This window comes from Somniosus microcephalus, chromosome 2 (assembly GCF_052327205.1).
Source record: "Somniosus microcephalus isolate GS21.2 chromosome 2, FLI_Smic_1.0, whole genome shotgun sequence".
Taxonomy (NCBI): domain Eukaryota; kingdom Metazoa; phylum Chordata; class Chondrichthyes; order Squaliformes; family Somniosidae; genus Somniosus; species Somniosus microcephalus.
The window spans coordinates 142,011,832-143,165,264 of NC_140988.1; the positions used below are offsets into that span (position 1 = coordinate 142,011,832).

General features: G+C 46.8%; 3 protein-coding genes and 2 long non-coding RNA genes across 9 annotated transcripts in view; 3 read left to right on the forward strand and 2 right to left on the reverse strand.

The window, feature by feature from the left end:
- The first annotated feature begins 131,824 nt into the window (after positions 1-131,824).
- Positions 131,825-879,366, forward strand: fras1 (Fraser extracellular matrix complex subunit 1). The gene is made up of 73 exons (XM_085963231.1): positions 131,825-132,818; positions 154,576-154,607; positions 419,231-419,338; positions 426,799-426,891; positions 430,011-430,170; positions 430,961-431,094; positions 441,576-441,659; positions 442,816-442,917; positions 445,219-445,410; positions 448,993-449,082; positions 458,919-458,957; positions 459,746-459,893; positions 466,369-466,512; positions 473,661-473,795; positions 500,367-500,510; positions 507,269-507,409; positions 525,293-525,433; positions 532,027-532,200; positions 544,055-544,195; positions 551,939-552,082; positions 558,955-559,107; positions 559,223-559,369; positions 562,526-562,672; positions 568,822-568,962; positions 569,711-569,851; positions 570,612-570,752; positions 579,927-580,197; positions 583,687-583,771; positions 592,702-593,022; positions 635,320-635,482; positions 643,024-643,202; positions 664,749-664,871; positions 665,630-665,744; positions 677,186-677,323; positions 680,197-680,328; positions 681,482-681,610; positions 686,602-686,849; positions 688,738-688,874; positions 694,424-694,586; positions 695,986-696,118; positions 697,760-697,950; positions 701,785-701,938; positions 712,243-712,506; positions 713,583-713,771; positions 717,019-717,138; positions 718,315-718,494; positions 721,049-721,173; positions 724,871-725,011; positions 741,994-742,221; positions 743,374-743,487; positions 751,728-751,878; positions 754,937-755,096; positions 770,250-770,418; positions 773,227-773,473; positions 774,769-775,113; positions 776,173-776,333; positions 777,375-777,522; positions 788,397-788,602; positions 802,275-802,431; positions 803,277-803,477; positions 805,959-806,146; positions 809,095-809,370; positions 837,972-838,204; positions 846,988-847,148; positions 849,014-849,228; positions 851,114-851,264; positions 851,363-851,470; positions 853,408-853,567; positions 855,605-855,721; positions 857,566-857,732; positions 872,035-872,240; positions 873,014-873,160; positions 877,600-879,366. Exons 1-73 carry the CDS (start codon positions 132,746-132,748, stop codon positions 878,176-878,178), a joined length of 11,985 nt encoding a protein of 3,994 aa, XP_085819357.1. The 5' UTR covers positions 131,825-132,745; the 3' UTR covers positions 878,179-879,366.
- Positions 879,367-931,003: 51,637 nt separating this feature from the next.
- Positions 931,004-1,045,591, forward strand: anxa3a (annexin A3a). The gene is made up of 14 exons (XM_085963242.1): positions 931,004-931,225; positions 956,225-956,278; positions 962,496-962,618; positions 971,610-971,697; positions 974,000-974,094; positions 976,096-976,209; positions 996,652-996,742; positions 1,011,422-1,011,501; positions 1,013,731-1,013,790; positions 1,015,411-1,015,504; positions 1,015,586-1,015,681; positions 1,017,364-1,017,422; positions 1,025,901-1,026,023; positions 1,043,866-1,045,591. Exons 2-14 carry the CDS (start codon positions 956,264-956,266, stop codon positions 1,043,923-1,043,925), a joined length of 1,098 nt encoding a protein of 365 aa, XP_085819368.1. The 5' UTR covers positions 931,004-931,225; positions 956,225-956,263; the 3' UTR covers positions 1,043,926-1,045,591.
- LOC147122992 (uncharacterized) lies at positions 973,826-989,562 on the reverse strand. The gene is made up of 3 exons (XR_015073031.1): positions 989,042-989,562; positions 988,750-988,942; positions 973,826-974,753 (listed from the first exon to the last, which is right to left on the reverse strand). It is a non-coding gene; the product is annotated as an uncharacterized LOC147122992 (long non-coding RNA).
- LOC147122993 (uncharacterized) lies at positions 1,015,543-1,035,429 on the reverse strand. The gene is made up of 2 exons (XR_015073033.1): positions 1,035,187-1,035,429; positions 1,015,543-1,016,169 (listed from the first exon to the last, which is right to left on the reverse strand). It is a non-coding gene; the product is annotated as an uncharacterized LOC147122993 (long non-coding RNA).
- A 96,089-nt stretch (positions 1,045,592-1,141,680) lies between the features above and the next one.
- The window catches only part of bmp2k (BMP2 inducible kinase), a 137,631-nt gene continuing 125,878 nt past the window's right edge, over positions 1,141,681-1,153,433 (forward strand). For 3 of the 5 annotated variants that reach the window (XM_085963293.1, XM_085963304.1, XM_085963284.1), the window contains exon 1: positions 1,141,682-1,142,209. In XM_085963293.1, coding sequence (XP_085819419.1) covers positions 1,142,041-1,142,209 — 169 coding nt within the window. In that variant the 5' untranslated portion in view covers positions 1,141,682-1,142,040. Of the gene's footprint in view, positions 1,142,210-1,153,433 lie in introns of all 5 variants that reach the window. The other 2 variants (XM_085963266.1, XM_085963276.1) reach the window with 1 other exon arrangement.

Genomic DNA, 1,153,433 nt, shown 5'->3' on the forward strand with positions numbered 1-1,153,433 from the left:
ACAGTCTTAAAATGTGAATGTCCTAAAATGTGAATGTCCTAAAATGTGACACGTCCTAAAATGTGAATGTCCTAAAATGAGACACGTCCTAAAATGAGACATGTCCTAAAATGTGACATGTCCTAAAATGTGACACGTCCTAAAATGTGACATGTCCTAAAATGAGACATGGCCTAAAATGAGACACGGCCTAAAATGAGACACGTTCTAAAATGAGACATGTCCTAAAATGTAACACGTCCTAAAATGAGACATGTCCTAAAATGTGAATGTCCTAAAATGAGACATGTCCTAAAATGAGACACGTCCTAAAATGAGACACGTCCTAAAATGAGACACGGCCTAAAATGAGACATGTCCTAAAATGTAACAGTCCTAAAATGAGACACATCCTAAAATGAGTCATGTCCTAAAATATAACATGTCCTAAAATGTAACATGTCCTAAAATGTAACAGTTCTCAAATGAGACACTTCCTAAAATGAGTCATATCCTATAATGAGTCATGTCCTATAATGAGTCAAGTCCTCTAATGAGTCCATCCTAAACAGTAACATGTCCTAAAATGAGATGTCCTAAAATGAGACATGTCCTAAAATGTAACATGTCCTAAACTGGGACACGGCCTAAATTGAGACATGTCATAAAATGAGACACGTCCTAAAATGAGACACGTCCTAAAAAGACACATCCTAAAATGAGCCATGCCCTAAAATGAGGCATGCCCTAAAATGAGGCATGCCCTAAAATGAGACATGCCCTAAAATGAGACATGCCCTAAAATGATACACGTCCTAAAATGAGACACGTCCTAAAATGAGACATGACGTAAGAAAACTACTAGGCACTTGGTCTAAGTGTTAAACAAAGCTTTAAGCAACTGTTTTACAACATGGAGGTCCAGTTGTATCCTTCACTAGTTCCTGTTAAGAATGTCCTGCACAAGCAGGGCCTGTGCCCAAGTATTTATACTCTGCCTGGACAGCGCCACCCACAGGCCACTCAGTTGATTCATGTCAAGACATGTCCTCAAATGTAACTGTCCTAAAATGAGACATGTCCTTAAATGAGATATGTCCTAAAATGAGACTCGTCCTAAAATGAGACTCGTCCTAAAATGAGACATGTCCTAAAATGGGACAATCCTAAAATGTGACATGGCCTAAAATGTGACATGTCCTAAAATGTAACATGTCCTAAAATGTAACAGTTCTAAAATGAGACATGGCCTAAAATGTGACATGGCCTAAAATGGGACAAGTCCTAAAATGTGACATGTCCTAAAATAAAAGACATGTCCTAAAATGTGACATGTCCTAAAATGTAACAGTTCTAAAGTGAGACACGCACTAAAATGTGACATGTCCTCTAAATAGTCCATCCTAAAACGTAACATGTTCTAAAATGTGACATGTCCTAAAATGAGACATGCCCTAAAATGAGACACGTCTTAAAAAGTAACGGGGGAAAAATTCAGTTGTTTGCGCCTCCCGTTAGCGCCTTAAGAGGGCGCTAATGGGGTGCAAAGCAACTAGCGCCCGGGCGCGGCGATGTTTGCGCCGCTTGCGAAATTAACTAGACATTTTGCGATGGCGCTAAACACTACTGCCACAATCTCCTGTGCCGGCAGATTGTGACGTCAGTCGAGTGCGCAACGCCCCGTTAGCGCCCTGGACCGAATATTGAGTGGCGCCCCCTGCCTTACCACCTGCCGCTAGCAACGACAGGTTGAGGGGAGTGTTATGCTGTCAGAAAGGGACTAGGGGAGCGCTATTTAAAGGCGACCGCTTCCTGCCTTTTTTTATCAGTGACATTTTTGCACCACACATTCAGAGAGAGACTTCTGGGGAGATTCAACGCTCTGTGAAGGAGTTTTGAGTGCTGAGCAGCGCTTTGCAGGTTTATTTTGATTTGCCCTTCCTTGCTTCGCCAGCGCTCTGAGGTAGCGCCTCGCTCCTCGGCCTTTGCACCTTAAGACAGGTGTGAAGCGCCTGATTTAGCGGTCCAATCATCTCCAGCAGCGATAAAAGCCAAGTTTGCTGTCGGAGGTGATAATTAGCGCCAGGTGCTAACCTTTGCGCACGGCCGATAATGGCGCCCCAAACGGGGCGATACTGAATTTTTCCCCCAACATGTGCTAAAATGAGACACGTCCTAAAATGTGACAGTCCTAAAATGTGAGACTCCTAAAATGTGACACGTCCTAAAATGTGAATGTCCTAAATTGAGACACGTCCTAAATTGTGACAGCACTAAAATGAGACACGTCCTAAAATGAGACGCGCCCTAAAATAAGATATTTCCTAAAATGAGACACGTCCTAAAATGAGACATGCCTTATAATGAGACACGTCCTAAAATGTGACAGTTGTAAAGTGACACGTCCTAAAATGTGAATGTCCTAAATTGAGACACATCCTAAATTGAGACATGTCCTAAAATGAGACATGTCCTAAAATGTGACACGTCCTAAAATGAGACACGTCCTAAAATGTGACACGTCCTAAAATGAGACACGTCCTAAAATGTGACACGTCCTAAAATGAGACAGTCTTAAAATGTGAATGTCCTAAAATGTGAATGTCCTAAAATGTGACACGTCCTAAAATGTGAATGTCCTAAAATGAGACACGTCCTAAAATGAGACATGTCCTAAAATGTGACATGTCCTAAAATGTGACACGTCCTAAAATGTGACATGTCCTAAAATGAGACATGGCCTAAAATGAGACACGGCCTAAAATGAGACACGTTCTAAAATGAGACATGTCCTAAAATGTAACACGTCCTAAAATGAGACATGTCCTAAAATGTGAATGTCCTAAAATGAGACATGTCCTAAAATGAGACACGTCCTAAAATGAGACACGTCCTAAAATGAGACACGGCCTAAAATGAGACATGTCCTAAAATGTAACAGTCCTAAAATGAGACACATCCTAAAATGAGTCATGTCCTAAAATATAACATGTCCTAAAATGTAACATGTCCTAAAATGTAACAGTTCTCAAATGAGACACTTCCTAAAATGAGTCATATCCTATAATGAGTCATGTCCTATAATGAGTCAAGTCCTCTAATGAGTCCATCCTAAACAGTAACATGTCCTAAAATGAGATGTCCTAAAATGAGACATGTCCTAAAATGTAACATGTCCTAAACTGGGACACGGCCTAAATTGAGACATGTCATAAAATGAGACACGTCCTAAAATGAGACACGTCCTAAAAAGACACATCCTAAAATGAGCCATGCCCTAAAATGAGGCATGCCCTAAAATGAGGCATGCCCTAAAATGAGACATGCCCTAAAATGAGACATGCCCTAAAATGATACACGTCCTAAAATGAGACACGTCCTAAAATGAGACATGACGTAAGAAAACTACTAGGCACTTGGTCTAAGTGTTAAACAAAGCTTTAAGCAACTGTTTTACAACATGGAGGTCCAGTTGTATCCTTCACTAGTTCCTGTTAAGAATGTCCTGCACAAGCAGGGCCTGTGCCCAAGTATTTATACTCTGCCTGGACAGCGCCACCCACAGGCCACTCAGTTGATTCATGTCAAGACATGTCCTCAAATGTAACTGTCCTAAAATGAGACATGTCCTTAAATGAGATATGTCCTAAAATGAGACTCGTCCTAAAATGAGACTCGTCCTAAAATGAGACATGTCCTAAAATGGGACAATCCTAAAATGTGACATGGCCTAAAATGTGACATGTCCTAAAATGTAACATGTCCTAAAATGTAACAGTTCTAAAATGAGACATGGCCTAAAATGTGACATGGCCTAAAATGGGACAAGTCCTAAAATGTGACATGTCCTAAAATAAAAGACATGTCCTAAAATGTGACATGTCCTAAAATGTAACAGTTCTAAAGTGAGACACGCACTAAAATGTGACATGTCCTCTAAATAGTCCATCCTAAAACGTAACATGTTCTAAAATGTGACATGTCCTAAAATGAGACATGCCCTAAAATGAGACACGTCTTAAAAAGTAACGGGGGAAAAATTCAGTTGTTTGCGCCTCCCGTTAACGCCTTAAGAGGGCGCTAATGGGGTGCAAAGGAACTAGCGCCCAGGCGTGGCGATGTTTGCGCCGCTCGCGAAGTTAACTAGACATTTTGCGGCGGCGCTAAACACTACCACCACGATCTCCTGTGCCAGCAGATTGTGACGTCAGTCGAGTGCGCAACGCCCCGTTAGCGCCCTGGACCGAATATTGAGTGGCGCCCCTTGCCTTACCGCCTGCTGCTAGCAACGACAGGTTGAGGGGAGCGTTATGCTGTCAGAAAGGGACTAGGGGGCACGATTTAAAGGCGACCGCTTCCTGCCTTTTTTGATCAGTGACAGTTTTGCACCACACGTTCAGAGAGAGAGTGACTTCTGGGGAGATTCAACGCTCTGTGAAGGAGTTTTGAGTGCTGAGCAGCACTTTGTAGGTTTATTTTGATTTGCCCTTCCTTGCTTCGCCCGCGCTCTGAGGTAGCGCCTCGCTCCTCGGCCTTTGCGCCTTAAGACAGGTGTGAAGCGCCTGATTTAGCAGTCCAATCACCTCCAGCAGCGATAAAAGCCAAGTTTGCTGTCGGAGGTGATAATTAGCGCCAGGTGCTAAACTTTGCGCACGGCAGATAATGGCACCCCAAACGGGGCGATACTGAATTTTCCCCCAACATGTGCTAAAATGAGACATGTCCTAAAATGTGAATGTCCTAAATTGAGACACGTCCTAAAATGTGACAGTCCTAAAAAGTGACACGTCCTAAAATGAGACACGCCTTATAATGAGACACACCTTATAATGAGACACGTCCTAAAATGTGACAGCCCTAAAAAGTGACATGTCCTAAAATGTGAATGTCCTAAAATGTAACACGTCCTAAAATGTGACACGTCCTAAAATGTGACATGTCCTTCAATGAGACTATAAAAGTCCCAGGCCTAGAAATTCAGTATAGCCACTTTTGGGGCGGAAAAGTCGGGCGGCCGCTAAAGTTTGCGCCCGGCGCAAAGTCGAGGCCACTTCGCCAATATTCAGTAGCATCGCCCTAAGAGTTTGCTCGAGCGCTAAAACTGGCGTTACACAACTATCTTTAGGCGCAAAGCCGGCGGTGCTGAGCTAAACCGCCGAGGCCGGGCGCAGCGCAGGTGCGGTCATTTCTTGATTGACAGCAGACACCCTGGCGCCGGCCAGCTCTTAAAGGGGGAAGGGTCGAGTTCGTCTGCTGCCACGCCCTGGACACTGCAGCCCTCCAGCTAGGCCTAAACACTGCTGCTGAACAGAAATAGCGCCGGGAAAGATGCAGAAGGCCCGTGAACGAGCGCAGCGCTTCTCTGGCCATGATTTGAAGCTGCTGGTTGGGGCTTTGGAGAGGAGACGCAAACACCTGTTCCCGGACAGTGGGAAGAAGCCTGCGACCAGCGTCTACAGGAAAGCCTGGAGGGAGGTCGCCATCAGGGTGACAGCCAACAGCGAGGTCCCCAGGAACTCTGTCCAATGCAGAAAAAAGTTCAATGACCTCACCAGGATTGTCAGGGTGAGTACCCTTTCCAGTGTCCTCCTCATCCTTGCATGTGCACCTCACATTATGGGCAAAGGGACCTAAAAGCCCTAATGGCCAGCCCTCACCCAGCAGCTATGGGACTGGCATGAACATCAATTGCACATTCTGCACTTTACACACTGGCCAAGCTATTCGACCATGGGAGGCAGTGCACACCAGATCAGGGCTCCACACTGGCCAAGCTATTCGACCATGGGAGGCAGTGCACACCAGATCAGGGCTCCACACTGGCCAAGCTATTCGACCATGGGAGGCAGTGCACACCAGATCAGGGCTCCACACTGGCCAAGCTATTCGACCATGGGAGGCAGTGCACACCAGATCAGGGCTCCACACTGGCCAAGCTATTCGACCATGGGAGGCAGTGCACACCAGATCAGGGCTCCACACTGGCCAAGCTATTCGACCATGAGAGGCAGTGCACACCAGATCAGGGCTACACACTGTACTTAGAGGCCGTCCTTTCTCTTGCAGGCCAAGCTGGCCCACAATCAGAAGAGCCGGACTGAGACCGGGGGAGGCGGTCCCCAGATCCAGCAGCTCACTGACCTGGAAGAGCGCGTGGGTGGCCTCATGGGAGCCCGGGTGATTGGGCCCGTTGCCAGTGGAGATGCCGACCCTGTTCTGGGCACCAATGGTAAGGACATCACCTTTTGGACCTCTCTCGTCCCACTTGCGCATCAGATCTACATCCTTTGCCACTGTCCGACCAATGCGCTGAATGCCACCACTCATGCCTCCCTCGCTGACGCCCTCTCCTCAATCTAAAGCTACTCTTGTCCCTTCCTGCTTTCAGATGGTGAGGAGGAGGTCCCTGAAGCTGCCAGTGACAGCCCCTCAGAAGAGTAGGAGGAGGAGGAGGAGGAAGAGGAAGAGGAAGGCGGCCCATCAGGGGAACCCTCACCCGCGCCAGGGGATGCCAATGTAGGGGACACGTCTTCCCTGGAGGAGAGCGTGGGGGAAGTGTCGGAGGGGAGTGTCGCTCCTGGGGCCAGTGGCGTGCAGCAACGCAGGGGGTGTGCGGTTGCTCAGCGGCCTTCTTCCCAGAGGGGTGTAGTTGCTGGGCCCAGTGGCATCCAGCAACACGGGAAGGGTCGGCCAGCTCGGCGGCCTTCTCCCCAGAGGGAGAGTCCGGCCTCCAGTCCGGCGACGGTCAACTCCGAGGAGCTGCGCCTCCTCGATCAAATGTCCGTGGACTCGGAGCGCCGGCACACCGAGCTCATGGGGGTTGTGGCACGGATGCCTGAGGCCATCGAGTCCCTGGCTCATAGTGTGGCCGAGTTCGGGGCCTCACAGGCCAGGAGTTTGGAGCTATTCGGGGCAGCACAGGACGCAAGTCGTGCCGAATTCGTGGCAGCACAGGCAGCGAGTTGGGTGGAATTCGGGGCAGCTCACGCAGTGAGTGGGCAGGTGATCAGTGGTGCCGTGCAGTCACTGGCTGGTCTGATGCGATCACAGACCAGGGCAGCACGGGCACTCACTGCTGCCACACTCGCTGCGTCAGCCAGGCATCGCCAGGACACCCGCCGCGCTGTAGCAGCACAGCGGTCTGTCGTTCGGCACATTGCAGTGCATGCTGCAGTGCGGGCCCGGGCGAGTGCCAGTGTGTCACTTGACCAGCGGCGGCCTGCCATACGCCAGCTTGCCCCCATTCCTCCAGCCGCCACTGTCACTCCCCCAGTGGAGCTGCCACGAGATGCTGGTCCGACTGATGCTGGCCAGCCACAGCTGCAGCATTCATCAGCCGGCCCCTCGAGGCCCAGACCTCGTCTAGGCCGACCCCCAAGGGCATCTGCCGTGACGACATGTGCCCCTCAGGAGCCTTCCCCCAGCCTTGCAGCAGCCACTGGGCACGGTTTGAGGAGGAGCAGCAGGGCGGCCAGGGGCCGCCAAAGGCTGGACAAGGAATCGCCCTCGCGGGCCACAAAGTAGAGGGTGTGGACAAATGTTTGTTTATATTGGGATGGTTGTTTTGTTTCTGCGGATGGTTGTTTTGTTAAGGCCGAGGATGAAGGCCATTTTTGTTTAAATATTTTGTTATTCCTCCCCAGCATGTGGGAGTGAGTCATGTGTGTGACTGTTTTTTGGGGGGTGTTGTCTGTTTTTGGGTTTCATGTGTGAAGGGCCCTGAGTTTGTTCAATAAAGCATTTTATTTATTCATATTGTCCATGTTTGATCTTTGAAGTGTTTGTTGCCTTAAGCGGCTGAGGGCTTGCGGAGCGGCTGCATTCATGTTCTTTCATTGGCACAAGCCATTCCCTGACAGGGGGCCTAGAAGTGACGTTCAATAAGCCGCCGACGGGCGGCCCTTGGACCTTGTGCCTCCCTCCTGGCTTGGTACTCCTCCTCCTCCTCCTCCTCCTCCTCCTCATGCTCCTCCTCCTGAGGTGGTGCTCCAGCGTGAGGTGGCAGTGCCTGAGTCCTGCGGATAGCCAGGTTGTGCAGCATGCAGCAAACGACCACGAACTGGGAGACTCACTCCGGCAAATACTGCAGAGATCCGCCGGAATGATCCAGGCAGCGGAACCGTTGCTTGAGGACGCCGATTGTTTGTTCTATGATGTTCCTAGTCGCTTGATGGCTCTCGTTGTATGCCTCTTCAGCAGGGGTCCTGGGCGCGCGGAGCGGGGTCATGAGCCAGGGACACAAAGGATAGCCTTTGTCCCCGATAAGCCATCCTCTTGGGTGAGGCTGTGCCTGGAAGATGTCAGCCACAGTAGTCTGTCGCAGGATAAAGGCATCGTGGCTGCTGCCTGGAAAGCGGGCATTGACAGCTAGGATGCGCTGCCTGTGGTCACACACCAGCTGTACGTTGAGGGAATGGTAGCCCTTCCGGTTGCGGTAATCCTCGGGATGGTCCACAGGTGCCCGCAAAGCCACATGCATGCAGTCAATGGCGCCCTGCACCATGGGGAAGTCCGCGATTCTTGCAAATCCCACTGCACGCTGCTGCTGCCTCTCCAGGGTCATGGGGAAGGAGATGAATTGGCGTCTCCTTCTGAAAAGGGCATTGGTGACCTGGTGGATGCAGCAATGGACGGCGAACTGGGATATGTTAGCAATGTCCCCAGCAGCTGATTGGAAGGAGCCGGTGGCATAGAAGTTCAGAGCCACCGTCACCTTCACTTCCACTGACAGAGACGTCCTGCAACTCAGCTGTGGATGCAGATCTCTGTGAAGCAGATGGCAGATCTCTGCAACCACCTCCCTTCTGAATCGCAGCCTCCTAACACACTGCGCGGCAGTCATGTTGAGATACGAGAGCTGCTGGCGTTATTGCCTGAGTGGGTAAGGCCCACGTTGCCGACGCCTGTTGCCCCCTCTGCGTCTAGCCAGGGCTGCCCCTCTAACACAGCGTCTGCGAGCCCTTCCGACATAATCCTGAAACTCAGCATTGGCACCCCATGCAGCCCCCATAATATGCTGGCAAACAATGAGATATCAGTGAAGGCGAATTGCAAAGCTCTGGCCTGAAGCCAAAAATACCTGTCCTAGTGTTGGCCCAAAGCAGTAAGCTCCCTTCCTTGGTTTTTTTCAAAAAATCCGTTGCACAAGAGTGATTGCTGCAAAATGCCTGCCCTTTATAGTGCAGAGTAAGTGCCCTTTAATTTCCGCTCCCCGCGGCCCGCTTCGGCTGTGCACCGTTCCACTCCACAGTCGTTAGGGCCGCCCGGCGCACAATGGGCCGGCGCAACTGAAGTTCTGGTTTGGGGCGCACAAAGGGCGTTGCACGAGGAAATGATGTCATAATCTGCGCGCGCAGCAGGGCGCGCGCAAAGACTTTGCGCCGGCGCTAAATGTCTACTGAAGTTGGGGCGAGGCGCAGATCGCGCTGCGCCCGGGCACTAAGCGCCTAGCGCTCGAGATCTACTCCTCCTAAGGCGCTAACGGCTGGCGCACGCAACTGAATTTCTAGGCCCCAGAGTCCAGGGAAGGCCTCAGTGCGTCGGCGGGAACTCAGCGGCAGCAGCGGGGCTATAAAAGTCCCAGAGACCAGGTAAGGCCTCAGTGCGTCGGCGGGAACTCAGCGGCAGCAGCGGGGCTATAAAAGGCCCCAGAGACCAGGTAAGGCCTACCAATCTCCAGTCTGGGAACTAGGAGGGAAGGAGAAAGGTAAAAAGTAATCCAAGTGTGACGTCACCAGAAAGCGGGTAAGTGATTGGTTGGTAAGTATTTCTCCCTTTTTAAGCTTAAATCTCTTTGGTTTATAGTTTCTAAGGTGTGATATTCACCATCTAGAATCGGGGCAGAGGGTATTTAAGAATAATATTAATAAATTTAATTAATTACATAGAATGGGAGATCAGGCGATGTGTTGCTGCTGCAATATGTGGGAGCTGGTGGACACCATTGATGCTCACGGTGATCACATTTGCAGTAAGTGTTGGCTGCTCAAGGAATTCCAGCTCCGTGTTGAAGAGCTGGAGTCCGAGCTTCAAACACTGAGACACATCAGGGAGGGGGAGAGTTACCTGGACTCTGTGTATCACGAGGTATTCACACCAATTAGATTAATTAATTCAGATGTAGTCCGTGGCCAGGGTCAGGATGGTGTGACTAGAAGTGAGGCAGGTACGGGGATCCAGGAGGTAGTGTTGGAGGAGCCGCAGCCCTTGCACTTGTCCAACAGGTTCAAGGCTCTTACTCCCTGTGAGGATGGGAACAGGGACTGTGGGGAGGATGAGCAACCTGGCCACAGCACCGTGGAGTGGGGGGCCATTCAAGTGGGGGGAGTTAAAAGAAATGTTGTAGTGGTAGGGGATAGTATCGTTAGGGGGATAGATAGAGTTCTTTGCAGCCGAGAGCAAGAGTCCCGAAGGCCGTGTTGCCTGCCCGGTGCCAGGGTTAAGGACATCTCCTCTGGACTGGAGAGAAACTTGGAGTGGGAGGGGGAGGATCCAGTTGTCGTGGTCCATGTTGGTACCAATGACATAGATAGGACAAGGAAGGAGGTTCTGCTGAGGGAGTTTGAGCAGCTAGGGGCCAAATTAAAAAGCAGAACCACAAGGGTAATAATCATTACCTGAGCCACGAGCGAATTTGGCTAGGACAAATAAAATTAGAGAGTTAAATGCGTGGCTCAAAGACTGGTGTGGGAGAAATGGGTTTTGCTTCCTGGGACACTGGCACCAGTACTGGGACAGGAGGGAGCTGTTCTGTTGGGACGGGCTTCACTTGGCCAGTGCTGGGACTAGAGTCCTGGCGGATCATATAACTAGGGCTGTAGAGAGGGCTTTAAACTAACTAGTGGGGGGGAGGTTCCTAGAGAGCAAATAATAAAAATGACAACAGAGAAGGTCATAGACTTAGGTAGCAGTGGGGAAATTAAAAACCAGAGCGTGTCAGGAAGGGGCAGAAGGTATGGAGTAAATGAAAAAGTAATAAAAAGGGCAAAAGCAGGAACTAAGTGTCACAAAACATCTTTGAAAGTTCTCTATCTGAATGCACGTAGCATTCGTAACAAAATAGACGAGTTAATGGCACAAATAACTACATATGGGTATGATCTTGTGGCCATTACAGAAACATGGCTGCAGGGTGACAATGCCTGGGAATTAAACATACCAGGTTATTTAACGATCAGGAAGGACAGGCAGGAAGGAAGGGGAGGTGGGGTGGCTATGTTAATAAAGGAAGGAATCACTGTAATACAGAGAAATGATATTGGGTCAAAAGATCAGGATAATGAAACAGTTTGGGTGGAGGTAAGGAATAATAAGGGGAAAAAAACACTAGTGGGCGTAGTCTATAGGCCTCCAAACAGTGGCAACTCTGTTGGACGGAGTATCAATCAGGAAATATTTGAGGCTTGTAATAAGGGAACATCTATAATTATGGGGGATTTTAACTATCATATTAATTGGACAAATCAAATTGGGCAGGTCTGCCTTGAGGATGAGTTCATTGAGTGTATTAGGGATGGGTTTCTTGAGCAGTATGTAACTGAACCGACCAGGGGGCAAGCAACCTTAGATCTGGTCCTGTGTAACGAGATGGGATTAATTAAAAATGTCCTAGTAAAGGATCCCCTTGGAATGAGTGACCATAACATGGTTGAATTCCATATTCAATTAGAGGGTGAGAAGGCTGGATCTCAAACAAGCATGCTAAGCTTGAATAAAGGAGACTATGAAGGTATGAGAGCGGAATTGAGTAGAGTGGATTGGGAAAATAGATTAAAGGGTAAGACGATACATGATCAGTGGTGTACATTTAAGGAGTTATTTTACAACTTCGAAAGAAAATATATTCCACTGAGAAGAAAAGGGTGAAAAGAAAAGACGGCCATCCGTGGCTAAGTAAAGAAATTAAGGATAGTATTCGACTAAAAACAAGGGCATATAAGGTAGCCAAATCTAGTGGGAGGATAGAGGATTGGGAAAACTTTAAAAGACAGCAAAAAATAACAAAAAGATTGATTAAGAAAGGGAAGATAGATTATGAAAGTAAATTAGCAAAAAATATAAAAACAGATAGTAAGAGTTTTTATAGTTATAGAAAAAGAAAAAGGGTGGCTAAAGTAAATGTTGGTCCCTTAGAGGATGAGACCGGGAAATTAATGGTGGGAAATATGGAGATGGCAAAAACACTGAATGAATATTTTACATCAGTCTTTACAGTAGAAGACACTAAGAATATCCCAACACTGAACAAACAGGGGGCTAAAGGGGGGGAGGAGCTAAACATGATCAAAATCACTAAGGAAGTGGTACTCGGTAAAATAATGGGACTCAAGGCAGATAAATCACCTGGACCTGATGCCTTACATCCTAGGGTCTTGAGGGAAGTGGCGGTAGGGATTGTGGATGCATTGGTAATAATTTTCCAAAACTCCCTGGACTCGGCAAAGGTCCCGGCAGACTGGAAAACTGCTAATGTAACACCCTTATTTAAAAAGGGCAGTAGACAGAAGGCTGGAAACTATAGACCGGTTAGCCTAACATCTGTGGTAGGTAAAATTTTGGAGTCCATTATTAAGGAGACAGTAACAGGACATTTGGATAATCATAATTTAATAGGACAAAGTCAGCATGGTTTTATGAAGGGGAAGTCATATTTGACAAATTTGCTGGAGTTCTTTGAGGAAGTAACATATAGGGTGGATAAAGGGGAACCAGTGGACGTAGTGTATTTAGACATCCAAAAGGCATTTGACAAGGTGCCACACAAAAGATTATTGCTTAAGATAAAAAATCACGGGATTGGGGGTAATATTCTGGCATGGATAGAGGATTGGCTATCTAACAGAAGGCAGAGAGTTGGGATAAATGGTTCATTCTCAGACTGGCAATCAGTAACTAGTGGTGTTCCACAGGGGTCAGTGCTGGGTCCCCAACTCTTTACAATCTATATTAACGATTTGGAGGAGGGGACCAAGTGTAACATATCAAAGTTTGCAGATGATACTAAGATGGGAGGGAAAGTAGGGAGTGAGGAGGTCATAAAAAACCTTCAAGGGGACATAGACAGGCTAAGTAAGTGGGCAGAGATTTGGCAGATGGAATACAATACTGGAAAGTGTGAGGTTATGCACTTTGGCAGGAAAAATCGTAGAGCAAGTTATTATCTTAATGGCAAGAAACTGGAAAGTACTGAAGTACAAAGGGATCTGGGGGTCCTGGTGCACGAAACTCAAAAGATTAGTATGCAGGTGCAGCAAGTGATTAAGAAGGCCAATGGAATGTTGGCTTTCATTGCTAGGGGGATAGAATATAAAAATAGGGAGGTATTGCTTCAGTTGTACAAGGTATTGGTGAGACTGCACCTGGAATACTGCATACAGTTTCGGTGTCCATACTTAAGAAAGGACATACTTGCTCTCGAGTCAGTACAAAGAAGGTTCACTCGGTTAATCCCGGGGATGAGGGGATGGACATATGAGGAGAGGTTGAGTAGATTGGGACTCTCCTCATTGGAGTTCAGAAGAATGAGAGGCGATCTTATTGAAACATATAAGATTGTGAAGGGGTTGGATCGGGTGGATGCGGGGAGGATGTTCCCGATGATGGGTGAAACTAGAACTAGGGGGCATAGTCTTAGAATAAGGGGCTGCTCTTTCAAAACTGAGATGAGGAGGAACTACTTCACTCAGAGGGTGGTAGGTCCATGGAATATGCTGCCCCAAAAAGCTGTAGAAGCTACATCATTACATAAATTTAAAACAGAAATAGACAGTTTCCTAGAAGTAAAGGGAATTAAGGGTTACGGGGAGCGGGCAGGAATTTGGACATGAGTCTAGGTTCGGATCAGTCATGGCCCTGTGGGTAGCGGAGCGGGCCCAGGGGCCGTGTAGCCTGATCCTGCTCCTATTTTGTGTGTCTAATTCTGTTAGATTCAGGAGATGGTTCTGTGATAGTGGATTGGCGGTTAGGATCAGATCAGCCATGATCTTATTGAATGGCGGAGCAGGCTCGAGGGGCCGATTGGCCTACTCCTGCTCCTATTTCTTATGTTCTTATGTTCTTATGTTCTTATCGCTGCCTGGCGAGATATTGGGTTGCATCGCCCCCAAAGGGGATTGAGGCACGAACTCAGACGTTGCACGGGGCTCCCAAGGCGCAAAAGTTCAGGCGCTACCCAATATCGGCGCGGACGGGCGCAGCGCAGGTGATCTCAATAACAGGAAACCACGAGACTTCCAGGCGCCGGCCGGCTCTTAAAGGGGTGGGTCAGTCAGCCTGAGCTGCCACACTCAACACCCTGTAGGCCTCAGAATCGGCGCTCGCCCTTCTCTGGCGCAAGAAACTTGGTGAGGATGGACAAGGTGAGACAGAGAGCAGAGCGCTTCAGCACTGAGGCTCTGGACCAGTTGGTGTCTGCAGTTGAGCGCCGTCGGGATGTTCTGTATCCTGACAATGGCAAGAGGCCGAATCAAAAGGCTTACTGGCGATCTTGGAGGGAGGTTTCTCAGAGGGTCAACTCCAACAGCATGGCGACCAGGACCCCTGTTCAGTGCAGGAAGAAATTCAACGACCTCACTCGGGTCGTTAGGGTGAGTGTTGGTTATGCAAACTTCTGATTCCCTCCATCTGCACCTAACATCGAGGACCCTGTTGCCATGATGCCCCAATGGCCATCTGTCAGCAAGCACCCATGGCCCTTTCTGGGCACACACATTGACATTTCACTCAAGGCCACATGTAAGGGCCCTTGCACCATGGGGGGCATGAGATGATCTCTCAAGGCATCATGTTACAGAACTTCCCCTTCTTTCCCCTGCAGTCCAAGCTGGCGACGATGCAAAAGGAGCAGCGTCGAACCGGTGGCGGACCTCCACAAGTGGTCACTCTCATAGATCTCGAGGAGAGAGTGCACCAGATTCTTGGAGGACGTCTGTCTGGTCCTGTTACCACTGCAGCTGCCGACCCCATTCTCGACAGCGAGGGTAAGGCTCTCACCTTTTGCAGCTGTCTCCTTCCACTTGGTCCCCCCGCCAGCATGCTTCCTCAGTGTGCCGCAATCTGGCATGCCTTTCCGCCAACCTGTCCTTTTGCTAAAGCCACTCTTCCACCTCCCTGCTTTCAGCTGATGCATCACCAACTGGCGCTCAACGCCCTGAAGCTGCCAGTGCCAGTGCCTCCCAAGGCGAGGATCAGGAGGAAGCCGGACCATCCGTTCCAATCTCAGGGGAGCATAGACATGTACAGACTGGGGATAGTAGTTCCCTGGAGGGGAGGGGGGAGGCTCTGAGGATCAGGCAGTTGCCGGAACAAGCGGCACGCAGCAACGCAAGGGGGGTAGGCAAGTTCGGCCACCGTCTCCCCGGAGGGCAAGGCAGGTAGTGATGACTGCTGCACAGAGTGCAGAGGAGGTGCGTCGCCTGGCTGAAATGAGCACCCAGGCCCGGCTCAGGCACACTGAGCTGATGGCTGCAGTGGGGAGGATGCCTCAGTCAATAGATACACTGGCAAAGAGTGTGTTGGACCTCGGGGCAACAATGGAGAGGACTCTCCAGGGCTTCGGGCCAACAATGGAGAGGACTCTCCAGGGCTTCGGGGCAACAATGGACAGGACTCTCCAGGGCTTCGGGGCAACAATGGAGAGGTCTGTCGAGGGCTTTGGGCCAACAATGGAGAGGACTGTCCAGGGCTTCGAGGCCGCTATGGAAAGGACTGTTCAGGGCTTCAGACAATCCCTGGAAAGGTCTGTCCAGGGCTTGTCCGAGGCAGTGGAGCGGTCGACACCGGCCTTGTCTGAAGCAATGGAAAGAACTGTCCAGGGCTTCTCCGAAGCACTGGCACCTGGCTCACAGGTCCTCACTGCTGCCACGCAGTCACTTGCCGGCCTCGTCCACACCCAGATTGAGGCAATGCGAACTCTCACTGCAGCCACCCTATCTGCATCAGCTAGGATCACCCCGGGCCCTTCCAATCCCATACAAGGCCAGGAATCAGTGGAGCATGCGATTGTGGCGGATGAGCCGAGCCGGTCCCCTCAGAGAGCCAGTGTGTCGTCCGACAATGGTGCAGGTGTCCTCTCTCGGCAGGTGACCATTCCACATGCCAGCGCTGGCACGTCTGCAGTGCAGCTGCCACCACCTGCTTCCAGCCATGCTCAGATCAAGCATCCTGTGTCCGCACCCTCTAAGCCCAGAGGTCGGCCAGGCCGTCCCTCAGGGGCTTCTGCTCTTCCACACAGTCAGCAGGCGTCCCCCAGCCTTCACCCCGCCACTGGGGTTCAATTACGTAGGAGCAGCAGGGAGGGAAGGGGCCGACCGTGAAAGAGAAGTCGTTCTCCATCAAGGGGCCAGCAGTAGAGGGAGGTGCTGAGACATTTCTTTGGCCAAAATCAAGGAGACCCTCACCTGTTGGAATTGTTGGAAATAGTTTGTTTAGTTTTGCGGCTTTGCCGAAGAGTTAACTGTTATTTTGTTAGTTATGGTTTCTGTTGACATGACGTTGTTTTGCTGTAATGAAAGACTTTTGTGACAATAAAGAGAAGTTTAATTGTGCTATGGTGTACGTGACTAATTACAGTGATGCTGGCCTTCAGAGGCTTTCAAACATCCAAAGTGCGCAGCAGTTAAGACACTCATCATTCCGCCAGAGGGGCCTCGATACGAGTCCTCATGAGCCTGTGACGGATGCCCCTTCCACTTTCAGGAGCCCTTTCATCTTCCTCCTCCTCCTCCTCCTCCTCCTCGTCCGCATGCTCCTCCTACTCCTCTTCCTCCGCCTGCTTCTCCAGGGTCAGAGGGAAGGTGATGAATTGACGCCTTCGCCTATAAAGAGCAGCTGTAACTTGCCGGATGCAGCAGTGGACTGCAACCTGAGAGATATTCACAATGTCCCCAATGGCTCACTGAAAGGATCCGTTGCCATAAAAATTGAGGGCAACAGTCAGTTTAGCGGCCACTGACAGAGAGGTCATGCGCCGTAGACGCGGCTGCAGATCCTCAGCAAGCAGGTGGCACAGCTCAGTAACAACGTCCCTCCCGATTCGGAGCCTTCACACACACTGCTCCTCCGACATGTCAAGGTATGACACCTGCTGCCTAAAGACCCTCGCAGCATACCCTCGGATTGGCCGACCTCCATTGCCCCTCCTCCTTCTGGCGAATCCTGGCCCTCTCTCCCGCCGCCTCTCTGCCCCTTCATAGTGTTCGGCCATGAGGCCGTCGCCCTCCAAAGCATCTCCCATTCCGATGCCAGTTGGTCAAAAGGCTGTTAGGTCTAGTGCTCCAACTGCTCTGGACAGGTTTGAGGGTCCCAAGTACTGTAATGCTAAATTCCAAAAACTCTGCTCCACAGTAGCTCACCAACTCTCTCCACCAACGATCGCAATGAACAGGCCAAGTGGCTGAAGCTTCTATACTAGAACTGTCCCCTTTAAATAGCACCCCCCGACTCCGAGAAGGGCCTGCTAACGCTCCTTCGAACTGTCACTAATAGCGCTAGGCGTAAAGGCTCCGGGCGCCACCCAATATCCGCTCAGGCGCCCCTAAAAGGCGTTGCACAATGAAATGACATCATGATCTGCTTGCGCTCGTGGGCGCGCGCAAACACTTAGCGCAGGCGTTAAATGTATAGACAATATGGGAGGTGTCGCAATCTTCATTGCGCCCGCCCCAACACTAGGTAACGCCCCAATTCTCGGTCTCTTTAGGCGCTAACCGCTGGCGCAAACAACCGAATTTCTAGGCCAACATGTCCTAAAATGTGACAGTACTAAAATGTAACGTCCTGAAATGTGACGCGTCCTAAAATAAGACATGTACTGAAATGAGACACGTCCCAAAATGAGAAACGTCCAAAACTGAGACATGTCCTAAAATGTGAATGTCCTAAAATGTGACACATCCTAAAATGTGAATGTCCTAAAATGAGATACGTCCTAAAATGAGACACGTCCTAAAATGTGAATGTCCAAAAATGTGACAGTCCTAAAATGTGACACGTCCTAAAATGTGAATGTCCCAAAATGTGACACGTCCTAAGATGTGACATGTACTAAAATGAGACACGTCCTAAAATGTGAATGTCCTAAAATGAGACACGTCCTAAAATGTGACAGTCCTAAAATGTAACATGTCCTAAAATATGACACGTCCTAAAATGTGACATGTCCTAAAATGTAACAGTCCTAAAATGTGACATGTCCTAAAATGAGACACGTCCTAAAATGTGACATGTACTAAAATGTGACACGTCCTAAAATGTAACAGTCCTAAAATGTGACATGTCCTAAAATGAGACACGTCCTAAAATGAGACACGTCCTAAAATGTAACAGTCCTAAAATGTGACACGTCCTAAAATGTGACATGTACTAAAATGTGACAGTCCTAAAATGTAACACGTCCTAAAATATGAAACGTCCTAAAATGAGACACGTCCTAAAATGAGACACGTCCTAAAATGTGAATATCCTAAAAGGTGACACGTCCTAAAATGTGATATGTCCTAAAATGTGACACGTCCTAAAATGTAACACGTCCTAAAATGTGACATGTCCTAAAATGAGACACGTCCTAAAATGTGAATGTCCTAAAATGAGACATGTCCTAATATGAGACAGTCCTAAAATGTGACACGTCCTAAAATGTGACACGTCCTAAAATGTAACAGTCCTAAAATGTGACAGTCCTAAAATGAGAATGTCCTAAAATGTGACACGTCCTAAAATGTGACACGTCCTAAAATGAGACATGTCCTAAAATGTGCACGTCCTAAAATGTGACACGTCCTAAAATGAGAATGTCCTAAAATGTGACACATCCTAAAATGTGACACGTCCTAAAATGAGAATGTCCTAAAATGTGACACGTCCTAAAATGTGACACGTCCTAAAATGAGAATGTCCTAAAATGTGCATGTCCTAAAATGTGACACGTCCTAAAATGTGAATGTCCTAAATTGAGACACGTCCTAAAATGTGACATGTCCTAAAATGTGACACGTCCTAAAATGTGACATGTCCTAAAATGAGAATGTCCTAAAATGTGACACGTCCTAAAATGTGACACGTCCTAAAATGTGCATGTCCTAAAATGTGCATGTCCTAAAATGTGCATGTCCTAAAATGTGACACGTCCTAAAATGAGAATGTCCTAAAATGTGACACATCCTAAAATGTGACACGTCCTAAAATGAGAATGTCCTAAAATGTGACACGTCCTAAAATGTGACATGTCCTAAAATGAGAATGTCCTAAAATGTGCATGTCCTAAAATGTGACACGTCCTAAAATGTGAATGTCCTAAATTGAGACACGTCCTAAAATGTGACATGTCCTAAAATGTGACACGTCCTAAAATGTGACATGTCCTAAAATGAGAATGTCCTAAAATGTGACACGTCCTAAAATGTGACACGTCCTAAAATGAGAATGTCCTAAAATGTGCATGTCCTAAAATGTGACACGTCCTAAAATGTGAATGTCCTAAAATGTGACACGTCCTAAAATGTGAATGTCCTAAAATGTAACATGTCCTAAAATGTGACACATCCTAAAATGAGACACGTCCTAGAATGTGACATGTCCTAAAATGTGACATGTCCTAATATGTGAATGTTCTAAAATGTGAATGTCCCAAAATGTGAATGTCCTAAAATGTGAATGTCCTAAAATGTAACACGTCCTAAAATGTGAATGTCCTAAAATGTGAATGTCCTAAAATGTGACACGTCCTAAAATGTGAATGTCCTAAAATGTAACATGTCCTAAAATGTGACATGTCCTAAAATGTGACACCTCTTAAAATGTGACAAGTCCTAAAATGTGATACGTCCTAAAATGTGAATGTCCTAAAATGTGACACGTCCTAAAATGTGAATGTCCTAATATGAGACATGTCCTAAAATGTGACGTGCCCTAAAATGTGACACGTCCTAAAATGAGAATGTCCTAACATGTAACATGTCCTAAAATGTGAATGTCCTTGATGTGCCTTCAATAACCACAAAACTAGAAGTTATAGGGCTAGATTTTCAGTTGCTTGCGCCAGCAGTTAGCGCCTTAAGAGAAGTGATTTCCGGGCGCTATGCGTGTAGCGCCCGGGCGCAGCGCAGTTTGCGCCCCGCCCCAAATTAAGTTGCCCGTTAGCGCCGGCGCAAAGTTTAGCGCCCGCCCGGATGCGCGCGCAGAAAATGACTTCACATCCTCGTGCAACGCCCTTTGGCCGCCCCGATTGCAAACTTCAGTCGGACCGCCCCATTGTGCGGCGGGCGGCCGGAGCGTTTGGAAAAAGGAACGCAACACAACCAGCGCGGGCCCCGGGGGGCTCTAATTAAAGGGAACGTCCTCTCCAGTATAAAGGCCATCCTTTTTTCAGAAAACAGTCTTGTGCAACGCATTTCTGGAGACACAACAAGGAGGATAGCTAACTGGTTTCAAGCAGCAAGAGCCAGGTATTTTTGGACTCAGGCAACAGCGCTGCAAGTGGCCATTTGGAAATTAGAGTGTTTGCCAGGATTTGATGGGGGTTGCATGGGGTGCCAACGCGGAGCTGCAGCTCCATGTCCGTAGGGCTCGCAGACGCATTGTGAGAGGGGCAGCCCTGGCTCGAGGCAGAGGGGGCTACAGGCGTCGGCCACGTAGGCCTTACCCAGTCAGGCTATACCGCCAGCAGCGCTCCTACCTAAACATGAGTGCCGCGCGATGTGTTAAAAGGCTCCGATTCCGAAAGGGGGTGATTGCAGAGATCTGCCACCTGCTTCACCGAGATCTGCGGCCAAAGCTCAGGTGCAGGACGTCTCTGTCGGTGGAAGTGAAGGTGACAGTGGCATTGAACTTCTATGCCACCGGCTCCTTCCAATACGCTGCTGGGGACATAGCAAACATCTCCCAGTACGGCGCGCATCGCTGCATCCGCCAGGTGACCGAAGCACTGTTCAGAAGGAGAAGCCAATTCATCTCCTTCCCCATGGCCCTGGAGAGCCAGCATCAGCGCGCATTGGGATTTTCCAGACTCGGGGAATTCCCCTTGGTGCAGGGCGCCATTGACTGTACGCATGTGGCTTTGCGGGCCCCTCTGGAGCATGGCGAGCAGTATCGCAACAGGAAGGGCTACCATTCTCTGAATGTGCAGCTGGTCTGTGACCACAAGCAGCGCATCATGGCAGTCAATGCCAGCTTCCCAGGCAGCAGCCACGATGCCTTTATCCTGCGGCAGAGTACTGTGCATGACATGTTCCAGGCACAGCCTCCCCCAAGAGGATGGCTACTCGGGGACAAAGGCTATCCTTTGTGCACCTGGCTCATGACCCCGCTCCGCGCGCCCAGGACCGCTGCTGAAGAGGCCTACAACGAGAGCCATCAAACCACCCGCAACATCATCGAGCTAACTATTGGGGTCCTCAAGCAGCGGTTCCGCTGCCTTGATCGCTCCGGAGGAGCTCTCCAGTATTCGCCGGACCGGGTCTCCCAATTTGTGGTGGTTTGCTGCATGCTACACAACCTGGCTATCCGCAGGACTCAGGCACTGCCACCTGACGTTGGACCAGCACCTCAGGAGGAGGAGCAGGAGGAGCATGAGGAGGAGGAGGAGGAGGAGGAGGAGGAGCAGGAGTACGTTCCCAGGAGGGAGCGACCAGGGCCAAGGGCCGCACGACGCCACCTTATTACACGGTACTTCTAAGCCCCCTGTCAGGGAATGGCCAGGGGCCATGAGGGAAGATGAATGCAGCCGCTCCGCAAGCCCTCAGCCGGCGAAGCCAACAAACACTAAGAAGAACAACCATGGAGACTGCATGAATAAAGATAATTTTTTATTACACAAAAATGAAAAGCCCTTCCCACATGAATCCCCAAAAACAATAAACGGGCCCCACAAAAAGCCCAACAAACGACTCACTCCCACAAACTGGGGAGGAGCCACTCCACCTTTATTGAAACCGGGCCTCAACGTCGGCCTAACGCAAAAAAAAAGCCCTCCAAAAGCACAACCATGGGCAAAATAAAGATGGCCACCGCCATATTAAAGGAAAGCTGGCCACACCCTCTACTGAGTGGCCCGCGAGGGCGAGACCTTGGCCAGCATTTTGCCTCCCCTGCCCTGCCTGCTGCTCCTTCGCAAGCTCTGCCCAGTGGCTGCTGCGAGGCTGGGGGAAGGCGCCTGAGGCTCAGATGCCCTTCCGCCAGATGCCGCTGGGGGCGGCCTACACGGCGTTTGGGCCTCGAGGGGCCGTCTCCTGAGTGGCGCACCTGAGCCTGGCCACCATCAGCTGCAGCCGCTTGCCCTTGACGCCCCAGAGGGGGAATGGCGGCGACGGATGGCGCAATGTGGGCCAGCTGGCGTCTGGGATGCGCTGGCTGGTGCTGTGGCGCGGTGGCACTCGGCCGGGCCCGCACTGCAGGATCCGCAGCAATCAGCCGACGGCCGGCTTGCTGGGATGGTCCAGCGCGGCGCCTGCCCTGGCGATGCCTGCCTGAGACAGCGCGTGTGGCAGCAGTGAGTGGCCCTGTGGTCCTGGTGTGCGCGCGCATCACATCCGCCAGGGTCTTGACGGCATCAGTTAGCATGCGGCCAGTCGCGGCAGTTGCTGCCCCGAACTCGCGCACACTGGTCGCCAGCGACTCGATGGCCTCAGGCATGCGCCCCACCACGCTCATGAGCTCCGTGTGGCGCCGGTCCGAGTCGTCGGCCATCTGATCGAGCTTCCGCACCTCCTCCGAAGTGAAGGTGTCCGGACTGGAGTCGCGACTCTCCCGCTGGGGAGGAGGGGGCCGAACTAGGGGACCCTTGCCGCGTTGGTGACGGCGAGTGTGCCGAGCAGCAGCACTCCCCTCTGATCCTTCCCCCCTTTGGGGGGAAGGCCGCGGGCCACGCGCACGGCTGCTGGGTGGCTGGACGCCACTGGTCCCAGAAGCTGCATTGCCCTGCGACAGTTCCTCCAGGCACTCGTCCAGTGAGGAGGTGTCAAGCATTTCCTCCTCTCCTGCGGGACGTGACTGTTCCCCCGAAGGTCCGGCTTGCTCCTCCTCCTCCTCCTGGTTGGAGGTGCTGTCACTGGCAGCCTCAGGGTCCTGGTCGTCACCAGCTGAAAGCAGGAATGCACAAGAGTAGCTTCAGAGTGAGGAGACGGCGTCAGCGAGGGAGTTAGGACTGGTGGGATTCAGCGCATTGGTGGGACAGTGGCAAAGGAGGTAGCTCGGATGGGCCAGTGCGACGCGAGAGGGCCAAAAGGCGAGGTCCTTACCATTGCCGGGCAGTGGAGGGTCGGATACACCGCACGCTGTGGGGACAATCACACGGGCTCCCATGAGCACACACACGCGCTCCTCCAGCCGAGTGAGCTTCTGCAGCTTGGCGCGGCCACCCCTGGCACGGGCCTGGCGATTAAACGCTACTTTAGCCTGCAAGAGAAAGGACGGGCTGTAAGTGTGCAGTGAAGCCCTGATGTAGTGTGCACTGCCTCCCATGGTGGAATAGCTTGGACAGAGTGAAGCCCTGATGTAGTGTGCACTGCCTCCCATGGTGGAATAGCTTGGACAGAGTGAAGCCCTGATGTAGTGTGCACTGCCTCCCATGGTGGAATAGCTTGGACAGAGTGAAGCCCTGATGTAGTGTGCACTGCCTCCCATGGTGGAATAGCTTGGACAGAGTGAAGCCCTGATGTAGTGTGCACTGCCTCCCATGGTGGAATAGCTTGGACAGAGTGAAGCCCTGATGTAGTGTGCACTGCCTCCCATGGTGGAATAGCTTGGACAGAGTGAAGCCCTGATGTACTGTCCACTGCCTCCCATGGTGGAATAGCTTGGCCAAAGTGTAGAGTGCCGAATGGCCATTTGATGCTCATGACTGTCCCAATGCTGCTGGCTGAGGGCTGGCCAAAAGGACTTTCAGGTCCCTTTGCCCATCATGTCAGGTGTACATGCAAGAATGAGGAGGAGACTGGAAAGGCTACTCACCCTCACAATCCTGGTCAGATCGTTGTATTTCTTACGGCATTGTTTGTGGGTCCTGGGGGCCTCGCCGGTGAACGTCACCCTCTGGGCGATCTGCTTCCAGGCTTTGGTGTAGTCGTGGTGGGTTGGATTCCTCCCACTCTCTGGAAACAAGATCTTGCGCCTCACCTCCAGAGCTGTGACCATTATGTCCAGATCACCCTCTGAGAAGCGCAGGGCACGCTGACGGGCCTTCTCTGGCGTTGCCATGACTCCCTGGGGCTGAGCAGTAGTGTTGAGGCCTCTTTGCAAGGCTGCAGTGTGCAGGGCGTGGCAGCAGACCAATTCGTCCCTTCCCCCTTTAAGAGCTGGTCGGCACCACGGGGTCTGCTGTCAGTGCAAAAATGACCGCACCCGTGCTGCGCCCCGCCTGGGCGCTATCCCTCTGGACCGCCGGCTTAGCGCCTAAAGAGAGTAGTGGAACGCCTCTTTTAGCGCTCCACCAACCTCTTAGGGCGAAGCCACTGAATTCCCGGCAACGGGGCGCTACTTTGGGGCGGGCGCTAACTTCGGGCGGGCGCTAAAGCTAGCGCCCCAAAACTGCCTATACTGAAAATCTAGCCCATAGACTTTAACAAGTTGGCTTTTAATCACTAAGATCAGAGTTAACATCTCAACACACCAACTGGCTCACAGGAATGAGTCATACAGATCCTGAGATCTTTAAGTAAGAGAAGTCAGGGGCGGAGCCAAGAGGCAAGACCTGGAACCTTCCAGGTTAGTCAGGAAAGAGGAAGTGAAACTATACACCGTGTGGGGGAGGGTAATATACATGAGTGCAAAACGGATACAGGCAAGACAAACAGATTTCATTACATTCACCCCTTCTTTAGATTTAGTCCATCGGGGTGATGTTTCTTAAAAGTTGGTATAAGTGAGTCTGTCAGGAGGTTTTGCGGTTCTCAGTGATCGGCGCAAAGCCGGTTGGGGTGCCTCTAGGGGAGTAGATTCTGGTTCTTCCGCTGTCCGGGCCTCCGCAGTGTCTTCCAGGTTATCTGCAGTGTCCTCCAGGTTAAAGTTGGGTATTGATACCTCTGGGCGTCCTGTCTCTTTTTGGTGTAGGTCTTCCTCGGGTAGTCTCTCGTCGTTCTCTCCGCTCCCCGAGGGAGCGAGGTCTTTTATGGAAACAGTGTCCTCTCGCCCGTCAGAGTATTCGATATAGGCGTACTGAGGGTTTGCATGGAGGAGCTGTACCTTTTCCACAAGGGGGTCTGTTTTATGGCCTCTCACGTGCTTCCGCAATAGTACTGTCCCCGGAGACGTCAGCCACGCGGGTAGAGATATGCCCGAGGTCGATTTCCGGGGGAAAACGAACATCTTTTCATGAGGGGTAGCGTTAGTGGCTGTACATAACAGAGACCTTATGGAGTGGAGCACATCTGGGAGGACTTCCTGCCAGCGGGAGGTCAGAAGGCCTTTTGACTTTAAGGCTAACGTGACAGCCTTCCAAACAGTAGCATTCTCCCTTTCCACTTGCCCATTACCCCGGGGGTTGTAGCTAGTGGTCCTGCTAGTGGCTATCCCCTTTGAGAGCAAGAACTGGCGCAGTTCGTCACTCATAAATGACGTCCCCCTATCGCTGTGTATGTAGTTCGGCATGCCAAACATGCAGAATAGATTACCGAGACACTTGATGACCGTAGCACTGGTCATGTCTGGGCAGGGAATGGCGAAGGGGAAGCGGGAATATTCATCGATGATATTGAGGAAGTATACGTTACAGTCGGCAGAGGGAAGGGGTCCCTTGAAGTCCAGACTTAGGCGCTCGAATGGCCGTGTGGCTTTGATAAGGTGTGCACGGTCAGGCCTGTAGAAACGAGGCTTGCATTCCGCACAGATGCGGCAGGCTCTGGTCATTGCCCTGACCTCCTCGATGGAGTGGGGCAGATTGCGGGACTTCATAAAATGGTATAGTCGGGTGACCCCTGGGTGACAGAGGTCGTTGTAGAGACCCTGTAATTTGTCCGTATGAATGCTGGCACACATTCCCCACGATAGGGCGTCTGGGGGTTCATTAAGGGCTCCCGGCCTGTACATAATATCATAGTCGAACGTGGATAGTTCGATCCTCCACCTGAGTATTTTGTCATTCTTGATTTTCCCCCTTTGTTTGTTATTAAACATGAAAGCCACCGACCGCTGGTCGGAGAGCAGGGTGAAACGTTTGCCGGCTAGGTAGTGTCTCCAGTGCCGCACTGCCTCCACTATAGCCTGTGCCTCCTTCTCGACAGAAGAGTGCCTGATTTCAGGTCCCTGAAGGGTTCGGGAGAAGAAGGCCACAGGTCTCCCAGCCTGATTGAGGGTCGCAGCTAAGGCAAAGTCTGACGCATCGCTTTCGACTTGAAAGGGAATGCTTTCGTCCACTGCACACAGTGCAGCCCTTTCAATGTCCTGTTTGATACTGGTGAAAACCTCCCGAGCTTCAGCTGATAGTGGGAAGGACGTCGATTTAATGAGGGGTCGGGCCTTATCAGAGTAATTGGGCACCCATTGGGCATAATACGAAAAAAATCTCAGGCACCTTTTTAAAGCTTTGGGATTGTGTGGCAGGGGCAGTTCCTTTAGGGGGCGTAATCGGTCAGGGTCCGGTCCAATTACCCCATCTTCCACCACACAGCCGAGGATACAGAGACGGGTTGTGTTGAAGACACATTTGTCTTCGTTGTAGGTTAGATTCAGCTTTAGGGCAGTTTTTAAAAATCTCGCAAGATTTAGATCGTGGTCTTGCTGGTTGTGCCCGCAGATAGTGACATTGTCCAGATAGGGGTAGGTAGCTTGTAGTTTATTCTCGTCAACCATGCGGTCCATCTCACGTTGGAAGACCGAGACCCCATTTGTTACCCCGAAGGGCACTCTGAGAAAATGGTAGAGGCGTCCGTTCACCTCAAAGGCGGTGTATGGGCGGCCCTCCGTTCTAATGGGGAGCTGGTGATACGCGGATTTGAGGTCGATAGTCGAGAAGACTCGGTATTGCGCAATCTGGTTGACCATTTCTGATATGCGGGGTAAAGGGTAAGCGTCCAGCTGGGTATAAATATTAACAGTCTGGCTGTAGTCAATTACCATCCGTTTCTTTTTGCTATTTTTAACTATGACTACTTGGGCACGCCACGGACTGGTACTGCATTCAATAATGCCTTCCCGCAGGAGTCTGTCCACTTCCGCCTTGATAAAGTGTCTGTCTTCCAGACTGTACCGTCTACTTTTGGTCGCTATGGGCCTACAGTTCGGAGCGAGATTAGCGAATAAAGAGGGCGGGCTGATTTTTAAGGTTGATAGGCCACAGACTGTGAGTGGCGGCTGGGACCCGCCATATGCTAGCATGACACTTTCGTGGTGGCACTGGAAGTCCAGGCCCAAGATTACATTAACACAGAGTTCTGGCATCACGAGGAGTTTAAAATCCTTGTAGTCCGTGCCTTTTACAGTCAGTGTTACCACACAGTAGCCCAAAATGTCCGAAGTGTGGGGCTTAGCAGCCATAGCAATTCTGCTCCGTGTAGGGGTTACCGTTAATGAGTGCCGCTGTACCAGGCTAGGGTGGATAAAACTCTCGGTACTCCCACAGTCAATTAAACATTTTGTTAAATTCCCGTTTACCTGTATGTCCATCATGGATTTTGTCAACGGGTGTGGCCTGGATTGATCCACCGTGATCGAAGCCACTGTTGGGCCCTGGGCGGCCGTTGAGTCGGGAAAAGATGGCGGATCCCAAGATGGCAGCCCGCACGGCACGCACGAGGCGGTGACGGAGTTGGAAATCAGATTCCCCCTGCAGACTTTGCTAAAATGCCCCTTTTTCTTACATTTGAAGCATGTAGCGTCTTTCGCTGGGCATCGTTGTCTGGGGTGCTTGGCCTGGCCGCAGAAGTAGCATTTCGGGCCTCGAGACATTGCCGCTGTAGTAGGACTCCTGGGTGAACTTCTGTGTGGGGACTCCGGCGGTGTAGAGCTGGTCTGAGACCTGGATGGGGAAGATGGCTGATTCCAAGATGGCGGCCCGCTCGGCGTGCACGAGGCGGTGAGGGCCGCATGGCCGGAAGAATAAGAGTCAGAGTTTTTCTGGGCCACGTCCAGCGACCGCGCAGTGGCCACTGCCTTTTTTAAGTCCAGGACCTCCTTCTCCAGCAGTCTCTGCCGGATATAATTAGATTTGAGGCCCGTGATGAAGGAATCGTGGACCAATTCGTCAGAGTACACGTTGGCCGTCACGGCCTTGCAGTTACAGTCCCGGACCAAGTCCTTTAGGCCCTGTAAGAAATCGTCCATTGATTCCTCAGGTCGCTGCCTGCGTGTAGCCAGCAGATGTCTGGCGTACACTTCGTTTACTGGCCTCTGGTATTGGGCCTTCAGGATAGTGATGGCCTCCGTGTAAGAGGTGGCGTCCCGGATGAATGAATAAATCCGATGACTAACGCGAGTAGTCAGTAGACTCAGTTTATCTACCTCGCTAGCGGATGAGGCCCTCGCAAAGAGTTCGAAGCATTTGAGCCAGTGTCCAAATTGATTTGATGCTTCAGCAGAATGTGGATCCAAGTCCAGACGCTCTGGTTTTAGGAGTCGATCCATCCTAGTATTCTTTAGTGATTAAAATTGATGTGCCTTCAATAACCACAAAACTAGAAGTTATAGACTTTAACAAGTTGGCTTTTAATCACTAAGATCAGAGCTAACATCTCAACACACCGACTGGCTCACAGGAATGAGTCATACAGATCCTGAGATCTTTAAGTAAGAGAAGTCAGGGGCGGAGCCAAGAGCCAAGACCTGGAACCTTCCAGGTTAGTCAGGAAAGAGGAAGTGAAACTATACACCGTGTGGGGGAGGGTAATATACATGAGTGCAAAACGGATACAGGCAAGACAAACAGATTTCATTACATTCCTAAAATGTGACACGTCCTAAAATGTGAATGTCCTAAAATGTAACATGTCCTAAAATGTAACATGTCCTAAAATGTGACACGTCCTAAAATGTGACACGTCCTAAAATGTAACATGTCCTAAAATGTGACTGTCCTAAAATGTAACATGTCCTAAATTGAGACATGTCCTAAAATGTGACACGTCCTAAAATGAGACACGTCCTAAAATGAGACACGTCCTAAAATATGACACGTCCTAAAATGAGACATGTCCTAAAATGTGACGCGTCCTAAAACGTGAATGTCCTAAAATGTAACATGTCCTAAATTGAGACACGCCCTAAAATGTGACACGTCCTGAAATGTGACACGTCCTAAAATGAAACACGTCCCAAAATGCGAATGTCCTAAAATGAGACACGTCCTAAAATGTGAATGTCCTAAAATGAGACCCGTCCTAAAATGTGAATGTCCTAAAATGAGACACGTCCTAAAATGTGAGTCCTAAAATGTAACACATCGTAAAATATGACACGTCCTAAAATGTGAATGTCCTAAATTAAGACACGTCCTAAAATGTAACACGTCCTAAAATGTGACACGTCCTAAAATGTAACACGTCCTAAAATGTGAATGTCCTAAAATGAGACATGTCCTAAAATGAGACCGTCCTAAAATGTGACATATCCTAAAATGAGACACGTCCTAAAATGTAACACGTCCTAAAATGTGACGCGTCCTAAAATGTGACACGTCCTAAAATGAGACACGTCCTAAAATGTGACATGTCCTAAAATTTGACATGTCCTAAAATGTGAAACGTCCTAAAATGTGAATGTCCTAAAATGAGACATGTCCTAAAATGTGACACGTCCTAAAATGTGACATGTCCTAAAATGTGAAACGTCCTAAAATGAGAATGTCCTAAAATGAGACATGTCCTAAAATGAGACCGTCCTAAAATGTGACATATCCTAAAATGAGACATGTCCTAAAATGAGACACGTCCTAAAATGAGACATGTCCTAAAATGAGACACGTCCTAAAATGAGACCGTCCTAAAATGTGACATATCCTAAAATGAGACATCCCTAAAATGAGACACGTCCTAAAATGTGACGCGTCCTAAAATGTGACAGTCCTAAAATGTGACACGTCCTAAAATGTGACATATCCTAAAATGTGACATATCCTAAAATGTGACATGTCCTAAAATGAGACACGTCCTAAAATGAGACATGTCCTAAAATGAGACACGTCCTAAAATGAGACCGTCCTAAAATGAGACATGCCCTAAAATGAGACACGTCCTAAAATGTGACGCGTCCTAAAATGTGACGCGTCCTAAAATGTGACAGTCCTAAAATGAGACCGTCCTAAAATGTGACATATCCTAAAATGTGACATATCCTAAAATGAGACATGTCCTAAAATGTAACACGTCCTAAAATGAGACACGTCCTAAAATGAGACACGTCCTAAAATGAGACACGTCCTAAAATGTGAATGTCCTAAAATGTGACATGCCCTAAAATGAGACACGTCCTAAAATGTGAATGTCCTAAAATGTGACATGTCCTAAAATGTGACACGTCCTAAAATGAGACACGTCCTAAAATGTGACAGTCCTAAAATGTGAATGTCCTAAAATGTGACACGTCCTAAAATGAGACACGTCCTAAAATGTGACATGTCCTAAAATGTGACACGTCCTAAAATGTGACACGTCCTAAAATGTGACACGTCCTAAAATGTGAATGTCCTAAAATGTGACACGTCCTAAAATGTGACGCGTCCTAAAATGCGACACGTCCTAAAATGAGACACGTCCTAAAATGAGACACGTCCTAAAATGAGACACGTCCTAAAATGAGACACGTCCTAAAATGTGACAGTCCTAAAATGTGAATGTCCTAAAATGAGACATGTCCTAAAATGAGACACGTCCTAAAATGTGACACGTCCTAAAATGTGACATATCCTAAAATGTGACAGTCCTAAAATGTGACATATCCTAAAATGTGACACGTCCTAAAATGAGACACGTCCTAAAATGTGACAGTCCTAAAATGTGAATGTCCTAAAATGTGACACGTCCTAAAATGTGAATGTCCTAAAATGTGACATGTCCTAAAATGTGACACGGCCTAAAATGTGACACGTCCTAAAATGTGACGCGTCCTAAAATGCGACACGTCCTAAAATGAGACACGTCCTAAAATGTGACAGTCCTAAAATGTGAATGTCCTAAAATGTGACACGTCCTAAAATGTGACATGTCCTAAAATGTGACACGTCCTAAAATGTGACACGTCCTAAAATGTGACATGTCCTAAAATGTGACATGTCCTAAAATGTGACGCGTCCTAAAATGCGACACGTCCTAAAATGAGACATGTCCTAAAATGAGACATGTCCTAAAATGTGACAGCCCTAAAATGTGAATGTCCTAAAATGTGACACGTCCTAAAATGTGACACGTCCTAAAATGTGACACGTCCTAAAATGTGACATGTCCTAAATTGTGACACGTCATAAAATGAAACGTGTCCTAAAATGTGAATGTCCTAAAGTGAGACATGTCCTAAAATGTGACACGTCCTAAAATGAGACACGTCCTAAAATGTGACGCGTCCTAAAATGCGACACGTCCTAAAATGAGACACGTCCTAAAATGTGACAGTCCTAAAATGTGACAGTCCTAAAATGTGAATGTCCTAAAATGTGACACGTCCTAAAATGTGAATGTCCTAAAATGTGACAGTCCTAAAATGTGAATGTCCTAAAATGTGACACGTCCTAAAATGTGACATGTCCTAAAATGTGACATGTCCTAAAATGTGACGCGTCCTAAAATGAGACATGTCCTAAAATGTGACAGTCCTAAAATGTGAATGTCCTAAAATGTGACACGTCCTAAAATGTGACATGTCCTAAAATGTGACATGTCCTAAAATGAGACATGTCCTAAAATGTGACAGTCCTAAAATGTGAATGTCCTAAAATGTGACACGTCCTAAAATGTGACATGTCCTAAAATGTGACATGTCCTAAAATGTGACACGTCCTAAAATGTGACGCGTCCTAAAATGCGACACGTCCTAAAATGAGACACGTCCTAAAATGTGACAGTCCTAAAATGTGAATGTCCTAAAATGTGACACGTCCTAAAATGTGACATGTCCTAAAATGTGACACGTCCTAAAATGTGACACGTCCTAAAATGTGACATGTCCTAAAATGTGACATGTCCTAAAATGTGACGCGTCCTAAAATGCGACACGTCCTAAAATGTGACACGTCCTAAAATGTGACACGTCCTAAAATGTGACATGTCCTAAAATGTGACATGTCCTAAAATGTGACACGTCCTAAAATGTGACACGTCCTAAAATGTGACATGTCCTAAAATGTGACATGTCCTAAAATGTGACACGTCCTAAAATGTGACACGTCCTAAAATGTGACATGTCCTAAAATGTGACGCGTCCTAAAATGTGACACGTCCTAAAATGAGACATGTCCTAAAATGAGACATGTCCTAAAATGAGACATGTCCTAAAATGTGACAGCCCTAAAATGTGAATGTCCTAAAATGTGACACGTCCTAAAATGTGACACGTCCTAAAATGTGACACGTCCTAAAATGTGACATGTCCTAAATTGTGACACGTCATAAAATGAAACGTGTCCTAAAATGTGAATGTCCTAAAGTGAGACATGTCCTAAAATGTGACACGTCCTAAAATGAGACACGTCCTAAAATGTGAATGTCCTAAAGTGAGACATGTCCTAAAATGTGACACGTCCTAAAATGAGACATGTCCTAAAATGAGACCGTCCTAAAATGTGACATGTCCTAAAATGAGACCGTCCTAAAATGTGACATGTCCTAAAATGAGACACGTCCTAAAATGTGACATGTCCTAAAATGTGACATGTCCTAAAATGTGACACGTCCTAAAATGTGACACGTCCTAAAATGTGACACGTCCTAAAATGTGACACGTCATAAAATGAAACGTGTCCTAAAATGTGAATGTCCTAAAGTGAGACATGTCCTAAAATGTGACACGTCCTAAAATGAGACACGTCATAAAATGTGAATGTCCTAAAATGAGACATGTCCTAAAATGAGACCGTCCTAAAATGTGACATGTCCTAAAATGAGACACGTCCTAAAATGTGACATGTCCTCAAATGAGACATGTCCTAAAATGTGACATGTCCTAAAATGTGACACGTCCTAAAATGTGACGCGTCCTAAAAGAGACACGTCCTAAAATGTGACAGTCCTAAAATGAGACACGTCCTAAAATTTGAATGTCCTAAAATGAGGCACGTCCTAAAATGTGAATGTCCTAAAATGAGACGTCCTAAAATGTGAATGTCCTAAAATGAGATGTCCTAAAATGTGACACATCCTAAAATGTAACACGTCCTAAAATGAGACATGTCCTAAAATGTGACACGTCATAAAATGAGACGTGTCCTGAAATGTGAATGTCCAAAAATGAGACACGTCCTAAAATGTGACACGTCCTAAAATGTAACACGTCCTAAAATGTGACGCGTCCTAAAATGTGAATGTCCTAAAATGAGACATGGCCTAAAATGTGAATGTCCTAAAATGAGACATGTCCTAAAATGAGCCACGTCCTAAAATGTGACACGTCCTAAAATGTGAATGTCCTAAAATGAGACATGTCCTAAAGTGAGACCGTCCTAACATGCGACACGTCCACAACTCTGCGGGGCCCTACCTGGACCACCAGGGAGCAGGGAGCTGTGGCAGCAGCCTGCTGCTCCGTTCCCACCGCTGAATCAGTCACTGTCGTCGCCCGGCGCAGATTCAGGGGCCGCGGGCCAATTTTGCAGGCGGGGCGAAAACAGGGCGCTGCACACGGTGATGATGTCCGAATTTAGCGGGAGTCGTTAGCGGTGCCATGCCCGGGCTAAAAGTCGTTTGTGCCCCATTTGCGCCCCCCAGAGGTGCTAACGGGATGTGCTAATGCACCCAATTTCTAGCCCGTTAACATTAATGCATCCTAAAATGCAATGTGGCCTAAAACACGATGCAGCGCAATGGGAAACATACTTACATTTCGACACAACTGAAAACACCATGCAGCAGCATACGAAATACAGACTGTAACAAAACACAGATGATAACAGAACACAGCGTGAAACGTAATGCCACCTAAACCGCGACACGACCTAAAACACGACATGATCCATAACACAACACGACCCAAAATGCGACGAGACCCGAAACGCGACGTGGCCCAAAACACGATACCACCTAAAACGTGACGCGACCTAAAACACGATGCCACCTAAAATGTGAGGCGACAGGCATTTCCCATTACGTCGAGTTGACAGACCGCAATGCGTTTTAGGCTGCATCCCATTGAATGTTGCATCGCATTCTAGGTCACGTTATAGGGCATTTCACCTTTTATGTCACGATGCGTTTTATGTTGCGTCGCATTTCCTGTCCGGTCATGATTATAGACCAAATACAGAGTTATAGGTTGTGTTGTGTCATGTTTTAGGTCGTGTTGTGCTATAGGCCGCATCGCGTTATAGGTCACTTTGGGGGGGGTAAATTCGGTATTACTCATTTTGGGGCATGAATATCAGCTGGGCGCAAATTATCGCCGGCGACCAGGATATTTGTCTCCAGCGCCCCTGGAGGTGATTGGAGCGTTAAATCAAGCACTACACACTTCTCTTAGGGTGCTAACAATGGGGAACAGGGCGCTACCTCAGAGCGCTACTCAAGCTCAGGTGCTGTCAATCACCCTGTCATCAGACAGACTGGTGCCTTCCAGTTCTTAAAGGGGAGGGCCCATCATGCTGCACATCTCACCCTGATCATTGCTGCGTTTGACCTGGGCCTGCAAGGAGGTGCAAATCATCAACAACGATTATCATGGCTGCTCAGAGGCCCAGGGAGAGAGCTCACTGTGTTAGCGACCAGGCATTGGAGGCTCTGGTTGTGGCTGTGGAACGCCAATGGGCAGTGCTGTTCCTAGACACTGGCAGGAGGCCATTGCCCCGGGAGTTCACAAGGATGTGGAGGGAGGTTGCCCAGCATGTTTCATCCAGAAGCCTGGTCCAAAGGACTTCCACCCAGTGCCGCAAGAAGTTCAACGACCTCACTCGGGTGGTCAGGGTGAGTAGATGCTTGAAATACCTCTACATCCTGTAACATTTGCATATTAATTTATCATTGGCCCGCAGGCATCTGTAAGGATTACCTATTATATTCACATGTGATCACATGCTGAGTTGTCATTGGCCTGCAGGCATCTGTAAGGACGGCTATTGTTTAGAAGACCCAAGGGTCCTGACTCCATCTTGTCCACACGGTGCTGTATGAAAGTTTACAGACCTGATGCTTCATTAAAAGAGTTTAAACTGTAATACTCCGTTGTCCTGCAATTTATTATTTTGTACAAAGTGTGCAAAACAAGACATGGTGTCAGAACAGGGATTTGAAATGGACATCGTTGGAGCTCCCTTGCCTCGAATGAATTGGGGATCTTTTAACTTACATAGAGAATGGTGCAAGTTCAAGCAACATGTGGAATTGATGTTCTCGGGTCCATTGAAAAGAAAAGGAGAGGAAGAAAAATGCAGCTACCTACTCCTGTGGATCGAAGAAAAAGGGAGAGACATTTTTAACACATGGTCTCTCACCACAGATGAAGCAAAGGTACTGAAAAGTTATTTTGACCATTTTGAAGCATATGTGATGCCCAAGACAAATACGACATTCGCTAGGTACAAGTTTTTGGAGAAAGTACAAGGAGCTAGTGAGTCGTTTGAACAGTTCGTGACTGAGTTAAAACTGCTGGTAATAGACTGTGCATATGCAGATAAAGATGAGATGGTCAGAGACTGCATCGTGTTTGGAATACATTCAGCTAAAGTGAGAGAGAAACTTTTGAATGTTGGGTCCGGGCTAACGCTGGACAAAGCTATGGACATAGCTAGATCGCACGAGATAGCCCAAGCACAGTTGAAAACCATAACCAGCGCCACGAGCAGCTCGAGTGAACAGACAGTGCACACAGTTAATAGATACACACCAAAGAACACTGCCCAGAGAGCGTGTTTCAGAACAGAAAGAACAGAGAGATTTCTAAAAATGGGCAACACAGACATAAAACGCTTCAAAAACTGTGGATATTGTGGAAACAACTGGCATGGAGAAAAGGAGTACTGCCCTGCCAAAGGAAGGCAATGTACTAAATGTGGTAAACGGAACCACTTTGCTAAAGTTTGCAAGACTGTTTTCGGAAAAGCAGTACACACAGTGAGTGACAGCCAAATGCCAGACAGAGAGCCAAATGCAGAGGAACTGTTTATTGATTCTGTGTCACAGAAAAAACAGATTTCAGAGACTGAGCAAGCTTTTGTCGATATTGAGATAGGAAAACAGGGCACAGAGCTTCGGTTTAAACTAGACACTGGATCTCAGGTTAATGTAATTCCTCTGAGTGAGTATCACAGCTTGAAGGATGAGTGTGAGCTACAGCCCACCTCACACAGACTGACTGGCTATGGAGGTGAGCAGCTCATTGTAAAAGGCACATGCGTGATGAAATGCAAGTACAAAGAAAGTGACATGATGCTGGACTTTTACATTATTGACACTCAAGCACCTCCAGTGCTAGGTCTAAAGGCATGTTTAGACATGGACCTCGTCAAGCTAGTGCTATCATTGACAGCACCAGTTGAGAAGTAGGCAGTCATGGAGGAGTTTGCTGATGTTTTCAAAGGAATCGGACTATTCCCAGGTGAATGCACTATTCACCTTGACCCAGCAGCAACCCCTGTGGTTTGCCCACCGAGAAGGATACCCCTTGCTCTACATAGTCACCTGAAGGAGGAGCTTCAGAGCATGGAGAATACAGAAATCATCGTCCGGGAAACAGAACTGACAGAGTGGGTCAACGCGTTAGTAGTGGTTGAGAAACCACGTACAGGCAAGCTCAGAGTCTGTCTCGACCCCAGAGATTTGAACAAAGCTATCAAACGCCCTCACTACCCTCTACCAACGCTAGATGACATCACACCCAAGCTAGTGGGAGCATGTTACTTCAGTGTAATGGACGCACGATCAGGATACTGGACTATCAAGCTCATGGAAGAGTCACCTAAGCTAACAACGTTCAACACACCATTTGGACACTACCGATTTCTGCGTTTACCATTTGGTCTTATCTCAGCTCAGGATGAATTCCAGCGGAAGATCGACGAAACCTATGAAGGCCTCGACGGAGTAGTCGCAATCGTAGACGACATCCTCATCTATGGCAGGAATAGAGAGGAACATGACAGGAACCTTCGTGCAATGCTACAAAGATCACGGGAGAAAGGTATCCGGCTCAACCCCGAGAAAAGCATAATCGGATCCACCAAGATCAGTTATTTCGGGCATCGCCTCTCAACTGATGGCATTAAGCCGGATCCAGAGAAAATCTCCGCCATCAAGAAGATGGAGCCGCCGAAGAACCGCGCAGAGCTAGAGGCAGTACTAGGCATGGTTAACTACTTAGCCAAGTTTGCCCCGAGCCTCTCCAAAATCAACGCACCCATGTGTCAGTTGCTCAAACAATCCAATGAGTTCCTGTGGGACAAACAACATGACGCAGCATTTCAGAAAATGAAAGACCTAATCACCAGAGAACCAGGACCAGTTCTTGCCTACTTCGACCCCAACAAAGAGCTCAGACTACAAGTGGACGCGTCAAAGTACGGACTAGGTGCAGTATTACTGCAAGAAGGAAAGCCCATCGGCTACGCTTCCAGATCTCTCTCAGACAGTGAAATCAACTATGCTCAAATCGAGAAAGAGCTATATGCAATGCTGTTCGGATGTAAGCGTTTCCACCAGTATGTCTATGGCCGACAAGTCATTGTGGAATCCGATCACAAGCCCCTCGAGTAAATCATGAAGAAACCACTAGCCGCAGCCCCACCAAGGCTACAGAAAATGATCCTTCAGCTACAGAAGTACGACTTCACAATCATTCACCGTCCAGGCAAAGACATTCCTGTCGCAGACACGCTCTCCAGAAAGTCTCTTAGCTACCAGGACAGCAGCCTCAGTGAAGGCATGGTTGTGCAGGTGCACATGGTGTACAACAGCTTACCTGTGAGTGACTCAAAACTGAAGGAGATCCGAGCAGCAACAGAGAAAGATGCACAACTCACACTGCTGAGCAAAGTCATACATGAAGGATGGCCTGAGGAAAGGAGGAAATGCCCTCAGAGCATATCTGAATTCTGGAACCACAGAGACGAACTGTCACAAATCAACGGAATCGTCTTCAAAGGGGAGAAAATCATTATTCCTACCAGTCTCAGAGAAGAGATGTTGACAAAAATTCATGCTGGACATATGGACATGGAAAAATGCAAACAAAGAGCACGTGACATTATGTTTTGGCCCGGAATGTGCAAACACATTGAGGACATTGTCGGAAAATGTTCCATTTGTCTAGAACGCCGCCCATCAAATGTCAAAGAGCCCATGATACCTCACCGTATCCCAGACAGGCCCTGGCAGGTCGCGGCAATGGATCTGTTCACATGGAACAACGAGGACTACATAGTGACTGTTGATTACTACAGCAAATTTTTTGAATTGGACAAGCTTCACAGCACCACATCTGCAGCTGTGATCCACAAGCTAAAGGCAGCCTTTGCCAGGCATGGCATTGTAGAGACTTTAGTCTCAGACAATGGCCTCCAATACAAATCGAAAGAGTTCGAGTCGTTTGCCAAGGCATGGGATTTCACACATGTCACATCAAGCCTAGAGTTATCCTTGACTTGTGAACTGTCAAAGGGTGTAGGCGGATCGCCGCCCTAAAAAATAACTGTACATCGTTATTGAAACGTTGAGATGTTTTCAGTGCTAGTTAAATGTTGAGTTTACTTATATGTTGATGCTACTGAGAACATTAGGTAGAAGAAAGGTTTAAAAGTAATGCATAACATTTTTCTTTTAAAAGAAAGGGGATGTAACTTTTGCATATTGATTTATCATTGGCCCGCAGGCATCTGTAAGGAATACCTATTATATTCACATGTGATCACATGCTGAGTTGTCATTGGCCTGCAGGCATCTGTAAGGACTGCTATTGTTTAGAAGACCCAAGGGTCCTGACTCCAACTTGTCCACACGGTGCTGTATGAAAGTTTACAGACCTGATGCTTCATTAAAAGAGTTTAAACTGTAATACTCCGTTGTCCTGCAATTTATTATTTTTGTACAAAGTGTGCAAAACAAGACACATCCCACCATCTCAACCTCACTCTGTGCACAGACGGTATAAAGTGCCAAATCCCCAACACTCACCCAACAACTATGCCCATCTACTAAAAGTCACATCCACATCTCACACCTTGCAGACATTAATGGCTATTCAACTATGGTAGGCACATCTGCCAAACACATGGCTGCACACTCACTCACAGGCTGTCCTTTTTCTTGCAGGCCAAGCTTGCTCATAACAAGGGGGAGCAACAACGCACGGGAGGAGGTCAGGCAGGGCTGCACCCCCTCACACAGCTGGAGGAGCGAGTGCACAGAATAATCGCGAGTCATGTTGTGGGCGCTGTGGCATTTGGAGAGGTCGGCCCCCTTGAGGACAGCAACAGTATGTTCATCATCTCTCTCTCTTCTCTCATACCATTTCCCCCTCACAACACCAGCCTTTCCCACTTTCCATCTGACTATACTGTCTACATTCCTTGTTCCCTTCCTGGCCCCCTGCCCTCACGTTAAAGCCACTCTTGTGCCTTAATGCTTTCAGATAGTGAGCCACCATCTGAGCAGCCAGTCCCTCAGCCTCCCAGTGGCAGCGACGCAGGGGAGGAGGAGGAACACGAAGCCGGCGCCTCACCGCCTGCGTCTCCCGAGGTCGAGACATCCGATACTGGGGCCACATGTTCACTTGAGAGGAGCAGAGGAAATGGCTCTGATGTGGGTGAAGCTCTGGGACCCAGCGGGCTGCAGCAATGCCACAGGGAAAGGGAAGCTCGGGAGCCATCTCCCTGGAGGGCAAGGGCGCGCGCGAGTTCTGCTGCACGGGACTCGAATGAGGACCTCGATATTGCAGCGATGAATACTCATGCGATGAGCATGCATACTGAGCTCATGGGTGCAATGGCAAAGGTGCCCGAGAGCATGGATGCACTGGCTAGGAGTGTGGAGGAGTCCGCCGCCAGCACAGCTGTCATCTGTGTGCAAACCCTTGATGCCCATCCTTGTCTCGTTGCAGAGGATGGTTGACTTGCAGGGAGATCGTGGGTGAGGCGACAGCAGCTATTGCAACACAGGCTGAAGCAACGCGACGGCTTAGTGCTATAATGGAGTCAGTGGTTGGTGCCATCCAATCTCAGACTGCTCTAATGCAGTCTCAGATTGATGCCATGCAAGCGCTGACTGCTGCCATCGTCGCTGGGTCGCCCACAGTCCACCGGGGATCTCACGGTGCCGCAGCAGGCCAGCAATCTGTGCTCAAGCAGATTGCTCTGGATGCTGAGGGTCTGCCCCGGGGGAGTGGTAGTGTGTTGGTTGAGCAGGAAGGTGCTGTCCTCTCTCAGGATGACAGCATTTCTGCTCCCACCACTGCCACTCCGCCATTGCACTTGCCACAGCCTGTAACCCAGCCATCCCAGACTGCTGCCACCCATGCAGAGTTGATGCAGTCTGCAGCCGGGCCCTCCAGGCCCAGAGCTGGTCGAGGGCATCCTGCAAGGCCATCTGCAGTCTCTGGCTCCCACACTCAGCAGCCTTCCACCAGCCTTGCTGCAGTCGCTGGGGCCACATTATGGAGGAGCAGTAGGGTTGGAAGGGGGTAAGTGCGAAGGGGTAAGATCATTGAAGAAGGCCGAATAACTAAAATTTTCTAACATATGGGGGGAGTGTTTGTAACAACGTTGGATGTGTATGTAAATATATTGTTCACTCTGTTAAGACTTATTTTGACGTGGTAAGAACCAGTTCTGTGTGTTAATGATTATGTTGTTGTGTTTGTTTGTTATTGGGTTTGTTTGTTATTGCTTGTGCTTAATAAGACACAGAAAAATAAAAAAATTTATTGAAACGTTACAAATTTCCTCATGTTACTCATTGGTACTTTGCCCGGTAATAGGGGCTGCGGGATGGCTGTAATGATGTTCTTGTTGATCCCAAAAGCCATTTTCTCTGTCATTCATCAGAAGCGGTGTCTTATGAGGCATTCATGAACGGCCCTTGCAGAAGCAGCATTGAGCGCCTCCCTCCCACGTTGTTGCTGCTCATCCTCCTCTTCATCCTCCTCCTCCTCCTATCCCTCTTCCTCCTCCTGAGGTGGTCCACCAATCCCTGGTGGCAATGCCTGGGTCCTCAGAATGGCCAGGTTGTGCATCATGCAGCACACAATAATGAAAACCGATACTCGACCAGGGGAGTACTGCAGGGCTCCTCCAACGTGGTCAAGACACCAGAACCGTTGCTTCAGCACTCCGATCGTCTGTTCAATGAGGTTCCTAGTGGTGCTATGTCTCTCATTGTATGCAAGCTCAACAGGAGTTTTGGGGTTACGGAGGGGTGTCAGCAGCCAGGTGGCGAGTGGATAACCCTTGTCTCCGAGCAGCCAGTCGCGAGCTTCATGTGATGGGTGGAACAGTGCTTGGACACCGGTCTGTCGCAGGATGAATGTATCGTGGCTGCTGCCAGGATAGCGGGCATTGACTGCGAGGATGCGCTGTCTGTGGTCGCACACCAACTGTACGTTCAGAGAGTGGAAGCCTTTGCAGTTGCGGAAAACCTCTGCATTTTCATGAGATGCCCACAATGCCACATGTGTGCAGTCAATGGAGCCCTGAACCATGAGGAAGCCCGCTATCCTAGCAAACCCACACGTGCGTTCACGCTGTTTGTCTCAGGTCATGGGGAAGGAGATGTACTCCCTTCTCCTTTTGTAGAGAGCATTTGTGACCCCCTGGATGGAACAATGGACAGCGAACTGGGAGATGTTCGCAATATCCCCTGTTGAAGCCTGGCGTAGAAATTGAGAGCGACTGTGACCTTCACTGCCACCGATAGAGATGTCCTGGTCCTGAGCTGAGGCTGGAGTTCTGGCTACAGGAGGTGGCAGAGCTCTGTGACCACCTTCTTGCTGAAGCAGAGCCTTCTAAAACACTGCTCCTCGGACAGATGAATGTATGAGAATTGCTCCCGGAATACCCTGGGAGGGTAAGGTCTCCTGTGCAGAGCCCTGTTGGCCCTCCTTCCTCTGGCCACGTTTGCCACTCTCTCTCTGTGCCTCTGCTGCCTCCGATGGTGAAGCTGGAGGGCAAGGCCCTGTGCCAGTACAGCCCCATTAAATCTTCTAAATGTGGTAGTAATAAAGCTGACAGAAATGGGAACCTGAAAAGTCTTGCTGACGAACAAAACCCCTTCAAGCAGGACAGCGTTAAATGTCTCCTGACGCCTCTCTCAACCTGCGTATGCAAAATTGATTGCCGACAGGAAAAAGCAGGAAGCGCACACCTTTAAATAGCTCCCCCAGCTCCCAGTCGACTGCAAACTGTCCCCCTCTACCTGTCGTTCCTAGTGCCAGGTGCTGAGGCAGGGGGCGAGAATCAATTTCTGGTCCGGGGCGCTACCGGGGCGATGCGTGGTTGGATGATGTCCCGATCTCCGGACGCAGGAGGGCATGGCGGTAGTGTTTAGCCCTCCCGCAAACCGCCAGGTTAATTTCACTGGCGGTGCTAAAATCGTCGCGCTCGGGTGGTAAGTTGTTAGTGCCCTGTTAGCGCCCACGAGAGGCACTAACCAACCGAATTTTTCCCCCTTTGTGTTTTAGGTTGTGCTGCCTTTTAGGTCGCAACGCGTCTTACATCGAGTTTTAGGTTGCGACTCATCATAAGTCACATTGGCCTGTATTTTCCGATCCCTACACACCCGTAGGGACCTCGCAAGTGCTGGTTTCAGGATGGGAAGCGCATGCGCTGAAAACCGGCACTTCCGATCTGTCAAGAATCCTCTTGACAGATCCTCCGCCTGCCCTGGAGAAGGGCTTCTGCTGGTGGAGAGTTCCGCTTTCTGCAGAACCTCCACCCGCTGAAATCCCTTAAAAATCTTACACCTGGTAAAAGCAGGCGTACGGCCTGCCTTTACCAGCATAAGAGTTTAAGGGGGAAAAATTTGGTTGCTTTGCGCCTCCCGTTAGCGCCCTAAGAGGGCACAAATGAGGCGCAACACAACTAGCGCCCGGGTGCGGCAATGTTTGCGCCGCTCGCGAAATTGACCAGAGTTTTTGCGGCGGTGCTAAACTCTACCGCCACGATCTCCTGCGCCCGCAGATCGTGACGTCAGTCAAGCGTGCAACGCTCTGGTGGTACCCCGGACTGGATATTGAGTGGCGCCCCCTTCCTTTCTGCCTGCTGCAAGCAACGACGGGGAGACTGGAATGTTTTCCAGTCGATAAGGGGCTGGGGGGGCGCTATTTAAAGGTGCCCTCTTCCTGCCTTTTTTTTGTGGAAGACATTTTTGCACCACTCATTCTGAGAGAGAGAGAGAGAGATTGAGACTTCTGCAGAGAGTCAACGCTGCGTGAAGTAGTTTTGGCTACTGAGCATCACTTTGCAGGTTCTTTTGGATTTGACCTTCATTGCTTCGATTGTCAAGAGACTGTGGGGGCTGCACTGATTCGGGCATCGTCCTGCGCCTGCAGAATCAGAGGCATCAGAGACGCAGAGAGAGAGTGGAAATCATGGCCAGAGGGAGGAGGGCCAACAGGCCTCTGCACAGGAGACCTTACCCTTCCAGGGTATTCCGGGAGTAATTCTCCTACATTAATTTGTCTGAGGAGCAGTGTTTGCGAAGGCTGTGCTTCAACAAGGAGGTAGTCACTGAGCTCTGCCACCTGCTGCAGCCGGATCTGCAGCCTCAACTGAGGACCAAGACGTCTCTGTCAGTGGCAGTGAAGGTAACAGTGGCTCTGAACTTTTATGCCACCGGCTCCTTCCAAGCAGCTACTGGGGACATCGCCAATATTTCCTAGTTCACAGTCCATTGCTGCATCCGTCAGGTCACAAATGCCCTCTATAAAAGGAGACGACAGTACGTCTCTTTCCCAATGACCCAGGCCAAACAGCACGAATGCGCATTGGGTTTGCGAGGATAGCGGACTTCCCCATGGTGCAGGGCGCCATTGACTGCATGCATGTGGCATTGCGGGCACCGCATGAGAATGCAGAGGTTTTCCAAAACCGCAAGGGGTTCCACTCCTTAAATGTCCAGTTGGTATGTGACCACAGAGAGCTGATACTTGCTGTCAATGACCGTTATCCTGGCAGCAGCCACGATGCTTTCATCCTGCGCCAGTCTGGTGTGCCAGAGCTTTTCCAGGTAGCGCATCAGCCAAGTGGTTGGCTCCTCGGAGACAAGGGTTAGGCAGCTGGCTGATGACACCGCTCCGTAACCCCAACACCGCTGCTGAGCTGCGGTACAATGAAAGCCATCTCGCCACCAGGAACATCGTTGAGCAGACGATCGGCGTGCTCAAGCAACGGTTCCACTGTCTGGAGCACTCAGGAGGAACCCTGCAGTACTCGCCTGAGCGAGTCTCCCTCTTCATAGTTGTTTGCTGCCTTCTTCATAACCTGGCAATCCTCAGGACCCAGCCAATGCCACCAAGCCTTGGTGCACCACCAGAAGAGGAGGAGGAAGAGGAGGAGGAAGAGGAGGAGAATGATCAGCAGCAGCACCAAGGCGGGAGGGAGGCCCACAATGTTGAAACTGCAAGGGCCGTCCGTCAAAAAGTGATAACAAGCTGCTTCTAGGCCCCTACTGAGGCAATGGCTTCTGCCATGGAGAACAACATGAATGGAAGCAACCCGCAACACCTAAGCCGGCCAAGGCAGCAATGAGTCCAAAGACCAAACATATACATTTTGAATACAGAAACTTTTTTATTTTACAAACTCTGTGTGTGTCATTTATTCATGACAAACTAATAGAAACAAACACAAAAAATAATTAATTAACATAACTGGTTCTCACAACCTGGAGATAATGGCCAAAACACAAAACAAAAGTTATCAGACAAACCTCGGCTTTTAATAAAAACATTTACAACATTTCTTGAGACCTCCTACTTTTTGCCCTTCGAGGGTGATCTCCATCCCTTGCGCACTTCTCCCCTTCCCACGCTACTGCTCCACTGTAATGGGGCCCCAGTGGCTGCAGCAAGGCTGGTGGAAGGCTGCTGATTGTCAGATCCTGAGACTACAGATGCCCTTGAAGGACGCCCTCGACCAGCTCTGGGCCTGGAGGGCCCAGCTGCAGACTGCACCAACTCTGCATGGGCGGCAGCAGTCTGGGCTACAGGCGGTGGCAAGTGCAGTGGGGAAGTGACAGTGGTGGCAGCAGGAATACTGTCATCTTGAGAGAAGACAGCACCTCCCTGTTCGACTGACACACTGGCACTCCCACGGGGCAGCATGAGGTTTCCAGCAGCGGGTGAGCTGAGGCAAGGACGGAGACGGGCAATGGGATTGAAGGCCGATAAATCCCCAGGGCCTGATAATCTACATCCAAGGGTACTTAAGGAAGTGGCCCTAGAAATAGTAGATGCATTGCTGATCATCTTCCAACATTCGATGGAATCTGGAACAGTACCCATGGATTGGAGGGTAGCTAATGTTACCCCACTATTCAAAAAAGGTGGTAGAGAGAAAACGGGGAATTATAGACCGGTAAGCCTGACATCGGTAGTGGGAAAAATGCTAGAGTCCATTATAAAAGATGTAATAGCAGAGCACTTGGAAAACAGTGACAGGATCAGACAAAGTCAACATGGAATAACAAAAGGTAAATCGTGCTTGACTAATCTACTGGAATTTTTTGAGGATGTAACTGGTAAAATAGATAAGGGAGAACCAGTGGATGTGGTGTATTTGGACTTTCAGAAGGCTTTTGATAAGGTCCCGCACAAGGGATTGGGGGCAAGGTATTGACTTGGATAGAGAACTGGTTGGCAGACAGAAAGCAAAGAGTTGGAATAAACGGGTCGTTTTCCAAGTGGCAGGCAGTGACTAGTGGGGTACCGCAGGGATCGGTCCTTGGACCCCAGCTATTCACAATATATATTAATGATCTAGACAAGTGAACTAGATGTAATACTTCCAAACTTGCAGACGACACAAAGCTGGGTGGGCGTGTGTGCTGTGAGGAGGATGCCGAGAAACTCCAGGATGATTTGGATAGGTTGGGTGATTGGGCAAAAGCATGGCAGATGCAATATAACGTGGATAAATGTGAGGTTATCCATTTTGGTGGCAAAAACAGGAAGGCAGATTATTATCTGAATGGCAATAGATTGGGAGAAGGGGAAGTGCAACGAGACCTGGACGTCCTTGTGCACCAGTCGCTGAAGGTAAGCATGCAGGTGCAGCAGACGGTTAAGAAGGCAAATGGTATGTTGGCCTTCGTAGCGAGAGGGTTTGAGTACAGGAACAAGGATGTCTTGCTGCAGTTGTACAGGGCCTTGGTGAGACCACATCTTGAGTATTGTGTGTAGTTTTGGTCGCCTTATCTGAGGAAGGATGTTCTTGCCATGGAAGGAGTTCAGCGAAGATTCACCAGACTGATACCTGGGATGGCAGGAATGATGTATGAGGAGAGATTGGGACGATTGGGCTTGTACTCGCTGGAGTTTAGAAGAATGAGAGGGGATCTTATTGAAACTTATAAAATTCTGACAGGACTGGACAGACTAGATGCAGGAAGGATGTTCCCGATGGTCGGGGAGTCCAGAACCAGGGGTCACAGTCTAAGGATAAGGGGTAGGCCATTTAGGACAGAAATGAGGAGGAATTTCTTTACCCAGAGAGTGGTGAACCTGTGGAATTCTCTACCACAGAAAGCAGTAGAGGCCAATTCATTAAATATATTCAAGAAGGAGCTGGATATATTTCTTAAGGCTAAAGGTATGGGGAGAAAGCAGGGACCAGGTACTGAAATTGGATGATCAGCCATGATCGCACTGAATAGCGGAGCAGGCTTGAGAGGCTGAATGGCCTACTCCTGCTCCTATCTTCTATGTTTCTGTTGCGTTTACAAAGATAATCCAGAGACCGTCAGTGAGTTCAGTTCATGCTGCTTTTAATATGGCTGTCACACACACACACTTCCAGGCACAAGCAATCGAATACCTATACACAATACAATGATCACAGCACTGTCAAACTCCATGTGCTCAGGCCAAGGCAATCGAGTGCCTATCACCAAATGTCAGACATAACATTTCCTCCCCCCTCACAGAATTTCAAACATGAAATGTAGTGACAAAAGTCCTGTAGGTGGCCAGGGCGAGAACGTGTACAAACAGGCCGAGGTGTTGTAGGGGTTGTTGGTTGGGTGGTCGGTTTGGCCCGGGCCTGACCCAGTGGACGTTTTCGAGGCGTCCCCACACTCCCACTTAGTTCTGACACTGGGATCCTACCAGGCAGCTGATGCGCAGAATAACAAGCTCAAGACAGACAAGCAGGTGAAAGGTTAAAATAATAACGGTTTTATTGAGAGAAAAATAAAACAAAACAAGCAAGCAGAGAAATTAATTGGTTCAACGATACTAAACCAAGGCTACAGCTCTATACACTTTAAAAAGAAAAAAAAAGGAATACTATATATTCAAATCAGAGGGCACGCGAGTGCGGGAAGGAGTACGACACATCGAGGGGTATCACACATTAACACTCTGTGATGAAATATGTCATTCATCAGACTCTGTATTTAACTACATATATTGTATTGCCTGCTCCGGTGTTTTACCTTGTATTGTATATAGTGCACCTCCCCCTTTCTCCCCATTGGGTGTGTCGGCTCCGCCCATACCTGGCCCTACTTAAGACAAGCCCAGGCTTGTCTTGCAGCAGAACAGCAGAATGCTAGGTGAAGCTAGGTGAAGACACAGGCATCTTTCTTTGCTAATAAAAGCCTTGTTTTATCCAGTTAACTTTGAGCCTTGAAGTTATTGAGGCGCATCAATTTTATTAGCAAACTTTCAACGATGGATCAACTTTTGAAACCGGAATGCTTGGATTTGGACCCGCATGCTTCGGATGCATCAGCACGGTTTGGACACTGGTTCCAGTGCTTGGAATTTTTTATGGCCAACTCCGAAGCCGTCACAGCCTCTAAAGCCACCGGAGATGTGAAACTCGGGATCCTGCAGAATCGGGTAAGCCACCGGGTTTTTCCACTCATCCAAGACGCCGCCACCTACCTGGATGCCTGCAACATTCTAAAGGCCCACTATCAGCAGCCTACCAACGAGGTGTACGCCAGGCATCTGCTTGCTACCTGCACACAGCGACCCGGAGAGTCGCTAGAGGACTTTCTAGTCACCCTAAAAGTGCTTGGCAAAGACTGCAAATGCAAAGACGTGAAAGCCACGGTATACACAGACGAGCTTATTCGGGATGCCTTTATCGCAGGCCTTAGCTCTAATTACATCCGGCAGAGACTGCTAGAGAAAACAGGCCTAAATCTGACACAGGCTGTGGACACAGCGCGATCGCTGGATGTGGCTCAGAAGAACTCTGACTCCTACTCGTCAGGCCGCGCGGCCCATGCCGCCTCTGCTTCCCCGCCCGGTAGCCCAACACCATCGGGGCCCTGCTCTCCCCCCAGAAGCCCTACGACCGCCGCGACGCATCGGGGCCCCAAATGCTACTTCTGCGGGCAGCCGAAGCACACCAGGAACCTGTGCCCGGCGAAAGGCACCACCTGCTGTAAGTGCGGTAAGAAGGGGAACTTTGGGAAGGTGTGCAGAGGGAACCCCGCAGGCAAACCCGCCACCGCCGCGTGCGCGCCGTGGGAGCGCTATCTTGGACGCCATCTTATCCGAACTTGTGGGGTCCGCCATCTCGCGAGCAGACATCGTGGACGCCATCTTACCCGGCCTCGTGTGGCCCACCATCTTGTCCCGATCAGGGCCCTACAGTGGCGTCGATCACAGTGGACCAGTCCAGACCGCACCCACTATCCAAATCGATGGTGGACATCGAGGTAAACGGGTGCAAGGTTAAATGTTTAATTGACAGCGGGAGCACGGAGAGCTTCATTCACCCTGGTCTGGTACAACGACTCTCTCTAACTATAGTCCCTACTCAGGGCACGCTCTCTATGGCCGACAAAACCCAGATATCGACTATTGCGGGTTACTGCGCGGTACGATTGTCCGTTAAAGGCACTGTATATAATAATTTTAAACTGTTAATTATGAAGGATTTATGTGTGAGCGTGATCTTGGGCCTGGATTTCCAGTGCCACCACCAAAGCATCATGCTCAATTTCGGTGGGACCCAGCCGCCCCTCACAGTGTGCGGTCTGGCTACCCTGAAGGTAAAGCCGCCTTCGCTATTCGCGAACCTTACCCCTAACTGCCGGCCAATTGCGACCAAAAGCAGGAGGTACAGCTGGGAGGACAGGCGGTTTATCGCGACCGAGGTAGACAGGCTCCTGAGGGAGCGCATTATTGAACGCAGCAACAGCCCGTGGCGCGCCCAAGTGGTGGTGGTGAGGGGTAGCGAGAAGAAGCGGATGGTGATTGACTATAGTCAAACAGTCAACATCTATACCCAACTAGACGCCTACCCGCTACCCCGCATATCCGAGATGGTGAACAAAATCGCCCAATACCGGGTGTTCTCCACTATCGACCTCAAGTCAGCGTACCACCAGCTCCCTATCAGACCAGAGGACCGTTCGTACACCGCCTTCGAGGCAAACGGACGCCTCTACCAGTTCCTCAGAGTCCCCTTTGGGGTGACGAATGGGGTCTCGGTCTTTCAGAGGGAGATGGACCGCATGGTCGATGACCACCACTTGCAGGCAACCTTCCCCTATCTCGACAACGTCACCATCTGCGGCCACAACCAACAGGACCACGACTCAAACCTCGCGAGGTTTCTGAAAACCGCACAAAAACTCAACCTCACCTACAACGAGGACAAGTGCATTTTCAACACCACGCGCCTCTGCATACTGGGCAGCGTGGTGGAGAATGGGGAAATCGGACCAGACCCCGACCGATTGCGCCCCCTACGGGAGCTGCCCCTGCCCAACACTCCCAAAGCCCTGAAAAGGTGCCTGGGGTTATTCTCGTATTATGCCCAATGGGTCCCTAACTACTCCGATAAAGCCTGCTCCCTCTTGAAAGCATCCTCTTTCCCGCTCTCTGCTGAGGCCCATGCTGCCTTCAAAAGCATTAAGCAGGATATTGAGCAGGCCACGCTACAGGCAGTGGACGAGAACACTCCCTTTCAAGTGGAAAGTGATGCGTCTGACTTTGCATTGGCGGCCATCCTCAACCAGGCGGGGCGGCCCGTAGCTTTCTTCTCAAGGACCCTCCAGGGGCCCGAGATCAGACACTCCTCCGTGGAAAAGGAGGCCCAAGCCATCGTGGAGGCAGTGCGCCACTGGCGGCACTACCTAGCCGGCAAACGCTTCACCCTACTTACTGACCAGCGGTCGGTAGCGTTTATATTCAATAATAAACAGAGGGGGAAGATTAAAAATGATAAGATTCTTAGGTGGCGGATCGAGCTCTCCACCTTCGAGTACGACATCATATACCGGCCGGGGGCCCTTAACGAATCCCCCAACGCCCTCTCACGAGGGATGTGTGCCAACGCCACCCGGGATTGGCTACAGACCCTCCACAACGACCTCTGCCACCCAGGGGTCACACGGCTGTTCCACTTCATAAAGTCCCGCAACTTACCCTACTCGATTGAGGAAGTTCGGTCCCTGACCAGGAACTGCCGCACTTGCGCTGAGTGCAAGCCTCGGTTCTACCGCCCTGATAGAGCCCACCTAATCAAAGCTACACGGCCCTTTGAGCAGCTTAGCTTAGATTTCAAGGGCCCCCTCCCGTCCATCGACCGCAATGGTTACTTCCTGAACATTGTGGACGAATACTCCCATTTCCCATTCGCCTTCCCCTGCCCAGACATGACCAGCGCCACGGTCATTAAATGCCTCAACAGCCTGTTCTGCCTGTTCAGTATGCCAAGCTATATCCACACGGATAGGGGGGCATCCTTCATGAGTGAAGAGCTATGCCAGTACATGCTGTCCAAGGGGATTGCCACGAGCCGTACCACCAGCTACAACCCCCGGGGTAACGGTCAGGTGGAGCGAGAGAACGGGACAGTATGGAGGGCAGTCACCCTAACTCTAAGGACCAAGGGCCTCCCTATCTCCCGCTGGCAGGAAGTCCTCCCAGATGTGCTCCACTCAATACGGTCACTATTGTGTACCGCCACTAATGCCACGCCTCATGAGCTAATGTTTGTGTTTCCCCGGAAATCCACCTCAGGCGTATCCACACCGTCATGGCTCTCCACCCCAGGTCCGGTACTTCTGCGAAAGCATGTGAGGGGTCACAAGATGGACCCTCTCGTGGAGCCAGTGCACCTGCTCCACGCCAACCCACAATATGCGTATGTCCGGCATGCCGACGGACGGGAGGACACTGTGTCCATAAAAGACCTCGCCCCAGCCGGTAACAACAGCAACAACGACAACGACTACAACAACAACAGCAACAATGACAACAACCACAACAACTATTACCCACCCACAGCACCCACTATTCTTTCATCACCCCTGGAAGAACACCAGCCAACGGTACCCCCACCACCTACTCCTTCAACAACCCCAGTGGCACCCCCGGCAGAGACCCAGGAGGTCAGCCAGGACACCCAGCTGGCACCCGCGGCACCGCAACCGTTACGTCGGTCACAGAGGACTATCACACCCCCGGACAGACTAAATCTGTAGAAGGGGTGAATGTGATGAAATATGTCATTCATCAGACTCTGTATTTAACTACATATATTGTATTGCCTGCTCCGGTGTTTTACCTTGTATTGCATATAGTGCACCGCCCCCTTTCTCCCCATTGGGTGTGTCGGCTCCGCCCATACCTGGCCCTACTTAAGACAAGCCCAGGCTTGTCTTGCAGCAGAACAGCAGAATGCTAGGAGAAGACACAGGCATCTTTCTTTGCTAATAAAAGCCTTGTTTTATCCAGTTAACTTTGAGCCTTGAAGTTATTGAGGCGCATCACACTCCCCTTAGCCTTATCCCCACCTCCTACACTATCCCTAACCTAGGTCGAATTAAAGGGGGGGTCAGACTCTCATGCTCACCCAACGCATTGGAACAAAGGCCTTTAGGTTGTCCTGGGACTGCAGCTTTAGTTGGTCTAGCCTGGTAAAGTTCTGTGTGCACTGGCCACACACTCTCCCATCAGTCAGGTAGTGGATCTTCCTCCTTGGCTGGGCGAAAAGGCTTCCCTCCTGGGTCGGGCTGCGCCGTTTAGCGAGGCCCGCTCTGGGCTCCAGTCCGTACCGGGATGGTGCACTCCGTCCCGTGTCTTCCTGGTTCCACTCTGAATCCCTGCCTGAGGTGGTGGGCACGGGGTGGGGGGGGAACAGTCAGGTTTAAATCGGGAGGCAGTACGGACCGGGAGCTTCGCCTGCTTACCAAAGCATGGGCCTGCTGCGCATAGCCTTCCCCGTCTTGGAGACTGCTTCTCCCAGTAGAGTCCTTGAAGTTTCCCTTTTGCAGCGAAGTCCCAGGATGAAATCGAAGTGAAGTGTAGAAGCTGTCTCTCCCGAAGTGTGTTCCAAGTCGAAGTGTCTCAAACTGCCCTTTCTGTCTGCTTACTAAAAACAGTTATACTCTCTCGATCTGCCTTGCCTCCCCCAGACCGAGAGGTGTCCCAGGTTACTTCGTTAACTGTAAATGGCTGCAAAACGGCCGATTTCCCACTAACGGCCTTATCACCGGCCCTCATTGTTTTTGGTTTCAGTCACACAATGGTGTCTCTGGTGCCTAGTCCTCTAAAACGGTTTCTGATATGATTGGATCTGTTAGGCTGGGCCCGATGATGGTTTTAACTAGCTTAACCCTGATTGCAGTGCAACCAGGTTCATTGTTCTTACCGGCCTACTGGCGACTTGCTATTACATATTCAATTCCATGTCTGGCCTGGAATCCACATAGGGACTGTGGAATTCCAGGCCCTGTCTCCAGTCTTGTTGCTGGGGAGAAAAATGACTCGCTTCCAGCAGCTTTCTGGTCACGTGTCCCAGAACTCCATTTTGTACGTTTAAAAAGTGGCCAACTTTGTTTGATTCGGAAAGCAGGCGAGGTGGGGGAATTTTGCAAACTCCCTACACCCCCCTGTGATACATAATAATTTTTCTTGAAAATTCCATGACGTATCATAATTCTGGCCCTCCTTAGTCGACCTTCCCCTTAGATTAATCTCTCCCCTCTACAGATACCCGCGATACATCGCACTTCCCATAACGCGAGACCGTGGTGTATACAAGCAGCTAGAAAAGGAAAAATCAACCAAGTACATTACATTACTTACATCCAAACATGGAGGGGCTCCGACGTCCCTGCTCAGTTCGGTACATTCGTCATTCACAATCTTTATTAACAACCGCGCCGCAAGAATTCTCATAGTACGGAGAGTCCCTTGGGAGGGTTTACGCAGACGAATCCCCGTTGATTCCCACGTAGTGTTCCTGCCAAGTTCTTTGGTTGCGGAACTGTGTCAACCGACCCCTCCCTCTACACTGCACGCAGACCAGGTACAGTACAATCCCTATCTGACACACCACCAGGATGTGGGAGGCCAGACGGATCCACGAGGGGACCTCTATACTCTCAAAAATGTCCCACCACGGTGGAACCACTATATCCAAAATCTTGGACCCTATATCTATCGTCTTTTGCTCTAGGGTGTAAAAGTGTTTTTGGGAAACCACTACGGCCTTCAGTAGCTTTGCGAGGTGTTCAGGGAGAGGGGGAATCTCGTAGCCGAAGTGTGCCCCTTTAGCTGTGTTTTCAGCTCATTTATCTGGGTCTGTAACTCAATGTCGTCTAAAGAGTTGATGACAGAAGTCCCAGTATTAAACGCGGTGAAAGTATCACCCAAAATACCCCTTCTCTGTCTCCCTGTGTCGCCCAAAAACTCGCGTGGTGTAGAGTTCAGTCCTATCCCCATTAGAAAAATCAAATTCGTAAAACCTCCCGAACATGTCCTTTAAGAGGGCCTGGTATAACTGTTCTGTTTCCTTGGGGCACCACTCGGGTAGACGTACCTCGGTGAGATTTAAGATCACCGAGGCCACCGCGTAGTGTACCCCCTGGCACAGCACCTGATCGGTAGGCACTAGTACCAGTCCATTCCCAGGTCCCTTAGTGGTGGTAGGGCACCCTTCCCGGGGTGTCCTATTAGGTGGATTGGTGGGTAATGGCTTGCGCGTGCGTGCCACCAGTTCCGTGGCTTTAACTGGGGCTGCCCCTTGAAAAACCACGCATGAACGTATGTGAGAGCCCCACCTTATCCCCTTCCCCTGGTCCTGCCAGGCGGCAGAGAAGACAACTGAGATTCCTGCGGGGCAGGCCTCCTTTGATCCCCACATACACACATAAATCCCTTGCTCGGATTCCCACCATTTGTCCCAACAGACACTTGTCCTTTCTGCCGTAGCAGTGACAGTTCGGTGGGTGTCATTGTCCATTCGCACCCACGTGGATGAAGCGTCTTTTAAGTCATTCTTTAACTTGCGGATCCACCACCATCGCGCGGCCGGGATCCTTCCCGTGCAGGTCAGGCAGACCTTCTTGCCAACGATGACTCCCACACGCGCAGCCACTATTTCCACCGTGGGACACACTAGGGATGCCTCGCCGTAGGTGAAATCGGGCTGGTCAGAATACCGGGTGGAATTGGACCCGACCCATCCGGGCCAGCGCCCCTGGTGGGTGTAGGTGGCGGGTCCCTCGGAGTCTCTCTCACAGCTCCCTGCAGTGACTACCGGAGCTCTCGGTCCGGAGCACCCAAAAACGTGGGAGTCTTCTACGTCTCCCCGGAGTCCTCTGCTCCCCTTGATTAGGGCAAGCAGGGTGGCCAGCTGCCATGCGCGAACGCCTCGCTGTAAAACAAAAAGGAACATGCAGCCAGGTCTTTCCGGAGATGCTCTGGCCTGGGTTAAGCGGTGGTTGGGTCCCTCGACCTCGAACCCAAACACATACACTGTGAGCAACAAGACTTACTTAACCACTAAACTTATAAACCTAACTTAACTTATAATATACTATATACATCCGCCGCCCGTCTCCGGACGGCTAAGTCAGTCCCTGGTAGGGCCCCGGCTTACCATTGCTTCCGGCGGGCCCACGGTGTCCCTACCTATGGTCCCTTCGCGGTCTGTGGCCGGCCGCTGGGGACCCCTGTCCTCAGCTTTCCTAATCCTCGAGACGGCTCTGGGCAAATGGAAGACGGGTGACCACGTCTTCTTGGGCTGGGGTGTGCGGGAAGACCTCCTGAGGGCGGGTGGAGATTTCCTGGCCGGTGGTCCCCTGACTCAGGCCGCCGCTCCCTTGCATCCATCCCCCCCTCCTACCGTTGGGACAAACATCCCGCTGCAGCCTACTGCTGCGACCCGCAGGTCTCCGCCCCCTGTTCCCACGACGGGGTCCGGGGCGGGGTTCCTGACCTCAGGTCCCTCCTTCCCTACACCTGAGCTAGGGGCAGGGCTACTCTCCTCGGTCTCCCCCCCCTCCTCATCTGAACTGAGAGCGGAGGCGCTGCCCTCGGGCTCCTCCCCCTCTATACCCGAGCTGAGGCTGGAGACGCTGCTCTCGGGTTCCTCCCCCTCAGCCACATCCCACAGAAGTGGAGGAACGCCCCACTCACCGGTGGCTCCTCCCTTCAGACACGTCACCAGACCTGCTGCGGTCTGTGACCTGGTTCCCATATCGGGCTGGGGATTTCTATTCCCCAACCCCTGACCAGCCAGCTGTCCAGCCCTGCTTAGCTTAAACAGCTTGCACTGGTTGATATGAAACCACTTTGTACGCCGGGGCATTTTCACGGCGTACACCATGGGGCTGGCTTTGTCTACCACACTAAAGGGCCCCATGTACAAAGGCTCCAAACTTCCTACTCTGGCATAATTCCTGACCATGACCTGGTCTCCCACTTCCCATTCTTGGTGCCCTTTCGGTTCCAGCAGCAATCGGTTACTCTGATGCTGCCTCCCCATGTTCCCCGCTGCCTGCCCATGGACCTGCTTCAGGTGCTCATAGAGGGTTCGGGCGAACTTGTCCCGATTCACCTCCCGGAGTTGCCCCTCCGTAAGCAGCGGCGCTAACACATGGGTGGGGGTCCGCTTGACCCTGCCTGTCATCAGCTCGTACGGGGAGTACCCCGTGCTTTTTAACTGGCTGGCCCGGATCCCCATCAACACTAACGGCAGGATCTCGGCCCATTTGCGGGGCGAGTCCACCGTCTCCTTTCTCAACCGTTCCTTGAGGGTCCGGTTCATGCGCTCCACAATCCCGGATGACTGTGGATTGTGAGCTACATGCCACTTCCCCTCAATGCCCAACAGCATAAGGGCCGTCTGCATCACCTGTCCGGTGAAGTGACTCCCCTGGTCGGACTCCACATACTGTGGTAGTCCCCACCGCGAGAACACCTCTCGGACTAGGATCCTTGCAGTTCCCAGAGCCATGGCATTTCTACAGGGGAAGGCTTCCACCCACTTGGTGAACACATCCACCAGGACTAGGCAGTACTTAAAGCCTCCCTGGGCGGTGGGCAGGGGCCTGATGTAGTCGACCTGGATCGACTGCCATGGTCCCTCTACCCGCCTGATGTGTCCGATGGGCACCTTCCTTTTCCGGGGGTCAGGGTTGTTTGCAGCGCACACGAGACAGTCTGCACAGAACTCGCGGACGTCCTCCCTGAGTCCCGGCCACCATCCCGCCTGTTCCACCCGCTGCCAGGTGGTCTCAGGCCCGGGGTGTCCCGGTCCCTCATGGGCCAGTTGCAGGAACTCCCTCCGGTGCTGTTGCGGCACAATCCGCTGCTCCCCCCTGAACAGCATGCCCTCTTTAACGGAGAGGGCCGCTGTCCCATATGGCCCCTCTACCCTCCTGCCCTCAATGACTGCGCTGAGGACAGCCTTCAGGACCAGGTCCTGAGCCTGGACGGACTTAAGGTCCGGGGCTAATGCTACCCCTACCCGCCTTTGTGTCCCGTCCCTACCTCTGACCGCTGCCACAGGTCCGGACCCGAATGGATCCCAGAAAGTGCCGGTGCGGGCACCCTCCTTGGCAAGCAGGTCAGCCTGCTGGTTACCCTGACCGCGGGGTTCTGTGGAGGAATGAGCTTTCACCTTATGGATGAACACGTCCCCTTCCTCCCCCACGGCTGCCAGAATCTTTTCCAGCAAGGGCTTCACTGTGAGGGGTCTCCTGTCCGCGGAGGTGTATCCGCGGCGGGACCAGATGGCCAAATATTCCGTACACGAGTTGCACGTGAACATACTGTCCGAGCAAATCGTGTAGGGGGTAGGGAAGATTTCGGGGTGTGTAACGACATACACCACCGCGGACAGTTCAGCCTGCTGGGCACTCATGGTGCTGGGGAGTTTAATTGCTAGGGCAATGCTTGCCGTAGGGTCATAAATCCCACATCCCGTGAGACGCTTGCCAGCGGACACCGTGCTGGAACCATCAACATAGATTTCGCGGCCTGTGGGATGTATCCCGGCCCGTAAACCTATGTTCACCTCCCAAACCCCTTCTACGGAACACCGATGGGCTGTTCCCAGGTAGACCAAATTGGCCGCGAGCTTTGGCTTGCAGAGACCCTTCACCCTCAGATCCATCTGGGAGAGGAGCAAGGTCCAGCGAGCAATGCGGGCACTGCTCACTGTCCCATCCTTAATTCTCCCATCCAGTAGCATCTGAGTCGGCGTGTGATGCGTGAGGAGGGTGATGGGAGAGGTGCCTGTGAAGATTAGGGACCTCTTCACAGCCCAATGCGTGGCTAACAGATGCCTCTCGCAATTGGAGTAGCTCCTCTCAACATCAGTGAGCACCCTGGAGGAGTATACCACGGGCCGCAGCCGGCCGTGCCACTCTTGAAGCAGCACTGAGCTCAGGCTGTCCCCGCTGGCTGCTACCTCCAGAAAAAACTCCTTTCCCTCATCTATGGCTCCCAGGGCTGGTGCGGTCTGCAGATTCTCTTTGAGCCCGACAAACACTGCCTGGCACTCCTCATCCCAACGCCACTCCACTCCCTTGTGCAGGAGTCGGAGCAGAGGAGCTGCCGAGGCTGCATAGTCCTCAATAAAATCTCGACAGTAACCGGTCAGTCCGAGAAACGACCTCACACCCAATACTGTTTTTGGGATCGGTAGCTCTTGCACCGCCTCCCTCCTGGCCTTATCTATGGCCCTTTCTCCAGCGCGCACGGTCACGCCCAGGAGTTTTACCTCCTGCTGGCCGATCTGCGCTTTCTTGGGGTTAACTTTAAACCCCTTCTGCCCTAACAGCTCCAGCAACTCGGCCAATAGTGGGCCATGCTCCTTTGAATCGGTGAAGAGGAGTAGGTCGTCCACATATTGGACTAGTTGTCTGGGCTGGCTAAACTCCTTGATGCTACCTGCCATGCACTGATGGAAGATGCTGGGGCTGTTTTAAAAGCCCTGTGGCAAGCAGTTCCAAGTGTACTGTTGCCCCCTAAACGTAAAGGCAAACTTGTACTGGTCCTCCCTCCGTACAGGGATGGACCAAAGCCCGTTTGAAATATCCAGTACCGTGAACGTGGTCACGGATGCTGGGATACTCCCAAATAGGTCAGCGACTGCTGCCACAGTGGGGGCGCAGGCAGGAATGTTACTATTGAGGACCCGATAGTCCACCGTGGCTCTCCAGGCACCGTCTGGTTTCCTCACCGGCCACAATGGAGAGTTCACGTGGGTTGCTATAGGTCTCAGAGCTCCCTGCTGCACTAGGGAGGACATGGCTGCTTCCATGTCTGGCTCAGCTTCCCTGGGGAAATTATACTGTTTCTGTGGTCTGGCCATGGGATCCCCGTCTACCGTGACCTCAAACCCCGTGACCCTACCGCAGTCGTGCTGGTGAGTGGCAAACGTGGCCAGGTGCGCCTTCACGAATGCCCGAAACTCCTCGGGGACACCACTGACCATAAGCCCGAGGTCGTAGCCTCCTTTTGGCTTCATGGTGCAGAGAGTCCCCTTCCCTTCCTTTCCCGGGATCACTACTACCTCACCATCCTTTATTCCACCTGCTCCCCACAAGCAGTGGTTCCTTAGATCCACCAGAATCCCGTGACCTACAATGAAGTCGGCCCCCAGGACTCCCCTTCCACCCTCCACCACCCACCTCATCAGGATGCACTTCCATGTGGTGTGGAGTGGTCCCAACTTGATGGAAAGCGGGATGGACACCAACCCAGCCTGTTCCTTCCCTGTAAATCCCGATAGGCTGTAGGGGACCCCGCTGGAGAGGGGCGAGGCGGCGGGGTTATCTGCATAGATTACGGTGCTTGATGCTCCCGTATCCAGCAGATAGGTCCCCTTCAGCCTCTCCACCTCCATCTCCACGAGGGGTCTCCCCCACTCGCCATAGCGGACAGAGCACAGGTGGACCGGTTGCGTTCTTGCTAGTCAGGGTTGGGAATTGACAGGGGCTGCCGGAGTAAGAGCGCCGGTAGCCATTGCTACCTTCCCCTGGCCAGACAATACGGACCGTACGGCGTCCAGTATTATCTCGACCTGGCTGGGTCCTGCCCCCGCCGGTTGGGCTGGGGCAGTGGGCACCTTCCCCTGGTCTCTTTCCAAGGGTTTCTACACTCCTTCCGCCAGTGGCCATCTTTACCACACCCGTAACAATTAAGTTTGGGGTGTGTTGGGGTAGTCCCTTCCTGGCGCCACTTCTTCCTACCCGGCCCGGGTTTTGCCTCATGCAGCTTCCCTTTTGCTGGGTGCGCTTCGACTGCCCGACCGTTCTTGTAGGCTAGGGTGAGCTGCCGGATCACCCCAGCTTCTGTGGCCCCGGGGTCCTTGGGGTCGAACCAAACTTCCGCTTTTGCTCTAACTTGCGGCAGGCTGTTCGCCACCAAGCAACGGAGCCAATGGGTCAGGAGATCTCCGTTCAGGAATGCCCAGTTGGGTGTCCCTGGGCAAGCTCTCCGGTACACCGGCCACAGCCGGTCCGCGAAAGCTTGCGGAGTCTCTTCCACCAATTGGACCGTTTTCTCCACACGGGAGAACAGACTAACCTCATCCATGCCCAATGCCTCTAAGACTGCGTCCTTGAGCTCCTCGTACCCACTCTGACCTCTTTTATTCCCGTCAGAGAGGGACTGGAGGAGGCTGCTTTCTAGGGAAAATAGCAGCATTTTGGCCTGCTCAGCGTCATCACAGTCGTTGACGCTGGCTGCCTGCTCTACCTCCCTAAAATGAACCGAGGGATCGCCCTTCTGGGAGAGCTTTGGAATATGGCTCACCATACTCCTAAGCTGTTGGGTATTAAAAGGGACCACAAACTGGTTCTGGAGAGGCCCTTCCCTGTCCCCTTCGGCGGGCGGACCTAACCTCAGCTGCCGGGCCGGGCACATGGGCCCCGCTCCCGTCCTAGCCGGGGCTTGGACCACCTCCGCCTTCACCTCCCCTTGGTGCCACACTTCCCCGAAACTCGGTGTAGTGGGTGGTGGACGCGCGGTTTCCTCTCTTTCCTCTATTGCTTCCCTAGGTACCACTTGGGATGGTGAAATGGTCCTACCCTCGTTCCCCAGAAAATCCGCCTGACCCACCTTCGGATTCATCAGGCATACCATGCCCTTGGCCTTCCGGAGGGCTCGGCTAAGACTCTCTATCTTCTCCTGACAGGGGCTGTGGTCAGCTTCCCCGAGCCCCTGTTCACTGGCCAGCTTATAGGCTGCCTTCACTTCCCTGACTTTCTCCTCCTGTTCTTTTACTTCCTTTACCAAGCGGGCACTTTTGTCCCGCAGCCTAAACTCATTCCCCTTGGCCTCGGTGACTTGACACCGCAGGTATTCCAACTGGGAATTATAATCCCCTAAGAGGTGCACCCTCTCCTGTGCGAGAGCCTGCAGCGCCACAACTAACTTCTCTCCTGCCTGAGCCTTCTCCTGGACTTCCAGTTCCCGCTCCTTTAACCTGGCTGCCTGGGCTGCGACGAGCCCATCCAGGAGCTGTACCTGCTTTTTGTAGCAGCACAGCCACACAGCCTTTTCAAGAGATCTCTTGTGTTCCCTCCCCTGCGTCCACTGAGCTGCGGCGTCCACCGGACGGCCAGCCTTCAGCAGAGCGATGATCCACTTCTTAGTGAGATTCACCTTCCTGAACACATAGTTCGAGATTCTCTCGTCCATCAAGCTTGTCTCATTCGACTCGCCAACTACAACACCAGATGCCTGCGCCCAGTGTCCTGCCGCGGTCGCCATTTTGTAGGGGTTGTTGGTTGGGTGGTCGGTTTGGCCCGGGCCTGACCCAGTGGATGTTTTCGAGGTGTCCCCACACTCCCACTTAGTTCTGACACTGGGATCCTACCAGGCAGCTGATGCGCAGAATAACAAGCTCGAGACAGACAAGCAGGTGAAAGGTTAAAATAATAACGGTTTTATTGAGAGAAAAATAAAACAAAACAAGCAAGCAGAGAAATTAATTGGTTCAACGATACTAAACCAAGGCTACAGCTCTATACACTTTAAAAAGAAAAAAAAAGGAATACTATGGCCTAGAAATTCAGTTGGCTGTGCCAGCCATTAGCGCCTTAGGAGGAGTAGATGTCGGGCGCTAGGCGGGTAGCGCCCGGGCGCAGCGCGAACTGCGCCTCGCCCCAACTTCACTAGAGATTTAGCGCCGGCGCAAAGTCTTTGCACGCGCTCAGCTGCGCGCGCAGATCATGACGTCATTTCCTCGTGCAACACCCTTTGTGCGCCCCCAACCGGAACTTCAGTCACGCCGCCCCATTGTGCGCCTGGCACCCCTAGCGACTGTTAAGTGGAACGGTGCTCAGCCGATGGGGGGCGCGGGGGGCGCAAATTAAAGGGCACTCCTCCTGCACTAGAAAAGGCTGCCATTTTGCAGCACACCTTCTTGCGAAACGGATCTTTGGAGAGAGACCAAGGTAGATAGCTTTCTGCTTTGGCCCAACACTCGGACAGGTACTTCTGGCTTCAGGCCACAGCTTTCAAAAAGTTTTTGCCTTCATTGACATCTCACTGTTTGCCAGCATATTATGGGGGCTGCAATGGGTGTCAACGCTGGCTTTCTCAATTACATCCAAAGGGCTCACAGACGCCGTGAGAGAGTGGCAGCCCTGGTTAGACGGAGAGGGGGCAACAGGCGTCGGCAAAGGAGGCCTTACCCACCCAGGGTATACCGCCAGCAGTTCTCCTATCTCAACATGTCTGAGGAGCAGTGTGTTCGGAGGCTGCGATTCAGAAGGGAGGTGGTCACAGAGATCTGCCAGCTGCTTGCCGTTGATCTGCAGCCACAGCTGAGGAGCAGGATGTCTCTGTCGGTGGCAGTGAAGGTGACGGTGGCTCTCAACTTTTATGCCACCGGCTCCTTCCAATCCGCTACTGGGGACATTGCCAACATCTCCCAGTTCGCCGTGCATTGCTGCATCCGCCAGGTGACCAATGCCCTTTTCAAAAGGAGACGTCAGTTCATCTCCTTCTCCATGGCCCTTGACAAGCAGCAACAGCGTGCAATGGGCTTTGCAGCATTCACAGGCTTCCCCATGGTGCAGGGCGCCATTGACTGCATGCATGTGGCTTTGCGGGCACCTCTGGAGAATGCCGAGGATTACCGCAACCGGAAGGGCTACCATTCGCTGAACGTACAGCTGGTGTGTGACCACAGGCAGCTCATCCTAGCTGTCAATGCCTGATTTCCAGGCAGCAGCCACGATGCCTTCATCCTGCGACAGACTTCTGTGGCAGACATGTTCCAGGCACAGCCTCACCCACGAGGATGGCTTATCGGGGACAAAGGCTATCCTTTGTGTACCTGGCTGATGACCCCGCTCCGTGCGCCCAGCACCCCTGCTGAAGAGCGATACAACGAGAGCCACCAAGCGACCAGGAACATCATCGAACAAACAATCGGCGTCCTGAAGCAACGGTTCCGCTGTCTCGATCGTTCCGGTGGAGCCCTGCAGTATTCTCCGGAGCGAGTCTCCCATTTCGTGGTCGTTTGCTGCATGCTGCACAACCTGGCTATCCGCAGGACTCAGCCACTGCCACCACAGATTGGAGGACCACCTCAGGAGGAGGAGCAGGAGGAGGAGGAGGAGGACCAGCACAGGAGGGAGGCACAAAGTGCAAGGGCCGCCCGTCGCCGGCTTATTGAACGTCGGTTCTAGGCCCCCTCTCAGGGACTGGCTTGTGCCAATGTCAGCAGATGAATGTAGCTGCTCCACAAGCCCTCAGCCGAGCAGGGCAACCAGGACTTAACCAAAAAACCATGCACACTGCAATTTAACAACAAAAATTTATTGAAAACCTCTGCCCTTCCCACATTACATGCTCATGTGGAGAAGCCCCCTCCAAAAACACAAAACTACCAGTCTCGGCCTTACAAAAAGAAAGAAAGACACCAGTCTCGGCCTTACACAAATAAAGATAGACACCAGTCTCGGCCTTACACAAATAAAGATAGACACCAGTCTCGGCCTTACACAAATAAAGATAGACACCAGTCTCGGCCTTACACAAATAAAGATAGACACCAGTCTCGGCCTTACACAAAAACAACTGCACCAGTGTCGGCCTTCCAACAAGCACCAGGCATTTGTGCATACCTCTACTTTTTGCCCTGCGAGGGTGATGCCTTGCGCATCCTTGGCTGGCCCCTGCCCGCCCTGCTGCTCCTCCTCAATGGGAGCCCAGTGGCTGCAGCAAGGCTGGGGGAAGGCTGCTGAGGGGCAGATGGCGAGACGGCAGATGCCCTTGGGGGTCGGCCTGCACCAGCTCTGGCCTTGGAGTGGCCGGCTGCTGACTGCTCCAACTCTGGCTGGGCGGCAGCAGTGTGTCCAGCAGCTCCTGGCAGCTGCAGTGGCGGAGTGGCAGTGTCGGCTGCAGGAATGGTGGCAACCTGGCAGATTGCAGGTGCTCGCTGGTCGCCTGACACATTGGCACTCGCACGGGCCAGCACTGCAGCATGCGCAGCAAACAGCTGAAGGACAGACTGCTGGGCTGCTGCTGCGCGGCGAGTGCCCTGGCGATGCCTGGCTGATCCAGCGAGGGTGGCAGCAGTTAGTGCCCGTGTGGCCCTGGTCTGTGTCCGCATCACACCAGCCAGTGAATGGACGGCACGACTGAGCACTTGGCTAGAAGCCGACTGTGCTGCCGCGAAGTCCTGCAGACTCCTGGCCTGTGCTGCACTGAATTGTTCCAGACTCCTGGCCTGTGCTGCCGCGATATCCTGCAGACTGCTGGCCTGTGCTGCATTGATGTCCTGCAGACTCCTGGCCTGTGCTGCATTGAACTGTTCCAGACTCCTGGCCTGTGCTGCACTGAATTGTTGCAGACTCCTGGCCTGTGCTGCCCCGAATTCCTGCACACTCCTTGCCAGTGACTCTATGGAGTCAGGCATCCTTCCCACTGCAGCCATGAGCTCAGTGTGCCTGCGCTCAGCCTGGACAGCCATTTCCTCTAGGAGGCGCACCTCCTCTGCGCTGACTGTCGCAGGACTGGAGGCCGCACTCACCCTCTGGGGAGAAGTCCGCCGAGCTTCCCCACCACTCCCGCGTTGCTGCAGGCCGCTGGGCCCCGGAGCTTCACTCTCCTCCGACCCTTCCCCCCGGCTCCCCTCCAGGGAAGGCGTGTCCCCTACATCGCCATGGGCTGGCACGGCTGAGGGTGGCACTGATGGGCCGGCTTCCTCTTCCTCCTCCTCGTCTTCCGAAGGGCTGACAGTGGCAGCTTGAGGGCCCGCCTCCTCACCTGGCGATTCACCATCTGAAAGCAGGAAGGCACAAGAGTAGCTTTAGAGTGAGGACAGGGCGGCAGCGAGGGAGGCATGAGTGGTGCCATTCACCGCATTGGTCGGATAGTGGCAAAGGATGCTGATCTGATGCGCAAGTGGAATGAGAGAGGTCCAAAAGGTGATGCCCTTACCATTGGTGCCCAGAACAGGGTCGGTATCTCCAGTGGCGACGGGGCCAATCAGCCGGCCTCCCATAATGCGCTCCACACGCTGGTCGAGGTCAGAGAGCTCTTTGAGGTCAGGACGGCCTCCCCCGGTCTCAGTTTGGTTGCGCCGGTTGTGCGCAACCTTGGCCTGCAAGAGAAAGGACGGCCTCTAAGTACAGTGTGTAGCCCTGATCTTGTCTGCACTGCCTCCCATGGTCGAATAGCTTGGACAGTGTGTAGCCCTGATCTTGTCTGCACTGCCTCCCATGGTCGAATAGCTTGGACAGTGTGTAGCCCTGATCTTGTCTGCACTGCATCCCATGGTCGAATAGCTTGGACAGTGTGTAGCCCTGATCTTGTCTGCACTGCCTCCCATGGTCGAATAGCTTGGACAGTGTGTAGCCCTGATCTTGTCTGCAATGCCTCCCATGGTCGAATAGCTTGGACAGTGTGTAAAGTGCTGAATGTGCAATTGATTTTCATGCCAGGCCCATAGCTGCTGGATGAGGGCTGGCCATTAGGGCTTTCAGGTCCCTTTGCCCATAATGTGAGGTGCACATGCAATGATGAGGAGGACACTGGAAAGGGTACTCACCCTGACAATCCGAGTGAGGTCGTTGAACGTCTTCCGGCATTGTACAGGAGTCCTGGCAACCACGCTGTTGGAAGACACCCTGTTGGACACCTCCCTCCAGGCTTTCCGGTAGGCGCTGGGCAGCGGCCTCTTGCCACCTTCTGGGTACAAAACATGGCGCCTGCGCTCCACTCCGCCAACCAGCAGCCTCAGGTCACCGTCACTGAAGCGCTGCGCTCTCTCCCTGGCCTTCTCCATAGTCCTGGGCGTTGTACAGGTGAAGCTGAAGTGGTCAGGCCTAGGTTGAGGGCTTCAGTGTGCAGGGCGTGGCAGGCAAACAAATACACCCTCCCCCTTTAAGAGATGACCGGCGCCAGAGTGTCTGCCGTCAATCAAGAACTCGCCGCACATGCGCTGCGCCCGGCCTCGGGGCTATCGCTCAGCACCGCCGGCTTAGCGCCTAAAGATAGTCGTGCATCGCCTGTTTTTGCGCAGCAGCAACCTCTTGGGGCGATGCGACTGAATATCGGCGAAGGGGGCGCGACTTTGCGCCGGGCGCAAACTTTAGCGGCCGCCCGACTTTACCGCCCCAAAAGTGGCTATACTGAATTTCTAGGCCTATATGTTCAAAACATAGGGCACGCGAGTGCGGGAAGGAGTACGACACATTGAGGGGTATCACACATTAACACTCCCCTTAGCCTTATCCCCACCTCCTACACTATCCCTAACCTAGGTCGAACTAAAGGGGGGGTCAGACTCTCATGCTCACCCAACGCATTGGAACAAAGGCCTTTAGGTTGTCCTGGGACTGCAGCTTTAGTTGGTCTGGCCTGGTAAAGTTCAGTGTGCACTGGCCACACACTCTCCCATCAGTCAGGTAGTGGATCTTCCTCCTTGGCTGGGCGAAAAGGCTTCCCTCCTGGGTCGGGCTGCGCCGTTTAGCGAGGCCTGCTCTGGGCTCCGGTCCGTACTGGGATGGTGCACTCCGTCCCGTGTCTTCCTGGTTCCACTCTGAATCCCTGCCTGAGGTGGTGGGCACGGGGGGGGGGGGAGGGGGGGGAACAGCCAGGTTTAAATCGGGAGGCAGTACGGACCGGGAGCTTCGCCTGCTTACCAAAGCATGGGCCTGCTGCGCATAGCCTTCCCCGTCTTGGAGACTGCTTCTCCCAGTAGAGTCCTTGAAGTTTCCCTTTTGCAGCGAAGTCCCAGGATGAAATCGAAGTGAAGTGTAGAAGCTGTCTCTCCCGAAGTGTGTTCCAAGTCGAAGTGTCTCGAACTGCCCTTTCTGTCTGCTTACTAAAAACAATTATACTCTCTCGATCTGCCTTGCCTCCCCCAGATCGAGAGGTGTCCCAGGTTACTTCATTAACTGTAAATGGCTGCAAAACGGCCGATTTCCCACTAACGGCCTTATCACCGGCCCTCATTGTTTTTGGTTTCAGTCACACAATGGTGTCTCTGGTGCCTAGTCCTCTAAAACGGTTTCTGATATGATTGGATCTGTTAGGATGGGCCCGATGATGGTTTTAACTAGCTTAACCCTGATTGCAGTGCAACCAGGTTCATTGTTCTTACCGGCCTACTGGCGACTTGCTATTACATATTCAATTCCATGTCTGACCTGGAATCCACATAGGGACTGTGGAATTCCAGGCCCTGTCTCCAGTCTTGTTGCTGGGGAGAAAAATGACTCGCTTCCAGCAGCTTTCTGGTCACGTGTCCCAGAACTCCATTTTATACGTTTAAAAAGTGGCCAACTTTGTTTGATTCGGAAAGCAGGCGAGGTGGGGGAATTTTGCAAACTCCCTACAGTGTGGACTGGTGAGGAGCAGGCCGAAGTGGGGACTGGTGAGGAGCAGGCTGAGGCACAACATCTGCTTGAGGGTTGGCTGGCTGAGCCACATGTGCATCCCACCACTCTGGGGGTAAGGCTTGGGGGTTAGGTCCATATAACCCCGCATCACGGGCTGCTGGCACCTTCCGAAGGCGGCTGGCATGCCACCGAGAGCCATCAGTGAGGCAGAAAGTGGCTGGTCCAAGTTGGTGGCTGATTTGGAGAGGGGAGGACCAGAATGAGGCCGTCTTATTGTTGCGGTGAGGCCTGCGGACTCTGACCCAATCGGAGACTGAGATGTTGGGCGCCTTGGCCCTCTTCGACTGGTCGAAGCGGAGTTTCATCTTCTCCTGCTGTCTAGCGACTGTGGCTTGAGCCGGTGGAGCAGGGCTCTGAGCTAGCGAGGGGCGGAGCCTGCCAAGGGGCAGCATGAGCTCACGGCCTAGCATGAGGGATGCGGGTGAGACCCTTGCAGTGGAATGCTGGGAGGCTCTGTAGTGCAGCAGTGTGTGGAGGAGGGCCTTGTCAAACGCACACCCCTGGGATAGGTGTGCTCTGAGGCCATTTTTCAGTGTCTGGTTAAAACGCTCCCCCCCCCCCATTTGACTCGGGGTGGTAGTATGCTGTGCGAATGTGACGGATGCCCTTGCTCTCAAGGTAAGAGGAGAGTTCCGAAGAGACCATTTGGGGGCCATTGTCTGTGGTGATGGCCTTTGGATGCTCCCAGCGGGAGAAGAGGGACTCAAGGATATCAATGATGACCTGAGAGGTGACGGAGCCCATGGCAGTGACCTCTGGCCATTTTGAGTGCAGGTCATAGGTCATCACTAGGAACCGTTGATGGTGGGGGACACCATGGATCTCCCCGCAGACGTCCAGCTGCAGGTGCTTCCAGGGCTGAGAGGGCCAGGCAAGGGGTTGCAGGGGTGGGGGAACTTGGTGGCCAGTCTTGCCACTTACAAGGCAGGCTGCACAGTCCTTGACCAGGGCCTCGATTTCCCTGTCGATACCCGGCCACCACACTAGGTCTCGGCATCGTTGTTTGAGCTTCACTATGCCCAAGTGGCCCTCATGAGCCATGGATAAAACACGCGCACGAAGGGCACTTGGGACCACAGTGCAGAGCCCACGTGCAACACAGGAGTCATTCCAGCAGGATAGCTCCTCTTTAACTCTGGAGTAGGCAGACAGTTCCTCAGGCACCTTGCGAGGCCAGCCACCTCTGATGAAGGTGCACAGCTGGGAGAGGGCCGGATCCTGTTCAGAGGCCTCTTTGAGCTCCTGGAGAGAGACTGTGGTTTGGAGAGGCGTGTGCAGCATCTGAACGATATCCTGTTCCACTTGTTCAGACCCGAGGAGTGGGGCTGGGGCAAAGACAGTGCGGGAGAGCAGATCTGCAACAACATTGTCATGTCCTGGTGTGAACTGGAGACTGAAATTGTATTGCCGGTCAGACCAGCGGTGTAGACGCAGTGGTCTGTGGCCCGTGCCGGATGTCGACAGCAGGGCAGTGAGAGCCTGGTGATCGGTTCACAGGGTGAAGGCACGGCCATACGTGTACAGGTGCCACTGCTCACATGCCCAGACGCACGCCAGCGCCTCATGCTCGCCTACTGAGTACTTCTGTTCAGTGGGGCTAAGGGCTCGGGAGGCAAAGGCGATTGGTTTCTCCACTCCATTCTGTATCTGCGATAACACCGTCCCCACAGCTGCAGCGGACGCGTCGCAGGTGACGAGGGTGGGGCTGGCGACGTCAAAGTGAGCCAACACTGGAGGCGTCGTGAGCTGCGATTTGAGGAGGCGAACAGCTTCCGTACAGGCTTGTGACCACACCCAGGGCTCATCCTTTCGCAGGAGCTGGCGCAGTGGGGCTGTGGTGGCTGAGTACTGGGGCAAAAACTTCAGGTAGTACCCAGTCATGCCAAGGAAGGAGGCAACCTGTGCTGCAGAGCTGGGTTCTGGGATGCTGTGAATGGCATCCACGTTTGACCGGAGTGGGGATATACCATCAGCCGACAACTGAAACCCCACAAATTCGATCTCTGAAACAGCAAAGACACACTTTTCGCCATTCAGTGTGAGCTTGTGTTTTGCTAGAGCTGTGAAAACTCTGTGAAGGCGTTCGTCGTGAGTGGAGGTCGAGGGCCCATGCACAACGATGTCATCCAGGTAGATGGCCACCCCAGGAATGCCCGCGAGCACAGAGGCCATCACCTTTTGGAAGCAGCTGGGTGCAGAGCTAAGTCCAAATGGCATCCTGGTGTACCGAAAGACACCAGCATGTGTCACAAAAGCTATGAGGTCCCTGCTGCTGGGGTGGAGGGGAACCTGTAGACAGCCCTGTCGAAAGTCCAGTTTCGAGAACAGGATGGAACCATAGAACTGCGCTGTGAGTTCCTCTGACGTGGGCAGTGGATACTTGTCAGGGATTACGGCCTTATTCACTGCTCGAAGATCGACACAGACACGTAGACCACCTGACTTTTTCGTTGCGACCACCAGGTTGGAGACCCATGGGGAGGCATCAACTGGTTCGATGATGCCGGCTTCCAGTAGCTGCTTTAGTTCAGCTGTGACCCCATCACGGAGAGCAAGCGGGATGCGGCGCCGTGGCTGAATGACAGGGGTAACGGTGGAGTCAACCATGGGCTGGTGGGTGAAGGCAGTCAGGCAGCCTAGACCCTCGAAGAGTGCTGGCCATGTTTGGCGCCACGGTGAGGCGACGTGCAGAATCGCAGACCCGCCGGTGTCCAAGAGAGAAAAACCCAGGTCAGTGAAAAGATCCAGTCCCATCAGGTTAGCTCCTTGGCGTGCCACATGAAAACAAAAATCTGGCAAAACTTTTGTTCCATAGCGTACTGTGAGGTTGACTGAGCCCACTAGTCCAATTTTCGAATTACCATACCCGCAAAGGGTAGTGGAGGGCGCAGAGAGTGGCAGGGAGCTGAAAAAGCGTTTGAATGTGTCCACATTCAGCAGTGAGATGCTGGCACCGGTATCCAACAACAGCGGGATGCACACATCATTCAGGCTAATTGTGCATGATTTGAAAGCCACTACTGGCCCAGAGCTCACGTTGTGAATTATAGTGTTTGAGGACTGAGAGTGTTCATTTGTAGCAACCGGGGCAGAGCGGCAGACATTGGCAAAGTGATTTTGTTTTCCACAATTGCGACAGGTTTGGCCGCGCGCGGGGCAATTCTGCGCTCTGGTAGCATGTGAACAAGATCCGCAGTTTCCACACTGTTGCCGCGGTAGCACGCGTTGCTGCCGTCGCGCGAGCATTACCGTGTCAGAGCTGTCGGGGCCGAGGGCGCTGTCAATGGGTGTGTGTGCTAGTTTCGCTGCACATTCGGCTGCAGACTCCACTTGAAAGGCAATGTTGACTGCCTGTGACAACGACAGATCGTCGGACTCGAGTAACAGTCTTTCACGCACTCTCACGTTGTTTGTGTGCTCTATTAGTTGATCACGCACCATCTCATCTTGTAATGCACTGAACTTGCACGAGCTAGCTAACCCCCTCAAATTAGCCACGTATTGATGCACTGACTCGCCGAGGAGTTGGTGACGCTGTCTAAAAATGAATCACCGCAGGAGGGCACTTTGTGGGGCAGAGAAGTGTGTGCTTAACAGAGCCACAGCCTCATCATATGTTTGGATTGAGTTTGCTGTGCATAATGTCCCAAGAACACGCTGGCCCTCCGCTCCCAAGCAATGGGATAACAGTGCCTTTTTCCGAGCCGTACTCACAGTTTCTAATCCAAGAGCAATGAGGTAGGTTTCAAAGGACTGTAACCAGCGAACCCATGGGATCGGGGGCTCACCGGGTAGTGCAAGGAAGGGAGGAGGTGGTGGAAGAGAGATTTCAGCCATCCTTGTCGCCAAATGTTGCGTTTGCAAAGATAATCCAGAGACTGTCAGTGAGTTCAGTTCATGCTGCTTTTAATATGGCTGCCACGCACACACACTTCCAGGCACAAGCAATCGAATACCTATACACAATACAATGATCACAGTGTTGAGTCTGTGTGTCCCAGTTATGTTTAGGATCAACCACTGGACACAGACAACAAGAATAACTTTTAACAGGTCTTTACTATTCGGAGGTCAGGGCTGAACTGCCCAGCAAATCCTTACACAACACTTATATACCGGTGTGGTCACCACCGGTATTACAGTATACAGCAGCCAAGAGAAAGTAGTACATCTCTTAAAATAGTTCTCTTAAGGTGGAACAGGTTACATACACCACAATCCTCCCTTTTTAGCTTAACAGTTATATCCCCATTTAACATAACATAATAACATATATACAACTTCATGCAAAACAGTTCAAAGATTCATTCTCTGAGGAGGCCTCCTGATTCGAGTTGGATAACGCCTTTCAGGGGTCTCTGCTTCTCGTTGTTGGGGTGACTCATCTAGTTGGTCTCTTATGGATTGGACATCATCATCAGGTACATTCACTTCTGAGGTAGATGCTTCAGGTTCACTAACTTCTTCCACGGTTGTCTCTGCCGTAACCATGGGTTCGACCCTTGTTCTCGATTCTACCAGTTGGTCAGCATGACGCCGTATTACATTTTCACCAACATCTACCGTGTACATCAGGGGTCCTTGTCTGGCCCGAATTGTTCCAGATTGCCATTTCTCGTTTTTATAATCCTGGGCTAACACTGGTTGTCCTATTTCGAAACTCCAAGTGGTCTTGTTATTTATATGCTGGAACTGTTTGTTTTCAACTTCCCTCCGCACATTTGGTTTTAACAAGTCCAACCTGGACCGCAACCTCCTGTTATAGAACATCATGGCAGGACTTTGGTTTGTCACTGCATGGGTGGCGTTTCGATATGCCAGTCGGAATTTGTCCACCTTGTGTTGCAGTGGAATCCGATCTTCGCTCATGGCCTTTATCGCTTTTTTGAACGTTTGTACAAATCTCTCGGCCAACCCGTTTGTAGCCGGATGATATGGGGCAGAGGTATAATGTTTCACCCCATTCTTCTTCATGAATCTCTGGAATTCTTCTGACACGAACTGCGGTCCGTTGTCTGAACATATTTGTTCTGGCAATCCATTTCTTGCAAATATCGTTCTTAACACCGCGATCGTCTTTTCCGAGGTAGTGGTAGTCATCTTAATCACTTCTGGCCATTTAGAATGTGCGTCCACCGCAATTAAAAACATGGAGTCCATGAAAGGACCAGCAAAGTCAATATGTACACGTTGCCATGGGGTTGAAGGCCATTCCCATGGATGCAGCGGTGCAATCGGAGGTGCATTTTGCACTTTTTGGCACCCTGAGCAGCTTTTCGTCAGCTCCTCTATCTGTTGGTCGATACCCGGCCACCACACATAAGCCCTAGCAAGGCTTTTCATCTTGACTCCCCCCAGATGACCTTCATGCAGTTCCTTTAGAACTCTCTCTCTTAACTTAGGAGGAATAATCACCCTTGTTCCATCCATCAATGTTCCTTGACAGACGGACAGCTGTTCTCGTCTTGCTGAGAATGCCGGTAACAGTGGATCACCATGTGCTGGCCATCCCTTCACTGTCACTTCGTAGACCCTGGACAGTGTCGGGTCGTTCCTGGTTTCTCTTTCAATACTTGCATTGGTGACTGGTAAACATTCGATGATGGTCGAGTGAAATAACTCAACAGGGTCAACCGTCGGTGCCTCCTCCTCTGTAGGTAGTGGCAGGCGCGACAGCCCATCAGCATTACCATGCTGCTTTGTACCTTTGAATTCTATCTGATATTGATGTGCCCCTAGGAAAAGGGACCATCTCTGGAGTCTCTGTGCTGTCATCACCGAAACACTATTCTTAGGGTTAAAAATGGATACCAACGGCTGGTGGTCTGTCAGAAGCGTAAACTTTTGGCCCTGCAGGTAATGATTAAACTTCTTTACTCCCCACACAAGGCTGAGAGCCTCCCTATCTATCTGAGCATAGTTGCGCTCAGCGGAGGTCAATGATCTGGATGCGAACGCAACTGGCCTCTCCTGGCCATTTGGCAACTTGTGTGAGAGTACTGCCCCAATACCATATGGAGAAGCATCACAAGCCAAACGAATAGGCAGCGTTGGGTTGAAGTGAGCCAACACTTCCTCTGAGGTGATCAATGCCTTGCTTTCGCGAAAGGCCCTCTTACAGTCCTCGCTCCACTTCCATGGTACTCCCTTCTGCAAAAGAGCGTTCAGCGGGTGCAGCACCGTGGATAAATTTGGCAGAAACTTATGGTAATAGTTAATCAACCCTAGAAACGACCTCAATTGGGATACATTATCCGGAGCGGGAGCCTTCACAACAGCTTCGATCTTGTCAGGAGACTTATGAAGCCCCTCCTGGTCAATGACATGACCACAGTACGAAATCCGCTTCTGAAAGAATTCACATTTCTGGCGATTAACTCGAAGACCATATTCTTTCAATCTGGTGAGCACCAGTTCCAAGTTTGCAAGGTGTTCCTCGTCATCATCTCCTGTAATCAGAATATCGTCCAGGTAACATTGTGTACCTGGAATTCCCTGTAATACCTGCTCCATGGCCCTCTGCCAAATTGCTGGAGCCGATGCCACTCCAAAAACCAGTCTATTATACCGGTACAAGCCTCTATGCGTGTTGATCGTGAGATACTGGCGTGACTCTTCCTCAACTTCCATCTGTAAGTACGCCTGCGCCAGGTCTATCTTGGTGAAGTGTTTCCCGCCAGACAACGAAGCGAAGATATCCTCAATCCGCGGAAGCAGATACTGCACCGTGTGAAGCACCAGATTAACAGTGATCTTGAAATCTCCACAGATGCGAACCTTCCCCGGTTCCCCCGGCTTGTTGCTCGATGAACGCTTCATGACGGGGACAATGGGCGTGGCCCACTCACTCCAGTCTACCTTAGACAGTACTCCTGAATGTTCTAGCCCTTCCAGCTCAGCTTCCACAGCAGGTCGTATTGCATAAGGTACCGGTCTGGCTTTGAAAAATTTCGGGTTTGCATGTTCTTCAACCTTGATGTTTGCCGTAATTCCTCTCAGTGTTCCCAGTCCCTGTTGGAACACCTCTTTAGCATCGTCCAATATTCTGGACAATCGTTTAGGTTTGACATCTTTTGTACCGGAATCTACCGTTAATGCTTTTAAGGAATGCCAGTCCATATTTATTTTCCTAATCCACTCCCGTCCCAGTAGTGGTGGACCTCCCTCAGGTAGCACATATAAGTCCATTCCTCGGCTTTCTTTGCCCTTGTGGACCACCTTTACCTCTATCTTCCCGATGGGGTATACTCTTTGCCCCGTGTATGTTTTCAATACAATCTCCGTATCCCGTAGGGGAATATGTGGGAATAACCTTTTGTAATCTTTCTTATTCATGACCGTCAATGCCGATCCAGTGTCCAATTCCATCTTCACTTGGACTCCTGCTATCTGAAGTGTGACCCAAATTGTTTGGAGGTCTGCTTCCTTACCAACATTGTGTACTCTTAGACTACCCAGTTCATTACTGCTAGAGTTTGAATCTGACTTCTGTTCGTTCGAACTGTTCTCTGTCACCTTGTGTACCTTTCTGTACTTTTCCTGCGGTGACTTTTTGTTGCTGGTCTTCTTTCCTGACCGGCATACTTTAGCTATGTGACCAAGCCTGCCACATTTTCTGCATTCCTGATTTTTGAACCAGCACTGGTTCTGATCGTGCGTTGTCTTTCCACAACGATAACATTTTACTGTACTCAAGACCATTTGATTGGTGCAGAGTTCCGGTGACCGTAGCTGCATTTCCGCAGTGCCTCTCGCTGCGGCTTCTTGCGATGCTGCAATAGTGACAGCTTTATCAAGCGTAAGATCATTCTCCTCAAGCAGTCGCTTTTGTGTTCCTTCTTTTAACAATCCACACACAAATTTATCTCTCAGCGCATCTGCTAGTCCTGTTCCAAACTGACAGTACTTCGATAGCTTACGTAGTTCAATTAAAAATTCAGCGTTGCTTTCGTCTTTCAACTGCGTTCTCCTGTAAAATTTAAATCGTTCCGCTATCATCAGCGGCGTGGGGTTTAAATGATTTTTCAGGACAGTAACAATATTTGCGAAAGTCTGATCCGCCGGTTTATTTGGTGATAGAAGGTGCTTCAATAGCCCGTATGTCTTCGCACCCATTGAGCTTAATAAGGTTAGTGCTTTCTCATCATCTGGTACCTTATTTGCTTTACAATAAACTTCCATGCGTTCTACATACGTGGTCCAATCTTCGATATCACTGTTAAAGGTATTAATGCTCCCATGTTTAGGCATCCTTGCAAGTTTTTTTTAATTTTTCTTTTTTTTTCTCAAAATGGCGGCTTCCCGCGCTTGGCGGTCTTTCCCGCGCTCGTCTTCTTCCCCCGCCGACTACAATGGCGGATTCCCGCATTTGCCTTCTTCCCCCACTGGCTGCAATGGCGATTGCCTTGCTGCTGCCGTTCTCGCCTCCCCAGCGGTTCTCACTCCCCGACGCTGCTTTGCCTCGCAGCCCCGCTTGCAGCCCGGTCCTTTACACCAGCTGCGTTTGAATTCTCCACGGCTCTCGTGCCTTAAGCTTCTCAACTCCCCGACGCTGCTTTGCTTCGCAGCCCCGCTTGCAGCCCGGTCCTGTACACCGGCTGCGTTTGAGTTCTCCGCGGCTCTCGAGCCTTAAGCTGCTCCAGTCGCTGCGCCTCTCGGCCTCGATTGCAGCCCGGCCCTTTCTACCGGCCGTGGTTGAGCTCTCCGCCCTTATTCCTCCGTTTTCCCTCCCCTACTCCACAGTCAACGCGGCCGACTTTCTGCTCGTGTCGCTGATCGGCTTACCCACCACCGTGGTAGAAGGGATGATCACTGCCTGTCGCTGATGGAGGGCTTCGTGGTCAGAATTCTTTTTCTTTTTAACCCGGGTTCTCGATGCCTCCCGTGCAATGGTGCTCAGCAGGATGATGAGGGCGGATGCCTCTTCTCGACGCCCGTTTTGAGGACGAAGCTGCCTTGGATGTAAAATTGCCGCAGGGTAAGATCGGACTCGTCGCCACTGTTAAGTCTGTGTGTCCCAGTTATGTTTAGGATCAATCACTGGACACAGACAACAAGAATAACTTTTAACAGGTCTTTACTATTCGGAGGTCAGGGCTGAACTGCCCAGCAAATCCTTACACAACACTTATATACCGGTGTGGTCACCACCGGTATTACAGTATACAGCAGCCAAGAGAAAGTAGTACATCTCTTAAAGTAGTTCTCTTAAGGTGGAACAGGTTACATACACCACACACAGCACTATCAAACTCCATGTGCTCAGGCCAAGGCAATCGAGCACCTATCACCAAATGTCAGACATAACAGTTTCTATGTTTCAGCATCCGGAGCAAACTGGTGGAGCACAGATTGCTGGCCTGCTGTGGTGCCGTGCGAGTCCCAGGGAAATGTGTCCGAACCAGTGACAATGGCAGCAGTCAGTGCTTGCGAGGCCTCAATCTGAGTCTGCATGAGAGCAGTCTGAGATGGGATCACGGCAGCCAGTGACTGAATTGCAGTACTAAGCATTTGCGTGGCATCCACCTGTGCTACAGCGAAGTGCTCCACACTCCTTGCCAGTGCATCAATGCATTTGGGCAGCCTTCCCATTGCACCCATGAGCTGATTGCTGAAATAAATACCCAGGCGGTGGACATGCACAATGAGCCGGTCCTGCTCTGCGTCCAGTGCAGCAGGACTCGCTTGCCTACTCTCCCTCTGGGGAGAAAGCCCCCGAGCTTCCCTACCTCCATGGCGTTGCTGCAGCCTGATGGGTCCCGGAGCTTCGCTCTCATCAGACCCTTCCCCCCTGCTCCCCTCCAGGGAAGGCATGGTCCCAGTGTGGGTATGGGCTCCCTCGGGAGACGCAGGCGCTGAGGCTCCGGCTTCCTCTTCCTCCTCACCTGCGGCTTCGCTCCCACTGGTTGGTTGAGGGCCCGTCTCCTCAGCTGGTGGTTCACCATCTGAAAGCAAGGAGGTACAAGAGTGGCTTTAATGTGAGGACAGGGGGGCAGTAAGGGAGCAAGGAGTGGAGCGATTTAGTAAGTTGGATTGAAAGTGTAAAAGGCTGGTGTTGTGAGGGAGAAGTGGAATGAGAGAGGAGAGAAAGCTGATGACCTTATCATTGCTGTCCCCAAGGGGGTCGACCTCTCCAGGGGCGACGGGACCGATCACCTGGCTTGCCACAATCCTGTGGACGCGCGCCTCAAGATCGCTGAGGGGTTGCAGCTGAGGCGGCCCTCCACCCGTCCATTGCTACTGTCTCCTGTTATGAGGTAGCTTGGTCTGCAAGAAAAAGGACGGCGTCTGAGTAAATATACAGCCATGTGCTTGCCTGATGTGCCTCCCAGAGTTGAATAGCCCATAATGTATGCAGCCATGTGCTTGCCTGATGTGCCTCCCAGAGTTGAATAGCCCTTAATGTATGCAAGGTGTAGAGTTGAATAGCCCTTAATGTATGCAAGGTGTGGAATGTGCGTGTGTGTTTTATGAGATGGCCATAGGTGTTGGATGAGTGTTGGGCATTGGGGTTTTAAGACCCTCTGGCCATAGAGTGAGGTTGAGATGGAATGATGGAGAGGTATTGAAAAACAGTCACTCACCCTGACGACCCGAGTGAGGTTGTTGAACTTTTTCCGACATTGCGTATGGGTCCTGGGCACCGTGCTCCTGGAGGAGACGTGATGAGGCACCTCCCTCCACATTCTTCTGTAGTCGCGCGGCAAAGGCCTCCTGCCACTCTCAGGGTACAGTATTGCTCTTCGGCGCTCCACCGAGCCAACTAGAGCCTCCAAGGCCCGGTCGCTGAAGCACTGAGCTCGTTCCCTGACCCTCTCCATAGTCCTTTGCTGAAGATTTCATGCACAGGTCTGTCCAGGCCGAAATTCAAGGCTGCAATGAGCAGGGTGTGACTGAAGAGCAAGATCGACCCTCCCCTTTAAGAACTGGACGGCGCCAGTGTGTCTGTGTTCCATCGCTAACTGACATCACTTGCGCTGCGCCCGTGCTCTGAGGTAGCGCCTCGCTCCTTGGCCTTTGCAACTTAAGACAGGTGTGTAGCGCCTGATTTAGCGCTCCAATCACCTCCAGGGGCGATAGAAGCCAAGTTTGCAGTCGGAGGCGATAATTAGCGCCAGGCACTAAACTTTGCTCCCGGCCAATAATTGCGCCCCAAACGGGGCGATACCCAGTTTCTCCCCTAAATAAAGTTTAACTTTTTTTTTTCACACATTTATTATTTGAAAATACTTTTAAAAAAGGTAAGTTTATTTTTAGCACCGTAAAATATTTAATTTAATGTAATTTTAACTAATTTTAAAAATGTGATTTTAAAAAACTGTATTTAATGTTTTGATGTGTTTTTGGAGTGTTCCCCATTCATACTTTTGACAGGTCTAAGCTGTCAAAAGTATGAAGGGAGATTCCCTTCTTTCATTGGTTCCCCACGGCCCACGTGGTCCCAGGGACGCTTGCGAACCGCATGCGCCCCTGGGATAGCTGGGCCCTGCGCATTTCGTAGAGCAGAGGTCCAGGATCGGAAATGGCCGGACCTCTGGAGCCCTCAGGTAAGGGCATAGATTTTTTCCAGATCGGAGACCTCCGCATGCAGGAAGCCTACAATCGGAAAATACGGGCCATTGTTTAATAGGTTGCATCGCATTCTAGATGATGTCGCGTTTCCGGTTATGATGCATTTTAGGTCGCAACGCATTTCCAGTCACATCTTGTTTCCCATCATATCGCATTTGAGGTCATGTCATGTTTTACATCACAACGCGTTATAGCTCACGTTGCATATTAGGTCATGACTCATTTTAGTTTGCGTCATATTTGCGGGCTTGTCATTTTTCAGGCTGCGTTGCGTTATAGGTTGTTTCACCTTTTAGTTTACGACACGTTTTACATTGCCACACCTTTTATGTTGTTTTACGTTTCCCACAGTGTGTGGTTCCCAATGTGTCCCGTTTCCTGTTGCATTTTAGGCCATGTTACATTTGAAGTTGCATCTCATTTTATGTTGCATCATGTCTTAGGTCATGCTGCATTGCGTTTGATGTCATGTTACATTTCCCGTTTCGTCGCGGTTTAGATCACAACACATTTCAGGTCGGGTTTGGTTGGTGTAATACGGAGGTTGAGTTCCTGATCTGTGTTGTGGTAGCTGATTTCAGTCAGCCCAGCAGCTGGAATGTTACAGTTGGTCCCTAGGCTAGAGAGGGGGAAAATTAGCCAAGGTTCCCTCTCCTAATTACTATCCACTGGAAAGCGATCATAGTTGGACACTGGTTGCAACGTGGACAGGTTCAGCAGTCAAACAGTCTAGTAATACTTATTGGGGGAGAAATTCGGTTGGTTAGCGCCTCCGGTTAGCACCTGGGGCGGGGGGAGGGCACTAACAGGGTGCTAAGGGGTTAGCGCCCGGGCATGTCGAATGCAGCGACGCCCGCGAACTTCAGTGCTGGTTTAGCGCTGGCGCTAACTCTTTCCCACATTACAACAGTGACTACACTCCAAAAGCACTTAATTGACTGTAAAGCGCTTTGAGACGTCCGGTGGTCGTGAAAGGCGCTATATAAATGCAAGCCTTTCTTTTTTTACTGGCTGGGCCTCTAGCGTCTCGCAGATCGTGATGTCATAAAGTGCGCAGCACCCCGTTATCGCCCCAGATGTGAAACTGCCTCCCGCCCCCTGTTGTATCGCCAGGCGTGAACAACGACAGGAAGAGGAGGTGTTGTCAACTCGACTGGTCGCTTGGGGAGCGCTAATTAAAGGGAATGGTTTTCAGGTAGGTCAACCTTTATTATTTGCAGCAGTCTGGTGCCTGTTCAAAGTTTTTGATGTTTCATTACTACAAGATGTCCAAGCCCTCCATTTTGTAGAGTGTTGGGGCTGTAATGGCAGTCACGCAGGTCGCCTTGCAATGTAGATCTGCCGACAAGTAGGTTGTGAAGCATCTCTGGCCCTTCCCTTTCAGCAAGGGAAGCAGCCTCTGATGCCATTAGCAGTGTGCTCCAAATTGTTTAGCGTTCTGCCACGACCACCCTGTTCTCGGATTTTAGCGCCCTAAGTGTGGTGTATGTAACCGTTCCACCTTTAAGAGAACTATTTTAAGAGTTGCACTACTTTATCTTGGCTGCTGTATACTGTAATACCGGTGGTGACCACACCGGTATATAAGTGCTGTGTAATGATTTATTGGGCAGTTCAGCCCTGACCTTCGACTAGTAAAGACCTGTTAAAATTTACTCTTGTGGTCTGTGTAGTAATTCTCACTATAACACACAGACTTAACAGTGGCGACGAGTACGATCTTACCCTGCGGCAGAGATACATCCAAGGCAGTTTAACGGGCGTTGAGAGGAGGCATCCGCCCTCATCATCCTGCTGAGAAAAGACGCGGGTCTGAAGAGCAAAGGAAGAATCCTGACACGAAGCCTTCCATCAGCAACAGGCAGTGATCATCCCTTCTATCACGGTGGTGGGTAAGCCAATCAGCGACGAGCAGCAAGTCGGCCACGTTGGCTGTAAAGTAGGGGAGGGAAAAACGGAGGATATAAGGGCGGAGAACTTGACCACGGCCGGGGAAAAGAGCCGGACAGAAGTCGGGGTCAGAGGCGCTGAGACTGGGGCAGCGTAAGGCACGGGAGCCGCGGTGAATGCAAACGCAGCCGGTGTAAAAGACCGGGCTGCAAGCGGGCTGGGAGACGCAACAGCGTCGAGAGAGAGCTCGACCGCGACCGGTGAAAAAGGCCGGGCAGCTACCGAGGCCGCGAGGCGCAGCGACCGGGACAGTGTAAGGCGCGGGAGAAAATAAAAAAACCGCGGAGAACTCAGCCGCAGCCGGGGGGAAAGGACCGGACTGCAAGAGGGGCTGGGAGGTACGATTTGAGAACCGCTGGGGAGGGCGAACGCAGCAATACGGCAATCGCCATTACAGCCAGCGGGGGAGAAAGGCAAACGCGGGAAGCCGCCATTTTCGTAGGCGGGGGAAGAAGACAAGCGCGGGAAACCGCCATTTAAAAAAAAAAAATTAAAGAAAAATTTCTTTTTGTTTCTCAAGAAGATTGCGAGGATGCCTAAGCGTGGTAACATCAATGATTTCGATCCCGATGTTGAAGATTAGGCCACGTATGTAGAACGCATAGAGATTTACTGTAAGGCAAATAAAATATCCGATGAAGATAAAGCACTAACCTTACTAAACTCAATGGGTGTGAAGACATACGGGCTATTGAAGCATCTTCTATCACCAGCTAAACCGGCGGATCAGGCTTTCGCTAATATTGTTGCTGTCTTGAGAAATCATTTGAACCCCACACCGCCGATGTTAGCGGAATGATTTAAATTTTATGCGAGAACGCAACAGAAAGAGGAAAGCAACGCGGAGTATTTAATTGAACTGCGTAAGCTAGCGAAATACTGTCAGTTTGGGGAAAGACTGACAGAGGCACTGAGAGACAAATTCGTGTGTGGATTGTCGAAAGAAGGAACACAAAAGCGGCTACTTGAAGAGAATGATCTTACACTTGATAAGGCTGTCACTATTGCAGCATCGCACGAAGCCGCAGCGAGAGGCACTGCGGAAATGCAGCTGAAGGCAGCGGTACTCAGCGTAGATCAAATGGCTTTGGGTACAACGAAATGTTATCGTTGTGGAAAGACAACACACGATCAGAACCAATGCTGGTTTAAAAACCAGGAATGTAGAAAATGTGGCAAGCTTGGTCACATAGCTAAAGTATGCCGGTCAGGAAAGAAGACCAGCAACAAAAAGTCACCGCAGGAAAGGTGCAGAAAGGTACCTAAGGTAGCTGAGAAGAGTTCGGATGAACAGAATTCGGATTCGGACTCCAACAGCAAGGAACTGGGTAGTCTGAGAATTCACAATGTGAGTAAGGAAGCTGACCTACAAACTATCTGGGTCACACTTCAGATAGCAGGAGTCCAAGTGAAGATGGAATTGGACACCGGATCGGCGTTGACGGTCATGAATAAGCAAGATTACAAAAGGTTATTCACACATATTCCCCTACGGGATACGGAGATAGTATTGCAGACATACACGGGGCAAAGAGTATACCCCATCGGAAAGATAAAAGTCAAGGTGGTACACAAGGGCAAAGAACACCATGGAATGGACATATATGTACTACCTGAGGGAGGTCCACCACTTCTGGGACGGGAGTGGATCAGGAAAATAAATATGGACTGGCACTCCCTAAAAGCAATAACGGTAGATTCCGGAAAAAAAGATGTCAAACCTGAACGAGTGTCCAGAATATTGGATGAGGGCATATGCAGCAGTGACAGCGACAAAGCAGAGAGTGAGAACTAGGTGAAGACAATCAGCTCAGACTCTGGAACTGATGATGGTAAGACCAGCCCATGTGCAAAAGACAAGTCTAAAATGGACTTGCAGACTAATGATGGAAAAACGAAGGAGTGCATAAATGCTTCAGAAGAGAACAAAGTATCAGAACAGAATTCCACTGAACAACAACAACATAGTTTGACAGAGAATTCTGAGTCTGTCCAGTCTACAGACATGCACATTTCTGAGGAACACCGGGCTCGAACTCAACTCAATTTCAAACTACAACAGCAATTAGAACAAATGATTCGCCGTTTTGAGCAAGAGATGAATGCAAAGAAAAAGTTCTTTGACACAGAGTTGGAGAATCTGGGAAGACAGCAGAAGCAGCTGATTGAGAAAATGAATCAAGAACACACAAACCGTCTGCGCGATGAGGCCAAACGAATCAAAGCTGAGCAAGAAAGGAAATATGTCAAATTCATCGATCAGTTGAAAGCTAAGAAGAAAGAGTACCCTTTTGTGAGCAGTGTCAGCAGTAATAAGCCACTCAGGGAATTGGTGGCAGAGGCAAAAGCTGAAGTGATGGAGGAAATAGAAGACAATAGAGAAGAAGCAGAAGATGATGACTCATCTGAACCATTATCACCCCTACCAGGTCACGCACGTGGTCCCTCCGAACTGAGCCAAATCAGTCTGGAAGTAGAAAAACTTCCCAAGGTACTCGAGCCTTTAGAAGTCAGCAATGCTGGTTCTGAAGTTACGAAAGTTCAAGCTGTTAAGTCCAGTGAAGGACTATTAGATGAGTCACCCCAGCAACGAGAAACTACTACACCACCGAGGCGTTATCCGGACCGAGTCAGGAGGCCTCCTCAGAGATTGAATCTGTGAACTGTTTTTACATGAAGTTGTGTATATATGTTAGTATGTTATGTTTAATGGGGAATATATACTGTTAAGCTAAAAAGGGAGGATTGTGGTGTGTGTAACCGTTCCACCTTTAAGAGAACTATTTTAAGAGTTGCACTACTTTATCTTGGCTGCTGTATACTGTAATACCGGTGGTGACCACACCGGTATATAAGTGCTGTGTAATGATTTATTGGGCAGTTCAGCCCTGACCTTCGATTAGTAAAGACCTGTTAAAATTTACTCTTGTGGTCTGTGTAGTAATTCTCACTATAACACACAGACTTAACACTAAGAAAAGTGGCTGGCGCTTGATTTAGCGCTCCACTTCCCTCTTGGAGCGCTAAAGCTGAATTTCCCTGCAGGAGAGAATCATTAGCGCCTGGCGCTACTTTTTCTACTTTTCAAAAGTTAGCATCCCAAACGGGGCTATACCGACTTTCTAGCCCAATGTCTCAGCTCACTCATGAAGGATGAGAAGTTGAGAAGGTAGCAGAGGCTACTAGTACTCGTGGAGCTAAACCACAGCAGAGAGATCCATCAGCAAACCATCCCTTCCCTTAATGAAACAAATTGAAAAGAGGTGGGAAATGGTCAAAACGCATGAGTTTATTGGAAAGAAATCATGAGATTTTCATGTAAACTACTTAGGATGCAATATTATTTTAACATTTGAATGAATTTATATACTTTCTTTAGAAGCTAAATGTATGTGGGATCAACATGCAATTGAAGTAAAATTGTAAGTATGCTTTGTTCATCATATTGTGGCATAGATGGTGGTCCACAGGGCCGATATCCACAGTTCCCCATGACAAGCTCTTGATTGTGTCTGTGATATTAGAGGTAGGCACAAGGCAGGTACTCGTGCTCATCTGGTGACATAGAGGAAACTGGAAAACAAGTCTGCTCATTTGCACCATCTGGTGGCCATTTACAGAACAATTTTGGCACAGACCTGGGAGGCAGTTCACTTGCTGGTGCTCAGATAGAAATAGATAAAAAAGGGAAAAATAGCACTTTTAACATAAAGTATGAATGCTATTAAGTGCGTAGCTCAATAGCACACATGGTAGAGTATTTCTCCATTGCTTGGAAAGTCCTAGATGTTTTTTTGTCAGCCAGATGTCTGTCACCATTGTGAAAAAGATTTGCCCATGATTGATTACGTTGTGGTTTTTCTCTTGGTGACCACAGTACTCATAAGGTTAAAACTAGGTCCTGTAGCCGAGATGATTGGCCTCCAACAGCCACAACTATCTTCCTTTGTGCCAGCTATGACTCCGGCTACTGAAGAATTTCCCCGATTCCCGTTAACTTCAATTTTACTAGGGCTCCTTGGTGCCACAATTGGTCAAATGCTGCCTTGATGTCGAGGGCAGTCACTCTCACCTCACCTCTGGAATTCAACTTGTGTCCATGGTTGGAACAAGGCTGTAATGAGGTCGGGAGCCGAGTGGTTCTGGTGGAACCCAAACTGAACATTGGTGAGTAGATTATTGGTGGGTAAGTGCCGCTTGATAGCACTGTCGATGACACCTTCCATCAGTTTGCTAATGATTGGGAGTAAGTTGATAAGGTGGTAATTGGCCAGGTAGGATTTGTCCTGCTTTTTGTACAGGACATACCTGGGCAATTTTTCACATTATCACGTAGATGCCAGTATTGTAGTTGTACTGAAACTGCTTAGCTAAGGGCACAGTTAATTCTGGTGCACAGGTCTTCAGCATGACAGCGGGGATAATGTCGGGTCCCATAGTCTTTGCCGTATCCAGTGCGCTTAGCTGTTTGTTGATGTCACGTGAAGTGAATTGAATTGGCAGAAAATTGACATCTGTGATGGTAGGGACCTCAGGAGGAGGCCAAGAAGGATCATCCACTTGGCACTTTTGGCTAAAGATTGTTGCAAACACTTCAGCTTGTCTTTTGCACGCACGTGCTGGACTCCACCATCATTGAGGATGGGATGTTCATGGAGCCTCCTCACCCCTCTTAAAGCATGGACTTAAGCAGCCTGAGAGATCATAGGGTAAGTGAATGCAATCTCCCAATTCTACCATACCTGAGAGGAAATAAGGAACAAGTTCAGTTGCATCAAAAGAAGTGTCCAGTTAAGTATAGGCACCTTTACATATATTTGGACTATTCCTGCATACAAGATGTGGCTTCCAGCTTCTTCATGACTGCATGAGGCACAAGGTCAAAAGCCTGTTGAAAATTGATTAAAACAAGTTAATGAATTTCCCATGTACCTTGTGATCCTCCATTATCTCAGAGGTCATATTCCTTATGAGAATGAAGTCCCACTGTTCCTTTCTGATCACGCAAAAGCATCCAGTATGCATGTCATAACAACCTGAAGAACCCTCTTAAGAACATAAGAATTAGGAGCAGGAGTAGACCAATTGGCCCCTCGAGCCTGCTCTGGCCATTCAATAACATCATGGCTGATCTTTGACCTCAACTCCAGTTTCCCGCCCTGTCCCCATATCCCTTGATTGCCTTAGTGTCCAAAAATCTATCAATCTCAGTCTTGAATATACTTAACGACTGAGAATCCCACAGCCTTGTGGGTAGAGAATTCCAAAGATTCACAACCCTTTGAGTGAAGAAATTTCTCCTCATCTCAGTCCTAAATGGCCGACCCCTTATCCTGAGACTGACCCCTAGTTCTAGACCCTCCAGCCAGGGGAAACAGTCAATTCAGCATCTACCCTGTCAAACCCTCTAAGAATTTTATATGTTTCAATGAGATCACCTTTCCTAAACTCCTGGACCACAGTTCCATTTCATCCTTCGCTTCATCCAGCGCTTCAACAAAAAACTTTTTTTCTTTCTTTCAGGTGTCAAGGATCGCAAGCTTCAACAACTCTTGGGCACCAATGCCCCTCTGGAACCTTCTTCCCCTTCACTTTCCTCTGACCCCATCCCTTCTTCCAATCTCACCCCCTGCCGTGTTTTCACTATCCCCTTTGACCTTCCCCTCTCTGACCCCAAACGACCAGTCCTCAGCAAAGGCCTGAGCTTCATTGCCTTACGCCCCCATCTTAATGAATTTCGAGCTCAGCACGATGCGAGCTCTTTTTCCGTCGCCTTCGTCTCCATGCGCACTTCTTTGGCCAGGAGTCTTCCCCCCACAAGGCTGACCCTTTCTCCCGCTTTCAGAATTCTCGTTCTACCTGGACCCCTTCCTCTGGCCTCTTACCTTCTCTACATCTTTTCATTGCTAACTGCCGGTGTGACATCGGCCGTCTCCAATTCTCTGCTCCCCTCACTCACTCCAACCTACCTCCCTCTGAACTTGCAGCACTCCGTTCTTTCCGATCCAACCCTAACATTGTCATTAAACCTGCTGACAAGGGTGGTGCTGTTGTTGTTTGGCGCACCGACCTCTACCTTGCGGAGGCTGAACACCAACTCTCTGACACCTCCTCCTACCTCCGCCTGGACCATGACCCCACTACCAAACATCAAGCCATTGTTTCCAAGACTGTCACTGACCTCATCTCCTCTGGAGATCTTCCCTCCATGGCTGTCAACCTCATAGTCCCCCAACCCCGTACAGCCCGCTTCTACCTCCTTCCCAAGATCCACAAACAGGGCTGCCCTGGCAGACCCATCGTTTCAGCCTGTTCTTGCCCCACAGAACTGATTTCTTCCCATCTCGATTCTCCTTTTTCTCCCCTTGTCCAGTCTCTTCCCACCAACATTCGCAACTCTTCTGACAGCCTCCACCACTTTAACAGTTTCCAGTTTCCTGGCCCCAACCGCCTCCTTTTCACCATGGATGTCCAATCCCTCTACACCTCCATCCCCCACCAGGCTGGCCTGAGGGCACTCCGCTTCTTCCTTGAACCGAGGCCCAACCAGTCCCCATCCACCATCAACCTCCTCCGCCTGGCTGAACTTGTTCTCACATTGAACAACTTCTCCTTTGACTCCACTCACTTCCTCCAAATTAAAGGTGTTGCTATGGGAATCCGCATGGGCCCTAGCTATGCCTGCCTTTTCGTGGACTATGTGGAACATTCTTTGTTCCAGTCCTACTCAGGTCCCCTTCCTCACTTCTTTTTCCGGTACATTGATGACTGTATTGGTGACGTTTCCTGCTCTCAACCTGAACTAGAAAATTTCATTCACTTTGCTTCCAATTTCTACCCTTCCCTCACCTTCACATGGTCCATCTCCGACTCTTCCCTTCCCTTCCTTGATTTCTCTGTCTCAATTTCAGGTGATAGGCTATTGACAAACATCCACTACAAGCCCACTGACTCCCACAGCTACCTGGACTACACTTCCTCCCACCCCACCTCCTGTAAGGACTCTATTCCATTCTTCCAGTTTCTCCGTCTCCGCTGCATCTGTTCTGACGATGCCACCTTCCATACTAGTGCTTCCAATATGTCTTCCTTTTTCCTCAACCGAGGATTCTCCTCTACCGTGGTTGGCATGGCTCTCGACCATGTCTGTTCCATTTCCCGCACTTCTGCTCTCATCCCTTCTCCCTCCCAGAACCATGATAGGGTTCTCCTTGTCCTCACCTTTCACCCCACCAGCCTTCACATTCAACGGATCATCCTCCGCCATTTCCACCACCTCCAGCATGATCCCACCACCAAATGCATCTTCCCCTCCCCTCCCCTTTCAGCATTCCGAAGGGACCACTCCCTCCGCAACACCCTGGTCCACTCCTCAATCACCCCCAACAGCCCCTCCCCTCCCCACGGCACCTTCCTGTGCAAGCGGAGGAGATGCAACACCTGGCCTTTTACCTCCTCCCTTCCCACTGACTGAAGGGATAATTACTAGTCCTAGCCCTTTTCGGGCTACCCCAGATCAGGCATATTCCCCAGACGTTCACCATCAACTAAAGTTAGAGGTAGCTGAATTCTATAAGATGCTTAATTGGGTCTAAAGGTTCAGACTATCTCTCCCTAAAGGAAAGGAATGACCTGAAGATATTACCGCCCTCCGGATAGCACTTTCAATAAGTTTAACTAGACTGTAACCTTCCGGATATTATGAGGGTCCGGAAACCCCCCCCCCCAGAATTCTGCAACTCCTCATAAAAGAGTGTACAGAAATTGAGTTTGTGAGTTTGATACAGAAATACTATTTGAGACAATTCTAAAAATATATAGATTTATTCAAGAACCAACTTGCAGTTAACAGCTGGTGAGTCAATCGCAACTTTAACAGTTCAAAATACAAATAGCTTACATTTCTTATTCTCAGCGATCCTTATTCTCAAATCTTAACTTCGTTACATTTTTACATTTATTATTCTTAATCCAGGATATCCACCAAAATCAAATAAGAGTACCTCTTGATCTCCGAGACTCAAAGAGTTTAAAACTTACAGAGCCTGCCTCTGAAGTTGAGAATCGCTTGCCCCTTCCAGTGACTTCTGACTTTCTATCTGAAAGCTCTATTTTTATACTCTTTTTTAGTGGTTTATCCTTTGATGTTTTCTGCTGATGTAAGCTAATTATCTCTAGTCATTCTCTGCTGACTTCTTTCTACTCTTACTGTCAATTCAGCTGTTAACTTTCAGAATCCTGTCTGCTGTATAGGTGTTCAAAAACTTATCATTTAAAATGGTTATTACAGATTTATCTCGTTGATGCCATTCTTACGAAGGACTTCAATTCAATTCTTAATATCACCTTAACTAGTTATAAGCAGACATCATGGCCTAGAAATTGAGTGCCCTTAGCACCGATTTTGCGGCGCTAGAGGGCCTAGCGCTGCAATTGGCACCGGTTCCTAAATTGCCTGGGGCCCTTCCGCGGCGGTAGACCGGTAGCGCTGCGCCGGCACCGATGGCGTCATCGGTGTGCGCAGCGTCCCGGTTGCCGTGGTAACCCGGCCCCAAGCCGAAATTCAGTTGCGGCCGCCTCGCCAGTGGCAGCCGCAACTAAGACACCGGCAAACGAGTGCTGCCGGAGTCTGCGCCGGCGCTTTAAGGAGGCGCGGCGGCCGGCCGCTTTCCCGCCGGCCGCCTGCCCGCAGCTCCCTCCCCGGACTTCTCCCCACCCCCCCCCCCGGAACAGATGCAAGCCCGGCACTTGTCCGAGGTGCCGGGCTCATTTTTGCAGAGATTTGCGCGGGCCGCGGCCGGGTGCAGGCAGCTCCTCCTTAACGGAAGGAGGAGGCCTGCACTTCCCGAGCCTGCCGCACCGCAGCGGGCGCCGCAGCGCCGGAATAGCGCCGCAATGCGGCGCGTTGCGCCAGTTTTCAGGCGCTAAAACCCTTCAGTAGCGCCGGCAGCCGTTTGGGCGCGGCGCTACTGAATTTTTGGCACGCACAAAGGGACTTAGCGCCGGCGCTAACTTCCGGCGCTAAAGCCCTGGCGCAGCGCAAACTCAATTTCTAGGCCCATGTCTCCTAACTGTTCCATTTTCAATATAAACACAATGCGATTGCTTGGTGTCATCTATTGATATATTTTCAAAGTCTTCTGTAGGTACCTTTCACAACATGTAAATTAAAACACTTCAACTAGGGTGTTCTATGCATTTCTTAGCTACTTCAATTGGTTGTATATATAATCGTGTTTCCTGTTTCTCATTTGATGTTACTTTTATCAAAGGCACATGTTTTTTTTAATGTTCTGTGTTTCTGTTCAAAGTGTTAGTTTTTAATACTTTAAACTGGGTATAGCTATTGTGTTGGTTCCAAACTGCAGACTTCTTGGAAACTCCAACCCTTTGCTTCAATAGGGCCATTGTTTTAGTATTTACAACCAATTCCCATTTCAAAAGCTTGTGTGGTGTTTACAACTTTTGTGTTAACACTTCATCTTATCGCACAAGCCTGTATTCACAGCTTGTGTCATTGAGGCTTTTTAGATTTTTAAACCCAATTTATCATGTATTAATAAAATCAGAAATCTGTTCATAGGATGGTGTATCTTTCTGAAACATGGCTATTCCTTTACACTGACCAGGGCCCCAAACATCCCTTCCAGGTGAAACAGTGATTTACTTGTACTCCTTGTAATTTAGTATACTGTATTCGCTGCTCACGATGCAGTCTCCTCTACACTGGGGAGACCAAACATAGATTGGGTGACCGCTTTGTGGAACACCTCTGTTCAGTCTGTAAGGGTGACCCTGAGCTTCTGGTCACTTGTCACTTTAATTCTCCGCTCCACTCCCACTCTGACCTCTCTATCCTCGGCCTCTTTCACTGTTCCAATGAAGCTCAAAGTAAGCTCGAAGAACAGCACCTCATGTTTCGATTAGGCACTTTACAGCCTTCTGGGCTCAAAACTGAGTTCAACAATTTCAGACTATAACCACTGTCCCTATTTTTTCAGGCGGCAGCTGTTGATTATTCTGCCATCCCCATTTGCAACATTTAGGGGGTTAAATTCGGTTGATTTGCACCTCCCATTAGCGCCTAAGAGGGCACTAATGGGGCGCAAATCAACTCGCGTCTGGGCATGGTGCTGCTAACGTCGCCCGTGAAATTCAGCGGGTGGTTAGCGGCGGCGCTAACCGTTAGAACTTTAATAAGGGGAGGAAGGCCTGCAGTACCACGACACGTAGCTCCGTGATATTGGCTTGCAGTGGCCCAAGAGGGACGCGGGGCGCTTCCAGTAGCGCCCCTCCGCCCTCACAGGGTGCTACCTGGGAAAATCAGCTGCGGGGGCGCTAACTTTTTTGGGGTGATATAATTAGCGATCCGACGAAGGTAGCGCCCCAAATGGGGCACTACCCAATTTTTATCCCTTAGTCTCTTCTGCCTTCCATCCTAGCACAGACCATCCCTTTTATTCCTTCCTCCCCTCCCCCCTCTTTCCCTGCCTCTGCACCTGCTTAAAACCTGTTACATCGCTAACTTTTTCCAGTTCTGACGAAGGGTCACAGGCCTGAAACGTTAACTCTGTTTCCCTCTCCACAGATGCTGCCTGGCCTGCTGAGTGTTTCCAGCATTTTCTGTTGTTATTTCAGATTTCCAGCATCATCAGTATTTTGCTATTGTGTCCAGAGAATATAGAAACATAGAAACATAGAAACATAGAAGATAGGAGCAGGAGTAGGCCATTCGGCCCTTCGGGCCTGCTCCGCCATTCAATGAGATCATGGCTGATCATCCAAATTCAGTACCCTGTCCCTGCCTTCTCCCCATATCCCTTGATCCCTTTAGCCTTAAGAAATATATCCAACTCTTTCTTGAATATGTTTAATGAACTGGCCTCCACCGCCCTCTGTGGCAGAGAATTCCACAGGTTCACCACTCTCTGGGTGAAGAAATTTCTCCTCATTTCAGTCCTAAATGGCTTACCCCTTACCCTTAGACTATGACCCCTGGTTCTGGACTCCCCGGCCATCAGAAACATCCTTCCTGCATCTAGTCTGTCCAGGCCTGACAGAATTTTATAGGTTTCGATGAGATCCCCTCTGAATCTTCTAAACTCCAGTGAGTATAAGCCCAATCGACACAATCTCTCCTCATAAGACAGCCCTCTCATCCCAGGAATCAACCTAGTGAACCTTTGTTGCACCACCTCTAAAGCAAGTATATCCTTCCTTAGATAAGGAGACCAAAACTGTGCACTGGTACTCCAGGCGTGGTCTCACCAAACCCCTATATAATTGCAGCAAGACTTCCTTACACTTATACTCCAACCCCCTTGAAGTAAAGGTTAACATACCATTCACTTCAACAAAATTGCTCACTCATTTTTGGGTTCACTGGGATCCCCTTCTTGTGGATAGAAACCACAACTGTGCTCTAGAACACCCAGGGTATACATGCCCCAAACAAACAATTATTCATTCGCTTTAGAATGATAACTCGAAGGCAAGTTGGTAGTTTCTCTTCTCCCAGAAATCTACTGTTCGTTCCCTTCCTCCCACCAGTCTTTAGGATTTCAGCGTGAACATTGTGAATATCGATATTGGTTAGGTGGCATGATGTGAAGTCTACTTTCTCCTATCAAACTGGAAGTTATCTAAAGTTCTAGATCTGCTGCTCAGATTGGCCTGCCTAATTCAGGTGACTTCAGTTAGTTTACAACCAAGTAGCTGTGTGAAAATGAAGTATTATTATAGGGATGACTTTAATCATGCTCGTTCGGCAGAAACCGGGCAGGCGGGCAGTTAAATTGCCCATGGGACTCACCTATCCAGCAATGATCCTGCAGATCCATGTTTTTGTGGGGGTGAGACAGACACCTGGTGGAAACCAGTGGGGTGCTTTTTTTAATTTATAGATCGACTCCAATTATGTCATCAGGACCAGACTGCTATTTTAACCAGAGGCCTGTGCAGGGAAGCCATTGTGGTTTTCCCATCAGGCTAACCTAGAGGAATCGGGGTCAGAGAGCAGGAGCGGTCCTCTGAGCCCCAGAAGGAAAGTTCAGAGCTCCCCTGCTACGAGCTACCCCACCCTCTCAGATTGTGTGGCCCTCCCGAACCCACTCCTTGCGACTTGTCAGGGCTCATTCCTTTGGTCCCCAGCGCCTTCCTGCTGCCTGACATTGCACTCCTGCCAGCCGGCCAGCTGCTGCTTCCTGCCAGTTTCAGACTAAGACTATGCAGATGAGGTCCAGGATTTAAAATCTCCTGAGACATCGCGCTGCTGAGGTTTAGACAGTTCGCTGCCCACCTCGCTCCTCACCTGCCCGACTCATGGCCCCAGTTAAAATCGGGGCTTATATCTCAGAGAAAAAAAAGAACTGACATAGTCTACTTTGTTCCACTTAATTTATGCTTTTTGTCAAGCGATCATGGAGCAGGACTGACCATACTCAGAAACATGTTTGCAGGTCCGATCCTTCCATCTTCACCTCTAGATGGTGACACATTTCCAAAGGGAGAAAAACAAGGAACAAGGCCAACAACACAGCAACGGGATTGTAATACAATAGTCCATAACTGCAACATACTAGTGCACTTTAGTCTTGAAAGAATGTTTTTAACTCAATCCTCGGCTGTATTTATATACTAATGTTCTCTAATCTGACAGAACATGCCCTGACAAGCTGCATTAAAATAATAAGTTAAGCTGCAGGATTTCGAGTCAACATCAGTGGAAACAACAGCAGCTAATGGAAAAATTATAGAACAGCAAAACCAGTTATAGATGATCGGGTGCTCAATAATTTTACTTTTTAAGCAATTCTGGTAACCTATTTAAATTTTAAATTATTTGGGAGGAATGAAATCAAGTAATCATAGCCAGGTATTCGGAAAGTCAGCTCTTGGCCCAGTGTTAGCAGTGCCAGTGTAACACCTGGTTTTAATCCCATGTTAGCTCCTATAATATAATTCCTACAGAAAGTTTCTGGTCATGAGCTGACTTGCAAATTTCTCAGTATGTTCCATCAATTAAAAACATAAACCGCGGAGAAATCTATTAAAGAATAATCTAATGAAATGAAAGCAACGAACGGGCTGTATACTGGTCAGCACTAACTATTCAGAATCCACTGCTGGATATCACCAGTAACTGAAGTTAAATATGAGGGCGGGGGATTAATTTAGCTTCTTTCCCTCAAGCTGCTAAATGACTCGGGCCAGGGACACACCAGCCAGAGTCTTTTGTTCCAAGGTAATAAGCTTTTGGTTGCTGTAGTAACGATTGTATGACTTCAATGGTAAAGGTCATAAATTCTAGCACCTTTACAATGGTCTGCAGCCATCATTAGTCACAGGTTTTAAAACTCCACAGATAAACTCTTATAGCCCCATTTGGGGCGCTAACTTTTAAAAGTTGAAAAAATTAGCGCCAGGCGCTAATATTTCTCAACTTTAAAAAAATTCAGTTTTGTGCTCCAGGAAGGAAGTGGAGCATTAAATCAAGCGCACCACTTCCTTCCTTGAGTGCAACAGACAGCAGGTGGGGCAGTCCTTAAAGGGAAGGGCCATCACTGCAGGCTCTGCAAGGGAAAGCAACTTACCTGGTCCCCGACGGCAGCCACGATCCGACCCGATCAGCCCGATGCACTGCAGCAGAGTGCCGGGCTGAGCGAGCGCGGGGGAAAAAAGCATAAAAACCAGAGAACAAGCACTTGATTATTTTTTTCCCTACCTCGGCCACCTCGCCTTAAGTACCGCCCCAAATGCCTCCTGCAGCTGCCGGTGTTGTCGCCCGGCGATGCTGCAGGGGGCGAAACCAAAGTTCGGGTCTGGTGCGCAACCGGGGCGACGCACACGGCGATGACATCACGATCTCCAGGCAAAGGAGATCGTGGCGCAACGCCATACCACTGCCGCACTCCTCCTGCCAAATTTAATGGGAGGCGACATTCTCACCGTGCCTGGGCGGTAAGTGGTTAGCGCCCCATTATTGACCCCCGGAGACGATAACGGGAGGCGCAAAGGTACCCAATTTTTCACAGGTTAGAATGGCATTCGGATATTCCTTTTAACTTTTGTCAACCTTTAGATTCCCACTCCCCCAGAATTCATGCTTTCCTTTCCTGATGGTGCTGCCTCTTGGTGGTGTACATTTCCACAGCTGCCAGCCACCCTCCACTACCTCATCCATTCTTCATGTGTGAACCTGAACAGTGAGTGCTGGGAGGCAATGAAGAGAAAGACTTGCATTTATACAGCATCTGTTATGACCTCAGGATGTCCCAAGCTGCTTTGCATCCAATAAAGTACTGTTGAAGTGTGGTCACTGTTGTAATGTAGGAGGAGGGGGCATCACAGTTGAACCCTATCCTATCCTCAGACACATGGGGGGAGCTGATTATCAACCTTTAATATAGTTGTCTTGGCATTGTACTCACCATTTTAAAAAGTACTAAAAAAATTACAAACGTTTCCAAACACTAAGGGGAAAATTTCCTGTGTGCTATTTGTAACAAAATCATAAACATACGTAGAAAAAAATCTGTTAATGATTTTATCACAAATAGCAAATAGAGAATTTAAAATTCTATGAAACAAATGACCTATACAAAACTGGCAGAATACAACACACTTCATAAAAATGCAAAATATAGAGCAGTACAAAAGACAAAATGAATAAAGATATTCACAGAAATTCCAGTGTGGCTACAGAGGAAACTTGGAACTATGTTTGTCTAAAAATATTAAAGGTGTAATATTTATTAATTATACTATCGAAACAGAGAATTAACAAAATAACCATTTTCACCTGCATAATGAATTAACCCTACTTGTTTTTTTTATATAAAAAGCAGGCACTTCATTTTTACAGGAGGTTAAAGCATCAGCAATTCACGATTGTCTGATCAATTTGGCCCTGAAATTCTGTAGGAATTTTACCAGGCTCCTGCTAGAGTTGCAGTAGGAAACTATTAGAACATTGCCAAACTTCAGGGGCTAGAAATTCAGTATCGCCACTTTTGGGGCGGTAAAGTCGGGCGGCCGCTGAAGTTTGCGCCCGGCGCAAAGTCGAGGCCACTTCGCCGATATTCAGTTGCATCGCCCTAAGAGGTTGCTGCAGCGCTAAAACTGGCGATGCACGACTATCTTTAGGCGCAAAGCCGGTGGTGCTGAGCGATACCGCCGAGGCCGGGCGCAGCGCAGGTGCGGTCATTTGTTGATTGACGGCAGACACGCTGGCGCCGGCCATCTCTTAAAGGGGGAAGGGTCGAGTTGTTTGGCTGCCACGCCCTGGACACTGCAGCCCTCCAGCTAGGCCTGAGCACTGCTGCTGCACCTATTTAGCGACCAGGACGATGCAGAAGGCCCGGGAAAGAGCGCAGCGCTTTACTGAAGCTGACCTGAGGCTGCTGGTTCGCGCTGTGGAGCGAAGACGCCATATTTTGTTTCCAGACACTGGCAAGAAACCGGTGACCAGCGTCTTCCGCAAAGCCTGGAGGGATGTCTCCAACAGGGTGACATCCAACAGTGTGGTTGGCAGGACTCCTGTACAATGCAGGAAGAAGTTTAATGACCTCACTAGGATTGTCAGGGTGAGTACCCTTTCCACTGTCCTCCTCATCCTTGCATGTGCACCTCACATTATGGGCAAGGGGACCTGAAAGCCCTAATGGCCAGCCCTCATCCCGCAGCTATGGGACTGGCATGACCATCAATTGCACATTCTGCACTTTACACACTGTCCAAGCTATTCCACCATGGGAGGCTGTGCAGACAAGATCAGGGCTACACACCGTACTTAGAGGCCATCCTTTCTCTTGCAGGCCAAGCTGGCTAACAATAAGCGTAGCCAGCTTGCCACCGGGGGAGGCGGTCCTCGGCACCAGGAGCTGACCGAGTTAGACCAGCGCGTGGAGCGCATCATGGGAGTCCGTGTCATTGGCCCCGTTGCCACTGGAGATGCCGACCCTGTTCTGGGCACCAATGGTAAGGACGTGACCTTTTGGACCTCTCTCGTTCCACTTGCGCATCAGATCAACATCCTTTGCCACTGTCCGACCAATGCGGTGAATGGCACCACTCATGCTTCCCTCGCAGACGCCCTCTCCTCACTCAAAAGCTACTCTTTTGCCTTCCTGCTTTCAGATGGTGAGGCACCAGGTGAGGAGGATGTCCCCGAAGCTGCCAGTGTCAGCCCCTCATCGGAGGAGGAGGAGGAGGAGGAGGAGGAGGAAGAGGAGGAGGAAGAGGAAGGCGGGCCATCAGTGGCACCCTCAGCCGCGCCAACCCGTGGCGATGTAGGGGACACGTCTTCCCTGGAGGGGAGCCTGGGGGAAGGGTCGGTGGGGAGTGCAGGTCCTGGGCCCAGCGGCCTGCAGCAACGCGGGAGGGGTGGGGAAGCTCGGCGGCCTTCTCCCCAGAGGGTGAGTGCGGCCTCCAGTCCGGCGACGGTCAGCGCAGAGGAGGTGCGCCTCCTCGAGGAAATGGCGGTCGACTCGGAGCGCAGGCACACGGAGCTCATGGGGGTAGTGGCACAGATGCCTGATGCCATAGAGTCATTGGCGAAGAGTGTCAAGGAATTCGGGGCATCACAGGCCAGAAGTCTGGAGCAATTCGGGGCATCACAGGCCAGAAGTCTGCAGCAATTCAGCGCAGCTCATGACAGGAGTCTGCAGCAATTCGGGGCAGCTCTGGACAGGAGTCTGGAGGAAGTCGGGGCAGCTCAGGCCGCTAGTAGCCAAATGATCAGTGGTGCCGTCCAGTCACTGGCTGGTCTGATGCAGTCACAGACCAGGGCAACACGGGCACTAACTGCTGCCACACTCGCTCCGTCAGCCAGGCATCGCCAGGGCACCCGCCGCGCTGCAGCAGCACAGCGGTCTGTCCTTCAGCAGATTGCTGCGCATGCTGCAGTGCTGGCCCGGGTGAGTGCCAGTGTCTCAGGCGACCAGTGAGCGCCTGCCATCAGCCAGCTTGCCCCCATTCCTGCTGCCGCCACTGCCACTCCCCCAGTGGAGCTGCCACGAGCTGCTGTACAGACTGATGCTGCCCAGCCACAGCTGCAGCAGTCACCAGCCGGCCCCTCGAGGGCCAGAGCTCGTCTAGGCCGACCCCCAAGGGCATCTGCCGTCATGCCATGTGCCCCTCAGGAGCCTTCCCCCAGCCTTGCTGCAGCCACTGGGCTCACTTTGAGGAGGAGCAGCAGGGCGGGCAGGGGCCACACAAAGATGCCCAAGGCATCGCCCTCGCAGGCCAAAGAGTAGAATGTGTGCCCAGTTGTGTTTGTTTGTGGAGGCCGAGAATTTGATGTTAGTTGTTTGAAGGCCGAGGCTGTGATGTTTGTTTTTTACGAAGGCCGAGGATGACGGCCATTTTTGTTTCACACTTTTGTTAATCCTCTCCAGGTTGTGGGAGCGAGTAATGTGTCTGAATGTTTTTTGGGGGTTTCTTCTGTTTTTGTTTTTCATGTGGGAAGGGCTCTGAGTTTGTGCAATAAACAATTTTCTTTATTCATATTGTCCATGTTTGAACGTTGAAGTTTTGGTTGCCTTAACCGGCTGAGGGCTTGCGGAGCGGCTGCATTCATGTTCTTTCATTGGCACAAGCCATTCCCTGACAGGGGGCCTAGAACCTACGTTCAATAAGCCGCCGACGGGTGGCCCTTGCACCTTGTGCGTCCCTCCTGTGCTGGTCCTCCTCCTCCTCCTCCTCCTGCTCCTCCTGCTCCTCCTCCTGAGGTGGTGCTCCAAACTGAGGTGGCAGTGCCTGAGTCCTGCGGATAGCCAGGTTGTGCAGCATGCAGCAAACGACGACGAAATGGGAGACTCGCTCCGGCGAATACTGCAGGGCTCCGCCGGAACAATCCAGGCAGCGGGACCGTTGCTTCAGGACGCCAATTGTTTGTTCGATGATGTTCCTGGTCGCTTGATGGCTCTCGTTGTATGCCTCTTCAGCAGGGGTCCTGGGCGCGCGGAGCGGGGTCATGAGCCAGGTACACAAAGGATAGCCTTTGTCCCCGATAAGCCATCCTCTTGGGTGAGGCTGTGCCTGGAACATGTCAGCCACAGTTGTCTGTCGCAGGATAAAGGCATCATGGCTGCTGCCTGGAAAGCAGGCATTGACAGCTAGGATGCGCTGCCTGTGGTCACACACCAGCTGTACGTTGAGGGAATGGTAGCCCTTCCGGTTGCGGTAATCCTCGGCATTCTCCAGCGGTGCCCGCAAAGCCACATGCGTGCAGTCAATGGCGCCCTGCACCATGGGGAAGTCCGCTATTCTTGCAAATCCCATTGCACGCTGCTGCTGCTTCTCCAGGGTCATGGGGAAGGAGATGAATTGACGTCTCCTTCTGAAAAGGGCATTGGTCACCTGGCGGATGCAGCAATGCACGGCGAACTGGGAGATGTTAGCAATGTCCCCAGCAGCGGATTGGAAGGAGCCGGTGGCATAGAAGTTCAGAGCCACCGTCACCTTCACTGCCACCGACAGAGACGTCCTGCACCTCAGCTGTGGCCGGAGATCTCTGTGAAGCAGCTGGCAGATCTCTGTGACCACCTCCCTTCTGAATCGCAGCCTCCTAACACACTGCTCGTCAGACATGTTGACATAGGAGAACTGCTGGCGGTATACCCTGAGTGGGTAAGGCGTCCCTTGCCGATGCCTGTTGCCCCCTCTGCGTCTAGCCAGGGCTGCCACTCTGTCACGGCGTCTGTGAGTCCTTTGGACGTAATGCTGAAAGCCAGCGTTGACAGCCCCCATAATATGCTGGCAAACAATGAAATCTCAATGAAGGCAAAGAGAATTACAAAGCTGTGGCCTGAAGCCAGAAATACCTGTCCTAGTGTTGGGCCAAAGCAGGAAGCTTTCTACCTTGGTCTCTCTCCAAAAATCCGTCTCAAAAGAGTGAGTGCTGCAAAATGGCTGGCCTTTATAGTGCAGGGGAAGTGCCCTTTAATTTGCGCTCCCCGCGGCCCGCATCGGCTGTGCACCGTTCCACTCCACAGTCCTTAGGGCCGCCAGGCGCACAATGGGGCGGCGCGACTGAAGTTCCGGTTTGGGGCGCCCAAAGGGCGTTGCACAAGGAAATGACGTCATGATCTGCGCGCGCAGCTGAGCGCGCGCAAAGACTTTGCGCCGGCGCTAAATGTCTACTGAAGTTGGGGGGAGGCGCAGATCGCGCTGCGCCCGGTCGCTAAGCGCCTAGCGCTCGAGATCTACTCCTCCTAAGGCACTAACGGCTGGCGCACGCAACTGAATTTCTAGGCCCAGGGCTTTTGTTTCAGCATATTAAAAGGAGCTAAGGAATTTTTCACCTGATTTCACATAGTTCAGGGCAGGCTGCAGTACAGAATGGGACAGAAAGGCATAACTCCAAAACCCTGCCCTCCAAAAAGTCATTTGAAAATTTCTGCCAGAAGTTACGTTGGTGAGAAGAAACACCTATGTAAATATAAATGGCCAAATTTTAAGAAAATAGCCATGAGATTCTGATTTCAGACAACCAATGTCATGAGTTAGTTGATTATTTGCTGCTTGACATTTAGTCCACCCTTATAAAAGAGGGTGGTATAATCTTCCGATTAGACACTTTACACCCTTCTGGACTCAATATCGAGTTCAACAATTTCAGATCATAACCTCGGCCCCCATTACATTTTTACTTATATTTTTTATCCACACCTTTGTTTTGGCCCACCCCTCTTTTTTTCTCTCCCACATGGCAGCTGTCTCCCACTCTGCCAGCGCATTTCACACCTAATCTAGAGCCATCTTTTGTCTCCACTAGTCCTATCACCATCTCGTCTCATTTTGAATACCTCTTAATGTCTCTTCACTTCTCTTTTGTTCTCTCCCAGCCTGGCCTTTTAATCTATTTCATTTCCTGTGCTTTTTCAGTCTTGACAAAGGGTTTCGACCTGAAACATTGACTCTATTTCTCTCTCCACGGATGTTGCCTGGCCTGCTGAGTTTTTCCAGCATTTTCTGTTGTTTTTTTCTTATAAAAGAGATGTCCAGCAATGCTAGGTGGCCAAATAAAGCAGAGGCCAATTTTTTCCATTATAAATTACAGTGAAAACCACCTATGTAAACGTATCACCCTGTAATTGCACATTTTGCCCCCAATTGCACTGCATTCCCCACAAACCACTCAAACTATTGTCTGAAAAATTCTATCTGAATATTTTTGACATGAACTTTTTCTCTCAGTATTTGAAATATCTATGTCCAAAATAAAGTTTTGAACAAAATTTTAAAAATACATATTTCACAATATGATTAAGTTTATTCATTGAACTGTCTTTTGTGTTTTTGATCCCTTCATCGAAGAACATAAGAAATAACAACAGAAAATGCTGGAAAAACTCAGCAGGCCAGGCAACATCCGTGGAGAGAAAATAGAGTCGACGTTTCGGGTCTAACCCTTTTTCAAAACTGGAAAGGAAATGAAATAGATCGAAAGGCAGGGCTGGGAGAGAACAAAAGAAGTGAAGAGACATTAAGAGGTATTCAAAACGAGACGAGATGGTGATCGGACTAGTGGAGACAAAAGACGGCTCTAGATTAGGTGTGAAATGTTCTGGCAGAATGAGAGACAGCTGCCATGTGAGAGAGAAAAGAAAAAAAAGTGGGGGGGGGGAAAGGGCCAAAACAAAGATGTGGACAAAATATAAGCAAAAATGTAATGGGGGCCGAGGTTATGATCTGAAATTGTTGAACTCGATATTGAGTCCGGAAGGCTGTAAAGTGCCTAATCGGAAGATGACGTGCTGTTCCTCGAGTTTACGTTGAGCTTCCGTGGAACAATGCAAGAGGCCGAGTACAGTGAGGTCTGAGTGGGAATGGGGCGGTGAATTAAAGTTACAGGTGACCCGAAGCTCGGGGTCCCCCTTACGGACTGAACGGAGGTGTTCCACAAAGCGGTCACCCAATCTGCGTTTGGTCTCCCCAATGTAGAGGAGACCACATCATGAGCAGCGAATACAGTATACTAGATTGCAAGACATACAAGTAAATCGCTGTTTTACCTAGAAGGGGTGTTTGGGGCCCTGGACAGTGGGAAGGGGGGAGGTATAAGGGCAGGTGTTGCATCTCCTGCGCTTGCACGGGAAGGTGCCGGGCAAAGGGGATGGGGTGCTGGGCATGATAGAGGAGTGGACTAGGGTGTCTCGGAGGGAGCGGTCCCTACGGAATGCTGAACGGGGAGGGGAGGGGAAGATGCGTTTGGTGGTGGGATCACTTTGGAGGTGACGGAAATGGCGGAGGATGATCCGTTGAATGTGGAGGCTGGTGGGGTGAAAGGTGAGGACAAGGGGAACCCTATCGTGGTTCCGGGAGGGAGGAGCAGGGGTGAGGGCAGAAGTGCGGGAGATAGAACGGACACGGTCGAGGGCCGTGTCAACCACAGTAGAGGGGAATCCTCGGTTGCGGAAAAAGGAAGACATGTCGGAAGCACTGGTGTGGAAGGTGGCATCATCGGAGCAGATGCAGCGGAGACAGAGAAACTGGGAGAATGGAATGGAGTCCTTACAGGAGGTGGAGTGGGAGGAAGTGTAGTCCAGGTAGCTCTGGGAGTCAGTGGGCTTGTAGTGGGTGTTTGTCAATAGCCTATCGCCTGAAATTGAGACAGAGAAATCAAGGAAGAGAAGGGAAGAGTCGGAGATGGACCATGTGAAGGTGAGGGAAGGGTGGAAATTGGAGGCAAAGTGAATGAAATTGTCTAGTTCAGGGTGAGAGCAGGAAATTGCACCGATACAGTCATCAATGTACCGGAAGAAGAGGTGAGGGAGGGGGCCCGAGTAGGACTGGAACAAAGAGTGTTCCACATATCCCACAAAAAGGCAGGCATAGCTAGGACCCATGCGGGTGCCCATAGCAACACCTTTGATTTGGAGGAAATGAGTGGAGTCAAAGAAGAAGTTGTTCAATGTGAGAACAAGTTCAGCCAGGCGGAGGAGGGTAGTGGTGGATGGGGACTGGTCGGGCCTCTGTTCAAGGAAGAAGCGGAGCGCCTTTAGGCCATCCTGGTGGGGGATGGAGGTGTAGAGGGATTGTACATCCATGGTGAAAAGGAGGCGGTTGGGGCCAGGAAACTGGAAACTGTTAAAGTGGCGGAGGGCATCCGCAGAGTCGCGGATGTAGGTGGGAAGAGACTGGACAAGGGCAGAAAAGATAGAGTCGAGATAGGAAGAGATAAGTTCGGTGGGGCAAGAACAGGCTGAAATGATGGGTCTACCAGGGCAGTCCTGTTTGTGGATCTTGGGAAGGAGGTAGAAGCGGGCTGTGCGGGGTTGGGGAACTATGAGGTTGGTGGCCGCGGGGGGGAAGATTGCCAGAGGAGATGAGGTCAGTGACAGTCTTGGAAACAGTGGTTTGATGTTCGGTAGTGGAGTCATGGTCCAGGTGGAGGTAGGAGGAGGTGTCGGAGAGTTGGCGTTCAGCTTCCGCTAGGTAGAGGTCGGTGCGCCAAACAACAACAGCACCACCCTTGTCAGCAGGTTTAATGACAATGTCAGGGTTGGATCTAAGGGAATGGAGTGCTACAAGTTCAGAGGGGGGTAGGTTGGAGTGAGTGAGGGGAGCAGAGAAATTGAGACGGCCGATGTCACGGCGGCAGTTAGCGATGAAAGGATCTAGCGAGGGTAAGAGGCCAGGGGGAGGGGTCCAGGTAGAACGGGAATTCTGAAAGCAGGAGAAAGGGTCAGCCATGCTGGGGGGAAGACTCCTGGCCAGAGAAGTGGGCACAGAGACGAAGGCGGCGGAAAAAGAGCTCAACATCGTGCCGAGCTCAAAATTCATTGAGGTGGGGGCGTAAGGGGATGAAGCTCAGGCCTTTGCTGAGAACTGATCATTCAGGGTCAGAGAGGGGAAGGTCAGAGGGGATAGTGAAGACGTGGCAGGGGGTGTGATTGGGAGAAGGGGGGTCAGAGGAAAGTGAAGGAGAAGAAGGTTCCGGAGGGGCGTTGGTGTTCAAGAGTTGCTGAAGCTTGCGATCCTTGACATCGGAAAGGAAGAAAGAAAGTTTTTTATTGAAGCGTCGGATGAGTCGAAGGATGAAATGGAACTGTGGACCCGGACAGCTTTGAAATAGAGTGTGTCGGTGCTGCTGAAGAGAGAGGTCGAGAGTGTTCATGTGGCACCGCATGGCGTTGAGCGTAGGTCTCAAGATGCGGCGAGAGCAGTAGTTCGAGGAACGATGAATATCTTGGAGATATTTATAATCCTGGGTGGATCCAAAACATGAAGGGTGTTTCAAAAAACCATGTTGACTTTGCCTGATCATATTATGGGGGGATATTCTAAGTGCCCTGTTACCACTTCCTTAATAATGGATTCCAGCATTTTCCCGACCACTGATGTCAGGCTAACTGGCCTGTAGTTTCCTGTTTTCTCTCTCCCTCCTTTCTTGACTAGCGGGGTTACAATTGCTACCTTCCAATCTGCTGGGACCATTCTAGAAGCTGGGAAATTTTGGAAGATCACATCCAATGCATCCACTATCTCTGCATCCACCTCTTTTAGAACCCTAGGATGTAGGCCATCAGGTCCAGGGGATTTGTTGGCTTTTAGTCCCATTAGTTTCTCAAGTACTTTTTCTCTACTGATCTTTATTACTTTAAGTTCCTCACTCTCATTAACCCCTTGGTTCCTCACTATTTTTGGTATGCGTTTTGAGTCTTCCATTGTGACGACAGATACAAAATATTTATTTAAAATCTCTGCCATTTCCTTATTCCCCATTATAATTTCTCCTGTCTCTGCCTCTAAGGGACCAATGCTTACATTTGCTATTCTCTTCCTTTTTACATACTTGTAGAAACTCTTATAATCTGTTTTTATATTTCCTGCTAGTTTACTCATAATCTATTTTCTCCCTTTTTGTCAATTTTTTGGCCATCCTTTGCTGGTTTCTAAAGCTCTCCCAACCCTCAGGCTTACAACTATTCTTCACAACATTATAAACCTCTTCTATTAATCTAATACCGTCCGTAACTTCTTTAGTTAGCCACAGATGGATCATTTTTCCCGTGGAGTTTTTATTTCTCAATGGAACGTATATTCACTGAGAAATTTGGAATATTCATTTGAATGTTTGCCACTGCTTATCTACCATCATACCTTTTAATTTAATTTCCCAATTTACCTTAGCCAACCTGCCCCTCATACCTATGTTATTGGCTTTATTTAAGTTTAAGGCTCCAGTTTCGGACTTAAGTATGTCACTTTCAAATTCAATGTGAAATTCTATCATATTATGATCACTCTTCCCCATAGGATCCTTTACTATGAGATTACTAATTAACCCTGTCTCATTACTCAGTACAAGATCTAAAATAGTCTGTTCCCTAGTTGGTTCCATGGCGTATTGTTCTAGAAAACTGTCTCGAATGCATTTTATGAACTCATCCTCCAGACTACCTTTGTCAATTTGATTTGCACAATCTACATGAAGATTAAAATCCCTCACGATTATTGCTTTACATTTGTTACAAGCTCCTATTATGTCTTGATTAATAATCTGCCCAACGGTATAGCTACTGTTAGGGGGTCTATAAACTTCTTCCACCAGTGTTTACTGCCCTTGTTATTTCTCATCTCCACCCATACTGATTCTACTTCCTGATCTTCCGAGCCAAGATCCTCACTACTGTCCTTATGTCATGCTTTATTATCAGGGCTGTCCCTTCATTTTCTATTTTGCCTGTCTTTTCAAACCGTCAAGTACCCTGGACTATTTAGTTCCCAACCTTGATCACCTTGCAACCATGTCTTTGTAATGGTTATTAGATCAAATGCATTTATCTCTATTTGTACCACTAGTTTGTTTATCTTGTTACAAATGCTTCATGCATTCAGATAAAGAGCCTTTAATTTTAACTTTTTACCATTACTCCCTGCTTTCACCTTATGTATCTAATTACCCAGCATGCATCAGTATTGTTTAGTCAGCTGTACTGATCTTTAATATTTTTCTTTGGATTCTAGCAATCTTTGCGCAGTTGTTTTCTAAAAGTATTTGAGGAAAAGGCTGGAGAACAAATTTCAAAAGCTTTAATCAGGTAAAGTTTATTTGATGGTCCAAAATTCCTTGATCCTGCTCTGTTAGCACTCCCCACAGCTGACTCTGTGAGTATCCGTGGTCAGGACAGGGTCATGTAATTAAAATAAACAGCAGACATCGTAGCAGCATGGACTTATCTTGGACACCCACTAGAAGGGGGTGCAAAATGCCACTGTGGGCCTAGGCCAGTGCTCCCAGCTAAAAATTGAGTAACTGGGGGAAATCAATCCCCTTTCCAGAGGGCTGATTGTAGTGCTCTACAGGCAGGACCCATAGTAAATTTGATAGGTGGTACCATTTGGCCGTCATTACATCCTTTTCAATGTCAGGGCATTTATGGCATGGAAGGAACAACTGCCCTCTCACAGGAAATCCCAAACTAACCTTTTTGGGTGAAGAATGGGCATTTCTAGGTTCCACCCAATTATCCACTGCCTCTGCTTCTCAGCCAGCTGTTTTATGCTAGGTGAACAAACCAAATCCTGAGGAAATTTGGGTCCTGAGTTTTTTTTTAAAGTGGAGTGAATATTGACACTGCTGTGTCAGCCAATGAATTGGAGGTGGGGGTGGGGGCTTGTGGTTTCAATTTACTCTTAAACTACAGTAAACAGAGTCTATTTACTCATACTACAGTAAACAGAGTCTATTTACTCATAAACTACAGTAAACTAAGTCTATTTACTCATAAACTACAATAAAGAGTCTATTTACTCAAACTACAGTAAACAGCGTCTATTTACTCATAAACTACAGCGTGTCTCCTGAACACAGCAAGATTATTTCTCCAGCAAAATACAGTGAGTGGAGAATGGTTACATAATACAAATTATGTGCGTAACATGAATCCCAGTTACTTACAGCAGTGATTGACAGGGAAATTACCCAATCACCTCCATTCTGGCCAGGATTTGTGGGCCCCGATTATTGCATGGTCAAAATCCGGAAGTTAATTCATTGGGTTGGAATCAGCAATTGCAATTGAGTTGAAGCAATTAATTTTGACTTCTTGTTTACTCATCTCCAAGCTGTGCAGCACGTGATATGCACCCATATGGTGCGATCTCAGCTGTATTAAAGGGGCAGTGCACAGATGGAAATTGGAGGTGTTCATGATGGATGGATAAAGCAAGGGCAGCACCCAGATTCAATGATGCATCACTGGAATTATTGCTGGGTGCATTCAGGAGCAGGAGGGACATCATTTTCCCCAGCAATGGGAGGAAGAAACCTACTGCTTTCACCAAGAAGGCGTGGTTGGGGGTAGCTGGGCAGTTGAGCAGCAGGAGCATTGAGTCTTGGATGCAATGTAGAAAGTGATTTAATGACCTAACCAGGTCAGGAAAAGTGACTACATTTGCTGATTCAATTACATTCTATGCTATAAGCCCCCACTCCCTTTCACTTTGTCTTGCCAAGCCTACTCCATCACATCACTCCTCACACCCACTCAACTTTCAGCACCACGCAGCCTTCACTTTCTATGTACTTCTTCACCTCTCTATTTATCCATCCACCATTGCCACTCACCCCAATCCTTATGCAATGTGATGCATCTGTCTCACAGTCACCCTCACCAAATGCATTGCATCCATCGAGTGAATACCTGACCTTCACTCATCCACAGGTCTGTTTCTTCACCCCTTGCAGAAGAGAGCACAAAACGCAAGGGAGAGGGAGAGGACTGGAGGTGGGCCGACACAAATAGTCCCGCTAACAGATGCAGAGGAGGAGACCCTGGAGTGAATTGGCACATCTGTGTCCCTCTCAGTCAGAGATGGAGAGACAGGGAGCTCGCAGATAGCTGGTGACAGAATTACTTATATCTCAACACATATATGCTGACTTTATTTCATCAATGACACAATTATGGGAAGACTGATCAAGATTGAGAAACAGATATGTAGGCAAATCTCAGAGAAGTGTAGAAATAATAGGGTAATAATAGTCGGGGATTTCAACTTCCCCAATATTAACTGGGATAGTCAGAGTGTGAAAGGCTTAGAGGGTGCGGAATTCATAAAGTGCATCCAGGAGAGCTTTTTGAGCCAGCATGTAGAAAGTCCTACAAGAGAGGGGGCTGTACTGGACCTAATTCTAGGGAATGTAGCCGGGCAAGTGGTAGAAGTGCCAGTAGGAGAGCATTTTGGTGACAGTGACCATAATTCGGTGAGATTTAAGGTAGTCATGGAAAAGGACAAAGATGGACCAGAAATAAAGGTTCTAAATTGGGGGAAGGCCGATTTTAATATGATAAGGCAGGATCTGGCCAAAGTGGACTGGGATCAGCTATTTGTAGGAAAATCCACATCAGAACAGTGGGAGTCTTTCAGAAAGGAAATAGAGACAGTACAATGCCAATATGTTCCCGTAATGGTCAAGGGTGGGGCCAACAAGCCCAGGGAACCCTGGATGTCAAGGGATATACAAGAATGGATTAGGAAAAAAAAGGGAGGCTTTTGGCAGATACAAAGGACTAAAAACAGTGGAAGCCCTAGAGGAGTATAGAAAGTGCAGGGGGGTACTTAAAAAAGAAATTAGGAGAGTGAAGAGGGGGCATTAAAAAAAACTGGCGGGCAAAATAAAGGAAAATCCCAAGGTGTTTTATAAGTATATTAAAGGCAAGAGGATAACCAGGGAAAGAGCAGGGCCCATTAGGGGTCAAAGTGGCAATCTGTGTGTAGAGCCAGAAGATTTAGGACAGGTTTTAAATGAATGTTTTGCATCTGTGTTCACTATGGAGAAGGACAATGTAGGCATAGAAATCAGGCAGGGGGATTGTGATATATTTGAACAAATTAGTATTGAGAGGGAGGAGGTACTAACGGTTTTAGCGGGCTTAAAAATGGATAAATCCCCAGGCCCAGATGAGATGTATCCCAGGCTGCTGTGTGAGGCAAGGGAGGAGATTGCAGGGGCTCTGACACAAATTTTCAGAACCTCTCTGGCCACAGGGGAGGTGCCAGAGGACTGGAGGACAGCTAACGTAGTACCATTATTCAAGAAGGGTAGTAGGGATAAACCAGGGAATTATAGGCCAGTGAGCCTAACATCAGTGGTAGGGAAATTATTGGGAAACATTCTGAGGGACAGAATTAGTCTTCACTTGGAGAGGCAAGGATTAATCAAGGAGATTCAGCATGACTTTGTCAGGGGGAGATCATGTCTAACCAATTTGATTAATTTTTCGAGGGGGTGACTAGGTGTGTGGATGAGGGTAGTGCAGTTGATGTAGTCTACATGGACTTCAGTAAGGCTTTTGACAAAGTCCCACATGGGAGACTGGTCAAGAAGGTAAGAGCCCATGGGATCCAGGGCAATTTGGCACATTGGATCCAAAATTGGCTTAGCGGCAGGAGGCAGAGGGTGATGGTCGAAGGTTGTTTTGTGACTGGAAGCCTGTGTCCAGTGGTGTACTGCAGGGATCGGTGCTGGGTCCTCTGCTGTTTGTAGTGTACATTAATGATTTAGATATGAATGTAGGAGGTATGATCAGTAAGTTCGCAGATGACACGAAAATTGGTGGAGTGGTAAATAGTGAGGAGGGAAGCCTTAAGCTACAGGACGATATAGATGGGTCGGTTAGATGGGCAGAACAGTGGCAAATGGAATTTAACCCTGAAAAGTGTGAGGTGATGCATTTTGGGAGGACTAACAAGGCAAGGGAATACATAATGAATGGTAGGACCCTAGGAAGGACAGGGGATCAGAGGGACCTTGGTGTGCATGTACATAAATTCCTGAAGGCAGCAGGACAGGTAGATAAGGTGGTTAAAAAGGCATATGGGATACTTGCCTTCATTAGCCGAGGCATAGAATATAAAAGCAGGGAGGTTATGATGGAGCTGTACAAAACGCTAGTTAGGCCACAGCTGGAATACTGTGTGCAGTTCTGGCCGCCACACTATAGGAAGGATGTAATTGCGTTGGAGAGGGTGTAGAGGAGATTCACCAGGATGTTACCTGGGCTGCAGCGCTTCAGCTATGAAGAGAGACTGGACAGGCTGGGGTTGTTTTCCTTAGAGCAGAGAAGGCTGATGGGGGACCTGATTGAGGTGTACAAAATTATGAGGGGCATAGATAGGGTAGATAGAAAGGAACTTTTCCCCTTAGTAGAGGGGTCAATAACCAGAGGGCATAGTTTCAAGGTAAGTGGCAGGAGGTTTAGAGGTGATTTGAGGAAAACCCTTTTCACCCAGAGGGTGGTTGGAATCTGGAACTCACTGCCTGAAAGGGTGGTAGAGGCAGGAACCTTCACAACATTCAAGAAGCATTTAGATGAGCACTTGAAATGCCATAGCATACAAGGCTACGGACCAAGTGCTGGAAAATGGGATTAGAATAGACAGGGCTTGATGGCTGGTGCGGACACGGTGGGCCAAAGGGCCTCTTTCTGTGCTGTATGACTCTATGGGGGAGAAATTCAGTATCGCCCCGTTTGGGGCACGATTATCGGCTGGGCACAACGTTTAGCGCCTGGCTCTAATTATCGCCTCCGACTGCAAACTTGGCTTTTATCGCCCCTGGAGGTGACTGGAGCGCTAAATCAGGAGCTGCACACCTGTCTTAAGTTGCAAAGGCCGAGGAGCGAGGCGCTAACTCAGAGCACGGGCGCAGCGCAGGTGATATCAGTTAGCAATGGAACACAGACACACTGGCACAGGGCAGTTCTTAAAGGGGAGGGTCGATCTTGCTTTCCAGCCACGCCCTGCTCATTCGAGCCTTGAATCTCGGCCTGGAGAGACCTGTGACTACATTTTCCAGCCAAGGACTATGGAGAGGGTGAGAAAACAAGCTCAGCGCTTCAACGAGCAGGCCTTGGAGGCTCTGGTTGGCATGGTGGAGCGCAGAAGATCTATACTCTTCCCTGAGAGTGGCAGGAGGCCTTTGCCGAACGACTACAGAAGTGTGTGGAGGGAGGTGGCTCAGCACGTCTCCTCCAGGAGCACGGTGACCAGAACCCATATACAATGTCGCAAAAAGTTCAACGACCTCATTCGGGTCGTCAGGGTGAGTGGCTTTTTTTCAATACCTCTCCATCGCTACATCTCAACCTCACTCTATGGTCAGAGGGTCTTAAAACCCCAATGCCCAACACTCATGAAACACACATGCACATTCCACACTTTGCATATAGTAAGCACTATTCAACTATGGAAGGCACATCAGGCAAGACCATGGCTGCTTACATTAAGGGCTATTCAATTATGGCAGGCATATCAGGCAAGACCATGGCTGCTTACATTAAGGGCTATTCAATTATGGCAGGCACATCAGGCAAGACCATGGCTGTATATTTACTCAGACGCTGTACTTTTTCTTGCAGGCCAAGCTATCTCATAACAGGAGACAGCAGCAACGGACGGGTGGAGGGCTGCCTCAGCTGCAACCCCTCAGCGATCTTGAGGTGCGCGTCCACACGATTGTGGCAAGCCAGGTGATCGGTCCCGTCGCCCCTGGAGAGGCCGACCCCGTTCTGGACAGCAATGGTAAGGTCATCACCTTTTTGTCCTCTCTCCTTCCACTTGTCCCTCACAACACCAGCCTTTGACACTTTCAATCCAACTTACTAAATCGCTGCACTCATTCCTCCCTTGCTGCCACCCTGTCCTCACGCTAAAGCCACTCTTGTACCTGCCTGCTTTCAGATGGTGATTTACCAGCTGAGGAGACGGGCCCTCAAGCTGCCAGTGGGAGTGAAGCTGCAGGCGAGGAGGAAGATGAAGCCGGAGCATCAGCACCACCCTCTCCTGAGGAAGCCCATGCCCACACTGGGAACACGCCTTCCCTGGAAGGGAGCAGGGAGAAAGGGTCTGATGAGGGTGAAGCTCCAGGACCCAGCAGGCTGCAGTAACGCAATGGGGGTAGGGAAGCTCGGGGGGCTTCTCTCCGGAGGGAGAGTATGCCAGCGAGTCCTACTGCACTGGACACAGAGGAGGAGCGGCTCTTCGCTGAAATGAACACCCAGGCAGTGGACGTGCACACTGAGCTCATGGGTGCAGTGGGAAGGGTACCTGAATTCATTGAATCACTAGCAAGGAGTGTGGAGCACTTCGCTGTAGCACAGGCGGATGCCACGCAAATGTTTAGTGCTGCAATTCAGTCACTGGCTGCCATGACCCCATCTCTGATTGCTCTCATGCAGACTCAGATTGAGGCCACGCGAGCACTGACTGCTGCCATCCTCGCTGATTCGGACACATGTCCCTGAGGCTCTCACCGCGCCGCAGCAGGCCAACAATCTGTGCTCCATCTGATTGCTCCAGATGCTGAAGTGCTGCCCCGTGGGAGTGCCAGTGTGTTGGTCGAGCAGGGAGTTGCTGTCCTCTCACAAGATGACAGCATTCCTGCTGCCACCACTGTCACTTCTCCACTGCACTTGCCACCACCTGTAGGACAGACTGCTGCCGCCCATGCAGAGTTGGTGCAGTCTGCAGCCGGGCCCTCCAGGCCCAGAGCTGGTCAAGGCCGTCCTTCAAGGGCATCTGCAGTCTCAGGTTGTGACAATCAGCAGCCTTCCACCAGCCTTGCTGCAGCCACTGGGCTCCCATTACGAAGGAGCAGTAGGGTGGGAAGGGGGGAAGTGCACAAGGGAAGGAGATCACCCTCGAAGGGCAAAAAGTAGGAGGTGTGACAAAATGTTGGTCATTTTTTTATTAAAGGCTGAGGTTCGTGGTCAAACTTTTGTTTAGTGTTTTGGACATTATCTCCAGGTTGTGAAAACCAGTTATGTTAATGATTGTGTTTTTGTGTTTCTTTCTATTAGTTTATCATGAGGAAATGACACACACAGAGTTTGTAAAATAAATAAGTTTTTGTATTTAAAATGTGCATGTTTAGTCTTTGCAATCATTGTTGCCTTGGCCGGCTTAGGGGTTGCGGGTTGGTTTCATTCATGTTGTTCTCAATGGCAGAAGCCATTTCCTCAGCAGGAGCCTAGAAGCAGCTTGCTATAAGACATTGACAGATGGCCCTTCCAGTTTCTACATTGTGGGCCTCCCTCCCGCCTTGGTGCTGCTGATGATCATCCTCCTCCTCTTCCTCCTCCTCTTCCTCTGGTGGTGCTCCAAGGCCTGGTGGCATTGGCTGGGTCCTGAGGATTGCCAGGTTATGCAGCATGCAGCACACAACAACGAAGAGGGAGACTCGCTCAGGCGAGTACTGCAAGGCTCCTCCTGAGTGGTCCAAACAGCGGAACCGTTGCTTAAGCATGCTGATTGTGTGCTCAACGATGTTCCTGGCAGCGAGATGGCTCTCATTGTACCGCAGCTCAGCAGGGGTGTTGGGCGTACAGAGCGGTGTCATTAGCCAGGTGCCTGGAAAAGTTCTGCCACAGTAGTTTGGTGCAGGATGAATGCATCGTGGCTGCTGCCAGGATAGTGGACATTGACAGTGAGTATCAGCTGTCTGTAGTCACAAGCCAACTGGACGTTTAAGGAATGGAAGCCCTTTCGGTTGCGGAAATCCTCTGCATTCTCATGCAGTGCACGCAAAGCCACATGTGTGCAGTCAATGGCGCCTTGCACCATGGGGAAGCCCGCTATCCTCGCAAAGCCCAATGCGCGTTCATGCTATTTGGCCCATGTCATGGGGAAAGAGATGTACTGGCGTCTCCTTTTATAGAGGGCATTTGTGACCTGACGGATGCAGCAATGGATCATGAACTGGGAGATATTGGCGATGTCCCCAGTAGCTGCTTGAAAGGAGCCAGTGGCATAAAAGTTCAGAGCCACTGTGATCTTCACTGCCACCGACAGAGACGTCCTGGTCCTCAGTAGAGGCTGCAGATCTGGCTGCAGCAGGTGGCAGAGCTCAGTGACCACCTCCTTGCTGAAGCGCAGCCTTCGCAAACACTGCTCCTCAGACATATTAATGTAGGAGAATTGTTGGCGAAATACCCTGGGAGGGTAAGGTCTCCTGTACAGAAGCCTGTTGGCCCTCCTCCGTCTGGCCATGATTGCCACTCTCTCTCTGTGTCTCTGTGGCCTCCGATTCTGCTCGCGCAGGACAACGTCCCCAATTAGTGCAGCTCCCATACTCTCTTGGCAATCAAAGTAATGAAGGTCAAAAACCAAAGTACCTGCAAAGTGATGCTCAGTAGCCAAAACTACTTCACACAGCGTTGACTCAATGCAGAAGTCTCTCCTTCTCTCTCTCAGAATCTCTCTCTCTCTCAGAACGAGTGATGTAAAAATGTCTACCACACAAAAATCCAGGAAGAGGCCCCCTTTAAATAGCGCCCCCCACCACCCCCCCCCCCCAGCCCCACAGCAACTGGGAAGCATTCCAGTCTACCTGTCATTGCTTGCGCCAGGTGGAAAGGAGGGGGGCACCACTCAATTTTCGTTCTGGGGCGCCACAAGGGTGTTGCACGCTCGAATGACGTCAAGATCTGCGTGCGCAGGAGATCGGGGCGGTATTGTTTAGCGCCGCCGTAAAATGTCCGGTCAATTTCGCGAGAGGCGCAGATATCACCGCGCCCAGGCACTAGTTGCTTTGCACCCCATTAGCAAACCAACTGAATTTTTCCCCCCAAGGCTCTATGGTGATTGTCAAGATTTTGACTTTGCCATGACTAAACCATATCCCTTTCTTTCATCTCAATCCACGGCCTTCGCGCATGCAGCAGATGTCGCAGGATGTCCATAAGAACGATTCTTCAGAGGAGCTCATTCCTTCTGATGGTGCACTGTCATAGGACCTACAGCCACCAGCTGTAATAAGTGAGCTTTTATTCGGATGGGCAATGACAAGTTTAAATACCCACCTGAACTGCGGCTCAAACTCACCTCCGTTTCACCGGTCAGTTTTATGAGCTCCGGGAAACCTATGTTGCAGACATTAAATTTAAAGCTAAGTTGAATACAGTTTAAAAACACCCATTAACATCTCCCATGAACGTTACTTGCACCAATAATTACCCGCCCGCCTACAATAATTAAACATAGAAACATAGAAGATAGGAGCAGGAGTAGGTCATTCGGCCCCTCGAGCCTGCTCCGCCATTTAATGCAATCATGGCTGATCATCCAAACTCAGTACCCTGTCCCTGCTTTCTCCCCATATCCCTTGATCCCTTTAGCCTCAAGAAATATATCTAACTCCTTCTTGAATATATTTAATGAATTGGCCTCCACTGCCTTCTGTGGTAGAGAATTCCACAGGCTCACCACTCTCTGGGTGAAGAAATTCCTCCTAATCTCTGTCCTAAATGGCTTACCCCTTATCCTTAGACTGTGACCGTTGGTTCTGGACTCCCTGGCCATCGGGAACATCCTTCCTGCATCTAGTCTGTCCAGGCCTGACAGAATTTTATAAGTTTCAATGACATCCCCTCATTCTTCTAAACTCCAGCGCGTATAAGGCCAATCGACCCAATCTCTCCTCATACGTCATTCCTGCCATCCCAGGTATCAGTCTGGTGAATCTTCGCTGCACTCCCTCCATGGCAAGAACATCCTCCCTCAGATAAAGCCCCAACTTCAGCAAGTAGTTTACTCACAGGCATCCAAACGTGTTTCCGTTAAACCTGGAAGTGGGCACGTTGGAGCCGGAATGCGGTTGCGATCAAAAAATCATTAATTTTAAGTCCCCACCCGACTCCGGCCCATCCCTTCTTGTGGGTTAAAATTCCCCCCTTGGTGTCAGTATTTGCCAGCCTTTAAAAACAGAGGCTGCGTGTGTGTGAAGACAGCCGATTGATCACACTCTTGTTGTAGCTTTCGTTTTGTGTCCTATAAACTTCAGAAAGTGTATTAAACTCAGAACGACATGGAAACACGGAGAGTGAGGGTCATTTTAATCTAACTCACCTGGTAGGATCAGATCAGCCGCCGGTTTTACTCTCTTCCCGATTTTCCTTTCCATTGACTTAAATGTCAAAACCCAGCTCACCGCAGATGTCGTTAAGTAACCATATCATGCAGTTAGGCTATGTTGCAGTCCTCCCATTTCTGAAACTCTTTGAAGATGTGAATGTGTCAAGGCCTGTAATTATAGGTTGCATCTGTAATTTGTGCCCCATAGGTATGGATGATCAGTCATGAAAGAGCTGGAAGGTTGCGTGAGGACGTGGCATGGGCCAGCAGTACCTGAGGACAAAAGGATCTTTCACAGGTAACAGCTGGTTCCCACTGGTTGGTGCTCGGCACACCCAAGCTTGTTCCTGTTAAATGGAAGGTTACGTTAAGATAAGAAGGGTCTGGAACAACCTAAAGAAGAGCCATCCTTAGCTCATGCTGTCTTGGGCCATGATTTACAGACAGACAAAGTGAAAAGAGTTCTCACAGCTATACCTGCAAGTGACATCATCACATAGATTGGCTGAAATGGAAAAGAGAATTAAATGTATATAAGATGGCATTTTTAGCACAAAAGGTCAGAAACAAGTTAAACAGAGAAGACTACTAGAAGGCTTTTGAGAGCGGTCACAGGAGTTCAAGGAAGGTAAAGAATTCCACTCGACAGAAACAGGCAAATAATTCAATGTATCACTTGTATGCAAGTTAAATTCATGAGAATAGAAGCAAGATTAGTGCTACCGAGAGGGAACAGACAAAAGGCCAAACTATTAGGGCAGCAGATGGAAATTCATCACACTGATATCCTGAAGATGAATCTGAGCATCCCAGAGGGAGGTGAAATCACCAACCTACACACTGACTTGGGAGGATGATGTTGTAGAAAATGTGGAAATCTTTACTAAAGTTACAAGCTTATCAGCAATAATTTGGACTATATTTTAATATATCAGATGGACTTGCCTATTCAAAGCTGTTAACTTATCAGCTGTACACAGTATAAGTTTAAATTAGTGACTTTGGGGGGGAATTTTACTCCAAAAAATGGGTGGGTTGGGGTCGGGTGGGAGGGTAACGAGTTAAAAATCGGAATCATGACCCCAACCCACACACCTCCGGTTTTAACGGAGGTGGAGCAGGGCAGGCAGCCAACCCGTTTGCAGGAGGCGGGTTGACACTTTAAATATTATAACGAGGCTCCGTGCCTCATGGTGAACCACCATTTTAAATTTAACCGTGGCCGGGCAGGTTTCCCAGGCCTCAGGGAACCTGCCAGCTAAAGGGATGCGAGGTTTGCTGGGTCCAGGATGCAAGTGCCAACCCCCCGCAATCAGACACCCCCCCCACCTCCCAAACGAGGGGTCCGACCCCCCTCCCCTCCCCACATAGCCTCCGATTCCCCCCTCTGCCCCCCCTCCCCGGCCTCCAATCTGCCCTCTGGCCCTTGAACCCCCTCTGGTCTTCAGACCTTCCATCTCCAGCCTTACGACTTCCCCCCTCCGGCCCCCAATCACCTTCCAACCTCCCCCCTCTGGCTCCCGATCACATAGAAACATAGAAACATAGAGATAGGAACAGGAGTAGGCCATTCGGCCCTTCGAGCCTGCTCCGCCATTCAATGAGATCATGGCTGATCTTCGTCTGAGATCATAGCTGATCTTACCAGTTCAGTACCCCGTCCCCGCCTTTTCTCCGTAACCTTTAATCCCCTTAGCCTTCAGAAATATATCCAATTCTCTCTTGCTGACCTCCCCCCTCTGGCCCCCGAACCACCTCCAGCCTCCGATTCTGCCTCCCCCCCCCCCCACCCCGATCCTTCCCTTACTCCTCTCGGCAGCCTGGTGCCGTAGGCCTACCCACCTGACAGCTAGCCAGTCTCTCTATCTGGCTGGCTACAGGCAGGAAACTGTGATTTTAAATGCTAATCAGGCCCTGTGAAAGAATATGCCATATTCCGAAAAATACACATGAACAGAATTTTGATTTATTAAAACATGACATACTGGGTCTGGAAGTCTGGAAGCCTTAACAATCAAAAACTGTAAACAGCATACAGGCTTTTAAGATAAGATGGGTTGTTGACACTGAAACAATAGCCCTATTGAAGTAAAAGTTTGGAGGTTCCAGGAGGTCTGCAGCTTGGAAGGAACACAATGGTATATACCCAGTTAAGTGTTATAAACCAACACTTCAGAAAGAAACACAGAAAGATTAAAGAAACATGTGCCTTTGTAAAAATGACATCAAGTGAAAGAAACACCTGACATCAAATGAAACAGGAGACACGATTATATGGCACAACCAACTGAGGTAAATAAGAATTGCATAGATCACCCTAGTTGAGGTGTTTTTAATTTACACATTGTAAAAAGAATGCCACAGAATGCCTTCGTAAAAATAACATCAAATGAAACACGGGAGGCAACAGCTATCACATTGTTTTTGTGTTGAACTTGTAACACCTAGGAGACACGAAGTCTGTATTACAACCAGTTGAGGTGTTCTAAATGCAAAAGATACAAACAGGAGACTTTGATAAAAAAATGAAATCAAATAGAACCACGGCTGTCACATTGTTTTTATGATAAGCTTGAGACACCTACACAGCAGACATAATTCTGCAAGCTAACAGCTGAACTGACTGGAAGAATAGAAGGAGTCAACAGGAAAATGACTAGAGATAATTAGCTTACATCAGCAGAAAACTTCAAAGGATATACCACAGCAAAAAGGGTATAAATATAGAATTTTCAAATGGGAAAATAGAATTTGCTGAAAGGGGCAAGCAATTCTCATGCTTCAGAGGCAGGCTTTGTAAGTTTTTAACTCTTTGAGTCTCGGGGATCAAAGGTATTTGATTTTGGTGGATATTCTGGAATAGACTAAGAAATGTAAAAATGTAACAAAGCTAAGATTTGAGAATAAGAATCTCTGATAATAAGAATTGTAAGCTATTTGTATTTGGAACTGTTAATGTTGCGATTGAATCACCAGCTGTAAGTTACATGTCGGTTCTTTAATAAAACTATTTTTTTTAGAATTGTCTCACATAGTACTTCTGTATCAAACTCGCAAACTCAATCCCTGTATACTCTTTGGTGAGGAGTTGCAGAATTCTGGAGGAGTTTTCCAGACCCTCATAATATCCGGAAGGTTATAGTCTAGTTAAGCTTATTAAAAGTGCTATCTGGAGGATGGCAACATCTTCAGGTCATTCCTTTCCTTTAGGGAGAGATAGTCTAGACCTTTAGACCCAATTAAGTGTCGTTAGGATTCAGCTACCTCTAACTTTAGTTGAAGGTGAACGTCTGGGGAATACGCCTGATCTTGGGTAGCCCGAAAGGGGCTAGGACTAGTAACAATCCTTTCAGCCCAGCCATTAAATTTGGCAGGGCCTGTGGGAAACCTGTTCTCCTGACTGCGTTCCAGCACCGCCCCCTTCCCCCCCACCCCCCAGCTCCCTACCCGTCTCCAGATTAAAATTCCGGCCTTTATGTCAGTCTTGGAAATTGGGTATAATATCAACCTGTAATAAGTAGAGCCCAGCTGGTGCTGAGTTACTGTAACACACTTGAAACTATCTTTGTAACCGTAGATATTATTTGTCAATAATGTCTATCTTAGCACATTGATTACACTTACAGTTTAATATTAATATGCTAATTGCATTATTATAAGTGTGTTAATAAAGAAATGTTCATTCATAACTCCACGATCTGAATTCTTCTTTGATGAATTTGGCAAGAAGACGTTGGCTCCAATATTTACGGGGAGGTGAGGACGGTGCAGGTGAGATCGAAATGGCTGAAGAACCCGGCAAGGACAGGGCGTGGCAGTGCTGCCAAACTTAACGGTGGCTCATTATCATATTTTTGATCCATTTCCCACCCAGCAGCCAGAGAGAATGACAATCGGGAGGGGGGAAGGTCGGATATCGCAGCTTGGCTGGGGGAGGGTGGGGTGAAGTTTGGTGGTCGCGGCTTGGGGGGATGAAGTTCTGGAGATCGTGGCTTGGGGTGGGGTGAAGTTTGGCTATCATGGCTTGGGGTGAGAGGCCACAATTGGCAGGGGGGAGGCCGAAGGCTTCCTTGAGGGGTCGGTGGAAGCACTCCTACTCCTCCTGGCCCACAAGGAATGCTGGAAAAGGCATTTACTTTGTGGAGCAGACAGCTCCCGCTCCCTTTCACTGACGTGTTTCCCGGCCTCTGGGAAACCTGCACAGCAGCAGTGAACTTTTAAATCGGGCTCCCGATTTTAAAAAATTCATTCACGGGATGTGGGCATCGCTGGCAAAGCCAGTACTTATTGCCCATCCCGAATTGCCCTTGAGAAGGTGGTGGTGAGCTGCTGTCGAGGAACAACGATATATTTCCAAATCAGGATGGTGTGTGACTTGGAGGTGGTGGTGTTCCCATGCCTCTGCTGCCTTTGTCCTTCTAGGTGGAAGAAGTCGTGGGTTTGAGAGGTGCTGTCGTAGAAGCCTTGGCAAGTTGCTGCAGTGCATCTTGTAGATGGTACACACTGCAGCCACGGTACGCCGGTGGTGGAGGGAGTGAATGTTTAAGGTGGTGGATGGGGTGCTTTTGGAGCCTAGGTGTTATCCAGGATTGGCAACCAACTGAGTATTTCTAGAATCTTTCACTAGCAACCATTATGATTCACTTGATATCAGCCAGGAAGATGAATGAATGATTTAAGTTATCAGACTCATCAATATAGCACTGTGCTAAAGATGACCTAATCTCCAAGCAATGTGACTAATGATATGCGTGACTGTGTACATGGCCTTGGTAACTGTGCAGTATAGGGGATCTCTCTGGTGTCAAAAAATTGTGGGGATTGATTTTAAATTGATATGAGAATGGTGAAACATAAAAAGCTGGCTAAACAAACAAAAATCAGTTTAATGGGAACAGATGAATAATAAGATCATGATTTTTTTTCCTTAGCTGGCTCTCAAACCATTTTATATTATCTACCTGCCATATAGACTGTTCAGGTTCAGTCATGGCATATAACTGGACATTTCCCTGTCCTGTCACAATAGCCTCCTCCGCTCAACACAATCTGTGACAGTGCTATTTTGTGAGAATCGGCCACTGTGGGCTTGTAAATCGTTAGATAATGGCTGTTACTGATAATGCAGAGAATAATTTATAGCTGCCCAACTCAACACAGCAACACTGGCAACATTCCAAAATGATAGCAAGAAAAAAATAGCTTATATAATATTATTGCAAACACCTTTTAAAGAATATTAAGATACACTTTCTCAGTGAGGAATTGATGAAGTCTGGAGGAACAAAGACAAGATTGATTGGAATATCAATTTAAACACCCACGACTGCAGTGAAATAGAAAGACCTGGGAAGAAATAGCAAACAAGGTTAATGCTAGTTCGTACTTCAGTAGAAAAGATAAGCCTGTGTAAAGCATTTTAATGTCCTAGTTGGGAGAGTAACCAGTGCTATGGAGAAAGGTTTGAACCAATAGCCGGGAGGGAAGAAGCAGAAAGCAAATCAAAAGGGTCAAAGGATGTGAGAAAGATAAAAGTATATAAAAACAGGACAGTAACAAAGAACAGATCTTAAGAAGGAGCAAGAAGGGAAAGGTTCGAGTCTGACGCCAGAGACTTGAGCAGAAAAATCTAGGCTGACACTCCAGTGCAGTACAGAGGGAGGGCTGCACTGTTAGAGGTGCCGTCTTTCAAATGAGACGTTAAACCGAGGCCCCATCTGCTCTCTCAGGTGGGCGTAAAAGGTCCCATGGCACTATTTCGAAAAAGAGCAGGGGTGTTATTCTCAGTACCTGGCCAATATTTATCCCTCAATCAACATCACTAAAATAAAGATTATCTGGTCATTATCACATTGCTGTTTGTGGGAGCTTGCTGTGCACAAATTGGCTGCTGCGTTTCCTACATTACAACAGTGACTACACTACAACAGTACTTCAATGGCTGTACAGCACTTTGGGATGTCCTGAGGTCATGAAAGGCACTATATAAATGCAAGTCTTATTAGTCTTATTTTATTAAAAAGAGTAAGATTACCAAAAGTTGCAATCAGAACTAAGTGGTATGTATATGAGTGCACAAAGTAATCAAAACAAAATTGGAGAGTTAGAAGTATAAATAGCTATGCAAAGGTATGATGTAATAGTTCTAATGGAGCCATGGCTCAAGTATGAACAGGACTGGGAACTTAATATTGCTAGTTACAACATTTTCAAAAGAGACAGAGATCCCAATATTTACGGGGAGGCAGGGAGGGAGCGGAGCACGGGGGGGAGGCGGGGCACAACGTGGTTTGGTGGGTCGGAGGGTGATCACAGAGGGTCGGAGAGAAATCGGGGGCAGAGATGGGGGGCTGGTGATCACAGAGGGGAATCAGTGATCATGGGGGGTCGGTGATCATGTTGGGGCCGATTGTGGGGGGGATCGGTTCATGGGTGGGGGGGGGGGGGTGGTCCAGTCACTGGATGGGAGGCTCCAATCACCTGGAGTGGGAAACAGGTATGCTAGGGGGGGGTCGGTGGGGGAAGTACTCCTGCTTCTCCTGGCCCACAAGAAGTGCTGAAAAAGCACTTACCTCTTCCATGCAGCAGTCCTCGGACCCCCACCCCCCCACCCCACTTAGCTGCCAAGTTTCTCGAGGCCCGAGAAACCTAAAATGGAGATAAAATCTGAGGCCCTATTAACATAGTGCCCCCGCTTCCTGGGAGGGGGTTGGTCGCCTGCCCCTCCATCCCGCCTTTGTTGAAACCAGAGGTGGGCAAGTTCGAGGCGGGTTTAAGATTTTTTACATTTTAACATCCCACCCAACCCAAATCCACCTGTTCCTGGGGGTTAAATTTCCCCCCTATGAAATGGAAAATGTACAATTCTCAGTGTGCATTACAGTGGAGAACAGAGGTGGATACTAGTAGATTGCACAGAAAGAGATGCAAGAACAACAGCAATAGCATTGGGTGATTTTAACTATCCCAAGATAGACTGGGATGTAAGTGATCAAAGTGGGGAACTCTTTTTAGAAAGCATCCAAGACTGCTTCCTAAATTAGTATGTGTCTAGTCCAACAAGGAAAGAAGCATTATTTGATTTCATTCTGGGAAACGAAATGGGGTAAACGAAATGACTGATGTGGGAGCAGGAGAACAATTGGGAAATAGCGACTGCAACATAGTTAGGCTCAATGTGAAAGTAGAAAAGGATCATGATGAGTCAAAGATAAGGGTGCTTGACTGAAAAAAGGCAAAATTTAGTGAGGTGACAAGGGATCAGGCCTATATTAACCAGAAGCAAAGGTGAAAGTAAAAACAGGATGATGAATTAAAGAGCAAAAAACTGCAGATATTGGAAATCTAAAACAAAAACAGACCATGCTGGAAACATTCAGCACGTAGGTCGCATCAGTGACGAGAACAGACAAGTTCGCATTTCAGGTGCACCCTTTGTCAAAACAGGTTGAAAAGGATCCGCACCCGAAACGTTAACTTGTCTGCTCTCTCTACAGATGCTGTCTGAGTATCTCCAGGATGATGAATCAGTCGTGGGGAATCTTCAAATATGAGACACTTTAGAGTACAAAATAGATATATTCCTATAAGGCAAAATGGGAGTGCATTAAATGACAGAGAACTGTGGATAAATAGAGAGACTTTCCTGGAATTTTCCTATTGTGCACTATAACTTCAGAAGAAGATTGATGGAAACTGGAGAAATGACACGAATGGCTGTTTATGCTACTTCTCTGGGTTTTCCAGTGACCTTCCACCGTAGTTGTGGTGGGAGATTGGAAGAACCACCTGTGGAAATGCTACCACATTAAAACCTAACTGAAACTTATTGGAGAGACATAGGAAAAAACAAAGACTAAAGTACTAAAGAAAATCGTGAGGAATATAGAAAGTGTATCAGGGACATGAAAAGAGAGATTAGAAGGGCTAAAAGTGAATCTGTAAAAAGGTTAACAATAATATAAAATTAAATAGTAATTTATAAGCATGTTAAATGCAAAATAATTAAAATGAGGGTAGGAGAAATCTAGCTGTGGAGGATAAAGGTAGCAGAGACATTAAATAAATATTTGTGTCAATTTTTACAAATGATGAGAGGAAAAGAGGCTGCAGGTGTTCTACAGGAAGGTGTGGAACAATTGCTAGTGATAACTGCAGAAAAGGAATTGATTCTGAAAAGGATTAGCAGACCTCAAAGTGGATAAATGATGGGCTCTGACAGCATGCACCTGAGGCTGTTGAAAGAAGTCAGAGAGGAGAGGGAAGTGGTTCTGATGACAACTTTTCAATCCTCCTTAGATAGGCAAATTTTGCTGGGGACTGAAAGGTAGTCTGTGTAACACCTCCGCTCAAAATGAGAGAGGATAAATCAGGTGATTATAGATCAGTGTAGTGAACACAGTATTTGCTGATAACACAAAAGTATGGGGTTTGGTAAACGGATTGGAGGATTGTAAAAGACTTCAAGAGGAAAAAGACAGGTTAGCAGAATCGGCACAGGTGGCAGATGCAATTTATTACAAAGCATTGTGAAGTAAAGCATTTTAGGAGCAAAATAATAAATAAGAGACCTATGGGCAGAAAAACATAGGAGTGAAAATTTTGCTTCTGTGCGGAAAAGCCTGGGCTGGAGTGAGCAATTTTGTTATACGTACTTCTTCAAAGTGTGAATGCAGGTGGATAGGACATAAAAAGGCCAATAGCATATTGGGTTTTACCAATGCGGCATAAGGTGCAAAAGCAAATAGGTAATGATAAACTTATACAAACAATGGTTAGCCCACAGTTAGAATTCAGTGTGTAGTTTTAGCACACCTCATTACAGAAAGCAAATAAAGCCAAAGGCAGTGTAATTAATAGATTCACCAGTATGATACAAAGGGTGAGAAATTATAGTTATGAGGAGAGACTTGAGATAATCAACTATTTCCACTGGAGCAGAGAAGGCTAAGATGAGATTTAATAGAAGCTTTTAAAATTATGAAGAGTTAAAGATTATTTCCTTTGGTTGGGGGGTCAGTCACAAAGAGTCATCAATTTAAAATTGTCGTTAAGGAAGTGAGGAAGAGGTTGGTTTGAATTTTTACACAGAGTTGTTAGAGCATAGAATCCTTTGCCATAGGGAGTTGTACCATTGCACCTTTAAGAGAAGACTATACAAACGTCTGAAGCAGAAGATGATACAGGACTATGGGGAGAACACAGGGTAGTGGGAGTTTTGAATTGCTGTAACAGTCAACACAGACATGATGGGCTGAATGGCTTTCTGTGTTGCAAACTTATATGGTTCTACTACACTACTTGGAATGGTGTTTCTGAATGCCAGCCTCTGCATAGACAATTCTGCAATAACCTCTAAAATGTGATGCCTGTATCTTTGCCGGCATCTTTGATCCATTCCTGTCTCATTTTAAAATTCTCATCCTTGTGTTCAAATACCTTCATTGCCTTGTCCCTCCCTAACTCTGTAACCTCCTCCAGCCCTACAACCGCACCCCCCCCCCCAAATTCTCCATTTCTCTGACTTTTGCCTTTGGTGCATCCCCCCTCCCTTTGCACCACTATTGCCCCACACTCTGTAATTCCCAGCCTTTGTCCCTCCGCCACTTGACCTCCCTCGCCTCATTTAAGACTCTCCTTAAAACTTAGCTTTTGACCAAGCTTTTGTTCACCCCTCCTAACATCTCCTTCTTTGGCTCGACATACATTTATTTCTGATTATGCTTCTGTGAAGTGCCTTGGGAGATTTTTCTACATTGAAGGTGTTATATAAATGCAAGTTGTTAATGTTCTTCCACTCTCAGAACGTCAAACAATTTTGGAAGTTACAAGAGTCCCTTCAATCAAGAATGGATTAGTAACAGGTGTCCATCCAGACTAAAGTTAATGGCCCGGATTTTACGGTCAGTGGTGAACGAACGTCGCCAGCCGTTCATTACACTTCCCACAGACTTTCTCTGGGCCGTTGCGCTGGAACTTGCAGTGATTCGAAATCAATTTTGGCGCAGCGCCCTCCACAGGGGATCTGGGACCTGTGTGAACAGGTGTATCAACTGTGTATCTCCTTAACCAATCAGATTGAAGAATACTTACTGAGGCACGCAGAGTCTGAACCAGAAGTTTAAGTTAGAATCCAATACCAAATCATGTACAGAAAGCAAAATTAAGAGCGGGAAAGAAAGATGGGATTAAGAGAGAGTGATGAAAGAGACAGAAAAAGTAAAAAAAAATTTACATTTTTAATTAAAATTTTTTAAAATCTCCAACAATAATTAAAATCTGCAGAAATGAGACTCCACATTTGTAAAAGTTAATTTTCAGTGTAAGAGAGGTTGTTTGCCAGTAATTAAGACTAATCACACTGTTAAAAATGTACTCAAACTGGAATGGAACAAACCTTAACTTTCTCTGACGAGTTTAGTGTGTATCTATCACAGAAGTACCACAACATCATGCCCTTCCACGTGTTTCAATGTCGAGTCTCTGGGCGAGATACCGATAGCGAAGTTTCTGGAGGAGTCGGGCAACTCGAGCAGCAATTTCCTCATTTCCGTGTTTAACTGCGCATATATGGTCGCCGGAAGCCTCACCGTTATTTTTACTGCAAAATCTGGGTCAATATTCTGCAAAGTCCTGGTAGACTTGAGTGTTATGGTCTATGTGCACTATTGGCATTTTGCTGGTACAATTTCAGTCTAAACATACATAAAGAAGAAAGAACTTGCATTTAGGTAGTGCCTTCTCACACCCTAAAGCACTTAATATCCAGTGAATTACTTTTGAAGTGCAGCCACTGTTGTTATGTTGGGAAAGTTGCGGTCATCTCAAGTAAATTAACACGATGGGGGTGAATGTCCATGGAGGTTCTTCCGATCTTCCACTGTAGCCTTGATGAAAAATACATACAAACGATGGAAAAGCCGTTTACGCCATTTCTACAGGGTTTTTGTGGATCTTCTGTTGGGGTTACGGTCGATGGTCAGGAGAATCCCAGCAGAAATTCACCCCATTGCCTGTTGTTAACATGCGGTCTTATTTCCAATCATATATGGTTTGTCTTTGCAGTCATGACCATCAACATAGTGGGTTAAGCTTTTCCTGAGAAACCTGTGAAAATTTTGGGAAGGGGAAGGGAGCTGGGGAGTGGGATTAGTTTTGGATTGCTCTGGTAAAGAGACTGCATAGACGCAATGGGCCAAATGACTTCCTTCTGTGCTGTAAACTTCTATGGCTCTATGGTCTGTAGGTCTTACATTTCTGGCATAAAACATAAAAGGTCTGGCTTCTGCCCTATGAATTTCTTGGGTTGCACCCCTCCCATGTTGTAGGGCAGATGAGGTCATGGAGTAGCCATTCTCTTCCAGTGCACTGGTCTGCATAGTTTTGCACTGCACTAAAGGCAGGAGCAAGCGATGATTTGCTCTGTAGGCTGCTAAACATGACAACATTTTCCACCACTGGCAGATACATGTTTTCTGGAACACTGAAGCTACTAATATTGATGAATAGACATAAGCTTTTTGGGGGATTTCCCACTCTTCTGTAAGCATTCTCACCACTGCTGTTACTTGTTTGCCCCAGTCTGTGTGAAAGTCGACCCCGGGGTGCTCAAAATAGACATTGGATGCCAAAACTAGAAGGTGTATAATCCCACACTTTAATGTGCGCAAACGTAACAAAAAGTATAAAACTAAAGGAAAAAGGCAAAATACTGCTGATGTTGGAAATCTGACAGAAATGGACGTTCATGGATATGGGATGATTTATGATTGATAAGGAAGTAAACTATTAACTTTACAACAGATACTGAGGAAATAAATAATTATTTCCTACCATCTCATAATTGCAATGGCTCAGCGGATAAACGTACTCCATAATGTGGTACAAAGAAAGTCCAGATTTGATCCCTGGACTCTGTTAAATTAGCTTATCTCAGCTGGGTTACTACTACTGATCTCAGAATCCTTGGACTATGGCAGGGAAAATTGACCAAGTAATCAAGCTCCTGATTGCTATCTAGTAAACTTTGTTTGAAATGCATGTGATGTTGGATAAGGCTTAATTAGCTGAGCCGGACCGCACAAATTAATACCTGTGCTGTGTTGCCCTCACAATTCAGTACCTGTGCTGACTCTTGGGCCTAGAAATTGGGTATAGCCCCGCTTGGGGTGTTAGAATTGGCGCTGCGCAAATTTTATAGCCAGATGCAACTTATCACCACCTCGCGTGATATTGGGTAGCAACGCCCCTAAAGGTGATTGAGGCGCAAAATCAGGCATTACACGGGACTCCTAAGGTGCTAACCTGGCGGCGTTACTCAATATCGGGGCGGGCGGGCGCAGCGCAGGTGCTGTCAATTACCGATGACCACGAGACTTTCAGGCGCCGGCCAGCTCTTAAAGGGGAGGGTCAATAAAGATCAACAACCACACTCTGCGCCTTGTAGGCCTCAAAATCAGAGCTGGCCATTCTGTGGCGTTACAAACTTTGAGAAGATGGAGAGGGTGAGGCAGAGAGCGGAGCGCTTCACCAATGGGGCATTGGATGAATTGGTAGGCGCAGTGGAGTGCCGGCGAGCTGTGCTGTACCCCGACAATGGCAGGAGGCCTAATCAGAAGGAATACCGAAGGGCTTGGAGGGAAGTTTCTCAAAAGGTCAACTCCAACAGCATGGTGACCAGGAGCCCTGTGCAGTGCAGGAAGAAATTCAACGACCTCACTCGGGTTGTGAGGGTGAGTGGTGTTTCGGCAAACTTCTTCATCCCTCCATCTGCACCTGACTTTATGGCCAGAGGGTGCGCGATGCCCCATTGGCCATCTGTCAGCAAGCACCCATGGCCCTTTCTGGGAACACACATGCACATTAAACTCAGGGCATGATGTAAGGGCTATTCCACCATGGGGGGCATGAGATGACAACTCAGGGCATGATGTAAGGGCTCTTCCACCATGGGGGGCATGAGATGACAACTCAGGGCATGATGTAAGGGTTATTCCACCATGGGGGGCATGAGATGATAACTCAGGGCATCATGTAAGGGCTCTTCCACCATGGGGGGCATGAGATGACAACTCAGGGCATCATGTTTCATCACTTCCCGTCCTTTCTCCTGCAGGCCAAGCTGGCGAGGAACCACAAGGAGCAGCTTCAGCACTGGAGGAGGACGTCCTCAACTCCAGACTCTCACGGATCTCGAAGAGAGAGTCCACCAGATTGTTGGAGGCCGTATGATTGGTCCTGTCACCACTGGAGCTGCCGACCCCATTGTGCACAGCGATGGTAAGGTCCTCACTTTTTTGAGCTGTCTCCTTCTACTTGTTCCCCCCACCAGCATGCTTTTTCACTCTGGACCCATGTCATAGCATTGCAGCAATCTTGCATCCCTTGCTGCCACCCTGTCCTTTTGCTAAAGCCACTCTTCAACCTCCCTGCTTTCAGATGCTGCATCACCAGCTCGGGAGCCGGGCCCTCAAGCTGCCAGTGCCACTGCCTCCGGAGGCGACGAGCAGGAGGAAGCCGGAACATCCGTGCCAGCCTCAGGGGAGCCAGCCCATCTGGAGACTGGGGATAGTAGTTCCCTGGAGGGGAGGGGGGGCTGGGGTCTCTGATGAGGAATCAGTTGCAGGAACCAGCGGGCTGCAGCAATGCGAGGGGAGTAGGGAAGCTCGGGGGCCGTCTCCCCAGAGGGCGAGGCAGGCCACGATGACTGCTGCACAGAGTGCAGAGGAGGTGCGTAGCCTTTCAGAATGAGCGCCCAGGCTCGGCTCAGGCACACTGAGCTGATGGCTGCAGTGGGGAGGATGCCTGACTCCATCGGCACACTGGCAAAGAGTGTGCAGGGCTTCGGGGCAGCAATGGAAAGGACTGTCCAGGGCTTTGGGCCAGCCTTGGAAAGGTCTGTCCAGGGCTTGACCGAAGCAGTGGAAAGGGCGGTCCCGGTCTTGTCCGAAGCAGTGGAAAGGGCTGTCCCGGCCTTGTCCGAAGCAGTGAAAAGGACTGTCCAGGGCTTCTCCGAAGCACTGGCACCTGCCACGCAAGTGCTCAGTGCTGCCACGCATTCACTTATTGGCCTCCTGCACACGCAGATTGAGGCCACGCGAACACTGACTGCTGCCACCCTAGCTGGATCAGGCAGGATTACCCGGGGCCCTTGCAGCACCATAGCAGGCCATCAATCTGTGGACCAGCCGATTGTGGCGCATGCTGCGGTGCTGCCCCGTCAGAGTGCCAGGATGAACGCGTCGTGGCTGCTGCCAGGGAATTGGGCGTTGACCGCGATGATCATCTGCTGGTGGTCACAGACCAGCTGCACATTGAGGGAGTGGAACCCCTTGCGGTTGCGGAACTCTTCGGGATTCTGTAATGGCGCCCGCAAAGCCACGTGGGTGCAATCAATGGCGCCCTGCACCATGGGGAAGTCCGCTATAGCTGCGAAGCCCTGTGCGCGCTCCCCCTGCTTCTCCAGGGTCAAAGGGAAGGTGATTAATTCCCGCCTCCTTCTATATAGGGCAGCTGTAACTTGCCGGATGCAGCAATGCACTGCAAATTGAGAAATATTTGCAATGTCCCCAGTTGCTGCCTGAAACGAGCCGCTGGCGAAAAAGTTTAGGGCAACAGTGACTTTGACGGCCACCGACAGAGAGGTCCTGCACTGTAACCGCGGCTGCAGATCTTCAGCAAGCAGGTGGCGCAGCTCAGTCACCACATCCTTCACGAATCGGAGCCTTCGCATACACTGCTCCTCCGACATGGCAATGTATGACACCTGCTGCCTGAAAACCCTGGCAGCGTACGGTCGCATTTGGCGACGTCCATTGCCCCTCCTCCTTCTGGCCATTCCCGGCCCTCTCTCCCTCCGCCTCTGTGCCCTTGCCATATGTTCAGCCAGCAGGACGTTCCCCTCCAAAGCAGCTCCCATTATAATGTGAAAGAAGACGCAGTAATATCTCACCAGCAAACTGTTGTGGACAGGGCTGAAGGTCCAAAGGCACCGCTGGCTCAATGAAAAGTACGCTCTCCCACTGAAGGTCAGCAACTCTCTCCAACACCAGCAAGATGCCCACCCAAAATGGCTGCCGCTTTTATACTAGTGCAGTCCCCTTTAAATAGCGCCCCCCTAACCAGAGAAGGACTTGGGAACATTCCAGCAAGCTGTCACTATTAGTGCCAGGCGGAACGGAGGTGGGTGCCACTCAATTTCCGGTCCGGGGCGCCAAAAAGGCGTTGCACACTGAAATGACGTCATGATCTGCCTGCGCCCGCAAACGGGCGCGTGCTAAAACCCACTCAATATAGCAAGAGGCGCTGGGTTCACTGCGCATGGGCGAAAATTGGCTAACGCCCCACTTCTCGGCCTCTTTAGGCGCTAATCACTGGCGCAACCAACCGAATTTCTCCCCCTTGCTGTCTAGAATCATACTTAGGCACATGAATGAAGTTGAAGTGCTGTTTCCATTGCACCCCCAAGCGTTCTTAAAAAAGTAAATAGTTACTGTAATCAGACTATTTTTGCAGCCTGGAATGTAAGTTTGTGTTTGTAAATGAATGCGAAGTGTTCTTAAATTTGACGAAAGCATGTTCTCCACCGTCGCTGCATGCGAATCACAGACAAGCGTCCGAAGTTACACAGGAGGGCGCCATCTGTTGTCGCAAGAGAAATACTGTAAATTAAAAAGGCAGCTTTCTCACAGCCACAAATCGAGAAAACGTTGCATCTTCTGAAAAAAAAGATTGAAGGCAGGGTACGCGGTCGCGTTTCTTTCCGTGATTTTAGTGTATAAATAAAATAAGCTCTTAGAATCTTTATAGGAAAAAAGCGTTTTGTGTGAATAAAATATTCGTGTATCCTAAAAATGAGATTCTCACATCAGTGCACTATGCGAATTATCCGAGGAGACTTGCTCCGTTTCATCGGATTACCGCAGCTGCTTCAGCGCAATGTTCGGAACAGTTGTTCCCCACCCCATAAACTATTTGTTCCGCTTTTGATAGAGAGCTTAAGCCACCCCGAAAGACAAAAAGCAAATGTAGCAGCAGGGTTCAGAAGGGATCGGGTTGCATTCACGTGACTGAGTGGGCTCCCGGCCTGTGCCCAATGTTACCAAGCAGCAGCTCCTTCTCCGACTTTCAAACTTTCTCTCTCTCTCTAAAGACAAGGCTCGACTTCCCTGCACCCCTTTCCCCTCATCTTCGTTCCGTCTGACCACTCTCCACACCAACTACCGGCGGCTCTGGAGCACTGGATTTGCTGCATTCAGCAGCGAGCTGGCAGGCTGAACTCCCCCTCCCTCCCCACAGCCACTGTTGCCGCCGGATTAACCCGGCCACGCTCTTCTCAGAGAAATACCATTTTTATGGGTTTTTAAAAAAAAAGTTGTGTTCATAAGGTATAGGGTTCCCCGAGAAATACGTCGCAAAGAAATTTCAGCTCAGATGACTTGCGGGTAATTGCGATCTTCTGAAGAAGGTGAAGAGTTCGGCGCTGAAACGCTACAAATACCTTGCGTGAGGTTTTTGGGGGAGGGGGCGTAATGATGTCAAAGTGAAGTTTGGATTTGAAGAGCAGGCCCCGGGATCCCCCTCCCTCCTCGCAGTCTCTGCCCAGCCCCTGAGCACCGCTGGCCAGGAAGGTAAATCTCTGCTGTTGTAAGAGGATCGCTTCCAGCCAGCAGCTCAGCGAGTAAATCCGCGCGGATTCTCTGCTCCCAAAACTCACCACTATTCTGAACTGCAGCTCAGTCCACCCCCAACAGGAGTACGTGCTGAAAACTGGAAGGAGCACCCGCAGACACATGAAAACATTTGGCTCGGGCGCAACTTGCAAGTGCTCTGAAAGAAAAGTCATTGATTTATTTATACGCCCCCGATGCATTAACTTAAGCGGCACCAAGGATCTGTGAGATGTCTTTTGGACGTGCTGTCTACCGGCTTTAGACTGAAACGAAAATAATAACAATCTAGAGACCTTTTATTTAAACCGGATCACCATCATGAATGACTTGAGCCTTTGGGTTGTTGCTGCTGTGTTGATCGGCTTAGTAACCTTGCCGCAGCAGAGTGAAGGTTGGTACATGCAACATTCAAGTTTATAAAGTATTGTACTTTACAATGTTTTTCTTTTCTACAATTTTTTTCGGTCAAATATTCAATTAGTTATATTGATTATATTCTTGTCAGGTATTTATGTTTGACCAAGTATTCGTCCTTAGGTTAATTTTAGTAACCAGCCTAACAGTAACGAGCGACACCAAGAATGAAAAAGAAAAGCAATTCAGGTAGCTTCCCTAAACTGCGACTGAAATGAGCACACAGAATCTTAAAAATGAGTCATGTAAAATAAGAAGATACTGTAACCTAGTTTCACGAGTTGTTATAGTTTTGTGAGACTGCAATTTATAAGAAATTCTATTGCGGCTTCGTTTGCTATCAGTGAATCGTGAATGGTCTGCAATGTTCCAGCACCGTTTCCTGTTCAGAAGCAAAAGTCACTACAAATTACTCCCATTCATTTCATTTATCAGGGGCAACATTGTGATCGCCTAAATTTCAAAGGCACTGCAGTGTGATAATATTACAGATAGCATAGTCCCTGAAATAACTCAGATCCTCCTATCTATGTTTACTTTTTGATTTGCATTTCGGTTGCTATTTTTCTGAACCAAGTGACCGAATTGTAAGTACTTTGTCATTGCTGCTCATTCATAAATCGGCCGCCGTCTTTTAACCTAGCTTAAAAGGGCAACATTTCTTATGGTTTATATATATAATAATATAATTATTTGTATACAGGCATACATTATATCTCAGGAATTAGAAATAGTCAAGTGCACATCTGATTTACACTTTAGAGTGCTTATTACTTCACCTCGCTAAATCTGATATGAACTGGTGGGACCCACATTTTAGCAAGGCTCTCTTTACATGGATTATTATGCGCTCCTGATCTTTGGTCACCCGGTGCGATGGGGAGCTGGCAGATCGGAGGACCTCCTTGTAAGACTGCTCCTGGGCCTGGCCAAAAAGGCCATCAACTGGTCCAGGCAGCGGGCGATCGAGAGGGCAGTTCGGCCCGATGCCTGCCTCTCTTCCGTGGCCATGTTCGCACCCGGGTGGTCCTGGAGATGGAGCACGCGGTGTCCACCGGCACGCTTGAGGCCTTCTGCGACCGGTGGGCGCCACGGGGACTGGAGTGCATCATCACCCCGGCCAACCAAATTTTAATTTAATTTGTTAAGGTTCCTTTAAAGTTTTATTAATTTACAGACCCAATCCAAAAGAGTACCCGGATTATGTTAAATTGGTTACCGGATTGATAACGTGGGAAATTGTACTTTAGTATAATTTGTAAAAGGCAATCAAACAATATTACAATATCACCGCAAACAATCATGACCTTCTTAAGAAATAAAAAGTTCTCATGCTTTGTATGACACGGGTCCCTGGCTGCAGGGCATGGGAGGGAGAGGAGACTGACCCGACTGGACCTCTGCGAATGCCCCTCCCCAAACAATACGTATAAGCGCCTTTAACTGGTGATTTAGATTTGTTTTTAGAGGGGAAGTTGTTATGCAGACATTTATATCCTGCGCCGTAGCTGTTCTCCCAATTTATTGAGAGAGGTCCTCGGTTCCACACTTGTATGCGCCATTGCCTCACACACACACAACTGCCTGCAATACCACTGTTTATTGCAAAGGTGGTGCAAATATAAATATAAATATAAATTGCACATTCAGAGTCGAGTTTCTCGAAGCGTTCGTATGTTTTGATTACAAAAATGATCAATATTTTTAAGTAGTTGTATGATAGGTAATGCTGATCAATCATTTGATCATTCAAAACAGGCAAAGATTTTTTACGATTAACTGTCAACTTTCAGTGAATGGAGGTAGTTGGGGGGCACTTGTCTGTCACCCTGATTGCCTATCTGTTTTGCTTGGGAAATTAATCCAGATGTGTTTATTCAGCACTTGATAGATTGCTGCCGAAACAATATTTCATGGACTGTTTTTGGCCTGTTCCCCCTTCTCCCCAACAAATACACGCACTATGTCTGTTATGCTCTAGTTTAATTTATTTGGTACAGTTCATTTTGAATAGGCAGGAGTGGAAGTAGGTACTGTATTAGGTAAAAGAAAATTCCAGAGATGATTCATAAACATTATTTTTATGACCCTCCACCCCAATAATGGTAAGTGAGGATTGTCCACTGGTAGGACAGTATATATACATTTTTTTAGATAAAGTTTGCTTTTAGTTCAACAGCAGACTCAGTACTGAAGTTGGGGTGCTCAGCATCTAGCTTTCCCAAATCATTTAGTGACATTTTCTATGCCATTGTGATCTGGAAATTAACACAGGCAGTCTGAAAATGGCTGCAGTGATTCTGAGCCACTGAATCGGATATTGATGACTGAAAAAATAAAATAACAAATGGAATTGTATTTTTAAATTTCCAATTTACTTGCATCCTCTCTTGAAAGATGGTGCCACAGCCCTCCAGTATGTTACTCAAGTGGCCATTCTTATGTGTGAGCGTAGATAGTTGAGAAAGGAGATTATTCCACTATGAGGGACATCGCACCGGAGCCCAAATCTGACATATGCATATGCACACACAAACACTCCTGTTGGGGATTTTAGACCATTTTCCCACATTTTAGCAAGATTTGGAAAAGAAATGTTACTTTTAACTTTTTTTTAAAAGCACACTGTATTCAGACAAAATTAAAAATGCTGGGACAATAGGTAGTTAAGATTCAAATGAGCTAAATTTGATGTTTCTTAATAGACTGTAAATAATGAACAATTAACATAAGAAGTAGGAGCAGGAGTAGGCCATACGGCCCCTCGGGCCTGCTCCGTCATTCAATAGGATCATGGCTGATCCGAATCTAGACTCACGTCCACTTCCCTGCCCTCTCCCCGTAACCCCTAATTCCCTTATCTGCTAGGAAACTGTCTATCTCCGTTTAAAATTTATTTAATGTTGCAGCTTCCACAGCTCTCTGGGGTAGCAAATTCCATAGATTTACTACCCTCTGAGTGAAGAGGATTCTCCTCATCTCAGGTTTGAAAGGGCAGCCCCTTATTCTAAGATTATGCCCCCTAGTTCTAGTCTCACCCATCAGTGGAAACATCCTCACCGCATCCACCCGATCAAGCCCCCTCACAATCTTATATGTTTCGATAAGATCGCCTCTCATTCTTCTGAACTCCAATGAGTAGAGTCCCAACCTACTCAACCTTTCCTCATACGTCAACCCCCTCATCTCTGGAATCAACCGAGTGAACCTTCTCTGAACCGCCTCGAGAGCAAGTATATCTTTTCTTAAATATGGAAACCAAAACTGCACGCAGTATTCCAGGTGTGGCCTCACCAATACCCTGTATAACTGCAGCAAGACTTCCCTGTTTTTATACTCCATCCCCCTTGCAATAAAAGCCAAGATTCCATTGGCCTTCCTGATCACCTGCTGCACCTGCATACTAACTTTTTTTGTGTTTCATGCACCAGGACCCCCAGATCCCTTTGTACTGTAGTACTTTGCAGTTTCTCTCCATTTAGATAATAACTTGCTCTTTGATTTTTTCTGCCAAAGTGCATAACCTCACACTTTCCAACATTATATTGCATCTGCCAAACCTCTGCCCACTCACTTAGCCTGTCTATGTCCTTTTGCAGGTTTTTTATGTCCTCCTCACTCACTGCTTTCCCTCCCATCTTTGTATCGTCGGCAAACTTGGATATGTTGCACTCGGTCCCTTCCTCCAAATCGTTAATATAGATTGTAAAGAGTTGGGGTCCCAGCACTGACCCCTGCGGAACACCGCTAGTTACTGATTGCCAGCCCGAGAACTAACCCTTTATCCCAACTCTTTGTTTTCTGTTAGATAGCCAATCTTCCACCCATGCCAGTATATTACCCCCAATCCCGTGATTTTTTATCTTGATCAGTAATCTTTTGTATGGAACCTTGTCAAATGCCTTTTGGAAGTCCAAATACACTACATCCACTGGTTCCCCTTTATCCACCCTGTATGTTACGTCCTCAAAGAATTCGAGCAAATTTGTCAAACATGACTTCCCCTTCGTAAAACCATGCTGACTCGGTCCTATTAAATTATGTTTATCCAAATGCTCTGTTACTGTTTCCTTAATAATGGACTCCAACATTTTGCCAACCACAGATGTTAGGCTAACTGGTCTATAGTTTCCAGCTTTTTGTCTACTTCCCTTCTTAAATAAGGGTGTTACATTAGCAGTTTTCCAATCTGCCGGGATCTTTCCTGAGTCCAGGGAGTTTTGGAAAATAATCACCAATGCATCCACAATCCCTACCGCCACTTCTCTCAAGACCCTAGGATGTAGGCCATCAGGTCCGGGGGATTTATCCACCTTAAGTCCCATTATTTTACCGAGTACCATCTCCTTAGTGATTTTAATCATGTTTAGCTCCTCCCACCCCCCCCCCCCCATTACCCCCTGTTTGTCCAGTGTTGGGATATTTTTAGTGTCCTCTACTGTAAAGACTGATACAAAATATTTGTTCAGCGTCTTTGCCATCTCCATGTTCCCCACCATTAGTTTCCCGGTCTCATCCTCTAAGGGACCAACGTTCACTTTAGCCACCCTTTTTCTTTTTATATAGCTGTAGAAACTCTTGCTATCTGTTTTTATATTTTTTGCTAGTTTACTTTCATAATCTTATCTTCCCTTTCTTAATTAATCTTTTAATTATTGTTTGCTGGCTTTTAAATGCTTCCCAATCTTCTATCCTCCCACTAGATTTGGCTACTTTATATGCCCTTGTTTTCAGTCGGATACTATCCTTTATTACTTTACTAAGCCACGGATGGCTGTCTTTTCTTTTACTCCCCTTTTTCCTCAGTGGAATATATTTATCTTGAAAGATGTGAAATATCTCCTTGAATGTAGACCACTGCTCTTGTACCGTCTTACACTTTAATCTGTTTTCCCAGTCCACTTTAGTCAATTCTACTCTCATACCTTCATAGTCTCCTTTATTTAAGCTCAGTACGCTGGTTTGAGATCCAACTCTCTCACCCTCAAACTGAATTTGGAATTCAACCATATTATGGTCACTCATTCCAAGGGGATCCTTTACTAGGACATTTTTTATTAATCCTGTCTCATTACACAGGACCAGATCTAAGATTACCTGCCTCCTGGTTGGTTCAGCTACATACTGCTCAAGGAAGCCGTCCCTAATACACTCTATGAACTCTTCCTCAAGGCTGCCATGCCCAATTTGATTAGTCCAGTCAATATGAAAGTTAAAATCCCCCATGATTATAGCTGTTCCCTCATTACAAGCCCCAACTATTTCCTGATTTATACTCCGACCAACAGAGTTGCAACTGTTAGGAGGCCTATAGACTACGCCCACTAGTGACTTTTTCCCCTTATTATTCCTTATCTCCACCCAAACTGTTTCACTATCCTGATCCTTTGACCCAATATCATTTCTGACTATTGCAGTGATTCCATCCTTGATTAACATAGCAACTCCACCTCCCTTTCCTTCCTGTCTGTCCTTCCTAATTGTCAAATACCCTTGTATGTTTAGTTCCCAGTCATGATCATCTTGCAGCCATGTTTCCGTAATGGCCACCAGATCATACCTATGTGTAGTTATTTGTACTGTCAACTTGTCTATTATGTTACGAATGCTGCGTGCATTCAGATAAAGAACTTTCAAATGTGTGTTCTGACAATTTATTCCTGCTTTTACCCCTTTTACTACTTTACCATTATACATTCTGTCCCTTCCTGACACGCTCTGGTTTTTAATTCCCCCACTGCTACCTTGCTCTATTGCCTTCTCTGCTGTCATTTTTATTTTTCGCTCTCTTAAAACTTCCCCCCCCACTAATTAGTTTAAAGCCCTCTCTACAGCCCTAGTTATTCGATTCGCCAGGACTCTAGTCCCAGCACTGGCCAAGTGAAGTCCGTCCCAACAGAACAGCTCTCTCCTGTCCCAGTACTGATGCCAGTGTCCCAAGAAGCAAAACCCATTTCTCCCACACCAGTCTTTGAGCCACGCATTTAACTCTCTCTAATCTTATTTACCCTAGCCAAATTTGCACGTGGCTCAGGTAGTAATCCAGAGATTATTACCCTTGTGGTTCTGCTTTTTAATTTGGCCCCTAGCTGCTCAAACTCCCTCAGCAGAACCTCTTTCCTTGTCCTATCTATGTCGTTGGTACCAACATGGACCACGACAACTGGATCCTCCCCCTCCCACTCCAAGTTTCTCTCCAGCCCAGAGTAGATGTCCTTAACCCTGGCACCGGGCAGACAACACAGCCTTCGGGACTCTCGCTCTCGGCTGCAAAGAACCCTATCTATCCCCCTAACGATACTATCATTAGATAATCTCAGCAGTTGAAAAACAATTCACACCCATTATATTGTAAAGTCTTCGGTCCAACTTATGGCAATGAACAAGGGAGTTAAAACAGACTGGAACACAGGCTGGCAGACAGAGGGTTTTTGAAACATTAAAAGGGGGGAGGACCACAATGCATCCTATGAAACTCAGGCAGAGAGGACCTGCGGGAAGGAGGGAGGAGGACGGTAGCATTATGTTTGTGTGTGTGTGTGCTAGGCTGTTGTAGCAGAGCCTGGTCTCCAATCGTCTTGGATCCCCTTGCCATTGGACCAAGACCTTGCTCTGTCAAGCCCGTGTGGTAGCTGGTGTGCAACGGCCACCCCACGTTAAAAGAATTCACGCACAGGCATCTTCCACCCTTTGAAATGAAGTTCGGGACCTGGAATGTCAGGACCCTCATGGACAACCCCAACAGTGACAGACCGGAACGCCGTACTGCTATCGTTGCCCGGGAGCTCAGACGCTTCGACATTGACATCGCCGCCCTAAGTGAGACCCGGCGGGCAGGGGAAGGCCAGCTCAAGGAGCAAGGCGGTGGTTACACCTTCTTCTGGAAAGGCAAACCCGAAGAAGAACGCCGCCTCCATGGGGTAGGCTTCGCCATAAAAAATGAACTGGTCGGGCGTCTCAGAGACTCCCCATGTGGTATAAACGAGCGGCTCATGACTCTTCGACTCACCCTAGCCTGAAACCAGTGCGCTACGGTCATCAGTGCGTACGCCCCAACACTGGAAGCCACAGACGAGACCAAAGAGGAATTATACTCCAGCCTCGAACCATCTCTGTCCCGAGTCCCAATGGGCGACAAGCTGATCCTCCTTGGCGACTTCAATGCCAGAGTTGGAAAGGACACAGACCTCTGGAGAGGTGTGATCGGCAGAGAGGGGGTAGGGAAAGCCAACTCCAACGGTACCCTCCTCCTGTCGAAATGCTTAGAACATGGCCTCGTCATAACCAACACCTTGTTCCGTCAGAGAGACAAGTACAAGACTTCATGGCAGCACCCTCGTTCCAAGCACTGGCATCTGCTGGACTACGTCATCATCCGAGTGAGGGACCGCAAGGACGTCCGCATCACCCGCGCCATGACAGGAGCTGATGACTGCTGGACAGACCACCGCCTAATCCGCTCTGTCATCTCCATCAATGTAGCCCCAAAACAGCGGCGGCAACAGAAACAATGCCGCAGGAAAATTAACGCTGGAGCACTCAAAGACCCCGCTAAGAAAGCCCTATTCAGCCTACGCCTCACAAACAACCTGATGGCTCCCAGTGATGCAGAGACACAGAGTGCCCACAGCGCCTGGTCTGCACTCAAGGCCTCCATAATCAGCACCTGTGAAGAGACGCTCGGTCACTCAACCAGGAAACACCAAGTCTGGTTTGACAAGAATGACCAGGAGATCCAGGAGCTAATAAGCCGCAAGCGCAAGGCATTTCTGATCTGGAAACAGCAACAGAACTCGAGAGCAAGAAAGCAGCTCTACAGAAGCCTGAAGGCCGAGGTCCAACAAAAAACTCGTGACCTAAAGAACAGATGGTGGGTGGAGAAAGCGCAGGAGATCCAGCAGCTAGCCAACAACCACGACGTGCGTGGATTCTTTAGCGCAGTCAAGACCATCTACGGCCCAAGCACCAAAGGCCCTTCCCCACTGCAAGCCAAGAATGGAGAGGTACTCATCAAGGACAGGGAAGCAGTCAGTGCCCGCTGGAAGGAGCACTTTGAAGATCTCCTTAACCACGAATCTGTCTTCGACACGAGTGTCCTCAACTCCATCCCACAGCATGCTACCCGCCACCATCTCAGCACAACCCCAGCCCGGCATGAGGTTGAAAAGGCCATCCGACAGCTGAAGAACAACAAGGCCTCGGGAGCAGATGGAATCCCCGCCGAGGCACTAAAGCATGGCGGAGAAGCACTACTGGCGCGAATTCATGAACTAATTTCTCTAATCTGGAAGGAGGAGAGCATACCAGGGGATCTCAGAGACGCCGTAATTGTGACCATCTTCAAGAAAGGTGACAAGTCCGATTGCGGTAATTACAGAGGAGTTTCCCTGCTATCTGCCACAGGGAAAGTCATCGCAAGAATTCTCCTCAATCGCCTTCTCCCAGTGGCCGAAGAGCTCCTCCCAGAGTCGCAATGCGGATTCCGCCCACTAAGGGGCACAATGGACATGATCTTCACCGCACGTCAATTACAAGAGAAATGCAGGGAACAGCACCAACCACTGTACATGGCCTTCTTTGATCTCACAAAGGCCTTCGACACTGTCAACCGTGAGGGATTATGGAGTGTCCTCCTCAAATTCGGTTGCCCTCAAAAGTTTGTCATTATCCTCCGCCTGCTTCACGACGACATGCAAGCCATGATCCTGACCAACGGTTCCACCACAGACCCAATTCACGTACGAACCGGGGTCAAGCAAGGATGTGTCATCGCACCAACGCTCTTCTCAATCTTCCTTGCTGCAATGCTCCATCTCACCCTCAGTAAGCTCCCCACTGGAGTGGAGCTAATTTACAGAACAAATGGGAAACTGTTCAACCTCCGTCGCCTCCAGTCCTGATCCAAGGTCGTCCCATCCTCTGTCATCGAATTACAGTATGCAGACGATGCTTGCGTCTGTGCTCACTCGGAGGTCGAACTCCAAACCATCGTAAACACCTTCACTGAAACATACGAGAGCATGGGCCTTACACTAAACATCCGTAAGACAAAGGTCCTCTACCAACCTACCCCCGCCACACAGTGCTGCCCCCCGATTATCAAAATCCACGACAAGGCCTTGGACAACGTGGACCACTTTCCATACCTCGGGAGCCTACCGTCAACAAGGGCAGACGTCGACGACAAAGTCCAACACCGCCTTCAGTGTGCCAGTGCAGCCTTCGGTCGCCTGAGGAAGAGAGTGTTTGAAGACCAGGACCTCAAACCCCGCAGTAAGCTCATGGTCTACAGGGCAGCAGTGATACCTGCCCTGCTGTATGCCTCAGACATGGACCATGTACAGCAGGCACCTCAAAGCACTGGAGAGGTACCACCAACGCTGCCTCCGCAAGATCCTGCAAATCCATTGGCAGGATAGGCGCACCAACGTCCGTGTTCTTGCTCAGGCCAACATCCCCAGCATTGAAGCTCTGACCACGCTCAATCAGCTCCGATGGACGGGTCACATTGTCCGCATGCCCGATACAAGACTCCCAAAACAAGTGCTCTACTCAGAGCTCCGGCACGGCAAGAGAGCCCCAGGTGGGCAGAGGAAACGCTTCAAGGACACCCTCAAAGCTTCCTTGAAAAAGTGCAACATCCCCACCGACACCTGGGAATCCCTGGCCCAAGACCGCACAAAGTGGAGGAGAAGCATCCGGGAAGGTGCCGAACACCTCGAGTCTCTTTGCCAGGAGCAAGCGGAAGCCAAGTGCAAGGAGCGCACGTCAACCCAAGCACCCCACCCACCCGCCCCTTCAACCACCGTCTGCCCCTCCTGTGACAGAGACTGTTGGTCCCGCATTGGACTAATCAGCCACCTGCGAGCTCATTTTTAATGTGGAAGCAAGTCATCCTCAGTTCCGAGGGACTGCCTAAGAAGTAAGAAAGAGAATTTTACAAGAGTTTTTTGTTGAGACTATGATCAGAAATGCTAGCGGAACAATTAGTATTCTTGTTATAAGTCAAGTAAGATGACCCACTGATGTGGGGAAGCATGGTGTTATCATTATTTTATATTACACAAAGATAAGTTGTACTGTTTGAATTAAGTGACTCTGATCATAACTGTATTTTCTTGAGCTGAATTTGGATTGTGCAGTCTGAGTATGTGCAGTTTATCTAATTTCTCAGGATGCATTCAATCAGCTATATTGAGGAATATTTTTTCTTTAGCTTCTAGCTGTTTCTGTTCAAAAAGTTTTCGAAATTATTTGAAAAGCTAGAGGACAAATTTCAAAACCTTTACTGAGGTAACATTTACAATATAGAAACATAGAACATAGGAACAGGAGTAGGCTATTGAGCCTGTACCACCATTCAACTCGATCATGACTGATCTGTATTTTAACTCCATTTACCTGCTTTTGCTCCATTTCCCTTGATATCCCATGATACTCTTACCTAAAAAAAAAGTCTACCTCTTTCAGTCTTGAAAATTTAAATTGACCGAGCATCCATGCCTTTTTGGGGGAGTGTGTTCCAGATTTACACTATAATTTGTATGAAAAAGTGTTTCCTGCATTAATTCCTAAATGACTTATCTCTAATTTTAAGATGATGCCCTCTTGTTCTGGATTCCCTCACCAGAGGAAATCGTTTCTTTGCATCTACCCTTTTGAATCCCTTAATCATTTTAAATACCTCGGTTAGATCACCCCGTAATCGTCTAAACTCAAGGGAATACAAACCAAGTTTATGCAACCTGTCCTCATAAATTAACCCTTTAAGCTCTGGTATCATTCTGGTGAATCAGCGCTGTACCCCTTCCAAGGCCAATATATATTTCCTGAGGTTCGGTGCCCAAAACTGAACACAGTATTCCAGATGGGGCCTGTCCAAGGCTCTATACAACTGAAGCATTACTTCCGCACTTTTGAATTAAAATCACTTTGAGATAAAAGCCAACATTCCATTAGCCTTTTTTAATGAATTGTTCTTTTTAAAACAGAGCGTCTCTGTGTGTATCTGTGTGCGCACACAAGAGAGAGATGACCTGTTATACCTTTGTTTTATGTTCTATAAACTTCAGAAAGTGTGTGAGAGAGAGAGAGAGAGAGAGAGGAAGGCCCAAAAGGAGAAAGACTGTCTTCCTTCATATAAAAAAGGAGAGAGAAGTAGGAGGTAAGGAGGCAGAACCAGGAGAGGAGAGACAGAGAGAGAAAGAGCAATATAAAGACAGCAGAGACAGATAAGAGAGAGACCATCTTTTGATTAAGCACTTTACATTGATTACAACAATTTCAGATCATAACCACAGCTCCTGTTTTTTCAGACAGCAGCTGCTGGTAATGATTCTGTTGTCATTTACAGCTCCTCCGGACTCATCTTTTGTTTATTTCCTTATTCCATTACCACTCCATTTTACTTTGCACCATCATCCTTTTTGTCATTTAACCTCTCCTGCTATCCACCTTATCACAGACCTTCCTTTTTGTTCTTTCCTCCCCTCCCCTCCTTTCCCTGCCTCTGTAATTGCTTAAAGCCTGTTACACCTTTAACATTTTCCAGTTCTGATGAAAGGTCATTGACCTAAAATGTTATCTCTGTTTCTCTCTCCACAGATGCTGCCTGACCTGCTGAGTATTTCCAGCATTTTCTGTTTTTATTTCAGATATCCAGCATCTGCAGTATTTTGCTTTTGTAGAAGATAGAAACCATATCCTCTGACTGAGCAAAGCCAGTGGAGATCCACTAGTTTATATGCAAATATAAATGTCATGTAATGAGAATAGCTGGACAGTAGTATATAATACTGAAACTACTTATATGCAGAGCCTCCTATCTCCTTCATTCACAAAATTTGTCGTTCACGTTTTACCATCCTTTCATTTCTTCCAATACTGAGTTTTTCATTAGTAAGTACCTCTCTGCACGCTCATCGTGACCACTTTCTGTTTGCGCGTCACATTTTGCTGATCATAGAAACATAGAAGATAGGAGCAGGAGTAGGCCATTCGGCCCCTCGAGCCTGCTCCGCCATTCAATGAGATCATGGCTGATCATCCAAATTCAGTACCCGGTCCCTGCTTTCTCCCCATATCCCTTGATCCCTTTAGCCTTAAGAAATATATCCAACTCCTTCTTGAATATATTTAATGAACTGGCCTCCACCGCCTACTGTGGTAGAGAATTCCACAGGTTCACCACTCTCTGGGTGAAGAAATTCCTCCTCATTTCTGTCCTAAATGGCCTACCCCTTATCCTTAGACTGTGTCCCCGACCATCGGGAACATCCTTCCTGCATCTAGTCTGTCCAGTCCTGTCAGAATTTTATAAGTTTCAATGAGATCCCCTCTCTCTCATTCTTCTAAACTCCAGTGAGTACAAGCCCAATCGACCCAATCTCTCCTCATACGTCATTCCTGCCATCCCAGGTATCAGCCTGGTGAATCTTCGCTGAACTCCTTCCATGGCAAGAACATCCTTCCTCAGATAAGGCGACCAAAACTGCACACAATACTCAAGATGTGGTCTCATTTTGTAACTTCTGTAAACCAGGGCCTAGAAATTCATTGACGCCACTTTTGGGGCGCTAAAGTGGGGCATCCGCTAAAGTTTGCGGCCGCCGCTAAATCTATGCCACTTCTCCGATATTCATTAGCTTCGCCCTACTAGTTCGGGTGAGCGCTAAAACTGCTGCTGGACGCCTCTCTTTGGGCGCTAAGCCGGAGGTGGTGATCGATAGCGCCGAGGCCGGGCGCAGCGCAGGTGCGGCCATCTCGTGATTGACAGCAGACACCCTGACGCCGGCCAGCTGTTAAGGGGGAAGGGTCGACTGTGTCTGCTGCCACGCCCTGGATAGTGGAGCCCTCCAGCTAGGCCTGAACACTGCTGCTGGACCCAAATAGCGCCTGAAGACATGGAGAAGGCCCGTGAACGTGCGCAGTGCTTCTCAGAGCGTGATCTGAGTGTGCTGCTTGCTGCTGTGGAGAAGAGGCGCCATGTTTTGTACCCGGACAATGGCAAGAAGGCGACGGTCCGCGTCTACAGGAGAGCCTGGAGGCATGTCACCAGCAAGCTGTCAGCCAACAGCGACGTCCCCAGGACCGGTGCCCAATGCCGCAAAAAGTTAAATGACCTCACACGCATTGTCAGGGTGAGTACCCTTTCCAGTGACCTCCTCATCCTTGCATGTGCACCTCACATTATGGGCAAAGGGACCTGAAAGCTCTAATGGCCAGCCTTCATCCAGCAGCTATGGGACAGGCATGAGCATCAATTGCACATTCTGCACTTAACACACTGGCCTAGCTATTCCACCATGGGAGGCATTGCACACCAGATCATGGCGACACACTGGCCAGGCTATTCCACCATGGGAGGCAGTGCACACCAGATCATGGCGACACACTGGCCAGGCTATTCCACCATGGGAGGCATTGCACACCAGATCATGGCGACACACTGGCCAGGCTATTCCACCATGGGAGGCATTGCACACCAGATCATGGCGACACACTGGCCAGGCTATTCCACCATGGGAGGCAGTGCACACAAGATCACGGCGAAACACTGCACTTAGAGGCCGTCCTTTCTCTTGCAGGCCAAGCTGGCGAATAATCGCAAGAGCCGGACTGCGACCGGGGGAGGCCGACCCCATATCCAGCCACTCACCGACCTGCAACATCGCGTGGAGCGCCTCATGGGTGGCCGGGTGATTGGGCCCGTTGCATGTGGAGATGCCGACCCTGTTCTGGGCAGCAATGGTAAGGACATCACCTTTTGCACCTCTCTCGTCCCACTTGCGCATCAGATCTACATCCTTTGCCACTGTCCGACCAATGCGCTGAATGCCACCACTCATGCATCCCGCACTGACGCCCTCTCCTCACTCTAAAGCTACTCTTGTGCCTTCCTGCTTTCAGATGGTCAAGAGGAGGTCCCTCAACTTGCCAGTGACAGACCCTCCGAGGAGGAGCAGGAGGAGGAGCAAGAGGAAGGCGGCCCATCAGGGGAACCCTCAGCCGCGGCCACCCAGGCCAATGTAGGGGACACGTCTTCCCTGGAGGGCAGCGTGGCGGAAGTGTCGAAGGGGAGGGGAGCTCCTGGGACCTGCGTGCTGCAGAAAGGCGGGAGGGGGGTGGAAGCTCGGCGGCCTTCTCCCCAGAGGGGGATGCGTCGGAGGGGAGTCCAATTGCTGGGCCCAGCAGCCTCCAGCAACGCAGGAAGGGTCGGCCAGCTCGGCGGCCTTCTCCCCAGAGGGAGAGTCCGGCCTCCAGTCAGGAGATGCTCTTCGCCGAGGAGATGGAACGCCTCGAAGACTTGTCCGCGGACTCGGAGCGCCGGCACACGGAGCTCATGGCGGCAGTGGCACGGTTGCCTGAGTCCATCGATTCCCTCTCTCGGAGTGTGGCCGAGTTCGGGCCCTTAGAGGCCACCAGTCGGGCGGAATACCGGGCAGATCTGTCAGCGACTGGCCAGGTGATCAGTGGTGCCGTCCAGTCACTGGCTGCTCTGCTGCGGTCAGTGAACAGGTCAACACGGGCACTCACTGCTGCCACACTCGCTGTGTCAGCCAGACATCGCCAGGGCACCCGGCGCGCTGCAGCAGCACAGCGGTCTGTCCCTCGGCAGATTGGTGCGCATGCTGCAGTGCTGGCCCGGGCGAGTGCCAGTGTCTCAGGCGACCAGCGAGCGCCTGCCATCCGCCAGCTTGCCGCCATTCCTCCAGCCGCCACTGCCACTCCCCCAGTGGAGCTGCCAGGAGCTGCTGCAGCGACTGATGCTGGCCAGCCACAGCTGCAGCAATCAACAGCCGCCCGCTCGACGGCCAGACCTCGACTAGGCCGACCCCCAAGGGCATCTGCCGTCACGACATGTGCCCCTCAGGAGCCTGCCCCCAGCCTTGCAGCAGCCAATGGCCTTACTTTGAGGCGGAGCAGCAGGGCGGGCAGGGGCCACCCAAAGATGGCCAAGGCATCGCCCTAGCGGGCCAAATAGTCGAATGTGTGGCCATTTGTGTTTGTTTCTTGAGGCCGAGAATTGGATGTTTGTTTTTTGAAGGCCGATGATGTGATGTTTGTTTTTGACGAAGGCCGAGAATGACGGCCATTTTAGTTGCCCTCTTTTGTTAATCCTCTCCAGGTTGTGGGAGCGAGTAATGTGTTTGAGTGTTTTTTGGGGGTTTCGTCTGTTTTTGGTTTTCATGTGGGAAGGGCCCAGAGTTTGTACAATAAAGCATTTTATTTATTCACATTGTCCATGTTTGATCTTTGAAGTGTTTGTTGCCTTAACCGGCTGAGGGCTTGCGGAGCGGCTGCAATCATGTTCTATCATTGGCACAAGCCATTCCCTGACAGGGGGCCTAGAAGTGACGTTCAATAAGCCGCCGACGGGCGGCCCTTGGACCTTGTGCGTCCCTCCTGGGCTGGTACTCCTCGTCCTCGTCGTCCTCATGCTCCTCCTGCTCCTCCTCCTGAGGTGGTGGTCCAACGTGAGGTGGCAGTGCCTGAGTCCTGCGGATAGCCAGGTTGTGCAGCATGCAGCAAACGACGACGAATTGGGAGACTCGATCCTGCGAATACTGGAGGGCTCCCCCGGAGCGATCGAGACAGCGGAACCGTTGCTTGAGCACGCCGATTGTTTGTTCTATGAGGTTCCTCGTCGCTTGATGGCTCTCGTATGCCTCTTCAGCAGGGGTCGTGGGCGCGTGGAGCGGGGTCATGAGCCAGGTACACAAAGGATAGCCTTTGTCCCCGATAAGCCATCCTCTTGGGGGAGGCTGTGCCTGGAACATGTCAGCCACAGTTGTCTGTCGCAGGATAAAGGCATCGTGGCTGCTGCCTGGAAAGCGGGCATTGACAGCTAGGATGCGCTGCCTGTGGTCACACACCAGCTGTACATTGAGGGAATGGTAGCCCTTCTGGTTGCGGTACTCCTCGGCATGCTCAAGAGGTGCCCGCAAAGCCACATGCGTGCAGTCAATGGCGCCCTGCACCATGGGGAAGCCCGCTATTCTTGCAAACCCCACTGCACGCTGCTGCTGCTTGTCGAGGGTCATGGGGAAGGAGACGAATTGATGTCTCCTTCTGAAAAGGGCTTCGGTCACCTGGCGGATGCAGCAATGCACGGCGAACTGGGAGATGTTAGCGATGTCCCCAGTAGCGGATTGGAAGGAGCCGGAGGCATAGAAGTTGAGAGCCACCGTCACCTTCACTGCCACCGACAGAGACGTCCTGCGCATCAGCTGTGGCTGCAGATCTCTCTGAAGCAGCCGGCAGATGTCTGCAACCACCTCCCTTCGGAATCGCAGCCTCCTAACGCACATCGCGGCAGACATGGTCAGATAGGAGGTCTGCTGGCGGTATACCCTGCGTGGGTAAGGCCTCAGTTGGCGACGCCTGTTGCCCCCTCTGCGTCTAGCCAGGGCTGCCACTCTCTCACGGCGTCTGTAAGCCCTTCTGGCATAAGGCTGAAATTCAGCGTTGCCACCCAATGCAGCCCCCATTATATGCTGGCAAACACTGAGCTCTGAATGAAGGCAAAGATAATTGGTAAGCTCTGGCCTGAGCCAAAAATACCTGTCCAAGTGTTGGTCCAAACCAGTAAACTCTCCTCCTTGGTCTCTGTCCAAAAAACCGTTGCACAAGAGTGAATGCTGCAAAATGGCTGGCCTTTATACTGCTGGGTAAGTGCCCTTTAATTAGCGCTCCCCGCGGCCCGGCTGGCCTGTGTACCGTTCCACTTCACAGTCGCTCGGGCCGCCCGGCGCACAATGGGCCGGCGCGAGTGAAGTTCCGGTTTGGGGCGCACAAAGGGCGTTGCACTATTAAATGACGTCATGATCTGCGCGCGCAGCAGGGCGCGCGCTAAGACTTTGCGCCGGCGCTAAATGTGTCCTGAAGTTGGGGAGAGGCGCAGATCGCGCTGCGCCCGGGCGATAAGCGCCTAGCGCTCGAGATCTACTCCTAAGGTGCTAACGGCTGGCGCGCCCAACTGAATTTCTAGGCCGATGAGTCTTGCTCTGCAGTTTTGACTTGTGGGCTAAGTAATGGGAAAGGATGTTTAGAAAATATTAGCATGCAGATCCACTGTGCAATAACAAATGATGGATTTACTGAAAAATAATACATATTATTTTAACCAGGGTATTTGTATTCCTATATGCATCAGTAGGTTCCTTTCTTAGGGCTTATTCTTTGCAAAAAAGTAGACCTAAGTATAAAATGGGGAACATTACCTAAAAATCTTATGAGTTGCTTTTTTGTCCATGCCCACATTACATATTGATGTAACAGGGTTCTGAATGTTTAAACTTTCAATAATTTAATATGAAATCTGAGTAACATTTCTTAAAGGAATTTTGTGGTTAATCATTAATGACACAGTACTTTTCATACCAGTGCACCATCCAATTATCGTAGCAATGCGCATAAAGGTTGGAACTTTATAAACACATAGGGATCCTGCTCCCAAAGTAAGTTTGGAGTTCAGACAGCAATTAAGTCTGTCTGCATTCTGTAAAAAAATTTCTTGAATCATATTGCTTATACATTACAGTATTTTTTTTGCAAATAAAATGCACCACATTGTTGGTTGAAACCTAAGCACAAACAAGTATGTACATTTGCAAAATTGGACTTCAAAGATGCTTCTCCTCATAACATGCACTGACTTCCAAGGTATTTTCTATAGTCAATTGAGGTACATCATGCCCCTCTTTTATACTACCTGTATATACATTCTGCCGTCTCCCTACATAAAAGAAAAGAAAGAACTTGCATTTATATAGTGCCTTTCTTGACCACCGGACATCTCAAAGCGCTTTACAGTCAATGAAGTACTTTTGAAGTGGAGTCACTGTTGTAATGTGGGAAACATAGAACAGAATGTGGGAACTATAGATCAGTCAACTTAATGTCAGTGGTAGCAAAGATACTGGAATTTATTCTAAAAGAAGTGATAGAAGAGCATTTAGAGACAGAAAATATAATACAAAATACTCAGCATGGATTCCAAAAGGCTTAACTAACCTGATAGAATTCATTGAAGAGGTAACGGAAAGAGTAGACAAGGGTAATGCAGTAGATGTCTTATACTTGGATTTTCAAAAGGCCTTCGATAAGGTACCACACAGTAGCTTCGTGACAAAGGTTAGGGCGTGTGGAGTCAGGGGACAATTAGCTGAATGGATAGCAAATTGGCTTAAAATAGAAAGCAGAGAGTAGGGGTAAAGGGTAGCTATTCAGATTGGAGGAAGGTAGAAAGTGGTGTTCCACAAGGATCAGTGCTGGGGCCACTGTTATTAATTTACATTAATGATTTGGACTTAGTAACAAGTAACTCAATATCAACATAGCTAACACTGAGGGAAAATGCAACAAAATACAAGACATTAGAAAACTTGCAGACTGGGGAGTTAAGTGGCAAATGAACTTTAACGTAGATAAATGTGAGGTGATGCAGTTTGGTAGGAAAAATAGAAACATCACCTATAGCTTAGCAAAAAGAAACTGAATGGGGTAGAAGTGCAAAGGGATCTAGAGATACAGGTAAATAAATCATTAAAAGCAACATCACAGGTTAGGGAAGCAATTAAAAATGCAAACAAAGCACTGGGATTTATTTCTAGGGGTATAAAATTCAAAAATAGTGAACTTATGTTAAACTTGTATAGGCCACTGGTCAGGTCGCATTTAGAGTACCGTGCGCAGTTCTGGTCTCCATACTATAAAAGGAACATAGAAGCTCTGGAGTAAGTGCAAAAAAGATTTACAAGGATGGTACCAGAACTGAGAGATTACAGCTATTGGGAAAAATTGAAAAGGTTGGAGCTTTTTTCTTTAGAAAAGAGAAGACTTAGAGGTGACCCGATAGTGGTCTTTAAAATTATGAATGGGTTGGACAGGGTGGATGTGGAGAGAATGTTTCCACTTGTGGGAGAATTCAAAACTAGTGGCCATAAATACAAGATAGTTACCAATAAATCCAATGGAGAAATAAGGAGAAATGTCTTTACTCAGAAAATGATTAGAATATGGAACCCGGTACCACAGGAAGTGGTTGAGGCAAATAGCATATATACTTTCAAAAGGAAACTAGACAAGTACATGAGAGAAAAAGGAATAGAAAGATATGCTGAAAGGCTGAGATGAGGTAGATAGAATGGGAGGAGACTCTTGTGGAGTATAAACACTAGTTGGGCCAAATGGCCTGTTTCAGTGGTGTATATTTTATGTAATTCGATGTACACAGCTTTCTGTCCTCCCCTCCTAAAGGTAGTATTTCATGCTACATACAGTTTCGTAGGAGAAGGCCTTATCCAAGTGGTAAGTTTTCATTTGTAAGCTTAGACAGTGAATGTTGGTATGCTGCTCAGTTATGAGGTTATCTGAATCATCAAACTCATGAGGTCAGTGATACAACCTGAAACCTTTTGGGTCTGTGTGACTCAATGTTGCTGCACAGATGCTTTGGCCTTTTATTCCCAATTTTCTTCCTTCCATTTGGAAGTACTGGTTCCTGCTGGGGTACAGTTCCTTTGGTGGCTGCAGTGCTCCAATACCTTACCCAAGTGACCCTTGTTCATGTGTGTGCTTAGACAGGGACTGTTGGCAGAGTGTGGAGGGCATGGGTGAGCCTGATCCTGCTTTCATCCAATATCCACACAAGTGCACTCTTCAGGAGCAGGATTCCCAGCTTATTTTTCCCTTATGTAGCCTAGGTTGGGGAGCTGATGCTAATTGTAGTGCCCCAACTGGTGCCTTGGCTGAGCTGAGCTAATTCAGCAATGTCTGAGAATTGCACACTAGGCCATCAGTGTGCCTGCAATGCATTAGACTATTGAGCCAGCTGAGGAACCATGAGCTTCTTTCTACACTACAAGGCATGTGAGAAGAGCCTGACACTATTATACTTAGTGCAGAATTGGGGAGTGAAGGTGTTTAGGGATGATTTGCGATCTGTCACTGCCAGTGGGGAGCGGCGTCGCCGGGAGCACATTTAGGGAAATTGCAGGAGCTTATTTCCTGACAAGCCCTCCCCAGATCGCAGAATCACCACTTTTATTCCAAATTTGTTTTGAAATTTTATTTGAATTATAAATGCTCCAGCGTAGAAACTATTCTGCTGTCTTCAAAGTGAAGATGATAGAGGCCTCCCGAGGAGAAGGAGAACAAAGCAGCAGCAGCATGTGAGATCAAATTGAATTAGTCCAGTATATGTGTTCGGTGAAGAACAGTGTCCTCACATGCCCTTCCATGAGCAAGGCTCAACCTGCTTTATAGGATAAATGGACTGAATTAGAAAAATGACTGCAGCATTAGATGCTGATGACACGAGTAGTGGGAAAAGGGGTCAGTAATATCAGCATTTGACTGTAAGCTGCGTGGTGTGACATGGAGTAAAATCTGAGAGTCCTCAAGGGTAGCGAAACTATGAAGAAGAATAAGCTAAATGTATGCACACATATAACAGTGAGATAAGCAATGGCATCTGATGAGGAAAGGATTACTGCTTCTAGGACTTGTTGCAGAGAGACCTGGAAGATGTCAACCTCCAGCATATTTTAAACATGGATGAAGTTCCAATGAGCTTTACTGTCCCCAAAAATGATATGCAAACTAGTAAAGTGAACAGTCCATGTCAGTGCATTAAGATAGCCTTAAGCAGATCAATTTGTCATGATACTGGTGTGTGTAACTCATGCATTATGCTGACAACAATTTAAATTTTTAAACTGATTTTTTTTAAACTGAAGACTTTACCACATGAAAAATTACTCTTCAGGGTCATTGTCGTGTACAACATGAATTGTTGGATGACTGGAGATATGATGGTGAAGTGGGTTGAGTGGGTTTGGCATCAATGACAGGGAACAATATGGTCCTTTCTGTGCTGGCTTAGTGGTGGCAGTCTCACCTCTGAGTCAGAAGGTTGTGGGTTGAAGCCCCATTCCAGAGACTTGAGCCCAATATCTAGGCTTTCGGGGAGTGCTGCACTGTCGGAGCTGTTGTCTTTCAGATGAAATGTTAAATTGAGGCCCTGTTGTCTGCCTGCTCAGTTGGGTGTAAAAGATCCCATGAAAAAGAGCAGGCAAGTTCTCCCACTGTCCTGGACAGCATTTAACCCTCAGCCGTCATGACTAAAAATAGATTATCTGGTCATTTATTTCATGCACCTTAAAACCTACCTCTTTGACCAAGCTTTTGGTCACCTGCCCTAATGTTTCCTTCTTTGGATCAGTGTTAATTTATGTCTGATTACATTCCTGTGAAGTGCCTCGGGACATTTTACTACTTTAAAGGTGCTATATAAATGCAAGTTGTTGTTGTGAGGGTACTACAACTCGACAATCTGTATCTGTGCACTTCTGGGAGTGGCTAGTGATTAGGAGCAGGAACTCTGACTTTTTTTCTCCCCTCCCTATCATGGGTTGCTGAGGCCAATTGTGTTCTCAGAACAACTCTGGCTGAGATTAGGCAACTCAGCACAGAGCAGGAATTGAATATTTGTATAGTTTAGTAGTGCATTGCATAGTGCATTGACCCACTGAGCCATCTGAAAAGGAGGTACGCTTCAGCCTGTTCACTCTTACCATTTAATATTTCAGTATAATAGAGGAAACAATATGAAACGTGACAAAAATTGATAGCATATTACTGAAGGAAAATTAGAATTGTGCGTGTTTATCCGTTGTTATAATTAAAATAATTCATTATCAGCGAGCTGACTTCCTGTTTTCTTTCTCCAGGTGCATGCATCCACCAGGGGTCACTTTTTGCGGTAGGTCAAAATTTTACCTTCTGTTTTCACAGAGTTGCATTTTATTATATATGTGTGTGACAGTCATATTGATGACGTCTGGCAGAAATACTATATTTACTTTGTATGGGTGTCTGTTATACCTGCGCTGAAGATATTGTTGCCATCAGGACATGCTAGATTTCCATTACAAAAATCTACAAGGACAAAGGGAAAAATATGACCATGTATCATTCATAAAAGTAATGTAATTAAAGTAAATAAATGACCAATAGTACGGTATGGCTTAGCAATGAGGAACACTGTTGCATCTCACATGCAAAGTAAAAATTAATCATGTGCCACTAATCTGTTACGCTTTGAATTATACCTTGTAATGCATGGCACACTGCTGTTTCACTTTCTCTGAGATTATAAATTGTGTTCACCCTGCCACTGCTGTGAAGTGTGAAATGAATCACTGACTATTGCTGTAAAATTGGTTTGAAATTAGGCTGCATTGTGTAAATATTTGGAGAGGAGAGCAGATTTTAATTTGATTTAAAATGAAGTTCTCCTCCACCCACCACTGTTTTCATACTCATTAGAGACCTTTTCACTTTAAATTATGCATCTGAAGCTTTGTATAATGCTCTAAGGAGTTCGTTTGAGGTAAACACTGCAGTAGCTGGTTCTGAATAGTCTTTTGTCGAACTCCATTAGATGTGCTCTGCCAATGCAATTCTGAAACAAGAGAAATCGTTTGTTTGATCTACTGAACCACAGGCCTTGAATTTAATTTCTTTGTCAAGCAACAACATTTTTGATCATGTCAAAGACAAATGTTCTTTTACACAAGTGACATCAATCAGAATTAGAGCAAGTTCAGGTGCACAACATAAAGCATTTCTGCTAGGATGCTGCTCTTCATCTTTTCGTTAGTGACTGTAACAAGACGTAAACCATTGTTATAGACCTGAGCATGCTCAACTGTTCAGGACTTAATCGATTTGCAAGATTACATTATACAGGAAACTTTCGTTTAAACGGCACCTAAATATCCAGAATCCTCTATTAACCGGCAAAATTCTCGCTCCGAAAACAACACCTCAATAATCGGCAATGTGTCCGAGTCCGAGTCTCCAGCGGTGGCCGAGTTAGTCAGTGGGGGTAGTTCTCCAAACTGCCACTACTCGGCCTCTTGGCGCTATCAGAAGTCGGAATACCTCAAAAACCCTGCATCAGGAGTCTGACTCTCCCACGCTGCCGATAGTCTCTTCTGATCCGCCATTTTTCGGGGGTACAGTACTATGTGTCTCCCACGCTGCTGGTACTCATTGGATTGCATTATGGAAATCCCAAAAGTTGGTCCAACCAAAAGGAAGAGAGTGGTGTTAACTTTAAAACAGAAAATCGATATATGCCAACGACTAGAAAGGGGAGAGAAGCGTATCAACATTATGAATGAATTCAAAATCAGTTCGTCAACAATCTACGACATCAAATTGCAGAAGGATAAGATAGCGCCTGAGACGGTCCGGTGCTAGCGCGCTCTCCCTGCTTCGGGCGGCCCGCTCTCGCCGCTCGTTCCCACAACCGGAGTGAGGTGTTCGGCGAGTCGGGCGGAGGCAGCACAGTGCACAGCGCATCAGGGCGCAGCAGCCACGTCGACCCGCTAGGGCACGTCGGCCAGCTGCTCCTCAGCGGGAAAGGATTCCGACCAGGAGGAGGGGAGCTGAGCATGGCGGCCAGAGGCTGGACCGGAAGCGGGAGAAGCAGGCCTGGGCCGTCGGACCGTGGAGCCGGCGACGGTGAGGTGGAGGCCGCGGCGACCGGAGGATGTGTTCGGCGAGTCGGGCGGAGGAGCGCAGCGCATCGGGATGCAGCAGCAGACTCGACGACTCGCAGTCCAACTGGGAGGAGGGGAGCCGGGAATGGTGGCCAGAGGGTGAGCGGGAGAAGCAGGCCACCACACGTGGAGCCGAGCCGGCAACAGTGAGGAGGACGGAGCGGCTGAGGGACATCGTGCTCCCACTGCCACTGGATGCCAAAGAATTGACTTTCTGAACACGGCGCTGTAAAAATAGCTGACGTGTCTCTGTGAGCTCCCACAGCTTTATTGTGGGAGTGATTGGGGAGTAAGCATTCCATTGTACTAGTTACATATGGCAAATAAAGGATCTTGAATCTTGAATCTTGCTCAAGTTTTATTCAAGCTCGGAGACATCTAAGAGTGTAGAGAAATGGCGTACGCTTTGTAAGCCTAAGCTTGAAGAGCTGGATACCGTGCTTTATGAGTGGTTTTCTCTTAAGCGTTCAGGGGGTGTTTCGATTTCCGGACCCATGCTAATCGATAAAGCGAAGGATTTCTACGCAAAGACGGAGCTCACTGACAAGTGTGCTTTCTCTGATGGATGGCTAATGTGCTTCAAGGTACGGCATGGGATACGACGACTCAACATTTCCAGGGAGAAGAAATCAGCTGATCACGACGCCGCAGAAGAATACTGCGATTATTTCAATTGGATTGTGCAGCAACATGATTTGTCGTCAGCACAGCTATACAATGCCGATGACACTGGCTTATTTTGGAGGTTTTTGCCAGAATCAACACTTGCTGGGGCTAGTGAGGCTAATGCTTCAGGTTACAAGAAAAATAAAGATTGTGTAACCGTGCTAACATGTGCGAACGCTGCTGGATCACACCGGGTTAAACTTCTCGTCATTGGGAAGTATAAAAATCCCCGTACATTTAAGAATGTGAGGCACTTACCTGTTGAGTACAAAGCTCAAAGAAATGCTTGGATGGATAAGGAATTCTTTTCAAATTGGTTCCATCATATTTTTGTTCCATCTGTGAGGGAACATTTCCGTAGAATAGGGAAACCTGAAGATAGCAAATGCATTTTATTGCTTGATAATTGTAGAGCCCATCCGCATGAATCCGAGTTGGTTTCTGGAAATATTTTCACCATTTATTTGCCACCAAATGTAACTTCTCTCATACAACCCATGGACCAGGGCGTTATCCAAAATCTCAAGTGTCGTTACAAGAAAGAATTCCTACGTAAACTGATAAGCCAAGATGACAATACAGGTATTCACGCATTTCAGAAGGAATACAATCTTAAAGATGCCGGCCTAGGAATTCGGTATGGCCCCGCCAGGTCTTTTGCACCCGAAATTTTGCGCTCGCCAGGATTCCCGTAGCGCCCGCCTAAAATTCAGTTGCGACGGGCCAAGACGGCGGCGGGCGCTATTGCAGGGTTTGGCCGCCTCGCTAGGGGCGATGAATGTCACTTTCAGGCGTCCAGCTCCCGCTGCGGCACCCGATGCGGTGCGGCAGGCTGGGGTACTGCAGGCCTCCTCCTTCTCTTAAGGAGGAGCTGCCTGCAGCCGTCAGATCGCCGGTGGATTCCCCCGGCAAATGAGCCCGGCACCACGGAGAAGTGCCGGGCTCGCGGGACTCAGACATCAATGCCGCGGGGGGGTGGTGCAGGAGTCCGGGGAGGGAGGTGCGGGCAGGCAGCCGCCGGGAAAGCGGCCGGCCGCCGCTCCACCTTTATGCGCCGGCCTTTCGGAGCTGCAAGACCCCGTTTCACAAACGCTATTTGCGGCTGCCACGGGCGAGGCGGCCGCAACTGAATTTGGCCATCGGGCCGGAATAGCATTGCAACCGGGGCGCTGCGCACACCGATGACGTCATCGGTGCCGGCGCGGCGCTACCGGCTAACGCCGATGTTAGGGTCCATCTGAATTTCGGGCGATAAAAAACTTCAGGCGCAAACCACTTTATAGCCAATAAGTGGGCGCAAACGCAACTGAATTTCTAGGCCGCCATCTTTAATGTTGCATGTTCCTGGAACTTGGTGAAAGGTCACACTTTGAGACAAGCCTGGTGCAAATTGTGGCCTTCTGTAATGTTTGCTGAAGGTTCTTCTTCTGAGGAGGAATTTCATGGGTTCAATGTTCGTCCCAAGAGGACTACAGTAATGGAAATGGCTGGCATGGTGAAAAATGTAGGCCCAGCAAACCCTCTATGTCACCTCAGTGAAAGTGATATTGAGCAGTGGGTTGATGCAGATAGAGAAGTTGCTGTTGTGCATATGCTAAGTGATGATGAAATAATGGAGAATGTTTTGAATCCAAAGAAAGAAAAGGAAAGTGTGATGGAAACTAAAGAGGATGAGATTTCTGAAGAGAACAAGATTTCTTGGGCTAAAGCTGCAGAAGATTTTGTTTCATTACTTAAATTTGCTGAAAGCCATTCTTGCTATTCTGCCCAAGAAGTTATGCACCTCCATATTCTGCATTCCACCTTTCTACAAAGAAGGCAAGAGTCCACTAAGCAAGCAGACATCCGGGACATGTTTAAGAAAGCTTCCAAAAGAGTTGAAGCAGTGGAAGTGCCTGAACAATCTGTTGAAATGCATGATCCTGATGACCCAGCTGGCATGGATATTCCTGATGAACCAGTTGGCTTGGAATAAGTGTACAGTCAACCACCGTACTTATACTGTACTGTACAGTCATTTATAAGTTTTGTTTTACTGTTAAGTCATTTATAAGTTTTGTTTTACTGTTAAGTAATTAAAGAGTTATGGATTACCATCAACTGACAGTACTGTACTTAATCAAGCATCTTTCACCATCCATTTAACACAACATTCTGTAGGTGAGTACCCAATTACTGTATACTGCACATTTCTTGATTTTTAAATTTTACTTTGTTAAAAATAGCCTGGGTAGATAACCCGCTCAGTCATCTGGAATTTTTGATAAACCGGCAACACGCCGGTCCCGTCGGTGCCGGATACCAAAAAGTTTTCTGTATAATGTAATGTAATGGTTTTAGCTTCAGGTAGAGCTGTTATAAACGGTAGAACTTCCTTCAGTGCAGAATTTTGATTTTGCAACATTTCAATTTATGACACGGGTCCACTGATTTTTTTTTAGCTGAATTGTTTTGGACTCTTCCCCTCCCACCAAAAAAGTCTCTGGATATCAGATTTATGTGGAAAGAGGTTTATGACAAATGTCATGTACAGAATACGGTCGAAAACCAGGCAGAATACAGAGAGTGCAAGGGGGAATTTTAAAAGGTTATAATAAGGGCATGGAGAGAGTATGGGAAAAGATTAGCTGGTAACAAAAAAGGGAACCCAAAAACTTTTATAAACATATAAAAAATAAAAGGATAGGCAAAAAAAATGGTGGGTCAATTAAGGACAAAAAAAATAAATCTTTTTGTGGAGTCAGAGGGCATGACAAATAAGGTCATAAAAAACCAAACTATGAAGTAGAGGAATAGAATTGAAAAATAGATAAATTATGCTAAACTTGTATTGAACCTTAGAGCAGAGAAGGTTAAGGGGAGACCTAATAGATGTATTTAAATTCTATGGAGTTTTGATAGAACAAGTAGGGAGAAACTATTTCCTCTGGTAAGTGGGTCTGTAACCAGAGGGCATTGATTTAAAATATTTGGCAAAAGAACTAGAAGGGAAATGAGGAGAAATGTTTTCACACAGAGGGTTGTTAAGAACTGGAATGCACTACCTGAAAAGGTGGTGGAAGCAGATTCCATAGGAACTTTCAAAACGCAATTGGACATGTACATGAAGAGGCCTAATTTATGGGGTTACTAGCTGGAGTACCCGGCGTTGCCGAGGGAAATGAAGAAACCTCTGCAACTCCAAGTGTGGTTAGGAGAGAAAGAGAGAGGGAGGGGGGGAAGGAGAGAGAGGGAGGGGGGGAAGGAGAGAGAGGGAGGGGGGGAAGGAGAGAGAGAGGGAGGGGGGAAGGAGAGAGAGAGGGAGGGGGAAGGAGAGAGAGAGAGAGAGAGGGGGAAGGAGAGAGAGAGAGAGGGGGGGAAGGAGAGAGAGAGGGGGGAAGGAGAGAGAGAGAGAGAGGGAAGGAGAGAGAGAGGGAAGGAGAGAGAGAGGGAAGGAGAGAGAGGGGGAAGGAGAGAGAGAGAGAGAGAGGGGGGAAGGAGAGGGAAGGAGACAGAGAGAGAGAGGGAAGGAGACAGAGAGAGAGAGAGAGGGAAGGAGAGAGAGAGAGAGAGGGAAGGAGAGAGAGAGAGAGAGGGAGAGAGAGAGAGAGAGAGGGAAGGAGAGAGAGAGGGGAGGAAGGAGAGAGAGAGAGAGAGGGGAGGAAGGAGAGAGAGAGAGAGAGGGAAGGAGAGAGAGAGAGAGAGAGAGAGGGAAGGAGAGAGAGAGAGAGAGGGAAGGAGAGAGAGGGAAGGAGACAGAGAGAGAGGGGGAAGGAGAGAGAGAGAGAGAGGGGGAAGGAGAGAGAGAGAGAGAGGGAGAGGGAAGGAGAGAGAGAGGGAGAGGGAAGGAGAGAGAGAGAGAGAGGGAAGGAGAGAGAGAGAGGGAAGGAGAGAGAGAGAGGGAAGGAGAGAGAGAGGGGAGGGAAGGAGACAGAGAGAGAGAGGGAAGGAGACAGAGAGAGAGAGGGAAGGAGACAGAGAGAGAGAGAGGGAAGGAGACAGAGAGAGAGAGGGAAGGAGACAGAGAGAGAGGGAAGGAGAGAGAGAGAGAGAGGGAAGGAGAGAGAGAGAGAGAGGGAAGGAGAGAGGGAAGGAGAGAGAGAGAGGGAAGGAGAGAGAGAGAGGGAAGGAGAGAGAGAGAGGGAAGGAGAGAGAGAGAGAGGGAAGGAGAGAGAGAGAGAGGGAAGGAGAGAGAGAGAGAGAGAGGGGGGGAAGGAGAGAGAGAGGGGGGGAAGGAGAGAGAGAGAGAGGGAAGGAGAGAGAGAGGGAAGGAGAGAGAGAGGGAAGGAGAGAGAGAGGGAAGGAGAGAGAGAGAGAGGGAAGGAGAGAGAGAGGGAAGGAGAGAGAGAGAGCGAGAGGGAAGGAGAGAGAGAGAGGGAAGGAGAGAGAGAGAGAGGGAAGGAGAGAGAGAGAGAGAGGGAAGGAGAGAGAGCGAGAGAGAGGGAAGGAGACAGAGAGAGAGAAGGAGAGAGAGAGAGAAGGAGAGAGTGAGGGAAGGAGATAGAGAAGAGAGGAAGACACCCCGGGGAAGGGGCTGGACTCAGAGCCCAGCGGGTGAAGAAGGGCGGCCGCCATTTTGTGAGGTCGGCGGGAAGTTTGAATCGCGGCGGCCGAAGGAAGGAAGGAAGGATTATTGCCTAGAAATTATGGCACGGTATTAAATTATGAATGTTTATTGAGTTTGCATGAAATTATGTTTGCACCATTTTTAGCAGATGCATTAACGGTTTAATGCCTCCTTTAAAATAATGGACAAAATAATTTCATATGAACATGTTAAACATTCATATAGTTATATTGCATACTATAATCACTGGAGTTTTTTTTAGGTGAATGAGCCTATTTAGATTGTAAATTAGAAAAACAGTCCCTTCCATTTCTAGTAACATTTCTTAAGCTGTTCATAAGTTTTAAATTATTTTATGACTTCTACCTTTTATCTTTTTAATCATTGAAAATCATAATGCAAATGTTTTTGAAGTTATCTTTGAAATCATTATGTGGATGCTAGTATAGAAAATGTGATGAAATGTGGATTAAATGGACTAAGTAGTATGAACCCTTCCATTGAGGATAACTACAGTAACCTTTAGTAGAAAGTCTTATTTTTGGAATTATATTAAACACAGTTTCAGTTGTTGGAAATAATTTTTGCATTAAGCAGGTACAAGAGCTGTATCTACTGAGTGTAATGTTCTTAAAAGCCACTGACAACATCCTTTATCACCATAACACCATCGTGACCTAATGGTGCTGCTTGATGTTTGTTAAAATACAAGTATTGAGTTTCTAAGCCATAGCAACCCTTAAGGGCATCACTAAAGTTCTTTTCCCAATCTGTCTCTGATTTTCAAAGTATTTTATTCGTAGGCTTTTCTTCATTATTATGTGATCTACCAGAAGGCAATAGACTTTTGAAGCAAAAGAAAAGTGATAGGATATGAAGATTAAAGTCGTGGGGAGCTAAATTCGGTTGATTTGCGCCACCCGTTAGCGCCCTAAGAGGGCACTAACGGGGCGCAAATCAACTAGTGCCTGAGCATGACGTCGCTAACGCCTCCCGTGAAATTCAGCAGGAGGTTAGCGGCGGCGCTAATCGTTAGGGCTTTGTGGCGCTGCACCGCCGGCGATGACATCATCGCTGTGCGCAGCGTCCTGGCTTTAATATTGGGTGGCGCCCCCCGACCTGCGGCCGGGGTGGCGCTAATTAAAGGGGAGGCGGCGGGCGGGTATTTTTGTTGCTGGCCGCCTGCCAGCACCTGCCCCCTCTGCCGTCCCCGACCTCCGTGAAGCCCCCCCGCGGGGTGCCGGCTGCTCTCCGTGAGCCCGGCACTCCTCTTGAGTGCCGGGCTCGTTTGCCTGCACTCCCGATCCCTGGTGGCCCAGCTGGGCGCCGGGACACGCTGCGCCAGGCCCCTCCCCTTTAATAAGGCAGTACCGCGGCACGTAGCGACGCAATATTGGCTCACAGATCCCCTAGAGGGACGTGGGGCGCTTCCAGTAGCGCCCCTCCTCCCTCTCAGGGCGCTACCTGGGAAAATCGGCCGTCGGGGCACTAACTTTTTCAGGGCGCTACCCAATTTTTACCCTAAGGAAATTAATTCTGCTTTGGTTATTGAAGCTATAACCTAGAGGCAGCAAAGTGAACTGGGTACTGCTTAACATTGACTTTGATGGTTTTTGAGTATAAAATACCAACCATTCAAATTGTATAGAAAATACAGAGGAGATCTAAAAAAGGGAATAAGAGGGGCAAAAAGAGAGTATGAGAATATATTAGCAGCTAACATAAAAGGGAACCTAAAAGTCTTTTTAAAAACACATAAGTAGTAAAATGGTAGTCAAAGGAAGGGTGGGACCAAAAAACAGATTTTCTTGTGGAGGCAGAGGGTATGGCTGAGGTACTAAATGAGTACATTGCATCTGTCTTCATTAGAACAGAGAATGCTGCCAATATAGCTGTAAAGGAGGAGGCAGCAGTGATATTGGATAGGATAATAAAAATAGATAAAGAGGATGTACTTAAAAGGTTGACAGTTCTCAAAGTAGAAAAGTCCTAGGTTACTGAGGAAGATAAGGGTGGAAATTGCCGAGTCTCTGGCCCCAATCTTCCAATCCTCCTTGGAAATGGAGGTGGTGCTAGAGGACTGGAGGATTGCAAATTTTACACCCCTGTTCAAAAAAGGGGAGAGTGATAAACCTAGCAACGACAGGCCCATCAGACTAATGTCAGTGGTGAGGAAACTTTCAGAGATGATTATCCGGGACAAAATTAATTGGCATTTGGAAAAGTATGGGCTAATAAATGAAAGTCAGCACAGATTTGTTGAAGTCAAATTGTGTTTGACTAACTTGATCAAGTTCTTTGATGAAGTAACAGAGGGTTGATGAGGGTATTGCAATTAATGTTGTGTATATGGATTTTGAAAAAGCGCTTGACAAAGTACCACATAATAGACTTGTTAGCAAAATTAAAGCCCATGGGATTAAACAGAGAGTGGCAGCATGGATACAAAATCGTCTTAAGGGACAAAAAGCAGAGAGTAGTGTTGAACGGATATTTTTCAGACTGAAGGGAAATATACAATGGTGTTCCCCAGGGGTTGGTATTAGGATCACTGCTCTTTTTGATATATATTAATGACCTGGACTTGGTTACACAAGGCATAATTTCAAAGTTTGCAGATGATATGAAACTGGGAAATGTAGTAAACAATGAGGAGGATAGTAACAGACTTCAGGAGGACATAGACACTGGTGAAATGGGCAGACACATGGCAGATGACATTTAACGCAGAGGAGTGTGAAGTGATGCATTTTGGTAGGATGAATGAGGAGGGGCAGTATGAACTAAATGATACAATTTTGAAGGGGGTTCAGGAACAGAGAGACCTGGGGGTGTACATACACAAATTTTTGAAGGTGGCAGGACAAGTTGAGAAGGCTGTTAAAAAAGCATAGTGAATAGAGTACAAAAGCAAGGGAGTTATGCTAAACCTTTATAAAACACTGGTTAGGCTTCAGCTGGAGTATTGTGTCCAATTCTGGGCACCACACTTTAGGAAGGATGTCAAGGCCCAGGCTGCAGAAGAGATTTACTGGAATGGTACCAGGGATGAGGGACTTCAGTTATGTGGAGAGACTGGAGAAGATGGGGTTGTTCTCCTTTGAGCAGGGAAGGTGAAGAGGAGATTTGATCGAGATGTTCAAAATCATGAAGGGTTTTGATAGAGTAAATAAGGAGAAACTATTTCCAGTGGCAGAAGGTTCGGTAACCAGAGGACACAGATTTAAGGTGATTGGTGAAAGAACCAGAGGTGACACAATGAAACATTTTTTTACATAGCGAGTTGTTGTGATCTGGAATGCACTGCCTGAAATGGTGGTGGAAGCAAATTCAGTAGTAACTTTCAAAAGAGAATTGGATAAATACTTGAAGGGAAAAAAAATTACAGGGCTATGAGGAAAGAACAGAGGAGTAGGGTTAATTGGATAGCTCAACCAAAGAGCTGGTGCAGGCATGATGGGCCAAGTGGCCTCCTTCAGTTCTACATCATTCTGTGATTCTATGATGAACTATCATTGGCATATCACCAGGCTATATGTTTTGTTTGGATAATTTTATTTACCATTTTCAGTTTCTTCCTGGATCCGCTTTTATGTTTATTCCCCTCATATTAAGATGTGGTCTTTCACTGCTTTTTAAAGTTTTGTTGGTTCTGATGATTGGTTCAGAGGTCTCAACTGCAGACCGATTGTAACTGGGATCTGGGAAATGTGCAGTAGCAGCTTGGAGTGAGTCAAGTCTTCTATTTTTCCTTCCATCCATGTGGGAAGGTGCTTTGCTGTCATTCCTTACCTGTTCCCCTCCAACATCCTTCCCTCCTCTGTCTAAGGCCATGGCTGGGATTAGGAACTCACTGGGGTTAATTAAATCTAATCCACCCAGTGGAAGACTGACAGGATCGGATCGGCCGCCCATTTTGCACCCCATCTGATTTTACTTTCTATTGATTTCAATTGGGTGGGTTTTAAAATGGGCAGATGATGCCATCACGTCAGTTTCCCGTCGGGCAGGGTAGGTTAAAATTACCCCCACTATGTGAGGAATCTCAAGACTTTTTATATATGTACCAAAAACACAAAATCTGGAAATATTACCCACTATTTTTAGTTTAACCCAGGGTTATTCACTAACTTTTTATCAAGGGCCATTATCCCAATATCTAGCTCAGCTCCACTGATGCCTCATGTGGTATAACTGAGCTATGCTGACCAGAATAGAAACATAGAAACATAGAAGATAGGAGCAGGAGTAGGCCATTCGGCCCCTCGAGCCTGCTCCACCATTCAATGCGATCATGGCTGATCATCCAAGTTCAGTACCTGGTACCTGCTTTCTCCCCATACCCCTTGATCCCTTTAGCCTTAAGAAATATATCCAACTCCTTCTTGAATATATTTAATGAATTGGCCTCTACTGCCTTCTGTGGTAGAGAATTCCACAGGTTCACCACTCTCTGGGTGAAGAAATTTCTCCTAATTTCTGTCCTAAAAGGCCTACCCCTTATCCTTAGACTGTGACCCCTGGTTCTGGATTCCCCGACCATCGGGAACATCCTCCCTGCATCTAGTCTGTCCAGTCCTGCAAGAATTTTATAAGTTTCAATGAGATCCCCTCTCATTCTTCTAAACTCCAGCGAGTACATGCCCAATCGACCCAATCTCTCCTCATATGTCATTCCTGCCATCCCAGGTATCAACCTGGTGAATCTTCGCTGAACTCCTTCCATGGCAAGAATATCCTTCCTCAGATAAGGCGACCAAAACTGCACACAATACTCAAGATGTGGTCTTACCAAGGCCCTGTACAACTGTAGCAAGACATCCTTGTTCCTGTACTCAAACCTTCTCGCTATGAAGGCCAACATACCATTTGCCTTCTTAACCGCCTGCTGCACCTGCATGCTTACCTTCAGCGGCTGGTGCACAAGGACACCCAGGTCTCGTTGCACTTCCCCTTCTCCCAATCTATTGCCATTCAGATAATAATCTGCCTTCCTGTTTTTGCCACCAAAGTGGATAACCTCACATTTATCCACGTTATATTGCATCTGCCATGCTTCTGCCTAATCACCCAACCTGTCCAAATCATCCTGTAGTTTCTTGGCATCCTCCTCACGGCACACACGCCCACCCAGCTTTGTGTCATCTGCAAATTTGGAGATATTACATCTAGTTCCCTTGTCTAGATCATTAATATATATTGTGAATAGCTGGGGTCCAAGGACCGATCCCTGCGGTACCCCACTAGTCACTGCCTGCCACTCGGAAAAAGACCCGTTTATTCCAACTCTTTGCTTTCTATCTGCCAACCAGTTCGCTATCCAAGTCAATACCTTGCCCCCAATCCCATGTGCCTTAAATTTACACGCTAATCTCTTATGTGGGACCTTATCGAAAGCCTTCTGAAAGTCCAAATACACCACATCCACTGGTTCTCCCTTATCTATTTTACTAGTTACATCCTCAAAAAATTCCTGTAGATTAGTCAAGCATGATTTACCTTTTGTAAATCCATGTTCACTTTGTCCGATCCTGTCACTGTTTTCCAAGTGATCTGCTATTACATCTTTTATAATGGACTCTAGCATTTTCCCCACTACCGATGTCAGGCTTACCGGTCTATAATTCCCCGTTTTCTCTCTACCACCTTTTTTGAATAGTGGGGTAACATTAGCTACCCTCCAATCCATGGGTACTGTTCCAGATTCCATCGAATGTTGGAAGATGATCAGCAATGCATCTACTATTTCTAGGTCCACTTCCTTAAGTACCCTAGGCTGTAGATTATCAGGCCCTGGGGATTTATCGACCTTCAATCCCATCAATTTCCCTAACACCATTTCCCTACAAATACTGATTTCTTTCAGTTCCTCCCTTCCATCAGACCCTATGTTCCCCGACATTTCTGGGAGGTTATTTGTGTCCTCCTTTGTGAAGACAGAACCAAAATATGTATTTAATTGGTCTGCCATTTCTTTGTTCCCCATTATAAATTCCCCTGATTCTGACTGCAAGGGACCTACGCTTGACTTCACCAATCTTTTTCTCTTCACGTATCTATAAAAGCTTTTACAGTTAGTTTTTATGTTCCCTGCAAGCTTACTCTCATTCTATTTTCCCTGTCTTAATTAATCCCTTTGTCCTCCTTTGTTGAATCATAAACTGCTCCCAGTCCTCTGGATTACTGCTTTTTCTGGCCAATTTATATGTCCTGTCCTTGGATCTTATGCTATCCCTAATTTCCCTCGTTAGCCATGGTTGAGTCACCTTTTTTGTTTTATTTTTATGCCAAACTGGAATGAACAAATTCTGTAGTTCATCCATGCAGCCTTTGAATGTTTGCCATTGCCTATCCACCGTTAACCCTTTGAGTGACATTCCCCAATCAATCCTACCTAATTCGCGCCTCAGACCATCGTAGTTTCCTTTATTTAAATTCAGGACCCAAGTCTCTGAGTCAACTACTTCATTCTCCATCTTAATGAAGAATGATCTGAGTTCAATCCCAGTTGGGGTATAATGATTGGTTTCAGACGAGGAAAGGGAGTTGGAAATTGGCTAAGATTTACACTTCTGATTGCTGTCCTGACAGGATTGAGTCTAGATGGTTTGATTAGCCTTCCAACACTTAGGCTGTGATTTCACCAACCGGGATCGGTGGCAGCTTCAAACCCCGCTCTCCTCTTCATTCCGCCTCCTCCAAGTGATTTTGACCTGATTGGGCTTGTTAATCCCGCTCTGAGAGGTTCCCGGCCAATTAAAAGGAAGCGGGTCTGATGATGTCATCTGATGACGCATCATCAGCTGGTTTCCTTAAAGGGGCCACGTCCACAATCATTTTGCCAGTTGTGCTGTCAGTGTTCTACAGCACTGAGGTACTGCAAACACTGACAAGCACTGCACAAAGGTGCACAGCTGTACCCAGGCTCTCCCATGACTCCCTCCATATGCTTATGGAGGGAGTCACTGCACGCAGGGCAGAAGACACCTCCCCAGAACGGAAGAGACCTCCCAGGACACCAACGCAGCCTGGTTGCACATTGCACAGGAGGGCACAAGCAGGGATGTTGTCAGGATAACCTGGCTGCAGTGCCACAAACATTTCAATGATCTCAGTAGATCACGAAATGTTACTGCAAAGCCACACTCAACCTCATCCTCCTGTGCCACTTATCACATCCCCATCACTCTGCCTTCCCTACCCTACTCCTGCACATCCTTACTCACACCAACTTACCGTACACCTCCACCCATCCCTCTCTATCTACGTATCACTTCCCCATCTCACTAGCCACCCCTCACACTCACCCTCATCCTTGTCCAATCATTCAAACTAACAACACATAAGGGTAGGCACTTGTGTGCTTTAGCCAATGTTCATGTAAAGTTTCTATTAATGTGTTGTCAAGCATTGAAATCTTTATTTTCAATGCTTTGCCTTCTTGGACAGATTTGTGTGCGCCCCCCCCCCCCCCCTCCAATGGTGATGAGTGTGAAAGGAATGGCTTGGACATTGTAGGGATGCTTTATGGTGCTGTTGTGGGGTGGTGCCAACCAGGTGCATCATGTGGCAGCCAGAGTGTACAGCGTCAAGTGAAGTAAATCTGGCCATGGTGAGGCCATCGCTGGCGTCCCGGGCAGCAATGTTGTCAGGTGCTGATGCCCTATGTCCTGTGCAGCATCAGGTGATTGCGGAGAAGGTTGGTATTTTATTTGGTGATGTTGGTGTGCCTGGTGATGTTGGTGTTGGGGCTGATCGTGGAGAGATTCAGAGGACCAGGGTGAGATTTTTGCAAGGGCAATGATGCTGGTGGAATAGATTGCAGCTGAGATTGAGATGACAGAAGCACTCTGTCAATGGTGATAGAGGTTGCTCCAAGGAGGTGACAGTAGATAGAGAGTTTACTCCAAACACTTTCAAACTGAATACAACTCAAATGTGTCTTCCAAACCCTGAAGGCTCAAACTTCTGACACTGGAAAGTGAACAGCTGTGAAATGGTTGCTTTTATACCACTTTTGCAGCTGTCATCTATTCACAGCAATGGAGTCATTGAGAACCCGACACACTTACCTGATGTGATCCCCAAGCAACAGGAACCTCCTGAAAAAGTTAGAAAAATGGTTAGTAGCTGGTAAAATGCTGCTTAAATAGCTTTAAAGACCCTCTTAAGTATCTCAATTGCCCGACAAGCCGCTTAGTGCTGGGTCTGCAAAGTGCAGGCAGAGCCAGCACTAGGGAAACTCACAAGGAGGCGGGTTCAGAGTGGGATACCGCCCCACTGTCAATCTTTTTGATTTTGACTGTGGACCCGCCTCCGAACCTGTCCTCTGAGTGCTGGCAAAATTCAGCCCTTATTGTCTAGACTCATAGATGAATGATGATTCTGCAGGACATCTATAGAACCCTAGCCCAGCAAGGAGTCAACCCCTTCAGAGGTGGAGGGGAGAACATCTGTTAAACAAAATCCTATCACATAAATATCAGGAAAATCAGGAGCTGATAGGTTGCAAATGGAGCCCAGAAACATATGGAGCAAGACTTCTGCTGAGAGTTGCAGGTGAGGGAGAGGAAGGCCAAAAGTGACTCCCAACCTGCATCATGCTGAGTATTCCCACAAGCTTTAGACACTAACAAAGCTAAACATCTCCAAATGAACAGACCATATTAAAACTGACAGAATACAGATTGAAAATGAAAAGCTTTGAATATTTAACCGTTAGTGGTGCTCTTCATCTCATTAATTAAAGAAGTCCAGAACCATGTACTGGTGACGTGCTGGGCAGCAGGTGCTTCTGTTATAAGGCAAAGCTACGTTTCCTAACCATGAATGAGACTGAATGTAGAAATTATGTATTGCAGAGGACACAGCAATACATGCAGACCCTAAGTAAATACTCATAGTCCATCAAAAATGTTTCCTATATAGTGTTGTTTTTTCTCTTTTTTCATTATGGCTGATTAAAACTGACAGAATATAGATTCAAAATTAACAGCGTAATTCAGAACTGAATATCTAATGGTGTTTTACCATAACATAAGGCATTAATGTTAAATCTACATCCAAATAAATATTAAATGCAGAACTTAAGTACCACTTGGCTGCTGCTCGTTCAGTGTTTGACTTGACTGCTGTAATTCTATAACCTAATTTAATGTAATTGAAAACATTAATGAGGTGATTGTACAGGTTGGTGGACTGGTGGAAAAATACAAGTTCAAATAACTAGAAAGCTGGTTAAGAGCACCATATTTCAAAGACTAACCCAGGATCTTTCATCACTGCTGGTGCTGATCCTCTGCACAGAGGTATTTACAGTTTCTCCAGAGTACTTTCTGCATGTATTAGTTTTCATGTACTAATTACCTGTGACTGATGCTCAAGGATGAAATGTGGACATTTTGGTTCCATTCCAAGTAATGGCTCAGGACATTGCCTGCAGGATGAGTGTGCTGACTCTGTGAGGCTCCAAAAGACCTTCCATCTGCTTTGCTTGGTCTTCAAAATGGTGTTTTTCACTCTGATTAGTTTTAGCAGTACTGGCCATCAAAAAATCATTTGTTTCATGCCAAAAACTGACTGCATTCCATTTTATGCTTTTTGAAAACATACACAAATATCATAAAACGTATTTTTAATTAAATCAAAAAAGTTTGCTATTTTTTTGGTAACACTGACTTACTAACATCTGAAACAGTTAATAAACCAAATCACATTTTATTAGAGAAAGGCTCTGGTCTCTCTTATTTGGTGCTTTATAATATGGCATCCTGTGCATATAATTTTAAAGTACGAAACTGTTAAGATGAATACTAGTTTAAAAGACCATTTAATTTCAGGTGATTAACATTTTATTATAATGTCCTCAACATATTTGGCACTTCAGATCAAAGCTTTTCCAACTGCAGTAAAACAAATATTTGCCAGCAAAGTACATTTTTTAGGAGCTATCTTGTTTTGGCACATTGAAAGGTACAATTAGTAAATAATCTGGTACCTAGTTGTACCTTGTGAAACTGACAATCAAGAGAAAGATGAAGGCAAGGGTAGCCACTTTGCTTTTGAGAAGGTGGAATTAATACAAACAGTGTCCAAGCAGTCATTGTACATCAAAGGCAACAAAGAGGTAGTGACAGATGTAAACACCTGGAAAGTGACCCTCATGCTTTGCATGGGAGGAAGAGTTGGTTTGACTGGAGTGCAACTCCTAGCCTGTTTTCACAGAATGCCAGAGCATACAAAAAGAAAACACAATCATATTGTGTTCAGAAATTTCCACAGACAGTCTGAGAGAATGGCTTCTTCTGCTGTTCATAATTTTAATCTAATTCTGGCCTCTTGCACATCCCCTTTTTCAATCGCTGCACCTTTGGCGGCCATGCTTTCAGCTGCCTAGGCCCTAAACTCTGGAATTCCCTCCCAAAACCTCTCTACCTCTCCCTCCTCCTATAAGACACTCCATAAAACCTGCCTCTTTCACCAAGCTTTTGGTCACCTGTCCTAATATATGTAGCTTGGTGACAGATTTTGTTTGATAACGTTCCTGTGAAGCACCTTGGGACATTTTTACTACGTTAAAGGTGCTATATAAATACAAGTTGTTGTTGTAATAGTACTGTATCATGGTAAGAAATGGCAAAAGTGTACTAAATGTATTCACAAGTCTAAAGCCACATTACAAAATTTTGGGAAGATGATCAAAGAAGGAGTTACAGAATGATCAATGGTATGCATCAGCGATGAAAGCTTTGATAATAGAGTACGGCAGACTAACAGTAAATGAGCCCATTTGTCACCTTGCCCTGATTTGTTCATGGTAAATTGGGCATAAACTATTAATGGCAGCCTTTGTGTTAGGGTTCCTACCACTTGCTACCATATCTCTCTTTCAGGGTCTTCTCTCTTCTCTCTTAGGCAGTCCCTCGGAACCGAGGATGACTTGCTTCCACATTAAAAACGAGTTTGCATGTGACTGATTAGTCCAATGCGCTCTGTCACAGGGGGGGCAGATGGTGGTTGAAGGGGCGGGTGGGTGGGGTGCTTGGGTTGACGTGCACTCCTTGTGCTTGGCTTCCGCTTGCTCCTGGCGAAGAGACTCGAGGTGTTTGGCGCCTTCCCAGATGCTTCTCCTCCACTTTGTGTGGTCTTGGGCCACGGATTCCCAGGTGTCGGTGGGGATGTTACACTTTTTCAAGGAGGCTTTGAGGGTGTCCTTGAAGCGTTTCCTCTGCTGACCTGGGGCTCTCTTGCCGTGCCGGAGCTCTGAGTAGAGCACTTGTTTTGGGAGTCTCGTATCGGGCATGCGGACAATGTGACCCATCCATCGGAGCTGATCGAGCATGGTCAAAGCTTCGATGCTGGGGATGTTGGCCTGAGCAAGAACACTGAGCAAGGGTCTCCTGGTGACCAAGAGAATTATCAGAGCCAGAAACACTTTGGGCAGCTAGAAGCTCCATAGCACCTTAGATTTCCATAATTACTCAACTGAGAGAAGTCTTGATTTTGCCTGGAAACTGTGCCAGTGCTAACTCAACTCGAAAACATGGATTTCTACTCATATAATAGACACTAGCAATCCAAAGAGTAAACAGACTTTGAAACCCTGATGCAATCAACTGGATTAGCTAATTATGGTTTTATTAAAATCCCTGCAGAGATTACAATATTTTGCTCACAAGTCCTAGAAAAAAGCACATCCAGATGACTACAGAACACAGAGGAGAACCACTAGTCAATTTTGTTTGGATAACTTCTGTCCTCAGTGATAACAGAACCAGGTTAAAAGGGACAGTCAACTAATGGATGGCTGCCTTTTGTTATAGGTTAATAACAGTTCAATATTTGCAAATAATATGAAAATATGTGCTGTGGGTATTTTGAGGTACTGACAATCAAAACAATAGAATATTAATGATTCAAAATTATATTCAAAATAAAAGAATATTCAAAACAATAGAATACTCTGTTTCTCTCTCCACAGATACTGCTTGACCTGCTGAGTATTTCCAGCACTTTCTGTTTATATAATAGAATATTATGTCTGCTTAGAACCATCCATGTTTTTATCTTATACCATCAGCAGTTAGTATGCTTCACTTTACACTTATCCCATTGATAAACTGGCAAAGAAAAGAAAACGCACATGGCACATTTTTGTAGCCATGAGTGGTCTTAACATATTTGAGTACTTCATTAATAAACTGTTCCAGTAATAAGTGATGTATTGTAGCTCAATATTTTATGCTTTAAAGGAGCTTTTCTTCATAAACAGATTTCTTTACAACAAAAAAATACTAGTAGTACAAGTACAAAAGAAATTGCCTAGCTTAGATTACTATAGGGGAATCGGGGGAATCAAGGGATATGGGGATCGGGCGGGAAAGTGGAGTTGAGGGCGATGATCAGCAATGATCTTATTGAATGGCGGAGCAGGCTCGAGGGGCCGTACGGCCTACTCCTGCTCCTAATTCTTATGTTCTTATGGTGTTACTGTGTCAGCTGCTCCATTTGTCACAAAACTAAAATCATTCACTTCACATTTCTAGGGCACATATTCTTGACACGCTGCTGACACTGCATTCACTGAAAGATTGTGTTTCAGTCACTACATCACTTCCAGTTTATGTCAGGGGTGGAAAAAGACTTTCGGAATGGTGGATTCATGAATTATTCATAAATTATGGGTGAGGTAGTTAAATATTTCTCAGTTAAAAAAGAAAAAAAATGCAGCTCTCCATTTAGGTTCCTATACAGGCCTTTTAGTCAGACAAGACACAAGACAATTTTTTTTGCACAACATGGAGAAATTCTCCTTTAAAACAATATTTTAAAATCAAAGTTGATATCTACACAGCATTCATTTTAACATACTTTAGTGCCATTAGAGCTTGGTGTGACATTTTCAATAAAACCAGTTGATTCAAGGATCATAGTGCTTTAGATAAACAATGCAGGTGTTCAACTACAGAAATGTATAGGCTATAGTTATACTTTAATTACATATTCTCCTAGGATAGAGGCAATGGAAAGAAAAGCTTGAGCTTCCAACCAAGGGATCAAGTTTGAATCAGCTCTGCTATGAATGGAACTCACTACTTTCATTGAGTATTTTGGCAAATTCTTGACCAGACTACTGGAACAGTGCATTATTTCGGAGGGAAAAAATTCCAAAGACCAGAGCAGCTTATCTCCTGTTAGACAGCTGCTGAGTGGCATTGAGTGTAGAGGCAGGAAGGCTCAGGGACAAATTCTTGTTCCCTCTTGTCTGGAACAGGAAATAAAGTAATTTGAGAACCCAAAAAAGTAGGGTAGAGTGTTTGGAGAGAAACATTCCAGGAATCATTTGGGCAAACATTATGTTCAGGTGCAGAGATGGCAGTGTTGGAAAACGGAACTTATTTCTCTTTTTACATTGACGGGCTAATTTTCCAAGTTTGTGTTGTCATCAGGAAGCCTTCACACTGGCAGCGAATATCAGGGAATTGCAAGCATGTGGCCTACAATTTTCTGCCCATGACTGGCAGTGTGAACTCAGAGCATCGATCCTCCATTGTCATTATTAAGCATTTCCAAGTCCTGGATTACATAAAGAGTTAAATTGTTGGTGCAATGTCCAGCATTGTGCCTTATCCCATAACTCATACAAGTACTCCCTATTTCAGCAATATGGCATTTCAGTTTTCCAAACAAGTCATTCTTATCGCTTCCCCAAGTGAGCAGCAATTAGAGCCAAGTTTGGGCACTGTTGTGCTTTCATGCTCACTAGAAATTAGGTTGAAATTGCAAAGCTCATAACATAGAAGCCTTTTAGCTGTTAGAGAATGTGGAGATTTTCACCTCAACGGGCTGGTTAGATTTGAATCCGGGTCGCAGAAGTGAAAAGGCAGTGTTCTAACACGCTTCACCTGTCGGGCTTATCCCTTCTAATATTGAGATTATGCACTAGTTGTATAGGAATCAACTAATGAAAGAAATCAGTGGCATACTGCACCTTTAATTAAATTGGCATTTGCAGTTACTGTGCTAACTTTAATGTTTGTAAGTCTCTATAATTTTTTTTAATCCTTGTATTTCATAATTGAAGTCCTGGTAACAGACAGTCTTTTCTCAGCAGTATCCTGCATACTGCTCTGCCTGGCAGGTGAGAGAACTTACTGGCATACTCTGCTTATCCACCCACAAGCATAACTACTGTTGGCTAACAAAAAAGCACTATTGACAGCAGTTGTTGAAAATTTAAAGCTTGGATTATGCCATTCTCCACGTAGAAGGGTAATACACACAAATAGGTCCTACCTTTCCTTTCAACTAGAGGATAATTTAGTCCTGCCCTTCCAGCCAGAAGACAATGGGCAGAATTTTCACCTTTGACGGTGGGATAAAACAGGTGGTATTGGATCAGCCGCATGTTGTACACTGCACCTGATTTTCCTTTCCATTGAAGTCAATGAAAGCGGGTTCAATGAGGATCAAGTCCTTCCCCTTTCCACTGTCCTTCCAGTTGAAGGGTGATGTAGATAGATGAGAGGTTATGTCCTCCAAGCTGAAGGATGAATGGGGGTAAAATTCGACTTGGGCGGGGACACAAAACGGGCAGTATCGCATCTGGCGGCTGTTATACGATCTGTCCAATCTTCAGTTCCATTGACTTCAATAGAACTGAATGTAGGGCAGGGCGTATAATGGTGACAGATGCAATACCGCCCGCTTTGTGTCCCCGCCCAAGTTGAATTTCACCCCCCATGTCTGTTTGCTATCAGTTGATGCATAATACCTGGGGGCAAGTGATTCCCATCACAAGGTATGAGATGGAAAAATTGAGAAACATAGAAACATAGAAGATAGGAGCAGGAGTAGGCCATTCGGCCCCTCGAGCCTGCTCCGCCATTCAATGAGATCATGGCTGATCATCCAAATTCAGTACCCTGTCCCTGCTTTCTCCCCATATCCCTTGATCCCTTTAGCCTTAAGAAATATATCCCACTCCTTCTTGAATATATTTAATGAATTGGCCTCCACTGCCTTCTGTGGTAGTGAATTCCACAAGTTCACCGCTCTCTGGGTGAAGAAATTCCTCCCCATCTCTGTCCTAAATGGCTTACCCCTTATCCTTAGACTGTGACCCCTGGTTCTGGATTCCCCGGCCATCGGGAACATCCTTCCTGCATCTAGTCTGTCTAGTCCTGTTAGAATTTTATAAGTTTCAATGAGATCCCCTCTCATTCTTCTAAACTCCAGCGAGTATAAGCCCAACCGAACCAATCTCTCCTCATACCTCATTCCTGCCATCCCAGGTATCGGTCTGGTGAATCTTCGCTGCACTCCCTCCATGACAAGAACATCCTTCCTCAGATAAGGCGACCAAAACTGCACATAATACTCAAGGTGTGGTCTCACCAAGGCCCTGTACAACTGCAGCAAGACATCCTTGTTCCTGTACTCGAACCCTCTCGCTACGAAGGCCAACATACCAATTGCCTTCTTAACCGCCTGCTGCACCTGCATGCTTACCTTCAGCGACTGGTGCACAAGGACACCCAGGTTTCGTTGCACTTCCCCTTCTCCCAATCTATTGCCGTTCAGATAATAACCTGCCTTCCTGTTTTTGCCACCAAAGTGGATAACCTCGCATTTATCTACATTATACTGCGGGTAAAAAAAAATCAAAGAATAAAAAAATTCAAAGTTTGGATTGTTCAAGAAAGCTACAAAAATAAACAGCATGTACTTTCACTTGTGCCTCAACATTAACAATATATTTTATTTATGTTTGAGTACTTATATTGCAACAGGTTGGCATGGCAGCTATTTCTGTGTAGCATTCCTGCATTGAGACATTTCTGCCAAACCCCACAGCTGTTAAATTGATCACAAGGGATGAATTTATGATAAAAGACTTACTAGCTGCTTCCTGGAATAGAATTTCTATCTCAGCGTGGAAAGGAGAAGTGGTAGATCAATAATAAAAGCTCTTTGGGCTATATTCTTCTCTGTTCACTAACCTTAGTGAAAAAATAGATTTATGTAAACAGTGGCACACTCCATATTTATCTTAAATGGGTTAACGCCTCCATTAAAACAGAGGATTGTCGTGTGAATGAATTAAGGGGTCATTCATTCATTTATTGGCAACAGTAATTTCTACCCTCTGGTGTCCAAAATTAAACATACCAGAAAACCTGCAGTTTTCTCTTAAAAAAATGCCGATAAATCAAATAACAGTTCCATGATTGTAAATCCATTCAATAGACAGTAATCTTGCTTAAAATATGGAGCTCACTAGGACAACAGGTGCGATCCACCACTTTTTCCACCCTGTACTTATGTATGAATTTTGCAATACATTCTCTTTGGTATCATCATGTCATATAATTTGCATATCCCTGCTACTTTTACTAGCAGTGCCTTACTTGCTATATGCTGGCGAACATTTCTCTGTGTGAACACAGCATTTTTCCATATGTATTTTAAAAAGGATAATTTTCCTTCCTTTATCCTGTGCTGCTACTTTACAGCTACATTCTTGCCTTGCCTTTAGGCTATTTTTAAGTTTTAATACTTCTTTTGTACCTCCTGTCATATCTTCACAGTTGTGGGCAGGGAATTCACATTCTCCATGACGTACTGTCATGCATGTCACCTCTATGTCGCATTTAACAGCCGTCCTCCCTCATCAAAAAGGCTCTATAATTTCTCCATAATGCACTTCGCAAGCATATACTGGTGAAATGGTCTTTGTGTTGATCTGTCATTTCACTCAAAATCGACAGCTGGTTTAAGTGACTTCTTGAGAAATGTTAAAAGATTATTATTACATGTGTATTATGTGCCTGTTTTCTTTCCATTCACACAAAATCACTTTGTTTAGTTGGTCTTGAATGGTGGTCTAAATCTCTTTATATGCCAATTTGTTTTATGATCGGACCTTGAGGTTACACTTGGTGGATTGCAGTGGAGACTGATGAAAAATTCAGGCAGTGAAGCCTACTGCCAACTCACCAGGATTTTCCTCTCCCGCCTTGCGGGGACCGCCACTAGCTGTTCTTTTCGCACTTGTGCTGCAAATGATGGGGTGGGGGTGAGGTTTGGGTCCCTAGAACACTTTCCTCCCATCTGCTGCATGTGCCGCCGCTTCATGGGTCACTATGTGGAAGGTGGCGGTAGGCCCAAGGAAGCAGTTGTAAAGGTTCTGAGGTCCCTCAATGGAAGGATAGGGATCTCCAATTCGGGCCCAGCACTTGCCTACCGAATGCCTTGGTCTTAGCTGAGGCTTTCAGTGGGAGCCTTGATGCCGTCTTTTATGTGCTCCTGCCCCTTTAATGTCCCTTGCTGCCTCTCCTGGTTCTGCTGCGGCATCCCTGTCGTGATTATCTAATTTGCCCTGGTGGGCTCCCACTTGATATGACCCTGATGCAAGGGAATGGGTTAGGCTTGGGGCAGATTCGAGGAGGTGGGTGGAAGTCACATCCCACTGTACTCCATCCTGAAGAGTCAGTGAACTTCACATTTATTTATATTTAACATGTAGCAAGCATTGATGTTTTTAAACATGGCACAAGTGCAGAAGAGTGGAATGTAGAAAGCTTAAATAATGGACTGCAAACCTTCGGATGGGTTCTTCCAGTTGAATGAAGATCTCATCTGCCTTCCACTAGAAGACGTAAGCTAACATTTATATTATAATACAATAGTATTTAAAACTCTTTAACCATATGAAAAGTAGGATGGGAACAGACCATCAGGACTATTAAGTCCTTACATAGTGTATCCATGTAGACTTACCCCCTCATCATGCAATCTCCTGGTAGAGGAAAAAATCCTCAGAGAAATAAACCTGCACCCAATTCAGGAAAAATTCTATGAAATTCCTCCCAGACTCACTAAGGCAATCAAGCAAAGCTCCAGGCAATCATGGTCTCTCATAAATCCTTTTAAAGGACTGTAACAAATCCATTTTCACCGCACGTTGAGATAGTTTCTTCCAGACAGAAGTAATTCTCGCAGAAAGAATTAGTTTCTAACATCTAACCTAACTTTTCTTTTTTTCTTGTTGTTTACATACATATTTTGTATGCATGCCTTCTAATTGTACCATCTCTATCCAACTTGACCGAGTCCAATTCCTTCATCATTTTAAAAGCCTCAATCAAATCCCCTCTAAGTCTTCATGGGCTAGAAATTCGGTATGTTAGTGCCTGGCGGGGATGCTAAGGGGTTAGCGCCCGGGCGCGGCGAATGCCACAGCGCCGCGAACTTCAGTGCCGGTTTAGTGCTGGCGCTAACTCTTAGCACCTGGGCCTCTAGTGCCTCGCAGACCGTGATGTCATAGAGTGCACAACACCCCATTATCGCCCCAGATGGAAAATTGACTCTCGCCCCCTGCTTTATTGCCTCGCGCCAACAACGCCAGCTAGAGGAGGCATTGTGAACTCGGCTGGCTGCTTCGGGAGTGGTAATTAAAGGGAATGCTTTTCAGCTAGTGCAACCTTTATTATTTGCACCAGTCTGGTGCCTACGCAAAGTTTTTAATTTTTAATTGGTGCAAGATGTCCAAGCCCTCCACTTTGTGAGAGTGTTTGGGGCTGTAATGGCAGTCGTCCAAGTCACCTTGCAAAACAGAACTGGTGACAACAGAAAATGCTGGAAAAACGCAGCAGGCCAGGCAACATCCGTGGAGAGAGAAATAGAGTCAATATTTCAGGTCAGCTCCCTTTGTTTTGACCTGAAACGTTGACTCTATTTCTCTCTCCACGGATGTTACCTGGCCTGCTGAGTTTTTCCAGCATTTTCTGTTGTTATTTCGGATTTCCAGCATCTGCAGTATTTTGCTATAGCACTGGTGACAGCTAGCTTGTGCAGCATCATTGGCCCTTCCCTTTAAGCGAGAGAAGCAGCCTCTGTGATGAAAGTGTGCCGTTTGCAATGCGCTCAAAATTGTTTAGCGCTCTGCTGCTACTGCCCCGCTCTCGGACTTTAGCGCCCTAAGAGAAGTGGTTAGTGCTTGATTTAGCGCTCCACTTCCCTCTTGGAGCGCTAAAACTGAATTTCATGGGAGGCGAGATTGATTAGCGCCTGGCGCTAATTTTTCAACTTTTAAAGTTTTAGCATGTGGCGCTGCGGCACGTTGCGCCACGATATTCAGTCGCAGCGCCCCAAGAGGGATGCGGGGCGCCTCCAGTAGCGCCGCGCTTCCCTTTGGGGTGCTACCACTCAATTTCTGGCGGGCGGTCGCGAATGCTTCTGGGGCACTACTTTTAGCGCCCTGGCGAGGCTGGCGCCCCAAACGGGGCTATAGTCAATTTCTCCCCCATAGTGCCTAAGTACAGTGATATTTGTTTTGTACTTGATGGTACTAGCTATACAACCTAATGTTGAGAGTCACTGGGATGCTTCCTTGCATGTGGTAATACAAATACAAAGAAAGTCTTGTAAAATTGGGATTTTTTTAGACCAGAAGAGATTACAGGTGATTTGATAAAGGTGTTTAAAATTATGAAAGGTTGGGACAAATTTAATGGATGGGACAAAGTAGATAGGAAAATGTTTGTCTTCACTGCATGGGCAGTAATCTGGCGGATTGCCCAATTTACCCATTATATAACCCACCTGAAATCAATGGAATGAAAATTGGATTGGTTCAATAACAGGCCGGTGATCTGCTCTGCCAAATTATTGCTCATGTGGTGAAGATGAAAATTTACACCAGTTTATATCTAGTAGTTGAGAGGTCTAGAACAAGTGGACATAGATAACAGATTAAATGTAAGAGATTTAGGACAGAGAGCAGGAGAAATGTTTTTCACACATGGTTATAGATACATAGATACATAGAAGATAGGAGCAGGAGTAGGCCATTCGGCCCTTCGTGCCTGCTCCGCCATTCGATGAGATCATGGCTGATCCTTTAATTCAGTATCCCGTCCCCGCCTTCTCTCCGTAACCCTTAACCCCTTTTGCCCGTAGAAATATATCTAATTCCCTCTTAAATATATTTAATGAGCTGGCGTACACTGCCCTCTGTGGCAATGAGTTCCACAGGTTCACCACTCTCTGAGTGAAGAAATTCCCCCTCATCTCTGTCCTAAATGGTTTAGCCCTTATCCTTAAATTATGTCCTCTAGTTCTGTTCTCACCCGCCAAGGGAAACATTCCTTCTGCATCCAGTCTGTCTAGACCTGTCAGAATTTTATACACTTCTATGAGGTCCCCTCTCAATCTTCTAAACTCCAGTGTGTACATCCCTAAACTACATAGTCTCTCCTCATAGGTCATTCCCGCCATTCCTGGTATCAGCCTGGTGAATCGCCGCTGCACCCCCTCCATGGCAAGAACATCCTTCCTCAGATGAGGCGACCAAAACTGTACACAGTACTCGAGGTGTGGTCTCACCAGTGCCCTGTACAGCTGCAGCAAGGTATCCCTGTTCCTGTATTCTAACCCTTTTGCTATGAAGGCCAGCATACCGTTTGCCTTCTTGACCGCCTGTTGCACCTGCATGCTCGCCTTCAGTGACTGGTGTACAAGAACACCCAGGTCTCTCTGTACTTCCCCCTCTCCCAATCTATTGCCATTTAAATAATAATTTGCCCTCCCGTTCCTGCACCCAAGGTGGATAACTTCGCACTTGTCCACATTATAGTGCATCTGCCATTTATCCGCCCAATCGCCCAGTCTGTCCAAATCGCTCTGGAGCTTCCTGGTCTCTTCCTCTGAGCCCACCCCCCCTCCTAGTTTAGTGTCGTCTGCAAATTTGGAAATGCTGCATCCGACTCCCTGATCCAGGTCGTTAATGTAAATTGTGAACAGCTGGGGGCCCAGGACAGATCCCTGTGGTACCCCACTTGTTACTGCCAGCCATTCAGAAAATGAGCCGTTTATTCCAACTCTCTGTTTTCTATCTGACAGCCAGTTCCCTATCCACGCCAAAACTTTCCCCTTTATCCCATGAGCCTCAATTTTCCATGCTAATCTTTTATGTGGGACCTTATCGAAGGCCTTTTGGAAGTCCAGGTACACCACATCTACTGGCTCTCCCCCATCTATTCTACCAGTTACTCCCTCAAAAAATTCCAATAGATTAGTCAAGCACGATTTACCCTTTGTAAATCCATGTTGACTCTGTCCTATCCTGTCCCCATTTGCTAAGTGCTCCGCTATTTCATCCTTAATGATGGACTCCAGCATTTTGCCCACAACTGATGTAAGGCTTACAGGTCTGTAATTACCTGCTTTTTCCCTACCCCCCTTTTTGAATAGTGGGGTAACGTTAGCTACCCTCCAATCCATCGGTACTGTTCCCGAGTCTAATGAATTCTGAAAAATCATCCTTAGTGCATCCGCTATCTCTAGGGCCACCTCCTTCAGTACCCTAGGATGCATGTTATCAGGCCCTGGGGATTTGTCCACCTTCAATCCCTTTAGCTTCCTTAACACCATATCCTTAGAGATATTGATTTGCGTCAGTTCCTCCTTTGCCAATGTCCCTATTTTTCCCGATATCCCAGGGAGGTTTTTTGTGTCTTCCTTCGTAAAGACTGACCCAAAGTATGCATTTAGTTGATCTGCCATTTCCTTATTTCCCATTATATATTCCCCCGTATCTGACTGCAATGGACCAACTTTGGTTTTCACCAGTCTTTTCCTTTTGATATACTTATAAAAGCTTTTGGAGTTAGTTTTTATATTTTCCGCCAGCTTGTTTTCGTAAGCTATTTTGCCCCTCTTGATTATGCCCTTTGCCCTCCTTTGCTCTATCTTAAACTGTTCCCAATCTTCCGCTCTGGCGCTTTTTTTGGCTATTTTATACGCCCTATCTTTGGATTTTATGCTGTCTCTAATTTCCCCTGTTATCCACGGTTGAGTCACCTTTTTAGATTTCCTTTTATGCCAGATTGGTATAAACAATTTTTGCAATTTTGTCATTCTATCTTTAAATGTTTGCCATTGTTTATCTACCTCCAGTCCTCCCAGGAACGTTGTCCAATCAGACCTACTCAGTTCCCGTCTCATGGCATCATAATTCCCCTTGTTTAAATTCAGGACCTTAGTCTCTGAGTCAATTTCTTCGCTCTCCATTTCGAGTGAGAAATCGATCATGTTATGATCGCTCTGACCCAAGGGTCCCCGTACAACAAGATTACTGATTAGTCCCTTCTCATTGCACAGTACCCAGTCCAATATAGCCTGTTCCCGAGTTGGTTCCTCGACATATTGATCCAGATAACCATCCCTCAAACACTCAAGGAATTCCTCCTCCTCATTATTTTTACTGATTAGGCTAGTCCAATCTATATGTAAGTTAAAGTCACCTATGATGACAGCTGTGCTCTTATTGCACGCTTCTCTAATTTCCCTCGTGATGCCCTCCCTAACCTCTATTTTACTATTTGGAGGCCTATATACCACTCCTATTAATGTTTTTCGCCCCTCGCTATTTCTTAGCTCCACCCATATAGATTCTGTATTAACTGAGTTAATATCCTTCCTTTCAATTGCATTTATCCCCTCTTTTACTAGCAATGCTACCCCTCCTCCCTTTCTTTTTTGTCGATCCTTCCTAAATACTGAATACCCCTGTATGTTAAGCTCCCAGCCCTGCTCACCCTGCAACCATGTTTCCGTAATCCCAATTAGATCATAATTATTAACCTCTATTTCCACAGCTAATTCATCTACCTTGTTCCTGATGCTTCTCGCATTAAGGTATAAAACCCTCAGGCTTTTTTTATGCTCACATTTTTTATGAATTAGTTTGGCCCTTTGTTTTTTGTTCCTCACCCTTTTATCATTTATTTCTGTCTGCCTTTCACTTTCCTCTATTTCACTACATAGGTTTCTAGCCCCCTGCCATACTAGTTTAAATGCTCCCGAACTGCTTTATCAAAAATTACCCCGAGAACATCAGTTCCATCTCTGCACAGGTGTAGACCGTCCCTTTTGTATAGGTCACACCTACCACAAAACTGGTTCCAATGCCTCAAAAATTTAAAACCCTCCCTCTTACACCACTGCTCAAGCCACGTATTTAGCCTAACTATCCTGTTCTCTGTACTCTTACTAGCACGTGGCACTGGTAGTAATCCAGAGATTACTACCTTCGAGGTCCTACTTTTTAGTTTGGCTCCTAACTCCCTAAATTCTACTTGTAGGACCTCTTCCCTTTTTTTAGCTACGTCGTTGGTACCAACATGTATCACGACAACTGGCTGTTCCCCCTCCCCCTCCAGAATGTTCTGCACCCGCGCCGAGACATCCTTGACCCTTGCACCAGGGAGGCAACATACCATCCTGGAGTCTCGGTCGCGACCACAGAAACCCCTATCTATTCCCCTTACAATCGAATCCCCTATTACTATAGCCCTGCCACTCTTTTTCCCTCCCTTCTTTGCAACAGAGCCAGTCATGGTGCCATGAGCCTGGCTGCTGGTGCCTTCCCCCGATGTGTCACCCCCCCCGACAACAGTACCTAAGGCGGTGAACCTGTTGCTAAGGGAGACAACCCCAGGGGATTTCTGCACTACCTTCCTGCCCTTGCTCTGCCTTTTGGTCACCCATGTACTGTCTACGCTGGCCTTAACCTGCGGTGTGACCAACTCACTAAATGTGCTATCCACACCCCTCTCAGAATCGTGGATGCTCCAAAGTGAGTCCACCTGCAGCTCAAGGGCCGTCATGCGGTCCCACATGAGCTGCAGCTGGACACACTTCCTGCACACATAGTCGTCAGGGACACAGGAAGCGTCCCTGATTTCCCACATGTTACAGGAGGAGCATGACACAGGTCCGAGCTCTACTGCCATGACTTAACCCTTATATTACTTTTAATTATGAGGCAGTTTTAATTATGAGGCAGTAGATTACACTAGCAGGGTAATGATTGAAGCAGAGACCATGTCAACTTTTCAAAATAGAATAAATAGATGGTTGAAGGAAAGGGGAATAAAGGCAGGTACATGGGATTAGGACTACTGCTCACATGAAGGATAAACACCAACATGGACTGTTTGGGCTGTACAGCCTATTTTCATGTTATAATTTCTCTGTAATTCTGTGTATTATTCCCATAGTGTAGTGTATGTGCCTTTAAGCCAGAACTACTTTTACAGCTCCTGTATACTGTAGTACCGGCAGTGACCACACCGGTATATAAGCTTTGCGCATGCCTCTGTACCCCAGTCTAGAGACTACCCTCCTCCAGTAAAGACCTGTTTATTGTTAATGTACAGCATCCGTGTGATTATTTAATAATAGCATATCCAATGAACCACGGATCCAACAGTGGCAATGAGTGTCGATTCGAATCTACCTGCAACATAAAAAAAAAAAATAGTCGAGGCCAGGAACACGGGCATCGACCACGAGCAACCGCCCAGCAGTCAGGCAGAGATTGAACTTCGCAGGGGAGGCTGTGGAGAGCCGGGCTTGGTTCCCCAGCCACGACGAGCAGTAAGAGACCGACGACAGGTCCAGCGCAGACCCTTCCCGAGCAGCGGCGGCTGGAGCCGACCGACGGCGGAGAGAAAGCCGAGCAGTGTCGACGGGGTAAGACAGAGGGTGAAGAGCGCAGGGCGCAGCCGGGGGTTGAACACCGAGCGGCGTCGAGAAAAAGAAAACAAACCGGAGAGAGAGAGGGTAAAGAAACAGCCGGGTTCTAGACTGAGCGGCGTCGAAAAATATAAAAAGAAGAACGCGCAGAGCACAGCCAGGGCTCACGGGCTGAACAGGGTCCGCGGGGCGAAGAAAGGGGAGACGCCATTGAGCCGCCGAGAAGAAGGAAGAGCGTGGGAGGCGCCATTTTTAGAAGCCGCAGTGGAGAAGAAGGGCGAGCGCGGGAAGGGAGGAAAGCGCGGGAGACGCCATTTTGTGCCAGCGGAGAAGAAGGGGAAGCGCGGGAGGTGCCATTTGTGACAGTTAACTCACACCCAAGGATGCCGAAGAGTGGCAGTATCTCTACGTTCGACAATAAAGTCGAAGATTGGGCGACATATGTGGAACGTATGGAGGTGTACTGCAGGGCGAATGAAGTGCCAGATGCTAATAAAGCACTGGTTCTGTTAAATTCCATGGGTGCAAAAACTTATGGGTTACTGCGAAATCTAATAACCCCAGAGAAGCCGGTAAACAAGAATTTTGAAAGCATAGTAGAAATCCGACAGGACCACTTAAACCCCACACCGCTGCTGATAGCAGAATGATTTAAGTTCCATAAAAGGAACCAACACAAAGACGAAAGCAATGCTGAGTACCTAACGGAACTGCGCAAGCTATCGAAACACTGCCAGTTTGGAGCGGGACTAGCAGATACGCTAAGGGACAAGTTTGTGTGTGGGCTACAAGTGAAGGAACCCAGAAATGGCTTCTATCAGAAAAGGACCTTACGCTGGACAAAGCTTTCAGTATGGCAGTATCACACGAAGCAGCCGCAAGGGGCGCTGCAGAAATACAACGGAGACCACAAGAATATGGCACCAATGAAATGTCCTATGGAACAGGGAAGTGCTATCGCTGCGGCAGAACAACACATGACCAGAAAGATTGTTGGTTCAAGGACCAAGTGTGCAGACAGTGTGGGAAAGCAGGACACATAGCAAGAGTCTGCAGGTCTGGGAAGAAAACCAACAGTAAGAAATCTCCACAGGAGAAGTACAAAAAGGTACACCAGGTGATGGACAGTGGTTCAGACGAACAGAAAAGTGACACAGACTCTGGAAGCAAGGAGCTGGGTTGTCTGAAACTACATAAGGTAACAGAAATGGAGGATCACCAGACTATCTGGGTTACACTCAAGATAGACGGAGTCCAAGTGAAAATGGAATTGGACACAGGGTCAGCTGTAACAGTCATAAATCAAAGAGACTACAAGCGGCTATTTTCACACATACCCTTGAAAGCTACAGAGATTGTCTTGAAGACGTATACAGGGCAAAAAAGTCTACCCCAAAGGAAAAGTAAGGGTGAAAGTGACATATAAAGGCCAGGAAATACCTAAAATGGATATATATGTATTGCCAAATGGAGGACCACCACTGCTAGGACGTGAATGGATCCGGAAGATACAATTAGATTGGCATTCCATACAGGCACTGAAGGTTGAGGCCAAAAAGGATGACGACATCACACCTGAACGACTGTCAAAAATGCTAACTGACGCAAAAGAAGTGTTCCAGGAGGGACTAGGAACACTAAAAGGAATAACAGCAACGATTAACTTAGAGGAAAATGCAAGCCCAAAGTTTCTGAAGGCCAGACCAGTGCCTTATGTGATCAGACCAGCTGTTGAAGCAGAGCTGGAAGGGTTGGAACGTTCAGGAGTACTGTCCAAAGTAGACTGGAGCGAGTGGGCTACACCCATCGTTCCTGTAATGAAGAGGTCGTTGAGTAATACGCCTGGGGAATCAAAGAAGGTCCGCATCTGTGGGGATTTTAAGGTGACAGTGAACCCAGTCCTTCACACAGTGCAATATCCGCTTCCACGAATTGAGGATATTTTCGCCTCGCTATCTGGAGGTAAACGCTTCACCAAAATTGATCTAGCCCAGGCGTACTTGCAAATGGAGGTAGAAGAAGCTTTGAAACATTACCTTACAATCAACACTCATAAAGGTCTCTATCAATACAACCGGCTGGTGTTTGGAGTAGCCTCGGCTCCGGCTATCTGGCAAAGGGCGATGGATCAGGTCCTGCAAGGGATTCCAGGGACCCAGTGTTATTTGGACGACATCTTGGTCACGGGCGAAAATGACGGTGATCACCTCGCCAACTTGGAGAAGGTGCTCACCAGATTAAAGGAGTATGGGCTACGAGCTAATTGCCACAAGTGCGAGTTTTTCCAGAAACAGATCTCGTATTGTAGCCACGTCATCGATGAAGAGGGGTTACATAAGTCCCCTGACAAGATTGAGGCTGTAGTCAAGGCTCCAGCACCGGAAAATGTGTCACAACTGAGGTCGTTCCTTGGGCTGGTAAACTACTACCACAAGTTCTTACCAAATTTGTCTACGGTATTACACCCGCTGAACACCCTACTGCAAACAGGGGTACCATGGAAGTGGGATGACGAACGTAGATGAGCTTTCCAGAAGTGTAAAGAATTGATCACATCAAAAGAGGTGTTGGCCCATTTCAACCCAGCACTACCAATCCGTTTGGCATGTGATGCATCACCCTATGGTATTGGAGCGGTGCTGTCGCACAAATTCCCAGACGGGTTGGAGAGGCCAGTAGCCTTTGCGTCTCGGTCACTAACCTCAGCCGAGCGCAACTACGCCCAGATTGACAGGGAGGCCCTCAGCCTAATATGGGGAGTAAAAAAATTCAACCACTATCTGCATGGGCAGAAGTTCACCTTGCTGACTGACCACCAACCACTTGTCTCCATCTTTAATCCTAAGAAGGGCGTTCCAGTGATGACTGCACAGCAGTTACAAAGATGGTCCCTGTTTCTAGGGGCGAATCAATATGAAATAGAATATAAAGGCACGAAACAGCATGGGAACGCTGATGGGCTATCGCGCCTGCCACTGCCTACTGTGGAGGAAGCACCAGCAGTGGACCCTATCGAGATATTTTATTCGTCAATAATTGAACGATTGCCAGTAACAACCGCGGATATAGAGAAGGAGACCCGCAATGATCCGACGCTGTCGCGGGTATATGAATTGACGGTGAGGGGATGGCCAACACATGGCGACTCACTGTTGCCAGCATTCTCATCCAGAAGAGAACAGCTGTCAGTATGCCAGGGGACAGTAATGTGTGGATCCAGAGTGGTGATTCCACCCAAGTTAAGGGAGAGAGTGCTAAATGAGCTACATGAAGGTCATCTGGGGGGAGTGAAAATGAAAAGCCTTGCTAGGGCTTATGTGTGGTGGCCGGGAATCGATCAACAAATCGAAGACCTAACTAAGAGCTGCTTAGGATGCCAGAAGGTCCAAAATGCACCACCACATGCCCCTCTACACCCAGGGGAGTGGCCCTCCTCTCCATGGCAATGGGTGCATATTGATTCCGCTGGTCCATTCATGGACTCAATGTTCTTAATAGCATTGGATGCTCATTCAAAGTGGCTTGAGGTGATAAAAATGTCTTCAACCACTACAGAGAAAACGATTGCAGTCCTACGGACCATATTTGCCAGAAACGGTTTGCCAGAGCAGATTTGCTCTGATAGTGGACCACAGTTTGTGTCCGACGAGTTCCAAAAATTTATGAAAAGGAATGGGGTAAGGCATTACACATCCGCCCCGTATCATCCAGCCACAAATGGATTGGCTGAGAGGTTCGTACAAACCTTTAAGAAGGCGATAAAGGCCATGTGCGACGATGAAATTCCACTACAGCATAAGATGGACAATTTCTTATTAGCCTACCGAAACGCAACACATGCAGTTACCAACCAGACCCCGGCCATGATGTTCTTTAACCGAAGGTTGAGATCTCGTCCGGACTTGCTCATATCAAATGTGTGAAGAAATGTTGAGGACAAACAATTCCAGCACATCAATGAGAAGCCGACAAGGAGCTTCAATGTAGGGCAACCAGTCTTGGCCCATGACTATCGAACAGAGAAGTGGCAACCCGGAACGATATGTACAAGGCAGGGGCCATTAATGTACACAGTGGATGTTGGGGAGAACATTGTGAGACGCCACGTCGATCAGATGTTAGCGTCACAGGAACACGTCAACCCCATGTCTCGAGTACCTGGGGATGAACCCGACATACCGGTAGCATCTACATCAGACCCAGTAGCAGTGGAACCCGATGAACTACCCGATGAAAAGGGGTCAGAATCACCTCTGCACCAAGAACAAGAACCTCCGGAAAGGCGCTATCCCGAAAGGGTCAGGAAGCCGCCCCAAAGACTGAATCTATAAATGGACTTTTGTTGTTTAATGTACATGTTGAAATGTTAATTGTTATTTGAATATTAGGGGCATTACTAATCTAAAAGGGGAGGAATTGTAGTGTATGTGCCTTTAAGTCAGAACTACTTTTACAGCTCCTGTATACTGTAGTACCGGCAGTGACCACACCGGTATATAAGCTTTGCGCATGCCTCTGTACCCCCAGTCTAGGGACTACCCTCCTCCAGTAAAGACCTGTTTATTGTTAATGTACAGCATCCGTGTGATTATTTAATAATAGCATATCCACTGAACCACAGATCCAACACATAGGCCTAGAAATTCAGTTGGGCGCTGTTTGGGGCGCCAAGCTCGCCTGGGCGCCGGAATTACCGCTGCGAGCGGAGCCACTTGCGCCATCCCGATATTCAGTTTCTGCGCCCCAAACGGATGCGGGCCGCTACTCGAGGCTCCCCGCGCCCCGCTTGGGGCGCTCACCCTGAATATCGCCGCGCTAAGGGCCACAGCGCCACACGCTGCGGCACGGCACGCTGCGGTACTGCAGGCCTTCCTCCCACTGTTAAGGGGGAGGTGCCTGCAACAGTGCGATCCCCGCTCGCGAGTGCCGGCAAATGAGCCCGGCATCAAGGAGAAGTGCCGGGCTCTCGGGAAACAGCCGGCAATGCTGCGGCGGGGCGGGGGGGGGGGGGCGGGTTTAGGAGGCCGGGGACGGAGGTGCTGGCAGGCGGCCGCCGAAAAAGCGGCCGCCCCGCACCTCCACCTTAACTTGCGACACTACCGCCACAGGTAGGCCCTGTGAACCGGTCGCGATTTGCGACCAGCGTTAAAGAGGCGGGCGCAACCAAATATGGTGATCGGGGCGGGAGCGGGGCGCTGCGCACACCGATGACGTCATCGGTGGCGGCGCAGCGCTACAGGCTAACGCCGCCATTAGCACCCCGCTAAATATCGCGGGAGGTGTGGCCAGTGGCGCTAAAGCCATTGAGTGCCCTCTTTGGGCGCTAACTGGTGGTGCAGCCCACTGAATTTCTAGGCCATAGGGTCTAATTTTTTGCAATAGCCTTCAATGAGATATTTTATTGAATGGTTTCTGGAAATCCATATATCACAGGCATGCTTTTGTTACTTCATAGGCCACACAGTTTTCTGATAGTTCTCTGTATTCTTCTTTTTGCTGCTCCCCTCTAAAGCTTGACCATTTTTCTGCTTGGTCACTCACCTCTCACTCTGTTGCCTTGTCTTTCTCTATATCCCTCTAACCATAACTATTTACCCTAAACCATCACCTAAATAACACCCTATCTCACATTGGCCACAATAGGTTTCTAAATCTGTGTCAGCCTATTTCTCTCTCGTACTTGCGTCCTCCCTTCTTAGTTGCAAAAGTAAAACAAGCCATCGGCTTGATTTTTCCATCTGTCATTGTTGGGAGCTGTGCCACCATTAGGAGTAACCTGATTTCCACTGAATGCTGGATATAGAAGTTGGCGATCTTGAGGTATAATTTATTTTCTCCTTTTCCTCTAGCACTCAAGTGGTACTATTGACCTGCTATTGATTTTCCACATTTCTTAGTCATTGCTACTATTGCTGGAGGGAGCTAAGACGAATGTAAAGCAGATCTGGTCTCTGCCACCTCCAAAAAGGTCACATCCTTGGGCTGTCGGCCACAATAATAGTCTTGCACCAGCCATGCACAGAGCAGAATGCTTACAATAATGTAAACTTCAGATATTTGAATATTTTACTTTAGTACATCATCTGTGAGAGGGACAGTTGGTTTTCTTGGTGATAGCTGCACTTGTGCAGTGACAAGTGGTGAGACATCTACAACCAGCTAAGTAGAGAAAATATATTGCTCAATGGTCAGTACATAGCTACTCAACCTGTTCAGCTGACACCAGGCCACACCACTGCCTGCCTAATTTTTATATTTTAAGGTTGATCAAGAAAATATGTGGTAAAAATCAAATAAATTATTTTACAGGTAGTGGTTCACTGAAAAATCTTACGGGTTAAGCAGTCTGAAGTCACTTAGACTTTTTTGTTGGTAAATTATTGCCACTTGACATTTCTGCTGTTTGTACTTGTGATGGAAGGAACATTGCAGATTGTACTTTGCATTAACTCTTTTTTAATGGAGACATTAATGGATATCAGAAACAAGCATTTATGTCTAGTAGAATGTGTATCTTAGTCTTCACATTTTTATAAAAAAGAAAATCAAAGGAATGCAACTACCCAGGCTAACTTGGTTATTGGCATAGTGATAACATGTTTGTCACACTGCTGTATAGTTAAAGGTTTCAATTCTAGTGGAGGCAGGAGTTTAACTCCCATGGAAAAGGTTAATGATCTGAGAGTGATTTGTGACTGAGACGGATATGAGTAGAAGTGAGGCCTTTAAGCACAATGAATAAGATCTCAAGTTTCTTGCTGGCAGTATACTGTATTTCCAGCACACTCTCCAAAAGGCACAATTCAAGTTTCAGCTTCTCTGTGTAGCAGTCTTGAATTACATTACTCCCGGAGTTCTGAAGTTAGTATGGGTAACTGTTCCCCCCTGTGAAACCAATGAATGATAGTATGTGTTGTAAGGAACTAGTTTGGCACAAAAGTTTTTTAAAAATGAATACAGGTACACTATCCCTTATCCGAAAGCCTTGGGACCAGCTGAGTTTCGGTTTTCGGAATTTTTCGGATTTCAGAAGGTATTATTATAAGACTGGGAAATTTGTATTTAATATAAATTTTAAAAGTTCAGGCTACCTCTTGCGACTGTTCCGTGTCTCATTCCCCTTCCTGCTTCTCTGGAAAGCCGGATATCGGCTGACTCCTACTAAGCTGGCCCGCAAATCAGGTCGGGTGGGGGGGTGGAGAAAAGAATATCAGACGGGTCCGGGGGGGGTCGGGGTCGGGGGGGGCTGGGAGGGGTGGGGTCCGGGGTGGAGGGGTCCGGGGTCGGGGGGGGTCAGGGGGGAGAAAAGAATATCGGACGGGCTGCGGTTCGGGTCGGGAGAAAAGAATATCGGATGGGTCGGGGGTCGAGTCGGGTCCGGGCCGGGGGGGGGGGGCGGAGAAAAGAATATCGGACGGGTCGGGGGGAGAAAATAATATCGGACGGGCCGCTGCAGCTATCGGACCGGCCGCTGTACTGTTGGGTTCACTCTCCCGGTACCTCCTTCACACTGCCCGGCTCGGCCTGCAATCCCCTACCCAGCAGGGAACTCTGTGACCCTCTGCCCTGCTCAGTGTAAGTCGTGCGCCACTCTGGTCATGTCGTGCGCACGACTTACGCTGAACGAAAAAACTTTCGGTTTTTAGAGGTTTTCGGAAGTTCGGATAAAGGATAGTCTACCTGTATTAGCATTGTGGCAAAATGTAGTACACTGAGATTCCAGTACCTTGAGCAAAAAATAAAGTGCAATTAGATAATGACCAGATAATCTGTTTTTTAGTGATGCTGATTGAGGGATAAATATTGGCCAGGACACAAGGAGAACTCTCCTGCTCTTCTTTGAATAGTGCCATGGGATCTTTTAAGCCCACCTGAGAGGGCAGACGTGGCTTCGGTTTAACATCTCATCTGAAAGATGGCACCTCTGACAGTGCAGCACTCCCTCAGTACTGCACTTAAGTGTCAGTCTAGATTATGGAATAGGACAATGAGCCCACAACCTTCTGACTCAGGCAAGAATGCTGCATCTGAACCAAGGCTGACACCTAAAGTATGGATTTGACACTATGGGCTGGATTTTCTCAATAGGGGCGTGTTGGGGGCAGGACTGCTGGTTGTCGGGTTTTAGTCCCGCCCCCAATGACATCCGGCCAACCCACGCTATTTTCACTTGATTGACCTTGTTAAGCCTGCCCTGCGGAATTAACCGGCCAATTAAGGAGAAAGCCGGTGACAGAGGACGTCAGCATATGACGTTTCATCTGTCAAAAACTTTTGATCGAAGAATTGTCAGCGTTTGACAGCTTTGAGAAGCTGCCAAACACTGACAATCTCTGTTCTAAGGTGAGCCCTTGCACAAAGACTCACCAAAACCTCTTTCCTCAGCAGAAAGCAGATGGCTGCTGCATCTGAGAATGCAGCAGCCATTCTGTCATCTCTGCCGTCGAGATGAGGCACCTCCGGATCCCCAAGGGTTGAAGCCTGCAGGAAGAAGTAAAGGTAAGTAAACCTTTTCTAACACTTTACACTCACCTTTAATACTTAGCTCTCCGCACTTGCACCCATCACTCACCTCCACAGCGGACTTTTCGATCCCTCTCACCCCCGCAGACCCACTGCTCGCCTCGCTGACCCTGGCGAAGTTCGCAGCCGTCGGGAAGCCTGTACTTGCAGGGGTAAAATGGGGATAAGCCCCTTAACTGCCTGTTAACTCCCCATTAACAGGCAGTTAATTGGCTGTAATCCCCTTCCCACCTCGAGGAGGTGGCTCCCAGCGCAGGTCGGCTACCCGCCTCCTGGGAAGGTGGCACAGAGGCGGGTTGGGAGTGGGTTCGGTACCCGCTCCTAGTTTCTGCCATTTTCCCGGCAGTCCCGTCTCCATACCCGCCTCCCCAGGGTTGGCAAAATTCCCCCCTATAATTCTGTACAGGTTGAGTTCTTGATCTCAGCTATGCCATCAGGGTTAGACAGAGAGTGGAGTCAAGCAGGTGTCAAAAACCTGGAACATTCTCATCCTGAATAGTTGTGGAGACAAAATTGGATACATTTGAAGTTATAACATCCCATGTTCTTAGTAAAAAGGTTTGAGATTTGTATATGATAGAGAAAAAAATAACAAACATTTTATGCCTGTTGTACCTATGGAAACAGGCCCTTTTCTGTAAGAGGGGATTGCTAAGATTTAATTTATTTAGCCACTTTTCACACATTCGCTCCTTGATTAGAAGCTCGCCTTCTCTCAGTTGATCACAGAGTGTCCATGATAGTGACTTTGGAAAAGCTTACAACTCAGATTCTGCTGTGGTTGCTGGAGCAGAATTTGGGGGCAAGAGTCAACAGTGAGGAAAATCTAAGCACAAGCTGGAAAAACTAATATGAATATTTTCATTATAAACATTGTGCTAAGATTGAATGTTAGAAAGTAGCTTATTACAGACCCATTCTTGATTTATATTAAAACTTTTTATGCTTCAAGACACATTTTTACTTAACCTAACCTTCCCCATGATAATTAACTTCTCTAGAGTGCCTCATGCATGTTCACAACTGTTCTTGAATAGGGAGTCAGTAGCTAACGGTTATAGGCAGCATTATCAGTTGTCTGATGCTATCCACACCATCTGATGTGATAAAACTTACAGAATGATTTACAATTTAAGATATGTTACGCCATGTTTTATCTATCAGTAAGTGATCACTGATCACCTTACACTGTAGCGCTCTTACACAGGATAAGATCATCAATGGTTTTTAGAAAGAGAGACCAAATTTATAGTAGTCAATTTTATAGCTGTTGACCCGAACACAACAGATTGTAGATGATTTGACTAGGATTCCTTGTATTTATTGCCTCCTTTTTGGCAGGAAGGAAGACTGTCATTTTACTTCACATGCAGTACATTTACAGACTTGATAGATTCATTCAAAGTTAGCTGTTTGCAGCTGGTGCTTGCTTTTCACAAGGTGTGTGACTCAGCAATTTGAGCTGCTTTTATTTTTTAAGTTGATACGCTTAAGTAGCAAAGCTAGATCACAAGACCAGGTTTTTGTGTTCTGGCTGCTTACCTAATGCTGATTAATCGTTTAGACTAAAAGCCATTCAATTCTGCACGGTTTTACCTTTAGATTATGAACTCAGTTAAGACTGGATTTTCTTTGTAGTTTGTAGTTTGAAGCACACTTTGTGATTTTGCTTTCAAGATTCAGATATGGGAAGATTAAATATTTTGTTAGTTTATTAGATTGTTTTAATAAAAGAAACAAATGTTTGTCAGCTGATAAATGTGGTCATTTCACAGAAATCACAGAAACCCCACAGTGCAGATAGAGGCCATTTCGGCCCATCGAGCCTGCACCGACACATATCCCACCCGATCCCCGTAACCCCTACACCAACCCCACCCTATCCCCGTAACCCCACGTATTTAATCCCCCTAACACTAAGGGTCAATTTTTTTATCATGGCCAATCAACCTAACCCGCACATCTTTGGACTGTGGGAGGAAACCGGAGCACCCGGAGGAAACCCACGCAAACACGGGGAGAATGTGCAAACTCCACACAGACAGTCGCCCGAGGCCGGATTCGAACCCGGGTCCCTGGCGCTGTGAGGCAACAGTGCTAACCACTATGCCACCGTGCTGCCCTTTGTTTACATTTAAAGCCTCTCTGGTTCTTCTCCCATCCCACCAACAAGGCATTGCCAAAGACATTGGATAAAATCAGTCCTTTAAACCCAGTGAGAGTTTCCTTCTTCAGATTCATGAGATTGAAGCTAACATTTCATTTATGGCCTGATAATTAATTAGATGTATAGATTTCAAACTATCTAATCTGTGATGATGCTGGACAGTTAAACAACTAACAAGAGGAGGAGGCTCCATGAACATCCCCATCTTCAACGATGGTGGAGCCCAACACATGAGTGCAAAAGACAAGGCTGAAGCGTTCACAACCATCTTCAGCCAGAAGTTCCCAGTGGATGATCCATCTCAGCCTCCTTCTGAAGTCCCCACCATCACAGATGTCAGTCTTCAACCAATTCAATTCACTTGATATTAAGAAATGGCTGAGCGGACTGGACACAGCAAAGGCTATGAGCCCCGACAACATCCCGGCTGTCATGCTGAACACTTGTGCTCCAGGACTAGCCATACCTGTAGCCAAGCTGTTTCAGTATAGCTACAACATTGGCATCTACCTGACAAAGTGGAAGATTGCCTAGGTAGGTCCTGTCCACAAAAAGCAGGAAAAATCCAATCCAGCCAATTACCGTCCCATCAGCCTACTCTCAATCATCAGCAAAGTGATGGAAGGTGTCGTTGACAGTGTTGAGCGGCACTTACTCACGAATAACCTGCTCACCAATGCTCAGATTAGGTTCCACCAGGACCACTCGGCTACAGACCTCATTATAGCCGTGGTCCAAATATGGACAAAAGAGCTGAATTCCACAGGTGAAATGAGAGTGACTGCCCTTGACATCAAGGCAATATTTGACTGAGTGTGGCACCAAGGAATCCTAGTAAAATTGAAGTCAGTGGGGATCAGGGGGACAACTCTCCAATGGTTGGAGTCATATCTAGCACAAAGGAAGATGGTTCTGGTTGTTGGAGGCCAATCATCTCAGCCCCAGACATTACTTCATAAGTTCGTCAGGGCAGTGTCGTAGGCCCAACCATGTTCAGTTGCTTCATCAATGACCTTCTCTCCATCATAAGGTCAGAAGTGGGGATGATTGCACAATATTCAGCTCCAATCGCAATTCCTCAGATAATGAAGCAGTTCGTCCCTGCATGCAGCAAGACCGGGACAACATCCAGGATTGGGCTGATAAGTGGCAAGTAATATTTGTGCCACACAAGTGCCAGGCAATGACTATCTCCAACAAGAGAGAGTCTAACCACCTCCCCGTGACATTCAGTGGCATTACCATCGCCGAATCCCCACCATCACCATCCTGGGGGGGGTCACCATTCACCAGAAACTTAATTGGATCAGCTACATAAATACTGTGGCTACAAGAGCGGGCTGTGTATTCTGCGGTGCGAGACTTACCTCCTGACTCCCCAAAGCCTTTACACCATCTACAAGGCACAAGTCAGGAGTGTGATGGAATACTCTCCACTTGCCTGGATGAGTGCAGCTCCAACAACACTCAAGAAGCTTGACACCATCAAGGACAAAGCAGTCCACTTTATCAGCACTCCATCCACTACCTTAAACATTCACTCCCTCCACCACCGGCATACCGTGGCTGCAGTGTGTACCATCTACAAGATGCACTGCAGTAACTCGCCAAGGCTTCTTTATCAGCACCTCCAAAACCCGTGACCTCAACCACCTAGAAGGACAAGGGCAGCAGGTGCATGGGAACACCACCACCTGCAAGTTCCCCTCCAAGTCATGTTCCATTCTCACTTGGAAATATATCGCTGTTCCTTCATTGTCGTTGGGTCAAAATCCTGGAACTCCCTCCCTAACAGCACTGTGGGACTACCTTCATCTCATGGACTGCAGCAGCTCACCACCACCTTCTCAAGGGCAATTAGGGATGGGCAATAAAAACAGAAAATGCTGGAAATACTCAGCAGGTCAGGCAGCATCTGTGGAGAGAGAAACAGAGTTAATGTTTCAGGTCGATGACCCTTCATCAGAACTGGAAAAAGTTGGAGATGAAATAGGTTTTTAAGCAAGGGTAGGGGCAGGGAATGCGGGGGGGTGGGGGCGGGAGGAAAGAATAAAAGGGAAGGTCTGTGATAGGATGGACGGCAGGAGAGATTAAGCGACAAAAGGGATGATGGTGCAGAGCAAAAGGAGATGGTAATGGGACAAGTTCAGAAACAAAAGATGACTCTAGATGAAGTGTAGATGGCAATGGCAGAATGATCGACAGCTGCCATGTGCGAGAGAGAAAAGAAAAGATAGGGGCAGAGGTTATGGTCTGAAATTGTTGAACTCTATGTTGAGTCCAGAAGGCTGTAAAGTGCCTAATCGAAAGATGAGGTGCTGTTCCTCAAGCTTAGGTTGAGCTTCATTGGAACAGTGTAAGAGGGATAGGCAATATATGCTGGCCTTGCCAGTGATGCCCACATCCTGTGAATAAATAAATTAATAAAAAGATAACTACATTTTCATACGATTGCTGCAGGTTATCTTTTTAGAAGGTTTAGGACTTTTATGTGTTAATAAAGTTTGTCCCAGATGTGTACAAGAGCCCAGCATGGTTCTCTGTTGTAGATTAAGTTGTTTTATGCAGGCCTGCCAACTCTCTTATATTCTGCAAGAGTCATTTGTCCCACACCTCAGTATTATGACCTCACTCGTGCATGAACTACTCTGACACTCCCTTTGCATTGTCTCACGAGATAATGATAATGCTGTAGAGGGGGATATTTCAGGACTCATTGTGTTAGTGAAAGTTCTGTATTAAAACCTACGGTCCTGTAGTATTAATAGAGGTCTTTCACTTGTGCTATAGATGTTGTGAAAGCCGGTCTTTATAGTTGGAAGAGAAAACACCCACAAATCCCAATAGAGGAGAAACACAAGAGAAGGAAATGAGGGAAGTAGAAGGATAATAGAAGGCAAATAAAGAAAAAGAGAGACAGGCAAAACAAAGAATGAGAAAAGGAGAAAGTCAGAGCAATAGAATAAGAGAGAAAAGAATGCATTAATACCATTTGGCCATCCCCGAGTCCCATGCGAGTGATACACGTTGCCACTTTTAGCCATGTTTCTCTTTTTTCCACGAGGCGATTCTTTGGCAATTTTAGCACATTCACTGGCAATTCATCCGTGAAAGCAGGAATGGATCTCATTTGTGGCTCAACACATAGAAAAGGCCTTCATCTCCTTTTGTTGGGCTGGATTGGAATTTACATCCCTTGAAGTGAAGATGGTGCCTCTGGCCATTACTTTATCTAGCAACTATCATGATTCTTAATAGGTGCTGAAGTTTACCATTTTTATTTTGTACCTCACACCAAGGATTTTGTTATTTGTACCTCTTGAGGTTACATTAAGAAGTATGCTTTTCAGCGCTGTATGTACAAGTGACCCAGTTGTTGAAGATGAAGTATTTTCCAATGATTTCATATACTTTTCAAATCATGGACATAATGCTGTACATTAACTTTTTTTTTACAGATAGAGTAGCACAAGTTAATTGAGATAATGAATGATTGCACCTGGGTTCCAGTGACACATAACAAATACTGCAGATGCTGGAAATCTGAAATAAAACAAAAAGTGCTGGAAACATTCAGCAGGTCAGGCAGCATGTGGAGAGAGAAAGAAACGTAGGGTTAACGTTTCAGGTCAATGACCTTTTGTCAGCACCGGGAGATGTTATAGATGAATAGCTTATAAGGAAACACAAGATGGGAAACAGATAGCAATGAAGGTGAACGGGATTAAAGGAGACAAATGAAAATCACGCCAAAGAGAAGAGCAGAATTTCTTCAAGGTAAGCATTCCTGAGTTCCTACTGAGTTATAACATTTGTTCATTGAGTGACCTGATCACAAAGTTACAAGTATGAAAGTTGTGTGTACGCAATGTCTTGGAAGATCTACAAGTTTACCAGTGTCACATGATATCATTTGACTGAGCATGGCACCAAGGAGCCCTGGTAAAACTGAAGTCAGCAAGGGTAAAAGGGAAAACCTTATAGTAGCTGAAGTCATACCTATTCCAAAGGAAAACCATTATCTTCAATGTACAAAAAAATCGGGCGTGGTGTAAACTGGGCTGCCACCTCGCTATCAGCCTGTTTCTCACTATTGGCGCAGGCCAGTTACACCCCCAATGCTCCAAAGGACATAAGCATTGTATGAAACATGTTACAACAACAGCAACTTGCATTTATATAGCACCTTTAATGTAGTAAACCGTCCCAAGGCGCTTCACAGGAGTAAATTGTCTTTGATAACTCACAGGTCTCGTATCACAAAGGGTATTTTAAAATTTTTAAGTATCAGTGCTTGCACTAGTTCCAGTATATGAGCTTGGGATGTTTTTCTAAAGAGGAGGAAGTACCTGAACCTACTGATGTATTTGTGTTTTGACAGATTACACCATGATGATTTTTGCTTTGAAATCACAAGTAATGACTTGAGCATTAAAGAGGACAGGTTGTGTGGAATTGCTGTCATTGGGAACCATTGCTAAAGGCAATAGCTTGGGTTGTTCCTGGTTGTTCCAGTATTGTAGGCCCCTTTAACAGACACTGTCATGGTGGGATTATCCTGCAGGGCTTCTTCTTGCATTAACACAAAAAGCCCAACATACCATCAGTCATAACATTCAGCAAAATTTATCAATTATTTATGTATGTTGTTGCCTTGTGCTGCAATTGAAAAGAATATTAAATAGCAGAGTTTGGCACAAGCACAAACCTGCCACAACCTCACAGACAAATATTTCACGAGGCACAAGGTATCCACAACTTTGGATTTATATCTTTTCACATCCATTGCATAATAGAAGATATACACCTGGGAAATGTGAACTATGTAAGAAATGGAAAAAATATGATGCAACCCCATTTCTTCTGCAGGAGACATTCTGTTCAACTAATGAGCCCCAAGGCCCAATTTTGGGGTGGTTTCGGGTCTCCCAGTTCGGGCGCGTGTTGTTTGTGCGCCACTCGTTGCACTTCCAAAAAAGGCACTTCAGTCTGCTTTGTGCTCATGTGTGATCTCTGTATACTCTAGCCTTAAAATTACTGTTACCGAAGTTAATAAATGAACATTTAACGTGTTTATGTAACATTCCTTTGTCTGCTACTTTAGTGGAGGCATTAACCATTAATAAAATAAATAGATGAATGCCTCTACTTTTTAAATACTTTTTCTTGGCACATGGGTGACACTGGCAAGGCAGCATTTATTGCCCATCCCTCGTTGTCCTGAGGGCATTCAGAGTCAACCACATAAGCCGGGATTTTCCTTACCTGGGCGGGTCCGGTGCGGGCGATGTAGGTGGTGGGTCGCGGTCCCACTGCTGACTCCATCCCGCTGTCCAAAATAAATTTACGTTAATAGGGCTTGTGAAGCCTGCCCAGCGCATTTCCTGGTCCAATTAGAGGAAGCAGGCCTGATGACATCATTCATGACGCATCATCAGCCGGTTTCCATAACAGGACCATGGCCAACTTTCTTTTGATGTTTGTGTTGTCAGTGTTCTACAGCATTGAAGTGCTGCAAACACTGACAATGTTGGCACAGAGGCAGAGGGCTGCACCCAGGTTCTCCCATGACTCCCTGCTTATGCTTATGGAGGGAGTCCGAGCACGCAGGGTGGTCCTCTTCCCTTCCGATGGGCGGAAGAGACCTCCCCAGGAGACCAAAACAATCTGGTTGGAGATTGCAGAGGAGGTTACAAGCAGGGATGTGGTCAGGAGGACCTGGGTGCAGTGGCGCAAACATTTCAATGATCTCATTAGATCACAAAATGTTAGTACAAAGCCACACTCCCCTTCATCCTGCTGTGAATCTCATCACATCTCCATCACACTGCCTTCCCAACCCTACTCCTGCACATTCTTACTCACACCAACTTACCTTGCACCTCCACCCATCCCTCTCTATCTACATTATGTGAGAAGTCGCACAACACCAGGTTATAGTCCAACAGCTTTATTTGAAATCACAAGCTTTCGGAGCGCTGCTCCTCCATCAGGTGAAGTGAAGAGACTCTACCGCAAGCCCACGGACAACCTCACGATGCTCCACTTCTCCAGCTTCCACCCTAACCACATTAAAGAAGCCATCCCCTATGGACAAGCCCTGCGAATACACAGGATCTGCTCAGACGAGGAGGAACGCGATGGACACCTACAAACGCTGAAAGACGCCCTCGTAAGAATGGGATATGACACTCGACTCATCGATCGACAGTTCCGACGGGCCACAGCGAAAAATCGCATAGACATCCTCAGAAGACAAACACGGGACAGAGTACCCTTCGTCGTCCAGTACTTCCCCGGAGCGGAGAAACTACGCCATGTTCTTCGCAGCCTTCAACATGTCATCGATGGCGACGAACACCTCGCTAAGGCCATCCCCACGCCTCCACTACTCGTCTTCAAACAGCCGCCTAACCTCAAACAGACCATCGTTCGCAGCAAATTACCCAGCTTTCAGGAGAACAGCGACCTCGACACCACACAACCCTGCCACGGCAACCTCTGCAAGACATGCCAGATCATCAACACAGATACCATCATCACACGTGAGGACACCACCCACCAGGTACATGGTACATACTCATGTGACTCGGCCAACGTTGTCTACCTCACACGTTGCAGGAAAAGATGCCCCGGAGCATGATACATCGGCGAGACCATGCAGACACTGCGACAACGGATGAACGGACACCGCACAACAATCGCCAGGCAGGAGTGTTCCCTCCCAGTCGGGGAACACTTCAGCAGTCAAGGACATTCAGCCTCCGATCTTCGGGTAAGCATTCTCCAAGGCGGCCTTCGAGACACACGACAACGCAAAATCGTCGAGCAGAAACTGATAGCCAACTGATCAACCGGGATCTTGGGTTCATGTCACGCTACATGTAACCCCACCTGACGTAGAGTCATCCAGACTCGAGTCGTCGTTGGCTTGTTCTCTCTACTCAGATGCGGCCGGACCTGCTGTGATTTCCAGCAAAAAAAAAATTTTGTTTGTTTTTTGTTTTTCATACAGACCCCAGCATCTGCAACATTTGACCCCTTGTGACCCCACCTCATTGTTCTTTGATGTAATGTTTTCCTGACTGACCTGTTTGGACACCATCCACACCTTTGATTGCTGTGATTATCTCTCTGCCGAGGTGTGATAAAGGGCAGTTAGAAAGATTACCTGTAATCATCTGGCAGTGTTCTCTGACTATATATGCTGTGCCTATATGCTTCTCTTCACTTCACCTGATGAAGGAGCAGCGCTCCGAAAGCTTGTGATTTCAAATAAAGCTGTTGGACTTTAACCTGGTGTTGTGCGACTTCTCACATTTGTCCACCCCAGTCCAACACCGGCATCTCCACATCATAACTACATTATCACATCCCATCTCACTAGCCACCCCTCACACTCACCCTCATCCTAGTCCAACCATACCAACTAACAACACACAAGGGTAGCCACTTGGGTGTTTTATCCAATGTTTATGTAAAGTTTGTATTAATGTGCAGTCAAACATTGAAATCTTTATTTTCAACACTTTGGGGGAGAAATTGGGTATGTAGCACCACCTGTTAGCGCCTAAAGAGGGCAGTCAGTGGCTGCAGCGCCACTGGCCACGCCTCCCGCGATATTCAGCGGGGGCGCTAATGGTGGCGTTAGCCTGTTGCGCGGCGCCGCCACCGATGACGTCATCAGTGTGCGCAGCACCCCATTAGCGCCCCGATCGCAATATTTGGTAGCGAACGCCGCTGTAGCGCCGTTCGCTAACCGCGCCCGGTTCACGGGGCCTTGCTGTGCCGGCAGTGGCGCAAGTTAAGGTGGAGGTGCGGGGCAGCCGTTTTTTTCGGCGGCCGCCTGCCAGCAACTCCATCCCCGGCCTCCTGATCCCCCCCCCCCCCCCCCCCCCCCCGCGGCATTGCTGGCTGTTTCCCGAGAGCCCGGCACTTCTCCTCGGTGCCGGGCTCTTTTGCCGGCACTCGCGCTCAGGGATTGCGCTGTTGTAGGCCCCTCCCCCTTAACAATGGGAGGAAGGCCTGCAGTACCGCAGCGCGCTGTGGCACGTTGCGCTGCGATATTCAGTTTCAACGCCCTAAGAGGGACGCGGAGCGCCTCGAGCTTCACCCCGTCTCCCTCTAGGGGCGCTGAAACTGAATTTCTGGCGATCGGTATTACTCCGAACGCTGCGGAAAAATCAGCGCCCAGGCGAACTTGGCGCCACTTTGGCGCCTCAACCGAATTTCTAGGCCTTTGTGTTCTTGGACAGATTTGTGTGCACCTTTGGAAGTGGCTTAGTGAGTTGAAGTGAATGGTGAGACAAAACGTTACACCCCACAATGGTCATGAGTATGAAAGGAATGGCTTGGGCATTGTAGGGATGCTTTATGGTGTTGGTGTGGTGCCAACCTGGCACATCACATGGCAGCCAGGGTGTACAGCATAAAATTAAGTAAATCTGGCCATGATGAGGCCATCCCTGGCATCCCGGGCAGCAATGTGCTTGGGTGCTGATGCCCTGTGTCCTGTGCAGCATTAGGTGATTGCGGAGAAGGTTGGTGTTGTTGTTGATGCTGCTGGTGTTGGGGCTCATCATGGACCAAGGTGAGACAGTATAAACGGCTCCCATGCCGGTGAAGTACAGATGACAGAAGCGATCTGTCAATGGTGAGAGAGGTAATGAGGTGAGACTGGATGGAGACTTTGGTGGAAACACTTGCAGCCTGCAGAATCTGTGCTGGAAATGGACTGGGAAACAGCTTGTGGCTGAGGAAAGTGATAATCTGTCAGGTGGGAGCTTTTACTGTACATTTGAAGCTATCAAGTAATCGGCTGGAGCAATGGTCACCGAACTTCCGCCTCAGGTTGACAGCCGTGGTCCCCAAACAACGTGGTTCCCATGGCCATGAAGTTAAAGTTAAAAAGTAAGTTAAAAAAGTCTGTTAAGGGTCTGTTAAGTATATTATAATGAGTTTACTTGGGTTGCCTGCCGCTGCCTGTCGGGTCTGCTCAGCGCTGACAGACCTGACATTGGGAAAGGCGCGTTGCAGCGGGTTGACAGCGGGCTCCCGACCCGCTGTCAAAAAAAACCCACCAAGCCACATGGGGAGATATTAGGACAGGAAAGAGGTAGGTTGTAAGGAGTGTCCTAAAAGAGAAGGGCGATGCGGAGAGGTTTAGGAAGGAAATTCCAGAGCTTAGGACCTAGGCAGCTGAAGGCACAGCCGCCAAAGGTGGAGTAATTAAAATTGGGAATGCGCAAGAGGCCAGAATTGGAGGAACGCAGAGAACTTGGAGGATTGTAGGGCTGGAGGAGGTTAGAGATAGGGAGGGGCACCCATAAGCTTCTTTAATGTGCTATAGATCAGGTTAGTGGAAACCCGCATCTTCTGGCACAAATACCATGTTTAGTGTTGGATGATGTTGGTGGTGTTTGTCTAAGCCAGAATTTTGCTGTAAGATCTTTGTTCTTCTTGAAAAGTCATACAAATGCTGTCTAGACTTAGCATGACATAAAAGCATGGGGAAGTCATAAAGCATGAATTGGCAGGAACTGAACTAAACAACCTCCAATTTGACTCCTTGTTCTGAGTAGTATTACATATCATTTAAGGCTATATTGCACTCAGTTATTACACCCATAATCATTAGCCTGTAACTAGTTAACACTTAAAGTATTCATGAACTGAAACTTTTGAGAAACTATTGCTGTATAGTGTAAGATAATTTATGACAAGTTTAAACTGCGTTGTATAACTGCAGTAACTGTTTCAGAACAAGATGCTTACTCCAGGTGCTCCATGTGTTGTTGTCATCATCACAAATATACAGTGATCCTTGTACAGAGTCTTACTGTCACTGCAGATTCCAGGTTCATTCCAGAGTACATATAGCTCCATAACTCTTTCAAAGATGCAGTTTCTTATGATTGTGAGAAACATTGCCAGTGTCTAGTTCTCCAAAGGAAGCCATATTTAATAGAAGTTTTGGTTGGATATTGCACCTGTTAGGCTCTGCTATATGGTCTGCCTTTCAGTAGCAGCAGAAGGCAATGTTAGTGAAATATGTCATTTATTTATTTACTTTTCTACCAACAAAAGTAAATTCCCTGCTTTTTCCCTGCCTGATAAAGCACTGACTCCCATTATGGTGCAAACATTTCTAAAAAATCATGTCATGGGTGTAAGCAAGGCAAGGCTGCCATTTAACAGTCTCGTTGAACAGCGGGTTATGGGACATTTTTTGTAGCTGAAAAGGTTTTTAAAATGCTTCCTAGTGGCTCAGCACAAGTCGAAGTGGTATCAGACTGGGATTACAGCCATGTAGCAATGTGAATTCAGACCATTGACAAAATAAAAACAACCTCCAGAGTCGACTGGCATCGAATGAGAGGATTTACAAGAACAAGCTTAGACATTTGATTTCTTCTCGAACAAAGAAGCCATTTAAGTCCCATGAGTTGCAATGCACTTTTTCCAAAACAAAACCTGTTTCTTAAAAACGTGCATTATTGTTTCAACAGGTGAATCAGATATGGGCGCAATAAATAGAACTGGGCTGAAAGCCATTGATATTGCTGGGATCTGACATGAATTGACAGAGTCTGACTGCACTGTACTGATAAAGATTGTTTATGTGCAACAGTTGCAGCCTTGAATGCTTCTCTGGCTGATGACCACTTAAGCACTTTTATAGCAGTTGCATTTTGTCAGGATTTAAAAAAAGAGGTGAAGCAGCGCAACTCTTCACACAGCAAAGGGAATTAAGGCAGATCTTCATGTCAAGAGGCCACAACAAAATTTGGGTGGCCACGGGACAGATGGGCGACGGGCTATAATATTTAGTTTTGATCAGAAAATAGCATTTGGGTTTGTAGCACTTCATAGAATCAGAAATTTATGGCACAGAAGGAGGTCATTCAGTCCATTGTGTCTGTGCCGGTCAAAAAAGAGCTATCCAGCCTAATCCCAGTTTCCAACTCTTGGTCCGTAGCCTTATAGGTTACAGCACTTCAAGTGCATATCCAAGTACTTTTTAAATGTGATGAGGGTTTCTGCCTCTACCACCCTTTCAGGCAGTGAGCTTCAGTTCTGACTCCTCAACTCCCCTCTAACCCTTCTACCAATTACTTTAAATCTATGCCCCCTGGTTATTGACCTCTCTGCTAAAGGAAACTGGTCCTTCCTATCCACTCCATCTTGGCCCTTCATAATTTTATACACCTCTATTAAGGCTCCCCTCAGCCTTCTCTGCTCCAAAGAAAACAACACCAGCCTATCCAATCTTTCCTCATAGCTAAAATTCTCCAGTCCTGGCAACATCTCGTAAATCTCCTCTGCACCCTCTCTAGTGCAATCACATCTCACCTATAATGTGGTGACCAGAACTGTACGCAGTACTCTAGCTGTGGCGTAACTAGTGTTTTTATACAGTTCAAGCATAACCTCACTGCTCTTATATTCTTCGTCTTGACTAATAAGGGAAAGTATCCCGTATGCTTTCTTAACCACCTTATCTACCTGTCCTGCTACCTTCAGGGATCTGTGGACATGCACTCCAAGGTCCCCCTGTTCCTCTACATTTCGCAGTATCCTACCATTTATAGTGTATTCCAATTCCAATTCCAATTAAAATGCTTTATTGGCATGAAAGTTTACAGAGAACCATATTGCCAAAGCTTACATAGCAAAAAGGTACAGTTTTCCAACATTCTGTAGGTGTCAATCGATTTGACATTTGTTGGGTACATATAATATTACTTTTAAACAATATTAATTTTAAACAGTCTTTGTACTTCATTTGGTACGTTCAATATTAATTTTAAACAGTCTTAATTTTAAACAGTCCTCAGGTTGTGACATGTTGTTACATATTTGGCCCCAAGGTATGGTCTGTCTCCTTCTCCTAGGACTAATCTCAATTTTGACAGATCATCCAATTCCTTGAAATCTGGGGTTGTTTGGCTTAGCTTGTTGAATAATATGTTTCTTGATGTGTTGAATTTTTCGCATTTTAGGAGGAAATGCATTTCTGTTTCAACCTCGCCAGCCAGACATTGATCGCATATTCTATTCTCTCTAGGCTGCCAGGATTTCTTGTATCTGCCTTTTTCAATTTCCAGTTGGTGGTCGCTTAGTCTGTACCTGGTGAGGGTCTGTCTCTGTTTTGTGTCTCTGATGGTCGTGAGGTAGTCTGCCAGTTTATATTCTCTTTTTAGGGCCCGGTAACATTCTAATCTGCTTTGGCTTTCGGTTATTTTGTTCCAATGTTCCAGGTAGGTTTCTTTGCATTTTTTAATGATTTGGTTCACTCGGATTGGTGTTTGGACGGCTGTGTTGGTCTGGGGCTGGTCAGGGTCCGGCTGAGTACTTAGTTTCCGTAGCAGCTGACTCAGGGGACTCTTTTCTGGGTTTAGCTCTTGGGTCTGAAAGGCTTTGAAATGAAGGGTGTCTGGGGAGCTAGATTTGAGGTGATTTAGGAAGTTTAGTGCTCGTTTTTGGATGTTTATTATCAGTGGGTATCTGCCTAGTTCGGCTCTGCATGCATTTGTTGGCGTTTTTCTTTGGGTGCGAAGGATGCTTCGGCAGAATTCTGCATGTAGGGCTTCTATTGTATGTTTTTCCCATTTAGTGTAGCTTTGGTGATTTAGCGGGCCCCATACTTCACTACCGTACAGTGCAATGGGCAGGATTATGCTGTCAAATATTTTGAGCCAGATTTTGATTGGGATTTGGATGTTGTAGAATTTTCTTTTTATTGCATATAGGGCTCTTCGGGCTTTTTCTTTTAGTGCATTCACTGCTATGCTGAAGCTCCCTGATGCTGTAATAGTTAGACCAAGGTAGGTGTAGCTCATAGTGTGTCCTATAGTGATATCACTGAGGGTAAACTGGTATTTGTTTTCCTGACATCTGGGCCTTTTTTGAAAAATCATGATGTTGGTTTTCTTTAGATTTACTGTTAGAGCCCAATTTTGGCAGTATTTGTCGAGTAGGTCTAGTTGTTGCTGTAATCCCTGTTCTGTGGGAGACAGCAGAACCAGGTCGTCCGCATAGAACAGGGATTTCACTTCTCCATCCAGGAGACGGAGACCTGGTGACTCGCTTTGCTCCAGCATGTCTGCTAATTCATTTATGTATATGTTGAACAGGGTCGGGCTCAAATTGCAGCCCTGCCGGACGCCTCTTCTCTGGGTGAAGAAATCGGTGCGTTTGTCTCCAATTTTGACCCCGCATTTGTTTTTCAGATACATTGATTTAATAAGGTCATAGACTTTGCCCCCTATTCCACATTGAAGAAGTTTATAATAGAGCCCTTCGTGCCATATAGAGTCAAAGGCTTTCTTGAAGTCGATGAAACAGGCGAATATTTTCCCATTTTTTGTTTGGTGTATATGTTTTTCAATGAGGGTGTGAAGGGTATAGATATGGTCGGCGGTGCGGTGTTTTGGAAGAAAGCCTATTTGCCCTTGCCTTGTTAGCCCTCCCCAAATGCATTACCTCGCACTTCTTCAGATTGAATTCCATTTGCCACTTTTCTGCCCACCTGACCAGTTCATTGATGTCTTCCTGCAGTCTACAGCTTTCTTCCTCACTTTCAACCACACGGCCAATTTTTGTATCATCTGCAACTTCTTAATCATGCCTCCTACATTGAAGTCTAAATCATTAATACATACCACAAAAAGCAAGGGACCTAGTACTGAGCCCTGTGGAACCCCACTGGAAAGTATTCAGGGTCATTCTTCTTCAGCCATGCTTCCAGAACTGTTACCATCAAGGGTGGCTGTTTTTCCAGTGCCATCTGAGAAGCACAGTATAAACTGGTCGGAGACTCACGGACTGATTTATCCCCACACTGTGCGATGCATTCCTGGTTGTTTTATCACCCCTTTTCCCAAAATTACCCCATGTCACCCAACATCTCAACTTGCCAGTCGCTTTTAAAAATGTCAAAGTATTTTCTCTGTGCATCTGCACGCTTGTATATAGTTGGAATGTTCTGTGTATAATAACATAAAACTTACTTAAAAACAAACTGTTAAATCAGTGGCAGAGCTGTCCCCTGTGGACTTGATTGCTACTTATATAATGGATATGCTAGCCAGAACAAAAGCTTCTTTCTCTTTCCTTCTCCTTGATGATCACATGTGAAATCTTATCAGCACTTGGATATATCCTACGAAGCCTGTCATACAAAAAATAATCTTGCAGAGGGGAGGCGGTGGCGGATCACCAGGTTTGATTAAGGATTGGTTAAGGTTTCCAGCTTGTGCAGTGGAAAGAAAGACCCTCAAGGGTGTTGAGTCCAAGGTCGGGGAGACATCTGGCCAAAGGCAGGAAGGCTTTACATTTTTTACATTGAATACATAAATAATCAATGTTTTGGCAACAGGAAGCAACTATAAAACAAATCATGTTACTAACTGTCCATGACTTGATTTGCATTGTTGTCTCTGTTGTGTCCGAGAGTAATAAGACACAAGACTGCAGGGGAACGGTACAACAGGTGTTTACTTAACGTGGCTCACTCTGGAACTGAACTGTACAGATTACTACTCAGTGCTATATACAGGTGTGGTTACTGCCGGTACTGCAGTATACATGAGCTGTAAAAAGTAGTTCCCCCCCCTTAAAGGTATATACATTACAATTCCTCCCCTTTTAGATTAACAGTACCATAACACTCATTTAACAATTAAATATCAAACTAATTACAATTAACACTTTTAACATACAACGTTAGCTGAAAATAGTCCATTTATATATTCAGTCTTTGGGGAGGCTTCCTGATCCTTTCTGGATAGCGCCTTTCCCAAGTGTCTCGCTCTTGGTGCAGAGGCGATTCTGGCACCCTGTTGTCGGTTGGGTCATCAGCTTCCGATGCTACTGTTTCTGGGGTAGATGCGACCTGTACGTCGGGTTCCTCACCAGGTACGTATGGGCGAGACATGGGGTTGACTTGTTCCTGTGACTCTAGGATCTGGTCAGCATGGCATCTCACGATGTTCTCCCCAACGTCCACTGTGTACATTAGTGGGCCCTGCCGTGTGCATATCGTTCCTGGCTGCCATTTTTCTGTTCGGTAGTCGCGGGCCAAGACTGGTTGCCCTACATTGAAGCTCCTTGTTGGCTTCTCATGGATGTGCTGGAATTGCTTACTCTCAACATCTCTTCGTACGTTTGGTCTGAGCAAATCCAGGCGAGATCTTAACCTTCGGTTAAAGAACATCATGGCCGGGGCCTGGTTGGTGACTGCATGTGTCGCATTCCGGTAGGCGAACAGGAAATTGTCCACTTTATGCTGCAGCGGAATGTTGTCATTGTACATAGCCTTTATTGCCTTCTTAAAGGTTTGTACGAACCTCTCAGCCAATCCATTTGTGGCTGGATGATACGGGGCGGATGTGTAATGCCTTACCCCATTCTTCTTCATAAACCTCCGGAACTCTTCGGACACAAACTGTGGTCCGTTATCGGAGCAAATCTGTTCTGGCAAGCCATTCCTGGCAAAAATGGTCCGTAGGACTGCAATAGTTTTCTCCGTGGTGGTGGAGGACATTTTGATGACCTCAGGCCATTTCGAATGTGCATCCATGGCTATTAAAAACATTGAGTCCATGAATGGACCAGCAAAATCAATATGCACCCGTTGCCATGGAGATGAGGGCCACTCCCATGGGTGTAGAGGGGCATGTGGTGGTGCATTTTGGACTTTCTGGCATCCTGAGCAGCTCTTGGTCAGGTCCTCGATTTGTTTATCGATTCCCGGCCACCACACATAAGCCCTGGCAAGGCTTTTCATTTTTACCCCTCCCAGATGACCCTCATGAAGCTCATTGAGCACTCTATCCCTTAACTTGGGTGGAATTACCACTCGGGATCTACACATCAAGGTCCCCCGGCACACTGACAGCTGTTCTCTTCTTGTCGAGAATGCTGGCAACAGTGAGTCGCCATGTGCTGGCCATCCCTTCACCGTCAAATCATATACCCGAGACAGTGTCGGGTCATTTCGGGTCTCCTGTTCTATACGAGCGTTAGTTACCGGTAGGTATTCAACTATAGTCGAATGAAATATTTCGACAGGATCCACTGCTGGTGCTTCCTCCGCAGTAGGCAGTGGCAGGCGTGATAGCCCATCAGCATTTCCGTGCTGTTTCGTGCCCTTCTATTCAATCTCATAGTGGTGCGCCCCTAGAAAGAGTGACCATCTTTGTAGTCGTTGCGCAGTCATCACCGGAACGCCCTTCTTCGGATTAAAAATGGAGACAAGAGGCTGGTGGTCAGTCAGCAAGGTGAATTTCTGCCCGTGCAGATAGTGATTGAACTTTTTCACTCCCCACACTAGGCTGAGGGCCTCCCTGTCAATCTGGGCGTAGTTACGCTCGGCTGAGGCTAGTGATCGTGACGCAAAGGCTATTGGCCTCTCTCAGCCGTCCGAGAATTTGTGCGACAGCAGCGCTCCAATGCCGTAGGGTGACGCATCACACGCCAACCGAATTGGTAGTGCTGGGTCGAAATGGGCCAATACCTCTTTCAATGTGATTAGTGTTTTGCTCTTCTGGAAAGCTCGTTTACATTCGTCACTCCATTTCCATGGCACCCCAGTTTGCAGTAGGGTGTTCAGTGAGTGTAGTATTGTAGACAAATTTGGCAAGAACTTATGGTAGTAGTTCACCAGCCCGAGGAACAAATCGAGGACCTGACCAAGAGCTGCTCAGGATGCCAGAAAGCTGGAGCCTTGACTACTGCCTCAGTCTTTTCTGGGGACTTATGTAACACCTCTTTATCGATAACGTGGCCACAATACGAGATCTGTTTTTTAAAAAACTCGCATTTGGGGCGGTTAGCTCGGAGCCCATATTCCTTCAATCTAGTGAGCACCTGCTCCAGGTTGGCGAGGTGATCACTGTCATTTTCGCCCGTGACCAGGATGTCGTCCAAATAACACTGGGTCCCTGGGATCCCTTGCAGGACTTGTTCCATTGCCCTTTACCAAATAGCCGGAGCTGATGCTACCCCGAATACCAGCCGGTTGTATTGGTAGAGACCTTTATGGGTGTTGATTGTGAGGTATTTTTTTGATGCTTCTTCTACCTCCATTTGTAGATACGCCTGGGCCAGATCAATCTTAGTGAAGCGTTTCCCTCCAGATAGCGAGGCGAAAATATCTTCAATCCGCGGAAGTGGATATTATACGGTGTGAAGGACTGGGTTCACTGTTACCTTAAAGTCCCCACAGATGCGAACCTTCCTTGGTTCCCCAGGCGTGCTGCTCAACGACTTTTTCATCACAGGGACGATGGGTGTAGCCCACTCGCTCCAGTCTACCTTGGATAGTACTCCTGAACGTTCCAAACTCTCCAGCTCTGCTTCGACGGCTGGGCGGATCGCATAAGGTACTGGTCTGGCCTTAAAAAATTTTGGACTTGCGTTTTCTTCGATTTTAATTGTTGCTGTCATGCCTTTTAGTGTTCCGAGTCCTTGCTGGAACACTTGCGCGTCGGTTAGGATCTTTGACAGTCGCCCAGGTGTGACGTCGTCATCCTTTTTGGCAGCCACAGTCAGTGCCTGTATGAAATGCCAATCCAGCTGTATTTTCCGGATCCATTCACGTCCCAGTAATGGTGGTCCTCCATCTTGCAATACATACAGGTCTAGTTTTGGTGTTTCCTTACCGTTATATATAACGGTCACCCTTATTTTTCCTTTGGGGTAGACATTTTGCCCCGTGTACGTCTTCAAAATAATTTTTGTGTCTCTCAAGGGTATGTGTGAGAATAGCCGCTCGTAGTCCCGTTGGTTTATGACTGTTAGGGCTGATCCTGTGTCCAATTCCATTTTTACCTGGACTCCTGCTATCTTGAGCGTGACCCAAATGGTTCGGTGATCCTCCGTTTTGATCACATTATGTAGTTTCAGACAACTCAGCTCCCTGTTTTCGGAGTCGGTATCACTCTTTTGTTCGTCTGAACTATTCTCCTCACCTTATGTACCTTGTACTTTTCTTTTGGAGATTTCTTATTGCTGGTTTTCTTTCCCGACCTGCAGACTCGTGCTATGTGTCCTACTTTTCCACACTCTCTGCACACTTTGTCTTTGAACCAGCAATTATTGTGGTCATGTGTTGTTCTGCCGCAGCGATAGCACTTCTCTGTTCTGTATGACATTTCGTTTGTGCCATATTCTTGCGGTCTCTGTTGTATCTCTGCAGCGCCCCGTGCTGCTGCTTCATATGATACCGCAATGCTGAAAGCATTGTCCAGCGTAAGGTCCTTTTCAGATAAAAGCCGTTTCTGGGTTCCTTCACTTTGAAGCCCACACACAAACTTGTCCCTTAAGGTATCTGCCAGTCCCGTTCCAAACTGGCAGTGTTTCGATAGTTTGCGCAGTCTGTTAAATATTCAGCATTGCTTTCATCCTTATGCTGGTTCCGTTTGTGAAACTTGAATCTTTCTGCTATCAGCAGCGGTGTGGGGTTTAAATGTTCTTGTGGTATCGTCACTATGTCTCCAAAACTCTTTTCCACTGGAAAGTGTGAGGTTATGCACTTTGGCAGGAAAAATCGTAGAGCAAGTTATTATCTTAATGGCAAGAAACTTGAAAGTACTGAAGTACAAAGGGATCTGGGGGTCCTGGTGCACGAAACTCAAAAGGTTAGTATGCAGGTGCAGCAAGTGATTAAGAAGGCCAATGGAATGTTGGCTTTCATTGCTAGGGGGATAGAATATAAAAATAGGGAGGTATTGCTTCAGTTGTACAAGGTATTGGTGAGACCGCACCTGGAATACTGCATACAGTTTTGGTGTCCATACTTAAGAAAGGACATACTTGCTCTCGAGTCAGTACAAAGAAGGTTCACTCGATTAATCCCGGGGATGAGGGGATGGACATATGAGGAGAGGTTGAGTAGATTGGGACTCTACTCATTGGAGTTCAGAAGAATGAGAGGCGATCTTATTGAAACATATAAGATTATGAAGGGGTTGGATCGGGTGGATGCAGGGAGGATGTTCCAGATGATGGGTGAAACTAGAACTAGGGGGCATAGTCTTAGAATAAGGGGCTGCTCTTTCAAAACTGAGATGAGGAGGAACTACTTCACTCAGAGGGTGGTAGGTCCATGGAATATGCTGCCCCAAAAAGCTGTCGAAGCTACATCATTACATAAATTTAAAACAGAAATAGACAGTTTCCTAGTAGAAAAGGGAATTAAGGGTTACGGGGAGCGGGCAGGAATTTGGACATGAGTCTAGGTTCGGATAGGTCATGGCCCTGTGGGTAGCGGAGCGGGCCCAGGGGCCGTGTAGCCTGATCCTGCTCCTGTTTTCGTGTGTCTAATGCTGTTAGATTCAGGAGATAGTCCTGTCATAGTGGATTGGCGGTTAGGATCAGATCAGCCATGATCTTATTGAATGGCGGAGCAGGCTCGAGGGGCCAATTGGCCTACTCCTGCTCCTATTTCTTATGTTCTTATGTTCTTATGTTCGCTGGGGTTACTAGATTTCGTAATAAGCCATATGTCTTTGCACCCATTAAATTTAACAATACCGGCACTTTCTTGTCATCTGACACCTCATTTGCCTTGCAGTATACCTCTATTCGTTCGACATATGTAGTCCAATCTTCGACTTCATTGTCAAATGCGGTGATACTGCCACTCTTCGGCATTTTGGGTGTGGTTTAAAATGGCGTCTCCCGCGCTTTCCTTCCTCCCCCGCTGCTGCCAACGCCGCTCTCGGCAGTCCTCGTGGCAATGGCGGCGCCCTGTAGGTTTCGCGTGCTTCTCCTGCGCTGCTGCCAACGCCGCTCTCGGCGGTCCTCGTGGCAATGGCGGCGCCTCGCGGGTTTCTGCGCGTCTTTCCCTCTCCTCGACGCTGCTCGGCCCCTGAACACCGGCTGCGCCCTGTGCGCTCTGCCCTCTCTCTCTCTCCCCCGTCGACGCCGCTCGGCCCTTTGCTGTGCCGCTCGGTCGGGCTCTAGCCCGCCGCTGTCCGGGAAGGGTCTGCGCACTACCTGTTGCCAGCCCGTTTCGCTGGACCACCGCGACTGGAAAGCCAAGCCTGGCTCTCAACAGCCTCCCCCGCAATTCTCGAGTCTCTGCTGGATGACTGGGCGGTTGCCCGTGGTCGACGCATGTGTCTCTGGCCTTGACCTCCAATCTACTGGTCTCCAGGAACTAATCCCTGGGAGGTGATGCAGAGTTGCAGGTAGGATCGAATTTGTCTCGTCGCCAATGTTGTATCCGAGAGTAATAAGACACAAGACTGCAGGGGAACGGTACAACAGGTGTTTACTCAACGTGGCTCACTCTGGAACTGAACTGTACAGATTACTACTCAGTGCTATATACAGGTGTGGTTACTGCCGGTACTGCAGTATACATGAGCTGTAAAAAGTAGTTCCCCCCTTAAAGGTATATACATTGCAGTCTCTGTGTAGGATTCAGGAGCACTGAAGATTTTAGCGTGGGTTTGCGATGTGGGCTTTTCTTTGATTAGGAGAGGGGGCACAGTTCCTCCACTATGCCCAACAATGGGTCTTAACATCAAACTCAGAAGTGAATCCTTACTGGTACTGTGTAATTTCTTTTTTCAATTTTCAATTTTCTGAACAATGAGCCCTATGGCCTTAGCAGTGCATTTTGAGCTACTGGCAATTATCAACCCACACATACTAGAAACTAGGATTGAGACTGTAACAACTAATTTCACTTGGGATCCTTACAGCTGCCAGTGAGAAATTATATTCATTTCAGCAGAATGGGATGTGTTCAAATCCGAGTGCCTAACTTGAAAGCACAACCCAATATGCCATTCAGCTTTCTCTCTCCACAGCTATTTAAGGGGTTTTAACACATATTTCCCTGTGTAGGTTGTAACTCGCCGGTGGACCTAGTAACCATTGTTTATGAGTAAATGAAGTTGGGAGGAAGGGACTAGTCCACAGATACATTGCAGCTTTCATGAGTTATAGATTTGCCGCAGCTTACTTTCTACAAACGACCATTCCCTGACATGCCATTTATTTCAGGTTTTGGCTACCTAATTTAAATCCATTGAGTGTAAAAGGCGTGCATTTAAAGGAGTGAAATTCTGAAATCTGTTTACCTATCTTAAAATGATCAAACTAATAACAAATATCTACAGCATTTACTATGTTTTAAAAATTAATGGTAGATCTTCCATGGCAAAGCTTATGGGTAATCTGGGACCTGAAAGGTAGTTCCTCTTACTTACTGCGGTGCCACTGTGCACTAAACAAGACTATGGTTTGCTTTTAATGTAATACTTACTGAAGCAAAATATCAAACGAAGCAATATATTATAAGAAAATTCCATTCTATGAAATTGCCTGTTAAAAATTTTCAAAACCTACTATTTTGGTTGTGGGCTGTAAATAGCAATTTAAAAATAGCATTAACCATTTTTTCACATCATTTTTTACAGGTAGAAGTTTATTACCAGGTTTATAAAATAAATCCCAGTAGAATATCTGTCTCCTGATTCAACCAGGAACATCCAAAAGGAAATGTTATCGGCAGCTTTTCTCCCCTATTTTCCTTAGGATTGATATATTTTGTTTTTATCTACCATACTTTGGATTTTTAAAATAGAAACTTTGAACCTTACCCTTAAAACTATTCATCCCTTAATAAAAACTAAAACGTGCAATTTATAGTTACAGTATTTACAAATCGAACAAAGCAAGACTTTATAAAATTAGATTTTATTTTGACAAGAGTTCTGAAGCTAGATTTAGCAGAAACCTTGTTTCCATGTGCAATTTAGGTTTCTGGGGATGTTACGGCGGTGGAGCTGGATAAGCCCTGAGGAAATTCACCCTCTTTGGTGGATATCATCCTGGCTGTTAAATCAGCAATCTCCAAATACCAATTACAAAAACTATGCTTCCAGAAAACCAGCTGCACTTTTGTCTGGACAAGATGAAGCAACCTGCCCACCCGAGAACAGGACTGATGATGTTGACATACAGTTCTTCTTGCTGATTGATGCATTATCATTTTACTTCTAGTACAAGCAGACACATTCATATTGATTCCTAAACAACACCTGGAAGAATCTTTTGAAAAGCAATTTTTAGCTTTGCAGTTAACTACTATGGAAAAGGTTGATAGTGTTGGGAAAAGAGATACATGAAAAGCCACATCTGTAATAATAGGAGGAAGGCAGTCTCATTGAACCTGGAACTAGACTGTATCATTAGCAAGGGTTTAATTTTGTTTTGTGAGTACCTGTTGAAATTACCAGTTGTTTCAACATCATATGGAGTTCGACGTCTGGAGAAATTGTGGTTGGGTGGACTATAATAAGATGTAGTCTTTAGCCTGTGTAAATATAGGTATTGTGAGAATAATATGATATGGAATTCATTCATTAGTGAAAAGATAGGCTGAGAAATTTGTTGACCATCTGGAAACCTGAAGTCACTCCCTTCCTCCCTGCCCCATCTCTCTCCTCATGCCCATGGCAAAGCCAATGGCCCATGTTACGTCCGTGTAATAATAAGAAAAGGACGGCAGAGAACGGTACAACAGGTGTTTACTCAACGTGGTTCAAACTGCAACTGACTGTACAGATCACGACTCAGGGTTTATATACAGGTGTGGTCACTGCCGGTACTACAGGATACAGGAGCTGTAAAAAGTAGTTCTCCCCCTTAAAGGTACATACATTACAGCCCAGAAATACCTGGGGTCGGAGATAGCAGAAAGCTGATTTCCACTTTGGTAGGGCCAGGAATTTGGAGAGGAAGCCAGTTCCAGCAGAATTCGGCCCTGTTTTTAACGGTGCATGGCTCCCTTTGGAGTTGAAAACATTCTTGGGCGTGAAATTACGGTGCTTCCGACAGTGTACGCTGCGTATGCGCGAAAACCCAGAACTTGCAATCTGTTAAGTTTTGCTTGGACAGGTCCTTTGCATCTGCTACAAAATCACTCTTCGCTGGCACAGACTGGTAAAAGCAGGCCTAAGGCTCATTTAAAAAGTTTTATTTTAACATTCACATACATTTAAAATTAGTTTAGGTAAATTTTGGCCCGTTTTAAAAGTTTAAATTTATTTTTCTAAAAATTACATTTTTATTTTAAATGCTTAATTAAAGGGTCTTTTAATTAATTTTGAACATGTGAACATTTTTTTTTATTTAGGTGGTGTGAATTCCTATTTATTAGGTGATTTTTATTATGCTTATGGAGATTCCGTACGTAAATGGAATCCCGATAAGCATCAAAGGAATCCCCCTTTTTGATTGGTTGGCCTGGCCCATGTGATGTTTGGGCTGCCTGTGAACCGCCTACGCCCCTGGGATCCGTGGGCCTTTACGCCTGCAGGCCCAGGACCCGAAGAGTCCAAAGCTCTGGAGACACCAGCTAAGTTCGGATTTTTTTTCCGGTTCGGAGGTGTATTCTTCTGGTATGCCTCCGACCACAAATTCAGGGCCCTTATCTTTTTTACCCTCGGGGTTCCCCTAGTGGAACAACTTTGGACCGCTCCACATTCCAGCAGGCAGATCGGGATGGGCAACACCAAACTGCCCTTTGTGCGCAATGCATTGCCCAGTCATGCAAATGAGCCCATTCCTGGGATTTGGAACCTAGTGAGGGCGAGGTTTCCGCTACCCTGCCCTTGCGCCGATAGAGCAGGTCCCTGGGAATTTCCGGGCCTTTACATTATTTTGTTGGTATATGTAGGTTGGATTGGATTTCAGCTCAGATCTGTGCATTAAGGGTCTTTAGAAAGAAAGCTTTCGACAAATAATTATTTAGTGGGGATGCATTAGCATTGAGCTGTGATAAATGGGTTTATTACTAGTTTACTCCTGTACACTTTCAGTTGTAAACTTTTTAATCCTCGAGTTTCTGGAATGATCATTCCGGTAAGGTCGCAGTATGCTCACTGCTAATTGTGGTATGTTAACATGGGCAATGATACAGTACTTAAGGTAATTGCATTTCCACCACACTCTTCATGCAAGATTTCATTAAGCAGTGCAGGAACTTTGAAGACACATGATTCCTTTGCCATGTTTGTGATTTTAGAAATGTCTCGTGTGAGCGGAATGTTTGCTTGGCTAGTGATGTTATGCAGCAGCAGAGGAAGCAGTAGGAAAGTCTGGTGGAGGAGGAGAGCATATTTTTTATAAAGAGTTTATAGGCCAAAAGCAAACTAGTTGGCCATGACTAACTGTGCATGCATCTGTTTCATGCCACCAGAGACATTCCTGCTGATTGATACTAGCCATGCTAAATGACTACTCGGAACCACCTTCCCTGAAGGTAACAGTGCTAACTGTTGCAAAGATGATGGCCTAGAAATTCGGTTGTTAGCGCCGGTGATTAGCGCCTAATGAGTCCGAAATGTGGGGCGTTACCCAATGTTCGGGCAGGCGCAATGAAGATAGCGACACCTCCCATATTGACTATACATTTAACGCCTGTGCTAACTGTTAGCGCGCGCCCGCGTGCGCAGGCAGATCATGACGTCATTTCAGTGTGCAACGCCTTTTAGGCGCCCCTGACCGGAAATTCGGTGGCGCCCAGAACCTTTCCGCCTAGTGCTATTAGTGACAGTTCGATGAAACGTTACCAGGCCCTTCTCGGAGTCGGGGGGCGCTATTTAAAGGGGACAGCTCTAGTATAAAAGCTGCAGCCACTTGATCTGTTCATTGTGATCGTTGCTGGAGAGAGTTGGTGAGCTACTGTTGAGCAGATTTTTTTGGATTTAGCCGTAGAATACTTGAGACCTTCAGACCTGTCCGGAGCAGTTGGAGCGCTACACCTAACAGCGTTTTGCCCGACTGGCATCGGAATGGGAGCTGCTTTGGCGGGCCACGTCCTCATGGCCGTACACTTTGAAGGGGCACAGAGACGGCGGGAGAGAGGGCCGGGATTGGCCAGAAGGAGGAGGGGCAATGGAGGTCGGCCAATCCGAGGGTACGCTGCGAGGGTATTCAGGCAGCAGGTGTCATACCTTGCCATGTCGGAGGAGCAGTGTGTTCGAAGGCTCCGATTCTGTAAGGAGGTTGTAACTAAGCTGTGCCACCTGCTTGCTGAGGATCTGCAGCCGCGTCTACGGTGCAGGACCTCTCTGTCGGTGGCCGCCAAAGTGACTGTTGCCCTCAATTTCTATGCCAGTGGATCCTTTCAGTCAGCCACTGGGGACATTGCGAATATATCTCAGTTTGCAGTGCATTGTTGCATCTGGCAAGTGACAGCTGCCCTTTATAGGCGAAGGCGTCAATTCATCACCTTCCCTCTGACCCTGGAGAAGCAGGCGGAGCGCGCGCAGGGCTTCGCTGCTATTGCGGACTTCCCCATGGTGCAGGGGGCGATTGATTGCACACACGTGGCTTTGCGGGCGCCATTACTGAATCCTGAGGACTTCTGCAACCGCAAGGGGTTCCACTCCCTCAATGTGCAGCTGGTCTGTGACCACCGCCAAATGATCATGGCAGTCAACGCCCAATTCCCAGGGAGCAGCCACGATGCGTTCATCCTGCGGCAGACCTCAGTTTGTGACCTTTTTGAGGGGCCGGCTCACCCACGAGGCTGGCTTCTTGGGGACAAGGACTATCCTCTCTGCCCATGGTTCATGACACCACTCCGTGTGGCCGCCACCCCAGCAGAAAAGCTGTACAACAGCAGCCATCAGGCAACCAGGAACATTGTGGAGCACACTATTGGTGTGCTCAAACAGCGTTTCCGCTGTCTAGACCATTCTGGGGGAGCCCTGCAGTACTTGCCGGAGCAAGTGGGTCACATCGTCGTCGTCTGCTGCATGCTCCACAACTTGGCCATTCGACGCACCCAGCCAATGCCAGCTGTTCCTCAAGGTCCAGCAGAGCAGGCGGACGAGGAGGAGGAGGAGGACGAGCAAGCGGACGAGGAGGAGGAGGAGGAGCATGCGGACGAGGAGGAGGAGGAGGAGGAGGAGGAAGATGGGAGGGCTCCTGAAAGTGGAAGGGCCATCCGTCAGAGGCTCATCAGGACTCGGTTCGAGGCCCCTCTGACGGAATGATGGGTGTCATTCATCCTGCGCACATCGGATCTTTCAAAGCCTCTGAAGGCCAGCATCACTGTAAATAGTAACGTGTACCATTGCAAATTAAAACTTTTCTTTATTGTCAAAAAAGTCCTTCCTTCCAGCATAACAACGTCATGTCAACAGAAACCATAACTAACAAAATAACAGTTAACTCTTCGGCAAAGCCGCAAAACTAAACAAACCATTTCCAACAATCACAACAGGTGAGGGAGTCCTTGAATTTGGCCAAAGAAACGTCTCAGCACCTCCCTCTACTGCTGGCCCCGTGATGGAGAATGACTTCTCCTTCGTGATCGGCTCCTTCCCTCCCTGCTGCTCCTACGTAATTGAACCCCAGTGGCGGGGGTCAAGGCTGGGGGACGCCTGCTGACTGTGTGGAAGCGCAGAAGCCCCTGAGGGACGGCCTGGACGACCTCCGGTCTTGGAGGGTGCGCAGGCTGGCTGCTTGATCTGGGCATGGCTGGAAGCAGTGTGCCCTGCAGGTGGTGGCAGCTGCACTGCAGACGTACCAGCGGTGGCATGAGCAATGGTCACCTGCCGAGAGAGGACACCTGCACCATGGTCGGACGACACACTGGCTCTCTGAGGGGACCGGTTCGGCACATCCGCCACAGTCGACTGCTCCACTGATTCCTGGCCTCGTATGGTACTGGAAGGGCCCGGGGTGATCCTAGCTGATGCAGATAGGGTGGCTGCAGTGAGAGTTCGCGTTGCCTCAATCTGGGTGTGGACGAGGCCAGCAAGTGACTGCGTGGCAGCAGTGAGGACCTGTGTGGCAGGTGCCAGTGCTTCGGAGAAGCCCTGGACAGTTCTTTCCATTGCTTCGGACAAGGCCGTAGCAGTCCGTTCCACTGCCTCGGACAAGCCCTGGACAGACCTTTCCAGGGATTGTCCGAAGCTCTGAACAGTCCTTTCCATAGCAGCCTCGAAGCCCTGGACAGTCTTCTCCATTGCTGCCCCGAAGACCTGGACAGTCCTCTCCATTGCTGCTCCAAAGTCCAGCACACTCTTTGCCAGTGTTTCTAACGACTGAGGCATCCTCCCCACTGCAGCCATCAGCTCAGTGTGCCTGAGCCGGGCCTGGGTGCTCATTTCAGCCAGGCTACGCACCTCCTCTGCAGTCTGTGCAGCAGTCATTGCTCCCTGCCTTGCCCTCCAGGGAGCCGGTGGCCGAACTTGCCTACCCCCCTCGCGTTGCTGCAGGCCGCTTGTTCCGGCAACTGGCTCATCATCAGAGGCCCCCCCCTCCCCTCCAGGGAACTACTATCCCCAGTCTGCAGATGTGTAGGCTCCCCTGAGGCTGGAACGGATGCTCCGGCTTCCTCCTGACCCTCGCCTTCGGAGGCACTGGCACTGGCAGCTTCAGGGCGCAGATCCCGAGTTGGTGATGCATCATCTGAAAGCAGGGAGGTCGAAGAGTGGCTTTAGCAAAAGGACAGGTTGGCGGCAAGGCATGCCAGATTGCGGCAAGGCTCTGACATGGCTGCACACTGAGAAAGCATGCTGGCGGGGGGACCAAGTGGAAGGAGACAGCTGAAAAAGGTGAGAGCCTTACCCTCGCTGTCGACAATGGGGTCGGCAGCTGCAGTGGTAACAGGACCACTCAGACGTCCTCCAAAAATCTGGTGCACTCTCTCCTCGAGATCCGTGAGAGTGACCACTTGTGGAGGTCCGCCACCGGTTCGAAGCTGGTCCTTGCGGATCGTCGCCAGCTTGGACTGCAGGGGAAAGAAGGGGAAGTTCTGTTACATGATGCCCTGAGTGATCATCTCATGCCCCCCATGGTGCAAGAGCCCTTACATGATGCCTTGAGTGATCATCTCATGCTCTCCCATGGTGCAAGAGCCCTTACATGATGCCTTGAGTGATCATCTCATGCCCCCCATGGTGCAAGAGCCCTTACATGATGCCTTGAGTGATCATCTCATGCCCCCCATGGTGCAAGAGCCCTTACATGATGCCTTGAGTCAAATGTGCATGTGTGTGCCCAGAGAGGGCCATGGGTGCTTGCTGACAGATGGCCATTGGGGCATCATGGCTACAGGGTGCGCGAAGTCAGATGCAGATGGAGGGAATCAGAAGTTTGCATAAACAACACTCACCCTAACGACCCGAGTGAGGTCGTTGAATTTCTTCCTGCACTGAACAGGGCTCCTGGTCGCCATGCTGCTGGAGTTGACCCTCTGACAAACATCCCTCCAAGCTCGGCGGTACTCCTTTTGATTCGGCCTCCTGCCATTGTCAGGATAGAGAACATCTCGACGGCGCTCCACTGCGGACACCAACTGCTCCAGAGCCTCAGTGCTGAAGCGCTCTGCTCTCTGTCTCACCTTCTCCATCCTGACCAAGTTTTTTGCGCCAGAGAAGGGCGAGCGCCGATTCTGAGGCCTACAGGGCGTTGAGTGTGGAAGCTGAGGCTGACTGACCCACCCCTTTAAGAGCTGGCCGCCGCCTGGAAGTCTCGTGGTTATCGGTAATTGAGATCACCTGCGCTGCGCCCGTCTGCGCCGATATTGGGTAGCGCCGGAAGTTTTGCGCCTTAGGAGGCCCATGCAACGTCTGAATTCGTGCCTCAATCCCCTTTGGGGGCGATGCAACCCAATATCGCGCCAGGCGGCGATAAGTTTCATCTGGCTATAAACTTTGCGCAGCGCCATTTCTAACGCCTCAAGCGGGGCTATACCCAATTTCTAGGCCGATAGCTGCAATTATCCACAATTAGCAACTTCTTTCAGATGTCAGCGAGAGATAACGGCGGCATTGCAAGTGCTGCAAAATCAACTTTGAATCAGGAGGTGACAGATACTCTCAGCGTGAAGAAAACATTATCTGAAATACAAAAACCAGTAGCTTGCCACACAACAATATTTGTATATGAATGCTAACTTTTTCACAGGGTCTAGGAGTGGTGAACTGTACACATGCTAAGCACGCCTAACCACAATTCCATGGTCAACTGTAACATTTCCAGATTTTTACCTATTTAACCTGGAAGAGATTTTGGCCGAATTTATATTATGATGTTGCTACGAAGTTAAATTCAGTTCACAAAGGGTTAACTCCAAAAAACACATGCTATCCAGGATGTTGATTAGGACCACTAGCTGGAGTACCAAATGAAGTAGTGATTAGAATTGTGTATTCATAGGATCACAAGATAGTTACGGATGAGGAAGAACATTTGGTCCACCTTAGTTCATCCATCCAGGTAGACACTAAAGTGCTCCCATTTCAACATCCAATTGCTTCTGAAAAGATGCCAGGGTTTTGGCCTCTACTACTCTTCCTTGACGTCTATTCCATACATTGATTGCCTGATATCAGTCCTAAAATTACCTTTCATTTGTTTGAATACATATCCTTTTTTCCTGTTTTTGCTGTTTAACTTAAAATAATAATGTGTGTTTACCTTTTCCATTCCCTTAACTATCTCATAAACCTCTTTAAGTTCACTTCGCAGATGCTTCCATTTCAAGCTGAAAAGCTCAGGTTTCTCACACCTTTCCTTATAACTCAGATCCATGACACGAGAGTGATAAAGACCTTGTGGCTCTTCTCTGTACTGCCTCTCCCTTGTATCTTGGCAACAAGAACTGGACACAGTACTCAATGTGCGTCTGACCAGAGCCTGATACAGTTTGTCCATGACTTCCAATGGTTTGTGTTCTTACTGTTTTGGCTATGTCGTTGACTGCTGTTCCATATTGGTTGGACATGTTGGGGATGAAATTCTTCATGGGTGGAAGCGCAAGATAGGTGTTAGCGCATCAGCAGCTCAATTTGAAAAGATATTTTGGGCACAGTATAAAATGGGCTGCTGTTAAAGTAACAGTCATACTTTGAATGGTGGAAAGCTGGGTGATGTGATGAGCAGAGGAATTTGGGGGTTCAGGTTGAGGTGTGAAACTTTAAACAAATATGGAAAAGCCCTCAAAACACACAGAATTGCAGCAACAGCCAGAGGAAATAATCCAGCAACTAATCTGCAAGTAGTTGATGATCCCTTTAAATAGCGCTGGTGAGGGGGGGGGGTTTCATGCCATTGAACATGTGTTCAGCTGTGCGAGGTTAAGAGAGGGCATAGTCCGGAGCTTGAGGTGGTGCTTTTAATGCTTTTAATTCACCAGACTGATACCTGGAATGGCAGGAATGACGTATGAAGAGAGATTGGGTCGATTGGGCTTGTATTCGCTAGTGTTTAGAAGAATGAGAGGGGATCTCATTGAAACTTATAAAATTCTAACAGGACTAGACAGACTAGATGCAGGAAGGATGTTCCTGATGGCGGGGGAGTCCAGAACCAGGGGTCACAGTCTAAGGATAAGGGGTAAGCCATTTAGGACTGAGATGAGGAGGAATTTCTTCACCCAGAGAAAGGTGAACCTGTGGAATTCTCTACCACAGAAGGCAGTTGAGGCCAATTCATTAAATATATTCAAGAAGGAGTTAGATATAATTCTTAAGGCTAAAGGGATCAAGGGGTATGGGGAGAAAGCAGGGACAGGGTACTGAATTTGGATGATCAGCCATGATCTCATTAAATGGCAGAGCAGGCTCGAGGGGCCGAATGGCCTACTCCTGCTCCTATCTTCTAATGTCTTATGAACCTGAACCCCCAAAATGTGATGGTGCATCTTTATACAAAAACTTAGTAATACCACAGTTTGAATATAGTGTGCAGTTTTAGGCTCTACACTGCAGGAAAGATGTTAAGGCAATCGAACAGCACAGCACAGATTCATTAGGATGCTTCTTGGTGTGAGAAATACAAATAAAGACTATGGGGGCAAAATTGGGTGCCTTTGCGCCTCCTGTTAGCGCCTCCGGGGTGGGGGGGAAGTAATAAAGGGATATGGGAACAGATTGGGCACATGCGAATAGGACTATTGCTCATGTGCAGGATAAGCACCTGGGTTGGGCCAAACGGCCTGTTCCTGTATTGTAATTTCTATGTATTTCTATGTAAATCGGCCATGTGTACTTAATTTTAGAAGAAATGGGGGCTAGAGTAAAAGAGCTTCTGGGCTGAAGTTGGCATGTTTGAAACTCTCCCTATAGGTGATGGCAAGTTCCCCTGTCTCTACTCGTGACACTTTCATACTGAGCCAGTCAACATTGCCTCATCTCATGGTTTCAATGACCATGTCATTGTGACACAATGGCAATAATTAGAAATTGAGGTACTGCAAACACTGACGAGCACTGCACAAAGGTGCACGGCTGCACCCAGGCTCTCCCGTGATTCCCTCCATATGCTTATGCAGGGAGTCACAGCATTCAGGGAGCTTCCAATGGGCAGAAGAGACCTCCCCAGGACACCAATGTAGCCTGGTTGCACATTGCAGAGGAGGACACAAGCAGGGATGTCATCAGGAGGACCAGGCTGCAGTGGCGCAAACCTTTCAATGATCTCAGTGGATCACGAAATGTTACTGTAAAGCCACACTCAACCTCATCCTGCTGTGCCACTCATCACATCCCCATCACTCTGCCTTCCCTACCCTACTCCTGCACATCCTTACTCACACCAACTTACCTTACACCTCCATCCATCCCTCTCTATCTACATTATCACTTCCCCATCTCACTAGCCACCCCTCACACTCACCCTCATCCTTGTCCAATCATATCAACAAGGGTAGGCACTTGGGCCTATAGCCAATGTTCATGTAAAGTTTCTGTTAATGTGTTGTCAAGCATTGAAATTTTTATTTTCAATGCTTTGCCTTCTTGGACAGATCTGTGTGTGCCTTTGGAAGTGTCTTAGTGAGTTCCAGTGAATGGTGAGACATAACGGTACCCCCTGCAATGGTGATGAGTGTGAAAGGAATGGCTTGGACATTGTAGGGATGCTTTATGGTGTTGGTGTGGGATGGTGCCAACCTGCTGCATCATGTGGCAGCCAGGGTGTTAAGTGAAGTAAATCTGGCCATGGTGAGGCCATCGCTGGCGTCCCGAGCAGCAATGTGGTCGGGTGCTGATGCCCTGCGTCCTGTGCAGCATCAGGTGATTGCGGAGAAGGTTGGTGTTGTTGGTGCTGCTGATGTACCTGGTGCTGCTGGTGGTGGGGTTGATCGTGGAGAGATTCAGAGGACCAAGGTGAGATTTGTTCAAGGGCACCGATGCTGCTGGGATAGATGGCAGCTGAAGTTGAGATGGCAGAAGCGATCTGTCAATGGTGAGAGAGCTTGCTTCAAGGAGGTGACAGTGGATAGAGAGTTTACTTCAAAGACTTCCAAACTGAATACAACTCAAAAATGTCTTCCAAGTCCTGAAGGGTCAAGCTTCTGACATTGGAAAGTGACCAGCTATGAAATGGTAGCTTTTATACCACTTTTGCAGCTGTCATCTATTCACAGCAATGGAGAGACATAGAGAACCCGACACACTTACCTGACATGATGCCCGAGCGATGGGAACCTCCTGAAAAAGTTGGAAAAATTATAAGTACAGGGTAAAATTCTTTCAAAATATCTTTAAACTACCTCTTAATGATGTTACTTGGTTGGCCTGCCGCTTGGTGTCGGGTCTGTGAAGCAAAGACTGACCCAGCAATTTGGAAACTTACAAGGAGGCGGGTTCAGAGCGGGATAGCGTCCCGCTGTCAATCTTTTAGATTTTGACAGCAGACCTGCCTCTGAAGCCGCATTCTGAGCGCCGGCATAATCCCGGCCTTAGTATGCACTACACACAGCGGCTCTGTGAAGGGAATGAGTGAGTTGACCAGCAGATGATGAGATTTTTCTTTCTTCAACAAAGAACAGGCACAGGAGGAAATATAATGAAAGAACCCCCCAGTGCAAGTGTAACCAAAGGCAGACAAGGCTGCAAAGGAAGCTGACAGATTTAAAATAAGTGCATGGAGGAACAAAATAATAAAATGTCACAGATTGAAACAAGGCGCAGAGAAACAGAAGATTGCAAGTCACATTGGGTTTAACAGGAGTTAAAACAGAAAGAAAAAAGCAAAAAAAGTAAAAATAGAGGAGGGAACAGAATCACTAAGCTTTTAGTGGCGGAGGGTGAGGTGATGCTAGCAGCTGGTATTTTAGTTTTAATGGGCTTGATTTTCACTGCCCTTGCCTGGCATTAATGGTCTCAAAATGGGGTTGGTAGCCTTATCGCCCCATCAATACAGGCGATGGGGTGGGCTCCATTTTGAAAGAGGCCTACTGCTGAGTGTCCAAAGCCACTGCACGTTTCAGATGATAGGCCTCTTTTAATATGGAAATCGGAGTCCTATGCAATTTTTTAAAATTTTGCATGGTCTATTAACTGGCTGCGTGGTCCATTCAAATTTTTGCGCGTGCGAGGTTTCTGCAATGTAAAAGCCGGCGAGCGGCCTGTGTGGGACCTTCAGACCGTGCAGCTTAGCGGGTACTTTGGTTGGATGACATGAATAGGACCCTGATTGACATTTTTGGCCTGAGCGTCCCATCACAAGTGATGGAACCAAAGAGGCCCATCAAAGATAAGCGTTGAATTCTTTTTGTGCTCCCCGGAGGAACAAATAACAGAATGACTGTTAAAATGAAGGCACGCAGCTCCATTATAATATTTAAATGATCAACCCGCCTCCTGTGAGCAGATTCGTCGCCCGCCTCTCATCCCACCTCCATTGAAACCGGAAGTGAGAGAGTTCGAGGCACGTTGGGTTCCTGTTTCAGATCTTTTGCATTTTAACCTCTAACATGACCCCAACCACCTGTTTCTGGGAGTTAAGATTCAGCCCAATATTCCTGGTATAGATTGTATATAGGATTATAAACTTTGCTGCTGCCAAAGATACTGATCTCCCAAAGAAGAACAAAAAATCTTGCATAAGCAAAAATGTACAGAATATGCTGGTATTAAGTGAAAAGTAGATGCCTGTGCCTGTATTATCTGTCATATATCATTAACTTCAATGTACAGCACAAAGGTAGAGGATACAGCATCAGACAAAACCAGTCAACAGCAAAAGTCAGCAGACCTTTCACAAATAATTGGCATTGGCTGCTGACATACCAGTAGGGGAAGAATGCTAACAGGAGACCATGGAGTTAACTTACCTGCAAACAGACCTGCTTTAGTGAAAATGTGCACTGAAGTGGCCCTGACCAAAGTCACAGTTGACATCCTCCTCGATCTCTGCGGCCTTTGATACGGTTGACCACGCCATCCTCTTCCACCTTCTTTCCTCCGTTGTCCAGTTCAGTGGGACTACCCTCGCTTGGTTCCACTCTTGCCTATCCGATTATAGCCAGAGAAACTCCAGCAATGGCTTCTCTTCTTGCTCACATACCATTACCTCCAGAGACACCCCGGGAGCTATCCTTGGTCTCCTCCTCCTCATCTACACACTGCCCCCAAATGACATAATCGCAGACTTGGGGTCAGCTTCCACATGTATGCTGGTGACACCTGGCTCTACCCCACCACCACCTCTCATGATCCCCCCACATCTCTATGTTGTCAGACTACTTGTCCGATGTTCAGTCTTGAATCAATTTCCTCTAGGTAAACATTGGTAAGACCAAAGCCATCGCCTTCGGTCTCTGCCACAAACTCCGTACCCTTCCCACCAATTCCATCACTATCTCTGGCTACAATTTCATGCTTAACCAGACTGTTTGCAACCTCAGTGTCCTATTTGACCTTGAGCAGAGTTTCGGCTCCCATACCATCTCCATCACCAAGACCGCCCACTTCCACCTCTGTAACATTGGCTGTATCAACTTATCTACTGCTGAAACCTCCATCCATGCCTTTGTCACCTCCAGACTCAACTATTACAGTGCTCTCCTGGCTGGTCACCCATCCACCGCTTGCTGTAAACTACAGCTCAGCCAAAATTCTGCTGCCTGTATTCTATCCCGCACCAAGTCCAGCTCATCCATCACCTCTGTGCTCGCTGGCCTTCTTTGGCTCGCGGTCCCCCAATGCCTCCGGTTTAAAATTCTCCTCCTTATGTTAAATCCCTCCATGGCCTTGCCCCATCCCATCTCTGTAACCACCTCCAGCCCTACAACCCTCTGAGAACTCTCTGTTCTTGCAGCTCTGGTCTTTTGTGCACTCCCCACTTCCTTCACTCCAGCATTGGCCATTGTACCTTCAGCCGTCTAGACTTGCATTTATATAGCACCTTTTACAACCTCAGGACGTCCCAAAGTGCTTTATAGCCAATGAAGTACTTTTGAAGTGCAGTAACGGTTATAATGTAAGAAATGTATAATTGGGAGAGGAGAGGATGAGGGCATTTCTTCACATATGGCTGAGGTTTAGGCTGTTACCATTATTCCTAGGTGTTTGAAATCCATCTGTGGCTATGTAAAGATCTAAGCTTCTGTACATGCTCCAGATACCGTGTCAAAGATCTTTTAAACTGATTCATTTCCGATTTGTGATTTAGCTCGTGGCTTTTCATTATTTGGTGGTTATCAGCTGTTGTGCCCTGTACTGTTTTCATTTTTTCCTTATCAGTTTTGTGCATTCATGGTGGTAAACAAAGACTGGTTAAAAAAAAATTCCAGGCTCCAAGCAATATCTATTTAATATATACATAGAACACTCCTCCACAATCTAGTTCCTGGCATGAATTCATTTTTATCATTTTATCTGCACACGAACATCAAAAAGTGTTAGAAAATGTGTTAAGCTGAAATGGCAACTCCAGAATCTAAAACTCTGAGGCCCTAACCTGCCTGGTGTGAGGCCCCCTCTGACAGGCCAGAATGCACCTGTTAAAATGGCATGTGGTGCAAGGCCAGCGAGGATCAGGTGAGTAGATTGTCGCAATTATTTTACACCTTGGGAGCGGAGGATGAGGGGGGAGGGGGCGGCAGATGGGGGGGGGGGTTAAAATGTGGGCAATACATTCTGTTCTTATTTTTATATACTGTAACTATTATAAATTCATATGTCCACATTTATATTTGAAACTGCCTATGTAAACTTACCATGCTGGAATTTCACCCTCTTCGCTACCCCTCTCTCAAATCCTCCCTCTCTCTACACCATCTCTTAACCCCTTGTCCTCTCAAACTCTCTCTCTGAACCCTCCTATTTCAACCTCCTTATCTCAATCCCCTCCTATATCTCCTTTTTGTCTTTCAACCCTCCCCTCTCAACCTTCTCTCAACTCTTTTATTCAACCCCTTACTCTCTTACTCTATCCCCTTTGTTTACCTTCTCTCCTCCTTCTACCTTCTTTTCCTATCTGTTTTCCTCAAAAAGACTTTACCTTCAAAATATAACTTGAAAAAAATCGATTAGAATTCGGAAAAAACTGTTGTCTGCCTTTCTCCCTAATTGTGTGTTTCTCTTTCTCGCTCTCTCCTTCTGTTACATGGGTGTTTGAAATTAGAACCATTAGCATGACCTTTTCTAACTGTCAACAAAGTCCAGGTGGAGATAATCAATTGGCTTCAAAATGCAACTATATTTAGTAAAATGTAATATTAGCACCTTCAACAAATTGTGCCCCAGGTTTCTCTGTTCCTGCACCCCCTTTAGAATTATACCTTTTAGTTTATATTGCCTCTCCTCGTTCTTTCTACCAAAATGTCCTCTTGAAGTCTATCACTATCCTCCTCACTGTTCACTATACTTCCAAGTTTTGTGTCATCTGCAAATTTTGAAATAGTGTCCTGTACACCCAAGTTCAAGTCATTAATATATATCAAGAAAAGCAGTGATCCTAGACCGACCCCTGGGAAATACCTTCCTCCAGTCCGAAAAACAACCATTCACCACTACTCTCTGTTTCCTGTTACTTAGCCAATTTTGTATCCATGCTGGCACGATCCCTTTTATTCCATGTGCTTCAACTTTGCTGGCAAGCCTATTATGTAGCACTTTACCAAATGCCTTTTGCAAGTCCATGTACACCACATCAACCGCATTGCCCTCATCAACCCTCTCTGTTACCTCATCAAAAAATTCAATCAAGTTAGTTAAACACGATTTGCCTTTAACAAACCCGTGCTGGCTTCCCTTAATTAATCCACACTTGTCCAAGTTACTGTTAATTTTGTCCCGGATTATCGTTTCTAAAAGCTTCCCCACCACCGAGGTTAAACTGACTGGCCTGTAGTTGTTAGGTTTATCCTTTCACCCGTTTTTGAACAAGTGTGTAACATTTGCAAGTCTCCAATCCTCTAGCACCACTCCCGTATCCAAGGAGGATTGGAAGATTATGGCCAGTCCCTCCGCAATTTCCACCTTTACTTCCCTCAGCATCCTAGGATGCATCCCATCTGGTCCAGGTGACTTATCTACTTTAAGTACAGCCAGCCTTTCTAGTACCTCCTCCTTATCAATTTTTATCCCATCCAGTAGCTCAACTACCTCCTCTTTCACTATGATTTTGGCAGCATCTCTTCCTTAGTGAAGACAGATGCAAAGTACTCATTTAGTACCTCAGCCATACCCTCTGCCTCCATGCGTAGGTCTTTTTAGTCCTGAATCGACCTCACCCCTCCTCTTACTACCCATTTACTATTTATATGCCGATAGAAGACTTTCGGATTTCAGTCTCTCTAACTGTCAGCTTTTGTCGGGGGTGGGGTGCGCGGGGCGGTGGCGTGAAGGGACATAAGTTGCTAGCAATGGCAGCTGCACTTAGAAAAACAGCTGGGTCTTTGCCGTAGTATCTTCCCTCTGAGAGTTTAAGATGTTCTGTGGTCTGTGTAATGTGGTGCCATGGAAGTGCCAGTGTCATTGATGATGGCTGCGCCACCCCATTTCTGCCACTATCTTGCCCAATTCTGGGCAAGATAGCAGAGGAAGATTGAGCTCTACCTGTCTTGCTAATAGTTTTACCTTCGTCTTGTAAAGTAAATGTTACTTGTCATTAATTTTACAGCTATATTTACATTACGTAAAATTGGCTTCTGTTCCAGCTAGTGTAGGTGAATCATAACTATTTTTCAAAAAAATCTACAATATAAGTTTAAAGTGATACCTCGGCCATGTGGCACAATACAGTGTTGTCCTTGTGTGATAGATGATGGAATGGCAGGATACAGGTTTGCGCCCACGATTTCCCACATAGTGGGGTAATTTTGACTACGGGTGATAGTGTAAATTGGACAATATCGATTCAGCTGCCCATTGTACATCTCTCCTGATTTTCATTCCTTGGGGAAAGATATATAAGAGGCAGCTGAATCGATATCACCCACTTTACACTATCACCCAATATTACTATTAAAATTACCCCCAGTGTATTGTCAATTTGAACCGGGCCATCGGAAGTCAATGCAGAGTGGCTGTGAGGTATGTCCCCAGAGAACGAGCTGGAGGATTGCGTTTTGCTATACAGGTACACAGTGGAAGTCTTCCCCTCATGTCCAGTTACAAAGTGGCATTAGCAGAGACCTGAGAGTAGGCCATCTCATCTTAGTCAGAGAATGAAGCTTGGCATAAGAGATGTACCCAAAAGAGGATGATAACAATAAAAAAGGAGCTTAACAATTAAAAAAAATGTGGATATAAAGAGTAATACCTTGATAAAGCAATGTAATTAAACTGAATACTATTGAATACTCTCCCATTAAAAACAGTTTCCTCATGGGACCCGTTCTATAATATAAAACCTAATTTATTGCAGGAAGATCTTTTGTTTGTGGAGCATCTATTTCAGTGTGAGTAAAATACAGTATAATGAGTTGATAATTGTGTCTAATAAAGTCATTGAAGTATTTTTTTCTTCTTAACTACGTGTTAGTTGCAGCTTATCTGTCTTTGGTTACCATTTTTGTCTGGCACAGTGCTACAAGCTGGCATGCATCAATGTGGACGGCTTAAGATATGAATTAAAGCCGTGTCAGTTTACATAAGACTGTATCTTAGTGAATAGGGTATTTTGAGCATGATTTAGTCAATGCCTGAACTGTGATGTATCCCATCCGTTTTCAACAAGCTCATTGTTATCAAGCATTTTGTAGCTACAACAGAAATCAAATGGATTACCGTGTCAGGGAGCAGCTCACTCCTTTCTAGAATTGAGAGGACTGGTGGCAGTCAGTGAAGGCAAGGAACTGGTAATCATCAAAGCCATTTTGTACTGAGTGTTTGAAGATTCACAGCGTTATAAGAAAAGGGATGAATCAGGTATTCAACACTTACAGTAGGATTCCTTCACTAAATACTGTAACCAGTAGCACTGGTGCTTGCCTCCAAAAACATCTCAACTCCACAGCACAGCTTCTAACTGAAAAGATGCCTGCAAACTACCATCTAGATGGCAACAAGGGCATTCTCTCATTGTTTAGGACTGAACACCAGAGATCCTCCCTTAATCTCTCCCTCCATGTAAACTCCCCAACCCATATTCATGGCCACCCCCTTGACTTTGCCATCTCATGTGGCCTCGCTACTCCCATCATGTCAATCACAGATAAGGCCATCTCTGACCACTTCCTTGTATCACTCTCCACCCACATTCCCCTTCTCTCCCCATCCCCCACCAACCCTACTTCCTTCTGTGTCCGCCCCTGGAAAAAAAACTCTCTCCCAACTCACTTACAACTGCACTTACAAAATCCCAACTTACTAGCCTTTGGCCTTCCATTCACTATGACATTTCTGCAGCTACCGATCTGCTCAACCACACCCTCACCATCATCTTTGATGCCCTAGTCTGTATTAAAACCATTACTCTCTCTCACCCTGGCCATTCCCCCTGGTACAGCCCTCATCTCTGCTCCCATAAGTCCAAGGGACGCATACTTGAACAGATATGGCGGACAACTGGTTTAGCCATTTACCACCAGATCTGGCTGGACCACATAAAGCACTATCAGGTAATGTTCTCATCTGCCAAAACTGTTCACTATTCCAGGATCATTCTGGAATGCAAAGATAACCCCCGGCTTCTTTTCTCTACTGCAAACTGTCTTCTTAAACCCCTGTCTCCTCCACCCTCACCTCCAGCAACAAGTGTGAGGAGCTCATGGACTTCTTTGTCTCTAAGACTGAGACCATCCGATCAGCTGCCTCTGCCATTTCCCTTCCTTCCCCATGCCCACCGGACCAAACGTCCTCTAAGGTTTCCCCACCACCACCCTGCCCTAGCCCTGAACTCGCATCTTTCTGCAGTTTCCCTCCGTTCTCCCCTCATGCCCACTCCGAGCTCATCTTGTCCATGAGACCCATTTCTTGCTCCCTGGCTCCCATGTTAACTGATATTGTTAACGGTTCTCTCTCCTCTCCTTCAAATCTTCCATCATCACCTCTCTCCTCAAAAAAAAAATCCTTGACCCCCTCCGTCCTTGCAAATTACCGCCCCATCTCCAACCTCCCTTTCCTCTCCAAAGTCCTTGAACGTGCTGTCGCCTCCCATATCCGTGCCCATCTTTTCCAGATCTCCATGTTTGAATAAAAAGAAAAGAAAGGACTTGCATTTATATAGCACCTTTAATGACCTCAGGACGTCCCAAAGTGCTTTACAGCCAATGAAGTACTTTTGAAGTGTAGTCTCTGTTGTACTGTAGGAAATGCGACAGCCAATTGTGCACAACAAGTTCCCACAAATAGCAATGTGATCATTTTTTTTTGCTATGTTGATTGAGGGATAAATATTGGCCAGGACACTGGGGATAACTCTCCTGTTCTTCTTCGACAGACCTACGGTCATACCCCGTAGAGAGGTGCTGTTTCAGAACAAGGTTGACATGACCGATAGTGTACAGAGTAAGGGGAACCCAGGTGAGATAGAGAACGAAGATTCCCAGAAACTGATTCTTTTCAACAGATACTTGCTACCTTTGAGGATAAGGATAAAGACTGTTGGAAGGACAGCCAAATTGTAGACCATGGCACTTTGGAACAGGAGGCTGTCCAAAGAGGGGAGGAGGAGGGGAAACGTAATGTGGTAGTTGTAGGGGATTCAATAATTAGGGGGCCAGATAAGCAAGATCGAGAGTCCCACATGATATGTTGCCTACCTGGTGCCAGGGTGAGGGACATCTCGAATCGGCTTAAAAGGATATTGGAGAGGAAGGTGGAGGATCCAATCGCCGTGGTCCATGTTGGGACCAACAACATAGGGAGGAGTAGGCAAGAGTCCCTGGTTGGGGACTACCAGGAACTAGGAGATAAATTAAAGAACAAGACCTCAAGGGTTATAATCTCTGGATTATTACATGAGCCACGTACAAATTGGCATGGGGTAAGCAGATTAGGGAGGTGAACATGTGGCTGAAGGAGTGGTGTGGGAAAGAGGGGTTCCATTTCATGGGACACTGGCACCAGTATTGGGACAGGAAGAAACTATACCGTTGGGATGGGCTCCACCTGAACCGGTCTGGGACCAGGGTCCTAGCGGAAAGGATAAATAGGGACTTTAAACTAGTAAATGGGGGGAGGGCTCAGGGGAAAATGTAATACAAATAATAGTTCAAAAACAAACGAAAGCAAAGCGAGTAGAGTAGCAGTCAGAAATTGTGTTTTAGGCACTACAGGCACAGGGAAAAATAAAAGATATAGGCCTAGAAATTCGGTTGTTAGCGCCTAAAGAGACCGAGAATTGGGGCGTTACCCAATGTTGGGGCGGGCGCAATGAAGATAGCGACAACTCCCATATTGACTATACATTTAACGCCTGCTCTAAGTGTTTGCGCGTGCCCGCGTGCACAAGCAGATCATGACGTCATTTCAGTGTGCAACGCCTTTTAGGCGCCCCTGCCCGGATATTGGGTGGCGCCCGGAACCTTTACGCCTAGCGCTATTAGTGACAGTTCGAAGGAACGTTAGCAGGCACTTCTTGTAGTCGGGGGGCGCTATTTAAAGGGGACAGCTCTAGTATAAAAGCTGCAGCCACTTGGCCTGTTCATTGCGATCATTGGTGGAGAGAGTTGGTGAGCTACTGTGGAGCAGAGTTTTTGGAATTTAGCATTAGAGTACTTGGGACCTTCAAACCTGTCCGGAGCAGTTGGAGCACTAGACCTAACAGCCTTTTGACCAACTGGCATCGGAATGGAAGCTGCTTTGGAGGGCGACGGCCTCATGGCCGAACCCTATGAAGGGGCAGAGAGACGGCGGGAGAGAGGGCTGGGATTGGCCAGAAGGAGGAGGGGCAATGGAGGTCGGCCAATCCGAGGGTATGCTGCGAGGGTCTTTAGGCAGCAGGTGTCATACCTTGACATGTCGGAGGAGCAGTGTGTGCGAAGGCTCCGATTCGGGAGGGACGTTGTTACTGAGCTGTGCCACCTGCTTGCTGAGGATCTGCAGCCGCGTCTACGGTGTAGGACCTCTCTGTCAGTGGCCGCTAAACTGACTGTTGCCCTCAATTTTTATGCCACCGGATCCTTTCAGTCAGCCACTGGGGACATTGCGAATATCTCTCAGTTTGCAGTCCACTGTTGCATCCGGCAAGTTACAGCTGCCCTTTATAGGCGAAGGCGTCAATTCATCACCTTCCCTCTGACCCTGGAGAAGCAGGCGGAGCGTGCGCAGGGCTTCGCTGCTATTGCGGACTTCCCCATGGTGCAGGGGGCGATTGACTGTACACACGTGGCTTTGAGGGCGCCATTCCAGAATCCTGAGGACTTCCGCAACTGCAAGGGGTTCCACTCCCTCAACGTGCAGCTGGTCTGTGACCACCGCCAAATCATCATGGCAGTCAATGCCCAATTCCCAGGGAGCAGCCACGATGCCTTTATCCTGCGGCAGACCTCAGTTTGTGACCTTTTTGAGGGGCCGGCTCGACCACGAGGCTGGCTTATTGGGGACAAGGGCTATCCTCTCTGCCCATGGCTGATGACACCACTCCGTGTGGCCGCCACCCCAGCAGAAGAGCTGTTCAACAGCAGCCATCAGGCGACCAGGAACATTGTAGAGCACACTATTGGTGTGCTCAAACAGCGTTTCCGATGTCTGGACCATTCGGGGGGAGCCCTGCAGCACTCGCCGGAGCAAGTGGGTCACATCATCGTCGTCTGCTGCATGTTCCACAACTTGGCGATTCGACGCACCCAGCCAATTCCAGCTGTCCCTCAATGACCAGCAGAGCAGGCGGACGAGGAGGAGGAGGAGGAGGAGGAGGAGGAAGAGCAGGCGGAGGAGGAGGAGGAGGAGGAGCACGCGGACGAGGAGGAGGAGGAGGAAGATGGAAGGGCTCCTGAAAGTGGAAGGGCCATCCGTCAGAGGCTCATCAGGACTCGTTTTGAGGCCCCTCTGGCGGAATGATGGGTGTCTTTACTCCTGTGCACTTTGGATGTTTGAAAGCCTCTGAAGGCCAGCATCACTGTAATTAGTGAAGTGTACCATAGCACATTAAAACTTTTCTTTATTGTCACAAAAGTCTTTCATTACAGCAAAACAACGTCATGTCAACAGAAACCATAACTAACAAAATAACAGTTAACTCTTCGGCAAAGCCGCAAAACTCAACAAACCATTTCCAACAATTACAACAGGTGAGTGTAGTGTATGTAACCTGTACCACCTTAAGAGGATACCTTAAGGTGATGGACTACTTTTTGATGGTTCCTGTACATTGTAGTACCGGTGGTGACCACACCGGTATATAAACCCTGTGGAGCAAAGTGTATTCCAGTTCAGCCCTGACCCTCAATTACTAAAGACCTGTTTAATTATTTCTGTAGTCTGTGTCCAGTTATTCAGCATAACTACATTTGGAAACACAGACTCAACAGTGAGGGTGTCCTTGAATTTGGCCAAAGAAACGTCTCAGCACCTCCCTCTACTGCTAGCCCCTTGATGGAGAACGACTTCTCCTTCGCGGTCGGCCCCTTCCCTCCCTGCTGCTCCTACGTAATTGAACCCCAGCGGCGGGGTCAAGGCTGGGGGACGCCTGCTGACTGTGTGGAAGCGCAGAAGCCCCTGAGGGATGGCCTGGCCGACCTCTGGGCTTGGAGGGTGCGGACGCAGGATGCTTGATCTGGGCATGGCTGGAAGCAGTGTGCCCTGCAGGTGGTGGCAGCTGCACTGCAGACGTACCAGCGCTGGCATGAGCAATGGTCACCTGCCGAGAGCGGGCACTTGCACCATGGTCGGACGACACACTGGCTCTCTGAGGGGACCGGCTCGGCTCATCCGCCACAATCGCATGCTCCACTGATTCCTGGCCTTGTATGGGACTGGAAGGGCCCGGGGTGATCCCAGCTGATGCAGATAGGGTGGCTGCAGTGAGAGTTCGCGTTGCCTCAATCTGGTTGTGGACGAGGCCGGCAAGTGACTGCGTGGCAGCAGTGAGGACCTGTGTGGCAGGTGCCAGTGCTTCGGAGAAGCCCTGGACAGTTCTTTCCATTGCTTCGGACAAGGCCGGTGCCGACCGTTCCACTGCCTTGGACAAGCCCTGGACAGACCTTTCCAGGGATTGTCCGAAGCCCTGAACAGTCCTTTCCATAGCGGCCTCGAAGCCCTGGACAATCCTCTCCATTGTTGCCCCGAAGCCCTGGAGAGTCCTCTCCATTGTTGTCCCGAAGCCCTGGAGAGTCCTCTCCATTGCTGCCCCGAAGTCCAACAAACTCTTTGCCAGTGTATCTATTGACTGAGGCATTCTCTCCACTGCAGCCATCAGCTCAGTGTGCCTGAGCCGGGCCTGGGTGCTCATTTCAGCCAGGCGACGCACCTCCTCTGCACTCTGTGCAGCAGTCATCACTACCTGCCTTGCCCTCCGGGGAGACGGTGGCCGAACTTGCCTACCTCCCTTGCGTTGCTGCATGCCGCTTGTTCCGGCAACTGGCTCGTCCTCAGAGCACCCCCCCCCTCCCCTCCAGGGAACTACTATCCCCAGTCTGCAGATGTGTATGCTCCCCTGAGATTGGAGCGGATGCTCCGGCTTCCTCCTGATCCTCGCCTCCGGAGGCACTGGCACTGGCAGCTTCAGGGCGTTGAGCCCGAGTTGGTGATGAATCATCTGAAAGCAGGGAGGTGGAAGAGTGGCTTCAGCAAAAGGACAGGTTGGCGGAAAGGCATGCCAGATTGCGGCAAGGCTCTGACATGGCTGCACACTGAGGAAGCATGCTGGCGGGGGGACCAAGTGGAAGGAAACAGCTGGTAAAGGTGAGAGCCTTATCCTCGCTGTCGGAAATGGGGTCGGCAGCTGCAGTGGTAACAGGACCACACAGACGTCCTCCAAGAATCTGGTGCACTCTCTCCTCGAGATCCGTGAGAGTGACGACTTGTGGAGGCCCGACACCGGTTCGACGCTGGTCCTTTCGCATCGCCGCCAGCTTGGACTGCAGGGGAAAGAAGGGGAAGTTGTGTAACATGATGCCTTGAGAGATCATCTCATGCCCTCCATGGTGCAAGAGCCCTTACATGTGGCCTTGAGAGATCATCGCATGCCCCCCATGGTGCAAGAGCCCTTACATGTGGCCTTGAGTGAAATGTCCATGTGTGTGCCCAGAAAGGGCCATGGGTGCTTGCTGACAGATGGCCATTGGAGCATCATGGCAACAGGGTGCTCGAAGTCAGGTGCAGATGGAGGGAATCAGAAGTTTGCATAAACAACACTCACCCTAACGACCCGAGTGAGGTCGTTGAATTTCTTCCTGCACTGAACAGGGGTCCTGGTCGCCATACTGCTGGAGTTGACCCTCAGAGAAACCTCCCTCCAAGATCGCCGGTAATCCTTTTGATTCGGCCTCCTGCCATTGTCAGGATACAGAACATCTCGACGGTGCTCAACTGCAGACACCAACTGGTCCAGAGCCTCAGTGCTGAAGCGCTCTGCTCTCTGTCTCACCTTCTCCATCCTGACCAAGTTTTTTGCGCCAGAGAAGGGCGAGCGCCGATTCTGAGGCCTACAGGGCGTCGAGTGTGGCAGCTCAGGCTGACTGACCCACCCCTTTAAGAGCCAGCCGCCGCCTGGAAGTCTCGTGGTTTTCGGTAATTGAGATCACCTGCGCTGTGCCCGTCCGCGCCGATATTGGGTGGCGCCTGAACTTTTGCGCCTTAGGAGCCCCGTGCAACGTCTGAATTCGCGCCTCAATCCCCTTTGGGGGCGATGCAACCCAATATCGCGCCAGGCAGCGATAAGTTTCGTCTGGCTATAAACTTTGCGCAGCGCCAGTTCTAACGCCTCAAGCGGGGCTATACCCAATTTCTAGGCCATAAAGTGATTAAACCAGGTGAGAGAAATAAGAAACATATCAGCAAAACATTAGAGCTGAAGGACAGGTTTGGGTGTGTGGCCCAAATAAGCGTTCTTTACACAAACGCATGGAGTATAAGGAATAAATTGAATGAACTGCAGGCACAAATTCAACTTGGAGGGTATGACATGGTAGCCATTACTGAGACATGGCTGCAAGACGGTCGGGACTGGGAACTAAATATACCAGGTTATAAGGTCTACAGGAAAGATAGGGAAAATGGTAGAGGGGGAGGAGTAGCCTTAGTGATTAAGGATGAAATCACTTCAATGATAAGAGAGGATATAACGAGAGGCAAGCAGGCAGTGGAGACTTTATGGGTAGAATTAAGAAATAGGAAAGGATTTAAGACTGTAGTGGGAGTTGTGTATAGGCGCCCTGGTAGCAGTGTGAAGTGCTAGATTGTATAACTGCAGAGATTAGACAAGCATGTAGTAAAGGCAGAGTAGTTTTAATGGGGGATTTTAACTTTCATATAGATTGGGATAATCAGATTAGCACATGTCAGAAAGGTAGTGAATTTCTTGAGTGTGTTTGGGATAGTTTTCTGCAACGATATGTCCTAGAACTAACAAGGGGGCATACCATATTGGATTTAGTAATGAGTAATGAGCCAGATTTAGTTAACAGCCTAACGGTGCGTGAACATTTATCTAATAGCAATCATAACATGATCGAGTTCAATGTAGTGTTTGAAAGGGAGAAACGCGAAGCAGCTACTAAGATTCTAGATTTAGGTAAGGCTGACTTCAACGGGATGAGACAGAGACTGTCCACAGTAAACTGGACAAATCTGTTAATGGGTAAAATGACAGAAGATCAGTGGGAGGTGTTCAAAAAGGAATTCAACGTGATACAGAACCAGTTAATGCCCCTGAGGGGCAAGAGCTCTACTTGCCAAAAAAACCAGCCATGGACGACTAAAGAGGTCGGGGACAGCTGAAAACTAAAAGAAAAAACATACAAAAATGTAAAAAAATAGCACAAATCCTGGCGAATGGGAAAGATACAAAGAACAGCAAAAGGTAAAAAAACACATAGTAAGAGCTACAAAAAGGGAGTATGAAAAGAAACTTTTACAATTACATTAGGAAAAAGAGGGTGGTCAGGAGCAATGTTGACCCCTTAAAAATTGATAACGGTGATATTGTCAATGATAATAAGGAAATGGCAGAAATGTTGAATAATTACTTTGCATCAGTAGAGGAAGAGCTTGTTGGAAATTCCAAGGAAACTATTATTGAATCAGGGACAGGGACTCAGCATAATTAATATAAGCAAAATAACAGTAATGAAGAAAATAATGGCAGTAAAGAGTGACAAATCCCCAGGACCAGATGGTTTCCATCTCAGGGTTTTAAAGGAAGTAGGTGAGCACATTGCAGATGCCCGAACTATAATCTTCCAAAGTTCTCTAGATTCTGGAGTCGTTCCTTTAGATTGGAAAATTGCGCATGTCACTCTGTTATTTAAGAATGGCGAGAGAGGGAAACCAGGGAATTATAGACCAGTTAGTCTAACATCTGTTGTTAGGAAATTACTAGAGTCGATAATTAAGGATAGGGTGACTGAACACCGTGAAAATTTTCAGTTGATCAGAGAGAGCCAGCATGGATTTGTAAAGGGTAGGTCATGCCTGACAAACCTGATTGAATTTTTTGAAGAGGTGACTAAAGTGGTGGACAGGGGAATGTCTGTGTTGTATCCGTGTGTTAATAGAGACACTGAAGGCAGGAGTTGGTTTCACAGGTGTTTACTGAACAAAGTCTGGAGGTGAACTAACTGATACAACACACTATACAGGCTTATATAGCCCGAGTGGCCATTACCGGCATTACAGTACACAGGGGGCTCTTAAAGGCACATACACTACAATTCCTCCCCTTTTAGCCAACCAGTACATAACATTTTAAGTAATCATTAATTACATGTTACAAGAACAATAATCTACACATTGCTGCAGTTAATTAATTATAAGTCAGTCTCTCTGGAGGCTTCCTGACTCGGCCCAGATAACGCCTCAGTGGTGTAGTAGTTTCTGGTGGTGTAGTAGGTTCTTTTGGCAAGGCTGATTCGGCTTGAATGCCAGTGTCGGGTTCATCTGGTTCCAGTATCACCGGATCGGAGGTAGATACTATGGGTATCTCTACTTCATCATTAGGCGTATAGAGTTGTGGTGTAGGTTGTCCCTTTTCGGATGACTCTATGATTTGGTCAGCATGGCGCCTTATTATGCTTTCTCCAATGTCCACGGTATACATCAGCGGTCCTAGTCGTGTGCAAATAGTTCCAGGCTGCCATTTCTCGGTACGGTAGTCCCGGGCCAAAACTTGTTGACCTATCTGGAAGGTTCTAGTTGGCCTTTCATTCATGCCTTGAAATTGCCAGTTCTCCACGTCCCTTCTGATGTTTGGCTTGATCAAATCCAGCCGGCATCTTAGGCTTCTATTGAAGAACATCATGGCGGGAGTTTGGTTTGTAACCATATGTGTTGCATTCCTGTATGCAAACAAGAAGTTATCTACCTTATGCTGAAGTTTTATGTCTTCATTACCCATGGCCTTTATGGCCTTCTTGAAGGTCTGGACAAACCTTTCAGCCAATCCATTGGTGGCGGGATGGTATGGGGCGGATGTGTAGTGCTTAACCCCATTGTTTTTTAAGAACTTCCTGAATTCTTCGGACACAAATTGCGGTCCATTATCAGAACAGATCTGTTCAGGCAGCCCATTCCTGGCAAATATGGTCCTTAATACTGTGATGGTTTTTTCCGTGGTGGTGGAGGACATCTTTAATACCTCCGGCCACTTGGAGTGTGCATCAACCGCGATTAAGAACATTGAGTCCATAAATGGACCAGCAAAGTCGATGTGTACCCTTTGCCATGGAGATGACGGCCACTCCCATGGTTGTAGAGGGGCTTGTGGTGGAGCGTTTTGGACCTTCTGGCATCCTAGGCAGCTCTTGGTCATTTCTTCGATGTCTCCATTGATACCTGGCCACCATACAAACGCCCTGGCTAGGTTCTTCATTTTCACTCCACCCAGATGCCCCTCGCGAAGCTCCTTTAGAACTTTATCCTGGAGTTTGGGTGGAATCACCACTCTGGATCCACACATCAAGGTTCCTCGGCACACTGACAGCTGTTCTCTTCTTTGCGAGAATGCTGGCAACAGTGGTTCGCCATGTGCTGGCCATCCCTTCACTGTTAAATCGTAGACTCGTGAGAGAGTCGGGTCATTTCTCGTTTCCCTTTCAATGGCAGAATTTGTTACTGGTAGACATTCGACTATGGTAGAGTGGAACATCTCCACTGGGTCTACTGTAGGTGCCTCTTCTACCGTTGGCAACAGTAGGCGCGACAAACCGTCAGCATTCCCATGCTGTTTTGATCCTTTGTATTCTATGTCATATTGGTGTGCCCCTAGAAAAAGGGACCACCTCTGTAGCCTTTGCGCTGTCATAATGGGAACACCCTTTTTAGGGTTGAATATGGAGATGAGGGGTTGATGGTCAGTCAACAAGGTAAATTTTTGTCCGTGTAGGTAATGGTTGAATTTCTTCACTCCCCATACCAGGCTGAGTGCTTCCCTGTCGATTTGGGCATAGTTACGCTCAGCTGAGTTCAATGAGCGTGACGCAAAAGCTATCGGCCGCTCCGAGCCATCAGGGAATCTATGCGATAATACCGCTCCTACGCCGTAAGGGGATGCATCGCACGCCAGTCTGGTTGGCAGTGATGGGTTGTAATGAGCCAAAACTTCCTTGGACGTGATTAAGTCTTTGCATTTATGGAAGGCACGTTTACAGTCTTCACTCCATTTCCAAATTACTCCTGTTTGTAGCAGTTCATTAAGAGGGTGCAGAAGAGTTGATAAGTTCGGTAAAAATTTATGATAGTAATTTATTAATCCCAGGAACGACCTTAATTGTGAAACATTTTCAGGTGCTGGGGCTTTTATGACCGCTTCAATTTTTTCAGGTGACTTATGCAACCCTTCCTTATTAATTATGTGGCCACAATATGATATTTGATTCTGGAAAAATTCGCACTTGGGGCGATTTGCTCGTAGGCCCCGTTCTCTCAGCCTAGTGAGCACCTGCTCCAAATTGGCATGGTGCTCGTTGCCGTTTTCTCCTGTTACAAGGATGTCGTCTAGGTAGCATTGAGTCCCCGGAATCCCTTAGAGGACTTGCTCCATAGCTCTTTGCCAGATAGCTGGAGCTGATGCTACTCCGAAAACCAGTCGATTGTACTGGTACAGGCCTTTGTGTGTATTTATCGTGAGATACTTTTTAGAGGCCTCTTCAACCTCCATCTGTAGAGATGCCTGTGCCAAGTCAATTTTGGTGAAACGTTTCCCTCCGGATAGTGAGGCGAAAATATCTTCTGTCCTCAGAAGAGGATACTGTACCATGTGAAGGACCGGGTTTACCGTCACCTTGAAGTCTCCACAGATGCGAATTTTTCTCTGTTCTTCAGATTTATCATCATTCAACGTTTTCTTCATGACCGGGACGATGGGTGTTGCCCACTCGCTCCAATCTATCTTGGATAATACGCCTGCCTTTTCCAAATTCTCCAGCTCTGCCTCGACTGCTGGACGAATTGCCTTAAAAAACTTGGGAATTGCCGCATCTTCCACTTTTATTGAGGCGGTGATGCCTTTCAAGGTTCCTAGTTTCTCTTGAAACACTTCCTTGGTGTTGGCCAAGATGTCTTTTAATCGTTCAGGTATGACGTCATCATCATTTTTTTCATCACTGGTCACCGTCAGTGCCTGAATGGAGTGCCAGTCTAAACGTATCTTCCTGATCCATTCATGTCCCAACAGCGGTGGACCACCATCTTGTAGAACGTATAAATACAACTTCTGTATTTCCTTGCCGTTGTATACAACAGGCACCCTTATTTTTCCTTTGGGGTATACTTTCTGCCTCGTATATGTTTTCAAGATAATGGATGTGTCTTTTAAAGGTATATGCGGAAATAGCCGCTCGTAATCCCGTCGATTTATGACGGTCAGAGCTGATCCTGTATCTAGCTCCATTTTAACTGGGGACCCTGCTATCGTGAAGGTAACCCAAATGGTCTGGTAATCTTCTTTGGCAATTACATTATGTAATTTGAGACAGCTTAGTCTCTTGTTTCCGGAGTCGCTATCGCTCTTCTGGTCTTCGGAGCTACTGTCTGTCATCATTTGTACCTTTCTGTACTTTTCTTTATTGATTTTTTTTTTCCTGTCCGTGGATTTTATTTGTCCAGATCGGCATACCTGTGCAATCTGTCCAATCTTTCCGCATTGCCTGCATGCTTTGTCCTTGAACCAGCAGTCCCTCTGGTCATGGGTGGATCTGCCGCAGCGATAACATCTCTCGAAACCCTGTGTCATTTCATGGGTGCCGAAGTCCTGTGTCTTTTGCTGTATCTCTGCAGCTCCTCTTGCGGCTGCTTCGTATGATACAGCCATACTGAAAGCCTAGTCCAGTGTCAAATCTTTCTCAGAAAGCAGCCTTTTCTGTGTTCCTTCACTTAGGAGACCGCAGACGAATTTGTCTCGAAGAGAATCTGCCAGTCCTGCCCCGAATTGGCAGTGCTTTGATAGCTTTCTTAATTCGGTGAGGTAATCAGCGTTACTTTCATTCTTGTGCTGATTCCTCCTGAAGAATTTGAATCGTTCCGCTATCAGCAGCGGTGTTGGGTTTAAGTGCTCCTGTAGGGTATCAACAATTTCCTTAAAATTCTTGTCCTTTGGTTTGGCTGGAGTGATTAAGTTTCGTAACAGCCCGTATGTCTTTGCGCCCATTAGATTTAGAAGTACTGGTGCCTTTTTATCATTTTCTATTCCATTTGCTGTGCAATATACCTCCACTCTTTCCACATATGTGGTCCAATCCTCTATATCGTTATCAAAAGCATCAATATTGCCAGCCTTAGGCATCCTGGAAAAAAAATGGCGCTTCCCGCGCTTTTCTTTCTTTCCTGCAGAAAAGATATGGCGCTTCCCGCACTTTCCCACCGCTGCTGCTGCTGACAACGCTGTTTTCCGCGTTTATAAAAAAAAAAAAAATTATTTACAGGTGGAGACTCGTTCCCGCCGGACTCTCTCTGCTAGGTCCGAACGCCGACCTGCTTTGCAGCGCCGGCCATCTCCCGAGTGCTCCCCCCCGTCTGTTTCTGCTTGCCTCCGCCTTCGCTGCTTGGCCTCGCTGCAGAGCCAGCTGATGGAGCCCCGGCCCGTCGCCCAGGAAGGATTATTGCAGTACCTGCCACCAGCTCGGCTAGCTGGTGAAACCACAGCTCTTTTCTTTTTTTTTCTTGTTTTTCTTCGACTTTGGATGTCTGAGGAATCGATGTCCTTGAGGTGCTGCCGAATTGCAGGTAAGTCCGTTTCCAATTCGTCGCCACTGTTGTGTCCGTGTGTTAATAGAGACACTGAAGGCAGGAGTTGGTTTCACAGGTGTTTACTGAACAAAGTCTGGAGGTGAACTAACTGATACAACACAATATACAGGCTTATATAGCCCGAGTGGCCATTACCGGCATTACAGTACACAGGGGGCTCTTAAAGGCACATACACTACAGTCTATAGATGTTGGCCTAGAAATTCAGTAAGGCGCTGCAAGCTTTGCGCCCAGTTACCGCCTAAAGAGGGCTTCTGCGCCAGTATAGGAGGTTGCGCTGATATTGAGATCGGCGGTAATGGCGGCGGTAGCCGGTAGCGCTGCGCCGGCACCGATGACGTCATCGGTGTGCGCAGTGCCCCGTTTCCGCCCCGATGTCGGCCCGACGCCCATATTCATTTGCCGCCGCCTCCTCCGTGGCGGCTGCTACTAACATCCGGAGACCAGGGCCTTACTGCAGCCTTAGTGGGGCGCATAAAGGTGGAGGTGCGGCCGGCCGCTTTTTCGGCGGCCGCCTGCCCGCACCTCCTTCCCCGGCCTCCTCCACCCCCCCCCCCCCCCCGCGGCATTGCCGGCTGCTTTCCGCGAGCCCGGCACTTCTCCGTGGTGCCGGGCTCATTTGCCGGCACAATCCAGCGGCGATCTCCCCGTTGCAGGCACCTCCACCTTAAGAGAAGGAGGAGGCCTGCAGTACCGCAGCCTGCCGCACCGCATCGGGTGGCGCAGCGGCACTTAGAGCGCTGAAATTCAGTTTCAGCGCCCCAAGCGAGGGCGGGCACACCCTGGAATAGCGCCCGGTTCCTACTTGGGGCGCAAAAAGTGAATATTTGACGGTTGCACATGGCTCCGCGCCCAGCGCTAACTTTTGGCCATTAGCCAGCTGGCGGGGCCATAGTGAATTTCTAGGCCGTTATTTATATGGACTTCCAGAAGTAATTTGATAAAGTCCCTCATAAGAGACTGTTAACCCAAGTTGAAGCTTATGAAATTGAAGGCAAATTATTGATCTGGTTAGGAAATTGGCTGAGCGGCAGGAAACAGAGAGTAGGGATAATGGGCAGCTTCTCTAATTGGCAGGATGTGACTCATGGGATCTGTGTTGGGGCCTCAACTATTCACCGTATTTATTAACGACTTAGATGATGGGATAGAAAGCCACATGTCCAAATTTGCCTATGACACAAAGGTAGACGGCATTGTAGGTGACATGAATCTTGTCATTCATGTGGAAATGACTTAGGAAGTAATACTGAGCGGCCTGCTGGTGGCGCTGTCCAGGGAGAGTATAAATACTCGGGCATGGGCCCAGCTTGCTCAGGACATTCTTTAACAGGAACTAGTGAAGGACACAACTAGATCTCCATGTTGAAAACCAATTGATTAAAGCCTTGTTTAATACTCAGACCAAGTGCCTAGTAGTTTTCTTATGCCAGTAGGCAGTGTAGATGAAAGCATAAAATTACAAAGAGATATTGATAGATTAAGTGAATGGGCAAAACTGTGGCAAATGGACTTCAATGCATTCAACCCTCTGTAAACTTAAGGTCATCCAAAACTCAGCTGCACGTGTCCTAACTTACACCAAGTCCCGTTTACCCATTACCCCTGTGCTCGCTGACTCCCAGTTAAGCAACGCCTCGATTTTAAAGTGCTCATCCTTGTTTTCAAATCCCTCCATGACCTTGCCCCTCTCTATCTCTGTAATCTCCTTCAGCCCCACAACCCTTGGACATATCTGCGCTCCTCTAATTCTGCCCTCTTGAGCATCCCTGATTTTAATTGCTCAACCATTGGTGTCCGTGCCTTCAGCTGCCAAAGCCCTAAGCTCTGGAATTCCCTTCCTAAACTTCTCCGCATCTCTAGCCCTCTTTCCTCCTTTAAGACGCTCCTTAAAACCAGCCTCTTTTACCAAGCTTTTGGTCATCTGCCCTAATTTCTCCTTATGTGGCTCGGTGTCATATTTTGTTTGATAAGGCTCCTGTGAAGCGCCTTGGGACGTTTTACTATGTTAAAGGCACTTTGTAGGTATTCGTGTTGACCTCTCGGGACGAATGCCTACTAAATAATTTAGTTCGAGTTCGGATGAATAATCACTAAGTTGTTTATTAACTGGAACTGACGAAATACAACAGGTAAGCTGGCTTTACACAGGAGCAATGCGAGATAGGTCTTACCCCGACGGGGACTCCACGAGGACTGAGTCCGTAGTCCTCGGGAGAGCGTGATGACGTCATCACGCTCGGTCGCGTTTTCCTGCTCTTCGGGTGTCACGTGACCGCGTCCTGACGTTAGCGCGTTGGCCCACGCTTGGGGCAGTCACATGACCCGCGCTGATACGTCAGCGCGTTCACTCGGTGCGTAGGCTGGCCGTTGAGGCTGAAGTCGCGACCGCGGTAGCGGGAGCTGGAGGCCGAGCAGGGGATCGCGTCGCTTATGTCTGTCGGCCGATGCGGCTGAAGTTGCGGTAGGCCGGGCTGTGCTGGCGGCCGCCCTGGAAAGCCGAGTCGGGCCGGCGGCTGCCGCACGTACGTCACGCAATGCGTGACGTGACGTCAGAGCGCTAGGCCGCGTCTTAAAGGGGCAACGGCCCCCACAGGTAAGTTAAAGGGGCAATGGCCCAACAGGTAAGTAATACACGTACAGTTAGGTTAAAGTGAATTATATACATTATATGTGTAAGGGACACCTGGTGGAACCGCCACATGTGCCCCCCCAGAATTCGCTTTAACGAAAGTCCAAAGAAGGGCTGACGAGCCGGTGGTCTCGGTGAGCGTACTGACTCAACTTGGCAGGCGAGGTCTGAAGATGCTGGTCGTCAGCGGATCCTTACGCACGTCATGGCGAATAAAACGTATCCGTCAGGCGAAGGACTGTGGAAACGTGCGAAACAGCAGGCCATGTCAGAGTGACGGGCAGGTCGGGCGGACACGGGCGATCGCTCTGTTGATGGTAGAAGTCCTTGTTCTGACGAACTCTGCAGGAAAGCCAACCGGGCGATCCAGAAGGACTTTACGGGCGAGGTTGGTGAACTCGCCGACAGGTGAGCATAATCGTTGGGAGCCTGGCACGCACAGAACGGTGCGTACCATAGTGCTACGACGATCGCACAACGGAGAGTGAGCCGTTGCTACGCAGAGCAGTGCTCGGTGCGGACTGCAACTTTCACATGGCCGATCGCGGCCGCGGGCTGTCCGTTGGACCCGTCCTCGATGTTCGCTGCGTCAGTAGATGTTTACGTTTGTTAAGGGGGAATGGGCGGCCGCAGCGAGCGAGTGGCTGAAAAACAGCATCGGCATGTAACGGGCTAGGATGGCAAATGTCGGCCCGCGTCAGGTGCTGTCCGAGCGCCGGAGCTGGAGACGGGCAGGCCCTTAGTTCCTAGTTCTGATCATTCTGTTGATTCGGTCTTTTCTGTTACCAGCAGCACCCCCCTCAACAAAAGGTGTTGTCTTTCCGTTCATGCCACAACGTGGCGAGGACAGTGTGAAGGGCCACAAGACATTGTTGGCCATGTTGAAGTTCGTGCCGACTGTAGATCCCATGGATCAGATCGCCAACACAAATTATGCCATACTTTCCAAGCTGCTTTGCAATCAGGGCATTGGCCGTGAAGGCGGTGCGCTGATGTTGGATCTGTCGAAACTACATTTGTAAATCAATTCACGGACAGACTTTAGAGTTGGATATTCCTATGCAATGTATGGCGCTGCAAATCGGAGCATGTTGATTGAAGCCTTAGTCGTTTTTGAATTTCAGATGCTTCGAAGTGGGGAGGAGCTTTTAGGATGATAGTAGAACTAAAAGGTTCACTGGCTTGCATTGAGCCGCATTTTTTCGAATCCTCATCATTGATGGGAGTGACCGAATCGAGTTCTACATGAGGAAGGCAATTGGAAAAGTCACTGTCCACATGATGACGCAACAATTTTACCCCTCGATTGCCCCTACCAAAGTGGTTGAAACCAATAGCTGGTGAGGCAGCAACGTTGAGGAAGCGGTTGAGCAAGGGGGTGTGCATGTTGAGCTCCATGTCTGACTCTTGCTCGACGTGTCTGCTGAGGACTGGGCTAAAAGAACTGGAAGTTAACCAGGTCGACTAGGAAAAATTTGCTATTTCTTGTCAATTGACGTGCAGCTGTGCTTCAAATCCTTGATGGGTACAGCTTCGCACGAATCCTGTGCCCCCTAGCCCTGGTAGGCAGGTTACTGCTGGACTTGGCACGGACCATGCCACTGCTTCAATGAGCACGAGTCTTGTGTGGTTTACCACCAGGAGTGACAGTGCTCTTCTTTGCTTTGTAGATGTAGGCACCTCTCATGCCCAGGTAAAGGTCCGTTTCATCGCGGCAATAAACCCTCTCAATCTTCAGGAGAGCGGTGCTCTCTTTGGTTTCGAAAGCCTCGTTTATAGCCAGTAAACGCAGTTTTGCAGAACCTATGAATATTACAAGGCTTGATATCAGCAATGGAACAGCAGAAGTAATAGTAACCTGCTTTCGGAAGGTTTTCTGTCAATGTTCCAGTAGGAAGGCTAATCTTCGGCGCTTGTCCGGTCGTTAAAGTCAGAGTGCAGGCTTTCGACCTGCTGTAGCTTAAAACCTGTTTCTAGCTCGTGCTCTATGGAGAGGAATCGCCTCCGAACCCTTGTGCTGATGGACCAGAGAAAGGGTGGGACAGACCGGGTTGGCATCATTTTCGGTGGGGGGAAACTGCCGGAAGGGCGGCAACGCTGCTTGTTGTTGTTGGCTTAGTGAAACTACTGCCAAGAAGGCGGCACGCTTCTCTTACTCGCCGGCAAGTATGATAGGTAACACAACCAGCAGGCCGACGGGCTGGTGCGTCGTCGGCGGGGAACGAGTCTTTGTGTTGCACGAGGGGTGGAGCCTCGTGGCTTGTGAGGGATGGGTCCTCGCGTTGCGCGTGGAGTGTGTCCTTGTGGTTCGTGAGGGTGAGTCCTCGTGGTATCCCCGCCGGGCGCGCTCCGATCTTGTGGGCCCGAACGTGCTGTACCCCACGCTTGGAGAGATTTATACTTGCTGTTGCGTTGGACGTAGAGGCGGACGACCCACGTGGCGGTAGAAAAATCGACTACGGGGACGGGAAACAAATGCGTGGTCTGCCCCCCGTCGCTGCTCCCGGCGAACTGGACTTCTACCTGTACCAAGCACGAGGGCGGTTGTTTCTCCCTGAAGTGCGGCAGCGATAGTGAAACGGCTGGTGCTGCCATGGCGTGCTTCCTTTGTGAAAAACGTTCACAAAAATCGAGGTCCAGCTGTGTGTTTGTTTTGTCCGTGAAAAATGAGACCACCTCCAGGCTGCGCTTCCCATGCGAATACGTTCGCAAAGACGGGGTCGCCAGGTTCAGGCTGCGTGCTTCCTCCGTGAAAACCATCCACGGAGTCGGTTGTTCATCGGTTGTCATCTGAGGAGACGAGGTTCAGGTTGCACGTATCTTCCGTGAAAAACGTTCACGGATACGGGGTCATCAATTGTAGTGTAGGAATTGATGAGCGCCCGTACTCACGTCGTTGGAGGTGTTGTTGGCTGCGCTTCGGCTGTGAAAAACGTTCACAGTCTCGGGGTCACCAATTGTAGGTATTCGTGTTGACCTCTCGGGACGAATGCCGACTAAATAATTTAGTTCGAGTTCGGATGAATAATCACTAAGTTGTTTATTAACTGGAACTGACGAAATACAACAGGTAAGCTGGCTTTACACAGGAGCAATGCGAGATAGGTCTTACCCCGACGGGGACTCCACGAGGACTAAGTCCGTAGTCCTCGGGAGAGTGTGATGACATCATCATGCTCGGTCGCGTTTTCCTGCTCTTCGGCTGTCACGCGACCGCGTCCTGACGTTAGCACGTTGGCCCGCGCTTGGGCCGGTCACGTGACCCTTGCCGATACGTCGGCGCGTTCACCCGGTGCGTAGGCTGGCCGTTGAGGCTGAGGTAGCAGGAGCTGGAGGCCGAGCGGGGGATCGCGTCACTTATGTCTGCCGGCTGATGCGGCCGAAGTCGCGGTAGGCTGGGCTGTGCTGGCGGCCGCCCTGGAAAGCCGAGTCGGGCCAGCGGCTGCCGCACGTACGTCACGCAATGCGTGACGTGACGTCAGCGCGCTAGGGTGCGTCTTAAAGGGGCAACGGCCCCCACAGGTAAGTTAAAGGGGCAATGGCCCAACAGGTAAGTAATACACGTACAGTTAGGTTAAAGTGAATTATATACATTATATATGTAAGGGACACCCGGTGGAACCGCCACAACTTTATAAATACAAGTTGTTGTTGTTGTTGTGTAAGATCAAGTCGATGTGAATTCTCCAATCCAGCAACCCTACAAAATGGAGAGTGTGACTCAACACTAGATCTGCAGAGATTAGATACTAGCACCAGTTGGGAGAGACTTTTGAAAAAGGTGTATGCATTCTCTGTCATTATGGATGGGGTGCTGCTGTCCAGTCGCTAGACCAGCAGCTAAGAAAATTAAAGACATAAAATACTGTGTTAAATTACTTTGTTGCTGAGACTTCAGTCTGCGACCTGTTGTTAAAAACTGTGAACTGCTGCTGTATCCATGCAAGTGGGATTTTTTTCTTTCTGCAAATATGCGCACTTTATTTTAAAGTGGTAGATATAGTCATAGTGGATTGAAGTGGGCTCAGGTGGAGGTTTATTTACCTGACTTGGTCCAGTTCAGGGCACTTTAGCGGTATGTTTGTGAATTTAGCCTCCCAGTGCGGAACTTCATCTGCTGAGAGTGCATATCAGGGATGTGGAGCAGCGGACTCTGTAGTCATTTTTAATTAATTTCCAGCCATTAATTAATTTTAATGGACAGACAATCCTGTCGGGCCCCCTGACCTCTGCACCGAAATTCCCAATAGGCAGGCAAAACTCCATGGTAGGAGTGCAAATTGTAAAACTACCCCTTTTGTATTTTTAGTACAGTTTAATGATCATTTCTAATACATTTCTAATACAGAGTGCAATAGCCACCCAAAGAGCTCTACCTTTTCCTCTAACGATATTGAAGATTCAGTATCACACCGGTACCTGTTCTTAGAATTAGTACTGAGTTATATTGATCCATTGACACTGCTCTTTAGTCAAGTCCATAACTCTATACTATGGCCTTTGTTTGCTTGTAGGACAACTGGCTCTACCATAAGCAACGTAAAGGCAATTAATTGGAGTTTAAAAAACGGATTTTGCACCAGCCAAAGTTGTTCAGAATCCAATTTGCAGAAGTGGCTGGGTCACAGCCAATATTAATGCCGAACTGATAGCAGTTCAGCTGCAGTTATGCTGCACATCATAGGGCTCATTTTCTGATTTGGCACTTCTTGTGGAGAGCCTTGCCTGGGGGAGTACATAACTTGGCTGGAAAATTGTGGGAAGCACATGCCTGAATTTCTGCTATGTGTTGCTTGTGGATAAGGCTGTCCACCGACAGCACAAGTTAGAAAATTACTCCTAAGAGTTGCAATATAACTGTACTATTATATACCACAACATCTGATACTTGACACGTTGCTTCTGATTCACTCTCTCTAATTCTCCTTCAACCATTAAAACACTTTCTCTGTTGCCCCCAAACACTGCAGCAACCAGAGGGTCCACTGCATTTGGATTGAATACTTATTTCTGATTGAGGAGTATATAGCACCTCTCTCGGGGATAAGAACTTTCAAGGGGGTGGGTTATGCAGATTTCAGCTTTTTTTCTTGGACAATAGTTAAACATTTATCTTGTATATTAAATAGGAAGATTTGAGTAGTACTCTAATTTACTGCTCATTCCCTGCTCCCTCTGCTTCACAAGTTACTCTGCACTTTGGAACTCTGCAAAAATCACTTCACTTCCAACCATCAAAAAGGCTCTTAAAAACATGTCTTAGATTGTGCTTTGTCATTCTCTGGCTTTGAAGATGGGCGGCCTGTCAGGAAAGCGTTGGAATAAAACCAGAACTGTTAACCTTGTAGAGTGAATGCACCGTTTGTGTACCAGCTTTCAAAGTTTGAGATTGAAAACTGGGGGAGTGTGTGTTATTTTGTAAATTATGCTTTTCATTACTGCACTATTGTGACTGGAATTCACATAATTCAGATGCTCCCTAGCCTGCTTGCCCGCTTAACTGCGATGTGATAAAGAGAGAACACGGAAGGAGTAAATAAATAATTTAAAACAGCATTATGGGGAAAACAGAAAGCAATTTGTGAGAGAACAAGATAAAAGGAGAACCCGTGCAATGTGTGAACATTCCCAGCAGAAGCTGCAGAGCATTGTTTCTTCAGCATTGACTGTCTGTTACGGAAAACAAGCCAGAATATAGTTTTCTAATCAAATCACAGCTTGTATTATGTTAAACCTTCAGCACCTTCCAACCACCCCTGCCTACTCCCTAAAATACACTATATATACATAGAGCCTATCAACTTGGTTTTTAGCTGTCTAAAATTGATCAGTATATTATAAAACATGCAAATTCCCAGACCACTCTTGTAACTGTCTGTTGTGCGAATCTTTGTTTTGTGACAAATGTCAGGGCATTGCGTGGTTAGTGACAGCTTACTGTTCTGAACATGATGTGCATGCGGAAAGAGGACCTGTTTTTTAATAATGGAATGCAGCACCCACGTGCAAGATATAGCCCTTGTCCTCTGCCAGAATTAGATATTTATAACTGAAACTAGGGAAAAAGAGACTAAAGCTGCAGATTATTCTCGCTTTAACAGAGGACCTTGAAATATTTTGTAGGATCCGTAGTCTTGGCTGCAGCTCAACATGTCACAAATTGTTTCCCATCCCGCCCTGTATCTTGTTCCTAGATACTTAATTTCTTGCTCTTGAAGCTATGAGGGTATTTTCCAAAGAGCGCCTTTTGTATGTTTCTAGATATATTTTTATTTATGTTTTATGCAGAGGTAACCTGTTACCTCGAACGCTGGCGCCTGATAAGCTTAGGAAGGTGCTAAAAGGTATTATTTGGATAATTTGTAGGTTATTTAGATTTGTGCGTGAGCTAAAAGCCGATAAACCATGGGTTTGACTTGATTAGTGGGTGGAATTATAAAGGCAGCACGATTTGTGTGTGCTGCCAGTCTATCTGATTGGCACATCATGGGTTTGAAGTCTGAACTGCAGCCTTTGCTCTGATTGTACTTCTACCAGCACATTTTAGATGCAACAGGTTTTAACAAAATTGTTACTTTACAATAACAATACAACTCTTTAACCACTGGAAACTTTCAAGAAAAGGATGTAGTTTTGAAGGCCATAACCATTTGGGCGATGAGGGCTGTCAGCTGCTGTGCAACTATACCCTAGCAAGAAGAGGAGAAAATTGAAGGGACCCCTCCATCCCCCCATTGCAGGGTACCAGCCAAAATGTTGCTTTCCTTTTTGGCTGGTGTCTAACCTGTTGTGTATGTAAGGTGCAGGGTTCTCAAAATTCCCGCAATCCCCGAATTATGGATCAAGGGACCCTGTTTTGGACAAGTTATTAAAACCAGGGTACCCAAAATGGCTTCTGTTACCTCGTGACCAAAATCAACAGGATTTTTAAAACAAGGCTCTGCAGACAAGCAGGCCCGGAGACGAAACTTAAAATGCAGGAATCTGTGAGAACAGGACTCTCTGGAGCCAGCCAGACAAAGTAAACACAGAATATGCATTCATTCGACTTGAATCTAATCAAGCTAGAATGGGCCTGTAATCGTGGCCATTAGGTTTCTGCATGTTTTAATCGGTAACAGTTCACAGTAGCCATCAAGTTAAGATGGGGACAATTAAGTCTTATCCATGACAAACAACCAGGACATCGGGGCCATTAGACCCAGAGACAACCACTCCAAAAGTCGTTAAAGTAAATGGTTGTAATCATTTAAAACAAGCCCGCCAAAAGTTAAACAATGGACTGACCTGATTTGGCACGCAGATAAGGAGTTGAAGAACGGGTATAATTGTAGGCCCATCAGTGGTAATTGCTCTCTTAGCTCTCTCGCTGCTGCTCTCATCATTTGGCTTTTGGCCTGCTGCCACTCGTGCTCGCGCCCTGGCCTCGTGGCGGGTTCTCTTCTCGCTCCCCGCACTGCTCAACAACCAATGACGCCCATTACACCGGGGCCAAACGCGGGAGGAGAGCGAAAGATGCATTGGTAAAAACCCAAACGCCTAGTTATAAGCTGGCGTTTGGTGAAGAAAGTGGCAGTGTATGTACGGACAGTGAGAATAAGTTGGCGTTTTGAACATTGCGAATAAGCAGGCGTTCGAAGAGTGGGTGGCAGCGCCCATGACGAATATACTGGCGTTCGAAGCTTGGGTAGTGAAATCATCTAAGCGGTAAAACCGCCAACCGACCCCTGACCATAACATTACCGCCGACGACCGCCCGAGGGAGAAGAAGAAGAAAACCCATTGCGACGAGACGACGATGGCAGCTGAGGAAAAGGGAGAGTGCTTCGCAGCAACAACTTCAGCGCCGCGCCCTGAGACCACGTGGCGACGGGTACCCGAAGGACAGGGAGGACAGACCTCAAAACTCACAACCGTTAAAGTAACAGGCTGTGGACTGGTGAGCATGAATTCCTGGCCCCTCATAGCTTAATCTAGTTAGGTATAGGGGGCGGGATAAGGATAAGGGGATTGTTAATGTAGTTGTTTTCCCTCGATGTGCCATGTGTTCCCCATTCCCACATAAGTGTAATTGTTTTTATGCCTGTATTTTCATACCAGTAATTTTCTTAAGATTGTTGTATTCTGCTTTTAATAAAATCTTGGTTTTTCTTACACCAAACCACCTGTCTACTCGATTTTCTGTATCGCCGCCTGTACCTAAGTCTGGTGTCTAGAGCCCAGGGGTGTGGGAGCGATTCGAACCGCTCAAAAGGGGACAGTCAGAGGCGAAGCTGGCTGGGCACCACACACCACCCCCTACAGAAATGGCAACCGCGGCAGGACTCTGGTAACAGGGTTGCAATACAGTAGACAATGGTTCGGATGAGCAAACCGTGATGGAGGATAGGTTTTCTGATTATGTGTTTAGCAAGGTGAATATCACAAAGAAGTGGATCACCACTCTGTTAAAGGCTGGGTGTCCGGTAGATGCAGCAGCTAAGTGGACAGAGGGGAGGGAACACAAGAAGTCTTTAGAGAAGGCAGTCTGGCTGATGTGTTTCAAAAAGCAGGTCCAGCTTTTGGACAGGCTCGTTGCAGCACAGGCAGTCGAGTTAAAGGAGTCAGCCCTGGAGATCCAGGATAAGGCTCTAGCAGGGGAGAAGCTACTGGTAGCATTGCAGGCCCTGAACCAGGAGAGGTTGTATTTAATGGGTGAACATAAGGCCCAGTTGGAATACCTATAGTGCCAAGTCACCGAAGCCAAGGTTAATGAGTTAAGGTTGCGGGAAAAGAACGCCCGCCTAGCAAGGCAAGTTAGGGAGCAGGAGGAGAAAGTAAAAGAGGTAAAGGCAGCCTACAAGCTAGCGAGTGAACAGGGGTTTGAAGATGCAGGTCATGGCCCCTGCAAGGAACAGATAGAGAATCTGAGCCTTGCCCTAAGGAGGGCAAAGGGCATGGTGTGCCTCATAAGCCGGAAGGCAGGCCAGGCAGATTTTATGGGGAACGAGGGGAGGATGGTTCAAACATCACTGGTAGTGCCCAGGGACGACCCGGTTGAGGGACAGGAGGTCTCACGACCACTGCCCGTAGCGCCAGGTTTCAGCGAGGTCTGGCAGCAAGGTGGGGTAGAGCCAGAGGTGGGAGCGGAGGTGGAGCAACCCCCGCCAGAGAGGTCGGAGCCAGGACCGATGTTCCCAGCCCGGCATCGGAGGTTCGGCCCACCCGTCAATGGCGACGATGAGGGACCCCTCCAAAACCAGTCCGTATTACCCTATAGCACCCAACAGCTTAGCGCTATGGTGAGCCATATCCCGAAGCTCTCCGAAAAAGGGGACCCCTCGATCCACTTCAGGGAAGTAGAGCAGGCAGCCAGTGTCAACGACTGCGATGGCGCTGAGCAGGCCAAAATGCTGCTATTCTCCCTGGAGAGTAGGCTCCTCCAATCCCTCTCTGACGAGTGTAAGAAGGGGCAGAGCGGGTATGAGGCGCTCAGGGATGAAGTTCTGGAGGCCATGGGGATGAATGAGGGAAGTCCTTTCTCCCGTGTGGCGAAAACGGTCCAGCTCACAGGGGAAACCCCGCAGGCTTTCGCGGACCAGTTATGGCCTGTGTACCGGAGTGCCTGTCCGGGGACACCTAACAGGGCATTCCTGAACGGGGATCCACTGGCCCACTGGCTCCGTTGCCTGGTGACGAACAGCTTGCCACAGGTCCGGGCCAAGCCGGAAGTCTGGTTCGACCCCAAGAATCCCCAGACCACTGAAATTATGGTGATCAGACAGTTGACCCTAGCCTATAAGAACGGTAGGGGAACCGATGCACACCCACCTAAGGGGAAGGTGCATGAGGTAAAACCTGGACCGGGTAGGAAAGAGTGGCATCAGGAAGGGGATAACCCCCCCAAGACAAAGACGAATTGTTACGGGTGTGGGAAGGACGGTCATTGGCGGAAGGAGTGCAAAAGCCCTTGGAAAGACAACAAGGGAAAGAGTTCCACAGCCCCAGCCCAAAAGGCAGAGGTGGGAATCCCTCCCGCAGCGGTCGAGTCATTCTTGGACACCCTGAGGTCCTTATTGACTGGCCACGGGAGAGTAGCAGCCGCTACCAGTGCTCTGACCCCATCAGCCCCATCCAACCCACAGCCCTGACTAGAGCCAGCGCAGCCTGTTTACCTGTGTTCCCTTCGATACGATGAATGGAAGAGACCCCTCGTGGAGGTGGAGGTGGAAAAGGTGAAGGGGACCTATCTGTTGGACACGGGGTTCACAGGCAAAGAACAGGCCGGCTCGTTTTCCATCCCGCTCGCCATTCGTTTAGGACCGCTCCGCTCCAAGTGGACCTGTGTCCTGATGAAATGGGAAGTGGAAGGTGGAAGAGGGGTCCTGGGAGCCGACTTTATTGTAGGCCACGGGATCCTAGTAGATTTAAGGAATCATTGCCTATGGGGGGCAAGTAAAGGAAAGGACTGCGAGATGGTAGTAATCCCAGGGAAGGAAGGGAAGGGGACCCTATGCACCATGAAGCCTAAGGAGGGTTATAACCTTGAGCTTATGGTCAGTAACACCCCACAGGAGTTCCAGGCATTTGTGCGCGCCCACCTGGCCACATTTGCCACACACAAACACGACTGCGAGAGGGTCAACGAATTTGAGGTCAGCGTAGACGGGGACCCCATGGCCCGACCACAGAAACAGTATAACTTCCCCAGGGAAGCGGAGCCAGACATGGAAGCAGCCATGTCCTCGTTAGTGCAGCAGGGAGTCTTGAGACCGATAGCCGCCCACGTAAACTCTCCATTGTTGGTCAGAAAGCCGGACAATTCATGGAGGGCCACGGTGGACTATCGAGTGCTCAACAGTAACATCCCAGCCTGTGCACCCACGGTAGCAGCAGTTGCCGACCTGATAGGGAGTATCCCAGCATCTGCGACCACTTTCACGGTGCTGGATATTTCCAATGGGTTTTGGTCCATCCCTGTAAGGAGGGAGGATCAGTACAAGTTTGCCTTTACGTTTAAGGGGCAACAGTACACGTGGAACTGCTTGCCTCAGGGCTTTCATAACAGCCCCAGTATTTTCCATCAGTGCATGGCAAACAGTTTAAAGGATTTCAGTCAGCCCAGACAGTTGGTCCAATATGTGGATGACCTGCTTCTCTTCACCGATTCGAGAGAGGAGCATGACCCACTACTGGGCGAACTGCTGGAGCTGCTCGGGCAAAAGGGTTTTAAGGTTAACCCAAAGAAAGCGCAGATCGGCCGGCAGAAGGTAAAATTCCTAGGCCTGACCGTACGCGCCGGAGAAAGGGCCATAGATAAGGCTAGGAGGGAAGCGGTACAGGAGTTACCGGTCCCCAACACAGTCACGGGTGTGAGGTCGTTTCTAGGGCTAACCGGATACTGCAGAGACTTCATTGAAGACTATGCAGCCACAGCAGCCCCTCTGCTCCGACTCCTACACAAGGGAGTGGAGTGGGTTTGGGATGAGGGTTGCCAGGCAGCATTTGTCAGGCTCAAGAAGGACTTGCAGACCGCACCAGCTCTAGGGGCCATAGATGGGGGGAAAGAGTTTTTACTGGAGGTAGCAGCCAGCAGGGATAGCCTGAGTGCTGTGCTACTCCAAGAGCAGCACGGCAGGCTAAGGCCGGTGGTCTACTCCTCCAGGATACTCACGGATGTGGAGAGGAGCTACGCCAACTGTGAGCGGCACCTCTTGGCCACACATTGGGCTGTGAAGAGATCACTCATCTTCACAGGCACCTCTCCCATCACCCTCCTCACCCATCACACACCCACCCAGATGCTTGTGGATGGGAGGATCAAGGATGGAACAGTGAGCAGTGCCCACATTGCCCACTGGACCCTGCTCCTCTCACAGATGGATCTTAAGGTGAAGGGTCGCTGTGAGCCAAAGCTCGCAGCCAACCTGGTATATCCTGGAACAGCCCACCGGTGTTCCACAGAAGGGGTTTGGGAAGTGAACATAGGTTTACGGGCCGGGATACATCCCACGGGCCGTGAGATCTATGTAGACAGTTCCAGCATGGTATCTGCTGGCGAGCGTCTCACGGGGTGCAGAGTTTATGACCCAGCGGCAAACATTGCCCTGGCGATTAAGCTCCCCAGCACCATGAGCGCCCAGCAGGCTGAACTGTCCGCGGTGGTGTACGTTGTTACACACCCCGAAATCTTCCCCACCCCATACACGATTTGCTCGGACAGCATGTTCACGTGCAATTCGTGTACGGAGTACCTGGCCATCTGGTCCCGCCGCGGATACACCTCCGCCGACGGGAGACCCCTCACAGTAAAACCCCTGCTGGAAAAGATCCTGGCAGCAGTGGGGGAGGAAGGGGAGGTTTTCATTCACAAGGTGAAGGCCCATTCCTCCACAGAACCCCGCGGCCAAGGCAACCAGCAGGCTGACATGCTCGCCAAGGAGGGTGCCCGCACAGGCACTTTCTGGGACCCGTATGGGTCCAGGCCCATGGCAGCAGTCAGAGGTAGGGACGGGACCCAAGGGAGTGCAGGGGTAGCTTTAGCCCCGGACCTTAAGACGGTCCAAGCCCAAGACCCCGTCCTCAAAGCAGTCTGCAGTGCAGTGACTGAGGGAAAAAGTGTAGAGGGCCCTTACGGCACAGCAACCCTCTCCGTCAAAGAGGGCATGCTGTTCCGGGGGGAGCAGTGGGTTGTGCCGCAGCAACACCGGAGGGAGTTCCTTCAACTGGCCCATGAGGGTCCAGGAGCGGGGCATCCCGGGCCTGAGGCCACCTGGCAGCGGGTGGAACAGGCGGGATGGTGGCCAGGACTCAGGGAAGATGTCCGCGAGTTCTGCGCCGGCTGTCTTGTGTGCGCTGCTAATAACCCTGACCCCCACAAAAGGAAGGTACCCATGGGACACATCAGGAGGGTAGAGGGACCATGGCAGTCGATACAGGTCGACTACATCGGGCCCCTACCCACCGCAAAGGGAGGCTATAAGTACTGCCTAGTCCTGGTGGATGTGTTCACCAAATGGGTAGAGGTCTTCCCCTGCAGAACAGCCACAGCTCTGGGTACTGCCAGGATCCTGGTCCGGGAGGTGTTCTCGCAGTGGGGGCTACCGCTGTATGTGGAGTCCGACCAAGGGAGTCACTTCACTGGACAGGTGATGCAGAATACCCTTATGCTGCTAGGCATCGAGGGGAAGTGGCACATGGCCCACAACCCACAGTCATCAGGGATTGTGGAAAGAATGAATAGGACCCTAAAAGAAAGGTTGAGGAAGGAGACGGTGGACTCGCCCCGTAAATGGACCGAGGTCCTACCATTGATTCTGATGGGGATCCGGGTCAGCCAGTCAAAAAGCACGGGGTACTCCCTGTACGAGCTGATGACTGGCAGGGTTATGTGGACCCCCACCCATGTACTAGTCCCGGTGCTCACAGAAGGTCAGCTCAGAGAGGTAAACCGGGACAGGTTCGCCCGAAACCTCTTCCAGCACCTTAAACAAGTCCACGAGCAGGCAGCTGGGAACATGGGAAAGCAGCATCGGAGCAACTGATTGCTGCTCGAACCCCGTAAACACCACGAGTGGGAGGTAGGAGATCAGGTCATGGTGAGGAACTATGCCCGAGTAGGGAGTTTGGAACCATTATACATGGGGCCCTACAGCATTGTAGACAAGGCCAGCCCCATGGTATACACCGTTAAGATGCCTCGGCGCAAAAAATGGTTTCACATTAATCAGTGCAAACTGTTTAGACCCGAAAGGAGAAAACAGCCAGTTGGGGTAGGGCCTGAGGATAGAGATCCTCAGCCTGCAGCAGGAGCGAGTTCACAGACTGCACAGGCAGGCGCTGTGGCTTGCTTAACGGGAGGGGCCAACCCGCCCACTGATTGGGACACTCCCCCACTCTTCTGGGCTCCAGATGAGGAGGGAGCCGAGGGTGAAGACCCCGCCCCTGACCCAGGTTTAGAGGAGGAGGGACCTGAGGGCGAAGACCCCGCCCCGGACCCAGATTTGGGACTTGGAGGCGGAGACTCTCAGCCTGCAGCAACAGGCTGCAAAGAGCTACCTGTCCCTAGCCCAGGTTTGGGAGAGGTAAAGCCTAAGGGAGAAGATATCCGGCCAGCGGCAGTGGTAAGCCCACAGACCGCACTGGAGGGGACAGCGGTTTGGGTTAAAGGCCCACCAGCCAAGAAAACCCCACCCGCCAAAGTCCCTAGAAGGTCCCCACGGACACCCCAGCCAAGGAAACCCTGGTCACCGGCTCCCCATTTTAAAGGGGCAGCCTCCCGAGTCAGGGGTAAGTCCAAAGACAGAGGTCCCCAGCCGGCAGCCACAGGCTGCGAGGAACCGACAGTGCAGGACAGTGCGGCCACGCCGAAGGGAGCGGTGTGCCGCAGCCCTAACAGGAATTAGGCTGGCCGCCTGGAGACGGGCGGCGGATGTACATAGTTTAGGTAATTTTAAGTTTAGGTATTTAGCTTAAGTTTGGTTGTTTTAGCTTAAGTTTAAGTAAGATGATGGGTAGTTTTAATTAAGTAGTAATCTGCTAAGAGTGTGTATTTTGAGTCGAGGTCGCGAGACCCGACTATGCTTCACCCAAGCCAGAGAATCTCTTGGGGACCTGGCTGTATGTTTTTGTATCTGTTGCAGAAAGACTTTCAGGATGAAGGGGAGCGTAATCCTACTCGCCCTGATAGGACTGAGCCTTGGAAAGAGGGGCGACGTGGAGGACTCTCACATCTACGGGTGCTCGGGAGAGAGAGCACCTATAGTAACTGACGGAAGCGGCGAACGGGACGTGGAGGAGACCGTCGTCTACGTCCACGAGGGAAGGTGGCCAGGGTGGCTGGGGTCCAATTCGTCTCAGTACTCCAGCCAGACCGGGTTCACGTACGGGGAGGCCTCCCTCCTGTGCCCCAGGGTACAGGTCGTTACCACAAGGGTCAGCATCACCGTAGGGAAACGTGTATGTTTAACGTGCAAGGGACACATTCCTTTGGATAGGTGGTAGTGGCTCAGAAAGCTGAGCAAAGATATGAGAAACCCCGCAGTCGAGTGGGAACGGTTGGGGAACAAAACCCACCGGACGATTACAGGGCATCACGGGGGATTAAGTGTATGTTGGGACAAGTGGTGGGAACCGGATCAAGGGATTTATATCTGTATGTGGGGGTCAGAGAGGGTCTGCCCCGCAGGCATATCTATCATTTTCCACCGGCAGTGGCGAGACGCCGGGAAGGGGATGAAGTGGGATACCAGCCGGAAGGTGTGCATGGTCCCATACTCCCCGATCCCAGTCAATGCCACTGAGCTTGTAACCCGCCCCCGAAAGCCCCTGCCCACAACCCAGGTGGCGAGGATACACAGGGAAGGGTGCCCCGCCACCACCAAGGGACCAGGGAATGGACTGGTTCTAGTGCCTACCGATCAGGTGCTGTACGAGGGCGTACACTACGCGGTAGCCTCCGTGATTTTAAATCTCACTGAGGTACATTTACCGGAGTGGTGCCCCAAAGAAACAGAGCAGCTATACCAGGCCCTATTAAAGGAGATGTTCAGGAAATTGTATGAGTTTGATTTCGCCGATGTCGACAAAACCGAACTGTACACCACACCCCATGAGCTTTTGGGTAATGCAGGGAGACAAAGAAGGGGAGTATGGAATGATGTTTTTACTGCGTTTAACACTGGGTCATCTGTCATCAACAGTTTGGATGACATAGAATTACAGACCCAGATAAACGGTTTAAAAACACAGTTAAGGAAGATATTAATGGATGAGAACAAAGTAGTGGGCTCGGAGTTGCATGAGGACCAGGCCATGATGGTCCATTTAAAGGAGATTATAGCGAAGTTGGAGAAGCATGCAAAGACGGTAAATGCCCTCATAAGGGAGGACAGAAATGCTTCTGACCAGGCTGCGCAGAACGAGGTGTGCATGCTGTACGGGGCGTGGTTGCTGGGCGAGGGCCGCAGTAATCTGGAGGATTTAAAACAGGGTTTAGTCCCCTCCTGGATCAGCAACAAGTACCTCGCAGCCCTCCACCCATTTGAGAATGCATTAAGCCCGTGCCAACTCCAGCTAGCTTTCGAAGCCTACCCGGTCCCAGTGGATTGTGGACGGTCTAACCACACGATCATGGGAACAGTAGTTAGGATGCCGGTCATAGGTAGGACAGCCCGACCCGTACCGGTATACAGGGTAGAGAACATTGGAGTAATTCAAGGGGGTGCACACATCCGTTTCACAGCGGTCCCACCTTACGTCATAAAGTGGGAGCACGCTATGACAGGTACTGACCTCTCAGGGTGCCGGAGCTGGGGAGCACACTTAATCCTGTGTCCCCAACACTTGAATGCCTATTCAAAACCACAGTGCGGGTTCAGAGCTGCTAGTGCGAAACCTATAAATTGTACCATGGAGGCAATGGCTCAAGGCCATGTTCCCCCACAGGTAGCATATATAGGAGGTGGGACATATTGTGTCACCACGGGAGCGCCCCACTACCAGCATGGACAGCATAGCTGGTGTCTGGTAAGTGACAGCAGTTTCTGCTTTGAACCCGAGGCAGAAGTTCAAGTGGCCCAGGAACGAATTGTCCCCATTCCTGAACCCTCCACTGTTCACCTCACTGTAAAAGAGAATTTTACCAACTTACAGAAGTATGTAGCGCATTTCGGCTACAAAATTCCCCCTCTCCCAGAACACCTTACCAAAATACTCAAAGCAATTATAGTTTCACAGAAACATTTTTACACTCTGGAGCAGAAAACAGTAGAGATAGGGGCTAAGATATTGGACATTGTGATCTCACCCTGGTAGGACATTTTCAATAATATAGAGGTCCCTTCGTGGATCAGACTGGCTTCCCACATTCTCGTGGTTTGCCAGTTGGGGATAGTATTGTACCTAGTCTGCACTCAATGCAAGGGAAAAGGTCAAATACTAGAATTCCGAAACCAAGGGACCTGGAAGGAACATTATGTTAAGATGGAGGGAGATACGTGTTTGAATTTGCTGTTTGTATCGTTGATTAAAGATTGTGTTTTTTTTATGTTCTTTTATTGTTTTTAATAAAGATTGTTCGAACGTGTTTGTAATAAAGATGATGTGTACCAAGTGGTGCAGGGGTGTCAGACCCCCTCCGTGCTTGGATGTGTGTAAAAGACTAATATTATTCTATGTATGCTTATGTACACTACATTTTCGCAGAATGGGAAGTGCATGTGTCGTGGGTATCTTAGATAGATAATTACAGGGGAAGGTTGACTATGGAGGGTCTTAATAAAATCTTGGTTTTCTTGCACCAAACCACTTGTGTACTCGATTTTCTGTATCGCTGCCTGTACCTAAGTCCGGTGTCTAGAACCCAGGGGTGTGGGAGCGACTCGAACCGCTCAAAAGGGGAAAGTCAGAGGCGAAGCTGGCTGGGCACCACACACCACCCCCTACATGTATTACTTGCACTTTGAGGTTTTTTTATTTCCGCTTTCTTGATCTTGCTTATTGTCCAGTCAATTTAAACAATTTTTATTTTGCCAAAAAAGGACAGATATTTGGACTGTTGGGAATATAAGTGTTTACAAGTCATTGTCAGATGTTGATGCTAATGTCAATCTCCTTATAAATTTACTATTTCTGGATCATCCACATTTTTTTTGGCCTGTGTTGGATTTTTTTTTAAAAGCAGATTTGTCAATGTGTTGCTCTATAGATAGTTTGGCAAAACGATCAGTATTTTTCACTCTATGTGTGAATGTCCACAGGCAGACCCCAATTTATTCATGCATTTTGACTGCAAATTGTCCAAGACTTGTCTTTGTATATGCAGCAGCTTCCCATTGATTTTCAGACCTATGGTGTACCATATGCTTAGGTAATGCTGACAACCAGCTTTGAAATGTACAAAGAAGTCAGGATATCATAGTTGAAAAAAATTAAAGATCATTATGTTACAAAATATAAATTGGCATACACTAAAATTGGTTGCTGCCTGCTCGTCAATTACTTTTTTGGCTGCTGGTGCTTTTCCCAGGTTCAGCCGGTGCAGTCCTCTTCCTAGCATGTCTGCTCCAGTGCTGACTGCTGCTGCCATGCTTGGTCAGCTCATAGATATTCCTTTCTTACCATCTTGGTAAACTATTATTTTTGTAGTGTAATGCAGTAGTATCAAGGAAATTTAGCCAACTTACCAAATTGAAATACCTTTTAGGGGAGAGTACAATGCAGTGTATCCTGAGATAATTGATGTATTCTTATTACACAGCTCATGTTTTGATTGTTTTAGGTGTCAGCTTTGGTTCAGTGGTAGCATTCTCACCTCTCAATAAGAGTGTTGTGGGCTCAGGCCCACTCCAGAGACATGAGCACACAATCTAGGTTGACACTTCAGTACACTACTGAGGGAGTGCTACACTGTTGGAGGTGCCATCTTTCAGATGCAACGTTAAACCAAAGCCCTGTTTGCTCTCTCAGATGGACGTAAAAAAATCCCATGGCACTAACTGAAGAAGAGCAGGGGAGTTTTCATGGTGGCCTGCCCAATATTTATTCCTCAACCAACATCACTAAAACAGATTATCTGGTCATTTATCTCATTGCTGTTTGTGGGAGCTTGTTGAGTCTTAATTTGGCTGCCGCATTGAAGCACCTTGGGACATTCTGAGGTTGTAAAAGGCACTATATAAATGCAAGTTTGTTCATTCTTTCCTTACCTCCTTTCTTTTCTTTCTTGTGCTATACTGTCATCAAGTCTTGTTATGCCTGAAATCATTTACAGTGCACTAATGTTGGATAAGCCAAGCACTGTCATCCATGGATGCTATTCAAGGATGTAGCACATGTTTGCAGAAAAGCAACTCCTAATACTTAAGAGTCTGTTAATGTAGATTGCAGCTGAATCTGTGTTTCTTTCTTTCAGTCAAAACATAATGTACAGATTCAATTTTACTGTTTAAACATTTATCTTATCTAGGCTCACAAAGGCAATGTACAAGTGGCTTCCTTTTAACAGTTTGTAAAATGGCTACTTTTCAGGTATTTAGCAATATCAACAACATGCATTTATATAGCATTAATGGCATAGAGAATATCCCATGGCATCTCACATAGGTAAAAATGGATACATATCAGTAGTAGGAGAAGTAGGAGAGATGACCGAAAGCATAATTGAAGAGGTAGGTTTTAAGGATGTTTCTGAATGTAAGAAGAGAGGTAGCAAGGTGGAGAGGTTGAGAGCGATAGTTCCAGATAGAGACAAGACATGTGAAAAACCCTTGCACTGGTGGTAGAACAAAAACATCTGAGCATGCCCAATCACTTAGTTCCCAGTGTGGATCTAAGCCTTACAAACTAGGAAGGCCCGAGATCAAATCATGAGTTTATGCCGACTTAGCTGATCTCAGCCAGAGCAGCAGTGATGTCATACAATTGACTCCAGCACCATGGGCTAGAGAGTAACCAGGATCCCCACTCTTAATCGCTATTCAGTGAATTCTTTTGGAACGTAGCCCATGTGTAAATGTCAGAAGGGCACAGGATTGGGCTCGATTGTGATGGGCCTCGAGTTGAAAGCTACTATCTTGGCTTACAAGTGTAGAATAGCTTCATGGGGGAGGTACCGAAGGGTGGCTGGCACCTGCAGAACTGTAACCCAGCCCAGCATGAGTCACTGGCTTCAAGAGAGGAGAGAACATTGAAAATAAAAGTAACAACATGTTCAAAACAGAGATTCACTCTGTTTTAAACTTACATTTTTCCTCATTTTTAATTTTTGCAACATCTGTCAGCATCTCATTCAGCTTAATAGCAGCAGACATGGTGTGCATGTTGAGTGATTCCGACATGTTTCCATTAAGTTTGCAAAGTTTTCCCCAAACAACATTCTCTTAAAGACAAATTGTTGAATGCTTAAAATATTTCCAGCACTGCAGTTCTCAAATATATTTTACTGTTTTGAAAGAGTCAACGCTAAGAGGAAGAACTTAATACTGTACTAGGATTTGGCATAATGCCTTCCTCCCTCTCTGCTTCATCATCCCCTACCTTTGCCTCTGGAGAACTACATTCCACTCGCTTTCCATAACATTAAAACCCCATTTATTGATATAAAAACAGAAAATGCCAGAAACACTCAGCAGGTCAGGTAGCATCTGTGGAGAGAGAAACAGAGTTAATGTTTCAGGTCGATGACAGTTCGGATGAAAGGTCATCGACCTGAAATGTTAGCTTTGTTTCTCTCTCTTTACAGATGCTGCTTGAGCTGCTGGGTGTTTCCAGCATTTTCTATTTTTATTTCATATTTCCAGTATCCTCAGTATTTTGCTTTTGTTCCCCATGTATTGATCTTTGGTTTGTTCTTCATTCTGGTATTGTTGAGACCCAAAATGAGCTGGCCCCAATTAAGCTATCTGTACAGTGCCTGATTGGCCTTCAACATGTACAATATGATGACACTCAGGAAACGTGAGCATGATTTGCAATATTCTCTTGTGCCAATGGCTTTGAGCCTTGTCAAACCTCTGTGTGACTTACCTTGTTTTTGTAAAATGTTGCCTTTTATGCTAGAGTAAGCTCAGTGAAATAGACCCAAAGACCTGAGGGAATTTCACAGGCATTACAGTCAGGAAGAGCTGCAAATGAAAGACAAGCATTAGTTGCTACCTTATCCTTTGCCCGTCAAAATGATCAAAGGGGTTATAATTACAGTATATTGACTTCTACTAAAGTAAGTATTTGTACAGTCTGTCCTATTCTGATGGCCATCTCTACAATCACCTCCCACTTAAAAAATGTCTCGGGTTCTCATTTGTAAATAGTATTGCTAATTAGCTAGAAATTCAACCTTGTAAAGCAAAATACTGTCATTTCCTGCCACAGGTAAACTCGGAGTACAGTAGTATTATACATAAAGGGTCGTTATCATTTGGTAAATTACCTTGCAAGACAACAATGCTGCTTCAGCTACAGTTTGCATGATAATTAAATAAATAATTTAGGCCGATCTTCTTTAAACAGAGAGTGGTGAGAATATGAAGCTCGCTGCCACATGGAGTGGTTGAAGCAGATTGCGTTGGCGCAGTTAAGGGGAGGCTTGATATATATATGAGGGAGAAGGCGATAGAAGAACATAAAAGGTTGGAAGAGGTAATTAGAGTGAAGGAGACTCGTGGCATATACATACCAGCATAGATCAGTTGGGCCGAATGGTCTGTTTCTTTGCTTTAGATTCTTTGTTATATTGTATATATAAAATTACAGTTGGCATAACAATTTACTGGGTTAGTAATTAGAATAAGGCCAAGAGCTTGAATTATAATGTGATAACATTATAATATTACCAGTATGTTTTCCACAAAAAAATTAATCTGCAAAGACAAAAGAAATAAAATTAAGAAAACTCTCCAGCTCCCCCCAAAACTCTGCTCGTAAAGCCATTGTATAAGATCAGGAAGTCCAAGATTCAATCCTTGGATGTGCTGTGTTAGCTAATCTCAGGAGAGCATGGTAACGCTACAGTTGGCCTCAGAATTCCTGGGTTAGCAAGGGGAAAATCAGCCCGTGACCTCTGCTGGAAAGTGGCCATACCAGTTGCTGAGGCTCATGCATGAAGGTTGGACATTGTGATAAAGTATCACTGGTTCAAGTGAATGTAAAACATATTGCTATTTTACGGCTAGGCAAAAAATGAATACATTAATTTAACTACCTCACAGCAGGAGGTACATCAGATAAAATTCTTTAAGAATGCATACTTTGTTGGAATACAGAGAATGACGACGTGCACAGACAATAGAACAGGGAAAAGTTGATCAGCTCAAGGTTATTGGTAAGATTAATTATGTTGGCATACAGTGTGGGAAGGAACAAGGAATCCCAAAAGATTGCAACTCTACCAGCTAATCATACAGGCCGCGATTTTGCCACCGGATGTGGCTTGGGAGCGGGTCAGCTGGTTTCCGGGTTCCAGTCCCGCCCCCGTGATTTTACGTCAATTGGCCTTGTTAAGCCCGCCCTGTGGGCTTGCCGGCCAATTAAGAGGAAGCGGGTCAGATGACGTCATTTGATGACGCGTCATCTGCCAGCTTTCTTAAAGGGGCCACGCACAATTTTTCTTTGACAGCTCATTTCTCAGTGTTTGACAGCATTGAGGTGCTGCAAACACTGACAATGACTATTCACAGGTGAGATCTTGCACCCAGGCTCTCCAGTGACTCCCTCCATAGGCTAGAACAGATGGCAGCTGCAGGTGAGGTTACAGAAGCGATCTGTCACTGGTGAGAGAGGTTCTCCCAATGAGGTGGGACTAGACAGCCAATTCAAAACCTGTTACCTGCAGAAAAGTGGAAATACATTAAAAATGATTTTCCCAACATTTTCTTACCTCTGAAACTCACCAGTGCACCATTAAATCCTTAACACCACTTCTGCAGCTGTCATCAATGCAGAAACATTACAGCAGACTCCCAACACGCCACACTTAGCTGGCGTGATGTCCGGACGTCGGGGAACCCAAGGCAGAAGCGGCAAAATGGAAAAAGAGCCTGTTAACAAGTCACGGTGGCATAGTGGTTAGCACTGTTGCCTCACAGCGCCAGGGGCCCGGGTTCGAATCCGGCCTCGGGTGACTGTCTGTGTGGAGTTTGCACATTCTCCCCGTGTTTGCGTGGGTTTCCTCCGGGTTTCCTCCCACAGTCCAAAGATGTGCGGGTTAGGTTGATTGGCTATGATAAATTGACCCTTAGTGTTAGGGGGATTAAATACGTGGGGTTACGGGGATCGGGTGGGATATGTGTCAGTGCAGGCTCGATGGGCCGAAATGGCCTCTATCGGTACTGTGGGGTTTCTGTGATTTCTGTGATCAAATACCTGTTCTTCTTCTTAGGCAGTCCCTCGGAACTGAGGATAGGAAACCCGCTGTCAATTTTTGCGATTTTTGACAGCAGTCCCGCCTCCAATCCCACACTCTGAAGACCGGCAAAATTCCAAGATTGGGTTTATGGTGGAAGAAACATCTTAATTTTGAAAGTTATTTTTAATAGGCTGTAGTAGCTTAATCTTAAACCTGCATAATGCAGTACATCAGGCATTGTGATAATCGAATCATTGGCAAACCCAGCTCACCCACTCTGATTCAGAGGTAAGGAAAGAATTGAAGACCCCTCGATACCTTGGTTGTAGCAGCTTCCTGTTCCTCAATCTAGGATATTCCTGGTTCACTTCTGGTAGCATTCTCAAATCTAAAAGATAAAGTGGATTGGTTATACAGGCTACATTCACCCAGACCTGTAGGACAGAAACATGTAATACGCAGATGGATGGGTAATGATGTCATCGTGTTGATATTGGAGACAAAAATCAGCAAGGCTCCTGAGGCCTGCTGCAGAGATTCTCCGGTTTCCTATGTGGGCTCCTGGGCATAGGCTGGTGAGCCCACCACAGTTATTTGAAATGAGCTGACCCCAGAAAATCATTCGGAGTTGGGGGTGCATCCTTGTGGCGGGTGGAACTGCACTTCTGCCAACATTTTAACTTTCTAACCCAGAAGAGACAAACTGATACAGAGTTTGGGCAATTGTGACAGAGTAGAAACAGCTTTACTTTGCATCTGGATGTGCAATACCTAATTTGGGAGTATTTAATACTGTGCTAACTGTATCAGTGGGGGAAGGATTGTCTGTTCCCTGGCGCAAATCCAGTAGAATGTAGCTGGAAATCCTTCGGGAGCTGCTCTGTCCAGTTGTGACCAGCCGGGATTTTTCCGTTGGAGTAACAGGGGAATGGACGTACAATATGCCCATCCAAAATATGGACGTGTGCTGTAATGATATGGAAATGATGGGAATACACAACTGATATGTATTTACCGTCATTTGCGCTCCATCTATCCGGGCACTAAGTACAGTTGTGCTCCTGCCCTGTCGAAGATGTGCTGAGATTCCGTGAAACCGGAAAATCGCAGCCTTGGTGCTGAAACTGTATTCCATTTTCTGGCAGCCATTTCCTCACCTTGATACATCTCCAAAAGAGTTTTCCAGCTATATCTATTCTTTACTACTGTATTTACTACTGTGTTTTATTTTGGAGCAGGAGGAAGTTAGTAAATTTGTTATTTTTGATCAGTTACAATTAAAGATGTGGTCCTGAAGGCTGATACAATGCTTTAGTGTGTAACTGTTTGCTTTGGTACATAAATTGCAGCTAAAAGGGCTTGGACTGGGCCCTGAAAGAATTGCCTACTTTTCAAATCATATTACACTGCATAGGGTGTTTCCGTAGCGAATGAAATGATGCGTGCCCGTTTTTGGACAACCATATCAATCATAATGATTGTCAAGTAACAGGTGATTGGGTTTCTATTGGCCTTTGGCTTGTGCATCTGTGCATTTATTTACTGACAGATCTGTGGCGGGCAATGTTGTGAAGTTCAACCCAAACTGCAAAATTGTTATTTTGCAAGGTGATTGAAAAGGTTTATTATTCTTTTCTGAAGATGAAACTTCTGTGGGAGTTACTGAGGGATGTTTTACATGGGCTAACCTGCGTGGCAAATATGTTTTGTCACTAGCAGACAAACCCAGCTTAATATCTCAGTTACAGTACTGGACCCGTTTTCCTTGATCTTGGAAAAGCGGTCTTATCACCTAGATAAACAACCCTGGACCTATCTGTACAGTTTACAAACGTAGACAGAGGCACATTCTGAACGGAAAGGTGTCACTGCATTTGCTACATGTATTTGAATTAGCTTAAAAGCATTTAACCACTAAAATCCACTTGTAAAAAGGAACGCTTGAGTTGGCTGGATGATTGTTTATTAGGCGGCTATATCTAAAAGCCAAGTTAGGAGGCTATATCAAAAAGCCATTTTAGCAAGCCCTGTGCCAATGCCAATACTGTTCTAAACAGTATGGTATAAGCATACACAACAAATGCACGTACAGATCACGAAGGTCCCAGGTTCAGTTCCAGTCTGTGTTGAGTTAACCAATCCCAAGGGTAGAAAACTGTGTGGGAGGGGCTGTGTGGGAATGTATTTTGTCTCCTGTTTGGTTGCTATTACCCACTTGATAGAAAGAGATGGTCATAAAGTACATTTAATTATTATTTGAGCTGCACGGCTAAAATTATATAGTTTAGAGAAAAATCCGACAGCAAATCTCAATTATATTTTCTAAACTTTGGAAAATAAAAAAAATTATACAAACATTAAGATTATAGAAGTTAAAGTATGAAAAACACAAGCAGATTGCCACCAAATATGACAAAACAAGACAATAATTGTTACAAAGTTAAACCATTGAACCTTGAGAGATACAACAGATTCTAAATTAATGTTGCCGTTTGTAAGCTAGAGTATTTGTTTTGTGACTAGTTCCTTCTTCAAACTAAGCAAAGAAATATGAAAGACTACCAGAATGACTCTTAAATGTGTTGCTGTTAGAGTGCAGAAGTCACATAGCAGTGTATATTAAAGGTACAATTAGTAATGTATAACTGGAACTATTCTCTTACATTAGACAGAATTGCAGTGTGTGATCTGATCCTCGACTAAAACTGTAAAAACACAAACTCACCACCTCTGCAGGGAATAAGGATTGATCTGGACTGCTTATTAGTACAAATATTTGTTTTAATTTATTTAGCTGAGCAATTAGGTTTGTATAACAGTTAAGTATTGGAGCAGCATGGTATCACCTTTCAGTACAGTACTGAACATAGGGAGGAAAATGAGACCTGTGGACTGTTTACTCAACTGTTAAAAAAATGCAGAATGTTGACATTTTGTAATTAATCCAAAATCAGCATGCGGAGAGCTTTAATTCACCAGTCAGGGACTTTTACAAGATTGTAAATCTATTGTCCCAGCTGAGAACTGACACACCTCACTGGACTAAGATGGGAAGATTTGAGTGACAAGAAACCCTGATTGGCAGGAGGACATGTTTATCAATGACTCCAGCCAGAGGAGAGTTTCCCCCCGATTCCAATTCAATTTTACTAGGGCTGCTTGATGCCACACTCGGTCAAATGCTGTCTTGATATCAGGGGCAGTCACTCTCACCTCACCTCTAGAATTCAGCTCTTTTGTCCATTTTTGGACCAAGGCTTTAATGAGGCCTGGCGCCGAGTGGTCTTGGTGGAACCCAAACTGAGCATTGGTGATAGTAGACTGATGGGGTGGTAATTGGATGGGTTGGATTTGTCCTGCTTTTTGTGGACAGGACATACCTTGGCAGTTTTCCACATTGTCAGATAGATTCCAGTGTTGTAGCTGTACTAGAACAGCTTGGCTAGAGGTGCGGCTAGTTCTGGAGCACAAGTCTTCAGCATGACAGCTGGGATGTTGTCAGGGCCCATAGCCTTTGCTGTATCCAGTGTGCTCAGCCGTTTCTTGATAATCACGTAGAGTGAATTGAATTGGCTGAAGACTGGCTTCTGTGATAGTGGGGACCTCAGGAGGAGGCCAAGGTGGTTCATCCACTCGGTACTTCTGGCTGAAGATGGTTGCAAATGCTTCAGCCTAGTCTTTTGCATTCACGTGCTGGGCTCCACCATCATTGAGAATGGGGATATTCATGGAGCCTCCTCCTTCCGTTAGTTGTTTAATGGTCCACCGCCATTCACGACTGGATGTGGCAGGACTGCAGAGCTTTGATCTGATCCGTTGATTGTGGGATAGCTTAGCCCTGTCTATAGCATGCTGCTTCCGCTCTTTAGCATGCACGTAGTCCTGTGTTGCAGCTTCCCCAGGTTGGCATCTCATTTTTAGGTGCGCCTGGTGCTGCTCCTGGCATGCTCTTCTACACTCTTCATTGAACCAGGGTTGATCCCCTGGCTTGATGGTAATGGTAGAGTGAGGGATATGCCGGGCCATGAGGTTACAGATTGTGGTGGAATACAATTCTGCTGCTGCTGATGGCCCACAGCGTCTCATTAATGCCCAGTTTTGAGCTGCTAGATCTGTTCTTAAACTATCCTATTTAGCGTGGTGGTAGTGTCACACAGCACGATGGAGGGTGTCCTCAGTGTGAAGACAGGACTTCGTCTCCACAATGACTGTGCGGTGGTCACTGCTACCAATGCTGTCATGGACAGATGCATCTGCGACAGGTAGTTTGGTGAGGACGAGGTCAAGTAGGTTTTTCCCTAATGTTGGTTCTCACACCACCTGTCGCAGGCCCAGACTGGCAGTTATGTCCTTCAGGACTCGGCCAGCTCGGTCAGTAATGGTGCTACTGAGCCACTCTTGGTGACAGACATTGAAGTCTCCCACCCAGAGTACAATCTGTGCCCTTGCTACCCTCCGTGCTTCTTCCAAGCGGTGTTCAACATGGAGGAGTACTGAGTTATCAGCTGAGAGAGGGCGGTAGGTGGTAATCAGCAGGAGGTTTCCTTGCCCATGCATGACCTGAAGCCATGAGACTTCATGGGGTCCAGAGTCAATGTTGAGGACACCCAGGGCCACTCCTTCCCAACTGTATACCACTGTACCACCACCTCTGGTGGGTCTGTCCTGCTGGTGGGACAGGACATACCCAGGGATGGTGATGGAAGAGTCTGGGACATTGGCTGAAAGGTATGATTCTGTGAGTATGACTTATGTCAGGCTGTTGCTTGACTAGTCTGTGGGACAGCTCTCCCAATTTTGGCACAAGTCCGCAGATGTTGGTGAGGAGGACTTTGCAGGGTCGACTGGGCTGGGTGTGCCATTGTGTCCAAAGCCGGTGCCTAGGTTGATGACGGGTGGTCCATCCAGTTTTCTTCTTATTATTATTTTTCATGGCGGTTTGTTACAACTGAGTGGCTTGCTAGGCCATTTCAGAGGGCAGTTAAGAGTCAACCACATTGCTGTGGGTCTGGAGTTATGTATAACCTATCACTAAAAAGTGTTAAGTGCAGTATGCCTACTCAATGTAGCCAATTTTTATGTTTATGACATTTCCGTTTAAAATGAAATAATTTAAAAAATGGGGTATTTACACCAGACCTCTGCCATGTGCTTTTGTGTTATGGAGAAATTTCATTTGTATCATTGAACCTGTATGTCCTTAGGCCAGTATTACTTGACTCCTAGCGAATGGCTAAAAGTGACTTAGGTGTGGACTTGGGAGCAAGTCACTTGCCCAGTGTCACAGCTGCAGGAGAATCATGCGTTTGCAGCACCACATCAGGTGAGAAAACAGTAGGATTGGATTTTCTGTATGTACAGAAGAAAAACTATGGAAATGGGTTAAATGCTTCTGTATGTTTCTTTGTGTGCGCACACCTATGCCCACACAAGAACATGTACAGGAAAAACAGAGCAGAGAGAAACTGATCATTATATGAGAGCACTGCTGGACCCAGTTTGGAAAATAATTAAACAATTGTTCTCTGTTAAAGATGATTAATAGGAATGGCTATAATAACATAAACATTGACAAAATGTTTTTGAGTTGCTGTCCATTAAATCTGCACCCATCAGTTATCGACTTCAAGTTAGTATCATCATGCCCTTAATGCTAGTGCAAGTGAATGGAAATAAGATCTTACTGAGCAATGACAGTTCCTAAGTAGAGTCACTGGAATACATCATTTAAAAATGTTTGTATTCTTAGAACATCACCTAGCTTCAATTTTTTTTATGTTCACCACCTGGCCACAAATTAAGTTGACTTTTGTCTTTGACACGTGTCAGTGAGAACTGCCATGAGCAAAATACGAATGGATGTTTTTTTAGACTGCTTCCTAAGGTTTGCACGCAGATACTTTGACAAGTAACTTTTGGAAATAGTACATTTGCCTTGCCTTTGTGTTGTTTTCTACTTTCATCAGAGAAGTGCTGAATAGTAAAATTGATGACAGTTCAGTGTGAAGACATGGGGCAAGCACCAACTTGACTCATTTAACAGATGTTCCAACAGCACAACCAATTGTTGTTGAATCTTACACAGGCTTTTCTTTTAGGGATCTAATGAGTGAAGGCAAAGGCTCTGTGCTGGGATTGTGAACAGCTGATTAAAGCCCAGAGCGATAGCTGAGCTCCTGAATCAGCTCAGGGCTCCCTAATCTGGAACTGAATCTTTGCACTTGTACAGAAAAACTTTTAATAAATGGCACCGCAGCACAATCCTCTTTAAGAATGTGAGTAGTATTGGTCTGATATTAAAGTTAAATTCAGAGAGTCTGGCCTGGAAATTGGACTACTTAGCGCCACCCGTTTGTGATGCTATCCTGGCAGAAAATGGCGGCCGCCACTCTAGCGCCCTTTTCTGGCGCGGGGTTCGGCGGCCACCATTTTGATGAGGACTTTAGCGCTGCTGATAGCAGTGCTGGTCCTGGAGATGTAAATGAAGAGAGGGTGACATCAAACACTGACTTAACATCACCTCTGCAAACTTTGACCTTAGCGCTGAGTTCAGCGCTGGGTCCTAAGCATGCTCTGAAAAGCGAGTGTTCAGCAGACTGACAGAGACGCTGTCAGCAACTCTTAAAGGGACACACACTTTCAGGCAAGTTTGCAAAAAAGCTTTTGGACTGGATTTTTTTTATTTTACTGAAGTAGTGACTTGGTGCAATACATGTTAAAAGTTTTTTAAGTGGGCAGGGAGTGCAAGGAGTGCTGCTGGACACTTGCAAGGCCTCGGATGGTAAAGGAAAGCCTCTGAGAAGACAGAAAATGCTGGAAATGCTCAGCAGGTCATGCAGCATCCATGGAGAGAGAAACAGAGTTCATGTCTCAGATCGAGGTGCTGTCTGACCTGCTGAGTGTTTCCAGCATTTTATACTTTTATTTCAGATTTACAGCATCCGCTCGCAGAGGGAAGAAGAAGATGCAAAAGAGGAGGAAGCAGAAGAGGAGGAAGCAGAAGGAAAGATGCAATCCCGACAGCCCCTTTCTGGCCGGGATATCTGGGATGGAATCATCCGCCTGCGGTACTGGTGATCACAACCCCAATTCCCCTTTCAACATTAGTCCCACACCTTACCTTTCCTCTATTACTGACCATCACAGTGTCCTCTTGGCCACAATGCTGAAATAAAAGCCACCACAAAGCAAACTTTCCAATCCAACTTTATACATCTATCCATCCAATGTGATATCAAGAAATCAACGAATTACTCTTATACGCATTCCCTTAGTGACTGCCTTGTGCGTGCCTTTGCCTATCCGACTGATGTCCTGCAGTGCTACCCCAGTGGCTGTAGCATGGCTGGTGGAAGGCTGCTGACTTACAGTGGGGAAGACTGCAGATGGCCTTGCTGGTCGATCTTGAGCTGGTGGCTGGGAGTGTCAAATCGAGTGGTGGGGTTTCTTCTTTTGCTTCTTCTTCACTCTCTTCTCCCTCTTCTTGGTCAACCAGTGGCTGGGCAGGCTGCATTTCTTGGGTGTGTGAAATGAAGAAGGCACAAATGTGGAGTTGTGGTGAGGGGAGGGCGGGAAAGCAAGAGGTGGATGCCAGAAGGAGGATAACTTATGAGGATACCAACATCTTGTATCCTTTCAGCCCCACCGCTGGCCAAGGGCTCAGTCATACCCGTGCCAAGAATGGCCTGCACTGTCTCCTCCAAGGGAGTAAGGTGAAGCTAGGAATGGGAGGTGTGCCTCGTGTTTGGTACAGATTGTTGGTAGGTGAGTGATTGGGGTGGGGGTGTTGTACATTGAGCAGTGCGTGAGGCTACTGGTGTAGTTGGTAGGAGACGGCTTTTAAAGGTGCATTCAGTGACCTTGACTACAGGTCTGAGGTCATGAAGCTTCTTTGGGCACTGGAGCCAGGTGGTGGGGCAACACTGCTGGCAGTGATGGCCTCTGTGATCTGGTCCCACATCCTTCTTTCTGGAGGACCTGCTGGCCCCTGTGGGTAGAGGACCTCTCTTGCAGTGTTGACCCTCTGCACAAAGCTGGAGTGCTGCTTGCGAGACCCTGGGTGCCCCTTCCCTGACTTGCTGAACCATGTGTTAGTGCTGAAGCACTTAGAATCATAGAATGGTTACAGCACAGAAGGAGGCCATTCGACCCGTCGAGCCTGTGCCAGCTCTCTGCAAGAGCATTTCAGCTAGTCCCACACTCCCGCCCTTTCCTCGTAGCCCTGCAAATGTTTTCCTTCAAGTACTTATTCAATTCCTTTTGAAAGCCACGATTGAGTCTGCCTCCACCACCCTTTCAGGCAGTGCATTCCAGATCCTAACCACTCGCTACATAAAAAAGTTTTTCCTCATATTGCCTTTGGTTCTTTTGCCAATCACCTTGAATCTGTGTTCTCTGGTTTTCGACCCTTCCACCAATGGGAACAGTTTCTCTCTATCTACTCTGCTCAGACCCCTCATGATTTTGAATACCTCTATCAAATCTCCTCTCAACCTCTAAGGAGAACAATCCCAGCCTCTCTAGTCTATCCACATAACTGAAGTCCCTCATTCCTGGAATCATTCTCGTAAATATTTTCTGCACCCTCTTTAAGGCCCTGAATTGAACACAATAGCCTAGTTGTGGCTGAACCAGTGTTTTATAAAGGTTCATCATAACTTCCTTGCTTTTGTCCTCTATGCCTCAATTTATGAAGCCCAGTATCCCGTATGCTTTTTTAACTGCTTTCTCAACCTGCCCTGCCACCTTCAACAATTTGTGCACATATACCCCCAGGTCTCTCTGTTCATGCACTCCCTTTAGGATTGCACCTTTTACTTTTTCAATTTTTTGAGGTGCGGAAGGGAATTCAGCTTTAAGAGCTGAAGAGTCCCATTTGGGAATTCTTTTTAATGTTAATTATTTTTTCTGAATGCAGCTGAGCTGTAAAGACTAAAAACTGCCTATTTTTACATGATTTTAATTTTTTTAATTTCAGAAGGCAGTTCCCCTTTAAGAGACCGACCTGCTTTCTGAAACGACAGTCTTGCTTTCTGAGAGACTGTTCTTTCTGCAATGACGCCATGGCCACGCTACATCGGGGCCTCCGCCAGGATGAATGCCATCAGGATGGCGTTGCACTGTGAGTTTAGCGCTGGGCTAGTATTACTTAGTCCCCAGCGCCAATTTTTAGGTCCTGCCAGCGCCACCATTTTCGGTGGCCGTTAACACCCGCCCACAGTGGCATTGGCAGGTTTTTACAGCTTTTGAATTTTTAGACTCTTCCAGGAATTATTGTGTGCTGCTGGATAATTCACTCAATTTCAATCAACTACCCACTGTACCGATTTCTACATTCTAAATGTTTTTCTCAAATATTGCACAGGTCTTTTGGAATTGACTGCCCTGGTCAACCTGTTAATGTAGTTTACCCCTTAAATGTTACTACTCCCTGTTTATACCAGTGGTGAACCTTTCTATGACTGAGGTAGTTTGAATAGTTACTTACAGTGGAGACCTCTGTGTTCCACTGATATTTAACATGTACAGAAAGATCAGCAAACAGTCTTCACTGTTGATGTAGATCATTTTCACCTTCCAGTTATTTTGTAATCACTAACAGATAGCATCTGGAATGCACTGCACGTAAGCAATAAGAAAGTTCATTCTAAAATACTGCCTCTAGCATACTGGGCAAATGAATGCTTTCATCAGGGTGGCATGCCCAAAGCTATTCAACTTTTTCACCTCTTGGGCATGACTTAAAATAAAGCAAAACAAAGATTGAAAATGTTACATTACTTTTAGCACTGCAGTAATATATATAGTAAACAATGAAATAAAATTACTCTGAAAACATTTCCACAATCTAATTTCTTTTATATTTCTTATACTTGGGGTATTTGCTGCAGAAATGAACAGTGCTTAGGTTAATGAGTGCATGCAATGCACAGAAAACAATCCAAGGATTAGATTATGAGGAGAGATTACATAAACTCGCCTTGTATTCCCTGGAATATAAAAGGTTAAGGGGTGATTTGATTGAGTTTGTTAGGATTTTGAAAGGGATTGATAGGGTGGATAGAGAGAAACATGCAACTGGTGGGGGCGTCTAGGACAAGGGGACATAACCTTAAAATCAGAGCCAAGCCATTCAGGAGAGCAGTTAGGAGACACTTCTTCATGCAAAGGGTGGTAGAAGTGTGGAACTCTCTCCTACAAAAAGCAGTAGATGCTTGCTCAGTTAATAATTATAAATCTGAGATCGATAGACTTTTGCTAGACAAGGGTATAAAAGGATATGGTGATTCAAAAGGTGACTCAACCGTGGCTAACAAGGGAAATTAGGGATAGCATAAGATCCAAGGAGAGGACATATAAATTGGCCAGAAAAAGCAGTAAACCTAAGGATTGGGAGCAGTTTAGGATTCAGCAAAGGAGGACAAAGGGATTAATTAAGAGGGGAAAAATAGAGTATGAGAGTAAGCTTGCAGGGAACATAAAAACTGACTGTAAAAGCTTTTATAGATATGTGAAGAGAAAAAGATTGGTGAAGTCAAGCGTAGGTCCCTTGCAGTCAGAATCAGGAGAATTTATAATGGGAAACAAAGAAATGGCAGTCCAATTAAATACATACTTTGGTTCTGTCTTCACAAAGGAGGACACAAATAACCTCCCAAAGAGGTCGGGGAACATAGGGTCTAATGACAGGGAGGAACTGATAGAAATCAGTATTTGTAGGGAAATGGTGTTAGGGAAATTGATGGGATTGAGGGCTGATAAATCACCAGGGCCTGATAATCTACATCCTAGGGTACTTAAGGAAGTGGCCCTAGAAATAGTAGATGCATTGCTGGTCATCTTCCAGAATTCGATAGACTCTGGAACAGTACCCATGGATTGGCAGGTAGCTAATGTTACCCCACTGTTCAAAAAGGGTGGTAGAGAGAAAAAGGGGAATTACAGACCGGTAAGCCTGACATCAGTAGTGGGGAAAATGCTAGAGTCCATTATAAAAGATGTAATAGCAGAGCACTTGGAAAAAAGTGACCGGATTGGACAAAGTCAACATGGATTTACAAAAGGTAAATCGTGCTTGACTAATCTACTGGAATTTTTTGAGGATGTAACTGGTAAAATAGATAAGGGAGAACCAGTGGATGTGGTGTATTTGGATTTTCAAAAGGCTTTCAGTAAGGTCCCGCATAAGAGATTAGAGTGTAAAATTAAGGCACATGGGATTGGGGGCAAGGTATTGACTTGGATAGAGAACTGGTTGGAAGGCAGAAAGCAAAGAGTTGGAATAAATGGCTCTTTTTCCGAGTGGCAGGCAGTGACTAGTGGGGTACCGCAGGGATCGGTCCTTGGACCCCAGCTATTCACAATATATATTAATGATCTGGACGAGGGAACTAGATGTAATATCTCCAAGTTTGCAGATGACACAAAGCTGGGTGGGCGTGTGTTCTGTGAGGAGGATGCCGAGAAATTCCAGTATGATTTGGACAGGTTGGGTGATTGGGCAGAAGCATGGAAGATGCAATATAACGTGGATAAATGCGAGGTTATCCACTTTGGTGTCAAAAACAGGAAGGCAGAGTATTATCTGAATGGCATTAGATTGGGAGAAGGGGAAGTGCAACAAGACCTGGGCGTCCTTGTGCACCAGTCGCTGAAAGTAAGCATGCAGGTGCAGCAGACGGTTAAGAAGGCAAATGGTATGTTGGCCTTTGTAGCGAGAGGGTTCGAGTACAGGAACAAGGATGGCTTGCTGCAGTTGTACAGGGCCTTGGTGAGACTACATCTTGAGTATTGTGTGCAGTTTTGGTCACCTTATCTGAGGAAGGATGTACTTGCCATGGAAGGAGTGCAGCGAAGATTCACCAGGCTGATACCTGGGATGGCAGGAATGACGTACGAGGAGAGATTGGGTCGATTGGGCTTGTACTCGCTGGAGTTTAGAAGAATGAGAGAGGATCTCATCGAAACTTATAAAATTCTAACAGGACTAGACAGAATAGATGCTGGGAGGATGTTCCCGATGGTCGGGGAGTCCAAAACCAGGGGTCACAGTCTAAGGATAAGGGGTAAGCCATTTAGGACAGAGATGAGGAGGAATTTCTTCACCTAGAGAGCGGTGAGCCTGTGGAATTCTCTACCAAAGAAGGCAGTAGAGGCCAATTCATTAAATATGTTCAAGAAGGAGTTGGATATATTTCTTAAGGCTAAAGGGATGAAAGGATATGGGGAGAAGGCAGGAACAGGGTACTGAATTTGGATGATTAGCCATGATCTCATTGAATGGCGGAACAGGCTCGAGGGGCTGAATGGCCTACTCCTGCTCCTATCTTCTATGTTTCTATGGTTCTATGAGCCACGGCGGTTGAATGGAATTAAGATACAGATCAGCCATGATCTCATTGAATGGCGGAACAGGCTCGAGAGGCTGAATGGCCTACTCCAATCCTATGTCCCTATTTTTTGTTTAAAGCAAACCAAATGCTCATTTTACAAAAGGTATATCACTGCAGAGGAGAGCTACTTTTACCAAAAAGCTGCTGAAGATTTTGTAGCATTTGCAGAGTTTTAGACTGCCATCAACTGTGCTAAAATAGATTTCTTTGCATTTTTCAATCAATGCCTAGCAGCTGCTGAAAGTCATGACATAAAAATAAATCTCCTCGTCTGAACTAGGAGTTACAAGCTGTCGGGGATGGTATTCTTGGAAAAACTATATCTGTCACTGTCATATTAATTATGGAGATATCTGTTCTTCATCAAATGTATGGGTTTACTGTACATTTAAACTAATTTTAATGTGTAACCTTTTTAATGGATTACATGTCCGTATAACTGTAAAACTGAGGTGATGCATTAGTACTGGCCGTGCCGTTATAAAGTAAACTATCCCATTGAATTTATGAGAATGTTCCTCGGGTTTATATCTACACTTGTGAATTTCACAGTAATGCTTTAGAGCTGGGAGAACTGTTGTGTGAGGGCACTGAAAGAATACTTGGCAACCTGACAGACAAGCCTCAGACTCTGGTATCAGCTGACTAGGATAACATTTCCTGCTGCTTTATTTTAGCGAGGCCTGAATGGATTCAGCCACAGGACTTCCCTCTCTGTCTGACTGCTTGCACATCACTATGTCTGGAGTAGGTACAGATACTTTGTATATTTAAGTGAACCTATACTTCCAGCTAGGGTTGGACTTTCAATTTTAAACACTTTTCTCAGGACATCTTAAAGCACTTCACAGCCAATGAAGTACTTTTTGTAGTATAGTCCCTGTTATAATATAGGAAACATGGAAGCCAATTTGCACACAGCTAGGTCCCACAAACAGCAATGTGTTGTTTTAGCGATGTTGGTTGAGGGATAAATATTGGCCAGGACACCAGGGAGAACTCCACTGCTCTTCTTCGAAATAGTGCCATAGTATTTTTTATGTCCACCTAAGGAGGCAGACGGGGCCTCGGTTTAACGTCTCATCTGAAAGATGGCACCTCCAATAGTGCAGCACTCCCTCAGTACTGTACTGAAGTGTCAGCCTAGATTATGTGCTCAAGTCTCTGGAGCGAGACTTGAACCCACAACATTCTGACTCAGAGGCGAGAGTGCTACCACTGAGTAATGGCTGACACACAATAAGAAAAGCAATACTGCTTCAAGGATGTATAAATACTTTTTAACAGATACTGTTTATCCATTTCTGTTATAGGCAGTACTCTTTCTCCAACATATTTTAAGATAATGGGGTAAATTTCCGTCCTCGCCACATGGGCATTAATCTGTCAGATTGGATCGCCCATCCATTATAGAACCCAATGGAATGAAAATCGGCCAGATTCTACAATGGGCAGGTGACCTGCTCCACCAGATTAGCGCCCATAGGGTGAAGACTAAAATTTACCAAGTACTGTTTTAATCTAACTTGCATATGATTCTTAACGGAGCATGCTTTCTTTGCAGATTCTGTCATTAATTAAGTTACACTCTTACTTCCTGTGTAATTGTTGTGCCACAAATCCCTTTGGCCATTCTGTGTTTAAAAGGTTTTAGTTGAAAATCTCTCACCTCATATCAACATAAAACTCGGGGTTGTCATCTGTCCAGTGTTTCGCTGAACAGTCCATTTTTTGAGTAGAATGTCTATTTCTTTTAAAATTATCAACTGGGCTGCAAAAGTGGAATTTTCCATTTATTGGAAATATTATTTCATCCGATATTGTGATGTTCACAGTACAAAATTAAAACAAACAGATTCGCGCTATTCTGCAGCACCAAAGTCAGCAGAGCATTGAACTAAAGCTCAACACCACCAGCAATAACAGCTGTAGTGCTGGCTATCATTTAAAAAAAACTTTATGCCTAAGCCACGCCTCTGACCCTGCCCCCACACCTGCTCTCTCTCCAGTTTTGAACTTGGTAAAAGGTGGTAACTTAATGAGAAAGCCAATCAGCCCATCGACCCTCCTCTATTCAAAAACCATGTACAGTTTGGCCTATGATAGACTCTACACTTAGTTAATCTTTTGAAGGAAAGTTCTGCGTAGATGCTTTCTGATCCCTGAGATAATCAAGCAGAAGTGTAAATATTTACCAATCCCGCCTCCATCACTCAACACTAAGCTGCCGCCCTCCAGACTACTGCTCCCCCGCCATCCACAGCACAGAATGAATTTTGCCCTGTGGAGTATTTGATCATGTCAGTCTAAATCTATTCTGGCACAGCACTGTCACTAGTATTTCACCAAAAGTGTGGTGTGTGAAATTATCCATCTATCTCCACTTGAATTGTGAAAAACATCCAGTGTTACAACTACAAATTCTGGCCTTGCAAGCTTGGGTTGTGTCCAAGAGATCATTTTAAGCTGCATCATATTAGGATGAAGTACTAGTGGCTCCAAATCTGTCATTGGTGGTGATAGTTGTAGAAGTTGTTGAGGTGATGAATTAAATGAGTAACACATGAAGCACCCTATGGCTATTAAAAGAAATAGGTGAGGAAATTACAGATGCATTAGTCACAATTTTCCAAATTCAAGGTTCAGGAATTGTGCCTTTTAGATTCAAAAATTGTAAATATCACCCCATTATTTAAGAAGGGAGGGATGGAGAAACCAGATCACGACCGACCTGTCAATTCAACATTAATTGTGGGTAAGTTACTGGCATTGATCATCAGAGACCGAGTGACTGAGCACTTGGACAAGTATCAGCTGATCAAAGAGAGTCAGCATGGATTTGTGAAGGATAGGTCATGTCTGACTAATCTAGTTGAATTTTTTGAAGAGGTCACTAGATAAGGGAGTGTCTATGGATGTTGTCTATATGGTCTTCTAGACTCCCCACAAGAGTGAGAGTGTGTGGAATTGGAAGTAATCATGGGTCAGTAATTGGTTGGGAGGTAGTAGACGGAGAGTAGGGATAAAGGGTTGATTCTTTGATTGGTGGGTTGCGACAAGTGGTGTTCTCCAGAGATCTGTACTGAGGCCTCAGCCTTTGACCATAAATATTAATGATTTGGATGAAGGACTAGAGAGTTGCATATCCAAGTTTGCAGATAACACTCAGTTAGAAGGTACAGTAAGTTTTGTAGATGGGAGCAGGAAGTTACAAAGGGACATAGAGAGACTAAGTGAGCGGGCAAAACTATGGCAGATGGAGTTAAATGTGGGGAAATGTGAGGTCATCCACTTTGGAACTGAGAATGTCCAATCTGAATTTTTTTTAATGGTGAGAGACTAGGAACCGTGGAGAAGCAAAGGGATTTGGGTGTCCATGTACACAAGTCACTAAAAGCTAGCACACAGGTACAAAAAGGAATCAAAAAGGCTAATGGAATGTTGGCCTTTATCTCAGGGGGCTGGAATGCAGAAGTAAGGAAGTTATGCTTCACAACAAAACAGAAAATGCTGGAAACACTCAGCAGGTCAGGCAGTATCCGTGGAGAGAGAAACAGAGTTAACGTTTCAGGTCTGTGACCCTTCGTCAGAACTGTAAAAAGTTAGAGATGTAACAGATGCAGGGGCAGGGAAAGTTATGTTTCAGTTGTATAGAGCTTTGGCCAGACTTCATCTGGAGTACTATGTTCAGTTTTGGGCACTGAACCTCAAGAAATATATATTGGCCTTGGAAGGTGTACAGCGCAGATTCACTAGAATGATACCAGGGCTTAAATTATGAGGGCAGGTTGCATAAATGTGGCTTGTATCCTCTTGAATTTAGAAGGCCGACGGGCGATCTGATTGAGGTGTTTAAAATGATAGAGATTTGATAGGATAAATACAGAGAAACTATTTCCTCTGGTCAGGTAATCCAGAACAAGAGGGCATGATCTTAAAATGAGAGCTAAGTCATTTAGGAGTGAAATCAGGAAGCACCTTTTCACATAAAGGGTAGTGGAAATTGGGAACTCACTCCCCAAAAAGCTGCAGGTGCTAGGTCAATTGAAAATTTCAAAACTGAGATTGATAGATTTTTGTTAGGTAAGGGTATCAAGGGATATGGAACAAAGGTGTTTAAATGGAGTTAACGTATAGTTCAGATATGATCTGATTGAATGGTGCAAAAGCCTAGAGGGGCTGAACGGTCTACTCCTGTGTAACTCTAAAGGATATTTGCTTAAGTGTGACTTTTTTCCTGTTCCAATTAGATTCATCTAGGTGGAAAACTATAAATAACGTTGCCAAATAAATCATTTATTAGAGAATCATCAAATAGGTAAAAAAATCTTTTAGTCTCATAAATCTGAATGATTAGTTTGAGGGATACTGTCTGGTAGAATTTCTGCAGGAGTTCCCCAATCTCCCACTGTAATTTCAGTGGAACACAGCAGAAACTGTGGTGAAACAGCATAAACATCCATTTATGTTGCTTCTCTAGGGTTTCCACTTATCTTCCACCAAAGTTAGGGTGGGAGATCGGCGTTAGTCTCCAAAAACGAATTTCTCCCCAGCATCATGTGGGTAAGTTGATTGCCGGATTACACTTCTAGGAGATTCCCAAGGGCCTTAAATGGAACACATGCCAGCTCTCAGCGGGGCAACTGGGTGGAATTCCCAGGGTAGCTCAGGAACCCTCGCTGACCCTGACATGCCCTTTGACTTAGGGAGAGGGCGGAGGACTTGCTTGCTTCCCCCTTACTGGAATTTAAAGCAGCATTTTGCACACCTCCAAAATTCCTGCCCTCTGCCCTGGCCCCCCCATTGGAATTTTGAAGCCTTGATATTTATGTATAAGTACAATTCTGTAGGGTTGATTTTTTGAATGGATACTACTAATGGAGAGCCCACCCCACCATCCCTGCAAATCAGGAAATCATGGAAAGCACGCCTACATTTTCCTGATGTTCACACCTGGTCAGTAAAGCTTTCGGCTGGTAGCATACATTCATAAAGTTGTACCTTCAATTACTTGACAAGTGACAAAGGGCCCAGGTTCAACTCCTGGTGGATGGCGAGTTGGCCGTGGGATACCATAATTGGCCCCAGAATACAAGAAGTAGGATCAGGAGTAGGCCATACGACCCTTTGAGCCTGCACCCCCATTCAGTAAGATTATGGCTGATCTCCTACCTCATCTCCACCTTCCTGCACTATCCCCATATCCCTTGATTCCCTTAGCATCCAAAAATCTATCGATCTCTATCTTGAATATACTCAACGACTGAGCATCCACAGCCCTCTGGGGTAGAGAATTCCAAAGTTTCACAACCCACTGAGTGTAGAAATTTCTCCTCATCTCAGTCCTAAGTAGCTGACCCCTTATTCTGCGACTGGAACCACTAGTTCTAGACTCCCCAGTCAGGGGACACATCCTCCTACCATCTACTCTGTCAAACCTCTTAAGAATTTTATATGTTTCAATGAGATCACCTCGTGGTTGTTGGCCAGCAGCACCCTGCCTGTTTGCTATTCAGTAATCCCTGCTGAAAGTGCGGAGGTGAAGAACAGCCATTTCAGCAAGGTAGAAGGGGTCTGCATGCACTTTGGAACTATATCCCCAGCATAAAAGTACTCTGGTATCTTTTCAAGGAATATTCAAGTTTACTGTTTACGGTTATTGACCTAAGTGAAGGGGCATTCTAATCCCCAATGTTTACATCCCTGACTTTGATGAGAATTAAAAGGTATACAGAGAACACAATTTATATCTTACAAGTAGGTCAGCCAGAGAATTTGTTAAGTTGCAAGTGACTTATGGCCAGCAGCAAAATCACCCCCAACACCCCTTCCCCTTCGCCCGGCACCTTCTCGTGCAAGTGCAGGAGATGCAACACATGCCCTTATACCTCCTCCCTTCCCACTGTCCAGGGCCCCTATTATGTCCGTGTATAATTGAGACACGGACTGCAGGAGTTGATTATAACAAGTCTTTACTGAATGGAGACAACCTGGAAACTGAAACTACAGAAGCCTGCTAGGGCCTTTTATACAGGGGTGGTCACTGCCGGTACTGCAGTCTGAGACCAGTCATTCCCTTAAAGGTACATACACAACAATTCCTCCCCTTTTAGATAAACAGTACATAACATTCATTTAACTTAACAACTAAATAATAACGAATTACAATTACAATTACGGTTGCTAGATACATTGGTTGAAGTTAAGCAATTATAAGTTCAGTCTTTGAGGAGGCTTCCTGATTCTGTCTGGATAACGCCTCTTTGGGGTATCAGGTTCTTCTGGCAAGGTTGAGTCGGGATCAATGTCGTTGTTTGGTTCGTCTGCTTCCAATATCACCGATTCTGCGGTAGATGCCATTGGTACTTCGGTTTCATCGTCAGGTGTATCAGATCATGGTGTGGAGTTGACGTTTTCCAGTGACTCTAGAATCTGGTCAGCATGGCGTCTTACAATGCGCTCTCCAACGTCCACGGTATACATTAAAGGTCCTTGCCATGTACAGATCGTTCCTGGCTGCCATTTCTCTGTGCGGTAGTCCCGGGCCAAAACTGGTTGACCTATCTTAAAACTCCTGGTCGGCCTTTCATTCATATTCTGAAACTGCCTGTTCTCCACATCTCTTCTGACGTTTGGCTTAACCAAATCCAAGCGGCATCGTAGTCTTCGATTGAAGAACATCATGGCTGGAGTTTGGTTGGTAACCGCATGTGTCGCATTCCGGTAGGCAAACAAGAAGTTATCCACCTTGTGTTGTAGGGGTATATCTTCATTACACATTGCCTTGATAGCCTTCTTGAATGTTTGAACAAACCTCTCGGCCAATCCATTAGTGGCTGGATGATATGGGGCGGATGTGTAATGCTTAACACCATTGTTCTTTAAGAACCTCCGGAACTCTTCAGACACAAACTGTGGTCCATTGTCAGAGCAAATCTGTTCAGGCTGCCCATTCCTGGCGAATATGGTTCGTAAGACGTGATAGTTTTTTCTGTGGTGGTTGAGGACATTTTTATTACCTCTGGCCACTTTGAATGTGCATCCACTGCAATTAAAAACATCGAGTCCATAAAGGGACCAGCAAAATCAATGTGCACCCTTTGCCATGGAGATGAGGGCCACTCCCATGGATGTAGAGGGGCTTGTGGTGGGGCGTTTTGGACCTTCTGGCATCCTGTACAGCTCTTGGTCATCTCTTCGATTTCTCTATCGATTCCCGGCCACCACACAAACCTCTGGCTAAGTTCTTCATTTTTAGCCCTCCCAGATGACCCTCATGAAGCTCATTGAGCACTCTATCCTTCAATTTGGGTGGAATTACTACTCTGGATCCACACATCAAGGTTCCTCTGCACACTGACAGCTGTTCTCTTCTCGGCGAGAATGCTGGCAGCAGTGGTTCGCCATGTGCTGGCCATCCATTCACCGTTAAATCATAGGCCCAGGAGAGTGTCGGGTCATTTCGTGTTTCCTTTTCTATGTTTGCATTCGTCACCGGGAGACATTCGACTCTAGTCGAGTGGAATAACTCCACTGGATCCACTGCCAGTTCTTCTTCCACCGTCGGCAACGGTAGGTGCGACAATCCATCAGCATTCCCATGCTGTTTAGTTCCTTTGTACTCGATGTCATATTGGTGTGCCCCTAGGAAAAGGGACCACCTCTGTAGCCGTTGTGCCGTCATTATCGGTACGCCCTTCTGAGGGTTGAAAATGGAGACGAGAGGTTGATGATCAGTTAGTAGAGTAAATTTCTGACCGTGCAGGTAGTGATTGAACTTCTTCACCCCCCACACCAGGCTGAGGGCCTCTCTGTCAATCTGGGCGTAGTTACGCTCGGCTGAAGTTAACGAGCGTGACGCAAAAGCTATCGGCCTCTCTGAACCATCAAGGAATTTATGTGACAGTACCGCCCCAATGCCGAAGGGAGACGCATCACACGCCAGTCTTATCGGTAGTATGGGTTGTAGTGAGCCAATACTTCTCTTGAAGTGATTAGGTCCTTACTCTTCTGAAAGGCCCGCTTACATTCATCGCTCCATTTCCATGCTACTCCCGTTCGTAGTAGGGCGTTCAGTGGGTGCAGAATTGTGGACAAATTCGGCAAAAACTTATGGTAGTAATTCACCAATCCGAGGAATGACCTCAGTTGCGACACATTTTCAGGCGCTGGAGCCTTAACTACCGCTTCAATTTTGTCAAGGGACTTATGCAACCCCTCTTCATCAATCACGTGGCCACAATACGATACCTGTTTCTTAAAAAACTCGCACTTGGGGCGATTGGCTCGTAGCCCATGTTCACGTAGTCTAGTGAGCACCTGCTCTAGGTTGGCAAGGTGTTCACTGTCATCTTCCCCTGTCACTAGGATGTCGTCCAAGTAACACTGAGTCCCCGGAATCCCTTGCAGGACTTGTTCTATCGCTCTTTGCCATATCGCCCGAGCTGATGCTACTCCGAATACCAGTCGATTATACTGGTAAAGACTTTGTGAGTGTTTATCGTGAGATACTGCCTAGAGGATTCTTCAACCTCCATCTGCAAATATGCTTGTGCTAGGTCAATTTTTGTAAAACGCTTCCCTCCAGATAGTGAGGCGAAGATATCTTCTATCCTTGGAAGAGGATATTGTACTGTGTGAAGGACTGGGTTCACCGTCACCTTGAAGTCCCCACAGATGCGAACCTTCCTTGGCTCCTCAGACTTATTGTTTAACGTTTTCTTCATGACAGGGACGATGGGTGTCGTCCACTCGCTCCAGTCTACCTTAGATAACACGCCTGCATTCTCCAGATTCTCCAGCTCTGCCTCAACAGCTGGGCGAATTGCATATGGTACCGGTCTTGCTTTGAAAAACTTGGGAATTGCATTCTCCTCTATTTTTATCGAGGCAGTTACGCCTTTAAGAGTGCCCAGTTCTTGTTGAAATACCTCTTTGGCGTCAGCTAAGATTGTTGACAATCGTCCAGGAGTGACGTCGTCATCCTTTTTACCAGCCACCGTCAGTGCCTGAATGGAGTGCCAGTCTAAACTTATCTTTCTGATCCATTCACATCCCAATAACGGTGGTCCACCATCTTGCAGAATGTAGAGATACAATTTCCGTATTTTCTTGCCGTTGTATTCGACAGGCACCCTTATTTTTCCTCTGGGGTATACTTTTTGCCCCATATACGTCCTCAAGACAATGGATGTCTCTCTCAAGGGCATGTGTGAGAATTGCCGCTCGTAGTCTCGTCGATTCATGACGGTTAGAGCTGATCCTGTATCCAGTTCCATTTTGACTTGGGACCCTGCTATCGTGAGGGTGACCCAAATGGTTCGGTGATCCTCTTTTGCGATTACGTTGTGAAGTTTGAGACAGCTTAGTCTCTTGTTCCCGGATTCACTTTCGCTCATCTGGTCTTCGGAACTACTGTCCGTCATCTTTTGTACTTTCCTGTACGGTGCCTTAGTAACCTTTTTGTTGTCGTTGGTCTTCTTCCCAGACCTGCAAACTCGTGCAATGCGTCCCATCTTTCCGCATTGCCTGCATATTTTGTCCTTGGACCAGCAGTCCTTCTGGTCATGGTTTGTTCTGCCGCAGCAATAACATTTAGCAAATCCCCGTGTCATTTCGTGGGTGCCGTATTCCTGTGGCTTTTGTTGTATTTCCTCAGCTCCCCTTGCTGCTGCTTCGTACGATACTGCCACGCTGAAAGCCTTATCTAGCGTCAGCTCTTTCTCTGAGAGTAACCTCTTCTGGGTTCCTTCACTCAGGAGTCCACAGACAAATTTGTCCCGTAAGGTATCTGCCAGTCCTGCTCCAAACTGGCAGTGCTTTGATAGCTTGCGTAGTTCCGTAAGGTAATCAGCATTGCTCTCATTTTTATGCTGATTTCTCCTGTGGAATTTAAATCTTTCTGCTATCAGCAGCGGTGTAGGATTTAGGTGTTCCTGTAGGGTAGCAACAATTTCGTTAAAACTCTTCGCCTTCGGTTTGGCTGGAGTAATCAGGTCCCGCAATAGGCCATACGTTCTTGCGCCCATTAAATTTAGCAATACCGATGCCTTTTTCTCATCGGCTATTTCGTTTGCCTCGCAATATACCTCGACTCTTTCCACATACGTGGTCCAGTCTTCTATTGCATTATCGAAGGCAGTGATATCGCCAGTCTTTGGCATCTTGAAAATCTAAGATTGCGCCTCCCGCGCTTTGTCTTCCCCGATTTAACAAAATGGCGCCTCCCGCGCTTTTGTCTTCTCCGCTGTTGCTGGCGTTTTATGCCTTGATGGCGACGCCCTATGGTCTTCGCGCACTTCCCCCCGCGCTGCTGCTAACGCCGCTCTCCGCGGTTTCCGTGGCAACTGCAGCTCCTCGCGGCTTTTTGCGCATTTAATTTTAGTTTTTTTTATTTCCCCGTCGTCGGAACAACCCTGCGGGACTCTTGCCTCCCTCTTCTCGGGTCTGTACGCTGCCCGGTTTCGTAGCACCGGCCACGCCCAGTGTGCTCCACCCTCTCTCTCTCTCTCCTCTTCCCGACAACGCTGCTCGGCCCCATTGCAAGCCACCCGCTCGAACTCTAGACCGCCGCAGCCCAGGAAGGATCAGTGTACTACCTGCCACCAGCCCGATTAGCTGAAGCACCATCGACAGGATAACCAAGCCCTGCTCTCGACAGCCTCTCCTGCAAATCTTCAACTCCGCTGACTCAGAGGCGGATGCCCACGGTCGACGCCCGTTTCTACTGTTTCTTTCTTCCTTCTGGCCTCGACCTCTAATAACTTCGCTTCAGGGATGGATCCCCATGAGCTGGTGCAGATTGTAGGTAAGTTCGTATCTGCTCGTCGCCAGTATTATGTCCGTGTATAATTGAGACACGGACTGCAGGAGTTGATTATAACAAGTCTTTTCTGAATGGAGACAACCTGGAAACTGAAACTACAGAAGCCTGCCAGGGCCTTTTATACAGGGGTGGTCACTGCCGGTACTGCAGTCTGAGACCAGTCATTCCCTTAAAGGTACATACACAACAGCCCCAAACACTCCTTTAGGTGAAACAGCGATTTACTTGTACTTCTTGCAATTTAGTTTACTGTTTTCACTGCTCATGATACGGTCTCCTCTACATTGGGGAGACCAAACGCAGATTGGGTGACCACTTTGCGGAACACCTCCATTCAGTCCATAAGGGTGACCTCAAGCTTCCAGTCGCCTGTCACTTTAATTCTCCGCTCCACTCCCACTCAGATCTCACCGTCCTCGGCCTCTTGCACTGTTCCAATGAAGTTCAACGTAAGCTCGAGGAACAGCACCTCATCTTTCGATTAGGCACTTTACAGCCTTCTGGACTCAGCATAGAGTTCTACAATTTCAGACCATAACCTCTGCCCCTATCCTTTTCTTTTTCCATTTTTTTTTCTCTCTCCCAAATGGCAGCTGTCTTTCATTCTGCCAGTGCCATTTACACTTCATCATGAGCCATCTTTTGTTTCTTAACTTGTCCCATTACCATCTCCTTTTGCCTTGCACCATCTCTTAATCTCTCCTGCCTTCCATCATATCACAGACCTTCCCTTTTGTTCTTTCCTTCCCTCCCTCCTTTCCCTGCCCCTACACTTGCTTAAAACATGATACATCTCTAACTTTTTCCAGTTCTGACGAAGGGTCATCGACCTGAAACGTTAACTCTGTTTCTCTCGCCACAGATGCTGCCTGACCTGCTGAGTATTTCCAACATTTTCTGTTTTTATTTGTGATTATATACTGTCTGCCACTGCTGCAGTAAACAAAGAAAGACTTGCATTTATATAGCGCCTTTCACGACTACAGATGTCACAACGTGCTTTACAGCCAATGAAGTACTTTTAAAGTGTAGTCACTGTTATAATATAGGAAACGCGGCAGCAAATTTGCACACAGCAAGCTCCCACAAACAGCAATGTGATAATGACCAGATCAGTGATGTTGATTGAAGGATAAATATTGACCAGGACACCTCCCCTGCTCTTCTTTGAAATAGTGCCATGAGATCCTTTATGTCCACCTGAGAGAGCTGACAAGGTCTTGATTGAACATCACATCTGAAAGACGACACTGAAGTGTCAGCCTAGATTTTTGTGCTCCAAGTCTCTGGAGTGGGACTATGAACCCACAACCTTCTGACTCAGAGACAAGAATGCTACTAACTGAGCCACAGCTGACACTACAAAAAGAGCATGCATAATAAATGCTGGAAATACACAGTAGGTTCTTAAGCATTTGTAAACGGAAAAGACAGGGTAGTGTTTCGAGAGACCCTTTGTCAGGAATGGTAACTGAGTGAGCTCCTTTGTGAACAAAGGTTGGGGGAGGGGAACAAACCACAGTTAGAAGTGAAGAACCAGGGGTGCTGATTCGAGAGACAAGATGAGAGTTAATTACTTGAATGGCCACTGGACAAGATTTTTTAAAAGCTGGTAAGAGGAGAAAGCTGGTGGATTATATGCAAAAGTCATTGTAGCAGAGCACTGAAAAGGCATGCATGTTGGGAGCACATGTCAGGAATTTAAATGCATAAATCATTCCCCAGACCCAAATTCCCAATATATGTTCCTGCCAGGAGGGCTGCAACTTAAAAATGATCCCTAAAAGGATAAATGGGCAAATGGGCTTAAATAAAGATCTGCACAAAAAAGGTAGGAAATGGGAGAAATTAAAAGGAAAAAAACTACAAATGCTGGAAATCTGAAATTTAAACAAAAGCATGCAGTAGGTCTGCCAGCAATTGAGAAGGCCAATACCCAGTGTGCAGATCCCCAGGAAAACTGAGTTCTGACAAAGGAGCTGCATTCAAAATATCAACCTGCATCCACACCCCCAACCCCAAAGAACCCACAATACAGCCCCAACCCCTGCTGATTCTAAGAAAATGGGAGAGGCTAAAGTTGCTAAATAATAATAATAATCAACTTTATTGTCATTGTTAGTGCACAAGTGCAGTACAATGAAATGTAGGCTTGCGGCTCCCGAGAGTGTACATTTAGATTAAGACATTTAAACATTCAACATTCATTTGGCTTGTAATACATTAACATAAACATAACCATAATAAAGTGCATTGGCAGATGTGCAGGCTTTAGAGTTTATTTGTGGAGTTCATTAGGATGACAGCCCTGGGAAAGAAGCTGTTCCTAAATCTGGTCGTACGGGTGCGAATGCATCTGTAGCGTCTCCCAGATGGCAGGAGGGCGAACAGACTGTGGCTGGGGTGGGTAGGGTCTTTGATGATGGTCCGTGACCTCCGTAAACAGCGTTTCTGGTATGTGCTCTATGGTCGGTAGCCGGGTGCCGGTAATGCGTTGGGCAGTTTTGACTACCCGCTGCAGGGCTTTCCGGTCATAGTAGCTACAGCTGCCATACCATACTGTGATACAGTTCGTCAGGATGCTCTCTATTGTGCAGCGGTAAAAGTTAGAGAGGATCAGGGGTGACAGGTTACATCCCTTCAGCCTCCTTAGGAAATATAGGCGCTGCTGGGCCTTCTTCACCAGAGAGGAAGTATTGAGGGACCAGGAGAGGTCTTCCATGATGTGGACTCCGAGGAACTTAAAGCTGTCCACCCTTTCCACCACAGCCCCATGGATGTGGATGGGGGTGTGACTTCCGCCTTTAGACTTCCTGAAGTCCACAATGATTTCTTTGGTTTTCTTGATGTTAAGGGCCAGGTTGTTATCGGCGCACCACTTCACGAGATGCTGCACCTCCTCCCTGTAGGCTGACTCATCGTTGTTGGTGATCTGGCCTACTACCGTGGTATCATCTGCAAACTTGATGATGGTGTTGGAACCATGAACAGCCACACAGTCGTGGGTGAAGAGGGAGTAGAGGAGGGGGCTCAGCACACATCCTTGTGGGGCCCCCGTGTTCAGGGTCGGTGGGGGAGGTGTGGTTACCTAATTTGACAGACTGGGGTCTATTTGTTAGGAAGTCCAGGGTCCAGTTGCAGAGGGAAGTGTTCAGGCCAAGAGTGTGGAGTTTGGTGGCCAGCTTGTTGGGGACGATAGTGTTGAATGCTGAGCTGTAGTCTATGAACAGCATTCTGATGTAGGTCTCTTTACCATCTAAGTGATTCAGTGCAGAGTGTAGAGCAGTTGTGATTGCATCCTCCGTTGATCTGTTTGTACGATAGGCAAACTGGTGTTGGTCAAGAGAGGCGGGAACACTGGCTTTGATGTGAGCCAGGACCAGTCTCTCGAAACACTTCATTATGATGGGTGTGAGTGCGACAGGTCGATAGTCGTTCAGGCACGTCACAGCCATTTGCTTTGGCACAGAAATAATGGTAGCGGTCTTGAAGCATGTAGGGACTACTGCCTGGGCCAATGACAGATTGAAGATGGCGGTGAAGACATCAGCCAGCTGATCAGCACATTCCTTGAGTACCCGTCCAGGGATGCTATCCGGTCCAGCAGCCTTTCGTGTGTTCACTCCGCGTAGAACACCCCTTACGTCGGAGGTCGACAGAGTGAGCACCTGGTCTTCCGGGGGTGGCAAGGCTTTGGTAGCCGGCTCCCTGTTGTCCCTGTCGAAGCGAGCGTAGAAGTTGTTAAGCTCCTCCGGAAGGGAGGCATCGCTAACCGGGGGGCTGGTGTTTTTGCTCTTGTAGTCAGTGATGGACTGGATGCCTTGCCACATGCGCCGGGGGTCCGAGTTGTTGTGGAAATGATCCTCTATCCGCAGTGTCTGTTTCCTTTTGGCAGTCCTGATATCCTTTTTTAGGTTGGTCCTAGCTGCACTGTAAGTCAATATGCAGACCAGAGGGCTGCAGAGTACCCATGGGAAAGATGAGCTACCGTTCCTCAAACTTGCATTCAGCTTAGTTGGAACAGTGTAGGAGGTCAGAGTGGGAATAGGAGGGGTTGTTGAACATGGCTAGCCGAAGGAAGGCCAGGATTATACTTGTTTTCTCGACCATTATAAGATAATAGGCTTTTTATTCTACCAACAAAACAAAACTTCAATACATTATGACTAAGAATTATCTTGAGATTTAACGAGGGGCATTATTCTGTATGAAAAAGAAGGTCTATACTATATTTGTTATTCCATAGTGGTCTGCTGAAACACATGATATTATCATAGCAGCAGTTATGTGAAGTGATTATTCTGCATGTCACATGTCATCAACAGCTGTTCCACCTTGAAACCTACAGCTGTGCGACTTTCATCTTCTCAGATGCCACTGGCAAATTTGTGACATAAAAGGAAAATGCTGTAAATGATTCAAGTAATTTTAAGAGCGTTATTCTCTCAACCAAATGCTAAAAACTATGTGCTGAGGAAATCCCATCCCACTCTCTGACTGCCCAAACATAACTCATCACACTACACATTACTTTTATAGAATCATAGATAAATTCAAATCTTTCTTTTATTTCTTTAACTGAGTGGCTTGCTAGGCCACTTCAGAGGGCAGTTAAGAGTTAATGGGGCTGGAGTCACATATAGGCCAGACGGGTAAAGTTTACTTCCCTAAAGGTTATTGGTGAAGTAGTTGGGTTTTTACGACAATCCGACAATTTCATGGTCACTTTTACTGATACCAGCTTTTTATTTTGAGATTTCTTTTTAATTACATTCAAATTCCCAAACTGCCATGGTGGGATTGGAACTCATGTTCTTTGGATTACTAGTGCAGTAATTTTCCATACCTCGGGAGCCTACTGTCAACAAGGGCAGACGTCGATGACGATTTCCAACACCGCCTTCAGTGTGCCAGTGCAGCCTTCGGTCGCCTGAGGAAGAGAGTGTTTGAAGACCAGGACCTCAAACCTGGCACTAAGCTCATGGTCTACAGAGCAGCAGTGATACCCGCCCTGCTGTACGCCTCAGAGACATGGACCATGTACAGCAGGCACCTCAAAGCACTGGAGAGGTACCACCAACGCTGCCTCCGCAAGATCCTGCAAATCCATTGGCAGGATAGGCGCACCAAATTCAGTGTTCTCACTCAGGCCAACATCCCCAGCATCGAAGCTTTGACCACGCTCGATCAGCTCCGATGGACGGGTCACATTGTCTGCATGCCCGATACGAGACTCCCAAAACAAGCGCTCTACTCGGAGCTCCGGCACGGCAAGAGAGCCCCAGGTGGGCAGAGGAAACGCTTCAAGGACACCCTCAAAACCTCCTTGAAAAAGTGTAACATCCCCACCGACACCTGCGAATCCCTGGCCCAAGACCGCACAAAGTGGAGGAGAAGCATCCGGGAAGGCGCCGAACACCTCGAGTTTCTTCGCCGGGAGCAAGTGGAAGCCAAGCGCAAGGAGCGCACGTCAACCCAAGCACCCCACCCACCCGCCCCTTCAAACACCATCTGCCCCATCTGTGACAGAGACTGCAGGTCACGCATTGAACTCATCAGTCACCTGCAAACTCATTTTTAATGTGGAAGCAAGTCATCCTCGGTTCCGAGGGACTGCTTAAGAGAGACTAGTCCAGTAATATAACCAGTACACTACCGTACCCTGCAACAAATGATCTCTAATCAATCTATTGCAGAGATAATAGGGGAGATCTTGAGGTCCAGTGGAAACAAGGCAGCAGCACCCCAGAAATGCTGAGGGGGTGACTGTCGTGATATTCCCAAAGGCCTATCCAGGGAGCGCCTGCCTGAGTCAGGTAGCAGACCCTTTAATATGCAAAATGGAGTTCTCTGACCGACATCAGCCCCCGATTGCCTGTTAGGACTTAATTAGGTGGAGCATGTGACACGCACAGTTTCAGTATGGCGGCCAAGCTGAAAAGGAGCCCAGAGGTAAGTATTTATTTTTGTGGGGCTGGGAGGAGTAGGGATGCCGTCCAGGCTTCTCAGAAACAACACGGGCCGTCACTGCGTCACCCACCTCCGGAGAATAGATTTCCGCCCCTCTCCCCCCGGGCCCGGAGCCCCAGGGCTGCCCCACGGCGCTTGTTTTCCGCTCGCAGCCTGGCGGGCCTGTGTCATAAGGCCCAGCCCTCAAACTGGACCATCCTTCCCGCCCGAAAACCGCATGGGGGAAATCTAGCCCAGTAATTGCCCATTCTGCTCCCACCCTCTCCAGAAGAAGATAAGTTAATTTAGTAAGTTATACATATATTATAGAGTGAGTTAACAGCAATGTACTGTACCTTTTTAACCTTTCAGATTTTGAGTGCAGGTCTCTTGCACTTTGCTCTTGTGCTTATGATGTCACTTGAACCTCTTAATGACACTGTTGCCGTCTCAGTCCCTCCGAATGGTACTTCAGAAGTGATGACTTTAAATATTTATTTTCATTGTCTAAAGTTTTTTTATTTCTTGTTGTTGTTGGTTTTCTGTTGATACTTGCAGCGATTAGGGTGCTGTGGTGCCGGCAGTCCTCTGGTACCTCGTTTAACTGTGGGCCTGGACCATGTCTGTCGGCAGGCACTGAGATCAGTTGTAGAGCCGCGACTGCCACCCCGGCTGTGGTCAGCACAGCACGAATTGGATTGGACCTAAAAACAGGTAATGCTGGAAATACTCAGTGGGTAGAGAGAGAAACAGAGTTAATGTTTCAGGTCAATGACCCTTCGTCAGAACTGAAACGTTAACTCTGTTTCTCTCTCCACAGATGCTGCCTGACCTGCTGAGTATTTCCAGCATTTTCTGTTTTTATTTCAGATTTCCAGCATCCGCAGTATTTTGCTTTTGGATTGGACCTTCCTGGTCTGTATGGCTCAGTTCTACACTGGCTGTTGCATTTACCAACAAACCTCTAGAGGATCGTAGGCAATGATTAGAAAGAGTAATGCTATCGATGTATTAGAATATACTTTGTCCTAAATTTGCACATTACGCTGTAACACTTGATTACTCCAAATAAGCTTACTGTTGTGTAAATATGATAAGCTGCAGTGTTTGTATAAAAACTGATGTTCAGGGCTTGCTGTGATGGTCTGTAGCCTCCAACAAGTCTTTTATGTTCATTTCAGGATGACAAGATGCTTTCCTCTCATCCTGTACCATTAACCATGGGAGCAAAGAAACCATGCTGTAAATTCTGACCCATCCAGCATGTTCCCATTATTGAGCTTGATGTTATTTAAGACAAAGGCTGCAGTGTTCATTAAGATCACCTGTGAATGGCAGCTAAGTGAAAGGGCAAAGTGCAACAGATGTTTTGTGCCGTTTTAGGGACTATTTCCACAAATGACAGAACAAAGAGAGAGTGGAAGAATTACAGAGAAACAACTCCAAGTGAAAAGGGGGCAGCAGTTATGAGTGCCAGAGAAATTAAGTGCTTTAAAAAAATGTTGAAAGATTCAGTTAGATGAACATCTAACAGTTAAACTTTCCCACTGGGCAGTTTCATAAGTGTGCTGTCAATTTGGCGTAGAGGCAGAGTGCTGAATTGTTCTTCACATGAGCAGATAGTTCTGGACAGTGCACAGTCTTACTATATAGTGTCTTTTTCATATCTATTAAGATTTTAAAAAAGTATAATTCTTAATAGTCATAATAATCAATGATTGATGGCGGTGCATTCGAAAGCGTTTGTTCAAAGCTCCTTTGTATTGCGAGTTGTCGATGAGATGAAGCTTTGTGGTATCAAGAAGGAGGAAGAGCTGCAATCTCTTCGGATGGATTCGAGCATATTTTAAAGACAAGAAATACATATTAGAAAGGGATGGAAATTGAGGGCTTGTATAAATTGGAAAGATACTGTACCAGTCAAATATTTCCACGTGGATTGTTTGATCGGATACCCTTCCACCTCATTATTAATAGGAATACTGGGCCTGCACCTAGTACAGGCACTGGCCCAGCCATGTTCATTGACAGATATCCTTATTCGCCTTTGCTGCAAACATCGATTTCCCCAGGCACAGTGAAGAGAAAAATTTGTTACTATCTCTATGTATATAATGCAAATGGAGATGTTGATACTGTATTTATTACTGTACTGTTTTAGCAGTTTGGATTTGGTTTTGATTTGGCACTGATTGTCTTGGATGTATTGAAATCTCATTAGCTCATCTATCCCATCCCATAGTGTAACCTGATCCTGCAGGCGCTAAATCCACCATGTGGTACAGTAATGTGCTCTCTGAATGCTGTAGCAACTGGTAAATCTAAAAGTATCCACAAGTGTAAGTGAATGAACATGTACCAATGCAACAGCAGGAAGAATAAAAAGGTGAAACTCTAGCAGTAGTGGAGCTTTCAGTTTTAGAGCACAAATGAGAAACAACATATATATAAATATCTCTGGACTAGTATTTACTGTTATCCATATTTAGACACCAGGACATAAAGAATGAAAGAAAGAAGTTGCATTTATATATCGCTTTTCACGACCTCGAGACATCCCAAAGTGCTTCACAGCCAAGTAATGTGACTGCCAATTTGCACACAACAATTAGATAATGGCCAGATAATCTGTTTTTTAGTGATGTTGGTTGAGTGGTAAAAGTGGTCAGGGTACCAGGAAAAACTCCCCTGCTCCTCTTCGAATAGTGCCATGGGATCTTTTATATCCACCTGAGAGGGCAGACGGGGCCACGGTTTAACGTCTCATCTGAAATTCTTATACAGATTTCCTGGGAATGTCTTCTGTACATTAGGTGCAGCAGCATTGGTAGAGCAGATAATTAGAGCTGTGGTCTGAATGGAACCACTGATTTGAAACCTGCATTTAAAATCAACAATAAAAAAAATAGTAATTATTGGTTCTTGATTCCACACATTCTTTCATTTCTACCATAATTAGGTGCATTCTAATGTATAATTACCTGGTGCGACATTGCTGACTGAATACACATTACCACTAGTATCTAAGCTGAACACTAACTGTACTAGTTCCTCAGTGTACTTCTATATGGTTTTCATTTTTTAGAAACATAGAAGATAGGAGCAGGAGTAGGCCATTCGGCCCCTCGAGCCTGTTCCACCATTTAATGAGATCATGACTGATCATCCAAATTCAGTACCCTGTCCCTGCTTTCTCCCCATATCCCTTGATCCCCTTAGCCTCAAGAAATATATCCAACTCCTTCTTGAATATATTTAATGAATTGGCCTCAACTGCCTTCTGTGGCAGAGAATTCCACAGGTTCACCACTCTCTGGGTAAAGAAATTCCTCCTCATCTCAGTCCTAAATGGCTTACCCCTTATCCTTAATATGTAATAATTTCTGACTCAGAAACCTTGGGTAAAGTAAACCGCAATTGCACATTTTGGGGATTGTGGTTATACTGTAGGAATAAAAAATAAACAGAGCATGCCCCAGTCTCATTATTCATTGTAATGTGCAGTTAGAAGTAAAAAGTCACAGTGTGGCATTTCAGTATTTATTAAATATGTCTTCTTCCATTCTGTTCCTCTCTGTTCCCTGCTAAAAAAAAAAAACCCCAGTACATTAGTGTTTAGACAGATAAAGGAGCATTCTTTCTCTGGGCTCCATAGAAAATATCCAAGTAGGCAATAAATACTGCACATACTGTCTACTTACAGGATATGACATTACATAAGGAAATGCATCAATTCTAACAAAGATTATTAATGTATTATGTGGAGGATAGTAAATTTCTCTGTGACTCATTGTCCGAGAAGCTTGGATTTTAAAAAATGGCTCCACATTATATAACATAAAGACCAGATTCTGGCTGTACATTCTCAGGTTAGGTTGTAGATAAAACTGCTCAAGCTTCACTCTTGCAATTTCTGAATGTGTCCTGAATCCTTAATTGGATTGCTGCCTTGCAGTCCACAATCACCTTTTCACTCTCCTCTATGTAATTTATTGCTAACTTAAACTCTGCAATTATGAAAAAAAATGCCAGTTTCTGGCTATATATAGCTCTGGATTTTTCACTTTTAGTAGATCCATTTTCTGGTTCACAAATATCAGGAAGCAAGTAGGAAATGCACCCTTTCACTATCACTTTAAACCTTTCTGTTTTGTAGGAAAATTAAATGATTGTTTCCCTGTTAATGCCGTTAGCATTCTTGATATAAGAGCACACTGTAGTGTTGGCTCAGTTTGTAATATACCATCGATATGATACAATCTATGCATCTTGTATCCATAATACTGAACATTTACTTCTAGTGTTACAGCTCTGTGTTTGTATGGTGGTTTCATTAAAGTACTTGCAGTATTAAGCATCATATGTGAATTGACAATTGACTGGACATGGGCTCCCTTGCTGGCTCAGTTGGTGCACTTGTGGGTGTGGAACCGAGCCATGCAGAACAGGAAGTTTCCAGGTTTGAGCCCATTGCCTAGAAATTGAACTTTGGCAGGGGTGCAAAATTGACGGTAGTGGATAAGCCGCCTGTTATATTCCCGCCTTATTTTCCTTTCCATTGACTTCAGTGGAAAGGGAAATCATGAGAGGTGTATAATGGCTGGCTGAGCCACTACTGCCTGCTTTACACTCATGCCGAAGTTGAACGTTACACCCCATATTTCAGCCAAGGCAGTTATTGGGCACTACAATTGGCTCAGCACTGTGGGCTACAGATGTGAAAGATAAGCCAGTGTTTCTGCACCTGACTGAGATGCAGTGACACCTGTTGGAAAACGTGCATTATGTAGAAGTCAGGCAAAGCAGCATAAAGGCTTGAGGTGAATTCCCTCGTGGTTGAATTGCCTGCTGACTTGGACGCGAAGGATGATCATTTGGGGAAGTTACCAGCGAGCCGCTGGCTCTTGTGAGTCCTATGGTAGCGCCTTCAGGAGAGGAGGGAAATTTGATAAAAGTGTGTGCATTTTCTTTAAATTTTTTAAACACTGATGAAGCTGAAGACAAAGTGAAACCAGGTTCAACATGTGGTTTTGATTTGCACCCCTAAGCATAAGGCATGATTTTCACTGGGTTGCAGTCACCCTCTGTTTTTACATTTGCCCTCTCTTTCTGAACCCTTCAAGTCCCTCTGCTCCATAAAATTCTTGTCATTTGACTTTTTTCTGTCTGAACTGAACAGGTCATAATTCACCTGCAGACCCCTCAGAGCTTTTGAAATGTGACACCACATTTTCTGCCACACATATTGACATTTATTTAGAGTGTAAAGAGATAGTCTGGAGGCAAGTTCTATGCGGGGTGGGGGGTGGGTTGTGGTGGCCGGTGTGAGGTCAGGAAACCCGGAAAACGGGTTTCCTGAATGTCCTGCAGAATTTAACTGCAGGGCTCCCTTAAGTGGGATTCCCACCTATAGGCAGCCTGATTGATGAGCTGGAGGCCTTTCGGGCAGGCAGCCTGCTTCACAAGGCTGAAGTCTACCAGAGCAGGTAGGTGTGTTGGGGGAGTAAGAGAGATCGTGGGGAGAGGTCCAGATCGCGGAGGCGGTGGAGGGGGTGGTCAGGATCACTGGGGTTCCGATGCTAGTCTTGGGGGGGTTCCGATTGCAGGGGGTTCAGATGGTGGTTTGGGGGGGGTTCCGATAGTCATTGGAGGGTCTGATGATGGTTGCGGGTGGGGGGTTTACTGGGGAGCTTGCTGGGCCTGGGGGAAGCATGCCTGCTCCTCCTGTCCCACAAGCAGTACTGTAAAGGCACTTACCTCATGGATTCATTCCTTCTCTCCTGTTTTCAGCTGCCGAGGCTCGGGAAACCCGTCCACCTGTGGTTAAAAATAGAATCACTGTGAAAATGAAGGGACGCAGCCTCATTATAATAATATAATAAATGACCAACCCACTTTCCGCGTGCAGATTGGTCGCCTGCTCCTCGTCCCGCCTCCGTTAAAACCGGAAGTGGGCGGGGTTGGTCCCTGTTCCAGATTTTTTGCATTTTAACCTCTGACACGACCCAACCCATCCGTTTTTGGGAGTTAAGATTCAGCCCAGTATGCCAATAAAGTTTCTGTACAAATATCCTGCAATAAAGCTTGGCAGAAATCAAGATGCTGTGGAAACCCTCATGGTCTAATTAAGCCACCACAAAATGTTCTGACCTTAAGAGTAAGAAATGGATGAGAAATATGTTAATAAAAAGGAGAAAAGACTGACGAAAGCAATAAAACTAAAACCTTCACTATTAGAGCTTAATTCTCCTTTAAGGTCCTTGGATATATGTTCATCAGTGCACATTTGAGAATAAATTAGACAAGAGTAATAGACTCTTTGAACGTCAAAAAGGGAATGTTTGTAATTGTTGGGCATTTGGGACAGCTGTCTACAGTGTTAAGCCTAGTTATTTCTACAGGATTTAATTTGGAAGCTTCATATCCAAATGCTTTCAATTTTATCACAAACCTTTAAAACCTGTAGAGGGAAAAATTCAGTTGTTTGCACCTCCCGTTAGCGCCTTAAGAGGGCACTAATGGGGCGCAAAGCAACTAGCGCCCGGGCGTGGCGATTTTTGTGCCGCTCGCGAAATTAACTAGACATTTTGCGACGGCGCTAAACAATACCGCCCGATCTCCTGCGCACGCAGATCTTGACGTCATTCGAGAGTGCAATGCCCTTGTGACGTCCCGGAACGGAAATTGAGTGGCGCCCCCCTCCTTTCCGCCTGGCGTAACCAATGACAGGTAGACTGGGACGCTTCCCAGTCGCTGTGGGGCTGGGGGGGCGCTATTTAAAGGGGGCCTCTTCCTGGCTTTTGTGTGGTAGCCATTTTTGCACCACTCATACTGAGAGAGAGAGAGAGAGAGAGAGAGAGATTTTGAGAGATACAAAGAGAGAAAGAGAGACTTCTGCATTGAGTCAACGCTGTCTGAGGTAGTTTTGGCTTCTGACCATAACTTTGCAGGTACTTTGCTTTTTGACCTTCATAACTTTGATTGCCCAGATACTATGGGGGCTGCAATGGATGGGAACGTCGTCCTCTCCATCACATTCGGAGGGCACAGAGACGCAGAGCGAGAGTGGCAATCATGGCTAGACGGAGGAGGGCCAACAGGCCTCAGTACAGGAGACCTTAGTCTCCCAGGGTTTTTCGCCAACAGTTCTCCTACATTAATATATCTGAGGAGCAGTGTTTGCGAAGGCTGCGATTCAGCAAGGAGGTGGTCACTGAGCTCTGCCACCTGCTTCAGCCAGATCTGCAGCCTCAACTGAGGAGCATGACGTCTCTGTCGGTGGCAGTGAAGATAACAGTGGCTCTGAACTTTTATGCCACTGGCTCATTTCAATCAGCTACTGGGGACATCGCCAATATCTCCCAGTTCGCGGTGCATTGCTGCATCCGTCAGGTCACAAATGCCCTCTTTAAAAGGAGACGAGAGTACATCTCTTTCCCCATGACCCCGGACAAGCAGCATGAACGCGCAATGGGCTTTGCTAGGATAGCGGGCTTCCCCATGGTGCAGGGCGCCATTGACTGCATGCATGTGGCTTTGCGTGCTCCGCATGAGAATGCCGAGGATTTCCGCAACCGAAAGGGCTTCCATTCCTTAAACGTTCAGTTGGTCTGTGACCACAGACAGCTGATACTTGCTGTCAATGCCCAATATCCTGGCAGCAGCCACAATGCCTTCATCCTGCACCAGACTTCTGTGGCAGACCTTTTCCAGGCACCGCATCACCCAGGTGGTTGGCTTCTCGGGGACAAGGAATATCCTCAGTGCACCTGGCTGATGACACCGCTCCATTCGCCCAACACCCCTGCTGAGCTGCGATACAACGAGAGCCATCAAGCTACCAGGAACATCGTTGAGCAGACAATCGGCGTGCTCAAGCAACGGTTCCGCTGTCTGGACCATTCTGGAGGAGCCCTGCAGTACTCGCCTGAGCGAGTCTCCCACTTCGTTGTTTTGTGCTGCATGCTGCATAAGCTTGCAATCCTCAGGACCCAGCAAATGCCACCAGGCATTGGAGCACTACCAGAGGAGGAGGAGGAAGAGGAGGAGGAAGATGAGGAGGATGATCATCAGCAGCACCAAGGCGAGAGGGAGGCCCACAATGTTGAAACTGGAAGGGCCGTCCGTCAAAGGCTCATAGCAAGTCGCTTCTAGGCCCCTTCTGAGGAAATGGCTTCTGCCATTGAGAACAACCTGAATGAAACCAACCTGCAATCCCTAAGCCGGTTAAGGCAACAATGATTGCAAAGACCAAACATGTACATTTTGAATACAAAAACTTATTTATTTTACAAACTCTGTGTGTCTCATTTCCGCATGACAAACTAATAGAAAGAAACACAAAAAAAACAGTCATTAACATAACTGGCTCTCACAACCTGGAGGCAATGTCCAAAACAGTAAAAAAAAAATGACCACGAACCTCAGCCTTTATTAAAACAATGAGCAACATTTTGTCACACCTCCTACTTTTTGCCCTTCGAGGGTGATCTCCTTCCCTTGCGCACTTCCCCCCTTCCCACCCTGCAGCTCCTCTGTAATGGGAGCCCAGTGGCTGCAGCAAGGCTGGTGGAAGGCTGCTGATTGTCACAACCTGAGACTGCAGATGCCCTTGAAGGACGGCCTCGACCAGCTCTGGGCCTGGAGGGCCCGGCTGCTGACTGCACCAACTCTGCATGGGCGGCAGCAGTCTGTCCTACAGGTGGTGGCAAGTGCAGTGGAGAAGTGACAGTGTTGGCAGCAGGAATGCTGTCATCTTGAGAGAGGACAGTAACTCCCTGCTCGACTGACACACTGGCACTCCCATAGGGCAGCACTTCAACATCCGGAGCCATCTGCTGGAGCACAGATTGCTGGCCTGCTGCGCTGTGGTGAGAGCCCCGGGGAAATGTGTCCGAACCAGCGAGGATGGCAGCAGACAGTGCTTGCGTGGCCTCAATCTGTGTCTGCATGAGAACAGTCAGAGATGGGTTCATAGCAGCCAGTAACTGCATTGCAGCACTAAGCATTTGCGTGGCATCCGTCTGTGCTACAGCGAAGTGCTCCACACTCCTTGCCAGTGATTCAATGTATTCGGGCACCCTTCCCACTGCACCCATGAGCTCAGTGTGCCTGTGCACCGCCTGGACGCTCATTTCAGCGAGGACCCGCTCCTCCTCTGCGTCCAGTGCAGTAGGACTCGATGGCATACTCTCCCTCCGGGGAGAAGGCCCCCGAGCTTCCCTACCCCCATCGCGTTGCTGCAGCCTGCTGGGTCCTGGAGCTTCACACTCATCAGACCATTCCCCACTGCTCCCCTCCAGGGAAGGCGTGTTCCCAGTGTGGGCATGGGCTTCCTCGGGAGAGGGTGGCGCTGATGCTCTGGCTTCCTATTCCTCCTCGCCTGCAGCTTCACTCCCACTGGTAGCTTGAGGGCCTGTCCCCTCAACTGGTGAATCACCATCTGAAAGCAGGGACAAGAGTGGCTTTAGCGTGAGGACAGGGGGGCAGGAAGGGAGGAATGAGTGTAGCGATTTAGTAAGTTCAATTGAACGTGTCAAAGGCTGGTGTTGTGAGGAACAAGTGGCAGGAGAGAGGACAAGAAAGTGATGACCTTACCATTGCTGTCCAGAACGGGGTCGGCGTCTCCAGTGGCGACGGGACCGATCACCCGGCTTGCCACAATCCTCTGGACGCACACCTCAAGATCACTGAGGGGTTGCAGCTGAGGCCGCCCTCCACCCGTCCGTTGCTGCTGTCTCCTATTATGAAATAGCTTGGCCTGCAAGAAAAAGGACGGCGTCTGAGTAAATATACAGCCATGGTCTTGCCTGATGTGACTCCCATAGTTGAATAGCCCTTACTGTATGCAAAGTGTGGAATGTGCATGTGTGTTTGATGAAAGGGTCATAGGTGTTGGCTGAAAGGGCCATAGGTGTTGGCTGAGTTGGGCATTGGGGCTTTTAAGACCCTCTGGCCATAGAGTGAGGTTGAGATGGAGGGATGTAGAGTTTTTGAAAAAAAGCCACTCACCCTGACGACCCGAGTGAGGTCGTTGAACTTTTTTCTACATTGCACAGGGGTCCTGGGCACCATGCTCCTTGAGGAAATGCTCTGAGCCACCTCCCTCCACACTCTTCTGTACTCACGTGGAAAAGGCCTCCTGCCACTCTCTGGGTACAGTATAGATCTTCTGCGCTCCACTGCGCCAACCAGAGCCTCCAAGGCCCGCTCGCTGAAGCGCTGTGCTCGCTCCCTGGCCCTCTCCATAGTCCTTGGCTGGAAGATTTAGGCACTTGTCTGTCCAGGCCGAGATTTAAGGCTCCAGTGAGCAGGGTGTGGCTGGAGAGCAAGATCGACCCTCCCCTTTAAGATCTGTCCGGCGCCAGTGTGTCTGTGTTCAATTGGTAACTGACAGCACCTGCGCTACGCCCGCGCTCTGAGGTGGCGCCTCACTCCTCGGCCTTCACGCCTTAAGACAGGTGTGTAGCACCTGTTAGTGCTCCAATCACCTCCAGGGGCGATAAAAGCCAAGTTTGCTGTCGGAGGCGATAATTAGCGCCAGGTGCTAAATTTTGCACACAGCCGATAATGGCGCCCCAAATGGGGCGATACTGAATTTTTCCCCCATAGAGTTTTGTCTGTGAGAACTGATGGAATATGTCAAAATTAAAACAAGAATCAGATTGGTTAAGAATTCAGAACCATTGATTTTAATGAACCAAAATACATTGCCCCACCACAATTATATCGGTCCATCAGCAGAGAAACATGTCTTTCAGGTTCAGAATTGTTTTGTACGCTAGGGATTCAATTAAAATTAAATGTTAGTAGTTGAGTAGTGAGGGTTCCGTTCAGGCAGCATAATTACTCGTGACCAATTTGCAATGAGTAAATGTTTAGGTACACTTCACAGTTGCCTTAACTATGCCAATTTTTTTTAACAAAATATGTTTCTGCAATTTTTGTGGCCCATGGTTCTAAAGGCAAAGGATATCCGTGCTGGGGAATGGATTTTTAATTCCTTTTCTCAGCACCAAGGATTCACCAGCACGGGTCAGATGTAGAGCAGGGCTCTGCTCAACCAAGGGGAACATTTTCTTGTTCTCACTGTATCGTGAAACCATAAATACATGTTTATTTATTAAAAGATTTCCTCTGTGCACTATGTGTAGAACTAATTTTTAGTGTGGAAGCAAGTCATCCTCTGTTCCGAGGGACTGCCGAAGAAGAAGATGATGTGTAGCAAAATCGGATAACTTCCTCTGTGCGAACTTCTCTAGCCTCGGAAACACCAGTATTGATTTACCATGACCCATGCTGGTTGTCTTGATGGACTGCTCAGTAACATTGCTAATTCAGTACCCAATTATGAATAGTTTTTGTGTTTATATATTTGCTGCTACCAAGAATAGGATTGAAATTACCCAAATTGATTTCACATAGGACTTTTAGGTCTAACAAATTGAGAAGACTTTAATGTCACCAGGCCTGATGGAATTAAATGGAGGTCAAGAAACAGTAAGTTAACTCAATTCTGGAGCTATGAATTTTTTAATAGTACGCATCTTTAATTATCTTTCATTTATAAATAATTAGGGAAGCAAACCACTAATTCAGCCTGTACCAACTTTCTCCGCCCTGTCTGCAGGTCACTTGGAGTGGCGCACATGATAGCAAGCTTATTGTACCTCATTGTACCGCATGCTCTCTGGAAAATGGAGCCAGGCGGTAAGGAATATCTGCTCAGCCTGCCCACCAGTAAAATTTTAGCACTGGTGTAATAATAGGCCTGGTTCTCTGCTTGTAATTATTTACACTTTAAAAAATATTATTCAGTTATCTTTATAGTCAGATAATTAATGGTAGAATTGCATTGTTAATGATTCTATCACCATCGATGCCAAATTAAGGCATGTAGCATATTTAAGTTAATGGGTTATAACAAGTTCTAGATCATTTAAATATATGTGGGTTTTCATTCAGGTGATAAGCCTGTTCCATCTTCAGGGTCATTCTGTTGATACTGCTTGCTGCTGTTTAAAGACAGTAACTTGGGGGATAGTGAGGCTTTGGACAGGGAGGATCAGGGGTCACGCTTATTAGTTATGGAAGGGCATAAATAGGTCGGATGTGAGGTGGTTCTTCTTTTCCCAGAGAATAGTGGAGCTGATAGTAGAACAGTGATTCATGGTATTCCTTTAAGCAAGAACTGGACCTCTTGCTGGCTGGGGAAGAGATCACCTTGTACAGGAGCTAGGTATCCTGCAATGTAAATCAGGGCCAGTGTGACCTCCTGGAATACTTGTAATTGCCTAAGGGCGACGTAGAAGAATTTTCCAGTTTTCCCCCACTGCCATAATTGGCTTGGGTTTTTGTTTAGCTTTTCACTTCCCCCAGGAGATTACATGGCTCCGGGTGGGGTGAGGCAAAAATATTGTAATGCATAAATCACCAGAATTGTGTGGGGTAGGCTGAATGGATTAGTAGGTCTTTGCCTGCCTGTCATTTCTGTATGTTCGTATAACTGCCTACCAAACATTGATTGTTTATCATCTGACCTTGCGAGAAACCAATTGATCAGTATCGGGTAGATGATAGAAACATAGAAGATAGGAGCAGGAGTAGGCCATTCGGCCCCTTGAGCCATTCAATGAGATCATGGCTCATCATCCAAACTTAGTACCCTGTCCCTGCCTTCTCCCCATATCCCTTGGTCCCTTTAGCCTTAAGAAATATATCTAACTCCTTCTTGAATATATTTAAATGAATTGGCCTCAACTGCCTTTGGGCGAAGAAATTACTCCTCATCTCTGTCCTAAATGGCTTACCCCTTATCCTTAGACTGTGACCCCTGGTTCTGGACTCATCCGCCATCGGGAACATCCTTCCTGCATCTAGTCTGTCTAGTCCTGACAGAATTTTATAAGTTTCAATGAGATCCCCTCTCATTCTTCTAAACTCCAGCGAGTATAATCCCAATCTCTCCTCATACGTCATTCCTGCCATCCCAGGTATCAGTCTGGTGAATCTTTGCTGCACTCCCTCCATGGCAAGAACATCCTTCCTCAGATAAGGCGATCAAAACTGCACACAATACTCAAGGTGTGGTCTCACCAAGGCCCTGTACAACTGCAGCAAGACATCCTTGTTCCTGTACTCGAATCCTCTCACTACGAAGGCCAACATACCATTTGCCTTCTTAACCGCCTGCTGCACCTGCATGCTTACCTTCAGCGACTGGTGCACAAGGACACCCAGGTCTCGTTGCACTTCCCCTTCTCCCAATCTATTGCCATTCAGATAATAATCTGCCTTCCTCTTTTTGCCACCAAAGTGGATAACCTCGCATTTATCCACATTATACTGTATCTGCCATACATCTGCCCAATCACCCAACCTGTCCAAATCATCCTGGAGTTTCTCAGCATCCCCCTCACAGCACACACACCCACCCAGCTTTGTTTTGTCTGCAAACTTGGAGATATTACATCTAGTTCCCTCGTCTAGATCATTAATATATATTGTGAATAGCTGGGGTCCTAGCACCGATCCCTGCGGTACCCCACTAGTCACTGCCTGCCACTCAGAAAAAGAGCCGTTTATTCCAACTCTTTGCTTCCTGTCTGCCAGCCAGTTCTCTATCCAAGTCAGTACCTTGCCCCCAATCCCATGTGCTTTAACTTTACACGCTAATCTCTTATGCGGGACCTTATCGAAAGCCTTCTGAAAGTCCAAATACACCACATCCACTGGTTCTCCCTTATCTATTCTACCAGTTACATCCTCAAAAAATTCCAGTAGATTAGTCAAGCACGATTTACCTTTTGTAAATCCATGTTGACTTTGTCCGATCCTGTCACTGTTTTCCAAGTGCTCTGCTATTACATGATAACACCCAACCCTCTCTGAAAGACAAAAACCAAGTGGTAACATTTCAATAATTACATTTTTAAATTTATGGCCCCGATTTTCTGGCCGCCGTCGGGCAGCTTTTCCTGCGGCCGGGGGCCGAAAATCGGCGAAAAAGCGCCCCCCGCCTGATTCCCCGCCCCGTCCGACTTTCGGACTGCCATTTCCGCGTGCCCCGCTTCAGTCCCGGCCGCCGCTGGCGGGACTGGTCGTCGGAGCACTAACAAGCAATTATCTGCTTGTTGAAGTGGATTTTCCCGTGCCGTTGCGACTTTGGGGCTTTCCCCACCTGAAACCCGCCTGCGGGGAACCCCGCTGCTGAGAGCTGGTGTGAAAACAGCTGGCTTGCTTGCTTGTAGCAGCAGGTCGCTGAGGGCTGAAGAGATTTAAATAGGCAGCATTTGCAGGCTGCAGGACCTTGTTGATCAAGGCTTGGGGGAACTTTTTGAAGCCTTAGGAGCAGCTGCAGAAAGTTGGAGCCTCACACACTTCTCCAGTGTGAGCTCCTGGGAAGCCCCTCTCACCACCCTACCTCAGCGCCCCCTCAACGGAGGCATCTGCCAGAAGCATGGGAGGCCTTTGGGACGTTCCCTTCCTGGCATTAGAGGATCTCCAACAGCAGAGGCGGCAGCAGCAGAACCAGGAACAGCAGGATGAACACCAGGAGCACCAGGCTGCTGCTCACTCACCTGAAGCTGCACAGGCCAGAAGGGGCCAGCGCTTGGAAGTGGCTTGAGAGCACCTTGCTGCGCTTTAGGGGGCCAGTGGGACCCGTTTCTGCACTGGCAGTCCTGCTCTGAAGGACTTCCATGAAGATCTGGTTTCTCTGTTCAACAGATGGCCAACGCTCCTCAAGAGATGTCATTCTCTTATGAGCACTCACCATGTTTTCCGTACCCTGGCGAGTTATCTCCTGCATGGAGGTTGCCATCCTTTCCATGGTGATGCGTTCATGCGCCAATGACTCCACAAAGGCTCTGCTCATGGTCGCTATGGACTCCTCCATTCGCTCCACACTCGCAGCGACTCTGGAGACAAAACCTGCCAGAGACTCCTGCATCTGTGCATGGAGATCCATCACCTCTTCTCTTGCGGATGGACCCAGAGGCAGAGGGTCGTCATACAGCACAGCTGAGCTGAGCTGGCAGAGTCCTGCGCCCTCCGACGAGGACTCTCCACTGCTGTCCCTGTCTCCAGAATCTGCTGAGGCTCACGTGTGAGCTGTGAAACACCAGGTGACAACACTACTCTATGTCCCGAAGGTCCCCCCGAGGTGTGAGTGTCTGCGCTGGTGCTGGGTGCGCTTACTTCTGCTGACGCTGCGCCCTCAGAGATTGGAGCTTCCTCTGAGGAGTCTGGCTGCACAGCCTCTTCCTCCTCCACAGTGAGGACGGGGGCTCTGGATGGTACTGTGGGGGAGTAAAGGAAGGAGATAGAGATGTAATGCCATGGTTCTTCTGGTGACTCCCAGCGAGTTGGCATCTGCTGACACCTGCATCTATGCAGCATTGGTCTCAGTGGGAGGCCTCTTCCTCCCTGTGGGCCCTAACCCCATCCAATAATGTCTGCAGTGAAGCCTCGTCGAATTTGAAGGCAGCTCGGCCTCTGCCGCTGGCAGCAGCTGGTGCAGGCTCCTCTGTCATTGTGCAAGAGTGGTTGAGAAGCCTGCAGAGGTGGAGAAGCTTGCTGGACACTTTGAAAGCACCACGAATGATGACACCATCGTGTGGGGATTTCTGACTCGAATTGGACAATTAGCAAGGCTTCCCACATGCTGGGAATTAATTGGCCACTTGAGGGAAAATTGCGTGGAGCCGGCTGACACTTTTTTATGTGTGTCAGAAACCCCACATTCGGGGAAATCCGACCATTCCCCACACAAGCCGAAAATCGGGGCCATTATAAATGAATATTGAAATTCAGAAATTTATAACCAACCATGTTGCTAAGGCAATCTCGGGGATGCATTCTTGTTCAGGACAGGATTCCAAATCACACAAAGATGATCAGCATATTTTCTATTGATTTCACTCTGATGAGTCTGTATTTTCAGTAGTTTCTTTGTAGAGATAGAGAAATCTTATATAATGTTGTTTTCTGGCAAGGTTATTTGCTGGTAGTGTTTAAGTGGCCCTGTGTGCCAGCTTTGCTCAGCTGGCGTGCCCTTGTGTCTGGTCAGTTTTGGTGGCTTGTTTCAGTGGATCTCTTGGGCATTATTTGAAGAAGAGTTTCCCTAGTGTCATAACCAACTTTCTTTCCTCAATCAAAAGCCCTCAACTTAACAGCTCATTCATCTCATTGCTTTTGTGAGACACTGTTGGTGCAGAATAGCTGCTGCATTTGCCCACATAACCATCTCTGTACTTCAGAAAGGTAATTCACACACCAGCACTGTATCAGGGTATAAGTTTTCTCTTTGGTTAGAATTTTTGTTTTTGAAAATGTAAAATTTAGAAAATTGTTTCTGCATAGACATCATTTGCTAGAGATCTGCCATTTTCTTGTTACAACTTGTGATCTGTTTGTAAAGTTTAGTTTCTTTAACTAAAATATAGGGGGAGGGAATGTAATTCATTGTGTGAAATGTTTTAATGGAAGAAAGCTCAAATATATGCAAACATTTATTATCTATATTGATGAGTAGTGCAAATGTGTGGTCTTGAAGGTACATCGTCCAAAATCTCAGCTCACTGATTGTAGTACAGCACGAAAACCTGCCTTTTTAAATAACCAATGCTTCGCTAAGAACCATATAATTTCGATAAATTGTGGTTAGGTATAAAAAAATTCAAATTCAAATGTTTTTCAATTGTGGAATCTTTTTCACATTGAGCTGTACTGATAGTAGGTCAATATTTGTGGACTTAATTTGTTTCTATATTGACAGAAATTGTAGAGCATTAGTGTTGGTATTTATACAGGTATATAGACAGAATGCACACTGACCAACAGTTTATTTGAAACAAGAAACCAAATAATATCAATTCCACTATGTTTTGGTTTGCATAAATCACCATTCCCTTCTGTATAAACTGTACATAGAGTGCCATTTATTTATTCTCCTACTCGTGCAGTTGGAGACAACTCTGTAGCATAAACAACCTGGCACCAGTTCCATCAAAGACATTGACATTCTCCCTGTGAGAGGGTTTCCTTGGGTGCCATTTGTTAAGCCTGTGTGTTCTAGTTATTGTTAATAAGAATCACTGCACACAGACCACAAGAGTAAATTCAACAGGTCTTTACTAGTCGGAGGTCAGGCTGAACTGCCCAATAAATCATTACACAGCACTTATATACCGGTGTGGTCACCACCGGTATTACAGTATACAGCAGCCAAGATAAAGTAGTGCATCTCTTAAAATAGTTCTCTTAAAGGTGGAACGGTTACATACACCACAATCCTCCCTTTTTAGCTTAACAGTATATATTCCCCATTAAACATAACATAATAACATATATACACAACTTCATGTAAAAACAGTTCACAGATTCAGTCTCTGAGGAGGCCTCCTGATCCAAGACGGATAACGCCTTTCAGGGGTCTCTGGTTCTCGTTGCTGGGGTGACTCATCTAGTTGATCCCCTATGGATAGGACATCATCATCAGGTATATTCACTTCTGAGGTAGATGCTTCAGGTTCACTAACTTCCTCCACGGTTGTCTCAGTCGTAACCATGGGCTCGACCCTTGTTCTCGATCCCACCAGTTGGTCAGCATGACGTCGCATTACATTTTCACCAACATCTACCGTGTACATCAGGGGTCCTTGTCTGGCCCGAATTGTTCCAGATTGCCATTTCTCGTTTTTATAGTCCCTGGCTAACACCGGTTGTCCTATTTCAAAACTCCGAGTGGGCTTGTTATTGATATGCTGGAACTGTTTGTTTTCAACTTCCCTCCGCACATTTGGTTTTAACAAGTCCAACCTGGACCGCAACCTCCTGTTATAGAACATCATGGCAGGACTTTGGTTTGTTGTTGCATGGGTGGCGTTTCGATATGCCAGTAGGAAATTGTCCACCTTGTGTTGCAGTGGAATCTGATCTTCGCTCATGGCCTTTATTGCCTTTTTGAACGTCTGTACAAACCTCTCGGCCAGCCCATTCGTAGCTGGATGATATGGGGCAGAGGTATAATGTTTCACCCCATTCTTCTTCAGGAATTTCTGGAATTCCTCTGACACGAACTGTGGTCCGTTGTCTGAACATATTTGCTCTGGCAATCCATTTCTTGCAAATATCGTTCTTAGCACCGCGATCGTCTTCTCCGAGGTAGTGGTAGTCATTTTAATCACTTCTGGCCATTTAGAATGTGCGTCCACCGCAATTAAAAACATGGAATCCATGAATGGACCAGCAAAGTCAATATGTACACGTTGCCATGGGGTTGAAGGCCATTCCCATGGATGCAGCGGTGCAATTGGAGGTGCATTTTGGACTTTTTGGCACCCTGAGCAGCTTTTCGTCAGATCCTCTATCTGTTGGTCGATACCCGGCCACCACACATAAGCCCTAGCAAGGCTTTTCATCTTGACTCCCCCCAGATGACCTTCATGTAGTTCTTTTAGAACTCTCTTAACTTAGGAGGGATAATCACCCTTGTTCCATACATCAATGTTCCCTGACAGATGGACAGCTGTTCTCGTCTTGCTGAGAATGCCGGTAACAGTGGATCACCATGGGCTGGCCATCCCTTTACTGTCAATTCGTAGACCCGGGACAGTGTCGGGTCATTCCTAGTCTCCCTTTCAATATTTGCATTGGTGACAGGTAAACATTCGATGATGGTCGAGTGAAATAACTCCACCGGGTCAACCGTCGGTGCCTCCTCCTCAGTAGGTAGTGGCAGGCGCGACAGCCCATCAGCATTACCATGCTGCTTTGTACCTTTGAATTCTATCTGATATTGATGTGCCCCTAGGAAAAGGGACCATCTCTGGAGCCTCTGTGCTGTCATCACCGAAACACCCTTCTTAGGGTTAAAAATGGATACCAACGGCTGGTGGTCTGTCAGCAGTGTAAACTTCTGGCCCTGCAGGTAATGATTAAACTTCTTTACTCCCCACACAAGGCTGAGAGCCTCCCTATCTATCTGAGCATAGTTGCGCTCAGCAGAGGTCAATGATCTGGATGCAAATGCGACTGGCCTCTCCTGGCCATTTGGCAACTTGTGTGAGAGTACTGCTCCAATACCATAAGGAGAAGCATCACAAGCTAAACGAATAGGTAGCGTTGGGTTGAAGTGAGCCAACACTTCCTCTGAGGTGATCAATGCCTTGCTTTTGCGAAAGGCCTTCTTACAGTCCTCGCTCCACTTCCATGGTACTTCTTTCTGCAAAAGAGCGTTCAGCGGGTGCAGCACCGTGGATAGATTTGGCAGAAACTTATGGTAATAGTTAATCAACCCTAGGAACGACCTCAACTGGGATACATTTTCCGGAGCGGGAGCCTTCACAACAGCTTCGATCTTGTCAGGTGACTTGTGCAGCCCCTCCTGGTCAATGACATGACCACAGTACGAGATCCGTTTCTGAAAGAACTCACATTTCTGGCGATTAACTCGAAGTCCATATTCCTTCAATCTGGTGAGCACCAGTTTCAAATTTGCAAGGTGTTCCTCATCGTCATCTCCTGTAATCAGGATATCGTCCAAGTAACATTGAGTGCTTGGAATTCCCTGTAATACCTGCTCCATGGCCCTCTGCCAAATTGCTGGAGCCGAAGCCACTCCAAAAACCAGTCTATTATATCGATACAAGCCTCTGTGCGTGTTGATTGTGAGATACTGGCGCGACTCTTCCTCAACTTCCATCTGTAAGTACGCTTGCGCCAGGTCTATCTTGGTGAAGTGTTTCCCGCCAGACAATGAAGCAAAGATATCCTCAATCCGCGGAAGCGGATATTGCACCATGTGAAGCACCGGATTAACCGTGATCTTGAAGTCTCCACAGATGCGGACCTTCCCCGGTTCCCCTGGCTTGTTACTCGATGAACGCTTCATGATGGGAACAATGGGCGTGGCCCACTCACTCCAGTCCACCTTAGACAGTACTCCTGAACGTTCAAGCCCTTCCAGCTCAGCTTCCACAGCAGGTCGTATCGCATAAGGTACCGGTCTGGCTTTGAAAAATTTTGGGTTTGCATGTTCTGCAATCTTGATTTTTGCCTTAATTCCTCTCAGTGTTCCCAGTCCCTGTTGGAACACCTCTTTAACCTCATCCAATATTCTGGACAATCGTTCAGGTTTGACATCTTTTTTTCCGGAATCTACCGTTATTGCTTTTAGGGAGTGCCAGTCCATATTTATTTTCCTGATCCACTCCCGTCCCAGAAGTGGTGGACCTCCCTCAGGTAGTACATATAAGTCCATTCCTTGGTGTTCTTTGCCCTTGTGTACCACCTTGACTTTTATCTTTCCGATGGGGTATACTCTTTGCCCCGTGTATGTCTGCAATACTATCTCCGTATCCCGTAGGGGAATATGTGTGAATAACCTTTTGTAATCTTGCTTATTCATGACCGTCAACGCCAATCCGGTGTCCAATTCCATCTTCACTTGGACTCCTGCTATCTGAAGTGTGACCCAGATAGTTTGTAGGTCAGCTTCCTTACTCACATTGTGAATTCTCAGACTACCCAGTTCCTTGCTGTTGGAGTCTGAATCCGAATTCTGTTCATCCGAACTCTTCTCAGCCACCTTATGTACCTTTCTGCACTTTTCCTGCGGTGACTTTTTGTTGCTGGTCTTCTTTCCTCCGCCTACGAAAATGGCGGCTTCCCGCGTTTGACTTTCTCCCCCGCTGGCTGTAATGGCGATTGCCGTATTGCTGCGTTCGCCCTCCCCAGCGGTTCTCAAATCGTGCCTCCCAGCCCCTCTTGCAGTCCGGTCCTTTCCCCCGGCTGCGGCTGAGTTCTCCGCGTTTTAAATTTTTTTTTATCCCGCGCCTCGCGGCCTCGGTAGCTGCCCGGCCTTTTCCCCCGGTCGCGGTCGAGCTCTCTCTCGACGCTGTTGCGTCTTGCAGCCCGGTCTTTTACACCGGCTGCGTTTGCATTCACCGCGGCTCCCGTGCCTTACGCTGCCCCAGTCTCAGCGCCTCTGGCCCCGACTTCTGTCCGGCTCTTTTCCCCGGCCGTGGTCGAGTTCTCCGCCCTTATATCCTCCGTTTTTCCCTCCCCTACTTCACAGCCAACGTGGCCGACTTGCTGCTCGTCGCTGATCGGCTTACCCACCACCGTGATAGAAGGGATGATCACTGCCTGTTGCTGATGGAAGGCTTCGTGTCAGGATTCTTCCTTGCTCTTCAGACCCGAGTCTTTTCTCAGCAGGATGATGAGGGCGGATGCCTCTTCTCGACGCCTGTTAAACTGCCTTGGATATATCTCTGACGCAGGGTAAGATCGTCATCGTCGCCACTGTTAAGTCTGTGTGTTCTAGTTATTGTTAATAAGAATCACTGCACACAGACCACAAGAGTAAATTCAACAGGTCTTTACTAGCCGGAGGTCAGGCTGAACTGCCCAATAAATCATTACACAGCACTTATATACCGGTGTGGTCACCACCGGTATTACAGTATACAGCAGCCAAGATAAAGTAGTGCATCTCTTAAAATAGTTCTCTTAAAGGTGGAACGGTTACATACACCACACCATTGATGGCAAAGTGCTGGCAATGACGAAAGCTTGTGGCTGCTGCCAGTAACAACTGCCTAGGATCCATCATCTTAATTACATAGAAAATGCAACATGGAAACATGCATTTCAGTCTAAACAGTCCATCTTGATGTTTATCCTCCACATGAGCTGTAGTTCGAATCCCATGTGCTTGCTTTGTTCCCATATCCCTTTATTCTCTTTTCCTTCAACTACCTATCTAACCTATTCTTAATGTTGACTTGGCTTCTACTACAATCGCCAACTCTATTCGTGCATTCCACAGCCTCACAATCCTCTGTGTAAAAAAAGACCCCTTGGATCAGGAGTATACTTTTACTGCCCAATATCTGGTGACCCAGGGGCCGTAACCAAAGTCCCCCGTAAGCTGCACTGTCTCCTGTGGGGCCTGCCTCCTCCACTGCAGGGCCTGCTTCCTCCACTGCGCGGCCTGCCTCCTCCACTGCGGGGCCTGCCTCCTCCACTGCGGGGCCTGCCTCCTCCACTGCGCGGCCTGCCTCCTCCACTGCGGGGCCTGCCTCCTCCACTGCGCGGCCTGCCTCCTCCACTGCGCGGCCTGCCTCCTCCACTGAGCGGCCTGCCTTCTCCGCCGAGCGGCCCGCCTCCTCCGCCGAGCGGCCCGCCTCCTCCACCGCGCCGCCCGCCGCGCCGCCCGCCTCCTCCACCACACCGCCCGCCTCCTCCACCACACCGCCTGCCTCCTCCACCGCGCTGCCCATTCAAATTTTTGTGCATGCGCGGTATCTACAGTGTAAAAGCCAGTGAGCGGCCTGAGCGGGACCCTGCAGATGACTGTGCGGCCATGCAGCTTAGTGTGAATATGGCCATAACAATAAGACTGCTCATTTTGTGTACAGGAGTCTGTGATCTCACATGCATTACCACACACTTTCTCCTATGTGTCAAAGTAATATGGTCTTGTGAGACTACATCATTCTGATAACTCCTTCACCTGGTACCCCAGCTGAAGGTCTTAATCAGCATCTTGAATAGCTTGTGTGTGCCTCAGAGGTAACCTGTTGTGAATTGAAATTAACTTAATAGCAATTAGCATATAAATTAACTCTAGGCCAAAAAGATAAAAATCTTGAACTGTGACAATGCAATTGTTCAGTTGGTGTCAAATCTGCACTACGTTCTGATTCTGAACAACAGGATTAAGAATAATTGCAATAGAAAGGGGGCATAAGATTAAGTTTGTATATTATTTACATATATATATATTTTTTTAAACTTAAACATTTACTTTGTATTTAACTAAATTCGGGGAGACTTACTGCTCTGTGTACAGTTGGAGGCATAGCATGGCACAGATCGTACGGTAGGGCCCTGCTTGTTGTAGTGGCGCTGTATTATATCGGATGGAGGCTGGAGTTTGAAGAATGAGGCCCTGTGGAATAGTTGATAAAAGGCCACCAGTAATAACCTTAACCTTGTGTGAGGTTGTGGATTTAATGTTACTTTACAAATCCAAATATTTTAGAAACGATAATCAAACATCATTCAGTACTTTTTAAAAAAGAGCAATTGCAGCTATTTTATGTGACAATTGTTGTTTGCTCTTTCTCAGTGGTTGCTACAGGTGCAGCACAGTCGAGTATTGGTCTATGGAAAATCGTTCTATATTTATACAAGTTGCCATGGCACTCAAGCTACTCATAAAACCAGCATATTGGCTGACTTTGGTAGACTGTGAGTTAATACACTTGGTGAAACAGACTTCTCAAAATATTTTAACTTCTTACAGCAAATATAAATATTTATAATATTGAATGTTTTACCATCCTTGAAAGGAATCAGTGGCCCCATAGATCAAATCACAATCCTTTAAATCTGGGCCGCCAACTTGTAATGGTGACTTAAATTTAGTAATTCAAGTTCTCCTTGCTTTCGGAGCTGAAATCACTGGACATATTTTCAATCTCTTGTCTGCCCAAAGGAACTTGAAAAGACATTTCTTTAGGTTGTGGAATTATTGGACTGAAATTTTGACTGGTAGCATCTTGAATAAGTAGAAGAGACAGGGTAGGATTTTCATTTTTATTGTGCTTGTCTCACCTAGAAGTGATATGGGTAAACTATTCCTCCAGTAAGACTAGCATATATGCTGGTCAGGAAGGGGCGTTCCTCTTGTGCAGAATGGTGAACTTTGGTGGAGGTTGCTGCAGGCAATGCACCCTGTAACAGAGTGAGCTGTGATAGGCCTTTTTTCACTCTCCCTTTTGTACATTGGGAGGTGATGGGATTGGCTATGTACAGTAGTACATTGTTGGCATATACTTAGTTCCCCCCCCCCCGCCCCCCTGCCTGTACTCTGTGGAGGTTGAATGTGGGGAGTTGAGGTCATTAATGTGAAATGTGAGCTCAGGATTTTAATCCACTTCCTCAATGTGTCACCAAAGGCCATTCTCTCGAGTGTCCAGAATGGCCTCTGGATGATGTATCAAATTAAGATTGACACCCGTGGAACTGCACCCCAACATGAGTAAGCAACTTAAGGAGAGGAGATAAAATTGGGGCTTAAAAAAGAAAATGGGAACCTGTCTGTGATTCACAGTCAGAAAAATCAATTTGTCATAAGTCAGTGGCTGTGATAGTATTGGGCCGGATATTCCGGTCCCTGTGGGTGAGTACGCGCTGTGTACTCACCCGTAGGGACATTGGAAATGCCGGTTTCAGGCATGCACAGCGCATGCGCTGGAAACCGGCATTTCCAATCTGTCAAGAAGGCTCTTGACAGATCCTTCAGCTGCACTGGAGAAGGGCCTCTGTGGTTGGAGAGTTCTGTTTTTTGGAGACCGTCCGCCTGCAGAAAACACTTACAATTCTTGCGCCTGGTAAAAGCAGACGCAAGGCCTGCTTTTACCAGGATAAAAAAAAAATCCACTGATTTATCATTTAAAAATACTTTAAAGAAAGGTACGTTTATTTTTAGCCCCGTTAAAAACTTTAATTATCTTTTTCAAAATCTTAAATTTTTGTTTAAAAAAGTTAACTTATGTAATTTATAGTCATTTTAAAAATGTGATGTTTTTAATTTATTTGAAGTTTTACTATGTTTTTGGGAGTGATCTCTATTCATATATTTGACAGGTCTTCCTGTCAGATCTATGAATGGAGATTCCCTTTTCTGATTGGCTCCCCATGGCCCATGTGATCCCAGCGATGCTGCGAACGCATGCGCCCCTGGGATACATGGGCCCTGCACACTGGCAGTTTGAAGAGGCCCAGGAACGGAACTCTGCGCCTCCCGGGAGCCCTCCGGTCCAAGCGCAGATTTTTCCAAATCGCAGCCCTCCGCCCGTGGGAGGCCTGCAAACAGAATTTCTGGGCCAATGTTTCATTAAGCTAGTCACAGACAGCTAGGTTACCAGGGGTATAACTGGGAGAGTGAAGATGCAGCATTTCACTATGTTGTAATGCTTGCATCCATGTTACCAAAGCTACATACTGAGCAAACATCTCAAAATCTAGGTTGACATTAATATGGAGCCCCGTTGGGATTCAGCTGTTTTGTTTTTACAAGAGTTGTTTAAAACTGTACGGTGGGATAGGCTATGAGACACTTTAAAATTCACCACAGGTATTCAGATCCCTCGGAAAGCTGTAAACAGACACCTGGCTGACGCACACCAATTACTCCCTTGGCACCTCAGCTGAGGATCAATGGTCATTATTCTCATGGAAAACATCTTGTTAACCAAGGCTCCAGGTAATTAACCATGCAGTTCTCCGAATCACCACTTTTAACATCTTGTAAGCTTGGTTATATGTTTCTAAGTTTCCTTTAGTGTTTTTTATTTGTCAGCAATCAGGACTGAAATAGTGGCAACTTTGAGAAATTCTGGTAAAAACGAATTCTGCTGCCGACAGTTAAAGCAAGTTGGAGCTACTAATTTCCGACTACAGCGAACAATTCCTTTCTAAAGTTTTAATTCCAGTGGTATGACCCCGTGTTCCATTGTGACCGTGCACCCTTTTGGCCTGTTGTCTACCCTGCGAATCCTGCTGTTAATGGCGAATCACAAGATGTGTTAATAATAGATTGTCCAGTGAATAGGAGAATAAGATCAGAATTTGCAATTCCTATATCGGGCCAAAAGGAGATAATTGGGTGACGATAAGATTATGTTTCATCAATTGTGGTATCTAAGCATGATTGGCCGAATGGCCTCCTGTGCTATAATTTCCAGGAGTTTATAGTATGTTCGTTTGTAGAAATAAGAAGAGTCGTGAATGCTGGAAAGTTGCAATAAAGAGAGAAAATGCTGGCAGTAGATCTGTTAGTGTCTGAAAAGAGAAAAGACAAGTTATTTTTTGAGTGGAGACTCTTCCCAGAACCGATTATGTTAATTTGATCCCGCTTGTGTCAGTTTTTACCGTCGTTATAACTAACAAACTCTGGGGGATGGCAGGGAAACTGCATTTTGCCTTTGAGCACAAGCACAATAGCGAAAGGCCAAATACAAACTAATTTTGGGTGGAGGGTAAAAATGAAAATTTGGATCTTATTTTGATGCTTTAGAAAGTAGTCAGAGCCTCGGTGCATGGTGAGGAGTAGGCACCTTCTGCCCCAGTTATGTGCCAGCTGTGGCTCAGTTGGTAGCACACTCACCTTTGAGTTAGAAGGTTGTGGGTTCAAGTCCCACTCCAGAGATTTGAGTACAAAATCTAGGCCGACATGCCAGTGCAGTACTGAGGGAGGGCTGCACTGTTGGAGGTGCCGTCTTTTGGGTGCGACGTTAAACCGAGGCCCCATCTGCCCCTTCAGGAAGGTGTAAAAGATCCCATGGCACTTTGGTGGCAAAAACAGGAAGGCAGATTATTATCTGAATGGCAATAGATTGGGAAAAGGGGAAGTGCAACGAGACCTGGGTGTCCTTGTGCACCAGTCGCTGAAGGTAAGCATGCAGGTGCAGCAGGCGGTTAAGAAGGGAAATGGTATGCTGGCCTTCCTAGCGAGAGGATTTGAGTACAGGAGCAAGGATGTGTTGCTGCAGTTGTACAGGGCCTTGGTGAGACCACACCGTGAGTATTGTGTGCAGTTTTGGTCGCCTTATCTGAGGAAGGATGTTCTTGCCATGGAGGGAGCGCAGCAAAGATTCACCAGACTGATACCTAGGATGGCAGGAATGACGTATGAAGAGAGATTGGGTCGATTAGGCTTATATTCGCTAGAGTTTAGAAGAATGAGAGGGGATCTCATTGAAACTCATAAAATTCTAACAGGACTAGACAGACTAGATGCAGGAAGGGTGTTCCCGATGGCAGGGGAGTCCAGAGCCAGAGGTCACAGTCTAACGATAAGGGGTAAGCCATTTAGGATTGAGATGAGGAGGAATTTCTTCACCCAGAGAGTGGTGAACCTGTGGAATTCTCTACCACACAAGGCAGTTGAGGCCAATTCATTAAATATATTCAAGAAGGAGTTAGATATATTTCTTAAGGCTAAAGGGATCAAGGGATATGGGGAGAAAGCAGGGACAGGGTACTGAATTTGGATGATCAGCCATGATCGCATTGAATGGCAGAGCAGGCTCGAGGGGCCGAATGGCCTATTCCTGCTCCTATCTTCTATGTTTCTATTTCGAAGAGCAGCAGAGTTCGCCCATGTGTCCTAACCAATATTTATCCCGCAGCCAACATAACTAAAACAGGTAACTGGTTATTAGCAGATTGCTGTTTGTGGGAACTTAGTGTGCGCAAATTGGCTGCCGCATTTCCTACATTACAACAGTGACTACATTTTAAAAAGTACTTCCTTAACTGTAAAATGCTTTGGGACATCCTGAGATTTTTTTCTTTCATTTTAACCCCGCCCCCGTCTCTTTGTAGCTGCTCCAATGGCCCACACACAGTGAGTAGCTGAGTCATGCAGACCAGAAAGTTCTGAGGTGGCTGATCTCAACTGTGATGGTGTTAGAGAGTGCTACAGTTGGTGTTGGCTTCCTTGGGCTGAGATCCCCCTCCTAGCCATTATCCAGTGACCCCTGCTGGAAATGCACAGATGCGGGTGTTGTGCGAGGACAGGATTCAAATCAGTGATGATGCCCCTATGGTTGAATAGCCCACTGCATTTTATTGTTAAACCGCGCGTGTGAATAATGGCCACTTGGGCCAGTTGGTAGAGGGAGACTGGCCCTGATTGCCTTCAGGAGAGGAGGAGGAAGGAAGAGAGATTGGTGGAGAAAACCTTGAAGAAAAAGTAAGGCTCATTCATCCAGATACCTTCCTATAACAATATTCTTTTTGGAATCTATTGACAGGAGACTGAAACACTCGTGTCTGGGCTGCTGTCCATAGGTGTCTAGAGTGCACTGTGCTGGTTTATTCACTGTTAAATAAAACATTTACATGGTGAAGTATAAATAAATTTGATGCACAGTACCTGTAGTACTAATAAAAACAATTTGTGCCATTGCAGTTAAACTTTCCATTCTGCGTAATTAGCGAAATGTGCATTAGTTGCAGTAAATTAAAGGTATATTATTTCTGAATGATTCAATGTGAAGGCAGACCATATAAACGCTTTTTACATGAGTGGCATTAAAATTATGTAGAAATGAAGCAGTTTGCTTCAACTGGTGTTGCCAGCAAAGTTTCTAGTGTTATTTTAGCACAAACAATTCAACAACTAACATGTGAACTTAAAACTGTCATTATAAAACAAACAAGCAAGTAGTAGCATTGCTGTTGTCACAGAACTGCTATTTTAAATGTGCTCGGCAATCCTTTACCGTTCTCCTGCAAACTGATGCTGTTTCTCAGCCAGGAATAGGCGCACTCTTGTCTGTCACTGTACAGACAGGCTGATGGAAGCAGGACTACTGAGCTAATGAGGCATAAGTGCAATTATCTATATACAGTATATTAAAAATCTTACATCTGTGCATTCTTTTCCATTAGAAATTCCTATATCTACATATGATGGAAACTGCTTACAGTCACATCCGTCGCTCTCAGTGAAGGTGCTGCAGTACCATCACTGGCAGGAGGGTGCATTAATAGCGTGGCCAGTTTATATAGGCAATTTACATTATAAATGTGGACTTAGGAATTTATAATGGAAATATATAAAAATAAGGACAGCTCCTCAGAGAAAGTCCACTGCTTCAACCAACCCTGCTTTTTTGCTTCCCAAATTGTTGTATGTTTTGCTATTTAACTGTAAATTATATAAAGCCAAAGTAGCACAGAATGTAAGGCCCCAATTTTAACACCATGTGGGTGACGAGGTGAGTTGGAAACTCACTCACTGCTCCAGAAATGAGGCCCGGGCTATTTTACCTCCCAGGTCTCATTTAAGTCCCGCCGGCCGTCAACACATGATATAGAAACATAGGAACAGGAGTAGGCCATTCAGCCCCTCGAGCCGGTTCTGCCACTCAGTGTGATCATGGCTGATCTCTGTCTTAACTCCATTTACCCACGTTGGTTTCGTAACACTTGCTGACATCATCAGGACCTGACGTACATATGTCAGAAGGACCCCACCAGCTTTGGGTGGCTGTCCTTGCTGCCTCCTCAGGAGTGTAGGTTAAAATTGTGAACACTGAGGTCCTCACCCAAAGGCTACACTTGATCTTGATCCCCTGAATGGATAGTACAGAATACATTTTTCATTTACTGAAAAAAAAATTCAAGTGAGGCATTGACCTCAGCTGGAGCCTGGCCGGCTTCCCGCGTTCTACCCTCAGTAAACTTGAGGTCACCCAAAACTCGACTGCCCATAACCTAACTCGCACCAAGTCCCGTTTACACATCACCCCTGTGCTCGCTGACCTACATTTCCTCCCGGTTAAGCAACGCCTCGATTTTAAAATTCTGATCCTTATTTTCATAAACCTCCATGGCCTCGCCCCTCACTATCTCTGTAATCTCCTCCAGTCCTACAACCCTCCGAGATATCTGTACTCCTCCAATTCTGACCTCTTGTACATCCCTGATTATAATCACGCCACCATTTGTGGCCGTGCCTTCAGCTGCCAAGGCCCTAAGCTCTGGAATTCCCTCCCTAAACCACTCTGCCTCTCCACCTCTCTACCTCTCTTGCCTCCTTTAAGACGCTCCTTAAAACCTACCTCTTTGACCAAGCTTTTGGTCACTTGTCCCAGTAGTGGCTCGGCCTCAAATTTTGTTTGATAATGATCCTGTGAAGTGTCTTGGGACATTTTACTACGTTAAAGGCACTATATAAATACAAGTAGTTGTTGTTGTGTCCAATTCTGGGTACCATACTTTAGGAACGATGTCAAGGCCTTGGAGAGAGGGTGCAGAAGAAATTTACCAGAATGGTACCAGGGATGGAGGAATTCAGATATGTGGAGAGACTAGAGAAGCTGGCATTGTTCTTCTTGGAGCAGAGAAGGTTAAGGGGAGATGTAATAGAGGCGTTCAAAATTATGAGGGGTTTTGACAGAGTTGATATGGAGAAACTGTTTCCACTGGCAGGAGGATCGGTAACCAGAGACACAGATTTAAGGTAATTGGCAAAAAAGCCAGGGGGGAGATGAAGAGTATTTTTTTACTCAGCAAATTGTTGTGATCTGGAATGCACTGGCTGAAAGGGTGGTGGAAGCAGATTCAATAGTAACTTTCAAAAGGAAATTGGATATATACCTAAAAAGGAAAAAAAATTGCAGGGCTATGGGAAAAGAACAGGGGAGTGGGACTAAATGGATAGCTCTTTCAAAGAGCTCGCACAGGCATGGTGGGCCAAATGGCCTCCTTCTGTGCTGTATGATTCTATGCTATTGCTCCTTGAGCAGCGGAGTAACAATAAGACAGGACAAAACTGATTAAATCCAAGGATGAAGCCACGTAGAAACATAGAAGATAGGAGCAGGAGTAGGCCATTCGGCCCCTCGAGCCTGCTCCGCCATTCAATGCGATCATGGCTGAGCATCCAAATTCAGTACCCTGTCCCTGCTTTCTCCCCATATCCCTGGATCCCTTTAGCCTTAAGAAATATATCTAACTCCTTCTTGAATATATTTAATGAATTGGCCTCAACTGCCTTGTGTGGTAGAGAATTCCACAGGTTCACCACTCTCTGGGTGAAGAAATTCCTCCTCATCTCTGTCCTAAATGGCTTACTCCTTATCGTTTGACTGTGACCTCCGGCTCTGGACTCCCCCGCCATCGGGAACATCCTTCCTGCATCTAGTCTGTCTAGCCCTGTTAGAATTTTATGAGTTTCAATGAGATCCCCTCTCATTCTTCTAAACTCTAGCGAATATAAGCCTAATCGACCCAATCTCTCTTCATACGTCATTCCTGCCATCCCAGGTATCAGTCTGGTGAATCTTCGCTGCACTCCCTCTATGGCAAGAACATCCTTCCTCAGATAAGGCGACCAAAACTGCACACAATCTTCAAGGTGTGGTCTCACCAAGGCCCTGTACAACTGCAGCAAGACATCCTTGCTCCTGTACTCGAATCCTCTCGCTATGAAGGCCAACATACCATTTCCCTTCTTAACCGCCTGCTGCACCTACATGCTTACCTTCAGTGACTGGTGCACAAGGACACCCAAGTCTCGTTGCACTTCCCCTTTTCCCAATCTATTGCCTTTCAGATATTAATCTGTCTTTCTGTTTTTGCCACCAAAGTGGATAACCTCGCATTTATCCACATTATACTGCATCTGCCATGCATCTGCCCAATCACCCAACCTGCCCAAATAATACTGGAGTTTCTCTGCATCCTCCTCACAGCACACACGCCCACCCAGCTTTGTGTCGTCTGCAAACTTGGAAATATTACATCTAGTTCCCTCGTCTAGATCATTAATATATATTGTGAATAGCTGGGGTCCTAGCACCGATCCCTGCGGTACCCCACTAGTCACTGCCTGCCACTCGGAAAAAGACCTGTTTATTCCAACTCTTTGCTTTCTGTCTGCCAACCAGTTCTCTATCCAAGTCAATACCTTACCCCCAATCCCATGTGCTTTAACTTTGCACGCCAATCTCTTATGCAGGACCTTATAGAAAGCCTTCTGAAAGTCCAAATACACCACATCCACTGGTTCTCCCTTATCTATTCTACCAGTTACATCCTCAAAAAATTCCAGTAGATTAGTCAAGCATGATTTACCTTTTGTAAATCCATGTTGACTTTGTACGATCCTGTCACTGTTTTCCAAGTGCTCTGCTATTACAGCTTTTATAATGGACTCTAGCATTTTCCCCACTACCGATGTCAGGCTTAATGGTCTATAATTCCCCGTTTTCTCTCTACCACCTTTTTTAAATAGTGGGGTTACATTAGCTACCCTCCAATCCATGGGAACTGTTCCAGAGTCTATAGAATTTTGGAAGATGACCAGCAATGCATCTACTATTTCTAGGGCCACTTCCTTAAGTACCCTAGGATGTAGATTATCAGGCCCTGGGGATTTATTGGCCTTCAATCCCGTCTATTTCCCGAACACTATTTCCCTACAAATACTGATTTCATTCAATTCCTCCCTCTCATTAGACCCTATGTTCCCCGACATCTCTGGGAGGTTATTTGTGTCCTCCTTTGTGAAGATAGAACCAAAGTATGTATTTAATTCACTGAATCACAGAATCCCCACAATGCAGATAAAGGCTATTTCAGCCCATCGAGCCTGCACCGACACATATCCCACCCTATCCCCGTAACCCCACGTATTTAATCCCCTAACACTAAGGGTCAATTTATCATAGCCAAATCAACCTAACCCGCACATCTTTGGACTGTGGGAGGAAACCGGAACCCACGCAGACACAGGGAGAATGTGCAAACTCCACACAGACAGTCGCCCGAGGCCAGATTTGAACCCGGGTCCCTGGCGCTGTGAGGCAACAGTGCTAACCACTATGCCACCGTGCCCCCCATTGGTCTGCCATTTCTTTGTTCCCCATTATAAATTCCCCTGATTCTGACTGCAAGGGACCTACGCTTGACTTCACCAATCTTTTTCTCTTCACATATCTTTAGAAGCTTTTACAGTCAGTTTTTATGTTCCCTGAAAGCTTACTCTCATATTCTATTTTCCCCCCTCTTAATTAATCCCTTTGTCCTCCTTTGCTGAATCCTAAACTGCTCCCAATCCTGAGGTGTGCTGCTTTTGCTGGACAATTTATATGTCCTCTCCTTGGATCTTAAGCTATCCCTAATTTCCCTTGTTAGCCACGGTTGAGTCACCTTTTTTGTTTTATTTTTATGCCAAACAGGGATGAACAAATTCTGTAGTTCATCCATGCGATCTTTAAATGTTTGCCATTGCCTATCCACTGTCAACCCTTTAAGTAATGCTCCCCAATCCATCCTAGCCAACTCGCGCCTCATACCATCATAGTTTCCTTTATTTAAATTCAGGACCCTAGTCTCTGAGTCAACTACTTCACTCCATCTTAATGAAGAATTCTATCATATTATGATCGCTCCTCCCCAAGGGGCTTCGCACAACAAGATTGCTAATTAATCCTTTCTCATTGCATAGTACCCAGTCTAAGATGGCCTGATCTCTAGTTGGCTCCTCGACATATTGGTCCAGGAAACCATCCCGTATACACTTTAGGAAGTCCTCCTCCACAGTATTTTTACTAACTTGGTTAGCCCAATCTATATGTAGACTGAAGTCACTCATGATAACTGCTGTGCCCTTATTGCACGTGTCTTGGATAAAGTTAATATTCATGGCGCTGTAACACTTTTTCACAAATCATTAAGAAGTGAGATCTCACAATCATAACAGATTTGATTTTGACTTAGAAATGGCATGTATTTTAACATGTCGTCCTTTTAAAAACTAAATATGTCAACTGAAAAATAGAACCTGCAAAAACGCAGTGTCTCCTCAGTGCTACACTAGAGTGCTAGCGTAGATTACGCGCTCAAGTCTCTGGAGTGGGGCTCGAACCCACAACCTTCTGCTTCAGCAGCGAGAGCACTACCGCTGAGCCACAACTGATAGTGTCATTATAGCTGCAATATATTTACTTGTCGGAGGATGTGCAAAGTCTGGTCTTTCATTCAAATGTAAGGGGATGGGTGACAGCCACCACTGGAATAATAAATACCGTACTGTAATTAAAAGACTGTGTCTACATGAATAAGTGGCAAACCTTCTTCTTGGTTGTAGTAAAGCAGAAAGAACTTGCATTTGTGTAGCACCTTTCATGACCTCGAGACGTCCCAAAGCCAATGAAACACTGTAGTAATGTGGGAAACGTGGCAGCCAATTTGCGATTGCGCTTGGTAGTTGTGGGAATGGGGGGCCAGAAGAGGGGATAATTTCTGTCACAATGTTAAATGTAGGTAAAATGCTGTAGTGTGTTTGGTGCAGTTTATGTCATTGGCTGGGAATTTCCTTGGAGCTGCTCCAGCTCTGCCATAACTTCGCTGGAAGCACAGCAGAAACCACACTTAACTGGAAACTCCTGGCCAATTGTATCCTGTGTTTATAGACAAGCAAAAAAGTTGACAAACATTTTTTTTCCCATTTAAGATCCATTTTTGCAGTAATCACACTGTGGCATCTTTCTAGTGCCTTTACAGGCATGGTTGCAATTCATCATTTTCCATGGAGTAAAAATGATGGAGTTCCATCCTCCTTATCTGCATGCACAAGTGCTGAATAAATGGAAATGACCTTGTAAAAGCAAGTTAACGTTAATTGCAGTACCCATAATTCACGTTTTATCCTAAGGTTAGATTACTTCCATCTTGCCATTGATGTCTGTTGGTGTAATTCTATGGAGCAGCTTTTAATGTCTAAACTTTCCTGGATTTTGTTGTCACTTGATTTTGCAGAATTAAATACTGATCTTTGTTGAGTAATGCGACTGGAAGTTCAAGCTGAAAGGAGCATTGTTTACCTGCCAAGAATAGGTACTTCATTGGACGGGGATGATGCCTGTACTTGTGCCAGTAGTGTAATTGTTCCTAGTTCTGTGTGGGGTTTTTAACAAAGCCAGCGTAGAAACTTCCTCTAAAGATACATGACACCCCGTTCCTTCCAGCAGACTCCTGGCGTGAGCTGTCTTGAACGTAACCCAACAATATGTCAGATTGATGTTGGAAGCTTGCAGCAAGAATGTCCCCACCATATCACTCGGATAGGCTGGAGCAGATGTGCCAGTTACTGTAGTGTGTTTTTGTTGTCTTGTGCTGAAATATCTTCATGTTCCCACAGGTAAAAACTTTAGTCTTGTGTTCTAGTGATGTTAGTGACAGACCCACTGTAATTATAGTAGATACAGACAGGCTCCAAAGTAAGCAGCTTTTAATCTAAATTGTACAGTGAGATTTACAGCTAGTGAAGTCACTTCTGATGGTCATGCCCTGAAGGGTTGTATTTATGACTTCTTCTTCTTAGGCAGTCCCTCGGAACTGAGGATGACTTGCTTCCACATTAAAAATGAGCTCGCAGGTGACTGATTAGTCCAATGCGGGACCTACAGTCTCTGTCACAGGTGGGGCAGACGGTGGTTGAAGGGCGGGTGGGTGGGGTGCTTGGGTTGACGTGCGCTCTTTGCGTTGCTTGCGCTTGGCTTCCGCTTGCTCCCGGCGAAGAGACTCGAGGTGTTCGGCGCCTTCCCAGATGCTTCTCCTCCACTTTGTGCGGTCTTGGGTCAGGGATTCCCAGGTGTCGGTGGGGATGTTGCACTTTTTCAAGGAGGCTTTGAGGGTGTCCTTTAAGCGTTTCCTCTGCCCACCTGGGGCTCTCTTGCCATGCCGGAGCTCTGAGTAGAGCGCTTGTTTTGGGAGTCTCGTATCGGGCATGCGGACAATGTGACCCGTCCATCGGAGCTGATTGAGCGTGGTCAGAGCTTCGATGCTGGGGATGTTGGCCTGAGCAAGAACACTGACGTTGGTGCGCCTATCCTGCCAATGGATTTGCAGGATCTTGCGGAGGCAGCGTTGGTGGTACCTCTCCAGTGCCTTGAGGTGCCTGCTGTACATGGTCCATGTCTCTGAGGCATACAGCAGGGCAGGTATCACTGCTGCCCTGTAGACCATAAGCTTAGTGCCGGGTTTGAGGTCCTGGTCTTCAAACACTCTCTTCCTCAGGCGACCGAAGGCTGCACTGGCACACTGAAGGCGGTGTTGGACTTCGTCGTCGACGTCTGCCCTTGTTGACAGTAGGCTCCCGAGGTATGGAAAGTGGTCCACGTTGTCCAAGGCCTTGTCGTGGATTTTGATAATCGGGGGCAGCACTGTGTGGCAGGGGCAGGTTGGTAGAGGACCTTTGTCTTATGGATGTTTAGTGTAAGGCCCATGCTCTCGTATGCTTTGGTGAAGGTGTTTACGATGGTTTGGAGTTCGGCCTCCGAGTGAGTGCAGACGCAAGCATTGTCTGCAGACTGTAATTCGACGACAGAGGATGGGACGACCTTGGATCTGGACTGGAGGTGACGGAGGTTGAACAGTTTCCCGTTTGTTCTGTAAATTAGCTCCACTCCAGTGGGGAGCTTACTGAGGGTGAGATGGAGCATTGCAGCAAGGAAGATTGAGAAGAGCGTTGATGCGATGACACAGCCTTGCTTGACCCCGGTTCGTACGGAATTGGGTCTGTGGTGGAACCGTTGGTCAGGATCATGGCTTGCATGTCGTCGTGAAGCAGGCGGAGGATAGTGACAAACTTTTGAGGGCAGCTGAATTTGAGGAGGACACTCCATAATCCCTCACGGTTGACAGTGTCGAAGGCCTTTGTGAGATCAAAGAAGGCCATGATAGTCTGTTATAATGCATGGAGAAGTCTAATGAACCCATTGGAAACTGGATACAGTACTGTATCCACTCCTAACCTTTTGTTTTTATAACAAACTCCAATGGATAGTTTCAAGGCAATAAACTAATCACACTTTATGATCACATCTGAACCCATTCAATTAAATAATTACTGTTAGCTTGGCTCAGTAGCACCATTCTCATCACTCAGTAAGATGGTTATGGTCTGCACAGCACCCGAGGCCAGATATTGGGGGAGCCTCGATGTCACCATTCAAGCACAGAGGGTGCGAACTACGTCCTACCATGCGCCAAGAAATGGGCATGCCCTAATTTCTGGGCCTACAAGGGAGTGCTGCATTATCGGAGCAGCTTTTATCTTAAAAGCTTTCAGCTAATCCTTTAAATTGAAGTCTGCCTGCTCAGCTGGATGCAGAAGGTCCCATGACACTATTTGAAGAAGAGCAATGAAGTTCTCCTGGTGCAAAAGCAAAATACTGCAGATGCTGGAAATCTGAAATAAAAACAGAAAATGCTGGGCATGCTCAACAGGTCAGGCAGCATCTGTGGAGAGAGAAACAGAGTTAACGTTTCAGGTCGATGACCTTTCATCAGAACTGGAAAAAGTTGGAGATGTAACAGATTTTAACCAAGTGCAGGGGCAGGGATAGGGGGAGGGGCAAAAGAACAAAAGGGAAGGTCGGTGATAGGGTGAAAGGTAGGAGTGATTACATGACAAAGGTCTGATTGTACAAAGCAAAAGGAGATGGTAATAGGACAAGTAAAGAAACAAAAGATGAGTCTAGAAGAGGTGTAAATGGGAATAGCAGAATCATCAACAGTTGCCATGTGAAAAAATAGGGATCGGTTATGGTCTGAAATTGTTGAACTTGATGTTGAGTCCAGAAGGCTGTAAAGTACCTCATTGAAAGATGAGTTGCTGTTCCTCGAGCTTACGTTGAGCTTCATTGGAACAGTGTAAGAGACTGAGGACAAGAGGTCAGAGTGGGAGTGGAGCGGAGAATTAAAGTGAAATGGAATGGATATGGTTGAAGCCCATGTCAACTATAGTAGAGGGGATCCTTGGTTGAGGAAAAAGATATATCGGAAGCACTAGTATGGAAAGTGGCATCGTCAGAACAGATGCGACGGCGACAGAGAAACTGGGAAAATAGAATAGAGTCCTTACAGGAAGCAGGGTGGGAGGAAATGTAGTCCATGTAGCGGTGGGAGTCAGTGGGCTTATAGTGGATGTTTCTCAATAGCTTATCCCCAGAATTGGAGACAGAGAAGTCGAGGAAGGGAAGGGAAGAGTTGGAGATGGGCCATATGAAGGTGAGGGATGGGTGGAAATTGGACGCAGAGTGAATGCAATTTTCCAGTTCAGGGCGAGAGCAGGAAAAGACACCGATACAGTCATCAATGTACCGGAAAAAGAGGTGAAGGTACCTTGTGTCATTTAAGCTTTCCTGCCTTTCTGCCCTTTCACAGACATTCCCTTTTGTTCTTTCCACCCCTCCCCCCTTTCCCTGCCCCTGGACTTGCTTAAAAATCTGTTACATCTCTAACGATTTTCAATTCTGATGAAACGTCATCGACCTGAAACGTTAACTCTGTTTCTCTCTCCACAGATGCTGCCTGACCTGCTGAGTATTTCCAGCATTTTCTGTTTTTATTTCAGAAGTTCTCCTGGTGTCCTGGCTACCAGTGATTTTTTATTCATTCCTGGGATGTGGGTGTCACTGGCAAGGCCAGCATTTATTGCCCATCCCTAAATGTCCTTGAGAAGGCCTTCTTGAACCGCTGCAGTCCATGTGATGAAGGTACTCTCACAATGCTGTTAGGGAGGGAGTTCCAGGATTTTGACCCAGCGATGATGAAGGATCGGTGATATATTTCCAAGACAGGGTGGTGTGTGACTTGGAGGGGAACTTGCAGGTGATGGTGTTCCCATTCGCCTGAGGTCGTGGGTTTGGGAGGTGCTGCCGAAGAAGCCTTGGTGAGTTGCTGCAGTGCATCTTGTAGATGGTACACACTGCAGCCACGGTACGCAAGTGATGGAGGGAATGAATATTTAAGGTGGTGGATGGGATGCCAATCAAGCGGGCTGCTCTGTCATAGAAACATAGAAACATAGAAGATAGGAGCAGGAGTAGGCCATTCGGCCCCTCGAGCCTGCTCCGCCATTCAATGAGATCATGGCTGATCATCCAAATTCAGTACCCTGTTCCTGCCTTCTCTCCATATCCCTTGATCCCTTTAGCCTTAAGAAATATATCCAACTCATTCTTGAATACATTTAATGAATTGGGCTCTACTGCCTTCTTTGGTAGAGAATTCCACAGGTTCACCACTCTCTGGGTGAAAAAAATCCTCCTCATCTCTGTCCTAAATGGCTTACCCCTTATCCTTAGACTGTGACCCCTGGTTCTGGACTCCCCAACCATCGGGAACATCCTTCCAGCATCCAGTCTGTCTAGTCCTGTTAGAATTTTATAAGTTTCAATGAGATCCCCTCTCATTCTTCTAAACTCCAGTAAGTACAAGCCCAATCATCCCAATCGCTCCTCATACGTCATTCCTGCCATCCCAGGTATCAGCCTGGTGAATCTTCGCTGCACTCCTTCCATGGCAAGAACATCCTTCCTCAGATAAGGTGACCAAAACTGCACACAATACTCAAGATGTGGTCTCACCAAGGCCCTGTACAGCTGCAGCAAGACATCCTTCTTCCTGTACTCAAACCCTCTCGCTACGAAGGCCAACATACCATTTGCCTTCTTAACCGCCTGCTGCACTTGCATGCTTACCTTCAGCGACTGGTGCACAAGGACGCCCAGGTCTCGTTGCAGTTCCCCTTCTCCCAATCTATTGCCATTCAGATAATAATCTGCCTTCCTGTTTTTGACACCAAAGTGGATAACCTTGCATTTATCCACGTTATATTGCATCTGCCATGCTTCTGCCCAATCACCCAACCTGTCCAAATCATACTGGAGTTTCTCGGCATCCTCCTCACAGCACAGACGCCCACCCAGCTTTGTGTCGTCTGCAGACTTGGAGATATTACATCTAGTTCCCTCGTCCAGATCATTAATATATATTGTGAATAGCTGGGGTCCAAGGACCGATCCCTGCGGTACCCCACTAGTCACTGCCTGCCACTTTGAAAAAGAGCCGTTTATTCCAACTCTTTGCTTTCTGTCTGTCAACCAGTTCTCTATTCAAGTCAATACCTTGCCCCCAATCCCATGTGCCTTAATTTACACGCTAATCTCTTATGCGGGACCTTATCGAAAGCCCTTTGAAAGTCCAAATGCACCACATCCACTGGTTCTCCCTTATCTATTTTACCAGTTACATTCTCAAAAAATTCCAGTAGATTAGTCAAGCACGATTTACCTTTTGTAAATCATGTTGACTTTGTCCGATCCGGTCACTTTTTCCCAAGTGCTCTGCTATTACATCCTTTATAATGGACTCTAGCATTTTCCCCACTACCGATGTCAGGCTTACCGGTCTGTAATTCCCCCTTTTCTCCCTACTTCCTTTTTTGAACAGTGGGGTTACATTAGCTACCCGCCAATCCATGGGTACTGTTCCAGAGTCTATCGACTTTTGGAAGATGACCAGCAATGCATCTACTATTTCTAGGGCCACTTCCTTAAGTACCCTAGGATGTAGATTATCAGGCCCTGGGCATTTATCGGCCTTCAATCCCATCAATTTCCCTAACACCATTTCCATACAAATACTGATTTCTATCAGTTCCTCCTTTTCATTAGACCCTATGTTCCCCGACATCTTTGGGAGGTTATTTGTTTCCTCCTTTGTGAAGACAGAACCAAAGTATGTATTGGACTCCCATTTCTTTGTTCCCCATTATAAATTCCCCTGATTCTGACTGCAAGGGACCTACGCTTGACTTCACCAAGCATTTTCTCTTCACATATCTATAAAAGCTTTTACAGTCAGTTTTTATTTTCCGTGCAAGCTTACTCTCATACTTTATTTCCCCCCTCTTAATTAATCCCTTTGTCCTCCTTTGTCCTGGATGGTGTCGAGCTTCTCGAGTGTTGTTGGAGCTGTACTCATCCAGATAAGTGGAGAGTATTCCTTCACACTCCTGACTTGTGCCTTGTAGGTGGTGGAAAGGCTTTGGGGAATCAGGAGGCGAGTCACTCGCTGCAGAATACCTAGCCTCTGACCTGCTCTTGTTGCCACAGTATTTATGTGGTTAGTCCAGTTACATTTCTGGTCAATGGTGACCCCCCAGGATATTGATAGTGGGGGATTCGGTGATGGTAATCCTGTTGAATGTCAAGGGGTGGATAGGGTGGATGCTGGGAGAATGTTTCCCTTGGCTGGGGAGTCTAGAACCAGGGACCACAGCCTCAGGATAAAGGATAGGCCATTCAGGACTGAGATGAGAAGAAATTTCTTCACACAGAGGGTGGTGAATCTTTGGAATTCTCTATCCCAGAGGGCTGTGGAGGCTCAGTCATTGTGTAGATTCAAAACAGAAGTCGATAGATTTCTGACTAGTAAGGGATCAAGGGATATGGCGATAGGGCCGGTGCTTGGAGTTGAGGCAGAAGATCAGCCATGATCTCATTGAATGGCAGAGCAGGCTCGAAGGGCCGAATGGCCTACTCCTGCTCCTACTTCTTATGTTCTTAAATAGTGGATGCATTGGTTGTCATCTTCCAAAGTTCTATAGATTATGGAACAGTTCCTGCAGATTGGAGGGTGGCAACTGTAACTCTACTATTTAAAAAAGGAGGGACAGAGAAAACAGGAAACTACAGACCGGCTAGCCTAACATCAGTAGTAGGGAAAATGCTAGAGTCTTTTATAAAGGATGTGATAACAGGACACTTAGAAAATATCAACGGGATTAGACAAAGTCAACATGGATTTATGAAAGGGAAATTGTGTTTGACAAACCTACTGGAGTTTTTTGAGGATGTAACTGGCAGAATAGATAAGGGCGAACCAGTGGATGTGGTGTATTTGGATTTTCAGAAGGCCTTTGATAAAGTCCCACATAAGAGGTTAGTGTGCAAAATTAAAGCACATGGGATTGGGGGTAATATACTGGCATGGATTAAAAATCGGTTAACTGACAGGAAACAGAGAGTAGGAATAAATGGGTCTTTTTCGGGGTGGCAGCCGGTGACTAGTGGGGTACCGCAGGGATCAGTGCTTGGGCCCCAGCTATTCACAATATATATCAATGATTTGGATGAGGGAACCAAATGTAATATTTCCAAGTTTGCTGACGACACAAAACTAGGTGGGATTGTGAGTTGTGAGGAGGATGCAAAGGGGCTTCAAGGCGATTTAGACAAGTTGAGTGAGTGGGCAAATACATGGCAGATGCAGTATAATGTGGATAAATGTGAAGTTATCCACTTCGGTAGGAAAAACAGAAAGGTTAGAGTATTATTTAAATGGTGATAGATTGGGAAATGTTGATGTACAAAGGGACCTGAAGTCCTTGTACACCAGTCACTGAAAGCAAACATGCAAGTGCATCAAGCAGTTAGGAAGGCAAATGGTATGTTGGCCTTCATTGCAAGAGGATTTGAGTACAGGAGCAAGGATGTCTTACTACAGTTATACAGGGCTTTGGTGAGACCACACCTGGAGTACTGTGTGCAGTTTTGGTCTCCTTACCTAAGAAAGGATATACTTGCCATTGCGGGAGTGCAACGAAGGTTCACCAGACTGATTCCTGAGATGGCTGGACTGTCGTATTAGGAGAGATTGGGTCGACTAGGCCTGTGTTCACTAGAGTTTAGAAGAATGAGAGGGGATCTCATTGAAACGTATTAAATTCTGAAAGGGCTAGAGAGACTGGATGCAGGGAGGATGTTTCTCCTGGCTGGGGGGTCTAGAACGAGGGGTCACAGTCTCAGGATACGGGGTAGGACATTTAGGACTGAGGTGAGGAGAAATTTCTTCACTTAGAGGGTGGTGAACCTGTGGAATTCTCTACCACAGAAGGCTGTGGAGGCCAAGTCACTGTATATATTTAAGAAGGCGATAGATAGATTTCTAGACACAAAAAACATCACGGGGTATGGGGAGAGAACGGGAATATGGTATTGAGATAGAGGATCAGCCATGATCATATTGAATGGCGGAGCAGGCTCGAAGGGCCGAATGGCCTACTCCTGCTCCTATTTTTCTATGTTTCTACGTTGCTTAACATATTTAAATCCAACGCCTCCCACAGTGCAATTGGGAGCCTGATTTAAATTTCACTGTTGCTGTGCGGGTTTCCCCAGGGTCAGGAAACCCGCAGTGAAAGGTAGGCGGGAGCTGCCGGCTCCACTAGGTAAGTACCTTTACCAGCACTCCTTGTGGGCCAGGAGGAGCAGGAGTGCCTTTCTCCCCAGCCCCCACCCCGCGCCGTGATTGGTGAACCCCCCCCCCCACATGCTCCGATTTACCGCTATCTCCCTCTCAATTGCCAATCCCCCACCCCTCCCAACAACCCGATCTCTTCCTCCCTCCCTCCCGATTGCGAGGGACCGTCCCCAAGCGCTCCCGGCTGTGGCCTCCTGCCGCTGGTTTTTCTGTTAATTTTCTGTCGGGCGGGAAACGGAAGAAAAAGAAATCTTTGGCAGGTAATCACACTCCCCTACACCTTCCCCACCGCCCCATATATATCGTGCCCATTTTTGCTGTTCGTGGTGACTTTGCTATGTGCAAATTGGCCGTCATGTTTGCCTACCTAACATCAGTGACTGCACTTTAAAAGTAACTCATTGGTTGAGAAGAGCTTTGTGGTGTCCTGAGGTCATGAAAGGTGTTATATAAATGTAAGATCTTAATCAGTTCTAGGTACTTGTTATTGTTGATCCAATGTGTTCTGGTTGTAAGAGTTTACCATTAGTCAAGTGCAGATTATTTTTCAATAAACTGGGGAATAATGAGATCACGTGCCATTAATTACCTCGTGTAACTGTCATCTCACATCAGAAAGAGGGAGTGGATGCATAGTCACTGTGGATATGCTAGCTGTTGCCAACACACAAACTGAATAAAGCCCACCATATCTGGGATTGATTACTAGGCTTTAATCTATTTTGTAGCGATTACTGGCTAGAATCTATCTTGGAGTTTGACACTAATAAACCCTTTGAGCTTCACTCTCCCACTTGACGTCATTTGATAGGATTACAGTTTTGTAGTCACTCCCAAGGAACCATTAATATAAAAAGAAAATACTGCAGATGCTGGAAATCTGAAATAGAAACAGAAAATGCTGGAGATACTCAGCAGGTCAGGCAGCATCTGTGAAGAGAGAAACAGAGTTAACGTTTCAGGTCAATGACCCTTCGTCAGAACTGAAAAAAAGCAGGAAGTGGAACAGATTTTTAAGCAAGTGTAGGGGCTGGGAAAGTGGGGTGGGGATGAAAGAACAAAGGGAAGGTCTGTGATAGGATAGAGGCAGGAGAAGTTAAGAGGCATTAAGAAATATCCAAGGCAAGAGGAGATGGTAATAGGACAGGTTAAGAAACAAAGGATGGCTCTAGATGAAGTGTAAATTGCACTGGCAGAATGAAAGACAGCTGCCATCACCTTCAGGCAGCATCTGTGGAGAGAGAAACAGAGTTAACGGGCAGGATTTTCATTCAGGAGTCGGGTTGGAGGCGGGACTACAACTTTCAGGGTTGAAGGACTCATGTTAGAAGTCAGACTGTCAGTGTTTGACAGCTTCAAACAGCTGTGAAACGCTGATATTTCATCTGTCAAAACGTCTTGACAGATGAAATTTCAGTCTGTGACGTCACCTGTTGCCGGGTGGCCCTTAATTGGCCTGCTGAGCCTGTTGGGCGGGCTCAACAAGGTCAATCAAGTTAAAATCGCGTGGATTGGCCGCATCTCGATGGAGGCGGGACTACAAACCCGAAAGTTGTAGTCCCGCCTCCAACCCGACTCCTGAATGAAAATCCAGCCCTATGATTCTGATCTTGCTGTGCGTTCCCTGAAATTGGAGGTGGCTGTTTTCGCACTATTATTTATAAGGGCCAATGCATCAAATGCACGCCCCCAGCTTTGTGCTAGATACGGGTGTTCTGAAAATCAGTCCTATTGTCATCTTAATGAGTGAAGACATCTTTGACATATGTTTGCATCTGATCTAATCTGCTCATTGCACAGATTCCTTTTGAAAATTGGGCTGCTCCCCATGAGTTCAAATGGCTTTACTAAATTTTGTAATGTTAGTGCAGAACTTGAGAAATCTTTGACTTTTGACAGAGACAAACACATTTCAGCAAGTGTACATAATTCATCATTGAGTTATCCCTTTCAGAAATGGGGCCATTCTGGTGTAACGTAAGATAGATGCTCCTACAAATAGTAGATTATTGCCAGTTCAGTGCTTCAAGAAATCTTTGCACGAAGGCTCTAAGTTAGCCGATGCCGATTGTGACCTATTACATTAGGTTACTGCTCCAAAATGGAAACTAAAACCGTTCACACTCGCCAGATTTTAACAGCTGAGAGATTTTAGCTGAAATTATGTTTTGATCTGTTTCAGTCAAGTTTAAATTAAACTTTGAGAAATTAAGCTAGTGCCTAACTACAGAATTAGCACAGATGCAAGCCGAAATTCCTTCAAATTCTGCCATATTGTTACTTTAATCCTCTGAATGAATGTTCTCTTCTAACCCTTGTTGCTATCACATAAAGCTAACATTGTAGTTTTAAATATGTGGTTGAAATCATTTTTGAAAGATATATGTAGAGAAGCGAAGGAAGCGCTCAGAAACACAAAATGGTGTTCTTCGAATGGAGTTTATATTTTTTAATCCATTTCCTGAGTTGACCAACTGCTTTGTTTTTCTTTCAACTATCAAGGAATTTCCCTTTAAATGAAATATTGCATTTTATATTATTCTTGTGACCTTTATCCTTATGGAATAAAATACAATTTTATGATTAGGTGCAGAAGAACATTGCAACTAGATTTACTTGACTTCCCTCTCCCCAGTAATGCATTCTCAGCAGCAGAAATTCTGTACCCCAATAGTATTTTAAAAATGTAACCTTTCACCCCCCCCCACACCCCCAAGATATAAAATTAAAAATCAGTTCTGAATTCATGAGTAAAATACAGGTAATATACTATTGTTTTGTTCAAAGCCCAGATTGAGCTGCCCCTGTGGATCGTGTAGGTGCCAACATTGCTTTTAATAGGAATAGAAACAGGGTTTCCATCAAACTTCCACTGGGGTGGGGGGGTGGAAAGAAGAGCTTTGAGGAAATTTCCTACGATAGAAATTTACAGTAGAGATGGAGGCCATTCTGTCCATCATGGCTGTGCCAGTTCTCTGAACGAGCTATCCATTTAGTCCCATTTCCCTGCTCTCTCTCCATATCTTTTTTTAAAAATTCAAATATTATCCATTTGCCTTTTAAAAGCTGTTATGCATTCTTCTTGCACCGTTGGGAGGAATTTTAACCTGGAGGAGCACTTGGGTTTGGTTGCAAGTTGGGGGGGGTTAAAACCGGGAAAAATGTGAATGCGTCGGGAAGCTAGCTCCAACCCGCCGACCTCCACGTTTAACTCGAACGCGTTGGGCTGCTTGCGCGCAACCCCCTTGGGAGTTGTAAAGACTGCTCCACTTGCACCTGTGCAGGGGCAGACTCGGCCATCAGGAGACGAGGCAGCATGTCAGGTGCTGACTGTTTAGGAGGGGGGGAGGGGTGGGGCCCAACGGGTGAGAAGTAAAGATCAGTGCGGCACTGTAAAGTCGAGGCTAAGTTATCTGTCATCCTATTTAAGGTGGCAGATTCATCCAGAGTGTGCACGGCCGTGGGCAAGGCATGCATGAGCTCATTTGATGGGAGCATTTGATGTTCCACGGAGCTGGCCACTCTTTCCATGGCAGAACATATCATCGCAATGCCCTGCGACATCAACATGTGGCTTGAGGCGGACTCCTCCATTCTCTCGTGGACACTGTGCTTGGTAGGCTTGTCAGTGCATCACACATCTTCTGATGCTTCTCAATGATTATCCTTTTCATTGACATCTCCCAGGATACAACACCTGTGTCTAACTGAGCAGAGCTTGGAGATGGCTGAGACCTCCGACGCAGACTCTCCACTGCTGTCCCTGTCACCACCATTTGCTCTTGCTCACTTGTGAAGTGTGAGGCACCAGGTGAAAACATAACTACCTGTCTAACTGATCCTACCGAAGTGCGAGTATCTGAGCTGGTGCATGGTATGCATGAGCCCTGTGACGGTGCACCCTCAGAAGGAATCAGATCCTCTGAGGACTCATCGTCCTCAACCTCCAGCAACTGAAGATGAAAGATATGAATTAGTCCTGGCAAGGTAAGAATGTTGCAACTCACCATTATGAAGATGATCACTGTTGAAATAAAGTCAACATGACTGACTGTGGGTCACTAATATTTAATTGTGTCACCAGGTAGTTGGGAGGTCCTCGTCTCCCCATCTCCAAGGGTTAGGGATGTCAAAACTCCAGCGCCGCCTCCTCTGCATTTGTGAACTGGGAAATGTGTGGAGCACCACCTCTGCTTTTCTCCCCTCCCTCATATTCTGTGCTCTCTTCTCCTGCAACGAGGAAAAGAACAGAACTATGAGTGACTGTGATGGCATGTGTTCACCCGATGGATGGAGTGCATTTGGAGAGACATCAAATTGCATAAGGATGAGGGTGAGGATGAGTGGGAGTGGTGGATGGATAGATGGGGATGTGAGGAAGTGCATAGAAAGAGAAGAATGGGTGTGCTTGCAAGCTGCGTGGGTGTGAGGAGTAATGTGATGGAGTAGGCTTGAGAAGGCAGAGAGAGGGGATGGTGATGTGCACAGCAGGATGTAAGTGAATGTGAAACTGTACTTGCCTTTCCTGAACTGGTTATGTCATTAAAGCATCTCCTGCACTGAACCTGTGAGCGTGGCACAATGCTCCTGCTGCTGTCCTCCTGGGCCACCTCCAGCCACGCCGTCTGTGTATTAGCAGCAGGTTTCTTCCTCCCATTGCTGGGGAAGAGTATCTCACTCCGGCTCCTCACTGACCCCAGCAGCACATCAAGTGAGGCGTCATTGAACCGCGGCGCAGCCTTTGCCCGTCTGGAATCCATTGTCACACCTTGTCTTCTATTATTTCTAACTCTAGCTTCTCTGAATTCTATCTTCGGATTGGTCCTTTAATTACTGGAGTTAAAATCGCACATGAGAGTCCACATCACACCCGCTGCCGCGCAATCACCACCAAACCGGAATTAAATGCTAATGAGCTGGCTGAGTTAAAAAGCCACTGACAGAGGCGCTGAACTTTCTTCCGGGTTTCCCACACGCTGTCGGACCCTCCCCCGCTCCCAATGCGCCTCCGAGTTAATATCAGGGCCATTGTTTTTGGTTGGTGAACAATTTACTCAATAAAAATATTGATCCTCATTTTCTCCCTTTGTGATGCTGTTAATCTCACTGAGCAGTGGAAATAGTCATTCATTAATTACTTCATTAAGAGCTCTCAGAACTTTAAACATCTCTATCAGATGTACTAATCTCAAAATTGGAACTGATTCTAGAGGGAGCATTATTTTTGGACCCCCCAGTGGCTGGCTGGAGATAGACCTGTCAAGTAAGTTGTGTGAGCGTTTCTTTTCCAACCTGGAATGCTGACATGATGGGTTTCTATTAGGGTACTCACAAAGTAGAGAAAAAATATCAATTTGACTGTTCGGTCATTAAACCAAAGATCTCCACTATCTCTGAATCTTTTGGCCTCAAGCAGCCCACAGAGTTTAGCCTAAATCCTGGTTTAGGGGATTTTCTACATGACAGTCAAACTGAAGAGGGAGAAAAGCTGTCTCACATAACTATCAGCAGAACGAATGCGCCATATGTGCTTATAATAGTCCCCACTAAAATTAAATCCAAAGTATTTTAAAAATGTGTTATTAATATTGGTGTATATATTTAAAATCTTGGCGTATACAGACTACTCAGCGGGTAGCATGGAAAATCATTTTTATCCCACTGGTGAGGACGACATTCATAAATGATTCATGACTTCATTACTTTGTGGGTTACGTAGCTTTGCTCACTCAAGGGATAAAAATGGATTCCACAGTCTCTATTGAATAGCCAATTGTATAAAGAATGTGAACATGGTGAAGAGCCTCCTATATATGGTAAATAAATCAGTTTGGAAAGCAGAATTCTAGGTTTGCAATGCAACAGCTCTAATTTTAGCATTTTTATTTGCCTTGACAGGCATTGAATACTCTGCCATGTTGTTCATGCTGTAGACAGCGCTATTTAGGTACATTCTCCATACCTATGTTCCCTAAGGCTGTTTATTAGTTTCAGGTTTTCCAACCAGCGCTTACCAGGGATTTGGTTCTGAGCTGAATTGAAAAAAGTCACGTAAAGTTGTCCACTACCTCTGGGTGCCAGTTCTATTGTGCATTTTCTGCCTAGGAGTAAATGCCACTGATACTTGTTACAAGACGGGATTGAAACAGGTTGTTGCAAGCTTGCAATAGCACACAGCTCCAACCATAAATTGATGTTACTTTTGCAGCTTCAATTTTAAAGCACGACACTAAAGTTTTGAAATTGAAATAATAGGGCTGATACTGGCCAGGAGCATCAAAAAATATGAATGGACACTACTGGCAGGGATCCTCACCCACTGGGAGCATGCAGCAGGAAATCACGCATGCCCTTCACCACAATTTACTATCCTGAAAATCACGGAGAGCGTCACTGCGACTTTCCAATGTGCGCTCCTGTTAGGTGAGGCTCCGTGCTAGGGTTACACATTTGTAAAATCAGCTCCTTGATAACGATAGGCATTGTAGGGATAATCTTACAAATTCATGATCCCGGCGCTGAATGGGAATTTGTAAAATTTACCCTTGTACTTCTATACAGCTGTACTACTTGGAATATGAAGAAAAAAAATCCATATAGTACTTTCAATGTGGACAGTGGGAAAAGGAAGTGAAAATTTCAAAACGAATCGCAGTTTATTTTTCTGTGCTTTCCTTCGAGTGAAGATTTCCATATGTTTTTCTTTCATCTTTCTATCTTTGGATTGATAATTTTCCATGTCCTAGCAAATTTATATCATCATTGTCAAACTGTTCGCATGGGGTTTCGGTATCTGATTTTTACCAGATTATCCTGTCTATATTTAAAAGTAGAGCAGACATGCCTTGAGACTCACTCACAGCACAACGCATGATTTGATAAAATACTGCATCATGGGATTAGACACTATGGCCGTGAAATTCGGCCCGTTTGCGCTGGCCGTTAAGGCTGGTTTGGGTGCAAAAATGGCTGCCGCCTCGCTTCTGCCCACATCTGGTGGGGAACGGCACGGCTGCCATTTTAGGCAGGTCGGCAGCACTGCCGTTGCCTGCGCTAGCTCCAAATATGGAAATTACTCTGATTGCGACGTCAGTCAATGTGCAATGCTGAATTGACACACAATCTGGTATTTTGGACGTCACCACTCCTTTTAACACCCTCTCCAAAGCATGCACAGCAGAATGTGCGTGCAGCTGTACGACGGACCCCACCTACCAGCGCTTCTTAAAGGGACACACGCAACTTTCAGGTAAGTTTAGATTTTTGCCTCTGTACTGGTTTCTTTACATTTTATTGGAGTAGTGGCTTGGTGTAATACATTTAAAAAGTTGGTAAACTGTAAAGGGAGTGTTGCTGGATGTTTGCAAGGCTTTGGCTCTTAAAGGAAGGCCTCTGAGAGGATCAACTACTTCCAGTCCTGGGGGCACTAGTTGTAGTCCGCCTTGGGCTGCTGCATAACATGGAGATGGAGCAGAGGCAGCAAAGGTGACAAGCTACTCGCAGAGGAAGGAGGAGGAGGAGGAAGAAGAGGAGGAGGAGGGAGGAGGGAGCAGAAGGAAGGAGGCAACCAGACAGCCCCTTTCTGGCTGGGATATCCGGGATTGAATCATCCGCCTGCGGTACCGGTGACCACAACCCCAATTCCCCTTTCAACATTTGTCCCACACCTTCCCTTCCCTCTGTCACTGACCATCACAATGTCCTCTTAGCCACAATGCTGAAATAAAAGCGACCACAAAGCAAACTTTCCAATCCAACTTTATCCATATATGCAACCAATATTACATTAAAATATCAACTAATCACCCTTGTACATTCCCTGGTATTCTTTCAACCCGTAGCCATGCCCCGACTCAGCCATGCTCCTGCCAAGAATGGCCAGCACCATCTCCTCCAAGGGGGTGAGGTGAAGGTAGGAATGTGAGGTGTGCCTTATGTTTGATGGAGATTGTTGGTAGGTGTGTGATGGGGGTTATGGGAGTCATGCATTGAGCAGTGTGTGAGGCTTTTGGTGCAGTTGGTAGGGGACGGCTTTTGAAGATGCATTCACTGACTTTGACCACTTGTCTGCAGCCATGAAACTTCTTTGGGCACTGGAGCCAGATCATAGGAGCGACACTGCTTGCAGTGACCGCCTCAGCGATCTAGTCCCCATCCTTCTTGCTGGAGGGCCTGCTGGCCCCCTGTGGGTAGAGGACCTCTCTTCCAGTGTTCACCCCCTGCACAAAGCTCGAGTGCTGCGTCTGAGACCCTGGGTGCCCTTTCCCTGGCCTGTTGAGCCACATGGGTTAGTGCTAAAGCACTTTTACCATTTTTCATCGGCAGAAGCCAGCTCACCTTGAAGAGGTGCAGACTACCTTTAAGAGGCTCAGGGACTTTGGCCCCCTGCTGAACACACAGCCTGTCGTCAGTGTGTTCAGCAATCGGCTGTGCGCTGCAATCATTATAATTAACATGCAGCAAGCCCCCACAAACAACAATGTGATAATAACCAGATCATTTATTTTTGTTATGTTGTTTGAGGGATAAAAATTGGTCAAGACACCGGGGATAACTCCCCTGCTCTTCTTCAAAATAATGCCATGGGATCTTTTACATCTAGCTGAGAGCAGATGGGGCCTCAGATTAATGCCTCATCCGAAAGACGGTACCTCCGGCAATGCAGCACTCCACTCCCTCAATACTGCACTGGAGTCTAGATTTTTGTGCTCAAGTCTCTGGAGTAGGACTTGAACCCACAACCTTCAGACTCAGGTGAAGGTGCTACCAACTGAGCCACAGCTGACACATTTATATAAGACCTTTAGTATGGAAAAGCATTCCAGAGGGAAAAAATAAAAAGGAACAGATATCGATGGTAGAGTTAAGAGAAATTACTGAAAGCGTGTTTGAAAGTATGGGTTTAAGAAGTTCTTTTAAAAGTAGAGAGAATTATTGAGGCAGAGGATTATAGGAAGGAGTTCCAGAGAGTAGGGATGGGGCAGCTGAAGGCTCTGTCTGCAATGGGGGAAGCACAGAAGGCCAGAGTTGGGCGAATTGAAGGATGCTGGAAGGGACGATAGACTGGAGGAGTTCCAGGGGTAGGGTGGATCAAGGCTGAGGAAGGATTTGACTCCTTGTGACCCCACCTCATTGTTCTTTGATGTAATGTTTCCCTGACTGACCTGTTTGGACACCATTCACACCTTTGACTGCTGTGATTATCTCTCTGCCGAGGTGTGATAAATGGCAGTTGGAAAGGTTACCTGTAAACATCTGACATGATTCTCTGACTATATAAGCTGTGTCTTTATGCATTTCTCCACTTCACCTGAAGAAGGAGCAGCGCTCCGAAAGCTTGTGATTTCAAATAAAGCTGTTGGACTATAACCTGGTGTTGTGTGACTTCTTACATTTGTCCACCCCAGTCCAACTCCGGCATCTCCACACCGTGGAGGGTAAGGGCAGAGGTGGCAATAAGTAGTCCTGGCGGTGGAGACCTGTCATCTATTTCCTGATCATCATATTTATATATGGACATTTAGCAAAGCTCAATCCCACAAGAAACTACAGGAAATAGTTGTGTCCATTACTGAATAGTGAGAAGTTGATGGAATATTTTGTCTGTAATTGCCACAAATATCTGGTCATACTTAACTTGCTGGTGCAATATATATTTTACTTGCCAGAGCAAAAAAAAATCTCCATCAGCCATCGTTACAGTCTTGTTGAGCTGCCTGTGTTGAATGGCTTTCAGTTGTATCAACAGAATTTACAAGAGCAGCATAAAACAGAGTTTTATTTCTGGCTTTGTGGAGCGTCAATCTACATCGACACAAAAAGAATTAGGACCCAGTGTTTTTCACCTGCTTGCTGTCATGCCATTACCCTGAACACTGTACTTCGCACATTATTACTGTTGGACAGATATTCAAGATGCCAGTCATTTTGCACAAGTGCAGTTCATGGCGTCTAGGCATTAAGGTTATTTTGAGTGATGTGAATGCCACTCTGCACCTCCCAGCATAAGTTTAACACAGGAGAGAAATACAATTACTGCAAATAAACTTAAACCACAAATGTAGTCACCTGGTGGAATCAACACACTGCTAAGTAACTTGGCTTATATGAGCTGCTTTTATATTGCACTAAGACCTATACTAGTGAAGCCAGCTCATGACATGCGAGTCTTGCTGAACCAGCTAGAACCCAAAAGTAAACTTACTGGGATTTGTTACGGCCAGTGGTTGGGAAACCCTTCCCCCCAGTCTTCCTGGCACCTTTCTTCACAAATCCCAGGGACTTTACTTTGGAATTGCAGTCAGCTGTGCGAAACTCACATGCTAGGAATCGGCACTACTAGCATGGATCTCAGCTAGAAAAGCAACTTCTGATATTTCAAAATTTGTATGGCAAGAGTTGACGGAGGGTGGGGGGAGGAACGCTTTTTTATTTAGCACATTCTAATTTCATAATATACATTTTTATGTTAAAATCCATAGGGAAGAACCTAAGCTCCAGTGTTAATCCATCATTGAGTTTTGGCCTCTCCTCATATCATGCAGCATCACCCTTCATTGAAGGCTGTCAGTTCACCTCTGTAGTCCACTTGGCATCAGCTAAAACAATTCACAACCATATCCAAAATGATAATGTACCATGACTGTTTTTGGGGAGTCAGGAGGTGAGACACTCGCCGCAGAATACCTAACCTTTGACCTGTTCTTACTTAGAAACATAGAAGATAGGAGCAGGAGTAGGCCATTCAGCCCCTCGAGCCTGCTCCGCCATTCAATGCGATCATGGCTGATCATCCAAATTCAGTACCCTGTCCCTGCTTTCTCCCCATATCCCTTGATCCCTTTAGCCTTAAGAAATATATCCAACTCCTTCTTGAATATATTTAATGAATTGGCCTCCACTGCCTTCTGTGGTAGAGAATTCCACAGGTTCACCACTCTGGGTGAAGAAATTCCTCCTAATTTCTGTCCTAAATGGCTTACCCCTTATCCTTAGACTGTGACCCCTGGTAATTGTAAGGGGGATAGATAGGAGTTTCTGTGGCCGAGACCGAGACTCCAAGATGGTATGTTGCCTCCCTGGTGCAAGGGTCAAGGATGTCTCGGAGCGGGTGCAGAGCATTCTGAAGGGGGAGGGGGATCAGCCAGTTGTCGTGGTACATGTAGGTACCAACGATGTAGGTAAAAAGAGGGAGGAGGTCCTACAAGCTGAATTTAGGGAGTTAGGAGCTAAATTGAAAAGTAGGACCTCAAAGGTAGTAATCTCTGGATTGCTACCAGTGCCACGAGCTAATAAGTTTAGAGAGAGTAAGATAGATAAGCTAAATACGTGGCTTGAGCAGTGGTGCAAGGGAGAGGGATTTAAATTCTTGAGGCATTGGAACCAGTTCTTGGGGAGGAGTGACCTGTACCAAGGGGACGGTCTACACCTGAACTGTGAGGGAGCCGATGTCCTCGGGGTAATATTTTCTAGGGCGGTTCGGGAGGATTTAAACTAATTTGGCAGGGGGATGGGAACCTAGGTAGTGGAAAAGAGGGAAGTCATATGAAGTCAGAAATAGATGGTAGAAAGGTGAGAAGCAATAAGCAAAGGAGAGAAACACAAAGGGCCAAACTAATTCATAATGAGAGTGTGAAAAAAGCAAGCCTGAAGGCTTTGTATCTTAATGCTAGAAGCATTAGGAACAAGGTGGATGAATTAGTTGTGGAAATAGAGGTAAACAAGTATGATTTGATTGGGATTACAGAAACGTGGCTGCAGGGTGGGCAAGGCTGGGAACTTAACATCCAGGGATATACAATATTTAGGAAGGATCGGCAAAAAGGTAGGGGAGGTGGGGTAGCATTGCTGGTAAAGGAGGGGATTAATGCAATGGAAAGGAAGGATATTAACTCGGATGAAACGGAATCTGTATGGGTAGAAATGAGAAATAGCAAGGGGAGGAAAACGTTAGTGGGTGTGACATATAGGCCTCCAAATAGTAATATGGAGGTGAGGGAAGGCATAAAAAGGGAAATTAGAGAAGCGTGCGATAAGAGCACAGCTGTCATCATGGGTGACTTTAATTTACATATTGATTGGACTACCCAAATTAGTAAAAATTCTGAGGAGGAGGAATTCCTGGAATGTTTTCGGGACGGTTATCTGGACCAATATGTCGAGGAGCCGACTCGAGATCAGGCCATTTTAGACTGGGTATTGTGCAATGAGAAGGGACTTATCAGCAATCTTCTTGTACGAGGCCCCTTGGGTCAGAGCGATCATAATATGATCGAGCTCTCAGTCGAGATGGAGAGTGAGGAAATTGAATCAGAGACTAAGGTCCAGAACTTAAATAAAGGGAATTACGAGGGTATGAGACGGGAATTGGGTAAGATTGATTGGGTGGTGTTTCTGGGGGGATTGACAGTGGATAGACAATGGCAAGCATTCAAAGATAGAATGGAAGAATTCCAGAACATGTTTATACCGGTTTGGCATAAAAATAAACCTAAAAAGGTGACTCAACCGTGGATAACGAGGGAAATTAGGGACAGCATAAAATCAAAAAAAAGGGCATATCAACTGGCAAAAAAAAGCACCAGACCGGAAGATTGGGGGCAGTACAGGATACAGCAAAAGAGGACAAAGGGATTAATCAGGAAGGGGAAAATAGAATACGAAAGTAAACTTGCAGCAAACATAAAGACAGACTGCAAAAGCTTTTATCGGTATATCAGGAGGAAAAGACTGGTAAAATCCCAAGTCGGTCCCTTGCAGTCCGATTCGGGAGAATATATAATGGAGAATAAGGAAATGGCAGACCAATTAAACTCATACTTTGGTTCTGTATTCACAAAGGAGGACACAAATAACCTCCCAGGAATATCGGCAAACATAGGGACTAATGAGAGGGAGGAGCTGACAGAAATTAGTATCTCTAGGGATATGGTGTTGGGTAAGTTGAGGGGACTGAAGGCCGACAAATCCCCGGGGCCTGATAAACTACATCCTAGGGTACTTAAGGAGGTGGCCCTGGAGATAGCAGATGCTCTAAGGATCATCTTCCGGAACTCCATTGACTCGGGAACAGTACCCGTGGATTGGAGGGTAGCTAATGTTACCCCAATATTTAAAAAGGGGGGTAGAGAGAAAGCAGGGAATTATAGACCAGTAAGCCTTACATCGGTTGTGGGCAAAATGCTAGAGTCCATTATTAAGGATAAAATAGCGGAGCACTTGACAAATGGGGAAAGGATCGGACAGAGTCAACATGGATTTACAAAGGGTAAATCGTGTTTGACTAATCTGCTGGAATTTTTTGAGGAAGTAACTGGTAAAATAGATGGGGGAGAGCCAGTGGATGTGGTGTACCTTGACTTCCAGAAAGCCTTCGATAAGGTTCCACACAAAAGATTATCATGCAAAATTAAGGCTCATGGGATTGGGGGCAAAGTATTAACGTGGATAGAGAACTGGCTGGCGGATAGAAAACAGAGAGTTAGAATAAACGGCTCGTTTTCGGAGTGGCAGGCAGTGACCAGCGGGGTGCCGCAAGGATCTGTCCTGGGACCCCAGCTGTTCACAATATATATAAATGATCTGGATCAGGGAATTGGATGCAATATTTCCAAATTCGCTGACGACACTAAACTAGGAGGAGGGGTGGGCTCTGATGAGGATGTCAGGAGGCTACAGTGCGATTTGGACAGGTTGGGGGAATGGGCGGATACGTGGCAGATGCACTATAATGTGGATAAATGCGAGGTTATCCACTTTGGGGGTAAAAACAGGAGGGTAGATTATTATCTAAATGGCAATAGATTGGGAGATGGGGAAGTGCAGAGGGACCTGGGTGTTCTTGTGCACCAGTCACTGAAGGAGAGCATGCAGGTGCAACAGGCGATTAAGAAGGCAAATGGTATGTTGGCCTTCATATCAAGGGGGTTCGAGTATAGGAATAGGGATACCTTACTACAGCTGTACAAGGTGCTGGTGAGACCGCATCTGGAGTATTGTGTACAGTTTTGGTCGCCCCATCTGCGGAAGGATGTTCTTGCCATGGAAAGAGTGCAACGGCGATTCACCAGGCTGATACCTGGAATGGCGGGAATGACCTACGAAGAGAGATTAAATAGTTTGGGCTTGTACTCACTGGAGTTTAGAAGATTGAGAGGGGATCTCATCGAAACATATAAAATTATGGCAGGCCTGGACAGGCTGAATTCAGAGAGAATGTTTCCAATGGCCGGGGAGCACAGAACCAGGGGCCACAGTCTAAAAATAGCGGGCAAATCATTTAAAACAGAGATGAGGAAGAATTTCTTCACTCAAAGAGTGGTGAGCCTGTGGAATTCCCTGCCACAGAGGGCTGTGAAGGCTAATTCAATAAATATTTTCAAGAGAGAATTGGATATATTTCTGAAGGCTAAGGGGATTAAGGGTTACGGAGAAAAGGCGGGGACGGGGTACTGAACTGGTAAGATCAGCTATGATCTCAGACGAAGATCAGCCATGATCTCATTGAATGGCGGAGCAGGCTCGAAGGGCCGAATGGCCTACTCCTGTTCCTATCTCTATGTTCTGGACTCCCCGACCATCGGGAACATCCTTCCTGCATCTAGTCTGTCCAGTCCTGTTACAATTTTATAAGTTTCGATGAGATCCCCTCTCATTCCTCTAAACTCCAGCGAGTATAAGCCCAATTGACCCAATCTCTCCTCATACGTCATTCCTGCCATCCCAGGTATCAGCCTGGTGAATCTTCGCTGAACTCCTTCCATGGCAAGAACATCCTTCCTCAGATAAGACGACCAAACTGCACATAATACTCAAGATGTGGTCTCACCAAGGCCCTGTACAACTGCAGCAAGACATCCTTGTTCCTGTACTCAAACCCTCTCGCTACGAAGGCCAACATACCATTTGCCTTCTTAACCGCCTGCTGCACCTGCATGCTTACCTTCAGCGACTGGTGCACAAGGACACCCAGGTCTCGTTGCACTTCCCCTTCTCCCAATCTATTGCCATTCAGATAATAATCTGTCTCCCTGTTTTTGACACCAAAGTGGATAACCTCGCATTTATCCACGTTATATTGCATCTGCCATGCTTCTGCCCAATCACCCAACCTGTCCAAATCATCCTGGCGTTTCTCGGCATCCTCCTCACAGCACACACGACCACCCAGCTTTGTGTCGTCTGCAAACTTGGAGATATTATATCTAGTTCCCCTGTCTAGATCATTAATATATATTGTGAATAGCTGGGGCCCAAGGACCGATCCCTGCGGTACCCCACTAGTCACTGCCTGCCACTCGGAAAAAGACCCGTTTATTCCAACTCTTGTTGCCACATTATTTATGTGGCTAGTCCACTTAAGTTTCTGGTCAATGCTGACCCCCGGGATGTTGATGCTGGGGGATTTGGCGATGGTAATGCCGTTGAATGTCAAGGGGCGGTGGTTGGACTCTCACTTGTTGGAGATAGTCATTGCCTGGCACTTGTGTGGCGCAAATGTTACTTGCCACTTATCAGCCCAAGCCTGAACGTCGTCCAGGTCTTGTTGCATGATGGCATGGACTGCTTCATTATCTGAGGAGTTGTGAATGGCACTGAACACTGTGTAATCATCAGCAAACACCCTCATTTGTGACCTTATGTTGGAGGGAAGGTCATTGCTGAAGCCGCTGAAGATGGTTGGGCCTAGGACACTGCCCTGAGGAACTCCTGCAGCGATGTCCTGGGGCTGTGATGATTGACCACCAACCACCACAACCATCTTCCTTTGTGCTAGGTATGACTCCAGCTAGTGGAGAGTTTTCCACCCGATTCCCATTGACTTCAGCTTTACTAGGGCTCCTTGATGCCACAGTCGGTCAAATGCTGCCTTGATGTCAAGGGCAGTCACTCTCACCTCACCTCTGGAATTCAACTCCTTTGTCCATGTTTGGGCCAAGGCTGTAATGAGGTCTGGAGCCGAGTGATCCTGGCAGAACCCAAACTTGGCATCAGTGAGCAGATGTCCTGGGGCTGTGATGATTGACCTCCAACCAGCACAACCATAAATAAGGCCATAAAGAAAGCAAACCAAGCGTTCGGGTTTATTTCTAGAGGGATAGAATTGAAAAGTAGAGAAGTTATGCTAAGCTAGTATCAAACCTTGGTTAGACCACACTTGGAGTAGTGTGTACAATTCTGGTCACCATATTATAAAAATGATATTGAGGCAGTGGAGAGGGTGGAAAAAAGATTTACAAGGATGATACCAGAAATGCGAGGTTACACCTTTCAGGAAAGGATGAACAGGCTGGGTCTCTTTTCTTTTCAAAAGAGAAAGCTGAGGGGTGACCAAATAGAGGTCTTTAAAATTATGCAAGGTTTTGATAGAGTAGATACAGAGACAGTGGGCTGGATTTTCATTAAGGAGGCAGGTAGGAGGTGGGACTACAACTTTCGGGGTTGTATTCCCGCCTCCATCGAGCTGTAGCCAACCCACGCGATTTTGACTTGATTGACCTTGTTGAGCCCGTCCAGCGGGCTCAGCAGGCCAATTAAGAGCCCCCCGGCAACAGGTGACATCACAGATTGATATTCCATCTGTCAAGACCTTTTGACAGATGAAATATCAGCATTTGACAGCTGTTTGAAACTGTAAAACACTGACAGTCTGTACTCTTAAGTTAATTCCTTCCTCTCAGGATGATTTAGAAATCTCTCCGGAACAGAAAGCTGAATGCTGCAATTTTTGACAGATCGCGGCCATTCTGCTTTCTGTGCCAGTGAGATGAGGGACTCCCGAGACCTGAAGGAAGGAAGGCTGTAAAGGTAAGTAAAACTTCTTTAAACACACCAAACACACCTACCTCTGCACTCATGCACCCATCACTCACCTGAACACCGGACATCTTGACCCCTTCAAGCCCTTCAGCCCGACGGCCCGCCTCGCTAACTTGGCGTGGTTTGGAGTTGTCGGGAATCCCACACTTCAAGAATGAAAATAGGGATTAGGCTAAAAACTGCCTGTTAACTACCTGTTAACAAGCAGTTAATTGGCACTAATCCCCTTCCCGCCTTGGGGAGGCGGGTCCCAGCGCAGGTCGGGTACCCGCCTCCTTTGAAACTGGCATGGAGGCGGGTTGGGGGCGGGATGGGTTCGTGTCCCCGATTTCGGGATTTTAACCCCCCACATGCCTCCAATCCCGCCTCCACGGCCCAATGAAAATCCTGCCCAGTGTTTCCACTTGTGGGGAAGAGAAAAGCTAGGGGTCATCAATATAAGATAGCCACCAAGAAATCAAATAGGGAATTCAGAAGAAATTTATTTACCCAGAGACTGGTGAGAATGTGGAACCCGCTACCACAGGGTGTATGCAAGGCAAATGGTATAGATGCATTTTAGGATAGGCTAGATAATCATATGAGGGAGAAGGGAACAGAGTATAATGCTGATAGTTAGATGAGGCGAGACGGGAGGAGGCTCGAGTGGAGCATAAACGCCGGCCTGGATTGGTTGGGCCGAATGGCCTGTTTCTGTGCCGTATATCCTTTGTAATCCTATGTAAACATTAAATTAAAGAAACTGGTAGGAATGCAGGAGTCCTGATGGACCGCTGCAGTACTGCACAACATTATTTTTTATGCATTTACACCGTGTTTTCTAACGTTTTTGTGAGCTGAAAAAAAAGTTACATTTAAAATGGAAGGAGGTATAAGTTCTGTAGTAGAAACGGTCTTACTTCATGGTCTTTGGAGAATGGGGCACACAGCAGGTGTTCACACTGTCCTGTCACCTGGGACGTGGATTCAAATCCAGCCCAAACTAATAGGATTGTTTTACAGCTACTTTACATTGCAGCCTAAGTCTCTGGTGAGCACGCTAATTGAGATGCTCTCCCACATTTAGCTTTGTAATGTGAAGCTGGGCTGCATATAGACTGGCTGCACGGCGGGGGCACAATATTCTGCTCATAAGCAAAGCTGATCATTACTTTTTGATCAGTGTGCATGTTGGACTAGTGATATTATGACACAATGTTATGATGTTGCCACCAATCCTAGTAAGACAAGTGGCAGGCATAAAATCCTGGTGAAAAATGGGGCTTGTCCGTAGCCGGTCTAAAAAGAACCTGGCAGATTTATGTCGAGGTGGCTACCTGCAGCTGAGAAGCAATATAATGATGGCTTAAAAGCGAAGTGAGTTTTGGACAGTCTAAACCCAGTTTTAAGCAGAAGTGAGTCCACAGAACGGAGAGGCCACAGGATGGCTGGCGTGAGAAATTAAAATGGGGTTAAGGTGCATTGTGAAGGTAGACTAGGGGAGTTTTAGTCTGCATTCATCTATCTGGTTTTGGCCCAAGCTTCCGAGTATGGCTGATCCCGAAAATCAAGACTGATGTGCAAACCTTGCCATACTACATGGGTACTCCGATACATCACCACCCATTGGGCTGACAAAAACTAAGGGGGTAATTTCCCACCGCCTGGTGGGAAATTGACATGATCGGATTGGTCACCCGTTTTACACCCTGCCCAGTTTTACTTTCCACTGACTCCTCAGCCCGACCACTTAAATGACCCCAACCACAGGATTTGGGGTGGAAATCTGCCGTCTGCTCCATGGGCAGACAGGGCTTCTGCTCTGCTGTACTTGCGGGAGTGGGACCCACAGAATTTCAGGCCCTATAGCCCTGTTTTTAAAACCCCAAATTCCATTGGCCTTTGTTATGACTTTAAATACCTATACTCGCAATTTCAGGGAATTATGTATGTAATCTTTGTTCTAATTTAAACGTACAATCTCCTCAGGATTCTTCATGCGTAAAGTTGTGAGTTAAAACACGGATCATTTGTGTAACTGGAATCCTAAGCCTCCATAATTTGGAACCTGTTCTATAACTGAATATAAGGTTTTGATAGGTCATTTGTAAGGTCAGGATTCTTTAGTGGAAGTTCAGGCATTGCAGTGTTGCTTTTGTTTCCATTATTTGTCAGGAACCTTACAAATCAAATCCAGAGTATTCAATTACATTATGGGGTAGATTTTACAAATGAAAATTTATTGACAGAAAATTGTGCAGGGCACGCTGACCTCTGCATCTAAATTCCTGATTTGCGCTTCTCTTGTATGAAACTCTGCACCAAGAGTAAAGCTTCATAAAATCTATCCCATATGAAAATTTGAACTATGAGGTATATGTATTATCTGCTTTGGTCTCTACCTCTCCTCCACCACTGCTGAGAACATAGTCACTTCAGGGTTGGACTCCTTGAATATTCTCTTTCTTGGTCCTGCTACCTCCACAAACTGCAGCCATTCCAGACCTATGTCCACTCCCACACAAAGTCCTTCACCACTGCCCTTGCCATGCTCCACTGGCTCCATTTGCTACAATGGATCAAGTATAAACTCTTGTACTTCTTGCAATTTAGTATACTGTATTCGCTGCTCACGATGTGGTCTCCTCTACATTGGGGAGACCAAATGCAGATTGGGCGACCGCTTTGCGGAACACCTCTGTTCAGTCCATAAGGGTGACCCTGAGCTTCCAGTCGCCTGTCACTTTAATTCACCACTTCACTCCCACTCTGATCTCTCTGTCCTCGGCCTATTACATTGTTCCAATGAAGCTCAATCTAAGCTCGAGGAACAGCACCTCATCTTTCGATTAGGCACTTTAAAGCCCTCTGGCCTCAACATTGAGTTCAACAATTTCAAACTATAACCCCTACCCCCATTTTTCATGCTGTATGATTTTGCCATTCCCATTTGCAACATTTTATCTTTCCTGCCGCTTACAAAAGCACAGTATGTTCCTTCATCCCCTCCTGTCTCTGCACCTGCTTAATATCTGTTACATCTCCAGCTTTTTCCAGTTCTGATGAAGGGTCCCAGACCTGAAACGTTAACTCTATTTCTCTCTCCACGGATGCTGCCTGGCCTGCTGAGTTTTTCCAGCTTTTTCTGTTGTTATTTCAGATTTCCAGCATCCGCAGTATTTTGCTATTGTATTAAATTTAACGCTGGCTGGCTGGGTTACCTAGGGCTCAGGCAACCTGGTAGCAAAATGGAGATGGGAGCAGCCGGATCAAGCAGGTAACTGCTTTTTAGGCCAGAAGAGCAGGAGTGCACCCCCCGGCCCCGCAAGAAAATCAACTGCTGCAATCGGCTGACCCGCCCACCCTGTTCCACGCCTAATGCCCTGCGATCGGCTGACCCGCCCACCCTGTCCCGCGCCTAATGCCCTGCGATCTGTCCAAATCCCTCCACACCGCCCCCCGCCCCCCCCCTCCCGATTGTCGGTCCGAACCCCCACGACCAAAAACCGGCTGTGGCCTTCCGTCGCTGGCTTTCCCGCCGGTCAGGAAATTGAGTTAAAAAAAAATTAAAATGTGGTCCTGCTGTTAAATTTGGCAAGACCTCCACGTTCCTGGGATTTCCAGGTGACCCCCCCGTCCCCACAGCTGTACTCCCCTGCAACCTCCCTGCCTCCTCCTAAATATCGGGGCCAACCTGTTTTTTGTCACAATTATTATATTGCAAAGGAGCAGATATCTCTTATTATTTCAAGTACATTGAAGCGCATGTTTTCTACTCTGTGAGGGCTGGATTTAAAGGTCTCAGGAAGATGGTATTTAGATTTGCACTGATTGAATTCTCCTGAAAATGGTTTTCTGATTAAATCACGTAGCCTGTGATTCAATTGACAACAGTGGCTGCCTGGTGTTGTGTTACAGGGTGGTAATTAAATTGAGCGAGTTCCATGGGAGTGATGGTTACAGTATATAGTTTCTGAGCATTATGTTGGCCTCTTTGGCTAAATTCCAGCCTTTTGATCCTGGGCATTTGTTATCTTATTTACGAACATAGAAACATAGAAGATAGGAGCAGGAGTAGGCCATTCGGCTCCTCGAGCCTGCTCCACCATTCAATGTGATCATGGCTGATCATCCAGATTCAGTACCCGGTCCCTGCTTTCTCCCCATACCCCTTGATCCCTTTAGCCTTAAGAAATATATCCAACTCCTTCTTGAATATATTTAATGAACTGGCCTCTACTGCCTTCTGTGGTAGAGAATTCCACAGGTTCACCACTCTCTGGGTGAAGAAATTCCTCCTCATTTCTGTCCTAAATGGCATACCCTTTATCCTTAGACTGTGACCCCTGGTTCTGGACTCCCCGACCATCGGGAACATCCTTCCTGCATCTAGTCTATCCAGTCTTGTCAGAATTTTATAAGTTTCAATGAGATCCCCTCTCATTCTTCTAAACTCCAGCGAGTACAAGCCCAATCGACCCAATCTCTCCTCATACGTCATTCCTGCCATCCCAGGTATCAGTCTGTTGAATCTTCGCTGAACTCCTTGTGATAAAAATGATAACATCCGGGAAGTTATGTCATCACTTCCTGTGAACTATGAACTATGAACTATGAACTGTGTACATACCTCACTTCCTGTCATATGTCACTTCCTGTTGGACTGGTATAAATACTGGTCTGTTCAGTATTGTAAGAGGCTTCTACCAGAGGCATGGTAAAGACCTCTCTTGTATATAGTGTGTTTATAAGTTACTTAAAGCTTACTTTAAAGTTACTTGATGGTAAGTCTCCTTTTTCTTACATCAATTTAAGTAACTTAGTATTTACACTGACAAATACTAGACCTTCAGACAAACTCGGAAGTTAAGGATCCAGGGAACCACCCATCATGGAGAAAATCCTTAGACCTATTCGTCTGGACTTGGACCCGAATACACCAGCAGCTGGCAGGGTATGGAAGCATTGGTATCGTACTTTTGAGAATTTTCTGGATGAATGTAAAGCGGATGCTCCTGCTAAATTGAAGATACTTGTCAATTATGTGACCCCAAAAGTGTTCGAATATGTTGATGACTGGGATAGTTACGAAGAGGTGATTCGGACACTTAAGAAACTGTATGCGAAGACCCCAAATGAGGTCTATGCTAGACATCTACTGGCCACAGCCCGACAAGGGCCAGGGGAATCAATTGACGAATTCCTGCAAGAACTTCGCAGGCTCAGCGTAGATTGTAACTTTCAGGCAGCCTCAGCTGAGCTGTACCGCCAAGAAATGATTCGTGATGCTTTCATCTGCGGGATTGCCTCTCCATTTATACGCCAGCGTCTACTAGAAAGTAAAACACTTGAGCTACAAAAAGCTTTTGACCTAGCTTGTTCACTGGATTTGGCAAAGAGAAATGCAGACCTCTATCAGCTGCCCAGATCTCGATCTGCTGCTGTAGCTGCAACCAGACAATTCAAGCGGTCTCAGGTGAACCCTATCATGGGGGAATCTAATTCTGATAATTCTGATGAAGAGGAGGACGACCCCACTTTAGCAGCCTCTTGGCAATCTAGGAAGGAATGCTTCTTTTGTGGAGATGCTTTTCACCCTAGGAAAACCTGCCCTGCTCGCAATGCAATCTGCAGTTATTGCGGGAAAAAAGGACACTTTGCTAAAGTTTGCCTATCAAGGGCCTCTACGAGGGCCAATCCAGCTAAGGCCTACCGAACTGCCCCAATTAGGGCCTATCGAGATGCTCCAGCTAGGACCTATCAAGCTTCCTCTCGAGCTCTCTCCCGAAGAAGCACACCGAGAGTTTTAGCCACTCTCTGTGCAACGACACCAATTACAGCTGCTTGCCCACAGAACCTGTCTCAGGCAGCCACAAAAATTTCAATTAAAGGGCATACCTTAGATGCCTTAATTGACTCAGGAAGTACTGATAGTTTCATTAAGGAACAGATTGTTGCGAAATTGAAACTACATGTCTTCCCATCGGACCAGGCAATTGCGATGGCCCAGTCATCACTTAATACCAGAATCTCCGGCTTTTGTGTTGTTGATATGACACTTCATGGTCGTATGTATCCCTCCACCCGACTTTCGGTGCTCAAAGACTTATGTAGTGATCTCCTCTTAGGGCTGGACTTCCAAAAACAGCATAAGAAACTCACCATTGAGTTTGGTGGATCCAAACCCGGACTTACTATTTCTAATATATCATCTAAATTACCATTTTGTGCATTATCAGCAGCTTCACTTGATGAACCCTCATTATTTGCCAGTATTCCGCCTCAATGCCAACCGATAATAACGAAATCACGGCGCTTTAATCAGGAAGACCAATCTTTTATTGCGGCTGAAATCTCTCGACTTCTAGCAGAGGATATCATTGAACCATGTTCGTCGCCCTGGCGGGCTCAAGTCGTCATTGTCAAGAACCCTCTAAAACCTCACAAACAGCGACTATGCATCGATTATTCGCAAACCATCAATCAATATACCAACTTGGACGCCTACCCATTGCCACGCATTGATGATATGGTTAATAAACTGGCCGAATACAAAGTGTTCTCAACTTACGATTTAAAAAGTGCCTATCATCAGTTACCCTTGAAGGTCTCAGATAAGCAGTACACAGCCTTTGAGGCTAATGGACGGCTGTACCAATTTCGTCGCCTCCCATTCGGGGTTACTAATGGAGTGGCTGTCTTTCAACGGGCAATGGATGGCCTGGTTAAGCAGGAAAACCTAAGGGACACTTTTCCCTATCTTGATAACATTACCATTGCAGGTCACGATCAACAGGAACACGACTCCAACCTCCAAAAATTTCGGGATGCCCTCCATCGCCGTAATTTGACCCTGAATGAATCCAAATCTGTTGAGTCGCAACCGACCATCAACATCCTTGGCTACTGCGTAGGCAATGGTATCATTAAGCCAGACCCAGAAAGACTTCGCCCGCTCCAAGAGCTCCCGTCACCTAAGAATCCGGCTTCTTTACGTCGGGCTCTCGGTCTGTTTGCATACTACGCTAAATGGATTCCTCATTTTTCGGACGAAATCCAACCCTTGCTGCATGCTAGATCATTTCCACTGGGAACAGCGGCTGTTGCAGCCTTTAACCTTCTCAAAAAACAGTTGGAGAAAGCGGCTCTTCACTCCATTGATGAGAATCTCCCTTTCGTGGTTGAATGTGATGCCTCGGAGGTGGCGATCTCGGCTACTCTGAATCAGGAAGGTCGTCCTGTAGCATTTATGTCCAGGACCTTACAAGGTGCCGAGCTACATTATCCTCCGGTTGAGAAAGAAGCCACAGCCATCATAGAGGCAGTACGGAAGTGGAACCATTTTCTAGCTCGCCAGCACTTTACATTGATCACGGACCAACGATCAGTCGCCTTCATGCTCGATAATCGAAAACGAACCAAAATTAAGAATAATAAAATACAACTTTGGAGGATGGAACTGGCCTCTTTTGGTTATACCATTCTCTATCGGCCTGGCAAGGAGAATGTGGCCCCGGACACCCTCACACGGGCATTCTGCTCCACTATGTCATCCTCCACTCTCATGGATGTCCACAATGGTTTGTGTCATCCTGGCGTTACGCGCATGCTACATTTCGTACGATCACGGAATCTCCCTTTTTCCACTGGAGATGTAAAGAAAATATGCTCAGAATGCCGGCTTTGTGCGGAATTAAAACCTCAGTTCTTCCGCCCCTCAGATGGTATACTCATACATGCAACCCAACCGATGCAACGACTTAGCATCGATTTTAAGGGCCCAGTGCCCTCTTCAACTCGGAACACATATTTGCTCACCATGATCGACGAATATTCACGTTTTCCGTTTGCCTTCCCCTGCTCCAATATGCTGGCGTCCACAGTAATCTGCTGCCTTGAGCAGGTATTTTCTCTCTGTGGCATGCCGGCTTATATTCACTCAGATCGGGGTCCATCCTTTATGTCAAGGGAACTCAAGGACTACCTCTCAGAACGGGGAATTGCTACAAGCAAAACAACACCATACCATCCCATCGGAAATGGGCAGGTAGAGAGGTATAACAGTATCATCTGGAATTCCGTACGTCTCGCTTTAAGATCTCGGGGCCTACCAGACCAGCAATGGGAAACAGTGCTTCCGGATGCATTGCACTCTATACGGTCCCTGCTTTCTACAGCCACAAATACTACACCTCATGAGCGGTTCTTTGGATTCCAGCGTCGCTCATCTCATGGGACATCACTCCCGTCATGGCTAACTACTCCTGGACCTGTATTACTCCGAAGATACGTTCGGACGTCTAAAAATGACCCTCTTGTAGACGAGGTCGAACTAACCGATGCCAACCCCACCTATGCAAACATACGATATTCCGACGGCCGAGAATCTACCGTATCATTACGGGATCTGGCTCCCTGCCCACCAGGACCTAGTGGGACATCGGGTGATGGCATTTCACCAGGAAACTCTTGGGACCTATCGGGTACCCCTCTCCAGGATCCTGATCGGACACCAACTAGCTTGGTGCCGGTAGAACCCCGTGCTCAAGGTTGCGACCCTCCCAGTACCGCGCATGAAAGTACTGATCCGCCACAGACCAGCTCTGCACCTCCCTCTGAACAGAGGCAGTCCGACTTTGAACCTATTGGGGCTCGTACTCGAAGCCATGATCTCCCCGACCCTTCACAGGGCAATCCAGGCCACACAGACTCTGACCAATGGCCAATCGCATGTAAGCGGACCAGCGACCCTCTACGACGGGAAACCAAACGGGTGCGACTCTTCCTTGTTCGGCGGCTGCGGACCAAAAGGTAGACCACAGCCTCCTAATCCTGCAGGAGGGAAGAATGTGATAAAAATGATAACATCCGGGAAGTTATGTCATCACTTCCTGTGAACTATGAACTATGAACTATGAACTGTGTACATACCTCACTTCCTGTCATATGTCACTTCCTGTTGGACTGGTATAAATACTGGTCTGTTCAGTATTGTAAGAGGCTTCTACCAGAGGCATGGTAAAGACCTCTCTTGTATATAGTGTGTTTATAAGTTACTTAAAGCTTACTTTAAAGTTACTTGATGGTAAGTCTCCTTTTTCTTACATCACTCCTTCTATGGCAAGAACATCCTTCCTCAGATAAGGCGACCAAAACTGCACACAATACTCAAGATGTGGTCTCACCAAGGCCCTGTACAACTGCAGCAAGACATTCTTGTTCCTGTACTAAAACCCTCTCGCTACGAAGGCCAACATACCATTTGCCTTCTTAACCGCCTGCTGCACCTGCATGCTTACCTTCAGCGACTGGTGCACAAGGACACCCAGGACTCGTTGCACTTCTCCTTCTCCCAATCTATTGCCATTCAGATAATAATCTGCCTTCCTGTTTTTGACACCAAAGTGGATAACCTCACATTTATCCACGTTATACTGCATCTGCCATGCTTCTGCCCAATCACCCAACCTGTCCAAATCATCCTGTAGTTTCTCGGCATGCTCCTCACAGCACACACGCCCACCCAGCTTTGTGTCGTCTGTAAATTTGGAGATATGACATCTAGTTCCCTTGTCTAGATTATTAATATATATTGTGAATAGCTGGGGTCCAAGGACCGATCCCTGCGGTACCCCACTAGTCACTGCCTGCCACTCGGAAAAAGACCCGTTTATTCCAACTCTTTGCTTTCTGTCTGCCAACCAGTTTTCTATCCAAGTCAATACCTTGCTCCCAATCCCATGTGCCTTAACTTTACACGCTAATCTCTTATGCGGGACCTTATCGAAAGCCTTCTGAAAGTCCAAATATACCACATCCACTGGTTCTCCCTTATCTATTTTACTAGTTACATCCTCAAAAAATTCCAGTAGATTAGTCAAGCACGATTTACCTTTTGTAAATCCATGTTGACTTTGTCTGATCCTGTCACTGTTTTCCAAGTGCTCTGCTATTACATCTTTTATAATGGACTCTAGCATTTTCCCCAGTACCGATGTCAGGCTTACCGGTCTGTAATTCCCCATTTTCTCCCTACCATCTTTTTTGAATAGTGGGGTAACATTAGCTACCCTCCAATCCATGGGTACTGTTCCAGATTCCATCGAATGTTGAAAGATGATCAGTAATGCATCTACTATTTCTAGGGCCACTTCCTTAAGTACCCCAAATCTAGTGAGGCTCCATTCCCGGCATGGAAGCTCAATCGACAGGAACATGAATTGGCGTGGAGAACTCAGCACTCACTTCATGGCATTTTCAAGTGATTAAAATGAATGAAAAGAAAATCGGGAGCACTGTGAATGGAGTGTGCTGACATCTGTAACCGATTCTCCAACCTCCAGTTCCATCAAGTGAAGCTCTGTGTTGGCAGTGGACCTTTCCAAAATTTACCGCATAATGTGTGTACCAATGTTTGTGCCATATGTGTGAAAGAGCTGTCATTAAGTATATTTAATGTTTGGGTACCAATGTGCTATTGAGGAAAGGCACATTTAAGCCAATACCCTTTTTGTGTGATCCTCTTAATTCATCACCTCAAATTGCTTCCATTGCTACCACAACTTGTGATAGACCAATAAATATTAGCACTTTATCCAAATGTTATAAAGCTCACTATGCTTTCTCCATATGCAGCCTAAGTTTGGAAGGATTTAATCTAATTTCACTGCTGGAAGTTTAGTTATGATTTAAGGGAGCATGGTATGAATGTTTGTTTTTTATTTATGCCTAATTTATAAATAATGTAATATTTCATAATACCAATGGTAGGTTCCCTTGCAAATTTTAGCTTTGAGACTTAACCTAAAATAAGAGATGAAAGTGGCAAACTGTGCACTCATTTAGATAATTGTGTAAACTTTACTGAAATATTTACTGTCCATCATATTGAGTTGCTCCAAGCATATCATTCCAACGTGTCATCCTCATTGACTTCAATTATATTAGCATACTGATCCACCCATAATTCTGATTCAAATACAAACATTTTTTTGACATTAGTTGTGTGGTTGATTATTTTTACATACTAACTGGGCGTTATTGTAAATATTGATGAATACAACTTACAATGCAGTATTGAATCACCTGGAACAGGAAATTTTAGGCTTCATCTCTAATCGGCATTGGGTTAGTTGATGTTCGCTAAGGTGGCGATTGGGACATTTGACTTCAGTGATGCCTGTTGAAAAGTGCGTGAGTCATCAGACGAAGACAGGATGAAACTCTGCTGCCAAGTCCTCCACAGGAGCCCAAGTAAAATTGAAGTCAATGGGAATCGGGGGGAAAACACTCCACTGGCTGGAATCATACCTAGCACAAAGGAGGATGGTTGTGGTTGTTGGGGGCCAATCATTTCAGCCCCAGGGCATCGCTGCAGGAGTTCCTCAGGGCAGTGTCCTAGGCCCAACCATCTTTAGCTGCTTCATCAATGACCTTCCCTCCATCATAGGGTCAGAAGTGGGGATGTTCGCTGATGATTGCATAGTGTTCAGTTCCATTTGCAACTCCTCAGATAATTAAGCAGTCCATGCCCGCATGCAGCAAGACCTGGACTACATTCAGGCTTGGGCTGATAAGTGGCAAGTAACATTTGTGCCACACAAGTGCCAGATAATGACTATCTCCAACAAGTGAGAGTCTAACCACTGCCCCTTGACATTCAACAGCATTACCATCGCCGAATCCCCCACCATCAACATCCTGGGGGGCACCATTGACCAGAAACTTAACTGAACCAGCCACATAAATACTATGGCTACAAGAGCAGGTCAGATGCTGGGTATTCTGTGGCGAGTGTCTCACCTCCTGACTCCCCAAAGCCTTTCCACCATCTACAAGGCACAAGTCAGGAGTGTGATGAAATACTCTCCACTTGCCTGGATGAGTGCAGCTCCAACAACACTCGAAGCTCGACAACATCCAGGACAAAGCAGCCTGCTTGATTGGCACCCCATCCACCACTTTAAACATTTACTCCCTCTACCACCAGCGTACCGTGGGTGCAGTGTGTACCATCTACAAGATGCACTGCAGCAACTCGCCAAGGCTTCTTCGACAACACCTCCCAAACCCATGACCTCTACCACCTAGAAGGACATGGGAACACCATCACCTCAAATTTCCCCTCTAAGTCACACACCATCCTGACTTAGAAATCTTGGTACTCCTGGAACACTCTCCTTAACAGCACTATGGGAGTACCTGTACCCGCACAGTCTGCAGCGGTTCAAGAAGGTGACTCACCACCACCTTCTCAAGGGCAATTAGGGGTGGGCAGTAAATGCCAGCAACGCCCACATCCCAGGAACAAATAAAAAAAAGGATTCACCCCGTGTCAAGGATCCCATCTCGGGGGAGATTGGGAAAGTGGTGCTGCAAGATTGCCTCTAGGGCACCTGAAGAGAAGGGCACTGTAGTTCAAACATTATGAAAATCCTGGAGTGTGATAGGTGTAATCAGTTTGCCCTACAGATTGTGGGGAATTTATATTTTAAATCCTCCCCTGTCAGCAATAGCAACAGTGGATTCTTGGAACAGACTATCACCCCTAGCATTCAGTGTTGCCATGGCATTAATGACAGAAAATGTGATGTTTGACATCAAACTATCATTAACATATAATTTGAATTCACCCATCTACATTTTTGGGGACGTAGTAAACAGCTGCTGCCAGTTCCAGTGGAAAATCGTGGAAGTGGTAGGGGAGTAGTAGAACGGCTCCCTAGCCATCTTTCAGTGGGAAAGCCTTCCTATAGAGTTTGCACTCTCTCCCCATAGGTTACATCCTGCTTACCGAAGCCCAGAGAACGTAGATGCAGGTAGGCAAGAGCCCAGGTTTAAGGATCTGCAAATATGTGCAGGAGCACTGCTAGAGATTAGTCAGCTAAAGCAGTGCACCCTACCAGCACGTCATCTTCCCCTTGCTTCTTGAGTCAAATTGCCTTGTAGGGTTACCACACTGGGAAGACTCCCAGCCCCAGCCCCCACCTCCACCCCACCATCAGATGCAGATGAACACACGAGACCACAAAAAAAAGTCAAAACCGCATTTAAAATTTTACAGGACGTTATACTTTTTAAAAGTCTCAAAGAGACTGTGAGTTATTTTCCGAGTATGCACTGGGGAGCCTCATCTGCACTAGTATTGATCAATTATGTGTGTCCATTGATTTTAAAATTACCCCTATTAAGTACAATTGAGAAACTTACTCTAAGAGTTCATAAGGTTAGTTGCTGTGAGAAATGCAAATCTTTTGTGTTTGGCCGTATTATTGTGGCAATTAGAGGGAGGTTTGATCTGCATCCACTTGACTTGGGATGTTGACACTTGATGCAAAAGATAGGGGAAAATATATAATTATTAAGTATAGCCTTTCATCTCCCCATTTTTTGTTCTTATCTTCTCTTGTTCTTTTAGGACCCCTATACTATGCATCATTCTTTGATTATCCACGAAACCAGCTAGGAGATGGTGCAAGTTGCATGAGATCAAGTTGCATAAGAACAATAGAACTTCTAGGAGCATGAAGCTATCCTTATGCGCAACAAATCTACCTTTTATCATAGAGTTTAATGACCTCCTTCTGCCTTCTTATCCTGTCCCTCAATCCCTTTTTGTTCCAGTCACATCTAATTGTCTCTTGAACCCACCTACACTGTCAGCTTAAATGGCCTTTTCTGCTAATTTATTCTACAATCCTATTATCCTTTGGGTGAAAAACATTCTTCCTGACTTCCCTTTGTATTCAAAATTTCTTTTTTTTTAACTTTTGTTGCCTGGTATTTGAACACTTCACCAAACAGTTTGCTTTGATCAACTTTGATCATCCTTCTTAATTTTGGAAGCCCGAGTTGGGTTACCTCAAAGTCTCCTATTTGTCTAAGAAAATATGCCTAATTTCCTTAACATTTCCTCCTCATTTAAATTGCTGATTTCTAGAATAATTCTTGTGGCTTGTCACTGTATTTTCTCCAAGGTAATGTCCTTGTGCTTTGGTGACCAGAACTATTCAAGATGGGGTTTGTCTCACTGTCCAATTTTTCATTCAAAGAACTGGCTTTCGATGTGACTTAGCTGAGTAGGAGAGCTCTGTAGCCAGAGAATTAATTGTGTGTAAAACTCTGTATTCTGTAGGTCTGTAGTGCAATGTGTCTGACCATTAATGTGCCATACCAGCAGCATTAGCAGCTACTACTTATCACAAAATAAAATTAATGATTTGAAAGTGTTTGTCATGACATGAGGTTTGTAATAACAGGCTATACTGTGCTTTATCTCTAAGCCAGCCTTCTATTAACCTGTGTACATGGATCTCTTTGTGACTGACATTATCAGAAATGATAGACCAGGAGACTCGTGAGGGTGTGGCTTGATCCCCCTTTGATGCGTCAGTGCCATGAGGGGTAGTATCTACAGTTAATGACTAACCAAACATCTCAACAGTTAAACTTTATGTACCATAAAATATGTTTTTAATCATTTAAATTCACATACCATTGATTTATGAAGAAAACACAGATATTTTGCCAGACGTTGACTAGGAAGGAATGAACTAGTAGCAAATGCTAATTTGTTACTGCAGTGGCCAAGAAGCAGAGAAGCAGTTGGCATGCATTTTTTTTAACAAGTCCAAATTAATCTCTGTCATTAAAGGATCAAAGCAGAAAATATCCTGGCCTTGTGCATAGTTACCAACTTTATAAATCTTTTGAAGGATATTTGTATTTGAGGTGGTGAGGGGGATAGGAGTCCAAGGGTATTCTATTTTGGATTCATTAAAATATGGGACAGATAATGCAAAAACAGATTGTCCTGGGAGAACTAGGACTGCTGAGAAATCGTTCCTACAAACCAGTAGTCTGGAGCTAAGCCAAGTCCAAGTCAGATAGATTCTTATTGTATAATGTTTCAGAACAGAAAGCATTTATTTTAGTGGCAAGGTAGAGAGTGAGAGAAAAATATCAAACTGAGTAACATGTGTTGCAATTGATCAGACCACAAAAATGGGCCTCATTGCTGTATGTTTAACGAACCAAATGCTGTTAACATCAATTTGTTCTGTTTGAATCTCATGGAAATTCTAAGATATTCAAAAATTAATAGCCTAAGTTTTATTGAAGAGTGGAGAATTTTGGTGGTACTAACTGCAGGGGTACTTTCAGGCATAGGGATATCTCCTTATCTTCAGTGAGGTTAGGAAGTTTGTAATCTGGGGATTAACTTCTGATATCAGAGCTGCATTTTTCAGTCATGTTTTAAGGATAATGCCACTGTAGGGTGTTATCAAGGAGTATGTTGCTTTAATTTGATGAAAAGTATTTGATGTCGCAATTTGATTATACACAGCTCCAACCAATGTCTAGAAGTCTCTGCAAATAAATATGGACTTTAGAAAAGAAGCTGTCTGCTATAGGTGCAATCCATTTCATAAAAGAGAATTTTGTTGTTATGTAAACACATAGGGGGAGAAATTGGGTGAGTAGCGCCACCTGTTAGCGCCTAAAGAGGCAGTCAGTGGCTGTAGCGCCACTGGCTGCGCCACCCACGATATTGAGTTGGGGCGATAATGGTGGCATTAGCCTGTTGCGCTGCGCCGCCACCGATGACGTCATCGGTGTGCGCAGCGTCCCGTTAGCGCCCCATTCGCGATATTTGGTAGCGAACGCCGCAGTTGCGCCGTTCGCTACCCGCGCCCGGTTCACGGGGCCTTGCTGTGCCAGCAGCGGCGCAAGTTAAGGTGGAGGTGCGGGGCGGCCGCCTGCCAGCACCTCCGTCCCCAGCCTCCTGACCCCCCCCTTCCCCCCGCGGCATTGCCGGCTGTTTCCCGAGAGCCCGGCACTTCTCCTCGGTGCCGGGCTCGTTTGCCGGCACTCGCGAGCGAGGATCGCGCTGTTGCAGGCCCCTCCCCCTTAACAATGGGAGGAAGGAATGCAGTGCCGTGCCGCAGCGTGTGGCGCTGCGGCACGTTGCGCTGCGATATTCAGTTTCAGCGCCCTAAGAGGGACGCGGAGCGCCTCGAGCCTCGCCCCGTCTCCCTCTAGGGGCAATGAAACTGAATATCTGACGATCGCTAAAGCTTCGAACGCTGCGCTAAATCCTGCGCTCAGGCGACTTTGGCGCCACTTTGGCGCCCCAACCCAATTTCTAGGCCATACATTTTAAAAACGTATGTGTGTCAGACCCTCTATTAATACACTGTTGGGGCCTGTTGCAATGAGTGCTACATGTACTGTATATACTCATGTATTTGCAGTCTGAAATCAGCTTACAGCATGTCATTTGAAATTTGTAATTACTTTGATATAAGGATATGTGACAAATCTTTTCATGTGGTTCCTTTTGATTTTTCACACTACTTTTTTCAGAACATTTTTTGCTTAAACTTTGCCTCTGTTTTGCAGCATAGAGGTTTTTTTTGTTCATATTAAAGGGGGAGTCTCAACATCAAACATCAGTTATAAAGAATTTTAATTTGCTTCACATCATTTTTGGGCTGGGTGGGCTTTATTTTTGTTTTTGTGAATATTTTAGTTTAATAGATTTATCACTGTTAAGACTTATGAAAGTAATGGTACCTCAGTAATGGTACGCTGCCGTAGCAATACAACCCAGACAATGATTAAAAGGAAAAAGATCTGTTAGGGGATTGGGAGTGCCAAGTGGGCTTCCATAGGTATCTGTTCTGAGTCCCTGCTGTTCATATTATTCATGAATAACATGGAGAGGGTGATTCTTGTAGATTACAATTTGCTGATGACATTAAGCTTATGGTAGGTGATGAGCACAACAGAGATCAATAGCATTTAAAGTGAAATAACAACAGAAAATGCTGGAAATAGTCAGCAGGCCAGTTTCTCTCTCCACGGATGTTGCCTGGCCTGCTGAGTATTTCCAGCATTTTCTGTTGTTATTTCAGATTTCCAGCATCCGCAGTATTTTGCTATTATATTAGCATTCAAAGTGATTTGGATCAATTAAGCAGATGGACCAAGGATAGGCAAATGTAATATTATGCACATTGGAACAGAATGAAAGCAGAAATGTGTATATAATGAGGAGGTCCTGTTTTGAGATTGGCTGGTAAATCGTGGGATTGGTTGAGTCCAATTCCATGGACATATGACAAGTGGCCCCCCTTATGTGAGTGGATACCACCTGACTTGATATTTTCAAAACAAAAACAAAATTTAAAAGGTAACATAATGAAATTGGCCCTGCATGATGGTGCCCAAGGGTCACTGGGCTCAAACACAATTAATGGGAGTTAATCAGCCAAAGTGTAAAATCATGATTTGGGTATGATTATTGACCAGTTACTGAAAGTATCCACTCATTGTTATCAGCAAGGCTACTCATGTACAAAGGTATTTGTTTTTTAGTGGAAACAAATTATTTTTGCCTTTCATGGATTATTGGTGAGGCCCCATTTAAAATCTTGTCTACAAATTTAGCCTTCTTACTTTCTAAAGCACATTCATTTATTAGAGACGATTTAGAAGCAATGAACTAAGATAATCCTTTAAGAATCTATGTTGTGAAGTGACTCACAGGATTTTCCTTGTCTTCAATAAAGAAAATAAATTGAAAAAAGATTTTAAAATGAGAGGATGCTTCTGAATCATAGTAATAGTGGTGAAAAGTTCTTTTGTGCTTTCAAAGGAAGATACGTTCCTAAAATGTTAGAAAAATAATCACAATATAGCAGAACAAATTAACCTGGTAAGTAAGTGCAAGTGCCGTGAGTTTGAGATTTCCACTTTGCAGTTTGCATTATCTGTAATGCAGTGTCAGCTGTGGCTCAGTGGGAAGCACACTCGCCTCTGAGTCAGAAGGTTGTGGGTTCATAGTCCCACTCCAGAGACTTGAGCACATAAAGCTAGGCTGACACTCCAGTGCAGTGCTGCGGGAGTGCTGCACTGTCGCAGGTGCTGTAAGAACATAAGAACATAAGAAATAGGAGCAGGAGTAGGCCAATCGGCCCCTCGAGCCTGCTCCACCATTCAATAAGATCATGGCTGATCTGATCCTAACCTCAAATCTTCTATCACTCTCCATCCCACCCGAACCCATGTGATCTCCCGGGAGAGGCGAAAAACCAGATAAAAACCCAATGGCCAATTTCGGAGAAAAAATCTGGGAAATTCCTCTCCGACTCATCTAGGCGATCGAAACTCGTCCAGGAGATCACTCTGTCCCTATATTTTCTACAGTACTTACCTTCTGTAAAGGCGATCTCCAACCCAGCCAGGAACATGTATAAAGCCATCTCCTGAAATCTAACACAGAATTAGAACACAAGAAGGCAGAAGCAGGCTACACGGCCCCTGGGCCCGCTCCACTACCCACAGGGCCATGACCATTCCGAACCTAGACTCATGTCCAATTTCCTGCCCGCTCCCCGTAACCCTTAATTCCCTTTACTTCTAGGAAACTATCTATTTCTGTTTTAAATTTATTTAATGATGTAGCTTCCACAGCTTTCTGGGGCAGCAAATTCCACAAACCTACCACCCTCTGAGTGAAGAAGTTTCTCCTCATCTCAGTTTTGAAAGAGCAGCCCCTTATTCTAAGATTATGCCCCCTAGTTCTAGTTTCACCCATCATTGGGAACATCCTCACCGCATCCACCCGATCAAGCCCCTTCACAATCTTATATGTTTCAATAAGATCGCCTCTCATTCTTCTGAACTCCAATGAGTAGAGTCCCAATCTACTCAACCTCTCCTCATATGACCACCCCCTCATCCCCGGGATTAACCGAGTGAACCTTCTTTGTACTGACTCGAGAGCAAGTATGTCTTTTCTTAAGTATGGACACCAAAACTGTATGCAGTATTCCAGGTGCGGTCTCACCAATACCTTGTATAACTGCAGCAATACCTCCCTGTTTTTATATTCTATCCCCCTAGCAATAAAAGCCAACATTCCATTGGCCTTCTTGATCACTTGCTGCACCTGCATACTAACTTTTTGAGTTTCGTGCACCAGGACCCCCAGATCCCTTTGTACTACAGTACTTTCCAGTTTCTTGCCATTAAGATAATAACTTGCTCTATGGTTCTCCTTTATCCACCCCGTATGTTACTTCCTCAAAGAACTCAAGCAAATTTGTCAAACATGACTTCCCCTTCATGAAACCATGCTGAGTTTGTCCTATTAAATTATGTTTATCCAAATGTCCCGTTACTGTCTCCTTAATAATGGACTCTAACATTTTACCAACCACAGACAGGTCTATAGTTTCCAGCCTTCTGCCTACTACCCTTTTTAAATAAGGGTGTTACATTAGCAGTTTTCTAATCTGCCGGGACCTTTGCTGAGTCCAGGGAGTTTTGGAAAATTATTAACAATGCATCCACAATCCCTACCGCCACTTCCCTCAAGACCCTAGGATGTAAGCCATCAGGTCCAGGGGATTTATCCAGCTTGAGTCCCATTATTTTACCAAGTACCACTTCCTTAGTGATTTTAATCGTATTTAACTCCTCTCCCCCTAGAGCCCCCTGTTTGTCCAGTGTTGGGATATTCTTAGTGTCCTCTACCGTAAAGACTGATACAAAATATTTGTTCAGCGTTTTTGCCATCTCCATGTTTCCCACCATTAATTTCCCGGTCTCATCCTCTAAGGGACCAACATTTACTTTAGCCACCCTTTTTCTTTTCATATAACTATAGAAACCTTTGCTATCTGTTTTTATATTTTTTGCTAATTTACTTTCATAATCTATCTTCCCTTTCTTAATCAATCTTTTAGTTATTTTTTGCTGTCTTTTAAAGACTTCCCAATCTTCTATCCTCCCATTGGTTTGGCTACCTTATATGCCCTTGTTTTTAGTCGGATACCATCCTTAATTACTTTACTTAGCTACGGATGGCTATCTTTCCTTTTACACCCTTTTTTCCTCAGTGGAATATATTTTTTTGGAAGTTGTAAAATAACTCCTTAAATGTACACCACTGATCATGTACCGTCTTACCCTTTAATCTATTTCCCCAGTCCACTCTAATCAATTCCGCTCTCATACCTTCATAGACTCCTTTATTCAAGCTCAGCACGCTTGTTTGAGATCCAACCTTCTCACCCTCTACTTGAATATGGAATTCAACCATGTTATGGTCACTCATTCCAGGGGGATCCTTTACTAGGACATTTTTAATTAATCCTGTCTCATTACACAGGACCAAATCTAAGGTTGCTTGCCCCCTGGTCGGTTCAGTTACATACTGCTCAAGAAACCCATCCCTAATACACTCAATGAACTCATCCTCAAGGCTGCTCTGCCCAATTTGATTTGTCCAGTTAATATGATAGTTAAAATCCCCCATAATTATAGCTGTTCCCTTATTACAAGCCTCAACTATTTCCTGATTAATACTCCGTCCAACAGAGTTGCAACTGTTCGGAGGCCTATAGACTACGCCCACTAGTGTTTTTTTCCCCTTATTATCCCTTAGCTCCACCCAAACTGTTTCACTATCCTGCTCCTTTGACCCACTATCATTTCTCTATTATAGTGATTCCTTCCTTTATTAACATAGCCACCCCACCTCCCCTCCCTTCCTGCCTGTCCTTCCTGATTGTTAAATAACCTGGTATGTTTAATTCCCAGTCATGGTCACCCTGCAGCCATGTTTCTGTAATGGCCACAAGATCATACCCATATGTAGTTATTTGTGCCATTAACTCATTCATTTTGTTAAGACTGCTACGTGCATTCAGATAAAGAACTTTCAAATATGTTTTGTGACACTTAGTTCCTGTTTTTTCCCCTTTTACTGCTTTACCTTTTACTCCATACCTTCTGTCCCTTCCTGACACGTTCTGTTTTTTAATTTCCCCACTGCTACCTAAGTCTATGACCTTCTCCGTTGTCATTTCTGTTATTTGCTCTCTAGAAACCTCCCCCCCACTAATTAGTTTAAAGCCCTCTCTACAGCCCTAGTTATATGATTCGCCAGGACTCTAGTCCCAGCACTGGCCAAGTGGAGTCCGTCCCAACGGAACAGCTCCCTCCTGTCCCAGTACTGGTGCCAGTGTCCCAAGAAGCAAAACCCATTTCTCCCACACCAGTCTTTGAGCCACGCATTTAACTCTTTAATTTTATTTATCCTAGCCAAATTCGCTCGTGGCTCAGGTAATAACCCAGAGATTATTACCCTAGAGGTTCTGTTTTTTAATTTGACCCCTAGCTGCTCATACTCCTTTAACAGAATCTTCTTCCTTGTCCTATCTACGTCGTTTGTACCAACATGGACCACGACAACTGGATCCTCCCCCTCCCACTCCAAGTTTCTTTCCAGCCCAGAAGAGATGTCCTTAACCCTGGCACCGGGCAGGCAACACAGCCTTCGGGACTCCCGCTCTTGACTGCAGAGAACCCTATCTATCCCCCTAATGATACTATCCCCTACCACTACAACATTTCTTTTTACTCCCTCCACTTGAATGGCCCCCTGTACCACGGTGCTGTGGCCAGGTTGCTCATCCTCCCTGCAGTCCCCGCTCCCGCCCTCACAGAGAGTAAGAACCTCGATCCTGCTTGACAAGAGCAAGGGCTGCGGCTCCTTTAACACTACATCCTGGATCCCTGTACTTGCCTCACTCGTAGTCACACCGTCCTGTCCCTGACCACGGACTACATCTGCAGTAATTAATTTCATAGGTGTGACCACCTCCTGAAACATAGAGTCCAGGAACTTCTCCCCCTCCCTGATGTGTCGCAGTGTCTGAAGCTCGGTCTCAAGCTCTTTAACATGGAGCTTGAGTTCCTCTAGCAGCAAACACTTATCGCAAATGTAATCACCGTGAGCCTCAATGGGGTCCACCAGCTCCCACATTTCGCAACAGTGACACATCACCTGTTCACCCATATCTGTGTAATTAATTAAATTTCTTATTATTAGTTATGAAGACCCTCTGTCCCGATATAGATGATAATATTACACCACTATTTAATAGGACTTACCAACTTAAAGGTATAGAAGAGAAGGAGGAGGACTTACCAACCAGCTGATCACCAACCTCCCTCGTGAATGCTGCCTGGGGGACCTGTCCGGTTGAATTGTCTCACTGCCCTGCCTCCGCAGTGTTGGATTAGCCTGAGAGTGGGAAGCAAAACAGAGCAAAAAGCACCCCCTCACCTCCCACTTGCCCGAACTCTCCCACTTACCAAACTCTACTTACACTCAATGCGACCGCACTCAGCGCTACTGCACTAAGCCCGCCCCTTTTTATACCCGGATTCTACTTCCGGTTTAAACTCCCCAACAGCTTAATTTACTCTAAAAAATTAAACTTACTTCAAATAATTCACTTTTTTACTCACTAAAATTCAGTAAATGCACTTAAAAGACTTTTTCTGCCACTTACCAAAGTCTGCTTAAACTCAGATGAGACGTTAAACTGAGGTCCCGTCTGCTCTCTCAGGTGGACGTAAAGATCCCATGGCACTATTTCAAAGAAGAGCAGGAGAGTTATCCCTGGTGTCCTGGCTAATATTTATCCCTCACTCAACATAACAAAAACAGATTATCTGGTCATTATCACATTGCTCTTTATGGGGGCTTGCTGTGCGCAAATTGGCTGCCGCGTTTCCCACATTACAACTGTGACTACACATCAAAAATACCTCATTGACTGTAAAGCGCTTTGAGATGTCCAGTGGTCGTGAAAGGCGCTATATAAATGTAAGTCTTAAGGGAAACTGTTTTAGAGAAAATACTATAATGGGTTTAGAAAAATATCAGAGGGACAGCAGAAAGTAATTTATCTCGGAAAGAAGAACTATTAAGTATTTTGCGTGAACCTATTGATTCAGATTACATGACATCTGGACATGTCTGTAGTCTTAACCAGTTCAAAATGATTAAAATGAAGAATTTAAAGGAACCAAACAAATATTTGCTGACAGTGTTTCTCCTGATTCCATCTGGTCTTTGTAAATTTGTTCATACTAGAGATGACATGCTCCCTTATGCTGGAGTATAATTTTACAGCCATCTGCCAACCCTCACTAAAACTGCTTGACTACATAAACTGATCCACCAGTTTCAATAGGCTCTGGGAATTCTGTGGTAACTGTTACATTTCTTTACTTTTTTCCCCTTTTCAGCAAAAGGAAAATGTAAAATAGCAAATATTTATTTGAATGTAGAAAAGAGCAAATTAAACTGAAATGTAATCTCTCAGTTTGTGCTGTTCACATTTATGTCAAAGGAAGTTGCCATTTACTTTTTCTTACACAATCCTGGTCTGCTTTAAAATAATCCTTTTATTCATTCTAATAAAATCTTTCCATTTCAACTGAATAAACGGCAGTGTTCAAAATGTGTACATGTGGCGATGCAAAGTCCTGTTTTTAAAGATTAATAAAAGAATTGTGAATGCTGGAAATCTGAAATTAAAAAAAGAAAATTCTGGTAATGTGCATTCAGTCAATCAGCAGGTTAAAGAGACAAGATAGGCTAATGGTTCAAATGGGATCTTTCATCAGGATTTTTAAGTTGAATACATTACCCCTCTGAATTTCTTAAGTTTTGAGTGACAATTATTAATCCTTTAGTGTCAACTTGATCATGAATCAATGATGTGCAGTGCACAAACAACTGATGCTTACACTGACAGCGGCTGACAGCGTAATGATATACCTATTAAAGGAATAAACACCTCATGAAATTGACATATGCATTATTAAAAAAAAATACCTTGGACAGAATTCAAGCCAGTAACCTAATTTCTCAGTTCAGATGACACTTAGGTGTCACTCTTTTGGTTTATGACACTATCCAAAGTCATTGACTGTAGTACTGTCTTGCAGTCACTGTGAGAGGTCGATGTATGAACCTAACAGCCCAGTTCCAGGGTTGGTTGACTGGTACATTTGATAACTGGAAACAAGACAACAATCATGGCACTTCACAAAAGAACTCCTCACACCCTTTATAGGATCTTTATGTATGTGTGAGGGGATTCTATGTTTGCACAAGTGAATAGCTGACATACGCATGGATGGAAATATTTAAATTCAGGCAGGTTTTTAATTTGTGCAGTTTAATTTGTTAATTATTAAGGGTACAGTAACATAATGGTTGTGTGGTAAACCACTGTTTGTATTCCACTGTGTACATGCCTGGACATGCCTCGGCTGACTCCTCCCACAAGTCCTAGTATAAGGAGGAGGAATTCCTGGAATGTTTTCGGGACGGGTATCTGGACCAATATGTCGAGGAGCCGACTCGAGATCAGGCCATTTTAGACTGGGTATTGTGCAATGAGAAGGGACTTATCAACAATCTTCTTGTACGAGGCCCCTTGGGTCAGAGCGATCATAATATGATCGAGCTCTCAGTCGAGATGGAGAGTGAGGAAATTGAATCAGAGACTAAGGTCCAGAACTTAAATAAAGGGAATTACGAGGGTATGAGACGGGAATTGGGTAAGATTGATTGGGTGGTGTTTCTGGGGGGATTGACAGTGGATAGACAATGGCAAGCATTCAAAGATAGAATGGAAGAATTCCAGAACATGTTTATACCGGTTTGGCATAAAAATAAACCTAAAAAGGTGGCTCAACCGTGGATAACGAGGGAAATTAGGGACAGCATAAAATCAAAAAAAAGGGCATATCAACTGGCAAAAAAAAGCACCAGACCGGAAGATTGGGGGCAGTACAGGATACAGCAAAAGAGGACAAAGGGATTAATCAGGAAGGGGAAAATAGAATACGAAAGTAAACTTGCAGCAAACATAAAGACAGACTGCAAAAGCTTTTATCGGTATATCAGGAGGAAAAGACTGGTAAAATCCCAAGTCGGTCCCTTGCAGTCCGATTCGGGAGAATATATAATGGAGAATAAGGAAATGACAGACCAATTAAACTCATACTTTGGTTCTGTATTCACAAAGGAGGACACAAATAACCTCCCAGGAATATCGGCAAACATAGGGACTAATGAGAGGGAGGAGCTGACAGAAATTAGTATCTCTAGGGATATGGTGTTGGGTAAGTTGAGGGGACTGAAGGCCGACAAATCCCCGGGGCCTGATAAACTACATCCTAGGGTACTTAAGGAGGTGGCCCTGGAGATAGCAGATGCTCTAAGGATCATCTTCCGGAACTCCATTGACTCGGGAACAGTACCCGTGGATTGGAGGGTAGCTAATGTTACCCCAATATTTAAAAAGGGGGGTAGAGAGAAAGCAGGGAATTATAGACCAGTAAGCCTTACATCGGTTGTGGGCAAAATGCTAGAGTCCATTATTAAGGATAAAATAGCGGAGCACTTGACAAATGGGGAAAGGATCGGACAGAGTCAACATGGATTTACAAAGGGTAAATCGTGTTTGACTAATCTGCTGGAATTTTTTGAGGAAGTAACTGGTAAAATAGATGGGGGAGAGCCAGTGGATGTGGTGTACCTTGACTTCCAGAAAGCCTTCGATAAGGTTCCACACAAAAGATTATCATGCAAAATTAAGGCTCATGGGATTGGGGGCAAAGTATTAACGTGGATAGAGAACTGGCTGGCGGATAGAAAACAGAGAGTTGGAATAAACGGCTCGTTTTCGGAGTGGCAGGCAGTGACCAGCGGGGTGCCGCAAGGATCTGTCCTGGGACCCCAGCTGTTCACAATATATATAAATGATCTAGATCAGGGAATTGGATGCAATATTTCCAAATTCGCTGACGACACTAAACTAGGAGGAGGGGTGGGCTCTGATGAGGATGTCAGGAGGCTACAGTGTGATTTGGACAGGTTGGGAGAATGGGCGGATACGTGGCAGATGCACTATAATGTGGATAAATGCGAGGTTATCCACTTTGGGGGTAAAAACAGGAGGGTAGATTATTATCTAAATGGCAATAGATTGGGAGATGGGGAAGTGCAGAGGGACCTGGGTGTTCTTGTGCACCAGTCACTGAAGGAGAGCATGCAGGTGCAACAGGCGATTAAGAAGGCAAATGGTATGTTGGCCTTCATATCAAGGGGGTTCGAGTATAGGAATAGGGATACCTTACTACAGCTGTACAAGGTGCTGGTGAGACCGCATCTGGAGTATTGTGTACAGTTTTGGTCGCCCCATCTGCGGAAGGATGTTCTTGCCATGGAAAGAGTGCAGCGGCGATTCACCAGGTTGATACCTGGAATGGCGGGAATGACCTACGAGGAGAGATTGAATAGTTTGGGCTTGTACTCACTGGAGTTTAGAAGATTGAGAGGGGATCTCATCGAAACATATAAAATTATGGCAGGCCTGGACAGGCTGAATTCAGAGAGAATGTTTCCAATGGCAGGGGAGCACAGAACCAGGGGCCACAGTCTAAAAATAGCGGGCAAATCATTTAAAACAGAGATGAGGAAGAATTTCTTCACTCAAAGAGTGGTGAGCCTGTGGAATTCCCTGCCACAGAGGGCTGTGAAGGCTAATTCAATAAATATTTTCAAGAGAGAATTGGATATATTTCTGAAGGCTAAGGGGATTAAGGGTTACGGAGAAAAGGCGGGGACGGGGTACTGAACTGGTAAGATCAGCTAAGATCTCAGAGGAAGATCAGCCATGATCTCATTGAATGGCGGAGCAGGCTCGAAGGGCCGAATGGCCTACTCCTGTTCCTATCTCTATGTTTCTATGTTTTATAAAGGTGACTGCTCCCCAGCCCTTTGTATTTCTGGACCGGTCGACCACTCGAGGCAGACCTTCATTCTTTTGTTAATAAAAGCCTTTAGTTACTCTCTTAACTCTCAGTCTTTTATGAGTAATTGATAGCGCATCAATTTTATTAACAAAATTTTTATAATGGAGAAGATCCTCACACCAGCATGCCTGGACTTAGATCATTGGGAGGCGGACTCATCCACCAAGTTTACTCACTGGCTTAAGTGTTTTGAAAAATTCCTGACCGCCTCCGCAGCAATCAAATCGGACGAGGACAAACTGGATGTCCTGACCTCCAAAGTGAACCACCGAGTGTACTCGGTCATCCAAGACGCGACCTCGTACGCGGACGCTATCAAGCTCCTCAAGGACCAGTACACGCGCCCAGTGAACGAAGTGTACGCCAGGCACCTTCTGGGGAGTCGTAAACAACAACCTGGGGAATCGACCGTGGAATACCTTCAGGCACTGTCTGTGCTTGGCCGGGCCTGTGGTTGTAAGGATGTAAAGGCCGCCGTGTACACAGAGGAACTTATCCGGGACGCTTTTGTAGCAGGCCACAGATCCAATTACACCCGACAGCGACTGTTGGAGCAGAGTGACCTCGACCTCAACAAGGCCTCTGAACTCGCACTATCATTGGATGCAGCCTACCGGGGCATGGATGCCTACTCCTCTGCACCGTGGACGTCGCGGGGAATGACAGCCTGGGACACGGTAGGACCGCCTCATAGCGCTGTGCCACCCCAGCCACACCCCAGCAACGGCCCAACTACCGCAGCAGTGTCCCAAGGCCAGACAGCAGTGCCCCAAGGCCAGAAATGCTACTTCTGTGGCCAGGCAAAACACCCCAGAGCGCGCTGCCCGGCGAAAAACGCGATCTGCTCGGGCTGCGGGAAGAAGGGACACTACGCTAGCGTCTGCAGGGCCAAAGCCACCCCGAACCCCAGCAGCGCCGCGTGTGGGCCATGCGGGCCGCCATCTTGGGCCTCCCCGGCCATGTGCGAACCACCGGTACAGCAGCCATTTTGGACGCCTCCAGCCACATGGGGATCATGGACGCCGCCATCTTGGACGACAGCCGGAACGCAGCAGGCCCCCAACACTGCCTCATCTGATACCCGCAGCGACACACCGACCCCTACGCTGGCATCCGTTACACTGGACCAAGCGAGACCGCACCAGCTGGCCAGTTCCACAATGGACATTAAGGTAAATGGTCACGATACAATCTGCCTTTTTGACTCTGGGAGCACGGAGAGCTTCATCCACCCCGACACGGTGCGGCGTTGCTCTCTCCCAGTCCTGCCTGCGCACCAGCGGATTTCTATGGCCTCCGAGTCCCAGTCGGCGGACATCGGCGGCTACTGCGTGGTGACACTCGTAGTAGACGGGACTGTGTACGATCATTTTAAACTTCTGGTCCTGCCCGACCTCTGCGCTGCCGTCCTGCTGGGGTTAGATTTTCAGTGCCACCTTAAAAGTGTTACGATGGCGTACGGTGGACCCCTACCCCCACTCACAGTCCGCAGCCAGCAGCTTCCAAATTGCCCGCCGCGCACCAGGTGCAACCTCTCCACACTCAGAGTCACCCCCCCCCCCACTGTTTGCTAACCTCACCCCCGACTGTAAGCCCATCGCCACAAAGAGCAGGCGATACAGTGCCGGGGACAGGGTTTTCATTAAAACCGAAGTGGAGCGGCTCCTGAAGGAAGGGATTATTGAGGGCAGCACCAGCCCCTGGCGAGCCTAGGTTGTGGTCGTTAAGACCGGCGAGAAGCAGCGCCTGGTCATCGACTACAGCCAGACAATAAATCGCTACACCCTGCTGGACGCCTACCCACTCCCCCGCATAGCTGATATGGTCAACCAGATCGCGCAGTACCGCGTCTTCTCGACCATTGACCTGAAATCAGCGTACCACCAGCTCCCTATCCGCCCTGAGGACCGCCAGTATACTGCCTTTGAGGCAAACGGCCGCCTCTATCACTTCCTTAGGGTTCCCTTTGGCGTCACCAACGGGGTCTCCGTCTTCCAAAGGGAGATGGACCGGATGGTAGATCAAAATGCGTTGCAGGCCACTTTCCCATATCTGGACAATGTGACCATCTGCGGCCGTGACTTGCAGGACCATGACGCAAACCTCGAAAAATTCCTCCGCACCGCCCAACTCCTGAACCTGACATATAACAAGGAGAAGTGCATATTCCGCACAAACCGCCTCGCCATCCTTGGCTGTGTTGTGGAACACGGAGTCATCGGCCCCGACCCCGACCGGATGCGTCCCCTTATGGAACTCCCACTGCCCCGCTGCCTCAAGGCCCTGAAGAGGTGCCTAGGGTTTTTCTCCTATTACGCCCAGTGGGTCCCCTACTATGCGGACAAGGCCCGTCCACTGATCAAGTCCACCTCTTTTCCCTTGATGGCAGAGGCCCGCTTAGCCTTCCACCGTATCAAGGAGGACATTGCCAAAGCCACCATGCACGCAGTGGACGAATCCATCCCCTTCCAGGTGGAAAGCGACGCGTCCGACTTTGCCCTGGCCGCTACCCTCAATCAGGTGGGGAGACCCGTGGCCTTCTTTTCACGAACCCTCCAAGGCCTGGAGACCAGACACTCCGCTGTTGAGAAGGAGGCCCAGGCGATTGTGGAGGCTGTGCGTCATTGGAGGCACTACCTGGCCGGAAAACGATTTACCCTGCTCACTGACCAGCGTTCAGTTGCTTTCATGTTTAACAACAAGCAGAGGGGCAAAATCAAAAATGACAAGATCTTGAGGTGGAGAATCGAACTTTCCACCTACAATTACGAGATCTTGTACCGGCCCGGGAAGCTCAATGAACCCCCGGATGCGCAGATCGATAGACTGCGGGCCCTCCACAATGACCTCTGCCACCCGGGGGTCACCAGGTTCTTCCACTTCATCAAGGCCCGCAACCTGCCTTACTCTATTGAGGTCAGGACCATGACCAGGAACTGCCAAGTCTGCGCTGAGTGCAAACCGCACTTTTATAGACCAGACAGGGCCCACCTGATAAAAGCCACTCGCCCCTTCGAGCGCCTGAGCGTTGATTTTAAAGGGCCTCTCCCCTCCTCCGACCGCAATGTGTACTTCCTCAATATTATTGATGAGTACTCCCGTTTCCCGTTCGCCATCCCCTGCCCGGACATGACCAGTGCCACGGTCATTAAATGTCTGAACGACCTCTTCACCCTGTTCGGTTTCCCCAGCTATATCCATAGCGACCGGGGCTCATCGTTTATGAGCGACGAACTCCGTCAGTACCTGCTAACTAGGGGTATTGCCACAAGCAGGACCACCAGTTACAACCCCCGGGGGAACGGACAGGTGGAAAGAGAAAATGCGACAGTTTGGAAGGCCGCCCTGCTAGCCTTAAAGTCTAGGGGCCTTCCAACCTCCCGCTGGCAGGATGTGCTCCCCGATGCGCTCCACTCTATTCGGTCACTGCTCTGCACTGCCACTAACGCCACCCCTCATGAGAAAATGTTTGTCTTCCCAAGGAAGTCCACATCGGGGACATCGCTACCGCCATGGCTGACGTCCCCAGGGCCGGTCCTACTGAGAAGACACGTGAGGACCCATAAAACGGACCCCCTGGTCGAGAGGGTCGACCTCCTCCACGCCAACCCCCAGTATGCTTACATTGCATACCCGGACGGGCGGGAGGACACAGTCTCCATAAGAGACCTTGCACCCTCGGGGGCCGCAGTAACCCACTACTCACTACCACCCCCCCCCACGATCCGATACCCAGCCCCAGCAGACGGCAGGCCTGGGCCCCGCGACCCGCTCGACATCTACGAGGACGACACGCCTGTGCCACAGCCTACGCAGGACTCGACGCCGGAAGCTCCACTACCCCTGCCGTCGCCACGCCGATCACAGCGGCAGACAAGACCTCCGGAGAGACTCCAATACACTAACTTTTAATACACTTCACCCCGCCGGACTCAATTTTAAACAAGGGGTGAATGTGGTAAACCACTGTTTGTATTCCACTGTGTACATGCCTGGACATGCCTCGGCTGACTCCTCCCACAAGTCCTAGTATAAAGGTGACTGCTCCCCAGCCCTTTGTATTTCTGGACCGGTCGACCACTCGAGGCAGACCTTCATTCTTTTGTTAATAAAAGCCTTTAGTTACTCTCTTAACTCTCAGTCTTTTATGAGTAATTGATAGCACATCAGGTTGTTACTAGACTAGTAATCCAGAAGCCTGGACTATTGATCCAGAGACATCGGGCTGGATTTTCTCATTGGAGACGTGCTTGAGGTTGGACTTCTGGTTTCCGGGTTTCAGTCCCGCCCCTAGCGACGTTTGACCAACCCACACTATTTCCCCTGGATTGGCCTTGTTAAGTCCGCCCTGCAGGCTTGCCGGCCAATTAAGGGAAAGTCGGTGACAGATGACGTCAGCGTATGACGCTTCATCTGTCATTTTTTGACAGATGAACTGTCAGCGTTTGACAGCTTTGAGAAGCTGTTAAACAGTGACAATCTCTGTTCAAAGGTGGGCCCTTGCACACAGGCTCACCAGTACCTCTCTCAGCAGAAAGCAGATGGCTGCTGCATCTGAGAATGCAGCAGCCATTTTGTCATCTCTGCCATTGAGATGAGGCACCTCCGGATCCTCAAAGGTTGAAGCCTGCAGAAAGAAGCAAAGGGAAGGAAACTTTTTCCAACACTTTACACTCACCTCTCATATTTACCTGTCCACACTTGCACCCATCACTCACCTCTACAGCTGACATTTCGACCCCCTCACCCCCGCAGACCCACTGCTCGGCTCGCTGACCCCGGCGAGGTTCGCAGCTGTCGGGAAGCCCACAATTGCAGGCGTAAAATGGGGATAAGCCTCAAAACTACCTGTTAACAGGCAGTTAATTGGCTCTAATCCTCTTCCCCCCTCGAGGAGACGGGTCCCTGCGCGACTCGGGGACCTGCCTCCCGGGAAGATGGCGCGGAGGCGGTTTGGGAGTGGGGTCGGTACCCGCTCCCAGTTTCTACCATTTTCCCGGCAGTCCCCCCTCCATATCCGCCTCCCCAGGGCTGGGAAAATTCTCCCCAAGAGTTCAAATCCCACCATGGCAGATGGGGAATTTCAATTCAGTTAATGAATAAATCTGGAATAAAAAGCTAGCATCAGTCATGGTGACCATGAATCTACCAGATTGCCGTAAAAACCCATCTGGTTCACTAATGTCCTTTAGGGAAGGAAATCTGCCGTCCTTGCCTGGTCTGGCCTATATTTGACTCCAGACCCACAGCAATGTGGTTGACTCTTAACTGCCCTCTGAAATGGCCTAGCAAGTCACTCGGTTGTATCAAACTGCTACAAAGAAGTATACCAAAATTAAAACCAGACGGACCAGCTGACATTGACCTAGACACTGGACACAATAAAGGCACACCACATCTTGAGTATTGTGTTCCGGTTTGGTCGCCTTACCTGAGGAAGGATGTTCTCGCCATGGAAGGAGTTCAGCGAAGATTCACCAGGCTGATACCTGGGATGGCAGGAATGACGTATGAGGAGAGATTGGGCCGATTGGGCTTGTACTCGCTGGAGTTTAGAAGAATGAGAGGGGATCTCATCGAAACGTATAAAATTCTAACAGGATTAGACAGACTAGATGCTGGAAGGATGTTCCCGATGGTTGGGGAGTCCAGAACCAGGGGTCACAGTCTAAGAATAAGGGGTAAGCCATTTAGGACAGAGATGAGGAGGAATTTCTTCACCCAGAGAGTGGTGAACCTGTGGAATTCTCTACCAAAGAAGGCAGTGGAGGCCAATTCATTAAATATATTCAAGAAGGAGTTGGATATATTTCTTAAGGCTAAAGGGATCAAGGGATATGGGGAGAAAGCAGGAACAGGGTACTGAATTTGGATGATCAGCCACGATCTCATTGAATTGCAGAGCAGGCTCGAGGGGCCGAATGGCCTACTCCTGCTCCTATTGTCTATGTTTCTATGGTACCCCTAGCCCAGGTGACCCTGCAAAGTCCTCCTCACTAACATCTGGGGACTTGCGCCAAAATTGGGAGAACTGTCCCACAGACTAGTCAAGCAACAGCCTGACATAGTCATACTGTTTCCCACATTACAACAGTGACTCCACTTCAAAAGTACTTCATACGAACATATGAATTAGGAGCAGGAGTAGGCCACTCGGCCCCTCGAGCCTGCTCCACCATTCAATAAGATCATGGCTGATTCCATTACTCCACATTCCTGCCTACCCTGATAACTTTTCACCCCCTTCATTGGCTGTAAAGCGCTTTGAGATGTCCGGTGGTCATGAAAGGCGCTATATAAATGCAAGTCTTTCTTTCTTACTTCCAGAATCATATCTTTCAGCCAACATCCCAGACTCCATCACCATCCCTGGAGGACAGACCCACCAGGGGTGGTGGCATAGTGGTATAAGTTGGGAGGGAGTGGCCCTGGGAGTCCTCAACATTGACTCCGGACCCCATGAAGTCTCATGGCATCAGGTCAAACATGGGCAAGGAAACCTCCTCTCTCAGCTGCTCCTCCATATTGAACAACACTTGGAAGAAGCACTGAGGGTAGTAAGGGCACAGAACATACTCTGGGTGGGGGACTTCAATGTCCATCACCAAGAGCGGCTCCACTACTGACCGAGCTGGCCGAGTCCAGAAGGACCTAGCTGCCAGACTGGGCCTACGGCAGGTGGTGAGAAACCCAGCATGAGGGAAAAACCTACTTGACCTCGTCCTCACCAATATACCTGCCGCAGATGCATCTGTCAATGACAGTATTGGTAGAAGTGACCACTGCACAGTCCTTGTGGAGACAAAGTCCCGTCTTCACACTGAGAACACTCTTCATCGTGTTTTATGGCATTGTGCTAAATGGGATATATTCAGAACAGACCTGGCAGCTCAAGAATGGGCATCTATGAGGTACTGTGGGCCATCAGCAGCAGCAGCAGAATTGTAACCTGCTGGCCTGGCATGTCCCTCACCATACCATTACCGTCAAGCCAGGGGACCAACCCTGGTTCAATGAGGAGTACAGAAGAGCATGCCAGGAGCAGCACCAGGTGTACCTAAAAATTAAGTGTGAACCTGGTGAAGCTACAACACCTGACTACATACATGCTATAAAGTGGAAGCAGCATGCTATAGACAGAACAAAGCGGTCTCACAACCAATGGATCAGATCATAGCTCTGCAGTCCTGCCACATCCAGTCGTGAATGATGGTGGACAATTAAATAACTCACAGGAGGAGGAGGTTCCATGAACATCCCCATCCTCAATGATGGCGGAGCCCAACACGTGAGTGCAAAATCCCAGGCTGAAGTGTTCGCATATTGGCCCCCTCCTGAGGTCCCCACCATCACAGAAGCCAGTCTTCAGCCAATTTGATTAACTCCATGTGATATCAGGAAACCCCTGAGTGCACTGAATACAGCAAAGGCTATGGGCCCTGACAGCATCTCGGCTATCGTGCTGAAGACTTGCGCTCCAGAACTAGCTGCGCCTTTAGCCAAGCTGTTCCAGTACAGCTACAACACTGGCATCTACCTGACAATGTGGAAAATTGTCTAAATATGTCCTGTCCAAAGCTCCCGGTAATTTTTTTTCGGGGTGCACGGCCCATTCAAATTACTGCACATGTGCGGCTTTTAACACTAGAACGCCATGGAGCCAGCTGCCTGGGAGCTGCAGATTGCTGCATGGTCGTGCGGCTGCACAGCGAAACGATCCTGTCCACAAAAAGCAAAATCCAATCTGGCCAAATACCACCCAATCAGTCTACTCTCAATCATCAGCAAAGTGATGGAAGGTGTCATCGACAGTGCTATCAAGCAGCACTTACTCAGCAATAACCTGCTCACTGATGCCCAGTTTGGGTTCCGCCAAGACCACTCAGCTCCAGACTTAATTACAGCCTTGGTCCAAACATGGACAAAAGGGCTGAATTCCAGAGGGTGAGGTGAAAGTGACCGCGCTTGACATCAAGGCAGCATTTGACCAAGCGTAGCATCAAGGAGCCCCAGTAAAATTGAAGTCAATGTGAATCAGGGGGGAAAGTTTCCACTGGCTAGCATCATACTTAGCACAAAAAAAAAGATGGTTGTGGTTGTTGAAAGCCAAACATCTCAGCCCCAGGACATCGCTGCAGGAGTTCCTCAGGGCAGTGTCCTCGGCCCAACCATCTTCAGCTGCTTCATCAATGACTTTCCCTCCATCATAGGAAGGAAGACTTGCATTTATATAGCGCCTTTCACGACCATCGGACGTCTCAAAGCGCTTTACAGCCAATGAAGTACTTTTGAAGTGGAGTTACTGTTGCAACGTTGTAAATAGGGTCAGAAGTGGGGATGTTCACTGATGATTGCATAATGTTTAGTTCCATTCGCAACTCCTGAGATAATGAAGCAATTCATGCCCACATGCAGCAAGACCTGGATGACATTCAGGCTTGAGTGAATCTAACCACCGCCCCTTGACATTCAGTGGCATTACCATTGCCAAATCCCCCACCATCAACATCCTGAGGGTCACCATTGACCAGAAACTTAACTGGACCAGTCACATAAATACTGTGGCTACAGGAGCAGGTCAGGGGCTAGGTGTTCTGCGGCGAGTGTCTCGCCTCCTGACTCCCCAAAGCCTTTCCACCATCTACAAGGCACAAGTCAGGAGTGCGATGGAATACTCTCCACTTGCCTGGATGAGTGCAGCTCCAACAGCACTCAAGAAGCTCGACACCATCCAGGACAAAGCAGCCCGCTTGATTGGCACCCTATCCACCACCTTAAACATTCACTCCCTCCACCACCGGCATACCATGGCTGCAGTGTGTACCATCTACAAGATGCACTACAGCAATTTGCGACGGCTTCTTCGACAGCACCTCCCAAATCCGCGACCTCTACCACCTCGAAGGAGAATGTCAGCAAGCACATGGGAACACCATCAGCTGCAAGTTCCCCTCCAAGTCACACACCATCCTGACTTGGAAATATATCGTCGTTCCTTAATCATCACTGGGTCAAAATCCCTCCCTAACTGCACTGTGGGCATACCTTCACCACACAGACAGCAGTTGTTTAAATAGGCGGCTCACCACCACCTTCTCATGGGCAGTAAATGCTAGCCTTGCCAGCGATGCCCACATCTCATGAACAAAAAAAAAGAATAGGTTTTTTTTAAGGAACAGTGGGTGTAAAATTCAGCGTCTGGCGCAATACAGGCAGTATGGATTGGCCGTAGTTGAATTCTACCTGCAATGCATCTGCAAATGCTGTAAATAAACAAATGGACCATGTTTTTGTGAAAGTGTGTTTTCCTGTTTGTCACAGATTTTTACCCGATGGAGTAATTTGCTGAATTTGCTGGTGGGAACCTTATCTACTGGTATCACATATCAGAAAATTGTGGGCACCACACCTGCTTTATTTTAATATACAATGCTGGCCAGCAGGGTTCCACGCTGCCAGCATGCACTTTAAAACATTACCCTGATGTAAAACTGAAATAAAATTAAACATGTGTGATTAGTTTTAGTGAAATGCTGAACTCCAAGAATGTGATGGAATTCACTTTCAAATCTTTGCTTCTTTATTCTATGGAAGTATTTTCCAGCTGTTCAGTTTCATTGCAGCTCATACTATGTTCAGCTTCAGTCTCGAACAAGGTTATAATTTGGAAAAAATTTCTCTCCCCTGCAGGATGGTGATTATTTGCAACAAACCTTCTGAGAGGGGAGTTGATTTGGGAGCAGTTCGTAAAAATGTTGAAACTTGCAGCACAGAAGGAGGCCATTCGGCCAGTCGTGCCTGCGCTGGCTCTTTGAACGAGCAGTTGTGCTTAGTCCTACACCCCCGCTTTTTGTCCGCAACCCTATAAGTTCCTCATCCTCAAGTACCTGTTCAACTCCCTTTTTAAAATTATTTATGGAATCGGCTCCACCACCTTTACAGGTAGAGCGTTCCACATCCCAACAACTCTGAGTGAAAAAGTTCCCCACATCTCCCCTCCAGATCTTTTGCCAATGATTTTAAATCTATGACCTCTGGTTATTGACCTACTGGCCAGAGGGAAGAGCCTTTCTCTGTCTACTCGATCAAAACCCCTCATCATCTATTAGGTCACTCTTTAACTTTCTCTGTTCCAAGGAGAACAGTCCTAACTTTTCCAACCTCTCCTCATAACTGAAGTCCCTCATCCCTGGTAACATCCTGGTAAACCTCCTTTGTACCCTTTCTAAGGTCTTTAGATCTTTCCTGAAGTGTGGTGCCCAGAATTTTCCACAATACTCCAGCTGAGGCCTAACCAGTAATTTATAAAGTTCGAGCATAAACTTTTTGAATTTATATTCTATGGACTCGAATTTCATCGGGCCGTTGAGGCGAGACTGGAGGCGTGTGGGGGGTTAAAATTGCAAAAACTGGCAGGCGGGCCCAACCCCACCTCCAAGTAATTTTCATTAAATCGTGTCGACTGGTCCCGTCTCCGTCCCGCCTCCAAGAGGCGGGATAGGCCGTTAAGGCCCTTAACAAGCACTAAATTGCCTCTATAATACCATTTTGATAGGCCTTTGTGATTTTAACCCTTTTCCCACGTGAAGCATGCCTGTTCTGAAACACGACGGTAAAACCTGGCGGGAGCACAATTGGATTGCTGACTATCAGCTGTAGCTCAACCATTAAATAGGATATTTGATCAGCCATCATTTGCAGGTGGCAGGACTTTGTTGTCTCAGGTCTGGGGGAACTTTTAGAAGGCATAACCACAGCTGTGGAAGTTTGGAGCCTGACACCCATCTCCAGTGTGACCGCCTGGGAAACCCCTCTCGCCACCTTGTCTGAGCGCTTCCTCAATTGAGGCATATACCAGAAGCATGGGAGGCATTTATTTCCTTCCCTTCTGGACATCAAATGAGGACGAAGACCAGCCGCGGCACCAGTAGAACCATGAACAACAGCAGCACTAACAGCAGCAGCAACAGGAGCGCCAAGCTGCTGCTCACCCACCTGAAGCTGCACAGGCCAGAAGGGGCCAGCGCATGGAAGCCCGTCGGTGCAGGAGATACCCCCCAAACAGGGTCTACAGACACAGGGTCAGCTACCTCAACATGTCTGAGCAGCAGTGCCAAAGGCAACTCCAACTTTCGCGAGAGGTAGTGGGTGACATCTGCGCAATGCTGCAACAAGACCTGCAGACCAGAGGACCAGGTGGAGAACCCTTACCAGTGGCCATCAAAGTCACCACCGCACTCAACTTTTTTGCCTCCGGCTCATTCCAGGGATCAGCAGCAGACATCAGCGGCATCTCCCAGGCGGCCGCACACACTTGCATCACGCAGGGAACCGATGCCCTCTTTGCCATCGCGCACAATCACATCCATTTCACCAAGGATCAAGCAAGTGTCACGGCACGTGTGGTTGGATTAGCTAATCTGGCAGGCTTTCCAAGGGTGCAGGGCGTCGTTGACTACACACATGTGGCTCTTAAGGCACCCCATCGCAATCCAGGTATTTTTGTCAACCGCAAGGGCTTTCACTCCCTTAATGTTCAGCTGGTGTGTGACCACAAGAAGGAAATTTTGCATGTTTGTGCCAAGTACCCTGGCAGTTGCCATGACTCCTTCATACTGTGCCAGTCTAGTGTGCCTCCGCTCTTCAGTCCGCCAGACCAACTTAACGGATGGCTACTTGGAGACAAGGGCTATCCCCTGAAGACGTGGCTAATGACGCTGTTGAGGAGCCCATCCAACGAAGCTGAGGAGAGCTACAACTCCAGCCACATGTCCACCAGAGCCATAATCGAGCAAACCATCTGTTTGCTGAAGATGCGCTTCAGATGCCTGGATAGATCAGGTGGAGCCCTGCAATACTCAGCAGCCAGGGTCTCCAGAATCGCGTGGTTTGCTGTGCACTTTACAACATGGCACAGCGTCGTGGCTTGCAGATTGCTGAGGACCAAGTGGCTCCTCACATATCCTCCTCGAGGAGGAGGAGGAGAGCGAAAACAAACATCTTGCAGAGGCCCATCAACCAGTGGCAGCAGTACGCGAGAACATTGCTGCCCAGGATGCAAGGAACGCACTCATCTTGGCCAGATTTGCTTAGCCTAGCCAATCAAGAGCTTTTGCCTCACAGCTTCTTACCTGAGCATCGACAATGGGCAAGAACCAGCGGATTCCTAGCAATTTGACCACCATACTGACAATTGCAAGTAATCCTAAGCCCTCAATGTGGAAGTCCCATTCGCGAAATGACAGATGCCACAACTACAGCAGTAGCCATCAGATTTTTTATTTACAGTAATCATCTGATGGCTTTTTAACATAAAACATCAAATTTCACCCAAGTGACTACCCTTGTGACTATTTGTGCAGTATCTTTCTCTTACGCGTGCCCCTGCGTGGTGCTTCCCCGTGGCTTCAGCAGATGTGGAGGCTCCTTGCTCACTTTCTTGCTGCTCCTGTCTCGACACCTTTGGCAGGCGTCCTCTGGGGTTGCGAACCTGTGAGGGCTTGGCAACAGTCTGCTGCTCCTGTGGCTGCGCAGGGGTTGAGACGCCGATCTCAGTTGGGTGTGGACTCTGATGGGGCTCTGACCGAGGGCTCTGCAGTGGCATGGAAGTGTGAGCGCTTGGAGAGGAGCCCCCACTTCCTTGATGTCTGCCACCAACTTCCCTCTCATGGGTCAGGTCCCCCTCAGCGCTTGCAAGTGGCTTGAGAGCACATTGCTGCACATCAGAGGGGTCATGGGGACCTGTATCTGCACTGGCAGTCCTACTCAGAAGGACTTCCATGAAGGTCTGATTTCCTTGTTCAATAGATGACCATCGCACCTCCAGAGATGTCATTCTATTCAGAACACTCACCATGTTTTCTGCACTCTGGCGACTTATCACCTTCATGGAGGTTGCCATCCTTTCCATGGTGATGCGTTCATGCGCCAATGACTCCACAAAAGCTCTGCTCATGTTTGCAATGGACTCCTCCATTCGCTCCACACTCGCAGCGACCCTGGAGACAAAACCTGCCAGAGACTCCTGCATCTGTTCCTGGAGTGCCAGCACCACTGATCTTATGGATGGATCCAGAGGCAGAGGGTCAACATGCAGCTGAGCCGAGCTGGCAAAGTCCTGCGCCCTCCGACTAGGACTCTCCACTGCTGTCTCTGTCTCCACAATCTGCTGATGTTCACTTGTGAGCTGTGATACACCAGGTGACAACACTACTCTATCTCGCGATGTTCCCTCCGAGGTGTCAGTGCCTGCGCTGGTGCTGGGTGCGTTGAATTCTGCTGACGCTGCGCCCTCAGAGGTTGCAGCTTCCTCTGAGGAGTTTTGAGGCTCAGGCACTTCCTCCTGGATAGTGGGGACGGGTGCTTGCGATGGTCCTGTGGGGGAGTAAAGGAAAGAGTCAGAGATGTGAGGCCAAGGTTACATGCACATTGCATATTGCAGATGATCATAAGTCCATCTGTTAGAGCTTCAGAATCATTATCAGCGACTCATGCAATGTCATTGAGAGAGATGAAAAACTATTCTGTCACCAGCTTGCTGTGCTGTGCCCGTCTGTCTATCCCCCACTTGGGAATCTTCCTCCACTCCCACTATCTCCAGGGCCGCCTCCGCCCAGGTGGTGAGCTGGGCTACTGAGGGCGGCCCTCCTCCTGTCCTCGCTCTTTCCCTCTTATTGTGAGCTCTCTTTTCCTGCAATGAGGGAGACAAGTGGAGTTTGAGTGAGAATGAAGGATTGAGTGTAGAGAATCCATAGCATAGATGCTTAGAAGGAGACAAAGATGGAGTGAGGTGGCAAGACCAAGGGCCCTCCCTGTGTGTTGTAACTTGTTTACATAGCATCACAGTGATAGGGAGTGTGAGGGCTGCATAGTCGAATAGTTAGGTGAATATGACCATAGAGAGAGAGGGAATGGGTAAGGGTGCATGGATGTCAGTGTCAAGTGGGATGTGGAGGAAGAGATTGTTAAAGCTGAGTGCTGGTGAGGGAAAGCAATGGGGATCAGATTGAGGGTGATGGGAATTTCATACTCACTTTTCCAGTGCGTAGAAGGTCATGAAACCTCTTCCTGCACTGAAGCCAGGTTCTGCGGGTTATTGACAAAGAGTTGACCTCCTCTGCCACCTGGATCCACACAACTTAGGTTTGCTGGGGAGGTTTCTTCCTCCCTGAAGAAGGGAAGAGCACCTCTTTATTTGCTCTTGCTCCCTCTACTAAAGCCTGCAGGGCAACGTCATCAAAGCGGGGTGCAGACCTAGGTCTCTGGCTGGCCATTCTTCCTGCAGGTGCCTCTAACATGCGAGGGCAAATGCTTGGCAGTCTGCAGAAGAAGCAAGGCTTGTTGCAGACTTTAAATGCAGCAGCAATGATGACGTCATCGGAGGCGACTTTCAGACTGGAAAAACTCATTGGCCATGGGTTCCCATATGTTGGAACTCAATTGGCCAATTAAGTTAAAATGGCATCATTTTCCCACATCGATTTAGAATCGGGTGGCTAACACGAAATGCGGATTACACGACCCCAGCCCGCCCCAGTATCAAAATCCAGCCCTATGTCTCTGTTTATAAACCCAAGTAAAACTCGTATGCTTTTTTAACCACCTTATCACTTGCCCTGTCATCTTTAAGGATTTGTGTATATGGACACCAAGGTCTCTCTGCACATCTACACTTTTCAAAATTGTGTCATTTGTAGTATACTGTCTTTCCATATTAGTACTCCCAACGTGCATCACTTCAGACTTCTCTGCATTGAACCCCACCTGCCGAGCTTCTGCCCATTTCATCACCCTGTCTATGTCATCCTGAAGGCTACAACTAACCTCATCATTATCTATTATGTTGCCAAGTTTTCTATCATTCGGAAACTTTATAATGCTGCTTCCGACACCCGAGTCTAGGTTGTTTATGAAAATTAAAAAGAGAAATGAACTCAAAACTGACCCTTGAGGAACACCACTGCTAACCACCTCCCAGTCTGAAAAACATCCATCCACCACAACCAGCAATTCCTTATCCAGACCACCACTTTCCCATTCATTCCATGGGCTTCCAACTACTTAATAAGCCTTCTGTATGGCACTTTGTCGAATGCCATTTCCGAAAGTCCATATAAAGAACATCTACTGCACTACCTTGATCAACCTTCTCTGTTACCTCATCAAATAATTCAATCAAGTTAGTCAGAGACGATTTGCCTTTACTAAATCCATGCTGCCTCCTTGATTAACCCATGCCTTTCCAAATGAAAGTTCATTTTGTCCCTGATAATGGTTTCCAATTACTTCCCCACCACTGATGTATAGTTTCCTGGCTTATCCCTCTCCCCCTTCTTGAATAGTGGTATAACATTAGCAACCTTCCAACACTACTTCTACCGTTGCTTCTTCCAGCAATCTAGGATGCATTCCATCCAGACCAGGTGACTTATTTCAGTAATGCTAATCTTTTTAGTACGTCTTCTCTGTCTATTACTATCCTGTCCATAACTTTCCTCTCCTCTTTTAGTGTAACCTTCACATCATTCGCTTCCTTTGTGGAGACAGATGCAAAGTACTCATTTAATACTTTAGCCACGTCCCCTGCCTTTAGATGAAGATTTCCCTTTGCCATAGCCAACCGCTTGCACTTCATATGTTTATAAAATGCTTCAGGGTTAAATTTAATGTTGCCTGCTAATCTTTTCTTGTAACCTCTCTTTGCCTCCCGTATTAACTTTTTCAATTCCTCCTGTACTTCCCATAATCTTTCTGGTTATTAACTGAAACTTGCTCCTGACATTTGTCATAAGCCTTTTTTTACTGCTTTACTTTATCTTTTATTTCCTTTGTCATCCAGGGCGCATTAGTTTTGGATGTTCTACCTTTTCCCTTCAAAGGAAAATGCCTAGTTTGTCCCTGAAATATCTCTTCCCTGACTGCCCTCCATTGCTCTGTTACTGCTTTACCCAGCACTCGCCTTTCCCAATCAACTTGTGTCAGGTCCCTTCTTAAATCACTGAAATTAACTCTTCCTCAGGTGAACATTTTTACCTTCAATATTTTCTGGTCTCTTGCCATGATTACTCTAAACCGAATTATGTTGTGGTTGCTGTTAGCTAGATGATCTACTGTAATACAGAACCAGATCCAGCACTGCTTCCTTCCTTGTTGGACTGAAGACCTATAGATTGAGAAAGTTCTCCTGTACTCATATCAGAAATTCCAACCCTTACCCTTAGCACTGTTTTTCCCAGTCTATATTAGGGTAATTAAAGTCTCTTAATATTACTACTTTATTTTTGTTACATGCCTTTGAAATTTGCCAACAAATTTGCTCATCTATCTCCTCACTGTTTGGAGCTCTATAAAAAAAACTCCCAACAGTGTAACAGCTCCTGCTCTGTTCCTTAACTCAAGCCAAATAGACTCAGTCCTAGAACCATCTAGTATATCCTTTCTATTTATAACTGTAACATCATCCTTAATCAATACTACCATGCCCCCTTTTTCCCTCTCCATCATTCCTGAATACTTGGTAATCAGAAATATTAAAAACCCATTCTTGGCCCTGTTTGAACCCTTTTAATGCAACCTCATCATAATCCCCTGTGGCAACTTGTGCCTGCAGCTCACCAACCTTATTAGTTACACTACGGTCATTGACGTACATACAGTTTAATAACGCCTTCATCACTTTTGCTATTTTCCTCAATCTGGACCCTTCAATTTTGGGGATATTTCTAATTTTACTGCTGTTTATATCTCTCTGTCACCGATCTCATTGCTGCTCCTTTCTGCTATTTTCTGGTTTCCCCTCAGAATTAATGTGACAAAATTCGAATCTAGAAACAACAAAAACTACAAAATTCAAAAATCAATATCTGTTGAGAAAAGGAGTTGAAGTTTATAAAGGTATTTAACAACATTTTCAGGAGTGATCAGAGTAGGAAATTAGTGTTCCCTAAAGTAGGAGATCAATAAGTGGTGTGGAAGGGGGAGTCCATGAGAGAGTAAATCATATATGGAGTGGGTTTGATGAGCTGAATAGCCTTTCCTCACACTGGATTTTCTTATGTTTCTTATGTAAAAGTTCCTGGATCGCCCATCTCTTAACATGTACTTCAAACCAATACATGACCATATTGAGTTCATCCCATGTGTTTTCCCCTCTACTGTCTAACAATGTTTCAGGAGGATGAGAGGACTGCACTGGCAGGGAAGCCATAGGGATAGATCTAGACTTTGTGCAATAGTGTAAAATGGGGGCTAGCGAGTCGGCAGACGTTTTACATCTCTCCTGATTTTTATTTCCTTTGAAGTCAATAGAAATAAAAATTGGGAGAGATGCAACATAGGCTTCCGACTCGCTATCACCCGTTTTACATTATCGCACAAAGTTAAAACATTGGCCCGGATTTTGTGGTAAAAATAACAGTGAGGCTATCAGCGCTCACAGTTATTAAAGTGTAAACCTGACAGCAACTTCTGGCGATTGCACATATGCAGTTAAACACAGAAATCAGGAAGTGCTGTCCGAGGTGTTCTGCTCCTCCAGAAGCTACGCTATAGCAATATCTCGCCAAGAGACTCGGTATTGAAATACATGGAAGGGCGTGAAGTTGCGGTACTTCGGTGATGGATACCCACTAACATCGCCAGAAAAAGTTAGGGCTTGTCCATTCCAATGTAAGTAAATATTTAAGGGCGTGATAAGTTTTAATTGCTGCTAAAAAACCTCCCTGGCACTGAAAATTAACTTTTACTAGTGTGGAGTCTCATTCCTTCAGATTTTAATTATTGTTGGAGATTTTTTTAAACCTTTTTCTTTGTCTCTGTTATCTCTCTTAATCCAATCTTTTTCCCTCTTTATTTCACTTTCTGTACATGATTTGGCATTGAGTTAAGTATTCTCACTTACGCTTTCTGGTTCAGACTCTGCGTGCATCATTCTTCAGTCTGATGGGCTCAGGCGATACACCGTTGCTTGCCCAGGTCCCAGATCCCCTGTAGAGGCCGCTGTGCCGAAATGGCTTGCTAATCACTGCAAGTTCCAGTGTAAAAGCCCAGAGAGTCTGTGTTCAAGTGTAATGAACAACTAGCACCGTTTGTTCGCCGCTGACTGCAAAATCCAGGCCAATATGTTTGAAAAAGGTCTCCATACGATTATAATTCAGTATAAGTGACAAGAGGAAAAGTAACATCACCAGAACACACTTCCATTCTAAATATTATTTTATGCAAAAATTATACAGAAAATATATTTAGAAACAAAAATTTAAATAATAACAGCATTTTTAAAGTGTTTCTCACAAGCAATAAGATATCTCAAAGCATTTGATGTTAGAAGAAATAAAATTAAAAACATAATGGAGTAATTCTACAATTCCATGTTCCGATTCTCTGATTTGCACACCCTGTGAACAGAACTCACCACAAGGAATGAGGGATTGCAGAATTAGCACCAATATTTAAAGAACCAAATAGAGCTTCTTTATAATTGGAGTCATTAATCTCAACTCCTTTTAATTTTTAGTACCATGCAATACAGTAAGTCAGGAAGAATAGATACAAGATAAAGAGAGCCAGGAAAGACCACAGCAGAGAGACATGGGTGATTTGAAGAGGAAAAAAAATGGATAAAATAAATGTGAATTAACTGCCATTTCCAAGGCCCCACCTGTCCTGCCCATGTGTGGTTTTGGATTGGGCAAAAGGTAGTAATCCTAGTTTTGTAGTTACTCTTAGGTGTCCACTATTGTACAGCTAAAGCATCTGAACCTGTTCATCAGATTATTGTATTGTAATCACTCTATCATTCTGACATAAGCCATTGAAACACTTGAAGCCTTGTAATCACTCCTAGCTATCCATTATTCTGTATGTAAGCAATCCATACCCGTGGTTAAATTATTGTATTGCCGTTGTTTTCTCTATACACCTAATATAAAGAGTGTACTGCAAATTTGTTCATGATACTCTTCAAGTCATTTGAGAGATCTGTTCACCCAATTTTGATGTATTTGTGAGATGGATGGCAGTGCCAGGCAGTTGAATAGGTTTTTCTACTTGCCCTTTTCTAACTGTATCTGGAACTGCCATTATTACCAGGAGAATATGTCTAAACACTCGGCTCAAGTGTCCTTGGACCCCAGCTATTCACAATATATATTAATGATCTAGACAAGGGAACTAGATGTAATATCTCCAAATTTGCAGATGACACAAAGCTGGGTGGGTGTGTGTGCTGTGAGGAGGATGCCGAGAAACTCCAGGATGATTTGGACAGGTTGGGTGATTGGGCAGAAGCATGGCAGATGCAATATAACATGGATAAATGTGAGGTTATCCACTTTGGTGGCAAAAACAGGAAGGCAGATTATTATCTGAATGGCAATAGATAGGGAGAATGGGAAGTGCAACGAGACCTGGGTGTCCTTGTGCACCAGTCGCTGAAGGTAAGCATGCAGGTGCAGCAGGCGGTTAAGAAGGCAAATGGTATGTTGGCCTTCGTAGCGAGAGGGTTTGAGTACATGTCTTGCTGCAGTTGTACAGGGCCTTGGTGAGACCACATCTTGAGTATTGTGTGCAGTTTTGGTTGCCTTATCTGAGGAAGGATGTTTTTGCCATGGAAGGAGTTCAGCGAAGATTCACCAGGCTGATACCTGGGATGGCAGGAATGACGTATGAGGAGAGATTGGGTCGATTGGGCTTGTACTCGCTGGAGTTTAGAAGAATGACAGGGGATCTCATTGAAACTTATAAAATTCTAACAGGACTGGACAGACTAGATGCAGGAAGGATGTTCCCGATGGTCGGGGAGTCCAGAACCAGGGGTCACAGTATAAGGATAAGGGGTAGGCCATTTAGGACAGAAATGAGGAGGAATTTCTTCACCCAGAGAGTGGTGAACCTGTGGAATTCTCTACCACAGAAGGCAGTAGAAGCCAATTCATTAAATATATTCAAGAAGGAGTTGGATATATTTCTTAAGGCTAAAGGGATCAAGGGGTATGGGGAGAAAGCAGGGACAGGGTACTGTATTTGGATGATCAGCCATGATCGCATTGAATGGTGGAGCAGGCTCGAGGGGCCGAATGGCCTACTCCTGCTGCTATCTTCTATGTTTCTATGAGCCCTACTACATCAGCACGCTGTTTTCAGTAACTGCACTGCCTATTGCTATGAATTATTTGGGTTGAAAAATATTGCAAATGTAGGAATTGTGGAACAAAAGCAGAAAATGCTAGAAATATATAGTAGGTCAGTTAGCATGTGTAAAGAGATAGACAAGTTGAAGTTTTGGGTAAAGCCTATTATCGGAACAAAAAACTGAAAGATAAGCAAGCGTTTTAATAGACAGGAAAAAAGGAAGGGGAAAACAAATACTCCATTCACAGAATAGAAGTTAATAGTTTGAGTTACTGGCAGGTTGCTGAAAAGAAAAACAGGAAATTGTTAGATGTCCTGTAATCTTCTCCAGCCATACAACCCTCCGAGATACCTGCACTCCTTCAATTCTGTCCTCTTGAGCATCCCTGATTATAATCGCTCCACCATTGGCGGCCCTGCTTTCAGTTGCCTAGGCCCTAAGCTCTGGAATTCCTTCCCTAAACCCCAATATATGGTCCTGGGGTGTATTCCCACAATATTTGGTTCTTGGGTGTATTCCTCAATATCTGGTCCTTGAGCGTATTCCCCAAATGACTGTACTTGGGGGATTTTCACATACATGGGACTGGTTTCACCCCCAATAACTGATCCTGGTGTGTTTTCATCTAATATCTGGCCTGAGGTTTATTCCCACAATATCTGGTCCTTGGATGTATTCCCCCAATGATTGTACTTGGGGTGATTCCCTCTTACATGGGACTGGGATTTAATCCCATTAGATGGTTCTGTGGTGTATCCCCCTATGACTGTACTGGGGGTGATTCCCTTATTCATGGGACTCTGAATGCACATCCACCTGCCCGACCCCCGCTCCAATATATGGTCCTGTGGCATTCCCCCAATGATAAGTATATTAAAGGCAAGAGGATAACCAAGGAAAGAGTAGGGCCCATTAGGGACCAAAGTGGCAATCTGTGTGTGGAGCCGGAAGATGTGGGTGAGGTTTTAAATGAATATTTTGCATCTGTGTTCACTATGGAGAAGGACGATATAGGCATAGACATCAGGCAGGGGGATTGTGATATACTTGAACAAATTAATATTGAGAGGGAGGAGGTACTAGCGGTTTTAGCAGGCTTAAAAGTGGATAAATCCCCAGGCCCAGACGAGATGTATCCCAGGCTGCTGTGTGAGGCAAGGGAGGAGATTGCAGGGGCTCTGATACAAATTTTCAGAACCTCTCTGGCCACAGGGGAGGTGCCAGAGGACTGGAGAACAGCTAATGTAGTACCATTATTCAAGAAGGGTAGTAGGGATAAACCAGGGAATTACAGGCCAGTGAGCCTAACATCAGTGGTAGAGAAATTATTGGAAAAAAATTTGAGGGACAGAATTAGTCTCCACTTGGAGAGGCAAGGATTAATCAAGGATAGTCAGCATGGCTTTGTCAGGGGGCGATCATGTCTAACCAATTTGATTGAATTTTTCGAGGGGGTGATTAGGTGTGTGGAAGAGGGTAGTGCAGTTGATGTAGTGTATATGGACTTCAGTAAGGCTTTTGACAAAGTCCCTCATGGGAGACTGGTCAAGAAGGTAAGAGCCCATGGGATCCAGGGCAATTTGGCACATTGGATCCAAAATTGGCTTAGTGGCAGGAGGCAGAGGGTGATGGTCGAAGGTTATTTTTGTGACTGGAAGCCTGTGTCCAGTGGTGTACAGCAGGATTCGGTGCTGGGTCCTTTGCTGTTTGTAGTGTACATTTATGATTTAGATATGAATGTAGGAGGTATGATCAGTAAGTTCACAGATGACACGAAAGTTGGTGGAGTGGTAAATAACGAGGAGGGAAGCCTTAGGCTACAGGACGATATAGACGGGTTGGTCAGATGGACAGAACAGTGGCAAATTGAATTTAACCCTGAAAAGTGTGAGATGATGCATTTTGGGAGGACTAACAAGGCAAGGGAATACACAATGACTGGTAGGATCCTAGGGAGGACAGAGAATCAGATGGACCTTGGTGTGCATGTACATAGATCCCTGAAGGCAGCAGGACAGGTAAATAAGGTGGTTAAAAAGGCATTTGGGATACTTGCCTTCATTAGCCGAGGCATAGAATATGAGCAGGGAGGTTATGATGGAGCCGTACAAAACGCTAGTTAGGCCACAGCTGGGATACTGTGTGCAATTCTGGTCGCTACACTATAGGAAGGATGTGATTGCATTGGAGAGGGTGCAGAGGAGATTCACCAGGATGTCACCTGGGCTGGAGCGCTTCAGCTATGAAGAGAGACTGGACAGGCTGGGGTTGTTTTCCTTAGTACAGAGAAAGCTGAAGGGGGACCTGATTGAGGTGTACAAAATTATATGGGGCATAGATAGGGTGGATAGAAAGGAACTTTTCCCCTTAGTAGAGGGGTCAATAACCAGGGGGCATAGTTTCAAGGTAAGGGGCAGGAGGTTTAGAGGGGATTTGAGGAAAAACTTCTTCACCCAGAGGGTGGTTGGAATCTGGAACTCACTGCCTGAAAGGGTGGTAGAGGCAGGAACCCTCAACATTCAAGATGAGCACTTGAAATGCCATAGCATACAAGGCTACGGACCAAGTGCTGGAAAATGGGATTAGAATAGATAGGTCTTGATGGCCGGCACAGACACGATGGGCCAAAGGGCCTGTTTCTGTGCTGTATAAATCTATGACTCTATAAACCTCCCTGCCTCGCTACCTCTCTTTACCTCCTTTAAGATACTTCTTAAAACCTACCTCTTCGACCAGGCTTTTTGTCATCTGCCCTAATTTCTCCTTAAGTGGCTCGGTGTCAAATTTTGTTTGATAATGCTCCTGCGAAGCGCCTTTGGATGTTTTGCTATATTAATGCGCTATATAAATACAAGTTGTTGTTGATATTAAAGAGCATTTTGGTGAGGTATTGGAAAAACATTAAAAGAAGATGCAAATATGTAGCTAAAACAGTGACAAGCCCACTCAAGGAGAAAGGCAAGAAAATGGGGGAAATGGAAAAAAGATGGCTGCAGATGCAGGAGGTCTAAAATGAAAACTGAAAGAGCTGAAAAAACACAGTATGTATGTCAGAGCATTTCAGTTGATTTGCCTAGTTCCAGAGCTCAAAAATAGAATACTCAGTTCACTACCGGTATCCCTCAATGGATTTACTTGTCGAACGTCTGTCTAATGCCCTCATAAAATTACAAATATTATCAGCCTCTGTTACCTTGCTGGGCAGTCCATTCCAAACATTCACCACTTTCAGTGTGAAGTAGTTTTATCTGACCTGCCGATTCACCTTCCCTCTTCTGAGCTTCATCCTAAGCCCATTGCCATGTTGAGGACTGTGTAAACTGTTTCTCAGGGTATAACGTGTCAATATCCTTAAGGATCTTGAACACCTCAGTAAGATTGCTTGTCTCTCTTAAATGTAAACAAACTCAGCTTGTTTAGTCTCTTCCCCTGGAATTTCCGCAGGGGTTATTCAAATCGGCTACTGTAGCTTTGATGGAAGATCAGCGCAATTCTTGGAGAAACTCTGCAGACCGCCGCTTCTCTAGGGTTTCCATTGACGTTATGGCAGACGATTAGGAGAACTCCCGCGGAATTGCTACTCCCATGTGTCTAAGGCCAAGTATCAGATGGGTAGCACTTTTCTGCACCATTTCCAGAATCATAATGTCCTTCCTGTGATATAATGACCAGAATTGCACACAGTACTCCAGATGGGGGCACACCTATGTCCTGTATAGGCTCAATATTACATTTTGAGATTGTTTTCTACACAACCCAAGATTCTATTTGCCATTTGCTGTGCAGTTGGTTTCAATAACCTGTCCATCAAAAACCTCAAAGCTTTTGCCGTGCTGTATCCTGTAGATTAACACCATTTAGTTTATAGTTTGAATGTTCATTCTCCTTCCCTAGTCGCATCTTATTGACACCAAATTTAATTTACCATCTTTCAGCCCAATTTCCCATTCTCCTAAATCCTTTTGTACCCGATCAATCTAGCTGATTTGTTTCAAGCCCCCCCCCACCCTTCCGTCTTTACTCCCAATTGGCTGCTCCTGTTTTGCTTCCCACTTCCTCCTCTCAAATAGTTGCTCCTGCCTCTCCCCACTTCATTCCCACAGTGCCATTCCAGCTTCTCCTCGTTTGACTCTACCTCTCCCTGTTCTGGTTCTCTTTTCCCATTCCCCTTCACATCACTCTCCCCTTTCCCCTTGATGTGCCTCAATAATTCCGAGACTCGATGTTAGCGAAACAAAACAAGGCTTTTATTAACTTAGAAAGTAACACGTAAGAGAGAGAGGTATCTTCCTTCTGGAGACTGAGGCCAGACTGAGCTAGCTTACAAAAGGGGCCAGGTATGGGCGGAGCCCTACACACACAGCACATTCCAGCACATTCCAATAAACAATACAATGAGGACTGGGGGAAGGGAAATGACACTGAAACCGACCACAGTCACAGGCAGTGATGAATGGAATATTTCATCACATTCACCCCTTCTATAGATTTAGTCTGTTCGGGGGTTTGATAGTCCTCTGCGACCGACGTGGCTGTTGTGGTGCCGCGGGTGTCGGCTGGGTGTCCCCGGTAGTCTCCTGGGTCTCTGTCGGGGGTGCCGCCAGGGTTGTTGAAGGGGTAGTTGGTGGGGGTGCCGTTGGTCGATGTTCTTCCGGGGGTGATGAAAGAGTAGTGGGTGGGTAAGAGTTGCTGTGATCGTTGTTGCTGCTATTGCTGTGGTTGTTGTCGATGCCGGCTGGGGCGACGTCTTTTATGGACACGGTGTCCTCCCTTCCGTCGGCGTGCCGGACATATGCGTATTGGGGGTTGGCGTGGAGTAGGTGTACTGGCTCCAGGAGAGGGTCCGTCTTGTGGCCCCTCACATGCCTTCGCACGAGTACCGGACCTGGGGTGGAGAGCCATGACGGCATGGATACGCCTGAGGTGGATTTCCGGGGAAAGACAAACATTCGTTCATGAGGCGTGGCATTAGTGGCCATACACAATAGCGACCGTATCGAATGGAGCACATCCGAGAGGACTTCCTGCCAGCGGGAGATAGGGAGGCCCTTGGTCCTTAGAGCTAGAGTGACTGCTTTCCATACTGTCCCGTTCTCTCGCTCCACTTGGCCGTTACCCCGGGGGTTGTAGCTGGTGGTACGGCTCGTGGCGATCCCCTTGGACAACATGTACTGGCGTAGCTCTTCACTCATGAAGGACGCCCCCCTATCCGTATGGATGTAGCTCGGCATACCGAACAGGCAGAACAGGCTGTTGAGGCATTTAATGACCGTGGCGCTGGTCATGTCTGGGCAGGGGAAGGCGAATGGGAACCGGGAGTATTCGTCCACAATGTTCAGGAAGTAAACATTGCGGTCGACGGACGGGAGGGGGCCCTTGAAATCTAAGCTGAGCCGCTCAAAGGGCCGTGTAGCTTTGATTAAGTGGGCTCTATCTGGGCGGTAGAACCGAGGCTTGCACTCAGCACAAGTGCGGCAGTTCCTGGTCAGAGACCGAACTTCCTCAATCGAGTAGGGTAAGTTACGGGACTTTATGAAGTGGAACAGCCGCGTGACCCCTGGGTGGCAGAGGTCGTTGTGGAGGGTCTGTAGCCGATCCCCGGTGGCGCTGGCACACATCCCTCGTGAGAGGGCGTCAGGGGATTCGTTAAGGGCCCCTGGCCGGTAAATGATGTCGTACTCGAAGGTGGAGAGCTCGATCCGCCACCTAAGAATCTTATCATTTTTAATCTTCCCCCTCTGTTTATTATTGAACATAAACGCTACCGACCGCTGGTCGGTAAGTAGGGTGAAGCGTTTGCCGGCTAGGTAGTGGCGCCAGTGGCGCACTGCCTCCACGATGGCTTGGGCCTCCTTTTCCACGGAGGAGTGTCTGATCTCGGGCCCTTGGAGGGTCCTCGAGAAGAAAGCTACGGGCCGCCCCGCCTGGTTGAGGGTGGCCGCCAAGGCGAAGTCAGACGCATCACTTTCCACTTGAAATGGAGTGTTCTCGTCCACTGCCTGTAGCGTGGCCCGCTCAATATCCTGCTTAATGCTTTTGAAGGCGGCGTGGGCCTCAGCAGAGAGCGGAAAAGAGGATGCTTTCAAGAGGGGGCGGGCTTTGTCGGAGTAGTTGGGGACCCATTGGGAATAATAAGAAAATAACCCCAGGCACCTTTTCAGGGCTTTGGGAGTGTTGGGCAGGGGCAGCTCCCGTAGGGGGCGCAATCGGTCGGGGTCTGGTCCGATTTCCCCATTCTCCACCACGCTGCCTAGTATGCAGAGGCGCGTGGTGTTGAAAACGCACTTGTTCTCGTTGTAGGTGAGGTTGAGTTTTTGTGCGGTTTCCAGGAACCTTTCGAGGTTCGAGTCGTGATCCTGCTGATTGTGGCCGCAGATGGTGACGTTGTCGAGGTAGGGGAAGGTTGCCTGCAAGTGGTGGTCATCGACCATGCGGTCCATCTCCCTCTGAAAAACCGAGACCCCATTCGTCACCCCAAAGGGGACTCTGAGGAATTGGTAGAGGCGTCCGTTCGCCTCGAAGGCGGTGTACGGGCGGGCCTCTGGTCTGATAGGGAGCTGGTGGTACGCTGACTTGAGGTCGATGGTGGAGAACACCCGGTATTGGGCGATTTGGTTCACCATTTCTGATATGCGGGGTAGCGGGTAGGCGTCTAGTTGGGTGTACCTGTTGATCGTTTGACTATAGTCGATCACCATCCGTTTCTTCTCGCTACCCCTTACCACTACCACTTGGGCGCGCCACGGGCTGTTGCTGCGTTCAATAATGCGCTCTTTCAGGAGCCTGTCCACCTCGGTCGCGATAAACCGCCTGTCCTCCCAGCTGTACCTCCTGCTTTTGGTCGCTATTGGCCGGCAGTTAGGGGTAAGGTTCGCGAATAGCGAAGGCGGCTTTACCTTCAGGGTAGCCAGACCGCACACTGTGAGGGGCGGCTGGGACCCACCGTACTTGAGCGTGATGCTTTGGTGGTTGCACTGGAAATCCAGGCCCAAGATCACGCTCGCACATAGGTTCTTCATGATTAATACTTTAAAATTATCGTATACAGTTCCGTTAACGCCCAATTGTACCGTGCAGTAACCCAGAATGGTCGATGTCTGGGTTTTATCAGCCATAGAGATGGTACCCTGAGCAGGGACCACCTTTAGGGAGAGTTGCTGTGCCAGTTCATGGTGGATAAAACTCTCCGTGCTTCCACTGTCAATTAAACATTTAACCCGGCACCCGTTTACCTCGATGTCCACCATTGATTTGGATAGCGGGTGCGGCCTGGTCTGGTCCACTGTGACCGATGCCACTGTAGGGCCCTGATCGATACAAGATGGCGTCCACGCTGTCTGCTCATAAGATGGCGGACCCCACGAGGTCGGGCAAGATGGCGTCCAAGATGGCCGCTCCCACGGCGCACACGCGGCGGTGGCGGGTTTTCCGGCGGTTGGTTTTCCGACGGGGTTCCCTCTGCACACCTTCCCGAAGTGCCCCTTCTTACCGCACTTAAAGCAGGTGGTGCCTTTCGCCGGGCACAGGTTTCTGGTGTGTTTTGGCTGCCCGCAGAAGTAGCAGTTGGGTCCCTGACGCGTCGCGGCTGTCGTAGGGCTTCTGGGGGGAAAGCAGGGCCCCGCCGGTGTCGGGCTGCCGGGCGGGGAAGATGCCTTCCAAGATGGCGGCGCCCTCGGTGCACACGTGGCGGCGTGGACAGCGCGGGCTGAAGAGTAGGCGTCCGAGTTTCTCTGGGCCACATCCAGGGATCGCGCGGTGTCCGCAGCCTGTTTCAGGTCCAACCCCGTTTTTTCCAGCAGTCTTTGCCGGATGTAAGTGGAGCTGAGGCCTGTGATAAAGGCATCGCGAACAAGCTCGTCAGTGTACACTGCGGCTTTTACATCTCGGCACTTGCAGTCTTTGCCAAGCATTTTCAGGGTGCTTAGGAACTCCTCCACCGATTCCCCAGGTCGCTGTGCGCGAGTAGCGAGCAGATGCCTAGCATACACCTCATTCGTAGGCTGCTGGTAATGCGCCTTTAAGATGTCGCAGGCGGCCAGGTACGTATCGGCGTCTTGGATGAGGGGGTAAACCCGGTGGCTTCCCCAATTCCGCAGAATTCCGAGTCTCATTCTCGCAGCGTCCGTAGCATCTTTGCCTGCTGCGGAATTGTCCAGGAAGAATTCCATACACTCAAACCAGTGTCCGAAGTGTGCTGATGCGTCCGGAGCATGTTGATCCAAATCCAAACGTTCGGGTTTCAGGAGTTGATCCATAGTGTTGAAAAATAAGTTAATAAAATTGATGTGCCTCAATAATTCCGAGACTCGATGTTAGCGAAACAAAACAAGGCTTTTATTAACTTAGAAAGTAACACGTAAGAGAGAGAGGTATCTTCCTTCTGGAGACTGAGGCCAGACTGAGCTAGCTTACAAAAGGGGCCAGGTATGGGCGGAGCCCTACACACACAGCACATTCCAGCACATTCCAATAAACAATACAATGAGGACTGGGGGAAGGGAAATGACACTGAAACCGACCACAGTCACAGGCAGTGATGAATGGAATATTTCATCACACCCTTATGTGCTGCTACTATTTCTCTGAGCTACTGAAGTGATTATGGGTATTGCATACTTGGGTGGGAATTCCTGTTCTCCCAAGAATATTTGCCTACAATCTGCATTGGCTGGAATCACTTCAAACAGCAGCAGCACCAGGGCAGTAGCGGCATTGATGGGAGACTAGCTTGGCCCACACCGATTTTTGTTTGTCGACATGTGGACTGACTCCCAAAATGCTGACTGCTAAATATGCAGAGTTTTGTGAGGTTGATGAAATCTAAATCCACAATGCAGTCAAAACTGCAGAATTCAATCTGGGAATATTGACTTCTCTTGAATGTAACATCTTTTATGCTCTTTCCTACAGAATCATACAGTTTGGAAGCCAGATTCTTGCCAAGATTGTAGCTGCCACAGTGATATTGTCCTGTGCAAGGTTACCCAGTGTCCGAACCCTCAGTGTGATTTCCAGAAGGTAATTATGTAGTTATGCATTTAGTTCCTTTTGACATGAATGATGAGTACCTTCATATACTCAGTAATGATAACCTAGTTTGTTGATGTTTTGAATGACATTTTGCAGATTTGTAAGAACATGCATTACTTATTAGAAATATATTTTATACATGAATACTGTAATTGCGTTTTATTTACAATCATCTATGTTTTTTATATGCGACCCGAAAATCCACTCGCTTAAGGGAAATGGAGCAGGAGCCACTGATCTCCACTCCTAACTTTACCAGAGTACCTGGGGTTAGGGCAGGGTCACTTCATTACCATCACTTTGTTGGGTGCTAGTGACAGTATGGTTGCATCTTGGGCACCCATTAGAGGAAGAGGATGTGAAATGATGCACTGACGAGCTGCTTGAAGGCCAGCTGGGGGTATTGGCACTGAAGATTTGAAAACATTTGGCCAATCAGGGTGTGCCAGCAGTTTTTGGGAGTGTCCAGTCGAACCCCAGGAAGGCCACCCTTCCACTCCTAAGGTAATGTGTAAGGTAGGTTCTTCCTGGGGTCCAGATCCTTGGGTGGTAGGCAGCTGGGAGCTCAGGAAATTCCCAGCATGAGAAAGCTCCCACCCCCCAACCATCCAACCACCACTTACTCTGTCAGGCGGCATGTCTGGACCAGAGGGGAGTTTCACCTGCCTCAGGCCCTGTGCAAATTAGTAGCCATGTATCATCTGGGAAAAGAACTGGCATTTTGGCCTCGATTTGGGGCAGGATAGCCAATAAAAATCCAGGCCAGAGTCTTGCCAGTTATGACGCACAGGATAGATGGTCATGGCAGTGGCAATGATGACAAAATTATCTTTCCATTTAAACTGCTTGTTTCACATGGATAAAGTAGATGCAGTGTTTGTGTTGTGCCATGCAATCGCCCGCATGGAATTCCCTGTACATAAGGTGAAAATCCATGCTGGCGAGAAACTAGTATTTATTCAGCAGAGCAAAGCTGCCAAATAAGTGAACTGAAACAGTGCCTTGAGGCGAAACAAGACACAGTGTGTTACTGCCCTCGCTGACATACATGAAAAATATAGAATTGAGCTCTTCATGTGTGGTATTGAGAACAAGGCGTGGTTGGCAGGTATACATTTTATTTTTCGAATAAAAATGCATTCACTACAAGGGACTGCCTGTGCTCTTTCTATTTTATATCACAAGATCTTTACCATTCAGACTATCTTAATTCATCCATCCAAAACAACACTAACACTTCCCCACTGCTGAATCTGATTGTTTCATAAACGATCCCAGGGTTTTTTCCTCCACCACTCTGCCTGGAGTCCATTCCAAGTGTTGCTCAGTCTCTGCGTGAGGAAACAACTCCTGGTACTAGCCCCAAAGTTACCCCAAAGTTATCTTTTACTAGTTTGAACCTGTGTCCCGTTGTCCTCCTCTCACTGTTTATCTTAAAGTACCAGTCCAGATTAACCTTTCCACATCATTTTATATCTTATATACCTCAGTGGTTTCAGAGTGGTTAGAAATGGGTAGTATGTTCACTGTGTACACTAATGATTTGGATATTGGACTAGACAGGTGGCCAAATTTGTAGATGATACTACAATAGGAGTCACAGTAAATAATTCTAAGGACCATCAAATTTTTCACAATTGCTGGGTTTCCAAGGGTTGTGGAAGCTATTGGCCCGTATTTTCCGATCACAGGCCTCCCGCAGGCGGAGGCCTGCGATTTGGAAAAATCTGCGCCCTTACCTGAGGGCTCCCGGGACGCGCACAGTTCCGATGCTGGGCCTCTCCAAACTGCAAGTGCGCAGGGCCCACGTATCCCAGAGGCGCAGGTAGTTCGCAGCGTCCCTGGGATCACGATGGGGAGCCAATCACAGAAGGGAAGCTCCCTTCATACATTTGACAGGAAGACCTGTCAAATATATGAATGGAGATCAATGAAAAAACATAGTAAAACTTTAAATAATTTTTTTTTTAAATCACAGTTTTAAAATGACTTGAAGTTACAATAAATTTAATTTTTTGAAAAAAATAATTAAAGTATTTTACGGGGCTAATAATAAATTTACTTTTTTTTAAAGTATTTTAAAATGATAAATCAGTGAACAAAATTTTTTAAACTTTTTTTCTACTCTTATCCTGGTAAAAGCAGGCCTTACGCCTGCTTTTAACAGGCGTAAGAATTGTAAGGGTTTTCTGCAGGTGGAGGGTCTCCAAAAAGCGGAACTATCCGCCCGCAGAGGCCCTTCTCCAGGGTAGCCGGAGGATCTGTCGAGAGGATTCTTGACAGATCGGAAATGTCGGTTTTCAACGCATGCACAGTGTATGCCTGAAACCGGCATTTCCGATGTCCCTACGGGTGGGTACACAGCGGGTACTCACTTGTAGGGATCGGAATATCCGGCCCAATGATTGCACCAATGTGACATCATGTGGCCCAAAGGTAAACCTCCATATTTATATGAACCTCTGAATGTACTGGCCATCTGCATTGACAGGCAAAGCTTCTTTCATGTGAATCACAACATGCTCGGAGCTGTTGTGATGCTTTTATACTTTGCCAGTTCAGTGCCTCGGCTCTATTCCAACAGCAGAGGCAGGAGCAGCACGGCTGTTGGGTGACAAGAGATACCCCCTATTATGATTGACTTATGGTGCTTTACTTATAAGACCACCAGTGTTGCAGAGGAGCTCTACAATGAAGCACACATGAAGATAAGGTTAAGAATTGAGCAAACTGTTGGGATGGTCAAAGAAAGATTCTGTGTCTGGATAAGTCTGGGAGTGCCTTGTAGTATGCACCCAGCACCGTCTTACGAATTGTAGTAGCATGTTGTGTGCTTCACAACTTTGTCAGTAGGAAAGTTCTGATGGTAGATGTACCAGACAATGCCAGAGAGCCCGATGATGACACTGCTGATGCTAAAGATCTGGCCCAGATGCAGTGACAACGACTGCTAGCAACTGAGAGCCAGACTCATTATTATTTGGAAGTACAGCCCATCAAAGAGCTGACATTCCTCAACAAACTCTCAATGGTCTAAGTAAAATCCTTGCTCCTTACAGTTGACAATCACATCCTCAGCCTCAATATCAGCACATTACCTGTTCCCCACTGTCTTACAAGAAAACCAAACATCAAGCAGCCTTTACATCAAATCTTCTATTCTTCTTAGGCAGTCCCTCGGATCCGAGGATGACTTGTTTCCACACTAAAAATGAGTTCTCAGGTGACTGATGAGTCCAATGCAGGACCTACAGTCTCTGTCACAGGTGGGGCAGACGGTGGTTGAAGGGGCGGGTGGGTGGGGTGCTTGGGTTGACGTGCGCTCCTTCCGCTGTTTGCGCTTAGCTTCCGCTTGCTCCCGGTGAAGAGACTCGAGGTGTTCGGCGCCTTCCCGCATGCTTCTCCTCCACTTTGTGCGGTCTTGAGCCAGGGATTCCCAGGTGTCGGTGGGGATGTTGCACTTTTTCAAGGAGGCTTTGAGGGTGTCCTTGAAGCGTTTCCTCTGTCCACCTGGGGCTCTCTTGCCGTGTCGGAGCTCCGAGTAGAGCGCTTGTTTTGGGAGTCTCGCATCGGGCATGCGGATGATGTGACCTGTCCATCGGAGCTGATCGAGCATGGTCAAAGCTTCGATGCTGGGGATGTTGCCTGAGCGAGAACACTGATATTGGTACGCCTATCCTGCCAATGGATTTGCAGGATCTTGCATAGGCAGCGTTGGTGGTACCTCTCCAGTGTTTTGAGGTGCCTGCTGTATATGGTCCATGTCTCTGAAGCATACAGGAGGGCGGGTATCACTACTGCTCTGTAGACCATGAGCTTGGTGCTGGGTTTGAGGTCCTGGTCTTCAAACACTCTCTTCCTCAGGCGACCGAAGGCTGCACTGGCACACTGAAGGCGATGTTGGACTTCATCATTGACGTCTGCCCTTGTTGACAGTAGGCTCCTGAGGTATGGAAACTGGTCCACATTGTCCAAGGCCTTGTCATGGATTTTGTTAATCGAGGAGCAGTACTGTGTGGCGGGGGCAAGTTGGTAGAGGACCTTTGTCTTATGGATGTTTAGTGTAAGGCCCATACTCAGTGAAGGTGTTGATGATGGTTTGGAGTTCGGTCTCAAGAGTGTGCGCAGACGCAAGCGTCGTCTGCATACTGTAATTCAATGACAGAGGATGGGATGACCTTGGATCTGGACTGGAGGCAACGGAGGTTGCAGTGAATTATTGGAACTATTTATAGAAACATTATTTTTCTTTGTCACTGTGCACACCCTTTCTGACCAAACAAGCATTTTTCTGCTGTTTCTACCACTTCTGCCTGCTAAGTGAGGGTGTGGGGTCTAAGATGTAGATGGTTGTTGCAAAACACTCTGCACCACTTGGAATGGAGGTGGGCCTTCTCTCGGGCTCCTCAAGTCCTAGGATGGACACCGGACAGGCTGACTCTTTGTCATGGGCTGCTTGGTATCCTGGCTTTGAAAAGATGAAGACTTATGTAGGGAGTTGATGAAGTGCTCCTCTGTGCTGCAGCCGTGAGAAGAAGCAGCTTCTGAGGCATTTGCGCACCAGCTGTTCTACTGGTAGTGGGAACAGGATTTTGGTTATCGGGGATCGGCAGGAGAACGGACCTCACAGAATCAGAAATATCCTTCAAACTCAAAGAGAGAGAGTCAACTGAATATCCTCCAGTCCCTCTGAGATACTGCCCTGCATACTTTGCAATCCAGTTATCACGGTCCTCTCCAAATGGTTTCCCCTTGCCCCCCACCCCCACCCAAGATTCACACTCCTTCATTCAGAGCCTCCACATTGTGTTGACTGACCCGCCTGGATCTCTCATGAAGCGGGGTAAGATTTATAGGTGCTCCTGCAATAAAGTAAAACCGTTGGACGTTGACGTACAGCATGGCAGTGGACTCTGCTGTTATCCCAGCTATCTGCCGCACATCTTCGGCGAGGTGATGCAGAAACTCCATATGTGTCTAATGCTATTCTCCCATCCTTCTCTTTATGGCGAGACCACTGCTTTGCAGCCAGTCTGCCTCCACTGGACGACATCAGGCACCACTTCCACATCCTCTAGCTTCCTTGTGCTCTGTGTCTAACTGTATGGCAGGTCCTTGTCTACACTATCTGAACCCCCTTCAGTGGGTGTATCTGAGCTGCTGAGTACAAGGGAGATGGTAAATGACAGGGTGAGTGGTCGCCAGTGTTGATAGAGGTAGAGGGGACTACAGTGTCTTGCTTTTCAACAATGTTCTCAGCTGTTTCCTGGTTTGCAGTCTCTGGAGGAAAAGACGGGACTGTTAACTTTTTTCCCACTTGAGCAACATTCTATCTTAATCAGCTACTTTGTGGCAGCTGGTGGAGAGATTAAAGAATGCATAGAAACATTAATTAATTAAAGGTATACACAAAGGGCTAGAAATTCGGTGCCGTAGCGCCTCCTGCTATCGCCTCCGGGGGCGATAACGGGGTGCTAACGTTTTACCGCCTGGGCACGGCGATGTTACCGCTGCCCACGAAATAACCCCTGTCACCACGCCCGCCTGCGGCCGGAGATCCTGACGTCATCCGGCCACGTACCGCCCCGGACCTGAAATTAATTTCCGCCCTCTGAATCATCGCTGGGCGAAAACAACGGCAGCTTCAGGGGACATGCTTCGGGCAACCGGCCGCTTCGGGGGCAATGCTTAAAGGCGAGGTGGCCGAGAGAAGTAAAAAAAAAAGTTACCTTTTTTGATCTGTTTTTTTTCGCGGGTTCCTGCCCGGGATCGATCGGCCCGGCACTCTGGGTGAGTGCCGGGCTGATCACATGGTTTTGCCGCTCCCTTGATGGTCCAGGAAGGTAACCTTTCTTTGCCCTTCCCTTTAAGGGAGGGAAGAAGCCTTCCAATGCGGCAGCGCTGCACGGCCCAGTGTACAGCACTGCAGAACTCACCGCCCTACCTGCTGCCGATCGCGCTGCAAGAGGGAAGTGGAGTGCTTGATTTAGCGCGCCCCCTCCCTCTTGGAGCGAGAAAACTGAATTTTTTTTAAAGTTAGAAAAACATAGCGCCTGGCACTAATTTTCCAAACTTTTAAAAGTTAAACGGGGCAATACCCAATTTCACCCTCAAAGACTCCTACATCTCCATTCCCAACTGCCTGGCCAGAGGTGAAGCCAATGGTTGTGATTGTTTCCTCTTCATGTGATTTGTGTACTTTCTCTCCTAGTGGTCTGGCAGTTTCTGGCATTCCTGCAAAAGGAAAAGCATCATATTAATTTGCTGCAGGTTTCAGATCCTGCAATCACAATCTGTCGGGGCTCTTGGAATGGAGGGTAGTAATGATAGGTGGAAGGGAGCAAGGACCTAGGATGAGAGAGTTCAGTGTGCTAGAATTGAGATAAGTGCTGCCAAGTGACTTTGCTTCTGGGAATAGGAACATGCTGCAATGTGACACCCCAGAGGGCATTGCTGGACTATTGTGCCAGAGAATACCCACTTTGCTCTCTGTTACTCAGTTAGCTACCCTGATATTCATCTAACAACACTCTTACCATTGCTAACTTTGTGAGTTAAACTTCATCTGACACTGTAAGGGGGTCCTTGGAGTTAGGGAAGTTCCACCCACAGCCACAGCCACCTCATTCCACATAGCCCATAGTGCTGCATGCGATGGCTTCCTCCCTAGGTCTCCAACAATGGCATCCCTCATTCTCTAAGTTGTGACAGAAGCATCTCCACATCAACCTCAGATAAGTTAGATGTTCACTTTTTTCCCCTCTGCTGCAGTAGCCATATCACTTCTTCATGTAAGAACCCACTCAGCCTTTAAATGACAGTGTTGTGGTCTTGCTCTGCCTCCTTCCTGAACATTTTAAAAGACAGCAGAGCAGGCTTTCAGTGTTGTCATACGACTGATTTGGTATATTTGTGCCAAAACACTACATGACAAAAAACACCCTTCAGCCAATTTCCTTTAATGTTGTGCAGTACAGATCTTATAATCTTTTGCCTCAAATTGGTCCCATAATGGGAACCACCAATGGCTCACTTGTAATCCTCAGTATTAGATCCTTACAGTAAGTAGTTCAAAATGCTGTCTCTCGACACAACCCACATTTGGAAGGACAGAATTTGTAATTGTAACACTTGATCGACTTTTACATGGCCAACATTATGTTTTACTGACATCCTAGTGACAGCATTGGAAAGTACTTTGTGACACTCCCCATGTTATCCCATTGCTTTGCATGTCACATCCTTTGCTTATTAGGAATAGCAAATCTTATCTAGAATGTGTAATAAAAGCACCGTAAAAAGAAAATTAAAAAGCTGTTGCTGAAGATATCATTAGTGTTAAACAACCTTTGTCCTTTAATTGTATAAGTTATTCTTGTAGCAGCATTCTATTTTTGGATTTTATGTAAAATATTTTATAACTCTTGTTTTGTTCTTCCCATTATAAGGGGGAATTCTTCAAAATAAGTCCAAATAATTGCTGCCCTGTGTGTGCCTTGAGGACCCATAACTTCTGTGAATATGAAGGACAGATTCATGGGGTAAGTGGCTTGTGATTTTCAGATGTGTTCACCGTGAATCAAAAATCAAGTTGAATAGCAGAACACTTTTAAAATGTGTGTTACACTTAATATTATTCTATTTGTGTCCACTCATAACCTGCTTGCCAACAAGTGGAAACAATCTATCGCTGTTTACCTTATCATAACCATTCATAATCTTGAAGACAATTTTGGATCACCCTTTAACATTGTCAGCTCTTATGTAAAAAGCCCTAAGTTCTCAAGACTCCCTTTATAACAGTAACTCATTGTCGATGGTAGCATTCATCAATAACAACAACTTGCATTCATATAGAGAATTTTACATTTGAGGCATTGTGGGACTGGGAACCAATGTAGGCCAGCGAGCACAGGGATGATAGGTGAGCAGAATTTGGTGCATGTTATGATATGGGCAGCAGAGTTTTGGATGAGCTGATGCTTATGGAGGGTGATGGATGGGAGAGCATTGTAATAATCAAATCTGGAGATGACAAAAGCATGGGTGAGGGTTTCAGCAACAGTGGGCTAAGACAGGTGCTGAGGCAGGCAATGTTAGAGGTGGAAGTAGGTGGTCTTTTTGATGAAGAGGATATGTGGCCTGAAGCTCAGCTCAGGACCGAATAGCATTGCACACAATCTGGTTCAATCTGAGCGAGTGGTCGAGGATGGGGATCGAATTGATCGTGAAGGAATGGAGTTTTTGGTGGGGACCAAAGACAAAGGATACGGAATTCTCAAATTTTATCTGGAGGAAATTGTGGCTCACCCAAGACTGGCTGTCAGACAAGCAGTCTGAAAACAGCTACAATGGAGGGGTTGATAGAGTTGGTGGAAAGGTTGAGCTGGGTGTTGACCTTATGTCTGTGAATGATGTCACCAAGGGGCAGCATGTAGATTCTAGCAGATCTACACTGCACCTTTTCAGTTGCTTTTATATTTTTCTTTCAATGGAGTAAAAATTAAAGAAAGACATGCATTTATATAGCGCCTTTCATGACCTCAGGTTGTCCCAAAGTGCTTTACAGCTTTACTGTTTTAATGTAGGAAACACAGCAGCCAGTTTGCGCATAGCAAGGTCCCACATACAGCAATGAGATCATGACCAGATAATCTGTTTTAGCGATACTGGTTGACCGATAAATATTGGCCTATCCCGGGAGAACTCCCCTGCTGTTCTACGAAATAGCGCCATGGGATCTTTTGCGCCCACCTGAGAGGGCAGATGGGGCCCCGGATTCAAAAGCCTAGATTTTCAGTGTGCCGTGAGGCGGGCTTTTAGGCGTGCGGGGGGCAAAAATCCCGAATTCGGGGGTCCCGACACCATCCCGCCCAAAACCCGCCTCCACGTAAGTTTCAAAGGAGGCGGGTACCCGCCCCGCACTGGGACCCGCCGACCCGAGGCGGGAAGGGATTAGTGCCAATTAACTGCCTGTTAACAGGTAGTTAACAGGCAGTTTTTAGCCTAATCCCTATTTTGAGGGGTGTCGTGTGGGATTCCCGACGGCTCCAAACCACGCCAGGTTAGAGGAGTCGGGCCGTCAGGTTGAAGGACTTGGAGGGGTCGCGATGTCGGTGTTCAGGTGAGTGATGGGTGCATGAGTGCAAAGGTAAGTGTGTTTGGTGTGTCTAAAGTGTGTAAAGAAGTTTTACTTACCTGTACTTACCTTAACAGCCTTTCTTCCTCTAGGTGTCGGGAGTCCATCACTCAGCCGGCACTGAAAGCAGAATGGCTGCGATCTGTCAAAAGTGACAGCCTGCAGCTTTCAGTGCCGGTGAGAGTTCTAACTGAGTCTGCGTAGAAGGACTCAGGTTAGAAGTCAGACTGTCAGTGTTTGACAGCTTCAAACAGCTGTGAAACACTGATATTTCATCTGTCAGCACGTCTTGACAGATGAAATTTCAGTCTGTGACGTCACCTGTTGCCGGGTGGCCCTTTATTGGCCTGCTGAGCCCGCTGGGTGGGCTCAACAAGGTCAATCAAGGGAAAATCGCGTGGATTGGCCGGACGTCGATGGAGGCGGGACTAAAACCCGAAAGTTGTAGTCCCGCCTCCTTCCCGACTGCTGAATGAAAATCCAGCCCAATGTCTCATCTGAAAGGCAGTACCTCTGACAGTGCAGTACTCCCTCAGTACTGCACTGGTGTAGGTCTAGATTTTGTCCTTTCCTTTTATTCACGAGCTGATAGCTTCTGCTGCAGTTTGCAGCCTCCCCCATCTGGTGGGCACCTGAGATGCACCCACTAGTGGCGCTAGGGCCCACCAGGATTAGTTCAAAGAGGGAATCTTCCCTTTAACCCCTAAAAACATGGCAGGGTCAGCAATGGAAGATTCCAGTGGGCCAATCCTGGCACTTTCTTAGGATCAAAGGGCTGCGGATTTTCAGCCCCAAAGTCACCAGTTATATGATAAATAAGAGAACCGTCTCATATTCACTTGCAATAGCTCAATAAAAGGCAAGCAACAACCACTATGGTAAACAGAACACATACCATAAATAAAGATGTAAATGTTGCAGACTGGTGGATTGCAGGAAGTAAATCACAATAAGGAATTACGCAGCAATGTAACTCCTTGCTGTGTAACTCCTTAGAAAATACTGATCCGTAACATGTATTCTACTCACACCATATTACTTTACTTTTTGGTTAGTTTGTTGTCATTTTTTGACACACTTATCTCTTAAATATGGAGTGAAACAGGTGAGCTACATTCTGTGCTGTCACATTCATGACATAACAAACTCGAGCATTGTAGGCATTTCACAGCTACATCATGTGCTGCCACGTGACTTTAACACGTCTTCGAAAAATGTGTTATGGTGGTTGCTTATGGGAAGCGAAAACCACTGAGTGTAAATCACGGCTTTGGGCTCCACTCATTGTAAAATTATCTTGAATGACAAAACCCCTGAAATGAACATCAAAATGACGAGAGAAGAGGCTACTGCTGGAGCATGGCCATCTGAGAGTTTCACTGTACTAGAAAAGCACAGGACTTTAACAGGAACTCCAACTTAAAAGCACAAGTATCAGCGAGTGTTGTTTCAAACAAATGGATACCACGTATTATAATTTGGAGGTAATGGTGGTGTTTGTTTTCTGCTTTTTTTTTGCAGCATGAGACAGAGTGGATGACCACAAGGTGTACCGTTTGCTCCTGCACCAACAAGGAGGTTGAATGTGGCTCAAAATATTGTCCCCCCATTTCCTGTGGGAGAGAAGAAACCGTGTACACCCCAGATGGAGACTGCTGTCCAAAATGTGTCAAGGCTGGAAGTAAGACATCAAATTTGATTGCTTTCTTTGTGTTTCTGTTGTGGTGGGTTAAATGTCACGTTGTTATGTTTGTTTCACCTTTGACTTCATTTTCTGTTCTTGATTCATGAGTAAAAGAGAAGTATCATTAACAAATGAGGGATTGATGCATGAAAATTGATCCAAAGAATAGAAACTTTGCGATCCTCTATATGATCTTTTCTTTGTGTGCTTTAAGAACTTGGCTCAGTTCATAGCATTCTTGCCTCTGAGTTGGATGGTTGTCAATTCAAACCCGACTCCAGAACTTGAGCATATAATCTAGACTCAGTGCAGTACTGAGGGAGTGATGCATTGTTGGAAGTACCACCTTCTGGATGAGACATTAAAGCGAGGCCCTGTATGCCTGTTCAGATGGACATAAAGGATTCCATTGTATGACTTAAAGGACAGGGAGGTTCTCCAGGTGTCGTAGCCAACATTCATTTCTCAACCAACACCATGAAAAACAGATTAACTGGTCATTCAACTCATTTGCTGTTTGTGGGACCTTGCAGTGTGCAAATTAGCTGCTGCATTCACCTACATCACACCAAGATTATGGTCCAGCAATTCATTGATTGTGAAACCTTATTGGGATGTCCTAAGCACAGAAGATGTTATTTAAATGCAAGTTCTTTCTTATTCAAGCTTTAATTCTTTTTAGATGGAAATGTGTTTATGTACAGTCAGAATGATGGGGCTAAAGCAAATCTCACACATTAATTTTCCATGTTGCTCATTTATTTGTATCAATTGCCTTTATGAACAGAATCGTGCTTATTTGAGGGAAGAACATACAGGGATGGTGAAGACTGGAAATTGACGGGATGTTCAAAGTGTGTCTGCAGTAATGGTGAGGCGCAGTGCTACGCTGCAGAGTGTCAGCCAGTGTACTGTAAGAAGGTGAGCAGCATATTATTGTACTGTACTTAAGTAACTAATATGTTTGTGTAAATAATGACAAGTAGTTACTAGTCACCAATTAGACATTCTGGGACCGATTTTCAACTTCCAGCTGCCCATTTCTCACCTGCAAAACAGGCAGCTGGCAGTAGGCAGAGACTGCTTACACATGATTTTGGTGTATAGGATGCTGCTGATTTCCTGTCCTCCCACAACTGGCAAGCTGCAGCGTGTTGCCCGTTTGGCACCTGCCGCTCACTAGCAGCACTTGAATGAGGCCTGAACCTGGAAATGACCCCCACCCAACACACTGGATTTGGGCGGACATTTCGGGCGGGAGTCAAAGATTGCCCCTCTTATTCTGAACTAGTTCCATTTATATCCTATCTTGTTCTGGGTCTTCTGTTAACAGTTTAAATGGCACAATCACTGAATCACCTCCAAACTCTGCAAAATTGTGGTCTCTGGAGTCTGACACCTAGAAGGTAATTAGAGGAGAGAACCAGCAATAAAATGAATTGTGCATTGTGTCTGCTGCTTTTTATCAGGAAGGGACTTTTCAGAATGCAGTAAGCTAGGGCATCTGAAAATGGCTTCACAAAGGCTCTAATTTGCACAGACCATTGAAAGGTTTCATTGTATTTAGCAGATTTTAAATTGGCAATCAAAGATGATTAGCCTGGAGTGAGAAGAGGGAAAACATGCAGCAAGTCTTAGCCATGCTTGCTTGTAATCGCGCAGTATAGACTGTCTGATTTTTAAAATACAGCTGCTTATATTTTTCTGTCAGTTATATTTTTAACAAATTTTTAAATACATTTGCAAAGCATTTATAAATTCCTTAAAATCTAACGCACAGACAAAAATATCGGAGAATCTTTAAAACTGAACAAATTACATTTGTGTTGCACTCCTCACTTGCAGAGAGACGTCTCAAGAGCATTTTACACGATGGTGGATAAGGAATAGCAGGAAGAGAGGTGTTATGAGGGGATGAAAGCACGTTAAAAGAGGAGGAGGGCCTTTAGGAGGTTTTTAAAGGTAGGGAGGGAGGTGGCGTGGTGGATGGCTGAGGCATGGAGTTCCAGAGGATGTGGCTGAAGAAGCGGCCACCAAAGATGGAGTGGAAGGAGTGGGAACAAGAATTATACATACAGGGACATACAGTTGGAGGAGATTATGGAAATAGGGAGAGGCAAAGCCATGGAGGGATTTGAAGGTGGGTACTAGGATCTTGAAGTTGATTCTATGGTGCACAGGGAGCCAGTGAAGCCCAGCGTTCTGGGTGGCTTGTGGCTTATAGAGAATGGAGGTGAGAAGGCCCACAAGCAGATGACTGGAGAAATCTAACCTTGAGTTGATAAAAGCTTGGATTAAGGTTTCAGTGGCAGAGAGGGAGTGGTAGGGACAGAGGTGGGTGATGTTTTGGAGGCGAAAGAAAGTGGTATTAGTGACTGATCAGATGCTAAGGAGAAAACTGGGCTCGGGGTCAAGCAATACAATCAAGAGTTTGTACCTGTCAGCTCAGCCTGAGGTGGCAGCTTGGAATCAAGGCCGGAGGTGCATAGATGTGTTTTAGGGAGCAGAAGGTGATGGCTTTAGTTTTGCCAACATTAAGCCAGAGGGAATGATGGCTCACAAAAACTGGTTAAAGATAGCTTTAGGTCCTGGCTTCCATCACAATGTCATGGGATATGTGAATTTGTACTTGATACCACTTGAATAAAATATATTTCCTTGCTATGTACAACATAACATAGGGGTCGATTTTCAGTGTGCCGTGAGGCGGGCTTTTAGGCGTGCGAGGGGGCAAAAATCCCAAATTCGGGGGTCCCGACACCATCCCGCCCAAAACCCGCCTCCACGTAAATTTCAAAGGAGGCGGGTACCCGCCCCGCACTGGGACCCGCCGACCCGAGGCGGGAAGGGATTAGTGCCAATTAACTGCCTGTTAACAAGTAGTTAACAGGCAGTTTTTAGCCTAATCCCTATTTTGAAGGGTGTCGTGTGGGATTCCCGATGGCTCCAAACCACACCAAGTTAGAGCAGGTGGGCCGTCGGGTTGAAGGACTTGGAGGGGTCGCGATGTCGGTGTTCAGGTGAGTGATGGGTGCATGAGTGCAAAGGTAAGTGTGTTTGGTGTGTCTAAAGTGTATAAAGAAGTTTAAATTACCTGTACTTACCTTTACAGCCTTCCTTCCTCTAGGCTTTGGGAGTCCCATCATTCAGCCAACATAGAAAGCAGAATGGCCGCGAGCGGTCAAAAGTGACAGCCTTCAGCTTTCAGTGTCGGTGAGAGTTCTAACTGAGTCTGCGTAGAAGGACTCAGGTTAGAAGTCAGACTGTCAGTGTTTGACAGCTTCAAACAGCTGTGAAACACTGATATTTCATCTGTCAAAAGGTCTTGACAGATGAAATTTCAGTCTGTGATGTCACCTGTTGCTGGGTGGCCCTTAATTGGCCTGCTGAGCCCGCTGGGCGGGATCAACAAGGTCAATCAAGGGAAAATCGCGTGGATTGGCCGCATCTCGATGGAGGCGGGACTAAAACCCGAAAGTTGTAGTCCCGCCTCCTTCCCGACTTCTAAATGAAAATCGAGCCCATAGTATATTTCCCTTGTTAGACAACCACAACAACTTGTATTTATATAGCACCTTTAACGTAGTAAAATGTCCCAAGGCGCTTCACAGGAGTATTTTAAGACAAGAAATTTGACACCGAGCTACACAAGGAGAAATTAGGGCGGGTGACCAAAAGCTTGGTCAAAGAGGTAGGTTTTAAGGAGTGTCTTAAAAGAGGAAAGAGAGGTAGAGGTGGAGAGGTTTAGGCAGGGAATGCCAGAGCTTAGGGCCTAGGCAGTTGAAAGCATGGCCACCAATGGTTGAACGATTATAATCAGGGATGCTTAAGAGGCCAGAATTAGAGGAGCGCAGATATCTCGGGGGCAGGGGGGGGGTGTTGAGGGGCTGGAGAAGATTGCAGAGATAGGGAGGGGCAAGGTCATGGAGCGATTTGAAAACAAGGATGAGAATTTTGAAATCGAGGCATTGCTTAACCGGGAGCCAGTGTAGCTCAGCGAGCACAGAGATGATGGGTGAACAGGACTTGATGCGAGTTAGGACATGGAGAGCCGAGTTTTGGATGACCTCAAGTTTACGTAGGGTAGCATGTGGGAGGCCAGCCAGGAGTGCGTTGGAATAGTCAAGTCTAGAGGTAACAAAGGCATGGATGAGGGTTTCAGCAGCAGATGAGCTGAGGCAAGGGTGGAGACTGGTGATGCTACGGAGGTGGAAATAGGTGGTCTTAGTTATGCCACGGATATGTGGTCAGAAGCTCATTTCAGGGTCAAATATGACACCAAGGTTGCGAACAGTGTGATTCAGCCTCAAACAGATGTTAGGGAGAGAGATGGAGTCAATGGCTAGGGACTGGAGTTTGTGGCAGGGACCGAAAGCAATGGCTTCGGTCTTCCCAATATTTAATTGGAGAAAATTTCTGCTCATCCAGAACTGGATGTCGGACAAGCAGTCTGACAATTTAGAGGCCGTAGAGGGGTTGCGAGAAGTGGTAGTGAGGTGGAGCTGGGTGTCATCAGCATACAGCGTACAGAGCAATATAAATTGATTAAAGAATTCTGCAAACAAAACTGACCTTTATTAATACAATAGCAAAATACTGCGGATGCTGGAAATCTGAAATAACAACAGAAAATGCTGGAAGGACTCAGCAGGCCAGGCAGCATCCGTGGAGAGAGAAACAGAGTTAACGTTTCAGGTCTGGGACACTTCATCAGAACTGGAAAAAGCTGGAGATGTAACAGATATTAAGCAGGTGCAGAGACAGGGGGGCGGTTAGGAGGGGAGGAAGGAATTGAAAGAACATACTGTGCTTTTGTAAGAGGCAGGAAAGATAAAATGTTGCAAATGGGAATGACAAAATCATACAGCATGAAAAATGGGGGCAGGGATTATTATCTGAAATTGTTGAACTTGATATTGAGTCCAGAAGGCTGTAAAGTGCCTAATCGAAAAATGAGGTGCTGTTCCTCGAGCTTACGTTGAGCTTCATTGGAACAATGTAATAGGCCGAGGACAGAGAGATCAGAGTGGGAGTGAAGCGGAGAATTGAAGTGACAGGGGACTGGAAGCTCAGGGTCACCCTTATGGACTGAACGGAGGTGTTCCGCAAAGCGGTCGCCCAATCTGCATTTGGTCTCCCCAATGTAGAGGAGACCGCATCGTGAGCAGCGAATACAGTATACTAGATTGCAAGAAGTACAAGTAAATCGCTGTTTCACCTGGAAGGGGTGTTTGGGGCCCTGGACAGTAGGAAGGAAGGAGGTAAAAGGGCACGTGTTGCATCTCCCGCGCTTGCACAGGAAGGTGCCAGGCGAAGGAGAAGGACTGTTAGGGGTGATTGAGGAGTGGACCAGGGTGTCGCTGAGGGAGCGGTCCATTCGGAATGCTGAAAGGGGAGGTGAGGGGAAGATGTGTTTGGTGGAGGGATCACGTTGGAGGTGGCGGAAATGGCGGAGGATGATACGTTGAATGTGGAGGCTGGTGGGGTGAAAGGTGAGGACAAGGGGAACCCTATCGTGGTTCTGGGAGGGAGGGGAAGGGGTGAGAGCAGAAGTGCGGGAAATGGAACGGACACGGTCAAGGACCGTGTCAACCACAGTAGAGGGGAATCCTCAGTTGAGGAAAAAGAAACACATGTCGGAAGCACTGGTATGGAAGGTGGCATCGTCAGAACAGACGCGGCGGAGACGGAGAAACTGGGAGAATGGAATAGAGTCCTTACAGGAAGCGGGGTGGGAGGAAGTGTAGTCCAGGTAGCTGTGGGAGTCAGTGGGCTTGTAGTGGATGTTTGTCGAAAGCCAATCGCCAGAAATGGAGACAACGAAGTCAAGGAAGGGAAGGGAAGAGTCGGAGATGGACCATGTGAAGGTGAGGGAAGGGTGGAAATTGGAAGCAAAGTGAATGAACTTATCTAGTTCAGGGCGAGAGCAGGAAACGGCACCAATACAGTCATCGGTGTACCGGAAAAAGAGGTGAGGGAGGGGACCTGAGTAGGACTGGAACAAAGAATGTTCCACATATCCCATGAACAGGCAGGCATAGCTAGGGCCCACGCAGGTCCCATAGCAACACCTTTAATTTGGAGGAAGTGAGTGGAGTCAGAGGAGAAGTTGTTCAATGTGAGAACAAGTTCAGCCAGGCGGAGGAGGGTGGTGGTGGATGGGGACTGGTTGGGCCTCTGCTCAAAGAAGAAGTGGAGCGCCCTCAGGCCATCCTGGTGGGGGATGGAGGTGTAGAGGGATTGGACGTCCATGGTGAAAAGGAGACGGTTGGGGCCAAGAAACTGGAAACTGTTAAAGTGACAGAGGGCGTCGGAAGAGTCGCGAATGTAGGTGGGATGAGACTGGACAATGGGAGAAAAAATAGAGTCGAAATAGGAAGAGATATGTTCCGTGGGGCAAGAACAGGCTGAAACGATGGGTCTACCAGGGCAGTCCTGTTTGTGGATCTTGGGAAAGAGGTAGAAGCGGGTTGCGCGGGGTTGGGGGACTATGAGGTTCACGGCCATGGATGGAAGATCTCCAGAGGAGATGAGGTCAGTGACAGTCTTGGAAACAGTGGCTTGATGTTTGCTAGTGGGGTCATGGTCCAGGTGGAGGTAGGAGGAGGTGTTGGAGAGTTGGGAAAAATTCAGTTGGTTGCGCCACCCGTTAGCGCCTTAAGAGGGCGCTAAGTGGGGCGCAAACCAACTGGCGCCCGGGCGCGGCACTGCCCACGCCTCTCGCGAAGTTCAGCGGGAGGCTAGTGGTGGTACTAACCGTTAGCACTGCGCCGCTGGCGATGACGTCATCGGTGTGCGCAGCACCCCGCTCACGCCCCGGCCGCGATCTTCGGGAGCGCCCCCCTGATTTACCGCCGGATGCTATGTCCGACAGGGTCAGGGTGGTGTACCTGCGGCCGGGGAGGCGCAAATTAAAGGCGAGGTGCGGGGCGGCCATTTTTGTTGCTGGCCGCCTGCCAGCACCTGCCTGCGCTCCCGTCTCCGGAACCCCCCCCTCCCCCCGCAGAGTGCCGGCTGCGCTCCAAGAGCCCGGCACTTCTCTTGGGTGCCGGGCTCTTTTGCCTGCACTCCCGATCCTCGGGGGCCCAGCTGGGCCCCAGATCGCACTACACAAGGCCCCTCCCCTTTATGAAGGGGAGGAAGGCCTGCAATACCGCAGCGCGTCGTGCTGCAGCATGTGGCGCCCCAAGAGCCTCCAGTAGCGCCCCGCTTCCCTTTGGGGCGCAACCTACCAATTTCCGGCGCGGGGGGCGTTAATTTTTCCGGGGTGCTACTTTTAGCGCCCCGGCGAAGTTAGCGCCCCAAACGGGGCTGTACTGAATTTCTCCCCCTTGGCGTTCAGCTTCCGCATGGTAGCGGTCGGTTCGCCAAACAACAACAGCACCACCCTTATCAGCAGGTTTAATGATAATGTTAGGGTTGGATCGGAGAGAATGGAGTGCTGCAAGTTCAGAGGGAGGTAGGTTGGAGTGAGAGGGGGAGCAGAGAAATGGAGACGGCCGATGTCATGTCGGCAGTTAGCAATGAAAAGATCTAGAGAGGGTAAGAGGCCAGAGGGAGGGGTCCAAGTAGAACAAGAATTTAGAAAGTGGGAGAAAGGGTCAGCTGTGCGGGGGGAAGACTCTTGGCCAAAGAAGTGGGCACGGAGACAAAGGCGACGGAAAAAGAGCTCAGCATCGTGCCGAGCTCGAAATTCATTGAGATGACCTTTATTAAGCTGTTTAAATAGATAATATGCATTCCCTTTTGAAATTACACCCAAGTGCTGTACTTCAATATTTCTTATATCTACAGTACATTTACCATGTGTTAATTATTAATTTTTTTTTAGTTAATCTTGCTGGGCCATTTAAAAAAAATGTCTTTGATATTTGTTGAAAATGAGGGCAGATGGTTCTATTTCATTTGAGCAATTCATCTTGTAGAGCTCCTATTTCTAAGCTCCCTGAAGTTTGTCAAGATCGCTTGCAAGTTAGTTGTGAAATCTGAAAAAATCTAGTTCTTCCCAGCAGCTGAGAGCTATAATGGTAAAATTTTAAATGATTCTTAGCCCACAGCTACATTTCAGTCTTTAATGTCATTTCAAATCTCTTCAACGGGCAAGATTGCTATTTCTGAGTCAGTGCACTGATTGAAGGCTTTTGAGATGGGGGGAGGCAGGAGGAGTAAAGGAAGGAGGAGCAGCTCCAGCACGTAGAAGTGAATCTCCTGTCTGATCCGTAATGCAGTTAATGGTGCCCATGTGAGCCAGGCTATCCTGCTGTCTCAGCCAAATACAGTGCTGTTGCAGAAGGAGGAAAAGGAGTTTAAATGGAAGTAAAAAGAGAAACAATTTTGTCCTATTAAAGGAAAGGAGGACTGTTAGACAAAGGACTATTTCTGTGGAAAGTTCACATTGTGAGGTATCCACTCATATAAATTTTAAAAATTCTAATATGGCATAAATGTTTCATAAATGCCCCATATTCTGTAAAATGACTGTAGGGCAAAGAAACAGAGATCAGGTGGATATGCTTCTTCTGTAGTTCCAAACACAGTTCCTGTAGACACACGGGAGCATCATTTCAGCATTAAAAGGTAAATGGACTATACTCACCTGAGGACTGGAGCTATCGTTGCATACAGAACAGGGCATTTGTGAGATTGGGATGAAAATCTAGCATCCAAGTGCCTTAATTTTCTCCAGTGGCACCACGTGTTAAGATGCAGTTTCTCTTCATGGAGAGTTTTGTGGGATTTTTTGATTTAAAAAAAATGTTGACTAAGCTGTATTCTCCTTTCCTGTACAGTAATTGCTATTTTGAAATAGTTACGGCTGTGTTACTTAAATGCCTTTTAATGGAGGTGGGCAAACATCTAAGTAAGAAATGGACTGAAGCTTATATATTTGGGGAACCTGTTTTGATGGACCAATAAGGGTGACACTGTGATGCCCCAGGGTCACCAAACAAGAATCCGCACAAGTGCCGTTTTTAGGGCACCACTAATATAGGAAAGAAACTTATGGTCCAATCAAATTAAAAGAAGCTCAACATAAGCAATGTTGCCCAGTGTCACCAGACAGGAACAAAAACCATTATGGCAAGTACCCTAGGGCACCACAAGTATAAAACAAACAGTAATAACTATGTACAGTACAGTGACATACAAAAATAAAAATTACAGATTAACAAATACTCAACAGAACACTCTGGCATCTTGGTACCACAGATTGCCAGCAGCAGTTGAATAATGTAGATTGTAATGCTATCTGTATGTCCTTTTGATTGTGTTCAATTGGTATTAGAGTGGTGTGTCAGTGAGAAATTTATCAGGGGCTTTTCTTCTTCCCAGTGTTACCTGTAGTTGTTGACCCTCTCAGGTGATTAATAAGTTAGGAAGAGCCGATGGAAGTCCATTTTCTACATGGTCTGCCAGAAAGAGCAAGTTTGATGGGCCTGTTTGCTAATATTGTTATGTACACAGAGAGCACCTTGGGATTCAGTCTGAATTTCTGAAATGACCTGCGTTTGACCTGTAGAGTTGGGTAAGAAGCTACTGCAGGTTAATCATGAAATCCTTCGTTGCTACGAATTCTCATCCATCATACATTCTGATTTCTGCCCCATCTCACATTCTGAAGTCTAATGTTTTTTAAACTAACATTGAAATGAGATCTAGTGGTACAACTGAACTGTGCTAGCACACAACAACATGGAGCTGTAGGAGGCCAGTTCAAATTGGAGATTTACTACATGGTGAGTTCCTGATCTCAACTAGAGCTAAGTGGAGACACAGGTCGAATTTCCATGGGGATTCTCCTAATCATCCGCAGTAACTGGCAGAAGATCCAAGGAAAACCCAGAGAAACAACAGCACGGATTTTAGGAACATAAGAACAGGAACAGGCCATTCAGCCCCTCGAGCTTGTTCCGCCATTCAATGAGATCATGGCTGATCTGCGACCTAACTCCATATACCCACCTTTGGCCCATATTCCTTAATAACTTTGGTTAACAGAAAGCTATCAATCTCCGATTTAAAATTAACAATTGATCTAGCATCAATTGCCATTTGCAGAAGAGAGTTCCAAACTTCTACCACCCTTTGTGTGTAGAAGTGTTTCCTGATTTCACTCCTGAAAGGCCTGGCTCTAATTTTTAGACTGCCCCCTAGTCCTAGAATCCCCAACCAGCAGAAATAGTTTCTCTCTATCTACCGTATCTGTTCCCCATAACATCTTGAAAACTTCGATCAAATCATCCCTTAACCTTCTAAATTCTAGGGAATACGACCTACGATTTTAACTCCTGAGTGGAAAGCAGGAGAAAGGTGCCGGACTTCCCGCCCAGGAGTTGCCATGGGAGGCCCAGTCAATTTTAATGGTTGGGCCTCGTTAACATTTTACCAGACAGCTGCCCGCCCAGAACAGGCATAAAGTGGCTGCTCCCCTGCGAAGATCAGACAGTTTCAGAGGCTACTTTCTGGCACTGAGGTAAGTTGCGTGGAGAGGTTTTACAGGTGCGGGGGTAGAGACTGGGTCAGCAGTGTCCCAAACTTTCCTCATGAGGCCCGGAGAAGCACTCCTGTTCCTCCTGGCCCTACAAATATAAGTTTTATACTTACCTTTTGGGGCCTTTGCTTCTGCTCTGGCAGATTTTACCGGTCGGAATGTCCATGATAAATGCTCCAGCCAGCATGCCATTAAAACTGTCAATTTACATTTGTGCAATATAAATTTGTGTATTTTTTGAGGCGTTTGCTTGACTCAGGCAGACGCCTCAACCGCCGTTGTTAAAAAAGCTGTTGGGAGGTATCTGAGTGACAATAAGTACCGCACAGACTAAACTCCTGTTCTACCAGGTTTCTGCAGTTTGGAGGGAGTTAAAAATCCCCCCAATGTAAATGGCATTTTTCTCTGGGGCTTCCGCGGATTTTCCGCTGAGGTTACGATGAACGATTAGGGGAACCTCGCAGAAACTCAACCCCACGGTACTTAACACAAAGGAAATCAGAAGTTGAGATTTACTTCTGTTTCTCACCCATTTCCACTGCCGAGTAGAGGGAAGAATTAACAGGAATAAGAAACTTCTGGTCTGAGGTGTCAGGATTCATGCACAGAGAAGAACATGCTTGAAAAATAGGATCTGGAGATAATAAAAATAAATTCTACTAACTTAGGAAATTTCCACTGCAAGGCAGTAGGATTACAGCAAAGATTGGAACAAGTGACAGCAGAACGGGAGAGGGTGAAACTGAAACTTTTCCTCACCAGCCAACAGTCATGACCCCCAATCCAAATCCCATTATGTCTGTAAATTCCTATTCTTATCATTTAGAATTTAAATATTAATAAAATAAAATCTTATCAACGGTGTGTCCAGGGCTTATAATTTATCTTTTTCCCTCCCCATTGACTTTAGGATGAAGATGTGGTAATGCAGATTGGAAAGTGCTGTCCTGAATGTCTGTCAAAATCCTGTTTGTTGGCAGGGAAGGAGTACAAGGTAACCTTGAAGCTACTCTGCAAGTTTTGATTTTTATGAGTTAAGATCTATTTTTCAGTTATGGGCCCAGTTCCAGGCATCACAATACGATAAGCCGATCTTTGATGTTTTGTGGCTTTGCTTTCTGTTTTAAAAGTGGTTAGGATCAGAATTTTGGATGTCTATATTGGCAGCAATGCTTTTACCTTACTTGTGTAATACTGTATACCTGATAAGGCTGTTTGTTTAAGGAAGTAAATAAAGGTTTCACTGATTTTGAGACTGAACAGAAACATTTGCTAATTAGGGTCACCTGTTGTACAGCTCCTGCAACCCACCGGCGTTTCTTTGATTTTTTTTGTTCTTCCAAGACTTTGATTGACTATACCTGTGTTTTGTGGCTGGTCATTTGGGTGGAACAGGAATTTCTCGTTTATTTTTCTCTTGAAGGAAGTCAAGGTGTCTGTCCCTGTTCAGTCAGTCTGAAACCTTCTGCACAACCCTGCAAATGTTTGCAAGTCCATTTATAAAGCCTAAAGCGTGTCCAAAAACTCTGCTGATCGGAACATGAACTTCCAATGTAGCTGCTATCACTTTGATGGTGAAGATTTGTCTTGATTTCTAATCTGATTTGAAACTATCCACAGTCCCATTATGTTAAGTTTAACCCTCACCATTCTGTTTCCTGTGCAGATTTCTGCATTCTTTTGTGTTTGATACTGCTTCATATATTCAGGTATTTAATGGCAAAAGATTTACAGATTTATTATACTGTAGAGAAATGCCAGGTTGCTTAAAGGAGCATTTTGTTAAGAATTTCGGTTTTGCAAGCCGGGATGTTTGAGACGTAAACAGGAGCGAACTGCAAGGTTATTGCAGCGATGGTGGCATGTCCACTCGAACTTTCACAATTCAGATGTTTTTGAACATTTTCAGAGAAATGACCTACATCATGTCTGTTTAGAAAATGTATCGAAAACTTTATCCACCATTCGATTAGTCACACAATAATTTGGGCCTAGCAATCAATATGTTCATGTTAGCAGACCCTCAGAGTTACATGGATAATAGCCAAATGATAGAATTCACTGCATTCCATATGATTAAACAGCAGTGTGTCAAGGTGTAACTTAGGTCAAGTATGTTTTTAAAAAAAATCTGGTCTTTGTTTTTTCAGCATGGTGATCAGTGGAAGAAGAATGAGTGCACCAGTTGTATTTGCGACCGTGGTGAAATCAGATGTCATACGCGGACATGCCCATCACTCACTTGTGAAAAGGTAATTGCAAATCACCTACATAGAGCAAATCACACATTTATCTGTGGGATATCACGGAGAGGATTTTCCTGTTCCTGCATCTGGACACAGCGCAGAAAGGAAATTTGGGTGAGAAAGATCACATGCCCATTGGTGAGCCCACCTTTTCAGGCATGTAATCCCCTCTCTATGGCAGCGGCCAGGCGATTCAATATGCCCATGGCCCAGGAACAGGAAAATCTGCCCCCATATGTGTGACTATCACTTCAGTGTCATATGGATGAACAAATCCGCCGGCAATTTCCTCGGGGGATCCCCCGATCAGCACAAATCACGATTACGCCCTGTAAACAGGGGTTCCATTGAGGGAATTCCCGGCGATGATGTTATACTGGTGCCAGGCTAGAATATATAAGAATTTCAACAATTTTAATTGCATTTTCCCAATGTGTACAGTCATTAATTGTTAAGAGTGGATTAGTTGAGCCTGAGGTGGCGCGAGGTCAGATGTGCTTCACTGCTGAACAGATAGCTCCATGTGCCTTCGCATTCAGTGGATGTTGTTCAGTTTAAATTGACGCTGCTTTGTTTTGGATTCTGAGAAACTAGTGTCTGAGTCACCTCCTGGAATTTATACTGTTAAAGCTGTCTCCCTTATACTGGTGACAGACCTGTAGACCCATGAAAAACTGGGCTGACGAGTCTGCGGCTGGCTTAAGGGATACATATGGATTTGACAGCATTTATGCTGAGAGTTGGCTCTCAGATGCTGATCTCTTGGAATCCGGATTAAAGGCAGTTTTTCATCACATCAGTAAAACCATTTCAGGGGAAGACTAATGTCTGGTTAGTCCTCCCTTTCATCAGTCACAGAGCAACACTGACAATGCTTACCATGATGCTTTTGTATGTGTAATGCTGATCATGTGACTTTAAGCATATCATTCAGATTTACATCATGCACTTGTATGATTTGTGAGGAGTGGGGTGCTTAAACTTCATGCAAAGCTGGAGGGTTTGCCATGGTGATGAAAGGGTGTATTTTGGCTGTGAGCAAATTTTAAACATTCCCACCTGTCGTTTGATATGGCTAACCCAGCAGATGCACCTTTTGTAGATGAAGAACAGTAATATTTTTGGACGGTCCCAAAACATTGCAGGAAACTGATCCTTACCTGTCTGGGAGTTGCAAACTCTGTAAATTTGTGGGTTTGGGTGGTAGTTTCAGTCAGGCTTATGCGTATGTTTGTGGAGGAGCTTTTTCCGCTCCCCTGAGGACTGTGTGTTTGTGTGTGTGGGTGAGGTCAGTTCTGCAGAATGTGTGTAGAGATAAGGGGTGCTGAGATTCAACCCCCCCCCCCCCCGCAAGCATTATGTACATCTAGTTTTACCTTACAGTATTAAACTGACTCAAGGGCATTATTTATAAAGGGCAAAGTATATTTTAAACAAAAGTTTGAAATTGCACAGAGGGAAGAAGATTTCACATTCTGTCAATGTTTGCATACCATGAGCATTATATAAGTACATGTAGAACATAATTAATAACACCTTCCAATTCTTAAAGCCAGTTGATAAATTGGTATCTGGAATGTTCTGAAGGTAACATTTTGCATGCTTATTTGTGGCTTGCAAATGCAGTGGGCTTTCTAATTGTATACCAAGTGGCAGTTGTAAAGTAATATACCCAATATATTGTAATTAGGCTACCACATGAATATAACCATGGCTAAAATAATTAGGTAGGTGGGTTTTCCAGGCCTCAGCAAACCCGGCAGCTAATGGGAGGCAAGAACAGCTGTTAAGTGCCTTTCCAGCACTGCTTGTGGGCCAGGAGGAGCAGGAGTGCTTTTCCCCAGCCTCTCAAGCTTACCTGTAAACCACTTTCGTCACCAGCCACCCCCCCGCCCCTGCCGCGATCAGCTGAAGACCTCCCCCCCACCCCCAGTCCTGTGATCGGACCGCCACCCCGCCTAGCCATGATGTTCCCCCGAGCCACGATCTCCCGTTGACCCAACCTTTCCGATTTCTCCCTCCTCGCTGCTCCCAGGCTGCTGAAGACCGACTCGCCTGACAGCCAGCCAGCCTCTCAATCTGGCTGGCTGCGGCTGAGAAACGGAGACAAAAAATGATAATCAGGTCCTGCCGTTAAATTGAGCACAACCTGAGGGAAAACCGTTCTTCCGGGTTTACTGAACGCAAAACTGTGCCCCCCACCGTTCCCCCCCCCACCTCCCCATAAATATTGGGGCCATTGTGTACAATCCTCAAGATGACAAAAAATCTCCATTTTGATATTTAATATCATATTTATTTCCACAGGGGCTGAATAAAGTCAAAAGATCTGGACACTGCTGTGAGGAATGTGTGTCTGGGAAAGGGAAATGTCTGTATGAAGGTGTCATCAGGTATCATGGAGCGATGTGGAATGTAACTGGCTGCGAGTTCTGTATGTGCGAGAGGGGACAGGTCCTCTGTCAGACTGCAGAATGTGCCAGAGTGAAGTGCTCATGGGTAAGGGAGCCTTTTTTCCTGTGTTATTGAAAAATGGTGGTGTGGTTCTGTGCTATTTGGTGAAGGGGCTGCATTTCTTCTATAAATTTGAATCAAGTGCTAGAAATAGTCAGGCAATCAGTCCATTTATTCAGAATTATCTGCACCTCTTGGAATTGGGCATTCCTAATGCAGGATGTAATGCTGAAATATTTCAAATAGAAGGCTCATATAGACAATTAGTACAGTGCCGTCTAACTTGAATCAAAGACAAATTAATTACTTTTCCACCATCAAAGCACTGATTCATGTTGAAGCAAAATTTGCCCTTTTCTTCCCAGCCATGTGCGTATTAAGTATACTTGTGACTTAATTCATCATATACTGGCATTTCAAGTTCAGTGCTTCCTAGTTTATATAAAGGAGCACGATATAAATGGAAATTGTTATTGGTTGGAGAAGCTATTGAAACCACAAATACAGAATTAAAGCAGGAAGCATCTCTTGCTGGTACTACTGAGACATGGCTGCAAGACGGTCAAGACTGGGAACTAAATATACCAGGTTATGAAGTCTACAGGAAAGATAGGGAAAGGGGGAGGAGTAGCCTTAGTGATTAAGGATGAAATCACTTCAATGATAAGAGAGGATATAACAAGAGTTAAGCAGGCAGTGGGGACTTTATAGGTAGAATTAAGAAATAGGAAAGGATTTAAGACTGTAGTGGGAGTTGTGTATAGGCCCTCTTGTAGCAGCGGTTAAGTGCTAGATTGTATAAATGCAGAGATTAGACAAGCATGTAGTAAAGGCAGAGTAGTTTTAATGGGGGATTTTAACTTTCATATAGATAAGGATAAGCAGACGAGCACATGTCAGAATCGTTGTGAATTTCTTGAGTATGCTCGGGATAGTTTTCTGCAAAAATATGTCCTAGAACCAACAAGGGGGCATGCCATATTAGATTTAGTAATGAGTAATGAGCCAGATTTAGTTAACAGCCTAACGGTGCGTGAACATTTATCTAATAGCAATCATAACATGATCGAGTTCAATGTAGTGTTTGAAAGGGAGAAACGCGAAGCAGCTACTAAGATTCTAGATTTAGATAAGGCTGACTTCAATGCGATGAGACAGAGACTGTCCACAGTAAACTGGACAAATCTGTTAATGGGTAAAATGACAGAAGATCAGTGGGAGGTGTTCAAAAAAGAATTTAACATTGCTTCAGCACCAGTTAATACCCCTAAGGGGCAAGACCTCTACTTGCCAAAGAAAACAGCCATGGACGACTAAAGAGGTAAGAGACAACATAAAACAACAACAAAAACACAAAAATGCAAAAAATAGCACAGATCCTGGCGAATGGGAAAAATACAAACAGCAGCAAAGGATAACAAAACAGATAGTAAGAGGTACAGAAGAGAGTATGAAAAGAAACTTGCAAGGGATATCAAAAACAACACAAACATTTTTACAATTATATTAGAGAAAAAAGGGTTGTCAGGAGCAATGTTGGCCCCTTGAAAACTGATAACGGTGATATTGTCAATGATAATAAGGAAATGGCAGACATGTTAAATAATTACTTTGCATCAGTATTTACAGTACAGGAAGAGGATAGCATGCTGGAAATCCCAAGGAAACTAATATTGAATCAGGGACAGGGATTCAACAAAATTAACGTAAGCAAAATAACAGTAATGAAGAAAATAATGGCAATAAAGAGTGATAAATCCCCAGGACCAGATGGCTTCCATCCCAGGGTTTTAAAGGAAGTAGGTGAGCACATTGCAGATGCCCTAACTATAATCTTCCAAAGTTCTCTCGATTTAAGAACCATTCCTTTAGATTGGAAAATTGTGCATGTTATTCCACTATTTAAGAATGGCGAGAGAGGGAAACCAGGGAATTATAGATCAGTTAGCCTAACATCTGTTGTCGGGAAATTACTAGAGTCTATAATTAAGGATAGGGTGACTGAACACCGTGAACATTTTCAGTTGATCAGAGAGAGCCAGCATGGATTTGTGAAAGGTAGGTCATGCCTGACAAACCTGATTGAATTTTTTGAGGTGACTAAAGTAGTGGACAGGGGAATGTTTACAGATGTTATTTATATGGACTTCCAGAAGGCATGTGATAAAGTTCCTCATAAGAGGCTCTTAACTAAGATTGAAGCCCATGGAATTGAAGGCAAATTATTGACCTGGTTAGAAAATTGGTTGAGCGGCAGGAGACAGGATAGTTTTAAAGTGAAACATCTTGTTATGGGATACATTCAGAGGTAGGAACCTTGCACGTGAAGGAGCCAAACTCTGGTGGGGGTGGGGGGGCACACAAAGTGATTGGATTGCCTATGGGGGAGCAGAAATTTGGGGTGGACCTAGTTTCTATCCTGTGCAACATGTGGACGAAATTACAATTGGGGGGCTGAGTCTTGTGCCTTAAACCCTCCCCCCACCCAGCCTGCTCTCAGCGTTGTGGGTATTCCAGGGCTACCTTGGGAATTATGGCCTCTTTAGGCCTAACAGAGGCCACACATGCTGAGAGCAGATGTGGGTTCCTTACTGGGCCTTAAGAAGGCTCTAACCACCTTGAGGAGGAAAAGTAATCGATCCCAGAGGATTGATTTAAAATGTTATCATTATTTCTTCCAGCTCATTAAAACCTTTGGCTCCCCCTGCAACATATTTCTCTAATTTTCTGCCGAGCACTCTTTTACATCTTAGCTGGCAGGGGCCGCCCACCCCAACTATTTAAATTATCCCGGACCCACAATTTGGGACTTTGGGTACTTTCTGTTGGGTTTGGGATAATCCTTATCCTTCATTTTAATACAGGCTCATGGACTTGAGATAGAAAGATGTCTAATTAACAATCTTCATTTATCAATACACTAATGCATACCCAGCACATGCACTAATTATGAGATAAATGCCAATTATACTCACAAGCAACAAACTCATTGGCCCTCGTGAACCATGTCCCCTGACCTACTTAGAGTTCATAAAGTACACCAATGTACTGTACCTTTATATGTTTACTTACGTAAGGTAAGCGTAGTGTTATTATGTAATTCCGTTCATAGTACATGCAGTTAGGATGTAAGGATGTAGGGTTAATATGTAAGCATGTTAGCAGTCACACAGGCCACTTGCCTGCCCCTCTTGTACTTGCTCATTGTTCTCCAGCCATTCCACATGTTTGACTATTCTCCCCTTCAGAATCTTCGCTTCTTTATCTCTTTAGATTTTTATTATACTGAGGCCTATTCTCCATTGACACTCCCAACACCTCGAAAAGAAATCTGGGCATCTGTCCAGCAATTAACATTCCACTCTCAGGTCATTCTACACTTAACTTCTTGGTCTTGTATCTCTGTGTGCCTATAGTGTGATTTAATCCAATTTTACCCATATCACTACCACAACCTATCTTGCCTATCATACTGATCCTAACACTTCCGTGGTGAAGCAGGGATCCCAGAATTTTGGGCTCAAACTATTTATATTAATGTACTCCTTTGAAGTACACCTGCACACTTGTGGTATAAATTGTGGTAATCATTATCCAATTTGAGTAAATGTTTGTAATTATCTGCAGGGGGAAGAGTTGCTGCATTTACCTGGCAAATGCTGTCCTGAATGTGTGTCGGTTGGCAGTTACTGTGTTTATAAAGAGCAAGTCAAGGAGGTGAGTCGCTGTCAATATGTGTAGAGTGTGCTCAGAAATCAAATCAAATAGAGGATATTTTAAAGGTGGGATAGTTATGCATATACACATAACTAATCATGGTAAAACATATATAATGAAGGAACAAATTGATTACTTTACTAAACTAGGGTGTCCAAGAAGTAACTGCAAGCCAAATGTAGAAACTCCTTCGATTTGGGCTGATAAGTGGCAGGTAACATTCGCGCCACACAAGTGCCAGGCAACGACTATCTCCAACAAGCGAGCGTCTAACCACCGCCCCTTGACATTCAACGGCATTACCATCGCCGAATCCCCCACCATCAATATCCTGGGGGTCACCATTGACCAGAAACTTAAATGGACCAGCCACATAAATACTTTGGCAACAAGAGCAGGTCAGAGGCTGGCTATTCTGTGGTGAGTGTCTCACCTCCTGACTCCCCGAAGCCTTTCCACCATCTACAAGGCACAAGTCAGGAGTGTGATGGAATACTCTTCACTTGCCTGGATGAGTGCAGCTCCAACAACACTCCGGAAGCTCGACACCATCCAAGACAAAGCAGTCTGCTTGATTGGCACCCCATCCACCACATTATACAATCACTCCCTCCACCACCGGTGCACCGTGGCTGTAGTGTGTACCATCTACAAGATGCACTGCAGCAACTCACCAAGGCTTCTTCGACAGCACTTCCCAAACCCGCGGCCTCTACCACCTAGAATGACGAGGGCAGCAGGTGCATGAGAACACCACCACCTGCGAGTTCCCCTCCAAGTCACACACCATCCTGACTTGGAAATATATCGCCGTTCCTTCATCGTCACTGGGTCAAAATCCTGGAACTCCCTCCCTAACAGCACTGTGGGAGTACCTTCATCACACGGACTCAAGGAGGCGGCTCACCACCACCTTCTCAAGGGCAACTAGGGATGGGCAATAAATGCTGGCCTTGCCAGTGATGCCCACATCCCATGAACGAATAATAAAAAAGCAAAACCCCTGCTGGTTCTTTCCTGCTTTGTGCGCTTGTATGCAAAGCTGCTAGCTAACACTGGGAGCTTGCTAGTCTGGAGTATGACCTGACATATCCCAGGACATTCAGGCTACCTTTTTTATATCCCAGAAAACATTTATTAGTACTGCCAGACAGCAGTGGAGCTAACATCAGAGGTTCGGGAGGGATTTTGGCCTATAAGAAGTCCAGAGTTGGCCAACAGCCCTTTGTGAGCAGCTCCATGCCTCGGCCTCCTCCACCCAACATAGTTCTGCCTCTGTTTCTAATGGGGTAGAACTCAGAGTGCTCAGGGCCAAAGACAAAGCCAGGATTACCTGGAGACTGAGGGCCCAGCGGGGAGCGCTGAAAGAAGTAGACCAAGCTAGGAATGGAGGAATGCCAACTTACCCGCTCCGAAGGCCAAGGCAAGAACAGCACAGACTTGCAGTCCAAATCAAGAGGCCGAAAACAGAAGATGGTGAAAGAGGTTCCTGGAAGAGAAATGGAGGAGGCCCTCCCAACCTCAAAATTATTGGGGATATTATGATGCCCCTTGGCTCTGCCACTGCTTCCTGGACTTTGAACAGCTGGATGTTCATTCATATACATAAAGGAGTTGTCAGACATAATCACAATGAAGCAATTACGTAGCATTGTTTATATTTGAATCATCCTACTCTCCAGCCTGTAGCGGGACATAACTTGCAACATTGTCTTGGGATATGCTTGGTACAGAAATCTGAACTACAGATGGTTTTCAAACTGCTTATGTACTGAGACTAGATTTATAAGAATGGCCCCACCATTAAAAGTAGACAAAAATCGTTCATCTTTGTTGCAGTGGGAGTCTCACAATTTTTGTATTTTGTATAATCATATACAGTGCACTCATTGGTTTTGACACGTGCATCCAGTCTCCATTTTCATAAGATTCCACATCCAGGTATGCCTGATTAAATAAGAATGGTAAATTAGTAAGAACCATTTGAATCAATAAATTGAACGAGGACAGTATAGGTTTCATTATCTGACTTGTGCTATTGGTGGCGAGCTTTGCCGAGCACATATTGGAACTTCGGGTGAACACTGCAAATGATTTTCTGACCATTTAAATCAGTGGTTAAAATGTTATGCACAACACACACCCAAATTTCCAATTTACACTCCCGATGGGCAAGGCTCCCTGCTGGCAACACAAAGGTACTGTTATAATTCCTGGAGGACTGTATGGAAGCAAAAAGGATAGAATGTATTTGAGCTACTTTGCTTAGATTTTATTTAAGTACAGAATTCTAAACGACAAGTCGATTCCATTGATCCCTAATTTAGATTTGTTTAGGCAGATTATCCTCTCTCACCATGGTGGTGGACTTTCTTTCAGATGGGGCTTCTGCCTACCACTTGCTTGCACCCTTGCCCGATTTCCTAGGGTCAGGTTAATTTAAATAATTTGAGTGGCACTGGGACCATTTACAGTGCCGGAGTGGGGCGCACCTGAGGGTGGGCGGGGGAGAGGAATTTGTGGCTCCTTACTGCAGTGTGGCAGTGGACTGAGGAGTAAAATATGCCTCTGTGCATTTAAGAAAGCTCTTCTGCTTAAGTATATTTTAATAGGCCTTTTGCTTTTCTATCAAAAAATGTAAACCTTGCCCGATGTATTTACTTAGTTCTTTCACTGCCTGCAACTGGGTCGTGTACTCTCAAGAGGCAATTCCTGCAAGTTCCATGATTGTCAGCGATCAGGTAGAGTGATAGAGATAGTGCAAATGCTGCCAGAGAAATAGGGGGTCAGACCGTCGGATTGGAAATGGAACTGCACAAGTTCAGCTTCAAGATGCTGATGCTGAAGTTGAGATGGAGTAGCATAAATCCAAACAAAGTAGTTCAAATACACGCTTTAGCTTATGCTGTCCTACAAACCTTCATCACTTAGAAGCACCTGTAGCAGTGTGAGCCAACACAATGGGGACCTTAGACCCATTAGGCTTCTGATGTGCAGTGAATGTCAAAATGTGACCTGGATACAATTCGAGCACTGAAACCTTGCGTGTGTGTTATGCTCTGGGCTTATTAATTACCCCAAAATATGTAAATTAGCACTAGGCCCCATAATGCAGTAGGGGGTTTGAACAGTGCTCCATGTAAAATGGATGCTTTCCCTTCATGTTGGGTTTTTGCTCTTCAAGTGGCTAGATTGTTTGGACTTGCTGCTTTAGGTGTCAACCTTGGCTCAGTGGTAGCACACTTGCCTGTGAGCGAGAAGGTTGTGGGTTCATAGCCCCACTCCAGGATTTGAGCATATAATCGAGGCTGAGACTTCATTGCAGCTATGGGTGAGTAAATACTTTCAGATGAAATTTTAAAGCAATGCCAGGTGGATAAAGAAGATCCCATGGCACTATATTTGAAGAAGAGGAGGGGCCAACATGTACCCCATAACCAAAGGCTGTTTAATTAGTCAGTGATGTCATTGCTGTTTATAGGACCTTGTTTTGTGAAAATTGGCTTCAAAATACTTCATTGGCTGTGAAGCAGTTTGGTCCTGAGCTTGTGAAAGGCTTTAATTTTTTTTTTACCAGCCAAGTGTTTCACCTACTTCTTTGCTTATTAGCTGTTTTGCTTGTCTTGGTCACAGATACCTTGTTTGCAGTCAGTTCATCTATATTCCCATGAAACCCTACACTTCGATATTCTGCCTGGATTCCCCAAATTGTCGGGCATTATGTGGCTGTACAAGCACCTACTCTCAGTATCACCCCCACCATGCATAGATGGGATTCAACTCCATGAATTTGCAGCAAATATGTGACCCAAAAGTATAGAATCTTTCACATGAATACCCACTACCCCAACAGTGATTCATTTTACACCAATCCACCGTGCCACCATTACCTTATTGGGCCAGGAGAACTGGATGTTTGTCTGCTGGGCACAAAGGCTACCTACCATGGCTGCCTTGCCCATGAAGGCATCCATGGAGAAGACCTGAAGAACAATATAACAAGGCACACACTGCTACAAGGGTCTTAGTGGACCAGATCGTCGGCATCCTGAAGCAAAGCTTTAGATGCCTGAAACCACAGGGAGAGTGTTGCAGTATAGGCTGGCCAAGGTGTCCATAATTATTGTTGCCTGCTGGGTCTCACACAGCTTCAGCCATGCCATGGAGCAGACAGGAGAACAGGCAGCAGCAAATGGTGACACGAATCAGGAGACAGCAGACTTGTCTGCACAGAGAATTGGTTACTCCGTATAATCTGCACAGCAGACTAATAGAGGACACATTTAGTTAAGCATCTGAACTAATCAATGCACATCAAACAGCTACGCATGTGCCCAATACCCTTGCCAAATAAAACATCATCTCCTTTGCTCCTATCTCGTCCTCAAAACCCATGACTATAACTGCAGTCTTATTCTGGCTCATCCTAAAAGAACTGTCATGACACATTAGAGTACCAGTTAACCTAAATTTTATTCACACTAACACTGTACAATGAAGATGTGCTCACTGTGTTTTGCCCCGATGCTTCCCCTTTAGTCAAAGTGTGCTGCTTGTAAGTGGTTACTTAGTGGGAAGAAGAAGTGTTGTGTATGTAATATGTGTGCTACTTTAAACCTATGGACAGGACTGCACTACTTGTTGGGCGTAGTGATACGCAGTACCACTCCTGGCCATAGGGGTATAAATAGTACTGTGGGTACTGATCTCCCCTCAGTTCCCGCCTGTGGGCATGAAGTAAAGACCTACGTATAGTCCCTACCTCCAACCAGTAAAGACCTGTTTTGTTGTTACTCATTAGTCTGTGTGTTAATTAACTAAAGAATTCACAGACTTAACACTGGCGACGAGTCAGATTCTTACCCTGCGGCAGTTATTCCACGGCGGCTTCGTCCACAGACAGGACGTTGAAGAGAGGTTTCAAACCGCACCACCCCACTGGAAGCGACAGGCATTAGGACCCTGAAGCCTCCATCAGCGACTGAAAACTGGAGGACAGAAGACATCCTGCAGCTTCTTTTTCAACCTCGGTGGTGGGTAAGCCGAGCAGCGTTGGCTGCAAAGACAGGGCTGGGGGAAGTCGGAGGTACAAGGGCGATCGCGATCGGGAGATAAGGGCCATCGATCGCAATCCCTGATAAGGGCCGCACTCAGGCTGAAAGGCGCAGCGTCGGCAGACACTGAAGGCGCGAGAGCCGCGGTGAAAAGCGCGGGCCATCGATCGCGGCGGAGATAAGGGCCGCACTCGGGGCTGAAGGGAGACGGCGTCGGGGGACGGGTGAAGACCGCCAAGCGCGGGAAAACCGCCATTTTGTGGACGGAGGACGACGGCAAGAGCGGGAAGCCGCCATCTTTGATAACAAGTAAAGAAAATAAAATCTGAGAAATTGCAAATCTACAATGCCTAAACACGGGAATATTAGCACCTTTGATAGTGACCTCGAAGATTGGGCCATATATGTTGAAAGAGTAAAAAATTATTGTAAGGCCAATAAAATTCGTGACCAAGATAAAGCTCTAACATTATTAAATTTAATGGGTGCGAAGACATACGGGCAATTGAAACACCTGTTATCACCAGATGAACCGGCGGATAAGACGTTCGATGAGATTGTTACTGTCCTGAAAGATCATCTAAACCCCACGCCGCTGATGCTAGCGGAACGATTTAAATTTTATGACAGAAGGCAGCTACAGCATGAAAGCAATGCTGAATATTTGCTGGAATTGCGTAAATTAGCGAAATATTGCCAGTTTGGAACGGGACTGACAGATGCACTACGAGACAAATTTGTGTGTGGTTTATTTAAACAGGATACACAAAAGCGACTGCTCGAGGAGAATGAGCTGACGCTTGAGAAGGCGGTCACTATGGCAGCAGCACACGAAGCCGCAGCGAGAGGCACGGCAGTAATGCAGCTACGGTCACCGGAGCTCAGTGCACACAAATTGGGTGTGAGTTCTGGCAAATGTTATCGTTGTGGAAAGACAACGCATGATCAGAACCAGTGTTGGTTTAAAAACCAAGAATGTAGAACTTGTGGTAGGCTTGGACACATAGCTAGAGTATGCAGGTCAGGGAAGAAGACCAGCAACAAGAAGTCACCGCAAGGAAAATACGCAAAGGTACACAAGGTGGCCGAACAGGAGTCCGATTCAGACGCTAGCAGTAATGAACTGGCTGGCTTAAGCAGTATTGAACTGGCTAGCTTAAGGGTACTCAACGTGGGTAAGGGTGCAGACCTCCAGACAATTTGGGTCACTCTTCAGATAGAAGGAGTCCAAGTAAAACTGGAATTGGACACTGGATCGGCATTGACGGTCATAAATAAGAAAGATTATGGAAGGTTATTCCAACATATTCCCCTACAGGATACGGAGCTCATATTGAAAACATACACGGGGCAAAGAGTGTACCCCATCGGGAAAATTGAGGTCACAGTGGTCCACAAGGGCGAAGAAAGTCAAATAATGGACTTATATGTGCTATCTAAAGGAGGTCCTCCACTACTAGGACGGGAGTGGATTAGGAAAATGAATATCGACTGGCATTTCCTACAAACAATAACGAGTGAGAACTCGGTGAACATAATCAACCCAGACTCTGGAACTGATGATGGTAAGACCAACCTGTGTGCAAAAGACAAAGTTTCAGCACAGAATTCCACTGAGATAGAGAATTCTGAGTCTGTCCAGTCTACTGACATGCACATTTCTGAGGGACACCGGGCTCGAACTCAACTCCATTTCAAACTGCAACAGCAATTAGAACAAATGATTCGCCGTTTTGAGCAAGAGATGAATGCGACGAAAGAGTTCTTTGATATAGAGTGGGAACATCTGGAAAGACAACAGAAGCAGCTGCTGGAGCAAATGGAGCAGGAGCACACAAAACGTCTGATGTCAGAGGAGTTAACGGTCAGCCAACTCCTGCATATGCTGAAGGACAGGACTCTGAAATGGGAAAAACTTGAACACGAACTTCAATATTCAAACGAAAGGGGTTCGGAGCTCTCAAAGGTTATTGGAAGAGCTGAGGTGGCAACACAGACTGAGATGACTGCAACAGAGCAGCCCTTGGATGCCAAAAGTACGCTGACTCACGTCAACGTAGAACAACAGACCGCTGAAACAGCTGCTACGGTAGAGGGATTGAATAGTCCGATCAATCAATCTCCAAAAGAAGTTGAAGTAGTAAAATCTTAAATGAGGTCATTAGCAAACGACTTGCTGAAAGCCCAGAAAAAGCTGGATGAAGAGGTACGCATGAAGAAGTCTCTTCAGGAAAGATGTCTGGACTTGGAACAAAAGCTGGCTAACGCCCAGCTGGGTATGGAGGAAATAGAAGACCCTCTCGCTGGCCTAGATCAGGACGACACCGAATATTACCATGACCTATTGAGTGACACTGAATATTATAGTGACCTGGTCTGCCCAGCTTGTGATGAAAACTCCCAAAGTGCAGAAATCAGGATGAATCACTTAAAGTCTAAGGAACATAGGGAGATGGTGGTGCTACAGCTGGCAGCTGACAGGGGAGCCCAGAGAGTCTCTAAGAAGCAGAAAAGGAAAAGACGAAGCAGAAGATGATAACCATCTGAACCATTATCACCCCTACCAGATCACACACGTGGTCCCTCCGAACGGAGCCAAATCAGTTCGGAAGTTCAAGCTGTTAAATCCATGGAAGGACTATTGAATGAGTCACTCCAGCAACGTGAACCGACTACACCGCAGAGATTGAATCTGTGAACTGTTTTCCGCAGAGACTGAATCTGTGATCTGTTTTGACATGAAGTTATCTATGTATCTATGTTATTCTGTTATGTAAACCTGAAGTTATATATGTTATTACGTTATGTTAAATGGGGAGATGACTGTAAAGCTAAGAAGGGAGGAATGTTGTGTATGTAATATGTGTGCTACTTTAAACCTATGGACAGGACTGCACTACTTGTAGGGCGTAGTGATACGCAGTACCACTCCTGGCCATAGGGGTATAAATAGTACTGTGGGTACTGATCTCCCCTCAGTTCCCGCCTGTGGGCATGAAGTAAAGACCTACGTATAGTCCCTACCTCCAACCAGTAAAGACCTGTTTTGTTGTTACTCATTAGTCTGTGTGTTAATTAACTAAAGAATTCACAGACTTAACAAGAAGTAAGATGGATGGCTGCTGCATAACGGTGTCTGCCTGTAGAAATGGAAGTTGCCCAGTATCTCGTGCTGGACCTGGCGATAGTCCTGCAGTGTCAGGGTTTTGGTGCCTGGGCATGTATGTCATGTGACACATCTTTGGCTACTTGAATCAGGTTGATACAGATGTGGCTTCTCCTGAGAGTCAGGCCTTGTGCAGCCAATTACAAGACAAATGTAAAACTGCTGGTATTTGTTACGACTGGCAGCCTAGAAGGCCCACTGAAAACTGGTATTTTCAGCAACTAGTCTTGGTAAATCCCAACTTGCAGCAGGCTACGCAAGGCCCACACTCAGGAACAGTCCACACGAGTACACAGACCTTAAACAATGTAAAAGCAGCTTCAGTTAAACAAGTATGCCTAGTCATTTAGCATGCACTGGTAAACATGGTAACACAATTATTCCTGTTTTAGAAGTGTTTATCATAATGGCTAAACGTTTATCTGTGTAACAATGCCACCATTGAATATCAAGATGCTGATGCTGACATGGAAATGCCCAACACTTCTAGACTTTTCCCAGATGTATTTTTGAGGCAGATTTTCCACATGGCCACAACGGTGGATCTTTGGCAGGTCTGTTGACTGCTCCCCTGATCCTGGCTGACTTCCTGGAGTTTGGATAATGTTAATAATTTGGCAGGTGCCAGGCACATTTATCGTGCTGCTAGGGCATCCACCTAAGAGGGGAGGGAAATTGCTGCACTGCTTTGCCACAATGTAGAGTGGCCGGTAGTGCTGGCTGAAGTTGAATAAAAGTTATTTTTCCTTTATGTTTTAAATTTGCTACTTTGACTAATATAATTGATCAATTGCCTTAATTAAAGCAGTCCTGTCAAATGTAATCCTCCCACCCCACCACCATGTGTCATTTGCATCTTCTTTTCATTTGCCTATCCATATTTAGTTTACTAGCATAACTCAACAGGAAAATCTGTCATGGTAAATCATGGTAAGGGTACGGTAGCATAGTGGTTATGTTACTGGACTGGTAATCTCAAGAGGCAATTCCTGAGTTACTAGAAGAAATATTTGTTCATGTTGATTGACAAAAATGATAAGCCTAACTTTGCAGTTTCAGGTATTAGGCTTTGGTCAGTAGAAAGAAAAGTAAACTAAGGTTTTGACGTATAATACATTTTGATGCAACATATATTGCAACGCAAGCATCTAGAAAAAGCATCATTTGGAGGTATTGTATGACATAATAGTCTGTGAAAATGTATCTTGTTTCAGTTCAGCAGTGCAGGAACATTCTGAATTTAGTCTGTCATCAGTATAGATATCTAAAGAACTAAAAAAGAAAAGTCTTTATACAAGTATATATAAAGAAAAAATGAAAACCTAGCTTCATAGAAAAACTGAAACATATTGGGGTAAATTTTCATCTTTACCGCATGGGTGGTGATCTGGCGAAGTGATTGCCTGCCTGTTATAGAATCCACCCGATTATCATTCCATTGAATCAATAGAATGAAAACCGGGCAGATTCTATAACGGACGGGCGATCCATTCCACCTGATTAGCACCTAGGTGGTGAAGATGAAAATATACCACATTGTGACAGATGTTCCTATCAGAAGAAAATATTTTTATTTCTGTGTAGAATTTATAAATAATTACCTTTTTTTTCCTCAGACCCCTCATTCAGATTTGAAAGGTGAAAAACATCTGCAGGTACGTAGATCGCTCTGTGAGTCTTTTAGTATTTTGAGTGAAAATGCAGCTCAGAAAGAAGCACTATCAGTGGTGAAAGAACAATTGTTTAACCTACAAGCACAACTGTGTGGATGGAAGCCTAGAGACATCAGAACAGCATGTCTGCTGTGGGACAAGAGAGAGCTGTAGGTGGCTTCTGGGCTATAATGTGAACACAATTACAGATTCACCATGATTGAATAAGCCAAATTCCTTTTATCACATGGTATTCTGGGATTTTTACTGGTGCTTTGAAGGATTGAATTTTGTGATTATTTCCATTTTTCCAAGAAAACTGTATATCTCAATCTCTTTATACTTACATTCAGAATAGCTATTGAGCATCTGCTGTCTTTATATAAAGTAAGAGAAACCCTCCTAAATGAAGAATCAAAAGAGAAACATTCTAATATCTTATCTAATAAGGAATCCAATTCAGTGATTTGTGTTACTTTAAAGTGAATCAAGTGTTGTCTCGCAAGTAGGGGTGCTGAGAGAATTCTGGAAGGCAGAGATTTTAATCTCACACTATGATGGACTAAATATTTTAGTCTAAGATATTTGTCCTACCTTCTTTTAATACAATGTAGTAATTATGGGACAAGTGGCTTAGCATTACAACAAAAAAAATTGGTATTTTAGAAATACTTGTATTCTCTTGTCAATCAATATGTTTTTGTGCGTGTTAACTTCTGGATCAATTTTAGACCAAAATAGTTTATTTTATCAAAAATTATTCATATTTTTTTTAATCCCTCTTAAAATAGAATGGAGAAAAATGGAAGGAAGGCCCTTGTAAAGAATGTGAATGCCGAGATTCACAGGTGATCTGTTATAAGCGCTCCTGTCCTCTGTGCCCTGTTGGGAGCCTTGCTGTAGAAGTGAAGGGAGAATGCTGCCCAGAATGCCAACCAGGTATGCATATATTTTTTTTATTCGTTTATGGGATGTGGGCATCGCTGGCAAGGCCAGCATTTATTACCCATCCCTAATTGCCCTTGAGAAGGTGGTGGTGAGCCGCCTTCTTGAATTGCTGCAGTCCATGTGGTGAAGGTACTCCCACAGTGCTGTTAGGGAGGGAGTTCCAGGATGTTGACCCAGAGACGATGAAAGATCGGCAATATACTTCTAAGTCAGGATGGTGTGTGACTTGGAGGGGAACTTGGAGGTGGTGGTGTTCCCATGCGCCTGCTGTCCTTGTCCTTCTAGGTGGAAGAGGTCGAGGGTTTGGGAGGTGCTGCCGAAGAAGCCTTGGCGATTTGCTGCAGTGCATCTTGTAGATAGTACACACTGCAGCCACGGTATGCCAGTGGTGGAGGGAGTGAATGTTTAAGGTGGTGGATGGTGTGCCAGTCAAGCGGGCTGCTTTGTCCTGGATGGTGTTGAGCTTCTTGAGTGTTGTTGAAGCTGCACTCATCCAGGCAAGTGGAGAGTATTCCCTCCTTACTTGTGCCTTGTAGATGGTGGAAAGGCTTTGTGGAGTCGGGAGGTGAGACACTCGCCACAGAATACCTAGCCTCTGACCTGCTCTTTTTGCCACAATATTGATGTGGTTGGTCCAGTCAAGTTTCTGGTCAATGGTGACCCCCCAGGATGTTGATGGTGGGGGATTTGGCGATGGTAGTGCCGTTGAATGTCAAGGGGCGGTGGTTAGAATCTCGCTTGTTGGAGATAGTCATTGCCTGGTACTTCTGTGGCGCGAATGTTACCTGCCACTTATCAGCCCAAGCCTGAACGTTGTCCAGGTCTTGTTGCATGTGAGCATGGGCTGCTTCATTATGTGAGGAGTTGTGAATGGCGCTGAACACTGTGCCGTCATCAGCGAACATCCCCAGCCATTTCTTGATATCACGTGGAGTGAATCGACTGGATTCTGTGATGGTGGGGACCTCAGGAGGAGGCCGATATGGGTCATCCACTTGGCACTTCTGGCTGAAGATGGCTGCAAACGCTTCAGCCTTGTCTTTTGCACTCACATGCTGGCAGGGGGAAATTATTAGCAGTGGTTGGAGAAAGATAAGAGTGTAGGGAGAATTTTAGATTATATAACTTGTCTTTTGAATTATTTTCTTTACATATCAGAAAGATGGTTGCAACCTGTCTACAGATTATAGCTCTAATCTCCTGGCTCCCACATTGTTTGAAAATATCCACACTTGCTTTTTATGTTCAATAAAAATTATGCCAGTAAAAGTGTAAGTGTGTGTCCGTGCTTGTGTGCGTGCTTATATCTGGGCGCCCGCACATGCCACGCACATATATATAAATAAATAGAGACTCCTAAAATAAAGCTGCAGCTGCCAAGAGGGGAGCAGAATTGTCTGGAACTGAACTCTGTGTTCCATGATCATGCTATCCTGCTCCAGACAAGAAGGTCCACATCCAGACTGTTTTATTTATTTAGTGGTTGAATGATACAAAAATGTACTCAGTCGTTAGTAACTTCTACATGTTATATAAATGCACCTATTTTATATGAGGCAGGATATCAAGGCTGATCTGAATGGCGTTAGAGCAGGGGTGGGCAATTATTTGGACTGGAGGGCTACTTAACAAGTTTTGGTGAACTGTCGAGGGCCGCACAGTGTGAGGGGCCTGCGCAGGACCTCCAGACCGCTGCGCGGCCTCGCGACTTAACGGGAACATTGCCGCACACACACAAAGTTAACAGCTACCATTAAACTTTGTTATGACATTTATTACCTAAAGAACTCTTTGTGTCATCTCCACACTTAATAAAAATAACAACACTTATTAACATGCTAACAAACATGATGCACAGGTTTACCCAAAACTTATCTTAGCCATTGATATTATGCCATAATTAAAACTGTAAAACTGGTTACTCGGCAACTTCTGTAAAATGTTGTAAAAAAAAAAGAAAAACTTTAAACAGTTACAAACTTTCAGAACATATCATTGTGACAATTATAGATAAGAAACAAATCATATACTAACAAACATCTAGTATAAAATACTGTTGTTTTTTTTTTCAAAAAGTAATTTTTGTCCTGATTTTTTTGAGTAGTGTGTATAGATGCGTTTGCATAGCAGCTCAAAATATAGTCTTACACTTGTATATTGAAAATTGGGTTAAAGAAAAACAAAGAAACTCACTCAGTGGGAAGAATGAAGCCGCTGATGTGCGTTAACCAGGGAATTGAAGTCAGGCATCATCTCCGTTGTTGCATGCCGAGCACTGCTGCAAGGTGGTCATCGCTCATCGAAGATCTGTGTCTCGATTTATTGAATTTCATCACAGAAAATGTCTGCTCGTTGATCCAAAGAGCACGAGCGTCTTCTGAGCATGAGCCTTGATCTTTGGAAAGCTCTGTTCATTGAGAGAGGTGTAAAACCCAGGAAGCAGCACCGTTTTGAATTGCTCCGCAAGCAATGAGTCACGTTGCAGGCCGATAAGCTCGAGTTGGAGGTCCCATGGAGCGTTGTCAATATCAAATATGAATGGCGAGGAGACCAAAGACAGGTAATTTTCTATCAAAATCCTGGAATCGGCGAGAAAACTCAGCATGCAAGTCGAGTAGTGACGACGTGTACTTCCTCAGCTTTTCATCGCTAACAGTAATCTGTTGCAAAGTGGGAAAATGGCTGAACTGCTTATTTTCTATCTGACTGGAGAAAAAGAGTAACTTCATCATAAATTACTTCACACTGAAATGCAAATCATGAGCAAAAAGTCCCTTCCCTTGCAGTTTTAAATTCAGTTCATTCATGTGGCCCATGATATCAATGGCAAATGCGAAAATCGGAGAGCCAATCTGCTTCGTTCAATTGTGGGAAATGCCAATCTTTTTCTTTCATTTTCAAGAACAAACCAATCTTGGCTCTCAGTTCTCGCACTCTTTTCAAAGCTTTACCCAAACTAAGTCATCTTACGTTGGTATGATACAGAACGTCTGTCGGCTCGGATTCAGATTTCTCAAGCAGTTATAAATTGCCTGTGGTTTAGTCCTTTTGCTCGAATGTAGTTGACCAGTTTCATAACTGTCCACAACATTGCTTAGTTTTAGAACACTTTTACAGAGGACCTCTTGACAAATAATGCAATGTAAAAAAATAATTTTCTGTTCTGGATTTGCTTCTGTGACTTGGTCTTGAATTCTTTTCAGTAATCCAACATGTTTGCCTGTCAGATTTGGGCTTCCATTGGTGGTCACACTCGCCAATTTTTTTTCCATTCCACTCCTAATTTTGACGTGCACTGATTTACAGCCTACAATAAATCTTTTCCTGTTGTCATATCTTTCATTGACTGCATTGATGCCAATTTTTCTTTAATCTCAAAATTTTCTGCGATCCCTCGAATGAAAATCAACAACTGGGCTGTATCTTTGATATCACAACTCTCATCGAATGCCAATGCAAAATAGGAGAAATTGTTCACCTCACCTTTTGAACTGCAGGTCCAGGTTCTCAGAGATATCCTTGACACATCTCACAATAGTTCACCTCGACAAGGAAATGTTCTCGAACTGCTTTTTCTTGCCTGGGCCCAAAATCGCGGCAGATTCAACCTTACAGTCCTTGATAAATTCTCCTTCCGAGAACTGTTTGCTGTTCTTGGCGATTTTGTGTGCAATCACGTAGCTTGATCTCGTAATTCCATCCTGTGCCTTTGATAGTCTTGTGAAAAAACTTTGCTCTCTTTGCATACGAGCAGCCATGTCATCAGTTTTCTTTGCTTGCTTTTCGTCAGACCAGCTTTTATATTTGGATGCATGCTTACTCTCAAAATGCCGATTTGCATTGTATTATTTGAGCACTGCCACACTTTCTTTGCAAATTAAGCACACGGCTTTTCCACCCGCATTGTTAAAAAAATATTTAGAAGTCCATTCTTTGTTGAACATTTGGCAGTCAGTGTCTACCTTTCTCTTCTTTGATGAGCTCATTTCCAATTTTGGTTAGGGCTCGAGTGTATTTTTATGGTCGGACTTGGCAACATGGTAACGTAGTCACATCAAAATCAATGAACCTCAGCGAGACCCAAATCGCTAAACACTCAGCAAACAGTTTATAAATTATTGCACGCTAGTTCTTTGGATATATTGTTCTTACACAGAGCTTTCAACAACTTTGTTAGATCATTTTTTTACGTTTTAAAATGCAAAGGTGTATAGATATATCGCTTAAAATCCCTTAAATTATAATAAATTATAATAGGGATTGTAGATCCAAGTAGATTACTACTTGCTTAAACCTGCAAAACATGTTTTCCTTCTCAAGACCTTTAATCACTTTCAAATACACTAAACTGGCCATTCTGCTACCCGTAGGGGGCAAAGGCTTGCTGCAGGCCCAGAGACTGAAGTCTTTTTCTTTCCATCCCTTTCACCCCCTCCAGGGCCACATGATGCGCACACTCGCCAGTGATAGCATAACATGGCTACAGCTTCAAATTGCTACAGCCAAAGTGGGCAGACATTGAAATGTCCCGCCACCCCACTACCCTCCCCCCACCATTAATCCCCACCTCCCCACGAGGTCACAGGTTGCCTTCCCGGACACTCTTCCCCCCCCCCCACATCCACCCCACCGATGAAGTCTAGGCCGACCCCAAGGCTCCCCCCACCACCCCCGCAAGGTTTGGTTCTACAATTGCTAACAAACATCAAATATCTTCTCCAGGTTGCCATTCCTTGCAGGTGAGCTATGAGAGAATGTTAGCAGGATTTCAGATTATGGGGTAGCAGAGCTGAGCTGGGCACTAAACATTCCACCCACCATGCACATCCTTCAGCAAGGTCAATGGACAGGCATCATGACTTGTGACCATGGCTGAGTTTTGCCCTCCCTAGCTAGATGTACATGGAAGAAAACCATAGTACCCTACTGGGACAAACAAAGTCGTCAATAAGGGATCAAATCAGGAATTTTCCTAATCATTGCAGTCAATGGAACTGAATATCAGGCGCTATGTCCAAGGTGGCCGATCCGATCCGATACCACCCCTTTTGTGCCTCTGCCCAAAACGAATTTCTAGGCCAGTATCCCCTCCACCCATTCACAGATACACTCTTTCACTTGCTAACTGCATCACAATTTCTTGCCCCTCTCCTCCCTAATTCAACCCTGCACTCCTCTCCCCTCTTGCAGTTTAGTCTGGTGCTGTTCTCCTCCTTCAACTCCCCCACTTCGTGCAGGCACTCTTTTCCCTTTCTCCCTTCAATTTGACATGCTGATTTTTCTCCTCTACCCTGCCCCATTAAATCTGGCACCCTCTTTCCTTCCCTTCTAAGTTAATGCTGGTGTTCTCCTTTTCTTGCTCCTTAGCGCTGCTTGTGACTTCTTACCTCTTGTCTCGCCCACTCCCAAAGCACTGCTTTTAACTCCTCTTGTAGCTGCTGCGAACGTGTTTGAATGCCATGGAACTTGTGGGCAGGAGTTCACAATCTTGTGAGAGCATAAGAAGTAGGAGTAGGCCATACGGCCCTTCGAGCCTGCTCCGCCATTCATTAAGATCATGGCTGATCTTCGACCTCAAATCCACTTTCCCGCGTGATCCACATATCCCGTGATTCCCCTAGATTCCAAAATCTATATCAGCCTTGAATATACTCAAAGACTGAGCATCCACAGCCCTTAGGGGCAGAGAATTCCAAAGATTCACAACCTCTGAGTGAAGAAATTCCTCCTCATCTCAGTCTTAAATGGCCGACCCATAGTATAAAAGTAGGGAAGTCTTGCTACAACTGTACAGGGTGCTGGTGAGATCACACCTGGAGTACTGCGTACATTTTTGGTCTTTTTATTTAAGGAGGGATATACTTGCATTGGAGGCAGTTCAGAGAAGGTTCACGAGGTTGATTCCTGAGATGAAGGGGTTGTCTTATGAAGAAAGGTTGAGCAGGTTGAGCCTATACTCATTGGAGTTTAGAAGAATGAGAGGTGATCTTATTGAAACATATAAGATTCTGAGGAGGCTCGACAAGGTAGATGCAGGGAGGATGTTTCCCCTCGTGGGGGAATCTAGAACTAGGGGGCATAGTTTCAGAATAAGGGGTCGCCCATTTAAGCCCATTTAAAATGGAGATGAGGAGGAATTTCTTCTCTGAGGGTCATGAATCTTTGCAATTCTCTACCCCAGAGGGCTGTGGAGGCTGGGTCATTGAATATATTTAAGGTGGAAATAGACAGATTTTTGAACGATAAGGAAGTCAAGAGTTATGGGGAGCGGACAGGAAAGTGGAGTTGAGGCCAAGAGCCGATCAGCCATGATCTTACTGAATGGCAGAGCAGGTTCGAGGGGTCAAATGGCCTACTCCTCCTCCTATTTCTTATTTTCTTAACGGAGGAAATAAAATGTCTGTGTATATGCTTTGTTGCCTATTGCAGATAAGTTAGTGATTTTACTTTATTACTTCCTTTATAGTTCAGTGCCATGCTGATTGCCTGACCTGCACGCAGTCTACTGATCATTGTGACATCTGCTATGATAAGAGCAAATTCTTGCAGGATGGCCGCTGTTTGCAAAGCTGTGGCCCCGGATTCTACAAGGACAGTGGACTATGTAAAGGTATGTGACAGATTCATCTGTACTCTCTGCTTTCTTTGAAATTCCTCTTTGTGATGCTGACAATAATTGCGGGCATTTCTGGAATCTGGTGAATATTTACCTTTAGTTTAGTGATTGTATGCTGACTGAAATCTTTGTCAAAGTGAGCAAATTTGCTCATGGATCTATTGAGAATTTAAGAATTAATCCCACACTTAGGGGGAATTTTCCGAGGGGATCAGCGGGTCGGGACCCTGCTGACAACCCACCACGACACGCCTTTACCAAATGTTGGGTCGGCCAGCGCTGAGCAGACCCAACATGCAGCAGCGGGGAAGGCAATTGAAATCATTAGTGGCTTGTTTACAGCCACTTAACAATGTTTTTTTCCCAACTTATTGATTTTGACAGGTCGCCCACCAGTTTCCCACTGTGCCCAGACTTCGTCTGTGAAGCTGAGGCGGGAGGTCAGTGGCCATTGTTTCAGCTGATGAATTGACAGCTTCAAATGTCAAGTCAAAGCTCCCAGCTGATTCAGATATCTTCCCTTAGCAACTAGCTTCTCCAAACTGCATTTTCACTACTGATTCAGAACGCTGCAAGTCTTTACACAAGTCTCCATCCAGTCTGATCTCATTACCTCTCCCACCATTGACAGATCGCTTCTGTCATCTCTACTTCACCTGCCATCTATCCCATCAGCATCGGTGCCCTTGACATTCTCTCACCTTGGTTCTCAGAATCCCACCACGATCAGCCCCAACACCAGCAGCACCAGGCACACCAGCAGCACCAACAACACCAACCTTCTCCACAATCAACTGATGCTGCACAGGGCAGAGGGCATCAGTACCTGAGCACATTGCTGCCTGGGTGGCCAGGGATGGCCTCACCATGGCCAGATTTACTTCACTTGAGATTGTACACCCTGGCTGCCACATGATGCACCAAGTTGGCACCACCCCACACCAACACCATAAAGCATTGCGACGGGGGCGGGTGGCTCCATTATGTCTCACCATTCACTGCAACTCACTAAGCCACTTTCAAAGGTGCACACAAATCTGTCCAAGAACGCAAAGTATTGAAAATAAAGGTTTAAATGTTTGACACCACATTCACAGAAACTTTCCATGAACATTGCATAAAACACCTAAGTGCCTACCCTTGTGTGTTGTTAGTTGGTATGATTGGACTAGGATGAGGATGAGGGGTGGCTAGTGAGATGGGGAAGTGATAATGTAGATAGAGAAGGGTGGGTGGAGGTGCAAGTTAAGTTGGTGTGAGTAAGGATGTGCAGGAGATGGGTAGGGAAGGCAGAGTGATGGGGATGTGATGAGTGGCACAGCAGGATGAGGTTGAGTGTGGCTTTGCAGTAGTGTTCGTGATCTATTGAGATCATTGAAAGGTTTGCGCCACTGCAGCCTGGTCCTCCTGATGACATCCCTGCTTTTGTCCTCCCAACGCAATGTGAATTCAGGCTGCATTGATCTCCTGGGGAGGTCTCTTCCGCCCATTGGAAGGGGAGAGAACCTCCCTGCGTGCTGTGACAGCACAACTGTCAAAATAAAGTTGGCCGTGGTCCCTTTAAGGAAACCGGCTGATGACGCGTCATCAAATGATGTCATCAGACCTGCTTCCTTTAATTGGCCGGGAAACTCGCAGGGCGGGCTTAACAAGCCCAATCAGGGCAAAATCATGTTGGAGGCCAGGTTGGAGACAGCAGCGGGATCAGGACCCGTCACCGACGTCACCTGCCATGGGCTCGCCGAGGTTAGTAAAATCCAGCCCTTTAAGTTTAAAAAAACGGACTATTTTGCTAACTTGTTTATCACGTCAAATGTGCAATAAATGAGTACTTCTGGTCAAGATAACTCATAAGGTAATAGTTGAATTGCTGCACTATTGGAGTCTATCAGAAGAAAATCTTTTCTGAATATTAAATCTCCCTTTCCCATCTGTTTTGAACCTGGGAATGTATCTTGTACCTGCACTTGGACCCACTTCGGCTGTTATGTTGTCATCAAATCTGACAGATGTCTTTGTCCTTTAAGCTCTACCTTTTTTCATCAAGGTCATTTGGAAGTCTCTGACTGCATCCATAAAACACACTGTCCAAGAAAACAAACTTGTCACCTCAATAACTTAAAAAGATCTTTAAATTAAATTAGCACCAAATTTGCCAAGAAGTTCCACTCACGGGGTTCTTTCTAGAAAGGGGTAATTAAAACTTCATAAACATATGTAAACCAGTAAACCCTGAAATATTTCAGGCCTCTAATGATTGTGTGACACGTGCTGGAGGACTGGAAAGTGCACTATGTAGTACTTGTTTTTAAAAAAGGAGTCAGAGCTAATCTGAGTAATTATAGTCCAGTTATTTTAACATCTGTGGTAGGAAAAATGTTAGAGTCTTTTATAAAGGATGAAATTACAACGTACTGTACATAGATAAAGAGAAAATAGAAGTAGTCAACAGGGTCAAAAGGGACGGTCGTGCTTGACAAAACTCATCCTTCATGAGTGAGCTGAGACATTGGGCTAGAAACTCGGTATAGCCCCATTTGGGACGCTAACTTTTGAAAAGTAGAAAAAGTAGCGCCAGGCGCTACTGATTCTCTCCTGACGGGAAATTCAGCTTTAGTGCTCCAAGAGGGAAGTGGAGCACTAAATCAAGCGCTAACCACTTTTCTTAGGGCGCTAAAGTCCAAGAACGGGGCGGTAGTGGCAGAGGGCTGAACAATTTGGAGCACGTTGCTAACGGCATCAGAGGCTGCTTTCCTCGCTTAAAGGGAAGGGCCAGAGATGGTGCACAACCTACTTGTTGGCAGATCTACGTTGCAAGGCGACCTGCGCGACTGCCATTACAGCCCCAAACACTCTACAAAGTGGAGGGCTTGGACATCTTGCAGCAATGAAACATCAAAAACTTTGAACCAGACTGGTGCAAATAATAAAGGTTGGCCTACCTGAAAACCATTCCCTTTAATTAGTGCTCCCCAAGCAACCAGTCGAGTTGACAACACCTCCTCTTCCTGCCGTTGTTCACGCCTGGTGATACAGCAGGGGGCAGGAGGCAGTTTCACATCCGGGGCGATAACGGGGCGCTGCGCGCTTTATGACGTCACAATCTGCGAGGTGCTAGAGGCCCAGGCGGTAAACCGGCACTGAAGTTCACAGGCGTTGCTGCACTCGCCGCGCCCGGTTGTTAACCCCTTAGCGCCCCATTAGCGTCACACCCCAGGCGCTAACCAACTGAATTTCTCCCCCATAGAATTCTTTTAGCAGTTAACAGACTTAGTAAATGGGAGAAATGCAGTGGACGTGGACTTTAGGAACGCCTTTGACAGGGTACCATGTGGGAGATTATTAGAAAAGATTACTAGGCATTGAATTGGGGGAGGATAAAAAAACAGATTAAAACATGGTTAGAAGGGAGAAAACAGAGTAGGAGTTAAGGACAGTTCTTCAGAGTGGTTGGAAGCGAGTAGTGGTGTCCCACAGGGTTTTGTTCTGGGGCTGCTTATGTTCACAGTATATCAATAATTTGGATATTGGCCTAGAGGGAATGTTGTTTACATTTTCAGATGATGCCAAAATAGGAGGTATTGTTACTACTTTAGAAATCAAAAGTAAGCTGCAAAAGGATATTGAGAATGATGGGGTATTAGCCTAAAAGGTGGCAGATGGAATTTAATGTCAGTAAATGTGATGCAATACATTTCAGTAAAAAAAACAGCAGTAATTATACTCTGAATGGAAATAGACGGTGCTGTGGAAGAGCAGAGGAATTTGGGTATACAGATTCACAAACATTAGAGGCAACACCTGGGGTTGATAAAGCCATGAAGAAGCTAATGGAATATGAGAAAATGCAAATATGAAGGAAGATTTGAAAAATGGTGTTTTTTTTGTTAGGACAATACAAATTATGTGGCAATAGGAGAGAAGTGTTTAAAATTATGAAAGGATGGGACAGGGTAAATAGAAGCACGCTGTTTCCAATAGTTAAGGGGTCTAGAGCGCAGGAAACCCATGAGCCTGATTGATAGGTTGGCTTCCGGTCGGCCAGCGAATGCTGGTGAAGAGGCCCAGGTAGGTGTGAGCCCTGACCCCGGGGAGTCTGATCCCCGAACCCCGGGGTGGGGGAGGGGGGACACACTATCTGAGGCCCGGGAACCCCGGCCGGCCAGTTAAATTTGCACAGCAAGTTAAATGTGATGCTTCCAGCCTCATTTTCATATTTAAAGGGCCAACCCGCCTCCTGTCACGCCTTAGTTAAAACTAGAAGTGGGCGGGTTGGAGTCGGGATTCAGTTTCTTAACACTTTAACCTCCCACCCGACCCCAACCCACCCATTTTTTGGGGTTAAAATCCCCCCTATAGAATCATCGAATGATACAGCACAGAAAGGGGCCATTTGTCCCATCATCCCTATGCCAGCTCTTTGGTAGAGCTATCCAATTAATCCCACTTCCCTGCTCTTTCCCCATAGCCCTGTAATTTTTTCCCTTCAAGTATTTATCCATTTCTCTTTTGAATGTTATTATTGAATCTGCTTGTACCACCCTTTCAGGCAGTGCATTCCAGATCACAACAACTCGCTGTGTAAAAAAAATGTTTCATTGTGTCACCTCTGGTTCTTTCACCAGTCACCTTAAATCTGTGTCCTCTGGTTACCGAACCTTCTGCCACTGGAAACAGTTTCTTTTTATTTTCATAATTTTGAACACCTCCATCAAATCTCCCGTTTACTTTCTTTGCTCTAAGAAGAACAACTCCAGCTTCTCCAGTCTCTCCACATAATGGAGGGCCATCATCCCTTCTCAACTTATCATGCCCCTGCCAGGTCTCTCTGTTCCTGCACCCCCGTCAAAATTGTACCATTTAGTTTATATTGCATCTCCTCGTTCTTCCTACCAAAATGTATCACTTCATACTTCTCTGTGTTAAATTTCATTTGCCATGTGTCTGCCCATTTTACCAGTCTGTCTATGTCCTCCTGAAGTCTGTTACTATCCTCTTCACCGTTTACTACGTTTCTGAGTTTCGTATCATCTGTAACCTTTGAAATTATATCTTGTATACCAAAATCCAGGTCATTAATATATATCAATAAGAGCAGTGGTCCTAATACCGATCCCTGGGGCACACCACACTGTATACCTCCCTCCAGTCTGGAAAAACAACCATTCACCGCTACTCTCTGCTTTCTGTCTCTTAGCCAATTTTGTATCCATGCTGCCACTGTCTCTTCGCTGGGAGCAAGCGGAAGCCAAGCACAAGGAGTGCACGTCAACCCAAGCACCCCCCACCTGCCCCTTCAACCACCGTCTGCCCCATCTGTGACAGAGACTGTAGGTCCTGCATTGGACTCATCAGTCACCTGAGAACTCATTTTTAATGTGGAAGCAAGTCACCCTCGGTTCCGAGGGACTGCCTAAGAAGAAGAAGAATCCCATGGGCTTTAATTTTGCTAACAAGTCTATTACTTTGTCAAATGCCTTTTGCCAGCGAAGCCCACATCTCTTGAACGAATTAAAAAAATATATACACACCAACTGCACTGCCCTCATCAACCGTCTCCATTACTTCATCAAAGAATTTGACAGAGTTTAAGTCCCATAGGGATGGATGGAGGCAAAAACAACTTGACCTACTGCTAGGAAATTGCTAAAAGCTGGCTTGAAGATGCCACTGGTAGAGGCTGTTTGCCTTCTCAGCTGGGGAACAGAGTATTCCACATAAAGCTAGGAGCATAAAGGGGGGAAGGAAAAACAAAGGAAACAGGTCTGTAGAGTACTGGATACTGCAGTTTGAATGGAGCTGGTTTAGTTTTACAGGAACATTGATGAAATACAGGATCAGGTAGCAGTAACTAGTCCTTATCCATTAGAAACATAGAAACATAGAAGATAGGAGCAGGAGTAGGCCATTCGGCCCCTCGAGCCTGCCCCGCCATTTAATGAGATCATGGCTGATCATCCAAATTCAGTACCCTGTCCCTGCTTTCTCCCCATATCCCTTGATCCCTTTAGCCTTAAGAAATATATCTAACTCCTTCTTGAATATATTTAATAAATTGGCCTCAACTGCCTTTTGTGCTAGAGAATTCCACAGGTTCACCACTCTCTGGGTGAAGAAATTCCTCCTCATCTCTGTCCTAAAAGGCTTACCCCTTATCCTTAGACTGTGACCCCTGGTTCTTGACTCCCCCGCCATTGGGAACATCCTTCCTGCATCTAGTCTGTCTAGTCCTGTTAGAATTTTATAAGTTTCAATGAGATCCCCTCTCATTCTTCTAAACTCTAGCGAATATAAGCCCAATCGACCCAATCTCTCCTCATACGTCATTCCTGCCATCCTAGGTATCAGTCTGGTGAATCTTCGCTGCACTCCCTCCATGGCAAGAACATCCTTCCTCAGATAAGGCGACCAAAACTGCACACAATCCTCCAGGTGTGGTCTCACCAAGGCCCTGTACAACTGCAGCAAGACATCCTTGCTCCTGTACTCGAATCCTCTCGCTATGAAGGCCAACATACCATTTGCCTTCTTAACCGCCTGCTGCACTTGCATGCTTACCTTCAGCGACTGGTGCACAAGGACACCCAGGTCTCGTTGCACTTCCCCTTCTCCCAATCTATTACCATTCAGATAATAATCTGCCTTCCTCTTTTTGCCACCAAAGTGGATAACCTCACATTTATCCACATTATACTGCATCTGCCATGCATCTGCCCAATCCAAAGTGGATAACCTCACATTTATCCACATTATACTGCATCTGCCATGCATCTGCCCAATCCAAAGTGGATAACCTCACATTTATCCACATTATACTGCATCTGCCATGCTTCTGCCCAATCACCCAACCTGTGCAAATCATACTGGAGTTTCTATGCATCCTCCTCACAGCACACATGCACACCCAGCTTTGTGCCGTCTGCAAACTTGGAGATATTACATCTAGTTCCATCGTCTAGATCATTAATATATATTGTGAAGAGCTGGGGTCCTAGCACCGACCCCTGCGGTACCCCACTAGTCACTGCCTGCCACTCAGAAAAAGACCCGTTTATTAGCGTTAGACTCTTGCTGCATGGCCCTGGTTTTTTCAGAAGAATCAGTTGGTCTAATCTGTACTTTACCACCTTTTTCTGACACAGCATGTGAGGAAACGTGTGCCACCTGCCGAAATGAGTTTGAATGCACTTCATGTAAGGAGCCCCTGCTGATGAAGTATGGTCGGTGTGTGACTTCCTGCGGGGAGGGACACTCCCAGGATCAGCTGCAGTGTTCAGGTATGTGCTCAGGAATAATAGTTTGGACTATTTGAAATCCTTTGTAAAGTCACCTACCAAAATCCCATTCATCTTAATCACCTTATTAAAGTTTAACTAAGTATTTTGAAATAGCTCCTATTGATAATTTAGGTAAAAAAGACAGGTGCCTGGAATTTCCCTGGGGTTCTCCTGATCTCCCAGCATTACCTCAGCAGAAGTTCAGTGGAATCCCTGGAGAAACATCCTAAATGGCTAAAAACAGATTGTGAATATTGGTGACAAGCTCAAATTTTGCTTGCCACACTTTACTTCCACACACAATAAAAGGTAGGAAGATAGGAACGGTGAAGGCCATTCAGCCCCTTGCACCGCTTCCGCCATTCAGTGAGCTCATGGCTGATCCGTACCTCAACTCCCTATACCTGTCTTTGTTCCATATCCTTAATACCCTTACCCAACAAAAACCTATTGGTCTAAGTCTTGAAAATTTCAGTTGACCCAGCATCTACAGCCTTTTGGGGGAGCAAGTTCCAGATTTCCACTATCCTTTATGTGAAAAAAAGCTTCCTGATTTCACTCCTATGTGGTCTAGGTAGTACTAATGAGGATCCTATTTTATTTCTTCTTTTTTATTTTTTTTATTTTCATACTTCCTAGTGCTTTCACATCCGATTCTACTAAAATATTTTAATCGTGCTCCACCTGTTTTTAGTAATACCTGCTCTTTCAAAGGCCCAGATCTGCTCTAAATACCGTTTAGTTCAAGGCAAATGTATTTGCCCATGTTTTTGCCGATTATGATGATGGGACATCAGGAGAACCCCATGGAAGATCTCCCCCAAGAAATCATGATTAGTATTCATGCTAACATTATCAGCAGGATGAATTTTATCCCCATTATTATTCATTTTTAATTTTAAAAAATCATTTTAAACTTAACACATTTTCAGTCTGTTTATATAATGTTCGAAAGTCCACGGCCCTTCTGGTGTGCTCCCGCCGTAACTCTGGCAGGATTGCATTGGAAAGACTGCAAGTTAGGCCAGAGTTTAGATACACTGAGACTCGGCCTTATTTTGGCGTTCCTGTGGACCCTCTACCTGTCCACGGTCAATGGCATAGGAGGGGGTGAGGTTAGGGGCAGGGACTCCCAGTGCTGGGAGTTCCCACGTCTTCAGCTTTTCAGAGGCCAGACACAACATTGGTACCTTAGTACACCTGGTAAAAGCCAACCCTGGAGCTAGCCCCATCACCACTCTCTGAACAACGCCATTGAAAGCTACTAGTTTTTTAAAAATTGAAATGACCTTTCTGCTTCTCAGAGGTTTCCCAAATGCTTTGTGAAATGACCTACAGATAACTGGTACGATAGCAAAATACTGCAGATGTTGGAAATCCGAAATAACAACAGAAAATGCTGGAAAAACTCAGCAGGTCAGGCAACATCCATGGAGAGAAATTTGAGTTGACGTTTCGGGTTACAGATAACTGGTACTCTGTAACACCAGTCATCCCTGAGATCTAACTGTGGTGCCAATGGATCTACCACATATTTGCTTTGTTTGTGTTACACAACAAATGTCTAGGTGTTTTTGGCTACCTTAGTGTAACTCTTTCACCAATAGTGACTACCCTGATTTATCTTGTTCCCTGATATGCAATACTATACAATATTGGTGTCACCAGCTCAATTTTTGTTCCTATACATGCTTAAATGCTCCCTTGTTCTTTTTTCCTTATACGATAAAATCCTGAAAAAAGGCGTTAACCGAGATAATGTAAACAGAATAAGCAACAATCAATCAAGGAGGACCACGTTTATCTCCTTGTAAGGCAGACTTTGACTTTGTCACTCCTAAGTTATTTGATCTCCCTTATTCATGGGATATTAATGATACAGTATTTCCTAGTTGACCATTGAGTACCATCTATTTATACCAATAAGAGTGTACTCATAATCTGAAGCACCTTCTAAAATATCCCACATGATATCACCTTTAAAACCCTGTAAGGCTAAATACGATACTGTAATAGATTTTTCTTTGGGGGAGGAGGCTGTTAATTCTTGCGAGACACAAAAGATGGAAAATTTAATCTGAATGTTAGAAAGCTACCATTTCATGGGCAGCTGTTCTGTGTAATGAATCATTTTAGATGGAGCTGTTCAGCAAAGCCAAAATACAGTCAGCAGCTAAAAAAAAGTCATGTTTCGTTATGTGTGTTTAAGCTGATTAGTGTGATTCCACTTGGCTATCTATTGTGCAAAATATTTTCATGAGAATGTCAGAATTTTTTGGCTGGCTTTCTTGGAGTTGATTTTTACCCACAATACTTCAGGCAGATCTGATAATCCAATTCTTTGTGTGACTGCAATTATGAGAAAGGGCTCAAACAATTTTTCTTCTTCAAAATTATCACTTTTCCTTTTGTTTTAAATCTTGTTGACTAATTACATAGGCGCAACCACCAACAAGTGAAAGTAGGGATACCACCTGCCCCACACACATGTATGCCCACATGGCATGACTCAAGCCAGTTGTAACTCTTGACATTAAATTCAACAAGTTTCAAACAAGATATTCAGACTTTTTAGGGCTGGACAACCAAAAAGACAAACTCTTTGGGCTCGATTTTGCCAGTGTGGGCGGGCTGGGATGCGTCAGGTGTTTTTAGAGTCCTGAACCCGACTCCAGTGTGATGTGGGGAAAAAGAGCGCGTTTCCCCTAATTAGGCACTTGATTTCCAGCGTGTGGGAACCCCTGGCCCAATTAGTCTTTCATCCTGAAAGTCATCTCCGATGACGTCATCAGTGCTGCTGGATTTAAGGCCTGCAAGCAGCCTTGCTTCTTCTGGAGACTGGAAACGCTTTGGACATTGTATGAAGGACTTCATTTACCAACCATGTTCACCAGCAAGCAAAGTGTGCACCTCGCTTTGATGAGCCCTCCCTCCAAGCTCTGGTGGAGGGAGCAAGATCTAATAAGGAGGGGCTCTTCCCTTCCTCAGGGAGAAAAAAGCCACCACAACAAACTAAAGCTGTGTGGCTGCAAGTGGCCAGGGAGGTCAATGCCATCTCTATGTTCCGCAGAACCTGGCTGCAGTGCAGGAAGAGGTTTCATGACCTTCTCCGCACAGGAAAAGTGAGTATGACTTTCTCATCACCCTCAATCTGATCCCCATTGCCTCTCCTCACCAGCACTCTGCTTTGCCAACCTCTTCCTCCACATCCCACTTGACACTTACATCCCTGCACCCTTACCCATTCCCTCTCTCTATGGTCACATTCACTTAACTATTCGCCCATGCAGCCCTCACACTCTCTATCACTGTGATGCAATGACAACTTACAACACACAGGGAGGGCCCTTTGTCTCCTTCTAAGCATCTATGCTATGGAATCTCTACACTCACTCCTTCATTCTCACTCAAACTCCACTTGTGTCCCTCATTGCAGGAAAAGAGAGCTCACAGTAAGAGGGAAAGAGCGAGGACAGGAGGAGGGCCACCCTCAGTAGCCCAGCTCACCACCTCGGAGGAGGCGGCCCTGGAAATTGCCGGGATCGAGGATGATTCCCAAGTGGGGGACGGACAGGCAGGCGCATCACAGCAAGCTGGTGACAGAATAGTTTGGCATCTCTCTCATTGACATTGCATGAGTCACTGATAATGAATCTGATGCTCTAACAGATTGACTTATGATCATCTGCAATATTCAATGTGCATGTAACCTTGACCTCACATCTCTAACTCTTTCCTTTACTCCCCCACAGGACCATCGAGAGCCCCCGTCCCCACTGTCCAGGAAGAAGAGCCTGAGCTTCCAGACTCCTCAGAGGAAGTTGCAACCTCTGAGGGCGCATCACCAGCGCAGACACTCACACCTCGGTGGGACCTTCGGGACATAGAGTAGAGTTGTCACCTGGTGTATCACAGCTCACAAGTGAGCATCAGCAGATGGTGGAGACAGGGACAGCAGTGGAGTGTCCTCGTTGGAGGGTGCAGGATGCTCCCAGCTCGGCTCCGCTGCATGTCGACCCTGTGCCTCCGGGTCCATCCAGAAGGACAGCGGTGCTGGAACTCCAGGAACAGGTGCAGGAGTCTCTGGCAGGTTTTGTCTCCAGGGTCACTGCGAGTGTGGAGCGAATGGAGGAGTCCATTGCTAAAATGAGTAGAGCCTTTGTGGAGGCATTGGCGCATGAACGCATCACCACGGAAAGGATGGCAACCTCCATGGAAAGGATGGCTACCGTAAAGGAGAGGATGGCTACGGCCATGGAGGAGCTTAGTCGCCAGGGTCGTGAAAACATGGTCATTGTTCACAATAGACTGACATCTCTTGAGGAGCGATGGTCAGCTATTGAGCATACAAACCAGACATTCATGCAAGTCCTCGGGAGTAGGACTTCCAGTACAGAAACGGGTCCTCATGGCCCCCCTGAAGTGCAGCAAGGTGCTGTCAAGACACTTGCTAGCTCTGAAGTGGGGCTGACCCATGAGAAGGATGTTGGTGGCAGACAACAAGGAAGTGGGGGCTCCTCTCCAAGCACTCACATGACCATGCCACTGCAGAGCCCTCGGTCAGAGCCCCACCAGAGTTCCCACCCAACTGAGATTGGCGTCTCTACCCCTGCACAGCCGCAGGAGCAGCAGACTGTTGCCAAGCCCTCACAGGTTCGCAACCCCAGAGGACGCCCGCCAACGGTGTCGAGACAGGAGCAGCAGGAAAGTTAGCAAGGGGCCTCCACATCTGCTGAAGCCACAGGGGAAGCACCACGTAGGAGCACGCGTAAGAGGAAGATAATGCACAAGCAGTCACAAGGGTAGTCACTTGGGTGGAATGTTATGTTTAATGTTGAAAAGCCATCAGATGCTTATTGCCATTAAAAATTCTGATGGCAAACTGTTGCAGTTGTGGCATGTGTCACGTCGCTAATGGGACTTCCACATTGAGGGCTTAGGATTACTTGCAATTGTCAGTATGGTGATCAGAGTGATAGGAATCCGCAGGTTCCTGGCCATTGTCGAGGGTCTGATAAGAAGGTGCGAGGCAAAAGTGTTTGATTGTGCAGGCTAAGCAAATCTGACCAAGATGAGTGCGTGCCTTGCATCCCGGGCAGCAATGTGTTCACATGCTGCCGCTGGTTGATGCGCCTCTGCAAGCTGTTCATTGTCGCTCTCCTCCTCCTCCTCATCTGCGAAGGCTATGTGATGAGCCACTTGTTCCTCAGGCATCTGCAAGCCATGATGCTATGCCATGTTGTGAAGTGCACAGCAAACCACGACCATTCTGGAGACCCTGGCTGCTGATTACTGCAGGGCTCCACCTAATCTATCAAGGCATCTGAAGCGCATCTTCAGCAAGCCGATGGTTTGCTCAATTATGGATCTGGTGAACATGTGGCTGGAGTTGTAGCGCTCCTCTGCATCGTTGGAAGGGCTCCTCAACGGCGTCATTAGTCACGTCTTCAGTGGATAGCCCTTGTCTCCAAGTAGCCATCCGAAAAGTTGGTCTGGCAGACTGAAGAGCTGAGGCACACTAGACTGGCGCAGGATGAAGGAGTCCTGGCAACTGCCAGGGTACTTGGCACAAACATGCAAAATTTCCTTCTTGTGGTCACACACCAGCTGTACGTTGAGGGAGTGGAATCCCTTGCGGTTGACAAAAATACCTGGATTGTGATGGGGTGCCTTTAGGGCCACATGTGTGCAGTCAACGACGCCCTGCATCCTTGGAAAGCCTGCCAGATTGTCGAACCCAACCGCACGCGCAGTTACACTGGCTTGATCCTTGGAGAAATTGATGTTTTTATGCGCAATGGCAAAAAGGGCATCGGTTACCTGCATGATGCAAGTGTGCGCGGCCGCCTGGGAGACGCTGCTGATGTCTGCTGCTGATCCCTGGAATGAGCCTGAAACTAAAAAGTTGAGTGCGGTGGTGACTTTGACGGCTACTGATAAGGGGTGTCCACCTGCTCCTCTGGGCTCCAGGTTTTGCTGCAGCATTGCGCAGATGTCACCCACTACCTCTCACGAAAGTCTGAGCCTCCTTTGGCACTGCTGCTCAGTCATGTTGAGGTAGCTGATCCTCTGTCTGTAGACCCTGTTTTTGGGGTATCTCCTGCGCCGACGTGCTCCCATGGGCTGGTGCCTTCTGGCCTGTGCAGCTTCAGGTTGGTGAGCAGCAGCTTGCCGCTCCTGCTGTTGCTCCTGCAGTTGGTGCTGCTGTTGGTCAGGGTTCTGCTGCTGCCGCGGCTGGTCTTCGTCCGAATCTGATGTCCAGGAGGAAAGGAAATAAATAGTTCCCATTCTTCTGGTAAATATCTCAGTTGAGGAAGCGCTCAGTCAAGGTGGGGAGAGGGGTTTCCCATGAGGTCACACTGGAGATGGGTGTCAGGCTCCAAACTTTCAAGAACAATGAGTATGCCTGCTAAAAGTTCCCCAGACATGAGTCAACAAAGTTCTGCCACCAGCAAATGATGATTGGTGAAAACTCCTTTATAATTGTGGAGCTGCAGCTGTTAGTAAGCAGTCCACTTGTGAAGCCGCCCGGATTCACTGGCGTGTTCCAGAGGAGGCGTGCGGAACATGGGAAAAGGGTTAAAATCAGAAAGGCCTCTCAAAATGGGATTATAGAGGCAATTAAGTGGTTGTTAAGGGCCTTAAGGGCCTATCCCGCCTCTTGGAGGCGGGATTGAAACGGAGTCAGAAAACTCGCATGTGGGAAAATTGCTCGGAGGCGGGATGGAGGTGGGATCGGGCCTGCCTGCCATTTTTTGCGATTTTTAGCAACTCACACGCCTCCAATCTCGCCTCCTCGGGCCTGGCAAAATCGAGCCCTTAGTCCCTCTCATCCCTTTAGCTAAGAATGGTAGTGATAAGTCTTCTCCTTCATGACTCTTTCTCTTCTGTTGCTCCTCTCCGCTTTTGTTTTTCACTGTTCACTTTTGTCTCTTCTCTTACTTTTCTTTACTTCTTATTTTCCTGCTTTCTCCTCTTCCCTTTTTCTTCTTTTTGCACTTTCAACAGTTTTCTTGTCACTCTACTTTCTGCATTATTGGAGCTACAAGATGGGGTGGATGGTGAAGCTAGATGGGTCTCCACATCAGCCAGTGAGTGAGGCTATAAAAAGAGAGTTGAGAAGCTTGAAATTGAGAAGCTGACTCCAGCTACATATTGGCTGGGCCTGCTCCAGACACCAGGGCATTGGTTGTGCCAGTGACCAATGGTGTATTTTTTTGCTGATGCCTTCTCTATAAGACTTGCTAACTTTCTGCTAGAATCCCTAAAAATAACGTACAGTATCTATCTATCTATATATCTAATATATAAAAGAGCTCTTCTGTCTGTCTGTCTGTATGTACTTTATACACTCAAAAGTTATAGAGCGTACCTACACATGTGTTGTAGCAAAAGAAAGCTTATGATTCCGGAATGGTCATAAGCGTATTTACTTTTTGGTCAGGCAAAAATTGTTCAGACGGTATCCAAAAAAGTTCAAAATTCCGCTCATTATCCGCTCATTAGCATTGAGTGATGTGAAGGTTGACCAATCGTACAGTCGAGCGACACGATGGTTGACCAATCGCTGCGTCACGGGGGTGGGTTCATTGCGTGTGCGGGCGGGCCATCCTAGAGTTGAGTGACGTGATGATTGACCAATCCTACAGTTCAGTGACCTGATGGTTGACCAATCGGTGTGTGTCTGGGCGGGCCTAATCCTTCTGAGCTGAGGTGAGTGGCCGCCATCTTGATTCCTAACTCTTCATTTCTTTTTCCCACTTTCTGCGTGTTTATTTTCAAATCTAGATTTCCAGCAAAAAAAAGTTGCTTTTAAAACACAAAGGGCTAAAAATTCAGTTTGGGGCGCCAAGCTCGCCTGGGCGCCGGAATTACCGCTGCGCGCGGAGCCACTTGCGCCATCGGGATATTCAGTTTCAGCGCCCCAAATGGAAGCCAGCCGCTAAACAAGGCTTTAGGCGCCCCGCTTGGGGCGCTGAAACTGAATTTCGGCGCGCAAAGGGCCGCAGCGCCACCCGCTGCGGCACGGCAGGCTGCGGTACTGCAGGCCTTCCTCCCACTGTTAAGGGGGAGGTGCCTGCAACAGCGCGATCCCCGCTCGCGAGTGCCGGCAAATGAGCCCGGCACCAAGGAGAAGTGCCGGGCTCTCGGGAAACAGCCGGCAATGCCGCGGGGGTGTGGGGTGTAGGAGGCCAGGGACAGAGGTGCGGGTAGGCGGCCGCCGAAAAACCGGCCGGCCGCACCTCCACCTTAACTTGCCCCACTACCGCCACAGGTAGGCCCCTGTGTACCGGTCGCTATTTGCGGCCGGCGCGGAAGAGGCGGCGGCGACCTAATATGGCGCTCGGGGCGGTAGCGGGGCGCTGCGCACACCGATGACGTCATCGGTGGCAGCGCAGCGCTACAGGCTAATGCCGCCATTAGCGCCCCGCTAAATATCGCGGTGGTTGTGGCCAGTGGCGCTAAAGCCTCTGAGTGGCCTCTTTGGGCGCAAACTGGTGGCGCAAGCAACTGAATTTCTAGGCCAAATTGTTTTTAAAAAAAGTTAATTAATTTGTAAATCTTTTCTCTAACCTCATTAATTTTCCTACCTTTCACCGTTTTTCCAGGCCTCGAAGCCTCGGCCTCTGTTGCCCAGCCACGCCCGAGCTAGGCACCTCCCGTCCCGCTCAACAAGCGGCCCGCGATCGCCGCCATCTTTCTAAAGGCTGGCCGGGCGGGTCTGAGCCGAGCGTAGCCACCACCGCCATCTTTTTAAAGGCTGGTGGGGCGGAACTGAGGCTGTGGCAGGACAACTCAATCTGCTTGGAAGTTGCTCGAACTTCATTCGCGCTCGCGCTGCAGCCTCAGTGCAACCGCCAACAACAACAAGCCCCGGAGGCACGGCGCACGCGCACGTCCACCCAGGGCCGTTGACCCCGCCCCCGTGTTCAGTCGCATCCCAAGAGCCCGGCCGGGCCTGAAGCGCTAGGCCACGATTGGCCGGCCGGAGGAAGAAACGCGCTCCTGCTTTGATGGCTGTGAGCGGGGCAGCGTTTTCTGCCGCAGCCCCTCCTCCTCCTCACGCAGGGAGGACTCGGGGCTGCTCTCTGCCCGCTGCAGGCAGTGCCGCCGCCCCGGGGCTCCCGGGCTCCGAGCGGGAGGTCAGGCCCAGGGCTCCGCTCTACCCACCGTCCTCCTCCTTACCTGACCTCGGAGTGCCGCGCCATCAGACGGCCGGCTGCAAACGTGCTGCGAGTAGTTGGCGGCAGCGGTGAGTCTCCCCCCAGTCTCTCTCTCTCTTCTCCCCCAGTCTCTCTCTCTCTCTCCCCCAGTCTCTCTCTCTCTCTCCCCCAGTCTCTCTCTCTCTCTCTTCCCCCCGTCTCTCTCTCTCTCTCTCCCCCAGTCTCTCTCTCTCTCTCTCTCCCCCCCAGTCTCTCTCTCTCTCTCTCTCTCTTTCCCCCAGTCTCTCTCTCTCTCTCTCTCTCTCTCCCCCAGTCTCTCGCTCTCTCTCCCCCAGTCTCTCGCTCTCTCTCCCCCAGTCTCTCGCTCTCTCTCCCCCAGTCTCTCGCTCTCTCTCCCCCAGTCTCTCGCACTCTCTCCCCCAGTCTCTCGCTCTCTCTCCCCCAGTCTCTCGCTCTCTCTCCCCCCCCAGTCTCTCTCTCTCTCTCTCCCAGTCTCTCTCTCTCCCAGTCTCTCTCTCTCCCGGTCTCTCTCCCCCAGTCTCTCTCTCTTTCCCCCCCCAGTCTCTCTCTCTCTCTCTCTCTCTCTCTCTCTCTCTCTTTCCCCCAGTCAGTTCAGTTCAGTTCAGTTCAAATGCTTTATTGGCATGAAAGTTTACAGAGAACCATATTGCCAAAGCTTACATAGCAAAAAGGTACAGTTTTCCAACATTCTGTAGGTGTCAATCGATTTGACATTTGTTGGGTATATACAATATTACTTTTAAACAATATTAATTTTAAACAGTCTTTCTACTTCATTTGGTACGTTCAATATTAATTTTAAACAGTCTTACTTTTAAACAGTCCTCAGGTTGTGACATGTTGTTACATATTTAGCCCCAAGGTATGGTCTGTCTCCTTCTCCTAGGACTAATCTCAATTTTGACAGATCATCCAATTCCTTGAAATCTGGGGTTGTTTGGCTTAGCTTGTTGAATAATATGTTTCTTGATGTGTTGAATTTTTCGCATTTTAGGAGGAAATGCATTTCTGTTTCAACCTCGCCAGCCAGACATTGATCGCATATTCTATTCTCTCTAGGCTGCCAGGATTTCTTGTATCTGCCTTTTTCAATTTCCAGTTGGTGGTCGCTTAGTCTGTACCTGGTGAGGGTCTGTCTCTGTTTTGTGTCTCTGATGGTCGTGAGGTAGTCTGCCAGTTTATATTCTCTTTTTAGGGCCCGGTAACATTCTAATCTGCTTTGGCTTTCGGTTATTTTGTTCCAATGTTCCAGGTAGGTTTCTTTGCATTTTTTAATGATTTGGTTCACTCGGATTGGTGTTTGGACGGCTGTGTTGGTCTGGGGCTGGTCAGGGTCCGGCTGAGTACTTAGTTTCAGTAGCAGCTGACTCAGGGGACTCTTTTCTGGGTTTAGCTCTTGGGTCTGAAAGGCTTTGAAATGAAGGGTGTCTGGGGAGCTAGATTTGAGGTGATTTAGGAAGTTTAGTGCTCGTTTTTGGATGTTTATTATCAGTGGGTATCTGCCTAGTTCGGCTCTGCATGCATTTGTTGGCGTTTTTCTTTGGGTGCGAAGGATGCTTCGGCAGAATTCTGCATGTAGGGCTTCTATTGTGTGTTTTTCCCATTTAGTGTAGCTTTGGTGATTTAGCGGGCCCCAAACTTCACTACCGTACAGTGCAATGGGCAGGATTATGCTGTCAAAAATTTTGAGCCAGATTTTGATTGGGATTTGGATGTTGTAGAATTTTCTTTTTATTGCATATAGGGCTCTTCGGGCTTTTTCTTTTAGTGCATTCACTGCTATGCTGAAGCTCCCTGATGCTGTAATAGTTAGACCAAGGTAGGTGTAGCTCATAGTGTGTCCTATAGTGGTATCACTGAGGGTAAACTGGTATTTGTTTTCCTGACATCTGGGTCTTTTCTGAAAAATCATGATGTTGGTTTTCTTTAGATTTACTGTTAGAGCCCAATTTTGGCAGTATTTGTCGAGTAGGTCTAGTTGTTGCTGTAATCCCTGTTCTGTGGGAGACAGCAGAACCAGGTCGTCCGCATAGAACAGGGACTTCACTTCTCCATCCAGGAGATGGAGACCTGGTGACTCGCTTTGCTCCAGCATGTCTGCTAATTCATTTATGTATATGTTGAACAGGGTCGGGCTCAAATTGCAGCCCTGCCGGACGCCTCTTCTCTGGGTGAAGAAATCGGTGCGTTTGTCTCCAATTTTAACCCCGCATTTGTTTTTCAGATACATTGATTTAATAAGGTCATAGACTTTGCCCCCTATTCCACACTGAAGAAGTTTATAATAGAGCCCTTCGTGCCATATAGAGTCAAAGGCTCTCTCTCTCTCTCTCTCTCCCCCAGTCTCTCGCTCTCTCTCCCCAGTCTCTCGCCCTCTCTCCCCCAGTCTCTCGCTCTCTCTCCCCCAGTCTCTCGCTCTCTCTCCCCCAGTCTCTCGCTCTCTCTCCCCCAGTCTCTCGCTCTCTCTCCCCCAGTCTCTCGCTCTCTCTCCCCCAGTCTCTCGCTCTCTCTCCCCCAGTCTCTCGCTCTCTCTCCCCCAGTCTCTCGCTCTCTCTCCCCCAGTCTCTCGCTCTCTCTCCCCCAGTCTCTCGCTCTCTCTCCCCCAGTCTCTCGCTCTCTCTCCCCCAGTCTCTCGCTCTCTCTCCCCCAGTCTCTCGCTCTCTCTCCCCCAGTCTCTCGCTCTCTCTCCCCCAGTCTCTCGCGCTCTCTCTCCCCCAGTCTCTCGCTCTCTCTCCCCCCCCAGTCTCTCTCTCTCTCTCCCAGTCTCTCTCTCTCTCTCCCAGTCTCTCTCCCCCAGTCTCTCTCTCTCTCTCCCCCCCAGTCTCTCTCTCTCTCTCCCAGTCTCTCTCTCTCTCTCCCCCAGTCTCTCGCTCTCTCTCCCCCCCAGTCTCTCTCTCTCTCTCTCCCAGTCTCTCTCTCTCTCGCTCTCCCCCAGTCTCTCTCTCTCCCCCAGTCTCTCTCTCTCTCTCCCCCCAGGCTCTCTCACTCTCTCTCTCTCCCCCATCTCTCTCTCTCCCCCCCAGTCTCTCGCACTCACTTCCCCGCAGTCGCTCTCTCTCTTCCCCGCAGTCGCTCTCTCTCTTCCCCCCAGTCGCTCTCTCTCTTCCCCCCAGTCGCTCTCTCTCTTCCCCCCAGTCGCTCTCTTTCTTCCCCCCAGTCTCTCTCTCTCTCTCCCACCCCCCCGTCTCTCTCTACTCCCCCCCATTCTCTCTCTCTTTCTCTCTTCCAACAACAACATGCCCTCAAAAAACCCTCGGCATCAGTACATAATAAAGCGGTTGATCTGTCTGTCTGTCCTCTATACACTCAAAAGTTATAGAGCGAACCTGTACATATGTTATATCAAAAGAAAGCTTATGATTATGGAAGTGTCATAGGTGTATTTACCTTTTGGTCAGACAATAATTGTTCGGACAGTATACAAAAAAAGGTTCAAAAAATGGACAACTCTGCTCATTAGCGTTGAGTGACGTGATGGTTGACCAATCGTACAGGGGATAGCGTTGAGTGACGTGATGGTTGACCAATCGTACAGGGGATAGCGTTGAGTGACGTGATGGTTGACCAATCGGTGCATCACGGGGGTGGGGGGTTCATTGTGTGTGTGGGCGGGCCATCCTACAGGGGATAGCGTTGACTGACGTGATGGTTGACCAATCCTACAGTTGAGTGACCTGATGGTTGACTAATCGGTGCGTCACGGGGGGCGTTTCATTGCGTGTCTGGGCGGGCCTAATCCTTCTGAGCTGAGGTGAGTGGCCGCCATCTTGATTCCTAAACTTCGCCCCCATTTTTTTAATGCCGAACACGGGCACCCGCCGCATTAAGTAACACAATTAAATTGTTTTAAAAAAAAGTAAATTAATTTGTAAATATCTTTTCTAAGCTCTTTAATTTTCCTAGCTTTCACCCTATTTTTTTGCTCTTGACTCGCTGCCTCCGCCTGGCGCCGCAACCTTAGAGGGTTACCCCGCCTGCAGGCCTCGGCCTCTCCTCGCCAGCCACGCCCGACCTAGGCCCCGCCCGTCCTGCTGGCCCCGATTACAAACAAGCGACCCGCGATCGCCGCCATCTTCGTAAAGGCTGGCGGGGCGGTACTGAGCTCCGCAGAGCCATCGCCTCCATCTTCCTAAATGCTGGCGGGGCAGAACGGAGGCTGGGGTCACTCGCGCCGGGCCTGACCACTACGCCACGCACGGGGCCTCCGGCTCACCAAGGACGGGCTCCCTCCCCCTCTCTCTCTCTCTCTCTCTCTCTCTCTCTCCTCCCCCCTCTCTGCTCCCCCCCTCTCCTTCCCCTCTCTCCTCCCCTCTCTCTCTCCTCCCCCCCTCTCTCTCCTCCCCCCTCTCTCTCTCTCTCCTCCCCCCCTCTCCTCCCCCCCTCTCCTCCCCCCTCTCCTCCCCCCTCTCTCCTCCCCCCTCCCCTCTCCTCCCTTCTCCCCTCTCCTCCCCTCCCCCCTCTCCCTTCTCCTCCCCCCTCTCTCCTCCCCCCCTCTCTTTCCTCCCCCCTCTCTCTCTCTCCCTCCCCCTCTCTCTCTCCCTCCCTCCCCCCTCTCTCCTCCCCCCTCTCTCCTCCCCCCTCTCTCCTCCCCCTCTCTCCTCCCCCCCTCTCCTCCCCCCTCTCCTCCCCCCCTCTCCTCCCCCCCCTCTCCTCCCCCCTCTCTCCTCCCCCTCTCTCTCTCCTCCCCCTCTCTCTCTCCTCCCCCCTCTGTCCTCCCCCCCTCCTCCCCCCTCTCTCTCCTCCCCCCTCCCTCTCCTCCCCCCTCTTTCCTCCCCCCTCTCTCTCTCTCTCTCTCTCCCTCCCCCCTCTCTCTCCTTCCCGCTCTCTCTCTCTCTCCTTCCCTCTCTCTCTCTCTCCTTCCCTCTCTCTCTCTCTCTCCTTCCCTCTCTCTCTCTCCTTCCCTCTCTCTCTCTCCTTCCCCCTCTTTCTCTCTCTCCTTCCCCCTCTCTCTCTCTCTTTCCTCCTCTCTCTCTCTCCTTCCCCCCCTCTCTCTCTCTCTCCGTCCCCCTTTCTCTCTCTCTCCTTCTCCCTTTCTCTCTCTCTCCTTCCCCCTCTCTCTTCCCCTCTCTCTCTCTCTCTTCCAACAACAACATGCCCTCAAAAAACCCTCGGCACCGTCGGGCACTCCAGCTAGTACAGTATAAAGGCTTTGATAATTCAACACTGAAAATGCTGTGGGAATTTACATGCACCAGATAACGTAATGACTCACATACGACTGCTGTCATAGTTTTATCAGAACTATCTGGCATTAAGGTTTCTTGATCAGGCAAGAAACAATCAAACCTATAATGTGAAGCACAGAAATAGGATATTAATAATGTAATACGGAGAGTGAATTAATTCCACGGAGCAATTAATTCTGTGACTTTGCCATGTTATTATGAATTAGGACCTATGTGTCGTGTATTCTGATATGTTTCATGCAGGCTCAGTTCGTACTGTTCTGAGTCAAAAGGTTGCAGGTTCAAGCCCATCTCCAGAAGTTGGGCCCAGATTCTGGGCTGAGACATCAGTGCAGTACTGAAGGGCTGATGCATTGTCAGACATGCTGCTTCTCAGATGAAACATTTAACTAAGGCTCCATTTACCTATTCTTGTGGTTCAGGTGAATGTTGATGGTCTCGTATTACTTTACAAAGAACAATGGGGAGTCCTCCTGGTCTGGCCAATGATCCTCCCTCAAACAACATCACCAAAAATAAATTAACTGGTCATTAATCTCATTATTATTTGTGGGGTCTAGCTGTGTGCGAAATGGCTACCATGTTTGCCTATGCAACAACAGTGTTTGCACTTCAAGTCAATGGGGGAAAAATTCAGTATCGCCCCTTTTGGGGCGCCATTATCGCCCTTGCGCAAAGTTTAGCGCCTGGCGCTAATTATCGCCTCCGACGGCAAACTTGGCTTTTATCGCCCCTGGAGGTGATTGGAGCGCTAAATCAGGCGCTTCACACCTGTCTTAAGGCGCAAAGGCCGAGGAGTGAGGTGCTACCTCAGAGCGCTGATAAAGCAAGGAAGGGCAAATCAAAATGAACCTGCATAGTGCTGCTCAGTACCCAAAACTCCTTCACACAGCGTTGAATCTCTCCAGAAGTCTCTCTCTCTCTCTCTCAGAATGCGTGGTGCAAAAATGTCACCAACAAAAAAAGGCAGGAAGCGGTCACCTTTAAATAGCGTTCCTCCAGTCCCTTCCTGACTGCAAAACGCTCCTCTCAACCTGTCGTTGCTAGCGGCAGGCGGTAAGGCAGGGGGCGCCACTCAATATCCGGTCCGGGGCGTTGCGCACGCGACTGACGACACGATCTGCTGGCGCAGGAGATCGTGGTGGTAGTGTTTAGCGCCACCGCAAAATGTCTAGTTAATTTCGTGAGCGGTGCAAGCATCGCCGCGCCCGGGCGCTAGTTGCTTTGTGCCCCATTAGCGCCCTCTTAAGGCGCTAACGGGAGGCGCAAACAACTGAATTTTTCCCCCATTTACTGTAGATGAAGCACTTTGGGATATTTCTGAGAGAAATAAAAAGATGCTGTAGAAATGCAAGTTCTTTCTTTAACTGGTAATTATCACATCGCTTAAAAGGGAGAAAGGGATAGAGCGAGTAATTACAGGCCAGTCAGCCTAACCTTGGTGGTGGGAAAATTATTGGAAAAAATTCTGAGGGACAGTATTAATCGTCATTTAGAAAGGCACAGAATAATCAAGGACAGTCAGATTTGTTAAGGGAAGGTCGTGTCTGACTAACCTGATTACCTCCTCAAAAAATTCAATGAGGAGGGTTGATGAGGGTAGCGTGTTTGATGTAGTCTACGTGGATTTTAGCAAGGCTTTTGGCAAGGCCCCACATGGCAGACTGGTCAGATAAGTAAAAGCCCATGGAATCCAAGGGAAAGTGGCAAGTTGGATCCACAACTGGCTCAGTGGCAGGAAACAAAGGGTAATAGTTGACGGATGTTTTTGTGATTGGAAGGCTGTTTCCAGTGGGGTTCCGCAGGGCTCAGCACTAACTCCCTTTTTGTGGTATATATCAATGATTTAGACTTCAATGTAGGGGGCATGATTAAGAAGTTTGCAGATGATACAAAAGTTGGCCGTGTGGTTGAAAGTGAGGAAGAAAGCTGTAGACTGCAGGAAGATATCAATGGACAGGTCAGGTGGGAAGATAATTGGCAAATGGAATTCAATCTTGAGAAGTGTGAGGTAATGCATTTGGGGAGGGCTAACAAGGCAAGGGAATACACAATAAATGGTAGGATACTGAGAAGTGTAGAGGAACAGAGACCTTGGAGTGCATGTCCACAGACCCCTGAAGGTAGCAGGACAGGTAGATAAGGTGGTTAAGAAGGCATATGGGATACTTTTCTTTATGAGCTGAGGCTTAGAATATAAGAGCAGGGGGGTTATGCTTGAACTGTATAAAACACTAGTTAGGCCTCAGCTAGAGTACTGTGTACAGTTCTGGTCACCACATTACAGGAAGGATGTGATTGCACTAGAGAGGGTGCAGAGGAGATTTATGACGATGTTGCCGGGACTGGAGAATTTTAGGTATGAGGAAAGATAGGATAGGCCGGGGTTATTTTCTTTAGAACAGAGGAGGCTGACGGGAGACTTGATTGAGGTGTATAAAATTATGAGGGGCCTAGATAGAGTGGATAGGAAGGACCTTTTTCCCTCAGCAGAGAGATCAATAACCAGGGGGCATAGATTTAAAGTAACTGGTACAAGGATTAGAGGGGAGTTGAGGTGAAATGTTTTCACCCAGAGGGTGGTGGGGGTCTGTAACTCACTGCCTGAAAGGGTAGTAGAGGCAGAAACCCTAATCACATTAAAAAAATACTTGGATATGCACTTGAAGTGCTGCAACCTACAAGGCTACTGGCCAAGAGCTGGAAAGTGGGATTAGGCTGTATAGCTCTTTTTCGACCAGCATAGACACGAAGGGCTCGATTTTAATAGCTCTGAGGAGGCGGGTTTGGAGGCGGGTCTGTTGGGAAAATCAGGACAAATGGCTTCAGACACCCAACCCGCCTCCATCCCACCCCCACCTAATTTCCCTGAGTGTCTGTTTAGCCGCTCCCAAACTAACCCATCTGGAACCGGTGGGACAGGTAGTTAAGGCAGTTAACAGCCTGTTAACTGCCTTGCTAATCCTATTTTCATAGTGGTTTCCCATTTTCCTGCTTCTGGTTCCTGTTTCCCAACTTGTCAGAAACAGGCCGGGTGCAAGGAGATGAGTTGCTGGAGGACATGATTTCTATGCATTGGTGGAGCACTTTAAAAGCGCCCCTGAAACATGGCTGACATTCAAATGCAACAACTTTGCCTTTGTAGGTATGGGATAACATTTTGCATATCTACTGACCTGATTGTTCATGCTGACACCCATCTGCAGTGTGTCATGAATGGAAATATTTCAGGCCACTTCGACTGTACGCTTGCAATATTGTCGCCTCAAATGAAATCTATAGCAAGGGGATGGGAAACATTTATGCCCTCTCATCCTGGTCCTCATAATCGGGGGAGTAGCAGCCGTGTGGCTCAGCACAGATCTTCCTGGGAAGAGGAGTAGGAGGAGGAGGGCGAGGGGAGCCTTGCATGCCCTGTTGTGACCAATGCAGCATCCCTCCAGTTCACTGCTGCCTGTCATCCAGGGTATGCACACTGCCATGCCACACTACCATAAGCTTACTCTTCGACCATAGGCAGCCACCATATGGCTCTAATTGCAGGCAACACTTGTCCAACGTCATACTTCATCTCTGCTATACCCTCTTATTTCCTATCACTTTTACCATCAGCATTACAAATTCAAGTCGCCCTGAGCCCTCAGTGCGCTTTTGCCATTTCCCAGAACACATAGGCCACACAATCAACTGTTTGACATAATTTATCTTTAACACATGACAAAATATACCAGCAAGAGTCAGAAAAAAAAATCACCCAATTGAATGCCCTTGTGACAATAGGTGCTTAATCTTTCTCTTTTGCGTGCTTCTACGTGGTGCTTCCCCTGTAGCTTCAGCAGATGTAGAGGCACCTTGCTGACTAGGATGCTGCGCCTGCTTAGATGCCTTTGGCAGGTGTCCTCTGGGTTTGGGAGCCTGGGAGGGCTCTTCAACAGTCTGCTCTTCCTGCGGTTGTGCAGGGGCTGAAACGGCCATCTCAGTTGTCTCTGCAACGTGGGTCTCTGACCGAGGGCTCCGCAGTGGCATGGTCATGCGAGCGCTTTGAGAGAAGCCCATAATTCCTTCTGTCCTGCCAACAACATCCCTCTCATGGGTCAGCCGCAGCTCAGTGCTGGCAAGTGGCTGGAGAGCACCTTGCTGCATTTCAGGGGGACTATGAGGACCCGTATCTGCACTGGCAGTCCTCATCAAAAGGACGTCCATGAAGCTCTGGTCTCTCTGCTCAATAGCTGCCCATCGCTCCTCCAGAGAGGACATTCTATTTTGAACAGTCACCATGTTTTCCTGACTCTGGCAACTCATTTCCTCCATGGCCATAGCCATCCTTTCCACGGAGGTAGCCATCCTTTCCATGGAGGTTGCCATCCTATCCATCGTGGTGTGTTCATGCGCCATTGCCTCCACCACGGTAGTGCTGATGTTATAGATGGACTCCTCCATTCTCTCCACACTCGCACTAATCCTGGAGGCAAACCCTTCCAGAGACACCTGCACTTGTTCCTGTATTTCACAAACCGCTCGTTTTCTGGATAGGCCCAGAGACACAGCGTCTGCATGCAGCTCAGCAGAGCTAGGAGAGTCCGGCGACCTCCACAAGGGACTCTCCACTGCTGTCACTGTCTCCACCATCTGCTGATGCTCACTTGTGTACTGTGATAGACCAGGTGGCAACACTACTCGAACTCGCGATGGCCCCACGTGGTGTGCATTGCTGCACTGGTGCTGGGTGCGCTGAGTCCTGGTGACAGGTTCCTCTGAGGAGTAGTCCACCTTTTCGTCCCGGATCATGGGGAGGGGGGCGGTCGATGGTCCTGTAGGAGAGTAAAGGCCTGAATTAGACATCTGATATTGATGTAGCAGACACATCCTTTTGTGCAGATGATACAACGCGATGCTCTATGAACATCATATTCCATTGCTTTCTGAGAGGGATGAAACTCTATTATGTCACCAGCTGCCTGTCTCTCCATTGCCCACTTCCAGGTCCTCGCCCCCGCCAACAATCTCATTTGCTGCCTCCTCAGCACTGGTCAAAGTTGCAAGGGTTGGTGTACCTCCTCCAGTCAGTGTTCTCTCCCTCTTATTGTGGGCTATCTTTTCCTGCAAGGACAGACACAAGTGATGTTTCAGCCACAGTGATGGAGTGAGTGTGATTAATAGAAGCTTTGGGTCGGAGCGATCACAATATGATCGAATTCTTCATTAAGATGGAGAATGAAGTAGTTGACTCAGAGACTAGGTTCCTGAATTTAAATAAAGGAAACTACGATGGCCTGAGGCGCGAGTTGGGTAGGATTGATTGGGGAATGTTACTCAAAGGGTTGACGGTGGATAGGCAATGGCAAACATTCAAAGACCGCATGGATGAACTACAGAATTTGTTCATCCCAGTTTGGCATAAAAATAAAACAAAAAAGGTGACTCAACCATGGCTATCAAGGGAAATTAGGGATAGCATAAGAACCAAGGAGAGGACATATAAATTGGCCAGAAAAAGCAGTAAACCTGAGAATTGGGAGCAGTTTAGGATTCAACAAAGGAGGACAAAGGGATTAATTAAGAAGGGGAAAATTGAATATGAGAGTAAGCTTGCAGGGAACATAAAAATTGACTGTAAAAGCTTTTATAGATATGTGAAGAGAAAAAGATTGGTGAAGTCAAGCGTAGGTCCCTTGCAGTCAGAATCAGTGGAATTTATAATGGGGAACAAAGAAATGGCAGACCAATTAAATACATATTTTGGTTCTGTCTTCACAAAGGAGGACACAAACAACCTCCCAGAGAAGTCGGGGAACATAGGGTCTGATGAAAGGGAGGAACGGAAAGAAATCAGTATTTGTAGGGAAATGGCATTAGGGAAATTGACGGGATTGAAGGCCGATAAATCCCCAGGGCCTGACAATCTACATCCTAGGGTACTTAAGGAAGTGGCCCTAGAAATAGTAGATGTATTGCTGATCATCTTCCAACATTCGATGGAATCTAGAACAGTACCCATGGATTGGAGGGTAGCTAATGTTACCCCAGTATTCAAAAAAGGTGGTAGAGAGAAAACGGGGAATTACAGACCGGTAAGCCTGACATCGGTAGTGGGGAAAATGCTAGAGCCTATTATAAAAGATGTAATAGCAGAGCACTTGGAAAACAGTGACAGGATCGGACAAAGTCAACATGGATTTACAAAAGGTAAATCGTGCTTGACTAATCTACTGGAATTTTTTGAGGATGTAACTGGTAAAATAGATAAGGGAGAACCAGTGGATGTGGTGTATTTGGACTTTCAGAAGGCTTTTGATAAGGTCCCGCATAAGAGATTAGCGTGTAAAGTTAAGGCACATGGGATTGGGGGCAAGGTATTGACTTGGATAGAGAACTGGTTGGCAGACAGAAAGCAAAGAGTTGGAATAAACGGGTCTTTTTCCGAGTGGCAGGCAGTGACTAGTGGGGTACCGCAGGGATCGGTCCTTGGACCCCAGCTATTCACAATATATATTAATGATCTAGACAAGGGAACTAGATGTAATATCTCCAAATTTGCAGATGACACAAAGCTGGGTGGGAGGGTGTGCTGTGAGGATGATGCCAAGAAACTTCAGGATGATTTGGATAGGTTGGGTGATTGGGCAAAAGCATGGCAGATGCAATATAACGTGGATAAATGTGAGGTTATCCACTTTGGTGGCAGAAAGAGGAAGGCAGATTATTATCTAAATGGCAATAGATTGAGAGAAGGGGAAGTGCAACGAGACCTGGGTGTCCTTGTGCACCAGTCGCTGAAGGTAAGCATGCAGGTGCAGCAGGCGGTTAAGAAGGCAAATGGTATGTTGGCCTTTGTAGCGAGAGGGTTTGAGTACAGGAACAAGGATGTCTTGCTGCAGTTATACAGGGCCTTGGTGAGACCACAGCTTGAGTATTGTGTGCAGTTTTGGTCGCCTTATCTGAGGAAGGATGTTCTTGCCATGGAAGGAGTTCAGCGAAGATTCACCAGACTGATAGCTGGGATGGCAGAAATGACGTATGAGCAGAGATTGGCTCGATTGGGCTTGTACTCGCTGGAGTTTAGAAGAATGAGAGGGGATCTTATTGAAACTTATAAAATTCTGACAGGACTGGACAGACTAGATGCAGGAAGGATGTTCCCGATGGTCGGGGAGTCCAGAACCAGGGATCACAGTCTAAGGATAAGGGGTAGGCCATTTAGGACAGAGATGAGGAGCAATTTCTTCACCCAGAGAGTGGTGAACCTGTGGAATTCTCTACCACAGAAGGCAGTAGAGGCCAATTCATTAAATATATTGAAGAAGGAGTTGGATATATTTCTTAAGGCTAATGGGATCAAGGGGTATGGGGAGAAAGCAGGGACCGGGTACTGAATTTGGATGATCAGCCATGATCGCATTGAATGGCGGAGTAGGCTCGAGGGGCCGAATGGCCTACTCCTGCTCCTATCTTCTATGTTTCTATGAGACGAAGATGGGGTAAGGTGCCAAGAGGAAGGTGTGCGTTGTTAGTTGTCACTGCATGACAGTGAGAGCGAGTCTAAATGGTGCATTGGCAGGATGCTGAAGTGATTCAGTGCAGAGACAGAGATGGATAGGAAAGGGTGCAAGGGAAGTAAGAGTACGGTGGAATGTGAAGGAGGAGGCTTACAATGCAGAGTATTGGTGATGAGAGGAGAAGGGAAGCAGAGTGAATGCAAGTGAGATGGGATACTCAATTTTGATGTTCTCCCAAGACCATTAAAGCTTTTTTGGCACCGGATCCATGACCGTGTATAAATGGGCCTTGTGCTCACCTCCTGAGCAATGCGCAGCCTTGGTCTGCTGAGGAGGCTTCCTCCAGCCATCAAGAGGGAAGAGAATCTCCCTGCGCCCTCTGACAGCATCCACAAAAGCTTAGAGTGACTCATTATTAAACTGAGGAGCTGCCTTGCCTCTGGAAGAAGTCATAGCTTTGAAAAGAAGTGCAGGAAACCAGAATAGAAAGGCTCAGGCTGGAAGGCAGCTTTAAAAGCAGATACTATGATGACGTCATCAGAGTCAGTCAGCCGACCCGATCCCACTCATTGGACCGGCCAGCGCGCCTCCTTGAAATTAACAAGCTAATTGAATCAAAATCGGACATCTGCAGCTGATCCCACCGGAAGCAGCTCCGGAACCCGCCCACCACGCAACCCGACTCCAACCCGCCTCAGGAATTAAAATCGAGCCCGATGGGCCGAATGGTCTCCTTCTGTGCCATAAATGTCCATGATTCCAAGCTGTTTGTGGGAGCTTGTTGTGTGCAAATTGTCTGTCACGTTTTCTACCTTACAACATTGACTACACTTCAAAAGTACTTCATTGGCTGTAAAGGGCTTTGGGACATCCTCAGATTGTGAAAGGCACTATATAAATGCAAGTCTTTTTCACCTCTAACCTTAAATATGCAGCTTTGTGGTGCCTGTTGTTTTGGGTACTCTTTGAGGTAACATCAAATTTGAGTTGAATTGGAGTATATCTTGTGCATAATTTGGAGTAGCATAATTTTGAATGGAGCACATGGCATATTCCCATTTCTATAATCCTCCTGTACTTTGAAGGAAAAACCTCTTGGTGTTGAGCACACTAAGAAACACTACAAAATACTGAATCAACTAATACTGTCATTCCAAAATAGCTGCCTTGTATTTTCAGACTTTAAACTGGCACTGCATTTTTTGCTCCACTTAAGTAATATCATGAGTTCTTTAAGTAATATGAACACAGTTAAAATGGAAATATATTGCACTTCCTTGCCCAATAATCCTTACATGTAATGAAGTAATATGAAAGTAAGAAAGAACCTGCATTTAAATAGTGCCTTTCTCCTGCTCCAGACACCACAAAGCTATTCACGGCCAATTAATTAATTTTGAAGTATAGTAACTTTTTGTCGGCATACATGACAACTAATTGGTGCACAAGTCCCTCAAAAAGTACTGAGATAAATAACCATTATTCTGTTTTGGTTAATGGAAAAATGTTGTCCAGGACATTGGGGGAACTCTACTCTTATTTGAGTTGTGTCATGGAATCTTTTACATCCACCTGAACAGGCTGACAAGGCCTCAGTGTAACATCTTATCGGAAAGATGGCACCTCCGAGAGTGTAGCACTCCCTCAGTAATAAAGTTTCAGCCAAGATTATGTAGGCAAATATGGCAGTCAATTTCGCACAGCAAGACCCCATAAACAGCAAATGAGATGAATGACCAGTTAACTTCATTTTGCTTGAGAGATTAATATTAGCAGAACACCAGGAGAAGCTCCTGCTGTTCTTGAATAGTGCCATGGAATATTTTATATCCACCTGAATAGGCAGATGGTGCTGTCGGTTAACTTTTCATCTGAAGAATAGCACCTCTGGCAATGTAGCACTCCCTCAGTACTACACTGAAGTTTCAGCCTAGATTAGGTGCTCAAAATCTCTGGAGTGGGGCACATATCTGCAAACTTACTGTCACTTTCAGTCACTCCTTGTTCCTGTGTTTTATGCTTTAGCAGCACTGGCAAGGGACAGTCTGGAACAGAAACTTTGTGTAGAATCTCCTGTGAAGGAATAGCATGGATTTCTGCTCCAGTGACAGCATAAATTGCTTGGCTGAATCAGACATGCTGAAACAGCTGTTCTTTTTACGATAGATGCCCCAAGTATTTGAGAGACAGATTAAGCTGCAGCTTTAGATGCCTGTTTGTGGAACCATAGTGAATGTAAAGAATTCAGTTGTCTACATTGCATGATAAAAGTATAGTTGCTTTGTACTTGTAAAACAAATTGCACAGAAGTTGGTTCAGAGGTTACATGGCGATGAGCCATCAAAGCGTGTGCTGACCTAATATGAAATAGCACAAAGTTGTAGGTGAGTTATGCCTGTGTCATAAATCATACTCCACCTTTTCTCATCATGTATTCTGTTTATACCAAACTTAAGAAAAGTAAGTTATTAAAAATGAATGAAATCACACATAAATGTTAGTTTCCAAAGCAAATTATATTGAAGTATTATTTGTGGACTGATCCCCATTTTCATGGTGCCATTTGTGAAATAATTTACATAAAAATAATATTACATCATGTGTGATGTAAGACTTCCCCCCCAGTTTCTCCCATGAAGGTATTGGCTCAGGCAGCGGCATGGTTCAGTGGGCACCAGCCATCTCCTGGTACTCATCAGAATGGCCGTTCTTCAGATGTGAACCTAGACAATGAAGGGTGAAGGTCACTCGATTACGGGGGCATCATAGCAGAGCACAAAACGATCATCACCTCAAGCCCAGTAGGGATCACTAGCTATAACCAGGAGTGGAAAAGCGGATGGATTTATTCCCTCCCTAATCTGGAGGCACTGAGGCCAATTATAGCACCCTGTTGCCACCCCAGTTAAGGTCAAACAGCTCAGCGCAGAATAGAGTTTGATCCTTGGATCTTGGATCTTTCCTGGTCTGTATGGCTCAGTACCACAATGGGCAGGGCATTTAACAACCGCGTGTTCAAGGGAGGCAGAAAGAAGACCATGTTGATAGCCATGTTTACGGGAACTATGCAAGACAAAGTTAAAATGTTAACAAAAAAGTGTAGCCATACTGCAGATAGCTGAACACTTGATAAATAGCTATTCAGTGAAAATAATGCAGATGAAAAAGGCACTTTTATATATAGATGTTTGGGATATATTTTCTACAGTTTGCTACCTTTAGTGAAACAGTTAAGGGTAAATTTTCATTTTTAGTACTGCTGGTACAGAGCTTCATGTACCTATAGTACATAGCGAGGATTTGGGTGTGTACCTGACTTGTGGCCCCCATCACTTATCATTCATCACTTTTAAGATGAAAGTTGACCCCTATAAGTGGGTATAAAATGGTGTACCTTGCTCCAAATGTACGTGTTTGTGCTGTTAAAAAGCGAATTTAGGAAAATATATCGTTATGTTCATTCAGCTGAGTGTTCATAGCTGTGAATTCTTGCTCAGAGAGCCGACTTTATTGTTTTGATCTTCACATTTAATAAACTACCGCTCTGAACCCCAGTGGGGCCTGAGGGTGGATTGGAGGGGTCAGAGGGTGGATTTGTTTTCACCCTGTAACAGCCATTCCAAACCCCAGTTAGCAGAGGGTACATGAGTTGTCTATCTGCACCCCCTCTCCTGTCGACATGCAGCTTTGGGGGTCTACCCTGGGAATTCCACTCAACGTGCCACCAATTGGCGCAACCAGACCTACGCCAGCTGATATAGGTCCCATTCAGGCAGTACTAAGGCCCAAAAAAGGTTTGCTGGCAAAATCAATCAATCCCAGAGGGAATTCTTCCAGAAACTACATACTAGTTTCACTGTCATAGTGAAGCTGAAAAATCCATGGTACGCAATCCTGGCAGTTACATCGAAAAACCCTTTGCATTGCCCCCTACAGGCTTGAGCACATAAAGCTAGGCTGACACTCCAGTGCAGTGCTGAGGGAGTGCTGCACTGTTGGAGGTGCCGTCTTTCGGATGAGACGTTAAACCAAGTCTGCTCTCAGGTGGACGTAAAAGAGTCCATGGCACTATTTCGAAGAAGAGCAGGGGGGTTATTCCCGGTGTCCTGGCCAATACTTATCCCTCAACCAACATAACAAAAACAGATTATCTGGTCATTATCACATTGCTGTTTGTGGGACCTTGCTGTGCGCAAATTGGCTGCCGCGTTTCCCACATTACAACAGTGACTGCACTTCAAAAGTACTTCATTGGCTGTAAAGTGCTTTGAGACGTCCAGTGGTTGTGAAAGGCACTATATAAATACAAGTCATTTTTTCTTTTACTGTTTAAGGGGGCAAATACTGATATATTTTTCAAAAATTGTTGTCATCGTTGGACGTCCAAGCTGCTTACCTGACCTGAACCCACTCTATGCCCCTGCGCTCTGGGTGGGGCTCCCTGCTGGAGGCAGGCATACCTCATTTCACTGGTGTACTGGTTCTGTATAATGCACAGTCAACATATGCTTTCTGAGGCAGTGAATGGCCTCCGATAACATTTCCAAGAGCCCCAGTGTGAGTAATGATGTTTGACTGAATGTAAAAAGTTATACGGTAAATTGGAGAGGAACATGGAGAGGGGATTATTAACTGCAAGTTCATGACTTTCGTTTTTATATTTAGACATAGGTCTGACAGTTACTTTTTTAAATGTTTTTTCAGCTTGCCACGAATCCTGCTTGATATGTCACGGTCCTTCAGAGACTGATTGTGTTAGCTGCAGGGATCTATCACATCTGCTCAAAGACGGTGCCTGTGTTGCCAACTGTGGACCTGGATATTTCACAAAGGATGGGAGTTGCCATGGTAAGCCTATATCTCTTAAAGACCTGGTGTGATCCTTTTGTGTTAGCCTGTAAAATTCTCTTTAGTTTGAAAGCATTAGTTGACAGTTAATCATAGTTTCATATGTGTACTCTATTGTCTACATATTAGAAGTCATTTGCTACTCATGCTGTTGTATCCATTGTAGTGTAGACACTTTTGTTGCATTGACCTTCTAGCAATGGTGCTAGTCGTAGCGGTTATGTAAAGTAAATCAAGTGGTGGCTACTACCTCTGGGAGAGGTACATTTCTTTGGTGTCTTGTTTAATCCTGGTGGTGCTGGATGCCATTTTTTTCTGGCTGTGGGCAATCTGAGCACTTAGCTGCCTGTACAGGCTAGCAGTACATTTCCCTGATTACTGACCTGTGTGGATCATCCCCAGACACAGGGGAAGGTCCTTCATCCAGAATGAAAGTCATAAAAGTAGCTTTCATGTTGCACATGTGCTTGTCTATTGCTTCTAGATCAGTAAAAGGGAGCAGATTCCACACCAACACCAAACAAATCTATTGCAGAAAGTATACATTTCACAATATGAAAGGAGGCCATTTAGCCCACCAGACTTGTACCAGCACACTGAAAAGCTGCCTGCCCATTTCCCTGCCCTTTCCACTTTTCCTTTTAATTTTTTTTTTTCAAATATCTATCCCCTTCCCTTTTAAAAGTTATTAGGGTGGATTTTCCAGGGAACACCTCGGTGACCATAGAAACATAGAAGATAGGAGCAGGAGTAGGCCATTCGGCCCTTCGAGCCTGCTCCGCCATTCAATGAGATCATGGCTGATCATCCAAATTCAGTACCCTGTCCCTGCCTTTTCCCCATATCCCTTGATCCCTTTAGCCTCAAGAAATATATCCAACTCTTTCTTGAATATATTTAATGAACTGGCCTCCACCGCCCTCTGTGGCAGAGAATTCCACAGGTTCACCACTCTCTGGGTGAAGAAATTCCTCCTCATTTCAGTCCTAAATGGCTTACCCCTTATCCTTAGACTATGACCCCTGGTTCTGGACTTCCCGGCCATCAGCAACATCCTTCCTGCATCTAGTCTGTCCAGACCTGACAGAATTTTATAGGTTTCGATGAGATCCCCTCTCAATCTTCTAAACTCCAGTGAGTATAAGCCCAATTGACACAATCTCTCCTCATACGTCATTCCTGCCATCCCAGGTATCAGCCTGGTGAATCTTCGCTGCACTCCCTCCATGGCAAGAACGTCCTTCCTCAGGTAAGGTGACCAAAACTGCACACAATACTCAAGGTGCGGTCTCACCAAGGCCCTGTACAACTGTAGCAAGACATCCTTGTTCCTGTACTCGAACCCTCTTGCTACGAAGGCCAACATACCATGTGCCTTCTTAACTGCCTGCTGCACCTGCATGCTTACCTTCAGCGACTGGTGCACAAGGACACCCAGGTCTCGTTGCACTTCCCCTTCTCCCAATCTATTGCCATTCAAATAATAATCTGCCTTCCTGTTTTTGCCACCAAAGTGGATAACCTCACATTTATCCACATTATAGTGCATTTGCCATGTTTCTGCCCAATCACCCAATCTGTCCAAATCGTACTGGAGTTTCCCGACATCCTCCTCGCAGCTTACCCTCCCGCCCAGCTTTGTGTCGTCTGCAAATTTGGAGATATTACATCCAATTCCCTCGTCCAGATCATTAATATATATTGTGAATAGCTGGGGTCCAAGGACCGATCCTTGCGGTACCCCACTAGTCACTGCCTGCCACTCGGAAAACGACCCGTTTATTCCAACTCTTTACTTTCTGTCCGCCAACCAGTTCTCTATCCAAGTCAATACCTTGCCCCCAATCCCATGTGCCTTTATTTTGCACGCTAATCTCTTGTGTGGGACCTTATCGAAAGCCTTCTGAAAGTCCAAATACACCACATCCACTGGTTCTCCCTGATCTATTTTACCAGAACTGGACACAGTACTTGAGGTGTGGTCTGACCACATTTGATGATGATCTCCTCTGATTTATATTCTACTGTATGGGCTGTGTTGTTCAACACTCAATTCGCTTTGTTGATTACTGCGCTGCATTGGTTGGACATGTTGAATGTGGAGTCTACTAAGACTTCGAGATCTCTTTCAAATTCATCCTGAGCTATTTCAGTACCACTCATGGAATATGTGTGTTGCCCATTTTTCTTTCTGATGTGCAGTATTTTACACTTTTACTTTTTATACGCCTTTATTTATTTCCTTTTATATTACCTGATAGTCTTTCTCCATACCCTCTCTCTGCTTTTCTAATCTCTTTTGCTTTCTGTCTATATTTTCTATACTCCACTTGATTTGCTTTGCGTTATTACTCTTAGTCTAGTCACATGCCTCTTTTTAAATCTCACTTTAATTTCTCTATTCATCCACAAAGCTCCATCTTTACCGTTTGTGGAAATAGGTGCTCTAATCACCTCTTGTTTGAATGTTGCCCATTGTTTTCCATTGTCTTATCTGCCATTGTTTCTTTCTAGGGAAACGTGATCCATCCGTGGCTAACTAAAGAAGTTAAAGATAGTATTAGATTAAAAGAAGAGGCTTATGATGTTGCGAAGAATAGTAGTTAGCCTGAGGATTGGGAGAGCTTTAGAAACCAGCAAAGGGTGACCAAAAAATTGAAACAAAGGGAGAAAAAGGAATGAGAGTAAACTAGCAAGAAATATAAAAACAGATTGTAAGAGCTACTACAAATATGTAAAAAAGAGAGTAGCAAAAGTAAGCGTTAGTCCCTTCGAGGCTGAGACAGGCAAAATTATAATGGGGAATAAGGAAATGGCAGAGACTTTAAACAAATATTTTGTATCTGTCTTCACAGTAGAAAACACAAAAAATCATACCAAAAATAGTGGGGAACCAAGGGGCTAATCAGAGTGAGGAACTTAAAGTAATTAAGATCAGTAGAGAAAAAGTACTTGAGAAACTAATGGGACTAAAAGCCAACAAATCCCCTGAATGTGAGGACCTACATCCTAGGGTTCGAAAAGAGGTGGCTGCAGAGATAGTGGATGCATTGATTGTGATCTTCCAAAATTCCCTAGATTCTAGAACGGTCCCAGTGGATTGGAAGGTAGCAAATATAACCCCGCTAGTCAAGAAAGGAGAGAGGGAGAAAACAGGGAACTATAGGCCAGTTAGCCTGACATCAGTTGTCAGGAAAATGCTCAAATCCATTATTAATGAAGTGGTAACAGGGCACTTAGAAAATCATAATATGATTAGGCAGAGTCAGCATGGTTTTATGAAAGGGAAATCGTGCTTGACATATTTATTAGAGGTTTTTTGAGGACGTAACTAGCAGGCTAGATGAAGGGGAACCAGTGGATGTAGTATATTTGGATATCCAAAAGGCATTCGATAAGGTGCCACATAAAAGGTTGTTACGCAAGATAAAGGCTCATGGGGTTGGGGGTAATATATTAACATAGATAGAGGATTAGTTAACGGACAGAAAACAAAGATTAGGGATAAACTGGTCATTTTCAGGCTGTAACTTGTGGAGTGCCGCAACGATCAGTCGTTGGGCCTCAGCTATTTACAATCTATATTAATGGCTTAGATAAAGGGACTGAGTGTAATGTATCCAAGTTTGCTGATGATACAAAGCTAGGTGGGAATGTAAGCTGTGATGAGGACACATAGGCCTAGAAATTCAGTTGCTTGCGCCAGCCGGTAGCGCCTTAGGAGGAGGAGATGTTGGGCGCTAGGCGGCTAGCGGCCGGGCGCAGCGCGATCTGCGCCTCTCCCCAACTTCACTAGAGATTTCGCGTCGGCGCAAAGTCTTTGCGCGCGCTCAGCTGCCCGCGCAGATCCTGACGTCATTTCATCGTGCAACGCCCGTTGTGCACCCCAAACCAGAACTTCAGTGGCGCCGCCCTTCTTTGCGCCTGGCGCCCCCAGCGACTGGTAGAGGGGAACGGTTCCCAGTCGCTGCGGGGTGCGGGGGGCGCTATTTAAAGGGGACTCCTCCTGCATTATAAGTGACAGCCATTTTGTGCCAATCCTTCTGTGTGAGAGACAAAGGCAGAGAGCTTTCTGCTTTGACTCAGCGCTCGCACAGGTACTTCTGGCTTCAGGCCAGAGCTTTGCACTTGGATTTCACTTTCAGTGCCATAGCCTTGAATCGCCACATATACTGTAATGGGGGCTACAATGGGTGGAAACGTTGGCTTTCTGCATTGCATTCAAAGGGATCAGAGATGCCGTGAGAGAGTGTCAGTCATGGCCAGACGGAGAAGGGCCAACAGGTGTCGGCACAGGAGGCCTTACCCACCCAGGGTATACCGCCAGCTGTTCTCATATCTGAACATGTCTGAGGAGCAGTGTGTTCGGAGGCTGCGATTCAGAAGGGAGGTGGTCACTGAGATCTGCCACCTGCTTCGCAGAGATCTGCAGCCACAGCTGAGGAGCAGGACGTCTCTGTCGGTGGCAGTGAAGGTGACGGTGGCTCTCAACTTCTATGCCACCGGCTCCTTCCAATCCGCTACTGGGGACATTGCCAACATCTCCCAGTTCGCGGTACATTGCTGCATCCGACAGGTGAACAATGCCCTTTTCAGAAGGAGACGTCAGTACATCTCCTTCCCCATGACCCTGGACAAGCAGCAAGAGCGTACAATGGGATTTGGAAGAATAGCGGGCTTCCCCATGGTCCAGGGCGTAGAACTGATGAACCAGCATTGGTCAGGCCTTGCTTCAGGGCTGCAGTGCGCAGGGCATGGCAGCCAGACAAGTCCACCCTCCCCCTTTAAGAGCTGACCGGCGCCAGAGTGTCTGCCGTCAATCAGCAACTCGCCGCACCTGCGCTGCGCCCGCCCTCGGGGGTATCGCCCCGGACCGCCGGCTTAGCGCCTAATGATAGTCGTGCATCGCCTGTTTTAGCGCAGCAGCAACCTCTTGGGGCGATGCGACTGAATATCGGCGAACGTGGCGCGAACTTTAGCGGCCGCCCGACTGTAGCGCCCCGAACGTGGCTATACTGAATTTCTAGGCCATAGAGCCTGCAAAGGGATATAGACAGGTTAAGTGAGTGGGCAACAAGGTGGCAGATGGAGTATAATGTGAGGTTATTCACTTTGGTAGGGAGAATAGAAAACAGAATATTTTTTAAATGGTGAGAAACTATTAAATGTTGGTGTTCAGAGAGATTTAGGTGTCCTCGCACTGGAAAGACAGAAAGCAATTAGGAAGGCAAATGGTATGTTGGCCTTTATTGCAAGGGGTACAACAGTAAAGAGTAGGGATGTCTTGCTACAATGTTACCGGGCTTTGGTGAGACCACACCTGGAGTACTGTGCACAGTTTTGGTCTCCTTATCTGAGGAAGGATATACTTGCTTTAGAAACGGTGCAATGAAGGTTCACTCGATTGATTCCTGGGAGGAGCGGGTTGTCCAATGCGGAAAGATTGAATAGATTGGGCCTATACTCTCTTGGGTTTAGAAGAATGAGAGGTGACCTCATTGAAATATACAAGATTCTGAAGGGGATTGACAGGGTAGATGCTGAGAGGTTGTTTCACCTGGCTGGAGAGTCTAGAGCTAGGGGGGCATAATTTCAGGATAAGTTTCATTTAAGACTGAGATGAAGAAGAATTTATTCACTGAGTGTTGTGAATTTTTGGAAATCTGTACCCCAAAGGGCTGTGGATGCTGAATCGTTGAGTATATTGAAGGCTGAGATAGATTTTTGGACTCTAGGGGTATCAAGGGACATGGGGATCAGGCGGGAAAGTGCAGTTGAGGTCAAAGATCGGCCATGAATTTATTGAATGGTGGAGCAGGCTCGAGGGGCCGTATGGCCTACTCCTGCTCCAAATTCTTATGTTCTTGTGTAGTTTAGCTGAGCAAGTTTCCTTTTTAACTTATTGAAGTTTGTCTTTTCCTTGTCAAATACCTTTATTTTTGACTGTTCTCCCTCCTTTTCAATTTTTATATTGAATCTAATGTTATGTTTGCTGTTTCCTAGATGTACCTACTTGCTCAACTTAATTTCCCAGAATTATATCGCACACTGCTTCTTTCCTTGTTGGACAAAAATGTGAACACTACATCTAACCCCAACATATCTTTGGACAATTAAACTCACTCTTTATTACAGCCCTGTTGTTTTTGCATTTTTCTTAAATTTATCTACATAGATCTTCTTCTATCTCCTGTCCACTGTTTGGCAATCTTTAATAAACTCCCTGTAGAATAACAGTTCCCTTCTTACTTCTTAACTCTGACCATTTCAATTCAGCTTTTCCAGCATTCCCTATGTTATCCAGGAGCTTCCAACATTTCACAGGGCTGAATATCACCGGTTTTAGCTGTCCCTCATACGAAACTAGTTTTCTCTTAAAAATAAAAAAAAAGATTTAGCTCCTCAAATATAATTTTAGGCCAAGTGCACTTGAAGGCTAAACTGCTGCTGAGGTTAAACTCCGCACTGAACTGGCCCCTCACGCTCTAGTGGTCTCTTTTGCTGCTCAAGCAATGTTTTATTTTCTAAACTGTTCATGTATGCTGAACTTTCAGGACATCTAAGAACTTTGCGTAATAAAGATCTTCCTGAAGTACCTATAAATAGAGGAATTGCTTGAGGCACTGGAAACATCCATTAACTTCAGCCTATTAACTGCATACATGAATGGTTTGGTTAATTGGCTTGTGTCATTTTACTTAGAGAACAGTTTAATCTGTTTGATTTTGCTTGATTTCTGCTTTTTCCCTCTTGTGCAGCATGTGATTCATCTTGTCAGACTTGCTACCATGACAACCCAAAATGCCTGACCTGTCCTGAAGGCACAGTTATACACAATGGGATGTGTGCCTCAGGTTGCCCTGTGGGCTATTACAAAGATGTGGCTAACAGATGTGCAGGTAAGAACTAATACTGGCGATACGGCCCACATTTCAACAAGAAAATATATAAATCATTTGAGATATTTGTACAGTTCTCATGAAGAGCACTCTGCAAGAGCAGCTTAACATACTGCTAGATTGAGCCAATTTATATTTATCTTTCATGCAGTATAATTACGGGATTATATATACTTTGAAGTGTCATAGCAGAAAATAGTGTAGGAAAGCATTTGATATCACCGTTAATTTGAGCACTGGAAAATGTTCAAAGGAGAAGCATTTACCTTCCACTAGCTTTCTTAACATGTGATACGTGTTGATAGATAATAATTCCTCCTGTAACCTTGATATGGTATAATCAGAATTAATTGGGCTGGTGAATGGTTTCCTCTAACATTGGAGAAGCATGTATAGAAGTGTGAGAGACAAAGTACAGGAGTTGTTCTTGTATAGTGTAATCCGCTATTTCCAGTGTGGGAGGCTGTCTTGAGTTGGAAATCATACTTCTGTCCTTTGAGGTATTTATGTTTCCTTTTCCCCTTGCTTGGTCTCCAATGCAATACACACCATCGCTGTCTGACAACTGACAAGCCAGCTGCTACCAATCCACTACCAATAAAGCTCTCTAACTGGCTGTTGGTAGGCTCTGTGGATGAGAGCAGGCAAGTGAAACTTTCCTGTGGGCAAGGGGTGGCCTCGACTTGGTATCCCACCACAGTGGCACAGCTATGATCAGGAATTCACCTTTGGGGTTTGAAAGTTCTTTTTTAGTGAAAAATGAGGCAATACCTGTTTTTCTCTGTAATTAATGACCCATTAATAAAGTCACATTCTCAGAAATTGCACATTTTAAATCCCCACGATTTTGCTAACAGCTCTTTAATTATGAAGAAAAATAGCACATTCTAGTTTATTTTGTTAAAAAGATTAATTTTACCCCCAGTGTGAGAAATTCCAGACTCATGGTCAGACCTTCCCATTCACTGTCAGGGTGCGTTAGTTTCCTGGTGCATTGTGCCATCTAGAAATCACACTTAGGAATTGAAGTGGCTCACAGTTGCAGTTTATTTTATGATTAACTGTATTTATGCATGTTGCATTAACTAAATGCTTCAAATTAATTGAGATCTTTGACTCAGATTGCCAGTCTGATCACCTGTTTTAATTCTCTGGCCGGGAGTTTCGGTTCGATTGTGCTGTTTTTTATTCAGCGGAGTTCGGCCGATATCGACGTAACCGGAGCGCAAAATTGCAACATTTTAAGTGCAGATTGCGTTCAGCGCAACTCGTGCTTCCACGATCTTTTGTGCTAGTTTTAAAATATTGTGCTAGAAGCAGGCCTCGCCCACAAAATTGGCCATGCCCCCAGAGTGAATTAATCACCACTGGGAGTTTCTGCTAATTGCGCTTGTTTGCAGGCCTTCAGGGAGGCTTTAAAAATTAAGCTGGAACTTTTGGGCGCAAGGACACTAAAAGGTACGTTTTAAAAGGTTCTGAATGTTGAATTTTTTAAAAATTTACTAAGGAACTGAGTACTGTACCTCCAATCTAACTAGAAAATAGTTTTGTATATTTTTCATAAGTCATTTTCAGTCATTTAAAATTGGGTTACTCAAAGGTGGTGGATTGACACTGTGATTTAAAATGCTTATTGTTTGTGATAAACCCATTTTCAACTGTATTAATCAAACTTTACCAAGTTACCACTCTTAAATATATCAAGGAATATTTTTAAAAGCAAAATCTTTCTTTTTTTAAATTGTGTTTTAAAACGCTGCTCGGTTGCGCTGGTCCATGGCAGATTTTGCGTTCGGCAATATGCAAATGAGTTTTAGCAGAAACAAGGGGAAAAAACACTTTACAAAACGGACCCAATTTTGGCCGCAATTTGGACACTACTCGCCGATTGCGCCCAAAGCAGAAACTCTGCCCCTCTAGCTTTAAAATTTCAGTTCCTCATTGCTTCATTCTGACATTGCAATATTTGGAGCATTGGTGAGTAGCCTCTGAAGATTTAAACTGATTTAGACTCTGCTCAGATTCTGTGCATCTGTCCCTAAGATGTGCTTTTACAAAAAAAAATTTAAAACATGTTTTTTGGAAACTATTGGGCTGATTAAGGTGAGGATTAATTTTAAAGCTGGTTTAACTTTAACTTAAACTGGGATCTTAAAATGTGAGTACAAATATTGGGAATGCACAAGTGAGACAGAGATCTGAAGAATTATTTTTCCCACGAGTATTCGATATATGCAGTAGACTCCCATCAAAGCAATTAATGTCATGATGATTAATGCCTTTAAAAAAAAAAGTAAGTTAAATATCTGGTTAAATATCTGTTCTCGGGTTAAATATAAACAGAAACAATCTAATATTCTGTGGGACACTATGGGGTCGATTTTCATTGACCCGTGGAGTCGGGATTGGAGGCGTGCGGGGGGTTACGGTCCCAAATTCGGGGGTCCCAACACCATCCCGCCCCCAACCCGCCTCCATGTAAGTTTCAAAGGAGGCGGGTACCCGCCCCGCACTGGGACCCGCCTACCCGAGGCGGGAAGGGATTAGTGCCAATTAACTGCCTGTTAACAGGTAGTTAACAGGCAGTTTTTAGCCTAATCCCTATTTTAAAGCTTGGAGTGTGGGATTCCCGACGGCTCCAAACCACGCCAAGTTAGAGAAGTCGGGCCGTCGGGTTGAAGGACTTGGAGGGGTCGAGATGTCGGTGTTCAGGTGAGTGATGGGTGCATGAGTGCAAAGGTAAGTGTGTTTGGTGTGTCTAAAGTGTGTAAAGAAGTTTAAATCACCTGTACTTACCTTTTCAGCCTTCCTTCCTCTAGGTTTCGGGAGTCCATCATCTAACCGGCACAGAAAGCAGAACGGCTGCGAACTGTCAAAAGTGACAGCCTGCAGCTTTCTGTGCCGGTGAGATTTCTAACTGAGTCTGTGTAGAAGGACTCAGGTTAGAAGTAAGACTGCCAGTGTTTGACAGCTTTAAACAGCTGTGAAACACTGATATTTCATCTGTCAAAACGTCTTGACAGATGAAATTTCAGTCTGTGACGTCACCTGTTGCCAGGTGGCCCTTAATTGGCCTGCTGAGCCCGCTGGGCGGACTCAACAAGGTGAATCAAGTTAAAATCGCGTGGATTGGGCGCATCTCGATGGAGGTGGGACTACAACTCCGAAAGTTGTAGTCCCGCCTCCTTCCCGACTTCTGAATGAAAATCACCCCCTATGGGTTCATGGAAATGCCATCTGTGGCGTGCGACTGGTAAAAGGAAATAACCGTTGCCCCCTCCCCCCCCCCCCCCCCCCCAGAAAGACTCCATATAAAATGACAACATATGCCTTCCCTTGGAGAAGATATTTCCATCATGTTAGATCTGCCAGCAAGAAGGGCCCCACTTGGATGACCTTTGTTTGGATATGTTTCTGACTGGCTGTTGAAGAGGTACATGTGAATTGGCATATTTCCTGCTGCTGGACACTAAGCTCAGTACTCAGATCAAAAGTTCAGTACAGAAGCTTCATTTGGCAATTTGCTAGCAAAGACTTCAAAGAATTTGGACCATGCTCTCACACCCTGCCCTGTGGAATGGCAGGACTTGGGAGTTTAATCACTCAGCCACAAGACATAGAATTTGTAGGTGCATCTTTTATGTTAGTGCAATGTATATATTGTATCTTATGATGACTAAAAATACTGAACATAATCTTACAGGTGAGTAGGACTAAAGGGAACTACAGTACAGTCAGAGATTGTCTTTAGGAATTCATGTTTTTTCATTTATAATTTTTTCAAAAATCCATATGCCTCTTTGTGGAGTCCTGCGTATTAATCCCATTTTATATTATATAACATTATTTTGTTCAGCAAAAAGTGGAGCAGACGTGTTACACCAAGGAGGATCTTCCTTAAACACATCCAGTGTATGACACTTATGTCAGTGAATTCAAAAATAAATACAAGGGTAAAGTTACTGATCCCATTCTTTTAATGGGGAGCTGTGCTTAAAGAAAACGCAGGTCAGAAAATCGGTGGTATAGTATTATAACCATATCTCTGAACTGTGTTGCCTTTGAGTATCGAACCCCCACAATGAACATTGTAAACTTAGTCTACAAGGAGAACTGCCAAAAAGAATGAGGTGGATCCCCACACTACAACAACAACAGCTTGTATTTATATAGCGCCTTTAACATAGTAAAATGTCCCAAGGTGCTTCACAGGAGTGTTAAAAAACAAATTTGACACTGAGCCACATAAGGAGATAATAAGGTAGATGACCAAAAGCTTGGTCAAAGAGGTAAGGAAGAAAGTTGGTCAGTGAGTTATCCGTGACCACTTGTAAGCATCCTCTAATAGTTATAGGTGGGCATTGATAGAGATCTAACTAAATTTCCAGCCTTCGGGGTGGTGCAGAGGAGGAATCTAAAGAAAGGAAAAATAAATATTAAGAACAACATAAGTAAAAAAAAATGAAGTTAAAAATATAAAAGTCATGATGTTGTCTCTTTTGCTATGGTTTATAAATTCATCATGTAAGAGAATTCCACTTATTTTGGTCTCCCACGTGATACTCATTACTGAGGGAATGCTGCATTGTCAGAGGTGTTGTCTTTTGGATGAGATATTGAATCAAGATCCTGTCTGCCTGCTCATGAGAACTTGTAAGATTCCAAGGGGGAAAAATTGGGTTGCTTTGCGCCTCCTGTTAGCGTCCGGGCGTGGCGCCGCTAATACCGCCTGCGAAATTCAGCGGGAGGTTAGCGGCGGCGGTAGCTGGTAGCGCCCTGCGGCGATTACATCATCGCCGTGTGCAGCGCCCTGGCCACAAACTTGGCTCGCGCCCCCTGACCTACCACCGGACGCTATGTCCGACAGAATCAGGGTGGTGTTTTTGTGGCTGCGACGGCGCTAAATACAGGAAACTTTTTTTTATCCGGCACCGACGGGACCGACGTGGTGCTGGTTCATCAAAAATTCCGGATAACTGAAAGCTATAGTAAAAGATACGGAGCTGAGAGCTCCGTATAAAGCAACAAACCCTGTTGCAACAGGTTCAGAACAATGGCCACAAGCTCCAAGCGTCTCTGTAGCTTAGCAACAGCTGCAGCCACACCCTTGCACAACAACAGATCGAGGAAGGCAAGTAATAAAACTTACCTGAACCTACTCCTGAATTTTGCCGGTTAACCGAGATTTCCGGTTATTTAGGTGCCGGTAAATCGAAAGTTTCCTGTAAAGGACAGGTGCCGGGCGGCCATTTTTTTTAGGCCACCTGCCAGCACCTGCCCCCTTTCGCCTCCTCATGCGGGGTGCCGGCCGTGATCGGTCAGCCCAGCACTCCTCTTGAATGTCAGGCTCTTTTCCCGGCACCCCGCTCCCCGGTGGTCCAGCAGGGCCCCGGTGTGCGCTGCGCTAGGCCCCTCTTTAATTAGGGGAGGGAGGTCTGTAATACCACGATACTATGTGCTGACGTGTGTGTCACTGTTGCACGTAGCACCACGATATTAAATGGTAGCGCCCCAAGAGGGAGGGGGAGCGCTTCCAGTAGTTTATAGCGTGGGGGCGCTAACTTTTTTGGGGCGCTAGTGAAGTTAGCGTCCCAAAGTGGGCACGACCCAATTTTTCCCCCCATGACTCTAAATGAAGAAGAACAGGGAAGTTCTCCTCAAGTCCAAGTCAACATACAGGGGTACATTTTCCTGGAGCCGTCAGATGGGGTTTCAGGCATGTGGGGGGGGGAAATCCCGAATTCGGGGGTCCCGACACCATCCCGCCCAAAACCCGCCTCCACGTAAGTTTCAGGGGAGGCAGGTACCCGCCCCGCACTGGGACCCGCTGACCCGAGGCGGGAAGGACTTAGTGCTATTTAACTGCCTGTTAACAGGTTGTTAACAGGCAGTTTTTAGCCTAATCCCTATTTTGAGGGGTGTCGTGTGGGATTCCCAACGGCTCCAAACCACGCCAGGTTAGAGCAGTCGGGCCGTCGGGTTGAAGGACTTGGAGGGGTCGCGATGTTGGTGTTCAGGTGAGTGATGGGTGTATGAGTGCAAAGGTAAGTGTGTTTGGTGTGTCTAAAGTGTGTAAAGAAGTTTAAATTACCTGGACTTACCTTAACAGCCTTTCCTCCTCTAGGTTTCGGGAGTCCATCACTCAGCCGGCACTGAAAGCAAAATGGCTGCGAACTGTCAAAAGTGACAGCCTTCAGCTTTCATTGCCGGTGAGACTTCTAACTGAGTCTGTGTAGAAGGACTCAGGTTAGAAGTCAGACTGTCAGTGTTTGACAGCTTCAAACAGCTGTGAAACACTGATATTTCATCTGTCAACACGTCTTGACAGATGAAATTTCAGTCTGTGACGTCACCTGTTGTCGGGTGGCCCTTAATTGGCCTGCTGGGCGGGCTCAACAAGGTCAGTCAAGGGAAAATCACGCGGATTGGCCGGACGCCGATGTAGGCGGGACTAAAACCCGAAAGTTGTAGTCCCGCCTCCTTCCCGACAGCTTAGGGAAAATCTACCCCAATGTATATCCTTCAACCAACACCACCAAAAACAGATTACTTGGTCATTCCCAATTTTAAATGGAGGGTTATTAATATAAATTTAAAGGCAAGCTGGAGATATAGAACTTAAAGGTTGCAAGGGAATATTTTGTAGAACATAACATTTTAAATATTTGGTTAAAATCAAAAAGTAGTTTTTGAAAAGCTCCTTTTGATCTGAAACATAACGTAGGAAAATGTGTACTTTATTTTATAGTCATTATAGTCAGTACAGAAATGGGTAGGTTTCTATTTCTGCCTGTATCCCATGAACACTGCTGCCCGTATCCTAACTCGCACCAAGTCCCGTTCACCCATCACCCCTGTGTTCGCTGAGCTACTTCGGTCCAGCAATGCTTTGATTTTAAAATTCTTATCCTTGTGTTCAAATCCCTCCATGGCCTTGCCCCTCCCTATCTCTGTAACCTCCTCCAGCCGCACAACCCTCCGAGATCTCTGTGCTCCTCCAATTTTGGCCTCTTGCGCACCCCCGATTTTAATCGCTCCACCATTGATGGCCGTGCCTTCAGGTGCCTAGGCCCTAAGCTTTGGAATTCCCTCCCTAAACCTCTCCACCTCTCTCTCCTCCTTTAAGATGTTCCTTATAAGTTACCTCTTTGACCAAGCTTTTGATCACCTGTCCTATTATCTCTTTATGTTGCTCGGTGTCAAATTTTGTCTGATAACACTCCTGTGAAGCGCCTTGGGACATTTTTACTGGGTTAAAGATGCCATATAAATGCAATTGTTGTTGTTTAAAAGGTAGATTATATTTGGGGATGCTTTGGAGGACCATGTGGTGAACAGAAAGGAATGTTTAGGGAAGATTCTAATTTGATATTAGATTTCAGAGCATTGTGAGGTTTAGGGGAAACCCACTTGTATTGCTTTCATTGACTTTCAGAAGACTTTTAACCTCATGTTGCCCTTATGAAGAGAATGGAAGCTATGGGAGCATATTGCCACATCTTGGATTCTATCCAGGATATGTACTTCAGCTTCACAATTTGTGTATATGAAAGACACATTGAACTTTTCTCTCTTGATGGACGAGCAAGGCATAATTGGGCACTATCACCATCCTATTCGATATCTGTATCAAAAGTTAAAATCCCAACAAGGAGTTTGAGAATTTGAATTTTGTTTCAAAAATCTGGAAATACAATGCTTGTATTAAAAAAGTGACCATGAAGCTATCGGATTGCTACAAAAACCAACTGGTTCACTAATGTTTGGCCTATATGTGACTCCAGTCTCACACCAATATGGTTGACTGAACTGCCCTCTGAAGTTGACTAGAAAGTCACTCCACTGTATCAAACCACTACTGAGCATTCCACACGGACTGGAGCAGTTCAAGTACATAAGAACATAAGAAATAGGACCAGGAGTAGGCCATTCGAGCCTCTCGATCCTGCAGCACCATTCAGTAAGATCATGGCTGATCTTCTACCTCAACTCCACTTTCCTGCACTATCTCCATATCCCTTGATTCCTTTAACATCCAAAAATCTATTGATCTCTGTCTTGAATATACTCAATGACTGAGCCTCCACAGCCCTCTGGGGTAGAGAATTCCAAAGATTCACCACCCTCTGAGTGAAGAAATTTCTCCTCATCTCTGTCCTAAATGGCCGACCCTTTATTCTGAGACTGTGACCCCTGGTTCTAGACTCCCCAGCCAGGGGAAACATCTACCCTGTCAAGCCCTTTAAGAATTTTGTATGTTTCAATGAGATCACCCCTCATTCTTCTAAACTCCAGAGAATATAGGCCTAGTCTACTCAATCTCTCCTCATAGGACAGTCCCCCCATCCCAGTCTGGTGAACCTTTGTTGCACTCCCTCTATGGCAAGTATATCCTTCCTTAGGTAAGGAGACCAAAACTGTACACAATACTCCAGGTATGGTCTCACCAGGGCCCTATATAATTGCAGTAAGACATCTTTACTCCTATACTCAAATCCTCTTGTAATAAAGGCCAACATACCATTTGCTTTTCTAATTGCTTGTTGTACCTGCATGTTAACTTTTAGTGATTTGTGTACAAGGACACCCAGGTCCCTCTGAACACCAACATTTCCCAATCTCTCACCATTTAAAAAATACTCTGTTTTTCTATTTTTCCTACCAAAGTGGATAACTTCACATTTTTCCACATTATATTCCATTTGCCATGTTCTTGCTCTAATAAAGAGAGAGAAGATGCTCATCCACTCTGCAGTCCTTGTTCTCATCCCCACAGGTAGCAAGTATCTCATACCTGTTGGTCAAAGTCAAGGGCTGAGGCTCCTCCATCACTACATCCTGGGTCCCCATACCTTCCTGACTCACAGTCACATCCTCCTGTCGCTGACCATTGACGAACTCTGAAGTACTACTTAAACTAAGGGGTGTGACTGCCTCCTGGAACAAAGTGCCCAGGTAAGTCTCCCCCTCCTTGATGCCCCGCAATGTCTGCACCTCGTACTCCAGCTCAACAACTCTGAGCCGAAGTTCCTCGAGTTGCAGGCACTTACTGCAGATGTGGTTGCTCGGGATCTCACTGGTCTCCACAAACTCCCACATGCTGCAGTTATGGCACACCACCTACCTTGCCATGTCTATCTGACTTTCTTTCTTTATTTGATTAGTTAATTAATTATTTTTAATCAATATTTTAGTTTTATTACTTAATTGGTTTATCTAGTTTTAGTTACTAATTTAATGAAGTAAAGTTATAGCAATTTACAGTTTCTTAGCTAGCTTAGACACTAAATAAAACAGGGTGACCAAGGCTGGGAATTCAACATCCAGGGGTATTCAATGTTCAGGAAAGATAGGCAAAAGGGCAAAGGAGGTGGGGTAGCATTGCTGGTTAAAGAGGAAATTAACACAATAGTAAGGAAGGATATTAGCTCTGATGATGTGGAATCTGTATGGGTAGAGCTGAGAAATAGCAAGGGGCAGAAAACGTTAGTGGGAGTTGTATATAGATCTCCAAACAGTAATGCTGAGGTTGGGGTTGGCATTAAACGGGAAATTAGAGACGCGTGCAATAAGGGCACAGCAGTTATCATGGGTGACTTTAATCTACATATAGATTGGGCTAACCAAATTAGTAACAATACTGTGGAGGAGGAATTCCTGGAGTGTATACGGGATGGTTTCCTGGACCAATATGTCGAGGAACCAACTAGAGATCAGGCCATCTTAGACTGGTATTATGTAATGAGAAAGGATTAATTAGCAATCTTGTTGTGCGAGGCTCCTTGGGGCGGTGCGATCATAATATGATAGAATTCTTCATTAAGATGGAGAGTGAAGTATTTGACTCAGAGACTAGGGTCCTGAATTTAAATAAAGGAAACTACGATGGTATGAGGAGCGAGTTGGCTAGGATGGATTGGGGAACGTTACTTAAAGGGTTGACGGTGGATAGGCAATGGCAAACATTTAAAGATTGCATGGATGAACTACAGAATTTGTTCATCCCCATTTGGCATAAAAATAAAACAAAAAAGGTGACTCAACTGTGGCTAACAAGGGAAATTAGGGATAGCATAAGAGCCAAGGAGAGGACATATAAATTGGCCAGAAAAAGCATCAAACCTGAGGATTGGGAGCAGTTTAGGGTTCAGCAAAGGAGGACAAAGGGATTAATTAAGAGGGGGGAAATAGAGTATGAGAGTAAGCTTTCAGGGAACATAAAAACTGACTGTAAAAGCTTCTATAGATATGTGAAGAGAAAAATATTGGTGAAGTCAAGCGTAGGTCCCTTGCAGTCAGAATCAGGGGAATTTATAATGGGGAACAAGAAATGGCAGACCAATTAAATACATACTTTAGTTCTGTCTTCACAAAGGAGGACACAAATAACCTCCCAGAGATGTTGGGGAACATAGGGTCTGATGAGAGGGAGGAACTGAATGAAATCAGTATTTGTAGGGAAATGGTGTTAGGGAAATTGACGGGATTGAAGGCCGATAAATCCCCAGGGCCTGATAATCTACATCCTAGGGTAGTTAAGGAAGTGACCCTAGAAATAGTAGATGCATTGCTGGTCATCTTCCAAAATTCTATAGATTCTGAAACAGCTCCCATGGATTGGAGGGTAGCTAATGTAACCCCACTATTCAAAAAAGGTGGTAGAGAGAAAATGGGGAATTATAGACCGGTAAGCCTGACATCGGTGGTGAGGAAAATGCTAGAGTCCATTATAAAAGATGTAATAGCAGAGCATTTGGATAACAGTGACAGAATCGGACAAAGTCAACATGGATTTACAAAAGGTAAATCGTGCTTGACTAATCTACTGGAATTTTTTGAGGATGTAACTGGTAGAATAGATAAGGGAGAACCAGTGGATGTGGTGTATTTGGACTTTCAAAAGGCTTTCGATAAGGTCCCGCATAAGAGATTAGCGTGTAAAGTTAAAGCACATGGGATTGGGGGTAAGGTACTGACTTGGATACAGAACTGGTTGGCAGACAGAAAGCAAAGAGTTGGAATAAACGGGTCTTTCTCCAAGTAGCAGGCAGTGACTAGTGGGGTACCGCAGGGATCGGTGCTAGGACCCTAGCTATTCACAATATATATTAATGATCTAGACGAGGGAACTAGATGTAATATCTCCAAGCTTGCAGACGACACAATGCTGGGTGGGCGTGTGTGCTGTGAGGAGGATGCCGAGAAACTCCAGTATGATTTGGACAGGTTGGGTGATTGGGTAGATGCATGGCAGATGCAGTATAATGCAGATAAATGCGAAATTATCCACTTTGGTGGCAAAAGCAGGAAGGCAGATTATTATCTGAACGACAGTGGATTGGGAGAAGGAGAAGTGCAACGAGACCTGGGTGTCCTTGTGCACCAGTCGCTGCAGGTAAGCATGCAGGTGCAGCAGGCAGTTAAGAAGGCAAATGGTATGTTGGCCTTCATAGCGAGAGGATTCGAGTACAGGAGCAAGGATATCTTGCTGCAGTTGTACAGGACCTTGGTGAGACCACACCTTGAGTATTGTGTGCAGTTTTGGTCGTCTTATCTGAGGAAGGATGTTCTTGCCATGGAGGGAGTGCAGCGAAGATTCACCAGACTGATACCTGGGATGGCAGGAATGATGTATGAGGAGAGATTGGGTCGATTGGGCTTATATTTGCTGGAGTTGAGAAGAATGAGAGGGGATCTCATTGAAACTTATAAAATTCTAACAGGACTAGACAGACTAGATGCAGGAAGGCTGTTCCCGATGGCGGGGGAGTCCAGAACCAGGGGTCACAGTCTAAAGATAAGGGGTTAGCCATTTAGGACAGAGATGAGGAGGAATTTCTTCACCCAGAGAATGGTGAACCTGTGGAATTCTCTACCACAAAAGGCAGTTGAGGCCAATTGATTAAATATATTCAAGAAGGAGTTAGATATATTTCTTAAGGCTAAAGGTATCAAGGGATATGGGGAGAAAGCAGGGACAGGGTACTGAATTTGGATGGTCAGCCATGATCTCATTAAATGGCGGAACAGGCTCGAGGGGCCGAATGGCCTACTCCTGCTCCTATCTTCTATGTTTCTACGTAATACTCACCAACCAATCACCTACCTGCTGTCCTGTGATGTCACTCCTTGATTTTCTTTCCTCTCTCCTCCGCTCTTTCTTCCCCTGGCTCCACTCCATCCCTGACCAGGTCCACTCTCACCGCTGCTCTCGGTGAGTTTGGGCCTCTCTCTCCTCCGCTCTTTATTCCCCTGGCTGTGCTCCGTCCCCGACCAGGTCCGCTCTCACCGCTGCTCTCGGTGAGTTTGGGCCTCTCTCTCCTCCGCTCTTTATTCCCCTGGCTGTGCTCCGTCCCCGACCAGGTCCACTCTCACCGCTGCTCCCGGTGAGTTTGGGCCTCTCTCTCCTCTGCTCTTTATTCCCCTGGCTCCACTCCATCCCCGACCAGGTCCACTCTCACCGCTGCTCCCGGTGAGTTTGGGCCTCTCTCTCCTCCGCTCTTTATTCCCCTGGCTGTGCTCCGTCCCCGACCAGGTCCGCTCTCACCGCTGCTCCCGGTGAGTTTGGGCCTCTCTCTCCTCTGCTCTTTCTTCCCCTGGCTCCACTCCATCCCTGACCAGGTCCGCTCTCACCGCTGCTCCCGGTGAGTTTGGGCCTCTCTCTCCTCTGCTCTTTATTCCCCTGGCTCCACTCCATCCCCGACCAGGTCCGCTCTCACCGCTGCTCCCGGTGAGTTTGGGTCTCTCTCTCCTCCGCTCTTTATTCCCCTGGCTCCACTCCATCCCCGACCAGGTCCGCTCTCACCGCTGCTCCCGGTGAGTTTGGGTCTCTCTCTCCTCGGCTCTTTCTTCCCCTGGCTCCACTCCATCCCCGACCAGGTCCGCTCTCACCGCTGCTCTCGGTGAGGTTGGGCCTCTCTCTCCTCCGCTCTTTATTCCCCTGGCTCCACTCCGTCCCCGACCAGGTCCGCTCTCACCGCTGCTCTCGGTGAGTTTGGGTCTCTCTCTCCTCCGCTCTTTATTCCCCTGGCTGTGCTCCGTCCCTGACCAGGTCCACTCTCACCGCTGCTCCCGGTGAGTTTGGGCCTCTCTCTCCTCCGCTCTTTCTTCCCCTGGCTCCACTCCATCCCTGACCAGGTCCGCTCTCACCGCTGCTCCCGGTGAGTTTGGGCCTCTCTCTCCTCCGCTCTTTATTCCCCTGGCTGTGCTCCGTCCCCGACCAGGTCCGCTCTCACCGCTGCTCCCGGTGAGTTTGGGCGTCTCTCTCCTCCGCTCTTTATTCCCCTGGCTCCACTCCATCCCCGACCAGGTCCGCTCTCACCGCTGCTCCCGGTGAGTTTGGGCGTCTCTCTCCTCGGCTCTTTATTCCCCTGGCTCCGCTCCGTCCCCGACCAGGAGGAAGTAGGTGGTCCACCACCACCACCTCGTTAGGACAACTAAGGATGGCCAATAAATGCTGGCTGTGCCAGCGATACCCACATCCTGAGAATGAAAAAGAAAAATGAAACCTAGAGGAGTAGACCACTCACAGGGGGCTTGGATTCTTCTCACTCAGCTCCAGATAACCCTAGAGAAATTGCCAGAATGGGTAGCGTGCCCTAGCTGGACAAGCGGCAGAGAAACGACCAGTGCTGGTAAGCTGTGCAGTTGTAGCCAGTTCAACTTCAGTAGTATCCCTTATTTTGTTCACAGCACACAACAGCCCATAAGATAATATAGTGCTAAATCACAGTTTTGGAAAGATCACAAGGATGGCTGGGGTAGAAAGTGGGAATATCGGACTGGCCCTCAAGAATGCTCAGAAAATTACGGCCTTGGTGTGTGGACACATTCCCTAAAAATGAAAAAGAACAGCTCCAAATAGGGCCATCCTCCTTTGGTGCGCCTCCTGCAACAGAATGTTCATAGCATTAGCATCAAGAGGATCAATGCTGTCCATAGTCCTCTGCTGTGTCATTGTGAACAATTAGTTTGTATTTCTACATTGTCGCAGCCTCCCTTTAAGATCAGCTACAGCACTTTAAGGAATGTTGTCTCATCATATTTTATGTCCCCAGCTAAGCGTGCAACTGGCCAAGCTCTCAGGACAGGCTTGTCACGTGCCCATAAGAATTAGGAGCAGGAGCAGACTATATGACCCTTCGAGCCTGGTCCGCCATTCAATAAGATCATGCCTAATCTTCGACCTCAAATCCACTTTCCCGCCCAATCCCCATATCCCTTGGTTCCCCTAGAGTCCAAAAATCTATCTGTCTCAGCCTTGAATATACTCAATGGGCTGGATTTTCATTGAAGAGGCGGGTAGGAGGCAGGACTACAACTTTCGGGGTTGTAGTCCCGCCTCCATCGAGTTGTAGCCAACCCACGCGATTTTGACTTGATTGACCTTGTTGAGCCAGCCCAGGTGACGTCACAGATTGATATTTCATCTGTCAAGACCTTTTGACAGATGAAATATCAGCGTTCGACAGCTGTTTGAAGCTGTCAAACACTGACAATCTGTACTCCAAGTTAATTCCTTTCTCTCAGGATGATTTAGAGATCTCTCCGGAACAGAAAGCTGAATGCTGCAATTTTTGACAGATCGCGGCCATTTTGCTTTCTGTGCTGGTGAGATGAGGGACTCCCAAGACCTGAAGGAAGGAAGGCTGTAAAGGTAAGTAAAACTTCTTTAAACACTTTAAACACACCAAACACACTTACCTCTGCACCCATGCACCCATCACTCACCTGAGCACCGGACATCTCGACCCCTCCAAGCCCTTCAGCCCGACGGCGCGCCTCACTAACTTGGCGTGGTTTGGAGCCGTCGGTAATCCCACACTTCAGCTATGAAAATAGGGATTAGGCTAAAAACTGCCTGTTAACTACCTGTTAACAGGCAGTTAATTGGCACTAATCCCCTTCCCGCCTCAGGGAGGCGGGTCCCAGTGCGGGTTGGGTACCCGCCTCCTTTCAAACTGGCATGGAGGCGGGTTGGGGGCGGGATGGGTTCGTGCCCCCCTGATTTTGGGATTTTTACCCCCCACACGCCTCCAATCCCGCCTCCACGGCCCAATGAAAATCTTGCCCAATGACTCAGCATTCACAGCCCTTTGGGGCAGAGAATTCCAAAGATTCACAACCCTCTGAGTGAAGAAATTCCTCCTCATCTCAGTCTTAAATGGCTGACACCTTATCCTGAGACTATGCCCTCTAGTTCTAGGCTCTCCAGCTAGGGGAAACAACCTCTCAGCATCTACCCTGTCAATCCCCCTCACAATCTTATGGGGGAAAAATTGGGTTGCATTGCGATTCCCATTAGCGCCACCTGGGGGCGCTAATGGGGTACAACGACGCTAGCGCCCGGGCACGGCGCCACTAACACCTCCCGCGCAATTCAGCGGGAGGTTAGCTGTAGCCGGTAGCGTCCCGCAGCACTGTGCCTCCGGTGATGACATCATCGCTGTGCACAACGCCCCGCTCTCACCACTGCCGCAAACTTCGGTCGCACCCCCTGACCTACCGCCGGACGATATGTCCGACGGGGTCAGGGTGGCATTTTTGCGGCCGAGGCAGGGCAAATTAAAGGGAAGGTGCCAGGCGGCCATTTTTTTTGGCTGCCTGCCAGCACCTACCCTCTTACGCTTTATTACGCGGGGTGCCAGCCGTGATCAGTCAGCCCGGCACTCCTCTTGAGTGCCGGGCTGTTTTCCCGGCACCCCGCTCCCCGGTGGTCCAGCAGGGCCATGGTGCGCGCAGCGCTAGGCCCCTCCCCTTTAATCAGGGGAGGAGGCCTGCAATGACGCAGCGCTATGTGCCGTCGCGTGTGACGCTGTTGCACGTAGTGAAGCAATATTCAAAGGTAGTGCCCCAGGAAGGAGGGGGAGCACTTCCAGTAGCGCTCCACCTCCTGCTTGGGGTGCTACCACTAAATTTACAGCACAGGGGTGCTAACTTTTTCAGGGGGCTAAAACGCCCGGTGAAGTTAGTGCCCCAAAGGGGACTCAGCTGAATTTTTTCCCCGATAAGTTTCAATGAGATCACCTCTCATTCTTCTAAACTCCAGAAAGTATAGGCTCAATCTACTCAATCTCTCCTCAGGACAACCCACTCATCCCACGGATCAATCAAGTGAACCTTCGTTGCATCACCTCTAAGGCAAGCATCTCCTTCCTCAGATAAGGAGACCAAAACTGTGCACAGTACTCCAGGTGTAGTCTTACCAAAGCCCTGTACAATTGTAGTAAGACTTCCTTACTCCTGTACTCCAATCCCCTTGCAATAAAGGCCAACATGCCATTTGTCTTCCTAATTGCTTCCAGTACGAGGACAACTAAATCTCTGAACAGAAACATTTAATAATTTCTCACCATTTAAAAAAAATTCTGTTTTTCTATTCTTCCTACCAAAGTGAATAACCTCACATTTCCCCACATTATACTCCATCTGCCACCTTATTGCCCACTCACTTAACCTGTCTATATCCCTTTGCAGGCTGGCTAGAAATTCGGTATGTTAACACTTTCTGTTAATGCCTGGCGGGGGCGCTAACTGGGCACTATGTGGTTAGCGCCTGGGTGCGGCGAATGCAGCGACACCCACGAACTTCAGTGCAGGTTTAACGCTGGTGCTAACTCTTAGTGCTTGGGCCTCTAGCATATCGTGATGTCATAGAGTGCACAGCACCCCATTATCGCCCCAGATGGAAAATTGACTCACGCCCCCTGCTTTATTGCCTCGTGCCGACAACGCCAGCTAGAGGAGGTGTTGTGAACTCAGCTGGCCGCTTCGGGAGTGGTAATTAAAGGGAATGCTTTTCAGCTAGTGCAACCTTTATTATTTGCACCAGTCTGGTGCCTGCGCAAAGTTTTTAATTTTTCATTGGTGCAAGATGTCCAAGCCTCCACTTTGTGAGAATGTTTGGGGCTGTAATGGCAGTCGTCCAAGTCACCTTGCAAAACAGAACTGGTGACAACTAGCTGGTGCAGCATCATTGGCCTTTCCCTTTAAGCGAGGGAAGCAGCCTCTGTGATGAAAGTGTGCCATTTACAATGCGCTCAAAATTGTTTAGCGCTCTGCCGCTACCGCCCCGCTCTTGGACTTTAGCGCCCTAAGAGAAGTGGTTAGTGCTTGATTTAGCGCTCCACTTCCCTCTTGGAGCGCTAAAACTGAATTTCGCGGGAGGCGAGAATGATTAGCGCCTGGCGCTAATTTTTCAACTTTTGAAGTTTTAGTGCCCCAAACGGGGCTATACCGAATTTCTCCCCCTTTGTGTCCTCGTCACAGCTTACTTTCCTACCTAGGTTTGTATCGTCAACAAACTTGGATACATTGCACTTGGTCCCTTCATCTAAGTCATTAATATAGATTGTAAATAGCTGAAGCCCCAACACTGATCCTTGTGGCACCCCACAACCGGGAAATGACCCATTTATCCCTACTCTCTGTTTTCAGTCCGTTAAACAATCTTCTATCACAGCCAAGTATTCAGATTAGAGGATGGGATGCCCATAGCAAATTTCGATGTGGCCTAATCTCTGCACTGTCAACACCATACACCTGCTCATCCCCTTTTTGTTTACAAAATTGGAGTCATGTAAAGATAAACAGCAGGCCTACTTGAAAAGGAGAAATTTGCTGGGCTATCAGGTAAGTGGGACTAATTAGATAGCTCTTTCAAAGACGTAGCATAGGCATGATGGGCCAAATGGCCTCCTTCTGTGCTGTATGATTCTATGTAATGTTGGATTACGTAAAACAATCCTCTCCTGACATTGTGCACTGGTGCTTGTGAGTTTTGTGTCCCTATATCACTTGGTAATTCATTCGCTATAATCCATTGCTTCCTGCTGTAAATCTTCTGTTTATGTATTTACAGCTATCTCTATTTCTTTGTTTCAGCTTGCCATGCTTCATGTACAACCTGCACTGGCTCCGCTCCTGTGCAGTGCGCTTCCTGTTCCAGCCACCTTGCCCTACATAAAGGCCAATGCATCATTGCCTGTCCTGAGGGATTTTACTCGGAGGATGGAGAATGCCGAGGTATGCAGTATTATCGTACACACAGTTGTGATGTAGAGTATGATGCGGTGTTATTTTTTGTCAGGAGAATCTGAAGTCGGTCCCATTAGAAGACCTGCTCTGGAGCGCTAGTCCCATCATTCTTCAGAATTTTTGTATGTTGCACTTTTAATTGGTTCTCTCTGCTATAACTACTTGATGCTCAGTTTTGCTGCAGATTCTGCAAATCACTCATTACTGACTTAATTGGGGTAATTTTAATTACCAAGAACCGGTGGTTTGGGTGTGGGTGAGAAGTACATTTTTTTAAAATTGCAAATCCGACCCCAACCCATCCACCCGTTTTAACAGAAGCGGGTCAGGGGGCGGGTGGCCAATCTGCTCTCAGGAGGCGATTCAGTCAGTCAGTAAAATCTTTTAAGGAGGCTGCATGCCTCCATTTTTACAGGCTTTTTATTTTTTACCCATTTCAGCCAGGTTTCCTGGGCCTCGGGAAATCTGGCAGTTAAAAGAAGGCTAGAAGGGCTGGATACATAAGATAATTGCATTGCTTGTGGGCCAGGAGGAACGAGAGTGTTTCCTCCAGACCCAACAAGCTTACCTGCTTCCCTGCCCGCGATCGGCTGAAGCCCCACCCCCACGATCTCCGAATCTCCCCCGCAACCCCCAGCCACGAGCTCCCCTCCCCGCGATCTCTCCTTCCTCTGTGTTCCCCGGCTGTGGCCTTGTGCCACAGGCTTTCCCGCCCGACAGGTAGGCAAGGCAGCCTGTCAATTTGGCTGGCTGTCGGGCGGGAAACCTGGTGAAACCATTTAAACGGCATCCTGCTGTTAATTTCAGCAGGGCATCCGGGAAACCCGTACTTCCACGTTTCTTGTCCGGAACTCTTCCACGTATATATCGGGACCAATGACTGACCTCTTTAAACACGGTGCTCATTATTAAATGTAGTAAGTTAGGATGCCTTGCAAGTGGCACCAAAAATCTTAGCTGACCACTTCCTGATTTTGCTCTGGTAATTCGATATTGGCGGGTATAACGCTGAATTTGCATGGACTGAAACAACTATTGTAGAAACCATGCTATCATTGAGGGATTTCAATTGAAATAGATTTCAAAACCATTTAACAGTGAGCTGCGTCATAGATCATTACAGCTTCTGTGGTAAAACTGAGCACTTCTTGCTCTGAGTAACCTTACAAGCAAAGTTTTTTGAGAAGTAAGAAAAATATGCACCAAATGTTGCACAAAATGACCCCAAGGGCGAGCAATTCAGCTGCTTTGCGCTTCCCATTAGTGCCTGCAGGGGGCGGTAATGGGGCGCTAAGGGGTTACCGGCCAGCCGGGCACGGCGAATTCAGCGACGCCCGCGAACTTCCCTAACGGGTTTGCGCTGGCGCTAACACTTACCACCTCAGTCTCCAGCACCCCGTAGATCGTGACGTCATCAAGTCACAGCATCCCGTTACCACCCCGGATGTGAAATTGACTTTCGCCCCCTGCATTATCACCTCGCACTGACAACGCCAGCAAGAAGAGGCGCTCTGAAGTCGGATGGCTGCTTCGGGAGCGGTAATTAAAGGGAATGCTTTTCAGATTGCTGAACCATTATTATTTGCACGAGTTTGGTGCCTGCGCAAAGTTTTCACTCTTTCATTGTTGCAGGATGTCCAAGCCCTCCACTTGGTGACAGCGTTTGGGGCTGTATTGGCAGTCGTCTTGCAAGACTGCAGTGCCAACAAATAGCTTCTGGTGCAGTATTGGCCCTTCCCTTTAGTGGCTGGGAACAGCATTGCCCTCCTTTGCTCCAATCCAGCCTCCAATGCCACGCTTGTCAACCGACGAGCTCTCTACCTGGGAGTGGGAACAGCCATAGCCATCGGGGGATTCAGTTGCTTGCAGGTCGCCTCAAAGCCACCAATGTTGAAAATGAGCATCTGCACAATGATGCAACCTCCCCTTTTAAGAGCTGGAAGGAACCAGTGTGAAGGATCATTGCTGAATGGATTGCACCTGAAATTCATTAGCGCTCTGCTGGTAGCGCCCCTGTAGCACCCCACTGAGGTCATTAGCGCTTGATTTAGCGCCCCACTTCCTTCCTGGGGTGCTAACACCCAATTTAGTAGAAGTTTAGAATCCTTAGCGCCTGGTGCTAAATTTTCAAAATTTCAAATGGGGCGATACCCAATTTCACCCCCTGAGTGTTCTGCCATTGCTGACCTCTTTAGGGCTGATAGCAATATTATTATTTGGTCCCCAAAAACAGTTACAAATTTAATGCTTGGCAGCTGAAAATACATTGAGATAGTTCTAAAGGTTAGAATTAAACAACTTAATTCACAGAAACAGAGGTTTGAACTCAGTCTGTTGCTGGGGTATTTGACTGTAACTTTCTAAGGATGATTAAGAAGTGTGACACGTATATTGTTTCCTGATGCCAATCCTGCAACACAAGTTTTCATCTCTGATTAATTATACAGCACTGTTTTCTACCAGATTAATAAATGGTAGTCTTACGCTGCGTTAACCTTGAAGCACTTCAACATCTCAGCAACAGATTGTATTAGGAGCAGGGTTTTATAGCATGCAAATATTCAAATTGCAGTTTTTATATCATGCATAATATATTGATGAAGCACTGCAGCTTTAGTTAGAAGAAAATTAATGAGATATGAGTCAGCTAATGACCAATCCCAATGGCTCTCATTTTCCTTTTACAAAACGCAGCTATCTCAATGATGGCCCAGAATTTGCAGTCAGTGGCAAAGGAACGGCACTTGCCGTTCACCTTAAGTTTTTGTGGGCTTTAGAGCATAGACTTGCTCTAGTCCGCCGTCTGATCCAGCGTGGCGCACTCTACAGGGGTTCTCTGGCGTCTGTATGCAGGGAAAGCAACAGCGTGGTCCTTCAGCCAATCAGATTGAAGAATCCTCACTGAGACATGCAGAGTCCAAACCAGGAAGTATAAATCAGCTGTACATCATGTACAAAAAGCAGAATGAAAGATGGGATTAAGAGAGAGAGATAAAAGAGACACAGAAATAGTAAAAAAAAAATTTTTTTAATTTTTCTTATAATCTCCAACACTAAGTAAATAATGAGACTCTACACTTGTAAAATTAAATTTTCAGTGCCAGAGAGGTTATTAGGCAGTAATTATCACTTATCATGCCGTTAAAAATTCACTTACTCCTCAATGCACCAGTCCTACCTTTTTATGGCATCTTCAGTGGGAAACTAGTGGGCAAGTAACCCAAGTTCACGCCATTGCATGTCTTTCAGTGCAGAGTCTGTCGGCGAGGACTGTTACAGCGCACCCTGTGGAGGAGCGGGCTATCGACCTCTGACAGCAACTTCCGCATTTCCGCATTTAAATGTGTACATGCGGAAGCTGGAAGTTGCTGTCCAATTTAGCCTCACCGTTATTATTAACACAAAATCCGGGTCGATGTACTGATGACAAGTATGCTTTGTTAGCGGTAATAAAAATAGAGTCTAAAGTTTTAAGTTAATTCAAATTCTAATTATTTTGATTGAGCCAAGGCAAACATCAAAATGTTTGGATAGCCAAAGATTCTTAATAGAATTCACAATGATGAATAAGATATTTAATAAAATAAATTGTCATAATTGTGGAAAAACTAGAGACAGTTCTGTTAATTCTTTAAGAATTGTTACATTTACACATAAACTGAATTAATTTATTAATTCCTAACTAAAACCAAGACCCTGAATTTCCACAGATTTGTATGATTTTGTCCATACATTTTAGCACAAAAATCTAGGCTGACACTCCAGTGCAGTACTGAGGGAGTGCTGCACTGTCGGAGGTGCCGTCTTTCGGATGAGACGTTAAACCAAGGTTTAAACCTGCTCTCTCAGGTGGACGTAAAAGATCCCAAGGCATTATTTTGAAGAAGTCCTGGCCATTCAACATCACTAAAACAGATTATCTGGTCATTATCTCATTGCTGTTTGTGGGAGCTTGCTGTGCGCTAATTGGCTGCTGCATTTTCGACATTACAACAGTGACTACACTTCAAAAAGTACTTAATTGGCTGTGAAGTGATTTGGGATGTTCGGTGGTCATGAATGGTGCTATATAAATGCAAGACTTCCTTTCTTTCACTCTCCTGCTGGAAATTTGCCGAGAGATCAGCGAAACCCCCAGGGAAAGGGCGTAACAGCTGAAAATAGCCTTTTACTCCATTTCCATTGGTTTTGCAAATCTCCTGCTGCCATTACAGCAGGAGACCAGGACAATCCCCATGGAAGTTCAGGGCCACGTTGTTTTAGAAACAAAACCAGAAATGCTGGGAATGCTCAGCAGGTCAGCCAGCCTCTGGGGAGAGAATGGACAAGTTAGAGGGAAAAATTCGCTAGTGACCATTTTGGGTTGCTAAAATCGCCTGAGCGCTAAATTTAGCGCCCGGCGAAAAATAGCACCGGAGATCGGTAAATTCAATTTTAGTGCCCCAAGGGGGAGGTGGAGTGCTAATTCAAGCGCTCCACTTCCTTCTTAGAGCGCTAACCCCGAATATCGGGGAGGTGCATTCTGCAGTGCTGCGCACTGGGCCACGTAGCGCTGCTGCATGGAAGTGCTCCTCCCCTCATTAAAGGGGAGGGCCCAAGCCCACAACTCTGCGGAGCCCTACCTGGACCACCGGGGAACGGGGTGCCGTGCCAGCAGCCTGGCACTCGAGGAATACCGAGCTGCCAGATCGCAGCACGGACCCTGTGTTCAAAGAGGCAACGGGCCCCGACAAGTAAGTCAGACGATTTTGTTTTCCCCCGCATGCCACCTCCACTTTAGTTAGCGCCCCGCGAGCCTCCTGCCGCTCCGTTTCCACCCCCTGAATCGGTCGCTGTCATCACCCGGGGGCGCTAACGAGAGGCGCAAATGCACCGAATTTCTAGCCCTTAATGTTTCAAGAGTAATCTTTGTTCAGAACTGGAGAAAAATTAAAGATAAACAACATATAAAAAGGAACAGAACAAAAGTAAATGGGGAGTGGAAAAACTCATGAGAGAGGAAGTCGAATGACCTATAAAGTAATTAAAAGGCAAGCAGGAAATGCATTCAAAAAATTAAAGACATTTATGAGTCACACAGAACTTTTGAACCGGCCATATCCCCACCATCTTAGCTATTTACATGATCTCTCTGTGTCATAAGTGTCTTTAATTTCTTTTATTATGCTTCTTCCTATTGTCTTGTGTTAATACCTCTTCAGCCATCAAACCATCTCGTGACAGTCTGTGGAGTGTGTCCAGCATTTTCTGTTTTTGCTTTGTATTTCTAGCACTTACAATTTTTTGCTTTTTATACAGATTATTTTGGGTATGCCATGATGCAATGTGGAAGCATAATACCAAATGTCTGCTAGTCTGTCAAAGCTAATTGTAATTTCTTATTGATCTGATTTGTTCTGCTCCATTTTAAAGTGTATTTTTGCTCCCCTCCTTGCACACCTGCACCATTAACCACTGTCCAGCTGAGACTGGGTACAGACTTTATTTTTTTTGAATTCATTCTTGGGATGGTGGGCATTGCTGGCAAGGCTGGCATTTATTGCCCATCCCTAGTTGCCCTGAGAAGCTGCTGGTGGCCAATGTTCCCTGTAATTTTCTTTTGGGCAGCGCGGCTCCTTTAACGGGTTGCGCGGCCCGTTCAAAATTCCGCACATGCGCTCTTTTTTTCAATTTAAAAGCCAGCTCACCGGCTGCACGAGACCCCAGGAGCACTGCACGGCTGCGCAGCTTGAAGGGAACATTGTTGGTGAGCCTTTGATAGAACTGAGTAATTTGCTAGGCCACTTCAGAGGACAGTTTAGAGTCAACCACATTGGTGTAGGACTGGAGTAACTGGAGAGGCCAGACTGGATTATGACAGCAGGTTTCCTTCCCTAGAGGGTATCAGTGAACCGGTTGGGTTTTTATGAGAATGTGACACTTTTACTGGTAACAGCTTTTTATTTCCAGATTTTTTCAAACTGAATTCGAACTCTCAAATTGCCATGGTGGGATTTGAACTCACGCTCTCTGGGTATTAGTCCAGGCCTCTGGATGACTAGTGCAGTTGCATAATCAATGCACTACCATACCTGGCACACCCTAGGACTTTGGCTGTGTTCATTTTGTACTGATGTGAGAAGTCACACAACACCAGGTTATAGTCCAACAGTTTTATTTGAAATCACAAGCTTTCGGAGCGCTGCTCCTTCGTCAGGTGAAGTGAAGGAGCAGCGCTTCGAAAGCTTGTGATTTCAAATAAAACTGTTGGACTATAACCTGGTGTTGTGTGACTTCTTACATTTGTCCACCCCAGTCCAACACCAGCATCTCCACACCATTTTGTACTGGATGCTGGAGAGCAGCCTGGGTGAGTGGCCTGTCAGGGTAACCTTCCTCTTTTGGGAGAAGCAGCTGGCCTACGTCCTCTGCCTCCTCAGATGACACGGCTGAGATGGAACCCACTGTATGTGAATTGCAGGTGTAATATTCGATTCTTACCAATCCATGGGAGAGTTTGATGAAGCAGAACTGTGTTAGCTTTATAAAAATAATTAAAGCTTAAAACATTAGATCCTCATTGTTATTTTATCCTCTCTAAGCCTGTAGCCATCCTTGCCGTGCCTGTGTAGGCCCCAAGCAGTCAGACTGTATTAACTGCCTCAAACCAGAGGAAGTCATTCAGATTCATCAGAAGACCCATGGAATACCACATGGAGTGTGTGTGACTGATTGCAAACCACATTTCTACATCAACGGTGCTAAAGTATGCACAGGTAAGTGTATCGTGCCAGATAAGGCGCTCTTAGTTGGTTCAATTGGATTTGAGGAGCATATTGGGGTTTAATATTACCATATTTGATAGTACAGTATAGAAAGAGATGTGCTATCTGGGGAAAAAATGTCTTTTGAAACTATGAAGGATGTTACTATTTAGTAATTTCATAGACATGAAGTATTCAATGTCAGTAATTAGCTGCTTGGCACAGGAGGATTTCCTGTTGTCCTTAACGAAAGTTAATGACAGCTTCAAAAAACAGTCTCTACTCTCAAGTAACTATCAGCCCCATAAAAAATAAAATAAACTATTCATTTTCAGGGTCATAAAAAGCCCTTAGTCACGCACATATTTTACTCATTTTTAGCTCTGGTGTAACATAATACATTCTTACCATGTGTCAGTATCTCTGCTAGTGTTAATTATTGATGAAAGAAAACTAATGGCAGCTGTTGAAAGATGGCTTCTTTGAACCTTTGCAGGGTCACATATACACACAACAATGAATTGTCTAGTGTAGTCCTGTACCAGATCCCCGGTGATAACCAATTTCTTTCCCCCAAAATGGCCTCCCTTAAAGGTCAGATTTTTTATGTTGGACTGATGGTAATTACCTAGCTTTGACAAAAAGTTAGAACCAATGATTTAAAAAAAAAAAGAACTCTCCACACAACAAGCATTGAATATAAATGCTAAAAATAGTTTTTTTCTATAAATAAACAAAATGTTTTTATTATATACTCACAATATGCTGGTCAAAATTCAGTATCCATTCTTATTGAAAATCTTGAGCCGTTAAATTCAGCACCTTAGCACCGGCTGCTAAGGCTGGGTTTGGCAAATAAATGGCGACCGCCCACTTCCGGCGTGTCCCGCGGCGGCCGTCATTTTGGGCTGGTCGGCAGCGTGGCTGTTGCCTGCATTCGCTAGAAAAATGGTAATGAGGCAGATCGTGACGTCAGTCAGTGTGCAAGGCTGATTTGATGCATGACCTGCCATTTTGGACTTCGCCGTTCCATTCAACCCCCTCTCCAAAATACGAACAGCTGAACATGCGTTTAGCTGCACGAGGGGGCCCCACACCAGTGGCATTTAAAGGGATCATCAGCAACTTGCAGGTGACTTGCTTTTTGATATTTACTGGCTCTGTGTAAGTCTAGGCTGACAGGGAGTGGTGCTGTAACTGGAGAAGGCCCTGCTTCTGTATTGAAGGGTTCTGCTCAGACCACTTGCTCCCAGCCATGGGGGCTCTACTTGCATTTCCCCTCGTGCTGGAGTATGACAGGGAGATGGAGCATAAACAGTAAAGAGGAGGACAAGCTGCTCTCAGGGGGAGGAGGGCTCTCAGCAGGAGGCCTTACCCACCTAGGGTCTTCCGAGAACATTTCTCCTACCTGCACTTAAGTGAGGTGCAGTGTATTCAGAGGCTCCACTTCACCAAGGAGATGGTCACAGAACTCAGCCATCTCCTGGAACCAGACCTGCAGCCTTAGAGCAGGGTGACGTCGGTGCTGCCAGTTTCCCTCAAGGTCACCGTGGCCCTCAATTTTTTTGCCACCATATCCTTCCAGTCTGGAGCAGGAGACACAGCGAACATCTCCCAGTTCATCATCCATTGCTGCATCCGGGAGATCACAGAGGCTCTGTACTCCAGGAGAAGGGACTTCATTGTCTTCTGTTTAAACAGAGAGTAGCAGGAAGAAGGTGCATTTGACTTTGCCAGGATATCGAACCTCCCCATGGTGCAGGGTGCGAGCGACTGCACGCACGTGGTGTTGCGGGTGCCGCATATCAATCCTGAGATGTACCGCAACCGCAAAGGCTAGCACTCACTTAATGTGCAGTTGGTGTGCGACCATGCCCAGCACATCATTAATGCCCGGTATCAGCAGTCATGATGCCTTCATCCTGCGCCAGCAATCTTCCAGCCACCATGTTGAACCCGAGTGCAGCTGCTTGGAGACACGGGCTGCTGACTTTCAGTGGGGGAGACGGCAGATGGCCTTGCAGGATGACCTCGAGCAGCTCAGGGCCTAGAAGGCTCAGCTGTAGACTGCACCACCTCGGCATGGGCAGCAGCAGTCTGGGTTGGCAGGCTGGCTGACAGGTAGCAGCAAAGGCACTGATGGAGTGCCAGTGGTGGGTGTTAGATCCGTGTATCTTGATGTTATGTGTCCTTCAATAACTAGACACGAGACTGCAGGGAACAATCAACAGGTGTTTACTGGATGAGGGTTACTCTAAAACTAAACGTACAGATCACTACTCAGGGTTTATGTACAGGCGTGGTCACTGCCGGTACTACAGTATACAGGAGCTATAAAAAGTAGTTCTCCCCTTAAAGGTACATACACTACAATTCCTCCCCTTTTAGATTAACAGTACCATAACATTCATTTAACAATTAACACTTTTAACATGCACATTAACTGAAAATAGTCCATTTATAAATTCAGTCTTTGGGGCGGCTTCCTGATCCTTTCTGGATAGCGCCTTTCCTGAGTGTCTTGCTCTTGGTGCTGAGGCCCCCTGTCGTCAGTTGGTTCATCAGCTTCCGATGCTACTGTTTCTGGGGTAGATGCTACCTGTATGTCGGGTTCATCACCAGGTACGCGAGACATGGGGTTGACTCGTTCCTGTGACTCTAGGATCTGGTCGACATGGCGTCTCACAATGTTCTCCCCAACATCCACTGTGTACATTAGTGGCCCCTGCCGTGTGCATATCGTTCCTGGTTGCCATTTCTCTGTTCGGTAGTCGCGGGCCAAGACTGGTTGCCCTACATTGAAGCTCCTTGTCGGCTTCTCATTGATGTGCTGGAATTGCTTATTCTCAACATCCCTTCGTACATTTGGTCTGAGCAAATCCAGACGAAATCTCAACCTTCGGTTAAAGAACATCATGGCCGGGGTCTGGTTGGTGACTGCATGTGTCACATTTCTGTAGGCTAACAGGAAATTGTCCACCTTGTGCTGCAGTGGAATGTCGTCATCGCACATGGCCCTTACTGCTTTTTTAAAGGTTTGTACGAACCTCTCAGCCAATCCATTTGTGGCTGGATGATACAGGGCGGATGTGTAATGCCTTACCCCATTCCTTTTCATGAATCTTTGAAACTCTTCGGACACAAACTGTGGTCCGTTATCAGAGCAAATCTGCTCTGGCAAGCCGTTCCTGGCAAATATGGTCCGTAGGACTGCAATAGTTTTCTCCGTGGTGGTGGACGACATTTTGATCACCTCAGGCTATTTCGAGTACGCATCCACGGCTATTAAAAACATTGAGTCCATGAATGGACCAGCAAAATCAATATGCACCCGTTGCCATGGAGATGAGGGCCACTCCCATGGGTGTAGAGGGGCATGTGGTGGTGCATTTTGGACCTTCTGGCATCCTGAGCAGCTCTTTGTCAGGTCCTCAATTTGCTGATCGATCCCTGGCCACCACACATAAGCCCTAGCAAGGCTTTTCATCTTCACCCCTCCCAGATGGCCTTCGTGAAGCTCATTGAGCACTCTCTCCCTTAACTTGGGTGGAATTACCACTCGGGATCCACACATCAAGGCCCCCTGGCATACTGACAGCTGTTCTCTTCTGGATGAGAATGCTGGCAACAGTGAGTCGCCATGTGTTGGCCATCCCTTCACCGTCAAGTCATATACCCGAGACAGTGTCGGGTCATTTCGGGTCTCCTTCTCTATATCAGCGTTAGTTACTGGCAAGCATTCAATTATAGACGAATAAAATATTTTGACAGGGTCCACTGCTGGTGCTTCCTCCGCAGTAGGCAGTGGCAGGCGTGATAGCCCATCAGCGTTTCCATGCTGTTTCGTGCCCTTGTACTCGATTTCATATTGGTTCGCCCCTAGAAAAAGGGACCATCTTTGTAGCCGTTGCGCAGTCATCACCGGAACGCCCTTCTTTGGATTAAAGATGGAGACAAGTGGTTGGTGGTCAGTCAGCAAGGTGATCTTCTGCCCGTGCAGATAGTGGTTGAACTTTTTCACTCCCCACACTAGGCTGAGGGCCTCCCTGTCAATCTGGGTGTAGTTACGCTCGGCTGAGGTTAGTGACCGAGATGCAAAGGCTACCGGCCTCTCCGAGCCGTCCGGGAACTTGTGCGACAGCACCGCTCCAATGCCATAGGGTGATGCATCACACGCCAACCGAATTGGTAGTGCTGGGTTGAAATGAGCCAACACCTCTTTTGATGTGATCAATTCTTTGCACTTCTGGAAAGCTCGTTTACATTCGTCATTCCACTTCCATGGTACCCCCGTTTGCAGTAGGGTGTTCAGTGGGTGTAGTACTGTAGACAAATTCGACAAGAACTTATGGTAGTAGTTCACCAGCCCGAGGAACGACCTCAGTTGTGACACATTTTCCGGTGCTGGAGCCTTGACTACTGCCTCAATCTTTTCAGGGGACTTATGTAACCCCTCTTCATCAATAACGTGGCCACAATACGAGATCTGCTTCTGGAAAAACTCGCATTTGTGGCGATTTGCTCGGAGCCCATATTCCTTCAATCTAGTGAGCACCTGCTCCAGGTTGGCAAGGTGATCACTGTCATTTTCGCCCGTGACCAGGATGTCGTCCAAATAACACTGGGTCCCTGGAATCCCTTGCAGGACTTGATCCATTGCCCTTTGCCAAATAGCCGGAGCTGATGCTACCCCGAATACCAGCCGGTTGTATTGGTAGAGACCTTTATGAGTGTTGATTGTGAGGTACTGTTTCGAGGCTTCTTCTACCTCCATTTGCAGGTACGCCTGGGCCAGATCAATCTTAGTGAAGCGTTTCCCTCCAGATAGCGAGGCGAAAATATCTTCAATCCGTGGAAGCGGATATTGTACCGTGTGAAGGACTGGGTTCACTGTCACCTTAAAGTCCCCACAGATGCGAACCTTCTTTGGTTCCCCAGGCGTATTACTCAACGACCTCTTCATTACAGGAACGATGTGTGTAGCCCACTCGCTCCAGTCCACTTTGGACAGTACTCCTGAACGTTCCAAACCTTCCAGCTCTGCTTCGACGGCTGGGCGGATCGCATAAGGCACCGGTCTGGCCTTAAAAAACTTTGGGCTTGCATTTTCCTCTATTTTGATCGTCGCTGTTATTCCTTTTAGTGTTCCGAGTCCCTCCTGGAACACTTCTTGTGCGTCAGTTAGCATTTTTAACAATCGTCCAGGTGTGACGTCGTCATCCTTTCTGGCATCTACAGTCAGTGCTTGTATGGAATGCCAATCTAGCTGTATCTTCCGGATCCATTCATGTCCTAGTAGTGGTGGTCCTCCATCTGGCAATACATATAGGTCCATTTTTGGTGTTTCCTTGCCGTTATATATAACGTTCTCCCTTATTTTTGCCCCGTGTGCGTCTTCAAGACAATCTCTGTATCTCTCAAGGGTATATGTGAGAATAGCCGCTTGTAGTCCCTTCGGTTTATGACTGTTAGGGCTGATCCTGTGTCCAATTCCATTTTCACTTGGACTCCAGCTATCTTGAGCGTGACCCAGATAGTTTGGTGATCCTCCATTTTGATCACCTTATGTAGTTTCAGACAACCCAGTTCCTTGCTTCCGGAGTCTGTATCACTTTTCTGTTCATCTGAACTACTCTCCATCACCTTATGTACCTTCTTGTACTTCTCCTGTGGAGATTTCTTGCTGCTGGTTTTCTTTCCCGACCTGCAGACTCTTGCTATGTGTCCTACTTTTCCACACTGTCTGCACACTTTGTCCTTGAACCAGCAATCATTATGGTCGTGTGTTGTTCTGCCGCAGCGATAGCACTTCACTGTTCCGTATGACGTTTCATTTGTGCCATATTCTTGCGGTCTCCATTGTATCTCTGCAGCGCCCCGTGCGGCTGCTTCGTGTGATACTGCCATGCTGAAAGCCTTGTCCAGCGTAAGATCCTTTTCTGATAGAAGCCGTTTCTGGGTTCCTTCACTTTGAAGCCCACACACAAACTTGTCCCTTAAAGTATCTGCTAGTCCCGTTCCAAACTGGCAGTGTTTCGATAGCTTGCACAGTTCCGTTAAATATTCAGCATTACTTTCATCTTTATGCTGGTTCCTTTTGTGAAACTTAAATCTTTCTGCTATCAGCAGCGGTGTGGGGTTTAAGTGGTCCTGTAGGATTGACACTATGTTTCCAAAATCCTTTTCCACTGGCTTCTCTGGGGTTACTAGGTTTTGCAGTAAGCCATACGTTTTTGCACCCATTGAATTCAACAATACCAGCGCTTTCCTCTGGCACTTCATTCGCCTTGCAGTACACTTCTATGCGTTCGACATATGTCGTCCAATCTTCGACTTCATTGTCGAATGCTGTGATACTGCCACTCTTCGGCATCCCTGGGTGTGGTTAGACTTGCTCAAAATGGCATTTTCCCGCGCTCTCCCTTCTTCTCCGCTGTGGCTCAAAATGGCGTTTCCCGTGCTCTCCCTTCTTCTCTGCTGCGGCTGCTCGGCCCTTGAACACTGGCTGCGCTCTGCGCGTTTCCCTTTCTTCCCCGCTGACGCTGCTCGTCCCTTGAACACCGGCTGCGCTCTGCGCGTTTTCCTTCGCACCTCTCTCTCTTCTCCCGTCGACGCTGTTCAGTCCTGAACACCGGCTGCGCCCTGTGCGCTCTACCCTCTCTCTTCTCCCATCAACGCCGCTCGGTCCTGAACACCGGCTGCGCCCTGTGCGCTCTACCGTCTCTCTTCTCCCGTCGACGCTGCTCGGCCTTTTCTGTGCCGTCGGTCGGCTCTAGCCACCGCTGTTCGGGATGGGTCTGCGCAGTACCTGTTGCCAGCCCATTTCGCTGGACCACCGTGACTGGAGAACCAAGTCCAGCTCTTAACAGCCTCCCCTGCGATGCTCAAATCTCTGCTGGATGACTGGGCGGTTGCTCGTGGTCGACGCCCGTGCTTCTGGCCTCGACCTTCTTCCACTGTTCTCCAGGAGCGAATCCCTGGGAGGTAATGCAGAGTTGCAGGTAGGTTCGAATCTGCCTCGGCGCCAATGTTAGATCCGTGTATCTTGATGTTATGTGTCCTTCAATAACTAGACACGAGTCTGCAGGGAACAATCAACAGGTGTTTACTGGATGAGGGTTACTCTAAAACTAAACGTACAGATCCCTACTCAGGGTTTATATACAGGTGTGGTCATTGCCGGTACTACAGTATACAGGAGCTGTAAAAAGTAGTTTTCCCCTTAAAGGTACATACACTGCAGTGGGAGTACGAATGCTGTCATCCTGAGTGAGGACAGCAGGTTCTTGCTCCATGATGCAACTACCACTCCCCCCGCGGCAGCAGTTGAAGCACAGATTGCTGGACAGCTATGAGACCCTGCAAGCCTCTTTCCACACTCGTTAATCCAGCCATGATGGCATCAGTCTGAGCTTGCGTGGCAGCAAACTGAGCTTGCATGACAATAGTCTGAGCTTCCAGTGCAGCACTCGGACGTTGGGTCGCTTCCGCTTGTGCTGCAATAGAAGCTGCAACATTGCCCATCAGACCCAGCATCATGGTTGGGTCGACAAGTGTGCTAATGGTCTTTCCCATCTCTTCCATCCTGGAAATCATGGGCTCAATGCTCTGCGCAAAGCCCTGTGCAATGTTTGAGCTGGACTCCTCCATGCTCCTTGACACTGACGAGCAGAACTTGTGCGCGAACACACTCTCCGGGGAGCTGGCACCCGAGCTACTCTTTCCCCCTGGCCCGGCTGCAGCCTACTCGTGCCCGGTGACTCTCCACGTGCAGATCCCACCTCTATATTACCCTCTAAAGTACGCACAGTGCCATTTTCTGAGCTGGTGCCTGGGAGTGTCAGATCGAGTGACAGTGCCTCTTCTTCTCCTTCAGCCTCCTTACACCAGCAGCAGCTTGTAAGTGAGAAGAGATTGTGTGATGAGGGGGAAGTGTAGATGTGAGAAGAACAATTATGTATGAGCATACTGTCATCAGCAATACTTTCAATCTTGCCGCTAAACACGGCCTTAGTGACGGCTCCTCCAATTATATCCAGCACCATCTCCTCCAGCTCAGTGAATTTCTGAAGACGTGCTTCCCCTCCGTCTGTCTACTGCTGCTCATGTCTGTTATGTGCCATCTTGACCTGCAAGAGAAAGGGAAGTGCGTCAGTGAGTGTGGTGCAACGTGTTTGGGTGATGTGCCTGTCATGGTTGAATAGCTGGCAATGTGTGTAAGGTGTGAGATGTGGGTGTGTGAGGCTTGCAGCAGTGCTAAGTGTGTGAGGGTGAGGTGAAGTAATGTTTGTGAGGTATGAGTCGTGATTGCTTGAGATAGTTGTTAGGTGAATGATGGGGGTGTGGTGCATTGAGCAGTGTGTGAGGCTAGTGGTGCAGTTGGTGGGATATGGCATTTGAAGATGCATTCACTGACCTTGACCACTCGTGTGAGGTCATGTGAACCATGGCTGCATGCAGAGTGACAATGAGGTGCTTCTGCAACACAGCACCTCCCCTTTAAGAAGTGAGAGCCTAGGCAAAATTTTATTGGGCACTAGGCTGCACCCGATATTGGCCCCTCTCTTGAGTGCTAAGCCAACCAGCAGTGCATTTCGCGCTGAGCTCAGCGCTCCAATCATGTAAATGAGCAGGCAGCACAAATTTTGCATGCTACCTGCACTACTTTTAACAGGCACAGGCCGATCACGCTTCACGCTCCCTGCGCCTGTTTTCGAGCCTAATCGAATTTCACCCCCTTGGAGTTTGTACTTAATGCTTTTCTTTGTTTGGTGACTTTCTGTTTAATTACTCTAAAGGTTTGAGCAATAGTTGCAAAGTTTCCATATTCTTTGCCTCAATTCTCTCTGCCATCTATGTCCCCATATTCTGGAACTCCTTCCCTAGACCCTTCATCTTGCTATGTCTTTCCCCATCTTCAAATGGTTCCTTAAAATCTACCTCTTCAAGAGCATTTTTGGCCAGCTCTCCTAATTCTGGTCTCTAACTCCTACTCCTGCTCAGGTCTGCGCCCCAACTGTGAAGCGCCTTGGGACGCTTCTTACGTTGAAGGTGCTATATAAATGTAAGTTGTTATTTGCATATTTTTTTGTCCGTGAATTTCACGTTAATAATGTTGCCTTATACCTAACGTGGATCACATTCATTAACTTTAATGAAAAATGACACTTCAGAGCAGCCTGGAGGACAGTTGGCAGTGCTGTGACCTTGGGGAGAAGACACTGTTGATTAATTATATTGCTGCATACTCGGAAAGCTTTCTGGAGTGGAGCAGTGGATCAGTTCCCAAACCCACGTGAAGTGATGGTTCCCATTGAAGTCATTGGAGCCCCAGCAGGCCATCCATGTAATCTGTGTCACTAAAGCAGCTCTGGAGAAAAGCTGACACCCAAGCTGTTGGCCTCAATGATGGTGTAAACAATCTGAAAGATCTAGGTTATTTGCTACAAGGTGTCATACAGGAAACTTTCTGGTATCTGGCACCGATGGGACCGAGCTGGTACCGTTAGATCAAAACTGCCATAGAAACTAGTGCTAATGTTAAAACATACGCAGCTCAGAGCTCCGTGTGAAGCAACAAACCCTGTTGCTTAGCAACAGCTTCAAAACAGTCGGCGCAGCTTGCAAGCGTCTAGCTGAAGCTGTTGCTTAGCTACAGAGACGCTTGCAGAGCCAGGACTGGAGAAAAGAAGCAACAAAAAGAAAAAAAATTATCTGAACCGACTCCTGAATTTTGCCGGTAGATAGAGCTTTCTGGACATTTAACCTCCGGATAAATAAAAGTTTCCTGTACATAGTTTTTGGAGAGTTGGAGGGAGTACTTTGAACAGCTAGTTATTTCCTCAGGATTTCTTCCTACAATAATAGTGTTAGCAAATTATTTTTCCGTTTCATGCTGCTAAATTTCCAGCCACAAGTATTTTACTGTGCCATTATTTAAAGATGTTGTGTTTGTGTGTCTGAATGGCTTGAGGTATTCATTCCCGCCTGCTAATTACTTGGAGCTCATCTGATGTTGCAAGCTACAGCAAAATAGTGATTGCATGTTTGAACAGCCAGTTTGATATCCCTCAGGCTGTTCTGTTTTATAAATTTATAATTCCAGCATCCCTCTATCTTTGCCCAGCCAGAATAGATCAGATCACTTGATAGAAAGCACCTATTTTTTGTGAGGAGGAAGGGTGAAAAAGGATCAAATCCATCGAAGTGGTCACTGATTGCGATGGAGACAAATTACAGGAGGACATTAATAAACTTGCAGAATGGGCAAATGATTCGGAAATGCAGTTCAACACAGATAAATGTGAGGTATTACATTTTGGTAGGAAGAATAGGGAGATCACTTATTACTTGTCTAGGTGGGGTAGATGAACAAAGGGATCTTGGAGTACAAATACACAAATCATTAAAAGTTACGCCACAGCTTAGCAAGGCCATAAAAAAAAGCAGACCAAGCACTAGGGTTTGTTTCTAGAGGGATAGTATTGAAAAGTAGGGAAGTTATGCTAAACCTGAATCAAACCTTGGTTAGACCACACTTAGAGTGCTGCGTACAGTTCTGGTTGTCATATTATAAAAAGGATATAGAGGCACTGGAGAGGGTGTAGGGAAGATTTACTAGGATGATACCAGAAATGCGAGGGTATACATATCAGGAAAGGATGAACAGGCTGGGTCTCTTTTCTCTTGAAAAAAGAAGGCTGAGGGGTGACCTAATAGAGGTCTTTAAAATTATGAAAGGTTCTGATAGAGTCGATACAGAGAGAGTGTTTGCACTTGTGGGGAGGAGCATAACTAGAGGCCATCAATATAAGATAGTCACCAAGAAATCAAATAGGGAATTCAGAAGAAACCCAAAGAGTGGTGAGAATGTGGAACTTGCTACCACAGGGAGTGGTTGAAGTGAATAGTGTAGATGCATTTAAGGGGAGGCTGGACAAGCATATGAGGGAGAAGGAAATAGAGGGCTATGCTGATAGATTTAGATGAGGAAAGACGGGAGGAGGCTGGAGTGGAGCATAAACCCCGGCATGGACTGGTTGGGCCGAATGGCCTGTTTCTGTGCTGTATATCCTATGTAATCCTATGTACTGTAGCTAAACTTTGCCATGTTGGCATATTTTGGATTGTGACATTAATGCTTGTTGTTTGACTCATTTGTACATTTGCTGCATTTACTTTATTGCACCAATTTGAAACTTCCATTAGCCAGCTCTTTGCAGACAGTATGGCATTACTTGAATTGTTTTCCTTCAGTTCTTGTTTTTTTTTAACCCCCTTCAAATTCCTCTCCTGCAGGTGTTATTGATTCATGCTGCTGCACAGTTCCATGAAGTTCTATTTTCACAATGGACTATGGAGCATGATCATGATAAAAGACATCATTATTAAACCTGTTGCAACCAGACTTAATTGTTTATGAAAGATTAATAAGTATTCTTTAAAAATCCACTATGTTAACGAACCAAGAAGTTACATTTTATTGACCTAACGACCATTACAAACCATACTTCTACAGAAATACCATAACACGCACACATCAGAAATACACGTATATAAATTAGTGAACCATGAATGACTGCGGCATGTAGAAGTTATAGATTCTTTATGATCAATGATGGAAAATCCAATTTCTCCATGAATTGGGAATATATGGAGGTGTTGATTTTCCAGTTAAAACGGTGGTAAATTGTTTGGAGCATTAATGGATCTGAATAAAGTAGAATTACTTTTTGTCACATCTCAGAAAGCACATTTTTTAAAAAGACAGCAAGCCACTTGAAGGGTAGCTGAGGAACTAATGGATTGTGGTGTGATGAATACTAATGACTGTTTTGTGTGTGCCTTCTCGTATCTTTGCATACAGAGTGCCATTCCACCTGCACAAGCTGCACAGGGAGCAGTCCTCAGAACTGCACAGCTTGTTCTCCATCAAGAGCCCTCTATGAAAGCAAATGTCTTCATACATGCCCTGAAGGATTCCACAGTCAAGACAAAGTCTGTTATTGTACGCCTGCTTCCTTTGCAATGCTACTGTTTAAGTACTTCAGTTTCTGCTTTCATGTATCTCTTAAGCCCCTTGGGATGTTTTATTATGTTAAAGACGCCATATAAATATAAGTTGTTGTTGTATATTTTACAGCAGTATCAAGTCTTACAAATTAATAGATGGACTCTTGATTTTTAAATGGTCAGTTCAGGAATGGAATCAATAACCATAGTGTTCATTTTGGACAAAGTATGAGCTGATCAAAGAGAGTGAGCGTGGATTAGTGGGGAGGCCGTGCGTAGTGGTTATGTCACTAGACTAGTAAGCCAGAGGCTCAGTCAAATCCCACCACGGCAGCTGGTGGAATTTAAATTCAATTCAATTTAATTCTGGAATTAAATGTTAGTCTTAGTAATGGGGACCATGATACCATTGTCGATTGTTGCAAAAACCCATCTGGTTCACTAATGTCCTTTAGGGAAGGAAATCTGCTGTCTTTACCTGGTCTGGCCTACATGTGACTCCAGACCCACAGCAATGTGGTTGACTCTTAATGCCCTCTGAAATGGCCTACCAAGCCACTCAGTTGTGAACAACCGAACTCCCTTCCTAACAGCATTGTGGGTGTACCTACACCATATGGACTGCAGCAGTTCAAGAAGGCGGCTCACCACCATCTTCTCAAGGGCAATTAGGGATGGGCACTAAATGCAGGCCAAGCCAGCCAGCGACGCCCACATCCCATCAATGAATTAAAAAAAATAAAAAGTAGGTCATGTCTGACTAATCTAGTTGAAGTTTTTGATGAGGTCACTGGCATGGTGGATAGGGGAGTGCCTATGGATGTTGTCTACATGGACTTCCAGAAGGCATTGGATAAGTTTCAGCACAATAAATTATTAGCAAAAAATGAAACCACATGGAATTGGAGGTAACATGTGCCATGGCTTGGTAATTGGTTGGGAGGTGGGAGACGGAGATTAGGGAAAAATGGAATGTTCTCTGTTTGTCGGAATGTGACAAGTGGTGTTGCCCAGGGATCTGTACTGGGGCCTCAGCTTTTCACCATAAATATAAATGACTTGGATGAAGTTGTATATCCATGTTTGCACAGGACACTAAGTTAGGAGGTATAGTAAGTTGTATAGATAGGAGCAGGAAGTTATAAAGGAACGTAGATAGACTAAGTAAGTGTGCAAAACTATGGCAGATGGAGTTCATGTGAGGTTATCAATTTTGGATCCAAGCAAGACAAATCAGAATATTTTTTTTAAAGGCGGGAGACCAAGAACTGTGGTGAAGCAATGTCAGTTAGGTGTCCATTTACACAAATCATTGAAAGCTAGTGCAGAGGTACAAAATGTAATTATAAAGGCTAATGAAATGTTGGACTTTATTTTAAGGGAGTTAGAATACAGAAGTGAGCAAGTAATGCTTCAGCTATATAGAGCCTTGGTCAGACCTATCTGGAGTACTGTGTTCAGTTTTGGGCACTGAATCTCAGGAAAGATATATTGGTCTTGGAAGTTGTACAGCGCAGATTCACTAGAATGATACCAGGAATTAAAGGGTTACATTATTAGGCCAGGTTGCATAAACATTGTTTGTATTCCCTTGAGTTTCAGTGGTTGAGGAGAGATCTAATCGATGTGTTTAAAATGATAAAGGGATTCAATAGGGTAGATACAGAAAAACTATTTCCTCTGGTGGGAGAATTCAGAACAAGGGGGCTTAATCTTAAAATTAGAGCTCGGCCATTTAGGCGAATGAGGAAGCACTTTTTTACATAAAGGGTAGTGGAAATCTGGAATTCTCTCCCACCAAACTACTGTGAATGTTGGATCAATTGAAATTTTCAAGATTTTTTTTTTGTTAGCTAAGGGTATCAAGGGCATGGAGCAAATGCTGGTAAATGGAGTTGAGATACAGATCAGCCATGATCTGATTGAACGGCAGAAAAGACTTGAGGGAGGGGCTGAATGGCCTACTCCTGTTCTTCCCAAGTTCCAACAATGGGTAAGTGCACCGCATGCTGCAGCAATGAACCCCCAGCTTTGAATCACATTGAGTTAACTCATCTTGTAGTGTCCGTGTGTAGATAAAGACACTGAAGACAGGAGTTGGTTCATAGGTATTTACTAAGCAAGTCTGGGGGGGGGTTTCTAAAGGATATACACAATACACAGGCTTATATAGCCCAAGTGGCAATTACCGGCATTACGCACACCTGGGGCTCTTAAAGGCACATACACCATAATTGCTCTTAAAGGCACATACACCACAATTCCTCCCCTTCTAGCTAACTAGTACATCATATTTTAAGTAATTATTAATTACATGTTATATGCAAAATAATATACATTGCTGTATTAATTAATTATAAGTTAGCCTCTCAGGAGGCTTCCTGACTCGGTCCGGATAACGCCTCGGGGGTGTAGTAGTTTCTGGTGGTGTAGTAGGTTCTTCTGGCAAGGCTGATTCGGCTTGAAGGCCAGTGTCGGGTTCATCGGGCTCCAGTATCACCGGATCGGAGGTAGATATGGGTATCTCTACTTCATCGTTAGATGTATAGAGTGGTGGTGTAGGTTGTCCCTTTTCGGATGACTTGATGATTTGGTCAGCATGGCGCCTTATTATGCTGTCTCCGATGTCCACGGTATACATCAGTGGTCCTAATCGTGTGCAGATAATTCCAGGCTGCCATTTCTCGGTACGGTAGTCCCGGGCCAAAACCGGTTGGCCTATCTGGAAGGCCCTAGTTGGCCTTTCATTCATGCCCTGAAACTGCCGGTTCTCCACGTCCCGTCGGATGTTGGGCTTGACCAAATCCAGCCGGCATCTTAGGTTTCTATTGTAGAACATCATGGCGGGAGTTTGGTTAGTAACCATATGCGTTGCATTCCTATATGCAAATAAGAAGTTATCCACCTTGTGCTGAAGTTTTATGTCTTCATTACCCATGGCCTTGATGGCCTTCTTGAAGGTCTGGACAAACCTTTCAGCCAATCCATTGGTGGCGGGATGGTATGGGGCGGACGTGTAGTGCTTTACTCCATTGTTCTTTAAGAACTTTCTGAATTCTTCGGACACAAATTGCGGTCCATTATCAGAACATATCTGCTCCGGCAGCCCATTCCTGGCAAATATGGTCCTTAATACTGTGATGGTTTTTTCCGTGGTGGTGGAGGACATCTTTATTACCTCCGGCCACTTGGAGTGTGCATCAACTGCGATTAAGAACATTGAGTTCATAAATGGACCAGCAAAGTCGATGTGCACCCTTTGCCAGGGAGATGAGGGCCACTCCCATGGATGTAGAGGGGCCTGTGGCGGAGCATTTTGGACCTTCTGGCATCCTAGGCAGCTCTTGGTCATGTCTTCGATGTCTCCATCGATACCTGGCCACCATACAAACGCCCTAGCTAGGTTCTTCATTTTCACTCCACCCAGATGCCCCTCGTGAAGCTCCTTTAGCACTTTATCCTGGAATTTGGGTGGAATCACCACTCTGGATCCACACATCAAGGTTCCTCGGCACACTGACAGCTGTTCTCTTCTTTGCGAGAATGCTGGCAACAGTGGTTCGCCATGTGCTGGCCATCCTTTCACTGTTAAATCGTAGACCCGTGAGAGAGTAGGGTCATTTCTTGTCTCCCTTTCAATGGCAGAATTTGTCACTGGTAGACATTCCACTATGGTAGAGTGGAATATCTCTACTGGGTCTACTGTAGGTGCCTCTTCTATCGTTGGCAACGGTAGGCGTGACAAACCGTCAGCATTCCCATGCTGTTTTGACCCTTTGTATTCAATGTTGTATTGGTGTGCCCCTAGAAAAAGGGACCACCTCTGTAGTCTTTGTGCCCTCATAATGGGGACACCTTTTTTAGGGTTGAATATGGAGATGAGGGGTTGATGGTCAGTCAGCAAGGTAAATTTTTGTCCGTGTAGGTAATGGTTGAATTTCTTCACTCCCCATACCAGGCTGAGTGCTTCCTTGTCTATCTGGGCATAGTTACGCTCAGCTGAGTTCAATGAGCGTGACGCAAAAGCTATCAGCCATTCCGAGCCATCAGGGAATCTATGGGACAATACCGCTCCTATGCCGTAAGGGGATGCATCGCACGCCAATCTGATTGGTAGCGATGGGTTGTAATGAGCCAAAATTTTCTCGGATGTGATTAAGTCTTTACATTTATGGAAGGCACGTTTACAGTCTTTGTTCCATTTCCAAATCACTCCTGTCTGTAGAAGATCATTAAGAGGGTGCAGAATAGTTGATAAGTTCGGTAAAAATTTATGATAGTAATTTATTAATCCCAGGAATGACCTTAATTGTGAAACATTTTCAGGTGCTGGGGCTTTTATAACTGCTTCAATTTTTTCAGGTGACTTATGCAACCCTTCCTTATTAATTATGTGGCCACAATATGATATCTGATTTTGGAAAAATTCGCACTTGGGGCGATTTGCTCGTAGGCCCCGTTCTTTCAGCCTAGTGAGCACCTGCTCCAAATTGGCAAGGTGCTCGTTGTCGTTTTCTCCTGTTATAAGGATGTCGTCTAGGTAGCATTGAGTCCCCGGAATCCCTTGCAGGACTTGCTCCATAGCTCTTTGCCAGATAGCTGGAGCTGATGCTATTCCAAAAACCAGTCGATTGTACTGGTACAGGCCTTTGTGTGTGTTTATTGTGAGATACTTTTTAGAGGTCTCCTCAACCTCCATCTGTAGATATGCCTGTGCCAAGTCAATTTTTGTGAAACGTTTCCTTCCGGATAGTGAGGCGAAAATATCTTCTATCCTCGGAAGAGGATACTGTACCGTGTGAAGGACCGGGTTTACAGTCACCTTAAAGTCCCCACAGATGCGAATTTTTTTCTGTTCCTCAGAGTTATTTTTCAATGTTTTTTTCATGACTGGAACGATGGGTGTTGCCCATTCGCTCCAATCTATTTTGGATAATACGCCTGCCTTTTCCAAATTCTTCAGCTCTGGCTCGACTGCCGGACGTATTGCATATGGCACCGGTCTTGCCTTAAAAAATTTTGGAATTGCTGTATCTTCCACTTTTATTGAGGCGGTGATGCCTTTCAAGGTTCCTAGTTTCTCTTGAAACACTTCTTTGGCGTTGGCCAAGATGTCTTTTAATCGTTCAGGTATGATGTCATCATTGTTTTTTTCCTTACTGGTCACCGTCAGTGCCTGAATGGAGTGCCAGTCTAAACGTATCTTCCTTATCCATTCACGTCCCAACAACGGTGGACCACCATCTTGTAGAATGTATAAATACAACTTTTGTATTTCTTTGCCGTTGTATACCACAGGCACCCTTATTTTTCCTTTGGGGTAGACTTTCTGCCCCGTATATGTTTTTAAGATAATGGATGTGTCTTTTAGAGGTATATGCGAAAATAGTCTCTCGTAATCTCGTCGATTTATTACGGTTAGAGCTGATCCTGTATCTAGCTCCATTTTAACTGGGGACCCTGCTATTGTGAGGGTAACCCAAATGGTTTGGTAATCCTCTTTGGCAAGTACATTATGTAATTTGAGACAGCTTAGTCTCTTGTTTCCGGAGTCGCTATCACTATTCTGGTCTTCGGAGCTATTGTCCGTCATCATTTGTACCTTCCTGTACTTTTCTTTATTGATTTTTTGTTTTCTGTCAGTGGATTTATTTTGTCCAGATTGGCATACCCGTGCAATGTGTCCAATCTTACCACATTGCCTGCATGCTTTGCCCTTGAACCAGCAGTCCCTCTGGTTATGGGTGGATCTGCCGCAGCGATAACATCTTCCGAACTCCTGTGTCATTTTATGGGTGCCGAAGTCCTGTCTCTCTTGTTGTATCTCTGCAGCTCCTTTTGCTGCTGCTTCGTATGATACAGCCATACTGAAAGCTTTGTCCAATGTTAAATCTTTTTCAGAAAGCAGTCTTTTTTGTGTTCCTTCACTTAAGAGACCGCAAACAAATTTGTCTCGAAGATAATCCGATAGTCCTGCTCCGAATTGGCAGTACTTTGATAGCTTTCTTAATTCGGTTAGGTAATCAGCGTTACTTTCATTCTTGTGTTGATTTCTCTTGAAGAACTTGAATCGTTCCGCTATCAGCAGCGGTGTTGGGTTTAAATGCTCCTGCAGGGTATCAACAATTTCTTTAAAAGTCTTGTCCTTTGGTTTGGCTGGAGTGATTAAATTTCGTAACAGCCCGTATGTCTTCGCGCCCATTAAGTTCAGAAGTACTGAAGCTTTTTTTTCATCTGTTATTCCATTTGCAGTGCAATAAACCTCTACTCTTTCCACGTATGTGGTCCAATCTTCTATTTCGCCATCAAAAGCCTCAATATTACCAGATTTAGGCATTTCAGAAAAGATATGGCGCTTTCCGCGCTTTTTTTTTTCTCTCTCTGTAGCAACGATATGGCGCTTCCCGCGCTTTCCGCCGCTGCTACCGATAACAACGCTGTTTTACTGTGGTTTCCGTTTATTCACTGTTGGAGACTCGTTCCCGACGGAGGTCTAAACGCTGACCTGCTTGCCGCGCCGGCCGTCTCTCGAGTGCACCCTCCCAGTCCGTTATTGCTTGCCTCCGATTTCGCTGCCTGTCTTAGCTGTAGAGCCCGCCGCTGGAGCTCCAGCCTGACGCCCAGGAAGGATTAGCGCAGTACCTGTCACCAGCTTGGCCAGCTGGTGAAACCACAGTTTCTCTTACTTCCTTGAGTCTTCTGGACGCTGGAGGAATCGATGTCCTTGAGGTGCTGCCGAATTGCAGGTAAGTCCGTTTCCACTTCGTCACCACTGTAGTGTCCGTGTGTAGATAAAGACACTGAAGACAGGAGTTGGTTCATAGGTATTTACTAAGCAAGTCTGGGGGGGGGGTTTCTAAAGGATATACACAATACACAGGCTTATATAGCCCAAGTGGCAATTACCGGCATTACGCACACCTGGGGCTCTTAAAGGCACATACACCATAATTGCTCTTAAAGGCACATACACCACACATCTGAGCTGGGGAAACAGTAAGAGTTCTGCAGTTAGTGTCAGTATTGCTGGGCTAGCGAGGGTAAAATCAGTTGGTGCTCTCACTCTTTATCACCATTAGGTGATGCCTAGTGGAAGTACTCATGTAGACATTGGACAAGGATAAGATTGGATTTAGCTGTTGCAGCTCCATAGTTGCAACAGTCATTGTCTGGGTTCACATGAGGAATTACCACTTGTAAGTACCCCAAAATAAATTAGCACATTCACATGAGGAGGATTAACTGAAAACAAATTGGATGACTGAAAAAATACAGTAATGTACACCTGCTTGAAATAAATGTCAGCACAGTACAAACAGTACCTCTGCTGACACAACATGCTGTGCATTTATTCATTGGCTGGGTGCATATCAAAAAATTTACTAGTTTTTATCGATTTGTGTTTCAGTGTTTCATTTGTTAATTCATGAACAATAATTAGTACTTCTATTGGAAGTCCTATTATGTTATCTGTTCCTCAAACTGGTAATCAATACTATTGATTGATTGAATGAAGATAAATAAATGCGGCACATCAGATCCAAAGTGCATTTTATTCAAATCTGAATACATTTGCACTGGTGCAGGGGTGAAATCATGGTCAGAAGTTAAAATTCCTGCCAAGTTTTATATTTTCAAAATTAACAACAACTTGTATTTATATAGTGTCTTTAACGTAGTAAAATACCCTAATGGCGCTTAATAATTAAACTGTCTTAAGTTTTCTCTTCCTTTCTAGCATGTCATCCTTCCTGCAAAGGGTGTGATGGCCCCTCAGACTCCGACTGTATGACATGTCATCCTCATGCTACATTGCTGAATGGATACTGCAGAACCAACTGCAAAGAGGGGCAATACCTGAACCAAGTTGGATACTGTGTTGGTAAGTGAACAGTTTAACTGTGCTCCATAACTTGAAAAGCATCCATTCATTGCAAAACAAAACAGAAACCTATTGTAGACTGTTGAGTCTGTGTTTTCAATTGCAGTTATACTGAATAACAGGACACAGACTACAGAAGTAAGTAAACAGGTCTTTAGTGATTGAGGGTCAGGGCTGAACTGAGATACACTTTGCTCTGCAGGGTTTATATACCGGTGTGGTCACCACCGGTACTACAATGTACAGGAGCCATCAAAAAGTAGTCCATCACCTTAAGGTATCCTCTTAAGGTGGTACAGGTTACATACACTACAATTCCTCCCCTTTTAGCTTAACAGTGTACACCCCAAATTAAACATTACATGGATAACATATATACAATTTACACACAAAACTGTTCAAAGATTCAGTCTCTGAGGAGGCCTCCTGATCCGGGTCGGATAACACCTTTCAGGGGTCTCTGGTTCTCGTTGCTGGGGTGACTCATCCACTTGATCTCCTATGGATTGAACACCATCATGTACGTTCGAGTCTGAGGTAGATGCTACAGGCTCAATAACTTCTTCAACTGGTGCCTCTGCCGTAGACATGGGGTCGACCCTTGTTCTCGATTCCACAAGTTGGTCAGCATGACGTTGTATTACGTTCTCTCCAACGTCTACCGTGTACATCAAGGGTCCTTGTCGTGCACGAATTGTTCCAGGTTGCCATTTATCATCCCTATAGTCCCTGGCCAACACTGGTTGTCCTATTTCGAAACTACGAGTGGCCTTGTTATTTACATGCTGGAATTGCTTGTTTTCAACTTCCCTTCGCACATTGGGTTTTAACAAATCCAACTGGGACTGCAACCTTCTGTTATAGAACATTATGGCAGGGCTTTGATTTGTCACTGCATGCGTGGCGTTTCGATACGCCATCAGGAATTTGTCCACCTTGTGTTGTAGTGAAATATGGTCTTCACTCATGGCCTTTATCGCCTTTTTGAACGTTTGTACAAATCTCTCGGCCAACCCATTTGTAACCGGATGATATGGGGCAGATGTATAGTGTTTCACCCCATTCTTTTTAATGAATTTCTGGAATTCTTCTGACACGAACTGTGGCCCGTTGTCTGAACATATTTGCTCCGGCAACCCATTCCTTGCAAATATGGTTCTTAGAACTGCGATCGTCTTCTCAGAGGTAGTGGTCGACATCTTAATCACTTCTGGCCATTTAGAATGTGCGTCTACTGCTATCAAAAACATGGAATCCATGAATGGACCTGCAAAGTCGATATGCACACGTTGCCATGAGGCTGAAGGCCATTCCCACGGATGCAGCGGTGCAATTGGAGGTGCATTTTGAACTTTTTGGCACCCTGAGCAGCTTTTAGTCAGATCCTCTATTTGTTTGTCGATACCTGGCCACCACACATAAGCCCTAGCAAGGCTTTTCATCTTGACTCCCCCCAGATGACCTTCGTGCAATTCTTTCAGAACTCTCTCTCTTAATTTCGGAGGAATAATCACCCTTGTTCCATACATCAATGTTCCTTGACATACGGACAGCTGTTCTCGTCTGGCTGAGAATGCTGTTAACAGTGGTTCGCCATGTGCTGGCCATCCCTTCACTGTCAAATCGTAGACCCGAGACAGTGTCGGGTCATTTCGGGTCTCTCTCTCAATACCCGCATTGGTGACTGGTAAGCATTCGATGATGGTCGAGTGAAATATCTCGACAGGGTCAACTGCCGGTGCCTCTTCCGCTGTAGGTAGTGGCAGGCGCGACAGCCCATCAGCATTACCATGTTGCTTTGTACCTTTGAATTCAATATCATATTGATGTGCCCCTAGGAAAAGAGACCATCTCTGAAGCCTCTGCGCCGTCATTACCGGAACACCCTTCTTAGGGTTGAAAATGGAAACCAACGGCTGGTGATCTGTCAGCAGCGTAAACTTTTGGCCTTGCAGGTAATGGTTAAATTTCTTAACTCCCCACGCGAGGCTGAGAGCCTCCCTATCTATCTGAGCATAGTTGCGCTCAGCGGAGGTCAATGATCTGGATGCGAAAGCGACTGGCCTTTCTGCGCCATCTGGAAACTTATGTGAGAGCACTGCCCCGATACCATATGGAGAAGCATCACAAGCTAAGCGAATAGGCAGCGTTGGGTTAAAATGAGCCAACACTTCCTTAGAGGTGATCAGTGCCTTGCTCTTTTGAAAAGCCCGCTTACAATCATCGCTCCACTTCCATGGTATTCCCATTTGCAAAAGAGTGTTTAGCGGGTGTAACACCGTGGACAAATTTGGAAGAAACTCGTGGTAATAGTTAACCAACCCGAGGAACGACCTCAACTGGGATACATTTTCCGGTGCAGGAGCTTTTACAACAGCTTCGATCTTGTCAGGTGACTTATGGAGCCCCTCCCGGTCAATGACGTGGCCGCAGTACGAGATTCGCTTTTGAAAGAACTCGCATTTCTGGCGATTAACTCTGAGCCCATATTCTTTCAATCTGATGAGCACCTGCTCCAAATTCGCGAGGTGATCCTTATCGTTATCTCCTGTAATCAGGATGTCATCCAGGTAGCATTGTGTGCCTGGAATTCCCTGCAATACCTGCTCCATGGCCCTTTGCCAAATCGCTGGAGCCGATGCCACTCCAAAAACCAGTCTATTATACCGATATAAGCCCTTATGCGTGTTGATCGTGAGATACTGACGTGACGCTTCATCAACTTCCATCTGTAGGTACGCCTGCGCCAGGTCTATCTTAGTGAAGTGTTTCCCGCCAGACAGCGAAGCGAAGATATCTTCAATCCGCGGAAGTGGATATTGCACCGTGTGACGAACCGGATTAACAGTGATCTTGAAATCGCCACAGATGCGAACCTTCCCAGGTTCCCCCGGCTTGTTGCTCAACGAACGCTTCATGACAGGAACAATGGGTGTAGCCCATTCGCTCCAGTCCACCTTGGACAGTACCCCTGAACGTTCTAGCCCTTCCAGCTCTGCTTCCACAGCAGGTCGTATCGCATAAGGCACCGGTCTGGCTTTGAAAAATTTTGGATTTGCATGTTCTTCAACCTTGATGGTTGCCGCAATTCCTTTCAGTGTTCCAAGTCCCTGTTGGAACACCTCCTTAGCATCGTCTAAGATTTTGGACAGTCGTTTAGGTTTGACGTCATCCTCCTTACAGGCATCTACAGTCAGTGCTTGTATGGAATGCCAGTCCACATTTATTCTCCGGATCCATTCCCGTCCCAGTAGTGGTGGACCTCCATCAGGTAACACATACAAGTCCATTTTCTGACTTTCTTTACCATTGTAGACCACGTTTACTTTTATCTTTCCTTTGGGGTATACTATTTGCCCCGTGTATGTTTTCAATACAATCTCCGTATCCCTCAGGGGAATGTGCGAGAATAACCTTTTGTAATCTTGCTTATTCATGACCGTTAATGCCGACCCAGTGTCCAATTCCATCTTCACTTGGACTCCTGCTATCCGAAGCATGACCCAGATAGTTTGGTGGTCTGCTGTGTTACCCACATTATGTATTTTCAGTCAACCCAGTTGCTTACTGCTGGAGTCTGAATCCGTCTTCTGTTCATCCGAACTGTTCTCTGTCACCTTGTGTACTTTTTTGTACTTCTCCTGCGGTGACTTTTTGCTGCTGGTCTTCTTTCCGGACCGGCATACTCTCGCTATGTGACCAAGTTTGCCACATTGCCTGCATTCTTTATCTTTGAACCAGCACTGGTTCTGGTCATGCGTTGTCCTTCCACAACGATAGCACCTTACTGTGCCCAATGCCATTTCATTGGTGCTGAATTCCAATGGCCTTTGCTGTATCTCTGCAGCGCCCCATGCTGCTGCCTCGTGGGATGCTGCAATGCTGAAAGCTTTGTCCAGCGTAAGGTCCTTTTCCTCTAGCAGTCGCTTCTGGGTTCCTTCCCTTAGGAGCCCACACACAAACTTATCTCTCAGTGCGTCTGCTAGTCCTGTTCCGAACTGGCAGTACTTTGATAACTTGCGCAGTTCTGTTAGGAATTCAGCATTGCTTTCTTCTTTAAGTTGAATTCTTTTGTAGAATTTAAATCGTTCCGCTATCAGCAGCGGCGTGGGGTTTAAATGCTCCTGCAGGATAGTAACAATATCCGCGAAGCTCTTCCCTACCGGTTTGTCTGGTGTTACAAGGTTCCTTAATAACCCGTACGTCTTCGCACCCATTGAGTTTAATAGGGTTAGTGCTTTCTTATCATCCGGTACCTCATTCGTTGTACAGTGAACTTCGATGCGTTCCACATAAGTGGCCCAATCTTCCACATTGTTATCAAAAGCAGTGATGTTACCCGTTTTTGGCATCCTTGCTGAGTTTCCCCTTCCCCTTTGGATATTATTATTATTATTTTAATTTTTAAATTTTTTTTCAAGATGGCTTTTCCCGCGCTTGGCGGCTTTTCCCGCGCTTGTCTTCTTCCCCCGCCGACTCAAAATGGCGAATTCTGCACTGTTGCCGTCCACGCCTCCCAGCAGTCCTTTATTTTCCCCTGCGTTGCTGCTCTTGTTCCCCCGCCGCTCCCGCGGTCCTTGTGGCCATAAACGCTTTTCTGGCTGCTGCGCGTCTCTGCCCGATTGCAGTCCGGCCCTTGACACCAGCTGCGGTCGTGTTCTCCGCCCTTTTCGTCGTTTTCCCTCCCCTTCTCCCACTGACAACTCGGCCGACTTCCCCCCCGTGCCGCTCGATCGGGCTTACCCGCCGCTGTCGTAGAAGGGATGCTCACTGATGCTTGACTTCGTGGCCAGCAAACCAACCCGGGTTTCCGATGACCTCCCGTGCGATGCAGGATGTTGAGGGCGGATGCCCTTTTTCGACGCCCGTTTCTGAGGACGAAGCTTCCTTTGATGCAAAACTGCCGCTAGGTAAGATCAGACTCGTCGCCACTGTTGAGTCTGTGTTTTCAATTGCAGTTATACTGAATAACAGGACACAGACTACAGAAGTAAGTAAACAGGTCTTTAGTGATTGAGGGTCAGGGCTGAACTGAGATACACTTTGCTCCGCAGCGTTTATATACCGGTGTGGTCACCACCGGTACTACAATGTACAGGAGCCATCAAAAAGTAGTCCATCACCTTAAGGTATCCTCTTAAGGTGGTACAGGTTACATACACTACATAGACTGCTTTCAGTTCACCCAACTTTTTTCTTGTTAATGGAGATGAATGTAAAGCCATGTTGTGAAACAAAATCTAACCAAAAATTGTCTGATTGAAGCCAAGCTGTGTTTTGCTTCTCCAGCAAGGATTTCCCACAATGCTTTCAGGACCAGAATTAGAACTCTACAGTTCTTGCTGCCTGTACCTTCTTTGTTGTACCATCTAACACTATTTTATCATGGTCTGTAAGCTGGTATAATCTTGGAATCAGGTGCACAAAGACCCCATTTGACCCACGTTCTACAGAATTACAGTATTGATATGGAAAAATCTACAGGAGCATGAAAATAAAGAATACAGACAATGAACCTCAATGAATTTCATATTTAAAAAGACATTTCCCAACTTCAGTTGTTGAAAGAGCAATTGATTGCAATGCAAAAACTGACCAATTCAACGAATGGTCTGTTTTTTATAAATATCCCAAGCACTGCCTGTCCACTTATGTTGCGATAAAACATTGTGGCAAATCTGTATCCCCCCACCCTACCTGAAGCAGGTGCCTTATTTGCAGCGTGAATGGCGCGGGTGCCCGTCTGATATGGGGATGTTCGCTGATGACGGCACAGTGTTCAGCGCTATTCACAACTCCTTAGATAATGACGCAGTCCATGCTCACATGCAACAAGACCTGGACGACGTTCAGGCTTGGGCTGATAAGTGGCAGGTAACATTCGTGCCACAGAAGTGCCAGGCAATGACTATCTCCAACAAGCGAGAGTCTAACCACCTCCCCTTGACATTCAACGACATTACCATCGCCGAATCCCTCACCATCAACATCCTGGGGGGTCACCATTGACCAGAAACTTAACTGGACCAGCCACATAAATACTGTGGCAACAAGAGCAGGTCAGAGGCTAGGTATTCTGCAGTGAGTGTTTCGCCTCCTGACTCCCCAAAATCTTTCCACCATCTACAAGGCACAAGTCAGGAGTGTGCTGGAATGAGTGCAGCTCCAACAACACTCAAGAAGCTCGACTCCATCCAGGACAAAGCAGCCCACTTGATTGGCGCCCGATCCACCACCTTAAACATTCACTCCCTCCACCACCGGCGTACCATGGCTGCAGTGTGTACCATCTACAAGATGCACTGCAGCAACTCGCCATGGCTTCTTCAGCAGCACCTCCCAAACCCGCGACCTCTTCCACCTAGAAGGACAAGGGCAGCAAGCACATGGGAACACCATCACCTCAAAGGTCCCCTCCAAGTCACACACCATCCTGACTTGGAAGTATATTGCCGATCCTTCATAGTCGCTGGGTCAAAACCCTGGAACTCCCTCCCTAACAACACTGTGGGAGTACCTTCACCACACGACTGCAGCAGCTCAAGAAGGCAGCTTACCACCACCTTCTCAAGAGCAACTAGGGATGGGCAATAAATGCTGGTCTTGCCAGTGATGGCCACATCCCATATACGAATAAAATAAAAATACTCCTGCTCTGAGAAACTTGTCTGGGGTAAGGGGCACATTCATGGGGTGGGTGAAAGTTCTGCCCTGCCCCTCAAAATCCTCCAGAGGAATCTCCGAGCCTGTGTTTATAATTCTCCAATGTAACTAGATTATTATAATGATAAAAGGGCCAATGTTTCAATTATTACGACTGCTCTCGGCTGATAGTTTACTGTTACCAATATTTTTTTTTCTTTTTGTTTCAGATTGTCAACCTCAGTGTCAGCACTGTGTGGCTGATCTTCAAGATACAGGTAGTGTCTGTCTGTACTGTAAGAATCCCCGTGAGGTGCTGCTCAGAGACCACTGCATTCTTCATTGTCCCACGGGGTATTTCATGAGCAGAGGCACTTGCAAAAGTAAGTAATGAGGGGCAAAAACACTTTAAAGTAGGCTTCTGTAGTTTCTTTTTATTCTTCTGCTGATCAAAATAAACAGGCTCATACGTTCATGTCTTTTCTTTGCTTATTCCAGGATGCCATTCATCATGTGAAACTTGTAATAGTGAAAGAGCTTCTGGTTGCACTGCCTGTGAAGCTGGCCTGGTCTTGGCCCACACTGGCAGGTGCATTACTGCCTGCCTTCCAGCTTTCTACAGTGACAGCAACCGGATCTGCCAATGTATGTATCTCTGGGCATGTTGCATGTGAGCTGCAACCATTATATTGCCACACCTGTTGACTCTTTGTTGGGATTTATACTGCCAAAGGAGTAATCTCCCAACTTCACACTTCCAGTGAGGAGCCTCGGCCACCAGCAGCACATACTGAAAATTTGGCCGCGTTAATTTAACAGTTAAAAAAAATCATGAGCCAATGCCCAAATTTCCAAAACGAATCTCAGTGCGCAAGGATCTGTGTTGGAAGTGTAGCTGGAAAATTACTTCTTGTATGACATGCAGCCGCTGGTTTTGGAGAGTGCTATAAATAAAGCAGATATAATGGGAAAGAAAAATTATACTATGCAAATGTATAGAGTATTTGCAAGGTTTCTAACTTAGGGTCTCATACTTAAATTGGTAATGCAGGTAAATGCTAGCATTATTACATATTACTGGTAATAGGCAACAATTCCAGATGCATTTTTTTTCTCCTTTCCACTGTTGTCCCTTCTCTTTCCTGAAGATGCTGATTTGTGCTGGTAAACAGTTCCTTGAGTGTCAGCAGCCCTCCACTACTGCTTTTAAATGGCAATTTTTTGTTTCATGCATGAGCGTAGGAATGTAAGCAGGCAACTCAATCATGGGAGGCATCATAACCAAGTCACAGCCTGTTTTCCCCTGACTTCCATACTTACAGGGCTGATTTACTGACCCTTACCTCCAGGGAACATCTATTACCCCAGGTGCAAAGGTCGTGAAAAAGGGGTGCAGAGCCCTTTCGCTGAGTCTCCACCCATTCTATGTAGTCCCAGGATTTCTGGAGAGGGGCAAAGCTATGCCTGGGCCTGCAGTAGGCATAGGGCCATCACACCAATGCAAATGAGGCAGAAGGAGACAGTAATGGCTTCCCATTGCATTTTCCTAGAGAATCACTCATTAGGCACCCCATGGCACTGTGGCCTGCCCCCAGACCCCCACCAACCAGAGGGTCTACAGAGGCTTGGGGACTGACCAAAGAAAGAATGGTCAGTGATTGGTTTTAATTTCAAATTCCCGACCCAGGACATCTAAAGGTAATTGAGATCTTCTGGCTGCTGATCTCGGAGGCCCGACAATTCCATTTTCTGCCCCTTCTGTAATGCTAGACCCAGACAGAGGACCTGCCTGCTCCTGAGGTTCCTCAGGCTATGTTATTGGCCTGAGACAGGAAATCTTAATGTTTCTGGGCATGGAAGCAACCGTACACTTTGGGTGTGCTGCTCCTGTCCAGTACCGGGGCAGGAAAATCTACCCTATACATTTACAAGCAGGCGTTGATGGATAACAGTCAGAAATGGGAACCGTTTGCTGATTTTCTGCTCCCTAATTCAGGGACACTTAAGGCCAATTGTAGCAAAGTTGCTCAGTCTTTTTTTGCCCATTTTCTCTCCTTTTCTAAAAGTGTTGACTTCAGGTGGGCACAGTTCCATGGGTGCCAGCTGGCCGCTCATACTTGGCATGTTTTCATGTGTGTGGCCAGGCACTGAACATTGCAGGTTCCAGCTGCAATTTTTTAATGCCTTAATACTTTATACCACCCGGCATTGCTCCAGGTTAATTTACTGAGGGACATAACAGCCTGATCATGTACTCACCTGATGTGTACACATTCATCCTTCTAACAGAAGTTACTGGATAGCAATCAACAGCAGGAACGGTGACAAATTTTCCCCTGCCTTGCTCTCGTCAAGGGGTTCTGTGGTCAATTGTAGGATTCTTCAAATATTGGCACATTCCTGTGTATCCCCAGAAAATATTGACACACTCAAGTATCTAATTCAGGGACGCTAAGGTCAACTGTAGCAAAGTTGTTGAGTTGGTAGCACCCTCGCCTCTGAGTCAGAAGGTTGTGGGTTCAGGTCCCACTCCAAAGACTTGAGCACAAAAATCTAGGCTGACACTCCAGTGCAGTGCTGAGGGAGCGCTGCACTGTTGGAGGTGCCGTCTTTTGGATGAGACGTTAAACTGCTCTCTCAAAAGTAAAAGATCCTGTGGCACTATTTCGAAGAAGAGCAGGGGAATTATCCCCGGTGTCCTAGCCAATATTTATGACTCAATCAACATCACTAATACAGATTATCTGGTCATTATCACATTGCTTTTGTGGAAACTTGCTCTGATCAAATTGGCTGCTGCATTTCCTACATTACAACAGTGACTACACTCCAAAAAGTACTTAATTGGCTGTAAAGCGCTTTGGGGCGGGCGTACGGTGGTCGTGAAAGGCGTAATATAAATGCAAGTCTTTCTTTTTCTTTTTCCTGGGAATCCCTTCCCTGACGTCCAAAAGACAATGCCAATTAGTGCTCTCATTAGTATACTACAACAAAGATACCATGCCAGTAGGACAAAAAATATGGAAACCAATCACAGAACAAGAGAAATCTGTTGGCTTGGTGAACACCTTGAGATCTCATCGCTTAACCCCCATGCTTTTAGGGACCCTAGTTTGAAAGTCTTTGGTGTACAATTGTCATTTTAGTGTTGCACTTTTGTAAATGAACAACAACTCAAATTGAAAAGGCTATTCCCCACCATAATCTGTTGAGAATGTTGCCTCTATACCTCATTAACTAATACTGTCAACAAGATATTGCTGATGTATTTAATACGGTAACTGTGTCAATTTTAACAAACTGACATGCTGCGCTGGCAAATTAAGTGATACTTAATAGCTTAGATTTCTGATAGCTATTATTTGTTTTATTTGCATTGCCATCAGTGATCCTAAAATAATTCTGGCATTGCAGAGTTCTTAAGCATTTAGATTTCTTTCTAACTTAGTTAAAGCATTAATGGCCCATTATGATCTAATTGCAGCACGTTTTGACTTCCATTTTGGATAGTCTGTCACTATTGGTAACAGTTTAGTCTTTTTGTAATCATTGTTGTGGCACTATCCTGTTAAAATTTAGCCATTCATTAAGTTCTCCTGCTGTCTATATAACATTTGTTTTAAAATTTCTAAGCATAAATTAACATCCATGTGATAAATGAAAGTTATTAATCAAATAGCAGGCTGAAAGTTAATCCAAGCCTATTTATAAGCTAATTAATTTTCATGTAAGATGGAATTTGTGATATTATAGTTTACGGGGAAAAATGCTCTCAATATGTTATTTGCTATTGTCTCCTAGCCTGCAGTAGCCAGTGTTTGACCTGTGAGTCTAATTCAGCCTGCTTGTCCTGTAATGACCCCACGAAAGTTTTGCTCTTTGGAGAATGTCAGTATGAGGCCTGTGCCCAGCAGTACTACATTGACTACTCTACCGGGACTTGTCGAGGTAAGACAGGCAGACGTTACAGTTTCTCTCCCAGTTTGGAATTTCTTTACTTCATTAGTTTGGTCCATTTTAAAAGTCTGAAAAGACTTATTCTTCAAAAAATGTTAAGTGTTGCGATTATGGATATTTTGATTGTACAAGGAGGTACTTAACTCCACGTTGAGTCTTCTGATGTTGTACTACTGTGAACAGGAGTGATTCAAGAAAAAGACTCTTAATATGGAGCTGCGTGCAGCCATGTATTGTAACACTTCAATAAATTACTCCAATAAAAAAGAGTTGTACACTTGTAAACAATTTGAAAAATGTACTTGAGTACCAAAATGCAATGCTGCGCATTCAAGTGTAAGTTTTGCTATGCGGACAAATTGTTATCAGCTGGGGTTCCAGGCAACTCTCTATCTTTTCAGAATGTCTTCAGGCTTTGTGAACTAGCATTCCTGATTTGCTGGGAGTGCCATGGTGGTTTAGAAAGTAGTCTGCTTATTTTACACAGAGCATAACAGCGGATTGTGGCATTAGGATTATGCAAAATCCCTCCAGTTAAATGCAAGAGAGTGTTACAAAAAAATGAGATTGTTAGCTGCTAAATGTACTGGTATTTAAATGGGAGATAAGCGCTACATTTGATTTAAGAGTAACACTACTAGAAATGGCTTTCTTGGCGAAATTAATTTTGATTTTGACTAGAGTTGCTAATTAGGAAAGATTAAAACAATATATTACTTACAGGTTTGAAGTTAGCTGTGATGGGCCTCAGTGATGAATGTTTCTCAAGAAAATCAGAAATCCATATGTTTCAATAACTCAGAAGATTAGATTGTCTGATTGGTGATTGAGAAATAAATATTTGTATTGACCCTGTAATGGACTTAATGCTGTTCAATGTTAATGAAAACATTCACAGCAGAATTGATCCTTGAGTGTCTAAAACATAATTCCAACTCTGATTTATGGTGTGGAGATGCCGGTGTTGGACTGGGGTGGACAAATGTAAGAAATCACACAACACCAGGTTATAGTCCAACAGCTTTATTTGAAATCACAAGCTTTCGGAGCGCTGCTCCTTCGTCAGGTAAAGTGGAGAGATGCATAAAGACACAGCTTATATAGTCAGAGAATAATGTCAGATGTTTACAGGTAATCTTTCTAACTGCCATTTATCACACCTCGGCAGAGAGATAATCACAGCAATCAAAGGTGTAAATGGTGTCCAAACAGGTTAGTCAGGAAAACATTACATCAAAGAACAATGAGGTGGGGTCACAAGGGGTCAAATGTTGCAGATGCTGGGATCTGTATGAAAAACAAAAAAACAGACAAAAAACATTTTTTTTGCTGGAAATCACAGCAGGTCCGGCCGCATCTGTGTAGAGAGAACAAGCTAACAACGACTCGAGTCTGGATGACCCTGCATCAGGTGGGGTTACATGTAGCGTGACATGAACCCAAGATCTCGGTTGAGGCCGTCCTCATGGGTGCGGAACTTGGCTATCAGTTTCTGCTCGATGATTTTGCGTTGTCGTGTGTCTCGAAGGCCGCCTTGGAGAATGCTTACCCGAAGATCGGAAGCTGAATGTGCTTGACTGCTGAAGTGTTCCCCGACTGGGAGGGAACACTCCTGCCTGGCGATTGTTGCGCGGTGTCCGTTCATCCGTTGTCGCAGTGTCTGCATGGTCTCGCCGATGTACCATGCTCCGGGGCATCCTTTTCTGCAACGTATGAGGTAGACAACGTTGGCCGAGTCACATGAGTATGTACCATGTACCTGGTGGGTGGTGTCCTCACGTGTGATGATGGTATCTGTGTTGATGATCTGGCATGTCTTGCAGAGGTTGCTGTGGCAGGGTTGTGTGGTGTCGTGGTCGCTGTTCTCCTGAAAGCTGGGTAATTTGCTGCGAACGATGGTCTGTTTGAGGTTAGGCGGCTGTTTGAAGGCGAGTAGTGGAGGCGTGGGGATGGCCTTAGTGAGGTGTTCGTCGTCATCGATGACATGTTGAAGGCTGCGAAGAACATGGCGTAGTTTCTCCGCTCCGGGGAAGTACTGGACGACGAAGGGTACTCTGTTGGTTGTGTCCCGTGTTTGTCTTCTGAGGAGGTCTATGCGATTTTTCGCTGTGGCCCGTCGGAACTGTCGATTGACGAGTCGAGCGTCATATCCCGTTCTTACAAGGGCGTCTTTCAGCGTCTGTAGGTGTCCATCGCGTTCCTCCTCGTCTGAGCAGATCCTGTGTATTCGCAGGGCTTGTCCATAGGGGATGGCTTCTTTAACATGGTTAGGGTGGAAGCTAGAGAAGTGGAGCATCGTGAGGTTGTCCGTGGGCTTGCGGTAGAGTGAAGCGCTGAGGTGTCCGTCTTTGATGGAGATTTGTGTGTCCAAGAATGAAACCGATTCTGAGGAGTAGTCCATGGTGAGTTTGATGGTGGGATGGAACTTGTTGATGTTATCGTGTAGTCTTTTCAGTGATTCTTCGCCGTGGGTCCATAGGAAGAAAATGTCGTCGATGTATCTGGTGTATAGCATTGGTTGGAGGTCCTATGCAGCGAAGAAGTCTTGCTCGAACTTGTGCATGAAGATGTTGGCGTATTGGGGTGCGAATTTGGTCCCCGTGGCTGTTCCGTGTGTTTGGGTAAAGAACTGGTTGTCGAAGGTGAAGACATTGTGGTCAAGGATGAAGCGGATGAGTTGTAGGATGGCGTCTGGAGATTGGCTGTTGTTGGTGTTGAGTACTGAGGCTGTCGCAGCGATGCCGTCATCGTGGGGGATACTGGTGTAGAGTGCCGAGACGTCCATCGTGGCGAGGAGTGTTCCTGGTTCGACTGGTCCGTGGGTGCTGAGTTTCTGTAAGAAGTCTGTAGTGTCACGGCAGAAGCTGGGGGTTCCCTGTACGATGGGTTTCAGGATGCCCTCGACGTATCCAGAGAGGTTCTCACACAGGGTTCCGTTGCCTGATACGATAGGACGTCCGGGTGTGTTGGCTTTGTGTATCTTTGGGAGGCAGTAGAAGTCTCCCATGCGGGGAGTACGTGGGATGAGAGCGCGTAGGATGCTTTGAAGGTCTGGATTAAAGGTCTTGATCAGTCTGTTGAGTTGACGGGTGTGTTCTTTGGTCGGATCTGCGGGTAACTGTCTGTAGTGTTCCTGGTTGTCCAGTTGTCGGTATGCTTCTTTGCAATAGTCTGTTCTGTTCTGTATGACGATGGCTCCTCCTTTTTGGTCAGGAAAACATTACATCAAAGAACAACCTGTTTGGACACCATTTACACCTTTGATTGCTGTGATTATCTCTCTGCCGAGGTGTGATAAATGGCAGTTAGAAAGATTACCTGTAAACATCTGACATTATTCTCTTGACTATATAAGCTGTGTTTTTATGCATCTCTCCACTTCACCTGATGAAGGAGCAGCGCTCCGAAAGCTTGTGATTTCAAATAAAGCTGTTGGACTATAACCTGGTGTTGTGTGACTTCTTACATTTAACTCTGATTTACACAGCGATGCACAGTGATTTTATTTTGGTGATTATGTGTGCACTGCGTCTTATCATTGCTGTTTGGTGACTTGACTCAGAACATATGGTCGTATTCATTAATTATTTATTGTTTGGTTGCATTTTTGCCTCCAATGTCTTCATTATTGATCTTTTCCTTTTATTTGTGCACACTTTCACAAATCCAAAGTAGTACAGAATCTCAAGCTGGAATTTGCCCACCATTTTCAGACTGGAGATATGTCCATAGCTTAGACCAAAACTCATAATGGAAACGGCAGATGAAGGAAGCTGCATCTAAAGTGAACTGATGTCTCCAGACTTTTCCGTCATATTCTCAAGTTTCCACTGCATGCAGGCAGTAACTTCAGCCACGTTGATTTATCCATCTTATGCTGCGCACTTGAACCAGCTTGGATAATAATGTTTTAAATGAATCCTTGGCTTTGCTTCAAATATCATGCTCACTTATTCCACCACTTTTACCAACTGCTCAACAGCAGCTTATATTATCTTAAAAATTAATTGGATAGAGTGCATGACTCATTTTAAATCTTTCATGCTGGTATCAGACTTGCATGAAGATTCACCCCTCGGGCTAATGGGTTTCATACCCACTTTGTCACAGATATGAGGGCCATTTTGAAAATGCACTCTCCTGGTAGCCAAAGCTTCCCTCCAGGAGTGTGATTTTAGTACGGTCAGTTTGATGGTGTCAGTTTAACGGTAGGAGCAGTCTGACACTATACTGAGTGAGGATGAATTTCCACAGGGGTTCTCACATTGGACCTCTGTAACTTTGGTGGAAGATCCTTGGAAACCCTGGGAAAACAGCCTGAGCAGCGTTTCGCCATTCGCCGACGTTACCGCGGACAAGCGGGAAAACCCTGATGGAAATTCACCCTCCACTTTTTGTTTAGCAGTTTCCTCCCCTTCACCCTTATTTCTTTTTTGAAAGCAGTGACTTAGTATGTGGCAGTGGGTGCTAACAACCACCAGTACCATGTCAAAGTGCTCGTTTTTCAGGTGTGTGTCTTGATCGGCTTTGTGATGGGGTGGGGTGGGGACATCGTTGTCAAGTCCAGTGGTGTACTCCCTCGATATATCTATACATGCCCATTTTCTAACAATGTTATTGGACAGAAATAAGGAACAGGAACCCTGGCTGATTTTTTTCCCCTCTCAGGCCAATTGTAGCACCTCTACTGCTACTGCAGCTGAGATCAACTGACTCCATAGAGATCAACAATTGAACCTGGGACCTGTACGGTCTGTATGGCTGAGTGTGACACAGCAGTGCAATTATCCATTGAGCCATTTGTCAGCCATGAATGAATATTTGACACCTCCTTTCAGAGCTGAGTTGAAGTTACTGTGGTGCTATGCGTCTTAATGGTATGTTGGCCTTCTTAGCGAGAGGATTCGAGTACAGGAGCAAGGATGTCTTGCTGCAGTTGTACAGGGCCTTGGTGAGACCACATCTTGAGTATTGTGTGCAGTTTTGGTCGTCTTATCTGAGGATGAGGAAGGATGTTCTTGCCATGGAGGGAGTGCAGCGAAGATTCACCAGACTGATACCTGGAATGGCAGGAATGACATATGAAGAGAGATTGGGTCGGTTGGGCTTATATTCGCTGGAGTTTAGAAGAATGAGAGGGGATCTCATTGAAAGTTACAAAATTCTAACAGGACTAGATAGCAGGAAGGATGTTCCCGATGGCAGGGGAGTCCAGAACCAGGGGTCACAGTCTAAAGGGGTAAGCCATTTAGGACAGAGATGAGGAGGAATTTCTTCACCCAGAGAGTGATGAACCTGTCGAATTCTCTACCACAAAAGGCAGTTGAGGCCAATTCATTAAATATATTCAAGAATGAGTTAGATATATTTCTTAAGGCTAAAGGGATCAAGGGATATGGGGAGAAAGCAGGGACAGGGTACTGAATTTGGATGATCAGCCATGATCTCATTAAATGGCGGAGCAGGCTCGAGGGGCCGAATGGTCTACCCCTTCCCCCAACTTCTATGTTTCTATGTTAATTGCCAGCGTAGTTGGATTTCAACAGCCTTCCTTTCTGAAGTGTATGTAAACACTGCAGACCTTGGACTGATACCTTGAGTAGTCAGTCTGGGTGTTTCTGCAAGCAGGGTAAAAGATAAATTCACCCAAAATATGCTGGTTGTGGAACCATCTCTGATAGTTGTTTTAATTACAGCCCTATTATATTGCAAAACTACTGCACAAAGTGGGCCTTCAGTATTGGCTTACCGTCCTGACACTGTGGAAACCACTGCTTACATATTGCAGGGTGTTTCTACAGCAATTGGAAGGGCCGTTACCAGTTTTTTTTCTAATTTGATTTATGGTTTTGCTAAAAGCTACCATACATTCCCCATTGGCTGGCTTGTGAGGGCAAATTTATTTTTCTGGCATATCCAGGCAAGCTGAGCAACTTAGCCACACTGGCAGCCAGAAAACATATCTGCCTCTGCCATCGATGACAGTACCTATGTTGTCATCAAGGATGGCACCCACTCTTGCGTAGGCCTCTGACCCTTCAGAAACAACAGAAACGTTTATTCCTCTCGTTCTTTTCATTAAATATTTGATGTCAGTCTGCTATCTTTAAAGAAAATAACGACACTCTTTATTTTGATAGAGTGTGACTGGAGCTGCAATGCTTGTAATGGGCCCCTCAAAACTGACTGCCTGCAGTGCATGGATGGTTACACCTTGCAAGAGGGCTCCTGCGTAGAGCAGTGTGCAGCAGGCTTCTACGATGCAGGAGAAGAATGCATACGTGAGTCTGCATTACAGTTTCTACAGTATGTTACCTGCAAATGTATGAAAGGACAGGAGTAGAAAAGACTGTTCCCCAAAAACATGTTACTTATCCTTTTGTAAACAAATGCCAGTACTGATTTACCAGTTTATGTAGGTGGCAGTCATATGCCATTGAGAATCAGATCCTCAAAATCGCTTGTCTTTAACCATGGTTGGCAAATAAAATTGGTTATCAACGCACAAGATGTATTCATTCATAAACAGAAGTTAAGTGTTCTACAGTTATAGTCTGAAAATCTATCATTTGTGGAATATTTTAATTTTCATAGCTCTTATGTAGCTCTGACAGAAAGTTCATCTTCCACTAACGTGGAGTACGTAGGATTCAATGAATAGAAATGTTTTCATTCCCACAAAATGTGCACCCCATCCCACACACAACTTTTAACTTTGTAGATATCTGACCAGAGAAAATGATTTTTTCAAAATTGTGCATTTTCTGCAGTCTTTATGAAGATATAAATCGTAAATATTCATCTGAGGTACTGATTAGTGAATATTCATCTTATAGGAAATCAAGGCATATCCTCATATACAATGGATTTAGCAGTGTATTCTGCTTCCCGTTAACGTTTCCAAAACATGTTCACTATTCCACTTGTCATCAACATTTGTGAAGAGATTTTTAAAAACTTTGTACTCAGGAAGTGGAACCACATTTATTTTAACTTTAATAAATACCGTTTTAATTGTGCATTCTGCAGGATGTAATGAACGCTGTTTGAAGTGTAGCAGACCCGGTGTGTGTAGCCAATGCGAGACACCTTACCTCCTGTTAGAAACACAGTGTGTTCATGACTGTGGGAAAAAATATTACTCCAATCACAGTCAGCAAAAATGCATAGGTAAGATTTAATGGCTGTTTCTATGAAGAAAACAGGTAATACTTATTCTACGCAAAGTCTGTTCACATATTTGCAGTGATATATGTGAAAGTATAGTTATAGCTCCTGTGGCATCTCAGTTTGTAACTCTGTAGTCCAGGCGTAGATATGAAGGTTGGCTCCTGGTTGTGTTGGTTAGGTAATCTCACCTGGGATTCTACAAATAGCCTCAGCACTCTTGCAGGCAAGGGAGAGGAAATATCAGAGGGATGAGTGGGTGTTGAGTGGCCGTGTAATCATATCCCTCTCATACATCAGTGCCTTCAGGAGCTAATTATTTTGTGCTTGAATAAGTACATTCCTGCAGAGATGTTGATTAACTGGTAATTATTTTATAGATGAATACAATTGTCTTACTACAGCAAAGCAAGCAGTAGATCAAGTTGGTACTTTGTGATCATGGCTAGATCCAAGAGCTGGACACTATGGCTTGGTGCATAGAATAATAGGATAATAATGTAATTTTCTTGTACTGTACTGTACAGTATTTTCTATATAGTAGTATAATATTCAATAATTTGCTCTTCCCAAGTCATTGATGAATAACTTACAGGTTGACCTAATGTTTGCTCCAATAGCCCCCGCTGACTTCACACCTGACACAGCTGATTTATTTAGCCTTGCGTGTTTCTGATCACCTTGACACTATTGTTCATTTATTGCTGCAGGTCTCCTCAGTTTCAGCATTTTCACTTGTTATATCTTTCCCTCTAACTTGTAGCTTGTTCCGCTGGGTGTTTAGAATGTGACAGCGTCCTGCAGTGCACGCTGTGTGACAGCACCAGCTTCCTGAAGAATGAGCTTTGCGTTTCTGATTGTGGTCCAGGTTACTATGGTAATGTGCGCAAGAGAGTATGTGAAGGTAAGAAACTGTAGAAATAAGGGCTGACTCCCCAACGGTGGGGGAAATGCTGCTGCGATCCCTGCGCTCTTGCGTGCTCCCATTTAAGTAAGGTGGCCTCCCAACCCCCGCCAGGTACACTTAAATAATTCCCATAGGTTCAGTGGATTTTCTGGGTATGCAGGGAATGTTATGGCAACAAGTAGGTAGGGAACGAAGAGTGCAGCAGCTCTTGAAGGGCTGTTGCACTTAAAGTAGTGTTGTTTAATTTTGTATGGAGCTGACTGTTGTAGCCTGACTTGCTGGCGGAACTTGTATCTACCTCCAACTTCACGACAGCCATTGGCAAGGCTGAATAGAAAGCCCATGCTGAACAGAATGTTGGAGCGGAGGCTGGCAGTTGGAGGCCTGACCAAAACACAGTCCTGTATTTCAAAAATTCAGCAACAAGCTGCAGCAAAATCTATTGTACAAGCAATAATGCAGAAACATCAGTACATCCAAAACAAAAACTGCAGCAAAAACCTAGCTTCTATGAACCACTTGGTTCCAGTTTTTAAAATAGACACTCCGCAGCAAAGAGCATGAAAGCCCAGAAACACCTGCAAGGAAACATTTGTTGTGGGATCTATTAACACGTATTTTAATAATTTTCGACGGCCTATCGAGGTCTGTGCATGCTGCCAGCATGGCCTCAAAAATCAGGAGTGTGACGACTCTTGTGCTCGGGCCTACCTGCCCGATTCCACTCTGCTCATACAGTGGATGCGAAGGGACACTCCCCAAGTGTGACTTGGGGAATCGGCCTTATAACGCTTGCCTTGTTTCTTAAGTTTGTTAGTAGTTTTCACACCATAAGGTCACATAACTAGAGAAAGATAACTAGACCAGATAATCTGTTTTCATTCAAGTCATTGATTCCAAGGAAAGATTTAGAACTGCAGTACTGATTACAGATACAGTAGACAAAATACAAGAGAATCAAGCAGGGATTTGATCAAGGAAGCCAGGTATTGATTAGATCTTTTGCCTGAGACATCAGGTTGAGAACTATCTCAGTTTCAGATACTATCAGTGCATTGTACCGTTGAGTACAAGGCTGCATTTTATAAACAAAGAACAGGTTTGTAAATAACTATGTGATTAACTGGGTAGTAATTGAAGATTGGCTGCAGCATCAATTTCCCTCAGGCACAGCTTACAAAATAATAAAGTTAGATGCCTTATGGATAAATATCATTTGTGTTTGGTTTGTCTGCAAGGCTCCATCGTGGAATCCATGGAATCTGTGTGTGAAGTAAGTCACACAAATGGTAGCCTGAGTGGAAAGTGGAACTAAACAAATAAACTTGCATTTATATAGCGCCTTTCACACCTCAGGACGTCCCAAAGTGCTTTACAGCCAATGAAATACTTTGGAGTGTAGTCACTGTTGTAATGTAGGAAACATGACAGCCGATTTGTGCACAGCAAGCTCCCACAAACAGCAATGTGATAATGAGCAGATAATCTGTTTTAGTGATGTTGGTTGAGGGATAAATGTTGGCCAAGATACTGAGGAGAACTCTCCTGCTTTTCTTCAAAATAATGCCGTGGGATAGTTTACGTCCACCTGAGAGGGCAGACGGGCCCTCTACACTTCCATCCCCCACCAGGATGGCCTGAGGGCGCTCCGCTTCTTCCTTGAACAGAGGCCCAACCAGACCCCATCCACCACCACCCTCCACCGCCTGGCTGAACTTGTTCTCACATTGAACAACTTCTCCTTTGACTCCACTCATTTCCTCCAAATCAAAGGTGTTGCTATGGGTACCCGCATGGGTCCTAGCTATGCCTGCCTTTTCGTGGGATATGTGGAACACTCTTTGTTCCAGTTCTACTCGGGTTCCCTCCCTCGCCTCTTCTTCCAGTACATTGATGACTGTATCGGTGCCGTCTCCTACTCTCGCCCTGAACTAGAAAATTTCATTCACTTTGTTTCCAATTTCCACCCTTCCCTCAACTTCACATGGTCCATCTCCGACTCTTCCCTTCCCTTCCTCGACTTCTCAGTCACCATCTCTGGGGATAGGTTATTGACAAACATTCACTACAAGCCCACTGACTCCCACAGCTACCTAGACTACACTTCCTCCCACCCCGCCTCCTGTAAGGACTCAATTCCATTCTCCCAGTTTCTCCGTCTCCACCGCACCTGCTCCAACGATGCCACCTTCCATACCAGTGCTTCCAACATGTCTTCCTTTTTCCTCAACAGAGGATTCCCCTCTACTGTGGTTGACACGGCCCTTGACCGTGTCCATTCTATCTCCTGCACTTCTGCCCTCACCCCTGCCCCACCCTCCCGGAACCACGATAGAGTTCCCCTTGTCCTCACCATTCACCCCACCAGCCTCCACATTCAATGGATCATCCTCCGCCATTCCTGCCACCTCCAACGTGATCCCACCACCAAACGCATCTTCCCCTCACCTCCCCTTTCAGCATTCCGTAGGGACCGCTCCCTCCGCGACACCCTAGCCCACTCCTCTACCAACCCCAGTACCCCTTCCCCTTCGCCCGGCACCTTCCCGTGCAAGCACAGGAGATGCAACACATGCCCTTATACCTCCCCCCTTCCCACTGTCCAGGGCCCCAAACACCCCTTCCAGATGAAACAGCGATTTACTTGTACTTCTTGCAATTTAGTATACTGTATTCGTTGCTCACGATGTGGTCTCCTCTACACTGGGGAGACCAAACGCAGATTGGGTGACCACTTTGCGGAAGACCTCCGTTCAGTCCATATGGGGGACCCCGAGCTCCCGGTGGCCTGTCACTTTAATTCACCGCTCCATTCCCACTCAGACCTCGCCGTCTTTGGCCTCTTGCATTGTTCCATGGAAGCTCAGCTTAAGCTCGAGGAACAGCACCTCATCTTTCGATTAGGCACTCTACAGCCCTCTGGACTCAGCATAGAGTTCAACAATTTCAGATCATAACCTTGGCCCCTATCACATATATATATATATATATTTTTTTTTATCCACACTTTTTGTTTGGCCCTTTTTTCTTCCCTCCCACATGGCAGCTGTCCTTCATTCTGCCAGCGCAATTCACACTTCATCTAGAGCCATCCTTTGTTCCTTACCCTGTCCCATTACCACCTCCTCTCGCCTTGAACGTCTCTCAATGTCTCTTAATCTCTCCTGCTTTCTGTCCTATCACTGACCTTCCCTTTTGTTCTTTCATCCCCTCCCCCTTTTCTCAGCCCCTAAACTTGCTTTCCATTTCCTGCTTTTTTCCAGTTCTGCCGAAAGGTCATCGACCTGAAACGTTAACTCTGTTTCTCTCTCCACGGATGCTGCCTGGCCTGCTGAGTTTTTCCAGCGTTTTCTGTTGTTACCTCGGTTTAACATCTTATCTGAAAGATGGCACCTCCAACAGTGCAGTACACATGCAGTACTGCACTGGAGTGTCAGCCTAGATTTGGTGCTCAAGTCCCTGAAGTGGAACTTGAACCAACAACCATCTGACTCAGAGTGGCAAGTGGGACTAGCTGTTATGATGCAAGTTTAAAGTTAAGCAATTTTAAACAATGTAGCATGTATAAGTTAGTGGGAGTTTGCCATGTCAGAGATAGTTTTGGCACAAGATGAAACTGCTAAATTGGTTGCTGCTGTTGCAAACCCCTCTGATGCATGAATGCCTTGGAATCCATTATTGGTATCACATCTGTGGGCTACTTCACAATATTTAGTTTTGTTTTTAATAAAGTAAACATAAATTAAATTAAAAATTTAAAGAAAGTATAGTCATTGGTTTTTCACCCCTGAGAACTGGGTTTAAATGCAGTCCAGACTGATGGGATAAAAGCCTTCTCGGTTTGCTAACTGCAAGGGTCCTATTTAAAATGAGTTTGAGCTGTCTGAATTTAGTTCCAGCTCCGACTGGGCAGGGGCCTTCAGCACAAAACCTCTCCTAATGAGGTACTGATTAGTAATGTTACTTAGATGGGCCTGAGGTTGGCTGGTGTGGGAAATAGAAAACAAATGTCATACGAGATAATTGTTGGCCTGCTCTTCTGGGGTTGGGGCTGAGGCACTTTGTTCGAGTAGAATGGAGGGAATTTTGCTCTGCATCTGGTTCCATCGAGCCCTCTCCCTACAAAATGGCCATTCATTGGGCCTTCCTCTACTGCCTCAGGATTTACCACTACCCCTCTCCCGGTGGTCCCTGGGGTCAATGGTGCCAGCGACGGAAGGCAAGGAAATTAGCCGGGTTGCCTGCTCTCACCTACCTGCCACCCATCACATGTGGCAGGGTGGTGAATGGGTGGCTAGCAACCTTCACCGCTGAGGCCAGGGGAGAAAATTCCAGGTCAGGACAGGAATGAGGCGGGAGTCCTCTCTGCCCGATGTGTCTTGATTTTCGTCCTCTATTCTACCCAATTTTGAGCTGGTATAGCGAAGCAAAATCCAGCTCTAACACTTTGGCCTCGATTTTCATTGAGCCATGGAGGCGGGCTTGGAGGCGTGCGGGGGGGGCTTAAAATCGCAAAAGCTGGTGGGCGGGACCACCCCCCCCACCCCACCGCCTGGTTCCCGACTCCGAGCAATTTTACCTCAGTCGTGTCTGATGGTTCCGACTCCGTCCCGCATCCAACAGGCGGGACTGGTCGTTAAGGCCCTTAACAACCACTAAATGGCCTCTATAATCCTATTTTGAAAGGCCCTTGCGAATTTAACCCTTTTCCCACTTGAAACACGCCTGGTGGGAAACACGAATGTGAAACCTGGCGGGAGCGCTATTGGATTGCTGACTATCAACTGCAGGTCAACCATTAAAGAGGAGATTTGATCAGCCATCATTTGCAGGTGGCAGGACTTAGTGGTCTCAGGCCTGGGGCAACTTTTAGAAGGCTTAACCACACCTGTGGAAGGTTGGAGCCTCACACCCATCTCTAGTGTGACCTCCTGGGAAACCCCTCTCGCCACCTTCACTCAGCACTTCCTCAATGGAGGCATATACCAGAAGCATGGGAGCCATTTATTTCCTTCCCATCTGGGCATTAGAGAAGCTTGAGCACCAGCCGCGGCACCAGCAGAACCAGGAACAACAGCAGCACCAGCGACAGCAGCAGCAGCAGGAGCGCCAGGCTGCTGCTCACCCACCTGAGGCTGCACAGGCCAGAAGGGGCCAGCGCCTGGAAGCCCGTCGGCGCAGGAGATACCCACCAAACAGGGTCTACAGATGCAGGGTCAGCTACCTCAACATGTCTGAGCAGCAGTGCCAAAGGCAGCTCCGACTTTCGCGAGAGGTAGTGACTGACATCTGCGCAATGCTACAACAAGACCTGCTGCCCAGAGGACCAGGTGGACAAGCATTACCAGTAGCCATCAAAGTCACCACCGCACTCAACTTTTTTGCCTCAGGTTCATTCCAGGGATCAGCGGCATCTCCCAGGTGGCCGCACACACTTGCATCACGCAGGTAACCGATGCCCTCTTTGCCCTCGCACACAATCACATCCATTTCACCAAGGATCGAGCAAGTGTCACGGTGCGAGCGGTTGGATTAGCTCATCTGGCAGGCTTTCCAAGGGTGCAGGGCATCGTTGACTGCACACCTGTGGCCCTTAGAGCACACCATCGCAATCCAGGTATTTTTGTCAACCGCAAGGGCTTCCACTCCCTCAACGTTCAGCTGGTGTGTGACCACAAGAAGGAAATTTTGCATGTTTGTGATATGCACCCTGGCAGTTGCCATGACTCCTTCATACTGCGCCGGTCTAGTGTGCCTCCGCTATTCAGTCCGCCAGACCAACTTAACGGGTGGCTACTTGGAGACAAGGGCTATCCCCTGAGGACGTGGCTAATGACACCGTCGAGGCCAGCCAATGAAGCAGAGGAGCGCTACAACTCCAGCCACATTTCCAGCAGATCCATTTTCTAGCAAACCATTGGTTTGCTGAAGATGCGCTTCAGATGCCTGGATAGATCAGGTGGAGCCCTGCAGTACTCAGCAGCCAGGGTCACCAGAATCGTCATGGTTTGCTGTGCACTTCACAACATGACACAGCATCATGGCTTGTAGATTCCTGAGGAACAAATGGCTCCTCACATATCCTCCTCAGATGAGGAGGAGGAGAAGGAGTGCGAAAACGAACATCCTGCAGAAGCCCATCAACCAGCGGCAGCATTACGCGAGAACATTGCTGCCCGGGATGCAAGGAACGCACTCATCCTGGCCAGATTTGCTTAGCCTAGTCAATCAAACACTTTTGCCTTGTTGCTTCTTACCAGAGCTTTGACAATGGCCAAGAACCAGAGAATTCCTTGCACTCTGACCACCATACAGACAGTTGCAAGTATTCCTAAGGCCTCAATGTGGAAATCCCAATAGCGAAATGACAGACGCAACAACTGCAACATTTGCCATCAGAATTTTTATGTTCAATAACGACGTGATGGTATTTTTACAATAAACACAAAATTGCACCCAAGTGACTACCCTTGTGACTATTTGTGCAGAATTTTCCTCTTACGCGTGCTCCTACGTGGTGCCTCCCCTGTGGCTTCAGCAGATGTGGAGGCCACTTGCTCACTTTCCTGCTGCTCCTGTCTCGACACCTTTGGCGGGCGTCCTCTGGGGTTGCAAGCCTGTGAGGGCTCGTTAACAGTCTGCTGCTCCTGCGGCTGTGCAGGGGTTGAGACATCTACCTCACTTGGGTGTGGACTTCGGTGGGGCTCTGACCGTGGGCTCTGCAGTGGCATGGAAGTGTGAGCGCTTGGAGAGGAGCCCCCACTTCCTTGAGGTCTGCCACCAACCTCCCTCTCATGGGTCAGGTCCCCCTCAGCGCCTGCAAGTGGCTGGAGAGCACCTTGCTGCACATCAGGGGGGCCATGGGGACCCGTATCTGCAATTGCAGTCCTACTCAGAAGGACTTCCATGAAGGTCTGGTTTCTCTGTTCAATAGATGCCCATCGCTCCTCAAGAGATGTCATTCTATTCTGAACAATGACCATGTTTTCCATACCCTGGCGACTAAGCTCCTCCATGGCCGCACGGGGCAGCACGGTGGCATAGTGGTTAGCACTGTTGCCTCACAGCGCCAGGGACCCGGGTTCGAATCCAGCCTCGGGCGACTGCCTGTGTGGAGTTTGCACATTCTCCCCGTGTTTGCGTGGGTTTTCTCCGGGTGCTCCGGTTTCCTCCCACAGTCCAAAGATGTGCGGGTTAGGTTGATTGGCTATGATAAATTGACCCTTAGTGTTAGGGGGATTAAATACATGGGGTTACAGGGATAGGGTGGGATATGTGTTGGTGTAGGGGTTACGGGGATCGGGTGGGATATGTGTCGGTGCAGGCTCGATGGGCTGAAATGGCCTCTATCTGCACTGTGGGGTTTCTGTGATTCTGTGATGGCCGTAGCCATCCTCTCCTCTACGGTAGCCAGCCTTACCACGGACATAGCAATCCTTTCCACGGAGGTAGCCATCCTTCCATGGTGATGCGTTCATGCGCCAATGACTCCACAAAGGCTCTGCTCATGGTCGCTATGGACTTCTCCATTCGCTCCACACTCACAGCGACCCTAGAGACAAAACCTGCCAGAGACTCCTGCATCTGTGCCTGGAGTTCCATCACCTCTGATCTTATGGATGGACCCAGAGGCAGAGGGTTGACATGCTGCTGAGCCAAGCTGGCAGAGTCCTGCACCCTCTGACTAGGACTCTCCACTGCTGTCCCTGTCTCCACAATCTGTTGATGCTCACTTGTGAGCTGTGTGAGCTGTGATACACCAGGTGACAACACTACTCTATGTCCCGAAAGTCCTACCGAGGTGTGAGTGTTTACGCTGGTGCTGGGTGCGCTGAATGCTGCTGACGCTGCACCCGCAGAGGCTGCAGCGTCCTCTGAGGAGTCTGGCTGCTCAGCCTCTTCTTCCTGGCTAGGGGGGACGGATGCTTGTGATGGTCCTGTGGGGGAGTAAAGGAAAGAGTCAGAGATGTGATGCAAAGGCTACATGCACATAGCTTTTTGCAGATGCTCACAAGTCCATCTGTTACAGCTTCACAATCATTATCAGCGACTCATGCAATGTCAAAGAGAGAGATGGGAAACTTTTCTGTCACCAGCTTGCTGTGTTGCACCCGTCTGTCCGTCCCCCACGTGCGAATCATCCTCTATTCCCATAATTTCCAGGTTGGCCTCCTCCCAGGGAGTCAGGTGGGCTATTGAGGCTGTCCCTCCTCCTGTCCTGGCTCGCTCTCTTTTGTTGTGAGCTCTCTTTTCCTGCAATGAGGGAGACAAGTGGAGGTTGAGTGAGAATGAAGGAGTGAGTGTAGAGATTGCATTGCATAGATACTTAGAGGGAGACAAAGATGGAGTGAGGTTGCAAGTCCAAGGGGCCTCCCTGTGTGTTGTCAGTTGTGTTCAAAGCATCAGAGTGATAGGGAGTGTGAGGGCTGCATGGTCGAATAGTTATGTGAATGTGAGCATAGAGAGAGAGGGAATGGGTAAGGGTGCATGGATGTCAGTGTCAAGTGGGATGTGGAGGAAGCGATTGCTAAAGCTGAGTGCTAGTGAGGAAAGGCAATGGGGATCAGATTGAGGGTGATGGGAAATTCATACTCACTTTTCCAGTGCGCTGAAGGTCATGAAATCTTTTCCTGCACTGTATCCAGGTTCTGCGGGTGACTCCCAAGGAGTTGACCTCCTCAGCCACCTGCACCCACACTACCTTGGTCTGAGTGGGAGGCCTCTTCCTCCCTGCTGAAGGGAAGAGCACCTCCCTGTTGGCCCTAGCCCCATCCACTAATGCCTGCAGTGCCACCTCGTCAAAGCGAGGAGCTGATCTGGCCCTCCCGCTTGTCATATTTGCTGCATCTCCCTCACACTGCACAGTCAAGAAGCTTGGCAGTCTGCAGAAGAAACAAGGCTTGCTGTGGACCTTAAAGGCAGCAGCAATGATGATGTCATCGGAGGGGACTTTCAGTCATGAAAAACCCATTTGCAAAGGCTTCCCACACGTTGGAAATCAATTGGCCAATTAAGTTAAAATTGCATCAATCTCCCACATCCATTTAGATTCGTGTGGGAAATACGAAATTCGGATAACACGACACCATCCCGCACCTGATATAAAATCCAGCCCTTTGAGTGAACCAGTCCATCCTCAAACAAACTTAATGAATATTTTTATCTTTACAGTTAATGTTTATGCACCTGTCCTTCACACGAGCAGCTCTGTACTTGTGGAAATTGGTGGGAGCCAGGCACTGAGCACTTCCTTTATGAGCTTATATGATGCTGACACACCCATTGAAAATCTCATTCTCCATATTGTCAACCCTCCTGAAAATGGAAAACTAATTAAAATGGAAAAAGAGAAGGCATTCCATCTTCAGAAAGGAGACACATTCACCGCCCGAGAGCTGAGGGAGCACAACATCCGCTTTATTCATGACAAAGAAAAATCAAGGTAAATGTTTTTGCAGAAGCAGACCTCTTCAATGTTCACTGCATATTCTGACCTTCTGACACTGACATTATTAAGTTATTAATATCAGTGTACGCTATTGATAACAAAACACTTCCTCATAGGAACTGCTTTTATGTAGCAATTTTTAAACTTCCATTAATCGAATTTAAAAACTATAACTCATGCAACTATATACAGTGTGATTTAAATTTGCATGCTCAATCTAATTACACTGACTGTCTTTGAAATAGAAATGAGGTGCATTAAAAAATAATATCAGGAGAAGTATTTGCATGATAATCAATTTTATAGGGGTCTTGTATTGCAGTATTAATAATGTATTTAAGACTAGAAAACACTATATGATGCATAATTATAAATGAGGACAGAAGTTTGCAGGTCAGGAAGACAATGTTAGTCAAAACCGAGTTTGTGAGCTCTCTTCTGATGATACAGTAAGTGCAAATCGGCAAATCCAATAAAAGAAAGCAGTTTCATTTTAAAGAATAATGCTAGTCAGCAATATTGACAACCTTTCCTCAAAGATAAACCCTGTCCCTGCTCACTCAGCATCCCAATTGCGCTAACATTTGAGGATTAAGCTCCTGACAAGAGATAGATTCTTATTCCAATCGCTGTCACAGTATAGACTTGACTGCTGACAATGGGCAAGGTTCAGCACTTTGTCTAAGCAGTTAGATGGAATCCTTCATGCACAGCTGAACTGAATCCGCGACATTAAACCACACAAAGTGAGCACCTGACCCGCAACTGTTCACTGAACACTGGTCATAATGTTCACGATGAATCCACATTACCACTACTGCTAGCTAAACACAGGGCGACACTACCCTGCAGCTTTGGTGTATTCACTGAACATTGGTCATAAAATCAGCAGTGGTTGGAATGTTGAGAGATGCTCAGTAGCCATTTCTGAACCAAAATAATTAAATATTAATTTCACAGTTATTAAACATCTCAATATACCACCCACTTTTTATTCTGAATTAGCAAAGAGTGATTCAGATGGCTCATGAATTATAAACGAATGCTTTTATTCAATGTATACTGCGGTCCTGAAATTTCGCTGAGGCTCTCCCAATCTCCTGTTGTAACTCAAACAGGAAACTAGCAGAACCCCAAAAAAGACAACGGACACATGGCGAAACTCAAGTCTCCCGTGTTTCCCACTTTTTAGTGGAGATTCCACTGGAGTTATGATGGGAAACTTAGAAAATAATAATAGGATTGGGCAGAGTCAACACGGATTTATGAAAGGGAAATCGTGTTTGACAAATCTGTTAGAGTTTTTTGAGGTTGTAACTAGCAGAAAAGATAAGGGGGAACCAGTGGATGTGGTGTATTTGGATTTTCAGAAGGCATTCGATAAGGTGCCACACAAGAGGTTATTAAACAAAATTAGGTCTTATGGGATTGGGGGTAATATACTAGTATGGATTGAGGATTGGTTAACGGATAGAAAACAGAGAGTAGGAATAAACAGGTCATTTTCGAGTTGGAAGGCTGTAACTAGTGGGGTACCGCAAGGATCAGTGCTTGGGCCTCAGCTATTCACAATCTATATCAATGATTTGGGTGAGGGGACCAAATGTAATATATCCAAGTTTGCTGATAATGCAAACCTGGGTGGGAATGTAAGTTGTGAGGAGGATGCAAGGAGGCTTCAAGGGGATATAGACAGGCTAAGTGAGTGTGCAAGAACATGGTAAATGAAATATAATGTGGTGAAATGTGAAGTTATCCACTTTGGTAGGAAAAATAGAAAAGCAGATTATTTTTTAAATGGTGAGAGATTGGGAAATGTTGGTGTTCAGAGGGACCTGGGTGTCCTTGTACACGAATCACTGAAAGTTAACATGCAGGTACAGCAAGCAATTAAGAGAGCAAATGGTATGTTGGCCTTTATTACAAGAGGATTTGGAGTATAAGAGTAACAATGTCTTACTGCAATTATATAGGGCCCTGGTGAGACCACACCTGGAGTATTGTGTACAGTTTTGGTCTCCTTACCTAAGGAAGAATATACTTGCCATAGAGGGAGTGCAACGCAGGTTCACCAGCCTGATTCCTAGGATGGGGGGATTGTCCTATGAGTAGACTAGGCCTATATTCTCTGTAGTTTAGAAGAATGAGAGGTGATCTCATTGAAACATACAAAATTCTTACAGGGCTTGACAGGGTAGATGCAGGGAGGATGTTTCCCCTGGCTGGGGAGTTTAGAACCAGGGGTCACAGTCTCAGAATAAGGCGTCGGCCATTTAGGACTGAGATGAGGAGAAATTTCTTCACTCAGAGGGTGGTGAATCTTTGGAATTCTCTACCCCAGAGGGCTGTGGAGGCTCAATCGTTGAGTATATTCAAGGCAGAGATCGATAGATTTTTGAATATTAAGGGAATCAGGGGATATGGGGATAGTTCAGTAATGTGGAGATGAGGTAGAAGATCAGCCATGATTTTATTGAATGGCGGAGTAGGCTCGAGAGGCCAAATGGCCTGCTCCTGCTCCTATTTCTTATGTTCATATGAAACCAAGAGATCTCCTATGGAATTTCAAGGCCTTTGTTCCAAAATTTGTCCTATCATTTAGGAATACTGACTTAGTGCAAACCATGATATTTCTTGTAGCGATTTGCATTTTTTAACAGTTGCACGGTTAGGAGATGAAATTGTGTTGTATGACATTAGCATATGAATGTTTTGATGCATTTATATGCCACTATTGCTAATTTCTGTGCATTGGACTCTATATATTGCAAATTAAATTGTTCCTCTGTACTAACTTGCTTCCCGCCCAGTTGCATGCTCTACTTTTCAGCTTGCTTTCAGAAGACCAATAGCAGTGTTCACTTAAGAGGCTGTTGAGAATATTATTTTCATGGATTGTCAAACTATTGAACCGATTTCAAAATCTTGCCATTTAGAACCTTGTGCACATTGTTAACATATGAAATGTGTATTATTTAACAATCAAATCCCAACTATATTTGTAAATATACAGCAGAACATGGTTACGTGAAAGAATCAGAATTGACAGCATTTGTCCAACGTATTACCAGAGCTTATGGGTAAAAGTTCTTCAGTGTTGGAGAACACACCAAAGGTGATGGTGATTCCAGTCAGACTGAGAATACAGGGACCATTTCTGAACTAAAATGATTAAATATTAGCCTCATCTAGCAAACACTTTGAGTAACGGGTCTATTTTGTGGTTCTTTGAATTGCTCCCATTCTACTATTCGTTATTAGAAGTTCACAGAAATCATGTTTATTTTGTAGCTGTCATATAGTGGGAGCCATTTGTGTATTTTGAAAGTTGCAGAGCACAATTAAACCTCAAAGGTCAAATCTTCCGATGTTCTGTGAGTTTATAAGGTCAGCTAAGTATAGTCTGTAAAAGTTCACAACATTAAAAATAACTGATCATTTCCTGTTGCTGTGATATTTTGTTTTGTCTTTTGTTTTTGCCAGGAAGGGTCAGTTTACCCTGAAAGCCAGTGACCACCAACTATTCTCCCTTCCAGAAACAATTAATATTCAAGCTCTTTCATTCAAGGTACTAACTGAAATTAAATATTTCCTGCTTATACTTTCAAAGCTTTGGGTATCAGATCTTTCTTCTACTGAAGAAGCAGAGGTTCCTTGCAGTAAAGTAAATTAAAGGACAACAATGCCCAGATTTTAAGCTGAATGGATCATTTTTCACTCTCCTCACAGAGGCATTGTTGAATCAGCCTTTCACCTATTATAATCTCGAGCAATCTCCTCCCAGAACTGGATTCTAGCTTTTGAGAAGGTCAAGCCATTTTATGATCTTAATGAAGAGGAAATTTATACCTAAGAACAAGGAACTTCCCATTGTGAGCACTTCCTGTCTGTGAATAAAGGGTACCAGACCAGTAATGGTGCATACCCTACTTTTGTCTGAAGGAATAAAATACAAGCAACAAAGTTTGAGTGTTTAATAAGAGCTAGCTCAGTGTTCTGAAAACATGTACCCATCTGTACACCAGTACCCGTTAACTCCCTAAACTGGAAGTGTTTGCAATGGGAACTTCTTGCCTTCTGTTATATTGCTATCTTGACAAATAAAGAATCATCATGGTATTAGCAGGTATTTGTTTAAAAAAATACATCCTGCGTTTAGTTTTGGGTGCTTGTTTTGCTGCAGGTCGAGTCGTGATATGGTGAGACATTGAGTTGCTGAGGCTGTTGTGCTGAGAAACTTTGCATCTCACGTATAGCAAGGCGGCTTTCACAGTACAAATGTCTGCTCAAGCTGTAGAACCAAATTAACTTTTGTACTGTGGAAGAGAGCATAAAAAAACTTTTCGGTAGGAACAGTGGGGAAAAAAGGGTACAAGGTTTCTCAGCTACACTACAAAGTACTTGAAACTCGAACTTCACAGATTTTAATTGCAGCACCTCTTAATAAAGAGGTATTGAGGTGAAGGACCTAGATGAAAATGCTTAGGTTCCATTCCCAGTACTGACATCCCTCACCTTGATGAAAACAAAAAACAAATCCGCCCATGACTTGTGTGTCATGGCTCTCCTTTGATGACACAGCCAAAGTTGTGAACTTGTCTTATTGGGAACCTCACACTAAAACTTCAGTTCCACAACTTCATGGCATAGCATATCAAAGTGCCTAGCATTCGATGCTGTATTTTCTAAATTCTCATTTATCAAAAACAAAATCACAAAATGCACAGCAAGCCAATAAGCATCAGAATGAGAAAGATAAGTTGTGCGTCATCCTCCTTTCAGATGCTAACTAGCCTGCTGTGCATTTCCAGCACTTTTAGGTTCTATTTTAGGTTTTCGTTGTCCACTCTTTCTTTTGACTTCTTTTTTATCAAAACTGAATTCTGCCTTCAAAGCAGACCCTGTACATTTACCCACTTTGGCACATTTGATACAGAATTTGTAGGGGTGATTTTAACCCTACCCATTCGATGGAAACCAGGCAGGTAGGCAGTTAAAATTGACCAGCTGCCTAACCCGCCGATGTCCCACTTGGATCGCATCGTCTTTCATTTTAACCTGCTCTTCCGAGCAGGCAGCAAAAGCACCTGCCTGAAGCCTCAGGGTCCTTCTTTAAATATGTAGATCGGGGTCCGATGACATCATTGGGCCCCGATTACAATATTAACTTTGGCCTGAGTGAGGAAGGCTCTGCGGCTTTCCCGTCAGGTGAAGACAACAGGAAGAGGATCCACGATTAGAGGAGGCCATTTACGGTAAGTTTTCTTGCTTTCCTTGTGGCGCAAGAGTAAATCTCTGGGCCTCACAAGGAAACTTTATACCTCCCCTGCCACGGGCTCCATCCCTTTCCCTCCCGTGAGACCCTCCTGGAAACCCCACCCCACGACTTACCTTCTTGCCGGTCAGCCTACCTTTAATGCCAGCCAGCGACCTTCTGCTGCCTAAACATCCGCCCACACTCGCCGCCCAGCTGCCACTTCCCGTCTGTTTCGAACCGGCAGTGTGTAGATGGGGTGCAGAATTTAAATCGCCTGGGCTTCAAGCTGCCAAGGTCGGGCATATTTGGCGCTCATCTTGCACCTTGCCTGAATTCCACTCCTGGGTAAAATTCGCCTTTAAGAGTCTAGCATAACCTAGGAACCAGATTAACAAGATTAACAAGAAAATAATTAAATTGCAAGGAGATATAATTTAACATTTATCGAGCTCCAATAGATTCTTATGGATACATTCCATGAATTAACTGAACTCAAAATACTAGGCTTGTAGTCATAACATAGGATAGTGAAAAACTACCTGATATCAGATATTCCACCTCTTTGAAATCCATACCATTACAGTATGCTTCTGGTGAAGGTGAATGATTGGCCCGGCCACTTCGTGTTGTGGTTTGGAAGAATTGAGTTATTCAATCAAGTGGAAAGATAATGGAGCAGCCAGTTGCTTTGATTACCCAGTAATAAAGACTATCACACATTGTGTGTTCAACATAGCACGTAACTTGTCAGTCAGTCAGCTTACATAAAGAGAAAACTATTTTCAACCGTATAAAATATAAGAGGTATTTAGATATCCTCTCTATTCCGTCTTAACCTTTCTTGTTGGTTGGAAGACTGGGACAGCAGTTACAAGTTACATAAGGAGTTTTTAATTCGTTCTTGGGATGTGGGTGACACTGGTGAGGCCCCATTTATTGCCCACCCACATTGCCCTAAGAAGGTGGTGGTGGGCCTTCTCCTGGGAACACTCCAGTACCTGTGCTAATGGTTCTCCCATGATGGAAGCTATATACCTTACTAGCTGGAGTGCCCGGCGGTGCCGAGGGTTTTTTGAGGGCATGTTATGAAAAAAGTGCAAATAATTTTTATCTATATATAAATGAGTTTGTCTGTCTGTCTGTCTGTGTGGGAGACTGGGGGGAAGAGAGAGAGAGAGACGGGGGAGCGAGAGAGAGCGAGACTGGGGGGAAGAGAGAGAGAGAGACTTGGGAGGAAGAGAGAGAGAGAGAGACTGGGGGGAAGAGAGAGAGAGAGAGACTGGGGGGGGAGAGAGAGAGACTGGGGGGAGAAGAGAGAGACGGGGGAAGAGAGAGAGAGAGAGAGAGAGAGACTGGGGAGAAGAGAGAGATGGGGGAGAGAGAGAGAGAGAGAGGGAAGGAGAGAGAGAGACAGAGAGCGAAGGAGATAGAGAGAGAGGGAAGGAGAGAGAGGGAAGGAGAGAGAGGGAAGGAGAGAGAGAGAGAGAGAAGGAGAGAGAGAGAGAGGGAAGGAGAGAGAGAGAGGGAAGGAGAGAGAGAGAGAGAGAGAGGGAAGGAGAGAGAGAGAGAGAGGGAAGGAGAGAGAGACAGAGAGGGAAGGAGAGAGAGAGAGGGAAAGAGAGAGAGAGAGACAGACAGAGAGGGAAGGAGAGAGAGAGACAGAGAGGGAAAGAGAGAGAGAGTGAAGGAGAGAGAAAGGGGAAAGGGGTGGGGGGAAGGGGTGTTGGGGGGGAAAGATAGTGTGTGAGGGGAAGGGGGGGAAGGGGGTGTGGGGGGAAAAGGGGTGTGTGGAGGGAAGTGGGGGTGGGGGGGAAAAGGGGGTGGGGGGGGAAGGGGGGTGTGGGGCCTTGGTGACCCGGAGCCCTGCTCGCTTTCGGTCGGGCTCTCGGGCCGCGCGGTTGACGCCGCGGGGAAGGCCGTGCGCGGCGGCACCCGCTCCGGACCGTCGCAGCGGCTTGCCTGCGGCCTAGCCAAGGGGGGGAAAGCCCAAGCCCCCGGCCCACGGCCGCAAACGGAGCCGAGCACCGGGACCGCGCTGAGGGGGGGAAAGCCCGAGTCCCCGGCCCGCGGCCGCAAATGGAGCCGAGCCCCGGGACCGGGCCGAGGGGAGGAAAGCCCGAGTCCCCGGCCCACGGCCGCAATCGGAGCCGAGCAACAAAAAAATCCCCTCCACACACACACAAAGTGGGAAAAATGAAGCTGTTAAAATGTGAATAAAACTAAAAGCTGAGGTAAAGATGGCCGAATTAACGGCAGTTTGAAAGATTAGGACCCGCCCACACATGCCATGAAATGCCCCCCGTGACGCAGCGCGCTCCCCCCGTAGGATTGGTCAACCTTCACGTTACTCAATGATAATGAGCGGATTTCCCCCGTATGATTGGCCAACCGCTAATGAGCGGATTTTTGAACGTTTTTTGTATACTGTCCAAACAAATTTTGTCTGACCAAAAAGTAAATACGCCTAGGACACCCTCCTAATCATAAGCTTTCTTTTGATATAACATATGTGTAGTGATATAACATATGTGTAGGTACACTCTATAACTTTTGAGTGTATAACAGACAGACAGACATACAGACGGACAGTCCTTTTATATAAGGATATAGATAGATTACTAGCTGGGGGGGCCCGGCATTGCCAAGGCTTTTTTGTAAAACGGCAGTATACAGGACCGCGCGGTGAACGGCTGGCTGCTGCCGCTCCCCCGCTCTGTGTCTCGGGCCGAGCTGTTGTCAGGCCTGGCCCGAGTGACCCCAACTCACCTCCCGCTCCGGCGGGCCGCCGCAGCTGACCCGCTCGCTGTTGAGTAAAAGCAGTGAAAAAAATGGCGGCTACGTTTCGGGAGGCTGCAGGATTAGGTCCCGCCCACACACGGAATGAAACGCCCCCCGTGACGCACCGATTGGTCAACCATCAGGTCACTGAACTGTAGGATTGGTCAACCATCACGTCACTCAACGCTAATGAGCGGTAGGATTGGTCAACCGCTAATGATCGGATTTTTGAACGTTTTTTGTATACTGCCCGAACAATTTTTGTCTGACCAAAAAGTAAATACGCCTATGAGACTCCCCTAATCATAAGCTTTCTTTTGATATAACATATCTGTAGATACGCTCTATAACTTTTGAGTGTATAGCGGACAGACAGACAGACATACAGACAGACAGACATACAGGCGGACGGATCCTTTTTATATATATATATAGATAGATGTAGTGAAATACTGCTTGTGCTCATAAGGGAATGTATATCAGAGATGCTGTTGGTCCAGAGAGCTAAACATAATGAAGTTTTAATGTATGATTCTGAGGCGTTCTCTTCCTCCTTTCTCTGCCAGCTCAGCATGTTCACTCAGTCTAACTGCTTCCTGTAGTTTGAATGGTTTGCTGCCAAGGTCACGTTTTTTCTGATTGCTACCATGTATTGGATTTAACTGTGCTGAGTGCCTTGATGGAGTGGGGGAAGGGGGTAGTCCTGCAAGGATTTGGAGGAGAAGTGGCTGGGAGCTCAAATAGAGAGTGGCCATTGTGGCTCTGCCCCTATCTTTAGTATCTATTGAATCATCTGTAATGGGTCAATCCTTTCAAGTAAATCATTGCTGAATAATTAACAAGTTAGGCAATTATCTTCTAGGCTGACACAAGATCTTTTTTGTACTCTGTTTTTGTCATGTAGATTTACATATCACATTAATATGGTGATCTGTCTTGTTTAGGCATTTTTATGGAAGGTAAACTACATTAATGATAAGTATAATTAATAATTCATTCTCTATCTCCAAATTCATTAGTGCTAAATAGAAAAATGCTCCACATGATGTTCAGACAGCTTTATCACATTACTAGCTGGGGGGGCCCGGCGTTGCCAAGGCTTTTTTGTAAAACGGCAGTTTACAGGGCCGCGCGGTTGACGGCCGGCCGCTGCCGCTCCCCCGCTCTGTGTCTCGAGCCGAGCGGTTGTCAGGCCCGGCCCGAGTGACCCCAACTCACCTCCCGCTCCGGCGGGCCGCCCAAGCAGCCCCGCTCGCTGTTGAGTAAAAGCAGTGAAAAAAATGGTGGCTATGTTTCGGGAGGCTGCAGGATTAGGTCCCGCCCACACACGGAATGAAACGCCCGCTGTGACGCACCGATTGGTCAGCCATCAGGTCACTGAACTGTAGGATTAGTCAACCATCACGTCACTCAACGCTAATGAGCGGTAGGATTGGTCAACTGCTAATGAGCGGATTTTTGAACGTTTTTTGTATACTGTCCGAACAATTTTTGTCTGACCAAAAAGTAAATACGCCTATGAGACTCCCGTAATCATAAGCTTTCTTTTGATATAACATATGTGTAAGTACGCTCTATAACTTTTGAGTGTATAGCAGACAGACAGACATACAGACAGACATACAGACGGACAGATCCTTTTATTTATTATATATATCTATAGATAGATAGATAGATACCTAAGAGTGACTCTTGTCTCAAAGAAGAGGAGGCTGTTTTGTCAGTACACTTTACACCTAATCCCAGCCTATTACCATCTCGTCTAGCTTCTAATCTCTTTTACTTCTTTTGTTTCTTTTATTCTTTTGTCCGATCGCAGCCCTGCCTTCGATCTAGTTTCTTTTCTTTCCAGTTTTGAAGAAGGGTCCAACCCGAAACGTCAACTCAAATTTCTCTCCACGGATGTTGCCTGACCTGCTGAGTTTTTCCAGCATTTTCTGTTGTTATGCCTGATAGAAGATGTATAGAGGCAAATAAAATCTGAACAAAAAATCAACTGAAGTATTTAAAGAGCTTTTAACTCTCTGAGAGAGTACCATTACTGGTGGATTGTCACTTATAGAGTTCTTCCAGAACCACCACTTTTGCGTGCTCACCTAGATAGCTCTTGTACTGCCACTATTGGGTTCTCAATGGCAGAGTACTCCTGTACCATTACTGGTAGGTACTCACCCACTACTACAACAACAACAACTTGCATTTATATAGCACCTTTAACATAGTAAAACAAATCAAGGTGCTTCACAGGAGAGTTATCAAACAAAATTTGACACCGAGCCACATAAGGAGATATTCGGCTAGGCAACCAAAAGCTTGGTCAAAGAGGTAGGTTTTAAGGAAAGTCTTAAAGGAGAACAGAGAGGTAGAGAGGCGAAGAGGTTTAGAAAGGCAATTCCAGAGCTGAGGGCCTAGTCAGCTGAAGGCACGGCCACCAATGGTGGAGCAATGAAAATCGGGGATGCGCAAGAGGCCAGAATTAGAGGAGCGCAAAGATCTCAGAGGGTTGTAGGGCAGTAGGAGGTTACAGAGATAGGGAGGGGCAAGACCATGGAGGGATTTGAAAACAAGGGGTGAGGGGTGAATGGGATTTGGTGTGAGTTGGGATACGGGTAGCAGAGTTTTGGATGGAGCTGCAAGGTGGGAATCCAGCCTGGAGAGCATTGCAATAGTCGAGCCTAGAGGTAACAAAAACGTGGATGTGTGGTTTACGAAGGAGATGAGCATTAAGTTCCTCCTGTGCAACACTGTTGGGTACTCACCCACGGAGTCTTCCTGTACCAGCACTGTTGGGTACTAATTCACAGAGTCCTCCTGTATAACCATTGACATGTACTTAGCTTAGTTCTCTGTTCCTTTCAATTTTTTTCTGTTTTTCTTTTCTATTGACGGTGTTGAGACACAGTGTCATAGATGTCAACAATACAGCCCCTCAAAGCTGGCCATTCTTCATGTGTGAGCTGAGACATTGCATGGTGGCAGGCTATTTGAGCATGAGCTGCATCACAACCAAGCCTGACCTTGTCCTCATTTGTCTTCCACACACATGCACTTTCCAGCAGGGATCACTGGATAGTAATCGCGGGCAGGAATCCTGGCTGATTTATTTCCCCTCACTAGTCTGGAGATACTGATGCCAACTTACTGCTGCAACCACTGTCCCAGCTGAAATCACAGTGCAGGTTTTAATCCTGGTTACACTGTGCATTTGGCACTGAGGTGTGGGGAGAGTCCATTTATTTAAATCTTTAATGCATTAACGTGATTGACATTATATTCTCAAGATTTAGCAGTGGAGGTAAAATTGTTGTTTTGCCAAAGTGTGTTGGAGCAAAGTAGTTGCCTGAAAAGCTAAATCAAAGCTGATTTATTTGTTTTCAACTATGCCACACCTTCCACTGCTGGATCTGGGCAGATCTCCTTTATTCTAGACTTGTGAGAACTGAAAATGTTCTTATCAAATCTGAAGGTTTGAGGTGCGGCACTTTGCCCAAAGCAAATGTTTAACTAGATTTACAAATAAAAACCCCTAGATTGAATAAGAAATACTTTTTTTGAATAACTATTCAAGAAAGAAAAAAATCTTGTGCTTTGAAGTAGACTTTATAATAAAAATGCATGTTGTTCATAAAATTCTTTTGGTTTAGTATGTTACACCTCTGCCCCATTTGCCTATGATACGGTGAAGATAGGCACTTAGTTAGTACTATCTTTTCCCAGCTTGGCAACCTTCTGATCAGCAACCAGGCCATTCCGGATGTTGATGTATTGGATTCCTAACGCCTCAATCCCTGACATGGGCATAATCAGTATCGGTAAAATTGTCAAGCAAGAGTTGCTTCTGATCACAGAGAACAGAAAACTCTTTGAAGTGGAGAGGGAGGATTTGTTCAAAGTCTATTTTCTTGGATTACATTGATGAGAAGAAGTCTATGTTGAAATGGCACTCCTTCCCCCAAGCTGTACTCCTTTAGTGGAAGGTGCTATTCGTGATAGCAGTGTTGAGTTCTATGAATTATTTCTTTAGAGGTTTGAGTCATATTTGTGGTTTACCCAAGATATGTGTTTCCTGCAGTTGATTATGAGTACCATATACCTCTGTTGGGAATATTAGTTGTAGACTGGTTATATTAACTGAAAACAAACATTTAATAATTGAAAAGTAAACCACTCTAAGCCTCCAGGACTGTAACTCCTGTGGCTTGATGAACTGGTTCACTAAGATTAGTTCATTTTATACTTAAAAGTAATTTAATTGTTTGTCCATATTTATTTAAAGGAGTAATTAAGTGAAATGTTTCATGTTTTTAAAATATTTTCATTATCCAACAATTTTCCAGACAAGTAGTAATAAAAGCATTTAATTGAGTGCTTTAATTTGTTTTACAAATGTAACTGATAATTGCATTCAAAAGAAGTCAGCAAGCAGAGATAAGTGATTTTAATTGCTGTCTGTCTTTTTCCAGGGTCCCTATGTGCTGACTAATAAAGTCTTATTGCTCAGTAGAGGTGAATTAGGTGCCATTTCTAATCTGGTATTGGACATTCAAGATGATGACAACCCTTCGGATGTGGTACTAGTAGTTTTGGACCCTCCAAAACATGGCCGCCTCATTTTGCTCCCAGCAGATGTAAATGTACAGCAGTTCCGATTGGAAGATCTTGAAAGGGGACAGCTGCATTATGCTCATGATGGAACGAACAACCTGCATGACCAGGTGCTACTGCAGATAAATGACGGCCATAACATCCTGAATATTCTCTTCCAGATCAAAATTACTCAGCAGGTACTGACCCAAACTACTTTCTGTGAATTATATTTCTGAATTTTATACAACCTTCCTTGGGGGAGAGGGTCGAATTTTTTATTTATTAAGATTATCAGTATTGTGCCACTTTTTGGTCACAGTCAGCATCAAACAATGTGAGGTCAGATGTAGCCTGAATAGGTTCACAGTATGTTGCCCTAAAATAAAGTACCACTGTGGCACTTCCACTTCACACACCAGCCGTCCACTGAGTGCAATTGCCAGTTTAGGCTAAATTATCAACTTTTTTTTTATTCTGTGGACCTGCATTCATGAAGAACTGAAATGAGACTCTGGACCCCTGTACAAATTTGATTCGGGAGCCTTTTGCCCCACCCATTTGTGCTAAATTTGAATTCCAGCCCCAGTGCTGAAAGGAATGTATTTTAATAAAGTATATTGTACAGTTTAGTCTTTGCCTAGATCATCTGATCCTGGTAGAGTACCACAAGATTGATGGTGGCTGTGCACCTGCTCAGCCCTCTGTCCTGACCCAGTTGATCTTCTGGGGTCAGACTAATTATAATGACTGTGGTAGGCTCTTCACAGTATTTCTGGTCCTGTCGAGTTGACTGTTTCAGATGGGAGAGAAAAATCATTGCAGCGCCTATTGTAACATAACGTGACTGGCGATGGGAAATCATTGCGACACCTATTGTAACATAACGTGACTGGCGATGGGAAATCATTGTGGCACCTATTGTAACATAACATGACTGACGATGGAATTCATTGCAGCAACCACTGTAACATAATGTGACTGACGATGGGAAATCATTGTGACACCTAGTGTAACATAACGTGACTGGCGATGGGAAATCATTGCGACACCCACTGTAACATAACGTGACTGGCGATGGGAAATCATTGCGACACCTATTGTAACTTAACGTGACTGGCGATGGGAAATCATTGCAACACCTATTGTAACTTAATGTGACTGGCGATGGGAAATCATTGCAACACCTATTGTAACATAATGTGACTGGCGATGCCGATCAAAGGAAAAAAAAACTTTTAAAATTGTTTTTCTTTTATTTAAATAAATTTCCACTTGGTCTAGTGCAATCAATCAATTGCACTAGAATATGTAGCCCTCTAAATTTTAAATGGCCCTTTGATGCCAGAACAACATTTGATGCAGGAATGCAATGGCATATTTAAGTCATCATTTAAGTTGAGTATGCTCGCTTGGGAAAATCTAGTGGATTGGCCTATAACCTTATAGGCTCTCCTGCCCGTCAGTGCTGTTAAACTGTACTTCCCCATCCTCAAGCTTAAGGCACCCCAAATATTGCCAGACTCTGCCCCCTCCCCTGCACCAATGCTCCTGGAACCTGGGACCTCAGTCTCATATTCTCCTGGATTCCAGGAACCCGATCCCCAGTGTTGCCAGACCCTAGGAACCCCCTCCCAAATGCTGCTAGACTCTGGGTGGCTACTCCGAGTGTTCCCAAATTCCATGATTCCCTCCCAGTGCTCCTTCATCTTGGGATGCCCCTCCCTGTGTTACTAGATCATGACGCCCTGCCACCCTCCCAACATACATACGCATGCCAGGAACCTCTCCCTCCACTTCTGACACAAGCTATCCCCCAGCCTTGTGTTTCCGATTTCATTTTCCCCCATACTGCCATATCCCAGGATGTTCCACTCTAGTACTGACAGACCTTGGTACCTCCCGCGAATTGGCTGCCGCGTTTCCCACATTACAACAGTGACTACACTCCAAAAGTACTTAATTGGTTGTAAAGCACTTTGAGACGTCCAATGGTCGTGAAAGGCGCGATATAAATGTAAGTTTTTTTCTTTCTCCCAGTGCTGCATGACCCTAGGACCTTCCCTGCCATAGTGCTGCCGTACCTCAGAAGACTTGCCCTTCTATCAGTTGGTGGAGTTCCCCAATGCTTCCAGATACTTTTCACTGCTCCCAATTCCTAGGATACCACTACCTACTCACCACTGCCAGATCTCAAGACCTCACTCAACACAGCCATACTGTCTTGCCCTAACCCCTGCCCCCGAAGTACCACCAGACCCCAGAGATCCCAAGCTATGATACACCACAGGAATCCCTCAGTGCTCCATATCCCATCACCATCTTCAGTGCTGCCACCTTCTGCACCCTTCTTCCTATCACAAGTGCTCATGGACCCTGGTATCTTCCAATAGTGCTCTTAAAGCCTGGTGCCTCCACTTTCCCTCCTTGTAATAAACTGATAAACTATCAATTATTCTCTGGGATCTCTCCCCACTACAGCCAAACCCCATAAAGCAGGGCCCAAGAATAATTTCTGGGTCCCCCACTGGCCAGGTTTCTATTCAGCATCAGACTTCACCTCTGAATTCATAGGGGGTGAATTTCCACAGGGGTTTTCCTGATCATCTCTCATAGCTTTGGCGGAAGAGCCAGAAAAACCCCGGAAAAGTGGTGTAAACCCACACACAAATTAACGCCCGTGGAAATTAAACCCATATGTTTGTCTTAACCACTAATCTTGGGCGTAGAACCATGTGAATTTTTTTAAAGTAGAAAGTAATAGGAAATTCCTATGTTCCAATATACCAGTGAGTTCAGTGATAGCAGAATATCTAACATGGCAGTTGAAGACAAAACATTTACAGAAGATGCCTTGAGATATGTGCACATAATTTCAGCAACAGGCCAGTCAGATAAAAGTTAGTCTCGATTCATTTGATTTGATATAAAAACAACCACAAGACACTCTATCAGCATGAGGTTGGTAGGTGGTCCAATAGTTGATGGTAGCTATTACATTACAGATGAACAAAAGCAAAATACTGCTGATGCTGGGAATCTGAAATAAAACAGAAAATGCTGTAAATACTCAGCAAATCAGGCAGCATCTGGGATTGAGAAACAAGAGTTAACGTTTCAGGTCAATGACCTTTCATCAGAACATTACAGATGAATCTGTTTTCATCTGAAAAGGTGCCTAAATATTGTCCAAGAGAAATCTTCTACAAGTTAATTTGTGTTTGTCTAAATTTTAACATTTGGTCTTGGCCTGCACTGCATTGAGAGGCACCACATTGTATTGATATTTTTCACTGTCAGTTTGCAGTATTATTTATTCATTTGTTGTATTTCAGAATATTTACATATTTTGTGAACTTTTTATTGCTATAAGTTCATTAGCTTGCAGAGGCTTTTATTTCAGGGTCAATTTTCCAAGCCCTCACCTACTGTGAGGTACTTTGCATATCATGAACATGCTTGAGTATTCCAATGGGCGTTCATGGCATGTTAGGTACCTCACCATGTGCGAAAGCAAGGAAAATCTACGCTTTGGTTCACTCTCAAATAATCTGCGTTGAAGTTTCATATCATGTCTCCAAGGTGCTTATCCTTCCTGGTCATTCATACACTCTGACATCAGTAGATATCAGCCATACCCATCATGAAGAATTGGCAGATGAAGGGAAGGTGCATGTATCTGAGAAAAAATTAACCCTTCCAGCTGCCTATTCTCCTGCTTCTCATGAGTTGTGTATGTGTGTGGCACTTGAATTTTCCTACCTGATTTTCAGCGATATTCCAGCAGGTGGAGTTGGAAAATGAGGTGGTGATCTATCATGCCAGATCCCCATCTATATTTCACAGACCTAATCCAGCATCCTGCCTCTCCTTAGCACAGTGCATTAGTTTTCCAATCTGTTACACCACTTGGTCACTTCATGTCTGAGTTCTTCAAATCTTTTAATTGGAAAAATAGCAGAATTGTACAATGAAACACGGGGCCTGAATTTGCGATCGGAGGCTTCCCCCAGGCAGATGCCTCCAATCATCAAAAAATCTACGCAATTACCTGGTGGCCCGGGAGATATGGAGGCTTGCGATCCTGGGCCTCTCCTGGTAGAAATGCGTAGAGGCCCACGTATCCCAGGGGCGCATGTGGTTCGCAAGTGCCCCTGGGATCACGTGGGCCAGCCCAACTAATGAAAGAAGGGAATCCCCATCCAGATTACTGCGCGTTCCATACGTACGGAACTCCCATAAGTATGAATGGGGATGACTTAAAAAATACACGAACACATGAAATAATTTTTTTTAAATTACATGTATAAAATGGCATTTAATTAAATATTTTAAACAAAATAATTTTTTGAAAAAATGTTTAATATGTTTTAATGGGGCTAAATATAAATTTACCTTATTGGACAGGGTTTTTATTAATGTATAAGTGAGTAATAATATTTTATTTTTTTAAACTCTTATGCTGGTAAAAGCAGGTCTTATGCCTGCTTTTACCAGGCGTAAGAATTCCACGGCCTTTCAGTGGGCAGAAGTTGGGCAAATAGCACAACTCTCCACCGCAGAGGCCCTTCTCCCGGGGATGCGGAGGATCTGTCAAGATTCTTGACATCGCAAGTGCCGGGTTTCAGCGTATGCGCTTCGCCTGCCTAAACCCGGCACTTGCGCGTCCCCTACGGGCACGTACACACCTCGTATGCACCCGTAGGGGGTCGCAAAATACGGCCAACTAACTTTAGTGCAGTTAATAAACTATCAGTTCCTGGTTTGGTGTTTATCTGACATGTTCTTTGTAAACAATCTTAGATCGTATTTTACTTCCACACGTTTTTTCTGATAAAGTAATTGTTGGTCTATGAGGAAATTGACATTTTAATCAATACAAAGCAATTAGTATTTGTATAGCATCGTGTGAACTGTTCAAAACACCACAGACTGGGTTTTTGATAATAAATGAAACTATTCAGAGCTTATTCTTCCCATAAACTCTCTGGGCTGGATTTTCATGGGGAAGGCGGGGTGTGGTGGGGTGGTGTTCTGAGGCGGTCGGGAAACATGTGAGAACGGGTTTCCCGCAGGCCCTGCCAACTTTAACGGCAGGGCCTGATTTGCATCTGAAGCCTCTGTTTCCCACCCGCAGTCAATCAGATAGAAAGGCTGGCTGGCTGCGGGTGGGTAGATCTGTGCAAGTAGGCCGCACAGAGGAGGGAGGGAGGGATGAGTGGGGGTCGATGCCAGCCTCTGGAGGATCGAGGGGTGGGGGAGAAGGAGGATCTGGGCCGTCGAGGGATCGGGGTGGGAGGGTGGAGAAGGAAGATTGGGGCCTTCGCTGGACCTGGGGGAGGGGGGGAGTGAAGAGAAGATCGGAGCTGGCCACCGGAGAATCATGGCTGGCCTCAGGTTCAACGGTTGGGGGGTGGTGGGGAAGGTTCTGGGAAAGTGTTCGGAGGCCTCGTGAGGAGGTCTCCAATCACGGGGGGGGTGGTGGGCTAGGCAGGGCCCTGGATCCAGGAGGCAAGCGTAATGACATTTACCTCCTGGATGCAGCGGTCCTTGCTTTGCTGTAATTGCCAGGTATTACGAGGTGTATAAAACCTGTCCAGCTGCAGTTAAACACAAAATGGAGGTTAAAGAAAAACAAATTAACATTAAAAAGAATTCCCAAATGGCAGTCTTCAGCTCTTAAAGCTGAATTGCCTTCTGCACCTAAACAAAGATGGGACAAGTGCTTCATCACAAACATAAATGGCTCAGGAAGCCAGGGAAGGGGCGCCCAGGGTCTCGCACACAGCACTCCAACTTTGTGCAGGGGACAACTGCAAGAGAGGTCCTCTACCCACAGGGGCCAGGAAGCCCTCCAGAAAAAATGGTGTGGGACTACATCACCGAGGCCATCACTGCCAGCAGTGCCAACCCCACGACCTGGCTCCAGTGGTCAAGGTCAGTGAATGCATCTTCAATAGTGACCCTACCAACTGCACCATTAGCCTTGCTCAATGCATGAGCCCCCCACTCCCCCCACCCCCCCAATCACTCACTACCAACAATCTATACCAATCATGAGGCGCATCTCCCATTCCTAGCTTCAACTCACCCCCTTGGAGGAGATGCTGCTGGCCATTCTTGTCATGGGCATGACTGAGCCCTTGGCCAGCAGCGAGGCTGAAAGGATACAAGATGTTGGTATCCTCATATGTTATCCTCCTTCTGGCATCCACCTCTTTCTTTCCCGCCTCCCCTCACCACAACTCCACCCTTGTGCCTTCCTCATTTCACACACCCAAGAAAGGCAAGCCAGTGGTTGGCCAAGAAGAGGGAGAGGAGAGTGAAGAATAAAAGAAGAAGAAGCACTCGATTTCACACTCCCAGCCACTAGTTCCTCAAGGTCAGCCAGCAAGGCCATTTGCAGTATCCCCCACTGAAAGTCAGCAGCCTTACACCCGCCATGCTGCAGCCACTGGGGTAGTACTGCATGACATAAGTAGGATAGGCAAAGGCACACACAGCACAGTCACTAAGAGAATGCATAAGAGTGATGAGTTGATTTTTTGCTGTCATATTGGATGGATAGATGTATAAAGTTGGATTAGAAAGTTTGCTTTGTGGTGACTTTTATTTCAACATTGTGGACAAGAGGACGCTGTGATGGTCAGTAACAAAGGGAAGGGAAGGTGTGGAGCTAATGTTGAAAGGGGCATTGGGGTTGTGGTCACTGGTACCGCAGGTGGATCATTCCATCCCTGATATCCTGGCCAGAAAGGGGTTGTCTGGATTGCATCTTTCCTCCTGTTTTTTCCTCCTCCTGCTTCCTCCTTTCCTGCATCCTTCTCTTTCACTTCCTCCGCTTCTGTGTCTTCCTCTTCTGTACCTTCCTCTTTTCTCTGCGAGTGGATGCTGGAAATCTGAAATAAAAGCAGAAAATGCTGGAAATACTCAGCAGGTCAGGCAACATCTCGACCTGAGACATGAACTCTGTTTCTCTCTCCACGGATGCTGCCTGACCTGCTGAGTATTTCCAGCATTTTCTGTCTTCTCAGAGGCCTTCCTTTACCATCCAAGGCCTTGCAGGGGTTCAGCAGCACTCCCTGCACACTTTAAAAACTTTTAACATGTATTGCACCAAGCCACTACTTCAATAAAATATAAAAAACTTAAATGCAAACTTAAAAAAAAGAAAGACTTGCATTTATAGTGCCTTTCATGACCACCGGACGTCTCAAAGCGCTTTACAGCCAATGAAGTACTTTTGGAGTGTAGACACTGTTGTAATGTGGGAAACACGGCAGCCAATTTGTGCACAGCAAGATTCCACAAACAGCAATGTGATAATGACCAGATAATCTGCTCTTGTTATGTGGATTGAGGGATAAGTATTGGCCAGGACATCGGGGATAACTCCACTACTCTTCTTCAAAATAGTGCCATGGGATCTTTTACGTTCACCTGAGAGAGCAGACGGAGCCTCGGTTTAATGTGTCATCCAAAAGACGGCACCTCCGACAGTGCAGCACTCCCTCAATGCTGCACTGGAGTGTCAACCTAGCTTTGTGTGCTCAAGTCCCTGGAGTGGGATTTGAACCCACGACCTTCTGACGCAGAGGCAAGTGTGCTGCCCACTGAGCCACAGCTGACACTTTACCTATCGAAGACTTTTGGATTCCTTTTTATGTTAGCTGCCAGCCTATTATTATACTCCCTCTTTGCCCCTCTCATTTCCCTTTTCACTTCCCCTCGGAACTTTCTGTATTCAGCCTGGTTCTCACTTGTATTCTCAACCTGACATCTGTCAAAGGCCCCTTTTTTCTGCTTTATCTTACTGTCTAGCTCTTTCATCAGCCAAGGAGCTCTGGCTTTGGTTGCCCTACCTTTCCCCCTTGTGGGAATGTACCTCGACTGTACCCAAACCATCTTCTCTTTAAAGGCAGGTTATGGTCAGAACTATCAGGACTGTGCCTTTTACACTTTTCATCAATTTTTTCAGTTCTACTTCCTTATCTATATCTATCCTATTTCTCTACCTCCTCCTCTTGCACCCTTTCATTCCCACTACCACACTCTCCTGTGAAATCCAAGGCAACATACACGTTTAGTATCTCCACCATTCCTTCATCCTCCATAAGACGATTTCCTATTTCATCTTTACTCAGCCCTACTCTTTCTTTAGCTATTCTTTTACTCTTTAAAGGTTTACAAAATCCTCCATTTCCCTTTATGCGAGTGACCTCTGCACGTCAGCGAGTGACCTCTGCACGTCAGCGAGTGACCGCAGTAGGTCAGCGAGTGACCGCTGCATGTCAAGAAAGAAAGACTTGCATTTATATAGCATCTTTCACGACCACCGGACGTGCGAGGGAGCACCAGAGGCGGCGGAGGTACTTAAACAGCAGCCCGAGGCAGAGAGGCCCAGAGCCCCGAGACCGGAGAGGCAGCGGACCTGCGAGGGATCACCAGAGGCGGCGGAGGTACTTAAACAGCAGCCCGAGGCAGCGAGGCCCAGAGCCCCGAGATCGGAGAGGCAGCGGACCTACGAGGGAGCACCAGAGGCGGCGGAGGTACTTAAAGAGCAGCCCAAGGCAGCGAGGCCCAGAGCCCCGAGACCGGAGAGGCAGCGGACCTGCGCGGGATCACCAGAGGCCCGACCAATCCAGGTTCCAGGAGAGAGGTAAAAAGTAATCCAAGTGTGACGTCAGCAGGAAGCAGGTAAGTGATTGGTTGGTGAGTATTTCTCTCTTTTTTAAACTTTAACTCTGTTTTATAGTTTCTAAGGTCTCTCTGGTGTAGCAGGGACTGTTGGTAAACTATTTAACTGTAGTGTAATTAGTGGGATTGATTGATTTAATTTAAACTCAATTAATTAAAGGGTAAGTCATGGCAGGACAGCCGGGCCCCGTGATCTGCTCCTCCTGCGAGATGTGGGAACTCAGGGACACTTCCTGTGTCCCTGACAACTACATGTGCAGGAAGTGCACCCAGCTGCAGCTACTGACAGACCGCATTGCGGCGCTGGAGCTGCGATTGGATGCATACTGGAGCGTTCACGATGCTCGGGACATCGTGAATAGCACGTTTACGGAGTTGGACACACCGCAGGTAGAGGTTGGACAGGAAGAAAGGGAACGGGTGACCAACAGGCAGAGTACTAGGCGCAGGCAGGTAGTGCAGGGGTCCCCTGTGGCCATCCCCCTCTCCAACAGATATACCACGTTGAGTACTGTTGGGGGGGATGGCTTCTCAGAGGAAGGCAGCAGCAGACAACTTCCTGGCACCAGGGGTGGCTCTGCTGCACAGAATGGAAGGAAAAAGTGTGGTAGAGCTATAGGAATAGGGGATTCAATTGTAAGGGGAATAGATAGGCGTTTCTGCGGCCGCAAACGAGACTCCAGGATGGTGTGTTGCCTCCCTGGTGCAAGGGTCAAGGATGTCTCCGAGCGGCTGCAGAACATCTTGGAAGGGGAGGGTGAACAGCCAGTTGTCGTGGTGCATATAGGCACCAACGAGATAGGTAAAAAGCGGGATGAGGTCCTAAAAGCGGAATATAGGGAGTTAGGAGGTAAATTAAAAAACAGGACCTCAAAGGTAGTAATCTCAGGATTGCTACCAGTGCCACGTGCTAGTCAGAGTAGAAATAGAAGGATACTTCAGATGAGTACGTGGCTAGAGGAATGGTGCCAGGGGGAGGAATTCAAGTTCCTGGGACATTGGAACCGGTTCTGGGGGAGGTGGGACCAGTTCAAACCGGACGGTCTGCACCTGGGCAGGGCTGGAACCGATGTCCTAGGGGGCGTGTTTGCTAGTGCTGTGGGGGAGGGTTTAAACTAAAATGGAAGGGGGTTGGGAACCTGAGCAGGGAGACAGAGGAAAGGAAAACAAGGATAAAAGCAAAAGATAGGAAGGAGAAAAACAAAAGTGGCAGTCAGAGAAATCAACGGTTTAAATCAAACGTGGCCACAGTAAATAATAATTCTAATAGGTCTAAGAGCGTTAAAAAAACAAGCCTGAAGGCTTTGTGTCTTAATGCAAGGAGCATTTGTAATAAGGTGGATGAATTGGCTGCGCAAATAGAGGTAAACGAATATGATTTGGTTGGGATTACGGAAACGTGGCTCAAGGACGGCCAAGACTGGGAACTCAACATCCAGGGGTATTCGATATTCAGGAAAGATAGGCAAAAAGGAAAGGGAGGAGGGGTAGCATTACTGGTTAAAGAAGGGATTAACACAATTGTAATGAAGGATATTAGCTCTGATGAGGTGGAATCTGTATGGGTAGAATTGAGAAATACTAAGGGAAAAAAAACATTAGTGGGAGTGGTATATAGACCTCCAAACAGTAAGGCGGAGGTTGGGGATGGCATTAAAAGGGAAATTAAAGAAGCGTGCAATAAGGGCACAGCAGTCATCATGGGTGACTTTAATCTACATATAGATTGGGCTAACCAAATTAGTAACAATACTGTGGAGGAGGAATTCCTGGAGTGTTTACGGGATGGTTTCCTGGACCAATATGTCGAGGAACCAACCAGAGATCAGGCCATCTTAGACTGGGTATTACGTAACGAGAAAGGATTAATTAGCAATCTTGTTGTACGAGGCCCCTTGGGTCGGAGCGATCATAATATGATCGAATTCTTCATTAAGATGGAGAATGAAGTAGTTGACTCAGAAACTAGGGTCCTCAATTTAAATAAAGGAAACTACGATGGTCTGAGGAGCGAGTTGGGTAGGATTGATTGGGGAATGGCACTCAAAGGGTTGACGGTGGATAGGCAATGGCAAACATTCAAAGACCGAATGGATGAACTACAGAAGTTGTTCATCCCGGTTTGGCATAAAAATAAAACAAAAAAGGTGACTCAACCGTGGCTAACAAGGGAAATTAGGGATAGCATAAGAGCCAAGGAGAGGACATACAAATTGGCCAGAAAAAGCAATAATCCTGAGGATTGGGAGCAGTTTAGGATTCAACAAAGGAGGACAAAGGGATTAATTAAGAAAGGGAAAATAGAATATGAGAGTAAGCTTTCAGGGAACATAAAAACTGACTGTAAAAGCTTTTATAGATATGTGAAGAGAAAAAGATTGGTGAAATCAAGCGTAGGTCCCTTGCAGTCAGAATCAGGGGAATTTATAATGGGGAGCAAAGAAATGGCAGACCAACTAAATACATATTTTGGTTCTGTCTTCACAAAGGAGGACATAAATAACCTCCCAGAAATACCGCGGAACATAGGGTCTGATGAAAGGGTGGAACTGAAAGATATCAGTATTTGTAGGGAAATGGTGTTAGGAAAATTGATGGGACTGAAGGCCGATAAATCCCCAGGGCCTGATAATCTACATCCCAGGGTACTTAAGGAAGTGGCCCTAGAAATAGTAGGTGCATTGCTGGTCATCTTCCAGAACTCAATAGACTCTGGAACAGTACCCATGGATTGGAGGGTAGCTAATGTTACCCCACTATTCAAAAAAGGTGGCAGAGAAAAAGCGGGGAATTATAGACCGATAAGCCTGACATCGGTAGTGGGGAAAATGCTAGAGTCCATTATAAAAGATGTAATAGCAGAGCACTTGGAAAGCAGTGACTGGATCGGACAAAGTCAACATTGATTTACAAAAGGTAAATCATGCTTGACTAATCTGCTGGAATTTTTTGAGGATGTAACTGGTAAAATAGATAAGGGAGAACCAGTGGATGTGGTGTATTTGGACTTTCAGAAGGCTTTCGATAAGGTCCCACACAAGAGATTAGCGTGCAAAATTAAGGCACATGGGATTGGGGGCAAGGTATTGACTTGGATAGAGAACTGGTTGGCGGACAGAAAGCAAAGAGTTGGAATAAACGGGTCATTTTCCGAGTGGCAGGCAGTGACTAGTGGGGTACCGCAGGGATCGGTCCTAGGACCCCAGCTGTTCACAATGGGGCAGAAATTCCTCCCCAAACGCGTGAGTACGGAAGGGGTACTCACACGTCTGGCCGGAGGAAATGCCAGTTTTCAGCATGCACAGCGCATGCGCTGAAAACCGGCATTTCCTCTCCTCTCACCCAAGAGTTGAAGAGGCTAGCGCATGCGCTGTAGGGGGCAGCGCGTGCGTCTTGGATTTCCTCTGTTTTGGGGGATTTGCGCATGTGTAAAGGCCTCCGGTCTTTACGCTTGCAAAAAGCACACGTAAGTATTTATTTTTACAGGTAAGTGGTGTTTTAGTGCAATTTAGAATTTTTTTTCCCACAGGTTTATTATTTTAAAGAATCTACAATAAGGTAAGTTTAGTTTTAGACCCTTTTTATTAAAAATTTATTTTTTTCAAAAAAAAAAATTATTGTTTAAATTATTTTTTTTAACTTATTTATACTTAATTTAATGATTGGGATGTTTTTTTAAATGTTATTTAAAGTTTAAGTAGTGTTTTGGGGTGCAGTACTTCTCATGAGTTTGACAGTTCTTACTCCCAAATTATGAATGAAGTTTCCCCTCTCCTGATTGGCTGAACAGTGCTCACCTGATCCCAGCCGGCACATCGCACTAACTACGCCGCTGGGCCAGGTTAGCACAGCGCGCCGACATCAGAACCTGGCCACTGAAAGGAAATCCACTGCGGGCCAGGTTTCAGATGTCGGTGCGCAGGGTGAGCGCACATCGGGGGCTTGCACGCGCGGCAAGCCCCCGACAGCAAGTTCTGGGCCAATATATATTAATGATCTGGACGAGGGAATTGGATGTAATATCTCCAAATTTGCAGACGACACAAAGCTGGGCGGGAGGGTATGCTGTGAGGAGGATGTCATGAAACTCCAGTACGATTTGGACAGGTTGGGTGATTGGGCAGAAACATGGCAAATGCACTATAATGTGGATAAATGTGAGGTTATCCACTTTGGTGGCAAAAACAGGAAGGCAGATTATTATTTGAATGGCAATAGATTGGGAGAAGGGGAAGTGCAAAGAGACCTGGGTGTTCTTGTGCACCAGTCGCTGAAGGTAAGCATGCAGGTGCAGCAGGCGGTTAAGAAGGCAAATGGTATGTTGGCCTTCGTAGCAAGAGGGTTCGAGTACAGGAACAAGGATGTCTTGCTGCAGTTGTACAGGGCCTTGGTGAGACCGCACCTTGAGTATTGTGTGCAGTTTTGGTCACCTTACCTGAGGAAGGACGTTCTTGCCATGGAGGGAGTGCAGCGAAGATTCACCAGGCTGATACCTGGGATGGCAGGAATGACATACGAGGAGAGATTGTGTCAATTGGGCTTATACTCACTGGAGTTTAGAAGATTGAGAGGGGATCTCATTGAAATCTATAAAATTCTGTCAGGTCTGGGCAGACTAGATGCAGAAAGGATGTTTCTGATGGCCGGGGAGTCCAGAACCAGGGGTCATAGTCTAAGGATAAGGGGTAAGCCATTCAGGACTGAAATGAGGAGGAATTTCTTCACCCAGAGAGTGGTGAACCTGTGGAATTCTCTGCCACAGAGGGCGGTGGAGGCCAGTTCATTAAATATATTCAAGAAAGAGTTGGATATATTTCTTGAGGCTAAAGGGATCAAGGGATATGGGGAGAAGGCAGGGACAGGGTACTGAATTTGGATGATCAGCCATGATCTCATTGAATGGCGGAGCAGGCTCGAAGGGCCGAATGGCCTACTCCTGCTCCTATCTTCTATGTTTCTATGTCTATGTTTCTATGTCTCAAAGCACTTTTCAGCCAATGAAGTACTTTTGGAGTGTAGACACTATTGTAACGTGGGAAACGCGGCAGCCAACTTGTGCACAGCAAGGTCCCACAAACAGCAATGTGATAATAACCAGATAATCTGCTCTTGTTATGTGGATTGAGGGATAAGTATTGGCCAGGACACCGGGGATAACTTCCCTGCTCTTCTTCAAAATAGTGCCTTGGGTTCTTTTATGTCCACCTGAGAGAGCAGACGGGGCCTCAGTTTAATGTCTCATCTGAAAGATGGCACCTCTGATAGTGCAGCACTCCCTCAGTACTGCACTGGAGTGTCAGCTTAGATTTATGTGATTAAGTCCCTTGGAGTGGGACTTGAACCCACGACCTTTTGACTCAGGTGAGTGTGCTACTCACTGAGCCACAGCTGACCGCAAAAGATGTGTGTGTCCCTTTAAGAAGTGCTGACAGCATCTCTGTCAGGCTGCTGCACGCTCGATTTTCAGAGCGAGATTAGAACCCAGTGCTAAACTCAGCACAAAGGTCCAAGCGCGTAGAGCGTGGTGTTAAATCGGCATTGCACGCTGACTGTTGTCATGCTCTCCATATTTGCATGTCCAGGTCCCGCCCTGCTATCGACAGTGCTATGGCCCTCAACAAAATGGCGGCTGGCGAGTCCCGCGGCAGAGGGAAAATGTTAGAGCGGCAGCCGCCAGTTTTTCAGGAAACCGACGGTAACTCATGGCGGTAACTAGCCGAATTTTTCCTCCAAAAACTCCAAAAGACAAAATGGCCGCTAGAGATGAATGGAATGATCTTCAGTGTATCAGTGCTGACATGGATTTTTAGGGAATAAAACAAGTTGCAATCCATTGAATGAATACTCTAGGCTGCAATTTCATTTGCAAGTAACTAAGACTGACCAGACTGCAGATGAGCTCTAAAGCCTCCTACATGTTCAGAACTCTGGTTGCAAAATCTGATTGTACAGCATGTTTTGATTATAAGGGCAGCTCCATTTGTTCTTGCTTTCCCCAGTTTAATCCTTAAATAATAACTAACAAATTAACAGTTCCAGGCAGGAGCAGACCATTGATCCATCTAGCCTACTCATTCAACTTTCTCAAGATTCCCTTGATGCACTTTTGAAACTAATAACCCGGAATCCTATGGGCTGATGGGAACATGCCTCATTCGTTTTTGTACCCGATCTCAGTTTCTTGTGCCACCTCAGTTACTGGGAGTCTGCTGCATATATCACCCTTTTATTAGACAAAAATGGTGTCAATTTGCCATTTACTTTAGTTGTCCTTAATTTGAAAATATAACCCCCATTCCTAATTTAATACATAGTAGACCAACTTACCTAGATCCAAATTCTCCAGACCTTCATAATCGTAAATAATTTGATCAAACCCTCCTTGGTCTTCTCGTTACAGAAACAAATAAGGTCCTAAAGCACCCTCTCCTCATAGCTCTGTCTCCATTGTTCTAGAATCAATCTAGAAGTTCTCCTTTGCAGATAATGGGGAATTGAACTGAATTGGAATGAATGGAGCTGCTGATTATATCTGTGAAATGAAGGCATCTTTTGTGACCAGAGTTCTGAATATACAGAGAACTAAGGCAGGTTCATTTCCATTACCGGTAAATCCTACTCACTTATATTTGAAAGTGCAGCTCGGAGCATTCTGTTAGCTTTAGGGAGGAAACAGTTGACCCTGATTATATTGTGCCTGCTTAATTTATGTTATTCAACTTCTGTGAAAGTCCACACAACAAAGCTACTCAGCAATCAAGACTAGTTTGGCAATATTACTTAGAATAGGCCTCAGGATAGAAGGTGTAGGAACTGTAAAAGTTACAGTTCTACGGATACTGTGGAGCAGTTTGAGAATCCGATACGTTGCATCTAGTCTGCAGTAATCCTGGTTTGTGAATGCTTAATGCCAACACGGAGTACAAACAGGAAAAGTGTTCCATTGGCCAGTGTAGTCATTTTTTTTGATTAACAGAAGATGGAAATATTGTTAAGTAGAAATATTGAAGAAATATTGGGAGAAGCTTGAGCATATAATCCAGGCTGACACTTCAGTGCAGTACTGAGGGAGTGTTGCACTGTCGGAGGTGTCTTTTGGATGAGACATTAACCCGAGACTCCACCTCTCTCAGGTGGATGTTAAAGATCCCGTGGCACTATTCGAAGAAGAACTGGGGAGTTACCTGGTACCCTGGCCAACAACTATCCCTTAACAAAAAACAGGTTCACTGCTCATTCATCTCATTTGCTAAACACCACTAAAACAGATTTTCTCATCATTTATTTCATTGCTGTTTGTGGGGCCTCTCGGTGTGCAAATTGGCTGTTGCATTTCCCTGCATTACAACAGTGACTACACTTCAAAAGTACTTCATTGGTGGTAAAGCCCTTTGGGACATCCTGAGTTCATATAAGGCTCTATATACAGTAAATGCAAGTTCTTTCTTAGAAAATGCTAAAATGTTTACAAAATATAATATGCAATGTGTATCTTTTTATAATTTTCCCCCTTAAAGGCAGCGGCTTAAGTTGGGGGATAAGGTGGCAATTCCACAAACCAGCACTTGCTGGGGGAGTGCTGCTAACATGGAGCACATCTAAGGAAATTGCTGCCACATGGCCTAAAATTTTCTAGCCATTAATTTTAATGAATGGAAAATGACAGCTGTGTGCCCAGAATTGCCACAACATGTGCTTACTGGGAGTACTAGTGGCCACAGGGAGTCAGCCCTATAGTTCCACAGGCACCTGAGCCCTCTGATACTGCACTCAGATGTCCATTGTGCTTGCGTAATTCTAAGAGTACTAATAGTTATTTGGCTATGGGTGTATTGTAGCAATACTTGATCTTGTCCTCACCCATTGACCACACTTGTGCGCTTTCCAGCAAGAATCACTGGACAGTGATCAGGAGCAGGAATCCTGGCTAATGTTCCAACATCCTATGGTGAGTCATTCCTAGTAATTGAAACACATCCACTACTATTCTGGCTGAGATCAGATAATTCATCACAGACCTGAGCAATGCTGAACTGCATGGTTCATTAGCTCGCCAACAACATTAATTTGCATTTATATAGTACCCTTAATGTAGTAAAACGTTCCAAGGCGCTTCACAGGAACGTTACCAAACCAAGCCACATAAGGAGATATTAGGACAGGTGACCAAAAGCTTGGTCAAAGAGGCAGGTTTTAACGAGCATCTTAAAGGAGGAGAGAGAGGCAGAGAGGTTTCGGAAGGGAATTCCAGAGTTTAGGGGCTAGGCAGCTGAAGGCACAGCCATCAATAGTGGCGTGATTAAAATCGGGGATGCACAAGAGGCCAGAATTGGAGGAGCGCAAAGATCTCGGAGGGTTGTAGAGCTGGAGGAGATTACAGAGCTAGGGAGGGGCAAGGCCATGGAGGGATTTGTAAACAAGGATGAGAATTTTCATATTGAGGCATGGCATGACCAGGAGCCACTGTATGTCTGCGAGGACGGGGTTGATGGGTGATGGGTGAACGGGACTTGGTGCAAGTTCGGAGACGGGCAGCAGAGTTTCAGACGAGCTCAAATTTATGTAGGGTGGAAGTTGGGAGGCCGGCCAGGAGATCATTGGAAATAGTCAAGTCTAGAGGTAATAATGGCATGGATGAAGGTTTCAGCAGCAAGCCTTACATTTACCTACTCAGACATCGGGAATTGCCACTTCAGCCATAGTGATAATGGGTGTCCATTTTTTTATTATTCGTTCCTGGGATGTGGGCGTCACTGTCAAGGCCAGCATTTATTGCCCATCCCAAATTGCCTTTGAGAAGGTGGTGGTGAGCCACCTTCTTGAACCGCTGCAGTCTGTGGTGAAGGTACTCTCACGGTGCCATTAGGGAGGGAGTTCCAGGATTTTGACCCAGCGACTACGAAGCAACGGCAGTATATTTCCAAGTCAGGATGGTGTGTGACTTGGAGGGGAACTTGCAGGTGATGATATTCCCATGCGCCTGCTGCCCTTGTCCTTCAAGGTGGTAGAGGTCGTGGGTTTGGATGGTGCTTCTGAAGAAGCCTTGGCAAGATGCTGCAGTGCATCTTGTAGATGGTACATACTGCAGCTACGGTGCGCCGGTGGTGGAGGGAGTGAATGTCTAAGGTGGTGGATGGAGTGCCAATCAAGTGGGCTGCTTTGTCCTGGATGGTGTCGAGCTTGAATGTTGTTGGAACTGCACTCATCCAGGTAAGTGGGGAGTATTCCATCACACTCCTGACTTGTGCCTTGTAGATGGTGGAAAGGCTTTGAGGAGTCAGGAGGTGAGACAGTCACCACAGAATACCCAGCCTCTGCCCTGCTCTTGTAGCCACGGTATTTATGTGGCTGGTCCAATTAAGTTTCTTGTCAATGGTGACCCCTAGGATGTTGATGGTGCGGGATTTGGTGATGGTAATGCCATTGAATGTCAAGGGGCGATGGTTAGACTCTCGCTTGTTGGAGATCGTCATTACCTCGCATTTGTGCGGCACGAATGTTACTTGTCACTTATTAGCCCAAGTCTGAATGTCGTCCAGGTCTTGCTGCATGCGGGCATGGACTGCTTCATTATCTGAGGAGTTGCAAATGGAACTGAACACTGCACAATCATCAGCGAACATCCCCACTTCTGACCTCATGATGGTCATTGATGAAGCAGCTGAAGATGGTTGGGCCTAGGACACTGCCCTGAGGAACTCCTGCAGTGATGTCCTGGGGCTGAGATGATTGACCTCCAACAACCACAACCATTTTCCTTTGTGATAGGTATGACTCCAGCCGGTGGAGAGTTTCCCCCCTGATTCCCATTGACTTCAATTTTACTAGGGCTCCTTGATGCCACACTCGGTCAAATGCTGCCTTGATTTCAAGGGCAGTCACTCTCACCTCACCTCTGGAATTCAGTTCTTTTGTCCATGTTTGGACCAAGGCTGTGATGAGGTCTGGAGCCGAGTGGTCCTGGCGGAATCCAAACTGAGCATCAGTGAGCAGGTTATTGGTGAGTAAGTGCCGCTTGATACCACTTTCGATGACACCTTCCATCACTTTGCATTTGATTGAGAGTAGACTGATGGGGCGGCTATTGGCCAGGTTGGATTTGTCCTGCTTTTTGTGGACAGGACATACCTGGGCAGTTTTCTACATTGTTGGATAGATGCCAGTGTTGTAGCTGTACAGGAACAGCTTAACTAAAGGTGCGGCTAGTTCTGGAGCACAAGTCTTCAGCACGATATCCGGGATGTTGTCGGGGTCCATAGCCTTTGCTGTATCCAGTGTGCTCAGCTGTTTCTTGATATCACGTTGAGTGAATCGAATTGGCTGAAGACTGGCTTCTGTGATGGTGGGGACCTCAGGAGGAGGCCGATATGGGTCATTCACTCGGCACTCCTGGCTGAAGATGGGTGCAAAAGCTTCAGTCTTGTCTTTTGCACTCGCGTGCTGGGCTCCACCATCATTGAGGGTGGGGATATTCATGGAGCCTCCTCCTCATGTAAGTTGTTTAATTGTCCACCACCATTCATGACTGGATGTGGCAGGAGTGCAGAGCTTTGATCTGATCCGTTCATTGTGGGCTCACTCACCTTTGTCTATACAGGTTGACTATCCCTTATCCGAAAACCTTGGGACCAGCTGTGTTTTGGTTTTCGGAAATTTTCGGATTTCAGAAGGTATTATTTCAGACTGGGAAACTCTGAACATTAAATTAATTTGGTAATTAGTATTTGTATTTAATATAAATTTTTAAAGTTCAGGCAACCTCTTGCGACTGTTGCGTGTCTCATTCCCCTTCCTGCTTCTCTGTGCTGCCGCTCACAGTCTGTTTACAGCTCCCCCTGCTCCGTGTCTCATTCCCCTTCCTGCTTCTCTGTGCTGCCGCTCACAGTCTGTTTACAACTCCCCCTGCTCCGTATCTGAATTCCTTGACTTAGCAGGGGTCTGGGGCTCGACTGCCACCGCCAGTTGTGGGAAAGCCGGATATCGGCTGACTCCTACGCTAAGCTGGCCCGCAAATCAGGTCAGAAAAGCATCGGCCGCGTCGGGTCATGTTTGGCACCACTCGGGTTATGTCGTGCGCACGACTTACGCTCCACAAAAAAACTTTCGGTTTTCATCGGTTTTCGGTTTTCAGAAGTGCGGATAAAGGATAGTCTACCTGTAGCATGCTGCTGCCACTGTTTAGCATGTATGTAGAGCTGTGTTGCAGCTTCCTCAGGTTGGCACCTCATTTTTAGGTACACCTGGTGTTGCTCCTCTTCTGCACTCCTCATTGAACCAGGGTTGGTCCCCTGGCTTGGTGGTAATGGTAGAGTGAGGGATATGCCGGGCCGTGAGATTACTGATTGTGGTGGAATACAATTCTGCTGCTGCTGATGGCCACAGCACCTCATGGATGCCCAGTTTTGAGCTGCTAGATCTGTTCTGAATCTATCCCATTTAGCACGGTGGTAGTGCCACACAACACGATGGAGGATGCCCTCAGTGTGAAGACGAGACTTTAACTCCACAATGACTGTGCGGTGGTCACTGCTACCAATGCTGTCATGGACAGATGCATCTGCGACAGGTAGATTGGTAAGAACAAGGTCAAGTAGGTTTTTCCCTCCTGTTGGTACTCTCACCACCTGCCGCAGGCCCACACTGGCAGCTATGTCCTTCAGGAATTAGCCAGCTCGATCAGTAATGGTGCTACCGAGCCACTCTTGGTGATGGACATTGAAGTCCCCCACCCAGAGTACATTCTATGCCCTTGCTACCTTCTGTGCTTCTTCCAAGTGGTGTTCAACATGGAGGAGTACTGATTCATCAGCTGAGGGAGGGTGGTAGGTGGTAATCAGCAAGAGGTTTCCTTGCCCATGCTTGACCTGAAGCCATGACACTTCATGGGGTCCGGAGTCAATGTTGAGGACTCCCAGGGCCACTCCCTCCCGACTGTATACCACTGTGCCGCCACCTCTGGTGGGTCTGTGCTGCCGGTGGGACAGGACATACCCAAGGATGGTGATGAAGGAGTCTGGGACATTGGATGAAAGGTATGATTCTGTGAAAACATAAGAACATAAGAAGTAGGAGCAGAAGTAGGCCATTTGGCTCCTCGAGCCTGCTCCGCCATTCAATGAGATCATGGCTGATCTACCTCAACTCCACTTTCCTGCACTATCCCCATATCCCTTGATACACTTAATATCCAAAAATCTATCGATCTCTGTCTTGAATATACTCAACGACTGAGCAACCACAGCCCTCTGGGGTAGAGAACTCCAAAGATTTACCACCCTCTGAGTGAAGAAATTTCTCCTCATCTCAGTCCTAAATGGCCGATCCCTTATTCAGAGACTGTGACCCCTGGTTCTAGACTCCCCAGCCAGGGGAAACATCCTCCCTGCATCTACCCTGTCAAGCCCTGTAAGAATTTTGTATATTTCAATGAGCTCACCTCTCATTCTTCTAAACTCTAGAGAATATAGGCCTGGTCTACTCAATTGCTCAATTACAGAAGGTAAGTACTGCAGGAAATACAGAGACAGAGTGATCTCCTGGACGAGTTTCGATCGCCTAGATGGGTCAGAGAGGAATTTCCCAGATTTTTTCTCCCAAATTGGCCATTGGGTTTTTATCTGGTTTTTCGCCTCTCCCGGGAGATCACATGGGTTCGGGTGGGATGGAGAGTGGAAGCAGATTTGAGGTTAGGATCAGATCAGCCATGATCTTATTGAATGGCGGAGCAGGCTCGAGGGGCCGATTGGCCTACTCCTGCTCCTATTTCTTATGTTCTTATAGGACAATCCCCCCCCATCCCAGGAATCAGTCTGGTGAACCTTTGTTGCACTCCCTCTATGGCAAGTATATCTTTCCTTAGGTAAGGAGACCAAAACTGTACACAATACTCCAGGCCTGGTTTCCCCAGAGCCCTATATAATTGCAGTAAGACGTCTTTACTCTTATACTCAAATCCTCTTGTAATAAAGGCCAATATACCATTTGCTTTCCTAATTGCTTGCTGTACCTGCATGTTAACTTTCGGTGATTCGTGTACAAGGACACCCAGGTCCCTCTGAACACCAACATTTCCCAATCTCTCACCATTTATAAAATAATCTGCTTTTCTATTTTTCCTATTAAAGTGGATAACTTCGCATTTCTTCACATTATATTCCATTTGCCATGTTCTTGCACACTCACTTAGCCTGTCTATATCCCTTTGAAGCCTTTTTGCATCCTCCTCACAACTTACATTCCCACCTAGCTTTGTATCATCAGCAAACTTGGATATATTACATTTGGTCCTCTCATTGATATCATTGATATAGATTGTGAATAGCTGAGGCCCAAGCACTGATCCTTGCGGTACCCCACTAGTTACAGCCTGCCAACCCAAAAATGACCTGTTTATTCCTACTCTCTGTTTTCTGTCCATTAACTAATCCTCAATCCATGCTAGTATATTACCCCCAATCCCATGAGCCCTAATTTTGTTTAATAACCTCTTGCATGGTACCTTATCGAATGCCTTCTGAAAATCCAAATACACCACATCCACTGGTTCCCCCTTATCTATTCTGGAAGCAAACCCACTCAGAGCCTCCTGCACTTGTTCCTGACGCTCCAGCACCACTCGCTTTCTGGATGGCCCCCGAGGCTCAGCGTTTACATGCAGCAGAGCAGAGCTGGGCGAGCCCTGCGTCCTCCAATGAGGACTCGCCACTGCTCTCCCTGTCTCCAACATCTGCTCCTGCTCACTTGTGAGCTGTGATACACCAGGTGACAACACTACTCTATCTTGCAAAAAACCCACCGAGGTGTGCGTCTCTGCGCTGGTGCTGGGTGCGCTGAATGCTGGTGACGCTGCTCCCTCAGAGGTTGGTGGTTCCTCTGAGGAGTGCCCCTGCTCTTCCTCCTGGACAGTGGGGAGTGGGGCTCTCGATGGTCCTGTGGGGGAGTAAAGGCAAGAGTTAGACAAGTGAAATGTATGTTGCAGACCCATCCCATTGTGCAGATGCTTAGCACTCAATCTCTATGAACATCATATCCCATATTAGTCACTCAGGAATGCTAAATCAGAGGGTTGGAAATCAATTCTGTTACCAGCTTGCTCTTCTATGCCCGTCTTTCTGTCCCCCACTTCCAGCTCCTCTGCACCTCCGACGATCTCCAGAGCTGCCTCCTCAGCACTCATTAGGTGCGCCAGGGATGGTGGGTCTCCTCCTGTCCTCATCCTCTCCCTTTTATTGTGGGCTCTCTTCTCCTGTAATGAGGGACACAAGTGGAGTTTGAGGGAGATTGATGGAGTGAGTGTAAAGAATGGATGACAGAGATGTTTAGAGGGAGACTATGAAGGAGTGAGGTACACAAACCAAGTTCCCTCCCTGTGCGTTGTTAGTTGTTGGAATTGCATAAGAGTGTGAGTGGTGCATAGTACAGGAAACTTCCATTTAACCGGAGGTTAAATGGCCGGAAAGCTCTATCTACCGGCAAAATTCAGGAGCCGTTTCCTATAAGTTTTTTACTTCTCGTTGCTTTTTTTTCCCAGTCAGGCTTTGCAAGGTCTAGCTGAAGCTGTTGCTTAGCTACAGAGACGCTTTTAAGCTGCGGCCGACTGTTTTGAAGCTGTTGCTAAGCAACAGGGTTTGTTGATTCACACGGAGCTGAAAAGCTCCATATGTTTTAACATTAGCGCTGGTTTGTACGGCAGTTTTGATGGTATGGCACCAGCTCGGTCCTGTCAGTGCCGGTTATCAGAAAGTTTCCTGTAAGATGGTGACACGATTTTATGCAGAGAAAGAGAGGGATGGGTGAGGGTGCAAGGGATGTTAGAGTGAATTGGGATGTGAAGGGAAGGTTGCCAATGCAGAGTGATGGGGATGAGAAGAGATGGGAGGCAGATGGAAGTTAAGTGTGATGTTCTACTCACTTTTGCTGATTGCAACAGCTCATTAAACCTCTTACGACACTGCACCCAGGTGCGTATGTAGACCGACCTCGAACTGAGCTCCTCAGCAATTTGCAGCCAATCTGCCTTGGTATGCTGAGGAGGCCTTCTCCTTCCGTCTCCAGGGAAGAGGACCTCCTTACGTCCTCTTACTCCCTCCACAAATGCATGGAGAGGGCATCCAGATTGAAGCGGGGAGCAGCCTTAGGATTTTGCGCTGCCATACCTGCAGAAGTCAGCACTTCAGGGAACAAAATGGAAATGAATCTGCAGCGGGGACATGGCCCCTTTAAATAATCAGTCCAACATCGCGTCATCAGACGCGAGCAGCTGACCCGCACCCAGCAATTGCCTTGGAGAACATGCACGTCGGCCTTTACGAGGCCAATCAATGCAAAATTTAAACTGCAGGGCGGTGGGAACCGGGAGTGGGTCCAGAACCCGCCGAACAGCAGACCCGCCACCATCCCGCCTCCAGGTGCAAAATTGCGGCCAAAGTATTTGTTTAATTTCTCTGCCATTTCCTTATTCCCCATTATAATTTCTCCTGTCTGAGCCTGTAAGGGACCCACATTCGCTAATCTTTTCGTTTTTACATACCTATAGAAGCTTTTACAGTCTGTTTTTATGTCTCTCGCTAATTTACTCTCACATTCTATTTTCCCTTGCTTTATCAATTTCTTAGTCCTCCTTTGCTGAATTCTAAAATCCTCCCAATCCTCAGGCTTACTGCTCTTTTTGGCAACATTATAAGCCTCTTCCTTTGATCTAATACTATCTTTAACTTCTCTTGTTAGCCACAGTTGGACCACTGTGGTTTTTGTGCCTTAAAGGAATGTATATTTGTTGTAAATTATGTATTAATTCTTTAAATGCTAGCCATTGCTTCTCTACCATCATACCTTTTTAACGTAGTTTCTCAATCTACAGGAAACTTTGTGATATCCGGCCCCGACGGGACCGAGCTATTGCCGTCCCATCAAAACTGCCGGACAAACCAGCGCTAATGTTAAAACATACGGAAGCTTTTGAGCTCCGTATCTAGCAACAAACCCTGTTGCTTAGCTTCTAAACAGTCGGCCATAGCTTGCAAGCGTCTCTGTAGCTAAGCAACAGCTTTAGCTAGACCTTGCAGAGCCTGACTAGTGAAAAAAAAGCAACGAAAAGAAAAAAAACTTACTGAACCGACTCCTGAATTTTGCCGGTGGCTCGAGCATTCCGGACAGTTAACCTCCGGATAAACCAAAGTTTCCTGTACCTTAGCCAACTCGCCCCTCATACCTACGTAGTTTGCTTTGTTTAGATTTAAGACCCTAGTTTTGGATTTAACTAAATCACTTTCAAACTCAGTCTAAAATTCTATCATATTATGGTTACTACAAGGTTATTAATTAACCCTTTCTCGTTGCACAATACCTGATCTAAAATAGCCTGTTCTCTAGTTGGTTCCTCAACATACTGATCTAGAAAACTATCTTGTATACATTCCATGAATTCGTCCTCCACACTATTACTGCAAATTTGGTTTGCCCAGTCTATATGTAGATTAAAGTCCCCCCATGATTACTGTATTACCCTTGTTACATGCACTTCTAATTTCCTGATTAATACTCTGCCCTACATTACAACTATTGTTTGGGGACCTACAAACAACTCCCACCAATGTTTTCTGCCCTTTGCTATTTCTGAGCTCCACTCAAACTGATTCTACTTCTTGATTTTTGGAGCTAAGATCCTTTCTCTCTACTGTCTTTATTCCATCCTTTATTATCAGGGCTACCCCTCCTCCATTTCCATTTTGCCTTACTCTTCTAAAAGTTAAGTATCCTGGAATATTTAGTTCCCAATCAAATGACTACATATTCGGAATTGGGGCACACATCCCCCACGATTTTTCATCCACGCACATTTGTGCTCCCGTTGTTTAACGCAGCAGGAGCACATATTGGGAATTTGGGTGCATGTGCCACACGATTTGCTGCCCACATCAAATGGGGAATTTAAACCTAAAAAAACAGGTGGGTTTGGAGTGTGGTGGTAGTTAAATTGTTAAAATTTGGAATCCCGACCCGGACCCGCCACAGCCCGCCCATTTCCGGTTTAAATGGAGGCCGGACAGGGGGCGGAACAGGGGCGAGCAGCCAACCCGCTGCCAGGAGGCGGGACGTGAATTTAAGTATTACAATGAGGCTGGAAGCCTCTTCGTAAACCTACATTTTGTTTTTAACTGTAGCTGGTCGGGTTTTACATACCTCGTAAAACCCGACAGTTACAGCAAGGCAAGGACTGCTGCATCCAGGAGGTAAGTGCCTTTACACCTACCTCCGATGATCCTCAGCCCAGCCATGATCTTCTCCTCCCCCCCCCCCCCCGCCTGCCCCGATCCCTCGAAGACCCCAATTTTCCTTCTCCCCATCCCACCCCCCCCCCCCCGATCCTCAGGGGGCTGACACCAGCTCTCCATCTGACTGGCTGCAGGTGGGAAACAGAGGCTTCAGATGCAAATCAGGCAAACTGGTAAAATCGTCAGGGCCTGCAGGAAACCCGTTCTCCTGAGTTACCCGCCCGCATTGGAGCCCCCCCAGCCCCCAACCCGCTTTCCCCAAGAAAATCCAGCTCCAAGAGTGGGATGTATTTTTTCACACTTGTTCAATGCTTTTTGTTTTTCGCCCACTCATTTTATAACTCATTTTCATCCCTATCAGTATTTTTGCAGTATTTGAAGACTATGATGCAAATGTATAATGCAACATTGTAAAGGGCTATGGACCAAGAGCTGGAAAGTGAAATTAGGCTGGATAGCTCTTTTTTGGCCGGCATAGACACGATGGGCTGAATGGCCTCCTTCTGTGCCTAAATTTCTATGATTCTATGAAATGATTAAAATGCATAAATAGTGGTAGCCTACTGTGTGAGATTATGGATTGTGTTGAAATGTTTGAGACTGGGTTTGTTCTGAAGTTTTCTGTGCACGTTGGCCTAAGTGACAAACATGGCAAATTAACTAGTTTTGTCTTTTGAAACAAACATTTTTTTGTAATTTCCCAATTTTTATTACAAATGCTTTGATTTATAAAGTTTCAACACAAGAGGGCATATACCACTGTGGCTGTTCTGTCTTTTATTTACTTCAGCTTAGAGACTGTTCAGCACAATGATCCCCTCTAACTAAAGACTCGTCTAGTGATTGCATGGATAAAAAACTGGGCCTTGCAATGACTCAGATTTGATTGCTTTTTTTGCTAGCCTGAATGATGTTCATTAATCAGTGCTGAAAAACAGAAAACTGCAGCAAAACCGATTGGAACATGAGCTTGGGCTGCTGCTACTTCAAATCATTGCCTTTGTTTCAAATTGCAGTTTGAATGAAATCAATTTTCTTCATTGCCCTAGTGTTACTGGATTCTTATGACAAAGCAAGTCTTCGTGTTTGCCGCCTTTACGTTAATCTCTGAATTTAAACCATTGACGTTTGTTCAGGTGCCCCTTTTTCTTCCGGACATATCTTTTCATGTTATAGAACTGCCCTTAAAAGTACAAAAGAGATTAACACTTCCATTCAAAAATAAAAGTTCAGAAACAACACAACTTGTTTTTTTAACTTTTGAAAGCTTTGCTTGTGCATTAAAGCAGCAACTTGTATTTATATAGCATCTTTAACATAGAAAAGCGATCTTGCTAGAACTTTATAAATCACTGGTTCGGCCTCAGCTGGAGTATTGTGGACAATTCTGGGCACCACACTTCAGGAAAGATGCAATGGCCATAAGAGAGTACAGGGGAGGTTTACCTGGATGTTACCAGGATGAGGGACTTCAGTTATGAGCAGAGGTTGGAAAAGTTAGGACTGTTCTCTTTGGATTAAGAGGTGACCTAATGGAGGTTTTCAAGATGATGAGAGTAGATTTTTCTAGAGTAGATAGAGAAAAACTATTCCATCTGGCAAGTGGGTCAATAACTAGAGGTCACAGATTTAAACTCATCGGTAAAAGATCTAGAGGGGAGCTGAGGGGAAATTGCTTCACTCAGAGTTGTCGAGATCTGAATGCTCTACCTGAAAAGGTGGTGGAAACTGATTCCATAAATAATTTTAAAAGGGAGTTGGACATGTCCTTGAGGATGAGGAACTTACCGGGTACAATGGTGGAGTGGAACTAAGCACAACCGCTCTTTCAAAGACCCAGCACAGGCACAACGGGCCAAATGGCCGCCTTCTGTTATATAAGTTTCTGTGATTCAAAACATGTCCCAAAGCCCTTCACAATGGCATCATTTTAAAAAGTGGCACCAAACCAAATGTGTTATCTTTGCAACAGCAATAGGCAAGCCAAACTGTGTGCTCATCCTCTGTTATCTTTTGTTTTTAAATAGAAAAGCTCACAGTGCAGGAGAAAATTGATGTTGCTAAACCATACATAGTATGCCCAGAAAAATTAACTTAAGAGGGTTTTAGCAGTGAATTTGATGAGGCAACACAAATGAGTCACTAGTGATGAGTGAGGAAGAATCTGAGGTATGGGTGAAGTAAGACAGTTACTGTGTGGAGTTGCAGCGTAGTTATGGCACAGCGGAGTTGTTTTAATTTGACCTGATGAATTGGAGGCTGATGAATTGGAGCATTCTTTATGGGTATGAGCTGGTGAGTGAAATGCTTTGTTGCATTTGTGGATGCTATCACCCAGTTGGGCAATGTTGTACAGCTAGGATTATTGTACTCTGCAGGCTGCAGCTCTGAAGCTTACAGCATCAGTGATAACTGCAGGAGGAACCTCAGTGCACAAGAAGCAGTTGGAGTACTTCTCAGAAATGCATCTACTAATGATGTCAAGGCGTTGAGGTCCACAGTGCAAGGCATAATAATGGGAGATTTTGACACACTAGGAACACCCATCAGGGAGAAGTTGAAAGACTTTGTAACAATGCAGTGGTCTCTGCTCGCTGAGGTTACTGGCAACAGTTAGGACGCAGGCTTCAGTCGCGACATGATTGCAGAAGCACAGGGTGAGTGATTCTCAATTTACCACTGGTCCATTGTCACCATCCCAGAGCACCCAAAATGCTATTTGTGAAATAGGTAGGCTATTCTGGGATACTGACAGGACTGTCTGCTTTACAATGTGTAGAGGCAGACAGCCTCTACACATTGTAAGCTTTGTGTCTTAATGCAAGGAGCATTTGTAATAAGGTGGATGAATTGGCTGTGCAAATAGAAGTAAACAAATACGATTTGGTTGGGATTACGGAAACGTGGCTCAAGGAAGGCCAGGACTGGGAACTCAACATCCAGGGGTATTCGATATTCAGGAAAGATAGGCAAAAAGGAAAGGGAGGTGGGGTAGCATTACTGGTTAAAGAAGGGATTAACACAATTGTAATGAAGGATATTAGCTCTGATGAGGTGGAATCTGTATGGGTAGAATTGAGAAATACTAAGGGGAAAAAAACGTTAGTGGGAGTGGTTTATAGACCTCCAAACAGTAAGGCGGAGGTTGGGGATGGCATTAAAAGGGAAATTAAAGAAGCGTGCAATAAGGGCACAGCAGTCATCATGGGTGACTTTAATCCACATATAGATTGGGCCAACCAAATTAGTAACAATACTGTGGAGGAGGAATTCCTGGAGTGTTTACGGGATGGTTTCCTGGACCAATATGTCGAGGAACCAACCAGAGATCAGGCCATCTTAGACTGGGTATTATGTAACGAGAAAGGATTAATTAGCAATCTTGTTGTACGAGGCCCCTTGGGTCGGAGCGATCATAATATGATCGAATTCTTCATTAAGATGGAGAATGAAGTAGTTGACTCGGAGACTAGGGTCCTCAATTTAAATAAAGGAAACTACGATGGTCTGAGGAGTGAGTTGGGTAGGATTGATTGGGAAATGGCACTCAAAGTGTTGACGGTGGATAGGCAATGGCAAACATTCAAAGACCGAATGGATGAACTACAGAAGTTGTTCATCCCAGTTTGGCATAAAAATAAAACAAAAAAGGTGACCCAACCGTGGCTAACAAGGGAAATTAGGCATAGCATAAGGTCCAAGGAGAGGGCATATAAATTGGCCAGAAAAAACAATAATCCTGAGGATTGGGAGCAGTTTAGGATTCAACAAAGGAGGACAAAGGGATTAATTAAGGAAGGGAAAATAGAATATGAGAGTAAGCTTGCAGGGAACATAAAAACTGACTGTAAAAGCTTTTTTTATAGATATGTGAAGAGAAAAAGATTGGTGAAGTCAAGCGTAGGCCCCTTGCAGTCAGAATCGGGGGAATTTATAATGGGGAACAAAGAAATGGCAGACCAACTAAATACATATTTTGGTTCTGTGGTAAACCACTGTTATACCTGTCTGTATGTGTGTGTGTATTCCACTAGGTACAGGTCTGGACATGCCTCGGCTGACTCCTCCCACTATTCCAGGTATATAAGTGACTACCTCCCAGTCCCTTAGTATTCCGGATGGGTCGACCACTCGAGACAAGACCTTCATTCTTTAGTTAATAAAAGCCTGGTTGTTACTCGCTTAACCTCAGTCTTTTGAGTAATTGATGGCGCATCAGGTTCTGTCTTCACAAAGGAGGACACAAATAACCTCCCAGAGATGCCGGGGAACATAGGGTCTGATGAAAGGGTGGAACTGAAAGAAATCAGTATTTGTAGGGAAATGGTGTTAGGAAAATTGATGGGACTGAAGGCCGATAAATCCCCAGGGCCTGATAATCTACATCCCAGGGTACTTAAGGAAGTGGCCCTAGAAATAGTAGATGCATTGCTGGTCATCTTCCAGAACTCGATAGACTCTGGAACGGTACCCATGGATTGGTGGGTAGCTAATGTTACCCCACTATTCAAAAAAAGGTGGTAGAGAAAAGGCGGGGAATTATAGACCGGTAAGCTTGACATCGGTAGTGGGGAAAATGCTAGAGTCCATTATAAAAGATGTAATAGCAGAGCACTTGGAAAGCAGTGACTGGATCGGACAAAGTCAACATGGATTTACAAAAGGTAAATCATGCTTGACTAATCAACTGGAATTTTTTGAGGATGTAACTGGTAAAATAGATAAGGGAGAACCAGTGGATGTGGTGTATTTGGACTTTCAGAAGGCTTTCGATAAGGACCCGCATAAGAGATTAGCGTGCAAAATTAAGGCACATGGGATTGGGGGCAAGGTATTGACTTGGATAGAGAACTGGTTGGCGGACAGAAAGCAAAGAGTTGGAATAAACGGGTCGTTTTCCGAGTGGCAGGCAGTGACTAGTGGGGTCCCGCAAGGATCGGTCCTAGGACCCCAGCTGTTCACAATATATATTAATGATCTGGACGAGGGAATTGGATGTAATATCTCCAAATTTGCAGACGACACAAAGCTGGGTGGGAGGGTATGCTGTGAGGAGGATGTCGTGAAACTCCAGTACGATTGGGCAGGTTGGGTGATTAGGCAGAAACATGGCAAATGCACTATAATGTGGATAAATGTGAGGTTATCCACTTTGGTGGCAAAAACAGGAAGGCAGATTATTATTTGAATGGCAATAGATTGGGAGAAGGGGAAGTGCAAAGAGACCTGGGTGTTCTTGTGCACCAGTCGCTGAAGGTAAGCATGCAGGTGCAGCAGGCGGTTAAGAAGGCAAATGGTATGTTGGCCTTCGTAGCAAGAGGGTTCGAGTACAAGAACAAGGATGTCTTGCTGCAGTTGTACAGGGCCTTGGTGAAACCGCACCTTGAGTATTGTGTGCAGTTTTGGTCGCCTTACCTGAGGAAGGATGTTCTTGCCATGGAAGGAGTGCAGCGAATATTCACCAGGCTGATACCTGGGATGGCAGGAATGACGTATGAGGAGAGATTGTGTCGATTGGGCTTATACTCACTGGAGTTTAGAAGATTGAGAGGGGATCTCATCGAAACCTATAAATTCTGTCAGGCCTGGACAGACTAGATGCAGGAAGGATGTTTCTGATGGCCGGGGAGTCCAGAACCAGGGGTCATAGTGTAAGGATAAGGGGTAAGCCATTTAGGACTGAAATGAGGAGGAATTTCTTCACCCAGGGAGTGGTGATCCTGTGGAATTCTCTGCCACAGAAGGCGGTGGAGGCCAGTTCATTAAGTATATTCAAGAAAGAGTTGGATATATTTCTTAAGGCTAAAGGGATCAAGGGATATGAGGAGAAGGCAGGGACAGGGTACTGAATTTGGATGATCAGCCATGATCTCATCGAATGGCGGAGCAGGCTCGAAGGGCTGAATGGCCTACTCCTGCTCCTATCTTCTATGTTTCTATGCCAGTGGAATCACAGGAGACTCATAGAATCATAGAAATTTACAGCACAGAAGGAGACCATTCGGCCCATCTTGTCCATGCCGGCCGACAAAGAGCTATCCACCCTAATCCCACTTTCCAGCACTTGGTCCGTAGCCTTGTAGGTTCTGGCACTTCAAGTGCATATCCAAGTACTTTTTAAATGTGATGAAGGTTTCTGCCTCTACCACCCTTTCAGGCAGTAAGTTCCAGACCCCCACCACCCTCTGGGTGAAAACATTTCTCCTCAAATCCCCTCTAAACCTCCTCCCAATTACTTTAAATATATGCCCCCTGGTTATTGACCCTTCTGCTGAGGGAAATAGATCCTTCCTATCCACTCTATCTAGGCCCCTCATATTTTTATACCCCTCAATTAGGTCTCCCCTCAGCCTCCTCTGTTCCAAAGAAAACAACCCCAGCCTTTCCTATCTTTCCTCATAGCTATAATTTCCCAGCCCAGGCAACATCCTGGTAAATCTCCTCTGCACCCTCTCTAGTGCAATCACATCCTTCCTGTAATGTGGTGACCAGAACTGCACACAGTATTCTAGCCGCAGCCTAACTAGTGTTTTATACAGTTCAAGCATAACCTCCCTGCTCTTATATTCTATGCCTCGGCTAATAAAGGCAAGTATCCCATATGCCTTCTTAACCACCTTATCTACCTGTCCTGCTACCTTCAGGGATTTGTAGACATGCACTCCAAGGTCCCTCTGATCCTCTACACTTCTCAGTGTCCTACCATTTATTGTGTATTCCCTTGCCCTGTTAACCCTCCCCAAATGGATTACCTCACACTTCTCCGGATTGAATTCCATTTATCACTGTTCTGCCCACCAGACCAGTCCATTGATACCTTCCTGCAGTCTACAGCTTTCTTCTTCATTATCAACCACACGGCCAATTTTTGTATGATCTGCAAACTTCTTAATCATACTTCCTACATTCAAGTCCAAATCATTGATATATACCACAAAAAGTAAAGGACCCAGTACTGAGCCCTGCGGAACCCCACTGGAAACAGCCTTCCAGTCACAAAAACACCCTTCGACCATTACCCATTGTTTCCTGAGCCAATTTTGGATCCAACTTGCCACTTTGCCTTGGATCCCATGGGCTTTTACTTTCAAGACCAGTCTGCCATGTGGGACCTTATCAAAAGCCTTGCTAAAATCCATAGAGACTACATCAAATGCACTACCCTCATTGACCATCCTTGTTACCTCCTCAAAAAATTCAATCAAGTTAGTCAGACATGACCTTCCCTTAACAAATCCATGCTGACTGTCCCTGATTAATCCATGTCTTTCTAAATGAAGATTTATCCTGTCCCTCAGAATTTTTTCCAATAATTTTCCCACCACCGAGGTTAGGTTGACTGTACTGTAATTACTCAGTCTATGCCTTTCTCCCTTTTTAAACAACGGCACCACACCAGTAGTCAGAGAAGATTGGAAAATGATGGTCAGAACCTCTGTTATTTCCTCACTTACTTCTCTTCTTAATAGTTTGGGATACATTTCATCCGGGCCTGGGGATTTATCCACTTTCAAAGATGCTAAACCCCTTAATACTTCCTCTTTCATTATGTTTATTTCATCTAATATTTCACACACCTCCTCCCTGATTGCAATGTCTGCATCGTCCCTCTTTTTTGAAAGCAAACGCAAAGTATTCATTAAGAACCATACCCATGTCTTCTGCCTCCACACACAGGTTACCTTTATGGTCCCTAATAGGCCCTACTCTTACTTTAGCTTTCCCCTTGCTCTTAATGTATTTATAAAACATCTTTGGGTTTTCCTAGATTTTACTTGCCAATATTTTTTCATGCCCTCTCTTTGCTTTCATACTTTCCTTTTTAATTTCCCCCCTGCACTTTCTATACTCCTCTGGGGTTTCTGCAGTATTGAACCCTCGGTATCTGTCATAAGCTTCCCTTTTTTTCTTTCTCCTTCCCTGTATGCCCCTTGACATCCAGGGAGCTCTAGATTTGTTAGTCCCACCTTTTTTCATTTTTCAGCTTAGTAAAATTAGCTTTTCCCCAATTGAGAACTTTTATTCCTGGTCTATCCTTGTCCTTTTCCATAACTACCCTAAATCTAACTGAATTATGATCACTACCACCAATATGCTCTCCCACTGATACCCTTTCCACCTGCCCAGCTTCATTCCCTAAAACTAGGTCCAGAACTGCCCCCTCTCTTGTTGGGCTTGCTACGTACTGACTAAAAAAATCCCCTGAATGCATTTTTAAGAATTCTGCCCCCTCTATGCCTTTCACACTAATTTTATCCCAGTTAATATTAGGGAAGTTGAAATTCCTACTGTTACTGCCCTATTTTTGCATGTTTCAGAAATTTGCCTCGGGGATCTTGCAAGGCTACTTCTCTCAGTAGAATATTATGTAAGAAGGAACATAGCACGCTAGAACACAAAGCACACAGGATCAGCACTTCTTTTTCTCCCAGAATGCAGAACCTATTTTATTGACATTTTGTATTAAAAAGGTGATGGTTGCATATACAGCACAGAAACAGGCCATTCGGCCCAAACAGTCCATGCCGATATGTTGATAGAGTTAGATTAATGTACAATTTAAATAAAATGGGTTTCGCATTCTGGGAGAAAAAAGAAGTGCTAAATCAGCCAGGCAACTTTAATTAAAATGTATTTACAATGTTCTGGGTTCTATCTTTCTGCTTTCAGAAACAACTATGTACAGAATTCAAGGGAAAAAAGTCATTGAACGGTCCTGATCACACCTGTGCTACTTCAGTCACTAGTTTCCCATCCTCCTCTTCCTCTCCCTGGGGCCTAATTTGCTACAGTGTGCACATGGCCACTTTCAGTGGTAACACTGTGCAGTTTGTGGCAAACAACCGTTATTCTGTCAACTTACTTTCTTGTTTCTGTGGAGGTGTCACCAGCTACATTTGGATTGGTCAATCAGTGTCTCCCATGGATTCCCACTTGAACAGTAGGGGAACCTTTAATTCCCTCTAAAAGTGTGTGTCAGTAAATTTTTTTTATCAGATTTGAATACTGAGGGAGCAGTAACTTTATCTGCTGATTAAAGGAAAGTCACTTTTGGCAGGTGCATGAATGACTTAAGTGCAATGAATGGTGCCTTTTATTTAAGGAATGCCAAATGGCTGGTAAATTTGGGCCTGCTCTCCACCTGGTACTGTACACTGCTGAACTTGATGTTTGATGACATATGGCAGATATTTGGCACCTATTGCCTCAGTGATGCAGCATTGAGCAACATATTGGCTGATCCAAATTAAAAGCAGAAGTGAAACACCTGTTGATGTCTGGTGTAGAAACTTAGAGGGAAAAATTGGCTCATGTCCCCTTTGGGGTGCTAACTTCGCCGGGGTGCTACTTTTAGCACCCCGAAAAAGTTAGCGGCCCCACGCCCAAAACTGAATGGTAGCGCCTCAAGCAGGAGGTGGGCCGCTACTGGAAGCGCCCCCCTTCACTCTTGGGGCGCTCCAGTTCAATATAGCAGCCCCACACTCGCCGGCACATAGCGCCGCAGTACTGCAGGCCTCCCTCCCCTTATTAAAGGGGAGGTGCCTTGCGCAGCGCGAACCGGGGCCCTGCTGGACCACCAGGACCACCAGGGATAGTGGCCGGCACCCTGCAGCAGGAGGCCAGAGGGGGCAGGTGCTGGCAGGTGGCCCAAAAAAAATGGCCGCCAGGCACCTCCCCTTTAAGTATCGCCGCCCTAGCCGCAAGTACGCCCCCCTGACCCTGACAGGCATACTGTCCGGCGGTACGTTAGGGGGGTGCGACCCAAGTTTGCGGCCGGCACGCTGCGCAAGGCGATGATGTAATTGCCAGAGGCGCAGCGCCGCGGGGCGCGACTGGCTACCGCCGCCGCTAACCTCCCGCTGAATTTCGCAGGAGGCGTTAGCGGCACAGAGCCCGGGCGCTAGTTGCTTTGTGCCCCTTGGAACGCTAACAGGTGGCGCAAAGCAACCAAATTTTGCCCCCTTAGTGTAGTGACTATCATTTTCTCTGTCTGAATATTGTTCCTTGAATACAGGTCTGTTTACAGGAGCTTGAGACATGCCTGAAGTAGGATTCCTGTTCAGCTGCATCCTCCTTCCTCTGTTTCTCGTTGAGGTGACTTGATGGCGGTACTCATGCTGCTTTGGGATGTCTGCTAGAAAGTCTGCCTTCGAACATTTCATATTAACAATTAGTTAACTTGCAAAAGAAGAAGCAGCAACACCAGGTCTGTGCATTCATGAGTGTTAGAAATTATAGCGCTATGGCCTACCCCTGCTACCCTGGAGGTCCTGGGGGCAGGCTGAAGACTTTAAGATGAGTGAATTTGTATAGGCTCCTGGTGCACCCCCACCCCCTCATCCATCCCAGGATGTTGAAGTCTTATCAAAACCATTGATCAGTAGCCACAAGATCCCAATCTCTAAGGCCCCACATGCAGCTGCAGGTCTGAGAGACTTGCAGTCGTGTCTGACTTTCCTCCCATTCCACCAGTACTAGGCCCTGCCATGGGGCAGGCCTGCACTAGGGATGCCTCCCAATGGCCTGGGATGGGAAATCCCAGTCCACTTGCGCTCCTGCCCAGCACTGGGAATGCTGAGGGTGGGGGAGGGGTAAAGATCTGGCCTCTACTCCCAGAGACAAGTTTAGGAGAGTGGGAAAAATTGCACTAATGTTCATTAATGCAAATGCTTCAAATTCCTATCCCATAACATAACTGTAAGAGTGTGTCAATTCTAACAGTACAGAGTAAATTAAATTCCTTAATTTGCTGAATTCTAATTCCTGTCCAACCTGTGGATGACTACATTAAGCATAGTACACTGCCACCCTGTGGAAGTGTTGTGGTTACAATGCAAACTTTGTTTTAAACTTACATTGAAAAGGAGTCAAGTGCTTCACAACTTCTGTTTTGAATATTCATTTCATGGCATATATTTACTCCTGGCTTGAAACATTTGGCAGTTTAAAAAGAACCAGAGCATTTGTGGAAACAGTGGCTCGCGCCTGTGATATCACATGACTGCTCTTAGTCACACTCGGGCTATTTGGATGACTGTGGGATTATTTATGCAAAGTTAGTAAAGATGCTTAAAATATGGATAAAGTCAGCAGAATTGTGCCATGCTGTCTCCATACTACAATAGGATATTGGAGCATTGGAGAAAGTGCAGAAAAGATTTACAAGGATATTACCAGAATTGAGAGGATGCAACCATCAGGAAAGGTTCAGCAGGCGGTGGCCTCTTCTCTGGAAAAGACCGGATAAAGGTCTTGAAAATTATGAAGGGTTTTGATCGTGTCATTGTGGAGAAACTGTTTCCACTTTTGGATGAGTCCAGAACAAGTGGACATAAATATAAGATAGCCACCAACAGATCAAAAAAAGATTTAGGAAGAATTTCTTTACACAGAGAGTGGTGAGAATATGGAACACGCTGCCATAGGGAGTGGTTGAAGCAGGTACTATTGACACATTTAAGGGGATGTTTGATGCACACACGAGGGAGAAATGAATAGAGGGATATGGGGACAGAGTGGGAAGAGGTCATTAGAGCAGGAGGAGATTAGTGTGGAGCATAAACACCGGTATAGACCAGTTGGGCCGTATGGCCTGAATCTGTGCTGTAGATTCTGTGCAATTCAGATGGGGTACGCTTTCACAAGTGCCAGCAGCCCTCCAGTACCGTACAGGTACCTAAGTGGCTGTTCTTCGCTTTGGGCCAAGAGAGTGATGCCATTAATTTCCCTGTGGATTCTCCCAATCATCTGCCGAAACGTCAGCAGGAGATTGGGAGAACCCCCATGGCAATTCTACCCGAGTGTCAGTATGCTATGTGACCATCACAGCCAAACCTCTCCTTACCCAACATCCATGCATATGACCTTTCCAGCATGGTTACTAGATGGGAATCTGGAGCTGGAATCTTTGCTGTTTTTTTCCCCTTCCTGGCCTGGTGGCCCACTCAGGTAATTGTAGCACCTTGACTACTACTTGATTGAGATCAGTCTTAGCACAGACTGGGGATGGAACCTGGGACCTTGGTCTGTCCAGCACGGTACCACACTGAGTTGTGGAGAGGAACTGTTACAGAAGTAAATTTATGGGCAAAATCTACTTTCTGGAAGAAGGTGAAGATGATCTAACAGACAGACAATAACTACAGAAGGTCAAATTTTGCGCTTCAAATTTTCACATCAGGGAAAAAAAATTTTTTAATCAAAAGCTTAACTGTAGCAAATAATCTGATCTATTCATTACCTAGTGTGGGAGTGCTTGGTGTGTCCAGTGAAACAATTTTATTTTTCGACACTGCCTCCATCACTTTCGTGAGCATTACCTGTGGTGATTTAAAAGAACCCAGTGTAATTGGTATGGGATGCTGTGAGAGCCACAACATCAAACAGCTTTAATAGAATCCATCAGGATCTATTAGTCAGCATTGCATTCCCTTCAAAGGACATTGTTTTTATTAAGGGGCTAGATTTTCCAGTAAATTTGAAAATGGTTCCCCATAGACTTTTACAAATTAACTATAAGGACGAAGTGAGGGAATAATGAATGAATGCGGTGTGCTGAAACTATCTAAAATCCAATATAGCCATGCCTTGGAGCGTATTATTGCCATCAAAGCATGGGTTTTCTCATTTTGTAAGAAGAAAAGCAGACAAACGAGCTTCAAGAAAAGATGCATGGAGAGAACAATTGGAATTTGAATCAAACGTCTGAAATATTCTCAGTGCGCAGTTGTAGGAATACAAAATGCTGCCTCAGTTACTCCTGCCACCTGTGATTGAATTCAGATTGCTGGATAAGCCAGTGTTTTCCCAGCTGCTGTCTAGGTGTCATTTTCTTTTTCTCTCCTTGAATTGTTTTCTCCTCTCACTCACCCTCTCCTGAAGGTGAAGACAGAGGTGTCGATCTGCAGGTGCCGCCAGCTCCCCAGTAACTGACCCAAGTGCCATTCTTGTGATTTTAGACAGGGATGTTCGCATGTTGTTTGACCAACCTAAAACACACACTCTCACTCACACACTCACTCACTCACACTCGCACTCACTCACATACACACACACTCACACTCACTCACACACACACACACTCACTCACTCTCTCTCACACTCACACAGACTCTCACTCAATCACACACTCTCACTCACTCTCACACACACTGACACAATCACTCACTCTCACAATCACACACTCACTCACTCTCTCACACACACACTCACTCTCACACACTCACTCTCACTCACTCACTCTCACAATCACTCACTCTCTCAAACACACTCTCACTCACACAATCACGTACTCACACACATTCACAATCACACACTCACTCTCACTCACACACACTCTCACAATCACACTCACTCACTCTCACTCACACTCTCACTCACACACACACTCTCACAATTACACACACTCTCTCACACACACACATACACTCTCTCACACACATACACGCACACACTCACTCACTCTCACACAATAACACTCACACATTCTCTCACTCACTCACACACAATCACACACTCACTCTCTCACACTCACTCACTCTCACACACACTCACAATCACACACTCACTCTCTCACACTCTCTCACTCACTCACTCTCACACACACTCACACAATCACACACTCACTCTCTCTCACACAGTCACACTCACTCACACACACACACTCTCTCACACACACTCTCACACTCACACACATACACTCTCTCACACACACTCTCTCACACACACTCTCTCACACACACACTCACACACATACACTCTCTCACACACACTCTCTCACACACACACTCACACACATACACTCTCACACACACACACACACATACACTCACACACACTCACTCATACATACACACTCTCACACACGCACACTCTCATTCAGTCACACACTCTCACAATTACTCTCTCACACACACTCACACACTCTCACACTCACTCTCACAATCACACACACACTCACACACACTCTCACACTCACTCATTCTCACACACTCACTCACAGACTCTCACTCAATCACACACTCTCACTCACTCTCACACACACTCACTCAATCACACACTCTCACTCACTCTCACACACACTCGCACAATCACACACTCACAATCACACACATTCACTTACTCTCACACTCTTTCACAATCACACACTCACTCACTCTCACACTCACACACTCTCACACACACACACACTCTCACACACTCACTCACTCTCACACAATCACACTCACTCTCAAACACACACACTCTCACACACACTCACACAATCATGTACTCACTCACTCTCACACTCACAATCACACACACTCACACACACACTCTCACAATTACACACACTCACACACTCTCACTCACTCAAAAATACAGTCTCACACACACGCACACTCTCATTCACTCACACACACACACACACTCACACACTCTCACACAATTACTCACTCTCTCACACATGCACACTCGCGCACACACTCACACTCTCACACAATTACTCACTCTCTCTCACACACGCACACTCGCACACTCACACACACACACTCACACTCTCACACACTCTCACACAATTACTCACTCTCTCACACACGCACACTCACACGCACACTCACACACACACTCACACTCACACTCACGCAATCACTCACTCTCTCTCGCACGCACGCACGTACACACACAAACACTCTCAATTTAGTAATCCTGAGTGGGAACATTGCATGATTCCATAGCCAGGAACACCTTGGTGAAGGGCCAATGTCCAAGTGCAGGCTGACACCGAAGTTGGAAGAATAGGAGACAAGATAAGGTAAACAATAATTGTAACACCCTGCCTGAGATCAGTTAACTCAGCACAAACCAGAGACCTTAATCTTATTTTTCAGTAACTTTTTTCTTTTTGTTTATTTTTTTCCTTTTTTTTCTCCTGCACAAATTTCGACACCTCAGTCTTCACCTTCAGGAGAGGGTGAGTGAGAGGAGAAAACAATTCGAGGAGAGAAAAAGAAAATTACACCTTTAAAGTCAGTTTTTACTGATTTCCACTGAAATTCTAGTTCTTATTTTGAGGTGGGGGCTGTGAATCAAGAAAAATTAATTTCCTCCTAAATTTGAGAAGACTTTCTTATTTTTTCCGTACAAAAAAGTCAGGTCCAGTGATGCGCGCACATTACATCCCTAAATGTCAGGTCCCATGCTGAAGAGCCTTGATGATGACTATAGCTTTGTTGTTAACAAACTGGGTACACTGCATTCAATGGTAACAGCACATATTGCAAAATTACATTCCAGCATCAACTATTTCATACTTCAGGCAGACTTAAAAAAATGTTTGTGCCCATTGATACTATGGTAGTGATGTGCTACTGCAAACACAGACTTTAACAGTCAACATTTTGAAGGACACAGTTCACTCACAAATATTATAACTTTTAAATTTATAAATTGTACCATTAAAATAGTTTGACAGTGTTTTATGATCATGGAAACTTGCATTACTGGCATTGAGGTCCATAAACGTGGTATCTGTGAACTGTGTAAATAGTTGTCATTTAGCTTAACTGTATTGTGCTGTGCTGTGCTGTATAGTGTTAAATAACTAGCAGGCACTGTAAATCACTAACCAGCACAATATAGCACAGCAACAAATTTACCCTTATTTGGGTACTAATTTTATCCCTGATTTTCTCCCAGTTATTGATGCTAAAGATAAAACCTGAAAAAAAACCAAGTTTTTAAACTTGCAATTAAAGCTGACTTCAAAGGCCCTTAACAAGGCCCTTCAACAGAAAAATCAGAGGAAAGACAACTCCAGTGTTTGCTCATTCTCCTCCTACAGTATTTCAGAGACAAAAAATGCAGTGCCAGCCCCCAGCATCACTGGACATAGCATGGACATAATGAGATGGGCTAATTTCACTGAGGAAACCTCCCTCTGTTCATCTTTACCTGTGTGATCCCAGCTTCAGAGGAGCAAGCCTACTGCATCAGAGTGTAATTTTCCATTTCCACATGTAGCTTCCTGAAGTGAGACTACCAATTCTGCCAAATTTTACGCTGTGGAATTTCCTCTGGTTGCGGAGTCAGTTGATCAATTTAAAATTGTCACTGAGGGTGAGCAGAGAGGTTAGAAGAAATGTCTGTACACAGTGATTGTTGGAGACGGAATGCTTTGCCACAGGGAGTGGTTGAGGCAGAGACAATATTAAGTGAAAGTTGAATAAATATTCAAAGCTGAGAAAGATACAGGGCTGTGGGGAGAAAGCAGGGCAGTAAGATAGTAGTGGAATGCTTTAGCAAAGACATGATGGGCTGACTGGCCTACATTTTAAACTTCTGTCGTTCTATGATACACTCACTAGGAACTGGTTTGAGTCAATTCAAGCTCATTTCAGGTAGGAGCCTTGCAACTAACAAATAGCAAAGATTTTTATTGCACCAATCAGACCTGGGTCCTAAAAGTGCGAGGACACTTTGCTAATCCACTGTGCCACCCAATCTGCTCGATGTGTTGTAATCTAACTTTCCTCATTTTCTTTTCAGAAGAACGACAAAGGGCCACAGCTCCTGAATAACTTGCCAGGATGGGTCCCTGAGGGTGGATTACTACAGATTACCAACAGACTGTTACAGGCAGTAGACAAAGAGGCCAGTGACTCAGAGGTCATCTTCAATCTAATACGTGCAAAGGAAACCCCAAAATTTGGTAGTTAATGATTCACCTTATGAACACTTCACCAAATGTCTCTCTTTGAACTCTTAGGCCTAGCAATTCAGTTGTTTGCGCCAGCCGCTAGCGCCTTAGGAGGAGGAGAAGAGGGGCGCTAAGCGGCTAGCGCCCGGGCGCGGCGCGATCTGCGCCTCTCGCGAAATTCAGTTAAGATTTAGCGCCGGCGCAAAACCTTTGCACGCGCTCAGCTGCGCACGCAGATCCTGACGTTATTTCATGGTGCAACGCCCTTTGTGCGCTCCGAACCGGAAATTCAGTGGCGCCGGCCTATTGTGCGCCTGGCGCCCCCCGCGACTGGTAGAGGGGAACGGTTCCCAGTCGCTGCGGGGCGCGGGGGGCGCTAATTAAAGGGGACTCCTCCTGCAGTATAAAAGGCAGCCATTTTGCTCCACTCCTTCTTTGTGAGAGACAGATATTTGGAGAGAGACAAAGGTAGAGAGCTTTCTGGTTTGGCTCAACACTCACACAGGTACTTGTGGCTTCAGGCCACAGCTTTGCACTTGTATTTAACTTTCAGTGTCATAGCATTGATTGGAAACATATAATGGGGGCTGCAGTGGGTGGAAACGTTGGCTTACTGCATTGCATTCAAAGGGCTCAGAGACGCCGTGAGAGAGTGCCAGTCATGGCCAGATGGAGAAGGGCCAACAGGCGTCGGCAAAGGAGGCCTTACCCACCCAGGGTATACCACCAGCAGTTCTCATATCTGAACATGCCTGAGGAGCAGTGTGTTCGGAGGCTGCGATTCAGAAGGGAGGTGGTCACTGAGATCTGCCACCTGCTTCGCAGAGATCTGCAGCCACAGCTCAGGAGCAGGACGTCTCTGTCAGTGGCAGTGAAGGTGACAGTGGCTCTCAGCTTCTATGCCACCAGCTCCTTCCAATCCGCTACTGGGGACATTTCCAACATCTCCCAGTTCGTGGTACATTGCTGCATCCGCCAGGTGACCAATGCCCTTTTCAGAAGGAGACGTCAGTTCATCTCCTTCCCCATGACCGTGGACAAGCAGCAAGAGCGTGCAATGGGCTTTGCAGCATTAGCGGGCTTCCCCATGGTGCAGGGCGCCATTGACTGCACGCATGTGGCTTTGCGGGCACCTCTAGAGAATGCCGAGGATTACCGCAACCGGAAGGGCTACCATTCGCTCAACATGTGTGACCACAGGCAGCTCATCCTAGCTGTCAATGCCCGCTTTCCAGGCAGCAGCCACGATGCCTTCATCCTGCGCCAGACTTCTGTGGCAGACATGTTCGAGGCCCAGTCTCACCCACGAGGATGGCTTCTCGGGGACAAAGGCTATCCTTTGTGCACCTGGCTGATGACCCCGCTCCGTGCGCCCAGCACCCCTGCTGAAGAGCGATACAATGACAGCCATCAAGCAACCAGGAACATCATTGAGCAAACAATCGGCATGCTGAAGCAACGGTTCCGCTGTCTGGATCGTTCCGGGGGAGCCCTACAGTACTCGCCTGAGCGAGTCTCCCACTTCGTTGTCGTGTGCTGCATGCTGCATAACCTGGCTATCCGCAGGACTCAGCCACTGCCAGCAGACATTGGAGGACCACCAGAGGAGGAGGAGTAGGAGGAGGAGCACCAGCACGGGAGGGAGGCAGAAAGTGCAAGGGCCGCCCGTCGGCGGCTTATTGCAACTCGGTTCTAGGCCCCCTCTCAGGGAATGGCTTGTGCCAATGACAGATGATGAATGTAGCCGCTCCACAAGCCCTCAGCCGATCAAGGCAACCAAGACTTCCAAAAGCAAACATGGACAGTGCGATTTAAGAATTTTTTTTACTGTGAGACCTCTGTGCCCTTCCCACATGACAAAATAATGGAGAGGAACCCCCCCAAAAAACACAAATACACCAGTCTCGGCCTTTATCTATAAAACAATTACACCAGTCTCGGCCTTTATATATAAAACAAATACACCAGTCTCGGCCTTTATATATAAAACAATGACACCAGTCTCGGCCTTTATATATAAAACAAATAAACCAGTCTCGGCCTTTATATATAAAACAATTACACCAGTCTCGGCCTTTATATATAAAACAGCACATTTGGCCACACCTACTACTTTTTCTCCTGCGAGGGTGATCCGTCTCGCTTCTGTGACTGGCCCCTACCCGCCCTGCAGCTCCTCAGTGGGACCCCAGTGGCTGCAGCAAGGCTGGGGGAAGGCTGCTGAGGGTCAGATGGTGAGACGGCAGATGCCCTTGGGGGTCGGCCTGGACCAGCTCTGGGCCTGGAGGGCCCAGCTGCTGACTGCTCCAACTCAGCTTGGGCGGCAGCAGTCTGTCCTACAGCTGGTGGCAGCTGCACTGGAGGAGTGACAGTGTTGGCTGCATGAATGCTGCCAACCTGACAGAGCACAGGCACTCCCTGGTCGGCTGATACACTGGCACTCGCACGGGCCAGCACTGCAGCATGCGCAGCAATCTGCTGAAGCACAGACTGCTGGGCTGCTACGGCGCGGCGAGGGTCCCGGCGATGCCTGGCCGATCCAGCGAGGGTGGCAGCAGTTAGTGCCCGTGTGGTCCTGGTCTGTGTCTGCATGACAGCAGCCAGTGAATGCACGGCACGACTGAGCACTTGGCTAGAAGCTGCCTGTGATGCAGCGAAGTCCTGCTGACTCCTAGCCTGTGCTGCCGCGAAGTCCTGCAGACTCCTGGCCTGTGCTGCACTGAATTGTTGCAGACTCCTGGCCTGTGCTGCACTGAATTGTTGCAGACTCCTGGCCTGTGCTGCCCCGAATTCCTGCACACTCCTTGCCAGTGACTCTATGGAGTCAGGCATCCTTGCCACTGCAGCCATGAGCTCAGTGTGCCTGCGCTCAGCCTGGGCGCCCATTTCCGCTAGGAGCCGCACCTCCTCTGTGCTCACCGTAGCAGGACTGGAGGCCGCACTCACCCTCCGGGGAGAAGGCCGCTGAGCTTCCCCACCCCTCCCGCGTTGCTGCAGCCCGCTGGGTCCCGGAGCTTCACCCTCATCAGACCCTTCCCCCCTGCTCCCCTCCAGGGAAGACATGTCACCATCATGGCCATGGGCTGCCTCGGCTGAGGGTGTCCCTGATGGGCCGGCTTCCTCTTCCTCCTCCTCTGTGTCTGACTCGGACACAGTGCCAGCTTGAGGGGCCGCCTCCTCACCTGGCGATTCACCATCTGAAAGCAGGGAGGCACAAGAGTTGCTTTAGAGTGAGGACAGGGCGGCAGCGAGGGAGGCATGAGTGCTGCTGTGCACTGCATTGGTTCGAGAGTGGCAAAGGATGCTGGTGTGAGGCGCAAGTGGAAAGAGAGAGGTCAAAAAGGTGATGACCTTACCATTGGTGCCCAGAACAGGGTCGGCATCTCCAGTGGCGACGGGGCCAATCAGCCGGCCTGCCATGATCCACTCCACTCGCTGCTCTAGGTCGCTGAGCTGTTTCAGGTCAGGACGGCCTCCCCCGGTCTGTCGCTGCTGTCTTCTGTTATGCGCCAGCTTGCCCTGCAAGAGAAAGGACGGCCTCTAAGTACAGTGTGAAGCCCTGATCTTGCCTGCACTGCCTCCCATGGTGGAATAGCCCTGACAGTGTCAAGCCCTGATCTTGCCTGCACTGCCTCCCATGATAGAATAGCCCTGACAGTGTCAAGCCCTGATCTTGCCTGCACTGCCTCCCATGGTCGAATAGCCCTGACCGTGTCAAGCCCTGATCTTGCCTGCACTGCCTCCCATGGTGGAATAGCCCTGACAGTGTCAAGCCCTGATCTTGCCTGCACTGCCCCCCATGGTCGAATAGCCCTGACAGTGTCAAGCCCTGATCTTGCCTGCACTGCCCCCCATGGTCGAATAGCCCTGACAGTGTCAAGCCCTGATCTTGCCTGCACTGCCTCCCATGGTCGAATAGTCCTGACAGTGTATTAAGTCCTGAATGTGCAAGTGCTTTTCATGACAGTCCCATAGCTGCTGGATGAGGGCTGGGCATTAGGGCTTTCAGGTCCCTTTGACAATAAAGTGAGGTGCACATGCAGGGATGAGGAGGATACTGGAAAGGGTACTCACCCTGACAACCCGAGTGAGGTCGTTGAATTTTTTCAGGCATTGGGTTGGAGTCCTGCCAACCACGCTGTTGGACGTGACCCTGTTTGCCACCTCCCTCCAGGCTTTCCGATATTCGGCGGGCAGCGGCCTCCTGCCACCCTCAGGGAGGAGGACATGGCGCCTGCGCTCCACTGCGCCAACCAGCACCCTCAGGCCACCCTCACCGAAGCGCTGTGCTCTCTCCCTGGCCTTCTCCATTCTCCTGGGCGTGGAGCAGTTCCAGCAGCAGTGTTCAGGTCTTGCTTTAGGGCTGCAGTGTGCAGGGCGTGGCAGCCAAACAATTCCAACCTCCCCCCTTAAGAGCTGACCGGCGCCTGACTGTCTGTCCTCAATGAGCAACTTGCTGCACCTGCGCTGTGCTCGTCCTCGGTGTTAGCGCCCCGGATCGCCGGCTTAGCGCCTAATGATAGTCGTGCATCGCCTGCTTTAGCGCAGCAGCAACCTGTTGGGGCGTTCCAACTGAATATCGGCGAAGGTGGCGCTAAGTTGCGCCGGGCACAAAATTTAGCGAACGCCCGGCTGTAGCGCCCCAAACGTGGCTATAATGAATTTCTAGGCCTTACACTCTTATATTGGGTATTGTAGTCTGATTCTTGCATTCAGTCAAAAACTGTAACCAATTTGACTGGGCTCCCTCTGGTCTACCAATCACAGACTGGCATTGGTTGGTGTCATGGAGAAGTCTGTAGACTGATCATTTCACTCTCGTAGGTTGTCTGGAACGGCTTGCTTGAGATAATTTAATCCGAGATCCCTGTCTTTTTTCTATAACCTTTCATTTCTTTTTCAAATATTTATCCACTTCCCTTTTAAAAGTTATAATGGATTCTGATTCCACCACTATTTCTGATTGGACATTCTATGCCCTAACAACCCTCTGCATAATAATTTAAACAAACTCCTGACCTTTCCTTTGTTCTTTTGGTGATGAACTTAGATTTAGATTTAGATTTAGATTTATGCCCCGAGTTACTGACTCACTGACCAGTAGAAATAATTTTTCTCTATTTACCTTATAATTTTGAGAACCTCTATCAGAGCTCTTACGCTTTTTTATTCTAATGAAAAGAGCTCTAGTTTTTTCACTCTTTCCTCATAAGTAAAGCCTTACAGCCTTATATAATTGTATTGAAACTCTTCTGCACCCTCTCCTTTTCTACTCTATGCATCTCATATTTAACAAGACCCCACGCCTGATTCATCATCATGTTTGCTAATTTTTCTGCTCAGTTAATTTGGGCAAGATTCCTTCTTCCCTCACTGAACATTGCCTTTTTCCAGTCCTGGATTCTTATCTTTGACTCTTATTATCCTTTACTGTTGTTCACATCCATTTATCTGTCTGTCTGTCTATCTATCTCAGTAATAGAATGTGTGTCTATGATGTAATGTAGAGTTCTTCAGAGCTCGTTCTGTACGAACCGCACAGTTATATAGTTAACAGATGCCAATCAGAGGAACAGCCATGAAAACAAAATGATAGGGTTTATGTCACACCACCCTCCTTGTTCCCGCTTGACTCTGTGGCCAATTCTTAGTATGCCTGAGGCCTTCCCACTTCTGATCTAAGGCCCAGATGCCACTTCCACACTCTGGTGCACAATAGTTCAACTCGAGCCATAGGCTGTACCTTCCACCCCAACCTGTTGTCCCCATACCTCCCCAAAGAACGTAAAGTTTTTTTAAATGAAGGTTTTTTTTATTAAAGTAAAGTTTTTATATTTATGTAACTGCAACATTTTACGTGCACAATTTCCTTATTTGTACATTCGCACTATGTGACGGACCAAAAATTGTTTCTTTATTTATGTGTTTGAGCTGGGTAAAAACCGCATCATATATTTTTTTTCTCCGCACCCATGTTTGTAGACTCCTCCACACATGTCAGAGGAGACCTCTCTTTGCCGTCTATGTTTCTCAATACTCACACAGTTGTCCCAGCTGCTGCAGAATGACCTGTGGACAGTATCTAGAACACTGATGGCTCTTCCCATAGATGTGAAGCTTTCATGCTGTCAGATCCTTCCACGCCACCCCAGGGACATATCACTGAGCATTTCTTTTGCTGTTCCGCATCCACCACCTCCACCTGCAAGAAAAATGCACCATGCAGCTTTGGCACAATGGACAACTGTGCACAAGAGCAGCCATTGTGTGCAGTGTTTGAAATGGTACCTCCCAGAGCATGTGGGAATTCCAATCTTGGATTTGTGCCATGGGTCCCACAGGAAATGTGAGCAAAAGTGAGGAGAACTGTTACCTTTGTCTTCCTCCTGAGACCAAGGGGCTTCTTTTTTATTTTTAGTCAGGTGCAAGGGTTACTGCATTGATTTAGTGATCAGCCTCCCTCCATGTAGCTGATTCCTGTGCTTTTACTGGAGGGTAGTCTTCAGTCCTGAATATGGGCAACCTCCTGCTGCCAGACCTCCAACTCTTCAGTATTTTTGCCAACACTTCACTGTGCATTGTGCATTGTGTTTGATTTCCCCACTTTCCTGTTCCCACCATCATTTCTTTTTTAATGGCTTGCTGTAGTCCTTTAAGAACTTCTGCCAAGCTTGATTTGTCCCAATCTCCAGTCAAATGTGCTACAAGGGCAGGGACCAGAGTTTTCCACTTTGACAAAATACTACTGCATCTTTGGCAGGAGAGGAGTTCCACCTACCCCTGACCCTGGCTGATTTTCCATGGTCAGGGTCATATAAATAATTTGGGCTGGCTCCCAGTGGGATTGCTGCCTCCTTGGGGGAGTCCATCTGGCAGATGAGCATGGAATGTTGCCGGTCTTGGAGGATAGTCACAGTGTAGTGTGGCCAGCAACCTCTGTGGTTGGCCCAAAAAAAGGTTGCAATTATTTTTAAATTTTGAAAAATCCCCCTTTGATCGATTGCATTGCCTGCTGCGGCTCTTTAAATGTAACTCCTCCACTGCCACCATAACACGGGCATTCCCAGCGCCCAGTGGAAAATTACAGAGGAAAGTTGGCGGAATGGCACTCGGAGCAATTTCCAGTCCTTACCGACTGGAGTTACACCAGGGAGCCCGTGTAACTACAACACAGAATCATGTGCAAGCTCTCTGGCAGTGGTTTCATTGCCCGTGGCCCATTTAAATTAGTGAGAGAGACTCCATTGCAAGATTTGGCTAGGCTGGTCTTGGTGCAGTAGATGCAGGCAGGCCTGTCCTTTGAGCCCACTCAACCTCATTTTACCCATGTCATGGGGTGGAGGAGCAGAACAAAATTGAAACTTTTTTAAAGATGAGAAAATTATGTCAAGCACCGTTTAGTTTTTATGTTTCATTCAATTTCAGTTTTGTAGGGACTTGCAGCTTAGAATTTGTTGCCTGATTTCACTCTTTATTTCCAGGAGCACCAGTTATATACAGCATGTTTCAGATTTACTTGCTGTGCATTTATTGTTAACTTTAATTCTCAACAGGTGATGTGATCCTTTTGGTGCCAATGCCAGCTGATGGCCCAGCAGATGGGTGGCAAAGGCTGCCTGATGGGAAAATAGCTACTGTGACAAACTCGTTTACTCAGCAGGACCTTAACGATGGTATTGTGTGGTACCGACACTCCGGGGTAACCTCTGCAGAGGACTCCTTCAAGTTTCAGGTACCAAAATTGTGGGATTGGTATTAAGAGTCTTTAGTTGCTTTAACTTGCTGTACTGCAATGCTCATGTCACCGGCTTCTCACATGTTGGTCTCACACAGCCAGCACCAACGCTAATGTAAACTTGCCAGATTTGCTAAGGCTGGCAGCTAGGAAGACCCAATTAAAAAAAACCCAGCAAGCTTACTGTCGAGATGCCGCCAGCTGCATGAATCCTGTGCTTTAGGAGACAGCACCTTGACATGCTACTGAACCCAATGTAAAGAAACACCAGGAAAACTCCTGGAAAACTATTCAGAACTCAAATTTAAAAATACCCAGAAAAGGCTGGAAATCCAGGCTGATCAGCATCTGACGTTAATGTTTAGGGTGAAACGCTCGTCAGAATTGGCATGGTTCGGTTGCAAAAGCCCTTTTTTTTAATTGGACTGACGAAGACAAGTGCGAGGGGTGTTCAACATCTACTTCTAAAACTTCTTCATTAATTTTCGGTCTGCCTGATTAAAATTTTAAAAAGCCACCAGTATTAATTGCATTCGGGTGGTGTATCTCAGTTGGGTGTTAATTGTATTCGGTGGTGTATCTCAGTTGGGTGTTAATTGTATTCGGTGGTGTATCTCAGTTGGGTGTTAATTGTATTCGGGGGTGTATCTCAGTTGGGTGTTAATTGTATTCGGGGGTGTATCTCAGTTGGGTGTTAATTGTATTCGGGGGTGTATCTCAGTTGGGTGTTAATTGTATTCGGGTGGTGTATCTCAGTTGGGTGTTAATTGTATTCGGGGGGTGTATCTCAGTTGGGTGTTAATTGTATTCGGGGGTGTATCTCAGTTGGGTGTTAATTGTATTCGGGAGGTGTATCTCAGTTGGGTGTTAATTGTATTCGGGGGGTGTATCTCAGTTGGGTGTTAATTGTATTCGGGGGTGTATCTCAGTTGGGTGTTAATTGTATTCGGGGGGTGTATCTCAGTTGGGTGTTAATTGTATTCGGGGGGTGTATCTCAGTTGGGTGTTAATTGTATTCGGGGGTGTATCTCAGTTGGGTGTTAATTGTATTCGGGGGGTGTATCTCAGTTGGGTGTTAATTGTATTCGGGGGTGTATCTCAGTTGGGTGTTAATTGTATTCGGGGGTGTATCTCAGTTGGGTGTTAATTGTATTCAGGTGGTGTATCTCAGTTGGGTGTTAATTGTATTCGTGGGTGTATCTCAGTTGGGTGTTAATTGTATTCGGGGGTGTATCTCAGTTGGGTGTTAATTGTATTCGGGGGTGTATCTCAGCTGGGTGTTAATTGTATTCGGGAGGTGTATCTCAGTTGGGTGTTAATTGTATTCGGGGGGTGTATCTCAGTTGGGTGTTAATTGTATTCGGGGGGTGTATCTCAGTTGGGTGTTAATTGTATTCGGGGGTGTATCTCAGTTGGGTGTTAATTGTATTCGGGGGGTGTATCTCAGTTGGGTGTTAATTGTATTCGGGGGGTGTATCTCAGTTGGGTGTTAATTGTATTCGGGGGTGTATCTCAGTTGGGTGTTAATTGTATTCGGGTGGTGTATCTCAGTTGGGTGTTAATTGTATTCGGGGGTGTATCTCAGTTGGGTGTTAATTGTATTCGGGGGGTGTATCTCAGTTGGGTGTTAATTGTATTCGGGGGTGTATCTCAGTTGGGTGTTAATTGTATTCGGGGGTGTATCTCAGTTGGGTGTTAATTGTATTCGGGGGTGTATCTCAGTTGGGTGTTAATTGTATTCGGGGGGTGTATCTCAGTTGGGTGTTAATTGTATTCAGGGGTGTATCTCAGTTGGGTGTTAATTGTATTCGGGGGTGTATCTCAGTTGGGTGTTAATTGTATTCGGGGGGTGTATCTCAGTTGGGTGTTAATTGTATTCGGGGGTGTATCTCAGTTGGGTGTTAATTGTATTCGGGGGTGTATCTCAGTTGGGTGTTAATTGTATTCAGGTGGTGTATCTCAGTTGGGTGTTAATTGTATTCGTGGGTGTATCTCAGTTGGGTGTTAATTGTATTCGGGGGTGTATCTCAGTTGGGTGTTAATTGTATTCAGGTGGTGTATCTCAATTGGGTGTTAATTGTATTCGGCGGTGTATCTCAGTTGGGTGTTAATTGTATTCGGGGGTGTATCTCAGTTGGGTGTTAATTGTATTCGGGGGTGTATCTCAGCTGGGTGTTAATTGTATTCGGGAGGTGTATCTCAGTTGGGTGTTAATTGTATTCGGGGGGTGTATCTCAGTTGGGTGTTAATTGTATTCGGGTGGTGTATCTCAGTTGGGTGTTAATTGTATTCGGGGGGTGTATCTCAGTTGGGTGTTAATTGTATTCGGGGGTGTATCTCAGTTGGGTGTTAATTGTATTCGGGTGGTGTATCTCAGTTGGGTGTTAATTGTATTCGGGGGTGTATCTCAGTTGGGTGTTAATTGTATTCGGGGGGTGTATCTCAGTTGGGTGTTAATTGTATTCGGGGGTGTATCTCAGTTGGGTGTTAATTGTATTCGGGGGTGTATCTCAGTTGGGTGTTAATTGTATTCGGGGGTGTATCTCAGTTGGGTGTTAATTGTATTCGGGGGTGTATCAGTTGGGTGTTAATTGTATTCGGGGGGTGTATCTCAGTTGGGTGTTAATTGTATTCGGGGGTGTATCTCAGTTGGGTGTTAATTGTATTCGGGGGTGTATCTCAGTTGGGTGTTAATTGTATTCGGGGGTGTATCTCAGTTGGGTGTTAATTGTATTCGGGGGGTGTATCTCAGTTGGGTGTTAATTGTATTCGGGGGGTGTATCTCAGTTGGGTGTTAATTGTATTCGGGGGTGTATCTCAGTTGGGTGTTAATTGTATTCGGGGGTGTATCTCAGTTGGGTGTTAATTGTATTCGGGGGTGTATCTCAGTTGGGTGTTAATTGTGTTCGGGTGGTGGATATTAATTGGGGACCCTCTTGTGTTCATATTAATATGGGAACAGGCTCAGGAAGTGGGGAAGCTTATCTTGGGGGTGCGCGGTATGTAATGTGTGTCTCTGTAAGTAAAGGCTTCTAAAGACTAGGCTTTAGTATTCCTACTGGCTCTACTGGAAAGTAGGGAGAAGGGGAGCAATTTGTTTGCTTGTGTGTGTCCCTGCAACACGCCCAGCCATTGAGCCCCGCTCTCTCACTCTTCAGAGGCAAGCTCTTCCTTTGTTATTATTATTGTTTCCTTTACCTTTTTTGAGCAGAGGGGAGAAGGCACCTCTGCCATCCTGACATCACAGGGGGAGGTGTTTTTTTTTCCTTTTCTAAAACCCCTCTGTTTGAAAGAAAGGCCATATTAGTCCCAGGCCTAAAACATGGGGTGAGTGTAGACCCTTATTAACAGAAATGGCAACTCCATCTTCGCCAGTGACGGGGCAAGCAAGGACATACGCGGGCATGGCAGCTACAGTCACTCCCGCTGCCCTGCCACCTTTCACCCTTATCACCAAAAAACATAGGGTAACAAGCTATACTCACCCCAACATCACCATTGGGGCGTGCGTCAAAGCCATGCCTGGGATTGTCGGCCCTTCAGTCATCGTTGCCACCTGAAAAATGTACGGGAAGGCTGTGTTCTTCCTGAGGTCTGAGCAGGCGGTGTTCCTAGCCCTTAATAAGGGGCTCATAGTGGGTGGGACCTTACTGCCAGTGGATCCTTTGAATAATTTTATCACATGTCCCGCCCTTTATCCCCAGTGAGCTCCTCCTCCCCCACCTATGTCAACTGGGGGAGGTGAGGTCGGGGATAGTGCCGATCCCGCTCAGCTTCAGGGAGGCCAGCTTCCGTCATGTCTTCTCCTTCCGGCGCCAGTTTTACATTCAGCTGGCAAGGATGGGGGAGAGCATAAACATCGCGGATCGAGTCCCCTAGAGAGTGTGTATGGTCCCATACCTGTGCTCATTCTGGATCCTGATCCTGTGCCTGCGAGTGATCCTGTGCCTGAGCCCACGATCGTGCCTGCTTCTGCGGAAAACTTGCATCCCACAATTGGGATTGAGGGACAGAAACAGAAGGTGGATGTGGAGGTGGAGGTGCCTGCCGACATGGAGGTCTCCCTCCCTCTGCACCCCTCTGGGAAGAAACGACGAAGGCACCGCTCCTTGGAAGCGGAGGAGGACCCATGCCCCTCCGTGGAAGAGGAGACGGCGTCCGTCGTGGGTCCTGCGGGCACCCCCACCACCACCTCGCACAGTCGGCGGGAGTCGCCCATCACCCGGGAGGGTGAGACAGATCCGTTTGTCCGGCCTGTGCCTCCCAAGGGTGGGAAGGAGGCCCAGCCCAAGGGTGGACAGGGGGCGCGGATCTTCCCAAAATAACACCGTCACTCGTCGCCGAGTCGGGCATTGGAGGCTGGGGTGGGTGAGGCCGATGAGGCTAAGCTCGCCCAGCCACACCCTGACATCTCCCGGGAGTTGCTCGACCCCATGCCCGCTGGGTCGGTGGGTGGCAGCGAGGAAGTGGAGCCCACCACCACCGACCCCCCCGCCACCCCCCCGCCACCCCCCCCCCCCCTCCATCGCATCTCTCAATTTTTTGTGCCGGGTGTGTTGGAGAAACATGAGATGGTCTTTTTTCCCGGTTTTGCCATACAGCCCTGAGGTGGAGGCGGGGGCCCAAGCCACCCAGAAGAGCACAGCGAGGACTCCTCTGCCATTGATCCTGGGGGTGAGAGAGGCTGCTGCGGCTGAGCCGTTCACTGCACCCTGCAGTAAAGTCCAGCTGGCCCTCGACAGATGGTCGGAGGTGGTGCTGCTCATCAGTCCATCCGCTCTGCTGCTAAGACCTCGAGCGTGGGCAGGGGTGGAGCCATCGTGAGCTGCACCAGCTCAATATGTTCCTCACTAGGCTGCTGAGGGAGTGGAGGGTAATGAGAGACTCCGCTCCCTCCTCACAGTAGGTTAAGTAGAGGTTGCATAATGCTCTTGTCAAGATAACCATAGCCAACCTCAACATCAACGGCAGCAGAGAGGCGCGCCACAGATTTAGGAAGGGAAGTATGTGGTGTGCTCCTGCAGGAAACCCACACCGTTCCGGGAGACGAGGCTACATGCTCCTGGAATGGCAAGGGGAGGTCTGCATGAGCCACCTCACGACCACTTCTCGCGAGGTGGTTATCTTGCTGGCCCCATGTTTTTGGCTGGAGATCCTGGGGGTCAAGGAGCCTGTGCCAGGCTGCTTGCTCCATCTCACTGTTCACTTGGGGAATGTGCCGCTCCACCTAGTGAATGTGTACCCTCCCCAGACAAATGCATTTCTTTCAAGAAGTGTCCGCTCTTTTAGTTTCCATTGAGGCCAGCGAGTGCACTATTCTCAGGGCGGAATTTCAGCTGCACCCTTGAGGCGAGGGACCACTCTGGTGCCCCGCGCAGCATGGTGGCGATGGGGACGCTCAGGGACCTGGTCGGGTCCTTTGACTTAGTGGACGTCTGGCGAAATCTCCATCCCAACTCCAATGCTTTCATACACATGAAATCTGGAGTAGGAAGGTCCAGAAACGACTGCCTTTACATTTCCCGGACGTACATCTCCCGCATTCTGGCAGCTTCCATGTGGCCCATGGCTTGCTCAGACCACCACCTGCTGTTGATGGAGCTCGCTCCGCTCCACGCACAGGTGGGGTCCGCGTATTGGCATTTTAACAACCTGCTGCTGGAGGATGAGCAGTTCCTGGATTCGTTCTGTCGATTCTGGAATGACTGGAGAAAGAAGCAGGGAGGCTTCCCCACCTTGAGACTATGGTGGGACGTGGGCAAGACTCACGTCCATCTCTTGTGTCAGGACTTTGCGAGGGGGTCGACCAAGAGACGGAAGTCCCGGATCGGGCAGTTGGAGAAGGAGGTGCTCGACCTGGAGTCCAGTCTCGGTCAAGTCGTCGGTGACCCAGCCCTGCGGAAGGTGGATGAAGAGAAGAAGGACGCGCTGAAGGACCTGCAGCTCGTTGGGACCTGAGGTACATCCATGAGGTCACGGATCCAGATCCTTCAGGACCGGGACCGCGGCTCCCCCTTCTGCTACGCGCTGGAAAAAAGACAGGGACTCCGTAAGCAGCTCTTGCGGCTGCTGGCCGACGACGGATCCCTGGTCTCGGATCCGGAGGGCTCTGTTCTCTCCGGATCCGTCCAGCGAGGATGCTCGCAGAGGTTTGTGGACAGACCTGCCAAAGGTCAGCCCAGAGGGTGCCAAACAGCTTGATTCCCCGCTCGGCCAGCTCTTGTGGGACGAGTCCCCGGGGCTGGACAGGCTGACCATGGTGTTCCACAGGGTGTTCTGGGATGTCCTGAGGGGCGACTACGCGTGGGTCCTGGGGGAAAACGTGGACCACTTCCACACCTCAAGCCTACTGTCAACAAGGGCAGATGTCGATGACGAAGTCCAACACCGCCTTCAGTGTGCCAGTGCAGCCTTCGGTCGCCTGAGGAAGAGTGTGTTTGAAGACCAGGCCCTCATACCCAGCACCAAGCTCATGGTCTATAGAGCAGCAGTGATACCCGCCCTCCTTTATGCTTCAGAGACATGGACCATGTATAGCAGGCACCTCAAAGCACTGGAGAGGTACCACCAACGCTGCCTCCGCAAGATCCTGCAAATCCATTGGCAGGATAGGCGTACCAACGTCAGTGTTGTCGCTCTGGCAACATCCCCAGCATCGAAGCTTTGACCACGCTCGATCAGCTCCGATGGACGAGTCACATCGTCCGCATGCCCGACACGAGACTCCCAAAACAAGCGCTCTACTGGGAGCTCCGACACGGCAAGAGAGCCCCAGGTGGGCAGAGGAAATGCTTCAAGGACACCCTCAAAAACCTCCTTGAAAAAGTGCAACATCCCCACCGACACCTGGGAATCTCTGGCCCTAGACCGCACAAAGTGGAGGAGAAGCATCCAGGAAAGCGCCGAACACCTCGAGCAGAAGCCAAGTGCAGGCAGCGGAAGGAGCGCACATCAACCCAAGCACCCCACCCACCCACCCCTTCAACCACCATCTGCCCCACCTGTGACAGAGACTGGAGGTCCCGCATTGGACTCATCAGTCACCTGAGAACACATTTTTAGTGTGGAAGCAAGTCACCCTCGGTTCCGAGGGACTGCCTGCCTAAGAAGCACGGGCTGACCATGGAGTTCCACAGGGCATTCTGGGACATCCTGGGGGGCAACTACGCATGGGTCCTGGGAGAAAGTCTGGTGCCTGGGAAGATGCCCTTCTGTTGGCACAGGGCAGTCATCGTCCTGCTGCCCGAGAGGGGCGATCTCCGCCTACTTAAGAACTGGCGCCTGGTCTCCCTCCGCGACACGTCCACAAGATCTTTGCCAGGGCAATGTCTGCTCGCCTTGGCACCGTGCTGGCCCACATGATCCACCACGACCAGTCCTCCATGGTCCATCCGGGCTGGACCATCCATGACAAGATCCAACTGGTTTGGGACCTGGTCCACCATTCCCAGATGGCTGGTCTGTCGGTCGCCTTCCTTTCCTTGGATCAGGAGAAGGCGTTCAACAGGGTGGATCATGAGTACCTCTTTGGGACTCTGCGCGCATTCGGTCTCGGGACACATTTTGCTGCCTGGATCCGACTTCTGTACTCTGCTGCGGAGTGTCTGATTAAAGTTAACACATCTTTGATGGCCTCCTTCGCTTCGGGAGAGGGGTGCATCAGGGATGCACCATGTCCGGCCAGTTATATGCCATCTGCGTGGAGCCTTTCCTGTGCCTCTTGCGGAAGAGGTTGATGGGACTGGCTCTGCAAGGGCTGGGCGTGGAGGTCGTCCTCTCGACTTACGCTGATGACGTACTCCTCATGATCAGGGACAGGGTTGCTCCGAGTTCTGTCCTGCAGGGGTCGAACGCTGGTTGTAAATCAACTTGTGGCCGCTATGCTGTGGTACTGGTTGGTCACTTTGATCCCTCTCCCTGAGTTTGTCGCCAAAATACAGAAGAAGCTTGTTGACTGCTTCTGGGACAAAAGGAAGCATTTGGTCTCTGCCACGGTTCTAAGTCTCCTGCTTAGGGAGATCAATCAGGCGCTGGTGTGCATGCGCACCTAGGCTGCGACTTTCCGTCTTCAGACCCTGTGGAGATACCTGCACATTGACATCCTCCCAGATAGTATGCACTGGTGATGTATTTCTTCCGCCAGCTGCACAGCCTCAATTATGACATGCAGCTCCTGTTTATAACGCTGGGGTGCAGCCATGCCTGTCTTTTACCAGGAACTGATCAGGATTTGGGAACATGGTCGCCTCCAGCCAGAGTTCTCCCCCGTCAGGAGTGGCAGTTATCCTCTGGGAGCCATAGAGTCATAGGGCTCGATTTTCATTGAGCCGTGGAGTCGGACTTGGAGGCGTGCGGGGGGTTAAAATCGCAAAAACTGGTGGGCGGGAGCCCCCCCGCCTGGTTCCCAACTCCAAGCAATTTTAACTCGGGCGTGTCTGATGGTCCAGACTCCGTCCTGCATCCAACAGGTGGGACTGGTCTTTAAGGCCCTTAATAACCACTAAATGACCTCTATAATCCTATTTTAACAGGCCCTTGCAAATTTAACCCTTTTCCCACGTAAAACCCGCCTGGTGGGAAACACGAATGTGAAACCTGGCGGGAGCACTATTGGATTGCTGACTATCAACTGCAGGTCAACCATTAAAGAGGAGATTTGATCAGCCATCATTTGCAGGTGGCAGGACTTAGTGGTCTCAGGCCTGGGGCAACTTTTAGAAGTCTTAACCACACCTGTGGAAGGTTGGAGCCTGACACCGATCTCCAGTGTGACCTCCTGGGAAACTCCTCTCGCCACCTTCACTCAGCGCTTCCTCAACGGAGGCATATACCAGAAGCATGGGAGCCATTTATTTCCTTCCCATCTTGGCATTAGAGGAGCTCGAGCACCAGCCGCGGCAGCAGCAGAACCAGGAACAACAGCAGCACCAGCAACAGCAGCAGCAGCAGGAGCGCCAGACTGCTGCTCACCCACCTGAAGCTGCACAGGCCAAAAGGGGCCAGTGCCTGGAAGTGGCTGGAGAGCACCTTGCTGCACACCAAGGGGGCCATGGGGACCCATATCTGCAATGGCAGTCCTACTCAGAAGGACTTCCATGAAGGTCTGGTTTCTCTGTTCAAAAGATGCCCATCGCTCCTCAAGAGATGTCATTCTATTCTGAACAATGACCATGTTTTCCATACCCTGGCGACTAAGCTCCTCCATGGGCGTAGCCATCCTCTCCTCTATCGTAGCCATCCTTTCCCTGGAGGTTGCCATATTTTCCGTGGTGATGCGTTCATGCGCCAATGACTCCACAAAGGCTCTGCTCATGTTCACTATGGACTCCTCCATTCGTTCCACACTCGCAGCGACCCTGGAGACAAAACCTGCCAGAGACTCCTGCATCTGTGCCTGGAGTTCCATCACCTCTGATCTTATGGATGGACCCAGAGGCAGAGCGTCGACATGCTGCTGAGCCGAGCTGGCAGAGTCCTGCGCCCTCTGATTAGGACTCTCCACTGCTGTGCCTGTCTCCACAATCTGCTGATGCTCACTTGTGAGCTGTGATACACCAGGTGACAACACTACTCTATGTCCCGAAAGTCCCACCGAGGTGTGAGTGTCTGCGCTGGTGCTGGGTGCGCTGAATTCTGCTGACGCTGTGCCCTCAGAGGTTGCAGCTTCCTCTGAGGAGTCTGGCTGCTCAGCCTCTTCTTCCTGGCTAGGGGGGACGGATGCTTGTGATGGTCCTGTGGGGGAGTAAAGGAAAGAGTCAGAGATGTGCTGCAAAGGCTACATGCGCATAGCTTTTTGCAGATGCTCATAAGTCCATCTGTTACAGCTTCACAATCATTATCAGCGACTCATGCAATGTCAAAGAGAGAGATGGGAAACTTTTCTGTCACCAGCTTGCTGTGTTACACCCGTCTGTCCGTCCCCCATGTGGGAATCATCCTCTATTCCCATAATTTCCAGGACGGCCTCCTCCCAGGGGGTCAGGTGGGCTATTGAGGCTGTCCCTCCTCCTGTCCTGGCTCGTTCTCTTTTGTTGTGAGCTCTCTTTTCCTGCAATGAGGGAGACAAGTGGAGGTTGAGTGAGAATGAAGGAGTGAGTGTAGAGATTGCATAGCATAGATACTTAGAAGGAGACAAAGATGGAGTGAGATTGGAAGACCAAGGGCCCTCCCTGTGTGTTGTCAGTTGTGTTCAAAGCATCAGAGTGATAGGGAGTGTGAGGGCTGCATGGTCGAATAGTTATGTGAATGTGAGCATAGCGAGAGAGGGCATGGGTAAGGGTGCATGGATGTCAGTGTCATGTGGGTTGTGGAGGAAGAGATTGCTGAAGCTGTGTGCTGGTGAGGAAAGGCAATGGGGATCAGATTGAGGGTGATGGGAAATCTATACTCACTTTTCCAGTGCGCTGAAGGTCATGAAATCTTTTCCTGCACTGTATCCAGGTTCTGCGGGTGACTCCCAAGGAGTTGACCTCCTCAGCCACCTGCATCCACACTGCCTTGGCCTGAGTGGGAGGCCTCTTCCTCCCTGATGAAGGGAAGAGCACCTCCCTGTTGGCCCTAGCCCCATCCACTAATGCCTGCAGTGCCACCTCGTCAAAGCGAGGAGCTGATCTTGCCCTCCCGCTTGTCATATTTGTTGCAGCTCCCTCACACTGCACAGTCAAGAAGCTTGGCAGTCTGCAGAAGAAGCAAGGCTCGCTGTGGACCTTAAATCTAGCAGCAATGATGATGTCATCGGAGGGGACTTTCAGCCATGAAAAACCCATTTACAAAGGCTTCCCACACGTTGGAAATCAATTGGCTAATTCAGTTAAAATTGCGTCATTCTCCCACATCCATTTAGATTCGTGTGGGAAACACGAAATTCGGATAACACGACACCATCCCGCACCTGAGTTAAAATCCCCCCCATAGAGTTTTACAGCACAGAAAGAGGCCCTTCAGCCCATCGTGTCCGCACCGGCCATCAAGCCCTGTCTATTCTAATCCCATTTTCCAGCACTTAGTCCGTAGCCTTGTATGCTATGGCATTTCAAGTGCTCATCTAAATGCTTCTTGAATGTTGTGAGGGTTCCTGCCTCTACCACCCTTTCAGGCAGTGAGTTCCAGATTCCAACCACCCTCTGGGTGAAAAAGTTTTTCCTCAAATCCCCTCTAAACCTCCTGCCCCTTACCCTGAAACTATGCCACCTGGTTATTGACCCCTCTACTAAGGGGAAAAAGTTCCTTTCTATCTACCCTATCTATGCCCCTCATAATTTTGTACACCTCAATCAGGTCTCCCCTCAGCCTTCTCTGCTCTAAGGAAAACAACCCCAGCCTGTCCAGCCTCTCTTCATAGCTGAAACGCTCCAGCCCAGGTAACATCCTGGTGAACCTCCTCTGCACCCTCTCTAATGCAATCACATCCTTCCTATAGTGTGGCGACTAGAACTGCACACAGTATTCCAGCTGTAGCCTAACGAGCGTTTTGTACAGCTCCATCATAACCTCTCTGCTCTTATATTCTGTGCCTCGGCTAATGAAGGCAAGTATCCCATATGCCTTCTTAACCACCTTATCTACCTGTCCTGCTGCCTTCAGGGATCTATGTACATGCACACCAAGGTCCCTCTGATCCTCTGTCCTTCCTAGGGTTCTACCATTCATAGTGTATACCCTTGCCTTGTTAGTCCTCCCAAAATGCATCAACTCACACTTTTCAGGGTTAAATTCCATTTGTCACTGTTCTGCCCATCTGACCAACCCGTCTATATCATCCTGTAGCCTGAGGCTTCCCTCCTTACTATTTACCACTCCACCAATTTTCGTGTCATCTGCGAACTTACTGATCATACCTCCTACATTCATATCTAAATCATTAATGTACACTACAAACAGCAAGGGACCCAGCACCGATCCCTGCGGTACCCCACTGGACACAGGCTTCCAGTCACAAAAACAACCTTCGACCATCACGCCCTGCCTCCTGCCACTAAGCCAATTTTGGATCCAATGTGCCACGGCACCCTGGATCCCATGGGTACTTACCTTCTTGACCAGTCTCCCATGCGGTACTTTGTCAAAAGCCTTACTGAAGTCCATGTATACCACATCCACAGCATTTCCTTCATCCACACACCTAGTCACCCCCTCGAAAAATTCAATCAAATTGGTCAGACACGATCTCCCCCTGACAAAGCCATGCTGACTATCCTTGATTAATCCTTGCCTCTCCAAGTGGAGACTAATTCTGTCCCTCAGAATTTTTTCTAATAATTTCCCTACCACTGATGTTAGGCTCACTGGCCTGTAATTCCCTGGTTTATCCCTACTACCCTTCTTGAATAATGGTACTACGTTAGCTGTCCTCCAGTCCTCTGGCACCTCCCCTGTGGCCAGAGAAATTATGAAAATTTGTGTCAGAGCCCCTGCAATCTCCTCCCTTGCCTCACACAGCAGCCTGGGATACATCTCGTCTGGGCCTGGGATTTATCCACTTTTAAGCCCGCTAAAACTACTAGTACCTCCTCCCTCTCAATGCTAATTTGTTCAAGTATATCACAATCCCCCTGCCTGATTTCTATGCCTACATCGTCCTTCTCCATAGTGAACACAGATGCAAAATATTCATTTAAAACCTCACCTACATCTTTACGGCTGTACACACAGATTGCCATTTTGGTCCCTAATGGGCCCTACTCTTTCCCTGGTTATCCTCTTGCCCTTAGTATACTTATAAAACACCTTGGGATTTTCCTTTATTTTGCCCGCCAGTGTATTTTCATGGCCCCTCCTCGCTCTCCTAATTTCTTTTTTAAGTACCCCCCTGCACTTTCTATACTCCTAGGGCTTCCACTGTTTTTAGTCCTTTGTATCTGCCAAAAGCCTCCCTTTTTTTCCTCATCCATTCTTGTATATCCCTTGACATCCAGGGTTCCCTGGGCTTGTTGGTCCCACCCTTGACCTTTACGGGATCATGTTGGTGTTGTACTCTCTCTGATTCCTTTCTGAATGACTCCCACTGCTCTGATGTTGATTTTCCTACAAGTAGCTGATCCCAGTCCACTTTGTCAAGATTCTGCCTTATCATATTAAAATCTACCTTCCCCCAATTTAGAACCTTTATTTCCGGTCCATCTTTGTCCTTTTCCATGACTACCTTAAATCTCACCGAATTATGGTCACTGTCACCAAAATGCTCTCCTACTAACACTTCTACCACTTGCCCGGCCACATTCCCTATAATTAGGATCAGTACATGCCCCCTCTCTTGTAGGACTTTCTACATGCTGGCTCAAAAAGCTCTCCTGGATGCACTTTATGAATTCCGCACCCTCTAAGCCTTTCACACTCTGACTATCCCAGTTAATATTGGGGAAGTTGAAATCCCCGACTATTATTACCCTATTATTTCTACACTTCTCTGAGATTTGCCTACATATCTGTTCTTCTATCTCCTCCTGACTGTTTGGGGGCCTATAGTACACTCCCAGCAAAGTGCTTGCCCCATTTTTGTTTTTAAGTTCTACCCATATGGCCTCATTAGAAGAACCTGCTAAGATATCATCCCTCCTTACTGCAGTAATTGACTCCTTGATTAATATTGCGACACCCCCTCCTCTTTTACACCCCCTCTGTGTCGCCTGAAGTTTCTATACCCCGGAATATTGAGCTGCCAGTCCTGCCCCTCCCTCAACCATGTCTCTGTAATAGCAACAATATCATACTCCCATGTGTTCTTCAACACCTTCAATTCATCTGCCTTACTCGTAAGACTCCTTGCATTAAAATAAATGCCATCCAGCCTTGCCATACTCCCTTGTGCCGTTACATATTTGCTCTGCCTTCCAGACTGACTTGATTTTTCCTCTATTTTTGGCTGTGCATCACCCCCTACTATAGCTCCACTCCCTATCCCATCCCCCTGCCAAGTTAGTTTACACCGCCCTCCCCAACAGCACTAGCAAACCTCTCCGCAAGGATGTTGGTCCCGTTCCGGATCAGGTGAAACCCGTCCGACTTGTACAGGTCCCACCTTCCCCAGAAACAGACCCAGTGAACCAGGAAACTAAAGCCCTCCCTCCTGCACCAACACTTTAGCCACGCATTCATCTGCTCTATCCTCCTATTCCTATACTCACTAGCACGTGGCACCGGGAGTAATCCAGAGATTACAACCTTTGAGGTCCTGCTTTTTAATCTGCTACCTAGCTCCCTAAATTCTTGTTGCAGGACCTCATCCCTCTTTCTACCTATGTCGTTGGTACCAATGTGAACCACGACCTCTGACTGTTCGCCCTCCCCCTTCAGAATGCCCTGCAGCCGTTGTTCAGGAATCTGTAACTCCACGACCGTGGTTTCGGATGGCTGACGGAGGGGAGGGCCCTGGCCGGCAAGGTGGCCAGTCAGGAACGTACTGGATGGCGGAGGAGCTGGCGCAGCGCATGTCCTGGCACGGCATCCATTCCGCGGCCAAAGCCATCGAGTCGCTAAAGGAGGCACTCGGGCCTGACTCCACTAGGTCTGTTGAGGGGGCTCGAGCTAATGGAGCGATCCCGTCCGAGCTGACCCCCGTTCAGACGGAATTTCTCATCGGCGCCCGACCCCAAAACCTCGCTTGGGAACCGGCGCCTCACAGCTTGAGCCGTCTCTCGGAGATTCCTTCTGTGCCATTCCACTCTGCCGGAGAAGTTTCCTGTACGGGTTGCTCTTGCACACTCTCCACTTTGTCTTCCTCGTGTGCCGTCCGGACATCTTGCCATCCAGAGGAGGCGGGGGTCCCCAGTGGAGGGCTCTCTAAGCGGGAGTCCTCCCCTTTCCTGTGGGGAGCTGTTCCGTGCAACAAATATTTAAATAGGTTCACCGACTCCCAGGCCGCCTGCAAATTCCATGTTCATGTATACACCGAGTGTGAGAGGTTGCAGCCCCTCTTCCAATGTTTGAAGGGGATGCTCCTCAATTTTTTGAGGACTTCAGTCCCACATTCCTGATCCTTGGGCACCCGGTGCAGGGGGAGCGGGCAGATCGGTGGACCTACTCGTGGGACTGCTCCTGGGCCTGGCCGAGGTGGCCATTAACAGGTCCAGACAGCAGGCGGTCGAGGGGGTAATTCGGCCCTACTGCCTGCTATGTTCACGCCCGGGTGTCCCTGGAGATGGAGCACGCGGTGTCTGCCAGTATGATTGAGGCCTTCCGTGACTGGTGGGCACCAGAGGGACTGGAGTGCTTCATCACCCTTGTGGTGCATTGAGCCACTGACAACATTTCCCATTTTTACTTTGTTCAAATATTTTACTACTTTTCAACGGTTCCTTTTTTTTAAAATATGTTTCTGTTTGAAAATTATTTTTAAGAGTGTACAAAACATGCCTAACTGAGAGGTTTTAGACTTGCGTTTTGCACCGCTAATATTGCGGTCTAGTGATGAAGAATGATGCAGCAACTTGTGAGCTAAATGGAGGTTAAAGTCTTTGGGTGTCATTACAACAACAACAACTTGCATTTATATAGCGCTTTTAATGTATTAACATGTCCCAAGCCGTTTCACAGCAGCGTTATCAAACAAAATTTGACGCCAAGCCACATAAGGAGATATTAGGACAGATAACCAAATGCTTGGTTAAAGAGGTAGGTTTTAAAGAGCGTCTTAAAGGAGGAAAGAGAGGTAGACAGGGGAGAGGTTTAGGGAGGGAATTCCAGAGTTTAAGGCCTAGGTAGCTGAAGGCACGGCCACCGATGGTGGAGCGATTAAAATCGGGGATGCTCAAGAGGCCAGAATTAGAAGAGCGCAAAATTTCGAATACTTGTAGGGCTGGAGGAGTTTACAGAGATAGAGAGGGGTGAGGCCATGGAGGGATTTGAAAACAAGGATGAGGATTTTAAAACTGAGGCATTGCTGAATGAGAACAAGAGTTATCTAGGTAAAATTATTGGACCTCTAGTGACCCAGTGAACGAGACAATTCATTACAACACAAGAAGACAATTCATTATGTGGGTTGTAACTGTTTCCTTAATTTTTATCTATATATATTGTTAAATAATAAGCATTTATATCTAAGAGGGAAGGGATGTGTGATATAGAACGCTTCTATAGATCAGTTTACTTAATTTGAGCTGTCTCAGTTGTTGAATGGATGTTGGGTGCAGAAGCGCCACAACATTTTTAATATTTCACATAAAATTAGTTTGCAATCCAGTTTCCTAAGCAACGGATTTTCCAGAGGCTTACCATGCTTTGGGCCTGAGATTTCATTGCAGATTTGGAATCCAATCAAGTGCGGTGACCTCAGCTGTTCAGGCCACACTGGAGAAGGAGAACACAGTAATGTGGAATGCAATATCTATAGGAAACTATCAAAAGCTCTTTGATTAATGTTTATATGGAGTGTCTTATTATTGGATCAGATGTTTAAAGCTGATTTTCCATTTAGTTGCAAGTCACATTTATATTGAATTTAATTTTGCAACAAAATGCAAACCCATTATATGTGATTTATAAAAAGGGTCATTTGTATCATTGCAGATATTGTGATACTGCTTTGAGATGACGGCTAATTTTACAATTTCGTGCTCCCAGTTAGGGAGCATTGACTGCTAGGAGCGCGATTTTGTGAAAGTACCCCGACGAGTGAGAATCCATCATTTATCATTAAGAAAGTTTAAACTGCACAAATAACTCAAAATTGAAATATATTGAGCAGTTTCTAAAACGGACAGGCGCCCAGGCAGCAAGTTGTAAATGTTTCCCCTGAAGTCTGATTAATGTGCAAGTTATTGGGTGAATAAAAACTGGCACCATCAAAATATCTGAATTAAATGTATATGGTTTTCAAATCACTATCACTATAGAGTTAAGAACATAAGAAATAAGAGCAAGAGTAGGCCATACGGCCCCTCGAGCCTGCTCCGCTATTCAATAAGATCATGGCTGCTCATCGACCTCAACTCCACTTTCCCGCCCGATCTCCATATCCCTTGATTCCCCTAGACTCCAAAAATCTTAACCTTGAATATACTCAAAGACTCAGCATTCACAGCCCTCTGGGGCAGAGAATTCCAAAGATTCACAACCCTATGAGTGAATAAATTCCTCCTCATCTCAGTCTTAAATGGCTGACCCCCTATCCTGAGACTATGCCCCCTAGTTCTAGACACTCCAGCCAGGGGAAACAACCTCTCAGCATCTACCCTGTCACTCCCCTTCAGTTAATCATAGAATCTTAGAAAGTTACAGCACGGAAAGAGGCCATTTCGGGCCATCGTGTCCACGCCGTCCAACAAAGAGCTATCCAGCCTAATCCCATTTCCCAGCTCTTGGTCCGTAGCCCTGCAGGTTAGAGCATCCCAATTGCTCATCCAAGTACTTCTTAAATGTGGTTAGGGTTCCTGCCTCTACCACCCTTTCAGGCGGTGAGTTCCAGACTCCCACAACCCTCTGGGTGAAGAAATTTCCCCTCAAATCCCCTCTAAACCTTCCATCAATCACTTTAAATCTGTGCCCCCTGGTTTTTGACCCCTCTGCTACGGGAAATAGGTCTTTTCTATCCACTTTATCTATGCCCCTCATAATTTTATACACCTCAATCAGGTCTACCCTCAGCCTCCTCTGTTCCAAGGAAAACAGACCCAGCCTATCCAATCTTTCCTCATAGCTAAGATTCTCCACTCCCGGCAACATCCTTGTAAATCTCCTCTGTAACCTCTCTAGTGCAATCACATCTTTCCTGTAATGTGGTGACCAGAACTGCATGCAGTACTCTAGCTGAGGCCTAACTAGTGTTTTATACAGTTGAAGCATAACCCCCCTGCTCTTGTATTCTATGCCACGGCTAATAAAGGCAAGCATTCTATTCTGTATGCCTTCTTAACCACATTATCTACTTGGCCTTCTACCTTCAGGGATCTGTGGACATGCACTCCAAGGTCCCTTTGTTCCTCTACACTACTCAGTGTCCTACCATTTAATGTGTATTCCCTTTTCTTGTTAGCCCTACCCAAATGCATTATCTCACACTTCTCCGGATTGAATTCCATTTGCCACTCTTCTGCCCACCTGACCAAAACAGGAAGGCGGATTATTATTTGAATGGCAATAGATTGGGAGAAGGGGAAGTGCAAAGAGACCTGGGTGTCCTTGTGCACCAGTCGCTGAAGGTAAGCATGCAGGTGCAGCAGGCGGTTAAGAAGGCAAATGGTATGTTGGCCTTCGTAGCAAGAGGGTTCGAGTACAGGAACAAAGATGCCGTGCTGCAGTTGTACAGGGCCTTGGTGAGACCGCACCTTGAGTATTGTGTGCAGTTTTGATCGCCTTATCTGAGGAAGGATGTTCTTGCCATGGAAGGAGTGCAGCGAAGATTCACCAGGCTGATACCTGGGATGGCAGGAATGACATATGAGGAGAGATTGTGTCGATTGGGCTTATACTCACTGGAGTTTAGAAGACTGAGAGGGGATCTCATCGAAACCTATAAAATTCTGTCAGGCCTGGACAGACTAGATGCAGGAAGGATGTTCCCGATGGCTGGGGAGTCCAGAACCAGGGGTCATAGTCTAAGGATAAGGGGTAAGCCATTTAGGACTGAGATGAGGAGGAATTTCTTCACCCAGAGAGTGGTGAACCTGTGGAATTCTCTGCCACAGAGGACGGTGGAGGCCAGTTCATTAAATATATTCAAGAAGGAGTTGGATATGTTTCTTAATGCTAAAGGGATATGGGGAGAAGGCAGGGACAGGGTACTGAATTTGGATGATCAGCCATGATCTCATTGAATGGCGGAGCAGGCTCGAGGGGCCGAATGGCCTACTCCTGCTCCTATCTTCTATGTTTCTATGTAAGAACCCTACCGATGTCTCCTGCCTCCACACACAGATTACCCTCATGATCTCTAATAAGCCCTACCCTTTCTTTAGTTATCCTCTTACTCTTAATATATTTATAAAACATCTTTGGATTTTCCTTGATTTTACTTGCCAAGAATTTTTCATGCTCTCTCTTTGCTTTCCTAATATCCTTTTTAATTGCACCCCTGCACTTTCTGTACTCCTCTAAAGATTCTGGAGTATTTAGCCCTCGGTATCTGTCATACGCCTCCATTTTTTTCTTTATCCTATCCTGTATGTCTCTAGACATCCAGGGGGCTCTAGATTTGTTAGTCTCACCTTTTTTCTTTAAGGGCACATATTTGGTCTGAACCCTCCGGATCTCCTCATTGAATGCCTCCCACTGCTCTGACACTGATTTACCTTCAAGTAGCTGTTTCCAGTCCACTATGGCTAAATCCCCTCTGAGCTTAGCAAAATTTGCTTTTCCCCAATTTCGAATTTTTATTCCTGGTCTATCTTTGTCCTTTTCCATAACTACCTTAAATCTAACAGAATTATGGTCACTAGCACCAAAATGCTCCCCACTGATACGGCTTCTACCTGCCCAGCTTCATTCCCTAAAACTAAGTCCAGAACCGCCCCCTCCCTTGTTGGGCTTGCTACATACTGGCTAAAAAAGTTCTCCTGGATGCATTTTAGGAATTCTGCACCCTCTATACCCTTCACACTAATTTTATCCCAGTTAATATTGGGGTAGTTGAAGTCCCCTACTATTACTGCCCTATAGTTTTTGCACTTCTCAGAAATTTGTCTACATATTTGTTCTTCTATCTCCCTCTCACTGTTTGGGGGTCTGTAGTACACTCCCAGCAGTGTGATCGCCCCTTTTTTATTTTTCAATTCGACCCATATGGCCTCATTTGATGATCCCTCCAACATATCATCCCTCCTCACAGCTGTAATAGCTTCTTTAATTAATACCGCGACCCCCCCTCCCTTTTTACCTCCCTCTCTATCCTGTCTGAAAATCCTGTAACCAGGAATGTTGAGCTGCCATACCTGCCCCTCTTTCAGCCATGTCTCTGTAATAGCTATAATATCATAGTCCCAAGTATCTACCTGTGCCCTCAGCTCATCTGGCTTGTTCGCTATACTCCTTGCATTGAAGTATATACCATTTAGTACAGGCAAACCTCCTTGTTGACTAATATCTAGCCCTTGATTCCTGTGTCCTTCCAATTTACTTTCTACAGTTTTGTTTTCCAATTCCAGTTTTTCTTCCCTCCCTATTGACTTTATACTTAGGTTCCCATCCCCCTGCCAAGCTAGTTTAAACCCTCCCCAACAGCACTAGTAAACCCTCCCGCGAGGATATTGGTCCCATTCCCGTTGAGGTGCAACCCGTCTGGCTTGTAGAGGTCCCAGCTCCCCCAGAAACGGTTCCAATTCCTCAGGAATCTAAAGCCCTCCCTCCTACACCATCTCTCCAGCCACACATACATCTGCTCTATCTTCCTATTTCTGTACTCACTAGCACATGGCACTGGTAGTAATCCGGAGATTACTACCTTTGAGGTCCTGCTTTTTAACCTCTTCCCTAGCTTCCTAAACTCTGCCTGCAGGACCTCATCCCTCTTCCTACCTATGTCGTTGGTACCGATATGGACCACGACCTCTGGCTGTTCACCCTCCGCCCTCAGAATGTCCTGCAGCCGTTCAGTGACATCCTTGACCCTGGAACCAGGGAGGCAACATACCATCCTGGAGTCACATCTGCGGCCGCAGAAACGCCTGTCTGTTCCCCTAACTATTGATACTGAACGCAGGATGAAAATCTGCTAATACCTACAAAATAACAGTGAGTACATTTCAAAAGTAATTTATTGGCTGTGAAGTGTTTTGGGATGTCCTGACGATATGAAAGGCACTATATAAATGCAATTCTTTCTTTTATTACAAGCTGATTAGAATTCTACACCAGGCCCCATTTTTGCACAGCTGCACTCCTTTCTGTTCACTGTGCTGTAAGCTATGTTCCAGGAATGTCAGCAGCAAGCTCGCTTTACAGGATACCAACTATACAAAATGTGCTGCAAATTGTGACCATAGCAGAAGAGCTGGGAAAGCACAGCAAGCAACAGCTCAGTCATTTGGAGGATTGAGACCTCGGCCCCCCACCAGTGAAGAGTACAATCACATTGTTGTACTAATGTTTAACACTATTACAACTTTGTTCTCCATGACCCAATCAAATACAGGAAACTCTCGTTTAAACGGCACCTAAATATCCGGAATTCTCTATTAACCGGCAAAATTCATACTCCGAAAACACCTCAATAACCGGAAATGTTGCCGAGTCTGAGTCCGAGTCTCCCGCGTTGGCCGAGTTAGTCAGTGTGGTTAGTTCTCCAAACTGCCACTACTCGGCTTCTTGGCACTGTCAGAAGTCCGAACACCTCAATAACAGGAGTCTGACTCTTTGTTAAAAATAGCCTCGGTAGATAACCCTCTCCGTCATCTGGAATTTTTAATCAACCGTCACCATCCCGGTCCCGTCGGTGCCGGATACCAGAGAGTTTCCTGTAGATATTGATTTTCTTTTGGTTGAATATGAAACAAATTACAGTTCCTTGGAGCAAACATTTTTAAAATCATTTTTATGTAAGAATGACAATACCATCTAATAAAGAAGCCAAGGAAACAATTTCTGCCACCCACCAGTTTTTATTTATTGCAGATTACGAATGATGCCAGGACCTACACTGGAGCTGAAAGCCATATATTTCAAATTGGAATTTTACAGAAAAATGAAGATGCCCCACAGCTAGCTCCAGGAGTTATTACCCCTCTACAACTCACAGTAAGAATTACCTTGTTAAGTTACCCCCACGTCTGCTAGACTCTGCCAAGTTAAATTTAGTAAATTCTCTGCATGAGGTTCTCAATGAGGAAAGGTGAACAGGCCCATTTACTTTTAACTACTTACATAGTATGTGTGGAACACAATCTATAGGGAGACAGTGGAGTTAGATTGCATCAAAAAATTCAAGAGAGCTGGATGTGGCATCAGAACCTGTTGACTGAACATACGGGAGGTAATTTTCAACTTTGTCACCTGGGCGGTAACATGGCAGAGCAGATTGCCTGCCCTGCTTAAAACTTGCCCAGTTTTATGAGCAAAAATCAATTAGGTTCTATACAGGATGGGTGACCTGCTCAGATCACTGCCCAGGTGGCGAAGTTGAAAATGACCTCTGCTGTTTTATAAGTGTTGTAGAACATAGGCTCCAACGTTGAGGTACAGATGGAATTTTCTTATCTGGGGTTTTAATGACCTTACGGCATTTTAGCCTTGTGGTAAATAAAGATACAGTTGTCTGACCATTGGCCCATTTTAATCTTTAATTACTGTTCTAAATATAATTCAAATTCAAATGTATTTTGATATTGAATCTATTAGCAGGCTTTTAACTTCAAGCATTTATTTATACCTATTTCATTTTAAAGCTCCTTGTCACAGAAATGTAGAAAAAGTCTCACATTTGATGAATAGAATAAGGAGGAAGAATGTTTATTCTGTAAAATACTTTTTGGATAACTAACACTTTTTTTTATTAGGCACTTGAAGATCGAGTTACAGTAATCCAGGCTACGCAATTGTCATTTGTAGACAGAGACACGCCAAACCAGGATCTAATCTATAACATCACTGTTCCACTGCTCCCAGAACATGGCAAGTTTTAATAATACATATACTGGGGAAAAATACCCCTGTTCTAAATAAATGTATTTAAGATTTTGATACACTTAGCACACAGAGGAAATCTTCCCTACTGCTTGCTTTATTTGTGGTTATTCATTTGTTTGTCAAATGTGATGGTGAAAAAATAACATTTGTTTTTACATAAGAAAAGTCAGGGATTAGAAAAGGCCATTTGACCAACCAAAACTAATTTCTCCAGTGCCTTAACTCTCCCATCATGGCATCTAATTGAATTTTGAATAACACTATTTGTTTATCTATTTGTTCTCCGGATGTGGGTGACACTGGCAAAGCTGCATTTATTATTCACCCTGCATTGTCCTTAGAATACAGCTGAGCAAGGCCACTTCAGATGACATTTAGAGGGTGCATTTATGTGGGAGTTGTCCCACTTGTGTGCCAGAACTTTGCCGGAAGAGTCACGGCAACCCTGGAGAAAAGGCGTAAACGGTGTTTGCACCATTTTTCCGGGATTTCCATGGGATTTCCACCAAAGCTACAGCAGACTGGTAGGAAATTCGCCCCTTAAGAATCAACCACATGGTGTAGACTCGAGTCACATTATAGACCAGACTAGGTAGAGAGGCAAGTTCCTTTCCCTGAAGAACATTAATGGACCAGTTGGGCTTTAAGAACATAAGAACATAAGAAATAGGAGCAGGAGTAGGCCATTCGGCCCTTCGAGCCTGCTCCGCCATTCAATGAGATCATGGCTGATCTTCTGCCTCAACTCCATTCACCGGCCCTATCGCCATAACCCTTAATGCCCTTACTAGTCAGAAATCTATCGACTTCTGTTTTGAATATACCTAATGACTGAGCCTCCACAGCCCTCTGGGGTAGAGAATTCCAAAGATTCACCACCCTCTATGTGAAGAAATTTCTTCTCATCTCAGTCCTGAATGACCTACCCTTTATCCTGAGGCTGTGGCCCCTGGTTCTAGACTCTCCAGCCAAGGGAAACATTCTCCCAGCATCCATCCGATCAAGCCCAGTAATAATTTTGTATGTTTCAATGAGATCCCCTCTCATTCTTCTGAATTCAAGAGAATACAGGCCTAGTTTACTCAATCTCTTCTCATATGACAGTCCCGCCATCCCAGGAATCAATCTCGTGAACCTTTGTTGCACTCCCTCTATGACCAGTATATCCTTCCTTAGGTAAGTAGACCAAAATTGTACACAGTACTCCAGGTGTGGTCTCACCAAGGCCCCATATAATTGGAGTAAGACTTCTTTACTCCTGTACTCAAATCCTCTTGTACTGAAGGCCAGCATACCATTTGCCTTCCTAATGGCTTGCTATACCTGCACATTCACTTTCAGTGACTCATGTACAAGGACACCCAGGTCCCTTTGAGCATCTGCATTCCTCAATCTTTCACCATTTAGGAAATACTCTGCATTTCTGTTTTTTCTACCAAAGTGGATAACTTCACATTTATCCACATTATATTCCATCTGCCATGTTCTAGCCCACTCAATTTTATATCCGTCAAGCTGCACTTGTAGTCATTTTTTATCATTTACTCTAGAATTCTAATCATGTAACCGTCTCAAGGGCAATTAGGGATGGACAATAAATGCTGGCCTTGCCAGCGACGCCCACATCCCATGAACGTATATACAAAAAAATGTAGTGTGTATATTTAACAAAAATTGGTAATAACCAGAAAATGAAGTCAATGGAAAAGAAAATCGGGCAGAGTATTAAAAGGGCTGTCGATTCACTACCGCCCAAGTTGAATTTATACCAATTTATCTTTCAGTTTCAAGGCAATGGGGGAAAAATTCAGTTGGTAGTGCCTCCCGTTAGCGCCTTAAGAGGGCACCAAGTGGGGCACAAAGCAACTAGTGCCCGAGCGCGGCGATATCTGCGCTTTGCGAAATTGGCCGGACATTTTGCGGCGGCGCTAAACAATACTGCCCGATCTCCTGCGCTCGCAGATCTTGATGTCATTCGAGAGTGCAACACCCTTGTGACGCCCTGGACCAGAAATTGAGTAGCGCCCCCCTCCTTTCCGCCTGGTGCAACCAACGACAGGTTGACTGGAACGCTTCCCAGTCGCTGTGGGGGTGGGGGGGCGCTATTTAAAGGGGGCCTCTTCCTGGCTTTTGTGTGGTAGCCATTTTTGCACCATTCGTTCTGAGAGAGAGAGAGAGAGATTTTGAGAGAGACAAAGAGAGAAAGAGAGACTTCTGCATTGAGTCAACGCTGTCTGAGGTAGTTTTGGCTTCTGACCATAACTTTGCAGGTACTTTGCTTTTTGATCATCATAACTTTGATTGCCTAGATACTATGGGGGCTGCAATGGATGGGAACGTCGTCCTTCTCCATCACATTCGGAGGGCACAGAGATGCAGAGAGAGAGTGGCAATCATGGCCAGACGGCGGAGGGCCAACAGGCCTCTGTACAGGAGACCTTACCCTCCCAGGGTTTTTCGCCAACAGTTCTCCTACATTAATATGTCTGAGGAGCAGTGTTTGCGAAGGCTGCGCTTCAGCAAGGAGGTGGCCACTGAGCTCTGCCACCTGCTTCAGCCAGATCTGCAGCCTCAACTGAGGAGCAGGACGTCTCTGTCGGTGGCAGTGAAGATAACAGTGGCTCTCAACTTTTATGCCACCGGCTCATTTCAATCAGCTACTGGGGACATCGCCAATATCTCCCAGTTCGCGGTGCATTGCTGCATCCGTCAGGTAACAAATGCCCTCTTTAAAAGGAGACGAGAGTACATCTCTTTCCCCATGACCCCGGACAAGCAGCAAGAACGCGCAACGGGCTTTGCGATGATAGCGGGCTTCCCCATGGTGCAGGGCGCCGTTGAATGCATGCATGTGGCCTTGCGGGCGCCGCAAGAGAATGCCGAGGATTTCCGCAACTGAAAGGGCTTCCATTCCTTAAACGTTCAGTTGGTCTGTGACCACAGACAGCTGATACTCGCTGTCAATGCCCACTTTCCTGGCAGCAGCCATGATGCCTTCATCCTGCGCCAGACTTCTGTGGCAGACCTTTTCCAAGCACCGCATCACCCAGGAGGTTGGCTTCTCGGGGACAAGGGATATCCTCTGTGCAGCTGGATGATGACACCGCTCCGTTCGCCCAGCACCCCTGCTGAGCTACGATACAACGAGAGCCATCAAGCTACCAGGAACATCGTTGAGCACACAATCGGCATGCTCAAGCAACGGTTCCGCTGTCTGGACCATTCTGGAGGAGCCCTGCAGTACTCACCTGAGCGAGTCTCCCACTTCGTTGTTGTGTGCTGCATGCTGCATAATCTTGCAATCCTCAGGACTCAGCCAATGCCACCAGGCATTGGAGCACCAGCAGAGGAGGAGGAGGAAGATGAGGAGGATGATCATCAGCAGCACCAAGGCGGGAGGGAGGCACACAATGTACAAAGTGGAAGGGTCGTCCGTCAAAGGCTCATAGCAAGTCGCTTCTAGGCCCCCTCTGAGGAAATGGCTTCTACCATTCAAACAACCTGAATGAAACCATCCCGCAACCGCTAAGCCGGTCAAGGCAACAATGATTGCAAAGACCAAACATGTACATTTTGAATACAGACACTTCTTTATTTGACAAACTCTGCGTGTCTCATTTCCGCATGACAAACTAATAGAAAGAAACACAAAAAAAAAACAATGTCCAAAACAGTTACAAAAGTTTGACCACGAACCTCGGCCTTTAATAAAAAAATGAAAAACATTTTGTCACACCTCCTACTTTTTGCCCTTCGTGGGTGACCTGCTTCCCTTGTGAAATTCCCCCCTTCCCACCCTGCAGCTTTTTAAAAATTTTTTTTTTTATTCATTGATGGGATGTGGGCGTCGCTGGCTGGCTAGGCCTGCATTTAGTGCCCATCCCTAATTGCCCTTGAGAAGATGGTGGTGAACCGCCTTCTTGAACCGCTGCAGTCCATATGGTGTAGGTACACCCACAATGCTGCTAGGAAGGGAGTTCCAGGATTTTGGCCCAGCGACAGTGAAGGAACGGTGATACAGGTCCAAGTCAGGATGGTGTGTGGCTTGGAGGAGAACTTGTAAGTGGTGATGTTCCCATGCGTCTGCTGCCCTTGTCCTTCTAAGTGGTAGAGGTCGCGGGTTTGGAAGGTGCTGTTGAAGGAGCTTTGGCGAGTTGCTGCAGTGCATCTTGTAGATGGTACACACTGCAGCCACAGTGCGCCGGTGTTGGAGGGAGTGAATGTTGAAGGTGGTGGATAGAGTGCCAATCAAGCGGGCTGCTTTATCCTGAATGGTGTCGAGCTTCTTGAGAGTTGTTGGAGCTGCACTCATCCAGGCAAGTGGAGAGTATTCCATCACACTCCTGACTTGTGCCTTGTAGATGGTGGAAAGGCTTTGGGGAGTCAGGAGGTGAACACTCGCCGCAGAATTCCCAGCCTCTGGCCTGCTCTTGTAGCCACAGTATTTATATGGCTGCTCCAGTTCAGTTTCTGATCAATGGTAACCCCCAGGATGTTGATAGTGGGTGATTCAGCGATGGTAATGCCATTGAATGTCAAGGGGAGATGGTTAGAGTCTCGCTTGTTGGAGATGGTCATTGCCTGGCACTTGTGTGGTGCGAATGTTACTTGCCACTTGTCAGCCCAAGTCTGAATGTTGTCCAGGTTTGCTGCATATGGACACGGACTGCGTCAGTATCTGACGAGTCTCGAATGGTGCTGAACAGTGCAATCATCAGCGAACATCCCCACTTCTGACCTTATGATGGAGGGAAGGTCATTGATGAAACAGCTGTAGATGGTTGGGCCTAGGACACTGCCCTGAGGAACTCCTGCAGTGATGTCATGTGATTGAGATGAATGACCTCCAACAACCACAGCCAACTTCCTTTGTGCTAGGTATGATTCCAACCAATGGAGAGTTTTCCGTTTGATTCCCATTGACTTCAGTTTTGCTAGGGCTCCTTGGTGCCACACTCGATCAAATGCTGCCTTGATGTCAAGGGCAGTCACTCTCACCTCACCTCTGGAATTCAGCTCTTTTGTCCATGTTTGGACCAAGGCTGTAATGAGGTCAGGTGCTGAGTGGCCCTGGCGGAACCCAAACTGGGCGTCAGTTAGCAGGTTATTGCTGAGTAAGTGCCGCTTGATAGCACTGTCGACGACACCTTCCATCACTTTGCTCCTCTGTAATGGGACCCCAGTGGCTGGGGGAAGGCTGCTGATTGTCACAAACTGAGACTGCAGATGCCCTTGAAGGACGGCCTGGACCAGCTCTGGGCCTGGAGGGCCCGGCTGCTAACTGCACCAACTCTGCATGGGCGGCAGCAGTCTGTCCTACAGGTGATGGCAACTGCAGTGGAGAAGTGCCAGTGGTGGCAGCAGGAATGCTATCATCTTGAGAGAGGACAGCAACCCCCTGCTCGACCGACACACTGGCACTCCCACAGGGCAGCACTTCAGCATCCGGAGCAATCTAATGGAGCACAGATTGCTGCGGCGTGGTGAGAACCTCGGGAAAATGTGCCCGATCCAGCAAGGGTGGCAGCAGTCAGTGCTCGCGTGGCCTCAATCTGCGTCTGCATGAGACCAGCCTCTGACTGCATTGCAGCACTAAGCATTTGCGTGGCAGCCGCCTGTGCTACACCGAAGTGCTCCACATTCCTTGCCAGTGATTCAATGGATTCGGGCACCCTTGCCACTGCAGCCATGAGCTCAGTGTGCCTGTGCTCCGCCTGAGCGCTCATTTCAGCGAGGACCCGCTCCTCCTCTGCGTCCAGAGCAGCAGGACTCGAAGCCATACTCTCCCTCCGGGGAGAAGGCCCCCGAGCTTCCCTACCCCCATCGCGTTGCTGCAGCCCGCTGGGTCCTGGAGCTTCACCCTCATCAGACCATTACCCCCTGCTCCCCTCCAGGGAAGAAGGTGTGATCCCAGTATGGGCATGGGCTGCCTCGGGAGAGGGTGGCGCTGATGCTCCGGCTTCCTCTTCCTCCTCGCCTTTAGCTTCACTCCCACTGGCAGCTTGAGGGCCCGTCTCCTCACCTGGTGAATCACCATCTGAAAGCAGGGAGGTACAAGAGTGGCTTTAGCGTGAGGACAGGGTGGCAGCAAGGGAGGCATGAGTGCAGCGATTTAGTGATTTGGATTGAAAGTGTCAAAGGCTGCTGTTGTGAGGAACAAGTGGAAGGAGAGAGGACAAAAAGGTGATGACCTTACCATTGCTGTCCAGAACGGGGTCGGCGTCTCCAGTGGCGACGGGACCAATCACCCGGCTTGCCACAATCCTGTGGACGCGCTCCTCAAGATCGCTGAGGGGTTGCAGCTGAGGCCACCCTCCACCGGTCCATTGCTGCTGTCTCCTATTATGAGACAGCTTGGCCTGGAAGAAAAAGGAAGGCGTCTGAGTAAATATGCAGCCTGGTCTTGCCTGAAATGCCTCCCATGGTTGACTAGCCCTTACTGTATGCAGCTGTGGTCTTGCCTGAAATGCCTCCCATAGTTGAATAGCCCTTACTGTATGCAGCCATGGGCCTAGAAATTAGGTATGGCCCCGCCAGCTCAGTTGCGCCCAAAAGTTTGCGCAGCGCCCGGAGCCCGTTGCGCCCGCCAGAAATTCACTTTTAGCGCCCCAAGTCGGAACCGGGCGCTGTTCCAGGGTGTGCCCGCCTCCGCTTGGGGCGCTGAAAGTGAATTTCAGCGCTCCAGCTGCCGCTGCGCCACCCGATGCGGTGCGGCAGGCTGGGGTACTGCAGGCCTCCTCCTTCTCTTAAGGAGGAGCTGCCTGCAGCCGTGAGATCGCCGCTGGATTCTGCCGGCAAATGAGCCCGGCACCACGGAGAAGTGCCGGGCTCGCGGGAATCAGCCACCAATGCCGCGGGGGGGGTGGTGTAGGAGGCCGGGGAGGGAGGTGCGGGCAGGCAGCCGCCGAAAAAGCGGCCGGCCGCACCTCCACCTTTATGCGCCCCACTAACGCTGCATGAAGGCCGTGTTTCACGAACGTTGTTTGCGGCCGCTACGGAAGAGGCGGCTGCAACTGAATATGGGCATCGGGGCGGAACCGGGGCGCTGCGCACACCGATGACGTCATCGGTGCCGGCGCAGCGCTACCGGCTACCGCCGCCATTAACACTGCACTCAATTTCCGCGCTACCAACCCCGCCGGCGCAGAAGACCTCTTTAGGCGCTAAGTGGGCGCAAGGCCCACTGAATTTCTAGGCCATGGTCTTTCCTGAAATGCCTCCCATAGTTGAATAGCACTTACTGTATGCAAAGTGTGGAATGTGCGTGTGTGTTTGATGAAAGGGCCATAGGTGTTGGATGAGTGTTGGGCATTGGGGCTTTTAAGACCCTCTGGCTATAAAGTGAGGTTGAGATGGAGGGATGGAGAGGTTTTGAAAAAAAGGCACTCACCCTGACGACCCGAGTGAGGTCGTTGAACTTTTTCCTACATTGCAGATGGGTCCTAGGCACCATGCTGCTTGAGGAGACTCTCTGAGCCACCTCCCTCCACACTCTTCTGTACTCGCGTGGCAAAGGCCTCCTGCCACTCTCTGGGTACAGAATGGATCTTCTGCGCTCCACCGCGCCAACCAGAGCCTCCAAGACCAGCTCGCAGAAGTGCTGTGCTCGCTCCCTGGCCCTCTCCATAGTGTTTGGCTGCTAGATTTAGCCACAGGTCTGCCCAGGCCGAGATTCAAGGCTCCAATAAGCAGGGTGTGGCTGCAGAGCAAGATCGACCCTCCCCTTTAAGAACTGACAAGCGCCAGTGTGTCTGTGTTCAATCGCTAACTGACAGCACCTGCGCTGTGCCCGCCCTCTGAGGTAGCACCTCGCTCCTCAGCCTTAGCGCCTTAAGAGAGGTGTGTAGCGCCTGATTTAGCGCTCCAATCACCTCCAGGGGCGATAAAAGCCAAGTTTGCTGTCGGAGGCGATAATTAGCGCCAGGCGCTAAACTTTGCGCACCGCCAATAATGGCGTCCCATATGGGGCGATACCGAATTTTTCCCCCAATATGCCTTATCTTACCTTTGAGTACCTCTGACTGCTTCTTCTCTATCATTTATTCCCAAATGGATTACCGCTACGGGCTCCACTCCCACTTTCTGCACTGACATTCCCGTTTTCCTCAATATTATCACCTGCCAGATAAATCACCAGCCTGTTAACTTTATATTTATGACAGAAGGAACTGTTCACTACTCACACCGTCGGATCTTCAGCTACTATAACCTCTAATTTCCTCACCACAGCTTTTCCCCTCGTTCCTCTAAACTGCTCCAACTTTTCCAGAATTTCCCCTTCCTCCTCTTGAATGCCACCCTCAGTGTTATCCTATCACCTACTTGTTATTTCCTGAATTATTATTCCATGGTACTTCCTGGTTTCCTTACAGCCTCTCATTACAGTAACTCAATCCATCTCCTCTTCCATTGTCTCTCCTACTAAGTCCAATACCAGCCACAAAACATCTGTTTAAACTTTCACACCCTGCAATCCCCCTCTGCACATCAACCTTACTCAGCAATCTTACCGTTCTCTCCTTCAATTCTTTCATTATCAGACAATGCCCTTAACAATAGCCCTGTCTCAACTCTATGACACTGATAAATATAAAAATATTACCACCTACACAAACAGTTGCTCTCATTTCACTTCCTACCTTCTTGTGTAGCTGAGGGCTTGAACTAAAAGTCATTTCTAATTCCTTGCAACTTTAATATTCCTTTAAATTTTTTTGGTTGACAAAAAAACAGAAAGGGTGATTTATTTCTCCAATTAAGCAAATTACCGCTGACAACAGTGTTACACAAAGTGCTATTATGACATCCCTGCCAATAAATTAACATTTTAAAATTGAGTTGCCCCTTAGTTGTCTCAGATTGCAGTTTCGGTATAGTTATATTTATTACCTTTGTTACCTCTAGACTTGACTATTCCAACGCACGCCTAGCTGGCCTCCCACATTCTACGTAGAATTGAGGTCATCCAAAACTCGGCTGTCCTAACTCACAAGCCCCGTGCACCCATCACCCCTGTGCTCGCTGACCTACATTGGCTCCCGGTTAAGCAACGCCTCGATTTCAAAATTCTCATCCTTGTTTTCAAATCCTTCCTGGCCTCACCCCTTCCTATCTCTGTAATCTCCTTCAGCCCCACAACCCCCCCCCCCCACCCCCCGAGATATCTGTGCTCCTCTAATTCTGCCCTCTTGAGCATTCTTGATTATAATCGCTCAACCATTGGTGACCATGCCTTCTGTTGCCTAGGCCCTAAGCTCTGGAATTCCCTGCCTAAACCTCTCCGCCTCACTACCTCTCTTTCCTCCTTTAAGACACTACATAAAACCTACCTCTTTGACCAAGGTTTTGGTCACCTGCCCTAATTTCTCCTTATGTGGCTCGGTGTCAAATGTTTTGTCTCACAATACTCCTGTGAAGCACCTTGGGACGTTTTACTACGTTAAAGGTGCTATATAAATACAAGTTGTTATTGTTATTATTGATCCAGAACAGTTTTTAGAAATGTTCTTCCAAGCACCACTGATCATCGATATAATAATTTTCTCAATGCGATAATGTTTCAGAATCCACAATATTTGTGTGGCATTGAGTCCCAATTTTCCTGTTAATCAATGAGTCATGACCAGGGAGGGAGAGTGCAGGTCAACAGCAAAATCGTCATTATTTTCCAACTGAGTAGCAGGAAGGAGAAAATGTTTTGATGATGATGCTTTTTCCGCACCAGCCTGTGTGTCATAAGCAGACATGAACCAAGTGTTTAGAAGCAATCCTGTTACAGTGTAATAAACTTAATGATGGAAATTTTAACCTAAAGGAAATGGCTGGGTTGGGGCGTGTGGGTAACTTGCCCAGTCTCCCAATATCTCCTTGTTTGGCCAGGCATTCATTTTTTTCTTGCGCTACCGTGAAGCAGCATGGGATGTTTTTCTACGTTAAAGATACTATCTAAAGATAAGTTGATGCTGTTTTAAAAGAATCTTCTAACTGGTCCTTCATTAGATCACTTGATGTTATCAGAATCAGTCCTAACAAAATACCACAGCAATAACATTAATTAATAAACAAGCTGTTTATTTAAAGCCTGTCTCTCTTGTCGTTGTCTTAAAGTATAGCATTTTAACAGACATTTAAATAATAGGCATGAATAAACAGAAGTGTTGAGTAGTCAGTTTAATTGCAGAGATATCACTTAGCTCAGCACAAACAACCGGACTTAAAGGCAGAGAAAAGCAGTAACCAAATAAAGGACGGTAATGTAAATTCCATGGCCTGAATTTTGCAGTCAGTGGCTAAAGAATGACGCTCACCGTTCATTGCGCTTACAGCTGTCCACAGACTTTTCGTGGGCTTTTAAGCAGCAACTTGCAGTATTTAGAGATCCTTTTCAGCAAGGATGTTCCTGATGGCGGGGGAGTCCAGAACCAGGGGTCACAGTCTAAGGATAAGGGGTAAGCCATTTAGGACTGAGATGAGGAGGAATTTCTTCACCCGTAGAGTGGTGAACCTGTGGAATTCTCTACCACAGAAGGCAGTTGAGGCCAACTTATTAAATATATTCAAGAAGGAGTTAGATATATTTCTTAAGGCTAAAGGGATCAAGGGATATGGGGAGGAAGCAGGGACAGGGTACTGAATTTGGATGATCAGCCATGATCTCATTAAATGGCGGAACAGGCTTGAGGGGCCGAATGGCCTACTCCTGCTCCTATCTTCTATATTTCTATGGCGCCCTCTACAGGGGATCTGTGGCGTGTGTGAGCAGGGAAAACAACAGCAGGGCTCTTCAACCAATCAGATTGAAGAATCTTCACTTGAGACATGCAGAGTCTAAACCAGGAAGTGTAAATTAGAATATTTAATTCATTGTGAAATCATGTACAGAAAGCAAAATAAAGTAAGGCAAAAAAAGATGAGATTAAGAGAGAGACGGAAAGAACAAGTAAAAATAATATATATATTTTTTTAAATCTCCCAACAATAATTCAGATCTGAAGGAATGAGACTTCACACTTGTAAAATTAAATTATCAGTGCCAGAGAGGTTGTTTGGCAGTAATTAAAAATTATCATGCTGTTAAAAATTCACTTACACCTGAATGCACCAGCCCCAACTTTTTGTGACATGTTTAGTGGGTAAGTACCACAACTTCACGCCCTTCATGTGGTTTAATGAAGAATCTCTCAGCGAGATGTTGGGATTCTTGTGGAGGAGCAGGGCAACTCAGACAGCAACTTCCTGTTTTCCGTGTGTGTGGACACCAGAAGTTGCTGTCCGATTTGCTCCATAACAACGGTGAGTGCTGATCGCCTCATCGTTATTCCTACCACAAGACCAGGCCCATGACGGATCTGCATAGACAATATGTAGGTGTTAGCCTATTTGTTTTTGTGTTGCTCTTGTATAAACATTGTGTTGCCTTGCTCCAGGTACTCTTGAACACTCTAGTAGCCCTTTCTTCCCAGTCACATTCTTCACTCAGGCTGATATTGACAGTGGGAAGATTCTGTACCGACCTCCAGCAGCATCTTTGCACCTGCAAGGCTTACTCAAATTCTCCTTCACTGGTAAGAAACATGATGCAAATATATATATAAATTAAGACTTTTTTCACAAAAGCATTGTTATTACTACTTATTCCGTGAGTGCTATTGGTGACTTTTTCATCCACAAGGTCAGTATTTCACACATTTTGAGCTAAGGTATAACTTGCACAGTGGAGTAAATGGTTGGTACGAGCACACAGTCAGGCAATTCTGCCAGTGACCATTTGACTATAAAATAAATGGAGTTTCTTATCTGTGACAGGAAGTTGCAGATATTCTTTTCCTGGGTGACAGAATTCACAGTTTACGCATGTTGTTCCTGTTTCTGATTCTGGGCCATTAACGTTAATGAAAAAAGCACAAGAATGTACAGTCACAGATGAGTTTCCATTATATTGCTCCATGACTCGTGCGATCACTGGTATGTTTCTGCTAGTTAGTAATGTTAGCAAAAAATAAAATAGGTTTCACCATTTTATACTCATGCCAACTTTTTCATTCACATTAATAACTGAAAGAAAGTATACCTGATTAAGGCAAGGCTTTAGTATTGAAGACCATCAAAGGTCAGATTTTCCTCTCACTGTTTGGCCATAAAGGATCGATTGCTGCAGTGCGTAAGACTAAAATTGGGCAGGGAGGATTGCATACCCTGAATAGGGCATGTCCATTAATTGGACAGAAAATCAGTTGGACTCCGTTACAGGTGTCTGATCCTCTCCCCTCCCACCAGCCAGTTTTTCTCTATGCACTGTGCCCAGGTGATCTTTTACATCCAATCACAATAAGTGGGAAACCTGCTGCAAACAGTTTTCACTTTACTGGATGAATTTTGTAGCAGTCAAGGTGAAGTATGTCACTGCTGTGGAGTAGAACATTTTTTCACCTTGTTCATCTATTATCAAGCCCAAGTATTCACAGGTTAATTACAGCACAGCCAGTTGGCGATTAAAGCGCTCTCGATTCGGCCTTACCGCCGAAGAGCCACTATACATTTGGGCTTTCCACACCAGCAATCACGATGGAACTCAGTGATTTTGCTATTGTGACTCAGAACAAGGCTGAGATTGCCCAAATTAATTACAGCTAACAAAAAGAACGTTCATATCATCAGTCTGCGCTGAATCCACAACTGGATCTAAAAGGTGAAAAGCCAATGTCTAAGCCACTGGATGATCCAGTCCTCACAGTTTAAATCCTGGAAGTTATTATTGTGCTGATGCATTTTTATTTAGCAAACTGTTTACTTTGTACAGTTCAATTTGTTATGGTCCTCAGAACTGTGACCATTGTTTGTACTGTTGTATAGGTGCATTTGTTTGTTCCATTTCCAACAGTGGGCATCTCCAAACTATGTAATTTGAGCCTGGTTTTATTCTCCTAGGTCTGCCTGAGTCGGTGAACTTCCTTTTCACAGGTATACAGTTCCTAAAGACAAGCTTTCCTCAAACTGACTCAAGTAAATGGGTTTCTAACACCCTCAGACAAGTCCTTAGTGGTGGCTTGGTGGTCCTACCCTAACCTTTTGAATTTGGTGTAATTGAACCTTAACATTCTTGCACCTGAAAGAAAGCTGTGGCGATGGTTATCAGATACTGTGTGCAGGAGCAGCTCCAGACTTTCAAGGAAAGGGTTATCTCCATTACTTGCATGACTCCTAATACCTCATCCCAAATCTCAGGTTTATATTAAAAGCTAATTTTCTATGAATATAAATAATAAAATGTCAAACAAGTTCATGGCCTATAGAAATGTTAACATTATCATCTTGTAAATGAAGAAATTAAATCTTCTTTTCAAAAGTTGCATTTACCAGCAAACCAAAGAAGCACTATAATTAACATGCCTTTAATCCTCCGTGTATTAATCCATGAGTATTTACTATACATTGGGTGGGATGGGAGTTACTTTACAAGCACGCAATCTCCATAGGTTTTCTGTTAACACCTTCTTTGCATGGCTATACAAATCAGGGTTCAAAATAGAACCAATATAGCAATGGCTTTACAAAAATCTTTTTTTCAGTATTATCTGTACCCCTGATATTACAATGTTGAATTTGTTTGGACAGTATTTATGTTTTCTGAAAAGAAAATTATTTTTAGGCCTGGCTAATTAAAATGATCACCACAATTCTCTTTTGGATAAACTCAGTACTTTTCGACCACGGGTGAATTACGCAATTATTATCCATCATAAAAAAGTTAATTTGACTCCTTTGGGTCCCCTCCTCTCTCTAACCCCATGCAAAGCACCACTGCTAGACTAAGAGAAGGGGCAAGTTAACTGCTCCCAAGCGAATGCCTGCACTAGTCCGTGACTGTCTGCTGGAAAATCTACAAAGGCAACCTGGGTTGACCTGTGTGGAGATGTCTCTTCCTTGTTTGTGGTGAGGAACCTTGCTCGCCCTTTGAAATCATGAGCTCAATGTGCTCAGTTCATGGTGAGAACCAACATTCTCCCACTCTACTCCCAATATACAGACCCTCTTAGGACATCAAAACTAAATGAGTTCATTTATTTTATTATTATTTAATTAATGTACAGTAAACCCTCCCCACATCATTCTGATAAACCAGAATCTCTGATGAAATGCCACTCTGAGAGTTTTTTCAATTTGCTCCCAAGTAAAGTGTTAGAGGGTCTACTCTTTCACATAGGAGGAACACACAATATTAAAACACCTATCTGCTTCTGTAGCATGTAGTGTATGTTAACATGGGCATAGTACAGGAGACGGATGTATCGAACTGATACATTTTAGTACATAATAACTGGTCTGTGTTAATGCCTGAGGCTGATTTGTGTTTTTCTTTACAATGTTAAAAATGTATTTCAGCATATCTATTTGGAGATGGCTGCAATCTTACAATGTTTGCTTTATCCTTGTGCAGTTTCTGATGGTGAACATGCATCTCCAGAAATGGAATTTACCATTCATCTGCTCTCTACCAATCAGCAACCTCCTGTTTTTCAAATATCAAAACCCTTCATAGAGGTCGGCCAGGGAGGAAGAACAGCCATTGGTAAGACATGTGTCCTAATCAATTGGCTGGTTCAATGTCGATTTACCTTTGGCTATTTAATGTCCTGTGTATTCAATATCCAAACTCTGGGTCCATTCACATAAAATGTTTGTTTAACTGTATCTGTAACAATGTTCTACATATTAGGGTAGATTTGATGAATTCATACTCCCAGTGCAGCGCTATGTGTGGTGGGAACAAATGTCAGAAGTTTGGGTTCGGAGGTATGTGAGCCCTGCAGGATTTTCCAACCATTAAAATTAGGGAGCAAAAATCCTGTGGGGTGCACGGACATTTGTGCTCAAATTCCCGATATGTACTTCCAGCATACCAGGAGCACAAATTCATCAAATCTATCCTTACGAATAACACATAGGCTGCGCCGTGCGCAGCGCCCCGGCCGCAAACTTCGGTTGCGCCCCCTGACCTACTACCAGACGATATGTCCGACAGGGTCAGGGAGGTGTTTTTGCGGCCGCGGTGGCGCAAATTAAAGGGCAGGTGCCGGGTGGCCCTTTTTTTTCTTGGCCACCTGCCAGCACCTGCCCCTTCCGCTTTTTTACGTGGGGTGCCGGCCGCGATCGGTCAGCCCGGCACTCCTCTTGCATGCTGGGCTGTTTTCCCAGCTCCCCGGTAGTCCAGCAGGGCCCTGGTGCACACAGCGCTAGGCCCCCCCTCCCCTTTAATCAAGGGAGGGAGGCCTGTAATACCGTGGCGCTACGTGCCGACAGGCGTAGCGCTGTTACAGTAGCACTGCAATATTAAATGGTAGCGCCCCAGGAAGGAGGGAGAGCGCTTCCAGTCGGGGCGCTAAAAGAAGCGCCCTGGCAAAGTTAGCGCCCCAAAGGGGGCGCCACCGCATTTTCCCCCCGAAAACTCACAAATATGGCAGAGCAATATTAAGGTGCTTTGCTTTCATAAAAGTATTTTTCATCCAGAACAGTAGTAAGTAAGCAAATGGTTTCCAAGCAAGATGCTTGTCCATTTCTAATTATTTCTCGTGTTTTGGAATGAATGCTGTAGTTAATAAAACATTAGCAAAGTTCAGAAGTAATAAGCATCATAATGTGCACAGAAAGTTATTTTCAAGTGACCTGCTCAGAATAAGTTAGTGTGATTATGTAACAAAATGTCACTTTGTTTCTGTGCTAAGGTTTGAGCCAGCTAGCAGTTCATGATGTGGACACATACCCAGATGACCTTCTGTTTGAGCTGGTGGATCCCCCTCAGTTTGGGGAACTGATTAAAACAGACTACAAACAACCAGCAGAAATGGTGAAAGGTGAGTGACCGTTACAATCCTGGTTGATTTTCTCCTCAAAGGCAGTGAAGCCAATTGTGTCATCTCTACTAATAAAAATAGAAAATGCTGGAAATACTCAGCAGGTCAGGCAGCATCTGTGGAGAGAGAGAAACAGAGTTAACGTTTCAGGTCGATGACCCTTTGTCAGAACCTGAAACGTTAACTCTGTTTCTCTCTCCACAGATGCTGCCTGACCTGCTGAGTATTTCCAGCATTTTCTGTTTTTAATTTAGATTTCCAGCATCCGCAGTATCTTGCTTTTGTATTAATGTCACCTCTACTGTTGCCCTAGCTGAGATCAACTAATTTAGCATAGACCAGTGATTAGGACCTGACTGGTAATGTTTTGCACACAAATGGTTGCACATTAAAGCAGTAGTTTCCAAGTTTGGACGAGGAACAGAACGTATAACTGGAAAGAATAAAAACCTTGCTGTACCCCATTAACAGTGTGTTCTTGGAGCGTATTTGTATTTCATCATGTGATCTCTCGGATGAGCACAGTACTTTAAGCCCCTGAGTCATGTAGCCTGATCAAATACATTTAGTACAACCAACTGCACAACAAAGTTGCTTTTACTCAATCCGAAACCAGGGGGGTCATTTTCAACGTTGCCGATGGTCAGTAACCTGACTGAGCGGACTACCTGCTCAATGTAGAATGCGCCCGATTTTCATCCCATTGATGTAACAAAAATCAGGCGGGTTCTACAATGGGCTGATGATTGGCTCCCCAGGTTACTGCCCAGGCAACGAAGTTGAAAATTCACCCCGCATGTGCCGTACCTCAATGTCAGATGGGTACACTTACCAGTACCAATTTTCCACTTCCTGCACCAACCGTCTCTATAGCCTCCCTGAGTGAAATTGCCAAGTTAGTATCAGGTTACAGGTACTTTTGTGCTGTGGTTATTATCAACCGGGCTGAGACCAACCAAACTCATAAGAACATAAAAATTAGGAGCAGGAGTAGGCCATATGGTTCCTCGAACCTGCTCCGCCATTCAGTGAGATCATGGCTGATCTTCAATCTCAACTCCACTTTCCCACCCGATCTCCATATCCCATGATTCCCCTAGAGCCCAAAAATTATCTTAGCCTTGAATATGCTCAACGATTCAGCATCCTCAGCCCTCCGGGGTAGAGAATTCTAAAGATTCACAACCCTCTGAGTGAAGAAATTCCTCCTCATCTCAGTTTTAAATGTCCGACCCCTTATCCTGAGACTATGTCCCCTAGATATCGACACTCCAGCCAGGGGAAACAACTTCTCAGCATCTACCCTGTCAATCCCCCTCACAATCTTATATGTTTCAATGAGATTACCTCTCATTCTTTGAAACTCCAGAGAGTATAGGCCCAATCTACTCAATCTGTCCTCATAGCACAACCCTTTCATCCCAGGAATCAATCTAGAGAACCTTTGTTGCACCGCCTCTAAGGCAAGTATATCCTTTCTCAAATAAGGAGACCAAAACTGTGCACAGTACTCTGGTGTGGTCTCACCAAAGCCCTGTACAATTGTCGTAAGACTTCCTTACTCTTGTACTGTTGTACCCCTTGCAATAAAGACTAACATGCCATTTGCCTTCCTAATTGCGTGCTGTACCTGCATGCTAACTTTCTGTGTTTCCTGTACGAGGACACCTAAATCTCTCTGAACACCAACATTTAATAGTTTCTCACCATTTAAAAAATACTGGGGGAGAAATTCAGTATCGGCAATTATCGGCCGGGCACAAAGATTAGCACCTGCCGCTAATTATCGCCTCCGACTGCAAACTTGGCTTTTATCGCCCCTGGAGGTGATTGGAGCGCTAAATCAGGCGCTACACACCTCTCTTAAGGCGCTAACGCCGAGGAGCGAGGCGCTACCTCAGAACGCTGGCGAAGCTCATGTGATGTCAGTCAGCAATGGAACACAGACACACTGGCGCCGGCCAGTTCTTAAAGGGGAGGGTCGATCTTGCTCTCCATCCACACCCTGCTCATTGCTGCCTTGAATCTCGGCCTGGAGAGACCTGTACCTCAAATTTGCTGGAAAGAACAATGGAGAGGCCCAGGGAAAGAGCTCAGAGTGCAGCCCCATATTCTCTTCTAAATCAATGCAAGGAAGATCAAATCAGAAAGAACCTGCAAAGTGCTGCTCAGTACCCAAAACTCCTCAACTCAGCTTTGAATATCTCCTGCAGTCTCTCTCTCTCACTCAGAATGCGTGGTGCAAAAATTTCGCCGACAAAAAAAGGCAGGAAGCGATCGCCTTTAAATAGCGCTCCCCTAGTTCCTTCCCAACTGCAAAACGCTCCCCTCAACCTGTCGTTGCTAGCGGCAGGCAGTAAAACAGGGGGCGCCACTCAATATCCGGTCTGGGGCATTGCACTCTCGACTGACATCACGATCTGCCGGCGCAGGAGATCGTGGCGGTAGTGTTTAATGCCGCCGCAAAATGTCTAGTTAATTTCATGAGCGGCGCAAACATCGCCGCGCATGGGCGCTAGTTGCTTTGTGCCCCATTAGCGCCCTCTTAAGGCGCTAACGGGAGGCGCAAACCAACTGAACTTTTCCCCCTTTCTGTTTTTCTATTCTTCCTATCAACGTGAATAACTTCGTATTTCCCCACATTATATTCCATCTGCCACCTTATTGCTCGTTCACTTAACCTGTCTATATCCCTTTGCAGGCTCTTTGTGTCCTCCTCACAGCTTACTTTCTCACCCAGCTTTGTATTGTCAGCAAACTTGGATGCATTACTCTCAGTCCCTTCATCTAAGTCATTAATATAGATTGTAAATAGCTGAGGCCCAAGCACTGATCCTTGTGGCACCCCACTAGTTACCGCCTGCTAACCTGAAAATGACCCATTTATCCCTAATCTCTGTTTTCTGTCCGTTAACCAATCCTCTATCCATGCTAATACATCACCCCAACCCCATGAGCCCTTATCTTGCATAACAACCTCTTATGTGGCACCTTATCAAATGCCTTTTGGAAATCCAAATACACTACATCCCTTTATCTACCCTCAAAAAAACGCTAATAAATTTGTTAAACACAATACGCAATCCAAATATACTACATCCGCTGGTTCCCCTTTATCTACCCTGCTAATTACATCCTCAAAATAATGGGCCAGAAATTTGGGTCGGAGGCTTCCCGCAGGTGCAAGCTGTGCTGTGGGCCCGCGTGGGATTCCAACCCTGGGCCTGCTCCAGCTGCCGGCGCGCAGTGCTTGCGTATCCCAGGGGCGCAGTTAGTTCAAAGCGTCCCCTGGGATCACGTGGGCCATGGAGAGCCAGTCGTAGCAGGGAATCTCTATTCATAGATTTGACAGGAAGACCTGTCAAATCTATGAATACAATTCGGCCCCAAAACATAACTAAAACTTCAAATAATTTTTTTTTAGAAACATCAATTTTTAAAATAACTATAAATTACATAAAATAACTATTTTAAACAATTTAAATTTTTGATAAAAATTAATTGCAGTTTTTAACGGCGCTAAAAATAAACGAACCTTTCTTTAAAGTATTTAAAAATAATAAACCTGTGGAAAAAATGTTTTAATTTTACTTAATTCACCACTTACCTTGTTAAAAGCAGGCCTTGCGACTGCTTTTTAAAAGCGTAGCTGCTGGAGACTTACCCTCCCGGAGAAACCTGTAAAAAAAACTGAAGTTCCAGTCGCACGCGCTGCCTCTGCGGCGCACGCGTTCGACCTGTGAACCCCTTCCTTTAAGGGAATGGAAGTTCCGGTTTCCCATGCATGCGCATGCACAAAACCGGCACTTTCGTTGGGCCTACGCGTGAGTACCCAGCGCGTACTCATCCGTGGGGACCCGAATTTCTGGCCCATTAATAAATTTGTTAAACACAATTCCCCTTTCATAAAACCATGTTACCACTTCCTTAATAATGGATTCCAGAATTTTCCCGACGACTGATGCCAGGCTAACTGGCCTGTAGTTCCCTGTTTTCTCTCTCCCTCCTTGAATAGCGGGGTTACATTTGCTACCTTCCAATCCGCTGGGACGTTCTAGAATCTAGGGAATGTTGGAAGATCACAACCAATGCATCCAAAACTCCTTTCACACAAAACCTTTACAGCCAACAGCAATGATATTCACCCCTTTAGTCTGAGCTGGAATGAAACCTAGGTCTGGAGGTGACTGAGAAATGTAATTTATTTGAGCAATCTTTGAAAGAGGTAAAAATCTAACTTATTCAAGTGTGTGTCCTGGATTTCATTTTCAGCACATATGGAACATGACATGGCACAAAACAAACCTTACTGTTTCTGTTCTTTCATTGATCTTCAAAGCATTTGCTGAGATTCTTTCTGTTGATAATTTTACTGAAACAGTTGGAAATCTCATTTTGTACTCGCACTGACTTTTGGCTAAAGTTGTCGACAGGTGGCATTTCACCCCAAAGAGATTCTTCATTAGTGACCCATCCATTTACATGGAAGCTAGGCTCCAAGACCGCACTATTAAGGAGGTACAGTAGGCTCCTTATTCTTTCCAATTCTACACACTTCCCCTGTTGCAAGTTATTACTTCAATGTAAATCACAATTGAGCAATAAATGCCAGGGAAGTCTCGGGATCAATCATTGTTCTGTTGGGTTAAACAGCACTAAAAGAGTGTAATATTCTCTAGTGCAAATCTTCAGCTGTCCAACCTGAAACAAACATGTTGTTCATGTTGTTGAAGCTTTACTGTTTCTGAAAATTAAATGTATGCAATGAGATTTGTAGATTGGCAATCAACAACTAAACAGGATTGTTAAGGCTTCTTTTTTTTGAATGAGAACTTTATACCTTATCTGCATCATAAACAATACTTGAGCTACCAATTCATAAGTATGAGAAAATAACTTTGATTAATCAAGTGGTTTTTAAATGGGTTTATCATTAAGAGCTTAAATGCTAACTGATGTCCTATTTTGATCCACCTTCTCATTTTCTATAGGAGATACCTTCACATATGATGATGTGGCCCGAAACGCAATTCATTACGTGCACGATGGCACCCTGACAACTGAGGACAGTATGCAAATCTTAGTCTCTGATGGAGTTACCACGGCAACAACACTGCTGGAAGTTCATGTCTCGGTGACAGACGGTGATGGACCTAGGCTTGCACCTGGTTCTCTGTTGACTATTTCAATGCCTGAGAAAAGCTTTGAAACTATAACAAGATCTCATCTGGCATACACTGTATGTATTACCCAGTATTCTGACAGATAACTGGCTCTTGTTTAGCTTATTGCACTCTATTCTAAGCACGTTTTCAACACATTAAAAATATAGTTAATTACATACATCATCTTTCCAGCAAAAGTATGCATTCTTACACACTGATTTTCTATTAGGCAATAGAAATGATAGTTCATTTTTAGATGCTATTGTAAAATTTGCCATAAAGCTATTACTTAGGTTACCAAATATTAACAGATAGCACCTCTCCCCTATGGCCTCCCATGGCCTGGATTTTCCCGTTTCCGACCCGGGGGGGGGGCCCGATAGGCCTTAGGAAACCAGGAAGCCTGGGTTTCCCGGCACACTCTGGAGTTTTAAATCCATAGCGTGCGTGTGACGTAATGGGGGGGTTCCCCGCTCGGAAGCCAGCATGATTGACAGGCTGCTTCCAGTCGGGTGGAGTGCGCAGACTGGACAGGGCGCCGCAGCAACAGGTAGGTGCTTGGTCCGGTGGGGGGGAGTTTCCAAGCCCAGGGGGTGGGAGGGTCTGATCCCCGACCTCGGAGAGGGGTGGGTTGCTGGTGGATGAGCTTGGGGGGCCGGGAGAAAGCACTCCTCCTCCGGGTCCACAAGGATTGCTCCCTGAGGCTGTGCCTGCCTCGCTGCAGTTACTGGGATTCCCGGGCGGCTGCAGTTAAACCTGCACAGCAGGTTAACGCAGAGGCTTCAGGCCTCATTATCATATTTAAAATGCCAACCCGCCATTGGCAGCGGGTTGGCTGCCTGCCCCCTGTCCCACCTGAGTAAAAGTTGAAAGTGGGTGGATTGGGATCGAGATTTAGATTTTTTAAACTTTAACTTCCACCCACCCCCCCCCACCCGCCTCCAACCCACCCATTTTTCGTGTGAAAATTCCCCCCTTATTTTTGTTTGTGCCTTTGTTGCGATATTTCAGTTTTCTCGTGTATACTTTCCTTTGTAAATTCTTGATTTCTTTTTTATTATTTTGTGTCTTTCTTTGCTTCTTATCTCACTTTTTTAATTTTTTTGATATTTCTCACTTGTTCCCTTTTTATTTTTATTTCCACTCATTTACTTCTATACTGGTGGGAGGACCTTTACAACACGGACTGCAGAGGTTCAAGAAGGCGGCTCACCACCACCACCTCGAGGGCAATTAGGGGTGGGCAATAAATGCTGGCCTTGGCAGCGACGCCCACATCCCAGGAATGAATTTTTTTTTTTTAATTGCAAAAAAAAGATGACCTAAAGCAGATAAACAATCCTGGGAAATAACACACCACCTAAGGCCCTCAATTAGATTTCTACCTTGCAATCACTCATGAGGACCCATAGTTAGTAGATCAGTTAAATTCTTCACCTAATTCATGCTGTGAATCACCAGAAATGTTCTTACTAATATTCTTTAACCCTGTTTCTGAATTACTTCCCATCTTTTAGGCACCCCTGCACCAAGCTTCATTACATATCTCTGTACCTAGTGTCCTAACAGGTATACTCACTCGAGCTGCCCAGGCAAACCTTTGCTCAGATTTCTTTCCTATTCCTCAAGAGCAAAATACTCTGCCCATTCTCTCAACCTGACAATCAGGCCAAGCTCACTCATTGTGTGGGAGAATCACGGTTGTAAATCACATGCGCAGTTTATTACATTATTACATTTCTACATGAATGCTCTACCCGACTGCACCACCCCACCTGAAGTACTTTGACGTGATTTGCCGCTCCTAGGCTGAATATTTTATGCAGTAATAAATGTTGTATTAATACTCTTTGGTTTTCGGGAAATATAAACATTGTTTTCACAGTTGAGTAATGGAAAATGATTAAAAATGTTAAAAGAACCGAAGTGGCTGAACATAACCATTTACCTTTTCTTCTCTAGGATAATAATTCTCCTGACAGTAAAATCCGGATTCAATTGATATCTCTGCCTATGTATGGTACTCTCACTGACAACAATGAGGAGCTGTTGGAATTTTCAACTTTTACAATGGAAGATATTGATAACCAAAGAATTAGGTAAAAGGGTTGAACATAATGTACAGTGCAGGACATATACAACATACCAGTTACATTTCTTTCTGTAAAAGAAGTCGTTCATGTTGCCTTCAATTTAATATTTTTAAGATTCGTCTGATAAACTTTAAAATAAAATCAGATCAATGATGTTGGTATTTGTATGTCTGGAATCAAAGTCAATTAAAGGGGCAACCTTGCCTCATTGCAAAATTTGTTGGCAGATCCTCCCATCATGTTACCTGATGTGGTAAGTTGGCACTATTGCCGAACAACTTATACAAAATACTTTGAAAAACACACTCTTTGGCACTGAGTTTACATTGTTGGATAAGAAATGGGTTAATGCTTCCGCTAAAATAAAAATGAGAAAAATTTTATACGCGATTTTGCACACTAGTATCCCAGAGCGTAATAGATGATGATTCCTTTTATTGATACAATTGGAGGTTTAAAGTCATCAAGCAGACGGCACTAAATAGAAAGAATGCCCCAAACCTTTTGCCTCCGTGGTCCAGTAACTCTGCTAGTGCTAATTATCCGTTCCTGTAAAAGATGGCTCAAGGAACTGAGAGTTTTACTGCTGTTGAACTCATTCTGTGGATCAAATTAGAAGCTGCATTGGTGTCGTCTGTGCAATGAAACTTTAATGAAATACCTGAGGTAACATATTGAAGGTAATTTTCACTTTTGGGGGCTGTGGATGGAAATCGGGCAGAGTGTATAACGGGCAGCCAATTGTAGTTTTCCGCCCGCTCACAAAATCAAAATTACCCCCATTATCTATTGGTGCATCATAATATCTAGATGCAAAATTGGTGTCAAAAACAGTTTTAAACACACATAGATGTGCATCACCTACCTATAAAACTCAAACATGTATGTCACACTTCAAAGTGTCATATGCAAAGCGTGTGTGGCATTCGCACTGATTGACACAAGTACCAAATTTGTAAAACAACAAATCACAACTGAGCGAATGGGCAACCTATTAATAAAAAAGTAACATTAAAAAAAAACTAGCCATATCCTGCTGGTTTTTTGTGGCTTCGCTAATCTGCCTTACCCAAGGAGAAGAGCCAGGAATTACAAGCAGCTGTCAATCTACAGGATTCCCCCAACAGTTCCCTCAGGAGGTGCCTATTTACAGCAATTAGACATGGTGGTCCTGAAGGGATAAGAGAGATTAAACACAGCTCCACCTTGGCAGCAGAATAGTACATTGGCCCTGAAACTACTTTGTGGATGCTGACATACAAATGCTTCATGCATTCCTCTGAAATTCCTCTCCTCTGTTTTAGTGGGGGCATTAATCCATTTAAAATAAACACATTAACAGCTCCACTAAAATAGTGTAGAGAGAAATTTCAGATAAATGCATTAGGTGTTTACACCCTAACGGCAAAATGCTTTTGTTGTTATAAAATCCATGTCCTCCAATTTATCATGAACAACAGCACAAGAGATCTGCTCGAGTGTGAACACATTTCACAAAGACGCTTACTTCCTGCTGGTTAGGGAAAAGCTTTCCCAGCAGCAGGAAATACCTCCTAATTGACCGGAGGATCTCCCCAAGAGCAATTTCTCACCAGCTGATGCCAGGATATGTTTATTTACAGCACTAATATCTTGTACCCTTAGAAGCCAGGCCAGGTTACGTGCTGCTCCCCCTTTGGCAGCAGAATTACATGTTGTGCATATATACTACATAATGCTCCTGTCTTTAAAAAAAAACAGCATAGCCTCTGAATTACCATGAACAATATAATGGGAGATCTGCTAAAAGAAAAGAAAGACTTGCATTTATATAGCACCTTTCACGACCACCGGACGTCTCAAAGCGCTTTACAGTCAATTAAGTACTTTTGAAGTGTAGTCACTGTTGTAATATGGGAAATGCGGCAGCCAATTTGCACACAGCAAGGTCCCACAAACAGCAATGTGATAATGACCAGATAATCTGTTTTTGTTATGTTGATTGAGGGATAAATATTGGTGTATATTGCTAGTGTATATATAATAAAACAATAACATTTCAGCATGCTTTTACAGGTTTTTTTAAGAGTGGGAAAAGCAAAGAAGTATGAAATGAAATGCATTGGATTGATCTTTGCTAGAGAAATCCAAGAAAACTAGGAAGGACAAACAGCAACAGAACAAAGAATAGTGCAGAAAGAGCAGGAATTAGATGGAGGAAAAAAGCAGAGCTGACTACCATGCTGTTGGAATGCATGTGTGTTACACATCAGGTTGACGAGTTACAGACGCAAATTGCCACCTGGGGTTATATAATGGCTATAACAGAGACCTGGCTTAAACATGGGTAGGAATAGGATCTAAACATTCCTTGCTACAATGTATTCAGGAGGGATAGGGAAGGAAACAAGATGGTGGGGTAGGGGGGCATGGCAGTATTGATCAATGATAATATTACAGCTCTACAGGGGGACGATATACTAGAAGGCTCAAAGACTGAGGCCTAGAAATTCAGTGGTGTTAGCGCCCACTTAGCGCCTAAAGAGGTCTTTAGCGCCGGCGCTGTTGGTAGCCTGAAATTCAGTGTAGCGCAAATGGTGGCGTTAGCCGGTAGCGCTGCGCCGGCACCGATGACGTCATCGGTGTGCGCAGCGCCCCGGTTCCAACGCGATGCCGGCCCAACGCCCAAATTCACTTGCCGCCGCCTCACCCGTAGCGGGCGCAAGGAGCGTTTGTAAAACGGGGCCTTGCAGCTCCGAGAGGCCGGGGCGTTAAGGTGGAGGTGCGGCCGTCCGCTTTCCCAGCGGCCGATTGGCCGCTCCTTCCTCCCCGGACTCCCACACCACCCCCCCCGTGGCATTGGTGTCTGACCCCCGCGAGCCCGGCACTTCTCCATGGTGCCGGGCTCATTTGCCGGGGGAATCCAGCGGCGATCTCACGGCTGCAGGCAGCTCCTCCTTAAGAGAAGGAGGAGGCCTGCAGTACCCCAGCCAGCCGCACCGCATCGGGTGGCGCAGCGGCAGCTGGACGCCTGAAACTGACTTTCAGCGCCCCAAGCGAGGCGGCCAAACCCTGCAATAGCGCCCGCCTCCCTCTTGGGGCGCTGCAACTGAATTTCAGGCGGGCGCTACGGGAATCCGGGCGAGCGCTAAATTTCAGGCGCTAAATACCTGGCGCGGCGATAGCGAAATTCTAGGCCTGAATCTATTTGGTTCGAGTTAAGGAACAGAAAAGGAGCTGTTACATTGCTGAGTGTTTAATATAGACCCCCAAATAGTGAGAAGGAGACAGAGAAGCAAATCTGCAGGCAAATTTCAGAGAAATGTAAACATAATAGAGCAGTAATAGTAGGGGACTTCAATTAACCTAATATAGACTGGGAAAAATAAAATAGAGTAAAGGGCAAGGAGGGTGAAGAATTCTGAAAAAGTGTTCAGGAGAATCAGCATGTTTCTAGTCCAACAAGGAAGGAAGCAGTGTTGGATCTAGTTCTAGGGAATGAAACATGACAAGTGGCGAGTGTTGCAGTGAGAGAACATTTGGGCAATAATGATCATAATATAATTAGGTTTAAAGTTGTTACAGAAAGGATCAATGAAAACTCAAGGGTGAAAATACCCAACTGGAAGAGAGCCAATTTCAGTGATTTGAGAAGGGATCTAACAAAGGGGGACTGGAAACAGAGATTTCTAAGCAAACTGTAAATAAGGGACAGCCAGCACAGATTTGTTAAAGGCAAATCGTGTCAATTGCAAATGTTACCCCCCTATTCAAAAAAGGGAAGAAGGATAAACCTGATAACTACACGTCAATCAGTCTAATGTCAGTGCTGGGTAAATTACCAGGGACCATTGTAAAGGACAAAATTAATTCTTACTAGGAGAAGCATGGGCTAATAAGGGACAGCCAGCACAGATTTGTTAAAGGCAAATTGTGTCTGACTATCCTGATTGAATTCTTTGATGAAGTAACAGAGAAGGCTGAGGAATACAGTGCAGTACCTGTTGTATATATGGACCTTGATAAAGTACCACATAACAGACTTATTCAGAAAATAGAAGCACATGGGATTAAAGAGACAGTGCTAACTTGGGTACGTAATTGGCAATGGGATAGGAGGCAGAGAGTAGTGGTGAATGGATGTTTTTCTGACTGGAGAGAAGTGTGTAGTGGGGTCCCCCAGGGATTGATAATAGGACCAATGCTTTTCTTGTTTTTTTATATTATATATATATATGACCTGGACTTGGGTATAAGGAGTACAAATTTGAAGTTTGTGAATGGTACAAAACTTTGCAATGTGGTAATTGGTGAGGAGGATAGTAACAGACTTATGGGGGGGTGCATAGACAGACTGGTGAAATGGGCAGACACATGGCAGATGCAATTTAATGTGGATAAATGTGAATTTATGCCCTTTAGGAGAGACAGCATGGAGAGGTAGTATAATCTAAATGGTACTATTTTGATGGGGGTGCAAGAGCAGAGGGACTTGGGGGTAGATATTCACAAATCTTTGAAGGTGGCAGGGCAAGTTGATAAGGAGATTAAGAAAGTATATAGAATACTTGGCTGTGTAAGTAGGGATATTGAATACAAAAACGAGGAAGTCATGCTAAACCTTTACAAATCTCTGGTTATGTGTATAATTCTGGGCACCACACTTTAGGAAGGATGTCAAGGCCTTGGAGAGGGTACAAAGGAGGTTTAATGGGATGATACTAGGGATGAGGGTCTTCAGTTATGTGGAGAGATTGGAGAAGCTGGGATTGTTCTCCTTGGAACATAGAAGGTTAAAGGGAGACCTAATAGAGGTGTTCAAAATTATATGGGGTTTTGATAGAGCAAGTAGGGAGAAGCTATTTCCTCTGGCAAGTGGGTCTGTAACCAGAGGTCATAGATATAAAATAATTGGCAAAAGAACTAGAGGGGAAATGAGAATTTTTTTTCACACTGTGGGTTGTTAAGAGCTGGAACGCACTACCAGAAAGGGTGGTAGAATCAGATTCCATAGGAACTTTCAAAAGTCAATTGGACATGTATTTGAAGAGGACTAATTTGCAGGGTTATGGGGAGAAAGATGGAGTGTGGGACTAAATTGGACAACTCTTTCAAAGAGGCAGCACAGGCACAGTGTGCCGAATAGCCTCCTGTGTTCTAAGATTCTATCCTGGGATTAGCTTTGAATTGCTCTAGAAAAGAGTCGGCACAGGCATGATGGGCTGAATGGCCATTTTCTGTGCTGTAAACCACTATGGATTTATGAATAACTACCTGAGATGTGTTATTAATGGGTTCTGTTTCTGTCGTGTAAAATGATGTTAAGCCAAGGCACTATTGAATATCAGTAACTGCTTTGAAGTGTGACTTACTGTTTCATAATAATCTAAATCTTGGCCATGATTAGACTTAATATATACAGTGTTACAATGTAACATCTGTAGAATGCTGAGTAACATATTTATCATACATACAGGAAATTTGTAGTTAATAATACAGTATATTTGTATTACCTAACCAGTAAACAAGATTCTTTGCTTATATTTACTATTTGTGTTACTTGCTTATCTAAACAGATACACTACAGACTTTGAAACTGACAGTCAACCCATCACTGATATTTTCCACTTTACTGTCTACGACACCGATAACTACCGCCTCGACAACCAAATGTTTACCATCACCATCACCGCTGCCAAGAACCGCCCGCCACTTGTTAATGTCAGAGATGAAGTCACTGTAAGTACAAAAACAAGCTAAAGTAGACAACGCCAGTGGAATGACTCAGTACAGGACATAAACAACATATCTGTTAACTTCATATGTAAATCTCACACTTGACGGAGTCTGTTCCTGGTGCCTTTCAGTGTGCAGCTCAAAGACCTGCTAAGGCTGATTGGCACAAGGAACCAAAGTAGTTGCATTGAGATAAATGTTCACCTTTAGGCAGCACGGTGGCATAGTGGTTAGCACTGTTGCCTCACAGCGCCAGGGACCCGGGTTCGAATCCGGCCTCGGGCGACTGTCTGTGTGGAGTTTGCACATTCTCCCCGTGTTTGCGTGGGTTTCCTCCGGGTGCTCCGGTTTCCTCCCACAGTCCAAAGATGTGTAGGTTAGGTTGATTGGCTATGATAAATTGACCCTTAGTGTTAGGGGGATTAAATACGTGGGGTTACGGGGCTAGGGTGGGATATGTGTTGGTGTAGGGGTTACGGGGATCGGGTGGGATATGTGTCGGTGCAGGCTCGATGGGCCGAAATGGCCTCTATCTGCACTGTCGGGTTTCTGTAGTTTAGCTCGCTCAGCGCAGAGCTTAACTTTAATGGTGCTGGCATGAGACTAAATTTTGACTCAGACAGTGCCATTTAAAACTTCGTGGGCGAAATTGGAGCTTGTTTCGCTCGTTTTTCGGCCAATTTTGCAGGTAGGACTATGTTCCATGGCCAATGCCATATTGACTCAGGTGATATTTGGGCGTCCCCTGTGGCCACCTTAAACAAGAGTTAGGCCCCTCGCGTACACTAATAGGGACACAATGCCCAATTAAGGACCCGTGCTGAAACGGGTCAAAAACTAGGCGGAGCTTGTGTTGCACAAGCGCTGACCTAGTTTTTCAGGCATTACAGTAGTCTAAGTAGTGGTCCTTAAAGGGACTGTTGGAGGCCAGGAAGACAATGTAAGTAATTTTTTTTAAACTTACCTGAATGTGTGGCTAGGAGGAGTAGAAGTGTTACTCCCAGCTCCACAGAAATATTGCAGATGGATAACGGCCCGCATGCACCCCCTTCCCCCCCACCCACCAGGGCCTACATGAGGGCCACTACCGCCACCTGAGCCAGAAGATCCTGCTTTGGGCCCGACTGGCATGCTGCATTGGGACTCATTAATCGCTCATCCATCGGTGGCCGTGCCTTCAGCTGCCGAGGCCCTAAGCTCTGGAGCTCCTTTGCTACCTCTCTTTCCTCCTTTAAGACGCTCCTTAAAACCTACCTCTTTGACCAAGCTTTTGGTTATCTGCCCTAATTTCCCCTTATGCAGCTCAATGTCAAACTTTTGTCTTATAATACTCCTGTGAAGCACCTTGGGACGTTTTACCCCATTAAAGGCGCTATATAAATACAAGTTGTTGTTGTTGTAGGTGGAAGAGGGTGGAAGAATACTGCTGTCGTCGCACAGTATCCTCGCAACAGATCCAGACACCCCACAGAAGGACCTGTTGATAAAGATAACCACTGCACCTATATTTGGCTACATTGAGAATCTGAAAAGAGGTATTTGCACCGACCTTATGTTACCATACGTTTAAATGAGGGAACTAAAAGAGCTGTTTTCTCATCTGAACATTCGAAAAATGACGGACAGTAAACGATCTACTGGTCCATTCAGGCTGTTCCACACAATACATACACTCCCCACCACACCTGGAAGCCGTATCATTTCTTAGGAGAGGTGAAAAGCCAGATGCCAAATAAGGAAGGTTACATTTTATGTTTTAAAATGTTCCTCCATTGGACCTCACCAGAGAATCAACCTTGCTTAGTCCCACAAACTTACTCTCAACCCATGGTATTTGCTCAACCATTTTACTGCTCTTGCTGTTTGACATCTGCTGACAAGTTAAAGGAACAAGCTGTGTTTCTTTTCTGTATCCCCTGTTCTAATGTCACCTCCACTAAGGAGCAACACTGAGCAAGCTGTGTACTGCTCAGTACCCACAGCACACTGCAACTGGTGCTAATGGAGCAAAATGCCTAACAATGCCAGGAACAAGACAACACAGCTTTGGACTTGGTAACTTCATTACATCACTGTACTTGGCAGTAAAATCTGGCAGGGCCGCACTATCTTCATGATCTTCACCAGCTTTTCAGATTTAAAATCTACTGTTTGAAATAATCTACAAAGCGCATTCAGTAGTGTAGACCAGCAGTACCTGATCTCTGGCATCATTTAATCTAAAATCCAATTCATTGAGGTTCTCCTGGCCAATACGATGCAATTCTAAAGGGAGGTTCAATTTATACAGCAAAACCTAATCATTTGGACGCAAGCAAATGGCAAAACCACTGTGCCTTGAAGAAAACACTGAATTCAAGTTCTGATGTTTATTATTTGAATTTCAGAAACACCCAAGTAGAATGAAATGTAATTAGGACTATCTATTTTTGAATATTTGGAGATATATATTAAAACGAGAGTACTACTTGCCATTGCAACATGGGTGCATTTTCTGGTATAACGGCTGTCACGTGTCTATGCTATAGCTGAAACATCAATGAATTAATCTGTTTCACGTAAGGGGTTAAAGTGCTTTCATGCAGTTAAAACTATATTCTCGATTATGAAGCAGGTTAATTTCAATTGTGATTTATTTTGAGCATTTGCAGAAATAAACGTCATAGCTGAGAGAAATGGAACAAAAAATAGCCCAGTGTTACCAGAGATCTATATTTACCAGATAGGTTTCAAATCTGGGCCATTTATTCCAGCTGATGAACTGTAGGCACAAATTAACTGGAAAGGTAAAAGAGTTCTCTCTTTAATAAGGCTTTTTCTTGCATTTTTTATTACATTCAGTGCAACTTAGCAAGGGGCGAACTACTGAGTAAACACAGCTATACCTGCCCAAAATAAACAGAGCACTTAAGACGGTATAACCAGCAACTTTGCAACTGACGTAAATGCAAATGAGTAATGGTTATCGCTTTTTGGCCGATATAACGACTGCCCGTTTTAAACGTGGATGTTGTAAGTGGTGGGGACTGTACTGAACATAGCCTGTTGTCTGCCCAGAGGAGAGAATGGGATCAGCTAGCTGAGCTGATCTTAAACCGTTTAATGTCCAGAATATGTCTGTGATATCTTCCAAAGCTGTTAGTTAATTGTGATTTCTTATTTGGTTCTGTTGACAGAAGGAAGAACTGATCGAGCTGTCACCATCAGCCCTGATGTGCCCTTCTCGGTGCAGGATATTCTCGACAATAATATTTACTATGTGCAGAGTGTACATCGCAGCATCGAGCCAGTTTCAGATGGCTTTGACTTCTATGTGACCGATGGTGCCATTCAATCTCCGGTTTATCACTTCAACATTATAATTCTGGTAATTGGCTTTCACTTTGTCCCTCATTGTACATTGAACACAAGTGATTAAAGAGACAAAATTATATCAATTTAAAGGAAATACTTTATGACAACTAGTGGCTATTTTTACTGAAGTGACCAAAATCTAGTTCAGAGGCACTAAAGGATTGAAACCCCAATTTTAACTTAAAGCGCCCGGCAAGAATGAGGTGTGTTTGGGTCGGATGCTTAATTTACACCTCGCTCGATATTTGACTCCATTGAAGTCAATCGCTGTAAAATCAGGCCTCCGACTCACTGGGCCCATTAGTTTAAAATCGGCGCTTATAAATCAGGAAGCTATTGGATATTCGATTAGGTCTCGTGATGAATCTAAAATTATTTTATGGTGTCCGATATTTGACAATTTGAGAGCATTACACCACCCATGATATTATGGCCAAAATGCCTTTACACTACTCTTATCTTGTTGCACAATTTCTATCACACCTGTCTGTCATGCTTAAACTTATCTATTACACTTACCTGTGATTGAATGCGTCCAACTCACGATTTGCTTCTTAAATGTAGATGGTTTTGCCTCCACAGCATCACCTGAGATCTCTCACCTGATGCTCCTTCCAGCTGCCTCTCCCAATTGCCTGTGTCTTCCCTCCCTTCCTGTTGCTATCCTTGTGAGAAGACTCTTAGATCCATGTTCCCAGCCATGACCCAAGAACTAGTTTTAAATTATTTAAGGTTCTTGCTACACTTGTAATAAGAAAGTGCAATAAGATTCTAAGATAATAAAAGTGCAGTAAGTGCTTTAAAGAACGTAGGCCAGTTTGAGGGTCATGGCTTTGGTCATGAGTTTCCAAAAACAGCTGCCCTAGTGCTGAGCTGAGAGGCATGTCTTAGTTATTTAAAGTATATAGTGCCTTTATACTGTAATTGTGGACATACAGTATAGAATTACATAGAATATACAGAACAGAACAGGTCATTTGGCCCAACTGGTTCATGCCTGTGTTTGTGCTCCACACGAGCCTCCTCCCACTCTTCTTCATCTAACCCAACAGCATAACATATATTCTTTTCTCCCTCATGTGTTTATCCACTTTCCCCTTAAATGCATCGAGGCTATTTGCTTCAGCTATTCCTTCTGGTTGCGAGTTCCACATTCTAACCACTCTCTGGGTAAAGATGTTTCTCCTGAATTCCTTGTTAGATGCATTAGCGACTATCTTATATTTATGGCCCCGAGTTTTGGTCTCCCACACAAGTGGAAACATCTTCTCTACATCTACTCTCTCAAATCCTTTCCTAATCCTTAAGACTTCTATCAGGTCACCCTCAGCCTTCTCTTTTCTAGAGATAAAGAGCCCCAGCCTGTTCAATCTTTCCTGATAGGTAGAACCCCTTATTTCTGGTATCTTCCTTGTAAATCCTTTTTGCACCTGCTTCAGTGCCTCTCTCTCCTTGTTATAATATGGTGACCAGAACAGTGCACAGTACTCCAAGTGTGGTCTAATCAAGGTTCAATACAGGTGTAACACAACTTCTCTGCTTTTCAATTCTATCCCGCTAGAAATAAACCCCAGTGCTTTGTTTGCCATTATTATCGCCTTATTAACCTGTATCACTATTTTTAGTGATTTGTGTAATCTATACCCCTAGATCCCTTTGCTCCTCTACCCCATTTAGACTCTTATTTTCCAAGGAGTATGTGGTCTCCATATACTTCCTACCAAAATGTACCACCTCACAATTATAAGTGTACTAAGGCCCTCAATATCTGAAGCAAGCTACCAAACTCACTACTGGGTAGGTACTCTTCTAAGATTTCTTTGGGGGTGGTGGGGGGGGGAGGCGGGGTTGGTGTCAGGGAATTCACTAAGGCTTGTAGTCTTAATTCTCCTTCACCCCCACGCCAAAAATACTACCAGACCCAGACCTTCAATACTACCGCTTACCAGACCCTCCCCAATAATCTACTCACCTCAATCCTCCCAGACCTAAGGCCCCTCTGCAATTGTCCCAGACCCTTACACTTACTCTCCAGTACTTCTGTGTTGTACAGCCTCCTTCCTTGCTACCGCATCTCATGCTCACCCACCAGTGACCCTACAATGCATGGAGGCACACACCCATTTCTTGAATAATCCCAAACCAAGATCCACCTCCCATTGCTTCTAGACCCTAGTCACAGCATAGAAACAGAAGTAGGCCATTCAGCCCTTTGAGCCTGTCCCTCTATTCAGTTGGATCACGGCTGATCTGTACCTCAGTCCCACTTACCCACCTTTGCTTGATATCCTTAATACCCTTATCTAACAGAAACCTACTGATCTCAATCTTGAAAATTTCAGTTGACCCAGTATCCACAGATTTTTGGGGGAGATTGTTCCAGATTTCCACTACACTTTATGTGAGAAATTGCTTCCTGATTTCACTACTAAATAGCCTAGCAATTGCAAACCTTGCAATCCCCTCCAATTAGTTTTTACCCCCACCCCACCCAGGATGCCCTTCCCATTAATTCCATGCCCAACAATCCTCCGCCCTAATGCTTTCACCCCCTACCACTTCCACATCTCCAGACCATCCCCCACCAATGTCACTCCCCAAGAGCACACTTCTAATATACCATTTGCAAACTCAGAAAGCCCCTTTCACTACTTCAAAGCCCAAGGACTTTCCCTTCCTAATACTCCCACATCCCAGCACTTTACTCCCAGATTGACCCTCTACTGCTCCCAGACCCTCCCAATCCTACCAAATCACATGACCACCCCCTCCCCAGTTGTGTTACATGCCTCCTACCCGCTGGAATATGTTGTCTACTGTCTTCCTGTGTTTCCTGGACTAAAAAAAATGTAAGACATATAACGGAGTGCACAGCTCAACAATAATAATCAAACTCATTGCTTTACAATTTCCATGAAAATATGAACATAATTGCATAATTTTAATCTGAAATAACTGCTAACACTCCCATAATATGCTGTGTAATAAAAATCAGTTTCTTTTATTGAGTCAGTGTAAATTAATGGCCTTGATAATATATTGCATGTTACATGGAATAAAACTCATTGTGAGCTAGCGCATACCCACATATTATTTATTAAGACCATTGCCCTGAAATGGATATGGGAACAGGATGAGCACATGGGATTAGGACTATTACAAAAACAAAATAGAGGCACTGGAGAAGGTGTAAAAGAGATTTACAAAGGTGATACGAGAACTGAGAGATTGTAACTATCAGGAAAGACTGAACAGGCTGGGTCTCTTCTTTAGAAAAGAAAAGGTTGAAGGGTGATTTAATAGCGGTCATTATGTACGGGTTTGATAGGGTAAGCATAGAGAGGATGTTTCCACATGTGGGGCAGTCCAAAACTAATGGTCATATATGTAAGATGGTCACTAATAAATCCAATTTGTTTCCCCAGAGTGTGGTATGTGGAACTTGCTACCACATGGAGTAGTTGAGACGAATAGCATAGATGAATTTAAGGGGAAGCTAGATAAGTACTTGAGGAAGAAAGGATTAGAAGGATATGTTGATAAAGTTGGATGAAGAAGGGTGGGAGGAGTTTTGTGTGGCACAGACCAGTTGGGCCGAATGGCCTGTTTCTATGCTCTAGGTTCTGTGTAATTCTCTGTAAGTCAGAGAACAAAACATAGAGGTCAGGAGTTCAGATCCCTAAACTGGGGTTTACCATTCTACTGTTTAATGGATTTTTCATCACTCTTCAGCGTTATATTGTGTGCGCAAGCCATTGTTCCCAACTGTTAATTGTAAAGACATTATTCTACATATACATATTATCAGAAAGCCAGATAGGAATTCATTTCCCGTTTCTCTCTCCAGCGGAAGAACGATGAACCTCCCAAAATAACTGTTGAAGCTGTGCAAGTAAAGGAAGGAGCAGGTGTAGTGATCAGCAACACCTCACTTAGTCTGCTCGACCGGGACACGCCAGAGAATGAACTGGTTTTAAGAGTGACCAAAAAACCCAACCATGGTAAGTCCATGGGCAGGTCTCAATCAGGGCTTTGGCAGTGCATTTGCCAGTTGAACCATTTGGGAGCTCTTGGTTTATAGGATATTTTAATGCTAATTTAATTCAGTAAAACATAGCCAATAATATGTGCACCTGAATGCATCATAATAATTCCACGGCATACAACTAAACGACAGAGACAGATGGGGGTGGAGGGGGGCGCAAGTGGAGGGTGAAGAAACGGTTGCTTATAGTCTATACTTACATGATTTTTGCAAACCCTCTCTAAATTACTTTGGAATGACCTAAATGACTTGAATCTCTTTTTGTTCTAATTATCAATTTTCTCCCCTCCCCATGTACCCTCTCCTGAAGGTGTTGACTCCTTGGTGGAGTGCGACTCATCAGGTCCTTTGGTGCATCTGTGAAGTAGTTGTTGTTCATGTGTGAGCACTGATAGTGATTGCCAACAGGCTATTCGATTGTAGAGAACATCCTGTCCTCACACAGTGTACTTTCCAGCAGGGAATGATGGGAAGCAGTAACCTCGCCACTCTTCCCTTTCCTAACCTGAGTTTGCCTGGCCAAGTGTAGTGTCTCTATTGCTGCTTCAGATGTGAGCAGTTAACTCGGCACACACTGAGGGTCAAACCTCACACCTCAGACTCCTGGGCCTCGATTTTCATTGGGCCGTGAGGCGGGCTTTTAGGCGTGTGGGGGGTTAAAATCGCAAAACCTAGGGGTCGCGACCCCCCCCCCCCCGCCTGGTTCCCGCCTCCACGCCATTTTAACCTAGGTGTGTCTGATTGACCCGAATCAGTCCCGCCTGTTGCAGGTGGGACTGGTCTTTAGGGCCCTTAAACAGCACTGATTGGCCTTTATAATCCCATTTTAACAGGCCCTTGCCTGTTTAACCCTTTTCCCACGCAAAACGCGCCTGGTGGGGATCACGCCTGTGAAACCTGGCGTGAACACTATTGGCTTGCTGACTATCAGCTGCAGGTCCAACATTAAAGAGGAGATTTGATCAGTCATCATTTGCAGGTGGCAGGACTTTGTTGTCTCAGGTCTGGGGGAACTTTTAGAAGGCATAACCACAGCTGTGGAAGTTTGGAGCCTGACACCCATCTCCAGTGTGACCTCCTGCGAAACCCCTCTCGCCACCCTCACTCAGCGCTTCCTCAACTGATGCGCCTACCAGAAGCATGGGAGGCCTTTTTTTCCTTCCCCTCTTGGCATTAGAGGACCTCCAGCCCCATTTGCGAAATGACACACGCCACAACTGCAGAAGTTGCCATCAGAAATTTTATTTACAATAACCAACTGATGGCATTTTTAAAATAAACACAACATTTCACCCAAGTGACTACCCTTTTGACTATTAGTGCTTTATTTTCCTCTTACGCGTGCTCCTACGTAGTGGTTCCCCTGTGACTTCAGCAGATGTGGAGGCCCCTTGCTTGCTTTCCTGCTGCTCCTGTCTCGATACCTTTGGCGGGCGTCCTCTGGGATGGCGAGCCTGTGAGGGCTCGCCAGCAGCCTGCTGCTCCTGCGGCTGTGCAGGGGTTGAGACCTCTATCTCCGTTGGGTGTGTACTCCGGCAGGGCTCTGACCGAGGGCTCTGCAGTGGCATGGAAGTGTGAGCGCTTGGAGAGGCGCCCCCACTTCCTTGAGGGCTGCCACCAACCTCCCTCTCATGGGTCAGGTCCCCCTCAGTGCCTTCAAGTGGCTTGAGAGCATCTTGCGGCACATCAGGGGGACCATGGGGACCCGTATCTGCAATGGCAGTCCTACTCAGAAGGACTTCCATGAAGGTCTGGTTTCTCTGTTCAATAGATGCCCATCGCTCCTCAAGAGATGTCATTCTATTCTGAACACTCACCATGTTTTCCATACCCTGGCGACTAACCTCCTCCATGGCCGTAGCCCTCCTCTCCTCTACCGTAGCCAGCCTTACCACGGAGGCAGCAATCATTTCCACATAGGTAGCCATCCTTTCCATGTTGATGCGTTCATGCGCCAATGACTCCACAAAAGCTCTGCTCATGTTCGCAATGGACTCCTCCATTCACTCCACACTCACAGCAACCCTAGAGACAAAACCTGCCAGAGACTCCTGCATCTGAGCCTGGCGTTCCATCACCTCTGATCTTATGGATGGACCCAGAGGCAGAGGGTCGACATGCAGCTGAGCCGAGCTGGCAGAGTCCTGCGCCCTCCGACGAGGACTCTCCACTGCTGACCCTGTCTCCACAATCTGCTGATGCTCACTTGTGAGCTGTGATACACCAGGTGACAACTCTACTCTATGTCCCGAAGGTTCCACCGAGGTGTGAGTGTCTGCGCTGCTGCTGGGTGCGCTTATTTCTGCTGACGCTGCGCCCACAGAGGTTGCAGATTCCTCTGAGGAGTCTGGCTGCTCAGGCTCTTCCTCCTGCACAGTGGGGACGGGGGCTCTTGATGGTCCTGTGGGGGAGTCAAGGATAAAGTTAGAGATGTGATGCCAAGGTTACATGCACATTGCATTTTGCAGATGATCATAAGTCCACATGATGTAGCTTCAGAATCATTATCAGCGACTCATGCAATGCCAATGAGAGAGATGGAAAACTATTCTGTCACCAGCTTGTGGGGATGCTCCTGCCTGTCCTTCCCCAACGTCCACATCTCGGTCAGCCCCGGCAATCTCCAGGATGCCTTCCTCCCAGGTGGTGAGCTGGGCTAATGAGGGCGGCCCTCCTCCTGTCCTGGCTCGCTCTCTCCTGTTGTGAGCTCTCTTTTCCTGCAATGAGGGAGACAAGTGGAGGTTGAGTGAGAATGAAGGAGTGAGTGCAGAGATTGCATAGCATAGATACTTAGAAGGAGACAAAGATGGAGTAAGGTTGCAATACCAAGGGCCCTCCCTGTGTGTTGTCAGTTGTGTTCAAAGCATCAGAGTGAGAGGGAGTGTGAGGGCTGCATGGTGGCATCATTCTGTGAATGTGAGCATAGAGAGAGAGGGAATGGGTAAGGGTGCATGGATGTGAGTGTCTAGTGGGATGTGCAGGAAGAGATTGCTAAAGCTGAGTGCTGGTGAGGAATGGCAATGGGGATCAGATTGAGGGTGATGGAAACATCATACAGTACTTACTTTTCCAGTGCGAAGAAGGTCATGGAATCTTTTCCTGCACTGCAACCACGTTCTTTGTGTTAGCCCCAAGGAGTTGACTTGACCTGCCACCTCTAGCCACACAGCCTTGGTCTGACTGGGAGGCCTCTTCCTCCCTGAAGAAGGGAAGAGGACCTCCCTGTGGGCCCTAGCACCATCCAGCAATGCCTGGAGTGAAGCCTCATCAAATTTGGGTGCAGATCTGGCCCTCCCACTGCCCGTTGCTCCTGCAGGCTCCTGTGCCATCTTAATGTTGAAGGTTGGAAGCCTGCAGAGGAAGCAAGGCTTGCTGTGGACCTTAAAAGCAGCAGCAATGATGGCGTCATATTCTGCAACTTTCTGACTGGAAATACTCAATTGCCAAGGCTTCCCACATGCTGGAAATCAATTGGCCAATTGTGTTAAATTTGCATCAATCTCACAGATCCATTTACAATCGTGTCGGAATCACTAAATTCGGGGAAACCGCCAATTCCCTGCACCTGAACTAAAATCGAGGCCCTGGTCTCTGTCACTTAAGAATGGTGACTATGGGCGCGATCTTGCCAGCCCTGGGGAGGCGGGTATGGAAGCGGGACTGATGGGCAAATGGCAGAATTTGGGGGCGGGTGCCCAACCCGCCTCCATGCCACCTTCCCAGGAGGCGGGTAACTGTCCCGCACCAGGCTCCGTCTCCACAGGTAGTTAACAGGCAGAAAATAGGATTATCCCCTTTTTGCCCTCACAAGTGCGGGCTTCCCGAAGGCTCCGAAACCCGCCAGGTCACCGAGGCGAGTAGTGGGTCTGCAGGGGTCAGGGGGTGCAAAAGTGTGCTGTGAAGGTAAGTGATGGGTGCAAGAGTGGAGAGGTGAGTATCTGAGGTAAGTACAAAGTGTTATTAAAAGTATACTTACCTTTGTTTCTTCCTGCAGGCTTCTGTCGGTGTGTATCCCGAGAGTCTCGCACCTCTGCATTGGGGATGAGGGATGGCCGTTGCATTCTCAGATGCAACAACCATCTCATTTCTGTAAAAGAAAGAAGTTTGATGAGGTCTAATTCAAGACCTCATCAAACTACAGAGAATGTCAGTGTTTGACTGCTTCACAGAGCTGTCAAACCATGACAATTCATCTGTCAAAACATCATACGTTGATGCTCTGCAACTGGCTTTTCCTTAATTGGCCTGCTAAGTCCACTGCGTGGGCTTCACAAGGTCAATCAAGGGAAAATAGTGTGGATTGGCCAGAAGTTGATGGAGGCGGGACTGAAACCCGAGAAGTGGGAGTCCCGCCTCCAAAAGCTTCCCATTGTCAAAATCACCCCTTTTATCTCTTTTACTTATTTCTTATCATTTTATGTTTATTTCACATTTGAGTTACTTAACAAAGGTGCGTCCTTGAAGATTATCAAGCCGACCCATGCCCTTTGGCTGTTGGATTTTTCTTGGAACTCTCACTCATCTCTGTTCAAGCAGTACGTCCACTAATGTCCACAAGCTGATATGTGTCCTAGTTCTGCAATCAACACCTTTTTCCTGAATAATATATTTACTTTTCTTGTCTCTTCCTCCCTCATAGTCTTCCCAACCCAAACACCTTTCCCACCTGACAAGATGAACCTGAGATCTTCTCCCAGACCTCAGCCAGTGCTGCTTTCCATTTGGTTCTGAGGGCAATGTGGAATCGATTTCCTCTCCTGTCGCACTGTTTGACATATAAGAACATAAGAAATAGGACCAGGAGTAGGCCATTCGGCCCTTTGAGCCTGCTCCGCCATTCAATAAGATTATGGCTCATCTTCTACCTCAACTCCACTTTCCTGCACTATCCCCATATCCCTTGATTCCCTTAATATCCAAAAATCTATCGATCTCTGTCTTGAATATACTCAACGACTGAGCCTCCACAGCCCTCTGGGGTAGAGAATTCCAAAGATTCACCACCCTCTGAGTGAAGAGATTTCTCCTCATCTCAGTCCTAAATGGCCAACCCCTTATTCTGAGACTGTGACCCCTGGTTCTAGACTCCCCAGCCAGGGGAAACATCCTCCCTGCATCTACCCTGTCAAGAATTTTATATGTTTCAATGAGATCACCTCTCATTCTTCTAAACTCCAGAGAATATAAGCCTAGTCTACTCAATCTCTCCTCATAGGACAATCCCCCCATCCCAGGAATCAATCTGGTGAACCTTTGTTGCACTCCCTCGATGGCAAGTATATCCTTCCTTAGGTAAGGAGACCAAAACTGTACACAATACTCCAGGTGTGGTCTCACCAGGGTCCTATATAATTGCAGTAAGACATTTTTACTCTTATACTCAAATCCTCTTGTAATAAAGGCCAACATACCATTTGCTTTCTTAATTGCTTGCTGTACCTACATGTTAACTTTCAGTGATTCGTGTACATGGACACCCAGGTCCCTCTGAACACCAACATTTCCCAATCTCTCACCATTTAAAAAATACTCTGCTTTTCTATTTTTCCTAGCAAAGTGGATAACCTCACATTTCTCCACATTATATTCCATTTGCCATGTTCTTGACAACTCACTTAGCCTGTCTATATCCCCTTGAAGCCTCTTCACATCCTCCTCATAAGACATCCAGTCTTGGATAAGTCTTAACTTCCTCTAGCTCAACCTTGGGAAGTCCAAAGCCATTATCTTTGACCCCTGCCACAAACTCCACTCTCTTGCCACTGATTCTGGCCCGCTCCCCAGTCATTCTCTCAGGCTGAACCAGACTATGTTCAACCTAGGTGACCTATTCAACCCTGAATTGAGCTTAAGATCCTATTGCAAAAACTGCTTCCTTCCACCTCCACAACATTGCCCACCCACCCTCATATGTGCCTTCAGCAGCTCCAAACTCACCCACTCTATCTCTCGCTCTCCTTGTCGAGCTGTCAGCCACCAGCCTCCGTAAACTCCAAAATGCTGCCGCACGTTTCCTGTCCCCACTTATTGTCACTCACCCTTCACTCCTGTCCATACTGACCTACATTGGCTCCCTGTCCCCCAAATCTTCACATTTAAAATCCCCTTCCTTATCTTCGCGGCAGAACCCTCAGCTGCCTGGATCCTACTCTCTGGAATGCTCTCCCTCAACAGCGCCACCTCTTTAAAAACTTCCTCAAACCCCATCTCTTCATCCAAGCTATTGGTCACCCCTTTTAATTGCTCCTTTCCTGGCTTTATGTCCATTTTCTATATACCAATCTGTGAATCACCTTGGAACATTTTTCTTTACTTTAAAGGCGCTATATAAATGCAACTTGCTGCTAAGAGTTGCATGAGTTCAGCCTGGAGTAACTAACCCTTTCCCTTCCTTTGGAGAAGTGCCTGACCTTTGCTCGCTGATTTCCCATTACAACAGGAACTAAGTGTTACAAAACATATTTGAAAGTTCTTTAGCTGAATGCACGTAGCATTCGTAACAAAATGAATGAGTTAACGGCACAAATAATGACATATGGGTATGATCTTGTGGCCATTACAGAAACATGGCTGCAGGGTGACCATGACTGGGAATTAAACATACCAGGTTATTTAACAATCAGGAAGGACAGGCAGGAAGGGAGAGGAGGTGGGGTGGCTATGTTAATAAAGGAAGGAATCACTATAATACAGAGAAATGATATTGGGTCAAAGGAGCAGGATAGTGAAACAGTTTGGGTGGAGATAAGGAATAATAAGGGGGAAAAAACACTAGTGGGTGTAGTCTATAGGCCTCCGAACAGTTGCAACTCTGTTGGACGGAGTATTAATCAGGAAATAGTTGAGGCTTGTAATAAGGGAACAGCTATAATTATGGGGGATTTTAATTATCATATTAACTGGACAAATCAAATTGGGCAGAGCAGCCTTGAGGAAGAGTTCATTGAGTGTATTAGGGATGGGTTTCTTGAGCAGTATGTAACTGAACCGACCAGGGGGCAAGCAACCTTAGATTTGGTCCTGTGTAATGAGACAGGATTAATTAAAAATGTCCTAGTAAAGGATCCCCTTGGAATGAGTGACCATAACATGGTTGAGTTCCATATTCAATTAGAGGGTGAGAAGGTTGGATCTCAAACAAGCGTGCTGAGCTTGAATAAAGGAGACTATGAAGGTATGAGAGCGGAATTAATTAGAGTGGACTGGGAAAATAGATTAAAGGGTAAGACGGTACATGACCAGTGGTGTACATTTAAGGAGTTATTTTACAACTTCCAAAAAAAATATATTCCACTGAGGAAAAAAGTGTGTAAAAGAAAAGATAGCCATCCATGGCTAAGTAAAGTAATTAAGGATAGTATCCGACTAAAAACAAGGGCATATAAGGTAGCCAAATCTAGTGGGAGGATGGAAGATTGGGAAGTCTTTAAAAGACAGCAAAAAATAACAAAAAGATTGATTAAGAAAGGGAAGATAGATTATGAAAGTAAATTAGCAAAAAATATAAAAACAGACAGTAAAAGTTTCTATAGTTATATAAAAAGAAAAAGGGTGGCTAAAGTAAATGTTGGTCCCTTAGAGGATGAGACCGGGAAATTAATGGTGGGAAACATGGAGATGGCAAAAACACTGAACAATTATTTTGTATCAGTCTTTACAGTAGAGGACACTAAGAATATCCCAACACTGGACAAACAGGGGGCTCTAGGGGGGGAGGAACTAAATACAATTAAAATCACTAAGGAAGTGGTACTTGGTAAAATAATGGGACTCAAGGCGGATAAATCCCCTGGACCTGATGGCTTGCATCCTCGGGTCTTGAGGGAAGTAGCGGTAGGGATTGTGGATGCATTGGTAATAATTTTCCAAAACTCACTGGACTCAGCAAAGGTCCCGGCAGATTGGAAAACTGCTAATGTAACACCCTTATTTAAAAAGGGTAGTAGGCAGAAGGCTGGAAACTATAGACCTGTTAGCCTAACATCTGTGGTTGGTAAAATGTTAGAGTCCATTATTAAGGAGACAGTAACGGGACATTTGGATAAACATAATTTAATAGGACAAACTCAGCATGGTTTCATGAAGGGGAAGTCATGTTTAACAAATTTGCTTGAGTTTTTTGAGGAAGTAACATACAGGGTGGATAAAGGGGAACCAGTGGACGTAGTGTATTTAGACTTCCAAAAGGCATTTGACAAGGTGCCACACAAAAGATTATTGCTCAAGATAAAAAATAACGGGATTGGGGGTAATATTCTGGCGTGGGTGGAGGATTGGCTCTCTAACAGAAAGCAGAGAGTTGGGATAAATGGTTCGTTCTCAGATTGGCAACCAGTAACTAGTGGTGTTCCGCAGGGGTCAGTGCTGGGTCCCCAACTCTTTACAATCTATATTAACGATTTGGAGGAGGGGACCGAGTGTAACATATCAAAGTTTGCAGATGATACAAAGATGGGACGGAAAGTAGTGAGTGAGGAGGACATAAAAAACCTGCAAAGGGACATAGACAGGCTAAGTAAGTGGGCAGAGATTTGGCAGATGGAATACAATACTGGAAAGTGTGAGGTTATGCACTTTGGCAGGAAAAATCATAGAGCAAGTTATTATCTTAATGGGAAGAAACTGGAAAGTACTGTAGTACAAAGGGATCTGGGGGTCCTGGTGCACGAAACTCAAAAAGTTAGTATGCAGGTGCAGCAAGTGATTAAGAAGGCCAATGGAATGTTGGCTTTTATTGCTAGGGGGTTGGAATATAAAAAGAGGGAGGTATTGCTGCAGTTGTACAAGGTATTGGTGAGACCGCACCTGGAATACTGCATACAGTTTTGGTGTCCATACTTAAGAAAGGACATACTTGCTCTCGAGTCAGTACAAAGAAGGTTCACTCGGTTAATCCCGGGGATGAGGGGGTGGTCATATGAGGAGAGGTTGAGTAGATTGGGACTCTACTCATTGGAGTTCAGAAGAATGAGAGGCGATCTTATTGAAACATATAAGATTGTGAAGGGGCTTGATCGGGTGGATGCGGTGAGGATGTTCCCAATGATGGGTGAAACTAGAACTAGGGGGCATAATCTTAAAATAAGGGGCTGCTCATTCAAAACTGAGATGAGGAGAAACTTCTTCACTCAGAGGGTGGTAGGTTTGTGGAATTTGCTGCCCCAGAAAGCTGTGGAAGCTACATCATTAAATAAATTTAAAACAGAAATAGATAGTTTCCTAGAAGTAAAGGGAATTAAGGGTTACGGGGAGCGGGCAGGAAATTGGACATGAGTCTAGGTTCGGAATGGTCATGGCCCTGTGGGTAGTGGAGTGGGCCCAGGGGCCGTGTAGCCTTGTTCTGCTCCTACTGTGTTCTAATTCTGTTAGATTTCAGGAGATGGTTTTATTCCTGTTCCTGGCTGGGGTGGAGATCGCCTTTACAGAAGGTAAGTACTGTAGAAAATATAGGGACAGAGTGATCTCCTGGAAGAATTTCGATCGCCTAGATGGGTCAGAGAGGAATTTCCCAGATTTTTTTCTCCCAAATTGGCCATTGGGTCTTTATCTGGTTTTTCGCCTCTCCCGGGAGATCACATGGGTTCGGGTGGATGCAGAGTGATAGAAGATTTGAGGTTAGGATCAGATCAGCCATGATCTTATTGAATGGTGGAGCAGGCTCGAGGGGCCGATTGGCCTACTCCTGCTCCTATTTCTTATGTTCTTATGTTCTCTTATGTTCTAACATGGATGAAATTGGGAACATACTGCATGAAGAATCATGGGTATGAACCCAAATTCTACTGCTTTGTGTCACATACATTGGCATTTCAACACTTTCACAGAATCACAGAAACCCCACAGTGCAGATAGAGGCCATTTCGGCCCATCGAGCCTGCACCGACACATATCCCACCCGATCCCCGTAACCCCTACACCAACACATATCCCACCCTATCCCCGTAACCCCACGTATTTAATCCCCCTAACACTAAGGGTCAATTTATCATAGCCAATCAACCTAACCCGCACATCTTTGGACTGTGGGAGGAAACCGGAGCACCCGGAGAAAACCCACGCAAACACGGGGAGAATGTGCAAACTCCACACAGACAGTCGCCCGAGGCCGGATTCGAACCCGGGTCTCTGGCGCTGTGAGGCAACAGTGCTAACCACTATGCCACCGTGCTGCCCTTTGTTATACTGTAATGCTCTTAACATTCTTAAAATTAGGAACCAAGTGCTGTTTGAATAAATATTTATTTTAATCGAATAAAACAGGCAAACTACGGAAAAGGCAGTTTTATTCAGAGCCTCTGGAAAATGGCCGTGTACTGACACAAGGCTCCTCCTTCACGTACCAGGATGTGTTGGATGAACTAATTGTTTACACCCATGATGGGACCAATGTACAGTCAGACGAGTTCCGCTTCGCCTTTACAGATGGCCTGTACACAGAGAATGGGAAAATGGAGTTCTATATAGAAAAGCAGAAGAATGAGGCTCCAAGATTAATAATCAACCGTGGCCTACAGTTCTCAGCAGGTAAGAATAAGAGCTCAAATAATCTGGAAAACTCTTAGGGGGTGAATTTCTATGGGGGTTCTCCCATTTGTCCACTGTAACTTTGGCGGAAGAGCAGCAGAAACTTCGGACAAACAGTGCTAACTCCATTTTTCTGGGATATTCGCAGCTCTTTCACTGAAGTTATGGTGACTGAGCAGGAGACCCCCCAAGAAAATTCACCCCATTAGAGTCAAGAGGTAGAAAATATCGATCTTTTAAAAAATAACTTTGCCATCCAGATTCTGTCATTTCCCCTTGCTTTCGGAAGCAGACATTTTCTGCAGCGGAGACCTACCTAGGCTGACACATGGTAGTAACAGTTTGAGGGGGTTGTGACACAATTAAAAACTAGGAGAGCAAATGGCTCCCCCAATGACTCAGTGTAAAGATGTTGTATAACTGAGCCATACAGATTAGAAGGTTTTTGGTTTGATCATTGATCTGTTCTGAGGTAGCTGATCTCAATGTGGCAGTAGGGACACTTCTGCAGATATGGTAGGTGACATCTTGGCAGGTACAGCCAGTCTGGCTTATACTCCCTTTTGATTACCCAGGTATGCCTTCTTTCATGAAATGTAATTCAAAGCATGACATACAGATTGAGGTGCATCTGAGGAAGCATCCAACATTATGGTTAGTCAAGCATTCACCTATCTTATTGCTGCATTTGGACCCAGAACAGTGCAACCATACTGCAGCAAGGAGTAAAAGTCTTCAGCAGAGGGGAAAATACAGAAAAGTGCCAGCAAATGAATAATAGCAAAACCCAGGCAATTTGGCCAAATTAGGTTACCTTTGTGATGGCTGATTGCCTTGGAGTCTGCAGCATTTTATTTTTTTCTAATATATAGAAATGTAAGGGCTCGTTCCATGCTACTAAGGAGGCTGTGCTCACAGTGCATGAAGGAAATCACAGGAGCACAGTGCATGATTTTCCAATCATTAAAACGAGGAGAGAAACTAGAGACTGCTGCACATAACAGAACATTTTGTTTTATGATACAAAACAAAAAACAGCTGCCAGTTTAATGAAGTAATTTCTCTTTTATGTTTAGGCTCTGTCTCAGTAATCACACAGCAGCACCTGAAAGCTACGGATATTGATTCTGACAATGAAAAACTCAAATTTGTCATAACCAAAGACCCTACAGTCGGACGTCTGCAGATGTCTAAAAATGACAATCTGGTTCAAATTTCAATCAGGGGACCCATTAAAAGATTTACCCAAGCTGATATTAACAAAGGTAAGTGAGGCTTTTAAGCACTGACAATACATATTTGCTTAAAAAAATAGTCTATCTCAGATCGTGAAAAGATGGCTGCCAGTACTTTGTTGTTTATCTGGTAATATTAAATGCAAAGTAAACCATGTAGGGAATAATGTCCGGCTTCTTGCTGCTAGCAGGAAATTCATCTGCCGGAAGCACATAGCAGAAATTCAGGCGCACACATTCCATGATGTGCCAACCATTTACCGCCTGAAATACTGATAGGGCTGAAGCTACTGCTAGCAGCCTGAAATTGGATAATTACTCTACACTGTAAGTATGTAATCAGGAGAAGATAAGCAGAAGATGCTTCATATGAGTCTGTTGAATAAGGTGTTTCTTCCATGAGTAAAGGAATCCCAGTGCTTTTATTCAGCAACTTCATATAAGGTATCCTTTTTCTATGTCATGTGTGTTTGACTTTTGTGTTAATCTTTAAAAACTATACAGGAAAAGTTAAAAAGAAAAGGTCATTGTGTATGCCGATATAAATTGAAAGTAGCAGAAGCTCGGGGAGAGTCTGCTAGTGTTAGGTAAAATAAGGTAAATTTTATGACTATGCTCCCAGCGGAGAGCCTTGTCCTCCGGGAGTACATCTTGGGAATTTGGGTGCCGCACTGTGGCTTGATTTTCCAACCATTTAAATGAATGGTCAAAAATTGCATACAGCACTTACCTGAGCTTTGATACATACAAAGGAAGATGGTTCTGGTGGTTGGTGCTCAGTCATCTTAGCCCCAGGACATCGCTGCAGGAGTTCCTCAGGGCAGTATCCTAGGCCCAACCATCTTCCGCTGCTTCATCAATGACCTTCCCTCCAACATAAGATCAGAAATGGGGATGTTCGCTGATGACTGCACAGTGTTCAGTGCCATTCACAACTCCTCAGATAATGAAGCAGTCCATGCCCGCATGCAACAAGACCTGGACGACGTTCAGGCTTGGGCTGATAAGTGGCAGGTAACGTTCGCGTCACACAAGTGCCAGGCAATGACCATCTCCAACAAGCGAGAGTCTAACCACCTCCCCTTGACATTCAACTGCATTACCTTCGCCGAATCCCCCACCATCAACATCCTGGGGGTCACCATTGACCAGAAACTTAACTGGACCAGCCAAATAAATACTGTGGCAACAAGAGCAGGTCAGAGGCTAGGTATTCTGTGGCAAGTGTCTCACCTCCTGACTCCCCAAAGCCTTTCCAGCATCTACAAGGCACAAGTAAAGAGTGTGATGGAATACTCTCCACTTGCCTGGATGAGTGCAGCTCCAACAACACACAAGAAGCTCGACACCATCCAGGACAAAGCAGCCCACTTGATTGGCACCCCATCCACTACCTTAAACATTCACTCCCTCCACCACCGGCGTACCATTGCTGCAGTGTCTACCATCTACAAGATGCACTGCAGCAACTCGCCAAGGCTTCTTCGGTAGCACATCCCAAACCCGCGACCTCTTCCACCTAGAAGGACAAGGGCAGCAGATGCATGGGAACACCATCACCTCCAAGTTCCCCTCCAAGTCACAAACCATCCTGACTTAGAAGTATATCGCCGTCCTTTCATCGCCACTGGGTCAAAATCCTGGAACTCCCTCCCTAACAGCACTGTGGGAGTACCTTCACCACACGGATTGCAGCGGTTCAAAAGGTGGCTCATCACCACCTTCTCAAGGGCAATTAGAGATGGGCAATAAATGTTGGCCTTGCCAGCAATGACCACATCCCATGAACGAATAAAAATAAAACAACTGCCGAGGCTCCACGCCAACAGCATAAAGACATAAAATTATCTGTAATATATTGTTTATTATAAATAGAAGACCAGGAAATGTTGGAAAGCTGAAATAAAAACAGAAAATGCTTCAAAATGCAGAGTAGGTCAGTCAGCATCTGAAAGAGAAAAATAGGTTAACCTTTTGGATTCGGATGAAGGGTCAAAGCTGAAACACTAAGGGGGAGAAATTCAGTATCGCCTCGTTTGGGGCGCGATTATCGGCCGGGCACAAAGTTTAGCGCCTGCCGCTAATTATCGCCTCCGACTGCAAACTTAGCTTCTATCGCCCCTGGAGGTGATTGGAGCACTAAATCAGGCGCTACACACCTCTCTTAAGGCGCTAACGCCGAGGAGCGAGGCGCTACCTCAGAGCGCTGGCGAAGCTCAGGTGATGTCAGTCAGCATTGGAACACAGACACACTGGCGCCGGCCAGTTCTTAAAGGGGAGGGTCGATCTTGCTCTCCATCCACATCCTGCTCATTGCAGCCTTGAATCTCGGCCTGGAGAGACCTGTACATCAATTCTGCTGGAAAGAACAATAGAGAGGCCCAGGGAAAGAGCTCAGAGTGCAGCCCCCATAGACTCTTCTAAATCAATGCAAGGAAGAGCAAATCAAAATAAACTTGCAAACTGCTGCTCAGTACCCAAAACTCCTTCACACAGCGTTGAATCTCTCCAGAAGTCTCTCTCTCTCTCTCTCTCAGAATGCGTGGTGCAAAAATGTCGCAGACAAAAAAAGTCAGGAAGTGGCCGCCTTTAAATAGCGCTACCCCAGTCCTTTCCCGACTGCAAAACGTTCCCCTCAATCTGTCGTTGCTAGCGGCAGGCGGTAAGGCAGGGGGCGCCACTCAATATCCGGTCTGGTGCACTACCGGGGCGTTGCACACTCGACTGACGTCACGATCTGCGGACGCAGGAGATCGTGGTGGTAGTGTTTAGTGCCGCCGCAAAATGTCTGGTCAATTTTGTGAGCGGCGCAAACATCGCCGCGCCCAGGCGCTAGTTGTTTTGCGCCCCATTAACAGGAGGCGCAAAGCAACCAAATTGTTCTCCCTAAATGTTTTTGATTAAGATGCTAAAACACCAAGCACTTTCGGTATCTGTTTGACCTTTCTTGTCTTTGGCTGGAGTGGGGTTGGGGTAGATTGCTGTGATTGCGATGCTTCAGGTTTCAGAAGTTGTACTTTTCTATTTGCCCTCATATTGGCCTTCCATTCTATCGGAGAATACCTCGGTGTTAATGAGAGTTGTCTTTTGTACATATCTCCTGAAAGGAAAATCAGATTGTTTCGTAGTGCTCTAACTTCAGAACAATTTTAATGATTGTTAACCATCCAATAACTTATTTAAAATACTGATAAAGTAATAATGACAAAATAGTCAAAACCACACAAACACTAAACAACAATTGTTTTTACCATTAATCACTTTTTCTGCATTACAGGATACATAGAGTACAGTCATGAAAAGGGAGAGCCTGGTGGAAGTTTTGCTTTCAAATTTGATATTGTCGATACAGATGGAAATAAACTAATTGATCAGTCCTTCTTCATTAGTGTGTTGGGTGAGAGTGTGCTCATTCTTGTTATTAAAGGCTGTTTCATTTTATTCTTTATTGTAAAGTGTCACAGCTGTAAACTTAACATTTACCCTGTTTAACATTTATGCTGTTTTGTATATTGACTAAGCATTAAGGCCCTGAAAATCCATGGTGGGGCACAACACAGCATTATTGCCAGGATACGCCCTCTGACAACCTCTGCCACTGATCCTGGAAGACTTTCTAGGGTTGGTGAAGGTTCCCTCATTAGCCTGCCGATGGTAGCGGCCCACGCCACAATGGTTGCATGTCATTCACCCGCCATTGGAAGTGTGCCGCAAAGTCCAGTGAGGAACTGGGGACCTCTCCAGAAGGAAGCTATAACTTTGTAAGGGGGTTGCTTTAAGATAAATATTAAAGAAATTATAGATGTTTCTTCAAAGGTTCAGGCCATGATCCTGGCCATGCATCGATCAGTGGTTCAGGCATTCTCCCCGTGACCTTCTGCCAGGTCCCTTTTAAGGCTAGGAAAGCGGGAACTCCCGATGTAAGGAGTTCCCACCCCTGGCTCCACCCCCTCCTGTGTCATGGCCATTTTTGAGGGGTGGTAGCTCAGCCCCCAACAGGCCATTGAGGAAAGTCCCACGTTTAGCCAGAACCTGGCCTAATTTGTGACCCTTGCAGCAGACTCCTTGCTGAAGTTACAGTGGGGCTGTCGATTCTTGGCACTCAAGCCAGCAATCCTTATCTCTCTGTTTCATTTGCTGATCCTGTTATCTTCACAGGAGTAGTCATTGTTTTCCTTTAAGCAGTGTGCGAATAAGTATTGAGACTGGAATAAAAATGAGAGGTCCAGGAGTCTGGAACCTCGAAGATAGGACAGATCAGCAAGGGGACCATGTGTGGGGTCGGGGGAGGTGGGGGTGGTCTGGGCAGCACCCAGCCCAAACCCCTCCTCCCCCACAGGGAGGCTGCGCCAAAGTTTTGGCAGCCACGGGCAGGGTCAGCACTGGAGGGCACCGGGAGATGTGTAACTGCCAGGATCGCAACCTGTGGGTTTATCGGCCCTACCTTTTATTACTTAGTCAAATCAAACTTGACATTTGGAATGTTTCCTGATCATATCTACATTAAGTAATGTAACCACTCTGTTTTGATCCGTGTGCAGGTTATTAACATTATTGTGTTTTCATTTTGCAGAAGATAAGCTCCCGCCATCCATTGTGGTTAATAAAGGCTTAGTGCTGGACGAAAACACAGTGAAAAAAATAACAACCCTTCAGCTGTCGGCAACTGACCAGGATAGTGAGCCTGGCGAATTGACGTACAGATTAACCAAACAACCCCAGTTGGGTCATATTGAGCATGCTGCTTCTCCAGGTAAAAGGAGCAAAGCTAACTTGGCTCTTGGGTAACGTCTAGCTCTAGAGGAGTGACAGCTCACACATCATGATACTGAAACAAATACCAGTATAATAAAACTACTCAAATGACGAGACTAGTTTTAATTTTGCAATAAATATTCGGCCTGAAAGTCTGTCTGCATTCTTTAAATTGGGCGGCAGTGTGCCCACGAGTTAGGCTGGAACCCGGATACAAGGAGTCCCGGCTTGAACAAAGAGTATCCACAAGGCCTTGTTTGGGGCAGAATATCCCAGTTTAAAACCTTTTCTTGCATGTTTTCTTCCTTCCCTGGCTCCCACTGTTCCTTTGGAGGTGCGAGAGTAATTGACAACCAACACCAAAGGCCAATCAAAAAACCCAAAGATTGACAAGCTTGTATCTGTGACATTATTAATTCGTGATGCAAAAAGTGCATCAGACCCAGGGAGGGCTGCTGACAAACAAGTAAGCTCATCAGTGATCCTCCCCTCTCCTGAGCCCGATCAATCTGGACCAGTAAAGTCGTGTGATGCAGTAACATTTAACGTTTAAAAGAATTAACATGTGAATATTTTGACCACAGCTTTTTTAATATACTAGGGTTAAATAAGCAATTCAGTTGTGTTTTTTGAGAATGCTATTGTCGCCCACTACCCATCCTAGAGTGCTGATCTTAAGCTGGTAATTACCTTTGTAATAATTGCCCAGATATTCCGATCACAGGCTTTTACCAGGCGTAAGAATTGTAAGGGTTTTCTGCGGGCGGAGGGTCTCCAAAAAGCGGAACTATCCGCCCACAGAGGCCCTTCTCCAGGGCAGCCGGAGAATCTGTCAAGAGGATTCTTGACAGATCGGAAATGCCGGTTTCCAGCGCATGCGCTGTGCATGCCTGAAACTGGCATTTCCGATGTCCCTACGGGTGAGTACACAGCGCGTACTCACCCACAGGGACCGGAATATCCGGCCCAATAACTGTAACCGTAATTAGCAAAGATTAGCATTTTCCTAAATATTTTCCATTTGTTTTTGCAGTTCTGAAACAGAAGCTTTGTAAATAATCCATTTATGATTTGTCTTTCTCTCCCGAATTGTGATTTTTGCTGTAGCTTTAGTCACTGCAACCTACGATGTACAAGTTGCATCAATGTGCACGTCACCCTCCCCCTCCCGCTCTACTTTTACAGAACAGATTGTACAGTAATCAATGTTAAGTAGTGAACCAAAAGCAGAAATGTGTATTTATAGTAACTAGAGACAAGCAAAGTAGGTTCTGTTTGGCTCTTCATCTCCATGCTGGGAAACTGAGCCAGGCCTAAACTGCTAAACTCGCTGCTGAAGCTAATAACGCAAGTGAAAATATGGTCCACCTCCAATAGTTGTTTTCCTTTCCGGACCTCTCTTGACCCCACCACTGTCTCGAAATTGTCAGACTGCTTGTCCAACATCCAGTGCTGGATAAGCAGAAATTTCCTCCAACTAAATATTGGGAAGACCGAAGCCATTGTCTTCGGTCCCTGCCACAAACTCCGTTCAATAGCCACCGACTCCATCCCTCTCTCTGGCAACTGTCTGAGGCTGAACCCGACTGTTCACAACCTTGGTGTCATATTTGGCCCCGAGATGAACTTCTGACCACATATCCGTGCCATCACCAAGACCACCAATTTCCACCTTCGTAACATCGCCCGTCTCTACCCCTGCCTCAGCTCATCAGCTGCTGAAATCCTCAGCCATGCCTTTGTTACCTCTAGACTTGACTATTCCAACACACTCCTGGCTGGCCTCCCACATTCTACCCTCCGTAAACTTGAGGTCATCTAAAACTCTGCTGCTCGTGTCCTAACTCGCACCAAGTCCCGTTCACCCATCACCCCTGTGCTCGCTGACCTACATTGGCTCCCAGTTAAGCAAAGCAAAGCCTCAATTTTAAAATTCTTATCCTTGTTTTCAAATCCCTTCATGGCCTTGCCCCTCCCTATCTCTGAAATCCCCTCCAGTCCTACAACCCTCTGAGGTATCTGAACTCCTCCAATTCTGGCCTCTTGTGCATCCCCGATTTTAATTGCTCCACCATTGGCAGCCGTGCCTTCAGCTGCCAAGGCCCTAAGCTCGGGAATTCTCTCCCTAAACCTCTCCGCTTGTCTACCCCTCTTTCCTCCTTTAAGATGCTCCTTAAAACCTACCTCTTTGACCATCTGTCCTAATATCTTCTTATGTGGCTCAGTGTCAAATTTTGTTTGATTACGCTATTGTGAAGCGCCTTGGGACGTTTTACTACTATAGGCACTATATAAATACAAGTTGTTATTGGACTGGTCATCGAATTCAGAATTTCAGCAGCTTGCAATGAAGACCAAACATGAGCTAGATATTGTCTGAAACTTGTGCTCAATCCTCGTAGTTAATCGGGACAACCGTGCATACGCAATCACAGATTGGCAAAGCTGCTGAAAAGGTTTAAGTATTCTAAAAATGTCTTTCATGTTATTTATACCAGTTGACTTAAAATGATCTACATTGCATTGTATTCTTGTTTTATTGTTACCAACAGGAACAAAGGTTACCTATTTTACTCAGGCTGACCTTGCAGCTCGCAGCATTCAGTACGTCCACACTAGTGATGAGGAAAAACACTCCGATGATTTCACCTTTTCAGTGTCTGATGGTGTCAATGAGGTACAGTAAAAGTTAATGGCCTAGAAATTCGGTGGGCTGCGCCACCAGTTAGCGCTTAAAGAGGGCACTCAGTGGCTTTAGTGCCACTGGCCGCGCCTCCCGCGATATTAGCTGGGGCGCTAATGGCGGCGTTAACCTGTTGCGCTGCGCCGCCTCCGATTACGTCATCAGTGTGCGCAGCGCCCCGCTACCACCCCGATCTCGATATTTGGCAGCGACCGCCTCTGTAGCGTCGTTCGCAAATGGCGCCCGGTTCACCGGGCCTTCCTGTGGCGGCAGTGGCGCAAATTAAGGTGGAGGTGCGGGGTGGCCGTTTTTTTCGGCGGCCGCCTGCCAGCACCTCCGTCCCCGGCCTCCTGATCGCCCCCCGTGGCATTGCCGGCTGTTTTCCGAGAGCCCGGCACTTCTCCTCGGTGCCGGGCTCTTTTGCCGGCACTCGCGATCTCTGATCGCGCTGGTGCAGGCCCCTCCCCCTTAAGAATGGGAGGAAGGCCTGCAGTACCACAGCGCGCCGTGCCACAGTGTGTGGCGCTGCGGCACGTTGCGCTGCGATATTCAGTTTCAGCGCCCTAAGAGGGACGCGGAGCGCCTCGAGCCTCGCCCCGTGCCCCTCTTGGGGCGCTCAAGCTGAATTTCCGGCGGTCGGTACTGCTCCAAACGCTGCGCTAAATCCAGCGCCCAGGCGAGCTTGGTGCCCCGTTTGTGGCTCCACCCAATTTCTCCCCCAATATTTATCGGGGCAGTTAAACTACAGGTACCAATTAGAGACTGACAACCTGCATCCCCACAACGCTCCTTATATGCAGCATGATGTCTCAAAGCACCATACATGAAGGAGGAAGTATACAGCGGATGACAAGCAGGAGGGAAATAAAGGTAACAGCAAGGATTAGGGTGGGGGAGTCTAAGAGTAGGCCTTCGAGACAGTTTTTGAAAGCAGGAGAGAAGGTGGCAAGTTGCAGGGTGTTCCAGACTACTGGAGTTGAACACGAAGCCACCAATGATGGACTGGTGATAGAGAAGCAGAGGATGCTTGCAAAGATGTAAGGTTGAAGAGATCACAAAGATTGGGTTGGGTGAACTCGTGGAGAAATTTGAAAATTCGCAACGGATGTCGGGTATTAAGATGAGCTTGTGCTTGCGTGGTACGTTATGGTTCTCTACCTCCTGACTCAGCCTGAGTTGACAGCTTGGAGGTTGAGGGAGTCAAGAAACATAGGTCGTCATGGGAGCCAAAGAAGATGACTTTGGTTTTGCTAACATAAAGCTAGAAACAAGATTGGCTTATCCAGGCCTTGTGTCTGAAGGCAGTTGCAGAGTGTAGCTACAGCCTTTCAGTAGATGGAGACGGCAGAGAGGTAGAGCTGAGCATCATCAACATATATGTGAAAGCTGACCCCATGCTTTCAGATTGCATTACCAAAAGGTAGCATGTAAGTGATAAAGAGGAGGTGACCAAGGATGGACCTCAGGAGTACCTTGGGAATATCTGTGCAGGCAGAGGCGGAGAAGCTTGCTTGCAAATCAAAAACAGAGAGATGGACTGCAGAGTAGAGATAATAGAGAAGGATGGAATTATCACCATGTTGAAGGCTGCATAGAAGTCAAAGAGGATGAAGAAAGATATGAATCATGATCACAGCACCTTTGACCAGTGCAGTCTCATTGCTTGTGGTAGAGCAGAAGCCAATAGGAAGGCCTCAAATATGGAGTGGTGGGAGAGATGGCAGCATAATTCCAAGGCAAAGACACATTCCGGAAGTTTAGAAATCGTAGAACATGTCATTGCCTCAGATCCCATCCTCCAATAACTAAAACCATTTTCACTTCCACAAACAACCTTGCTCTCACGGATCTTGGCTTTGCCTAGCTCTTATCCATAAATTGTGTTCTCCAATGGGGCCTTGGGAGCTGATACTTGTTGAGCTTTCATGCATGCATGACCTTCCAGGCCTCTATCGTGCCCATCCCCTCACCCCTGCAAGCTTACAGCCCCACAGTCTCCTGCTCTTCCCCCATACAGGCAATACATTTCAGGCCTCAGCTATCACTCTGCATCATGCCGGCTTTTTTGATCGTCTTGACCCTGTCCTTCATTTAGCACTTTTGCCATCGCAGAACCTGGCCTCCCTGCTAGCACTGGTTTCACAGCCATGGATCAGCTTTTGTCGCTTTCTCTTGACAGATTACTATTTTAAAGCAGAACCAAACCTAGTTATGAAAAAAAAATTATTGTATTACCTTTTCAGGCAGTCATTTTTTTTATTTCTGTGTCCTGGCTTCCACCCTTTTCTGCCCCAACCTGAGCCAATTCTAGAACACACTGCTGCCAGCGCTTGGAGTCTAGGACCCAAGCTCCCCCTCTCGCTGCTGGGAGTGTTCCAAAACCTCAGCTCCCTGAAGTCTTTCCAGACACACCCTGGTGCTCATAGGCCTCTCCCTCCTCCCCCAAGTTGTCCTAGGCACCAGTGCTCCCAACTTCCTCTCAGGCCTCAGCCCCATCAGTCTTCCTCCTCCAACATCACAGCCTTCCTCATTCTCTGTCCTTGTGTGTTTTCCAACACCTCCCCCCATGATATCCTGGTGCCCACCTCTGACCCAGTCTATGTTAGCTACCATCTTGCTCTCTGCTCTGGATTTTCAAATAGCTAAAATATATAAATTGTGTTCATTGGTAAAACAGATATCTGAGAGCCACACAAAGTGAGAGAGAAAAGAGTCAAAGAGTAACCGAAAGACACAAAGTGATAAAAAATTAGAGAACAGGAAAAACACGAGAAAAATGTTGCCAATTTTAACTTTTGCCGACTTTAACTTGTAACTCCGTGAGGCCTGAGCAATTTTGAGGACCAGGTCTCATTTGCATGCAGCCAGCAAGCTGCTTCAAAATAGCAATTGGTGTCCTTCAACGCAAATAATCTGTCGAAACCCAAAATGTCTCCATATATTTAGCTTGAATGGCTGGTTGCGCTTTATCTGACAGCTGACTACTCTTGGTTATCTGCAGGTCTGTTGCTTACAATGAGCGCGGCTGCAGAGGGAGAACTGCGCTTCCAGGGAATAATTTTCCGAGTCCACGTTGCCGTTGGGAACCTTGCCCACTGGAAGCGCAATGGAGCGCACACTGCCCACAATTGTCTGATTACTAATTTTAATGGTTGGAAAACCATGGGCAGCGCGCACCTGAATTTTCGATACGCGTTGCGATGGGCAAGGCTCTGCATTGGCAGCATGGACTCATGTTGTTTCCCCCCTTGATATCAGCTGAACTCTGATGTAAAACTACTTTAATAAAATCAGGCAAGATGTATAGGATTAAGAATGGCCACCATTTGTGGGTTTTCATATTTCTAATGTGTATTTTATAAACCATGAGAAATATCTGACTTTTTTAGACTAAAATGAAATATATCAGTATATTTTTAATGGCCTAAGTGGCAAACGTTCATGAATAATAGTACAACTATTTTCTAAAAAAACAACTAGTAAATGTAAACCGTGGCAATTTTTGCCTTTTACCTGTAAAGCTAATTAAATGGCTCATATAAACCTTTATGTTGCTTTATGGACTTCTAGAACAATATGTGTGTATGATAATATAAGATTTCAATGGTTACAAAAACAATATTTGTGCTGCCCAAAGTTACTGCAGTTCTTGACTAAAGAGAGCATTGTCTTGTTTTCTTTGTTAAATCAGGTGTCTCAAACATTTTACATTACTATTCGCCCTGTGGATGATGCACTGCCTGTGGTACAGATCCCTGGAATGCGAGTGCAAGAGGGAGTGAGAAAGACTATCACTGAATTTGAGCTGAAGGCCACTGATGCAGACACTGAAGTGAGTTTTCAGTACAGCCTTGCTCTGACTTGATCTCTGTGTGTTTCCTCATTGTTGAGTGTGCACTTGGCTGTGCCTCCAGTCTACTTTTGTTCACAGTTTTTTTTACTCCACAGAGCAGAATATGTTTGTTGCTTCTAGCATGTAACTGACAACAATTAATGGTACAGGTAAGGGGTGAATGAAAGAGAATCCTGTTTCCATTTTGTACTATTGTTGGGGCGACATTAAGCAGAATGGAATGCACTGACATTTAAAGGTGAATTTCTGTCCATTCATAGTCAGTGAGGGACAATCCCACTTTGAATGTTTTTCTGTTTTATTCAGAAGTCAATAGTACTCAAAGATTCTTCATTAAATGTAAACTAAAGCATTGTTTTTCTTTTCATTATATAACTTACTTTACTCCATATTTAATCACACTAATATTTTTCTACTGTTACTTTTGTACTCATTTATATGTCTCTCTGGGTTGCATCATACCTGTATTTGTTGTAAAAATAACAGGCACAGTTGTTACTGAGGACAATCTAGTTCCTGATCTCCGTTCTTCTGTCTCCCACAGTACTCAGTAATGAAATTGACCTCATTGTGTGCTTTTATATTGAAAATAATGGGCCATATTTCTGACCCCCACGGGTGCGTACGAGGTGTGCACCTACCCGTAGGGGCCGTGCAAGTTCCAGGCTTAGGCAGGCGAAGCACATGCGTTAAAACCCAGAACTGGCGATCTGTCAAGAATCTTCTTGGCAGATCATCCACATCCCCGGAAGATGGGCCTCTGCGGGTGGAGAGTTGCGCTATTTGTCCAACTTCTGCCCGCTGGCCAGGGTCAGGATGGTGTGACTAGAAGTGAGGCAGGTACGGGGATCCAGGAGGTAGTGTTGGAGGAGCCGCAGCCCTTGCACTTGTCCAACAGGTTCGAGGCTCTTACTCCCTGTGAGGTTGGGAACAGGGACTGCGGGGAGGATGAGCAACCTGGCCACAGCACCGTGGAGCAGGGGGCCATTCAAGTGGGGGGAGTTAAAAGAAATGTTGTAGTGGTAGGGGATAGTATCGTTAGGGGGATAGGTAGAGTTCTTTGCAGCCGAGAGCGAGAGTCCCGAAGGCTGTGTTGCCTGCCCAGTGCCAGGGTTAAGGACATCTCCTCTGGACTGGAGAGAAACTTGGAGTGGGAGGGGAAGGATCCAGTTGTCGTGGTCCATGTTGGTACCAACGACATAGATAGGACAAGGAAGGAGGTTCTGCTGAGGGAGTTTGAGCAGCTAGGGGCCAAATTAAAATGCAGAACCACAAGGGTAATAATCTCTGGATTATTACCTGAGCCACGAGCGAATTTGGCTAGGACAAATAAAATTAGAGAGTTAAATGCGTGGCTCAAAGACTGGTGTGGAAGAAATGGGTTTTGCTTCCTGGGACACTGGCACCAGTACTGGGGCAGGAGGGAGCTGTTCCGTTGGGACGGGCTTCACTTGGCCAGTGCTGGGACTAGAGTCCTGGCGGATCATATAACTAGGGCTGTAGAGAGGGCTTTAAACTAACTAGTGGGGGGGAGGTTCCTAGAGAGCAAATAATAAAAATGACAACAGAGAAGGTCATAGACTTAGGTAGCAGTGGGGAAATTGAAAACCAGAGCGTGTCAGGAAGGGGCAGAAGGTATGGAGTAAAAGGTAAAGTAATAAAAAGGGCAAAAGCAGGAACTAAGTGTCACAAAACATCTTTGAAAGTTCTCTATCTGAATGCACGTAGCATTCGTAACAAAATAGACGAGTTAATGGCACAAATAACTACATATGGGTATGATCTTGTGGCCATTACAGAAACATGGCTGCAGGGTGACAATACCTGGGAATTAAACATACCAGGTTATTTAACGATCAGGAAGGACAGGCAGGAAGGAAGGGGAGGTGGGGTGGCTATGTTAATAAAGGAAGGAATCACTGTAATACAGAGAAATGATATTGGGTCAAAAGATCAGGATAATGAAACAGTTTGGGTGGAGGTAAGGAATAATAAGGGGAAAAAAACACTAGTGGGCGTAGTCTATAGGCCTCCGAACAGTGGCAACTCTGTTGGACGGAGTATCAATCAGGAAATAGTTGAGGCTTGTAATAAGGGAACATCTATAATTATGGGGGATTTTAACTATCATATTAATTGGACAAATCAAATTGGGCAGGGCTGCCTTGAGGATGAGTTCATTGAGTGTATTAGGGATGGGTTTCTTGAGCAGTATGTAACTGAACCGACCAGGGGGCACGCAACCTTAGATCTGGTCCTGTGTAATGAAACAGGATTAATTAAAAATGTCCTAGTAAAGGATCCCCTTGGAATGAGTGACCATAACATGGTTGAATTCCATATTCAATTAGAGGGTGAGAAGGTTGGATCTCAAACAAGCATGCTAAGCTTGAATAAAGAAGACTATGAAGGTATGAGAGCGGAATTGTGTAGAGTGGATTGGGAAAATAGATTAAAGGGTAAGACGATACATGATCAGTGGTGTACATTTAAGGAGTTATTTTACAACTTCCAAAAAAAATATATTCCACTGAGAAGAAAAGGGTGTAAAAGAAAAGACAGCCATCCGTGGCTAAGTAAAGAAATTAAGGATAGTATTCGACTAAAAACAAGGCCTTATAAGGTAGCCAAATCTAGTGGGAGGATAGAGGATTGGGAAAACTTTAAAAGACAGCAAAAAATAACAAAAAGATTGATTAAGAAAGGGAAGATAGATTATGAAAGTAAATTAGCAAAAAATATAAAAACAGATAGTAAGAGTTTTTATAGTTATAGAAAAAGTAAAAGGGTGGCTAAAGTAAATGTTGGTCCCTTAGAGGATGAGACTGGGAAATTAATGGTGGGAAATATGGAGATGGCAAAAACACTGAATGAATATTTTGTATCACTCTTTACAGTAGAAGACACTAAGAATATCCCAACACTGGACAAACAGGGGGCTATAGGGGGGAGGAGCTAAACACGATCAAAATCACTAAGGAAGTGGTACTCGGTAAAATAATGGGACTCAAGGCGGATAAATCACCTGGACCTGATGGCTTACATCCTAGGGTCTTGAGGGAAGTGGCGGTAGGGATTGTGGATGCATTGGTAATAATTTTCCAAAACTCCCTGGACTCAGCAAAGGTCCCGGCAGACTGGAAAACTGCTAATGTAACGCCCTTATTTAAAAAGGGCAGTAGACAGAAGGCTGGAAACTATAGACCGGTTAGCCTAACACCTGTGGTAGGTAAAATATTGGAGTCCATTATTAAGGAGACAGTAACAGGACATTTGGATAATCATAATTTAATAGGACAAAGTCAGCATGGTTTTATGAAGGGGAAGTCATGTTTGACAAATTTGCTGGAGTTCTTTGAGGAAGTAACATATAGGGTGGATAAAGGGGAACCAGTGGACGTAGTGTATTTAGACTTCCAAAAGGCATTTGACAAGATGCCACACAGAAGATTATTGCTTAAGATAAAAAATCATGGGATTGGGGGTAATATTCTGGCATGGATAGAGGATTGGCTATCTAACAGAAGGCAGAGAGTTGGGATAAATGGTTCATTCTCAGACTGGCAATCAGTAACTAGTGGTGTTCCGCAGGGGTCAGTGCTGGGTCCCCAACTCTTTACAATCTATATTAACGATTTGGAGGAGGGGACCGAGTGTAACATATCAAAGTTTGCAGATGATACTAAGATGGGAGGGAAAGTAGTGAGTGAGGAGGACATAAAAAACCTGCAAGGGGACATAGACAGGCTAAGTAAGTGGGCAGAGATTTGGCAGATGGAATACAATACTGGAAAGTGTGAGGTTATGCACTTTGGCAGGAAAAATCGTAGAGCAAGTTATTATCTTAATGGCAAGAAACTGGAAAGTACTGAAGTACAAAGGGATCTGGGGGTCCTGGTGCACGAAACTCAAAAGGTTAGTATGCAGGTGCAGCAAGTGATTAAGAAGGCCAATGGAATGCTGGCTTTCATTGCTAGGGGGATAGAATATAAAAATAGGGAGGTATTGCTTCAGTTGTACAAGGTATTGGTGAGACCGCACCTGGAATACTGCGTACAGTTTTGGTGTCCATACTTAAGAAAGGACATACTTGCTCTCGAGTCAGTACAAAGAAGGTTCACTCGGTTAATCCCGGGGATGAGGGGATGGACATATGAGGAGAGGTTGAGTAGATTGGGACTCTACTCATTGGAGTTCAGAAGAATGAGAGGCGATCTTATTGAAACATATAAGATTGTGAAGGGGTTGGATCGGGTGGATGCGGGGAGGATGTTCCCGATGATGGGTGAAACTAGAACTAGGGGGCATAGTCTTAGAATAAGGGGCTGCTCTTTCAAGACTGAGATGAGGAGGAACTACTTCACTCAGAGGGTGGTAGGTCCGTGGAATATGCTGCCCCAAAAAGCTGTAGAAGCTACATCATTACATAAATTTAAAACAGAAATAGACAGTTTCCTAGAAGTAAAGGGAATTAAGGGTTATGGGGAGCGGGCAGGAATTTGGACATGAGTCTAGGTTCGGATCGGTCATGGTCCTGTGGGTAGCGGAGCGGGCCCAGGGGCCGTGTAGCCTGATCCTGCTCTGGACTAATGAGAGGGAGGAGCTGACAGAAATTAGTATCTCCAGGGATATGGTGTTGGGTAAGTTGAGGGGACTGAAGGCCGACAAATCCCCGGGGCCTGATAAACTACATCCTAGGGTACTTAAGGAGGTGGCCCTGGAGATAGCAGATGCTCTAAGGATCATCTTCCGGAACTCCATTGACTCGGGAACAGTACCCGTGGATTGGAGGGTAGCTAATGTTACCCCAATATTTAAAAAGGGGGGTAGAGAGAAAGCAGGGAATTATAGACCAGTAAGCCTTACATCGGTTGTGGGCAAAATGCTAGAGTCCATTATTAAGGATAAAATAGCGGAGCACTTGACAAATGGGGAAAGGATCGGACAGAGTCAACATGGATTTACAAAGGGTAAATCGTGTTTGACTAATCTGCTGGAATTTTTTGAGGAAGTAACTGGTAAAATAGATGGGGGAGAGCCAGTGGATGTGGTGTACCTTGACTTCCAGAAAGCCTTCGATAAGGTTCCACACAAAAGATTATCATGCAAAATTAAGGCTCATGGGATTGGGGGCAAAGTATTAACGTGGATAGAGAACTGGCTGGCGGATAGAAAACAGAGAGTTGGAATAAACGGCTCGTTTTCGGAGTGGCAGGCAGTGACCAGCGGGGTGCCGCAAGGATCTGTCCTGGGACCCCAGCTGTTCACAATATATATAAATGATCTGGATCAGGGAATTGGATGCAATATTTCCAAATTCGCTGACGACACTAAACTAGGAGGAGGGGTGGGCTCTGGTGAGGATGTAAGGAGGCTACAGTGCGATTTGGACAGGTTGGGGGAATGGGCGGATACGTGGCAGATGTACTATAATGTGGATAAATGCGAGGTTATCCACTTTGGGGGTAAAAACAGGAGGGTAGATTATTATCTAAATGGCAATAGATTGGGAGATGGGGAAGTGCAGAGGGACCTGGGTGTTCTTGTGCACCAGTCACTGAAGGAGAGCATGCAGGTGCAACAGGCGATTAAGAAGGCAAATGGTATGTTGGCCTTCATATCAAGGGGGTTCGAGTATAGGAATAGGGATACCTTACTACAGCTGTACAAGGTGCTGGTGAGACCGCATCTGGAGTATTGTGTACAGTTTTGGTCGCCCCATCTGCGGAAGGATGTTCTTGCCATGGAAAGAGTGCAACGGCGATTCACCAGGCTGATACCTGGAATGGCGGGAATGACCTACGAAGAGAGATTAAATAGTTTGGGCTTGTACTCACTGGAGTTTAGAAGATTGAGAGGGGATCTCATCGAAACATATAAAATTATGGCAGGCCTGGACAGGCTGAATTCAGAGAGAATGTTTCCAATGGCCGGGGAGCACAGAACCAGGGGCCACAGTCTAAAAATAGCGGGCAAATCATTTAAAACAGAGATGAGGAAGAATTTCTTCACTCAAAGAGTGGTGAGCCTGTGGAATTCCCTGCCACAGAGGGCTGTGAAGGCTAATTCAATAAATATTTTCAAGAGAGAATTGGATATATTTCTGAAGGCTAAGGGGATTAAGGGTTACGGAGAAAAGGCGGGGACGGGGTACTGAACTGGTAAGATCAGCTATGATCTCAGACGAAGATCAGCCATGATCTCATTGAATGGCGGAGCAGGCTCGAAGGGCCGAATGGCCTACTCCTGTTCCTATCTCTATGTTTCTATGTTTCTATTTCGTGTGTCTAATTCTGTTAGATTCAGGAGATGGTTCTGTGATAGTGGATTGGCGGTTAGGATCAGATCAGCCATGATCTTATTGAATGGCGGAGCAGGCTCGAGGGGCCGATTGGCCTACTCCTGCTCCTATTTCTTATTTTCTTATGTTCTTATGAATGCCCGAGAAATTTTTACGCCTGGTAACAGCAGGTGTAAGGCCTGCTTTTACCAGCATAAGAGTTTTAAAAAATAGAAAAATAAAATGTTACCACTCATTTATACATTAAAAGCCATGTCCAATAAGGTAAATTTATTTTTAGCCCTTTAAAAAAAATTCAAAAAATTAAATTTTTGTTCAAAATATTTAATTAAATGGCACTTTAATTAATTTTAAATATGTAATTTTTAAAATTTATTTCATGTGCTCGTGTATTTTTTAAGTGATTCCCCTTTCACACTTACGTGGTTTCCGTACGTACGGAACTCCCATAAGTATGAATGGGGATTGATGCACTATCAACAACACCGAAGACTACGAGTTGAACTTATACGAAGTAGGCTTTTATTGACTAAGAACTGGAGCATGCCTCTGCTAGTGGATCCATCCTAAGAGCTCCCGGGGGAAGGGTGGTGAGTCACCTTTATACCCGGGCTTAGGGGTGGAGCCAGGGGCGGAGACATGCCTGGACCTGTACAGAGTTGACAGTGGTTTACCACACAGACATGTACAGAGTTAGCAGTGGTTTACCACATTCACCCCTCGTTTAAAAAAGAGTCCGGTGGGGTGAAGTGTTTCAAAAGTTCGTATACGAAAGTCTCTCCGGGGGTCTTGTCTGCCGTAATGATCTTCGTGGTGCCGGTTGCGGCGGTTCTTTGCCCGCGGCCGCTTCTCGCGTGGGACGGAGCACTGGCGTGTCGTCCTCTCGGGGTAGGGATGGCACCGGCATGTCGTCAGTTCGTGGTAGACACCCCGGTGGTGCGTCGTGGGTAGTGGTGGTGGGTGGAGGTAGTGGATGGTGATCGATGGTGTTTCGGGTGGTACCTGAGGGTGCGAGGTCTCGAATTGAGACTGTGTCCTCCCGCCCGTCAGGATACGCCACGTAGGCGTACTGTGGGTTGGCGTGGAGGAGGTGAACCTTTTCGACCAGGGGGTCCGTCTTATGGCTCCTCACGTGTTTCCTGAGCAGGATGTGTCCCGGAGACGTCAGCCATGGCGGTAGTGATGTCCCCGAGGTGGATTTCCTGGGGAAGACGAACATCTTCTCGTGAGGGGTGGCATTTGCGGCAGTACAGAGCAGTGATCGTATGGAGTGGAGCGCATCGGGGAGGACATCTTGCCAGCGGGAGATTGGGAGGCCCTTGGATTTTCGGGCGAGCATGGCGGTCTTCCACACCGTTGCGTTCTCCCTCTCTACCTGTCTGTTACCCCGGGGGTTGTTGCTGGTAGTCCTGCTCGTGGCTATGCCCTTCTCGAGCAGGTACTGGCGCAGCTCGTCGCTCATGAACGACGAGCCCCTGTCGCTGTGGATGTAATTGGGGAAGCCAAATATGGCGAGCAGGTCGTTGAGGCACCTGATGACTGTGGCGCTGGTCATGTCCGGGCAGGGGATGGCGAAGGGGAAACGGGAGTACTCGTCAATAATATTGAGGAAGTACGTGTTGCGGTCAGAGGAGGGAAGGGGCCCCTTGAAATCGACGCTGAGACGTTCGAAGGGGCGGGTGGCTTTAATCAGGTGTGGCCTGTCTGGCCTATAAAAATGCGGTTTGCATTCGGCGCAGACCTGGCAGTTCCTGGTCATGGTCCTGACCTCCTCGATGGAGTAAGGCAGGTTGCGAGCTTTAATAAAATGGAAGAACCTGGTGACCCCCGGGTGGCAGAGATCATTGTGGAGGGTCCGTAGCCTATCGACTTGTGCGTTGGCACATGTCCCACGGGATAGGGCGTCTGGGGGCTCATTAAGTTTCCCGGGCCGGTATAAGATATCGTAGTTGTAGGTGGATAACTCGATCCTCCACCGCAATATCTTATCATTTTTGATTTTCCCCCTTTGTCTGTTGTTAAACATAAATGCTACTGACCGTTAGTCAGTGAGCAGGGTGAAACGTTTACCGGCCAGGTAATGCCTCCAGTGCCGTACAGCCTCCACTATCGCTTGGGCCTCCTTCTCGACTGAGGAGTGTCGAATTTCGGGGCCCTGGAGGGTTCGTGAAAAGAAGGCCACGGGTCTCCCCGCCTGGTTAAGGGTTGCGGCTAGGGCGAAGTCGGATGCATCGCTCTCCACTTGGAAAGGGATGGACTCATCCACTGCGTGCATTGTGGCCTTCGCAATGTCCTCTTTTATGAGGGTGAAGGCCGCACGGGCCTCTGCCGTCAGGGGGAAGGAGGTTGACTTGATGAGGGGCCGGGCTTTGTCCGCATAGTTGGGCACCCACTGGGCGTAGTAAGAGAAGAACCCTAGGCATCTCTTCAGGGCTTTTAGGCAGTGGGGGAGGGGTAGTTCCAGGAGGGGGCGCATTCGGTCGGGGTCGGGGCCGATGACTCCGTTTTCCACCACGCAGCCAAGAATAGCGAGGCGCGTGGTGCGGAACATACATTTTTCTCTGTTGTATGTCAGATTCAGCCGTTGGGCCGTACGGAGGAATTTTTCGAGGTTGGCGTCGTGGTCGTGCCGGTCATGGCCGCAGATGGTGACGTTGTCTAGATAGGGGAAGGTGGCCTGCAGCGCGTTCTGGTCAACCATCCGGTCCATCTCCCTTTGGAAGACCGAGACCCCGTTGGTGACGCCGAAGGGGACTCGGAGGAAGTGGTAGAGGCGACCGTCAGCCTCGAAGGCCGTGTACTGGCGGTCCTCAGGCCTGATGGGGAGCTGGTGGTATGCCGACTTCAGATCAATCGTCGAGAATACCCGGTATTGTGCTATCTGGTTGACCATGTCAGAAATGCGGGGAAGTGGGTATGCATCTAATTGCGTGTATCGATTGATCGTCTGGCTGTAATCAATAACCAGGCGCTGTTTTTCACCGGTCTTCACTACCACCACTTGGGCTCGCCATGGGCTGGTGCTGCCCTCGATAATCCCTTCCCTCAGGAGTCTTTCTACTTCTGATTTAATAAAGCTCCTATCCCCAGCACTGTACCACCTGCTTTTAGTAGCAATTGGCTTGCAGTCTTTGGCGAGGTTAGCGAACAACAGGGGGGTTTGACCTTCAGGGTGGACAGGCTGCATACTTTGCGCGGCGCCGTGTTTAAATTCTGCCGGCTGCAGACTGTAAGTGGGGGCAGGGGCCCGCCATATGCCATCGTGACGCTCTCCAGATGGCACTGGAAGTCTAATCCTAGCAGTACAGGAGTGCAGAGCTGTGGCAGGACGAGGAATTTAAAATCTCTGTACTCCACGCCGTTCACTGTCAGAGTCGCTACACAGTAGCCGCCGACGTCCGCCGTATGGGGCTTTGAGGCCATAAAGACCTGGTGGCGTGTGGGCATAACCGATAGGGAGTGGCGTCGCACCGTGTCAGGGTGGATGAAGCTCTCCGTGCTTCCGCAGTCGAAAAGGCAATTTGTGGCATGGCCATTTACCTTTACGTTCATCATGGACCTGGCTAGTTGATGGGGCCTAGATTGGTCCAGGGTGATGGAGGCCATCGTCGAGGTTGGTGGGTCGCTGTAGTATTCGCCCGCGCCGGGGGCCTGGTCCCGAAATGGTGTCCAAGATGGCGGCTCCCCCGCGGCTGGTGGTGCCCAAAATGGCGGCCCGCACGGCTCACACGTGGTTGGTGGGGTCCAAAATGGCGGCCTGCACGGTTCACACGCGGCGCTGCTGGAATTGGGGGTCGATTTCGCCTTGCACACTCTCGCGTAGTGGCCTTTCTTGCCGCATTTGGAGCAGGTCGCGTCCTTTGCTGGGCATTGCTGTCTGGGGTGCTTGGCCTGGCCGCAGAAGTAGCATTTCTGGCCTCTGGTCATTGCAGCTGTAGTTGGGCTGCTGGCGGCTTGTGGCCTTACCGGGTCCCAAGATGGCTGCTCCCGTGACATCCACGTGGCCATCCGGTCAGGGGGGTAGGCGTCCATGTTCTGGAGGGCCACGTCTAACGAGTTAGCGAGGGCCACCGTCTTCTGCAGGTCGAGCCCCCTCTGTTCCAACAGCCTCTGCCGTGTATAGTTGGACCTGATGCCGGCTACGTAGGTGTCTCGGATCAGGTCTTCCGTGCATTCCTTGGCCGTCACCGCTTTGCAATTACAGGCCCGGCTGAGGACTCTCAGTGCCAGTAAATATTCGGCGCCCGATTCCCCGGGGCGCTGTTTTCGGGTAGCCAGGAGGTGTCTGGCGTAGACCTCGTTAACAGGCCTCACGTATTGTTCCTTTAGCGTCGCGATGGCGGCCGCGTAAGTTGTGGCGTCTCGGATGATCGAGTAGACTCGGTGGCTCACCCGTGAGTTCAAGACAAGCCGTTTCGTGTCATCTGTAGTGACGCTAGTGCTGGAGGCCTCCAGGAAGGCTTCGAAACAGCTCAGCCAGTGTTCAAAGTTATTGGCTGCATCTGCTGCTTGAGGATCCAGGTCTAAACGTTCCGGCTTCAAGATTTGCTCCATGTCGAAAATTTAGTCAATAAAATTGATGCACTATCAACAACACCAAAGACTACGAGTTGAACTTATACGAAGTAGGCTTTTATTGACTAAGAACTGGAGCATGCCTCTGCTAGTGGATCCATCCTAAGAGCTCCCGGGGGAAGGGTGGTGAGTCACCTTTATACCCGGGCTTAGGGGTGGAGCCAGGGGCGGAGACATGCCCGGACCTGTACAGAGTTAACAGTGGTTTACCACACAGACATGTACAGAGTTAGCAGTGGTTTACCACAGGGATTCCCTTCTTTTATTGGTTGGGCCGGCCCACGTGATCCCGGAGGTGCCCCTGGGATACGTGGGTCTCTGCCCGTGCATCCACGGAGAGGCCCAGGATCGCAAGTCTCCATACCTCCCAGACGCCAGGTAAATTGGTAGATTTTTTACAGGTCGGAAGCTTCCGATTGCAAATTTTGGGCCTATATGCAGCAGATTTTCCTGTTCCTGCAACTGGGCCTATCGGATCACTTGGAAACAGCATGTAGAGGAAAATTAAATGGGAGGAGAGTAAGCCCATAAAGGAATCCGCCTGATACTCCATCCAAGAATCAATGGACGAGAAGATTCTCTCCATCCAGTTTTCCCCCATGCGCTGCTTCCAGGAGATTCAATACACCCAGGAACAGGAAGGTCTGCTCCCATACATGATGTTAAAGAGCAATACTGTATAACAGGAAGAGGGTCATTTCCAACTGTACCACCTGGGCGGTAACCTGGCGGAGTGGATCGTCCACCCTTTCTGGAATCCACTCAACTCCTGTTCCATTGATTTCAATGGAACAAAAATAGGGCAGGTACATAGAAACACAGAAGATAGGAGCAGGAGTAGGCCATTTGGCCCCTTGAGCCTGCTCCGCCATTTAATGAGATCAATTCAGTACCCTGTCCCTGCTTTCTCCCCATATCCCTTGATCCCTTTAGCCTTAAGAAATATATCTAACTCCTTCTTGAATATATTTAATGAATTGGCCTCAACTGCCTTTTGTGGTAGAGAATTCCACAGGTTCACCACTCTCTGGGTGAAGAAATTCCTCCTCATCTCTGTCCTAAATGGCTTACCCCTTATCTTTAGTCTGTGACCCCTGGTTCTGGACTCTCCCGCCATCGGGAACATCCTTCCTGCATCTAGTCTGTCTAGTCCAGTTAGAATTTTATAAGTTTCAATGAGATCCCCTCACATTCTTCTAAACTCCAGCGAGTACAAGCCCAATCGACCCAATCTCTCCTCATACGTCATTCCTGCTATCCCAGGTATCAGTCTGGTGAATCTTCACTGCACTGCCTCCATGGCAAGAACATCCTTCCTCAGATAAAGCGACCAAAACTGCACACAATACTCAAGGTGTGGTCTCACCAAGGCCCTGTACAACTGCAGCAAGACATCCTTGCTCCTGTACTCGAATCCTCTCGCCATGAAGGCCAACATACCATTTGCCTTCTTAACCGCCTGCTGCACCTGCTTGCTTACCTTCAGTGACTGGCGCACAAGGACACCCAGGTCTCGTTGCAGTTCCCCTTCTCCCAATCTATTGCCATTCAGATAATAACCTGCCTTCTTGTTTTTACCACCAAAGTGGATAACCTCACATTTATCCACATTATACTGCATCTGCCATGCATCTGCCCAATCACCCAACCTGTCCAAATCGTACTGGAGTTTCTCCGCATCCTTCTCACAGCACACACGCCCACCCAGCTTTGTGTCGTCTGCAAACTTGGAGATATATCTAGTTCCCTCGTCTAGATCATTAATATATATTGTGAATAGCTGGGGTCCTAGCACCGATCCCTGCGGTACCCCACTAGTCACTGCCTGCCACTCGGAAAAAGACCCGTTTATTCCAACTCTTTGCTTCCTGTCTGCCAACCAGTTCTCTATCCAAGTCAGTACCTTACCCCCAATCCCATGCGCTTTAACTTTGCACGCTTATCTCTTATGCGGGACCTTATCGAAAGCCTTCTGAAAGTCCAAACACACCACATCCACTGGTTCTCCCTTATCTATTCTACCAGTTACATCCTCAAAAAATACCAGTAGATTAGTCAAGCATAATTTATCTTTTGTAAATCCATGTTGACATTGTCTGATCCTGTCACTGTTTTCCAAGTGCTCTGCTATTACATCTTTTATAATGGACTCTAGCATTTTCCCCACAACCGATGTCAGGCTTACCGGTCTGTAATTCCCCATTTTCTCTCTACCACCTTTTTTAAATAGTGGGGTAACATTAGCTACCCTCCAATCCATGGGAACTGTGCCAGATTCTATAGAATTTTGGAAGATGACCAGCAATGCATCTACTATTTCTAGGGCCACTTCCTTAAGTACCCTAGGATATAGATTATCAGGCCCTGGGGATTTATCGGCTTTCAATCCCGTCAATTTCCCTAACAGCATTTCCCTACAAATACTGATTTCATTCAGTTCCTCCCTCTCATTAGACCCTATGTTCCCCGACATCTCTGGGAGGTTATTTGTGTCCTCCTTTGTGAAGACAGAACCAAAGTATGTATTTAATTGGTCGGCCATTTCTTTGTTCCCCATTATAAATTCCCCTGATTCTGACTGCAAGGGACCGATGCTTGACTTCAGCAATCTTTTTCTCTTCACATATCTATAAAAGCTTTTACAGTCAGTTTTTATGCTCCCTGAAAGCTTACTCTCATACTCTATTTCCCCCTCTTAATTAATCCCTTTGTCCTCCTTTGCTGAATCTTAAACTGCTCCCAATCGTCAGGTTTGCTGCTTTTTCTGGCCAATTTATATGTCCTCTCCTTGGATCTTATGCTATCCCTAATTTCCCTTGTCAGCCACGGTTGCACCACCTTTTTGTTTTATTTTTATGCCAAACAGGGATGAACAAATTCTGTAGTTTATCCATGCGATCTTTAAATGTTTACCATTGCCTAGCCACCATCAACCCTTTAAGTAACGTTCCCCAATCTATCCTAGTCAATTCGCGCCTCATTTCATCGTAGTTTCCTTTATTTAAATTCAGGACCCTAGTCTCTGAGTCAACTACTTCACTCTCCATCTTAATGAAGAATTCTATCATATTATGATCGCTCCGCCCCAAGGGGCCTTGCACAACAAGATTGCTAATCAATCCTTTCTCATTACATAATACCCAGTCTAAGATGGCCTGATCTCTAGTTGGTTCCTTGACATATCGGTCCAGGAAACCATCCCGTATAATCTCTAGGAATTCCTCCTCCACAGTATTGTTCCTAATTTGGTTAGCCCAATCTATATGTAGATTAAAGTCACCCATGATAACTGCTGTGCCCTTATTGCACGTGTCTCTTATTTCCTGTTTAATGCCATCCCCAATCTCAGCATTACTGTTTGGGGGTCTGTATACAACTCCCACTAACGTTTTCTGCCCCATGGTATTGCTCAGCTCGACCCATACAGATTCCACATCATCAGAGCTAATATCCTTCCTTACTATTGTGTTAATCTGCTCTTTAACCAGCAATGCTACCCCACCTCCTTTTCATTTTTGCCTGTCCTTCCTGAATATTGAATACCCCTGGATGTTGAATTCCCAGCCTTGGTCACCCTGGAGCCATGTCTCCGTAATCCCAATTATATTATATTATATCCGTTTGCATCTATTTGCGCAGCTAATTCATCCACCTTATTACGAATGCTCCTCGCATTAAGACACAAAGCTTACAGGCTTGTTTTTTTAACACTCTTAGTCATTTTAGAATTATTGTTTACTGTGGTCCTGTTTGATTTACACACTTGATTTCTCTGCCTTCCACTTTTTCTTTTCTCCTTCCTGTCTTTTGCTTCTATCCTTGCTTCCCTTTCCGCTGTCTCCCTGCACAGGTTCCCAACCCCCTGCCATTTTAGTTTAAACCCTCCTCAACAGCACTAGCAAACACTCCCCCTAGGACATCGGTCCCGGTCCTGCCCAGGTGCAAACCGTCCAGTTTGTACTGGTCCCACCTCCCCCAGAACTGGTTCCAACGTCCCAGGAATTTGAATCCCTCCCCCTTGCATCATTCTTCTAGCCACGTAGTCATCTGAAAAATCCTTCTATTTCTACTCTGACACTGAGTAGCAATCCTGAGATTACTACCTTTGAGGTCCTATTTTTTAATTTACCTCCTAACTCCCTATATTCAGCTTTTAGGACCTCATCCTGTTCTTTACCTATATCGTTGATACCTTTATGCACCACAACAACTGGCTGTTCACCCTCCCCCTCCATAATGCCCTGCAGCCACTCCGAGACATCCTTGACCCTTGCACCAGGGAGGCAACATACCACCCTGGAGTCTCGTTTGTGGCCGCAGAAACTCCTATCTATTCCCCTTACACTATCACTATAGCTCTCCGGCTCTTTTTCCTCCCGTCCTGTGCAGCAGAACCACCCATGGTGCCAGGAAGTTGGCTACTGCTGCTTTCCCCCGATAAGCCATCTCCCCCAACAATATCCAATGTGGTATATCTGTCTGAGAGGGGGATGGCCACAGGGGACCCCTGCACTACCTGCCTGCGCCTACTACTCTGCCTGGTGGTCACCCATTCCCTTCCTGCCTGTGCAGCCTTTACCTGTGGTGTGACCAACTCCCTAAACGTGCTATCCACAATGTCCTCAGCATCTCGTATGTATCCATTTGTAGCTCCAGCGCTGCAGTGCGGCGCAGTGCAGTGCGGTCTGCCAGTAGCTGCAGCTGGATACACTTCCCACACACGTGGTCGTCAGGGACACAGGAAGTGTCTCTGATTTCCCACATAGTGCAGGAGGAGCATGCCACGGGGCCAAGCTGTGCTGCCATGACTTACCCTTTATTAATTCAAATTAAATTAACTCAAATCAATACCACTAATTACACTACAATTAAATGATATACTCAAGGGCCCTTGTTTACTAGCACTTCCCACTGTACAACAGAGACCCGAGAAACTATAAACCACAAAAATTAAGTTTGGAAAAAAGCGAGAAAGAGAGAAATACTCACCAACCAATCACTTACCTGCTTTCTGGTGATGTCACACTTTGATTACTTTTTACTTCTCTCTCTCCCTGCTCCTTAAATCCTTGGTCTCTGCGCTCAGTCTCCACCCAGGGCCGCTCTCGCTGCTGCCGCCGATGAGCCTGGGCCGCTCTCTCTCTCCCCGCTCCTTAAATCCTTGGTCTCTGCGCTCAGTCTCCACCCAGGGCCGCTCTCGCTGCTGCCGCCGATGAGCCTGGGCCGCTCTCTCTCTCCCCGCTCCTTAAATCCTCGGTCTCTGCGCTCAGTCTCCACCCAGGGCCGCTCTCGCTGCTGCCGCCGGTGAGCCTGGGCTGCTCTCTCTCTCCCTGCTCCTTAAATCCTTGGTCTCTGCGCTCAGTCTCCACCCAGGGCCGCTCTCGCTGCTGATGCTGCCGGTGAGTCTGGGCCACTCTCTCTCCCTCCCACCCTTTAAATCCTCGGTCTCTGCACTCAGTCTCCACCCAGGGCCGCTCTCGCTGCTGCTGCCGGTGAATCTGGGTCGCTCTCTCCCTGCTCCTTAAATCCTCGGTCTCTGCGCTCAGTCTCCACCCAGGGCCGCTCTCGCTGCTGCCGCCGATGAGTCTGGGCCGTGCTCTCTCTCCCTGCTCCTTAAATCCTCGGTCTCTGCGCTCAGTCTCCACCCAGGGGCGCTCTCGCTGCTGCCGCCGATGAGTCTAAACTAAAAAGAAATAAAAGGAAGAACTTGCTTTTATATATCACCTTTCATGATCTCAGGATGCCCCAAAGCGCTTTACAGCCAATGAATTACTTTTTTGAAGTATAGTCACTGTTGTAAGGGCGGCAGCTTTAGCCCTTGCGTTAATGCTAATGTGATATTTTGAATGAATGAATTTGGACTGTAATCTTCTTCTTCTTCTTAGGCAGTCCCTCGGAACCGAGGATGACTTGCTTCCACATTAAAAATGAGTTCTCAGGTGACTGATGAGTCCAATGCGGGACCTACAGTCTCAGTCACAGGTGGGGCAGATGGTGGTTGAAGGGGCGGGTGGGTGGGGTGCTTGGGTTGACGTGCGCTGCTTATCTGAATGTTTAGTTAATGCTATAAACTCTGACACCACAGGCTGAATCTTTGACCTTTACCATTGTACAACCACCACGCCATGGGACAATCGAGCGAACTAATAATGGTCATCACTATCGCCAGACCAACACATTTACAATGGATGACATTTATCAGAACCACATCAGTTACAATCACGATGGTAGTAACTCTCTCAAAGATCGCTTTGCTTTCATCGCATCTGATGGGACCAATCCTTTCTTCATCGTTGAAGAGGCTGGGAAGGAGGTGAGTCCTTATCAGAAATGATTAGTCTAACGAAACAGGTATTACTTTATAAAAAAGAAACATTGAAGAAACCCCGGTTTTAGCATTGAGGGTTTGAGCTTCTGATATTTTTTCTACTCCTTCCAATTTTCCTTATGTGTGAGGCCGGCTACTGAGGGGGTGAAATTCAGCATCAGCACAAAATGGGTGATAGCAAATCGGCAGCCCGTTTTACACCTGCCCGATTTTCTATTCCATTGATTTCAATCGAAAAGAAAATCGGCAGGCTGCAAACCGGGCCGCTGATTGGCTAGCACCCATTTTGTGATACCACTGAAGTCGAATTTCACCCCGAGACTATTGGCAGGCTGGTCAAGATGAGTGAGTGCCACCAGTGAGCTTCATCCTGCCCCTCATCAGCGATCAGGTTGATTGTTCACCTGCCTAGCCCAAGAATTTCCAGGCCATTTATAAAACCTTCACTGTAGACTGGGGATTGAAGTTGAGAGTTGCGTCAGAGAGCCACTTATAGTTCTGTTACACTCAACTTTTTATTTATTTATTTATATTGCTATTATTTCAAAGAAGGCTCTAGATTTCAGAATGAAGACTTGCCGGGGGTGGGGTGGGGATGTGGGGGGTCCTTGGTGCCTCCTGCTGGCTGTCTACAGCCTGGGAGCATCCCATCGGTCTGCCTCTCCGCTGAAGGCATCAAACCAGACAAACGAGAGGAGTATTGACAATGAGGGTGGGGGACATACCCAGACTCTCCCATAAAATGTTAACAAATAATTAGAGTATGGGGTGTGGTGGGGGGAGGTGGGGGCAGAACGTGTGCCCCTTCGGCACCACCAGAAACGTGTCACAGTTTCCTGGGTTAGGGTTCATCTAAAATGCATGCCAGGCTCCCAGTGGGATTCCTCCACCAATCCCAGCGGTGCTGTAGTGGGACTGCCCATTTTGGGCGGGATCATGGAGGAGAGCCTTGGCCCAGACTTTGGACAAGCAGTCTGATGACACAGAGGCAATGGAAGGGTCGAAAGAGGTGATGGAGTGGTAGAGATGTGTACCTGTTTAATTAACCTATACTGTGACTTACTGACATATTTATATGATGATTTGCAGTTGTTGCTAACCACGTACATCATTTTGTTTCTGATCATTTGAAACCAGATTGTGACAGCTGCTCCCCAGAAGTTTAAGATTGATATTCTGCCTGTGGATGACGGGACACCAAGAATTGTTACCAACCTGGGACTACAGTGGCTGGAGTACATGGATAGTAAAGTAATTCAATTTCCTGCATTTCCAGCACAAACACAAGGATTCACAGCTCTATTTGTACAACTAGTAACATTTGTGCTTTGCATTGCAAATTTTGCAGTTTATGTTAGTTTGAGGCAATATTTAAATGATTGGTTGATGTAATTTCTGGTGCAGTAAAAGAGTGATTGGGCAGTGGTTGTCTTGTTAGATTCAGGGCAAACTAGTATTTTTTTCTTTAGACAATATGGTACATCACCAAAACTGGTACATTCGCTACAGAAAGATAAACTAATGCTTATGGTGAAAATCTAGTTTTGTCTTTTGAGACCGATAACATAAGAAAGCATGGAATAAGAAAGGACTATCTAGTCCATCAAACCGGTTTCTTCTTCAGACCACATACTTTCTACCCTACAATGGACTCTGCTCAGCTTTTTAATCATTGAGTGAAATTCCTGTTTAAAACCTTTTCACATAAAGACATTGTGGGTATTAGAATATCCTCCACACTTGTAATAATAATAAATATATATATATATTTTATATATGTATATTAGAACTGTCAATTAATTGCAGTTAGCTTCTGTGATAAAGAGGTTTGGATGTTTTTAAAAGCACATGCCAATCTTGGACATTACATGGAGAGTGCTATTTACTAATAAATACCAGGTGAAGTAGTGGAGTTCTGTTATGTTTTGAGCATGCGGTAATTAACAATTCTACACACAAAATCCATTTTCAAGAAGGGGGAAAATGAATTGTTCTATAAATAGAGGCTTTGTTTAGCTTTGATGTTTTCAACAGTTTGCATCCAAAGACTCCTGGAGCTGAAGGACTCTCATTTTTCCTGGTAAAAACCCTAAGAAGTTGATTAGTGTTGTGTAGTGATGAGGGTAGACAGTCTTTTTGGTTTGCTAAATGGCAACTTACTGGATACCTGTTGCATGTATATATTTATAGATAAGTAAGATTTAAAGTTATTGATAGTAAACAGTTGTATATGAGGTACAAAGATAAATAATGAAGGATCGTAACTTATATTTCTCTATGGAGGACTTGGAAAAACCTATTCATTTTTGAACTTAAATGCAGGATCAGACAGAAACACGTAGTTTACCATTACATCCAAATAAATGATTTTGCAGCTAAAAACTATTTATAAATGATGTCACCATCCTGTCTAATAACAATGATTACTAAATAATCTTTATTTTGGTTGTTACATTTCTTGTCACATACTATCTGCCATGCTAACATTACAGAGATCCAGTTTATTTAACAGGATAAGTTTTAGTAATTATATACAAAAAAGGGAAAGGTGCCTGAAAGCCCACTAGCAGGAGAAGAAGGAAATGGGAGACTGGGGCCATTGGTAAACCAGAAGATGTATTGGGGACGAAAAAGAAATCTGTTGCGTGTAATAAGTGTAAAAACTCAAAAATCAGGTGAAAAGATGATGACGGAGGATCTGAGACACGGAGCGGAAAGATTTGCTCCAAAGAGCCACCCAGTGGCCACAGTGTGCAAGTGCATTGTGACATCAAAGTAGGAAAATTGAACAGGAAATGTGGACATAGAAATTTATAATGACAGAAGTTGATGAAAAAGTTTAGCCAAAAAAGTGACAAGACAACAGGAATTTAGGAAGTGCACTTTCGTCACGGTCCTAGGTCACTCTTAATTTTACTCAAAAGTGTGAAGGAATACTCTCCACTTGCCTGGATGAGTGCAGCTCCAACAACACTCAAGAAGCTCAACACCATCCAGGACAAAGCAGCCCGCTTGATCGGCACCCCATCCACCACCTTAAACATTCACTTCCTCCACCACCGGTGCACTGTGGCTGCAGTGTGTACCATCTATAAGATGCACTGCAGCAACTTGCCAAGGCTTCTTCAGCAGCACCTCCCAAACCCGCAACCTCTTCCACCTAGAAGGACAAGGGCAGCAGGCGCATGGGAACAGCACCACCTGCAAGATCCCCTCCAAGTTACACACCATCTTGACTTGGAAATATATCGCCGTTCCTTCATCGTCGCTGGGTCAAAATCCTGGAACTCCCTCCCTAACTGCACTGTGGGAGTACCTTCACCACACGGACCGCAGCGGTTCAAGAAGGCGGCTCACCACCACCTCCTCAAGGGCAATTAGGGATGGACAATAAATGCTGGCCTTGCCACATCCCATGAATGAATTAAAAAAATTATCCCGACATTTATTCCAATCTATCCAAATGTCTTTAATTTGTCTCTGATTGGCTGATTCTAACATGTGATTGTCTCCCAACCCTAATTTCCATTTTCTCTCGAGCTGCCGAAGACTAAATGGCCCAGAAATTCAGTCTCGCCACGTTCGGGGCGCTACAGCCGGGCGGTCGCTAAATCTAGCGCCCGGCGCAACTTAGCGCCACCTTCGCCGATATTCAGTTGCATCGCCCCAAGAGGTTGCAGCTGCGCTAAAGCAGGCGATGCACGAGTATCATAAGGCGCTAAGCCGGCGTGCCGAGGCGCCAACACCGAGGGCGGGCGCAGCACCGGTGCGGTGAGTTGTTGATTGAAGGCAGACACGCTGGCGCCGGTCAGCTCTTAAAGGGGGAGGGTGGACTTGTTTGGCTGCCACGCCCTGCACACTGCAGCCCTGAAGCAAGGCCTGACCATCGCTGGATCATCATTTCAACACCCACGACCATGCAGAAGGCTAGGGAGCAAGCGGAGCGCTTCAGCGAGGGTGCCCTGAGGCTGCTGGTTGGCGCAGTAGAGCGCAGGTGACCTGTCCTCTTCCCTGACAGTGGGAGGAGGCCGCTTCCCAGCGAATACCGAAAAGCCTGGAGGGAGGTGGCAAACAGGGTGACCACCAACAGCATGGTTGCCAGGACTCCACTTCAATGCAGGAAAAAGTTCAACGACCTCACTCAGGTTGTCAGGGTGAGTACCCTTTCCACTATCCTGTTCATCCCTGCATGTGCACCTCAGTTTCTGGCCAAAGGGACCTGAAAGCCCCAATGCCCAGCCCTCATCCAAGAGCTATGGGACTCTCATGAAAACCACTTGCACATTCAGCACTTTACACACTGTCAGGGCTATTCCACCATGGGAGGCAGTGCATGCAAGATCAGGGCTTGACACTGTCAGGGCTATTCCACCATAGGAAGCAGTGCAGGCAAGATCAGGGCTTGACACTGTCAGGGCTATTCCACCATGGGAGGCAGTGCAGGCAAGATCAGGGCATGACACAGTCAGGGCTATTCCACCATGGGAAGCAGTGCAGGCAAGATCAGGGCTTGACACTGTCAGGGCTATTCCACCATGGGAAGCAGTGCAGGCAAGATCAGGGCTTGACACTGTCAGGGCTATTCCACCATGGGAAGCAGTGCAGGCAAGATCAGGGCTTGACAGTGTACTTAGAGGCCGTCCTTTCTCTTGCAGGGCAAGCTGGCCCACAATCGCAGGCAGCAGTGACGGACCGGGGGAGGCCGTCCTGACCTCAAAGAGCTCAGTGACCTGGAGCAGCGTGTGGAGCGCATTATGGCAGACCGGCTGATTGGCCCCGTCGCCAGTGGAGATGTCGACCCTGTTCTGGACAGCAATGGTAAGGTCATCACCTTTATGACCTCTCTCTTTCCACTTGTGCCTCACACCAGCATCCTTTGCCACTCTCGAACCAATGCAGTTCATAGCAGCACTCATGCCTCCCTCACTGCCGCCCTGTCCGCACTCTAAAGCAACTGTTGTGCCTCCCTGCTTTCAGATGCTGATTCGCCAGGTGAGGAGGCGGGCCCTCAAGCTGCCACTGTCAGTGATTCTGATTTCGAGGAGGAGGAAGAGGAAGCCGGCCCATCAGTGCCACCCTCAGCCGAGGCAGCCCATGGCCATGATGGTGACACGTCTTCCCTGGAGGGGAGCAGGGGGAAGGGTCTGAGGAGAGTGAAGCTCCGGGGCCCAGCGGGCTGCAGCAATGCGGGAGGGGTGGGGAAGCTCGGCGGCCTTCTCCCCGGAGGGTGAGTGCGGCCTCCAGTCCTGCTACGGTGAGTGCAGAGGAGGTGCGGCTCCTTGGTGAAATGGGCGCCCAGGCTGAGCGCAGGCACACTGAGCTCATGGCTGCAGTGGCAAGGATGCTTGACTCCATAGAGTCACTGGCAAGGAGTGCTCAGGAATTCGGGGCAGCACAGGCCAGGAGTCTGCAAGAATTCAGTGCAGCACAGGCAAGGAGTCTGCAGGACTTCGCGGCAGCACAGGCGGCTTCCAGCCAAGTGCTCAGTCGTGCCTTGCATTCACTGGCTGGTCTGATGCAGACACAGATCAGGGCCACACGGGCACTAACTGCTGCCACCCTCGCTGGATCGGCCAGGCATCGCCGGGGCCCTCGCCGCGCCGCAGCAGCCCAGCAGTCTGTACTTCAGCAGATTGCTGCGCATGCTGCAGTGCTGGCCTGTGCGAGTGCCAGTGTATCAGCCAACCAGGGAGTGCCCGTGCTCTGTCAGGTTGGCAGCATTCCTGCAGCCAACACTGTCACTCCTCCACTGCAGCTGCCACCACCCGTAGGACAGACTGCTGCCGCCCAAGCAGAGTGGGAGCAGTCAGCAGCCGGGCCCTCCAGGCCCAGAGCTGGTCCAGGCCGTCCCCCAAGGGCATCTGCCGTCTCACCATCTGACCCTCAGCAGCCTTCCCCCAGCCTTGCTGCAGCCACTGGGGTCCCATTGAGGAGGAGCTGCAGGGCGGGAAGGGGCCACTCGCGGAAGCGAGGTGGATCACCCTCGCAGGGGAAAAAGTAGAAGGTGTGGCCAAATGTTTTTTTATACATGAAGGTCGAGAATGTTTTTTTTATATATGAAGGCCGAGACTGTTGTGTTTGTTTTTTATGAAGGCCGAGACTGTTGTGTTTGTTTTTTATATGAAGGCCGAGGATCATGGTCATTTTTGTTTAACTGTTTTTTTCATTTTCTGAAGGTTGTGAGAGCCAGTTATGTCTCTGACTGTTTTTTGGGGGGTTTATCTGAATTAGTTTGTCATGCGGGAAGGGCACAGAGTTTGCACAGTAAAAAAATGTCTTTAAATCACATTGTCCATGTTTGCACTTTGAACTATTTGTTGCCTTGACCGGCTGAGGGCTTGCGGCGCGGCTCCATTCATGTTCTTTCATTGGCACAAGCCATTCCCTGAGAGGGGGCCTAGAACCGAGTTGCAATAAGCCGCTGACGGACGGCCCTTGCACTTTGTGCCTCCCTCCCGTCTTGGTGCTCCTCCTCCTCCTCCACTGGTGGTCCTCCAATGTCTGCTGGCAGTGGCTGAGTCCTGAGGATAGCCAGGTTGTGCAGCATGCAGCACACTACAACGAAATGGGAGACTCGCTCAGGCGAGTACTGTAGGGCTCCTCCGGAACGATCCAGACAGCGGAACCGTTGCTTGAGCACGCCGATTGTGTGCTCAATGATGTTCCTGGTAGCTTGATGGCTGTCATTGTATCGCTCTTCAGCAGGGGTGCTGGGCGCATGGAGCGGGGTCATCAGCCAGGTGCACAAAGGATAGCCTTTGTCCCCAAGAAGCCATCCTCGTGGGTGAGCCTGAGCTTCGAAAATGTCTGCCACAGAAGTCTGGCGCAGGAGGAAGGCATCGTGGCTGCTGCCTGGAAAGTGGGCATTGACAGCTAGTATGAGCTGCCTGTGGTCACACACCAACTGCACGTTGAGCGAATGGTAGCCCTTCTGGTTGCGGTAATCCTCGGCATTCTGTAGAGGTGCCCGCAAAGCCACATGCGTGCAGTCAATGGTGCCCTGGACCATGGGGAAGCCCGCTATTCCTCCAAATCCCATTGCACGCTCTTGCTGCTTGTCCAGGGTCATGGGAAAGGAGATGAACTGACGTCTCCTTCTGAAAAGGGCATTGGTCACCTGGCGGATGCAGCAATGTACCGCGAACTGGGAGACATTGGCAATGTCCCCAGTAGCGGATTGGAAGGGGCCGATGGCATAGAAGTTGCGAGCCACCGTCACCTTCACTGCCACCGACAGAGACGTCCTGCTCCTTAGCTGTGGCTGCAGATCTCTGTGAAGCAGGTGGCAGATCTCAGTGACCACCTCCCTTCTGAATCGCAGCCTCCGAACACACTGCTCCTCAGACATGTTCAGATATGAGAACTGCTGGCGGTATACCCTGGGTGGGTAAGGCCTCATGTGCCGTCGCCTGTTGGCCCTTCTCCGTCTGGCCATGACTGGCACTCATGGCGTCTCTGAGCCCTTTGAATGCAATGCAGTAAGCCAACGTTTCCACCCATTGCAGCCCCCATTATATGTGGTGACTCAAGGCTATGGCACTGAAAGTTAAATCCAAGTGCAAAGCTCTGGCCTGAAGCCAGAAGTACCTGTGCGAGCACTCAGTCAAACCAAAAAGCTCTCTCCCTTTGACTCTCTCCAAATATCCATCTCTCACACAGAAGGATTGCCACAAAATGGCTGCCACTTATAATGCAGGAGGAGTCCCCTTTAAATAGCATCCCCTGCGCCCCGCAGCGGCTGGGAACTGTTCCCCTCTACCAGTCGCTGGGGGCGCCAGGTGCACAGAAGGGCGGCGCCACTGAAGCTCCGGTCCGGGGCGCACCAAGGGCGTTGCACCATGAAATGACGTCAGGATCTGCGCACGCAGCTAAGTGGGCGCTGCGGTTTTGCGCCGCCGCTAAACCTTGAGTGAAGTTCACGAGAGGCACAGTTCGCGTCACGCCCGGGCGCTAGCCGCTTAGCGCCCCACTTCTCCTCCTCCTAAGGCGCTAGCGGCTGGCGCTAACAACTGAATTTCTAGACCAATAAGTTTAAAACAAACAAAAACAATTGAACAGTTCCAAGTACGGTTTAAACTTTTTAAACACTGATTGTTACAATTAGTATAATTTATGCCTTCTTCATGTGCTTATGTCTCTTTATTGGATGCAATGCAATCATAAACAGCGTATTTCAGCTCCCTCTCTCCAAGAAAAAAAACAGTTCTGCTGTCTCCAACGTGTTAATTCACCTGCCAAATCAAATAACGGAGTGACTGCTGCCAATGACCGGAAGCTGCGCAGAAGCGTACTGCGCATTATTCTGGAAGCTGATATCGATGATATTTCTGCTTTTTTCCCATAGAGTCCACTCCATTCCCGGCTTTGTCCCACAGAGTCCGCTCTGTCCCCGGCTTTTTTTCACAGAGCCAGCTTCGTTGCTGGATTTTTTTCACAGAGCCCGTGATTCGCAAAGCGATCAACCAAAAAAACACTTGGACTGCGCATGCGCAACTACTTCAACTTGGTTAGGAGCAGTCGCTGCCATCAAATAAACTCAGGGTTTGAATGATAATAGCATCAGTAATAAAACAAACTTGAATGAGGTGAACACAGTAATTGTAGCAATTAAATTTGTGATTAAAACCAAGATTAACAGAGATTAAATTTTTTAATTGCAAGATTTTTTTTAATTGCTTGACAGCCCTAATATATATATATATATACACACACACTAAAAACAATAGGATTCAATTTTAATTGTATTATCTTTTTATACTATGCTTGTGGTACAAAAGGATTACTTGATAGCAAACCACTAAATATAGGATTTAGAGCACCCACGGGCACTACCTACACAATTGCTCATGAGTGATTCAAGTCCTGTGCAGCTGCGTAGTACATGTCAGATGACTATTGCCAGGCCTAACAGGACAAAGAGATTTCCTAGCTCGGGATCACAGTCATGATTCCCCCAAACCTAACAATGATTTGAATAATATTGACAGCAGAAACATGTCTCCTTTAAATTTCTTCTCTTGACAACTTTAATATATAAACTTATTTTGAAATGGTTTTATTCCATATTTTTAGTTTTGCTATGTTTTCTATTTTAACCACACACATATATTCACAGAAAAATGGAATTCCTGGGGCATAACTGCAGGAAGAACTCTAATTATATGCCCATTGCTCTAAACAGATACACCGGGAATTTTCTTGGAGCTTCTCCTGTTCTGCCCCATTAACTTTGGTACAATTTCAATGGGAATCCCATTTATGCATCTAAACAGACTTTCTGCTGATTGTTTGCTGAAGTTAGGGCAGGAGGAGGACTGAGGAAATTCCCGGCAATTATTGTAACACAACTCTCAGAAATTATTGTACACAGATTTATTTGCACTAATGTATCTAGATCAATATGCATTTTCATACCAAGATTTGTATAATTCATACACATTATATTCTTTCACCTATATTAATGCTGTGAAATGATGATCCTTCCAATTCAGGCCATCAACCTAATCACTAAGAGGGAACTATTGACCATGGATCCTGACACTGAAGACAGACAGCTGGTTTATGAGATTACCACAGAACCAAAGCATGGGCACCTGGAGACCAAACTAAGGCCTGGAATCCCTCTAATGACATTCACACAAGGTGAGTTCCTGTGCATTATTCCTGCTCATCCTCATGAACAAACAGAGTTGGCTGTTTAAGATAATAGCGCTACACTGTAGCATACAAAGCTGATTGTTTATACCAGCAACTGTCATGATGTATTCATCTTAAGATAGTCTTCACAACGTGGTTTGCTGTGGGAGTGAATTTGGAGGCTTCTTCCTGTGTGATGGGGATGCTGAGCAACATGATGAAATAGACAGAGTAGTACCAGTGACTTCTTCATTTAAAGTGGATGGAGAATAAGACATCACTTACCTTGTGCATCTTGGTCATTGTCCTTCTTCCTGCAGTGCACTGCTGTCCAGGTGCTGTTGAGGTGGCTCTGACAGTCACTGCAGCCTCGCTCCGCTGTGCTCTTATCATTGCCGGGGATAGCCTCTCCCATCCGCCCCGAGACCAAAATAAGTTAACCTCCTAATTCTTATTTCCTCAAGGAGCACCTCCATCTCCACATCAGAAAAATTCACAGCTCTTCAGTTACTTGGTTCCCTTGTCGTCACATCCTTCAGCTTGTTTCCTGCTCCTGGGCACTCTGTGCCTTTAAATCCAATAGCAGCACTTAAGTTTCTACTCCCACAGATACATCCACTCAATCCTGATGGATCTCCAGCAGTAACCCGCCAAAAAAAATACAAATAACCTTACCCCAGGAAATGGGTGGGTGGATGTGCACATCTAGCAGCACTTGCACAGATGGTAAAGATCAGCAGAAACTCGAGCCCACAGAATGCTTCAGCATAGAAACAGGCTCTTCCACCTATCAAGTATGCACTATAAGCCACCTAGTCCAATCCTCCCCCGTGCTCACTCACCATACCCTTTAATATTTCTCTTCACATTACATAGAATTTACAGCACAAAAAACAGGCCATTCAGCCTAACTGGTCCATGCAAGCGTTTATCCTCCACACGAGCCTCCTCTCATCCCTCTTCATCTAACTCTACCAGCACATCCTTCTGTTCCTTTCTGCCTCATGTGTTTATCTATAAATGCATCTATGCTGTTCGCCTCAACTAATTTCACATTCTAACCATGCTCTGAGTAAAGAAGTTCCGCCTGAATTCCCTATTGGATTTATTGGTGACTTTCTTATATTTATGGCCACTAATTTTGGTCTCCCTAGAAGTGGAAACATCTTCTCTACGTCTACCCTATCAAACCCTTTCACAATCTTGAAAACCTCTATCCAGTCACACCTCAGCCTTCTCTTTTCTAAAGAAAAGAGCCTGTTCAGTCTTTATTAATGGGTATAACCTCTCTGTACTGGTATCATCCTTGTAAATATTTTTTGCACTTTCTCTAGTAACTCTACATCCTTTTTATAGCATGGAGACCAGAAATGTGCACATTACTCTCCTAAGCGTGGTCTAACCAAGGTTCTATATAAGTTTAACATAACTGTTTTTCAATTCTATCCCTCTAGAAATGAACACCAGTGCTTTGCTTGCTTTTTTATGGCCTTATTAACCTGTGTCACTACTTTTAATGATTTGTATATCTGTACCCCTTGATCCCTTTGCTCCTCTACTAGACTACAAGTCTACGAGACTATTATTTTCCAAGGAGTATGTGACCCCCTTATTCTTCGTACCAAAATGCACTACCTCACAATTTTCTATATTGAAATTCATTTGCCAATTACATGCCCATTCTGCAAGTTTACTAATATCATTTTGTAATTTGCTACACTCTTCCTCAGTATTGACTATACCTCCCAATTTGGTGTTGTCCACAAATTTTGAAATTATACTTCTGATTCCTGGGTCAAAATCGTTTATCTAAATGGTGAACAACAGTGGTCCCAACACTGATCCTTGTGGAGCACCACTTACCACCTTTTTCCAGTCTGAGTAGCTACCCTTCACCCCTACTCTCTCTTCTGTTTTGTGGCCAGTTTGCTATCCATTCTGCTACTTGTCCCCTGACTCTACATGCTTTTACCTTAGTCATGAGTCTACTATGCAGTATATTATCGAAGACCTTTTGAAAATCCAAATATATTACATCTACTACATTGCCATTGTCTACTCTTGTAAGGTTGATCAAGTATGACTGTCCCTTTTGAAGTCCATGCTTTATTTATAATATATTTCCAAAAAAATTATCCAAATCCCATTTAAATGATCTTATGGACTCTGCTCCAATGATTTGTGGCAGTAAATTCAACATTTTAACCCACTATGTAAATAGTTTTTTTTAACTAAACTTCACTTTAATTCTTTTTGTGATTATCTTAAGTTGATGCCTAGGCTTTCTCACTTCTGGGTCATTATAGATGGGGAGGGAGTTAGATGGGCCAGATCAGCGCCAACCTGACAGGCAGGAGCCTCATCCATGCCTACTTCAACCACATCCCTGCTGCTCAGCACTGAAGCCAGTGAAGCGCTGCAAAATGACTTTCCTTCCAATCTGTCAGCATAATGAAACCTGACGAGAGCCTTTTATAGGTGGAGGCCTGTATTCCTTCATTTTCCCTTTCCTTCAACCACTTTTCTAGCCTATTCTTAAACTAATTTATGTGTTCTTTGTTTGGTGTGGATGTGACACAATTATCAGCAGAAAATGACTCACAAGGAACGCATCAAGAATTAAATGTCTGGTGTCTTAATGAAAAAATAATTTAGCTTTGGTTGGGGTGGAGAGTCAATAGAATCATGTGTGATATTTCTCACATGCAAATGATGTGATGATATATTTCAACACAATGTATATCATTGTGTCAAGGCTTGTTGTTTTTTTGGGGGCTGAAAATCTGTGGGTCTGACATCACAGTTTATGTTTAAGATGTGTGCCCTCTCTAACCCTTCTGGACTTTCCGGGGACTAAGGAAGGTCCCGGCCCCTCTGTACACCCAATGGTCTTCAGCCAGGAGTACGCTGGAAGGCCCGTGCAAATTCTGGGCCTTTTTCAAAACGATGATGCTCCATTAAGTATTGTGCAAATGTAACGACTTTCATCAGTAGTTTTGAAAACATTTGTGAAGGGCATGGCTTTAATTCTGTATATTTTATGTGTAAATTTATTTCCTTGTAGAGGATATTAACTTGGGTTTGGTCTGCTACATTTTAAATGAAGACAAGATTCAAAAGACTATGGACACGTTCAAGTTTTTGGTGAAAGACAGCAAACCTAATATTGTCAGTGATAATGTGTTCCACATCCAGTGGTCTCTCATCAGCTTTGAATACACCAGGTAGGCATCCTTCATAAGCTGTTGTTTTATTTCTGTCGTCTTCCAACACTTCAAAAGTGCCTCATTAGCTGTGAACCGTTTTGGGACATTCTGAAAGGTGCTATATAAATCTAGGTATTTTCTTTAGCCAAATACACAAATCTTAAGGTCAAGAAATGTGTTGAGGCCGCACCTGTTTTACAGGAACTTCCATTGACCCCACATAACCTTGACCATTTTCCTGGGTCAGGGGTCGGGTATCCAGGGCCACAGCATGCGAGGAAAATTGAAGTGATGTTGCAATGAAATCACTACTGCAGCACCTGAAGAGGCGGAGAGGATTTAAAGGGGTGAAAAAGCCCTGAAAATTCCTAGGCCTATAAAGTTAGTTGGTTGAGGCCTATGTGGAGGGAGAAGATGCCACAAGTAGCCCATTTCCCTCCATTCAATGACTTAGAGGCTTTACCACCACTACCCCAAGGACAAACATCACCCTTCTGCTGGCAGTTCCTGGAGATGGCGGAGACAGCAGTGGTAAGAAGGAAAATCTGGTGGCTTGCCAAGCCCTGCCTCTCAGCCAGCTTTTACATGTACCCGGTGGAGAAAGGATGGCCAGCCGCTGTCCTGGCAGGGGTGGGGAGAGGAAAATTGAGGTGGCTATCCTGCCCATTTTGTTTGGGTTACTAAAGGAAAATCCAGCCAAAAAACCCTGATAGCCAAGTGGTTCACCCAACTCAAGCAAATCTTCATAAGAGCAAAGACCTTAATACCCAACCAGGTGCCAAAGGAGGAGATGGGGATGAGGGGCAGCTGGCATCACTACAGTGCATAAGGGAAGCTGAGAGTTTTGTAGATAGCACATTTCAGGAGGTGGTCACCCCGCAGCTACAAAGAGTTCAGGAGCAGAGGGAGTGGGTGACCACCAGGCACACTAGGTGGAACAGGCACAAACCAGTATTCAGTGTTGAATACCAGCGAGAGTGATGACACCTCAGGGAAGTGCGGTCAGAAGCAATTCCACATTACTTGGAAGACTCGGCTGCACAGGGGGCACAAGAAAGTGTAGAAATGCAGTTGTTACAGGGGATTCGATAGTCGGGGATGGACAGGCATTTCTGTAACTGCAGACGTAAGTCCCGAATGGTGTGTTGCCTCCCTGATACCAGGTTACAGGATATTACTGAACGGATGCAGGGCATTCTGCAAGGGGAAGGAGAACAGCCAGAAGTCGTGGTCCATGTTGGAACCAATGACATAGGTAGGAAATGCGTTGAAGTCCTACAGGCAGAGTTTCAGGAGCTAGGAAAAAGATGAAAGAACAGGACCTGAGGTGGTAATCCCTGGATTACTCCCAGTGCCCCGTGCTATTGACTACAGAAATAGGAAGATAGTGCAGGTGAATGTGTGGCTGGAGAAGTGTAGCAGGAGGGAGGGCTTCAGATTCCTGGGGCATTGGAACTAGTTCTGGGGCAGGAGGGACCTGTACCAGCTGGACAGGTTGCACCTGAACAGGACTGGGACCAATGTCCTTGCGGGGAGGTTAACTAGTGCTGTGGGGGAGGGTTTAAACTAATTTGGCAGGGGACGGGGAACCAGGATGTAGCAGCAGAGAAGAGGGACAAGGTACATAGGAAAAAATAAGACCTCAAAGGTAGTAATCTCAGGATTGCTACCAGTGCCACGTGCTAGTCAGAGTAGAAATAGAAGAATATTTCAGATGAATACGTGGCTAGGGATTCAAATTCCTGGGACATTGGAACCGGTTCTGGGGGAGGTGGGGCCAGTTCAAACCGGACGGTTTGCACCTGGGCAGGGTCGGGACCGATGTCTTAGGGGGAGTGTTTGCTAGTGCTCTGGGGGAGGGTTTAAACTAAAATGGCAGGGGTTTGGGAACCTGAGCGGGGGGACATCGGAAAGGGAAACGAGGATAAAAGAAAAAGACAGGAAGGAGAAAAACAAAAGTGGCAGTCAGAGAAATCAATGGTTTAAATCAAACATGGCCACAGTAAATAATAATTCTTATAGGTCTAAGAGCGTTAAAAAAACAAGCCTGAAGGCTTTGTGTCTTAATGCGAGGAGCATTCGTAATAAGGTGGATGAATTAGCTGCGCAAATAGAGGTAAACGAATATGATTTGATTGGGATTACGGAAACATGGCTCCAGGGTGGCGAAGGCTGGGAACTCAACATCCAGGGGTATTCAATATTCAGGAAAGATAGGCAAAAAGGAAAGGGAGGTGGGGTAGCATTACTGGTTAAAGAAGGGATTAACACAATTGTAAGGAAGGATATTACCTCTGATGATGTGGAATCTGTATGGGTAGAACTGAGAAATACCAAGGGGCAGAAAACGTTAGTGGGAGTGGTATATAGACCTCCAAACAGTAATGCGCAGGTTGGGGATGGCATTAAAAGGGAAATTAGAGAAGCGTGCAAAAAGGGCACAGCAGTCATCATGGGTGACTTTAATCTACATATAGATTGGGCTAACCAAATTAGTAACAATACTGTGGAGGAGGAATTCCTGGAGTGTTTACGGGATGGTTTCCTGGACCAATATGTCGAGGAACCAACCAGAGATCAGGCCATCTTAGACTGGGTATTATGTAACGAGAAAGGATTAATTAGCAATCTTGTTGTATGAGACCACTTGGGTCGGAGCGATCATAATATGATCAAAATCTTCATTAAGATGGAGAATGAAGTAGTTGACTCAGAGACTAGGGTCCTGAATTTAAATAAAGGAAACTATGATGGTCTGAGGCGCTAATTAGGTAGAATTGATTGGGGAATGTCACTCAAAGGGTTAATGGTGGATAGGCAATGGCAAGCATTCAAAGATCGCATGGATGAACTACAGAATTTGTTCATCCCAGTTTGGCATAAAAATAAAACAGAAAAGGTGACTCAACAGTGGCTAACAAGGGAAATTAGGGATAGCATAAAATCCAAGGAGAGGACATATAAATTGGTCAGAAAAAGCAGTAATCCAGAGGATTGGGAGCAGTTTATGATTCAACAAAGGAGGACAAAGGGATTAATTAAGAAAGGGAAAATAGAATATGAGAGTAAGCTTGCAGGGAACATAAAAACTGACTGTAAAAGCTTTTATAGATATGTGAAGAGAAAAAGATTGGTGAAGTCAAGCATAGGTCCCTTGCAGTCAGAATCAGGGGAATTTATAATGGGGAACAAAGAAATGGCTGACCAATTAAATACATATTTTGGTTCTGTCTTCACAAAGGAATGTCAGGGAACATAGGGTCTGTTGAAAGGGAGGAACTGAAAGAAATCCGTATTTGTAGGGAAATGGTGTTAGGGAAATTGATGGGATTGAAGGCCGATAAATCCCCAGGGCCTGATAATCTACATCCTAGGGTACTTAAGGAAGTGGCCCTAGAAATAGTAGATACATTGCTGATCATCTTCCAACATTCGATGGAATCTGGAACAGTACCCATGGATTGGAGGGTAGCTAATGTTACCCCACTATTCAAAAAAGGTGGTAGAGAGAAAACGGGGAATTACAGACCGGTAAGCCTGACATCGGTAGTGGGGAAAATGCTGGAGTCCATTATAAAAGATGTAATAGCAGATCACTTGGAAAACAGTGACAGGATCGGGCAAAGTCAACATGGATTTACAAAAGGTAAATCGTGCTTGACTAATCTACTGGAATTTTTTGAGGATGTAACTAGTAAAATAGATCAGGGAGAACCAGTGGATGTGGTGTATTTGGACTTTCAGAAGGCTTTCGATAAGGTCCCACATAAGAGATTAGTGTGTAAAGTTAAGGTACATGGGATTGGGGGCAAGGTATTGACTTGGATAGAGAACTGGTTGGCAGATAGAAAGCAAAGAGTTGGAATAAATGGGTCTTTTTCCGAGTGGCAGGCAGTGACTAGTGAGCTACCGCAGGGATCGGTCCTTGGACCCCAGCTATTCACAATATATATTAATGATCTAGACAAGGGAACTAGATGTAATATCTCTAAATTTGCAGATGACACAAAGCTGGGTGGGTGTGTGTGCTGTGAGGAGGATGCCAAGAAACTACAGGATGATTTGGACAGGTTGGGTGATTGGGCAGAAGCATGGCAGATGCAATATAACGTGGATAAATGTGAGGTTATCCACTTTGGTGTCAAAAACAGGAAGGCAGATTATTGTCTGAATGGCAATAGATTGGGAGAAGGGGAAGTGCAATGAGACCTGGGTGTCCTTGTGCACCAGTCGCTGAAGGTAAGCATGCAGGTGCAGCAGGCGGTTAAGAAGGCAAATGGTATGTTGGCCTTCATAGCGAGAGGGTTTGAGTACAGGAACAAGGATGTCTTGCTACAGTTGTACAGGGCCTTGGTGAGACCACATCTTGAGTATTGTGTGCAGTTTTGGTCGCCTTATCTGAGGAAGGATATTCTTGCCATGGAAGTAGTTCAGCGAAGATTCACCAGGCTGATACCTGGGATGGCAGGAATGACGTATGAGGAGAGATTTGGTCGATTGGGCTTGTACTCACTGGAGTTTAGAAGAACGAGAGGGGATCTCATTGAAACTTATTAAATTCTGGCAGGACTGGACAGACTAGATGCAGGGAGGATGTTCCCGATGGTCGGGGAATCCAGAACCAGTGGTCACAGTCTAAGGATAAGGGGTAGGCCTTTTAGGACAGAAATGAAGAGGAATTTCTTCACCCAGAGAGTGGTGAACCTGTGGAATTCTCTACCACAGAAGGCAGTTGAGGCCAATTCATTAAATATATTCAAGAAGGAGTTGGATATATTTCTTAAGGCTAAAGGGATCAAGGGGTATGGGGAGAAAGCAGGTACCGGGTACTGAACTTGGATGATCAGCCATGATCGCATTGAATGGTGGAGCAGGCTCGAGGGGCCGAATGGCCTACTCCTGCTCCTATCTTCTATGTTTCTATGTAAACTAGGAGAGACAAACAGAATAAAGAATAGTGTAGAAAGAGCAGGAATTAGATGGAGGAAAAAAGCAAAGCAGACTAGCATGGTGTTGGAATGTATGGCCTAGAAATTCAGTTGTTAGCGCCAGCCGCTCGCGCCTTAGGAGGAGGAGAAGTGGGGCGCGAAGCGGCTAGCGCCCGGGCGTGGCGTGATCTGCGCCTCTCGCGAACTTCAGTCAAGATTTAGCGGCGGCGCAAAACCGCAGCGCCCGCTCAGCTGCGCATGCAGATCCTGACGTCATTTCATGGTGCAACGCCCTTGGTGCGGCCCGAACCGTAATTTCAGTGGCGCCCCCCTTCTGTGTGCCTGGCGCCCCCAGCGACTGGTTGAAGGGAACGGTTCCCAGTCGCTTCGGGGCACGGAGGACGCTATTTAAAGGGGACTCTTCCTGCACTATTTGTGGCAGCCATTTTGTTCCACTCCTTCTGTGTGAGAGAGAGATATTTGGAGAGAGACAAAGGGAGAGAGCTTTCTGCTTTGACTCAGCGCTTGCACAGGTACTTCTGGCTTCAGGCCAGAGCTTTGCAGTTGGATTTAACTTTCAGTGCCATAGCCTTGAGTCGCCACATATAATTGGGGCTGCAATGGGTGGAAACGTTGGCTTTCTGCATTGCATTCAAAGGGCTCAGAGACGCCAAGAGAGAGTGCCAGTCATGGCCAGACGGAGAAGGGCCAACAGGCGTCGGCACAGGAGGCCTTACCCACCCAGGGTATACCGCCAGCAGTTCTCATATCTGAACATGTCTGAGGAGCAGTGTGTTTGGAGGCTGCGATTCAGAAGGGAGGTGGTCACTGAGATCTGCCACCTGCTTCGCAGAGATCTGCAGCCACAGCTGAGGAGCAGGACATCTCTGTCGGTGGCAGTGAAGGTGATGGTGGCTCTCAACTTCTATGCCACCGGCTACTTCCAATATGCTACTGGTGACGTTGCCAATATCTCCCAGTTCGCGGTATATTGCTGCATCCGCCAGGTGACCAATGCCCTCTTCAGAAGGAGACGTCAGTACATCTCCTTCACCATGACCCTGGACAAGCAGCAAGAGCATGCAATGGGATTTGCACGAATAGCGGGCTTCCCCATGGTCCAGGGCGCTATTGACTGCACGCATGTGGCTTTGCGAGCACCTCTACAGAATGCCGAGGATTACCGCAACCGGAAGGGCTACCATTCGCTCAACGTCCAGTTGGTGTGTGACCACAGGCAGCTCATACTAGCTGTCAATGCCCACTTTCCAGGCAGTAGCCACGATGCCTTCATCCTGCGCCAGACTTCTGTGGCAGACATTTTCGAAGCCCCGGCTCACCCAGGAGGCTGGCTTCTCGGGGACAAGGGCTATCCTTTGTGCACCTGGCTGATGACCCCGCTCCGTGCGCCCAGCACCTCTGCTGAAGAACGATACAATGACAGCCATCAAGCTACCAGGAACATCAGTGAGCACACAATCGGCGTGCTCAAGCAACGGTTCCGCTGTCTGGACCATTCCGGAGGAGCCCTACAGTACTCGCCTGAGCGAGTCTCCCATTTCGTTGTAGTGTGCTGCATGCTGCACAACCTGGCTATCCTCAGGACTCAGCCACCGCCAGCAGACATTGGAGGACCACCAGAGGAGGAGGAGGAGGAGGAGGAGCACCAAGACGGGAGGGAGGCACAAAGTGTAAAGGCCATCCGTCGGCAGATTATTGCAACTCGGTTCTAGGCTCCCTCTCAGGGAATGGCTTGTGCCAATGAAAGAACATGAATGGAGCCGCTCCGCAAACCCTCAGCCGGTCAAAGCAACAAATAGTTCAAAGTGCAAACATGGACAATCTGAATAAAGAAAATTTTTTATTTTACAAACTCTGTGCCCTTCCCGCATGACAAACAAATTCTGAGAAACCCCCCCAAAAACAGCCAGACACATAAGTGGCCCTCACAACCTTGAGAAAATGAAAAAAACAGTTAAACAAAAATGATCATGATCCTCGGCCTTCATTTAAAAAACAAACACAACATTGTCGGCCTTCATATAAAAAACAAACACAACATTGTCGGCCCTCATATAATAAACAAACACAACATTGTCGGCCTTCATATAAAAAACAAACACAACATTCTCGGCCTTCATATATAAAAAAAACATTTTGCCACACCTTCTTTTGCGCCTGCGAGGGTGATCCGCCTCGCTTCCGCGATTGGCCCCTTCCCGCCCTGCAGCTCCTCCTCAATGGGACCCCAGTGGCTGCAGCAAGGCTGGGGGAAGGCTGCTGAGGGTCAGATGGTGAGACGGCAGATGCCCTTGGGGGACGGCCTGGACCAGCTTTGGGCCTGGAGGGCCCGGCTGCTGACTGCTCCAACTCTACTTGGGCGGCAGCAGTCTGTCCTACGGGTGGTGACAGCTGCAGTGGAGGAGTGACAGTGCTGCCAACCTGACAGAGCACAGGCACTCCCTGGTTGGCTGATACACTGGCACTCGCACGTGCCAGCACTGAAGCATGCGCAGCAATCTGCTGAAGCACAGACTGCTGGGCTGTAGCGGCGTGGCGGGGGCCCCGGTGATGCCTGGCCGATCCAGCGAGGGTATCGGCAGTTAGTGCCCGTGTGGCCCTGATCTGTGTCTGCATCAGACCAGCCAGTGAATGCACGGCACGACTGAGCACTTGGCTGGAAGCTGCCTGTGATGCCGCGAAGTCCTGCAGACTCCTGGCCTGTGCTGCCCCGAATCCCTGAACACTCCTTGCCAGTGACTCTATGGAGTCCGGCATCCTTGCCACTGCAGCCATGAGCTCACTGTGCCTGCGCTCAGCCTGGGCGCCCATTTCACCAAGGAGCCGCACCTCCTCTGCGCTCACAGTAGCAGGACTGGAGGCCGCACTCACCCTCCAGGGAGAAGGCCGCCGAGCTTCCCCACCCCTCCCGCGTTGCTGAAGCCCGCTGGGCCCCGGAGCTTCACCCTCATCAGACCCTTCCCCCCTGCTCCCCTCCAGGGAAGACGTGTCCCCATCATGGCCTTGGGCTGCCTCGGCTGAGGGTGGCACTGATGGGCTGGCTTCCTCTTCCTCCTCCTCGAAATCTGAATCAGACACAGTGCCAGCTTGAGGGCCCGCCTCCTCACCTGGCGAATCAGCATCTGAAAGCAGGGAGGCACAACAGTTGCTTTAGAGTGAGGACAGGGCGGCAGCGAGGGAGGCATGAGTGCTGCTATGCACTGCATTGGTTCGAGAGTGGCAAAGGATGTTGGTGTGAGGCACAAGTGGAAAGAGAGAGGTCAAAAAGGTGATGACCTTACCATTGCTGTCCGGAACGGGGTCGGCATCTCCACTGGCGACGGGGCCAATCAGCCGGCCTCCCGTAATCCGCTCCACTCACTGCTCCAGGTCAGTGAGCTCTTTCAGGTCAGGACGGCCTCACCCGGTCCGTCGCTGCTGCCTGCGATTGTGGGCCAGCTTGCCCTGCAAGAGAAAGGACGGCCTCTAAGTACACTGTCAAGCCCTGATCTTGCCTGCACTGCCTCCCATGGTGTAATAGCCCTGACAGTGTGTAAAGTGCTGATCTTGCCTGCACTGCCTCCCATGGTGGAATAGCCCTGACAGTGTGTAAAGTGCTGATCTTGCCTGCACTGCCTCCCATGCTGGAATTGCCCTGACTGTGTAAAGTGCTGAATGTGCAAGTGATTTTCATGAGAGTCCCATAGCTGTTGGATGAGGGCTGTGCATTGGGGCTTTCAGGTCCCTTTGGCCATAAAGTGAGGTGCACATGCAGGGATGAAGAGGATACTGGAAAGGGTACTCACCCTGACAACCCGAGTGAGGTCGTTGAACTTTTTTCTGCATTGCACTGGAGTCCTGGCAACCATGCTGTTGGAGGTCACCCTGTTTGCCTCCTCCCTCCAGGCTTTTCGATACTCGCTGGGCAGCGGCCTCCTGCCACTATCAGGGAAGAGGACAGGTTGCCTGCGCTCCACTGCGCCAACCGGTAGCTTCAGGGCACCCTCGCTGAAGCGCTGCGCTCGCTTCCTAGCCTTCTCCATAGTCCTGGGCGTTGAAGTGTTGAAGCAGCTATGTTCAGGCCTTGATTCAGGGCTGCAGTGTGCAGGGCGTGGCAGCAAAACAAATCGAGCCTCCCCCTTTAAGAGCTGACCAGTGCCAGCGTGTCTGCCTTCAAGCAGCAACTCGCCGCACCTGCGCTGCGCCCGCCCTCTGTGGTAGCGCCTTGGCTCGCCGGCTTAGCGCCTTATGATAGTCGTGCACCGCCTGCTTTAGCGCAGCAGCAACCTCTTGGGGCGATGCAACTCAATTTCGGCGAAGGTGGCGCTAAGTTGCGCCGGTCGCTAAATTTAGCGAACGCCCGGCTGTAGCGCCTCAAATGTGGCAATACTGAATTTCTAGGCCTATGTGTATTAATGCGAGGAGTGCTCCAAATAAGATTGATGAGCTGCAGGCACAAGCTGCCACTGCCACATGGGCTAATGATATAGTGGCAACAACAATTGAATTCAATTCAATTCAAATCGCTTTATTGGCATGACAAGGTACATCTTATGTTGCCAAAGCATTGAAAAACATTCATGGTTGAACACATAAACACAGATCTATCCATACAGTGTATAAACAGATATATCCCTGAGTGTATAAATATACATTCATATAATTTGTATATACTCTTTTCTTATATTTAGTGGTTGTCCCTCTGTTTATGGCAAGCTGTAACATAGTGTGCCGCTAAGGTTACACAATTTCTCTCTTCCCCTAGTAGGTATGGGAGTTTTTGGTCGTCATTCAAATTTCTGAATTCCGGGCATATTTTTGTGAATTTTGGGTAGAAATTCTCCCTTATGCCCTGATATTTTCTACATGGGTAGGAATGGGAACTAAACATTCCTGGCTACAATGTATTTAGGAGGATAGGGAAGAAAAAAAGAAAGGAGGGAGGTGGCAGTATTGATCAATGATAATATTACAGTTCTACAGAGGGACGATGTAATAGAGGGTTCAAAGACTGAATCTATTTGGTTGGATTTAAGGAACAGAAATGGAGCTATTACATTTCAGGGTGTTTTACTGTAGACCCACAAATAGTGAGAAATAGAAGCAAATCTGTAGGCAAATTTCAGGGAAATGTAAAGATAATAATGCCGTAATATTAGGGGACTTCAATTATCCTTATATAGACTGGGAAAAATAAAACAGTAAAGGTCAAGGAGGGTGAAGAATTCCTAAAACATGTACAGGAGAACTTTATTAATCAGTAAATTTCTTGCCCAATGAGGAAGGAAGCAGTGTTGGATCTGTAGGGGGTGGCGTGTATGCCCAGTCAGCTCTGCCCCTGACTGTCTCTGAGCGGTTCGAATCGCTCCACACCCTCTGGGTTCTAGACACCGGACTTAGGTACAGACGGCGATACAGAAAATTGAGTAGACAAGTGGTTTGGTGCAAGAAAACCAAATTTTATTAAAGGGCTGAATAAAACACAATACTACTGAGAATTACTGGTATAATTACAGGCATAAACAGTTAATACACTTATATGGGAATGGGGAACACACGGTACATCGAGGGAAACAAATACATTAAAAATCCCCTTATCCTTATCCCACCCCCTATACCTAACTAGATTAAGCTATGAGGGGCCAGGAATTCATGCTCACCAATTCAAAACCTGTTGCTTTAGATGGTGGGGTTTGAGGTCCGCTCTTTCTGTCCTTTGAGGTATCCCGTCGCTACGTGGTCACAGGGCACGGCGCTGAAGTTGTTTGTGCGAGGCACCCTCCCTTTTTCTCAGTTAACGTCTTTGTCGAGTACTTCGTCGCGATGGGCCTTCTTCTCCTTCGGGCGGTCGCTGACGGTATTGCTGTGGTCGGGGGTCGGTTGGCGGTCTTTACCGTCTAATGATTTTGCTATCCATGCTTCGAACACCAGCTTATTCTTCAACTGTGCTATTACTGTCCATGTGACAAACGCCAGCTTATAACTAGGCCATTTGTCTTGATTTTGCTACCCATCCTTCAAACACCAGCATATTCTTAAATTGGGGTTTTACTGTCCATGCATGTAACGCCAACTTATTCACCAAACGCCAGCTTATAACTAGGCATTTGTTCCCCAACGCGTCTTTCGCTGCCTTTCTCTGCTCTTATCGGTTTACCGTATTCTTCGTCTCGTCTCGTCTCGTCTGCCCGCTTGTGGCCTGTGTGTCCTGTGTGGTTTCGAACTCGGGTCTCGTTCTCCTCCCGCGTTGGGCCCTCAGTGTAGTAATGGGCGTCCTTGGTGTTGAGTGGCGCGGGGAGCGAGAAGAGAGCTGCCACGAGGCCAGGGCACGAGAACGAGAGGCAGCAGGCCAAAAGCCAAAAACGATAAGAGGCCAGAGCAAGAGAGATAAGAGACCGATCACTACTGATGGGCCTACAATTATACCCGATTCTTCATTCCTTATCTGCGCGCCAAATCAGGTCAGTCCTTTGTCTAACTTTTGGCGGGCTCGTTTAAACTGATTACAGCCATTTACTTTAACGACTCCTGAAATGGTTGTCTCTGTGTTTAATGGTTTTGATGTCCTGGCTGTTGGTTATGTATGAAACTTGATCGGGTTTTCCTGACTTGATGGCTTCTGTGAGCTGTTACCGATTAAATATGCAGAAACCTGATGGCCTTGATTGAGGCCCATTCTAACCTGATCTGTTTCAAGGCGAATGGAATGCATATTCTGTGATAGTACTGTCTGGCCCCACAGAGTCTATTCACAGGTCTATGCATTTTAAGTTTCGTTCCAGGCTTGAAAAAAAGGTGCCTGCCTGTTTGCAGAGCCTTGCTTTTAAAATCCTGTCCTTTTGGTCACGAGGTTGCAGAAGTCATTTTGGACACCCTGTCTTTGTTTATAACTTGTCCAAGCAGGGTCCCTTTATCCAAAACTTTGGGGAATGTGGGAATTTTGAGAACCCTACAGATCTAGTTCTAGGGAATGAACTAGGGCAAGTGGAGAGTGTTGCAGTGGGAAAACATCTAGGTAATAGTGATCATAATATAATTAGGTTTAAAGTAGTTGCGGAAAGGGACAAAGAAAAATCAAAGTTAAAAATGTCCAACTGGAAGAGAGCCAATTTCAGTGATTTGAGAAGAGATCTAACAAGGGGGGACTGTAAACAAAGATTGGCCAAGCAAACAGTAAATGAGCAGTGGCAGGCCTTCAGGGCAGAGATAGTTCGGGTACAAACCAAGCATATTCCCATAAGGAGGAAAGATGGGACATCCAAAACTAGAACCCCCCGGATGACAAAGGAAATAAAGATTAAACTAAAACAGACAAAGATGGTTTATAACAAATGCCAGGTACAGAATATAATAGAAAACCAGGCAGAATACATAGAGTGCAGGGGGAAATTGGAAAAAGGATATAAGGGAACCCAAAAATATTCTATAAACTTATAAAAAGTAAAAGGATAGTTAAAGGAATGGTGGTTCCGATTAGGGATAAAGAAGGAAATCTTGTGGAAGCAAAGGGCATGATTGAGGTACTGAGTGAGTACTTTGCATCCATCTTCACAAAAGAAGAGGATCAAGTTAATGTTGCAGTAGCGGAGGGGAGAGTAGAGATATTGGATAGAATAATAAAAATAAATAGAAAGGAGGTGCTAAATAGGTTGGCATCACTCAAAGTTAACAAGTCACCCAGTCCAGATGGAATGCATCCTAGATTGCTGAGGGAAGCTAGGGTGGAAATAGCAGAAGCTCCGACCGCAATCCTCCTTGGATATGGGATTGGAGCCAGAGGACTGGAGGACTGCAAATGTTACACCCCTATTCAAAAAAGGGGAAAGGGATGAACCTAGTAACTATAGACCAATCAGTCTAACATCAGTGCTGGGAAAACTACTAGAGACCATTGTCAAGGACAAGATTAATTCTCACTAGGAGCATGGGCTAATAAGGGACAGCCAGCATGGATTTGTTAAAGGCAAATTGTGTCTGACTATCCTGATTGAGTTCTTTGATGAAGTAACAGAGAAGGCTGAGGAATATAGTGCAGTACCTGTTGTATATATGGACCTTGATAAAGTACCACATAACAAAATTATTCAGAAAATAGAAGCACATGAGATTAAGGAGATGGTGCTAACTTGGGTACGTAATTGGCAATGGGATAGGAGGCAGAGAGTAGTGGTGAATGGAGGTTTTTTTGACTGGAGAGAAGTATGCAGTGGGGTCCCCCAGGGATTGGTAATAGGACCAATGCTTTTCTTGTTTTATATATGACCTGAACTTGGGTATAAAGAATACAAGTTTGAAGTATGCGAATGGTACAAAACTTGGTAACGTGCTAAATAGTGAGGAGGATAGTAGCAGACTTCAGGGACATACACAGCCTGGTGAAATGGGCAGACACATGGCAGATGCAATTTAATGTTGATAAGTGTGAATTGCTGCACTTTGGAAGGAACAACATGGAGAGGCAATATAATCTAAATGATACTACAGGAAACTTTGTGTTATCCGGAGGCGAACCGTCTGGCAAGCTGGAGCCACCGGCAAAAATCAGGAGCCGTTTTTTATTCTTTTCGTTTCTTTTCTTTGCTTTTTTTGAACAGTCAAGCTCTGCAACGTCTGTAGCTAAGCAACAGCTTCAGCTAGAGACGCTACAGAGACGCTTGCCGACTGTTTAGAGGCTGTTGCTAAGCAACAGGGCTTGTTGATTCATACGGAGATGAAAATCTCCGTATGTTTCAACATTAGCTCTGGAGTGTACGGCAGTTTTGAGGGAACGGCAGCAGCTCGGTCCCGTCGGTGCCGGATAGCACAAAGTTTCCTGTATTTTGATTGGGGAGCAAAAGCAGGGTGACCTGGGGGTGCATATCCACATATCTGAAGGTGGCAGGGAAAGTTGTTAAGGTGGTTAAGAAAGCGTATGGGATACTTGGCTTTGTAAATAGGAATATTGAATACAAAAACAAGAAAGTCATGCTAAACATTTGCAAATCACTGGTTAGGCCTCAGCTGAAGTATTGTGTACAGTTTTGGGCACCACACTTTAGGAAGGATATCAAGGCCTTAGAGAGACTACAGAGGAGGTTTACTAGAATGGTACCAAGATGAGTGACTTCAGTTTTGTGGAGAGATTGGAGAAGATGTTCCCCTTAGAGCAGAGAAGGTCAAGGGGAGACCTAATAGAGGTATTCAAAATTATGAGTGGTTTTGATAGAACAAGTAGGGAGAAACTTTCCTCTGGCAAGTGGGTCTGTAACCAGATTTTGTAGATTTAAAATATTTACAAAAGAACTAGAGGGGAAATGAGGTGAAATTTCTTCACACAGAGGGTTGTTAAGAACTGGAACGCACTACCTGAAAGGGTGGTGGAATCAGATTTCATCGGAATGCTTTCAAAAGGCAATTGGACATGTACTTGAACGAGGACTAATTTGCAGGGTTATGGGGAAAAAGCTGGGGTGTGGGATTAAATTGGACAGCTCTTTCAAAGAGCCAGTACAGGTACAACGGGCCGAATGGTCTCCTTCTGTGCTGTTAGATTTTATTATATGAAAGAATAAAGCAATCATATCTGGGATATACAGGACAGATATCCCTTAGGAAATCTTGGGGTGGCCTCCTTTTGCATTGCCCATCCCTTTTTCTTTCTTTAGGCCGTGCACACTCTTACCTTGTGGATCTCCATTTTGGAATTTCAAATAGAAGATTTTCCTGGGTCTGTGCTTAAGTGCACTGGGTCACTGTGGCACAGAGAATATTGGAAAATCAGGTGGGGTGAAGTGCACACGTTAAGGATCCGGCCTGATTTTCCTCTACTAATTAAAATGGAGAACAATGAGGCAGGTTCCTTCAGAGGCCTGCACTCTGACCCACCCGATTTTATGATATTCACTGCACCCAAGTGATCCAGTACACCTGGGCACAGACCAGGAAAATGTCCCCATAATTCTCCATTTGGTCTTGCTGGATCCAGCTTTATTATGTTGTTACATTCGCCAGGAATTTCCTCAGGCTTCTCCCACTCCCTGCTCTAACTTTGGAGAAAATCCTGTTTATGCACAAAGACCCCATTATATAAATACTCAAAGAAATATCAGTTGGTACTCTCTTCATTATTAGATTTCCGATTCTCATCGTCATGTCTGTTTCTAGCACCGTGTTTTTGATAGTTCTTTGTCCTTATGCAATTACAAATTCTCAACAACAGTGTTTTAAAAAAAAAATCTGATCTCAGCCATTGTCCTGTTTGCAGTTACAATGTGAGTGAAAAGGCAGGCTCTGTGAGTGTCACAGTGAAGAGGACTGGGAACCTCAATCAGTATGCCATTGTACTGTGTCGTACTGAACAGGGGTCAGCGACATCTACTTCTGGAGCTGGCTCAAAGCTGGGCCAACAGGACTATGTGGAGTACGCAGGGCAGGTATGTGCAACATTGATATGTAAGGTGGCGTATTAGGTGTCAACAGAATCAGTTAGGGATGAAATAATATCTGACAGTTTACTTGTCTGAACTTACTGATTTAACTATTTTAAAGTGTGTATTTTACATTGACAGTTAAGACTTTCTTTCTGTGTAAAGTTGGATGGATGCCAGGTGTACACATACGGTGCAGAAAATCGGGAAATTTTAAGGGAAAATTTGCTGGGAATATCCTCGGAGCTGGTCCCGCTCTGCCGCTGTAACTTCACGCGGGATTTCTGATGCACTTCTGGCGAATTAACGGCAGTGGAACAGGAGCAGCTCCCAGGAAATTCCCGGCCTATATTTTCCTGCAATCACAAATTTTAGCAAAAAAGTAGACATGAATATATGTGGGGGGCACCACTTGATACTTGCATCTACACTTTTGCTAAAACTCACAAAGAGAGGGAAATATACCCCTAAGAAAGCAGAAATTCTACCATGCAGCCTTCGGTTAATCTTGCAATCCAGATTTTTCATTCCTGGTATTGTTTAGACCCGAATAGTGGTGGCTTTTAGATAGAATGGGGGTAATTTTAACTATCGGTGGTGGCATAAAGCAGATGATATTGCATTGGCCGTATGATTTCAATGTAAAGGAAAATCGGTCGGGGTGTATAACAGGCAGCCAATCCGATATCACCTGTTTTACTCCACCACTGAAAGTTTAAATTACCCTCAATCAAATGAAAATGTGGTATTTGCACCCAATACTCAACGGTCAGCTTATTTGCACAGCTTCATGTGCAGTTTTAGATGGGTGCAGGGAATACAGTAGTGGTGGGAGCAGAAAATTGTGCCTAAGTAAAATTTTAAAAGAAGGAACAGCCTTCAAATATATTTCAACCCAGTACCAAGGCTGAAGGGGGAGGAGACTACAAAGTGACTGGCAAAAATGAAGGGAGAGAAAAGGTGCAGACGTTAATCTTCAGGGGAGGGACAGAACAACCACTTGTTTGATGGCTGCTGAAGTGGATTTGAAGCTGCTTGCGAGGGGAGGAGGTTGTAACCTCACCCCCCACCCCCCCCAGCTCCGTCCATTCCACGTCAGCATCCCCATAGGTCAGCACTACTGCATGTCAGCAGTGAGGTGGAGCCACGTTTCAGGGCACAGCACACCATTACTTTCACTGCATGTGCCAGCTTTGCGCTGCATGGTTGCTGCAGATGCACTTGCAGCAGGTGAAACCTTGGCAGGTGCCATTCATCAGGCTGCGCTCCTTCTTGGATCACCCAGGCATGCCTTCTTTCATGAAGTGTCACTGAAAGTAAGACATATGGTAATTGGAGTGTGTCCGAGGAAGCATCCATCTTTATAATTAGTCAAGCATTCATGTGCCTTATTGCTGCCTTTGGGTCCGCACAACCCAGCATCCTTGGGGAATAGGAGGTGTCTTCAGATGCAGATGTGCAGGTATCGGCAAGTAGGCACAGGGCACTTCTCATGCAACCTAACTTCCATAAGACCCCATTTCCTACCAAATACCTCACTTAGGGGGATTCTAATTGGAAACCTATTGGGGCCAGTAATGGTGCCATGATTGGCACAAAGGGTCATGAGAACCTAGTGCCAGCAAGGGGAAAAACATGGAGAAAAGGTTAAGGCTGAAATATACCTACCTTAATATATTTGTGTCCTTCCTATGACTTTCCATATACTTATCACTGCCTAGAAACCATTTCACATGGGTGTGATTTACATTTCTCATGCTGCATAGCAGAATGACAGGAACTGGTATGTAATACAGCCCTACCCCTAGATTAATCATCAATTGAAGCACCACCTTCTTATGCTGTTGGTCACCAGCCTCAAAAACTACATCACAAAGTGGGTGGAGTTCCAGCAAAGTGGAATTGCTGCCCAATTTATACCGCTACAACGGATAGCCAGCAGCATTAAATCTAGGTTTATAAGTAATTCTGAAATACTGCTTTGTCCCTAATTTTATCAATAGGATTCTAATATTCTGTAAGCTTTGTACTTTCACATTTTACAACAAGAAGCTATCAGTTTTTTCACTAGTCATACTTGATCATTTTACTGGATAGTAAGTGATACTACAGTTGGAGTGCTTACGTATTAATCCAAAGATGATAACAAACACTGACTGCTAATGGCATATCCATCATATATCCTTTTGCAGCCTTTGAGCAGGGTGATTGATGCCTGCCCTATCAGTTCGAGGTTGGTATGTGGCACTGGTGGATCACATTCAGAAAAAGAATATTAAAAAGGGTTCCTATCCCGATGAGTATTTCAGAAATGCACCATCAAGTGTGCGACTAAGCCATAAAGATCAGGAAGGTCATAGTGTGCGATGAGTTAACTGATCTCAGCTAGGTTGGTAGTTGAGAATAATAAACATTAGGCAATGTTCTGTAGCTATTTGCTGTTCATTGACTCCTGCTGAAAAGTGCACATGTATGGACATTGGGTGAGGAGAGGATCAGCTCTCACGTGATGCCTCCCATGACTAAATATCCTGCTGACATTCATTGTTTAGGCTCACACATGAAGAATGGTCACTTGCGCAAGGTACAGGAGGACTGTATCCATGGAGCCTCTGGAACTATACCAATTTGAGTCAACTCCTTTAACAGAAAACTGTGGGGAAATTTTTTTAAGAAAAGGTTAACATTCCTTGGTGGAGCAGTCAAACTTTATTGTAAGAGTGCCATGGGAACTGACATGAAACAATGAACAAGACTTCCTTTGTGTAGTATTAAAGATATTAAGCTGTCTCCATATGCTTGGTTCTTCAATAGGTTCAATTTGATGAGAGAGAAGATACAAAGGCTTGCACTATTATTATAAATGATGACCAGGTGTTTGAAAACATTGAAAGCTTCAATGTGGAGTTGAGCATGCCCGCGTATGCCTTGCTCGGGAAGATTACCAGAGCTAAAGTGAATATCAATGACACAGAGGACGAGCCCACGCTACAGTTTGACAAGAAACTATATCGAGTTAATGAAAGTACTGGATTCTTGTTTGCCCCGGTGGAAAGGAAAGGTCTGTCTTGTTCTTTTTCTTCGTACTATGACATTAACTAAAGGGAGGCACAGAGGTACTTCAATTTTTGATGCACATTTCAAAGAAAAGGAGAAATCTCATGCTCTGTTCAGTAGTAAAATGCTATCAACTTGCACCTCCAGCAGCAGGTCAAATTTCAACTTGCTCCTAAATTTAACCAGCACGGCGAACTATAAAGAAGTAATTGGAGCTCTGAAGCCAACACTAGGTTGGATAATCCTGGTCTATGCTACAGTCCATTCAAGGAGTTAGGGCCCTTAGAATTATGGATAGTCTTGTGAAACGGGCAACATATTTCTTACTCCACATAAGCTTTTACCCAGTTGATATTCGTGCTCCCTACAGTGTGCTAGATTTTGTTTCTTTGGTAAGTTTTAACATTTAATATATGTAAAAGTATATTGTTTTACAGAAATTACATGTTGCAAAAATGTTTTTCATATTTTTATTGATACTTCAGAGTTACGATCATTTCAAAATTAGACAACCTTTGATCCTAACTCTGAGGTTCTACTGTATTTGTTTTATTTTACAGGGGTGAAAGGTAGGTGAAAGTAGAAAGATAGTTCCTGTTCCTAAATCTGACTGCATTCCTCTAGTTACCTATATTAACACCAGTTATCCTATTCTCTGGCTCATCAGTCCCAGCATATCAATCAACAGAATCGTTAGTCTAGTACTGCATCTTCAAAATCAGCTCTGTAGCCTGCTAAATGGTACTACAGATTTCATTGAAAACCTATTTGTAATACCCTACACTCAGCTTGCAAAGGATAAAGAGGTACACCCATTGACTGAGCATGGGGCAGCTTTTCATCTTTACCATCTGGGTGTTATGCATTTGTGTCATATTTTTGTTTGTGCTATTTAAAAAATAAATGGGTTAACAAAAGGATTTGACATGAATACATAAGATAATATGCTAAAATAGAGTACAGAGAAACTTCAACCCATGGAGGGAAGAGATGAAATCTTAAATTAACTCTCTGCATGAATATACAGTACCACGAGTTTTGCAACACTGTGGTAGTCATTCTTTGCTATTGCTTCAACAAGGCAATAACTGCTGTCTTAAGTGACAGACAGATGCTGTTTTCTTGTCCCTGCTAGACTGAATCCTGAATGCAGCATGGATACTAAGGTGTTGTGGAGCATAGAATTACAGAGACAGTAAAGCACGGAAACAATTGCTACCAGCTCTGGTTTTACATGACCCAGATGTGATTTGAAAAAACTATATTCATATATCTCTTTGAACTGTTGTCACTCCATAGGAGACACCAGTAGTACTGTCTCAGCCATCTGTTACACTGCACCAAAAACAGCCAAAGGCAGCAGCCTGCATGCCTTGGAGTCCGGTTCAGATTTCAAATCCAGGGGAATGACGAATGAGAATCGTGTGGTCTTCGGCCCTGGTGTAAGCATGTCGACGTGTGATGTCAAGCTGATTGATGACAGTGAATATGAGGAGGAGGAAGACTTTGAAATCATCCTGGCTGATGCATCTGACAATGCTCGGATCGGGGACGTGGTAGCTGCCAAAGTGGTGATAAATGGACCCAATGATGCCTCACTGGTATTTCTTGGAAACTCTTCTTTCACTGTTAGTGAAGATGCAGGTAGGTACATGATTAGTCTATAGTTATCATCAATCAGCTAACCCCTCTGATTGCAGCATCAAAAACCATAAAGCTGAAGAAAATATGATGGATTTTAAAATTATTTTCTAAATTATTTTGCTACTTATTTTGGTAAAGCATAAACATTGAGTAGGATATTGAACAAGTAAATGGGGCTGGCCTTTGTGTCAGCCTTAATGTGATGTAATATGTGATGTAATATGTGATTGCAATTTAAAGATCTAAATTTACAAAATACAATGAGGGGGAAAAATGAGTTGATTTGCACCTCTCGTTAGCACCCCTGGGGGTGCAAATCCCATAGTGCCCGGACGCGGCGCCGCTAAAACCTCCCGCGAAATTCAGCAGAAGGTTGACGATGGCAGCCGGTGGCACCCCACGGCGCTGCGCCACCAAGGATGACATCATTGCCGTGTGCAGCGCCCTGCTTGCGCCCCGGCCGCAAACTTCCCTTGAGCCCCCTGACCTTTCGCTGGACGAGATGCCCGACAGGGTCAGGGGGCGTTTTTGCAGCAGCGGCAGCGCTTGTTAAAGGGGCAGGTGTCGGGCGGCCATCTTTTGGGGCCGACTGCCAGCACCTGCCCACTTCCCCTTTTTTTCTCTGGGTGCCGGCCGCGATCGCTCAGCCTGGCACTCCTCTTGAGTGCTGGGCTGTTTTCACGGCACCCTGCTCCCCGGTGGTCTAACAGGGCCCCAGTACGCACAGCGCTAGGCCCCTCCCCTTTAATCAGATGCTGTACTACGTGTCATCGCGCGTGACACTGTCGCACATAGCGCCGTGATCTTCAGTTTTAGCGCCCCAAGAAGGAAGTGGAGCGCTTCCAGTAGCGCCCCGCCTCCTGCTTGGGACGCTACTACTGAATTTCAGGCGGAGGAGCGCTAACCTTTTCGGGGTGCTAAAATTAGTGTCCCGGCGACGTTAGAACCCCAAAAGGGGCGCCACCCAATTTTTCTCCCAATATTTCAGTAGTAGCGCAGGAGCTGCTGTTTCCCACCAGTTTGGTACATATTGTCATACTGAGATGTATTTATTTGTAGGCTCCATTGAAATACCAGTCATCAGGCATGGCAGTGATTTGTCCACCCCCACTTCAGTGTGGTGTGCTACCCGCCCTTCAGACCCTCCTTCTGCAACTCCAGGCATTGACTATATCCCCAGTTCCAAGAAGATTGACTTTGCACCTGGCAAAACAGAAGAGGTAAACTACTTAGCATCAAAAATGGTATCATAGTGTGCCCAGAGCTGTGTTTAAAGTAAGGCATTGATTGAACATATGATGACAATATATATGAAATGAGAATAAATATGCCAATGGTTTTACACCAATGATTCCCCCACACAATACGTTCACAATCACAGCCATGCCTCATGGGGAGGGGCAAATGGAGCGCAAGTATTTTCCTACAGAGGGATAAAAACACTTGATGGGTAATTTTACGAGGCCATGCTGTCAGTGAGGATTAATGGTTAGAAATCCATGGGCAGGACAGGCCCAAATTTCCGATATTGCCAAAGTTTGAGGCTCTCCACTGACAGCACGTACTCATAACATTCCCCCTGTGGAGTGCAGGCATTTTGTTGCAGAGGGCAGAAAACAGTTGGAGCACAGGAAGTTTAGTACAGAAGGGAGAAGTGTGAAGCAAGGCTAGGTTCCTATAGGGAGGAAGAGAACATTGGAAAGTAACTCACCGTGGGCTTCCATTATGCATCTTCTAAAAAGGGACGATGACAGAAGCCTGGAAGCCTGTCCTGTTGGTCAAGGACTGGTAATATGCCACTGTGACACCTAAAGAGGAGAAGGGGAGAAAATACAAAACACTTAACAAAGAAAAGATTAAAATATGTTTGACAGTTATTGAAGCTTCAACTCACAGCATCTGAGGAATTGTATTTCTTCATAATATCGCAGGTTCCTTCAACCTCAAGCTCCAGTAGAGACAAAATGAGATATCTTAAGATTCATTATACATTTTCAGATCAGTGATTTGATAAAACTGATCAGAACTATACAAAAGCTGGGAAATACAGGTTTATCGTACCAAGATCACCATAGCTGACCTAGAAAAAGACAGAATTATCAAGGATGAAGTGGAGAAAATGTACTGTCTTTAACAGTGTCAACTATTAGTCTGCAGTAGCTTTCCCCTCCCCCTCCCCATCCCAACAGAAAACATTCATATCAATAGAGCCATCTGGTGACTGAGTTTACTCCTATATCTTACACTTTTTGTCCTTACAGACCTGCACTTTAACTATTCTGGATGACGTGCAGAATCCAATCATTGAAGGGAATGAAACTTTCATTGTGTTCCTGAGCTCAGCACAAGGAGCAGAGCTAACTAAACCCTACCACGCTACCGTTGCCATCAATGACACCTATCAGGACGGTAGGTTGCTTTAGTAACAGTTTAAGCAGAATGTCTTAAACACATCTCTGTAAATCTAGTAATCAAACCTTGTATGCTTGCAAGAAAGTCAACTGAGTTTGAATGGATGCCTGTTATGATTTTTAAATTTCTTAATGATTAAGTCTCCTTCTCTTAGGCAGTCCCTCGGAACCGAGGATGACTTGCTTCCACATTAAAACTGATGAGTCCAATGCGGGTCCTACAGTCTCTGTCACAGGTGGGGCAGACAGTGGTTGAAGGGGCAGGTGGCTGGGGTGCTTGGGTTGACGTGCGCTCCTTCCGTTGTTTGCGCTTGGCTTCCACTTGCTCCCGGCGAAGAGACTCGAGGTGTTCGGCGCCTTCCCAGATGCTTCTCCTCCACTTTGTGCGGTCTTGGGCCAGGGATTCCCAGGTGTCGGTGGGGATGTTGCACTTTTTCAAGGAGGCTTTGAGGGTGTCCTTGAAGCATTTCCTCTGCCCACCTGGGGCTCTCTTGCCGTGTGGAGCTCTGAGTAGAGCACTTGCTTTGGGAGTCTCGCATCAGGCATGCGGACGATGTGGCCCACCCATCAGAGCTGATCGAGCGTGGTCAAAGCTTCGATGCTGGGGATGGTGGGCTGAGTGAGAACACTGACGTTGGTGCGCCTATCCTGCCAATGGATTTGCAGGATCTTGCGGAGGCAGCGTTGGTGGTACCTCTCCAGTGCTTTGAGGTGCCTGCTGTACATAGTCCATGTCTCTGTAGCATACAGGAGGGCGGGTACATAGAAGATAGAAGCAGTAGTAGGCCATTCGGCCCCTCGAGCCTGCTCCGCCATTCAATGAGATCATGGCTGATCATCCAAATTCAGTACCCTGTTCCTGCCTTCACTCCATAGCCCTTGATCCCTTTAGCCTTAAGAAATATATCTAACTCCTTCTTGAATATATTTAATGAATTGGCCTCTACGGCCTTCTGTGGTAGAGAATTCCACAGGTTCACCACTCTCTGGGTGAAGAAATTCCCCCTCATCTCAGTCCTAAATGGCTTACCCCTTATCCTTAGACTGTGACCCCTGGTTCTGGACTCCCCAACCATCGGGAACATCCTTCCTGCATCTAGTCTGTCTAGTCCTTTTAGAATTTTATAAGTTTCAATGAGATCCCCTCTCATTCTTCTAAACTCCAGCGAGTATAAGCCCAATCGACCCAATCTCTCCTCAGACGTCATTCCAGGTATCAGCCTGGTGAATCTTCACTGCACTCCCTCCATGGCAAGAACATCCTTCCTCAGATAAGGCGACCAAAACTGCACACAATACTCAAGATGTGGTCTCACCAAGGCCCTGTACAACTGCAGCAAGGCATCCTTGTTCCTGTACTCAAACCCTCTCGCTATGAAGGCCAGCATACCATTTGCCTTCTTAACCGCCTGCTGCACCTGCATACTTACCTTTAGCGACTGGTGCACAAGGACACCCAGGTCTCGTTGCACTTCCCCTTCTCCCAATCTATTGCTATTCAGATAATAATCTGCCTTCCTGTTTTTGACACCAAAGTGGATAACCTCGCATTTATCCACGTTATATTGCATCTGCCATGCTTCTGCCCAATCACCCAGCCTGTCCAAATCATACTGGATTTTCTCGGCATCTTCCTCACAGCACACACGCCCACACAGCTTTGTGTCGTCTGCAAACTTGGACATATTACATCTAGTTCCCTCGTCTAGATCATTAATATATATTGTGAATAGTTGGGGTCCAAGGACCGATCCCTGCGGTACCCCGTTAGTCACTGCCTGCCACCCGGAAAAAGATCCGTTTTTTCCAACTCTTTGCTTTCTGTCTGCCAACCAGTTCTCTATCCAAGTCAATACCTTGCCCCCAATCCCATGTGCCTTAACTTTACACGCTAATCTCTTATGCGGGACCTTATCGAACGCCTTTTGAAAGGTATCACTATTGCTCTGTAGACCATGAGCTTGGTGCTGGGTTTGAGGTCCTGGTCTTCAAACACTCTCTTCCTCAAGCGACCGAAGGCTGCACTGGCACACTGAAGGCGGTGTTGGACTTCGTCATCGACGTCTGCCCTTGTTGACAGTAGGCTCCTGAGGTATGGAAAGTGGTCCACGTTGTCCAAGGGCTCTTCATGGATTTTGATAATCGAGGAGCAGTACTGTGTGGCGGGGGAAGGTTGGTAGAGGACCTTTGTCTTATGGATGTTTAGTGTAAGACACATGCTCTCGTATGCTTCAGTGAAGGTGTTGACGATGGTTTGGAGTTCGACCTCAGAGTGTGCGCAGATGCAAGCGTCGTCTGTATACTGTAATTCGATGACAGAGGATGGGACAACATTGGATCTGGACTGGAGGCGATGGAGGTTGAACAGTTTCCCATTTGTTCTGTAGATTAGCTCCACTCCAGCGGGGAGCTTACTGAGGGTGAGATGGAGCATTGCAGCCAAGAAGATTGAGAAGAGCATTGGTGCGATGACACAGCCTTGCTTGACCCCGGTCCTTACGTGAATTGGGTCTGTGGTGGATCCGTTGGTCAGGATCACGGCTTGCATGTCGTTGTGAAGCAGGTGGAGGATGGTGACAAACTTTTGAAGGCAGACGAGTTTGAAGAGGACACTCCATAATCCCTCACGGTTGACAGTGTCGAAGGCCTTTGTGAGGTCAAAGAAGGCCATGTACAGCGGTTGGTGCTGTTCCCTGCATTTCTGTTGTCGTGGACACGCGGTGAAGATCATGTCCATTGTGCCCCTTAGTAGGCGGAATCCGCATTGCGACTCTGGGAGGAGCTCTTCAGCCACTGGGAGAAGGCGATTGAGGAGGATTCTTGCAATGACTTTCCTTGTGGCAGTCAGCAGGGAGATGCCTCTTGTAACTATCGCAATCGGACTTGTCACCTTTCTTGAAGGTGGTCATGATTACGGCGTCTCTGAGATCCCCTGGCATGCTCTCCTCCTTCCAAATAAGAAGAAAAATGAGTTCATGTATTCGTGCCAATAGTGCTGCTCCGCCATGTTTTAGTGCCTTGTTGTTGTTCTTCAGTTGTTGGATGGCCTTTTCAACCACATGCCGGGCTGGGGTTGTGCTGAGGTGGTGGCAGGTAGCATGCTGCGGGATGGAGTTGAGGACACTTGTGTCGAAGACAGAGTCTCGGTTAAGGAGATCTTCGAAGTGCTCCTTCCAGCAGGAACTGACTGCCTCTCTGTCCTTGATGAGTACCTCTCCATTCTTGGCCTGCAGTGGGGAAGGGCCTTGGGCGCTTGGACCGTAGGTGGTCTTGACTGCGCTAAAGAATCCACGCACATCGTGGTTGTCATTTAGCTGCTGGATCTCCTGCGCTTTCTCCACTCACCATCTGTTCTTTAGGTCGCGTGTTTTTTGTTGGACTTCGGCCTTCAGGTGTCTGTAGAGCTGCTTTCTTGCTCTTGAGTTCTGTTGCTGTTTCCAGATCAGGAATGCCTTGCACTTGCGGCTTATTAGCTCCTGGATCTCCTGGTCGTTCTCGTCGAAGCAGTCTTGGTGTTTCCTTGTCGAGTGACTGAGCGTCTCTTCACAGGTGCTGATTATGGAGGCCTTGAGTGCAGACCAGGCGCTGTAGACACACTGGGCTCGAATTTTACAGGGCCGTGGAGGCAGGAATGTAGGCGTGTCGGATGTTAAAATTGCAAAAAGTGGCGGGCGGGCCCAACCCCGCCTCCATCCCGCCTCCAAGCAATTTTCAAAAAATCGTATTTACTGCTCCCGTCTCTGTCCCGCCTCCAAGAAGCGGGATAGGCCCTTAAGGCCCTTAACAAGCACTAAATTGCCTCTATTATCCCATTTTGAAAGGCCTTGGTGATTTTAACCCTTTTCCGACGTGAAGCACGCCTGCTCTGAAACACGACGGTGAAATCTGGTGGGAGCACAATTGGATTGCTGACTATTAGCTGCAGCTCCACCATTAAATGGGATATTTGATCAGCCATCATTTGCAGCTGGCAGGACTTTGTTGTCTCAGGTCTGCGGGAACTTTTAGAAGGCATAACCACAGCTGTGGAAGTTTGGAGCCTGACACCCATCTCCAGTGTGACCTCCTGGGAAACCCCTCTCGCCACCTTCACTGAGCACTTCCTCAACTGAGGCATATTCCAAGTAATCCTAAGCCCTCAATGTGGAAGTCCCATTAGTGAAATGACATACGCCACAACTGCAGCAGCTGCCATCAGATTTTTTATTTACAGTAACCATTTGATGGCTTTTTAACATTAAACTTCAATTTTCACCCAAGTGACTACCCTTTTGACTATTTGTGCAGTATCTTCCTCTTACGCGGTGCTTCCCCTGTGGCTTCAGCAGATATGGAGGCCCCTTGCTTACTTTCTTGCTGCTCCTGTCTCGACACCTTTGGCGGGCGTTCTCTGGGGTTATGAACCTGTGAGGGCTCGGCAACAGTCTGCTGCTCCTGCGGCTGTGCAGCAGTTGAGACGCCGATCTCAGTTGGGTGTGGACTCTTTTGGGGCTCTGACCGAGGGCTCTGCAGTGGCATGGAAGTGTGAGCGCTTGGAGAGGAGCCCCCACTTCCTTGATATCTGCCACCAACTTCCCCCTCAGCACTTGCAAGTGGCTTGAGAGCACCTTGCTGCACATCAGGGGGGCCATGAGGACCCGTATCTGCACTGGCAGTCCTACTCAGGACTTCCATGAAGGTCTGGTTTCTCTGTTCAATAGATGACCATCACTCCTCCAGAGATGTCATTCTATTCAGAACATTCACCATGTTTTCTGCACTCTGGCAACTTATCACCTCCATGGAGGTTGCCATCCTTTTCATGGTGATGCGTTCATGCGCCAATGACTCCACAAAGGCTCTGCTCATGTTCACAATGGACTGCTCCATTCGCTCCACACTCGCAGTGACCCTGGAGACAAAACCTGCCAGAGACTCCTGCATCTGTTCCTGGAGTTCCAGCACCGCTGATCTTGTGGATGGACCCAGAGGCAGAGGGTCGACATGCAGCTGAGCCGAGCTGGCAGAGTCCTGTGCCCTCCGACGAGGACTTTCCACTGCTGTCCCTGTCTCCACAACCTGCTGATGCTCACTTGTGAGCTGTGATACACCAGGTGACAACACTACTCTATGTCCCGAAGGTCCCAACGAGGTGTGAGTGTCTGCGCTGGTGCTGGGTGCGCTGAATTCTGCTGACGCTGCGCCCTCAGAGGTTGCAGCTTCCTCTGAGGAGTCTGGATGCTCAGGCTCTTTCTCCTGGCTAGTGGGGACGGGGGCTCTCGATGGTCCTGTGGGGGAGTAAAGGAAAGAGTCGGAGATGTGATGCCAATGTTACATGCATATTGCAGATGATCATAAGTCCATCTGTTAGAGCTTCAGAATCATTATCAGCGACTCATACAATGTCAATGAGAGAGATGGAAAACTATTCTGTCACCAGCTTGCTGTGATGCACCCATCTGTCTATCCCCCACTTGCGCATCGTCCTCCACTCCCATGATCTCCAGGACCGCCTTCTCCCAAGTGGTGAGCTGGGCTACTGAGGGTGGCCCTCCTCCTGTCCTCGTTCTTTCCCTCTTATTGTGAGCTCTCTTTTCCTGCAATGAGGGAGACAAGTGGAGTTTGAGTGAGAATGAAGGAGTGAGTGTAGAGAATCCATAGCATAGATGCTTAGAAGGAGACAAAGATGGAGTGAGGTGGCAAGACCAAGGGCCCTCCCTGTGTGTTGTAACTTGTTTACATAGCATCACAGTGATAGGGAGTGTGAGGGCTGCATAGTCGAATAGTTATGTGAATGTGACCATAGAGAGAGAGGGAATGAGTAAGGGTGCATGGATGTCAGTGTCAAGTGGGATGTGGAGGACGAGATTGCTAAAGTTGAGTGCTGGTGAGGAGAGGCAATGGGGATCAGATTGAGGGTGATGGGAAAGTCATACTCACTTTTCCAGTGCGCAGAAGGTCATGAAACTTCTTCCTGCACTGAAGCCAGGTTCTGCGGGTTATCAACAAAGAGTTGACCTCCTGGGCCACCTGGATCCACACAGCCTTGGTCTGCTGCGGAGGCTTCTTCCTCCCTGATGAAGGGAAGAGCACCTCTTTATTGGCTCTTGCTCCCTCCACTAAAGCTTGCAGGGCAACGTCATCAAACCTGGGAGCAGACCTAGGTCTCTTGCTGGTCATTCTGTCTCCAGGTCCCTCTAACATGAAAGGCCAAAAGCTTGGCAGTCTGCAGAAGAAGCAAGGCTTGTTGCAGACCTTAAATGCAGCAGCAATGATGACGTCATCGGAGGTGAGTTTCAGACTGAAAAAACGAATTGGGCCATGGGTTCCCACACGCTGGAATTCAATTGCCCACTTAAGTTAAAATCGCATCATTCTCCTACATCGATTTAGAATTGGGTGGCTAACACGAAAAGCGGATTACACGACCCCAGCCCGCCCCGTAACAAAATCGAGCCCTCTGTGTCTCTGAATAACTGGGAGCCGCCAGGTTGGTTGTGAGGCGCAGGCTGAATAGGGCTTTCTTAGCAGGGTCTTTGAGTGCTCCAGCGTTGATTTTCCTGCGGCATTGCTTCTGTTGCCGCCGCTGTTTTGTGGCTACATTGATGGGGATGACAGAGCGGATTAGGCGGTGGTTTGTCCAGCAGCCGTCAGCTCCTGTCATGGCGCGGATGATGCCAACGTCCTTGCGGTCCCTCGCTTGGACGATGACGTAGTCCAGCAGATGCCAGTGCTTGGAGCGAGGGTGTTGCCATGAAGCCTTGTACGTCTGACAGAACAAGATTTTGGTTATGACAAGGCCATGTTCTAAGCATTTCGACAGGAGGAGGGTACCATTGGAGTTGTCTTTCCCTACCCCCTCTCTGCCGATCACACCTCCCCAGAGGTCTGTGTCCTTTCCAACTCTGGCGTAAAAGTCGCCAAGGAGGATCAGCTTGTCGCCCGTTGGGACTCGGGACAGGGATTGTTTGAGGCTGGAGTAGAATTCCTCTTTGGTCTCATCTGTGGCTTCCAGTGTTGGGTCGTATGCACAGATGACCATAGCACACTGGTTCCGGGCTAGGGTGAGCCGTAGAATCATGAGGCGCTCGTTTATTCCACAAGGGGAGTCTCTGAGACGTTCAACTAGCTCATTTTTTATGGTGAAGCCGACCCCATGGAGGCGGCGTTCTTCTTCAGGTTTGCCTTTCCAGAAGAAGGTGTAACCACCGCCTTGCCCCTTGAGCTGGCCTTCCCCTGCCCACTGTGTCTCGCTTAGGGCGGCGATGTCTATGTCGAAACGGTGAACTCCCGGGCAACGATAGCAGTATGGCGTTCCAGTCTGTCGCTGTTGGGGTTGTCCATGAGGGTCCTGATGTTCCAGGTCCCGAACTTCATTTCAAAGGGTGGAAGATGCCTGTGCGTGAATTCTTTTAACGTGGGGTGGCCGTTGCACACCAGCTACTACACGGGCTTGACAGAGCAAGGTCTAGGTCCAATGGCAAGGGGATCCAAGACGATTGGAGACCAGGCTCTGCTACATCGGCCTAGCACACACACACGAACATAATGCTACCGTCCTCCTCCCTCCTTCCCGCAGGTCCTCTCTGCCTGGGTTTCATAGGCTGCAGTGTGGTCCTCCTGACACTGCTGCTGGTCCATGCTGCGCCACTCCTGGGCCTCGACCTTGCTGCTGGGCTCGTTCCTGCTCCTGGGCCTCGACCTCGCTCCTGGGCCCGTCCCTGGGCCTCGTCCTCGCTCCTGGGCCCGTCCTTGTCCCTGGGCCTCGTCCTCGCTCCTGGGCCTCGACCTCGCTCCTGGGTCCCAACCTCGCTCCTGGGCCCCGTCCTTGCCCCTGGGTCCCGTCCTAGCTCCTGGGTCTCAACCTCGCTCCTGGGTCCCGTCCTCGCTCCTGGGTCTCAACCTTGCTCCTGGGCCCCGTCCTCGCTCCTGGGTCCCATCCTCGCTCCTGGGCCTCATCCTCGCTCCTGGGCCTCGTCCTCGCTCCTGGGCCTCGTCCTCACTCCTGGGCCGCGTCCTCGTTCCTGGGTCCCGACCTCGCTCCTGGGTCCCGTCCTCGCTCCTGGGTCCCGTCCTCGCTCCTGGGCCCCGTCCTCGCTCCTGGGTCCCGTCCTCGCTCCTGGGTCCCGACCTCGCTCCTGGGTCCCGTCCTCGCTCCTGGGTCCCGACCTCGCTCCTGGGCCTCGTCCTCGCTCCTGGGTCCCCTCCTCGCTCCTGGGCCCCGTCCTCGCTCCTGGGTCCCGTCCTCGCTCCTGGGTCCCGACCTCGCTCCTGGGTCCCGTCCTCGCTCCTGGGTCCCGACCTCGCTCCTGGGCCTCGTCCTCGCTCCTGGGTCCCGACCTCGCTCCTGGGCCCCGTCCTCGCTCCTGGGTCCCGACCTCGCTCCTGGGCCCTGTCCTCGCTCCTGGGTCCCGACCTCGCTCCTGGGTCCCGACCTCGCTCCTGGGTCCCGACCTCGCTCCTGGGTCCCGACCTCGCTCCTGGGTCCCGACCTCGCTCCTGGGTCCCGTCCTCGCTCCTGGGTCCCGACCTCGCTCCTGGGTCCCGTCCTCGCTCCTGGGTCCCGTCCTCGCTCCTGGGTCCCGACCTCACCCCTGGGTCCCGTCCTCGCTCCTGGGTCCCGGCCTCGCTCCTGGGTCCCGACCTCACCCCTGGGCCTCGTCCTCGCTCCTGGGTCCCGGCCTCGCTCCTGGATCCCGTCCTCACTCCTGGGCCCCATCCTCGCTGCTGGGCCCCGTCCTCACTCCTGGGCCCTGTCCTCGCTCCTGGGTCCCATCCTCGCTCCTGGGTCCCGGCCTCGCTCCTGGGCCCCGTCCTCACTCCTGGGCCCCATCCTCGCTGCTGGGCCCCGTCCTCACTCCTTGGCCTTGTCCTCGCTCCTGGGCCTCAAACACCCAGTGTAGGCCTGAAGCCCCGAATAAGAGCCCACAGGGCCCGTGTTTGCCCGGGTGAGTGGGGTCACTGGCCGCCATCGTGTGAAGCCTTGATAACCTGTGTATTACTCCCGCTCCCGCTCTCCCCGACTCCTGTTCTCCCCAACCCTTGCTCTCGCTCTCACTCTCCCCGACTCCTGCTCTCCCGCCCTCACTCTCCCCGATTAACTACATGTTAAATTGCTGCCAGATTATGCAGTAGTCAAATTACTTAAACAAAAATGCTGTAAAGGAAGTTAACTGCGCACTGGGCTGTTTCTAACTAAATGGTGAAAGGAACATTGCCATTGGGAATTTCTGACATCACCTGTGAATGTGATGTGACATGTTTTGCATTTCTGTCAAATTGATCCTTGAGTATTTCATTACGATCAAATTCTTAATTTGTTATGGAAACAGACACTGGATCTACTTAACCTGCCTACCCCTACTGGTTTGGGAAACCAGCCTGTTTACATTTGGATGTTTACATGAACCCATAATAGGGAAAAAAGAACAGCTGCCCAACCAGTGCTTTGTATGTGCAGTCATTTTCTTTATTTTCTCTCGTTTGCCCTCCCTCTGTCTCTCATTTTGATTCCTCCTTATTTCTTCAGGGAGGATGGGAAGCAGTAGTCATTCTTCCTCTGTATCCTCCACAGATTGGAGGAGATTGGCTTTAGCTGAGTAGCTTCTGGGAAAGCCACATGCTGAGCAGAAGCATGAAAATGTTGTTATTCCAAGCTAAGATAGGTGGCATCCTACTTCTAACTCATATACACTTGGGGGTCGATTTTCAGTGTGCTGTGGAGTCGGGATTGGAGGCGTGCGGGGGGTTAAATTCCCGAATTCGGGGGTCCCGACACCATCCCACCCAAAACCCACCTCCATGTAAGCTTCAAAGGAGGCGGGTAGCCGCCCCGCACTGGGACCCGCCGACCCGAGGCGGGAAGGGATTAGTACCAATTAACTGCCTGTTAACAGGTAGTTAACAGGCAGTTTTTAGCCTAATCCCTATTTTGAAGGGTGTCGTGTGGGATTCCCGACGATGCCAAGTTAGAGGAGTCAGGCTGTCAGGTTGAAGGACTTGGAGGGGTCGAGATGTCCGTGTTCAGGTGAGTGATGGGTGCATGAGTGCAAAGGTAAGTGTGCTTGGTGTGTCTAAAGTGTGTAAAGAAGTTTAAATTACCTGTACTTACCTTTACAGCCTTCCTTCCTCTAGGTTTCGGGAGTCCCATCATTCAGCCGGCACAGAAAGCAGAATGGCTGCAATCTGTCAAAAGTGACAGCCTGCAGCTTTCAGTGCCGGTGAGATTTCTAACTGAGTCTGCGTAGAAGGACTCAGGTTAGAAGTAAGACTGTCAGTGTTTGACAGCTTCAAACAGCTGTGAAACACTGATATTTCATCTGTCAACACGTCTTGACAGATGAAATTTCAGTCTGTGACGTCACCTGTTGCCGGGTGGCCCTTAATTGGCCTGCTGAGCCCGCTGGGCGGGCTCAACAAGGTCAATCAAGCTAAAATCGCGTGGATTGGCCGCATCTCGGTGGAGGCGGGACTACAACCCCAAAAGTTGTAGTCCCGCCTCCTTCCCGACTTCTGAATGAAAATCCTGCCCTTGGTGTATGTGCTGTTATCAGTTGGTACACCATAATGAGGTGACGAGTGTAATAACAGAAAGCAAAAAAATACTGTAGATGCTGTGAATGCTGAAAACACTCAGCAGGTCAGTCAGCATCTGTGGAGAGAAAGTACAAGTTAATATTTCAGGTGTGGACCCATCATTAGAACATAGGGCTACATTAACATAAAAAATCACAGCTGCCATTCTATGCACCGAATTAAGATTTCAGTTGCAGTGTATAAAATGTGTAGTAAAAAAAATAGATAGGGTTATGCTTGATAAAACTCAAATTAGACAGAATAACTTTATTGTTCTAATCATTAAAAGAGGATTTTAAACCTTTCTGGATGTTTCAGTCCCTAGCATGCAGTTTGGTAAAGATGTCTACAGAGTGAAGGAGAAGGAAGATGAATTACATGTTCCTATTATCCGAACTGGTGATCTCAGCTACGAGTCCTCTGTGAGGTGCTATACTCGACAGCTGACTGCAGAGGTGATGGAAGACTTTGAAGAAAGAAAGAATTCAGATGACTCACGCCTTACATTCCAGAAGGGAGAAAAGGTAAACTTCTCTAACTTGTCCGGACATTTATTTTTCTGCTTTCTTGTCATTTCCTTCAAATTGGAGAGAAGAGTGAGCTTTATATATTAATAATGCCACACTGCCCTTTAGAGAGGCAGCTTGATGTGGGAATAAAAGTATATTTTTTATTCATTCACGGGTTGTGGGCGTCGCTGGCAAGATCAGTATTTATTGCCCATCCCTAGTTGACATTGAGGAGGTGGTGGTGAGCCATCTTCTTGAACCGCTGCAGTTCATGTGATGGAAGTACTTCCATTGTGCTGTTAAATAGGGAGTTCCAGGATTTTGACCCAGCGACGATGAAGAAACAGCGATATATGTCCAAGTCAGGATGGTGTGTGACTTGGAGGGGAACTTCGAGGTGATGGTGTGAAAGGATTTTTACTTGTCCTAGCCCCTTTGGGGCTATTCCGGACAGGTGTATTTCTCAGATGTTCACCTTCAACTAAAGGTTGAGGTAGCCGAATCCTAAAGATGCTTAACTGGGTCTAAAGGTCCGGGCTATCTCTCCCTAAAGAAAAGGAACAACCCAAGAATGTTACCTCCTCCAGATAGCGCTTTTAATAAGTTTAGCCAGACAGTAAAGTCCCGGATATTATGAGGTTCTGGAAATTTCCTTCAGAAATTGTAACTCTTCACCAAAGCGTGTACAAAGATTGGGTTTGCGAGTTATTGATACAGAAGACTTATATGAAACAATTCTAAATATATATAGAGATTTATTTAAAAAATGACATGCAATTTACAGTTGGTGAATCAGTCAATTGCAACGTTAACAGTTTTAAAAAGAGAAAAAATACAACCTTATTCTTAAAAGAGAATCCTACTTATAAATCTTAACTTCGCCACAGTATTACCGTTCTTAAACTTGTCTATTACAGGATATCCATCAATTATCAAGGTAGCAGTTACCTTCAATCCCCAAGGTACAAAAGAGTGAAGAACTACAGAGCCGCCCCTGTAGTCGAGAATCACTTTGCCCAATTAAAGCGAGTCTGATTATCTCATTCGAGACTCCAATATTTATACCCCTTTTTCAGTTGTTTTTCATAAGGTTTCTGTTAATCCAAGTTAATTATTACTAATCATCTTTTAGCTGACCTACTGAAATTCTTACTGCCACATCATCAATAGCTGTTGGGAGTTTACCATATGTGGGCAAAGGGCAGATGTACCTTACATCATGTCATTCTCAAGAGGTTTTAATCAAGATCATTCATCCAGGGCTGACCATTGTCTTATTTAAATAAGGTTACACATTTGGGGCCACCCATTCTTCTGTTTCAATAAGGTTACTTATTCAGGGTCAACAACTTGTCCTATTTCAATAGCCAGAATTCTTTCATAGCTATTTCTTCGTTAGGTTTCTAAATTTCCAAACCCAGTTTGTCATGTTCCAAAGAATTTATACGGTAGAGTTCCTTATAAGGTACTCTTCAGGGTTAACCACTGTCTTATCTCAATGAGGCCAGAATTCTTTCAGAAGGTAGGATTTCCAAATCCAGCTTGCCGTGCCTTTCTTTAAAGAAGTTATAGAGTGTATTTTTCTAAAAAGGCTATAGTGTATTTATCTTATATAGTACAGTATATTTTTCTAAAAAGGTTATATAGTAGAATTCCTTCACAGGTGTTCCCATGCACCTGCTACCCTTGTCCTTCTAGGTGGTAGAGGTCGTGGGTTTGGGAGGGGCAATCGAGGAAACCTTGGCGAGTTGCTGCAGTGCATCTTGTAGATGGTACACACTGCAGCTACATTGCGCCGGTAGTGGAGAAAGTGAATGTTTAAGGTGGTGGATGGGGTGCCAATCAAGTGGACTGCTTTGTTCTGGATAGTGTCGAGCTTCTTGAGTGTTGTTGGAGCTGCACTCATCCAGGCAAGTGAAGAGTATTCCATCACACTCCTGACTTGTGCCTTGTAGATAGTGGAAAGGCTTCGGGAAGTCAGGAGGTCAGACAGTCGCCGCAGAATACCCAGCCTCTGACCTGCTCTTGTAGCCACAGTATTTATGTGGCTGGTCTAGTTAAGTTTCTGGTGAATGGTAACCCCCCAGGATATTGATGGTGGGGGATTCGACGATGGTAATGCCATTGAATGTCATGGGGAGGTAGTTAGACTCTCGCTTGTTGGAAATCTCTTAGAAAAGGTCACAGTGTTGGCAAATTTGGCAGAAATGTAAAACCAATCTTTTTTTATGGTATATTTGCTGTATGAGAATTTGTAAACTGTTTTTCCATCTAAATGTTTGTTCTAATTGTTTTTAAAAGTGCACTAACATCAAGAAAGAAAGAACTTGCATTTATATAGCTAGCAACGTTCACGCCTGCAGGATGCCCCAAAGCAGTTCACAGTCAATGAATTGCTTTCAAAGTGTAGTCATAGTTGTTAACTGGGCAAATTCAGCAGCCAGTTTTCAAACTGCAATGAGATGAATGACCACATAAAGTGTAGAGGAACAGAGGGACCTAGGAGTGCATGTCCACAGATCTCTGAAGGTAGCAGGACAGGACAGGTGGTTAAGAAGACATACGGGATACTTTCCTTTATTAGCCGAGGTATAGAATATAAGAGCAGGGAGGTTATGCTTGAACTGTATAAAACACTAGTTAGGCCACAGCTAGAGTACTGCATGCAGTTCTGGTCACCACATTACAGGAAAGATGTGATTGCACTAGAGGGGGTACAGAGGAGATTGACGAGGATATTGCCAGGACTGGAGAATTTTAGCTATGAGGAAAGATTGGATAGGCTGGGGTTGTTTTCTTTGGAGCAGAGGAGGCTGAGGGGAGACTTAATTGAGATGTATAAAATTATGAGGGGCCTAGATAGAGTGGATAGGAAGGATCTATTTCCCTTAGCAGAGAGGTCAATAATCAGGGGGCATAGATTTAAAGTAATTGGTAGAGGATTAGAGGGGAGTTGAGGAGAATGTTTTTCACCCAGATGTTGGTGGGGGTCTGGAACTCACTGGGACCACATCTGAAAAGGTGGTAGAGGCAGAAACCCTCATCGCATTTAAAAAGTACTTGGACGTGCACTTGCAGTGCCATAACCTACAAGGCTACGGACCAAGAGCTGGAACGTGGGATTAGGCTGGGTAGCTCTTTTTCGGCCGGCGCAGACACGATGGGCCAAGCGGCCTCCTTCTGTGCTGTAAATTTCTATGATTCTATGTTTGGAACTTGTTTTACGAGCTCAAAATAGACACAACAAGGGCCAATAATGGGGACTAACGACCCTCACCTAAAGTGCGCTTTAAAGACGTCCGACTCGATATCGGGTTGGGGCATTGTCCAGGCATTCCTCGTGGTCGCCTCATTTACATATGTAAAGGTCCTAATGCCTGTTTTAGTCCTCCTTGCTGAATTTGGATATGGTTCAGTGCAGCAGATGCTGGACTTGCTCTGCTCAGGATTTTTCAACGGTGGTAAGTTTTTAAAAAGAAACTTTGCTGCGGATCCAGGAGCAGCAGGGTTACTCCCCCGACTTCATAGTATCCCGATTGCTTTCCGCCCCATTAACACTCCACCTCACCCCCCTCCCGCAGGACTTACCATATTCATTTTCTGAAAACGGCCAAGCTGCCTGTGGAGGTGTGACAGGTGCCGGCAGCTCACCCAAATAATATTAATGAGGCCCGAGGCCCAATCTTGGGCTGGCCTTAGGCCTCCCAGTTGCAGCACGCACCCTGTGCACAGCACCCATTTCAAGCCCAAAAACGGACATCAAAACTCTTCTTCAAAAGTGCCATATGATCTTTTATGTCCACATGAACAGTCAAGCAGTGCCTTGGTTTTAACATCTCAGCTAAAAAAGAGAATGTCCAACAATGTAGCACTCCCTCAGTGTTAGACGTGGCTCAGTGGTAACATTCTCGCCTCTGAGTCAGGTCACTCCAGGGACTTGAGCTGACACTCCAGTGCAGTACTAAGGGAGTGCTGCACTGTCGGAGGTGCCATTCTTAGGATGAGATGTTAAACCGAGGCCCCATCTGCCCTCTTAGATGGACATAAAAGATTACATGGCTCTATTTTGAAGAGGAGCAGGGGAGTTCTCCCGGTGTCCTGGCCAATAAACTGATTTTAGTGATGTTGGTTGAGGGACAACTTCAATATTGGGGAATAGCAATTCTGGGTTAATTAAATCTTCTGTCCGCAGTTCTACGGGCAGGGCCTGGTTTAGAGCTCTGACATTGATAAATCAGTGGGCAGAGTCCCAATTGACTTCCTTAAGAGGCAGACGGTGTCGCTCTCTCTTTCTGTCATAGAGGGGCGATTTTAACCCATCTCGTCCGGCAGGAATGGGGTGGCTGTGTAGTCAAACTTACCGCCACATTCCTGCCTAACGCCACATTAACTGGGCCTTTGTTTAATGGCATTTAACCGCTGACTGTAAAACCTGTCAGAGAAGAAGGAGAGGCCGTAAAAGATGTGTTTTAAACTTATCTTTGTGGGGCCAGGAGAAGTAGGATTGTTCCATTGGGCCCCACAAGGAAAGTCTGGGGCCCTGACATTTACCTGGAGGCCGAAAACGGCCCAAGGCTGGGGATCGGGAGATTCTGCCGAATTTAACGACAGGACCTCATTATCATTTTTTTCCTTCCGTTTCCCCTCCGCCCCCCCCCCCCCCCACCCCCGCAGACGGCAGGAAAACCAGCGGCAGGTGGCCGGAGACCCTTGGGGATGGTCCCCAGGAGTTGGGAGCGGAGGGAAGGTCAGTTGTCGGGGCTTGGGCGAGGGGAGGCGGAATTGGCCGGGATCGGCAAAGGGGAGGCCGAAGGCCTCCTTGAGGGCCGGTGGAAGCACTCCTGCACCTCCTGGCCTACAAGGACTGTGGGAAAAGGCACTTAGCCTGTGGAGTTGGCAGCCCCCACATCCCTTTCACTGACGGGTTTCCTGACCCCTGGTAAATCCGGGCAACAACTGTAAAATTTAAATCGGGCTCCCAATTGCACAGTGGGAGCCTGATTTAAATATGTTAATGAAGTGTCCCGCCTCTCCACGGAGGGACCCGCGAATGCCACAAAACCCACCGCCGCAAAAACAGCAACAGGCATGCACGCAGCGGGTCGGGGTCGCATTCCCCGTTTTAACATTTGTTATTGCCTCCCCCCCGCACTTGTCGTGGGGGGTTAATATCAAGGCCTGAGTCTCCCTCGCCACCTGTGAAACCATACCAAAAACCTACCCCCGCACCTCCCCATGCAACTTACCTGAGAGTGTGCGGGCAGCCTCCACCTGATCTTCACCTGCCAGCCAGCTGCTGCTTCTTTACACCCGTTTCAGGTGAGCAGTTGGCCAGTGGGATGTAAATGAAGCGCAAGAGATAAAATAGTGTGGACCTCAAATTAATGACGTCGGGGGTGGGGGGGCGGTTGTCGCTCACCCTGCCTGCCTGAAACCAGTTAAAATTCCACCCCCCCCAATGAGTGTGATTCATGCAGCCGGGAGAAAAAGGCTGTCTAATTTAAAGACTGAGCTTGCTTAGCTTCAAAGGGTTAAGATAGAGAAAGTAATCTTCTGTCTTAGGGCCTATGTTTAGACAGAAATTGCTGTATTTTTATTCTTTTCATAACCAAGGACATAGGGAATATATGTTCTCACTATTGAAGCAATATCGTACATTAATGCATTTTATGTAAACAAACCAGTTATTGTGCTTTGTCTTTGGTAGAGTTGTTATTCAGTCACCTCAGTGAAGGACAGAGAATTCTGTCATGTTCTAGTAGCCAGTATATGATGTAAGGATCTTCTGCTACAATTTCTGGGTCATGTAACTAGATATTTAGCAGAAATGTGCATTCTAGATTGATGAGAACCCAAGGAACATTTTTGGGAATGTCTGGTGTTGCTGAACCCAAGACAATACCCATTCTGAAGCCCTAAAACTAACAATGGAGCACCCCGACAGCTGGCAACAATTTGGCAGATGCTGTCAGCACAGAAACTGAACCCCCAAAACTGAGCCCCCATAACTGAACCCCCGAAACTGAGCCCTCGAAACTGAACCCTCGAAACTGCGCCCTCGAAACTGCGCCCTCGAAACTGAGCCCTCGAAACTGAACCCTCGAAACTGAACCCTCGAAACTGAGCCCCCGAAACTGAGCCCCCGAAACTGAGCCCCCGAAACTGAGCCCCCGAAACTGAGCCCCTGAAACTGAGCCCCCGAAACTGAACCCTCGAAACTGAGCCCCCGAAACTGAGCCCCTGAAACTGAACCCCCGAAACTGAGCCCTCGAAACTGAGCCCTCGAAACTGAACCCCCGAAACTGAACCCCCGAAACTGAGCCCCCGAATCTGAACCCTCGAAACTGAACCCTCGAAACTGAGCCCCTGAAACTGAGCCCCCGAAACTGAACCCTCGAAACTGAGCCCCCGAAACTGAGCCCCTGAAACTGAACCCCCGAAACTGAGCCCTCGAAACTGAGCCCTCGAAACTGAACCCCCGAAACTGAACCCCCGAAACTGAGCCCCCGAATCTGAACCCTCGAAACTGAACCCTCGAAACTGAACCCTCGAAACTGAGCCCCCGAAACTGAGCCCCCGAAACTGAGCACCTGAAACTGAACCCTCGAAACTGAACCCCCGAAACTGAACCCCTGAAACTCAGCCCCCGAATTTGAACCCTCGAAACTGAACCCCCAAAACTGAACCCCTGAAACTGAACCCACAAAACGGAGCCCCTGAAACTGAACCTTTGAAACTGAGCCCCTGAAACTGAACACCCGAAACAGCCCCCAATACTGAACCCTTGAAACTGAACCCTCGAAACTGAGCCCCCAAAACTGAGCCCCCGAAACTGAACCCTCGAAACTGAACCCCCGAAACTGAACCCTCAAAACTGAGCCCTTGAAACTGAGCCCCCGAAACTGAGCCCTCGAAACTGAACCACCGAAACTGAACCCTCGAAACTGAACCCTCAAAACTGAGCCCCCAAAACTGAACACCCGAAACTGAGCCCCTGAAACTGAACCCCCAAAACTGAGCCCCTGAAACAGAACCCCCGAAACTGAGCCCCCAAAACTGAGCCCCGAAACTGAGCCCCCGAAACTGAACCCCCGAAACTGAGCCCTCGAAACTGAGCCCCCGAAACTGAGCCCCCGAAACTGAGCCCTTGAAACTGAGCCCCCAAAACTGAACCCTTGAAACTGAGCCCCCGAAACGGAACCCTCGAAACTGAGCCCCTGAAACTGAGAAACCGAAACGGAACCCTCAAAACTGAACCCCCAAAACTGAACCCTCGAAACTGAGCCCCCGAAACTGAACCCCCAAAACTGAACCCTCGAAACTGAGCCCCCGAAACAGAACCCTCGAAACTGAGCCCCCGAAACAGAACCCTCGAAACTGAGCCCCCGAAACTGAGCCCCCGAAACTGAGCCCCCGAAACTGAGCCCCCGAAGCTGAACCACCGAAACTGAGCCCCCGAAACTGAACCCCCGAAACTGAGCCCTCGAAACTGAGCCCCCGAAACTGAGCCCCCAAACCAGAGCCCCCGAAACTGAGCCCCCGAAACTGAGCCCCCGAAGCTGAACCACCGAAACTGAGCCCCCGAAACTGAACCCCCGAAACTGAGCCCTCGAAACTGAGCCCCCGAAACTGAGCCCCCAAACCTGAGCCCCCGAAACTGAGCCCCCAAACCTGAGCCCCCGAAACTGAGCCCCCGAAACTGAACCTCCGAAACTGAGCCCCCAAAACTGAACCCTAGAAACTGAGCCCCCGAAACGGAACCCTCGAAACTGAGCCCCTGAAACTGAACCCTCGAAACGGAACCCCCAAAACTGAACCCCTGAAACTGAACCCTCGAAACGGAACCCCCAAAACGGAACCCCCGAAACTGAACCCCTGAAACTGAACCCACAAAACTGAGCCCCTGAAACTGAACCCTTGAAACTGAGCCCCTGAAACTGAACACCCGAAACTGAGCCCCCAAAACTGAACCCTCGAAACTGAACCCTCAAAACTGAGCCCCCAAAACTGAACCCTCGAAACGGAACCCCCGAAACTGAACCCCCAAAACTGAACCCTTGAAACTGAGCCCCCGAAACTGAGCCCTCGAAACTGAACCCTCGAAACGGAACCCCCAAAACTGAACCCCTGAAACTGAACCCTCGAAACGGAACCCCCAAAAAGGAACACCCAAAACTGAACCCCTGAAACTGAACCCACAAAACTGAGCCCCCGAAACTGAACCCCTGAAACTGAACCCCCGAAACTGAGCCCCCGAAACTGAACCCTCGAAACCAAGTCCCTGAAACCGAACCCCTGAAACTGAACCCCCGAAACTGAGCCCTCGTAACAACCCCTGAAACGGAACCCCTGAAACTGAATCCCTGAAACTGAACCCCTGAAACTGAGCCCCCGAAACTGAACCCTCGAAACTGAACCCCCAAAACTGAACCTCTGAAGCTGAACCCCCAAAACTGAACCCCCAAAACTGAACCCCTGAAACTGAATCCTTGAAACTGAACCTCCAAAACTCAACCCTCGAAACTGAGCCCCCGAAACTGAACCTCTGAAGCTGAACCCCCAAAACTGAGCCCCCAAAACTGAATCCCTGAAACTGAATCCTTGAAACAGAACCTCCAAAACTCAACCCTCGAAACTGAGCCCCCGAAACTGAGCCCTCGAAACTGAACCCCCTAAACTGAATCATCAAAACTGAACCCTCAAAACTGAGCCCCTGAACCTGAGCCCCCGAAACTGAACCCTCAAAACTGAACCCCCGAAACTGAACCCTCGAAACTGAGCCCCCAAAACTGAACCCTCGAAACTGAACCCCTGAAACTGAACCCTCGAAACTGAACCCCCGAAACTGAGCCCCTGAAACTGAACCCTTGAAACTGAGCCCCTGAAACTGAACCCTTGAAACTGAGCTCCTGAAACAGAACCCCCGAAACTGAGCCCCTGAAACCGAACCCCCAAAACTGAACCCCCGAAACTGAACCCTCAAGACTGAACCCTCAAAACTGAACCCTCGAAACTGAGCCCCCAAAACTGAGCCCTCGAAACTGAACCCTCAAAACTGAGACCCAAAACTGAGCCCCCAAAACTGAACCCTCGAAACTGAGCCCCCGAAACAGAACCCTCGAAACTGAGCCCCCGAAACAGAACCCTCGAAACTGAGCCCCCGAAACTGAGCCCCCGAAACTGAGCCCCCGAAACTGAGCCCCCGAAGCTGAACCACCGAAACTGAGCCCCCGAAACTGAACCCCCGAAACTGAGCCCTCGAAACTGAGCCCCCGAAACTGAGCCCCCAAACCAGAGCCCCCGAAACTGAGCCCCCGAAACTGAGCCCCCGAAGCTGAACCACCGAAACTGAGCCCCCGAAACTGAACCCCCGAAACTGAGCCCTCGAAACTGAGCCCCCGAAACTGAGCCCCCAAACCTGAGCCCCCGAAACTGAGCCCCCAAACCTGAGCCCCCGAAACTGAGCCCCCGAAACTGAACCTCCGAAACTGAGCCCCCAAAACTGAACCCTAGAAACTGAGCCCCCGAAACGGAACCCTCGAAACTGAGCCCCTGAAACTGAACCCTCGAAACGGAACCCCCAAAACTGAACCCCTGAAACTGAACCCTCGAAACGGAACCCCCAAAACGGAACCCCCGAAACTGAACCCCTGAAACTGAACCCACAAAACTGAGCCCCTGAAACTGAACCCTTGAAACTGAGCCCCTGAAACTGAACACCCGAAACTGAGCCCCCAAAACTGAACCCTCGAAACTGAACCCTCAAAACTGAGCCCCCAAAACTGAACCCTCGAAACGGAACCCCCGAAACTGAACCCCCAAAACTGAACCCTTGAAACTGAGCCCCCGAAACTGAGCCCTCGAAACTGAACCCTCGAAACGGAACCCCCAAAACTGAACCCCTGAAACTGAACCCTCGAAACGGAACCCCCAAAAAGGAACACCCAAAACTGAACCCCTGAAACTGAACCCACAAAACTGAGCCCCCGAAACTGAACCCCTGAAACTGAACCCCCGAAACTGAGCCCCCGAAACTGAACCCTCGAAACCAAGTCCCTGAAACCGAACCCCTGAAACTGAACCCCCGAAACTGAGCCCTCGTAACAACCCCTGAAACGGAACCCCTGAAACTGAATCCCTGAAACTGAACCCCTGAAACTGAGCCCCCGAAACTGAACCCTCGAAACTGAACCCCCAAAACTGAACCTCTGAAGCTGAACCCCCAAAACTGAACCCCCAAAACTGAACCCCTGAAACTGAATCCTTGAAACTGAACCTCCAAAACTCAACCCTCGAAACTGAGCCCCCGAAACTGAACCTCTGAAGCTGAACCCCCAAAACTGAGCCCCCAAAACTGAATCCCTGAAACTGAATCCTTGAAACAGAACCTCCAAAACTCAACCCTCGAAACTGAGCCCCCGAAACTGAGCCCTCGAAACTGAACCCCCTAAACTGAATCATCAAAACTGAACCCTCAAAACTGAGCCCCTGAACCTGAGCCCCCGAAACTGAACCCTCAAAACTGAACCCCCGAAACTGAACCCTCGAAACTGAGCCCCCAAAACTGAACCCTCGAAACTGAACCCCTGAAACTGAACCCTCGAAACTGAACCCCCGAAACTGAGCCCCTGAAACTGAACCCTTGAAACTGAGCCCCTGAAACTGAACCCTTGAAACTGAGCTCCTGAAACAGAACCCCCGAAACTGAGCCCCTGAAACCGAACCCCCAAAACTGAACCCCCGAAACTGAACCCTCAAGACTGAACCCTCAAAACTGAACCCTCGAAACTGAGCCCCCAAAACTGAGCCCTCGAAACTGAACCCTCAAAACTGAGACCCAAAACTGAGCCCCCAAAACTGAACCCTCGAAACTGAACCCCTGAAACTGAACCCCCGAAACTGAGCCCCTGAAACTGAACCCCCGAAACTGAGCCCTCGAAACTGAGCCCCCATAACGGAACCCCCTAAACTGAACCCCCAAAACTGAACCCTAGAAACTGAACCCTCGGAACTGAACCCTCGAAACTGAACCCCCGAAACTGAGCCCTCAAAACTGAGCCCCGAAACTGAACACCCGAAACGGAGCCCGTGAAACTGAACCCCCAAAACTGAGCCCCTGAAACTGAACCCCCGAAACTGAGCCCTCGAAACTGAGCCCCAAAACAGAACCCTCGAAACTGAGCCCCTGAAACTGAACCCCTGAAATTGAGTCCCCGAAACTGAGCCCCCGAAACTGAGCCCTCGAAACTGAGCCCCTGAAACTGAACCCTCAAAACTGAGCCCCTGAAACTGAGCCCCCGAAACGGAACCCTCAAAACTGAACCCCCAAAACTTAACCCTCGAAACTGAGCCCCCGAAACTGAACCCTCGAAACTGAACCCCCAAAACTGAACCCTCAAAACTGAGCCCCCGAAACTGAGCCCTCGAAACTGAACCCTCGAAACTGAGCCCCCGAAACTGAGCCCCCGAAACTGAACCCTTGAAACTGAACCCTTAAAACTGAGCCCCCGAAACGGAACCCTCGAAACTGAGCCCCTGAAACTGAACCCCCGAAACTGAGCCCCCGAAACTGAACCCTCGAAACCAAGCCCCCGAAACTGAACCCTCAAAACTGAGCCCCCGAAACTGAACCCTCGAAACCAAGCCCCTGAAACCGAACCCCTGAAACTGAACCCCCGAAACTGAGCCCTCGTAACAACCCCTGAAACGGAACCCCTGAAACTGAATCCCTGAAACTGAACCCCTGAAACTGAGCCCCCGAAACTGAACCCTCGAAACTGAGCCCCCAAAACTGAACCTCTGAAGCTGAACGCCCAAAACTGAACCCCTGAAACTGAATCCTTGAAACTGAACCTCCAAAACTCAACCCTCGAAACTGAGCCCTCGAAACTGAAACCCCTAAACTGAATCCTCAAAACTGAACCCTCAAAACTGAGCCCCTGAAACTGAACCCTCAAAACTGAGCCCCTGAACCTGAGCCCCCGAAACTGAACCCTCAAAACTGAACCCCCGAAACTGAACCCTCGAAACTGAGCCCCCAAAACTGAACCCAAGAAACTGAACCCCCGAAACTGAACCCCCGAAACTGAACCCTCGAAACTGAAGCCCCGAAACTGAGCCCCTGAAACTGAACCCCCAAAACTGAGCTCCTGAAACAGAACCCCCGAAACTGAGCCCCTGAAACCGAACCCCCAAAACTGAACCCCCGAAACTGAACCCTCGAAACTGAGCCCCCGAAACTGAACCCTCGAAACTGAACCCTTGAAACTGAACCCCCGAAACGGGACCCCCGAAACTGAACCCTCGAAACTGAGCCCCCGAAACTGAACCCTCGAAACTGAACCCCCAAAACTGAGCCCCCAAAACTGAACCTCTGAAGCTGAACCCCCAAAACTGAGCCCCCAAAACTGAACCCCTGAAACTGAATCCTTGAAACTGAACCTCCAAAACTCAACCCTCGAAACTGAGCCCCCGAAACTGAGCCCTCGAAACTGAAACCCCTAAACTGAATCCTCAAAACTGAACCCTCAAAACTGAGCCACTGAAACTGAACCCTCAAAACTGAGCCCCTGAACCTGAGCCCCCGAAACTGAACCCTCAAAACTGAACCCCCGAAACTGAACCCTCGAAACTGAGCCCCCAAAACTGAACCCTCGAAACTGAACCCCCGAAACTGAACCCCCGAAACTGAACCCTCGAAACTGAACCCCCGAAACTGAGCCCCTGAAACTGAACCCTTGAAACTGAGCCCCTGAAACTGAACCCCCAAAACTGAGCTCCTGAAACAGAACCCCCGAAACTGAGCCCCTGAAACCGAACCCCCAAAACTGAACCCCCGAAACTGAACCCTCAAGACTGAACCCCCAAAACTGAACCCTCGAAACTGAGCCCCCGAAACTGAACCCTCGAAACTGAACCCTTGAAACTGAACCCCCGAAACGGAACCCCCGAAACTGAACCCTCGAAACTGAGCCCCCGAAACTTAGCCCCCGAAACTGAACCCCCAAAACGGAACCCTCAAAACTAAACCCTCGAAACTGAGCCCTCGAAACTGAGCCCTCGAAACTGAACCCCCGAAACTGAGCCCCCGAAACTGAACCCACGAAACTGAACCTCCATATCAACTTGAAATTTACATGGGCCCTGTTTTTTTTTAAATGTCAGAGGAGTGATTTTTAAGCAGTAATCAAATCAGAGGATTTAAATGATGTTTAGATGCTGAACTCATCCTGATTAGGTCCCTGACTTGCAATCACTCCAAGCTATCCTTTATTCTGTTAATTCCCCTTTTTTCTTCGAGCTGGAAACATGCTACAGCAGATCTCGAGGTTAGAGTTACAAAACATTTAACTCAGTTACTGTTGTGTTATGTTACCTACTTAAAGGCCATCAGGTCTAAACATGCTTACCCTATTAACTTTCTATGCTTCATCTAAATATTGAAAAAAAACTAGCATGGGGATGCAATTGTAAACCTGAATCACAGAAACCTCTAAAATGACTCTGTTGTGGTCAATTATAGAGTTGCATTTAGAGCCCAATATCTTTGACAACTATTATGACTGAAAAGTCAGCCTGCAAACCTTTTCTTTAAAATCCAGGTGAAACAGAACACCAGAAATAACACCTCTCAACTTGAGGCACAAGTACCTTTTTGTTGTCTAATGTCTACTTTTAAAACAACCAGGTGAAGAACTGTACAGTGTTGATAAATGACGATACGGTCTTTGAGCCAGAAGAAAAGTTCCAGCTCCACCTGGGCAATCCCTTGGGCAATCACTGGAGTGGAGCCAAAGTTGGGAAAAATGATGTAGCCACTGTAACGATCTTGAATGATGAAGACGGTAAGATACTTTGTTTCCCAAGAATCTTTTTATCAGCTTTTAAATGGCTGTAGATTGTGCCTTATCATTATAGCTACTAGTAATTTATTGATTACGTTATATAGACAAAAGTATTCTTCTTCTATCAAATGGTATATTGTTTCTCAGTGAAACCTTCTCTGGGGGTAGGGAGTAAACTGGAAGCAGGTTTCAGGTGGGCAGAGAGCAGGGCAAATGTCAGACTCCATCCCAAAAGCATCAATTTGAGGCCTGGTTTATTTTAACTCTTCTCTGCATCCTCTTCAGTGCATTTTGTGGTGTGCTGGCAAGAATTAAATGCAGCACTTCAAGCATAGCATGGCCAGTGCATTGTAAAGGCTTTGCATAATCACTGCAGCCTTGTAGAGCAATTCGAAAGCCTGCTCCATTTCCCTACTGCTGCTGTTCCATTTTTGGGTGTAAACAAGGCAGTAAAGAGACCACAATTAGGCCCTTTCTGTTCTCACCATGGTTCAATGTGTGAAAGTGTTGTTGACTTGATTGTTTCAATGATAACTTGTAGAATATTCAATGTGAAAATCAGCTTGCAAAGTTCTAACTCTGACACAAACATTGGATCACTAAGAGATTAATCAGGGAACAGGTTTGTTTATAACAGATATGATTTGAAATGGTTCCTCAATACTGCAGTTAGTAAGAAAATCATTACTTATGCATAGGAAGACAGGGTGCTGTCTAAATAGGATATGTTGACTGCTCTCTTCTTGCATAGGTCATTCAAACTTGCAGTATATAGTTTCCATTAATATGTATTTGACCTGAATTCTATTCTAATGCACTATTTATTTTGCTGTTTTCTTTTCAAGCCCCAACAATTGAATTTGAGGAGGCAACATACCAGGTGCACGAGCCTCCAGGACCCGATGGTATCGCTATACTGAATGTCAAAGTGATCAGGAAGGGTGACCAGAACAGGACTTCAAAAGTTCGCTGCAGCACTCGGGATGGATCAGCCCAGTCAGGCATAGACTACAACCCCAAGAGCAGGGTCCTTAAATTTAGCCCCGGTGAGTAATGTCACAACATTTTCAATGATTTGAAATCAGAATGTGCCTTCTGTGTCGGGGCTGCACTAACTGGGTGAGCTGGTCATTTGGTTGCACTCTGTCGATCAATTAACCTGTTTTAAAAAAAATTTAAATTGGAGTGCACGCAACATCTCAAGTTCGAAACATCAGCTACCAAATTAGCACCAAATAAAGCAATAAAAATTAAAGGCCTATAAAACAGGACAGCAAGAAAACAACAAAATGTGAACTAAAATAACAACAGAAAATGCTGGAAAAACTCAGCAGGTCAGGCAACATCCGTGGAGAGAAATTTGAGTTGACGTTTCGGGTCGAACCCTTCTTCAAAACTGGAAAGAAAAGAAATTAGATCGAAGGCAGGGCTGCGATCGGACAAAAGAAGTGAAAGAAACAAAAGATGGTAATCGGCTGAGATTAGGTGTAAAGTGTACTGGCAGGGCAAGAGATAGCTGCCAGGTGTGAGAGAGAAACAAAAGGAAGGGGGGGGGGAAAAGGAGTGGAAAAATTACGAGAAAAAATGTGTAATAGGGGCCGAGGTTATGATCTGAAATTGTTGAACTCGATATTGAGTCCGGAAGGCTGCAGAGTGCCTAATCGGAAGATGAGGTGCTGTCCCTCGAGTTTACATTGAGCTTCCGTGCAACAATACAAGAGGCCAAGGACGGTGAGGTCCGAGTGGGAATGGAGCGGTGAATTAAAATGACAGGCGACCGGAAGCTCGGGGTCACCCTTACGGACTGAACGGAGGTGTTCCGCAAAGCGGTCACCCAATCTGCATTTGGTCTCCCCAATGTAGAGGAGACCGCATCGTGAGCAACGAATACAGTATACTAGATTGCGAGAAGTACAAGTAAATCGCTGTTTCACCTGGAAGGGGTGTTTGGGGCCCTGGACAGTGGGAAGGGGGGCAGTATAGGGGCAGGTGTTACATCTCCTCCGCTTGCACGGGAAGGTGCCAGGCGAAGGGGAAGGGCTGTTTGGGGTGATAGAGGAGTGGACTAGGGTGTCTCGGAGGGAGCGGTCCCTACGGAATGCTGAAAGGGGAGGGGAAGATACGTTTGGTGGTGGGATCACTTTGGAGGTAGCGGAAATGCTGGAGGATGATCCGTTGAATGTGGAGGCTGGTGGGGTGAAAGGTGAGGACAAGGGGAACCCTATCGTGGTTCCGGGAGGGAGGGGCAGGGGTGAGGGCAGAAGTGCGGGAGATGGAACTGACACGGTCGAGGGCAGTGTCAACCACGGTAGAGGGGAATCCTCGGTTGCGGAAAAAGGAAGACATGTCTGAAGCACTGGTGTGGAAGGTGGCATCGTCGGAGCAGATACGGCGGAGATGGAGAAACTGGGAGAATGGAATAGAGTCCTTACAGGAAGCGGGGTGGGAGGAAGTGTAGTCCAGGTAGCTGTGGGAGTCAGTGGGCTTGTAGTGAATATTGGTCAATAACCTATCCCCAGAGATGGAGACAGAGAAGTCGAGGAAGGGAAGGGAAGAGTCAGAGATGGACCATGTGAAGGTGAGGGAAGGGTGGAAATTGGAGGCAAAGTGAATGAAATTGTCAAGTTTGGGGTGAGAGCAGGAAACGGCACCGATACAGTCATCAATGTATCGGAAAAAGAGGTGAGGGAGGGGACCCGAGTAGGACTGGAACAAAGAATGTTCCACATAGCCCACGAAAAGGCAGGCATAGCTAGGACCCATGCGGGTACCCATGGCAACACCTTTGATTTGGAGGAAATGAGTGGAGTTAAAGGAGAAGTTGTTCAATGTGAGAACAAGTTCAGCCAGGCGGAGGAGGGTGGTGGTGGATGGGGACTGGTCGGGCCTCTGTTCAAGGAAGAAGCGGAGCGCCCTCAGGCCATCCGGGTGGGGGATGGAGGTGTAGAGAGTGGCATAAGAAAATGCAATCTTGTATTAGTTTAGAAGTTGTATAGAAATGAATCCATAATAATGTTATAGTTTTCTCTCCATCCATAACCTGTGCCCATATTGTGAACGTATTCTGAGTTTCAGCTGCACCAAATGTTGAATTTCTGCCCCTCCCCCATGAGCTATGAGTTTTGTATTGAGGTTGAATCATTTTTTACATCCAATGAATATTGCAGGTGAAGTCAATGAAAGGAAAATCAGGCTGGGTGTTTAATGGGTGGCTGATCTGCTGCCGCTAGTTTTCTGCCCCTGCCAAAAGTGAAAATTACCCCCAGTGTGTTTTGTGACAAGATCAATTGCAAATACAGGGATAATGACCTTATAGCACAGCACTAGGAAATTATACTGTGATGTTGCGAAAGGGCTTATCAGGGAGAGTGTTGCTATAGCCTTTGCTCCTATTTACTCAAGCCCCTAGATCTCAGTTTCTGTATAACTGCATCGCCTTTAAAGACATGGGTGACTGCATTAATATTGATTCTACAAGAAGCAGGCACTGTAGCCTCATTCCCATTATTGATTTCTTTTTTCCTCAGGTATTGACCACATTCTGTTTAAAGTGGAAATCCTGTCCAATGAAGATAGAGAGTGGCATGAATCTTTTTCTCTGGTGCTGGGACCAGATGACCCAGTTGAGGCAATTCTTGGTGACATCACCATGGCCACGGTGACCATTCTTGACCAGGAGGCAGCAGGAAGTCTCATTTTGCCAGCACCACCGATTGTAAGTGAGCACGTCACTCATCAACGAATCTATTCATACTGAGTCCTATGGATTTAGTCCAGGTTCTGTCGGATAATCTGTCCCATCAACATTTCCAATTCTTAACAAAGAATCACAGCATCCGTACTTTTGTATGTTTGCACATAATTACATTGTATGCTCATGTGTGTCGGACAGTGTGGAGGGTATTTTCTGATCTGGTTTGTTTGATTTTTATGTGCAAATCCGGCTACCGATCAGTGAGGTGGCCGGAAACCCTTCGCTCCGCATCGGCGGCCACTTTATGTCACTCACACATTTCCAGCTGCTGAAACCTGAAGCAGCAGGAAGTGTCCGCCTAAAACAGGCAGAAGCTTTACTTCATTAATAAAACATGCTGCACATGAACCCCCAACGTCAGGTATTCAGGGCTTCGATTCATAGTTATAGCCCAGTGAAGTGGACACACAGGATTGGCAGCTAATGGTAAGTATATGGAAACTCATATTCTTATGAGCCTTTATGCCAATTATTCTGCTGCAGCTTTAGTTATGTCACTAACACCATTGCTGTTACCAATATATTCCAAGTGGAAATTTCCCCATCTAATGTTTTTGGAGGATTAATGGTGTGATGCCAGGCAAGTGTTCTGTGCTCCCCTCCTCCCTCCCCAGTCAGTATTCACTTAGCTGCATCTGCAAATAGAGGTGCACATACCTACTTCTGGCAGCCAATCAATGCACACGGAGACTCCTGTTGCCAAGGGATGCCGTGACAGCAGACCGAATGGCACAGGCAATGTATGTGGATACCTAATTGCATCCAGCAGTGCTGACCTATGGGGATGGTACCATGAAATGGCACAGAGAGCCATCCTCCCTGCAACTACCTCATGCAGCACAAGCGCCATTGGGTGACGGGCTGCTCCATCGCCTGACGATCGACTCGTGCCTGCACACTGGCTTTCCTGTTGCACTCTCCCCTTTCAACCTTAGCAAATGCAGCCAATGGATTGAAATGCATTTCAGGCCTTTCCTAAAACTACAAGGAGTTTTTCCCACCTTTTCTGATAGTTCCCTTTAATTGTCCACACCCCTTTAAATGTCACCTACACACAATTTTCTACTCCCTCCCTGGACACATCCAAATCTGCACCCACAGCTCAATTATGATAATAAGCTGATTGTGGAAAATTGGGTGTAAACAGCACACATCAATTCAGGTGAGCTTTGCATTTATTTAAACTATTCAAGAATAAATTGCACCCAGATCAGAAAATCTACTCTCCTGGGTACACACGCGCACACCAAGTTTACAAGAACCATTGCCCCAGAAAATCCACATCTATTTCAGTGTCATGATATTGCATTTGGAGCCGATGGAGGGTCAGACATTGAAGCAGGACTTCGTTCTGCTGGGTTTCCGCCTTTTTGGCTTTTCCACCAGAAGTGGGGACAGGCATTTCTTGCATCATTCCCTTCTGTAGAGATGTCACTGAAAGAGCCGAGACTGGCAGAATGATGTTATCTGCTGGAATTCCCACAAATTCTGCCTCCTATGTTCCCAACACTATGTATGCATACCAGGACCGGCTTCTGGTGGAAGTGGAGTCCACAAAATTTTGAAAGGCTGTTTTTTGAAAACCATAGTGCAACTGGGCACCATATGGACATGACATGACATCTTCGTCCATCGCTGCTGGCACTCCAACGCTACAGCAGAGGGCCACAGCAACTTTCCACCCCACAACACTGAACAGGCATCCCACTTATGGCGCAGAGGCAGATCTGATTCTTGCCGTGGACAGAAGTGTCACTCCACCATGGTTACAGTGGTGCAGTGGCACTTTTGGATTTTCAGGGCCATTATGTCCAGTTGAAACATACATAGAAACATAGAAGATAGGAGCAGGAGTAAGCCATTCGGCCCCTCGAGCCTGTTCCGCCATTTAATGAGATCATGGCTGATCATCCAAATTCAGTACCCTGTTCCTGCTTTCTCCCCATATCCCTTGATCCCTTTAGCCTTAAGAAATATATCTAACTCCTTCTTGAATATATTTAATGAATTGGCCTCAACTGCCTTCTGTGGTAGAGAATTCCACAGGTTCACCACTCTCTGGGTGAAGAAATTCCTCCTCATCTCTGTCCTAAATGGCTTACCCCTTATCTTTAGACTGTGACCCCTGGTTCTGGACTCCCCCGCCATCGGGAACATCCTTCCTGCATCTAGTCTGTCTAGTCCTGTTAGAATTTTATAAGTTTCAATGAGATCCCCTCTCATTCTTCTAAACTCCAGCGAATATAAGCCCAATCGACCCAATCTCTCCTCATACGTCATTCCTGCCATCCCAGGTATCAGCCTGGTGAATCTTCGCTGCACTCCCTCCATGGCAAGAACATCCTTCCTCAGATAAGGCGACCAAAACTGCACACAATACTCAAGGTGTGGTCTCACCAAGGCCCTGTACAACTGCAGCAAGACATCCTTGCTCCTGTACTCGAATCCTCTTGCTATGAAGGCCAACATACCATTTGCCTTCTGAACCGCCTGCTGCACCTGCATGCTTACCTTCAGCGACTGGTGCACAAGGACACCCAGGTCTCGTTGCACTTCCCCTTTTCCCAATCTATTGCAGTTCAGATAATAATCTGCCTTCCTGTTTTTGCCACCAAACTTAACCACAAGATTGGTTTCCTTTATGCCAGGACAAAATCGGGGCACGGAAATCATCAAGGTTACAAATATTCAGAGGGAAAGCCTAAGCAGACATAGGGGTAGACATTGGAATGCGTTGCACCATTTTTCGTGCCTAAGACTGGCACAAAGCATGCCAGCTTAGCTGTGGGACAGCCCAGTGCAAGTATTTTGTAAATTATAACTATAATATACATTAGGACATTTAAATGCAAACACAAAAATACATTTGTCTTGATCTTAAACCTTTATTATTGTCTATATTGCTCTAGGTTGTGTCTTTAGTTGATTATGATCACGTTGAAGAGGTGACAAAGGAAGGAACCAAAAAGACCCCATCCCCTGGCTACCCACTGGTGTGTGTGACACCATGTGACATGCATTTTCCCAAGTACTCGGTTATGAAAGAACGCTGTGACGAGGCAGGAATTAACCAGTCTACTGTTCGCTTCAGCTGGGAAGTGGCCACGCCCACAGATACAAGTGGAGCCAGATCTCCCTTTGAGACTGTAACAGATAACACCCCTTTCACCAGCATCAACCATATGGTAAGTATAGAAAACAATACAACTGCCAGAAAATTCATGACTGCTAAAAGCCCAGACAAATACAAGGAGGCTCAGTTTTATTGTCCTTTCAGCAGCGCAAAATTGCAGCATAAACAAAACTGAAAGTGATTTAAATGGATATTATAAAAGTGGCAATTGGATACATTTCTAGAAAGCGAAGGGGTGGAAGGATATGGTGAAACAGCCAGGTTGATGGGATTGAGATTAACTATAAAGGGACAGGCTTCTTCAAACTGATGGGCAGGATTTTCATTGGGCCGTGGAGGCAGGATTGGAGGCGTGTGGGGGGGTTAAAATCTCGAAATCAGGGGACACGAACCCATCCCGCCCCCAACCCGCCTCCATGCCAGTTTCAAAGGAGGCGGATACCCGACCTGTGCTGGGACCCGCCTCCCCGAGGCGGGAAGGGGATTAGTGCCAATTAACTGCCTGTTAACAGGTAGTTAACAGGCAGTTTTTAGCCTAATCCCTATTTTTATCCCTGAAGTGTGGGATTCCCGACGGCTCCAAACCATGCCAAGTTAGCGAGACGGGCCATCGGGCTGAAGGGCTTGGAGGGTTCGAGATGTCCGGTGTTCAGGTGAGTGATGGGTGCATGAGTTCAGAGGTAAGTGTGTTTGGTGTGTGTAAAGTGTTTAAAGAAGTTTTACTTACCTTTACAGCCTTCCTTCCTTCAGGTCTCGGGAGTCCCTCATCTCACCGGCACAGAAAGCAGAATGGCCGCGAGCTGTCAAAAGTTGCAGCATTCGGCTTTCTGTTCCGGGGAGATCTCTAAATCAGCCTGAGAGGAAGGAATTAACTTAGTGTACAGATTGTCAGTGTTTGACAGCTTCAAAGAGCTGTCAAACGCTGATATTTCATCTGTCAAAAGCTCTTGACAGATGAAATGTCAATCTGTGATGTCACCTGTTGCCGGGTGGCCCTTAATTGGCCCGCTGAGCCTGCTGGGCGGGCTCAACAAGGTCAATCAAGTGAAAATCGTGTGGGTTGGCCACAACTCGATGGAGGCAGGACTACAACCCCAAAAGTTGTAGTCCCGCCCCCTCAATCAAAATCCAGCCCATGGTCTTTTCCTGTTCCTAAATGTTAGGACCAGTACTAAAGTGTCATGATCATTACTTATTATTTTGTGAAAGATCTGTGAGGTTCACCAGCTGCTATTTCTCCTACCTTCAAACAAACACCTAGAAATTACCTACCTTAGCGTCACCCATTAGCGCTGGAATCGTGGCAGAAAATGGCGGCCGCCACTCTAATGCATTTCTCTGGCGCGGAACTTGGCAGCCGTCATTTTTTTTTGGTGAAGGCCTTAGTGCTGCCAATAGCAGTACTGGCCCTGGAGATGTAAATGAAGAGAGCATGACATCATCGACTTAACATCACTTTCTGCGAACTTCAACCTCAGCGTTAAGTCCTAAGCTCGCTCTGAAAAGCTGTCAGCGCTTCTTAAAGGGACACACACATCTTTCAGGTAAGTTGGCATTTAAGCTTTTGGACTGGATTTTTTTTATTTTATTGAAGTAGTGATGGTGCAATACATGTTAAAAGTTTTTTTAAGGGTGCAGGGAAGGCTGCTGGATGCTTGCAAGGCCTCGGATGGTAAAGGAAGGCCTCTGAGAAGACAGAAAATGCTGGAAATACTCAGCATCCAGCATCAGGAGAGAGAAACAGAGTTCACATCTCAGGTCAAGATGCTGCCTGACCTGCTGAGTATTTCCAGCATTTTATGCTATTATTTCAGATTTACAGCGTTTGCTCGCAGAGGGAAGAGGAAGAAGCAGAAGAGGAGGACGCAGAAGGAAGGATGCAACCCAGACAGCCCCTTTCTGGCTGGGATATCTGGGATGGAATCATCCGCCTGCGATACCAGTGATCACAACCCCAATTCCCCAGTCAGCATTTGTCCCACACCTTACCTTCCGTCTGTTACTGATCCTCACAGCCTCCTCTTGGCCACAATGCAGATATAAAAGCCATCACAAAGCAAACTTTCCAATCGAACTTTATGGGCTGGATTTTCATTAAGCTGTCGGGAAGGAGGCGGGACTACAACTTTCGGGTTTTAGTCCCGCCTCCATCGACGTCCGGCCAATCGACGCGATTTTCCCTTGATTGACCTTGTTGAGCCCGCTCAGCAGGCCAATTAAGGGCCACCCGGCAACAGGTGACGTCACAGACTGAAATTTCATCTGTCAAGAGTTTTTGACAGATGAAATATCAGTGTTTCACAGCTGTTTGAAGCTGTCAAACACTGACAGTCTGACTTCTAACCTGAGTCCTTCTACGCAGACTCAGTTAGAACTCTCACCGACACTGAAAGCTGAAGGCTGTCACTTTTGACAGATCGCAGCCATTCAGCTTTCAGTTCCGGTTGAGTGATGGACTCCCGACGCCTAGAGGAAGAAAGGCTGTTAAGGTAAGTACAGGTAAGTAAAACTTCTTTACACACTTTAGACACACCAAACACACTTACCTTTGCACTCATGCACCCATCACTCACCTGAACACCAACATCACGTCCCCTCCAAGTCCTTCAACCCGACGGCCCGCCTGCTCTAACCTGGCGTGGTTTGGAACCGTCGGGAATCCCACACGACACCCCTCAAAATAGCGATTAGGCTAAAAACTGCCTGTTAACTACCTGTTAACAGGCAGTTACTTGGCACTAATCCCTTCCCGCGGTGGGTCCCAGTGCGGGGCGGGTACCCGCCTCCTCTGAAACTTACTTGGAGGCGGTTTTGGGCGGGATTGTGTCTGGACCCCCGAATTCGGGATTTTTGCCCCCCGCACGCCTAAAAGCCCGCCTCACGGCTCACTGAAAATCTGGCCCTATACATCTATCCATCCAACATGACATCAAGAAATCAACTCATCACCCTTATGCATTCCCTTAGTGACTGTCTTATGTGTGCCTTTGCCTATCCTACTGATGTCACACAATGCTACCCCAGTGCTGCAGCATGGCTGGTGGAAGGCTGCTGACTTTCAATGGGGGACACTGCAAATGGCCTTGCTGGTCGACCTTGAGGAGCTGGTGGCTGGGAGTGTCAAATCGAGTACGGTGTTTCTTCTTCTTCTTCCTCTTTTCTTCCATTTCCACTGGCTGGCAGTCTGTATTCCTTGGGTGTGTAAAATGAGGAAGGCATGGAGTTGTGGTGAGGGGCGGGCGGGAAAGCAAGAGGTGTATGCCAGGAGGATAACGTATGAGGATACCAACATTTTGTATCCTTTCTGCTCCATCACTGGCCAAGGGCTCAGCTAAGCCCCTGCCAAGAATGGCCAGGACCATCTCCTCCAAGGGGATGAGGTGAAGCTAGGAATGGGAGGTGTGCCTCGTGTTTGGTACAGATTGTTGGTAGTGAGTGATTGGGAGGGTGGGGGGAGGAGTCATGCATTGAGAAGTGTGTGAGGCTCCTGGTGCAGTTGGTAGGAAACGGCTTTCAGAAGATGCATTCACTGACCTTGACCAGTGGTCTGAGGTCATGAAGCTTCACTGGAGGCAGGTCGTGGGGGCGACACTGCTGGCAGTGACTGCCTCGGTGATCTGGTCCCACATCCTTCCTTCTGGAGGGCCTCCTGGCCCCTGTGAGTAGAAGACCTCTCTTGCAGTGTTGACCCCTTGCACAAAGCTGGAGTGCTGCGTGTGAGACCCTGGGTGCCCCTCCCCTGGCTTGCTGAGCCATTTGTGTTAGTGCTGAATCACTTTTACCATTTTTTGAGGTTCGGAAGGGAATTCAGCTTTAAGAGCTGAAGACTCCTATTTAGGAAGTCTTTTTAATGTTGATTTTTTTTTTCAGAAGGCAGTTGAGCTGTAAGGGCTAAAAACTCCCTATTTTTACATGATTTTTATTTTTTCCATTTCAGAAGGCAGTTCCCCTTTAAGAGACTGAACTGCTTTCTGAAATGACAGTCTTGCTTTCAGAGAAGGCTGTTCTTGCTGCAATGATGCTACGGCCACGCTGCATCGGGGCCTCCTGCCGGGATGAACACCACCAGAACAGCGTTGCACAGTGAGTTTAGCGTTGGGCTAATGTTGATTAGCCAGCAGCACCAATTTACCGGCCCTGCCAGCGCTACCATTTTTGCCGGCCGTTAACACAGGCAGGTTTTTACAGCTATCGAATTGTTAGCCCATAGTATTTTTAAATTGCTTTTTTTTAAAAACTCATAGACTGCCTCCAGTGCTTTTTTAAAATATATTCATTCTCTGGACGTGGGTGTCACTGGTAAGGCCGGCATTCATAGTCCATCCTCAGTTGCCCTGAGGAGCTTGTGGTGGGCCTTCTTCTTGAACTGTTGCCATCCATGTGGTGAAGGTGCTCGCAGAATTCTGTATGGTAGGAAGTTCCAGGATTTTGACCTAGTGTCGATGAAGGATACGTGTCCAAGTCAGGCTGATGTGTGACTTAGAAGCGAACTTGAAGGTGGTGGTGTCCCCATGCACTTCTGTCCTTGTCCATCTAGGTGGTGGAGGTTACAGGTTTGCTTTTATTCCGCACTTTTCTTCCCTCTTGTCCTGAAGGCACTAATTTGTACTGAGGTAAAGAAACTTGGTGCCCTCCGATTCCTCACCCAAGTGACTATACTTCATGCATGAAGGTGGACAATGAGTTTTTGGAATCCATTGATACCCTATTTCCACCTTATAAGAAAAAAAGGTCTTAAACCAATCAAATGTTATCACCAATGAATTTTTTGGAATTATGGGCTTTGAATTCAAATTCAATAAAATTCCACATTTTATTTGGAATGTTGTAATTGCAGCGGAAAAATTTGCAAATATATGAAAACCTGAATTGTAACGCTGTTTGGCTCTCAGTCCCTTGAAATCACTAAGTTACACTGTACTAATGCCTGCTGTCCTTACTTCTTCCAAAGGATGGCACTGAAAGCTCTAAAAACTGATAATAACAACAACTTGCATTTATATAGCACCTTTGGTGCAGAAAAATATATCTCAAGGTGCTTCACAGAAGCGTAATTAGACAAAACTGAACACTGAGACAAAGAAAAAGATATTAGGAGGATGACCAAAAGCTTGGTCAAAGAGGTGAGTTTTAATGAGCGTCTTAAAGGAGAAGGAGGTGGAGAGGTGGGAAAACGTAGAGGGAAGAGACCGTAAAGATTGAACTTACATTTATATAACGCCTTTCACAACGTCAGAGCGTCCCAAAGTGCTTTACAACCAATGAAGTACTTTTAAAGTGTAGTTACTGTTGTAATGTTGGAAACGTGGCAGCCAATTTACACATAGCAAGGTTCCATAAACAGCAATGTGATAATGACCAGATAATCCACTTTTAATGCGATTAGTTGAGGGATAAATATTGGCCAGGACACCGGTGAGAACTCCCCTGTTCTTCTTTGAATAGTGCCATGGGTTCTATTAAACCAGCTGAGAAGGCAGATGGTTTAATGTCTCATTCAAAGATGGCACCTCTGATGAAAGGTCATCGACCTGAAACGTTAACTCTGTTTCTCTCGCCACGGATGCTGCCTGGCCTGCTGAGTATTTCCAGCATTTTCTGTTTTTATTTCAGATTTCCAGCATCTGCAGTATTTTGCTTTTGAACTATTTACAATGTCAGTTAGCATAGGGATGGGAAGTTAGATGGTCAGGAATTATGGGGAAATGGTGACGAGGGAGCAGGAGGTGGGTCTCATGGATGGGATGAGCTCGGTGAGGGCACGAGGGAAGATAGGAGAGAAACTAAAGACGTGGGTTCAGGACTAGGACAGGGGAAGTCCAGGGGAGGTTTGGCTTTAGCTAACTCAGCAAAGACTGGGGATCAAACCTGTCGCCTTACTGGCCTGTATCGCTGAGTACACTGGGTCATGTATCTCCCCACTTAATTTGGGGCTGTTATGAGACTGCACAAAAATCTGGCCATTTGACATTCGTGCTTTGTGATTATTCCCTCCCCATCATACTGATGTACTTCCTGCGGCTGAGTGTAAACCTCAGCTAAATATTCTTTCATACAACTGTTTTAACATGCATTCGGAACTGTCCTCATTCTAGTATGAAATGACTTTTTACTGCACTTGAATTGGTGTTGGTCTTTATTGCTGACATTGTGTAGTATGTTTAAAAATAAAACAGCAGGCAGTCTCTGTTAAGTCTGTGGGTTGTATTAGAAATAATCACAGACTCCACTGTTAACAAAATAAAACACGTCTTTACTATTCAGAGGCTCGGGCGATTCTGCCCTAGTTAACGTATCACAACCCTTATATACTGGTGTGGTCACTATCGGTATTACAGTATACATGAGCCAATAGATAGTGCCACCCTAAAGTAGTGCTCTTAAAGGCGAACGGTTACATTCTATAGTTCCCTTAAAGGTAAACGGTTACATACACAACACTCCTCCCTTCCTAGCTTATTACTTACAGAATCCCGTTAAACATACAATCTTCAACTTTATATAAACAGTTTGCAGATATACTCTCGATGGAGTCAACGTCATATAACAATTTACAGATATACTCTCAATGGAGTCAACGTCATATAACAGTTTACAAACATACTCTCAGTGGAATCAGTTTACAGGTTCAGTCTCTGTGGGAACAGTTCATAAATTCAGTCTCTGGTATTAATTCGTTCCAGACAGCATCCTCCATAGCCTTTTTTTTTTTAACAGCGTGTACTTTCGTCCTGTTGAACCAGCAGTGCGGACTTATACAACCACTGGCTGTCTTGATAATGTCCCTGGATTTTTTTTACAAATTTAGCACCTTTCGTAGTGTTCGGACTGAGGTAGTAGAAGTAATAATATTTTAAACAGTTATTATTTTCTGCTTCTTCTTTTTCTTTTCTGCCTTTTTGAAACTCTCCGAGCTCTTTTCCCGGCTGCCATCTGTAGCGCCACCAACTCTCTATGTTCCTTAGACCTTAAGTGCTTCCTCAGGATTTCAGCACTTTGGGAGTTCCCATCACAATTTGGGCAGACCACATCCTCATAACATTCGGTGTCACTCAACAGGTCAAAACCCTTCTTCAAGCAATCATATTCATCCTGCTCTTCCTCGGATGTCTGCCCTTCCTTCCCTCCTGGCCTCATTTGTGCGTTCAATCCTTTCCCTTCCTTCAGGGATTTCGTTATCAGGCTATTTAATCCTTCTACTGAAGTAGCTGTTTCCCCATTCTCCTGTTCCCCTGGACGTAATTCAGCGTACTCCTCCATTTCATCCATCATTTTCTCCAATGCTTTCATCTTCTCTTCCTCTTGTACTTTGGCTTCCAGTGCTTGGAGAAGTTGCGCCTCGATGCTCTCTAGCTCATGTTCAGGGCCCATTCCCAGTTGAAACTGTTCTTCAAGTCGGTCAACCTCGGTAATTGCCGCCTCATATTTGTCTTGGGCTTCCTTCCATATTTTTATGAGTTCTGCCATGTCTTTCACCTCTACATCCTCATCTATGTATGGAACTTCTACTGATGAGTCTGTCTTGGCCCTGAGCTCCTCAAGAATTTCCTGCAGCCTTTGGACTTCTTGCTCATGTTCAACCTTTAGTTGCTCATATACTTCCAACGAAACTAGCTTTTCGGAGGTTGCTGAGTTAACCCCCTCCAGAATTGTAGTCTGGGCCTGTTCATACTGTTTTTTCAACTTCTCGCACTCTGCTTGTAAGGAGTCGTAGAGAAGAACTGGAATAAAATCCTGGCTTCCTGAAGATTCCTCTTCATTTGTTTCTTTCGCAATTTCCTGTTGGAGTTCAGCCAAGGCTGCTATGCTATCTGCCTCTCGAAGTCTCACTGCCATCAACTCTTCTTTATTCTTGCAGTCCATCTCAGCCATTTCCCGTTTACTTTCATTTAACTGAGTGAGTAGTCCCTTATTTTGGGCTGAGAGATATTGCACCTTCTCATGTAGACCATTGCACTCCTTCTCTGCTTGACATAGCTGATTACCGCTGATTTGGTTCTGCGTTTCAAGTTCCAACATCCTTTGCTTAGCTTCTTTCAGTTTCGCCCCTATAAGCTCCTCTTGCAACATGGCCACATTATTCTCATCAGGTAAAGAAGCGTTTCTCTTTTCCATGTCCAAGATTTGTTTCTGCATCTCCTTAAGAGCACCCTGTGATTCAACTTCTCTTAACTTTGCCTGCACTAGCTCCGTCTCTAATTGCAGAACAAAATCCTCAGTGCAGCGTGATTTGCCCTTCTGCTGTATCTCTAGATCATGCAAATATTCTAACCCCTGAACATCATCAGGGAGATGTGATCGGTAATTGGTCACGATGGCTCTATGGTCGCTCTCTGCTTGAGCCAGTAGGTTCTGTTGTCTTTCCAGACTCTCCCATTCGGTGTCATAGAACTTTTTCATTGTTTTCATCTCTTGTACGAGGCGGTAACTTAATTGTTCTAATTGTTGTTGTACCTTGAAATAGCGTTGAGTTCGAGCCCGGTGTTCCTCCGTAATGCATATGTCTGTAGCTTGAACAGACTCAGAATTCTCTGTCTTTATGCACGCCATCGATTTTCCAACCTTAGTCCGTGAGTTAATGTTAACCTTGTTTTTCATACATAAGCTGGACTTATCGTCTTCCGGCTCAGAGTCTGAGCTGCTTGTCTGCACCGAGTCCTCACTCGTCATTGCTTGTCGGTAGTGCCATTCCATGTCTATTTTCTTGATCCACTCCCGTCCTAGAAGTGGTGGTCCTCCCTCAGGTAGTACGTACAAATTCATTCTTGGGTGTACTTTACCCCTATCTCTCACCTTGACTCTTATTTTCCCCATGGGGTATACGCGATGCCCCGTGTATGTCTGTAATACGAACTTGGTATTTCTTAAGGGTATGTGAGAGAATAGTCGGTGGTAGTCCTTTTGGTTGATGACTGATACAGCTGATCCCGTGTCCAGCTCCATTCGTACTTGGACTCCAGCTATTTTTAGTGTGACCCAGATCGTCTGTAGATCAGTTACTTTACCCACATTGTGGATTCTCAGACTATCCAACTCCTGGCTGTTTGGGTCTGAGTCTGAATTTTGTTCGTCTGAACTCTTTTCAGCCACCTGATGCACCTTGTTGTACTTTCCTTGTGGTGGTGGCTTCCTTTGCTTGTTGGTCTTCTTTCCGGACCTGCATACCTTCGCGATGTGACCCAGTTTGCCACATTTCCTGCACTCTTGATTCTTAAACCAGCACTGATTCTGGTCGTGCGTTGTCTTTCCACAACGGTAGCATTTGGAAGTGTTTGCTGTAATTTGATCCACCCCGAGTGCCGCCGCCTTTAGCTGCATTTCCGCCGTCCCTTTCGCTGCGGCTTCGTGCGATGAAGCTATGAGGACAGCCCTGTCCAGTGTGAGGTCGTTTTCTTCCAGAAGTCGCTTCTGCGTTCCTTCTTTGGCCAAGCCGCATACGAACTTGTCCCGCAGCGCCTCTGTCACATTCCCTCCAAACTGGCAGTATTTCGCTAGCTTACGCAGTTCGACTAAGTATTCCGCATTGCTTTCATCTTGCCTCTGGGTTCTGGCATAAAATTTAAATCGTTCAGCCAGCATCAACGGTGTGGGGTTCAAGTGATCCTTCAGCACTGTTACGATCTCTTCGAAGGTCTGGTCCACTGGTTTAACTGGTGCTATCAGATGTTTCAAAAGCCCGTATGTTTTTGCTCCCATCGAATTTAACAAAGTTATTGCCTTGGCGTATATGGCTACGCAATATATTCCTATGCGTTCCCCATACGTGGCCCTGTCTTCTATTTCAGCATTAAAATCATTAATATTTCCTCGCTTAGGCATCTTCTTCTCTTTCCGAGAACAGCACAAGTATTTCTTTACTTATTATTAATTTTCTTCTCTTCTTGAGAACACCACAAGTATTGCTTTACTTATTTCTTGTTTCTGAAAATTCTAATTAATTTTCTTCTCTCTTCTTGAGAACACCACAAGTATTGCTTTACTTATTTCTTGTTTCTGAAAATTCTAATTAATTTTCTTCTCTCTTCTTGAGAACACACCAGCCTTTCTGAAAAATCTTATTACTTTCCTGAAATTCTTAATAATTTCCAAGATGGCGGTTTCCCGCTTCTTCCTTCTTCTTCAGCGGTTTCCCCGCGAAAAATGGCGGCTTCCCCGCGCTTCTCGCTCTCCCCGCCCACTTCGATGGCGGTTTTCCCGCGCTTCTCGGCGCTCTCCGCCCACTTCAATGGCGGTTATCACCCGTTCCCCGACGCTGACTTTCAGGCCGAGTGCGGGCCTTATCAGCGGATGCGATCGATGGCCCGGCTGCGCCTCGCACTTGAAAGCGGCCCCCGGCCTCTGGCTCACCCGCTCGCGCGGCTCTTGCTCGCTCCCTCCCGGGCTCTGGCTTACCCGCTCGCGCGTTTCACCGCGGCTCTTATCAGGGATTGCGATCGCCCTGTCTTTGCAGCCAACGCTGCGGCTTACCCACGAGGTTATGGAGGCTTCAGGGTCCTAATGCCTGTCGCTTCCAGCCTGTCGGTTCCAGACTGGTGAGGATTGAAACCTCTCTTCAACATCCTGTCTTTGGACGAAGCCGCCGTGGAACAACTGCCGCAGGGTTCGAATCCTGACTCGTCGCCAATGTTAAGTCTGTGGGTTGTATTAGAAATAATCACAGACTCCACTGTTAACAAAATAAAACACGTCTTTACTATTCAGAGGCTCGGGCGATTCTGCCCTAGTTAACGTATCACAACCCTTATATACTGGTGTGGTCACTATCGGTATTACAGTATACATGAGCCAATAGATAGTGCCACCCTAAAGTAGTGCTCTTAAAGGCGAACGGTTACATTCTATAGTTCCCTTAAAGGTAAACGGTTACATACACAACAGTCTCCACCCCCACAGTTCAGTTGTGCAGCATTTTGAATGGGATCCTCATAAGCATACCTCTTTAAAACATATCTCCTTGGCCACGTCCTCTAACTCATGCTCAGGTCTGACCCCTATCACCAAAGTGACTTGTGATTTTTTTTTATTTGTTCCTGGGTTGTGTGCGTCACTGGCAAGGCCAGCATTTATTGCCCATCCCTAATTGCCCTTGAGAAGGTGGTGTTGAGCCGCCTTCTTGAACTGCTGCAGTCCGTGTAGTGACGATGGACATTACACTAAACATCCGTAAGACAAAGGCCCTCTACCAACCTGCCCCCGCCACACAGTACTGCTCCCCGATGATCAAAATCCATGACGAGGCCTTGGACAACGTGGACCACTTTCCTTACCTCAGGAGCCTACTGTCAACAAAGGCAGACGTTGATGACGAAGTCCAACACCGCCTTCAGTGTGCCAGTGCAGCCTTCGGTCACCTGAGGAAGAGAGTGTTTGAAGACCAGGACCTCAAACCCAGCACCGAGCTCATGGTCTACAGAGCAGTAGTGATACCCGCCCTCCTGTATGCTTCAGACAGATGGACCATGTACAGCAGGCACCTCAAAGCACTGGAGAGGTACCACCAACGCTGTCTCTGCAAGATCCTGCAAATCCATTGGCAGGATATGCACACCAACGTCAGTGTTCTCGCTCAGGCCAACATCCCCAACATCGAAGCTTTGACCACGCTTGATCAGCTCCGATGGACGGACCACATCGTCCGCATGCCCGATACGAGACTCCCAAAGCAAGCGCTCTACTCGGAGCTCCGACACGGCAAGAGGGCCCAGGTGGGCAGAGGAAACGCTTCAAGGACATCCTCAAAGCCTCCTTGAAAAAGTGTAACATCCCCACCAACACCTGGGAATCCCTGGCCCAAGACCGCACAAAGTAGAGGAGAAGCATCCGGGAAGGCGCCGAACACCTTGAGTCTCTTCGCCAGGAGCAAGCGGAAGCCAAGCGCAAACAGCGGAAGGAGCACACGTCAACCCAAGCACCCCACCTACCCGCCCCTTCAACCACCGTCTGCCCCACCTGTGACAGAAACTGTAGGTCCCGCATTGGACTCATCAGTCACCTGAGAACTCATTTTTAGTGTGGAAGCAAGTCATCCTCAGTTCCAAGGGACTGCCTAAGAGAGAGAGAAGATGCTCCCAAAGTGCTGTTGGGGAGAGAGTTCCAGGATTTTGACCCAGCAGCGATATGTTTCTAAGTCAAGATGGTGTGTGACTTGGAGGGGAACTTGGAGGTGGTGGTGTCCCCATTCACCTGCTGCCCTTGTCCTTCTAGGTAGAAGAGGTCGCGGGTATGGAGGTGCTGTTGAAGAAGCCTTGGCGAGTTGCTGCAGTGCATCTTGTAGATGGTACACACTGCAGCCACGGTGCGCCAGTGGTGGAGGGAGTGAATGTTTAAGGTGGTGGATGGGGTACCAATCAAGCGGGCTGCTTTGTCCTGGATGGTGTCCAGCTTCTTGAGTGTTGTTGGAGCTGCACTCATCCAGGCAAGTGGAGAGTATTCCATCACACTCCTGACTTGTGCCTTGTAGATAGTAGAAAGGCTTTGTGGAGTCAGGAGGTGAGACACTCGCCACAGAATACCTAGCCTCTGACCTGCTCTTGTTGCCACAGTATTTATGTGGCTGGTCCATTTAAGTTTCTGATGAATGGTGACCCCCCAGGATGTTGAAGGTGGGGGATTTGGCGATGGTACTGCCATTGAATGTCAAGGGGCGGTGGTTAGGCTCTTGCTTGTCTGCTATGTTAATGATGCTCTATAAATGCAAATTGTATATGTTGCTATGAAAATTCTGCAACTGAATCCTCAAAATTTTGGACTTTCGTGTGCCGGACAAGCACAAAGCATGGTTCTTCTAAACATAAAACACAAATTATGTCATTTGTGCCACCAATTATAACTATATGAAAAATGAGAGCGATTTTTCTCATTACTATCACATGGTAGCATGTGATGGTGCTGATCTCAGTTTCTTTTGCTAAAGTGTCTGAAGACAGATGTTGCAGGCATTGCACAATACCTGCAGTCTCGATACTTCCTCCACCATCCCCCCACATAATAAAACATGGTACTCATGCTACCTCAGAAGCATGAAAAGCTGAGTGAACCTTGCCAGAGTTCAAACCCCAGGCCTCCAGCCTCCAGTTCAGTGCTCAATCAAATGAGCTACCAGAATGTACCCATATGAAAATAGAATAATTATTCCAAGTTAAATCAAAGTGCCCTAATAAAGACTGCTTTGCAAAAGTTCCCTCCACAGCAGATATCACATTAACTTTCCCAATGGCTAGTATGGCTGCTCCAAAACAACGATATTGCCTGTCAGTGGCAGAGTTAGGCCGCGATTTTCTCCTCGGTGTTGGGATGGGTGCGGGTCAGCTGGTTTCCAGGTTCCAGTCCCGCCCCCAGCTGCCTCCGCTCCACAGATGTGATTTTCCCTTGATTGGCCTTGTTAAGAACATAAGAACATAAGAAATAGGAGCAGGAGTAGGCCATTCGGCCCTTTGAGCCTGCTCTGCCATTCAATGAGATCATGGCTGACCATCTGCCTCAGCTCCATTCACCTTGATGCCCTTACTAGTCAGAAATCTTATCAACTTCTGTTTTGAATATACCCAATGACTGAGCCTCCACAGCCCTCTGGGGTAGAGAATTTCAAAGATTCACCACCCTCTGTGTGAAGAAATTTCTTCCCATCTCAGTCCTGAATGGCTTACCCTTTATCTTGAGGCTGTGGCCCCTGGTTCTAGACTCCCCAGCCAAGGGAAACATTCTCCCAGCATCCACCCTATCAAGCACTATAATAATTCTGTATGCGTCAATGAAATCCCCTCTCATTCTTCTGAATTCAAGAGAATACAGGCCTAGTTTACTCAATCTCTTCTCATACGACAGTCCCGCCATCCCAGGAATCAATCTTGTGAACCTTTGTTGCACTCCCTCTATGGCAAGTATATCCTTCCTTAGGTGAGGAGACCAAAATTGTACACAGTACTCCAGGTGTGGTCTCACCAAGGCCCTATATAATTGGAGTAAGACTTCTTTACTCCTGTACTCAAATCCTCGTGTAATGAAGGCCAGCATACCATTTGCCGTCCTAATGGCTTGCTGCACCTGCACATTCACTTTCAGTGATTCATGTACAAAGACACCCAGGTCCCTTTGAGCATCTGAATTCCCCAATCTTTCACCATTTAGGAAATACTCTGCCTTTCTGTTTTTTCTACCAAAGTGGGATAACTTCACATTTATCCACATTATATTCCATCTGCCATGTTCTCGCCAACTCACTGAGCTTGTCGAGATCTCCTTGAAGCCTCTTCACATCCTCTTCACAGCTCACACTGCCACCTAGCTTTGTATCATCAGCAAATTTGGAAATGTTACATTTAGTCCCCTCATCCAAATCATTGATATAGATTGTGAACAGCTGGGGCCCAAGCACCGATCCTTGCGGTACCCCACTAGTCACAGCCTGTCATCCTGAAAAAGACCCGTTTATCCCTACTCTTTGTTTTGTGTCTGTTAACCAATTCTCAACCCATGCTAGTATATTACCCCCAATTCCATGTGCCCTAATTTTGTTCACCAACCTCTTGTGTCGGTCCTTATCGAAGGCCTTCTGAAAATCCAGATACACCACATCTACTGGTTCCCCTTTGTCTACTCCACCAGTTACATCCTCAAAGAACTCCAATAGGTTTGTCAAACAGGATTTCCCTTTCATAAATCCATGTTGACTCTGCCCAATCTTACTATTAGTTTCTAAGTGCCCAGTTATTGCATCCTTTATAATAGACTCCAGCATTTTCCCAACTACTGATGTGAGGCTAACAGGCCTGTAGTTCCTCGTTTTCTCTCTCCCTCCTTTCTTAAATAGCGGGGTTACATTTGCTATCCTCCAATCTGCAGGAACTGTTCCAGAATCTATAGAATTTTGGAAGATGACAGCCAATGTGTCCACTATCCCAATGGCCACCTCTTTCAAAACCCTAGGATGTAGGTCATCTGGTCCTTGGGATTTATCGACTTTTAGTCCCATTAATTTTGCTAGTACTGTTTTTTTACTAATAATAATTTCCTTAAGTTCCTCATTCTCGCCACACCCTTGGTTTTCTCGTATTTCTGGGAGGTTTTTTGTGTCTTCCGCCATGAAGACAGAAACAAAGGCCTAGAAATTCAGTTAAGGCCCGCAAGCAGGCTAACGCCCAAAAGTTAGCGCTGCGCGCGGAGCCACTTGCGCCCGCCGGAAATTCAGTTTCCGCGCCCCAACTCGAAGGCGGCCGCTATTCAAGGGTTTTGGCGCCCCCGCTTGGGGCGCTGAAACTGAATATCGGCGCGCTAGGTGCCGCAGCGCCACCCGCTGCGGAGCGGCAGGCTGCGGTACTGCAGGCCTCCTCCTTCTCTTAAGGGGGAGGTGCCTGCAACAGTGAGATCGCCACTGGATTGTGCCGGCAAAAGAGCCCGGCACCACGGAGAAGTGCCGGGTTCGCGGAAAGCAGCCGGCAATGCCGGGGGGGGGTGGTGGAGGAGGCCGGGGAAGGAGGTGCGGGCAGGCGGCCGCCGAAAAAGCGGCCGGCCGCACCTCCACCTTAAAGCGCCCCAGTAGCGCAGCAGTACGGCCCCGTTTTTCCAGCGCTGTTTGCGGCCGCTGCAGAAGAGGCGGCCGCAACTAAATATGGGGTTTGGGCCGGAAGCGGGGCGGAACCGGGGCACTGCGCACACCGATGACGTCATCGGTGTCGGCGCAGCGCTACCGGCTACCGCCGCCATTACCGCAGCGCTGAATATCAGCGCACCCTCTTGCACTGGCGCAGAAACCCTATTTGGGCGGTAACTGGGCGCAAAGCCCACTGAATTTCTAGGCCAAAGTATTTATTTAATTTCTCTGCCATTTCCTCATTCCCCATTATAAATTCTCCTGTCTCTGACTGTAAAGGACCTACATTTACCTTCACCAGTCTTTTTCTTTTCACATACCTATAGAAGCTTTTACAATCCGTTTTTATATTTTTTGCTAGTTTGTGCTCATATTGCATTTTCCCTTTCTTTATCAATTTCTTGGTCCCCCTTTGCTGATTTCTAAAAAGATCCCAATCCTCAGGCTGACCGCTTTTTATGGCAACTTTATAAGCTTCCTCCTTTGACTTAATATTAGCTTTAATTTCTTTTGTTAGCCATGGTTGGATCACTTTTCCTTTTGGGTTTTTATACCCTAGAGGAATATATGTATGTTGCAAATTATGCATTATTTCCTTGAATGTTAGCCATTGTATGTCCACCTTCATACCTTTTAGTGTAGTCTCCCAATCTACCATGGCCAACTTGTCCCTCATACCCTTGTAGTTTCCTCTGTTTAGATTGAAGACCTTAGTTTCAGATTGGACTACATCACTCTCAAACTTAATGTAAAATTCAATCATATTATGCTCACTTGTCCCTAAAGGCCCCTTTACCACAAGATTATTGATTAGCCCTTTCTCATTACACAGTACCAGATCCAGAATAGCCAGTTCCCTGGTTGGTTCCTCCATATACTGATCCAGGAAACCATCTCGCATGCATTCCAAACTTTGTCCTCCACACCATTAGTGGTAATTTGATTTGCCTAATCAATATGTAGATTAAAGTCCCCCATGATTACCATATTGCCATTGTTACATGCACTTCTAATTTCTTGATTGATACTGTGCCCTACATTACCACTACTGTTTGTTGGCCTATACACAACTCCCACCAATGTTTTCTGTCCTTTGCTGTTTCTTAGCTCCACCCAAACTGATTCTGTGGCCTTACCGGCCAATTAACAGGAAGCGGGTCTGATGATGTCAATTGATGACGCGTCATCTGCTGGTTTCCTTAAAGGGACCATGCACAGTTTTATTTTGACAGTTGATTTTTCAGTGTTTGACAGCATTGAGATGCTGAAAACATTGACAATCACTGCACAAAGGTGAACTCTTGCACCCAGGCTCTCCAATGACTCCCTCCGTATGCTGGAATAGATGGCAGCTGCAGGTGAGATGACAGAAGCGATCTGTCACTGGTGAGAGAGGTTGTTCCAATGAGGTGGCACTGGACATACAGTTAGATTTAAAAACTTGTAAGCTAAAGAAACCTCTATATGTATTAAAAATGCAGTAACCAACATTTCTTTGCTCTGAAACTCACCATATGCATCCTTCACACCACTTCTGCAGCTATCATCTTTTCACAAACATTAGACCAGACTCACAACACGCCACACTTACCTGGTGTGTTGTCCGGATGGCAGGAAACCCGACCCAGAAGCAGGAAAATTGAAAAACAGCATGAAAACTACTGACGAGTACCTATTAATATGCCTTTAATCCATTTCCCGCCGCTAGGTGTCGGGTCCATTCACAAATCAAGGACCCAACACTTGGGAAGGTTGTTTGGAGGCGGGTTGATGGCGGGTTCAGAACCCACCGTTGATCAAAACAACTTTAACCTCTGACCCGCCTCTCTCAGCACCGTAAAAATCGCGGCCTCAGTGTACTAAAGACATTGGGCAGGATTTTCATTGGGCCATGGAGTCGGGATTGGAGGCGTGTGGGGGGGTTAAAATCTCGAAATCAGGGGTCCTGACCCCATCTTGCACCCAACCCGCCTCCATGCCAGTTTCAAAGGAGGCGGATACCCGCACTGGGACCCACCTCCCCGAGGCGGGAAGGGATTAGTGCCAATTAACTGCCTGTTAACAGGTAGTTAACAGGCAGTTTTTAGCCTAATCCTTATTTTTAATGCTGAAGTGCGGGATTCCCGACGGCTCCAAACCACACCTAGTTTGTGAGGCGGGCCATCGGGTTGAAGGACTTGGAGGGGTCGAGATGTCGGTGTTCAGGTGAGTGATGTGTGCATGAGTGCAAAGGTAAGTGTGTTTGGTGTGTCTAAAGTGTTTAAAGAAGTTTAAATTGACCCAGAAATTCGGGTCCCAACGCGTGAGTATGCACGGAGTACTCACGCGTAGGCCCAATGAAAGTGCCGGTTTCGTACATGCACTGCACATGCACAGGAAACCGGCACTTCCGTTCCCCTGAAAGAAGGGGTTCAGAGGTGGAACGCGTGCACCGGCGAGGCAGCGCGTGCGCATCGAACTTACGTTTTTTTTGCAGGTTTCTCCGGGAGGGTAAGTCTCCAGCAGTTACACTTTTAAAAAGCAGGCGCAAGGCCTGCTTTTAACAAGGTAAGTGGTGAATTAATTAAAATTAAAACTTTTTTCCACAGGTTTATTATTTTTAAATACTTTAAAGAAAGGTAAGTTTATTTTTAGCCCCGTTAGAAAATGTAATTAATTTTTTCAAAAATGTAAATTATTGTTTAAAATAGTTATTTCATGTAATTTATAGTTTATTTTAAAAATGTGATGTTTTTTAAAAAATGTATTTGAAGTTTTAGTGATGTTTTGAGGCTTATAGTATTTATAGGTTTGACAGATCTTCCTGTCAGAATTATGAATGAAGCATTCCCTGCTACCATTGGCTCTCCTTGGCTCACGTGATCCCAGGGGACGCATCGAACTAACTGCGCCCCTGGGATACGCAAGCACTGCGCGCCGGCAGTTGGAGGAGGCCCAGGATCGGAATCCCACGTGGGCCTACAGCTCAATGGCCGGCGCGCTAGGTAAGTGCAGGTCGGGGGCTTGCACCCGCGGGAAGCCCCCAACCCGAATTTCTGGACCATTACCTTTTCTTACCTTTTCAGCCTTCCTTCCTTTAGGTCTCGGGAGTTCCTCATCTCACCGGCACAGAAAGCAGAATGGCTGCGAACTGTCAAAAGCGACAGCCTTCAGCTTTCTGTGCAGGAGAGATTTCTAACTGAGTCTGTGGAGAAGTAAGACTGCCAGTGTTTGACAGCTTCAAACAGCTGTGAAACGCTGATATTTCATCTGTCAAAACCTCTTGACAGATGAAATTTCAGTCTGTGATGTCACCTGTTGCCGGTGGCCCTTAATTGGCCTGCTGAGCCCGCTGGGCGGGCTCAACAAGGTCAATCAAGTTAAAATCACGTGGATTGGCCACATCTCGATGGAGGCGGGACTACAACCCCGAAAGTTGTAGTCCCGACTCCTGAATGAAAATCCAGCCCATTGATTTTCATGAGCCGAATGGCCTTCTCTCTTTCCTGACTTTCCTTATGCCTTTCCAAAAATAGATTTTTATAAAGCCAGTTGTTTCAGGAATTGAATGTAATTAAAACATTTCAATGGGGTGGTAGTGACAAAAGCAAACACATTTTGGTGTGGGAATTTTTATTGTATCCGCACTGCGTCACTTCCATTAGTGTTCTTGCTATATATTTGTGCAATATTTTCCAGTTAAGCCTTGGTGATAAAGATTTCAAATGTAAATATTTTAATTTATTATTACACCTACAAAACAGATTTTACTACAAAGTTCACTTGAATCTGTCAAAATCACCCAATCTCTCACGGCCTAGGACACTTGTCACAGTCTCAAGCTAACAATTCTGCATTTTACACACACTGGTTTTTGGAAGTTTTTTTTACATTAAGTGAACTTCATCAAACATGATAGTTAATCTGCAAAAGAAATCCAACATTGATCTTACACATCAATCCTGGGTATTGATTGACTTATTACTAAAATAGTAGGCATGAAGAATCATCCGATGAATGCATTTAAATGCCTGTACTTTAGAATCATTTTAATTTAATTCCTGCCACTTCAAAACAAAATTCCATAAGCCATGTTTTGGAAGGAAGGTTTCTGTCAGATATCCAACCGAGGATCCAATAGAAAAACTTGGTTTCACCTGTTGCAAAGTATTAGCAAAATTAGTGGCAAGGTGGCCAAGGTTAATAGTCTGTTGTGCCGGGTAGTCCAAGGCTACAAATCCCAAACATGCTAATAGGGGAGTGCGTCATCGGTTCTCATTGGGTAAAATCAGTTCCATATGAAAGTTATGGGGGTAGAGTTTCTGCTTGTTTACACTAGTAATAACAGCGCAGTTTGGGTGCAACTGGCTGAACCAGCGCAAAAGATCGTGGAATTTTACACAAGTTACACCCAAAACCTTTCGTGTTTGCCATGATCTTTTACGCTAGTTCAAGATTCAGTGCTCCCGGATCGGGCCTCACCCATTGAACTCTCCACGCCCCCCCCAGGTCGAAATTGCAGGATTGCGCCGATTGCACTAGTTCAGGAAGGCTCTTCATATTGCCCTCATTGTCTTTGGTGCACTAGCACTAGTAGGCACCTTTAAAAGTTTTTTCATAAAATAAAGTCATTTTCAGTGATTTTTAAATCAGGTTACTCACATGTAAAAGACTGGACACCCTTATTAAAGTGCTTATTTTTGCTGATAAACCCATTTTCAACTGTATTACTAAAACTGCACCAGGTCAAGGAATACTTTTTAATGGAAACAAATAAACAGTTATGTTGTATTACGCTGCCTGATTGCGCTGGTTCATGGAAGATTTTACGTTTGTGGTTATGCAAATTAATTTTAGCAAAACCTGAACTGTAACCTAACCAGAGCATTTTGGGTGCAATTTCCCGATTGCGCCTATAACAGAAAGTCTGCTGCATTATATTTACCATGTTTTCCCACTGGGTGGCACTGCTAAACGATTACTTTTAAAAACAAACAGTAACACCTGTTTGAACCCAAGTGGTAGGGTTCCAACAACAATTGGGAAAATGCCTGTTTTCGTTGTAATTACCGACCTGCTAATGAGATTCCAGGATTGCGCAACTTTAAAAAGTGTGATTTCAGAGAATGCAATTTTGTTGACAGATCATTATTTCTAGAGAGGAACAGCCGTTCTCCCATTTTTCATTGAAAGGGAAATTTCACCCCTAGGCAGAAAGACATCATTGGCCTCACTCTCCTTCAATATTTCACTGTGATGGGAGACTGTATTAACATAATGCTGAATACAGTCCAATGGAAATATTAAAATCTTGATACTCTCTTCTATTAATCCTATCACTGATCCCTCTGTCATTCCTCACAGTGCATTACATTGAGGAGAATGATGTAAGCAGGTACATTATGGTCATAAAAAGGGCAGAACTCATCTGTAGCCAAAACTTATTCTGAAGAAAACTGGAAGGTCTGCGCCTTCACTGTCAACATGGAGCAGAGTGCAAAAGTAGCAGTTTGTTTGAGAGTATACTGCAATCCACAGCGTTGCTGTCTCAGTGTGAAAATACTGATTTACATTAACACATCACTGAAATTAATTGTATCTGTTAGGTAGGGGAAAACAAATACACAGCAATAGCAAGTAACGGCATTCCTTTAAAAAAAAAACTCATGATGTACAATCTACTAAGGAACATATAGGTCAGGTACATAGTAGGTACTCCAGTGTCATTCGGGTACGCTGTGTTTCCCACAGTATTATGTTTGCATATGTGGATATTTAATTCAAAGTTTTCCAAATGCATTCAAATTTTTATTTCATTTGAACAGATCTCAAAAGTATTGGGAGCACTTTAATGCTATCCATCGTGTTACATGACCAGCACCTTATCGCTTTCCAACCAATAGTAGTGACTGTTTTAAATATCTCCTAATCGGTGAATAAGTATCAAATGCACAACTATCATCATTCCCAAATTCAGAAGAACAATCCCTATTGCACCAGTGTTAATTTTTATGCAGCTAACAGCAACATGGACTCTCTGACTGAGCTTGCAAATTTAGTATTAAATGTGGTTAATTTGAGTAGCTTTATGTTGTGGAGCCCCATTCCATAGGAACTGAGTTGGGACTGTTACATTGATTTCACTCAGGACCCAAACAGCCAGCAGAGAAAGGAGCCTTTTATGTCATCAGTATCAATTGGACTAGAACCCAGGTAACAAAGGTGAAAGGGCAGTGCTCTAGCCCTCTGCACAAGATTGCCACACTGTCTTTCAGTATTTTAATGCCATAGATCTTGTCTCTTCTCAAGCTTTTTAAAAATGATTAACAGCCCATGGTCCAGTTGCAGTAACAGCTGGCACCAAAATTCACGCTGATGCAGTAGGGACAGTTCTCTTCTGAATTTGGGACTATGACTTGAATGGACATTGCGGACAACTGGTTTAGCCATTCATCGCCAGATCTGGCTGGACAACATAAAGCATTATCAGGTCCTACTCTTGTCTGCCAAAAGTGCTCACTATTCCAAGATCATTCTGGAATGTAAAGATAACCCCCAGCTACCTAACTGTCTTCTTAAACCCCTCTCCCCTGTCACCTCCACACTCACCTCCATCAACAAGTGTGAGGAGCTCATGGACGACTTTGTCTCTAAGATTAAGACCATCCGATCAGCTGCCTCTGCCACTTCCCTTCCTTCCCCTAGTCCACCAGGCCAAACTTCCTCTAATTTTCCCCCGCACTCACCCTGAACTTGCATCTTGCTCCACTTTCTCTCCGATCTCCCCTCTTGTCCTCTCCATGCTCATCTTGTCCATGAGACTCACTTCCTGCTCCCTCTATCCTATTCCCACTAACCTACTGACCACCCAACTTCCTTTTCTGACTCCCATGTTAGCTGACATTGTTAACGGTTCGCTCTCCTCAGGTACTGTCCCCCTCTCCTTCAAATCTGTCATTGTCACCCTCCCCTCAAAAAAACAACCCTTGACCCCACTGTCCTTGCAAACTACCGCCCCATCTCCAACCTCCCTTTCCTCTCCAAAGTCCTTGAATGTGTTACCACCTTCCAAATCCGTGCCCATCATTCCCGGAACTCCATGTTTGAATCCCTCCAATCTGGTTTCTATCCTTGCCACAGTACCGAAATGGCCCTCATCAAAGTGACTGTGACAAAGGTAAACGATATTTTTGAGAGTTTAGAAGAATGAGAGGTGATCTCATTGAAACATACAAAATTCTTACAGGGCTTGACAGGGTAGATGCAGGGAGGATGTTTCCCCTGGCTGGGGAGTCTAGAACCAGGGGTCACAGTCTCAGAATAAGGGGTCAGCCATTTAGGACTGAGATGAGATATTTCTTCACTCAGAGGGTGGTGAATCTTTGGAATTCTCTACCCCAGAGGGCTGTGGAGGCTCAGTCATTGAGTATATTCAAGACAGAGATCGATAGATTTTTGAATATTAAGGGAACCAAGGGATATGGGGATAGTGCAAGAAAGTGGAGATGAGGTAGAAGATCAGCCAGGATCTTATTGAATGGCAGAGCAGGCTCGAGGAGCCAAATGCCCTACTCCTGCTCCTATTTCTTACGTTCTTATGTTAACTATCCCTCCTCTCGACCTGCCTGCAGCTTTTGACATGGTTCCTCCAACACCTCTCCATCGTCCAGCTGGGTGGGACTGCACTCGCCAGGTTCTTTTCTTATCTGTCTAATCGTAGCCAGAAAATCACGTGCAATGGCTTCTCTTCCCACTCCTGCATCGTTACCACTGGGGTCCCCCAAGGATCTACCCTTGGCCCCCTCCTATTTCTCATCTATATGCTGCCCATTGGTGACATCATCTAAAAACACAGCATCAGTTTCCACATGCACACTTGCACACTGACGACACCCAGCTCTACCTCACTACCACTTCTCTCGACCCCTCCACGGTCTCTAAATTGTCAGACTGCTTGTCCGACATCCAGTACTAGATGAGCAGAAATTTTCTCCAATTAAATATTGGGAAGACCGAAGCCATTGTCTTCGAGCCCCGCCACAAACTCCGTTCCCTAGCCACTGACCCCATCCCTCTCCCTGGCAACTGTCTGAGGCTGAACCAGACTGTTCGCAACCTTGGTGTCATATTTGACCCTGACATGAGCTTCCATAGAAACATAGAAGATAGGAGCAGGAGTAGGCCATTCGGCCCCTCGAGCCTGCTCCGCCTTTCAATGAGATCATGGCTGATCATCCAAATTCAGCACCCTGTCCCTGCCTTCTCTCCATATCCCTTGATTCCTTTAGCCTTAAGAAATGTATCTAACTCCTTCTTGAGTATATTTAATGAATTGGCCTCTACTGCCTTCTGTGGTAGAGAATTCCACAGGTTCACCACTCTCTGGGTGAAGAAATTCCTCCTCATCTCTGTCCTAAATGGCTTACCCCTTATCCTTAGACTGTGACCCCTGGTTCAGGACTCCCCGGCCATCGGGAACATCATTCCTGCATCTAGTCTGCCTAGTAGAATTTTATAAGTTTCAATGAGATCCCCTCTCATTCTTCTAAACTCCAGCGAGTATAAGCCCAATCGACCCAATCTCTCCTCATACGTCATTCCTGCCATCCCAGGTATCAGCCTGGTAAATCTTCGCTGCACTCCCTCCATGGCAAGAACATCCTTCCTCAGATAAGGCGACCAAAACTGCACACAATACTCAAGATGTGGTCTCACCAAGGCCCTGTACAACTGCAGCAAGACAACCTTGTTCCTGTACTCGAACCCTCTCGCTACAAAGGCCAACATACCATTTGCCTTCTTAACTGCCTGCTGCACCTGCATGCTTACCTTCAGCGACTGGTGCACAAGGACACCCAGGTCTCGTTGCACTTCCCTTCTCCCAATCTATTGCCATTCAGATAATAATCTGCCTTCCTGTTTTTGACACCAAAGTGGATAACCTCGCATTTATCCACGTTATATTGCAGCTGCCATGCTTCTGCCCAATCACCCAACCTGTCCAAATCATACTGGAGTTTCTCGGCATCCTCCTCACAGCACACACGCCCACCCAGCTTTGTGTCATCTGCAAACTTGGAGATATTACACCTAGTTCCCTCGTCTAGATCATTAATATATATTGTGAATAGCTGGGGTCCTAGGACCGACCCTGCGGTACACCACTATTCACTGCCTGCCACTCGGAAAAAGACCCGTTTATTCCAACTCTTTGCTTTCTGTCTGCCAACCAGTTCTCTATCCAAGTCAATACCTTGCCCCCAATCCCATGTGCCTTAATTTTACACGCTAATCTCTTATGCGGGACCTTATCAAAAGCATTTTGAAAGTCCAAATACACCATATCCACTGGTTCTCCCTTATCTATTTTACCAGTTACATCCTCAAAATATTCCAGTAGATTAGTCAAGCACGATTTACCTTTTGTAAATCCATGTTGACTTTGTCTGATCCTGTCACTGTTTTCCAAGTGCTCTGCTATTACATCTTTTATAATGGACTCTAGCATTTTCCCCACTACCGATGTCAGGCTTACTGGCCTATAATTCCCCGTTTTCTCTCTACCACCTTTTTTGAATAGTGGGGTAACATTAGCTACCCTCTAATCCATCGGTACTGTTCCAGAGTCTATCGAATTTTGGAAGATGACCAGCAATGCATCTACTATTTCTAGGGCCACTTCCTTAAGTACCCTAGGATGTCGATTATCAGGCCCTGGGGGTTTATCGGCCTTCAATCCCGTCAATTTCCCCAACACCATTCCCCTACAAATACTGCTTTCTTTCAGTTCCTCCCTCTCATTAGACCCTATGTTCCCTGACATCTCTGGGAGGTTATTTGTGTCCTCCTTTGTGAAGACAGAACCAAAGTATGTATTTAACTGGTCAGCCATTTCTTTGTTCCCCATTATAAATTCCCCTGTTTCTGACTGCAAGGCACCTACGCTTGACTTCACCAATCTTTTTCTCTTCACATATCTATAAAAGCTTTTACAGTTAGTTTTTATGTTCCCTGCAAGCTTACTCTCATACTCTATTTTCCCCCTCTTAATTAATCCCTTTGTCCTCCCTTGTTGAATCCTAAACTGCTCCCAATCCTCAGGTTTACTGCTTTTCTGGCCAATTTATATGTCCTCGCCTTGGATCTTATGCTATCCCTAATTTCCCCTGTTAGCCACGGTTGAGTCACCTTTTTTTTATTTTTATGCCAAACTGGGATGAACAAATTCTGTAGTTCATCCAGGCGATCTTTGAATGTTTGCCATTGCCTATCTACCGTGAACCCTTTGAGTGACATTCCCCAATCAATCCTACCCAACTCATGCCTCATACCCTCGTAGTTTCCTTTATTTAAATTCAGGGCCCTAGTCTCTGAGTCAACTACTTCACTCTCCATCTTAATGAAGAATTCTATCATATTATGATCGCTCCGACCCAAGGGGCCTCGCACAACAAGATTGCTAATTAATCCTTTCTCATTACATAATACCCAGTCTAAGATGGCCTAATCTCTAGTTGGTTCCTTGACATATTCTTCCGACCACATATCCGCAGCATAACTAAGACCGCCTATTTCCACCTCCGTAACATTACCCGTCTCCACCCCTGCCTCAGCTCACCTGCTGCTGAAACCCTCATCCATGCCTTTGTTACCTCTGGACTTGACTATTCCAATGCACTCCTGGCTGGCCTCCCACATTCTACCCTCCGTAAACTTGAGGTCATCCAAAACTCGGCTGCCCATGTCCTAACTCGCACCAGGTCTCGTTCACCCATCACCCCTGTGCTCGCTGACCTACATTGGCTCTCGGTTAAGCATCGCCTCGATTTCAAAATTCTCATCCTTGTTTTCAAATCCCTCCATGGCCTCGCTCCTCCCTATCTCTGTAACCTCCTTCAGCCCCACAACCCCTTGAGATATCTGCGCTCCTCTAATTCTGCCTTCTTGAGCATCCTTGATTATAATCGCTCAACCTTTGGTGGTCGTGCGATCTGTTGCCTAGGCCATAAGCTCTGGAACTCCCTCCCTAAACCTTTCAGCCTCTCCACCTCTCTTTCCTCCTTTAAGACACTCCTTAAAACCTACCTGTTTGACCAAGCTTTTGGTCATCTGCCCTAATTTCTTCTTTGTGGCTCGGTGTCAAACTTTTTTCTTATAACACTCCTGTGAAGCGCCTTGGGATATTTTACTACGTTAAAGGCGCTATATAAATACAAGTTGCTGTTGTTGTTGGTGTTGTTATAAGACACATTTTCGAGCTGGGATAGAGAGAGCTCTCAAGCTCACTAGCCTGTGCCATACCCAACCATAGAGCACCTGAGAGTTCCATTTCCACATTGACATCAACAGCTGAGTACAAAAAAAAATCAATAGAACTTAGAGCTATGAAGTGGGATTGATGTTACGTGGATAGACTGGAGAAGCTGGGGTTGTTCTCCTTGGAGCCAAGAAGATTGACAGGAGATTTGATAGAGGTGTTCAAAATCATGAAGGATCTGGACAGATAGATAGAGAGAAACTGTTCCCATTGGCAGAAGGGTCGAGAACCAGAGGACACAGATTTAAGGTGATTGGCAAAAGAACCAAAGGCGATGCAAGAAAAAAAAAATTTACGCAGCAAATGGGTAGGATCTGGAATGCACTGCCTGAAAGGGTGGTGGAGGCAGACTCAATCACGGCTTTCAAAAGGGAGTTGGATAAGTATCTGAAGGAAAGAAATTTGCAGGGCTACGGAGAAAGGACAGGGGAGTGGGACTAGCTGAAGTGTTCTTGCAGAGAGCCGGCACGGGTTCGACGGGCTGAATGGCCTCCTTCCGTGCTGTAACCATTCTATGATTCCATTCTATGATGGAGGTTGTGGGAAAACCTCGTCTGTTCTCTGGGTTGGGGCTGAACAGGATACGGAGAGGCTGCCAACATGGCGGGGGGGAATTATAAAAAGAAACAAAGCATTGAAAGACATAGATAATGTGGATATAGGAAAGATATTTAACTTAAACTCCAGTCACAGATTAAAGGAAATTATTGTAAAATTAGCAGGCCTCAAGCAAAACCAGACATTAGAAGGATGTTTTCCCCAGTCTCGTGGATAGGTAGAATAGCCTATCATCAAAGGTAATTAATGCAGTCCTAATTAAAGCTTAAAAATAGTTGAACGGATGTCTGATTATGAAAAGGATTGAAGTCTATAAGTACTGTATAGGGATAGATGATCAAATAGTCTTTGTACCATTCTAGCTCCAGGCCTTTTGGCACCATCAGAATGCCATCTATTGAATGTACCCAGTCAGGGCTGAATGATACAGATTGTAACACTTGATTGGCACAGTGGAGTTTTTAATCATTTCTCTGAGGCTAGTGAAGGGAGGGTGAAGAAATTCTAGAGTTTTGTTTCCTCGGATGTTGTGAGATGAAATAAATTTGGGAGAGTTGTTAATTGTACATATGCTATTTGGTCTGTTGGAAGAAGTGGACTTGATGCGCTACAGAGCCATTTCTCACTCCAAAGTTTCTAACACTCCTTTAACTTCTTTATTTCTTTATTCATAAAGCAGATCAAGTATTCCCCTTAATATCTGAAATGTTTCTTTCTAAATGTGTTTCTCGAGTGCAAACCGCGCTCGTAGCGCATAGTTTTCCTGTGAATTAATTATCTGGGTGAGTGGAATGTTTGTGACTTTGTACCTACTTAGATCTGAATACTTTCATGTCAGTCACATGGCAAGATAGAAAAAAATGTTCAAATTTGCGAAGAAAAGCCATTTGTACCCTTCCGTCTGGCCATGTGTGTGTAGTGATCTATGGATTAGATACTATGCATTGATCATTGCATTACTCCCTTAAAATAAATCTAATTCGTTTGGTGCTCCCTATTATACATTAAGTCATTCTGTGCCCCTACACTTCCCTTTGTAGCGCAACATAATACAGATGCAATTATGCCTCAAAATTGAACTCTTGTCTTGAAGCAAATGTAATAGGATTTTGCCCATTGTGTCAAAAATGTTTTTGATGCTGTTCCTAAAACTTGCTAGTACCTTTCTAGAAAATTAATGACTTCCTATAATCTTGTCCTCTTGCCATAGGTCCTAGACAGTATCTACTTCAGCCGTCGTTTCCATGTCCGTTGTGTTGCTAAGGCCGTTGACAAGGCTGGCCATGTTGGGACACTGCTGAGGAGCAATATCATCACCATAGGAACGGACAGTTCTATATGTCACACACCTGTAGTGGCTGGGACAGCAAGGGGATTCCAGGCTCAGTCCTTCATTGCGACTCTGAAGTACTTAGATGTCAAGCACAAGGAGCATCCCAACAGGTACTGTAAAGAAAAAAGGTCATTAACATCATGATGTCACACTCCAGGCCTTTATAACATGTTGACATAATCATCATAGGCCATATTAACATGAATACATAAATATTGTTACAATATTTATTCATAAAATATTCTCAAATATCATCAGCTGTATTTTCTGTTTCAACTGAATACTTCTGTGTTGCAGTAAATTTTAGTTTCAACATCTAATTGATTTACTTGAAAGGTGTTATAGCTCCTCAGTGTTTCCATTCTCCTTATAATGTGGTACTGAACCTTACAGCTCAGGAATGTTTCAGCTTCCTTATCCGTTCTGTGCTGCGATAGCTGTTCTCAGCGGCTGTAAGAATGTTACAGTCCTGATGTGCCTTCAATAACCACAAAACTAGAAGTTATAGACTTTAACAAGTTGGCTTTTAATCACTAAGATCAGAGCTAACATCTCAACACACTGACTGGCTCGCAGGAATGAGTCATACAGATCCTGGGATCTTTATGTAAGAGAAGTCAGGGGCGGAGCCACGAGCCAAGACCTGGAACCTTCCAGGTTAGTCAGGAAAGAGGAAGTGAAACTATACACCGTGTGGGGGAGGGTAATATACATGAGTGCAAAACGAATACAGGCAAGAACGAATACAGGCAAGACAAACAGATTTCATTACATTCACCCCTTCTTTAGATTTAGTCCATCGGGGTGATGTTTCTTAAAAGTTGGTATAAGTGAGTCTGTCAGGAGGTTTTGTGGTTCTCAGTGATCGTCGCAAAGCCGGTTGGGGTGCCTCTAGGGGAGTGGATTCTGGTTCCTCCGCTGTCCGGGCCTCCGCAGTATCTTCCAGGTTATCTGCAGTGTCCTCCAGGTTAAAGTTGGGTATTGATACCTCTGGGCGTCCTGTCTCTTTTTGGTGTAGGTCTTCCTCGGGTAGTCTCTCATCGTTCTCTCCGCTCCCCGAGGGAGCGAGGTCTTTTATGGAAACAGTGTCCTCTCGCCCGTCAGAGTATTCGATATAGGCGTACTGAGGGTTTGCATGGAGGAGCTGTACCTTTTCCACAAGGGGGTCCGTTTTATGACCTCTCGCGTGCTTCCGCAATAGTACTGTCCCCGGAGACGTCAGCCACGCGGGTAGAGATATGCCCGAGGTCGATTTCCGGGGGAAAACGAACATCTTTTCGTGAGGGGTAGCGTTAGTGGCTGTACATAACAGAGACCTTATGGAGTGGAGCACGTCTGGGAGGACTTCCTGCCAGCGGGAGGTCGGAAGGCCTTTTGACTTTAAGGCTAACGTGACAGCCTTCCAAACAGTAGCATTCTCCCTTTCCACTTGCCCATTACCCCGGGGGTTGTAGCTACTGGTTCTGCTAGTGGCTATCCCCTTTGAGAGCAAGAACTGGCGCAGTTCGTCACTCATAAATGACGTTCCCCTATCGCTGTGTATGTAGTTCGGCATGCCAAACATGCAGAATAGATTACCGAGACACTTGATGACCGTGGCACTGGTCATGTCTGGGCAGGGAATGGCGAAGGGGAAGCGGGAATATTCATCAATGATATTGAGGAAGTATACGTTACGGTCGGCAGAGGGAAGGGGTCCCTTGAAGTCCAGACTTAGGCGCTCGAATGGCCGTGTGGCTTTGATAAGGTGTGCACGGTCAGGCCTGTAGAAACGAGGCTTGCATTCCGCACAGATGCGGCAGGCTCTGGTCATTGCCCTGACCTCCTCGATGGAGTGGGGCAGATTGCGGGACTTTATAAAATGGTATAGTCGGGTGACCCCTGGGTGACAGAGGTCGTTGTGGAGACCCTGTAATTTGTCCGTATGAATGCTGGCACACATTCCCCGTGATAGGGCGTCTGGGGGTTCATTAAGGGCTCCCGGCCTGTACATAATATCATAGTCGAACGTGGATAGTTCGATCCTCCACCTGAGTATTTTGTCATTCTTGATTTTCCCCCTTTGTTTGTTATTAAACATGAAAGCCACCAACCGCTGGTCGGTGAGCAGGGTGAAACGTTTGCCGGCTAGGTAGTGTCTCCAGTGCCGCACTGCCTCCACTATAGCCTGTGCCTCCTTCTCGACAGAAGAGTGTCTGATTTCAGGTCCCTGAAGGGTTCGGGAGAAGAAGGCCACAGGTCTCCCAGCCTGATTGAGGGTCGCACGCTAAAGCAAAGTCTGACGCATCGCTTTTGACTTGAAAGGGAATGCTTTCGTCCACTGCACACAGTGCAGCCCTTTCAATGCCCTGTTTGATACTGGTGAAAGCCTCCCGAGCTTCAGCTGATAGTGGGAAGGACGTCGATTTAATGAGGGGTCGGGCCTTATCAGAGTAATTGGGCACCCATTGGGCATAATACGAAAAAAATCCCAGGCACCTTTTTAAAGCTTTGGGATTGTGTGGCAGGGGCAGTTCCTTTAGGGGGCGTAATCGGTCAGGGTCCGGTCCAATTACCCCATCTTCCACCACACAGCCGAGGATACAGAGACGGGTTGTGTTGAAGACACATTTGTCTTCGTTGTAGGTTAGATTCAGCTTTAGGGCAGTTTTTAAAAATCTCGCAAGATTTAGATCGTGGTCTTGCTGGTTGTGCCCGCAGATAGTGACATTGTCCAGATAGGGGTAGGTAGCTTGTAGTTTATTCTCGTCAACCATGCGGTCCATCTCACGTTGGAAGACCGAGACCCCATTTGTTACCCCGAAGGGCACTCTGAGAAAATGGTAGAGGCGTCCGTTCGCCTCAAAGGCAGTGTATGGGCGGTCCTCCGTTCTAATGGGGAGCTGGTGATACGCGGATTTGAGGTCGATAGTTGAGAAGACTCGGTATTGCGCGATCTGGTTGACCATTTCTGATATGCGGGGTAAAGGGTAGGCGTCCAGCTGGGTATAAATATTAACAGTCTGGCTGTAGTCAATTACCATCCGTTTCTTTTCGCTATTTTTAACTATGACTACTTGGGCACGCCACGGACTGGTACTGCATTCAATAATGCCTTCCCGCAGGAGTCTGTCCACTTCCGCCTTGATAAAGTGTCTGTCTTCCAGACTGTACCGTCTACTTTTGGTTGCTATGGGCCTACAGTTCGGAGCGAGATTAGCGAATAAAGAGGGCGGGCTGATTTTTAAGGTTGATCGGCCACAGACTGTGAGTGGCGGCTGGGACTCGCCATATGCTAGCGTGACACTTTCGTGGTGGCACTGGAAGTCCAGGCCCAAGATTACATTAACACAGAGTTCTGGCATCACGAGGAGTTTAAAATCCTTGTAGTCCGTGCCTTTTACAGTCAGTGTTACCACACAGTAGCCCAAAATGTCCGAAGTGTGGGGCTTAGCAGCCATAGCAATTCTGCTCCGTGTAGGGGTTACCGTTAATGAGTGCTGCCGTACCAGGCTAGGGTGGATAAAACTCTCGGTACTCCCACAGTCAATTAGACATTTCGTTAAATTCCCGTTTACCTGTATGTCCATCATGGATTTTGTCAACGGGTGTGGCCTGGATTGATCCACCGTGATCGAAGCCACTGTTGGGCCCTGGGCGGCCGTTGAGTCGGGAAAAGATGGCGGATCCCAAGATGGCGGCCCGCACGGCACGCATGAGGCAGTGACGGAGTTGGAAATCGGATTCCCCCTGCAGACTTTGCTAAAATGCCCCTTTTTCTTACATTTGAAGCATGTAGCGTCTTTCGCTGGGCATCGTTGTCTGGGGTGCTTGGCCTGGCCGCAGAAGTAGCATTTCGGGCCTCGAGACATGGCCGCTGTAGTAGGACTCCTGGGTGAACTTCTGTGTGGGGACTCCGGCGGTGTAGAGCTGGTCTGAGACCTGGATGGGGAAGATGGCTGATTCCAAGATGGCGGCCCGCTCGGCGCGCACGAGGCAGTGAGGGCCGCATGGCCGGAAGAATAAGAGTCAGAGTTTTTCTGGGCCACGTCCAGCGATCGCGCAGTGGCCACTGCCTTTTTTAAGTCCAGGACCTCCTTCTCCAGCAGTCTCTGCCGGATATAATTCGATTTGAGGCCCGTGATGAAGGCATCGCGGACCAATTCGTCAGAGTACACGTTGGCCGTCACGGCCTTGCAGTACAGTCCCAGACCAAGTCCTTTAGGCCCTGTAAGAAATCGTCCATTGATTCCTCAGGTCGCTGCCTGCGTGTAGCCAGCAGATGTCTGGCGTACACTTCGTTTACTGGCCTCTGGTATTGGGCCTTCAGGATAGTGATGGCCTCCATGTAAGAGGTGGCGTCCCGGATGAACAAATAAATCCGATGATTAACGCGAGTAGTCAGTAGACTCAGTTTATCTACCTCGCTAGCAGATGAGGCCCTCGCGAAGAGTTCGAAGCATTTGAGCCAGTGTCCAAATTGATTTGATGCTTCAGCAGAATATGGATCCAAGTCCAGACACTCTGGTTTTAGGAGTCGATCCATCCTAGTATTCTTTAGTGATTAAAATTGATGTGCCTTCAATAACCACAAAACTAGAAGTTATAGACTTTAACAAGTTGGCTTTTAATCACTAAGATCAGAGCTAACATCTCAACACACTGACTGGCTCGCAGGAATGAGTCATACAGATCCTGGGATCTTTATGTAAGAGAAGTCAGGGGCGGAGCCAAGAGCCAAGACCTGGAACCTTCCAGGTTAGTCAGGAAAGAGGAAGTGAAACTATACACCATGTGGGGGAGGGTAATATACATGAGTGCAAAACAAATACAGGCAAGAACGAATACAGGCAAGACAAACAGATTTCATTACAAGTCCCCAGTCTGGGGAAGGAAGAAATCGAGCACCTTTTCCACTCCTGGTCATCATCCAGTGACCCCTGTGTGGATGTGTAAATATCGAGTGAGGGTAGGATCGGCCTCAACAGTGATTCTTTTACAGTCAAATAACCTCCCAATACAAAAGCAAAATACTGCGGATGCTGGAAATCTGAAATAAAAACAGAAAATGCTGGAAATACTCAGCAGGTCAGGCAGCATCTGTGGCAAGAGAATCAGAGTTAACGTTTCAGGTCGATGACCCTTCTCTAAGGAAGCATGAAGAATGGCTGCTGACTGAGCTACCAGAGGTCATTTACCCCGCCTGTGGAAACAATCTTCAGCATGAGCTGCCAGAGAAAAAACAGAAGGAAATTAGGAAAGGGAAAAAACACATCATAATAAACTGTGGAAGTACTCCTAATTGGGAATTTCCAGTAGTGTTTTGTGTTATTCAGTGAGCAACAATTGGACAGGAGTATGCTACTAAGCTGTAATATAATCAGTGCATTCAGATAGTGTCAAACCATGACAGTGAAATTTGGAATTATTATCTTACTCTATGAGATTGTGTTATTGGCTATATTTTATTTAATACAAGTGGATCTCCCATTGCATCACTCATAGTTTTCTATGGATCAGGCTGAGGGGTGTATCAGCCCAGCTACTACTCTATAAGAATGATTCCATATCCCGGCATCTCCAGTTGGAAGTAGCACTCTCGGGGAGCGCATCTTGAGAACTCATGGTCCCCCAGACCATGATTTTCCATCCATTGAAATGGCGCCGTGATTTCCCAAAATGCAGTCTCATTGAGTGCAACCCCATTGCTGGAAGCATCAGATCAAGGAATCGACCTGTGTATAAATTACTCAAATGTAGATTTTAACAATTTTAGGTTGTTCATTAAGTTCATGTATCATTCTCATTATCATTGTAGGGGCTTAATTATTAAATGTATATTTTACAGATACATGCTCCTGGCACGGAGCTTTGCGCACTGGCAGTGTATATAGTGACTGCGTGGGGAGGTCAGTGGGCCCCGCAAGAGTTTTGTGTTCTTAATCAACATGTGTCTGAATTCACAATATGTGCTAGAAACCATCACATCAGGAGCGCGTGTTCATAAAATATGTTCTCTTATGTAGAATTTTTAATGCTTTTATTTCCAGCAGGACACAGTTCATATGTTATCTATATGTGTAAGCCTAGAAATTACATTAATAACTTGCATTAATATAGTGCCTTTAACATCAAACAGAAACAACCCAAAGTGCTTTACAGCAAATGGATTACTTTTGAAATGTAGTCATTTTTCTTATGTAGACAAACATGGCAAACAATTTGCGCAGAACTAGATGACTAGTTAATCTGTTTGTAATAGTGCTCTTCTTTGAATCATGTCATAGCATCTATAATATCCACCTGAACCACAGGAAGTGGCAGATGGGACCTTGGTTTAACGTCACATCCAAAGGACTCCAGCTTCAACAATACAGTACTCCTTCAGTAATGGCTTCTTGAGCTCAAATTGTAGAGTGTTATGGAGTTGGGGCAAGAGTATGAGAGATGCTTGGGGTATCTCAGGGCAGGGGAGGAGATGGCTGAGGTATGGTCTCAATCTTTGAGATGAAGAAATCCATAAGCTTCCATTATTTGATGTTGGAGGAAAATTTGGAGGGGAGCAGAGGAAGCAATTTATCATCCGAAAGAGGAGCCTGAGATTATCCTTAATCTCCAGGATAATCTTGTAGTACTGGGGCGATTTGGAGCATGAAATGTGGTATTGCTTTAAATGATTGATCCAGATTCAGAGCTGACCACCAGGTGCACTCAGAATAAAGGGGGCAGAGGTGGAAATTGTACCAGAAATGTGGGGGTGGGAGACGATGAAGGAATTGGAGGGGACAAAGTCATGAAAACAAAAGCAAAGATGCTGTTGGACAGGGCGAGTGCAACAGCTGTGTCGAGGCAGGTAGAGAGCCAGAGCAAAGAAATTTGGGAGTTTGAGAAGGTGTTGAAAAGGGGGCTGGGGATAGCATTTTCCAGGGGTGCATGGATGATAGCAGTGGTTTGATACAGGCACACTAATGAGGAAGTGATCAAAGATAGAAACCTTGGATGTGGCAAGACCTGTTGAGATGACTAGGACAAGGGGATGGCTGTGGGTGGGGGAGTTTATTTGGAGAATGAGATTGAGTGAGGAGAGGAATTAGAGGGGAGTGGGCTAGATGAATTTAGGTGAAAACTGAAATCACCAAGGATGAGGATTCACTGAGGAGAGAGGAGATTGCAGCTAAATTGCCAGACCACTTAATGATGGTAGATGAGAAGGTAGACTTTGAAGGAACAGTGGAAGGGGTGGGAGAGAGTTAGGTGATGAAAGGAGGAGAAGGTGCCAGAGGAGTAAGGGGACAAGTTGAGGGCACTACTACAAGACAAGGGTGGAAAATATGGTAGAATGTATCGCCAGGCAAAGGGAACAGCAGTCGATAAGAAAAAGGGGAGAGCTCGGATTCAGGGCAGCATTCAAAATGTAGAGTAGTGGCTTTGTTGTTATTCAGTTTGTTTATTATAATTAGTAGATTTTAAACCTCTTCATATGGGGAAGATCATACACTATAATAGCGTAAGCCCTTACAGATAGAAAAACAGCAGTGCCTGTGTATCTGTCCTTCAGCACTTCGAGGGTAACTAAACTCCAGCAGCGAAGTCATTCTTTAATTAGATCACCCACTGTCCTCATCTTTTAATTACTGCGAATGTCTCTCAGCTTTAATGTTAATTAAAGAGTGAAAAGGGAGTCATGTAATGAAACAAATGATTTCACTGCTGGAACAGAGTTTTTTGTTGATGGTCATACCATTTTTGTACGAAGGGAGAGGAGCCCTACTCCTGCAGATAGTTGGGTATAAGTGAGTGTTTTCTGAAATATTTCAAATAATGTTTGGCTGATGTACAGGATGTCAGAAATGCATCCTATCCTAAAAAGAGCTAAAGTAAGTGCATAATATTGGAGATTAGCATTACTAATAGAGCTGTGACTAAGTAACAATATGATTGAATGGTATGCAGCACATTTCAGCATTACAGCGTATATAGATACCTGTCATCTTGCTTCATCAGCTAGTTCAGTAGTCGATTTTCAAATCAATTTAAGTACTGTATTAGCAGAACCATAGAAGGCTAACTAATATATTACACATTTTGTATCTGCAAGAACTGCCTGCCATCTTTTCCATTATAAATTCCTTTGTCCACATTTCTAATGGAAACTGCCTCTGCAGTGTGACAAGTTTACATAGGCAATTTCCATTAGAAATGTGGACATAGGGCATAGGAATTTATAGTGGAACTATTTAAAAATAGGACAGTGTATGACTTTAAAATTGGGACTGAATTACGCTTGGTTCCCCTGATCCAATTATGGCCCAGCCTCTAATGCTATTTCACCTGAAGACTAAACTCGGTCTTGATTCCCCGAGGGTCATTTTCACTTTCAGTGATGGCAGAAAACTGTTGGTAGTGGATTGGCCGCACAATATACAACACACCTTATTTTCCTTTCTATTGAAGTCAAAAAATATGTATCATGCACTCCTTATTGGGCATCACTCCTTATCTGTGACCTGTAGCTGCGCACTTCTACACTGATGGAGCTTCATAAACTTCAGAAGCTGCAGATCCTTGTACCTGTACCTACAGCATCACTAATGTACTCTAAGGGAAATTTGCTTTGTCTTGACTTTCCGTGGGCAAAGCCATAGGAGATCCACTAGTTATTAAAGGAATAGCCTAGGTGACGTGCAAAGGTCTACAGTGCAGGACACCATGAAGGTTGAAGAGCAGGAGAAAAGAAAGAGCAAGCAAGCAATAGTGGTTATATCATGCCAAGATTGTCAGTTACAGTGAAGTACTACCCAGTACCTTCATTGAATAAAATTCTTTTCAATATTGTGAAATGTCATTTTTGTTATTCAGATAATAAACAATGGAATTCACATTTATGGATTTCTTTTCCATTTATTTTGTTCAGAATCCACATTTCTGTGCAGATCCCTCACCAGGATGGGATGCTGCCTCTAGTGTCCACCATGCCGCTGCATAACCTGCACTTCCTCTTGTCAGAATCCATCTACAGACACCAACACATCTGCTCCAACCTGGTTACACTCCAGGACCTCAAGAGTATCACAGGTACAACCCTGAGCGAATTCAAAGCTCCACAACCTGTCGCTAGCAAAGCTTCTGTCATCTTTGTATTAACGTAATTTAAGGACAAAGATCACAATACACAAAAGTTAAAGTTTTGACATGTTTAAACCTTAGTGTGTTGTGCTTCCATAGGCAACTGAAGTGTAAGCAAACATTTACATATCCACCCACCAATTCTAAGCAGTGAAATTCTTTCTGTCAATAATTTTGGCAAAAAAGTCAGCACGAGTATAAAACAGGAAAACTCATGCCAATTTTTTCACTATAATTAATATTCACAGGAGGAATTGCATGCCCAAAGTGTTTTCAGGTCATGATCAGACTACTGACTCGCTCTGTTTTTCTTCTTTCCTTTGTATTTTATGTATCCGTTTTTTTCAATATATCTATGTAAAAACACACCAAGAAAAGTACGAAGTTAAAATTGTGATAGTTTGCTAAATAAAGTTCTGACATTCTGCTAAAGAAATGGAATAATTAAACCCAAGGGAAGAAACCATAAACGTGTTTGTTTTACATGTGTTTATGATTTCATTACAAATAGTGAGCTGATGAATCTTCGCCTTGTTATTAACCCCCAAGTGCTACTTCCACAATAGATTCCATGCATTGAAAAGTTCTAATTTGGCGATAGCTGGTTACTTACCCATCGACTGTTTCACACATACCTTTATATCCTTTCACACAATGCCTTATAATAGATAATTCTCAACAGAGAGATCAAGGCCTAGAAATTCAGTGGGCTGCGCCACCCGTTAGCGCCTTAGGAGGGCACTTAGTGGGTTGGACGCCACTGCCCACGCCTCCCGCTAAATTTAGCGGTGCGCTAATGGCGACGCTAGCCGTTAGCGCTGTGCCGCTACCGATGATGTCATCGGTGTGCGCAGCGCCCCGCTACCACCCCGATTGTGAAATTTAGTAGCGCCCCCTGCTTTAACGCCGGTCGCTAGTTGCGACCGGTTCAGGGGGGCCTACCTGCGGCGGTAGAGGCGCTGAGGTGCGGGGCGGCCATTTTTTTTGCTGGCCACCTGCCAGCACCTCTCCGCGCCGCCGTCCCCAGCCTCCTGAGCACCCGCCCCCCCCCCCCCCCCGCGGAGTGCCGGCTGTGTCCCAAGAGCCCGGCACTTCTCCTCGGTGCCGGGCTCTTTTGCCGGCACTCGCGATCGTCGCCCGCGCTGCAGCAGGCCCCTCCCCTTTAAGAAGGGGAGGAAGGCCTGCAGTACCGTAGCGCGCCGTGCCGCAGCGTGTGGCGCTGCGGCACGTTGCACTCTTCAGCTGCAGCGTCCCAAGAGGGATGCGGGGCGCCTTGAGTAGCGCTGCGCTTCCCTCTGGGGCGCTCAAACTGAACTTGCGGCGGGCGGCCGCGACTACTTCCGGGGCGGTACTTCCGGCGCCCAGGCGAGGCTGGCGCCCCAAATGGGGCGCCACTGAATTTCTAGGCCCAATACTTCTGGTCTGTCCCTTCTCTGACCCTTTCTTCTTTTCCTGCCTGCCTACGTACATAAATAAGTTTTCCTATAAAATATAGGAATTCTTGTTAAATGGGAGAAGGGCAATTTTAGCAAAATATTAAACATTTTACCTTACCTGTGCTAATGGTATTCTTGACTTGGCGTCCTTTGAATTATTTCCATAATTTGTACATTCATAGTCACCTCACAATCTTTCTGATTCTAAAACTATCTGCACCTTATAAGTCAGATAGAGATTAAAAAACACTGTATATTTTTATGCTTTCTGTTTATTCACTTAAAATAAATGCTGTGTTAGTACACAGTTGGAATCTTTCTGTTGTCAGCTTAGCAGGTTATAATAGCCAAAGCATTAAGGAAAGGTGTGTGTTGCAGACTCTGGATTTCTAGATGATGTCATCTATGACAGCATCACTCTTGGCCCTGGGTATGATCGGCCGTTCCAGTTTGACCCAAATGTAAGAGAACCCAAAACCATCCAGCTGTACAAGCACCTCAACCTGAAGAGCTGTATCTGGACATTCGATGCCTACTACGATATGACAGAACTGATTGATGTCTGCGGTGGCTCAGTGACAGCTGACTTCCAGGTGATTATTTCCAGAAAAATCAAAGAGCTGATGAGATACTCATTCTTATTTAAACATGGTCGACAACTACTTTACTGACAACAGTCCAAATTTTAAGCAATTTCACTTTGCAACTCTGTATGTCAATTAAACGAAAGACTGTTATCACAGTAAATAAAAATACGCAGCTCTGTTTTGGTGTCATCCATAATTGTAACTAGAGAAAAAGTTTGTAATATTCAGAATTTTAATTTTAAAATCTGTGTTAAGAGAGGTTTAAATAACATTCTCAGGACATCTCAAAGTGCTTTATAGTCAATCAATTACTGTTGCTATGTAGGGAAACACGGGAGTTAATTTGTATACAGAAAGGACCCCACAAACAGCAAATCAACTGAAAAGTTAGTCTGATTTTGGTGGTGATGGTTGAGGGAGGAACATTGGCCAAGATACTGGGAGAACTCCTTGCTCTATTTTAAATAGTACCATTAGATCCTTTGCATATACATAAACAGATAGATGGGACCTTGGTTGAATATCTTATGTAAAAGGTGGCACCTCAACAATGCAGCACTCCCTTGGTAATGCACTGTCATGTTAACCTAAATGATGTACGCCAGACCTGGAGTAAGCATTAAACTCACAGTGGGTCATTTTGACTTTGGACGATAGTGTAAAACGGGCGATAATCGGCTCAGCAACCTGCTGAACATCTCTCGTGATTTTTGTTTCCATTGACTTCAACAGGTGGCCAAGCTGACATCGTGGCCTAGAAATTCAGTGCCCTTAGCACCGATTTTGCGGCGCTAGAGGGCCTAGCGCTGCAATTGGCGCCGGTTCCTAAATTGCCTGGGGCCCTTCCGCGGCGGTAGACCGGTAGCGCTGCGCCGGCACCGATGACGTCATCGGTGTGCGCAGCGTCCCGGTTGCCGTGGTAACCCGGCCCCAAGCCGAAATTCAGTTGCGGCCGCCTCGCCAGTGGCAGCCGCAACTAAGACTCCGGCAAACGAGTGTTGCCGGAGTCTGCGCCGGCGCTTTAAGGAGGCGCGGCGGCCGGCCGCTTTCCCGCCGGCCGCCTGCCCGCAGCTCCCTCCCCGGACTTCTCCCCCCCCCCCCCCCCCCCCCCGGAACAGATGCAAGCCCGGCACTTGTCCGAGGTGCCGGGCTCATTTTTGAAGAGATTTGCGCGGGCCGCGGCCGGGTGCAGGCAGCTCCTCCTTAACGGAAGGAGGAGGCCTGCACTTCCCGAGCCTGCCGCACCGCAGCGGGCGCCGCAGTGCCGGAATAGCGCCGCAATGCGGCGCGTTGCGCCAGTTTTCAGGCACTAAAACCCTTCAGTAGCGCCGGCAGCCGTTTGGGCGCGGCGCTACTGAATTTTTGGCGCGCGCAAAGGGACCTAGCGCCGGCGCTAACTTCCAGCGCTAAAGCCCTGGCGCAGCGCAAACTCAATTTCTAGGCCCGTGTGTTTTACACTATCATCCAAAGTCAAAATTACCCCCACAGTCTTCGAACTCAGAATGCGAATGCTAACAAATGAGCCAAACTTAAAGTCTGTCAAAAACAGATGTTACATACAAAGTTGAAGTATTGCTTATTATATTTGGACTATCTTCTCATTTGAGGCCATTGTTAATTAGAATAACTATTCAGTTGATTTACACTCTCTTATCAGTTGAAGTTTATATCTTGTGTAGTACGCTTGGTATGAATCTATATGCATAACAATGTCCACGACCTTTGGGGGTGAGAGCAGGGAGAGACTTTGTAGAATTATTTTGCAGGGAGTTTAGTGGATTCAGATAAGTTTATGGTAAATTGGACTATACATAATCTCTGCGACAAGAGGTTTCACAGGCCAAATGGTTTACTCCTGTGCCACATTTCCTTATGTTCTTATAATTGTCAGGTACGAGATTCCGCCCAATCGTTCCTGACAGTGTCAGTGCCTTTGTACGTGTCTTACATTTACGTGACAGCACCAAGAGGCTGGGCGTCACTGGAGCATCACACTGAGATGGAGTTTTCATTCTTTTATGACACAGTTCTATGGCGAACAGGTAAATCAGATGATTGCAAAGAACTTTTTTTAATGTTATTATTTTTTTCATTTACCTAATGTAAAGCTTTTCATTATGTGTCTTGTTATTTAATACAGGCATACAAACTGACAGTGTATTGTCAGCACGACTTCAGATAATACGAATTTACATACGGGAAGATGGTCGTCTTGTCATTGAATTCAAGACCCATGCAAAATTTAGAGGCAAGTAATTTCCTTGTGGGTTGAAGGAAGTTGAAAAAGGGGAAAAGCCAGGGTTTACTGAAGGATTAACTGTTGGATATAATTCATATTGTACAAGTGCGAATCATGTGTTCTATAAATCACTTTTACAAAAATAACATAATTCATATTCAACAGTTTATCAGTATAGTTTATGTTACTATTGACTCAAAATGTGTAATACTACTTTATGATATATTAATAGAAAGAATAATGGATACCTAGGAGTGATTGAGCGAGAGCTTCAAATACATCATGACAAATTCTGGCAGCACCATTGCGAATCTGGATTCCATCCCAAATTCCAGTGCCTCTGTCTCTGCTACATAGAATTTACAGCACAGAAATTACTACTCCAGAATCCTGTTCAAGAGGAGCAGAATTTCTGAATTCTCCTAAACTGTAAGAGCAGCAGATTTGGGGTGTGTTACTTCAACATTAAAATTAGATCCTTGCCTTGAAATCACTTCTTGGTATCTGTTTTTAATCGTTTGTACTATTTTTGGCTCTTTAGGCTGGTTTTATTCAGTTTTTAATTCACTTTGTGCCAAAGCACTACCAGTTCGGTCATGGTAATGATGTGTAATAATAATAGTTATACTATAGGGCTAATGATAGGTTAATACTGCAAATTTGTCAAGAAATAATTTTCAGTCCTTTGGTATGAAATTCTGGGGTGGAGTTTCCTCAGGAAAGTCATCAGGTTTCAGGAGGTCCTGGGGTAGAGAGGCTTCCAGCGAATCCCTGCCCTTAAAAATTGCCACAGTTTTCTTCTCATTTCGGTGTGGATCACGCCACCCCCCGCTTGCCCAGCCGACCACAGCTAAATGATGGCAAGTAGACACGGCTTAGGGCTCTGTTGTGTTTTCCTCCCATGACATGCTGTTCTGCCTCCAATAAACAATGCCCGAGGGAAGAGGCGATAGGACTACTTTTCTAAAGGGATGCCGGCTGTGATGGTGTTAATGTCCATTCGTTTCTTCCCACAATTTGCTGTACTGGCTCTAGAGTACTGCTGCTTCCCACCCCTCCAAAGAACAGACGTTCCTAAGAGCCCTGCTCATTCATTTGTCTCCACCATTAAGAGGCATTGCTGACTGGCCCCTTGAAGCTGCTGCAGTGAGTGCACCGCTAAAGCAGCGCAGCACTTCCCCTCCCCACAGAGGTGGACTCCAACTGAAGACCAACAGTAGCACTGGGAGCCAGCCATAAATATTCAATTTGCCTCAACCTAGAAAAATAGGACCGAGTCACAGCAGGTTTGGACCAGCGGGCAGAGGTCTTGCTTCAACCCAGTTCTGGCAGCCATCCTGCCATTGAAGAAAAGTCACCCCTCTGTCTTTATGTATAACACAGTAAAAGAGGCATTGATAGTTTTCAGTAAATATTTCTCCTGTGTCATATTTTACTTTCAAGGCTTGTTTAAGTGCTCTAAGCATTGCACCCACAGCGCTTCCTGATTTGGATACAGCAAGCATTGGCATGAAATTGTGTCAGTCTTCTGAATTTAGGCTTTTCATCTAGCCTGCAAAACTGGCCCTAAGGCTGATTTTCAAGCAATGAAATCTCTTCTTAAAATAATAAGTTCCTCACACCTCCAAAGTGGAAAGTATGAGTAGGCTGGTGAAAGGAGAAAAGCAAGTTGGTTGTTATTACACTTTCAAAAAGTAGGAAAGGTTACAATAGGTAAAATAGGATTTGAAGTGATAAAGGAGTAAAATTGAAAACATACTTCAAACTGTGATGAGTTAGTGGATCTCAGGCGATTTCTCATCACTATCCACTGACCATATTAGTAATGTGCACGTATGGACATCACTAACAGTAGGGAACAAAAGGTGTACATAATTGTGGCTCCAAAACTGCTGTTCTAAGCTGAGAGAGAAGAAACCTCAACCTTGTATTTTTTCCCTCTCCAGGTCACTTTGTGATGGATCACCACACACTGCCAGGCCAGAAGTCTCAGATTGTAGCTCCTGATCACTTAGGAGGCATTGAATTTGATCTGCAGTTGCTCTGGAGTGCTCAGACATTTGATTCCCCATATCAGCTGTGGCGAGCAACCAGTTCCTACAACAGGTAGAATACAAAGATATCTCCTTTGCTAGACTTGGTGCTTTTTAAAGAATACTACAATTTAAAATACATTTAAAAAATAATGTTAGTCGTTTACTTATAAAAACAGAATGCTGTTTTGTTCTGAACTGTGTGTTGCCATATTTTGGAAAAATCTAGAAGCTAATATTGAACGTTTTCACTGTGGTAGAGAGGAGATTTTGTTTTGCCTGTTCATACTGTTTATTCTGGGAAGGATGACAGCACTGATCTTTACTTTTACTTCCATCAATTTCTATAACTGTAATGCAACACTCTGCAGCTATACCTTAAAACTTTCCATTAAACTTTGATTCATCCAAAAATTATAAATATCTGTTTTGCTTAAATTCTCTAAAAAGTTTGACTGCACGGCCCACAGAGTACAAGCTGTCTACCCAGAATGCATTGCACAGCGGCGAGACAACCGGCATTAATTTCCACTGGATCCACTCCCGATCGATCGTCAGTCTGCAGCAACCTGGAGAAAAAGCATAAAGGCCGTTTACAGTGTTTCTCCAGGGTTTCCACCGATCTTCCCTCAAAATGATGGTGGTCGATCCATAGAACCCCTGTAGGAATATAACCCCAATGTCATCCCAGTTATGGTGTAAGAGTGCCTAGCTACAGGCTGTAATTCTCCACTATACAGCAGCATACAGATTAGAATATTAAACAAAGGATTTTGTTTGAATAAGCTATTGTTTTTTATATATATATATATATATTTCCTTTTGATAGTGTTCTATTTACTTTGAAAAATTTAATTATTTCTAGGAAAAAATGCACACTAGCCCTATTTGCAGAAAGGTGCCAGAGAATGATTAATCCACTTGTGCCAAAACCAGAATTTATCGTACAGTGTGAGAGGCAGTGATATTCTTCATTTAGCTGGTGGCCTCCCAACATTAGGTGGCAAGTCTAAAACGAAGCTACAAATGAGACAACATGATTAGCTAACACAAAATGTTTGCATATTCATAGTGGATGTAGTTTTAACACAGGGCCTGGCAGATTCATTGATGGATTCAGATCATGCAATCTGTGACATAGATGGGATAATAATATTTACATTCATACAAGCCTAGGAATTTCTGTCAGTTGTATTAGTAGGCCAATGTTCAGTGTGTTTATATTCCTTTATCCACTATTTTAATCCATTAATTTAAAATGGATTAGTGCCTTTGTTAAAATAGGGAACCAGCAATGTTATACAAATGCATTGAACATTCTTCTGCTAATATCAACAACAGTCATTTTGAGACAATAATGCCTATGACATTGGAAGATCTCAGTGCCTCACACAGCAAATAACCTTGAAATGCAGTGACTGGTATTATGTAAGGATAATATAGTAGATAATAAGAATTGGACAACTCATGCAATTTTTGTCAAAGAAAATTCAGCAAGACTGGCACCTTCATGAATCTAGGACCAGTAAGAATATTTAGATCTTCTGAGCAACAAGATCTTGCATGGTTAAGATCCCAAATTAACATCCCAAAAATGGGTCTATTTTGTTTAGGTAGGTGCAGAATGTGTATAACATTGAATTCTAGTGAACACATTATTAAAAAGCTAACAATTTGGGATTGAGAGCTGTCAAAAGGGGACAAGCATGTTGAGCTTCTTGGCCTTTTCTTGTACAGTATTACTAAAAATTCTTATATCTTTAATTGACATAGTTCTTTGTCATTACTGATGATTTCTATGTGATTTTTTAGCCTGTCAGAATTTGAAACTGAGTAAGTATACCTCTCAGCAAACTATCATATGTGACATTCCATTAAAAAAGCCTTTTGAATCCAGGAAAGTAGTTACAGCTGTTAAAATGAAGGTATCATCAAGCAAATGTTAAATTCAGTGTATTTTATGTTACTTATATTAGATTAAATAGGCTACAGTAGGATATCTTTTGACTTGAATCAGCTTATATTGGTAAGAGATTTAATATATGATTTAGCAGCAACTTTTAAAAGAATTTGCATGATAATTTTTATTTGATGTTTTTCTTACCCACAGGAAAGATTATTCAGGGGAGTACACAATCTTTCTGATTCCCTGCACTGTGCAACCCACACAACCTTGGATCGACCCTGGAGATAAGCCATTGGCCTGCACTGCACATGCTCCTGAAAAGTATGAGCTTATTATGACTCCACTATACAAATACAGGTTGAACGTCCCGAATCTGGCAACCTCGAGACTGAGGCCGAGCCGGTTTTCGGGGTTTTCCGGAGTTCGGAACATGTTTCTGATGTCCGAAGTATAGAAATATCGCAACCTGGGCTCGGGCATTTCCGGACTTCGAACATCAGAAACACATTCCGAAGTCCAGAAATGCCTGGGCCCAGCTGGTGGCGGAAACAGGGTGTCTGGATTCCAGAACATTTTACGGATTCTGGACTACCCAGCCACCAATCGTCCCAGAGTCCGGATTCCGGAACTCTGGATTTTGGGCGCTCAACCTGCACTGCACTTTTTCAACTTCAGCACAAAATATTCAAAATGTAGTTTCCAATTTTTTTCTGTCATGGAAAATGACATTGTACTGTTTTATCATGAAACATATGTAGAATTAGAGATGTAAGCTATAATATATCTGAAGGGTTCAGATTGCTTAGTAGGTTAGAGTAGAAAACTGGAGATAAAATTGCAGCTTTCTTCACACAATACCTTTTCCAGCCTTATACTCACTTGCACCATCTGCAATATGCCAATGGTAACGAAAAGAGCTAAATTTATAGCATTTAAAACCGCAAGACGTTGTTTGTGTTATCACCGCTGTGTGTGAGGCTAGCGGTGCAGTTCGTGGGGGATGACTTTTGAAGATGCATTCACTGATCTTAACCATTGGTTTGAAGTAATGAAGCTTCTTTGGGCACTGGAGCCAAGTCGTGGGGGCGACTCTGCTAACAGTGATGGCCTCAGTGATGTGGTCCCACATCGTTCTTTCTGGAGGGCCTCCTGGCCCCTGTGGGTAGAGGGCCGCTCTTGCAGTGTTCACCCCCTACACAAAGCTGGAGTGCTGCGTGCGAGACCCTGGGTGCACCTTCCCTGGCTTGTTGAGCCATTTGTGTTAGGGCTGAAGCACTTTTCCCATTTTTTTACGTGCGGAAGGCAGTTCAGCTTTAAGAGTTTTATTTTTTTTCAGACAGCAGTTGAACTCTAAGGGCTAAAGACTGCCTATTTTTAAATGACTTATTTTTTTTCATTTTAGAAGGCAGTTCCCCTTTTAAGGGCACGACACTGCTTTCTTTCTAAGATGACAGGCTAGCTTTAAGAGAGCACTGCCTCGCTCCAGAGACTCTACGGCCAAACTACATTGGGCCTCCTGCTGAGACTCCACCCGAAACAGTGCGCTACACTGCAGGTTTTGCGCTGCACTACTTTAAATCAGCAGACAGCACCAAAATACCGGTGCTGCCTGTGCTTTTTTTGCGGGCGGCCGTTAACTTCGGCCTATGGTGGCACCAGCCTTTTCCCGGCCTAATCGAATTTCTAGGACTAAGTTTGTAGTTTCCATCCCGGTTTGGGGCTTTCCATGTGTGTATTTGCCAATGCTATTCAGAGTGCAGAGTTGACATCATACCCACCGGTAGGAGACAGAGTCAATGTCGAGCATGCAAATGAGCCCAGGAGTCAAAATCTTCTCGGCCTCATGCTCCAGGGGGCCAGACAGATCACCACTTCTGGCCCCGTACCTCGGATTCCCACCTTGAGTTAAAATTGATCCTTAATTGTTTTTAAGCCATTATCTCGCAGCATTATTTCAAGGCCAAATTTTGTATATTAACACGGCAGTACCAGTGTAATAAGCACTGTGAAAATGAGAGTTAAAGCAGACTTATCAAGAAATAATTTGTCATTGTAGCTGTGGTTGCTGCTTACATTTGTAGCAGAGAACATCCTATATAACTGTTAAGTAAATGTCTTCTAAGATACTGTCAGTACATTGACATTGTTATTCTCTTTCTGTCAAGGTTCCTTGTCCCTATTGCCTTTCAACAGACAAATCGTCCAGTTCCAGTTGTCTACTCTCTCAACACAGAGTTTCATCTTTGCAATAATGAGAAGGTTTTTATGATGGATCCATCTGAAACAGAGATGTCCTTAGCAGAAATGGATTATAAAGGAGCCTTCTCTATGGGTATACAGGTTTTTCAACTTATTATGAAATACAGTCATCATCTCACCATCCTGTCTTCATTTGGCTATCTACAAATAATGGAGTGGTGCGAGTCTCGTTTCAACTTTATTAAACTCTACGTGGGTATCTTTAACTTTGTGTGATATCGGGAGAAATGTATAATGATCTGATATTGCCCGTTTTACACTATGGGACCTGTTTCCACAAAGTCAAAATTACCCCCTATGGGAGTTATTTCCTCCATTTTGAGAACTTATGTGAAACAATTTTTTAAAAGCAATAATTCACAGAAATCACAGAAACCCCACAGTGCAGATAGAGGCCATTTCGGCCCATCGAGCCTGCACCGACACATATCCCACCCGATCCCCGTAACCCCTACACCAACACATATCCCACCCTATCCCCGTAACCCCACGTATTTAATCCCCCTAACACTAAGGGTCAATTTATCATAGCCAATCAACCTAACTCGCACATCTTTGGACTGTGGGAGGAAACCGGAGCACCCGGAGGAAACCCACGCAAACACGGGGAGAATGTGCAAACTCCACACAGACAGTCGCCCGAGGCCGGATTCGAACCCGGGTCCCTGGCGCTGTGAGGCAACAGTGCTAACCACTATGCCACCGTGCTTCTGTTTTTAGTCTAAGACGTAAATAATACATTAATTTTTCCCTTGTCAAAAGTAGAGTTCACTCTGTTTCTGTCATTTGAGTTGAGAATCTAAATGACGATTAGGTTATGGCAGGGAATGGAGCTTAGCAACAAATGCTAAGTGTTGATATCAGCACAGTGGAATACAGAAAGAAATCAGTGCACTTCAAAAAATAAAAATGAATGGAGAAATAAAGTACTAAATTTATGATAACTAATGCTGTTGAGACAATTATTAGGCAGAGAACGAGAGCTCCTTGTTGCTAGGAGCTGGATTCATACAGTAACAACGAGGTCACACTGCAGCCCTTTTACTACAAGGTTGTATACTCACTAATGCTGCAGTGGGACATGGTCATAAAGTTCTAAGTATCCTTAGAACAAAATTTGCTGTACACATCATCTACGTCTTGACTGTTGCCTTTGTGAATGTTCTTTTTCTGTGTGCTTTTCTCCTTTCTAATTGGTTATTTTCTACTTTCATTATAAAAAAAACTTGCATTTCATGACCTCAGGAAGATCCAAAGCGCTTTACAGCTAAATACACTTTTTTGAAGTGTAGTCACTGTTGTAATGTTGGAAATGTGGCAGCCAATTTGCGCACAGCAAGCTCCCATAAACAGCAATGTGATAATGACCAGATAATCTGTTTTTAGGTGATGGTTGAGGGATAAATACTGGCCAGGACACCGGGGATAACTCCCCGGTTCTTCTTTGAAATAGTGCCATGGGATCTTTTACGTCTGACTTAGAGAGCAGATGGGGCTTCAGTTTAATGTTTCATTTGAAAGACAGAACCTCCGCCAGTGCAGCACTCCCTCAGTACTGCTCTGAAATATCAGCCTGGATTATGCGCTCAAGTCTCTGGAGTGGGACTTGAATCCACAACCTTCAGAGGCGAGAGTGCTACCCACGGAGCCACTGCTGACACCAATCATGCTGTGCAGAACTTTTCCTCGGTAACATTCCACCAAAAAAGTTCTATGCAATTACATTCCAACAAGATATCATTCTCCAAGATACAGTTATCATGATGGTCACTCACCCCACTATAAACCCCGAAAAGTGAAATCGATCACAGAAGAAACATAATTTTTTTTTTTAAATCACAAACTTGCTGGATCTGGTTCTGGGGAATGAGGTGGGTCAAGTGGAGCAAGCGCCAGTAGGTGAACATTTAGGGAACAGTGGATCATAGTATTATAAGGTTTAGATTAGCTATGGAAAAGGACAGGGAGCAATCTAGAGTAAAAATACTTAATTGGAGGAAGGCTAATTTCAGTGGGATGAGAATGGATCTGGCCCGGGTAAATTGGAATCAAAGATTGGCAGGCAAAATTGTAATGGAACAATGGGCTGCCTTTAAAGAGGAAATAGTTCAGGTACAGTCGAGGTACATTCCCACTAGGGGAAAGGTAGGGCAACTAAAGTCAGAGCTCCCTGGATGATGAAAGAGATAGAGAGTAAGATGAAGCAGAAAAAGGGGGCATATGACAGATGTCAGGTTGAGAATACATCTGAGAATCAGGCTAAATATAGAAAGTTCAGAGGAGAAGTGAAAAAGAAAATAAGAGGGGCAAAGAGAGAGTATGAGAATAGAATGGCAGCTAACATAAAAGGTAATCCAAAAGTGTTCTATAGGCATATAAATAGTAAACAGGTAGTGAGAGGAGGGGTGGGGCTGATTAGTGACCAAAAAGGAGATCTACACATGAAGGCAGAGAGTATGGTTGAGGTGCTAAATTAGTACTTTGCATCTGTCTTCACCAAGGAAGAAGATACTGCCATAGACATAGTGAAGGAGGAGGTAGAAGAGATACTGGATGTGTTAAAATTGATAAAGAGGAGGTATTAGAAAGGCTGGCTGTACTTAAAGTAGATAAGTCACTAGGACCAGATGGGATGCATCCTAGGACACTGAGGGAAGTGAAGGAAGAAATCGCAGAGATACTGGCCATTATCTTCCAATCCTCCTTAGAAACGGGGGTGGTGCCAGAGGACTGGAGAATTGCAAATGTTGCACCCTTGTTCAATAAAGGGTGTAAAAATAAACCCAGCAACTACAGGCCAGTCAGTTTAACCTCAGTAGTGGGGAAGCTTTTAGAAACAATAATCAGGGACAAAATTAACAGTCACTTGGACAAGTGTGGATTAATTAAGGAAAGCCAGCATGGATTTGTTAAAGGCAAATTGTGTTTAACCAACTTGCTCAAGTTTTTTGATGAGGTAACAGAGAGGGTTGATGAGGGTGATGCAGTTGATGTGGTGTACATGGATTTCAAAAAGGTGTTCGACAAAGTGCCACATAATAGGCTTGCCAGCAAAGTTGAAGCCCATGGAATAAAAGGGACAGTGGCAGCATGGGTACAAAATTGGCTAAGTGACAAGAAACAGAGAGTAGTGGTGAACGGTTGTTTTTCGGACTGGAGGAAGGTATACAGTGGTGTTCCCCAGGGGTTGGTTCTAGGACCACTGCTTTTTTTGATATATATTAATGACTTGGATGTGGGTGTACAGAGCACAATTTCAAAATTTGCAGATGACACAAAAATTGGAAGTATAGTGAACAGTGAGGAGGATAGTGATGGACTTCAAGAAGACACAGACAGGCTGGTGGATTGGGCGGACACATGGCAGATGAAATTTAACGCAGAAAAGTGCAAAGTGATGCATTTTGGTTGAAAAAATCAGGAGAGGAAATATAAACTAAAGGGTACAATCCTAAAGAGGGTGCATAAACAGAGAGACCTGGGGTATATGTGCACAAATCATTGAAGGTGGCAGGGCAGGTTGAGAAAGTTAAAGCTTACAGGATCCTGGACTTCGTGAATAGAAGTATAGAGTACAAAAGCAAGGAAGTTATGATGAACCTTTATAAAACACTGGTTCGGCCTCAGCTGGAGTATTGTGTCCAATTCTGGTCACCGCACTTTAGGAAGGATGTGAAGGCCTTAGAGAGGGTGCAGAAAAGATTTACGAGAATGATTCTAGGGATGAGGGACTTCAGTTACGAGGATAGACTGGAGAAGCTGGGGTTGTTCTCCTTAGAGCAGAGAAGATTGAAAGGAGATTTGATAGAGGTGTTCAAAATCGAGAGGGGTCTGGACAGAGTAGATAGAGTAGTAGAGAGAAACTGTTCCCATTAGCAAACGACTCAAGAACCAGTGGACACAGATTTAAGGTGATTGGCAAAAGAACCAAAGGCGACATGAGGAAAAACTTTTTTACTCGGCGAGTGGTTAGGATCTGGAATGCACTGCCTGTAAGGGTGGTGGAGGCAGACTCAATCACGGCTTTCAAAATGGAGTTGGATAAGTACCTGAAGGAAAAAAATTTGCAGGGCTACAGGGAAAGGGCAGGGGAGTAGGACTAGCAGAAGTGCTCTTGCAGAGAGCCGGCACAGGCTCAAAGGGCTGAATGGCCTTCTTCCGTGCTGTAACCATTCTATGATTCTATGAAACTTAGTGATAAACTTAGCTTCAAAAACATCCTTCTCTTCCAAAAGAAGTACAGTATGTCCATTTGAATCTCTGAGCTACCTGGATTCCAAGTCCACATAGAATTAGTATTAAATTTATCCAGCGGAGGCCCCCTCCTCGGACTAGAATTCCCTTGGAGTCATTTTGGCTTTCCTGATTCCCAGAAGCCACTATATACTCATCCTCTCTGAGAAACGAGAGAGAGAGTACGTGTCTTAGAGGAGGAGGCAAAAGAGCAGGGGTGACACTTTCTTGGGTAATCCAGCAGACTGGGAGAAATATAGACATCAACATAGGGACACAAAGAAAATATTAAGACCTGCAAAAAGGAATACAAAAAACTTGCACATAATATAAAGGCTAATAGTGAGGGGGAGAAATTCAGTTGGTTAGCACCTCCCGTTAGTGCCTGGCGGGGGCGCTAACGGGGTGCTAATGCAGTAGTGCTGCACGCCAAATCCACCTCCCCATAGCGCTGCCGCTAACCATTACCGCCGGGTACTTCAATGCCAGGCAGATCGTGACATCAGTGAGCATGTAACGCTCACTGGGCGCCCAATCTGCCAAATTCATTTTCGCCCCCTGCCTTAGCGCCTCGTCCCGACAGCAACAGGAAGAGGAGGTGTGAAACAGTTGGTAGCCGGTTCCGGGGCACTACTTAAAGGCATCATGAGTAATGTGTCGCAGCTGTCGTGTTAGTGCTGTTTCACTGCTTCCTTGTCAGTTTGACGTTGTGCAACAGTTTAAATCTTTCATTTAAAGGTTGTTTAGTTTCAGGACTGTTGTGGCTACTGAAAATTAGTTACATTTATTCTGACAACATATCAAAGTGCTACACTTGGTTACATTAATGGTGGCTGTACTGGCAGTCGACCTCGCCCTCCAGGATCTACTGCGGAGGGAGCGAGAAAGACTGAAACATGTGGCCAGAGGGAGGCGAATAGCCATCAGGGCTCTCACCAGGAGGCCTTACCTTCCGAGGATATTCCAACAACACTTCTCCTACCTTCAAGGAAGTGAGGAGCAGTGTATTCGAGGGCTCCTCATCACCAAGGTGGTACAGATGGTGGTATGTAGCATTTGTTGAAGCATTCAATCACCCTGACCACTCACCTGAGGTGGATCTGCTTCAGTCCTCTGGCTCCTTCTCCTTGTTGTGCTTCTCCTTGCTGAGGCAGCTGCACAGGCAGCAATGCTGAGAATGAGTGCTGCAGTATCAATGAACTTTTAAGTACTGGGAAAAGCATGTGGCGATGATGACTTGAGATTAGACTGCACCTGATATTGGTCAGCGCTTTGAGTTTAACGCCACTGAGCTAGGCCATTGGCGCTTGATTTAGCACTCCAATCATTTCTTTCAGCAATGAGACTGAATTTTGCATGCAGTCTGAATCATTAGTGCCTGGCGTTAAATCTCAAACTTTTCTAAAGTTAGTGCCCATTCCTGGGCTATTATGAATTTCTCCCCTTAAAAGTTTTTATAAATATATTATCAGTAAGGGAGTGGATTAGGGCGATTTGGCCCGTTAAAGACAGATGCAAGTGATACTGTAACAGACAGCAAGGTAATGGCAGATTTATTAAACAAAAACTTGTATCCGTTTTCACAGTAGAGGAAGAGGATAAAATAAAGTGATAGAAAGGAAACTGAAAATATAGTCACATTCACCTCAGAAACAGGCCCAGCTCGAAGGACCCAGAACAAACTGCAACAAATATTTGAGGGAGGGGCCTTGGTGATTCAATTCAAATATAAGCATCCAGTGGGTTTTCTTTGAATATTCATTTGATTGGCTGTTGCATTTGCGCTTTGGAGATGCATATTTAAAATTCATTTATTGAAAGAATGGAGTAGATTCCCCCCCCCAGCAGTGTTTGGGCGGCCGGGATGTGGAGCCAGCTGGCGGCCCAATAGTCTCAACAGGACAGTCTGTCCGTTTTCAGAGCCGGGCCTCAGTAACATATGGCGGGTGGGCTGTGGGCAGAAAACAAATGCACTGGGGCAGCCCACTGGCTCCAGGTCGCCACAATACCAGACAACCTGGTCAGTATCCAGACCTGGAAAAAGGCAGGCGGGGGGGGTTTGCGGGTGGGATCTGCTCTTAGCGGGGGAGGGAACCAGTACCGCAGAGGGCCAGGTTGTTTTTGTGGAACCTCCTGCTCCTCTCAGTCCCATTAAAAATGAATTAAAACTTAATTTCTGGGCTCCTCTTCGGCTGGACCACTAGCTGAAACTGTTTGGAGCATGCAGGCTGCATGCTCTGCTCAGTACTGTTCTAACAGAAGTTGAAGTCCGACACACATCAAAGGACCCTGATTTGCAACTAAAGGAATCTACCACCTGATCAGGCAGCGCTCTGGTCGCCCAACAGTAGAACCTTTGGTATACGGCATCTGCCCACCATTGGCGGGAACGGGGCAGGAAGCTATACCAAACCATTTTCGGGGCGCTACCTCCCTGTTTACGCCAGGCAGGAGGCTTTAAAATCTCCCCCGTATTTCAGCCGATCACCAGGAGCCACTACAGAAAGATTGATAGACCAGAACAACCATGTGGACTTTCAACAGTGAACCACCACAGATGGTTATTGTTCAGGGACACGTGTGCCAGGTCTAGATTACATTGAAGTCCAGTGCAGGAGAGGCAACTGTTGTGTATTTACCTTTAAGAGAATAACTGGTCTCAGACTGCAGTACCGGCAGTGACCACCCCTGTATAAAAGGCGCTAGTGAACCTCTGTGTTTTTAGTTTCACTATTGACTTCCACCAGTAAAGATTTATTTTGTTCACTCCTGCTGTCCGTGTCTCAATTATTCACGGACGTAACACTGGCGACGAGTAAGAAACGAACTTACCTGCAACTCGGCAGCACCTCAGACGACGTTATTGAAGGTCGAAGCCAGAAGAAATAAATAAATAAATAAATAAATAAATAAAATCCAAAGAAACTCGAGAAACGGGCGTCGATCGTGGGCAACCGCCCTCCAAATCGTCGGATTGAAAACTTGCAGGAGAGACTGTCCAGAGCCAGGCTTGGTTCCTTGGTCTGTGGTTTCCCAGCTAATCGGGCTGGTGGCAGGTAGTGCACTGATCCTTCCTGGGCTGCGGCGGGCTAGAGCTCGATCGGGTGGCTTTTCAACGGGGCCGGGCAGCGAGTCGGGAAGCAAAGAGAGAGAGAGAGGGTGGAGCACACAGGGCCGGTGCTTCGAAGTCGGGCAGCATTCGGACCTAAGAAGAGGGAGGGAAGTGTCCCAGAGGGTCCGCTCCACGACGGGAAAATAATTTTAAAAAAATCAATATTAAACGCGCAAGAAACCGTGGAAAGCAGCGCTAACAACAGCTGGGAAGAAGGCAAAGCGCGGGAGGCACCATTTTGTTAAATCGGGGAAGAAGGCAAAGCGCGGGAGGCGCCATTTTAGATTTGCAAGATGCCAAAGACTGGCTGTATCACTGCTTTTGATAATACAATAGAGGACTGGACCACGTATGTGGAAAGAGTCGAGGTATATTTCGAGGCAAACGAAATAGCGGAGGAAAAAGGCATCGATATTGCTAAACTTAATGGGCGCTAGAACGTACGGCCTATTGCAGGACCTGATTACTCCAGCCAAACCGAAGGTGAAGAGTTTTAACGAAATTGTTGCTGTCCTACAGGAACACTTAAACCCTGCACCGCTGTTGATAGCAGAAAGATTTAAATTCCACAGGAGAACTCAGCACAAAGATGAGAGCAATGCTGAGTATCTTACGGAACTACGCAAGCTATCAAGCACTGCCAGTTTGGAGCAGGACTGGCAGATACCCTACGGGACAAATTTGTCTGTGGACTCCTGAGTGAAGGAACACAGAAGAAGTTACTCTCAGAGAAAGAGCTGACGCTAGATAAGGCTTTCAGCGTGGCAGTATCGTATGAAGCAGCAGCCAGGGGAGCTGCAGAAATTCAACAAAAACCACAGGAATACGGCACCCACGAAATGACACGGGGATTTGCAAAATGTTATCGCTGCGGCAGAACTAACCATGACCAGAAGGACTGCTGGTCCAAAGACAGGCAATGCGGGAAGATGGGACACATTGCACGAGTTTGCAGGTCTGGGAAGAAGACCAGCGACAACAAAAAGGCTACTAAGGAACCGTACAAGAAAGTACAAAAGATAACGGACAGTAGTTCCGAAGACCAGATGAGCGATAGTGAATCCGGAAACAGGAGACTAAGCTGTCTCAAACTTCACAATGTAATCGCAAAAGAGGATCACCGAACCATTTGGGTCACCCTCACGATAGCAGGGTCCCAAGTTAAAATGGAATTGGATACAGGATCAGCGCTAACCGTCATGAATCGACGAGACTACGAGCGGCTATTTTCACACATACCCTTGAGAGAGACATCCATCGTCTTGACGACGTATACGGGGCAAAAAGTATACCCCAGAGGAAAAATAAGGGTGCCTGTCGAATTCAATGGCAAGAAAATACGGAAATTGTATCTCTACATACTGCCAAATGGTGGACAACGGTTATTGGGATGGGAATGGATCAGGAAGATAAACTTAGATTGGCATTCCATTCATGCAATGACGGTGGACGGTAAAAAAGATGAAGACGTCACTCCTGGACGATTGTCAACAATCTTAGCTAACGCCAAAGAGGTATTTCAACAAGAACTGGGCACGCTTAAAGGCGTAACCGCCTCGATAAAAATAGAAGAGAATGCAGTTCCCAAGTTTTTCAAAGCAAGACCGGTACCACATGCAATTCGCCCAGCCGTCGAGGCAGAGCTGGAGAATCTGGAGAAGGCGGGCGTGTTGTCTAAGGTCGACTGGAGCGAGTGGGCGACACCCATCGTTCCTGTCATGAAGAAAACGTTAAGCAATAAGTCCGGGGAGCCAAGGAAGATTCGCATCTGTGGGGATTTCAAGGTGACGGTGAACCCAGTCCTTCACACAGTACAATATCCTCTTCCAAGGATAGAAGACATCTTCGCCTCACTGTCTGGAGGGAAGCGTTTTACAAAAATTGACCTAGCACAAGCATATTTGCAGATGGAGGTTGAAGAGTCCTCTAGGAAGTATCTCACGATAAACACTCACAAAGGTCTTTACCAGTATCATCGATTGGTATTCGGAGTAGCATCGGCTCCGGCGATGTGGCAAAGAGCGATGGAACAAGTCCTGCAAGGGATTCCGGGGACTCAGTGTTACTTGGACGACGTCCTTGTAACAGGTGAAGATGACAGTGAACACCTTAACAACCTAGAACAGGTGCTCACTAGACTACGGGAACATGGGCTGCGAGCCAACCGCCCCAAGTGCGAATTTTTTAAGAAACAGATATCGTATTGTGGCCACGTGATTGATGAAGAGGGGTTAGATAAGTCCCCTGACAAAATTGAAGCGGTTGTTAAGGCCCCAGCGCCTGAAAATGTGTTGCAACTGAGGTCATTCCTAGGATTGGTGAATTACTATCATAAGTTTTTGCTGAATTTGTCGACAATTCTGCACCCACTGAACGCCCTGCTACGAACGGGGGTAGCATGGAAATGGAGCGATGATTGTAAGCGTGCTTTTCAGAAGAGTAAGGACTTAATCACTTCAAGGGAAGTTTTGGCTCACTACAACCCAGCACTGCCAATCAGGCTGGCGCGTGATGTGTCTCCCTACGGCATTGGGGCAGCACTGTCACATAAATTCCTTGATGGTTTAGAGAGGCCGATAGCTTTTGCGTCACGCTCGTTAACTTCTGCCGAGCGTAACTACGCCCAGATTCACAGAGAGGCCCTCAGCCTAGTGTGGGGGGTGAAGAAGTTCAATCACTACCTGCACAGTCAAAAATTTACTCTACTAACCGATCATCAACCTCTTGTCTCCATTTTCAACCCTCAGAAGGGCATACCGATAATGACAGCACAACGGCTGCAGAGATGGTCCCTTTTCCTAGGGGCACACCAATATGACATCGAGTACAAAGGAACTAAACAGCATGGAAATGCTGATGGATTGTCACGTCTACCGTTGCCGACGGTGGAAGAAGAAGACCTTGCAGTGGATCCAATGGAGTTATTCCACTCGACCATAGTCGAATGTCTCCCTGTGACGAATGCAAACATAGAAAAGGAAACACGGAATGACCCGACACTATCACGGGTCTATGATTTAACGGTGAAGGGATGGCCAGCACATGGCGAACCACTGCTGCCAGCATTCTCGCCGAGAAGAGAACAGCTGTCAGTGTGCAGAGGAACCTTGATGTGTGGATCCAGAGTAGTAATTCCACCTAAGTTGACGGATAGAGTGCTCAATGAGCTTCATGAGGGTCATCTGGGTGGGGTAAAAATGAAGAACTTAGCCAGAGCGTTTGTGTGGTGGCCGGGAATCGATAGAGAAATCGAAGAGATGACCAAGAGCTGTGCAGGATGCCAGAAGGTCCAAAACGCCCCACCACAAGCTCCTCTGCATCCATGGGAGTGGCCCTCATCTCCATGGCAAAGGGTGCACATTGATTTTGCTGGTCCCTTCATGGACTTGATGTTTTTAATTGTGGTGGATGCACATTCAAAGTGGCCAGAGGTAATAAAAATGTCCTCAACCACCACGGAAAAAACTATCACAGTTTTACGAACCATATTCGCCAGGAATGGGCTGCCTGAACAGATTTGCTCTGACAATGGACCACAGTTTGTGTCTGAAGAGTTCCGGAGGTTCTTAAAGAACAATGGTGTTAAGCATTACACATCTGCCCCATATCATCCAGCCACTAATGGATTGGCCGAGAGGTTTGTCCAAACATTCAAGAAGGCTATCAAGGCAATGTGTAATGAAGATATACCCCTGCAACATAAGGTGGACAACTTCTTGTTTGCCTACCGGAATGCGACACATGCGGTTACCAACCAAACTCCAGCCATGATGTTCTTCAATCGAAGACTACGATGCCGCTTGGATTTGGTTAAGCCAAACGTCCGAAGAGATGTGGAGAACAGGCAGTTTCAGAATATGAATGAAAGGCCGACCAGGAGTTTCAAGATAGGTCAACCAGTTTTGGCCCGGGACTACCGCACTGAGAAATGGCAGCCAGGAACGATTTGTACACGACAAGGACCTCTCATGTATACCATGGACGTTGGGGAGAGCATTGTAAGACGCCACGCTGACCAGATTGTAGAGTCACTGGAAAACGTCAACTCCACACCACGATCTGATACACCTGGTAATGAAATCGACGTTCCAATTGCAGCTACCGCAGAACCGGTAATGTTGGAAGCAGATGAACCAAACAACGACATTGATCCCGACTCAACATTGCCAGAAGAACCTGATACCCCAAAGAGGCGTTATCCAGACAGAATCAGGAAGCCTCCTCAAAGACTGAACTTATAATTGCTTAAACTTAACCAATGTATCTAGCAACAGTAATTGTGATTGTAATTAGTTATCATTTAGTTGTTAAATGAATGTTATGTACTGTTTATCTAAAAGGGGAGGAATTGTTGTGTATGTACCTTTAAGAGAATAACTGGTCTCAGACTGCAGTACCGGCAGTGACCACCCCTGTATAAAAGGCACTAGTGAGCCTCTGTGTTTTTAGTTTCACTATTGACTTCCACCAGTAAAGATTTATTTTGTTCACTCCTGCTGTCCGTGTCTCAATTATTCACGGACGTAACAGCAACTGTTTGTTATTTTCTATCTTCTAAGTCTGTAAATACTGTGAATCTATAATGTGTCACAGCTACTGTTCACTAATCCAATTCCTGTTTAATAAATATATTTGGCAGTTCATAACCAAAGTCAGTCTATTGAAGTGAATATTCTGTCACCTTTCAAAAACGAGGAAGGATATATGATACAAACAGGATGCTGAAATCCAATGACAGAGGGTTTTCTGTTTGACCCCTGGACTCACTGCAAGTTACTTATTTGACCGGTAAAGGCACATGTCAGTTCAGAGGGAGGGCTCAGCTGTGGGGCTGGTCTGAGATCCCGTACTGCAACAAAAAGTGAAACTCCAATGTAGCTGTGTTTTAACAGAGATCTCAGTCTATTTTCTAGAATTAAGTTACTTATCCAGCCTACTTGTATCTTAAGTAATATGGAATGAAATGCATTAACGAATTGCCATTCATAGCAGTTTGTTTTTTTAAAAATTATAAATCAGGGATTGAAATGAGTCCGTGTTTCAGATGAGCATCAGTAGGATAGTGAAATGGGTTTGCAATGCTGGGTTTATTCTCTCCTTTTTCCATATCTCAATTTTCCACAATTTCTCAGTTTGGAGATTGCTCAGTATCACATTTCCTCCCTCCCCTGGGGCAACTGGATTCTCTGAGCTGTTGGCTAGTCCACAACCATTGGGCCAGATTTTCAGTCTGCCGTGAGGCGGGCTTTCAGGCATGCGGGGGGCAAAAATCCCGAATTCGGGGGTCCCGACACCATCCCGCCCAAAACCCGCCTCCACGTAAGTTTCAAAGGAGGCGGGTACCCGCCCCGCACTGGGACCCGCCGACCCGAGGCGGGAAGGGATTAGTGCCAATTAACTGCCTGTTAACAGGTAGTTAACAGGCAGTTTTTAGCCTAATCCCTATTTTGAGGGGTGTCGTGTGGGATTCCCGACGGCTCCAAACCACGCCAGGTTAGAGCAGGCGGGCCGTCGGGTTGAAGGACTTGGAGGGGTCGAGATGTCGGTGTTCAGGTGGGCGCATGAGTGCAAAGGTAAGTGTGTTTGGTATGTCTAAAGTGTGTAAAGAAGTTTTACTTACCTGTACTTACCTTAACAGCCTTTCTTCCTCTAGGCGTCGGGAGTCCATCACTCAGCCGGAACTGAAAGCTGAATGGCTGCGATCTGTCAAAAGTGACAGCCTTCAGCTTTCATTGCCGGTGTGAGTTCTAACTGAGTCTACGTAGAAGGACTCATGTTAGAACTCAGAGTGTCAGTGTTTCACAGCTTCAAACAGCTGTGAAACACTGATATTTCAGCTGTCAAAAACTCTTGACAGATGAAATTTCAGTCTGTGACGTCACCTGTTGCCGGGTGGCCCTTAATTGGCCTGCTGAGCCTGCTGGGCGGGCTCAACAAGGTCAATCAAGGGAAAATCGCGTTGATTGGCCGGACGTTGATGGAGGCGGGACTGAAACCCGAAAGTTGTAGTCCCGCCTCCTTCCCGACAGCTTAATGAAAATCCAGCCCATTGTCCCTGCCCAACATCAGGGCACGGGATTCAAGTTTGGCCAGTCAGCGAATACCTTGTATCCAGCATGGCTTTTCATCCAACGGCCCAGCTGAGAGCTAAGACGCTTTCCGTAATTTAAAGTAACCAGCAGTCCTGGCTTTCAGTTCCTTTGCTGTAAGTTTTTGACTCACTAGAGCTGTCTGGAACACTCCACAGCTTGTCGCAAGACTCCAAAAGGAAGTATGCAAATTTTGAGATCCATTTTTGACTACAAAAAACACAAATAAACCGCCACTGTTTTATTTTTAGAAATCAACCAACTTATTGAAGTCTTTCATTATTTTTTCTTCTTCTGACTCCCAACATAGCAGAATTGAGGGGCATCTCCGAACCATACTATTTAAAGTTCTGCTTAAGATTACATAGCAGTGCCCATAATTAAACCTCTTTGCTTTAGCTTGTCTTGGCACTAGGGCTAAAGACAACACCAATTCTTGCTCAGCCCATTTTCAGATTGTTCTGTTTAACTTTGTACCTGACATATTAGCTGAAATGGGACAGGTAGAAGAATAATTAGGAGAAGTTGATAGCAAAATACTGCAGATGCTGGAAATCCAAAATAACAACAGAAAATGCTGGAAAAACTCAGCAGGCCAGGCAACATCCGTGGAGAGGAAATAGAGTCGACGTTTCGGGTCTAACCCTTTTTCAAAAGGGTTAGACCCGAAACGTCGACTCTATTTCCTCTCCACGGATGTTGCCTGGCCTGCTGAGTTTTTCCAGCATTTTCTGTTGTTATTAGGAGAAGTCATTGTTTTCCAGAGATAGCTATGCATTTTCAAATAATTTTTACCCCTGCAGAGTTATGAAAACATGGTGATCATAGAGTGTGCCTATATATAGCAAGACATGGCCAATTACCGTAGGACATGTGTCGTAACCACATTGTGGAGCATTGCCCAGGAGACGATGATTCACATACCTCTCTTGTTTTAATAGGTCAGAGACTGTATGGACGTGTGCTTTGGAATCCAGAGCAGAACCTCAACTCTGCCTACAGGCTACAATTAGAGAAGGTGTATCTCTGCACCGGGAAAGATGGTTATGTCCCTTTCTTTGATCCCACTGGAACTATTTATAATGAGGGCCCACAGTATGGCTGCATCCAGCCCAACAAACACTTGAAACATAGATTTCTCCTCTTGGTAAGTTTAAAAAATTGCTGATCAAAATTTTAAGTGAGGGAACTTTCCCCCATTTTCAAATTTTGATATGTAGATAGTCTTACAGCATGAGGTTAGCTGACAAAATGTATATAAAATGATCAGCTATCATCTGTGCCCCGGTTGTATGTTTTACCATTTATTATATTGAAGACAATAAACAGGCTAAAATTAATTGGCCTTTCCCTCTGAGGTGCCTGTGAGTACTGAGAATCTTGCATTTCTCCTCTCTGGGCCTCACGCCAGAACATGTGGGAGGAGATCCGAGGCCTGCATATGCGCTCCTTGTCACTGACATCTTGGACTTCAAAACTTCAAGATGTTTAGGTCATCCTGTACGATATGGGGATTATATAATCTTCAGCCTGCCTCTGGGACCCCTTATAAATTCACTATAGACCTGGAATGTCGATTCCACAGGTGCATGGAAGAGGAATATCTTCCCCAGTAAATCCATATTCTACCTTTCAGCCTTCCATTCAGTCTGCTACTTTTTAAATTTCCAATTATGCAGTCCTATTATAGACTGGCTCCTGAATATTACCCTTGATTTAATAATGATTATGCAGCCCTATTATAAGCTTTGAAAACTACTATAGATTGTGCAATCCTATTATAAGATTCTTCCTGATTACTGCTGTTGCTGGGGTATGGATTACGCAGTCTTATTACAGACTGTGTTTGCCTATTATAGATTGCCTCCTAAATGCTGGTTTCGGTTGAATATTAATATATATTCTTTTGCTCTTTTAAAGGATCGCAACCAACCAGAAGTAACTGACCAGTATTTTCATGATGTGCCATTCGATGCTCAGTTTGCGTCTGATGCACCAGAGTTCCACACAATGAGGGATGTGCCTGGAGTGGATGGTTTCACAATGAAGGTTGATGCTCTTTACAAGGTTTGTCTGCTCATTTAATTTTCATTATTAGGCATTAAAATGGCAGTCAGTTCCCCTGCTGCATAAACATGGGAGCAGTGTCCTGCCCAATTCCTCATGTATGGGACAACCCTGAAGTGGTTGAGTGATCCATTTGCACAGAAGTTTCTGTAGGAAGAAGATTCAAACCAAAGCAAACAATGGCCCAGAAATTCGTGTCGGGGGCTTCCCGCGGGTGCAAGTCCCCGACTTACACTTACCTAGCGCGCCGGCAGTTGAGGCCTGGGCCTGCGTGCATTTCCTGTCTGTGGCCCGGTCCAGCTCCTGGCGCGCTGTGCTTGCGTGATCCAGCGGCGTACTTAGTGCGATGCGTCTGCTGGGATCACGTGAGCACTGGGCAACCAATCGGAGGAGGGAAAAGTCCATTCATGAGTTTGACAGAAAGAACTGTCAAACTCATGAAAACTCCAGGCACCCAAAACAGTACTTAACCTTAAAATAAATTTGGAAAAAAATCACACTATTTAAATCAACTATAAATAATATTAAATAACTATTTTAAACAATAATTTAAATTTTTGAAAAAAATAATTTTATAAAAAATCAGGGCTAAAAATACACTTACCTTACTTTAAAGTATTAAAAAATAATAAACCTGTGGAAAAAATGTTCTAATTTTAATTAATTGACCACTTACCTTTTAAAATGAAGTCCTTACGTCTGGTTTTTTAATGTGTAAAAAGTAGAGGCCTTCACGCACGGGCAAACCTGTAAAAAGAAAGGGGCCTAGAAATTCGGTATGGCCCCGCCAGGTCTTTTGCGCCCGAAATTTTGCGCCCGCCAGGATTCCCGTAGCACCCGCCTAAAATTCAGTTGCAACGGGCCAAGACGGCGGCGGGCGCTATTGCAGGGTTTGGCCGCCTTGCTAGGGGCGATGAATGTCACTTTCAGGCGTCCAGCTCCCGCTGCGGCACCCGATGCGGTGCGGCAGGCTGGGGTACTGCAGGCCTCCTCCTTCTCTTAAGGAGGAGCTGCCTGCAGCCGTCAGATCACCGGTGGATTCCCCCGGCAAATGAGCCCGGCACCACGGAGAAGTGCCGGGCTCGCGGGACTCAGACATCAATGCCGCGGGGGGGTGGTGCAGGAGTCCGGGGAGGGAGGTGCGGGCAGGCGGCCGCCGGGAAAGCGGCCGGCCGCCGCTCCACCTTTATGCGCCGGCCTTTCGGAGCTGCAAGACCCCGTTTCACAAACGCTGTTTGCGGCTGCCACGGGCGAGGCGGCCGCAACTGAATTTGGCCATCGGGCCGGAATAGCATTGCAACTGGGGCGCTGCGCACACCGATGACGTCTCGGTGCCGGCGCAGCGCTACCGGCTAACGCCGATGTTAGGGTCCATCTGAATTTCGGGCGATAAAAAACTTCAGGCGCAAACCACTTTATAGCCAATAAGTGGGCGCAAACGCGACTGAATTTCTAGGCCAGGAAGTTCAACGCGCACGCGCAGACTCCTGCGCGCACGCGTTCGACCTCTGAACCCCTTGGTTCAGAGGATCGGAAATGCCGGTTTCCCGCGCATGCGTAGTGCATGCAAGAAACTGGCACTTCCATCGGGTCCACGCGTGAGTACCCCGTGCGTACTCACGCGTTGGGACCCGAATTTCTGGGCCATTGACTTGGATTGGGCAATTTGCATTAATTCAAAAATAATTACATTTTACAGTTTGTGTCAAGACAGACATCAGCATTATTCCCTTTAATAATATATATTGATAATGTGCACACACAGAGGAGTAAAAAATATTCCAGTATGCTTTGTAATTTCCCTATTCTCTGCTTTAAGTATAAAGGTAAACCCACCCACACTGCGCCAACCCCCTGCCCAACTGACTGCAATGTACTGGGAAAGTTATGAGGCGCAAATCTAGCGAATCTGGTTTACACTCCAAATTGTGGCCAACAGCCAAGATTGTGTTGTACTTCTGACGCCATTTTAGCTCCAGATCGACAAATACACGTCAAGTCTGGAACTCGCCAGATAAATGTGGCGGTAAGAAGGAGTGTGGCCTGAAGAGGCCTAGGTAAGTTTTCCTGTTAAAAATTTTTAAGATTGCCTGTAGGAACCGGAGTGCTCCTCCAGGTCCCACAAGGAAACCTTGTGCCATCCCTGCCCCAGGATTTCCTCCCCCTCGCCTGACCAAGATCACCTCAGCCATCCCCCCGCCGCTCAACACTACCTGACTGTTGGGGACCGTCCCCTCGGCCAGCAACCTCCACATCATTCGCATTATTTGTCCCTTATATGGAAAACTCTACAGTGGAAAATTGCAGTTGACACAGCACCTGGGTAGGGAGCTCTGCTTTACGTACATAGTTGTTGATATGGTTCAAAGCATTCTCCAAGTCAGTGAACCATTGGTGCATCTGCAATCAGTGTGACATAATTAATTCATATTACAAAGAAAACCACTGAGAGCCTGATGTTCACATGCTTTTTCTCTGAGGTTAATTGCAATAACTTCCAAACACAATATTCTGTCAAATCTATTGAACCTTGTAGTGTTGTCTTGTTGAGAAATACAGTTTGTGACATTGCATCTGCGATACAGTTTGTGACATTGCATTTAATCTCCCTTGATCCAGTGCATTCCAGATTGTCTTTGTAAGTAAACTATTAAATTATCTCCTAACCAAGGTTACATTCCCCTTTACTCAGCTGTGGTTCATTTACTCTATGTAGCTGGGGACTTAATGGAACTTTGGACTCGTGAAGTAGATCAGAGTAAAACCTGTTTGATAGATCAGACAATGCACATTTACAACCCTAATTTAACCTGCCTGCGTATTTAAATATCCAAAGTCTCACCAGAACACACTGCCTTTCCCAAATTTATAATGCAGCATAGGAAAGGCCTGAACATTGACATTCTTATTCAAATCACACTTGCTGGTGTTGGGGGCCGGGGGGGGGGGGGTGCGGGGGCTGCTCGGGGAGGAAGAGATTCCTAATATTCGTAATTGCTTTTAAATATTCAGGGTGAACAACAGCCATCATTTGTGGAGGATATCACAGCCATTCTCAAATGGTGTCCACACACGTGCACTCAATTAGGGACCACGGGAGCTTGTTCAACGAGTAGCTGAACTATACAGACACAAAAATTCCAGATTGGAGCCCTATGATGGCGATTGGGTGTTGCACTTGCCTCAGTATCCTCACAGTGGGAGGGAAAGGCATCCAGGGTTCCCACTCCTAGGGCTGGATGTTCATTCAGAAGTCGGGAAGGAGGCGGGACTACAACTCTTGGGTTGTAGTCCCGCCTCCATCGAGATGCGGCCAATCCACGCGATTTTCACTTGATTGACCTTGTTGAGCCCGCCCAGCAGGCTCAGCAGGCCAATTAAGGGCCACCTGGCAACAGGTGATGTCACAGACTGAAATTTTATCTGTCAAGACGTGTTGACAGATGAAATATCAGTGTTTCACAGCTGTTTGAAGCTGTCAAACACTGACAGTCTTACTTCTAACCTGAGTCCTTCTACGCAGACTCAGTTAGAAATCTCGCCGGCACTGAAAGCTGCAGGCTGTCACTTTTGATAGCTCGTGGCCGTTCTGCTTTCTGTGCCGGTTAGATGATGAACTCCTGAAACCTAGAGGAAGGAAGGCTGTAAAGGTAAGTACAGGTAATTTAAAATTCTTTACACACTTTAGACACACCAAACACACTTACCTTTGCACTCATGCACCCATCACTCACCTGAACACCGACATCGCGACCCCTCCAAGTCCTTCAACCCGACGGCCCGACTCCTCTAACCTGGCGTGGTTTGGAGCCGTCGGGAATCCCACACGACACCCTTCAAAATAGGGATGAGGCTAAAAACTGCCTGTTAACTACCTGTTAACAGGCAGTTAATTGGCACTAATCCCTTCCCGCCTCGGGTCGGTGGGTCCCAGTGCGGGGCGGGTACCCGCCTCCTTTGAAACTTACATGGAGGCGGGTTTTGGGCGGGATGGTGTCGGGACCCCCGAATTCAGGATTTTAGCCCCCCGCATGCCTAAAAGCCCACCTCACGGCACACTGAAAATCGACCCCCTAGTCACTCCGTTGAGGAGGACAGCAGTGGGCGTGAATGTCACGCCCCTCACAGTCAAATAGCTCTCCAATACTCACTGCCAAGGCTCACATATCAATAATGACCACTTCTGTGCGGTACCAGAGGGTGGCCAGCACTACAGAGCCCTCCTCAGCAAAGAATGGAAAAAAAAGTCAAACAAAATATTTTGCTGACAGTCACATATTATTGATTATTTGCAACTTTTTTCAGCTGTAGGTACAATATTTCAATATATGAATGTGAGTTCTTACCAAATTTAGACTTACTCAGGTCTTGCCTACACATTCCAAACTCCCATTGGTAAAACACCTTTCTATTGCTATAACTTTGTTATTTCTTACAAGGTGGAAGCTGGCCATCAATGGTACTTACAAGTCATCTACATTATTGGTCCAGAATCACTTTCTGGACCACGGGTTCAGCGCTCGCTTAGCTACCAACTCCCACGTCAAAAGCGAGATCTGGTGGACAAGAATGGCAAGCTGACACTTGACGACTCTTTGATTTATGACAACGAGAACGATCAGGTCAAGAACGGCACCAACATGAAGAATTTAAGGCTGGAGTCCGAAGCTATGGCATCAACCTTGCACAAAGAGGCATCAATAGGCGGTGCTCTCGCTGCTGTAATGCTGCTGCTCCTCTTCCTCACTGCTGCTTGCTTTTTAGCAAGAAAATGTAAACATAAGAAGAAATTGCCCAAGGAGTTCCCCGAGGAATATCCACTGAACACGAAAGTTGAAATTTGCAACAAAACACTGAACAGGCTGGAGAAGAACTTAAATGGCAAGCACTGCACAGTGAAGAATATCAACATATTAAATAAAAATGATGATATCATTCGGGTAAAGGGTGTCAAGGTTAAGCAGGTAAACCTCACCATTAAGCTCCAAAATAACTTACAGGATGGAACAGAGGTTTGATGATTGACAAATTTTATTACAAAATTTGTATTTTTCTTGTGGGGCGCGGGAAAGAGAGCTGTCTTTAAAAAAATATTGTAAAAAAAAGGGAAAACAGTTTGAGTGGTAGTGATTGTGCAGTATGATCCATTTTGCAATTGAGCTACCTCATTCTATGCAAGCATGTGCCGCATTAACACAGTACTCATTAAATCAGGTGCATATCTGTTCATGAGCTCTTCTGAAAACTAGATGCCTTTGGTGAAGTATCTTTTGTCTCCCCCTAACCTCTGTTAATATTTTTTCTACTGGTAGCTCAATCATTGTGCATGCTTTTAAATATTCAAGATTTTTCATTTGTTTTATAGCTGGGCTGAATGATCATTTGAATTGTATAAAAATACCTGTGAAAGATCAATCCACTTAAAATTACACTTGAGTATTATTGCCTTGTTTCCAGCTATGCACTCATATGTGTTCCGTCATGTAAAAGTTTGTTTATAACTGGATGAGATGTGTAAATATCCTTTCTTTAAGTGCAATTCCTATTTGGAGGCAAGGCTCATCCAGGTTAACTTGTACAACAATCAGGTTGTGTGTTTCTGAATGATTGTGATCCTGATTGGCTTTATTTCAACTTGAACAGCTTTTTCAATTATTATTTTTATACTTGTGGTAAAACTTTGGACAGAACGAAATCAGACAGGTATTGTTAAATATATGGACACCGTTAGCACCCCCAGTGTAATCTCGGTTTAAGTGGTTATTTTTAAACAAATATCAATTTACTATGTACTGTATTATATACTGTTGCTTTTATATCCTGTGTAGAGGAGTAGTACAAGTAAACTTCAGGCTTTATCTTAATCTGTTTAATGGAGCTGTGTGACAAATCCTATTTGAATTGTAATATTACTGTATCCACAAGAGGACCCCAGCAGACTCTGCTGATGGGAGACAATAGCACACCACTGTCTTCAATTATTCTATTATGTATCTGTGATAAAACAAGAAACTGTCAACATTTCCTTTTCAGTATGGATCAGCCCACTCAGCGAGCACTTATCCACGCTGTTAACTGAGTGATCCAGTTGTGGTGCTGTATTTTTATCTTTATCAGTATGTTGAGCTAATGATATGAGTAAACTGACTGCTACGTTACCTAACGTGAGGTTTTTAACTAATAAAGAACATTTTATTTAATGTGAATGAATCTTGTCTGTTTTTTATAGTTATTTCATACCTTTTATACATTTTCACCGAAGCATTTTTCAACCAACATTTGTGTGTCAACACAGAACAAATTAAACTGTTATTTTGACTCTGAATCACATTGGGGCGTCCTGAGGACATGAAAGGGGCTATATAAATACAAGTTCTTTCTTTGAGGCACCGAAAGAGGAAGAATTAAGTGGAAATAGGCCAATTACAGGTTATATTATAGATGTAAATCAGCGCAGCAATAAGATAAAGGGGCAGATTTTAACTTTCACCATCTCGCAGCTACAGGATTGGCTGCCTGTTATACACCTTGCCCAAATTTCCTTTCTGTTGACTTAATTGGAAATGAAAATCGGGTAGAATGTATAACAAGCAACGGATCTGCAACGCTGAGCTTACACCTGATGGTGAAAGTTAAAATCTACTTAAAATGTAAATGAAGTCTAATGTGCAGTTCTCAAAATAAAATTTCATTTTTTTAAAGTTGCATAAAAGGCACTAAATGACTTTAAGGAACATTGATAGATTAAGTGAGTTGGCAAAGCTGTGGCAGATGGAGTTTTTAATGTGGGGAAGCGCGAGGACATCCAGTTTGGACATAAGAACCATAAATCAGGGTATTTTCTAAATGGTGCGAAGCTAGGAACTGTAGAGGAGCAAAGTGGTTTAGGGGTCCATGTACACAAATCAATAAAATCTCGTGGACAGGTACAAAAAAATGTAAAAGGCGAATGGAATATTATTCTTTATCTCAAGGGGGCTGGAATGCCAAGGTGGGGGGGGGGGTTTGTTATGTTACAGTTGTCTGAAGCTCTGGTTAGACCACATCTGGAGTACTACGTTCTATTCTGGGCACCACACCTCAGGAAGGATATATTGGCCTTGGAGGGAGTGCGGCACAGAATGACCAGAATGATAAAAGGGCCAAATAATGAGGTCAGGTTCCATAGACTAGGCTTGTATTCCCTTGAGAATAGAAGCTTAAGGGGTGATATAATTGAGGTGTTTAAGATAATTAAAGGATTTGATAGGGTAGCTAGAAAGAAACTATTTCCTCTGGTGGTGGGTGGGGGTGGTGGCGTCCAGAACAAAGGGGCATAATCTTAAGATTAGAGCTGGGCCCTTCAGGGGTGATGGCAGAAAGCACTTCTTCACACAAACTAGTGGAAATCTGGAGCTCGCTCCCCCAAAAAGCTATTGAGGCTTGGTCAATTGAAAATGTCAAAACTGAGACTGATAGACTTTTGTTAGGTAAGAGTATTATGGGATTTGGAACCAAGGCAGGTAATTAAAGTTAAGATATAGATCAGCCATGATCTAAATGAAAGGCGGAACATGCTCGAGGGGCTGAATAGCCTATTCTTATTCCTATGTTTGTAAACCATGCATCAATTAGAAACATAGAAGATAGGAGCAGGAGTAGGCCATTTGGCCCTTCGAGCCTGCTCCGCCAAAATGAGATCATGGCTGATCATCCAAATTCAGTACCCTGTCCCTGCCTTCTCCCCATATCCCTTGATCCCTTTAGCCTTAAGAAATATATCCAACTCCTTCTTGAATATATTTAATCACCTGGCCTCCACCGCCCTCTGTGGCAGAGAATTCCACAGGTTCACCACTCTCTGGGTGAAGAAATTCCTCCTCATTTCAGTCCTAAATGGCTTACCCCTTATCCTTAGACTATGACCCCTGGTTCTGGACTCCCGGCCATCAGAAACATCCTTCCTGCATCTAGTCTGTCCAGGCCCGACAGAATTTTATAGGTTTCGATGAGATCCCCTCTCAATCTTCTAAACTCCAGTGAGTGTAAGCCCAATCGACATAATCTCTCCTCATACGTCATTCCTGCCATCCCAGGTATCAGCCTGGTGAATCTTCGCTGCACTCCTTCCATGGCAAGAACGTCCTTCCTCAGATAAGGCGACCAAAACTGCACACAATACTCAAGGTGCGGTCTCACCAAGGCCCTGTACAACTGTAGCAAGACATCCTTGTTCCTGTACTCGAACCCTCTTGCTACGAAGGCCAACATACCATTTGCCTTCTTAACCGCCTGCTGCACCTGCATGCTTACCTTCAGCGACTGGTGCACAAGAACACCCAGGTCTCTTTGCACTTCCCCTTCTCCCAATCTATTGCCATTCAAATAATTAGTATTGAAATGTTGTTCTGCATCATTTTGGAGGAGGAAATAGGGGCAAGGAAATATCCATTAATCATTTTTGTGTTTTTGAAATTTGCTCCTCTCTTCTGAAGGCATTGACTCTTACTGGGTATAATTCTGTGACTACCAGATAGCCTCCAGTACTTTGCACAAGTGACTCTTTGTGTGCGAGTGTAGATAGTGAGGAAGGCTGAGCTCAGCTCTTGCTCATCTGATTGTCACATATACACATTTCCAGCATGTTCAGTGGATAGCAATCAGGAGCAGGAACCTTCACCGGTTTTTTTCAAGGGTGTTGAGGCCAAATGTCAAGCCCCAACTGCTGAGATCACCTCACTCAGTGCAGACCAGGAATTAAACGCAGGACCTTCTGGTTTGTATGACTTATTGCAGCATTTCTACCCATTAAGCCGCTACATGAAAGGTTAACAGACGTTAAAATATTTTACAGCATCATATTGGTTCTGACTCTGGAGAAAGTACAGTAATGATGCTACACTGTCATTCTGAATGAATTACAGGTGACATTTTCCACGCTGATCTGCCGTTGAAACACCCTGAAACATAAGAGTGGAAATGTAAATCCAGAATCTCACACTTCCAGTAGGCAGCCATATTTGAAGGGTGTGGTACTTATTGATAGGGCTACAACACTAACACTGATTCTTTGTCCTAACCACAGCTCTCCGCAAGGAACACAGGATTGGTGAATTTACCCAATAGTCTGTCTGTGCTAATGCAATTAGTGGAAATAAATATTGTCCATTATATCCTAAAAGAAGCTCAGTCATATTACATACAAATTCTGTTCATTTCTAAGAGAGTGTGATATGTTTCCTTGCAATGAACATGGTTACTTGGTACAGTGAACTATGTCAAGCATATGAGACCAGCAGTTGCAAAGCTTCCTTAAAAAATCTATTTTGGCAAAGCAGGAAACCAGTTACAAAGTGGAAGCGTTGTCTACCTTACTTTGACAGAGTTCTGTATCCTACATAAAAAAATCTTAAAGACCCCATGGAAGTCTCAATAAATAAAGTAGTACAGTACTCAAATGACTTGTGCAAGAGCAAGGCCCTAACTGAAAATATGTTCCTTAAATTGACTAGTGCAGTTCACCAGTGTAGAAATTGAGAGTTGCAAAAATATGTCCTTTATTGGAGCAGTGTTGCGGATAATTTGATGTAACAGGAAATGTTGCCTAACTCTGTAGAATTCTACATAAAATACTAAAAACCATTTAATAAGCAATATGTTGATACTCAAATCGTTGTGCCATCAAGTAATAGAATGTAGGTTTGTATTTGCAATGCTCCACATGCCAAGTTATCAAACTGCTGTCCTATTAGGTACCAAACAGAAGCCACGCACTTCCGCAGATAGAGGGAGAGTATTCCCAGGTCATTGTTCATTCCTCCTAGCAGCTGGTTTTAAAGTGGAATTGACAGAAGGCTGAAAGCTGGTCCCTCCCCATCAGTCTGTATGGTGAGAGGAGATCAAGAAAGCAAATTGGGAGCAAGAAACAAATACCTTTAAAAAGAGTCTCATCTTTTAAAATGAAGTACTTGTAACCTGTCAAATGTTGTCCTATACCATTTGATGCCATCAGCTTTGTACATGACATGAACCAAGGCGGATAATTACAGATCAGCCATGATCTAATTGAATGGCGGAACAGGCTCAAGGGGCTGAATGGCCTACTCCTATGTCCTAACTTGCGTTGGTGATATTAGATTTGTTCATTTGTAATGCTAGAACCTTTGACCTTGAAAGGCAATTGAGAGGTGATCAACACATGCCATAGACTTTCTTCCCGGATAGTCATGCCACAGACCCTCAAACTATTTAAGAAATATTTGGATACTATGATTGGGATGAGGATTCAAGATGGCATATCTGGCAATGGAAGATTGGAACTAAATCAATCCTCCATGGTAGATTTAGTAATCCGGCATCTGAGCCAGACAGGTCCACAGTATTCTAAGACTTGTTGATGATTGACCAGATGGCTGGACTCATTAATAGGACCTGGAGAGGTAGGCCTATCACTGGAGGCTGGAATTCTTCCAATTTGCTTTCTGATAAGCCTTTGGCAAGTCAATATGCTAAAAGGGGATTGGTCCCAGCTGGAGAAGTTAGCACGAAGTTTACTAATGCTTTATTATGTTAAATTGTATAATTTTAGCTGGTTAAACTCCAGCAGTATTCCTCGGCACACTCGAGGATCTCTAAGCTTTGTCTGTCATCAATCTGTGCCCAAGGGCTCTGAACTCAAGTAAATGGTGTATGCTAATATAAAGTAAATTGAGTTGGGTGTATCCCTGAATTGGGCCATGTGCCCTTAAATGATGTATTGCAATATTATGTAAGTTGAATGAGGCATGTCCTTGAGTGGTGCCTGCCAGTATTAGGTAAGTGGAGTTTGTCTCTACAGGGAACTATTGTGCACTCCGTATTGGGCAAGCAGAAATTCAGTCATTTGATTTGGAGATCCTTAAGTATAACGATGGGTTTCTGTGCATATCAAACGCCCAACAAAACTCCATATCCCAGTAATCAGTTGCTGATCACTTGGTAACATTAGTAGAGATTATTTTACTCCCGGGCAGAAATGCAGTCCAGCAAACAACTAACCCGTTCAGGAGCAGTAGCAGGAAGCCCAGCAGATTTTAATGGCTGGACCACATTCGTATGCAACTTGACGACTACCCGACCAAAACGGCTGGGAAATTGAGGGACTAGGGTGTGTGACTGTTAAGATCGGGGCAGAAATGGAATGAGTAAGTCTAACCCCCACCCCCACAACCAACCAGTTTCTGCCAGGGGAGTTAAAATCGATCCCTATATCACAATTGTTAATCTTTTTAGTGTGGACATCACAGCATAGATTTTGTGATTGGGTTCACCCGATTTACAGGTGTACATTGGATGAGTTCAATTGGGAAAGTGGACTGCAATCCATTACATCAGACCTTCATGTAGTGTCCGAGTATAAATAATACACGGACTGCAGGAGAACAATAATAACAGGTATTTACTGAACAGAGGGTACTCTTTTTGTTTGGACCCAAAAAAAAAACAATTGGACTGTAAATAAACAAAAGTTCAACTAAAACTTAACAAATCAAATTAAAATTTGGTTTTCCGGGTTGATAATGCAATCCAGCCCCTGCAGCGCCCACCGGTCGCGGAAATACTCAAGCCCGCCGGCGGACACCGCGTGCTCCATTGCCAGGGCCACCCGGGCGTGAACATGGCTGCGGAAGAGAGGCAGGCAATCTGGCTGGACGACCCCCTCGACCGCCCACTGCCTGGACCAATTGATGGCTCTTTTAGCCAGGCCCAGGAGCAGGCCCACAAGGAGGTCCTCCAACCTGTCCGCTCCCCTCCGCACCGGGTGACCGTAGATCAAGAGCGTGGGACTGAAGTGCAACCAAAAATCGAGGAGCAGCCCCTTCAAGTAGTGAAAGAGGGGCTGCAACCTCTCACACTCAATATAAATGTGAAACACGGACTCCTCCAGGCCGCAAAAAATGCAGGCGGCCTGGGTGTCCGTGAACCTACTTAAAACCTTATTGCACGGGACCGCTCCGTGCAACACCCTCCAGGCCAAGTCCCCGATGGAACAAGGGAGGACTCCCGCATAGAGAGCCCTCCATTGGGGACCTCCGCCACCGCCAGTCGGCAAGACGCCACGCCAAGGCGTATCCGGACGATAGACGAAGATGGCAAAGTGGAGAGTGTGCAGGAGCAGCCCGTACAGGAAACCCCTCCGCGCGGAATGAAAAGGCACGGAGGGTATTTCCTCGACACGGCTCAAGTTGTGAGGCGCCGGTTCCCGAGGGGAGTTTTGGGGCCGGGCACCGATGAGGAATTCCGTCCGAACGGGGGTAAGCTCGGACGGGATCACCCCACGTGCTTGAGCCGCCTCGATACACCTAGTGGAGTCGGGGCCCAGTGCCGCTTTCACCGATTCGATGGCTTCAACTGCAAGCCGGACGTTGGCTCAGGACAGGCGCCGCGCCAGCTCCTCCGGCGCCATCCAGCCCGCTCCTCCGCCATCGAGCAGGTCCCCGACTCTGGTCACCTTGCCAGTCACAGCCCTACCCTCCGCCAGCCGCCCGAACCCGCGCTCGTGGAGGTGCGGATCCCTGAGCAGCGGCTCCCGAAGGAGAGCCGCCGCTCCTGACGGGGGAGAGCTCCGCCTGGAAGCGACGTAGTTCCAAACCCATAGTAGTTCCTGGTAGAAGACAGGCAGCTCCCGCAGGCCGGCACGCCTGCAGCCCACTTTCGCGAACAGGAGCTGCGTGTCGTAATTGAGGCCGTGCAGCTGGCGGAAGAAACACGTCGCCAGCGCACACCATCTCGGAGGATTCTCGACGTATAGGTATCTCTGCAGCGTCTGAAGACGGAAAGTCGCAGCCTGGGTGCGAAGGCACACCAGCGCCTGACCGCCCTCCCTAAGCAGGAGACACAGAACCGCGGCAGAGACCCAATGCTTCCTTTTGTCCCAGAAGAAGTCGATGAGCTTCTTCTGCATCTTGGCGACAAACGCAGGGGGAGGGATCAAAGTGACCAACCGGTACCACAACATGGCGGCCAGCAGTTGGTTTATGACCAGCGCTCGACCCCTGTAGGACAACACTCGGAGCAGTCCTGTCCAGCGTCCTAGGCGAGCGGTGATTTTGGCCTCCAGCTCTTGCCAGTTCGCCGGCCAGGCGTCCTCGGCAGGGCTAAGGTAGACTCCCAAATAGAAGAGGTGCGTGGTGCTCCAGGTGAAAGGCCTGAACTCCTCCGGCAGGGAGTCCACCAACCACTGACCCACCAGGAGTCCGGAACATTTCTCCCAGTTGATCTTGGCGGAGGATGCGTCCGAGTAAATCTGCTGGCATTCCTGCATCCTCCGCAAGTCAGCGGGATCCGTGACCATGAGGAGCACATCATTGGCGTAAGCTGAGAGGACCACCTCCACGCCCGGCCCTTGCAGAGCCAGTCCCGTCAACCTCTTCCGCAAGAGGCGCAGGAATGGCTCCACGCAAACGGCGTATAACTGACCGGACATGGGGCATCCCTGACGCACCCCCCTCCCGAAGCGAAGGGGCGCCGTCAAGGACCCGTTAACTTTAATCAGACACTCCGCGGCGGCGTACAGAAGTCGGATCCGGGCGACGAAATGCGTCCCGAACCCGAATGCGCGCAGAGTCCCGAAGAGATACTCGTGATCCACCCTGTCGAACGCCTTCTCCTGATCCAGGGAAAGGAAGGCGACCGACAGACCAGCCCTCTGGGAGTGGTGGACCAGGTCCCGGACCAGATGGATGTTATCGTGGATGGTCCGGCCCGGGACCGTGTAGGACTGGTCGGGGTGGATCATGTGGGCCAGCACGGTGCCAAGGCGAGCAGACATGGCCCTGGCAAAGATTTTATAGTCCGTGCTGAGGAGGGAGACTGGGCGCCAGTTCTTAAGGAGGCGGAGATCGCCCTTCTTAGGCAGCAGGACAATGACCGCCCTGCGCCAAGAGAGGGGCATCTCCCCGGTCGCCAATCTTTCCCCCAGGACCCGTGCGTAGTCGCCCCCCAAGACGTCCCAGAACGTCCTGTGGAACTCCACGGTCAGCCCGTCCAGCCCCGGGGACTTTCCCCTAGAGAGCTGGCGGAGGGCGCCGGTCAGCTCCGCCAGGCTTAGCGGAGCGTCCAATTTTTCGGCGCCCTCCGGGCTGACCTTCGGCGGGTCCTCCCACAAAACTCTGCGCGCATCCTCGCTGGACGGATCCGGAGAGAACAGAGCCCCGTAGTAGGCGCGGGTCTCCGCGCTGATTCCCTCCGGATCCGAGACCAGAGATCCGTCGTCGGCCAGTAGCCCCAAGAGCTGCTTACGGACCCCCCGTCTTTTTTCCAGCGAGTAGAAGAAGGGGGAGCCGCGGTCCAGGTCCCGCAGGAGCTGGATCCGTGACCTCACGTACGCGCCTCGGGACCCGACGAGCTGCAGGTCCTTCAGCGCGCCCCTCTTCTCTTCGTACACCTTCCGCAGGGCCGGGTCCTCGACGACCTGACCGAGACGGGACTCCAGGTCGAGCACCTCCTTCTCCAACCGCCCGACCTGGGCCTCCCGCCTCTTGGTCGACCCCTTCGCGTACTCCTGACAGAAGAGACGGATGTGAGCCTTGCCCACATCCCACCATAGCCTCAAGGAGGGGAAGCTCCCCTGCTTCCTTCTCCAGTCGGCCCAGAATCGACGAAACGAATCCCGGAACCGTGCATCCTCCAGCAGCAGGTTGTTAAAATGCCAGTACGCGGACCCCCCCCGCGCGCGCAGCGGAGCGAGCTCCGCCCATACCAGGTGGTGGTCCGTGCACGGCACCGGCCGCATGAAAGCCGCCAGAACGCAGGAGACGTACGCCCGGGAAATGTAAAGGCGGTCGATTCTGGACCTTCCTCCCCCAGACCTCACGCTAGTGAAGGCGCTGGAGTCGGGGTGGAGATTTCGCCAGACGTCCACCAAGTCGAAGGACCCAACCAGGTCCCTCAACTTCTCCATCGCCGCCGGGCTTCGCGGGGGACCCGAATGGTCCCTCGCCTCGAGGGTGCAGTTAAAATCCCCCCCGAGGATGACGCACTCGCCCACGTCGACGGAGCCCAAAAGAGCGGACACTTCTTCGAAGAAGCGCACTTGCTGCGCACCGGTCTGAGGGGCGTACACGTTCACTAGATGGAGCGGCACGCCCTCCAGGCGAACAGTGACCTGGAGCAAACGGCCCGGCACGTGCTCCTTGACCCCCAAGATCTCCGGCTGAAAATGCGGGGCCAGCAAGATAGCCACCCCGCTGGAATTGTTGGAGAGGTGACTCATGCTGACCCCTCCTTGCCACTCCAGGAGCCACGTGGCTTCGTCTCCCGGAACGGTGTGGGTTTCTTGCAGGAAGCACACCGCATACTTCCCGTCCCGAAGGACCGAGAAGTTATTGAATCTGCGGCGCGCCTCCCTGCTGCCGTTGATATTGAGGCTGGCTATGGTTATCTTCATGTCAGAAGCATAGTGCAACCTCTACCTACACCTAACGGGGGGAGGAAGCGCAGCTGCTAGTCAGCCGCCACTTCCTCAGCAGCCCAGTGAGAAACGTTCTGAGCCGACGCAGCTCAAACGGGTTCACACCCTCGTCCGCGCCCATGATCTTAACGGCGGCGCGGACGGATATGATGAGCAGCGCCAGCTCCGACCACCTGTCGAGGGCCAGCCGGACCTTATTGCGCTGACCCAGGCACGTAGCCATAAAATCCCGGAGTTCCCTTACGGGAATGAGGGGAGACTCGGCAAGGGGCACGAGGTCATCCATTGCCTCGTCGGCGCTGGAATCCGAATCGTCCTCCGTGCCCATCACCGAGTCCCCATCCTCCTCCAGGGGGTTGTCACCAGCGGCCGAGCCGTCCGCCGCGCAGTGCGAAGCGAACGGCTCGGCCGCACCACCCGCCTCCGCCCGGATCCCACCCCCAGGATCGACGCAGAGGGTTTCTCCCTGGGCTCCTCCAGGGGTGCTGGGCCAGAAGACGGCGGCGGTTCAGAGCCCCCCTCCGCCCCAGACGCCGGAACAACCGGAGAAACCGGGGAGAGAACAATTCCCAGCACCTCCAGTACGTCCGGCACCAGAGACGCAGCCAGGGGGCCACCCCCCTCCCCGCCACCAACCTCCGACCCAGCAGATGGGGTGTTTTGAATAAAAACCTCTACCAGGTCGAGCAGCCCCTGGGAGATGTCCGGGTCGCATTGGGCAAGCTCATTATCCTCGAGCTCGCCCAACCCAGACCCCAGGCCGCCCGACCCGGCGAGGGGTAACGGCACCGATAGAACACCTATTTCCGCCGCGGGTTGTTCCGCGACCCCCCCCACAGGCAGGGTCTCGTCTCCGTCCCCGGGAGGCACGTGCTGGACAGACACATCTGCCTCAGCCTCCCGAGGGACAGGCGACCCCTGCCGATCGCTGGTGATGGTGACAGCGGGGGCGGGGGGCGCAGTACCTGCGGCGGGCGACGACTCCCCCTGCTCGGAGGGACCTTCCTCCTCCCGGTCCTCCTCCTCTTCCAGGGGGTCGCGCCTTCTTTTTAGCACGGAGGGAGCGAGGGAGACCTCCATGTCTGCAAAGGCCTCCTCCTCAGCTCCCTCCGGCGGAGCAGGTTTGTCGGGCTCCTCGGGCCCGAGCCCGGCCGCAAGTAATGGCGTTTCTGCCACGGTGGTTGCGGCCACAGGCTCGGGCACGAGGCCCCTCCCGCTCGCGTCTGCCCCGACCAAGTCCGCGAGGAGTGCGGGTGTCAGGGGCTCTAAGTTTAGGGGCTGGCCATCCACGGAAGTTTAGGGGCTGGCCATCCACGGGGGGGCCCGCCCTGAGGTGTTTCGATTTTCGCCGCGCCTTCTTTCCGCCCAGACGCGCTCCCTCCCCCCCGCCGGAGGCCCTGATGGCATCGGCCTCCGACCGCGCATCAGTTGCTCCCGACGCGTGGACAGAACCAGTGGGAGGAGCGGTGGCGGCGCCAGCCTCGGCCACGCCAGACGATCTAGCGGCCTTGGAGGCGGGGCAGTTTTTTCTGATGTGCCCCACCTCCTTGCAGGCGTGGCACCGCACACTGTCCGACGTCCAGAAGACGCGATAGGCGGTCCCCTCGTGGAGGACGACGAAAGCCCCGTCGGTGTCCTCCTCCCGCGCCAGCTGGATAAACAGCTGGCGCCGGAGGGAGAAGATGTGGCGAAGTCTGGCTTCCCGGAAGCCGAGCGGGATGGGTGTAATCCCCGACCTCACCTCCCCAAGTTGACGTAAATGGGGAAGGAGGAGCTCACCAGGAACATAGGACGGGACGTTGGAAAGGACGATCCTCTGCGCGGTGGCCTCGAGAGGATCCACCGGCAGGAAGGTCCTGCCCACGGTGAGCCCCATGGCGACGGCCAGGGACACCGCCCGCTCCGACCCCAGGAAGAACACAGCCTTCCCATACATTTTTGAGGCCGCGACGATGGCTGAGGGGCCGACAACCCCAGCCATGGCTTTAACGCAGGCCTCAATGGTCATAGTGGGGTGAGTGTAGCTCTTCACCCCAAGCTTTTTTGTTATAAGTTTAAAGGGTGACGGGGCAGCAGAAGCAGCGGGAGCAGCTGTGGCTGTGGCTGCCACTCCCGCATAAGTCCTAGCTGGCCCCGCCACCGGCGAAGATGCAGTCGCCATTATGGGGTGTTTTTATAAGGGCTACACTCACCCCAAGTCACAGGCCTGAAGGTGTTAATGGCCTCAGGTATTTTTTGGTCCTCTATTGAGCAGAGGGAGCTGTTTAAAATGAAGACACACCTCTCCCCTTATTGGTTGAAATTGGGAGAGGGGCCTTCTCCCCTCTGCTCAATAGGCAATTAAAAGATGAAATGAGGTGCCTCAGAGAGAAAGGCAGAGAAAAACAAAGAGAGAGAGAGAGAGAGAGGGGGGGGTGGGAAGGAGGGAGGTGGCAAGGACAGTGTTGCCACTCAGGATGGTGGGTGGGTGTTGGCAGGGGTGTACTCTCCGATGGGATTTAAAAGTCTTTGATGGTGGTGGTCTTCTGGCAGGGGGAGAAGATGTCTTCACCTGGGAAAGCTGGGGATGCCCAGGCTCAGTCCTGCACCAGGTCTTAATGATGTAATTAATGGAATTAACCACTTAACCTGGGCAGCTCCAGCTGGCCCAGGTCAGGCAATAGAAGGGCTGCTTAATTAGTGGTGTGTGTGGCCTAGTTTTTAACAAGAACCACACACACACACACACAGCCACCCCTTGATGTTCCGGCCTTGTTTTCTTCTTTTCTCCCCCCACCTAAAATACAAAGTCTTTGGGAGAGTGCCCCAAATAACACCCACCTGTAGATATTTTGAAAGGTGATATTCCTCCCTCCTTCCGAACAGTTGGTGTTGGTTGATACTGGTTTCTCTCCCCTCTCTCCTTCTCCTGAAGTGGAGGCCAATTTGGGGAGGCAGTAATGGGAAAGGCCTCTCCCCTGGTTGGTGTTGTTGCTGGCCTCCCTTCTCCTTCCCCTCCTCTGTCCTCTCCCTCCAGGCACCTCAGTTGATATGATGATGGTGGAGGTGGAGGTGGAGGTGGTGGTGGTCCAGCGTTCTCCTCCTCTGCCTGGTCAGGGGACCACCACTTTAGACCACTCTTCAAGTCTGGCTGCTCCCTCTGCTCATGCTTGCAGCTGCACAGCCAGCAATGCTGTGTTTACTGAACAGAGGGTCACTTAAGACTGACGTACAGAAGCCTGCTATGGCTTTATATACAGGGGTGGTCACTGCCGGTACTGCAGTATAGAATCAGTTCTTCTCTTAAAGGTACATACACAACAATTCCTCCCCTTTTAGATAAACAGTACATAACATTCATTTAACAACTAAATAATAATTAATTACAATTACAATTTTCTCTGTACTATATACATCAACTGAAATAATCATTTATAAGTTCAGTCTTTGAGGAGGCTTCCTCATCCTGACTGGATAGCGCCTTTCTCAAGTATCCTGTTCTTGCGGTGGAGTTGATTCTGGTTCATTGTCATTGGTTGATTCGTCACCTTCCAATACCGCTGCTTCTGACGTAGACGCAATCTGTACTTCGGGTAGATTACCAGGTGCACCTGCTCGTGGTATGGGTTTGGCTTGTTCCTGTGACTCTAGAATCTGGTCAGCATGGCGTCTCACGATGCTCTCTCCAACGTCCACTGTATACATTAGTGGTCCCTGCTGTGTGCATATCGTTCCTGGCTGCCATTTTTCTGTTCGGTAGTCGCGGGCCAAGACTAGTTGCCCTATCTTGAAGCTCCTGGTTGGCTTCTCATTTATGTGCTGGAATTGCTTATCCTCAACATCTCGTCTTATGTTTGGTTTGAGCAAATCCAGGCGACATCTTAGCCTTCGGTTGAAGAACATTATGGCTGGAGCTTGGTTGGTGACTGCATGTGTCGCATTCCGGTAAGCAAACAAGAAATGATCCACCTTGTGTTGTAGTGGTATATCGTCATTATTCATTGCCTTTATTGCCTTTTTAAAGGTCTGAACAAACCTCTCAGCCAATCCATTTGTGGCTGGATGATACGGGGCAGATGTGTAATGTTTCACCCCATTATTCCTCAGAAACCTCCGGAAATCCTCGGACACAAACTGTGGCCCATTGTCGGAGCAAATCTTTTCTGGCAAGCCACTCCTGGCGAAGATGGTCCATAGGACTGCAATAGTTTTCTCCGTGGTGGTGGAGGACATTTTGATGACCTCTGGCCATTTCGAATGGGCGTCCACAGCGATTAGGAACACTGAGCCCATAAATGGACCAGCAAAATCAATGTGTACCCATTGCCATGGAGATGAGGGCCACTCCCATGGATGTAGCGGGGCCTGTGGTGGAGCGTTTTGGACCTTCTGGCATCCTGTGCATCTCTTGGTCATATCCTCGATTTCTTGATCGATTCCCGGCCACCACACAAACGCCCTGGCTAAGCTCTTCATTTTTACCCCTCCCAGATGTCCCTCATGAAGCTCATTGAGCACTCTATCTCTCAACTTGGGTGGAATTACCACTCGGGATCCACACATCAAGGTCCCCCGGCACACTGACAGCTGTTCTCTCCTTGGCAAGAATGCTGGCAACAGTGAGTCGCCATGTGCTGGCCATCCCTTCACCGTCAAATCATAGACCCGAGAGTGTGTCGGGTCATTTCGGGTTTCCTTCTCTATACTTGAGTTTGTAACAGGTAGACATTCGACTATGGTTGCATGGAATATCTCAACAGGGTCCACTGCAGGTGCTTCCTCTACCGTAGGCAACGGTAGGCGCGACAGCCCATCAGCGTTTCCATGCTGTTTCGTACCCTTGTACTCTATGTCGTACTGATGTGCCCCTTGAAAAAGTGACCATCTTTGCAGCCGTTGCGCCGTCATCACCGGAATGCCCTTCTTTGGGTTAAAAATGGAGACCAGGGGCTGATGATCAGTCAGTTGGGTGAATTTCTGCCCGTGCAGATAGTGATTGAACTTCTTCACCCCCCACACCAGGCTGAGGGCCTCCCTGTCAATCTGGGCATAGTTACGCTCGGCTGAGGTTAACGAGCACGACGCAAAGGCTATTGGCCTCTCTGAACCGTCAAGGAATTTGTGTGACAGCACCGCTCCAATGCCATAGGGAGATGCATCACATGCTAACCGAATCGGTAGTGTTGGATTGTAGTGGGCCAATACTTCTTTTGAAGTGATTAGGCATTTACATTTCTGAAAGGCACGCTTACACTCATCACTCCATTTCCATGTTATTCCAGTTTGCAGTAGGGTGTTCAGTGGGTGCAGAATTGTAGATAAATTCGGCAAGAACTTATGGTAGTAGTTCACCAACCCGAGGAACAACCTCAGTTGCGACACATTTTCCGGTGCTGGAGCCTTGACTACAGCCTCAATCTTGTCCGGCGACTTATGCAACCCTTCCTCATCAATCATGTGGCCACAATACGAGATTTGCCTCCTGAAGAACTCGCATTTGGGGCGGTTGGCTCGTAGCCCATATTCCTGTAATCTCGTGAGCACCTGTTCCAGGTTGGCAAGGTGTTCACTGTCATTTTCGCCCGTAACCAGGATGTCGTCCAAATAACACTGGGTCCCCGGGATCCCTTGCAGGACTTGTTCCATCGCCCTCTGCCAAATAGCCGGGGCTGATGCTACCCCGAATACCAGTCGATTGTACTGATAAAGACCTTTGTGAGTGTTTATCGTGAGGTATTTCCTAGATGCTTCTTCCACCTCCATTTGTAGATACGCTTGGGCCAGATCAATCTTTGTAAAGCGTTTCCCTCCAGATAGTGAGGCGAAAATATCTTCTATCCGTGGAAGCGGATATTGTACTGTGTGCAGGACTGGGTTCACAGTTACCTTGAAGTCCCCACAGATGCGAACCTTCTTCGGTTCCCCAGGCGTGCTGCTCAATGATTTCTTCATTACAGGAACAATGGGTGTGGCCCACTCGCTCCAGTCCACCTTGGACAGCACACCCGAATGCTCCAGACTCTCCAGCTCTGCTTCAACGGCTGGGTGGATCACGTAAGGTACCGGTCTGGCCTTAAAAAATGTTGGGTTTGCGTTATCTTCGATTTTTATCATTGCCGTTACTCCTTTTAGAGTCCCAAGTCCTTGTTGGAACACCTCTTTCGCGTCAGTTAGAATCTTTGACAGTCGTCCAGGTGTGACGTCATCATCCTTTTTATCAGTCACAGTTAGCGCCTGAATGGAATGCCAATCCAATTGTATTTTTCGGATCCATTCACGTCCCAATAATGGTGGTCCTCCATCTGGTAGTATATATAGATACAATTTCTGTGTTTCCTTGCCGTTTTATTCAACTGGCACCCTTATTTTTCCTCTGGGGTAGACTTTTTGCCCCATGTATGTCTTCAATACAATGGACGTGTCCTTCAAGGGTATGTGTGGGAATAGCCGCTCATAGTCTCATCGATTCATGACAGTGAGGGCTGATCCTGTGTCCAATTCCATCTTTACTGGGGACCCTGCTATCATGAGGGTGACCCAAATGGTTCGGTGATCCTCCTTTGCGATCACGTTGTGTAACTTTAGACAACTTAGTCTCCTGCTCCCGGAGTCCTTATCACTCTCCTGATCTTCCGAACTACTGTCTGTCAATTTCTTTACTTTCTTGTACTTTTCCTTAGTAGTTCTTGTAGTGTTGGTTTTCTTTCCCGACCTGCAGACTCTTGCTATGTGTCCCATTTTCCCACATTGCCTGCATACTTTGTCCTTAAACCAGCAGTCCTTCTGATCATGGGTTGTTCTGCCGCAGCGATAGCACTTTTCTGCTCCATACGCCATTTCGTTAGCGCTGTATTCTTGTGGTTTCTGTTGTATTTCCGCAGCTCCCCGTGCTGCTGCTTCGTAGGATACTGCCACGCTGAAAGCCTGTTCTAGCGTCAGGTCCTTTTCCGAAAGTAGTCGTTTCTGGGTTCCTTCACTCTGGAGCCCGCAGACAAACTTATCCCGTAAGGTGTCTGCCAGTCCTGCTCCGAACTGGCAGTGCTTCGATAACTTGCATAGTTCCGTAAGATAGTCAGCATTGCTCTCATCTTTGTGCTGGTTTCTTTTATGGAACTTGAATCTTTCTGCTATCAGCAGCGGTGTAGGGTTTAGGTGTTCCTGTAAGATATTAACAATTTCTTCAAAACTTTTCTCCATTGGTTTAGCTGGGGTAATTAAATTCCGCAATAGGCCGTACGTTCTCGCGCCCATCAAATTTAATAATACCGACGCCTTCTTTCCATCAGCCACCTCATTTGCCTTGCAGTACACTTCAATTCTTTCCACATACGTGGTCCAGTCTTCTACCTCATTGTCAAAAGCAGTGATACTGCCACTTTTTGGCATCTTGGGTGATTTAAAATGGCGCCTCCCGCGCTTTTCCTTCTTCACCAATGGATTAAAATGGCGCCTCCCGCGCTTTTGCTTCTTCCCCAATGGAATAAAATGGTGCCTCCCGCGCTTTTCCTTCTTCCCCTTGCTGCCACACTGCTCCTAGCGTTCTACAGGGTAATGGCGGCGACCCGCGGCTTCGGCGCATCTCACTTTCCCTTCCCCTTGTTTTATTTTCGCTACGCTGCCCGGTTCTTGAGCACCGGCCACGCCCTGTGCGCTCCACCCTCTCTCTCTCTCTTTTCCTCCCGACGACGCTGCACGGCCCCTTTGCAGAGCCGCTTGATCGAGCTCGAGCCCGCTGCAGTCCAGAAGGGTCAGCGCACCACCTGCTACCAGCACGATTTGCTGGAACACCTTGACTGGGGAGCCAAGCCCAGCTCTCCACAGCCTCTCCTGCAACTCTCCGAACTCCGATGGATCCTTGGGCGGTTGCCCGCGATCGACGCCTGTTGTTCTGACTTCGACCTCCAAAAGCTTCTTCTCAGGGAAAGATCCCCGTGAGGTGATGCAGTACTGCAGGTGAGTTCGAAACTGTTTGTCGCCAATGTAGTGTCCGAGTATAAATAATACACAGACTGCAGGAGAACAATAATAACAGGTATTTACTGAACAGAGGGTAACTTAAGACTGACATACAGAAGCCTGCTATGGCTTTATATACAGGGGTGGTCACTGCCGGTACTGCAGTATAGAATCAGTTCTTCTCTTAAAGGTACGTACACAACACTTCACCCTTTTTGTCACAAACATTTCTGGGGGTTAAGAAAACATGAGGAAGTGATTACTTAAAACCAGTGGGAGCTTCATTTAAATATGTTGTGGTGAGGTGAGGATGTCCTGCAGGCCACTTCTTGACGTTCAGGTGTGAAGAATATTCATTTGTAACTATGCCCTTGTGAACTCAGTGTCCTGGGTGGTAATAATACATAACAACAACAACAACTTGCATTTATACAGCACCTTTAATGTCGTAAAATGTCCCATTTGACACCGAGCTACGTAAGGAGATTTTAGGACAGGTGGCCAAAAGCTTGGTCAAAGAGGTAGGTTTTAAGGAGCATCTTAAAGAAGGAGAGTTAGAGAGGCGGAAAGGCTCAGGGAGGGAATTCCAGAGACTAGAGACCAGGCAGCTGAAGGCACGGCCGCCCATGGTGGAGCAATCGAGAATGCGCAAGAGGCCAGAATTGGAGGAGCTGAGAGATCTTGGAGGGTTGTAGGGCTGGAGGAGGTAACAGAGATAGAGAGGGGCAAGGCCATGGAGGGATTTGAAAACAAGGCTAAGAATTTTAAAATCGAGAAGTTCATTTAAAGGACACAGTAATATTAAGGTAGGTGTATTTCAGCCAGCTCTTGGTTCTTTTTCTCTCTTTCAGAGGGTGGGGTTGCACCGCTGGCATGAGCCTTTGTGCCAATTTGTTTTGCACCCAACACCATTGCTGCCATCAATGGGTTTTCCAATGGAAATCTCTTTCTGAGCTGTCTGGAAGAAGAGGAGAACTAATGAAGAGATGCCATGCTAATCCTTCTGACCTTCCGCTAAATTGATTGTTAGCGCTCCAAGAAAGAACTGGAGCGCAAAATCAAGCGCTAGTCATCTCACTTAGGGTGCTACACACAAAGAGCGGGGTGCTACCCGCAGAGCGATAACCAATTTCAGGTACAGTCCAATCGGGACTCATCATTCACACTGGCTCCTTCCAGTTCTTAAAGAGGAGGTTCAATCATTCTGCACAACCTCATTCTCAATATTGCTGGCTCTGAAGGCAACCTCCAAGCAACACAACAGCTACACCTCTTATCCTCATGGCTGATTCCAGTCCCAGGGAGAGAGGTCACTGTTTCAGCGACCAGGCACTGGAGGCATTGGTCGCGGCAGTCGAAAGAGGGAGGGCAGTGCTGTTCCCAGCCACTGACAGGAGGCCATTGCCCCATGTCTTCAGGGCAATGTGGAGGGAAGTGGCTCAGGACATCTCGGCCAGCAGTGTGGTCCTGAGGACCCTCACACATTTCCATAAAAAATTCAACGACCTCACTCGGGTGGTCAGGGTGAGTACATGCTTCAACAAGTCCTACATACCAGCATCTGAACCTCAGTGTGTACACACTGCACAAACCACTACCGCCCCCCCCACCACTCACCCACCAAGCATCTCCACCTACTAAATCTCACATCCACATCTCACGCCTTGCCTACAATCACAGCTATTCAACTATGGCAGGCACATCTCCCAAACACATAGCCGCACACTCACTCACACACTTTCCTTTCTCTTGCAGGCCAAGCTGGACCACAATAGGAGGGAGCAGGAATGAACAGGTGGGGGTGAAGCGGACATCCAACAGCTTACAGACCTGCAGGAGCAAATGTTGAAGAGTAATTGGACGCCGGGTGGTGGGCTCCGTGGCCACCGGTGACGTCGACCCCCTTGGGGGCAACAACGGTATGTTCATCCCCTCTCCTTCTCTCATCCCACTTCTCCCTCACAGCACAAGCCTTTCCCACTTTACAGCTTATTATACTGTCTGCATTCCTTGCTCCCTACCTGCCCCCCTGCCCTCACCTTAACACGAGTCTTGTGCCTTTATGCTTTCAAGTAATCAGCAACCAGCTGACCAGCCTGTCCCTGAGCCTCCCAGTGAGAGTGAGGTGGGAGAAGAGGAGGAGGAAGAAAGCACCGCATCACTGCATGTCTCACCCGCAGGCACCACCTCAGATACTGGGACTATGTGATTTTTAGAGGCAAATTTAGTAGAGGAGTCTGCACTGGGGGATGCACCGGGGACGAGCGGGCTGCAACAAGGCCAGGTGGAAAGGGTAGCTCAGGGGCCATCTCCCCAGAGGGCGAGTTCGCGCGTGGGTTCTGCTGCACAGGACTCGGATGAGGACCTCGATGGGGAGGCGTTCACAAGAAGGGTGATGGGCATGCACACCGAGATGATAGGTGCAATGGCAAGGGTACCCGAGAGCCTGTCGGAAATGGTAAGGAGCGTGGAGGAGTCCGCTTCCAACATTGCACAGAGCTCTGCGCACACCATGGAGTCCATCATTTCCAGTCTGCAAAGGATGGTGGACACCCTGCAAGACCGTGGGAACCAAGACCGCATGCCGCATGTCATGGGCGATGTGACAGCATCCATTGCAGCACAGGCAGAAGCCACACAACATCTTAGTGCTTTAATGCAGTCAATGGTTGCTGCCATCGAGTCTCAGACTGCACTCATGCAGTCTCAGCTCGATGTCACGCGAGCTCTGACAGGTGCCATCGTCGCTGGGTCCACCACAGTCCACCGGGGATCTCACGGTGTCGCAGCAGGTCAGCAATCTGTGCTCCAGCAGATTGCTAAGGATGCTGAGGTGCTGCACCAAGGTTGTGGCAGTAGGTCAGTGGAGCAGGAACCTGCTCTCTCTCAGGATGACAGCATTCCTGCTTCCACCACTACCAATCTGCCATTGCACTTGTCGCTGCCTGTAATACAGCCAGGCCAGACTGCTGCCACCCAGCCTGAGGTGGTGCAGTCTGCAACCGGGCCTTCCAGGCACAGAGCTGGTCGAGGGCGTCCTGCAAGGCCATCTGTAGTCTCTGGCACTGACACTCAGCAGTCTTCCACCAGCCCTGCTGCAGCCACTGGGGACAGACTATGCAGGAGCAGTAGATTAGGAAAAGGCATCTTAAAGCGGGGAAGTAAAGGTTTGCACAAGGGTGATTAGTTAATATTGTTGTTGTATATATGTGTTTACATAATGTTGATCAATTTATTAATTGAATTTTGCAGAATTTGTGCTGTCTCCCATTTCAGCTTTGCTATATGCAAGTGAAATGGATGGAATGATGGGGATGTGGTCAGCAACCGGGATATGGGGTAGAATTTATTGGAACTGCACTCGGATGAGGCGGTCACAGACTGCCCTTCCAGAAGGCCGATTGAGTGGCTGCCTCCTCCCTTGCTGCTGTTCCTGCTCCTGTTCCTCCTCCTCCTCTTCCTCCTCCTCTCCTTCTTCCTCCTCCTGAGGTTGTCCTGCAATCTTTGGTGGCAAAGGCTGGGCCCTCAGGATGGCCAAGTTGTGCAGCATGCAGCACACAACGATGATAAGGGACACCCGCTCAGCTGAGTACTGGAGGGCTCCTCCCGAGTGGTCATGGCAGCGGAACCATTGCTTGAGCACCCCGATGGTCTGCTTGATGATGTTCCTGGTGGCGGCATGGCTCTCATTATATAAGTGCTGTGCAGGAGTGTTGGGGTTGTGGAGGGGAGTCACGAGCCAGGTGAAGAGCGGATAGCCCTTGTCTCCGACCAGCCAGCTGTGAGCTTGATGTGGTGGCTGGAAGAGTACTGGCACACCGGTCTGGCACAGGATGAAGGCATCGTGGCTGCTGCCAGGATAGCGGGCATTGATGGTGAGGTTTCGTTGTCTGTGGTCGCACACCAGCTGGACATTAAGTGAGTGGTAGCCTTTGCGGTTACGGAATACCTCAGGATTGCTACGGGGTGCCCGCAAAGCCACGAGGGTGCAGTCAATGGCGCCCTGCACCATGGGGAATCCCGCTATTCTGGTAAAGCCACATGCACACTCATCCTGCTTCTTTCTGGTGATGGGGAAGGAAATGTAGTCCCTTCTCCTTCTGTAGAGAGCCTCTGTGACCTCCCGGATGCAGCAATGGATGGCGAACTGCGAGGTGTTAGCTATGTCTCCTGTTGCAGACTGGAAGGATCCGCTGGCAAAGAAATTGAGGGCGATGGTGACCTTGACTGCCACTGAGAGCCGTGCTCGCCCTGATCTGAGGCTTGCAGTCTGGCTGTAGGAGGTGGCAGAGCTCTATGACCATCTCCTTGCTGAAGCGGAGCCTTCTAAGACACTGCTTCTCAGTTAAATTTATGTAGGAGATGTGCTCCCGGAATATCCTGGGAGTGTAAGGCCTCCTGTTGAGAGCCCTGTTGGCCCTCCTTCCTCGGGCCACATTTTGCAATCTTTGTCTCTGCCTCCGCTGCCTCCGATGTTGATGCTGGAGGGCGAGGTCGTGTGCCAGTACAACCTCCATTAACATATCCAAATGTAGGACTTTGAAATCTTAGCAGAATGAAAGTGACAAATTTTTAGCAGGCAGAACACTCCTGAAAGTAAGAAACGTTTACCTCACTGAAAACGGCTGTTTCGCAATGTGAAACTGAGAAGGCAGCATTGAGTGGCCACTAAAATGAAAGCGGACGTTGATCCCTTTAAATACCACTCCTACAGCGGCCATCCGACTGCATCACGTCTCCTCTTCCTGCCGTTGTTCACGCCAGGCGCTAAGGCAGGGGGTGGCAGTCAATTTTGCAGCGGGGCCGTTAACGGGGCGTTCCAATCACATTGATGTCATGATCTTCCAGGCGCTATAGGCCTAGGCGCTAACTGTTAGCGCCAGCACTAAATCCTGGGTGAATTTTGCATGCGGCGTTGGATTTGCCACGCCCCGACATAAACCCATGGGCACCCCCCCCCCACCCCAGGCGCTAACGGGAGGCGCTAACATGCCGAATTTCTCCCCCATAGTTATGATGAGAGACTCAAAAAACTAGGAAATGTATTCACTAAAGCACGGAAGTTGGAGATAACATGAAATTCTTACCCCATATATTGTACCTTTCAAATGATCCTTTCAGACACAAAAAATGGTGTTATGAATGTGACACATGCATGTCAATTTGAAAATGTTATTCATATAATGGTCTACTAAACGTTATGGAGATCTGGGATGTGACTTTGCTAAAGCACTGCAGTAATTTTATCCAAAGGATGCAATTTATGGGGTTAGAATTTCATGTTATACATTACCTTAATGATAGCAAAGAATAGCAAGATATACCAATACTGCAGCAGGGGATAACAGATTGCTGCATTATTGGAGGTTTAAAAAGCAGCTAATCAATATTTGATGACATTTTATTATCTGTGATTGTTGTTATTATGATCTAAGCCCAAAGTTGTTAACCAAGCATGTTTCTCAATGGAAATGTCATACTGGAAATATATTTGCTAATCTGAACTGTTAGATAATTAAGTCTAGGTAGCATGGTAGGATGAGTGGGTTTTCAAAATTCCAGGATATACAAATAGATGTCCTACTGACTTTCATGATATCTGCCTGTGCCCTTCCTCTCTGTTGTTGTTTCAGCAGGGTATGCAATGAATAACCATGACCATGGCTACGAAAATTCAACAGAGTGACGTTGCTGCACAGCCAGTCACTCTCTGTCCTCCATTTGTGACAGTTAGATAGGAATTAGATATTTGATGCATTCTGCTTAAAAAAATTATTGCCCATGCTTGTTTCAATTGTGAGGTTTTACATAACTGTTTTATCTTACACCAGTTTCACAGTAGTTCCCGTAATTGGGCCTTGTCCCCAGTGACCCAGAAGCTATATTTTTGCTGTAATCTGCCCTGTAAGAATGACATGACCTGAGGATTAACAACTACCCTATTTGGGGGAACCTGCTTGTTGGTGTCCGATTACACTATGACATTCACTTCAGACTGATTGACATCAAACAGAAATCAGAGGGATTTTTTTTCAGAATGCAACCACTACAGTGCTTATCTATAAATGAATAGAAATATGGGCAAATATTAGGTCACATACTATAATTATAATACAAAACATGCATGCAAAAAATCATTAGGTGTTAATTACCCTTCATAACAATCTCTTCAGGTATACTGTACAAAGAAAGTTTCTGTTGGAATAGGTTCTGTGTCTGAACAACAAATTCAGCCCGTTTTTGTCTTATATCAGCCTTCCACCTAATATATCACCAGAAGTTGCAAGAACAGCTTAACTGAAACAAACTCCCTCTTTTAATATATGATTTATTTCTGATGCTGGTTTTCAGGTGAACTTAGCAATAGCACATTGAAATACAGCAACAAGTGATGTTACCTACAAAAGATGAATCAGAATATATTATGCGACTGGAACTCAACAGGATTTTCACAGCTCAATCAGCAGGGGACTCATTTTTGTCTATTAAGGTATAACCCCATTTACAAGTTTCCAGTCAAAAAGGTCTCTCAGCTAAGACATTGACAATCAATGCACAATTATTTCATTCAGGTTACAGGAACACCTGTTATTTACATTGATATGATAATTATTAATTTAAATTAGTGAAACAATCTTATCTAGATTCAAAAGATAGGGCAAAATACCAGATTTATGATACATGCCACACCTTTATATTAGTGTAGTTACATTGTATGTAATACAACACCGTGAGCTAAGCAATCCCACAAACAACAGATCAGATCAGAGCTCTGTAGTCCTGCCACATCCAGTCGGGAATGGAAGTGAACAATGAAACAACTAACAGGAGGAAGAGGCTCCATCAACATCCCCATCCTCAATGATGGCGGAGCCCAGCACATGAGTGCAAAAGACAAGGCTGAAGCATTCACAACTATGTTCAACCAGAAGTGCCAAGTGGATGATCCATCTCGGCCTCCTCCTCCCCACCATCACAGATGCCAGACTTCAGCCAATTCGATTCACTCCACGTGATATCAAGAAACGGCTGAGCGCACTGGATACAGCTTAGGCTATGGGCAACGACAACATCCCTGCTGTAGTGCTGAAGACTTGTGCTCCAGAACTAGCCGCGCCTCTAGCCAAACTGTTCCAGTACAACACTGGAATCTACCCGACAAAGTGGAATATTGCCCAGATATGTCCTATCCACAAAAAGCAGGACAAATCCATCCCAGCCTACCCTCAATCATCAGCAAAGTGATGGAAGGTGTCATCGACAGTGCTATCAAGCGGCACTTACTCACCAATAACCAACTAACCAAAGCTCAGTTTGGGTTCCGCCAACCACTCGGCTCCAGACCTCATTACAGCCTTGGTCCAAACATGGACAAAAGAGCTGAATTCCAGAGGTGAGGTGAGAGTGACTGCTCTTGACATCAAGGCAGCATTTGACCAAATGTGTCATCAAGGAGCCCTAGTAAAACTGAGGTCAATGGGAATCGGGAGGAAAATGCTCCACTGGCTGGAGTCATACCTAGCACAAAGGAAGATGGTTGTGGTTGTTGGAAGCCAATCATTTCAGCCCTAGGGCATCGCTGCGGGAGTTCCTCAGGGCAATGTCCTAGGCTCAAACATAAGGTCAGAAATGGGGATGTTCACTGATGATTACACAGTGTTCAGTTCCATTTGCAGTTCCTCAGATAATGAAGCATTCTGTGCCTGCATGCAACAAGACTTGGACGACATTCAGGCTTGGGCTTATAAGTGGCAAATATATTCAGGCCACACAAGTGCCAGGCAATGACCATCTCCAACAAGAGACAGTCTAACCACCGCCCCTTGACATTCAACTGCAGTACCATTGTTGAATCCCCCAGCATCAACTTCCTGGGGGAGTCACCATTGACCAGAAACTTAGCTGGACCAGCCACATAAATATTGTGGCTACAAGAGCAGGTCAGAGGCTAGGTATTCTGCAGTGAGTGACTCACCTCCTGACTGCCCAAAGCCTTTCCACCATCTACAAGGCACGAGTCAGGAGTGTGATGGAATACTCTCCACTTGCCTGGATGAGTGCAGCTCCAACAACGCTCAAGAAGCTCAACACCATCCAGGACAAAGCAGCCCGCTTGATTGGCACCCCATCCACCACCTTAAATATTCACTCCCTCCAACACTGGCACACCGTGGCTGCAGTGTGTATCATCTATAAGATGCACTGGAGAAACTCGCTAAGGCTTCTTCGACAGCATTTCCCAAACCCGCGACCTCTACCATCTAGATGGACAAGAGCAGCAAGCGCATGGGAACACCATCACCTCCAAGTTCCCCATCAAGTCAAACACCATCCTGACTTGGAAATATATTGCCTTTCCTTCATCGTCGCTGGGTAAAAATCTTAGAACTCACTACCTAACAGCACTGTGGGAGTACCTTCACCACAGGGACTGCAGCGGTTCAAGAAGGCAACTCAAGGGCAATTAGGGATGGGCAATAAATGCTGGCCTTACCAGCGACGCCCACATCCCGTAAATAATTTATTTTCTATAAATGATGGTGTCAATGATTAGATGTTTATTTTGTATATATTTTGTTATTTTCATATTCTTCTTTCTGAATTTCATCTATATATATATAAAAGAGTTTGGCCTAGAAATTGGCCTGAGGCGCCCAAGCAGCGCAAAGTTCGCCTGGGCGCTGGAATTTGCGCCGCAATCGCCGCATTAGCGATCGCCGCAAATTCAATTGAAGTGCCCCTAGAGGGAGACGGGGCGCGGCTCGAGGCGCTCCGCGTCCCTCTTAGGGCGCTGAAAGTGAATTTCGCAGCGCTACGTGCTGCAGCGCCACATGCTGTGGCACGGCACACTGCGGTACTGCAGGCCTCCCTCCCACTGTTAAGGGGGAGGGGCCTGCAGCAGCGCGCGCCCCGATCGCGAGTGCAGGCAAAAGAGCCCGGCACCAAGGAGAAGTGCCGGGCTCTCGGGAAACAGCCGGCAATGCCGTGGGGGGGGGGGGGGGGGATCAGGAGGCCGGGGACAGAGGTGCTGGCAGGCGGCCGCCAAAAAAGCGGCCGCCCCGCACCTCCACCTTAACTTGCACCTCTGCCGGCGCAGCAAGGCCCCATGAACCGGGCGCGGGTAGCGAACGGCGCTACAGCGGCGTTCGCTACCAAATATCGCGATCGGGACGCGAATGGGGCGCTGCGCACACCGATGATGTCATCGGTGGCGGCACAGCGCAAAAGGCTAACGCCACCATTAGCGCCCCTGCTGAATATCGCGGGAGGCGCAGCCAGTGGTGCTACAGCCACTAACTGCCTCTTTAGGCGCTAACAGGTGGCGCTACTCACCCAATTTCTCCCCCTTTGTCTCTCTGTCTGTCTGTCTGTCTGGCCGGCTATACAATCAAAAGTTATAGAGCATACCTACACATATGTTATATCAAAAGAAAGCTTATCATTAGGGGAGTCTAATAGGTGTATTTACTTTTTGGTCAGACAAAAATTGGTCGGACAGTATACAAAAAAGGTTCAAAAAACGGCAAAATTCCACTCATTAGCGTTGAGTGACGTGATGGTTGACCAATCGTACAGGGGAATGCGTTGAGTGACGTGATGGTTGACCAATCGTACAGGGGATAGCATTGAGTGACATGGTGGTTGACCAATCGGTGCATCACGGGGGGGGGGTTCATTGTGTGTGTGGGCGGGCCATCCTATAAGGGATGGCGTTGAGTGATGTGATGGTTGACCAACCCTACAGTTGAGTGACCTGATGGTTGACCAATCGGTGCGTCACGGGGGGGCGTTTCATTGCGTGTGTGGGCGGGCCTAATCCTTCTGGGCTGAGGTAAGTGGCCGCCATCTTGATTCCTAACTATTGATTTATTGTTCCCACTTTCTGTGTGTTTATTTTGAAATATAGATTTCCAACAAAAAAAAAGTTGCTTTTAAAAGAAAAAAAAATCCTTTTGCAAAGGGGACTCGAGCTTTCCCCCCCTCGGCGGTGGATGAGCTGCCTGCAGGCCTCAGGCCTCAAAGCCTCGGCCTCTCCTCGCCAACCACGCCCGAAGTAGGCACCGCCCGTCCCGCTGGGCCCGATTCCAAACCAGCGGCCCGCGATCGCTGCCATCTTGGTAAAGGCTGGCGCGGCAGGACTGAGCCGAGCATTGCCATCGCCGCCAACTTGGTAAAGGCTGGCGGGGCGGGAGACAGCGAGTGCGTGAACGGCGGCGGCAGCCCGGAGCGGGACCTGAGAGTCGGGCCGGGCCTCATGCATTAGGCCGCGCACCGGCCGGCCCTGAGGCGCTGATCCGCACACGGGGGCTTCGGCTCACCGCATCCGGGCTCGGAGGAAAGTGAGAGAGAGAGGGGGAGGGAGGGGAGAGAGAGGGGGAGGGAGGGAGAGAGGAAATCAGGGAGAGACAGGGGAGGGAGAGGACAGGGGGAGGGAGAGGAGGGGGGAGGGAGAGGAGAGGGTGAGGGGGAGGGAGAGGAGAGGAGGAGCGGGGAGGGAGAGGGGGAGGGAGAGGAGAGGGGGAGGGAGGGAGTGGAGAGGGGAGGGAGGGTGAGGAGAGGGGGAGGGAGGGTAAGGAGAGGGGGAGGGAGGGAGAGGAGAGGGGGAGGGAGGGTGAGGAGAGGGGGAGGGAGAGGAGAGGGGGAGGGAGAGGAGAGGGGAGGGAGAGGAGAGGGGAGGGAGAGGAGAGGGGGAGGGAGGGAGGCAGAGGAGAGGGGGAGGGGGAGGGAGAGGAGAGGGTGAGGGGGAGGGAGAGGAGAGGAGGAGCGGGAGGGAGAGGGGGAGGGAGAGGAGAGGGGGAGGGAGGGAGAGGAGAGGGGGAGGGAGGGTGAGGAGAGGGGGAGGGAGGGAGAGGAGAGGGGGAGGGAGGGAGAGGGAGGAGGGAGAGGGGGAGGGAGGGAGAGGGGGAGGGAGGGAGAGGAGAGGGGAAGGGAGGGAGAGGAGAGGGGGAGGGAGGAGAGGAGAGGGGGAGGGAGGGTGACGAGAGGGGGAGGGAGGATGAGGAGAGAGGAGGGAGGGAGAGGAGGGAGGCAAAGGAGGGAGGGAGGGAGAGGAGAGGGGCAGGGAGGGAGAGGAGAGGGGAGGGAGGGACAGAGAGTAAAGCAGGGAGAGACAGGGGGAGGGAGAGAGAGAGGGTGAGGGAGGGAAAGAGTGAGGGGGTGGGAGAGGGAGGAAGAGCTCGCCTTCTTCCTTCCTTCCTTCCTTCGCAGGGGTCCATCGGGCCAGGCCTGAGGCGTTCCTTCCCTCCCTCTCTCTCCAGGCTAATCCCGAACTAAATCCAGCAGTCTCTCTCTCTCTCTTCCCCCCCATCTCTCTCTTCTCCCCCAGTCTCTCTCTCTCTCTCTCCCTCCCCCTCTCTCTTTCCCTCTCTCTCTCTCATCCCCAGTCTCTCTCTCTTCCCCCCAGTCGCTCTCTCCCCCCCAGTCTCTCTCTCCCCCCCCAGTCTCTCTCTCTCGCTCTTCCCCCCAGTCGCTCTCTCCCCCCCTTCCCCACAGCCACTCTCTCCCCCCCAGTCTCTCTCTCCCCCCCAGTCTCTCTCTCTCGCTCTTCCCCCCAGTCGCTCTCTCCCCCCTTCCCCACAGCCACTCTCTCCCCCCCAGTCTCTCTCTTCTCCCCCCAGTCTCTCTCTCTCTCTCTTCCAACAACAACATGCCCTCAAAAAACCCTCGGCACCGCCGGGCACTCCAGCTAGTACTATATATATAAAATGTGAAATGCAAAAAAGTGTTAAAAATGAATTAAAAGTTTTTAGTAAAAAGTTATGGCATACATTCTAAGTAGTGTAATTGGTATACTGGAAAAGGTTTACCTCTGAGTATTATTCGTGCGTAATGCAACATCATCCCTGTTAAAAAAAATTGTGGGGGGCGGAGACTCCATTCAACAAATGCAACTCAAAAAACAAACATTGTAATAAGTTACATGCTTTTTAAATTACTTTCTACCTTGTCAAGGCTACTATTGTGTATATTAGTGGGTTGAGCTGACTACACTGGTGTGACACTAATCCATCTCATGGGCTGCTCTTGGGATCAAGGCAGACACAATAGAGTCAGTATCATATTCATTCCTCCAGCTGACCTGGAAGAAGGGAGGACCAGCTGGGTTTGAGGAACTATACAGCAACTCAAATCCATAAAGAAGAAAGTCCAACATAACCTAATTTTAAAAATAAATAAGTGAAGAGCATTATTCCATTAAGGCTTGATATGGAGGGAGTGCAGCGAAGATTCACCAGACTGATACCTGGGATGGCAGGAATGACGTATGAAGAGAGATTGGATCGATTAGGCTTATATTCACTAGAGTTTAGAAGAATGAGAGGGGATCTCATTGAAACTTATAAAATTCTAACAGGACTAGGCAGACTAGATGCAGGGAGGATGTTCCCGATGGCAGGGGAGTCCAGAACCAGGGGTCATAGTCTAAGGATAAGGGGTAAGCCATTTAGGACTGAGATGAGGGGGAATTTCTTCACCCAGAGAGTGGTGAACCTGTGGAATTCTCTACCACAGAAGACAGTTGAGGCCAATTCATTAAATATATTCAAGAAGGAGTTCGATATATTTCTTAAGGCTAAGGGGATCAAGGGATATGGGGAGAAAGCAGGGACAGGGTACTGAATTTGGATGAAATGCCATGATCGCATTGAATGGCGGAGCAGGCTCGAGGGGCCGAGTGGCCTACTCCTGCTCCTATCTTCTGTTTCTATATGCAATATTTAAACTGGTTTTCTTGTCATTTATTTGATTTTTTTGACTTTGTTGCTTTTAACCCATCTCCCCAGGTAGAGACATGTTTGAATCACTGACAGACTGATGTGTGCTCTGAACAAGGTACCCTCAAAATTTTATATTTTCATTTTTATCAGTTTTATGGTTATGCTTTATTAGTGAGTGAAGGCTTAAATAAAGAGGTGTTTTATCTTTCCCATTTATAATGATGTCGTTAGGTCTGTGCCTCCCCTTCACCCTTGCAATTTTCCTTATCAATCAAGATATAATACATATTAATGGCTGGCTGTCAGTTTTTATACTAGTGACCCATGAGTGGTACTTTTCATTAGTTAAAGAATCCCTTGTGTGCCTGAAATAATTATTCACACAGAGGATAATACTCAAATTTAAAATTCCTTATTAAAAGAGCAAATTGCTAATATATCTACCGTAAATAGAATAGCTGTGTTAGAGTATGCGGCAAGGTCATAATACATATCAAGAGGTTCAGATGATGTTATAAACTGCTTCCTAGATTTTAAAATTCTCATCCTCATTTTCAAATCCCTCCAGCCCTACAACCTTCCGAGATCTCTGCCCTCCTCCAATTCTGGTGACTTGCGCATCCCAGATTTTCATCACTCCACCATTGGTGGTTGTGCCTTCAGCTACCTAGGCCCTAAGCTCTGGAATTCCCTCCCTAAACCTTTCCACCTCTCTACCTCTTTCTCCTCCTTTAAAAGGCTCCTTAAAGTTTACCTCTTTGACCAAGCTTTGGGTCACCTGTCCTAATATCACCTTATGTGACTCAATGTCAGATCTTCTCTGATAACGCTTCTGTGAAGCGCCTTGTGATGTTTTACTATGTTAAAGGTACTTGTTGTTGTTGTTCAGTAGTTTAAAAGTCAAGTGAACCCAAAGTGTGCTAAAATCTTATTGCCTATATACGGAAAGAACTGTCTAATAGTATATCGGGCCCTCATTGCATAGATCAGCAAACACTGTGCAGTGAGACCTGTATTGTAGAATGTATTCTGTATCTAACCATGTCCCGAGGAAGCAGGAGTAATTTCCCAACTTTGCACTGGCGGTGGTGCACCTCTCCTGCCAGAAAGCGGAACTGGAAGACTATGCACACATGCACCTGAATTTGCAATATTGGGGGGAATTTTAACCCCAAGAATGGGTGGGTAGTTAAATGAATTGATTGTTGGATCGCAACCACAACCCAACTCCAAAGCGCCCACTTCCGGGTTTAACTACTCGCCACAGTCAGGACCTTAATTAGTATAGGCGGACGGGTACTGATCACAGAAATTAATGTCCTTATGAGACGTTAATTAGGTCTTTTAAAATTAGATTTCACTAACCTTTAAATTTAACGTCTCCAGCTGGGGTTTCCTGGGGCTCATGAATCTCGCCAGTGAAACGGAGGCGAGATTGAGCCGCAGTTTATGTGGGTATTTAAAGTTCTGATTGCCCCATCAAAATAAAAGCTCATTTATGACACCTGGTGTCTCAGTTCCCTCTGGCAAACATTTGGCAGAGAATCCTTGTATGGATACAGCTTTCTCAAAACTTTGGAGCCTTTCAAACTGACAAGGTCAGGGTGCGAGGCACGTTGGATGTGTTTGACACCACGTCAGAAGAGGAAGACCATCAACATCCACGGCAGCGATGATGTGCTGCGGTGGGATCAGCAGGTGCATGGTGGGGGTTAAGGTTGCAGGAGGCGCTACCCATGTCACAGGGTTTAAAGACAGAGGCTCAGCTTCCTTGATCTCGCGAAAGAGCAGTGCTTCCGCAGGCTGAGGTTGTCACATCAGGTGGTTGCAGATATCGGCAGTCTCCTAGAAGAAGACTTGCTCCCTGCTGAACCTGGCGGATACACATTACCATTGGCTGTGAAAGTCACCATCACCCTGAATTATTTTGCCTCTGCTTCCTTGCAGGGCGCTACTGGAGACATAACGAGGGTCATGCAGTCGGCTGCACATAAATGCATAAGGCAGGTGACGAATGGATTGTTTGCCAGGGCTTGGAGTTGTGTAAACTTCCCCTGTGACGACAATAGCCAGAATGAGTGGGCACTCAGATTCGCCTCTCTGGCTGGATTCCCACAGGAACAGGGCATCATCGATTGCACACACATGGCGATCCAAGCACCAGCACAGCAATCAGGAGTTTTTATAAATCGCAAGGGATATTCGTCCATCAATGCCCAACTTGAATGCAACCACAAGAAGAGGTTCATGCAGGTCTGCGCCAGATTCCCTGGGAGCTGACATGATGCTTTCATAATGTGGCAGTCCAACATTCCAGAACTTTTTGTTCTAGGAAGCAGACTTAAGGACTGGCTCATAGGAGACAAGGGATATCCCCTTCAAACTTGCCTCATGACACCTCTGAGGAACCCCACCAATGAGGCGCAGGAGCGCTACAACAAGAGCCACATGACCACCAGGTGTGTCATAGAGCAAGCCAATGAAATGCTGAAGATGCACTTCAGGTGCCTAGAAAGGTCTGAAGGTGCCCTTCAGTACTCGCCAGTGAGGGTGTCCAGATAATAGTGGTGTGCTGCGTCCTGTACAACATTGCACACCAGAGAGGATTACAGATGGAGGAGGATGAAGGCTCTCATCGCTCATCTTCGGATGAGGAGAAGGAGGAATATGAAGATGGGGCACCCGGATGCCAGGGATGCCCTAATAGCTCGAAGATTCAGCTAGTGGTGATACACAGGAAAACATCACAACTGCAATCCTGCGGTCCGCTCCCACCATCAACTTCAACCTCACGCCACCCCGCCACTCCCCACCCCTTGCACGAAACAGTCCTTCAACCACACATACACCCATTGCACATCCGCCCAATGAGTCCCTTCCCTTCATGTATTGACATTCATCATGAAACAAGTGAAAGGGCGAGTTGGCACTCGGGATGCAATAATGGACAAGAATTGGAAGTGGTGCTAAGTAATAAGTTTTTTGTGTCCTTCTAAGAAAAGGAAACTTAACAACATAACATTTGGTCAAACACCAATGTGCATGCCGTTGGTGAATTATAAAGGCTTTCGTTTATGCTTCCTACCGTTTCTATGTGGTGCATCCGATGTGGCTTCAGCAAAGGTAGAGGCAGGCTGTTCAGATCCCTGCCCTGAATGATGAGATGCTTTTGGCCTATGCCCTCTGGTTTTGGAGCCCCTGAGGGCCCCACCAAAGACTGCTCTACCTGTGCAGGGGCAGACTAGGCCATCAGGAGACAAGGCAGCATGTTGGGTACTGGCTGCTGCGGCAGGGCAATGGGTGAGAAGTGGGAGCGCTTTGAGTGCAGTTCCCATTTCCATGTCCCTTTTCACCATCATCCCTCTCCTGGGGCAGGGCCTCATCACCCCTACCACTCTGCTGCAGACCAGCTTTGTGAAGTTCAGTGATGTGTTGTAAGGGCACGGATAAGGTATCTGTCATCCTGTTTAAGGCAATAGGTCAGGGGGTGCAAGGGAAGTTTGCGGCCAGGGTGCAAGCGGGGTGCTGCACACGGCGATGATGTCATCGCCAGCGGCACAGCAACACGGGGCGCTACTGGCTACCGCCGCCACTAACCTCCCGCTGAATTTTGCGGGAGGCATTAGCAGCGCCGCGCCCGGGGACGCTAACGGGAGGCGCAAAGCAACCCAATTTTCCCCCCAAAAAATCTATCTATCTCAGCCTTGAATATACTCAATGACTGAGCATCCACAGCACTTAGGGGCAGAGAATTCCAAAGATTCACAACCCTCCTCATCTCAGTCTTAAAAGGCCAGCCGCTTATCCTGAGACTATGCCCCCTAGTTCTAGACACTCCAGGAGAAACAAACTCTCAGCATCTACCCTGTCAATCCCCCTCAGAATCTTGTATGTTTCAATGAGATCACCTCTCATTCTTCTAAATTCCAGAGAGTATAGGCCCATTCTACACAATCTCTCATCATATTGATGCAAAGACAAAATTAACTTTGGTATTGCAGTAAAGTCCACTTTTGTTAATCACTGGTAACAACCTGGGAAGCCATCCAAGACCAATTGAACCCAGGGTCATAAACAATGAAGTGACAGCAGAAGATCTGTAAAGCATTTCAGAACACAAAAAACCCATCAAGATAAGGGTACAAAGTTATAAGGGCAGATTATTTGCATATATGGATGTAGAATTATCTAGTTCTTACAGACTGTGAAATATAAATTAGTTCAAAGTTCACTCTGCCTTAATGCAGTGCCAGCAACCAGGGAGCACTCAGTGCGAACACCAGTAACTACATCCACACCATGTACTGCTCAGATATAACCACCGTGCAATATTTAGAAGGTGATGTTTTATTTTAAAGGCGCTGTATAAATGCAAGTTGTTGTTGTTGATGTGGTTGATCAAACACTGAATGAAACACAGGATATCCGTGATGAAATGGTAGAATGTGTAGGAGATGATTACAGATGAGTAGTTCAGGCCACAGGCCCTGTGGGCTGCTTGACCCTATTCATTATTACAGGATACAGGCCTTCTGAGACATGCTTTCACAGACAGATATTATAACGTGCCTCCATACAATTGATACCCAAGCCAGTAGAAGGTTGTAGGGATAATTAACATCCAGTACTCATGACTGAATTCAACTTATGTGAAGAATGTACAGTAGCAACAATAAGGGTGGGCTTAAGGCAACCCACAGCTGCTAACTGTTCTACAGGATTATGGGCCTCATGCGGACAGTGTGTAAGGGGTTTTAGATCGCAGAGGTTTCTCTCTCTAGAGGCCTCTCTCTCTTGCACAGTAAAACCTTGAGTGGTTCGACCCACTCGCCCCTTAGATTCTATACTCTGGACTTTGGGGCAGGAACTACAATGTAGAGAAAACTCTTATAGACCAAGTTTGATGAAACAAAATGGAATTTTATTGCATAATGTAAAACAAATCAAAATGCAAGCAAATAAGAGGGTACATGGGAGGGAAAAACACAAACAAATCATAATGATACAGTACTAACTAAGGCAAATACAGGCATATTATGCTCTACAAAGATCATCATGAAATGGGGAAACACACGGAACATCGAGGGACAACAACTCATGTTAATTATACCCTTAAATGTCCACCCCCTTGAACCTATCTAGATCTGATTATGAAGGGCCAGAAACATGCTCACCAATCCAACTAGAAAGTGTAAGGTTTTGAAACAGGTCTGCGTTTGATCCTTTCAGGCGTCCTGTCTCCACGTGTTTGGAGGAGCCCCAGCGAGCTGCGCCACACCTCTCCCCTGAGGTGGGGGTCAGGGACAGCTGGACACCGGCTGGCTTGGATGTCGGCGGGGTCGGGGATCGTCTGCTCGACCCCGGTCAGAGGAGCCTCGGGCTGGCCCCCATAGTTTTCTTCTGTAGTTTTTTATTGTCTCTTCTCCTGATCCGGAGTGGGTCGCTGGCCTCTCATTTCATCAACGGCCCGGGGTTGGTCGATGATCTCCCAATGTTTTACCCCAGGGCGGGACGCCGACTCAAACCGTCTTCTTCTCCTTCTTCTAGCGAGAATGCCACCGATACGATGGTAGCACCAGGATGGCTGCATTTTTTTTTCTACCCCTGGGTTCCCAGATATACTTCTCATCAGAAGCCCTTATCTCGCGCCAAATCAAGTTAGTCTTTTGTTTTAATTTTGGCGGGCTGGGAGCACAACGGGGTAGTTATTATATTTTAAACTGTTCTTGGATGGCCGGTAATGGGCCATCTCTGGCCTGGAATGACCTTCACTGTTTTTAATGTCCTGGTGATGTCCTTAATGGGTCCTTGATGCTCTTCTCATGAATATGAAACTGTTCCCTTTTGTCTGGGTAAACATTTAGATGGCCTTTATCTACAGGCCGATCTTGACTGGATCTGCATCCAATCTATATGTACACTAGCAGGGTAGCCCGGCGTTGCCAGGGCAATTTTGGGCCGCGCGGTCTCCGTGCCCCTGTGTGTCCCCCCTCTCTGTCCCTCTCCCCCTCTCCCTGTGCTGTCCTCTCCGTGCCTCCCTCCCTCCCCCTCTCCCCTCACCTCCCCCTCCCCCCTCACCTTCCCTTCCCCCCCTCCCCTCACCTCCCCTCTCCCTGCCTAGCGCCTGAGGCCCGGTGCCGTTCTGATAGCGGCCGTGCGGGGCGTAGCACTTGAGGCACGGCCGGGCTGTCGGGCGGAGACGGACCAGAGCTGAGCTCCCTCGCGGATGGCGCGGCTGACGGGCGGCCGCTGCCGCTCCCCCGACCGCTGTGTGTGTCGAGCCGAGCGGTTGCGAGGCATGGCCCGAGTGAGCCCAACTTACCTGCCGGTGCGGCGGGGCAGGAGCGGGATTGGGAGCCGCAATGTGGGGGTTGCTGTGGGGATGGAGCTCCCCCGCGGGTGGCGCGGTTGACGGTCGGCCGCTGCCGATGACCCGCCCGCTGCGTGGAAACTCACCTGCCGCTGCCGAAGTTGGAATGTGGGGGTTTGTTTGGCTGGTGGTGTCCCTGTGGGGATGAAAAAAATGGCGGCGAAGTTTAGGCAGACTGGAGCATTAGGTCCCGCCTGTGAAGCACTGATTGGTCAAGCATCAGGTGAGTGAACTGCAGGATTGGTCAAGCAGCACGTCACTCAACGCTAATGAGAGGTAGGATTGGTCAAGCGCTAATGAGTGGATTTTTGAGTAATTTTGAACGTTTTCTGTACACTGTCAAAACAACTTTTATGTGACTAAAAAGTAAATATACCTACAAGAGTCCCCTAATGATGAGCTTTCTTTTGATATAACATATGTGCAGGTACGCTCTATAACTTTTGATTATATAGCCGGACAGAGAGACAGACAGAGAGACATATTTTTTTATATATATAAGATGTGGGTGTCTGGTTTCGTTCTCTCAGAAACGGCTTCCAGAACTTACTGTGGGCTGAATCCACAAAGCTGTCTGGGGACTGCAGGAACCATTTTAAAGTGTCCCAATAAGTTGGTCACGGGGTCTGGTGGCCATTTTGAATGCCCCTTTTTCCTAGGCTTCTTTTAAAACAGTCTTTAAAATCATGGCCTCTTCTGCCATTTGACCCTTTATAATATAAAGTTCAATTTTGCGAATCCTACAAGTGTTGGCATTCATATAGAAACAGGGAAGCAAGTACTTAGCTCTTATGTTAGTGATAGTTCTTGTGCCAGGATGCAGCCATTCATAAGTGATTGCAGGTATAAAGTTCAATTTTGCGAATCCTACACTCCCCCCTGATGATACTGTAACTTGCTTGAAGTATCATAATTCTGGGTGAGCAAAATTTTCTGACTTTCCATAATCAAACCATCCCCAGTATTTACCTATCTGTGACCCCACGACACATGCATTTCCCATTTCAGAAAAACCTAGTGTACATTAAGCATCTATAGATGGCAATACTTCAGATGTGAAATTTGATATACTCACTTCCAGGCGTGGAGGGGGGCCTAATACCCCTACATCACCTGGTGCATACACACTATCTTTTAATAATAACAACACATCTAACAAACTTCAAGAATAAAAATAAAATACACACACAATAAAAAATAAAATGCACATGAATACATATCAAAATAATACAGAGGAGGGAGGGAAAACTTTAACTTTATACAGAGCAGCAAAAATCTAAACGGGTGTCTCTTCTTCTACCCGCACATAATGCTCCCTCCATTCCCCTCTGTTCTCATACTTTTGCGAATGTTTGACCTTATTACAGTATACAAACAGTAAATAAACTACAATGATAACCTGGCACACTACAAGAATGTGGGAGGCTATCCTAATCCAAGAAGGGACTTCTATATTAGTGAACAGGTCCTACCACGGTGGGGTCACTACATCCAATATGTCTGCCCCTATCTCTAAAGTCTTCTGCTCCAGTGTATAGAAATGTTTCTGTGAAACAACAACGGCTTTTAATATCTTGGTGAGGTGTTCAGGGAGAGGGGGAATGATATATCCAAAATGTGCAACGAATCACTGCAGATCGGTGAAATTCTCTTTAACAGTGATGTGAACAGTGGAAGGTTCAGGAATGGGGACAATTCAATCTTGGGCCACTTGAACTTCTGCCCTGGGCTTGAAACAGAAGCTGCTGTCACTAACCGGACACCAACCGTGCTGTCCATGTTGGTAGTGTGGCGCTGCATTGGTGACACAGTATGTCCCACCTCCTATATATGCCACCTGCGGGGGCACATGACCTTGTGCCATTGCCTCCATGGTGCAATTTATAGGCTCCGCGCCAGCAGTTCTGAACCCACACTATGGTTTTGAATGGGCATTCAAGTGCTGGGGACACAGGATGATGTGTGCTCCCCGGCTCCGGCACCCCGAGAGGTCGGTACCCATCATTGCATGCTCCCATCGAATGACGTAAGGTGGGACCCCTGTGTAGCGAATGTGCGCACCCCCCTGAATGACTCCAATGTTCTCCACCCTGTATACCGGGGCGGGTTTAGCTGTCTTTCCCATCACCGGCATTCTTACCACTATACCCATAATGGTGTGATTAGACCGTCCACAGTCCACTGGGACTGGGTAGGCTTCTGAAGCTAGTCTGAGCTGGCACGGACTCAATGCATTCTCAAAAGGGTGGAGGGCTGCGAGGTGCTTGTTGCTGATCCAGGAGGGGACTAAACCTTGTTTCAAATCCTCCAGGTTACTGCGGCCCTCGCCCAGTAACCACGCCCCGTACAGCACACAAGCTTCGTTCTGCGCAGCCTGATCAGACGCATTCCAATCCTCCCCGATGAGAGCATTTACCATTCTGGCGTGTTTCTCCAGCTCAGCTATTATCTCTTTTAAGTGTAGTGTCATGGCCTGGTCCTCATGCAACTCAGAACCCACAACCTTGTTCTCGTCAGTCAGTATCTTTCTTAACTGTGTTTTCAAACCATTGATTTGGGTTTGCAGCTCCACGTCATCCAGTGTGTTGATGACGGAAGTTCCTGTATTAAAAGCTGTGAAAATATCATTTACTGCACCCTTTCTTTGCCTCCCTATCCTGTCCAAGACCTCATGTGGTGTGGTGTACAATTCGGCTCTGTCGACATCGGCAAAGTCAAATTCGTAAAACTGTTTAAACATGTTTGTTAACAGGACCTGGTACAATTGTTCCGTTTCCTTGGGGCACCACTCAGGCAAGCGCACCTCGGTGAGGTTTAAAATCACCGAAGCCACCGCGTAGTGTACCCCTTGGTACAGTACCTGACCTGTGGGTACTAATACCAATCCGTTCCCGGGTCCCTTGGTAGTGGTGGGGCACCCTTCCTTGCGGGCTTTGGCTACCGGAATTGTGGGCAGGTGTTTGCGGGGGCGGGTGATGAGCTCAGTGGCGTTTATCGGGATCTGAGAGTATGGGACTCCGCACACCCGTGTGCTGACATCCCACCTCATTCCTCTCCCAGCATCTTGCCACTGCCTTTGGAAAAAGATGGAGACACCTGTGGGGCAAGCGCGTTCCGAACCCCACATACAGATGTAGATCCCCTCATCTGGTTCCCACCATTTGTCCCAGCAGACACTCAACCCCCCATGAGTCCCCGTAATAGTCCGATGGGTGTTGTTACCCAATCTCTCCCACTCGACCGTGGAGTTCTTCATGGTGCTGCTCAACTTGCGCAGCCACCACCAGCGATTCAAAGGTACATGTCCCTTGCAGACCAGGCAAATCTTCTTCCCGACGGTGACGCTTATTCTGGGTGCAATGAACCGCACCCTGGGGCACATCAGAGATGGCTCTCTGTATGCAAACCCCGTCTGGCTGGAGTATTCTGTAGAGTTCGACCCCAGCCAGCCTGGCCATCTTCCTTCATGGAAGTAGGCAGCAGTCTCTTCAGCGTCCCGCGGGCCGGTTCCGTCAATCGCGATGGGGCCTCTGTTGCCAGAGCACCCGTACACTGTGGAGTCCTTAGTGCGGCCCCGATAGGCCACACTGTACCCCATCATCATGGCCACGACAAGGATCCTGCTCATCTTTCTCCTGGTTCCTGCAACAAATTAAACAATGCCGCCAGGCTCCCGAGAGATTCTGGCTTAGGTGAAGGCATGATCGGGTCTTCCAACCTCGATCCAAACACACACACGTACTGGGCAGATTCAAAACTACTTATAACTCTAATCACTTGAATATTTACACAACTTAAACTTAAAATGTAAACTTATGTACAGCGCCGCCCGTCCCCGGGCGGCTTGCCTAATCCCTGATTGGACTGCAGCTTGCCGCTCCCTGTGGCGGGGCTGCAGTGACCTGTGGCTTGGGTTCCTCGCAGCCTTTTGCTGTCAACTGGGGACTGCATTCTGCCAGGGGTTTCCCAAGTCTGCATTTACTGAAGGTGGGGGAATCGGGCCAGGGCTTCCTTGGCTGGAGCACCCGAGGCGACCTGTGAGGGGGTGACTTTGGTGAGGCTCCCGTAGCGAGTGGACCTTTGGGTGGGACCTTGGCCCTCACAGCCCGTGGCTCCTCCACAACTGGCCCAGCTGTTCGGGCTCCTCGGCTCCGATAGCGTTCGGATCAGGGGGAGGGCCTTGATCTTCGGGCTCCTCCTCGTCCGAGTCCCAGGCCATAGGGGAAACCTCCCAGGTGGGCGGGACAGTTTCTCCCTCCAGGCAGGCTGCGGGTCCAACCTGTGTGGTCTGTGACTTATTGCACGCCTCAGGCTGAGGATTTTCACCCTCAGACCTGGCCTCAGTTGTTGGTTCATTTGCACCCGGCTTAAACAGTTTGCACTGATTGATGTGAAACCATTTACAAGCCCTTAGCTGACCCTCTAAACTGCCAGCCCTCGCTGTTAACCTAGCGTTCTCCTCCCTTAAAGCCTGCTCAACTAACTTAGCCTTCGCAACCTGGCACCGCAGGTATTCCTCCATTTTACAGGAGGTCTCTTCCTGTGCATGTCTTTCTAGAGGACACAGGTTGACAGGCTGCGCTGGCTCTAGTCATTTGGGCAGAGCGGTCGGGGTTTCAGGAACGACAAGACCAGTGGTGGCGGCTATCTTCCCCTGTGCGATCATCAGAGACCGCATTGTCTCTATGATTGATTCTATCGCAGCGGGATCCATAGCTGCACCAACTCCTTGTGCTGGGGCAGGAGCTACGGCTTGGGTTTGGGCTGGTGCTGGGGCGGCGGTCTGGGCTTGGGCTTGGGCTGCAGGAAATTTTCCCTTATTATCCTTCCACGGATTTCTACAGTCCTTGCGCCAATGTCCATCCTTCCCACACCCGTAGCAATTGAGCTTGGCTTGGGCAGGGCGATTCCCCTCCTGATGCCACTCCTTCTTGCTTGGGGCTGCGGGTTTTGCCTCATGCACCTTTCCCTTCTGGGGAGGTGTTTCCTGACCTCTACAATTCTTATACGCAACGTTGAGCTGGCGGAGCACCGTCTCCTCCGTGACACTGGGACCTTGGGGATCAAACCAAGATCTGGCTAGGGCCCGTATCTGCGGCAAGCTGTTGGTAACCAAACAATGGAGCCAATGAACCCGCTGTTCGTCATTCATTGCTACCCGGTCAGGCATGCCCGGACAGCTGCGTCGATACACTGGCCACAGCCTTTCTGCGAAAACCCGTGGGGGTTCTCCAGATAGCTGCACAGTCCCTTCCACATGGTCGAACGGACTACCATCGTCCACTCCCATTACTTCTAAAACTTCCTCCCTGAGATCCACATACCCTTTCCGTCCCCTCTTACTCTCATCTGAGAGGCACTGAAGGATTGTACAATCCAGGGAGAAAAGCAACATTTTCGCCTGTTCCTGATCATCACAGTCATTAATGGCTGCTGTCTCCTCTATCTCCCTGAAATGAATCAAGGGATCTCCCTTTACTGTGAGTCTTGCGAGGTGGCTCACCATGGACCTTAATTGCTGGGCAGCATAGGGCACCACGAGCTGGTTCTGGTGGGGTCCGGCATCGCCATTTGTGGCGTTGGGACCGAACCTCTGGTGCCGAGCAGGACATATCGGTGCCGGTCCCGGCTTTGCTACCAGTGGCTGTTCTTCCTCACATTCCACCTTGGCTACCTCCTCTTTTACCACCCCCTGTTTTTCCGGCCAAGCCTCACTGTAGCTCAGCGGTGCTGAGGGCTCGGTGGCTGGTGCCACAACTACTTCGGCTGGAATCGACTGTTTCGATTCCTTTAAAAAGTCCATGTGACTGGCTTTCGGGCTGACGAGACACACCATGCCTCTTGCCTTAACCAGGGCCATTCTCAGGTCCTCTATGGTCTTTTGGCAGGGGCCATGGTCTGTGCTCTCGAACCTGTGCTCGAGGGCTAGCTTGTAAGCTGCCTTAACCTCCACTACTCTCTCCTCCTGCGCTCTTAGCTGTTTTGCGAGCGGGTGTTTTTCTCCCGTATCCTCGTTTCATTGATCTTTGCCTCAGTAACCTGGCACTCCAGGTACTCTATTCTAGCCTGATGTTGACTAGCTACCACTTGGCGTTCCTGATTCAGCACGTGAAGCGCTGTGATGAGTTTTTCCCCACCCATGGCCTTTTCCTCTATCTCTGTTGCCTGGGTTGTGATCCTGGCTGCCTGTGCTGCAACGACTCGGTCCAAGATCTGGACTTGCTTCTTGTAACACATCAGCCACACTGCCTTCTCCACTGACTTCTTATGCTCTTTGCTCTCTGTCCACCTGATGGCTGCGTCCACCGGACGCCTATCCAGTAAGAGATCGGAAATCCACTGCTTAGTGAGATTTACCTTCCCAAAGATGTAATCTGCTATCCTCTCATTCATTGCATTTCGGCCATTCAAACTTGGATCTCGTACATTGCAATCCTGCTGCCAGAGTCCTGCCGCGGTCGCCATTTTCTGTAAGGGGTTTTAGATCGCAGAGGTTTCTCTCTCTAGAGGCCTCTCTCTCTGGCACAGTAAAACCGTGAGTGGTTCGACCCACTCGCCCCTTAGATTCTATACTCTGGACTTTGGGGCAGGAACTACAATGTAGAGAAAACTCTTATAGACCAAGTTTGATGAAACAAAATGGAATTTTATTGCATAATGTAAAACAAATCAAAATGCAAGCAAATAAGAGGGTACATGGGAGGGAAAAACACAAACAAATCATAACGACACAGTATTAACTAAGGCAAATACAGGCATATTGTACTCTACAAAGATCATCATGAAATGGGGAAACACACAGAACATCGAGGGACAACAACTCATGTTAATTATACCCTTAAATGTCCACCCCCTTGAACCTATCTAGATCTTATTATGAAGGGCCAGAAACATGCTCACCAATCCAACTAGAAAGTGTAAGGTTTTGAAATAGGTCTGCATTTGATCCTTTCAGGTGTCCTGTATCCACGTGGTTGGAGGAGCCCCAACGAGCTGCGCCACACCTCTCTCCTGAGGTGGGGGTCGGGGACGGCTGGACACTGGCTGGCCTGGATGTCGGCGGGGTTGGGGATCGTCTGCTCGACCCCGGACAGAGGAGCCTCGGGCTGGCCCCCATAGTTTTCTTCTGTAGTTTTTTATTGTCTCTTCTCTCGATCTGGAGTGGGTCGATGGCCTCTCATTTCGTCAATGGCCCGGGGTTGGTCGATGATCTCCCGATGTTTTACCCTGGGGCGGGACGCCGGCTCAAACCATCTTCTTCTCCTTCTTCTAGCAAGGATGCCACCAATACGATGGTAGCACCACGATGGCTGCTTTTTTTTTTCTATTCCTGGGTTCCCAGATATACTTCTCATCAGAAGCCCTTATCTCACGCCAAATCAGGTTAGTCTTTTGTTTTAATTTTGGTGGGCTGGGAGCACAACGGGGTAGTTATTATATTTTAAACTGTTCTTGGATGGCCGGTAACGGGCCATCTCTGGTCTGGAATGACCTTCATTGTTTTTAATGTCCTGGTGATGTCCTTAACGGGTCCTTGATGCTCTTCTCATGAATATGAAACTGTTCCCTTTTGTCTGGGTAAACATTTAGATGGCCTTTATCTACAGGCCAATCTTGACTGGATCTGCATCCAATCTATATGTATATGTGGGTGTCTGGTTTCATTCTCTCAGAAACGGCTTCCAGAACTTACTGTGGGCTGAATCCACAAAGCTGTCTGGGGACTGCAGGAACCATTTTAAAGTGTCCCAATAAGTTGGTTACGGGGTCTGGTGGCCATTTTGAATGCCCCTTTTTCTAGGCTTCTTTTAAAACAGTCTTTAAAATCATGGCCTCTTCTGCCATTTGACCCTTTATAATATAAAGTTCAATTTTGCGAATGCTACAAGTGTTGGCATTCATATAGAACCAGAGAAGCAAGTACTTAGCTCTTATGTTAGTGGTAGTTCTTGTGCCAGGATGCAGCCATTCACAAGTGATTGCAGGTATAGAATCCAAAAGCAATTGAACTCACAGCAATTCCAGCAAGTGGTCCCCAGCAGGTACTTTAGAGGAAGTCACTGTTAGAGGTAGCGTAACTGATGAAGCCCATGTAGCTGGCCAGCTAAGGTAGGTTTTACAATTAGATCACATAGAGAGCCACCAAGAAATACCGTATTGGGAAATGTGTCAGTATTGGGAAACACATAAAGAAACAGCAGATGAACTTCAACATCACAAACACTTACAGCACATGCAGTCTAATGCCAAATACGCTGAAGGACTATAAAATTCAGTTGCATTGAATATATGTTGCAACCTGTCATTCTTTTATCATTCAGATAACAAAGGGGTTGATTTCCCTTTTGCACTATGTGTAATATTCAGCACTTTATAAATGACTTTACAATTTTGTTATACATAGTGAAGAGGGAATCTTCCTTTAAAGAGTTATTTCTGCTAAAGTGAAGCAACTTACTTTAGTTCTTAGGAAAACAATAACCAGGAAAATCTACCAGCAGTCCCATCACTAAAAAGAAAACAATAGCATTCAAGTGCAGAGCTTGCTGGGACTGAGAGAAGAACCAGGCAATGTAACTGTTACACACTTTGCCTTTTGCTTCAATACCTGATCCACTATTCGTACCTGCTGAAGTCTATTTAAGCAGTTGCATAGTGAAGGAGGGTATCATGGTTCGCTGTTTTTTTCATGGAACATGAGCTATGTTAAGATGTGTTATTTTAGCAAAAGCTTGCCTAAAGTGGTTAGCCTCCTATTAGGTAGATGAACAGTAATTACAATGTGAGATGGGAAGTAGTTTCTCTCAGACGCCCAAACAATGGACATTCTGTGGCCCAGTCTGGTGATTCCGGGAAACTCTTCACATTTTGGTAGCAGTACGCGAACAGAAGTTGTACCAATTGTATAAAATGATTCATCAATCTCATTGCTCTGTGTGTTTTGTCAACTGTGGAATAAACCAGCTTATAATTCAAATCAAACTTCACCTCACCCGTGTTAACTTAATCTGCAGTTCCAGGGAGCAGTGAGGCGAGGAGGAGCCCGGTATAAAAACCGGCGCAAGCACCGAGGCCCGACCAGTTCCAGGGAGCAGTGAGGCGAGGAGGAGCCCGGTATAAAAACCGGCGTGAGCACCAAGGCCCGACCAGTTCCAGCGAGCAGTGAGGCGAGGAGGAGCCCGGTATAAAAACCGACGTGAGCACCGAGGCCCAACCAGTTCCAGGGAGCAGTGAGGCGAGGAGGAGCCCGGTATAAAAACCGGCGCGAGCACCGAGGCCCGACCAGTTCCAGGGAGCAGTGAGGCGAGGAGGAGCCCGGTATAAAAACCGGCGTGAGCACCGAGGCCCGACCAGTTCCAGGGAGCAGTGAGGCGAGGAGGAGCCCGGTATAAAAACCGGCGTGAGCACCGAGGCCCAACCAGTTCCAGGGAGCAGTGAGGTGAGGAGGAGCCCGGTATAAAAACCAGCGCGAGCACCGAGGCCTGACCAGTTCCAGGGAGCAGTGAGGCGAGGAGGAGCCCGGTATAAAAACCGGCGCGAGCACCGAGGCCCGACCAGTTCCAGGGAGCAGTGAGGCGAGGAGGAGCCCGGTATAAAAACCGGCGCGAGCACCGAGGCCCGACCAGTTCCAGGGAGCAGTGAGGCGAGGAGGAGCCCGGTATAAAAACCGGCACGAGCACCAAGGCCCGACCAGTTCCAGGGAGCAGTGAGGCGAGGAGGAGCCCGGTATAAAAACCGGCGCGAGCACCGAGGCCCGACCAGTTCCAGGGAACAGTGAGGCCCACCAACTCAGCAGCGGGGAGAGAGGTATAAAGTAATCAGAGTGTGACATCACCAGGGAGCAGGTAAGGGATTGGTTGGTGAGTATTTCTCTATTTTTTAAACTTTAACGCTGTGGTTTATAGTTGCTAAGGTCTTTCTGGTGTAGCGGGGACTGTTGGTAACCCATACAAGCACCTTAGAGTTTATCTTTAATTGGTGATAGTGAATTCATTTAAATTAATTAAAGAGTAAGTCATGTCAGGACAGCCCAGCCCCGTGTTATGCTCCTCTTGCTCTATGTGGGAATTCAGGGACACTGCCTGTGTCCCTGACGACCATGTGTGCCAGAAATGCATCCAGCTGCAGCTACTAGCAGACCGCATTGCGGCGCTAGAGCTGCGGATGGATGGGCTTTGGAGCATTCACGATGCTGAGAGGGTCATGGATAACACGTTTAGTGAGTTGGTCACACCGCAGGTAAGGGCTGCACAGGCAGAAGGGCAATGGGTGACCATCAGGCAGAGCAGTAGAGGCAGGCAGGTAGTGCAGGGGACCCCTGTGGCCATCCCCCTCTCAAACAGGTATACCGATTTGGATACTGTTGAGGGGGATGACTTACCAGAGGAAGGCAGCAGCAGCCAACTTCCTGGCACCAGGGGTGCTTCTGCTGCTCAGGAAGGGAGGAAAAAGAGTGGGAGAGCAATAGTGGTAGGGGATTCTATCGTAAGGGGAACAGATAGGCGTTTCTGTGGCCGTAGACGTGACTCCAGGATGGTTTGTAGCCTCCCTGGTGCCAGGGTCAAGGATGTCACTGAACGGCTGCAGGGCATTCTGAAGGGGGAGGGTGAACAGTCAGAGGTCGTGGTTCACATTGGGACCAATGACATGGGTAGGAAGAGGGATGAGGTCCTGCAGCAAGAATTTAGGGAGATAGGTAGCAGATTAAAGAGCAGGACCTCAAAGGTTGTAATCTCTGGATTACTCCCGGTGCCACGTGCTAGTGAGTATAGGAATAGGAGGATAGAGCAGATGAATGCGTGGCTAAAGAGTTGGTGCAGGAGGGAGGGCTTTAGTTTCCTGGATCACTGGGCCTGCTTCTGGGGAAGGTGGGACTTGTACAAGTCAGACGAGTTGCACCTGAACCAGAACGGGACAAATATCCTTGCGGGGAGGTTTGCTAGCACTGTTCGGGGGGGTTTAAACTAAAATGGCAGGGGGTTGGGAACCTGAGCAGGGAGTCAGAGGAAAGGGAAACAGGGATAAAAGCAAAAGATAGGAAGGAGAAAAACAAAAGTGGCAGTCAGAGAAATCAACGGTTTAAATCAAACGTGGCCACAGTAAATAATAATTCTAATAGGTCTAAGAGCGTTAAAAAAACAAGCCTGAAGGCTTTGTGTCTTAATGCGAGAAGCACTTGTAATAAGGTGGACGAATTGGCTGCGCAAATACAGGTAAACGAATATGATTTGGTTGGGATTACGGAAACGTGGCTCAAGGATGGCCAAGACTGGGAACTCAACATCCAGGGGTATTCGATATTCAGGAAAGATAGGCAAAAAGGAAAGGGAGGTCGGGTAGCATTACTGGTTAAAGAAGGGATTAATACAATTGTAATGAAGGATATTAGCTCTGATGATGTGGAATCTGTATGGGTAGAATTGAGAAATACTAAGGGGAAAAAAACATTAGTGGGAGTGGTATATAGACCTCCCAACAGTAAGGCGGAGGTTGGGGATGGCATTAAAAGGGAAATTAAAGAAGCGTGCAATAAGGGCACAGCAGTCATCATGGGTGACTTTAATCTATATATAGATTGGGCCAACCAAATTAGTAACAATACTGTGGAGGAGGAATTCCTGGAGTGTTTACGGGATGGTTTCCTGGACCAATATGTCGAGGAACCAACCAGAGATCAGACCATCTTAGACTGGGTATTATGTAACGAGAAAGGATTAATTAGTAATCTTGTTGTACGAGGCCCCCTGGGTCGGAGCGATCATAATATGATCGAATTCTTCATTAAGATGGAGAATGAAGTAGTTGACTCACAAACTAGGGTCCTCAATTTAAATAAAGGAAACTACGATGGTCTGAGGAGCGAGTTGGGTAGGATTGATTGGGGAATGGCACTCAAAGGGTTGACGGTGGATAGGCAATGGCAAACATTCAAAGACCGAATGGATAAGCTACAGAATTTGTTCATCCCAGTTTGGCATAAAAATAAAACAAAAAAGGTGACTCAACCGTGGCTAACAAGGGAAATTAGGGATAGCATAAGATCCAAGGAGACGACATATAAATTGGCCAGAAAAAGCAATAATCCTGAGGACTGGGAGCAGTTTAGGATTCAACAAAGGAGGACAAAGGGATTAATTAAGAAAGGGAAAATAGAATATGAGAGTAAGCTAGCCAGGAACATAAAAACTGACTGTAAAAGCTTTTATAGATATGTGAAGAGAAAAAGATTGGTGAAGTCAAGCATAGGTCCCTTGCAGTCAGAATCAGGGGAATTTATAATGGGGAACAAAGAAATGGCAGACCAACTAAATTCATACTTTGGTTCTGCCTTTACAAAGGAGGACACAAATAACCTCCCAGAGATGCCGGGGAACATAGGGTCTGATGAAAGTGTGGAACTGAAAGAAATCAGTATTTGTAGGGAAATGGTGTTAGGAAAATTGATGGGACTGAAGGCCGATAAATCCCCAGGGCCTGATAATCTACATCCCAGGGTACTTAAGGAAGTGGCCCTAGAAATAGTAGATGCATTGCTGGTCATCTTCCAGAACTCGATAGACTCTGGAACAGTACCCATGGATTGGAGGGTAGCTACACTATTCAAAAAAGGTGGTAGAGAAAAAGCGGGGAATTATAGACCGGTAAGCCTGACATCAGTAGTGGGGAAAATGCTAGAGTCTATTATAAAAGATGTAATAGCAGAGCACTTGGAAAGCAGTGACAGGATCGGACAAAGTCAACATGGATTTACAAAAGGTAAATCATGCTTGACTAATCTACTGGAATTTTTTGAGGATGTAACTGGTAAAATAGATAAGGGAGAACCAGTGGATGTGGTGTATTTGGACTTTCAGAAGGCTTTCGATAAGGTCCCACATAAGAGATTAGCGTGCAAAATTAAGGCACATGGGATTGGGGGCAAGGTATTGACTTCGATAGAGAACTGGTTGGCGGACAGAAAGCAAAGAGTTGGAATAAACGGGTCATTTTCCGAGTGGCAGGCAGTGACTAGTGGGGTACCGCAAGGATCGGTCCTAGGACCCCAGCTGTTCACAATATATATTAATGATTTGGACGAGGGAATTGGATGTAATATCTCCAAATTTGCAGATGACACAAAGCTGGGTGGGAGGGTAAGCTGTGAGGAGGATGTCGTGAAACTCCAGTACGATTTGGACAGGTTGGGTGATTGGGCAGAAACATGGCAAATGCACTATAATGTGGATAAATGTGAGGTTATCCACTTTGGTGGCAAAAACAGGAAGGCAGATTATTATTTGAATGGCAATAGATTGGGGGAAGGGGAAGTGCAAAGAGATCTGGGTGTTCTTGTGCACCAGTCGCTGAAGGTAAGCATGCAGGTGCAGTAGGCGGTTAAGAAGGCAAATAGTATGTTGGCCTTCGTAGCAAGAGGGTTCGAGTACAGGAACAAGGATGTCTTGCTACAGTTGTACAGGGCCTTGGTGAGACCGCACCTTGAGTATTGGGTGCAGTTTTGGTCGCCTTACCTGAGGAAGGACGTTCTTTCTATGGAAGGAGTGCAGCGAAGATTCACCAGGCTGATACCTGGCATGGCAGGAATGACGTATGAGGAGAGATTGTGTCGATTGGGCTTATACTCACTGGAGTTTAGAAGATTGAGAGGGGATCTCATCGAAACCTATAAAATTCTGTCAGGCCTGGACAGACTAGATGCAGGAAAGATGTTTCTGATGGCTGGGGAGTCCAGAACCATGGGTCACAGTCTAAGGATAAGGTGTAAGCCATTTAGGACTGAAATGAGGAGGAATTTCTTCACCCAGAGAGTGGTGAACCTGTGGAATTCTCTGCCACAGAGGGCGGTGGAGGCCAGGTGATTAAATATATTCAAGAGTTGGATATATTTCTTAAGGCTAAAGGGATCAAGGGATATGGGGAGAAGGCAGGGACAGGGTACTGAATTTGGATGATCAGCCATGATCTCATTGAATGGCGGGGCAGGCTCGAAGGGCCGAATGGCCTACTCCTGCTCCTATCTTCTATGTCTATGTCTATGCCTAGGAGATTGAAGGAGTATACATGCATTAGGCATGGAAATCCAACCAGATCTACTGCACAGGTAGATATAGGGCAGTGGGAGTTAACTTCCATAAAAAGTAGGTGCTCAAACCGCTTAAAGAAGTGAGTGACATCAATGTGCCTGCAAAGATATTTACAGTGGTCTCAAATTTGTAACAGAGGGCTTGAATTATCTGCTTAATTGAGCAGTGATTGGCAGATCGACAGACTCCTGGATTGTCCTCAAAAGCTGGCCTGTGACATGGGCATTGAGGGTAGTGGTGACATTCAGTGCAAGCTCTATTGCCATGGTAGATGGTGACTGTATCTGCAGATCTTCACGAATCAGCCAGCACACCCCAGTCAGAGGCTTCCTGCTGAGCCTGAGCCTCATCGTGCAGTGGTTCTCCATCACGCCCAAGTAACTGACTTTGCTGCAGTACATTCACTCCCCGGGGTTGCGTATTTTACAGGTGGTGTGCCTTATACCTCTCGACAGCCCTGAGCTGACCTCTTCCCACAGTTGCTGCTGCACCATGGTATAGCAGACAGAACTCACTCGACGCAAAATGTGCAATTGAAAAATCTCTACACAATTCATTGTGACAATGCTGTGCCAAACCATTCAACTCCTGCAATTCCTTTTTAGTGCTTATTCTCAATCTAAATGGGAGCAATTAAGTATTCTCTTTGATTTACCTCAAAGATGAAAATGACACATCTTTCTTAATAGACCCTTAGCAAGCTTTATTTAAAAACTATTTTATTACACCCACTTCAGGATATATGGAAACTGAAGCTAGTAATAGAGGAAGAAAACTGTGTAACTAGTTTTCCTTCCTTGTTTAGTCCTTTTTAAATTAAACTTCACACATGAAGGAACATATCTCCCAAAGTCTGTATTTTTAAAAATTTCTATGTACTTCAGTAAATGTGCTGTTTACAGCTGCAATTCTCCCTACTTTGCACATTCTTACTTGCAAGTGTTTACAGGTGAACATTCAAAGTTAAAACATTGAAATATTTAATAGTTGACAGGAAATATCTGATCATGATCTTGAAACACTAGCGATGAGTCGGGGCAATAATTGTATTTATATAAATATAGCATTTTTAGAATTACGGGTTCAGGGTCATCTCTAATAAATACGAGTATGTGTACACGTTGACAAATATAGGTGAGGTGTATGCTGAATGGATTTTTATTCAATTTTTAGTTTTATTGCAGTAGGCGGAATTTCACCAAAAAAGAAAACATTCCTACTTTAATTAGTAGCTGAACCTCACTAAAGAGTGTGCTCTGTGTGATTTTGTGGAGCCTGTAGAATTGCAGCTGTGGCGAACATCCCTCCTCTTTGATGCGGCTATGAAATAAGCCTGTAATTCTAGACCAAGGCGGGCAATTCGGTAACTCTTCTTATAAAACCACAAAAACAGACTGCAATGTCCAGACTGCATCATTTCCCCCAGTGACTGTGTATATAAAGCCGGCTCGGAGCAAATTGATCCCCTGGATTCCACAGCGCTTCTGCTTTCTGTCGCGACTGAGGGGGAAGGGTCACTCAAAGGTTAAGGTAAAAATAAGATATATAGATTTGTAAAATTAACAAAATTGTTGCACTGTTTTGATGAAAGATTTCCTTTGGACACATGTAAAGAGAATACTGAAATCTTAAAGGTTAGTAAATCATTAAGCCCTGGACGGTTGCTGTAAACACAGAAATTGTGTAACTTCCCGTTACAGGACAACAGCTTGATTGACATGGAGATAAGTTTGTGAACAAGTTTTTAACTTGGTTGATATTTAGATTTATGGTTAAACATATTTTTTATTAAATATTAATAATGGTAGAAATAGTAGAAAAATATAACTTGTACACAGTAAGTTATATAATAATAATTTTTGCTTTACTAAGTGCACTGCCTCAGTCCACAGAGGGGTGGGATGGCAGTGTTGGTAAAGGATTCTATCGTTGTGCTAGAAAGTAAGGATGTCCTTGGGAGTTGTGTCAAGTCAGAATCCATATGGTTAGAGTTAAAAAATGGCAAAGGAAATGGTACGATTCTGTGTGTGCATTACAGCCCACTAAACAGTTGGGATGAGATCTGCATACAGGCTGGAGAGATGTATAGGAACAGCAGGGCGATTGGGTGATTTCAACTATCGCAAGATAGATTGGCATTAAGATAATGCATGTGGTCAAAGTGGACAACATTTTGTAGAATGCATCCAGGACTGCTTCCTAGATCACTATATTAATACTCCAATAACAAAAGAAGCATTGCTTGGTTTTAGTTCTGGGAAATGAAGTTGGGCAAGTAATTAGCAGGTAGGCAGCATCTGTGGAGAGAGAAACAGAGTTAACATTTCAGGTCGATAACCTTTCATCAGAAGTGGGAAAAGTTAGAGATGTAACAGATTTTAAGCAAGTGCAGGGTCAGGGAAAGGGGGAGCGAGGAAAGAACAAAACAGAAGGTCAGTGATAGGGTGGAAGGCAGGTGTGATTAAATGACAAAATGTCTGATTGTACAAAGCAAAAGGAGATGGTAATGGGACAAGTAAAGAAACAAAAGATGAATCCAGAAGAGGTGTAAATGGGGATGGCAGAACCATCAACAGCTGCCATCTGAAAAAGTAGGGGCAGAGGTTATTATTGAACTCAGGAAATTGTTGAACTCAGTGTTGAGTCCAGAAGGCTGTAAAGTGCCTAATCGAAAGATAAGGTGCTGTTCCTCGAACTTACATTGAGATTCGTTGCAACAGTGTAAGAGGCCAAGGATAGAGATGTCAGAGTGGGAGTGGAGCAGAGAATTAAAGTGACAGGTGACCGGAAGTTTGTGTTATGCTTATGGACTGAATGGAGGTGTTCCACCCAATCTGCATTTGGTCTCCCCAATGTACAGGAGACCACAGCGAATACAGTATACTAAATTGCAAGAAGTACAGGTAAATTGCAGTTTCACCTGGAAGGAGTGTTTGGGGTCCTGGACAGTGGGACGGAGGAGGTAAAAGGGCCTTTTAAAAGGGACTGAGGCATTTACTGCTCCATGCAGGTGGCCATCCTTTCCATGGAACAGCACATCATTGCATCGCCTGCGACAGGGTAGTGCTCAAGTTGGAGATGGACTCCTCCATTCTCTGCTCATTTACAGACATCGCAGCTGCAAAATATGCCAGAGCCTCCTGCAATTGTTGCTGCCCCTCCAGTGTCACCCTCTTTCTCGATGGCCCCAGAGTCTCAGCATCTGCATGCAGCTCAGCAGAGCTTGAAGCATCCTGCGCCCTCCGCCTTGGAGTTTCCACTGCTGTCCCTGTCTCTTGCTCACTTGTGAAGTGTGAGACACCAGGTGACAACACTACTCTATTTCGCAACAACCAACCGAGGTGCATATCTGCACTGGTGCTGGCTGTGCTTGAGTCTGCTGACGGTGCACCCTCAGAGGCTGGAGGTTCCTCTGAGGAGTTGTCCTCCTCCTCCAGCTGGACAGTGGGGGGGAGTGGGGTGGGGCACTTGATAGGCCTGTGGGAGAGTAAAGAGATTAATTAGAAGTGTTATATTAAGAATGGGTAACGTTACCATTATGCACATGATGGCATTTCACTGGCTGCTGACATCAGTCACCATATGAATGACTGCTGTATGCCATGTGGCTTTATGAGATGTAATTCTGTCACCAGGTTCCTGAGATGTCCCCCTCTCTCCATCTTCCACTGCCAGCAACTCTGCAACTCCAGAGATCTCCAGGGCCTTCTCCTCTGCTGGAGTCAGTTGGGTGAATACTGGAGGTCCACCTCCGGTTCTCTGCCTCTCCCGCATGTTCTAGGCTCTTTTCTCCTGCAAGGAGGGAAAGAAGAGGTTGAGTGAGAATGATGGAATGAGTATAAGGAATGGATGGGCTACATCTGTAGAGGGTGACTATGAGGGAGTGTGGTGCCAATGCCAAATTGCCTCCTTGTGTGTTGTTAGTTGGTATGATTGCATTAGGATGAGGGTGAGTGTGAGGGGTGGTTAGTCAGATGGGGATGTGAGTATGTACGTAGAGATAGAGGGATGGGTGGATGCGCAAGGTATGTTGGTGTGAGTAATGATGTGCAGGATTGGCTTGGGAAGGCAGAGTGTGGGGATGTGGTGACAGGCACTGTTGCGTCCGTGTATAATAAGACACAGACTGCGGAGAACGGTGCAACAGGTGTTTACTCAATGTGGCTCACAGTGGAACTGATCTGTACAGATTACTACTCAGGGCTATATACAGGTGTGGTCACTGCCGATACTGCAGTATACATGAGCTGTAAAAGATAGTTCCCCACTTAAAGGTATATACATTACAATTCCTCCCCTTTTAGATTAACAGTACCATAACACTAATTTAACAATTAAATATCAAACTAATTACAATTAACACATTTAACATGCAACATTAGCTGAAAATAGTCTATTTATATATTCAGTCTTTGGGGAGGCTTCCTGATCCTTTCTGGATAGCACCTTTCCCAAGTGTCTTGCTCTTGGTGCGGAGGCGATTCTGGCCCCCTGTCGTCGGTTGGTTCATCAGCTTCCGATGCTACTGTTTCTGGGGTAGATGCGACCTGTACTTCGGGTTCATCACCAGGTACGTATGGGCGAGGCATGGGGTTTACTTGTTCCTGTGGCTCTAGGATCTGGTCAGCATGGCGTCTCACGATGTTCTCCCCAACGTCCACTGTGTACATTAGTGGGCCCTGCCATGTGCATATCGTTCCTAGCTGCCATTTTTCTGTTCGGTAGTCACGGGCCAAGACTGGTTGCCCTACCTTGAAGCTCCTTGTTGGCTTCTCATGGATGTGCTGGAATTGCTTACTCTCAACATCTCTTCGTACGTTTGGTCTGAGCAAATCCAGGCGAGATCTTAACCTTCGGTTAAAGAACATCATGGCTGGGGCCTGGTTGGTGACTGCATGTGTCGCATTCCGGTAGGCGAACAGGAAATTGTCCACCTTGTGCTGCAGTGGAATGTTGTCATTGTACATAGCCTTTATTGCCTTCTTAAAGGTTTGTACGAACCTCTCAGCCAATCCATTTGTGGCTGGATGATATGGGGTGGATGTGTAATGCCTTACCCCATTCTTTTTCAATAACCTCCGGAACTCTTCGGACACAAACTGTGGTCCGTTGTCGGAGCAAATCTGTTCTGGCAAGCCATTCCTGGCAAAAATGGTCCGTAGGACTGCAATAGTTTTCTCCGTGGTGGTGGAGGACATTTTGATGACCTCAGACCATTTCGAGTGCGCATCCGCGGCTATTAAAAACATTGAGTCCATGAATGGACCAGCAAAATCAATATGCACCTGTTGCCATGGAGATGAGGGCCACTCCCATGGGTGTAGAGGGGCCTGTGGTGGTGCATTTTGGACTTTCTGGCATCCTGAGCAACTCTTGGTCAGGTCCTCAATTTGTTTATCGATTCCCGGCCACCACACATAAGCCCTGGCAAGGCTTTTCATTTTTACCCCTCCCAGATGACCCTCATGAAGCTCATTGAGCACTCTATCCCTTAACTTGGGTGGAATTACCACTCGGGAGCCACACATCAAGGTCCCCCCGCACACTGACAGCTGTTCTCTCCTTGGCGAGAATGCTGGCAACAGTGAGTCGCCATGTGCTGGCCATCCCTTCACCGTCAAATCGTATACCCGAGACAGTGTCGGGTCATTTTGGGTTTCCTTTTCGATACAAGCGTTAGTTACCGGTAGGTATCCAACTATAGTCGAATGGAATATTTCGACAGGATCCACTGCTGGTGCTTCCTCCGCAGTAGGCCGTGGCAGGCGTGATAGCCCATCAGCATTTCCATGCTGTTTCGTGCCCTTATATTCAATCTCATAGTGGTGCGCCCCTAGAAAAAGTGACCATCTTTGTAGTCGTTGCGCAGTCATCACCGGAACGCCCTTCTTTGGATTAAAAATGGAGACAAGAGGCTGGTGATCAGTCAGCAAGGTGAATTTCTGCCCGTGCAGATAGTGATTGAACTTTTTCACTCCCCACACTAGGCTGAGGGCCTCCCTGTCAATCTGGGCGTAGTTATGCTCGGCTGAGGTTAGTGATCGTGACGCAAAGGCTATTGGCCTCTCTGAGCCGTCCGAGAATTTGTGCGACAGCACCGCTCCAATGCCGTAGGGTGACGCATCACATGCCAACCGAATTGGTAATGCTGGGTTGTAATGGGCCAATACCTCTTTCGATGTGATTAGTGCTTTGCTCTTCTGGAAAGCTCATCTACATTCGTCACTCCACTTCCATGGCACCCCAGTTTGCAGTAGGGTGTTCAGTGGGTGTAGTATTGTAGACAAATTTGGCAAGAACTTATGGTAGTAGTTTACCAGCCCGAGGAACGACCTCAGTTATGACACATTTTCCGGTGCTGGAGCCTTGACTACTGCCTCAATCTTCTCTGGGGACTTATGTAACCCCTCTTTATCGATAACGTGGCCACAATACGAGATCTGTTTTCTAAAAAACTCGCATTTGGGGCGGTTAGCTCGGAGCCCATATTCCTGCAATCAAGTGAGCACCTGCTCCAGGTTGGCAAGGTGATCACTGTCATTTTCGCCCGTGACCAGGATGTCGTCCAAATAACACTGGGTCCCTGGAATCCCTTGCAGGACTTGTTCCATTGCCCTCTGACAAATAGCCGGAGCTGATGCTACCCTGAATACCAGCCGGTTGTATTGGTAGAGACCTTTATGGATGTTGATTGTGAGGTATTTTTTTGATGCTTCTTCTACCTCCATTTGCAGATACGCCTGGGCCAGATCAATCTTAGTGAAGCGTTTCCATCCAGATAGCGAGGCAATAATATCTTCAATCCGCGGAAATGGATATTGTACGGTGTGAAGGACCGGGTTCACTGTTACCTTAAAGTCCCCACGGATGCGAACCTTCCTTGGTTCCCCAGGCGTGCTGCTCAACGACTTTTTCATCACAGGGACGATGGGTGTAGCCCACTCGCTCCAGTCTACCTTGGACAGTACACCTGAACATTCCAGACTCTCCAGCTCTGCCTCGACGGCTGGGCGGATCGCATAAGGTACCGGTCTGGCCTTAAAAAATTTTGGGCTTGCGTTTTCTTCAATTTTAATCGTCGCTGTCATGCCTTTTAGTGTTCCGAGTCCTTGCTGGAACACTTCTTTCGCATCAGTTAGGATCTTTGACAGTCGCCCAGGTGTGACGTCGTCATCCTTTTTTCAGCCACAGTCAGTGCCTGTATGGAATGCCAATCCAGTTGTATTTTCCGGATCCATTCACGTCCCAGTAATGGTGGTCCTCCATCTTGTATTACATACAGGTCTAGTTTTGGTGTTTCCTTACCGTTATATATAACGGTCACCCTTATTTTTCCTTTGGGGTAGACTTTTTGCCCCGTGTACGTCTTCAAAATAATTTTTGTGTCTCTCAAGGGTATGTGTGAGAATAGCCGCTCATAGTCCTGTCGGCTTATGACTGTTAGGGCTGATCCTGTGTCCAATTCCATCTTTACCTGGACTCCTGCTATCTTGAGAGTGACCCAAATGGTTCGGTGATCCTCCGTTGTGATCACATTATGTAGTTTCAGACAACTCAGTTCCCTGCCTTTGGAGTCGTTATCACTCTTTTGTTCGTCTGAACTATTCTCCGTCATCTTATGTACCTTCTTGTACTTTTCTTTGGTAGGTTTCTTATTGCTGGTTTTCTTTCCTGACCTGCAGACTCGTGCTATGTGTCCTACTTTTCCACACTGTCTGCACACTTTGTCTTTGAACCAGCAATTATTCTGGTCGTGTGTTGTTCTGTCGCAGCGATAGCACTTCTCTGTTCCATATGACATTTCGTTTGTGCCATATTCTTGCGGTCTCTGTTGTATCTCTGTAGCGTCCCATGCTGCTGCTTCATATGATACCGTAATGCTGAAAGCCTTTTCCAGCGTAAGGTCCTTTTCAGATAAAAGCCGTTTCTGGGTTCCTTCACTTTGAAGCCCACACACAAACTTGTCCCTTAAGGTATCTGCCAGTCCCGCTCCAAACTGGCAGTGTTTCGATAGTTTGTGCAGTTCTGTTAAATAATCAGCATTGCTTTCATCCTTATGCTGGTTCCGTTTGTGAAACTTGAATCTTTCTGCTATCAGCAGCGGTGTGGGGTTTAAATGTTCCTTTAGTATCGTTACTATGTCTTCAAAACTCTTTTCCATTGGCTTCGTTGGGGTTACTAGATTTCGTAATAAGCCATACGTCTTTGCACCCATTAAATTTAACAATACCGACGCTTTCTTGTCATCTGACACCTCATTTGCCTTGCAGTACACCTCTATTCGTTCGACATATGTAGTCCAATCTTCGACTTCATTGTCAAATGCGGTGATACTGCCACTCTTTGGCATTTTGGGTGTGGTTTCAAATGGCGTCTCCCAATGGCTTAAAATGGCATCTCCCGCGCTTTCCTTCCTCCCCCGCTGCTGCCAACGCTGCTCCCGGCGGTTCTCGTGGCAATGGCGGCGCCCTGTAGGTTTCGCGTGCTTCTCCTGTGCTGCTGCCAATGCCGCTCTCGGCGGTTCTCGTGGCAATGGCGGCGCCTCGCGGGTTTCTGCGCGTCTCTCTCTCCCTCTCTCCGACGCTGCTCGGCCCTTTGCTGTGCCGCTCGGTCGGGCTCTAGCCCGCCACTGTCCGGGAAGGGTCTGCGCACCTGTTACCAGCCCGTTTCGCTGGACCACCTCAACTGGAAAGCCAAGCCTGGCTCTCAACAGCCTCCCCCACAATTCTCAAGTCTCTGCTGGATGACTGGGCGGTTGTCCGTGGTCGACGCCTGAGTCTCTGGCCTTGACCTCCAATCCACTGATCTCCAGGAACGAATCCCCGGGAGGTGATGCAGAGTTGCAGGTAGGTTCGAACTTGCCTCGTCGCCAATGTTGCGTCCGTGTATAATAAGACACAGACTGCGGAGAATGGTACAACAGGTGTTTACTCAACGTGGCTCACAGTGGAACTGATCTGTACAGATTACTACTCAGGGCTATATACAGGTGTGGTCACTGCCGGTACTGCAGTATACATGAGCTGTAAAAGATAGTTCCCCACTTAAAGGTATATACATTACAGGCACAGCAGGGATGAAGGTGTGTGTGGCTTTGCACTGACCTTTCCTGACCTCATGAGATCATTGAATCGTTTCCTGCACTGAATCCAGCTCCTCCTGACCACATCCCTGCTGCTGACCCTTTTGGTGTCTTTGGGAGGTCTCTTGCGCCTATCTGCAGGGACCTCCCTGCGTGCTCTAACTGTCTCCACCAGAGTATGCAGGGATGCATCAGAAAATCGGGGTGCAGCCCTCTGCCTTTGATTATCCATCATTGATCATTTAGAACAGTACTCAGACCATTGTTTTTTACCTTCCACACTCCTCTAGCAACCTGCAAATGGGTTGTGTGCAAGGCTGCTTTAAATATCGGCGCTGGAAACGAGTCATCAATGATGTCATCAGACCTGCTCCATTTAATTGGGCTGGGAAACGTGCATGACTGAGTTAAGTGGGGCCATTAAATTAAAGTCGCCCTGAGGAACGCGCTGAGCAGAACATCGGGTTCCTGACCCGCTACGCAGCCCGCACCCATCTGAGCCAACTCCATGGTAAAAATTCCAGCCATGGTTTATGGACGCCTTTGCAAACATACAGTTTAATCTACCCTTAGCTTTCTGAAATGTCCTTCCTCTAATGATTTTAAGTTAATCTTTGCAAACTGTTTTTGCAAGTTTATTGCTGCCATTTTCTTTAATTCAATTGGTAGAAATTGTGGGGTGAATTTTCACTTTTATTGCTGGACAGAAAATGGATGGTGATGGATCAACCTCCCATTTTACAATGAAAAATGGGCGCCAATCTGCTGCAGCCCATTTTCGTCCCGGCGCTACAAGTAAAAATTCGCCCAATGTTTAAATCTTATCCTTTATTTTGAATTTTTCTACCCTACTTTTGGGCCCCTTCACAACATGCACATGGAATGATGGGTAAATGTCCACCATTTCTGTTTTCAGTGAGGTGCTATGAAGTCCATGAGACTAGAGTCCGAGGTGCAGACACTGTGGGGCATCAGGGAATTACCTGGATACTTTGATCCAGGAGACAGTCACACCTCTTAAGTTAGGTAGTGGTACAGGTTAGTGGTGAGGGACAGGAGGGTGTGACTGCAACTCAAGCAGGTAAGGGGACCCCAGGTGCAGTGCTGGATGAGTCTCGGCCTTTATCCTTATCCAACAGGTATGAGGTACTTGCTGCCTATGTGGATGAGGGAAAAGTCTGCAGGGTGGATGAGCAAAGTGATGCGCCATCAATTACTCAAAAGACTGAGGTTAAGCGAGTAACAACCAGGCTTTTATTAACTAAAGAATGAAGGTCTAGTCTCGAGTGGTCGACCCGTCCAGAATACTAAGGGACTGGGAGGTAGTCACTTATATACCTGGAATAATGGGAGGAGTCAGCCGAGGCATGTCCAGACCTGTACCTAGTGGAATACACATACACATACAGACAGGTATAACAGTGGTTTACCACATTCACCCCTTGTTTAAAAATGAGTCCGGCGGGGTGAAGTGTATTTAAAAGTTCGTGTATTGGAGTCTCTCCGGAGGTCTTGTCTGCCGCTGTGATCGACGTGGCGACGGCAGGGGTGGTGGAGCTTCCGGCGTCGCGTCCCGTGTAGGCTGGGGCACTGGAGTGTAGTCCTCGTGGGTGACGGTCCAGGGCGAGCCGGCTGCTGGGGTTGGATATCGGGTCGTGGGGGAGGGTGGTAATGGGTAGTGGGTTACAGCGGTCCCCGAGGGTGTCGTGGGGGGGGGTGGTAATGGGTAGTGGGTTACAGCGGTCCCCGAGGGTGCGAGGTCTCGTATGGAGACTGTGTCCTCCCGCCCGTCCGGGTACGCAATGTAAGCGTACTGGGGGTTGGCGTGGAGGAGGTCGACCCTCTCGACCAGGGGGTCCGTTTTATTGGTCCTCACGTGTCTTCTCAGTAGTACCGGCCCTGGGGACGTCAGCCATGGCGGTAACGCTGTCCCCGATGTGGACTTCCTTGGGAAGACAAACATTTTCTCATGAGGGGTGGCATTGGTGGCAGTGCAGAGCAGTGACCGAATCGAGTGGAGTGCATCGGGGAGCACCTCCTGCCAGCGGGAGGTTGGAAGGCCCCTAGACTTTAAGGCTAGTAGGGCGGCCTTCCAAACTGTTGCATTCTCTCTTTCCACCTGTCCGTTCCCCCGGGGGTTGTAACTGGTGGTCCTGCTTGTGGCTATACCCCTAGCGAGCAGGTACTGGCGGAGTTCGTCGCTCATAAACGATGAGCCCCGGTCGCTATGGATATAGCTGGGGAAACCGAACAGGGTGAAGAGGCTGTTCAGACATTTAATGACCGTGGCACTGGTCATGTCCAGGCAGGGGATAGCGAACGGGAAACGGGAGTACTCGTCAATGATGTTGAGGAAGTACACATTGCGGTCGGAGGAGGGGAGAGGCCCTTTAAAATCGACGCTCAGGCGTTCGAAAGGGCGAGTGGCTTTTATCAGGTGGGCTCTGTCTGGTCTATAGAAGTGCGGTTTGCACTCAGCGCAGACTTGGCAGTTCTTGGTCATGGTCCTGACCTCCTCGATGGAGTAAGGCAGGTTGCGGGCCTTGATGAAGTGGAAGAACCTGGTGACCCCCGGGTGGCAGAGGTCATTGTGGAGGGCCCTCAGCCTATCGATCTGCGCGCTGGCGCAGGTGCCACGCGATAGGGCATCTGGGGATTCATTGAGCTTCCCAGGCCGGTACAAGATCTCGTAATTGTAGGTGGAAAGTTCGATTCTCCACCTCAAGATCTTGTCATTTTTGATTTTGCCCCTCTGCTTGTTGTTGAACATAAAAGCAACTGAACGCTGGTCAGTGAGCAGGGTAAATCGTTTTCCGGCCAGGTAGTGCCTCCAATGACGCACAGCCTCCACAATAGCCTGGGCCTCCTTCTCGACCGCGGAGTGGGTTCATGAGAGGAATGCCACAGGTCTCCCCGCCTGATTAAGGGTGGCGGCCAGAGCGAAGTTGGACGCATCGCTTTCCACCTGGAAGGGGATGGATTCGTCCACTGCGTGCATGGTGGCGTTGGCAATGTCCTCCTTGATACGGTGGAAGGCCGAGCGGGCCTCTGCCATCAGGGGAAAAGAGGTGGATTTGATCAGCGGACGGGCTTTGTCTGCATAGTAGGGGACCCACTGGGCGTAGTAGGAAAAAAACCCTAGGCACCTCTTCAGAGCTTTTAGGCAGTGGGGCAGTGGGAGTTCCATAAGGGGACGCATCCAGTCCGGGTCGGGACCGATGACCCCGTGTTCCACAACACAGCCAAGGATGGCGAGGCGGTCTGTGCGGAATATGCACTTCTCCTTGTTATATGTCAGGTTCAGGAGTTGGGCGGTGCGGAGGAATTTCTCGAGGTTTGCGTCATGGTCCTGCAAGTCATGGCCGCAGATGGTCACATTGTCTAGGTAAGGGAAAGTGGCCTGCAGCGCGTTTTGATCGACCATCCGGTCCATCTCCCTTTGGAAGACGGAGACCCCGTTGGTAACGCCAAAGGGAACCCTAAGGAAGTGATAGAGGCGGCCGTTTGCCTCAAAAGCAGTATACTGGCGGTCTTCGGGGCGGATGGGGAGCTGGTGGTACGCTGATTTCAGGTCAATGGTCGAAAAGATGCGGTACTGCGCGATCTGGTTGACCATGTCAGCTATGCGGGGGAGTGGGTAGGCGTCCAGCAGGGTGTAGCGGTTTATTGTTTGGCTGTAGTCGATGACCAGGCGTTGTTTCTCGCCGGTCTTAACGACCACAACCTGGGCTCGCCAGGGGCTGGAGCTGCCCTCAATAATCCCCTCCTTCAGGAGCCGCTCCACTTCGGCTTTGATGAAAACCCTGTCCCCGGCACTGTATCGCCTGCTCTTTGTGGCGATGGGCTTACAGTTGGGGGTGAGGTTAGCAAACAGTGGGGGGGGTGGGACTCTGAGTGTGGAGAGGTTGCATCTGGTGCGCGGCGGGCAATTTGGAGGCTGCTGGCTGCGGACGCCATCGTAACGCTTTTGAGGTGGCACTGGAAATCCAACCCCAGTAGAACGGCAGCGCAAAGTTGGGGCAGGACCAGGAGTTTAAAATTATTGAACACAGTCCTGTCTGCTACTAGTGTTACCACGCAGTAGCCGCCAATGTCCGCTGACTGGGACTCGGCGGCCATAGAAATCCGCTGGTGCGCAGGCAGGACTGGGAGAGAGCAACGCCGCACCGTGTCGGGGTGGATGAAGCTCTCTGTGCTCCCGGAGTCAAAAAGGCAGTTTATTGCATGGCCGTTTACCTTAACGTCCATTTTGGACCGAGCTAGTTGGTGCGGTCTCGTTTGGTCCAGCGTAACAGAGGCCAGCGTAGGGGTCGGTGTGTCGCTGCGGGTATCAGATGGGGGGGGTGGTTGGCGGCCTGCTGCGTCCCGGCTGGTGTCCAAGATGGCGGCGTCCATGATTCCCATGTGGCTGGAGTCGTCCAAGATGGCTGCTGCTGTGGTGGTTCGCACATGGCTGGGGAGGCCCAAGATGGCGGCCCGCACGGCCCACACGCGGCGCTGTTGGGGGCCCAAGATGGCGGCTCGCACGGCCCACACGCGGCGCTGCTGGCGTTCGGGGTGGCTTTGGCCTTGCAGACGCTAGCGTAGTGTCCCTTTTTCCCGCAGCCCGAGCAGGTCGCATTCTTCGCCGGGCAGCGTGCTCTGGGGTGTTTGGCCTGGCCACAGAAGTAGCATTTCTGGCCTTGGGATACTGCTGTCTGGCTTTGGGACTCTGCTGCGGTGGTTGGGCCGTTGTTGGGCTGTGGCTGGGGTGGCACGGTGCTATGGGGCTGTCCTACCGTGTCCCAGGTTGTCGTTCCCCGAGGCGTCCACGGTGCAGAGGAGTAGGCATCCATGCCCCGGTAGGCTGTGTCCAGCGTTAGTGCGATTTCGGAGGCTTTGTCGAGGGTGAGGTCACTCTGCTCCAGCAGTCGCTGTCGGGTGTAGTTGGACCTGTGGCCCGCTACGAAGGCATCCCGGATCAGTTCCTCCGTGTACTTAGTGGACGTTACCGCCTTACACCCACAGGCCCGGCCAAGCACGGACAGTACTTGGAGGTATTCCTCAGTCGATTCCCCAGGTTGTTGCTTGCGACTCCCCAGGAGGTGCCTGGCTTAAACTTCGTTCACAGGGCGCGTGTACTGGGTCTTGAGGAGCTGGAGGGCGGCTGTGTACGAGGTCGTGTCCCGGATGACTGAGTACACTCGGTGGTTCACCTTGGAGATCAGGACAGACAGTTTGTTCGCATCCGTTACGACCGCAGTGGAGGCAGTCAGGAATGCCTCGAAGCACATGAGCCAGTGAGCAAACTTGGTGGAAGCGTCCGCTTCCCGACTGTCCAGGTCCAGGCATGCTGGTGTGAGGACCTTCTCCATTATAAAAAATTTAGTTAATAAAATTGATGCGCCATCAATTACTCAAAAGACTGAGGTTAAGCGAGTAACAACCAGGCTTTTATTAACTAAAGAATGAAGGTCTAGTCTCGAGTGGTCGACCCGTCCAGAATACTAAGGGACTGGGAGGTAGTCACTTATATACCTGGAATAGTGGGAGGAGTCAGCCGAGGCATGTCCAGACCTGTACCTAGTGGAATACACATACACATACAGACAGGTATAACAGTGGTTTACCACACAAACCGACCACGGCACCATGGTACAGGAGGCCAATCAAGTGGGGGGAGTGAAAAGGAACATAGTTGTGGTAGGGGACAGTATAGTCAGGGGCATAGATATTGTTCTCTGCAGCCACGACCGGGAGTTCCGAAGGCTGTGTTGCCTGCCAGGGTTAAGGATATCTCCTCGCGGCTGGAGAAGAATTTGGAGTGGGAGGGGGAGAATCCAGTTGTCGTGGCCCACTTAGGAACCAATGACATTGGTAGAACTAGGAATGAGGTTCGACTGAGTTTGAGGAGCTAGGGTGCAAATTAAAACGCAGACCTCAACGGTAATAATCTCTGGATTGTTACATAGAAACATAGAAGATAGGAGCAGGAGTAGGCCATTCGGCCCCTCGAGCCTGCTCCGCCATTCAACGAGATCATGGCTGATCATCCAAATTCAGTACCCTGTCCCTGCCTTCTCGCCATATCCCTTGATCCCTTTAGCATTAAGAAATATATCCAACTCCTTCTTGAATATATTTAATGAACTGGCCTCCACTGCCCTCTGTGGTAGAGAATTCCACAGGTTCACCACTCTCTGGGTGAAGAAATTCCTCCTCATCTCAGTCTGAAATGGCTTACCCCTTATCCTCAGGCTGTGACCCCTGGTTCTGGACTCCTCGGCCATCGGGAACATCCTTCCTGCATCTAATCTGTCTAGTCCTGACAGAATTTTATAAGTTTCAATGAGATCCCCTCTCATTCGCCTAAACTCCAGCGACTCCAAGCCCAATCGACTCAATCTCTCCTCGTACGTCATTCCTGCCATCCCAGGTATCAGCCTGGTGAATCTTCGCTACACCCCCTCCATGGCAAGAACATCCTTCCTCAGATAGGGCGACCAAAACTGCACACAATACTCAAGGTGTGGTCTCACCAAGGCCTTATACAACTGCAGCAAGACATCCTTGTTCCTGTACTCGAACCCTCTCGCTACGAAGGCCAACATACCATTTGTCTTCTTAACCGCCTGCTGCACCTGCATGCTTACCTTCAGCGACTGGTGCACAAGGACACCCAGGTCTCGTTGCACTTCCCCTTCTCCCAATCTATTGCCATTCAGATAATAATCTGCCTTCCTGTTTTTACCACCAAAGTGGATAACCTCACATTTATCCACATTATATTGCATCTGCCATGCCCAATCACCCAACCTGTTCAGATCATACTGGATTTTCAGGGCATCCTCCTCACAGCACACTCCCCCACCCAGCTTTGTGTCATCTGCAAATTTTGAGATATTACATCCAATTCCCTCGTCTAGATCATTAATATATATTGTGAATAGCTGGGGTCCTAGGACCGATCCCTGCGGTACCCCACTAGTCACTGCCTGCCACTCGGCGAACGAACCGTTAATTCCGACTCTTTGCTTTCTGTCTGCCAACCAGTTCTCTATCCAAGTCAATACCTTGCCTCCAATCCCATGTGCCTTAACTTTGCACGCTAGTTTCTTATGCGGGACCTTATCTAAAGCTTTCTGAAAGTCCAAATACACCACATCCACTGGTTCTCCCTTATCTATTTTACCAGTTACATCCTCAAAAAATTCCAGTAGATTAGTCAAGCACGATTTACCTTTCGTAAATCCATGTTGACTTTGTCCGATCCTGTCACTGTTCTCCAAGTGTTCTGCTATTACATCCTTTATAATGGACTCTAGCATTTTCCCCACTACCGATGTCAGGCTCACCGGTCTACAATTCCCCGTTTTTTCTCTACCACCTTTTTTGAATAGTGGGGTAACATTAGCTACCCTCTGTTAGATCCATGGTTCAGTGGATAAATAATTACACGGATGCTGTACATAAACAGAGGCATGCGCACAGCTTATATACCGGTGTGTTTACTGCGGTACTACAGTATACAGGAGCTGTAAAAAGTAGTTCTGACTTAAAGCACATACACTACACCCTCCAATCCATGGATACTGTTCCAGAGTCTAGCGAATGCTGGAAGATGACCAGTAATGCACCCAGTATCTCTCGGGCCACTTCCTTAAGTATCCTCAGATGTAGATTATCAGGCCCTGGGGATTTATCGGCCTTTAATCCCGTCAATTTCCCTAACACCATTTCCCTACAAATACTGATTTCTTTCAGTTCCTCCCTCTGATTATACCCTATGTTCCCCGACATCTCTGGGAGGTTATTTGTGTCCTCCTTTGTGAAGACAGAACCAAAATATGTATTTAATTGGTCTGCCATTTCTTTGTTCCCCATTATAAATTCCGCTGATTCTGACTGCAAGGGACCTACGCTTGACTTCACCAATCTTTTTCTCTTCACATATCTATAAAAGCTTTTACAGTCAGTTTTTATGTTCCCTGCAAGCTTACTCTCATACTCTATTTTCCCCCTCTTAATCAATCCCTTTGTCCTCCTTTGCTGAATCTTAAACTGCTCCCAATCCTCAGGTTTGTTGCTTGTTTTGGCAAATTTATATGTCCTCTCTTTGGATCTTATGTTATCCCTAATTTCCCTCGTTAGCCACAGTTGAGACACCTTTTTTGTTTTATTTTTATGCCAAACTGGGATGAACAAATTCTGTAGTTCATCCATGCGATCTTTGAATGTTTGCCATTGCCTATCCACCGTCAACCCTTTGAGTGACATTCCCCAATCAATCTTACCCAACTCGCGCCTCATACCATCGTAGTTTCCTTTATTTAAATTCAGGACCCTAGCCTCTGAGTCAACTACTTCACTCTCCATCTTAATGAAGAATTCTATCATGTTATGATCGCTCCGACCCAAGGGGCCTCGCACAGCAGGATTCCAATTAATCCTTTCTCATTACATAATACCCAGTCTAAAATGGCCTGATCCCTAGTTGGCTCCTCGACATATTGGTCCAGTAAACCATCCCGTATACACTCCAGGAATTCCTCCTCTACAGTATTGTTACTAATTTGGTTAGTCCAATCTATATGTAGATTAAAGTCACCCATGATAACTGCTGTGGCCTTATTGCACGCGTCTCTAATTTCCCATTTAATGCCATCCCCAACCTCCGCATTACTGTTTGGGGGTCTATACACCACTCCCACTAATGTTATCTGCCCCTTGGTATTTCTTATTTCTACCCATACAGATTCCACATCATCAGAGCTAATATCCTTCCTTACAAATGTGTTAATCCCCTCTTTAACCAGCAATGCTACCCCACCTCCTTTTCCTTTTTGCCTATCTTTCCTGAATATTGAATACCCCTGGATGTTGAGTTCCCAGCCCTGGTCACCCTGGAGCCATGTTTCCGTAATCCCAATCATATCATATTCATTTACCTCTATTTCCGCAGCTAATTCATCCACCTTATTTCGAATGCTCCTCGCATTAAGACACAAAGCCTTCAGGCTTGTTTTTTTAACGCTTTTAGACCTTTTAGAATTATTTACTGTGGCCATGTTTGGTTTAAACACTTGATTTCTCTGTCTGCCCACTTTGTTTTTCTCCTTCTTGTCTTTTGCTTCTATCCTTGTTTCCCTTTCCTCTGTCTCCCTGCTCAGGTTCCCAAACCCCTGCCATTTTAGTTTAAATCCTCCCCAACAGCACTAGCAAACACTCCCCCAAGGACATCGGTCCCGGTCCTGCCCAGGTGCAGACCGTCCGGTTTGTACTGGTCACCCCTCCCCCAGAACCGGTTCCAATGTCCCAGGAATTTGAATCCCTCCCCCTTGCACCATTCCTCTAGCCACGTATTCATCTGAAATATCCTTCTATTTCTACTCTGACTAGCACGTAGCACTGGTAGCAATCCTGAGATTACTACCTTTGAGGTCCTATTTTTTAATTTACCTCCTAACTCCCTATATTCAACTTTTAGGACCTCATCCCATTTTTTATCTATATCGTTGGTACCTATATGCACCACGACAACTGGCTGCTCACCCTCCCCCTCCAGAATGCTCTGCAGCTGCTCCGAGACATCCTTGACCCTTGCACCAGGGAGGCAACACACCACCCTGGAGTCTCGTTTGCAGCCGCAGAAACGCCTATCTATTCCCCTTTCAATAGAATCCCCTATCACTATAGCTCTACCCCTCTTTTTCCTCCCATCCTGTGCAACAGAACCACCCCTGGTGCCAGGAAGTTGGCTGCTGCTGCCTTCCTCTGATAAGCCATCCCCCCCAACAGTATCCAAAGCGGTATATCTGTTTGAGAGGGGGATGACCCCAGCGGACTCCTGCACTACCTGCCTGTGCCTACTACTCTGCCTGGTGGTCACCCATTCCCTTTCTGCCTGTGCAACCTTCACCTGCGGTGTGACCAACTGGCTAAACGTGCTATCCATGACATCCTCAGCCTCGCGAATGCTCCAGTATTTATCCATCCGCAGCTCCAGCGCCGCAATGCGGTCTGCCAGTAGCTGCAGCTGGATACACTTCCCGCACACATGGTCGTCAGGGACACAGGAAGTGTTCCTGATTTCCCACATAGCGCAGGAGGAGCAAACTACGGGGCTGGGCTGTCCTGACATGACTTACTCTTTAATTAATTTAAATTAAATCAAAACCACCAATTAAATGATATACTCAATGGCGTTTGTTTACCTACTATCCCTGCTACACCACAGAAACCCTAGAAACTATAAAACACAGAATTTAAGCTTCTAAAAAAGGAGAAAGAGAGAAATACTCACCAACCAATCACGTACCTGCTTTCTGGTGACGTCACACTTCGGTTACTTTTTACTTCTCTCCTCTGCTCTTGGATTGGTAAACCTCTCGGGCTTCGCTCTTTTAAACTGCCGGGTTCTGTTCCTGCTCCCTCGCAGGTCCGCTCTCGGACCTCTCGGGCTTCGCTCTTTTAAACTGCCGGGTTCTGTTCCTGCTCCCTCGCAGGTCCGCTCTCGGACCTCTCGGGCTTCGCTCTTTTAAACTGCCGGGTTCTGTTCCTGCTCCCTCACAGGTCCGCTCTCGGACCTCTCGGGCTTCGCTCTTTTAAACTGCCGGGTTCTGTTCCCGCTCTCGGACCTCTCGGGCTTCGCTCTTTTAAACTGCCGGGTTCTGTTCCTGCTCCCTCGCAGGTCCGCTCTCGGACCTCTCGGGCTTCGCTCTTTTAAACTGCCGGGTTCTGTTCCTGCTCCCTCGCAGGTCCGCTCTCGGACCTCTCGGGCTTCGCTCTTTTAAACTGCCGGGTTCTGTTCCTGCTCCCTCGCAGGTCCGCTCTCGGACTTCTCGGGCTTCGCTCTTTTAAACTGCCGGGTTCTGTTCCCGCTCCCTCGCAGGTCCGTTCTCGGACCTCTCGGGCTTCGCTCTTTTAAACTGCCGGGTTCTGTTCCTGCTCCCTCGCAGGTCCGCTCTCGGACCTCTCGGGCTTCACTCTTTTAAACTGCCGGGTTCTGTTCCTGCTCCCTCGCAGGTCCGCTCTCGGACCTCTCGGGCTTCGCTCTTTTAAACTGCCGGGTTCTGTTCCTGCTCCCTCGCAGGTCCGCTCTCGGACCTCTCGGGCTTCGCTCTTTTAAACTGCTGGGTTCTGTTCCCGCTCCCTCGCAGGTCCGTTCTCGGACCTCTCGGGCTTCACTCTTTTAAACTGCCGGGTTCTGTTCCCGCTCCCTCGCAGGTCCGCTCTCGGACCTCTCGGGCTTCGCTCTTTTAAACTGCCGGGCTCTGTTCCCGCTCCCTCGCAGGTCCGCTCTCGGACCTCTCGGGCTTCGCTCCTTTAAACTGCCGGGCTCTGCTCCCACTCTCGGGTCTCTCGGGCTTCGCTCCTTTAAACTGCCGGGCTCTGCTCCCACTCCCTCGCAGGTCCGCTCTCGGGCCTCTCGGGCCTCGCTCCTTTAAACTGCCGGGCTCTGCTCCCACTCCCTCACAGGTCCGCTCTCGGGCCTCTCGGGCTTCGCTCTTTTAAACTGCCAGGCTCTGCTCCCACTCCCTCACAGGTCCGCTCTCGGGCCTCTCGGGCTTCGCTCTTTTAAACTGCCGGGCTCTGCTCCCGCTCTCTCGCAGGTCCGCTCTCGGGCCTCTCGGGCCTCGCTCCTTTAAACTGCCGGGCTCTGCTCCCGCTCTCTCGCAGGTCCGCTCTCGGGCCTCTCGGGCCTCGCTCCTTTAAACTGCCGGGCTCTGCTCCCACTCCCTCGCAGGTCTGCTCTCGGGCCTCTCGGGCCTCGCTCCTTTAAACTGCCGGGCTCTGCTCCCGCTCCCTCGCAGGTCTGCTCAGGCACCAGAGCAACGTGCAAATTGGCATAGGGACAAGCAGATCAGAGAGTTAACTGTGTGGCTCAAAGAGTTATGAGAGAAAAGGGTTTCGATTCATGGGGCACTGGCACCAGTACTGGGGAAAGAGGGAGCTGTTCCATTGGGACAGGCTCCATTAAACCAGGCTGGGACCAGTGTCCTGGCAAATTGAATAACTTGGGCTGTAGATAGGGCTTTAAACTAAAAAGTGGGGGGTCAGGTGAGGGGAAATTTCAAAATCTAAAGAGAAAAGTCAAGGCAATAGAGCAGTGTAGCGATTTGGATAAAGATAAGCAGAGTGTGACAGGAAGGGACAGAGAGTTTAACAGTAATAGTGCATCAGAGAATAAGGTGAAAGCCGGGGATAATGGTAAAAATGTAAAATTACAGGCTCTTTACCTGAATGCATGAAGCCTTCATAACAAGGGATCTACAAGAAATGAAACCAACCTAAATATAAACAAAATAGGACAGGAGAGCATAGGAAAGACTAAACTAAGGGAGTACATAGATGTCCAGGGACTGAATAGAGATATAGAATAGGAGTGTAAAAAGACATCAAGGCAGCATTTGACCGAGTGTGGCATGAAGGAACCCTAGTAAAACTGAAGTCAATGGGGATCAGGGGGGAAACTCTCCACTGGTTGGAGTCATACCTAGCACAAAGAAAGATGGTTGTGGTGATTGAAGGTCAATCATCACAACCCCAGGACATCGCTGCAGGAGTGTCTCAGGGCAGAGTCCTAGGCACAACCATCTTCAGTTGCTTCATCAATGACCTTCCCTCCAACATAAGGTCAGAAATGGGGATGTTTGCTGATGACTGCACAGTGTTCAGCGCCATTCACAACTCCTCAGACAATGAAGCAGTCCATGCCCGTATGCAACAAGACCTGGATGACGTTCAGGCTTGGGCTGATAAGTGGCAGGTAACATTCGCATCACAGAAGTGCCAGGCAATGACTGTCTTCAACAAGCGAGAGTTTAACACCGCCCCATGACATTCAGTGGCATTACCATCACCAAATCTCCCACTATCAACATCCTGGGGTCACCATTGACCAGAAACTTAACTGGACCAGCCACATAAATACTGTGGCAACAAGAGCAGGTCAGAGGCTAGGTATTCTGTGGCAAGTGTCTCACCTCCTGACTCCCCAAAGCCTTTCTACCATCTACAAGGCACAAGTCAGGAGTGTGATGGAATACTCTCCACTTGCCTGGATGAGTGCAGCTCCAACAACACTCAAGAAGCTCGACACCATCCAGGACAAAACAGCCCACTTGATTGGCACCCCATCCACCACCTTAAACTTTCACTCCCTCCACTACTAACGTACCTTGGCTGTAGTGTGTACCATCTACAAGATGCACTGCAGCAACTCGCCAAGGCTTCTTTGACAGCACCTCCCAAACAGGCGACCTCTTCCACCTAGAAGGACAAGAGCAGCAGGTGCATAGGAACACCACCACCTCCAAGTTCCCCTCCAAGTCACACACTATCCTGACTTGGAAATATATTGCCGATCCTTCATCGTCGCTGGATCAAAATCCTGGAACTCCCTCCCTAACAGCACTGTGGGAGTACCATCATCACACGGACTGCAGTGGTTCAAGAAGGCGGCTCACCACCACCTTCTGAAGGGCAACTAGGGATGGGCAATAAATGCCCAGATCCCATAAGCGAATAAAAAAAAATCTCAACAATAGTTCTAGATATGGTTTGGAAAGTTAGGAAACACTTTATATGAGCCTATAATACCTTGCATGACTGACTAATCTGCCAATCACATTCATTGCCTAGTGGCTGTGTGCGATACTGAAATATATTGGGCCCTGGTGAGACCTACCTGGAGTATTGTGTACAGTTTTGGTCTCCTTATCTAAGGAAGGATATACTTGCCATAGAGGGAGTACAATGAAGGGTCACCAGACTGGTTCCTGGGATGGGGGGATTGTCCTATGAGGAGAGATTGAGTAGACAAGGCCTATATTCTCTATAGTTCAGATGAATGAGAGGTGATCTCATTGAAACATACAACATTCTTACAGGGCTTTGACAGGATAGATGTAGAGAGGATGTTTCCCCTGGCTGGGGAGTCTAGAACCAAGGGTCACAGTCTCAGAATATGGGGTTGGCCATTTAGGACTGAGATGAGGAGAAATTTCTTCTGTCATCTCTGCTTCACCTGCCATCTATTTCATCACATGGGTGACCTTTATACTGTCTCACCTTGGTCCTCAGAATCCCACCACGATCAGCCCCAACACTAGCAGCACCAGGCACACCAGCAGCACCAACAACACCAACCTTCTCCGCAATCAACTGATGCTACACAGGACAGAAGGCATCAGCACCCGACCACATTGCTGCCTGGGTGGCCAGGGCTAGCCTCACCATGGCCACATTTACTTCACTTGATGCTGTACACCCTGGCTGCCACATGATGCGCCAGGCTGGCACCACCCCACGCCAACATCATAAAGCATCCCTACAATGCCCAAGTCATTCCTTTCACACTCATAACCATTGTGGGTGGTACCATTATGTCTCACCATTCACTGCAACTCACTAAGCCACTTCCAAAGGTGCACACAAATCTGTCTAAGAATGCAAAGTGTTGAAAATAAAGGTTTCAATGTTTGACAACACACTAACAGAAACTTTACATGGACATTGCATAAAACACCCAAGTAGCTACCCTTGTGTGTTGTTAGGTGGTATGATTGCACTAGGATGAGATTGAGTGTGAGGGGTGGCTAGTGAGATGAGGATGTGATAATATAGATAGAGAGGGATGGGTGGAGGTATAAGGTAAGTTGGTGTGAGTAAGGATGTGCAGGAGTAGAGTAGGGAAGTCAGAGTGATGGGGATGTGATGAGAGGCACAGCAGGATGAGGTTGAGTGTGACTTTGTACTAACATTTCATCATCTAATGAGATCACTGAAACATTTACTGCACTGCACTCAGGTCTTTCTGACGACATCACAGCTTGTGCCCTCCTCTGCAATGTGCAACCATGCTGTTTTGGTCTCCTAGGGAGGTCTCCTCTGCCCATGGGAAGGGAAGAGGACCTCCCTGCATGCTGTAACTCCCTCCCTAAGCATATGGAGGGAGTCATGGGAGAGCCTGGGTGCAGCCCTGCACCTTTGTGCAGTGCTTGTCAGTGTTTGCAGCACCTCAGTGCTGTAGAACACTGACAGCACAACTTTCAAAATAAATTTGGCCAAGGTCCCTTTAAGGAAACCGGCTGATGACGCATCTTCAAATGACGTCACCAGACCTGCTTCCTCTAATTGGCCGGGAAACGCACTGGGCAGGCTTAACAAGCCCAATTAAGGGAAAGGCATTCTACACAGAGTGGGATGGAGCCAGCAGCGGGGTCGGGACCTGCCACTGACGTCGCCCGTCACAGACCCACCAAGGTGAGCAAAATCCCAGCCTATGATTCAAATGGATGTTAAAAATCCCGTAACACTAGTTGAAGAGCAGCAAGGCGGCCGTCCTGGCCAACATTCTTCCCTCAATCAACAGCACCAAACAAAAATGTTTAACTCTTTGCTGTTTGATAAACATCAATACGACTGCTGCTTTGACTACATAACAACAGTAACTGTACTTCCAAGCAATTAATTGTATGTGAAGTATCTTGGATTATCCTGAGAGATATGACAAGGTGTTATATCAATGCAAGTTCTTTCTTTCTGAGGGTCAGAAATATAATGCGCTTTGTCAGAGTACACTCACTCACTTCATAATGATATTTTCAGAAGGCATTATTTTTGTGTGTCCTAATCCATTCGCCTCACACTATAACTGAGTGCATTATAATTAGCTTAAAATTCATATGTTTCCTCTGTTTTATGTATCCCACTTTTGAAAATGAGAAAATGAGTGAAATTTTCCTGAATTCAGACAATCTTGTTTTTGGGCTGCAGTTGATTATACTGTTGAAGTTGTCTCTTATTTGTTTGTCTGTGATTGACTTCATTATGTACTCTGTGTTATAATTATATCAAGTACAGGATGTCAAGCCTCTGAGTGGTACTTTGGTTGAAAGAATGTCTGACCATGGATTGACGTGTCTCAGTAGTAACTAGAACATAACAATCTGTGACTGAAGAAAAAGAAGCATGTCTAACAATTAGCTGAAGAAATTTGTATTTTTATTCAAGTTTTAGTGAGATACACAATATCATAAATCAGCCTAATTGCATGAATGTTCTGGGTGTAACCCTCATGCAAATACAGACCTATATTTAAATGTTATTAAAATCCTCCATGCTATCTCTGGTGCAGCTATCTCTGGTGCAGTGGGCTTATGTACGTATAATCAAGTTCTGAGCCATAGAGAGAAAGATGGTGCCAAGGACAATCCATGGTCTGTATTAAGCCTGGTTAAAAGTAGAAATGCAATAGTTGGAATTGGCTGTATACTTGAAAAGGAAAAAAATGCAAAGCTATGGGAGAAGAGCAGGGGAGTGAGGCTAATTGGATACCTCTTTCAAAGAGGCAGCACAGGCACAATGGCCTCCTTCTGTACTGTAAGATTCTGTGATTCTAGTTGGATCTCGCATCCCTAGGCCAGAGAAGGTAAGAATTGGCCAGTGTTGCTGTTGCTTTCTGCCTCTTCCCACCTCAACCTATGAACACCGAGGCTAGTTGTAGAACCCCTATTGTGCAGGTCAACTCATTCTAGATAGGCCTGGGATCTCACTAATGCTGTATGCCGCAGCTCCAAACTGGGAAGTGCATAAACACACTGCTTTTGAGTTCTCCAAAGCTGGAGAATAAACTGTCAGTTAAAAGTAGAACTTTCCAGCTGTTATCCAGAAACACAACAAATGGAATTTAAGACTATTTTTGCAGCAAACAAAAGCACCAAATGTTTATTTTTCTGCTGTGGAAAATTACATAGGTCCTGCAATTCCACAACCCTTCCAATGCACTCCCACCACAACTCTGGCAGGAGTGCAGTGAAGGGCTGGAAAACCGGCAGGGAACTGACTAAGCCTGGTCCCGGACTGCGTTACCAGTATTGGTGGGGCTTTGTAAAGGGCAGATTCTCCGGTTGTCCCTTACAAAGACAACCGTGCCAGAGGGACGGGGGAGTTCCCATGTCCTTGACCTCGCAGGGACCACGCATAATTTTGGAGGCTGGTATGTCAAGTGAGAAGTGATGTACAAGCTTCTTCAATAGGAGTCCAGGCCAGGAAAGTCTCCTCGACTCCTGTAGATTTGCAGAAGTTCATTTTTTTTTTGATTAACGTGGTCTTTTGCAAAGGGGGCTGCTTGGAGCCAATTTTACATGTTTCTGGGGGCGAGGGCCCAATAATCTCCCAGCGTCACTGGATCAGCCTGCAGCTTGGGGTAGTTGGGCACCCAGGATGTGCCCCTGGTAGCATGGCAATTGCCAGTCCCATACCACTCGGATGCCCTCTCCCTGACCCCTGCATACTGCAGCAGGTGGTGCTAGTGGACACGATCTCAGTGTGAGTTCCAGGATCGTAGTCTGTAGAACTTTGGGACTATATTCATTTGTATGCATATATTACAGTTAATTTTAGATCCTCTGTTACATACTGTAACATATTCATTTTATATTTCTTGCTTTTTTGTTTTGTAGATCTCTCATCCTTGACAACATTCTTAACTGAAGAAGAAAATGTCATCCACATGGGTAAATTAGAAGTAATATTCAATTGTCTGTCCAGGAGTAAACTAGTAATCCTAGTTTTAACTAGTATTGAAAAAACATGTCCTCCCAAGATGGGGTGCTGGTTGTCTAAACCGAGACCTCTGAATTACAGCAGTTTGATTTAAAGGGGTATCTTTGCCACTGAAAATGTTTTGCACACTTTTTCAGTGATATTTTTAGGTACACGCAACAAGAACTATGTCACTAGCTGATGAAACAACATCATTCATATGATGTAACCTATTTCCATAATTATTTTGAAATATTTAAAATTAATGTGATCTTGCAGAAGCTGCATTGCTAAAGTCCTCGCTACAAACAATATTGAATTTCCTGTTGCGCTAATCTGCCTGTTGGCCAATGGTGGTTCCAATATCAGTTTATTTTTCATCTGCCTGTTCTTGACCATTTCAGGAACTGAAGCAGCCTGAATAGTTGATGACTCTTTAAAATTTATTCTTAATGGTGCTTCATATCAATTTGTTATTCCTGGCAGGGTTAACCTTATTTATTCAGTAGAGGCGGAAGTCAAAAAGCAGGACTTGTTTAGAAAATTTAGGGAGACAACTTCTCAATTTACAAAAGCAGAGGTAACCCTAAACCTGTACAATGATTGGTTGGAATATTGTGCCCAGTATTGGGCACCCTACTTTAGGAAGAGTTTGAAAGCCATGATAAATGTTGAAAGGATGATGCCAGAGATGAAAGGTTTTAATTACGAGGAGAGACCAGAGAAACTGGGGCTCTTTTCATGAGAACAGAGCTTAAAGAGAGATATCTGATAGAAATGTTCAAAATTATAAGGTAAATTAAAGAAAAATGATTTCCACTGATCAGTGAGGCAGTAACTAAAGGACATAAATTTAAAATTATCACCAAAAGAATGAAGGGAGAAACTAGAAGATTTTTTTTTTTGCACAATGGGTTGTTAGGACCAAAGACAGTGGTAGAAGCAGAATACATAATCGTTTTTAAATGGAAGTGGATAAGTACTTGAAAAGAGAAGAATAAAAATGGTGTAAGGAAAGGGCAGGGCAGTAAGATTAAATACATCAGCTCTTTTTTAGGAGAGCTGGCACAAAGGTGGTTGAGTGAATGACCTCCTTCTGTGCTGTAAAATACTATGATTCTGTTTAATGATAAATAAGTAGCATTCATCTGAATTTAAATTTTGGTTGAACTATATTCAGGAGAACTTTGTGAGATACCAGAAATTACAGGAGTGTAGATCCACTTTAGCAAAGTGGCTTATTATGTGGCATTTGGGTTCTTTGCCATGCTTGGATGTGGGAGAGTGCACTGCCCTCAGATCAGATACATCTAAGCATTTAATAGTATGGTTTTGCTTTAAAGGGTTCAGTCTTTTCTGAGCGAACATGGAACCAATTTTACCGAATTATCCTCTCCTAACATTGAGAGATAATCACTAATGGAAACTATGGGTTATTTGTTCTTTATTTAGACTGGTTAAAGATACTACTTTGTATGTTTCACATGTTCCTTGTTCAAATCTGTTCCTTTCTAGTCCAGGAGTGTTTTAATATTTATTTTTGCTCTGTCTGTACAAATAATTATATTGAATATATTTGTACAATCTGTTTGTCACCAGTTTATTCTATGTGCTCTGTACTGTTTAGCATTATGCTTTTGCAACATTGTTTCATTCACCTTGTAGCGCTGCTACCAAAGCCAGGGCTGCAGGGACAGCACTGTAAAGTTATTGGGCTGTTAGAAAAAGTTTGTGTGCTACACAACATCATTTCCTTTTTCCCTTTCCACATGTGGGGACAGCGTCCACTAAAAATGTCCTCTTTGACACAGCAGCAATTATATGCAGCATTACATGGTGAAATAGTGGAGATGGTTGGCGGGGGGCATGGAACCTTCACAGAGGGCTGGATTTTGCCATTGGTGGCGGGTTGAGGGCGGGTCAGGTGGTTAGCGGGTCCCGCTCCCGCCTCCGCTGTCAGGCGGGCTTTTTTTTTTTAGCTATTTTGAAGTAATTGGCCAATTGATTCCCAGCGTGTGCGCACCCCTGGCCCAATTAGTTTTTTGGGCCTGAAACTCACCTCTGATGACGCCATTTCTCCAGCTGTATTTAAGGGCTCCAAGCAGCCTTGGTTCATTTTCAGCCTCTATGCTTGTGATTGCTTCTCTTCATAGTGTTTGGAGCTAGTGGGATGTCGACTTCAAGGCCCAAGGCCTCACCACGGTTTAATGATGACTCCCTCAATGCTCTGGTGGAGGGAGCCGGAGCACAAAAGGAGGTGCTGTTTCCTTCCTCTGGGAGGAAAAAACCTCCCCAGCAGACCAAAGCTGTGTGGCTGCAAGTGGCACAGGAGGTCAGTTCCAGATCGATGTGCAGCAGAACCTGGCTGCAGTGCCGAAAGAGGTTCAATGACCTTGTCCGAACAGGCAAAGTGAGTATGACATCACCTTTACCCTCATTCTGCTCCCCATCTCCTCTCAGCACCATCACTCTGCATTGTCAACCTACTCCTACACATCCCACTTTACCCTTACATCCCTTGCACCCTTAACCATTCCCTCTCTCTCTATGTACACAATCACTTCACTATTCGACTATGCTGCCCTCACACGCCCTGTCACTGTTATGCTATGACAACAACTAACAACACACAGGGAGGGCCCTTAGTTGTGGACTTCATCCATCTTTGTGTCCTCCTAAGCATCTATGCTATGGATTATCTACACTCACTCCATCATTCTCACTCAAACTCCACTTGTGTCCCTCATTGCAGGAAAAGAAAGCCCACAATAAGAGGGAAAGGGCGAAGACCGGAGGAGGGCCATCCTCAATAGCCCATCTCACCAGCGCTGAGGAGGTGGCCCTAGAGATCGTTGGTGCTGAGGAGGATGTGGAACTGGGGAACGGACAGATGGGCGCATCAGAGCAAGCTGGTGACAGAATAGTTTTGCATCTCTCTCATTGACATTGCATGAGTGACTGATATGGCTTCTGATGCTCATACAGATTGACTTATGATCATCTGCACTATTCAATGTGCATGTTATGTGTATATCACATGTCTAACTCATGCCTTTTCTCCCCCACAGGACCATTTACAGACCCCCTCCCCACTGTCCAGGAGGAAGAGGCTGAGCCGGAAGACTCTTCAGAGGAACCTGCAACCTCTGAGGGCACAGCATCAGCAGAATTAAGCGCACCCAGCACCAGCGCAGACACTCACACCTTGGTGGGACCTTCGGGACATAGAGTAGAGTAGAGTTGTTACCTGTTGTATCACATCTCACAAGTGAGCATCAGCAGATGGTGGAGACTGGGACGGGGTGCTCCCAGCTCGGCTCAGCTGCATGTTGACCCTGTGCCTCTGGGTCCATCCAGAAGGAGAGCGATGCTGGAACTCCAGGAACAGGTGCAGGAGTCTCTGGCAGGTTTTGTCTCCAGGGTTACTGCGAGTATGGAGCGGCTGGAGGAGTCCAATGCTAACATGAGCAGAGCCTTTGTGGAGGCATTGGCGCATGAACGCATCACCGCGGAAAGGATGGCTACCTCCGTGGAAAGGATGGCTATGGTAGAGGAGAGGATGGCTATGGCCATGGAGGAGCTAAGTCGCCAGAGTGTGGAAAACATGGTGAATGTTCAGAATAGAATGACATCTCTGGAGGAGCGATGGGCAGCTATTGAGCATAGAAACCAGACCTTTATGGAAGTCCTCTGGAAAAGACTGCCAGTGCAGATACGGGTCCTCATGGCACCCCCCCACCCCCCCCCCCGACGTGCAGCAAGGTGCTGTCCAGCCACTTGCTTGCACTGAAGTGGGGCCGACTCATGCAAGGGATGTTGGTGGTCGAGAACAAAGAAGTGGGGGCTCCTCTCCAAGCACTCACACGACCATGCCACTGTGGAGCACTCGGTCAGAGCTCCACTAGAGTCCTCACCCAGCTGAGATGGGGGTCTCAGCCCCTGCACAGCCACAGGAGGAGCAGACTGTTGGCGAGCCCTCACAGGCTCGCAACCCCAGAGGACACCCGCCAAAGGTGTCGAGGTAGGAGCAGCATGAGAGTGAGCAAGGGGCCTCCACATTTGCTGAAGCCACAGGGGAAGCACCACGTAGGAGCATGTGTAAGAGGAAGATAAAGCACAAGTAGTCACAAGGGTAGTCACTTGGGTGTTCTGTTGTTTTTAATTGTTAAATGCCATCCTTTAGTCAATGTATTAAAATGAAGTGATGGCAAACTGTTGAAGTTCTGGATGCTGTCATTTTAGAAATGGAAGTTCCACATTGAGGGCTCAGGGCGAATTGGATTTGTCATGATGGTGGTCAGAGTGATAGGAAGCCACAGGTTCTTGCCCAGTGTCTATGGTGTGGTAAGAAGGTGCCAGCCACATGTGTTTGAATGGGCAACTTAAGCAAATCTGGCCAAGATGAGTACATCCCTTGCATCGCTGGCAGCAATGTGCTCGCATGCTGCTGCAGCTGGTTGATACGCATCCGCAAAGTCTTCATTCTCGTTCTCCTCCTCCTCATCTGAGGACGCTATGCGCTGAGCCACTTGTTCCTCAGGCAGCTGCAAGGCACGATGCTGTGCAATGTTGTGCAGTGCACAGCAGACCATGCGATTCTGGAGACCCTGGCTGCTGAGTACTGCAGGGCTCCACCTGATCTGTCAAGGCATCTGAATCGCATCTTCAGCAAGCCGATGGATTGCTCGATGATGGATCTGGACGAAATGTGGCTGGGGTGGTAGCGCTCCTCAGCTTCGTTTGATGGCCTCCTGAACAGTGTCATTAGCCACGTCTTCAGGGGATAGCCCTTGTCTCCAAGTAGCCATCCTGAAAGTTGGTTTGGCGGATTGAAGAGCGGAGGCACACTAGACTGGCACAGGATGATGGAGTCATGGCAACTGCCAGGATACTTGGTGCAAACATGCAAAATGTCCTTCTTGTGGTTACACACCAGCTGCACGTTGAGGGAGGGGAAGCCCTTGCGGTTGACAAAAAGAGCTGGGTTGTGATGGGGTGCCTTAAGGGCCACGTGTGCAGTCTATGACACCCTGCACCGTTGGCAAGCCTGCCATATTTGCAAAGCCAACCGCACGGTTATACTTGCTTGATCCGTGGAGAAGTGGATGTAATTGTGTGCCTTTGCAAAGAGGGCATCGGTAACCTGCGTGATGTAAGTGTGTGCAGACGACTGGGAGATGCCGCTGATGTCTGCTGATGAGCCCTAGAAGGGGCCTGAAGCAAAAAAATTGAGTGCGGTGGTGACTTTGACAGCCACTGGTAAGGGGTGTCCACCCATTCCTCTGGGCTCCAGGTATTGGTGCAGCATTGCGCAGATGTCACCGACTACCTCTCGCGAAAGTCTCAGCCTCCTTTGGCACTGCTGCTCACTCATGTTGAGGAAGCTCATACTCAGCCTGTAAACCCTGTTTTGGGGGTATCTCCTGCAGCGACGTGCTCCCCTGCACTGGTGCCTTCTGCCCTGTGCACCATCAGTTGGGTGAGCAGCAGGTTGGCGCTCCTGCTGTTGTTGCTGCTGTTGTGCCTGGTTCTGCTACTGCCGCGGCTGCTCTTCGTCAGAATCTGAGGTCCAGGATGAAAGGAAATAAATGGTTCCCATGATGCTGGTAGATACCTCAGTTGAGGAAGCTCTCAGTCAATGTGGGGGAGGGGGTTTTCCCAGGAGATCACAATGGAGATGGATCTCTGCTTCACCACATCCAAAATCAGTGGACCTGCAAAAAGTTCTCCAAGACCTGAAAAAACAAAGTTCTGCCACCTGCAACTGATCCTCGTTGAAAGCAGAGCGTTTTTATGGTGGCGCTGCAGCTGTTAGGAAGCCAGCCACTTGTGAACCTGACAGGATTAGCTGGCGTGTTTCAGGGGAGACGTGCAGCACACTGGAAATGTGGGAGAATGTGAAAGGCCTCTCAAAATGGGATTATAGAGCTGGGTAGTTAAGTGCCTTAAGAGTCTATCCCGCAGCCTGGAGGCGCGACCGAAATGGACTCTGCAAGCCCGCCTCTGGCAAAGTTGCGCGGAGGCAGGTTGACAGTGGGATCGGAACCCACCATCATTTTTTCAAATTTTCCCAACAGTCCCACCTCAAAACCCGCCTCCTCAGGGCTGGTAAAATCCAGCCCAGAATGTACCTGATTTTTTAAAAATATTAATTTGCAAATGAATCTTTACATTTCTTATTACTGGCAGCCTGCTGGTGGGGTGAATGATCCCTGGTGGCCTAATGGTGGATATATGCCCGTGGGCTGTTGTGGTGTTGGTGAGCAACTTGCCCCGGGAGGAGATCTGGCTCCAGTTCCTGGTAGTGCCTTTGTGAGTATATTTCAGTCTTCCTTAGTGGTGTATTTTCTTTTTAAATGCTGAAATTGCACAGTATGTTCACCAGCACATGGAAAAAAATGTATTAATGTTTCAGACAACTTTTCATCAAAATGTTTGAATGAACAAAGGGAAAAAAAACACAAGAAAAAAGCAGCTCCATACTTACCTGAGTAAAACAGAACTGATGAATAAGACCTGAAACGTTAACTCTGTTTCTCTCTCCACAGATGCTGCCTGACCTGCTGAGCGTTTTCCAGCATTCTCTGTTTTTATTTCAGATTTCCAGCATCCGCAGTGTTTTCCTTTTGTTTTAGCATTTATCTTTTTGTTCTTCACATTTCCTTGACTATGTGTAGATAGAATTGAGTGTAGAATGGAAGTCAATGGTCCTGAATTTCCGATCGGAGGCTTCCTGCGTGTGGATGCCTCCAATCAGCAAAAAATTCAGGAACCTTCCTGCTGGTCCTGGAGATACGGAGGCTTCCGATCCTGGGCCTCTCCTCTTGGAAATGCAGAGGCCCACATATCCCAGGGGTGCATGCAGTTTGCAAGCGCCCCTGAGATCATGTGGGCCAGCTCAGCCAATGGAAGAAGGGAATCCCCCTTCATACTTTTGACAGTTCTGTACGCACGGAACTGTCAAAAGTATGAATGGGGATGACTACAAAAATGCACCAACACACTGAAATAAATAAAGAAAAACCATTACATATATAAAATTAATTAAAATGGCATTTAATTAAATATGTTAAACAAAAATTTAATTTTTTGAAATGTTTTTTATGTTTTAACGGGGCTTAATATAAACTTACCTTATTGGACAGGGTTTTTAATTTATAACTGAGTGATAAAATCTTATTTTTCTATTTTTTAAACTCTTATGCTGGTAAAAACAGGCCTCACGTTTGCTTTTACCAGGCATAAGAATTCTATGACCTTTCAGCGGGCGGAAGCTGAGCAAATAGCACAACTCTCCACCCGTAGAGGCCCTTTTCTTGAGCATGCATTGGATCTGTCAAGAGAATTCTTTTTTTTTTTAAATTAAATTTGGGGTCTGCTCAGTTCCGTCCAGCTTATCTGCCCCTTTCTCTCCCCATTTTATTAGTTTGCATTTTTCTCTGATTGTATCCCCTGATGGTATGATGCTCATTTGCCTGCCCAAATTTTTGTTCCCTTCTGTTGGAATAATCCTTTAGAATGCTGCAAATCCTGCCTAAGAACTTTAGTGAAATGCTGTCCTGCTCCCAGACAAATCTGCCAATATTGAGCTCGAGTAAATCTGTTATGGTTCTCCTCAGTTTAGTCCTTCTCGAGATTCGCAGCACTTATCTCTTGTCTTAGTCTAAGTGTTCTTTGATATTACTGTTCTTGACTTAATCTTGCATCATATTTGACTGTTATGAACTTACTCTTATTTTTTATTGTTGGAATATTACTATTCTGCTGAACAATCTACTCCTGATAATTTGAAGTTGTTTATGCATAGAAATCTGAATTACTTAATAACTTAAATTAGGCAATGTAAGTAAAGCAGCAAAGTGGGAATTTAGTGCTTAAAATTAAGGGTCAATTGAAAAGAAAATTGGGCACAGTGTAAAATGGGCTTCAGATTCGCTGTGAGCCCATTTTGCGTTACTGGCGAAGACCAATTTCACCCCTTCGTTATCACATAATTTGAAATGTTAAATGACTTTGAGTTAAAAGTAGACTGTATATTGTGTAATGTTAACCAATTTATCTTACTTTCTTAATAACAACAGAAAATGCTGGAAAAACTCAGCAGGTCAGGCAACATCCGTGGAGAGAAATTTGAGTTGACGTTTCGGGTCGAACCCTTCTTCAAAACTGGAAAGAAAAGAAACTAGATCGAAGGCAGGCTGCGATCGGACAGAATTTTCTGTTGTTATTTCGGATTTCCAACATCTGCAGTATTTTGCTATCGTATCTTACTTTCTTTATTTGTATCTATCTATCTATCTATCTATCTATCTATCTATCTATCTATCTATCTATCTATCTATATCTATATAAAATAGCTCTTCTGTCTGTCCTTCCGTCTGTCTGTCTGTCCTCTATACACTCAAACGTTTTAGAGCGTACCTACACATGTGTTACATCAAAAGAAAGCTTATGATTCCGGAATGGTCATAAGCGTATTTACTTTCGGTCAGACAAAAATTGTGCCGACGGTATCCAAAAATGTTCAAAATTCTGCTCATTATCCGCTCATTAGCATTGAGTGACGTGAAGGTTGACCGATCGTACAGTCAAGTGACCTGACGGTTGACCAATCGCTGCGTCACGGGGGCGGGTTCATTGCGTGTGTGGGCGGGCCATCCTAGAGTTGAGTGACGTGACGATTGACCAATCCTACAGTTCAGTGACCTGACGGTTGACCAATCGGTGCGGGTGTGGGCGGGCCCTAATCCTTCTGAGCTGAGGTGAGTGCCGCCATCTTGATTCCAAACTCTTCATTTCTTTTCCCACTTTCTGCGTGTTTCTATTCAAATCTAGATTTCCAGCAAAAAAAAGTTGCTTTTAAAACAAAAATTGTTCTTAAAAAAAGTTAATTATTTGTAATCTTTTCTCTAACCTCTATAATTTTCCTACCTTTCACCATTTTTGCAGGCCTCGAAGCCTGGGCCTCTGTTGCCCAGCCACGCCCGAGCTAGGCACCTCCCGTCCCACTCAACAAGCGGCCCGCGATCGCCGCCATCTTTCTAAAGGCTGGGTGGCGTGGGACTGAGGCGAGCGTAGCCATCGCTGCCATCTTAGTAAAGGCAGGCGGGGCGGGAGTCAGCCCGCACGTCAACGTCAGCCCAGAGCGCGCGTGTCAACGTCGGCCCGGAGCGCGACCTGAGTCTGGCCGGGCCTCACGCGCTAGGTCGCGCACCGGCCGGCTCTGAGGCGCTGATGAGCTGGCAGCGTCTCTCTCTCACTCTTCCCCGTGCGGCGCGCAGGCCCAGCCGCAATCGGCGGTCTGAAGCCGGCTCGGGCGGGGGGGGCCGGTGCTCGGGAGGGCGGGGCTCGGGAGGTCGGGAAGGGGGGGGAAGGGTTACCCCGGCAACCGGGCCCGGCCCTCTCTCACAGCCTCAAGCCGGCTCACGCCCGTTCCCGGGGCTTGGCTCCATTTGCGGCCGTGGGCCACTCGCCCTCTCTCCTTCCCTCTGTCTCTCTCTCCTCCTCCCCTCCTCCCCTCTCCCCCCTCTCCTCTACCCCCTCCCCTCCCTCTCCCCCCCTCTCCTCTCCCCCTCTCCTCTCCCCCCCTCTCCCCCTCCCCTCTCCTCCCCCTCTCCTCTCCCCCTCCCCTCCCCCCTGCATCACCCTCTCTCTCTCCCCCTTTCTCTCCCACCTGCCTCCCCCTCTCTCTCTGCCCCCTCCCTCCCCCTCTCTCTCTGCCCCTCCCTCCCCCTCTCTGCCCCCTCCCTCCCCCTCTCTGCCCCCTCCCTCCCCCTCTCTCTGCCCCCTCCCTCCCCCTCTCTGCCCCCTCCCTCCCCCTCTCTGCCCCTCCCTCCCCCTCTCTGCCCCTCCCTCCCCCTCTCTGTCTACCCCCTCCCTCCCCCTCTCTGTCTGCCCCCTCCCTCCCCCTCTCTCCCTCCCCCTCTCCCTCCCCCTCTCTCCCTCCCCCTCTCCCTCCCCCTCTCTCCCTCCCCCTCTCTCCCCCCTCTCTCTCCCTCCCCCTCTCTCCCCCCTCCCCCTCTCTCCCCCCCTCTCTCTCTCCCCCTCTGTCTCCCCCCTCTCTCTCTCTCTCCCCCAGTCTCTCTCTCTCTCTCTCCCCCCCGTCTCTCTCTCTCTCTCTCCCCCCAGTCTCTCTCTCTCTCCCCCCAGTCTCTCTCTCTCTCTCTTCTCCCCCAGTCTCTCTCTCTCTCTTCTCCCCCAGTCTCTCTCTTTCTCTTCTCCCCCCATTCTCTCTCTCTCTCCCCCCCAGTCTCTCTCTCTCTCTCTCTCTCTCCCCCCCCAGTCTCTCTCTCTCTCCCCCCCAGTCTCTCTCTCTCTCTCTCTCCCCCCCCAGTCTCTCTCTCTCTCTCTCTCTCTCTCTCTGCCCCCAGGCTCTCTCTGTCTCTTCTCCCCCCGTCGCACTCTCTCTCTTCCCCCAGTCGCTCTCTCTTCCCCCCAGTCGCTCTCTCTCTTCCCCCCAGTCGCTCTCTCTCTTCCCCCCAGTCGCTCTCTCTCTTCCCCCCAGTCGCTCTCTCTCTTCCTCCCCAGTCGCTCTCTCTCTTCCTCCGAGTCGCTCTCTCTCTCTCTTTCAACAACAACATGCCCTCAAAAAACCCTCGGCACCGCCGGGCACTTCAGCAAGTACTATATAAAGCAGTATGTCTGTATGTCTGTCTGTATGTCTGTCTGTCTGTCCGCTATACACTCAAAAGTTATAGAGCGTACCTACACATATGTTATATCAAAAGAAAGCTGATGATCAGGGGAGTGTCATAGGCATATTTACCAGGATAAGAGTTGAAAAAAGTTTTTTAAAAAATTCCACTGATTTATCATTTAAAAATACTTTAAAGGTAAGTTTATTCTTAGCCCTGTTAAAAACTTTAATTATTTTTTCCAAAATTTAAATTTTTGTTTAAAATAGTTAATTTATGTAATTTCAAGTCATTTTAAAAATGTGATTTAAAAAAAAATTATTTAAAGTTTTACAGTGTTTTTGGGGGTGATCGCCATTCATATATTTGACAGGTCTTCCTGTCAAATGTATGAAGGGAGATTCCCTTCTCTGATTGGCTTCCCATGGCCCACGTGATCCCAGGGACGCTGCGAACTACCTGCGCCTCTGGGTCTGGGATACGTGGGCCCTGCGCACCAACAGTTTGGAGAGGCCCAGGAACGGAGCTCTGCACCTCCCGGGAGCCTTCCGGTCTTGGCGCAGATTTTTCCAGATCGCAGCCCCCGCCTTCAGGAGGCCTGCGAATGGAATTTCTGGGCCCATGGAAAATTAAGGAACATATTTTCAGTTAGGGCCTTGCTTTTAAACAAGTCATTTGAGTACTGTACTACTTTATTTATTGAGACTTCCATGGGGTCTTTAAGATTTTTTTATGTAGGATACAGAACTCTGTCAAAGTAAGGTAGACAACGCTTCCACTTTGTAACTGGTTTCCTGCTTTGCCAAAATAGATTTTTTAAGGAAGCTTTGCAACTGCTGGTCTCATATGCTTGACATAGTTCACTGTACCAAGTAACCATGTTCATTGCTAGGAAACATATCACACTCTCTTAGAAATGAACAGAATTTGTATGTAATATGACTAAGCTTCTTTTAGGATATAATGGACAATATTTATTTCCACTAATTGCATTAGCACAGACAGACTATTGGGTAAATTCACCAATCCCGTGTTCCCAGCGGAGAGCTGTGGTTAGGACAAAGAATCAGTGTTAGTGTTGTAGCCCTATCAATAAGTACCACAGCCTTCAAGCATGGCTGCGTACTGGAAGTTTGGGATTCTGGATTTACATTTCCACTCTTACGTTTCAGGGTGTTTCAACGGCACATCAGCGTGGAAAATGTCGCCTGTAATTCGTTCAGAATGACAGTGTAGCATCATTACTGTACTTTCTCCAGAGTCAGAACCAATATGATGCTGTAAAATATTTTAACGCCTGTTAACCTTTCATGTAGCGGCTTAATGAGTAGAGATGCTGCAATAAGTCATACAAACCAGAAGGTCCTGCGTTTAAGTCCTGGTCTGCACTAGGTGAGGTGATCTCAGCAGTTGGGGCTTGACATTTGGCCTCAACACCCTTGAAAAAAACCGGTGAAGGTTCCTGCTCCTGATTGCTATCCACTGACCATGCTGGAAATGTGTATATGTGACAATCAGATGAGCGAGAGCTGAGCTCTGCCTTCCTCACTATCTACACTTGCACACAAAGAAGAGTCACTTGTGCAAAGTACTGGAGGCTACCTGGTAGTCATGGAATTATACCCAGCAAGAGTCAATGGGCTGGATTTTGTCAATGGAGGTGATTTGGAGGCGGGACTGCTGCTTGTCGTGTCAATGTCCCGCCTCCATCCTCGCCTGAAAATTCAGAGGGATTTTCCCCTGATTGAGCTTGTTAAGCCCGCCCTGCGGGCTCAGCAAGCCAATTAGAGAAGTCACTGACAGATCACGTCAACGTCAGACGTACTATCTGTCAAGACTTCTTGAAAGAAGAAATGACAGCGTTTGACAGCTCTGTGAAGTTGTCAAACACTGACATCCTCTTTAGTTTGATTAGTGTTTGTGGTGAGGACTGAAAAAACATTGTAAAAAAGTAAATTTCAGATGTCTGATGGATCGGAGGGTCCATCGGCCATTACCTGAAATTGACAAGGCGGATGTCCGCTCTCCTGATCCAACATGGATAAAGGCTATAGAAGTAAAAAAAGGTAAGTGAACACCTTTTAAAATTATCACTCACCTTGCATACTTACCACTCCACACTTGCACCCATCACTCACCTCTACACCTTACTCGCAGACCTCCTCCACATTTCCTCCAACCCGGCGGGGTTCTCGGAGGTCGGGAAGCCTTCACCTGTGAAGGTAAAATGGCACTAATCCCTTTTTCTGCCTGTTAACTGCCTGTTAACAGGCAGTTAAAAGGATTAATAGCCTTTCCCGCCTCCAGGAGACAGGACCCGAAGCTGCACATCCTCCTGCCTCCTGGCAAAAGGGCACGGAGGTAGGATGGGGGTGGGTTTGCCACCCGCCCCCAATTTCTCTGATTTGATGTGCTGTCCCGCCTCCATGCCCACCTCCTCGGGGCTTGGAAAATCGAGCCCAATGCCTTCAGGAGAGGAGAGGAGCAAATTTCAAAAACACAAAAATGATTAATGGGTATTTCCTTGCCCCTATTTCCTCCTCCTAAATGATGCAGAACAACATTTCAATACTAATTGATGCATGGTTTACAAACATAGGAACAGGAATAGGCCATTCAGCCGCTAGAACCTGTTCCACCATTCAATTAGATCATGGCTGATCTGTATCTTAACTCCATTTGCCCACCTTTGCCTAACAAAAATCTGTCAACCTCCATTTTGAAATTTTCAATTGACTTAGCCTCAATAGCTTTTTGGGGGAGAGATTTCCAGACCTCAGCTACCCTTTGTGTGAAGAAGTGCTTCCTGACATCTCCCCTAAACAGCCTAGATCTAATTTTACTTTTATGCCCCCTTGTTCTGGGCTCCCTCACCAGAGGAAATCGTTTCTCTCTATCTACCTTATCAAATCCTTTAAACATCTTAAACACCTCAATTATATCACCCCTTACTCTTCTATTCTTGAAGGAATACAAGCCTAGTCTATGCAACCTTTCCTCATAATTTAACCCTTTTCGCTCCAGCATCATTCTGGTGAATCAGCATTGCACCCTCTCCAAGGCGATATGTCCTTTTTGAGGTGCGGTGTCCAGAACTGAACGCAGTTCTCCAGATGTGGTCTAACCAGAGTTTTATACAACTGTAGCATAACTTCCACCCCTTTGTATTCCAGCCCCCTTGAGAGGAGGGCTAACATTACAATGGCCTTTTAAATTATTTTTGTACCTGTCCACTATCTTTTAGTGATTTCTAAACTTGGACCCCTAAATCTCTCTGCTCCTGCACAGTTCCTAGTTTCTCACCATTTAGAAAATACTCTTATCTATCTTTCTTAGGCCCAAAGTGAATCACTTCGCACTTCCCCACATTGAACTCCATCTGCCACAGGTTTGCCCATTCACTTAATCAAGCCCTAATTGTGCCCAGAATTGTTTGAAATAATCAATTCCTTTTGCTACCTTTTTATAAACAGACAGGGCTTTGCTCAGCTGTCACCACTATAGAATGATTCATCTGTGATTCTTTCATAATATGTTATGTTCCACAGGGAATCGTGAAGTCTTGCTGAGGTTGTTTGATCTAATCAGCTTCAATCTCACTACATTTACTTTAATTAGCTCAAATAGTCTATCGGCTTGTCGAGTTTCTGCTTTGGGCTCAATGGGTGATCCTGGTGCAAATTGTGCCCAAAATTGTGCTAGTTTTGAGAAGTGTTTTTTTTCTCAAGTTTCCGCTCAAACTCATTTGTATATCACCAAACATAAAATCTGCCATGAACCAGCGCAATCGAGCAGCATTTTAGAACGTAATTTCTTTTTAATTGCTTAAAAAAAATTCCTTGATATATTTAAGAGTGGTAACTTGGTGCAGTTTGATTAATACAGCTGAAAATGGTTTATCACAAAAATAAGCCTTTTTAATCAGAGTGTCTTGTCCACCACCTGTGAGCAACCCAATTTTAAATAACTGAAAATGACATAAAAAAATATACAGAATCATTTGTGTACAGTAGTCAGTTGCCTAGTAAATTAGAAAAATTATAGCCAAAAGCTTTTAAAGCATGCCCAATGGTGTTTTGGCATCCAAAAAAAGCTTAATTTTAAGAGCCTCCTTGAAGGCTCGCAAATGGGCACAACTAGCGGAAACTTGCAATGGTGATTAATTTGATTTGGGGGCGTGGTCAGTTTTGTGGGCGGGGCCGGCTTCCAGCACGATTTTTTTTAAACTAGCGCAAAAGATCGCAGAAACTCGATTTGTGCTGGATGTAACTTGAACTTGAAATTCTGCGATCTTTTGCATTGGTTTGGCCAATTTCGGGTGCATTGCGCTGGAAAAAAAAGCATAACCTAATGAGCTACATTCATTAGATGATTTAGGCTGTTATCCTCTCTTGCATTGTAATGACAAAGTAATTTGAGGCAAACTCCCTATTACACAACTAGCATTAGAGCAGAATATCTCTACTTCGATCGGTGCCATACCAGTGTTTTATCTTACAAATAAAGTTTGTAGAAGTAATCATCAAAATGTGCTACCTGTAATGAAGGATCAATGACATATTTGTTTACAAATATTGTTCCAGAAAAACTGAATCATGCCATTAAAGTAACTGAACGTGTTATGCAAATGTCACTTTTAATTTACTTAAATGTAATTTCATTTAAACAGGTTGGGAGCCGCGGGACCGTGAAAGATTGCACATGCTTCAATGTCGGCAGGGATGCTGATAATCTTCGCAAGGCGATAATAGGATTAGGTAGGCGTATGTTAAATCGGGACCTGCATTTTAAAATACAGCTGCAATCATTTCTCTACCGAACTTCGAATTCTAATTATTTGCCACCATTATTTTGGCAGAGACCGTATTTTAAATGTTTATTAACGTTTTCTCTTTTGAGCTTGCTCTTGTAATAAGCTGTTTAATAATAAATAACAGTGAGGTTATTAATTAAAGTACACATAATGAATATTATAAAGTCATATTTGTCTAGATAAACCTTCATGAAAGGTGATCTCAAATCTTTATTCTCTTGTCGAGTGGTAAGAATGTGGAACTCGCTATCACGTGGTGTGGTTAAAGTGAATAGCATAGATGCATTTAAGGGAAAGCTAGATAAGCACATTAGGGAGAAAGGAATAGAAGGACATGTTGATAGGGTGAGATGAAGAAAGGTGGAAGGAGGCTCATTTGGAGCATGAACACTGACATAGATCTATTGGACCAAATGGCCTGTTTCTGAGCTGTATAATTATATGTAATTCAAAGTTAATGCAAAAAAGGTTAGAATCATTATTTTTCTGCTTTCTTCCTGGTCTGTATGACTCAGCAGATTATGGGCATAAGAACACAGCCTGGAATTTCCACAGGAGTTCTGATCTCCTGCTGTAACTCCAGCGGAAGATCAGCAGGAACCCCAGAGAAACGGTGGAATCTTTAGGAACAGGAACTGTCATTAGGCCCAACAAATCTGTATCTTTTTTGATAGATCTCAACCACATTTACCCACCTTCTCGCCATTGCCAGAAAGTTCCACTGGGGCTCTCCTGATTGCCTGGCATAACTTTGGTGGAAACCTCAGAGAAATGGTGGGAACAACCATGTACACCATTTCTCCAGAGTTTCCACCAATCTTCTGCTGAGATTATGGTAGGAGATTGGAGAACCCCACCCTGTGGAAATTCTACCTCCATATCCCTTTATACCTTCTTTTTCTGGAAACACATCTAATTGTCATTAAATTTAACCCATTTATATGGTCAGATTTATTTGGTCTCTCCTGATAAAAAAAGCATCTATCCACTTGTCAAGGCAATTCTCAAATGGAGGCCCAAAGCAGCACCCATGATGGAATCTCAAGTTAGCGTCAAAACAGAGCTCAAGGAGTTCCCTAACTCCTTCAGCTCTGCTTTAGTGCAACACCAGGTTTTCCACTTGGACTCTGCATTGGGACTCCCTTTGAGAAATGCAGTACTCCAATGTTGAGGACCTTTTATGATGGCAACTAGAATTCAATGAACATGCTGATAACCTAAGTTTGTGATGGATCAGCCCATATATTGGCCATCTGATACAACTGACTCTATCTGAAAGGTTTTGCTTTTCACTACTGACACTACTATCTGCTTAACATAATCTACATCATTTTATCTATTGTAGATAATTGACAGGAAAGACCAATAAAAATATTGAAATATTTCCAGTCTTTTAGCCATTTTTTAAGATCATGGTTAATGTTCGGTAGGAAGATTGCCATTGCTGAGGGTTTCTAATTGGGAAGTATCCATTAGAACCCCAGCTGGTCTATTCCCTATGGGACCATTAATGATTGAGTGATCTATTAAGCTGGAGAAGGAATGCCGAGTTTCCCTGGAGTAGTAACAGTAGCTGGGTAAAGAGGACACCTTGCCTGTAGGCAGTTATGGATTTCTCCCATCCCAGAGCAATTTGAAAATGTTGTAAACTTATGAATAGTTACAACAATTGCAGAACCAAGGCTAAACCCAGTAGCTTTCAATGTCAACAATGCACATCTCTGAAGACTATCCACTTTCTTCAAGGCATACAATGAAAATTCTGAACTAATTTTGCAGTTGTAGTTTAGCAAGTAATTAGGAGATGCATTATAAGTGTATCTTCATCCTTAATTATCAAACATATTGTTACTTCTGCTTTTCTCCATGACGTGGTGGTAGGGGAAAAAGTATATTATTGACAAATATGTATTTCATATTTAAGAGCAGCATATCCTACAGTTACATTTAAGAGTCTTATTGAATCATATTCCTCAGGTCAAGGAAGGGGAAATCTGGTACTTTATGTATCTGTATAATTTCTCACCAAAATACAAGAATATTTTTTTACTGGAAGTAATTGACTTAGCTGCTTGTAGACTGGGGATTTTATTTTGCTTTGTTACTGATTTTCATGTCAATATACAAATAAATGCTTCAAGAATATTTGCCTAAAACCAAGTGTTCGTTAACTCCTGCCCAAAGTTACAACATTCCAAGCACCCCTACTGAGACGCTGACTTCCATTTTTTTAAATCTAATTTTAGGAACTAATGAACAAGCAATCATTGAAATTCTGACACACAGAAGCAACTGGCAACGTCAACAGATCTGTAATGAATATAAGGGGACGTGTGGACGTGTGCGTATTAAGATTCACGCTGTTTAGATATTCTGTCAATGAGGATATAATTTTTGGCTCCATAGGATGGATTTTTGCCTTGAATTTAGTGCATGCAGATACAATTGTTGCTATGGTCGAATTATTGTATGTGGCCTGAATAGACAATTTTTTAAAAATGTTCTCCCTCTCTTTATACTTTATAACCTCACCCATCACGTATGTCAATGCCACTGTACTAATGAGCACGAGAATGTCCCAGTAATGATCCAAGATGACCTTCCTGATTCTGCTGCTTTTTTTCATATTTCTTATGGGTAATTATCTGATTTCCACCCGGGACTTCTTCATAACAGTATAACTAAGATTGGGAACTCACCATAATGGTGCATCGCGGACATGAACCCATATTCCATGGTAACTCCAAAATGCTGTACCTTCATATTGACTGAAATACACAAAACCTTTATGAATCTGGTTTATTCACTCCAGACCTAATTATATCGCTAAAGAAAATACATATCTTTTTCAGTTTACACACCGTTCTTCACATCAAATTCCTGGTTTGCTGGTATATTTTCCTCTAGTTGTCACCAACTTTTTCATTCACATTAGCAAATGGAGGAAGATATGTTCACTCATCAGGGGTTGTCTGGGGAATGGCCAAGGAAGAGGGGGACCTTTATTGTAAGAAAGTGTGAAAAGAATTAGTGACACACTTCCCACTGCCCAAGTGCAGAACACAATTGTCTGGGAACAGGTTTTCTGCCCACATTCTTCTTCCAGGGAATCATGTGAAACTTAAGAATGACAAAAATAACTAAATAATGGGGAATTAAAAGAAACAGTCCTGTCAGAACTCAACAGTGTGATCATTATTAATTTTCAAAGGACTAATTTTCAAAGACTGCATTTAACTTTATCTTCTTTGAGATATTCAGCAATTGCAATATAAAAGCAGGAATGTTATCGAGACTGTTGTTAAATAAATCTTGTGTTAGCAAGTGGTGTCCACCAATGCTCACAAAATTCATCAATAGGACTGTTGATTGGGTAATAATATTTTTCTGATTTATTCCAAAAATAGCAGATGCTATAATGGCACTTCTTAACTTCCCGGGGTGTAGAGTATTGCTATTTGATTGCAAAAAGCCGTCACAACCGACACTAACCTGTACCAGCGGTGAGGTGGAACACGGACGTGCCAGCAGTGCAAGCTACAGTATACTTACATTTGTTAGAACAGACCAGGTAGCAATAGATTTGAAATTGAAACAAGCTCTTTTATGCTCTTATCACCTCCTTAAATAAATGATCAGAGCATTTTGTTTATGAAGAGGTCAAGTGTAAGATTATATGATTAACTGATATACCCATGAACTAAACACTTGTGTGAGGTTAACATGTTATCGTTGAAGAGCAGGCAACTTGAGGCTTTTCTATCAGGGGCAAAGAAAAGCTAACTTAATTAAAGTGCCAGCTTGATCAGTGGTGGCACCTTTGCCTCGAGCCAGAAGGTTATATATTCAAGCCCCACTCTACAACTTGAGCATCTAGACAGACGTTTCAGTGCATACTGCATGAGTGCTGCATTGTTATCTTGACATAAACCTAGCATTGTGGATTGGCTGCCTGTTATAGAAACCGCCTGATTTTCATTTCCATTAATTTATCTTTCAGATTAAATTTTAACTGCAGCTCTGTTGGTCTGTCAAGTAGCTGTAAAAGATCCCTGAAGAATAGGGGTGTTTTCCTCATGCCCCGACCAACCTTCTTTACTCAAACAACATCACCAAAACTGATTAATTAGTTACTTATTTCATTGCTGTTTTGGGACCTTGCTGTGTACAAATTGGCTGCTGTATTTGCCTACAACACAACAGTAGCTACATTTAAAATTGAATGGTTGTGAAGTACTTTAGGATGTGCTGAAGATGTGACCAATCTTGTTTAAAATGATTAAATGGTTCTATTCTACGTTTTTATTACATCTTATTTGTCTGATATGTTTTTCTGTTTCAGGAACTAATTGATGATTTAAAAGGTGACCTCTCTGGTGACTTTAAAAATGTGATCACTGCTCTGGTGTTGCCACCAGCCCTATTTGATGCAAAGGAGCTAGGAAAAGCAATGGAGGTGAGTTTGTTTTTCTTTTACTTGCAAGTTTGTTCTTCTATATCAGTTGGGAAGTAGATTGTCAGCTTGTCAAAAGTATTGCAAACTTTTTTGCATTAAACTCTCTACATCACAAGAACATGGTTGTACTAAAGCATGAAGTTCATATTGTAAACAAAACAAAATAGAGTGAAATGCAGTTCTGGAAGATTTGCTTATATCCAGTTTGTATAGCTCTTCCAGTTTGATTCTGTTCAGATCCCACACTAGTTTTGTTCAGATTATAGGTGATATTAGCAAGCATTTAGCTTGTAGCAGCAAACTGCTCCTTTAGTAAATGTTTTATATCCCAGCACACAATATGTTAAAGTCGTGAACCAGCATGTCGGTTTGATATGTGACTGAGGGGCTTCTGTTAAGGGTCCGTGTAGCTTTGGAGTTCTGATTGCAGGAGACAGCAAAGTTCTGGGACTGCCTCCCTGGTGGAGTGGGGGCAGTGAAGACAGGGCTCCTTGGACATGCCCAGTAACTGGCACTGTCTGTATGCCATTGGGTAGAAGAGAGTCTGCTGAGCCCTGCTCTGATGAAGGCACACTTGTCCCTGCTCATGCCTATAGTAGTCATTTTCACCCTTATGCCTCCTAAGGGCAAGAGGATTCTCAAAGGAATCCTTTGCAGTAAGGACTGTTTCAACTTATAAGCCAACTTGCCTGAATGGTAGATGGTAGCAAAAAAAAGGGAAAATTAGCAGTAAAAATAGAATCATAAAATCATAGAAATTTACGGCACAGAAGGAGGCCATTCGGCCCATTGTGTCTGCGCCGGTTGAAAAAGAGCTATCCAGCCTAATCCCACTTCCTGGCTCTTGGTCCGTAGCCTTGCCGGTTATGGCACTTCAAATGCATATCCAAGTACTTTTTAAATGTGATGAAGCTTTCTGCCTCTACCACCCTTTCAGCAGAGCGTTCCAGACCCCCACCACCCTCTGGGTGAAAATATCTCCTCAATTCCCCTCTAATCCCCCTACCAATTACTTAAAATCTATACCCATTGGTTATTGACCTCTCTGCTAAGGGAAATAGGTCCTTCCTATCCACTCTATCTAGGCTCCTCATAATTTTATACATCTCAATTAAGTCTCCCCTCAGCCTCCTCTGTTCCAAAGAAAACAACCCCAGCCTATCCAATCTTTCCTCATAGCTAAAATTCTCTAGTCCTGGCAACATCCTCGTCAATCTCCTCTGTACCCTCTCTAGTGCAATCACATCCTTCCTGTAATGTGGTGACCAGAACTCTCATACCTCTCTGCTCTTATATTCTGTGCCAAGGCTAATAAAGAAAAGTATCCTTATGCCTTCTTAACCACCTTATCTACCTGCTCTACTACCTTCAGGGATCTGTGGACGTGTACACCAAGGTCCCCCTATTCCTCTACATTTCTCAGTATCCTACCATTTACAGGAAACTCTCTCTTAACTGGCAAAATTCAGGAGTAGGTTCAGGTAAGTTTTACTATATATTAGTGGCCGTGTAACCGGGGTTCCTGGATCTGTGGCCGTGTAACCGGGGTTCCTGCACCTGTGGCCGTGCAACAGGGACTCCTGGATCTGTGGCCGTGTAACTGGGATTCCTGGATCTGTGGCCGTGTAACTGGGGTTCCTGCACCTGTGGCCGTGTACGGGGCTCTCGTACCTTGGTAAGTATACCTCTCTGTAATCCGGACTTTTTGATCAACCGGCACCATGCCGGTCCCGTCGGTGCCGGATAAAAAAGAGTTTCCTGTATTGTGTATTCCCTTGCCTTGTTAGCCCTCCCCAAGTGCATTACCTCACACTTCTCCAGATTGAATTCCATTTGCCACTTTTCTGCCCATATGACCAGTCCATTGCTATCTTCCTGCAGTCTACAGCTATCTCCCTCACTACAAACCACATGGCCAATTTTTGTATCATCTGCAAACTTCTTAATCATGCCCCCAACATTTAAGTCTAAATCATTGATGTATACCACAAAAAGCAAGGGACCTAGTACTGAGCCCTGCGGGACCCCACTGGAAACAGCCTTCCAGTCACAAAAACACCCATCAACCATTACCCTTTGCTTCCTGCCACTGAGCCAATTTTGGATCCAACGTGCCACTTTCCCTTGGATCCCATGGGCTTTTACTTTTTTGACCTACCTGCCATGTCGAACCTTGTCAAAGGCCTTGCTAAAATCCATGTTGACTACATCAAACACACTACCTTTATCGACCCTCCTCGTTACATCCTCAAAAATTCAATCAAGTTAATCAGACACATCCTTCTCTTAACAAATCCATGCTAACTGTTGTTGATTAACCCGTGACTTTCTAAATGACGATTAATACTGTCCCTCAGAATTTTTTCCAACAAATTTCCCACCACCGAGGTTAGGCTGACTGGCCTGTAATTACTTGGTTTATCCCTTTGTCCCTTTCTAAACAATGGCACAATGTTAGCAGTCCCCCAGTCCTCTGGCACCATGCCTGTAGCTAGAGAAGATTGGAAAATGATGGTCAGAGCCTCCACTATTTACTGCCTTGCCTCTCTTAACAGCCTGGGATACATTTCATCCGGGCCTGGTAATTTTTTTACTTTCAAAGGTGCTAAATCTCTTAATACTTCCTCTCTCAATATGTTTATCCCATCTAATATTTCACATTCCTCCTCCTTAACTACAATGTCTGCATCATCCCGCTCTTCTGTGAAGACAGACGCAAAGGGCTCGATTTTGTCAATGGGGAGCTTTTGGAGGCGGGACTCCCACTTTTTGGGTTGTACTCCCGCCTCCATCGACGTGGCCAACCCATGCTATTTCGCCTTGATTGACCTTGTTAAGCCCAGCCAGTGGGCTCAGCAGGCCAATTAAGGGACACCTGGTTACTGGTGACGTCAGCGATTGACATTTCATCTGTCAAGAGCTTTTGACAGATGAAAAATCAGCGTTTGACAGCTCTGTGAAGCTGTCAAACACTGACAATCTGTCTTCTAACTTGAGTCCTTCTACTCAGACTCAGTTAGAGATCTCTCCAGACCAGAAAGCAGAGGCTGCAGCTTTTGACAGTTCACTGCCCATTCTGCTTTCTGTGCCGGTGGGCTGAGGGACTCCTGAGAACTGAAGGAAGGAAGCCTGCAGGAGAAAGTAAAGGTAAGTAAAACTTATTAAAACACTTTACACTTTCCTCACACACTTACCTGTACACACATGCACCCATCACTCACCTGCACAACGGACATCTCGACCCCTCCAACCCCTGCAGACCGACGGTCTGCCTCGCTAACTTGGCGTGGTTCGGAGCCATTGGGAAGCCCACACTTCAGGGCTAAAAATAGGGATTAGGCAAAAAACTGCCTGTTAACTACCTGTTAACAGGCAGTTAATTGGCATTAATCCCCTTCCCGCCTCGGGGAGGCGGCTCCCAGCACAGGTCGGGTATACGTCTCCTGGGACATTGGCACGGAGGCGGGTTGGGGGCGGGATGGGTTCCTGCCCCCCGATTCTGCAATTTTCCCACCACTCCCGCCTCCAAACCCGCCTCCTCAGGGCTTGGAAAATCGAGCCCAAAGTGTTCATTAACCACATTAATACCCATATCTTCCGCCTCCACACATAGGTTACCTTTTTGGTCTCCAATCAGCCCTACTCATTCCTTAGTTATCCTCTTGCTCTTTATGTATTAAAAAAACATCTTTGGGTTTTCCTTGATTTTACTTTCCAATATTTTTTCATGCCCTCTCTTTGCTTTCCTAATTTCCTTTTTAATTTCCCCCCTGTACTTTCTATACTCCCCTATACTTTCTGCAGCATTGAACTTTCAGTATGTGACAAACGCTTCCCTTCTTTTCCTTATCTTACCCTGTATACTCCTTGACATCCAGGGGGCTCTAGACTTGGGAGTCCCATCCTTTTTCTTCGCTCTAGACCCTCACTATCTCCTCTTTGAATGCCTCCCACTGCTCTGACACTGAATTACCTTCAAGTAACTGTTTCCCGTCCACTTTTGCTAAATCACAACTCAACTTAGTAAAATTGGCCTTTCCCCAATCGAGAACTTTTACACCTGGTCTATCTTTGTCCTTTTCCATAACTATACTAATTCTAACTGAATTATGATCACTACCACCAAAATACTCCATTTCCACCTGTCCAGGACCACCCCTCTCTTGTTGGACTTGCCTAAAAAATTTCTCCTAAATGCATTTTAAGAATTCTGCGCCCTTTATACCTTTTACACTCATTCTATCCCAGTTAATATTAGGATAGTTGAAATCTCCTACTATTACTGCCCTATTGTTTTTGCACTTCTCAGAAATGTGCCGACATATTTGCTCTTCTATCTCCCTCTGACTATTTGGGGGTCTATAGTACACTCCCTTCTAACATATCGGGCTGGATTTTCATTCAGGGGCGGGTTGGGGTTGTGAAATCCGCATTTCGTGTTATCCACACGAATATAAATCGATGTGGGAGATTGATGCTATTTTAACTTAATTGTCCAATTGAGTTCCAGCGTGTGGGAACCCTTGGCAAATTAGTGTTTCCAGTCAGAAAATCGCATCTTATGACGTCATCATTGCTGCTGCCTTTAAGGTCTGCAACAAGCCTTGCTTCTTCTGCAGGCTGCCAACCTTTTGGCATTTACTGTTAGAGGAACCTGGAGTCACAATGGCCAGCGACAGACCTAGGGCTGCTCACAGCTTCGACGATGTTGCCCTGCAGGCTTTAGTGGAGGGAGCAAGAGCTCAGAAGGAGGTGCTCTTCCCTTCATCAGGGAGGAAGAAGCCTCCCCAGCAGACCAAGGCAGTGTGGCTGCAAGTGGCAGAGGAGGTCAACTCCTTAACGGTTACCCGCAGAACCTGGATACAGTGCAGGAAGAGATTTCATGACCTTGTGCGTACTGGAAAAGTGAGTATGCATTTCCCATCACCCTCAATCTGATGCCCATTGCCTTCTCACCAGCACTCAGCTTTAGCAATCTCTTCCTCCACATCCCACTTGACACTGACATCCATGCACCCTTACCCATTCCCTTTCTCTCTATGCTCACTTTCACCTAACTATTCGACTATACAGCCCTCACACTCCCTATCACTGTGATGCTATGAAAACAACTGACAACACCCTTGGTCTTGCCACCTCACTCCATCTTTGTCTCCTTCTAAGTATCTATGCTATGGAATCTCTACACTCACTCCTTCATTCTCACTCAAACGCCACTTGTTTCCCTCATTGCAGGAAAAGAGAGCTCACAATAAAAGGGAAAGAGCCAGGACAGGAGGAGGGCCACCATCAGTAGCCCAGCTCACCCCCTGGGAGGAGGCGGTCCTGGAAATTGTCAGAGTGGAAGATGATGCGCAAGTGGGGGGATGGACAGACGGGTGTGTCACAGCAAGCTGGTGACAGAATAGTTTATCATCTCTCTCATTGACATTGCATGAGTCGCTGATAATGATTCTGAAGCTCTAACAGATGGACTTATGATCATCTGCAATATGCAATGTGCATGTAACCTTGACCTCACATCTCTAACTCTTTCGTATACTCCCCCACAGGAGCATCGAGAGCATCCGTCCCCACTGTCCAGGAGGAAGAGCCTGAGCTTCCAGACTCCTCAGAGGAAGCAGCAACCTCTGAGGGCGCAGTGTCAGCAGAATTCATCGCACCTAGCACCAGCGCAGACACTCACACCTCGGTGGGACCTTCGGGACATAGAGTAGTGTTGTCACCTAGTGTATCACAGCTCACAAGTGAGCATCAGCAGATTGTGGAGACAGGGACAGCAGTGGAGAGTCCTCATCAGAGGGCGCAGGACTCTGCCAGCTCAGCTCAGCTGCATGTCGACCCTCTGCCTCTGGGTCCATCTACAAGATCAGTGGTGCTGGAACTCCAGGAACACATGCAGGTTTTGTCTCCAGGGTTGCTGCGAGTGTGGAGCAAATGGAGGAGTCCATAGCGAACATGAGCAGAGCCTTTGTGGAGTCATTGGCGCATGAACGCATCACCATGGAAAGGATGGCAACCTCCATGGAGGTGATAAGTCACCAGAGTGCAGAAAACATGGTGAGTGCTCAGAATAGAATGACATCTCTGGGGGAGCGATGGGCATCTATTGAGCAGAGAAACCAGACCTTCATGGAAGTCCTTCTGAGTAGGACTGCCAGTGCAGATACGGGTCCCCATGGCTCCCCTGATGTGCAGCAAGGTGCTCTCAAGCCACTTGCAAGCGCTGAGGGGGACCTGACCCATGAGAGGGAAGTTGGTGGCAGACATCAAGGAAGTGGGGGCTCCTCTCCAAGTGCTCACACTTCCATGCCACTGCTGAGCCCTCGGTCAGAGCCCCACCAGAGTCCACACCCAGCTGAGATCGGCGTCTCAACCCCTGCACAGCCGCAGGAGCAGCAGACTGTTGATAAGCCTCACAGGTTCGCAACCCCAGAGGACTGCTCATTCTTGAGCAGTATGTAACTGAACCGACCAGGGGGCAAGCAACCTTAGATCTGGTCCTGTGTAACGAAACAGGATTAATTAAAAATGTCCTAGTAAAGGATCCCCTTGGAATGAGTGACCATAACATGGTTGAATTCCATATTCAATTAGAGGGTGAGAAGGTTGGATCTCAAACAAGCGTGCTAAGCTTGAATAAAGGAGACTATGAAGGTATGAGAGCGGAATTGTGTAGAGTGGATTGGGAAAATAGATTAAAGGGTAAGACAATACATGATCAGTGGTGTACATTTAAGGAGTTAATTTACAACTTCCAAAAAATATATATTCCACTGAGAAGAAAAGGGTGTAAAAGAAAAGACAGCCATCCGTGGCTAAGTAAAGAAATTAAGGATAGTATTCGACTAAAAACAAGGGCATATAAGGTAGCCAAATCTCGTGGGAGGATAGAGGATTGGGAAAACTTTAAAAGACAGCAAAAAATAACAAAAAGATTGATTAAGAAAGGGAAGATAGATTATGAAAGTAAATTAGCAAAAAATATAAAAACAGATAGTAAGAGTTTTTATAGTTATATAAAAAGAAAAAGGGTGGCTAAAGTAAATGTTGGTCCCTTAGAGGATGAGACCGGGAAATTAATGGTGGGAAATATGGAGATGGCAAAAACACTATGAATATTTTGTATCAGTCTTTACAGTAGAAGACACTAAGAATATCCCAACACTGGACAAACAGGGGGCTATAGGGGGGGGGAGGAGCTAAACACGATCAAAATCACTAAGGAAGTGGTACTCGGTAAAATAATGGGACTCAAGGCGGATAAATCACCTGGACCTGATGGCTTACATCCTAGGGTCTTGAGGGAAGTGGCGGTAGGGATTGTGGATGCATTGGTAATAATTTTCCAAAACTCCCTGGACTCAGCAAAGGTCCCAGCAGACTGGAAAACTGCTAATGTAACGCCCTTATTTAAAAAGGGCAGTAGACAGAAGGCTGGAAACTATAGACCGGTTAGCCTAACATCTGTGGTAGGTAAAATATTGGAGTCCATTATTAAGGAGACAGTAACAGGACATTTGGATAATCATAATTTAATAGGACAAAGTCAGCATGGTTTTATGAAGGGGAAGTCATGTTTGACAAATTTGCTGGAGTTCTTTGAGGAAGTAACATATAGGGTGGATAAAGGGGAACCAGTGTACGTAGTGTATTTAGACTTCCAAAAGGCATTTGACAAGGTGCCACACAGAAGATTATTGCTTAAGATAAAAAATCACGGGATTGGGGGTAATATTCTGGCATGGATAGAGGATTGGCTATCTAACAGAAGGCAGAGAGTTGGGATAAATGGTTCATTCTCAGACTGGCAATCAGTAACTAGTGGTGTTCCGCAGGGGTCAGTGCTGGGGCCCCAACTCTTTACAATCTATATTAACGATTTGGAGGAGGGGACCGAGTGTAACATATCAAAGTTTGCAGATGATACTAAGATGGGAGGGAAAGTAGTGAGTGAGGAGGGCATAAAAAACCTGCAAGGGGACATAGACAGGCTAAGTAAGTGGGCAGAGATTTGGCAGATGGAATACAATACTGGAAAGTGTGAGGTTATGCACTTTGGCAGGAAAAATCGTAGCGCAAGTTATTATCTTAATGGCAAGAAACTGGAAAGTACTGAAGTACAAAGGGATCTGGGGGTCCTGGTGCACGTAACTCAAAAGGTTAGTATGCAGGTGCAGCAAGTGATTAAGAAGGCCAATGGAATGTTGGCTTTCATTGCTAGGGGGATAGAATATAAAAATAGGGAGGTATTGCTTCAGTTGTACAAGGTATTGGTGAGACCGCACCTGGAATACTGCGTACAGTTTTGGTGCCCATACTTAAGAAAGGACATACTTGCTCTCGAGTCAGTACAAAGAAGGTTCACTCGGTTAATCCCGGGGATGAGGGGATGGACATATGAGGAGAGGTTGAGTAGATTGGGACTCTACTCATTGGAGTTCAGAAGAATGAGAGGCGATCTTATTGAAACATATAAGATTGTGAAGGGGTTGGATCGGGTGGATGCGGGGAGGATGTTCCCGATGATGGGTGAAACTAGAACTAGGGGGCATAGTCTTAGAATAAGGGGCTGCTCTTTCAAGACTGAGATGAGGAGGAACTACTTCACTCAGAGGGTGGTAGGTCCATGGAATATGCTGCCCCAAAAAGCTGTAGAAGCTACATCATTACATAAATTTAAAACAGAAATAGACAGTTTCCTAGAAGTAAAGGGAATTAAGGGTTACGGGGAGCGGGCAGGAATTTGGACATGAGTCTAGGTTCGGATCGGTCATGGCCCTGTGGGTAGCGGAGCGGGCCCAGGGGCCGTGTAGCCTGATCCTGCTCCTATTTCGTGTGTCTAATTCTGTTAGATTCAGGAGATGGTTCTGTGATAGTGGATTGGCGGTTAGGATCAGATCAGCCATGATCTTATTGAATGGCGGAGCAGGCTCGAGGGGCCGATTGGCCTACTCCTGCTCCTATTTCTTATATTCTTATGTTCTTATGTTAGGACGCCCGCCAAAGGTGTCGAGACAGGAGCAGCAGGAAAGTGAGCAAGGGGCCTCCACATCTGCTGAAGCCACAGGGCAAGCACCATGTAGGAGCATGCGTAAGAGAAAGATACTGCACAAATAGTCACAAGGGTAGTCACTTGGGTGAAATTTGATGCTTTATGTGAAAAAGCCATCAGATCAATAATGTTAATAAAAAATCTGATGGTTACTGCTGTAGTTGTGGCTTGTTTCATTTCGCGAATGGGACTTTCACATTGAGGGCTTAGGATTACTTGGAATTGTCATTATGGTGGTCCAATTGCTAGTAGTCAGCTGGTTCTTGGCCATTGTTGATGCTCAGGTAAGAAGATGCGAGGCAAAAGTCCTTGAGTGGCTAGGCTAAGCAAATCTGGCAAAGATGAGTGCGTTCCTTGCATCTCGGGCAGCTATGATCTCGCGTACTGCTGCTACTGGTTGATGGGCATCTACAAGATGTTCGTTTTCGCTCTCCTCCTCCTCATCTGAGGAGGATATGTGAGGAGCCACTTGGTCCTCAGGAATCTGCAAGCCACGACGATGTGCCATGTTGTGAAGTGCACAGCAAACCACGACGATTCTGGAGACCCTGGCTGCTGAGTACTGCAGGGCTCCACCTGATCTATCCAGGCATCTGAAGCACATCTTCAGCAAACAGATGGTTTGCTCGATAATGGATCTGGTGGACATGTGGCTGGAGTTGTAGCATTCCTCAGCTTCGTTGGCTGGCCTCCTCAACGGCGTCATTAGCCACATCCTCAGGGGATAGCCTTTGTCTCCAAGAAGCCATCCGTTAAGTTGGTCTGGCGGGCTGAAGAGCAGAGGCACACTAGACTGGCGCAGTATGAAGGAGTCATGGCAACTGCCAGGGTACTTGGCACAAACATGCAAAATTTCCTTCTTGTGGTCACACACCAGCTGAACGTTAAGGGAGTGGAAGCCCTTGTGGTTGACAAAAATACCCGGATTGCGGTGGGGTGCCTTAAGGGCCACATGTGTGCAGTCAACAACGCCCTGCACCCTGGGAAAGCCTGCCAGATTAGCTAATCCAACCGCACGCACCGTGACACTTGCTTGATCCTTGGTGAAATGGATGTGATTGTGCGCGATGGCCAAGAGGGCATCGGTTACCTGCGTGATGCAAGTGTGTGCAGCAGCCTGGGAGATGCCGCTGATGTCTGCTGCTGATCCCTGGAATGAGCCTGAAGCAAAAAAGTTGAGTGCCATGGTGATTTTGACAGCCACTGGTAAGGGTTGTCCACCTGGTCCTCTGGGCTCCAGGTCTTGTTGCAGCATTGCGCAGATGTCACCCACTACCTCTCGCGAAAGTCGGAGCCGCCTTTGGCACTGCTGCTCAGACATGTTGATGTAGCTGACCCTGTGTCTGTAGACCCTGTTTGGGGGGTATCTCCTGCACCAACGGGCTTCCATGCGCTGGCCCCTTCTGGCCTGTGCAGCTTCAGGTGGGTGAGCAGCAGCTTGGTGCTCCTGTTGTTGCTGCTGATGTTGGTGCTGCTGTTGTTCCTGGTCCTGCTGGTGCCACGGCTGGTCTTTTTCCTCATCTAATGCCCAGAAAGGAAGGAAATAAATGGCTCCCATGCTTCTGGTATATGCCTCAGTTGAGGAAGCGCTGAGTGAAGGTGGCGAGACGGGTTTCCCAGGAGGTCACACTGGAGATGTGTGTCAGGCTCCAAACTTCCATAGCTGTGGTTATGCCTTCTAAAAGTTCCCCCAGACCTGAAACAACTAAGTCCTGCCACCTGCAAATGATGGCTGATCAAATCTCCTCTTTAATGGTGGAGCTGCAGCTGAGAGTCAGCAATCCACTTGTGCTCCTGCCAGGTTTCACCATCGTGTTTCAGAACAGGCATGTTTCATGTGGGAAAAGGGTTAAACTCACAAAGGCCTTTTAAAATGGCATTATAGAGCCAATTTAGTGGTTATTAAGCACCTTAACGGCCTATCCCGCCTCTTGGAGACGGGACCACTAGACACGAATCATTTAAAATTGCATGGAGGCAGGATGGAGGCGGGCTTGGACCCGCCCGCCAGTTTATGCAATTTTAACCCCTCACACGCCTCCAATCCCACTTCCACGGCCCAATGAAAATCCTGTCCATCATTTCTTCTCACAGCAGTAATTGTTTCTTTAACCAATATTGCGACCCCCCTCTCCTTTTTTTTATCCCCCTCTCTATTTCATCTGAAAATCCTGTAACCAGGAATGTTGAGCTGCCATTCCTGCCCTTCTTTAAGCCATGTTTCAGTAATAGCTATGATATCTTACTTCCACTTGTCTACCTGTGCCCTCAGCTCATCTGCCTTGTTCACTAGACTCCTTGCACTGACGTATATACCATTATTAAACACTGACAAACTGCCTCGTTGTCTATTTTCTAGCCTTTGCTTCCCCTGCCTTCCAAACTTACCTAGTAATTTACTGCCTTCCATTTCCAGCTTTGCTTCTCTCCCTACTAAATCTACACTCACATTCCCCTCCCCCTGCCAAGCTAGTTTAAGCCCTCCACAATAGCACTAGCAAACTCCCCCACAAGGATATTGGTCCCAGCTCTGTTGAGGTGCAACCTGTCTGGTTTGTACAGGCCCCAATGCCTCAGGAATCTAAAGACCTCCCTCTTGCACCATCTCTCCAGCCACATATTCATCTGCTCTATCCTCCTATTTCTGTACTCACTTGTGCATGGTACCGGGAGTAATCCGGAGATTACTACCTTTGAGATTACTAATTTTTTTCCTAGCTCCCTAAATTCTGCCTGCAGGACCTCATCCCTCTTTCTACCTATGTCATTGGTACCGATATGGACCACAACCTCGGGCTGTTCACCCTCCCCCCTCAGAAAGTCCTGCAGCCGCTCAGTGACATCCTTGATCCTGGCACCAGGGAGGCAACATACCATCCTGGAGTCACGTCTGCGGCCACAGAAACGCCTGTCTGTTCCCCTAACTGTTGAATTCCCTATCACTATTGCATTATTGACCTTTCTCCTCCCCCCACCCCCCAACCCTCGTACAGCTGAGCCACCCGTGATGCTGTGGACTTGGCTCTGGCTGTACTCCCCAGAGGAACCATTGCTCTCACCAGTACTGAATACCAGTTAGAGAGTGAGATGCACTCAGGGGACTCCTGCACTACCTGCCTGGTCCTCCTTGTCTGTCTGGCGGTCACACATTTCCTCTCTGCCTGCTCACTCTTAAGCTGCGGGGTGACCACCTCCTGAAACGTGGTATCCACGTAGCTCTCAGCCTCGCTGATGCACCGCAGTGACACCAGCTGCTGCTCAAGCTCCGAAACCCGGTGCTCGAGCTCCTCCAGCTGACGACACTTCCTGCACGTGTGGTTGTCCAGGACACAGGAAGCATCCTGGACTTCCCACATGGCACAGGATGTGCATTCGACAGGACTGTGGTGCCCTGCCATGCCTCTATTTATTAGACTACTAACTAAACTTCCTAGTCTAAACCCACTGCCCTAACTTAGAGAGAAAAAGAAAAAGGTAATACTCACCAACCAATCATTTAACCACTGTCCTGTGACGTCACTCTTTGATTTTTTTTTGTTGTTTCTTGGCTTCACCAAATATATCTTGCCGCCTCCCGTTCAGGTCCTCGCTCTGTCCTGGGCCTTCTCCGCTGCTCTATTTATGCTCCTGCTGCCTCCGCTGCTGCTGGCTCCCGCTCAGGTCCGCGCTTTGTGGAGCCTTCAAAAAAAAATGAAACCAATAAAAAGATAGCAAAAACTAACCCAAAAGTCCAAAAAATTCGACTTTATTGTAACTTGCAATAGCACGGGATCTTACAGCGTCAGGAACGTAAGCTGGAAACACCTGTTTGCAAGTTCCACTTGTTTTCTAGATTTTATTATGCTGGAGGAGTTCGTTCCCAAACCAATGGGAAATACGGAGTAGGGAAGGCTCGTCCTAATTTGCATAATTGTTGGCCTTTTAATGAGGTGTGTGCACTCCAGCACTGCCCAGCCAGAAAATATCAGACAGCACAATTCCAGCACTCGGATTCAGTGACTAATATTCCACTCCACTCTCATCCAGCCACTGGTGTAAGAGAGCGAAGTGAAAAATCTCCCCTTGCATCAATCATCTTGGGGGGATTTTAACCCCAAAAAACAGGTGGGTTGGGGTCGGGTGGGAGGTGAACATGTTAAAATCTGAATCCTGACTCCAACATGCCTCCAAACTGCCCACTTCTAGTTTTAATGGAGGTGGGACAGGGGTTGGGCAGCCAACCCACTCGCAGGAGGCTTGTTGACACTTTGGGCTGGATTTTCCTAAGCCCCTGGAGTCGGGTTGGAGGCGTGTGGGTGATAAAAATCGGAGATCCGGGGGTCCCGACCCCATCCCGCCTCCAACCCGCCTCCATGTCAATTTCATAGGAGTCGGGTTCCCGACAAGTGCTGGAACCCGACTCCCAGAGGCGGGAAGGGATTAAAGGCAATTAAACTGCCTGTTAACAGGTAGTTAACAGGTAGTTTTTTGCCTATTCGCGATTTTTATTGCAGGTTTGTGGGCTTCCCGACAGCTCCAAACCACGAAAAGTTTTCGAGGCGGGACGTGGGTCTGAGGTCTTGGAGGGGTCGAGATGCCCAGTGTTCAGGTGAGTGAGGGGTGCAGGAGTGCAAAGGTAAGTGTTTTGCAAGTGTTTAAATAAGTTTAACTTACTTTTACTTACCTTTACAGGAGTCCTGCATTCCGGTGTCGGGAGTCGGCTGCAAGAACCACAGAAGCTCCGATTTTTAAAAAAAAATCAGCTTCTTTGTTTCTACAGCAAAATGATTTTAAAGTTATCCTGAGAAAGGACTGAGGCTGAATTAGCAGTTTTTCAGTGCTTGACAGCTTCAAACAGCTGTTAAACACTGATATTTCATGTGCCAAAAGCTTTTGACAGATGAAATGTCAATCTCTGACGTCACCTGTTGCCGGGTGGCCCTATGGCCTGCTGAGCCCACAGGGCGGGCTCAACAAGGTCAATCAGAGGAAAATCCAGTGGGTTGGCCACATCTCCATGGAGGCGGGACAACAAGCCCGAATGTGGGTTTCCCACCTCCAACCCGCCCCCGTAGCAAAATCCAGCCCTTTAAATATTATAATGCGGCTATGTGCCTCATTTTGAAGCTCCATTTTAAATTTAACACTGGATGGCTGGGTTTTCCTGGCCTCAGGGAACCTGCCAGCTAAAGGAAGGTGAGGACTGTTGGATCCAGGAGATAAGTACCTTTCCACTTACCTGCTGGATCCAATGTTCCTGCCCCACAATCGGACCACCCCCCAACCCTTCCAATCTCCCTCCGACCCCACCCCACCGCTCCGCCCCCCCACCCCCGACGAGGCCTATGATCTCCAATATCCCTTCCAACGATCTCCAGCTTTCTGAGCCCGCTGACCATCTCCAGCCCCTGATCCCTCTGACGATCTTCAGCCTTCCAACCCCTCTGACCTCCATCCTTCCGACCCCCCCCCCCGGTGATCCCCAGCCTTCCGACCCACCCCCTGATCCTGGCCTTCTGCCCCACCCCCACCCTGATTCCTCCCTCCCCTTCTCTCTGCGCCTGGTGCCTCAGGCCTACCCACGCAACAGCCAGCCTCTCCATCTGGTTGGCTGTAGACGGGAAACAGAAGGAAAATGTTAATCAGGTCCTGCCGTTAAATTTGGTTAAATCCCTACCCGCCTCTAAGTTAAAATTCCTGCCCTTGTGTCAGGGTACAAGGAAAATTGCTTTGCATCGACATAGGGAGAACCCATGAGAAAATTCACCTACCAGCCACCATAACTTCGGAAGATCTGCAGAACCCCCATTTATGCGCATAAACAGGGATTCCGGTGCTCTTCTGCTGAAGTTACAGCAATCAATTGGGTGAACCCCCGAGGAATATCCCGGAAAAATATAAAATGGAATATCTGTCATTTGTTTTTCAATTAACCTCGTTTGCGAGATGTTTTCTAAGGTTACTCGGTGTATATCTGTATGTGGGTAGATCAAATCCTATTTGCACAATAGAATGAAAATAGCTGGTCACTAATTTCATGTGGGTAAGTGTTGGGTTGCAGACCTGCAGGTTCCAGACAATCAAAATGTGCACTGGCTGCATAAAATATGCACATGAATGTAAACTCATGAAAATATATATTTAAAAAAAAATTAGTATTATGCAGGCAAGTTCTTCATGGAGGAAGAGTTTTAATATTCTGTACTTTTACGCAGCAAGGGAAAGAGTCACGGAATTGAGTTGAGCTGTGTGAATGCTAGGGGTAATTGTCCAAGTCCACACTGCCATTGGGAGCCTCACTCGTCAGCAGTGCAGATCCTGCCCATGTTCTTCTGACCTTATGGTTGGGAAATCGTGGGCAATATGTGCCAAATTTCCGATATTCATTGCTGGCTGGTGAGACTCCCTGCCAGCAGTGCAGGCTTGTAAAATTACCAGTATTGAATATGCTTTCTTAAAGTTCTTTTAAGGCACAAGTTTGCTGCTACAGTGCAGGTGTGTGTGCGTGTGCTTGTGTGCACACACTCATGCCTCTCTGACCATTATTAGATATGGTGAATGACTTGACTTTTGTGTGCTAGTTTTTGCTTTTGTGAACATCTGGCTGTTGTGAATTATCATTGTAGACTTCAAATTTTACTGTCTGCATTCAAACAAAATGTAGTAACTGAGAAATTACAGTTTTGCTGATAATGATAAATAACATTAAAGAATAACAACTGCATGTATGAATGATCTATTAGCAAAATGGTTATCATAGTATTCATTAATCAAAATATGTCATTCCTGAGCTTAGAGAGAGAGAATGCTGTGTTCTTGCTTCTGACCCTGCTTCCAGCCTTTCTGTATGAAGGCGCTGAAGGCCTCCAAATCTATAACTAGATTCAACTTGCCACCTTGGTATAAAACTGGCATTGTAGATAGGTCGCCATTATACAAACTGCCCAATTTTCATTTCAATGAAGGTGGTAGACTGCAAAGCTGGACAGGATAAGCTACAGGAGGATTCGAATATATTTGGGAATTGTGTAGGCATGTGGCAGATGTAATTCAGTGTAGAGGAAAGCAAAGTGCTTCACATGGGGACAAACAACCTAGGAAGGTACTATTACTCAAATTGAAAGAAAATAATGTGTATGGAAAATTAAGATCTGGGGATCCTGATTGAAAATAAATTGAAGATATCGCAACAATGATCAGTGGCAGTGAGTAAAGCAAGTCAGATGTTGGGATGAATTAAAAGGTCAATATTAAGCCGAAACAGTGAGGTAATCCTGCCACTTTATAATTCATTGGTGTGATCGTACTTAGAATACTATGTACAGTTCTAATCACCGTAGTAGAACAAGGATATTGCAGCCATTGTAAGGATACAGAAGAGGACAACCAGAATGAATGAGAGGATGGAGGGATTGGCCTATGATCAGCGATTATGTATATTGGGCAGGTTCTCACTGAAAAAGAGAAGATTGCGAGGTGATGTGATTGCTGTTTTTAGTATTCTAAAGGGACTAGATAATGTAGACCATGACTAGCTGTTTCACCTCCTGTCTGGGACTGCTGTAGAGTAATTGATAGAGATTAGTTGCTAAGATTAGTCAACAACTCCATTATTGTTGTATCATGTGACTACCAGGATGGTAGAAGGTGAACTAAATGTACCTTGGTCTTTTTATATCTAGCAATTCCTATGTTCCTATAGAATCTTATAGCACAGAAGGAGGCCATTTGGTCTGTTAGCTTTTGAAATAGCCATCCAATTTAGTCCCACACCCCAGCCTTCTCCCCATAATCCTGCAAGTTAGTCCTCTTCAAGTACATGTCCAATTGCCTTTTGAAAGTTCCTATGGAATCTGCTTCCACCAGCCTTTCAGGTAATGCGTTCCAGATCAGAACAACCCTCTGTGTGAAAACATGCTCCACATTTCCCTGAGAGTTCTTTTGACAATTATTTTAAATTTATGATCTCTGGTTACAGACCCACTTGCCAGCGGAAACAGTTTCTTCCTACTTGCTCTATCAAAACCCCTCAGAATTTTGAATACCTCTATTAGGTCTCCACTTAACCTTCTCTGCTCTAAGGAGAACAATCCCAGCTTCTCCAGTCTCTCCACATAACTGAAGTTGCTCATCGTGGTAAACCTCCTCTGTACCCTCTCCAAGGCCTTGACATCCTTTCTAAAGTACGGTGCCCAGAATTGTACACAATATTTTAAGGTGGGCATTCCTGGAAGAGAAGTGGCAGTGAATTAAACACTACTACAAAGGCAAAATACTGCGAATGCTGGAAATCTTAAATATAAACAAAAAATTCTGGAACTACTCAGCAAGCCAGGCAGCATCTGTGGAGTCATGTTGAAGAAGTTCTGCTCTTCTCGCCGATGGGATTTTAGGTTGTCTCTTTTACCTTGTTCACCTTCATTGATTTCTGTTTCCCTACTCGTGTTTGATCAAGCAATTACTAAAGCTCGCTTTCATAGCCACATCTTCTAATGACCTACTCCTGCTCCTACGTCTTATGTTCTTATGTTCTTCCTCGGCAGCTGTTTCCTGCTTTGACTTCACTCCTGCCTTCCACCTTATCACAGACCTTCTCTTTTGTTCTTTCCTCTCCCCTCCCCCTTTCCCTGCCTCTGTACTTGCTTAAAACCTGTTCCATCTGCAACATTTTCCAGTTCTGACAAAAGGTCACCGGCCTGAAACGTTAACTCCGTTTCTCTCGCCACAGATGCTGCCTGACCTGCTGAGTATTTCCAGCATTTCCTGTTTATATTTCAGATTTGCAGCATCTGCTGTATTTTGCTTTGATAATGTTTTGTTAGGTAAGGGTATCAGGGTATATGGTCAAAGGCAGGTAAATGGAGTTGAGGTACAGGTCAGCGGTGATTTAATTGAATGTTAGAACAGGTTCGAGGGGCTTAATAATCTACTCCTGTTCCTATGAATAATCAGGTGTGACCATGGACAGATATTAGGAGTGTATAGCAAACACTATGCAATCTCATGCTTTCTCCTAGTCTTAAGGTATGCTACTTGTTTTATCAAACTTGAAAGGATAAAAGGCTGAGTGGATCCTGTCAGAGTTCAAATCCAATATATTCCGGTTCTGACTCCAGCACTTAACCAATTAAGCTGCACAATATTCCCTGAGTTTAGAGAGCTGTGAAAATACAGACCAAGATAAGAATCAGTATTGTAGTATATCACTGCGTTATCATCGTGAAATATATAATGGGCCAAAATTTGCTGTCAAAATAACGTCTAGGCTAATGGCGCTCACTATTATTTATGTGTAAATGGTACAGCAAGTTCAAGCGAGGAGCAGATATGCAGTTAAATGTGAATATCCAGAAGTTGCTGGCCGAGTTGCGCTGCTCTGCCATTAGCTTCACAAAAATGCCATCTCGCACTTAGCCTCTCTCTTATTTTTTATGAACTTGCTGTATTTGCCCATTAAACTCGACACAGAAAGTTAAGTCTTGTCATTACAAGCAAAAGTACCCTTTTAACAATGTGATAAGTGTAAATGACTTCCAATCAACCTCTCTGGCACCGCAAATTAACTATTACAAGTGTGGAGTCTCATTCCTTCAGGTTTTGAATTTTTCAGGGAAATTTTTAAAATGTCAAGTTTTAATTTTTTTTCTAACTTTTCCTTCCTGTCTCTTTTTTTTCTCTCTCTCTTAATCCAATCTTTCTTTGCCTTTCTTTATTTCTCTTTCTGTACCTGATTTTACATCGAATTCATCCCCTTTAATTCACCCTCCTTCTTAGTTCTTCCTGTGTTTATTTCCCAATCCTTAAATCTCATTGGTTAAGGAGATACCCTGTTGCTTTCCTGTTCACTCAGGTCCCAGATGCCCGGTTTCCCTCGCTGCACCGTTATCAGCTCGCACTTTCAGCAACATTGTGGGGAAAACATTTTGAGTTGAAGGGTGCAGGGGCCGTCTAACTAATGGCAAACGCTGTTAGTTGCCCTGCTACAGCAAATTCTGGCCCATTATTGCTCTTAAATTGACCCTGGCAATGAATGAGTCATTGTGCTGGTAGAGGAAGTGCTTTATCAGTACATTACTAAAGGCACAATAACGGACATACTGCGGCTAACAAATTGCAATATTTCTGCAGTGAAGAAAGAGGTTTTTTTGAAGGAGAGGCAATGCATTTATGAGATGGATGGAAAGCAACTGCACGTGAGCAAGTTAGACAGGAGATTCGCACATTGTCTGAATGTCTCAATATATCTGAATCTAAAAACAAACAAAATGTGGCAGATTTTCCTATTCCTGGGCATATTGGATCACCTGAGCACAGCACATAGAGGAAAATTAGGTAGGGAGTATTGTATGCCCATAGTGTACAGTAACCTAGTGGTTATGATACTGGACTAGCAACTTGGAGGTTGTGAGTTCAAATTCTACCCTGGTAAGTTGTGAAATTGAATTCTGGTAATTTGTGGGCTGGCACCAGAAACAAATGGCCATAAAAACTGCTAGATTGGCATTAAGAACCCAACTGGTTTAGTAATGTTCTTCAGAAAAGGGACCTGACATGTTATTCCAGTCCCACATTATCTGGTTGACTCTTAATGCCCTCAAGGCAGCTGGAATGGGTAATAAATATAGCCCTGCCAGTGTTGCCTGCATTGTAAAAAACAATTTTAATAAAAAAGGGAGCCTGCCTGATTTTTCTATCTGTTAAATGGACAGAAAATTGGGTGGGCTACCTTGGGGCATGCAATCCTGCTTGCCTTATTTTTCTATTCACTATATTCAGATAATCCAATATGCACAGGAATAAGAAATGGTAAATTTGCCTCCATGACTTTCTCTATATCCTCCCAGAAAAGCCGTGCCCATATTCACTCTTTCTATATCTGCTAGCTTGAGCTCCAACCCAAACATTCTTGCTACTGTACATATTTTTTTTATTTTGTTACATAATGAAGTTCAGGTTTCCATCATTTTTTGATTTTTATTTAAAATGCATAAAATTTCATCTCAACACATCAGTCTGGGTTGGATTTGAATTCTCATCTCATCAAAGCACATTGTGCTGACCCACTGAACCATCTGCGCTCCCACCCCCGTCCCTCCAATGCTGTTTAATTTTAGTTTTGTTATTTAGACCCCCTGAATTTCATTGGTCAGAAGAACTCAAAATAAAAATGGAATGCTATTCCCGAGGAGAAGGGTACATAACAGTAGGCTAGTATTACTGCTTGGATTTCTGCCTGCTCTAGTCAGTCTTCCAGACAAGATTACACAGCAGTGGAAAATTCTGCAGACTCTTGTAAACTTTCTCATCCAGAGAGTGGGAACAATGTGGAAAGGACATTCAGAAATAGAAATAAATCTTACTTTAACATGACTTCTGTGCTGAAATTTCCTTAAATTTAATCTCTTTAGGGACCTGGCACGAATGAAAATGTACTGATTGAAATTCTCGCTTCAAGAACCAACCAACAATTAAAAGAAATAAAGGAAGCCTACCAAGCAGGTATGTGTTTTTTCTACAGGGAGTCTTTCACTATGTTCAATGCTTGCAAGACAGCTGTGCTTTCTGAGACCTTTGGCCTAATTTAGTGCTCAAAAATGAATTTAGAGCTTTTAGTTTTATTTAAGATGCTAGTTGGAAGATGTTTCTGGGTAACATGGACACGTCTGTTTTTTAACATTATTTGCTAAGACCTTCAAAGTAATCCATACAGATTGCTTAAAAAGTAGCATGTGAACAGACTAATCACATTGCCAGCAGTGTTAAAAGGTATATCGTTAACTTATGGAGCTCTAGCAGATTCACTTTACAGGTTAGAAGGTGAAATGGATGTTGTGTAGCGCTCCGGGGTCGTTAACAAAAAACTCTACCCTGACCAAAACTAACATAGGAGCAGGAGTAGGCCATTTAGCCTCTCGAGCCTGTTCTGCCATTCAATGAGATCATGGTTGATCTGTGACCTAACTCAATATACCCGCCTTTGGCCCATACCCCTTAATACATTTGGTTAACAAAAATCTAACAATCTCAGATTTAAAATTAACAATTGACCTAGCATCAACTCCCATTTGCGGAAGAGAGTTCCAAACTTGTACCACCATTTGCATATAGAAGTATTTCCGAACTTCACCACAAAAGGCCTGGGTCTAATTTTTAGGCTATGTCCCCTAGTCCTAGACTCCCCGACCAGCGGAAGTAGCTTCACTCTATCTACCCTATCAGTTCCCCTTAATATCTTGAAAACTTTGATCAGATTACCCCTTAACCTTCTAAATTCCAGGGAATACAACCCTAGTTTGTGTAATCTCTCCTCGTAATTTAATCCCTGGATTCCGGTTATCATTCTGGTAAACCTATGCTGCACTCCCTCTAAGGCCAATATATCCTTCCTAAGGTGTGGTGCTCAGAACTGCTCACAGTACTCCAGGTGTGGTCTAACCAGGGTTTTGTATAGCTGCAGCATAACTTCTACCCCCTTGTATTCTAGTCCTCTAGATATAGAGGTCAGCATTCCATTAGTCTTTTTGACTCTTTTCTGTACCTGTCCATGACATTTTAATGATCTATGTACATGGACCCCTAAGTCTCATTGGGCTGGAAATTCAGTTGGCTTTGCGCCGAGTTTTCGCCCAAAGAGGGCTTTTGCGCCAGTAGGGGTGGTAACGCTGATATTGAGCGCCGCGTTAATGGCGGCGGTAGCCGGTAGCGCTGCGCCGGCACCGATGACGTCATCGGTGTGCGCAGTGCCCCGGTTCCGCCCCGCTACCGCCCCGACCCCCATCTTCAGTAGCGGCCGCCTCTTCCGTGGCAGTCGCTAATAACATTCGGAGACCGGGTCGGTACTGCAGCCTTAGTGAGGCGCTTTAAGGTGGAGGTGCGGCCGGCCGCTTTTTCGGCGGCCGCCTGGCCGCACCTCCTTCCCCGGCCTCCTCCACCCCCCCCCCGCGGCATTGCCGGCTGCTTTCTGCGAACCCGGCACTTCTCCGTGGTGCCGGGCTCATTTGCCGGCTCTATCCAGCGGCGATCTACCCGTTGCAGGCACCTCCCCCTTAAGAGAAGGAGGAGGCCTGCAGTACCGCAGCCTGCCGCTCCGCAGCGGGTGGCGCAGCGGCGCCTAGAGCGCTGAAATTCAGTTTCAGCACCCCTAGCGGGGGCGGGCACACCCTGGAATAGCGCCCGGTTCTGACTTGGGACGCAAAAACTGAATATCTGACGGGCGCAACTGGCTCCGCGCCCAGCGGTAAATTCTGGGCGCAAGCGAGCTGGCGGGCCCAAACTGAATTTCTAGGCCATTGTACCTCCACTGTTTCTAGTTTTTTTCCATTTAGAAAGTATCCTGTTCTATCCTTTTTAGGTCCAAAGTGGATAACCTCACATGTGTCTACAGTGAAATCCATTTGCCACAGTTTTGCCCATTCATTTAATCAATTAACATCTCTTTGTAATGTTATGCTTTCATCTACACTGCTTACAATGTCACCCACTTTTGTGTCATTGGCAAATTTGTATTGGCTTTCTGTGCCATCATCTAAGTCGTTAATAAATACTGTAAATAGTTGAGGCCCTAACACAGATCCTTGTGGGACACCACTAGTCACATCCTGCCAATTTGAGTACCTGCCCATTATCCCTACTCTCTGTCTCCTGCCGCTCAGCCAATTTCCTAATCAGGTCAATAATTTGCCTTCAATTCCATGAGCTTCAACTTTAACTTCAGTCTCTTATGAGAGAGTTTATCAAATGCCTTCTGGAAGTCCATATAAATAATATCCATAGACATTCCCCTGTCCACTACTTTAGTCATCTCTTCAAAACATTCAGTTAGGTTCGTCAGGCATGACCTACCCTTTACAAATCCATGCTGGTTCTCTCTGATCAGCTGAAAATTTTCAAGGTGTTCAGTCACTCTATCCTTAATTATAGACTCTAGTAATTTCCCGACAACAGATGTTAGGCTAATTGGGCTATAATTCCCTGGTTTCCCTTGCTCACCTTTCTTAAATAGCAGAGTGACATGTGCAATTTTCCAATCTAAAGGAATAGTTCCTGAATCGAGAGAACTTTGGAAGATTATAGTTAGGGCATTTGCAATGTGCTCACCTACCTTCTTTAAAACCCTGAGATGGAAACCATCTGGTCCTGTGGATTTGTCACTCTTTAGTGCCACTGTTTTCTTCATTTCTGTTATTTGCTTATGTTAATTTTGGTGAGTCCCTATCCTGATTCAGTATTAGTTTCCTTGGGATGTCAGGCATGCTATTTTTCTTCCTTTACTGTAAATATTCTCCACAGATGCTGCCTGACCTGCTGAGTATTTCCAGCATTTTCTGTTTTTATTTCTGATTTCCAGCATCCGCAGTATTTTGCTTTTGCAGACGCAAAGTAATTATTCAACATGTCCGCCATTTCCTTATTTTCATTCACAATATCACCGTTCTCTGTTTTCAAGGGACCCACATAACAAGTAAACAAATCATCATACTGTAAGCACTTACTATTCATAGTACTAACCTCTGTTGTAAGTTTTTCCTTTCAATACTGCTTCAACTTCTGAAACAGTTGCAAAAGTGATAAAGGTACTGGTAATTGTGAAAGTGAGGGACATAACAAACCATTGAGTGCTTGCAATACATTGAGTTCCTAAACAGTAATTCATGTTTGAATTGAGCTGTGTATTTTGTGTACTCCGGATATCTGTATTTTTGGCATTTATTTTCTAATGCTTATTTTTTGCTATTTTCAATCTTCACTATACTTTTTTTTATTGGTGATTTTAATTGGCTTGGACGTTTAAAAAATCAGAGTAAAATTGGAACATTTTATGCTGAAAGGAATAAGTCTCTACAGTACTTGCGTGGCGTGTGTACTGGGAACGATTAAACACCTGCACTAAATGCTGTCAGGAGAGACAACCAGCAATGATGCAATGACCATCAATACTGTAAATGGGCTTTCACATGTAAAACCTGCAGTCAACAGCAAATATGTGATTTTCTCTCCATTTACTGCACTTGGAAATATAACCTGCCTGACGTACCTTACTCCAACAACAGAGGCAACCCACCTTTTCATGGGTCTAATGGGCTGTTGCTAGATTTGGTGGTTCCACTTCTGCCTGGTGAAAATGTAAGCTGGGTAGATTAGTGCCAGGAGGGCAAGCTCTTCCATAGAAACATAGAAACATAGAAGATAGGAGCAGGAGTAGGCCATTCGGCACCTCGAGCCTGCTCTGCCATTCAATGAGATCATGGCTGACCATCCAAATTCAGTACCCTGTCCCTGCTTTCTTCCCATATCCCTTGATCCCCTTAGCCTTAAGAAATATATCTAACTCCTTCTTGAATATATTTAATGAATTGGCCTCAACTGTCTTCTGTGGTAGAGAATTCTACAGGTTCACCACTCTCTGGGTGAAGAAATTCCTCCTCATCTCAGTCCTAAATGGCTTACCCCTTATCCTTAGTCTGTGACCCCTGGTTCTGGACTCCCCCGCCATCGGGAACAGCCTTCCTGCTGTTAAGTCTGTGTGTTATAGTGAGAATTACTACACAGACCACAAGAGTAAATTTTAACAGGTCTTTACTAGTCGAAGGTCAGGGCTGAACTGCCCAATAAGTCATTACACAGCACTTATATACCGGTGTGGTCACCACCGGTATTACAGTATACAGCAGCCAAGATAAAGTAGTGCAACTCTTAAAATAGTTCTCTTAAAGGTGGAACGGTTACATACACCACAATCCTCCCTTTTTAGCTTAACAGTATATATTCCCCATTAAACATAACATAATAACATATATATACGTCATGTAAAAACAGTTCACAGATTCAGTCTCTGAGGAGGCCTCCTGACTCGGTCCGGATAACGCCTCGGTGGTGTAGTAGTTTTCGGTGGTGTAGTAGGTTCTTTTGGCAAGGTCGATTCGGCTTGAATGCCAGTGTCGGGTTCATCTGGTTCCAGTATCACCGGATCGGAGGTAGATACTATGGGTATCTCTGCTTCATCATTAGGCGTATAGAGTTGTGGTGTAGGTTGTCCCTTTTCGGATGACGCTATGATCTGGTCAGCATGGCGCCTTATTATGCTTTCACCAATGTCCACGGTATACATCAGCGGTCCTAGTCGTGTGCAAATAGTTCCAGGCTGCCATTTCTCGGTACGGTAGTCTCGGGCCAAAACTTGTTGACCTATCTGGAAGGTTCTAGTTGGCCTTCCATTCATGCCTTGAAATTGCCGGTTCTCTACGTCCCTTCTGATGTTTGGCTTGATCAAATCCAGCCGGCATCTTAGTCTTCTATTGAAAAACATCATGGCGGGAGTTTGGTTTGTAACCACATGTGTTGCATTCCTGTACGCAAACAAGAAGTTATCTACCTTATGTTGTAGATTTATGTCTTCATTACCCATGGCCTTTATGGCCTTCTTGAAGGTCTGGACAAACCTTTCAGCTAATCCATTGGGGGCGGGATGGTATGGGGCGGACGTGTAGTGCTTAACCCCATTGTTTTTTAAGAACTTCCTGAATTCTTCGGACACAAATTGCGGTCCATTATCAGAACAGATCTGTTCCGGCAGCCCATTCCTGGCAAATATGGTCCTTAATACTGTGATGGTTTTTTCCGTGGTGGTGGAGGGCATCTTTATTACCTCCGGCCACTTGGAGTGTGCATCCACCGCGATTAAGAACATTGAGTCCATAAATGGACCAGCAAAGTCGATATGTACCTTTTGCCATGGAGATGAGGGCCACTCCCATGGATGTAGAGGGGCTTGTGGTGGGGCGTTTTGGACCTTCTGGCATCCTAGACAGCTCTTGGTCATTTCTTCGATGTCTCCATCGATACCTGGCCACCACACAAACGCTCTGGCTAGGTTCTTCATTTTCACTCCACCCAGATGCCCCTCGTGAAGCTCCTTTAGCACTTTATACTGGAGTTTGGGTGGAATCACCACTCTGGATCCACACATCAAGGTTCCTCGGCACACTGACAGCTGTTCTCTTCTTTGCGAGAATGCTGGCAACAGTGGTTCGCCATGTGCTGGCCATCCCTTCACCGTTAAATCGTAGACTCGTGAGAGAGTCGGGTCATTTCTCATTTCCTTTTCAATGGTAGAATTTGTTACTGGTAGACATTCCACTATGGTTGAGTGGAACATCTCCACTGGGTCCACTGTAGGCGCCTCTTCTACCGTTGGCAACAGTAGGCGCGATAAACCGTCAGCATTCCCATGCTGTTTTGATCCTTTGTATTCTATGTCATATTGGTGTGCCCCTAGGAAAATGGACCACCTCTGTAGCCTTTGCGCTGTCATAATGGGAACGCCCTTTTTAGGGTTGAATATGGATACCAACGGCTGGTGGTCTGTCAGCAGTGTAAACTTCTGGCCCTGCAGGTAATGATTAAACTTCTTTACTCCCCACACCAGGCTGAGAGCCTTCCTATATATCTGAGCATAGTTGCGCTCAGCGGAGGTCAGTGATCTGGATGCAAATGCGACTGGCCTTTCCAAACCATTTGGCAACTTGTGTGAGAGTACTGCTCCAATACCATAAGGAGAAGCATCACAAGCTAAACGAATAGGTAGCGTTGGGTTGAAGTGAGCCAACACTTCCTCTGAGGTGATCAATGCCTTGCTTTTGCGAAAGGCCTTCTTACAGTCCTCGCTCCACTTCCATGGTACTTCTTTCTGCAAAAGAGCATTCAGCGGGTGCAGCACCGTGGATAGATTTGGCAGAAACTTATGGTAATAGTTAATCAACCCTAGGAACGACCTCAACTGGGATACATTTTCCGGAGCGGGAGCCTTCACAACAGCTTCGATCTTGTCAGGTGACTTCTGCAGCCCCTCCTGGTCAATGACATGACCACAGTACGAGATCCGTTTCTGAAAGAACTCACATTTCTGGCGATTAACTCGAAGTCCATATTCCTTCAATCTGGTGAGCACCAGTTTCAAATTTGCAAGGTGTTCCTCATCGTCATCTCCTGTAATCAGGATATCGTCCAAGTAACATTGAGTGCTTGGAATTCCCTGTAATACCTGCTCCATGGCCCTCTGCCAAATTGCTGGAGCCGAAGCCACTCCAAAAACCAGTCTATTATATCGATACAAGCCTCTGTGCGTGTTGATTGTGAGATACTGGCGCGACTCTTCCTCAACTTCCATCTGTAAGTACGCTTGCACCAGGTCTATCTTGGTGACGTGTTTCCCGCCAGACAATGAAGCAAAGATATCCTCAATCCGCGGAAGCGGATATTGCACCGTGTGAAGCACCGGATTAACCGTGATCTTGAAGTCTCCACAGATGCGGACCTTCCCCGGTTCCCCTGGCTTGTTACTCGATGAACGCTTCGTGACGGGAACGATGGGCGTGGCCCACTCACTCCAGTCCACCTTAGACAGTACTCCTGAACGTTCAAGCTCTTCCAGCTCAGCTTCCACAGCAGGTCGTATCGCATAAGGTACCGGTCTGGCTTTGAAAAATTTTGGGTTTGCATGTTCTCCAATCTTGATTTTTGCCTTAATTCCTCTCAGTGTTCCCAGTCCCTGTTGGAACACCTCTTTAGCCTCATCCAATATTCTGGACAATCGTTCAGGTTTGACATCTTTTTTTTCGGAATCTACCGTTATTGCTTTTAGGGAGTGCCAGTCCATATTTATTTTCCTGATCCACTCCCATCCCAGAAGTGGTGGACCTCCCTCAGGTAGTACATATAAGTCCATTCCTTGGTGTTCTTTGCCCTTGTGTATCACCTTGACTTTTATCTTTCCGATGGGGTATACTCTTTGCCCCGTGTATGTCTGCAATACTATCTCCGTATCCCGTAGGGGAATATGTGTGAATAACCTTTTGTAATCTTGCTTATTCATGACCGTCAACGCCGATCCGGTGTCCAATTCCATCTTCACTTGGACTCCTGCTATCTGCAGTGTGACCCAGATAGTTTGTAGGTCAGCTTCCTTACTCACATTGTGAATTCTCAGACTACCCAGTTCCTTGCTGTTGGAGTCTGAATCCGAATTCTGTTCATCCGAACTCTTCTCAGCCACCTTATGTACCTTTCTGCACTTTTCCTGCGGTGACTTTTTGTTGCTGGTCTTCTTTCCTGATCGGCATACTTTAGCTATGTGACCAAGCTTGCCACATTTTCTACATTCCTGGTTTTTAAACCAGCATTGGTTCTGATCGTGTGTTGTCTTTCCACAACGATAACATTTCGTTGTACCCAAAGCCATTTGATCTACGCTGAGTACCGCTGCCTTCAGCTGCATTTCCGCAGTGCCTCTCGCTGCGGCTTCGTGCGATGCTGCAATAGTGACAGCCTTATCAAGTGTAAGATCATTCTCTTCAAGCAGCCGCTTTTGTGTTCCTTCTTTCGACAATCCACACACGAATTTGTCTCTCAGTGCCTCTGTCAGTCTTTCCCCAAACTGACAGTATTTCGCTAGCTTACGCAGTTCAATTAAATACTCCGCATTGCTTTCCTCTTTCAGTTGCGTTCTCGCATAAAATTTAAATCGTTCCGCTAACATCAGCAGTGTGGGGTTCAAATGATTTCTCAGGACAGCAACAATATTAGCGAAAGCCTGATCTGCCGGTTTAGCTGGTGATAGAAGATGCTTCAATAGCCCATATGTCTTCGCACCCATTGAGTTTAGTAAGGTTAGTGCTTTATCTTCATCTGATATTTTATTTGCCTTACAATAAATCTCTATGCGTTCTACATACGTGGCCCAATCTTCAACATCGGGATCGAAATCGTTGATGTTACCACGCTTAGGCATCCTCGCAATCTTCTTGAGAAACAAAAAGAAATTTTTCTTTTATTTTTTTTCAAAATGGCGGTTTCCCGCGCTTGTCTTCTTCCCCCGCCTACGAAAATGGCGGCTTCCCGCATTTGCCTTTCTCCCCCGCTGGCTGTAATGGCGATTGCCGTATTGCTGCGTTCTCCCTCCCCAGTGGTTCTCAAATTGTGCCTCCCAGCCCCTCTTGCAGTCCGATCCTTTCCCCCGGCTGCGGCTGAGTTCTCCGCGTTTTTTTTATTTTCTCCCGCGCCTTACGCTGCGCCTCGCGGCCTTGGTAACTGCCCGGCCTTTTTCACCGGTCGCGGTCGAGCTCTCTCTCGACGCTGTTGCGTCTCCCAGCCCGCTTGCAGCCCGGTCTTTTACACCGGCTGCGTTTGCATTCACCGCGGCTCCCGTGCCTTACGCTGCCCCAGTCTCAGCGCCTCTGGCCCCGACTTCTGTCCGGCTCTTTTCCCCCGGCCGTGGTCGAGTTCTCCGCCCTTATATCCTCCGTTTTTCCCTCCCCTACTTCACAGCCAACGTGGCCGACTTGCTGCTCGTCGCTGATCGGCTTACCCACCACCGTGATAGAAGGGATGATCACTGCCTATTGCTGATGGAAGGCTTCGTGTCAGGATTCTTCTTTTGCTCTTCAGACCCGCGTCTTTTCTCAGCAGGATGATGAGGGCGGATGCCTCCTCTCAACGCCCGTCAAACTGCCTTGGCTGTATCTCTGCCGCAGGGTAAGATCGTACTCGTCGCCACTGTTAAGTCTGTGTGTTATAGTGAGAATTACTACACCGACCACAAGAGTAAATTTTAACAGGTCTTTACTAGTCGAAGGTCAAGCCTGAACTGCCCAATAAATCATTACACAGCACTTATATACCAGTGTGGTCACCACCGGTATTACAGTATACAGCAGCCAAGATAAAGTAGTGCAACTCTTAAAATAGTTCTCTTAAAGGTGGAACGGTTACATACACCACACCTGCATTTAGTCTGTCTAGTCCTGTTAGAATTTTATAAGTTTCAATGAGATCCCCTCTCATTCTTCTAAACTTTAGCGAATATAAGCCCAATCGACCCAATCTCTCTTCATACATCATTCCTGCCATCCCAGGTATCAGTCTGGTGAATCTTCGCTGCATTCCCTCCATGGCAAGAACATCCTTCCTCAGATAAGGTGACCAAAACTGCACACAATAATCAAGGTGTGGTCTCACCAAGGCCCTGTACAACTGCAGCAAGACATCCTTGCTCCTGTACTCGAATCCTCTCGCTATGAAGGCCAGCATACCATTTGCCTTCTTAACCGCCTGCTGCACCTTCAGCGACTGGTGCACAAGGACACCCAGGTCTCGTTGCACTTCCCCTTTTCCCAATCTATTGGCGTTCAGATAATAATCTGCCTTCCTGTTTTTGCCACCAAAGTGGATAACCTCGCATTTATCCACATTATACTGCATCTGCCATGCATCTGCCCAATCGCCCAGCCTGTCCAAATCGCACTGGAGTTTCTCTGCATCCTCCTCACAGCACACACGCCCACCCAGCTTTGTGTCACCTGCAAACCTGGAGATATTACATCTAGTTCCCTTGTCTAGATCATTAATATATATTGTGAATAACTCGGGTCCTAGCACCAATCCCTGCCGTACCCCACTAGTCACCGCCTTCCACTTGGAAAAAGACCTGTTTATTCCAACTCTTTGCTTCCTGTCTGCCAACCAGTTTTCTATCCAAGTCAGTACTTTACCCATTATCCCATGTGCTTTAACTTTGTACGCTAGTCTCTTATGCAGGACCTTATCGAAAGCCTTCTGAAAGTCCAAACACACCACATCCACTGGTTCTCCCTTATCTATTCTACCAGTTACATCCTCAAAAAATTCCAGTAGATTAGTCAAGCATGACTGCAATATAAAAGTGTCTTAAGCAACTATAACATTCTCACTAGCAGCTTTGAGTGATACTCAGGGTTTCTGATTTCAGCAATAAAAATCAGCACCAATGTTTTATTTGGTGGCACTTTTTTGGTTAAATCTGAAAAGTGAAACGCTAGGAATTTCCTCAGGGCTTCTCTGTTCTCAGACAAGAGACTGAACCTCGAACCATTCTGCTGTATACGGGTCATAAAAATATTTGCCACTGAGCTCCCAGTCAGAGAAACCCCCAAAGATATACTTCTGTTGCAAATACATACCTCTAAAAATATATTCCGAATGTTGTTGAAGGCAAAGGTCACTATGGATGGATTTGGTTATGACAATCTAATGTCTCGCCCTCCCATAATCATGTATCATGTTTGAAAAAAATAAGCAATACTTAAATTTAGAAAAAAATGTAATAATGGGGATTGTTGATGACGTGCCCACTCATCTACCTCAGTAGGGTCTGCCATGCTGTTCACACCAAGAGTGTCATCAGTGGCATGCCACAGACATCTTGATTTTTGTAACAGCCCTCACATTTAAGGGAGAACTTCTGGTAGAGTGTAGCAATTGATGCCGGGCCCAAACTTCATTCTTACAGTAATATATTCCGTCAAATTTAAAAGAATTAATTGAAGTCATTGTTATTTGGACAACTAACAAATTGAAACAACAAAACATAAATGGTTTCTGGTCAGTCAAGCCTCCACTTTTCATACAGATTCAATGTCTAGTTTTTACAATGTGGCTAGTGACTGCCTTTCATTATCTGTATTTGTAAAGTTAGAGGGGGTGAATTTGGGCATGGGTGGGCCACAAAACCTGCGATATCACATTAGTTGCTTATCCTACATCGGATATTCAGATCCATATACTTCAATAGAATTGAAAGCAGGCGTGTTGTATATATAATGGTTGACAAATGCAATACTGCCCGTTTTGCACCCCGCCACCCCCCCCCCCCCATACGTATGATCGTCAAATCAGAATATGGGAGGGGCAGTGGGTGGGCAGAATTTCCAAAGCATGGTTCTCGGGAAGGTTGAAATGGAAAAGTGAGCAGCAGTTCTGGTAGATGATTCACCATTATATCTACTCCAAAAACTAGAAAATTCAGCAAATAAGTGAAAAATAAAAGTTTTTTGGAAAGGGGAATGCCTCCACCTTTCCCTGGAATAGAAAATAAATCTAATGGGACAAGAGGCTACGGGACATTTTTCTCATTAAAGGAAGCATCACTATTAGTACTCCTTTTTATAAAAAACTGAAATACTTACAAAGTTTGGGAACATTTTTGTTTAAACATCAATCCTCTGATGATACCAGCATTCAAACTGGGGGTAACTCCTTTTGAGCCCACCAGTGTGCGAGGAGCTTGAATCAATCTCGGTAGATGTCAATACTACAGGGTACTTCAGCAAACTTGTGACATGCTTTGACAAGGTCCTACATGGCAAGTTGGTCAAAAAAGTAAAACCCCATGGGATCCAAGGGAAAGTGGCACATTGGATCCAAAATTGGCTCAGTGGCAGGAAGCAAATGGTAATGGTTGACGGGTGTTTTTGTGACGGGAAAGGTGTTTCCAGTGGGATTCCTCAGGGCTCAGTAATAGGTCCCTTGCTTTTTGTGGTATATATCAATGATTTAGACTTCAATGTAGGGGGCATGATTAAGAAGTTTACAGATGATACAAAAATTGGCCGTGTGGTTGATAGTGAGGAAGAAAGCTGTAGACTGCAGGAAGATAGCAATGGTCTGGTCAGGTGGGCAGAAAAGTGGCAAATGGAAGTCAATCCGGCATAAAATGTAAGAGCAGAGAGGTTACACTAGAAGGTAGCAGGACAGGTAGATAAGGTGGTTGAGAAGGCATACGGAATGCTTGCCTTTATTAGCCGAGGCATAGAATACAAGAGCAGGGAGGCTATGCTTCAACTGTATAAAACACTAATTAGGCCACAGCTAGAGTACTCCATACAGTTCTGGTCACCACATTACAGGAAAGATGTGATTGCATTAGAGAGAGTACAGAGGAGATTTACGAAGATGTTGCCAGGACTGGAGAATTTTAGCTATGAGGAAAGATTGGATAGGCTGGGGTTGTTTTCTTTGGAACGGAGGAGGCTGATGGGAGACTTCATTGAGGTGTATACAATTCTGAAGGGCCTAGATAAAGTGGACAGGAAGGACCTATTTCCCTTAGCAGAGAGGTCAATAACCAGGGGGCATAGATTTAAAGTAATTGGTAGAAGAATTAGAGGGGAGTTGAGGAGAATTTTTTTCACCCAGTGTGCAGTGGGGGTCTGGAACTCACTGCCTGAAAGGGTGGTAGTGGCAGAAATCATCATCGCATTTAAAAAGTACTTGGATATGTACTTGAAGTGCCGTAACCTGCTAGGCTACGGACCAAGAGATGGAAAGTGGGATTAGGCTGGATAGCTCTTTTACGACCAGTGCAGACACGATGGGTCGAATGGCCCCCTTCTGTGCCTTGAATTTCTATGATTTCTATGATTCATTTCTATTCCGTATGATAATTATCTTTCTTTCAAATGCTCAAAGCCACAAGGTAAAATTTTAGGAGGCAAGGCTTCCATTGTGGCGCCTCACTTGACAGGAGGACCGATTGGACAATCGAGTAGAGGTCAGCGTGTCCGATTCACAGCACTCGCGATATTCCAGTCATTAAAATTAATGATCGGAAGTTCAGGAGTGTCTCGAATTGGGTGTGTTGGCCTCCATGCCTGATTCGCGGATCCATGCTAACATCAAGTGAGGCTCCATGCTAGGAGTGGAGCCTCGCAAAATGTACTGTTTCTTCACGTCTGTCATAAGCCCAGCCAACAGCTACAACCTCTTACATTTGGCTTCAATTTGCTGCAGTTACATGCACTAGTTTAGCATACTATGGGCTGCAATTTCACACTCCTGCTGCCGTGGGAGAATTCCACACAAGTGCTTACACACATGCACTTACACAAATGTGCAGAGTCTCACTGCCAATTGGTAAATTTTTTGTGGCTTGAGAGCACAGGTGAGAATGTCCATTTCTCAACACATATTTAAAAATAGCATCAGGCTATGTTTTACTCCAGGTGGTGTGAAACCCAAACTTCTGCCCCAGAAGTCTTACACTGTTATATCTGTATGTTCACATTAGGATATGACTTACGAGTTGTACTGTTACTTTTACATTGCTGCCAAGCTGTATCTGTGAGGCAAAAATAACCTTATAACTGTTCCTTACATCCTTCCCCTATTTACAGTCTTGGCTTCACTATCTCTTCTGATTTGAAATAGGTCTCCCACATTTCCATTGTTAAAGTTGCCTAGAAGAATCTCAGTTCCCTCTTTTGTCCTAAATGCCTCATTCTTTTCAACAACTTTTAAACAGTCCAAATCCATCCAAAATTTGAATACTGCTCCCATATTTTTGCAGATATGCTCTCCTCACATTCCTAAACAGATTCATCTCACACTACAGGACAGGATATAAGAAGAAGCTTGTTATCTGATAATTTATCTTTCCCTCACTAAAAGGGTAGTGGAAATTTGGAACTCTCTCCCCCAAAAGGCTATAGATGCTGGGACAATTGAAATTTTCAAGACTGAGATCAATAGATTTTTGTTAGGTAGGATATCAAGGGATATGGTGAAAGGGCCGCTGAGTGGAGTTGAGGTACAGATCAGCCATGATCTAATAGAGTGGCGGAACAGGCTCGAGAGGCTGAATAGCTTGCTCCTGTTTCAATATTTCGATTTTCCTCACTTCTAGCCTCCAACCTCTTTTCCTCTCTGTTGCAACTCCTTTTAACTTTCCTCTTTTGTTCCTCCTAAATTGAAAACATGCCATTCTATTCTGTCTTTCCCCTTCTATCCTCACTATTAAAACCACAATTGTCTCCACTCTAACTCAACCTTTCCCAGGACCACTAAACTGTGGAACTCACTACCTCCCTCAGTCTCTCCATCTTGTAATCTTCAAGTTTTTAACACCCAAGCTTGACATCACCTGTCGCTATTTCCTGACTTATTTTGTCTTGTCCTTTTTTCAACCTTGGTATTGTCCTGCACTAGGTGCTTTCACCTAGGTAACATAATTTAGAAAAAGAAAAGGCAAAATCACTTGTAATTCTCTTTTCTTAAAAGAAGTGCGTATTGCTGGTGAGACCCATCTAGTTAAGTTAGATACTAATGTTAAAATGTTAATCAACTTGATATCTGTTGGATATATAAACCATTATGCGCTTCTCCTCAATTCATTGTTCTTCTTAATTGATTAAAGTTTTTATTTTAAAATAATTTTCTTAATTGTATTGTGATTTAGTGTTCTCTTGTGATTTCTAGCTCTTATCATTAGTACCAAAGCTCAAATTAAAATGCATTATTCTTTTTCTGTAATTCTTGTAATTGTTAGGAACAAAATATTCACATCTTTCTTCGTAAATAATCTCTTTCTAGAATTTAAAAAGAACTTGGCAAAGGATATTGCTGCAGAAACATCAGGGGATTTTAGAAGAGCTTTACTCATCTTACTAGAGGTATTTCATCAAATAATTGTTTTTATACATTCAAATCTATTTTGTGTCATTATCACACGTGTAGCTATGGAACTTCTTTTTCCTTTTGCGAATGTCCATATGCATTTTATTAAAAATGGACAATCTGCTAGTACATCATTACATTATGGATGACTTAAGAACAAATGAGATTGCATTTATGTAGCTCTTTAGCATGTCCTCAGGATGTTCAAAGTACCTTACAAATTTGGATTACTTTTGAAGTGCAGTCACTGTTATGCTGTCTTGAGGGCATTCTGCTTTGTTATTTTAAAGGCAGAGCATGCTAGCCCAGTTTTTATAGCATGACAATGTACTGTGTGCCATGGGCTAGGAAACCTGTCATTAAATCCCAGACTTGTTTTAGTACTTTGGATTCTCAACTAGCTTCCTCCAGATAACTAAAGTAAAAACACATAAATCCTGGAAAGGTATAGCCAGTCAATCAGCATCTGAAATAAAAAAAGACAGGTTAATTCTTTGGGTTAGGACCCTGATCAAAATTAAAAGATATCCAAACCACTTTATTAGAATTGAGATATAGGGCTGGATTTTGTGGGTTGTAGTCCCGCCTCCATCGACTTGTGGCCAACCCACGCTATTTTCCCTTGATTGACCTTGTTAAGCTCACCCAGCGGGCTCAGCAGGCCAATTAAGGGACATCTGGTTACTGGTGATGTCAGTGATTGACATTTCATCTGTCAAAAGCTTTTGACAGATGAAAAATCAGCGTTTGACAGCTCTGTGAAGCTGTCAAACACTGACAATCTGTCTTCTAACTTGAGTCCTTCTACTCAGACTCAGTTAGAGATCCCTCCAGACTAGAAAGCAGAATGCTGCAGCTTTTGACATTTCAGCAGCCATTCTGCTTTCTGTGCCGGTGAGATGAGGGACTCCTGAGAAGGGAGGAAGCCTGCAGGAGAAAGTAAAGGTAAGTAAAACTTATTAAAACACTTTACACTTACCTCACACACTTACCTCTGCACACATGCACCCATCACTCACCTGCACAACGGATATCTTGACCCCTCCAACCCCTTCAGACCGACAGTCCGCCTCACTAACTTGGCGTGGTTCGGAGTCTTCGGGAAGCCCACACTTCAGGGTTAAAAATAGGGATTAGGCAAAAAACTGCCTGTTAACTACCTGTTAACAGGCAGTTAATTGGCACTAATCTCCTTCCCGCCTCGGGGAGGTGGCTCCCAGCACAGATCGGATACCCGCCTTCTGGGACATTGGCACAGAGGTGGGTTGTGGGCGGGATGAGTTTGTGCCCCCCGATTCTCCAATTTTCCCACCACTCCCACCTCCAAACCCGCCTCCACAGGGCTTGGAAATTCGAGCCCATAGAATAAGAGAGTTAGGGGGCAAAATTGGGTGTCTTTGCACCTCCCATTAGCACCCCCGGGAGCGCTAACGGGACGCAAATGGCTTTGCAACCGGGCGCGGCACTGACTTCGACTCCCGCCATATTCGGCGGGACTTTTGCGGCGGCACTACGGGGGTCATGATGTCATCGCCATGTGCATCGTCCCAGTAGCGCCCGGACCTGAAATTGACTTCCGCCCCCTGCAGCAGCTCCGGTAGAAAACACCGACAGCTGCAGGAGGCATGCATTGGGTGGCCGGCCGCTTTGGGGGCGTTGATTAAAGGCGGGGAGGCATAGGTGAGTAAATAAGAAACTTGCCTTTCTTGTTCTTCTCTGCTTGAGTGCCGTCTGATCGCATGGGATCGCGGCTGCCTTGGTGGTTCAGGTAGGTACTTTTTATATTGCAGAGCCTGCAGCGATGGCCCTTCCCTTTAAGGGAGGGAAGGAGCCTTTGAACGCGGCAGCGCTGCACGGTCCAGTGTGCAGCGCTGCTGAAGTCTCCGCCCCGCTTGCTGCCGATTGTGCTCCAAGAAGGAAGTGAAGAGCTTGATTTAGCCCCTCCACTTGCTTCTTGGAGCGCAAACGATGAATTTTTCAAAAGTTTTAAATTGTTAGCACCTGGCGCTAACTTTTCAAACTTTTAAAAAGTAGCGTCCCAAATGGGGCGATAGTGAATTTCTCCCCCAAAATGTCTGCATTAAAATAGCATGAAGAGGAATTTGGTATGAGTGTATTAAGCATTGATATGAGACCAGCACTAATCATGATGTCTAGACTTAAGTGTCAAACACAACTACAGTATACATGTTCTGTGAACTTTTAATTATTTTGTTTAATACCAGGCTCGGAGGGATGAAAACTGTCAGGTTGTGGATGAAAGACTTTTTAAGAGCGATGCGCAGGTATGTTCTTTTTAAATTAAGAAGTCTGTTATAGTGATGGGTAATTATTATTGAAAATGCTGCCTGAATGCTCCCTGGGGACACTTTAAAAATATTGCACTAGCTGTGCTGGCACTTTCTCCAAAACTAATGCAAAGGCAATGGAGCTTCCCAGCAATCCATTCTGAAATGTGGCTCGAACCATGCTACAAACCTCTGCTACACGCAAATTGAACTTTTTGCAGATAACTTTAGTTGTACTTTACCTATAGCCACGATATTGCAAATAAGAGATCAGACCATGGAAAATAGCAACTAACAGCTAAACAAAAGTAAATTTGAAAGGATGGTGTGCAGGTTCAATTAAACTGAGATTGGAATTGGGCAGTTTTGTGATTATGCCATTAGAGGTAAATGCAACTTATTAAATCCCTATTTGTAATTTATTCGTAAACTGGATTATAAACCATTGGCTGCAATTTTCAAAGAGGTTATAATGCAATTGATACCAGTTTCTATAATGCGTCAATATCGAAGACCAAGAAAATATACCCAGGATTATCTTTTGGAAAGCAGACCAGCTCCTATGTCTCCATGGCACCGATCCTTATCATTTAGTTTCAACACTTATGCTCCTTAAGTTCACTGACCCTAACAAATTAAAAGGCTTATTTGAAATTTTAGAATCTAAAAAGCCATTATCATTTTAATGTATCCAAATGTTGATTTGAATTAATTCTTTAATTATATCCCTCTACCACTGCGCTAACTGCTAAGTTCCATCATATATGAAGACAGCTGCTGCTGCACTAATTGATACTTCAGGAATGCATAACTCTCCACACTTCAGAAGTATAATCTTGGCATCTGGGATTGAATTAAGAAACAGAGGGGAGAGTTTTGCACTTTTATGATATGACAATGCCAGCAGCAGGGCATGCCAATGTCAATGAGCTCCTCCGGCTGTTAATCACTCTCCTGAACTAATCAACTTCTGATTTATCAAAGCTAATATGTACCCCTCTTTACCAACTAGTTCCCAAAGAAGAGAACTGGAATGTCAGTAGAATGCACACACTGAATTACTATGGGTGATATTTTCAGCTACTGGACAGCAATATTGTAAAAGCAGTTATACAAAATCTAAAATATATAAATTCTGCCTCTGCCTTACTCTCCTGATCACTTTCAGATCTCTGCAACCATCTCAATTTGTCTGGCCTTACATTTCGCCCACAAACAACGTTACAGGAGATGTACTGGTATATTTGGATATTAAATGCATTTCTCTCTCTCTAATTAATGAATTAATAAAATTGCATTCTCAGAAATCACATCCTTCAAACCCATGTATTTCCATGATTTCATTAACAGGTCATTAATTATAGAATTAGAAACAGGCAATGCCACAGTTTTCATCAGAAGATGAATTTACTCTTAGTGCTCAACCCAAAACAATACTTTTGCTGCTCCCTTGATGGTAAATGTGGAATGAAAAAAGGCCTTGCAGTCCATGAAGTCTGCTCCTTCCAACAGACCATACACAATTTGGACTTGGGTTGGACTCTTACCAACAACTTTTTATAACTGTAGCTATTGTAACTGAAGCCGTTCATGTAACTGTTCTATTGTACCCTATAGGCCCTTTACAAGGCTGGTGAGAAGAGACTGGGGACAGATGAAGCTAAATTTATTGAGGTCTTGTGCTTAAGGAGCCCTTCTCAGCTACAAATAAGTAAGAAGATTGTTTGAAACTGTTTTTTCCCTCCAAAATTTGAACAGAAAGAATGAATGTATTTGCAATTTTTTTTGTTAGCATTTGACGAGTACAAAGCCATCACCAACAAAAGCATAGATGACAGCATTAAAAGTGAAATGTCTGGGGATCTGAAGAATTTGATGTTGACAATGGGTAAGTCCAATGGAATGTTGCACAAGGTTCAGCACTTTGAATGCTAAAGGAAGACCAAATACAAAAGGATTGTGTTTATGTATTTCTCCTCCACATTTCCTTCTGATTTTCTTCGCTTCCTCCTCCTGAAGGTGAAGCTGCCTCTTTGAAGCTCCTTTGGATGCTTTTCTTTGTTAAAGCTGCTGTGTAAATGCCAATTGTTGTTGCTTGGCTGTAGTAGCTCACTGAAGTGTTTACTTTTCATATCTGAGCTTGGACAGTGAGCATTGGTGGGCATTTGACCGTAGGGACCATCACAGCTGAATCCAATCATGTCATGTGTTTACTGAATATCCACACGCACACTTCAAATGGATTCCTGGATAATGATCAGAAACCCTCAGGATCATTCTTTCCTCCCGTCTAAATCCAGGAACACTGAAGGCAACTATGTTTTGCCAATAATAAAAACAGAAAATGCTGGAAACACTCAGCAGGCCAGGCAGCATCTGTGGAGAGAAAAACAGAGTTAACGTTTCAGGTCAATAATCTTTCATCAGAACTGAAAAAAGTTAGAGATATAACAGGTATTAAGCAAATGCAGAGGCAGGGAAAGGGAGGAAAGAACAAAAGGGAAGGTCTGTGATAGGGTGGAAGGAAGGAGAGATTAAAGGACAAAAGGGATGATGGTGCAAGGCAAAAGGAGATGGTATTAGGACAAGTAAAGAAACAAAAGATGGGTCTAGAAGAGGTGTAAATGGATTACATAGGATATCTGGCCCAATCAGTTCATGCCACTGTTTATGCTCCACTCGAGCCTCCTCCCGTCTTTCCTCATCTAAATCTATCAGCATAACCCTCTATTCCCTTCTCCCTCATATGCTTATCTAGCCTCCCCTTAAATGTATCTATACTATTTGCCTCAACTACTCCCTGTGGTAGCGAGTTCCACATTTTCACCATTCTCTGGGTAAAGAGGTTTCTTCTGAATTCCCTATTTGATTTATTAGTGACTATCTTATATTTATGACCCCTAGTTTTGGATTTCCCCACAAGTGGAAACATTTTCACTACGTCTACCCTATCAAACCCTTTCATAATTTTAAAAACCTCTATTAAGTCACCCCTCAGCCTTCTCTTTTCTAGAGGAAAGAGGCCCAGCCTGTTCAAGCTTTCCTGAAAGGTATGATCTCTTTTATTTTGTTAATTCTTTTATTTAGCCCTTTAATGGCCTCTTCCTCTCCCATCGGAGTGGCATGGCACCACTGTGATTTCCTGTACTGCTCTTGGAGTGGTCATCTCTCATGCATTCTTACAGGCACAAGCAACCCACCTCGACTATGATAATAATCCCATTCCCAGGATTTGGGATAGGGTGTGCAGCTTTAATTATGGATGCGTGGTAGTCCTGCTCCACCATTCTTCCACCAGTGGAGACGGGACCCAGGAATTTCAGGGCAATAGATTTATTCTCTTGTAGCCCAGAAGCCCTAGTAATAGAAAGTTTGGCCCCTTGTCAGAAGAATGTGGGTGTTTATTCTTATACTTCCCACCATATGAACTCACTGCTTTATTAGATCTCAGCTGGGCTGGTGGATGGAGCAGGGTGTGGATGGAGCAGGGTGTGGATGGAACAGGGGATCACTAAACTGGCAGGGTTTTGATGTTCTGTTAAATAATTATTTTTATTTACTTTGTTTTAGTTAATTGTTCAAAGTCTACACCTGCCTACTTTGCTGAAAGAATCCACAAAAGTGTAAAGGTAGGTTGGAATTGCAAAATGGGTTGAAGAAACGTTTTGTTCTGTTATTTTACTCGTCACTGTTGCACTGTTTTTTATTTGGGCTTCTTTTATGGACCTAATATTCATTATGTTTGCTCATGCAGACTAAACCAAAGATAAATGGCAGAATCTATAAACTCTGGGCTGAATTTTATTTAAGCCACTTAATATCTGCCTCGCGCTAATGAAAACATTTGAGAGGGCACTAAACAAAAATTGTTTTCACACTTGCAAGCTAAAGATTAAGTTGCCTAACAAGGCATATCGGGAGAGGGGGATTAAATTTATTTGTATCAATCCCTAATGTGAACAAGTAAGTAACAGTATTCTGATTTTTATTCTAACTTTCAGTAGTAAATAAAGGGGAGTGGCGCTGCTACATGCTTGCAGAGGTGGACAAGACAATTACCACTGATACCTGTCCCCCAAAGGAAAAGCTCAAGGGCAAGCATGACTGCTATACCAGTGGTGAATGTGGCTGTTTTTACGCCCTCAGAGTAATTGAAGGCAAGCCACATCCTTTCAGTGAATGAGGTGAACACCACAGTTACACCCTCTCAGAGATGGAGGTGAGGACCAGTGCTACAGCCCCTTGGAGGATGAAATGAGTGCCACTTTTTCAGCCTCCCAGAGGATAAGGTGCCACATCCTCCTACTTGGAGTAGGGTGGAGATGAATGCTGTGCTGCACCCCACAGAGGGGCACACATGCTGCTGTTACACCTCCTCATCTTGACAGTACAGAGGGAGAAATATGCACCACTGAGAAAAGGTCAAAGTTTGGTTGCCGTTATTTCCCATGCTGCATTATCCCTGCTCTCGCTATAGCAGCACATCACAGCAATCCTGCAGCATCACTAATGAAGACAAAAGAAACTGAGCCCTGCTAAAAGAATTAGACACATTAATCATGGTACATGATATTTAGAGGCAATGCAGCAATAGTAGAATCTAACCCTCCATCTTAAAGACAATAGTCTTTTAATAATTTTAATCTTCACTTTAAGTGATTTTATTAAGGGATCTGGATGGCACAGCTGGTAAGTTACTGACACTTGGGCCAGAATTTTCACCTTAGAGTCGGGGCGGGGCGTGCGGGCCGTGTAGCGGGTCGCCATCACAAAGTTTTCAACAGCATGTTCTGCACTGTGCGTTTAACTGAATTGGATCAATTGAAAGAGTCATGCGTGTTTCCCGGCCAATTAAATGGAGCGGGTCTGATGACGTCACCGATGACTGGCTTTCAGCTCAGATATTTAAAGGAGCCTTACACACATCACAGTGGAAGGTTGTTGGAGGAGGCGTACAGGTGGTTGGGAGAGGTGGCTATTGCAATATTTCGAAGAGATTTGTGTGGGTGCAAGCAAGGATGGAGTCACAGCACCAGAAGGCTGTGCCCAGGTTCTCGGATGCCTCCCTGGAAGTCCTGATCCAGGGAGTCAGAGCATGGAGGGAGGTCCTATTCCCTGGTAGTTGTAGGAAGAGATCAGCCATTGAAACCAAGAGGGCATGGCTGGAGATCGCACAAGAAGTGAGCAGTAGGGGTATTGTCAGCTGCTCCTGGATTCAATGTTGCAAGAGATTTAATGATCTCATGAAGTCAGGAAAGGTGACTGCAATGCCACACTCAACTACATCCTGATGCACGTGTCACCCCAACCCCATCACTCTGCCTTCCCAAGCCAACTCCTACACCAACCTAGACTGCAGGTGCACGCATCCCTCACTGTCTATGCACCTACTCACATCCTCATCTGACTATCCACCACTGACACTCACGCTCGGCCTAATGCAATGCTAGAAAGTGATGCCACAGAAGGAGCTCATTTGGCAATGTCATGCCACTCCCTCATAGTCACCCTCTACAGAAGTAGCCCATACATCCCTTATACTTATTGCATCAATCTCAATCAGAGTTCTCTTCTTTCCCTCCTTGCAGGAGAAGAGAGCACAGAACAGGAGAGAAAGAGAGAGAACTGGAGGCGGTCCTCCAATATATACCAATTTGATGCCAGCAGAGGAGGAGGCTCTCGAAATAAGTGGAGTGACAGCTGCTGGTGGTGGGAGATGGAGAGAGGGGGACCTCCCAGCAACCTGGTGACAGAATTAAATATCCCACATGGCATATAACAGTCACTCATGGTCACTGATGCCAGCAGCCAGTGAAATATCACCATATGCACGATGGTAACATTACATATTCTTATGATAAGAGTTCTAATTCATCTCTTTACTCTCCCACAGTTCCATCAAGTGCCCCCCACCACCCACTGTCCAACTGAAGGAGGAAGACGATTCCTCAGAGGAAGCTCCATTCTCTGAGGGTGCACCATCACTAGATCCATGCACATCCAGCACCAGCGCAGATACACGCACGTCGGTGGGTCCTGCGAGACATAGAGTAGTGTTGTCACCTAGTGTCTCACAGATCACAAGTAAGCAATAAGAGATGGTGAAGACAGGGACAGCAGTGGAGACTCCTCGTCGGAGGGCGCAGGGCACTCCCAGCTCTGCTCAGCTGGATGCAGATGCTGAACCTCGGGGGTCATCCACAAAGAGATTGATCTTGGAGGAATAGCAACCAATGTGCGAGGATCTGGCAGCTTTTCCAGCCACAGTGTGTGCGATTGTAGAGAGAATGGAGGAGTCCATCTCCAACATGAGCAGCACCATGTCGCAGGCGATGGCGACGATGTGCTGTTCCATGGAACGGATGACCACCTGCAGGGAGCAGCTAATGTGCCAGTCAAAGGAGAACATGCTTGCTGTGCACAACAGCTTGCAGACTCTTATTGATCGCTTCTCTAGGAGGGATGGCAACGTAGACTTGGGCGCTCATCACCCCACTGATGTGCAACAAGGTGCTCTCCAGCTTCTTGCTAGCAGGGAAGTGCGGGTGGCCCATGAGAAGAATGATGGTGAGAGGGGACATGGAAGCGGTGATTCTGCTCAAAGCATTCAGACTTCTCCCCCATTGCCTCCCCCTCAGTCAGAGCCCCACATGCTGCCTCAGATCCCGATGGCTGAGTCTGCCCCTGCACAGTTACAGGAGGAGCAGTCTTTGGCGGGGCCATCACAGGCTCCAAAACCCAGAGGACATCCGCCAAAAGTGTCTAAGCCGTCAGAGCAGGGAAGTGAGCAGCCTGCCTCTACCTCTGCTGAAGCCACAGGGGTTGCACCTCATAGAAGCACTCGGAAAATAAAAATCATAGATGCACAAGGTTATGCACATGGGTGTTTGCCAAAATGTTATTGTTAAGTTTCAGTTATATTTCTGACACATAAATTTATTTCTTTGCACTACTTTCCGGTCTTGTCCATTTTTTCCTGCTACCTGGGAAGTGGCCTTGTCACTTGGAGACATTACTTAACCTCGAGCAATGGGTGTGTGTTTGACAGGAATGGTTTGGTCATTTTAGGACTGCTTTGTGGTGTTGGTTATGGATGTGGGGGGGGGGGGCTGCAGTTGGGAGCCAGATGGGTGCACTGGTGCAACTTAACTAAATCGGGCCATTATGAGGCCATCCTGGGCCTCCCGTGCAGCAATGTGCGCTGCTGGTGCCATCTCCACCTCAGGTTCCTCCTCCTCCTCCTTGTGTTCCACCTGTTCCTCCTCCTTGTGTTCCACCTGTTCCTCCTCCTCCTGCTCTGAAGAGGCGGTGCGCTCTGCGCCTTGCTCCAGTCCTCGCTGCTGTGCTATGTTGTGCAGCACGCAGCAGACCACAATGATTCTAGAGACCCTGGCTGGTGCGTTCTGAAGGGCATCTGAAGCGCATCTTCAGCATGCCGATGACTTACTCAATGACACATCTGGTCGAAATATAGCTTTCATTATAGCGCTCCTCGGCCTCATTGCTTGGCCTCCTCAAGGCTGTCATCAGCCACGTCTTCAGTGAATAACCCTTGTTTCCAAGCAGCTAGCCAGTAAGTCTGTTCAGAGGTGCAAAGAGCTGAGGGTGGGTGGACTGGCGCAGGATGAAAGAGTCATGACAGCTCCCTGGGAATCTGGCATACAAATGTATGATGATCCTTTTATGGTTGCAGATGAGCTGCACATTGAGGGAGTGGAAGCCCTTGCAGTTCACAAACACTCCTGGGTGATCTGGGGGGTGCCTTGATGGCCACATGTGTGCAGTCGATGATGCCCTGCATCTGTGGGAAGCCAGCCAGAGCCACAAAGCTGAGCGCCCGCTCAGTAACACTGGCTTCATCAGTGGCAAAGTTTACATAAGTGGCTGACTTATGAAACATGGCATTGGTCACCTGGATGATGCATCTGTAGGTGGCCGGCTGTGAGATCCTGGAAATGTCTGCTGCCAATCCCTGGAAGGAGCCTGAGGTGAAGAAGTTGAGGTGGCGACTTTGACAGCCACTGATAAGGCGTGTCCACCAGGTCCTCTGGGCAGCAGGTCTTCTTGCAGCAAGCTGCAAATGTTTGCCATGACCTGGCGTGATAGCCTGAGCCTCCTGAAGCACTGCTGTTCAGTCATGTCCACGAAGCTCATCCTCTGCCTGTATACCCTGCGTTGGGGGTATCGCCTCCAGGATGGTGCAGCCCTGTGGTGACGCCCTCTCTGTGGAGCATCAGGTCAGTGAGGAGAAGGCTGCTGGTGTTGTTGCTGTTGTTGGTGTTGGGGCTCATCTTGGTCCGAATCTGAGGTCCGTGAAACAACATAAGCGGCACGCATGCGTATCTGATAGATTCCAAGTAAAGTGAAGATCAGAGGCACAATCCTCCAATGTAGTGAGAGTGACTTGCAATGTAGTGAGAGTGGGTTGCGAGGTTGCAGAAATGACCTGCAAACTCCTGAAAGAAAATTCTCTGCACAAAATGGTGTCAGCGAGAGCCTTTTCCTTCGGCAAGGAAGCAGGTGTAAGGTGTTAGTATTTATGTGCCTTTTCCAGCTGTCACTTAATGAACGAGTACAATGGCCACTGAGCTCCCGCCTCCCCTTCACAGGCGAGGATCCCAAGATCTGTGAATCCCGTGCACAACCAGTTAAAGACAAAACCTCAAGTTAAGAAGGCTCTTAAGAGTCTCTTAACGAGCAGTAAAGTATGTCAATGAGGTCGCCCGCCTCTCCCGAGCGGGTCATTGGTGCGCTTTGAAACGTGCCCCAGTTAAATGCGGAAGTCGGTGGGGTGACAGCGTGTTCCCGACGCGCTGTCAATTTCAGCGATTTTTAACTGCCGACCGGCTCCCAAACCCGCACGCTCACCAATGTGAAAATTCCGGCCTGAATGTCTGGGGCCTGGATTCTGATCCATTCTATACTGGTGGGATTAAAGTCTTCTCTCTCACCAGTAATTTCCATGGGGGATTTCCCAATCTTCTGGCCATTTACGCCGTTTCTCCTGGATTTTTGCCAGTCTTTCTTTGAAGTTGTGGCAAGAGATCGGGAGAACCCCCATGGAAATTCTACCTCTCTCTGTAGCATGTAAGGTTCTCACTGAATGGAATGAGTTTGGACAGAGTTAATCCAGTTTCTAGTGTGCATTGATCTACAACACAAACTGCCCCTAAATTGGCATTAATTGGCTCTAAATTGGCAATGTCACTCAGAGACCACAGGATAGCCAGAGTGGGAAATGCAAATGTCATATTGGTGCAGTTGGGGTGCTCCTCTGAGGTTAGACCCGGGCAGCTCGCCGGTTCTATATAAATGAAGCTCGGGCCTCAAAATGTCTCTGGCCTCCGCTGCTGAGCCCTTTTCACAGGCTGCTGGTGCACTACATCAGTCAGCCACTCAAAGTTAAAATCAACTCCCTTTTGAATGGACTCGTACCTCCTTCTAAACAACCAAAGCAGAGCACTGTGAGTGTCTAATTAAGCACATGCACAGAGCTCTACTCACTGCCACTAACATTTCTATGTTGGAAAAAAAACTTGTGGCTTCCTGTGGAGATCCCATTGGACGTAGGACTGGGATATTTAATTGACCTTTTGTTGTTTGTAACATGATGTTGCCTCCAGCTCTTTGGAGAAAGATGGTGATGCCATCTCACTCAGTGTAGAAGAGGTGATGATCAAAGATGACTCATTTGGAGAGAATTATATATTCCCTGCATCTGTTTCAAACTAAGTTTATTTGCATATGGTTTCCCTTTTTGGATTATTATGCACAAGGAGGGGTAGGGTTCCTCAGTCCCAATGTTCTCAGTTGACCAATGGGTTTTCCCCAAGGCTGAACTTGATAATGCGTGGGTTCTGGAGAGTTCTCCATTTCTCCCTCTCCGCCTGTCTCTGAGGTACTGTGGAGTTGTGGCTGGGCTCTCCCCTGTTCTCGTACCTGTCCCAAGCACTTGTCCAACTGCGTCTGACCCTTTCCTTCCTCTCTTGTTGTTGCTTGCCCATTTTCCTCTCCATCAGTAGGGGGAGGGGGTGGGGGGGGGGGGGGTGGCGAGGGGGAGAAAAGATTAAAAATCCATGTTCATTCTCGGTCCCAAATTCTTTTTCACTTTTTTTGGAGTAATCTTTTCCTTGTGTAAATCGCATGACTTGCTGTTCTGGCCCACCCTCGCAGTACAAATCCTGAATAGGGCTGCTAGGATTCTTGGGTTTAGTCCTTGTTCACACTCTTAACTCAGTGCCTTTTGTTTTAGCTTAAATGATTTTATCGATATTACTGTTGATTGGCTTAATCTTGTGTCAAGCATTTGACTGTTAGGCACGTGTATTTAAATTTGTTAATATTGCATTACTTCTATTCTGCTGTATATAAACTAGGAAATTACTGTTGGTGCTGTTATCTTAAGAATGTTAACATGTAGACATAAAGTTCTTCTCTCCACAGTTGAACAGAGGCATTAATCATTTATTTAAAATGGGTTAATTCCTCCATTTAGGTGAGAAGAGAGGAATTTGACACTAGTCCATTAAGTGTCCATTCAGAAACATGTCAACAGCAATTTTCAGTATATAAGGGATCATTTGAAAATAGTGCGGTGTGTGTGCCCAAATGTATCATACTCGCTGCCAGTGGGCACCCTACCAAGAGCACAAAATTGGAAAATTACTTCTATAGTGTCATATTAACCTCCTTTTTTAAGTCATCCTTGTTTCCGAGGGACTGCTTAAGAAGAAGAATTTAATTAAATTATATTTTTACTGGGGTTTTTACGCTCATGTGTTGTAACTATGGCTATCTAATTCAAAAATTCCAGAGATAAAGGGGGTAAAATTTGTCTTGGGCAGTAGTACAGAACAGACAAAAGCAAATCAGCCGCCGGTTTTGCTCCCCCACTCGATTTTCTTTTCCATTGATTTCAGTAGAAAATGGGAAAGACTATCGAGCAGAGTGTAAAACGGGCTTCCGATTCGCTATCGCCTGTTTTGCGCTGCCGCCCAAGACCAATTTCACCTCCAAAAGACTGAAAAGAGAAGAGCCAATGATGCAAGCAGGCATTCACTAACACTGGAGATTAAAGATGCTTCACTCTTAAAGTTTAAAAAATTGGCTTCACACTGTTTTGAATTGAAGACTTAAACTGGTGTGACACTACTTCCTCCACAAAATGCAAGTCATACAGTTATGCTGATTATATCGTGTCACTGCAACATGATAACTGCTTTGCAGTAATACAGTACATGGGGGCAGATATTGCACCTCAACAGGAGGCCCAGTACATTTTGAGGGCGGGCCTCATTCCCATACCGCCAGCGAGCTGTAGGCGGAAAACAGGCACGTCAGGACAGTCCGCCCGCTCCAGGCCTGTACAAAAATCGAGCGGCCTAGTGGCTGACTCGGGCCAAAAAAAGATAGATCCGGGAAGAGGGGTGGGAGGGGTCATGGGGGGGTGGGGCAGGGGTGGGGGTGGGATCCATTCTTAGGAAGGGGTGGGCTCAGTGTGGCAGCGGGCCAGATTGCTTTTGTGGAGCCTGGAGGAGCACTCCTGCTCCTCCTGGCCCCAGAAAAATAAATGAAAACTTACCTACTGGGCTCGTCTTTGGCTGGACTGCCAACTGACACTGGGCACAGCGCACGGTCCACCCAGTACTGACCTAAACTGGCAGCAGTGGTCCTGTGTACATCATAGGACTCCAATTTGAATATTAAAATGGCTAACTCAGGCAAGTGCTCTGGCCATCCAGTGGTGGTCCCTGGGGAAGAAACCTATACTGTCAGTGGGAATGGGGCGGTAAGTCAATCCCCACCATTTTCTAGCACCATTTATACCATGCCAGATGCCTCAAAATCTCCCCCATAGATTGTAACTGCACTAATAAAGACTACAACGATAAATATTCAACTAAAGATACCCTTAATTTAATATGGTGAATCTACAATTTGTAAACCCCAGCATTCAGACCAGATCAGTGGTGATCAACAGAAGATGCATGATGTGCTCACTTTCAAGAACAGTGCCTGCAGATATCCTGCATATCTAACCAATTATCATTCACAATGTAATGCAATCCGTAGCACTGATATAATAAGAGCTTGGTATTCTTTTCTAGGGTGTTGGCACTGATGAGAATACTCTCTCAAGAATCTTGGTCACTAGGTCAGAAATTGACCTCCTGGACATTCAAGATGAGTATCTGAAACTGTATGGCAACTCCTTGTACTCTACTATCAAGGTAGGTCTGCAATCTTCATTGGTAAATGCAGTTTTTTCTGAACTGTTTTCCTCCTCATTCTCTGTCATTGAAGCCTCTTGGTTCATTTCCATGTCCTTCAGCTGATACAATGGGGCTTTAGAATTCTCTAAGATCAGCAAGAACTGAAGCGGATAAAACTTCAGAATGAATTAATTATCGCTCACAATAATTCTGGCACATGAATGTAAATATGCTACAATGTTGGTCCTTTCTAGTCAAACTATAAATAAGCATTGGGTCTTTCATAGCTCACAATGAATGTTTTAGATAGCCAACAGTAAACTGTTGAAAGTGCCTACCAGGATCAATTTACTTCACAGTCAAATCCTGTTTATTATTTTACTAAGATGTACACTTCCTAACATGATTTAATTCAGGTCAGAGTTTGATCATGGATTCTAGTTGGGCATAAAATCTGATTTCTTTTTACATGATCATGTGGTTGATAGATTTTAAAATAAGACTTTCCAGTGACACAGATGCATTCATATTGGGGCTAATTATGTAATTCTGTCATAATGCCAGCAGGATTTAATACATTTTGCATACAGCATGCAAGCAGGGTGGAGAGATGACCATGCAAGGTTGCTCATTGTATTAAGGACACACTCCCGCCACAAATTGGTTGAGTAGAAGGTGTGTGGACATAATATTTGGCAAGTCAGCAGCTTTCAAAGGGCTGCTGGTCACAATTAATGCTAAGCTGCACGTTGCCAATTTGAAACATATGCTGATAGCAGCAAGATGGGTCAAGAGCAGGACTGATCGTTTTGAGAATCCAGCTCTGGAGATACAAATCAAGGAATTGCTGCAAAGGAGGATTGCCATTTTTGGAGCCAAGAGCATTCATCATTCAAGAGTACAGTTCAAAATACCACCACATTTCTTCCTCCCACTGGGGAATTACTTAGCTGGAGCACTAGTTTAGGTAGTAGAAGACATGTATTATAGACTTTCACAAAGTACTGAGGTAAGACACAATGGAGTAAATTTTCATCTTTACTGATGAAACTTGGATAGGTTTTATAACTGGAATACAATTAGCTCCGCCAGATTACCACCCATTGAGTGAAGATGAAAATCTACCCCAATGAGCACTCGCGCATGTCACAGTATTGGGGGAAATAAACTAGCAGTTGATGTAGGACAGCATGTAGAAACTCCTACAAGAGAGGGGGCGGTACTGGACCTAATTCTAGGGAATGTGGCCGGCCAAGTGGAAAAAGTGCTAGTCGGTGAGCACTTTGGTGACAGTGACCATAATATGGTAAGATTTAAGGTGGTCATGGAAAAGGACAGGGATGGGCCGGAAATAAAGGTTCTAAATTGGGGGAAGGCCGATTTTAATAGGATAAGGCAGGATCTGGCCAAAATGGACTGGGATCAGCTACTTGTAGGAAAATCTGCATCAGAGCAATGGGAGGCTTTCAGAAGGAAGATTGGGATCATACAATGGCAACATGTTCCCGTAAAGGTCAAGGGTGGTTCCAAAAACCACAGGGAACCTTGGATGTCAGGGGATATACGAGAATGGATTAGGAAAAAAAGGAGGGCTTTTGGCAGATACAAAAGGCTAAAGGCGGAGGAAGCCCTAGAGGAGTACAAAAAGTGCAGGGGGATACTTAAAAAAGAAATTAGGAGATCAAGGAGGGGCCATGAAATAACACTGGCGAGCAAAATAAAGGAAAATCCTAAGATGTTTTATAAGTATATTAAGGGTAAGAGGATAACTAGGGAAAAAATAGGACCCATTAGGGACAAAAGTGGCAATCTGTGTGTGGAGCCGGAAGATGTAGGAGGGGTTCTAAATGAATTTTTTGCATCTGTTTTCACTATGGAGAAGGACGATGTGGACATAGAAATAGGGCGGGGGGACTGTGATATGCTCGAACATATTTACATCGAGAGGGAGGAGGTATTGGCGGTTTTAGCTGGCCTAAAAATGGATAAATCCCCAGGCCCGGATGAAATGTATCCCAGGCTGCTGTGTGAGGCAAAGGAAGAGATTGCGGGGGCTCTAACATATATTCAGGACCTCTCTTGCCACAGGGGATGTGCCAGAGGACTGGAGAACCGCTAATGTAGTACCATTATTCAAGAAGGGAAGTAGGGAAAAACCGGGGAACTACAGGCCAGTGAGCCTAACATCAGTGGTAGGAAAATTATTGGAAAAATTCTGAGGGACAAAATTTGTCTCCACTTGGAGAGGCAAGGATTAATCAGGGATAGTCAACATGGCTTTGTCAAGGGAAGATCATGTCTGACTAATTTGATTGAATTTTTTGAGGGGGTGACTAGGTGTGTGGATGAGGGTAACGCAGTGGATGTGGTATATATGGATTTCAGTAAGGCCTTCGATAAAGTCCCGCACAGGAGACTGGTCAAGAAGGTAAGAGCCCATGGAATCCAGGGTGCCTTGGCACATTGGATACAAAACTGGCTTAGTGACAGAAGGCAGAGGGTGATGGTCGAAGGTTGTTTTTGTGACTGGAAGCCTGTGGCCAGTGGGGTACCACAGGGATCGGTGCTGGGTCCCTTGCTGTTTGTGGTCTACATTAATGACTTGGATATGAATGTAAAAGGTATGATCAGTAAGTTCGCAGATGATACAAAAATTGGTAGGGTGGTAAATAGCGAGGAGGGTAGCCTCAGTCTGCAGGACGATATAGATGGGTTGGTCAGATGGGCAGAACAGTGGCAAATGGAATTTAACCCGGAAAAGTGCGAGGTGATGCACTTTGGGGGGACTAACAAGGCAAGGGAATACACAATGAATGGTAAGACCCTAAGCAAGACGGAGGGTCAGAGGGATCTGGGTGTGCAAGTACACAGGTCCCTGAAGGCGGCGGAACAGGTGGATAAGGTGGTAAAAAAGGCATATGGGATACCTGCCTTCATTAGCCGAGGCATTGAATATAAGAGCAAGGAAGTTATGATGGAACTGTATAAAACACTGGTTAGGCCACAGCTGGAATACTGTGTGCAGTTCTGGTCGCCACACTACAGGAAGGATGTGATCGCGTTGGAGAGGGTGCAGAGGAGGTTCACCAGGATGTTACCGGGGCTGGAGCGCTTCAGCTATGAAGAGAGACTGGGCAGATTGGGTTTGTTTTCCTTGGAGCAGAGGAGGCTGAGGGGGGACATGATTGAGGTGTACAAAATTATGAGGGGCATAGATAGGATGGATGCTGAGGAGCTTTTTCCCTTAGTAGAGGGGTCAATAACTAGGGGGCATAGATTCAAGGTAAAGGGCGGGAGGTTTAGAGGGGATTTGAGAAAGAACTTTTTCACCCAGAGGGTGGTTGGAGTCTGGAACTCACTGCCTGAAAGGGTTGTGGAGGCAGGAACCCTCACAACATTTAAGAAGCATTTGGATGAGCACTTGAAATGCCATAGCATACAAGGCTACGGACCAAATGCTGGAATATGGGATTAGATCGGGCAGGGCTTGATGGCCGGCGTGGACACGATGGGCCGAAGGGCCTCTATCCGTGCTGTATAACTCTATGACTCTAATGGTCGGGGATACAGTATTGATCCACTTTACTGGGCACACGTGGACAGGACTGTTTGTGTAATGAGCAGAACAGCTACTTAAGTGAAGGTCTCCTATTAGAGCCTGCCTACAGACACTTCAGGGGGAATTTTAACATTACAAAAAGGTTGGGTTGGGGGCATGGGGGTAGTTAAAAATCTGAATCCTGACCTGAACCCACCTCCAACCCGCCCACTTCCGGTTTTAACAAAGGCGGGATGGGACAGGCAGCCAATCCGCTGCCAGGAGACAGGTCATCTATTTAAATATTATAATGAGGCTCATAGCTTCTGCTTTAACCTCCATTTTGAATTTAATTTTAGCTGATTGAGTTTTGCATGCCTCGTGAAACCCGCCAGCTAAAGCAAGATGAGGACTGCTGGATCCAGGAGGTATGTGTCTTTAGACTTGCCTCCTGAATCCAGCATCCCTACCTAACTCACTCCCCCCAATTGGAGACCCCATCACGTGTCCTCCGATTTCCCTCTCCCCAGGCCTCCCCACCCTCCAGCCCTCCGATCCCACCATGAGGCCTCATCCCCGCCTCGGAACTTCCCCCATCTATCCCAAACCTGTCTTCCCCATTACAATTCAGCCCTTCCTGTCTGCAACTGGGGTTCAGTCGGCATGTCTTCTACTGGGTCTTGGCCTCCTCCTGCTCCATAGTAATGCATCTTTGTAATGCATGAAATCTGCAAAAGTCCTCTATTCTTAAAACATGACCTATGGTAGCATAGTGATTACGTTTCTGGACCAGAGGCCTAGACTAATGATCTGGAGACGTGAGTTCAAATCCCACCACGGCAGCTGGGGAATTTAAATTCTGTTAATTAAATAAATCTGGAATTTAAAAAAATAGCTATTATTAGTAATGGTGACCATGAAACTACCGGATTGTTGTAAAAACTCATCTGGTTCACTAATGTCCTTTAGGGAAGGAAATCTGCCGTCCTTACCTGGCCTGGCCTATATGTGACTCCAGACCCACAGCAATGTGGTTGACTCTTGAACTCTCATTTCAGAGGGCAGTTACCACCACATTCTCAAGGGCATTTAGGGATAGGCAATAAATGCTGGCCTTACCAGCGACGCCCACATCCCATGTGCTCTCTTGGTTTTCCTCTTTTTTAAAATTCATCTCTTACAAGAGAAGGAAAGTGTATGTCTGTTTGTTGGGGGGGAATTACTTTCAGTAAAAAAAACTCTTCCCTCATTTAAACACTGTGGTTAAAAAAAATCTGGCAAGAAGTGTTCACATTTTCCTGCTTTTTTTCCCCACCTCTTGGAGACCACCTATTTCAAATCTCACCTAATTATTGGAAGTCACTGCACTTAAAAATAGCATTGAGGCTCACCAATGAGTGATTCCACAGGAAACCCCATGGATCCTGTAGAGCTGCTCATTGATGAGCCCCTTCTTGGTGTCAATAAACCATTTCCTGCAGAGAGAGGAGATGCATAATGGTAGGCCGCCTGAGGAAAGAGGAGAGTAGATGGAAAATAGTCACATCTTTTAGCAGGCGGCATTTTTTTTTAGAATTCTCACACGACATGAATAAGGGAAGTACTTCCTCTTGAAAGTATAGTATAACTATTTGTTACTGCTCACTTTTAACTAAAGCAACTCTGTAAGGCTTATAGATCAGTTACACATACACTAAGGAATATGGGTAAGATCTATTGTTATTAATCTTAATTTTCACATCCCTAGGGCTGAAAATTCAGTAGGGTTAGCGCCCCATTTGAGGCGCTAGAGGGCCTAGCGCCGGAGTTATGGCCGGTTTGTAAATTCAGTGGGGCCCTGCCATCGGCGTTAGACCGGTTGCGCTGCGCCGGCACCGATGACGTCATCGGTGTGCGCAGCGTCCCGGTTGCCGTGGTGACAGGCCCCAACGCCGAAATTGAGTTGCGGCCGCCTCGCCCGTGGCAGCCGCAACTAACGATGTTTCAGCAGAGTCCTACGCGAGTTAGCGCCGGCGCATTAAGGTCGCGCGGCGGCCGGCCGCTTTCCCGCCGGCCGCCTGCCCGCACCTCCCTCCCCGGACTCCTCCACCCCCTCCCCCGCGGAACAGATGCGTCTGGCCTGCGAGCCCGGCACTTCTCCGAGGTGCCGGGCTCATTTTTTTCAAGATTTCAACGGCCAGCGGGCGGGTGCAGGCAGCTCCTCCTTAACTGAAGGAGGAGGCCTGCACTTCCCCAGCCTGCCGCACCGCATCGGGTGCCGCAGCGCCGGAATTGCGCCGCAATGCGGCAGTCAGCGCCCATTTCGAGGCGCTGACACCCTCCTGTAGCGCCGGCAGCCGTTTGGGCGCGGCGCTACTGAATTTTTGGCGCGCGCAGGGGGACTTAGCGCCGGCGCTAAATTTCCGGCGCTAAAGCCCTGGCGCGGCGCCAACTGAATTTCTAGGCCCTACTCTCTTATGAGTAACATTTAATTTATTTGTTTATGGTCATGTAAAACATAGGAAATTCAAACCCTGGATGATAAATAATTTGGGACCAAACTGAAAGCACTATTACTCGGGTTAGAATTTGTTTTATTATTTTGTTTATTTACAGAATTAATATACTACGTGCTTACCATTGATTTCCTGGTAATCGGCTTTAAATTGTTTCGTAATGACTATAGACAATGACCTCATAATTGTTGAATCCTCAGTGTAAACATCATAATTTCTTTGTTCCCCCTTTATAATGGGGAACAAAGAAATGGCTGACCAATTAAATACATACTTTGGTTCTGTCTTCACAAAGGAGGACACAAATAGCCTCCCAGAGATGTCGGGGAACATAGGGTCTAATGAAAGGGAGGAACTGACAGAAATCAGTATTTGTAGGGAAATGGTGTTAGAGAAATTGACGGAATTGAAGGCCGATAAATCCCCAGGGCCTGATAATCTACATTCTAGGGTACTTAAGGAAGTGGCCCTAGAAATAGTAGATGCATTGCTGGTCATCTTCCAAAATTCGATAGACTCTGGAACAGTACCCATGGATTGGCGGGTAGCTAATGTTACCCCACTGTTCAAAAAAGGTGGTAGAGAGAAAATGGGGAATTACAGACCGGTAAGCCTGACATCGGTAGTGGGAAAAATGCTAGCGTCCATTATAAAAGATGTAATAGCAGAGCACTTGGAAAACAGTGACCGGATCGGACAAAGTCAACATGGATTTACAAAAGGTAAATTGTGCTTGACTAATCTACTGGAATTTTTTGAGGATGTAACTGGTAAAATAGATAAGGGAGAACCAGTGGATGTGGTGTATTTGGACTTTCAAAAGGCTTTCGATAAGGTCCCGCATAAGAGATTAGCGTGTAAAGTTAAGGCACATGGGATTGGGGGCAAGGTATTGGCTTGGACAGAGAACTGGTTGGCAGACAGAAAGCAAAGAGTTGGAATAAACAGCTCTTTTTCCAAGTGGCAGACAGTGACTAGCGGGGTACCGCAGGGATCGGTCCTTGGACCCCAGCTATTCACAATATATATTAATGATCTGGACAAGGGAACTAGATGTAATATCTCCAAGTTTGCAGATGACACAAAGCTGGGTGGGCGTGTGTGCTGTGAGGAGGATCCCGAGAAACTCCAGTATGACTTGGACAGGTTGGGTGATTGGGCAGAAGCATGGCAGATGCAATATAACGTGGATAAATGCGAGGTTATCCACTTTGGTGTCAAAAACAAGAAGGCAGATTATTATCTGAATGGCAATAGATTGGGAGAAGGGGAAGTGCAACGAGACCTGGGTGTCCTTGTGCACCAGTCGCTGACGGTAAGCATGCAGGTGCAGCAGGCGGTTAAAAAGGCAAATGGTATGTTGGCCTTTGTAGCGAGAGGGTTTGAGTACAGGAACAAGGATGTCTTGCTGCAGTTCTACAGGGCCTTGGTGAGACCACATCTTGAGTATTGTGTGCAGTTTTGGTCGCCTTACCTGAGGAAGGATGTTCTTGCCATGGAAGGAGTGCAGCGAAGATTCACCAGGCTGATACCTGGGATGGCAGGAATGACGTATGAGGAGAGATTGGGTCGATTGGGCTTGTACTCACTGGAGTTTAGAAGAATGAGAGGGGATCTCATTGAAACTTATAAAATTCTAACAGGACTAGACAGACTAGATGCAGGAAGGATGTTCCTGATGGTCGGGGAGTCCTGAACCAGGGGTCACAGTCTAAGGATAAGGGGTAAGCCATTTAGGACAGAGATGAGGATGAATTTCTTCACCCAGAGAGTGGTGAACCTGTGGAATTCTCTACCACAGATGGCAGTAGAGGCCAATTCATTAAATATATTCAAGAAGGAGTTGGATATATTTCTTAAGGCTAAAGGGATCAAGGGATATGGGGAGAAAGCATGGACAGGGTACTGAATTTGGATGATCAGCCATGATCGCATTGAATGGCGGAGCAGGCTCGAGGGGCCAAATGGCCTACTCCTGCTCCATCTTCTATGTTTCTATGTTTCTATACCTGGATATTGGCCTAAACTTTTTAAAGTACGCACCAGTAGTGAGGGACCTAGCCTGCCGCTGGAGTATACTCAGAAAATATACCTCATTGAGTTTCAGTCAGTACCAGCAATGACTGAACACAAATGGGCCAAAAAACAACTAACATTCACAGTATAGGATTATTCAGTGATCCTGTTCTCCCAGTGAAGAGCTTCACTCAACAGAGATCAGAGAATTAAGTTACAGTGTTTTGTAGCCCTATCTTCGCTCTCCACTCGTTGAGCGAGGCTATCTGCTGGGAGTGCAGGATATCTGAAATTATCCTTGTGTCTTCATAGTGAAATTTCTTGTATTTGTCATGTAAATTGGGTCTGACATTTGTGTTGTGACCATTGAGCCTTCAGCCAGTTTTCTTCTTTATTGGTTAACTTTCTGCTTTTCTAATTGATGAATAAGGAAACGGTGAAAATAGGCAATCATATTATGCAAAAACTTTCTTTCTAGGTTCAAGTTTCTCCCCAATCGCATTGCAGAAAAAAAATTCTACCTAATTTAATGCTGCATAAAAACTTTCTTTGAGATACAGCCGCCATCATACTCCCTACCCTAGCTCAGATTGAGAGGAAAGCTTTTAGTAATAGTGTTATTTAAATATTGTGATTTTTGATGAGTGGATTGTCATTGCTCTACGGAATAAAATTACAGTGAAATTATTTGCATAGACCTGCAACTCCAGTTACAGCTAGCTGATGTTATTCTGTTGTCATTTATATGTATCTTTGATGTACTATGATTTATTGGTAGTATGCATGGAATCAAAGTGATCAAAGGTGAAAATTAGTATAATAAATGTAAGGGAACACTGTTTAGTAGCTAATACTGGAATCCTGAGAGTATGGTGTCTCAGCAGCTCACACTGGAATCGTGGATAGTGTGATGTCTCAACAGCAGCTCATTCTCATACTGGAATGGTGTAGTATGAAAATACCTGTGCACTCATACTAGCTGTGGATAGTATGAGGTTTCAATAATGTCCTGATCCTGCATTACTACAACTGAGTGTGTGTGTAATCTGGTGTTTAATGTAACAAAATGAAAAAGAACAAGAAAGCAGTCCAACAACTCCCTCACCAGCCAAAACTGTGGTGCTGGGCTTACCTCCTGGGTCCAGCTCTTCCTTCTCTCCTTCCATCCCGCACCCCAAATGTTCACCTCCAGTTCCGTTCTCACCTCACAACCTGCTGTTGGGCTCTGCATCTGCCCACTCCTGCCTTAAACTTGCTCTCGCTCAGCTCGTTGAGGTAATTCTCTGAACAAAGAAAGATGGGACTGTGACTTAGAAGGAGGGAAACATTCTTACAAAAGAAAAACAACAGGAAGGGAGGGTTTTATTGTGCAGTGTTTTAGTTTTGCATTTAAGAAAGAAAGATTTGCATTTATATAGTGCCTTTCACAACCTCAGGATGTCTCAAATGCTTTACAGCCAATGAAGTACTTTTGAAGTGTAATCACTGTTGTGATGTATTTAATTTGACTATTTTACATAAGAACATAAGAAGTAGGAGTAGGCCATACGGCCCCTCGGGCCTGCTCCGCCATTCAATAGGATCATGGCTGATCCGAACCTAGACTCACGTCCACTTCCCTGCCCGCTCCCCGTAACCCCTAATTCCCTTATCAGCTAGGAAACTGTCTATCTCCGTTTTAAATTTATTTAATGTCGCAGCTTCCACAGCTCTCTGAGGTAGCAAATTCCATAGATTTACTACCCTCTGAGTGAAGAAGTTTCTCCTCATCTCAGTTTTGAAAGGGCAGCCCCTTATTCTAAGATTATGCCCCCTAGTTCTAGTCTCACCCATCAGTGGAAACATCCTCCCTGCATCCACCCGATCAAGCCCCCTCACAATCTTGTATGTTTCGATAAGATCGCCTCACATTCTTCTGAATTCCAATGAGTAGAGGCCCAACCTACTCAACCTTTCCTCATAAGTCAACCCCCTCATCTCCAGAATCAACCGAGTGAACCTTCTCTGAACTGCCTCGAGAGCAAGTATATCTTTTCTTAAATATGGAAACCAAAACTGTACGCAGTATTCCAGGTGTGGCCTCACCAGTACCCTGTATAACTGAAGCAAGACTTCCCTGCTTTTATACTCCATCCCCCTTGCAATAAAAGCCAAGATTCCATTGGCCTTCCTGATCACCTGCTGTATCTGCATACTAACTGTTCTGTCCTCCTCATGCCTATGATTCGACAGACAGCTAAACTTTCATCACCAAACAGGAGGCGTTGATACTTTTTCATCCAGTTTAATGACACAGGGTGAAACTACAGAGAGAACAAGAAATTACAACATCAAATAAGGCTGATTGGTATTACAATCACAATCTAAATACACAAAATAAACCTAGGATAGTAGAATGAAACGTTACTACTATAACTCAACAGTTCTATTACAGTTTGAGGTAAGTATGATACAACAATAAAAAGTCTAACACATGAATGCCAGGGGAAAGACTAAGCTAGCTACCACGGAGCTCCACAAAGTGCAATATATTAACTCATCTGGCCACAAATATCAAAAAATGGTGACATAGATCAAACGTAAAGAACATCTGATAAAAAGCTACTTACAGACAATGCCAACCAAGGGGAAAACTGAAAAGGATGCTTTAGATGCTGCAGAATCATCAGCCATGAATTCTGGCTCCCTCGTGGTTCTGTTTTTACTTTCACTTTCTAATAGTGTCACATGACATAAATCAACAGTAAGGAGGTAAGTAGTAAAACACTAGGGGGAGACAAAAACACAATACCAAAGTCTCATAGGAGACATAACACTCCCCGTCTGGTATCTCTAAGATGCCACATAATAAAGAAAATACAACTTATCAGGGAGCAACCATCTGGTCTTCCTTGGAGAGAAGAAGCACAATCTCTGTGATTGGCCTGTAGAAAAGCTTTGTCCCATCACCGCTTGGGATCTTGACCTCTACCTTCCGAACTCTACTATCTTTGCTGGGGAAACCCTTTGAGATGATCCCCATCGGCCATTCACTTCTTTTGTTCTGACTGTCCTTCATTAAACTATGTTCCCCGTCTGGACGTTGGTCTTTGATGACTGCCATTTGCTATGTGCTTGGAGAGTTGACAGGTACTCGCGTTGCCAACGGCTCCAGAAGGTGTTGGCCAGACTCTGTACCTGCTTCCACTGACGTCTGTAGAGGTCCTTGCTGCCAAACTCTCCTGGAGGTGTAGGAATGGCTTCTCCTTTCTGAGTGAGGAGGGTGGCAGGCGTCACGATGAATGGAAACGCTGCATCTGATGAAGGAGGGACGAGTGGTCTTGCATTGATGATGGCTACCACTTCAGCCATGAATGTGGTGAGGACTTCATGAGTGAGTCTGGAAGATCCATGTTCCAGAAGCATTGCATCCAATATGTGGCGTGTGATGCCGATCATTGTGAGGAATGTGGCGGATTGAAGATCCAGGTGCAACCTTGGTCTGCGAGGTATCTCTTAACTGTGTTGCCATCGTCAGAAGAAGGAATGTCGAGCTCCTTGCAGGCTCCGATGAAGTTGGTACCACAGTCAGATTGAAGCTGCTTGGCTGGTCCACGTATGGAGAAGAATGACACTTCTGTGACTTTCTGCTGGGGACGACACAGGAATTCAGGTCCTATAAGCCATGTGGTATCCCTTAAGCGAGCTGCAGTGACAGATCTGGTTGGCGTGATCGGTTGGATTAAGGTGAGTAGGCACGTAGTGCCATTGTTCAGGTTGTGTTGACCTTCTGATGCGTTGGACTCTGTTATTGACGTACACATAAAACCTTCTAGTCTGGTTGCATATGTAGCCCAGCACCACCTTACTGTCTGTGTAGAACTGGATAGAGTCAGGCTTGAGATCAATCTCGGAGGTGATCAGTTCTGCCATCTCTACAGCCAGAACGGCAGCACAGAGCTCCAGTCGTGGAATGCTGTGTTCGGGACGTGGTGTTAACCTTGCCTTGCTGAGGATGAAGCCTGCTTCACAATCTCCATTGGGGTTTGTGACCTTGAGGTAAGCAACTGCAGCTATGGCATCGTTTGAAGCATCAGAAAAGACACATATTTCTTTGTGTTGAGCTTCAGAGGGAGAGATGAGAGTATAGGGTCTTGGAATTTGAAGCTTTCTGAGGTCTTGGAGAGAGTTTCTCCATGTGTGCCAAGATCCCTCCTTTTCTCGAGGTAGTGGTGAATCCCAATCGTTCGTGTCTGCTGTGAGGTCTCTAAGCAGAGCTTTTCCTTGGATGATGACTGGTGCCACAAAACCACGGGGGTCGAACAGGCAATTCATCGTAGGAAGGACACCACGACGAGTGAAGGGCTTTTCGCTGTCTTCAACTTGGAAGGTAAAGGTATCCGTATTCAGGTCCCAACTGAGCCCAAGGCTGCGCTGTAGAGGAGGTAAGTCAACTCCAAGGTCCAGGTCCTTTAGGTCATTGGCGTGGTCTTCTGAGGCAAAGGCTTTCTGCATGAATGAAATGAAGTGGTCTTTTGTATCCGGCTTTCTTTCCAGCGTGCGGCGGAGAGAGATGAGTCGATTGAGTGCTTGTCCTCGGTTGTTAGGAAGCCGTCGTCTTGGAGTTCTGAACGGTAGAGGAGCGAACCAGCTATTGCTACTGTCCATGAAGACCTCATCATCCATGTTCTTTATAAAGAGTTTGTCCTCAATGGAAGGAGCTAATTTGTCATCGTCACTCGTCCTTTTGAAGACTGCCTGACCCAGACGATCCTCTTGCTTTCCGTGTTCTGGTTGCTCAGTAGGATCATCGGAGAGAGAGCTTGGAACCTGTATGCCGTATCTTTCTTTCACTTGAAAGCTGTTGGGACACGGATCAAAGAGTGAGGGCGACCATTCTCCAGCACATTTGTATGGAATGTGTTCGCCTTGGCAGGTCTGTGGGCGTTTCCCAGACAAACATCACCGATGATGACCCACCCTAGGTCAAGTCTCTGAGCATAAGGTGAGTTGTATGGACCATTTATCTGTTCACGTACCTTGTGGATTCTCAATATGCCTCTGCCTAGTAGAAGCAGGATGGGAGCTTGAGGGTCCAACGGTGGAATCTGGTAAGCCACTGGTTTGAGATGACCATGATGAAGCGCTGCTTCAGGTGTAGGGATCTCTGACCTGTTATTAGGCACCTGGTTACACTCGATTAGTGTAGGCAGAGGCAGACTCGTCTTTCCATCAAGGGTCTCCACTACGAAACCACTGGCCCTCCTTCTTGATTTCTCCACTAGGCCGGCACAAGTTTTCAGTGAATATGGGGAGCTGTTTCCTTCTATGTTGAAGTGGTCAAAGAACTGAGACTTGGCGAGTGATCTGTTACTCTGATCATCCAGCATGGCGTATATCTTTATGGCTTTCTCTTGCTGTCCTTCAGGGTAGACTGTCACAAGACAGATTTTGGAACAGGATTTGCCGCTGATGTGTGCTCCGCAGACCTTGGTGCAATGTGAGGCTACTTCAGGTGTCAGAATGTCTTCCTCTTCCTCCCCGCCGTGCTCTGCTGCGGCGTTAGAGGCTGTTGAGACCCAGGGGGCTGGACCTGGGTGGAGTGCTGTGTTGTGGCCTTCGCTATTGCATTCTGCACATTTGACGGCCGTGTTACAGTCCCGTGCCAGGTGAGTTGAAGAGTAACAGCATTTATAACAGATGCCACGTTCCTTTAAGAACGATTTGCGATCCTCCAAAGTCCGTTCTCTGAAGCTCCGACACCTCCTGAGCGGGTGCGGCTTGTTGTGAATGGGGCATTGCTTGACGGGGTCGTCTGTTTTCCCATCTGCGTCGTCGCTGGAGGAGCTGGTGGACAGTGACATTTCGGTTTTATGAACTGACACTGGAGTTCTCTGGCTGGACCTTGTAGCAGACTGTGCTGTCTTCGGTGGCCCAGGGCTTTGAGTGGAGAAGAAGAAGCTTCGGTCGTTTCTTATTTTAGCCTGCTGGCAGATAAACTTGGCAAAAAAGGAGAAAGGTGGGAAGGGAACGTTGTGATCTTCCTTATATTTTGATCCCTGAGTTATCCAGTTTTCCTGCAAGTTGAATGGTAACTTTTCAACAATGGGATTTATCCCGCGTGCCGTGTCAAGGTACAGAAGACCTGGCAGACTTCCCTCAGTTTTCGCTGAGTCAATTTCCATTAGGACGTCACCTAACTCTCTGAGCTTCAGGTGGTCTCGATTGAGGATCTTGGGAAAGTTCTCCAGCTTCTTAAATAGTGCATTCTCAACCACCTCCAGGGAGCCATAGCTCTCGTCCAGACGATCCCATATCATCTTCAACCCCCTTTCCGGGAGGTTAATGTGCACAGCTCGAAGTCTCTTGGTGTGCTCAGAGGATTCCTTACCCAGCCATTTAGCAAGTAGGTCGATTTCTTCGCTTGCTGACAGGTCTAACCCTCTTATGGTGTTCCGAAAAGTAGACCTCCATGCTCTGTAGTCTTCAGGTTGGTCATTGAACTGTAGCAGCCCGGTGGTGACGAGTTCACGACGTGCGAAGAACCTCACGAAATCTGACATGCCTTGGGTCTGTTCGTAGTGAGGTAGAGCAGCTGGACTGTGATAGGTCTGCAGATGTTGTGAACGATAATGATGGGTTAGCCTTTGGTCTTCTGGTTGGAACTTGTGTTCGTCCTCTTCCACAGTGTTTTTGTTGAGCTCACAATGGCGCTGAGATGCATGGCCAGGCTCTTCCTGTTCGTGTATTAATTCTGGAACAGGCTCCATGTCGGTCATTGAAGAGTTAACAGCTTGTGACCTGGAGTGGCTTTGTATGTATTCTGTGGTGCGTTGCACTGGATCTTGATGAGGGAGATGAAGGTTAAGGTTGCTGCCTGTTGCTTCACCTTCAACAGCTGCTTCAAGGACTTCTGCCTCCGCCAGAGCTGCTGCTGCCTCTTTTTCCATATCCAATACGGCTAATGTTGCTTCAATACGTGCCTTTTCCATTTTTATGTCCATTTCCTTTTGAGCAAAGGACATCTTTGCTTTGGCTGCTTCGGCCTTGGCTCTGGCCATCGCTGTTGCTGCACCAGTAACAGACCTACTTGAATGCCTGGAGGAGCCAGAACAGTGAGATCTGGTCTCCTCTGCTTGTTTCAATGGTGACTGTTCCTCCATTTCAGCTTGTGGGACTGGTGTCTGGAATGTGTGGCTTCGGAGATGCATTGACTCGTGTTGGTGTTAAGTATGTACCCAGGATGATGACATATCAAAGTTTGCAGATGATATTAAGATGGGAGGGAAAGTAGTGAGTGAGGAGGACATAAAAAACCTGCAAGGGGACATAGACAGGCTAAGTAAGTGGGCAGAGATTTGGCAGATGGAATACAATACTGGAAAGTGTGAGGTTATGCACTTTGGCAGGAAAAATCATAGAGCAAGTTATTATCTTAATGGCAAGAAACTGGAAAGTACTGAAGTACAAAGGGATCTGGGGGTCCTGGTGCACAAAACTCAAAAGGTTAGTATGCAGGTGCAGCAAGTGATTAAGAAGGCCAATGGAATGTTGGCTTTCATTGCTAGGGGGATAGAATATAAAAATAGGGAGGTATTGCTTCAGTTGTACAAGGTATTGGTGAGACCGCACCTGGAATACTGCGTACAGTTTTGGTGTCCATACTTAAGAAAGGACATACTTGCTCTCGAGTCAGTACAAAGAAGGTTCACTCGGTTAATCCCGGGGATGAGGGGATGGACATATGAGGAGAGGTTGAGTAGATTGGGACTCTACTCATTGGAGTTCAGAAGAATGAGAGGCGATCTTATTGAAACATATAAGATTGTGAAGGGGCTGGATCGGGTGGATGCGGGGAGGATGTTCCCGATGATGGGTGAAACTAGAACTAGGGGGCATAGTCTTAGAATAAGGGGCTGCTCTTTCAAAACTGAGATGAGGAGGAACTACTTCACTCAGAGGGTGGTAGGTCCATGGAATATGCTGCCCCAAAAAGCTGTAGAAGCTACATTATTACATAAATTTAAAACAGAAATAGACAGTTTCCTAGAAGTAAAGGGAATTAAGGGTTACGGGGAGCGGGCAGGAATTTGGACATGAGTCTAGGTTCGGATCGGTCATGGCCCTGTGGATAGCGGAGCGGGCCCAGGGGCCATGTAGCCTGATCCTGCTCCTATTTCGTGTGTCTAATTCTGTTAGATTCAGGAGATGGTTCTGTGATAGTGGATTGGCGGTTAGGATCAGATCAGCCATGATCTTATTGAATGGCGGAGCAGGCTCGAGGGGCCGATTGGCCTACTCCTGCTCCTATTTCTTATGTTCTTATGTTCTTATGACGTAGAGCATCTGTACCTTTAGTAGATTCGCCCATGAGAAAGGTGTCTTTTCACTGTTCTGTCCTCCTCATGACTATGATTCGACAGACAGCTAAACCCTCATCACCAAACAGGACAATTGATACTTTTTCATCCAGTTTAATGACACAGGGTGAAGCTACAGAGAGAACAAGAAATTACAACATCAAATAAGGCTGATTGGTATTACAATCACAATCTAAATACAAAAAAAAACCTAGGATAGTGGAATGAAACGTTACTACTATAACTCAACAGTTCTATTACAATTTGAGGTAAGTATGATACAACAATCAAAAGTCTAACGCATGAATGCCAGGGGAAAGACTAAGCTAGCTACCACGGAGCTCCACAAAGTGCAATATATTAACTCATCTGGCCACAAATATCAAAAAATGGTGACATAGATCAAACGTAAAGAACATCTGATAAAAGGCTACTTACAGACAATGCCAACCAAGGGGAAAACTGAAAAGGATGGCGTTAGATGCTGCAGAATCACCAGCCATGAATTCTGGCTCCCTCGTGGTTCTGTTTTTACTTTCACTTTCTAATAGTGTCACATGACATAAATCAACAGTAAGGAGGTAAGTAGTAAAACACTAGGGGGAGACAAAAACACAATACCAAAGTCTCATAGGAGACACAACAAACCTTCTGTGTTTCATGCACCAGGACCCCCAGATCCCTTTGTACTGTAGCACTTTGCAGTTTCTCTCCATTTAGATAATAACTTGCTCTTTGATTTTTTCTGCCAAAGTGCATAACCTCACACTTTCCAACATTATATTCCATCTGCCAAATTTCTGCCCACTCACTTAGCCTGTCTATGTCCTTTAGCAGGTTTTTTATGTCCTCCTCACTCACTGCTTTCCCTCCCATCTTTGTATCGTCGGCAAACTTGGATATGTTGCACTTGGTCCCCTCCTCCAAATCGTTAATATAGATTGTAAAGAGTTGGGGTCCCAGCACTGACCCCTGCGGAACACCACTAGTTACTGATTGCCAACCCGAGAATGAACCATTTATCCCAACTCTCTGTTTTCTGTTAGATAGCCAATCTTCCACCCATGCCAGTATATTACCCCCAATCCCGTGATTTTTTATTTTGTGCAGTAATCTTTTGTGTGGCACCTTGTCAAATGCCTTTTGGAAGTCCAAATACACCACATCCCCTTTATCCACCCTGTTTGTTACGTCCTCAAAGCATTCGAGCAAATTTGTCAAACATGACTTCCCCTTCATAAAACCATGCTGACTCTGTCCGATTAAATTATGCTTATCCAAATGTCCTGTTACTGCTTCCTTAATGATGGACTCCAACATTTTACCAACCACAGATGTTAGGCTAACTGGTCTATAGTTACCAGCCTTTTGTCTACCTCCCTTTTTGTCGAGCATATTATGAGTGTTTCAACATTGTGACTTTAAATTTATATCTAAATTATATTTTACTGTTGATTTATTTCTGGTTTTAGGATGAAACTTCTGGAGATTACAAGACTACTTTGCTTAAAATCTGTGGAACAGGAAACTAAAGAGCCATTAAACAGATGAACAAATCAATTGTACTACAGTATTTGGATTTTAATGTAGAGAATAGTTGAGCTTGTGTTTGTGAATTGTTTAATTAGAGTGAAAGAAATGGTAATTTAATTGTCTATATTGCATCTTAATTGCTCAGTTTTAAATGTGAGATAACAGACAGATTGGTTCCTGCCTCCCCTGGAGGGTGTTAAATAGGACCAAAGAGAGAAGAATGTTATTTCCAGCTCCTATTCTTTAAAACCACTCAACAAGTTAATGGTGCTGGAGTTACACTAATCTCTGACTCTGCTATTGTTAATGGGAGTTCTACTGGAAGGGGTTCCAGTTTTAGGATTGATCTAAATAGGGTGGTGTAGAGATAGTTGTCTGGAATTAGATATAAACCATAGGTAGTGTTGTGTATGCCAGATTTCTTTTTAGATTAATAAAAGTTTATTCAATTACATTATCTGTCATTGAATTGTTCGATTTGATTTTCTTCTCTGTAATCTTGCCATTTTCACCATCTGTTTGCAATGATTATCTGGATGGTCAAATAATAATTTTCTCTTTGATTTTTCATTTTATCCCTATATACCAGTCAAGGCTAATCAGTGTCATTGTAGAATCTGATGTCTTTATCCAATATCTTTAGCCTCATACTATGAGTCCCCTACTGATTGTTTTAAGATAATGGAGTCAGTATGGGGCTCTGTATTGATGACAATACTGATATGTGAAGGTCAGTAAACCTGGAAAAAATGCACCCGACAGTGTGAGAACTCTATAAATTGTTATTCAATTAATTGGAAGTTAAAGAGCTGCTTGTCCTAATTTTGAACAGCTTCACTACTCCAAATAGTTGCTAAAAAAATGTAATAATTTTATACTGACACTGCTCATCTAAACATTCAAGTCACACAAAACATTATATTCTAGCATTAAAAAATATATATTTTCCAGGAGTTTTTTCTATGGAGCACCTATAAAGCCTCATGTGTAGCATATGATGGGCTCACTTGTGTTGTGCACACAATTTGAACATGCTGTTGAAGTTGCATTTTGCATTTTTGTGATTCATTTTTGATGGTTTAACTGATCTGTGCCACATACTTTAAATGTTTTTGTCATTGATTTTTTAAAATGGAAATAAGAACTTCGCTGCAGATCTTAGAGTAGAAGAAATATGTCCATTTCAGTGAGTCTCCAGACCATCCAAGAGTCTTGGAAAGCAATAAATTATATTTGATAGTATTGCAGTATACTCATGCTGATAAAATTTTGCATGACCTATCATATTTTGCCATCTCAAAAATGGCTAAGAATACAGACAAAGCAGTTTAACTGTAGTCATGTGTACAGTTAATGACTGGTGTTGACCACTTTGATTATAAAGATTCATAGACATTATAGCTTTAATTTTGAAATTAAAAATGAAAGCCTTAATAATTAGGCTGCAGCAGCATTTCTTTAGTAAACTGCTAAACTAATTGTAACCAGTTTTCTTATTCAGAATCAAAACTATTAACATTTAAATGATTTACTTTGCAGATATTGTTACTTAAGAGCTGTGCCTGCTTTAGTTGTGTTCAACTGGATTTTTTTCAATAAGCTTTGTAACATCTTTATTTTAACTTAATAAAGAAACATTATATAAAAAATACATTTCAAATCAAAGCTCTATGAATTATTTCCTTATTGTTTCTATCTTTAATTTCTATCTTTAATAGGAAAGGTTCAGCTCTTTCCATCAAACAACAGTTATTTTGCTAAAAACATTGACAAACTAGGTACATGTCAAACAGATATCTACTGCAGGTATCATCATTTATCCTAATACCCAAATGCAAATGCTTAAACCATTAAAGACAGTTAAATTGGTAAGGAAAACCAGAACATAGAATAATGCTGAAGTCTAAACTCGCAATATGCAATTAGCGATTCGAAATGTGAAGAATTACAGTGCTGGTAATTGGAATTTTTTTCACTTTATATCTGGTGGCAATATTAGGCATTCCCAGGTCAGATATGACATGAGTCAGGTGTAAAAGATTACAATGACAATGCACTCTAACTTCAACTTCAGAGGAGGCGCTTTAATATAACATCATCACATTTCCATTCTCCACATTCATTGTCCATATGGATGCTAAGCGGGAGATTGTCAAATCTCAGGAACGCAAAATTTGAAAGTAGTTTTAAGCTGTGATTTCCATGTAGTTGATAGTGAGGAAGAAAGCTGTAGACTGCAGGAAGATATCAATGAACTGGTCAGGTGGGCAGAAAAGTGGCAAATGGTGTGAGGTAATGCATTTGGGGAGGGCTAACAAGGCAAGGGAATACACAATAAATGGTAGGATACTGAGAAGCGTAGAGGAATAGAGGGACCTTGGAGTGCATGGCCACAGATCCCTGAAGGTAGCAGGACAGGTAGATAAGGTGGTTAAGAAGGCATACGGGATACTTTCCTTTATTAGCCATAGAATATAAGAGCAGGAAGGTTATGCTTAAACTATATAAAACACAGACCTCACCGCCCTCGGGCTCTTGCATTATTCCACGGAAACCCAGCGTAAGCTCGAGGAACAGCACCTCATCTTTCGATTAAGCACTTTACAGCCTTCCGGACTCCATATCGAGTTCAACAATTTCAGATCATAACCTCGGCCCCTATTACATTTTTACATATATTTTTTATCCACACCTTTGTTTTGTGCTCTTCCCCCTTTTTTCTCTCCCACATGGCATCTGTCTCTCATTCTGCCAGCGCATTTCACACCTCATCTAGAGCCGTCTTTTGTCTCTTTACTAGTCCTATCACCACCTCGTCTCGTTTTGAATACCTCTTAATGTCTCTTCACTTTTCTTTTGTTCTTTCATCCCCATTTCCCAGCCCCCAAACTGGCCTTTTAATCTGTTTCATTTCCTGTGTTTTTTCAGTCCTGACGAAGGGTTTCGACCTGAAACATTGACTCTATTTCTCTCTCCACGGATGTTGCCTGGCCTGCTGAGTTTTTCCAGCATTTTCTGTTGTTATTTCTGATTTCCAGCATCCGCAGTATTTTGCTATCATTGTATAAAACACTAGTTAGGCCATAGCAAGAGTACTGCATACAGTTCTGGTCACCACATTACAGGAAAGATGTGATTGCACTAGAGAGGGTACAGAGGAGATTTATGAGGATGTTGCCAGGACTGGAGAATTTTAGTTATGAGGAAAGATTGGATAGGCCGGGGATGTTTTCTTTGGAACAGAGGAGGCTGAGGGGAGACTTAATTGAGGTGTGTAAATTTATGAGGTGCCTAGATAGAGTGGATAGGAAGGACGTATTTCCCTTAGCAGAGAGGTCAATAACCAGGGGGCAAGTAATTGGTAGAAGGATTAGAGGGGAGTTTTTCACCCAGAGGGTGGTGGGGGTCTGAACTCACTGCCTGAAAGGGAGTGCCTCATTGCATTTAAAAATACTTGGATATGCTCTTGCAGTGCCATAACCTACAGGGCTGTGGACCAAGAGCTGGAAAGTGGGATTAGGCTGGGTAGCTCTTTTTCAGCCAGCACAGACACGATTGGCCAAATGTACTGTAAACTTCTATGATTCTATGATACATATCTACTGGGAACTGGAATAAGTCTTCGCAAACTTAGTACTTGCAGCCCCTTATTGCTCTATTGAACAGAATAAACTGTTCTTCCCTCTGCCTTGGAAAGTGTTGGCCTAAGGTTCGAGAGGTGAAAGGACAGAGCAGGTGTTTTAATATAATATGCAAAAGGCTCCAAATATATAACCGTTCGTCCGAGTGCAAGTAACTGCAAACCCTGGCTTTCACTGTCACTGCGGCACAAATCAAAGTAGCTGTTTGAAATAGATTCACAAGAAAATAACCTAATGCTTTATTGATTTAACTCCTTTTTAATAATAGCTAATGAGTATGATGAGATGGAAGGACTTTGCACAGTAGATTGGCACAGCCAAAGTCAGTCCTGCGCTTAAGCAATATCCATGTAAATGCACTTTACAGAAAGAGTCCTTGGATAATAATCAAAAATTGAGCCACATTATAGCATCTCTACTACCTTTCTGAAATCAGCTAATGCAGCTGATCAAAGCTGGGATCCTGCTAGTCTGTATTGCTCAGTCCCACGCCAGACGTTATACTTTCCAACTAAGTTACCAGGGGAGCATGGAGATAGCTATCGTACTGGTAGTTTGAAATACATGGGGTAATTTTGCAAGTCTCCACTTTCAGTATGAAACCTCACTAGACAGGAGCAGGGTTTGCAGAGTTGGTCCTATTGTGTTATAGTCCTGTCTTTCCACCCGCACTCTCATCAAGTGAAGGGGACAATAAAAACGAAGTCAGGGATGTGATGGAATACTCACCACTCACCAAGATGGCTGCAGCTGCAACAACACTCAAGAAGCTCAACACAATCCTAGACAGGCCATTTTGCTTGCTAGGCACCACTGCCACTGGAATTACTCGCCACCCCATACATCACTGGCGCAATGTCACTATAGTATGCATTATTTACAGGATACACAGCAACAATTCACCAGTACTAAAGAAAAATACTGCAGATGCTGGAAATCTGAAATAAAAACAGAGAATGCTGGAAATACTCAGCAGGTCAGGCAGCAACTGTGGAGAGAGAAACAGAGTTAACGTTTCAGGTCAAATACCTTTTGTCAGAACTGGAAAAAGTTAGAGATGTAACAGATTTTAAGCAGGTGGAGAGACAAGGAAAGGGGGGAGGGGAGGAAAGAACAAAAGGGATGGTCTGTGATAGGGTGGAAGGCAGGAGTGATTAAATAACAAAAAGGATGATGGTGCAAGGCAAAAGGGGGTGGTAATGGGACAAGTAAAGAAACAAAAGATGAGTCTAGAAGAGGTGTAAATGGGAATGGCAGAATCATCAACAGCTACTGTTATAAATCTCATCATTCATAGAAACATAGAAACATAGAAGATAGGAGCAGTAGTAGGCCATTCGGCCCCTCGAGCCTGCTCCGCCATTCAATTAGATCATGGCTGATCATCCAAATTCAGTACCCTGTTCCTGCCTTCTCTCCATATCCTTTGATCCCTTTAGCCTGCCAATCCATGGGTACTGTTCCAGAGTCTATCGAATTTTGGAAGATGACCAGCAATGTATCTATTATTTCTAGGGCCACTTCCTTAAGTACCCTAGGATGTAGATTATCAGGCCCTGGGGATTTATCGGTCCTCAATCCCATCAATTTCCCTAACACCATTTCCCTACAAATACTGATTTCTATCAGTTCCTCCCTTTCATCAAGAAACTACTCGTGAAATAACGCTGGACGGCCAGCTGGTGGCACCGTCCAAGGAGTATAAATACTCGGGCGTCGGCCCCAGCTTGCCAGGGGCATTTTGTAAGACAAGGAACTAGTGAAGTACAACTAGACTTCCATGTTCTGAAACAAGTTGATTAAAGCCTTACTTTATGCTCAAACCAAGTGCGTAGTGAGTTTTATTACGTCAATTTAATCAACTCGATATCGACTCCATGCTTTGGGTGATTTTGGTAACAGCCAGCTACGACTCGAACTGTAGAAGGGTCAGCGTCTGTTGGAGAATAAAACCCTCAAGTTACAGGCTGCCTATGACCAGACATGTTCTCTGGACTTAGCAAAGAGGAATGCAGACACCTATCTTTCACCACATGCACGGGCTGCTGCTATCACTTTTAGTGACTCTTTCGATAGGCCTCAGACGGAAGCCCTCACGGATGACGACTCCAACCCGGCTGATGACAACCCTACCCTAGAAACCTACATGGATGACGACCCCGCCCTAGCGGCATCTTGGCAATCTGGAAGGAAGTGTTTCTTCTGTGGAGGTGCGTTCCATTATAGGAAATTTTGTCCTGCTCGTAACACGACATGCAATCATTGCAGCAAGAAAGGTCACTCTTCTAAGGCATGCCAGTCAAGAGCCGCTGTTAGTAAGAAAGGCCACTTTTCTAAGGTATACCGGTCGAGAGCTCCTGTTAGTTTTGCAGCTACTACCTATAAAACTGCTCCTCCCCCAAGAGCCACTACTAAGGTTACAGCTGCAATCTATAAAACTGCTCCTCCCCCAGAACCACTACTAAGGTTACAGCTGTCAAGGGTAAAACTGCCCCTCCTCCCATCACAGCTGTTTTTTCCCAAAGTCTGTCCCATGCAGCCATGAAGGTTTTGGTAAATGGACACATTTTGAGTGCACTAATCGACTCATGCAGCTCTGACAGCTTCATTAGTGAGCGGGCTGTCAGTAAGTTAAAACTGGGTATTTACCCTTGGACAGGGAAATTGCAATGGCTCTGATGACACTGACCACCAATTCTTCCGGCTTTTGTCTTGTCAACCTTATTCTCAATGGCCACAATTATTTCTCCACCCGGCTTAGGGTGCTCAAGAACCTATGCAGTGATGTGCTCCTGGGACAGGATTTCCAGAAACAACACAAAAGACTCACTTTCAAGTTTGGAGAGTCAAAGCCGGAGCTTACTATTTCCAAAGTACCATTTTGTGCACTTTCGGCGGCTTCGCTCGACGAGCCCTCCTTGTTTGCCAATCTTTCCCCCCGATGTAAGTCCATAGTCACTAAATCACGATGTTTCAGCCAAGATGATCGATCCTTTATCGAGACAGAAACCTCTCGCCTTCTAGCTGACGGTATCATTGAGCCATGTTTATCTTCCTGGCGGGCTCAAGTCGTCGTTGTTAAAAATCTTCTGAAGCAACACAAGAAACGTCTTTGCATCAAATACTCGCAAACTATTAACCAGTATACCGACCTGGATGCCTACCCACTACCACGCATCGATGACATGGTCAATAACCTTGCCAACTACAAGGTATTTTCAACTTTTGATTTAAAGAGCGCGTATCATCAAGTGCTGTTAAAGGACTTTGACAAGAAGTATACGGCCTTTGAGGCCAATGGTCGGCTTTACCAGTTTTGTCGCCTTCCATTTGGGGTCACCAATGGGGTGGCCGTCTTTCAATGGGCAATGGATAGCCTAGTCAAACAAGAGAACTTAACAGACACTTTTCCATATATGGATAATATCACCATTGCTGGTCATGACCAGAAGGAGCATGATGCCAACCTCCAGAAATTTTTTGACATTCTCCATCATCGCAACTTAACCTTAAATGAGTCCAAATCTGTGAAATCAGTACCATCAGTCAACATCCTTGGCTACTGGGTGGGCAACGGTGTCATCAAACCGGATCCGGAGCGACTTTGTCTGCTTCAGGAGCTCCCTCCCCCTACGAATCTCAGCTCTCTTAGTCGGGCACTCGGCATGTTCGCCTATTATGTGAAATGGATACCCCACTTCTCCAACAAGATCCAGCCCCTGCTTCACGCAAAGTCATTTCCATTAGAGCCAACGGCTATTTCAGCTTTCAACCTCCTCAAGCGACAACTGGAAAAAGCCACGCTTCGTTCCATTGATGAAAATCTTCCTTTCGTGGTCGAGTGCGATGCATCGGATGTGGCGATCTCTGCGACCTTGAATCAAGGTGGTCGACCCGTTGCATTTCTGTCCAGAACTTTGCAGGGTAGCGAGCTCCATTATCCTCCTGTCGAGAAGGAGGCTACGGCCATCATCGAAGCTGTATGTAAATGGAGTCATTTTCTCGCTCGTTGCCATTTCATACAGATCAGCACTCCGTGGCCTTTATGCTGGATAACCAGAAATGCACTAAGATCAAGAATAACAAAATACAACTCTGGAGGATGGAATTGGCTGCCTTTGGATACACCATACATTATCGACCCGGCAAAGAGAATGTGGCCCCGGATACCCTCACGCGAGCATTCTGCTCTTCTATGTCAACTTCGACTCTGGCGGATCTTCATACTGACTTATGCCATCCTGGCATTACCCATATGTTGCAGTTTGTGGGATCTAAAAATCTCCCATTTTCTACGGAAGATGTGAAAAGAACGTGCTCCTCCTGTAGAATTTGTGCGGAATTAAAACCGCAATTCTTCCGTCCATCGGATGGCTCGCTCATACACGCTATGCAGCCTATGCAGTGACTCAGCATTGACTTTAAAGGGCCATTGCCCTCCTCAACACGAAACACCTACTTACTGACTATGGTGGATGAATATTCACGCTTTCCCTTTGCTTTCCCCTGTCCCAATATGCTTACTTCCACAGTGATCAAATGCCTTGATCAAGTCTTTTCCCTTTGCGGTACGGCCAATTTCATCCACTCTGATCGGGGTCCCTCCTTCATGTCAAGCGAACTCAAAAGTTATCTCTCCCAACGGGGAATCACCACAAGTAAAACGACACCATACCATCCCATCGGCAACGGACAGGTTGAGAGATACAACGCTATCATTTGGAACGCTGTTCGTCTTGCGCTGAGGTCACGCAACCTACCAGACCAGCAGTGGGAAAATATGTTCCCTGATGTGTTGCATTCCATCAGGTCTCTCCTTTCTATGTCTACCAATGTCACACCTCATGAGCGATTCTTCAGCTTCCAGCGTCGCTCCACCCATGGGATGTCTCTACCATCATGGTTGGCAGCTCCCGGCCCCGTGCTGCTCCAAAGATTCGTCCGATCATCTAAAACCGATCCTCTTGTCGACAAGGTAGAACTCACGGATGTCAACCCCACGTACGCGCACGTGCGGTACCCAGATGGCCGGGAGTCCACCGTTTCGCTCCAGGACCTGGCTCCCTGTCCAGCCGGTTCCACGGACCCAACCGATAGAGGGACCCACAGGGATGATGCAGACACCCTGCGCTCCCCCGAAGATGATGCCCTACCTGGGGCATCGAGAGATCTGCCAGCTGCCCCAGTGGATCCACTTGGGGAGCCGAGCGCTCCCCGTGGGATCGCCACCCGAGGCCAGGACGCCGGTCAATCCCCGGCTATCCAACAGGATGAAGCCAGTTCTGCGCCTGTGGGGACCCGCACCCGGAATCACGATCTCCCCAGCCTCCCTCGGGTCGATCAGAGCAACAAGGGCCCTGTCGATCCACCGGTACGGATCAAGCGGCCCAGGGACCAAGACACGGTCCAGAGAGACGTGCCTTCTAGCCATAAACAAAAATCTAAGAGACTGCGGCTATTCATGGTCCGCCTGATCCGCTAAGAGGAAGTCGTCGGACTTCCAAATCTTTTAGGCAGGAAGAATGTTATAAATCTCATCATTCATCAAGAAACTACTTGTGAAATAATGCTGGACGGCCAGCTGGTGGCGCCGTCCAAGGAGTATAAATACTCAGGCGTCAGCCCCAGCTTGCCAGGGACATTTTGTAAGACAAGGAACTAGTGAAGTACAACTAGACTCCATGTTCTGAAACAAGTTGATTAAAGCCTTGCTTTATGCTCAAACCAAGTGCGTAGTGAGTTTTATTATGTCAACTACCATGTGAAAAAATAGGGGCAGGGGTTATTGTCTGAAATTGTTGAACTCGATGTTGAGTCCAGAAGGCTGTAACGTGCTTAAAATAAAGAAAAGAAAGACTTGCATTTATATAGTGTCTTTCACAACCACTGGACGTGTCAAAGCACTTTACAGCCAATGAAGGCTAATCGAAAGATGAGGTGCTGTTCCTTGAGCTTACATTGAACTTCGTTGGAACAGTGTAAGAGGTCGAGGACAGAGAGGTCAGAGTGGGAGTGGAGCAGAGAATTAAAGTGACAGGCAACCGGAAGCCCGGGGTCATGTTTACGGGCTGAATGGAAGTGTTCCACAAAGCAGTCGCCCAATCTACGTTTAGACTCCCCATTGTAGAGGAGATCACATCGTGAGCAGCGAATACAGTATACTAAATTGCAAGAAGTACAACTAAATCACTGTTTCACCTGGAAGGAGTGTTTGGGGCCCTTGAACAGTGGGAAGGGAGGAGGTAAAAGGGCAGGTGTTACATCTCCTGCACTTGCATGGGAAGGTGCTGTGGGAAGGGGAGGAGGTGTTGGGGCTGATTGAGGAGTGGACCAGGGTGTCTCAGAAGGAGCGGTCCCTTTGGAATGCTGAAAGGGGAGGGGCGGCGAAGATGTGTTTGGTGGTGGGATCATGCTGGAGGTGGTGGAAATGGTGGAAGATGATCCATTGAATGTGGAGGCTGGTGGGGTGAAAGGAGAAGGCAAAGGGAACCCTATCGTGGTTCTGGGAGGGGGGGAAGGGGTGAGAGCAGAAATGCGGGAAATGGAATGGAAACGGTCGAGGTCCATGTCAACCATGGTAGAGGGCAATCCTCGGTTCATAAAAAAGGAAGACATATCGGAAGCACTAGTATGGAAGGTGGCATCATCAGAACAGATGCGGTGGAGATGGAGAAACTGGGAGAATGGAATAGAGTCCTTACAGGAAGCAGGGTGAGAGGAAGTGTAGTTCAGGTAGCTGTGGGAGTCAGTGGGCTTATAGTGGATGTTTGTCGATAGCCTATCCTCAGAAATAGAGCCAGAGAAGTCAGGGAAGGGAAGGGAAGAGTCGGAGTTGGAAGGGAGGGAAGGGTGGAAATTGGAAGCAAAGTGAATGAAATTTTCTAGTTCAGGACGAGAGCAGGAAATGGCACTGATACAGTCAGCAAGGTTACTTCAACAACACCTCCATCCCCTGTGATTTCTACCAATGAGTAAAACAAGAGTTGCAATGTTGTGGGAACACCATCATCTCTACGTTTCCCTTCAAATCACATACCACCCTCTCAGGGCAATCAGCCTCTTCATGTGGCCCCCATCCTGAGAATGACAGATGTGAAGTGACTTTACATGGTGTGTCAATCTTTCTGTTCTGAAAGCTCTGGGTTATCAGTTGTGGTCGCCGTATTATAAAATGGATATAGAGGCACTGAAGAGGGTGCAGAGAAGATTTACAAGGATGATATCAGAAATGCGAGGATATACCTATCAGGAAAGGATGAACAGGCTAGATCTCTTTTCTCTTGAAAAGAGAAGGCTGAGAGATAACCTAATATGAAAGGTTTTGATGGAATAGACACAGCGGGCTCGAATTTCCCAGGGCCGTGGAGGCAGGAATGGAGGCGTGTGGGGTGTTAAAATTGCAAAAAGTGGCGGGCAGGCCCAACCCCGCCTCCATCCCGCCTCCAAGCAATTTTCAAGAAATCGTGTTTACTGCTCCCGTCTCTGTCCCGCCTCCAAGAGGCGGGATAGGCCCTTAAGGCCATTAACAAGCACTAAATTGTCTCTATTATCCCATTTTGAAAGGCCTTTGTGATTTTAACCCTTTTCCCACGTGAAGCACGCCTGTTCTGAAACATGACGGTGAAACCTGACGTGAGCACAATTGGATTGCTGGCTATGAGCTGCAGCTCCACCATTAAATAGGATATTTGATCAGCCATCATTTGCAGGTGGCAGGACTTTGTTGTCTCAGGTCTGGGGGAACTTTTAGAAGGCATAACCACAGCTGTGGAAGTTTGGAGCCTGACACCCATCTTCAGTGTGTGTGCTGGCTGCGCTAGACGTGCTCCTCTCTAGTTATCCAGCAAGTTAAACACGTATTCAAAATAATTCTTCGTGAAGCCGTTTGCTGTTTGAAGCCTTTACTTGAACAATTTTTGTGAAACTGTAAACAAAGACAAAGTATGTTTTGTACATAAACTGAGTACTATACATTCGATATTACTTAAGGTATAACATATTTATAACAGTAGAATAGATTAATTGTATAGCTAACTAACATTTGGACTCACTTCTGTAACTATCAAATATTAACCTTTTATAAACATAGTGTTATCAAAATACTACTCTGATAACGTTGCTATTATGCTAACAAACAAAGATACTCACAGATATTGCGCTTGGCCTAAAATATGAAATCAGATTACATTGGATTGTGAAACCCTCATGGAATCTTCCATTACTGCCAGGTTCTTCCTGGAATTCTACTTCCTGGGATTCTACTTCCTGGGTAACACAGGAAGAAAGGTATGAAGGTCAAATGACCTCTCACAGGAAGAAAGGAACAAAGGTCAAATGACCTCTGCTTCATACAAACACACAGCTAACACATAACCACCACCAGAGAGTGCTATCTGCACATAAAATAGTCCATCGATCCAGAACACTCCCAGTCTGGGGTCGTTAACGACTCCACATAGTCCGAAATCTACTTGTCACTGGAGTCCTCTGGCGACAAAAGAAGAACCACCTCAGAGACTGGCCGAGAGAAGACCTTCGCTGTTCCTTCTTTGATGACTCTCAAGTCCACCTTTCTCACTCTCCCGTCCCGGCTGGGATGGGAGTTCATGATGATAGCCATAGGCCACTCATTCCTTTTTACCTGATTGTCCCTCATCAAGACAACATCTCCTTCTTTGAGATCCGGCCTCTTGTCCTGCCACTTGCAGTTCCAATCTGGGTATGGTGAGGTCTGGCTGAGGCGCCAACTTGCCTCTATCAAAGACGAAGCCGGTTTTGCTTTGTCCTTCTTGAGCGGTGACCTTCAGATAAGCCACACTTGCAATGGCCTTAGCGGATGCGTCTGCAAAGACGCAAAGCTCTTTGAATTGGGCATTTAAGGGAGAGAATGACGAATAGCAGCGAGGTATTCGGATCTCCTGTAAGTCTTGGAGTGAGTCTCTCCATCTGTCCCACTCTGCTTCCATCTCTTCAGGGAGAGGTGAATCCCACTCTTCAGCGCGTGTGGAGAGTTCCCTGAGGAGCAGCCTGCCTTGTATGGTGACAGGGGCTAAGAAGCTGAGAGGGTCGTATAGGCTGTTGACTGTAGAGAGCACTCCTCTACGTGTGAAGGGTTTCTTGACGTCTAAGACTTGGAACGTGAACGTGTCTGTTGCTATGTTCCACAACACCCCTAGGCTACGCTGTAGGGGGAGGTCATCAGTGAAGAGGCCTAGGTCTTTGACATCCTTAGCACGATCTTCAGGGGGGAATGCCTCCATCACTGCTGGTCTGTTAGAGGCTATCTTATGCAGCCTGAGGTTGGATAGTGCAAGTAGTTCCTGGGCTCGTCCGAGGGTACTGATGGCCTCTGCTTCGGTCGGGAATGACTTCAGTGTGTCGTCGACATAGAACTCTCGTTCGATGAACCCTCTCACATCACTGCCAAAGTCGTCGTCTTCTTCCTTGGCAGCCCTCCTTAGTCCGTATATGGCGACAGCAGGGGATGGGCTATTCCCAAAGACATGGACACGCATTCTGTAGTCCACAATGTCTCTATTGGGGTCATTGTCCCGATACCACAGGAAGCGGAGGAAGTCTCTGTGGTCTTCTCTCACCACGAAGCAATGAAACATGTGCTGGATATCGGCAGTGATGGCGACGGGCTCTTTCCTGAATCTCATGAGCACTCCCAAGAGGCTGTTGTTAAGATTGGGCCCTGTGAGGAGTACGTCGTTGAGAGAGACTCCCTGAGATGGTGCACTGGAGTCAAACACCACGCGGATCTGTTCCGGCTTTTTGGGGTGATAGACTCCAAAGGAAGGGAGGTACCAACACTCTTGGCCTTCCTGGAGTGGAGGAGCTATCTCTGCATGATCGTTGACAAGCATTTTCTTGACAAATTCTAGGAAGTGTGCTTTCATCTTTTCAGATTCCTGGCGACGTCCTACAGGGTACACATTAACGAGGCATATCTTGGAGAAAGCTCTTGTGCTCACTCCTTCTCCACACACCTCGGTGCACCTGGATGTAATCTCCGGACCGGCAGCTCCCTCTCTCTCCCCGTCATGCTGTGAAGCGGGAGGAGGCGACTCTGACTCTCAAGGAGCTGGGCCTGGGTGTAGTGCTGAAACGTGCCGATCCCTTTCACATTCTGTGCATTTTGCATCTACCTTGCAGTTCTTGGCGAGATGGCTCGTGGAAAAGCAGCACTTGAAACATGTAGGCCTAGAAATTCAGTTGGGCGCGCCAGCCGTTAGCGCCTTAGGAGGAGTAGATCTCGAGCGCTAGGTGCTTAGCGCCCGGGCGCAGCGCGATCTGCGCCTCGCCCCCAACTTCAGTACACATTTAGCGCCGGCGCAAAGTCTTAGCGCGCGCCCTGCTGCGCGCGCAGATCATGACGTCATTTTGTCATGCAACGCCCTTTGTGCGCCCCGAACCGGAACTTCACTCGCGCTGCCCCATTGTGCGCCTGGCGGCCCTAACGACTGTGAAGTGGAACGGTACACAGCCGAGGCGGGCCGCGGGGAGCGCTAATTAAAGGGCACTTACCCTGCACTATAAAGGCCAGCCATTTTGCAGCATTCACTCTTGTGCAACGGTTTTTTGGAGAGAGACCAAGGAGGAGAGCTTACTGGTTTGGACCAACACTAGGACAGGTATTTTGGGCTCAGGCCAGAGCTTAGCAATTATCTTTGCCTTCATTGAGAGCTCAGTGTTTGCCAGCATATAATGGGGGCTGCATTGGGTGCCAACGCTGACTTTCAGCCTTATGCCAGAAGGGCTTACAGACGCCGTGAGAGAGTGGCAGCCCTGGCTAGACGCAGAGGGGGCAACAGGCGTCGCCAACTGAGGCCTTACCCACCCAGGGTATACCGCCAGCAGTCCTCCTATCTGACCATGTCTGCCGCGATGTGTGTTAGGAGGCTGCGATTCAGAAGGGAGGTGGTTGCAGACATCTGCCAGCTGCTTCACAGAGATCTGCAGCCACAGCTGATGCGCAGGACGTCTCTGTCGGTGGCAGTGAAGGTGACGGTGGCTCTCAACTTCTATGCCACCGGCTCCTTCCAATCCGCTGCTGGGGACATCGCTAACATCTCCCAGTTCGCCGTGCATTGCTGCATCCGCCAGGTGACCGAAGCCCTTTTCAGAAGGAGACATCAATTCATCTCCTTCCCCATGACCCTGGACAAGCAGCAGCAGCGTGCAGTGGGATTTGCAAGAATAGCGGGCTTCCCCATGGTGCAGGGCGCCATTGACTGCACGCATGTGGCTTTGCGGGCACCTCTGGAGCATGCCGAGGATTACCGCAACCGGAAGGGCTACCATTCCCTCAACGTACAGCTGGTGTGTGACCACAGGCAGCGCATCCTAGCTGTCAATGCCCACTTTCCAGGCAGCAGCCACGATGCCTTTATCCTGCGACAGACAACTGTGGCTGACATGTTCCAGGCACAGCCTTACCCAAGAGGATGGCTTATCGGAGACAAAGGCTATCCTTTGTGTACCTGGCTCATGACCCCGCTCCGCGCGCCCACGACCCCTGCTGAAGAGGCATACAACGAGAGCCATCAAGCGACTAGGAACATCATAGAACAAACAATCGGTGTCCTCAAGCAACGGTTCCGCTGTCTCGATCGCTCCAGGGGTGCCCTCCAGTATTCGCAGGAGCGAGTCTCCCAATTCGTCGTCGTTTGCTGCATGCTGCACAACCTGGCTATCCGCAGGACTCAGGCACTGCCACCTCACGTTGGACCACCACCTCAGGAGGAGGAGCAGGAGGAGCATGAGGAGGAGGAGGACGAGTAGTACCAGCCCAGGAGGGAGGCACAAGGTCCAAGGGCCGCCCGTCGGCGGCTTATTGAACGTCACTTCTAGGCCCCCTGTCAGGGAATGGCTTGTGCCAATGAAAGAACATGATTGCAGCCGCTCCGCAAGCCCTCAGCCGGTTAAGGCAACAAACACTTCAAAGATCAAACATGGACAATGTTAATAAATAAAATGTTTTATTGTACAAACTCAGGGCCCTTCCCACATGAAAACCAAAAACAGACGAAACCCCCAAAAAACACTCAAACACATTACTCGCTCCCACAACCTGGAGAGGATTAACAAAACAGTGCAACTAAAATGGCCGTCATCCTCGGCCTTCGTAAAAAACAAACATCCAATTCTCGGCCTCAAAAAACAAACATCCAATTCTCGGCCTCAAAAAACAAACACAACTGGCCACACATTCGACTTTTTGGCCCACTAGGGCGATGCCTTGGCCATCTTTGTGTGGCCCCTGCCCGCCCTGCTGCTCCTCCTCAAAGTAAGGCCATTGGCTGCTGCAAGGCTGGGGGCAGGCTCCAGAGGGGCACATGTCGTGACGGCAGATGCCCTTGGGGGTCGGCCTAGTCGAGGTCTGGCCGTCGAGCGGGCGGCTGTTGAATGCTGCAGCTGTGGCTGGCCAGCATCAGTCGCTGCAGCAGCTCCTGGCAGCTCCACTGGGGGAGTGGCAGTGGCGGCTGGAGGAATGGGGGCAAGCTGGCGGATGGCAGGTGCTCGCTGGTCGCCTGAGACACTGGCACTCGCCCGGGCCAGCACTGCAGCATGCGCACCAATCTGCCGAGGGACAGACCGCTGTGCTGCTGCAGCGCGCCGGGTGCCCTGGCGATGCCTGGCTGACACAGCGAGTGTGGCAGCAGTGAGTGCCCGTGTTGACCTGTTCAGTGACCTCATCAGAGCACCCAGTGACTGCACGGCACCACTGATCTGCTGCCCACTTGCTGCCTGAGCTGCCCCGAATGCCGCCCGACTCTCTGCCTGCTCTGCCCCGAATTCCGCCAAACTGATGGCCTGTGAGGCCCTGACGTCGGTCACACTCCAAGAGAGGGACTCGATGGCCTCAGGCAACCGTGCCACTACCTCCATGAGCTCCATGTGCCGGCGCTCCGAGTCCGCGGACAAGTCCTCGAGGCGTTCCATCTCCTCGGCGAAGACCATCTCCGGACTGGAGGCCGGACTCTCCCTCTGGGGAGAAGGCCACCGAGCTGGCCGACCCTTCCTGCATTGCTGGACGCCGCTGGGCCCAGCAATTGGACTCCCCTCCGACCCTTCCCCCCTCTGGGGAGAAGGCCGCTGAGCTTCCACCCCCCTCCCGCGTTTCTGCAGGCCACAGGTCCCATGAGTTCCCCTCCCCTCCGACACTTCCGCCACGCTCCCCTCCAGGGAAGACGTGTCCCCTACATTCGCATGGGTTGCCGCGGCTGAGGGTTCCCCTGATGGGCCGCCTTCCTCTTGCTCCTCCTCCTCCTCCTCTTCTGAGGGGCTGTCACTGGCAAGTTCAGGGACCTCCTCCTCACCATCTGAAAGCAGGAAGGCACAAGAGTAGCTTTAGAGTGAGGAGAGGGCATCAGCGAGGGATGCATGAGTGGTGGTATTCAGCGCATTGGTCGGACAGTGGCAAAGGATGTAGATCTGATGCGCAAGTGGGACGAGAGAGGTCCAAAAGGTGATGTCCTTACCATTGGTGCCCAGAACAGGGTCGGCATCTCCACATGCAACGGGGCCAATCACCCGGCCACCCATGATGCGCTCCACGCGATGTTGCAGCTCGGTGAGCGGCTGGATCTGGGGTCGGCCTCCCCCGGTCGCAGTCTGGCTCTTCTTATTATTGGCCAGCTTGGTCTGCAAGAGAAAGGACGGCCTCTAAGTACAGTGTGTAGCCCTGATCTTGTGTGCACTGCCTCCCATGGTGGAATAGCCTGGCTAGTGTGTCGCCCTGATCTTATGTGCACTGCCTCCCATGGTGGAATAGCCTGGCCAGTGTGTCGCCCTGATCTTGTGTGCACTGCCTCCCATGGTGGAATAGCTTGGCCAGTGTGTTAAGTGCAGAATGTGCAATTGATGTTCATGCCTGTCCCATAGCTGCTGGATGAGGGCTGGCCATTAGGGCTTTCAGGTCCCTTTGCCCATAATGTGAGGTGCACATGCAAGGATGAGGAGGACACTGGAAAGGGTACTCACCCTGACAATCCGAGTGAGGTCATTGGACACCGGTCCTGGGGACATCGCTGTTGGCTGACACCTTGCTGGCGACATGCCTCCAGGCTCTCCGGTAGACGCGGACCGGCGCCTTCCTGCCATTGTCCGGGTACAAAATATGGCGCCTCTTCTCCACACCACCAACCAGCACACTCAGATCAAGCTCTGAGAAGCGCTGCGCTCGTTCATGGGCCTTCTGCATGGCTTCAGGCACTATTTGGGTCCAGCAGCAATGTTCAGGCCTAGCTGGAGGGCTCCACTATCCAGGGCGTGGCAGCAGACCAAGTCAACCCTTCCCCCTTAAGAGCTGGCCGGCGCCAGGGTGTCTGCTGTCAATCACGAGATGGCCGCACCTGCGCTGCGCCCGGCCTCGGCGCTCTCGCTCAGCACCTCCGGCTTAGCGCCTAAAGAGAGGCATGCAGCGCCAGTTTTAGCGCTCGAGCAAACTCTTAGGGCGAAGCTAATGAATATCGGAGAAGTGGCCTCGATTTTGCGCCGGGCGCAAACTTTAGCGGCCGCCCGACTTTACCGCCCCAAAAGTGGCTACAATGAATTTCTAGGCCATAGAGTTCTCTTTAAGATATTGTTTCCGATCTTCCAGGGACATCTCCCTGAAGCCTCTGCACTTCTTTAAAGGATGGAGCTTGTTGTGGATAGGGCATTGTTTGCTCATATCCTCAGGTTTCTTCTGATTCTTTGTGTGCTCAGTTGAGGACACTTGCATTTTGTGGACAGATATTGGTGTCTTTCCATGTCTGTCGAACTTGTCTCTTCTGGCAAGTGCTGGGTGGGCGGAGAAGAAGTTGAAGCTGGGGTCGTTCCTGGCTTTGGCTTCTTTACGGATGAATTTAAGGAATGCAGAGAATGGTGGGAACACCACGTTGTGCTTTAGCTTGAACTTTGATCCAAATGTTATCCACTTCTCCTGCAGGTTAAATGGAAGCTTCTCAATGATGGGACTTACCCCTCTGGAAGTGTCTAAGTACGATAGACCGGGTAGGTAGCCGTCCTGCTTTGCGGCTTCGAGTTCCGACAGCAGATCTCCAAGGTCGCGGAGCTTCTGGGGTTCCTTACTCGTCAACCTCGGAAAGTTCGCCAACCTGTCAAAGAGAGCCCTTTCAATGGCTTCGGGCGAGCTGTAGCTTTCTTCCAGCCTTGCCCAAGCCTTCTTCAACCCCTCTGGCAGCTGTCCCACATTGACCGCTTTTATCCTGCAGGCCTGTCCGGCGGACTCTGGGCCGAGCCATTTGATAAGGAGGCCGAGCTCTTCTCATGCCGACAGGTCCAAGCTCGATATGGCATCGTGGAAGCAGGACTTCCAAGCCCGATAATTCTCCGGCCTGTCATCAAACTTGATTAACCCCGAAGTCACCAGCTGGGTGCATGCAAGGTATTTGGCGAGGTCGTAGGTGCAGGGACCTATGCCAGGGTTGCCTTGGCTAGGGGCTCTGTTGGGGGTCTCAAGGAACCGAGAGGGGATTTGCCTCTGACTTTCTCTATTTGGCGTCCTATTCCTCTGCACCATGTTTTCCGTTCTGCTGGGGGAGACTCTGCGGCTTGAGGCACGCCGTCTGCTTTGACCTTGGTTGGCAACTTGTGGCATGTTATACGAAGTGCTTGCGTCTGTAGAGATGTGCGGGCCTTCATCCCTTTCTCCTGTAAACTGTATGTCGGCATGGTCGCTCACGTAATCTATGGTGCGCTGTCACGGACTCTGCCGTGAAACGGGAATTAAAGGTTTGTAAGCTGTCTCGGGATCAGCTCCCTCCAAAATTGCCTCGAAATCTTGTGTCTCGGCTAATGCAGCATCTATCTCTTTTTGTTGCTGCAGAGCCTCCAATGTGGCTTGGAGACGGGCCTGTTCAGCCTGGCGTTCCACTTGGTGATGGGCCTGTTCCGCTTGGAATTCAGCTTGGATTCGGGCCTGTTCTGCTTGGAGTCGGGCCTGTTCAGCTTGGGGTCGGGCCTGTTCAGCTTGGGGTTCAGCTTGGAGACGGGCCTGTCTTACTTTTATTTCTATTTCACTGTTCGCATGCGCAGCTCTGGCTTGAGCTGCCACTAGCTTAGCCCGTGCTCTGGCGATAGTCACGCTTATTCTAGAACCACCTGATGACCGTGAACCAGCTTGCGATCTGAAGTAACCGGAGCTTATAGACTGATTGTCACCTTCTACAGTTTCGTCTGCCCATTTAAGGTCTTCTACTCGCTGCAAAGCACTTTCGTTATTATCTTCTGACATGTTGATGTGAGGTAGGTGTGCTCTACGAGGTTAAGGCTTACTCTGGGTTCCTCCTGCTCCGCTCTTCACAGCTAGCCGTATTGTTATCTTTTCACTGATATCTTTTCACTGATATCTTTTCACTGTACTGGCCGTGCTAGACGTGCTCCTATCTAGTTATCCAGCAAGTTAAACACTTATTCAAAATAATTCTTCGTGAAGCCGTTTGCTGTTTGAAGCCGTTACTTGAACAATTTTTGTGAAACTGTAAACAAAGACAAAGTATGTTTTGTACATAAACTGAGTACTATACATTTGATATTACATAAGATATAACATATTTACAACAGTAGAATAGATTAATTGTATAACTAACTAACATTTGGACTCACTTCTGTAACTATCAAATATTAACCTTTTATAAACATAGTGTTATCAAAATACTACTCTGACAACATTGCTATTATGCTAACAAACAAAGATACACACAGATATTGCACTTGGCCTAACATATGAAATCAGATTACATTGGATTGTGAAACCCTCATGGAATCCTCCATTACTGCCAGGTTCTTCCTGGAATTCTACTTCCTGGGATTCTACTTCCTGGGTAACACAGGAAGAAAGGTATGAAGGTCAAATGACCTCTCACAGGAAGAAAGGAACAAAGGTCAAATGACCTCTGCTTCATACAAACATACTGCTAACACATAACCACCACCAGAGGGTGCTATCTGCACGTAAAATAGTCCAGAACAGTGTGACCTCCTGGGAAACCCCACTCGCCACCTTCACTCAGCGCTTCCTCAACTGAGGCATATACCAGAAGCATGGGAGCCATTTATTTCCTTCCCTTCTGGACATCAGATGAGGACGAAGACCAGCTGCGGCACCAGCAGAACCATGAACAACAGCAGCACCAACAGCAGCAGCACCAGCACCAAGCTGCTGCTCACCCACCTGAAGCTGCACAGGCCAGAAGGGGCCAGCACATGGAAGCCCGTTGGCGCAGGAGATACCCTCCAAACACGGTCTACAGACACAGGGTCAGCAACATCAACATGTCTGAGCAGCAGTGCCAAAGGCGGCTCCGACTTTCGCGAGAGTTAGTGGGTGACATCTGCGCAATGCTGCAACAATACCTGGAGCCCAGAGGACCAGGTGGACAACCCTTACCAGTGGCCATCAAAGTCACCACCGCACTCAACTTTTTTGCCTCCGGCTCATTCCAGGGATCAGCAGCAGACATCAGCGGCATCTCCCAGGCGGCCGCACACACTTGCATCACGCAGGTAACCGATGCTCTCTTTGCCATCGTGCACAATCACATCCATTTCACCAAGGATCAAGCAAGTGTCACGGCGCGTGTGGTTGGATTAGCTAATCTGGCAGGTTTTCCAAGGGTGCAGGGTGTCGTTGACTGCACACATGTAGCCCTTAAGGCACCCCATTACAATCCAGGTATTTTAGTCAACCGCAAGGGCTTCCACTCCCTCAACCTTCAGCTGGTGTGTGACCACAAGAAGGAAATTTGGCATATTTGTGCCAAGTACCCTGGCAGTTGCCATGACTCCTTCATACTGCGCCAGTCTAGTGTGACTTCGCTATTCAGTCCACCAGACCAACTTAACGGATGGCTACTTGGAGACAAGGGCTATCCCCTGAAGCCGTGGCTAATGATGCCGCTGAGGAGCGCTACAACTCCAGCCACATTTCCAACAGATTCATAATCGAGCAAACCATCAGTTTGTTGAAGATGCGATTCAGATGCCTGGATAGATCAGGTGGAGCCCTGCAATACTCAGCAGCCAAGGCCTCCAGATTTGTCTTGGTTTGCTGTGCACTTCACAACATGGCTTGCAGATGATGGAGATGGAGGAGGAGGAAATGGAGGAGGAGGAGATGGAGGAGGAGGATGATGATGATGATGATGATGATGTTCTTGCAGAGGCAGCAGTACGTAAGAACATTGCTGCCCGGGATGCAAGGAACACACTCATCTTGGCCAGATTTGCTTAGCCTAGCCAATCAAGCACTTTTGCCTCACAGCTTCTTACCAGAGCTTCAACAATGGCCAAGAACCAACGGATTCCTAACAATTTGACCACCATACTGACAATTGCAAGTAATCCTAAGCCCTCAATGTGGAAGTCCCATTAGCGAAAGGACACACGCCACAACTGCAGCAGTAGCCATCAGATTTTTTAATTACAGTAACCATCTGATGGCTTTTTAACATTAAACATCAAATTTCACCCAAGTGACTACCCTTGTGACTATTTGTGCAGTATCTTTCTCTTACAGGTGCTTCTACGTGGTGCTTCCCCTGTGCCTTCAGCAGATGTGGAGGCCCTTTGCTCAGTTTCTTGCTGCTCCTGTCTTGACACCTTTGGCGGGCATCCTCTGGGGTTGCGAACCTGTGAGGGCTCGCCAACAGTCTGCTGCTCCTGCAGCTGTGCAGGGGTTGAGACGCCGATCTCAGTTGGGTGGGGACTCTGGTGGGGCTCTGACCAAGGGCTCTGCAGTGGCATGGAAGTGTGAGCGCTTGGAGAGGAGCCCCCACTTCCTTGATGTCTGCCACCAACTTCCCTCTCATGGGTCAGGTCCCCCTCAGCGCTTGCAAGTGGCTTGAGAGCACCTTGCTGCACATCAGGGGGGCCATGGGGACCTGTATCTGCAATGGCAGTCCTACTCAGAAGGACTTCCATGTAGGTTTGGTTTCTCTGTTCAATTGATGACCATCGCTCCTCCAGAGGTGTCATTCTATTCAGAACACTCACCATGTTTTCTGCACTCTGGCGACTTATCACCTCCATTGAGGTTGCCATCCTTTCCATGGTGATGCGTTCATGTGCCAATGACTCCACAAAGGCTCTGCTCATGTTCGCAATGGACTCCTCCATTCGCTCCACACTCGCAGAGATCCTGGAGACAAAACCTGCCAGAGACTCCTGCATGTGTTCCTGGAGTTCCAGCACCGCTGATCTTGTGGATGGACCCAGAGGCAGAGGGTCGACATGCAGCTGAGCCGAGCTGGGAGAGTCCTGCACCCTCCAACTAGGACTCTCCACTGCTGTCCCTGTCTGCACAATCTGCTGCTGCTCACTTGTGAGCTGTGATACACCAGGTGACAACACTACACTATCTCGCGAAGGTACCACTGAGGTGTGAGTGTCTGCGCTGGTGCTGGGTGTGCTGAATGCTGCTGACGCTGCGCCCTCAGAGGTTGCAGCTTCCTCTGAGGAGTCTGGATGCTCAGGCTCTTCCTCCTGGCTAGTGGGGACGGGTGCTTGCGGTGGTCCTGTGGGGGAGTAAAGGAAAGAGTCAGAGATGTGATGCAAGGTTACATGCACATTACATATTGCAGATGATTATAAGTTCATCTGTTAGAGCTTCAGAATCATTATCAGTGACTCATGCAATGTCAATAAGAGAGATGGAAAACTATTCTGTCACTAGCTTGCTGTGATGCACCCATCTGTCCGTCGCCCACTTGCGCATCGTCCTCCACTCCCACGATCTCCAGGACCGCATCCTCCCAGGGGCTGAGCTGGGGTACTGAGGGTGGCCCTCCTCCTGTCCTCGTTCTTTCCCTCTTATTGTAAGCTCTCTTTTCCTGCAATGAGGGAGACAAGTGGAGTTTGAGTGAGAATGAAGGCGTGTAGAGAATCCATATCATAGATGCTTAGAAGGAGACAATGATGGAGTGAGGTGGCAAGACCAAGGGCCTTCCCTGTGTGCTGTAAGTTGTTTTCATAGCATCACAGTGATAGGGAGTGTGAGGGCTGCATAGTCGAATAGTTAGGTGAATGTGACCATAGGGAGAGAGGGGATGGGAAAGGGTGCATCGATGTCAGTTTCAAGTGGGATGTGGAGGAAGAAATTGCTAAAGCTGAGTGCTGGTGAGGAGAGGCAATGGGGATCAGATTGAGGGTGATGGGAAAGTCATACTCACTTTTCCAGTGCGCAGAAGGTCATGAAACCTCTTCCTGCACTGAAGCCAGGTTCTGCGGGTTATCGACAAAGATTTGACCTCCTGAGCCACCTGGATCCACACAGCCTTGGTCTGCTGCGGAGGCTTCTTCCTCCCTGAAGAAGGGAAGAGCACCTCTTTATTGGCTCTTGCTCCCTCCACTAAAGCTTGCAGGGCAACGTCATCAAACCTGGGAGCAGACCTAGGTCTCTCGCTGGTCATTCTGCCTCCAGGTCCCTCTAACATCAAAGGCCAAAAGGTTGGCAGTCTGCAGAAGAAGCAAGGCTTGTTGCAGACCTTAAATGCAGCAGCAATGATGACGTCATCGGAGGAGAGTTTCAGACTGAAAAAACTAATTGGGCCATGGGTTCCCACACGCTGTAACTCAATTGCCCACTTAAGTTAAAATCGCATCATTCTCCCACATCGATTTAGAATCGGGTGACTAACACGAAAAGCAGATTACACGACCCCAGCCCGCCCCAGTGACAAAATCCAGCCCAGAGTGTTTCCACTTGTGGGGAAGAGCAAAACCTGAGGCCATCAATATAAGATAGCCACCAAGAAATCAAATAGGGAATTCAGAAGAAACTTCTTTACCCAGAGAGTGGTGAAAATGTGGAACTCACTACCAGAGGGAGTGGTTGAAGCGAATAGTGTAGATGCATTTAAGAATACGCTAGATAAGCATATGAGGGTGAAGGGAATAGAGGGTTATGCTGATAGATTTAGATGAGGAAAGACGGGAGGAGGCTCAAGTGGAGCATAAACGCCGGCATGGACTGGTTGGGCTGAATGGCCTGTTTCTGTGCCCAGAAATTCGGGTTGGAGGCTTCCCGCGGGTGCAAGCCTCCGACCTGCACTTACCTAGCGCACCGGCCATTGTGCTGTGGGCCCGTGTGGGATTCCGATCCTGGGCCTGCTCCAGCTGCCGGTGCGCAGTGCTTGCATATCCCAGGGGCGCAGTTAGTTCGAAGCGTCCCCTGGGATCACGTGGGCCATGGAGAGCCAATGGTAGCAGGGACTCTGTATTCATAGATTTGACAGGAAGACCTGTCAAATCCATGAATACAATTCAGCCCCAAAACATCACTAAAACTTCAAATAAATTTTTTAAAAATCACCTTTTTAAAATAACTATAAATTACATAAAATAACTATTTTAAACAATAATTTAAATTTTTGAAAAAATTAGTTACAGTTTCTACTGGGGCTAAAAATAAACTTACCTTTCTTTAAAGTATTTAAAAATAATAAACCTGTGAAAAAAATGTTTTAATTTTAATTAATTCACCACTTACCTTGTTAAAAGCAGGCCTTGCGACTGCTTTTTACAAGCGTAGCTCCTGGAGACTTACCCTCCCGGAGAAACCTTAAAAAAAAACGCAAGTTCCAGGCGTACGTGCTGCCTCTCCAGCACACGCATTCGACCTGTGAACCCCTTCCTTTAAGGGAATGGAAGTTCCGGTTTCCCGCGCATGCGCAGTGCATGCACAAAACCGGCACTTTCGTTGGGCCTACGCGTGAGTACCCAACGCGTACTCACCCGTGGGGACCCGAAGTTCTGGCCCATCATGTAATTCTATGTGTTCCACTTGCTCTGGCAGCTGGATGCTGGCTCTCCTGTTCCACTTCCTCTGCTTCTTTTACAGCCTCCTCATGCTATAGGGATGGCTAAGTAAGAACCTCTTGATCTGTAGACCCTGTTTAGTGAGCGTCTATATGTAGGGATGAAATCCCTTCAGTGATGCCTGACTCTAAGCGCCTCCAGCGTAGCCTCTTCCATGTCTTTATCCTCTTCCTCTTCATAGCAGCAAAATAAAGGTATTCCGATTGAGAAATCCGTGCTTAGAGAGCCAAGCCAAGCAGTACTTAGAACAGAGCTGAATAAAAGTGCCTAACTCAACCTCAAGGTGGAAATGGGAAGGAATGGAGCACAGGAGTTAGCCATGCCCCTAGACCCTTTTTAAATGGTCCGGAATATTAAAATTCTCGTCCCTATCTCTGTAACTTTCTTCAGCCCTACAACCCTCCGAGATCTCTGCACTACTCCAATTCTGGCCTCTTGTGCATCCCTGATTTCCATCACTCCACCATTAGTGGCCGTACCTTCAGCTGCCTAGGCCCTAAGCTCTGGAATTCTCTCCCTAACCTCCCTGCCTCTCTACCTTTCTCTCCTCCTTTAAGTCGCTCCTTATGACCTATCCCTTTGACCAAGCTTTTGCTCACCTGTCAAATTTTGTCTGATAACCGATAACGCTCCTGTGAAGCGCCTTGGGACACCTTACTACATTAAAGGTGCTATATCAATGCAAGTTGTTGTTGTTGTTGTTGAATGGGCTTGTGACAGGTCTTAAAGGGAACTGGTGGGTTTTTTGGGGGGAGGAAAATTCAAGTGCAAAAAGAGGCAGTAATTCAGAGGCGAATCCAGACCATTGTGTCTTAGTGCAGACTATAGCACAATACTAATAATTGCCTAATTGTGGAAAAGATATTCCTCTGAGGAATATAATATTAAATAGCAACATAGTTCAGTTTTCAATTGCACCAAAGTAAAATTACAATGCCCAGATTTTGCATTAAGAATAATGGTGAGATTATCAATGCTCACCGTTATTATGGAGTAATTTGGACAGCAATTTCTGCGTCCCTGCATACACAGTTAAATGCAAAAATCAGGAAACTGTTGTTTGAGTTGGCCTGCTCCTCCGCAAGCTATGATACACCAGTACCTTGCCGATAGACTTGCCATTGAAATCCATGTAAGGGTGTGCTGGTTCATTCAGGTGTAAGTGAATTTTTAATGGCGTGATAAGTTTTAATTACTGTCAAACAACCTCTCTGGCACTGAAAATTAAATTTTACAAGGGTGGAGTCTCATTCCTTCAGAATTTAATTATTGTTGGAGATTTTTTTTAAATTAAACATTAAAATATATATTTTTAACTTTTTCTTTTATCTCCCTCTCTTAATCTCACCTTTCTTTTCCGCTCTTTACTTCACTTTCTATACATGATTATATACAATGAATATTCTAATTTCTACTTCCTGATTTAGACTCTGCATGTCTCAGTGAGGATTCTTCAATCTGATTGGTTGAAGAGCCACGCGGTTTCTCGTCCTGCTCATAGACACCACAGATTCCCCTGTAGAGGGCGCTGCACAGGATCAGATGCCCAATGACAGCAAGTTGCCACACAAAATCCTGCAAAAAGTATGTGGGCAGCTGTAAGCGTAGTGAATGGCAAGCACTGTTCCTTCGCTGCTGACTGCAAAATCCGGGCCAATATTGATCCAGAAATTGCTAGAATGATGCATCTCATGGCGAGCGATGTGAATTGGACATTTTACCTCACCGTTCAGATTGCGCTATATTTACGCCGTAAATTGCTGAAAATGCAAATTGCTAACGGCGCAGCAATGTCAATGTTGCATTTGCGACTTCATGGACATCGTGCTCAATGGTCTAGCTCCTTAACCAATGAAAGAAAGGATGGCGAAAGAAACAGAGCAAAGAACAGAGAAGGAAAATTGGTGAATTTGAGTCAAATTAGATACAGAAAGTAAAGAGAGGGAAAGGAGAGTGGATTACAAGAGAGAGATAAAAAGAGACAGAAAGGTAATGTAAGAAAAAAAATTAAAAGAACAAGTAGAAGAGGACAATGTAACCCAGTTCTGTTTGGGAATTGTTGTACAGGAGACTTTGGTTTATCCGGAGGTTGTATGTCCGGAATACTCGATCTAACGGCAAAAATCAGGAGCCATTTTCTATAAGTTTTTTTAGTTCTCGTTGCTTTTTTTTTCCCCAGTCAGGCACTGCAAGGTCTGTAGCTATAGCAACAGCTTCAGCTAGAGACGCTTGCAGCTGCAGCCGACTGTTTTGAAGCTGTTGCTAAGCAACAGGGTTTGTTGATTCACATGGAGCTTTTCAGTTCCGTATCTCTCAACATTAACGCTGGTATGTCCGGCACTTTTGATGGTACGGCACCAGCTCGGTCCCGTCAGTGCTGGATATCAGAAAGTTTCCTGTATTGGTGCTTGAGTAGTTAATAATGAGTGAATGGCCATGTAGGTGTGCGAAATGTAAAAATATTCTTACTCATATACTGTATCCCAAAATTATTTTCTGGAAACAAATCAATCTAATTTGCATTTCTGAGTGTCAAAACAGCTTTGCACCCTGAAAATGTTGCCTTCCGACACTGACACAAATTGCTGGATTTTTTCCAAACTAAGAATGGCGGGCGCCGTTCATTCGCCATTATTTTTCCAGCAAGTTCTGGGCCATTGTTACAATACTGGGAAGGACAGACACCTATGGGTTAATTTCCCCTTCTCAATATCTTGCAAATTAATTGTTTTCAACAGAATGGATGGAAATAACTCGACCGGAATTTTCCCATAAAATTTTCACATGGGTTTTGAGCGTGGGAGCAGTTAAATTTTTTTAAATGGGATTTCCGACCTGATCCTGCCTCCAACCCACCCACTTCCCTCCTGCCGATTGCTGACCCCCTCCCGATTCCCGACCCCCACCCTAGCTGATATTGCCTTGCTGACCCCCCTCCCACGATCCCTCCCCTGGAATGACCCCTCGCAACTGAGGCCTACTCACCCACAGCCAGCCAGCCTCAAGATTTAATGGAAGCCTCTGACCCAAAGTTCCCATCCACAGTCGGTGTTGCAGCTTCTCACAGCCTGTGGTGTTCAAATGGCTGAACAAGCCAGGGAAGGGGCACCCAGGGTCTCGCACGCAGCACTCCAGTTTTATGCAGGGAGTCAACACTGCAATAGAGATCCTCTACCCACTGCGGCCAGGAGGCCCTCCAGAAAGAAGGATGCGGGACCACTTCACTGAGGCCGTCACTGCCAGTAGTGTCACCCCCATGACCTGGCTCCAGTGCCCAAAGAAGCTTCATGACCTCAAACCACTGGTCAAGGTCAGTGAATGCATTTTCAAAAGCCATCTCCTACCAACTGCATCACTAGCCTCACGCACTGCTCAAAGCACCTACCAACAATCTGTACCAATAGCGAGACACATCTCCCATTCCTAGCCTCACCTCACCACCTTGGAGGAGACGGTGCAGGTCATTCTTGGCAGAGGCATGGCTGAGCCCTTGGCCAGCAGCGGTGCTGAAAGGATACAAGATGCTGGTATCCTCATACGTTATCCTTCTTCTCGCATGCACCTCTTGCTTTCCTGCCCTTCCCTCACCACAACTCCACTCTTGTGCCTTCCATATTTCACACACCCAAGAAATGCAGACTGCCCAACCAGTGGTTGAACAAGAAAAGGGAGAGGAAAGTGAAGAAGAAGAAGAAGACGACAATTGATTTGACACTACCAGCCAGCAGCTCCTCAAGGTCAACTAGTAAGGCCATCTGCAGTGTCCCCCACTAAAGTCAGCAGCCTTCCACCAGCTATGCTGCAGCCACTGGGGTAGCACTGCGTGACATCAGTAGGATAGGCAAAGGCACACACAAGACAGTCACTAAGAGAATGCATAAGGGTGATGAGTTGATTTCTTGATGTCATATTGGATGGATAGATGTATAAAGTTGGATTGGAAAGTTTGCTTTGTGGTGGCTTTTATTTCAGCATTGTGGCCAAGAGGATGGTGTGATGGTCAGTAATAGAGGGAAGGGAAGGTGTGGGACTAATGTTGAAAGGGAAATTGGGGTTATGGTCACTGGTACCGCAGGCGGATGATTCCATTCCAGATATCCCAGCCAGAAAATGGCTATCTGGGATGCAACCTTCCGCCTACTTTCTCCTCTTCTGCTTCTTCCTTTTCTGTGTCTTCCTCTTCCCTCTGCGAGCAGATGCTGTAAATCTGAAATGTCAGCATAAAGTGCTGGAAATACTCAGCAGCTCAAGCAGTATCTCGACCTGAGACGTGAACTCTGTTTCTCTCTCCACGGATGTTGCCTGACCTGTTGAGTATTTGCAGCATTTCCTGTTTTCTCAGAGGCCTTCTTTTACCATCTGAGGCCTTGAAAGTGTCCAACAGCACTCTCTACACACTTAAAAAAAAATGTAACCTCTATTACAGAAAGCCACTACTTCAAAAACATTTTTTTTTAAAGCCCAAAAGCTTAAATGCTAACTTACCTGAAAGATGTGTGTGTCCCTTTAAGAGGTGCTGACAGCACCTCTGTCAATCTCTTTACATGCTGGGTTTCAGCGCTAGGATAAAAGTTGACCATGGTGATGTTAAGTTGGCATCGCACTCCGACTGATGTCACCAATCTGCCGGGTTTTTTTGCAGGGCACTAACACTTACCAGCAACGCTATGGGGCTGACCAAAGTGGAGGACGAAGTGGGACCCACCACCAGTTGAAATGTCTGATTTTTTGACAGTAACGGTTGGCGTAAAGCCCCTGAATTTTTTCCCCAAAGTAACAGTGAAAACATTATAATGTAGATTTCAGACACGAAAGAGATATGAATTTGTAGAGGCCCTCGCTTTTAAAGAGTTGAATGTAGAAACTTCGTGCTGGCACAAAAATTGTAAATAATTCATTTATTTTAGTAAAAATGTTTATTTATGTCACTAAACATTCTGTTTAGTGGCATAGAAATTAAATAACCCTGCATACCATTTATGAGTTGTTGATATAATTTATTATCCCATGTAGTTTATAACAACTAACAAAGAAATAAAGCATTGCACTTATTAATAATCGGTAATGTTGTTGAAATAGGGAACATGACAAGTTTGCAGCTTTCACATACACATGGACATAAAGAGGAAGTATGGCTGCCAATGACAGGATGCAGGTCACCAGGAAGGATGGCTGTAGTTTTTATAACAATAAGGAACAAAAAATTAATCATTTTGGGGGGTTAAATGTGCTTGAAAATGAACTGTTTACAGAGCTGTGCCTGATTAAATTGTGTTTATACTTTGTTAACATTCAGTGGAAAAATGTTACCAACTGACATTTAAGTTTAGCAGGAAATGAAAGTCTCTGCAATTTAAGGGTATTTTTTAATTTACTGCTTCATTTTTTGTGTACACTGCATATGTTCAGCAGGAATATACAAGGTAACTCAGTCGCAAAACAATAAAATGATCTGGTGTATGTGGGATATATGGCACTTGCTCCATGTATAAATGAGATAACAATCTGACCTGAAGCACTTTCCCATGAGCCATCGGCAGTTGAAATACAGTTCAAACAGTGGAGTGTTCTTTTTTTTTACTTAGTACCAGTGAATGCTGATTGCAACAATAGAAACTGGTGTCTAATAACTGCCATACCTCACATTACCCTGTTCAGGCCTTGACTTCACTACTAAAACTTGTCCACCTACATTATTAAAAATCTGTGTCTACATGAAGGTAGTACCATATCTTCTTCTCTTCTCTTCTTAGGCAGTCCCTCGGAACCGAGGATGACTTGCTTCCACATTAAGAATGAATTCTCAGGTGACTGATGAGTCCAATGGGGGACCTACAGTCTCTGTCACAGGTGGGGTAGACGGTGGTTGAAGGGGCGGGTGGGTGGGGTGCTTGGGTTGACTTGCGCTTGGTTTCCGCTTGCTCCCGGCGAAGAGACCTGAGGTGTTCGGTGCCTTCCCGGATGCTTCTCCTCCACTTTGTGCGGTCTTGGACCAGGGATTCCCAGGTGTCGGTGAGGATGTTGCACTTTTTCAAGAAGGCTTTGAGGGTGTCCTTGAAGCATTTCCTCTGATATACCATATATCAAAATGTTGGAGAATATGTTCCCTTTTTAGAAATCAGATCCAAGAGAGAGAAAGCAGAAGAGAGAGAAAGAGGAAGGCAAGTCTTAGACAGTTACAGGAAATGTTTTTAAATTCTGTTTGTAACCAATGCCACAGGAGAGCAACTAATAAGATAACAATTGTTCAACAATATAATACAAATGCTTCAGATGAATTCCATGTTAAACCAAATGAAGCCTCAAATGAAAATTGCTATCATTTATAGGATGAAAAGTTGTCAGAAATTTTCAACAAAAGTCCATTAGTTGGCTGCATATGGTCCTATGTGGGAAGAGATAGGGCAAGCTCAAATCGGTTTCTAGTGGGCATTGAAGTAAAATTGGTACAGTTGGCAATCTCACTCAGGCAGCGTAGTGAGGCTTGTGTGGGAAATGGGAAATGCCACATTGTGTTACTAGAATCTTGGAATGTTACAACACAGGGACACATTTGGCCCATCAAGCCTGTGCCAGTATTTTTCTCCACAAGCCACGTGGTCTATTCGCTCTCTCCTGCTTGTTCTCCAAAGCCTTTGATATTCCTCAAACTATCAAATTAATTTTTAAAAGAATTTATTGCCTCTTATTCAACAACAGTTTGTGGTACAGAACTCAATTTTCTAACCCATATCAGTGTAAAGAATTTTGGGGAAAAATTAGTTAGCGACCATTTTGAGGCGCTAACATCGCCTGGGTGCTAAATTTAACGACCAGCGAAAAATAGCGCCGGCGATCGCGAACTTCAGTTTTAGCGCCCCAAGAGGGTGGTGAAGCGCTCCTCTTCCTTCTTTGGGCGCTAACCCCAAATATCGGGGCGTTGCGTTCTGCAGTGTTACGCACTGGGCCACGTAGCGCTGCCGCATGGAAGGGCTCTTCCCCTCATTAAAGGGGAGGGCCCAAGCACACAACTCAGCGGGGCCCTACCTTGACCACCAGGGAGCGGGGTGCTGTGTCAGCAGCCTGTCACTCAAGAGGAATGCTGGGCTGCTATGGACCCCGTGTTGAAAGACGCAACGGGCCGCGACAAGTAAGTTGGCTGATTTTTTTTTCCTCTGCCCGCACCTCCACTTTACTTATCGCCTCACGAGCCTCCTGCCGCTCCATTCCCACCCCCTGAATCGGTCACTGTCATCGCCCGGCGCAGATTCAGGGGGCGTGGGCCAATTTTGCAGGTGGGGCGAAAACGGAGTGCTGCACACAGTGATGACATCGTCATCGCCTGCACAGCGGAGCGGGGTGCTACCGATTAACACCACTGCTAAACCCCCGCTGAATTTAGCGGGAGTCGTTAGTGATGTCACGCCCAGGCAAAAAGTCATTTGTGCCCCGTTAGCGCCCCCCGGAGGCGCTAATGGGAGGTGTAAATGCACCAAATTTCTAGCCCGTTTTTTCTAACCTCTTTAATACTTTCTTACAATTATCTTAAATTATGTGCCCTCTCTTTACCATTACTTTATGATTACCTTTCTTAATCTGAAGACCCATAACAGGTCACCCCTTAACTTTCTGATGAAACATCAACTTGTCTAGAGTTCGCTCCACAGGTGTTTTGACCTGCAGAGTGTTTCCAGCATTTTCTGTTTTTGTTTCAGATTTTCAGGCAATGACCATCTCCAACAAGCGAGAGTCTAACCCCATCTCCTTTGCATTCAACGGCATTACCACCACTGAATCCCCCACCATCAACATCCTGGGGGTCACCATTGACCAGAAACTTAAATGAACCAGCCACATAAATACTGTGGCTACAAGAGCAGGTCAGAGGCTAGGTATTCTGTGGTGAGTGTCTCACCTCCTGACTCCCCAAAGCCTTTCCACCATCTACAAGGCACAAGTCAGGAGTGTGATGGAATACTCTCCACTTGCCTGGATGAGTGCAGCTCCAACAACACTCAAGAAGCTCGACACTATCCAGGTCAAAGCAGCCCGCTTGATAGGCACCCCATCCACCACCTTAAACATGCACTCCCTCCACCACTGGTGTACCGTGGCTGCAGTGTGTACCATCTACAAGATGCACTGCAGCAACTCGCCAAGGCTTCTTTGACAGCACCTCCCAAACCCGCGACCTCTACCACCTAGAAGGACAAGGGTAGCAGGCACATAGGAACACCATCACCTCCAAGTTCCCCTCCAAGTCACACACCATCCTGACTTGGAAGTATATCGCCAATCCTTCATCGTCGCTGGGTCAAAATCCTGGAACTCCCTCCCTAACAGCACTGTGGGAGTACCTTCACCACACGGGCTGCAGCGGGTCAAGAAGGCGGCTCACCACCACCTTCTCAAGGGCAACTAGGGATGGGCAATAAATGCTGGCCTTGCCAGTGACGCCCACATCCCATGAATTATTATAAAAAATTCCAGCATCTGCAGTATTTTTTTTCACTGCTTAATTTTCTCAGTGCCAGAGAAAAAAGTCCAAGGCCTAGAAATTCGCTATCGCCGCGCCAGGTCTTTAGCGCCCGAAAGTTAGCGCACGCCCGGATTCCCGTAGCGCCCGCCTGAAATTCAGTTGCAACGCCCCAAGACGGAGGCGGGCGCTATTGCAGGGTTTGGCCGCCTCCGCTTGGGGCGCTGAAAGTCAATTTCAGGCGTCCAGCTGCCGCAGCGCCACCCGATGCGGTGCGGCAGGCTGGGGTACTGCAGGCCTCCTCCTTCTCTTAAGGAGGAGCTGCCTGCAGCCGTGAGATCGCCGCTGGATTCCCCCGGCAAATGAGCCCGGCACCACGGAGAAGTGCCGGGCTCGCGGGGGTCAGAGACCAATGCCGCGGGGGGGGTGGTGTGGGAGTCCGGGGAGGAAGGTGCGGCCAAGCGGCCGCCGGGAAAGCGGCCGGCCGCATCTCCACCTTTACGCCCCGGCCTCTCGGAGCTGCAAGGCCCCGTTTTACAAACGCTCTTTGCGCCCGCTACGGGAGAGGCGGCGGCAACTGAATTTGGGCGTCGGGCCGGCATCGCGTTGGAACCGGGGCGCTGCGCACACCGATGACGTCATCGGTGCCGGCGCAGTGCTACCGGCTAACGCCACCATTTGCGCTACACTGAATTCCAGGCTACCAACAGCGCCGGCGCTAAAGACCTCTTTAGGCGCTAAGTGGGCGCTAACACCATTGAATTTCTAGGCCCTAATTTCTCAAGTCATTCTTCATTACTGTAACTCCTCATCCATGGTAACATCCTAATGAATCTATGCTGTAACATTTCCATTGCTTTTATATCCTTCCTATAATGGGTGTCCAAAAGGTCTTGTATAAGTTTAACATTACCTCCTTGCTTTGGTATTTTATGCCTCTAAATCCATTCTGACTAGCGCTGATTAACTTGGATTTCTCCAAGTGCTTAGTAATTTCATCCCATATTATAGATTACTATTCTAATAGATTTTACACTGTGTTTCCGTCCAATTGTTGCCAGAGCAGTTGCAGGTGGGGGCAGAAAATTGGACGCTGAGCCATCTCACCAGCTGTCCGCTGATATCCATCACTCCCAGGATTGTCCTCTAGAAGTGACAGCCGTCATTGAATATGTCTGCCCAAATATGAGCAGGCGCTTTCAGGTTGCGCAGTAATGACAGAATTACAGCAAACATCACAGTTTCTGTCATTACTGCGCAACCATCCTGGATGTTAATAACGCGAGTGTGTTCTTGGCATCCAGCATTGCTACGGCAGGTGAGAAGGGGTTTAAAAAAATTTAAATGCCTCTAAAGGAGTGCACTCAATTGCAAGGTGATCCCGCGCTCAGTAATCTTTGAATTCTCTTTTTATTTTGGTCCTCCTCGTCAGCTGCTTTGGAGGCAACTGTGGTTGTTGTGCTGCTGCAGGCCCCCGAGGTTTTGCACCAGCCATTTTCTTGCCCCTTCCTCTTACCTTACTCCAACACTCACCTGCCACCCCTTCCTGGCCATCTCCCAGGCACAGGCAATAATTCAACCGGAAGCCTACCAGAATTAAACTAATGAGGCTGACCTCAGGAAATTAACTGGGGCCAGCCACACAAGGCATGGTACGGGCAGTGGGGCAGGTGCAAAGCCCATCATGCCAACTTTCCACCAAAGTGAAAAATGTTGCCTTAATGGTTTACTAGCAATTGACTCCAACCCTCTCCCTAACATTTGTCTGTGGCTGAACCAGACTGCTCTCAATATTGGTGTCATATTTGATCCTGAGATGAGCTTCCGACCACATATCCGCAGCATAACTAAGACCGCCTATTTAAACCTCCGTAACATTGCCCGATTCCACCTCAGCTCATTTGCTGCTGAAACCCTCATCCATGCCTTTGTTGCCTCTAGACTTGATTATTCCAACGCACTCCTGGCTGGCCTCCCACGTTCTACCCTATGTAAACTTGAGGTCATCCAAAACTCGGCTGCCCGTGTCCTAACTCACACAAAGTCCCGTTCACCCATCACCCCTGTACTCGCTGACCTACATTGGCTCCCGGTTAAGCAGCGTCTCGATTTTAAAATTCTCATCTTGTTTTCAAATCTCTCCATGGCCTTGCTCCTCCCTATCTCTGTAATCCCCACATCACACCCACCCCCGAGATCTCGATGCTCCTCTAACTCTGGCCTCTTGAGCATCCCCGATTTTAATCACTCCACCATTGGTGGCCGTGCCTTCTGCTGCCAAGGTCCTAAGCTCTGGAATTCCCTGCCTAAACCTTTCTGCATCTCTGCCTCTCTTTCATCCTTTAAGGCCTTAAAACTTAAAACCTACCTCTTTAACAAATCTTTTGGTCATCTGCCCTAATTTCTCCTTATGTGGCTCGGTGTCAAATTTTGTTTATAGCACTCCGGTGAAGCACCTTGGGATGTTTTACTACATTAAAGGCACTATATAAATACAAGTTGTTGTTGTTGAAATGAGACTAACTAGCCTAGAATTATTTCTGCCTCCTTTTTTAGAAGTTGAACTGTCATCCTCCAGTCCACTGCCACAATTATTCTTACATAGAATGAAATACAGGTAGAATGTACAGCACAGGAACAGGCCATTCGGCTTCCCTCAGGGTCCTTGTACAGGTATGTAGAACACCAGGTCCCACTAATTTGCTTACCTCAAGGTTTGAGTAATTTCTTCTCTTTTTGAATAATAATCTCCATTCCTACATTTACCATTGGTGGTTCAACAACCTCAATATCTAATTCCTCAGTAAAGCTGAGACAAAGCACTTATTTACTATTCCTGCCATTTCCTCATTCTCCACTACAAGCTTGCCTCCTTCAACTCTTAGCAGCCCTATCCCTACCTTGACGATCCTCTTACTATTAACGTGCCTTTAGAAAGCCTTTTTATTGCTCTTTATGGTTTTTGCTAATTTTCTCTTATGACTCGCCTTGGCCTTTCTAATAATCACTTTTGTAGCTTTCTGATTTTTTTTTACCTTAGCTCTCTTTTTTCATTATCTGCCCTACAAGCAATAAATGTTTTTTTTTGTTTCAAATTTGTTTTAATCCATTGCATCTGTGCTGTCAGATAACTTGTCCAACATTCAATCTTGGATGAGCTTCAATTTCCTCCAGATTAAATTTGGGAAGACTAAAGCCAAAATCTAAGGCCCCCGCCGCAAACTCCCTACACTTGCTATCAACTCTATCCTCCTCCCTGGCCGCTGTCTTAGGCTGAACCAGACTTTTTACAACCTTGGAGTTCTATTCAATCCAGAGCTCCTGATCCCATATCATCGCCACAAAAACTGCCTACTTTTACCTCAGTGTCCACTTCCACCCATACCTCAGCCCATCTGCTGCTGAAATTTTCATCCATGTCTTTGTCACCTCCAGACTCGATTAACTCCAACAGTCTTCTGGATGGCCTCCCATTCTCCACCCTCCATAAACTTCAGCTCATCCAAAACACTGCTGCAAAGAACCTATCCTGCACCAAGTCCTGCTTACCCATCACCATTGTCCCCGCTGACCTGATTCCCCCAATGCCTCAACTTAAGATTCTGATCCTTGTGTCTAAGTCTCTTCATGGCCTAACTGCTCTCCTTTTGTAACCCCTCCTGAACTCTGCGTTGCTCTGATTCTGGCCTCTTCTGCATCTCTTCGCCGTACCTTTGGTGGTCATGCTTTCAGCCACCTAGGCCCCACATTCTGGAATTCTCTCCATAAACACCTCTGCCGCCACCTCCCTCCCTTCTTTTAAGATCTTCACTGAAATACATCTCTTTGAGATAGCTTTCACTCCCCGCCTAATATCTCCTTCTTTGACTCAGTGCTCTTTTTATTTCTTTACACCTCCGCGAATCTCCTCGGAATGTTTTTATATATTAAAGGTGCATAAAAGTGCATTATTGTTGCTGTAATCTCCCTTTTCATCAATTTTATCCCAGAATTTGATATATCCTAATAAGGAAAAAAATAATGTATTTAATTGAGATCTTTTCCATCTCCTGCTTAAATATTTTCCATTGCTGATGTACAGTTCTATTTGCCAACTTTTCCTTCCATTTGATCTGAGTAAGGTCTCTTTTTTACTCACTATAATATGCTTTCTTCTAGTCAACTACTTTTGTCCTCAGCTTTTCTTTTTCTTTTTCTATTCTTACACTGAACCTAATTATATTGTGCTCAGTTTCCCAAAATAACTCCCTATCTTTATGTCACCTACTTACTCCACTTCAGAATCAGGTCAAGTAATACTTCTTTCCCTACTGGAGCAGCAACATATTGACTGAGAAAACAGTCCTGAACAGACTGCAAACAAAAAACATTATTCCTTTCTCACCATAAACATTTTCCCTGGTGGGTGCTTTTCTGAGATTGGATTCCTGAGGTGTGAGTATATGAGCCCACAAATTCCACCCTTTTCTTTGCATATAATTCTGCCATAGGGACAGCGAAGGCATCAGATGAGGCGGAACTCGTCTCCACTGTGTTTCCACCCCATGGATGCAGCAACTGCAAATTCCAAAGGAGGGGCAGTGGCTACTTTTTCTCCATGCCCACCCTGTTCTAACTTCGTGTTGCCTGGGGTTCATTCACGGGCTCCCTGAGGAATCCCACCAGATATGCTGCCGTGAGGTCTAGTTATACCTACACCTGCAGAAAGCAGACTTAGATGCTGTTCTGGGCTGTAGATGAGTCCCATCTGAAAGTAATTGAATGGCAATCAATCCCAGAAGATTTCTGAGCCCACCCTCAAGGGAGAGACCATGAATACCATCTTTTTCTCTTCAGCTTGACTGGCTTGTGGTTCCCTTTCTGGGACCGGAAGTGTGACACTCTAAGGGTCCGGCACTTGTGCTAGGGGGGTGGCCCTCTAGCGCTGCTATTGGCATGAACGCCTGCCACTAATAACTAGGTAATTACTCCATTCCTGGGATTTAGGACAGGAGCCACTCTGCCGCACTTCATGAGGTGGAACAGCACCACCAGAATGTCTACATATGGGGGAAAAGATTTGGTTGATTTGCGCCACCCGTTAGCACCCTAAGAGAACGCTAACGGGGTGCAAGGCAACTAGCACCCGAGCGTGGCATCGTTTTTGCGGGAGGTTAGCGGCGGCGGTAACCGTTAGCGCCCCGCGGCGCTGCACTGCCAGCAATGACGTAATCACCGTGCGCAGCACCCTGCTCGCACCCCGGCCACGATCTTCGGTAGCGCCTCCTGACTTACCGCCAGATGCTATGGCTGATAGGGTCAGGGGGGCCTACCTGCGGCCAGGGCGGCGCAAATTAAAGGGGAGGTGCCGGGCGGCCATTTTTGTTGCTGGTCACCTGCCAGCGCCTGTACCCGTTGTTCTCCCCGGCCTCCTGTGAAGCCCCCCCGCCCCCGTGGAGTAGCAGCTGCGCTCCGTGAGCCCGGCACTTCTCTTGAGTACCGGGCTCTTTTGCCGGCACTCCGATCCCTGGTGGCCCAACTGGGCCCCGGGTCGTGCTGCACAAGGCCCCTCCCCTTTAATAAGGGGAGGAAGGCCTGCAGTACCACAGCGCAATGTGCCGCAATATTCACTCGCAGCGCCCCAAGAGGGAGGCAAGGCGCTTCCAGTAGCGCCCCGTCTCCCTCTTGGGGCACTACCAGTGAATTTCGGGCACGCGGTTGCTAACTTTTGGGGGTGCTAAAAGTAGCGCCCTGGCGAAGTTAACGCCCCAAAGGGGGCGCGACCCAATTTTGCCCTCATTAAGTTTTATGCTGATATAATGTGCACTTTTTCTGACTGGGAGTCTGATACCAGGTGCCCAAAATAGAAAAGTAAAATTAGAGTTAAAAACAGAAAATTCTGGAAACACTCAGCAGGTCAGGCAACATCTGTGGGGAGAGAAACAGAATTAATGTTCTGACCTGCCGAGTGTTTCCAGTATTTTCTGTTATTATTTCAGATTTCCGGCATTCGCAGTATTTTGCTTTTCTTTCAGAGTAAAATTAGAGTGTTTTTTTTGCATTCTAATAGCACTAATGTTTAAAACATAATCTACAAGGTTAAAGATCAGGACGATGTGGAAAACATTTTTTATGGAAATGGAAGAGCAGATTATAAGGCATGATACGTTGGCTTAAGGGCATATTTGGTGTCATATTTGACCCTGAAATGAGCTTCCGACCATATATCCGTATCATCACTAAGACCGCCTATTTCCACCTCAGTAACATCGCTCATCTCCGCCCTTGCCTCAGCTCATCTGCTGCTGAAACCCCCATCCATGCCTTTGTTACCTCTAGACCTGACTATTCCAACACATTCCTGGTCGGCGTCCCACATTCCACCTTACATAAACTTGAGGCCATCCAAAACTCAGCTGCCCGTGTCCTAACTTGCACAAAGTCGCATTCACCCATCACCCCTGTGCTCGCTGACCTACATTGGCTCCCGGTTAATCAACACCTCGATTTTAAAATTCTCATCCTTGTTTTCAAATTCCTCCATGGCCTTGCACTCCCTATCTCTGTATTCTCCAGCCCTATAACCCTCCAAGATATCTGCGCTCCTCAAATCCTGGCCTCTTGAGCATCCCTGATTTTAATCGCTCCGCCATTGACAACCGTGCCTTCTGTTGCCTGGGCCCTAAGCTCTGGAATTCCCTGCCTAAACCTCTCTGCCTCTCCACCTCTTTCCTCCTTTAAGGATGCTCCTTAAAACCTACCTCTTTGACCAAGCTTTTGTTCCTCTGCCCTAATATCTCCGTATGTGGCTCGGTGTCAAATTTTGTTTCTTAATGCTCCTGTGAAGTGCCTTGGGACGTTTTACTATGTTAAAGTTGCCATATAAATACAAGTTGTTGTTGCTGTTAATTGTGATCTGTTTTCTTAAAGCAACAACAATTAATTGACTGATTGTTATGTTCTGACTGCTGCCTTGTGGGTAGCCTAGTGCATCATGGGTAGCCCACTCTTATATACATACAGCACCACCTAGTGTACCATTCCAGAATGACAGGTTACTGATCATTACATCCCCCTTTTTTGAGGTTAAACAAAATCAGTATCAATCAATATCAATCAATAACAACATAAACATCTTCAACAGTCAATACATTTTCAATGTAGTTTTCTTTGTACTCAAAGATTAAGTCTATCAGGCTTTTTTACTTCACGTGTGGATCTTCTCAGCACAGGTAAGTCTGATGTGTTTTCATGAGAGCCTGTATGTGTATTTGTGTTAGATTGTTCTGGTGGTGAGTGACAAGATTCAGTTGCGGCATTGTCATCGATTTGCTCTTCGATAGTCTCTTGTGTTTTTAGGAGGGAACGGCCGTTCCTCCTGAGAATCTGTCCTTCCTCAGTTCTAACAGTGTATGACCTTGGTCCTACTTCCTCAAGAACTGTAGCTTTCCTGTTCTATGCATCTGGATCCTCAATCCTGACAACATCATCCCTTGTCAATGGTTTCAGAGTTTTGGATGACTTGTCATAGTATGATTTCTGTTTCAGCTTTAACAGTTGAAGTCTCTGTCTCAGTTCCTTACTCTGCTTTTCTTTCGCACAGCAGGGTAGTGTGGTACGCAACTTGCGACCCATTAGGAGTTCAGCAGGTGAAGAACCAGAGTCTAAAGGTGAGGCTCGGTAGCTCAGCAGGGCGAGATAAGGATCAGACTTGCTTTCTGTCGCTTTCTTCAGTAGCTGCTTGAGAACTTGAACACCTTTCTCTGCCTTACCATTCGACTGAGCATACAAAGGACTGGATGTGATGTGTTGAAAGTCATAATGTGCTGCAAACTGTTGCCACTCCTTACAGTTGAAGCATGGACCATTGTCGCTAACGGCAATCCTGGGAATTCCATGTCTGGCGAAGATGGATTTCACATGCATTATGACACTGCTTGCTGTGGTGCTTGAGAGCAGCGCCATCTCAGGATAGTTAGAATAGTAGTCAATCACTATTAGATAGTCTTTACCATTTAAATGAAAAAGGTCCATACCAACCTTTTGCCATGGTGCTGTTGGTATGTCAGCTACTATCATTGGTTCCTTTGCTTGTTTGTTTTGGTGTTTCTGACATGTCTCACATTTGCCTATCATGTTCTCAATGTCCTTATTTATGCCAGGCCAATAAACAGTGTCTCTTGCTCTCCTTTTGCATTTTTCAATTCCGAGGTGTCCCTCATGAATCCTTTTGAGCATGTCTTGACGTAGAGCCTGTGGAATGACTATTCTGTTTTGTTTTAGTAATAGTCCACTTGCGACACTTAATTCTGACATTATGTGAAAATATTTTGGACAGGAACCTTTTGGCCAACCATGATGAATGTTCTCTATTACTGTTTGTAATACTGTGGCCTAGAAATTCATTAAGGCGCTGCCAGCTTTGCAGCCAGTTACCGCCTAAAGAGGGCTTCTGCGCCAAAAAGGAGTTTGCGCTGATATTCAGCGCAGCGGTATTGGCGGCGGTAGCCATTAGCGCTGCGCCGGCACCGATGACGTCATCGGTGTGCGCAGTGCCCCGGTTCCGCCCCGAAACCGGCCCGATCCCCATATTTAGTTGTGGCCGCCTCCTCCGCAGCGGCCGCAAACAGTGACCAGAAAACGGGGCCGTTCTGTAGCCTTAGTGGGGCGCTTTAAGGTGGAGGTGCGGCCGGCCGCTTTTTCGGCGGCCGCCTGCCCGCACCTCCTTCCCCGGCCTCCTCCAACCCCCCCCCCCGCGGCATTGCCGGCTGCTTTCCGCGAACCCGGCACTTCTCCGTCATGCCGGGCTCATTTGCCGGCACTATCCAGCGGCGATCTCCCCGTTGCAGGCAGCTCCCCCTTAAGAGAAGGAGGAGGCCTGCAGTACCGCAGCCTGCCGCTCCGCAGCGGCTGGCGCAGCGGCGCCAAGAGCGCTGAAATTCAGTTTCAGCGCCCCAAGCGGAGGCGGGCACACCCTGGAATAGCGCCCGGTTCCGAATTGGGGCGCAAAAACTGAATATCTGACGATCGCAAATGGCTCCCCGCCCAGCGCTAACTTTTGGGCGCTAGCCAGCTGGCGGGGCCATAGTGAATTTCTAGGCCTGTATCTTTTACTGTTTCTTCTGCTATTTGCTTTGATTTTGTGTCTGACACGGGCAGCGCAGCAGTGACCATACTCACATGAACATCCACGTCTTCTTCAGTAGAGCTCACATGACTCATTGTGGGTGCTCGGGATAGTGCATCTGCTAACACTATGTATTTGCCTGGTGTGTAGATCAGTTCAAAGTCATATCTTTGCAGCTTCATCATGAGTCGTTGAATCCTTGGAGACATCTCATTCAGGTTCTTTTTTATGATGGCAACCAGTGGGCTGTGGTCTGTCTCAACTGTGAAGGTGGGAAGTCCATATATGTAGCCATGAAACTTTTCTAGTCCAACTACCAAGCCTAGACATTCCTTTTCAATCTGGGCGTATCGACACTCAGTATCAGTCATAGACCTGGAGGCATAGGCAACAGGCTTCCAATCTTCACCCTCTGCTTGTAGCAAGACCGCACCTAGGCCATCTTTTGATGCATCCGTTGACACTTTGATTCTTTTTGTTGGGTCAAAGAAGGTGAGTACAGGTGTGGTTGTCAGCACTGTTTTGAGGTTTATCCACTCTTGTTCATGTCTTTCTGTCCATGCGAACTCATTTGTTTTACGTAGCAGGCCTCACAGACAGGCTGTCTTGGCTGACAAGTTAGGAATGAACTTTCCAATGAAGTTTATCATCCCCATGATGCATAGCACTCCTTTTTTGTCAGTGGGTCGGGGCATTTTGAGTATGGCGTTTACTTTTTCCATATCTGGCTCTATTCCTTTACCAGATAGATTATCTCCTAGGAAAGTGACTTCCTGGACGCCAAACTGACACTTGGCTTTGTTGAGCTTCAGTCCATTCCGGCGTATGCTCTGTAGCACTTTAGTCAGTCTCTCATTGTGTTCTTTCAGTGTGGAGCCCCAGATGATGATGTCATCAACATAGACCCAAACTCCTTCCAGACCTTCAATTATGTGTTCCATCGCTCTATGAAAGATTTCAGATGCAGATATTATCCCGAAAGGCATTCTGAGGAAACAATACCTGCCAAATGGTGCTCTCTTCATCCAGTTTTAGTTGCCAAAATCCTTGTGAGGCATCGAGCTTTGTAAAGTATCTGGCACCTGACATTTCACTGGTGATTTCTTCTCGCTTGGGAATCTGGTAGTGTTCACGTTTTATGTTTGCATTTAAGTCCTTTGGATCCATGGATATTCTTAGATCATTGTTCTTTTTCTTTACACATACCATGGAGTTAACCCAGTCTGTTGGCTCTTCGACTTTCCTGATGACTCCTAGTGTGGTCATTCTGTCCAGTTCTTTCTTGAGCCGGTCACGCAGGGGTGCTGGAACTCTTCGTGGAGCATGTACCACTGGCTGAGCATCCTCCTTTAGCTGGATCTTGTAAGTGAATGGTAGAACTCCAAATCCTTTGAACACATCCTGGAAATTACTCACTACAGAATCCATTGAGTCATCTGGTCTGCTTATGGCACAGTTTATTCAGTAGACTCTCTTGACCAGTTCTAAATCCTCACAAGCTTTGTCACCTAGTAGTGAATCAAGTCCTTCAGCCACAACAGAAAACATGAGATGCTGCACTTTGTCTTTGACTGTCACTTTAAATCTGCATACACCTAAGCTATCTATTTTCTGTCCATTATAGTCCTTCAGTAGTACTGACTTTTTCTGTATTTTGGGCTTTTCTTTCATATTGTTAATGTCACTCATACTGATTAAGTTTGCTTTTGCCCCAGTGTCTAGTTTCAATGTAACTAATGCTCCATTTACCTGCAGTGGGATCATCCATTTGTCCTCTTTTACTGCATTAACTTTATGTTCAGCATTGTTAATTCCTGAGGGCTGCACATTTTCTGTATCCTTTTTGATATTGTCACATGACACCATTCCTACAAAACATGTCTCACTTAAATCAGTGTCCTCAATTACATTAACTCGTTGCCCTTTCTTAGTTTTTACTTTTGAAAAGCATTGTTTGGCAAAGTGATTCTTTCCATGACATTTTGTGCACATTTTTCCAAACGCTGGACATTGTTTTAACTGGTGTTTGTAACCACAGCGTTTACAATTAAAAATTCCTTCCTCTGATTGCTTTTCACTTCTGTTCTGCCCATGTTTCTTCCCCTTGTAGGACACAGCACCGACAGCAGCACTTACTGCAATCACATCATCATTGATTTCACTGAAAGTCTTGGCATGCTTTTGAGCTAGCTCGCTAGCTTGGCATATTTTCACAGCAATTTCCAATGTTAGTTCGGTTTCTCTCAACAGACGTTCCCTGACTTTTTTATCATGAATACCAAACACAATCTGGTCACGAATCATGGATGCTTTCAGCTCAGAGAAATTACATGTCTGTGCTTTCAGTTTCAGATCAGTCAAAAAGCTATCAAAAGTCTCATTTTGCTGCTGTGTCCGAGAACGGAAGATGTACCTCTCATAGGTTTCATTCTTTTTGGGAGAACAATGTGTATCAAACTTCTTTAGTGTGGAGATGCTGGAGTTGGACTGGGGTGGACAAATGTAAGAAGTCACACAACACCAGGTTATAGTCCAACAGCTTTATTTGAAATCACAAGCTTTCGGAGCGCTGCTCCTTTGTCAGGTGAAGTGGAGAAATGCATAAAGACACAGCTTATATAGCCAGAGAATCATGTCAGATGTTTACAGGTAATATTTCCAACGAGGTGTGATAAATGGCAGTTGGAAATATTACCTGTAAACATCTGACATGATTCTCTGACTATATAAGCTGTGTCTTTATGCATTTCTCCACTTCACCTGACAAAGGAGCAGCGCTCCAAAAGCTTGTGATTTCAAATAAAGCTGTTGGACTATAACCTGGTGTTGTGTGACTTCTTACAAACTTCTTTAGCACATCGTCTAATTTTTCTCTGTTCTCCTCTGGATTAAATACAAATGTATTAAATACCTCTATCGCCTGTGGGCCTGCAACCGTGAGCAGCAATGCTATTTTCCTTGTGTCTGGCTTCGTACCGTACCCGATGGCAGCAATGTAGAGTTCGAATTGTTGTTTAAAAGTCTGCCAATTGTAGTCGACATTTCCTGTGAGTTTCAAACGCTCTGGTGGCTTCAAATTCTCCATGTCACGTTGCACAATATTCAGCAGATCTTACCAATCCTGATACCATGTTGTGTTCTGACTGCTGCCTTGTGGGTAGCCTAGTGCATCATGGGTAGCCCACTCTTATATACATACAGCACCACCTAGTGTACCATTCCAGAATGACAGGTTACTGATCATTACACTGATGAGCAAGTTAAAATGGAAGGGTAGAAATATCATTAAATCTATATTCTGAGTTTAGAATAATTATATCTCAAATACAATCATATATTTCATACAGAAAATGCAAAATTTAGTTAATCATAGATTCATAGAATCATAGAATGGTTACAGCACAGAAGGCAGCCATTCGGTCCGTCGAGCCCATGCCGGCTCTCTGCAAGTGCACTTCAGCTAGTCTCACTCCCCCGCCCTTTCCCCAAAACCCTGCAAATTTTTGTCCTTCAGGAACTTATCCAATTCCCTTTTGAAAGCCATGATTGAGTCTGCCTCAACCAGTCTTTTAGGTAGTGCATTCCAGATCCTAACCACTCGCTGCGTAAAAAAGTTTTTCCTCATGTTGCCTTTGGTTCTTTTGCCAATCATCTTAAATCTGTGTCCTTCGGTTCTTGACCCTTCCGCGAATGGGAACAGTTTCTCTGTATCTACTCTGTCTAGACCTCTCATGGTTTTGAACACCTCTATCAAATCTCATCTCAACCTTCTCTGCTCTAAAGAGAACAACCCCAGCTTCTCCAGTCTATCCACGTAAATCTTTTCTGCACCCTCTCTATGGCCTTCACGTTCTTCCTAAAGTGTTGTGCCTAGATTTGGACACAATACTCCAGTTGAGGCCGAATCAGTGTTTTATAAAGGTTCATCATAACTTCCTTGCTTTTGTACTCTATGCCTCTATTTATGAAGCCTAGGATCCCGTATGCTTTTTTAACCGCTTTCTCAACCTGCCCTGCCACCTTCAATGATTTGTGCACATTTACCCCCAGGTCTCTCTGTTCATGCACCCACTTTAGAATTGCACCCTTTAGTTTATATTGCCTCTCCTCATTCTTCCTACCAAAATGTATCAATTCACACTTTCCTGCGTTAAATTTCATCTGCCACATGTCTGCCCAGCCTGTCTATGTCTTCTTGAAATCTATCACTAGCCTCCTCACTGTTCACTATACTTCTAGGTTTTGTGTCATCTGCAAATTTTGAAATTGTACCCTGTACTCCTAAGCCCAAGTCATTAATATATATCAAGAAAAGCAGTAGTCCTAGAACCGACCCCTGGGGAACACCACTGTATACCTTCCTCCAGTCCGAAAAACAACCGTTCACCACTACTCTCTGTTTCCTGTCACTTAGCCAATTTCGTATCCACACTGCCACTGTCCCTTTTATTCCATGGGCTTCAACTTTGCTGGAAAACCTATTATGTGGCACTTTATCAAATGCCATTTGGAAATCCATATATACCACATCAACCGCATTGCCCTCATCAACCCTCTCTGTTACCTCATCAAAAAACTCAATCAAGTTAGTTAAACACGATTTGCCTTTAACAAATCCATGCTGGCTTTCCTTAATGAATCCACACTTGTCCAAGTGACTATTCATTTTGTCCCTGATTATCGTTTCTAAAAGCTTCCCCACTACCGAGGTTAAACTGACTGGCCTGTAGTTGCTGGGTTTATTCTTACACCCTTTTTTGAACAATGGTGTAACATTTGCAATTCTCCAGTCCTCTGGCACCACCCCTGTATCCAAGGAAGATTGGAAGATTATGGCCAGTCCCTCCGCAATTTCCTCCTTAACCTCCCTCAGCATCCAAGGATGCATCCCATCCGGTCCTGGTGATTTATCAACTTTAAGCACAGAGAGCCTTTCTCGTACCTCCTCTTTATCAATTTTTAACTCATCCAGTATCTCCACTACCTCCTCATTCACTATGACTTTGGCAGCATCTTCTTCATTTAGTACCTCAGCCATGCCCTCTGCCTCCATGCGTAGGTCTCCATTCTGGTCCCTAATAGGCCCCACCCCTCCTCTTACTACCCGTTTATTATTTACATGCCTGTAGAAGACTTTTGAATTCCCTTTTATGTTAGTTGCCAATCTATTCTCATACTCTCTCTTTGCTCCTTTTATTTTATTTTTCACTTCCCCTTTGAACTTTCTATGTTCAGCCTGATTCTCACTTGTACTCTCAACCTGACATCTGTCATACGCGCTCTTTTTCTGCTTCACCTTACCCTCTATCTCTTTCTTCATCCAGGGAGCACTGGCTTTAGTTACTCTATCGTTCTCCCTCGTGGGACTCTACCTGAATCATCTCCTCTTTAAAGGCAGCCCATTGTTCGATTACAGTTTTGCCTGCCGATCTTTGATTCCAATTTACCCGGGCCAGATCCGTTCTCAACACACTGAAATTTGCCTTCCTCCAATCTAATCTAAACCTTATGATACTATGATCACTGTTCCCTAAATGCTCCCCTACTGACACTTGTTCCACTTGACCCACCTCATTCCCCAGAACCAGATCCAGCAAAGCCTCCTTCCTCATTGGGCCAGAGATGTACTGATCAAGAAAATTCTTCTGAACACACTTCAGAAAATCTTCCCTTTCTCTGCCCTTTACACTATTACTATCCCAGTCTATATTAGGATAGTTGAAGTCCCCCCATTATCACTATTCTATCGTTCTTGCACCTCTCTGTAATTTCCCTGCAAATTTGCTCCTCTATATCCTTCCCACTAGTTGGTGGCCTATAGAATACACCTAGTAATATAATGGCTCCTCTATTATTCCTTAACTCTAACCAAAACCCGGAGCTCAGGCTCCTCCAGCCGCGACACTTCCTGCACACGTGGTTGTCCAGGGCATGGGAAGCGTCCTGCGTTTCCCACATGGTGCAGGATATGCATTCCATGGGACTGAGGTGCCCTGCCATGTCTCTATTTATTTGACTATTAACTAACTTAAGTTTATTTCTCTAAGATTACGGGCTAGAAATTCATTATAGCCCAGGAATGGGCGGCAAAATTAGAAAAGCTGGAGAATTAGCGAATGCTTTAAACTGCACACAAAATTAAGTCTCACTGCTCAAAGAAATGATTGGGGCGCTAATTCAAGCCTTAAAGCCCAAGCTCATTGGGGTTACACTCAAAGGGTGAACCAATATCAGGTGCAGTCTAATCGCAAGTCATCATTGCCACAGACTTTTTCCAGTTCTTAAAGGGGAGATTCATTGATGCTGCAAAACCTCATTCTCAGCATTGCTGGCTGTGCAGCTGCCTCAGCAAGCAGCAGCAGGTCAAGTAGAGGGAGCCGGACGACTCAAGCAGCTGTACTGATGTCAGATCCGTGCCCCAGGGAGAGAGCCCGCAGATTCTGCGATCAAGCATTGGAGGCGTTGGTGTTCGCTGTGGAGAGACAGAGGGCGGTGCTCTACCCGACAAGTGGCAGGAGGCCCTTGCCACAAGTCTTCTGTACCATGTGGAGCACATCTTGGCAGCACTGTGGTCCCCAGGTACCACACACATTGCAGCACAGGTAGAAGCGACACATCTTAGTGCTGTAATGCAGTCTATGCTTGGTGGCATCCAATCTCAGACTGCTCTCATGCAGTCTCAGCTTGATGCCACGCAAGCTTTGACTGCTGCCATCATGGTTAGGTCTACCACCATCGACCGGGGCTTTCACGGTGCCGCAGCAGGCCCGCAATTTGTGCTCCAACAGGTTGCTAGGGATGCTGAAGTGCAGCCCCGGGGGAGTGGCAGTGGGTCAGTGGAGCAGGAAGCTGCTGTCCTCTCTCAGGGTGACAGCATTCCTGCTCCCACCACTATCGCTCCGCCATTGCCCTTATCGCTGCCCGTCATCTAGCCAGCCCAGACCGCTGCCGCCCCTGCTGAGGTGGTCTGCAGCTGGGCCTTCCAGGCCCAGAGCTGGTCGAAGATATCCTGCAAGGCCATCTGAAGTCTCCCACACGGACACTCAGCGGCCTTCCACCAGCCGAGCTGCAGCCACTGGGCCAACACTTCATAGGAGCACTAGAGTAGGCAAAGGCATAGTAACGAGAGGCACTAAGGGATTGCACAAGGGTGAATAGTTCATATTGTTGTTGTAAATATGTGTTCACTGATTATTGATACATTTATTAATTCAGTTTGGATTCTTTTGTGGTGCCTCTCATTTCAGCTTTGTGTTGTGATATGGTGTGCGACAGGGGTGGAATGATGGGGATTGTAATGTATATACCTTTAAGTGGGGAACTATCTTTTACAGCTCATGTATACTGCAGTACCGGCAGTGACCACACCTGTATATACCCCTGAGTAGTAATCTGTGCAGATCAGTTGCAGTGTGAGCCACGTTGAGTAAACACCGTTGTACCGTTCTCCGCAGTCTGTGTCTTCTTATACACGGACATAACATTGGCAACGAGGCAGGTTCGAACCTACCTGTAACTCTGCATCACCTCCCGGGGATACGTTCCTGAAGATCAGTGGATTGGAGGTCAAGGCCAGAGACTCGGGCGTCGACCACGGGCAACTGCCCAGTCATCCAGCAGAGACTCGAGAATTGAGGGGGGAGGCTGTCGAGAGCCAGGCTTGGCTTTCCAGTCGAGGTGGTCCAGCGAAACGGGCTGGCAACAGGTAGTGTGCTGACCCTTTCTGGACAGCGGCGGGCTAGAGCCCGACCGAGCGGCACAGCAAAGGGCCGAGCAGCGTCGACGGGGGAGAGAGAGAGAGGGCAGAGCGCACAGGGCGCAGCCGGTGTTCAGGGGCCGAGCAGCGTCGGAGAAAGGGAGAGAGAGATGCGCAGAAACCCGAGAGGCGCCGCCATTGCCACGAGGACCACCGAGAGCAGCGTTGGCAGCAGTGCAGGAGAAGTGCGCGAAACCTACAGGGCGCCGCCATTGCCACAAGAACTGCCGGGACCGGCGTTGGCAGCAGCGGGGGAGGAAGGAAAGCACGGGAGACGCCATTTTAAACCACACCCAAAATGCCGAAGAGTGGCAGTATCACCGCATTTGACAATGAAGTCGAAGATTGGACTACATATGTCAAACGAATAGAGGTGTACTGCAAGGCAAATGAGGTGTCAGATGACAAGAAAGCATCGGTATTGTTAAATTTAATGGGTGCAAAGACGTATGGTTTATTACGAAATCTAGTAACCCCAACGAAGCCAATGGAAAAGAGTTTTGAAGACATAGTAACGATACTAAAGGAACAATTAAACCCCACACCGCTGCTGATAGCAGAAAGATTCAAGTTTCACAAACGGAACCAGCATAAGGATGAAAGCAATGCTGATTATTTAACAGAACTGCGCAAACTATCGAAACACTGCCAGTTTGGAGCGGGACTGGCAGATACCTTAAGGGACAAGTTTGTGTGTGGGCTTTAAAGTGAAGGAACCCAGAAACGGCTTTTATCTGAAAAGGACCTTACGCTGGAAAAGGCTTTCAGCATTGCGGTATCATATGAAGCAGCAGCACGGGGCGCTGCAGAGATACAACAGAGACCGCAAGAATATGGCACAAATGAAATGTCATATGGAACAGAGAAGTGCAATCGCTGCGGCAGAACAACACACGACCAGAATGATTGCTGCTTCAAAGACAAAGTGTGCAGACAGTGTGGAAAAGTAGGACACATAGCATGAGTCTGCAGGTCGGGAAAGAAAACCAGCAATAAGAAACCTACCAAAGGAAAGTACAAGAAGGTACATAAGATGACGGAGAATAGTTCAGATGAACAAAAGAGTGATAACGACTCCGAAAGTGGGGAACTGAGTTGTCTGAAACTACATAATGTGATCACAACGGAGGATCACCGAATCATTTGGGTCACTCTCAAGATAGCAGGAGTCCAGGTAAAGATGGAATTGGACACAGGATCAGCCCTAACAGTCATAAACCGACGGGACTACGAGTGGCTATTCTCACACATACCCTTGAGAGACACAAAAATTATTTTGAAGACGTACACGGGGCAAAAAGTCTACCCCAAAGGAAAAATAAGGGTGACCGTTATATATAATGGTAAGGAAACACCAAAACTAGACCTGTATGTATTGCAAGATGGAGGACCACCATTACTGGGACGTGAATTGATCCGGAAAATACAACTGGATTGGCATTCCATACAGGCACTGACTGTGGCTGACAAAAAGGATGACGACGTCACACCTGGGCGACTGTCAAAGATCCTAACTGACGTGAAAGAAGTGTTCCAGCAAGGACTCGGAACACTAAAAGGCATGACAGCGACGATTAAAATTGAAGAAAACGCAAGTCCAAAATTTTTTAAGGCCAGACCGGTACCTTATGCGATCCGCCCAGCCGTCGAAGCAGAGCTGGAGAGTCTGGAACGTTAAGGTGTACTGTCCAAGGTAGACTAGAGCGAGTGAGCTACACCCATCGTCCCTGTGATGAAAAAGTCGTTGAGCAGCACGCCTGGGGAACCAAGGAAGGTTCGCATCTGTGGGGACATTAAGGTAACAGTGAACCCGGTCCTTCACACCGTACAATATCCACTTCCGCGGATTGAAGATATTTTCGCCTCGCTATCTGGAGGGAAACGCTTCACTAAGATTGATCTGGCCCAGGTGTATCTGCAAATGGAGGTAGAAGAAGCATCAAAAAAATACCTCACAATCAACACCCATAAAGGTCTCTACCAATACAACCGGCTGGTATTCGGGGTAGCATCAGCTCCGGCTATTTGGCAGAGGGCAATGGAACAAGTCCTGCAAGGGATCCAAGGGACCCAGTGTTATTTGGACGACATCCTGGTCACGGGCGAAAATGACAATGATCACCTTGCCAACCTGGAGCAGGTGCTCACTAGATTGCAGGGATATGGGCTCCAAGCTAATCGCCCCAAATGCGAGTTTTTTAGAAAACAGATCTCGTATTGTGGCCACGTTATCGATAAAGAGGGGTTACATAAGTCCCCAGAGAAGATTGAGGCAGTAGTCAAGGCTCCAGCACCGGAAAATGTGTCACAACTGAGGTCGTTCCTCGGGCTGGTAAACTACTACCATAAGTTCTTGCCAAATCTGTCTACAATACTACACCCACTGAACACCCTACTGCAAACTGGGGTGCCATGGAAGTGGAGTGATGAATGTAGACGAGCTTTCCAGAAGAGCAAAACATTAATCACATTGAAAGAGGTATTGGCCCATTACATCCCAGCATTACCAATTCGGTTGGCATGTGATGCGGCACCCTACGGCATTGGAGCGGTGCTGTCGCACAAATTCTCGGACGGCTCAGAGAGGCCAATAGCCTTTGCGTCACGATCACTAACCTCAGCCGAGCGTAACTACGCCCAGATTGACAGGGAAGCCCTCAGCCTAGTGTGGGGAGTGAAAAAGTTCAATCACTATCTGCACGGGCAGAAATTCACCTTGCTGACTGATCACCAGCCTCTTGTCTCCATTTTTAATCCGAAGAAGGGCGTTCCAGTAATGACTGCGCAACGACTACAAAGATGGTCACTTTTTCTAGAGGCGCACCACTATGAGATTGAATATAAGTGCACGAAACAGCATGGAAATGCTGATGGGCTATCACGCCTGCCACTGCCTACTGCGGAGGAAGCACCAGCAGTGGATCCTGTCGAAATATTCCATTCGACTATAGTTGAATACCTACCGGTAACTAATGCTGGTATCGAAAAGGAAACCCGAAATGACCCGACACTGTCTCGGGTATATGATTTGACGGTGAAGGGATGGCCAGCACATGGCGACTCACTGTTGCCAGCATTCTCGACAAGGAGAGAACAGCTGTCTGTGTGCCAGGGGACCTTGATGTGTGGATCCCGAGTGGTAATTCCACCCAAGTTAAGGGCTAGAGTGCTAAATGAGCTTCATGAGGGTCATCTGGGAGGGGTAAAAATGAAAAGCCTAGCCAGGGCTTATGTGTGGTGGCCGGGAATCGATAAACAAATTGCGGACCTGACCAGGAGCTGCTCAGGATGCCAGAAAGTCCAAAATGCACCACCAAAGGCCCCTCTACACCCATGGGAGTGGCCCTCATCTCCATGGCAACGGATGCATATTGATTTTGCTGGTCCATTCATGGACTCAATGTTTTTAATAGCCGTGGATGCGCACTCGAAATGGCCTGAGGTCATCAAAATGTCCTCCACCACCACGGAGAAGACTATTGCAGTCCTACGGACCATTTTTGCCAGGAATGGCTTGCCAGAACAGATTTGCTCCGACAACAGACCACAGTTTGTGTCCGAAGAGTTCCGGAGGTTCTTGAAAAAGAATGGGGTAAGGCATTACACATCCGCCCCATGTCATCCAGCCACAAATGGATTGGCTGAGAGGTTCGTACGTAACAGGGATGTGGTGTGTTACGTCCGTGTATAAGAAGACACAGACTGCGGAGAACGGTACAATAGGTGTTTACTCAACGTGGCTCAGACTGCAACTGATCTGTACAGATTACTACTCAGCGTTATATACAGGTGTGGTCACTGCCGGTACTACAGTATACATGAGCTGTAAAAAGTAGTTCCCCCCTTAAAGGTACATACATTACAATTCCTCCCCTTTTAGATTAACAGTACCATAACACTCATTTAACAATTAAATATCAAACTAATTACAATTAACACTGTTAACATGCAACATTAGCTGAAAATAGTCTATTTATAAATTCAGTCTTTGGGGAGGCTTCCTGATCCTTTTTGGATAGCGCCTTTCCCGAGTGTCTTGGTCTTGGTGCGGAGGCGATTCTGGCCCCCTGTCGTCGGTTGGTTCATCAGCTTCCGATGCTACTGTTTCTGGGGTTGATGCTACCTGTACGTCGGGTTCATCACCAGGTACGTATGGGCGAGGCATGGGGTTGACTTGTTCCTGTGACTCTAGGATCTGGTCAGCATGGCGTCTCACGATGCTCTCCCCAACGTCCACTGTGTACATTAGTGGGCCCTGCCGTGTGCATATCGTTCCTGGCTGCCATTTTTCTGTTCGGTAGTCGCGGGCCAAGACTGGTTGCCCTACCTTGAAGCTCCTTGTTGGCTTCTCATGGATGTGCTGGAATTGCTTACTCTCAACATCTCTTCGTACGTTTGGTCTGAGCAAATCCAGGCGAGATCTTAACCTTCGGTTAAAGAACATCATGGCTGGGGCCTGGTTGGTGACTGCATGTGTCGCATTCCGGTAGGCGAACAGGAAATTGTCCACCTTGTGCTGCAGCGGAATGTTGTCACTGTACATAGCCTTTATTGCCTTCTTAAAGGTTTGTACGAACCTCTCAGCCAATCCATTTGTGGCTGGATGATACGGGGCGGATGTGTAATGCCTTACCCCATTCTTTTTCAAGAACCTCCGGAACTCTTCGGACATAAACTGTGGTCCGTTGTCGGAGCAAATCTGTTCTGGCAAGCCATTCCTGGCAAAAATGGTCTGTAGGACTGCAATAGTTTTCTCCGTGGTGGTGGAGGACATTTTGATGACCTCAGGCCATTTCGAGTGCGCATCCACGGCTATTAAAAACATTGAGTCCATGAATGGACCAGCAAAATCAATATGCTCCCATTGCTATGGAGATGAGGGCCACTCCCATGGATGTAGAGGGGCCTGTGGTGGTGCATTTTGGACTTTCGGGCATCCTGAGCAGCTCTTGGTCAGGTCCTCGATTTGTTTAGCGATTCCTGGCCACCACACATAAGCCCTGGCTAGGCTTTTCATTTTTACCCCTCCCAGATGACCCTCATGAAGCTCATTGAGCACTCTATCCCTTAACTTGGGTGGAATTACCACTCGGGATCCACACATCAAGGTCCCCCGGCACACTGACAGCTGTTCTCTCCTTGTCGAGAATGCTGGCAACAGTGAGTCGTCATGTGCTGGCCATCTCTTCACCGTCAAATCATATACCCGAGACAGTGTCGGGTCATTTCGGGTTTCCTTTTCGATACCAGCATTAGTTACCGGTAGGTATTCAACTATAGTCGAATGGAATATTTTGACAGGATCGACTGCTGGTGCTTCCTCCGCAGTAGGCAGTGGCAGGCGTGATAGCCCATCAGCATTTCCATGCTGTTTCGTGCCCTTATATTCAATCTCATGGTGGTGCACCCCTAGAAAAAGTGACCATCTTTGTAGTCGTTGCACAGTCATCACCGGAACGCCCTCCTTTGGATTAAAAATGGAGACAAGAGGCTGGTGATCAGTCAGCAAGGTGAATTTCTGCCCGTGCAGATAGTGATTGAACTTTTTCACTCCCCACACTCGGCTGAGGACCTCCCTGTCAATCTGGGCGTAGTTATGCTCGGCTGAGGTTAGTGATCATGACGCAAAGGCTATTGGCCTCTCTGAGCCGTCCGAGAATTTGTGCGACAGCACCGCTCCAATGCCGTAGGGTGACGCATCACATGCCAACCGAATTGGTAATGCTGGGTTGTAATGGGCCAATACCTCTTTCGATGTGATTAGTGTTTTGCTCTTCTGGAAAGCTCGTCTACATTCGTCACTCCACTTCCATGGCACCCCAGTTTGCAGTAGGGTGTTCAGTGGGTGTAGTATTGTAGACAAATTTGGCAAGAACTTATGGTAGTAGTTTACCAGCCTGAGGAACGACCTCAGTTGTGACACATTTTCCGGTGCTGGAGCCTTGACTACTGCCTCAATCTTCTCTGGGGACTTATGTAACCCCTCTTTATCGATCACGTGGCCACAATACGAGATCTGTTTTCTAAAAAACTCGCATTTGGGGCGGTTAGCTCGGAGCCCATATTCCTGCAATCTAGTGAGCACCTGCTCCAGGTTGGCAAGGTGATCACTGTCATTTTCGCCCGTGACCAGGATGTCGTCCAAATAACACTGGGTCCCTGGGATCTCTTGCAGGACTTGTTCCATTGCCCTCTGCCAAATAGCCGGAGCTGATGCTACCCCGAATACCAGCCGGTTGTATTGGTAGAGACCTTTATGGGTATTGATTGTGAGGTATTTTTTTGATGCTTCTTCTACCTCCATTTGCAGATACGCCTGGGCCAGATCAATCTTAGTGAAGCGTTTCCCTCCAGATAGCGAGGCGAAAATATCTTCAATCCGCGGAAGTGGATATTGTACGGTGTGAAGGACCGGGTTCACTGTTACCTTAAAGTCCCCACAGTTCCGAAACTTCTTTGCTTCCCCAGGCGTGCTGCTCAACGACTTTTTCATCACAGGGACGATGGGTGTAGCCCACTCGCTCCAGTCTACCTTGGACAGTACACCTTAACGTTCCAGACTTTCCAGCTCTGCTTCAATGGCTGGGCGGATCGCATAAGGTACCGGTCTGGCCTTAAAAAATTTTGGGCTTGCGTTTTCTTCAATTTTAATCGTTGCTGTCATGCGTTTTAGTGTTCTGAGTCCTTGCTGGAACGCTTCTTTCGCGTCAGTTAGGATCTTTGACAGTCGCCCAGGTGTGATGTCGTCATCCTTTTTGTCAGCCACAGCCAGTGCCTGTATGGAATGCCAATCCAGTTGTATTTTCTGGATCCATTCACGTCCCAGTAATGGTGGTCCTCCATCTTGCAATACATACAGGTCTAGTTTTGTTGTTTCCTTACCATTATATATACCGGTCACCCTTATTTTTCCTTTGGGGTAGACTTTTTGCCCCGTGTACATCTTCAAAATAATTTTTGTGTCTCTCAAGGGTATGTGTGAGAATAGCCACTCATAGTCCCGTCGGTTTATGACTGTTAGTGCTGATCCTGTGTCCAATTCCATCTTTACCTGGACTCCTGCTATCTTGAGAGTGACCCAAATGATTCGGTGATCCTCTGTTGTGATCACATTATGTAGTTTCAGGCAACTCAGTTCCCTGCTTTCGGAGTCGTTATCACTCTTTTGTTCGTCTGAACTATTCTCCGTCATCTTATGTACCTTCTGGTACTTTCCTTTGGTAGGTTTCTTATTGCTGGTTTTCTTTCCCGACCTGCAGACTCATGCTATGTGTCCTACTTTTCCACACTCTCTGCACACTTTGTCTTTGAACCAGCAATCATTCTGGTCACGTGTTGTTCTGCCGCAGCGTTAGCACTTCTCTGTTCCATATGACATTTCGTTTGTGCTATATTCTTGCGGTCTCTGTTGTATCTCTGCAGCGCCCCGTGCTGCTGCTTCATATGATACCGCAATGCTGAAAACCTTTTCTAGCGTAAGGTCCTTCCTTTTCAGATAAAAGCCGTTTCTGGGTTCCTTCACTTTGAAGCCCACACACAAACTTATCCCTTAAGGCATCTGTCAGTCCTGCTCCAAACTGGCAGTGTTTCGATAGTTTGCACAGTTCTGTTAAATAATCAGCATTGCTTTCATCCTTATGCTGGTTCCGTTTGTGAAACTTGAATCTTTCTGCTATCAGCAGCGGTGTGGGGTTTAAATGTTCCTTTAGGATCGTTACTATGTCTTCAAAACTCTTTTCCATTGGCTTCGTTGGGGTTACTAGATTTTGTAATAAACCATACATCTTTGCACCCATTAAATTTAACAATACCGACGCTTTCTTGTCATCTGACACCCCATTTGCCTTGCAGTACACCTCTATTCGTTCGACATATGTAGTCCAATCTTCGGCTTCATTGTCAAATGCGGTGATACTGCCACTCTTCGGCATTTTGGGTGTGGTTTAAAATGGCTTCTCCCAATGGCTTAAAATGGCGTCTCCCGCGCTTTCCTTCCTCCCCCGCTGCTGCCGACACCGCTCCCGGTGGTTCTTGTGGCAATGGCGGCGCCCTGGCCGGTTTCTGCGCGTCTCTCTCTCCCTCTCTCCGACGCTGCTCGGCCCCTGAACACCGGCTGCGCCCTGTGCACTCTGCCCTCTCTCTCTCTCCCCCGTCGACGCTGCTCGGCCCTTTGCTGTGCCGCTCGGTCGGGCTCTAGCCCGACGCTGTCCGGGAAGGGTCTGCGCACTACCTGTTGCCAGCCCGTTTCGCTGGACCACCTCGACTGGAAAGCCAAGCCTGGCTCTCGACAGCCTCCCCCGCAATTCTCGAGTCTCTGCTGGATGACTGGGCGGTTGCCCGTGGTCGACGCCCGAGTCTCTGGCCTTGACCTCCAATCCACTGAACTCCAGGAACGAATCCCCGGGAGGTGATGCAGAGTTGCAGGTAGGTTCGAACCTGCCTTGTCGCCAATGTTACGTCCGTGTATAAGAAGACACAGACTGCGGAGAACGGTACAATAGGTGTTTACTCAACGTGGCTCAGACTGCAACTGACCTGTACAGATTACTACTCAGCGTTATAGACAGGTGTGGTCATTGCCGGTACTACAGTATACATGAGCTGTAAAAAGTAGTTTCCCCCTTAAAGGTACATACATTACACGGTGAGCAACGGGGATCTGGGGTTTAATTTGTTGGCACCGCATCTGATGAGGCGGTCATGGACTGCTCTTCCCAAAGGCCGATTGAGTGGCTGCCTCCGCCCTCGCTCCTGTTCCTCCTCATCGTCATCCTCCTCTTCCTCTTCCTCCTCCTCCTCCTCCTGAGGTGGTCCTGCAATCCTTGGTGGCAAGGGCTGGGCCCTCATGATGGCCAAGTTGTGGAGCATGCAGCAGACCCACGACGGAATGGGACACCCGCTCAGCCGAGTACTGGAGGGCTCCTCCCGAGCGGTCAAGGCAGCGGAACCATTGCTTGAGCAGGCCAATGGTCTGCTCGATGATGCTCCTGGTCGCAGCATGGCTGTCATTATATAAGTGCTGGGCAGGAGTGTTGGGGTTGCGGAGGGGAGTCATGAGCCAGGTGGAGAGCGGATAGCCCTTGTCTCCAAGCAGCCAGCCACGAGCTTGACGTGGTGGCTGGAAGAGTGCTGACACACCGGTCTGGCGCAGGATGAAGGCATTGTGGCTGCTGACAGGATAGCGGACATTCAGATTGAGGATTCGCTATCTGTGGTCGCACACCAACTGGATATTAAGAGAGTTATAGCCTTTGCGGTTATGGAAGATGTCAGGATTGTTATGTGGTGTCCGCAAAGCCATGTGGGTGTAGTCAGTGGTGCCCTGCACCATGGGGAATGCCACTATCCTGGCAAAGCCACATGCATATTTGTCTTGCTTCTCTCTGGTGATGGGACTACATTTCCTACCCCTTCTCCTACTGTAGAAAGCCTCTGTTACCTAGCAGATGCAGCGATGGACGGCAAACTGTGGGATGTTAGCTATATCTCCTGTTGCAGACTGGAAGGATCCGCTGGTGAAGAAATTGAGGGCGATGGTGACCTTGACTGCCACTGGGAGAGTCGTGATCGCCCTGATCTGAGGCTCGAAGTCTGGTTGCAGGAGGAGGCAGAATTCTATGACCACCTCCTTGGTGAAGCAGAGCCTTCTAATACACTGCTCCTTGCTTAATTGGAGCTAGGAGAAGTGTTCTCAGAATACTCTCGGAATGTAAGGCCTCCTGTTGAGAGCCCTGATCGCCCTTCTCCTCCCTCTTGCCACATGTTCCAGTCTTTATTGCTGCCTCTGCTCCCTCCGCCGTAGATCCTGGAGGGCAAGGTCGACTGTCAGTACAGCCCCCATTAATGTAACTAAGTGTAGCAGTTTGATATTTTTTAAGAATAAATGTAACTACTTTTTAGTTACCACAACACTCCTGATACAGAAGAACCTTTAAATTACTGAATTAAACTGTTGCACAATGTCAAACTGACAAGAAAGCACTGAAACTCCACTAACCTGACAGCTGCGACTCATTACTCATGATCCCTTTAAATAATGTCCCTGGAGCCAGCTTCCGCCTGCTTGATGCCTCCTTTCCCAGTTGCTGTCTGGTGGAGGTGCTAAGGTAGGTGGCGCAAATCAATTCTGCTGATTGGGCACCCTATGAGCATTGCACACTCACTTACGTCATGATCTGCCTGGCGTTGAAGTCCCCAGCGGTACCTCTTACCGGTGGTGCAACAGGGGGTCCGGATTTATCGTGCGTCGCTGGATTCACCTCGCCCCGGCATTACTGCATCAGCGTCCTGTTAGCGCCAGCTGCTGCCAATAACAAGAGGTGCTAACCAACTGAATTTTTCCCCCTTAAGAGTCTTAAAAGTCCGGCCTACTTTTTTCTCTGGCCACTTCTCTCGCTCTCTTAGTTAAAGTCTTTATTCACATGATTATTTATAGTTATATTAATTAGTTAACTTAGTTAAGTTAGAGAAAAAAAAGTTACTCACCCACCAATCACCTACCTGCTGTCCTGTGACATCACTCCTTGATTTTGCTGTTCTTTTGGAATTTTCCGGATTTGTTCTTCCAGGTCCGCACTGTACTCGGGTCCTGCTCTGTTTATTCTCTGCCTCCGGTGCTGCCGACTCCTTCCAGCACTGGCAGGGAAAGAATATCTTCCAGTGGGCAACCCTAACTTTATTTTCTAAGGTTTTAATTGCAGAAGAAACATTTTCAATGGCTTCAGCAACTGTTTTAAAAATTCCAAGAAGATCATCTTTAAGAACTCATAAATATAGAAATCCAATGTATCTACTGAATGTTTCTACCTAGATTTGCAGGTTGTCTCATGATTGTTGACTCTCCAGTGCCATTAAAGTTGTTACGGCCATAATCATTTCTTCCATTTGGCTTAGTGTCCATGCAGCTGTGGTATGTACTTTTAATATAGTTAGCAATTTTCTGGCATTACACTTTAAAACAAAATCTGCTGCAGTCATGTGTGACATTAATTACTGCTTTTACTTTTGCAATATTTGTTCACATATTACTGTCTTATACATTGTACTATTAAAGAGAGATCAACTAGAGTTTATTATTTTTTAAATAACAGAACTGAAACAAGTGTTGTATAAATAGAATACTGTGTAAGAAGTTGTTGAGTGAAGGAGGCTATATAACTCACTTCTAACTTTGCTGCTCTTGAATTATCTGATGTCCTATAATTGTGGAATAAACATAGTATTTAACACTAATCTTTGCTAAAGTTTAATTTAGATAGGCCTCTAGCTGGATTGGAAACCTTCAGCCATTAGCGATCAACAAGGAACTTTGCAGCAATCTATTACTTTATTGTGATAATGAAAATACAGTAACAAATATATCATCCACATCAGCGCTGTTCAATTGTATTTTCAAATAGTTATTTCACAACACACCAGTTAGAGGACATGGGTGGCTTGCAACATTGTTCGCATGCTTCTCATTCACAAAAACCCATTCTCCCTCTTGTACTATTGTTTGCTAACATTCGTTAATTACAGGTTATTTCTGGCAAAGGTAATTTGCACCAAATCCACAGCCTCTACCACCTAGAAAGACAAGGGCAGCAGGCACATGGGAACACCATCACCTGCAAGTTCCCCTCCAAGCTGCACACCATTCTGACCTGGAAATATATCACCATTCCTTCATCGTCACTGGGTCAAAGTCCTGGAACTCCCTCCCTAACTGTGGGAGTACCTTCACCACACAGACTGCAGCGGTTCAAGAAGGCGGCTCAGGCAATTAGGGATGGGCAATAAATGCTGGCCTTGCCAGCGGCGCCACACATCCCCCATAAACGAATAAAAAAAAAATCATGGTTAGCATGCAATGTAATTTCTTACACTCAGCACCCACAATATTTTTGATGTGTATGTATAAACTAGTTATATTGTTCAGTGCCAGCTAGCCTACATGTAGGCTGCTTTACAATGGAAATTACGCTGAGAAGAAAAAATGATCAATTCATCTTATGTATATGAAGTAGGCCACATTGACTGGTTCTATGCCCTCAATGGAAATTTGCAATTATTTCCCACCTTTTGAGGGGAATTCTTTGAAATTGTCAGGCAAAGTCACTTTAAATTTCAAAGAATTTTCACCTCTCAGTCAGCCTGAACCAGACCAAATGAAATGTGTCCTGTTCAAGTCTGAGCAGAGCTTCAAACCCCACATCCTATCAAAAGACTGCATAAGTTCACTTGCACAATATTGTCTGCCTCTGCCCCAACCTTAACTCCTGCACTGATGAAAATCGTGATATGACTTCCCCTTTAATTGTCTTCAGCTCAGAATTGTTAGTCCCAGTTCTTGTCTTGAGGAAAGACTCAACAGGCAAAAATCTGGAGTGGTTGCAGTTGCTATATAGTATACTGCTGGTGGGGTTTCAGTTGGGGATTACCAATGAGAAAGAGTTGTACTTATATAACACCTTTCACGATCTTAGGACGTCCCAAAATGCTTTACAGCCAATGAAGTACTTTTGAAGTGTAGTCACTGTTGTAATGCAGGAAACGTGGCAGCCAAATTGCACACAGCAAGCTCCCACAAACAGAAATGAAATAAATGACCAGATCATCTGTTTTTAGGTGAAGAACACCAGGGCGAACTCCCCTGCTCTTCTTCGAAATAGTGCCATGGGTTCTTTTACATTGAGAGCCAATTGGGGCCTTGGTATAGCATCTCATCCAAAAGACAGCACCTCTGATGGTGCAGCACTCCCTCAGTACTGCACTGGAGTGTCAGCCTAGATTTTGTGCTCAAGTCCCTGGAGTGGGATTTGAACCCACAGTCTTCTGACTCAGAGGCAAGAGTGTTACCACTGAGCCAATGAGTTCAGTTACATATAACTTCTAGATTAATAAAAAGGAATGTGTTTGAATAACCAGTTAATGCTACTCTGTGGGTTTTGGTGCAGGTTATGATACAATTGGATTGGAAAGCATTTGGAGAATCCCTGGCATCCAGTAGTTTATGTTAAGATATTCTCTAGAGGATAGCAGTTAATGACAAGTAATGTTCAAGAGGGACATTGTGTTTATTTGAGATAACAAATTATTGAGTTTACTTTTTGTTAAGCAAAACAAAACAAAGAGGATATCAGATGAAGATAAGGATGGAGGTCAGGTAAATCACCAAGTGATTGTTGTTTTAAGAAATGCACTACTGACAGTGTAAAATAGGTTGGGTCAATACACAATGGCCTAGAAATTCAGTAAGGCGCTGCAAGCTTTGCGCCCAGTTACCGCCTAAAGAGGGTTTCTGCGCCAGTATAGGAGGTTGCGCTGATATTGAGCTCGGCGGTAATGGCGGCGGTAGCCGGTAGCGCTGCGCCGGCACCGATGACGTCATCGGTGTGCGCAGTGCCCCGTTTCCGCCCCGATGCCGGCCCGACGCCCATATTCAGTTGCCGCCGCCTCCTCCGTGGCGGCCGCTACTAACATCCGGAGCCCAGGGCCTTACTGCAGCCTTAGTGGGGCGCATAAAGGTGGAGGTGCGGCCGGCCGCTTTTTCGGCAGCCACCTGCCCGCACCTCCTTCCCCGGCCTCCTCCACCACCCCCCCCCGCGGCATTGCCGGCTGCTTTCCGCGAGCCCGGCACTTCTCCGTGGTGCCGGGCTCATTTGCCGGCACAATCCAGCGGCGATCTCCCCGTTGCAGGCACCTCCACCTTAAGAGAAGGAGGAGGCCTGCAGTACCGCAGCCTGCCGCACCGCATCGGGTGGCGCAGCGGCACTTAGAGCGCTGAAATTCAGTTTCTGCGCCCCAAGCGGGGGCGGGCACACCCTGGAATAGCGGCCGGTTCCGACTTGGGGCGCAAAAAGCGAATATCGGACGGTCGCACATGGCTCCGCGCCCAGCGCTAACTTTTGGCCGTTAGCCAGCTGGCGGGGCCATAGTGAATTTCTAGGCCAATGTTCTTAAGTGTCTCCTAGTTACTGATTCAAGAATGACATTAGTCGGCTCCTGCCCTGTTGGTTAGATAATGATATATGGCATTTAGGGGAAATATAACTTACAAAATGACTTTAAAAAGCAACTGTGAACATTAAAGAAAAAGATAAAAATAAAAGTTCTAAAGAACTGCACTGTGTTGGGTAATTAGTTTGATTATTTTGTTGTTGGTTTAGTTTGTTGTGGTACTGGAACAAGGACTGAGAGTAGAAAAATTACTTATTACAGTACACGTTACAAGTGAATGGGATAGACAATGAAAACACTTTAAAATTAAAAAGCAAAATGTGATATGCAATGAACAGGAACAAAGAGAAAAAATAAGATTATCCAGTAGCTGGATTCATTCTATGATTCTATGATTCAGGAACACAGAGTACAAAATAACTGATGGCATTCTAACTGTTAACATGTAATTGTAGATCCTAACAGATCCAATGAATGTCTCAACCCAGAATTTAACTGTAACTCTGATAATGGAATTTATCTCTGAATTTCTTATTAAAGTAAGAAGTGAAAAGAGCCCTCCTCAGGGAGTTGGTTAGTTTAATTACAGTCAGAAAAAAAATCAAAATAATCTTTCTGGAAATGTAACTTGCCCACAGGCCAAATCTTTTAGGGAGTTCTGTGAGCCAGATTTTATGGATAGATAGAGGTTACAGATGCCATCCTACAGTATTGGGAATCTCTGTATTTCATCAAGTTTGGTATTACAATCAATTGGGGATTGTATTCCCAAATCAAAGGTAAATCAGTCACTTTGGATTTGGTCATACAATCAGTTACAGCAGACAAAAATATGAAGCAATCTTGCAGTGGGAGAGTTCAATGTAATCCGTGAGCCAGGAAGAAAGGAGGGATAGTAGCTTGGCTCCATTCTAGCTTGGTAAATAAACACTAAGGCTGTGATTTTGCTGACCTCGGCGGGTCCCACCCCACTGCTGGCTCCATCCCTATCTGTGAAATGAATTTCCCTTGATAGGGCTTGTCAAGCCTCCCCAGCGCATTTCCCAGCCAATTAGAGGAAGCGGGTCTGGTGACGTCAGCCGGTTTCCTTAAAGGGACCACGGCCACATTGATTTTGACAGTTATGCTGTCAGTGTTCTACAACATTGAGGTGCTGCAAACACTGACAAACACTGCACAGAGGTGCAGGGCTGCACCCAGGCTCTCCCATGACTCCCTCCATATGCTTATGGAGGGAGTCAAAGCACGCAGGGAGGTCCTCTTCCCTTCCCATGGGCAGAAGAGACCTCCCTAGGAGACCAATGCAGCCTGGTTGCACATTGCACAGGAGGGCACAAGAAGGGATGTCATCAGGAGGACCAGACTGCAGTGGTGCAAACCTTTCAATGATCTCAGTAGATCACGAAATGTTACTGCAAAGCCACACTCAACCTCATCCTGCTGTGCCACTCATCACATCCCCATCACTCTGCCTTCCCTACCCTACTCCTGCACATTCTTACTCACACCAACTTACCTTGCACCTCCACCCATCCCTCTCTATTGATATTATCACATCCTCATCTCACTAGCCGCTCCTCAAACTAACCCTCATCCTAGTCTAATCATACCAACTAACAACACACAAGGGTCGGTACTTGGGTGTTTTATGCAATGACCATGTAAAGTTTCTGTTAATGTGGTGTTAAACATTGATATCTTTATTTTCAACACTTTGCGTTCTTTGACAGTTTTGTGTGCACCTTTGGAAGTGGCTTAGCGAGTTGCAGTGAATGGTGAGACATAACGGTACCCCCCACAATGGTCATGAGTGTGAAAGGAATGGCTTGGGCATTGTAGGGATGCTTAATGGTGTTGGTGTGGGGATGGTGCCAACCTGGTGCATCATATGGCAGCCAGGGTGTACAGCGTCAAGTGAAATAAATCTGGCCATGGTGAGGCCATCCCTGGCCTCCTGGGCAGCAATGTGGTCGGGTGCTGATGCCCTGTGTCCTGTGCAGCATCAGGTGATTGCAGAGAAGGTTGGTGTTGTTGTTGGTGCTGCTGGTGTTGGGGCTTTTTGGTGGTGGGATTCTGAGGACCAAAGTGAGAGAGTATAAAGGGAACCCATGCTGATGGAATAGATGGCAGGTGAAGTAGAGATGACAGAAGCAATCTGTCAATGGTAAGAGACTTGATGGAGCCTTGTGCAAAGACTTGCAGCATGGTGAATCTGTTGTGAAATGCAGTGAGAGTTTGTGGCTGAGGGAAGATATCGCTGTAAGGTGGGAGCTTTTAGTTTACATTTAAAGCAGACAACTCAACAGCTGATTCAATGGCCATTCATCTCCCACCTCAGCTTAACAGACGTGATCCCCAAGCAGCGAGGACCCTGTGGCCGAGCATATAAAATCAAAAGGTGAGCTCAAATGTATTCTTAATAATCTCTAAACAAGATCATAGATACCTGAATTGGGTCCCCCGCCACTGCATGTCGGGTCTGCTCAGCGCTGACAGTTCCGACATTGGGGAAAAGCACGTGGCAGCAGGTTGACAGTGGGGTCCCGACCCGCTGGGGAAAAATGCCACTTTCCCAAACGACCTGCCACCAATCGTGCCCGATGACCACTTGGAAAATCTCGGCCAGAGTTAATGGGCTCGATTTTAACTCAGGTGTGGGGAATTGTCGGGTTCCCCGAATTTGGTGTCTCCCACACGAATCTAAATGGGTCTGTGAGATTGATGCAATTTTCACTCAATTGGCCAATTGATTTCCAACGTGTGGGAAGCCTTGGCAATTGAGTATTTCCAGTCAGAAAGTCGCAGAATATGACATCACCATTGCTGCTGCTTTTAGGGCCCACAGCAAGCCTTGCTTCTTCTGCAGGCTTCCAAATGTCACCATTGAGATGGCACAGGAGCCTGCAGGAGCAACACCAGCGGGAGGGCAAGAGCTGCCCCCAAATTTGATGAGGCTTCACTCCAGGCACTGCTGGATGGTGCTAGGGCCCACAGGGAGGTCCTGTTCCCTTCTTCAGGGAAGAAGAGGCCTCCCAGTCAGACCAAGGCTGTGTGGCTACAGGTGGCTGGGGAAGTCAACTCCTTGGGGCTCACATGGCGCACCTGGATGCAGTGCAGGAAAAGATTCCACGACCTTCATCGCACTGGAAAAGTAAGTACTGTATGATGTTTCCATCACCCTCAATCTGATCCCAATTGCCTTTCCTCACCAGCACTCAGCTTTAGCAATCTCTTCCTCCACATCCCACTTGACACTGACATCCATGCACCCTTACCCATTCCCTCTCTCTCTATGCTCATATTCACATAACTATTCCACCATGCAGCCCTCACACTCCCTCTCACTCTGATGCTTTGAACACAACTGACAACACACAGGGAGGGCCCTTGGTCTTGCAATCTCACTCCATCTTTGTCTCCTTCTAAGTATCTATGCTATGCAATCTCTGCACTCACTCCTTCATTCTCACGCAACCTCCACTTGTCTCCCTCATTGCAGGAAAAGAGAGCTCACAACAGGAGAGAGCGCACCAGGACAGGAGGAGGGCCGCCCTCATTAGCCCAGCTGACCCCCTGGGAGGACGGCGTCCTGGAGATTGCCGGGGCTGACTGAGATGCGGGAGTTGGGGAAGGAAAGACAGGTGCATCCCTGCAAGCTGGTGACAGAATAGTTTTCCATCTCTCTCATTGGCATTGCATGAGTCGCTGATAATGATTCTGAAGCTACATCATATGGACTTATGATCACCTGCAAAATGCAATGTGCATGTAACCTTGGCATCTTTTTCCTTGACTCCCCCACAGGACCATCGAGAGCCCCCGTCCCCACTGTGCAGGAGGAAGAGCCTGAGCAGCCAGACTCCTCAGAGGAATCTGCAACCTCTGAGGGCGCAGCGTCAGCAGAAATAAGCGCACCCAGCACCAGCGCAGACACTCACACCTCGGTGGGACCTTCGGGACATAGAGTAGAGTTGTCACCTGGTGTATCACAGCTCACAAGTGAGCATCAGCAGATTGTGGAGACAGGGACAGCAGTGGAGAGTCCTCGTCGGAGGGCGCAGGACTCTGCCAGCTCGGCTCAGCTGCATGTCGACCCTCTGCCTCTGGGTCCATCCGTAAGATCAGAGGTGATGGAACTCCAGGCACAGATGCAGGAGTCTCTGGCAGGCTTTGTCTCTAGGGTTGCTGCGAGTGTGGAGCGAATGGAGGAGTCCATAGCAACCATGAGCAGAGCCTTTGCGGAGTCATTGGCGCATGAACGCATCAACACGGAAAGGATGGCTACCTACGTGGAAATGATTGCTGCCTCCGCAGTAAGGCTGGCTATGGTAGAGGAGAGGAGGGCTACGGCCATGGAGGAGGTTAGTCACCAGGGTATGGAAAACATGGTGAGTGTTCAGAATAGAATGACATCTCTTGAGGAGCGATGGGCATCTATTGAACAGAGAAACCAGACCTTCATGGATGTCCTTCTGAATAGGACTGCCATTGCAGATACGGGTCCCCATGGCCCCCCTGATGTGCAGCAAGGTGCTCTCAATCCACTTGCAGGCACTGAGGGGGACCTGACCCATGAGAGGGAGGTCGGTGGCAGACCTCAAGGAAGTGGGGGCTCTTCTCCAAGCGCTCACACTTCCATGCCACTGCAGAGCCCTCGGTCAGAGCCCCGCCGTAGTCCATACCCAACTGAGATAGAGGTCTCAACTCCTGCACAGCCGCAGAAGCAGCAGACTGCTGACGAGCCCTCACAGGCTCGCCACCCCAGAGGACGCCCGCCAAAGGTGTCGAGACAGGAGCAGCAGGAAAGTGAGCAAGGGGCCTCCACCTCTGCTGAAGCCACAGGGGAACCACTACGTAGGAGCACGCGTAAGAGGAAAATAAAGCACAAATAGTCACAAGGGTAGTCACTTGGGTGAAATGTTGTGTATTCTGTAAAAATGCCATCAGTTGCTTGTTTAGCATAAAAATTCTGATGGCAACTTCTGCAGTCGTGGCGTGTGTCATTTCGCGAATGGGGCTGGAGGTCCTCTAATGCCAAGAAGGGAAGGAAAAAAAGGCCTCCCATGCTTCTGCTAGATGCCTCAGTTGAGGAAGCACTGAGTGAGGCTGGCAAGAGGGGTTTCGCAGGAGGTCACACTGGAGAAGTGTGTGAGGCTCCAGCCTTCCACAGGTGTGGTTAAGCCTGGTAAAAGTTGCCCCAGGCCTGAAACAACTAAGTCCTGCCACCTGCAAATGATGGCTGATCAAATCTCCTCTTTAATGGTTGACCTGCAGCTGATAGTCAGCAAGCCAATAGTGCTCCCCACCAGGCGTGTTTTACATAGGAAAAGGGTTAAACAGGCAAGGGCCTGTTAAAATGGGATTATAAAGGCCAATGAGTGCTGTTTAAGGGCCCTAAAGACCAGTCCCGCCTGTTGCAGGCGGGACTGATTCGGGACCATCAGACACGGGTTAAAATGGCTAGGTGTCGGGAACCAGGCGGGGGGTCCCGACCCCCAGGTTTTGCAATTTTAACCCCCCACACGCCTCAAAGCCCGCCTGACGGCTGAGTTAAAATCAAGCCCAATGTTTCAGGTTGATGACCTTTCATCAGAACTAGAAAAAGTTAGAGATATAACAGGTTTTAAGCAAGTACAGAGGCAGAGAAAACAAATAAAACAAATACAATGCTTGATGTGGAGGCACGGCTAAACACAGCTCCACCTTAGTAGCCAACCATCAAAACTGTGCTTTAGAACTTAAACTACTTCTGAGCAATGCCATGGGAGATCCGTTAGATAACCAAAGGATTACTGCTTCTGATCTTCATTTTGAGTTTATTTTGTACCATTTAAAAAAAACAACATTTAGGTTTCTGCTTATTTATACACCTGTCTTTTACTTAATTTTTTTTGCTCCAATCACACTTCTCAGTGTTTGCAATTGTAAAGTTATCAGAGAGTACTGTTGTAAATATTAAGTGATAATGAACAGATTCAGGTTCTACAAACTGTGAAGAAAATTCAGTGATCAAAAATTTAAACATATGGCCTGAAGAATTACACTGTGAGATAGGTATGAATTCTTAACATGTTTGTCTGAAATTCCTCTCTCCGCTATTTCAGCAGAGGCGTTAAGCCATTTAAAAGAATTGGTTTAATGCCTCCACTAAAGTAGTAGTGAGAGGAAGTTAAGTTTCAGGAACCAATGTCTCATGGAATCATTTCAAAGCCATGATCATGGGAGCTGCACATGTGATCTGTGTTGTCAAGAACTGCAAGCAGTGCTGGAACTAACGTTACCTTTTGAGCTGAATTTAATGACATTTGCAATGTGCGCGGTAACTGACTTTCAGAAATCAGAGGCTGCCATAAGCAAATGTAAACCAAATCCCGAGAACATTCCAGCATTTCATTTAATAAAACTGGGAAGGAAGAAAACAGTTGCAATTTTATAAATATTGGGTAACATATTCAAAGATGTTTCTTGGTCATTTGGAATGGAGACTGGGCGATATTTTTTTTCCTGGCAAGGATTAGTCTAAAGCAGACATTATGTAGAGTCATCTATCCCTAAACCCAGTGAAGTTTCCTTCTATACTGTGTGAATATAAAATACCCACATTGTTCAAAAGTACATCAGTTTATTACAAAATCTCACTCACTCCCTTCCTTCCCCATTGAACTTAGTAAACTGTACAGTGCAGCAATTCTTTCGGAAAGTTACATTACTAATAGCTTAATGGAAGCCACCGACAGTGAGAAGCTGTTAACAGTTTACTTTGTAAATGAATATAACTTCTATATAATGTGTACCAGCAAGCCAGGGTACACCTTCAGCTTAATGTAGTACACATTAACTGACAACAGTCAGAGTGGAACTCTAGCCATCCTATAGCAAAGTATGCAAAGGTACTTGTTTTGGACACACAGGAAGTATCTTATGGCATAAACATTTCCCAGATGTGATTTCATGTACATCAGTCAAAGGAAGAATGATAACAAGCAGACACCTGCAGGAGTTGGCTGAGTGGATGGCACAATTGGGAGGTGCTGTTGTTTGTTGCACACGTTATGTGTTGATCCGTGAAATTCAAAAAGGTTAACCCAGCAGCATACAGCATATCAGCACAAATAAATAATGAATCACTGGACTTACTGGAATGGAAAACCAAAGCGCGTGATCATATGGTCCATGGGTCAAAGTATGGATATCTCAGCCTAATCTTCTATGAGGAGGTTATAATGGAGATCAGAGGGTAGGACGCCATACAGGCCCTGGGTAATGCTAGAGGTATTTGGGTGTAAATTCTGCTTGTGCAACTGTAATCATATAGATGCACTGTACCTGTGACTTTGACTCATCAGCTTAAAAGCAGCATTTGTACTCTTTCACAAAACAGCAATCTACATAACAATGCACATGAGCTCATCCTGTGACAGCTTTTTCATTCTTACAGAGAAGCCTGCAAGAATCATCCCAGTCTCTTTGCCACGGAACAAGTACCACTGCATTCTGTGTCACTAACACCACTGGATGCAGCCCTCCCCAGTAAGACACCTCAGAGAGGCTTAGTGAGTTTGAGAAGGCAACATAATAGCCCGTATTTTCCGATCGGAAGCTTCCTGCATGTGGAGGCCTCCGATCTGGAAAAAATCTATGCCCTCACCTGAGGGCTCCAGAGGTCCGGCCATTTCCGTTCCTGGGCCTCTGCGATTCGCAAGTATCCCTGGGATCACATGGGCCATGGGGAACCAATGGAAGAAGGGAATCCCCCTTCATACTTTTGAAAGCTTAGACCTGTCAAAAGTATGAATGGGGATCACTGAAAAAACACATCAAAACATGAAATACATTTTTAAAAAATCACGCTTTTAAAATGCGTTAAAATTACATTAAATTAAATATTTTAAACAAAAATTTAATTTTTTGAAAAAAAAATTAAAGTTTTTTACAGGGCTAAAAATAAACTTGCCTTTTTATAAAAGTATTTTTAAATTATAAATGGGTGTTTTACTTTTTTAAACTGGTAAAAGCGGGTCTTATGCCTGCTTTTACCAGGTGTAAGATTTCTGAGGGATTTCAGCGGGCGGAGGTTCTGCAGAAAGCGGAACTCTCCCCCCACAGAGGCCCTTCTCCAGGGCAGGCGTGCGATCTGTCAAGAGGATTCTTGACAGATCGGAAGTGCCGGTTTTCAGTGCATGCGCTTCGCATGCCTGAGACCGGCACTTGCGAGGTCGCTACGGGTGTGTACACAGCTCGTACACAACTGTAGGGATCAGAAAATACGGGCCATTGTGAATCACTGATCACAGGTGAAGAAGGGGCAGAGGTGGTGGCTGAAGAATGGCGGGCTGCTCCTGAGTACATGTCCAGTATGGCCATTGGCCCTGCTGAATTACTTTATAATTCGGATCTCACAGAGCTTGTGATGAAATGGAGGATAGCTAATGAGCAGGGACTGGTAAATAAATAACTTCTCCCTTGATCTGATTAGAATTGTAGATTCTACCAACCAGTTGGATAATATCATGAAGTAAGTGTTATCTTTTCTGCAGACTGTCATTAAGCAGCACACAGCTGCACCATGGGCATATGTAATGCATACATCGGGCACACAACTGGCAAGTACCTCTGCAGCTCAAGATTGCTCCCATTGATAATGCTGAGGACATACCTAGCACAAACAAAGATGGTTGTAGTTGTTGGAGGTCAATCATCTCAGCCCAAGAACATCGCTGCAGGAGTTCCTCAGGCCAGTGCCCTGGGCCCGGCCATCTTCAGCTGCTTCATCAATGACCTTCCCTCCATCATAAGGTCAGAAGTGGGGATGTTCGCTGATGATTGCACAGTGTTCAATTCCATTCGCAATTCCTCAGATAATGAAGCATTCCATGCCCGAACGCAGCAAGACCTGGATGACATTCAGGCTTGGGCTGATAAGTGGCAGGTAACATTCATGCCACACAAGTGCCAGGCAATGACTATCTCCAACAAGCGAGAGTCTAACCACCGCCCCATGACATTCAATGGCATTACCATCGCCGAATCCCCCACCATCAACATCCTGGGGGTAACCATTGACCAGGAACTTAACTGGACCAGCCACATAAATACTGTGGCTACAAGAGCAGGTCAGAGGCTGGGTATTCTGCAGCAAGTGTCTCACCTCCTGATTTCCCAAAGCCTTTCCACCATCTACAAGGCACAAGTCAGAAGTTTAATGGAGTACGCTCCACTTGCCTGGATGAGTGCAGCTCCAACAACACTCAAGAAGCTCAACACCATCCAGGACAAAGCAGCCCACTTGATTGGCACCCCATCCACCACCTTAAACATTCACTCCTTCCATCAGTGGCGCAACATGTCTGCACTGTGTACCATCTACAAGATGCACTGCAGCAACTTGCCAAGGCTTCTCCAGCAACACATCCCAAACTGCGACCTCTACCACCTAGAAGGACAAGGGCAGCAGGCGCATGGGAACACCATCACCTGCAAGTTCCCCTCCAAGTTACACACCATCCTGACTTGGAAATATATCGCCGTTCCTTCATCATCGCTGGGTCAAAATCCTGGCACTCCCTCCCTAACAGCACTGTGGGAGTACCTTCACCACAAGGACTGCAGCAGTTCAGGAAGATGGCTCACCACCACCTTCTCAACGGCAACTAGGGATGGGCAATAAATGCTGGCCTTGCCAGCAACGCCCACATTCCAGGAACGAATTTTAAAAAAATTACGGTGCACATGATAAAGCCAGTTTTGACATATTTCCTAAGGAGCAAGCAGGTTTCCAGAGCGGCCATAACTGCTGCGACCAAGTGGTAGCTTTTGCAACGCACATCGAATCAGGCTTCCAGTGCCAGCTGAAGACCGCCGTAGCACTGGTGGACCTGTCAGCAGCGTGTGACACAGTATGGAAGCATGGACTGGTTTTCAAGATCTCCACCATTTTACCCTGCAGAACAACGATCCATATTCTCAACTCCATGCATTGCAACCGACGCTTCCGTGTGTACTCTGGCACCCAGAAGAGCAGATATAGGACATTGAACAATGGACTCCCACAGGTTTCTGTCCTGGCACCCATGTTATTCAACATTTACACCACTGACCTGCCCAAAACAGAGTCCCGCAAGTTCGTATATGCTGATGACATTGTCTTGGCCACGCAAAACATGAATCTGTCCATCACCGAAGAGACCCTAACTAATGATTTACAGAGGATGGAGGCCTACTTCCGCCGATGGCAACTTTGGCCAAACCCGCAAAAGACCATCACCTCGACATTCAACCTCAACACCCATCAAGCAAACGAAGCTTTGAAAGTCTCCTTTTGCGGCGCAGAGGTAAACCATGCCAAAAAACCCTCCTAATTAGGTGTAACGCTTGATCGTACCCTGTCATATATTCAATTCAATTCAATTCAATTCAATTCAATTTTATTTGTCATATATGCAGCAGACGTGTGTACTGCACAATGAAATGTTGATTTTTACGAGTCCTCCCAACATTGGAATAAATATGGCATAACAATGATAAAAATACTAATAGAAATACTAATAGAAAGACAGTAATAATAAATAAAACAAGAGTAATAAATAATAATAAATTAATCGTTCATGAGTCTTATGGCCTGGGGGTAGAAGCTGTTTCGAAACCTATTGGTACGAGACCGTATGCTTCGGCATCTCTTACCGGACGGGAGCAGGGCGAAGAGGTTGTGGCTGGGGTGACTCGCGTCTTTAATGATTCTCAGGGCCTTCCCCCGGCACCTCTCGGGGTAGATATCCTGCACAGCAGGTAGTTTAATTCCTATAGTGTGTTGTGCAGGTTTCACTACCATCTGTAGAGCCTTGCGGTCTGTGGCGGTGCAGTTGCCATACCAGGTAGTGATGCAGCCGGACAGGATACTCTCGATGGTGCACCGGTAGAAGTTGGTGAGAATCTGGGGGGCCATTCCAAATTTCTTCAGTCTCCTGAGGAAGAACAGGCATTGGCATGCCTTCTTGGTTACGACGTCGATGTGATGTGACCACATTAAGTCCTCCGTAATGAGTACACCCAGGAATTTGAAGCTGCTGACCCTCTCCACCTCAGCCCCTTTGATGTAGATTGGGGTGTGTCCCTCCCCCTGCCGCTTCCTGTAATCCACGATCATCTCCTTTGTTTTGCTGATGTTGAGGGAGAGGTTGTTGTACTTGCACCATTCTCCTAGGGCTCTTACCTCCTCCCTGTAGCCTGTCTCGTCGCCATCTGTGATCAGGCCTACGACGGTAGTGTCATCAGCAAACTTGATGATGGAGTTGAAGTTGTGCGTGGCCACGCAGTCGTGAGTAAACAGGGAGTACAGAAGGGGGCTGAGCACACAACCCTGGGGAGCTCCCGTGTTCAGGATCAGTGTGGAGGTGGTGTTTCTGCCTATTTGCACCACCTGGGGTCTTCCCGTCAGGAAGTCCAGGATCCAGTTGCATAGGGAGGTGTTAAGTCCTAGCTCACTGAGCTTGTTGACAAGCTTGGAGGGGATAATGGTATTGAATGCTGAACTATAATCAATAGACAACATTTCCAGAACCTTGGGAAGAAACTAAAGAGTAGGGTCAACTTGATCCAGAAACTCGACGGATCCACATGGGGAGCAGACACTCAAACCCTCAGCACTCGCCCTGGTGTACTCTACAGTGGAGTACTGCTCTCTGGCATGGCTATCAAGTCCGCATGTCAAATTCGTTGATGTCCAGCTGAATTCTACTATGAGAATTATCAACACCATGGCTGCCCGTGCTTTGCAAACATTGCACCACCACACCTACGCCGTGAATATGCAGTCTCCAGAGAATACAACCACTACACCAGCAAAGACATGCTAATCCAAGCTAATTTGAACAACCTACCACCAACCTGTCTCAAATCTTGGACTGTCGCCGAAGCCCTTCAGCGATCTCCCCTCAGCCTTGATGACCGATGGCAAAATGCTTGGAAGAACTGTGACATACGGAATGGATTCCTTATAGAGGACCCCACAGTGAAACCTGAAGGATCAAACCTTCCTCAGAAACAGTGGACAACCATCAACCGCCTCAGAACCGGTTATGGTAGATGCTGCCACCTTCTCCATAGATGAAAGATTAAAGCATCCCCATCATGGGACTGTGGAGCTCCTAATCAGACCTTGGAGCACATCATTGCGCACTGCCCTCAGAGGAAATTCGCAGGCAGCCTACAAGATATCCACGTTGTTACACCGGAAGCTTTGGCCTGGATATCCAACTTAGATATTGACATTTGATTTGCTTTGCTACTACCACAAAAAAAGATGACACATTTGGAAATATAACTGCGATAAGAATCTGTGATATTTTCTGCTTGTAAAGATTAGAGGCCACCAGGACAATGGCATGCTCACAGTGGAATGCACGCAGAAGCATGCAAAACATGCAGCTGGCTCTCAAGTTGCTGCTAATCCCTTTGCCAACACCTGCCTCTGGGCAAATGACAGGAGAAGCCGCCCAAAGCCTTCAGGCCCCACAGTCAGAATAAGCTCAGTCCACACGTAGATTTGCCTAGGGTTGTCATCCATAAATAGAGACAGTAAGTGGAATCATAAGCAAGTCCATTGGAATTCTCTTGAGAATCATTTAAATGTACTTCTTCCAACAGGGCAATAATTAAGAGTAGTACTTAAGAAATAATACTGCACAACAGTACATATATTAGCTTATGTTAAAATGTATTTACAGTGTTCTAAATCATGTCCTTTTGTTTGCAAAAGGGGCCATGGACAGGCCATAAACATAAATGATCTGAGATGAGTACCTCCCAAATCTGCAATGCCTCAGTCATAGACTTCATGCCCCCCCTCACCATCTTTCTGGGGCCTAGCTCAGTGCTGTGGATTTTCACTAAATATGCACATATCTATGTTAGTGCCAACTCAATATGGATCATACTGTGACTTATGCCCAGAACAATTATAATTATGGAAACATTGCTTTAAGGGGCTGAACATCTGCTCTACTACAATTCTACCTCATAAATGTCTTGATTGGTACTGGGGTTTTACAGAGGTGTCACCAGTTCCATTTGAGATGGAAAATCTAAAAGGCAACCTTGCAATCTATTTTCTCCTTCAAACTATTGGGGAAACCCTTATTGTCCTTGGAAAATGTGCTTAACTTGAAACATTTTTGTCAGTAATTGCATACCATCTGTATGTTCAGGGAGCACGAATCCTTACTATTAAGAAAAGGGAGGGCACTGCCCATATGTGCATGAATGATGACGAATGCAATCAATGGTACCTTGTACTCAAGGAATGTCACAACAAAACAATTAGGATTAAAAATTCCAAGGCTTAGCACCACCTGTTACCAGCAAAAAGTTGCGTTAAGAGGGCGGCTGTCGCTCTTTCGCCAACTGGTGGCGAGTCTTGCAGCGTCCTCCATTTTCCCAGGCCCAGCAGCACTGCCGGTAACAACCATCGCCCTGCAAATTAAAATTAGGGAGAGATGATGTCTGTCGGCATGCAATGCAGATTTAACGTCACCACGGCAGATTTTTGTGCTGAGTTCAGCGCTGGGTCGTAAGCTCGTCATGTAAATCTAGCATCTCTTAAAGGGACACACATATCTTTCAGGTAAGTTTGCATTTAAGCTTTTGGACTGTTCTTTAAAAAATTTATTTTAATAGTGGTTTGCTGCAATACATGTTAAAAAAAATTTTAAGTGTGTAGGGAGTGCTACTGGACACTTGCAAGACCTCAGATGGTAAAGGAAGGCCTCTAAGACAGAAAATGCTGCAAATACTCAGCAAGTCAGGCAACATCCATGAAGAGAGAAACAGAGTTCACATCTCAGGTCAAGATGCTGCCTGACCTGCTGAGTATTTCCAACATCTTATGCTGTAATTTCAGATTTACAGCATTCGCTCGCAGTGGGAAGAGGAAGACGCCAAAGAGGAAGAAACAGAAGAGGAGGCAGCTGAAGAGGAGGAAGCAGAAGGAAAGATGCAACCCAGACAGCCCCTTTCTGGCTGGGATATCTGGGATGGAATCATCCGCCTGTGGTACTAGTGACCACAACCCCAATTCCCCTTTCAACATGAGCCCAACACCTTACCTTTCCTCTGTTAATGACCATCACAGCATCCTCTTGGCCACAATATTGAAATAAAAGCCACCACAAAGCAAACTTTCCAATCCAACTGTATACATCTATCCATCCAATATGACATCAAGAAATCAACTCTTATACATTCTCTTAGTGACTGTCTTGTGTGTGCCTTTGCCTATCCTACTGATGTCACGCAGTGCTACCCCAGTGGCTGCAGCATGGCTGGTGGAAGGCTGCTGACTTTCAATGGGGGACATTGCAAAAGGCCTTGCTGGTCGACCTTGAGGAGCTGGTGGCTGGGAGTGTCAAATCAAGTGGGTGTTTCTTCTTCACTCTCCTCTCCCTCTTCTTGGCCAATCACTGGCAGGCTGCATTCCTTGGGTGTGTGAAATGAGGAAGGAATAAGGGTGGAGTTGTGGTGAGGGGAGGGCAGGAAAGCAAGAGGTGCATACCAGAAGTAGGATAACGTATGAGGATACCAACATCTTGTATACTTTCTGCCTTGCCGCTGGCCAAGGGCTCAGCCATGCCTCTGCCAAGAATGGCCTGCACCGTCTCCTCCAAGGGGGTGAGGTGAGGCTAGGAATGGGAGATATGCCTCGTGATTGGTAGAGATTGTTGGTAGGAGAGTGATTGGGTGGGAGCGGGGAGTCATGCATTGAGCAGTGTGTGAGACTAGTGGTGCAGTTGGTAGGAGACGACATTTGAAGACGCATTCACTGACCTTGACCAGTGGTCTGAGTGTGATGAAATATTCCATTCATCACTCATCAGTATTTCTCTGCCTGTGACTGGTTGGTTTCAGTTTCATTTCCATTGTATTGTACTGTGTGTAGGGCTCCACCCATACCTGGCTCCTATGTAAGCTGGCCCAGCCTGCAGCACATCCAGTACAGCAGACCTCTGGATGGAAGATACATTCTCCTCTGTGTGTTACCTTCTAAGTCAATAAAAGCCTTGTTTTGTTTCGCTAACATCGAGTCTCGGATTTATTGAGGCACATCACTGAGATCATTAAGCTTCTTTGGGCACTAGACCCAGGTGGTGGGGGCGACACTGCTGGCAGTGACAGCCTCGGTGATGTGGTCCCACATCATTCTTTCTGGAGGGCTTCCTGGCCCCTGTGGGTAGAGGACCTCCCTTGCAGCGTTGACCCCCTGCACAAAGCTGGAGTGCTGCGTGCAAGATCCTGGGTGCCCCTTCCCTGACTTGTTGAGCCTTTTGCGTTAGTGCTGAAGCACTTTTCCTATTTTTTGAGGTTCGGAAGGGAATTGAGCTTTAAGAGCTGGAGACTCCCATTTGGGACTTCTTTTTAATTTTTTTTTAAAGGCACTAAGGGGTGCAAACTGCATTTTTTCACTTCATTTTAATTTTTATTAGTTCTGAAGGCATTGCCCTTTTAATGCATTACCCTTTTAATTTCTCACACTTCCTAGTGAACTCTATAGCCTCGCTTCCAGAGGCTGTTGGAAGCTGGAACGCCACTTCTGGGTGGGAACTTTGATTCCAATGCCTGCACTAACCCCACCAGGAGGGCGTTACATGGTAAGTTAGCACTGGGCTAAAAATCTTTAGCGCCGAGCATGAATTTTTCTCTGGTAATGCTTCGTCCATTTTCAGCAGCCGTTAACCCGAGGCCGCGGTGACACTGGCAACTCTCATGGTGGCCATGAATTTTTAGCCCTTAATGTTTGAAAAGTAATGGAAAATATTGTGTACCACAAATTTGTACATCAATAAAAATAGATCCCCCCACATTGCACTGCCTTCCCTACATCCTGAGATAACTCATTTGCAGCTGGATGCACCATTAAATGAAACACAAATAAACTTTGGAAGTAAACTAGAATATGAAGTAAAATAGTTATAAGGTAATATGATTGCTAATTTAGATTGTTTTATAATATGAAAGAAAGACTTGCATTTATATAGCACCTTTTAGGACCACTGGACGTTCCAAAATGCTTTACAACCAATGAAGTACTTTTTGAAGTCTAGTCACTATTGTAATGTAGGAAACGTGGCAGCCAATTTGCGCTCAGCAAGCTCCCACAAATAGCAATCTGATAATGACCAGATAATCTGTATTAGTGATGTTGATTGAGGGATAAATATTGGCCAGGACACTTGGGAATAACTCCCCTGCTCTTCTTTGAAATAGTGCCATGGGATCCTTTACATCCACCTGAGAGAGCAGGCGGGGCCTCGGTTTAACGTCTCATCCGAAAGACAGCAACTCCGACAGTGCAGCACTCCCTCAGTACTGCACTGGAGTGTCAGCCTAGATTTTTGTGCTCAAGTCTCTGGAGTGGGACTTGAACCCACAACCTTCTGACTCAGATATACTAGATGGTAATTAATTGGTTCTATATCTGAATCATAATGCTACAATCCACCACCGGTGTTACCCGTCAGCAGGAAATGCCACAAAACAACTAGATCAGACTAAAAATAACAACAACGAAACAAAATAAATTAGTGTGGAAAAAAAAATCAAGCTACTTTTGAAGGCCAAATATATAGAGTGGACTGAATTTGCTCAATTTGTAGCACTCTTGCCTGTGTCAGAAGGTTGTTGATTCAAGACCTACTCCAGAATTTAATTACATAATCTAGGTTGAAACGTCAGTACAGTACTGTAGGAATGCTACATTGTTGGAAGTGCCATTCTTCAGATGAGATGATAAGCCATCTGCTTGTTCTGGTGCTTTGAGTGGATATGTCACTATTCGAAGAAGAACAGGGAATTCACTCAGTGTCCTGGATAATATTCTTTCTGCGATCAATAGCACTAAAACAAAATAGATTAACTTATCATTCATCTCATTGCTGTCTTAGAATGATGGAATAGTACAGCACAGAGGGAGGTCATTCAGTCCATTGAGTCTGCGCTTTCGAAGAGCAATCTAGTTAGTCTCACTCCCCCACTCTTTCCCCATATCCCTGCAATCATTTCACCTTCAAGTATTTATCCAATTACCTTTTGAAAGCTACTACTGAACCTGTTTCCACCACCCTATCAGGAGTGCACTCCAAATTCTAACCACTCGTTGCATAAAAAAGCTTTTCCTCATATCGCCTCCAGTTCTTTTGATGTTCAGGTCAATGACTAATAGCAACAACTTGCATTCATATAGTGCCTCCAACTTAGCAAAACATCCCAAAGTGCTTCACAGGAGCGCCAGCAAACAGAAATCGATACCGAGCGACCTAAGGAGACACCAGGACAGGTGTCAAAAGCCTGGTCAAAGAGGTAGGCCCCAGGGAGTGTCCTAACGCAGGAGAGAGAGGTTTACAGAGGGAACCCCAGAGCCCAGGGCTATGTGTAAAACTGACTACGGCATTTACTTACTATATAGGAAGAGACACCGCACTTCAAAATATTAGTTGCATGTGAAGCTTTTGAGACATTACTGAGAACATGTATCACATAAATGTAAGTTTTTCAATTTTCTTTCTTAAACCCAGTGGGGGTGAAATTCAATCTTGGCATAGGTGCAAGACAGGCAGTAGCAGATCGGCCGTCTGTTATATATCCCACTGCTTTTCCTTTCCACTAAGTCAATGGAAAGGAAAATCAGGCAAGGTGTATAACGGGCGCCCAATCCACTACTGCCCATTTTCTGCCCTCGCCAAAATTGATTTTCACTCCTAATGATCCCAAAGCTGTTGTGTATGTAATATGTGTGCTACTTTGAACCTATGGACAGGACTGCACTACTTGTTGGGCGTAGTGATACGCAGTACCACTCCTGGCCATAGGGGTATAAATAGTACTGTGGGTACTGATCCCCCTCAGTTCCCGCCTGTGGGCATGAAGTAAAGACCTATGTATAGTCCCTACCTCCAACCAGTAAAGACCTGTTTGAGTTATACGTTTAAGTCTTTGTGTTAATTGTTCAATACAATACACATACTTAACACTGGCGACGAGTCGGTTCGAACCCTGCGGCAGTTATTCCACAGCGGCTTCGTCCAAAGACAGGACGTTGAAGAGAGGTTCCAATCCTCAACACCCCACTGAAAACTGAAGGGCAGCAGAAATCCTGACAGCTTCCAGCGACTGGAAGCGACAGGCATTAGGACCCTGAAGCCTCCATAACCTCGTGGGTAAGCCAGAGCCCGGGAGGGCGCGAGCGGGTAAGCCAGAGCCCGGGAGGGAGCGAGCAAGAGCCGCCGAGCGGGTAAGCCAGAGCCCAGGAGGGAGCGAGCAAGAGCCGCCGAGCGGGTGAGCCAGAGGCCGGGAGCCGCTTCAAGCGGGAGGCGCTTAGCGGGCCAGCGATCGCACCGGTGATAAGGGCTGAGAACCGTTTCGGGCGGGCGGCGCACCAGCGATCGCACAGGAGATAAGAGCCGCAGTCGGGCTGAAAGTCAGCGACGAGAAGCGCGGGAAAACCGCCATTGAAGTGGGCGGGGAGAGCGAGAAGCGCGGGAAAGCCGCCATTTTTCGCGGGAAAACCGCTGGGGAAGAAGGCAGAAGCGGGAAAACCGCCATTTTGTGGGCGGAGGACGACGGCAAGAGCGGGAAGCCGCCATCTTGGATAACAGTAAAAAAAAAATCTGAGAAATTGCAAATCTGATAAAGTACTACAATGCCTAAACACGGGAATATTAGCAACTTTGATAGTGACATCGAAGATTGGGCCATATATGTTGAACGAGTTAAAAATTATTGTAAGGCCAATAAAATTCGTGAGGCTGATAAAGCACTAACATTATTAAATTTAATGGGTGCGAAGACATACGGGCAATTGAAACACCTGTTATCACCAGATGAACCGGCGGATAAGACGTTCGATGAGATTGTTACTGTCCTGAAAGATCATCTAAACCCCACGCCGCTGATGCTAGCGGAACGATTTAAATTTTATGACAGAAGGCAGCTACAGCATGAAAGCAATGCTGATTATTTGCTGGAATTGCGTAAATTAGCGAAATATTGCCAGTTTGGAACGGGACTGACAGAGGCACTTCGAGACAAATTTGTGTGTGGTTTATTTAAACAGGATACACAAAAGCGACTGCTCGAGGAGAATGAGCTGACGCTTGAGAAGGCGGTCACTATGGCAGCAGCACACGAAGCCGCAGCGAGAGGCACGGCAGTAATGCAGCTACGGTCACCGGAGCTCAGTGCACACAAATTGGGTGTGAGTTCTGGCAAATGTTATCGTTGTGGAAAGACAACGCATGATCAGAACCAGTGTTGGTTTAAAAACCAAGAATGTAGAACTTGTGGTAGGCTTGGACATATAGCTAGAGTATGCAGGTCAGGGAAGAAGACCAGCAACAAGAAGTCACCGCAAGGAAAATACGCAAAGGTACACAAGGTGACCGAACAGGAGTCCGATTCAGACGCTAGCAGTAATGAACTGGCTAGCTTAAGCTGTAATGAACTGGCTAGCTTAAGAGTACTCAACGCTGGTAAGGGTGCAGACCTCCAGACAATTTGGGTCACTCTTCAGATAGAAGGAGTCCAAGTAAAACTGGAATTGGACACTGGATCGGCATTGACGGTCATAAATAAGAAAGATTACGGAAAGTTATTCCAACATATTCCCCTACAGGATACGGGGATTATATTGAAAACATACACGGGGCAAAGAGTGTACCCCATCGGGAAAATAGAGGTTGCAGTGGTCCACAAGGGCGAAGACAGTCAAATAATGGACTTATATGTGATATCTGAAGGAGGTCCTCCACTACTAGGACGGGAGTGGATTAGGAAAATGAATATGGACTGGCATTTCCTACAAACAATAACGAGTGAGAACTCGGTGAAGATAGTCGGCCCAGACTCTGGAACGGATGATGGTAAGCCCAACTCAGGTGCAAAAGACAAAGTTTCAGCACAGAATTCCACTGAGCAACAACAACATAGTTTAACTGTGGATTCTGAGTCTGGCAAGTCTACTGATGTGCCCATTTCTGAGGGACACCGGGCTCGAACTCAACTCCATTTCAAACTACAACAGCAATTAGAACAAATGCTTCGCCGTTTTGAGCAAGAGTTGAATGCAACGAAAGAGTTCTTTGATATAGAGTTGGAGAATCTGGAAAGACAACAGAAGCAGCTGATGGAGAAAATGGAGCAGGAGCACACAAAACGTCTGATGTCAGAGGAGTTAACGGTCAGCCAACTCCTGCATATGCTGAAGGACAGGACTCTGAAATGGGAAAAACTTGAACATGAACTTCAATATTCAAACGAAAGGGGTTCGGAGCTCTCAAAGGTTATTGGAAGAGCTGAGGTGGCAACACAGACTGAGATGACTGCAACAGAGCAGCCCTTGGATGCCAAAAGTACGCTGACTCACGTCAACGTAGAACAGACCGCTGAAACAGCTGCTCCGGTAGAGGGATTGCATAGTCCGATCAATCAATCTCCAAAGGAAGTTGAAGTATTAAAATCACAAATGAGGTCACTAGTAAACGACTTGCTGAAAGCCCAGAAAAAGCTGGATGCAGAGGTACACATGAAGAAGTCTCTTCAGGAAAGATGTCTGGATTTGGAACAAGAGCTGGCTAACGTCCAGCTGGGTATGGAGGAAATAGACGACCCTCTCACTGGTCTAGCTCAGGACGACACCGAATATTACGATGTCCTGTCCTGCCCAGCTTGTAACTTCGACTCCCAAAGTGCAGAAATCATGGAGGAGCACCAAAAGTCTACGGAACATCGGGAGAAGCTGGCTCTACGACGGAAACAGGAGGAAGAGAAGGAGGAACTGCGCATGCAGCTGGCAGCTGTGGCAGCTGACAATGGAGCCCAGAGAGTCTCCAAGAAGCAGAAAAGGAAAAGTAAAAACAGAAGATGACCCATCTGAACCATTATCACCTCTACCAGATCACACACGTGGTCCCTCCAAACGGAGCCAATTCAGTTCGGAAGTTCAAACTGTTAAATCCATGGAAGGACTATTGAATGAGTCACTCCAGCAACGTGAACCGACTACACCACAGAGATTGAATCTGTGAACTGTTTTCCGCAGAGACTGAATCTGTGATCTGTTTTGACATGAAGTTATCTATGTATCTATGTTATTCTGTTATGTAAACCTGAAGTTATATATGTATATATGTTATTACGTTATGTTAAATGGGGAGATGACTGTAAAGCTAGGAAGGGAGGAATGTTGTGTATGTAATATGTGTGCTACTTTGAACCTATGGACAGGACTGCACTACTTGTTGGGCGTAGTGATACACAGTACCACTCCTGGCCATAGGGGTATAAATAGTACTGTGGGTACTGATCCCCCTCAGTTCCCGCCTGTGGGCATGAAGTAAAGACCTATGTATAGTCCCTACCTCCAACCAGTAAAGACCTGTTTGAGTTATACGTTTAAGTCTTTGTGTTAATTGTTCAATACAATACACATACTTAACAAAAGCCACTTCTGGTTCTCTGTCACATGGCTTCAAACAGTAAAGGCAATGGATATGTGGCATTGTGACAGTAAGGAGAAGAACTGTAAAGAAAACTCACTACCTTATCTATTTTGTACATAATAAAGAATATTTCCCATTGAAGATAAGAATGTAATTTAATCTCTGTGGTCACATGACAAACATTCAGACAGAGAATACTGTATAAGGCTTGTATAGTAATGTAATCAAATTGTGAGCTAGGTGACTGAACTTAACATTCATCCGAACATTTGATATTAACACCCGAGATTGAATTTTCCAAAACTCCTCTTGCCCTCTCCAAAGCTCCACCCTATACAAACTCTAATTCATCGAAAACTTCACTACCTGCATCTTATCTATACGAAGTTCCATTTTTTAAAATTCGCTTATGGGATGTGAGCATCGCTGGCAAGGCCAGCATTTATTGCCCATCCCTAGTTGCCCTTGAGAAGGTGGCGATGAGCCACCTTCTTGAACCGCTGCAGTCCGTGTGGTGAAGGTACTCCCACAGTGCTGTTAGGGAGGGAGTTCCAGGATTTTGACCCTGTGACAAGGAAGGATCGACGATATACTTCTAAGTGAGGATGGTGTGTGACTTGGAGGTGGTGGTGTTCCTATGTGCCTGCTGCCCTTGTCCTTCTAGGTGGAAGAGGTCGCAGGTTTGGGATGTGCTGCCGAAGAAGCCTTGGCGAGTTGCTGCACTGTATCTTGCAGATGGTACACACTGCAGCCACGGTACGCCGGTGGTGGAGGGAGTGAATGTTTAAGGTGGTGGATGGGGTGCCAATCAAGCGGGCTGCTTTGTCTTGGATGGTGTCGAGCTTCTTGAGTGTTGTTGGAGCTGCACTCATCCAGGCAAGTGGAGAGTATTCCATCACACTCCTTACTTGTGCCTTGTAGATGGTGGAAAGGCTTTGGGCAGTCAGGAGGGGAGACACTCGCCGCAGAATACCTAGCCACTGATCTGCTCTTGTTGCCACAGTATATGGCTGGTCCAGTTAAGTTTGTGGTTAATGGTGACCCCCAGGATGTTGATAGTGGGGGATTCGGTGATGGTAATGCCATTGAATGTCAAGGGGAGGTGGTTAGATTCTCGCTTGTTGGAGATAGTCACTGCCTGGCACTTCTATGGCGCGAGTGTTACTTATCAGCCCAAGCGTGAACGTCGCCCAGGTCTTGTTGCATGCGGGCATGAACTGCTTCATTATATGAGGAGTTGTGAATGGCGCTGAACACTGTGCAGTCATCAGCGAACATTCCCATTTCTGACCTTATGTTGGAGGGAAGGTCATTGATGAAGCAGCTGAAGATGATTTTTTATCACTCCATCCTCACTGACCTCTATTGGCTCTTATCCCCCAACACATTTGTTTTAAAATCCTTGTTTGTGTTTACAAATTGCTCCATGACCTTGCTTTACCTTATTTCTTCAACATCCTTGTTATGCGTCCCAACTCACAGTCCCTGCTCTTATAATATTGGTCTAATGTGAGTTCCACCTATGGTCACCAATACTGGTTCAATATATTCCTGGAGGCTTCATTACAGGACCTGTTGCCTCCAACCACCCCGCCCAGTCAAACAGCCATTTCCGCCCCCCCACCCCCAATATTTTTATAACTAATAAACAAAAGCATTCAAAGGAAATGAAAAAAACTCAATATTTTTAATAGCCCTATCAAAGATTTTTCTCCCGAGTTCACAGCAGTGTCCAGGAGATTAATTTTGAATTCCTGGAGACTCCAGGGCAATCCTGCACACACGTGGCTTTGTGGGCACTGTGTAACAATGCTGAAATGTTCCATAACCACAAAGGCTGCCATTCACTTAATGTGCAGTTGGTGTGCGACCATGCCCAGCGCATCATGATGGTGAATGCCCGGTATCCTGGCAGCAGTCATGATGCCTTTATCCTTTGTCAGTCCAGTGTGCCAGCAATCTTCCAGCCACCATGTCAAACCTGAGGGTGGCTGCTCGGAGACAAGGGCTATCCAGTCTGCACCTTGCTGGTGACTCCCCTCCGAAACTCCACCACCCGTGTCCAGCATTCATATAATGAGAGCTATGCTGCCACCATAAACGTCATTGAGCAGACCATCGGGGTGCTCAAGCAATGGTTCCGTTGCCTTGACCACTCAGGAGGAGCCCTCCAGTACTCGCATGAGTGGATGTCCCATTTTGTGGTTGTCTACTGCATGCTCCACAACTTGGCCATCATGAAGGCACAGTCCTTGCCACCAGGAGTTGTGGGACCACCTCAGGAGGAGGCGGAGGAAGAGGAGGAGGACGAGGAGGAGCAGGGAGGAAGGAGGCAGGCAGCAAATCCCTGTTCTGGATGGGCTGTCCATGAATGCTTCAAACTCCAATTCGACTGAATGAAACCTTAGATCTCGTTGTTCACCACTTCCCCATCATACCATCCCTGTGTCACGGAACATCACAGCGTCCCCTTGGGTACAAAGCTGAAATGAAAGCCACCACAAAACACACATTCCGAACAAAATTCATAAATTTATCAAAATCCATCACTGACAATCCCAACTATGCACCTTTGTGCATTCCCTTAGTGTCTGCCTTTCATGTGCCTTTATCTATGGTAGTGCTTCTACGCAGTGCTACCCCAGTAGTTGCAGCATGACTGATGGAAGGCTGCTGACTTTCAGTGGGGAACACTACAGATGGCCTCGCAGGACGACCTCGACCAGCTCTGGACCTGGAAGGCACGGCTGTAGACTGCACCACCTCGGCATGGGTGGCAGCAGTCTGGGCTGGCTGGCTGATAGGCAGTGGCAAGGGCAATGGTGGAGTGGCAGTGGTAGAAATGCTGTCATCCTGAGAGAGGACAGCAGGTTCTTGCTCCACAGACCCACTGCCACTCCCCTGGGGCGGTGCCTCAGCATTCCCAGCAATCGGTTGGAGGAGAGATTGCTGGCCTGCTGTGCCATTTTCTGAGCTGGTGTCTGTGAGTATCAATTGCAGTGCCGTTGTCTCTTCTTCTTCTTCGTCGTCTCCTCCGTCAGTTTGCTGATGATGATGAGGGACAGGGTGTGCTGGTGATGTTAGATCCATGATTCTGAGAGTATGATGTTTTTCAATAACCACACGGATGCTGTAACTTAACAATCAACAGGTATTTACTGGAGCAGGGTAGTCTCAAGACTGGGGGTACAGAGGCATGCTCAAGGCTTATATACAGGTGTGGTCACTGCCGGTACTACAGTATACAGGAGCTGTAAAAGTAGTTCTCTCTTAAAGGTACATACACTACAATTCCTCCCCTTTTAGATTAGCAGTACCCATAATATTCAAATAACAATTAACACTTTAACATGTACATTAAACAACAATAGTCCATTTATAGATTCAGTCTTTGGGGTGGCTTCCTGATCCTTTCGGGATAGCGCCTTTCCTGAGGTTCTTGTTCTTGGTGCGGAGGCGATTCTGGCCCCTTTTCGTCAGTTTCCACTGCTACTGGTTCGGAGATAGATGCTACCGGTATGTTGGGTTCATCCCCAGGTACTCGAGACATGGGGTTGACTCGTTCCTGTGACGCTAAGATCTGATCGACGTGGCGTCTCACAATGTTCTCCCCGACATCCACTGTGTACATTAATGGCCCCTGCCTTGTGCATATCATTCCGGGTTGCCATTTCTCTGTTCGGTAGTCACGGGCCAAGACTGGTTGTCCTACATTGAAGCTCCTTGTCGGCTTCTCATTGATGTGCTGGAATTGTTTATCCTCAACATTTCTTCGCACATTTGGTCTGAGCAAATCCAGACGAGATCTCAACCTTCGGTTAAAAGAACATCATGGCCGGGGTCTGGTTGGTGACTGCATGTGTCGCATTTCTGTAGGCTAATAGGAAATTGTCCACCTTATGCTGTAGTGGAATTTCATCGTCGCACATGGCCTTTATCGCCTTTTTAAAGGTTTGTACGAACCTCTCAGCCAATCCATTTGTGGCTGGATGATACGGGGCAGATGTGTAATGCCTTACCCCATTCCTTCTCATAAATTTTCGAAACTCTTCGGACACAAACTGTGGTCCATTATCAGAGCAAATCTGCTCTGGCAAGCCGTTCCAGGCAAATATGGTCCGTAGGACTGCAATCGTTTTCTCTGTAGTGGTTGAGGACATTTTTATCACCTCAGGCCATTTTGAGTGAGCATCCATTGCTATTAAAAACATTGAGTCCATGAATGGACCAGCAAAATCAATATGCACCCATTGCCATGGAGAGGAGGGCCACTCCCATGGGTGTAGAGGGGCATGTGGTGGTGCATTTTGGAGCTTCTGGCATCCTGAGCAGCTCTTGGTTAGGTCCTCGATTTGTTGATCGATCCCCAGCCACCACACATAAGCCCTAACAAGGCTTTTCATTTTCACCCCTCCCAGATGACCTTCATGAAGCTCATTTAGCACTCTCTCCCTTAACTTGGGTGGAATCACCACTCGGGATCCACACATCACTGCCCCCTGGCATACTGACAGCTGTTCTCTTCTGGATGAGAATGCTGGCAACAGTGAGTCGCCATGTGTTGGCCATCCCCTCACCGTCAAATCATATACCCGAGACAGTGTCGGATCATTGCGGGTCTCCTTCTCTATATCCGTGTTAGTTACTGGCAATCGTTCAATTATTGACGAATAAAATATCTCGATAGGGTCCACTGCTGGTGCTTCCTCCACAGTAGGCAGTGGCAAGCGTTTCCATGCTGTTTCGTGCCTTTATATTCTATTTCATATTGGTTCGCCCCTAGAAAAAGGGACCATCTTTGTAACCGTTGTGCAGTCATCACCGGAACGCCCTTCTTTGGATTAAAGATGGAGACAAGTGGTTGGTGGTCAGTCAGCAAGGTGAACTTCTGCCCATGTAGATAGTGGTTGAATTTTTTTACTCCCCATACTAGGCTGAGGGCCTCCCTGTCAATCTGGGCGTAGTTGCGCTCGGCTGAGGTTAGTGACCGAGACGCAAAGGCTACTGGCCTCTCCAACCCGTCTGGGAATTTGTGCGACAGCACCGCTCCAATAGCGTAGGGCGATGCATCACATGCCAAACGAATTGGTAGTGCTGGGTTGAAATGGGCCAACACCTCTTTTGATGATCAATTCTTTGCACTTCTGGAAAGCTCGTTTACGTTCGTCATTCCACTTCCATGGTACCCCTGTTTGCAGTAGGGTGTTCAGTGGGTGCAATACCGTAGACAAATTTGGCAAGAACTTATGGTAGTAGTTTACCAGCCCGAGGAACGACCTCAGTTGTGACACATTTTCCGGTGCTGGAGCCTTGACTACTGCCTCAATCTTTTATGGGGACTTATGTAACCCCTCTTCATCAATAACGTGGCCACAATACGAGATCTGCTTCTGGAAAAACTCGCACTTGTGGCGATTAGCTCGTAGCCCATATTCCTTTAATCTAGTGAGCACCTTCTCCAGGTTGGCGAGGCGATCACTCATTTTCGCCCGTGACCAAGATGTCATCCAAATAACACTGGGTCCTTGGAATCCCTTGCAGGACTTGATCCATCGCCCTTTGCCAAATAGCCGGAGCCGATGCTACCCCGAACACCAGCCGATTGTATTGGTAGAGACCTTTATGAGTGTTGATCGTGAGGTATTGTTTCGAGGCTTCTTCTACCTCCATTTGCAAGTACGCCTGGGCTACATCAATTTTGGTGAAGCGTTTACCTCCAGATAGCGAGGTGAAAATATCCTCAATTCGTGGAAGCGGATATTGTGCCGTGTGAAGGATTGGGCTCACTGTCACCTTAAAATCCCCACAGATGCGGACCTTCTTTGGTTCCCCAGGCGTATTACTCAACGACCTCTTCATTACAGGAACGATGGGTGTAGCCCACTCACTCCAGTCTACTTTGGACAGTACTCCTGAACATTCCAACCCTTCCAGCTCTGCTTCGACGGCTGGTCTGATCGCATAAGGCACTGGTCTGGCCTTAAGAAACTTTGGGCTTGCATTTTCCTCTATTTTAGTCATTGCTGTTATTCCTTTTAGTGTTCCTAGTCCCTCCTGGAACACTTCTTTTGCGTCAGTTAGCATTTTTGACAGTCGTCCAGGTGTGACGTCGTCATCCTTTTTGGCCTCAACCTTCAGTGCCTGTATGGAATGCCAATCTAATTGTATCTTCCGGATCCATTCACGTCCTAGTAGTGGTGGTCCTCCATCTGGCAATACATATAGGTCAATTTTAGGTATTTCCTGGCCTTTGTATATCACTTTCACCCTTATTTTTCCTTTGGGTAGACTTTTTGCCCCGTGTACATCTTCAAGGCAATCTCTGTAGTTTTCAAGGGTATGTGTGAAAATAGCCGCTTGTAGTCCCTTTGGTTTATGACTGTTAGGGCTGATCCTGTGTCCAATTCCATTTTCACTTGGACTCCATCTATCTTGAGTGTAACCCAGATAGTATGGTGATCCTCCATTTTGGTTACCTTATGTAGTTTCAGACAACCCAGCTCCTTGCTTCCAGAGTCTGTGTCACTTTTCTGTTCGTCTGAACTACTGTCCATCACCTTGTGTACCTTTTTGTACTTCTCCTGTGGAGATTTCTTGCTGTTGGTTTTCTTCCCAGACCTGCAGACTCTTGCTATGTGTCCTGCTTTTCCACACTTGGTCCTTGAACCAACAATCCTTCTGGTCGTGTGTTGTTCTGCTGCAGCGATAACACTTCCCTGTTCCATAGGACGTTTCATTGGTGCCATATTCTTGCGGTCTCCGTTGTATCTTTGCAGCGCCCCTTGCGGCTGCTTTGTGTGATACTGCCATACTGAAAGCCTTGTCCAGCATAAGATCCTTTTCTGATGGAACCCAGAAACGGCTTCTTTCACATTGAAGCCCACACACAAACTTGTCCCTTAACGTATCTGCTAGTCCCACTCCAAACTGGCAGTGTTTCGATAGCTTGCGCAGTTCCGTTAAGTACTCAGCATTGCTTTCGTCTTTGTGTTGGTTCCTTTTATGGAACTTAAATCGTTCTGCTATCCGCAGTGGTGTGGGGTTTAAGTGGTCCTGTAGGATTTCTACTATGCTTTCGAAATTATTAATCACAGGCTTCTCTGGGGTTATTAGGTTTTGCAGTAACCCATAAGTTTTTGCACCCATGGAATTTAACAAAACCAGTGCTTTCCTAGCATCTGGCACTTCATTCGCCCTGCAGTACACCTCAATATGTTCCACATATGTCGCCCAATCTTCGACTTCATTGTCGAACGTAGAGATACTGCCACTCTTCGGCATCCCTGGGTGTGATTTAACTGTCAAAAATGGCGTCTCCCGCGCTTTCCCTTCTTCTCCGCTGGCACAAAATGGCGTCTCCCGTGCTTTCCTTTCTTCCTGCGCTCGCCCTTCTTCTCCGCTGCGGCTTCTAAAAATTGCGTCTCCCGCACTCTTCCTTCTTCTCCCCACAGACACTGTTCAGCCCTTGAGCCCTGGCTGTGCTCTGCGCGTTCTTTTTTTTTTTTCTGTGCGCCTTTCCCGTTTCCGCCGCTTGGTCCTGAACCCGGCTGCTGCTTTACCCTCTCTCTCTCCCCGTTTTGTTTTTCCTCGACGCCGCTCGGTTTTCAACCCCCGGCTGCACCCTGTGCGCTTCACCCTCTATCTTACCCCGTCGACGCTGCTCGGCGTTTTCTCTGCCGTCGGTCGGCTCCAACCGCCGCTGTCCGGGAAGGGTCTGCGCTGTACCGGTCGTCAGTCTGTTGCTGATCGTCGTGGCTGGGGAACCAAGCCCGGCTCTCCACAGCCTCCCCTGCGATGTTCACTCTGCCGGATGACTGGGCGGTTGCTCGTGGTCGACGCCTGTGTTTCTGGCCTCGACTTTCTTCCACCGCCCTCCCGGAGCGAATCCTCGAAGGGAAATGCAGAGTTGCAGGTAGATTCGAATCGACACTCGTCGCCACTGTTAGATCCGTGAATCTGAGAGTATGATGTTTTTCAATAACCACACAGATGCTGTAACTTAACAATCAACAGGTGTTTACTGGAGTAGGGTAGTCTCAAGACTGGGGGTACAGAGGCATGCTCAAGGCTTATATACAGGTGTGGTCACTGCCGGTACTACAGTATACAGGAGCTATAAAAGTAGTTCTCTCTTAAAGGTACATACACTACAGGTGAGACTTCTCGGGTATCTGAAAGCAGAAAGGCACAAGGGTCAGGTTGTGGTGAGGGAAGGTGGGGGAAGCAAGATATCCATGCATACACCATTAGCAGCTTGTAAGTGAGAAGAGATTGTGGGATGAGGGGGAAGTGGGATGTGAGAAGGAGGATTAGGTATGAGCATACCTTCATCATCAGCATTGGTTTCAACTTCTCCGCTGGCCATGGACTTTGTCACTGCCACTCCAATAAATTCAAGGACGGATTCCTCGAGGTCAGTCAGGGTCAGAATTCTGGCTTGGCCACCTGTGGTCTGTTGTTACCGACGTCTGTTCTGTGTCACCATTACCTGCAAGAGAAAGAGAAGTGCATCTGCGTGTGTAGTGCAATGTGTTTGGGTGATGTACCTGCCATGGTTGAATAGCTGTCAGTGTGTGCAAGATGTGAGACAGCCCGCCTTCGTTGGACTCCCAGGCCAAGGCCTCCAAGGCAGCATCAGAAAATCATCTGGCTTTCTCTTGGTTGTTGTGCCATTGTGTCTTCAGACTGACAACGAGGTGCTTCTGAAACAAAGCACCTCCCCTTTAAATAGTGCAGAAAGCCTAGGCCAAACTTTATTGGCCATTAGACTGCACCTGATATTGGCCCCCCTGTTGAGCACTAAGCCAATCAACAGCGTGTTTAGTGCTGAGATCAGCACTCCAATCATGTTAATGAGCAGGTAGCATGAATTTTGCATGTTGCCTGTACTCTTTTGAGCAACCGATAAACAAAAATACTGTAACTAATAAAATATTAAGTGAAACTTAACAAATTGAATTAAAATTTGGTTGTAGGTGGTGATAATGCACTCCAGTCCCTGCGGTGCCCATCGGCTGTGGAAGGCCTCGAGCGTGCCCGGCCGACACCGCGTTCTCCATCTCCAGGGCCACCCGGGCGCGAACGTGGCTGGACGTGCTGCCTGTAACACTTAGAAGAGGCACAGGCAAATAGCGCTGGCTGGTGCCCCCACCCGTTTTTGGGCCTTCTCCAATTTCTAGGTCATAATACCTGTCATGTTTGGGATTTTTGATCATTTGTTTCTTCACAAAAAGGATTTGGAATGAATTATGGTTAAGTGTTGTGTTTTAAAACAAAGTGAATTGACACAGATTTAAAGAAAGCCATAGGCTGCATATATTGAAGAGTGTATTAAAGCCAGATGAGTCAGGATGTTGCGGTTCACTGTCAAACTGTGACAATGAAGGTCTATTTTCTCATCCCAGACCCAGGAAGCAAGGATGGTCCCTATTCATATTTAGAATAGCAACTGCTTTCTTTAAACCCACACCCTCAAGGAAAAACGAAAAGTAGCTTGTTTTATTAATGTGCCTACTGGCAGATCATTGAATGGGGAATTAGTCATAGGGACTTCCCTCCAACTGGCTGGGAATATGGAGAAAAAAATGACTGAGGGATATAAAGCTTGCTCAATGAGGAAGCTTGGCCAAGTGAGGGGAACTCCACTCATCTCAAGCCCACAGATGGTCAGGATCAGAAGGATGAGTAGATGTGTTTTTTTAGCATTTTTCTTGCTGTGAAAGAGGGTTCTGTAGTTAATTGATTCAAAGTGATATTTGATTACATCTGTTAATCTGTACATTCACTTGTCTGCAAAATAAAACAGTTTACCAATTTGTATCTGGCCTTGTTCCACTATCTGTTTCAGTCCACCTTTGAAAAGATTAGAAAGGTGCACGTGTGGGCATGTGCAAAACACATTGGGCCAAAATTAGCTGTCAAGATAATGATGAAGCTAATGGCGCTCGCTGTTATTTATGCGTAAATGGTAGAGCAACTTCAGGTGAGGGGCAGATGTGCGTTTAAAGGCGAATATTCAAAAGTTTCTGTCTAAGTTGCGCCGCTCCTCCGTTAGCTTCGCAAAAATGCCATTCCGCTGTCTGCCTCACCATTGACATGATGTGGAGATGCCGGTGTTGGACTGGGGTGGACAAATGTGAGAAGTCACACAACACCAGGTTATAGTCCAACAGCTTTATTTGAAATCACAAGCTTTCGGAGCGCTGCTCCTTTGTCAGGTGAAGTGAAGAGATGCATATAGGCACAGCATATATAGTCAGAGAACACTGCCAGATGATTACAGGTAATCTTTCTAACTGCCCTTTATCCCACCTTGGCAGAGAGATAATCACAGCAATCAAAGGTGTGGATGGTGTCCAAACAGGTCAGTCAGGAAAACATTACATCAAAGAACAATGAGGTGGGGTCACCAGGGGTCAAATGTTGCAGATGCTGGGGTCTGTATGAAAAATGAAAAACAAAGAACAATAAAAAAAAAGATTTTTTTTGCTGGAAAGGCGGCCTTCGAGACACACAATGCAAAATCGTCGAGCAGAAACTGATAGCCAAGTTCCGCACTCATGAGGACAGCCTCAACCAGGATCTTGGGTTCATGTCACGCTACATGTAACCCCATCTGATGTAGAGTCATCCAGACTCGAGTTGTCGTTGGCTTGTTCTCTCTACACAGATGCGGCCGAACCTGCTGTGATTTCCAGCAAAAAAAATCTTTTTTTTTATTGTTCTTTGTTTGTTTTTTGTTTTTCAAAGCAGGGACAGGGTACTGAATTTGGATGATCAGCCATGATCGCATTGAATGGCGGAGCAGGCTCGAGGGGCCGAATGTCCTACTCCTGCTCCTATCTTCTATGTTTCTATGAGTGGTGTTTTCCCTCAGATTTCTGTAATGTAAAGATATTACTCACTATCCTGTTACAAATAGGAAAAAAATGACAGCAGAATTTTGAAAACAACAGCTGTAACTCTGGTAGATAACACATTGTGGCAACTAGAAATCCCCTCCCCAAAATAAACATGTATGAAATCTAAAATAAATTTGATTTGCATCTGAACATCACTTTTTACAGCCACTAGAATGCACTTCGTCAAAGTTGGCATGGGTTTTGAAAAATAAAGCATTTGGGGTTATTTTAATTTGTGGCAGCTTTATTTTACAGCTTGAAAGAAGTTATAAAATATGCTGGGCGATGGGTGCAGAGTGTAATAAACGCCCACAATGATGCCAAAACATTACCCCGTGTGCTGAGGAAGCTTTTAATGATTTATTTGTTTGGTTCTAATTAACTTTTGTTTCTGTTTCACAAACTTGCACTTTTAGACTGTTAAGTTTAACCCTTGCAACACAGTCAACTCTTCGCCACGGTCTTGTTCTTCCGCGTCACAACCAGCTTGACAGCGGAAAAAGCGCGGCACGTTACCTGACTGACAGGCAGGCTTACCCAATCAGCAGCAAAGCCGTCAGCAGCGGAGGGCGGAGCGAAAGCAGGGTGACCAATGGGCGTGGAGTAGAGGCGGGAGCTCGGCAGACTGGGCTGATCGTGGGGAAGAGTATGCTGGGTAAACACACGGGGCAAAGCCCTCCCTTTTTGGCAGCGCCCGCCCGGCCTATCTCGCTCCGAAGTTTAACAGGATGGAATTTGGAAGCGGAATTTAGAATCATTTTCAGTGCGCCGAGGGCAAACTTCGCTGCTCCGTGGAACGGCATGTCGTTGGGGTCTTAGCTGCTGCTAGGCGGAGGAAGGGCAGGGCGCCTCGCACCGAGCCAGCGTCTCCTCCGCTCCTGCGTATCTTTTAAGCCGCTGGGCAAGTGGTGGCGCGGCCGATTTCAGTCGGACGCCTGATTGGAAGTAGACAGGCTGCTGTTGTGGTCCGGTCTGGTTGGAAGTTGCTTCTCCGCTTTTGAACCATGAAGAAATTCTCCCGCATCTCGAAGCCCGAGGGAGCGGGTTATATCGGTGCTGGTGGCGGAGGAGGAGGAGGCGGCGGAGGATCGATGGGAAGTGCCAGTAACTACCTGGGCAGAGTGTTTAGCGTGGGACGTTACCAGGTGACGGTGGAGGAGCTCCTCGCCGAAGGTGTGTTGGAGCCGGGGTGAAGGGGTGGGGAGAGGCCGTGCTGCAGCCACACGCTCCGGGGATGGGGGCAGCAATTGCGGGCTGACAGCCTGGGCTTGATGGAGAATCTACCCCTGGCCAGCACAGCCCACCCCAGCAACTCCCGTTTTAAACCACCGACCCAGGTCTTTTTTTTTGCCTTTTTAAGTTTTCCCCTCCACTTTTTTTTTACTCCATGAAGGCGTCGATTTTATTTTCAACATAAAAGCTTGTTTTGAAAGGTCAGGCAGAGTTTTAAAAAAGATTTGGGTTATCGTGGTGCTGCCATGTGTGAACTCCATATACTTTAAAATGACACTTCACTTATCTTTCATACCCGTTTGCCCCGTGCTCTATGTGGAATTTTATTTTAATGTTGTCTTCTTTTGATCCCTTAGCCAGCGGTGTGTTTTAATGTAAGTGTGACAAATTTCAGTTTTTTTTCTCTGCAGTCCTGCACGTGCGAATCAAACTTATAAAAGTACATCTGAAGAATGTGTGTAGCATGTCAGTCAGTGTAGCTTCACTGTACAATAACAGAAGGGTAAACATTGCATAAGTGCTTCGACAGTATACAATATATTGAGTCTGATGAAGCGTGTTAAACTTACTTGCATTACGGGGGTTGCTGCACTTGTTTGTTTCTCTTAGAAGTAGTGGTGATTGTAAGTGCAATAAATTATCTGACCAGTAGAAGTTGACAGGAAGTGTTTTGTGTTGGCACTATTCTGGCAAGGATATATACTTGCAAGAAATATCAAAAAATTGGCAGGTTTTTTACAGAATCAAAACTAATTTGTTACAGTATTTTACAACTCAATGCACAGTACATAGTGACAAAACTGGAAAATCGTATATGTAACATTGTATTTCAGTCAAAGTTAAGTGCATGAAAGCTATTTGATCACTAATTACATGATACCTAGTCTCTGAACAAAAACTTTGACCAAGTTTTTGGTTACCCCACTGATCTCTCCTTCATTGGCTCAGTGTCTGTTATCCTTATGCCTCTGAGGTGCCTTGGGATGTTTCTGGGATGCATTATCGGGTCTACTCTTGCCTGCAAAAACAGCTCACTATTCCAGGATCATTCTGGAATGCAAAGATAACCCCTGGCTACTATTTTCTACTGCTAACTGTCTTAAACCCCTCTGCCCTGTCTCTTCCACACTCCCCTCCATCAAGAAGTGCAAGGACATCATGGACATCTTTGTCTCTAAGGTTGAAACCATCTGATCAGCTGCCTCTTCCACTTCCCTTCTTGCCCCTAGCCCACTGGGCCAAACTTCCTCTAATGTTCTCCCCTGCCCTAGCCCTGAACTCTCATCTTTCTCCAGTTTCTCGCCAACCTCCCCTTTTGACCTCTCCACACTCATCTTGTCCATGTGACCCACTTCCTGCTCCCTTGACCCTATTCCCACTAAACTGTTGACCACCCAGCTTCCTTTTCTGGCTCCCATGTTAGCTGACATTGTTAACTGTTCGCTCTCCTCGGGTACTGTCCCCCTCTCCTTCAAATCTACCATCATCACCCCTCTCCTCAAAAAAACAACCCTCGACCACCACCTCCCCCCCCCCCCCCCCCCCCCTTTGCAAACTACCGCCCCATCTCCAGCCTCCCTTTCCTCTCAAGTCCTTGAACGTGTTGTCGCCTCCCAAATCCGTGCCCATCTTTCCTGGAACTCCATGTTTGAATCCCTCCAATCCGGTTTCTGACCCTGCCACAGTACCGAAACAGCTCTCAAAGTCACAAATGATATCCTTTGTGACTGTGACAAAGGTAAACTATCCCTCCTTGTCCTTCTCGACCTGTCTACAACCTTTGACACAGTTGACCACTCCATCCTCCTCCAACGCCTCTCCACCATCGTCCAGCTGGGTGGGACTGCACTCGCCTGGTTCCATTCTTATCTATCTAATCGTAGCCAGAAAATCACCTGCAATGGCTGCTTTTCCCACTCCCGCATCGTTACCTCTGGTGCCCCCCAAAGATCTATCCTTCGCCCTCTCCTATTTCTCATCTATATGCTGTCCCTTGGTGACATCATCCAAAAACACTGCATCAGTTTCCACATGTACGCAGACGACACCCAGCTCTACCTCACTACCTCTTCTCTCGACCCCTCCACGGTCTCTAAATTGTCAGACTGCTTGTCCAGTACTTGAGCAGAAATTTTCTCCAATTAAATACATACACCACAATCCTCCCTTTTTAGCTTAACAGTTATATCCCCATTTAACATAACATAATAACATATATATATATACAACTTCATGCAAAACAGTTCAAAGATTCAGTCTCTGAGGAGGCCTCCTGATTCGAGTTGGATAACGCCTTTCAGGGGTCTCTGATTCTCGTTGCTGGGGTGACTCATCTAGTTGGTCTCTTATGGATTGGACATCATCAGGTACATTCACTTCTGAGGTAGATGCTTCAGGTTCACTAACTTCTTCCACGGTTGTCTCTGCCGTAACCATGGGTTCGACCCTTGTTCTCGATTCTACCAGTTGGTCAGCATGACGCCGTATTACATTTTCACCAACATCTACCGTGTACATCAGGGGTCCTTGTCTGGCCCGAATTGTTCCAGATTGCCATTTCTCGTTTTTATAGTCCCGGGCTAACACTGGTTGTCCTATTTCGAAACTCCGAGTGGTCTTGTTATTTATATGCTGGAACTGTTTGTTTTCAACTTCCCTCCGCACATTTGGTTTTAACAAGTCCAACCTGGACCGCAACCTCCTGTTATAGAACATCATGGCAGGACTTTGGTTTGTCACTGCATGAGTGGCGTTTCGATATGCCAGTAGGAATTTGTCCACCTTGTGTTGTAGTGGAATCTGATCTTCGCTTATGGCCTTTATTGCTTTTTTTGAACGTTTGTACAAATCTCTCGGCCAACCCGTTTGTAGCCGGATGATATGGTGCAGAGGTATAATGTTTCACCCCATTCTTCTTCATGAATTTCTGGAATTCTTCTGACACGAACTGCGGTCCGTTGTCTGAACATATTTGTTCTGGCAATCCATTTCTTGCAAATATCGTTCTTAGCACCGCGATCGTCTTTTCCGAGGTAGTGGTAGTCATCTTAATCACTTCTGGCCATTTAGAATGTGCGTCCACCGCAATTAAAAACATGGAGTCCATGAATGGACCAGCAAAGTCAATATGTACACGTTGCCATGGGGTTGAAGGCCATTCCCATGGATGCAGCGGTGCAATCGGAGGTGCATTTTGCACTTTTTGGCACCCTGAGCAGCTTTTTGTCAGATCCTCTATCTGTTGGTCGATACCCGGCCACCACACATAAGCCCTAGCAAGGCTTTTCATCTTGACTCCCCCCAGATGACCTTCATGCAGTTCCTTTAGAACTCTCTCTCTTAACTTAGGAGGAATAATCACCCTTGTTCCATACATCAATGTTCCTTGACCGACGGACAGCTGTTCTCGTCTTGCTGAGAATGCCGGTAACAGTGGATCACCATGTGCTGGCCATCCCTTCACTGTCACTTCGTAGACCCGGGACAGTGTCGGGTCGTTCCTGGTTTCTCTTTCAATACTTGCATTGGTGACTGGTAAACATTCGATGATGGTCGAGTGAAATAACTCAACAGGGTCAACCGTCGGTGCCTCCTCCTCTGTAGGTAGTGGCAGGCGCGACAGCCCATCAGCATTACCATGCTGCTTTGTACCTTTGAATTCTATCTGATATTGATGTGCCCCTAGGAAAAGGGACCATCTCTGGAGTCTCTGTGCTGTCATCACCGAAACACCCTTCTTAGGGTTAAAAATGGATACCAACGGCTGGTGATCTGTCAGAAGCGTAAACTTTTGGCCCTGCAGGCAATGATTAAACTTCTTTACTCCCCACACAAGGCTGAGAGCCTCCCTATCTATCTGAGCATAGTTGCGCTCAGCGGAGGTCAATGATCTGGATGCGAACGCAACTGGCCTCTCCAGGCCATTTGGCAACTTGTGTGTGAGTACTGCCCCAATACCATATGGAGAAGCATCACAAGCCAAACGAATAGGCAGCATTGGGTTGAAGTGAGCCAACACTTCCTCTGAGGTGATCAATGCCTTGCTTTTGCGAGAGGCCCTCTTACAGTCCTCGCTCCACTTCCATGGTACTCCCTTCTGCAAAAGAGCGTTCAGCGGGTGCAGCACCGTGGATAAATTTGGCAGAAACTTACGGTAATAGTTAATCAACCCTAGGAACGACCTCAACTGGGATACATTATCCGGAGCGGGAGCCTTCACAACAGCTTCGATCTTGTCAGGAGACTTATGAAGCCCCTCCTGGTCAATGACATGACCACAGTACGAGATCCGCTTCTGAAAGAACTCACATTTCTGGCAATTAACTCGAAGTCCATATTCTTTCAATCTGGTGAGCACCAGTTCCAAATTTGCAAGGTGTTCCTCGTCATCATCTCCTGTAATCAGAATATCGTCCAGGTAACATTGTGTGCCTGGAATTCCCTGTAATACCTGCTCCATGGCCCTCTGCCAAATTGCTGGAGCCGATGCCACTCCAAAAACCAGTCTATTATACCGATACAAGCCTCTATGCGTGTTGATCGTGAGATACTGGCGTGACTCTTCCTCAACTTCCATCTGTAAGTACGCCTGCGCCAGGTCTATCTTGAAGTGTTTCCCGCCAGACAACGAAGCGAAGATATCCTCAATCCGCGGAAGCGGATACTGCATCGTGTGAAGCACCGGATTAACAGTGATCTTGAAATCTCCACAGATGCGAACCTTCCCCGGTTCCCCCGGCTTGTTGCTCGATGAACGCTTCATGACGGGGACAATGGGCGTGGCCCACTCACTCCAGTCTACCTTAGACAGTACTCCTGAACATTCTAGCCCTTCCAGCTCAGCTTCCACAGCAGGTCGTATCGCATAAGGTACCGGTCTGGCTTTGAAAAATTTCGGGTTTGCATGTTCTTCAACCTTGATGTTTGCCGTAATTCCTCTGTGTTCCCAGTCCCTGTTGGAACACCTCTTTAGCATCGTCCAATATTCTGGACAATCGTTTAGGTTTGACATCTTTTTTACCGGAATCTACCGTTAGTGCTTTTAAGGAATGCCAGTCCATATTTATTTTCCTAATCCACTCCCGTCCCAGTAGTGGTGGACCTCCCTCAGGTAGCACATATAAGTCCATTCCTCGGCTTTCTTTGCCCTTGTGGACCACCTTTACCTCTATCTTCCCGATGGGGTATACTCTTTGCCCCGTGTATGTTTTCAATACAATCTCCGTATCCCGTAGGGGAATATGTGGGAATAACCTTTTGTAATCTTTCTTATTCATGACCGTCAATGCCGATCCAGTGTCCAATTCCATCTTCACTTGGACTCCTGCTATCTGAAGTGTGACCCAGATTGTTTGGAGGTCTGCTTCCTTACCAACATTGTGTACTCTTGGACTACCCAGTTCATTACTGCTGGAGTCTGAATTTGACTTCTGTTCGTTCGAACTGTTCTCTGTCACCTTGTGTACCTTTCTGTACTTTTCCTGCGGTGACTTTTTGTTGCTGGTCTTCTTTCTTGACCGGCATACTTTAGCTATGTGACCAAGCCTGCCACATTTTCTGCATTCCTGATTTTTGAACCAGCACTGGTTCTGATCGTGCGTTGTCTTTCCACAACGATAACATTTTACTGTACCCAAGACCATTTGATTGGTGCTGAGTTCCGGTGACCGTAGCTGCATTTCCGCAGTGCCTCTCGCTGCGGCTTCATGCGATGCTGCAATAGTGACAGCTTTATCAAGCGTAAGATCATTCTCCTCAAGCAGTCGCTTTTGTGTTCCTTTTAACAATCCACACACACATTTATCTCTCAGCGCATCTGCTTGTCCTGTTCCAAACTGACAGTACTTTGATAGCTTACGCAGTTCAATTAAAAATTCAGCGTTGCTTTCGTCTTTCAGCTGCGTTCTTCTGTAAAATTTAAATCGTTCCGCTATCATCAGCGGCGTGGGGTTTAAATGATTTTTCAGGACAGTAACAATATTCGCGAAAGTCTGATCCGCCAGTTTATCTGGTGACACAAGGTGCTTCAATAGCCTGTATGTCTTCGCACCCATTGAGCTTAATAAGGTTAGTGCTTTCTCATCATCTGGTACCTTATTTGCTTTACAATAAACTTCCATGCGTTCTACATACGTGGTCCAATCTTCGATATCGCTATCAAAGGTATTAATGTTCCCATGTTTAGGCATCCTTGCAAGTTTTTAAATTTTTCTTTTTCTCAAAATGGCGGCTTCCCGCGCTTGTCTTCTTCCCCCGCTGGCTGCAATGGCGATTGCCGTGCTGCTGCCGTTCTCGCCTCCGCAGCGGTTCTCAATTCCCCGACGTTGCTTTTACTCTCCCGCGGTTCCCGTGGGCATTCACGCTTCCCCTGCTGTTGCTCCTCTCAGCCCCGCATGCAGCCCGGTCCTTTACACCGGCTGCGTTTGAGTTCTCCGCGGCTCTCGTGCCTTAAGCTGCCCCAGTCGCTGCGCCTCTCGGCCTCGATTGCAGCCCGGCCCTTTTCACCGGCCGTGGTCGAGTTCTCCGCCCTTTTTCCTCCGTTTTCCCTCCCCCACTCCACAGTCAACGCGGCCGACTTTCTGCTCGTGTCGCTGATCGGCTTACCCACCACCGTGGTAGAAGGGATGATCACTGCCTGTCGCTGATGGAGGGCTTCGTGGTCAGAATTTTTCTTTTTAACCCGGGTTCTCGATGCCTCCCGTGCGATGGTGCTCAGCAGGATGATGAGGGCGGATGCCTCTTCTCGACGCCCGTTCTGAGGACGAAGCTGCCTTGGATGTAAAACTGCCGCAGGGTAAGATCGGACTCGTCGCCACTGTTAAGTCTGTGTGTCCCAGTTTTGCTTATTATAAATCACTGGACACAGACCACAAGAATAACTTTAACAGGTCTTTACTATTCGGAGGTCAGGGCTGGACTGCCCAGCAAATCCCTACACAACACTTATATACCGGTGTGGTCACCACCGGTATTACAGTATACAGCAGCCAAGAGAAAGTAGTACATCTCTTAAGGTAGTTCTCTTAAGGTGGAACAGGTTACACCCACCACACACTCCATTCCCTAGCCACTGACTCCATCCCTCTCCCTAGCATCTGTCTGAGGCTGAACCAGACTGTTCGCAAACTTGGTGTCATATTTGACCCTGAAATGAGCTTCTGACCATATATCCGTGGCATAACTAAGACCGCCTATTTCCACCTCCGTAACATTGCCTGTCTCTGCCCCTGCCTCAGCTCATCCGCTGCTGAAACCCTCAGCCGTGCCTTTGTTACCTCTAGACTTGACTATTCCAACACACTCCTGGCTGGCCTCAAAGGTTCTACCCGACGTAAACTTGAGGTCATCCAAAACTTGGCTACCCGTGTCCTAACTCGCACCAAGTCCCGTTCACCCATTACCCTTGTGCTCGCTGACCTACATTGGCTCCCGGTTAAGCAGCGCCTCGATTTCAAAATTCTCAAGCATCAGTGGCCGTGCCTCTGTTGCCTAGGCACTAAGATCTGGAACTCCCTCCTTAAACATCTCTGCCCCTCTACCTCTCTTCTCCTTTAAGACGCTCCTTAAAATCTACCTCTGTGCCCTAATTTCTTATGTGGCTTGGTGTCAATTTTTTGTCTTAACCATCCCGTGAAGCGCATTGGGACGTTTAACTAAAGGCGCTATATAAATACAAGTTGTTGTTTTTCTATGTTAAAGATGCTATTTAAATGCAAGGTATTGGTGTTCTAATGTAGTGACTTGATCTGCACATATCAGCTAAATTTCTCTTTTAAATGTTAACTATTCTTCCAAAGCGATCCACTTAATGTTTAGAAGCTTTACAGTCCCTTTGACTAATGCAGTGTTTTACCACAAAATTTGCAGCTGAGGCTGTTGTAAGCTGTAAAAGTCCCTGGGTTTTTTAATGAAAGGGGAAGAAACACAATCCACTTTACTGGTTTCTCACCCTATAGAATGCTGCAACCTATGTCTTCGTAACTTCTTGTGACTGTCCACTTTGTCATCTGTGTCAGGCTGCTTAGTTTCTTCCTCATTGAAAGTGTTTCTTAGGTTTTGTTTTTGTCCTTTGTACATGGTTGCTTTCTACTTTAGTTCCACTTTTGTTATTCACCATTCGTAACTCAGAACCTAATTCCTAATTTTCTGTTTTCCCCCCATTACATCCCACCAAAAATATTGAATGCAATCACGTTGCATCAAAAAAATTCTGGGTCTGACTGAGAGAAGTTTGATATTTTGTTATAAATGTTATGAATTTTGAACTGAGTGGATTATCAATTACATGTTCCCAGGAGTAAAAGGGCAGAGAGAGAGAGAACATGGATAAACCGGTAACTTACTTACAGCTTGCTGCTGTAGTGATGGCTGGGCCTTCGCAAGCATCGAACTCCAAAAGGAGAGAGAACTTTTTACACAGCACCTTTTATTCTCAGAATGACCCAAGGACATGATAAGTTAACAACATGCATTTGAAATGTGGTCACTGTTACGTAGATATCGTGGCCAATTTGCACACAGTGCAAATGAATGATCAGAAAATCTGTTTCGGTGCTGGGCTCTCTCCCACACCCAAACCCCATCTCCTCTCCTTCCCCCCCCCGTTTCCTCCTCTCCTTCCCCCACCCCCCCGTCTCCTCTCCTTCCCCCCCCCCCGTCTCCTCCTCTCCTTTCCCCCCCCCCCCCCCCCCCCCCCCGTCTCCTCCTCTTCCCCCACACCCCCACACCCCATCTCCTCTCCTTCTCCCCCCCACCCCCGGTCTCCTACTCTCCTCCTTTCCCCCCCCCCCCCCCCAATCTCCTCTCCTTCACCCACACCCACACCCCATCTCCTCTCCTCTCCTTCCCCCACACCCCATCTCCTCTCCTTCTCCCCCCCCCCCGTCTCCTCCTCTCCTCCTCCTTCCCCCCCCCCCCGTCTCCTCCTCCTCCTCCTCCTTCCCCCCCCCCCCGTCTCCTCCTCCTCCTCCTTCCCCCCCCCCCCCCGGTCTCCTCCTCCTCCTCCTTCCCCCCCCCCCCCCCCCGGTCTCCTCCTCCTCCTCCTTCCCCCCCCCCCCCCCCCCCCCCCCCCGTCTCCTCCTCTCCTTTCCCCCCCCCCCCCCCCCCCCGTCTCCTCCTCTCCTTTCCCCCCCCCCCCCGTCTCCTCTCCTTTCCCCCCCCCCCCGTCTCCTCCTCTCCTTCCCCCCCCCCCGTCTCCTCCTCTCCTTCCCCCCCCGTCTCCTCCTCTCCTTTCCCCCCCCCCCCGTCTCCTCCTCTCCTTTCTCCCCCCCCCCGTCTCCTCTCCTTTCCCCCCCCCCCCGTCTCCTCTCCTTTCCCCCCCCCCCCCGTCTCCTCTCCTTTCCCCCCCCCCCCGTCTCCTCTCCTTTTTTCCCCCCCCCCCCAGTCTCCTCTCCTTTTCCCCCCCCCGTCTCCTCTCCTTTCCCCCCCCCCCCCCCCCGTCTCCTCTCCTTTCCCCCCCCCCCCCGTCTCCTCTCCTTTCCCCCCCCCCCGTCTCCTCTCCTTCCCCCCCCCCCCCCGTCTCCTCTCCTTCCCCCCCCCCCCCCGTCTCCTCTCCTTTCCCCCCCCCCCCCCGTCTCCTCTCCTTTCCCCCCCCCCCCCGTCTCCTCTCCTTTCCCCCCCCCCCCGTCTCCTCTCCTTTCCCCCCCCCCCCCGTCTCCTCTCCTTTCCCCCCCCCCGTCTCCTCTCCTTTCCCCCCCCCCCGTCTCCTCTCCTTTCCCCCCCCCCCGTCTCCTCTCCTTTCCCCCCCCCCCCGTCTCCTCTCCTTTCCCCCCCCCCCCCGTCTCCTCTCCTTTCCCCCCCCCCCCGTCTCCTCTCCTTTCCCCCCCCCCCGTCTCCTCTCCTTTCCCCCCCCCCCCCGTCTCCTCTCCTTTCCCCCCCCCCCGTCTCCTCTCCTTTCCCCCCCCCCCGTCTCCTCTCCTTTCCCCCCGCCCCGTCTCCTCTCCTTTCCCCCCCGCCCCGTCTCCTCTCCTTTCCCCCCCGCCCCGTCTCCTCTCCTTTCCCCCCGCCCCGTCTCCTCTCCTTTCCCCCCGCCCCGTCTCCTCTCCTTTCCCCCCCGCCCCGTCTCCTCTCCTTTCCCCCCGCCCCGTCTCCTCTCCTTTCCCCCCGCCCCGTCTCCTCTCCTTTCCCCCCCCGTCTCCTCTCCTTTCCCCCCCCGTCTCCTCTCCTTCCCCCCGTCCTCTCCTTCCCCCCCGTCTCCTCTCCTTTCCCCCCCCCGTCTCCTCTCCTTTCCCCCCCCGTCTCCTCTCCTTTCCCCCCCCGTCTCCTCTCCTTTCCCCCCCCCGTCTCCTCTCCTTTCCCCCCCCGTCTCCTCTCCTTTCCCCCCCCCGTCTCCTCTCCTTTCCCCCCCCCGTCTCCTCTCCTTTCCCCCCCGTCTCCTCTCCTTTCCCCCCCCCGTCTCCTCTCCTTTCCCCCCCCCGTCTCCTCTCCTTTCCCCCCCCGTCTCCTCTCCTTTCCCCCCCGTCTCCTCTCCTTTCCCCCCCCCGTCTCCTCTCCTTTCCCCCCCGTCTCCTCTCCTTTCCCCCCCGTCTCCTCTCCTTTCCCCCCCCGTCTCCTCTCCTTTCCCCCCCCGTCTCCTCTCCTTTCCCCCCCCGTCTCCTCTCCTTTCCCCCCCCCGTCTCCTCTCCTTTCCCCCCCCGTCTCCTCTCCTTTCCCCCCCCGTCTCCTCTCCTTTCCCCCCCCGTCTCCTCTCCTTTCCCCCCCGTCTCCTCTCCTTTCCCCCCCCGTCTCCTCTCCTTTCCCCCCCCGTCTCCTCTCCTTTCCCCCCCCGTCTCCTCTCTTTCCCCCCCCCGTCTCCTCTCCTTTCCCCCCCCGTCTCCTCTCCTTTCCCCCCCCGTCTCCTCTCCTTTCCCCCCCCCGTCTCCTCTCCTTTCCCCCCCCCGTCTCCTCTCCTTTCCCCCCCCGTCTCCTCTCCTTTCCCCCCCCGTCTCCTTCCTTTCCCCCCCCGTCTCCTCTCCTTTCCCCCCCCGTCTCCTCTCCTTTCCCCCCCCGTCTCCTCTCCTTTCCCCCCCCGTCTCCTCTCTTTCCCCCCGTCTCCTCTCCTTTCCCCCCCCCGTCTCCTCTCCTTTCCCCCCCCCGTCTCCTCTCCTTTCCCCCCCCCGTCTCCTCTCCTTTCCCCCCCCGTCTCCTCTCCTTTCCCCCCCCGTCTCCTCTCCTTTCCCCCCCCCGT

Bases quoted from the DNA above. Each gene is read 5' to 3' on its own strand.
- anxa3a (XM_085963242.1), top strand. The intron at 974,095-976,095 runs GTGCGTATTAAG...TTTCTGTTTCAG, and splicing joins ATAAGGGGACGTGTGGACGT to GAACTAATTGATGATTTAAA. The intron at 1,015,505-1,015,585 runs GTAAGAAGATTG...TTTTTTTGTTAG, and splicing joins CCCTTCTCAGCTACAAATAA to CATTTGACGAGTACAAAGCC.
- fras1 (XM_085963231.1), top strand. From the start codon at position 132,746: ATGAATGACTTGAGCCTTTGGGTTGTTGCTGCTGTGTTGATCGGCTTA. The intron at 665,745-677,185 runs GCAAGTTTTAAT...GCCTTGCTCCAG, and splicing joins TCCACTGCTCCCAGAACATG to GTACTCTTGAACACTCTAGT. The intron at 725,012-741,993 runs GTGAGTTTTCAG...CTGACACCACAG, and splicing joins CCACTGATGCAGACACTGAA to GCTGAATCTTTGACCTTTAC.